The following is a 1,153,433-nucleotide window of genomic DNA, read 5'->3' as shown; positions in this document are numbered from 1 at the left end:
CACAATAATAAAGAACTGTAAAGCTTTCTTTGTGCTTCATTTAACACTATTTCATCAGCCCCAAGCACTGAATCTATCTCTATCTCCTTTGCTCCACTTTTTCTGCTTCAAATATAGCTTTCAAAATAGTTTTGCTCACAGAATTTTTGCCAAACTTGCTAAATGTTTCCTGGGATTTACCATCTGGTATACGCTTTGGAATGGGGAGGAAAAAAAAACAGTGTGGAAATATGCAATAGGATTATGATTTAGGAGGATAAAGCAAAAGTTCCATTTGCCATTGTGCACAAGGTCCAGTGAGTGACAAAGACCCCCAAGGTCGTGGAAGTGACAGGATTTGGAAGCCAGCATGAATAGCAGTAATCTAGAAAGCCTGGAATATCTCCTTGCTACCTGAGCTGATCTAGCATTCCAAGTGAGCAAGTAGGAATTATGGGAGGGGATTGGAAGGGAAGGTTACTTTGAAGGGAAGCATCTCTTCCAACCACCCATTCTGCTCAGACTACAACTTCTTTTCATTTTAGAAAAGCATTTCTCTTATTCTGTAGCACATGTATGGTTATAAAAAATTAATAACATAGTTTACATTAATTTTGTGCATTTGGTGGTTGCAAACTGAAGTATATGCTTTTTGCAAGATGGTGTATTATTTGCTATTGCTGCATGACAAATGACCACCAACTTAGCGGCTTACAGCAACACCAATTGCTGTCTCACAGTTTCCACGAGTCAGGCATCTGGGAATGGGTTACCTGGGCTCTCTGTTCACTTCTCACCAGGTTGAAACCAAGATGTCAGCTGGACTGTGTCCTTTTCTCATAATCATGCTCACAGTTTCATTCTCAGCTCACAGGGTTGTTGGCAGAACACATTTCCCTCTAGCTGTGTGTTTGAGGTTTCTCCTTTCCTGCTGGTCATCTCCCAAGGCCTTGTTCAGCTAGTAGCTGCCTGAAGCTTCTTGCCACATGGTCCCCCTAGGCAGTTTACAACATGGCTGTTTGCTTTCTTTGTTAAGTAGAACAGCTTCTGCTGCTACTTCTTGTCACTTTTAGGGGCTCAGCTGGCTTGATCAGTCCCACCCAGATGATCTTCCTTTTGATTAATTCAGTGCAAGCTGATTAGAGATGGAATCACTGGAGTGGCATCCATCATATTTACTGGTACTGCCTATCCTCAAGGAGAGGGGATTACATAGGGTATATATACCAGGGGCTGGGAATCTTAGGGTGCATCTTAGAATTCTGCCTGCCTCAGGTAACAAGAAGGGGGGAAATGGGATACAGGTCTGATGGGGAAAGCTGATAGGTTTCATCTTGAAAGCCTGGACATGGCTGCCTGGAGAAGGATCGTGAGACTATACCAAGGGCTAGAAGGGAAAGTGCAGCAGGGACTGATGGGAGGTGTTACCTGGCCCACACTTGTCTGTTTTGGTCAATGGTATCAACCTATGGACTGTGCCTCTAGAGGTGTAGCAGAGTTATTGCAAGAAGGATTTGCATGCATATAGGCATCAAAGCAGTTTTTGTAGATTGAATAAATAGTAGATTTTACATACTTGCATAATTTTCAGAGGTATCTTATGGTATATGAGTTTTCTATTGCTGCAGTAACAAATTACCACACACTTAGTGGCTCAAAACAACTCAAATTTATCACTCTACAATTCTGGGGGTAAGAAGTCTGAAATGGGTCTCAATGAGTTGAAACCTAACTTTGGCAGGGCTGGTTCTTCCTGGAGGCTCCAGGTAAGAATCTGCTTTTCCATGTCTTTCCAACCACTAGGGACTACCTGTGTTCCTTGTCCGGCAGCTCCTTCCTCCACCATCAAAGGTGTTAACCTGAAATAATCAAAGGGATCAGAATCCAAATTTAAAGAGTTTATTCAAGAGCAAAGTTCGAATTTGTCCTCTTGGGAAATACAAACTCCAAAGGAATGGAGTCAGTGCTCAGAGGTGGAGAGGTCAGGGTTTCACACTCATTTAGATAAATACAAAGAAGTTTACCTTGATTACAACACTTTCACATAAGACTGGGTTATGAGTTGCAGTAATTTTGATTTGTTACAGCTTATTCCTTTTAAGGAAAGGCATATTTAACCGTCCACATTAAGCCAGACATGGTGGCTTGTGCCTGTAGTCCCAGCTACCCGAGAGGCTGAAGTAGGATTACTTGAGCCTAGGAGTTCAAGGTTGCAGTGAGCTGTGATCACACCCCTGCACTGAGCTACAGAATGAGACCCTGTCTCTAAAAAAAATAATTTTTTAATTTAAAAAAATTCTGTCTTAAGCAATTTGATAGCCATGGGATCTTTTGCACCATCTGGTCTGAGTTGTGTGCAAGAAAAGAAAGAAGGCAGTTAATCTATAATAAAAGGTTAGTAATTAAGAGTGAAAGGGTCTTCTCTCTGGTGCCATTTACTCTTTCACAACATTTTACAAAACAAGGAAAACTTAGGAAGAGGGTTAATTTATCATCGGTGAAGCAAAGGTTACAGCTGCTGGCTGCATGACTCAGATCTCACAATCACATTCCTTCAAGCCTCAAAATAATTTAACATTCCAACAGCTTCAATTTGATGAATTTATTTTCACAAAGGGCATCACTTCAATCTCCGCCCCCATCATTATGTCTTCTTTTTCTGACTCTGACCCACTTGCCTCCCTCTAATGAGGACCTCTGTGATTATACTGGTCCATGCAAATAGTCCAGGATCACCTCCCTTACTTAAAGTCAGCTGATTACAAACTTTAACCACAACTACAAAATACCTTTTGCTATACCAAAATAGCAACACCTAGATTGGCGTTTGATTGGATAACGGGGAACTGTAGCCTAACTGCATTGACTTGTAAAACTGAACATCACAGATGGGATGAACAAAATACAAACTTATTTTTAAAGGTATTGCAGGATTTTTAAGATTATGTACCTTATCAACTGTGACTCTTATAACTGTGGCCACAGGGGAGTGGCCCTGAATTCTTCCGATGCTATTCAATTGTATTTATGCTGTAACAGAATGAACAGGGACACTGATCAATGAGAGAAGGAGAGCATTTCCGGGAAAGGCGGAAGCTCCTGAGACCCTAGAATTCGCCATCAAGGCACCAAGGACTCATTCACACACCTCAGAATGGGTAGAAGAGAGGAAGGGAAACAGAGAGATGAGAGGCAGCTGAAGACAAACGTCACCCAACTTGCCATTTTGTAAAGCTGTGTTCCTCCTTCTGTTACCTTATCCTACTTTATCCTGAATTTTATTTACTTTGGTCTTAGCTCAAAATGCAACATGAGGCTGTCATCAGAAATTTAATGCATTAGCATTCAACGTCTTCTGAAATGTACTGCCTGAAAATCACAAGGAAAATGAGGAGAACAATGATTCTGCCTCCCCTCTACTGAGCAATTAAATGTGATGAATATGTCATAAGCAATGGTGAATGTTGGAATTAATAAGCTGAAATGTCGATGCATGACTATTTGTATGCTTGACATCTCATAATTACATCATTTATCATAAAAAATCTGGCAATCTTAAATAGAGAGCATTTATAATTAATTTTCTTGCCCTGGAAAGTCCAATTCATTCCACAGTCAAAAAGAGTCAGTGTTAATTTCTTTTCTATCAGCTGCAGGCCACAAGTTAATGTATTAAAATCAGAACATTTACAATAACAGACTAATTAAATTATTTCCTCTACTGTAGCAGAAAAATGCATGGTTCTTATGCTGATAATCAGTCACCACAATAAATGCCATTTAATTCTCCTTGAAAGTCAAATACTTCCTAATGGCAATTTTAAACTGTCAAGTAGGTTGAGAAATTCAGTTTGTTCGAGTAATAAAGAATATTGACTTTTGCATATCATTATTGTTAATATTCTTTAAGAGAGACTAATAGGAAACTCATTCAAATAATGTTTGCCAATAAATGAGTTTGAGTCATCAACAAATGAATGAAGCAGACAAAAGTTATCTCAGTTCTACAGAATAATGAGTGCAGATTTTGAAATGTTTGTGCTGATACACTTTCTCTGACAAATATGATCCAGTAAACAAGGTACATATTTCAAAATAGAAACACAGGGCATGACAGCTTTCCAGCTGAGGGCAAGATCTGGGTCACCAGAAGCAAGAGAAGAAATGTGAGTATACTCGTTCTGAATGTTCAAAAATATGGCAAAAGAAAATAAGTTGTCTAGAATAGTTGTTCTGAAAACATAAGCAGGAAAAAAGTATGACAAAGATGGTGTCTATGGATCAAAGACGTCTAGATGTGTTCTAAAACCATAAGAAAAGAGTGAGTGCGTCAAGAAGCTGATTTTGTGCATAACATGACAAGAATGAGAATGACATAATGACACAAATCTATTTCAGGTCCCCCAAAAGGAAAGAGAATATATATTTTGGTGGCTGTGGTTTAAGATCTAAAAACTTTCAAGTTATCTCATCAATCTCTGGTAGAAAACAAATCTACCAGATAATTCTGAGGCTACACTGAAAACATTTTCTTCATAAAAGATGTAAAAGGCTCATCAGAGAAGATGGCTTTTTTTTTTTTTTTTTGAAACTGAGTTTCACTCTTGTTGCCCAGGCTGGAGTGCAATGGCGCGATCTCGGCTCACCACAACCTCTTCCTCCTGGGTTCAAGCAATTCTCCTTCCTCAGCCTCCCAAGTAGCTGGGATTACAGGCATGCACCACCACACCTGGCTAATTTTTGTGTTTTTAATAGAGATGGGGTTTCTCCATGTTGGTCAGGCTGGTCTCGAACTCCCGACCTCAGGTGATCCGCCCATCTTGGCCTCCCAAAGTGCTGGGATTACAGGCGAAGATGGCTTTCTTGATACATCTAGTATTTGGCAAATTGCCTGGCATATAACAGGTGTTCCCTATACACTGGTGGCACAAGTGTAATTCCTTCCATGATTCATTATTTATTAATCAATGTCACATGGTAAGCCAGCCAGTTTTCCATATATCTCCCTTACGTTGCAACAGCTCTGCAATGTTGGTTGGCATCATTGTTAAAATGTTACAGATGGAGAGGTTGACATTCAGAAATGTTCATGAGAGTCAAACAGGCTGGCACTTGGCAAAGAGGGATCTCAATCCAACCACTTTCCTCCACCTCCAGACTCAACACTTCCCAGTTGCCTGCTATGTGTGACGATTGCAATCATGTGGGAGATCCGTCTGGCTACACTTAAGGAATTTCCAGACAGGCTGCAACGCAGCTAAGTTTCTCTTAAAGGCTGTGGAAAATGTTTGCATGTATCTACAGAAAAAAAGGGGAGAAGGAGCAGGAATAGGAGGAGGCAGAGAAATTGAAGAAGAAAAATTGGAATTAGAAAAAAATTAGAATTACAAGAAGACAAAGATGATGAAGAAGAATTAGAAAAAAAGAAAGAAAAGGAGTAGAAGGAGAAAAATTGGAATGAGTAGAGAAAGAGGAAAGGGAGAAAGAAGGAGAAGGAAGAGGAAGAAGGAAGAGGAAGAGGAGGAGGAGGAGGAAGAGGAGAAGTGACATTAACTTATGGCAAGAGAGATCCAACTAAAACCAAGAAACAGTATCGTATTTCGAGCGATAATAAAAAAGAACTCCTTAAGGCAGGTATGCAATTTTTAGTTCCCTTAAAATCTTTGATAAGACAGAAGGTATTTAATACACCTTGAAGATTTATTATGTGCAGATGACTTTACTGAAGCATCTAATTTAATCCTCTTATAATCTTGTAAGGCAACTATTCTTATTTACATCTTATGGATGAAAACAATTTGCATTCATAGGAGGTAAAGTCATCCTTTTACCAATGGACAGAGCCAAGCTTTGAGGCAGGGAAGACACAGACAGCAGAATTCCAAAGGAATGGCTATGGAACCAATCAGGAGTGACTGGAGTTGGGGCATTAGCTGTGCTGCTGTGTCTCTATCCAGTGGCTGGAGTCATGGAGTAGGAGCGTGCCCTAACGCGTTGCAAGGAATGACCATCAGGAACAGACTTTTTGTTTTTAAAGAGGGAGTTTCGCTCTTGTTACCCAGGCTGGAGTGCAACGTCGCGACCTCAGCTCACTGCAACCTTCGTCTCCTGGGTTCAAGCAATTCTCCTGCCTCAGACTCCCGGGAGCAGTCTTTAGAGGACAATGCTAGGTCCTCTCACAGGAGCCCCGAAGATTCTCCTCTTGCCAATGTGGCTGCTAAAAATCCGATGCTTGTGGCTCAGAAACACTGCCGTGCCTTGGAATTCAGTTCCTCTCCACCCCCAGGGAGGACCCTTGCCCAGTGATTCACAGCTGCACAGAGCTGAGAGAGATGGATGGAATCCAGCTCTTGCTTTGGGCGGGGCCAACTCTGAAGCCCAACTCACACTCCAGAGTCAGCCTCTGCAGGACTGTATCTGAAATTACACCCTTGCTTGGTTTCCCTCACCTGCTTCACCCACTGCCTTACGGAGTTATCCGCATACTTCTTTGGTGTCTTTTTGTTTTTGTTTTTTGTTTTTGAGACGGGGTCTCGCTCTGTCGCCCGGGCTGGAGTGCCGGGGCGCAATCTCGGCTCGCTGCAACCTCTGCCTCCTGGGTTCAAGCGATTCTCCTGTCTCAGCCTCCCGTAGCTGGGATTACATGCGTGTGCCAACACGCCCGGCTAATTTTTGTATTTTTAGTAGAGATGAGGTTTCACCATGTTGGCCAGGCTGGTCTTGGACTTCTGACCTGAAGTCATCCGCCCCCCTCGGCCTCTCAAAGTGCTAGGATTACAGGAGTGAGCCACCACACCCAGCCAGCATACTTCTTTATTAAGTAACTTGCATACCAGTTCTCATGTCAAGGCTAGCTTCTGGAAATCTGAACTTTGGACATACCCACATAGCTCATTCTTATTATCTTTTTTTTTTTTTTCGAGATAGAGTTTTGCTCCGTCACCCAGGCCGGAGTGCAGTGGCGCAATCTTGGCTCACCGCAGCCTCCACCTCCCTTGTTCAAGCGATTCTCCTGCCTCAGCCTCCTGAGTAGCTGGGATTAGCACATTAATTTTTTAAAAATAAAATCCACTTGCACAAAGATTATGTACGTCTTGATTTTAAGATTATTATTCATTTACATTTTATAGTTCCCTTTTTGTATTTTGGAGGCAATACTTTGTTCCAGGATGTAAACATTTTTATAGGAGCTTGAAATGCTTGTGCAAACACTGGGCATCTTGCTCATCAGCCATAACAGAAAAAACAAGCTTTCTACAAATAGTTGAAATTCTGGATGTCCAATGTGTGAACTACCACAGTCCCCCTGAAGAGTCTAATCTACTCTTTGTAACTCTCCCATTAACTCAGAGCTGGCATTATGGGTGGGCCACACAGATGGTTCTATGTTAAACAAAATCTGAAGCCGTGGCAGCACTGAGCTAAGACTTTTAGAGATTTATTTCTTCAGGTATCTTAATCTTAAAGACACAGAAGACAGGTTAGAGAGCACATATTGTAATGAGGCTGGTCTCTTAGAGCTAGGACAGCACAGAGTGAAAAAAAAGAGAGATTCTTAAAAGGCAGTAAGTCAAAAATAAACCACCTGATGTTTCTCTAGGAAGTCTAACTAGACCCATCAGCAGTGGGAGCAAAAACTTTCTGGAATTCTACCATCTGCACTGTTCCACACTCTATTAAACAACCCAGATTCCACTATTGAATGTAAATGAGGTGGCTTCAGATCAAGCTGACTTCTGAAACCAACAGAAAAGAATATCTATTCCTCTTTTTCTCATTTATTGAAGAAAAAAAGGTCATATTGAAGCAGCATCTGAACTTACATTATTTAGCAGGGGCCCTTGAGAATGTCTTCTTGAAACCATATTGCAAAATCTTAAACCTAACTCAGTTACAATTTTGCTGGCAAGAGAAGATAAAGCCCTTCCTCCATTTTCTTCACATTTTCCACCATGCAACTTTTGCAGATTCTTGCCAGGCATACAAGGCATACACAGTAAACACACAGATGCAAGTGTGCATATGTGCGCATGCACACACACACACACACACACACACACACCAGATAAAAATCATTCATTACCAGCTTATGGTAAGAGTTGACACTTCAAATTCCAATTGTAGAAGGTTTGACTTTGAAGAAGAAGTTGTTCTGGCAACTCGTGCTGAAATGACCAGATGAATTGTCTATTTCATTTCTATGCTAGAACCACAACCAATGCATTTGTACAATAACAGCTCTTGTGCTAGTCTGACATGGTTACAAGCTATAATTTTGAGAATTACTGCTAATCACAAGAGGGCCATTCCTTTTAATAATCTTGAAATTCTTTAGAATGTGTTAACTCTGTTTTAAGTCACCAGTGTTCTTCCTGTGTGTAAGGAATGTATTATGGAATGAAATGCACAGTAGTAAACCTTGTTGGGCTCTGAACATTTAACGCTAGTGCACACAGAGGGAAGGGAGCCAATATTAACTGTCTTCTAATTATGTCTGCATTTCAGAAAAGGGGAAATTTCGGGGAACAGAATATGAATAGATGTGAGACATATTTTTAAAAGAACTAGGAAAACAGATGTTTGATATAAACTTGGATACTCCCTATATTTGGCCACCATTGGAAACTCCCTATGTTTAGCCACCAAAAAATACCATATGTATTATTTAAATCAAAGATAAAGACTTTATTTTATCTTATTTTCTGTCTACATTTTATTATTTTAAAAACCAGAATGCATGTTACCTTCAATTTAAGGGAGTGGTATTTCTTCTTCCTAAAAATCTTCATTACTAGGTTTTTGCTATGATTTATGAAGAATGATGTCTCAGAATTAACGGGGTGCAGGGGATGTTGAGAGCTATGCTGAGAATTATGTATCAGTGGCCTATTGCTATTATAAATAATTACCACAAATGTAGCACTTGTACATAACACATGTATTATCTCACATATATTGTCTCACAGTTTTGTAAGAGAGGAGTTTGATATAGATCTCAGTAAAATCAAGGTATTGGCTGAGCTAAGCTCTTTTCTAAAAACTCTAGAGAAGAATTCACTTTCAGGCTTGTGCAAGTGGGTAGCAGAATTCAGTTCTTTGATGAGGTCTGAGGCCTCCGTCTCCTTATTGACTATCAGACCCGGTCATTCTCAGCTTCTAGAGGCCACCCTCATTCCCTGGCTCATGGTCCTTTCCATCTTCAAAGCCAGCAACGGTAAGATGTGTCCTTTTCATCTTTCATCTCTCTGACTCTCTTCTGCTGCATCTTTGTGACCCCAGCTAGGAAAGGTTCTCTGCTTTTTAAGGGCTCACGTGATTAATTTGGGCCCATCCAATAACCCAGGATAATCACCCCATCTCAAGATCCTTAATTTAATCACGTCTGCAAAGTCCCTTTGGTCATGTAACTTAATGTATTCCTAGGTTCCAGGAATTAGGACCTGGACATATTTGGAGCTATTATTCTGCTGACCACAAACCATAATGCATCTTGTATGAACTAAAGGCCTCCAAAGCCCCAGGGTGGAGCCAGAAGAGCAGGCGGTGAAAGCCACTATACACAACAGTGAAACAGCCAGTGTTTGTGTGGGTTGGCTTTGGAAAGAGGTTTTTGACCTTGGGATAGGGAGAAATACTGTCACTCTTTTAAACACACGGCAGACACACCTGTGCATATGGCCATAAAGAGGATTTCTGCATATTGAAAGAACGCATGCTAATGCTACAAATAAACAAATTCGGACTGCTCTACATCTGACATTTTATGGGCGCCTGTTCACAGTTGATGTAATTGGCTCTAGTATGTAGTGAAAATGCCTTACTGGCTTTCTAGTGAAGCCCCTCAGAAAGTTATTCCCTAACTTTCACTTCATTTAACAACAACAAAATACTAATTTTCTGGAGGGAGATTGGGACATGTTTCCAGACAATTGAACATTCTTTTATGATCCTTTCATTAAATAATTGGCATAAAAATGTAGCTCCTTGTTGGGTCAGTGGAGTGTAATAAAGTTCTAAAATCTAATAATCTTTTGGAAATACTACCGTTATTTCCATTTCACAGAAAATACCACTGTTTTAATGAGCTATATCATTTTTTCTTTAATATTGGTGTGGTGGATGGGGCTCCATGGGGTAGCATGTTTAGTTTAAAGGCTATTCTATGACTCCATAAGAACCAAAGAAAATGGAAGAAGAACTATCTGTTTGATAGCGGCAGGAGCTGATTCCTATGAGGAAAACTGGATTGTAAATTTCCACATACCTGGCTTTATGAGCTATGCACTAGAAACACGAAAGCATTTTTTATAACTCAAATTCGCAAATAGCATACATTATTTTACACGAGATATATTAGTTATATGAATGAGTCAGCTATTACCTCCTTAAGTGAAAGACTGAATAAATGACTACAACACTTATTGAAAGCCTCCATCTACTTAAACCTGCTTAAATTAACTTTTTCAATCATTTAAGCTCATTACAATCGAACACCATTTCAACTGAGTATTTCAAATGGCACTGGCTATTTCAGAAGACAAGCTGTGATTTTCAGCTGAATTGAGCAAGAGGCCAAAAGTAAGAAAATCCTGCCTTTCAACAATTTCCCCACTCTTCAGAGAGTCATTTTCATTTTCATTGAAAATCCTTCAAAAAATTTTACAGGACCAAAAATAATATTATTTACATTATGCAGCTTAAAAAATGTAACAATAGACTCTCCATCCCACCTCATTACAAGAAAATTTAAGCGGAGATTATTGTATTTCTATAGGTACCATGACTCGGTCAAGTGACTAAATTGTTCACCTAACAGAGAGCAGGCATAAAAGTTCTCAGCACCTGCTATTGGGAAATGTGACTCCTGAATTCTTCAGATGAAAGATAATCAATACTGACACCTATTTTTATTGCATTTGCATATGTGATGCAAATCTCTCTGATCACGTGCTGGCCAGGCTGCCATGAAATTTAAACCTCTCAGTTCTGTGTGGGTTTCCTCTCTGCTTATGGTTAGAAATGCATTTTCCTTTCAACCCCTGACTTCTCAGGCTGATTGTTTTCTCTCATTTTCCCTACAGGCAGGACTGTCACTTATAATCATGTACATGTGCATATGTATACATATCTACATATATGAATGTATAACTTCAATATATATTTTTAAAATAGCTGGGCATGGTGGCGCATGCCTGGTCCCAGCTACTTGGGAGGCTACAGTGGGAGAATCACTTGAGCCCAGGAGTTGGAGGCTGCAGTGAGCTGTGATCATGTCACTGAACTACAGCCTGGGTGACAGAGCCAGACCCCCATCTCAGAAAAAAGTAATGATACAACAAATATATATAATGTCTTATCAGAAAGAACCCATCTGAGAAATATTCATATTTAAGCAGTCTTCTTTAGGTGCTTGGGATTAAATTATTCATACTTGAGTAATGTATGGATCTCATTTGAAATTTAAAAAAGAATTTCGTATACACCATGGAATACTATGCAGCCATAAAAAAATGATGAGTTCATCTCCTTTGTAGGGACATGGATGAAATTGGAAATCATCATTCTCAGTAAACTATCACAAGAAGAAAAAACCAAACGCCGCATATTCTCACTCATAGGTGGGAATTGAACAATGAGAACACATGGACACAGGAAGGGGAACATCACACTCTGGGGACTGTTGTGGGGTTGGGGGAGGGGGGAGGGATAGCTTTAGGAGATACACCTAATGCTAAATGACGAGTTAATGGGTGCAGCACACCAGCATGGCACATGTGTACATATGTAACTAACCTGCACATTGTGCACATGTACCCTAAAACTTAAAGTATAATAATAATAAAATAAAAATAAAAATAAAAAGAATTTCCTTATTGAACTTCAGTCCAGCATTCAATTATTTTTATTGTAGAGAAAATTTTGTTTAGGTAAACACCTAAGCATTGCCACTAAGCATCCCTTTCCAAGCAGTGGGATGCAGCCCTGAATCTTTCCATCTCTTATAAATTGCAAGTACAAGTAGGTGTGCAAACTCTGCCTTGGCCAGACAGGTTCCATTGACTTCCCTGTCCACCTTTGGAAAAGCCAGCTTTGATGCCATTTTGTGATTCAATTCTTTCGTTCCAGGTATGTTTGTGCTGTTTTGACTTTTCTGCTTAATGGGTTCTAACATCTGTCTGGTTCCCTCATTGATTAATGACTCAAATAAAGTCATGAATACATGTTAACTTTTATATATGTACGGAGTCATGATGTTACCCTTTCTGAAAATTATCTTTTAACAGCACTATATTTAAATGTGTATAAATATATAAGTAGGTAGGTATATTTTATGTGTGTGCCATATGTTTCTAACCTATATAAGCCATAAAAGTAAACATCCAAATTAAGCATAAACCAAATTCTAAAGTGCGTAAATTTTTAAAAATTTTATTAACAAGTTTATAATAGTGCGTTAGGCTTAAATTTAAAACAATTTTGTGTATTTAGAGGGTGGATAACTCATAAAATTAAGTAAAGCTGACAACATTAATTTCAAGTGATGAAGTTGCCACAACTGGGTTGGGGAGTAAGAAGATGGTTTTTCGTGATTAAAGTTTTACTGCCATTGACTTGGCTTTGACTTTGAGCATCATGAACCATCATTTGAACTGTGGTCTCTGCCATGATTACATTTCCTTTCTGAATGGTGAATGCACTCAATCATCAATGTAGTATTTGAAGGCATAATCAATGTAAGAGGTCACCATGAGATAAATTAACAAATTAAAAATCTTAATTTAAGGAAGCATTTTTCCATGTGCTTTTGAAATGACTACACTTTCTGCCAATGAAGGCTTGCATGAGTAAGGATCAGATCCAGCAGGACTTCTGCTTACTGGAGGGAGACAGGTGCAGGGTGCTGCCAGGTCGGCATGCCCATATCACTCCATCTGCTGAGATGACTGAAGCCTAGTCTGGCTTGTCCTATTAAAGTTGCTGCAGTCTTCATTTGTACATTACATAATGACATCATTAGCCTTCTGTTGGTGCATAGCCATTACTTATGTATTAAATTGGCCTCTGTTCTTTTACATTACAGTGCAAGACAACTGAAGAACTATATTATTACTCTATGGCACTGAACAAACATTTAGAATTTAGAGAATGCTTTTATTATTTTATATATATATATATTGTTTTTACATGGCATACCCAGTAAGTATTATATGTAACATAAAATATTACATAGTTTAGTTACTAGTTATACATATTCTTCTATGATTTCAATTTCACATTATCATAAAAACTGAAGTTGTCAAATTTCTGCATTTTGCAATTTTTAATAAAATTTTTTAAATAGAAAATTAGTGTGTTTTTAAAATTTCCTTCTACAATTTGGTCTACAATCAGGTGATTTTTTTGAAGCATATGTAAGCAATTATTTAAGTAAAGTATAACTGTTTAATACCATATGTTGTCTTAAATATATCTTAAAATAATTTTCCATTGAGTGGGCTGATACAGCCTTTACACTGATTCACCCCTCCTTTCTATTTTCCATAAAATCAGGCTTTGAGCTCTGCTCTGGGCACTGTCACAGCTGCCTAATTGATTTCATGTTTCCTCCAAGCTCTCTTTCTAAGGAAAATAAATTTTAAAATATCAAAAGTTCTGCATTACGTATTCATGAAATAATCTATATTTTTAAGGCATATTTATCGTATCCTTTCCATATGTCCAGCCAGTTCTATGATCAGCAAAGAACCTTGAATTCAGATTTTTAAGGAACCTTCCTTTTAAGAATAGACATAGGCAACACCCAACAATGCATGATGGATGCCTTGGAGTATGCATGATGTTAAGAGACCCCCATGACGGCATGGAACCCCATCTAGCTGTGATATCTGGCCTGAGGGTGAGAAGCAAGGAGAGTTACATTGTGGAAGGGGGCAGGCTGGAAAGGTGCTCCAGGCAGAAGGAACAGCACTTGCAAAAACCCAGAGGCAAGCATACACACAGTTTTTAGTGAATGGAAGCCACACTTTTAATTCTGGGGCTTAATGATTGTGGAGTGGATGTGGAGCAGAACATCACAAGGAGAAAGCTGGAGGGTGGATCCTGAAGGACACTGTAGGTCACGTCTAAGAACTAGGGCTTTATCCTTAAGGCAAACGGAAGCCACCGAAAGGTTTCTGTTTCAGGCAGAAGAGAAAACATGGTTAAGATCACCATTTAAAGAGAAGGCTCCTGCTGCTCTGAGGAGAGTGGTTAAAAATGGGGACGACAAGTGAGGAGCATTTCCAGGAATGCCAGAGGAATGGCCTGGATCAGAGCTCTGCAGAGCAGGTGGTTCAGAATGATCAGCCTTCTGTGCTTTTAGGACGGGGGACTGAGAGAAAGGGTGTTTGGGAATCAACCCTGGAGTGGGTGGGGATAGTTTCTCCTGGGTTATAACACCCAGAGGAGGGGCAAATTGGGAAGAAGATGGAAAATTCAACTGAGCATGTTTGGATTGAAGGGTCTGTGTCATGTTCACATGAGGTTCCAATGAGCTGTTGGTTCTCTGGGTCTGAAGCACAAGAGACACACATGAAGAAGGCTATTGATGTCCAGAAGCAGCTGGGAGATTCTAAACCAGAGCCAGGAAACTTTTCCTCCAAAAGGTCTGATAGAAAATCTTTTAGGGTTTGTGGGCTGTATGGTCTGTGTTGCAGCTACTACTCAGCTCTGCCATGGTGGCCTGAAAGCAGCCACAGAAATACTTCAGTGTGTGGGCAGAGGGTGGTGGTGTTCCAATACAAGTTGACTTACAGAAGCAGGCGGTGATCTAGATCTGGCCAATGGGTTGTGGATTGCCAATGTCTTTCATAAACCATACATTGAAGACATGGGCAGATCTCTGAGGAATATGAGTCCTTGCAAACATGCTTCTGAGAGGTCAGAGTATAAGAATCTCCTGGGAACTTGTTTCATATGCAGAGATTTCCAACCCCTACATCTGCTTCAGTGCAGAACACACAGACCAGCTTGAATTTAGGTGACGGACAGAGAACATGAGCAGAAAGGAAAATTGGAGAGGAGCCTTCCTGGAAGCCAGGTTGAAGGGGTTCAGCTGTATCCAGCACCCTTAAGCTGCCAAGTACAATATGGATGACACCATGCCCACTGGCTATAGCAAGAAGAAAGCTTCGATTAAGCGGTGGGTGCAGAAATAGGCCTACAGTGGGTTATGGAGCACAGGGGAAATGGAGATGGAAAATAGTGACTATAAACAGCTTTTAAATAAGGGGAGAGGAAACATGGTTTTTAATTGGAATAGGAGAGCCAGGAATTTTTGTTTAACATAGGAGAGACACTGCCATATTTAAGTGCTCATGACCAGAAGCGAGTAGAGGCTGGGCGTGGTGGTGCACACCTGTAATCCCAGTGTTTTGGGAAGCTGAGGCAGGAGGATTGCATGAGGCCAAGAATTTGAGACCAGCCTAGGAAACATACCAAGACCTTGCCTCTACAATTTTTTTTATTAATTAGCCAGGTGTCATGGCTCACTCCTATACTCCCAGGTACAGGAGAGGCTGAAGTGGGAGGATTGCTTGAGCCCAGGAGTTTGAGGCTGTGGTGAGTCATGATTGCTCCACTGCCATGCAGCCTGGGTGACAGAGTGAGACTGTCTCAAAAAAAATTTTTTTTAAAAAGTCAGTAGATAGGAGACTTGAGCAATGCAGGAGAGACAGAAGGGATGCTGATAAGGTCACAGTTTGGCTTTCATGGGAAAAAGCATACTTATAAAAAGAGAATAAAAGTAAAGTGTGCAGATGCTGGTAAATTTAGAGGTAAGAAGATAAAGTCATTTCAATTGATGACTTCTATTGTTCCCATAGGCAGGGCTTCTTTTATCTGCTGAGGGTAAGTGGGGTGGGTCATGGGCTGGTGGCCCCAAAGAGAATGAGGAGGTTCTGCTGTAGACAGTGGGAGAATAAAGCAAGATGGAAAGAGGAGGGTTTGCAGGCAGGGATCCGCCCCCAGACTCAAGTCTAACGCCTCGGATGAGCCTTTTATTATCCTCTCCTGGGTGGTTTTCGCTTTCATTCATTCAGTATAAAAATATGCGCGGCGTGCTTATTGTGTGCCTGGCTACCACAAGCTGAGGATGCAAAGACCAGCTGAACGCCACCCTTGCTCTCAGGGAGACGTGTCATGAAAGAAGAGTGTTGTCACACCTGTAGTAAAAGATAAGCCAGAGCTTTGCCCAGAGAGGCAGGCGAACATGGGGGAGGATGGAAGTCTTTGACACTTTACACGCACACCCTGCACACCCAGCCAGAAGTGGGCAGACATTCCCAGATACACCCTGTTCCTCACACCCCTCGATGAGTTAAAAGTTGTATCCATCTCAAGAAGCCTAATCCAAACCTTTATTTGTCTTTCTTCTCCCATGAAGCACCTGGTGTGTTGAATCCCAATAAAGCATCCTCTGTACTTCCCGGTCCAACCTTTTATCATGGGGCAAATGAGATTAGAGATGGCAAGAGGATGCTGATTCTAAGGAAAACAGAAACCAATAAAGAAAGTCATCTAAGAAAACTGCTATAAGTCATCATTCCTGCATGACATTTTCTTATTGGAAATGAATGATCCTGAGTCCATTATGATGACAAAAACAGGAACAAGCAACAGAGAAACTAGAAGCTAAATCTATCCCGCATAGAAGCACTTAATTCTCATATCCTCCTGTCAAATAACGTTCAACACTTCTACTCACAACAAGGATATCAAATCAATTACATGAATTGATCGTCCCTTTCCAGGACCATACGTTTCATGAGTAATAGAGATGTATCTTAAATCAAAAGATCGTTTTTTATTCCCCAGACTCACAAGGTAAAACCATTATACATAATGGATCAAATTAATTGAATTATTACCTGTAACGTTACCAGAAATGGTTTGCACAGAGTGAGCTATAATCATTGTCAGTGGGATTAATTGCATTGATTCTATGTTCATTTTTGAAAGAAAGCTACACAACATTAGTTTTTGGGATAATCAGTAAATGCATAGGGAATCAGAACTATCCACTTGGCTGGTTGTTCCAAACTCTGTCCTAAGCAATTATTCAAATATTCACATACAACAGCTGAAGTTTATGTCCTTCACAGGCTGAAATGTCCTAAAGTCCCATTTCACTGCACGAGCTAGCCATTCCTGGAGCCCATCACACCGGCCACAGCCAGTAGTTCAGGAATGGTGTATAAATCCAACCAAGTCCTTCACAAGCCTCTGCCTCCCATTCAAGAGAATAAGAAAAATGCCTGCATTTTCAGGTTCATGGGGCTGGAAGTATTTGATACTATTTCTCCCAGTCAGTAGGGCAGCTTCAATATTACCTCCTACAAGAGCATTCATCACACACACTAAGTAGCCTTTATTCTGCAATCTCAGCAATGATTTTTGTCCTTGTAATGTGCTTTATTTTTATAACACTTAGTAGAAATTACATTGTTATTAATTTTCTTCTTTATTGACCTGATTCTCCCTCTGCAATGTAACCCCTGCAATATCTGGAAACTTGTTCTGTTTTCTTTCTTTCTTCACTTAACCTTGGCACCTAAAACTGCGTGTGGTTCCTTGTGGTTCCTAAGAACTTGAGATATTTTTAAGGAAAGAAGGAATTCCTGAGACAATTCTGTGATGTTTTATTTTCCATACTTTATTATTGTAATATTAAAAGTAAAATTACTTTAAGATATGGTATTATAGGTAATAGGTGATATAGATTGAGTCTACCCTCATTAATTGCTGCTTGGAATGTGCAGTGGTACAATCACTTTGGAGAAGTGTTAGTTTCTAATAAAATTTCCATGTGATCCAGAAATCCTACTTATAGGTACACATTCAAAAGAAAAGAATGTTCACATCTACAAAGAAACATATGCAGAAAGTTCATAATAACTGAAACTGGAAAAGACCCAAATGTTCATTAATAAGATAATTTATAAACACATTTTGGTCTCTTCATGCAATGAAATACTAGTCAGTCATACGAAAAACAAACTGAAGAGAGATTCAACATGGCTGAATCTCAAAATCATTATGTGGAGGACAAGAAGACGGATGCAAGAGTTACGTACTGCATGATTCCATTGACGCAGAATTCAAGAATAGCCAAACGCAGCCATGGTGAGGGATGTCACATTAGAGATCAGATCAGGGAAGGGGAGAGGAGCAGGAACTGGGGCAGCAAAATGTTTCTATTTGTGTATCTTGGTGTTATGTGGCTATTTACAAATGTAAAAAGACATGATGCACTAAACAGTGAAGGTTGTACTTGAGTGCTTGTAAATTCTTCTTCGATATATAAAACACAAGGGGAAAAAAATGGAAGGGCTGGCACATAGGTTCCATCTCCCCATGTGCAAAAATCAGCTTAGACCAGCTTCTTTTGCCAGCTGAGCTCATCAGAGAGAAATCCCAGCCATGGATGCTTCTTTCTGAAGCCTCCCTCACAGGGAAACCTCAGGGTAGTGATGTTAGAATTATTTCTTTGGGGTCTTCCTAGCACAGTGGAGCCACTATGCCTTCTGAAGCCTCAGAAGGTCATCTGGAAAGTAGAACATATTTTGATATCATGTGCCAAGTGGTTTAAATACAGAAACTCTGGTGCTCAGAACATCCCTGAACATTGTGTGATCAGCTTTATTTTCTCAATGGTCACACCCCAAGCAAACAGTTGTCCTGGATCACCTAGCAGAAGGAAAAGAATACCTATACCAGATAAAGTCAGAGTTCACCAATAAGGACATACCGTGCTATGCAACAGTTTGCAGGAAAGATGCTGCCCTGATGATGCAGCCTGAGAGTGGAGTGCCTGTGATAAAGGTGAGTTACTTTACCCTATGGTCTAGAGCACACATAGTCACAAAGCTATTTCTGTGAGGTTTTCTTTGTCCCATTTTGTTAGTAAAATATTTACATCCAAATGGGTCCAATGAAAGGAAACATCTAATAGTGGATGCATCCACAGCTCAGCCATCATTATTCTCATGTGGATGGGAGTCTACTTCCATTATAACTGGTTGTAGCAACATTTTAAAAAATATTATCATAAAATCATTGCAACAGAAAACATGTCATTTATTTAACCTTTTAAGTGTACAATTCAGTGACATTAATGACATTCACACTGTTGTGCAAACATCACCACTATTTCTAAAGTTCTTTCATCATCCCCAAAGGAAAACTCTGTACCCATTAAGCAATAACTCCCGTCCCCCACTTGCCCCAGCCCCTGATAGCCTCTCATCTCCTTTCTGTCTCTGCAAATAGCAACAGTCATTTTTGATGTGGTTTATAGGAGATATCAATTTCTTAGAAGTCAAGGTTCACTTCAATGCCCTTGGTTGAAGATGCCCAAATTAAGGTCTTTTTGTTCCCCACTCTGTCACCATAGACATTTTGACGAATAACTGAATTACTTTGTCATGAAACACTAACATTTCCAGGAGAGAAAATAGTGTATTTTCTCATCTTAAGTGGTTGTATTTATTTTCCCAGTACATTGCTCTGTCAATTAATATATGTGTGCATGTGAGTTTGTGTGAGTGTGTGTATGTGAGTGTGAGTGTGTGTGTGTGTGTGTGTGAGGTATACATGGTAGAATGAACTATCTTCTATCAGAGTCTTTGGTATATAAAAATACATTAATAGAAAAATCACTTCTTTGCCAATGTCTAACTTTAAAGATAATTATGGACAATAAGACACCCACCAAGCCATCAGTACTAAGCTATATATAAGCAATGTTCTCCATTCCAGAGCAAGCCTGCAGCTGGGAGACCTAATTATCCCCATTTGGCACAGCAAGAGAGGCAGGCATCACCCTGTTACCTTCAGCTTCTCCTGTCTTAACAAACTGTATGACATCTCTCAGAGAAGCGGAGATAAGATTCTTGTTTAATATTCACTTCTTGGAAGCCCATAATCCATTTCCAGCATATAAAGGTGCAGCAGTTTAACTGTTTGTACCTGAGATGGAGTCCTGCTGTCAGATGCAAAAGCTAAAGGTAATAATCTCGTGACAAGGGAGAATGGCTTCATCAAAGCAAATCTTGCTCTGCTTTCAAGATTTCATCCTTCGGACAGTTTGTGTTGCATATTAATAATGTCATTTTGTATTTCCTGTTTTCCTCTAGTATCTGACTATACATTTTATTTTATTTTATTTTTTTTGAGACAGAGTCTCACTCTGTCGCCCAGGCTGGAGTGCAGTGGCACAATCTCGGCTCACTGCAAACTCCGCCTCCTCGGTCCAAGCGATTCTCCTGCCTCAGCCTCCTTAGTAGGTGGGACTACAGGCACGTGCCACCACACCCAGCTAATTTTTTATTTTTAATAGAGACGGGGTTTCACCATGTTGTCCAGGCTGGTCTCGAACTCCTGACCTCAGGTGATCTGCCCACCTCGGCTTCCCAAAGTGCTGGGATTACAGGCTTGAGCCACCACACACAGCCCTGACTCCATATTTTTATTGCATATTTTGCAATGGTAAAACTGGGCTATGCTGACTTGCACCAGGGAGCAAGGATATTAATCTATAAAAAGACAAGGAGGAGGAATTGACTCCCCCAAATTCTCAGAATTTTTCTCCCTGTGATTTCTTCCTCTCATTGCTATCACCATCATTTTTATTTTTTTATCAACATACCCTTATCACAAGCATTCTTTTGGCTAAAGTAGGCAAGCTGTCGACATCTTCTAATCTGCTCATTTGAATAGAAAAATGTCTTTCTAATATTCAAAGGCTCTTTTCACACTCTTGTACCCTTGGCTAATTTAAAACTTTATATTATTGCAATTGAATGTGACTAGTTATTGAATCAAATCCTAATGATTAACTGAATTTAAGAGTCATTCTTTTTCCTCTCCCACCCTTTTTCCTAATAATGCTTCCGGAGGTCACCTGGAATGGGGAACTTAATTTGCTAGGTTTAGTATCTAATCAAAGCAATTGAATGTGAACCGAATTCAGGCCTCTAAAGGGAAGGGTTTATTCATCCTTTGCCAAACAACAGCCTTTCCTTTTAGGGACAAAAGACATATTCAGTACTTCTTGTCCTTTCTGATACAGCGTGCAGGGTTACTATTTGTAGAAATAAGTAGAATGTGAGTGTAGGGATATATAATCCCCAAGTGGAAAACTTTAAATTACAGAAGTAAATATGTGGCTGTTTTATGGGTCTTGAAAATGAGTATCTTACGGGGTCTGTACTCTTTATGCTTTCAGGGTATGTGTTGATTTTTAAAAGTGCCTTAAAATTTTCAGGAATGCAGCTGTACCATAAAGAGAGGTGTTCTTGGGGAGGAGAGAATTAGTTTCCATGGGCACTGGATGTTGCCTGTACAGTACTGTTCTCCACTAATGAAGCATTGTTTTGAGCACTAACTCTCAAGTGAAGATGTCTCTTATTAGCACTAACAGTTGGAATTGACCTGGTTTGGGAAAAATAGTATCCCCTGTAATGAAAATCCTATTTGCCAATTCAGCAAGGATGGCTAAAAGGGATGGTTACAGTCATTCTCAAATAGGGTTTGTGAAACAATGAAAATATGACCCTTTCATGAAGGAAAGAGATTCCCAAAGGGCACCTTCTTTGACAACCTTAGACTTCAGAGCTCAGTGATGTCATAGGCACCCACATGGATGAGACTTTTCTTTATGCTTTTCCAATGGACTGATGATTTTAAGGCCTGATGGGAATTAAGAAGGGGGCACTGGGAGAGACACTTCAGCTTCCTAGAGAACCCTAGAGACGGGGTTCCCTCATCCTAACTGCATATGATGTAGAAGTTTTCAATTACCATTAGAGAACCAATTAGGCTGTAATCAGTAGAACAAAATGAGTAGCCACTTCACAAGATCAGAATCCTTCTGTACTCACAAATGAAGATTGAGTTGAGATACGCTGTCTGTCATCATTTAAGCTACCCCATAGGTCATTGTGCAAACATGACATAAGTAAATGCTAATTAAACTCAATACGCATTTATTGACCACTGAGTCACTGGACTGGAAGTTCCTTAAAAGCAAGGACTGTGCTTGTTCACCTTTACATCCCAAATATCTTGCATCAGGGCACCATAACTGATTCATTATGGGGCTGCTGTTCTTGTTATATATTGGACACTAAAACAAATGAATGGATGCTAGTCTCAAGGAATTCACACTGTGAGGCATAACCAGCCTCATAAACAGCTTAGCATCATACCTGTGCTTTATAAATTATAGTTTACAAATTACAAACAGAAATAGAGAAGAGAAAGCCATGAATTCTACCTTGCGTCTTGAGGTGGTCCATGATGCCAAATTAGAACTGAGTTTGAAAGGTGGATGTAAGTTCATCAGTGAGAGAAGGGAGGAATGGAGGCAGCTTTCCACAGAGCAAATGCATGGAAACCTGAGTGTGAATGGCTTCATCAGGTAACAATGAAGTGTCTGTCATAGCTTAAACCCAAGATTTGAAAATGGGGTGGCTTTACATTAAATGAAATGAAAGGATATGATCTGAGCTTAAATGTTCTTGAGGCTGTGCTTTTAGTTTTATGTAGTGGGAAGCCATTATATACTAAGTGAGAAGAGCCCAGATTTAGCAAGCCAAAGAGAGATTATGGACATAATTCAGGCAAGACACAACTTGTATCTATGTAGAGTCGGGTAATAATTTCGGGGACAAATTGCATGGATAAACACTGTAGAAATAGAATTGAGTGGACCATGTAACCTATGATTGATGGTGTGAAATAGAGGGAGAGGTTGAAGTTGACAGAAGTTTCTCTCTTACTCCAGAATATTGTTGCCCCTGTCTTGCCTCTGTATCTATACTATCCCCGACCTCTGAAACTCAGGTTAAGTAAGGAGAATAGCCCAAGGGATTTTGTCACCAACAGCCAATTGTTCATATTTCTGCTCAAAGTTTGCTGAGAAAGTACTGTTTACAATTATGCCAAAGTCTTAGCCCAATGCAATAATGTTCCATGAATGAATAGAACTTTTTTGAAGGAAGTAGGGAAGGGATCTTGCATAAAATGGGGCAATAAAGAGTTCACTTTTTGGAATTCCAGAAGCCTTAGATAATTCTTCACAGCCAGGGCATCTTTTCACCTAGAAGATAGATATACTCTTGCTGCAGCTTAGAACATACAATTTATTTAACTCTGAAAAGGAATGAGGTGTCCATTTTCCTAAAAAGCACAGGATTAGATGCACTTCTTGCTAAGAAAGCTAGAAGATGCACAATCAGATGCAATTTGTGGTACACGCTTAGCACAAGACAGGAACACAAAGGCCATGCTCATAAGATATGTGAAAACTCTTAAGAAAATGAAAAACAAAACATTTAACTAGACAAAACCTGGAAAATGATTGATTTATGACAAGATTATGAAGGTATTTCTCATCCTGGAATGGAGGATGGTTGATGTCTTCTAAGGGAGCACATCAGATTTCTTGGAAAAAGAGAGATACATACACAGACACACACACACACGTATATATACATACACACACACACACACGTGATATATATAAAATTTGTGAATGCACCTCCTAAACTGCAGTTTCTTTGTTTTTATTTTGCAATTTCGAATGACATTGAGAGCATGCCACCTTTTTGCCTATTCCCATGAGACAGTTCCTTCATATTTCTTTCTCCTTTGCATGGTTGGGGAAATTGGTATAAACTTCTTTGGTTCAATTAGCACTACAAATTAAAATATGGCTTTGTTCTTTTGCAGCATTAATCATCCATTTCTTTAATTAATTAATTAATTTATTTATTTATTTATTTATTTATTTTGAGATGGAGTTTCACTCTTGTCGCCCAGGCTAGAGTGCAATGGCACAATCTTGGCTCACTGCAGCCTCCCCCTCCCGGGTTCAAGCAATTCTCCTGCCTCAGCCTCCCCAGTAGCTGGGATTATAGGCGCCCACCACCATGCCCGGCTAATTTTTGTATTTTTAGTACAGACGGGGTTTCACCATGTTGGCCAGGCTGGTGTTGAACTCCTGACTTCAGAGGATCCGCCCTCCTCAGCGTCCCAAAGTACTGAGATTACAGGCGTGAGCCACCGCTCCCAGCCCAGTTTCATTCTTATCCTCCTTACTGGTTACCAAAATCCAAGTGCCAGGAACTATTTTCCATGTAGCGAAATATTTGGCTGCATAGTATTAAGAATTTAGAAATTGATTTTTAAATTTTGTTAGCCTGAGTAATTTAGCTATGAACAAGCAGCCTTATTATTAGTTATCTTAGTCTAATGAAAAATATACATGTCAAAATATTTTGGAAACAATTAATTACAATGGTATCAGGTTTATCTTGAGCAGATAAAAATCACTGTGTTGATTAAGTACAGTGTAATGTGTGGGTCTTTAAAAATAGCTTCTTAACTAATGCAGTTAAAGAGATTAGGACACGTGATAGGACTTCTTTTCAGAAGAATTCTTGAATTTCGGAAAGTGTGAAGATGTGCTACCAATTTAGGGGAGAATAATCATATAACACCATAGCCAAATAAAGTGATCTTAAAATACCAATTTATAATAATGTGTAAATTTAATTATTTAGAAAAGCAAACATTCATTTATTACCTAATAAAAACGGGAGACAAATGTCGATGAATTCTTATGAAGCATTGTCTATAAAGCCAGGCTCTTGATCTGAACTGGGGAAGAGTCTCCAGGGGGATTTTGAGCCCTTTAAAATATATGCAAATTTTAACATGCATGTCCTAGAAGAAGTTCCACACCTAGATGGATGTTAAAAACTTTATCTAATATGTGTCGTCTTTCTGGGTTGCCAGTGCTGAGACCACCTCTGTCTCCCCATCACCCCACCTTGCACCTAGAACATACTAGAATTCAATGCATGTGGAGTGAGTGGGTGGAATGTCAAAACTTGGAAATGATGAAAATAGAATCCAAGTTTATAATTGAAGAGAGAGAAATATCTCATTAACTGAAGAAGAAATTTAGCAGCAAGGTGGCCACTAGGGGCTAGAGAATTTGCAGGCAGCCAGGTAAAAATGAAAGCAATAAGATGTTTAAATAATGCAAATGTAATGGTGCAATTTGATGCATTCTCACTATGGGTAATGTATGTATACAACCACTATTGAGATAAGCCCACAGAATATGCCCATCCATACGGGACCCCCACCTCATGCTTACTCCTTGTCACTACCTCCCTCCCTGCAGGTAACCATGAAACTGACTTCTGACACTGTAAGTGACTTGAATCTCTTCCGAATTTTATGTGCATGAAATCATAGTGTGTTCTTTTTGTGGCTTCTTTCACTTGGTGGTAAATGTGGAGGTTCTTTCATGCACCTGGATGCGGAAGTAGTTCTTTGATTTTCACTGTTGTTGCAGCAGTCGGTTGTTTTCATTATACCACCATTTATTGGCCCATTCTGCTATTGTAAGATATTTGGATTATTGCCCCTTTTTTCTCTATTACAAATAGTGCTACTCTGAATATGCCTTAAAAACTTTATTTTGGAAGTGCAATTCACTTAACATGAAAGTATTTATTGTAAAGTGTACAATTTAGTGGCATTTAGTACATTCAAAACTGTTCACCTGTCACCTTTATCCAGGTCCAAAATATTTTCGCCACCCCAAAAGGTTCTGAATATCCTTGTGCATGTTTTTGGTGGATGTATGTATGCATTTCTGTTGTGTATGTACTTGGCAATGCAATTTCTGGGTCATAACTATGGGTATATTTTTAAATAGCTATCATAAAACTGCCATGTAGCTTAGCTATTTTGTAGGATAACACCTTTTGGGTTTAAAAATAATATTTATTCATTTTAGCCAATTTGGAAAGTATATAAAAACATAAGGTAGAAAACCATAAAGAATAAAAATTGCCCATAATGCTCACATTCAGAGAGAGCCACTATTAAGGTTTCAGGATATTCTAGCCAATTTTTTACATATACATTTTAGTCACTGCATCTAAACCATTTTGCCTTTACTTAATAGTGAATTTTGTTTTATAGCTTTTCCTTTAGAAAATATTTTAATGGTTCAGTAGTTATTCCATTATACATATCTACCATGGTTTATTTTCCTATTTTTAGACATTCAGGTCATTCCAATTTTCTACTGTTTTAGATATCAGTGATGCGAATTAATGTGCATCTATCTTTGTAGTACATACCTTTGATTGTTTTCTTAGAATTACTTCATAAAGGTAGAATTGCTGGGACTAAGGTTAGCATCAGTCTTGAGGTTTTTGGCATATATTTCCACATTGCTCCTAAAAGGAGATATCAGTTTATGTCTCATATTAAAAGGGTATGAAATGTGATGAATCAATATTTCACTGAACCTCGACTCATGCTGGTGGTCTAGAAAAAGTTCTCTGTCAAGTTGGCTAGCGTAGGTTATACTGCGAATTACATGTATTCTAAAATACACCAGCCACATTATCTATACAGAAATACATGATTTTCTAGTAGTAGAGATGAAAAATAGAAACTTTAAACAACAGTAGAATGATTTGAAGGAAATATCATGCTGAGCTACAGGCATTGTAACTACTTATCAGCCGAGTAGTAAATGGAATATTTTGGAATTGTCCCCGATGACCCCATTCTCATCTAAAGCACTTACCAGTAATTTACTATTGATACAAATATTGATGCTGTTCTTATTGATGCTGTTCTTACCTTTCTAGGTACCATGTTTAAAATACAACACACCATTCCTTCACTCAAAGTGTGCAATTTGGTAGGAAAATCTTACTTTAAGTCCATAAAACGGTTAAAAAACATTATAGGAAATAAGCATTCATGACAAGAGTAAAAGCATTTTTACAAGGGATTTGATAATAGTAATCCCATGAGTTCCAAAGATATATGACTGTTATAACAAAGGAGATAGAATTTGAACAGATTTGAAGGGAGGGAAAGGATTGAATTGCTGAAAGTGGGAGAGGTATTCTAGGAGTTTTGAAAAGCATGAACAAAATCTCAAAGGAGAAAAACTCAAGACATTCTAGAAAAGTGCAATTAAACCAATGTTTCCTTGGATCCAAGGATTAATTTATTTTAAAATGTAAATTCTGGGACTAGCTGAGTGGATTAAGAAGAGATGGAACATATTGGAGCTATGTGGTTAGGAGCACTTAGCTCACTGTACATTAGTTTATGATACTGCTCTTCTCCTGTGGGCCGAGATCTCAGGCAAATGGGAGAAGGAGAATTTAAAGGAAAAGAGTGGTGGGATGCATCAGGAAGGAGGGCTTTTGAAGTATAATGTGTGGTTTGGTGATTGCAAGGCTAGATGATTGCAATGGACATAAATGTCACCCTCCAGGAAGTCAAGGGGCCAGGGTTGGGAAGAATAATAACAATGCTGAGACAAAAGTATGCAGGTATCTCTTACCTGTTTAATAATTTTGCCTCTTGCTTGTCATGGTCATCATGATTGCTCCAGAAATGGGTAAAGGTTTCCTGGTGAGGAGAATAGAAAGATATTGTGCCAAATGCAAATTTGTCTTGCAAATTTCCATGTGCACATCTGTTAAGGAAATTATGGTAGAGCATCAAATACATTTGCTTGTGTACAGCAGCCAAGGGAATGATGGAAATGCGTCAAAGAACAGGCACCAGAGAGTTCAAAATGCTACTTCTCCCGCTATCTACCCGTATGCCTCCCCAAAAAACTTTGTCATCTTTGGAAGTTATTTGGGTACCAGCCATTTACTCTGAAAATGAATACTTTTTTTAAAAAATACACATTTATCCTGACTTTTTTGTTTGGATTTTTCTGCAAGATAACCTGATGGTCAATGGTGGAACTGTATTTGTTTTAGAAGAATCATACTAATAAGTGAAGAATGAATATTTGAAAGAGAAAATTGTACTTGGGTACTTGCCTTGTTATTTTATGGTGTCATTGATATATTGATGATTATATATTATGGTGTCATGATATATTTATTTAGATCAAGGCAATGATCATCAAAATCTGCTAAAATCTTTAGGTGATAGGTTGATAAAGAACTTTGAAATAGTTCCATCAGGGTGACCCCTGCAGAACCACAGGTCTTCTTGGTAATTATTAATCTTCTTCCTGTTGGGTTACAATGAGAAGTACGTAGCACTACCAACAAGTATGAATGCCAAAACAAATTGTCCTTGTACCTAATCAAGTTTCTAGAGGTAATTGGGAATATACAGACAATTTATTCCAAAAAAAGTATGTAAAACATCACCACAAAAATATAACCTGCAAAATTTAAAATGTGGAACATTTTTATAGAAAAAATGACTCAGATTCTTACAGAAATAAATGACACAGAACGAAAAAGGCAGGGGGAACTGCTATCGATGAAAATAAATTTAGGTGATGTTTTCACCAAATGAATTTTTATTAAAACAAATTAACTGTAAAAACTGTATTTTTTTCTGAAAGTCAAGAAAAAATGAACACGATTGGCATTAGATGATGTTAAGAAACAATTGTTAATTTTGTTTGATTTGATATTGGTATTGTGTTTTTTAAATCCCTTATTAATTATAGACAGTGAAAAAAATTAAAGATGAATAATGATATGGGTGGCTGCCATCCCAGAACCAAGGGATTCCTGAGATGTGGGAGTTTCAGTGCTAAGATCAGAATAGTCCTGGACAAATTGGGACAGTGGATCACTTGATTTCTGAGATTTGTTTTAAAATACTTCACTAGGCCTGGGCGCAGTGGCTCACACCTGTAGTCCCAGCACTTTGGGAGGCCGAGGCAGGCAGATCACCTGAGGTCAGGAGTTCGAGACCAGCCTGGTCCACATGGTGAAACCCTGACTCTGCTAAAAATCCAAAAATTAGCAGGGCATGGCGCTGTGTGCCTGTAATCTCAGCTACTTGGGAGGCTGAAATGGGAGAATCGCTTGAACCTGGGAAGCAGAGGTTGCAGGAAACAGAGATTGTGCCACTGCATGCCAGCCTGGGCGACAGAGCAAGACTCTGTCTCAAAAACAAACAAACAAACAAATAAATAAATAAATAAATAAAATGCTCCACTGAAGGAAAACTAGATGGGTAGGACATACGAAAAATGTTGATGCTGAATGCACTGGGCAGAGTACCAGGAGGTTTGTTACCCTGTCCTTTCTATGTGGGGCTAGGTTTGAGAATTTCTATAACAATACAGTTTCTTTAAAAAATATGTTTCCACTTTTAATAATGGCTTGCACTTGTTTCTGAATTCTAAGATCATGTTTTCTCCATTTTATCATCCTCTGGTGATGAAGGGAAGAGTGGGAATCAAATGTGAGACAAAATAAGAAGGAATCTCCAGGAATTTTTGGGAATGACACAGACCGCACAGTTTGTTATGGTGAGAACTTCTTGCAAAGATGCATGAAAGTGAAGAAACGTCCTTCTAGTTGCACTGTATGTATTCAAACCCACTGGAGACATGATGCCAGTAATTTATTTAAAGGCTAGACAATGGCAAACTCAAGAAAGAGCTTATTTACAGAGAACATTATTTGAATCTGAGACTTGGTATAGGCTCATGTTGGAATTACATGGCCGATACGCTTATACAGCATCTTTCCCCAAAGAATACTATCAACAGCAAATGAATTCTGTGCTGCTAAACCTGAAGTAGGCAGCAAACAGACATTTTCTGAGACACTGAACTGGAACTTTCCAGTTCAAATGGCAGTTTAATGGCACAATTCGGAAGGGAAACAGAGACCCCTGTCACGTAATCTAATATTTGGCAATGTTTAGACAAATGTTTGGGCAACTTTCAGGTCAATGTTTGACAAGTGTTTAGGTGATTCATTCTAAAGGAGGCTGTCAAATGCCAGGTTGCTGGTATCATGCTAATGAAGTCAAATAAAATGGTGTCAGGAGATTACAGTCCGCCCCAAATATTTTTACTCTCTTATTGTATATACATTGACACTGTATTGATTTCAATAAATCCTTTAAGATGTACTTAAATAAAGAGAATGGGAAGTGGCCAAGGGAAAATAGCAAAGGTAACTGAAAGCTACAGAAGTCAAATAGGAAGGAGAGAGAAGTCTGGAGGAGACATCCATTGCCTGCAGCCCAGGGCCAGAGCTTCCTTGTGGTCAGTACATGATGCCTTGTCCAGAATTAGGGTCTCAGAGAGGCCATCAGTTCTCCACTCAGTCCTGCAAGCAGTTCCTGAAGTTCTCAATAGCAGAAGCAAAAAGGACTGGCTGGGCCCTCTGGTCTCTGCAGAACAATCTCAGAACTCAGTCATTATAGGCTGTGTGTACTCACGAGCATGTGCTCTATATGTGCTCATCCAAAAATCCACACACTAACTAGGACACCAAAACTATCTCAGGTGCAGGAAACCACAAAACATCACCTAAGAACCGAGTAGCAGCAGAGGGCAGTGATGTGGGCTTTTTATCTGAAGCTCCCAACAGTGCCGTGGGTGAGGAAGTGCTGGGATTCTGGGTCATTGATTGGAAGCAGCCAGCTTGGCTTTATTTGACTGCCTTTAGACTCCTTGAGAGTCTGATAAAAGGGATAAAATATGACCCTTTGTCTAAGATGGCATTTGGGTGAGTGCCGCTGAGATCTGCCTTGTGGGAGCTCAGCAAACAAGTCTGCATTTAAAGGAACATACCATGTGTTCCAAAGGCTGGAGGAGCCGGCTCTGCCTGCTGAAGGTCAGTTTTGGGATTTAAATATCTGCAGCGCCATCACCAGGGCAGTCTGGGACACACATGATCTTTGGAGTTAGTGTCAGGAATTGGGAAGAAACTTACATGGAGGGAACACTTAGTCTGAGATCCTGATGACGATGATAATGGTGATGGTGATGATGATGATGGTGATAATGATGGTAATGATGGGATGATGACAATGGTGATGATGGTGATGATGATGATGATGATGGTGACGACCATGATGATGGTGATGGTGATGATGGTGATGACAAAGACTAGAAGAAATCAGTGCCTGTAAATTCCATGCCAATACTCCATTCTGAACACCCCAAATAAATAGGGAACTCAAAGCCTAACCAACCCATCTCTCCAAATGAATTGAGAATGTGCTCCAGGGACAGTGAAAGGATGCAGGTTTGAAGCCTGTGTAGGATGGAGAAGCCCAGAAGAGGAGAGTGAATGTATTGGATTATGGTCTCATCTTTTTAGGGCCCCTGACTGCTGCAGTGGGGTGTGCTTTCTATAAAACTTCTCTGCTCAGCTGGTGTTTGTGTTTCTTCCAACAAGGAAAGATTTGTCCAGGGTAGCCTGGAACATTACTGAGAGCATGGACCAAGGGAAGAGACAGACCTTTGCTGAAATCCCCAGAATCTACACTTTGCTTGCTCTGGGACTTAAGTCACAAAACTTCGTAGTCCAATCCTCTGTTTTTGGATTGTCAGATAAGCACAATGGAATAAAATGTGTATGTTTGCTTAGTAAACTAAATGGGGTACAACAGGCATCAATATATGTGTGTTAAAAGAATACTTTCTTTTTCTTTTATTTAAGTTAATAGTAATGTATAAAATCTAATCTTGATAAGACTAATAGTCAGTACAAAATTGGCAAAAAAAAATAAGGTGTAATTGGCTTGATATTCCATCTGACGGAGCAGCAAAGCATAGGAAGAGGGGACTTGGGAGCTAGAAAGTTCCTAATTTCCTTAGGGTTGGGCTTCTTCTTGAATGATTCATACACCACATCCTCATTTTAAGATAATCTTAATTAACAAGCAATAATAACTAATCAATGATTTTTTTTAATAAGCACCTACTATGCTTCATATGTGCAAGATTAGGCAATTTCATGCTGGCTTCCTCTTTTACTACTGAGAACCAAGTGGGTGAAATTATACCTTTTCTTAGAAAAGAAGCAATTGAATGAGGCACTGAGGGTTTTTTAAAGAGCCTATAAAGCTTCTACAACTTCAAAGTAACAGACCTCACTGGCTTCACAGATACAAACTTTTTCAGATTAATTCTGAAAAGTTAACTAAGTGTATTTTTGCAACGAATTATGGAGTATATATGAAAAGAAAATGTGTTTTCCTTTCTTAAACGTGTATGTACGTTTTTCATGTAATATGTATATGACTACATGTCCTTATGTATATATTAGTCATTCATGTAAGTATATTAGGCTCAGGTAAAGCTACATAGTTTTTTATTTAAATAAAGAAAGACTTTAAATTGAGCCATAATTTTCTCATATTATATGCTAGTTTGGCAATTTCGCCAAATTTTGCTCATTTTTTCTTTTCATTGTTTGTCAATATTTATATGGGTTACCTACCTATGTGTTGCTGCTTCAGTAAATAAGAAAAATAATAATAATTGTGAACTGTTTTTTAAGTGAACTATATGGGAAAAATGAGTCACATATCTCAAGTGCAAAGAGAAATTTCTGATGTAAATATCTGTGCCATTGTCAATACTGATTTTAAAGTCTCCCTGCCCAACATTGGTCACTATAGAAACACTGTTTTTTGTCTACTTGTATATATGTATATATACATATACACAAGTATATATATGTATATATATATACACGTATATATATGTATATATATATATACACAAGTATATATATGTGTATATATATACACACGTATATATATGTGTATATATATACACACGTATATATATGTGTATATATATATACACAAGTATATATATGTGTGTATATATATATACACAAGTATATATATGTGTATATATATATACACAAGTATATATATGTGTATATATATATACACAAGTATATATATGTGTATATATATATACACAAGTATATATATGTGTATATATATTTGTATATATATACACAAGTATATATATGTGTATATATATATACACAAGTATATATATGTGTATATATATATACACAAGTATATATATGTGTATATATATATACACAAGTATATATATGTGTATATATATATACACAAGTATATATATGTGTATATATATACACAAGTATATATATGTGTATATATATATACACAAGTATATATATATATACACAAGTATATATATGTGTATATATATACACAAGTATATATATGTGTATATATATACACAAGTATATATATGTGTATATATATATACACAAGTATATATGTGTATATATATATACACAAGTATATATATGTGTATATATATACACAAGTACATATATGTGTATATATATATACACAAGTACATATATGTGTATATATATACACAAGTACATATATGTATATATATACACAAGTACATATATGTGTATATATATACACAAGTATATATGTGTATATATATACACAAGTACATATATGTGTATATATATACACAAGTACATATATGTGTATATATATACACAAGTACATATATGTGTATATATATACACAAGTACATATATGTGTATATATATACACAAGTACATATATGTGTATATATAATACACAAGTACATATATGTGTATATATACACACAAGTACATATATGTGTATATATACACACAAGTACATATATGTGTATATATACACACAAGTACATATATGTATATATACACACACAAGTATATATGTATATATACACACACAAGTATATATATGTATATATACACACACAAGTATATATGTATATATACACACACAAGTATATATATGTATATATACACACACAAGTATATATGTATATATACACACACAAGTGTATATGTGTATGTATACACGCACAAGTGTATATGTGTATGTATACACGCACAAGTGTATATGTGTATGTATACACGCACAAGTGTATATGTGTATGTATACACGCACAAGTGTATATGTGTATGTATACACGCACAAGTGTATATGTGTATATATATGCACAAGTGTATATGTGTATATATATGCACATGTATATATATGTGTATATATATGCACATGTATATATATGTGTATATATATGCACATGTATATATGTGTATATATATGCACATGTATATATATGTGTATATATATGCACAAGTATATATATGTGTATATATATACACAAGTATATATATGTGTATATATATACACAAGTATATGTACATATACTTGTATATATGTATATAGATACTTGTATATATATGTACATAAACATATACAAGTATATATGTACATATATACTACATATACTTGTATATATAGACACACACATATATATACATATACACTTGTATATATATACATATACATATACTAGTATATACATAGTATACTATGTATATATACTAGTAGTATATATATATATACACACACTTGTGTGTGTGTGTGTGTGTGTGTGTGTGTGTGTGTGTATGATCTAGAACATGGAAATACTGCCATCTGGTGTCATATATCTTAAACGTTATTCAACTGCCGTTGAGAAAATTTGGAATAAATCTTCAGATTTCTAGCCCCCGGGTTTTGCTAAGTAGAGAAAGCTCTTAGTCTCAGATAAATATGTTCTTTTGTTTCTCAAAGGAAGAGGATTCTAAATACCGTATATGTTACATTCAATTAATGAATATTTGAATTAAGAATCCAACAAAGCAGTTACAGGATCATTTCTTTTCATACAAAAGGATCCTTCTTTAAGTCTGACACTGCAAGAATTTTTTTGCTTTGATCTCATTGCATGAAAATGTTATTCAGTTAGCCCAATAATTTTGAAATTATTATTTAAAAGCTTTTAATATCATGAATGACTATTTGCATTTGTAAAGTTGGTGTTCAAAATGCTTTTCAGCTACAAGAGACAGAAAAGGGCTTATGGCCTTCAAAAGGGAAGGGATTTATCACCCATGTGTCTGAAGGCCCCTATGGCTAAAGCAGGAACCTGAATTGCCTGACAGTCCATTTCAAGGGAATTGGATCAACCCTGTACAACCATCATCAGGGCAGTCTGGCACATGCATGATCTTTGGAGTTAGTGTCAGAAATTGAGAAGAAACTTACAGGGAGGAAACACTTAATCTGAGATCTTGATGATGATGATGATGATGACAATGATGACGCTGATGACAATGATGATGCTGATGACAAGGGCTAGAAGAAATCAGTGCCTGTAAATTCCACACCAATACTCCATTCTGAACACCCCAAATAAATAGGGAACTCAAAGCCTAAGCAACCCATCTGTCCAAATGATTTGAAAATATGCTCCAGGGACAGTGAAAAGATGCATGTTTGAAGCCTGAGTAGGATGGAGAAGCCCAGACGAGGAGCGGGAGTGTATAGGATTATGGTCGCTTTTTTTCAGGGCCCCTGACTGCTGCCATGGTGTGTGCCTTCTACAAAACGTCTCTGCTCTGCTGATGTTTGTGTTTCTTCTAACAAGGAAAGATTTGTCCAGGGTAGCCTGGAGCATTACTGAGTGCATGGACCAAGGGAAGAGACAGACCTTTGCTGAAACCCCCAGAAACTACACTTTATTTGCTCTGGGACCTAAGTCACAAAACTTCCTAGTCGAATCCTCTGTTTTTGGATTGTCAAATGAGCACAATGGAATAAAATGTATATGTTTTCCTTGTAAACTAAATGGGATACAACAGGCATCAATATATATGTGTTAAAAGAAAACTTTCTTTTTCTTTTAAGTTAATAGTAATGTATAAAATCTAATCTTGATGAGAGTAATAGTGGGTACAAAATTGGCAAAAAAACCCCCAAAAAACACACAAAAAAAACCCACGGTGTAATTGGCTTGGTATTCCATCTGACAGAGCAGCAAAGCATAGGAAGAGGGGGCTTGGGAGCTAGAAAATTCCTAATTTCCTTAGAGTTGGGCTTCTTCTTGAGTGATTCATACACCACATCCTCATTTTAAAGATAATCCTAATTAACAAGCAATAATAACTAATCAATGATTATTGTTTTAATAAACACCTATTATGCTTAATATGTGCTAGATTAGGCAATTTCATGCTGGTTTCCTCTTTTAGTACTGAGAACCAGGTGGGTGAATAATTCCTTTTCTTAGAAAGGAAGCAATTGAATAAGACATTGAAGTTTTTTGGGTTTTTTTTTTTTTTTAAGAGCCTATAAAATTTATGCAACTTCAAAGTAACAGAACTCACTGGATTCACAGATACACACTTTTTCAGGTTAATTCTGAAAAGTTAACTAATTGTATTTTTGCAACCAATTATGGAATATACATGAAAAGAAAAATTGTTTTCCTCTCTTTAACGTGTATGTACATTTTTCATGTAATTTGTATATGACTACATCTCCTTATCTATATATTAGTCTTTCATGTAAGTATATTAGGCTCAGGTAAAGCTACATAGTTTGTTGTTTAAAGAAAGAAAACCTTTAAATTAAGCCATAATTTGCTGATATTATATGCTAGTTTGGCAATTTCGGTAATTTTTTCCCTCATTTTTCTTTTCATTGTTTGTCAATATTTATGTGGATTACCTACCTATGTGTTGCTGCCTTAGTAAATAAGAAAAAAATAATAATTGTAAACTGTTTTTAAGTGAACTATATGGGAAAAATGAGTCACATATCTCAAGTGTAAAGAGAAATTTCTGATGTAAATATCTGTGCCTATTGTCAATACTGATTTTAAAGTCTCCCTGCCCGATATTGGTCACTATAGAAACACCGTTTTTTGTCTACTTGTATATAGATATATATATGTCTGTGTGTGTGTGTGTGTGTGTGTGTGTGTGTGTGTATGCCCTAGAACATGGAAATACTGCCATCTGGTGTTGTATATCTTATACATTATTCAACTGCCCTTAAGAAAATTTGAAATAAATCTTCAGATTTCTAGCCCTTGGGTTTCGTTAAGTAGGGAAAGCTCTTAGTCTCAGATAAATGACCTCTTTTCTTTCTCAAAGGAAGAGGATTATGAACTGTATATGTTAAATTCACTTAATGAATATTTAAATTAAGAATCCAACAAAGCAGTTATAGGATCATTTCTCTTCGTACAAAAGGATCCTTCTTTGAGTCTGACAATGCAAAAATCTTTTTGCTTTGATCTCATTGCATGAAAATGTTATTCAGTTAACCCAACAATTTTGTAATTATTATTTAAAAGCTTTTAATATTATAAATGACTATTTGGATTTGTAAAGTTGATGTTCAAAATGCTTTTAGGCTACAAGAGACAGAAAGGGGCTTATGGCTTATGACCTTCAAAAGGGAAGGGATTTATCGCCCACGTGTCTGCAGGCCCCTATGGCTAAAGGGGGAACCTTAACTTCCTGAGAGTTCGATTTTAGGTGATTGGATCAGCTCTGTACAACAGCGGTATTCAAACATTTTTACCTGAATACTCTCTAAAAGAATCTTGCCAACCTGTGCATCTCCGGGCACATTTTCGTTACATCTACAATTTTACATCATAATTTTAACTAGATGGAAAGAATGAAATTTCTAGCATATTGTAAATATAAATATTTAAAGACAGAGCTGCAATGTCATGCTTTTAAACCTTTCCAATGTAAGCTAATTATCATAACAGTTTGATACCTGTTATAGTTAATTAAAATCCCTAAAAATGCTCTTCTTTAACAGGGGAGAATTTTCAATCATTTGTTTTCTTCCTTGAAGTTTAATTTCTATTCCGCTCTCCTCAGACAATTTTATCTTAAAGTCATATTATTTGAATGTTTGAAAATGTTTTATTGATAACTTATTTTACTTACCTAAAACAAAACTGCATCATATTGTAAATATTTACTTTTCAAAAATTCTTGAAACCACAAGACTCTAAGAGTTTAAAAACTTTCCTGTAGCTTGTGTTATTAATACATTTATTATTATCACATAGTTAATCAAAACAACATAAAGATACAGCATTTAAAATATAATTATATATGATTAAAACATAAACATTGATCATTGTTCAATAAAATTCATTGACATGAATCTCTTAATGGGATCAGTGGAGGTGTCCTCCATTTTTCTGTTATTATTTATTTACGTATTCATATATAATGGTCTCTCAACTTTGGCACTATTCACATTGGGGGCTGGATAATTCCTGGGGGGAGGGAGGACTGTCCTGTGTATTCATTGTAGGATGTTTTGCTGCATTCCTGGCTTCTACCACTAGATGTCAGTAGTATATTCCTAGTTGTGGTGACCAAAAGTACCTCCACACTGCCAAATCTTCCCTGAACAATCCCCCTCCTCCTGAGAACCACTACTGACCATTCCTTCAATTTTGAGAACACAAAGATTTGGAAACACTGAATTTCAAAGGGATTTATTACTCATCACTATGACTTAATTTTACATGTTAATCTTTCCCATAGAGGGATTTTTTTATTCCAATAAACACAGGGTTGAGAACAATTGTAATATTGTTGAATTATAATAAGCCTTTCCCAAGACGACATTTTTTAAAATAAAAATCTACTTTATGCATGTTTTTGTCAAAATCTTAGATCTATGTGCAAGGCTTTCCAATATATGGGAAATTTCAAGTTAGTCCTCTTTTCAATTAGCAAATCAGTCCTCTTTTCAAAGTACTCAGGCCAGGCATGGCTCACGCCTTTAATCTTTGTACTTTGGGAGGCCAAGGGGAGAGAAATCCTTGCTGCCAGGAGTTCGAGATCAGCCTGAGCAACACAGTGAGATCCTGTCTCCACACACACACACAAATTTGAATTAAGAAGTGAGCCAGGCTTGGTGGTGCTGTAGTCCCAGCTTCTCAGGAGGCTGAGGTGGGAGAATTGACTGAGCCTGGGAGGTCGAGGCTGCAGTGAGCTATGATAGCACCACTGCACTCCAACCTGGATGATAGAGTGACAAAACAAAAACAAAAACAAAACAAAGTACTTAACCATATCAGACCTCCTTTTGTCAAAACAGTCCGGCTAAATAGTTCAATTCAAATAAATGAGCCACTATGCCTTTCATAAAACATGATAAGACCTACTGAGAAATAGATTACAATAGACATTTTTATAAGACTGATTACCAAAAGCAATCAAGAGCTAATAAAATGAATCTATCCACTTTTTATTATAGGCTATATAAACAAGAATAAATCTGTATGTTTTTCCGCATTTTTAAATTTGCAGTATTGTAGTGTGATGTATAAAACCACAAGTCCTTATTAAGCTGGGAATATGATAAATGGCATAATATTATTTTGGTAAATATGGCTGTTGATGTTAGGCTTTTGAGAATAATTAATTAAGGACCATCTATAATAATTCAGACTTAACTCCACTAATTCTGTTAGGCATTATGATCTTACTTTTCCTCTTTGTTGCATAAAAAAAAAAAGAATACAAAACTAAAAGTTAATCAGCTCAGTAGCCCATATAATTTTATGTGCTACTAATGGGAGAATATTAAACATTTTATAAGATGAAATAACATAGGATTGACTATAATTTAAGTATATATAGTATTATGTGTTTTGGTAAATTAGGTTTCCATTGGTATTGAACAACACATGAAATCTAAAAGAAATCATCTAGAATATTTTTATTCTGCATGTTTTAATCCAAAGTAACATGAAGATCTGGTAGATCCAAACATCATCAGTTGCATTTGATCAAATCAGGATTATTAACCCATACTAGTTCAGGGCTTGAAGGTGCTTGGTTTTTATTATTATATGGCTAAAGGTATTCTTCTTCCCAATAAATGACACCATTGGACTGTATGTTGAGACCTGGAAAGAATTATTTACATTGCAATCCATAAGGAAAATGACTTTTCTAGTTCAACATTTCTTCATATAGCTCTTTTTGCTTCATTACTGGACTCTGGTGAGATGATTGAGGATGACGGAAAAGCTGAGGTTGAGATTGGTGAAGCAAACTCACCATCAGGCTCACTGCTCATATTCTGTAGCGTATCTCAATTCAAAAACTCTCAGTCAGGGCCCAAAATTCTCATTTCCGACTATACCCCTCCCCCAAAACAGGACAGAGCCTGTGTACAGAGCCCACATTTTAATTATACTTAGTTTCCAAACCAGGTAGTGCTTTTATATACACTTTCCAGTTTCCAAAATTTGCGAAATTTCCTCTGCTCCTGTCTTCCCCATTCTGTTTGTTCCTATGCATTAATACATTGATTTAATGTCATTATTGTGAACTTCGAAAAGGACAGGAAATCATATATGTGGTTAGTCCACCACATAAGCAGACCTCTTCATCTTTTTGACCCTCACAATTTAGATGTTATTTAAAAATCTAGTTGATTTCATTCATAACTATCTGCCCTTAACTGCTCTTAGAATAGTTTGAATTTTTATAATCTCACTCACACACCTAAGCCTTTTCAGTTTCCTAGTTATTCTATGACAGGAGATTGATAGCATTTAATAATTCTTACAACTGTTTCTTCCTTTGAGAGAAAAAAAAAGCTTATCAACAGAGTAAGAAGGTACCAACAAACTCCTTTTAGGTAGGGCTTGCAAACTAGAGCCTGTGGGACAATTCTGGCCCACTTCCTGTTTCTGTAAATAAAGTTTTATTGGGACACTGGCACACACATTCCACTGTGGGTGTCTGTGTCTATGCCTGTTCTCGAGCTACAGTGGCTGAGTTGGGTAGATGTGATAGGCTGTATGTCTGCACAGGTGAAAATGTTTGCTATCTTTCTCTTTACAGAAAACGTTTGCTGAACAGTGCCTTAGATTATCACATAATGTATGTTACCCAACTTGCTGTTGTTGGGTTAGTCTGTGCCGACTTGCATTCATTATTTGTGGGAGATTTCAGATACTACAGTTATGGTTTTAGAGGATGTTTCTGAGTCTAATATACCTCCCATGCTATGCACATTAACACATGTCTGGCATATGAGAGTGAGTCTTTTATTTTGCAACTGATCAAAGGTTTGCTTTGATTAAGGGAATTTTCCACCTACATGTTCCTTGAGTGAAAATGAGTTGCTTATTGACTTGTATCCTATTTGTATTTTGTTATATTATTCATGAATGTAAACAAATATTAATGCATTCTCATCAAACGCTTGCTCTTTTATGGACATGTACAATGTTCATATATGGTTAGCACTGCCAAACTTTTAGCAAATAAAAATACAGGATGCCTATCGTTACAGCTGAATTTCAGATAAACAACAGATAAGTTTTTAGTACAAGTATGTCTAATGGAAGAAAATTCAAATTTAATGGGATGTCTTGTGTTTCATCTGCCAAAACTATTTATGATTGACATTTATAATGTGTATATTTTATAGGGTAGCAGAGCTCTAGGGACATATGCCAAAGATGACAGGTAAACTTGATATGAAGAACTGAAAACCCACTTTTATAAATGCATGCCACTGTGTTTACTAATACCAACCCTTCGAAGCAACAGATTTGTGCAGACAGTAGTTGACAGAGCGGGAGCATCTCCATCTTGAACAAACACCGCCATTCTAAGTTCCCCTTGATTAAAAAACCACCTAAATCCAGCCCTAAAACATCAGCCTAATAGCTAATGTCAGCATAACCAGAAACATTCCAACCCTAAGATAAACCCCTCTCCAACCAGAAACATGCCAACCCCGAGACAGCCTCCCCTCCAACCAGAGACATTCTAACCCCGCAATTAAGTTTCCCTCACATAGAAACATTCCAGAACTACGAGAAGCCCCTCCTTCCAAAGCCCTTAAATATCCCCAGTCTGTAAGAGAGAAGGCTCCTGACCAAAATTGGCCAGAAGACCCTCTCAAGTTTATTTCTCTAAAATAAACCTGTCCTTGATTACTAAGTCGCATTTCGTGTTTCTTTCCTCTTTCTTTAAAGTAGTTGGCTCCTTATTGGAAAAGAATTATGCTGTAACCTAGATTGATTAAATATTACACACACTGAGGCAAAACAAGGAAAGGACCCATGGTCTAAAGGCAGGAGATTAACATAGAACCTGGCATCGAGTAAGAGCTGAATAAATATTTGTTGAAGGTGTCTGAACAGCAGATACCCATGGAAGGAAAAACAATAGATATAGGTGTATGCTGAAATTGCCACAAAGTAAAACGAAGAGCTATGTTGCAGCTACACTAGTTCATGCACACTTTTGCTGTATAACTAGCCTTATCTAGTTTTTGTTCTCCCCTTTCTAATCTTTAGTGTTCCTAACCCTGCGTGTCCAACACAGTTTCTTACCAGGCCATTCTCCAAGAAATATTAAGGAGGGAAAAAACAGATTTTATCATCCAAGTATTTAAGAAAATAGATTTTTTACATTAAAAAATGTAAATTATACTGGGCCAACTGAGGAATGCAGTGTGGGCAGGGTGCGGTGGTTCAAGCCTGTAATCCCAGCACTTTGGGAGGCCAACGCAGGTGGATCACTTGAGGTCAGGAGTTCGAGACCAGCCTGAACAACATGCTGAAATCTTGTCTCTACTAAAAATACAAAAATTAGCCGGGTGTGGTAGTGGGCACCTGTAATCCCAGCTACTCTGGAGGCTGAGGCACGAGAATCTCTTGAAACCGGGAGGCGGAGGTTGCAGTGAGCTGACATTGCACCACTGCACTCCAGTCTGGGTGACAAAGGGAGAATCTGTCTCAAAAAAAAAAAAAAATGCAGTGTGTTGGAGAGGTTAAGTACTTGGATTCCAGAGCTGACCACCTGGACACAAATCCCAGCCCCATTCCTTGTTAGCTGTGCGTCCTTTATCAGCCTGTGCCTCCGTTTCCCTTATGTAAATTAGTTTTAATAATAGAGCTTGCAATGTGCAAGATAAATTAATGATTTTGCATACACACATAAACACACAGAAGCAGTCCTTAATTAGTAAGATTCTAACACTCCTGAATTTCAGTTACCCCAGTTTAGTCAAATAACATCAGTCTCCTTACAGCACAGTTCAAGTTTCAGTTACCATGTTATGTTAACTGTGAGGAATTCCATACAATACAAACTTTGCTGCTAGCTCTTCCATCCACACATCACTGCATTAAAAACGATGTGCATCATGATCACATATCCGTTTGTGCAAAGACAGCAAAGCATGTGGTTGTGTTGCCTCCTTATCTCCCATGAAAAACACACACACAACATTTAACAAAGCAGGTTTTCAACAGAGGGATTTGGCTAACAAAGCAAAGAAATGAAGAGTGGTGAAGCTAGAATCAAACATAAAGGAGTCGTTGAAGAAATAGCTGACTGTGGGAGTATTGCCATCATTTGAGAAACTCTAGGTATGCAGCCACAGAAAAGTGGTGAGGCCAAACCTGTCAACAGAAATGAGGTGGCTCTGGGGAAAAGGATCGAGATGTCCCAGAGGAAGCGATGCTGGCAAAAACTCTCACACTAAAGAAACTCTCAAATATATCCTGATATTTCAGCACAAAGGATACAATTTCGAAGGCGAATCAAACAGAAAAGAATGTGACAATCTGCTAAGGCATAGAAAAGATGCTCTCTCTGTAGCAAAAGTTATATAATAAAAAGACATCAAGCAGAACATTTTCATCACTCCCCAAGGAAACCTTGCACCCATCAAAATACTTGATCATACTTATGCATTTATGTCCTTATGTATTTATAACTTACAATATGAGAATTTACAATATTTTGGCAAAAATTTTAAAGGCCACAGATAAATTATAATTTTCCCATTGATTATTAAGCTTGCTTCAGATGGCTTCAACATGCATGCTTATTTTTATGACCCTGCACTACTGCACCACTGTGCAAACTGAGTACCTGCAACTGCATCTGCGCGTGTGTGTGTGTGTGTGTGTGCGTGTGTGTGTAGCCTGGCCCACAAGAAATACTCAGCAGCAAGTATTGGCTGGTATTCTTCGCTATTATGGGTAAAGTTGCTTTGAGGTCAGTTAGCGGAGAAGGTGATTGAGTTTCTGGTCACCTGGCAGGAGTAGGCGGTGTTTCCAGAGTTGTAGCAGCATTTAACACCTGATAATTTCTGTTCACCTGAAACTCCTTCATTTGAAGGCGCTTTAGCACAAAAATCAGGGACCCTCTGCCTAAGCACGTCCAGCCATCTTTAAAAAGGCTTCAGAGGTGGCTCATTGAAGGCTCTCAAAACCTATAAGCAGTGATGAGGTACTGTTCCCATAACCCTAAATGTATCCATAGGGCCCTGGTGTGATTAATTAGATTCCTGGATGCATTTCTTCCCATCTACAGTCCTTGTCAGAGGATAGATAGTTACCTTTACAATACTAAAGAATACATGTGATTAAACAAGTATGATATTTAAAAGCTTATAAGAAGAGTTGACTGAGTGAATATGTGAACATATTATAATATGTAAACTTTCTCAATATAGAGTAGAAGTGGGAGGCCAGACTCTGGAAACAGCCTGGTTCCAAATCTACTCTCTGACCCAAACCAAGATCAACCCTGCTATCTCACTGTGCCTCTATAGCCCTCTCTGTAAAATGGGGATAACGGCAGTACCTACCTAGTAGACTTATGATGAGGATTTAATGAATTCATTCATAAAGCACTTGGAGCAGGTCTTGTCATGTGGCTAGCAATCTATACATTTTTACTCAATAAATAGAATGCAAAACTTTGGGCTCCTGTTGATTTCCTCACTCTGGATACTTCCCCCGGGATATACCAAATTGCTATTCCAGGTGTAAACATTTCCAGAAACATTTCTGATACCTTTTCTACATTAGGAATTTCCACATCAATGGCTTTCAGATCTCATCCACATAACCCTGGGTTTATACAAGGATATTGCAAGGATTTCACAGGGGCCAATTGTTTGAAGAAATCAATTTCCAGAGCACCTCTTTCCTAACAAACGCAAACTGCTCTTTTCAGGGGAACTTCAGGGGAACTCTTACTGTGATTCAGTCAATAATAATCAATAATAATTATTGATTATTAATCACAATCAATAATTATAGATTATCTATTATGATACTATTTATTATTGATAATTATTAATACCAAATTAATATCAAATCAATTATAAATTGATTAATAATAATAATCAATAAAAATAAATTGATAATCAATGCCAGCACAGAGGAAATCCAGCTCATCGCATTCTCTAGCCACTTACAATTCACCAGTCTGGGATTGCTTGAAGCTTAGATGGAGCCTGTTGTCCTCTATAATAACATTAATAGCACCTCTTCACTCTCAAGGAAAGCCTGTTAAATTTTAAGCTTAGGAGATTTTAGCAAGCACTCCCTAAGATCATACCCAGTTTTGAGAATGTTTACAGTTGTTTTTCTGGAGAGACATCTAAAACGTTCACGAGATTCTCAAGAGAGTCGATGGGCCCAACAAGATTGAAGACCACTATTTTAGAGGAACAGTGGACCCTTCTCCACTCCAAGGCCAACTCCTTCATTCTCTCATTTAGACCCTCTCTCCTACATACTCAAACTTTGGTGTTTCCACTCAAGTCCTTCAGCCTACATCTATGCTCAAGTCCAAATCTTCATCTGTAAAATATTTTCCCTTTAGCAACCACCCTACCTTCCTTCTGTTCTTCCTGGCTCTACTTTCTCAAACTCTAATTACTTTTCTACAAATTAATGTTTGTCTTTTGCTCCTTGTACTCCAGCAAGACCCTGATGATGCTCAGTGTCTAATTCAGTGTACACATTCTAATTCTGATATAAACTCTGTGTGTGTGTGCATGACTTGATATCATTTGGATAGCAATTTATGGCAGAAACATCCTGTGGTCTGACTCTGAGTCTTTTTACAATGGATAACTGAAACTATTACTTGAAGTTCTTCCTTCCTTTGGACTTGATGACATCATTCACTTTTTCTTTTCCTATCTCAGGGTCTTCTTTCTCAACCTGTTCTGTGGCTTCTCCTCTCCACGCAGCAATTCACTTTATAAATATTATTGAAAGAATGAATGGATGGGGATTGGTTTTGGTGAGACACGGTTCCAAGCTTGGCTCTGCCTCTGACTGGCTGCCTGACTTTGAGCGCCTTCCTGGGCCTGTCTGCATTCAGTCTCCTTGCCAATATCATGGGGAGACTGAGATGATAACATATTGACTGTCCAGCGCAGAGTAGATGCTCAATAAATTAGTTGATCTTTCTTCCTGCAGGCAAGTATTGTTTCTCTTAATGACACCCAGTGTTTTGATGACCATTGTGATGTTGCAAACTCTTAAACACATCTCTGTTTGAGGTCTCTTTACAACTGGAGACTTATTTTTCCCTTTGCTTACCAGGCATCTACATCTGAACCTCCCATGGGCACCTCAAAGGTCACAACTGTGGGTAGCCCTATACCTGCCCTCCAAGACTTCCTTTTACAGTCTCTCCAGCTACCCACTCTTCCAAACCAGCCACCTCGAAGTCATTCTGTAAACCTTCCATTTGGTGGCTAAATCCTTCTCACATGTAATTGGTTAAAAACTCCTTTTGATTTGACCTTCCTCTTTGCTCTCAGATCTCCACCTCCACAGACACTGCTACAGTCCAGACCTCCACTGTTTGCATGTGAGAGTGAATTTTGATCTATATGGTCTCCCAGCCTCTAGTCTCCCAGCCTCTAGTCTCATCCTGTTTCATCTGATGGTCCCCACTGCTGCAGAAAGTAGCAGTTGCCAATATCATGAGGGGAATGGATATAACACATTGAATATCCAGCACAGAGCAGATGTTCAAGAAGTTAGTTGATCTTTCTCCCTGCAGATGAATATTGTTTGTCTTATTGCCTCTCAGCGTTGTGATGACCATCGTGATGTGGCAAACCTCCTAGAAGATGTCGCATCACCTTCCTAGAAACTACCTCTTTACTTCTCTCCATGTGTAAAATCTTTCAGTTAATCTCCATTATCTAGAGCAAGGTTGCTCACCCTAGCACTGTCGACATTTGGGACAGAGTCTTTGCTGTAGAGACTTTGTACAGTGTAGGATGCTTAGTGGATCCCTGGTCTCCACCTGCCAGATGCCAGTAGCCTGCCCCCCTCCCCAGTTGTAACAGCAAAAACTAGACCTTGCCAAATATCCCAGGGAGGGGCCCAAAGTTGTGCCTGATTGAGAACCACTGACCTGCAAAAATAAAACCTATATTATCTCTTGGCTTATAATATACCCCAAGATATTTTACCCAAATATCTTCAACTTTATCTCCTAAAACTATAACTCATACAGACCCTGAAATCTCTTATAGTTCTACAAAAAATTTACTCTTTCCAAGTATACCCCACCTTTGATGACTCCCAGACTAAAGTGCCCCATTTTTCTACTTTTTGTCCCCATTTTCTACTGGAGTACCTTTTTGTTCTTATCCTTCCAAACTAATCTCAGATAATTTCTCCTGTTGTAAAGTCTTCCCTATCTATACTATAAATAAATAATTTGTCCTTCTTCCTTATGGATCCTACATCACTTGCCATCTATTATAGGCCTTGCCACTGTAATTTCTTCCTTTCACAAATGTATTTTACACTGACCACTACTACCACCTACTTACAAGTTTTTGAGTTTAGAAAAGAGATTCTATATACTTAGCATGTAGTGCAACGCCCAACACATACTAGGAGTCTTGACAGCTATTAGATACATGAATAAGGGAATGACTGAATGAGTGAATGAATGACGTCACATCCTTCTCTCCCCGGCATGGAGATATGTTGCACGTTCTGCATGCAGAGTGAGTTGCTGGCTTCATGTCAAGAGGGAATCCCCTTTTAAGAAGAGGATCTGAGCTGCTGTTCCTGAAACTTCCTGAAATCCCAGCTGTTCCTGAAACTTGCTCTATTGAGACTTGAGTTTCAACTTGATGCTAGAGAAAGTTGTTAAAATTTATTTTTTTTAATTCATTGATGGTTGCATCTCTAATGTCCCAGTCATAAAAATAATCTTATATTTAACAAATCCCACTTATAAATATTTTGTGTGGGGCTCTGCTTAGCATCTTGATGTAAAATTTATACCTAAGTCTATTTTGGCAAACATCAAATTAAACTTGTAAGTATAAAGGAAATCAGAGTGTCCTTGACCTTCCAAGGCTTAGATGATCAGCAGTTTTTAAATGACATTCCTTGAAAGCGAACTTTGATTTTTTAAGCACTGGGCATGAGGCTGTAATCAAAGGCACTGATGATATTTAGATGATTTAGAAGAGCACAAGCTGATCTGCCATCATTCAGCTTGCAGGATACATTTATCTTCTGTAAATAGTATGAAACACCTTTGTTGTATTGATTCTATTCCTTTAGAAAATTATAGGTTTTGTCTTGTTATGTTGCCTACAGTCAAAAGAAACGATTATGAATTTACAATTACAGGAAGCAGGTCATTAAAGCGGGCCGGGTTGGTTTTATTAAGGCTCTGCTTTATTTCTATTGGAACAATTTTATGCACACAACAGCATATCAAATAGAATGCACCAGAGGATGATTTTAGGAACTTAGTTAAAAGCCCTCTCAGGATTTTGCATACATTTTAAATAATACTCAGCTAAACACATAATCACATGTTTCTCATATACTTTCAAAAATCCCATATGGTTAGAAATTGCTGCCAGATTTCCCTGTTTTGATAAACAGAATGACATTTAATTAAACAGTCCTGAAAAATACCTTCTTTCTTGACTTTATACTCAGACAAGTTAATAAAATCCCCATTTCAGATGATGAAATGACACATTGCCTGCTCCTATTCCAGTTTTCTGCCTCAAATGTCTTCCTGGAGAGACTCCATGTATGCCAGCCTTCTCAAGGATTTAAGAGTATTAAACCAAGGTTAGATGGTAGCTAGTGTTCTTTGATCTCACTGTACACATTGTTAGTCATTTTTTTCTTCTTCTTTTCTTTTCTTTCTTTTTTTTAGATATGGCGGTCTCACTATGTTGGCCAGGTTGGTCTTGAACTCCTGGCCTCAAGCAATCCTCCCACCTCAGCCTCCAAAGTGTTAGGATTACAGGTGTGAGTCACCACACCTGGCCTGGTTGGTATTGATTTTTAAAAAGTGATTTGTTACTTGTTGTCCGTGAAACTTGGTGTGTTCTAAATAGGTTGCTTGTTTCACTACATGACATTCCATATATTTACCACCAATTCCAATTAATAGGAATTCCAATAGAATGGCTGAAACAAATTGAGTAGAACAATTACTAACCCCTTTAGACATTATTATGTTAGGTTGAACTATTTTCTACACTGGCTCTATCTATGGGTCATTGCATCTGGCTATTTAGATGGCAAGGAAATGTAATTGAACTAAAAATCTTAGTCATTGAGAAACGGGCTGTTTTTGTTTTGCTTGGCTTTTTACCTGCCAGCCGGTCCTCATCTTTGAGGTTTGCTCTGACAGCTCTGAAGCTTGGGTAATATACAACAATATAGACAAAGTAAGGAAATAATTAGGTTGTATGATATTAATACATTCCCATCCTGAAAACCACAGTTTTAAAATATTCCTATTGTTTCCCCTGTCCTCTGCTCATTTGACAGTTACCAGGAGCTTTGGGCAGAGGGGGAGAGAAGTGCATATGTTGTCACCTGCCGCTCTGTTGCCTCCATAGCCCATGTTAGGAATTAGCATGGTGTAGATTAAGTACAACTACACAATAGTCATCAATTTCCAATGTTATCAATACATTAGAAAGGGGCTTTGATTTCCAATTAAGTACTGAATAATTGAAAGAAAAATGTGTTGTTGCAGGTTGTTGAGAAACACCTCTACCTCCATTTACCCTTTCATTAAGAAACAGGGATAAAAAATATTGCGATATCAGGATATCTAGAATTTGGAAGATGTGGAATCATCCTGCTGAGTCCAAGGGAAATCCAGAAAATAAGCTGTGATTCAGACTCTGGTGTGCCCCATGGATGCCATGGGTCATCCAGGAGCCTTGTATACCTGGATGATGAGGAGCCACCTGGGGGGAATTCATTCTAAGGTAAAAAAAAATGTCATCCTGGCATAGTGACTTCGACCCAGTTCAAAAGCCCGGGTTGTTGAAGAGGAGCTGAATTTTAGGAATGGTGTGTTTACAATGAGTGCTGGTTTTCCCAGATTTTCCATCCATAAGGATCTGAACTTTTTAGGAAGAGAGAGAGAGAACTCAGAGTAAGAGCTGAATGAGCCACTCACTGAGAGTACAGTAGTAGGTTAGCTCAGCAGGTCTGTGTTTTCCAAACCCTGCACTTTCCAAAGAAAGGTCTGTTCTTTGACAGCCTTCCAGGAGATAACCTCTAAACCCTTGGAATATCCTGCCTGATCATAACGTGTTTGTTTACCTGGAGCTTTGAGTCATGCTAGACAGTTAATGCTGATGATTTATAGTGGGGGCTTTGGGCCACCTGTATCAGTCTTGACCTCTGGAGGGGCTGGCGACTAATTTCGGTCATGCAGGCAGTCTGCCATGCCTTCATGCTCCCAAAACCACACTGGATGTCAGGCTGGGGGAGCTCCCTGGGCGGCAATGTTCTGTGCAGTTTTCCTCACATCACTGCTGGGAGAATTAAACATCATTTGGTTCCATTTCCCAGCTGCTGAAAAACTGTAATGTTGGGGAGAATTAATAATTCAGCTTAAATCAAATGGAAGAATCTTGATTGTCTAGATTTTGTAGAATTTTTTTAAAATGTTGAGGGAAGAAGGGAAGACCAATTATGTAGAAAAGGGAGCCTTTATTATGAACACACAACTCTTTAAAACAAGTGAAGTAATACCCGTGTAGAATAAAAGCAAAGAAAAAAGAAACAATTCAGATAATCATCACATAAGAACACTATTTTTTTATTTTATTTTATATTATATTATTTTATTTTATTTTATTTTATTTTATTTTATTTGAGACAGAGTCTCGTTGTGTCACCCAGGCTGGAGGGCCGTGGTGCGATCTTGGCTCACTGCAACCTCCGCCTCCTGGGTTCAAACGATTCTCGCGCCTCAGCCACCCAAGTATCTGGGATTACAGGCATGGGGCCACCCAATTTTTTTTGTAATTTTGGTAGAGACGGGGTTTCACCATGTTGGCCAGGGTGGTCTCGAACTCCTGGCCTCCAGTGATCTGCCCGTCTTAGCCTCCCAAGGTGCTGAGATTACAGGCATGAGCCACTGCACCCAGCCACTTCCATGAAACATCTGACTGCATTGCTGAATTCAAAATATCTGAATATGTTATACAGAAAAATGTTTTGAAAATCTAATGAAAACTAATAACGAAATAGAATGTTCTACTTACAGTCATTGTTGACTTATCTTAATAATTTGTTTGTTTTGTAAGGTGACAAAATAGATCCATATCGTTCATCTTGTCAAAAATATTTATGTGCAGAACTGTATTTTACAACAAGCAAGTACAAAAAAGAAGTAAATTAAAGTACACGAATATTTTATTACCTCTCAAAATAGCCTGACTTGAAAAGACCATCACTCCATGGCCAGTGCATCTACTTGATCCTGAAATAACCAAGAGTGGGGTGTATCTGTTACTATCAGCAGGTCAACCTTACAGCAACAAGAAGAAAGGCCTTTGACAACCTGAGGGTCACTCCTGGGATTTCTATGGCCAACTTAAGTGGCAAGAACTAGCAGGAAACTAGTTGACTTTTTTTGAAGAAAGAAATGACAAAAGTTTCTCAATCAGTACCTTTTAGTCATCATTTCTTGGAAACAACTATACATCATACAGTTGATGCCTTTAAAAACACGACTTTGGGTATGGGCTCAGTGGCTCATGCCTGTAATCCCAGCCCTTTGGGAGGCTGAGGCAGGTGGATCACTTTGATGTCAGGACTTCGAGACCAGCCTGGCCAACATGACGAAACCCCGTCTCTACTAAAAATACAAAAATTGGCCGAGAATGGTGGCACGCACCTGTAATCCCAGCTCCTTGGGAGGCTGAGGTGGGAGAATCGCTTGAACCCGAGAGGTGGAGGTTGCAGTGAGCCAAGATCGTGCCACTGCACTCCAGTCTGGGCGACAGAGAGAGACTCCGTCTCCAAAACAAACAAGCAAGCAAAAAACATAAAAGCACAATCCATTGATAAAAAGGGTGCAGCTGGACATGTTGGAAACACACAGGGCATGGGAGGGAGCCTGGGCTCCACCTGCAAGGCGAAGGCCATTCTAGCCAAAGGGGCAGGGGTGGCTGGAACGAGCTCAGGGGCGAGGTCCTAGGCCCCGTCCGCTTGGCCTCCATCCCGAGTCTTTGCATCCTTCCCCAGGAGGAGGCACTGAAAAGTTCTGGGTACAGAGGCCCCAAAGAACCATCCACACCCCAGTCCACAGCAACCATGGGTGGTCCCTTACAGAGAGGGGAAAGGCGTGCCAGCAGGGGGCGTGGCCCCCAAGGTCCTTCACCCGCATGCGCATGCGCACTGAGCTGACCAATCAGAGAAGAGTGTGGATAGCCAGGCCAGCTGCTCTCGCGAGAACTGAGGACCCATTTTTCGAAGAGAGCCTCGTGCTGCCAGTGTCTGCAGGTTCTGTGAGGAAGCCGCATCAGGGGTCCCTCAGGTGGAGTGCTCGCGGTGGGGAGGCAGGAAGGCGAGCATGCGGCCCACTCGCAACCAGGGTGTGAAGCGCTGAGCGGCCGGCTGACCTGCACACCGGCAGCCCGAGACCCCTGGCCCCTTCGTGGCTTTGGAGTCCACCATGCACGTGCTAAGAGGCCCCGGGTTTTCAAAGCAGGAAATGGGCCTGGCATCGTTACCTGGGGCCTGGGTCAGGGCGAGGCCCCGAGGGTGGGCTGGGATTGGCCAGGGCAGGGAGGGAGCTGGAGACACCTGAGTGATCCCCAGGGCCCGGGAGTGTCCCGGGGGCTTGTGGATGTGTGCAGTGGGGAGGGGTGGGGCAGCGGAGGGGGGCGTGGGGGAATGGAGGGGGTGGAGAGGGGAGCAAGGGAGGAGTGGTGGCAGAGGGAGGAGGGTCGTGGGGAGTGGCAGACAGGCAGGGGCCGGGTGTGGGGCCAGGGATGGGGGCAGGGGAGGGGAGGGGTGTGGGGTTCGTGGAGTTCGTGGAGTGAGGGGATGGGGGAGGGGAGGAGGAGGGGCGGAGTGTGTGGGGAGGCGACGAGCAGGGGTGTTGTGGGGGACAGTTTGAGTGGGTCCCTCCAGCCCGGCCGCCCGTCAGGACAGGACACTTGGGGTCTCGAGGAGTCACCTGGGCATCCAGGCAGGCAAGTGGCAGTGCAGCCCCTGACATTCCGCCAGAGATGGCTGGGGAGGTCCTGTGGCACCTGTGGTCGTCCGGGCCACGCAGGTCTCTGGGGGACACAGGGGCAGGGCTGAGCTCTGTCCCAGGGACACCGCAAGGATCCTGCAGGGGCCATTCAGGTGTGCGAGGCAGCTGTGAGTTCTGCAGCCAGTCCCAGGGACGGGCTGGACGGGCCAGGAAGGATAGGAGGGGACACTGGCATCTTCTCCATCCCCTCCTGCTCCCACAGGATACACGGGATGGGCCAGCCCCACCTTTTCTTGAATCCGAGATCCCATTGGCTCTCCTTTCACATATCCTGTTTCCTTAGCTTACTTAGTTTGACTTTGCACTCAACCAGGTTCAGGGATGGCCTCTAACTTCCCAGGACAGCCAACCATGGAGCCCGTGGACAGGAAACGCAGCAGGTGGGCTGCCAAGGCTCAGTTGGAGGCTCAAGTTAGGGCCGCCCCGGCGAAGAAGCATACAGGTAAACACAGCCCAAGGGGCCACGAAAGAAGGTGCACGCCCAAGCAGATGGTCTGTCTGCTCTCTGCGCAGGGGGCGCATGGGCAGCCCGAGACCCCTGGCCTCTTCGTGGCTTTGGAGTCCACCATGCACGTGCTAAGAGGCCCCGGGTTTTCAAAGCGGGAAATGGCCCTGGCATCGTTGCCTGGGGCCTGGGTCAGGGCGAGGCCCTGAGGGTGGGCTGGGATGGGCCAGGGCAGGGAGGGAGCTGGAGATACCTGAGTGATCCCCAGGGCCCGGGAGTGTCCCGGGGGCTTGTGGATGTGTGCAGTGGGGAGGGGTGGGGCAGCGGAGGGGGGCGTGGGGGAATGGAGGGGGTGGAGAGGGGAGCAAGGGAGGAGTGGTGGCAGAGGGAGGAGGGTCGTGGGGAGTGGCAGACAGGCAGGGGCCGGGTGTGGGGCCAGGGATGGGGGCAGGGGAGGGGAGGGGTGTGGGGTTCGTGGAGTTCGTGGAGTGAGGGGATGGGGGAGGGGGGAGGGGGGCAGAGTGTGTGGGGAGGCGACGAGCAGGGGTGTTGTGGGGGATAGTTCGAGTGGGTCCCTCCAGCCCGGCCGCCCGTCAGGACAGGACACTTGGGGTCACGAGGGGTCACCTGGGCATCCAGGCAGGCAAGTGGCAGTGCAGCCCCTGACATTCCGCCAGAGATGGCTGGGGAGGTCCTGTGGCACCTGTGGTCGTCCGGGCCACGCAGGTCTCTGGGGGACACAGGGGCAGAGCTGAGCTCTGTCCCAGGGACACCGCAAGGATCCTGCAGGGGCCATTCAGGTGTGCGAGGCAGCTGTGAGTTCTGCAGCCAGTCCCAGGGACGGGCTGGACGTGCCAGGAAGGATAGGAGGGGACACTGGCATCTTCTCCATCCCCTCCTGCTCCCACAGGATACACGGGATGGGCCAGCCCCACCTTTTCTTGAATCCGAGATCCCATTGGCTCTCCTTTCACATATCCTGTTTCCTTAGCTTACTTAGTTTGACTTTGCACTCAACCAGGTTCAGGGATGGCCTCTAACTTCCCAGGACAGCCAACCATGGAGCCCGTGGACAGGAAACGCAGCAGGTGGGCTGCCAAGGCTCAGTTGGAGGCTCAAGTTAGGGCCGCCCCGGCGAAGAAGCATACAGGTAAACACAGCCCAAGGGGCCACGAAAGAAGGTGCACGCCCAAGCAGATGGTCTGTCTGCTCTCTGCGCAGGGGGCGCATGGGCAGCCCGAGACCCCTGGCCTCTTCCTGGCTTTGGAGTCCACCATGCACGTGCTAAGAGGCCCCGGGTTTTCAAAGCGGGAAATGGCCCTGGCATCGTTGCCTGGGGCCTGGGTCAGGGCGAGGCCCTGAGGGTGGGCTGGGATGGGCCAGGGCAGGGAGGGAGCTGGAGATACCTGAGTGATCCCCAGGGCCCGGGAGTGTCCCGGGGGCTTGTGGATGTGTGCAGTGGGGAGGGGTGGGGCAGCGGAGGGGGGCGTGGGGGAATGGAGGGGGTGGAGAGGGGAGCAAGGGAGGAGTGGTGGCAGAGGGAGGAGGGTCGGGGGGAGTGGCAGACAGGCAGGGGCCGGGTGTAGGGCCAGGGATGGGGGCAGGGGAGGGGAGGGGTGTGGGGTTCGTGGAGTTCTTGGAGTGAGGGGATGGGGGAGGGGGGAGGGGGGCAGAGTGTGTGGGGAGGCGACGAGCAGGGGTGTTGTGAGGGACAGTTCGAGTGGGTCCCTCCAGCCCGGCCGCCCGTCAGGACAGGACACTTGGGGTCACGAGGGGTCACCTGGGCATCCAGGCAGGCAAGTGGCAGTGCAGCCCCTGACATTCCGCCAGAGATGGCTGGGGAGGTCCTGTGGCACCTGTGGTCGTCCGGGCCACGCAGGTCTCTGGGGGACACAGGGGCAGGGCTGAGCTCTGTCCCAGGGACACCGCAAGGATCCTGCAGGGGCCATTCAGGTGTGCGAGGCAGCTGTGAGTTCTGCAGCCAGTCCCAGGGACGGGCTGGACGGGCCAGGAAGGATAGGAGGGGACACTGGCATCTTCTCCATCCCCTCCTGCTCCCACAGGATACACGGGATGGGCCAGCCCCACCTTTTCTTGAATCCGAGATCCCATTGGCTCTCCTTTCACATATCCTGTTTCCTTAGCTTACTTAGTTTGACTTTGCACTCAACCAGGTTCAGGGATGGCCTCTAACTTCCCAGGACAGCCAACCATGGAGCCCGTGGACAGGAAACGCAGCAGGTGGGCTGCCAAGGCTCAGTTGGAGGCTCAAGTTAGGGCCGCCCCGGCGAAGAAGCATACAGGTAAACACAGCCCAAGGGGCCACGAAAGAAGGTGCACGCCCAAGCAGATGGTCTGTCTGCTCTCTGCGCAGGGGGCGCATGGGCAGCCCGAGACCCCTGGCCTCTTCGTGGCTTTGGAGTCCACCATGCACGTGCTAAGAGGCCCCGGGTTTTCAAAGCGGGAAATGGCCCTGGCATCGTTGCCTGGGGCCTGGGTCAGGGCGAGGCCCTGAGGGTGGGCTGGGATGGGCCAGGGCAGGGAGGTAGCTGGAGACACCTGAGTGATCCCCAGGGCCCGGGAGTGTCCCGGGGGCTTGTGGATGTGTGCAGTGGGGAGGGGTGGGGCAGCGGAGGGGGGCGTGGGGGAATGGAGGGGGTGGAGAGGGGAGCAAGGGAGGAGTGGTGGCAGAGGGAGGAGGGTCGGGGGGAGTGGCAGACAGGCAGGGGCCGGGTGTAGGGCCAGGGATGGGGGCAGGGGAGGGGAGGGGTGTGGGGTTCGTGGAGTTCGTGGAGTGAGGGGATGGGGGAGGGGGGAGGGGGGCAGAGTGTGTGGGGAGGCGACGAGCAGGGGTGTTGTGGGGGACAGTTCGAGTGGGTCCCTCCAGCCCGGCCGCCCGTCAGGACAGGACACTTGGGGTCACGAGGGGTCACCTGGGCATCCAGGCAGGCAAGTGGCAGTGCAGCCCCTGACATTCCGCCAGAGATGGCTGGGGAGGTCCTGTGGCACCTGTGGTCGTCCGGGCCACGCAGGTCTCTGGGGGACACAGGGGCAGAGCTGAGCTCTGTCCCAGGGACACCGCAAGGATCCTGCAGGGGCCATTCAGGTGTGCGAGGCAGCTGTGAGTTCTGCAGCCAGTCCCAGGGACGGGCTGGACGGGCCAGGAAGGATAGGAGGGGACACTGGCATCTTCTCCATCCCCTCCTGCTCCCACAGGATACACGGGATGGGCCAGCCCCACCTTTTCTTGAATCCGAGATCCCATTGGCTCTCCTTTCACATATCCTGTTTCCTTAGCTTACTTAGTTTGACTTTGCACTCAACCAGGTTCAGGGATGGCCTCTAACTTCCCAGGACAGCCAACCATGGAGCCCGTGGACAGGAAACGCAGCAGGTGGGCTGCCAAGGCTCAGTTGGAGGCTCAAGTTAGGGCCGCCCCGGCGAAGAAGCATACAGGTAAACACAGCCCAAGGGGCCACGAAAGAAGGTGCACGCCCAAGCAGATGGTCTGTCTGCTCTCTGCGCAGGGGGCGCATGGGCAGCCTGAGACCCCTGGCCTCTTCGTGGCTTTGGAGTCCACCATGCACGTGCTAAGAGGCCCCGGGTTTTCAAAGCGGGAAATGGCCCTGGCATCGTTGCCTGGGGCCTGGGTCAGGGCGAGGCCCTGAGGGTGGGCTGGGATGGGCCAGGGCAGGGAGGGAGCTGGAGACACCTGAGTGATCCCCAGGGCCCAGGAGTGTCCCGGGGGCTTGTGGATGTGTGCAGTGGGGAGGGGTGGGGCAGCGGAGGGGGGCGTGGGGGAATGGAGGGGGTGGAGAGGGGAGCAAGGGAGGAGTGGTGGCAGAGGGAGGAGGGTCGGGGGGAGTGGCAGACAGGCAGGGGCCGGGTGTGGGGCCAGGGATGGGGGCAGGGGAGGGGAGGGGTGTGGGGTTCGTGGAGTTCGTGGAGTGAGGGGATGGGGGAGGGGGGAGGGGGGCAGAGTGTGTGGGGAGGCGACGAGCAGGGGTGTTGTGGGGGACAGTTCGAGTGGGTCCCTCCAGCCCGGCCGCCCGTCAGGACAGGACACTTGGGGTCACGAGAGGTCACCTGGGCATCCAGGCAGGCAAGTGGCAGTGCAGCCCCTGACATTCCGCCAGAGATGGCTGGGGAGGTCCTGTGGCACCTGTGGTCGTCCGGGCCACGCAGGTCTCTGGGGGACACAGGGGCAGGGCTGAGCTCTGTCCCAGGGACACCGCAAAGATCCTGCAGGGGCCATTCAGGTGTGCGAGGCAGCTGTGAGTTCTGCAGCCAGTCCCAGGGACGGGCTGGACGGGCCAGGAAGGATAGGAGGGGACACTGGCATCTTCTCCATCCCCTCCTGCTCCCACAGGATACACGGGGTGGGCCAGCCCCACCCTTTCTTGAATCCGAGATCCCATTGGCTCTCCTTTCACATATCCTGTTTCCTTAGCTTACTTAGTTTGACTTTGCACTCAACCAGGTTCAGGGGTCGTCTCTAACTTCCCAGGACAGCCAACCATGGAGCCCGTGGACAGGAAGCGCAGCAGGTGGGCTGCCAAGGCTCAGTTGGAGGCTCAAGTTAGGGCCGCCCCGACGAAGAAGCATACAGGTAAACACAGCCCAAGGGGCCACGAAAGAAGGTGCACGCCCAAGGAGACGGTCTGTCTGCTCTCTGCGCAGGGGGCACATGGGCAGCCCGAGACCCCTGGCCCCTTCGTGGCTTTGGAGTCCATTGTGCATGTGCCAAGAGGCCCCAGGTTTTCAAAGCAGGATGGAGGGTCTTAGGCTTCCCGTGGGAGGCTTCCCCTCATAGCTGGGTTACAGATGCTCGCAGAGCAGCTCTTCTCCATGGGTGTGGTCCTAACATCCAAGGGGTCTGATCTGTGAGTGTTGTTTACTGGGACTTGAACCCGAAGGGCTTCCAAAAATGCCTCCGTAAAAGGGTCAGGAGCCCAGTGATTCCATGCATAGCTCTGCTTTAAAGCTTTAATTGGTAGAGAGCCAAAAAAGTCCACAAGTAATACGTTTCTCTACAAGAAATGTCCACAACAGCGTCTTCCTCTAAAAATGGTTTGTCTTTTAAATTTTAATGCAGGAAAGGATCCAGTCAGTGATGAATGTGAGGAAAGAAACCCTTTTACAGAAACAAGGGAGGAAGATGTAACTGATGAGCATGGGGAAAGAGAACCTTTTGCTGAAAAAGATGAACACACAGGGTAAAGTGTTTAAGTCACTTTAGCCTGTCGCATAGGGTCTTTTAGGAAATGTCAGCTTTGGTTCATGTCATCACTGTTCTATTCTACGCAGAACATTTCACATAAGACATATCTTCCCAACAAACATGGCATTTTGTGTAGCATTATGATAAAATTTTGATGTAACTTTTTTTACAGGATTCATACCATGAAGCTAGAATATATTGCAGGTATGTTTTAGGAGCTATTCGTAGTCTTTGAAAATTATTTTCAACCATACAACTGTTATAGTAGGTTATATGAATTAGTGGACGACAAGACTGTCTTAACATGCCTTCTTCTCATATATAGCATTTAACATATGTATTTAATGTAATGCGTTTAATAAATTTTCATACTTACCTTTTTGATTGTTGATGTGGAATGTGAGAATACTTCTAACAATGGTGAAGTGAGTGGGATGGCTTTTCTTTCATACACATGGAAATTTAATTATTTGGGGGATATTAGAGGACACTGGAGGAGAAACAGTTCTATTCGTTCCTTTTAGTGTACACAGATTAAGTATATATATCACGTTTTTTTATCTTTTATTTTAGGTTTGAGGGTACATGTGCAGGTTTATTATATAGATAATTGCGTGTCACAGGGGTTTGGTATACAGATTATTTATCACCCAGGTTATAAGCATAGCACCTGATGGGTGGTTTTCATCCTCACCCTCCTCCTACCCTCTGCCCTCAAGTAGGCCCAGGTGTCTGTTGTTCCTCTCTTCCTGTCCGTATGTACTCAGAGTTTTTAATATGAGTTTTTATGTTCCTAATTTAGCTATTCTATTGTCACAGCTTTCTGATTTTGTTTTCTTTAAAGTAGAAGAGAAAATTGAATTATCTAAAATGATGATATTCTATTATTATTCCAGTAATAAACTGTGTACAAGAAAAGGAAAGACAAGTTTTCTACCCAGTGAGAAACATGTAATTGGATCCAAAAACTCATAAGTTTTGTATTGCCATGTGAACTGTTAGTTGCACTGACTGTTATAGGACCATATTTTCAAAAAAAAATTGAGAAAATTTCTGTAGAGACGGCGGAGACAGTACTCTTATTTTTAAAATGCTCAATTCAGTTTTCAGCTCTTCTCTAGCAATAATTCATACAAGCAGTATATTTGGAAAGCTTTGCTCTGCTTGGTGAGTAAGTGCTGGTTTTGTGAGCTGCCTAACTGAGCATTATAGATGGAGACTGTAAAAAATATTTGTATTATGGTGCAGATCTTTTATGATTGCTGAAAACTATTTTTAGCAATTGATGGTAGATCTGTGATGTGAAACCATGTTTAGGAAAGCATTCCTTGCAGTAGGACAGTTTTCTGAAACACAGCACTGTGGATAAAAATGTCATATAAAAAGCTCCGAGAAAATATTTCAAAAGTGTTTTTGAATGTATTTCTTTACTTAAGCCTACATTTTTATACCCATGGACGATGCTTCTTTTATTAAAATACAGTTAATAGCATCAATCACTAGATTGCTTAAAAAATGCTTTTCTTATTGTGTATTAAGTTATTTCTACCTTTTGATGGTCTTATTAAATAAGATACTTTTTTTGTATGTTTTCCATAATGAATTGTGACAGTATTTCATGGAAACATGTCCTTTGAATTACAGGACGCTTTATAAATGTAGAAATTAGAGTCTGTGTTTGTAACGCTTTCTGCACATTTAAAAAATAGAAAATTACTTGCTTTTTTTCATCATCCATAAATTAAGTGATTTGCAGTTATACCAATTGGAATTAGAGTACTAATGTTAATACGTAAAAGGTTTTACAGAGAACAAGTGAGTAAATCTTGCTTTTTGAAATGATCTTTGCATTTTACAATGTAAATGTCCTTCCGATATTGCTGAACCATCATGTCTCACATTGATTTCAATATATGCGAAGAAACTACTTTTCAACATTAACTTTTAATGCATTTTCATTTACTATCTAGCTGACATTAAAAAGGACCTTGCTGCAAAAAGAAAAATGATAAAAATAGATAAAGCAGCTTACAGGAAAACCAAGAACACAATTGAACGTGCTTTGAGAAAAAAACAACTAAAAAGGTATGATTGTTGGCTTTTTTGCATAATGATATTTATATCATTTCTTTGTATTTGTTGGTGCAAATAATTTCAAAAACTATCCTGTACATATTGGCGTCTCTAGGGAGCAACATATTTTACTCGATTGTTCCCTAAGCAGGTAAGTTTCTTTTGTTTTATAACCTCAGTTTAACAGAATTGAGGTATATTATCTAGAAAGCCAATGAAGATGACCTCTTTTTGCCTTCCAGATAAAAATAGTCTTCCTGTAAAATTAATTTTTATCCATTTCTAGAAATACGGCAGCTGCATATAAGATAAATGTCTTCAACGTTTAGTCTGTAGATCCTTAACAATATTAAGTTATGTGGAAAGGGACAACCTTATGTTGTAAATAGGTTATCTATTTTAGTTAAATTGTTTTCACTATTCCTTTTAGAAAATCATTGTGCCAAAGTGGAGAAATGGTTAAGTGAAATATTTCTTTTGGGAAATCTTACAGGATGAATGGCTATGATATTCTTGAACCTACTTATGAGAACCCATATGTTATTTAGTTTGAGGAAATGAAAAGTAAACTGCTGTTAGAGAAAATTATTGTTTCTGGGAAATTTATAGTGCAGTAAACCCTCCTTTGTTTTGAGCACATAAAGAATGTAAGATAGCTGCTCTAGTAGTCAGTTAGGAAGGAATCCTTTCAGAATGAGAGTAACTCATTTCACCTTTTCCCAAAAAGAAGATTTCAGCTGCTATTACTCCCTTGCTACTTTATAGTATAAATTATGTCAAGTCAGTTTTAGTTTGAATAGGATTAATTTTTCATCTCTCTATGACATATGACCGTTATTACTTATTATGTGTTACAGGCAGAAACGTGATTATAGACATACTCGGAAGTTGCTGAATGTCCTTAAAGAATACATTGCAGAGAAGCAGAAAGATGATGAAGCAGAAGCAGCAGAAGCCGCAGCAGCAGCAGCAGCAGCAGCAGCAGAAGTAATAGTAGTAGAAGACGAAGAGGAGGAAGAGAAGGAGGAGGAGGAGGAGAAAGAAGAAGAAGAAGGAGAAGAAGGAGGAGAAGAAGAAGGAGAAGAAGGAGGAGAAGAAGAAGGAGGAGGAGGAGAAGGAGAAGAAACAGAAGAAGAAGAAGGAGGAGGAGAAGGAGAAGAAACAGAAGAAGAAGGAGGAGGAGAAGGAGAAGAAACAGAAGAAGAAGAAGAAGAGGAAGAGGAAGAAGAAGAACTAATTGTTGGTATCAGGCTTAGCTTTATGATTAACCTATTGTATCAATGTCTCAGGTAGTAATAGTTCATGCAGAAATCCAGCAAAGAAGGAAGAGAGCATGAGCCCAGAGAGGGGGGCCCATAAGTGGACTCACGTACTAGGGGAATGTAATTGCCATGCAGCATTAGTGGTCCAACTGAGGTCAGCATCATAGCGTTTAAGAAGTTAAAGTGAGCCCGGTTGGCATATTTGTGCAAGCGCAGCTGTAGGGTTGGAATTTCCTGGGTCGGGGTGTAGCTGCGCATGTTGATGGAAGGAGAGTTGGGCAGGGCATAGATGCAGGGATGGGGTTATGATGACTGACTGTGGAGTTTCAGCTGGGACTGAGTTACCTGAGCACATGGGGGTGGGCAATGGGCAGTGAAAAGTGTTCCATTCAGTGGGTGTCAGGTCCCAACAGACTCCTGAGCTGTAGTACTGAAGTGAGTGACCTATAGTGGCAGGAAGGTAGTGGCTGTATGTTGAGAAGATGGAAAAACAGCTGAGTACAGTGGTCAAGGGCTGGGACACTGCAGCACCACTGCTTGTGATTCAACTCCAGCTTGACGATTGCTAGCTCGGGAACCATGGGCAAATTATTTATCTCTGTGCCGAAATTTCCTTATCTACAAAAGGAGACATGGTAAGAGAACCTATGTCAGAGTTATTTGGAGGATTGAAAGGTTCCTGTGTAATGGGTTTATTTAAATTTTTCAGGATGTGATCTGACCCATGATTGCTCTTTATCATTGCTATTATTAATATTATGTAGATGTTGCAGTCATTGGGAATGACAAAATCTAGGGGATGACTGTATAAGTGAGTGCCACATAGAGGAGAGGAGAACACTGTTGTTGGAGATTAGGTCAAGGTGCAGAAAGGCAATCATTATTGGAAGGTTCATCTGTGTGCATACTGAAATGACCAAGATTTATTACCTGTTTAAAATCTTAGTAAGAAGAATGTTTCTTAGTTAATTTCTGTATATATCTTACCCATCTGTGGTCAACAAATTATAGGAAGGGTCGTCAAATACTCTACATTCAAAATCAAGAATTAAGACATATGTGTTGAATATGTATGTAGAAGAAAGAAAATTCCTTATTCAATGACTGATGAAAAAGGTTATTATATCATTTTAGCATATGGGTGGTGAACACAGTTGTTTAAAATTGGTCATAAACATTGTTTAAAAGAAAGTGTTAAGAAGTATAGATTTAAAGAGTATTCCTGTAAAGCTAATGCAGAATTATGTTTTGTAAGTATTAAAAATTACCCAATTCTCATCACTATTTTTTTGTGCTTCTAGAAAGCATCTCAAGAAAAACAGAAGAGGTGGCAACAACCTACAAGTGTTAGGAGCTGGAGGCTGAAAGAGATGAAGCCGCTAATTGAGCAATTCATGAAGGTCTGTTCCATTTGGTAACATAATACATTATTAAATACAACACGTGCATAACAGAAGAAAGTCTGTTTGTTTCTGAATGTATGGGAAGACATTTTGGTTATGCATTTTAAATTACTTACCATTTTCACTTTGAATGTATTGTTCCAAATTTAACATAATTGGTAAATGTATTTTTAGGATTCGTGAATAGTTTTGTGGGAGTTATTTAGAACAGGAAAAGGTAAATTGGAAATTTTACCTGGAAATATACATCTTGTGTATATTGTTAACGCATTGACACATTTGTGCCAGAGGCTGCACGTTTTTTGTGTGTGAAGAAACAGACCTTAGCAATGATCTTGAGCGGTAGGATATACATGACTCTCACAAGCTTAGCGTTCCAGTAATGGAACACTAGGCATAAATGGGTTTTAATGAAGATTTTATTTTCAGTTTTCAGGACATCAGTGACAAACCTATGGTGGAAGGCAAGAAGACCATAAATCCTTTCTGGATGTCTTTTTTACTTGTGTTGTTTCAAGAGTTTTAGTTAAATAGGAAGTAGGCAAGTGTAACTACTGAGTGTCTCTTTTATTTCCTGCTATAATACAGGAGTGTTTTATGGCATATTCACTTTCAAAATTATCAGTGACTAGTAATGGTTTTACATGACAATTTGTAGTCATAAGAGATGGTTCAGATGTATAACAGAATGGGAAAGCCAGCAGATTATTAACACGTTGTGAATTGTGAATTATCTGCTGTCGTATAGCACATTAGCAAATTGTCATCGGTGACCTCTTCTTCATGTAGATGTACATTATTTAGGTAACAATGGAATTCCCTTCTGGGAGGTAAGGTATTCTTTTTAATAACCTTGTGAAAATACATGTTCGTATGTCACTCTTCTACACTAACTGAGATGTGTTAAATAAACTGAGAAAAGAGTTTGAAAATAAAATTTTCAAGCAACTTGAGGATTATCTATACACAAAACAGTTATTTAAATAGAAGTCACAAGTAGAGAAAATGTTGCTATAATATTCCCCAGAAACCGTTCATTAATTGGTATGAACATGAGACTAGAAGTTTTCCTGTCAATGTTAATGCTACATGTTACCACTTAGGGTAGGAACTTTGCTATCATCTTGGACTCTTCTAAGTCCCTTATCCTTCCCATGCAGTTATCATGAGGCAAGTTTTACCTCTGTAATGGCCCTTAAATTTCTTTTTTTAAAATTCCCACTGCAGCTGCCCTCATTCTTCCTTGCTTGTACTATTAAACTCTTTTCTGAGTTTTCTCTTCTCTTCTGAGCCATCCTTCATTGATCGGCAATGTTATCTTCCTAAAACCCTCCCCTTCCTAAAATGCTTCCTAGCCCTTCCATCTTCCCAGCCTGTCAGTGATGCCCCATCTCAGTTCTTAGGTGTTCAGAGACTCTCCCCTTTACATGAACCCCTCTTATGCTTGCCACCCTCTGTCTTTGCTCCTGCCTATCCAGGTTGACAGCTTTCCTTGAAGGAATTCACTGTTACTCTTATGCTTTTCTCATGCTCCTCCCTCACAATGCTTTAAAAAAAAATTTTTTTTGACCAATTTAAACCTTTTGCCAACTAAGTCAACATCAGTCTCCATTTTTGGCTACATGTTTGAGTGAGTTGCCCTTCCATAGCAGTTATACAATTTTTGTATTAATTTTTTTATTTGTGCATTTGCTCATGTCACAGGATTATGGAAGAGATTGTGCTTACATTTTTTACATCTTCCTCAGCATTAACATACAACATTTTCAGGAGTAGGAACTGTTGAACTATTTGTTGAGGGAGTAGTATATATTTCAAACATAGTTACATTTTTCTCTAACTTGATGAGGTCATATCACCGACCATTTTATCCCTTCAATGGAAACCACTTTCCGTAGACTATTGCTGATAATACATGGGTCACTACTTGCTGAAAAAATATATTTCATGGTAAGCCTGCCTGACTTTTTCTGTCTTTGCTCCATCTTGACCTTAAGATGCTCATCAACCCACTTTATTCAAGCAAAGTACATGACAATTGGACCTGCTAAAATAATATTTCACTGAAATCTGGCATTAAAAATTTTAAGTGGGTATTTGGAGCTCCATGTATTGGTTACAGTTTTTTTCAAATTGAAATAAATAACCAGCATCCTTTGAATATTAAAAGCTGTTTCCTTTTGACATCTGATTAACCGTGTTTAAAACGTGAGATGCAAAGTGGTGGTTTGTCAGTGAACTAGACTTTTTCTTTTAGGCTACCAGGGATGCTAAAGACAATTATTGCATCATTTCTTCCGATGAAGAAAGTGAACTTGATAACTAGCTGTGTTTTTAAATAAAATCGTGTCAGAACTGTAAGTAGTGCATATTTAAGATTAAAAACTCAGGATTGATGTAAGCACTGGAATATTTTATTTGTAGAAATGTGTATCACAGTTACTGAATTTTTTTTGAAACAGCTTTTGGAAGAGTTGGCACTTCATTGTCTCTTCAACCTCTGTTATTCTGATGACTGAAGAAAGAACTTGAACCTATGTTATATGATACAAGCACAACTTGAGCTACAGTAAACTGCATGACAGTGTTTTGATAATTCTTGTATAAATCGGTATAGCTCCTCTGTCATTTGTCTGTTAAATGCCAGACCTCGTTTCTATGATCTGTTGAATGAATCCTAGACACTTCTGTGAGAAAGCATCAATTGCACAGTTATGTACACGGTCAATTAAATTTTAACATTAAAGATAATTTAGATTTCGATTTGGCCTCTGTGGATTTGTATCAGTTCCAAAAATGTAGAAAGCACAGGCATAGAAAAGTACATTTTTCTCTAATAAAAGAAGACAAAATCTGCTGGGTATGGTGGCTCACGCCTGTAATCCCAGCACTTTGGGAGGCCAAGGGGAGTGGATCACTTGAGGTCAGGAGTTTGAGACCAGCCTGGCCAACATGGTGAAACCCCATCTCTACTAAAAATACAAAAATTAGCCAGGCATAGTGGCATGCACCTGTAGTCCCAGCTACTCAGGAGGCTGAGGCAGGAGGATCGCTTGAACCCGGGAGTCGGAGGTTGCAGTGAGCCAAGATTGTGCCACTGCACTCCAGCCTGGACGACAAGAGCAAGACTGTCTCAGAAAACAAGAAGACGACGACAAAAGCTATCCTATCTCTGCATTCTTTTGTATTTACTCATTAGGATAAAGAGGCAATTCCAATGAAAGTAGGACTTCAAAAAATAGATATACTCTATGGCCGTATCAAAATTATTAAAAATACCTTAACATCTGTGTTCTTGAAAAAATTAAACTACTATAAATAATTAAGGCAACTGAGCAAGATACATTAATATCAGTGCTGAGCCACTGGTTTGTGGGTATGTCATTTCTACAGACATCAAAATGACATTTAGTTTGTTTTGGTCCATCATTCAATGATATCTCCCCTTAGCATTGATTGAAAATATTTTGTTAACATTTATGTATGCTTACAATTATTTCACATCTGTGGCAAGGTAAATTATGTAGAGTGCTTTGTTTTTCCAGTTTAATATTCATGGATTATGTGGAAATTTAAGTATACTTGCATCTAAAAACTTGAATGATGAATTTGCCTACCTTTCCTTTTTTTAATGTTAATGTTTTCACATGTAACAACATATAACAACATGTAACAACATGTTTAAAAATACATTTTTGCATGTAAAAACATGTTAAAAAGATGCACACGTTTTTACATGTAAAAGGAATTTTACATGTAACAGCATGTAAAAAAATGTTCATTTGGAAACACTTTATTTAGTAAATATGAAATTCAGAATATATTTGGAGTAAGTCAGTTAAATGTATTCTTTTGCTGAGTTTCTGAAATTCCATTCATGAATTGTTCAAAACACAATACTCCCACTGGAAGGAGAGGAGCGACTTCCTCTCATTTTTCCTTGTGCTTTTTATTTTAATTAGCCCCTATATAATACCACTCTTATTTTTTCTAGGTTTTCCAAGTTTAAGAAAAAAAGCAAGTTCATTCAGATAGTGTTTTTCTGCCTGTAGTCACTTATACAGGAATAAGTGCGTCCCTGTGGGGAGCATTTAATTCCTAAAGTTTGCATTTTCGTAAAGGATTTTCCTTTTACCCAAAGTGTGTGTTGGTACTAATAAGTACTCCTAAGTACTACTTCAAGTTTCTAAGAAGATCCTTATTTGGGATCTCTTTCAGTAGTTACAGAGCCAAAATAAGCACTGCAGAGGTCCATGTGCAAGTTCTGTTGTACATACTGAGCTACCTGACTATTTCTTCTATAGTGGAAGGATGAGAAAGAGGCCAAAATGTACTTAGTGGTGGAACAGTTGATATTTATGTCACCCCTTACTATCAAGTGAGTAACTGTGTACTTGAAGTCACATTTTTTTTTTCTTTAGAGACATTGTCTCACTCTGGCCCAGCCAGAGTGCAGTGGTGTGATCATAGCTCACTGCAACCTTGACCTTTTGGGCTCAAGCGATCCTCCCACCTCAGCCTTCATAGTGTCTGATAACAGGTGTGCACACCATGCCCAGCTAAAATATATATTCTTTTTAGAGATGAAGTCTCCCTGTGCTGCCCAGGCCGATCTCAAATTCCTGGCTTCCAGTGATACTTCCACCTCAGCCTCCCAAATTGCTGAGATTACAGGCATGAGCCACTGAGCCTGGCTGCATTATCTCACTTCTATATGGAATCTAAAACAGTTGAACTCACAGAAACAGAGAATAGAATGATGGTTACCAGGAGCTGGGGGAGGTGGAAGGCTGGGGAGATGTTGGCCAAAGGGTACAAGATTTCAATTAGGAGAAGTTCAAGAGCTCTATTGTAAAACATGGTGACAACAGATAACGATAGTATTATATTTTTAGGGATTGCTAAGAGGGTAGATTTTAAGAGTTCTCACCACAAAGAAAATTATACTTAGGTGAATTAATGCAAATTTCAACTAGCTTGGTGTAGCTATTTCACAATGTATACATATTTCAAAGCAACCTGTTGTAGATGGTATATACCATTTAAGTTTGTCAATTAAAATAAGTTAGTGAAATGTTTGGAATTAAAAATAAAAACATACATTCATTACCCTGCAGTTCTGTAGTTTCAATGTAAAGTCTGGACTGAGTGCCTTTGGGTTAACATTCAAGATGGCAGTGGGGCAGTGTCCCTTCTGAGGGTTGTAGGGGAGGAGCTGTTTTCTTGTGTTTTTCAGATTCTGAAAGCTCCCTTCATTCCTTGTCTCATGGCCTCTTTCTTCGTCTTAAAAGCCAGCATTTTGGGGGGTTAGATCCTTCTCATGTGGCTGTCTTTCTGGTTCTTTTCTCCTGCCTCTTTTACACTTAGAAAGACCCTTGGGATTCCACTGAACTCCCCCAGAGATAACCCAGGATAATATCCATGTTTCGGGTCAGCTGATTGGTACCTGTCATTAGCACCTTCCAACTCATTTCCTCCCTTGCCTTGTCGTCTCACATGTTCACAGGTTCCAGGGATGAGTTCCTGGACATCTTTGGAGGGTACTTATTTTGCCTACCAAATACACCCTTTCTTTAAATGCACCTCATCTTAAAAATGGCATTGTTTTAGGTGAGCACAGTAGCTCATGCCTATAATCCCAGCGCTTTGGGAGGCAGGGATGGGAGAATCACTTGAGGCCAGGAGTTTGAGACCACCCTGGCCAGCATAGCAAGATCTCATCTCTACAAAATAATTGTTTAAATGGCACCATTATAAAGAGGGAGGTAGGATGGATTCCATCCTCTTCTCAGCCCTTGTTCAAAGGTGTTGACTTGCATAAACTGAGAAGCCACAGTGACAATAAAAAGCTTATCCTTGCTAACCTCACGGAGAAACGCCGGCTCCCATAACCAAGTGCCATGAGTGTAAGTCTTTGTGTATGTGTCCGTGGGCTGGGGAATGGGTTCATTGAGTTAATGGAGGCTATGAGGTCTGTACTGTCTTCCACCTGGCTGCAAATTGTATACAGTAGTTCAAGGGATCCTCTCACTTCAGGCCTCCCGAGTACCTGGGAATACAGGCGTGTGCCACCATGCTGGCTAATTATTTTATGTGCTTTGTAAAGACATGGTCTCACTACGTTGCCCAGGCTGGTCTTGAGCTCCTAGCCTCAAGTGATCCTCCTGCCTCAGCCTCCCAAAGTGCTGGGATTGCAGGCATGAGCCACTGCATCCAGCTGACCTATACACTTTGTATTTTATTATTTTATTTTGTATTGTATTGTGTTGTGTTGTGTTGTATTGTATTATTTTGAGACAGAGTCTTGCTCTATTATCCAGGCTGGAGGGCAGTGGTGTAATCATAGATCACTGCAACCTCTGTCTCCTGGCCTCAAGTCATCCTCCCATCTCAGACTCCCGAGGAGCTAGGACCACAGGCACGCATCACCATGCCCAGGTAATTTTTGTATTTTTAGTAGAGAAGGGGTTTTGCCATGTTGAAATAGACTCTTTTTATATAAAACATATGACTCTCTATTCTTGAGTACAGATTAAAAACATCATTTTTTATTATTTGAATTCGTAGGAGTTTTATGTGTAAATAGAAAAGATGCTTACGATAAAATTAATTTATTGTAATTAAAATGAAAATTATCACATAATTAATATATTAATATATTTGCTTAAATATCATTACTAACACATAATCCACAAAATCCTGCCTTGGATGTTACTACATAGTTTAGAAGCTTTATTGCATGTCATAATCTTCGTAGTTCCGTAAGTGAATTTTAACATCTCTAAGCACAAGAGAAGATCATATGCATCATTGCCCTTACCTTACACCTAATAAATAGTTGATCATTTCAGAAATCAGGCATTTGAAGCTGTGTGAACATGAACCATTCATCATTACAGATGGTCCTGATCACATAGATACATGATATTCAGCAATTGCAACTTACAAAGTGTTATCAGTCCAAGATCTGATTGGTTCTGTAAACATAGATGACTCATTTTCCAGTATTTTCAAGTTGCAGCCCCATGTTTTCGTACATGTCATTTCATACCTGTCATTTCTGATTTACCATTAAGCATGATCTGGTAAATTGTTTCTCTCGACTGCTCATGCAGTGTTTTGAACTGGTGCCATAGTAGATTTATTTTCTTCCCTTCAGTATAGACAGATACATGTGCTTATTTCTAAACCTCATCAGCTACCACTAAGGACCAGGAAGCAAAATCTAAGTGAGTGACAGCAGTTTCAAGTTATTCTTTGATTCGCTTTTGGAGTGAGTTTGATGCAATCTCCTCACTTTTTTTAGCCAGGGCCATTTGGCCAAGTTATCTGTCCTCAACCATTCCCCTTTGGGCTGTAATACTGTTTTGGCAAACACAGAAACACTAATGTAGATAGCTTGCGCTTATAGTTTCCAGAATTTTTTTTCATACAAAGAAGTTTTAAAATGTACAAATCTCTTTTTTCCTAAATTCACAAACAAGGTTGAATAATATACCACATATACATTTTAATACATATTTAAATATTTGCATATGAATATATGCAATATATAATTAATGTAAACCATTTCATATTTCCTTGCATTTCTTAAAATCAAAGCCAAATCGAAACATTTTAAGTACAATGATATAATTTACTGATAAAATTATTTCCCACTCTTCTATAAATTTACAGAGAGTGGGATTTTTATCAAATAAGCTTTGGATACCTTAAAGAACTAGCATAGTCCTTTTTAAAATATATTTTTTAAATTTAGCTATTATTCTTAGTAGAGACAGAGCCTAGGCTGGTTTCTGACTCCTGGCTCAAGTGATTCTCCCACCTCGGCCTCCCAAAGTGCTAGGATTACAAGCAATGAGCCACTGTGCCTGGCCTAGCATAGTCCTTTACTAAAAGGAAAAAAAAAAAAGCCACCATAAATATTTGCTGAGATATTGAGTGAATGGATGGATTAAAAAATGAATTAACCAATGAAGCAGTGTCTGAATTTAGGAGAAATTCTCTCTCTTTTTTTTTTTTTTTAGGAAAATTAGTTAAAATGTACTAAACAGCTCCATGCAACTTCTCCAGAATGATGGACATTCCCCTATGGACATATATGAAAAATGTATATATTTATAGCATATATATAGCTTCCTTGATTAGTGTATTCACTTTATGTTGTACTTTTTTTTCAACAAATGACTATAAAAGCCTGGTTATAATACAATTTCTATAGGCACTAAAACAAACAAATAGCCCCATCCCTATTTGTGTTCAGAATTTGAAAGTTGTTATTTTTGGGTCATTTTAAACCATGTTTATATCTCTTTTTCTGAATTTGACTTCGTAATGCTTTTTTATTTTTTTAAATTTCTTTTTATTTATTTTAATTTTATTTCCATGGGTTATTGAGGAGCAGGTGGTGTTTGGTCACATGAGTAAGATCTTTAGTGGTGATTTGTGAGATTCTGGTGCACCCATCACCTGAGCAGTATACACTGAACCAATTTGCAGTCTTTTATCCCTCACCCCCTTCTCACCCTTCCCCCCTGAGTCCCCAAAGTCCATTGCATCCTTCTTATGCCTTTACATCCTCATAGCTTAGCTCCCACTTAGGAGTGAGAACATAACGATGTTTGGTTTTCAATTCCTGAGTTACTTCACTTGGAATAATAGTCTCCAGTCTCATCCAGGTCACTAGGAATGCCATTAATTCATTCCTTTTTATGACTGCATAGTTTTTTTTATCATATGTATATATATAATATCAGTTTCTTTATCCACTCGTTGATTGATGGGCATTTGGGTTGGTTCACCGTTTTTGCAATTGCGAATTGTGCTGCTGCAAACATGCTTGAGCAAGTATCTTTTTCGTATAATGACTTTTTTTCCTTTCTTTTCCTCTGGGTAGATACCCAGTAGTGGGATTGCTGGATCAAATGGTAGTTCTGACATTCTCCCGCCGCCCGCGCACCTCTCCACCCCGCAGTCCCCGCTCTGCGGCTCACCCGCTGCTGCGCTAGGCTCCCGCGGGTGCTCGGCCCGGCGCCCCTCCGCCTCCTCCCTGACGACCCTAGTCCTAGTCCTCCTGCTGCCCCTGGAGGTGAGCCTGGCAAACGCCCTTGCACCTGGGACCCCTGCTCAGAATCTACCCGAGAATCACATCGACCTCCCAGGCCCAGCGCTGTGGTCGCCTCAGGCCAGCCACCGCCGCCAGCGCGACCCGGGCAAGAAGGAGTGGGGCTCAGGCCTGCCCAGGTAGGCCCAGGATAGGGCTGTGCTCACCGCCACCAGGCAGGCTTCCAGGCTGCCAGGGCCTGAGGGGCCGCTGCCTGAGCAGAGTCCTGCAGGCCTGCTGCGGGTCAAGGACCTGCTCCTGGGGCTCGAGTTGCCCTACCCCAAGAAGGAGAATCGGTGTCCAGGGTGGGAGAGGGCCAGGAAACGCAGCAGGGAGTACAAGAGACGCAGGGACAGGCTGAGGCTGCACCGAGGCCGAGCCTTGGTGGGAGGTCCCAGTTCCCTGATGAAGGCAGAGCTTTCCGAAGCCAAGGCGCTGGATGCGACCATGAAGGATTCTTCCGCCAGTCTGGCCCCCACCATGCTCTTCCTCACGACCTTTGAGGCAGCACCTGCCACAGAAGAGTCCTTAATCTTGCTCATCGCCCCCCTGCGGCCCCAGGCACAGCACAGGCCTGACGGGGAGGCGATACCCACACTGGACGTGGCCTTGTTCGACTGGACCGATTATGAAGACTTAAAACCTGATGGCGGGCCCTCTGCAAAGAAGAAAGAAAAACCAGGGTAAACTCTCCAGTGACAGTAACGAAACATCATCAGCAGAAAGGGAACCGTGCCACCATCACCAAGACTTCCTGGAGGGCTGCGCTGCTATGCCAAATTCTACCAGAACCTCATGTCACACAGAGGAAGGGGCGCTGCCTGGAACCCGAGACGGCCAAAGGTGACCAGGGATCCTTCATCAACGTCTAGCCGCTCCGCGGGACTGGGGATGAGCCCGGGAGGTTTGCACAAGATTTGTTTATAACTAGCAGTGGGAGATCAAGTGAGGGACCAGATGGCCGAGGCTGCAGGCTCAGGCCCAGGACTCTCAACCCCGGAAGGGGAGCTGCTAAGTAAGCGAGCTGGGTGGGTAGCCAGGTGCTGGCCGGCAGCACCGGCGCACTCTCAGTCGGGACCCACACAGCCAGGTGTCCCGCTCTCCGCGATGGCAATACCGAGATTGCCCTCTACTGGCCGACTGCAGCACTACAACAGCTTCAAGTTCAAAACCAAGAGGCCATTTTGAGAGTGGAAAAGAAATTTAAACTTCCCGAAAGAAGGTCCACGGGCTGGAGATAAATATGGAACACCTCCTACGGACCAGGCACTATGCTCAGCGCTGGACTACCTTATCTCATTGAATTATCACAACGACCTTTTCAAGTAGGCATTATCACCATGCGACAGATAAGGATCCTGAGGCACACTGGATGATAAGATACTTTCTGTTAGTATACTTGCTGTTCATATCACTTTTATTCTGTCTACCTTGTTTGTGTTTGTTTTATTTTAGCTTATTACCATTTTATTTTCTCCTTTATTGGGTCAGAAGTTGTATCCTCTAATTTTGTCCTTTTATTGGATATTATAGAAATGTTGAAATATATATTTTTGAAGTGTGTACACAAATAAAGTGAATGAATAACCTGACTCTTCTTCAGAAAAATATAAAGACCACAGAAAGTGGGCACATAGCTGTGGAGGGACAAAGGTGATGCTGGGCACACAGACTGACCACACAGAGCTGGGTCTCTTCAACAATGATGTATGTCTGTGTGAAGAATGCCAAGGCACACTCTAAGATAATGTGTGTGTGTGGGAGGCGTGTGTGTGTGTGTGCACCTGCACTCGCCTGTGTGCATGGACAGGAGTATGTGTTTATCTATGTAAACCATTATTATTAATTCAAAAAGTACATAGCTTTCATTTTCAAAGGAAGTTATGATGCAAAGAACATGACTCATACAGCAAATACCTTTGGTACATTTGGATAGACTTTTTAAGGTAGCATCTCATTTTTGTCATCAATTTAGCTGCTGTCTACATCCTAAAAAGCTCAAGTCAACTTGAAAACTTCCCCAGTCTAGTATAGTATAGTGTAAACAGATCAATCACCATAGAAGAGGGATTAAACAGGCGTATTTTGAGCAGGCGAATGGAACATGAAACCACTTTAAGTAGCAGAATTGGACCTATGTGTTTAAAAGCACAAAAGGAACTGTGAAATATCTAAAATCCAATCACTAAGAGAAATTTCACATGGAGAGACTGAGAAACTTCTGCAATAATTATGAAAGCCTTAAGTTATGAATGCAAAAAGACAGTGTTGCAGAGATTTCTGTAGTAATCTCCAAAGATGAATCTGTTGCCCACTGAAACTCAGGACAATAAGGAAGCAGAAAGTTATAGCAAGACTTGGCTAATTCTAATTCCATTGGCCATGCCTAGCTAAGCATTTCATTAATTCTTTTTTTTTTTTTTTTACTCTTTTGGTTATTTTATTTTATTTACTTATTTATTTTACTTTAAGATCTGGGATACATGTGCTGAACGTGAAGGTTTGTTACATAGGTATACATGTGCCATGGTGGTTTGCTGCGCCTATCAACCCATCATCTAGGTTTTAAGCCCCGCATGTATTAGGTATTTGTCCTAATGCTCTCTCTCCCTTTCCCCCCACCCCCTGACAGGCCCTGGTGTGTGATATTCCCCTCCCTGTGTCCATGTGTTCTCATTGTTCAACTCCCACTTATGAGTGAGAACATGCAGTGTTTGGTTGTCTGTTCCTGTGTTAGTTTGCTGAGGATGATTGTTTCCAGCTTCATCCATGTTCCTGCAAAGGACATAAACTCATTCTTTTTTATGGCTGCATAGTATTCCATGGTGTCTGTGTGCCACATTTTCTTTATCCAATCTATCATTGATGGGCATTTGGGTTAGTTCCAAGTCTTTGCTATTGTAAATAGTGCTGCAATAAACATACGTGTGCATGTGTCTTTATAGTAGAATGATTTGTAATCCTTTGGGTATATACCCAGTAATGGGATTGCTGGATCAAATGGTATTTCTGGTTCCTTGAGGAATCACCACACTATCTTCCACAATAGTTGAACTAATTTACACTCCCACCAACAGTGTAAAAGTGTTCCTATTTCTCTGCATCCTTGCCAGCATCTGTTGTTTCCAGACTTTTTAATGATTGCCATTTTAACTGGCATGAGATGTTATCTCATTGTGGTTTTTATTTATTTGCATTCCTCTAATCACCAGTGATTATGAGCTTTTTTTCATATGTTTATTGGCCGCATAAATGTCTTCATTTGAGAAGTGTCTGTTTATATCCTTTGCCCACTTTTTTCTCCCATTCTGTAGGTTGCCTGTTCACTCTGATGATAGTTTCTTTTGCTGAGCAGAAGCTCTTTAGTTTAGGTAGATCCCATTTGTCAATTTTGGCTTTTGTTGCCATTGCTTTTGGTGTTTTAGTCATGAAGTCTTTGCCCATGTCTATGTCCTGAATGGTATTGCCTAGGTTTTGTTCTGGGTTTTTATAGTTTTAGGTTTTGTGTTTAAGTCTTTAATCCATCATGAGTTAATTTTTGTATAAAGTTAAATTTTGTATAAGGAAAGGGTCCAGTTTCAGTTTTCTGGCTATGGCTAGCCAGTTTTCCCAACACCATTTATTAAACAGGGAATCCTTTCCGCATTTCTTGTTTTTGTCAGGTTTGTCAAAGACGAGATGGTTATAGGTGTGTTGTGTTATTTCTGAGGCCTCTGTTTTGTTCCGTTGATCTATATATCTGTTTTGGTACCAGTTCTACACTGTTTTGGTTACTGTAGCCTTGTAGTATAGTTTGAAGTCAGGCAGCATGATGCCTCCAGCTTTGTTCTTTTTGCTTAGGGTTGTCTTGGCTATGCGGGCTCTTTTTTGGTTCCATATGAAATTTAAAGTAGTTTTTTCCATTTATTTGAAGAAAGTCAATGGTGGCTTGATTGGGAGAGCATTGAATCTATAAATTACTTTGAGCAGTATGGCCATTTTCACAGTATTGATTTTTCCTGTCCATGAGCATGGAATATTTTTCCATTTGTTTGTGTCCTCTCATTTCCTTGAGCAGTTGATTGTAGTTCTCCCTGAAGAGGACCTTCACATCCCTTGTAAATTGTGTTCTTAGGTATTTTATTCTCTTTGTAGCAATTGTGAATGGGAGTTCATTCATGATTTGGCTCTCTGTCTGTTATTGATGTATAGGAATGCTTGTGATTCTTGCACATTGGCTTTGTATCCTGAGACTTTGCTGAAGTTGCTTATCAGCTTAAGTAGATTTTGGGCTGAGATGATGCGGTTTTCTAAATATATAATCATGTCATCTGCAAACAGAGAGAACGACTTCCTCTTTTCCTAATTGAATACTCTTTATTTCTTTCTCCTGCCTGATTGCCCTGGCCAGAACTTCCAACACTATGTTGAATAGGAGTGGTGAGAGAGGGCATCCTTGCCTCGTGCCGGTTTTCAAAGGGAATGCTTCCAGTTTTTGCCCATTCAGTATGATATTGGCTTTGGGATTGTCATAAATAGCTCTTATTATTTTGAGATACATTACATCAATGCCTAGCTTATCGAGAGTTTTTTGCATGAAGGGCTGTTGAATTTTATCGAAGGCCTCTTCTGCATCTATTGAGATATTCATGTGGTTTTTATCATTGGTTCTGTTTATGTGATGGATTACATTTATTGATTTGCATATGTTGAACCAGCCTTGCATCCCAGGGATGAAGCCAACTTGATTGTGGTGGATAAGCTTTTTGATGTGCTGCTGGATTCGGTTTGCCAGTATTTTATTGAGGATTTTCACATCAATGTTCATCAGGGATATTGGCCTGAAATTTTCTTTTTTTGTTGTGTCTCTGCCAGGTTTTTGGTATCAGGATGATGCTGTCCTCATAAAATGAGTTAAGGAGAATTCCCTCTTTTTCTATTGATTGGAATAGTTTCAGAAGGAAGGGTACCAGCTTCTCTTTGTACCTCTGGTAGAATTCGGTTGTGAATCCGTCTGGTCCTGGACATTTTGTGGATGGTAGGCTATTAATTGCTGCCTCAATTTCAGAACTAGTTATTGGTCTATTCATGGATTTGACTTTTTCCTGGTTTAGTCTTGGGAGGGTGTATGTGTCCAGGAATTTATCCATTTCTTCTAGATTTTCTAGTTTATTTGCATAGAGGTGTTTATAGTATTCTCTGATGGTAGTTTGTATTTCTTTGGGATCGGTGGTGATATCCCTTTATCATTTTTTATTGCATCTATTTGATTCTTCTCTCTTTTCTTCTTTATTAGTCTGGCTAGTGGTCTATTTGGTTGATCTTTTCAAAAAACAGCTCCTGGATTTATTGATTTTTTGAAGGGTTTTTTTTGAGTCTCTATATCCTTCGGTTCTGCTCTGATCTTAGTTATTTCTTGTCTTCTGCTAGCTTTTGAATTTGTTTGCTCTTGCTTCTCTAGTTCTTTTAATTGTGATGTTAGGGTGTCAATTTTAGATCTTTCCTGCTTTCTCTTGTGGGCATTTAGTGCTATAAATTTCCCTCTACACACTGCTTTAAATGTGTCCCAGAGATTCTGGGATGTTGTGTCTTTATTCTCATTGGTTTCAAGGACATCTTTATTTCTGCCTTCATTTCGTGATTTACCCAGTAGTCATTCAGGAGCAGGTTGTTCAGTTTCCATGTAGTTGTGCAGTTTTGAGTGAGTTTGTTAAACCTGAGTCCTAACTTGATTGCACTGTGGTCTGAGAGACTGTTTGTTATAATTTCCATTCTTTTGCATTCGCCGAGCAGTGTTTTACTTCCAATTATATGGTCAATTTTAAAATAAGTGCGATGTGGTGCTGAAAAGAGTGTATATTCTGTTAATTTAAGGGATAAGAGTTCTGTAGATGCCTATTAGGTCCACTTGATCCAGAGCTGAGTTCAAGTCCTGGAAATCGTTGTTAATTTTCTATCTCGTTGATCTGCCTAATATTGACAGTGGGGTGTTAAAACCTCCCATTATTATTGTGTGGGAGTCTAAGTCTCTTTGTAGGTCTCTAAGAACTTGCTTTATGAATCTGAGTGCTCCTGTATTGGGTGCATATATATTTAGGATAGTTAGCTCTTCTTGTTGGATTGTTGCCTTTACCATTATGTAATGGCCTTCTTTGTCTCTTTTGATCTTTGTTGGTTTAAAGTCTGTTTTATCAGAGACTAAGATTGCAATCTCTGCTTTTTTTTTGCTTTCCATTTCCTTGGTAATTCTTCCTCCATCCCTTTATTTTGAGCCTATGTGTGTCTTTGCTCGTGAGATGTGCCTCCTGAATACAGCACACTGATGGGTCTTGACTGTCTATCCAATTTGCCAGTCTGTGTCTTTTAATTGGGGCATTTAGCCCATTTACATTTAAGGTTAATATTGTTATGTATAAATTTGATCTTGTCATTATGATGCCAGCTGGTTATTTTGTCCATTAGTTGATGCAGTTTCTTCATAGCGTCAAAGGTCTTTACAGTTTGGTATGTTTTTGCAGTGGCTGGTACTGGTTGTTCCTTGCAATGTTTAGTGCTTCCTTCAGGAGCTCTTGTAGGTCAAGTCTGTCTGATGGTGACAAAATCTCTCAGCGTTTTCTTGTCTGTAAAGGATTTTATTTCTTCTTCACTTATGAAGCTTAGTTTGGCTGGATATGAAATTCTGGGTTGAAAATTCTTTTCTTTAAGAATGTTGAATATTGGCCCCCGCTCTCTTCTGGCTCGTAGGGTTTCTGCTGTGAGATCTGCTGTTAGTCTGATGGGCTTCCCTTTGTGAGTAATCTGACCTTTCTCTGTGGCTGCCCTTAGCATTTCTTTCCTTCATTTCTACCTTGGTGAACCTGACAATTACGTGTCTTAGGGTTGCTCTTCTTGAGGAATATCTTTGTGGTTTTCTGTGTATTTCCTGAATTTGAATGTTGGCCTGTCTTGCTAGGTTAGGAAAGTTCTCCTAGGTAATATCCTGAAGGGTGTTTTCCAACTTGGTTCCATTCTCCCCGTCACTTTCAGGTACACCAATCAAACATAGATTTGGTCTTTTAACATAGTCCTATATTTCTTGGAGGCTTTGTTTCTTTTCACTCTTTTTTTCTCTAATCTTATCTTCTCGCTTTATTTCATTGAGTTGATCTTCAATCTCTGATATATTTTCTTCTGCTTGATCGATTCAGCTATTGATACTTGTGTATGTATCACTAAGTTCTCTTGCTGTGTTTGTCAGCTCCATCAGGTCATTTATGTTATTCTCTAAACTGGTTATTCTAGTAACAGTTCCCGCAACCTTTTATCAAGGTTCTTAGCTACCTTGCATTGGGTTAGAACATGCTCCTTTAGCTCAGAGGAGTTTGTTAGTACCCGCCTTCTGAAGCCTACTGCTGTCAATTCATCAAACACATCCTCCGCCCAGTTTTGTTCCCTTTGGCTAGGAGTTGTGATCCTTTGTAGGAGAAGAGGTGTTTTGGTTTTTGGAGTTTTCAGCCTTTTTGCACTGGTTTCTCCCCATGTTCGTGGATTTGTCTACCTTTGGTCTTTGAAGTCGGTGACCTTCGGATGGGGTCTGTGAGTGGACGTCCTTTTTGTTGATGCTGCTACTATTCCTTTCTGTTTGTTAGTTTTCCTTCTAACAGTCAGGCCCCTCTGCTGCAGATCTGCTAGACTTTGCTGGAGGTTCACTCCAGACCCTCTTTGCCTGGGTGTCACCAGCAGAGGCTGCAAAACAGCAAAGATTGCTGCCTGTTCCTTCCTCTGGAAGCTTCGTCCCAGAGGGGCACCCGCAAGATGCCAGCCAGAGCTCTCCTGTATGAGGTGTCTGTTGATCCCTACTGGGAGATGTCTCCCAGTCAGGATACATGGGGGTCAGGGACCCATTTGAGGAGGCAGCCTGTCCCTTATCAGAGCTCGAATGCAGTGCTGGGAGATCTGCTGCTCTCTTAAGAATGGTCAGGCAGGGACACTTAGGTCTGCTGAAGCTGCGCCCATAGCCATCCCTTCCCCCAGGTGCTCTGTCCCAGGGAGATGGGGGTTTTATCTATAAGTACCTGACTGGGGCTGGTGCCTTTTTTTCAGACATGCTCTGCCTAGAGAGGTGGTCGGGCAGCAGTGGCGTTGCTGAGCTGTGGTGGGCTCCACCCTGTTTGAACTTCCTGGCAGCTTTGTTTACCCTGTGAGGGTAAAACCACCTACTCAAGCCTCAGCAATGCCCCTCCCCTCACCAAGCTCAGGCGTCTCAGGTCGACCTCAGACTGCTGTGCTAGCAGTGAGACTTTCAAGCCAGTGGATCTTAGCTTGCTGGGCTCCCTGAAGGTGGGACCCACCGAGTCAGGCACCAGAGGGAATCTCCTGGTTTGCTGGTGGCAAAGTCCATGGGAAAAGCGCAGTATCTGGGCCAGAGTGCACTGTTCCTCCCGTGCAGTCTCTCATGGCTTCCAGTGGCTAGGAACAGGAAATCCCCAGACTCCTTGCACTTCCCAGGTGAGGCGACACCCACCTTGCTTTGGCTTGCCCTCTGTGGGCTGCACCCACTGTCCAACCAGTCTCAATGAGATTAACTGGGTCCCTCAGTTGGAAATGCAGAAATCGCCTGCCTTCTGCGTCGATCTTGCTGGGAGCTACAGACTGGAGGTGTTCCTATTCGGCCATCTTGCCAGCAATTGGGTGAAAAAGGTTTTATTTTGTTCTCAGTCAACTGAATTATTTTTCTCCATTTTCTTGCCACTCTTAAGACACATATGAGAGGCCCTAGGATAACATCTGTTAGCCTGGGACTCCTTGGGAACAGAGGAGGTGCTACAGACTCCATTTTAGAAGAAAACCTCTATTTTCCTCATGAAATCCCAGGTGTTAAAAGTGGATAGATATCTCTCAAAATCCAGGACTCTGTTTTGTTTTGCATTGTGTTATCTGATGGTTTTGAGTTTTGGGGATATCAGAAACTACTTCACATTATGAGAGATACTTGATGTGTAATAACTAGGCAGGAAATATACTTTATGTGATGGCTAATACTAGTTATGGAGGGCTACTTAACTATTTGCACATTTGGAACAGAGAGGCATTCTTTCAGCCACCCAGAAGATATAAAAACATCCCCAATCTGACCTGAGAAATGAGACTCCCACAGAGGATGGGCTGATTGCAAAATGAACTGTTTATCTTTGGGTTGCCTTGCAATGAAATGCATGGTAGAAACACTGTGCTATCTTTTCCCATAGCATTTCCCTCCTTTGCGGGATCCAGGATCCAGTATAAAATGGCGCTCTTAATTCTGGGGATCTGGCTTTGCCTTCAGCTGTGCCTGATTATCAGACCCTAGGAATGCCTGCTTTCCTGTCCCTGTTCTTCCAAGGCATCCCCTCAAAGCCAGTAATCCAATTAAGAAAACAGCAAATGAAAAATCTTACAAGTGCTGAATCTTCTGTCTGTGTAACTATACATGTGTTGTGTGTAATGTCTATAAAAAGAGCTCTAATTGATTGTCTTAAGAAATAAGTGCTTAAATCAAATATGTTTTAAAGGAAAAATAAAATCTGTAATGCCTTTTATTTCATGTGATGTTAATCTTTAATAAATAAAAATAGTCCTAAGGATTATTGGTAAAATACAAGTGTTGTCAAAATGCAAATAGGTGGTCTAAGTCATACAATTCTAATACTAGGTTTGATAAATGTTTCAAGGTTGTAAACTGCCTGCTTTACAACTTGGTGAGGCCTGCGGACATACAAAATTAACCACACCCCTAATTATACTGAAAAAAGTCAGACTTTCTCTGTGTCTAGTATATAATGAAAACAACTCACCAGGTTTCACATTAAAGTTACAAATTACTAGAAGTTATCATTATGACATGTAATTTAAACTACTAAAAATAGATTTATTTTCAAGATGTGTAAAGACAGTAACACATGCTTTTAGTAAATGATTATAAGAAGGCATGGAAATGTAAATTTAGCCTAGGGATAAAGGATTGTTTTAAATTAGATAAACTAAAGCTGGATATTTAAGCAAGTTAAGAAAGATTGCAAAAATTAATCTTGCAAAAAATCCCATGTGTAAACAGTAATTAAATTCAAAATGGTAATACATGGTTTTTTCATAAATTGAGCATTGAAATAAAGGCACAGCAAGATGGTCTTAAGATGCTAGTCTGCCTTTTAGCAAAACGGTTACAAAAGGTTTGCAAACATTTCACCCGTGGTCAAATTGGTTAAGATTAGATGTAATCGTCTATGAGGTTTCACTAAAAATTGGGATTAACTATAACAAACTAATTCAAGGGTAAAATTTGGCTTTGAACAGGATATTTATGTAATAGTAAAGGCTAATGAAAGATTTTTGCCTTATGAGTCATCATTTTGGCAAAATAAATAATTTATGGTAATCTGGAATTCTATTTCATAACATCAAGTGTTTCAAACCTCTAACATACTTAAGAGGCTTCTCAAAATCACACCTCAGTTTTAAAATTGTCTTTCCTGACACCTGGCTTTTGGAGACTTCAGAAGGGCCCTTAAAGTGTCCAGAAAAAAAAGGTTAACAGGGCTATTTAACATGGTTACATATGTGAGATTGCCAAAATGATGTTTAATCTTCTTCAGGTTATATTTTAGTGAATAATATTAGTGTATGTTTCAAAATTGTGTGAGATTTCTAAAATTCTAATGTTTAAATATATACTATCAATTATAATTAAGGTTGAAGTTATTGTAAACAACAGAAATAACCAAATCTCTGTCAGTCGTGTTTTTGACTGTAACTACCCTGGAAATTTTGTCTTTCACAGACAATTGTTGTCTTGCTTTGTTCCCTTTCAAAAGATGGTTTATAATCAAGCTATAGGACTTTAACAGTTGTTCTCGAATGCAGGTTTCTAATCGCTTTGAAGATTATAACATTGGAATAGAAAAAATATACAGGACTCATGAGGAGCTGAAATGTTTCTGAATATCAAACAGTAGTTAGAACTACACTAATAGAAGTCTGAAGACATCTTTTTTAACTTTTTGCTTGAAACATTGCTAATCTTTGTTTTCTTCTTCAAAGTCAAGGAAACTTTTCCTTTAAGATATCTATTGCTTTTGTCAATTAAGTAAGGTATGCTTCTTGAACAAAATTTGAAGCATATTTGTTTTTCACTGCCTGGTTTCTCTAAAATTCGGAGACTGTGAGTATTCTTAACTTATGGCAATATGGTTTGGATCAGTGCATTAAGAATACATTTTCTTTATAAAAGCCCCTTGGGGAAAAAAAGAAATAGACTTGCCTTATACCCTCATCTATGCAGTCCCTGTACAGGGTTCCTGACCTGTAGTCAATAAAGAATGCCACTTTATAACAGGTCTAGGAGCTCTGAGTTTATCTTGGGACTTTAAGAGGAAGGGATCACCCAACTCACAGGTATTTGAGGATATAAACCCATGGCTGGACTTGGCTTTAAGAGGTCTTATCTAAGATTCCTTGTGAAACAGAGTTCCGCCAAAGTCAATTTAAAAGCCTGTGGGAAAGATAATTATTCTTGCTGCACTTTATGCACAGAATCAGGTGAAGTATAAAACTAAAGTTTATTCTACAAACAACACGGTTCTATCATAATTTGTTTTTACCAAAAATGAGGACTGGAGAGAGAAAAATTATGCTCCAAAACTTATCATACATTTGTTGTAAAATTTTAGTCTCATTGGTTGTTTCTAAGTGTTTTTGCCTACATTTTAGATGAACCCTGCTTACTCTTGTGAACCAAGTAGTGATCTCCTACAGATTGGAAGAAACAAAAGGGGATGGGTAAAGTAAAAATCTGGACCAATATGCTAGTTCTGGGCAATTATCCTGAAAATCCTGCCAGGTAATGAAAATAAATAGGGTGCCCATAACCTGGAGTTTTCTTTGGGAAAATAAAACCAAAGAACTTCATAGACCCCCTAAAAGGGAAATTCTATATCTTGACAACTTAAATTTTAGATGGAAATAATCTACTATGGCACCCTTGTGGGAATTGCTATACTCACTCTACTATTTGCATTAGAGCTATACATAGTAGCACCTTCTAACTGAAATGTTGGATAGAGAGTTTCCATTGCTGTTGCATTTCGCTTAAGTATTATCCATATAGCAGAAATAATAGCTACTGACAAGCAGTAAACATGAAGGTTTTACTATCTCTGAGTCTGCTGGGACTTTTTATTGGGTTTGGTAATATGTCACACCCTAGCTATGCAAAGTGGGTTGTAAAAAAATGGAGGTTTATATAAGAAAGGATCTTGTATGGTAAACTTTTGTCCTAAAGAGAATAACTGGTTTTAAGAAGAGGGATGTTTAGGACAAGTTAGAAAGTTAAACATGCCGTAGATGGTCTGTGGGAGTCATTAAAGGATTAATAATTTCAGCAAAGATTTAACCAAGGTTAACACTAAAGTTACACTAGCCACCCAAATCCAATGCTGTTTATCCTAAAAAGAGTTTTACTTTTATATTAATGTTTCAGCAATATCTGGTGGATGCAAACCAGTATTAAAACCCACTGGAATGACTGACAGCAATCAAATCCCAAATGGTGCTGCAGACAAAACCATGACACACCTTTCTTCTGAGGACTCTTAGATCAACCCCAGGAGCAGCCCTAGCTTCTGTTGACCACAAAGCACCCTCTTTCAGCAGAAAGTAGCCAGAAAGAGTCATTGTCCAACACCCCCAACAGCAGTTAGGGTCCCCACTCCTTAGGGGGAAATAGTATAGGAATTAAAAAGAAATTATTTAGAAAGACAGTCAGGGTAAGGAAGTCCTCAGTAAGGTTTCCCTTTTAATAAAAAGCAGTCCCCAAATCCTTTATTTTCTAATAAAGACCAGCCTCTAAGATCGAGCTGCAGACATAGATAAGAAAGCTGAAAGCTTGCATAATGGCAGCTGTGCTAATAGGAAAAGGCTATCTGGGGGCTAGGCATATCCAACCTGGTGGCCCCATCTTTCCTTTTCCTTGCAAATCATGTGTGCAGAAGGGAGCAGACAACATGGAGCCACCAAGTAGCAAACACATTTGCACAATAAAAAAGATTAGGGTGGGGTGGCAAGGTTCTTTGTGTGCTATGAAAACATCACACCTGGTCCAACCAATCTTTGGGCTCTATGTAAATCAGACATTGCCTCTTCAAAACAGTCTATAGAGCCCTATGCACTCCACCACAAAACTGGAAGACCCACTCAGGTGCCCCTCTCTTTCTGCAGGAGGGAGGGCTATTCTGTTTTCTCTTCCTTTTTCCTATTAAACCTCCACTCTTAAACTCACTCCTTGTGTCAGTTCATGTCCTTGATTTCCTTGGCATGAGGCATCAAACCTTGGATATTGCCTCATATGAGCCATGTCGCTTGAATATCACAGGCCATTTTATCCCTTCAATGGAAACCATGTTACGTGGACTATTCGTGTTTATAAATGGGTGACTGCCAGATGAAAAAATATGGTATTTCATAATATCGGACTGCTAGCTTTTTTCTGCCTTTGCTCCATTTTGACCTTAAGATGTTCATCAACCCATTTTTTTTCCAAGCAAAGTACTTGACCTTTGGACCTGCTATAATATTTCACTGAAATCTGGCAGTAAAAAATTTAAGTGGGTATTTGGAGCTCCATGTATTGATTACAGTTTTTAAACTTGAAATAAATAACTAGCATCCTTTGAATACCAAAAATTGTTTCCTTTTGACATTTAATTTACTCCGTTTAAAATGAGAGATGTAAAGTGGTGGTTTGTCAGCGACCTAGCCGTTTTGTTTTAGAGTATCAAGAACTTGGAAAAGTATGATGGAAGAACTCTTTTTTAGTGAAGGAAGTCAACTTAAAAAAGAAATCACTGTTTTCCAAAGTAAAACTGTGTCAGAGACTGTAAGTAATGCATATTTAATCTTAATAACTCAGGATTGATGTAAGCACTGGAATATTTTATTTGCAAAAATGTTATCACAATTACTTAAATTTCTTTTTTTTTTTGAAACAGCTGCAAGAGTTGGCACTTGTGCAGTTGTCTCTTCAATCTCTGTTATTCTGATGATTGAAGAAAAAACCTGAACCTATGTTATATGATACAAGCATAACTTCAGTTACACAAAACCACATATGTTAGACCTTGTTTCTGCAATCTGTTGAATGAACCCTGGACAGTTCTAAGAGAAAGCAGCAATTGCACAGTTATATACATGGTCAATTAAATTTCAACATTAAAAATAATTTAGTTTTAGGTTTGGCCACTGTGGATCTGTATCAGTTCCAAAACTGTAGAAAACATGGGCATGGAAAAGTACATTTGTCTCTAATAAAAGAAGACAAAACCTATTTTATCTGTGCATTCTTCTTTATTTATCAGTAGGTTTAAGAAGCAATTCCAATGAAAGTATTGTTGGGAGCAGGACCCCCAAAATCTGGTCATAAACTGGCCTCAAAACTGGCCATAAACAAAATCTCTGCAGCACTGTAACATGTTCATAATGGCCCTAACACCCAAGCTGGAAGGTTGTGGGTTTACGGGAATGAGGGCAAGGAATACCTGGCCCGCCCAGGGCAGAAAACCACTTAAAGGCATTCTTAAGCCACAAACAATAGCATGAGCAATCTGTGCCTTAAGGACATGCTCCTGCTACAGTTAACTAGCCCAACCTACTCCTTTAATATGGCCCATCTCTTCGTTTCCCATAAGGGATACTTTTAGTTAATCATATATCTATAGAAATAATGCTAATGACTGGTTTGCTGTTAATAAATACATGGGTAAATCTCTGTTCAGGGCTCTCAAGTCTGAAGGCTGTGAGACCCCTGATTTCCCACTTCACACTTCTATATTTCTGTGTGTGTGTGCCTTTAAGTCCTCTAGCGCCACTGGGTTAGGGTCTCCCCGACTGAGCTGGTCTCGGCAAAGTATGACTTCAAAAAATAGGTATACTCTATGGCTTTATCAAAATTTTTACTAGCACATTAACATTTGTGTTTTTGAAAAAGTTAAACTAATAAATGATTAAGACAACTGTGCAAGATATATTAATATCAGTGTTGAGCCACTGGCTTGTAGGTATGTTATTTCCACAAAGACATCAAATTGCCATGTAGTTTGTTTTGGTCCACCATTCAATGATACCTCCCCTTAGCACTGATTGAAAGTATTTCGTTAACATTTATATATGCTTACAATTATTTCACATCTATGGCAAGGTAAATTATGTAGAGTGCTTTGTTTTTCAAGTTTAATATTTGTGGAGTATGTGGAAGTTTAAGTATACATGCATCTAAAATCTTGAATGATGAATTCTCCTACCTTTCCTTTTGTAATGTGCAGTTTTTACATGTAACAGCATACAAAATATTCATTTCCAAATGCTTTATTTAGTAAATATATAATTCAGAATATATTTGGAGTAAGTCAGTTAAATGTATTTTTTTGCTGAGTTTCTGAAATTCCATTCATGAATCATTCAAAACACAATACTCCCATTGGGGGAGTAGAAGAGGGACTTCCTCTCATTTTTCCTTGTGCTTTTCATTTTAATTGGCCTCTATATACGATTCTTACCTTTTCAAGATTTTCCAAGCCTAAGAAAAAAACCAAGTTCATTCAGATTCTATTTTTCTGCCTACAATCACTTATACAGGAATAAGTAGGTCCTTATAGGGAGCATTTAATTCCTAAAGTTGCATTTTCATAAAGGATTTTCCTTTTACCCAACGCATGTGTTGGTATATAAGTCTAAGTACTATTTCAAGTTTCTAAGAAGATTCATATTTGAGACTTCTTTCAGTAGTCACAGAGGCAAAATAAGCACTGCAGAAGTCCATGTGAGACTTCCATTATACATACTGGCCTATCTAACTATATAGTGGAAGGACGATAATTAGGTTACAATGTACTTAGTGTGGAACAGTTGATATTTATGCCACCCCTTACTACCTCGAATAAGTAACTGTGTACTTGAAGTCCCTTTGGCAGATATTCTGAAGGGAAGAAAGTCTTTGCCCTTAAAAGTTATTAGGGGTGTGTATATATGTATGTGTGTGTATAAATGTGTGTATATATATATGTGTGTGTCTCTGTGTGTATATATGTGTATATATGCATACACATGTATGCATACATATGTGTATATCTACATGTACATATATACATATATGTGTAGATAGATGCACAAACACATATATATGACTTTTGTTTTTAGAATTGTTTTTAGTTCACAACAAATTGATCTGAAAGTCTAGAGAGTTCTCATTTACCACCTGTTCTCCCGCCATACCGTTCTCTGCTATTCATATCCCCCACCAGAATGGTGCCTTTCTTACACTCCATGAACTTACATCAACAAAACATTATCACCCCAATTCCATAGATTATTTCAGGGTGCACTCTTGGTTACTATTTTTTTAGTGACTATTTTTCTCACATCACCTGTGCTATAGCCGCTATTTTACTTTTCATAAAGAGAACATTTAATTTATTCTTTTTTTGTGACCATTAAATTTTAGTTTTGAATACCAGAAATAAATCACACTAAAACAAGTGTAAAGATTCACTTTTCTCCTGAAAATGGTAAGACAAATAACTTTTATTTACATACATATTCTTGAAAAATTGTAGTTAGTGCTTTTAAATTCTAGATTGAATCATATATTTTCTTTTGTTCCATAATAAACACCTGCTTCGAAGAATGGCTGATATCAAGAGCATCATGTCTCCTAATATTGTCTCACTCGACAGCTGAATGTTGAAATGTACAGTCACAAAGCACTAAATATATCCTTAGAGCAATAACGCATTGAACAAAATTTAGAGGTCTCCCAAGGAAGTTTGCCCACTAACCAGTGGCAAGTCCTTTCCTTTAGCAACTGAAACCCAGGAGAAACAGAGTCTCTTGTCTCTGCCTTTTGGAGAGGGGTTCTTCTGACACCGGAGGGAAATGGCTGTGTCATCTCCCTGATGTTAGTTAAAATTTCATTTTGGATTGATAGGTTCATATCTTCGTGAAGATATCTAAATTAAGGTGATCCAGTCAAATCACAAAATACTCTACTCACTCCTTAGGAGGAACTTAGCTCTTCCCTGATTTCTGTGCACACACCTAATTTATTGCACTCACAGTACAAAAGCTCTGAGATGTGAAATTGAACCAGAACCAGACAGTGCATTGCATTCTTATCCAGGCAAATCGAGGCTCGCTCAGCACTGCTCATCCAAAGCACACTGAAATCAATTCTTATTTATTTGTAAAACAGACAGTGATGATGGTATCTGTGTCAGAGGGTTACTGTGAGTGTCAGAGGAAACAATAATGGTGAGAAGGTTAGACACACGGTACATGTTGAATTAATGTTAGCTGTTGGTTACCAATACCTTCATGATTTTCATTGATATGTATTAGTTGCAAATGTGTATGGGATAAATGTGATATTTTGATACGTGAATATGGAAGGATCAAATCAGGATAGTTAAGATATTATCACCTCAAATTTTATCTTTTTTTGTGTGTGTTGAGAACATTGCAAATCTCTTCTAGGTATTTTGAAATACAGGATAACTAGAGTTACTCATCTGTGCTATTGAATACTGGAACTTATTTCTTCTCTCTAACTATATGTTTGTACCCACTGCCCAGCATTTCTTTTTCCGGTTCATCCCTACTACTGTTTCCAGCCCCCGGTAGCTACCACTCTACTCACTACCTCCCTGAGATCAATTGTGTCCAGGAATAAATAGCAATTATGTAATAAAAATTGACTAGTTGATAGTTAATAATCATGACTGGTCTATTCTTTGTCTGCTACACTTTCTTTCATCTATGTGTGGCAAGTGCCTACTTAATCTTTTAAGATTTGTGTCAAAGATCACCTTATTCTTCACCTCTTCTGGAATCTGTTTGTTCTCAAACAAAATTGTGTACCTTTTCCTCTCTTTTAGTGGTTCTGTACCTCTCAAACCCCATATTGTGGCTGTTATTTACTTAACTGTTACCCCTGAGAGTAAAAATCTTATCATAGTCCTAGTTATGTTTTTGGAGCCTGGTGTGTTCCCAGCAATACAGAAGGTGCACAATACACGTGTATTAAATAATTGAAATAATAAATGCTGGCCTGGCACGGTGGCTCACACCTGTAATCCCTGCACTTTGGGAGGCCGAGGTGGGTGGATCACGAGGTCAGGAGTTCGAGACCATCCTGGCCAATATGGTGAAACCCCATCTCTACTAAAAATACAAAAATTAGCCAGGCGTGGTGACAGGTGCCTGTAGTCCCAGTTACTCAGGAGGCTGAGGCAGGAGATTCGCTGGAAATTGGAAGGCGGAGGTTGCAGTGAGCTGAGATCGCGCTATTGCACTCCAGCCTGGGCAATAAGAGCGAAACTCCGTCTCAAAAAAAAGAAAAGGAAAAAGAAAAAGAAATAATAAATGCTGGATAGACAGCAATTCTCCAAACTCTGTGTTTATGCAAACACAAGAGTTAACTTTATTTGCCTAATTCAAACATTATCTTGAAATGTATTCTAACTTCCCATTTTCCATGAATTAACCAGACATCCTTTGTTGCTAGATTTTCACTAATTAAGCAGTTAAATATCTTTTGCCATATATCATTTTAAAAGAGCACACGGAAAAAAATCAGACAGCTTAGGCAGTTCACGTCTCTTGAGCTCACTATTTTAAGGAGTGAAGTTCACCCCGCCACTTGCCTACCTGTCTCAGTACTCACACAACACTTGCATCGATGTCCTGCTAATATACATTAAATCAAATATTCATACCTGCTTTTAAGTGTGCCCTAGTCAACAAACAGGTCACTTGGTTAGTATTATCTTCCATCCAGGATCAAGATAAAATAAGTGCCAGAGAAAGATGTCCTATAGAGATTCTCGCAATGTACTAGTTACACATAAACAAATTAATTACTGGAGCAGACATTCCTACCTTTTAGAAAGTGAAGACTTGTTAATAGGAGTTGAGAGTGAAGGAAATCAATTCTTGTTGAACTGATAAATGTACCTTCTAGATAGTTGACATTGCCATTAAAGCATAAAGTTGACATTTTTCTTTATCTGCCAGTTACTTGTTTCCTGCATGAGCTATTCTGACTTTTTAAATTATATCTTTTGGTCATTTGCCAAGTGCTTGGCCTCTGGGTACACACGGAATAAATTATGCAGTAAAAGACATCTCAGATCCTTGCACCTATTTTTGATCAGGTACACCTGTAAATCTTAAAAAGCCTATAAAGAAATACCTAACTAGTACATTGGACACAAGACACAAAAAATCTCACATACTACAATAGTAACTGAAGTACTAAATGTTTACTCAACTTAGAAAATTGCAGTCGTTAGAGGGAAAAATCCTTTAACAAAAGCTTAAAATTCTACTAGGTGGTAACCACTGTTAACACACACATGCATTTCCCTCTTCATATTTGGGAAACTGATGGTCGTGTTTCCTTTTTAGGGTGGAAGAAGGAATTCTCCATTAAGAGAAGGGAAGGAAAATATAGGAAAAAGAACCGCTCTTTGAAGGCTTCTATTGTCCAAATCATGAGGAAGAGGTTGTAGTTCTGAGTTGCACAAACATGCTTCAGTTGTTTTTCTGTAGGATCCTGGGCGGGGTCACCTGTTTCACGACAGCTGTGTCCTCAGACCCAGTGTAGGAGAAAGGTAAAAGATGTTGATTGGATAAATGTGTTACATTGCTAGTTCATACCTCTCTGAGCCTCTCTTGAAGCCACTGCAGGGAAAATTCCTCCATCTTTTCTTCGTTCTGTCACTTGCATATTGGGAGCCTTTCCTACTGCCCTTGTTATGTTGCTTTGGTTTGTTTCACAGCATGAATTTTTTCCATTACATATGTCTGTATTTCCAGGGTCTAGCACATGACTGTGCTCAATAAATATCAAATGAATTAATGAATGAATGAGTGAACACATGAGTTTCCGATGTCCTTTACAGCCTTTTCTCATTGAAGTAATGCTTGTTCTTTGCCTCTTCAAAAGAAGTGCAACTCATTGAGAATAGGGTTGTCAAATGTTGCAAAACTAAGCATAGTCTTACAAAACTAAATATAGATGTGCCATATGATCTAACAATTGCACTCTTTGGTAATTACCCAAATGATTTGAAAATTTATTTCCACACAAAAACTTGTATGCAAATGTTTAAGCAGCTTTATCTATCATTACCAAAATTTAGAAGCAACTAAGATGTCCTTCAATGGGCAAGTGCCTAAACAAATTGTGGTACATTCATACAACAGAATACCATTCAGCAATTGTAAGAAATGATCTAGCAAGCCATGAAATGATCAGAAGGAACCTGAAATGCATATTGCGAAAAGAAAAAAGCCAATCTGAAGAGGCTGCATGCTGTATGATTCCTGCTATATAGATGACATTATGGAAAAGGCAAAAGTATGGTGACAGTAAGATGATTAATGTTTACAGGGGTTTGGGGCAGGAAAGGATTAATTGGTGGCAGGTAGACGATTTTTCAGGGCAGCCCAAATACTGTGTGTGATACTATAATGGTGGATAATCATCATTATACATTTGTCATTGTGAACCCTAATGTAAACTATGGACTTTAGGTTATAATGGTGTATCAGTATTGGCTCATCAATGGTAACAAATGTACCAGTCTGATATGGAATATTGAAAGTATGCATGTGGGTTTGTTGAGGAAGGGGGTACCTGAGAACCTTATGTACTTACTGCTCAATTTTGCTGTGAATCTAAATCCGTTCTAAAAAATAAAATTGACCCAAAAAGTACGAGGTACTCAAATAAATGTGAATTTCAGATACACAACAAATACTTCTTTAGTATAAGTGTGTCCCATGCAGTCTCTGGGACATGATTATACAAAAAAAGTTTCACTGTTTACCTGAAATTCACATTAAACTGAGAGTTCTATATTTTATCTGGCAGCCCTACTTGAGAGAAGACACCTGATCTTACAGCTTCTTGGTGTTCACCACAGTGTCAGGGGAGATGTTGGGGACTTGGGCTTTGCTTCTTGGAGAGCTGCATCAGATGACTTCAGGAGTACTTCTTCCAGCTCAAGACACCACACTACTGAAAAAACCTGGATGAACTGAACACACTTTGAGGAGAGTGATGAGAAATATGATTCAAAACCAAGTTACAGGGTGTGTGGTTGATGACACTGAGGTTATTTAATCTGGAGCAGAGATGATCCAGGAGTAATGGGAAAGTTGTTCCTAAGGAGCCTTTTTCATAAAGACTCATAAAGTCATTTTTTCAAGCTCTAAGTTTATAACATCAGTGCCAATGAGTGAAAGCCACAGCAAAGCCTATTTCAGCTGGCCAGTGGAATTGTTTTCTAACAACGAGGGTCATTCAAAGATGGAAGGGGCTGCTTTGAAAGGTGGTGCCTTGCTCTATCCTGGGGGTATTTGTACATAAGCTGGGTGATCCCATGGCAAGGGTGCTGATGTGAGCATTACCATATGAATGTGTAGACTGGCTGGTGGCACGTTTGTGTGCACGCATGCACACAAAAGAAATTTGACATAGTACTGACTTTTTAATTCATTTTTATTGAGATATTACACGTGGTCCAAAATTCACCACTTTAAAGTATAACTGATCACTAGTTTTTAGTACATTCACAAGGGTGTACAAGTATCACCATCACCGCTCTCTAATTCCAGAACATCTCCATCACCTCGAAAAGAAAGCCCATTAGTAATCACCCTCCAATCTTCCCTTCTCCCAGCCCCTGGCAACCACTAATCTTTGGATTCTGTCTCTATGGATTTAGGACTGGTTAATATTAAAGTCTCCTTGAACTTGGGGAATCTCTGTTTCTATAAAGTGGCCCTTGGATTCTCCCACCCAAACACAAGCAAGTCGTTCCCAAAGACAAAGGAATCTCAGCATACTGGAATCAATGTTAAACTCAGACCCTTAAGAAGTTAGAATGCACCATCTTTAAATCCCACATTCTTATGGCGGCACTGTCTGTTCAAATAATAGTTTTTTTTTTTTCGTTCCATATAAACATGCACGGGTGAGCCTGAGACTTAAAGGAAATGCCATGAAGTCAAAATAGTGAAAACTACATTTTACTTTGTCAACCTAAATAACAGAGAGTCTCTCCGAAAGAAAAGATGTTTATTTGTGAACAGGGCATTGCAATAGAAACACACATGCCATAGTAAACTATACGCCTATTCAGGGAGGTAAAGGAAGACAAAGGTTTTTAAAGGGAAAAGTGATGAGGATGATGTAATTGTTTTGAAATAATTATCTTTGGCTATAAAAATCAGTAACAGAGGTGACACCAGTCCAAGTTTGGTCAGGGAGTTGTTTGGCAGATGTCCTTATAGAAGTACTTTTTCTGTAAGGTTGTGATGACATTTGTGCAACATTGCGGTTTTTGCAGACTTTTGTGATAGTTTTTGTTATCAGACCTACAAGCATGCAAACCGTCTCCATGGTTTTCGCTGGCTCTGTTTGCCAGGATTTTCTTAACGCTAGTCACCCCCACTTCATTCTCACAACTTTCACAAATTGCAGCCTCGTTTGTGTATACAATAAACCTTCATTTTTTTTCTTTCCGAGTATTCTGCAGTTACAGATGGGGTAAAGTTGCTCCCTAGGGTTTTTAAATTTTCATTTCTTTTTTTCCTTAGTAACTTTTGATTCTGAAGAGAGGAACTAGGAAATTACAACCTTGTTTGCAATAAACTCAACATAGCGTGATTAGAAAAACTGTCCTTTGGCAAAATAGTGATGAAGACATGAATGGGTTCTCTCTTGTTCCTTCAGGACAGCTGGTAAACTCCCACACCTTTGCTTCTAGCCTTTCTTTTGGCGGGGCACAAAAAGCTCAGCTATGATAAATCATCATCTAGCGTCAGACATTTATGAGCAGATATGTTTTATGAGAGGAGCATATTCAGGCTCTGAAGAAAACATCTGCTTTTTATTCTCAATGTATCACATCTGGGTTATACTTTGCAAAAGTATAGAAATGTGATCATTAAAGATGAATTTGAGTTCAATTGTGGCAAGAGCCACAGCTGAAAACATATGACAGAGTGACAGTTGGCTAAGAAAGCTAGGGCTTTTATTTATTTATTTTAAAGCTATAGCTAGGAAAGGGCTTACAGGGCCACGGGAAAATACTCTGCAGTGAGATCTGAATACCTTCCTTAACCATGTTCTTGCTTCTGGGTCTGCTCAGAGGACTTTATGGGTATTTTGAGTCGGGGAGAAGTTCACATGCTGTCAATGTGTAAGGAAGGCTCTCTTTGATGAAATACAGTGTGGTGTTGACTTGATGAGCCCACTCTTTTTTCTTAAGGAAATACCTTTGTATTCAGTGTATTTGAGGACAAGTAGTGACTTATAAACCTGGAGCAATATGAGGATCTGATAAAATCAACTCCTTTACCTCATACATTCCTAGTGGATGCTCCACAAGAGTTCTGGGGCTACTCAGGGAGGAAGCCATCCTCACAGGGTTCCCAAGAATTCCGGACAGAAATAGAGTCATCATTCAGCATTCCTCAGGCTGCACTTGCACCCACTTCCTTGTAACCACAAGTCCCGTAGCACTAGATCCTGACCATTTGCATCGCCACTGTTCCTATCGAAAGGATCTCTGATGTTAGAATCAGAGGCTTCTGTTTAAGAATTGCTTCAGCAGATCCTGAATTCCAGTGAAGCAGCTGAGGCCAACCAGTTTGAAGACCCCCACAGAGGAACCCAATCAGCATGAGAACACATCTTCTTCATCTCCCTGTCCCATGACTTCACCCTGCACTCTTTTACCAATCAGTGATCTCCACGCTTTGGCCCACTCCAAAACCCTTAAAGCCCCTAACCCCAAACTCCTTGGAGAGATGGATTTAAGGTTTCCTCTCATCTCCTCATTTGGCAGCACCATGATTAAATCTCTTTCTCTGCTGCAACCCGGTGTCTCGGGGCAGTGACTTGCCACATGCATGGGGCAATGGACTTACTACAGTTACAGGAGAACCTTGACCTACAGAAATGTGGAAAAAGTTTACAAACCATTTAGGAACAGCAAAAGGGACTTGTGGCTACATCACTGGGAGGAGGTCCTGTACAACCGTGTCCTCCCAAGTTGGCCTGGCAACAGAGCATCCTTGCAGGCACTGGGGTCAGTTAACAGAGCAGGATGCGGAAGCATAGGTGAAACCAAGCCAAGTGGCCATACCACCCCTAAGCAGCAGTGTGGAAGCCCCTGCTAGCTTTGCTTGCCACTATCTCATGGATTTGGTTAATAAGGAGGTGATGAGCCAAGATGGATTCTGAGAGTGTATGACTTACACAGACAGCAAAAGTATAGTCAGTATGGTGCCAGCTCCCCAAGGCTCAAGTCCCACCTGACAACACCAAACTAGGGGGGCCAGGTGACAGATGCTGTGAGCTAGGGGTAGCCCCTCTGCTGAGGTCCTACCTCTAACCTACAGCCAGGCTGCTTTATAGAGACACACAGAAGCCTGAAGCTGTATCCTAAAGGGGCAAGATGTAGAAGGGCCTGTATTCCCCTCAAAGTAGAGAGATAGATGGAAGAGAAGTGGCCAAGAGCCTGTCTTCCCAAGGTGGGGTTGGGGAAGTGTCTTTTAGCTGCTCCTTATGAGGTTATCTCCTCTGGCTCCAGAAGAAATTGCAGGGTATCCCACCATGACATGGGCCAGAATGTGGTCAACCTTTGCCTGTGTGGCCCATTTGGTGCTGGGCATGGTGGCACCTTTTGGCCTACAAACAATTGATCAGTGCCAGAGGAGGGAATCTGTGCCTCAAAAACCCATGCTACACAGCATGGGTCCTCTTTGATCCAGTAGAAGCTCTTGCAATGGTAGCCCAACAAGCAACTTGTGAAGCCAGCCTTTGGAATGGGCAGGTTTAAGATCACATGGGGTTGTTTGCTAATGAAATTATGGAGCACAAGTCATTATTGAATCTTGGCTCTCTTGGCTACTCATTCAAGCCTGTTGATTATATCCTGGGCGATAGGATAGAATCATCCAAGTTTGTCTTCTGTGTCCTTCGTCTTCTGTTCTGTAGTCCTGTGTGCAAGATGGCACAATAATCCAAGTTTGTCTCTGTCCCTGCTCTGTCATCTTGCATCTGTTTCACTGTTTGTCCATTAAACACCAGGGCCTTTAAGAAGTAGGCCCAAAACCTCATGGGAATGACCTTCCCCGCAGAGGTCTGAGTTCTGAGTGCTTCTTTGTCTCTCTTGAACATCAATCACCATTGCCTGTTCCAAGACACTGTTGAGAAGCCAATAATAAGAGATGTGGTTACAGCAGGTTTTCCTACCTAGGTATCCTGAGAACTCCCTGGAAATTCCCCCCTCTTATGATTCACAGCATGTCTGTCTGCACACCTTCATCTTTAGCGTTTTTGTGTTGCAGACCAGGGATATCTTTCTTCATTCATGTGCTCATGGGTTGCCAGAATTCTTGTGCTATCTTATATTGTAATGTGTAACACATAGCCATCCTGTGTATAATGTTTTAATACTTTCAGTCCATTCTTTTCATCATTAAATAAGCATTTATCGGGTAACTGTTACATTCCATGCATCGAACTGAATGATAAGGACACAGAGATAAATGTAATGTGCCTCTTTGTATCATTAAAAGCTTATGATAAATTACTTTGCCATATACAACTGCTATTATGCTGTACATCAGATTATAGCTCTTGTCCACACGTGGTGATTGATGATGCAGCTAGCTCTCTTCTAATAACGAAAAAAACCTATAAAATGAGAGTACTTCTGCTGAACTTATTGAGCTGCAAAATTATTTGGTTTTATTATGTGGTGGGACAAGAACTTAATGCCCATTGCGTTGATTCGCTGTCTCTGACCTGACTTTCCAGACAACTTAAAAACCAGAAGAAATATAAAAATCTTTCAAGATCTGCCAGGAAAACTACTCCGAGTATTTAAAAGAGGAAATGCAATTCAGGAGGTGATGAAAGAGCAAACTCCGGAAGCTACGAAGACCCCTAGAGGGAGGATCCTAGGTGGCAGGAAGTTACTAGCAAGCCCAAGGTGGCACCACCTGGTGGAAGCTGAAACCCAAACAGGCATATCCAGAGATGCTAGAAATACACAAAGGATACGGACACCCGGAGACACCTGCCACTGCGTCTCTTTGGCCCAACCAGCTGGATGCCTGCTTGGAAGAGAGCCTGAGGCCAGAGCTTGAAGGCGTAGCCCAGGGACAGTGAGGGCAGATACAAGGAAAATAGCAGATGGACAGAGATGTGTACTCTCACAGGGACATAATAAACAATAAGCATTAAATATTACTTATAATAAGATCTTACGCTATTTTTATATTTTACATAACGATACTTTCATTCTACATTTGTTGTTGTTGTTGTTGAGTCCCATGGCAGGGAGGAAAAGTAAAGCCAGAGCAAGAAGAGCCAGTGTGTCCAGGATGAGGGTCAGTTTCCAGGTTGAAAGATTTAGGTCAGGGGGAGGCTTTACTAGGGTGTCACTGGAGCAAAGTTTCAACAGCGGTAAGGTGTTAGTTGTGCAAAATTTTCCCCCGGTGTTTTTCAGGTAGAGGAAACAACAAGAACGCAGATCCTAAAGGGAAGCAGGCTAGAAATGTTCCAAAATCTGCAACAAAACAGAAAGAAAAGCATGCAAACTGAGAGCACAATCACTTAAAGTCAGAAAGGAGAGGATGCCCCGGATTCCACACCAAGGAGAGAAGCAGGCAGCTGAAAAGTAGAATCTTCCTTCAGTCGGGCCCTAAGCGCGTAAATCACATCAAAGCAACAACAAGATACATTGATTATAAAATAGTATTTGATCTGTAAACGTAAATAATTCATTCATTATTCAGTAAAGACTTATTGAATGTTTGTTATGTGTCAATTGTGGCAAATTTGGTAGACAAAGCCCTGCCTCCATGGAGCTTACATTCTAGTTGGAGAGATACAGAACACGCAAGTAAATAAAATAAGCAAGTGAATGTAAAAATAAATAACACAACTTGAGGGAGAGGGAAGCGTTAGGAAGAAAAATGAAGGGGAATAAGGGTTTAGTGAGTGATGCGGTAGAGGGTATATGTAGATGGAGAAATCAGTGGGTCTTCACATAAACACCTTTCCTCAGCTTATGATAATCCATTTTATTTTTTAAATTATTTTCATCAATATATAATAGTACATATATGTGATAACACAATGCATCCACTTATATATTTTATTTCTGTACAATGGCTATTATATAACTTTTCTACGTGATCTATTTTTGGTTTTAGTTACATAGGGCTATAAATAAAAATCTACTTAAATACTGTAAGCATTGTTTAATCCCATTTGACATGCACAATGATACTCATAAAGGCTATGTCTATTTCTGTTAGACGTTGTGGAAGTGTTTTCCTCTTGGTGAAGAATGAGACGGTGATGTTTGAGCAGAGACTAGAGGACCTAGGAAGATTGGTGTGAAAATGTCTTTGGCATAGGGAAGAGCATTTGCTAATCTTCTGAAGAAAGCATAAGCTTCAGTGCAGTAAGAAATTCCACTGGGGCTGGAGTGGGCAGAGGAGTGGGTGAGACAAGACCCAAGAAGGGCAGTGCAGACGAGAAGGGGTTGAGCAGGCCAGGCAGAAGAGGTTGGTTCTCATCTCTGAAGGAAGGGAAATCACGAGGGGGTGGAGGACAAGGCAGGCCGTCGTGTGTTTTGCACTTTACAAGCTCACTCTCAGCAGAGCATGGTGGCCTGCACCTGCAGTACCAGTACTTTGGGAGGCTGAGGCGGGAGGATGACTTGAGCCCAGGAGTTCAACTCCATCCTGGATGATGTAGCGAGATCCCATCTCTAAAAATAAAACACAAAAAATGTAAAAAGCTGCCGCTGGCCGACATGGGCAAATAGCGTAGAGGGCAAGTGTGGAAGGAAAGGGTGCCTTCAATGACGATGGAAGGACAAATGGAAAACGAATAAAGCACATAAAACATGAGCATGTATTTACAAGAGATAATGCAATGTTTAGTTATTCTTAAAAAGTACAACATACAGAAAAAAAAAAACCACACACCTGTTTGTTAAAATGTCCTATCAATTTATGGCAGCAAAAATAGTGAATAGCGTTGTAAGAGCAGAGCTTGTTAATGTAGCAACATTGGTTATGGTCAAAAACCTAAACATGTTCTAAGACATCACTTCATAAATACTATAAAGACAGATCTCACATTTTGCAGTTATAAGCTGCACATTATAGTAATCTCATAAAAAGCACCACGCATTTTATCTTATTCATTCCTAGTGGGTCATGTTAATGTGCGTGCTAGTCTTAGAAACCCAGCTAGTAATAATCTACCAACATCTTTATGTCACCGGTTTTATGACTTTATTAGGAACAAAAATCTTTTTACTGACATTTCATGTTTACTAGACTAGCCATTTAGCATGAAAAATAAAAATCAATACAGTTAGTCAATGTAATTTTAAAATCTGAGATGATGGTTCTAGAATTGCTTTTAATGTATCTCCTAGAAATCCTGTAATACTGGAAATAAATATTGGTCACACATATTTAGAATGTAGAAAGAAAACCCAGCCTGGTTGTAACTCGGTATGGTGGGAGTCGTGATCTTGACCGAGTACAGCAGAGTTGAGGAGCATTTTAGCACCTTAGTAGAAATCATAGACTCAGTTTAAGGATCTTGAAGGCATTTGACCATTTAATTCATTTTCTTAGCTTTACTCTACAGAGCGATTTGTTCTATTCTTCATCTAAAATGCGGTTTTAACATTACATGAGAAAAATGTGGGTTCTTTTCTCTAATGTTCTCTTTTGTCTTCATGGAAAGAACGAGTATAGGCAAATTAGCTGGCCCGCAGCAAACCACGTACCAGTTTAAAAGAGACCTACGCTGAGTGCATGGTACCATGTCCCACACTTATGCACACAGAATAAGGATTGGGGTGTTTCAGCCTCATAACCAAGCTATGAGATGTGAGCTAGAGCTGCCTATTTCACAAGACCTATTTTTATTTATTTATTTATTTATTATTTATTTATTTTGAGACAGGGTCTCTGTTGCTCAGGCTGAAGTGCAGGGGTGTGATCACAGCTCACTGTAGCCTCAACTTCCTGTGCTGACATGATCTTCTCACATCAGTTTTGTGAGTATGTGAGACCACAGGCACCTGCCACCATGCCCGGCCAATCTTTCTATTTTTTTTCTGTAGAGACTTCGTTGCCCAGGCTGGTCTCAAACTCCTGGGTTCAAGTGATCCTCCCTCCTCAGCTTCTGAAAACACTGGCATTACAGGCCTGAGCCACCGTGACTGGCTGAAACACCTACCGTTTACATATATTAACATCATTGAAATTGAAGTGTGTCTCACAGCATAATCAACAGTGTCTTATAGTCACTCTTGGCCAGAGAGCAAGCAGGATGGTCATCTCTACCTGCACATGCATGTGCTGGGCCTGGCCATAGTCTCTTCAAATGAGTTTTGTGAGCTGTTGTTGCTACAAGTGGCAATTCTATATGCCCAGCAGATGCCGTTGACAGCAGGAGGAATTGTCACCTCTCTGAAAATCAAATAAATCTATTTCAAACTATGGGAGGCTATTGTAGCTGACCCAAGCATCTCCCAGAGCTGTCGTGAAGGCCTCAGACTTCAGTTTGTAAGAAACGTCAGGCTGATTTCTAATACACATTTCTTAACTTCCACGGGTAGCTGATTGAATTGATGAGGAAAACAAAAACAAAACAAAACAAAAAATACTACGTGTTTAATCACACAAGCAAGCCTCTGCAGATCACTTGAAAGCAGAAATAAAAGTGCTGAGCAGATGCACTCTCTCCCCCCACATTTCCTTCCCTCCCTCAACCTCCAGCCAACCTCAGCTGCTTTAGACAGGAAGGCTAGGACTAAGGTCTCTCTGCCGCCAGGCTGAATTGAGTACCATGTGGATATCTGCAATTGTGCTGGGGAACTTTGTGCAGAGAAGTGATTCAAATTATTACGGCTTTGTTGAATACAGGCTTCCAAGTCACCATCCTACCGGGTTCCATGTGGTGAGTGAACATCCAAGTTCAGCTAATTTGGGGGAATAAGGTTCCCTATGGCATGTTGAATGCCCTTGTGTGGGTGGGGCCTTTCGGAGGCAATTCAGCATACTGTTTACGTTGCTTTTACTTGTGAATAACTATTAGAAATTGACGCATTGTAGTCTGTTTCTTGTCCTGTGATTGTTGGGGACAGGGGCAGGGACTTCCAATCATGGAGAACCATAGGTGCAAAATTGCTAGTGTTTTGAGGAACCCACAACACTAACGTCCCTTTTGAGCTATAATCTCTATGACTGACGATTTGCCAAGTGGAGCCTCTGGCAGAAGAAGGCAGCCTCCACCCAGGGGCCTCCTGGGGTCGTGGATTCATGCCTCCCCTAATGTACCTGTCAGGTACAGCCCTTTGCAAGGCAGCACTTGGCTTGCTACGGGGCTCTCGTCAAAGCTGAACACCTGAGCTATGGAGGTCTCCTTGTTCTCCAGCCTGCTATTACTGTTTTGGGGTGCATCAATGGTGACTCAATGACTAACGAGACAGGAAAGGGCCCAACAAGCCTCAGTTGTCCAGTGGAAATAGAATTTTCAAGAAGGCAGCTCACCTGGCTCCAGGGCATCTCAGCTTTGCATTTTGGCAGTAATTTCTTTTTGGGAAACTTTATTTGCCCCACTCCCACTGGTTGAATGGGGCCTTTGGTTCCCCAAGGTTCCCCTAAGTGCCAGGGCCTAGTTCACCAATGGTTTGCCTAAGATGAAACCCAATGGTATCCACTGTATTGCCATGGATGTTCAACTTCAGCAACGTCCAGGCAAAACCTGGAGTGGGGAGAACTCAAGGCCGTTTTCCCAGCTCTGCACAAGACTCTGTTGATGAACTTTGTTTTATTTTATGGACTCGCATACATTACAGCAGCTGACTGAGCCATGTGACATGCCACTGCAGATAGCCCCATTCAAGGGCTCTATTCTGATGAGGCTACCTGGAATAAAGCTGCATCCCTCAAATTACCCACTGCTGATGGGGCCAATGATGACCTCAGACCTGAGGTCCCATTTGGGGGCTACTGGAGGTGCCCTCTCCTTGTTCAACACTCATTACTTTAGAACTTATTCAACACAGTGCCAGGAATGTTTGTCAAATCACTCAAAATGGCATGCTGGTTACAATATGATCCCAGCAGAGCAAGAAGAGGACTGCAAGTTCAATATTGAAAAGAAATCTTCTTAACATTTTTAGTCACAAACATTCGTAAGTTTGTTAAAAACAGGAGCTCATGCAATAGAAAATGCAAACTACATAGTCAGAAATAAAGTGTGGAGTGATGGAGATAACTCTGGCTGTTAATAAGTAACCTTCAAGAGGGTGGAGACTTTATGTAGCCTGCTATTATATCGCCCTGTCTAGACCAGGACTTGAAACATAGAAAGAGGCTCAGAGAGTTACTGAGTGAATAAATAATGTTGAACTTGCTGCCAGAGAGGTGAAACACAAAATTACTGGGAGAGGGGAGATCAAATTAGAAACAAAGCTATTTAAGCTTACTTTTCTTCCACCATGAAGAGAAAAGGAGAATAAGAGCAAACAAATGGAACAAAATAAATGCTTCTCATTGTTCTTCCTGTGGACACCTTTGATAGCTGATAGACGATAAACTGTCAGTAAATTGCAGTTTATTCGGAGGGAGCTCTCGCAGGTGCTATTTCCAGCCTTTCTCTAGTTAGAGAGAGGAAGATTGAAAGGTTTTCATCTCTATAAGAAGTTCCATTGAGACTATTTGAATAGGAACTGCAAGAAGGCAGGGTTTGGGTGGGGCATGGAGTAGTGGAACAGTAGAAGAAATGGAAAACATCCAGATTGGTTAATTTTTCCTTCGAAACATCACCCAAAATGTTTTGAATGAAACATTCTGTGCTGTGGGTTGTTTAACATCTTTTTAAAAATATTGTGTCCTGTGTTGTGTGTGTGTATCTGTGTGCATACGTGTGTGTGTGTGTTACGTGTTCGTGTCTGTGTGTCTCTGTGTGTGTGTTGTTATATAATGCTGTTTTAGTTGAAGGATGTGTTTGTTTATTTGGTTGGTTTTCCTAGAACTAATGAATGATTTGAAAAACGTGGGATTGGTTATGTCAGTGCTTCTCAATTGGGGAGCGGGGCGATTTTGCCCCACCAGGGTCCCTTTGGCAATGTCGGAGACACAGTTGGTGTTGTTAAGTGGTAAGAGGTTCTACTACCATCTAGTGGTGAAAGGCCAGGGATGTTGCTAAAAATCCCACACAGAAGACAGTCTCCAAGACAAAGAGGGATCCTGTCGAAAACGTCAATGGGGTTGATGTTGAGAAACCATGAGTTTCCCATTATTTTAATCCAATTATCAGGACTTTTCTGAAATCTACTACTTGAATTTAGGGAAAAGTATTCTTCTTGTTGATTCTCTAACCTGGAGGCATTCAAATCACCAAGGTGCTTTAAACAATACTGACACCAAAGCCACCCCAGACCAATTAAACGTGGACGTCTCGCAGTAGGGCCTAGGTCTCTGCATTTTAAAATTCCTAATAGTTTTTAGCATTGAGCAGCACCCATTTAAATTATATAACCTAGGCCGGGCGCGGTGGCTCACGCCTGAAATCTCAGCACCTTGGGAGGCCGAGGCGGGCGGATAACGAGGTCAGGAGATCGAGACCATCCTGGCCAACACGGTGAAACCCCATCTCTACTAAAAATACAAAAAATTAGCAGGGCATGGTGGCGGGCGCCTGTAGTCCCAGCTACTTTGGAGGCTGAGGCAGGAGAATGGCGTGAACCCGGGAGACAGAGCTTGCAGTGAGCCGAGATCGCACCACTGCACTCCAACCTGGGCGACAGAGCAAGACGTCGTTTCAAAATAAATAAATAAATAAAATAATGCAGGAACTCAAAACCACCCACAGTTGATTTATCTTATCCACACTAAAAGTATCCACAAATAAAATGACACAATTCTCCAACTTAAACCAGAATTTAATAGCTGTCATTACTCCATAACTTCCTATGTACTTGTTTATATTTTGTAAAAGAAGATTTTCTTTCACTTAAAGAAAAATCCATATTAAAAAACAGAAAGAAAGTTTTGGAATATAATAAAAGTATTTTCTTCTTTGTTTTGACAACTTTGTGGCAACCTTCAATTTCTAAGTCCATTTCTTTATAGTGAATATTTCAGTGACTCATCAGAGAGGCAAGCTAATAATAATAATAATAATAATAATAATAATAGTTCATCTTATGTAGTATTTCATGCTGTTAGTGTGTGAGATTGCAAGTGTAAATCAAAGCCATTATAATTTCTCTGTAATTAGAAACCAACAGTTGCCGGGCAAGGTGCTTGTAATCTCAGCACTTTAGGAGGCTGAGGCAGGCAAATCACTTGAGGCTGGGAGTTCAAGACCAGCCTAACCAACATGGCAAAATCCCATCTCTACCAAAAAATACAAAAATTAGCCGGGTGTGGTAGCACCTGCCTGTAATCTCAGCTGCACAGGAGGCTGAGGCAGGAGAATTGCTTGAACCCAGGAGGCTGAGGCTGCAGTGAGCTGAGATCACGCCACTGCGCTCCAGCCTGGATGACAGAGTGAGACTGCATCTCAAAAAACAAACAAACAAAGAACAACAAAAATAAAACTCAGCACATAAAAATGCCTATGGATTGAGAATTTTAAAATAGCTTTTAGAATAATTAGCTGTGGTTCGAACATAAACAGTCTGCTTTTTTACTTGGATTCTTATTCACTTCTCTTCACTTTAATTACAGTGGTGCAAGTATTATCTCTCTCTCTCCACCCCCGTCTCTTTCTCTCTTTCTCTCTCTCTCTCCGTCTCTCTCCGTCTCTCCCCACCATGTGCTCAGAACTTTCCCGGAATTACTTACGAGGTTAGAGATAGAAACAGAAGTTGACTTATCATATTACTGAAGAGTCTCCCAATAGCATTTAAAAAGCACATTTAACAGGAGTCTCTCCTGAAACTCACCCAAGTAATTGGAAAGTAAATGAGTCTTAACAGAGATAAGAGAATACAATTCAATAAAAGTAGCAGAAAACCTCAAATGACTGACACAGATAGAGATTTCCCACATATTACTTCCCAATATTGCATTACTTAAAATTTGCCCAAATTACCCGTCTGCATATTCCAGAGCTCACCAACCTGTAGATATAAGGAAAGACATATTATTGTAGTAACTATTTTTCTAGCTTGTGGTGCCTTTTAAAATCCTCTGAAATCTCCTTGTAGCTCTTTTATACCCACACTTACTCCTATCTGATCTCATTTGGCCCATTTTATTTTGAACATTATGCACATAATGCTGATCCTGAAATCTGTGTCTCCCAGGAGAGTGAAAAGCTATAAAGAAAGGCATTCCCTCCCTGCAGACAGGCACAGTGAGCTCCACAGAAGGCCAGCCTCATTCTTATGCCTTTGCATCCTCATAGCTTAGCTCCCACATATCAGTGAGAACATACAATGTTTGGTTTTCCATTCCTGAATTACTTCACTTAGAATAATAGTCTCCAATCTCATCCAGGGCACTGCAAATGCTGTTAATTCATTGCTTTTTATGGCTGCATAGTATTCCATCATATATATATCACAGTTTCTTTATCCACTTGTTGATTGATTTGGGTTGGTTCCACAATTTTCCAATTGTGAATGGTGCTGCTATAAACATGTGTGTGCAAACGTCTTTTTTGAATAATGACTTCTTTTCCTCTGGGTAGATATCCAGTAGCAGGATTGCTGGATCAAATGGTAGTTCTACTTTTAGTTTTTTAAGGAATCTCCACACTGTTTTCCACAGCGACCGTGTTAGTTTACATTCCCACCAGCAGTGTAGAAGTGTTCCCTGTTCACCGCATCCACGCCAAAGACTGGAGACTTGGGGAGAAGAGCGGGAGGGGGACGAGAGACCAAAAAACTACAAATATGGTGCAGTGTTCACTGCTCAGGTGATGGGTGCACCAAAATCCCACTAATCACCACTGAAGAACTTACTCATGTAACCAAATACAACCTGTACCCCAATAACTTATGGAAAAATAAAAATAATAATAAAAAAAGAAGATCAGTGTCATTGCAAGCATGGGTTGTTTAAACCACGGAATTCTCATCTTCTCCTCATGTGTCAGTTCCCTGTCTTGGACTCTTTACCTTTTCATTTTTTCTGACAGTGACTTATTGTTTCACTAGGTGCTTGAGACAGCTCTACAAAAGTCTAGGGCTATTTTATCCCCAAGGCTAACACTTTTCAGTCATCTGAACGCTACCTTTTGGTTCTTTATTATTCCTAAGAAAAACACTCAATTACTAAGCCTTATTCTTCTCTGACTTTCCATCCAGAAAGAAAACAAAACAAACAAACAAACAAACAAACCATTGCTTTCTGACCCATTCTTTTAACAAATGATGCATTTAATATTGCAACAGAAGCTTAGGACCCTGTGTTGCTGCTTAAGTGACCATGTAGTGTCTGGCACTGTTATTTTGACTTCATTATATTTTTAAATTTCAGGAACACTGAGTTAGATAAATTATAACTCCTGGTCCATGACATTTGCAGCATTGTTCCAGGTATAGCCCATTTTACCTATTTAGCTAGCTATTTAATTAGGTATTGTTAATAGCGTAATGGACACCAGAAAATCCCACTGCCACTAATAAAAGCTAGGCCTTATATAATCAACAAATCCTCCTGTTTTACCCACTATTGTCTTATAATCTATGCCTACAATGATCGCTTCTTCCCCTTTTATATAAATTTATTGCATATATTTGTGTGGTTTTTTTTTTTTTTTTTTTTTTTTTTTTTTTTTTTTTTGAGACAGAGTCTCCCTCTGTCACCCAGGCTGGGATGCAGTGGCACGATCTCAGCTCACTGCAGCCTTTGCTTCCCGGGTTTAAGCTATTCTCCTGTCTCAGCTTCCTGAGTAGTTGGTACTACAGCGCATGCAACCATGCCTGGCTAATTTTTCTATTTTTGTAGACAGGGTTTTGCCATGTTGGCCAGGCTGGTTTCGAACTCCTGACCTCAAGTGATCCACCCACCTTGGCCTCCCAAAGTGCTGGGATTACAGGCATGAACCATGGTGCCTGCCCTATTGCATATATTTGCTACTAATAAGTATCTTTTTTATTCTAGTTACCTTTAACTTTATAAAGAGATAGTATATCTTACCATGTGTAGTCTGTTGGCATTTTTTTTCACATACTATTAAGGTTTTTGTTTAACATATACATCTCTGTAGTTAATTTTAACAGCTGTACAATATTTCAGTATGTGAATGTGCAAGAGTTTATGCAGCTGTTGTTCTATCGATGGACACTTTATTGGTTTCAGGATTTTGATAACGTGAGCTGTGCTGCTGTAAAGTTGCTTGGTCAAGACTTTGATAATATATATGCGGTAGCTTCAGTTGGGTTGCACCAGGAGTGAAAATGAGGGATCGTCATCTATGTGGGTGGTCGGTTTTTTGGTGGTGATGTCCGACTCTTTTCCAGAGTCATTGCATTAATCGATACTCGCACCAGCAAAGTATCAAAGATGCTTTGAAGCCAGGTGCAGCGGTTCATGCCTGTAGTCCCAGCTACTCGGAAGGCTGAGACAGGAAGAACGCTTGAATCCAGGAGTTTGAGACCAGCATGGGCAATAGTAATACCCCATCTCTAATTTCTTAAAAATAAAAGATGCTGTAGAGCCATACACTTTCAAAGAAGTTAGCATGGTCAGACTTCTAAATCGCAGCTGAATTAGCGTGGTCAGACTTTTATTAAATTGTTGCCAAAGTTAAAAAATAACATAGAGTGTGGGCTTATTTTATATTTTTTTCCAATCACCAATGATTCTAAACATGTCTTGTAGAAACACGTTTCTTCCTCTGTCCATGCCTGTTTATAAGATTTTCTCTCTTTTTTTTTTGTTCTGTTTGTGCTCTTTTCTTTTCATGTGTAGGAATTAATTCCATATTCTTTATTCCAACACTTTGTCCGGTGTGTATTGTGAGGGCATTTTCTACCACATTGTAATTAGTCTCTTTTCTTTCTTTAAGATGTCTTTGGTAAACAACATGCCTTAATTTTAACATGACCAAGTGGATCGAAATTTTCTCTCTCTCTGTTTTTGTTTTTTTTTTTTTTTGACCGAGTCTTGCTCTGTCACCAGGCTGGAGTGCAGCGGCACGATCTTGGCTCACTGCAACCTCCACCTCCCTGGTTCAAGCAATTCCCCTGCCTCAGCTTCCCGGATAGCTGGGATTACAGGCACATGCCACCATGCCCGGCTAATTTTTTTTTTTTTTTGTATTTTTAGTAGAGACGGGGTTTCACCATGTTGGCCAGACTGGTCTCGAACTCCTGACCTCAGGCAATCCGCCCGCCTCTGCCTCCCAAAGTGCTGAGATTACAGGTGTGAGCCACTGCGCCCAGCCTCTCTATCTTTTTTTAGTTAATGCATTTTGTGCTTTACTTAAGAAGTGTCTCTCTAATACTAAATTCATCTTTGATCTGACTGACACCTGATTTGTCTCTCAGGTAATGGTTTGAGGATTTCCTTCCTTGCTTCGCTGGTCCTCTTCAGGCTTTGCTGGAGGATAATTCATTATTGCCATCTTAAGCTTTGTCTTTGAAGATGTCTTGTCTATGAGAGAACTTCAGGCTCCAGTGTCAACTCTGACTTTGGAAGCGCTAGGGCTTTCTCCCAGGGCAGCCCTTTGGTGCCCCCTGCTGGCAAGTGTAACCAGGACATCCAGCATTAAATCAGCCAAACTACTAATACATTCTGGGAAGCAGAGAGAATGTGGTCTGATGAATTTTGGGTTTAGGCCTCCATAATTTCAGATAACGTTTATGCTATTCGTAAATTCTTATATCATACTTTTGAACACCTAGAGTAAAAATTACATGTTGAATACAACAATTAAGAAGTTGTAAGAAAAAAAGAGGCCGCATACTGAGGAGTGTGGAGTATTTCCAGTTCCAGGCAAATAATTTGTTGAGCGCCTATCAGAAATAGCCATTGGCCATAAGAAGTGGAGATGGACATGGACATGTAAACAAAGACTTGATAAGGCGTGACGAACATAATAAAAATGAACAGCATGAACAAAATACTCAGGAGGTGTCATCTGAGAATGTTAGAAAAGGCTGCCCATAGGACAATACAGTTATCTAAGGTGGGGAGAATAATACATTTCTCAGTGCACCAGGGTTGGCAGGCCAAGAGGAGAGACGGCCATTTCAGGGGAGAGAGCAACATCCACCACTGGCATGAGCATGGAGTGACAGCGTGAAGGCGCCAGCTGTTTAGTTCTTCCATAGCATGGCTGACACTGATGGGTCTGGGGAAAGATGAACTTTGAGGAGGGAAGACATTATAAAGCAACTCTTACTGCATGATAAACAACTGTCACATCAGCAGGGGGGATCCAGCCATGATTTTTAAAGAGGGCAACAATAATAGCATATCCTAATTTTAGAAAGACGTGATAAGAGCTAGCACTTCCGGTGGTGTTCATCGATATTAACTCAGTGAATACTTATGACAACACCACAAAGTTGGCATGTTTTTCCCATTTTCCATTTGAGAACACTGAGCTACAGAGAACATAAATAATATCCCCAAGTCCGCACTTCTAAAAGCTTCCACAGGGTCGACTGGGGTTCATACCCAGGCAGTCTTTTGCAGGCTCTATGCTTTCAGCAGCTTTTATCTAATTGACCGTCTTGGGTACTTTTGCAATAGGCCAGGCACGCTTCCTGCACTGGGCAATGGGGGCTGGGTTCCTCAGGCAGGATTGTGCGTGTGTCTCACCCTTTGGAAACGCCCAACAGGGAGTTGGTCTTACGTAGCGTAGTGAAAGCTCAGGGCAGAGGTGGTTGAGAGAGACACATGCAAATCTTACAGCACTGCAGAGCAACTAGGGAAAGGCCTCCAAGGAGCCACTCGTAGACACCGCCTCTTTGCATAGCTGCTTGACCCAAAGCAGAGTCTTCATCTCTGGGAAGGAAACTCAGGGTCTGTGGTGGGCCCCGGTCAAAAATAAATGACCCACACCTGGGCCAGAGCCCCTCACCCAAGTGGACACCAAGTCAGGACTGGGCAAACGATATTCTGGTTTTCACAGCATAGAGAGAAGACAGAGCCCCAGTACTGACTGGGCTCTGTAAGGTAGAGCAACAGTGTCCCCAATTCCTGCTGCATGGGCTTCTTTCCCATGCATAGCCTCCTTGTCCAACCTGCCCTTCGATTCTATCACATGGAACAGATTATTTCAAGAACAGTGACGAATCCAGAAGGATGCAAAAAGAGGCTCCAGGGAAAAAAACTGGGGAAGAGACATGGGAAATCTAGGGATATGTGCTGTTTAGGAACAGGAGTTTCAAAGGAAGGGGTCTTGGGAATAAGTCAGTCCCATAAGCTCAACAAGGTAAGAGCAAAGCAGATGGGGAGATTTTTGTATCCTCAGCAAGAAGTAATTCCCTGGTCTGCTGAGTGGCTTGAAGACCACTGAGTGGGAAATCTTCTGGTCCAAGATGACAGAAAAGACCCGTGTTCTACTTTGAAAAAATGAACAACGATAATGAGGAAAGGATATAACTGCCAATCTAGAATTCTACTGTAGAAGAAGTATTCTCCAAAAATAAAAATGAAACAAAGACATGGCAGTACATCCCCTCAAAAAGAAATCTGAGGCCGGGCGCGGTGGCTCACGCCTGTAATCCCAGCACTTTGAGAGGCCCAGGCGGGCAAATCACCTGAAGTTGGGAGTTCAAGACCAGCCTGGCCGACATGGAGAAACCCTGTCTCTACTAAAAAACACAAAATTAGCCGGGCATGGTGGCACATGCCTGTAATCCCAGCTACTTGGGAGGCTGAGGCAGAAGAATCGCTTGAACCCAGGAGGCGGAGGTTGCGGTGAGCCCTGATCGCGCCATTGCACTCCAGACTGGGCAAAAAGAGCGAAACTCCGTCTCAAAAAAAAAAAAAAAAAAAAAAAAAAAAGGAAATCTGGGAAAATCTGTTTCCAATAGAACCATACTAATATATATATACAGTTGCATATATTTAACTTCTTCCAGCAGAAGGAATGATCCCAGATGGAAACATGGAAATATAAGAAAGAAGAAGCAATGTAAAGGATAAATAAATATTAAATCATAATGAATATTGAGTGTATAAAACAAAAATAATAAGGCTTGTAAAATTTAAATTATATAATTAGAATTAAAATGTACAAACTGACAAAGAAAAATAGAGTCTATAAATAGTCCTTGTACTTATGGAAATTTTGTGTATATATACATACAAAATTGTATCTATCTATCTATCTATCTATCTATCTATCTATCTATGATGTCTTATAATCCCTTAATGTCTGAGTAGGCAGTTATGATAGTCATAACTTTAAAGTTTTTGCAGACAATGATAAAAAGTCTTTTGATATTAAATAAACAACAAATATGTGCACCTAATCCTCTGAAAACAGAAAAGGGTTTAGATCTCTTTTCATTTCTTTCTTTGTGCATAATGCCAGGAAGCAGTAATTCACTGGGCGACATCCTACTAATATGAATGAGTTGACCATTTCTCCAATCACGCCACTGGTCTTCACTGGCTTCCTCTGTATCAATAATTCAGTAGCACTTCTGCCTGTATGAATGCTCTCAACTGAATGCTTTTCCTAGCACCGTCCTCCTCCATATATGAAAAGCATTATGAACATTGAGATGTTGGAAATAAACTCCTCAAGGATAAATACCACCTGAACTCTCATCAATTCAGAATGGTAGCTACTAATTATTTGCAGGAGAGGAAAAAGAAATTTGTTGAATACATATGGACACCTCCCCTTCAGTTTCCTTTTGAGCACAGAAGTTGTTACCATGTTGCTAACTACCTTAGCTATCTCAGGCAATGTCCAGAAAAACCAGGGAGAAACACTCCCATTAGGAATCGCCACTTAAACATCAAGTGAATCCCATTCACCATCTTTTTTTCTTTTCTGTTTTCTTATTATTTTAGGAAACAGGGTCTCGCTTTGTCACCCAGCATGGAGTGTAGTGGTGCAATCACAGTTCACTGCAGCCTCAACCTCCCAGGCTCAGGGGATCTTACTTCAGCCTCTCTGGGACTAGGGGTGTGTGCCACTTGCCCTGATTATTTTATTTATTTATTTATTTATTTATTTTTGGCAGAGACAAGGTCTTGTTATGTCACCCAGGCTCCATTTACCATGTTTAATATTCAACTGTTGTCCATCTGTGTCCCAGCGAAAACACAGATTGCTAAGAAAACAAAAGGCGAAGTGAACTCCTGGCCTTGGCACTCCATGGAACTCAAAGTCGACCTTTGATGTGCTACATAGTGCCCGAGGAGGGCTGGGCATTCAGAGGCCCAGAAACAATGAGGAGAAGAGACCGGAAGGGAGTCAGCTTTGCTCTCTGATTCTGAAACACCCAAAATTCAATCTTAGAGCAGAATATTCTCCAGCTGGTTCATGCTAGCCACTATAGAAAATCCTGGAAATAAAATATGTTTCTTTGTTTTGTTTTATTTGTGGTCCTAGGGGATGCTTTTTATTAGCTCCAGTGGATACAGAAGAGGAAACAGTTAGTTCATGCCTTACTTACATTCAGAGGCCCTGCCCACTTGGTCTTGGAGCAATGCAGGGCTTCCCCCAGGTTCCCAAACATGTTTATGTTCATCTCTCGGCTGTTGTCTCATCTTGTGCAGAGTGGCTGGTGAGTGTTGAAAGGTAGTTTCTGGGTCTTCTTCATGTTCTTTAAGGCAGCAGATAAAGCCTGTCAACTTTTTTTGCTCTTGTTTTCCCTGGCGTCAAATTTTATTCATATGTTCTCACATTTTACAAAATCTTAAAAAGCAATCCATGCAGGAGCTGCAGAAAAAGTGGTTCCAAACAGATGCTTCCATAGATGTAATTCGCAGTCCACCTTTGTCAGTTAATTTTGTAGGGAATATTTGGAAAGTGTTTAAAAGTTAGGAAAAAAATTGTTTTATACTGCTATACTAATCCCTCTAATTTAGGTCAGTGTGACTGTAGAGATGCAGGAACGCCTTGCAATATTTAAATCCACACTGGAAGTAATTGAGTTAGTGCTAAGTGAGAATGTGGCATGATTACCCCAGTCAGATATATGCTGTAGAGTGGACAGCTTTGTCCTAAAATTAGGTTATCTCACAGAGATGGTTCTGGGCTTTCCTTCCCGTTTTATTTAAATGGCCAGCGTGTGGCGCTGTCTCCTGTTAAAAAGCTGCTTTTGTAATTTCCAGCAGCTTCTCTCCAAATCCCTTGGTATTTATGTGGCTCAATGTCAATTTCAATAGGCTTGAAAACATCAGAGAACAAAAACCCACTTAAGACTTTTAACAGAATAGAGTTTCAGTAATTCTGAAGAGCACCTGTAGATTTATTTTCATATTTAAACATGAAATTCAGAATAAACATGATTATTTATTTGAGCTTTGTTTTAAAAAAACTGCTTCAAAAAAGTCTCATTTTACAAAATTTTAAGCACAAATTTTACTGAAAAGAACAATATGCTCTTCACATGAAAAATAGGCCACTCAAAAGTGAGAAATGTCATTTTTAATTAAAGTTATATCATTTAAGACTTCATTAAATTCATGCTTCTATTAATTTGTTTATGCTTCTCCAAATATTTTAGGAGCAAGCCAGTAACATTTTTGTCATACATTTTTGAAATACAATAGTAATTGTTTATATTTTTAAGAGCCTCCCACATTTGACTTTAAATATTTCTAACTATTTGTATGTTTTTCAATATCTACGGCTTGTGCGGAGAATTTGACATGAGAGCCCTAAGTATTTATGGTTGCTTATAATAGTGTTGGTAATGTTAGAAGTAGGGTAAAATTAGCTAACTGCCTTGTCACTGGGACAAGCGTTCAGTTTTACGGGCGTCAAGCAGCCTGTGAAACCACTGGTTTTCAAAAACCCACCCTCCTTGCTGGGTGCAGCATCTGTTCTGCTGTGTAAGACACCAGAATCAACAGAGGCCATCACAGGTGCTAGAGAGACAGATTCACGGTGGGGCTCCGGGAGGGAAAGTGCACCCACAGCCGAACATCACCATTGCACATCACCATTCCCATCGCCAGACAATTGCTCTTGACACATGAAAATGCGTCCTCTGACATACTTTATTTATTTATTTTTATTTTATTTTGAGACGGAGTCTCGCTCTGTCACCAGGCTGGAGTGCAGTGGCGCCATCTCGGCTCACTGCAACCTTCGCCTCCCAGGTTCAAGTGATTCCCCTGCCTCAGCCTCCCGAGGCTGGCTAATTTTTTTTTTTTTTTTTTTTTTTTTTTTTTTTAGTAGAGACGGGGTTTCACCACGTTGCCCAGGATCGTCTCGGTCTCCTGACCTCGTGATCCGCCTGCCTCGGCCTCCCGAAGTGCTGGGATTACAGGCGTGAGCCACCGCACCCGGCCTATTTTTTACTAATTATTTTAACTTTAGTAACGATTGCCGCCAGGAAAAATACCTCAGCAATTTCTTAGTCCAAACTCTCAGCACAAGTGTAGAACAGGCAGCGAACAAATTTAACACTGATTGATGGTGACATGACAATATGAAAGGGCAAAGAGACAAATTATTGAGAAGTGGTGGTAGTTAGAAAAATATACAATTTTTCGTATATTTTGCAAAGGAAATTTAAATGTCATTAAAATAGTCTTTAGTGCACAAAAGTAATAGGAAACACAATTCTGAAACTTTGTAAAATCTTAGGAAACATCAAGATGACTAATAAAAGTGATCTCTTTAAACTGTATGGACTGCAACTAAATTTTTATAATCTCGTTGAAGGTGAAAAATGTGTTATATGCTAAAGTTATCCCCAAATAGGGTATCTAGCCTTGCGAGGTGATAAAAGAAAGCAGAAGACTGTAAATGGATGCGGTGGTCTTTTGTGTAAACTAGAGTGTATATTCAAAGACCCTATGCCAAAAGCAATCTTTGTTATTTGTAAAATCATTAAACTGGCCATCGGGAACAGATGGGTACAGTACCATAAAGGTACACCTCATTCCTGCCTGAAACCACATTGCGAAAGATGAAAATCTGACATTTATCCATTCAGTTCTTAATTGTATCCTGTGCTGTGCAGAAGAGAAGTTAAGTCTGGAGGAGAAGGAAAGCGGTTAAAGAAGAGCTTTAGTGGAACTGAGCTAGCAAAGCCTGAGAACATTGCCTGAGAGGGTGGAAGCATGGGTCATGGCCGGTGAGCTTGCAGGGCACACTCCTTCATCTTGCCACTGTTGCTTTTCCTGAAGTGAACTGCAGTTTCTAAGGGAAGATGCACACTCTTGCATCATCAAATGGAGGCAATTAGAAAGGAAACTAGACCTCATCTGTGACTTTCTTCCCCTCACTTTACTTTCCCCTGAGAACCAAAACCAGGGACGATGTCATTTTGTTCATGGCTCCTAAATGCTGTCATATTTAAGTATTTGTCCTCCAAGTTTTGAGTGAGTTCTCATTTTGCTTTTCCAAGAGAGGCATGTCAGATAAAGATTATATTTGCTACCTTCAGACTTTATCCTTATCCAATGTAGCTGGAAGCCCTTTAAAAAGGCAAGTTGCTGTCTGAAAAAAACAATGAGTCTAAGAGAGTCTTGGCTAAATGTATTGGAAAAATATGTCCATTTGATTGTTAAGAAATAGACTAGTATGTCCAATCCATATAAACACACATCTAAAAAAAGATACTTTAAACAACATTAAATCATAGATGCTATTTAAATAAAATTTTTTGTACCATTTTTAATGGTTATGTACTTTTGTTTGTTTGTTTTGTTCTTTGTTTTGAGACAGGGTCTGGCCCTGTCACTGAGGCTGGAACTCAATGGCATGATCTGGGTGCACTGTAGCCTCGACCTCCTGGGCTCAAGCAGTCCTCCCACCTAGGTTTCCTGAGTAGCTGGGACCACACATGTTTACCACCTACCACCATGCCTGGCTAATTTTTGTACTTTTTGTAGAGATGGGGTTTCACTGTGTTGCCCAGGCTAGTCTCAAACTCCTGAGCTCAAGTGATCCTCCTGCCTTGGCCTCCCAAAGTGCTGGGATTATAGGCCTGAGCCACCGAGCCGGGCTTCAGATGTACTTTTAAAATCAATTATCCCTCAAAGTGTAGTCCCTGGTTGAATTTGTATGGAATCACTTGGGGTATTATTTAAAAGCTGACATTTCAACCCTCCACCCCAGATATACTGACTCAGAATCTCTCAATTTAGGGCCCTGGAGTCTATGTTTAGTAAAGACTTCAGGTGTTTTTCATTCTCTGCAGAAAAACAGGAAAAAAAAAGAAAGAAAAGAAAAACCAATAACTAAAGAAAATACAAGGAAAATAATAACTTTTGGAAACTGTGAAAGAGGGCTTTATTTTGTGTGATTTCTCCACAACCTGACCAAGACAACCACACATTTTGGTCTATCTTTGTTCATGTAGATATAAATAAGAGATAATTAAGGTGCTTTTCTGCTCTCTTTGTTAAATGTGTGTTTGTCTATTTAAGTCAAACCAAAGTCAATGTGAGGTTAAATTCTTCTCTAGACAAATTCGGATCATGAGGGTCAAGGAGATTTGGAGAAAGACATACTAAGTATCGTCTTACTAGCTGCACCTGAGGATCCTATCCCTTTATCCATCATTTCCTCAGCATACTCTTAGGGTTCTCCTCCCCTGTGGTTGGCTTTCATGAACTTAGGTTGTGGCTTACCCGGTTATGTCAAAAGTCAGAGAACTTCCATGTTTCAATTTGCGAGGTGAGCTGCATAATAAGTTGGGCATACGTGGGCAGAATGAAAACAAAACAAAACAAAAAAATACCGAAATTTGACTGTTATTCTGACTTTACTAGAATGCTTTCCTTTTAAAAGTTACTTTAAGCTGCAATTAAAGTAAATAATATGAGAAAGGCCTGCATAATCACAGAGGATGTCTGTGATTATTCTAAAGGAAGAAAGCAATATAACTGCAAATATTATTTTAACATATTTATAATAAGGTGGCTCTATATGTTTAAACCCAAGTTTTCTGTTAAACTGACTGTTTGTTCTCCTTCGTGGTTTATTATAAAATGCATTTATTCATAGAAATGAATATGCTATGGAACCCATATAAGTAGCACACACACTGCTTTTTTTTTAAAAAAAAACGGCAACCCCTGTGAACATCCAAAGGCTGTTTTTAAAAGCTCAGCATGCTTGTCCTCGTGATTTCACTTTCTAGAATATGCAACTCATGATATGACATGCAAAATTATAAATCAAAGTTACCTAAGAAAATGTCGATGTACATGATATCTTTGTCTTCACCAAGACCATGTATTTGCTTAACTTTAAAACTCCAAACAGGCCGGGCACGGTGGCTCACGCCTGTAATCCCAGCACTTTGGGAGGCCGAGGCAGGCGGATCACGAGGTCAGGAGATTGAGACCATCCTGACTAATATGGTGAAACCCCGTCTCCACTAAAAATACAAAAAATTAGCCGGGCATGGTGGTGGGCGCCTGTAGTCCCAGCAACTCGGGAGGCTGAGGCAGGAGAATGGCGTGAACCCGGGAGGCGGAGGTTGCAGTGAGCCGAGATTGCGCCACTGCACTCCAGCCTGGGTGACAGGGCGAGACTCCGTCTCAAAACAAAACAAAACAACTCCAAACAAACACTAGGAAAGGATCCCCTACAGCTTTTGGAAATGTTTTTAGTAATTCACAAATGAAAGTGACAACATTTAGAAGACAATCTCGGTATTCAGACATCATTATTTATTGACACTTGGCTTTATACACATGCCTGCTTGGGGTCATTATAGTTAGCTTCTTTACTCTTCGTTAATATTATGTTTAACATACTTAAAAAATATTTCCATTTGCAATCCTAAGCAATTTTAAAACAAATCATTGAAGTCGTGTAAGCTTATGCCAAAACTACTAGGTTTCCAGCCCAAGTAAAGAGTGGCCCCAACCTTTTTGGCACCAGGGGCTGGTTTCATGGAAGACAATTTTTCCATGGACCTAGGGGTAGCAAGTGATGGCTTGGGGATGAAATTGCTCCGTCTCAGATCGACATTAGGTTCTCATAAGGAGCGCGCTACCTAGATATCTCGCATGCGTAGTTCACTATAGGATTGAAGCTCCTATCAGAATCTAATGCTGCCACTGATCTGACCTGAGGCGCAGCTCAGGCAGTAATGTTCCCTGGCCTGCCGCGGCCCAGTTCCTAACAGGCCACTGACAGGTACTGGTCCAAGGCCTTGGGGTTGAGGACCCCTGAAGTAAAGGATTGTCATGGCTAAAACCTACAGATAGGGTCGGCTACATAATTTGTGAGGCTTCATGCAAAATGAAAATTCAGGGAAACTTGTTCAAAAATTGTGAAGAGTTTCAGGATGGTGATGGCAGAACAGGCCTTCTAAGAGTGCGACTGTACCATTGTACAGCTTGCATGTCCATGAAACTGGCTTTGCCTATAGAACCTTTTGAACAAGATGACCCTGATTTTCTAATTCGCTGAGAAACACACCAAGGCCAGTTAATTTGACTGGCCTTCCTGATTTAAGCTATGTGAAGAAATACACATGTAAGATGATGTATTTGAAAAGCACTCATAATAGGATAGCTGCAGATGGCTGTCATTGCAATTTGTTAACAGGCAGATCTCAAAATTGCAGAGTGGAACCTGTGTATAAGAATAGGGGAAAGGGTGGGAAATTGCAAAACAACTATACAGGCTTTGTGTAAAGAGGATTCCAGCCTTCTGATGTAGCTTTGAGTAGAGCGAGTGCATCTAGATACCCTGACTGTGCTTAGCTGGGTGCTTATGGAGATCCTGTTTTCGAAGGTGAAAGTGCAATTGGGTAGGAGAGGGTGGAGATGTCAGAGCAAAGGAACAGCAGTCAGTTGTTGTCCATTCAAATAGGAGTGTTTCTGGGTCTTTTTTCTCTGGGCTCTCCTACCTGCAAGGGGACTGTCACTTCTTGATGGGGCTTAGGGGAGTGTAGAGCTTTGTTACAAGTTGTGTCTTATCAATGCCTCCTGTCTTTCTGTGGCAGGATCCTGGCTGGGGAGGGAGAATTCGTGTGCTGAGAGAACACTGGACAAAAACGACAGGAAAGGACGGAGCAGCCATTCCAAAGCTAAAAAGCCTGAGTCAAGAGGCTCGGGCAAATCGTGGGGAAAGAAAGAGATTAAGACGCAAGTCTATTTAGAATAAATCACTCACTTTGGGCGTGCAAGGCTTACTAGAAAAACAGACACCTGAGGAAACAAGGCGTGTGGACCTAAAGGTGGTTAGCTATGCCCTCAGGTTGTCTCCAGGGAAAATAGTGCGGGAGGGAGGGAAGGAGGGAGGGATGCGGCAAGGACGGAAGAAATGCAAGAGGGAGAGAAGGAGGAAGATGTCTCCGGGACACTGTAGGGCAAATGTCCACGCTCCCCTCCCCGTCTGTGTTACTGCCATTTGTTTTCTTCCCTTCTTTCCACTACCTGGGCAAAGGGAATTCGAATATGTGAAAGCGTGGGAAAAGCCTGGACCCAGGGGAGGTCGGGGAGAAAGCAAGCCACTTAGGGGCGCGGGGTCAATCCCCAGGCAGGTGGGACGCCCCTGGGGGTCCTGAGGCCTCTTCCCTCCTGCTGAAGGGAGCACCCCTCCTGGCAGGCCTGGACCTGCTCACACCGACGTTTACCTGGACGGAGGGGGGAGGGGAGGGGCAGGAAGCGGTTGGTGCGGACGGGAGAGGCGCCTGCGTGGGAGCCGGGCCCCTCGAGACCTGGGCGGCGTGGAAAGCCGGTCGGCATCGCCCTCCCCCGGAGCGCCCGGGCTGGCAGCTCCCGAGACCGGCCCACGGGCCCGGCGCCCGGCCCCCCTGTCACTCACACGCCTTCCAGCCAATGGTGCGGCCTCCTGTCCCTCTCACCCCACCCCTCGAGGGCGAGCTGGGAGGGAGGTCGGCGGGGAGGGTCCGGCCGGAGTTGAAGGATTGAACTTTCCGGCTCAGTCGCGGCGGCTGCCTGGTCCCCAGCAGTGCAGCCCCGGCGCGGAGCAGGGAGCCTCGGCCCGCGCCCGGCGCCCTCTCCCTCGACCCGCAGCCATGGTGCCCGGGGTGCCCGGCACGGTCCTGACCCTCTGCCTCTGGCTGGCGGCCTCCAGCGGCTGCCTGGCGGCCGGCCCCGGCGCGGCTGCTGCGCGGCGGCTGGACGAGTCGCTGTCTGCCGGGAGCGTCCAGCGCGCCCGCTGCGCCTCCAGGTGCCTGAGCCTGCAGATCACTCGCATCTCCGCCTTCTTCCAGCACTTCCAGGTACGGGGAGGCCCCCGCCAGGGGTTCTTTCTGGGGCTGCAGCTGCGGCGTGGGCGCACCGGGGCGCGCGCCTCCCAGCCTGGGCGCGCAAAGTTCTCGGCCAGCGCCGCGGGCTGATCCTGGCTTCCCCTGGGCGTGGATCTTACAGTCGGGGTGCTGGAACTCTCCTTTCCAGCCTCTTCCCGGCTCCTGGAACGAAAAAGAAGCCCGAGACATCTTGCCCCAACTCCCTCCTTCCCAGCAAGAAACCAAAGGCGATTTCCCTGGGGAGGGAGAGTCGTGGATGCTGGGAGCGGGTGTGTGGATGTGGCGGTTTCCCGGGAATTGGAGTGCGCGAGACTCCGGGCGGGCGGCGACTCCCGCAAAGTCCCAGGCGCTCCGGGGCACTGGGAGGGAGTCCGGAAGGCGCGTCCGGCTGCGCCCGGGGACCTCACCTCGAGCCCCAGCCCCGCAGGTGCCCGCGGGCCGACACTTTGTCTCTTTTGAAAGATGGTTTTCACTCTCTGAGGGCTCAGAGCTCGCTGCCCACCCTTGGAGCCCCAGCCAGGGTACTTGTGCCAAGTCGTGTTCCAGGGTGGGTGTATGCGCGTGTTGGGGGTGCGGGTGGCTGTGCGCGCCTCAATTCGGAACCCCAAAGATTCAAGGTCTTGCCCTGGACTAGCGTAGAGCGTCAGGGAAGAAGTGCCGGGGACAGGGCATTTGGCGGGGCCGTATTCGGATACTCCTCAACGAGTCCCTAGGGCACCGTCCCCCAAACCCCGTACGTAGGTTCTTTCAGCCTGAGGGTGGGGAGTGTGTGTGTGTGTGGGCGCGCGCTTGTGTGGGAGGCTCCGGGAGCCGCGCGCTTGGCTCCAGCGGGTTGCCGGGACTCTGCCCTGTGGCGCGGACCCCGCGGGACTTGCGCGGAGGCTCCGGGTGCGGGTGGGCGCACGAGAGCAGGTTCCGGACTCAGCGGGAGCGAGTGCAGCTGCTGCCTGTACCAGCCCTGTCGAGCGTGCGAGCTCTGAAATCCTCCGCTTATTTTTCTCTTCTCTTATCCTTCTCTCCTTCTTCTCCTTCTCGCCTCTATCCCTGGGTGCCCACCTGTTCCAAGTTCCCAATTTCTCGCCTCAGGGAAACTCTGGAGGGACCAAAAGGAGAAATGGGGGCTGGGGGGAGGGGGTCCCCCTGGCTGGGCGGGAACTGGAAGCCAAACCCTTGGCTCTTAAACTGGGCGCCCCTCCTGCCGGAGCTGGGTCAAGGGGTGGGGGGGTCCCCCAGAGGCCCTGGGAATTAAGCTGCCAGAGGAGGCCATATTAATAAGGGTGGAGTGTGGAAGTGATTCCCCTTAGCCCTCGGGGATGATCTTGAACCGGCTGGTGAAGCTGGCGCGTTCGCGAGTGTGCAGTTGAGTTTGTTCTAAGTCGTAGAAGCAGCATCTCGTGGGTGTCAGAGAAATGGGCACGCTCTGTAGTCCTCCTGCGTCTTCAGGGAATGGAAGACCCAGTGCTCACCTCCTGTGGTGAAATTACCCAGACATCCTGGACAGAGCCAGGAGAGGGCCGATCCCCAGGCACCTGGTTTCCAGCCCTCCGAGTCCTACCCTGAAAGTCACTCTCCTAAGATGCCACACTATTGTTTGAAACAACAGAAAACAAACAAAACGGAGCAGCCTATTCCCAGGGAGAAAGAGTACCTTTTTTTTTTTTCTTTTTATTGAATTGTCAGTGCTGTAATTTATTTGTTTTACAGTTTCAGTGGCTAAAGCAGCAGCTTAGATGAAGCCAGTTCCCGTGAAAGGCTTTTCTTGTGGTCTCCTTGGCATGATTTCTCTTTGGAAGAAAAACTGCTGACAGAATGCACATTGCTAGACAATCCTGATTACATTTTAATTAGCTGGGGGTGAAATAAGCTGCAAATTACTCAGTTAAGACTTAATAAGTGCTGTGTTTGTAATCAACTGCAAAGCCATTCTGGGAGCCTTAACCCTAACCTGGTAATGCCTATCTGATTTATCTAAATTGCAGGGATTAAGCGTTTTTAAGATCTGAAAAGCCAGCAACACATTCTCCTTATAAAACCCCAAGCTTCCCTGTTCCCCACCACTTGCCTTTTTTTTTTTTTTTTTTTAAATAATTAGAAGGAAGATGGGCCGGGCGCAGTGGCTCATGCCTATAATCCCTGCACTTTGGGAGGCCAAGGCGGACGGATCATTTGAGGTCAGGAGTTCGAGATCAGCCTGGCCAACATGAAATCCCGTCTCTACAAAAAATACAAAAATTAGCCTGGTGCAGTGGTGCATGCTGTAGTCCCAGCTACTCAGGAGGCTGAGGGAGGAGAATCCTTGAACCCGGGAGGCAGCGGTTGCAGTGAGCCGAGATCACACCACTGCACTCCAGCCTGGGTGACAGAGCAAGACTGTCTCAAAAAAAAAAAAAAAAAAAAAGGAAGGAAGGTGGAGCAATCAGTCTGCAGACAGCTCATGACTGGGCTACAGCAGGTCTTAGGAAGATTGCTTTCTACAGGGTCACCCCCGCCCCCAACTCCTGCAAATGAGCCCACCCATAAAGCTGTCTCTGGAGCAGGTGCCTGTTTCCATCTTCTCTTGCATGGTTTCAGGCCATGTTTAAGGATGGGAGAAGCTTGCCTGGCCTCCAGCCTGGATGCCCGCCAGGTATGTGGACTCTCAAGCATGAAAGCTGTCAGGCCTTGCCTCAGGAGAGCGCAACCTATGCACTCATGGTGTAGGCAGTGACACAGATTCCCTGGGGCAGTGACCTGCTGTCATCGGCCTGCAGAGGAAGCTGTCGTCTCATAGTCTGTGCCCCAGTTGTCCCCACTGTCCTCCACTGCCCAGCCCTTCAGCAACAAGACAGAAAAGCGGTGGGTAGATGTGCACACCTGACACCTCCAGGTCTGCAGGCTGTTTCTGCCCCACCTGCACAAAGTGGCTGTCAACCACGCCCAAAAACACAAGGGACTCAGTACTGAGGCATGAGGGTGGGAATGCAGACCAGGGATACCTAAGTAATCCAACACTGCTCTGACCTGGAAAGGAAGAAAGGAAGATGGGATGGAAACCCCATCATTTCACTACTGAATGCTGCCCTTCATTCACGAAAAGAAACAGTGCATGTTAGCACCTCCTGAAATGTTAGTATCTGGCTCCAGGATGCTTTGTCCAGGGCATTTGGCATGGAGCTATTTTAGGCTCACAAGTAGAATACATATGTGCGGTTAGCAGAGTGAAGAGGAGCTATGGGTCTGTGAGGTATGGAACAGGGAAGTGGGCTTTGGGGCTGGGCAGACCTGCTCTACACCCAGGCTCTGTTGCTTCGCAAATGGGTAGCTTGGGTGCATCACATCACTTTCCTGAATGTTAACCCTTCATATGCCCATTGGGGGAGAGAAGCACCTGCCCTGCAAGATGCAATCAGGATGCAAAACATGTTGGGGTAATGCAGGTGATGGTAATACAGCAGCTAGCACTACCTGGAAGATTACTAAGGAGCAGCCACTCTTCTGGGTATTTTACAAGTACTACTCTTTTAATCCCCACAACACTCCTAGGAGGCAGCTACTAAATTAGAGAAGAACTCAGAGGTCTTGAAAAGTTGGCTCATCACACAGTTCATTGACGATTTAGCTGGGTTATCAGCGAGGATGGCTTCTAGCTTTTGGTTTTGTTTCTATTTTTAAGATTTTGTTGGTTAACTGGATAATTTACTTCAGGACTGACTACCTAATTTTCAGGGCCTGGTGCAAAATAAAAACGTGGGGCCTCTTACTCAGCAAGAAAAAAAGTGTTTGTTAAAGGAAATAAGATATAAAACGTTTTCCTTTCTTCTGCCACTTGCTTCTCTTAACTTGTCATGGTGTTTTAAATTTCCTATCCATGTTGTTCTCAGTAAAGAAAATTTAAAAGTTTAATTATTAGCATGATGCTAACTCTTCTTCTGTATATTGTGCAATGCCAGCTTTACACGCAAATATCAGAGCACTTAATTCCTGGAGGGAGCCCTGAAATGGCCAGAGGGTCCAACAGGCCAGACTCGGGAATGGTGGAAGGAGGAAGAGAAGGCTCCCCCAAGGCTTTGGGGTGTGCCCAGGGAACACTCATGTTTCGCAGGCACCTAGGGCCTTGGGCTCAGACATATGTGCTCAGGCATGATGCTGGCCAGGTCCCCTCTTTTGCCTGCTGCTGCACCCAGGGATTGTACTCTTGCCTGGCACAGGTCCTCTGGAAATTGAGCCAGGTGCCTCCCCTTCGTAGGCCAGCTGCTCCTGCCCCCATCAGATGGGCAGCTCCCAGGTGTATTGCATCCTCCTCAGTGGATGTGCCATTCCAGTGTCTCAGAATCGGGCTGGCCACCCACCAAACACACCATCATGCTACTAGCATGGAATGGGGACAGACACAACCATACCATGGGACACTGTACGACCTGCATATGGCCAACCCTGATCTTCTCTACACCCATGCCCAGGTCCCTGCAGGGATCATAGTGGGCAGGGATCATGTGATGGGAGGTGGGGAGCAGAAGGCCAGTGGGGCCTGGGGTGCCAGGTGATGGGGGAATGGGCGGTGAGAACCTGTCCTGGAGGGGTGAGGGTGCGGTGGGAGTCAGGATCGGTTGTGAGCTGACATGTCCACTCTCCGGTGAGTACTGCAGTATGCTATTGACTCTTACATACGAAACTCAACCTCAAAGAATTTCAGCATGGCCACTGCAGAGCATACCCCAAGCCTAGGTCCTCTTGTGAGCATGTAGTGGACTGCACTGTTCATACGTCTGTGAAACTGACCTAGTTCGCTTTGTTTGTATGTCAAAGATTCAGCCATCTGGGAAAGTTTAAACCTGCTTTAGCGTGGCGGTTCCTCATAGGGTTACCTGTAGTGTTAAAGGGTATGATGCTGACATATGCTCACTTAGGGAGAAACATCTCTCCTCTTATGTTCTCAACTTCTCTAGAAGATTAAAGAAGAAGGAAAGGAGGGAAGTGGTGCCTGAGATAAGCCCTGTCTCTTTATAGGTGACTCTTGATGCATTTGAGAGTGACTTCATGCCCTATGCTTCATCTTGGACACTCCTGCTCCTCTGACCTCCTCTGGGTCTGCCCATGATGGCACAGGTGTAGCTGAGTCTTAACCTCTAAACGTAATCAGTTCCCTAAGCATGGGCAGGCTTGGGACCTGCCATTGGCAATCTCAGCATTGGCAGACCTGGGACCTGCTCTTTGTCTGCCTGTGTTTTCTCAATGGAGGCTCAATAGAGTAGGGTTTGAGGAAAAGTAGTAGTCCGTGGGCAACTGAGGTGGGTGTGTGTGTATGTGTGTCTGTGTCTTTGCCAGATTTCAGAATGCCCAGGGAGAAAGTGGATGGGATACTGCTGGAAGACTAATAGCAGGTTGCTGGCAGCTTGGCCCTAGGGTTCCAGAATTGTACTGATGTTAAGAGATTCTTCCTTAATGGGACGTTATTCGCCCTATAAAGTACCACTGATAGGCTCCCTTCGGTAGCTGATTAGAGATCAGAGGCTCTTCCTAGCAGTAATTGGAAGCTGTTTGTTTTGGCAGAAAGGAGAATGAAGCTGGTGATGAGATCATTTCACTTAGAGGGCCAGCCTCTCCTCCAAGGCAAAGTAAACAAACAATTAGCGCATCAAAACCCCAGCAGCTACAAATCAGCCCCAGGCTCACAGATTTCAGAGGAACGGATTTTGTGGTGCTCATACCCAGCCTACGATGTGTCCCTTTGCTCTGTGCTGAGTTTTCAGTTATATTGCAGGATGGCCAGGCATTTAGAGAGCCGCTGGGAGAGACACGACTTGATGCAGTTTGGTCTTGGTGTTTCCTGGTCTGAGTTATTGGCTCTCTGGCTGCGTTTCTAACATGTTCTGAATTTGACCCAAAAGAAACCTTATGCTATTCATTGCAATTTTTTGTGTTTTTAATATGGTATTTCTCTTTGAACATGATTTAAAACTCTACCTTATTGTGACTGTAATAGAGCATTTAAAAAACAATAGGAAATACACTTATTAACTTGTTTATTTCTTTATGCAGATATCAAATATATATATCTGTATATATATATGTATATAATATTATTTATCCATATGTGTGTATTTGGACACCTAAATTAAAAAGGTAATATTGTTGGTGCAAGTGTTCCCACTTTTAAAAATGTAATCATAAATTTGGAGGTTATCATATTTATTCAAAATAAATTCACCACCTTTCATGTTCTGACCTACCAGGTATGTTTCAGTGAGTGAGTATAAAATGTTGGGGTTAAGGTAGAGAGACTTATGAAAGTGTTAGGGGGTACTGCTTGTATTAAGTCAGAAATGGAGAAGTTCCAGTGGATTACTTGGTATTGCTGTCCAGAAACCTGACTCTCATACCATTTTGGGGGGAAGGGAGGTTTGGGACAGCAATTAATGATGCATATCCATATTATCAAAAGGCATTTTTATTTATGAAATAGGAATAGAAATAACTGAAAATGCCTCTTTGCAATGGCTTGTGTAAAGTATAGAATAACATAATTTCTGGGCATCATCTAAGCTCACAGAGCCTTAGGGTTCTGAAGTCAGCTACCTTTCAACCTTTCCATTTAACTTACCCTGGGCTCCATATTTTGAAAGCAGGTTGTCTATCAACATGTGGTGTTTATTAAGTATGACCTAGTTTTTCCTCTTTACATTAATCAAAGATATCCATAACTCTTTCAAGCTTTTGATTAGCATTAGGTTGCCCCCATGACCAGAGCTGATTGATAAAATGAATAGTTATGACATTTTAGTTCTCTTTGCACCATCATCTTAGGAAAATGTGTCATTTTGGGGAGTTTTCTGAAATATTTTAAAAGAGGTAATATACACCAATTCCTTCTCCAGTGGATGTAGTTGTTGACCTCTTGCCTCTTACCCCACCATCCCCCGGCTCCTGTATCAGCTGCTAATGGCTTACAGCTGCTTCCTTTTAAGTGAATAACCTTTGGCCGATGGGCACCATCTTGCTTGCAAGGTCATGCATCCTCCTCCCTTGATGTGGGCAGACCGTGGCAATTGGCTCTCTGCTCAGGGGATATAGGAGGTCAGCCCCCTGCTGGAATCAGCTCTGTAATGCAATTCATGCCCAAAAGCATCTCATGGGATCAGGCTTATGCAGGGCTCTGGCTGAGATCCCATCTCCACACAGGTCTTATCTCTGCCTTCTCCTGCTTCCTCTCTTCCCTCTTCTACTGAGAGCTTCTCTCCCCGCCCCAATATTACCTCATGTCCAAGAAACCCCATTTCAACCTCTGCTTCTAGGAAACCCAGTCTAAGACACCTCCCTTCAGAAACACTTGGTTCCATTCAACGCTTTTGTTTTTTCTGATCAGACAACTCGATTCTTATAGAAATGACCTGTTCAAGCTAGTAGGTAGAAGAAGTAAAAATATAACTTAGCTTTTATACTCTCAGCTAAGACTTCATTTACTATCCTTCAAAAAATTGAGAGGGTATACAAAGTTTAAACATCATTTTAAATAAGAAACAGATTCAGAAGATTTTCTGTTACTCGAATTTAGTTTCTAGCTCCTGATGACTTCAGTAAAAAGATTTCAATTCTTGGACCTAGTAGGTAAGCACATCATGCTCCCTCATTGTTGAGAATTCAATGAAATGTGAAAATATGCACTGTTCAGGCAAGCTTGAAATAGCTGTAGGGTAGGTGGGCAGTAGTTGGAGTGAGAGGACATCATTAATGACAGTACTACATGGCAGGTCTAGGAAGAAGGCAAGGGAGCCCCAATAGTTCAGGTATCAGCCAACATTGGATTTACTCAGCATGCAACCAGAGGAGCTACACCCCAAAAAAGCTACATCCTCCAGGACCTGCAATCCTTTGTATATTTTAAAAATGTAATTTATGTATGGTTTCAAAGAGGTGAGGGGAGACATTTTCCCTGATGGTAAAGAGGGTTGGATAAAAATAGTTATCCTTATTAGCCAATATGTAAAAAATGCCCAGAAAGGAACAAATGTAGCATTTGTAGATTGTTTTCATGTAAATCACTGTCTGCATAGGTGCTGGATCTGTTTCTTTCTTTAAAAAGTACTGATTTATTTGCATTTCCCTGATCACTAGTGATGTTGAGCATTTTTTTCATATGTTTGTTGGCCAGTTGTATATCTTCTTTTGAGAATTGTTTATTTATGTCCTTAGCCCACTTTTTGATGGGATTGCTTGTTTTTTCTTCTTGCTGATTTGTTTGAGTTCCTTGTAGATCCTGGATATTAGTTATTTGTCAGATGTATAGGTTGTGAAGATTTTCTCCCACTCTGTGGGTTATCTGTTTACTCTGCTGATTGTTCTTTTTGCCGCGCAAAAGCTCTTCAGTTTAATTAAGTCCCACCTATTTATCTTTGTTTTTGTTGTGTTTGGTTTTGGGTATTTGGTCATGAAATCTTTGCTTAAGCCAGTGTCTCAAAGGGTTATTCCAATGTTATCTTCTAGAATTTTTATAGTTTCAGGTCTTAGATTTAAGTCCTTGATCCATCTTGAGTTGATTTTTGTATAAATGAGAGACAAGGATCCAGTTTCATTCTCCTACATGTGGCTTGCCAATTATCCCAGCACCGTTTGTTGAGTAGGGTGTCCTTTCCCCACTTTATGTTTTTGCTTGCTTTGTCCAACCACGATATGGTACCACCTTACTCCCGCAAGAATGGCCATTATCAAAAAATCAAAAAATAATAGATGTTGACGTGGATGCAGTGAAAGGGAACACTTCTACACCACTGGTGGGAATGTAAACTAGTAAAACGGTGTGGAGATTCCTTAAAGAACTAAAAGTAGAACTATCGTTTGATCCAGCAATCCGACTACTGGATATCTACCCAGAGAAAAAGAAGTCATTATATGAAAAAGATACTTGCACACGCAATTGCAAAAATGTGGAACCAGCCCAAATTCCCGTCAATCAATGAGTGGATAAAGAAACTGTGGTGTGTATGTGTGTGTGTGTGTGTATACACACATAATGGAATACCACTCAGACATAAAAAGGAATGAACTAATGGTATTTGGAGCAACCTGGATGGGATTGGAGACCATTATTGTAAGTGAAGTAACTCAGGAATGGAAAACCAAACATTGTATGTTCTCACTCGTTAGTGGGAACTAAGCTATGAGGATGCAAAGGCATAAGAGTGAAACAATGGACTTTGGGGACTCCGGGGAAAAGGGTGGGAAGGGGGAGAGTGATAAAAGACTACACACTGGGTTCAGTGTATACTGCTCAGGTGATGGGTGCACCAAAATCTCACAAATCACCACTAAAGAACTTACTTGTGTAACCAAATACCACCTGCTCCCCAAAAACCTATAGAAATGTATTTTTTAAAAAAAGTACTGATTTAATAAGTTCCATTTATTTCAGCTAATATCAGTGGATTGTTACAATTCCAAAGATGAGCTAAAAACTCTGTACATGAGGAACTTGGGGTCTATTTGAGGCTAAGACTTGTTTGTAAACAGACAAGTTCCGCCCAATAGATGGAGTTTTTTGTATGAGATCTCAGAGGAGGGAGGGTGTTTATCTTTTTAGGGAAAGTTTCATAACTGCTAGCTGAGTTATTCCAGCTTGGAACAGCATGTGTATAAATACAGAGTCTTGCAACGGTGTGGTCTCTCTGTTGGGGACCATAACCTAAATGGCCATGATATAGCATCAGCCTCCCAGCTAGCAGCCAGACTTTGGGAACTTGTTAGAGAAGGAATAAATAGCCACAAAGCTCAAGTGCTTTGTTCTGCAAGGCAGGTTAAGAGCATGCCCATTGTAACCTGATGCCACATTCAAGCCACAACACTTAGGGATGTGTGTCTTGCTGGTTCTTGCTAATCTGGTTGAATTTCAACTCTTAATGCTTTTCAGTTGATCTCTATGGAGATCCTTGGCCGCACCCCTAAGAAAGAGTCTAAGAAAGAAGGGAGGAAAAGGAGGCTGTCTCTTGGCTTGCGGTTGGACACAGCTTCTGAATTAGTGGAAATTAGAAGCTCTCCGGAATTCCTGAGCCACAGGACAGAAGGCATTTAGCATTGCATTTTACAGTGTTTTGGAGTTGACACAGTTGTTTCACATAAAATATCTATTTGACCATCACAACTACTCTGTGAGGTCAGGAATGTTATTTTTCTTTACAGATAAGAAAACTGAAGGCCTGAAAATGAGATAACCAAGGATCCATAGCAGAAACTCAAGCCCTCATTGTCACATTCCTAGATATTTGTACTGAATGACTCCACTTCTTAGTATGTTAACAGCGAGAGAAGACAGAGGGGAACCAGCACCTATGTTATGATCCAGAGACCGTCAGTTGTAAGGGAACTAGGATGGGATTTCTCACTTACTGGCTTCTGGAGGCAATTTTGCACCACAGTTGCACAGATGAGGACAATTGAAAGGTTGCTGGTGTGATAGAAAATGGCTTGAAAAATATCAGTCCATCAACACCATCCCGAGTGGTGGTGCACGTACCCACCCAATTCATTCTTCTAACCAATAAGAATCTGCAAAACACAACCGTCTTTCAGGTATCTTAGATTGGGAGTCCCCAGCATATGTGAGATGTGCTTCTTGCCTCCAAAACAATTACTTTCTTTACAAATTTTTTGTTTTTTGTTTACACAAGGTCTCCCTCTGTCACCTAGGCTAGAGCGTAGTGCCATGATCATATCTCACTGTAGCTTTGCACTCCTAGGCTCAAGAAATCCTCCCTCAACTTCCTGAGTAACTGGGACTACAGGTGTGTTACACCCTCGTACCTGGCTACTTTTTTTTTTTTTTCTCCCCCCAGAGATGGGGTCTTGCTATGTTGATCAGGCTAGTTTCAAACTCCTGGCCTCCAGTGATTCTGTTGCATCAGCCTCCCAAAGTACTGAGATTACAGGTGTGAGCCACCATACCTGGCCAAGAGAATTATTTTCTACTGGAGAGAAGGACAAACATTTAATAAAATTGGTGCAAGTTGTTGACGTGAAGAAAGAAACTATTAAAACCATGAATCATCTTTTAAATCCTTACATATAGTAATTTAACTCATGATCATGGGTATTGATATTTTTCAGATGAAGAATGTCTTTTTTTGTTTTTGTCAATTGCTTTTTTTTAGGCCCATCCAATTTTCCATGCATGTAATGAAATAGCAGAGTTTTATCAAGGTTCTTGGGGAAGCGTTCCAAGCAGCTGGAGTCCTGGACATCACAGGGGATGTTTGCTGCCTGCAACAAAAGTTGCGGTGTCCTCATTCTTGGCTGTGTTGGTTGCTGTTGTGTGTGTTGGTGGGACATGTGTGGAGTCATTGTGCATGGTAATTGTAGCTTGCATGTATGTGACAGCCATTTCCACGAGCTCAGTGTGCCTGACATGCTTGCTTCACTGCCTTTTGTTTGGGTTTTGGCTATGTGTGTGTATGTTTACACTTTATAATTCTTTCCGGCATCTCTGCAAAATATAAAAGCTAGGCAATGAGGAAATCTTTCAAAAAAAGAATTTTGAAAATTCTCAAGGCTGCACATGAGAACAGGATTGTAAAGATGTGAAGTTTTGGGGTTCTTTAATCCCCGAAGCTTTAAAACCTCTCCTCAGGGGAGTCTGAGAAACAATACCCCATCAAAAGGCTTGAAAAGAATCCAGCAACTAATCAAGGCTCTTAATTCACATTCTGTTTACCCTTTTGTTTTGAATTATAACTTTTTTATTTCATAAAGTTTTTTTTTTGCTTTTCAAGTTGTTAATACTTCAGAAAATATTTTCTTAGTGAGCTCAAAAATATATAATTTTGTGTTTCACATTACCCTGATTCTTATAAAGATAAGGCAGATATGTTGTTACCATTTAAAAAGTCACATAATGGGCCAGGCGCGGTGGCTCTCGCCTGTAATCCCAGCATTTTGGGAGGCCAAGGTGGGCAGATCGCCTGAGGTCAGGAGTTTGAGACCAGCCTGGCCAACATGGCAAAACCCCGTCTCTACTAAAAATACAAAAATTAGCCAGGCGTGGTGGTGCGCACCTGTAGTCCCAGCTACTAGGGAGGCTGAGGCAGAAGAATCCCTGGAACTTGGGAGGCGGAGGTTGCAGTGAGCCGAGATTGTGCCACTGTACTCCAGCCTGGGTGACAAAGAACCTGTTGAGTTCTTTGAAGGGTTCATTCAAGGAAAGTTGATTAACTCTTGTTTAAATCTCTAATAGGGCATTATTGCAAGAGACAGTCCATCTAGACTTACACAAATATCCCAGTCCTTGTCTTTAAATGCCTACACTGCTGGAAGTAATGACAGTCTTCTGAAATGTAGACTCCTTGTTATACTGTGTATACCAGAAAGAAAGTTGACCAAAACCTGTAAACCTAAAATATGGGAGAGAGATTTTTAACAGAATACACAGCTGATATTGACATGTGTCACCCCATCAACTGGACAGGTCCTGAGTGGTGTTATAACAAATCCAGTATGCCAAGGAGGTTTGCATTTCAGGGTCATTAGTTTGCTTTCCAACTGATAGGACTCCCGCAGAATGCAAATTGCAAGATCCTTTACAATCATAAGGAATAGTGATAATAGAATCATCCCCACAATTGGAAGTATACAAATGTTTTCTGAGAACTCTGTACCAACAATTTCTGATGCAGCGCTGAGATTCCCACTTTTTCTTCTTCATGGCCAGATACTTACTTTTGTCTTTGCCAGCTGCTGTTTTATCCCTTGCTTGATGGTCATTTCTCCCCAGTGGACAGAGTTCTGCTCACCTAGAGGTGTAATTGTGCCTAAAACAAGGAGCAGAGAACCACGTAGCTGTAAGGAGATGCTATGGCAACCAGACATCAGAGGTTACCTATTCCTGCCCAACAGTCCTGCCATATGAATGACCCACATAAAAGCAGAATTACAAACCACACCACAGCATTGGCGCCTGGCCCCTAGAGTTGAAACCAATCCTGTTGATGCCATGAATGCCAAGTTCATGCAGAAGTTACTGACTCCTTTCAGATAGAATGAGAAGAAAATGGGAGGCCAGTTGTTGTGAACATGTTTTGACAACTGTGGTTCTTTTAAATTTCATCGGTGGCAAGAAGGGACAAAGACGTCACCTAGGGTGGTATCCACCATTAATTGTTTGAAGGTGGGCACTTTGTTCCCCATTTTCTTTTCCATGTTTTGGGCTACTAAAGCTATTTGGGGCCAGGCATGGTAGCTCACGCCTGTATTCCCAGTGCTTTGGGAGGCTGAGGTGGGAGAATCGCTTGAGTCCAGGAGTTCAAGGCTGCAGTGAGCTCCAGTGGCACCACTGCACTCCAGTTGGGTGACAAGAGTGAGACTGTGTCCTTAAAACAGAAAAGTCATTTGGAACTAGAACTTTGCCTTTCAAATCTAAAATATGTGTCCCATATATCCTTGATGGATAGTGCCATCATATCTTTTGCTTAATCATTTATTTTTTAAATTTTGAATTTTTATTTATTTTATTTATTTACGTTTTGAGACAGGGTCTCACTCTGTCACCCAGGCTGGAGTGCAGTGGTGCAATCATGGCTCACTGCAGCCTCAAACTCTCTGGCTCAAGGATCCCTACACCTCAGCCTTTCAAGTAGCTGGTATACAGGCATGTACCACCACACTTGGCTAATTTTTTAACAGTTTGTAGAGACAAGTTCTCACTGTATTGCCTAGGCTTGAGTTTTTATTTTTTGAAAATAGAGACAGGGTCTCACTATGTTGCCCAGGCTGGTCTTGAACTTCTGGCCACAAGAGATCCTCCCATCTGGGCTTCCCAAAGTGCTGGGATTACAGGTGTGAGCCACTGTGCCAGGCCAGCCCATCATATCTTTGAGTAGAAATGCATTGTCTCTTTCTTCTTGCTCTCTCCTGTTTTCTCTTTTCTTTCCCCCTCTTCCCTCTCCCTTTCTATTTTGACGTTTGGCTGTACCATTTTGAAAGCAGTACAGCCAAACCTAGTGGTCATCATTCCAGAAATGGCCTACATCTGGGAAGTATTTTTTTTTTTTCCCATTGGGCCAGAATTTAAAAGAAAGTAGAGAACATCTTTTGGTTGTTTTTGTTGTTTCCACATTTTTGTATCCGGAGTTATGAGCTAATGCCTTCACAGCTGCAAAGAAATTTAAAAAAAAAATCTGGATAGAATATATTCTCTGGTTAAGTATCACAATCACCAGAAAAACAAATATAGACTAGTCGACCATCTGTATTTTCATTTTTCTATTATCCAGGAGCCATAGATTTTTGCAATGTTTTAAACATGTTTTTAATAGGGCAAGATTTGCATACTCTAGTTCAGTGTATTACTCCACAATTTTGAAAAAAAGATGGAGGTTGCTTTTTTACATAACCTCATGAAATTAGGGCTAGAATTTAATTTCCATATATTTGTCTGTGTGTATATTATGCATGCGTGTCTAGTTCCAGGTTTGTCAACCATGGCACTGTGGACGTTTTGGAGCAGATTCTTCTTTGTTGAGTGGAAGGGCTGTCTGGCGCATTTTAATGGTTCCACAGCATCCCTGGCCTCTCCCTACTCAATGCCAGTACCATCCCTCCCACCTTCAGTCATGACAAAACTGATGTCTCCAAACATAGCAGTATGTGAATATTTGTATCAGGATATCCATATCTATTCCATCTGTCTCTGTCTCTGGGTCTCTATCTCTGTGTCTGTCTCTATCTCTGTATATGTTTTGCTTCCACTCTATGGCAAACATCCTGGCAGTCATGACATGGCTTAGCTTCTTGTTCTCAGGAAACACTAAGGGTCTGTGCTGTGTCAGGCTCTTTGCTAAGTGCTGGTGTTGCCAAGATGACCAAGGCACGCGCCTTCATTCCCAAAGGACTGTGTCAGGGAACTGGGGTGCACAGACACAAATGAGGCATCAGGTGGCACTAGCTCAGAGATGGGAGGCCACAAGAGGAGGGGTTACAGGGTGATCCAGAGTGCACTGTGGATCCAGATTGCTGGTGCCCTACCCTGGTTCTGTCCCTTCCTATGCTTACATCTCTGCTGTAAGTAATTCTGGAATCAAAACTGATGCTGTGAACTCTCTCGCTTATGGGGAGACATGGACATCCCCATTCACAGTCAGAGGAGAAGGTTTGGGCCCTGAGATCACCACAAAAGGACAGGGTTAGCCTGACAAGTTTTCATCTTCTGAATAAATGAGACCTTGTAGCGTTCTGTTAAGTTTCTCTCTCCTAAACGAAAACCTCACTTTTCTTGCATCTTTGGCAACCCTGATTGTGAAGATGTGTCGTGGCATGTGAGCATGATCGTATAAGTAGATGGATGGTTTTATCTATCAGCAGACTCACGCAAACTTAGTTATGCTGCATCTTCTTCTTTAAATTCACATTATCATTATTTCTGTTGGTGAGCTGGTCCTAAGGTCTTCTGTTTTTGGGACTTCTTTGCAAGTAAACTTCTTTTCCTTTCTGAAGACTATTGTCTCTGCCCTCTCTCTCAGACCATCGACTGCCCTTTGCCTCCATTTTGACGGTGGTGCTGCTTCATTGAGTTTTCTGGGATGCCATGCATTTTACTCAGAACAGAGCCTCTTACTTGGCTCTACAGACTCGCTGGCTGTCATCAAGATGAGTTAGGCACAGAGGGAGTGCCTGGTGCTGATGATCCTGGGATTCAAAAATAGTGTGGTGCATACCTGTAGCCCCAGCTGCCTGAGAGGCTAAGGAGGGACGATCACAGCCTAGGAGTTCTAGTCTAGCCTGGGCAACACGGTGAGACCCTAACGCTAAAATAAAATGAATAGTATGTAACCCTGGATCCCCAGTGCTCTACAGTCTGGTCTGAGAGACCCCTCCACTTCCAAAAAGAGATTTAAAAACTTAATTTTTTAATTTAAGAGACTCTTTCCAGTTTGTTTTGAAGTATCTAGTTCAATCAGTAGAGCATGACATGCAGATCTCTTGTGTGTGCTTTTGTTACTTAAAGATTTCCCATTCTGGGTGGCCATGGTGGGCCTGTCATCCCAGTGCTTTGGGAGGCTGAGATGGGAGGATCACTTGAGGTCGGGAATTTGAGACCAGCCTGGGCATCAGAGTGAGACCCCATCTCTACCAAAAAAAAAATAATAATTAGCCAGGCGTGGTGGTGCATACCTCTTGTCCTTGCTACTTGGGAGTCTGAGGCAGAAGGATTGCTTGAGCCCAGGATGTTGAGGCTACAGTGAGCTATGATTGAGCCACTGCACTCCAGCCTAGGTGACAGAGAGACCCTGTCTCTGAAAAAAGAGAAATATTTCGCTTTTCCATATGATGCATAGGGTAAGATTAAGTAGATTTTTAAATTGAAATTTGAAATCCTGGATAAATATTGTGTAAGGAAAAAAAGTCATTTAATTCCAAGTCATCTATTCTACTGGGAAAACATACCTGACTTTTCAGACATCCTTCTAATTCTGCAGTGAACACGTTTTTCTTGGAATGAGTTTTATTTTTTTGCAAAGTAGTTTTTTCTTGGGGTTATTGCTTTTTGCACTTGCATCACATTTAATTAATCATGTTTTCTCAAGTGATCCCTCATTAAAACACACTGTCTTTTGAAGTTTATGTTAAAATAACCCAGAATCATGATGAATGGGTTAGAATATAAGTCAGGGCATAATAGACTATGAGGTGCTCTATTTTAGTTAGATGAATTATTCTGCACTCTTTAATGAATAACATAAATTAGCATAATGAAAAAGCATATATCACAAGAAAACAATGTGACAAAAATCTGACACTTAGTAAAGTCAATTAGAAGGGGAAAACATGTATTTTTAGTCATTTTTTTCCCCTTCTTGGGTGTTCCCTACTACAAATGAAGCTCAACTAAGTCCTGCATCTCCCAGTTTACATGTGTATAGCAAGATGGAGGTTTTGCTTTACCATTAAAACAACAACTTCTAGGATTTACCAGGCATATTCCAAAATGTGTTGCTAAAATATTCAGTAGGGAAGCACATGGAAATAATAGTTTTTATCTCTGGGGCACGGTACGTTTTTTCAATTAGATTTTTTTTAATGGTTATAGTGATAATAGCAATAGTTCCCAGCTTGTGTTATCCGGAAGCGTATCCTCTCCACCCACTCTTAATACATGTGAGTAATTAGCTTGATAACTTAACATTAATCCTTAACCTCTGCTGGTCAACATGCCAGATTCCAGGCAGTAATGCGCCTTGTGGGAATGACTTATTATGCATAACATATTGCACCTGTCAAGCTTTGCAGCTGCCAAACATCTATTTTGAAAAATAATAGAGTGATTTGAGAGTGCCTTTAAAGTCTGCTTTGTGCTTTTGCCACACAGTCATCCCCAGCAAGAAATTACATGTTTCTACAGTTGTTCTGTATGAAAATGGCCAGAGACTGAGATGAGGCCAAGACAGCAGGGGCCAGAGAGGTCTCGACCGCCCTGAATGTTGTTACCTTGAGTCTTGGTCTTGGAGAAAAAGAAACCAGCACATGCAAAGATCAACTTACTGCTTTACAAAGAGGGTTGTTCTTTCTCAGTGACAAGAATCCGATAAGAGACCTGTAAGAGCTGAGTAAGGGTATCAGTCATTTATTTGGGACACTTGGAAGGGAGAGAAGAAAGAGAGACATTTGGGCCGGACGCAGTGGCTCATGGCCTGTAATCCCAGCACTTTGGGAGGCCGAGGCAGGTGGATCACCTGAGGTCAGGAGTTCAAGACCAGCCTGGCCAATCTGGTGAAACCCCGTCTCTACTAAAAATACAAAAATTAGCCAGGCGTGGTGGTGGGTGCCTGTAATCCCAGCTCCTTGGGAGGCTGAGGCAGGAGAATCACTTGAACCCGGGAGGCGGAGGGTGCAGTGAGCTGAGATCGCGTCGTTGCACTCCAGCCTGGGTGACAGAGTAAGACTCCATCTCAAAAAAAAAAAAAAAAAAAAAAAGAAAGAGAGACATTTGGAGTGTATTTCGTGAAGTCACATAAAGCAAAGGAAGAGTAAGCATCTCAGGCTTTCGTGGGGATCAGCCATATTTGGACGACGTGTAAAACAGCTCACTGCTCTCCAGCCCCAGGAGTTTTGATTCTACGAGTGTAAGGTGTATCACCAGAATTTGCAAAAGCTTCCAGGTGAGGCTAATATCACTGGTTCCAGTACCACGCTTTGAAAGCCACTGCTTCAGTCAGTCATGCTGCCGGGCTTCTCTCTGGTACCTTTCTTTGCTTGATAAGAGGTGCCAAGTTCTAGCTTTGGAACTGTCCATTCTCCATCCCCCAGCTTGGACATTCTTCTGGGCAGCCGTTTTTGATTCAGGTTATGTACAACTGATTAAATGTGAGCTTACTAAGTAGAAGTCAGTGGTGGTGTCCTCAGCAGAAACATCATTATAGGCTCACTTAGAATCAGTAGACTCATTTGTCAAATGAGAGGGCTGGAGTCACTGTCTGGCTGCCATGTCTTTTGAAACAAGAGTTTTGATTCCACCTTGTTGACGGATAAAGAGGCCATTGTCAATTCCTCTGAACATATGTGTTCAGGGACAGAGAGTGGGTCTCCTGGGAGAGAATGGGTCATTAGTAATCAAGGTCCAGGTATGGAACAAAGATCAGGAACATAAAGCTGAAGGTCTCACCAGAGGGTGCAACATTTTAAAAGTAGATTGGTTACACCTGGGGAGAATTGTGTGCTTGGCCAAATCACCTCATTATGACTGTGTGGTTCTTCCATGTTTATTCGAGCAATCAATTTTCACCAAAACTGGACTACTTGATTCTAAACAGTTTACATTATGGATTACAAATGCCTTCTTATGATGCACCCACTTGCTGTCAGATTGAAGTACTTTATGAAAGGAAAAACCATTGTCAGCGAGATGGACAGATGGGTTGTTACAAAACACCATGTTCTGACATTTGCTGGGAGGTGGCAAGGAGGCCAAAGTGAAGAAATGAACATTGATAGTGAGTTGAAGCAAATTGAAAAAATAATATGTGAACATATTAACACATAGATTATTAACTGAGGTGCAGGTTGAAGTGTGGCTGAAACAATGTAGTATTTGTCCCTTGGCTTTAATTTATTTTAGTCACTTCTGGATTGAATAATGCACCTCTAACTCCATATGTTGATGTCCTAACCCCCAGTTCCTCAGAAAGTGGCAAAGTGGCCTTATTTGGAAATAACGTCGTTGGAGATGTGATTAATTAAGATGAGTCATTCTGGAGGAGGGTAGGACCCTAATCCAATATGACTGGTGTCCTTACTGAAAGGAGAAATTTTAACACAGACATGCAGAGATGTGAGGACACGGATGTGAAGGTTGGAATGCTGCCACAAGCGAAGGAACTACCAGAAGCTCAAAGAAAGTCATGGAGCCAATCTTCCCCGATGGCCTTTCTGAGAGAGCATGGTCTTGCGATAACTTGGTCTCACACTTCCAGCCTCCAGAACCGAGAGACAATAAATAAATTTCTGCTGTTTCAGCCCCCCTGGGTTGTGGTGCTTTGTCATGGCAGCCGTAGGAAACAAAGTCATATGTTTCAATGTGAATTTGAAATTATACTAAGAATAGCACTTGACAGTATTGCATTTTCATGTTCTCCCAAGTGGGGTTTTGATATGTGAATCTAATTTAGTGTAACCTTGCATTAAACAACTGTGTAGATTCTCTTCTTTACATGGATATTATGCCTTTGCAAAGACTTGAAACAACCATACAATGTAGAAATTAATTAGGCTGCTCTTATTTATAAGCAACTGGAAACCATTTTCTTTATTGTTGTATCAAAACTTACTGAGGGATTTTAGAATTCTGACTTCTCCATGGCTAATCGCATGATTAACTGGGATTAATCAACCTCCAGGTGGGGCCCCAGAGCTCTCTGAGACCTTCTATGTTATTGAAAGTCACTCCTTGTATGCAAAGTGGTCATATCACTGAACTTGGCATTTTGCCAGCTAGACTACAGCCTTGACCTTGGATGGTCACAGGTGGTTTTCATAGACATCTCTGTGATTATCTTGTAAAGACATTATTCATCTCATTTGAGAAAAGAAGACATTACTTTTTCTGAGAGCTTACCACCCATGATGGATGAGTAGTAGCCTGGCATTTGAAATAAAGCCTTTGACTTTAAGTAAGGTGTGCTTACTATTAAAATATTCTTTGTGTTTGAATCAGTAATGGTTCATACATTTTTTAGCCTTCTTGAGCCCCAATTGACTCATCTACAAAGGGAGACTGTTGAACTTGAATTGCTATTAACTTGCAATTCTCAGGATGTAGAATTTTCCCCTGACTCTTGTGTTGCCACTGTTGCCAATGGCTTTCACATGTTATTCAAATGTGTGACAATGACTAACCTGATGATTCGGGACAGTCTTAGGCGTGGTAATTTTGAGGTTTAGAGCTATCATTGAACACTTAGATTCCTCTGCAGCATGGTAATTTTGAGGTTTATTGGACACTTAGATTTCTCCTCCAACCCCATTCTTTACTTTTCCTTTCTCCTCAGACATTAGTGGAAATTCTAAGTTCCCCACTATATGCTCATTTCCATGATGTGGTTTGTGTCATCGTCTTGGTCCTGCCCTTGAGTATTATGGAATTCAGTAATATGTGTGTGATCTTCCTTCTTCACACTCAGCAGGATGGTCCCTGCATTGTGTTTTTCTCTTCTGGTTTTGATGTTTTCCTTTGGCATGGTAAATGTTTTGGAGAGAGTTACTAGACGAATTAGTTAATCAGAGGATAAAATATTAGCGGGCAGAAAATCTGAAAGTTGATCACTTGCAACTCCTCACCCCTTTTCCCTTGAACGGCTTTGAGAAATTTCGCTAGGAATTCAGGATGGAAAAGTCAGCGTAGCGGGGTAACATGTTACAGGGACACTGTAACCTCTTTCCCTTGGAAAGTTCACTGTATTATGAGACAATGACATGCCATTAACGAGTTACACTTGTCTTGTTTTCACCAAGAAGATGGATTGAATGGCCCTCAAAGATCTTCTCTGAGTTGTAATGATATGGTATCATCTGAGTCAGAATGCTACCGTTTACAAACATTTTGAGTGGGTATTTGGAATCACTTGTTGGGTCCTTTTTCTTATCCTGGTTGTGTTTAGAGAACAGGCTTGGTCAGATTCAAATAGATCTTACACTTTGACACAGACCAGAATGCCCATTGATGAAAATACTTTGCACAGAAGGACTGCTGGTGAGGTAGAAGTTCTCAGAGAGCTCTGGAGTCCTATGTGGCTCATGTGATTAACTATAAAATTGGAATTTCAAAAGCCCTCATAAATTTATAAGATAACACGACTGGGCGTGGTGGCTCACGCTTGTAATCCCAGTACTTTGGGAGGCTGAGGCGGGTGGGTCACGAGGTCAGGAGATCGAGACCATCCTGGCTAACACAGTGAAACCCTGTCTCTACTAAAAATACAAAAAATTAGCCGGGCGTGGTGGCGGGTGCCTGCAGTCCCAGCTACTTGGGAGGCTGAGGAAGGAGAATGGCGCGAACCCAAGAGGCGGAGCTTGCAGTGAGCGGAGATCACACTGTTGCACTCCAGCCTGGGTGACAGAGCGAGACTCCATCTCAAAAAAAGAAAAAAAAAATTATAAGACAACACAAATAATGGTTTTCAATCATTTGTGCATAAGAGCAGCTATTGCACACTACCTTTCCCAAGGTGGACAAGGTTGGATCCTGATGTAGCCAAGAAATGTCGCAAGTCATAGTTTTAGTCTATGCAACTTTAGTTTCTGCTAAAATTTTTCTTGATGAATTTTTAGTTATATTTATTTATAAAACATCCTATATTAAGAACACAACACCTACAACAGTTAAGGAAATAAAAGACCTAAGAAGGCTTCAAAACACTTCTAGTTATTACATATCACCTAAAGTACACTATAGCCAGTTAAAAATTCGCATCATGTCATACTCTTTGCAGATAACCATGGTGAAGAATGTCCCTGGAGGTGAAGGTTGCAGTGAGCTGTGATCTCACCACTGCACTCCAGCCTGGGTGACAGAGTGAGACCCTGTCTCAAGAAAGAAAAGAAAAGAAAACAATGTAATTCGAAGTCATGTAAAGTTATTTAATATTGTTTTCTCTCTGTGTTGGTCTTGCATAATTTTCTTCTTTGATGATTTTCATTATTCACCAGAACTTTGAAATGAAATTGACATTTGTTTTCTTAAAGACATTTCTTTTTTTATGGTTGAATAATACTCCACTGTGTATATGTACTGCTTTTTCTTTCTTTCTTTTTTTTTTTTTAATTATACTTTAAGTTCTGGGATACATGTGCAGAACGTTCAGGTTTGTTACATAGGTATACACATGCCATGGCGGTTTGCTGCACCCATCAACCCATCATCTATATTAGGTATTTCTCCTAATGCTATCCCTCCCCTCGCCCTCCACCCCCTGACAGGCTCCGGTGTGTAATGTTCCCGTCCCTATGTCCATGTGTTCTCATTGTTCAACTCCCACTTATGAGTGAGAACTTGTTTGGTTTTTGGTTTTCTGTTCCTGTGTTAGTTTGCTGAGAATGATTGTTTCCAGCTTCATCCATGTCCTTGCAGAGGACATGAACTCATCCTTTTTTATGGCTGCATAGTATTCCATGGTGTGTATGTGCCACGTACACCATTTGGGTTGGTTCCAAGTCTTTGCTATTGTGAATAGTGCCACAATAAACATATGTGTGAATGTGTCTTTATAGTAGAATGATTTATAATCCTTTGGTTGTATACCCAGTAATGGGATTGCTGGGTCAAATGGTATTTCTGGTTCTAGATCCTTGAGGAATTGCCACACTGTCTTCCACAATGGTTGAACTAATTTACACTCCCACCAACAGTGTAAAAGGATTCCTATTTCTCCACATCCTCTCCAGCATCTGTTGTTTCCTGACTTTTTAATGATCACCATTCTAACTGGTGTGAGATGGTATCTCATTGTGGTTTTGATTTGCGTTTCTCTAATGACCAGTGATGATGAGCTTTTTTCATATGTTTGTTGGCCGCATACATGTCTTCTTTTGAGAAGTGCTGTTCATATCCTTCACCCACTTTTTGATGGGGTTGTTTGATTTTTTTTCTAGTAAATTTGTTTAAGTTCCTTGTAGATTCTGGATACTAACCCTTTGTCAGATGGATAGATTGCAAAATTTTTCTCCCATTCTGTAGGTTGCCTGTTCACTCTGATGATAGTTTCTTAGACATTTCTATTGTTCCTTTAAACTGTCTGGCACTCAGCTTCCCACTAAAGTTTTTTGTTTTTGTTTTGAGGCGTAGTCTCACTCTGCCACCCAGGCTGCAATGCAGTGGTGTGATCTCAGCTCACTGCAACCTCCGCCTCCTGGATTCAAGCAATTCTCCTGCCACAGCCTCCCGAGTAGCTGGGATTACAGGCATGTGCTGGCACGCCCAGATTATTTTTGTATTTTTAGTAGAGATGGGGTCTCACCATGTTGGCCAGGCTGGTCTTGAAATCCTGACCTCGTGGTCCACCCGCCTCAGCCTCCCAAAGTGCTGGGATTACAGGCGTGTGCCACCATGCCTGGCCAGTTGTTTTTAAAAGTACAGGTGGAAAATAACTGCTGGTTACATTGAAACAACAATATGTTCTTCTTGGATGAATATACTTGAAGAACACAATTCTATTAGTTTCAGGAAAAGTATATCAAAGTTATAATGCACCCTAAGGGTTTCAGGATCTGCCTCCCCTCCCCACCCCGGCAGACATCTACATCTGAAGATACTCAAGTTATTGAAATAAAATGGTGTGGTATTTGTATATAACCTGCAAATATCCTCCTATATATTTAAAATCATCTGTACATTACTTATAATACCTAATACTGTGTAAGTGCTATGTAAATAGCTGTTACACTGTATTGTTTAGGGAATGATGAGAAGAAGAAAAGTCTGGCATTTGCTGTTCTATATATGTTCTTTAGATACTTTATCTACACCCTATAAAAAGATAATTAATATTTTTATTTATTAAATAACGTATATTTGATCCCAAATGCAAGTCTTTGTTCAGTTTTTGGTGTTATCATGCCAAATCTCTTGGACATTTACATCATAGGAAACAAAATAATGAGCCTACTTCCTAAAAGCTCCATCCAGAGAAGATGAAACATTTCATCAGCTCAGTCTATTCATATCATTCTTTCTAGCTCCTCAGGACCTAATAACTAAAGCTTAAATTCCTTTGTATGACCTCCTACTCCATTCATTTATTTCTTCAATCAGTACCATTTGTGAAGACCATTTACTCTGTGTCAGGCACGCTGCTATGTGCCAGAGTGCCAATGGCAAACGTGCTAGGGATAGACACTACCGCCAAAGTTTTTCCAGGCTGGGGGGCAGATGATCGTTAAATTAAAACAACACACATAATTTACACTTGTCCACTTTGTGATAGAGTGCCTGGGAGGAGAAGTGCAGAATGTTATAAGAGCAAGCAACAGAGAGAGAGAGCTGTAGCAGTCAGGGCGTGGGGGTTAGGGAAGGCTTCCTGGTTGAAGTCTCATTTTCTATGAAGAAAGGACAGTATGGGAAGGCTGGGTGTCTGGAGGCAGGTGTATTTCTTTCTATATGGTCAAATATTTGTTTCCTGTAGAATTCCATTAAATGTGAAATATTTGTAGAATACAAAGAGACTTTTTTCTTGGTTAATGAAAAGACTGCTGAGGATATTCCATAACATTTGAAAGAAATCTTACTTATGAACAACAAATATATAAAGAAAGGCCTCCTCCTGAACCTTTTAAATAGACTTTTTATTTTGTAGAGCAGTTTTAGGTTCACAGCAATTGAGCAGAAGGTACAGAGAATATCCACATGCTCTCTGCCCCCACCATGCACAGCCTCTCCCATTACCAACATCCCCCACCAGAGTGGGACATTTGTGACAAGGGATGAACCTACGTTGGCACATCATCATCATCAGGGTCCATAGTTTACATATGCTTCACTCTTGGTGTTGTATGGTCTATGGGTTTGGACAAATATATAATGACTTGTATCCATAGTTTCATGTATTGCTTTAAAATAACTTACACCAAGCATGGACACAAAATTATCCATTCAGGGTCACAACTAATTATTTGTAGTGTCAAAGCATTGATTGGTAAAGTTAAGGTCTATGGTGGGTTTCCTGACTGATTTCTATTTCAAATGTTCAGTTCCATTGTTAGACACTAGTTTGGTATGTATTTTGGAAATTGTAGACTGACTAGTTCTTTAGCTGTTCCATGCCAACACCTGGCTATGTTGAAGGAAATGAGTGAGATCTGTTCCTGTTTTCTCTTTTCATATGGTGGTATCTAGAGAACTAGTTTTCATTTATCTTTATTCTTCCCATGTGTGTTGTCTTTGCATGAATGATGTGTTTTCTTTACTTGAAGCTTTTGAAGAATTATCTTTCCTTAAGGAAAAATCAAAAGGCTAGAAATGAAAAGACTTGGAAAATGTCATTGAAATAATGGCCGGGTGCAGTTGATTGAACTTATATAAACTCTTTGAAAGTCGGATTGACTAGCATTCATGTTTGATCTAGTTAAACCAATAAAATACAGGATGTAATCTTTATATAATTACAAAAGTCCCACTGTCTAATCCTACCTGGAGGTTACGATGATGGTTCTAGAGGCAAATGTGTTTCTAGCCTAATGTACTTTGACTCTTTATCTTTGTTGGCTTTAAGCCAGAACAAGACTTTATTGCAAATACTGTTATTTTATCTTTGTTGTCAAATGGCTTAACTGGTGAAGGCTATTGTAATCTGACAAAGGGCTTCTGCTGGGGCAGGGTATTGAAATATACTGGATTCTTGTATTTTTTTATTGCTCTTCTGCTCAAAGAGTACTATATGTAAGCAACATAGGTGGATCGTGATGGGGTAGCACCTGGCCTAAACAAAGTGGCCAACATTAATTGGGGGTTTATTGGCATCCCTGCTGCTAGTGGGCATGGTTCTTAGAAGTTCTTAGTAGAGATAAATAGCATAGCACATGATGACTGATACAGGTAAAAGCACAGAACAGCTGCAAAACCTTGGCATGGGGGCAATTATTTTAAGAAAAACAGGAAACCCAAAATCCAAAAAGGAACTAGGGATGCATTTTGAGGGCAAATATATATGTGGATGCATGGATGTGTGCATCTGTGTGTGTGCATGCATATAAAATTTCCTTGTGGAAAAACCTCACAAATAAATGCAAAAGATGAATGAGGGGCTTGAGAATTTTTGCAATAGACAAATGATCATTGAACCTAAGTGATACTAATAGTTGCTAAAATTGATTTTTAAAATGGTGAACAATCCACAATTAGATAAGGTAAAAGAGACAGACTATCCACGGTAAAGGAAAACAAATGGCCAGTCAGGAAATTAAAGTAAAAATACCAATACCATTGCCCACTCATCCTGTTGGCAAATGTTGAAAAATTGCTTCCACCCAAGGAAAAAACAGAATGGAAAGGCATCCTTTTACTGCAAGTTTTATTTGTATTTTAGTATTGCTAAAATACTGTATCTTAGTATTTTCAATACTAAATACTTTTGAGTCTCACTATAATAAGACTGAATCAGTTAGTCTAGGGTGAGTATTATCCGTTATAAGCTGGGAGATATTAAGTCTAGGATTACTCCCAAACTGCTAAAGACAGTATAATGACAAATGACAACAAAATCACATCAATAATAACAAAGGATTTTTTAAAAATCCTGAGCCAAACATTTTGATAAATACAAGGATTATCTTTTTAATCATCCCAAGCAGCCTATGACATGCTGTCCTCACTAATTTTAAAAAATCATTCTAATCGTAATAATTGTTTATGCATGCTTGCCATTGCCCCAAATATTTCTTTGTAATGACAGAGTTTTTCATTTTGTGATTAGTAGAAAATTTTGCTTGAAATGAAAATGCCTTGCTCAACGCAATGTATTGATATTAATTCTCAATTCAAAATAGGCTCTGTGGCTATTGGCTTCCTTCTCATTTTGATGGGTGTGTATAAGCTAATGGTATGGGGAGCATTGAATTGAAGGAAAGAAGGAGAGTTGGTGTGGGGCAGGGCAGGAGGGTTTACACTTAGGAAGGGGAGGTTGGGCAGCTGAAGACAATCTCTGCTGCATCCTTTGTGCTTTTGTTGTTGAAGTTTGGCCATTCAACATACACAGTAGAAGGGAACAAAAGAAAGCTAATCAAGGTGTGTATTGGTCTGTTCTCATGCTGCTAATAAGGACATACCTGAGACTGGGTAATTTACAAAGAAAAATTGATTTAATGGACTCACAGTTCCACATGGCTGGGGAGGCCTCACGATCATGGTGGAAGACAAAGGAGGAGCAAAGGCATGTCTTAAACGGTGGCAGGCAAGAGAGCATGTGCGGGGGAACTGCCCTTTATAAACCCATCAGATCTTGTGAGACTTACTATCACGAGAATAACATGGGAAAAACCCGCCCCCATGATTCCATTACCTCTCCTAGGGTCCCTCTCACATCACATGGGAATTGTGGGAGCTACAGTTCAAGATGAGATTTGGGTGGGAACACAACCAAACCATATCAAAGTGTGTCCTGCACAGGGCTTCTCAGGACTCTAATCCTTTATTTTTGTTTTAATGAACTCTCTGATATTTGCTAAATTAAAAATATTATTTCCAGAGATAAACTCTTCTGTAATGAAAATCCTGCAATGTACTTTCTATTTACGTGATCTCCCCTCCTATTCTCTGCTCCACCGCATCCATCTGAACTGCTGCTACCTCAGCGTATGGCATTTAGGACTGTTGGACCAATCTTCATCTTTCCTTTCAAGGTTATAAATCTGGAAATCCTTCAAAATCGTGTCTGCATCTTGTTCCTTTCTTCACCTGTGGCTTTTCCTGTTGTGTTGTTTACCATTGAGGTTAATCACTGGCTTTGTCACTCTGCATATTTTACTTGGTTTCCCTGACTACAGGTTTCTTAACTGTAAAATGAATAAATGAAGCTTATGTCATTTTGTGATATGATTACATGGGATGAGTATTAAAACATCAAGGCACATTTCTGCCACATAGATTTGGCCACTGTAATAATAATAATGATAGTCAAAGGTGTATTGCCACGTTAGTGATATTTTTGTCAACCTGTTGACAACAGTTGCTGTGCCTACTTTTGGAACCCCAGACAACAGTTGCCGTGCCCACTTTTGGAACCCCAGTCACTCTTGCATGGCCTCAGAAATGTGCCTTCTCTGTGAGGACCAAGAGCTGCCCTCCCTTGCTAACGTGATACAGACAGTTAAAGAGGAAACATGGAGTCCTGTCCCCAGGGAAAAATCTAGTTGAGCAACCAAGACACAGACAAAATAAAGCATATCATTCAGCAGGAGAGGGTGTGATAAAACTCCAAAGAGGAACCCAGCAAGTGCAGAAATAGCTGAGGGTCCCCTGATCTTATCCAGAGATAAGGTCCTGCCCATCTGCCTAGGAAAAGAAACATCCAGAAGGGAAGGAGGTTTCACCTGTGCCCATGTCAAGGATTCTAGTCCAAGGAGCAGAACCCCGCTGACCTGACTCAAGAAGACTCAAAGCCTTCAAACCAAGATGGTGCTGAAAAAGACCTTCAGGAACTGGCTTTGACCTAGTCTCCAAGGTCTGAGGCTGTCCACTTCAGCCCTGAGTCTCTTTAGAAGGTGCCTCATTGCTTCCCATCGCTGGTTGCGGAGGAGCTTGGAACACTCAAGTTGAGTCCAGGATGTGCTTAGACAGGTGTAGTCCTTGGAAGTCCTGGCAGGAGCCAACTCTGCACAGGGGAAGCAGGGGAAGCTTTAACTATGAAACCCCTCCAGCATATAGCCCTAATATTTACTTCTTCTCAGCCTTAACTCCCAATAATTCCTTCACATACCCAAGATTTTAGCCAATCCTGTATGAATCTACACACCACGCAACATGCTGAGGCTGACTGTCATGTAGGAAGTTCTTCAAAGCTGCCCTGCCCCAGCCCCCAGCTTCTGCATGCTCAATGCCCGGCCCCTGCTTTTTGCAGTTGTCGTGCTGTTTATGACCATCCCCTAGTCAGCCTGGCCCCTCTGAACTTTTAGCTTATAACCAAGCCAATGGCTCCGTTTATCAAACCTCAGTTTTATAAAAGGGTATGTTATGCCCTCTTACACGCTTTCTCCTAACATCTCATTTTCCAGTAATTCCACCACGCCCATCATTTGTCCAGCATTGGCCTCTGCCCAATCTAATTATTTATCTGATGTAATCCCTGCCAAAAATCATACCGAACTTCACCCTAGGCTGTTTGTATGTGTCTCCAGCTTCAGACCTTGCTGTCTCTATGGGAGGCATAGATGTGGGGGGAGAGATGAGGTCCCAGATGTGGAGGTATGGAACTCAGTAGGTGGTAGGTAGGTTCATATGAGATTGGCTAAAATCCTAAGAATGTGTAGGAATTATTAGGAGTTAAGGCTGAGAAGAAGTAAAAAGTAGGGCTATATGCTAGAGTGGTTTCATAGTTAAAGCATTGATATGGGACCGAGATCTTTTAAGCCAATAATCTTCACATTGAAGAAGATTGCCAATCCTATACAGCTGAGATTTATTTAGTGGTTTGGGGGGGATCCTATAATTAAGCTATTATTGGGAAGGGACATATTCAGATATATTATTGGCAGTGGATGGGCAAAATGTGGTATATCCATGTAGCTGAAACTGACAGTCAAAAAGATGAAGTACCAATATATACTACAATGTACATGAAGCAAGATTGCTGTGGCATTTAGCATCAAGAAGCCAGACACATATTGTATGATTCCATTTATATAAAATGTCCAGAATAGGCAAATAGATGAAGACAGAAGCAGATTTATTGTTTGCCAGGGTAAGGCAAGTAGTGGGGAAGGCAGAATGGGAGTGATTACAAATAGGTACAGGTTTCTTTTTGGGCTGGTGAAAATGTTCTACAATTAAATAGTGGTGTTGGTTGCATAGCTTTCTGAATATACTCAAATTGTACAATTTAAATGAGTGAATTTTGTGAATTATATCTCAATAAACTTGTTATAAAAGTATTTTCTAAAAGATATTTTTTGGTTCAATTTTCTTTTCTCATAACTGCAAACATATATCATCTTGCTCTATCGATACTGGTATCCTTCATATTAAAAGTTTAGACATTCAAACATAGGAAATGGGAGATTTTGTCTCATCTCCACCTTGAACTTTAGAGAACTAGAGGTCGTGACATTTTAGCTATTGGGTGATGGTTTCTGCTAGCTTTGCTACCTATTCCAGCCTAGCATAACCTGACTTAAAAGATCCCAACCAGAGGAAAAAAAATCACCAAAATCTTAGTTATGTGGAATACAGAAATTCTAATGTTCAGGATAATAAATCATAGTACAATTTTATTTATTTATTTATTTTTTTGAGATGGAGTTTTCCTCTTGTTGCCCAGGCTGGAGTGCAATGGTGCTATTTCAGCTCACTGCAACCTCCTCCTCCTAGGTTCAAGCGATTCTCCTGCCTTAGCCTCCCCAGTAGCTGGGATTACAGGCATGTGCCACCACACCCAGCTAATTTTATATTTTTTAGTAGAGACAGGGTTTCACTATGTTGGCCAGGCTGGTCTCGAACTCCTGACCTCAGGCGATCCACCCGTCTTGGCGTCCCAAAGTGCTGGGATTACAGGCGTGAGCCACCACGCCCGGCCCCAAATATTTGTTATATATTGAGTGTATCTATTGTTTCATTTAGTTACCCCAGTGGCCTGATGGCATGAGATATTGCTGTTAGGCTTGCTTTACTGATGGATAAACTGAGGCATGGGGATATTAAGTCTCTTGTCTGTGATCATATGTTTTGTGAAAGAGTAAGAGAAGGCTTTTCACGTGGGATCTGATGTAGTTTGGATTTGTGTGCCTGCCCAAATCTTATGTCGAATTGGAAGGATGGGCCTGGTGAGAGGTAATTGTATCATAGAGGTGGATTTCCTCCTGGCTGTTCTCATGACAGTGAGTGAGTTCTCACAAGATCTGATGGCTTAAAAGTGTGTGGCACTTCCCTTTTTGCTCTCTGTCTCTCTCCTGCTCTGCCATGGTAAGATGTGCTTGCTTCCCCTTTGCCTTCCGCCATGATTGTAAGTTTCCTGAGCCTCCCCAGCCATACTTCCTGTTAAGCCTGCAGAACTGTGAGTCGATGAAACCTCTTTTCTTCATGAATTACCCAGTTTCAGGTAGTTCTTTATAGAAGTGTAAGAGCAGACTAATACAAGATCTTTCTCCCAATCCCAAACTCTTATTTCTGTAAATTGGTTGAGATCAAAAGCATCCACAACGCTTAAGTTGTAAATTTCTCAAAACTGCTGACTGTTGGCGGAACGTCTAGTGTTCATTTACCTGCTTCACTGCTCAACACACCATCAAAGTTGCCTCAGACCCTTTTTCATTTCAGACAGCTTGGAATCTTTAGTATTTTATATGTCTTTATTTACATCATGAAATCAACAACAAAATGAAACTTAGATTACAAACACATTTTCTATCATTGGAAGGGAAGGACAACAGGTTTTGCAAGATTGGGCATTTGTGAAAATGCAAATATTCAAAAATTATATGCATAAATTATAATTTTAAATTAGAAATCTGTGTATGTGTAGCTTTCTAATGGATCAGTATTTTTCCTTTTTCTTTTTGCAGAACAATGGTTCCCTGGTTTGGTGCCAGAATCACAAGCAATGTTCTAAGGTACGTTTCCTATACCTGTATGAATGGTGCAAAAAACTTTTAATTTTGGAATAATTATAGATTCACAGTAAGTTGCAAAGACAGCACAGAGAAATCATATATGCCCAGTTTCCACCAATGGTTACACTTTAAGTAATTGTAAACAATATCAAAAGCACAAAATTGATATGCATGCAATGTATGTGTATGATTTTGTGACATTTATCATGTGTAAGATTGGATTTACGTAGCTACCACTGCCATCAAGATACAGGTATCAATGGTTCTATATACTACTGTATTTTATTGTTGTTTGTAATTTTCTGTTAAAAAACATTAAGAAGAAAATGCCCTCTGGTTAGACCAGAGAAGATTTAATGTATTCTATGTATACTTATGTTATTTTGCATGTATTTTGGTTTCTTTGTAGGAATTGCTGTTTAAATAATTTGATTTTTTCATTAAACAGTCTCTTTTCCATTTTTGAGTATTCTTTGCTGCACACTAAAGTACTATAAACTTTATTATGTTACTCATTTATATGTTTGATATAATACAATTCTTACCTCAATCCCAATACACCAAAATCTTTGTTTTTTAAATATATATATGATGGTACTCCAGCTCCAGTCTGAAGTAGGTTTTGTAATCAGATTATGTAAATGAGTAAAGTTTACAAAGTTTGCTAAAAACATTGGAGCAAAACTTTGGGATCATAATAGTGTTTCATAAAATTTATTTCATGGATATTACTTTTAGTCCTGAAATAGAAATACACCTTTATTTTATAAACAACAAGTAATCTAAGGAATATATAATAATCTTGAAATAGCATATTTATGAAAAGGATTATTTTGTGAAAGATCTTTCAAATACATACAATAAATTATTATAGAATAATATTCCTAAACCAAAAACTTTGTTCTAATGATGCATTTCCACAGTCATGCTCACTGAATACACGAGTGTTACTTTAAAATAGAGCAGAGTTCCTACGTGAATGTTAAATAATTTGATGAAGATAAGCTTTGCTTATCTCTGACTGTCTAGATACTAGGCAGGAATGAAATGCCTGGTTACAGTCCACTTACTCTTTTAATGCAATGTCCTAAGCATTTGTTCTGTCCAGACATTTTCTGGTATTGATTATATTAATTGGTCTTCAACTGGAATTTTAGATAACTTTTTCATGCCATCATTCCAGATAAAGCACATAATGCCGTGAGGTTGATTAAATTTCATAAGTATTCTTTTTGTCCAATGTCGTATTAATCGTGTATTATAGGAATGATAATTTGTTACATTGGTAATACTTCTTATTTAAGCACTCATTTTTTCCATATCCCATCAGAAAATTATGTTTTGCAGACTTACAAGGAATTTGATTAGAACAGGCTTATTTGAATTACTTTAAAATTATTGCAGTGAAAGAAATTCGTACACTAGGGATCATAGATGGTTAAACCATATTTTGCAAATAATTAATCAAGGCTGCCATGAGAGACTTTGAATTTCACAAGGAAAGAAAGCAATCCTTTTTGTCAGAAAGCAAAAATCAATCAATAAGTCACAATTAAGCCCAACTGAAACTCTGGAATATATTACAAAGCTGACAGAAATTGAAGGGTTGTCTTTAACTTGGGATCCTTGGGAATCTTTGGGAATGAATCTTGCTTATTAATCAAAGTTTGACTCCTTTGGATGTTATCACGACTGGATACCTGTGCAGATAATGACAATTTGCATTTCTTTTGGGATTCATGAAGTACTAGGTGGGCTTTTTCTCTTAATGCATAGGTTAATAAGGTTACTGGTAATCCGTAGTCACGTAGTCATCAGTTTTACAGATGGGAAAATTCAGGCATGTACATATTGATGATGGTTCTGTAATCACTCAACAAACCAGTAGAGACATATACATCCCTGTCTTCTACATTGTGTTTCTTATAGGCCAACAGCTCTAGAAACCAGTTTGTACAAATATAGGGAGAGAAAAGTCAGAAAACTCAGAAAAGTCAGAAGCAGTGTTAATGATATAATTTTCTGATGATATATTTTAAAAGATTAGGTTCGCATAATGTTTTCTAGAAACCACACACTTTTTAATCACTTCTGGTGACCATCTGCAAAGCCTGTCAGCTCCTCCTTCAGAGCCCCTGTGGAACAGATCTCATCTAACCACTCTTCCCACCTCCACCCTGCCATTCTCTCTGTCTGGGATGAATCCAAGAGCATCCCGATGGGTCTCCTGGCTTCCACTCTGACCCCAAACAATCACATTTCCTCATGGCTGCTGGAAAGACCCTTCAAAAATATAAGTGGCATTACACTGCTGTCTACCTTAAACCTAATGATTCATTTCCATCTCAGTCAGACTAAAATCCAAAGCCCTATTCTGATTCTCACTGGCTGTCTCTTGACTGCCTGTGCTCTGTCCCCAACTTTGTTGTTGTTTTTGTTGTTTGTTGGTTTTTCGAGATGGAGTCTTGTTCTGTCACCCAGGCTGGAGTGCAGTGGTGCAATCTTGGGTCACTGCAACCTCTGCCTCCCGGATTCAAGCAATTCTCCTGTCTCAGCCTCCCAAGTAGCTGGGATTACAGGCGCCTGCCACCATGCCCGGCTAATTTTTGTATTTTTTAGTAGAGATGGGATTTCTCCATGTTGGCCAGGCTGGAAGAAAACATTTTAACTGTAGAGATTCGTCTCTGTGCTTCATCTGACTTCAAGAGTATGCTGGGTTCGACATAACGGAATCAGCACCATGAGCTCAAGGGTCTTTAGCCCCCGCACCACTCAACCCTAGAGAATATAGAAGAGTGCCTATTGTCCAGCACAGGTCTAGGCCAGTGGTTCTCAACCAAGGGCAATTTCCTCCCCCAGGAACAATTGCCAATGGCTGGAAATATTTTTGATTGTCACAGTTGGGAGTGAGGAGTTACTGGCATCTAGTGGGTCAAGGCCAGGGATGCTAATAAAGAACCTATACGGCACAGAAAAGCCCTCCCACAGCAAAGATTATCTGGCTCCAAATATTAGTAATGCTGAGATTGACAAACTCTGATCTACACATTTGTGAAGTTATAAAAGAAATTAAGAGCATAGTCCTCAGCAGTTTTACTTTATTGTATCAAAGAAAATAAATGTGTAGTTTACTGAGCACAAGGTATGTGCCAAGCACCTTTTTAGGGGCTCATTATGTCTAGGAATTCTGATTGTCATCACGTACTCTCTAACACTGGTGAGAGAGATTGCTCTTTGCCTACTAATCTGGTTTCTCCTCTTCTCTGCTAGTCGAAAGCTCATTCCTCACCTGAGCACATTGTCACCTTGCATTAAACATCTATATTTCCCCAAGCTCCATTGCTTCTAAATGTGGCCAGTAACTAATTTGTTGCCCAAGTGGAATTTCAAAATGCCTCTTTTAAAGGGAAATGATTTAGCTAGAAAATGCACTCATTTGTTCTCTTCCCCTTGTCTTTCCCTGCTTCTTAGAGGGCATACCAATGGCAGGGGCCCCAGCAGCTCTCTTGGGCCATGAGGTACTTTTGAGGATGGAGTCCAGGCCGAGAATAACTGACAAGAAAGATAGAAGGAACCTGGCTCTTTGATACTGTGGGGCCCCATACCAGCCTTGAACATGAAGAGGAAACACCTTTCTATCTTGCTTAAGTTACTGTTATTTTACATTTCTTTTGTTCTATGAAGATGGAATTGTGTGTGAGTGAAATTAATCTCGGCTTCATCTTGGAATGACCACCTTCATGTCATAGATGCTCAGAAAAGGTGGGTGACTTTCTTACAAAGTCACTTTACTAATAAGTACCAGTAAATCCCCTACACAGGATTTGAACTGAGTTCTGGTGGAATTAAAAGCCAGTGATTTTCTCATTGTATACCTCACACATATGAAGATTATAGAATAACTTTTTGAAAGTTATGAAAGATCTCTTGCTCAATTTAGTGGTTGATTCTCTTGATGCACTAGGTTTTTTTTTTTGTTTTGTTTTTGTTTTTTGTTTGTTTGTTTGTTTTTTCCACCCTTATAGCTACTGTGAATAGTGTAACTTCCTGGCAAAACTGTGACCCAATTCTAGCAAATGAGCCATATTTTCTCTTTCTTGCTGTTATGTTCCTGTTGTCTGGTGGGAAGTCAGAAAGATACAGCCTAAAGATGGCCCACTCTTCTGATTCAGCTTCATTTAGGGATACGTAGTAGATTCCCGGAGAAATAGATTCCTTAGAAATTCCTCCATTAAGGTGATTTTTCTTTTCTTTTCTTTTATGTTGAGAGAACATTTAACCCATAAGAATGCGGTATGCCCTTGGCCACTCCAGAATAAACTGTTCGCAAAACTGACATCTAAACACAGTTTCAGTCTCGGATGATTCAGGGCAAACCATTTATTTCTTAATTTAGAGACGGGGTCTCGCTCTGTGTGCCAGGCTGGAGTGCAGTGGCATGATCTCCGCTCACTGCAACCTCCGCCTCCTGGGGTCAAGCAATTCTTGTGCCTCAGCCTCCCCAGTAGCTGGGATTACAGGCACCTGCCACCATGCCCAGCTAATTTTTGTATTTTTAGTAGAGATGGGGTTTTGACATGTTGGCCAGGCTGGTCTCAAACTCCTGGCCTCAAGTGATCTGCCCCCCTCAGCCTCCCAAAATGCTGGGATTACAGGCGTGAGTCACCATGCCTGACCAAGCCTTTTAAAATATATCAAATCTATCCTAAAATGATGCCTTTACAATCACTTATTTTTAGTAGTTCAATTTTAGTAGTAAGTAAATAATAAGATCACCTATTTCTAATCAAGAAAGTAAATATACACCTTTGGCGTAAAAAATAATGTATTTTAAAAATTCTATCTAAATATGTTTTGCAAACAATTTTTATCTTAATTTCTTTTTTTTCAGTCCAAGCCACACTAAATACTTTTTGGAATGAAATATTACTATAGTAATGTAAAACATACTGATGAAACATGATATATTTCCATTCTAATAATATTTTTAAGTTGGTCCAATCTTAACAATGTACCTTACTTTTATTTTATTTTATTTTATTTTATTTTATTTTATTTGAGACGGAATTTCGCTCTTGTTGCCCAGGCTGTAGTGCAGTGGCACGGCCTTGGCTCACTGCAACTCTGCCTTCCAGGCTCAAGTGATTCTCCAGCCTCAGCCTCCTGAGTAACTGGGATTACGGGTGCCCCCCACCATGCCTGGCTAATTTTTGTATTTTTAGTAGAGACAGGGTTTCTCCATGTTGGCCAGGCTGGCATCAAACTCCTGGCCTCAAGTGATTCACCTACCTTGGCCTCCCAAAGTGCTGGGATTACAGGCGTGAGCCACCACGCCCAACCTATTACTTTAAGAACCTATTTTCATTAATCTTTCTCTTAAATAACAAATTACCCCATGCCAAATATAATGTAAATCAGATCCTATTTTTTCCCATATATTATAATGTTGTGGCTGTTCAGCCCTTTTATTTATGTTTCTAGTTTAACATTTTCTTTAAATACATTTCATTTGCTCGTTCCAATAGAGTCTGATTAATCCCGTTTCAATAGATACTCACTGAGCATCTACTATGCCCTAGGCCCTAGTGATAAAGTGATACAAAGGGTGAACTTGGTCTTTGCATTAATTTTTTACTTTTTTGCTCACTGAGAAAATTCCCAGATATTGTTACTTCATCCATTCTTAAAAACTCATGCAATATTCCAGCCTGGGGCGGTGGCCCACGCCTGTAATCCCAGCACTTTGGGAGGCTGAGGTGGGCAGATGACAAGGGCAGGAGATGGAGACCATCCTGGCCAACATGGTAAAACCCCGTCTCTACTAAAAATACAAAAATTATCTGGGCATGGTGGTGCACGCCTGTAGTCCCAGCTACTTGGGAGGCTGCGGCAGGAGAGTCGCTTGAACCCTGAAGGTGGAGTTTGCAGTGAGCCGAGATCCAGCCTGGCGACAGAGTGAGACTCTGTCTAAAAAAAAAAAAAAAAAAAATTCATGCAATATTCCTTATGAGTCCCCATTACTGTACCAATGGGGACATAACCACCTTCTCCCCCCTTACTTTGCCCATTAGAGCATTTGTGTGCCTTTAGAATCCATTTCTGCTTTTTCTCTTTGCTAATCTCACAATTCTAACTCTTTTCCATCATTCTGAAGTTCCTCTGTACTCACCCATTAATGGTTAATGTGTGAATAACCGAGTCTCTATTAGGCTCTGCTCATGGTCTTAAGGCTCAATTCTCATGTTCGTAACTTATTTGTTACTCTGGGATGGAAATATTTGATGAAGAAAGAGAAAACTATTTGAGTGAGCCACAGACACATGGATCCTAGGACTGACTATGTTAAGAGTTAGATGGCTCTTCTCAGTAAGGGAACATAGGTGATACAGACCACTGAGATCATTGTTTGCATGAAGGATGGAGAGAAGAATTCTAAAGCTAGAGAGAATATTTAGGAATATCTAGTGCAATTCTTTCATTGTAAACTTCAGGAACCTGAGGCCTGAAGCAATGATATATCCAGCCAAAGACAGCCTCCAGCTCAGAGGAAATGCTTATTCTTACATTCTATTTTTCATTGTATGTAATTTCCCTAAAAGCCCACTTAGGAATGATTTAGAGCATTTGACAGGAAATTCAAATTCATGGGCAAGATGCCCTGGTGTTTAGTCATAGCACAGAGTCAAAATATTGTAATGAGCCATATTAACATCTATGTTTCCCAGTGGCTTTTTCTGGTAGAGGAGGACAAATATCCTTCTCTCTACCCATCCTATGTTCATGACCTAAGTCCTTTTAACACAAGAGATTAAGAAGAGAAAAACTTGCAAATTTATTTAGTAAGATTTACATGCTGTGGGAGTCTTCCTAAATAAATGAAGACTCCAGTAAATGGTTAATTCTATGTATTTTTCTAGTAGCTTTGACGAAGAGTGAGTACTGATGGAGAAATATGATAGGACAAAAAGGGTGTGATCTAGTGGAGATAAACTGGGGAATTTAGCAAGGCCTGTTTGTTCAGGTTCCTCTTTGTGACCCTTCATCTTCAGAGATGAGCATGTTCCTTTCTTCCAGGGATCGGGAGGCCCTCACATGAGTGTCTTCTGACCTGCTTCTTGGGAATATTGGAAAAGCTTTCCTAAGCTGTATGCCCTGCATCGGGGAGAAGCATATGTGTGGGTGAGGAGGGGAGGTCAGAGAGACTTTCCTGCTTCTGTTTTTTAATATGCCAAGGTGCCATATTTTGAGTAGTGTGTCCTGAATCCCATCATCCTTTTCAATGTAACTTTTCATTAAATGCAGTGTTCTAGGATAAGGTTAGCAAATGACTTCTAAAAAAACACCAGATAGTAACCATCTTTGTCTTTGCAGCCCATAAGGTATCTGTTGCAACTACTCAACTCTGCTGTTGCAGCACAAAAGCAACAGTAGGAAATACATAGACCAAGAAGAGTGGCTATGTTCCAATAAAACATTTTTTGTAGATACTAAAATTCCAATTTCCTGTAATTTTCACATTATAGTATTTTACTTATTTTTTTTCTAACCATTGAAAATGAAAGAACCATTCTTAGCTTACTGGTTCTACAAAAACAGGTGGCAACCTGGATTTGGCCTGCTGCTGTAGTTTGTCAACCCCTCTTCTATGACATTACATTCACACAGACAAAACTAAACCCAAACAAAACAATAAAAATGCATTCTTCTGACAATACAAAGACATATCTTAAAATAAAGTCAAACAAAAATGGACAGTTTCTGACATTGCTTATAGAACATTGTTTGTCAAACTGCAGGGATTTGAAATAATGAATAGTAAACAATAGTGGAAAAAAAAACTTCAAATAAATCACAACTAATTTTTGAAAATCCAGTGTTAAAATGTGATGATCAGAGTCAAGAAAAATTGTGAAAGACTTGAAAATTGGCAAAAGTAAAGATTATTTTTCTCTCTATTGCACTTCTCCAAGTTCTGTCCAGTGTTCAGTGCTTTGAACTATTTTCCCACTCTGCAAATGGTAGAAAATTGATAATGAAAATAACTCTTGTCCATGAAAATGCAAATAAATTTTGTCTAGTGGAATGCACTTGATGCTTCATCCAGGAATACAACATTTTGCATGTATTTGTAAATCCATTTCAGCACCAGCATTCCTTATTGACCCTATTCATCCATCCATCCATCCATCCATCCATCCATCCATCTTAATCTATCATTTATCTGTCCATTGTCTATTTATCTATGGGATTTTTCCTTTGAATCAAATGTAACATATGACTATTTCTTGAGTTAAATAAAATCTTTGGTACATTTTCATCTGATATTTGCATGAGTCTTGTCTTCACTTTATAAAATATTTCTCCACTTTAGGAGGCCGAGGCAGGCGGATCACGAGGTCAAGGGTTCAGGACCAGCCTGGCCAACATGGTGAAACCCTGTCTCTACTAAAAATACAAAAATTAGCCGGGTGTGGTGGTGCACGCCTGTAATCCCAGCTACTCAGGAGGCTGAGGCAGGCGAATCGCTTGAACTCAGGAGGTGGAGGTTGCAGTGAGCTGAGATCGCTCCACTGCACTCCAGCCTGGGCAACAGACTGAGACTCTGTCTCAAAAAAAAAAAAAGATTTCTCCTTTAACCTTCAGCTCAGAGTTATGTTTCAAAACCTTGCATCTAACAAACAATGGCATGCCACTTAGTAACAACCACCTATCTGTGGGGAGCCTGCATGCTTTTCTTTCTGCCTTTGGGTGCCAGAACTCACTGGCTTGACTTTTGTTCCCCATTTGGTTTGGAGCGTATGTGTTGAAAAGTGGTAATTTAGGGCCCAATCTTGGTGCCTTGGCTTACAGCTTTGATCTCAGTGGGAGTTCAGTTCTTATAAGGGCTACAACTCCTAACTGTTAGTGATTTTCCAGCTTTATTCAGAACCAAGTTTAGAGGTGAGGAAGATTGGTTTTGCTTATATAAAAATCTGGACAGCTTCATTTGCCATCTGTGAAATTTATTGAGAGAGGGCCAAACCTCTGAAACACATCTGAATATGACTGTGGAAATTTTTGTTTTGCGTGAGATGCTTTCTGTGATTTATGTGGTAATGACTGTAAATCCATAGAGCCCAAGGAAGACATTTCTTAGGAGCAAAATGAAAACTCGGACATACATGAAAATGCACTGTGCCCAAGTACCCAAGAACCAAAGGTGAACGTTTTTTACCTGATTGCAGTTCTAATATGTAGTAGATCAAAATTTTAAATGTTTAGATACTTTAGACCTGTTGCAATACTTACTGTTGCTTATACAATATCTCTTGACTTTATATATGATACATTTCAAGAATAATGTTGCTGTTCACCAAGCATCTGTTGTCCAACTTATTGATCTCCTTTGGAGCAAACAATGACTTCACAGCCAAATCACCTTTGACAATGATTTCAGGAGAAGTGCAGGCTTGTGTAATTCAAAGAGAGAGATTTATGCAGAAAATGTCTCAAGTCGGGTATAATTAATTCCCCTTCATTTTGGATATTAATGTTATTATTTCCACAAGTACATGTCTTTACTTACATGAGATCATGTCTTTATTTTTCAGGAGAAAATAAATATGATGTGAGAATAAACATTAGAAGAGATAAGAGAAATATTCTATTATTTCCTTAAACCAACATTTTGGACTTAACATTTGTGTAGAATGCATGCGAAAAGAAATTGTTAGTGTGTGTGAGGTTTCAACTAGTGTTCTTTTGAAAAAGCCATCTTATGTACAATATTATATTAGCATGATTAATATAAACCACTGGATGTAAATTTCTCCAGCTGTCCTATAGCGTGATGCCACAAGATAATTATAAGTAGCCTTGGCCTTTTGTGCTTAGTAAGACATGAAGTCTCTCTCTCTTTCTCTCTCTCTCTCTCTCTTTTTTTTTTTTAAAGCTTTATTGCTCACACAGAGCCTGTTGGTAGTCTCTTCACACGGAGGTGCGTGACAACAGGGTCTTGCTCTGTTGCCCAGGCTGAAGTGCAATGGCACCATCTCGGCTCACTGGATCCTTGACTTCACAGGCTCAAGTAATCCTCTTGCCTTAGCCTCCTGAGTGGCTGGGACTACAGGCATGTGCCACCATGCCTGGATAATTTATTCTTATTCTTCTTCTTATTATTATTTGTAGAGACAAGATCTCACTATGTTGTCCAGGCTGGTTTGAACTCCTGAGCTCAAGCCACTTGCACACCTCGGCCTTCCCAAAGTGCTGGGATTACAGGCGTGAGCCACGGAGCCCGGCCTGAAGTCTGTCTTAAGGGAGTTGATGCCATTGAAAATTAAGTTAGGGCTGGACGTGTGGCATGATTTATAAGTAATTCATCCATTGTCGCTCTAGAAGGACATTAAAGTGGATGTCATCTCTGATGCAAAGGCAGAAATGGAAAGAAAAAAGAAGAGAAAAAAATGAGAGCATGTGAAAAAGATAAAAAAAGAACTCACAAATAGCTACATAAACAACTAGTTTCAAAACACCATTTCTTAAATGGCCAGGAAATAGTCCTGAGATTTTTGAGAAACCACTGAAGGCTTCCAGCAGGGTCCCTTCTAGTGATAATGCAGGTGGATGGATGAGTTAATGATTTAAACAATTAGAGATTTGCTGCAAACTTCCATCTGTCATTGCCCCCTGGAATGCAGACTCACAGTTCTAATTGGAGCCTCCAGCATTGAAGGCGGCATGAGTTGGTGTCACTGATTTGCTTCCCCTGACCACCGTCATTCTCATGGTAAGCGTTTTCTGCCCTCACGCTGAGAACTTTTATCAAACATATTAGTGTGCATTTGGGTGATCATTAGCCTGCGGTAGCTGAAACATTCCAGGTTATTTTAGCCTAGAAACTAGCCTGTCTGCTGAAAGAACATGCAAAGCTTCCTGCTAAGCTGGTACACAATCAATATATAAGGGAAAGAACGGGTTCCTATTTAGATTTAAATCCAGTATGTGACAAGTTAATAGCTCAGTGTGTTTCTGCTTTTCCATGTCAATTTTACGGGTGTGAAAGACTCTTCCACCTGCTATAAACTTCAAAGGAAAAACATGCAGAAGGGGAAATGCACCTCCGTGTAAGTCTTTTCCTAATCTCTTACGATTAATTTCTTCTTCCATCTGATGAAAGAAAATGCAAACGAAATCTCTTATTTGGTTCACAGTTGAAGACGAATTCCATAAAGCTGCCTTTAGAAAGGGAATCTGTTTTGAACATATGAAAACCATCTGAGTCAAGATGCATTACATGGTGATTACAGTCTGACAGATGTTTTGAAGTTGTAATGTGTTCATCAGAAAGCACGCAGAGCAGGGATGAGTGCTGCTTGTTTGAAGATGTTGAGGTTTCTTCTGGCAACTGGAAAACTGCACCAATGCTGATAGAAGTTTGGGGACCCTTGTATTTGAGAAAGGAGACAGAATTGGATTTCAATCTCTGGTAGATCAGCACTTGTGGGCATTGAACATGAGATTGTATCATTTTGCTTTATCTCTGCCTTGACAGTCACTGTCAAAATATTCTCTACTGGGGTAGAAAACTCTCAGTTGAATTTAAGGGGGGGTCCACATTTGCTTTTCTATGTTCATAATTTTGACTCCACCTTATAAGTAATCATTGGAATGAGGTTCAAGTCTGCTTGTCTCCCGAATCACACATAGGAGTTCCTCTTAGAAAACCTAATTTGTGTTTGTGCATAGTCTACTTTGGAAACTTTTCATTTCTCTGTGTTTCTGAAAGAGCAGTCATTGTAGGAAAATAAATGGAGGTTTTAATTTAAACTCTATTTTTACCAACTGGGTGAACATAGAAACTCTTGCTGTCTCACTTGCCTGAAAAAGAGAATATAGACTAATTGTTTCAAAGTAAAACAATTTGCCTTTCTCAAGAGATCCTTAATCTATTCAATGGGGAAGAACCTGCCTTGCCCCATAAATAATGACATTCAACCACCTTGACATATTTATTTTGCAACTAATTTAGTTCTAAGAATATCCTTGTAAGATTCACTACTCAAAACATGATGTTCTTTGGGTAATCAGTGTGTGTGTGTGTGTGTGTGTGTGTTTACTGGATTACACCTTCTGTTTTCTTCTGGGTTGGAAAATGAAATCACATTTTCTGAGGAGGATTTTTGTCAAATACTCCCTTCTCCCTATTTGATGCATATCTATGCAGGAAGTGGGTTGCTTTTTTTTTAATATTTATGTATTTATTTATTTATTTTAGACAAATGTCTGTTAGGACCTTTAATTTCACAGTGAATGTCAGAGCTAATGAAAGTTTTGCTAGCTATGAAGTGACAATGAAGTATAAGCAAAGCCACCAGGCATCTGGAACTTTCCAAGGAGTAGAATATGAAACTCATTGTATCCTGGTGGTACCAAAAGCCACTGGACAGACAGTATTTATACCTGCCTGATGGATGTATCACTTCCAGGTGCTCTAGAATCTATGCCTTGATTACAGGACTAAACTATGTCTTTGCCATTTCAAATCTTCCTTCAACAAATGGCTTTTGCTGAATGGTATGTTGCTGCAATGCAATATGGATGATAACCTCAGAAATTGTCCTACAAACCTAGTCGTTGGGGCTGCTCTAAGAAAGTTGTTGAGGACATTGGTCTCTTATGTCATGCCATTTTGGGGAGGAAACTTGGAGAGATATTAATTAATTAATTATTTAATTTTTTTTTTGAGACGAAGTCTGGCTCTGTTTCCCAGGGTGGAATGCAGTGGCGCAATCTTGGCTCACTGCAACCTCCGCTTCCTAGGTTCAAGCGATTCCCCTGCCTCAGCCTTCTGAGTAGTTGGGATTACAGATGCTTGCCACCACGCCCGGCTAATTTTTGTATTTTTTTAGTAGGGAGGGGGTTTCGCTATGTTGGCCAGGCTGGTCTGGAACTCCTGACCTGAGGTGATCTGCCCACCTGGGCCCCCAAAGCGTTGGGATTACAGGCCTGAGCCACCACGCCCAGCCTAGAGACATTCATTTTGATTGCATTATCAGTACTAATTGTGCCTCCTTGAGAAATGGGTGGATACTTTTGGCCTATGGATACTGTGGATTTTGCAGTCAATAGTGTTTTCCTCTTACAATTGGTCTTTAGAAAGCTAAAACTTAAATCAAACAGCCTGTCTTTAACAAGTGTGCTGAAATTGATCATATGTATTTAGGAAACTTGCTTTATCCCTGACAGTATTTATTTTCTCCCTATTTAAATTTCCCTTTATCTCATTTTTTTTTCACTCACTTAAGATGTGCTTTCCAGCTGTAATCATATGTAGCTTTGTAAATTGTCTTGAATTATTTTAAGAGTGAGAAAGGCCATAGATAAATGCACACATCCATAAAATAATAAATCAGTAGAATGATATCATATTGTGGCTGCGCATGTTGCCCGATGAGTTGTTTAGTCTCTTGAACCCTTTTATCCAAAATTTCATGGTTAAACAAAATGAAGTGACAAGACATCTATATTCATACCAAAGTTCTTTCAGCTGAGAAGTGATGATTATGGGAAAAGATTTACTGGAAAAGAGCAATGAGAGCCTCTTGTAAATTAGGTAATGGCTGTAACTGAGCAAGAAAAATTTAGGAGAACACAACTTAAATTATGAAAACAGGGAGTGCGGTAGAAACTTGTCCTGATGGGAAATGTGGTAGTGGAACAAAGGTGGGGTGCTTTTGTTTGTGTGGGCCATGGGAGCCAGAGGGGTTTGGCCCTGTCTTCACAGATCTCAAGTCATAAATAGCAGAGGTCAAAGAATCGTCTTTAAAACTACACAATAAAGAAAGGACTTCTCTCAACCGGGTCTTTTCAGAGCATAGCTACCGATGTGGGTAAGTTCATTTTCCATTTGTGTGGGGGAAAATGACTTAAAGTGTGCACTTTGTAAATCTTGCTCGTACACTCTCTCTTTCTTTCTCTTCTTCCCTCCTGCCTTTCTTTTTCCTTCCTTCCCTGCCTTCCTCCTTTCTTTTTCTCTTTCTTTCTTTTTCTCTTTCTTTCCTTCCCTCCCTTCCTTCCTTCCTTCCTTCCTTCCTTCCTTCCTTCCTTCCTTCCTTCCTTCCTTCCTTCTTCCCCTTCTCCTCTCTTTCTCTGTTTCTCTTTCTTTTCTCTTCTCTTCTCTTCTTTTCTTTCTTCTGTTCATTCGTTCCCTCCCTCCCTCTCTGTCCCTTTTTCTCTCTATTCTTATGGGTGGCAAATGTTTATGTTGATTTCCATGAAAGACTTTCTCTCTGCCTTAAGTTATGGGAGCCCCAGCTGAAAATTTTAAGCACAGAGAGGTATAATGAATGGCTTCTGGCTTATTTAACGATAATGGAATGGCCACTCTGTCGATGCTGTGTTCATTATATTAATAGCAATAGCTATAATAGCAATAGCAATAGCTCAGTTGGTGTCAATGTGTATATTCGTGTGTGATGACAGGTTGAAGAAAATGCAGGGTTTAAATAGGAAAAAGTTGCTGTTGGTTAGAAAATTGGGCTTATGCGAAACTGTCTAATTAAATCATACTCATTTTAACTCATTGCAAGTGACTAATTCTGCATCAAATTCCACATAAGGAGCACTGTTTGCAGGGAGAACTGTGAGAGCCGCAGGGGCCAGGACAAGCCCTGAACTGTGCAAGCAGAGATCATTTAAGAGTTCAGCTGCCTGCAGATGCACCTAGATTCAGCCTTCTGCAGACTTCTCTCGTGGGGCTGGAACGGGTCCTTGTGGAGAGGAGAAGCGAGTTCCCGAGATCTTCCTTGGGGACACAGCTCCTCTGGCTTCCGCTTGCTGAGGAAGGTGGGTCTTTTGATGGCTGCAAGTCTCCGAGTTCTCACAGCTGAATGGTTGAACTTGGCCAGTCGCAGATGAATGAACAGTGTTTCCCAAGAGAAACTTCACAATGGCTTCAGGACTATTAAGCTGTGAAGATTCATGCTTTCGTGTTTGGGAGTGTGTGTTCAGCAACTTTTCCTCAGGGAAGGCCGGGGGTGGGGGGGCAGGCATTCGAGGTTGGCTTTTTACATCCAACTGTATGCACATTTTCCCTTTTTGTATGAGGAAATAATGCCTGCACTAAGGATAACCCTCCCCTCCTCCTAAATCCTTCCACAAAAAGATACTTATTAAGGCCGGCATTCTGAAGAACTAAATGCTTCTTTAACTTTACTTCATCTGCTTCAGTGAGCACAGTGTACCGACTCTGGGGAATTCACATTACGGCCGGCAAAGCAGCCTTCTCTATTCTCTAGGGGCTCTTTGGGCACAGAAATAATCCCTTCCTAGAATCTTTTGAAAAAGCAACTGAACTATGCAGGCTAATCAACTGTAAATCTTAGCCCTCTTGGATGAAGCAGCACCGAAAAGTCCCCTGATGACCGGGAAGCCCTGTTGCGGAGGCCCTTCAAAGACAGCAGTTCCAAGACCCAAGGCAAATTTGCCGCAAGTGCAATTGTCTGCTGTGTTTTCACATTTCTGAATGTTGCCCTATTCCCCACATGCATCCTGTGCATCCTCTGCCTGTCTCCCTATTTTGTTTTGCGGCAGAAAGGCAATAACCTTCCTTAGAACTTTTGTTTTCTGGTTGGTAATGGCCATGTTATAAGCAGACATGAGCTCAGATAGAATAAGTACATGGGGAGGATTTTCTATATTTCTTCTGAGTCATTTTCTGCGCAGTCCTAGCATAGTATTTGTCAGGAAAAAGTAGCATAGATCAGAAGGGTGACATCTCCCAGCCTTTGTGTGCACCGTGTTGAAACCTCCAGTGTTATAACATTAGCTGTCACTCTGCTGAGAGGTTACCTCCTGATCCGGACAAAGGCAACACTAGTTTGCCTGCATTCTGCTTGGACTTGCAGGATAATGTCAGTCATGCATTCGCAGCAGCAGCATAAATCAAGCCCTAAGATGATTTAAAGAGTAGAATTGAAGCCTCTCTTTCACAATCACCATAATCTAAAGGAAATGGGGGCAATGGCGTTGCTCTCTGATATTTGGGAGGCAGAGCAAGAATTCTATTTTTGGCCAAGGAAATACCTCTTCTTTACTTGCCTTGTTTCTGTAACACATGTAGACCGTTGCAGTATTCCTTTCCTTCTAGATTCAATTTTTTACTGGCTATTTCTGATTTAAGATCCTATCTAAATCCTTGACATTGATGTGTCCTGATTTAAATGGACATCTTCTGCAGTTTGAGTGAGAGGCACAATAGAGTTTGGTCTTTGGGCACCAGTGTTAAAGGCTGAAGGGATTCACTAGCTCCGTCACCTGGGCCGAGTTACTTATTAGTGCTCCCCAAACCTGTATTTCTCTCTGGAATTATTAATATTAATTAAAAGATTAATATATCGTAAGCACCCAAGCCAAAAAACTCAAAATCCTCCTTCATCGCTCCTCGTCCTTTACCTTTCTATCTGGCTGCCTGCAAAGTCCTTCTGATAAATCTCTCAAACTGTTTTGCTATCCCCTTTGATATCACTAAAGCACTTACTGTCCCTAAAATGTGGTAATCCCATAGCCCCAATTTTTCTCCCCATTTTTGCTCTTCACAGATCCCAAGGTCTTAAAGGTTGTGCTTCTCAAACTTTAGCATGCTCAAGAATCCCGTGGCGGGCTTGCTCAAATGCAGATTCCCGGGCCCCACCTCCATAGATTCTGATGTGGTGTGTCTGGGCTGGGGCCTGAGAGTCTGCATTTCTCAAAGGATTCCAGTAGATGTTGGTCCGTGGTAGCCCTAACCTACAGGATCACATCAAATTTTTGGCACATTTTTCAGCATCCTTTATATTGAGTCTCCATCTAACTTTCCAGATGACTCTGCTTTTTTTTCTGTTTGTGTATTTTCTCAGGGTTCATTTTCTTCTTTCTCATTAGACAATTTTCCCAGACTCCTCAGCATGCCACATTCTTTCATGCCTCTTTGCTTTTGCTTGTAGCATTTTGGAGAGGTAATACAGCGTGGGGATGAAAAGCAAGTGGCAAGCCTGTGACTACTAAAATTTAGTTCAGGAATTAATCAGCACATTATGGCCTCTCTACTTAGGGGCTGTGTGATCTTGAGCAAGTGATTTTGTTTTGTGTACCTCAATTTTGTCATCTGAAGAAAAATGGGGCAGATAATAATAGGGGCCACTGTATAGATTCTTGTGATGATTAAACGGCTTAATGCATCCCACAGGTCTTGAACAGCCATATAGCATGTGTTAACTCTTTGTTGTTCTCTTTACACTTATTACATTACCTGTTGCTCCAGTCCCGTGTGTGTGTGTGTGTGTGTGTGTGTGGTGAAATTCTCGTTTTCCGAAAAAAGCCAGATCTTACTTTTTTTTTTTTTTTCTCTGTAGCTTTCTCTGACATTTATCTTCCTTTAGTCCCAGGACCAATTGATTAATCCTTTCTGCCTGTTAGCCATGTTGATGCTTGCATTCATTGTCTTGTAGTTTTTTGCTTACATATTTTTTGCAGGTAGAGCCTGAAATTCTTGAGTCTTGGAAACTCATTACCCCCATTCCTCCTTCTTAGCTCACTTTTCATTTGTTAAGTTTTAAATATATGCCATCCATGTGCCTGACCCCGTGCTTGTGAAGGGTTTGTTTGGGTGATGGAGTGCTGTGTGGGGAGTGGATTGGATATAAATTCAGTCATCTGAATCAGAAATCTTAAGTTCTGTGCTCTCAGAAGTGTACCCCCGATCAATGTGATTCTTTCACTTCCTTATCTTACGTTAGGAGTAATTTGACATTTTTATTACTTCTGGATTTCTCCCTAAATATGTTGATAGTAACTTTGGCTTGATCTTTGGTCATTATCTTAATATCTTACATTTGGTTAGGATTTACAGTTTGCAAAGAATTGTCACATAAATGAATACCATTTGCTTTTAAAGCATCTTTCTGAGATGGGAATGGAAAGTATTAACTTTCCTTGATTACTATGCAAAATGCTGGATAGAGTGACCCTCTCAAAGTCCTGCAGCTGATAAGATGTGGGGACCATAGAATGGGCCTTGATGTCCTTGGAGACTTTGAAAGAGGAGTCTTAGGAAAGCCTGGAAGACAGGGGGCAGACTGCATGTTACTTGAGGAAAGTGTGGAAAGGGAGAAATTTCATTCCAGGTATGGTTCTCCTTTCTTTTGGTAGTGTGGCCATGAGGAAGAGAAAAAAGAGGGAAGTCAGGTTTTGAGAGGCTGGGCAATCTCTCAAACAAGAGATGTAGCTATATTCTCTTGAAAGCGCATAAATATTCATCTTCACATTTTACTGGTTTGTATTGATACTAGTTTTCTTTGTCCTATATAAAATTGCTAGGTAAATACACTAGTACAGCGATGGAAAAACTTTCCGTTTACCCTTGTAGGGTTCTGTTATTAGGGCCTATAAATTTAATGCACAAAAGACATTAACAGGAAAACAAGGCAAACAAAGCTTATTTGATGATAATAATTTCACATGCACAGGGACTTCACAGAAAAGAAATAAAAACTCAAAGAAGTGGTTAGACCTAGAAGTTTATATACTATTTTAATGAAGGGCAATACATTGTGGAGAGGAGAATAGACAAAGAAAAGGGGGTTTTGGGCTCCAGGCAGTAAATTGTGGGAAAGTGACCTAGAAATGTATGGTAGATAAGGCTTGTTTACTAAGGCTTGTTATGCAGATAATCTGAGTTATTTTTCTCTTCCTGGTATGGAAGAAGGGAACTTTTTACAAATGGAAACTTACATTGCCTTTACAAAGGGGAAATTTATGTCTGCTTTTAAGCAGAAATGGGGAAGGCAGAGAGTTCTTCCTGCATCTACTGCTTCTCAATTGCTCTCAGCTCAAAATAATACTTATGCCAAAGTAGCATATTTTGGGATGGCATATTCTGATACTCTTCACTAGGGAATCTGTACCATACATAACCTGATCACATATTATGAGAGTTGGTTAGTGCTCAGTGCTAGAGTGAGAGAATGACGGGAAGGAGGAGATTACTGGACATGAGCTGAGAGCAGTGTTCTCAGTGTGGAAGGTGAAATGAGCAGGTGCCTCCATGTCACTTAAGTTGTGTAAAATAGGAGAAATAAGCACAGTTGATTAGATTGCCTTATGTCTTCCTGGGATATCATCTAATTGACAACTCTAAAACTTTTCCTCACCAACAAAAACACCCTGGTTCAAAATTTTTATTACAGTTGTCTGTTTGGAAATTTAATTTGAAGAAATGTCATTGAAGTATGTTGAAGAAAGTTAGTGTTTTATGACTATTACTTCTTTCTAATAAACAGCTTTTCTTTTATTATAAAAGTAACATTTTTATTTTTTATTGTGGTAAAAAAATCACACCACACACACACAAAAAAAACATAAAATTTACCACTGAGAGCTATGATCACATAATTGCACCCCAGCCTGGGTGACAGAGTGAGACCCTGTCTCTAAGAATAAATAAATAAATAATTTAAAAATTAAAAATTTACCACGAAAGCCTTTTTTTTTTTTTTTTTTTTTTTTTTTTTGATGTAGTCTCACTCTGTCACCCAGGCTGGAGTGCAGTGGCGTGATCTTGGCTCACTGCAACCTCTGCCTCCTGGGTTCAAGCAATTCTTTCTCCTGCCTCAGCCTCCCAGGTAGTTGGGATCACAGGCACACACCACCACGCCAGGCTAATTTTTGTATTTTTAGTAGAGATGGGGTTTCACCACATTGGCCAGGCTGGTCTTGAACTCCTGACCTCAAGTGATCCACCCACCTTGGCCTCCCAAAGTGCTGGGATTATTGAGCTTCAGTATTCGCAATTTAGTTGGTTAGACTCTTGCTATTCAAAGTGTGGTTTATGGACCCTGCAGCCTCAGATCACCTGAGACGTTGTTGGAAATGCAACTGGTGAGCCACTGCGCCCAGCCTGAGAGCCATTTTTGAGTGTATAGTTAAGTAGTGTTAAGTATATTCACATTGTTGTACAACAGAGCCATTTTTGAGTGTATAGTTAAGTAGTGTTAAGTATATTCACATTGTTGTACAACAGATCTCCAGAACTTTTTCATCTTACCAAACTAAAACTCCATACTCATGAAATAACAACTTCTCATTTCCCCCTCCTTCAGCCCCCGGCAACCACCAGTCTACTTTCGGTTTTTATGAATTTGACTGTAGAAATAACCTTTTTGAAGGATAAGACTTTTTTTTTTTTTTTTTTGCAAAAAATCCCTAAAGGTGGATATTATAAGCATAAATAATTTAAAAGCGTGAAACATTTGACTCTGTGTCTCCAGAGGCCTAAGGATCTCAATATGCCTACTTATAGGGACTCTTGTAAAGAAAATCAATATAATTATTAATTGATTCCCCCCATTCCACAACCATCATTCTAATTTCCGTCTCTATGAATTCGAGTACTCTGAGAACCTCATACAAATGGAATCATAGGATATTTATCCTTTTGTGTCTGCCTTATTACTCTTAGCATGCTTTACCTCTTAAAGCCGATTTTTAATTTTATTATTATTATTTTCACTCTGAGTTGTTGAACTGAAGGTTGGCGGGGCAGTATCATCCTCAGTCTCTTGGTCTCTTGAGTTGAATAACTACGTATATGAACCCATGATTTTAGAACTGTTTATCCATTGGAAAGACCCCTTGAACCTAACAGATGCCTGACAGTTTCTGTTTTGTAATTAGAGTTGTTTACCTTGCTCTCTTTGGGTGGTTGTTCACTTAGGGGAACATTTTCTCTGTAGATTATATGAGCCGTGGAGTTCGGGTGCTCTCACAGTAAGTGGTGTGTGTTTCCATGATGGACTTCTTTCATCTGCTCCAGTGTTTGGGTAACTTGTTTATGTGTCTGTCTCCCCAGATCGTTTGGCATCTCCTTGGGAAAAGAGGCTGTGGATTACAACTGTTGGGGCTCACGTGAACTCCTTAAAAGGCAGAGCAAGCTTTTATTCTTTTCCGTGCCTTTGAGCACTAAGATTGGCCATGCTCAGTAAAGGGAATTGAAGTTTAGAGAATGTGAAAAGGGCGACATATACAGGTTGGTCTAGGGGCCCTTTCAAGTTCTCCCAATAACCCAAGGAAGTAGCTGTCATTTTCCTCATTGTACAATGTAGACAACTGAGGGTCAGATGGAATAGTGGACAAGGTTCCCAAAATTTGTCATTTGGGGGCTACATTGCAGGACTTTTTGTTTTTAAAGCCCATGTTCTTTCTTCATACTTTAAATTTCTGTTGTTGGCATCAGAAACTGAGTAGATTCTCTCTCCAAGTATTTGGAAAGGAAATATAAAATTTAATTTTTTTATCATACTGAATATTGCTTCTTTCAGATAATCTCCCTACATGTAGAACCAGAAATGAAGACATTGGAGTCTGTAGGCACTTGGGGTTCAATCTCCTTTGAAATTCTCAGGGATATCGTTTGTTTTACACAATATTCCCTTTGAACTTGGATTCACTTTGGGACTTTAAGTAACTTATAGGATTCCCTAACCTAACACAGTTGTCCCATTATGATAGGAAATTGTTTTCACTCCTCAAATGAAAGTGATAGTTACTAAACTGTTCAATGTGTAGGATGAACCCTTGCAAACACTTTTTTAAAAGTTTCTTTGCGTTGGCTCAGTGTCTAATGAAGGAAGTGAGAAACCATCAGCGCAGGTCTGTAGAGAGCTTGCGGGTCAGGTCATTCCTGCTGCTTGTGAACAATCCAGACCTTGCTTGGGTGGGGCGAGCGTGGCGAGCCCAGCAGGAACAGCTTGGGGTGGTTATGGCTGTTAATTTTTTAATTTAGTTCTGGACCCTACAACCCATCGATATCTGTTCATCTCATTATTCCCTCCCTGGGTGGCAGGAATGGATATAAAACCACTGCGGTAGTTTCCCCCTCCTCCATTTTATTATTACTTTTTTACCTTTTTATGCCTTGCTAGGTTATGAGCTCTCTTACTGCTCTGAGTTAAAGACAGCACATAAATAATTATGTGTAAATAAAATGAAAGCTTACATTGTTTAACTTATCCTTAGCCCTTTCAGAGGAAAAAAAAATGTATATATATGTAATCTAAACTTTCCAACAGATTTCTTAACTGTTGTATCTGTTTTGGAAAAATAATCTCAGTAAATTTTCTTTTTAAATTTTAATTTCCTTAACTTTGTGTGGGTACATAGTAGGTGTATATATTTATGGGGTACATGAGATGTTCTGATACAGTCATGCAATGTGAAATAAATACATCATGAAGAAGGGGGTATCCATCCCTTGAGCATTTATCTTTTGAATCTCAGTAAATTTTAAAGCAATTCCGTTCAGTATGGTAGACATCAGCCACATTTACTATTTAAGTTTACATTTACTTAAATTGAATACAATGAAAATTCTCCATCTCCGTAGCCTAGTGGTTTTCAACCAGAGGTGATTTTGTCCCCAAGGGGATATCTGGCAATGTCGAGAGACATTTTTAGTTGTCACTACCAGGGAAGAGGTGCTACTGGTATCTAGTGGGGGCGGTCAGGGATGCAGCTCAACACGCTCCATGGTAGTGTTACCATGCACAGAACAGCCACCATCGCAAGGAACCATCAGCCCAATATGTCAGCAGTGGCGAGAGTGAGAAACTGCACTAGTCACATTTCAGGTGCTGAGTGTCTAGGTAGCTAGAAACTGCAATATTGGACAGCACCAACTTAGAGCATTCCCCACTGTCACTGCTGACATTTGGTTCTGTCAGGCAGCGTGGTCTCAGGCGAGAGGGAAAAGTTAAGGAGGACTGGGAGCAGGGAAGTGGTATTCTCATGAAAATACATTTCTTTGAATGAGACACCACAGATTCTAGATTTCTTTGCCATAGACAGGCTCTGTCTTATGTTTCTGAGGTTATGATTGTCACTGAAGTCATACTATTAGCAACAGTACTCAGCTGTTTGTGGAGTACTCCATGATCGACAAATGGTTTGTCATAAATTGTCTCATTTAATTTTGCAAAACTGTAAAACAGAGAAGCTCTCTGTTTATTACAGGTGAGAAAAGTGAAGTAATTTATTTGTCTGTTATAACAATGTGTAGGATGAACCCTTGCAATAAAAAATGAATATATTTAAAAAAGAAAACTGGCTAGTCCATGACCGTGTTGCATGGGTGGAGTCCAGGTCTTTATGTGACAGTTAGGGATCCTTACAAATTCGCAAATCATATTTTTATGGGGACATCTCATTAAAGAAAAGCAGAACTTCACTCCCTTCCCCTCACACTTCAACAGGACTTATTGACAGATGATGCGCCCTTTTTTGACATGTATCAAGTCATTTTACTTTTCATATTTGGGAAGACCATTTTACTCAGATTAGCTTATACAAATAAAGATAACATAATGCATGTGTCTTAGTTTTCCTTTAGCTTCCACTTTAAAAAGAAAACTCAGGGATGTGCTTAAGTAGTTGCACATTAGTTATGTTATCTTGGCCAAATGAGGTAATTTGGAGAGAAAATCAAAGTATATAATATTAAATGAGACATATAGGAACCCAATACTAAAATTTAGTTTTTTGCTGGCCCTACAAATAAAGGTGGCTAGTTGGCCATTTGGGTTAGATAAAAGAGAAACAGTCAAAATGACATTTTGCTTACAGAAGTAAAAAATATATGATACACTGGATAAAGAAAATGTACATGTATATCATAGAATACTATGTAGCCATAAAAATGAAAAAATCGTGTCCTTTGCAGGGACATGAATGGAGTGGAAGCCATTATCCTCAGCAAACTAATGCAAGAACAGAAAACCAAACACCTCATATTCTCAGTCATAAGTGGGAGCTGAACGATGAGAACACATGGACACAGGGAAGGGAATAACACACACTGGGGCCTGTCGGGGGGTGGGGTGGGGGGAGGGAGAGCATCCAAACAAATAGCTAGTGCATGCTGGGCTTAATACCTAGGTGATGGGTCGATACGTACAGCAAATCACCATGGTACACATTTACCTATGTAACAAACCTGCACATCCTGCACATGTACCCTGGAACTTAGAATAAAAATAAAAATTAAAAAAAAAAAGAAATATAAATTAAGGCACCCAAAGAGAGACCCCTCTTAACAATTTCTACACTGGATTGTTGAGATAGAAGCATTAAGCTTTAGAGACGCATGAAATGGTCTTCTTATATTTAAATATCTTAATGATTGCATTGCATCAGTGGTTAAGACCCACCGCTTTTTTCAGCTCCACTTGCAATAGAGGCTGCTGTTGTTATTATTTCCTGAGGCTTTATTATGCATCTGGGTGGACTATCTTTGCACACTGCCACGGAGGGAATGATTTCTGATGAAATGGTTTCCATGCCTTTCTTAGAGTAAAGGATTTGAGGAAATCCTTTGAGATGCTGCCTTTCTCTGCTGAGCATGGCAGGCAGCATATGATCAGTTTATGCATTACCATATGTTTTGGCCTAAAAATGATGCCTATGGAAATGTGGGATACATTATGTTGCAAAATACTTTGGAGTCTCTTTTTCTCTTTCTCTTCCTTACGTTTGAAAGGAAATTTGTGCTAGTTGAGAGGTGCCAAATTCACAGCTTTGGGATTTTGCAAAGTTCATTTCTTGTATAGGATGTACAGGAGCCCAGATGAACTAGACCCTATTTCTGGACTTTCTTCACTGGCTCACATAATGCATTTTCGATCATATTTGGGAAAAATGACTCTCCTACCAAAAGTGGGCTGTGGAAATGAGGATTTGCTGTTATACTACATGAGGTTGATTGTGTGGAAATAAGACAGGGCAGAAGGCAGGGCAGAGAAGACCTGGTTAGGAGGTAAAATATATATTTATATATTACAGTTGCTTGAGAAGATCCATTTGGAGCTCTCTGTGGTTCCTGGGGTCCCCCACATTTTAGGGGTGAGTCAGGAAGTTATATGTGTGAATTATGAATTTCACATGAATGGGACATGTGCATTTTCTTATGAAGTTTTCAGTTCCATGCTTATCATTTTAACCTTCTGTTTCCCTAAGATCTTAAAGCAAGCGTGTCCGACTCATGGCCCTCGGGCCGCATGAGGCCCAGGACGGCTTTGAATGCGGCCCAACACAAATTTGTAAACTTTCTTAAAACATTGTGAGTTTTTTTGCAATTTTTTTAAAGCTCATCAGCTATGATTAGTGTTAGTCTGTTTTATGTGTGGCCAAAGACAATTCTTCTTCCAGTGTGGCCCGGGAAAGCCAAAAGATTGGACACCCCTGCCTTAAAGAGATGATAAAGCAATCACATCACTCAACGGGTAACATTTGTTATTTTAAGGAGTGATTCTTATTCTGTTTGTGAAACTTGTTGATTTTATAAGTCTGACTTCACTGGATCACAGAATCGCTAACATAAATAGCAAAACAGACTAAGTAGGCGTTTTTTTACCCATTTCTAAAAAACATGAATTTATCAAGCATAGTTTTCTGGGGAAAAGTTAGTTGAGACTTTGAGGAAGTGCTTTCTGCACTCTTTATAGCAGATTTGTATGTTGATTCTGCGTCTTATCTTTCTAACACATAAAAGTGAAAGGAGTCCCAGATTATTTCTATGTCAAAAAGAAAAAAATAATCCAGCTAATGAGTTTCTCATTATAAAGAAAGAAGCCAAAAGGTTGTTACACTTGGTTTATAAGGCCCTTCTTGGGAGCTGGGGAAGTTTCCTTTACTAGTGCCATTTGGAACATGATGACAGAGTGAGTGTTTGACACCTTGGGTAGAGAGAGACGGTAAAGCAAATCTGGGATAAAGAGCTTAGTGTGGGTGGTAAATTACTTCTTGCTGAAGTCGCCCTGCCTGTAAAGGTGTGAAGACAATACAGCCTCCTTCACTGTCTCTGTCCCTTCTCTGTTGTTCCTGTTCTCTAAGCATCTGTACTTATGGTGGTTCAATCCCACTCACATGTTAACCACAACTCAACCTGGAAAATGAATCAAGCATTGTCTCTGTTCTAATGAGGGGATACTTACCTAACGTGACCACTTAAAAATATGAGTTGAGTTAACGTTTCGAGGCATAACAGGATGCACAATTCATTTCTCAAAACTCTCAAAATCCAGACCAGTGAGCACAGATAGAAATCAGGAGCTGTGTGTGCTGCAGGGGAGTTCTTCAGAACTGCACTGCTGCCCATGTCATGCTGAATCTAGAAGGCTGACGTCCCACCAGGCTGTTCTGGCTCTCTTGTTCAAGCCAGGGTACATTTTTTTGAGGGCATTTGGAAAAACTCTCCAGTTCTGTCTGACAGAGGCTTTCCTTTTCTATAAAGGTTGTAGTTGGGGTGAGCAGAAACTGGTAAACCTGCCAAGTTCCATAGTTCTGGATGCTTTGGAAGCAGCGTCATGTTGCATAAAATTGCTTGTAAGTCTGTGGAAAAGAACAACAAAAGCGTCATTCTAGATGACATCAGTAAGCAAAGAAAATAGCTAAATTTTAGTTTGGCCTGCCAATTTAAAAACTACATTAAATTAGTTGTTGTTTGCCGTGCATGAAGCATTCAGTGCTGTTTACCAAAATAATGCCAAAAGGTAAATTTATGGTGACACAGTAACAATGTTAAAATACAGGTTTCATCTTAATATCCTGTTATATCACCTTCATATGTTTATATTTAAAAACATCTGATATAGCAAATGATTTCAATGTAAAACTTAGTTGTCTTTTTTTACAGTTCTCTTTTATACTATGACGTGCGGACATAAAGTTGAAAGTACATTGATGATGCCCAATATTAGATGGCATTTATTTAGTTATATGCTACTTGGATAAAGTTTTAATTTCCTTATTGCTTTTATTATTTTCCTGGGTTTTATTTTCTCTGGAGAAATTAAGAAAATGCTTTCTTAATTGTTAATGCTTTCTTTCACTCATGTTTTTTGCTCCCTGAAAGAACACAAGTAACAGTTATGGTCTCCTGCCCCGTTAGATCAGACATCCTCTAATTGATGAGATTTCCTGTTACAATCAGGATATCACTAGTGTTCAGGTCGAACACCCCAGTTGATAAATTAACAGATTCGTGAGTCCCTTCATTGGTCAGTGAGGTGCAGAGTGCGGAGGGTGTCTCTTTCTCAATACCTCATCCAGGAGACAGGAGATAAGCCTCCCTGCTCTCCTATCCCGGGGGCTCTCTCAAATGCAGTGGAGCTTGTTAGCAATGAAAGACTCATATGCTGGGAACCAGTGCACCCCTGGCCGCTGACAGAGATAATAACACTGACCTCCGGTCACTTGACAAGGAAACTCTCTTGTGTGGTTCGACTTCCCACTGCTTCAAGCCAATTCAGGGTGGACTGGACAGGCAGATTAGGGATTTATATGCACAGCTCTCTGCATTACCAGCAGGGTGTCCTCAGCATCAGGCCATGGAGGCAGTTCACATGCAGGGGCCACTGAAGGCCTGATGCTCCCTGCCGTAAAGGTGGGTTTGCAAGCTCCCATTCCATGCACAGTGGACTCCAGTTTTAACTCAATCTGACCTCAGAGGAGTGGGGTGGTGTAAACATGACTGGGGTGTGTTTGTGTCTGTGTGTGTGTGTGTGTGTGCATGTGTGTGTATGTAAAGCCAGACATTAGTCTACTACTGTGATTTCTTCCAGGAAGAGATTTTTGAATGAAATTTAAGAAAATTGGGAAGGAGGTAGTTTGGGGACATTTTGGTCAAATGATACAAAATTTCAGTTAGGAGGAGTAAGGTCAAGAAATCTATTGTACAACATGGTGGCTATAGTTAATAATGTATTGTATTCCGGAAAATCGCTGGAAGAGTAGATCTTGAGTGTTCTCACCACAAAAAAATTAATATGTGAAGTAATGCATACGTTAACTACCTTGACTTAACTATTCCACAATGTGTGCATATTTTAAAGCATGTTCTGCACAATAATTATATACAGTTTTTATTTGCCAATTAAATAATAATTTTTTTAAGTTAAAAAAGAAAGCAAATTAATTCCTGTCATTGGAATTTTTTCACTTATGGTCTTGTATACTTGTATACTGGTCTTGTATATCTACTATACTATAGTATACTATGTATATGGTACGTATATATACTATGCAGCATATACTATATATAGTATATATATAATGTAGTATACAAGACCACACATATATATATATATATATATACTCACACACATAATATGCAGCATTATCATGTAAGTTATGTATAAATGTTGATTTATTTGACAAAAGATTACAAGGTATTACTCATACAGATATAGACCCTGCCTTCATGGAGCAGAATTAGTACACTAAACAAAGAAGGTCTTAAGAAAGTAAGGAAGTCAGCGTTTGCTGAGTTAATACACATGGTATTATATGATTTTGAGAAAATAGGGTACTATGCTAAGAAAGATAGGAGATATGAATTATTGCAAAAGTTCTCTGAGGATATGAACTTCTGAAGAGTCGGGTTTTCTAGGTAAAGAGAAGAGCACGTACAATGGCACTGAGGTGGAAAATTATTTGGTACCTTTAGAGAAGTTTGAGAAGCTGCTGTATCATGACAAGACACCTGGCGACAGGGCCTTAGAGGATCAAGTCTTTTATATTCTGTATAAAGTGCAATGATGGAAGCCAGAGAGGCTGTAAGTAGGGGAATGATTTGACACAAGATATATTGGGGAACGATGAAGAAGGCTGAGAATGGAAAGCGGGAGTCTGGTTCCAAAACAAACACACTAATTTAGGCAGAAGAGGTGGGTAGCTCACTTAGGTGAGGCTGCAGTGAAGGCAGGGTGAGGCGGATGGATTTTGGGAGATGGGAGGCAAAATTGGCCGGGGTTGGATACAAGAAGTGAGGGAGATGGAAACATCCGTTCTGATGCCAGTTTCTTAGGAAAGTGGGGAGAAAGGCCAGTTACTTAGGTGAAGGCGACTGGAAGAGGAGCAGCCGGGCTTTTCCTCGTGTGAAAAAGGGAAGCCCTGTTAAAATTCATTTTGGGCATAATAAGTTTAAGCCTGTGAGATTATATCAAGGGGAGCTACTAAACAGGCAGGTGTACATCTGAAGTCTCTGACCCAGAAACAGTCAGGACTAGAGATGTAAATTTGATTTGTCCAGAATTGCATGGTATTTGTGGCCATCTAGGAAAATTCTTGGGTAAGTTCAATATTTCTGTGTGTTGCTGGGATTCTTCCAGGGTTTGGCCCTAGGAGTATTTGTAGTTGCTTCCCTCAATGGTAATTTAACAACCGTGGTTGGAGAGATGAGGACTGGCATTTTCTGAAATGTTGGCCTCGGTGAGAAGGCGACATGATGGATGTTAGGTGGTACAGCCAATTGGAATCAGAGGCTGAGGAATGAGCCAACGCCAATTTCAATCCCAACTCTCAGCTGCATCCATTGCCATTATCTCCCTGCCCTTTTCTTCTCCAACATAATGATTAGTAAAATAAAACTTTACCTTGCAGGTCCACGAGGCTTCAAAAACATAAGGAAATCATGATTTCTGTAAATGTTCTAGTACATCTTAGGCGCTATGCTGATAGATACTTTATAAACTCAGGGGAAGAAGGAAATGATGAGCCCAGATTCTGATGATGGGGAACCACTCCTGAATTTTTTTTTTTTTTTACTCCACAGATTTACAGACAGAACGAGCATACTTTGAATGGAAGTAATCACATAGTTCCAACACATTTTGTTGGGGAGGGTTAGAATTTATGAATAAAAAAGATAGTAAATGTTTTCTCTACTTTTCTCTCATTGTTTATCTGTTGGGCAAGCTACCTTCATGTCAGCTGTACTTGGATGAAAGTTACTTAATAGTATATGCAAACTGGTGTGTTTACCCTGTGCAAATGATGGTAAGATAATTAAAGCAATCGGTTCTATGTGTCTGTTTTTCAGAAAACTTCTATATAGGGTTCTAAATTGTGCTTTCTTTCTGATCTACCACATCATCTCAACCCATCCACCTTCTTTGAAGGACTGTTAATTTCAACACAGCTTTTGTAATTAAGTGATAAATTCTTACAGGTATCATCCTTAGTTAAATATTATGCATGAGATTACCTATATTATGATGTACGTACATAATAGTACACATATTATTAATCATGTATATAAGAATATTAAGCAATCTGGGATTTAGAAAATAATAGGCTATTTTTTTTAGCAGTTTTGGGCCTGATAAGGCATTCCATTTCAGACCCTGTGAGGTCTATTGGATGCTGAATATCATCAGCCATATGATGATTTGCAGTGGAAAATGAAGAGTTCCCATATCCTCCCTTCCTCCTCCCTAGTATTTCCCCTACTGTTATCTTGCATTAGTGTGATACATTTGTTACAACTGATGGATTAATATCAATACATTACTATTAACTATAATTCATAGTTTACATTGGGGTTTACTCTTGCTGTTGTATATGCTGTGGTGTTTGACAAATGCATAAAGTCATGCATCCACCTTTACAGTAACTTATACCATGATTTCCTAGTCCTAGAAATACCCTGTGCTGTGCCTGGTCATCCTTCTCCCATTCCACACCCCTGGTCTTCTTGTTGTCTTCATAAGAGACGATTTTTTCCCTTTCTCTTTTGGCTATTTCCGCTTAGCCACAATGAAAAGACTTGCTGTGATGCTTTGAGGGAGGAAGGCACCACCAAGTGTCCCTTCAACTTCCCACACACAGAGCCAGACATCTCCAATTACTGAGAGACAGCTTTGCCTTCTCTGACCTCCTGGGCAAAAGGCTGTCAGGCGGCAGAGAGCAGCTGCAGATAAGCAAGGAGGAAGTTGAAAAGGAGAGTGACTCAGAACTCCTACCAGGCTCTGGAGACTTGATCGTTTTGATACTGTGACTCCCCTTTCTCATCCCAAACCTTTTGACTCAAAGTTGATCAATCAAACGATGGGTTTGTGGCTAGAACAGTGGAAGGTTAATGGCTCCCACAGGTTGATTTACCTCTCTTGGGTTGGTGGTATTCTGGAAGCTGGCACCCTGCACCTTTGTTGATAATCCCAATTCTGGTACTATAGACGTGGAGGTTTACATTGCTATTGTTTTAACTTAGTAGACCTTATGTGTGCCTCAATTCACAATTGTAAAAATGTGGAATCAACCCAAATGATCATCAATCAATGAGTGGATAAAGAAATTGTGATAATATATATATGGTATATATAATATGATATTCCATCATATATATATATGATGGAATACTATATATATATATGATGGAATACTATTCAGCCATAAAAAGGAATGAATTAATGGCATTTGCAGCAACCTGGATGAGATTAGAAACTATTATTCTAAGTGAAGTAACTCAGGAATGGAAAACTAAACATCATATATTCTCACTCCTAAGTGGGAGCTAAGCTATGAGGATGCAAAAGCATAATAATGACATAATGGACTTTGTGGACTCGGGGAAAGGGTGGGAAGGGGGTGAGGGATAAAAGGCTACAAATTGGGTTCAGTGTATACTGCTCAGGTGATGGGTACACCAAAATCTCACAAATCACCACTAAAGAACTTACTCATGTAACCAAATACCACCTGTTCCCCAATAACCTATGGAAATAAAAAAATTTTTTTAAAAAGACCTTAAATGCGCCTGACACTTGACACTCGTCAGCATTTTGCAGTCACTCAGACCTCATTGCACTTCTACAAAATAGTTATTCTTCTTTTCTCATTATACGTATGGGGAAGGCAGGAGTGACAAGATTCTAATCCAGTCCATCTGGCTCTACAATTCATGCTCTCAGCTCCCCCACTCTCCTAATCCTCCACAGCTATACTCTTACCCTTCTCGGCCAGGCAGGATTTGGGAGAATGCCTTCTAAAAACACACTGCTCCTTTCTGGTATTGGGCCACTAAATCCCTTACCTTACTCTCTTACTAAATCCCTTACCTTACTCTACCTTACCTTAACTCCTTCTAAGAAGCAACCCCCATACAGCTGATGATATTTTATCTCCAGTAGACCTCACAGGGTCTGAAATGAACAAAGGTTGTGTGACCCACATTACAGTCAACACTTCGTCTCTTGCCCACTGTGCAAGCCCCAGCCCAGTCGTTTTCATTCTCTGGAGCTCTGCTTTTCTATTTAAAATGTGGAGTGATTTGATGAGATGGTTTCCTCTGTTTTTGTCTAAAATTAAGGATGAAGTTCTAAAACTTGAATGAAGCTCGCACAGTGGTGCACACCTTTAATCCCCAGTACTCTGGAGGCTGAAGCAGGAGGGTTGCTTAAGCCCAGGCGTTTGAGTCCATGCTGGCCAACATAGCAAGGCTCTGTCTCAAGAAAACAACCAACTCCTCACCCCCATCCCCCCGCAAAAAACAAACAAACAAACAAAAAAAAACTTTATGGAAATTAGAGAAGAGTTTCATTTGTCCAGTACAGGAAGGCTTGACTATCCAGTCAAACCAATGTAAACTCAATTCCTCCACTTTTTAGACTTGAATGTTGTGGTGCTAGAATTTTAAGGAGAAATTTCAGCAGCTCTGAGCACCTGATGGGACAGCCTTGGGTGAAAGCATCAGGAGGACACAGTTTATAATTTCTAACACCTATGGAGTTCTATACTATTCAGCCCAAGCCATAGGTAATGGCTGGCCTAAAAATGAAACTTTTTCGTAGTCAAATTAGCCTAGAGCAGGGTATATTTTCTCCCTGGCTATTCCTACTGCTAATACTTGGTGTATTTGTTTGGGGCAGTTTCCCATCATGGGGTGATGTTGTCTGGGCCCTCCTCAACCTCATCCTGGGGCACACAAGGTGAAGTGAGTTGTGTGAGAGTCAAAATTTCCAGTTAAGAAGAAGCCTGGAGACGAGGAGGAAATGCAAAGTTGAAGGGGACTTATCAGCGCCGATGTCAATCTCCACATTTTGGATGGACGCCACAGTTTCATTTAGTACAAAAACAGTCTGTCCATTTTTGCTTCTTGGGCATGTGGGGAATGTGGAGCATTTTTCCTCTGAAGGTCATCCCTGTGTCTGAGATACCATTTCGTGACTTTGGGGATATATCAATTTAGCTTTTTCAGTGTTCATTGTAACCAACTAAGAAGATGCTTCAACACATTGAAAGTTACAACAGGAAAACTTATAATTTTGCAGATTTTATGACTCCATTGTGTGTGTATATGTATACATTTTCTCTCAGGCTCCAGGAATGTTATTTCATTTTTTATTATGACATTTATGATATAGGGAAAATAATCTAATACTGGTTGGGGAATTGTTGAATTGCTAATAGTGAAAATGTAAACATTCTTAACCTCTTTCTATTTCCTTTATTTTCCCTATAACCATGTTATTCTTTCAAATTTGTTAAATACAACCAAGGGGACTCTTCATACTGGTAAATATACATCAAAGATTATATAATAAGGTTAAAATTTGGGATTTTTTTTCTTTTCTTTTATTAGTATCATATTTGTTTTTAGAGACAGGTTGTTGCTCTGTCACCTGGGCTAGAGTCCAGTGGCATGATCATAGCTCACTGCAGCCTTGAACTCCTGGCCTAAAGCGATCCTCCTGCCTCAGCCTTGGGATTACAGGTGCATACCACCATGTCCAGCTAATTAATTTTTTTTTTTTTTGAAGAGACAAGATCTTGCTATATCACCCAGGCTGGTCTTGAACCCCTGGGGTCAAGCAATCTTCCTGCCTCAGCCTCCCAAAGTTCAAGCATCATAGGTGTTAGCCACCAAGTCTGGTCTTTCTCTTCTCTTTCTTTTTAAAAAATGGGGCATGGAGGACTTGGAGTAAAGAAATGCCAACGTTTTAAATGTTAAAGAATATCATCCAAAGTAATTTGCTTTGCTAAAATAATCATGATGGATATTGCCACCATTATCTCTTAAGTTATTGAAGGTCAACTTAACTGATTGTTTTATTTTCCAATACTAGTAACTTACATAAAAGGAGAATTTAAAAAATGTTTAAGAGAATTGGGTCCCCAACATCTCAGCACCTGCAATATTTACATCCATACTGAGTAGTCTTAATAATGAAATATTTTGATGTTTTAGAGTTCAACAATTGTCTTTATGAGCATGAGAAAAGCAGTACACATCCATTCAAAATACGTAAAGAATGGAAATAGTTGGAGGGAAAAAATGCTACCCATATATCTACCACCCAGCTATTAGCATTGGACAGTATTACCTTCCACTATTTTTTTCCAAGATTAGAAAAGTCTTCTGTATTAACAAGACCTTTTGACTAGTGATTGAGTTAGGGAGTACAATATCTCACCTCTGAAGTACAACTCTGTGACAGATCAGCCTGGGCACTGCCAAGCACTTCTTTCTTTATGCATTTAGTAATTTACTTTCTGTTTTAAGGCAGAGCTTTATCTTCTTATTTGTGTGTTGTCACTATGGACTCATGGGTTCTGAAGTATTGCAATGGGTTGGAATCCATTCCCGCCATTATTTGTTTTGATATCCAGTTTGTCAAGGTTTGACTTGTGGGGAATTTTGAAGCACACTGCTGCGTCCGTTGGATGCGTGCCTGTCATTCTGGGAGCACGTCCCGCCTTTGCAGCATGACGGGATGCTTCAGGCTTGTCTTGTCGTTCTCTTGCTCATGCCTGAGATCAACTCTATCTCAGAGGGGTCCTGGGGACACTTTGTTCATCACTTTGTGATGCTTATACAGTGTTCACAAGAGAGCCCTGGGGGAGACGATATACATAAATATCTGCTTATGCGGACCTGTGAAAATGTGCCCCCAAAGCCGTAATCACTGAGTTCTTCAAAAAGAGAAATGGTGCTAGAGAAAGAATGCAGAAGAGCCTGTGATGGAGGCAGAGACACCGCCGTGGCTGCCCTTCTTTCTTGCCCTCTGTGCCCGTTGAGATTTTACCAGGGGGAGAAACCTATCTGCAGAGACCATGGGGTACCCTTGTGTCAGCAGGCTCTCCTCTTAACTTACACCTTATTTGGTTTTAGCTAAAACCTATTTGCAAATCAAGTTCATCAAGGGAGGGTGAATTTGTTTATGGAAAAAGCTCAACTGAAAGGGTAAAGGGGTGTGTGTGTATCTGTCTGTGTGTATGCACACATACGTTTATTTTGTGGTGGCTGGAATTTCTGTATTGCTGTTCCAGAGGCTACAAAGTACCACGTTAAAAAAAAAAATCCCTGGCCAGGGGCGGTGGCTCACACCTGTAATCCCAGCACTTTGGGTGGCCAAGGTGGGCGGATCGCGAGGTCAGGAGATCGAGACCATCCTGGCTAACATGGTGAAACCCCGTCTCTACTAAAAAAATACAAAAAAATTAGCCGGGCATGGTGGCGCACTCTTGTAGTCCCAGCTACTCGGGAGGCTGAGGCAGGAGAATGGCGTGAACCCGGGAGGCAGAGCTTGCAGTGAGCCGAGATTGCGCCACTGCACTCCAGCCTGGGCGATAGAGTGAGACTCCATCTCAAAAAACAAACAAACAAACAAACAACAAACAAAGTTTATGTTGTGGGATACATGTGCAGGACGTGCAGGTTTGTTACATAGGTAAACGTGTGCCATGATGGTTTGTCGCACCTATCAACCCATCACCTATGCATTAGCTATTTATCCTGATGTTCTCCCTTCCCCCGCCCCCTTGACAGGCCCCAGTGTGTGTTCCCCTGCCGTGTCTATGTGTTCTCATTGTTCAGCTCTCACTTATAAGTGAGAACATGCAGGGTTTGGTTTTCTGCTCCTGTGTTAGTTTGCTGAGGCTCCCAGCTCCATCCATGTCCCTGCAAAGGACGTGATCTCTTTTTATGGCTACATAGTATTCTATGGTGCATATGTACTACATTTTCTTTATCCAGTTTATCATTGATGGGCATTGGATTGATTCCATGTAATGTAATAATTTTATTAGAAAAGGTGGATCCTGGGATTAGTGGGTGACTGGTGGAAGGAAAGGGAAGGTATGGAAAGTCCTTGGGCAGGCATAGTTACCTCTTCACAGTACTTCATGGATCACATTCAGAAGGAGTTAGTAGGAAACACAAGATAGAAATTCGGGCCATGATGTCAGCAAGCTTTGTTCTGGGCAGGCTCCAGTTGGCTTTATTGGTTCCAACTGATTTCAGCCAGTTTTGTTATCTTACAAGCATGGGGAGTTTCAGCATTTCAGCAGGTTGTTTCTTTTCTTATCTACCATCCTGCAAACTCAAGAATTTCTGTTAGTCATTGGTTTCTTTAACTCCTTGGGGCACAGTTTCAACAGGAGTCAGCAAACTACTGCCTGCAGCCCAAATCTGTCCTGCTACCTATTTTTGTATGGCTCATGAGCTAAGAATGGGTTTTGCATTTTTAAATGATGAAAAAAAAATCCAAAGAAACAGAATGTTTTTTGACACATGGAAATTATATGCAATTTAAATTTCCATATCTCGTATCAGTTTGCTCAGGCTGCTGTGATAAAGTATCACAAACAGCTTTGCTTAAACAACAGAAATTTATTGTCTCACAATTTTGGAGACTGGAAGTGTGAAGCAAGGTGTCAGCGGGGTTGGTTCCTTCTGAGAGGGCTATGAGGGAGGGATGAGTTCCAGGCTTCTCTCCTTGGCTTGTAGATGTTCTTCCTATGTCTCCACATCTTTATTTTATTTTATTTTATTTTATTTTATTTATTTATTTATTTATTTATTTATTTATTTTGAGACGGAGTTTCACTCTTGTTGCCCAGGCTGGAGTGCAGTAGCACGATCTTGGCTCACCGCAACCTCCGCCTCCTGGGTTCAAGCGATTTTCCTGCCTCACCCTCCTGAGGAGCTGAAATTACAGGTGCCTGCCACCACGCCTGGCTAATTTTTGTATTTTTTTTTAGTAGAGATGGGGTTTCACCATGTTGGCCAGACTGGTCTCGAACTCCTGACCTCAGATGATCCGCCTGCCTCGGCCTCCCAAAGTGCTGGGATTACAGGCGTGAGCCACGGCGCCTGGCCTTCTCCACATCTTTTTCCCTCTATGTGTATCTCTGTCTATGTACAAATTTTTCCTTGTTATAAGCAGACCAGTCATTGGGTGAGGGCCCACCCTAAACACCTCATCTTAAGCAATTACATTTGCAAAGACTCTATTTCTAAATAAGGTCACATTCCAGGGTACTGGGGGCCGAACATATCAATTTTGGGGGGAACACAGTCCAATGTATGACAGCATCCCACATGAAATGTTATTGGAGCGCAGCCACACTTATTCATTTTCTTATGGTCTATGGCTGATTTTGCACTACACCGGCAGAGTCAAATAATTTCAGTGGAAACTGCATGGCCTGCAAAGATGAAAACCAGGACCTGTGGTGTTATATGCAGAACCCAGTGAAAAATGAGAATGCAAGGCCCCTTTGAAAAATTAAGAATCTGAGGACAGTGATGGCAAAGCATTAAACCAAGGTTGGGCCCCTTCTAAATGTGGGGCCCTGCGTGACTGTAGTTTGCTCACCCATGAAGCCATCCCTGCCTAAAATATCCACTATCTGGTCATTTACAGAAGAAAACAAAAATTGTGGATCCTGCATTAAGAGCAGAGCTGGGAGTGAGATCTTGGGCTTCAGGGGCATCAGCCTGATGCAGGACTACAGATGCCTCAGGCCTGAGTGTAATCAAAAGATACTAAGAAACGAGGTTCATGTAATTTACCAAGGACTAGTGTTGGTTTAGTTCCTCTTTCTTCTTTCATCTTTGTTGAGTTTTCTGTGCTCAGCGTGTCCTTAATGGTCATTGCAGCTTGCTCCATTTCATTTGAGTGTTTTAAACCCTCTTTCTTGCAGCTTCCCCAAGAGGATGTGCTCCTGTTTGATGTCTGTCCCTTACAGTATGTGATTGTAGCACATGCACTCTAGCAGAAGGGCTAGTTGAAATGTGATGCTGTTGTTTTTAAGCTCTTAGAAGTAACAGTGCTAATTGGGATTGTGATCAACTCTGCTTGCCCAGGACCAACAGGGGGCAAGGAACACATGGGGGTCATGGGGAAGGTGGTTCTTTGTTATCTTTGTTATGGCTGCAACCCTTCTAGGCTAGCTATAGTGTTTGGACTTGTAGTCAAATGTAATCCTTCATTAAAATCAAACAGGCAGTAGCATTCCAAAAAGTCTACTGTTACGGGCTATATTCTGTCTTCCCTGCAAATTCAGATGTTGAAGTCCTAACCCCCAGTTGCTCAGAATGTGACTGTATTTGGAGTTAGGGTCTTTAAAGGGGTAATTAAGGTAAAATGAGGTCATTAGGGAGGGCCCTGATCCTATAGGACCAGTATCCTTGTAAGAAGATGAGGACACAGACATGTACAGAGAGATGACCTGGTGAGGACACAGGGAGAAGACAACATCTACAAGCCCAGGAGAGGGGCCTCAGGAGGAACCAACCCTGCCCACACCTTGATCTTGGACTTTCAGCCTTCAGGACTGTGGGAGAGTAAATGTCTGTTGTTTATAAGCTGCCCGGTCTATGGTATTCTGTGATAGCAGCCTGAAATGAACTAAGACATCTCATAAGAAGAGGAGATGAGGACATAGACACACACGGAGGGACGACCACATGAGGACACAGGGAGAAGACAGCATCTATAAGCCAAGGAGAGAGGCTTCTGCAGGAACCAGCCCTGCCCATACCTTGATTTTGAACTTCCAGCCTCCAGGGGTGTGGGAAAATAAATAGTCTGTTGTTTAGGCTGCCCAGTCTATGGGACTTTATTGTGGCATTTCTAGAAAACTGACCCATCCACCTAGATCCTCATCATTTCTCACCTGGCTGCTCTGTGTACTGCTGTAATGTGTAGTGTATTGCTTAAAAATGTCTTCTACTTTGTACTGCTGTGGTTCTCTTGTCCTCCTGTTTGCTGTTCAGCTTCTAGGCCTGCCCCGGCTTGTAGCACTCTCTGGGCCATTAAAGTTTTATTTATTATGATAATTATATATCAAAGACATGCTACTTACAGGATACTCTATACATTCTTTAGGGCATGTATGCATAGGAAGCATGAAGCAGAGTTTGTATTCTCAACAAGATTATATCATAGTTTTGGGTTAAAGTCTATATGCATCTCTCTTTTTTAAAAAAATTTCTTTTTAAAATTATAGACAGGGTCTCACTATGTTGCCCAGGCTGGTCTCGAACTCCTGGGCTCAAGCAATCCTCCCACCTTGGCCTCCTAGAGGGCTGGGATGACAGATATGGGCCACCGTCCCTGGCCATATCTCTTGGTCATAAAATGAGGTGGGTTTTAGTGCCAGTCTGGCAAGCTCACTGACCTTGAACATGTCATTAAAGTTCATGGTGCAAGCAAAGGTTAGTATTAATAACTCATCAGGGAGAAGTGTGTGCAAGGGCCAAACTTGAGTCTGTTGCCTAGTCAGGAGAAGGCAGAGGAATGGGGAGAACACAAACAAACCTAAGCCAGTCTCCCAAAGACAATGTCCACATGTCCACCTGAGACCTTTTTGTGTGTGTGGAACAAGAAACAAGTTTTTGTGTGTATGGAACAAGACAGCGTTGCCCAGAGAGCTGCCTCGGAAGTCATTTTCAGGGATGGGTTTCATGTTATATGCAGGAAGGTAGCCCCTTCCCCTCTATGCTGGCTCCCCTGTGTTCAGTGGGTGTCAAGCTGATGTCTGCTCTTGTTCATGTTTTCCGTGACATTCTAGTGCATTTCTGCCTACATCTGCCTGAGAACTTGGCCAAAGTGTGAAAGTGTCCCTCTTCCAACCTGCTATCTACTCTCTTTTTTGCTTTTTGTTTTTGTTTTTCTCTAAAAACAAGCTGGGTGCGGTGGCTCATGCCTATAATCCCAGCACTTTGGGAGACTGAGGCGGGTGGATCACTTGAGGCCAGGAGTTTGAAACCAGCTTGGCCAACATGGCAAAATCCCACCTCTACTAAAAGTACAAAAATCAGCCGGGTGTGGTGACACACACTTGTAGTCCCAGCTACTCAGGAGGCTGAGGCAGGAAAATCACTTGAGCCTGGGAGGTGGAGGTTGCAGTGAGCCAAGATTGCACCACTGTACTCCAGCCTGGATGACAGAGTGAGACCCTGAGAAAAGAAAACAAAGAAGGAAGGAAGGAAGGAAGGCAGGCAAGCAAGCAAGCAGGGAGGGAGGAAGGAAGGAAGGAAGGAAAGAGAGAGAGAAAGAAAGAAAAGCAAGGAAGCAAGCAAGCAGGGAGGGAGGGAGAGAAGGAAGGAAGAAAGCAAGCAAGGAGGGAGGGAGGGAGGAAAGGAAGGAAGGAAGAAAGAAAGAAAGAAAGAAATAGAGAAAGAAAGAGTCTCACTTTGTCACTCAGGCTGGAGTGCAGTGGCACAATTATAGCTCACTGTAGCTTCTATCTCCTGTTCACATTCAATCCCCCGACTTAGCCTCCGGAGTAGCTGAGACTACAGGCACACACCACCACACCCTGCTAATTTTTTTTAATTATTATTTTTTATCGAGACGGAGTCTCATTCTGTTGCCCAGGCTGGAGTGCAATGGCACGATCTTGGCTCACTGCAACCTCTGCCTCCCGGGTTCACGTGATTCTCCTGCCTCATCCTCCTGAGTAGCTGGGATTACAGGAACACACCATCACACCCGGATAATTTTTTGTGTATTTTTAGTAGAGACAATGTTTCACTATGTTCGCCAGACTGGTCTCGAACTCCTGACCTTGTGATCCACCCGCCTCGGCCTCCCAAAGTGCTGGGATTACAGATGTAAGCCACCATGCCTGGCCTCCCTGCTAATTTTTTATTTTTGTAGAGACAAAGTCTTTCTATGTTGCCCAAGCTGGTCACAAACTCCTGGCCTCAAGCAATCCTCCCACTTCAGCCTCCCAAAGTGCTGGGATTACAGGTGTGAGCCACTGTGCCCAGCCTGCCATCCACTCTTGATCATGTTTCCACAACATTCTGGTGCATGCCTCTTTACCTGCAAAGTGAGAGCAGAAGAGGTAGTCCTCTAATCTAGGTGGTGTAATCTGAGGGCTTGTGAAGATATTTTCCAGCATATCTTCATCAAGGAGGTTGTTCCATGGCTACAATTATTCCATTCGAATTTTTGTGACCCTCTCTAAGATGAGACTGCCCCTGAGAGCAAATATTAAATTCATTCATACATTCAGTTCCAGAATGAATTCATCCATCCAACAGATAGATATTCATTGAACAATTCATAAGTATCTTTGGCATGGAGGAAAAAAAAACAGATGAGTCCAACCTTTAAGCAGTACATAGTCTTAGGGGGAAAACAAGCAATAAAGAGGAAACTTTAACAGCTTGAAAATGCTGTAAGTGAACTGACAGGGAAAATAGGAGAAGGACCCATAACCCTGGGACAAATTAAAGCTGACCTCTGAGGAAGAGCTAGCTAATTAGAAGTGTGGGAGGTGGAGGGGTTTGGCAGTGTCCAACAGGGAGGTTGGACAGCATGTTATAAGAAAGCAAGAGGCACCAGGGCCTATCTGAGGCATTAGAAATAGCTGAGCTCATGCAGTAGGGCATTAACCATGTCCCTTCCATGGGCTTGCCAATACATTGAGCACCCACAGCTCTTTCTGCTGCATCTGCCACTCTCTACCTGAGAACTTGCCCATAGTGTGGAAACTTCCCTATTCTGACTGAGAAGCAGGCTAGAGGTACTGGGAGTTAATGCCCTTGGGAACTGTCCCCAAGTGCCAATAGACAGGAGGTAGTAGATGAGAAATACCATGGCTTCCCTGTCACTTGAGAAGGAGAACAGACTCCCAGTGGTTCCCAGTGCAGGTGACCCCCAGGTACTCAGAGCATAAAGCATTACCTTAGTGTACCCTGGACTCCCTTCTATCCCCTGCCTCACTCCCCTTCTTCCTTATTCTCCATCTTCGGATCCTGTAAACCCAGGCTGTGCCAACCTCTGAGGTTAAGAGCACAGTCCTGGCTGGGCGCGATGGCTCATGCCTGTAATCCCAGCACTTTGGGAGGCCGAGACAGGCGGATCACAAGGTCAGGAGATCAAGACCAGCCTGACCAACGTGGTAAAACCCCATCTCTACTAAAAATACAAAAATCAGCTTGGCGTGGTGGCACGCGCCTGTAATCCCAGCTACTCAGGAGGCTGAGGCAGGAGAGTCGCTTGAACCTGGGAGGCAGAGGTTGCAGTGAGCCAGTATTGTGCCACTGCACTCCAGCCTGGGTGACAGAGCAAGACTCCGTCAAAAAAAAAAAAAAAAAAAAAAAAGCAAGCACAGTCCTCCAAATTGCCAAGTATGTTCAAGATGTCCGCCCAACCACAAGTTCAGCATTTCTCAAAACCACCCTCAGGTTTCGCAATTTGCTAAAAATACCCCCAGGATTCACTGCAGGCTGTTATGCTAAGGCTCACGTCTATTACAGGGATATGATCTGAATCTGAACCAGCCAAAAGAGGAGTTCACAGGGTAGAGTCTAGGGGAGTTCCCAATGTGAAGCTTCCATTGTTTTCAGGATGCATTTCCACACATGGTAGGATGCACGAAATATCACCCACATGGGAAGTCACCTGAGCTCAAGTGTCCAGAGTTTTTACTGAGGCTTCATGCCGTAGGCATGATTGATCGAGCCATGACCCATGTGGTTAAAATCAATCTCTGCCTGCCCCCTTCCCACTTCTCTGGAGATTGGGCTCATACCAATTGGCCTGGAGGGGCTCTACCAGGTGTCTCCTAACTAGCAAAAACTAACAAGCATGGTCCTAGGGGCACCATGAATAACAAAGACACCTACCACTCAGGACATCACAAGTTTAGAGATTGCCTCCCAGGGGTAGGGACAACAGACCTCTCTTTGAGTGAGATCAGATTTCTTACTGCACAGACTCCCTCAGCATGTGTCTGGGGAACCTGAGGTACTGGCTCATTGGGGGAACATACGGTTATCTGAGGGTGAACGCCAAGAGCCTCACATCGGGAGGTGAGCTTTTCAAGTCATGTATGGCTTTGAGAACTGTGTTCCAAAGAGCCTGGACTTTGCAGAACAGGGATCCATGCCATGCAGAAAGGTACTGGCTTCCATGGGAAGAACCAATTTGTAGAGACTCAGGAGGCAGGGAGATGGGTAAGAAGATATTTGCAATAATTGCAATAACTTCAGTAGAAAAGCTTAGCAACTTAGACGAGGATGAATGAGTGGCTCAGGGCATAAAGGAAAATGGAAAGTCTGCCCCAAAGGATGAGGGCAGTAAAGGTTCCAAGCAGCTGGATGGACAGGGTATGGCTGACTCGTATCATGAAAGGTAGGTGCCTTAAATATTGTTGGGCAAGACTCACAGGTATATTTTTGTGCCCATGGTATTGACAAGAAAACTGAGGCAGAGAAAGGCTACACAATTTGCCAAGCTCCTAGGACATTTCACAACAGGGCATTCTAATGCATCAGCCTGTGCTTTTAACTATCACTGCTGGATCAAAGGTAGAGAGGCAACAGGTTTAGCCCTGCTTTGATATGAGGAAGGATTTTCTCCCAATTTGACACATTTGCGGGAATGCAAAAAGATGTCTTATGAAGTGGAGATGTGCAGGTGGTGGCTGGGTCAGATATTGTAGGCATAAAAATTCGAGCCTCTTTCAGTTTTCTGATTCCTTAGCTCCATTCCTGATATTTACCGGCTGCTACCCTTGGCAAGGCCTAATGCTCGTGTGTGTGATAATGGTGTTGGGTATTGATTCTAGCATTCCTGGAATCAAAGAAACGATTTCACAGTTCTGCTTACTTCACTGATGTTTTGGGGGACTTGGACTGAATGACATACTATCAGATAAAATTACCTTCTCCAGTTTTTCCTAGCCGGGGAACTTTCTATGAGAGATGAGCTTGCTTTGTAATTGCTAGAGCCTTTGCTAATTGTATTAGAAGTGCTTTATAAGATAAAAAAATAATAATTTGGGGGATCTCAGACTATTTCCAGAGGTCAGAGTTTTGCTGACAATTTCAGTTCATTTTAATAAACATTGATGAACATAAGCTATGTTCTAGGTCCTTGCTGCACTGTGGGGAGGAGGAGATAAATTAGACCGGGGCTGGCAAATTCTTTCTCTAAAGGGCCAGATGACAAGTGTTTTGGGCTTCCTGGGACAGAGTTGTCTCTGTTGCAACCACTCAATGTGATGATGTAGCATGATTGTGGTGATGTGTCTTAAGTGTCCCCAATCCTAGGGCCTCGGACCCCTAATGGTCCATGGCCTGTTAGGAACCAGGCTGCACAGCAGGAGGTGAGTGCTGGGTGAGCAAGCAAAGCTTATTCTGTATTTACAGCTACTCACCATGGCTCACATCACCACCTGAGCTCCACCTCCTGTCAGATCAGTGGCAACATTAGGTTCTCATAGGAGTGCAAACAAACCCTGTTGTGAACTGCACATGTGAGGGATCTAGGTTGCAGGCTCCTTATGAGAATCTAATACCTGATGATCTGTCACTGTCTCCCATCACCCCCGGATAGGACCGTCTAGTTTCAGGAAAACAAGCTGAGGGCTCACACTGATTCTACATCATGGTGAGTTTTATAATTATTTCATTATCTATTACAATATAATAATAATAAAAATAAAGTGCACAGTAAATGTAATGCTCTTGAATCATCCAGAAACCATTCTCCTCCTCCTCACCCAGTCCATGGAAAAAAAAAATATTCCACAAAACCAGATCCTGGTGCTAAAAAGGTTGGGGACTACTAATGTAGCTGACATAGTGTGAAAGCAGCCATAGATAATCTGGCAATGAATGGGCGTGGCTACATCCCAATGAAACTTCGTGTTTGGACACTGATGTTTGATTTTCATATAATTATCAGGTGTTACAAAATATTATTTTTTTCAACCGTTTGAAAATTAAATATCACCGTGGGGCTGTACAAAAGCAAATGTCAGAGTGGATTCATTTCCCAATGGGCTTAGCTTGCCAAACTTTGAATGAGACACACGGCCCCTGATTTTAAGGAGCTGATAGACTATTCTAGAGCAGTGAACAGATGGGAAATCATGTCAACACACCGTACTGAGAGCAGTAGTCATGGGATGGAATCACAGGGTGGGCTCTTCATGAACTTTGCTTCTTGGAGACGTTAAAGGCTCTTTATGTTTAATTCTTTAGAAAGTGTACTGCTTCTACACTTGGTGAATAAAACGGAGATGAAAGCAAGAATCGAGGTTTGTAAAATCTGTGCTTGTAAAAAGACTTTTGTTTTATTTTAGTTCCCATGGTGGTGAATTTTTAGCAGTAGGTCAAAAACATATTTGGTTACTGAGATAAATATCTGTACAGGTGAATGGAATAGAGATAGACCTTCAAGAAAACCACAGCTTTCTTTTTTTCTTTTATGGAATTCTATTCCTTAGGAGCAGAGCACAGATTGTCTTTGCCGGGGAACATTCGTACTTAATTTTATTGGTTGCTTTTTGGTTACACATGTGGTTTGTTTATACTGAAATATTGTGCCAGAATCATCTGCCCTCCTGATACAGACCTATGGGAGACATAAGACCAAATTTGGCTTCAAGAACCAGGGGAACGGGTTTAACAAAGGCAGTGTCAGCCCTAGCCCTGGGGCTGGATGGCTTGGAGTTGAGAGTAAGGACAGAGAAGGATCTGAGGCTCAAGCTGATATTCACAGCCATGAATTTTGTGCCTTTTAGGATCAGTGCCAAGGGATTTAGCTGGCTGGAGGGCTACAGCCATTTCAGTTCTGGTCACTACTGAATCCCTCACATGTGGCATCATGCTTGCTACTCAATACAATTTAACAGGAAAACAAAGTCATTGGCTTCTTGTCTGCAACCCCATGTCACGCTGTCTCCTTCTTCAGTCATGCACTGGACATTTATTGAATACCTACTGTGTGCTGAAAGCTTTTATGGACTCTGGACCACAGAGTGAAAAGACAGACACATCCCATGCCCACATGAAACTCCCTTCTAGCGTGAGACAGACAAAAAACGCAATGAGCCAATTCAAGTACAGTGGTTAGTAAGGAGAACAAGGGAGAAAAATTGAGCCAGATAAGAGGAACTAGGGTTTGAGGAGGGTGTTTATTTTCCAACAAGTAAGGTAAAAAGGTCATGTGTATTTGTACACTTGAGCAGAAATCTGGAGGAAGTAAGGCAGAGATTGTAGGTATGTGGGGAAGTATTTTCAAGGTGGAGCCTACAGGATCTGCTGAAGGATTGAAATTGGGAGGAGAGAGGTCCAGGATGACTCCAAGGATGGAGGCACCACTTCACTTACTAGAGTAGATAATAAGAATCCACTATCTGGTTATTAGGCTGTCAGTCCAGGAACATTCAATCTAGGAGAGCATCCAAGCAAAATGACAGTGGGTTCATGTAGACCTGTTCCAATAGCTACAGGTTGAGCCCTATTTCTTCTTTCGCCCCAAGATGACCAAATCTAAAGCAACTGCAATGAAGAGGTGAGCAGATGATAAAAGTAAGAACAAAAGAAACAGATCTTAGTGTGAGTGAGTGTGAGTATAATAATACTGAATTATACTCAGTATTCTAAGTAAGCATGACGGCTGGGCACAGTGGCTCATGCCTATAATCCCAGCATTTTGGGAGGCTGAGGCGGGTGGATCACTTGAGACTAGGAGTTTGAGACCAGCCTGTCCAACATGGTGAAACTCTGTCTCTACTAAAAATACAAAAATTAGCCGAGTGTGGTGCTGCATGCCTGTAGTCTCAGCTACTCGGGAGGCTGAGGCAGGAGGATTGCTTGAACCCGGGAGACAGAGGTTGCAGTGAGCAGAGATTGTGCCTCTGCTCTACAACCTGGGTGACAGAGCAAGACTCTGTCTCAAAAATAAAAATAAATAAATAAATTTAATTAAATAAGTAAGCACAAAGACTGGTTTGGTCCAGGTGGACAGAGGACTGGTTATGCTCATGCAATTTGTTGGACCCTGTAGAATTGATGATACTGACTTTGCTTTGGTGAGATGCTATCCTTGTGTGAGGCATGCCATGAAAAAGAACTCTATGAAACTCCTCAACCTTGCCATGATGAGGATACTTGAGTACCTTCTATTGTTAGAATGTGATATTTCTTAACTTCGGAAGAAAACTCTTTTTAGATTTTGTATTGGGAATAATTGTTCTTCCAGGTTCCTTTCATGCTTTTAACTTATGTGAATACTTGCATTGTAGGAATTGATCAAGTTCTTCTTTTCCTGTTGGGAATTTGGAAGCTGAAATCCAAATTTGTGGCCTACATTCAGTGGGTGTTGAGGACTCAGTAGAGTGTAGTTTGGTATCAAACTCTTTATAGATTCCACTTGATGTCCTCATTCCCTCTTATTTCTTCTTGCTAACCTCCATTTTAGGTTGTTTTGCTATTTCTTATGAATGTGTATCATGTTGAATCATTCCTAAAAACACAAATCAGAAACTAAATGTACATGGGAGGCCAGGTGCAGTGGCTCACACCTGTAATCTCAGCGCTTTGGGAGCCAGAGGTGGGAGGATCGCCTGAAGCCAGGTGTTGGTGACCAACCTGGGCAACATAGCAAGACCCTACCTCTACAAAAATCTTTCAAAAATTAGTGAGGAAAAAAAATTAGCCAGGCATGGTGGTGCATGCTTGTAGTCCCAGCTACTCGGGAGGCTGAGGTGGAGGATTGCTTGAGCCCAGGAGATGTAGGTGTCACTGAGCTGTGATTGTACCACTACACTGTAGCCTGGGTGACACCGTGAGACTCTGTCAAAAAACAGAAACAAAACCAAACAAAAAACCAAGTAAATAAAAAATAAATGCACATCAGGCCAGTGCCAACGACTTCCTTGTTTTCTTTACCTGCTGTCTGAAATGAATGTTCCCTGGGAGTACACCCTAGGGAGACAGGACCCCAGATGTCTTTGATCACTAATTGCGGCTGAAACTTTAGGAAAGTAAACGAAATGTCAGCTAAACTACTAGGCAGACAGGAGTTTATTCCACGTGGGTAGGAAGGTGGCAATGTGCCTAGTTTTGTACGAGCAATTTCCTACTTCAAAATATTTTATTATTGAGTGACCTTGTGGAAGCCAGTGGAGAGATCTCAACTTGGGAAATCGTTTCTTGATTTCACATAATTTTAAATTTTAAATGAGGTCTATCTCTCAGACAAACCCCTGTTATAAATCAGGTAAAACTATGAAATTGAAGACACTTGGCTACCCATTGGTGAGAACATAGCTTTGAAAAAGGATTTCTCTTTAATTTTCCCCAAGTAGTCTTTTTTTCCCCCCATTGATGAGGTAACAGTTTTGTTACTTTGCCAATATCTAGTTAATTTTATTTAACATTTTTCTCCCCAATTCTTCAAGACCTTAACGTATTCAGTTCTCCTTTCAGTGCGTATGGGAGTATTGAACAGTTCTGGGAGGCGATTTGCATTGGTGTTAAGGACGAGGGCATGGGAAGGCCATCTGCTTTTGATCAGGGTGTGTGTTTTGTGGTTTGGGAGGTAAAGGGCCACAGTGGAGCCATCTCCAAGGTCCTAGCATGGGCTAGGCTGGAGCCCTGCTTTCTGTGGCTTGGCCGCCCTCAGCGGCTCCAGAGTTCCCAGGGTATTAGGGGATCATACAGGGGGCTGTGTACCCACACATGCCATTGCCTCCCAGGCATCGCTCCCGTCCGGAGACACTGTGTGCTTTCTTTCAGGTGTCAGTGCAGATCAAAGCCATCCAAAGAACATTTGCATGAGAATCTGTAGAATGATTAATTAGCAATGGGCATTAGTAATTTTTCTTTCAAGGCTTTGAAATGTCTTTCATTGATAAACTAGTTCTGTTGAGCCCCGACTCCTTTTCAAAATGTTTTTCACCCAGTACTCCCTCTGTGACTACAAATTGGATTTTTTTTCCCCCTGTCTACACCTCTCCTTTGACTTTGATTCAGCAGTGTGGTCAAAAGGACAGCCTCCTGTGGGCGATAATTCATTCTCATCAGCCCCTGTATCTTTTTTTTTTTTTTTTTTTTTTTGAGATGGAATCTCACTCACTCTGTTGCCTGGGCTGGAGTGCAGTGGGGCTATCTCAGCTCACTGCCACCACCGCCTCCCGGGCTCAAAAGATTCTCCTGCCTCAGCTTCCTGAGTAGCTGGGATTACAGACGTCCGCCACCATTCCCAGCTCATTTTTGTATTTCTAGTAGAGACGAGGTTTCACCATGTTGGCCAGGCTATTCTCGAACTCCTGACTTCAAGTGATCCGCCCACCTTGGCCTAGCCTGTTTATCTTTTTCAGATGATATTTTATAGTAGGATATCTTCAACCCTCTCTTTTTTTGCTATCCTCTTGAAATGCCTACTGTTGTTCTATTTAACCTATCTTCTAGCTCTGATTTCTGACCATGCTGTTCTCATTTACAAATACATGTGATTTGACATGTTCAGATTCTCCTCCTGATTATCCAAGAAGGCTTCAGGATCTCAGAAACAGAAAATGGGAAATGCACTAGCAGATGTGTTTATCAGCACATTCCAAAGCAATGGTTTAGCAAAGCTCAGGGACACTGCAGTGTTCTGCAGTTGCCTGAAATGCCAGGAGGGACCCAGGAGAACCAGAACCTCCAGAAAAAGTTGCAAGTCTCAAGAGGATTACACTGCTTATGGGTCCCCCAGGAAACTATCATAAGCAGTAGACACAAGTAACACTGGGCAAGTCATTGTCAAATATAAAGCCTGTCACTTCTACAGGATTTAGGCGTGTGAGATGCAAGCTTATGTAGTTTAACAAAAAGAAAATAGGTTAATTTTGCAAATTTTATAATTTGCATGTGAACACATTTCCTGGGTCTCTTCCAGTGCCATGGAAGGGGCTCCTACAAGTGAGGGGCCACCTTGAACTTAATTGGCTTCTTGGGAAATCCACTGCAACCCCCAGGTTGGGGCTCAGCAGGCTGTTGCACCCAGAAGGTGTAGCTCAGAAGTGGATGGGACTTGTTGGAGCACCATTTTGTGCAGGCAGAATTTGAGATGACTGTTACCATTGTTGAGAAATTTTAAATTGGGGAACTTGGACATGTTAAGACTCAGGTTGATGCAATTTTATTGTTGTATTCATTCACTGAATACCTATTGCTTATGCAAAGTATTCTTGGGGATACTGATATGGACAAAGACAAAAGTCTTGTCCTCATTGATATAAGAGGATAATAAGGCGTATGGCAACAAATAAAGCGGAGGAGGAGATGGGAATGGTAATGGTAGGTCCCACCCCTGTGGACCATGTTGATAAGATGGCTCATTGGTGAATCCCTGGGGATGATGGTGGGCTGGCCATGATGAGACATATCTTCAAGTTCTAGCTTTGTCACTATCAAGATATATTGCCCTAGAGATAGTCACATATGTCAACTCCCTGGGTCGTAAAATCCTCAGCAGTAAAAATGGGACTCTTCTCGCTCTTACTTGGGGCTAATAAACCCTGACATTTTGTTTTCTCTCAATGCTTCCATCCATACCTGCCTCTCACTATCAGAGATGTAGACAATAGATTTGACTTTATATTTTATGAAACATCTTGGAGGTCAGGACCGGCCCTTTTGTGAATACTCTGGGCACTAAAGGAATTTGGGTATTGTTCCTGGGGGAGCTGTAGACGAGGGTAGTGAAGCATATGTCTAGCGGATTTTCACTTCTTAATACCTTTCTGTTTTGGAACCATTTTAATGGAGGCGATAAAGGAGATGCTGACTGAGGAGACTGTCCGTTTATTGGTCCTTTATATCAAAGAAAAGGTGTCTAAGTGGCTATTCTCTCTTGGATTCAATTTTTCTTTACTAAACACCTAGAGTGCACCTGATGCTGGTAGTGTTCTTTAACATCCCACAGGACTAATCTTTGCGTTTACTGAACAAAGACATCAACGAAATTATAGAAAGATAGAAAGTATATATGTCAAAACTGGCTATTTAATAGCATATCTGGACCTTTTGGAGATTCGTGAAAGCATTGTTAAAATAATATTGCTACTTGATAATAAGTGTAATTTCTATGATATTACTTTTATGGACAATAGTCCAAATATAAAGAGTTAAAAGTTAGCACAAACAATTTTTAACTCCTCAACTTAGATACAGCAATTTTTAAATTATTGTCATTATTTTAGACTAGATTTATGGCAAATAGTTATTAGTTTGAGTGCTTATTGCATTTTTGTGGTATTTACTTGATCTAGTTAAATTTGTTTCCTCAGTTACACAATAATTTCCATGTAATTGTTCTTTTTTTTGACGGAGTTTTGCCTTGTCCCCCTGGCTGGAGTACAGTGGCGCGATTTCAGCTGACTGCAACCTCGGCCTCCCAGGTTTAAGCAATTTTCCTGCCTCAGCCTCCGAGTAGCTGGGATTACAAGCACCCACCACCACGCCCAGCTAATTTTTGTATTTTTAGTAAAGACGGGGTTTCACCATGTTGGCCAGGCTTGTCTGGAACTCCTGACTTCAGGTGATCCACCTGCCTTGGCCTCCCAAAGTGCTGGGATTACAGGCGTGAGCAACTACACCTGAGCAATTGTTCTATTTTAATATATCATATTGGTCCACTTTGGAGGCATATAAATTGTTTTCTACTACGAAGATTAGTTCATCCTGGAAGCATTGTTTTGTCTATCAATTTATAATATTTGTACAGTTTATCAATTTATAACATTTATACAGTTTATCAATTTATAACATTTATACAGTTTATCAATTTATAACATTATCAATTTATAACACATATGCCATTTAATAAACTCACTGGATTTCAAATGCTTTGTGGAGATGGGAAGTTCTGATGATATTATTTGCCCCTAATGAGATGCCCAAGCTGAGCATGTCAGGGTGTTGAAATGAGACATTATTAAAAGGTATAGGTTTAAGATGCTTTTTTGGCTCAAACGATTCATTTTCTCCTCTGTCACTCACCCTAATGAAGTCCCAGGTCTTTTCTTAAGGAGATTGAACATAGGAACTGCACTTGCTTACTGCTTGTAGCTAAGAGGAAAAATGTCTCTAAAATAGTTTCTAAGCCGGCAATATACTCAACTCACTCAGAAGCTAAGAGTTCACTTTTTTTTTTTACATAAAGATTCCAGAATTACCACAGAAATATGCTTCAAAGCAGTGTGGATTTGTGGGAATTGTTTGAAAGCTCTCAAGTTATTTTCAAGTGTTAGTGCAACTTGCTATATATTTTGCTTGCTCTTTTCTATCATCCTTTGAATTGCGGTAACAGTGAATTTCTTCTCTCCTAGCCCACGTGAGTTAGCCCTTTCTTAGAATTTCCATCTGGACTGTGTTATTGGGAAATAAATATTGTGGAGATGAGGGTTCTGAGTCATAACCAGAAAGACTTGTTCTGAATGCTTTTCCCCATGGTGGTGATGATTTCGTGCTTATTTATTTATAAGCTTGTACCCTATATCACTGGTTCTCAACCCGGGGACAGTTCTTGTCCCTGGGGGGCGTTTGGCAATGTTTTGAGACATTTCGGGCTTTCACACCTGAGGATGGAAGTGCTACTAGCATCGAGTGGGTAGAGGTCAAGGAAGTTGCTAATGTCCTCCAATGCACAGAACTGTCCCCCACAACAAAGGCTTATGGATAAGCCCTGCATGTCAGTAGCATGCAGGCTGAGACACCCTGCCTATACAAGATGAATAGTACATTTCTGCCTTCGATGGTAGAACAAAGTGTTCTATGCTCACGACAAATTGTACCCTAGACAAGGATCGAACCCTCCACCTTGATCTCGTTGGTAGCATGCAAGTGCCCTATGAAATCTTTTTTTTTTTTTTTTTTTTTGAGACAGGGTCGCACTCTGTAGCCCAGGGTGGAGTGCAGTGGTGCGATGTCGACTCACTATAACCTCCACCTCCTGGGTTCAAGTAATCCTCCTGCCTTAGCCTCCCAAGTAGCTGGGATTACAGGCGTGCACCACCACGCCCAGCTAATTTTTGTATTTTTAGTAGAGGTAGGGTTTCATGATGTTGGCCAAGCTCATCTTGAACTCCTGACCTCAAAGCGATCCGCCCGCCTCAGCCTCCCAAAGTGCTGGAGTTACAGACGTGAGCCACCACGCCCGTCCAGAAATCTTCTTTTGAAACAGGATTTTATTCTCAAGCCTTCCCCCTTTTGGCAGGGAAAGGGATTAGCCTTTACTTGTAATTGTAATCTACAAAATATATGAAGCTTTCTATTGTAGCCATGAAAAGATGGAAAATGAGTGTTAGCGTTCACATTTATTTTCATGCTGAGAAATACAGTGTCACTTCAATGTAGCAATTCTCAAAGGACTTTAAAGGCCTAGCCATGGTTTCCAAAATCACTAGGCCCACAAAATCCTACTTTATCTGCCTACTACAGGTGGCGGCTACTACAGGTGATGGCATGCCTATTATCAGCTACTCAGGAGGCTGAGATGGGAGAATTGCTTGAGCCTGGCAGGTCAAGGCTGCAGTGAGCTGAGATCGCGCCACTGAACTCCAGCCTGGGTGACAGGAGTAAAACCATGTCTCAAAAAAAGATGTCTTCCTTGACTGTCCTATGTTTATTGCCCTGTTGCTAGACTCACCATCTTTCCTTTCGCTCTTTATTATTAACCTAAAAGAATAAAATTGGCCCAGTGCGGTGGCTCACGCCTGTAATCCCAGCACTTTGGGAGGCTGAGGGGGCGGGGTGGATCACCTGAGGTCAGGAGTTCAAGACCAGCCTGGCCAACATGGTGAAACCCCATCTCTACAAAAATACAAAAATTACCCGGACACAGCCACACGTGGTGGCTCATGCCTGTAATCCCAGCACTTTGGGAGGCCGAGGCGGGTGGATCACGAGGTCAGGAGATCCAGACCACGTTGAAACCCCGTCTCTACTAAAAACGCAAAAAAATTAGCTGGGCACGGTGGCAGGCGCCTGTAGTCCCAGCTACTCGGGAGGCTCAGGCGGGAGAATGGTGTGAACCCGGAAGGCGGAGCTTGCAGTGAGCCGAGATCGCGCCACTGCACTCCAGCCTGGGCGACAGAGCCAGACTCTGTCTCAAAAAAAAAAAAAAATTAAAAAAAAAATTACCCGGACATGATGACGGGTGCCTGTAATCCCAGCTACTCAGGAGGCTGAGGTGGGAGAACTGCTTGAGCCCAGGAGGCATAGGTTTCAGTGAGCTGAGATCGCACCACTGCACTACAGCCTGGGCGACAGAGTGAGACTCCGTCTCAACAACAACAAAAGGGAACAAAACTATGGCAGACACCTTGTGTCATATTGCTCAACTTTTCTCTCCTAGGCAAAAATTCTCATAAGGGTAAATGCTTAGATATACTTAGATATACATTCTTACCTCTTTTGAAAAAATAAATTATGGGGAGTTTGAAAACAAGCTATCATCCTTCCAGAATCAGATGGAAGGATCTTTCTGGGAATCCACTGTGTAGAGAAACTCACATTGTTCATTTGCTGTGCAAGGGGTAGACTGGTTTGGTAGATTGGCTATATCGGATGGTATGTTTGAGCACATGGCTTTGGGAGCAAGGCTGTCGACAAAGCTGAAATTCTCTTACAGACGTTTCTCATAAAGTGTTGTAGCCACCAGTCTTCTTATCTACCAAGATTATTTTGCCCTGAAGGATTCAGTGGAATTTTTGTCATGGGGTTTCCAATCTTCTTAGACAAGTTTATTACTGAGGAATTCATCTGTATATAACACTCCCCACCCCACCCCACCCCCTGAAAATCTTCTTGTATTAGAGGAAAGACATGAAAAACTGTATTGGGTGGACCCAATTGTGTGGACTCAGACAGGGTTTGAGCTCACATTTCTTCACTTAGAAGTGAAAGTTGGGCTTCAAAATAAATTGAAACAGGCCAGGTGTGGTGGCTTGCACCTGTAATAACAGTACTTTGGGAGTTGGAGGCGGGCAGATTGCTTGAGCCCAGGAGTTTGAGACCAGCTGGGCAATGTGGTGAAACCTCATCTCTAACCACAACTACAAAAAAAATTAGCTGGGCATGGTGGCCTGCACCTGTAGTCCCAGTTCCTCAGGAGGCTGAGGTGGGAGAATCGCTTGAGCCTGGGAAGTTGAGGCTGCAGTGAGCCAAGATTGCACCACTGAACTCCAGCATGGGCAACAGGAGTGAAACCCTGTCTCAAAACAAAACTAAACTAAACTGAAACTAAAAATAAAAATAAATGGAAACAACAGCAACAACAACAAAGCTTAAAGAGAACACATTCAGAAGAAGAATGGAGAAATATGAAGAGGAGAAGTAATAGTAAAAACACAAAGTCCAGACAGGTAAATTTACTGTTATGTTAGGGTAGAATATTTACTGAAATCAGGTTGACTGAAAGGTACATGTGTTTTGAGCATGGGGTCTGAGGGGCCACACGAGAAGTATTTCTTCAGAAAGGTGAAGTTGAGAATCTTCGTCAATTCGCATTCTGCCGACACCTGCAGAAAGCTCTTTGGTTCCTCTTTCTGCTGAGATGTGGCCATTTCCCCTCCTGCTGGACAACAGGATGCCTGGACTCCCTTCGTCGATGTTGCACTCAGCTCCCAGCTTCACCTCTGCCTCAGTGCTTCTCCCTGGAGGAACTTTGAGCTGCCTATTGAGGGGCATGTGCAGCTGAGTTCTTTTACAGTGAAAGCATTGCATTTTGAAATTACATATGGGAAACCCATCTAATATAATGTTAAGGTTTGTAAACCAATAAGTATTGGAGAGGTTTATTGTGCCAAAGTTAAGGACCGTGGCCTATGATATGGCCTCAGAAGGTCCTGAGAACATGTGCCCAAGGTGGCTGGGTTGCAGCTTCTCAATACATTTTAGGGAAAAAGAAGTTACAAGCAAAGATGTAAATGAATACATGGAAGATATACATTGGTTCAGCCTGAAAGGGCAGGACATTTCAAAGCAGAGGGCTTCCAGGTTATAGGTGGGTTCAAAGATTTCCTGATTGGCGATTGGTTGAAAGAGTTAAGCTCTGCCTGAAATGTTGAAGTCAGCAGAAAGAAATGCTTGAGTTAAGATAAGGACAGTGGGGTTGAAGAAGCCGAGGTTCTTGACATGTAGGTGAAGCCTCCAGGTAGCAGGCTTCAGAGAGAATAGATGGTAAATACCTCTTATTGGACCTTAAAAGGTGCCAGATTCTCTGGAAAAGAACTAATAAGGGAAGGCGATTCTCTACACAATGCAAATTTTCCCCACAAGAGATGGCTTTGCAAGGCTATCTCAGAATATGTCAAAGAAATATATTTTGAGGTAAAATACTTTTATTTTTTTCAGGGCCTGCTATCTGTCATGTGATACTATACTAGGGTCAGGTTGGAGTTGGGTATCTTATTGCTACAGAGTGTTTTGTCAGTCTTAAGATCCCTATGCTAATGTGAATGCTGGTCAGCTGTGCCTAAACTCCAAAAGAAGGAGGCATGTCTGTCCCTTCTTTCCTGTCATGGCTTGAACTAATTTTTCAGGTTTATTTGGGACCCCTTGGCTAAGATGGGGTCCACTGAGCGGAGGCTTAGAACTTTATTACTTTATTTTTACTTTACAGGCTGAATGGTCCTCTGCATAACAATATTTTCGTCAAGCTAAATCTTAAACACAAGTATGTTGACGAAAAGAGTCAAACTCTGTAGAATATTTGAAGAGATTTATTCTGAGTCAAATATGAGTGACCATGGCCCATGACGCAGCCCTCAGAAGGTCCTGAGAATATGTGTCCAAGGTGGTCGGGGCACAGCTTGGTTTTATACATTTTAGGGAGGCATGAGATATCAATCAAATACATTTAAGAAAGACATTGGTTTGGTTCAGAAAGGCGGAACAACTCAAAGTGGAGGCGGGGTGGGGGGGGTGGCACTTCTAGGTTATAGGTAAATTTAAACATTTTCTGATTGACAATTGGTTGAGTTTTTGTCTAAAGACCTGGGATCAATGGAAAGGAAATGTTCAGGTTAAGATAAAAGATTGAGGAGACCAAAGTTCTTTTGAAGTCTCACAGTGGCTGCTATTAGAAACAATAGATGACAAATGTTTCCTATTCAGACCCTTTAAAAGGTGGTAGACTGGAAGGAAAAGGTCTAGCTATGTTAATAGGGATTCTTTACAGATGTGCATTTTTCCTCACAAAGGATGGCTTGCAGGACCATTTCAAAATGTAACAAAAAACATATTTTGGGGGTAAAATATTTTGATTTTCTTCCTTGTCTCGTAATGTTATGCCAGAGTCAGGTTGGAAAATAAGTCATGATATATAGAGTTAAATAAAGCCCATCTAATGAGAACTTATGGTTTGTAGGGCACGACTCCCTAGACCCCTTAGATAGGAATTCAGACAACATGAAAGAATCAGAGCTTAGTCCTCAAGTAGAATGGAACAACAGCATAACACAAAATGAAAGGGCCCAACTTATTAATGCAACACATGATTTATACTGAAAATTTTAGTCACCAGATCTTTAAATGATAGATTATTTTGTTAAATTGACATTTAAAAAGGGTGGATGATTCTGAGTTGCAAACACTTCTATTTTATTCAATAAAGACCTTCTATATGCATTATTGGGAGTTCATTGAGTGCCAATTCTTGCATTAGTATGTCTCTAAGTTTTTAATTTTTCAGGTGGTCATTTTTCTCTAGGTCATCAACACCTAGAAAAAAAGGTGTTTCAATTGACTCATAAACCTTAAGATAATGTAATTGCTGTCTAACATTTTCTAGAATTATTGCTTTTGAATGGTTATGTTGCATGAAAAATTATTATTCCAAAATTAACACAAAAGAGGAGGCATTGAAAGTTCTTTATAAAGTTTCCCATTTTTATGTGTTCATGATCTATTCTCAGATTTCATGTAATTTGAAGTAATTGCTGCTGTATGGCTCATGACTCTCAAATTCAGCCTGCATCAGGATCAACCTGGAGTGCCCATGGATGCATTTTTCTGGCTGCAACTTCAAACCTACTCAGTCCTAATCTTGGTGGAGTGTGGGAGAGGTGAGGACCAAACCCACACTTTAAGAGATACTGATCCATTGAATGGAATAGACATGTTTGACAATATGAATCTATTCAAAATGGGATAGTTGAAGATCACTGAATTTTTAACTTACAATCTATTTGACAGGGAAAGTCAGTACATTTTTAATTACTGTTCAATATAAATTACATATATATACTGGTGAATTTAGAAACTTTTTTTTTTGCCTAATAGCATTCTTGAAATATAATTCACATGCTGTACAATTTACTCGTTTAAACAGTTCATTGGTTTTTCATGTATTTATAGTCCTGCAATTATCAGCAGAATTATAGAATATTTTTATCACTACCCCCCAAAAATCCCATAGCCATTGGCAGTCGCTTCCCTTTCACTCCAATTCCTTCAGTCCTACATATCCACTAATCTATTTCTTTCCCTACATAGATTGACTCATTCTAGACATTTCATATAAATTATGGAATCATACAGCATGTGATCTTTTTATCTGGCTTTTTATTTTACTTAGCATAATATTATAAAGGCCCATTGATGCTGTAGCATGCTTTAGTATTCCATTTCTTTTCATTGCCAAACAATATTTCCATGTATTCTTTTTTCATTTTATTTATTCATTCATTCATCAGTAATTATATATGAAATTTGTTTCCACTTTTTGGCTATTATGAGTAATGCTGTAAGGAGCATTTGTGTACAAGTCTTAATGGTATGGATAGAATTATAAATATGTTCTATTTATTTTATTCTGAGATTTTATACATAAAACTTTACTAATTTACTCTAGAATTACATTACAATATTAAAATAAACTCTGTGTCTCTTCCTTTGCCCCTATTGCAAACCCCTGACCTAATAAAATAAAATCCCAGACAAAAAGGGGAAAGAAAACCCGGCAGAATGGATGCCTATCTAGAACTCTAAGCATTAATCTTAAATCAGTTTTTGGGGAATTTTGATGAATACTTTTTAGAAAAGATGAGCAGACTACCTAAAAACCACACAATTTTAAATCATTACCTTGGAATGACTTTACTTTCATGCGCCGAACTGACTATGGTGTGTATTTAGTACTTGACATAATATTCCCATGCGCTTTAAGAAATCCATGAAGACTTCCAATAAGATAGCCTTTGTATTTGTGTGTGTATGCACACCAGTGTAATTTGCATTTCCATCTCCTGATGTGCAGGTCTTGAATTTTTGTGTGTGTGATAGTATAATGGAGCAATGGTGACAATTGCTAAAGAAGCTGATTCTCCAATGGATACTATTTTTCTTTTTAAAATATTGATGGAATAATATCATCCACTTTGCTGAAGAAAAAAGGGATCACAGAAATAAATAATGGTTTAATGAGAAGACGAATGTGAGGAATGCTATTTTATATCATGTGATAACTCCTTTTCCCTCTTTCTGCACATCTGATTATTCCCTCCTTTACCAAGGGTTAGCTAGATAGTTGGCAATTTATGCTTTAGTTTCTTTGTGCTGTGTGTATGTGCATGCATGTGTGTGTCTGTCTGCATCTGATGATTTTTACAATGATTCTTCAGATTCATGAAGTATGTTATTTTTTATTGCTTTCGAATCCCCTGTGATATTCCTTACTCTTCTGGATACTCCATACATCTGACTGACCTACTTATTTCTCATTTATCATTTCCTACTAATTTTCTCATCATTTTAAAAGGCTTATTCTTCTTGCATATAGGCTGACGTGAGGAAGTAAGTATCTGTTGTTAGAGAATGACACAGGGAACGAAGTATAATTCTGTTTTCTGAGAAAACATTGATATGTGGGTTTTAATTATATTAGAAAACCAACTCTACTTTTGAACTACTGACTTTGGTCATATTCAGTGGTTTGAGTTTTTAGGGAACAATCCCTACCCACTGGTTTCTTTCCAGAGTAGAAATTGTATCTATGACTTGTAGAAATAATTAATATTAATCATGTCTTGTAAAGCTTTTCTACCTAAAGGCTTTCTTTAAATAGAATGAGCTCTTTATTTGCCTTGACTAGCAAATCTCTCCCAATTATAGCAACAGGGTTTCTGTATTGAGAAGAATTAATTTTAAAATTCTATGATTATATTACAAGAGAAAAAAAAAACAAGAAATGCGACCTTTCCAACAGTTTTTTTTTTTGTACACGTTCATTTTCTTTATAAAAAGTCTGAGCAAGAAAGGGTCTTGCTTTGTTTTTTCTCTTTAGAGCAACAAGTGAGGCCTCAGCCTATAAGAAAGGAAAAGCTCCCTGTCTCACGGCTCAATCGAATTGATTCGGTGGGGCCATCAGTGTGGTAGGCATTGGATTTACATTGGCCTCATAGTCTGTCAAGCGGCAGAAGGGAATTTGCTTGCCACTGTGAAGGTGGTTTTCTGAAACTGTCTCCTCTTCCCGCTTCCCTTCCTCTCCCACCCCCTTGTTAGGAAGATCATGGCGTGAAGACAAACAGATGCCTGCTGCCAAAATGCGCTACTTAACCTGACCCTCAACCAGGCCCACAAAGGAGGGCTTTGAGATCCCCAGCGAGGCAGCCCCTGCATTTTATCACGCCGTGAAATTTGGAGTGAAAGCCCCATGCCTCTGGCTGTTTAGCCATGAGGGATATGGTGATGATGGTGCCCGGAGGGGACTGGGAAGCCAGCGAGAAAAAACACAAAGTAACAGCAGGGACAAAGGCGGCCTCCCCCTACTGCCCTGCTTTGATTGTTAGGTGGTCTATAAACTCCGAGAAATAGAGGGCCTAGGGCACAAGAGCATTTTGTTGTCACTGGTTCATTTAGTCCTCTGGGTGGGGATGCGGTGGAGGCAGTGATCAGGAGTCTTTTCTGAGCTAGAGGGGTCACTGATTTTGCTCATTAACAAAGAGCAACAGCAAGTACATTTCCCAAAGAAAGACAGAGAAGCTTATCACTTCATGGGAAGGACTTGCCTTATCCGACAGATGTGTAACCTCCAAAAATATTTAGTACCCTCTATTTCCAACAGAAGATGCCATTCTGATATTTTTGCCTTGTATTCTCTTTGTAATATATTCTTTGCATGTTAGTCCACCACATTTCCTCTTTAAAATTAGTAAGTTGGATATGAGTTTCTTGTTTTTCTATAAACATGAATACATTTCTATTATAGTAAAGAAGCAGAAGAGAAGCATTCTGTAAATTATAAACGTGCATTCAGTGACATTAGAAATAAAGCAAATCTGTTTCCTCTTGGTGAAGTGAGGGTACATTATCAGCAGCATCTTGGTGAAACAGTTTTCTGAGGATACAGGTATTTAAGTTACTCTTATGAATTGATGCATATATAACAATCTGAATGAGTTGGGAAGAAACTAATAAAACATGGAAAACAGTTACTCTTCCTTCTGTGTGTTCTTGTCCAGTTAAACTGTTACATGTAGCGGCATTAAATTACATTAAGCTGCCTATTTAAATTTGTGGGATTTGTACACTTTATTGTAAATCTCCAAAATGATTTCATGTGTGAGTGAGATTCTTTTTAAGCTCCCCCCAAGTGGAAGAAAGCAGGCATGAATGGCATCATCTATGTTGTAAATATCACATGTCTGTTATAAAAATAGTGTTCTTATATAAGTTATTTTCAGGAGCATTAGAATTTCACTTAGGGAATCTTATCATTTGATAAAGCAGACCTTCGAGTGCTGTCTTTTTGAAGTAATTAAATTGCTCGTTTTACCAATGGTATGCATGCTTTGGGGAAAGGAAAGCTAGGTCCTTTCTCTCAGATAAAGGAAACGTACATGTCTTCAATAAGAATCATTTTCTTTTCTTTGTTCTACTGGTCTACATAAAGCCTGCTATACTTTTAAAAACATATCCAGCAGTCACTCTAAGCATTGCTAAGATCCAAGCTCCCACTTGCCCCAAAGCTAAAGTTGACTCTAAATAGCCTGTGAATTATAGATCATTTGTCTTCATCTCAGAACACAGCAGAAACCTCTGGAGTGCCTCTATGTTGCTAAAATTTACAGTTTTATTTTCATGCTTAAAAAGATCAGATCTATCTGGAACATACTCTTCTCTCATCCCATCTGCTTTTGCCTGGTTAATCCTACTCATTATTTTGTTTTCTGCCTAGACATATCCCTTTGCCCAGGGAATTTTGCATAGTTGTCACTTGGGTTAGGTTCTCCCCATCTGTACCTCTGTAAACCTTTGTCTCGTGGCTTTGATCCCACTATATTGTAATGGCTTAATTTTGTTCTCCATCATACTCTAAGGTCAAAGCATGCAGACTGTGTGTTTGATGCATCCACGTGCTCCCAGTATCTCTTGGATTGCCCAACACGTAGATGTGAATCAATAAATACATATGCAGAGAAGGTAGAGAGGGAGGTTACAAAGTAAAGGGAGATTCTTGTAAGATTAGAAATGAATATTGGTGACATAATAGATAATCAGAAAAGTTGTGGCTACATTCTTTGCATTTTTGATGTCACAAGGGTTAAAAAATTTCAGTTCACATGTATCATCTTAATTGCTTTCATCAGGTAGTGTCAGTGAAGAAAACTATTCTAGGTACATAAACTGGAAGGAACTTAATACAAGGGATTAGATGCTTCTAAAATGATTAGAGGTGTTGAAGGAATGGACTCTAGGCTCAGCCTCCAGAAGTGACTCTAAAACAGAGAACTGACTCTCCTGCTTGCTCTGAGTCCTCTCTGGAGTCACAATGTGAGAGTCAAGGGCCATCCCCTGATGAAGCCTCTACAGATACCCAGGAAGCTGGAGAATGAAGACTTGAAGACTGCAGCAGAAAACCTTCACATTTTCACAAGGGTTCTAAACCACAGAAATAGTGAACATGGCACAAGCCAGAAAATACCTTCTGTTTTCTTTTTGCCTTCAAATGCTGCGTAAATATATTGATGAGCATAACCTAATTGAATTCAGAATTTTAGTTGCATGATCATCTGGGAAATGCAGCTTCTACTTCCTCTTCCACTAGAAGGTGGGTGTGATGGATGTTGAATGCATAGTTTTGTACTTTCCTTTTAACTTTTTCAGTTTCTTCTCTCCAATATGGTAGCTACCAGCCATATAGCTTTATAGATTTAAATTTATTAAAATTAAATATTTCATCTTTCAGCCTCATTGGCCACATTTCAAGTACTCAGTAGCCCCATGTGGCTGCTGGCTGCCATATTGGATGGTGTATATATAGAACAATTCCATTCTTGCATTATGTTGGACACCACTGGTCTAGATAATGTGAGCTACTCCTTTTTTCTTTTTTCTGCATTTTTTTTGGTTCAGCAGAGCAACTGATGAATGAATGGGTAAAGGGGTAATGAAGGTAAGCTTAGAGTTAATCAAAACAGTGTTCAGTTAGCTAAGTTGTAAAATGCAAAACAACAAGAGGAAGAGACATCTTTGGTTGAGTCCTTAAATGTGTATTTCAGTCAAGGGGATAACAAGGGAAAACAAGCACGAGAAATTGACATTTGCATTGCCCACAGTATGAAGGAGGCTCTTCTAAACCCTGTGCAAAATCTCTTGAAAGACTGCAGTAGTTAAACAAACCTTCATGATCCAAACTTACTGAGTTAGTGCTTGCTGCTCGTTTTGGTTGAGTTCACAAATAGCTTTCATTGTTACTGTATTATGATGGAATTCCATTGGCCCCAAGAACTTCAACATCACTCTTTTTGGGGTGAAGAGAGAATAAAATTAAATATTCAAGTGAGGTTGTACAAATTTCAAGTTTGGGTTAAAGGCCAAACAGGTTCTATTATAAATGGAGTTTTCCATCCATAACTAACATACATTCTCCACCATGGTGTTTCCTTTTAAGCATCTGAAAAGTTATGAATATGATGTCTAACTCATTAATCTGGAGCAGACCTACCACATAATGCCAAATTGAATGAGTTTGCTCAGGGATGCACTAATGTCTTAGAGGAGCTTTCATGTTGACAAAGCTGGGGTGATTTGATCTGGCAAGGGAGACAGGAAACATGAAAGTCCCCATGAGATTTGGCTCCCTGGTCTTTTCAAGAGCACACCATGCCTTCCTTGAGTTTGACATATCAGACAACCAAGCCACACAGATAGATATTAAGCTGTCAGTGTTACAAGCTCCTTCTATCAGAAGAGGATTAGTGTTGACACTGTTGCTGATTGGTCTCACTGCACAGACATGCTTCATTTTAGGTTCTCTCTTAGAACCTACTATAATCACTCACCTCTCAGACAAAGAGATGCATTTATTGGAAACAATAAGCCAACAGCATATAGTTACCCATGGCATTCTTATATATTACTGATATAAACAATCGTGTTAAGCAAGAAGCAGATATTATAAATAAGACAGGCTTATAAGTAGCTCTGTGAGATTTAACACAGGGACAAAGAGCAAAATCCCATTCCTCCTGTGATGTATGCCGCATTTTATGAGGTCATTAGCACAGGAAAAAAGGACACCAGGCCACCCAACTTGGGAATACGATTGACATGGTTCTCCAGAACTACCAATCAAATATTTTCTTAGGAGATGTGTGTTGTCAAGAAAATGTGTAGAAAAAAAATATATATGGAGATAAGGATCAGAGCTAGATGAGCATAAGCTTTTAAACATAGCATCAAGTGAGGGAAATCCTAATCTCCATTCAACTTGTCACAGAGGAGTTTTTTTTTAAACTTGCAGCACGGTGATGTCAGAATCATGCTGTGCAGATTCAATTCTGACTTTCACTGGGGAGACGGGCCTGGCTGTTTAAGTCCTTGGAATGCTGTGACTGGTGATTCCAGTTGAGTTACCCAAAATCTGATCTAATGAACACTTGAGATTCTGGATGCACAACATAGGTCCCCTTAATTCAGCCTGTAAAACCTGGCTAATGGCTCTGCCAGGATTCTTGAGTTATTTTGATTACCTGGGGGTCAGTATTGGAGAAAGCTGAGCGATGGATTTGATAATCTGCCAAAGGATATACAGATGTCCTATAATCAGATTATAATTTTAAAAAATTGTGTGTGTATATGTGTTACACTTTCTGGGTTGGAAATTACATGTACAGATAATATTTTCTAGCCCTTACTGATTTTTTTAGCACTTTGATTAAATATGCATTTTTATTTTCCCAGAGAAAAGGCTGTCTTGTTATGTATATCATTTTATTAAGCTGTCTGTGCGCCAGTAAACTTCCCACTGAGGGTGAGTTTTTTCGTGTCTTTAGGAAAATGTTCATGTGAGGATGTAAGCTTCCTCCTGTGAGGAAAGGACACCTACCCCTCCTTTACTGCTCTGTCTTGGCAAAACACCAACATCAGTTTTCCTTCATTGGACTTTTAATAAACACAGACTGATTCTGCTGATTTTAGAATTCATGTATGAATGTAGCCGGGGAGTGAACATACTACTGAAAACTAATACTTATCTAGGACATGCCATGCAGTAGTTTGCAACTGCAAAAGAAGTAGGTTCTATCCATCTCCTATCTTCCTTGTGAGGAACATTGTGCTTGGATGTTGTAAGAAGGACTTATCCAGTATAAAGGAGGGAGGGACAAAGAGGGTCCAAGAGGCAAATTGGACCACAGTGCTGAGTGACCTCGTTTCCTGTGTTTTGTAATTAGAAGTGATGGCAGAGAGGAAGGACAATTGGGATCCTTACAGAGTCACCCTGGAGCTTACCTGGGACTTCCAAGATGACTGAGGCTATGCTGGGTCCTCTACTTTAGGGTTTCTGAGGCTGTGGTTAAACCACCAGTTTATACAGCCTATTGGAACTGACTTTACAGAGCCTAAAAGATTCTAGGTTTTGTCTCTTTCTTCTTGAACAGTTGCTTGGGAAGACATATCATCTATTTGGTATGAGGTTTCAGATCTGAAGCATTTGTCTTTAAATCTGTTTATTCCTATAAGCCCATTGATAGGAACTTAAATTTTTTAATACTCTTTGCCCATAGATTTATATCCATAATAGCTTTTTAATAATGCCAGCTAGAGAAAACTTGTGATTTGAGATTTTAAATAATTTTAAGATTATTTTATGAATTTATTTTTTATTTTAACTTTAAAAAACACGCTTAAGAAAGTTATGAGAACACTGCAAAGAACTTCCATATACTTTTCATCTAAATCAGGGTATTGTAAGCTCTCTGTCAAAGATTTGTAAATATTCTTTGCTGGCTTGGTCATCTGTTGGAACTACTCAGCTCTGCTGCTGTAGTGCAAAAGCAGCCACAGGCAACATGCAAACGAACAGACATGGCTCTGTTCCAATAAAACTTTATTTACGAAAACAAGAGGTGGACCACATTTGGTCCCTGGTTTCTAGTTGCTTGACCCAATCTAGACTTACCAGTCATTACCTTTCCTTTTTTTCCTTTTCTTTTTCTTTTCTATTTGGCTATATTTGCTTCATCATATTCTCTCTCTCTGCATATACATATATGTATATATACACAAATGTATAATGTATACATATATACTATGTGTATATATACACACACATACACTTATAATGATTTTTTTCCAGTCACTTGAAAAGAAGATGCAGGCATCATGATTCTTTACCTCCAAGTAATTAAGCATGTACTTCTTAAGAACAAGTGCATTCTCTTAGTAACTACTAAGAGAATGGAATTATCAAATATAAGTGATAACACTGATATAATACCAACATCATTTGATAATAAAATTATCAAGTGTAGGTGATTTAACATTGATGTAACACTAACATCTAATCTACGGTTTATATTTAAACTTCACTGATTGTCCCGATAATGTTCTTTATAGCCTTATTTTGTCTGATTCAGGATCCAATTCTTCATTATTGTGGCACTTGTTGTCATGTATCTTTAGTCTCATTTGGTCTGGAACCATTCCTCAGTCTTTCTTTGTCTTTCAGGACATTGATATTTTTGAAGACTAGAAGCTAATTGCTTTGTAGATTGTTTCGTATTTCCTCTTGGTTAGATTCAGGTTCTCTATAATGGGCAGGAATCCTGCCGCTGTGAGATGCTGAGTCCTTGCTAGTGCATCCTTTCAGGAGACACCTGAGTTTCGTTTTGCTTTTTTCCCCCATTCTTGGAGGCAATATCTTTGATCCTTTAGTTAAGGTGCGCTCTGCTAGGTTTCTACACTGGAAAGTTAGCACTTTCTCTTCATAATATCTTTTAAATTTGAGCAGTGACCATGGGAATACTATTTGAAGCTTCAATACTGTACTAAAAATGCCATATTAGAAGATTGTGGTTGAAAAATAGGAATGCAAAGAAGGTGTGCTTTGTCTTCCAGGTAAGAGAATTCCATGACTTTGTCTACTTCAAGAAACTTAATTAAGTGGAAAAGAATTACACCGAGAGTATGGTTTTCTGATAATAACTACCTTGAGTAATTGCTTTCCTCTCATTTACTTATGTAGTTTCTAAACATTTCCCCTGAAACTCAAAGAACTCCCTTTGTTGTGAAAAAGTAGTTGTGATAAAATGAGGCCCGTGTTTCCTGATAAGTTTCGCGGTGAGAGAGTCATTACCCTTTGGATGTTTCAGAGCAAGTTGATTTGTGATGTGAACGTCTCAGGCCTGATGCTGTTGTGGTTGTGCTGGGCTGGCATGCTAATCCTCTGTGGTTGAGGCTGCAATGATTGTTCAACTGCACTTCAGAGGGCTGCCTGCCAAAAGATTTCATTATTTTGGCAAGACACAGTGCACCTTTCGCCACACAGGACTGTAACAATTTCTATACAATTTAGAGCTGGAGGGAGGCCATGAATACTTCTAAAGGTAGTAGGGTGCACGTATTTTAGGAAATATATTTGGGAGAAAAAAACAGCTTTCATCTAAAAAGCAGGTCCACAGCTTTTTAGAGAAACTTGCTGCCATTAATGCAGAAAACAGAAATAGTCTTTGCAAACTTTTGTAGATAGCATTGTTATATGATATGAATATATACCCATATAAAATAAAAAGTTGGAGGTTCTTTTTTTTTTTAAGAACCCCAAGGCTTATTTTTTATATCCAGGCAATACTCCAGACAAAATTAAGTATAGAGCATTGTTTGATTTTTTAATTATTCAACAGAAAATACTTTTGTGAAAGAAAAGGTACTGTGCTCTGGTCTCAGGATATCCCTTCTCATTCCATGTTCTGGCCACACACAGAATATTACCACACCATTCAATCTTAGCTTTTGGAAATGTGGGCAAGAAATTTGGCACTTTAAAAACAATTATTAGAACATGCTTGAGAGATTGGAATTAAGAGAAATTTGAATTTCTTTTCCAATTAAAAGGGAAAATGTAGGTAGGCATTAGGGAAATATGAAAGAACTATAAAATAAAGTCTCCTTATTGGTCCCCTAGAAATGGAAGAGAAGTAGATTCACTAAGTACCTACTATGTGTAGACACCTTAACAAGTGGTCTTTATAAACTTCATTTGAAAAAAGTCCACATGAGCAAATATTTTTTCACTTTTTTATGTATCAGAAACCTATAGTTTAGAGAGGTTAAAATAAAACTTGAATGGGAAAAAATCATTTAGCTTGAGGTAGATGAGGGATTCTCCTCTGGGTCAGTCCAAATCTAAAACTCAGTGCTCTTTCGGTTGCCTTCAGACTTGGCTAGAATCATGAGTTTCAGAGTCCCTCACCTGGGAAGTGGCCTGACTCATCTATCCATTCAAGACTACTAAAGCCCAGCCACCAGAATTGCATCCACGAAGGCACACACATCTAAACATCAGTGCCTTCCCACCATATTGGAAACCTGTGGCTTATTCATACAGGTTATCAACATGCCACATGATCATTGTCACATTTCCCTACATCCAAACTCTTACATCCTCTAAGCCGGAGTGAAACTGTACGTTCATCTCCAGTCCTAGGCAGAGCCATGGATCTAAACCCTACCACTTGGCCATTGCCTCTGTGAAAATGTTTCAGTTTTCAAATCTGGAAGCTGTATAGGGTTGAGTTCAATGATATGAGTGATACGTTGCCTCTCTAAAATTCATTGTTTTCACATTGTAACCCCTACAACAGTCTCTGGGACCTTGATCAATTGATAATTTCCTACTTCTTCAATCATCCTGATCTTCTGTCAGACCTCCTTCATTTGATCCTTTTTTTTCTGCCTATTAACATGTTCCAATCACCTCATTTTGAAGCACAAACACGTAAAGAGAGAACAAAACAGATTAAAGAAAAAAAAAACTTTACTAAACCATGAAATCTCATACAGGTTGCCATTCTAGTTTTCGCATAGCCCAACTCCTAAAATTTTTGACACTCCAATTTAATTTTTTCTGTACCTCTTCTCTATCTGTAACTTTGACGTTTGCTTGTAAATGTACATGCTATGATCTTTCTAGAGACTGTAAGGTCCTTGAAGGCAGTCCCTTGTGTACTTCATAGATTTAGCAGTAGACCCATCACTTAGCATGATACTGTGGTTATAGTTAGAACTCAGGAAATGGTTGTAAAAGGAATAAATTAATGATGAGCGAGAAAGACAAAAGAAACTTATAAATGCCATCATTAACTTTAACCTTTATCCTAAACTGCATATCCACAATTTCAATAGCTTGTTGGACAACACTCCTTGTACGTTCCCTGGACACCTCTAACTTGCTGTGTTAAGCACTCAGTTCCGTATCTTTCCCCATGCTTGTTTCTCCTTCTTCCTTCGTCTTGGTGACACCATCAGTTCCCTTGAGATCTAGATTGGAAACTTTGGTGCCTTTCCCCATTTGATTTCTCTCATCCCCACTTCTCAAAACAAATTGGTGACCATACTGATGAGATTGCACTTCCATATTCCCTTTCATAGGTTAACATCCTTTTCCTCCTTTCACCCAATGTCCTCTGACACCCTGGTGGCATACTGACACTAGGAATGGCAGAGAGAAGATCGGAAGACGTTGTAAAGACTTTTGCTCTGGTTTGCTTCACTGCAATGTCTCACCTCTCTAATCCATCTTCTGTTCCAACACCCAAGTCTTCATAAACACAAGTTGGAACAAACAATTAGTTCTGAGTGTGTCAGTGGCTCCTCATTGAATCCAAGGGCTATCCTTCCAGCCTTGTTTTCTGCCATGTGTTTTCTCCTATAAGCAATCACACACCATACTCCCCACTCCATACATTCAATATTATCCTTATCCCAAATTTACTTACAGCTGGTCAAGTTCTAGTCACAGTCACCCTTCTAAGCTGATTTATGGGTCCCTAGTTCCGTGAAGTTCTTTTCAATGATCCTCTATGAAAATACATAACCTTTTTTTCATTTTTTATGACTTTTTTTTTGGTTTTGTTTGTTTGTTTATTTACTTATTTATTTATGAGATGGAGGCTCACTCTGTCACCCAGGCTGTAGTGCAGTGGCACAATTTCAGCTCACTGCAACTTCCAGCTCCCAGGTTCAAGCAATTCTCCCACCTCAGCCTCCCAAGTAGCTGAGATTACAGGCGCTTGCCACCACACCTGGCTAATTTTTGTATTTTTTGGTAGAGACAGGGTTTCATCATGTTGGTCAGGCTGGTCTCGAGCTCTCGACCTCAAGTGATCTGCCCGCCTCACCCTCCCAAAGTGTTGGGATTACAGGCATGAGCCACCACGCCTGGCCGGCATGTTGTTCTTAACTCATTTATTTTATGATTCACTGATGCGGACTTATTTATCTACATACTTTTCTCCCATAAGAGATTCCATGCTCCCTCAGGGCAGAATGAATCATGCCACATTTCCCCCTGTCTTGGTGACTAGATAAGTACTTTGCACATTAGAAATATTAATCCATATTTGTTGATTTAGCTAATTTGTTGCTAATTCGAACAGATTGAAATCTATGGACCTGCTGCTTGCTTTGTTTTATCATGGGTTCTATTCATTTAGCATAACCTGATAATGAGTTCCACTTGTTGATTATTGGATAATGTAAAATTTTGAATTTTGTGTGAACCTTTTTTGCTTTAGAATTTATTGTGATGGCTGTTTTGGTAAGAACATTTCTTCTGCTGTCCTTTTATGAAAGTGTTTGGTTAAATGTAAATTATGGAATTTGGTGCTAAACTGGCCAGATGGTGATTCACCAAAGTAGTATCCACAATTTCCTTGTTGATCAGTACTTCCACTCATGAGTTGGAGGTCTTTCTCTGTGACATGAAATAGTCTTATTGGTTGTGCTTATATGAAGATCTTGGAATGCGTAACACCTAGGGCATTCTGGAACTGAATCCCAGAGAGGTCTGGGAGCATCATAGTTTACTAATCCCATGGATTTGCAAAGTACTTTTCAGTGTACAGATATCTTTTATATACATTGTCTCATGAATCCCCTGTAGCAAGTGGCATAAAGTGCTTTATCATGGAAAAATACCCTTTCTTTGAGTGTGCTAAAGCATGGGTTCAATCCCAGTTGCCCCAATGTCTGCCAGAGTCACTAGCTTTGTTTCCTTAACCTCTCTTAACTTCAGTGTTTCCTTTCCAAAATGTAAGAATAATTGTGCCTTTTTTTTTTTTTTTTTTTTTTTGTGAGACTGTCTTACTCTGTTACCCAGGCTGCAGAGTGCAGTGGTGCATTCTGCAGTCTCAAACTTCCAGGCTTAAGTGATCCTCCCACCTCAGCCTCCTGAATAGTTGGGACTACAGGTGCACACTACCATGCCCAGCTAATTTTTTTATTTTTAGTGGAGACAAAGTCTCACTATGTTACCCAGTCTGTTCTTGAACTTCTGGGCTCAAGAGATCATCTCGTCTCAGCCTCCCAAAGTGCTGGGGTTACAGACATGAGTCACCATTCCCAGCCAATAGTGCATAATTTTACATACTTCTATAGCTGGGTTGTGATGAGGCTCCATTAGACAAATAGTTTTAAAAGTGGTCTAATCTGTAAAGTTTCTATGTTAAGTAGAAACATACTTAGTATCTACCTGCCAAACGATGACATATGCGATTAGCTCTCTCAATCTACATATTTTTCTTTGAAATTTAAAGTGTTTCTTCATTGGAATTGAAGTAGTAGCCTCGGAAGAAATGATTTTAGTCTATCATCCTAAAACTTGAAAGCCTAAAACCTTTGCTAAAAATATAAACTTTGGTTACTGTTTTGGATAGTTTTAGGTAGTACATGATCATGGCGGCTATAGGAGTTTATGTAATACATTCTAAAGCAATTGTCTCCTGGTGGTAGTATTTCTCTCATAATCACTCCTCTTGTGGAAGAGAGATGTGGGGTTGTCACAAGGTAAACCCCCAAATTGGAGTTCAGTCTGGGAGGCCACATGGGTTCTTGGCTTCATGCAGGAAGGAATTCAAGAGCAAGGCTACAGAGTAAAGTGAAAGCAAGTTTATTAAGAAAGTAAAGGAATAAAAGGGTGGCTGTGCCATAGGCAGAGCAATGGCATGGGCTGCTTGATTGAGTAAACTTATCATTATTTCTAGATTATATGCTAAATAAGGGGTGGATTATTTATGAGTTTTCTGGGAAAAGGGTGGGGAGTTCCTGGAACTGAGGTTTCCTCCCTCTTTTAGACCATATAGGGTAGCTTCTGGACATTGCCATGGCACTTGTAAACTGTCATGGCACTGGTGGGAGTGTCTTTTAGCATGCTAATGCCTTATAATTAGTGCATAATGAGCACATGGACAACCAGAGGTTGCTTTCATTTGCCATCTTGGTTTTGGTGGGTTTTGACTGAGTTCTTTACTGCATCCTGTTTCATCAGTGGGGTCTTTGTGACCTGTATCTTGTGAAACTAGTCCTGCCAACCTCTTATCTCATCCTGTGACTAAGAATGCCTAACCTCCTGATAATGCAGCCTAGCAGTTCTTGGCCTCATTTTACCCAGCCCCTGTTCAAGATAGAGTCCTTCGGGTTCTAAAACCTCTGGCAGGGCTGCAGTCTTTTGACATACCTTTTTTTTTTTTTTTTTTTTTTTTAAATTGCTTGCAGAAATAGGAAGTTTTTTGTTCTACATGAAGTATGAGAGAAAGTGTGTCATTGTCGTTTTCTCCCGCAACACTTCAGCTTTTGTTGAAATCTTTTTTTTTTTTTTTAACTGGCCAGAGTATTATAAAGAAATAGACTTTTGTCAAACTTATCCTGCAAACATTTACTCAGATGATTGTATATAGGTTGTGCTTGTCAGAGAGATTTCATGGAGGATTATTAAAAGAAAATGTTGGCTGTCATTAATAACATTTTGAAAAATGTCTTTAGATACTGCTGATTACTAGCTATTGGATCTGAAGCAGGAATGCAATTAAAATAGAGCTTTAAATGAATTACATATACTGATGCTAGACTTGGCAGAGCTTCTGGATTAATAGCAAAACAAGTGTGTTGTGTATTGCTTTGATTAGCATTCCAGAAATATGCCTGTTTTTGTAAATGGTATTTGTTTTGTATAAGGTATTTGACAATTCCACAAGCTCTCAGGACCATGGTTATGTGGGATTATGGAGATTTCAAAGGCTTGAGACTTTTTGTGCACCGATGTCTATAGTTGTGAAAATGCAACTGTGTACACATGTAGCAGCATATTTTTATAATTTATATTTTTAGCAGTAAGAGAAAACAAAAATCACATGCTTATTTTCAGACGTTGTTAGCCACATAGCATTTAACAGTGTCTTTATGGAATAAATGTTTGTTGGGTGTTTCTTGAGTGAAATGATAAAGACTTACCTTGCAGCGGCAAGAGTGTCATGTATTCATTTCAAATGGTCTTGAAGAAGAATTAGGTCTTAGCATACTTTTAAATAACTACTAAACATTTTTGCCTTGAAGCAAATGTCTAAAAAAAATAAGTAACAAGAGCTTTGAGGACAAAGCATTGATGTAGCCGTAGGAAGCAAAAAACTAGTTCTTTAAGAAAATCATAAGTAAGTTAGATAAGTTTTTTTTTTCTTTTTTTTCTTTTTTTTTTTGAGACGGAGTATCGCTCTGTCACCCAGGCTGGAGTGCAGTGGCGCCATCTTGGCTCACTGCAAGCTCCGCCTCTCAGGTTCATGCCATTCTCCTGCCTCAGCCTCCCGAGAAGCTGGGACTACAGGTGCCCGCCACCACGCCTGGGTAATTTTTTTTTGTATTTTTAGTAGAGACGGGGTTTCACCGTGTTAGCCAGGATGGTGTCGATCTCCTGACCTTGTGATCCGCCCGCCTCAGCTTTCCAAAGTGCTGGGATTACAGGCGTGAGCCACCGCGCCTGGCCTTTAGATAAGTTTTTAAACAATGTTTCATTACTATTAAAATTGTTTTTCTTTTAGAATTGCTATATTGATGAAAAATTTGTTTTTGAACATTCTTGAGAGAAGTAAGCACTGTAACTTGGGGCAGGCTCATATATGTCTTAGAAAAGAATTATTAAAGAGCTCAAGTTTTTTTAAAAAAATTAAAATAATTAAAAATATTCATATGAAACATTACTATGAAATCTAAAAATTTTTTTATGAGAAATATATGTTCTTAATGGCACTTATATGAAGCAAGAAAGAGACATTACTCCAAAGAGTAATGGTCTGGGGATTGTTCATGGGCAGAGATTCAGCTACTTGCAAGGTAAGTCTTTGTCATTTCACTCAAGAAACATCCAACAAGCATTTATTCCATAAAGACACTGTTAAATGTAAACATCAAATTTGATGGCAGTTCTTTTTTTTTTTTTTTTTTTTTGAGACAGAGTCTTGCTCTGTCATCCAGGCTGGAGTGCAGTGGTGCGATCTCAGCTCACTGCAACCTCTGCCTCCTGAGATCAAGCAATTTTCCTGCCTTGGCCTCCCGAGTAGCTGGGACTACAGGCGCCTGCTACCACGCCCAGCTAATTTTTTGTATTTTTAGTAGAGACGGGTTTTCACCATGTTAGCCAGGATAGTCTCGATCTCCTGACCTCGTGATCCGCCCGCCTCGGCCTCCCAAAGTGCTGGGATTACAGGTGTGAGCCACCATGCTCGGCCGATGGCAGTTCTTTTTAAAGTTTAGTAAGCATCAGAATTTTCAGTAGAACTTGTTAAAATAGATTCCTGGGCCCTGGTTCCAGAGATTCGGACTGTAGGCCGATGAGTTTTCATTTCACACAAACTCCAAAGGATGCCCATAATATCAGTAGTTGATCATACTCTGAGCATTATTGTTATAAAGAATTGACAGTTGGCACAGGGGCAGTTGATTTCATACATATATTTGATTAAAAAATGGCAACAAATATTGAAAATTAAGTTTCTTCATAGAGTCTTCCAGTGTATCTTCTAACTGTATCTGTATTTTAAAACATGGAAGAGATTACTAGAAAATAGAGTGAAAAAGTAGTATTGCTTCACCATATATCCGGAATTCTACATTATACATATCTGAAATTTAACTGAGAATTTCTACTGTCATTTGAAAACTCATCAATAATGAAATAGAAATAACATAGATAAAATAACCATGAATGTATGAGAGCTAGGGCTATGCCTATATTTAGATGACTGACATCTGACTATATGACTATTAATGTTTAAAATTACAACTTGCAGTAAATATAATTTTGAGGATCAAGTTTCCATGCATATGAATGTAACATTTTTTTTTTCAACCACGAGGCCTGGCTACTATCAATCAGGCACATACAGACATCCCGTATGTACACACTATATATACTTTATTTTTATTTTTATTTTTGAGACAGAGTTTTGCTCTGTCACCCAGGCTGGAGTGCAGTGGCCCGATCTCGGCTCACTGCAACCTCTACCTCCTGGGTTCAAGTGATTCTCCTGCCTCGGTCTTCCGAGTAGCTGGAACTACAGGTGGGCGCCACAATGCCAGGCTAATTTTTGTATTTTTTGGTAGAGACGGGGTTTCACTTTGTCGGCCAGGCTGGTCTCAAACTCCTGGCCTCAAGTGATCTGCCCACCTCAGCCTCCCAAAGTGCTGGGATTACAGGCTTGAGCCACCACACCTGGCCTCAGACTATATATATTTTATATATCATGTGTGTATATATAATATATATAGTATATATTAGTAATAAACTATATTATATGTGCATATAATTTGTTTATCCAACAATCTTACTATTTATTATTACAAACGTTCTTGAACAATGGAGTCTGGCTATGTCTTTGATTTATTAGAATGTATATAGTAATAAGTTATATGCATGTATGTTTAAGCAAACCTTATTTTCTGTTATGAGACTCTCATGTCATAATCTAACAGATTTATTCAATGTATTTTAATGGAGTGATTAAACTTGATGTATCCGAATGCTGTTGGATTCATTGAGATAAGGACACAAGTTAACAACAATACATATGTGTACATACATACAGACATAAATTTAATACAATGCATTTTCACTTGTGGAAGAGTGTACCAAAAATAGCCCTATGCTGCCAATTTAAAAGAAATGTAATATTAACTTTTATGACGAAAAAAATCCTATGAAACAACCACCTTTAGAAAGTATTTCTTGGCTGGGCGCAGTGGCTCACGCCTGTAATCCCAACAGTTTGGGAGGCTGAGGCGGGTGGATCACCTGAGGTCAGGAGTTCGAGACCAGCCTGGCCAACATGGTGAAACCCCGTCTCTACTAAAAATACAAAAATTAGCCCAGTGTGGTGGCAGGCGCCTGTAATCCCAGCTACTCGGGAGGCTGAGGTAGAAGAATCACTTGAACCTGGGAGGTTGAGGTTGCAGTGAGCCGAGATCGCCCCATCGCACTCCAGCCTGGGGACAAGAATGAGACTTTGTCTCAAAAAAAAAAAAAAAAAAAAGAAAAAAAGAAAAGAAAAGAAAATATTTCTTACTGAATAGAAAATATGTCTTACCCCAATTCCTCCAGCTGATGGTGACAATCATTACTTTTCCTGTAAGTCACTGCCAGGTGCTGTAACTTTTCCTTTCCAATTGTGTTGAAATACATTTTTTGGTCCGTGTTCTGTAATGATGCTTTTGCTCAGATTCGTGTTATACCCAGTTAAAAAGAGCAGCTGATTCTTTGGTTTTCTAAGCTAACTAGAAAAAACAAGCATTGAAAAGCAAAAATCACAGGTGAATTCTTTTTTCCTCTCAGCTTTGTTTGTTTCCATGTTTTATTTATTTTTATTGTTCCTCTCTTCCAGTGCCTGGAGCCTTGCAAGGAATCAGGGGACCTGAGGAAACACCAGTGCCAAAGCTTTTGTGAGGTAGGAGAACGTCAGTGGTACTTAAAACACTTGACCCACATCTGACTATGCTTACGTAGGGTCATGGGAATGAATGGGCCCTCTTATTCTTCTGCAGCTTGGGGAGATCATTAACTGCAGGTGTGTGTGGATATATGTAAATTCATGTAAAAAATATAGAGCCTTCTTAAAACCTGGCTACCCACTGCTTGCATTATTGGCTAACCAGACCAAAAAAAAAGTATGATGTGTAGTGGAAGACTACAAGCTTTCTAAAGGTATAGATTGTCACCATCCTCCCACCTTACATCATAGCTATTCTGAGTAGTTTTTACATGCTTTTGAAGTATTCATGCCATTTGGGAGAAGAGACTCATATTATTGCTAATGGTGTTTCTCAAATATTTTCATCTCTTTATTCCCCTCGGGGTTCCTCCTCATATCCTGGGCAGAATGCTTGTCTGCTTTTAACTGTGTAGGAGGCATCTTACTTCACCTAACTATTAGTTAGATTAGTATCTATCTGTTCATCTATCCAGCCAGCCAGCCGGCCAGCCGGCCAGCCAGCCAGCTGGCCATCATCCATCCATCCATCCATCCATCCATCCATCCATCCATCCATCCATCCATCCATCATCTATCCATCCATCCAGCTATCCATCTATCTATTACCTATCTATATCTATTTATCTATCTATCTATCCATCCATTCATCCATCCAGCCATCCACCCTTGTATCTACCCATTCATCTCTCTATCATCCTTATTGGGAGAATGTGTAATATTGTCCTAGAGGACCACTGTCTAAAATCACCAATAGTGCAAAAAAGGAGATCTGCTTTACCAGACTGTCTTCCCTACAGAATACAGGGGGCACAGGCCCTGTACCAGCCTGGATTCTGCTGAGAAGTAATCAGACACAAGGCCAAGCAGACTGCCTGGTTCCAAGGATTCCAAGGACAGTGGACTTGAGACGTAGGAGAGTCTGAAGGTTTGGGGAGAACAGTAGAGAATGAGTCAAAAGAGTCCATTTTGGCACTCAGGAAAGCTCAGTTGAAGGTCTTGGCCAGAAGAGGTGCCCCCGACATCAGAATGAAATGATGTTATGGATTATCTTTGAACAGAACGGGGGGGTGAAAGGGAACTCTTCCAAGGATCCAGAGACATTGGTCTGGTCTTCATCCACTACAGCAAATAAATGCTAGTGTAATCCCATTGCCTGTGTTTCACTCTGGATCTTATTCTGAGAAAATGACTGCAGAATTAGGACAATAATGGCTTCATCAATATATATTGTGTGTAAAATATCTTCATGATCTTACTTGACCTTTCCCATACTCCTGTAGTTAAGCAAGGCAGATAGTAAGTCCCCAAGAGTTACGTGTGGAAGCCAGGAAGGACTGGGAAGTTGAGGCTCCTCAAACGAATGGCTTGTACACTGTCAACCCTCCAGGTAGAAAGGCTGGGTCTAAAACTCCTTGATTTTGATCCCTCTTTTGATCCCTCTCACTGATTTTCTAAGTGTTGTTCCTGGTCAACTCCACTTGGCCAATCACCAGGGGTCAGAGTGGGTTTGGGCCCCTTGAGATATAGAAAAGACATAGCAGAAATAAACAAAGCTGATGATTTGCTGCAAGGATAAGGAGAGTGAGGCCATCCCATGTCTTTGTTTGTGTTCTGCTTTTACCTTTTCTGTGTTCCTACTTTAACTATTTTAAAAATATCTATTCATTCATTTATTCAACATGAACTTTTTGAATACCTATAATGTGCCCTGCAGTTTGGTAGAGATGTGGCAGTAAACAAATCACGCAAAAATTCCAGCCTTTGTGGGGCTTATTTTCTCCTGGATGAAAGATCTCAGCTGTGAATGATGGTAACTTGATTCTAATCCTAACTGCAAAACCAACTTACTCTATGAATTCAGTTAAATCAATTAACCTGTGTCTTCACCCTCATTTTTCAAATGAGGGATTTATCCTATTGATCTTACACGGTGTTTATTAAAATAGATAATGAATGTAAGTGCATGGTACAGAGCTTATCAAGCTGTACAAAAGTAACACAATGATATTTACTTTGTATTATGTGTTATAGGCTTGCGGGTCACAGCTCTGCGAGGTATCTGAATCAACTATTTATTCTAAATTTTTACCCGCATTGGTAAGCCTTGTCAACACCATTAGAGCACACTGTCTAGTGGAGTGACTGTTGTGCTCTTAACTTTAATTTTCTATCCTATTCCATACACAAACTATACATCTATAGGTACAAAAATAGATATTTATAGAATCTTTTTTTTTTTTCGGTTGCCCATACTGGAGTGCAGTGGTGTGATCTCGGCTCACTGCACCCTCCGCCTCCTGGGTTCAAGTGATTCTTGTGCCTCAGCCTCCCAAATAGCTGGAATTACAGGCGTGCACCACCATGCTCAGCTGATTTTTACATTTTTAGTAGAGACGGGGGTTTTGCGTGTTAGCCAGGCAGCTCTCAAACTCTTGGCCTCAAGTGATCCGCCTGCCTCGGCCTCCCAGATTGCTGGTATTATAGGCATGAGCCACTGCTCCTGACCTGTTTATAGAATCTTGAGGAATAAGGTGTTTGTTTTATAAATTTATTATCCCTAAATATCAGTGACTCTGATATTTTTATATCTGATCGCTGAGAAGGAAGATATAATTGAAGGTCATTTGAAACCTTTCTTCCTGTAAATTTCAAATTCAAGAGCAGGTTTATGTAACTGCCATTCTCTGAGGTAACTGTGAGGTGTTCTGAACCAAATCCAGTTTATTAAAATGGGACTCAGGTGTTTGAATGTGATCCCTTCTGGCAGGAAAGGTTAATTGAAACTTGAAAGGTGGGGAAAACAGATGCCATTTAATGTGAGGAGCTTTGATGAGTTGCTTCAGCGGAACGGTTAAATAACTCAAGACTTGATGTTCCATTTTAGTGGCTTTGATTGTTTTTACGTCCCTGTGTGTTTTTTGCATCTGTTTTATTTTGCAGTAAGTATCTGACTATTGTGTTGAAGTAGGCTGAACGTTGAAAACACTGATGGCTGTTTCAGCATTTTTAAGCCTACTCACTTATGGAGACAGGCCTAAAACAATCCCGTTCATCCTCCCCATTCTCACATTATTTGTTAAGAATGCACACAAAGTCCATATTGTCATGACTCCAAGCTTTCCCTTTGCAAAAGTTCAGACCCAAAAGGGACTCTAGATTACATTATTCTTCAACTGAAACAATTACACTGTTAGACATGTTCGGCCCAGTATGTTTACCTGCAGGGCAGTCTGAGCTTATTTGTCTTCTAAGGCGTAGGTTTGCAAACCATGACTCGCAAGGCAAACTGGTCTGCCTCTTGTTTTATAAATAAAACTTTATTGGAACACAGCCACACTGGCTTGTTTACATATTGTCCATGGCTGCTTTTGTGCTACAACAACAGAATTGAGTAGTTGTAACATTATGTGGCCCTTATAGCTGAAAATATCTATTATCTGGCCCTTTATAGAAAAAGTTTTTAAATTCCTGCTCCAAGAAAAAGAACAGGCTGGGCGCAGTGGCTAATGCCTGTAATATCAACACTTTGGGAAGCTGAGGCAGGAGGATTGCTTGAGGCCAGGAGTTCAAGGTTGCAATGAGCTATGATCATGCCATTGCAGTCCAGACTGGGCAACAGAGTAAGAGCCTGTGTCCAAACAAAAAACAATAAAACAAAGAGCGGTCATAATTATATTACAAAACTCATCTTACCATTTAGAGTATTGTTACTTCTTAATCTGTATTACCGGCACCCATTTCTAAACATAAAACATTGTTCTTGGTAATTTTAATCACAAAATAAATTTCCCTACATGGAGGAGACTTTTGGAGGCATATTAATAACAACATACCTAGAATTGGTTCATTTCATTCTCATATCCTGATCTCTCTCATTTCTCATTTGATTACCGATTTTGTTATAATTTGCACGGTAACTTTCGCTACTTTTAGGCTAATGTCAAAGGTAATAATGTCTTCTTCTTCTTCTTTTTTTTTGAGACAGAGTCTTGCTCTGTTGCCAGGCTGGAGTGCAGTGGTGCAATCTCAGCTTACTGCAACCTCTGCCTCCCAGGTTCCAGCAATTCTCCTGCCTCAGACTCCTGAGTAGCTGGGACTACAGGCATGCATCACCACACCTGGCTAATTTTTGTATTTTTAGTAGAGACGGGGTTTCACCATGTTGGCCAGGATGGTCTCCATCTCCTGACCTTGTGATCCGCCCGCCTTGGCCTCCCAAAGTGCTGGGATTACAGGCGTGAGCCACCGTGCCCGGCCAATAAATGTCGTTTTTTAAATGAAGAAGTTAAATGTTTGTATCAAAACAGGAAAAAAATTGAGATATTTCAGCAGTCCTCTGGATTATATGAGATTTTATTTTCATGTATCAAGTTTTTGGAACATGGCATGTAATCATAGATACATGGATAGGCAAATAGATTCTGTTTTGTTGGTTCAGTTTATTAACTAACCATTATCACTGTTCTCTTCTTTTCTTTTCTTTCTTTCTGTCTTTTTTTTTTTTGAGAGAGAGGTTTGCTCTGTCGCCCAGGCTGGAGTGCAGTAGCGTGATCTCAGCTCACTGCAACCTCTGCCTCCCGGGTTCGAGCGATTCTCCTGCCTCAGCCTCTTGAGTAGCTGGGATTACAGGCATGCGTCACCACTCCCAGCTTATTTTTTGTATTTTTAGTAGAGATGGGGTTCCCCCTCTTGTCCAGGCTGGTCTCAAACTCCTGACCTCAGGTGATCCGCCCACCTCAGCCTTCCAAAATGCTGGGATTACAGGCGTGAGCCACCATACCTGGCCTGTTCTCTTATCTTCAAAAATCTTAAAAACCATGACAAACTATTTTTTTTAACCAAATACAAAATGTACACTTTCCTAGATTGAAACATTCCTTTCTCACAATCAATGGAATCTTAAATTTTAAATGGCATTATTTCTTTCTCATTCTTAATGATCTTAGTTTTGGTGAAACTTGATATATCATTGTTTATGACTTGCCTCCTTGCTGAATGAAACAGCTCCCATCTTTGATTTTGACGTGTCTGATTCATGGCATCTCAACCCTAAGCAAGAACTCAGCGGATGTCAGCATTGGATAAAACAGCTGGTAAAACAGCTGCCATCTTTGACTTTGATGTTTCTGATTCATGAAATCTCAACACTAAGTAAGAACTCAGTGGATGTCAACATTGGAAGTATGCAGTACATGTTAACGTCATAGAAAGCTGAAACCTTATTGGCTTCAGGGATCAATCAAGGCTAAAAATACAAGTTGTTTGGGATCAATATGCATCCTGAGATATGTAGTCTATCTCAGCCTGGAAATGGGAAGGAAAAGAAGGTTTTCACTTTACTACATATATAATTATCAAGTGATTTCTTTGCGATTTTGCATTTTGAAATGTCTTTCAGGCTTATAGATTTGATTCCCATAACAGTCCTTAGAAGAAGTTAGATGTGAATTTCATTAGGTAAGCTTGATGGACAAGGAAACTGATACACAAGAAGAGATTTATTTGTCCAAGATCACATGATTGGTTAGTGGAGTATAAGATCTAAAATCCAGGTGGTGTAGCTTCTAGTTACATTTCTTTCCTGCTGTATTGTAGGGTTTCCCTCCTAAACCTATTCTGTGTCACAGCACACAGAGCAGAGGATGAAGTTTTACTTCCCTCATCAGGGAATAAAAGATGAGCCTGTGTCGAATGTAAAGTTCTTGGCCCAGTCATCCCTGCTTGGACAGACTTATCCTTAAATGAGAAGGAAGTTTTAGTGGTTTAAAATCATAGTTAATTTTTTTTTCTTTTTAAGACAGAGTCTCACTCTGTCACCTAGGCTGGAGTGCAGTGGCTCGGTCTCAGCTCACTGCAACGTCTGCCTCCCAGGTTCAAGCGATTCTCCTGACTCAGACTCCCAAGTAGCTGGGATTACAGGCACCTGCCACCACGCCCAGCTAATTTTTGTATTTTTAGTAGAGACGGGGTTTCACCATGTTGGCCAGGCTGCTCTTGAACTGCTAACTTCAGGTGATCCACTCATCTCGACCTCCCAAAGTGCTGGGATTACAGGTGTGAGCCACTGTGCCTGGCCAAATCATAATTAATGGCACCTCAAGGAGAGAAGGAAGACAGGGCTCCTTGCCGCTTCACGTGGCTCTGAAAGAAATATTCCAACACTACTGAAAAGAGACCTCAGAAAGTAAAAGGGTTAACATGTCTCTCCTGTGGGGATTTCTTGCACTCAAAACTTTTTATCTCTTCACTGCTCTACAACCGGTTTTATGTCTTAAAATTTAGAGTGATAATTAAATGCATCCCTGTAGGGATTGGAACAGAACCTGTACCTGTCTGGATATGTCTGTAAAATAGTTAAAGGTCTTGAAAGAAGCTGATGAGAGCTAAACGTGAAAGTGATATAATATGCCCCAGATGTGCGTTGGCTGGAAAAGGAGAAGCACATATAATTTAATACCATTTAGCAATGTTTTGCTTTAACATATCAGAACAATGGCTTCCCCAATTAGAATATACTTGTGAAAGGGAAATAAAGATTAACTTTGTTGCTATTCTTTTTAAACAGATATATGTCCAAACTGAAAGATAGACTCAATTTTTAGTACAAAGATTTTCTACTTGGAAATATTTTCCTGAGAGCATTATAGTATGGCTCCTGAGTACTTCCTTTTAAGGAAGTTGTCAATTCTTTAGAGACACTAGAATGGGACCTGCAGTAGTGTGTCTAGTGGGTGAGACACTTAGGCTTTTTCTTTTACTTGGTACAATCTGATCCACTGAGCAAATGAGAGATAGTGGTGGCTCAATCTAGAGTGGGCATGGTGAGAGATTCAATATGAGGAACGGGAGAAAGAGTTGAGTCAGTGGTGTCGCCAGGGCTTTTGTCCTTAAAAACTAGGGTAAGAAAGCTGGAAAGTACGAGATGTGAGATATGTGTCAGGCACAGATAGTTTTGGGGGTGGGGTGGGGAGAAAGAATAGAGCAGAAGTTTGGTGTTGAGCATGGTATGTTTCAGATGCAAATGGAAATCCGTATGAGATGTGCTGTAGGGAAATAGGCATAGGAGTTTGGAATTTAGGTGAGAGTTCTAGGCTGAAAGAACAAATGCCATGCATGAAGGTACTGTTTAAAGTCATGAAGCTCAATGAGGTGACAGAAAGAAAACAGGTCTATGAGTTAAACTGAATCACAGCAACATAAGAGGAATGGGGAGATGAAGAAGGAGATTTAAGAGAGGCCAATAAGTTGGGAGAAAACACAGGTGAGTGTGGTGTTCCGGTAGCCAAACGATGAAAGCTTTTCAACAAGGAAGAGGTAATCAGTTGCGTCAAGTGCTGCAAGAGCATGGAGACTTGAAATTTATTCATCGGATTCTGCGACAGGGAGCTCACTGTGGACTTTGACAACAGCAGTGTTATTGGGTGGCAGAAGAAAATGCCTAATTGGCATGAATTTCAGATAAATGGTTGGAGGAAACAGAGAGGGAGTATAGAAACATTTCAGTGAGCATTACTGTAAAAAAAAAAAATGATGAGGGGCGCAAATGAGATTGTGGGAAGAGGTGTGAACAAGGTAATCAAACATTTAATTGTTTTTAGAGTAGAGAAATAATTATATTTTACAAGCAGATGGAAATTATTCAGAAGAGAGGGATTATTTGATGTTAGAGGAGAAAGGGGGGAATTACTGAAGCACATGACCTTAAATGGCAATGTCTACCATTGTGTGTATATGGAGGCAAGTTTGAAATGGGAGCAAGCTTCTACGTCCTGGGACAGGAGATGCATGAGAATCCATGGATGCATGAGATTTTAGTGCACCAGATGCAGGTGCATTGGTGGGTATGAAAATGGTGTCTATGGAACTTCTCTTTTGAATGCTTTACTTTTCTCAGTGCAGTAGGAATCAGGGTGACCAGCTGAGAATAAGGACCAGACAAGGGGATGGAGGCTGGAGTGACTGACACGTAGGCAATTTAATTTTCTTTTCTTTCTTTTTTTTTTTTTTTTTTTTGAGACGGGGTCTTGCTCTGTCGCCCAGGCTGGAGTGCAATGGCACGATCTTGGGTCACTGCAACCTCTGCCCCCCAGGTTCAAGCGATTCTCCTGCCTCAGCCTCCTGAGTAGCTGGGATTACAGGCACCTGCCACCACACCCGGCTAATTTTTGTATTTTTAGTAGACACAGGGTTTCACCATCTTGGCCAGGCTGGTCTTGAACTCCTGACCTCGTAATCCACCCGCCTCAGCCTCCCAAAGTGTGGGATTACAGGCGTGAGCCACTGCGCTCAGCCACATAGACAATTTTCAAAAAGTTTTTGGTATTATAAATAATAGGCTTTTATTTTTAGAAATGATTAACATTGGTATTTTACATTTTTGTAACACATAAAAGTGTTACTTGTATTTCTGGATGGTGTTACTTGGGCACCAATGAAGAGATGCAGAATTCATCTAAGTCTTCTTTTCAACTTAGGGGACATAGTAGTAGTAGAGTGGAAATGTTTTGAAGTATGCTTATGAATTTTTATAATTATTATGAGATATTCTTTGCCAACCACCATATGATGGGTACAATCTGCATTGTATCAAATTTTATAGTTCTGGAACATAAACTTTTTTTCCTTTTTTAAGCACTGAGACTCAATTTTCATTGGATTTTTATATTACTCGGGGGAGTATCAAATTATTCTAGACTCAGTTGTAGGAGAATTGATGAGTTTTGAAAATTTATGGGACCAAGACTGGAGATTATTCAGAATGATTTAAAGACCTAAGTCTGAAAAGAAGGGCTAGGCAAATAGGCACATAAGGAGTTAGGGGAGTATCATGAAAATTGCAAAAGCACTAAATTTAAGTAAAAAAATTTTTTTTGAATGCATGTAAAGCACTTAACCAGTATCTGAAGATAACACACATTACATATACATTAGCTACTTTTACTATAAAAGAGGAAGACAAGGAGACAAGGTCAACACTTTTTAATTCTACTGGAGGTCAGTGAGATGCGGACTAAAAGGGCTCACTGAATTTTGTAGTTAGGAAGTCACTGGAAATCTGTGTGGGAGACTTTCTGTGGATCAATAGTAGGTAACAGACACAACTCTGCGTTATAGAATAAAATGTAAGGAGGAAATTCAGACCAAATACATGCAACTTTTTCTATAAGTTTAAAGTCTTTCCCTAACACTGTCTCTAGAGCATAGAGGAGAGAGAAGAGGCTGTGGTTAGGGGGAATTCACAGTTGAGAAAGCGATTTTTGTGTTTTACCTTGGAAAGACTGGAATACATTTATATGTCAGGGGAAATGAATGCTGTCAGGAGTGTGAAGTCAGAGATACATGGAGCACAAATTGGATAACTTGATTTCTGGAGTAAGGAACTAGGGGTGAAGGAAATGTAAATATGGAGAGGGAGAAACTCATGCATCTGAAGATGCCAACTCCAGTGTCCAGCATGATCCAGAACTGGCCTTCTCAGACTTGGTCCCGCACACGAATCATCTAGGAATCTGCTTTAACGCAGATTCTGATTAAGTAGTATATGGTGTTCAGTAGGCATATGGTAGTCAGTAGGTATATGGTGTGGCCAGGAGAGTCTGCGTTTCCAGCAAGCTCCCAAGTGATGATGCTAATGCTGCTGAACCAAGGCCTAGCCTTTGAGTAGCAAGTATGTGGATGTACTTCTTGGATACTGGGGCTCCCTATTTTGGGGATAGCCATGTTTGTGCCTGTGGTGGCACATGCCTGTGGTCCCAGCTACACAGGAGGCTGAGGCAGGAGGATTGCTTGAGCCCAGGAGGTCGAGACTGCAGTGAGCCATGTTTGTGCCACTGCACTCTAGCCAGGGTGACAGAGTGAGACCCTGTTTTAAAAAACAAACAACAAAAAAGCACTCACTTGAAGTTTTCTACCAATTCTGTGAAACCTTCTGTGATTTGTGTGGTGGTAGTCTATGGGGAGAAAATGTGTAATTGCTTAAAATGATTGAAAACCAGCAGATGAGGCTAGGCTCAGTGGCTCACACCTGTAATACCAGCATTTTGGGAGGCCAAGACGGGAGGATCACTTGAGCCCAGGAGTTTAAGACCAGCCTGGACAACAAAGTCAGACCCCATCTCCTCAAAAAATAAAAAATAAAAAAAATCAGCCAAGCATGGTGTCACATGCTTGTGGTCGCCTGTGGTCCCAGCTAGACAGGAAGCTGAGGCAGGAGGATTTCTTGAGCCTGGGAGGTCAAGACTGTAGTGAACCATGTTCGTGCCACTGCACTCCAGCCTGGGTGACAGAATGAGACCCTGTTTCAAAAAAAAGAAAGGAACAAGAAAAAGAAAAAATCAGCAGATGAAAATGGTTCTTTATAAATAAAAACAAAAAACACTATTTTATTATTCAAGATACAGAATTATAATCGTTGATTTATCTTTATTCCCCAATGCAGTGTAAACATGATAGCAGGAATAAAGGTTAGCCTTCCCATCTCATGTAACTAGCAGAATGATGTACTCAGGTTAAATCATCAATGAATGAAGAGAGTCTCCTTTTATGTGAGTTGGTAGAGCTTTCATGGAGGAATTTAGAAAGAATTCTGATATTTATCTTCTCTAAGAAGTAGAAGCTCCTGTATGAGCTTAAAGTTTATTTATTTACTTATTGAGACTTTTATGTTATTTCCATTTTTTAGTAGACATAGGACGATTCACGTTGTCTATTTCTTCTTTAGTAGCATTTATAACCTGTGTCTTTGTAGGAAGTGAACTATTTCATCCAAGTCATCACATTGATAAAAATAGCATAGGTCATATTATTGCCTAATTCACCTTTATTGTTAGCATTTTGATGTCTGTTAGGTTTGTAGTGATGAACGCTTTTTGCAATACTGACATTGGTAAGTTATGTATTCTCTACTTTTTCTTGATTCATCCCAATAGAATTTTGTCAATTTTAGTGCTCCTTTAAAAAAAAACAAAACCTTCTTGTTTTATTGTTTTTCTTTATTTTTTTGTCATTTCCTATGCTATTGATTTCTGTCCTTTATTATTTCCTTACTTTTGCTTAATTTTGATTAGTTTGACTCTCTTCATGTAATTTCTTATTGTAGGAGCTTAGATAATTAATTTGAGACCTTATTTTCCTTTCATATATAAGAGCTTTATGCTATAAATTTTGCCCTATGCACTATTTTAGCTACAACCCACATTTTGTGTTATAGCATGTTTTTATTTTTACACAGGTATTTTCTAATTACTTCTGTGATTCCATTTTTGAATTTCATATGAGTGGTTTATTTTGTAAATTTTTGAGAATTTTACATATATCTTCCTACTGATTTCTAGTTAAGACAAAACTTAGGATTTGTATCCTTTTAAACTTTTTGAGAATTGCTTTTTGGAACACAGTTTGTTTCATCTTGAATGACTTCATGTATAATATGAAAATGTCATAACAATATACTTGCATTGTTTATTCCCTTCATTTGTATTCTTAGTGTCCTAAATCATACTTCTACATTTGTTGCAAGTTCCACATCACATTTTTACAGTTTTTGCTTTAAACTTATCTTCTTCCAGAGATATAAAAATAAGAAAAATCATCTTTTAAATATAATCATGTATTTATTATTTCTAGAACTCTTCATTCTTTGTGTAGACCTCAGTGTTCATCTGTTATCATTTTCCTTTTGCTTTTAACATTTCTTATAATGCTGGGTTGCTGGTTATGAGTTCACCTTTTGTATACCTGTGGTAGTCTTTAAGGCATCTTCACTTTTCAAAGATATTTCGTGGGTATAAAATTCTAAGTTGATTTTTTTTTAAAATAGCATTTTAAAGATATTGCTTTATTTTCTTCTGGCATGCATATTTTCTGAAAAACCTTTGAGATTCTTATCCTTGTTTTACTATATATAAAGTGTCTTTTAATTTTTCTATCTGCTTTGAAGATTTTCCTTCAGCATTTGGCATATGAAGTAATACAGTTAAGTATACTTTGATTTAATTACCTTTGTTTCTTCTGCTTAGGGGTAATTGAGATTCCTCTAACTTTGGACATACAATTTTAATCAAATTTTTAATTTGTTGTTCAATATTATTTATTGATTTCTTCCATCTTCCCTCTTCTCTTGTTCTGAGACTCTAATTACACACATTAGACCAGCTTATTTTGTCTCATGGGTCAATGAGTCTATGATCTTTTTTTTTTTTCCTTTTGGTAATTTCCCACCCTCTGCTTCATTTTAATAGTTTATTTATTTATATATTTATTTTAAATCATTGTGTCTTTGCTTTCCTTTTAAGTAATCTTATCTTCTATGGTGTCTAACATTTTAAAAATCCTATTTGACATATTTTTCATTTCTTCCTTTTTACTTCTGGAATTTCTATGCAGCTCTGTTCTGTAGCTTTCATTCCTGTCCTCCCTATGTCCACGTTTTCCTCTACATTCCTGGGCATATGGAGCATATTTATATTAGTTCTTAAATGTCCTTTGCTGTTAATGCTATCATTTCTATAATTTCTGGTCCTGCTTCTGTAGACCCCTTTTTTCCCATTTTATCTGCCACAATTTCCTGCTTCTTTGCACACTGGATTATTTTTGATTGGATGTCAAATTTTTGTGTTTTGAATTTTGCTGTATCTTTCCAGAAAGTGTTAGACTTTGTTCTGGCATGTAGTTAAGTTCCTTTTGAGATTCATTTTCTTATTTTTAAAACTTTCTTTTAAGCTTTCTTGGGGGAGGGTTCAGAGTAGCCTTTACACTAGGCCCAATTTATCCCATTACTAGGTGATATACTTCTGAGGACTCTAGCCAATGCTTCATGAATTGTGCATTCTCTGCACTCTGACTGGTTGAAATGTGAGTTTTTGCTAGAATGGTTTCCTTTATTGCTGTCTGATTATTCTTTCCCCAGACTTATGCAGTTTGAAGCCATGCACATTCAAGTCAGTATTCAGCCAGAAATCAAAGGGTCCCTCTGAATCCCTGTAGGTTTCTCTCTTCATGCAGTTTCATCCTGCTTGACAGTCTGCCCACAAGATCTGGCCATCTCAGCCTCAAGCTTTAATCTCTTTATCCACAACTTGGAAAAATTGCAGAGCTATCTTGGGATTAGCCTTCCTTGCACTGTGGATTTGAAACTATGTCAAATCATTTTTTTGGCAAAATTGGAGCTCATCTCATTTGTGTCCTTATAGATTTTCTTGTCTTGTGCTACCTAGTGTCCAATGTCTGAATAACGTGGTTGCATACACAAGAGGACTTCAGAAAGTTCATGGAAAAATGGAATCAAAAGCTAAAAATAAAACATATAAGCTTTGTTTCCCAACATAAGCTCCATCAAGCTTAAGACACTTTTGTAAGTGATGTTATCAGCCACTTAGTCCATCCCTAAAGAATTGAGGGTCCTGGGAATTTAACCATGTCAATGTAGGTTTTGAAAAATATTATTCACTGAAGAAAAATGGGTGCTTTTTAAAGTTTTTTTTTTTTTTTTTTTTTTTTTTTTTTTGAGATGGAGTTTTGCTCTGTCGCCCAGGCTGGAGTGCAGTGGTGCGATCTGGGCTCACTGCAAGCTCCGCCTCCCGGGTTCACACCATTCTTCTGCCTCAGCCTCCTGAGTAGCTGGGACTACAGGCGCCCACCACCACACCCAGCTAATTTTTTGTATTTTTAGTAGAGATGGGGTTTCACCATGTTAGCCAGGACGGTCTCGATCTCCTGACCTCGTGATCCACCCGCCTTGGCCTCCCAAAGTGCTGGGATTACAGGCATGAGCCACCGTGCCCGGCCTAAAGATTCTTATAAGAACAGGAAACAAGAACAAGTCAGGAGACAAATCAGGACTGTAAGGTGGATGCCTAATGATTTCCCATTGAAACTCTGGCAAAATTACTGTTATTTGATGAGAGGAATGAGCAGGGCCATTGTTGTGGTGGAGAAAGTCTCTCTGATGAAGCTTTCTCAGGCATTTTTCTGCTGAATCTTTGGTTAACTTTCTTAAAATACCCTCGTAATAACATAACATTCAATGTTCACTTTGGGGCGGGGTTTTAGCATTAAGATGAGGTGGAATTTGGCTCTTTACATCGAAAAGTGAACTACAGGACACAGAATTTGTGCACAGCCTCTATAATCTAGCTGAAACTGGCTTGTGGTCTGCAGTTGCTTATCAGAAAATAATCTTTGTAAGGCCAGTCTTCTGTCCAATCAGAGTTGTAGACATCTGCGTTGTAAATCAGAGTTGATAGCTCCTATTGTTAACAAGTTTAGCTATAGGAATTTAGAAATGTGCCGTGCCAACCAAGAACCTTAGCATACCTCTTAGTTGATAAAGGGGCATCCATTTTGGTCTCTCAGATCATACCCACTAGATGCCAATAGCACCTTCCAGTTGTGAGGAACAAATATCTCCAGATATTACCTAATGTCCCCTGGGAACCAGTCCCTTAACTTATGGAATTTGCACTTTCTCTTACTTGTTCATAATGAGGAAACTATGTTCTATGTACATTAGTGTATTGGTCTGTTTTCATACTGCTATAAAGAAATGCCAGAGACTGGGTAATTTATAAAGGAAAGAGGTTTAATTGGCTCACTTTTCAGCATGGCTGGAGAGACCTCAGGAAACTTACAATCATGGTAGAAGGTGAAGGGGAAGCAAGGCATCTTCACAAGGCAGCAGGAAGGAGAAGTGCCTAGTGAAGGGGGAAGAGTCCCTTATAAAACCAACAGATCTCGTGAGAACTCACTCACTATCACAAGAACAGCATGGGGGAAACTGCTCCCATGATTCAGTTACTTCCACCTGGTCTCTTCTTTGACACATGGAGATTATGGGGACTACAATTCAAGATGAGATTTGGGTGGGGACACAAAGCCTAATCATATCAGTTAGTTTCTATTTCATTTTGTGATGATCTAACCAGTCCAGAAGTGGTATAATATAGTAGTGTATAAACAAAGAAATAAGAAATTTCAAGGAAGATCTCTAAGAGGTAAAATATGAGATTTTTTTTCTTGTATCTTGGATGGATGTGATGAGTTTGTAGAATTTAACAGTGTTTGCAAAATGAGATGAGCAAAGAAACTGAACAATATAAATCAAAGAGTAAACAACTGTATTTGACAACTTTCCAATTTGTTCCTCTTTAAAAGAAATTATTTACATGAGGATTTTAGGCCATCTATAATTAATGTATATGGATTCCTATTGTTTCTTGTAAAATTTCTAGAACTGCATTAAAAAATTCTGATGCTAATAAAGGTGGCTAGCACTGATTTCACCTTTATTATGTGCTAGGATCCGTGCTAAGTGTTTTGGAAGCTTTATTTAAGGCTTAGGATAATATTTTATCCTCCTTTAATATTTTGAAGAAACTGACACTTGCCAAATTAATTTTTCCCCCCAAATTGTACAGCAGTTATCTTACTTGTGTATTTGTCATGCTCTGAAGGGGACAGGCTGTATTTGTTGCTGTTCCCTCTCTCTTTTTCTTCTGTTTTCCACATCACTTTTACTTGCTTAAATCATCAGTATTGATGACTTGTCTTTAAAGTTTTGTCCTTGTCTAATTATTTGTTGATCTCGTGCTTATATCTGTAACTTCCTGTGTCTACCTTTATTATAATGCAAACTAAGCTGTTTAATGATTTTTACCTGTTTGTTAGTAAACATGTAAACTATAAGCACAGTGGGTCATCATTTTCACAGTTTCACCTGTTCACCGTTAAATTCCTAGTACCTAGAATGCCAGTTTGGTCTATAAATCAGTATATAAATGGTTTAGTGGGCTGAACATTGCATTGGCATTCTTGGTATTCACTACTAACAAATGCAGAAGTAGGAGAGGGAAAGAAATCATAGTTTAAATGTAGTACCTGAACCATCCCTAATTCTCTAGGGATTTGTGAACTTCTTGAGCTATTTATGTGCCTCATGATCTTCCAGAAATATTGCAGCAAGATTCTGAAGTGTTGGGGACTCATACGAGGTGACACATTTGTTTTCAGAATAAATAGAAGAGCCAGGCCAGGAAGAAGGAAGCCAAGATAAACATAAGTAAAGATTACTATAATTGAAAGAAGAGGGTATGTACTTGTAGAAAAGTGACTTCCCTAATATGCATGTTTCTGCTTTTCTCCTGATTTTATATTTTCCATGGCCAATGTCTATAATTTGCCTGGGAATCCAATTAATTGCAGTCACGTCTAAGAAATTAGTATTTATAATTGGGCTTCCAAGCAAATTATAATAATACTTCCAAGCATAAATTAGTAACATTTGAATGGAGAGTTATTTTTCTTATTTCATGCCTAGTGTTTAGATGTCTTCTTTGAAAGACACGCTTGGCAGTTTTGCCTAATTTTTTAAAAGTACAACCTATTTTCTTTTTTGAGATGGAATCTCACTCACTCTGTTGCCCAGGCTGGAGTGCAATTGTGCAATCTTGGCTCACTGCAACCTCTGTCTCCTAGTTTGAAGGTTCTCCTGCCTCAGTTGTCCAAGTAGCTGGGATTACCGTTGTGTGCCACCACACCTGGCTAATTTTTTTGATTTTTAGTAGAGGTGAGGTTTTGCCATGTTGGCCAGGCTGGTCTCAAACTCATGACCTCAAGTGATCTGTCTGCCTTGGCCTCCCAAAGTGCTGGGATTACAGGCGTAAGCCACCACACCCAGCCAAGTATACTATTTATTTTTAATAGAAACTATACATGCCCATTAAAAATTAATAAACCGCACAGAAAAGTAAAACCAAACTATCATTCCAGATTTACCATGTAGAAACAGCCATGGTTTACCATGCAGGAAAGTGTTAACACAGCAAGGCCAAGACTGCTCTCCCAATGCCTACTTAAATGACTGGCCACAGGCCAGCACTTTGAAGCTCTGTGCACACTAGTTTCAAATAAATGCTTAAAGTTTAATATTACTTGAAGGCAAGAGAAGACAAAGAGACCCCAAAATATTATAAAGAAAAGATTATAAAAGATATTATGTGGTTGGAATTGTTACTCTTTCAATTCCATATTTGTTTTATTATTTACTGATGTTCTAATATTAAGTTCAAGATAAGTCACGCTCATAGGTTTTCTCCACCACTCCTCCCACCTACCAGTTTTTCTAACATATTATTATTTGAAAATTCTTAGTTTTATTACAGCAAATTCTCCCTCCTATCATTCTTATTTTATTTAATTTTAGTTTCATACTTATATACATAGAAAAATGATTAATTTTACTGATTTTTTTCCACTGTATGCTTAATTTTGTAAATTTAATTCATATCTTTGTTTTTAAACAGGGGTCTATGGATGGTGTTTTCTTTAAGTTTATGCATGATACATTTTACCTACAGTTATATCTAAAGTACACTTGGATTGGACAACTTTTTTTTCTTCTATAGGTATTACTTTATTTTATCTGGGTACCGAATATTGTATTAGCCCATTTGTTCTTGTTTTCTGTTTATGATAGGATGGCTAGGTTTTGCCATTGCATGGCACATCATGCCCCCTGCCCCCAACACAACCCCCCCACAAGACACATACACTCACACAGAGTTTATTTTCCTTAGAATTACATAGACATTGCTTTGTTAGCTTCACATACTAAATTTAGTAGAGAGACATTTGGTAGCAATTATATTTTCTTCCTCATAGTCAGCTTGCCTTTTTTACCTGAATGCCTGAAAAATTAAAAATTTCCCTTTGGTGTTCAGAAGCAGAAGCTATATTCCAGTGTTGCTTGTTCTTTTCAGTTATTCCTGGAACATAACCTGCCCTTTGATTTATATTTTTTTTCTATTCATTCCTTGATCTATCTTTCTTTCTTTTCTTTTCTTTCTTTCCTTTTTTTTGAGATGGAGTCTCCTTCTGTCACCCAGTCTAGAGTGCAGTGGTTCAATCTTGGCTCGCTGCAACTTCCGCCTCCTGGGTTCAAGGGATTCTCCCATCTCACCCTCCCGAGTAGCTGCCACCACACCCGGCTAATTTCTGTATTTTTAGGAGAGACGGGGTTTCTCCATGTTGGCCAGGCTGGTCTCAAACTCCTGACCTCAGATGATCTTGATATTTCTAGTTTATTTCTTAACTTTATGTTTTTGTCTTATTTCACATTTTTTATTTTTGTTTAACTCTTTTCTAACCCTTTTCATCTCATTTCATTGTCTCACTACCTTGTCTTCATGCTCTTGTATTGAATTCATGTTCTGTTCATCTCACTGTGTATTTTGGGAGTGAAGTTTTCAGAAATTTGGAATCAGAACCTTTGGCCAGGTTAGGGAGGGGGCAATGCTGAGATGGGGGCAGCAGCGGCGGAAGTCAAACTTCAATGATTTTAACATTTTTGAAGTGCCCAGGACATGTGTACAAAGACACATTTAATGGAAATTGTGTAGGTTGCTTTTGTTTGAACCTTTGAAAGAATTTAAACTTAACATTTTCGGATTTAAAAATTGTAAAATCTTGTTTAACAAAAACTTTTATGTATTAAGATACTATTTTCCTTTCATTACAGAATTTGTTTATAAAAGTTCATTCGTTAAAAAATAAGGATCCTTTTTAACACCACAGCATTTGTACTGTTGCTTTTTAATATAGTGAAAATACAAAAGGAAGAGCATGTGCTATTTTTTTGATGTCACTGACTTCAGAGACATTGTGTTCAAAGAATTACCAACATACTTTAATTCAGTGATTGCTTGGTGTTTAGAATGTCAGTGCTTTAATTTTGAGCATCCTGAAATATATCTTTTGTACATACAGAGACGGATGTATCAGAATCAGATTTTCAGTAACCCCTGGATTATAGTTTGGAGTACTTTAATTTAGTTACCCTCAGTGGTCTCTAGAAGTTTATGTACACTTAGATTTTCTGTTTATAAATGCATTTAGCTTTTCTGTATCTAGGTAAACGGAGCTATTCAACTACTCAGCATAGAATTAAGATTAAAAATTTGTTTGCTAAAGAAAAGGAATAAAAAAAGAAAGAAATTTGAAATCACCCTACTATCTCTTCCTAGGAAGCGTAAGATTGCATTTTTGAATATTCAGGTTATTTCTAAACATGTAGAATCAGGAAGTCTAATAACTGAACACAAATTAGAGAGCTATTCATCCAGCAGATTTCTAGTCTTGGCCAGACATTGGGACCATCTGCGGTTCTTTCCAAAGTGCAGTTTCCAGGGTCCATGCCTGGAATGCTGAAGAAATGGGTCAGAAGTTCACCCAGGACATCAGTTTTAGAAGCTCCCTGGGAAATTCTAATAGGGAAGCAAGCTGAGAGCCACTGGGTGAGCCCAGTCTTCTTATTTTACCCTGAGATATAGTGGGGCCCTCAGAAAACACTAGCTCTCATCGTTGCCCAGACTCTTACATGTTTTGTGATTTGGGCTATGTTATGATCTCCCTGAGCTGCTGTTTCCCCATTTGTAAAATGGAAATAATAACAGTTGTGGGAACTGGGGAAGAATAGGTGAAATGAGAAAGTAAAGCAATTGGGGTAGAGTGAGGGATGTGGTAGACATCAGCATCTCTTGGTGACCAACTGCCACTGCTAATGATGATGGTAATGATGGTGATGGTGGTGGTTATGACAGTGGTGATAATGATGGAGCACTCACTTTAGGAAATTGTATATTCGAGGTTTCATTGTATTCAGCAATCCTGGTTGTTGGCTAGGAGCAGGAAGCGAAGCCCCCCATTCCCTGACTCTTTGCAAAGGCAATTATAATCCTAGAGAATTGACATATGGTACAAGTCTGTTGAATTGAACCAAATAGCCAAATGCAATGTTCTCCTCATAGCTGAAGCCTTGTATTCATGTGATTTTAAACACATTAAGGTAATTTGCTGAATTGGATGTCTTTATCATTCCATGATTGCTGAACAGATTATTTTACTTGTACAATACCTTGCATTTTATACCAAACTAAACAAAGATAGTACTATCTCTCTTTTTGAAAGCATTCAAGAAATGTTGCCTACTTTTGTTAGTATTTAATTTTATTTTTAGCCACTTGCCACAGGTGGATAAATTCATGTTTTATTCATTTTCTTCTTAGTGGAGCTTAGCATATCACCCAGGTAAGGCACTAAAAACCACATTTTAGTTTTTAGCTCTTAGGAGATGATGTGTGTTTTGTTCTTTCTTAGTTTTGGGGACCGTAAGGGCAAAATAAACAAAATTAATGGGCATAGTGACCATATTCTTTTCAAATTTTAAATTGGAGCCAATGACCTGGCAAAATAATGACATTTGGCTGGGTGCGGTGGCTCACGCCTGTAATCCCAGCACTCTGGGAGGCCGAGGCAGGCAGATCACTTGAGGTCAGGAGATCGAGACCATCCTGGCCAACATGGTGAAACCCCGTCTCTACTAAAAATATAAAAATTAGCTGGACATGGTGGCGCATGCCTATAATCCCAGCTACTTGGGGGCTGAGGCAGGGGAATCGCTTGAGCCAGGGAGTTGGAGGTTGCAGTGAGCCGAGATCGTACAACTGTACTCTAGCCTGGCAACAGAGTGAGACTCCTCAAAATAATAATAATACTACTACTAATAATAATAATTTGAGAGTGACATTTGTGTGATTCGTGAAATTAATCATATGAATAGTTTTATAAAAATGAATTGTAGTTATAAAAACTAAATATACAGTTAACAATTTGCCTTCATTGCCTGCATATAATTGTAGAAACAGGAAATAGAACATAGAATCTATTTTGTCACATGTGTTTATTCACCATAAAATTGATGGGTATTATATGCATACTGATTTGAATAAGTCTTTTTCTATTATTTTCTCATTCCTTTTAACAAATCTCTGAGCAATTTGTATTATCACATGAAATTTTACATGCTTAGTGGTCAGAAGTTATTATACTTTTGTGACGCTCAAATTACCTTTGTTCACAGGATTTCCTACTGGAGACCAATTTGCATATTTTGTTTATATCTAGAGTATTAGTATTCACACAGCATTTTCTCTGACCTGTATACATTTTTCTCCTTATTCCATTCAATTAGTAAATTCTCATTAAACTATGATTAATGACCTGGAGAGAGACCTTATGTACACATACCATATGTTCTCTAATTTATATTCAAACAAATAATATTTTTTCAACCTAATCCAAGAGAATTATGAAAGAAAATTAATAGACAGCATCAAAACCTTCCTTTGATAAATCTGCCTTTAATAGAACAGTTAAATAAAGCTCCTCTGTAAGACTGTTGCACCAAATCCACCCTGCTCTAAGATGAACTTCATTTAAGTACAGGGTACAATTCCTTAGATGCAGATTTCAGTGCTTAATCTGGAAGTAGTGGGTTGGAATCTAGTGGCTGGACACACTGTAGAAAAATACGGACTTCCTTCTGTCTTTGGATCTTACAAAATTTTCATCAGCCCACCTGAAGAATTTTGAAATGTTAAAGAGTAAACTTGTAGCAGTGGTAAAAGAAAAAAAGACACAAATTACTTAATTTTTATTAAGTATGTATTGTAGGCCGACTATGCACAATAGTGCTTAGTTCTTTGTGTGTGTTACCTCATGTAATATTCATAATGTTACCTGTATTATTTCAAGATTATAAACTAGTCTAGAAACCATGAGTGCAAAGATGAACATATGTGTTTCTATGTCCTTACCAAAAAGGAAAACATTGAATATCCATACAGAATAACTCTCATATCAACTGAGAGATCTAAATTGTTGGGCTAATTATGATCATTCCCCTTTCATAGTCGTTGGGAACACATGCTTCGTAACTGTTCTAGGTCACTGTCTTTGTTTATTTGTTTTTATGTCTGCCCCAATAGTTCAGTAAATAATGAAGATAAGGAGACATAGCCTCTGTTTTCCTGTCCCTCACAGTTCAAATGTGTGGCAGTTGGCATATAGATAATTAGAATAATATACGAATAGAGGATCCAAACTTTATCTGATTCTTGACTCATACTCTGTTTTCATAGATGAAGAGTATGAACTGAGTTGATTTCATTATATCATGGTGCAAACTAAGTCACTGTGATTTCCAAGTTACCAAGCAGGAAACACTTGCCAGATTTAATACAAGTATTTCTTTTTTTTTTTTTTTTTTTGAGACAAAGTCTCGCTTTGGTTGCCCAGGCTGGAGTGCAGTGGTGCAATCTCGGCTCACTGCAACCTCCACCTCCCGGGCTTAAGCGATTCTCCTGCTTCAGCCTCTCAAGTAGCTGGGACCACAGGTGTGCACCACCATGCCCAGCTACTTTTTTTTTTGTATGTTTAGTAGAGATGGGGTTTCACCCTGTTGGCCAGACTGGTCTTGAACTCCTGGCCTTGGGCGATCCACCCACCTCAGCCTCCCAGAGTGCTGGGATTACAGACGTGTGCCACCGTGCCTGGCCGGTTTTTTTGTTTGTTTTATAACATACCTCTACTATAGGTGAAATACTCTCTGGTTAATAACCCAAACCATTCAGTCTCCTGCCTAGATAACCTCCTGTCTCCAGGGTATCTGGGTGCCACCAGACACCTATCTGACTAAAGGGTCATGGTTGTTTAACAGTGAGGAGTAGCCAGCAGCATGCTGGCAGGTTTGGCAGGTGTTACCTCGTGGTAGGGAGCCATATTCAATCACTATTGAGAAGCAACAGCAACACATGGGCTGGTCTTACCAGATGTTATCCAGGTGTTGCCCAGGCATTACCAGGCAATGGTAGGGATGACCTGGTGTTACCCAGGTGTCACGATGGTGCAGAGCCACATTTAGTCATCAGGGAGGAGCAGCAGGCAGCACACAGGCGAGTGTCCCCAGGTATCATTCAGGTATAACCCAGGTGTTTCCAGATGTTACCAGTAATGAGCCCTGGTTAGGGATCACTGTGGAGCATCAAGCAGCATGCTGGCGCTGAGCTGCATGATGTTCCTATTCTCCCCCTAGACTTCTGTTCACCAAAGCTACCACATTTATTTCTTATATTCCTAACCCTGTTGTGACATCAAATAAACAGAAAGTGTCCTCCTTGTTCATCTTCCACTTCCAATGTTGAGGAACTATGGCAACCCTTCACTGGATGGCCTTTGCATTGGTTCAGGTAGCCTGAATGGTTGTAGCAAACAGAGCTTGACATGTACAAGAGTTCAAACACATGTGTACTTGCTTTATACCCATGGAGCAGTTCAAGGCAGCTGTTCCCGGCAGGGTGCTGTCCTTCTCCATATGGGCAGACAGCATTCTGGCATCTCTCCTCCTGTGGCCCCACCATTCCCTCATTCCCTACAGCTGTGGTGCCACCCACATCCAGCTAATAAAGAAGAACACGGGGGCACCATCCCCCACCATCTGCAAGCCTCGGTCCACAGTGGCACAGAACTTTGCTGATTATGTTCCATTCACAACAACATAGCCACCCCCAGGTAAAAGAGACAATGAAATTTAACCTGGCTATGCACAGGCATTCCAGGTGAAAATGCATTTTGATAAAAGAAAATGTCACTTTGATAGGAGAAAAGAAAACAAATACGTCTATTTTGTTAAACATTCAAGCAGACTTCATGTGTCTTTAATGGAATAGTAGTTATCATGGAAACCATCTCCCATAAGGATAAAAGGAGGCTTAGTGTAAAAGTTAGGGTTATGGTGATCATCTTTTCAGGCATCTTCTAGAAAGCAAAAAGAGGGTTAGGGATAGGGCTGGGTGGAGGGCTGGTGCTGGTGGGGCTGTCTTGGCCATTCTCTTCCATAGGAAAAAGGAGGGCAAGAGCACAGAGAGCATCCTTCCCTTTCTTTCCCTGGGTGGGACAGCTTTTAGAAGTCTCAGCAACTCCTCTGTTCAGTGGCAGAAAAAAGCCATTATCTTCCAATTGCAGCTCCTGTCTTAGGGATGACCGAGTGCTGTCCTGAACCATTTTTTCCTAAGGAAAAATAGGCATTTGATAAATGGCTCTTTCACATTACTCAGGCTTTTTCAATAATGCATTCCTCTAATAAGTCCAGGGCTTCCTATTCTCACTAATGGTTGATTGATTCTGGGCTCAACCAAAATGTCCTCAGCAAGATGCTGTTCAGACCCCAACTATGTCACAGATAACATAGGTGTGGGCTGATTTTTAAAGAAGATTCACATTCTTCTACTGCACAACTCATTGACAATTCCATATTAATAATAAAGGCTGGAAATTATTGAAATATGTTCAATTAGCAGGCTTAGACAACTGTGCTATACAATACCAATAAATATGTTACCATTGTAAGAATTGTAAAGTTTTATAGAGCTCCTGCTATTTTGATGAGTATTTATGATATATGAGAAGATAGCCAGGTGCAATGGCTCATGCCTGCAATCCCAGTGCTTTGGGAGGCTAAGGGTGGGAGGATTGCTGGAGGCCAGGACTTAATACCACCCTGGGCAACATAGCAAGACCTCATCTCTACAAAAAATAAAAATTAGCCAGGGATGGTGGTGTGTGTCTGTAGTTCTAGTAACTTCGGAGGCTAAGGCAGGAGGATTGCCTGAGGTTGGGAGTTCAAGGCTTCAGTGAACTATGATTGCACCACTGCACTCCAGCCTGGGGTGACAAAGTGAGACCTTAACTGTAAAAAGAAAAGGAGAAAGAAAAAATTAAAGAGAGTGATGTGTTAAAAGTGTTATGTATATAATCCAAAAAGGACCCTCAAATTGTACTGAACAGGTTTTGTGACTATTTATAATCAGTTTTTTTGACAAACATCTTTGACCAAGATAGAATATATGATCTGTGAATGTGGGCACATATACATGGTGTTTGTCTGTTGCATGCAATATAAAATCATCACTTATGGATTATGTTCCTTTGAGAAATCAGCACAAAATGTCACTTGGATAGGAGAAAAGAAAACAAATACATGCATTTTGTCAAATATTCAAGCAAAGGTTTGGTGGGGAAAAATGTTGAACTTCCTTTCAGATGTCTTGGAAATCAGACTTCATGTGTCTTTAATGGAATATTTTTAAAAATTCTTCTTTGACTTAGCCTCTCTTCCCCAAGAAGAGCTATGAATGCTTGACCAGCTGTGAGTTCCTCAAATACATCCTGTTGGTGAAGCAGGGGGACTGTCCGGCTCCTGAGAAAGCCAGTGGATTTGCAGCTGCCTGTGTTGAAAGCTGCGAAGTTGACAATGAGTGCTCTGGGGTGAAGAAATGTTGTTCGAATGGGTGTGGACACACCTGTCAAGTACCCAAGACTCTGTACAAAGGTAAGGGGCAGCACTGGGGGTGTGAAGAGACATGCAGTGTAACATGTATCTGTGTGTGCCTAGGGAAGGGTGTCCATCATAGGTGTGAAAAGTCTAAAAAACATAAAATCTTAAGAAAATTTATTTTATACAGACATCTTAACATATTCACAGACCCATAAAGATTAGCCATATTAACTCGACGTGGGGCAGAGCAAGTCATTCGTATTAATTCTTTTTAATTTGACATATGTGATGGACAGCAACAATTCAGGAACATTTTTCTCTTTTTCTCCAGTCAGACTGATTCAAGTAAGCTCTACTAGGTACACTGGAATAAATCGATTTAAATCCTTAGAAAATAGGCTGGGAGATGAAGCACACTTGAAAAATGCATAAGAAATGTGCTGATATTGTGCTTTTTCTGCCAATATGACCCAAGAACATTAGTGTCGTTGTACAGATCTTAAATATTTTCATTAGTACCTTGAGATTCTAGACAAAGGATTTCCCTTTCTCAAAACATGGAGGTTCAATTTATCAAACAGTTTAGCAAATGCAATAGTTTATATTCAAAAGCCGTTTCTAGAGCACTTAGCTCCTTAATATCAAGTGCTACTGATCATTTTCTGTAAATGGGACTAAGCTCTTTTAAAGCCAAAATGAATCCATTGTATTAGGTATAGTTTGTGATACCATCAAAATACACCGTGACATACAATATTTTGTTAATTTTGGGGATCTCATTGAAGAGTTATATAGAGCAGCAGTCCCCAACCTTTTTGGCAACAGGGACTGGTTTCATGGAAGATAATTTTTCCATGTTGGGGGAGGGGGCAGGGGATGGTTTTGGGATGATTCAAGCACATTACATTTATTGTGCACTTTATTTCTATTATTATTACATTGTAATATGTAATGAAATAATTATACAACTCACCATCATGTAGAATCGGTGGGAACCCTGGGCTTGTTTTCCTGCAACTGGATGGTCCCATCTGGGGGTGATGGGAGACAGTGACAGATCATCAGGCATTGGATTCTCATAAAGAGCATGCAACGTAGATCCCTCACATGTGCAATTCACAATAGGGTTCACGCTCCTATGAGAATCTAAAGCTGCTGATGATCTGATAGGAGGTTTAGGTGGTAATGTGAGTGATGAGGAGTGGCTGTAAATACAGATGAAGCTTTGTCCACTCACCCACCACTTACCTCCTGCTGTGTGACCCAGTTCCTAACAGGCCACAGACTGCTACCAGTCAGTGGCCTGGGAGCTGGGGACCCCTAATATAGAGTCAGTCAGTAGGCAGTATTCATTAAAGTACAGAGAGAGTAACAGATGTCTTTCTCTCTCTATGTCTTTCACACACACATGCCAAATCCATATTGTTTCTAAATACTGGTACTTTAAAAAAATGTGTATAAAGAAGTATTCACCATCAATGCCAGTTTTGATTTATGTGCTGGCTGCCTATTTTTGGAAGTCCATGTTACTCTAACACTTACAACAATTCACATCTCCCAGAAGTTAAGTATCTGTCCCATCTTCCTTTAGCTCCCACTTGGGAATACTTTCCTCTGAAATCTATGTAATTCAACTGGTTTTTTTTTTCTTTATCGTTGGAAACACACCATAAGTACTATGTCTTACATTCAAAATAATCGCTGCTTTTCTCTTCTTACCAAGTGATGTTTCTTTAATAGTTTTAAAGTTTTGTTGTGTTCATGCCTCTTATTTTAAATTACAGCAAGTCACTTTTGCGAAATTTAAAACCATCTAACTTTTAAAGCATCTGTTATTATGAAATCTTATCTGTCATTAAAGATAATATGCTATGTATGAGTAGCATTCACCATAAAAATAGGATGCGTTGGGAATGGTCTTTTTAAACCCTTTTGTAAAACCTATAGTGTTTTAAAGAGATAATATAAATTAAAATATGCACTTTTATGAAAGGACTGAAGAGTTAGTATGAATTTCAAATATGCCTGTTTCACTTGAGAATAAGGGGAATATTGTAGAAAGGGCCAGAATAAATGATTAAGTATGCAAAGACACTTTCAATGTAAAACTACGTTTAATGAAACCAGATGAACTTTTGTTAAAGTACTGAAGTCACTCTTCTACTACAAATTAGCTCTTAACTTAGATTTTTGTGGAGAGAGAATCAATGGGAATCAACTACAAATAGAATAAACAGACTCTGTTAACCTGACAATGACTTTTGCATAATGAAGACAGTCAAGTTAATAGATTGTTATTTTGCAAAAAAAGAGAGATATATATATATATGCAGGTAGATATTTTTTTCTTGCTTTCTTCAGTAGTCCCTCAAGGAAGGCTGGTTTTCATGTCCTGGGAGCTTTGACAGTGCCTCTGAATATGTTAGTGTGTGTAAAAGGAGGGCAAATAGAGCCTGTAGCAACTCCTTCATCATCTTAGCTAATGAGGCATTTGAAGTCCCTTTTGGCATTCCCAACCTGGAGTCCAGCTGCTTCTTCACTCAAAAGAGGAGAGGGGGACTGATGTACACAAGCTCCAGGGAAAGTGTCTGTTCCAACCCATCCCTTGGCTTTGCAAGGAGAAAACCATATGCCCAGTCAGCGCACAAACCAACCTGCAATCTTAGGATACTCGTGATCACTGTCTTTCCTACCTCCAAGATGCCTTCTTATTGCCCCAAACAAACTAATGTGAAATAAGATTGCCTCCCTCTGTCTGTCTCTGCTAGGTCTGTGTAGTTGTTTTCTTTAATAAGAGTGGGAGTCATGGTGGGTTGAGATTATCTAGTCCTGCTCTCTGTTCACAGCTGCTGAAACAGAGGTTGCAGGCTGTGCCTAAGTGATTTGGTAGTAGGTAGCAGAAATAGATCTAACATCTGCTCCCATCTGGGCTAGCTCTCCTGTCATTTTTATTTTGAATGTATGGATCTCTAATGGAAACACTCACTGGGCATGGTTGTGTTATGATATAATAGGCTAACTAAGGTCTGGCACAGTGGCTCACCCCTTTAATCCCAGCACTTTGGGAGGCTGAGGCAGGAGTTCAAGAGTAGCCTGGGCAAGATGGCAAGATATCCCTATCTCTACAAACATAATAAAATTAGCTCATCATGGTGGCATGTGCCTGTAGTCATAGCTACTTGGGAGGCTGAGGTGGGAGGATCATTTGAGCACAGGAATTCGAGGTTACAATGAGCCATGATCATGCCACTGCACTCCAGTCTGGGCAACAGAGTGAGATCCTGTCCCAAAATGTATCTAAATCTGTTATCTACCTGTCTATCTAATAGGCCAACTAAAAGATTTGTCAATATAGAATATTTTTAATCTAACAAAATCACTACTTTATGAATCATTTTAGGCTAATGAATAACATGGGATTGTTTTTACATTGTAGAGTTGAAGCGTATAAAACTAGATACAGAGTGTGCTATATGGAGAACCAAATTCTATGGGATAAATATTGAAAACCTGAAGTTCCTCATTCATTCATTTTTTTATGTATTAAAGTGTTGCATAGTGCTCTTTGGAAATCCGAAATAACATTTTCTTAACATTTTGCCCTGTTTACCTTTACAAGGGGCTGCTGTCACTTGGATGGAGAAGTATTGACACATTTCAGTTGAATACACATTTATGGAGTCCCTACTATTTGCTGTCATCTATAATGGGCATTGGGGTGCAAGGATCCATGTGACACTAACCCCCCACATTGTCCAGTAGTTTATTACTGAGATTGTCATGCTCACAATACTCTTTAAGTGGGCAAATTGTTTTTCTAACCTTTAAATAAATGGACATTTACCAACCTCTGTATATATTTCATTTTATTACTTAACGAATTAATTTTTAAAAATATTTTTAAATTATAAAAACTCATACATATTTTCTGTTTGGTCTGCTGTGTTTGTGGAAGGGAAGATAGAAAGTACTGGTTTTATAGCTTCAAGAAGCTTCAAGAGCTTCAAGAGCTCACTTGAGTTTTTGAAAGCGATGGGTGTCTTGAAAATATGATTTTGGGCTATGCTGTAAGAACTGCACTTAACTGATGCCTGGAAATAAGTTAACCTTCATAGACTATAGTTTAAAACAAACAGCAGAGATCCTTTCTTTTACTTTTTAAATAAAATTATTAGCATCAAAATGAAGGTCTGGAAATATTAAAATGATTGGAGATGCCTGCTGGTACTAGTTCTATGAAATGCAAAACTTCATATAGTTGTAGGAAGTCTGCAGGTAGAATACAAATGAGTGCATTTGGGGGCACTTCGTTTTTCCTATTTCTATTTCTATTTCCTTTCTAAGTCTATTTTATGGCTTGGTGAGACAATCTTTCCTCCAGAGGGTGATATATTTTACTATTTTGTTGCCAAATCCCACTGCCTCTCTTGGCTTCCAACTGTAGCAAAAATGGTTTGGGCAGGGAGAAAGAAAAGTTAAAAAATTTTACAAACGTAAAGATTCAGACTAATTTGTGACCTATAGTTTCCTTTTGCCATGGATAAACCAAGACTTAACTGTACCTCAGTCTGTTTCTTTTCAAAAAGACCCAATCATAGAGTTGATTTAATATTTCGACAAATAATTAATATATAAAATATTTAAACTTCAGACCTCTGGAAATAGATTTATACAACTTCTCACAAATAAATTTTCAACATTTTGCATCCAGTAGCCCAATGCCTTAATGTGATGTAAATACAAATTCTAGAGTTCTAATTACCTTTACGAGAGATATCAAGTAGTGATTAAATCACTAGAACAATACATCTTGCTACATTTTTATATCATTTAGATTCATGATAAAAATTAATAGTAATAATAAAATCTCACAATGAGTATGCAACTGTAGATTGCTTATCCTGATTGATTTTTCTATCCATATATTTTCAACATTTTTAAAAAGCATTGGGTTTCTGTTCCTTTGATTTCAGCAGAATATTTCTTGCATTTCAAAGAAAAAAACTGGACGTCACATATTGCAGTTTGCCATATGATAACGTTTGCAAATTTTTCAACAGAATCATTTAGATTTCAGATGACAAATTTGTTCAAAAATAATTTTAAAGAGAAAAATGCTAATCATTTACATAATAAAAAACACATTGAGAAGAGATCCAGTCTATACATCTGGCTATGCAGTTGGGATGCTGGTTCAGCCAGTGAGGACTGTGCACACCAGCAGTGAGGGCTGGAGGTCTTGAGGGGGGCTGAGCCCCATCTGCACACAATTACAGTAGAGCGCTGGAGTTACTTCCAATCAAAGGAGCCAACTGACTTTAATGGAAAGCAGATGGACCATTTCTTAACATGCAAATTGCAGGGTCATGCTTCATCATAATTAAAGAGATTTTTAAATGAAGAAATTTGAACTGACATCGCCCTGATGCTCATTACATTTGATTAAGGCTGTTGGTCCTTGAATGCTATTCAAGATTAAAACCTTACAGCGAGGGCACTGGGCTGCTTGGATTGGCTTCTGGTGAGTTCAGGTTACTTCAGAGGCTATTTACTGTAGCTGTATTTACTCTAGAAGATTACACATTGGAAAGCCAAAGAGAAAGGTAGATTCAGAAGTCTTGGAGAATGTGCTCTATGAGTTTGAAGAATTGGTCATCATTTTTTTTACTATGCACCAAGGAATCAAGTAAATCATGAAATGTTCTCTGCGGCTACTCTCTCTCGCCTTATCCCCTTCGGTAGAACTATTTGTCTGGCATATGCAGGCCAACCTTCAATGCAAGAATGATACTAAATGATCACCTTGTTGAGATTGGTTTTTCATCACTCTGAACAAATTTTGGTGGCTTTTTTCTTGACACAAAACATACAGAGCTGCTTCTATTAAAATCAGTTAACTTTGGGATTTCTCTCCGATCAGGAATTGGTCTTCTTTTTTTTTCTTTTTAATGGGAAAGTCCTATGGTCAATGTAATAAAAACGTTCTATCTTGTAAACATTTTGGCATTGCTTTATTTTCTGGTATTTATCTTTTTAAAAAACAGAGTGAATGTACATGTGAGAAATAAGACCATGCTGGAAAAGAGATCTGAGTTGCTTGAAACAATATATGATAAAGATGGTAGTACAGAATACTTATGATAAATCTTCACCCTTCCCTAGGTGACTTTCAAACACAGTAGGGATTACCATTGTTGCAGTGGTTTGCATAAATGTTGCACTAGTCTCTTATTTCCACAGACATATTCTTGAGTGAAGAATAAGAAAGTGGGTTTGGCTATTCGTTCAGCAAACATTGACTGTTCATTGAACATTTGCTATTGCAGAATGTTCTCTTCTGGGACATTGTGAGGTGCGGGAATGAAGGAGACATGGTTTTTGACGTCTGGGGGCTGTGGCTTAATGGGAAGACAGGCATCATTAAATGAATTTGCTGCAGCAAGAGGCAGTTAAATGCATGTCTTGACAGTTACAGGCTCAACATTGAAGGGGGGCAAAAGAATAAAGCCTTTATTTCCAATTGAGAAGTTTAGGGGAAGTGTCACAGAGGGGTGGCATTTGGTCCGAGCCTGGAAATATTCAAGGGCCTACAGTTAGAAAGCAGAAGGCAAGACATTTCAGAATGAAACCAAACAAACAAACAAAAACATAAACAGGCCATGGTATTATTAAATACCTGGCAGTGTGTTTGTAGGAAAGCTGGGTTTAAAGATAATATCTGTGACAAAAAATTAAAGATGTACCAGGAGATAGATTGACAAATAAATGGTAGCCAATTATGAAGAAGGATGCCTTGAAGGGGATGCCAAGAAGTTTCCCTTCATTCTATAGAGAATGGGATGCAATTAAAGAGTTTGGGAAGCTGAAGGAGAGAACCTCGCTTCTACTTTAGAAAAATAACCCCAAAGTACCAATAAGGGGACAGTAGAAAAAGAGATTGAGATGCAGGGAAATAGGTTGAAAGGTCGGAACAAGGAAGGGAGTAAAGTCAGGTGGCCGTCATGGCGACAGAATGATTCGATAATTCTTGAAAATGTACTATGCAGTAAGACAACTAAATGTTGTTAGCTGCAAGAACATATCAAAAAGGTTCTAAGATCCCTTAGACATCCTAAAGAATAAAGTTGTCATAAAGATAGATATCCCAGGAGAAGGGACATATCTGGGACAGAGAAATTCAGCAGGCAGGTGGAAAAGATGGTCTGCAGCTTAGCCAGGGATTAGAGAGAGACTGGAAAAACATTTGCTTAGCAGCAATATGCTAATCATCCAAGTCAAGATACCCCCATTGCTATGGTTATGCACTGAGATGAAAAGTTTACAATACAAGCTTGAAATAAATGCATGTCATGGCAGAACAGGAGTCAAAGACTGACTTGGTGAAGTTCCAGATCCACCAGGAAAGCTGAGGATCTTAGAATAAGAATGTCCAAGGGATTTGCATATCTATCAAAACCACCTCTTTTCTCTGTCTCTCTATGTGGCCTTTTCTAATATGAAATGTAGAAAGCAGCAGATAATTCAGAGAGAAACCTGAGATCAGATTGTAGTCCCAGGCAACTAATTTAATATTCCTTAGATTCAATTATCTCCTGTTCAACATGTAGATAATTAACCCTTTACCCACTTCACAAACTCACAGTGAGGATCAGATGAGACAAATTTATTGTAAACTAAAGGTCACTACTCAGCCATGACCCATCAGTAATAAAGGAGACTGCAATAGGTACGGTAAACATTTTCTCCAGAAACTGGTTTTTTTTAGATTAATGACTTTTGACCATATATAAATATGCTTTAAAAAAAGTATTCAATTCCATCCATCCAAATCTTTGATGACTTTAAAATTTTCTTAAACAAGACTTACCATGAATTAAGATCAAAATGAAACAGGAGTTGAAATTCAACCATGTTAACATGCATCAAACCTTATTTGCATTTGGTGTTTGCACATTTTCCAGTTTCTTCTGTGTTTAAACTTACAAAATGGAAGAAGAAATAGAGCATTCTTAACTAGCTTTTGAAATGAGTTTTCAAGGCTTTCAGCAAATGACCATTGTGGACAGAAAATGCTATTAATGGTAATTGGTGTTCTTGGTGTTGATGGCATTCACCATCATGGAGCCATAGATTCTATTTCATTCAGTTAATTTTGCATATTCTATTAGTATTACAAATTTCTTTACAAATTCCCTTTCTGAAATGCCTGCTATTTTGAACTGTGGCTCTTCAATGTATCAGTTGCCAGACAACTTGCATATACAGAAGGTGATAAAGAAATCAGAATGATTAACTGCTTTAAAATGAAACACCTGTGAGAAACTTTTGAAGCAGCACACTCACTCATGCCAAAACCAAACATTATAAATTCATTATTTTCTAATGTTAAGCCATTAAGACTATAGGGGAATGCTTGAGCAATTGATTGGGGAATCCAAAAGACTTGAACTTTGGAAATCACTCTTAGGAGATTTCACATGAAGAGATTTTGCTTTGCAGTGTTTTCCTTAAATGAAAAACTCCCTGAGAAAGAAGGAAGATCAAATCTGGAAACCATGTTATAATGACCTTAAGATATATCAATAGACACAGAGCGTGATAAAAAATGGGAAAATGACTTGAAACTCTTTATAATGATCTCCTAGTGTGAATTCCATGTTAACCTCAAGTGAAACAACCTTGTAACATGATTTATTCAAAAGAATGCACATGAAATGATTGCTCTAGAGATTACTAGGGAATAAGCCACTTGTTACAGAATCAGGAATCACTTTAGACTGTCTTATTAAAAAAAAAAAAAGTTAAAAGAAAAAGGAGCAAATAGCTGAACGGAGTGTCAGAAGACTTCAGATGTGAAACCCTGTATGGAGAGGCCACTTTTATGAAAGGAAATCTCAGTTGTCATCAGATCAGATTCATCTCTTCCATATTTGTTCTTCCTCAACTTTTACTTCAATTTGAGTCACACGCAGATTGTTTTAATTGATACGGTCCTGTTTCAGGTGTCCCCCTGAAGCCCAGAAAAGAGTTACGATTTACAGAACTGCAGTCTGGACAGCTGGAGGTTAAGTGGTCCTCGAAATTCAATATTTCTATTGAGCCTGTGATCTATGTGGTACAAAGAAGATGGAATTATGGAATCCATCCTAGCGAAGATGATGCCACTCACTGGCAGACAGTGGCCCAGGTAAGAACCTCATATAGACTTTGATTTTCATCCTGGAGGTAGTGTCTGCTACATACCTACGCACATAAAATTAACTTGCTATGCCCCAAAATAGCTTGACTACAGAAATAAATTACTCAGATATGAAATGAACATCATAGGGGTCTTCTAAAGAGAGGATGAGGTTCATAGATACAAATGAACGTGCTCAGAAACTTGACCATTGGCTTAATTTGTTCAAATACACATGGAAGGGAGATAATTTTATAACCTGATTATTCACATGTATTTTCTCCAAGAACCACATTTTCCTCAGCTAAACTCAAAGCCAACTAGAGTAAGGGAAATGCAACATTATAAGGACTAATTTGACATTTAATAATCTAAATGCCTTCTCTTCTGTTTCTCCTGCATTTACACCTTTATTCCACCCACAAACTTTAGGAGCATGGGATAAGATTTGTATCACAAAATTACTTAGTGGGACATAGCCAGCAGCCCATAAATCTTCACTAAGTGCTTTCTTCTTTGTCTTAGTCAACTTAAAAACTGATATACCACCTGCATGACAACACTCCCAGAGAGTGCTTCCTCCTCTTCTGTCTTGTTGATGAGAAAAGCAAAATATTTTCTTTCTTTTTAAGAGCTGTTAAATCCAGTACCAGCTGCTACCCCCCTCCCCCCCCCCACAAAAACCCTACATGGATATAAAAAGTAACAGATTCTGAATGTGAAACTGTTTCATGCCTTTAGACAACTAAAATGCCTTCTCCACATCTATGTCTATACGAAAAAAATCTCACCTTCTGTTGATTAGATCATTTTTTTCCAAGGACTAGATTCCTATTTTTTTTTCAGTAAATGTAAAATAAATGTCAATATTTAGGTGTTTGGGAAAAGAATATCTTCTAAATAGCAGTATCTCAAAGGGGTTAAGCACTAAAGTAAAACAATGTAAAGACCCCAAAATAAATAAGAAGTTTGATGTAAAAACACAACATTAAATTAGAAAAAAAAAACTGGTTAAATAAATTTAGTAATTCTATTCTATACCTATATTTTATATAAAAAAATTTGCTTCAGTAAAACATAAAGCTAATCAGAATACAGCCTGAAATTCCATTTGATTTACACGGCATGCTTTCATAAATCATGGTACAGATTCATTTCTAATTTTTCCAAATTACTTAAAGATTTATGAAAGTAACCAGCAATAAGATCATCTCTTTTATCTCCAAAAGATTTTTGGAAAGTGAAAAGCTCTTTTATTATTGTTGCTGGTATTATTTTTTACTGTTAATGCTACATGTAATACTTCCTTCTCTGCTAAACGCTGTGGATACCATGCTGACTTTAAGCTTTTTAAATTCACAGCTGAAACTCTAAATGATGAAGTTGAAAGTGTTTTCTCAAAGTCTGCCAAATCAGGTAGAAAGCCACATGTAAGAGTTCATATTCTTCCTTTGATCTCAGAAATGTTCAGCTTCTTTTAGATATTGATGTAAACATGACAGTCATTTTCACATTAAGTTATTTTAAGCTGAGGTTATTATAATCTGAAGTTTGGGAGTGTTCAAATCCAGTCCTGTTTCCTTAGTTTCATCCACAGATCCAAGTTGAGTTCGGCACCTGGTGTAGATGAGGGCATAGACTGTAGATGGTTATTTCTTGGAATTCAAGGCAAAGGTTTTCAGATCTACCAATGGAAACAAAACACAGAACATTGTTGAAAGCAGGTATATAGTATGAAGACTGTTAAAGTTATTTGATATCTTAAAATTGTAGCACTAGATACAGCAAAACCTTCTGATCTTCCCCAGTGTCTATTTTTTTCCTTTTGGGCATTTTATTGAACAAATATATGCTAACACATCTCACCCTTTTAGATCAGGACTGGTTCTTCATAGATGTTATGTGACTTACTCAAGAGATTTTTAAACAGTGGCTTGGGTTATAATTTACTTCCAGAAATTGCTAGTGGGTTGCATGTGGGTTGTTATACCTATTTTACAGTTATATTTGGCATGTGAGTTAAAAAGACATTTTCTTTCTATAATCTGAAGATGATTTCATCTTCTTGCTGTAATGTAACAATTACTATACATAAATATTCTGTATTGATTGAATATCTCAAATGCTGTAATTAGTCACCAGATTTAAAAATAGCCCAAGCTCTTGTCATAAGGTTTTGACTTCAAGAGATGTTTAATTCTTTGGGGTGAAATATCAGTGGTTCTTTGTTCCCTGACAGCTCTCTTCATAACTGGGCATGATAAGACCCTCTTATCAGGAGGAAGACAGACTGAGTTGCATTGGCTGATGGGTTAGTTATTTTTCTAAACAGATCCAACTAACATGTCGGAATAAAAATTGACATGTTCCCTGTGCTCTGTGACATGTCCCCTCAGACCACAGACGAGCGAGTTCAACTGACTGACATAAGACCCAGCCGATGGTACCAGTTTCGAGTGGCTGCTGTGAATGTGCATGGAACTCGAGGCTTCACTGCCCCCAGCAAACACTTCCGTTCTTCCAAAGGTCAGTCTTCCTTTTCTTCCCAGACACAGAATACTATCCTTGCTCCCAGGCACACATGGAATGCAGATTCACTGTCTCTATGTTCATATTTATAATTAGTCAACAGGTGGCTTTGCTGTTTTAGAGAATAGGACCAGATATGTTTGAAGGTACCATGTACATTTATGGCTAAGTACAAAATTGGAATTTTACCTGCAGTATATCATAGAAGATAACATAAGGGAGTTTTTTTAAACTTTGAAGTGGTGCGGGGTTTTCATTATCAACATCTGTTGAGATTTTGCTTTAAGATATTCTGTATCAAACACCATTCAATTGATTTTCAAAGAGAAAGACTGAATTTTAGCTATTCTAGACAAAATAGCCTTTCTTGAAATAATTGTTAAATTGAAAGTGAATTTGACTCCTACGTTTGCTTTATAACATCTAGAATTTAAACCCCTCCTGAGTCATTTAATCATTGCTATAATTTTGTTCAGTTCTGACTGCCTTGATATTTTAAAACCTCTGTGTAATCAGATGAACAGTGTGTTACATTTGTGGTTAATCTGTGATGGTTGAGGGACATAATTTGACCAGCTATTAATAATATCTTCAGGTTTATTTTTCTAGTTGCATCCATATGGCTGTGTACCTTCCAAATTAATTAGACATCTGCTTGACTAATTATACGGATCTGGTTTCATAAATACAGATTAGTTACATTGTTCTCTTACTAATAACAAGTCATCTTCTTACACAGAAGCTAATTTAAATTTATTTTATTTGAAGTAAATTTATTTATTGTGACATTAACGAATACTGTAACCTTACATTTAAAAGCCTCATTTTTTAAAAAAACAAACAAACAAACAAAAAAACACTTTTTTTTTCTCCCCAGGGAGGCAAATTCATGAATTAAGCAAACTTTAAAGTGAAATTGTAAATAAAGACATCAAACCTTGTCTTAAGACTCTGTCTCCAAGTGATTTGAAAATTTAGAGAGGCAAGTGAAATAAATAATTAATTGTGAGTTAGGAGGTAGTTATCAATAAAAAGCCTCAGAATGCTTCACCTTGGGTTTCATGGTTCAAATGTGATCCAGAGATGTTCTGGTCAAAATGTATTACCATCTGTTCAGTTGCCTACAGGATGTGGGCTGGTGCTCTGTGAATAAGACTGCAAAATCAGACCTCAGACAGAAGTGGTTCTCCGCCTCTAGAGACAGATGCTGAATTAATTTCCTGTAAGAGTTGCAGTGGCACCTCCTGCCTGGTGGAGGTGACCAGGGTGGTTTTGCTCTCATGATTTGTTACAGAGCCTTACTATCACAAGATCCTCAGGATCTGGGCAGAGATCCTTTGACAGCCCCAGGGTCATGAGAGTGCTAACTGAAAGTAGGGAGGCCAAGCTGTCCTGACACTTTCTAGTATATCGGAGCAACTTGTAATCTAGAATGGAAGCTGCATCTCCCAAATTTAAGTGGATTTTTATTGAATGAAAATGCAACTATTGCAGTTTTCATTAAAATGTTGTTCTGTCACTGTTACAAATATACCCAAAATTCACATTCCATATGTCTCATTGTGAGGAGCATCCCAAACTTCAGTTCTTGCAATTTTACAAACCAAAAATGTCTGTACAGAATTCATGGAAGATTCCATTGTATTTTCAGTGAAGATGAGTCCTAGAATGATGGGAGTTTAACATATCAGCCAAAAGGTGGTAGACATTCCCTCTATGATATCTTTAAAGTAGACTTAATCACTAACAAGATGGGACAACATCTTTCCACACTTTTCTCTTTCTCACCAAACGTTGAAAAGAGCCTCACTGGGAAAAATGTTTTAAAGAACTTTATTGAAATATAATTTCTATACCATAAAAATCACTTATTTTAAGTGTACAGTTGAGTGATTTTTAGTATTTACTGACTTGTGCAACCATCACCATCATCTAGTTTTGGAATGAGTGCATCACCCCAATAAGATCCTTCATAGCTTACCAGGAAAATTTAAAGGTAGAAATAAAGTTAATTCTGTGTCTTTTGCCTCTTTTATTACCCATGTATCTGACCTGCAGTCCTATAGAGTGGGAGTATCCTGCAGCTTGGTACTTAATCTATTCCTTAGAAAAGCCTATTTGGAAAAAAAAAAAAAAAAAAAAAAGGGCCAAAAGCATAGCAGTCACAGTGATCGATAAATGATTACTCTCTTTCTGGAAATATGAGCATCCCCAGGGAAATTAAGGACTTTCCCCTTAAGCACTCTTTCTCTCAATAACCTCCACTTGAGTAATCAGCAATGCTGCTCTTGCAGCAATTTGTGGCAAAAGAGGCCTGCAGTCATTCTCAACTCTAAACATTTTCTGCAAGCCACCGCAAATCCTCAGATCTGCCTTGATTCACCTTTCCCTGTGTTTCCCCTAATCAGCTCAGTTCTGTCTTTAACTGGGAATTGTATTAGCTTCCTAATCACATCCCCACTTCTGCCTCCTGGCTTCTGCCTTAAGGCTTCTGGATTCTGTTTCCTGATCCTGGCCCCTCATTCCTGCTTTCGGATACCCACTTCCGGATCCTGGGTTTCAGACCCTGGCCTCTCATCCCTGCTTCCGGATTTCCACTTCTGGATCCCCTCCTTTTTAGTCTTCTCTCAACACAGCCACCTGAGTGATTCTACTAAAATCTGAGCCACTTCCCGACAGTTTTTTGCTCAACGTGTCCCAGCAGCTTCCCCCGTCTGATTCAGAGTAGAAGCCATGTTCTTTACAATGGATTTTAAGACCCAGTTGACCCCCCTTTCTCCTTCCTCTTAGACTTCATCGCTACCCTCCCTGTTTTCCTGCTCAACATGCTAGGCTCCTCTGTGTTCTCTGAATACTATAATCTTTACCTTGCTTCAGGATATTGGCATTTACCTGGTCCTGGACCAGGGATATGCTCTTCCTTCAGATTGTTGAAAGGCTGGCTGGCTCACCTTCTTTATACAAATATCTCTATTCCAGCAAAACCATCTTTAGCCATGCTACTTATATGTATAAACAAACAAGCAAACAAATCCACATTGCCCGTGTTGTATTTTTGTTCTTATTTTCTGTTATGACTGTCTACCTTGCCTTAGTATTTTGCTTGTTAATCTTGTCCACTGTTTCTCCTTGCATCCAATTAGGATGAATGTGTGTGTCTGTTTCTGTGTTTCGTAAGACCAGATATGTTTTCTTTTTTACTTCTTATTCCCACTGCCTAGAACAGTACCTGACACATAGTAGCTGCTCAACAAATCCTTGTTCAATATATGAGGAAATGAAACAAGAGTAATAAAAAGAGAAGGTAAAGACAGAAAATGTTGTGTTGTTGTTTCTACCTTTAAATTTTCTCAGTAAGGGATGAAGGATCAATCTTTTTGGGTTGATGGACTCATTCTAGAACCCAGTGATGGTGATGGTTACACAACACAGTAAATATAAGAATGTCAGTGAGCACTTAAGATGAGAGAATTTTATGGTATGGAAATTATATATTTCAAAAAAGTTGTTAAAGACACTTTTTCCCAGTGAGGCTCTTTTCTACATTTGATGAGCTTGAGGAAGGTAGGGAAAGATGTGGCAGCATCTTGTTAGTGTACTGGTTAAGTCTCCTTTAGACATATCCTGGAGGGAGTGTCTTCCACCATTTTACTGATTTGTTAAACTCCCGTAATTCTGTGATGCATCTTTACGGAAAACATAATGGAATCTACTATGAATTCAGTGCTTACATTTTTGGTTTGTAAGACTGCAAGAACTAACATTTGGGATGCACCTCAAATTGAGACATATGGAAATGTAAATTTTTGGTGTTGTATTAGTCTGTTTTCATGCTGCTGATAAAGACATACCCAAAACTGGGAACAAAAAAGGCTTAATTGGACTTAGAGTTCCACATGGCCGGGGAGGCCTCAGAATCATGGTGGGAGGCGAAAGACTCTTCTTACATGGTGGCAGCAAGAGAACATGAGGAAGAAGCAAAAGCAGAAACCCCTGATAAACCCATCAGATCTCGTGAGACTTACTCACTATCACTAGAATAGCACGAGAAAGACCTGTCCCTATGATTCAATTACCTCCCTCTGGATCCCTCCCACAACATGTGGGAATTCTGGGAGATACAATTCAAGTTGAGATTTCGGTGGGGACACAGCCAAACCATATCAGGTGTATTTGTCAAAGTGAGAGATAGAACAACATTTTCATAATAACTGCAATGACCGTGGTGTTTCAGAAAATGGTGCATTTTCATTCAATAAATGCCCATTTATCCCTGTTTGCTCCAGAACTGAAACTGTGCCAGTCTTCCAGTGGTTTAAAATTACTTTTAAAAAACAGTCACCACTTCCAAGGTAGTAGTCTGTGCAAGGAGTAAGCAATTATCTATTGTATTTGGTTTGGGTAGAGAGACAGTGTTGATAACTTAAGGCTGGGTCAAGGAAAGCAGGAAGGGTTTTTATTTTTATTTTTTTCATCTACCATGAATATCTCAGCAAATAAAAGTAAAATTAAACAGCAAAAATAGATAAAATGAGTTCCAGTTAGTTTAGGCTCACTGCATAGGATTCATGGACTATAAAGCTGATTTTCATGGAAAAGCCAAACTTCTTGTCCTTATCTTCTTTATAGTTATTTTAAAACACAAAATTAGTCCGTGTTTGGCAAAATGGATTGACTACTATTTAATTTCTTCTTAACTCATTTATTTTCCCATAACTTATACCTAATTTAACATAACTATTTTTATAGAAAATTCTAAGTTATTCATAGATTAGTAAATTAGTTTCATGCTTTTCCTTTTCGTGGGGAATACCATTTCTGAGTATTTTTATTGCTACCTCTTACCCCTCCCAGAAAAAATGCATAAATATAGGATGGGCAAAATCATTAATTTTTTAAGAGTTTTGGATAATTTTTATATTTGCCTACTTAAATTGTTTATACTGTATTTCTTCCTGGTACTTGAGACGGGAAATTGGCTTTGAAATTAAAGATGCATAATAGTTTAATAGATTAATGACTAGTGCTCATTTCTACTTTTTCTCTTTATTTAGAATGTGGGACTGCATCTTTGCACATAGTAAGTTACCTTCACAGGTCATTCCTGGGGGTCTACCTAAAGTTTTCTATCCCATTCCATTTGGAACAAACAACATGAAACCTCTGAGCACAAGATGTTGATATGTCTGCATATTCCTACATAAGTTGATATTTGCTGCTTTGAAACACAGATTTCAACAAATAGAGATTGCCCATCAAAGATCAGACACCTTCAGAACCTGATCCAAGTGAAGGCTTTGAGTGTGAGCAGTTTACTTAGGAAGTGATCCAGGAATGTGGTAGGTAAGCAGGGAAGTAGGACAGGGTGTAGAAGGAATACAGTAAAGGGTGAATTATTTACCATAGGCAACCTAAGCTTCCTCTCCATGGGGCACTCAGGGAGCTACCGTGAAGCACACATACCTCAGAACTCCTCTCTGGAGGGGGGTTAAGGGTGTTCAAGTCAGTCTTTGTCTGCAGCTGTTCCTAGCGTATCTGGTCTGCGTGCTGGCAGAGCTTGCTCTGAGCCCAGACACAGCCTTAGGTGAGGAGGTGTGGGAGGGCATTCAGAAGTTGAGCTGATGTGTCCTGAAAACAGCATAGCACAAGAAAGTCAGGGTGGGACCCTGAAAACATCTGTTGTTTACCTCTTGTTTAACTTGACATCAGCGTGATTCCTGTTACAAAGTGGATCTAATACATTTTGAATTATGGTTTAAAATAAATACATTAATAGTTTCATGAATAAAATGTGGTGAAATCATGAAAGGAATTCCCACATTACTAAATATTCCTAATCTTCTTCCTCTATGGTACAAAGTTAATAATCAGACACAGGCATCCCTTTCTAGCTTCTTTTATTTTTATCTCTCTCATTTCCCAAAATCTGACAAGCTTTACATTATTGTTCACTTCTTGGAATGAGAAGACCACTAATGTCTAACCGACAGAGAGCCCAGATTTTGGGAATGACCAATTTGGAGTCAGGGTTACAAATATAAAAACACCTTTGGGTTCCACGTTGCAGTTGCTTGTCTTTTTCAGTAAATTGGTGTTTAACCTTTCCTTGATATTGCTGATATTTATCAAATGAGTAAAAATAGTTATTTTACAAATAAACATTTGTATTTTTACAAATAAAGTAAATGCAAAATACAAAAATACAGAATATTGCATGCTTAGGACTGGAAATATATATTGCTAAGTAGCTACTACCTATTACAAAATAGTATTTACCAGTTTGCTGAATTTGGGAAATAATGTGTTTGTTTCTGGCTACTGTGACTACATCTATGTGTCAATATGGGTAGTAAAAGAAGGAAGAGTTCTGATTTTGTGGATTGTATAAGGCAAAATCCAAATTCATTTTTTTGATATGTTGCTAAAAGCGGGCAAGCATGTTTGTTCATTTGAAATTAGTCAATATCAATTTGACATCACAAAATAACACACTTTTAAGGGATCTTATGAAGAAACATAAAAATCCAACTTAAATTATCCTTAACCTAGCATATTATCTTTTAGTTATTATATTCATTTCCCTCTAAATTCCAAGTTCTTCATTCATCTTTTTCTCCTTATTTCCCCATGTGCATAGGATACATTACAAAGGAAAAGGAAGCAGACAGCATTGTTTTCACAGCATATAAGTATCACACTGGATGTTATTCCATGCATGCATTACAGAGTGTCAGTAAAACTAGAGCAGACATCACTGATGGTAATAAAGTTCCCTGTTGCCCCGTGGGGACCCATGACTTTTTACTCTGTTCCACAGCTGCTCGGGATGTGCCATTTCCAATGGGCAAAAGGCTTGGCTGTACATATGTCTTGAAACTATTTAATAGTTGGAAATTTGCCTGCAGTGTAGCTTCAGCAGCTTTGCTAAGATTTTTTTTTTTTTTTTTAAGGGAGAGGGAACACTACCCCAACTGCCAAGTCTGGAAAGAAAAAAAAAGGTTTAAATATTATTAGAACCAAACTTCTATTTAGTTGAAAACTTTGTGACACAGTTATATTATTGTTTTTAAAATATAACTGCACTTGACCAAAGTTACATCAAGTATATACCATAAGTATACCTTATGAGGTATTCTTACGATGCGTTTCAGTGCGAAGTTTAATCTATAGACATTATTGGTAGAAATGAAATAAGTAAAATCAACATTCATTTTCTTGAAATAGGTATTGTTCTCCATGTGCACATGTGCATGTTTCTTTATGATGATCTATAATCGTTGCTCTCTTTATAGCCTCATAGGTTTCTGTATTTAACAAATAGTGTTGTCTTAAACCTAGAGGAGCCTGCCTCAGAAAAAGTGATGGCATTTCTGCTGGGACAAGCAGAAGTGGTCTTTTCCCATGAGATTCATGTCAGTGCAATAATAGGCCTGCATTTCTCCAAGGGTGATAAGTGATTTTATTGTCACTTTACCCAACATAGGCTCAAAGTCTTTCCATTGTGTCAAACCTTCGTGCTTGTTACTTTGCCTGTTTGTGGCATGAAACACAAGAGGTTAAGTGACGAAACCTGAAATTTATCTTTCTGAAATCCAAATGTTCTATCTTTCTCTCCTGAAAGCACCCCATGTGATCATCAATAAAAGGAACTATTTTTCCCCAAGGCTGAAATTGGGTATACATGCTAAATATTTAGCATATTTTACATTGGTAATCACACTAATTGTATAGCGTAGAAGGAGCTAATACAGCCTTCCTATTTCAGTTATCTCTGAAAATGTGCTTGCTCTCTGCAGTGTGTTTCTGCAGATAATTGTGAAGATCATAAGGAGGGAGTTGGCATCAAACAGAAAGAGAAGTGAGCTGGGGGAAAATGCCCGGATTTGAGACTTAGAGGAAGGGTTAGGAGAGCACTGGTCTTGTGGTGTGACTCCCATCCTCTCACTTGAAGAAGCAGTAAATCAAACTCTGCTCTTGAAGTAGTGAATCAAACTGTGATCCTCAATTTCCCCATCTCTAAAATAAGAACAATAATGTTAACATTTAATAGACAAAATACAACTGTATATTTGTAAAATTAGGGATAAACAGTGCTCATGTCGAGTTTCCTAAACCTAATGGTTTCACACTTTTTGAAATTCTCCCAACTAGGGGAGAGCAGTCTGTGGCCCAGGGTCCAAATTTGGCCTGCAACCTAGTTTTGCAAATAAAGTTTTATTGGAACATAGCCACACTCATTTGTTTACATATTGTCTGTGGCTGCTTTTGAGCTATGAGGGCAGAGTTGAGTGATTGTAACGGAGACCATATGGTCCACAAAGCCTAAAATCTTTACTATCTGGCCCTTTCCAGAAAAGGCCTATCAATGCCTGCACTAGACTGTTGTAACAGACACTTTTCCCATTAAAAGGCTTTGAATTTTTACATTCTGTAGGGATATTGTCCCTCATTATGATGGTGGAATATATATGTAGAGTGTAGCATGTAGAGGTGTGTATTGTTAGACCGTCAACCCCATTTTTCTCCTTTCCTTTTTGTTCTCACACTCCTTGTTCTGCCATCAATGATGTGAATGACCTTGGACATATATCTTTATCTCTCTGACCCCTAAAACCCTCACCAGTTAAAAAAATGTGAAATAAGTTGTAAAATTCCTTAGGGCTTTATAATAACATATAGAGTTTCCCTCTCTGACTCTCTGGCTCTCATCAGCCACTGTCTATTTATGCATATGTATATCTATATATGTGTATGTGTGTGTGTGTGTGTGTATAAATTTCACATGGAAATCTCCAACTACATTTCAAAATTCTAAAACAATTAAAACATCATGCATAATGAAAGAAAACATTCTGTATAATTCAGCCGAATGAATACACCTTGTTTCATAATGTAGGGAACCAATTCTCAAGGCAGAGAATGGCTTAAATATGGAAACTTGTTAGGACTGAGTAAAATGCTTCAGATTAGAGAAACTAGATTGACCCTGTCTCACCTGAACCCCATAGTGAATAAATGGATAAATGAATGGCTGGTTTACAGAGGAGAATCACGGCAATAAACAGGTGATCGCTGCCATTCTCTTTTGGTTTTGTTTTCTTTTTGTTCTTGTTTTTTTAAGAGCCAGAATCTCACTCTGTCATCCAGGCTGGAATGCAGTGGTGCAGTCATACCTCACTGTAGCCTTGAACTCCCAGACTAAAGCAGTTCTCCTGCCTCAGCCTCCTGAGTAGCTAGGACAACAGGCACACAACACCATGCCCTAGCTAATTTTATATTTTTTTTTCTGTAGAGACAGGGTCTTTCTCTATTACCTAGGCTGGTCTTGAGCTCCTGGCCTCAAACAATCCTCCTGCCTCAGCTTCCCAAGGCACTAAGATTATAGGCGTGGGTCACCATGCCTGACCTGGTTTTACAGTTTTATGGTGATTATTTTGGGGGAGAAAGAGATGGGAGTACCTCATCTTGGTAATGGAAGTTTGCCATTTTGGTATTGTAAACTCAAAATGGGCCTTCCTTTTGAGAAAATGTAAAGAAAATATTATTAATTCATATCTTTTAATGCATTATTTTCTCAAATGTTGTTTTCATAAATTGCGTTGTTTCATGTTTCATAATGTTTCATAAAATAGATGATGTTATTCTAGATTATTATGATAACATCTAAGAAAAATTTTCCAGGGCAGGAAATGGTGTAATGAATAACATAAATTAAAGAAGATGATCAAATTCAGTGACCTTCTTAAATGTTAGAGTTTCTTTAGAAGAGGAGATTATTTTGAGCTTTTCCTTATGAGCCTAGAATATCTGCAATATTCATGTGACTACTTATTTTCAGCATATAGACATTCAGGTGCATTGCCGAGAACACGAACGGCTGTTATTATCTTCACACATTTTAATTCTTCTCTTGCCTTGAAGTGATGATTCAGTTGTAAACTAGGTTCCCTCCCAGAAAGGTTGGTAACTCCCTTTTGTAGGTTAAGGATTGATTCCTACACCAGAGGAAGAGGTGTTGCTTTAATTATTTTATTTCAAACTGGGAAGAACACTCCTTTGATTTTGCAATTAACTTTAGGATCTTGTGATTTAGCAATTCTGATTGACAGGGTTTGAACCTGAAACTGAAATATCACATTACAAATCAAAGCTAACGTTTAGAAGCCTGTCCTTCATTTATTCATTCAGCAATTGCTTACTGAGCACATACTGTGTGCTAGGTGCTCTTCTGGACTCTGGAGATACAGATGTGAAAAAACAGGCAAACATTCCTCCTCTCAGGAAGCTTTCATTATCGTGAATAGAAACAGACAGCAAACAAGGTACCTAATAAGTCAGTTTGTGTATTAGTCACGGTTCTCTAGAGGGACAGAACTAATAGGATAGATGTATATATAATGGGGAGTTTACTAAGGAGTACTGACTCACACAATCACAAGATGAGTTCCCACAATAGGCCATCTGCAAGCTAAGGAGCAGGGAAGCCAGTCCAAGTCCCCAAAACTCCAAAGTAGGGAAGCCGACAGTGCAGCCTTCGGTCTGTGTTCAAAGGTCTGAGTCCCAAAGCTGAAGAACTTGGAGTCTGATGTTCGAGGGCAGGAAGCATCCAGCACGGGAGGAAGATGTAGGCCAGAAGACTAAGCCAGTCTAAATTTTCCACGTTCTTCTCCCTGCTTTTATTCTGGCTGCACTGGCAGCTGATTGGAATGGTGCCCACCCAGATTGAGGGAGGGTCTGCCTTTTCCAGTCCAGTGACTCAAATGTTAATCTCCATGGCAGCACCTTCACAGACATACCCAAGATCAACACTTTGCATCCTTCAATCCAATCAAGTTGACACTCAATATTTACCACAACAGTTAGTAATAAGGGCTTGGAGAATAATAAAGCAAGGCATAATCATGGTGACTTTTTTTTTTTTTTTTTTTTGGGTAAATGGAGCAAAGCATATGTAGCTATTTTAAATAGGGTCACCACCGGCAGCAGGAAAGGAGCCAGCCGTGGAGACATCAGGGAAAGCGTTTAGGCAAAGGGAGAGGAAAAGCCTCAGTAGCATCGCGGTTTTCCTTTCCAAGAAATAGCGTGGGAACCAGTGTGGCTGGGCTGAGGGACGGAGGTGATAAAACGAAAGGTGCTCTGGGAGGTAACTGAGGCACGGGTTGCAAGGCATTCAGGAGACTCCTAGTTTTTTACCCTAAGTAAGGAGATTCTGCACACAGGAGTGACATGGTCTGGCAGTATAGAATCATCAGACTGCTGTATTCAGAAAAACCTCTAGGGAGGCAGTGGAGAGCCCTTGGCACTTGGCCCAGGGCACTGGAAGTGGTAAAAGGCAGTTAAACTCCTGTTACACTTTGAAGGTAGTGCTAAAACACAATTTGCTCAAGAGATATGAGTGGAAAATAAATGTTATGACTTCAAGGGTTGGGGCCAGAGCAACTGGAAAGAGCAATTCCCATATACTGAGATGGTGATGTCAGTGGTGGGCTGTGCGTGGTGGGATATGTGTTGGTGGTGGGCTGTGCATAGGGATCATGATTTTGCTTTGGGACACATTAGTTTTGAAATGCCTCTGAGACCTCCAAGTGGAGCTACTGGAAGGTATTTTTTGAGTATTGATATTTGAATGATTGGATCTGCATTCAGGAGCATAGTCTATGTTAAAGACATCAATTTGAAAGTTATCAGCACAAAGATTTTTTTAAAACTGTGACATCTGATGAGATCCCTAGAGAGTGAGTGTAGATGAGAAGAGAGAGGCCCCTGAATTCAGATGCAGAACACTCTCCTGTCTAGAGATTATGAGATGTTAAGGATCATGGAGCATGGGGCTAAAAAATAGCTTCTGTTGAAACTGAATGAAAATCCAGTAGAGACCAGGCATGGTGGCTCACACCTGTAATCCCAGCACTTTGGGAGGCCAAGGCGAGTGGATCACCTGACGTCAGGAATTCAAGACCAGCCTGGCAAACATGGTGAAACCCCGTCTCTACAAAAATACAAAAATTAGCCAGGCATGATGGCAGATGCCTGCAATGCCAGCTACTTGGGAGGCCGAGGTGGGAGAATCTCTTAAACCAGGCAGGCGGGCAGAGGTTGCAGTGAGCCAAGATCACACCATTGCACTCCAGCCCGGGTGACAGGGCGAGACTCTGTCTCAAAAAAAAAAAAAAAAAAAAAAATCCAGTAGAGTAGTGTCCTGAACACCAAATGAAGCCTGCATTTCTAAGAGAAGGAAGTGATCAGCAGTGTTGTGAATATTGATGACTGGGGGAGTCCTCAGATGGCTCTGCCAAACCTCCATATTGGGGTGCTTCCCATTCCAATAACGACAGGAAAAATACATTTCCTCCTTACATATGTGATGTTCAGACCTCATAGGAGCCACCTGATGCAGTACTTTTGACCTGCAGGTCATCTACCTCATATTACCTGTGTGTTTCATGTAAGATATACATAATCCTTGGTCCCACCTGCACTCAGGGAATCAGCATATCCCAGTATAAGTCTTGGACATTCCAGAGATTCCTGATGTTGATTGAGAATGGCTTGACTCAGAAATACCATTTGATCCAGCAATCTCATTACTGGGTATATACCCAAAGGAATATAAATCATTCTATTATAAAGATGCATGCACACTTGTGTACATTGCAGCACTATTCACAATAGCAAAGACATGGAATCAACCCAAATGCCCATCAACAGTAGACTGGATAAAGAAAATGTGGAACATATCCACCATGGAATACTAAGCAGCCATGAAAAGGAACAAGATCATGTCCTTTGCAGGGACATGGATGGAGCTGGAAGCCATTATCCTCAGCAAACTAATTCAGGAACAGAAAACAAAAGACTGCATGCTCTCAGTTCTAAGTGGGAGCTGAAGGATGAGAACACATGGACACATGCAGGGGAGCAACACACACCAGGGCCTGCTTGGGGGAGGTGGGGAGGTAGAGCATCAGGAAGAACAGCTAAATGGTTGCTGGGCTTAATACCTAGGTGATGGGTTGATTTGTGCAGCAAACCACCATGGCACATATTTACCTCTGTAACAAGCCTGCACATGTACCCTGGAACTGAAAATAAAAGTTAATTTAAAAAAAAAAATGACTTGACTAGCAGTATCACATAATATGCTTTTGATTAGCCTCTTACCTAAAAAATACTATGAAGCTTTCTTATTTTAGAAAATAAAGGAACTAACCTAACTAAATGTCCAGACATGATGTATCATAGAGGAAAGCAAGAAATTTCAAAAAATAACTTATGTTTCCATCATTCCAAAACCACAAATGACTGAGAGTAAAAACATGGATTTTTTTTTTCTCCAGTCTTCTTCATTTATATCAAGTTAGATATGACTTTTTTGAGCCTCCAACACAGATGGTGCTATAATTAGAATTATTGACAGCATCTTCCTGTGATGGCATCTTGAAATGAAACTCTCTGTAAATCACTGGTGGTGAGCAGCATCTCCACTTGCTCAATTTGTAACAGAAAATGAAGTAAAGACCCTCCAGCTTTGCTATATTTAATCTTCTTCATATATGTATTTTCAGTGGAGATTTGTGAGGTGGTAATTCCAGCACCTCATCTTTCTCTTGACAGCTGAGAAGGTTTTCGTTAATAAGACAAACCAGAAATGGTACAATCACAAAAATGAATGCTATCCATAAGTCATCCAGTGTGCAATGTGGATAAAAAATGGTGCAGGTTTTTATTTTTTTTTCTTTTCTGATTTCCCTTTATTGCTCTTAACTGATGCAAGAATCGCTAGCTACAGGGCACGAAGATGAAAACAATTGCTTTTATGAGCTGAATTTCTTTTTCTTTTCAGAGTGTTAAAAGGTGATTCTTTGTTGCTTACCTATTTAATGTCAATTCACACACATTGAATTGTACTATATTTTACTAAAATGTGTCAATTTCAGCACAGTAAAAATTTGGCTGGGTTGCCGTGGTATGGAAATGCCTAAAACGATCCTTCTGTATTACAAATTTGGACCAAACAAATTTATCTTACTGTTTAATACACTATCTTTTAATCTGAGGCTTAACAAGGAGATCTTACTTAACTGCTTGTTTTCAGCTTTGCTTTTCTTTTACTTTTTTTTTTTTTTTTGGAGACAGTGTCTCATTCTCTTGCGCAGGCTGGTATGCAGTGGTGCTAATCACAGCTCACTGCAGCCTAGACCTCCCGGGTTCAAGCGATCCTTCCGCCTCAGCTTCCTGAGTAGCTGGGACCACAGGCATGCACCACCCTGCCCAGCTAATTTTTTATATTTTGTAGAGACAGGGTTTCACTATGTTGCCCAGGCTGTGCTCAAACTCCTGAGCTCAAGAGATCTGCCAGCCTCAGCCTTGCAAAGTGCTGGGATTGCAGACATGAGCCACCATGCCCCTCCACCCGTTTTCAGCTTTTCTATCTATAAAAAGCAATGCTTCACGTGTTGACCATGTAGTCATTACATGCCCAAAGATGTTAGTTTTGTGGAGTCATATGATGTGTCTTTGTACTGGGATTTCAGATCCATCTGCCCCACCAGCGCCGGCTAACCTCCAGCTGGCCAACTCCACCGTCAACAGTGATGGGAGTGTGACCGTCACTATAGTTTGGGATCTCCCCGAGGAGCCGGACATCCCTGTGCATCACTACAAGGTCTTTTGGAGCTGGACGGTCAGCAGTAAGTCTCTTGTCCCAACAAAGAAGAAGCGGAGAAAGACTACGGATGGGGTGAGTGGGAACTGGAGGAAGGATTGTTATTCCCACAGAGGGTATTTCAACTCAAGGCAACTGGCCTGAAAAGAGGCCTCTGCTAAACTGAGAGATGCCATGGATGGAGGAAAGCTTCCCTCCCATTCATTTCTACCGAGGAAGTTCACAGAATGCAGGGGCATGCCAGCTGTTTTGCCTTTTATATTTTAGGCAGAAGCATTTGCATTTAGATCATTGACCTACTCCTATCTAAATGTCAGTCAGAACTCTGGAAATCAAAGGAACAGTTTAAATGATCCACATCTTACCGGTCTGGCCATAGAAAATGATATTATGCAAAATGTGCTTTAATTTTAAGTATTTTTTTTTTTTTTTGAGACAGAGAGAGAGAGAGATCCTTGTAAATGGAAGAGTGGATGTTCATGGCTTTTCTGTTGCGAAGTGTTTCCGTCTGTAATCTAATCACTGAGCAGTAACAGCTTAGGAAGGGCACGTCTCACAATATGTTCTTCTCATTGATTAAAAGGATCTGGAGTGGTTTATTCGTCAGATGCCAAGAAATAAAATCTTCATTGAACCATTTTCTGCAATGAGATTCTTATGATAGCAAGCATCTTGTATTATTTGAAATGCTTACTGCATAAAAATAGTTATTTGGATTCCTTTTAGTATACATTCCTTTATCTTGTCATAAAATTTACATAAATACCTTTTCCTATCACTTATAAAGTTGAATTCCATAAATAAATGTTTAGAAATGAAAAGATAGCAAGGCTAAAGATTTCAATATCTGTGCTCTTCAGAATTATAAAACATGCCTCAAAAAGTCTGTATCATTGATATTTAGCCATTATACTATTTTAACTTTATTTATTTATTTATTTATTTATTTATTTATTTATTTATTTTTGAGACAGAGTCTCGCTCTGTCTCCCAGGCTGGAGTGCAGTGGAGCGATCTCGGCTCACTGCAAGCTCCGCCTCCTGGGTTCACGCCGTTCTCCTGCCTCAGCCTCCCGAGTAGCTGGGACTACAGGCGCCCGCCACCACGCCCGGCTAATTTTTTGTAGTAGAGACGGGGTTTCACCATGTTAGCCAGGATGATCTCGATCTCCTGACCTCGTGATCCGCCCACCTCGGCCTCCCAAAGTGCTGGGATTACAGGCGAGAGCCACCGTGCCTGGCCCCACTTTATTTTTATGAAATTTTATGACAGTTCCATTTTTTATATTGAAGGATTTTGCTACAGATGATAATGGTAGTGCACACTTATCACATGAGCTGGAAGAGCTGAAATTGGGGAATCACTTAGGAATCTAGAGCAAAAAGTGACATGATGAAATGCTGACAGGTCCCGCCCTCCAGCCCCCTGCCCAATACATTATGACAGAAAATAATGAAGCACCTTGAAGCATTTTGTCAGGTTAATTTTTCTTTTGTATAGCATTTGGTGGAAATTTGCTCCTAGAAAATTTAGAACAGATATCAAAGAATTACAATTAGTGCCAATTCATAATTTTTCCAGGTATGCGGCAACATAAATCTCTGTTACTTTATTATAAACAGCTCCCTTTCCTTCGAGAGGTGGTGTCTTAGAGTGGCGAGGGCTCAGAATGATTTATTTCCATGGTATCTGAGACCAATAATTGGTTTAGACACAGTATTTCAAAATACATTTGGCCTTTCTATGAAGTTTATTTTTATTTTTTATTTCATTATATTTTTTGAGACAGGGTCTCACTCTGTTGCCCAGGCTGGAGTGCAGTGGTGCGATCACAGCTCACTGCAGCCACAACCTCCTGGGTTCAATCTTCTCACCTCAGCCTCCTGAGTAGCTGGAACTACAGATGCATACCACCATGCCCAATTAACTTTTTTTTTTTTTTTTTGTAGAGACAGTCTTGCTATGTTGCCCAGGTAGTCTCAAACTCCTGGGCTCAAGCGATCCTCCCACCTCGGGCTCCCAAAGTGCTGGGATTGCAGTCAGGAGTCACCGCACCTGGCCTGAAGTTTATTTTGATCAGTAGTAAAGCTGAATTTTCAGATCCCAAAGATATAGAAAAGTTGGTAAAAGAAATCAGAAGTTGGTATGCTTCATAATGACACACGAGATTTTGCAGTGAAGATGAGAGACGTGGAAGGTTTGTAACGTATTTTGGGTATATTCTCTTAATTTCTAGTTTCAAAATTCTGTGATCCTGGAGAAACTCCAGCCAGACTGTGACTATGTTGTGGAATTGCAAGCCATAACGTATTGGGGACAGACACGGCTGAAGAGTGCAAAGGTGTCCCTTCACTTCACATCCACACATGCAACCAACAACAGTAAGTGACTGTGTCATGTTTTTCAAGATGATTGTGACATGACGGGCGCCATATCACAACAAGGCACAATGGAGGGAGAGTGAATTTTTGATTTGGAATAATTATATGGCAAATCTTCTTACCCACATGCATGTGACTATAGTATTTAAACTACGACGTAGAAAACAGTTTGACTTTTGAATTCTTTCTTACGGTTTTTATCTATTGTAGGTACAATTTTGGTGTTGTAATGGAAATTTAAGAGAACTCATTGTGTCTCATTTTAACAGATTGACTATTTTTATGTTTATATGACGTGCACATATGCATACTGCATACTTGTTTTTCAGGAGAATACGTACAGTTAAACTGTTATAACTTGATGTTATTTCTGCTTCCACTGTTTCTGTAATTTTTGTTGTTGTTGTTGTTGTTTTGTTTTGTTTGGTATTTTTGAGACAGAGTCTAGCTCTGTCACCCAGGCTGGAGTGCAATGGCATGATCTCAGCTCACTGCAACCTTTGCCTCCCGGGTTCAAGCGGTTCTCCTGCCTCAGTCTCCTGAGTAGCTGGGATTACAGGCGCGCACCACCATGCCTGGCTAATTTCTGTATTTTTAGTAGAGACAGGGTTTCACCATGTTGGCCAGGCTGGCCTCGAACTCCTGACCTCAGGTGGTCCACCCACCTCGGCCTCCCAAAGTGCTGGGATTACAGTGTTCTGTATACAATACACTTATTTTTGTGCAATTATTTTACATATTTATCTCCCAAATCGAAGTTGGGCACTTTGAAGGCAGAGACCAAAATAAATCATAGTACTGAGAATAATGTGTGTGTATGTACGCGAGTGGATAGGGGGCACAAAAAGTGGTGTGGCATGCCTGTTTTTCTTAGTACTACACAGTGGTCATAATTACTGCTTGAAAGGTTACCTAATACTCCATTGAGTGAAGTTACTAAATCATTCTCATATTGCTTTTCCTTGTTTCTTTTTTTCTTACCTAATATGTTAGTATGTTTGCTGGGAACTGAGCAAAATAATAGAAGAGTCTTTCTTATATGACACTCATATCTTAGAGAATAAGTTACTTGATGTTTCTGGCTTTGTTCAAACGTCGATACCGGTTAGAACTGCCATGTAGGGGCTCCTAGCAAGGTTTCAGGAAACTGGGACAAATTAAATGAGAGTAGGAGGGAGGAGGCGTTTGTCTCAGGGGCTCCTTCGATGTTGATTTTTTAGGCTAGCAGGACCCCGTCATCATAGCTGCCTTTGATCAGGACAGTGGGCCTCATTCAGAAGGAGAAGAAGAATGTGTTAAACATTTGTCTGAATTTAGGAAAGGCAATGCTGGTCCTGCAGAGTGAGACACAGGGGTTGCTCATAATTACCTTCCACCCCTGGGAAAACGTAGGATCCAAATGGGCAGGTTTGTTTGAAATAATGCTTCAAAAAATGGTCCAGAAACAGAGATTTCTATCTGTTTGAGAAATAGTCTCTTTGGAGATTAAATGGACTTGAAATGGTCAATTTTTATGTGAGTCTCGGTACAATATAAATTTTACCTAAAAGTTCTCATGGAAATACGTTTAGTAACCTCATTCATTTTTAATCCATTCATCCATCTACTCATCACATTGAAATTGTGTGCCTATGAATTATGACATCACTGTGTCTAATGCCAGGAATACTATATTATACTTATATACACACAATATACTGTAATACACTATATACACTATATATACACACTGTATAGCAATATGTTCCATAATTTTCTATAAATAGTATGCACATAGGTATATATGTACACATATGCATACATATACACATGTGTCTACAAATACACACAAACACGCACATAACTATACACACATACATACTCGTACACACACACACATATATATACACAGACATACATTATTCCTGGCACGATGATGTATTTTGGCTTCTGCCTTAAAAGTGCCTAATTTTGAATTTGGGAGATAAATATGTAAAATAATAACAAAGATCTGTGTGTTGCATACAGACAGAACTACAGGAAACAGTGGAAGCAGAAATGACCAACATGGAGGTGGGGAATGAGAGTCACATCATCCCTCATGCAGTCCTGAAGAGTGAGCGATCTGCACACCCACAAGGAATGGACATCATTCCACACAAATGCAGCAGCGTGGATGAGTGTAGAGAGTTAGAGAAGCACATTGCATGGGCAGAGAACTCAGCGTGAGGAAAGAATGAAGGTGGATGGGCCACTGGTCTCTCCCCTGGAGGTCTCATTGAGTTGCAAGGATTTAACCACCATCTGTGTGCTAATGACTCCCTGCTCTCCCACCCTGGCCACTCTTTGAACTCCAGAGTCCTGCATTCAGCCACCCACTTAGCACCTCCACTTGGATGGCTTGCAGATATTTCAAATAAAATGTTCAAACACGAGCTCTGGATTTTCGCCCGTACCTGTTCCTCTCCTGGGCTCGCCTATCTCAATAAATGGCACCAACATTCACCCTTTTGCTCAAGCCAAACATGCAGAAGTCATTCCTCATTTTTGTGTTTTTTCTCTCCAGAAATTCAATTCTTCAGAAAGTCCTTTTGTCTCTAATTTTAAATTCCATATGGAATCTGTCCAGTTCTTTCACTTGTTCACGCTGTTGTCTTTTCTTTCCTATAAATTGAAATAGTCTCCTAATTAGTATTATGTTTCTGCTCTTTCTTAAATATCTGTTCTTTGTAAAGAGCAGTCAAAGTTTTCTTTAGAAAATATCAGTGTAGTTACAGATCTCTCTCTTTTTGGAGTTCCACGCTCAAGACAGCTACCTAGTTATCTTCAATTCTCTCTTTCCCCAAAACTTCATCCTTCACTATATTCTTCTATATTCCTTACCAACCCCCTTCTCAGGCCAAAATCCTTTAAACTTCAGCTTCATGCAAGAGCTGTCTTTCTCTACTGGTGGTGGAGATTTCATCTATTGTATAAAATAAGCATGTCTTTTAGTCTCCTGGTTCTTCCGATAAACAACATTCTTTCCCCATTAGAAACTGGTATGGGATTGCAAATTCCCATAATTTAATATCTGTAAATTTCCAGAACCAAAAGCAAGAAGAAAAAAAGTCCAATTTCAACTTGTTCTTGTTGAGGTTACATTATCTAGAGCCTTGTCATGGTCCAGCCCACAGACAAAACTTTTATGGAACCCTGGATCTCTGTAGCATATCCACAGCTTCTTCACCCTTCCTGAGGCATCCCCACACAACCCTGTAACTCAGGGAGATATTCTTTAATTAGCTCCTTCTGCTACCCTCTCAAGTATGATTATAAACCTTTTTCTGTCCTTTGAGCCACATTGCACATGGAGTGCACAGTCCCTAAATCCCTTCCTCTCAGTAAGCCATGCGGTTCCCCATAAATATAAACATATCTATTACATGGAGTACACAGTCTAGTCTAAATCCCTTCCTCTCAGTAAGCCATGCAGTTCCCCATAAATATAAACATATCTATTCTCATGTCCATGTTTATCTTCTCCTGTCTTCTATATTCTAAGGTGGAGGCATCCTTCCTTCTGCATGTGGTGGACTTCACCATGTAGTTTCTAGACCCATTCCTTCCCGGCTTAGATACCTGCATCCACTGAAGTCAAATCTCATCTACATCAGAGACCATGGATTATCTACATATGTGGTCACAGTATCTGTCATAATCCCTGGCATATAAACACGGCAACGAAAATATTTTTGAAACCAAGTCAATTAGTTATTCCCTCATTTGCCTACAACCTCAACCTATTCCTCTCCACTGGCTTGTTCTGCTCAGCTTCCAGTTCTAAAGCAAACTTTTCATTGATGCTGGTTTCATTCTAGCTACCATCTTATCTTTCTCCTTTCCACATTTTTTCTCAAGTTTCTGCAATCTATTTTTCAATCTTAACGTTTCCACCAAATCTGCCCCTGCTAATTTCTAAGTCTGGTGGATGTTTTCCGTTGTAATTTTATTGACCATTTCTGATGAGTTTGTCCTTGTTTAACTATACTTTCCCCATTGTTACATCTTGACCTTTGTATATTTGACTCCCAGATGTCTTAATTTTTCTCATACCTCAGTTTCCTTGTAGGATCTCCTGCCTCCATCCGGCTCTTGGACATTGGAGCTCTCCAGGGTTCTACCTTATCTGCTCTGACAACTTAGTCACTACCTACTCATGGTCTGTTCTCAATGACTCAGCTCCAGCCTTGATTTCTCCACTAATACCAGATGTCTGTAGCCTGTCATTCCCTATATCTGAATGTCACACAGGCATCTCAACCTCAACATACTCCACATTGAACTCACTCCCTCCACTTACAAAGCTTGATGTTCCCATGTCTCCCTGGTCTCCATTGAGGTTAATACTGACCAGAAACTTGGGAGACTTCCTTTTACCACTTCCTGTTCACTTCAGTTTGTTTCTAGGTCCTGCAATTATTTCAGGACCCACAGGTTTCTTGAATTTTCCAGGAACATAATAAGAGCTCGGTAAATTGACTGCAACTCAGCTGAATGCAACTGTCTTTCCATTCAACCAGCTCTGTGCCAGACTCTAACACTACAGCTTTCTTAAGCTTTCATCTGCTACGGTCATAAATACTAAAGGGGAAGAGAGAAAGAAATGGCTTTTGATGTCATCTTGGAACAACCAAGGTTGGACATCTTTTACAAGCCATTTTCGTATTTTAACTGTGTCCTCCAAGAGTTTGTGTTTTCACTTGGTTGACTATTCCAAAGGAATTATCTTTACCAGTGAGAGTTTTTAGCCAGGTGGGGAGACACTAGAATTATGACAGTTAAATGAACAAAACAGGCAGTTAAATGAAAGAAATCTATTTGACCGGTTGATTCCCTGTGTTAAGGTCCTTTGCTAATTATCTTTTAAAACTAGGTAATACTTTAGCTGACCAATTAAGAGATATGGTAGTTAATTAAGAGATATGGTAGTTAACCTATCAAAGACCACTTTATTCTCAGGACTGATTCCTCTTACATAGATTACAAAAGGAATAAAAGAAAAGTAAGAAAAAAGAAGTCATAGTGCAAAGTACCTATAGTAACACATATTGTTTGGGTCTCAGGTGATTCCACAGAAGAGATTGACTTTTCAATGGATTATGTAGGATACAGTTGAATGTTTGTCAGGATTTTATATCCCAATGTTGATATATAATCTCATAAACACTAGTCTGTGACTTTTATAAGAACATTATATATTTCATCATGAACCAACTAGAAGTAAAGAATAATTACAACGTTATAGTATAAGCAAGGGAAATTACATTTTATAGGAAGGAGAGTAGTAAATGTCAGTATATAAATTACTTTTTGAATTATGTTTTTCCAGGTCTGCAGGCTGCTAGGTGTTTTAATGATAAATATTTCTATTCAAGTGAAGGCCGAATGTTCATGCAGTTTTATGAAAGAGTCCCTTGAAGGAAGTATGATATAACATTGTCTTTAACGGAAAGTTAGCTTGTTTCTTTGAAGGCAGGAGGAATATTTTCAAGTTTGACAGGTTCCAAATGTTTTATAGTTGCCTCGTGGAACTGGAATTATTTTCTGGCTCTCCAGAACAAGAATAGATGGGAGAGAAAATACTCTGAATCTCTTGATTATCTATAAAATTAATCAAAACTTGGATGTTTGAAAAACAGTGTACATATTTTATTTTCTTAATTTCTATGACTATTGAAGAGTGTAAATCAGACATCATAACTTTTTCAGAATATTGTAGATATGATATTATTCCATTTTTGCTTATTACTGAAAGTGGAGGAGACATTCTTATAAAGTCAGGGTCATACTGCTAGCATTGTAGTATGCACCTTATCTGTTTTTTACCCATGGCATGTGTCAGCAACACTAATTGTTGGTGGATTTCTCTTCTTGAATCATTTTAATAAAGCAACAATGGTTCCATCTTAAGATATATAAAAATATGTTTTTACATCTATAATTAAATACTAAAGTTTGCTTAGGGCTGGGCGCGGTAGCACACGCCTGTAATCCCAGCACTTTGGGAGGCCAAGATGGGCAGATCACTTGAGGTCAGGAGTTCAAGACCAGCCTGGCCAACATGGTAAAACCCTGTCTCTACTAAAAATACAAAAATTAGTCGGCCATGGTGATGCACGCCTGTAGTCCCAGCTACTCAGGAGGCTGAGGCACGAGAATGACTTGAACCCGGGAGGCGGAGGTTGCAGTGAGCTGAGATTGTGCCAGTGCACTCCACTACAGCCTGGGCGACAGAGTGAGACTCTGTTTAAAAAAAAAAAAAAGAAAGAAAGAAAGAAAGAAAGAAAAAGTTTGCCTAGGATATAAAGCAAGTAGGAAGACAAGATTGACATTGAGCTTAAACCTAGTATCTAAACATAGTATCTATCTAAACCTATTATCTGTCCTAGTTATCTGCTGGTGAGTTCTCAATATTATCACAGATTATTAGAAACATAAATGGGATTGTGAAAATGTCAGATCCTGGCTGGGCACAGTAGCTTATGCCTATAATCTCAGCAATTTGGGAGGTCGAGGTGGGAGGATTGCTTGAGGCCAGGAGTTGGAAACCAGCCTGGGCAACATAGTGAGACTGTGTCTCTTAAAAAAAAATTAGCCGGCCGGGCGCGGTGGCTCACGCCTGTAATCCTAGCACTTTGGGAGGCCAAGGTGGGCGGATCACGAGGTCAGGAGATCGGGACCATCCTGGCTAACATGGTGAAACCCCGTCTCTACTAAAAATACAAAAAAAAAAAAATTAGCCGGGCGTGGTGGTGAGCGCCTGTAGTCCCAGCTACTCTGGAGGCTGAGGCAGGAGAATGGTGTGAACCCGGGAGGCAGAGCTTGCAGTGAGCCGAGATCGCGCCACTGCACTCCAGCCTGGGTGACAAAGTGAGACTCCGTCTCAAAAAAAATTAAAATAAAATAAAATAAAAATAAAATAAAATACAATAAATGATTCTCAGTTATCCACACATTGATTTGAACTCTTTAAGCTAAAATAGCCTAAATACGAATCTAACAAATGTGCGTTTTTATTTTCCTTTCATCTGGTCCGTTGGATAGACAATTCATTGGGCATGCCAGTGTCAGGAAAAATTGAGTTGATGTAGATTATCTTCTGGGGTCCACAGCTTTACTTGACTGATCTTGTCTTACCCCAGGTTGGGCGTGTTCTCTCCATCTCATCGTTCTGTCTTCCTCTCACCTGCCCAAGAATGCAAACCTCACTGCTTTTATTAGAAGAGTTTCGATAACACATTGTTTATAGGCATAAAATCAATACAGCTTACCCTTTTATCTCTCAGAGGGCTATTTGAAATTCAGAAAGCAGAAAAGTCTTGCATCAAAGGGCAGAAGTTCTATGTATGCAACCTCTAAATTCAGTGAGTGGGTGAGGGAGAAATTTGGGGCCTAGGGACATTTTTGGTGTCTGAATTATTAAACCATACAAATGGGTACTCTGTAAGACTCAGTACATGGTGATGGAAACAGAAGTTTGGCATGGGATGGCCCTGGGATTAAATTTCACCTTCACTGTTTGAATTGTGTGAAACTAGATACAATTCTTGGTATTTTTGAGTACTGCTTTTTTCATCTTCAGTGTATGCTAATTCCTCTTTCTCAGGGGTCTGCAAACTATGGCCCACAGGCCAAATCCAGCCCCCTCCTGGTTTTGTAAATAAGATTTTATTGGCACAGGGTCACATTTGCTTACATATCATTTACATATCATGTCTGGCTGTTTGGGAGATACAACAGTAATTGAATAGTTGGGAGAGAGACCGGTCTGCAAAACCAAAATCATTTACCATATGATGCACAGAACCAAAAATATTCACTATCTGGCCATTTAGGAAAAGTTTAGTTTACTGACCCCTGCTTAATTTCATACGATGGCTCTATGAATATAAATTAGTGTCAAAATTCACCACCCCAACCAAGCCCCCCAGGAACACACCTGGAGTCAAAAGTGAGGTTCAGTGGCATGTACCTATACTCCTAACTACTTAGGGGGCTCAGGTGGGAGGATCACTTGAGCCAGAAGTTTGAGACCAACCTGGGCAATGGTGTGAAACCCTGTTTCCAAAGAAAAAAAAATATTAGGTTTATTGCCCTTTCTGCAACATGTTTGAATCTCATGTTAAAGGATTACTGTATTGACATAAATAAAACACCCCAAATAGCCCCAGGCAAATGAGTATTTGGTAATACATTTGGTATAAACAGCCATCAATTCATAATTTTATTTATTTCATTTCATCCAATTCATATTAGGCAGCTACCATGTGCATGTTTCTGAGCTAGGCAGTTGCTATCCAAGGAAGATTAGGATGAGCTCTGTTTTGTAGAGGACTTCTGGGTTGAGTTTGAGGAACAAATTAAAGAAGAAAAAAATTACTTAAAACTGAAAAAATACAGGAACACAAAAGAGTGGTGTGTTTTGATTTACTCTGGAAAATCTTCACCAGGGAGAGCCTCTGAGAAGTTTTCATGGGCAAAGAAGGTTGACAGAAACAAGTAGTGCTGGTCCATTCTGAGCTAAAGCAATCAGAAGTATAGATACAAAGAAAACCAGCAGATTTGGGGAATTAGGAATGGCACAAGAGAGAAAGATACAGCTAAATTAAAACAGAATAATAAAAAGCAAACTAAAACTAGAGTCAGATCATGACTCTACACAACAACACAGTAAGAAATAACCTAGGCTAAGAATGAAATCTTGAACTACCTGATTCAAAGATATATTTAATGGTGTTTTGATTTATAGTAGCATGTCTCTATCTTCCACTGGATATGGGATACATAGGGCTTGGAATCCTTCTTGTTCAGTTTTACGGTGTCCTAGTGTTGCAACGAATATGTGTTAAATACACTTTTAAATGGACAATAGGGAAAAAAAAGTTCATGCTTTTGAAAAGCAACCAATAATGAACATGTGAACATACTCTCGCCTCGTCTTTCCTAAAGTGTCCTTGTTTCTTCACAAAATACTATGTCACATGGCAGCAGTTATATTCCCATGGCTCGATTCCTCAGAAAACCTGTGGCCACTTTTTCGAAGAATAGAAACAGTGGCTGGTCAGACTGATGCTCTTCCACTGGGCAGATGCCTTTGGTCAAGCTCACTGCCGGCGCACCATCATTAGAGCAGATTTGTCTGGTGGTATTTCAGGAGCCCCTCAGGTACAAAAACTTTATCTCTGCAACTCCTAGCTCAATTCCTGGCTCTTGGGAAGTGCTCAGAATTGCTAACAGAAAGAGCTAATTACTGAATGGGCTCTTGTATTCCATTGCCCAACCTGATGTACTGTTGCCTTTGCATTTCATTTCATTTACTGGATATTTTAAAGTTTCATTTTAATGTCTGTCAGAATTTGGACGTCTGTCACTAATCTGAATGGCACACAGATTGGTTGCTGAGTGTTGAAGCTGAAGTTGGCATTGTCAACTGAGTAGGTGCAATTTGCTCCTTACTATTTATTTGACAAAGCTGAACCGTATTTCCGTTTAGAGCCCTGCACCAAGTATTGATGTATAATGCTCGTACTTCCGCATTATGTATAGGTTTTCCACGAAAACCTATCTACTGTTTTCACGAAATGGTATTGTAATATTATTTTATTTTCCTCATAACTATAAAACAAATCTATAATGAGAAATATTATTTATACTTATTATTTACATTGGAGCATCTTTCAAGCCTGGTGAATATATGTTACTTACCAAATTAAATACTGGGGATTATATGTAATATACTTTTAGTATTCCAGTGGATTTTGAAGGGGGGGTTCATTAACTTGAACATGAAAGAAGATGCAGTTACACCATCTTTTACTTAAAAAAACCAGACAGTTAATATGACTAAATAACAGGATGAAATGAAGTACACTTTGACTAATATCAGGTTATATAATAATGATTATTATTATTTTTTATTATACTTTAAGTTCTGGGATACATGTGCAGAACATGCAGGTTTGTTATATAGGTATACATGTGCCATGGTGGTGTGCTGCACCCATCAACTCGTCATCTACATTAGGTATTTCTCCTAACACTATCCCTCCCCTTGCCCCCCACCCCCAACAGGCCCTGGTGTGTGATGTTCCCCTCCCTGTGCCCATGTGTTCTCATTGTTCACCTCCCACTTATAAGTGAGAACATGCGGTATTTAGTTTTCTGTTCCTGCGTTAGTTTGCTGAGAATTGTGGTTTCCAGCTTCATCCATGTCCCTGCAAAAGACATGAACTCATTCTTTTATATGACTGCATAGTATTCCATGGTGTATATGCCACATTTTCTTTATCCAGTCTATCATTGATGGGAATTTGGGTTGGCACCAAGTCTTTGCTGTTGTGAATAGTGCTGCAGTAAACATATGTGTGCATGTGTTTTATAGTAGAATGATTTAAAATCCTTTGGGTATACATCCAATAATGGGATTGCTGGGTCAAATGGTATTTCTAGTTCTAGATCCTTGAGGAATTGCCACACTGTCTTCCACAATGGTTGAACTAATTTACACTCCCACCAACAGTGCGAAAGCCTTCCTATTTCTCCATATCCTCTCCAGCATCTGTTGTTTCCTGACTTTTGAATGATCGCCATTATAACTGGCATGAGATGGTATCTCATTGTGGTTTTGATTTGCATTTCTCTAATGACCAGTGATGGTGAGCTTTTTTTCATACGTTTATTGGCCGCATAAATGTCTTCTTTTGAGAAGTGTCTGTTCATATCCTTTGCCCACTTTTTGATGGAGTTGTTTGTTTTTTTCTTGTAAATGTATTTGTTTCCTGTAGATTCTGGATATTATTAGCCCTTTGACAGATGGATAGATTGCAAAAATTTTCTCCCATTCTGTAGTTGCCTGTTCACTCTGATGCTAGTTTTTTTTGCTATGCAGAAGCTCTTTAGTTTAATTAGATCCCATTTGTCAATTTTGGCTTTTGTTGCAATTGCTTTTGGTGTTTTAGTCATGAAGTCTTTGCCCATGCCTATGTCCTGAATGGTATTGCCTAGGGTTTCTTCTAGGGTTTTTATGGTTTTAGGTCTAACATTTAAATCTTTAATCCATCTTTAGTTAATTTTTGTATAAGGTGAAAGGAAGGGACCCAGTTTCAGTTTTCTGCATATGGCTAGTCAGTTTTCCCAGCACCATTTATTAAATAGGGAATCCTTTCCTTATTGCTTTTGTCAGGTTTGTCAAAGATCAGATGGTTGTAGATGTGTGGTGTTATTTCTGAGGCCTCTGTTCTGTTCCATTGGTCTATATATCTGTTTTGGTACCAGTACCATGCTGTGTTGGTTACTGTAGCCTTGTAGTGTAGTTTGAAATCAGGTAGCATGATGCCTCCAGCTTTGTTCTTTTTGCTTAGGATTGTCTTGGCTATACGGACTCTTTTTTGGTTCCATATGAAATTTAAAGTAGTTTTTTCTAATTTTGTAAAGAAAGTCAATGGTAGCTTGATGGGAATAGCATTGAATCTATGAATTACTTTGGGCAGTATGTCCATTTTCACGATATTGATTCTTCCTATCCATGAGCATAGAATGTTTTTCCATTTGTTTGTGTCCTCTCTTATTTCCTTGAGCAGTGGTTTGTAGTTCTCCTTGAAGAGGTCCTTCACATACCTTGCAAGTTGGATTCCTAGGTATTTTTATTGTCTTTGTAGCAACTGTGAATGGGAGTTCACTCATGATTTGGCTCTCTGTCTGCTATTGGTGTATAGGAATGCTTGTGATTTTTGCACATTGATTTTGTATCCTGAGACTTTGCTGAATTTGCTTATCAGCTTAAGGAGATTTTGGGCTGAGATGATAGGGTTTTCTAAATATACAATCATGTCATCTGCAAACAGAGACAATTTGACTTCCTCTCTTCCTATTTGAATACATTTATTTCTTTCTCTTGCCTGATTGCCCTGGCCAGAACTTCCAATACTATGTTGAATAGGAGTGGTGAGAGAGGGCATCCTTGTCTTGTGCCAGTTTTCAAAGGGAATGCTTCTGGCTTTTGCCCATTCAGTATGATATTCGCTGTGGGTTTGTCATAAATAGCTCTTATTATTTTGAGATACGTTCCATCAATACCTAGTTTATTGAGAGTTTTTAGGCATGAAGGGGTGCTGAATTTTATTGAAGGCCTTTTCTGCATCTATTGAGATAATCATGTGTTTTTGTCATTGGTTCTGTTTATGTGATGGATTGTGTATGTTGAACCAGCCTTGCATCCCAGGGATGAAGCCAACTTGATTATGATGGATAAACTTTCAGATGTGCTGCTGGATTTGGTTTGCCAGTATTTTATTGAGGATTTTCACATCAATGTTCATCAGGGATATCGGCCTGAAATTTTCTTTTTTTGTTGTATCTCTGCCAGGTTTTGGTATCAGCATGATGCTGGCCTCATAAAATGAGTTAGGGAAGAGTCCCTCTTTTTCTATTGTTTGGAATAGTTTTAGAAGGAATGATACCAGCTCCTGTTTGTATCTCTGGTACAATTCGACTGTGAATCTGTCTGGTCCTGGGCTTTTTTTGGTTGGTAGGCTATTATTCAGAGATTCAACTTCTTCCTGGTTTAGTCTTGGGAGGGTGTATGTGTCCAGGAATTTATCCATTTCTTCTAGATTTTCTACTTTATTTGCATAGAGGTGTTTGTAGTATTCTCTGATGGTAGTTTGTACTTCTGTGGGATCAGTGGTGATATCCCCTTTATCATTTAATATTGTGTCTATTTGATTCTTCTCTCTTTTCTTCTTTATTAGTCTGGCTAGTAGTCTATCTATTTTGTTAATGTTTTCAAAAAACCAGCTTCTGGATTCATTGATTTTTTGAAGGGTTTTTTGTGTCTCTATCTCCTTCAGTTCTCCTCTGATCTTAGTTATTTCTTGTCTTCTGCTGGCTTTTGAATTTGTTTGCTCTTGCTTCTCCAGTTCTTTTCATTGTGATGTTAGGGTGTCGATTTTAGATCTTCCCCGCTTTCTCCTGTGGGCATTTAGTGCTATAAATTTTCCTCTAAACACTGCTTTAGCTGTGTCCCGGTGATTCTGGTACATTGTGTCTTTGTTCTCATTGGTTTCAAAAAACTTATTTATTTCTGCCTGAATTTCATTATTTAGCCAGTAGTCGACTATTCAGGAGCATATTGTTCAGTTTCCATGTAGTAGTATGATTTTGAGTGGCTTTCTTAATCCTGAGTTCTAATTTGATTGCACTGTGGTCTGAGAGACTGTTTGTTATGATTTCCATTCTTTTGCATTTGCTGAGGAATATTTTACTTCCAATTATGTGGTCAATTTTAGAATAAGTGCTATATGGTGCTGAGAAGAATGTATATTCTGTTGATTTGTGGTGGAGAGTTCTGTAGATGTCTATTAGGTGCACTTGGTCCAGAGCTGAGTTCAAGTCCTGAATGTTCTTGTTAATTTTCTGTCTCATTGATCTGTCTAATATTGACAATGGGGTGTTAAAACCTCCCACTATTATTGTGTGGGAGTCTAAGTGTCTTTATAGGTCTCTAAGAACTTGCTTTATGAATCTGGGTGCTCCTGTATTGGTTGCATATATATTTACTTTAGCTCTTCTTGTTGCATTGAACCCTTTACCATTATATATTCCCCTTCTTTGTCTCTTTTGATCTTTGTTGGGCGACAGAGCGAGACTCCATCTAAAACAACAACAACAACAACAACAAAAACTGCAGCCAGCTCTGTGTCTGCCCAAATGGCCTCCCAGTTTTGCACTTGAAACTCAGGGCCCTGGCGGTGTAGGCACCCAAGGGAATCTCCTGGTCTGCGGATTGCGAAGACAGTGGGAAAAGCATAGTTATCTGTGCCGGATAACACTGTCCCTCACTCACGGCTTCCCTTGGCTAGGGGAGGGAGTTCTCCAACCACTTGTGCTGCCTGGGTGAGGCGACGCCCCACCCTGCTTCTGCTTGCCCTCCATGGGCTGCACCCACTGTCTAACCAGTCCTAATGAGATGAGCTGGTACCTCAGTTGGAAATAGAGAAATCACCTGCCTTCTGTGTTGGTCTCGCTGGAAGCTGCATAATGCAGCTGTTCCTATTTGGCCATCTTGCCCAGGAATCTATAATTACTTTTAACAAGTAACTTAGAATGTTGTACTTTGTTGTAGAAGAACAGCTTATGAAAACTAGAAAAGGTGGAATTCAAACACAACTCCCTTTTCAAAGACGACGACCCACTCGCCCGCTGGAAGTCGGAGCTCCCTTCTATCAGGATGGCCAACTGCAAGTTAAAGTCTACTGGAAGAAGACAGAAGGTACATAAACATTACTTACTTATTTCTTACTTGCTTTAAACAGCACAGTAATATAGAGATAGTTTTGAAGAAGTAAATGTCAAGCCACAGTATCGATACTAAGGCAAACGGTTGTTGAACAAAAGTCTGAATGAGTTGACGGTTATCTCACATCTTGAAATCTACAACAGTCAATTGCTTAAATATTTTCATTTCAGGGATATTAGCTTGTCTTCATTTCTTTCCCAGAGGGCTGATTGGCTGATGTTATATCCAAAACACTCAAAATATTCATTATTTTGAGCTGTAATTTTTGTTATAAATTATTTATTATTATTTTTTAAAGATCCATAATACAAATAATTTAGAAAGTAGGGGGGGAAGTCACCTATTATCTCAATATCATTTCCTGAAACAGCACTTTGATGGGTTTCCTTTCAGAAATTTTCTATGCATCTGTCTTTCACTCAGGGTGTGTATGTGTGAGTGTGTTTATAAAACATACACACATATTTCTGTGTAACATTATTTGAGCTGCTATATTGTCATGAATTTTTCATAACATTCTATAAATGCTACTTTGTATGGGTATATCTTAATATCATAATACCTGTCATTATTCCAGTACAATGAAACATTTCAGTTCCTTTAGAATTTCTGTTTTCTAATTAAGGCTGCAATACATTTATCCTTAGGATAGATTCATTTCATTTGTTTGAACATTTATCTTTAGCATAAATTCTTTTTGTTTGTTTATTTTTTTTAGTCTTAGAATATTTGTTTTTCTATTATCAAGGTAGTACTTTTAGAATTTATTCAACATACAGTCTTTTATCTTTATCACTCTTATGCCTCTTAAAAACATAAGCAGAATAGATTGTTTCAAGAGTTAGGTTTTTAAAATTCTCCTCATTCTTCTGAAATTCACTTTTACTCAAGGTATTGATGGGCCATGTGCCATAAGCAATATTGGTGTTGGAGTGGTTCCTATTCCAGGATTTTCTTTCAAGCTGCTGAAATCCATTCTGCAAGTAAAATAATAATATTATTAATATTAACATATTTTATTTCTATAATGTTAATTAAAATTAGTTTCTTTATTCAACATTTATTGCATTAAGATTATATTATATGTCTATATTACAATTAATAATTTTAAAATAAATATTAAATAAGAAAAGTATTTGATCTATTATATTGATTAATTAAAATATCAACATATTCATATTTTGAAAAATAACATTTTATTAATATTAAAATTTTAAACATAACATAATAAAATGAAAATGTAAACATCTACTATTGAAAAAGTAAATATCTCAAGCATACAAGAGTAACCACCACCATCCTGACTTTTAAAACTCAATATTTGTTTTGCCTGTATTTGAAATTTATCAGAATGGAATCACTCAATTTCTATTTGTATTTGGCTTCTTGCCATGAGCATTTTATGAGAAACCAATGCATTCTGTTGCATGAAACAATTCATTCATTTATATTGCTGCCTGGATGTCCTTAGTGTACATCAATCTGTGTATCCTTTCAGCTGTGGATGGAGATTTACTTATTCAGATATGGAGCTATTAAGAATAGTACCAGTGTGAATGCCCTATGAACACACGTTGTTTGATGCATACTCTTCCATAGAGGCGGGATTCTTAGGCCGTAGAGTATGTCAAGCTTTAGAAAACATTAATAGTTTTCCAAAATGGTTGTACCAGTTTACATTCTCACCAGTAGGGCATGATGATGGTTCCAGGTGCTCCACATTCTCTCTTTCATGTGATATTTTCTGTCTTTGTAAGTTTACCCTTTCCGGTATGTTCATAGTGATACCTCATTGTTATTTGAATTTGCATTTTTCTGATGTCCAAGAAGTTGAGCACCTTTTTCTAAGTTTACTGACAATTGGATTTCTCTTTTTTGAAGGACTCTTTCAACTCTTTAGCTACTCTGTCCTGCAAGAGTGCTTTTAATATAGTATATACAAGTCATTTGGTGTTTGTTTGTTTGAGACACAGTCTTGATCTGTCGCCCAGTCTGGGGTGCAGTGGCGCGATCTCAGCTCGCTGCAACCTCCGCCTCCCAGGTTCAAGCGATTCTCCTGCCTCAGCCTCCTGAGTAGCTGGGATTATAGGCATGTGCCACCATGCCCAGCTAATTTTTGTATTTTTAGTAGAGACGGGGTTTCACCATGTTGGCTAGGCTGGTCTCGAACTCCTGATCTCAAGTGATCTGCCCGCCTTGGCCTCCCAAAGTGCTAGGATTATAGGCGTGGGCCACCATGTTCAGCCATCATTTGTTTTCATGTAAGTATTTTCTTCCGCTCTGATCCACTCTTGCATTTTTGACTTTCTTCTTAGTGGGTTTTTTTTGTTTTGTTTTGTTTTTTATGGAGTTTCACTCTTGTTGCCCAGGCTGGTCCGCATCCTGGGTTCAAGCGATTCTCCTGTCTTAGCCTCCAGAGTAGCTGCAATTAAAGGTGGCTGCTGCCATGCCCAGCTAATTTTTTGTATTTTCAGTAGAGACAGGGTTTCACCATGTTGACCAGGCTGGTCTTGAACTCCTGACCTCAGGTGATCTCCCTGCCTCAGCCTCCCAAAGTGCTGGGATTATAGGCGCACTGCTCCCATACCTTAGTGGTTCTTAATTTTAGAGATAAGCAATTCATCATTTTGTTTCCTTTAGGTTTAGTATTCTCTATGTCCTGGTTAGGAAATCCTTTTTCATACAAAGGTCACAAAGATATTCTCCTTTCTTGTCTTCTTGTCCACTGTTTCACCTTTTGTATTAGTCCACTTTCATACTGCTATGAAGAAATACCTGAGACTGGGTAATTTATAAGGAAAAAGAGGTTTAATGGACACATAGTTCCACATGGCTGGGGTGACCTCACAATCATGGCGGAAGGTGAAGGAGGAGCAAAGGCATACCTTACGTGGCCGTAGGCAAAAGAGCATGTGCAGGAGAACTGCAATTTGTAAAACCATCAGATCTCATGAGACTTACTCACTATCACGAGAACAACATGGGAAAACCTCGTCCCCATGATTCAGTTACCTCCCACCAGGTTCCTCCCATGACATGTGGGGATTATGGGAGCTACAATTCAAGATGAGATTTGGGTGGGGACATAGCCAAATCATATCACCTTTTATTCTTAAGCTCTTTCACCCAGAATTGATTTTTGTTGTAGAGGGTCAGTGTTCTTTTTTTTTTTTTCTTCTGATCTCCTTCTCTGATACATCATGATATATTTTTTAAATGACTATTTTCCCCAAAGCTCTACAGTGCCTCATTTGCCCTAAATAATGCATATATGTGCAAGTTAATTTTTGGACTTTCTATAGAGTCTTTGGCATATTTTTGCAATGTTGTGACAATACCTTACTGTCTTAACTACCATAGATTTATAAATATTTCTAATGATAGTCCTCTAGTTTTTACTTCCTTATCAAATTATCTCAACTGTTCTTGGCCTTTTGCATTTTTATATACATATTTGAATTAATTTTTCAATTTCCACAAAAACCTCCTGAGATATTTGTAGAGATTGAATTCATCCATGTGTCAATGATTTTGAAGAATTCGCATCTTAAAAATACTGAGCGTTCCAATCTACGAACATGGTATGTCACTGTATTCAGGTTTAAAATTTTTGTCTCAACAATGTTTTATAATATATTGGATAGAAAGTATGATACTTTTTAATATGATTTTTCCAAGGTATTTGTGTTTATTTTTATCCTATTATAGATGGCATACTTTTTCCTCAATTTTACTTTCTGATTTTTGTTGTTGGTATATTATAAATATATTTTATATTCATATATTGACTGTGAATTCAGCAATATTGTTTTAGCACTTCGTTAATTATAACATTTTCTCTGATGATTCGTTTGCATTTTTTCTACAAAAACCATCATCTAGTTTGTAAATAATTAGAATTTTATATTTTCCTTTCCATATCTTTGACGTTTTAGTTTTCCCTTGCCTTAGAACTGGCTGAGAGTTTCAGTACAATGGTGACTAAAAGTGATACTGTTAGGCATGATGTTTAAGTGTAAGGTTTTTGAAGACATCCCTGGTCAGATTAATACAATCCCCTACTCTTCTTACTTGCAAAGTTTTTGTTGTTAATGGATACTGGTTTTTATCAAATATTCTTACTTCATCTAGTGAAATGATCATACATTTTTCTTCTTTATTCTGTTAACATGATGAACTAGAGGAAACATTATAGATCACCTCCTAGGTCTGTTGTGAGGAGTAAATGAGATTATACATCCAGATTGGTTGGACCAGTGCCTGACACAAAGGAGATACCTTAGGTGTTTCAGTGTGAGGATTCTTTACGGCACTGCTTATAGTGCAGAGAGAGGACAGGATGTCAGGACAGAGGTACAGAGCCTCTGAGCCCAGCCTTGTAAGGCTTGGTGTTGCTTTAGGACTGACTTTCAATGTTTTCACCTTTGTGAACAACAAAGAGCAGTGCTTTAAGACATGATTTAATTGTCCAATTTGCAATACAAGTGCTACAAAACTTAAGCATCTTATTAAATTTGGCAGAAGAAAAGAGATTCACCTTCACTGCACTGTATCAGCAAGCAGTAATATGACCAATATTCCCATACAATAATGATTTCAGTGCATAACAAATAGGAAACATGGTTGTTGGCATAGATACGTACACATATACACACATATACGCATATATACACATGCATTACTTTGAATAACTCAAAGTTAGAAATAAATGTAAAGAATATCAGTGGTTTTCTCAAATACTGAAATCTTTAAAGAAACCATAAGCAGAGAATTGTGTCAATATTTATTAATCAATAATATTATCCATAGTATTATCCAATTTACGATGCATGAAATTGTGGACTTGATGATAAAGAGACAAGATCCAACGGCAAGGAGTGACCTTGATTTGGGTTCCAAAAGTGATGTTGACTTGATTGATGTTTAGTGACTTGGGCCCTGGGCCACAAAGGAGAAGCTGGGAGTGATGAGCTCCTGTGATGGAGGTAAACTAGCCTCTATTTGTCAGTAATGACTTGTTTCACTAATGGAAATGCCTCGCAGTCAGTTAGTGTTCAAACTGTTTTCTTCATACCCATTTCCAGCCTCTGAGTTCTGTTAACCTCCAGGCTACCTACTGCAGACCAACATTAAGCCATCATCTAATAAGTACATATCCATGCTGGCCAGAGAACATTCTTTGTGGCTGGCCAAAACCTTGATTCCAAAGATATAACTGATGTCAAATACATTTCTAAAAGAGAATGTTCTGTGCAGTGGCCTTCAACAGTTGACACTGTAGCCTCCAGTCAAAACTATTGTGGTTACAGTGTTACTGCTTTACTCAAGAGACAGAGATTCATTCTACATCTTTAGTGACATGTCAGGATTTGTTCTGTGGATTTTTTTGTAGACCATGCATCTGCTCCTTGCCGTTTCAACTCATGCCCTCTCTACATATTCACACTAAAACTTTCTTTGAAGTGACAGAAGTTCTTGAAAACACTTGGTATGGATTCCCTTCAAAAGAATGGCAAAAATATGGAATTTGGCATTTTGCTTTTACCTTGTTTAGGAAGATCCTCCCAAAGAGTTTGGAATCTAAAAAGAATATTGTGCAAAAATATCTAGACAGAATACTTATGACTCTACTGAGTACGCTAAGCCCTTTACCAAAATAATAGGGTGTAAAAACAAATAGAGCTTAATTTTCCTACATAAATCCTGTGTCTGACAGCTGGTGGCAGAATCTTTTCATTTTCAATTAAAGTGACAAAGGAAATACAGAAAAAAAAGAGAGGGAAGAAAGGTCTGGTTGTTCTTTTAAGTTAATCCTTTAGATATATAGTAAACATTGCCAACAGTAATAAGAGTCTTTAGATGAGTATTTTAATACATCCAAAAATGGTATGTTCAACTTTCATTTGAAAATGTGAAGTTTTAAAACTTTGAATTGGCTAGGCATGGTGGCTCACGCCTGTAATCCCAGCACTTTGGGAGGCCGAGGTGGGCGGATCATGAGGTTAGGAGTTCGAGACCAGTCTGGCCAATATGGTGAAACCCCGTCTCTACTAAAAATACAAAAATTAGCCGGGCGTGGGGGTGTGTGCCTGTAGTCCCAGCTACTTGGGAGGCCGAGGCAGGAGAATTGCTTGAACCTGGGAGGCGGAGGTTGCAGTGAGCTGAGACCGCGCCACTGACTCCAGCCTGGGTGACAGAGTAAGACTCCGTCAAAAAAAAAAACAAAAAAAACCTTTGAATTAACTTAGATATCAATGAATGCATTTCCATTCACTTTTTGTCTTCTTTTGCAAATGGACACAAATTACCGACTTTATGCCAGGCTGTGTGCCACGTGATGGGAATACAATAATGGATACGAGAGATTTCCTGCCTTTAAGGAACCTGCAGTTCTGAGGCTTAGGCAGTTAGGCAGTTGCCACATAATAAGACATTATTCTTCATAGCAGTCTGGATAAACAGCTGAAGTAGTTGAGAGCAGAGAGATTTTGATGTTGTGTGCAGAGGAATTTTCACAGTGGAGGTAAAGTTTAAGGTACATTTTAAAGGCTGGATTACTTTTTTTGGCCAGGGAAGATGAACACTTCTGGCCCAGGACATGAAGAGGTGCAGCTGGGAGAAAGATCGGGAATGTCAAGTATTGGTGAGGTTGAGGAAGTGACTGTGTGAGGCTGGAGAGACAGATCAACGTCGAGTGATGGAGAAGCTTATATGTTATGCCAGGAAGCTTGGATTTTGTTCTACATGGAGGAGAGGGATGTGAAGTAGCAGGGGAAGTTCTGAGCAGGACTTGGAGATGTTAGCAAAAGCAAGTGTGCAAGGAATATGGATTGGAAAAGTTCAGAGAGAGCATGTTGATTAATTTCAGTAGCCAAGACAAGAAATAATCAGATCATGAATTAAAGACAGCAGTAGGAGGAGGAAGGTTGGCGAGTTATGTAAGAGTATTACACAAGTGACCACATAATTTATTGTCTGAACTGGGATTTATTTGAGAATAAAAGGAGGCATTTGTAAACATTATTCCCCACCAACAGACATAGGTTGTAACTCTCCCAGGAAAGCCAGGATGTATGGCCACTTGGATGTTAAGACCTGGCTGAAGAGAAAAAGAGAAATGGATCTAAATGGAGTGTTTACCTTCTAGCTTGAATGACTAACAGTACTTCGACTAACAAAGATTGCGAGCAGTAGAATTATGATATGTTTCGTGGGCTATGTCTCCATGATATGGAGAATTTGGTTTTGGTGTGTCAAATTTGAGATAACTGCATGATTGCCAGAAAATGCCATAGGCAGTCAGAAATACATACTTGTAGCTCAGGAGGCAGCTCTGTGATAGTATTGTGGATTTGACTGGAGCTATGGTCAATCCACTGACTATACTGTCAGGGGATCTGCAAATGTTAGTTGATTTCCATTGGATCACACACCCACTTACTATTAGGAGCTGAGAACAGCTCATACTCTAATTAGAGTTTCGTATTTTTCCAAAAAGTCCTTTTTCTTAAATTTTATCCATTCCCACTTCCCTTGTTATTTTAAATCTGAAAGCCAAATGAACATATAAATTGTAGCAGAGCTCATGATGTTGAACACATGATAGAAGGGAGTGGTAGAAAACTTTCGGAAGTCCAAAGAACAATGAAGAGGAAAGTATGTGTTTCAAACTTATTCCACATTTTTCCTCCTTACAGAAACCTTTTATGTACTCACCACATGATCTACAGAATCCCAAACCAAAGTTTCCCCAGGCATTCATAAAACATGTTCTTATTCATAATTATCGCACATGTAGGAAAGGAGACCTTTGAAATGGACTCAGTATTACTAGCATAGGAGCCCTGTACGGAATGTGAATATCAGCAGTTTCTGTCATGGGAAAGGACACTTTGGCTGGATTTTCTGGATTTTTTTGACTTTGTAAAACGAGAAATTATCTCCTCTGTATGAAACTCAATAGACCCATCTAAAGTGGTTTCAAACTCCTTGACAAGTAGCTGAATATTTTTGAATTATAATTTATTTCCAATTGTGGACACACTGAGTTGAAAACCTAAAAAGACTTAATGCTTTTGGCAAATAAGGGAAGAAAAGAATCTTGTTCATTAATCAAAACTCAATCATAAACAGAAATGGGTTCTTATGTCACATTTCCTAAAAGTGATGGTGGGCAAAATATTGCTTTTGGACTTGGAGTTAGGGACCTAAAAGCCCAAATCTATTCATTTCACTCAAAATTTTTCAGAGACAGTTTCAGTTATTAGGATGTAGCATGTAGGTTCATAGATAAATTAATTAAATGTCAAATATTAGCTTTCTTTACTTAATACACATAGTAGTTGGGTTATAATAGTGAATGCTCTGGGAGAAAATAAATATTTTCAACATTGCATTTGTAGAACAAACATTATTTTAAAACAATTTCACTTAGCTAATTTTGTTAGTAATTTTATTACTCCATTGATATTAGTTCATTTTTACTGTGTAATAATAGAATAAACAATTGTTTTAAGCTTTCTGGCCTTCCTTCCTTCCTTCCTTCTTCCTTTCCTTTCCCTTTCCCTTTCCCTTTCCTTTTCCTTTTTCCTTTTTCCTTTTTCCTTTCCTTTCCTTTCCTTTCCTTTCCTTCCTGCCTCCCTCCCTCCCTCCCTCCCTTTCTCTTTCTTCTCCTCTCCTTTCCTTTCCTTTCCCTTCTTTCCTTTCTCTCTCTCTCTTTCTTTCTTTCCTTTCTTTCTTTTTATTTTTTTTGTCATAGAGACAGGGTCTTGCTCTGTCACCCAGGCTGGAGTGCAGTGGCATGATCATAGCTCACTGCATCCTCAAACTCCTGGCCTCAAGCAATCCTCCTGCCTCAGCCTCACAAGAAGCTGGAACTACAGACACGCACCACCATGCCCAGCTAATTTCCTTTTCTCTTCTTTTCTTTTTTTTTTTTTTTTTTGGAGTTTCTCTCTTGTTGCCCAGGCTGGAGTGCAATGTCGCAATCTCGGCTCACTGCAACCTCTGCCTCCCGGGTTCAAGCGATTCTCCTGTCTCAGCCTCTCAAGTAGCTGGGATTACAGGCATGCGCCACCACGCTTGGCTAATTTTGTATTTTTAGTAGAGACGGGGATTTCTCCATGTTGGTCAGGCTGGTCTCGAACTCCCAACCTCAGGAGATCCACCCACCTCGGCCTCCCAAAGTGCTGGGATTACAGGCGTGACCCACAGTGCCTGGCTACGCAGCTAATTTTTTAAAAAATATATTTTTTGTAGATATGCGGTCTTGCTATGTTGCCCAGGATGGTCTCAAACTCTTGGCGTCAGGTGATCCTTCAGCCTCAGCCTCCCAAAACGCTGGGGTTGAAGGCATGAGCCACTGCATCTTGCTGGTTTTCTGGCTCTAGACTTTGTGTTTCTACAACATAAATGTGAAAAGTTAGCTCAGACATAGAGGAAACATTCATGCTTCTATTTTAAGTAGAAATGCCTATGTGATACTCAAAAATTCTTATTTTAGTTGTACATCAGAAAGTTCTGTTTCACCAAATCATTTTTACAGATAGAGTATGAGGCATTGATCCATGAGAGGACTTCATTCAACTAACCTTTATTGAGCACCTACTGTATGCAGTGCACCATTTCTGATGCTAAAACACTGCAAAGAGGCAGACAGAAATCCCTACCCTGATGGAATTGGCATTCTGTGACACCTCGCTAAGTGTGTGCCCCCTTCCCTAGTGCTGTGACTTACAATTCTGTTTACAGCAGTTATTATTCTGGAGAACCCAAGGATTGCCTCTTTCTCAGAGCTCTAATGTCAATAACCCTATCATTCTTGGTCATTAGACTTTTGCAAACTGAGGAATTCACATTTAGTGAAAAATTTTAGAGCCCTTTATTTATGCCAGACACTGTGAGTTACATCTATTTGAAAAGAAAATTAGACCCATCTAATTTTTGAACCATAGTTGAAGCATATTACAAGTAAATTTTTTATCACTTAAAAATACTTTTCAAGTACTTTCTTTGTAATGTCATTTATTTGTGGAAGGAATTAAGCTAAGGAACCAGATCAATTGGGTATTTAGCACAGAATTTTCATATACAGCCCTTGAGGAAGTGTTTGGCTATTTATTTTATTTTATTATTATTTTTTTAAGACAGAGTTTTACTCTTGTTGCCCAGGCTGGAGTGCAATGGCATGATCTCAGCTCACCGCAACATCCACTTCCCGAGTTCAAGCGATTCTCCTGCCTCAGCCTCCTGAGTAGCTGGGATTACAAGCATGTGCCACCATACCTGGCTAATTTTTGTATTTTTAGTAGAGACAGGGTTTCACTATGCTGGCCAGGCTGCTCTTGAGCTCCTGACCTCAGACAATCCACCCACCTCAGCCTCCCAAAGTGCTGGGATTACAGGCATGAGCCACCATGCCCAGCCTGAACTATGCTATTTTTAATATTATAGTTACAGATTGAGACCTGCAGTCATAACCTAAAATACAAGCTCTTAGGATTTTAGTAATTGGCAAGATAAAGCTAAGGACATGATGTTTGTATAAATGACTTCCATCAAAGCAAATATCTATGAATTGATCTGTTAAAATTGAGCTCAAGTCACATAAATGAGTGTGGGCATTGTTAGGGCTTGCTTTTAAAAAATAAATGTCCCCATATTGGTCATTTGGGGGTGCCATTTACAATACTTACAGGGCACTTTTAATCTAAGTTTAATTTATATTTTACTTTCTCAGATTGCTTTTAATTACCTTATGTAATATCATGTCTTTTCACACTTTCTTCCATATCTTAGATTATAAGGAATTATTTTCACTGTTGCCAGAAAGAGTAGAGAAATAAAAGAAGTGAATTTGAACTGGTATACCTTCGTTCACTTATTTATTCATTAAATGTTTACTGTCTGTTTATCACCTGCCAGGCACCATACTCATCTTTGTTTATGCAACAGTGACAGCAAATAGGCATTATCTTTATAGTTATGGAGCTCTAACCAAATGGGGTTGACAGGGATTCATGAAGTAACCACAGAATCAAACAAAACATTGGGAACGAGAGGAGTCTCTGCATGAGATGAATATGCAGAGGCAGTGGAGACTTGGAAGCCAGGCTGAGTATTAGTGTCTTTATTCAGAGGGCAGAGAAAAGCCATTCAATGACTCAAAGCCAACCTTGAGATGGGGACATTACCCTTAATTATTTGGGTGGAAACGAATACAATCACAAAAGTCCTTAAAAGTAGAATAGGGAAGCAGAGTGCAAGAATCAGAGAGATGGCATGGTGCGAAGGACTCAGCCCAGTATTGTTGACTTTGAAGCTGGTGGAAGGGCACCACCAGCCAAAGAATGCCAGAAGCCTCTAGAAACCTGAAAAGTCATGAAAATACATTCTTTCCTGGAGCCTCCAGAAAAGAGTACAGGCCTGCCTTGATTTTAGACCAGTGACACCCATTTCAGACCTCCAGAAGAGAAGACATTTATATTGTTTTAAGCAACTACACTCAAGGTAATTTGTCACAGCAGCTGTAGAAAACCAGTACATGAACTGATTTAAAACTCACACCAAACCTATTGCATTGGCTGAATTAGTATCCTTATTCTCAGATAAACGGAATGAGGCTCACTGAGGCTGTTGGAGTTGCTTGCTGAAGCCCACCTTCCTCAAAGGTCATGTGTGGGGTCAAAATTCTGCATCCTACAGCCAGAAAGAAAAGCGTGAATGCAAGGAGCAGTTGAGGTGCAGAAATCAACATGGTAGCTACAGCAAAGTTGAGTTTGGAAAGCCTCCACGTGGGAGAGGAAGGAGGGAGCATCAGCTCTTCAAGGGACTAGCTCAGGTGGAAGTAGACGTTTGGGAGCTGTCAGCAGAAAAATTTTTCAGACCATGGGAATCAATGAAGTGATTCATGGAGGTGACACAGAGAGAAGATGAAAGTGCGGTGAACTCAGACATGGCGAGATTTAGGGCTAACAAAAGGGAGGGAACCCAAAAGGAGTGCCCCATGTGTCACTCTTGATGCTGCCTCCTATGAAAATATAATTGCATTGTAAAATATGTAAAGGATTTTTAGGATATGGAGGATCCCCAGGGCAGCCAAGCCTCCTTGTATTGCTGTAATGTAGCCACCCCAAGTCCCCTGACTGCTCTTCACCAAAGACCCTCAGTCATCCGTCATGCTCCGTTCTCATGTCAGCACTTTGACACGTGCTGTGTATTCCCTGCTGGTAGAGCTTTTAAGCTGCCCAATATTGTAACCATGGCCATCTGCAGCTGTTTAAATTTAAATTAATTAAAATGAAACAGAATAAAGAATTTAATTCCTCTGTTAAACAGAGGACATGTGAAATGAATTATAGGCACAGGTGACTAGTGTTTACCACAGACAGAACATTTCCATCACAACTGCCAGTTCTGTTGGACAGGGCTGTCTGAGAACGCCCTCCCACAGGTCTCTGCAGTGCCACTACCCACTGCTACACCTTCTTCAAGTCCTGACTCAGAAGTGAACACACGCCAGCCGCCTTATATAAAATCAGCACTTTTTGTCAATCCACCCTACTGCCCTTACCTTCTTTTGTTGTTGTTATTGTTGTTGTTGTTGTTTTTTGAGGGGGGGGGTGGGGGACGGAGTTTTGCTCTTGTTGCCCAGGCTGGAGTGCAGTGGCGTGATCTCGGCTCACTGAAACATCCGCCTTCTGGTTTCAAGAGATTCTCTGGCCTCAGCCTCCCGAGTAGCTGGGATTACAGGCGCCTGCCACCATGCCTGGCTAATTTTTGTATTTTTAGTAGAGAGGGGGTTTCACCATGTTGGCCAGGCTGGTCTCAAACTCCTGACCTCGTGATCTGCCTGCCTCGGCCTCCCAAAGTGCTGGGATTACAGGCGTGAGCCACCGTGCCCAGCCACCTTCTGTATTTATATGTAGACTTACTACCTTCTAACATAATATCTATCTTATCTATGTATTGTATTTATTCTCTGTTATTATTGGCCCCATTACTATGTAAAATTCGGGAGGGCAGCAGCCACTCCTGTGTGATTATTTCATTGCTGTTGAATGGAAGAACATGAACACTTAGTGATTGACTTCAGCCTTGTGCATAGCCTATAATTCTTTTTAAAAAAAATTAAAACCTCTAGTATGTGATTTCTCTTTTAACTAAATGCCCGGAGTGCCCACTTTTATATCTGTTTGCTTTCTCGGATTTAAAGTTCTTCTCTTCTGGTTCCAAAGTGCTCAAAGCGAAGTTCCCACTAGATCAACCCAATTTCATCAAAGAGTTTTCTCCTCTGAAAACCCCCATCAAACACTTGGCATGATGTTGGGGGACAAGATGTTAAATCACCTGCAAAATGGTGCCGTTTGGTGCCATTTCACACTCCTCGGACACACTGGGGTGATTAATAAACCCGAGACTGTCAACGTCTGCTTTCCCACACTCATTGAGTTGCTTGCTGTTATTTTCTCTTTTTTTCCCCCACTTTATTGTCCAAAGTAAAGAAATGTACAGAAAATATTCCTCTTGCCCTGGGAATAAACGTGTTCAAAGGGTCAGTCTTCTGGCCTGTGTTTGAGAACACCAAGTCATATTTCAGTAGGGATCAGCCATACAGAAATGCCACGATGCACTTGGTTAAGGGAGAGTGGGAAGCATACGTCCCTATCCTTTTGACAAAAGAACTTCTTTATGGCAATACATAACAGGAAATAAACATGGATAGCCAATTCTGCAAGTGTGAAGGCAATGTTTTTGTTCTTGTGTGGATTCAATAGAATGTCATCTTTATCAAAAAAAAAATGGTAGGATTGAGAAACTTCTGATGATTCTCTTTTACAACAGGAATTACGAGAGCTGTTGCTAGGTGTTGCCTTTCGTTGTAGGGCTTTGCTTACTGTAAAAACCATGGCTAGGTTATTCTCAAGACGTCTTTGGAATCATTTTGTTATGACTTTACTAATTTTTTTTTCTACTTAGTACTTGCACTTCAGCACAGGTTTTCCCTTGGCAGTATATTACTTTTTTCCCTTACTTTGTTCTTAATGATTAAGTATGCAGAATTATTAATTATTATAATTATTAAGTAATCAGAATCTCACCTCCTTTGGCTCACCTGTGCATTTATTGGTCACCTGTAGAGTTTCATTTCCTCTCCTTTTCTCCTCTCAAGTTCAAGAACCCCAGGCTACATGGAATGTAACATCCAGCCTATTATTTTTGTCTGTGTGTTTTGGCATTATAGATCCTACTGTCAACCGATATCATGTGCGGTGGTTTCCTGAAGCGTGTGCCCACAACAGAACAACCGGATCAGAGGCATCATCTGGCATGACCCATGTAAGGACATGATGTCTAGGCCAACTTGATCTGTGAACATAATTAGACAGGAGGATGTACAAACTAGACATGTCAAACAGATAACTCATTCTCACAAATCAGCTATTGAGTAATGACTTGATGGAAGTGGAAAGCAGAATTGTCATTATATTCACTCATTCTTTTATCCATTCACACCATTGCACTGGGAGCTTACTCTGTTATCAACATGGAGCAAAACCTAAAGTGCAGAGACTAAAGACAGTTCTTAAAGAACTCCCATATTTCAGGGGGAAATATGTCTGAGTATCTGTGTGCTTCATCTTAACTGGACAAAACCTTTGAATTATTTTCTGAATTTTGATATGTCACCGTGATCTAAAGGTGTAATTGTACAAGTGAATTTCTATGTGACTGTATCATTTAGCACCACGTCCCTAACGGCCATCAGCTCAGTTAGTGAAATAATCTCCCTGTCCTGTATAGCATGCACCAATATTTTGACTTTTAACTTTAAGAGAACATTAAACTCTCTGAGGATAGCAACTCTGTCAGTATTGCCCAAAATGTTATTCCAAATATTTTGGGGTTCATTCATGAATTATAGATTAGAATCAACAAACCAACACAAAATATTTAAGAGGTCATTTTATTATACAGTGTATAATACACTTTGATGGCAATTTATATGTGATACCTCAGGACAGTTTAAAAAATCCAAAAACACGGCCCCAAACATAGAATGTTTTGGTTTGTGATATGTAACTAGAATATGTTTGTTTTGAACATTTTCTAAAGCAAGCACAATATTTTAAGAACCATACCTGCTGGCATAATTTTAAGAGAGTGAGATAAAACAAGTCACTGGATTTTCAGAAATACACAGCTTCTTTCTCTTTTTTACTGGATTTGATTTGTCTCATGTTCACCAAAGTTTCTCCTTTTATTTATCCTTAAATTAGCTCCAATGTTTGTGACCTTCAGTAAAATAATTAAACAGGCATTCTAAATAGGGAAGTCAATTTGAAAAGCGGAGAAAGAAATAAACAGAAGTGGGAATTATTAATATTTTTGTGGGCAGAGGGGTGAGGTTTTTGTTTTACTTGTATGTGTGTGCCTCAGAACCACACAGAACTGGGCTTATGTCAATGCAGTTCCCCAATCCTAGGCTTGTCATCTTTAGGAACTCTGAAAGTAGTAACAACTATTTGCTGAGCAGATGTAATGTATCCGGTAGAAATAAAAATCAAACTCCTGAAAAATTATCCTTCTAGGGGCTTAGAACTTATCTGTATTTATTTTTAAACCTTTAGATCCAATTATTATAATTTGTTTTTATGCTACAATGGAGCATCCACTAATTCACTTACTGCTGCAGATGTCTGCCTCCTATGCAACATGAAAGCAATCTTGAAATATCTGTGAAACAGGATCCTTAATAGCTAACCTTGGATTCCAATACAGTCCCATATAAAGAGCAGATTTATTTCCAAAGAAAAGCAATTCAGACTCCCAAAGAGACATGGCGGCCTTGGCTTGGGCTTGGGTCGGGCTTGCGTTGTCCAGATTGATTTGTTTCCTATTCACTGTTTGTGCTAACTGGCTGCAGAGTTGGGTGCACCCCATCTCCTGTCACCATCTGGATGAAGGGCCAGCACACCTGGAGGTCACTCCCGGTCTCTTTTGAACATTCAGTGCTCTGTCACCTGCAGCCACTCCCACTCCTCACTTAAGTAAATCACTCAAGCCTCAGTTTTTATTTTAATTCTTGTCTCATGTTTTTCCCGTCAACCCTGCTGCTTTCTAGCAAGATCCCCTACCCATCATCCAGTGAGTACCAGAGATATTCCATCTGTACTTTTTTTCTCTCTTAAAATAATTAAACACAAACACACACACACATACATACAAAAACCATGGAGTCTCACTATGTTGTCCAAGCTGGTCACAAACTCCTGAGTTCAAGCGATCCTCCCACCTCAGCCTCTCGAGTAGCTAGGACTATGACACGAGTCACCATGCCCAGCTATCCATCTGCACTTTTATACATATACATTAAGAATTGGTAAATACAAAACAGAATGGATAAGTGCCACTTAGCCAAATATGAAAGAAACAGAGATACACACCTGTTATCACAGGAAATGTCATCTTTTGACATTATCATAAAGTTATATTCTTAGCCCCTGACTCCTTACCATTTAGCCTCTTTCTTTTATTTATATTTAATCACAACATTATGGCAGAAAACAGTAACAGCACTCCAAAAAAGGGAAAAATTATATTGCTAAAGAATATCATCATTTTTTAACAGAAAAACTTACATATAAACTAATTCTATGTCTCAGAGAAGCCTGCGTTAGTTTTTTTTTTAACTGAAAAAAGTTCGATTTGTATTTACAGCTTTACACCACTACCTGCACTGCTACCAACTCAAAAATGCTGATTGTGACCTTAGAAGTAGCCTGCTTTGATGAGGAATTATTACGATACTGTTTAATTCTAGAAGGCATATCCCGCAGCCATGGGAGTGTTTAACAATTGCCATTAATCAAAATGTGGACAATATGTGCTTTGTACTTTTTATAAAAGCCATATTGCACACACTATATAGGCAAACATCCTTGTTGGATGGAATATGATTTCAATTCTTGCCAGTGTTTTTTAATCCCTAATGAGATTTATTGCTAGCATAATTCTCTTTCTCTAGGAAAATTATATAATTCTTCAAGATCTGTCATTTTCCTGCAAGTATAAGGTGACTGTCCAACCAATACGGCCAAAAAGTCACTCCAAGGCAGAAGCTGTTTTCTTCACTACTCCACCATGCTCTGCTCTTAAGGGGAAGAGCCACAAGCCTGTTGGCTGCCCTGGTGAAGCAGGTACGTTTTCACCTGAAGGACTTCTACATCTGGGTCTAAGGTGTCAGCAGCGCTTTGCAAACCTTGCCAAACTGCGTTTCACAAGACCGTAAAAATCAAAAGTGCCTCTCTTTCTAAGTTGTGTTATGATGGCCCAATGTGGAGTTATGATGGCCCAATGTAGGAATGAATGTGTTATTTTAAAGCCTAACAGCCTTGGAAAGATGTCCTTTGATAGTAATGTTATCCCTTTGGAAATGAAGGCAAACATTTAGATACCGCTTGTGTTTTGGGAAAGTCTGACATAATTATTTCATTGTTTTCCCACCCCTTTGCTGTGCGGGTTATACTCACACACTTTCCATGCCAACCTGGCAAACCTCACATCTGTAGCTTCCATCCCATCTCCTTGCCAATGTCCCTGTCTTGCAGTGGGAAAAACTCTTTTAAATGCCCTGGATTTGGCCAGGCATGGCGGCTCATGCCTGAAATCCCAGTACTTTGAGAGGCTGAGATGGGAGAATCACTTGAGCCCTGGAGTTCCAGACCAGCATGGGCAACATAGCAAGATCCCGCCTCTAAAAAAAAAAAAAAAAAAAAGCTTTGGATTTAATAACTCTTCTAACAGCTTTAATATTTACCCTCTCAGTGCAGTCAACGCTATTCTTGAAGAAATAGTTAAGTCTTGCCAGGGTCTAAACTGCTCTCCTGCTTCCATCTTCAAAAGAGCATTCTAAAAATGATCCCCAAAAGACTGGAAGAAGCGTTTAGTACAAAGTTGGAGTGAGGAGATTCCTACTCAACCTATCCCCATATGTCAAAGGGGTGATTGTCTGAACCCATATTTAAAGAACGAGGTCACATTGCTTCTATGAATATCATCCCATAGACTGGCCGCTGAAAATTCCTACAATGGATCCCTTGGGCACACCTTCTCCAATCGCCTAATCCTGGTTTTCTTCTTGCATTGCTGCAGGTCGTGTTCTTTCTAAGGTGCTAGCTAAGCCTGAGAACCTTTCTGCTTCATTCATCATCCAGGATGTGAACATCACCGGTCACTTTTCTTGGAAGATGGCCAAGGCCAATCTCTATCAGCCCATGACTGGGTTTCAAGTGACTTGGGCTGAGGTCACTACGGAAAGCAGACAGAACAGCCTACCCAACAGCATTATTTCACAATCCCAGATCCTGCCTTCCGTAGGTCCCACCTCTTGTACTATGTCCGTGTCATTGGTATCTACTGCTCCTTTTTACTGACCTTCGGAGGTGGCTACCTCTGTCATTCTGTGTGCTGTACTATTGAGTCTTATTTTTGCATTTTCTTCTTCTGAGTGTATCTTTTGCAAGCATTAACACATCACAAATGTGACTGCATAGCTAAGAAGTAGCATAAGCTGCCATCTAGATAAAGTTTGATGGCTAGAGCCAACTCATGAAAAGACCTTACCCTATCTTGTATATAAGTGATTGAGCCATTTTCTTCTATCTTTGTTAACCTCATGTCTCTCTGGTCCAAGTGGACATGCCCTGTTTGAAGTGTTGAATTGGGGAGAGCAGGAATAGCTGAAAGAAGCTTGTTGTTTGTCCGTTTTCCCTGCAACTTCAAATTTGGCTCGAGGCTGTAATGAGTTGGCCTGTCTTCCAGGCCACTTAATTCCTTGGCTTCAAAAAAAAAAAAAAAAAAAAAAAACAACAACAACATATGTGGGATTTTACCCTCTCTGAAAATGCCCTTAGAATAGCCAACTACCATTACAAAATCCAAAAAGGGTGGGCAGAGAGGGAAAGAAACACAACTTAAATCTCAGAAGGAAAAATTGCATGGAATTAGAGAGTAGTTATTCTATAAATGTACTAGGTTTTATTGAGTTTTGAGAAGAATATGTTGGCATAAAAATAAACATGTTCAGTTATGGGCATTGACAGATACTGTGTTTTAAGAAAAACAGTTGGCTCATTCACTGAAATTTGGATTATCAAGAGTTCACATCACAAGATGTGCAGCTGAAGACTTTAAACCATGGGAAAGTCTTATGTTAAGGAATTAAAAAAATAAATAAAATCCCAGGAGTGAACCCTGAGAACTGGCACCTCAGCATATTTTAATTCTGCAAGTGTCTTAGGCTGCCAAGAATTGAGTGAGGTGCTAAGAAACCATATGGCAGAGAACCCCCACAAATGAGGAATAGCCTATAAATTAAACCGTGCCTTTACAAAGCAACCAAACTTGCCTGTGTATGATATTCTGTAGTGGGGGAAAAACTGTTCTAGGCTCTCTGTGCATTGCACATTGTCTCTGAAAGATTGTCGGTGAGCATCCTCTTTTATGTTGTCCCCTTAGGATCACTATGTCCTAACAGTGCCCAATCTGAGACCATCTACTCTTTACCGACTGGAAGTGCAAGTGCTGACCCCAGGAGGGGAGGGGCCGGCCACCATCAAGACATTCCGCACGCCGGAGCTCCCACCCTCTTCAGCGCACAGTGAGTGGGGTGCCAGGGCATTAAGCCATCCTGTCAGGTCTTGTAGACATAGAGAAAAATCTTGCTGGAAAATGAAAACAAATAAATACACTATTACAGGTTTCTATGAGATAGGGAAATTGTCATCATCTGAAATTCTTTCTCCCTGTTTGTACCGACTTACTAGATTCTATTCCAGGCACCTGTAGTATACATTGCATAGTTGATGCTTAATTGTTCTTTTTCTCCCTCCCTTCCTCTTCCCCACTTTTCTCCCTTTCTTTGCTCCTTCCTTGTTTCCTTTCTCCATCCTCTCTCCCTCCCTCCTTCCTTCCCTCTCTTCTTTTCTCCTTTCCTCTATCCTTCGTTTTTTTTTCCTTCCTTGCATTTTCCCCTATGTAATGCATGCTTTTTTCCTTGTCTTTTAAACCATAAATACATATGGGAAAAAATCTGTAGTCTCATATCAATCTGAAATATTTTTAAATCAAGATTTTCATATATCACAATATAGGAAATAATATTTTGCTTAAGGAACTTATGTTCTTGTTACATAGATATTACTGTAATAAATGTTATGAATTTTCTTCATGATATGACCCAAGTCCACCTACTTCATTTATTGCTAAATCAAGTAAAATTTAAAAAGAAAATTGTCATCTAGATTTTCAAAACAGCCTCTTGCTGATTTTTACATTATGTACTTCGTTTACTTTATTTTCTAGCTTAAATTTTTTTAAAAAGTGTCTGATGATTAGTGTGTGGATAAAACATTGAGAATTAGTCATAGTTTTAACTCTGATTTTTTTAAATGATAGATTGGTATGCTTATAATTGATAACTTGGTATGCTTATAATTTGAAGAAAAACAAAAACTATCACAATGGGAGAGCTTGATAGCCTCTAAAATTTTTGTCAGATAAATGCTTTGCTGATATTCCTTCATAGAAATTCCATTTAACAGAAGTATTTGATAATTTTTAAACTTCTTTGAGCAAATAAAAAAGGATTATGGCTTGATTGGATAAGTGTGAGCTTAAGGAAAGGAGCTTGTTTTCTTTTTCTTGTTATTTTATGGTTTGGGAAGACATCAAAAAGGAAGAGAAAAACAGGAAAAGGACAGAAAGAGTGTGATTGTACATTCAGATTCAGAATAGGAAAGACATGGTCATAGGAAGGAACATTTGCCAGGGTCTCGTGCCTTTTCTACAAATAAAGGTAATTCTGTCATTTATTTGATACATATAAATGGATGTGACTGATATATTTTGTCACTTTTTAGGATCTCATCTTAAGCATCATCATCCACATCATTACAAGCCTTCTCCAGAAAGATACTAAACTGTTCAAAAAGATTTTTTGAAATTGCACAGATGTGTAAGCTTGTTGAACTTCGGCCACGAGACATGCACACTTCCAGAGGCAGTGGGAACTGCTCAGAGGCCCAGACTCTCCTATGTGACTTTAGTGCAGGAAGAACTTCTGTCAATCATGGACGCATCTGGAGACAAGTGAGCAACAGTAGATTGGTGAAGACAGACACCAGTTCCCTACAAGCATGGAGAAAATGAAGAATAGGCCTGTTTAATGCTAAATTTTGTTTTCATGTATGGTGTCGCTCATTTCTATTGAATTACAACAGAACTCAGTTTTCCCTGAATTTGAAGCACCAAACTCCGCCCCAAAAAGGAGAGTAACAAATACACAATTCACACATAACACTAAGCATAAATCTAATCAATAAAATATATTTTTGACTAAATTATTGATTCAATATGAAAAATCAACTAAGATTACACAGCTTTGTTTATTTGAATCTTTCCTAAGATCATTTTTATCCTAGGTGATTTTTAAATGAAAATGTGTAATCTAAAATATACCAGCGAATTTAAATCTAAAAATCCTCCTACTTTAAGTACCTTATACTGCTCTTTATGCAAAGATAAATCAAAGTTCCCTCTATAAATTATGATTTACAAAAGACACCGGAACTCAATGAAATAAGCTGCTAATCAGATTTTACCTTGGAGAAATGAAAATTATTTCTTGGGGATGCCTTTTAATATTTGACCCTATTATGTGAGAGATTTTCCTGATATGTTATCTTATTTATATTTTCCCTTATTTTCCTCAATGCAGATAATAGCTTTTGGTGCACTTTTGTTTCACCATCTGAAAATTCACAAAACTTCTTGCTTCAAATGAAAAAATCCTAACTATTGAGCATGTTTAAATCTTTGCAGAGATTTGCCTTTTCTTAATCAAAGAAAGGTCCTTGTATGCTAGAATATTATTGGTAATGTTTTAAAAAGGCCTTTGATTGATAGAGAAGGACAGTTATTTGCATTTAATTCACCCATATGCTCTCAAATCTAGTATATCTTTTTGGAAATTTTTTATGCTACAAATTAGTGCCTTGTAGCATGAACTTAAGTCAAAACGTGTTATCAACATAGAGTGTTGCAGTGTATATTGTAGCAACCTAAAACGCAGAGAAGTTTAATTTAATACTGTTTTTTTCTTGAAGGAATACTCACATACATGGTTTGAAATGTGCATAGATATGCATGTGTATATATATGCAAATATATGTACATATACATATATATACACACAGACACATGCATATACATGAATATACCTTGAGCATGAATCCTTGGAGAAATCGTTTTCATAGCTCACCAATGGTGAGTAAAGATACAGCTCTTTTAAAGGTCATAAGGATAATATATTTTCCCCATCAATGCTGATCCTGAGAAAAGAGCAATTTATCAAAATTAAACACTGTAAAAGAAAGGTGTCCACATGTCTTTACCTACCTAAGTAAAACAGGAAGAGAATCAGTAACATTATCCTTAAGTTTTGACAGTGGTACTTGCTTCTTGTCGTTTTACTGTTTCCTGAATTCATGCAGATGCCTGGCCATTCCTGGGAAGAGTGGATAACTCAGAAGTCACTGTACTCCACGGGGCCTCACTGCAGTGTCTAAAGGCAGATGCAAATTAAAATGCAGAGAAAATAACTTTTCTGATGTTGATGCATGTCTTTAGGAAACACATTTATAAACATGGATACCTGATAATAGATATTAAAACCCATTTCCTGTATGTTAAAATATTTAAAAAGTGGATATTCCAGGAATGTTTTGCAGCTTTGTACAAGTAACATAAATTGGACACCTCAGAATGAAAGTTCATGTTGGTTCTGAATGGTTCGCTGCAGCTCCTGTCACAGGCTGGGATGGATTTATCACATTGAGTTGTGAAATTACCTGGTTCTAAGAATTTTTGAGTGGCAAAAATAGAAAACAGTCTTCATTTGAAAACATCCCTAAGCTTGAGTAAATGGATACCATAGATAGCTTCTCTTTTTTATTCTGGTGTCATTACCAGCATCTGAATTTCAAGTTCTTAAAATTTCAAAAATTAAAATTTTTCATTATTAGCTATCCATTTATCTTTTACACGAACTTGTCATGAACAAATCCAAATGTTTATGCCAGCAAATTTTTGTACTGTTGCATAGTTAAAAATGCTGGGAGTCTATACATAGATACAAAATATTATTAAATTATTACATAAATTTAATTTTATAAAATTTAATCATGCTTCTTTTGTCTGGGTAATAGACATTGGACAGATATTTTTAGTTCAGATGGTGATTCTGAAGCTTACATCTCCCTTAAAAAAATCTAAAGTAGCTCTTATGGGCTTCTAATTTTGATATAAATAAATAATTTAAATTTTATTGGTGTTATTGGAAGAAAAATGCTATTAATGGGCTAATAAACATGTGTTTCTCTTATGGATTTTAATAAGCTCCAGTATTATTCAAATGATCAAAAATATAGTTATAATTTTTTGAATTTTAAAAATGTGATTGCTCTAATAAAGGATAAAATCTATGCTTTTTAACAAACAGTTTTGGTGCCTAATTCTGTAATATGTTTTACTGAAATTAGATTCATTTCTCTAATGTGAGAAAAATATATCCAGTAATAGTATTGACTGTTTAAAAAATTGAGCTCATCAAAAATATTGTCATCAAATACAGGTGGCTAATTTCACTTACATTGCAGTTACATGCATTATTTTTATTTACAACATTTGCTCCTTAATGGTGAATTTATCTGTGTTACCCTGTTTTTCTACCTGGAACTCCATAGAATGATGTTTGCAAACCAACATGTGCTCTTTTCAGTCATTCACGGTTTTAATATGACATGGTAGAGAGGATAAGGTTTATGGCAGGTAATTTTTTGTAATGTGTATTAAACGAAGTTCAAAGATTAGAAATACATCTGTGTCCTGAAAACCTTAGATACATAGCCGACTGTATACAGAGGTTCATCTCAACCTCAACACTATTGACTTTTGGGGCTGGATAGTTCTCTGTTGTGGGGGTTTGTCTTGTGCACTGTAGGTTTTTAGTAGCATCCACACTTTCTCCTCACCAGATGCCAGTTGCACCCTCCCCCAAGTTGAGACAACCAAAAATGTCTCCAGATATTGCCAGCTACCCCTTGAGGGACGGTACCTCTGGTTGAGAACCATTGCTAGAGAATGATCTTTATTGAATTTACCCTTTATAAGAAACCCAGTAAATTTCTAGAGCAAGTCCCAAAAACTAAGGGACAGCTAAGAAGTTATTATGGTTGACTTCAAAGGCCTAAACTGTGTCTTTTATGTCCACAAAACAACTCGATTAAAAGACAGAATTTTGACTCGTGTCTGTATCATACAAGTACAATACTAATTTTGCCCTATGTATCCGTAAATGTCATTTGTGATATTGACTTATTTATTTAATGCCCTTTCTTATGCCGTGGGTTTTCAAGTTTACTCATTTCTATGGTTGCAAATAACTCTAAAACTTATTATATAAACTTTCATATTATAGGCAGAACACAATGGCTAAATAACTGTTGCATGTACTTTAAAGTTTATTATAAGATATAAACAGATATATAAAGATGTTGACTCTTACCTGTGATTTTGCATGGCCAGACTCGGTGTCAGGTACAGAGAGCATTCTCATGACTGTCTTACCTCTACTGAATATTTTAGCGAGTTATATGATTTACGGAGTGATTAACAGAGGTCTATATAAAGTTACTTTTCCCCTTTACTTAATTATATTGTAGTGTGCAGATAACAAAACTGCTACCTTGTCATTCAAGTGGTCTGTAGAATTCATGTCCCTTACAGTGGTCATTTAAAGTCAATATTTATTTATGTATGTAATAAAAAAAAGTTGGATTTTCGTGTATGTCTGTCACGTTATTTAGAAAGAAGTAATCTTGTAAAAATGTTTTGTAAAAAACAAAAAAGTATTGTAAATAGTCTTGATATTCTGTGACTCATTATTTTCATGTTAGAGTTTGTACATACTGGTTCAATAATAAAGTATCCTTAAACCAGACCAAGGAGTCAACTCATTTATTTCTTAAAGAAACATTTTTGCTGGGCACAGTGGCATGCACCTGTAGTCTCAGCTACTCGGGAGGCTGAATTTGAAGGATCACTTGAGTCCAGAATGTTTGAGACCAGCCTGGGCAACATAGCAAGGCCCTATCTCCAAAATTAAAAAAAAGAAAAGAAAAGAAACGTTATTGAATTTAAGAAGAAAAATGGACAGTTCCTGCTGCCAAGGAGATTCAAAAAGTCTCTTTCCATGTCAGTGTTAATGGAATTTGAGGTCTGGTAAATGTTAACAAGACAGCACTTCATCCTAATGAAAGTATCCTGGAGTTTGACAACCAACACTTCAGATTTCTATCATCATGTTTACAGTTGTAACTCCTGATGGTTTTAGTGGTATATTAAGTCAAGGATATACAATTTTAAGCTGTTTTTCTTTTGCCACCAATATTTACTCCTAAAATTGTAGATATATGCAATGCCAATAAGCATTCATCTGTATTTCAATACTACTCAATTGTTTTTCAATACTACGTACTATACTATAAGCCTTTACATCTCCATTGTCTAAGTAGAGTTTTGAGAGGCTTGTACATCCCCACTTTGATATGCAATTGACCCATAACTGCTGATGAATTGGAAAAAATGCCTAAGGAAAAAAAAGCGTAAGAAATAAAGGCTTTTAGGGTATTCACCAAAATAATATATATTGTACCCATTAAGTAATTTCTCTTTCCTCCCACTCTCCCACCCTCTGACCCTCCCACCCTTCCAAGTGTTTATTGTCAACTATTCTACATTCTATGTACACATGTACACATTATTTAGTTCCCAATTATAAATGAGAACATGTGGCATTTGTCTTTTTGTGTCTGCTTCATTTCAATTAAGATAATGGCCTCCATTCCATCCATGTTGCTGCAAAAGACATGATTGCATTCTTGTTTATGGCTGAATAATATTCCATTGTGTACATAGGGACCACTTATATGCTGTTGGTCATAATGTAAATTAACATGACTTCTATGGAAAACAGTATGGAGATTTCTCAAAGAACTAAAAATAGAACTACCATTTGACCTAGCAGTCCCACTACTGGGTATCTACCCAGAGAAAAAGTAATCATTATATGAAAAAGATACATGTTTATCGCAGCACTATTCACAATAGTAGAGATATGGAAGCAGCCTATCAAGGCTATCAGTGGAGGATTGCTTGATGCTTTTATGCCATCTTGAGGTTACAGAAAGAATGGGGGCTCAGATCTTGGCAACTCAATTTATGGGAGGGAGAGAAGAGAAGTCCTGACTAGCAAAGGTGGTCTTGTTATGCAGATGAAACCTCCCAGGTCGCAGCCTTTAGAGAGAATAGATGGTGACTGTTTCTTTCAGACCTTAAAGGTGTCAGGCTTTTAGTTAATTTTTCCTAGATCCAGACATGGGGGCAGGGAGTGCGTGTCAGAGAAAGCCTGGCTGCAGCAATGCATCAATGCAGATTTTCTCTACACCTACAGATGCAAATTTCCCCAACAAAAGACAGCTTTGTAGAGCTGTTATTTGCAGGTCCTCTAAACAGCCATCTCTAAATATGTCAAAGAAGGGTTATTTGGGGGTGAAATATTTTGATTTCTTTCAATGGCTGCTGCTGCCACCCTACAGCATGAGCACCCATGCCAGTGGCCCCAGGCTTGACTCTCCCTAGTCCCTGAGGCCTGAATTTCCTGGGAGTTTTCCTGGGAGTTCTTATCCACTCATTGTCTGAGGCTTCACCCAGCCAATCAGCTGCACAGCTTGGGCACCTCACGCTGGTCTCCAACCTCCATTCTTCATCAAAGATCAGAGAGGCTGGGGCTACTGACCCAGAGATCGGGCTTGAAGGCTGCAGTAAGAATCCAACTTCCGTCACCTTCTTTTACTTCTTGAGCTACACCACAGGGTAAACAGGTTCTTAGGGCCAGTGGAGTGTCCTGGCAGGGACTGAAAACCCAAGAAATATTTTTAGTATTGTTTCCATTGGGGAGGTATTTTTTTACACAAATGAGTCCTGAGAATACAGCTTTGTTGTAAATTGGAGATAACTTTTACATATACCACCCATTGATGGAGCCTGGTATCAAAGGAGAAAAAGCTGTAGGGGATACAAGAAAAAAAATTTTTTTTTTTTTTTTTTTTTTTTTTTTTTGAGACGGAGTCTTGCTCTGTCGCCCAGGCTGGAGTGCAGTGGCGCAAACTCGGCTCACTGCAAGCTCCGCCTACCAGGTTCACGCCATTCTCATGCCTCAGCCTTCTGAGTAGCTGGGGCTACAGGCGCCCACCACAACGTCCGGTTAATTTTTTGTATTTTTAGTAGAGACGGGGTTTCACCGTGTTAGCCAGGATGGTCTCGATCTCCTGACCTCGTGATCCGCCTGCCTCGGCCTCCCAAAGTGCTGGGATTACAGGCGTGAGCCACCACACCCGGCCAAGAAAAATTTTTAAAAAGAGTAAGAGGCCAGGCATGATGGCTCACACCTGCAATCCCAGCACTTTGGGAGGCTGAGGCGGGAGGATCACTTGGTGCCCACCTGGGCAACATAAAGAGACCCCATCTCTGCAAAAAAAATGGAAAATTAGCTGGACATGGTAGTGCACACCTGTAGTCCCAGCTACTTGGGTGGCTGAGGCAGGAGAATCGCTTGAGCTCACCAGGTATTGGCTGCAGTGAGCTATGATCACATGATTGAGCTCCAGCCTGGATGACAGAATGAGACCCTGTCTAAAAAAAAAAATAAAAATAAAAATTGTGCCCTCTCTTGTGCAGAAACACAGAGAGTGTGCCTGCCTATCCTTTATCTGCCTTGGTATTCCCACCCAAAGTAAGGATTTTGCCACTCACTTCATGGTTACTGTGAAGACGGTCATGTAACGGTGCTTGTAAAAATCCGTGTGTATGTGTGTGTGTGTGTGTGTCTAAAAATGTCAGATCGAAGACACCAAAAGCAATCACAACAAAAACAAAAATTGGCAAATAGGATCTAATTAAACTTCAGAGCTTCTTCATAGCAAAAGAAACTGTCAACAGAGTAAATAGACAAACTAGAGAATGGGAGAAAATATTTGCAAATTATGCATCTAACAAAGGTCTTATATCCAGCATCCAGCACTGATAAGGAACTTAAACACATATACAAGAAAAAAATCTCATTAAAAAGCGGGCAAAGGACATGAACAGACACTTTTCCAAAGAAGACATACATATGGCCAACAAGCATATAAAACAAAGCCCAATATCACTGATCATTAGAGAAATGCAAATCAAAACCACAATGAAATATCATCTCACACCAGGCAGAATGGGTATTTTATTAAAAAGAAAAAAATAGCAGGTACTGGCAAGGTTGCAGAGAAAAGGGAATACTTATACACTGTTGGTGGGGGTGTAAATTAGTTCAACCATTGTGAACAGCAGTGTGGCAATTCCTCAAAGAGCTGAAAGCAGAAATACCATTTGACCCAGCAATCCCATTACTGGATATATTCCCAAAGAAATATACATCATTCTACCATAAAGACACATGCATGCAAATGTTCATTACAGCACTATTCACAATCACAAAAACATAGAATCAACCTACATGCTCATCACTGGTAGACTGTATAAAGAAAATATGGTACATACACACCATGGAATACTATACAGCCACAAAAAAAGAAAAAGATAATCTCCTTTGCAGGAACATAGATGGAGCTGGAGGCCATTATCCTTAGGAAACCAACACAGGAACAGAAAAGCCAATACCACAAGTTCTCACTTATAAGTGGGAGCTAAATGATGAGAACACATGAACACAAAGAGGGAAACAACAGATACTGGGACCTACTTGAGGGTGGAAGGTGGGAGGAGGGAGAGGATCAGGAAAAAATAACTAATGAGTACTAGGCTTAGTACCTGGGTGATGGAATAATCTGTACAACAAACCTCTGTGACAAGAGTTTACCCATATAACAAACTTGCACATGTACCCCTGAGCCTAAAATAAAAGTTAAAAGAAGAAAAAGAAAATTGAATTAATCATATAAAAAAATTAAAATGCCAAATCACTAAGGTGGGGGGGGTGGAAGGTTTGTAATTCCTAAAACAATTTAGAGCAACTAATAGAAAATTGAGTTGGTTGTATTTGTACCAACACTTCTTGATATTCAATCCCTGGCAGTGATGGAATGAAATTTAGAATAAGATGAGGAAAGTGAGCCATTTATGTAAGATCTGTGTAATAGAAGGTTCTAATCTACAGAGAACACAGTAAGAAGAATTTGGAAAAGCAAAATCTAAGAATGGAAACAAAATAGAATTAAGAGGGCATTTAGAAAGTAAGGCAAATAAATAATAAGATAAGGGTGGGGAGAGAAGGAGAGACCGTGAAACCAAAGACATAAGTACTGAAGACTACAGTTCTTTTGCATCATAACTAAGGGCCAGAGGTCTGGTTTAGATGCCACAGAAAATTTTGAAATGGGAACACTGTAGAGTAAATGTTACTGAGTAAATATTACATATATTCTATGTATGACATTGAAGTAGTTGGGAGAACTAGAACTGATAAGGAACAATGTGGAGTCCAGGGCTCCCTGTGTTTTGTGAAATTTAAATTCAAATCCAAGCCTTATGTCATTTGCCAATCTTCTTTAAAGGAGTCTCTCCCTCTCTCTTTTTCTTTCTTTTTTTTTTTTTTTTTACTTTGTATTTTGAGAAAATTTCAGATTCACATGCAATTGTAAGAAATAATAGAGATTATGAACTATCCTGAGCCCTTCATTTAGTTTCCCACAATGGTGACATCTTTCAAAACTACAGTATAGTATCACAACCAGGAAATTGACATTGATACAAACCATATCCTTTATTCAGATCTCATAGGTTTTATATACACACAGTTCTGTGCGTGTGTGGGTGTTTGTATGTACTTGGTTCTATTCAATTTTACACGCCAATTATTTGCAATCTGTTTACACAATGAGTCATTGTGTTTTAAGTAGATAAACATCTAAGGGACACACAATGACTTAAAGAAATTAGTTTTAAGGAGGTATGGCATATTTTTGCACATTTCCCTAGGGCTGAGTGCAATGTACTTTGTGCTGCTTTTAACTTTAACATTCTAGGAATGATCGACTCAATATGCATGTGATGCCATCTTCAATTTCTGTCAGTGAATTGTTTTCATAAAGTGGCTGAGCACATAACAAGTCTGTTTAGAAAAATCCATCTTGTCCAAGGAAACAAAATATTTGAGTACGTAAAAATCTATAGATTTGAAAAATCATTTCACTGAGAGAAATCCTGGTGCACATTTATAGTCTAGACGTGGATTTCAGAAAAGAAAAAGAGCAGTGAAATCCTTTATTGGCTAGAAAACTAAAGATGGCCCAAAGTAGAAAGAATAATCGAGTTTCAGGTTAAGGTAATACTTAAAGATTGAGTTTTGCACAATTGACTCTGATTATTAGCATGACTCTGACCTGGGTCAGAGGCTTTCAAAACTGGCTGCCTATTAGAACTCCCAGGGGAGCTTTTAAGAAGTCCAGTGTCCTCTGGCACCTAAAGATCAGGAGAGAAGTATGGACATTGCACATTAGTGCTAGTTTAAATGGTCCCCAGGTGATTCTAATATGTGCCCAGTGCCGCAAACCACTCTTCCAGACCCTGAGAAGCTATTGAATGATAAATGTTAGAAACATTCCTGCTTGCAGAGCTGAAGAAGCAAAAAGTCATATTGAAGCATCGCATTTTTATCTCAGTGCACCAGAATATACTGAAGTTTTTCTCCTCAAATTCCCTGGATTAAGTTATATATAAAGACGTAGATGCAGATATGAAAATGCATGCAAACACATACACATGTAGATAAATATAGGTAGAGCTATCACAGGCGTCTTCCTTTCAATCTTCTTTTGAGTATAATTGGGAATTTATCCTGAGAAATACTGATAAAATATAGGGCTAGGCAAATATAATTTGGGATGCTGTCGAGTGTTATTAGTAGAAACGACTTCTCTTTTCCGAGCCTTGTGAAATAGCTTTCAAGGGGCAGCTGGTAGTGATTTAAGGGCAGTCACAGAGACAGCCAATTAGCATTGATCAGTCATTATACTTATAGCACCAGACTATCGTGCAATACAAAACTGATGCCGACTTGACCTTTTCATCCCCTATATTCCCTTCCCCATCTCAAACAGCAGCCAATCATATGCAATTGGCTTCATTATGAATAATGGGAAGCATCTTACATTCCTTTGTAGGGTGGTCCACCTCGGTATGGCACAGGATGGTTCACAAGGCCCTGCCTGTAGCTTTTTGTAGTTTACTTGAGAGACCACTAATAGAATTAGCCTCTACAGCTAACATTTACTGAGGAACCACTAATTGTAAGGTACACTAAGTGTATTACTGACATTCCTTCATTCATTTCTACAGCCACCCTATGGCTGGCCATATTTTAAAGCTGAGGACAGTGAGGCAAAGATGATTTAAACCAGTAGCCCAGGCTGGGCGCAGTGGCTCACGCCTGTAATCCCAGCCCTTTGGGAGGCCGAGGCAGGTGGATCACCTGAGGTCAGGAGTTCGAGACCAGCCTGGCCAACATGGTGAAACCCCCTCTCTACTAAAAATACAAAAATTAGCCGGGCATAGTGGCGTGGCCTGTAATCCCAGCTACTAGGGAAGCGGAGGCAGGAGAATCCCTTGAACCCAGGAGGCGGAGGTTGCAGTGAGCCAAGATCGCACCACTGCAGACTGGGTGACAGAGCGAGACTCCATCCAAAAAAAAAAAAAAAAAAAATAGCCCAAAGTCATATAGCTACCGAGTGGCAGAGCCTGAAAATAATCCCAGGCCATTGAGTTCCAGTGTCCTTGTAGTTAACCACTAATCTTTTCTGCCTGTCAGACTGTCCTCCCATAAGGGCAAGCTGCAAAAGATACTACATAGCTTGTAGCAAGTAAGCACATGGTTTTATATATGTGTATATAAATGTATGGGTAAATATGCACATGTGTATGAAATACTCTGTATATATGCATAGACTATATATGTGTGAAATACGCTGTACTACTGCATGAAATACCATTTATATGCAGAGTACTATGTATTATATATATGCACGAGATACTATATATATTGGAATATTATATATCATAAAATATGTTTTATGTGTGTATAAATACTGTGTATATATGTATGGAATACTATGCATATAAGTATGAAATTTGATATACATATGAAATGTATATGATAGTAAATGTATGGGATACTAAATATATTATCTATGTAGAGGTGGAAAGCAAGTTAAATGTCAATGTGACTTGATATGTTCGAGGTTTTTTTTTTGTTCCGTTTTGTTTTTGTTTTTTGAGCTACACTTTACTGATTCCATCAGAATCTGAACAGCGGGATGTTCTGAAAGATTTTGAATTGATTCTAATATGCGCCTGGAGAGACAATCACTACCATGTGTAGTTGTCCAGACTCTCCGTGCAGAACTGAAGACTTGCAATTTGGCTGCGCCTAACTTTCTTGCAAGACTCCTTAGGTTTGACCACTGATGTATATTAATGGATATAGCTAACCCTGAAGTTCTTTTACAAAAGCTATTCCTTTTTTCTCTCCTCTCTTCCTTCTCTAGGTAATGGGATAATTTATAATCATTTTCATTTTACAAAGGATATTAACCCTACTTTTTAATTTCAGAGTAAATTTTGAAAACATCAGGAGACACACTTTTCAGGACTTTGTCAAAGACTTGACAACAATTATTCTATATAGTCATCAGTTTTGTTTGCAGTGATTCACCACCCTGGGGTTTGCAAATATTGGCATTTTTCCCATGTGTGATAACTTCCAGGCAAATAGCCAATCGAATGATGAATTTGTAATGCTAAATGTTTTAAGAAGATAATTAAAAAGAAACCCCTTTTGTAGGTTTGCTATGATGAAATATTCCAGGTTTTGATAAAATAAAAGTGGTGAGGTTAGATTTGGCTCAATCCCATGCTTTCGAGTGCAAAATGTCTGCCAAGTCAAATTAGGCTATAAATTGAAGAGGCATGTTGTGGGTATTTTTCATGGGCAAATGTTTCCCAATATTCTTACCACATTTTGTATAGAAATAAGTGATTATCGAATGAACTATCTCAAATGTGAAATATATATATATAAAATTATTCTCAACATAAGAAATGTTTATTGACTGAGTAGTTTGAAGACATGCTATTATTGTTTTTCCACATGAAGATAATTTTCTGTTTCCCCAAATTAATCGCATGCCATGGTTTAACACAATAATTATTTACTACTAAAGTATTCCCAAAGGTAGTCGGGTTAGAGGTAAGAGTTGATAAAAGGCACCCCAGTATTCCCATACCAGCCATGCAAAGCATTTTGATGCCTTCCTTATTATCAAATCCATTTACCACACTTCCTTCAACCAAAACATCTGGGTTTGTGACTCAGGTTTCAAGCTTGAGAGAAGATGCCAATGAGTTGTCATGCCCCACCCCACATTATCAAAGAGACTTTCCCCTAGCATTCTAACAGAAGTGTTACCAAACCCAAGCCAAAGCCCAATTCTGTGCACACGCCAGGATTTGCAAATCCCAGCCCTACAGCTGTCTCCAAAGCGCAGGTGTGGGTGCTTCACCACTGTGCAGATAGCGACGTCTTTGTACCTTCATCTCTGTTCCTTTACAGGTGCTGTATTGTCATTTGGACAAATGTCAGCTTTCTCCAGCAAGGCCCAAAGCCAAAACATCAGCTTCATTCAGTTGCTGACAACCACAGCACCTATGCCAAGTGAAGAAGACGCTGAGGAGTCACATAGGGAGTGGATTCTGAGTCCTGCCAAGGTGCTTGGCATCTCACAGAGGCCGAAAGCAACCCCACTGTGTAACATGAGAACAGCTTAAATCAACATACATTTCACAGTACCAAAAACACAATGGAGAACTTAAAATGCATATTTTTAGGGAGATGGATGACATGCCCTGGAAGTCTCTGTGGAGTCTATACAGTCTTTTGCATGACTTTTTACTGGCTTAAGAAATCACTTGCTAGGCTTGCTTTTTGTTGTAGGGTTATTGTCTTTTCTCCCCCACCCCAACCCCCAACAGGACATTTAGGACTCGGCTCCAAGGGAGCTCTCTTTATGTGTGTCCAGGATCCTTAGGCTGGGAGGCTTTAGTCACAGGAAACAAAGCCTGAGCTTTGGGGCTCAGAGGGGGCCTTCTTCTCACTTCTGCCGTAAGGGAGGAGACTTATCTGAGCCCATAAGCAAAGCTTTGCCAACCTAGGGATGCACTTAGGGCCTACCACTGTTGATGAAAAGAGTCCAGCTCTGTAAAATATTTGAAGAAATTTAATCTGAACCAAATATGAGTGACCAAGGTCTATGACACAGCCCTCAGGAGACCCTGAGAACACGTGCCCAGGGTGGTCAGGCCACAACTATGCAACTAGGTTTTATGCATTTTAGGGGGACATAAGACATAAATCAATCCATGTAAGATGTACATTGTTTCCATTTGGAAAGGTGGGACAACTGGAAGTGGAGGGCTGGGGGTGGGTCCAGGTTATAGGCAGATGCAAAGATTTTCTGACTGGCAGTTGGTTAAAAGAGTTTGTCTAAAGACCTGGAATCAATAGAAAGGAAATGTCCGGGTTAAGATAAGAAGCTGCAGTGAGCTATGATTGCACCACTGCACTCTAGCCTGGGCAACAGAGTGAGACCCTTTGTCAAAAAAAAGAGAGAGAGAGAGAGAAGGGGTTGTGGAGACCAAGGTTCCTATTATGCAGATGAAGCCTCCAGGTAGCAGGCATCAGAGAGAGTAGATTGTAAATGTTAGTAAATGTTTCTTATCAGACTTAGAAAGGTGTCAACTTCTTAGTTGATTCTCTGCTGGATCAGGAGAAAGACCTTGAAAAGGGAAAGGGATTCTCTATAGAATGTAGATCTTCCCCAGGAGACAACTTTGCATGGCTATTTCAAGATATGGCAAATAAACACATTTGGGGTTAAAATACTTGGATTTCCTTTCTTATCTGTCATGTGATGCTATGCGAGTCAGGTTGGAAAGCAGGCCATGTTATATAGGGTTAAACAAAACCCCTCTGATGAGACGTTAAGGTTTGTAGGGTGGAATCTTTAGGCCCCTTAGATAGGAATTTGGGCAAAAGACGAAAAAAGGTCAAAGTTCAGTCCTCACCACCATGCTTATTGATGAGTGGTTGACTGGCTGGGGATTGTAGGTGGAATGACTGATGCATATTTAATCTGAAGGCCCAGCTTACTAAAAATTCAGCTGGCAGTCAGGGCCATGGGGGTAAATCTGGAAATAGAGCTTGGCATCCAATCCTATAACAATTCCCCAAGTGACACTTTTAGGAAGTCAGAGTCCATGCGTCTCCATTAGTGTCTAGTGTATCACTCCATTTATAATCTGTATGGACTCCCTCTTAACTTTCTTAAGAATGAATGTTTTCAACAATTTTGCTACAGGTAGTTAGCCAGGCATGAGTGTGGCGGGAGAGTGCTTCCCATCAGGAATGTCAGGCAACCATCAGGTGATGGTTGGGCAGTGATCACAATGCCTCTCTTAAAATGATAATTGGAAGCCAGCACCCCGCCATGGAGAGACCACTTCCTGATAATTCACAGTTGTCACACTAAAGTGATAATTGATCGCAGGCCCCAGGGATAGGCAATTTGCCAAAGAGTTGAGGTTGGTAATCAGCAGCTTCCAATAAAATCTCAGGAGCTGGGAGTGAGTTTGGGCATTCTCCTTAGGAGACAAAATGGCAGAATATGACCTTCTGGGGGCATTCCACTGGAAAAGGGAAGAAAGCCTCAGGTGGGCATGCCCACAACTTCCTAAACACACTGCACATGCTCACCTCCCAAGGCAAGTATGTGCGTGGCTCACCCTTAAGGAAGAATGAGGGAAACGGGGTGCAAGATGCCAGAAGGCCAGCAAATAAAGTCCTAGAGTCAAGGTTAAACCGGGCACTTGTTCTGCAAGTCACCCGCTTGGATCTCTTCTAAGTGTACTTTTCTTTCTTTCCTGCTCTAAAGCTTTTTAATAAACTTCCATTCCTTCTCTGAAACTTGCCTCAGTCTCTTTTTCTGCCTTATGCCCCTCAGTTGAATTTCTTCTTTCTTCTGAGGAGGCAAGAATTGAGGTTGCCGCTGTTAAAGCAAACTAAATATGACGTGAGAAGGACTTGGTACTTCTATATTTCCGTCCTTGTGGATGAACTGCAACCTAACTTAGTAGGTCAACAAGATTGAAAACCTAACTTAGGAGTATGCACCTGTAACAATAGCTGAGTCTTGGCCAATCCCCCAGCGGCCATACTTCAACCACTTACAGACTGTTAAGTGCTCTAAGTGTGTTCAAATAAGGCAAACACCGAGCTGTAACCAATCCAGTTATTTTTGTATCTCACTTCTGATTTCTGTACGTTGCTTCCCTTTTTTGTCTATAAGTTGGTTCTGATCACAGGGCATCCCTGAAGACTCATTCATTGCTCAATTAAACTCCTTTAAATTTAATTTGGCTGAAGTTTTTATTTTAACACATCAGACCCATCAGTAGTTTGGATATTTGCCACCCCCTAACATCTTCATGCTCTTCTAGATTTTTCTATGCCAAGAATGGCATTGTAGAGGATTTTTGCAGCTACTTCTCGCTTTCTCTTTTCATTTTTTTTAATTGCAGCAAAACATTTGGTAGTTGACATGCTATACACTTTATTCAAGGACAGCCAATGTCCTTGATTCAATAAGCCCAGAAAGCCTGAGGGATTTGAGGCCAGTGCTGGGGAATCCAGGTCTGTGAGATTTTCCTGGGATTCGATGAGGATCTGAGCAGATTCTCTGAACCTGTTTCAGCCACATTAATGTTGGTCATTGAAAACTTTCCTTCACTTCATTTTGCTCGTTAATAGTGTTATCCAGAATTGAGTAGTAAGTCAATTCCAGAAAAGGCTGTGGATAGCAGAGAAATATGATTTAGAATAGTAGAATTGCAGGGTCATGGGTAGAATATAAATGCAGGAAGAAAAAGCTAGCTCAGGCCTGGCGAGGTGGCTCAAGCCTGTAATCCCAGCACTTTGGGAGGCCGAGGCAGGTGGATCACGAGGTCAGGAGATCGAGACCATCCTGGCTAACACGGTGAAACCCCGTCTCTACTAAAAATACAAAAATTTAGCCGGGCATAGTGGCGAGTGCCTGCAGTCCCAGGTACTCGGGAGGCTGAGGCAGGAGAATGGCGTGAACCCGGGAGGCGGAGCTTGCAGTGAGCCAAGATTGTGCCACTGCACTCCAGCCTGGGCGACAGAGCCAGACTCCGTCTCAAAAAAAAAAAAAGAAAAAGAAAAAAAAAGAAAAAGCTAGCTCAAAAAAGGAGAGATCACACAAAAGTTTTTAAAAAGGGAGACATAAAATTGTGTTCATATTTGATACTTAAATTATTTTATTTTTTAAAATTTTTAATTGTTATGGGTACATCATAGGTGAATATGTTTATGGGGTACATGTGATGTTTTGATATGGGCATGCAATGTGTAACAATCAAACCAGGGTAATCCGGGTACCCATCGCCTCAAGCATTAATCCTTTCTTTGTGATAGGAATATTCCAATTCCTATCTCTTAGTTATTTAAAAATATACAAGGAATTATTGTTGACATAGTCACCCTGTTGTGCTATCAAATACTAGCTCTTATTCCTTCTATCTTATTCCTTTTATCTTTTGCCCCCTTTAATCATTCCAAATTATCCCCACCCCCCACGCCCACTCCCCTTCCCAGCCTTTGCTAACCATCCTTCTTCTCCCTATCTTTAGGAGTTCCATTGTTTTAATTTTTAGCTTCCACATGTGAGAACATGCAAAATTTGTCTTTCTGTGCCTGGCTTATTTCATTTAATGTAAATGTCCTCAAGTTCCATCCATGTTGTTGTAAATGATAGGATCTCATTCTTTTTTGTTAATTCTTAATTTTTGCGGGTACATCATAGGTGTATATATTTATGGGGTACATAAGAGGTTTTGATACAGGCATGCAACGTGTAATAATCATATTATGTAAAATGGGGCATTCATCCTCTCAAGCATTTATCCCTTGTGTTACAAACAATCCAATTATACTCTTTTAGTTATTTTAAAATGTACAATTAAATTATTATTGACTATAGTCACCCTGTTGTGCTATTAAATACTAGATCTTATTCATTCTTTTAAACTATTTTTTGTACATATTGAAAATCCTCACTCCCCTCACACCCCCCAACTACCCTTCCTAGCTTCTGGTAACGATCCTTCTACTCTCTATCTCCATGAGTTCAATTGTCTTAATTTTTAGCTCCAACAAATAAGTCAGAACATGAGAAGCTTGTCTTTCCGTGCCTGGCTTATTTCACTTAATATAGTGACCTTCAGTTTCATCCACATTGTTGCAAATGACAGGATCTCACTCTTTTTAAAGGCTGAATAGTACTCCATTGTGTATAGGTATCACTTTTTTTTTTTAGATGGAGTCTCGCTGTGTCACCCAGTCTGGAGTGCAGTGGCGTGATCTCGGCTCACTGCAAGCTCCACCTCCCAGGTTCACGCCATTCTCCTGCCTCAGCTTCCTGAGTAGCTGGGACTACAGGCGCCCGCCACCACGCCCGGCTAATTTTTTTTGTGTTTTTAGTAGAGACAGGGTTTCACCATGTTAGCCAGGATGGTTTCAATCTCCTGACCTCGTGATCCACCTGCCTCAGCCTCCCAAAGTGCTGGGATTACAGGCATGAGCCACCACGCCTGGCCTATAGGTATCACATTTTCTTTATCCATTCATCTATTGATGCACACTTAGGCTGCTTCCTTATCTTGGCTATCATGAGTAGTGTTGCAATAAACTTCAGAGTGCAAACATCTCCTCAACATACTGATTTCCTTTCTTTTGCATATATTCACAACAGTGGGATTGCTGGATCATATGGTAGTTGTATTTTTAGTTTTTTGAAGAACCTCCATACTGTTCTCCATAGTGGGTGTTCAATACTTTTAATAAAACGGTGGGATGAGATACTGTCTGAAAAGAAATAGTCCTTGACTTACCAAGACTGGATATGGGGCTCGTAGGTGATAGATACAACTATGATAAAACCCAGGAGTAGTGTGTACTGTCTGATGGGTGAGAACTTAAAAGTAGGGAGCCCAAGGTGATCTACATCATTTGCAGCTTCATTACCACATGCAGCAAAGACAATGATTTTAATTACATTATGAGTGCTAATATCTGTTTCCTAACACTGCAGTAACAAATCACCACTAACAGTGAGTTAACACAACACAAGTTTATGATCTCACATTTCTGAACACAGTCTGACAAGCTCACCTGGCAGGGCTGCCCTCCCTTTGGAGGCTTAAGGGGAAATTCCATTTCTTTGATTTTTCCAGCTTGTAGAGGCGACCTGCTCTCCTTGGCTCAAGGAGCCTCCTCCATCTTCCAAGCCAACTTGACAGGTTGAGTCCTTCTTATACTGAATCATTCTGATCTTTCCTTCTGCCTCCCTCTTCCACTTTTAAGGCTTTTTGTGATTACAATGGGCCCACCCAAATACTCTGGAATAATTTCCCTACTGTAAAGTCAGCTCATTAGCTACTTGAATTCCATTTGCAACCTTAACTCACTATTATCATAAGTCTGCACTTGTACATTGGTTTCATCCTAAATAATGGATACTTTTGTTTAACTCATACTGACTCCTCCTGCACAGAACAAAAAAGTATCTAGGTGCCAGAAGATCCATACTTATGTCTAATTCCCCAAAGTTGCTCTGGGAAATGCCTTCTTTCAAACAACAAATTCTAATTAATAGTGTCTCTGTGTGTATCCAATATTCTTGTTGATACCTTACAGGATCATAATATTAATGACAGAAATCCTAACACAAACAAGAGCTAATATTCCTTATCGGGGGACCTGCCCCGCTAGTCACGTAGGTTCTTTTCTATTTTCCCTAAGCGTTGGCCAGTTTGAGAAATAAAGGGACAGAGTACAAAAGAGAGAAATTTTAAAGCTGGGCGTCCGGGGGAGACATCACATGTTGGTAGGTTCCGTGATGCCCCACAAGCTGTAAAACCAGCAAGTTTTTATTAGGGACTTTCAAAAGGGGAGGGAGTGTGCAAATAGGTGTGGGTCACAGAGATCACGTGCTTCACAAGGTAATAGAATATCACAAGGCAAATGGAGGCAGGGCGAGATCACAGGACCACAGGACCGGGGCGAAATTAAAATTGCTAATGAAGTTTCGGGCACCATTGTCATTGATAACATCTTATCAGGAGACAGGATTTTGAGAGCAACCGGTCTGACTAAAATTTGTTAGGCTGGAATTTTTTCTTCCTAATAAGCCTGGGAGTGCTATGGGAGACTGGGGTCTATTTCACCCCTGCAGTCTACAGACCATAAAAGACGACCACATCCGGGGGGGCCGTCTATAGACCTACCCCCAGGCACGTATTCTCTTTCCCAGGGATGTTCCTTGCTGAGAAAAAGAATTCAGCGATATTTCTCCCATTTGCTTTTGAAAGAAGAGAAATATGGCTCTGTTCCGCCCGGCTCACCGGCGGTCAGAGTTTAAGGTTATCACTCTTATTCCCTGAACAATTGCTGTTATCCTGTTCTTTTTTCAAGGTGCCCAGATTTCATATTGTTTAAACACACATGCTCTACAATTTGTACAGTTAACGTAATTATCACATGATCCTGAGGTGACATACATCCTCCTCGGCTTACGAGATGACAGGATTAAGAGATTAAAGTAAAGCCAGGCCTAGGCAATCACAAGGGTATTGACTGGGGAAGTGATAGGTGTCCGTGAAATCTTTACAATTTATGTTTAGAGATTGCAGTAAAGACAGGCATAAGAAATTATAAAAGTATTAATTTGGGGAACTAATAAATGTCCATGAAATCTTCACAATCCATGTTCTTCTGCCATGGCTTCATCCGGTCCCTCCGTTTGGGGTCCCTGACTTCCCACAACAATTCCTTGTGGTTTTTAATGTGGCAGACATTGGGCTAAAGTGATTCTTTTAAATGCATCATTATTTAATCCTCGTAACACTGCGTGTAGTAAGTCTTAGCATCATTCTTGTTTTACAGACAAGCAAGAGGCATAGAGAGGCTGAGTGCTTCTCTGAGCTCCTCCAGCCGACAAGTGGCAAAGCTGCATGGTGACTTCAGAGTGTGGTCTTTAACATAAAGCCAAGTTGCCTCTGGGTATGAGTATCAAAGTTGGCAATTGTCAATCTGGAGCGCAGGTGTTTCTCCAGGATGAAAAACATTCTTTATTGAAACATGCAACATGTTGTAGACATCATTCTTCATCTACTTTTCTACTTCACTTATCAAAATTACCCTTCTTGTATTTCACAAAAGACAGACACATCCCTCAGACATACCAAATATGGCTGTGCTGCATTATCACCCCCAGTGGAAAACATTCCAATGTGCAAAAATCAAAAGAAAACAACAACAATTTGACAGTGGAAGCAAGAGTAAAGGTTTTATTTGTTTTTGTTTTAAAATCAAACCTTGAAAACAACTTGCAGAATTTTATGTCTTTCCTTGTCTCATGCATATTTTTGTAACAGACGAATCATGCTGTTAGATACAAGACATTTTGTCCATGTGATCTTTTAATTAGATGTTGTTTAGAAAATATTACATGAGGTGTGGGTGGTGAGATGCCCATGTCTATTAACCAACAAAACAATCCAAGTTTGTTTAATCAACAGAATCACCTATTATTAGCCAGTAATGATTTTGTTTTGATTTGCAACTGAAAAATAGTGCATTGAAGTATTATGATTGAGCTGTTGAATTACTAATGTAGGTGATTATTGTACACTTTCAGTCTATAGGTCTGCCATTTACAATTCTCTGTACCGCATCCTTATAAATAGTGGTTAGGAGACTGGCTGGCCCATAAGAGGGGAGCACTGGAGAGCCTGGGAAATGGAATTCCCAGCAGTATAACCCTTGGTGTCATCTTTGTTTTGGGCGCTTCCATAGTTGTTAGAAAACCACAGGTTTTCCATGGGGAGCTTCAGGCCCATCTCTCCTCACTGGTCCAAGACTGAACACAACTGAAGCCTCACAGTTGTTCATTGCTTTCCAATTTCCAACCCCAATGCAATGTCCTCTTGAAGTTTCCCAAAGATTCTTATTTTTAAAAAGGGATAGTGAGACTATGGGGAGAGCCTTTCCGCTTTTATTACATAGGTCCTGTAGCAAAGACCAAGGTGCATAAAAAGAGATGCTGGTCGTTGGTCATTGCTTTTTTTTTTTTTTTTTTTTTAACGGAGTCTCACTCTGTCACCCAGGCTGGAGTGCAGTGGCATGATCTCAGCTTACTGCAACTTCCACCTCCCAGGTTAAAGTGATTCTTCTGCCTCAGCCTCCTGAGTAGCTGAGATTACAGGCGTGCACCACCATGCCTGACTACTTTTTTTTTTTTGTATTTTTAGTAGAGATGGGGTTTCACCATGTTGGCCAGGCTGGTCTCAAACTCCTCACCTCGTGATCCGCCCGCCTTGGCCTCCCGAAGTGCTGGGATTATAGGCGTGAGCCACCACGCCCGGCTGTTCATTGCTTTTTGCTTCAAGAATGGATGCATTCTAATTCCCAGGCATTGGAATGAGTGTGAAAATCAAATTTAGGTGGCTCTGTATGGGGCAGATGTGTGTATTATGTAATGGAATTGGGATTGCTGTAGTGGGAACAGAGGGAGAGATCTAAGATTGGACAAAGGGAGTTCCTGTTTCTATTTCTATTTTTGGTTGAATAATTTAATTAAATACCTGAAAAATAGAGATTGTCTTTTTAACCATTTTTTCAGCACCTTCCCATTTTCAAATGAGGCCGGATAGATGTGGGTGAAGGTTCTTAAGGTATCTAAAGCCTAATTTTATTACAAGAGGATGCAACATTATGCTCAAATTAGTTTTCCTGTCTAATAGGATGCATTCCTAGCATTGGTAACACTTATGACACCATTAGAGAGAATTATTTTGGGGATTTTGGAAAATCTTGGTACAGGATGTTAATAATTATTTTGGTTCATCTGCGAGAATTTCTTGGCTTCTACATTCCTTTACAAAAAACCCAAAAAGAGCTCTCTTGAAGCAAACTACAGTAGCTTCACAGAGCAGGACTGGCAGAGCACAATGTTGCCTGCAACACCAAGGGAGGTGGCCTTCTCTGCCCAGGCTGTTTCCCAGCAAGCAGATCCTTGGACTCCAAAGTTTTTGTTCATTTACTCCCATCAGTAGAAATGTTTAAGGCATTCATTCTGAATTGGTTGGCATTTCTTACTTTACAAAGTATAGGTATGCATTACTGTACTCACATATAATTTACACTGTAAAACCAACACAGAAGTAGAAAAAAGATGAGGTTAAGAGATGAAATTATAATGTGGAAATATTATTTCATATATTTTTATTTACAAATGGTACATATTCCCTTTTGTTTTCATTAAAAATATATATTAGCATTGATATTATCCAGGAGGGCTGACTTCTAATTGTCTTACTAATTATGATGGCTTAATAATAGAGTTTGAGATGATCTTCAGGTATAAGGTTCATGGCTAACAATCATTGATGCAAATTTCCGTTTCGAATAATGCTCTTGATAACTTCAGATTCCGCAGGCAATTGCTCGGCCCATTTTATTACATGGGTGCTGTGTTTACCTCATACTGTGGATAGTGAAAATCTCCTATTAGAATTAAATCCAAGAATCAACTGAGCTATTATCTTTCTCTCTTGGACTTGAAATATGGACAAATATTTTGAATCCATAGTTCTTTCCCAGGAAAATTGTAAGCTACATATTCATTTTGTGTGGGCAAGATCAGTTAAACCTAGATGAAATAATGCAGAAATCTGCCTAACTATCCATATGTCTGTCACAGGACACTGAAAGTTGAGGGCTAAGTAAATTAAAAGCCCAGTCAAGGCTGCTCTGTGGTTCACAGACTACAAGTGTGCCCTTAGGATGCTTCAAATTTCAAGAAAATTATGCATCCTGACTGTCATAGTACCAAGTGGGCAGTCAACGTCAAGCCAACTGTTACAAATCAGCATAGCATGTCTTAATCACTCCCTTAACTATTTAGGTAGAAATAAATATGAGTGGAAGTTCCAGAACTATCTTCTTACATGTAATTTGTTTTCTTATAAACTTCACTCTACATTGAAGACCATCAAATGAGACAACAATCACTAGAGTACAACCAGGTTAGGACTGCCTATGGAATTACCTCCAGAGGGTGATCAAAACAACTCTTGAGCATTTTCCAGCTCACTTTGTGGATAGGTGAGGCCTGTGTGAGGAGATACTTCTTTAGGAAGGGAAATATCTCTCAATAGCATTTCTATTTCCACGGAGTATCCAAACTCCAGTATACAGAGCTGAGAATTATCTAGGGCAGTGTATCTGTTTGTTATGCAGTTCTCCAGCCTCTTCTCCAAGGAAATACGCATTTCAGAAATGTCAGATTCATGAACTAATGAATAAATAAATGTTGAATGACTCAGTGATTTATAAGGAGATAAAATAATTTTGCCTGAAATCTTACTTAATCCAGATGGGGTGTTCCGACCTTCAAGATGGCAGGCACCAGACCTGCCCTAAGGAATGCAACCAGGTTTGGGCTGAGGTTGGTCCTGCTGTAACATTTAACTGTCTCCTGGACATTGCATGGCAGCAAAAACTAATGTCCTGTTCAGAAAGCTTTGGATCCTCACTCATCTTTTCCTCCTTTTCTTTTCTTTTTTTATTAAAACTCTTCTATTCTGCACTATTATGGAGTGCCTGCTAAAGAGATAGATTTCTTAGTGACTATTGCAGGGGACCTAAAAAATAATTCCGAATGAGAGAGACCACTGGCCTTTCCTGCAGTTCTCACTATGCTTACTGATGGAATCAGGGCAATATGCATTAATCCATATTGAAGATGCTGATTCTCACTGTGGCCCAGGAAAGCCAGAAGAGGAGGAAAGACAGAGAGCAAGAATTACGCCAGTGTGAAGACGGTCATGCAGGAAGGTTTATGAAATGCAGTGAAGGAACAAGAGATACGCTACTGGAGAATATAATGAGAGCTTGTTTTGAATGAGAAGTATTGATTTCTCTCTCCCTATTTTTTTTAACTGTCCATATAGTAACAGGAATATATGCACAGGCAGTCTCTAAAAACAACCACCACCAACAAAACAACTGTATTTGTTAGTGGACTGTTTTGAACAACATCAGATGGAAATGAAGACGGCAAGACGCTGGTCCTGGGAAAAAGTCACCTTTTCTCCATTAATGGCACATTTATTTAAGTGTTATCTGTATATTACAGCAAACTATTTTTTGCATTCATTGTTTAACACACCCAACAACAGCAAACAATCTTGATTCCCTGTTTGATTGAAAAAGTCAACATTTTTCATTTGTCATTGTAAAATTAAAGACAGATTTATAACTTCTTTAGGCATGGTTGTTACTGGGAACAATTTTTATTTAGTAGAAATAAATCAGTTTTTCCTTGAAAGTGCCTTATTGTTTAAACATGTTACTTTTTATTTTGGAAATAACCATAGATGTAGACAAGAGATATCCAACAAACACAGAGGTTGGAATTGAACGCAAAGTGAATTTGTAGCATGAAAAAGAAAACAAACAAACAAAAAAAGGACTTTTCACCAGGTTTGTGGAATAAGGTCGCTGAACATTGGCTCTGTTCTCCTCTGAAGTTTAGTGGAGTTTCTCACAACAGCATTACTGCCCGGGCCATTATGCAGAACCCACTTTCATCTCATCCCTCAATTCCTGGGAATCTCTGCGTTACAACAACCTTTATGGAGCTTTGCAGCTAGCAGTGTTAGCTCGCACTGTGACCACATGGGAAGGGTAAACAATGCTCACCAGGACGGATGCCTGAAGGGTTATCATCTGAGATGGACTGGACATCCTGCCTTGCAAAAGGTTATCATCTGAGATGGATTGGATGTACTGCCTTGGAAGACACTCAGCTTGTTTCAGTGGCTCTACATGAAGCAATCTTTCTCAGTCCAACTGATCTTATTTAAGCTCCACCAAAAGGGAATTTGCAACACCAAGCGATCAACACAATGTTCAGGGGCTGTGTGGTTGGAAGTCCCTTGAAGTTTGATGGCTTGCCTTTTCATGACTTTAATAAATTTCATCTCATCTTGAAATCATTGGCCAACCATAAATCACTGACTAACCAAGTAAATGAATGAAATAGAACTAATAAAATGCAAACTCTGCACATATTAGCAAAGTGAGATGTCTTTCTTCAGGATCTTTTTAATCCTGATTTTGGCAGGCATAACTTTTAGGACCGATTTTTTTTTTTTATTTTCAGAACATAAAACTTATTAACATATAAGCTCTGAGACAATACAGCTTTCTTTTTCTTTTCTTTTCCTTTCTTTCTTTTTCTTTCTTTCTTTTTCTTTCTTCTTTCTTTTCTTTCTTCTTCTTTCTTCCTTTTTTTTTTTTTTTGACAGGGTCTCTCTGTGTTGCCCAGATTGGAGTGAAGTGATATAATCATAGATCACTGCAGCCTCAAACTTCTGGGCTCAAGCAATCCTCCCACCTTAGCTTCCCAAGTAGCTAGGGCTACAGGTACGTGCCACTGTGCTTGCCTAATTTTCGAATATTTTTGTAGAGACAGGAGTCTCACCATGTTGCCCAGGCTGGTCTTGACCCCTGACCTCAAGTAATCCTCCTGCCTCAGCATCCCAAAGTGCTGGGATTAAAGGAATGAGCCGGCATACCTGGCTCCAATATAGTGTAAACCAAAAATAAAAATTTAAGCCCCCCAACCTTCTAAGTGGACCCCAGTTCATGGCCCAGGAAATTCCAAAATTTACCTGGAAAACTAGTTCAAGCAACGATAAGAAGGTGGAGTTGGACATGCTTCATTATTCCCTCTTCCCTTCTACAATTCAGACACAGCTGACCTTAAGACTGATAGAACAGATTCTTTTAAGTCTGTTGTGAAACATTTACAATCTATTCTCTCTGAAGCCTGCTACCTGGAGGCTTCAACTGCATGATAAAACCTCAGTCTCCGTAGCCCGTTATCTTAATCCAGACATTCCTTTCTATTGATTCCAGGTCTTTAGTCAATAACTCTTTCAACCAATTGCCAATCAGTGCATTTTTGAATCTGCCTATGACCTGGAAGCCCCTCCAGCCTTCTAGTTGTCTTGCCTTTCCAGACTGAGCCAATGTACCAATATACATATAAGATGTATATATCTTATGTTATGTTATGATTAATGTCTTATGTCTCCCTAAAATGTACAAAACCAAGTTGTAGCCTTGTTGTACAAAACCAAGTTGACCGCCTTGGGCACGTGTTCTTAGGACCTCCTGAGGGCTGTGTCATGGGACATTGATTGCTCATATTTGGCTCAGAATAAATCTCTTCAAATATTTTACAGAGTTTGACTTTTTTTTCAACAATTGCTTTATGAAGTATCCTGATGTTGTTATAGCAAGTTCACATGAATACTAGAATTGCTAGATGTCAGCTGAAACTGGCTGGTATCAAGGAAGCATTCTTAGACTCTAAGAACATGTCTGTTATACAGATCTTGTGGTTTCCATTCAAACATGAAAAAACATTTAATCAAATGAAGATCTTTTAGTACATTTGCTGTGTGAAAAGTGTAGATGCATTTTCTAAGCATGGTTATTTTCCCTTTTTTTAAGGAATCAAAGTATAACTGTGATCCTTTGTGCAAATATATAGTTTATTCGAAATCATTTGGACAACTAGGTTTTAATACAAAACAAAGGCATTTTCAAATTTTGCATTATGGCTGGGCATGGAGACTCACACCTCTAATCCCAGCACTTGGGGAGGCCGAGGTGGGCAGTTCACTTCAGGTCAGGAGTTCAAGACAAGCCTGGCCAACATGGCAAAACCTCATCTCTGATAATACAAAAATTAGCCATGCGTAGTGTCACGTGCCTGTAGTCCCAGCTACTTGGGAGGCTTAGGCAAGAGAATCGCTTCAGCCTGGGAGGTGGAGTTTGCAGTGAGCCTCGATTGCACCACTGTGCTCCAGCATGGGCGACAGAGTGAAGCTGTGTCTCAAAAATAAAATAAAAAATAAAAATAAAATAAAATTTCGCAGTATTAGGAAGTTTTTTATTTACACTTGTATTCTTTTTCATCTCAAACTGTGTTGATCATTTATGTCAAAGCAGAATTATGTAAGTCAGAAAAGGCATATGGAATTGTATGGAGTAGATTTGAGGGAGAACAAATATTACAATGAGTTATAAAAAGGTGTCTAAAATTTCTGAGATATTTTAATTTAGCAGCTAGAGAAACAATGATGGGGAAGAGTGAAGTCAGAATCTTCCACTCCCATTGCTAATCAGCCGTTGCTATTGTACACAATACAGTTGAACATTAATAAAACTTCCATTCGTGTTTCAGCAGATGCCACGTGACATCTGTTGGAGTTGGTATTTGCTTTGCAGTGTTTCTTGCAGTCTTTTTGGCTTTTGTTTCTTGCAGTCTTTTTAGCTTCATGGGTATACCTTTAAAACATTGTATTAAAAAAGTATATTTTCAGTGAGTACTTCATGCAGGTATTTAAATGTCTGGCAAAGATAACTGTGATCTTTTTATTAAAAATCTAATTTCCCTTATGTGAAACAATCAAGTATTGAGAAGTTCTCCACAGCCATGCAAAGGGCAACTGGGTTTCATAGGGTTACATTATGTCTATGGAATATTTCAGGAAGAAGAAATTATTGTGTGGCTATTAAAAACTAGTAACTTAAAAATATGCATATTGGTTAAAGTTTCATATGGGTTAGAGTTTTCAAAATAATTGATCAGAAATTTATATGTCTGTGTGCATTTTTGATATATGCACACTAACAGGCTGGAAACAACAGGCTTTGCTGATGTACAAAATCCAGAATAATATCTTAAGAAAGCCTTTTTGTCATAGAAAATAATGTAACAGATCAGGGATTTAATTAAAGTTATCTCCAGTAAGAGAGGAGTATTTTTCACCTCCTTGGGATGCATGAAATTGCGAAGAATTGAGAGAAACTGCAGTTCAGAGTGAGAAGGGTAGAGTTTGCAATTCCAGAGGGAAAATTCATTATCAAGGTTTCCCGAATCACATCATGTCATGGTCAATGCCAAATAATAAGTAGATGCAATAAATATTTCCTTAAAAAACAATAATCATGTTGACAAAAATGAATATTAACAAAACATAAATTACAATTTCTAAATCAGCACTAACGACAAAAGAAAAATGCAACTTTTCATGAGGATTAAGGAAAGACAATGAAAAAGGATTGCAGTCTGACTAACCTCCACATAACCCCGGGGAATGATGTCTGGAGTTTCATGGACTGACTCAACCATCAGTTATGTGTGCAACTTTCTGCTTTCCTCTAGCAACTGGACAAGAGAAATAGAAATTCGCCTGCCCATTGACGTTGCAGCTATAAACACAGAAGAGTAGTGTATAAAAGCAGCAACGAGAATGAGAGCATCTTAATAATGCCTCGCAGAAGTTTATGGGGCTGCCTTCTTTGAGATACATGGTCAGTTGTCTTAGTTTTCTCAACATTCCATGCTTATCTATCAACTTCCCAGAAGTATAATATCTTAAGTAGAAATAGTTCAGTCCTGGTGAGCTATTCTGGGAGAAAGAGGACAACCTGCTTGTTCTCAGTACAATGCACCCTCTTGCTTCTCTGTCATGGCCCCATGGTCCTGTAGGTGTGGGAACAAGGGAAATAAGAAAGGGTTACATTTTGCTTACTGAACACCAGCATGTTAAGCACTTTTCCATTTTCTAGCTCTGTTAACATTGACCTGGGAAGTGGGACAGAGTATTCATGTTGCTCTCTTTCATTACATTCTTTGTATCAAAAGATGTTGCTTGGAATTGTATTAAATTAATAGGTTGTACCACTGTTTCTCATCCCCCCAACAAGGAATATTTTATATTTCTTCATTCATTGAGGATGTGGCTTTGTCCTTCACTATGAGCACAAAGTTCCTGGAAATATATGTTTATACCCACACAAACACGATTGACTAAGAAAAGAAAAAACATATATAGATGTGTATATAATCTATGTATATTAAAATCTGTTTTATTATTCTGTAGTTTTAGCTGCTATTATGAATAAAAATATAATCGAATTTTAAAATTTATTCTATTGGCATAAAATGCAAGACAATTTTGACATATACAGCTTATATCATTCATCTTACTACTCTGCCTCACTAATTCTTAAGTACCTTTAATTGTTTTTTCAATTTTCTAGATATTTAGTGTCAACATCTGCAAACTAAACATTGTTGTAGCTTTAAAATATATGTTAATAATTTAACAATTGCTTTAGCTTTCTGCTTTATCAAGAATCTTCAAAGCCATGTTAAGTAAGAGTGGTACTGGTGTTCATTCTATATTTTTTCCCCTGATTTTTAAAAGAAGTATATAATTGCTTTTTTCTTTCCAGTGATATTTGCTGTTAAGTAATGGTCATGTTCTTCTAGTCTTATCTTACCTAGAGATTTTTTAGGAATAGCCTCACATTTTTAGGCAATTTACCAAATGCTTTTCCATCATCACCTCCCATGAATATAAACAGATGGTTTTCTCCTTTAATTTAATAAAATAAGTGATCTTAAGCCATTCATTCATGCTTTCATCCAATATTAAAAATATTGGTCATTCTCTTGAATATAGTACAATCTATCGAGTTGTAATTTAGAATGTTTGCATCTAATCATGCACAATAAGCATATAGAATTATCCTACAATTTTTTCCACTATTTTCCACTCACCTTAGCAAGTTATAGCTTAAAAGTTACATTAACATCATGAAATTGGGCAATTTTCCAGCTTTTTCTTTAGCCTAGAAAAGTTTATGTTACATAGAAATGATTTGTTCTTTAAAGCTCAAATAGAACACAACTGTGAAACCATCTGGGTCTGATGTATATTATTTTTTAACCTGGCGTCTCTTTAATTACCTTTTCAACACCTTCCTTTATTTGTAGATTTAGTTTTCTGCCTCTTTGGGAAGCCAGTTTGAATATTTTTGCAAGAAACTAGCCATTCGCTTCAGAATTCTCATATTTATTGCCATAGAAGTACATAGACTATGCACTTATAATATTTCTTTTAATCTCTTAAATCTGTGATTTTATTGCCTTTTTATTCATAATCTCATTCATTTCTTTGTGCCATCTTATTTTTTCTTAATCTAATATGCTAGTACTTTTTCTGTTTTATAGTTATTTTCAGAGAAATGATGTTTGGATATATTTCTGTTGGCTACTATTTATACTATTTTAGTAATTTCCGTTTTTATCTTTATTCTCTTTTATGTTAGTATTTTAATTGTTTTTTCTAGTTTCTTATATTGAATAATTATTTCATTTATGTTCAGCCTTTTTTCATTTTAATAATGAAAGCTTGTGAATATAAACAGCTTTATCATAGATTTTGGCATACAGAATTAGCCTTTTCATTACTTCCTAGATAACTGACATATCCGTTATGACGTTCCCTTTGATCTGAATATTGTTTAATACCATGTTTTTATTAAATTTACAAGTAGATCACTCAATTTACAAATGATTGGGTTTTTGAGGTCACTTTGTATTGTTGATACCAAGCTTTCGTTGTTTATGAAAGTGTTTTGTAAAATCTGGACATTTTACTTTATAGGATTTTGTTTTGGTTAAGTCACAGCCAGCATGTGTATAAATACATGCACACACACAAGCATCCATAAATACAAATGCAGGTCGGGCACAGTGGCTCATGCCTGTAATCCTAGCAGTTTGGGAGGCTGAGGCAGGAGGATCATTTGAGGTCAGGAGTTTGAGACCAGCCTGGCCAACATGGTGAAACCCCCAGTCTACTAAAAAGATACATAAATTATCTGGGCATGGTGGCATGCACCTGTAGTCCCAGCTACTAGGGAGGTTGAGGCAGGAGAATTGCTTGAACCCGAGAAGTAGAGGCAGCAGTGAATTGAGATTGCGCCACTCCACTCCAGCCTGGGCAACAGAGCAAGACTCCGTCTAAAAAATAAATAAATAAATACAAATGCATAGATAGAAATATAATTATAGACATAGATATAGATACAATTATAGTTGTAGAGGTAGATGATGTAGATGTATAGATATCCTGCCCATATCTCCTTGATTTGTATAATTTTCATGGACACTGCTCTGGTCTTCCGGTCTTCCACCTCCCAGCACCTGTGTCTTCTTGCCCAAGGGCCTTTTCTGGCCACCAGGTTCAGCTCCGGCAAAGCACAAAGCATACAGGACATGCCAGGAGACAATGCCTCCTACAGTGGCCTCCAGCAATGGCTGAAGGGTGTTGGTGACCAGCAGCTCCAGTTCCCTCTTGTTTTGGGAATAAGAATGCTGAGGTGTGTGCTCTGCTCTACCTCTCAGAGACACTCCTCAGAATGAAGCTACAACTGCCCGCAGCAGTCACTTGTATTATAGGACAGCACACCCTTTCCAAGCTCCTTCTTTTGTCTTCTCTTCTCCCTCTGATGTTTCCTAGGTTCACATCCCCTCCTAAAAGTGATCACATTAAAATCTTGGTCTCAATATCTGCTCCTAAGAAACATAAACTAACTTTCTCTCTCCCTCTCTCATATTGAAAAACAAAACACAATTTTCTCTCCTACTATTCTAATGGCTAGAGCCAGGTAATGCTATTACATAATTTGGCCAAAATAGAAAAATCTGTACTGTTCTTGTAACAGTCTTTGGTGAGTATTGCCTATATTACAGAACTTAAAATATGTATTCGGATTCAGGTTGCAACCCATTATCTTGAACAAAGTGACACGACATCCAGCTCGGCTTGCTGTGGGCAAAGAGGCTTTGCCCCGCCTGTGAAGTACGCGGCTGCAAATGGCATTACTCAGCTCTTGTTTTTGTCCAATAATATTTCTCAAGGCTATAGCTGACGGGTGTTAGGGATCCTCACCTCCAAGTTGAGTCTTATTCAGACCCAGCTAGAGACTGATGTTATCTCAGGTCAGTATCTTCTTCAACAACAATAACAGAAATCCAACTTGGGACAATCTAAATCAGAACCTAAGACATTTCTATTTTGAGAGAAAGAAAATAAGCTGAGAAGTTTGACCTACCTCATGATAGGTGGTATGACTTGGTCTGAATCTACACGTATTTTCTGATTTGAAAAAAATCCAACCAAAACAAAGCAAGGAAAGATACTATGTGCTGCTGAATTACAGTGTGTAGTAGTTTCAGACTGGATGCAGCTGAGGTTGGAAAGCCTAAATGGTTCATATCTCTGTAGCATTCAAGCCGATGGAAATTGGGGGATTCCTGGAATGTAATCCTTTTTAAAGTTCTTAAATAAGGGTTTAGGGCCCCTGCTGTAATATGCCAAGGCAGTTTAATAAAAGATGGGTAAACTATCCCTCTGCCTCCTCCACATGATCTTCTTACACAGATCCTAAGTCCTGTAATGCATGAATTGCCATCAGAGATTAAATGCTTAGAAAGGAAATAGATATGAATTTAGATGAAACCCACATTATACTATCTGGTTTTTTCTCAAATGGTATTTAGAAGAATAACGAGAGCATTTCTATTTAAAATCACCAAAGCCTCTTTCCGGCTTATCTAGTCATCTGGTAGAGATGAGTTTTTTTCAGGAGTTCTTAATCAAGAATGATTTCAGAGGTTGAGTTCACTTGAGTGTCAAAGTGTGTACCGAGACAAATTCATTCAGTGAATTCTTTTGATTTCATAAAAACTACTCAAAATAATTAATGTCACATTTTGGGATCATGTGGATGTAATATTTAAATATTTAAAGTATTTTGCATTTTCAACTGAACACCTCTCTATTCAGTTGGTGGTGTAGATAATCTGAAAGACAACCAATTATCTTGGTTTTAAATGCTGGGTAGTCATGATAACGCTACGTTTTTTGTTACCAAAATGTTGGTGAAGAAACACACTGGATACACATATATGTAAGCGATTATAATTACTTATCTCTATAAAGTGCGATAACAATGTTTTGATTTTTCCCTAATGAAATTTAGTTTAAGACTTGCTCTTTCTTTCTTGTTTCTTTCTTTCTCTTTCTTTCTTTCTTTTCTCTTTCTCTCTCTCTCTTTCTTTCCTTCTTTTCTCTCTTTCTTCATTTTTCTTTCCTTCCCTCTCTCCCTCCCCCTCTCTTTCTTTCCTTCCTTTCTTTCTTCCTCTTTCTTTCTTCTTCCTTTTTTTCTTTCTTCATTTCTTCCTCTACTCTCTTTCCTTTCTTTTCTCTTTCTTTCTTTCCTTCCCCCCTGTCTTCCTTTGTCCCTCCCCTCCCCAAATCTCCCCTCCCCACTCTCCCTTCCCCCTCTTTCCTTTACTTTTCTTTTTTTGTTATCCTCTTAATATACCTGGGGAGAATAAAACAATGAATAAACATATCCCTGAAGTTCTAGAGCAGGGGTGTCCAATCTTTTGGCTTCCCTGGGCCACATTAGAAGAAAAATAATTGTTTTGGGCCACACATAAAATACACAAACACTAGCAATAGCAGATGAGCAAAAAAAAAAAAAAAAAAAAAAAAAAAGCAAAAAAAATTTGGTAATAATTTAAGAAAGTTTACAAATTCATGTTGCGCAGCATGGAAGGCTGTGCTGGGCTGCATGCGGGCAGTAGGTTGGACAAGTTTGCTCTAGAGGCTTATGGAGAACAGAGCTAAGTCATCATTATGGGAAGGTTGAATTACTGTTCTCAATTCTTCCAGCCTTCCTGCTCCAAGAATGATGCACGCATGCAGGATAGTGGCTCTGCAATGCTGTCCACTGCAGCAGGGAGCCGCCTTTGTTTCCTGCCATGGTGGTACTGGGCTTGGTGAGAGGATTTGGATTGGCCAGTGGGAATTGAGTGATGGCGTAAGGATCCAGCCTGGGGCCAAAGTCTCAGGAAGCCTCATGTTTCCCCTCCCACTGCGGTATTCCTGTGATCTGCTCTCAGGACAGCATGTCCACAGAGCCACCAATAAAAAAAGAATGGAATGGCACATGAACCTTAAATGAATACCAACTGCCGCTTGAAGCAGAGTGGCCCCAGCTCCCCTGCAGAGCCATGAATGTTCAAGTGTTTTCTGTTATGAATGGCTGGGTTTTTGAATGATCCCTTTTGCTCAGCATTATCGTAGCAATTGCGGCACAGTAGATGACCTAACTATGGTCCGTCCATATAATGAAAACTGCCCTGAAAGTCATTTGACTAAAAGGAAAACAGTTCAAACAAAATAAGGATTTTGCAAAATTCCAGGAGTCTGCACACCACCACATCCCATTTTGGGGAAAGCTCCATCACCCACAGTTCCCCACTGAGAGAAAAGATCTAGGTGGCTTCTTACACACAAATTTCTTATCAATATTTTGAAAACCTTCAACAAAAGGAGAGATGCAGCTGGGCGAGGTGGCTCAGGCCTGTAATCCCAGCACTTTGGGAGGCCGAAGCAGGTGGATCACCTGAGGTCGGGAGTTCGAGACCAGGCTGACCAACATGGAGAAACCCCGTCTCTACTAAAAATACAAAATTAACCAGGCGTGGTGGTACATGCCTGTAATCCCAGCTACTCGGAAGGCTGAGGCAGAATTGCTTGAACCTGGGAGGTGGAGGTTGTGGTGAGCTGAGATCGTGCCATTGCACTCCAGCCTGGGCAACAAGAGCAAAACTCCCTCAAAAATAAATAAATAAATAAATAAATAAATAAATTTTTTTTTTTTTAAAAGGAGAGAAACACTTCCCTGGTGGTAGAAACAGAAGAGAAAATGTAACAGAGAGGGGGAAGTAGTAGTGAAAAATACTAAAGTTCTGAGAATAGGAGAGCAACAAAGTGATGATAGGTGATCAAAGTTGTCTTTCAAACTTTCTTCTCTCCATTATTCTGCCTATACTTGGGTTCGTGTTCTTGCAGGGAGGGCATCTTAGTGATTCCAGCTGCCTATCTCTTCCACAAGGTGGCATCTTGATGGTGATTTCCCTGGTTTCTTATTTTCACATGTATCCTCATTGTTTGAGGTAAATGGAATGATTTTCTGGCTTTGAAACTGGGAAAATCCAATACACATGTTTGTCAAGAGGAGGCTGAATTATTTCCTTTGTCAAGGTGCTGCTGGCTTTCCCTGTATTAATGCTTATATTAGAAAATATCTACACTGCCAGTCCAAAACACCACTCCAGACGCTTTAGAGATCTGGGCGTCGTGTGTGCTCTTATTTTTATGGTTGGTGATGGTTTTATGGTGTTCGAACATCTGGTTGATGCCAGACATTATATTATGTACTAGGGAAGAAAAATGCTGAATCTCTTAGCCTAGGAATCCAGTTGGGCATATAGATATATACAAAGACAGTTTCAATGTGGCCTATTAGATATTTATAGTGGGTGCTATGGAACCACAGAGGATAGGCACAGCAACTGCTTCCTGAAATTCACATGAGCTTTAAATAACCGCCTTGAAACGCCCGTTTATGAATTAAAGGAAAAAAGAAGAGTGCCCAGGTTTCCTCACTTACTCACTTGTTTACTATAGTGCATTTATGTGTGCATTCTTAGAGTGAATGTCCACAAGTTCAAAATCCCTAAAAGGAGCTCACAGCAACTCTTCCTATGAAAGACCCTTCTGTCCATTTCAGAGATGAGGATATCTTGATAAGAAAGAGAAATAGGAAGAGCATTGCAGAAAGGGATAGACCAGGAAGATGGAAAATGTCTGCTTGTCTTGAGTCCAGTCTTTACAGCTCTGTTTCAGAACTATTTCAATTGTCGTGAACTTCTCCCATATTAGGGATGCATACTCAAATCCCCAAACACGTTCAGGTTAGATATAAATTCGTTTTCATTATCTTGCTTTCAGGATAATCCATGCCACTAGAGTATGCTTTCCGAACAGTGAAAAAATAAAAGTTAAGAGGATTCAAATTGAAGTTGAAAAGTTTTCCCTCTAGAAATTAGAAAGACAACATTAGTATTAATAGTGTTTAAATTATTGAGTTAAATATTAACATTTTCCATTTAAAATGAAATTTAATAATGTATAGAAGAGCAACGCATACACTAGTATTTCAGAAGTACAAATGATGAAAGATAATGAGGCTCTTGTCTTCGTAATGGGACTAAAAATCAGAATATTCTAAAGTTTTATAAGCCTTGATCCTGTCATCATTAGTGTGTAGTGTCTAGGCTGATCTTACAGAAAACCTCAAGGGAATATATTTTAAAACTTTCCAGTCTAATAGTGTCATTCAAGGAAAAGGACTTCTTCATGTGGTTGAAAACAAGGTTTAAATTGCGTAATCCTGTTAAGAAAGAAAACTAGGCTCTTTTTCATATTCTATTCTGTATAAACACATGCACACTTTTTTCCCCTTACTTAACGTTTAGAGCTTTCAGAGCTGAAGGCCAAGATTTAGTGCCAGCTCTTTCACACTTTTGATATCTCAAGAGTGCCAGCCAAGAAAACATACACAATGCTCACTTAATTTGCATAATATCCAGGGCTCGAAAGAGGTTATAATAAATGTTACAAAAAAGAATCTTGCAAAGAATATGCTTGCCTGATATTTAAAGCTACTGATATGATTCTGCTTAGAAAGTGACTTTTGATGTTCCCAATTTGGGTGTCAGCTGGAGTTATTATGCCTGAAAAAAATTCACTTAACTCTTTCATATATGGTGAACTGTGATTGTCCTGTTGCAGATAAACACTTCCAAGGCCTCACTTCTATTATTTGTTGCTGTCAGCAGCCTTCTGAGATGGCACACCATGATACCTGCTCCCTCATCTTCACGCCTTACATAATTGCATCCTGTTGAGAGTGGGCTGGAAAGAGCAAGTGGCTTCTGAGGAATGGAGCACTGCCAAGTGTTGGGATGACGTTACTGAGACTAAGCCACAAAGACTCTAACTTTATGGTATTCTTTCTCTTTCTGGGCCTTCTCACCTGTTTTCATGAAGGAAGTTGTGAGCTGCCCCATGGAGAGGCCTATATGACAGAGAACTGGTCAACAGCCAACAAAGAATGGAGGGCTTCCGTGCAGCAGCCTATGAGGATCAGAATCCCACCAATCACCTTGCAAGGGAGCTTGGAAAAGGATCCACCTAGGCTTGACACGACTGATGTCCTGGCTGACTACAGGCTCATAAGAGGGTTCAGCTAAGCAATGCCAAAATTCCTCACCCACAGAAACTGTGAGGTAATACATGTTAATGTTTCTCACCATTATATTTTGAGATGTTTTGTTACATGGCAATAGGCAGCTACAGTAGTCCCCCTCTTGTCCGTGAGAGAGATGTTCCAAGATCCGGAGTGGATGCCTGAAACCAAGGATAGTACTGAACCCTATATACGCTGCTTTTTCTTATACCTACATACATTACATACATATGATAAAGTTTAATTTATAAATAAGGCACAGTAAGAGATGAACAATAATAACTAATAATAAAATTAAACAATTATAATAGTATCTTGTGGAGTTAAGTGATATCGCCTTCTTTCTCTCAAAATATCTTATTGTACTGTACTCACCTGATATGGTTAGGCTTTGTGTCCCCACCCAAATCTCATCTTGAATTGTAATTCCCATAATTCCCACATGTCAAGGGAGAGACGAGGTGGAGGTAATTGAATCATGGGGGTGGTTTCCCTCATGCTGTTCTCGTGATAGTAAGTTCCCGTGAGATCAGATGGTTTTATAAGGGACTATTCCCACTTCACTCAGCACTTCTCCTTCCTGCAGCCTTGTGAAGAAGGTGCCTTGCTTCCCTTTCACCTTCCACCATGATTGTAAGTTTCCTGAGGCCTCCCCAGCCATGTGAAACTGTGAGTCAATTAAACCTCTTTCCTTTATAAATTACCCAGTCTTGGGCAGTTCTTTACAGCACATTGCGCACATGTACCCTAAAACCTAAAGTATAATTATAATAATAATAATAATAAATAAAGTGCTATTAAAAAAAAAGAAAATGGACTAATACATCACCCTTCTTCTTGTGATGGTGTGAGATGATAATATACCTGCCTCATGAGATGAAACGAGGTGAATGACATAGGCATTGTGGCATAGGCATTGTGATGTAGTGTTAGTCTACTATTGACCTTCTGACAAAGCATCAGAAGCAGGGTCATCTGCTTTGGGTAATCCCAGATCTTTGAGCTATGATGATGTCTATGGGTGAATGTCAGGAGAAGATGATGCCCATGACTCTTGGGTGGGTAGCGAGTTATGTGCCCAGCTTTGGTGGGTAGCGAGTTATGTGCCCAGCGTGGAGATGCTGGACAAAGGGATGATTTACATCCCGGGCAGGATGGAGCAGGACAGTGTGAGATTTCATCATGTTATGAAGAATGGCACAGAATTGAAAACTTACAAATTGTTTATTTTTGGAACTTTCCATGCAGTATTTTCCAGCTGCAGTTGTCTGCAGGTAACTGAAACTGCAGACAGAGAAACTGTGGATAAGGAGACTGCTGTAATGCATTCACTATACTTCATCTCTGAATGTGAGCAACTCCGGAAAACTACTTGGCCAGGTAATTTCTCAGTAAATAGAAAGTACTGTGTTCTACCTTTTGGTACCTGGAAATAGCTAACTAGGTATTTGCTAAATATTGGCTGAAATTACCTAATTATAGATTAAGCACAATCAGTTCCTGAGAATACTACGATTAATACACATGATCTATGGTGATGGTTGAAATGTCTCCGATAGTAATTTTTGGCAGAGTTGGTTTAAAGCCCAAAATTGACCACTTGAACAATTTGACCAACAAATTGATTTGTTATGTGATCTTGAGGGGGCTAATTGGCCTCTTTGAGCCTATTATCTGATTAACTAAATTGGAAATAATAAAACCTATCTTGGCCGGGCGCAGTGGCTCACGCCTGTAATCCCAGCACTTTGGGAGGCCGAGGAGGGCGGATCACGAGGTCAGGAGATCGAGATCATCCTGGCTAATACGGCGAAACGCCGTCTCTACTAAAAATACAAAAAAATTAGCCGGTCTTGGTGGTGGGCGCCTGTAGTCCCAGCTACTTGGGAGGCTGAAGCAGGAGAATAGCGTCAACCCGGGAGGCGGAGCTTGCAGTGAGCCGAGATTGCGCCACTGCACTCCAGCCTGGGCGACAGAGCGAGAGTCTGTTTCAAAAACAAACAAACAAACAAACAAACACCTATCTTGCAGCACTTTTGTGAGAATAAAATAATGTCTGTGGAAGAGCTGACATTTAGAGGGATCTTAATCCACCACAAATATTATTTTTGTGTCACCAGTCACCAAGGAGCTCTTAATTTAAGAAGGAAGGCAGAAATGATTGTGGCAAATATGGAAAGAGAGATGAATTCAGTGTGCAGCAGGGAGACACACTAAAGAGCATCACTTATTTCTCTAAATGTTAACATTTTCAGTTAGTTGCCTCTTAACAGAGGAAAATAAAAATGAACAGGACGATAGTGATTTTTCCCCTTAGCAAGTCTTCACTAGCTAGTTTTGAAAGCATGACCAGCCTTATCAATTACTTAGGGGTCTTCTTAAGTCATGTTGGAAGGAAGAGAACATGCAGACTTGATCTGTAATTCAACTACATGCCATGCAAAGAGTTTATTTAAAAAAACATGTGTATATACACACACCTTACCTAATGAATGGCTGGCTTTACTTCATTGTACAGTGTGCAGTCTCTGATAATAAATGCCAGGTCTGCATAATACAGAAAGGTTCATTAAACATTTCTTTGGTCTTACTTTCAAGAAATGAGAATTTATATAAGGCATAAATAGCTCATGAAAATGTCTTATTGCAAACAGCTTTGTTTTAATGTTCAATTACCTTTTTTTTTTTTTTTTTTTTTTTGAGCTGCATTTCTACAACCACACTGAGTAGTTTGAGCTTCTCATCTTCTGGTGTTTTCTCTCTCTCTTTCTCTCTCTCTCTCTCTCTCCACACAAACACACACACACACACACATATTCGCACATGTATATTCCAGCGAAATCCCTTGCACATATACAGTGGAAACATTTACCTTTGTGTTTTTGTTTTCTTGTCTACTGCTGTACCGCAATCTTAAATAAATGCTAAGCCACTTTAGTGCATGGAGTAGAAGTAGAATCAAATGCAGCCTTTAAACCACTCATTTACAGCCAGTAGCTTTTTGCAAGAGAATAAATGGGCCTCACACTGAGTTTTCCAAAAGAAGGGCTGTAGCAACCACCTCCTTCTATAAAGCAGCATTATAAGGCCTTCTGGATACTTAGTAAGGCAAGTTTTGTCATGCCTTTGACCTGATGTGTTGAAAAAAAGTGTTTTGATATGTGGAAACCAAAGCAATTTTTTTCCCTTTGGCAATGTCTACCTCTATTTTACAGTTTGTCAAAACTTTTCTCTTTTCAAAAGTTATCATTTTAGACTGCAGAACTGCTATGGATATCACTTATTGTACTTTCTGAAAAATTTTAAAAGACTTCATGACGTCTGTCATACCTGTCTTCAGTCAAAATAAACCCCTGAAAGATCTTTTCCATTAGGTTTTGTATAGCCTTATGGTTTACTGTTTCCTCTCTAAAAATTGCTATTATTCACACAATAGGATGGACAAGCACATAGTAAATGAAAAGTAAATATAAATATAGTTTAGGATAGCAAAACATTGTGAAAAAATGTTAGTGCAGTATAACTGCTTCATGTTTTTAGTTAGGTGAACATAGGTGAAGATTAAATACAGATATACAACTTTTTTCTTGAAAACTTTGATGTAACTCTTTCATGTTTTGAAACATTAAAAATAATTTTTATATAAACAAAAGTGAAATAAGTTCTCACACATTCTGCAGTTCTGTATGAAAATTTTGCTAAAGGTAAATGGCAAGATGACATTTATTTATTTAGTGTCATCTCATTATATATTTTTTCTTAATTTGTCCAACCAAGAGACTTTCCAAGCCTTCTAGCAATAATAAGATTATATAATAAACCATGATCCCAAAAGCATGTTACAGGAGAAACAAAAATCTTGACATTTTAGTCGACTACAAATTTGTTCCGAGCTAATAATATGATAAATTCTAACTGATTTTAGAAATCAGCATATTAGAATAATTTCTTATAAAGTGTCACATATGTGCTACCCAGGCTAGACCACATCTAACTATTATATCTAAGCCATTGTCTTAATTTACAATATAGGATATCAAATAAACACCACTGTCTACTACAATGTCTTTTTTTTTTTTTTTTTTTTTGAGATACGGTCTTGCTCTGTCATCCAGGCTGGAATGCAGGGACATAGTCATGTCTCACGGCAGCCTCCACTTCATGGATGCAAGAGATCCTCCTGCCTTAGCCTCCTGAGTACCTGGGACTCAAGGCATGCATCACCACCTCTGGCTAATTTTTGTAAATTTTTTTGTAGAAATGGGGTCCCACTATGTTGCCCAGGCTTTGAACTCCCGGACTGAAGAGATCCTCCTACCTTCGCCTCCCAAAATGCTGGGATTAAGGGCACAAGCCACTGTGCCCTGCCTCCTACAATATTTTGACAGACATCAAATAGCTGCACTCTTTCTGAACAAGCCTGAATGTAACCTTTTATTTTCTTCTCAACTATGGTAGTTCAGGTCACTATAGTAATTAATCAGCATTGTTACCATTTGTGACAGACTCAACAGTATCCAGAGTAGAGCAAATTATCATTGAAAGCACTTTTGAAAAATGGAATTGGGAACTGGTAATATTTAGCAAAGAATGACAGTATCCAACAGAACACGGGAGGTCTCTTCAAATATTTAAAGGAGTGGTGTATGGAAAAGGAAGTAGATTCACTATTTGTTACAGCTCTTGAAGTCAAAACAAAGAACAAGGCAGAGAATTGCAGGATCTCTGCTTATAATAGAAAATGTCAATTAGTGAAATAAGTGCTCTTAAAATGCTATAGTTACTCTCAAACCCCTAGAACTGTTCGAAAGTGGCTGAGGTATTAATCATTGAGAAGACTTTGGTAACAGTGAAATAGGTGACCAATAAATTAGTACCCAGAGGCTAAATTATGACATTAAAACACCCTCGGATTTTCATTAAAATAATAATTTTGCCACCACTTAGATTATGTCTGATTATATTCAAATATTTTATGCAAATATTTCAGCACAGCATAATTACTGAGTTTGATTTGCAGACATGATTTACATATTCAAAGAAGACTATGGACATCTCTCTTGTTGAAAGCTCTTTGGGCAAAAACTAAAGTGGCCTTAGACTCAACATGCTCTGCAATATTATCTGCGTTAATTTTGAATGTCACAAACAATTAGAAGCATTATTAGAGATAAAAGTATTTATCATCATGTATGTAAGTGTATTCTCTTAATAAGTTAACAGGTGGAGATCATCATTCTAGATTTACTTTTATCTTCATTTTGACATCTGAGGAATTATGGTAATGTTATGTCAGAAAGTGCTGAATAAATGCTTGGAAAGTGTCAAAATTACACAGGTGCCATCTTGAAAGGTAACTTCACAAAAGTGCACTTGTGATATCCAGGAATTCATACTGATAGTGAATAGAATGATAGAAGACAATGCAAAGCACTTCCTCACAGATAGCCAAGTGAGAAACACAGAAAGAATGATGGAGTTGGGAAATCTTTGTATTGTAACCACCATATTGGCATCAAGGCCAACTAGAGGACAAAACTAATTTGATGAACAAGATATGATATATACATAGTCTGAAATAGCCCATTAATTTCTTATCAATACCACATGTCTTATAAATTGCAAAGGTAAAATTAATCACTTTGTACGGGGATATCCAAGAGACACCATTTTAACCAAGTGATGAAGTTTATCATCACCAATAATGAGACAGCGGCATCATGTGCATCTGGACATAAGGTACTAGAGAAAACACATCTTATTTTGATGGTATTCCTGCCAAAAATAAATAAATTGAATCCAGTTATCAGGAATCATTAAACCAGCTCATATAGAAGGATGTTCAACAAAATAACTGGCCTGTGTCTTCAGATATATCAGCTTCATGAACAAACAAGAAACTGAGAGAATGTTCCAGACTGAAGGAAAGTAAAGTTATGAGACAATGTGATGTCATTCATGATTGTGAATTGGATACTGGACCAGAAAAAATATAGCTAAAAAAGACAGTATAGCAATAATGAGAAATTTTCAGTGTCACTGTGAATTAGATAGTACCGTGCCAATGTTATCAATGATACCAATCCTATCAATGAATTAGATAGTATTCTACCAATGTTAAATTTCTTGATTTTGTTAATTGTATCAGGTTCATGCAGTTTTTATCCTTGGGAAATTCATACCAAAATATTTGGTGTTAGGTGAATATGATATCTACAACTTAATTTCAAGTAGTTCAGAAAGTATATGCATATATAGATATACATATACAGATATATAGAAGTGTGTGTGTTATGTGTGTATTTGTGTGCATGAAAACACTTAGTGGAGAGAAGACAGATAGATGATAGGTAGATAGAGAAGAGAGAGACAGATAGATAGACAGAAAGACAGACAGGTCCCTTAGATAGATGGACGGACAGACAGATAGATGGGCAGACGGATGGACAGACAGACAGATAGACAGACAGAAAGATAGACGGACAGAAAGACAGATAGACAGATAGATGGACGGATGGACGAAAAGACATACAGACAGACAGATGAATGGACAGATAGAAAGAAAGACAGAAAGACAGACAGACAGACAGACTGAAAGGTAGACAGACAGAAAGACAGGCAGATAGGTAGATAGGTAGGTAGGTAGGTAGATAGATAGATAGATAGATAGATAGATAGATAGATAGATAGATAGATAGACAGACAGATAGATAGACAGATAGATAGACAGATAGCCAGCCAGCCAGCCAGATAGACAGTCAGACAGATAGACAGATAGACAGATAGACAGGCAGACACATAGACAGATAAATAGACAGAGAGAAAGATAGTTAGACAGATAGATCCACAGATAGAGAGACAAATGATAGCTAGCCAGCAAGCCAGCCAGACAGACAAATAGACAGAGAGACAGACAGACAGATAGATAGAGAGACAGATAGACAGATATAGATAGATAGATAGATACAAATAGATGGATAGATAGACAGTCAGATAGAGCAAAGATAGAGCCTATAATCCCAGCACTTTGGGAGGCTGAGGCGGGCGGACCTGAGGTCAGGAGTTCAAGACCAGTCTGGCCAATATGGCGAAACCCCGTCTCTACTAGAAATATAAAAATTAGCCAGGCGTGGTGGCGGGTGCCTGTAATACCAGCTACTTGGGAGGCTGAGGCAGGGAGAACTGCTTGAACCCGGGAGGCAGAGGTTGCAGTGAGCCAAGATTGTGCCACTGCACTCCAGCCTGAGTGAGACTTTGTCAAAAAACAAAACAAAACAAAACAAAAAACCACAATAACATAGACAGAGCAAAGCCACTGTGGCAAATTTTTAACATGTCCTAAATCTGGTTGAATGTTTATAGCAAATTTTATACTGTACTTTGATATTTTCTGTGTGCTTGAAAATATATAAAATAAAAATTTATAAAAAAAAAGAGAACCAGAAATGAAAGTTGGAATAATCAAAAATAAATCTAAACAATGATGCATCTCTGGGTAATCAGTTGTTTTTTTAGCTCATTCTGATGAAATTTTTGGCTGAATTGACTTCAGCAGTGGATCTCACTTTCTGAAAGATTTGTGCTGTCCTGTTAGGCTATCTGATACACAGAACTCAGGTTGTGGGAAACAGAAATGAAGTACAGTAACTTATGGTAAATATTTAACAAGAATACAGCCCAATACCCTGCAGCATGAACTGCAGGGAAACTTACCTTAAGCAGAACCATACCTAACAATATTTAGGTTTCTTAAGCTGTTTGGGATTACACCACTTGTGCCTGCATAATGTCTAGGATGCCTTCTTAACAGCAATTGCAAATTTTTTTGCAAAGCCTAGTACCAAAATGTAAAAGCTGGAAACTATTATGCTTTTCTCGATTCAAACTTTAATAATATACATTTGACAATGAGCTTATTTGTATATGGTGAACTGTAATATAATGTGATGCAAACCTCATTCTGTGGTTATTCCAAATTTTCCACCAAATGTTCACAGAAGTAACATTATCAAATAAATGAAATGTGAAAAAAATAATACATTCAATCTTGGCTTTCAGTAACAGAATTCAAGTTTAATTGCATGGACATGAGTTGCTCATGTTATTCATCAAGTTCAATGTCATTATTGATTTTTCAGGAATAGTATCAGCATGACTTACATTTTGAGGAATTTAGGCCAGAAATCCTAGGTGCCAATAATCTTTCTCTATGTGGGAAAAACGCATCCTTTAGTCCCCCTGTCTGAAGGGAAACCACAGAGGCAGTGGAACTGTTAGAAGCAGGAAATAGGTTTGAATAATACAAATGGCCAATGAGTTTCTTTCTTTCTTTCTTTTCTTTTTCTTTCTTTCTTTCTCTTTCTTTCTTTCTTTCTTTCTTTCTCTTTCTTTCTTTCTTCTTTTTATTTTTTTTTTTGAGATGAAGTCTCACTTTGTCACCCAGGCTGGAGTGCAGTGGCATGATTTCGGCTCACTGCAACCTCTGTCTCCCCGGTTCCAGCTGTTCTCCTGCCTCAGCCTCCCGAGTAGCTGGGACTACAGGCGCCCGCCACCATGCCCAGCTAATTTTTTTTGTATTTTTAGTAGAGATGGGGTTTCACCATCTTAGCCAGGCTGGTCTTGAACTCCTGACCTTGTGATCCGCCTGCCTTGGTCTCCCAAAGTGGGATTACAGGCGTGAGCCACGGCACCCAGCCAATTTTCTTATTTGTATTTTCAGATGAGGTTTGAGAACATTATGTGCAGTTTTATCTACTCAATGAAAAGATGTCAAAATATTTAGCAGTCAATGAATATAATACCTGTAACGTAGTCTCAAATGATTTCTTCTCCTTCTGTCCTAAAAGAAGTGTAGGGTCTTGTCTACACTAACCCCTGAATCATACACTCAGGGACTTAGTAAATGGGCAGAAAGTGGTTAGCCAAGATAATTAAAACTGAAGCATTATATTAGTGCTTTACTCTTCTTAGAGTTTTGAAATCCCACTACGGTAGAGCCTCTTCAAGGCTGAAAAGAACATCATGAAAGAGCTTTGCTGGTGGCAGCTCTCACATGAATCACCACCGCCAGGAATGGATAGGCAGATAACTTTTTCCTATGTTTCAACATTTTACTTTCGGTAGCTAAAGCAGAGGAGATGCTTCTTCTTTCAACTAGCAAGCTCCTGATGCCTCTCGAACCCAAATGATATCACGTTAGAATGAAAACCTTGTTCTTAGAAAATGAACTCAGTACAGTGTGTGGCCCTCACAGAGATGACACAAATGGCTTCTTCAATGGGAAGCTAATCGCCATCATCCCCTGCTCCATCCATTATTTGTTACTGACAGCTGCCCATGTGTCAATCTTATGTCAAGTACAGTGGAAGCCAGCTTCAACACAAATCTGCTTTTCATGTGACACCTGATCCCAGGTCACTGCCTCACACTCCTGCTCCGTTCTGTGAATGAGGGCCAAATTTTAAAAGTAATACATCATGGAACAGTTTTTTTTTTTAAGTTATGAACCTTAATTGCCCATGAAGGCCTTACCTCATGTATGCTGTCCACTCTCCAACTAAATTCATCATACCCCAAATCGAAGCCATTTAAAATGGACGTGAGAAGTATCTTGAACATAGATGATACATCCCCACTTGATCTTGATTCTATACTACTTACGTTTCCCATGAGATCAATTCGTGACACAGATAGCTTACTTTGTATGATGTTCACTGGAAACCTCATATACTATCCATGACGTTATTTGCATCTTGCCTGTTTCTAAATTACTATGAATTTTTTTCACCTAAAATAAGAATAATGCTAAGATGCAGAAATGGAGTTGTGTATATTTAAGTCATCATGTAACTGTATGTATTTTGGTAAAATAGAAGAGCTGAGAATGTTTTATTCTTCAGAAAAAAATCCCCGAGGAGATGAGGAGACATACATCATTGAATAACACCACAGTGTGGCTCCATTAGAAAAGCAGTATACATTTCGTGACATAGAAACGACCATATTAAAACATTCCAAGTGGAATTATTATTTTCCTAAGCCTGCAAGTTTATTTGTTGTCCCTGTTTCCTTGTGTGCGTTAGTTAGAAGCATCCCTAGGAGACAGTGGAGAATGGAGATTGCTAAGCGATTTTCCATACTTCCTCAAATGCAAGGGTGAGCACTTTAAAATTCAAGACCCAGCACCCTTCAGTGCCTGTATACACTGCAGAGATGGATTGCTTGGTATTGTCTTACATAAGTAACTAGAGTCATAAGATTTGTATTTCTGTCTCTGGATTCATGAGCCATAAATCTTGAGCATGTTAAAAATGCTAGTGCGGGGACTTCATGAGAAGCCAGTGTCCTGCTGGTCAGCTTTCTCCATCAGGCGTGCATATGCAATAGCTCACAGAGGTATTCTAGGAGTGCCACAAGTCACATGATACCATTTTCCTACCATGATAACTCAGTGCAACACCAGCAGGCTCCTGTCCCCAGCTTCGTGTTAAACACTCTGCAAACACTTCAGTGTGAATCCAAGCGTGTGTATGATTTACCTATCCATTTTAGCAAAATATCTGCTTTCAATCACTCATAACTTTGGTGAAAAACAAAACCAAACCATATGCTCTTGTAGAAAAAAAATACATTATGGTTGTCAATGTTTATGCTGTTAATATAAATTGTATCAGTTTGCCTGGCTTGGAATTATAAGAATATCTCGAAAATGCTTTAGGTTTTTTAAAATGGAAATTTTCCTTCAGCAGCAATTCAAAATGACACAAAAAAAAAGATTCATTCTAGACTTGGGAGGCAATATCTAGATAATAAATGCTTCTTCATAAAAGAGAATAGGAAACAAAAACAAAACAAACGGAAAACAAATTTTGATTTATTATATTAACACTTCCAAATTGTTTGAAGAGTCTCATTCATGACTTCTGTAAAACCTTGGTGATATTTTACCTCAAATAAATCACTTCTCTTTTGGACTTCAAATAAAGTTATAGAAGCATATATATATTAATATATATATATCCTAATATATATTAATATATATATATCCTAATATATATATATCCATATATGTATATATATATCTCCTACAAATTTGGATTCTGGCCAGGCATGGTGTAATTCCAGCACTCATGCCTGTAATTTCAGCACTTTGGGAGGCAGAGGCGGGTAGGTCAGGAGTTCAGGAGTTCGTGACCAGCCTGGGCAATATGGTGAAACCCCATCTCTACTAAAAATGCAAAGATTAGCCTGTGTGATGGTGCGCACCTGTAGTCTGTAGTTCCAGCTACTCAGGGGGCTGAGGTGGGAGGATGGCGTGAGCCCAGGAGGTCGAGGTTGCAGTGAGCCTTGACTGTGCCACTGCACTCCAGTCTGGGCGACAGAGTAAGACCCTGTCAAAAAATAAATTAATTAAATAAACAAATCAGATTGTTGATTCAACCTCTAAAGCTGCAACTGTACATGTAAAGAAAAAACCAAAACCTGTCAGTTGCTTAATTATTTTTGGAATGACCACTGTCCGAAACCATCTTGTTCAGATGTGCGCTCTTATTTCTAATCCCATGAATGTGCCCTATCATACAATTTTTTTTTGAAATAATATCTGACGCATTTTTTTCTTCTTTATTTTCTGCAAATCCTCACCATTAAAATCAGCATTTGGGAAGAAGAGTATTGCCCCAGAAATGGACAGGCTCAACAGAACCTAGCAAGATCAGAGTCAAATCTGTGGCTTTGAGTAGCAAAGTAGGACTTCTCTTTCAGCTCATAGCAGAAATATTCTTTTTATTCCAAATTCTGCATTTAAATATCAAGAGGCAAAGCCCGGAGAGCTCAAAACATTAAGGTTATGTCTTTAACTCTCAAGTGAGAGAAATGCACAATGAAACGAACACCTCCCAAGCAAAGGAGATGGGAGTTGCAACAGAAAGGAGCAGTGGGGAAGGGATGTCACTGCACTGTCTGTGTTGGTGGGGTTGGAAAGTGCGTTCTTTCCCAGGAGGCAGATGGAGCAATAAAATACCATTTAGGCTTTTGTTTTCTCATCTGAAATTCTTAGAATAGGCAGTCTCGTCCTTCAGAAGGAAACATAGATGTGTATGAAATGGCTATGGGAGAGTAAAAAATGGCAATCAGAGAAAGGGATTGGAGTTGGGCAGAGTGGCTCATGTCTGTAATCCCAACACTTTGGGAGGCTGAGGCAGGAGGATTACTTGGGGCCAGGAGTTGGACACCATCCTGGGCAATATAGCCAGATATCATGTCTAAAAACATAAAAAAACAATTAATTGGATATGGTGTCATGCTCCTGTAGTCCCAGATACTCCAGAGGCTGAGACAGGAGATTGCTTGAGCCCAGGAGGTCCAGGCTGCAGTGACCTATGATTGCACCACTGCACTCCAGTCTGGGCTACAAAGCAAGACTCCAACTCCAAAAAAATACAATTAAAAAAAGGAAAAGAAAAAGGGATGCAGACAGTGTCCTGATTCCTCTGGGACCCCAGAAAAGTATTGGGGAGCTTTAGGAGGGTCTCAACCCTGGGCTTCCATGCCCAAGACGCCCCTGGCAACTCAGCTGCAATGAACAACAGATAACCTCATGAAAAATTGGACTTCCCCTAGGGAAAGGAAATGAGAAGGTGAAAATGCGTAGACATATCTGCCTCCAAGATGCGATAGCAATAGCTTTCCTTCTATTGGCAAAATAAAGGGTACAGTCAAATGACAGCTTGAGAGCTAAGCTATAGTCAGAGACATTTCATTTTTAACTTGCTGTAAGTGGTAGAAAAAAATAAATGCATTAACCTCTCAAAAGTGGGTTTCCACACAGCAAAATAGTGAAATAATGCCTAAATTTTATACAGAAAATAGCACATAGCAAGCCTTCAATAAGTCGTAGATAATATTATTATTGCTGAAATTATAATTGTTAGGAAAAATAAAACTATGATGCAGCTTATTCACTTTAATTGTTAAGTGTTACAATTTAATTAGATAAGATGAGAATCACATGTGTCCAGCATCTTTCCTGATTAGCCTACAACCATTATTACACTAAAACAAAACAAAACAAAACAAACAGCAAATGGTCCTAATTTATCCTCAGGAGTAGTGTTAATTTTAGACTCATCATTTTGTAATGGCAGTCATAGAGACCACAACAGTGCATGGTAAACCACTCCAATTTGCCCAAGATTTCTCAAATTAGGAAATCTCTTTAAAGAAACCTGTGCAAGGGAATAAGTGAAAGCCAGTTAGATTTTGTGGATCTCTTGACAGGCATGACAACTAATTGCCTTGTAAATTGAAAGGGTGTAGGGAAGTCCCCAGGATTGAATACTGTAGTTAAGTGATCAGGACCACTTTCAGTAATGATTTAAATAAAATGGGTCAGATGTAGTGGACTGATTTATCTGCTCCAGGTGTGGTTCATGGACCAGCATCACCTGGGAGCTTGGGAGAAACACAGCATCTCAGGCCCACCCCATCCCTGCTGAATCAGCATCTGCATTTTAGCAGGATCCTCAGGTGTTTATGGGCACTGGAAAGTTTCAGAAGTGCAGGCCTAGGCTGATTTCCAAGCTAAAATTCTAGCATTTGCATAACACAAAGCAGGAGACAAGGTTATTTTTATGTAATAGATAATGAATAGATAATTTTGAATGGTTAATTAAGCTTATTTTTATGTAATATATCATGAATAGATAATTTTCATAATAACATACAGTTACATAGAGGAAAAATTTTATAAATAGAGAAATAAGCCAATAAGATCTTGTGAAGAATCGTGTGACTATCACATCAAAGTGAAATTTCTATTCCATAAATATTTGGTTTTGTTTGAAATTATGACATTGCTTTCAGAAATTGGTAAAATTAAGGCCACTGTTCTGAGAGCAGAGTATCTATGCTCTTTTCTGATGCATTGTCTTTTTGCCTATTTATATATTCGCCACATCCCTTTTTCACTAAGCCTAGACACTTTTGAGTTACGACCTTTTCTGGAAGACCACAGGTACAACTTTCAGTTTAAGATAATGAAGATGGTTTGCAAATAAATGATTCCAGCATGCAAGATATAAATTATTTTTAATTTATCTATTGATAACTACTTATTGTGTTATAATCAAGGTAATCTACCCATAGGTAATGATTATTCTAATACATCATCTGCTAAGATGTTTAGAAAATGATTCTCAGAGAGCATATCAGTGATTGTGTTGAACTAGAATTATTGTATGTTTCCATCTGATTCCTTCGCCAGAAAGGGAACTTGCCTTCCTTATCTTTATTTGTTTATAGCATTACTCATTGCCTGGCTTATACTGGAAGTTCAATTAGTGTTCTTAAATCAATAATGAATGATTGCTGTAAATTGTATATACTTTTGTTTCTTTGTGACATTTTTGGTAATAGCCTGTAATGGTTAGTAGGTCACTTCATATCAGGTGTTTAAAAAGATGAAGTCTCCCAAGTAAATTCGCCTGTGATGCTATGCTTTCGTTTTTATTATTTTTATGTGTGGTTTGATGAATTTAGTTAAATAAGATAATGGGCATTGCAAGAATTAGAATTTCAGGAATTCTAATATCTAAGATACCTACTGGCAAAAAGGTTTGCGATAGCTATAAGCTGAAACCAGGCCATTTACAACTAATTACAAACCAGTAATATCCTTCTGACCTACTCTCCAAATTCATTGCACTCGATTTGGAACAAACCATGTTCTATTCTGTATTCACGGTAACATGTTGTTGGGCAATTAGACATTGTAAGTAGTATTTTGGGTAGTAATAGGTATTTTTCAAGCTCACTTTCTTTTTCTGAAAAGAATACACAATTTCTGTATATCTAAGGACCTTGTCATTACTTCATAATCAACCAGACTTTACTTTTTAATAGTTTTTCATTTATTTTTCCATCCCATATTTTTTGTTTTAGTTTTTTATATTTTTATCTTTCACCCTTGATCATTTGGGAGCTCTTGACAATGACAACAGAAGAAAAACCAAAGCAAGTAATTTCAGTTTAATCTATAATTCATTTGTAAGCGTTTCAATACATTTCACATATTACCTGAAATATCAGTGTTCTCTGTAAAAGAAAAGCTAAGAGGCAGAACCATTTTACTTAAAAAAAAAAAAAATGATCCAAGCTGGTAGAATAAATGCACATTTTCCTCTCTAGGCACAACTCAAAGTCAACACTCCCCAACTCTTTCTTGCCCAATGGGGACAGAAGGAAGGCTTAGAGGTGTGCCTCTATTGTCCCTACTGAACAATGTTCCCAGATGTTAAAATTGTCATGAAAATGTGAAACTCTTTGCTACAAATTTTGGCAACAATAACAACAATAAAACATCTATTCGATGTAACACAATTTTTAGGAGTGTGTATACAGAATGCTAAAAAATAAATTGGCTGATTGTAGTCAAATTAATTGTTTACCCAGTTAAATAAAGAAAAATAATAATAAAATCAATCATTCCTGATAAGTGTTAAGAAAAAAAAAAACTGTTTCCAATTTAGAGTTCTTAGTAATGTCGCATTGGTGCCTCTTCCCTATAGAAAAAGGTGTAGTGTTTTTATTCTTCTTCCATTCCTGGACACTGTCAAGTCCCTGCCAGACTTTTGGCCTCAGACGAAAAGCATTCTTTTGTCTGGTCTTTCCTAGCCATGGGCATGGACTGAACAGCATCTCCGGAAGCACAATTGATCTTCAGATGATAATAGTAAAAGAAAGAGGAGGTATTGTGAAGAAAACTGGTTTGGTGTTATCTGTCAACATTTCTTTTAGTTCCTACTGTATACTCCTGTACAGAGGCGCATAAAAAAGGGATTCGTGGCCCGGCGCGGTGGCTCCCGCCTGTAATCCCAGCAATTCTCCTGCCTCAGCCTCCTGAGTAGCTGGGATTACAGGCATGTGCCACCACGCCCAGCTCATTTTGTATTTTTGGTAGAGACGGGGTTTCTCCATGTTGGTTAGGCTGGTCTCAAACTCCTGATTTCAGGTGATCTGCCCACCTCGGCCTCCCAAAGTGCTGGGATTACAGGTGTGAGCCACCGCACCTGGCCATAAACACTATACTTTTTTAATGAAAAGAAGGTATATCAAATATTTCTATGGTGGAGATAAATGGGATTCCACAAAATTAATTTTTATTTTGTACATATACACACAAACTTTTACCTTTATTTCTCTGAAATTACTATTTTAGTTCTAATATTATCTTGGTGCAAAAGTCATTGCGGTTTTGACCATCATTTTCAATGGCAAAGACTGCAATTACTTTTGCTCAACTCTAATACAAATTATGATGATGAATTTAATAGGTGACCTTGACCGGGCTAAGGGATGCCCAGATAGTTGGAAAAATATTTATGTCTCTGTAATAATATTTCCAGAGGGATTAGCATTTGGATCAGAGGGGTTTTTTTGGGAGTGGGGGTGAGGGGTCCTGATTTGCATAAGTCCACAGCAACCACCAAAAATGTGAATGCTGCTTGCTTTCCATAGTGACTGCTTGAGTTACCTCCCACATAGGAAACCAAGGGTGTGTTGCTTCCAGGCCGTGGGATGGATTCAGAGATAATGCCATCAACACCAATGCCTCAACACAATGCCTGAACATTCCTAGACAGAGATTTAAGTGGTGTGGTAGACAAGGAATCAAGAAGGATGCCAGAATGAAGGGAAGAAATCTGGAAAAACCAAGAGAATTGCAGAAAACCAGATCCAGGGCTCTAATAATCTATATGAGAGCCTATGTAGACTTTTCTCTAGGATGAGTCAATGACTCACCATTTAAGAGCACAGAGATGGCAGGGCACGGTGGCTCACGGCTGTAATCCCAGCACTTTGGGCGGCTGAGGCGGGCAGATCACGAGGTCAGGAGTTTGAGACCAGCCTTACCAACATGGTGAAACTTTTAGCTGGGCGTGGTGGTCCACGCCTGTAATCCCAGCTACTAAGGAGGCTGAGGCAGGAGAATTGCTCGAACCCAGGAGGCGGAGATTGCAGTGAGCTGAGGTTGTACCACAGCACTCCAGCCTGGGCAACAGAGCGAGACTCTGTCTCAAAAAAAAAAAAAGAAAAAAAAAAGCACAGAGAGTGGGCCTTCTGTTACTTTTGATGTCCAGCCTGCAATATTGATGCTCCAGAATAATACAAGTTTTGAAAGGGATATCCTGATAAAAACCAGGAACCAAGTTATTTCAAAAGTAAGTTAATGAATCAAAAATCAACAATGAAACATTGATCCTGAAAATGTGACCAAATTTTGGTGCCTGGTGAAATGGAAATTCCGAGGGAAGAAAGAAGTGTAGTCCTTCCTCTTATTTAAAAAACAAACTAGTAGAAGATATACAAATTATTATTATATACGAGGAGCACAGTAACTAGTGATATATATAAGCTTCATTTGTTATTATCCATTCCATTTTTTTTTTTTTTTTTGAGACTGTGTCTCACTCTGTTGCCCAGGCTGCAGTGAAGTGGTGCAATCTCGGCTCATGGCAAGCTCCGCCTCCCAGGTTCAAGCGATTCTCCTGCTACAGGCACGAGCCACCACACCCAGCTAATTTTTGTATTTCTAGTGGAGACAGGGTTTCACCGTGTTGGCCAGGCTGGTCTCGAACTCCTGATCTCAAGTGATCCACCTGCATCGACCTCCCAAAATGCTGGGATTACAGGTGTGAGCCACCGTGCCTGGCCTGTCCATTCCAATTTAAATGATAAAAAATGAGACCTCTATTGTATGGAGTGTGAGTCCAGAAATTTTCTTGCAGAAAGTGGGTCTTCAGTTGGGCTTAAGATGATGGAGTTTAGCAGAAAATGAGGAGAGGGAAGAACATCCTGCTGGCAATTATGTGGGAAGGATATAGAGCTAGGTATGCACAGGACATATTTCTAAGAGAGAGAGAGAGAGAAGGCTGGCATTTTGGGGCAGAGAAACCTATTTGAATCATTTTACTACTTTAACCACATATTTTAAAAAATGGATCTCTTCCCGTCATGCCTTCATTTGTTTTTACATTTGCATTGAAATATCATGCACCTCACCTCATTTTCACCTTGTATTTCAAATGAACATAGTCATAAATGAAATATTTTAGTAGGTGAGGAAATCTTCACACAAAAAATCCAATTCACTGCTAATTGTAAATTTTAGCAATAAAAATTAGTTTATACACACCTACCCTAAATAAGCCATAGATACTGAGACATAAGGTACGGTCCTCACCCTTGAATAGGCTATTATCCCTCTAAGAAATGTAAAAATCCACATGTGTGTGTGATTATATCAGGAGCCAGTGTCTGGTGATAGTGGTAACATAGTTCAAAGAAGGAGAGACCACTTCATGCTGTGGAGATTATCACAGGTAACAATGGGATGGATGAATTTTGAAAGTTGGGTAGAGTTGCTGTAGATGGCTGTGTTGGGGTGGGGGAGAATATCACTGAAAAGAATCAGAAAGAAATAAAGATGAGAAGGTGAGAACACACACTTACCTTTCTTTTCATAATCTGTTTGCTATTAAGCCTTTTTCAGGGTCTTGGTAAGGCCAATAGTTACAAAGATCATGACACAAACTAGTGAAGGTGACTCAAGGTGAAAGGCTTTACTTTCCTGATATGTATTAGGGAGCACCTGAAGATAGGGTAGCCTCTAAACAAAGCAAGATTGGAGTTAAACGGGGCCAGGAGAAGAGAAAACTCCATGATCCTGTGGCCTGGCCCAGGTAGCAGTGTGGTAAAACGTGCCATTGGAATGATTGGTGATTGTTACTGCTTTTCATGCCCTTTAATTGGAATCGCTGAGGGGATCTTGTTCTGAAAAGTGTCGGAAGCATTCTTCTGAGAATAGTTTTTGTGAACCTTGCAAGTTCAGAAGGGGGCAAGATAGTAGAAACAAAGAAAAAGGGAAAAAGAGAAATGAAAAATAAGGGAAAATATTCAAGGGTTAAAACGAAAGAAACTGGATTCACTTTTAATCCATTTACATGATCTTGTGATGTTTCCACGGACTTGCTTCATGCTTTTAGCTATTTTCTACCAATTACATTAGGAGACATGACTGTGCTCAAGTACAGGGAAGACTATTTTCTGATCATTTCTCATTAAAGTAGAAAAGTGCTTTTATTTTGCAAAGAAACTTAAGGTTTGTCAGGTTTTTCTGATCCTGTGATTGAAGCTGACCCTTCTTTTTTAAAAACGTCTTTTGGTCTCATCTGCAATTACTCTAAAGGTCTTTAGAGACACATAGAAGTGCAGGTTACAGATTTTATTCCCACATCTTTGCTCTTTGATGTGGCTCTAAATGGATAATTGGAATGAGAGAGAACTCCTCTAAGAAGAAAAAGAAAATAGAGGTCTTGGTAGACACAGAGATTCTTTTTGTTCCATTTACCAAATTGGAAGCGGGGGCAGCGGGGGTTGCTGCTAGAGGTCTTGTTCTGGCTCAGATGTAAAAATTCTTCTCCTACTAATAAGCACTGCTTGATATCAACTTCACTGCATCCTATTACTCACTGTCGGCATGTAGCATGATAATTACGCCTGACACCGCTCTCTCTGCTTCTGGCCCCAAACGTCATGACTTACATGGGATACAAGACATAAATTAATTCTTATTCTTAATACAGTCTCCTGCACTTCATTCACATAGCCAGAATATTGTCTCAATCCTGCCCCGTGTCATACTATAGGACTTGATGTAAATCATAGCATTAGATTTGGAAAGAAAACATTTCCCCTGAAGCGTTTAAGGTCTTAAGCTGAGCCCTTGAGTCAGCAAATAAGTAGTGCTACAAAAATGCCTACAAACAGAGGGAAAAAACACCACAAATAGAGCTGTGTCAAGGACAATGCTAGTTTAGGGAAAGCAGGTGATGACAAAAAACCCAGGAGAGTTTGGCATCTCAATGGGTAGATATCACCTCCACATTGCAGATTAACTAATATTTTGAGTATGTGCTTTGAGCTAGGGCCTTTCCAAGCCTCATTTACTTTTCTCAGTTAACTAGTAAGGCAGAAACAATTACTCCCGTGTGATGTATGTGAGGCAGCATAGCATAATGTCATGAGTTGGCATTTTGTAAGTCTCAGGAATAGCTGTCATCTATGTATGATGTTGGGCATTTAGTAAAAGAGAATTAGCAACTGCACCTGCCCTCTCAGGAGCCTATGAAGATCAAATGTAACCCCACATGTAAAGCATTAAACCTCTAGCTGCTTTCAAATGCTCAAAATATGCTAATTATTATCGTACAAAAATCAGTCATGAGGCTCAAAGAAGTATATTTGGTCCAATTTCGCATAACTAACAAGTTCCATGACCCTTGACTATAAGTAACTAATCATAGACTAAATAATTCTGAGCAAAAAATCCCTTTCTTATGCATCTCTGCACACCAGTACAGAGGAACTAAAAGAAGAATTGTTGGCAGATTACACCAAACCAGTTTTCTCCACAACGCCTCCTTTTTTTTTTTTTTTTTTTTTTAGTATTTTCATCTGAAGATCAGTTGTGCTTCCTGAGAGATGCTGTTCAGTCCATGCCCACGGCTAGGAAAGACCAGACCAAAGAATGCTTTTCATCTGAGGCCGAAAGTTGGGCAGGCAACTAGAATCTGCTCTTGCTAAAGACCCAAATAAGCACCTCTGTGATCTTAGGTCCAGCAACCACAGAGAAAATATAGTTCATCAACAGCATCATAGATCTTTACAGCTGGTTCATCCATGCCTTTTGCTGTAAATGTAGCAGGATTATAAAATTCAATTTGTAATTCCTGCTGCTCTAGAGGAAGCCTTTGTGTCTATCCTCAAGGCATGGTGACTTGATAGTGCCCAGGAATGGAAAAAGAATAAAAACACTACACCTTTTTCTATCGGGAAGAGACACCAACCCGAGATGCTACTAAGAGTTCTAAATACGAAACAGTTTATTTTTTTACATTTCTATTTTATTTTAGATTCAGGGAGCACATGTACAGAGTTGTTATAAGGATATTTTGCCTGTTGCTGAAGTCTGGGCTTCTACTGATCCCATCACCCAGATAGTCAATACAGTACCCGAAAGGAAGGTTTTTCAGCCTGTATCCCACTCCTTTTCTCCCCTGTTTTGAAGTCCTCAGGGTCTATTGTTACCATCTTTATGTCCATGTGGATCCAGGGTTTAGCTCCCACTTGTAAATGAGAAAATGTGATATTTGATTTTCTGTTCTGTGCTAATTTCTTTAGGACAATGGCCAGCTGCATCTATGTTGCTGCAAAGGACAGGATTTCATTTTTTTTTATGGCTGCACAGTATTCCATGGTGTATATGGATTTCTTTCTTTTTTTGTTGCTGCACAGTACCTCATGGTGTATATGCACCACATTTAAAAAAAATCCAATCCACCACTGATGGACACCTGGATTGATTCTGAGTCATGATGTTTGGGACCAGAAGTAGGAAGAGGCGTAGGGGGTAATCGTCATGCTACATGCCTACGATGAGTAATAAGATGCAGTGAAGTTGACATCAAGCAGTGCTTATTAGTAGGAGAAGAATTTATACATCTGTGCAGAGCAAGACCTCTAGCAGCACTGCTCCTCGCCGCCCACCAATTTTGTAAATGGAACGAAAAGAACCTCTGTGTCTACCAATACCTCTATTTTCTTTTCCTTCCTAGAGGAGTTCTCTCTCATTCCAATTATCCATTTAGAGCCACATCAAAGAGCAAAACTAGAACTAAGAACGAAAACTAGAACTCCCATTTGACCCAGAAATCCCATTAATGGGTAGACACCCAAAGGAAACAATTTCTAAGGGCAAGAGTTTCTATGTGACAATTCCTTTATGATGAGCCTTTTTATTGGAGTAAAAAAAAAATACTCCCTGCCCTACCCGCTCCATAAAAAAATAATGATTTCCAATCAAGTTAGCCCAGCATGTTGAACCCCTTCCATTTTAAACAGGCAGCAATGCAGGTAAATGCTATGGAGAAAATTTAGATACAGATAGGACAAGCCAGGGGTCTGCTAACAGGTCTCAACATTCACCAAGAGTTTTCTTCTGAAATAACCAAGACTTCATCTTCCTTACCTAGGTGGGAGAATTGGAATTAGATTTACCCAAATAAATCCAGAGGAAAGCAAGCTGAGAGAAGCAGGTTTCTTATGCTGCTTAGTGTTTAGCTTATTTTAAGCGTGTAGGCTTAGAGTTGAGACACATAACCAGGAACTAAAATATCTGCCTCCCTGGCTTAGTGAGAAGAGGATCAGCCATCTTCCTACTCTCATCATGGGCAGGGAATACTGAGCCTTGATACCTGATGTCCCTTTGGACTGAGGACTCTGGAACGTGGCGAAGGGAGTTAAGGAACCTAAAGACTGGAAGATTTAATGTGTGAAAGTATATTTCCTTCTTTAAGTGAAGCTGAAAATACAAATTCACAAGCATGTAGAGAAATACAAGAATATGAAGGACAACCAATAAAACCAGTGATTGCAGGATAAATACAGTCCACAGGAAACTAAAAAAAAATTAGAAATGCAACTAAGATTTAAAAATAACTGTTGTTGGCTGGGTGCGGTGGCTCACACCTGTAATCCCAGTGCTTTGGGAGGCTGACGCAGATGGATCACTTGAGCTCCCGAGTTGGAGACCAGCCTGGGCAAGATGGTGAAACCCCATCTCTACAAAAAATACAAAAATTAGCCAGGCATGGTGGTATGTGCCTGCAGTCTGAGCTGCTCAGGAGTCTGAGGTGGGAGGATGGCTTGAGCCTGGAAGGTGGAGGTTTTAGTGAGCTGAGATCATGCCACTGCACTTAAGCCTGAACGACAGAGCCAGAACCTGTCTCAAATAAATAACCATTGTTTATGTCCAAATGGATATATGAAAGTAGTACACTATTAAAACAAAAGGATAAGAGGCCTGGCACAGTGGCTCATGCCTGTAATCCCAGCACTTTGAGAAGCTGAGGCATGAGGATTGCTTGAGGCCAGGAATTTGAGACCAGCCTAGATAACATAGGAGACCCTGTCCCCAAATAAGGAAAAGTAAATCAGCCAGATACAGTGGTGCATGCCTATAGTCCCAGCTACTTGGAAGGTTGAGGTGGGAGGATCACCTGAGCTCAGGGGTTCAAGGCTGCAGTAAGACATGAGACATGATCGTGTCACTGCACTCCAGCCTGGGTGACAGAGGAGCGAGACTCTGTGTGTAAAAAGCAAAAAAAACAACAAAAAAAAAGTAATTGGGGGCCAGGCATGGAATAAAGATGGATTTTAAGAAGACACCACTGGAAATATTGAATATAAACAATATATTCTTTATAGCAATAACAATTTTTAAAACAACTATACAAATACTAAACTGGGCAAATCCAAATACAGAATTTGTGACCAGGATAGAAGTGTGCAAAAATTACTCAGAGCCTAGCACAGAGGTAGAATAAAATAAAAAGTATGAAACAGGAGTTAAGCAATCTGGAGAATAGACTGAAAAACTACCACATACATTTAGTTAAAGTTCCAGAAGAAAATAAGCATTTTAGAAAATGATAACTGGTTACTATATTGAAATTAAGAAAGGCAAAATCAGTCCAGTCAAAACTGCAATCAACTATCAATCAGGATAAATAAAAAACAACTAAATCCTAGACAATCATGGTGAAACTGCACAATGTCAAGGATAAAGATCAAATGGCACAATGTACCAGGTAAAAAGCAGTTTACCTGAAATGAATTGCAATTACAGTGCAGCAGATTTCTCATTTGTAAAAATAATGCCAGAAGGTAATGGAAATGGAAAATATATCACTGTCTCCTCTCAGAAATTGTTAGAACAAATAGGTTTTTAAAAAATCACTAAGGGCATAGAAGATTTGAACAACGTACTCAAACAACTTAATTGATGACTTAATTGAATACTCTAGCCCAGGAGTCCTCAACCCCCAGGCTGTGGACTGGTCCTGGTCTGTGACCTGTTAGGCACTGGGCAAAGCAGGAGGTGAGCAGCCTGCAAGCAAGACTTACTACCTGAGTTCCACCTCCTGTCAGATTAGCGGTGGCATTAGATTCTCATAGGAGCACACACCCTATTGTGAACCATGCACACGAGAGATCTAGGTTGCACACTCCTTATGATAATTTAACTAATGCCTGATGATCTGAGGTGGAACAGTTTCATCCTGAAACAATTTCCCACCCCACCCAACCTCAACCCTGTCTGTGGAAAAATTGTCTTCCATGAAACTGGTTCTTGATGCCAAAAATTTGGGGACCACTGCTCTACCCAATAGTAAAATAGATATTTTTTTCCAAAGAACAAATAAAACATTTATCAAGAGATGATATGTTCTCAGTTAAAAAGTCTCAATTATTTTAAAATGATTGAAAATCTACACAATATATTCACTGATTTTAAAAAATTAGAAATAAATAACAAAAAGTATCTTGGAAATCCTAATATAAGCAACATGGTGCTAAAAACTTATAAGACAAAAAAGAAATGACAAGGGCAATTAGAAAATGTTTAAAACTGGATAAAAGGCTCAATCCATCAAAATGTGTGAGGTGCAGCTAAAGCATGCTTAGAGGAAAACTTACAGCATTAGTGGCTCAGATTAGAAAATAAGAAAGGTCCAAAATCAACAACTGGTGATTGCACCCAAGAAGCTAGAAAAATAATGACAAATTAAACACAAATAAAGTCAAAGACAGTAAATAATAAAGATAATATTAAAAACCATAGAAATAGAAAAAGAACAAATAATGGCAAAATCAACCAAACCAAATGTGGTACATTGAAAAAGATTAATAAAATTGATAAATCCTTTAGCTAGACTGATCCAATATGGGGCAGGGGAGGAAGAAAGAGGAAGGGAAGGAGAGGGAGAGAGAGATTGAGTGATTTATGGTACTAAGAAAAGAATGGAAGACATATCTAAAGTTATTACATGATATTAAGGGCATGATATAAGAAATTCATGCCAATAAAATTAAACACTTAGATACAGTGGACATTAGCAAATTACCAAAACAGATGTTACCAAACCAGAAAAGCCCTGAAATTGAATTTGTAATTAGAACCTTCTTCCAAAGAAAATTTAAGACCAAATAACCTCGTTGATACATTCTAAGAAATATCAAGAGAAGAAATAATATGAAACTTATACAAACTCTTTCAGAAAATAAAAGAGAAAACACTATATAATATATTTTAATAAAAGTGGCATGACTCTAATACCCCAAACAGACAAGAATAGTTTATGAAATGAAACATAAACACAAAAATCCTTAACAAAATTATATTCAGCATTAATGAAGAATAAAGAAGTAATATATTTGGCCAAGTGAGACTTATTCTTTATTCCACAAATGCAAGGTTAGATCAATACTAACAAGATCAATCTGTTTAATTTGTTGTATTATTAATATAAAAGAGAAAAAGATAGTAATTTCGGTGGAGGTAGAAAGGGCTTTTGATAAAATTCAAGACCCAGTTATGATTTTGGAATTCTTATTGTGAAAGACCAAATAGTTTCCACTAAAACAAGGGATAAAAAGACTATTCACTCTCATTTTCATCCAATGTTGTATTGGAGGTCACAGTGCAGTAATGCAACAAATTCTATTATGTAAGGTAAGGTGAGAATATTAAATTGATAGAGGTAAGATTCCATACTTGCAAATCATGTAGAAAATGCTTAGGTATATAAACAGCTATTAGTCTTTGTATTAGTCTGTTGTTGCATTGCTATAAAGAAACACCTGAGACTGGGTAATTTATAAAGAAAAGAGGTTTAATTGGCTCATGGTTTGGCAGGTTGTACAGGAAGCATGATGCTGACATCTGCTTGGCTTCTGGGGAGGCCTCAGGAAACTTACAATCAGAGCAGAAGGTGAAGGGGAAGCAGGCTCATCTGACATGGCCAGAGCAGGAGGAAGAGAGAGAGGGAGGGGAGATGCTACATTCTTCAAAATAACCAGATCTCACAAGAACTCACTATCATGAGAACAGCACCTAGGGGGAATGGTGTTAAACCATTAATGAGAACTCTACTCTCATGATTTAATCACCTCCCACCAGGCCCCACCTCCAACACTGGGGATTACAATTTGACACGAGATTTCATGGGGACACAGATCCAAACCATATCAGTCTTAATTAGTGAACTTAGCTTAGATACAGAATACAAGATCAATTACCAGTGTTAGTGCTATCTCAATATACTAGTTATAAACAAACAGAATTCTAAAGACCAACATACTATCTACTGGTTACTATAGTCAATAATAATTTAACTGTACATTTTAAAATAACTTATAAAGTATAATTGGATTGTTTGCAACTCAAAGGATAAATGCTTGAGGGATGGATACCCCATTCTTCATGATGTGCTTATTTCACATTACATGCCTGTATCAAAACATCTCATATATGCCATGAATATATACACCTACTGTGTACCCACAAAAATAAAAAAAACCATCTACCATATCTACCATAATATCATAACACAAAATATTCAGGCTAAATTTAATAAAAGTTGAGCAAAACCTCTACTCTGAAACTTTAAAACATTTCTAAAGGAAAATAAAGTATACTTAGGTAAATAAAATGATCTATTATGCTCATGGATTAGAAGACTATTATTAAATCTCATCTTCACCGATTATGCAGAGAGAGACTGCAATTCTAATCATATTTCCAGGAAACGTTGACAAAGCATTCCTGAAATTTACATGGAGTTGCAAAGGACCTAGGACAGCCAAAACAACCCTTGAAAAACAAGAACAAAGAGAAGTCACATTAGTTGTTTTCAAGAGTTTTTATAAAGCTACAGCCATCAAGACTGAACCAGGACCGTGTAGAGTCAGCGGCAGGACCTGATAATAGACTCAGGGAACAAAACTGAGTGTTTGGAAACAGACTCACACCCACATATGTACATATGGGGAAATGGAACAGTGCCAAAGTAATTTTATGGGGAGAAGGAAAGACCTTCCAAAAAATAATAATGGGGCCGAGATGGAGTAAGCCAACTGCAACTGCCATCTCTCAATTGCAGTAAAATTTCTGGACAAAATACAAAAAACCAAAACGCGAGTCCTTTAAAGAGCACGCAATAGCAAGCACACTGGGGACTGAAATCAAAACGTCATTAAGGCCCCATAAGAGGACCGAGTTTCCCATTTTTCCATGCTTGGTCTCCCAGCATTGAGCAGAAGGCAGACCCTGGCTTGGAACTGAGCAGTGAGTGCTGACAACATCACCTTGGGAGAAACCCACTGCTTACAGCCGAAGGAAGGGCCTCCCACGAGCCAGAGTGTGGAGGGAATCCATGTTTCTTTCCCCTTTGCTTTTTCTTGCTCTCCTCTCTCCTGGCTAGTCCAAGTTCAGCAGCTGCACAGCGATGGAGGCAGTGTGGCAACTATAGGGCAGTCAGCTCAACTCCAAGGCACGTCTCTCCAGCCCTCCGTCTGGTCAGAGGAATGAGGAAAAGGGACCCATTTCCTATAGAGTCTGAAGGAATACCTGTTGTCATTTTCTCTTTTTTTCCTTTCATTTTCTTTATTTTTAAAATCAAGTTAAATTTTTTAAGTTGACAAATAATAATTGCACAGGCATATGGGGTAGGTAGCAGTGTTGGCACATACACAATGTGTAGTGATCAGATCAGGGTGATTAGCACATCCATCATCTCAAACAGGTATCATTTCTGTGTATTGGGAACATTCAATATCCTTTCTTCTAACCATTTGAAACTGTATAATTTATTATTGTTAACTACAGTCATCCTACAGTGGTACAGAACAGGAGAATATATTCCTCCCATCTAGCCATAATTTTGTATTCTTTAACAAATCTCTCCCTATCCCCCTCCCTCCCCTACCCTTCCCAGCCCCCTCTCTTTTATCTCTTGCTGCTTTACCCCAAAGGTAGCCCTGGTCACACAGAACCACATGTACTAATGGCCAGTGAACCTCTAGGCAAAACTTGTCTTTCTGACCAGAAGGGTCAGGTAAAGGGGCACTTGGGAGCCAGAATGTAGGGTAGGCTTGGCAGATTTTGGAAACAAAAATATAGGATTCTAAGTAAAATCAGAATTTCAGATAAACCTTGTTATATTTTTAAACTTGTTAATGTATTTTCCATGCAATATTTAGAATATATATATATATATATATATATATATATATATACTAAAAATTCATTCATTATTTATCTGAACTGGGCATCTTGTATTTTATCTGGTGATTCCATATGGGGTTAATTCCAGAGAGGAGAGTGCCAGAGAAGGGTGTCCCCCATTTCTGTGGACAAACTCACTTGAGCCTCGTCTCACTCTGGAGCTGTGCATGCATGGAGAGTCCCAAGGAAGCAGAGCAAAGGCTTTGAGAACTTCACTGCCATTTCAGCCGTCTCCCAACTTCCAGCCTAACCTCCAAAGAATACGTGTGCCAGGCCATCTCAAACAGCCCAGCAAAGGCTTTAGAAACTGATTTGTCACTGGAGCTGCCACACACAGAATGCAGGAATAAATGTAAGTCTGAACCTAACCGATTGTATGGCAATTCAAACACGGATTTAGAATAATTGGTGATGGAATAACAAGTGTATATCTACATGGAAAAATAATACACCTGAAAGCATCAGATATGAAAACAGAATATCTGAAGTCATAAAACTTCTAGAGCAAAACAAAAGAATATGATATGATCCTGAGGTTGTCGAAGATTTCTCAGATTAGGCACAAAATGCATTAGTTACAAAGGACTAGTTAATAAATTCTGTTTTAAAAAATAAAAAAACTAACTTTTACTCATTAAAATATGTCTCTAAAAATAAAAAATAACACATGAATAGCAGGAAATAACTGCACTACATACAACTGACCCATATCTTGCCTTATAATTATATATAAATAATTTCTATAATTTAAGAAAAAAATAATGAGAGAAGGGCTTACTCAGACACCTCGCAGGGAAAGATATCACAATGGTCAAGAGAAAGTACTTACCATCGTTATTCATTAAAGAAGTACAAATTTAAATACCAGAGAGATGCTGCTTAACACTCATCACAATGACAAAAATTAAAGAGACTGAGATGATCAAATTTTGGCAAAGCTGTGGAACATCCACAACTCTCCTATGTTGTTGGTGGGGTTCATACATGGGGTCCATGCTTTCCAAAACATTTTGACAGTTTCCTATAAAGTTAAACATACACACACTATGATCCAACAATTCCATTTGTAAGTAGTGATGTAAGAGAAAGGAAAATCTATGTCCACACAAAGACTTGTTCTTGCAAGTCTTTTTCATAACAGTCACACACTGTATACAACGTAACGTCCATCCACAGGAGGATGGATGAGCAAAGGGAGGTACATCTGTGCACTAACTGCTTCTCAGGAGTAGGAAGCAATGAACCACAGATACACACTGTGGCATGGGTGAGTCTCAAGATCATTGTGCTTGAGGGAAAGAAGGCAAACACAAAAGAGAATCTGCTGTGAGAGTATGTTTCTTGGATATTCAACAACAGGCAAAATTAACCTATGGTGAAAGAATCGATATCAGTTGTTGACTCTGGGGCAAGGGGTAAGGAGAAATTAATTAGGCAGGTGCACAAGGGAACCTTCCGAGGTGATGGAGTGTTCTGTGTTTTGACATGGGTGTATTTAGCACAGGTATATGCATTTGATGGAATTTCCCAAATGATAGCACTATGTCAATAAAAAAAAGTAGAAACATTGAAAATGGGACTGATATGGTTTGGCTGTGTCCCCACCCAAATCTCAACTTGAATTGCATCTCCCAGAGGTCCCACGTGTTGTGGGAGGGGCTCAGGGGGAGGTAATTGAATCATGGGGCGGGTCTTTCCTGTGCTATTCTTGCGATAGTGAATAAGTCTCACGGGATCTGATGGTTTTATCAGGTGTTTCTGCTTTTTCTTCTTCCTCATTTTCTCTTGCTGCCACCATGTAAGAAGTGACTTTCACCTCCCACTGTGACTCTGAGGCCTCCCTGGCCATGTGGAAATGTAAGTCCAACTAAACTTCTTTTTCTTCCCAGTCTCGGGTATGTCTTTATCAGCAGCATGAAAATGGACTAATACGGTAAATTGGTACCAACAGAGTGAGGAGTTGCTGAATGGTTACCTGAAAAATATGGACGCGACATTGGAACTGAGTAACAGGCAGAAGTTGGAACAGCATCTTCAGCTTCAGTTCCATGATGAAATCATTGTCTGGCTATACTGTTAAGTGAACAGTGTTAGAGAGCAACATAAGCTCACACCATTGTGAGGTCAACATTAGCACATGGACAGGGTGGGAAAGAGCTTTTCAGTGGCATATATCACATCACTAATATAGATCCTCACTGAGGTTACCAAAAATGTTACTCTCTGTGTGCTTCTGTAAGGCTTGAATAATTGTTACTCAATCTTGGATCACTGTTGTCACCAGGAAAAAATTGAAGAATCAAAACCATCTGACTTGAGGCAAATTCTTAAATACACCCAAGTCAGTTTACTTAAAAAGTAATCTAGGACTTGCTTTAAAATAAGTGATTGGGGCAGGGGATGGGTCAGGTTTGGAGAGGGTAACAGGTGAAATGGAATTAGCTGACTTTTGTAGTGGTTGGAGCTGCATGATGAAAACATGGTGATCACTATAGTAGTCTCTCCACCTTTGGGCATGTCTGACAAGTTTCAAAACCCTCTCAGTTTGTAGGATGTCAGAAACCACTCCTACAGGGTAGATGGACCTGAGGACATCATGCTTAAGTGAAACGAGCCAGTCACAGAAGGACAAACGCTGCCCAATTCTACTTTTATGAAATATCTAAAATAGTTAAACTCACAGAAAGTAGAATGATCATTGCTAGGGGCTGGGGGAGGGGAAAATGGGGAATTGAGGTGCAATGGGCATGGAGTTTCAGTCATACAAGATGAGAAAGTGTATTAGTGTTCTCTAGAGGGACAGAACTAGTAGGATAGATGCATATATGAAGGGAGTTTACTAAGGAGTATTGACTCACATGATCACAAGGTGAAGTCCCATAATAGCCCATCTACAAGCTGAGGAGCCAGGAAGCCAGTCCAAGTCCTAAAACCTCAAAAGTAGGGAAGCCCACAGCGCAGCCTTCAGTCCGTCTGTGGCCAAAGGCCAGAGAGCCCCTGGCGAAACACTGGTGTAAGTCTAAGTGTCCAAAAGCTGAAGAACTTGGAGTCTGATGTTCGAGGAAACTTCTGGCACAGGAGAAACACAGAGGCCGGAAGACTCAGCAAGTCAGATTCTCCCACCTCCTTCTGCCTGCTTTATTCTAGCCACACTGGCAGCTGACTGGATGGTGCCCACCCAGACTGAGGGTTGGTCTGCCTCTCCCAGGGCACTGACTCAAATGTTAATCTCCTTTGTCAACACCCTCACAGACACACCCAGGAACAATACTTTACATCCTTCAATCCAATCAAGTTGACAATCTTAACCATCCCAGAAAGTTGTAAGGATCCACTGTAGCACAATGGGCATATAGTTAACAATACTGTACCATGCACCTCAACATTTGTTAAGAGTGTATATGTTGTGTCCTGTGTGTTTTACCACAAGTTTAAAAATACTCCTGACTATCTTATTCCATATACTCAACATCTTAGCAAACCTTAATACTTCACTGCCCTTTTCTGGCTGCATGGCGTATCAGAGAATGTGTGGGCTTTGGAGTCAGACAAGCTTCGGTTCAAGTACTAGGTGATCTGGAAGAGGTTACTTAGCCTGGCTGGTCCTCTGGGTCATCTTTTGTAAACTCAGGATGGAATAAGACAGCCCCATCTATCTTCCAGCACCATTCTAAGGATGACTCACAGGCATTGCTCAGTCATGGCAGCGATTATTATTTTTTGATTAGCATGTAGCCCACTGCCTGGACCATAGTAGATGCCCAATAAATGTCTGTTGAATGAATAATTTAATTCATTATTAATGAATTTTTATTTTATTTTACCCTGCTCTTCACCTTTTTTCTTTTTTAGTGCAATTACTCTTATCTAGTTTTGAGTTGTATCCAAATTCTCAATCTAGTTAAGATTCAAAATTACACATCAGCTTGCTGGGCTAGCACTTTTCCTTACATCTCTCCCTGAAGGGTCCTCAATTCTGTTTCTTTTCTATGTGTCTTTTTTCCCACTTCCGTGGACCTGAGTCCAGAGCCCCTTGCCCCCAAAAGCCCTTCAACTAGTTATTCTCCAGCAGAACATTTTTCTGACAGTAAAAATATTTTCTTTCAGGAATTGGCTAAAAGCTGTTTTCATAAAAACTTCCCTATATGAATTGAGCCTATAATTATCTTGCTCTTTCTTAGGATGTCTGCAGAGCTTATGCATACCTAAAGAGTGCCAATTCACACTTGGTTCCAGGATCTATAGTAGAGTCACAGAAACATGACTCCTGTCATGAATGCAAGCTAGGATGTGGTCCCTAAAGTAGGAGATGTGTCTCGAATGCCTCTTCAATCCTCGTACAGTGTCTAATACAGTGCTGCTTCCACAGTGTTGAGCAGCAGTCCTTAGGAGGGTGGAGTTTAGAATTTGATCTTTGCAGACCTGAGTTTTAATCCTGGCTCTATAACCTATAAGCAGTATAAGAAAGGTACTCAAACTGTCTGTCTCATTTGTCCAGTGGGGACACTACACATTTTATAGGGTGTGATGGTTAATTTCAGGTGTAAACGTGACTGCCTTAAGGAATACGTCAGGAATTGGTAAAGCATTGTTTCTAGGTGAGCCTGTGCAGATACTCCCATAAAGACTGGCGTGGGTTGGTGGACAGAGTGGGGAAGATGCCTTCAATAGAGACAGGCCCCATCCAATTCTCTGAGGGCCCAGATAGAAGAAACAGGGCAGAGGAAAGGCACTTTCCTCCCTTTCTCTCCTGGAGCTGAGACTCTTCTTTTCCTGCCCTTGGACATCAGAACTTCAGGCTCTTTTTATACTAAGAGTTATACTAACCACTTCCCTGGTTCTGAAGTTTTTGGGTGTGGACTGAGTCACACTCCTGGCATCCCAGGGGCTCCAGCTTGCAGACAGCTTGTCCTGAGACTTTTCACCCTCTAATTCCCCTAATAAATCCCCTCTCATCTATCTTTGCTGATGCTGTCGGTGGTGTCTCTCGAGAGCCCCGATTAATCCACAGGGGTAATGTGAGGGAGAAATGAGGTCGTGCATGGGGAGCGTTTCACACCCTGCCTGACACATGCCCAGGCCCAATAGGCTGCAGCTGCATTTACTCTAGAGCTTAGCACCAGTGTTCAAAACAGCGGAAGGCCTTCCCTCTGGTACCCAGCCATCGCGTTGAGCTTCTCCTGTCATTTTTCAATTCCAGAGTGTTTTTTGAGAGCAATTCTGTGTCCTGTGTATCACTGACGTGGGGTCAAAAACAATCCATATGCGTGGGGATCTGAAGCTGGAAATGACCAATAGTTCAGAAAGTTCTTAGGAGTCAGGAGCAGAGGAAGCTGCATGGTCAAGGGGAATCGACGTGAGCCTTCCTGCCATGTGTCCTATTTCCTGCGGTCTAATGAGACAGAGACATATGTATGTATACATCATCTCATGCTTAGCTCTTTAATATGTACGAGGTGCTTTCAAATTTTCCCACTAACCGTCTTTGACAGCTGAGAATCTCAAGATCACCTGTTGTTCATGACTTTTGTCAAGGGGATCCTCCCTTTAGGGACACAGGAAGATTTGCCTAAAAACGTCTGGAAACTTTGGTATCTATTATTTTATTATAAAAATCAACTAAAGCTTTGCTGCTATATTACTTCGGGTCTTTACTCATTCCACTGTTTATTTTAAGCCTCAGCTTGTGGATAGTTGAAAAAGGAGGGAAAATATTTAACACTCTTATTAACTAATTTAACTATGTATATAACATGTAGAATAAAGAAAGACTTAAAGGAAGATGTAGTATTTGTGAATGCTCCAACAAATTAAAAGATTATTTAAATTATTGATTTCTGATTAAACCACTTATTGACTATAATGAATTAAAACAGTTTGTGAAAATAAATTCAGTGACATTTTTGCATCTATAATTTCAAAATCATAGTAACTTTTCAAAGCCAAAAATTCCTGAAACACAAGTCTGCCAATCATCACAATAAAACATGAAGCCCCAGTAAAATAGCTAGTCAGGATGGGTTCCCAACAAATAGCAGTTGAAGCTCCAACTGCCTTGAAATGGTGAAATAAACCCATGGATAATTTTTTCCATGCCAAAAGAATCAACACAGACTGTTTTGGGTTGCAGAGCTTGAATGGAAATATGGCATTAAAATAAGGTGCACAAAATGAATTCTTGAGTATAATTTTAAAATACACTGCAACGTTGCTCCATAATATTCATCAAACCCAAAAGTGACCACTGACAAGATTCAGTTTATTTCAGTTTTTATGCTGTCATTATGTAAAAAAAAGTATAGCAGGAAGTTCACCAATTTCCCTTTGGAAAGAGATATACAACCACAGCCAACAGGCTTTCCTAAAAGACAGCAGCTTTTCATTCGGACTTGTTTCCCATCCATAACACACAAGTATTGATTGTCCAGGGTCGACACAGCCTTGCAAATAAACAGGCTTTGAGTTATACCAAGCACGCTCATCCTTATATGGTATTTCCATATAAGAAATACAAAAGAAATATACCACAAAATGATGGTGTTCAGGACATGGGGCAACGCCCTGTTTCTGTGGTATATCGTCCTAGGTTTCGTAGGATTCCATAGGAGGCAGCTACAAGATCAACATGCAAAGCTCTGAAATCCCTTCCTAAGCTAATGAAGTGAAGCCCTGACTGCACCAAGGAAAGGATGAAACAGAAAGGAGAAACATCATTGTTTCTCAAATGATGCTACCATCTCTTCTAAGCCACCATTAATTTTAACATCTTTAAAGCTATAAGAACAATCTATGTAACAAGTGAAAACTGCCTATAAAGTTAGTGCTTTACATCTCAAACCCTTATTATATGGAAATTCATATTTTCAGAATCACATAAAAGTTTAACGTGCTATTCATTGTAAGATTAAAGGACATGAGTTATTCTGTCCATGTAATTACTAACAACTGGAAATTAAATCGTGATAATTTTGTACTTTATTCTTCTTAAAATAAATTCCTTTCTCCTTTTTCCTGAGAAACATGCTTCAACAATACTAACAGCTTACCTTCTAAAATAAATGATCACACATAGGATATTTTATATATAATATATATTTATATTTATACATTATATATTTATGTATTATATAAATATAAAAATGCTTATATATTTTATAGATGTCTAAATATTTATATATAAAATCTATATATGAAATCTATATGAATACATAAAATAGATAAATACATAAATATATAAATATATAGATTATATGTATATAATATATAGACAAATATGAATTATATATACATATACACATTAGAAACACACCGATCTTTTCTGTATAAAGACCTGTGTGTTTATATAAAAGCCTGTGTATTTATCTAAATATTTATAAATACAGATTTATATATATACACATTAGGAATACAGTAGTAAATTCTACCATATATAGAAAAGACCTGTGCATTTATATAATTATTTATAAATGTAGATTACATATATACACTTTAGAAATACACGGGTCTTTTCTATAAATAGAAAGTTCTACTATATTATACTCTCACTGCAATTATTGACAGCTGGGTATTGAATCGTGATAATTTTGTACTTTATTCTTCTGAAAGTGATCATTTCTTTTCTCTTTTTGCCTGTGAACCATGCTTCAACAAGCGTAAAACCTTACCTTCTAAAATAAATGATTATATACAATATATACATATAAATATATTCTATAGGTATTTATATATGAAATATATATTTAAAATATATATTTCTATATAAATATTTCTATGTACAATCTATATAAATCTAAAAATATAAAAATACATATGTTAATATATAAATATATATGGTAGGTTCTAGTATATATAGAAAAGACCTGTGTATTTCTAATGTGTTTGTATACAGTAAATTTAGTTGTATATTATATTTTATTTACATATATTTATGTATATTTCTATATAGTAAATTCTACTATATTCAGAAAAGACCAGTGTATTTCTAATGTATGGAAATATGAAAAATACTTTTTGTCTCCTCAGTTGCAAAAACAAAAAGACTCTTTTCAAGTAGATAGATTTTGCTCTACTTTGAATTTTTCTTCTTAATTATATTAGGTTGTAGGGAGGGGACGCTGAAAGGAAAGAGGATGGAAACGATTCTTCCATCGGTTTCTATAAACGAAAAGGTATTTTAACAATGAAACTTAAGTAGGTAGAATCCAGTTCTTGCTACTTGGTGTATGTGCTGGCAAGATCGCATGAAGAAACGAACGTTACAAGAAGCGGAGTCATCCTGTGAAGGGGAAATTTGTCTTCCGTGCTCAGCCATGACGCAATCCTAATGCTTCTGTCTAGCTACCTGTGACCCGTCCCTCTGACCTCAACCCTGCTGGACCCCACTTCCCTCCCTTCCCACACACCACCTCTTCCTCCCTCCCTCCCCACGTACCACCTCTTCCTCCCTCCCTCCTCACACACCACCTCTTCCTCCCTCCCTCCCCACACACCTCCTCTTCCTCCCTCCCTCCCTCCCCACACACCTCCTCTTCCTCCCTCCATCCCCACATGCCACCTCTTCCTCCCTCCCTCCCTCCCCACACACCACCTCTTCCTCCCTCCCTCCCTCCCCACACACCACCTCTTCCTCCCTCCCTCCCCACACACCACCTCTTCCTCCCTCCCTCCCTCCACACGCCACCTCTTCCTCCCTCCCTCCCCACACACCACCTCTTCCCCCCCCCCTCCCCACACACCACCTTTTCCTTCCTCCCTCCCTCCCCACACACCACCTCTTCCCCCCCTCCCTCCCTCTCTCCCCACACACCACCTCTTCCTCCCTCCCTCCCTCCCCACACACCACCTCTTCCTCCCTCCCTCCCCACACACCACCTCTTCCCCCCTCCCTCCCTCCCTTTCTCCCCACACATAACCTCTTCCTCCCTCCCTCCCCACACACCACCTCTTCCTCCCTCCCTCCCCACACACCTCCTCTTCCTCCCTCCCTCCTCACACATCACCTCCTCCTTCCTCCCTCCCTCCCCACACACCACCTCTTCCTCCCTCCCCACACACCACCTCTTCCTCCCTCCCTCCCTCCCTCCCCACCATCAGAGAACACGGAGTCACTCAGATCAGTTTGCAACACATTCATTTTATTGTCATCAGCAGGGGAAGCACCCTGCTGGTGAGATCTCTGAGGTCTGGCGCCTGGGCCTGAACTTAGTCGCTGCTCGGGGATATAGGGGAGTACTCGGCCGTCCACACACTGGGTAGTTCTTCCAGCTGGGTCTCCTGACTCAGTGGGTCGTGCTGGGACCCCTCGCTCACTGGCTCCTCCGGTGGCAGCTCGTGCTGAGGGAGCTCCTGGCTGGGCTGGTCACGGGGGCCGGGTGCCGCTGCTCCGCTCCCCGCCTCAGGTGCCGTCACAGCCACCATCTTTTTCGCAGCCCTTTTCTTTCCGCGTCTCCCTCTACGAGCGGCTTTTCCCTTCTCGGCCACCTGGGTAGTCTGGAAAGACAACAGGGAGATCACAGAAGGGCTCTGGTTTAGGGACGAGATGGAGGAGGCCGGGAACAGGGACGTGTCCTCAGAAGCGGTGTGGGCCGGGTTGGGGGGTTGTGCCAGGTGAGGACAGGAGAGGATTCTTGTGAGGAAGGAGGCGAGGGGAAGACGAGGAGGAGCTTGGTGGGTCACTCACCTTCTTCTTCGGGCCACTGGGGCTCGGCTGAGAGGACTTCCTCTTTTGTGTCTCCTTGGCCTCGGCGGGAGGTCCCGAGGCTCTCGGCTTTGGACTCATCTTCCGCAGCTCAAGGTCTCGCAACAGTCAACTAACTCCAGGCTCCCTGTATATACCCCTCCCGCGATCCCAGGACAATGTGGCGATCACGTCCCTGAGCTGTGATTGGTCAACATTCCACTACCCAGCCAATGGTAGCCCTGGGTGGGAAGGAAGGCCTTACACGTCACAAAGCACCATCAGGACATGGCGGAGGAAGTCGTAGGGGGGTGACATCTGATGAAGAAGGCAGGGTGCTCTGGTTGGAGAAAGGGAGATTTGGGTTAGCACCCCTAAAGATAGTTCCCAAACTGACATGTCACCTCTCCTAAACTCCCCATGCTCAATTTTGGCAGATCATGGGGCAAGGGAGGATATTTCCGCCACATGTTTCCCCCGGACCTGCCATTCAGTGGTACATTCTGTTCCTCCACACCTGCCATCATTACCCAGTTTCTGTATGACCTACCTAAAATCCCTCCATGCTACCTGGGATGGATGGAGGGCTATACGAAGACGTCAATCATCCCACTCTCCTACAAATTCCTCTGCTACACCTTGAGGATCATTCACTTCTTGGATGCCATGAAACAACTTTTCCATCTCACATACTTCTCCCAGCATCTACATAGTGCCTCACAATTTTTCATTCTCATGGTTTAAAGCACTGGCTTCCAGAGGTCAAGATCAGCAAACACACTTGCTCAGCTGGGTATCTGTATCAGGCTGGGTTCCTCAGAGAAGGAGAAAGTAAACTAACAGGATATTTGTGTGTGTGTGAGACAGAGAGACAGTGTGTCTGTAATATTATATATCATAAACATCTATTTACTATAATATAGTATTTATTTATGAATAATATTATATATATATGATACGGTTTACTCTAAATAATTGGCTCACACCTTCACACAATGTGGGGGTCTAGGAAGCTGAAATATGTAGGGCAAGTGAGCAGGCTGGAAACTAAAAGCTTTTGCACAGCCAACAATCAACAAAATGAAAAGGCAGGCTATGGTTTGGGAGAAACTGTTTGCGAACCATATCTCTAATAATGAGTTAATATCCAAAATATATGAAGAACTCACACAGCTCAATAGCAAATAAATAAATAGTCTGGTTAACAAATAGGCAAAGGACTTGAATAGGCATTTCTAGAAAGAAAACACACAACTGGCCAACAGGTATATGAAAATGTGCTCAACATCGTCAGTAATCAGAGAATGCAAATGAAAACCACAATGAACTATTACCTTACACCTGTTAGGATGGCTCCTATCAGAAAGTCAAGAGATAAAAGATAATGATGGCAAAGGTGTGGAGAAAGTGAAACCCTTTTAGGGTGTGCAGAAAAGGGGACCTTTACAGGACAGAAATGTTATTGGTACATTATGATATTTTATATATTATATATTTATCTTTATGCATTACATATTTATATATTATTTCTATATTATATATAAATATAAATATATTTACATATTTTATATATGTATTTATATATTTACATAGAATATAAATATTTATATAGATAATCTATATGTGAAATAGATCTCTATATAAATGTAAATACATAGAAATAGATATATAAATATATAAATATAAATAGATATATATAGATATATAAATATATATAGATATATAAATATATAAATATATAGAAATTATATATTTATCTATAAATATACATATAAATACAAACTATATATATATACACATTAGAAATACTCAGGTCTTTTCTAAATGTAAATATAAAAATACACAGGTCTTTTCTAAATGTATCATAAATTCTACTATATAAAATTCTACTATATATAGAAAAGACTTGTGTGTTTTTATGTTTATATAAATACCTGTGTATTTATATAAATATGTATAAAACCTGTGTATTTATATAAATATATATAAATACACAGGTTTTATATATATACACATTAGAAATACAGCAGTATATGATACTATATATAGAAAAGATCTGTGCATTTATATAATTATATATATAAATGTACATTACATATATACACATTAGAAATACCCATCTTTTCTATATATAGCAAGTTCTATATTATTCTCTCATTGTAATTATTGACAACTGGGAATTTTGTACTTTATTTATTTTTTATTTTTATTTTATTTTTCTTAAAATGATAATTTCCTATCTTTTTTTATCTGTGAAGGATGCTTCAACAATGACAACACCTTACCTTCTAAAATAAATGATCACATATAGAATATATATTTTATATATATTTATATTTATATATCTATTTTCATGTATTTATATTTATAGATAGGTTTCATATATAGATTTGATGTCTATATTTATATATATTTATAAATATAAATATATGTTTAATATATGTTTTATATAATATACAGAATATAAATATTTATATATGTAATCTATAAATATAAAAACAGAAGAATAGATATATTAATACATAAATATACATAGTAGGTTCTACTATGTATATTAATATATAAATATACATGGTAGGTTCTACTATGTACAGAAAACAGTTGTGTATTTCTAATGTGTATATCTAATCTATATTTACATTTATTTATATTTATATATTTATATAAAAATATCTATTCCATATTTTGTCTGTATGTATATATTTTATATGTAAACATATAATCTATATGTTTGTCTATAGTAAATATAGTTGTATATTCTATTTATATAAAAATTTACATATATTTGTATGTAGTAAATTCTACTAGATATAGAAAAGACCTGTGTATTTCTAACGTATGGAAATATGAAATGTACTTTCTGTCTCCTGAGTTGCAAAAATAAAAAGGCTTTTTTCAAGTAGATAGATTTTGCTCTACTTTGAATTTTACTTTTTAATTATATTAGGTTGTAGGGAGGGGACCCTGAAAGGAAAGAGATGGAAACTAGTCTTCCATCAGTTTCTATAAACGAAAAGGTATTTTAACAATGAAACCTAAGTAGGTAGAAACCAGTTCTTGGTACTTGGTGTATGTGCTGGCAAGATCGCATGAAGAAACGAACGTTACAAGAAGCGGAGTCATCCTGTGAAGGGGAAATTTGTTTCCAGTGCTCAGCTGTGACGTAATCCTTATCCTCCTGTCTGCCTAACTGTGACCTGTCCCTTTCACCTAAACCCCGTGAGACCCCACTTCCCTCCCTCCCCATAGACCACCTATTCCTTCCTTCTTTCCTTTGTCCCTCCCCACACACCATCTCTTCCTCCCTCCCTCCCTGTCCACACACCACCTCTTCCTCCCTCCCTCCACACACACCACCTCTTCCCCCCCTTCTTCCCTCCCTCCCTCCACACACACCACCTCTTCCTCCCTCCCTCCACACACACCACCTCTTCCTCCTTCCCTCCCTCTCCACACACCACCTCTTCCCCCCCTTCTTCCCTCCCTCCCTGTCCACACACCACCTCTTCCTCCCTCCCTCCACACACACCACCTCTTCCCCCCCTTCTTCCCTCCCTCCCTTCACACACACCACCTCTTCCTCCTTCCCTCCCTCTCCACACACCACCTCTTCCTTCCTCCCTCCCCACATACCACCTCTTCCTCCCTCTCTCCCCACACATCACCTCTTCCCCCCTTCTTCTCTCCCTCCCCACACACCACCTCTTCCCCCCCTTCTTCCCTCCTTCACTCCAAACACACCACCTCTTCCTCCTTCCCTCCCTCTCCACACACCACCTCTTCCTCCTTCCCTCCCTCTCCACACACCACCTCTTCCTCCTTCCCTCCCTCTCCACACACCACCTCTTCCTCCCTCCCTCTCCACACACCACCTCTTCCTCCCTCCCTCCCCACACACCACCTCTTCCTCCCTCCCTCCCCACATACCACCTCTTCCTCCCTCCCTCCCCACATACCACCTCTTCCTCCCTCCCCTCCCCACATACCACCTCTTCCTCCCTCCCTCCCCACAAACCACCTCCTCCTCCCTCCCTCTCTCCCCACACACCACTGCTTCCTCCCTCCCTCCCCACACACCACCTCTTCTTTCCTCCCTCCCTCCCCACACACTTCTTCCTCCCTCCCTCCCACCACACATCACCTCTTCCTCTCTCCCTCCCTCCCCACACATCACCTCTTCCTCCCTCCCTCCCCACACACCACCTCTTCCTCCCTCCCTCTCTCCCCACATACCACCTCTCCCTCCCTGCCTCCCCACACACCACCTCTTCCTCCCTCCCTTTCTCCCCACATACCACCTCTCCCTCCCTCCCTCCCCACACACCACCTCTTCCTTCCTCCCTCTCTCCCCACACACCACCTCTCCCTCCCTTCCTCCCTCCCCACATACCACCTCTTCCCCCCTCCCTCCCTCTCTCCCCACACATCACCTCTTCCTTCCTCCCTCCCTCCCCACACACCACCTCTTCCTCCCTCCCTCCCTCCCTCCCCACCATCAGAGAACATGGAGTCACTCAGTTCAGTTTGCAACACATTCATTTTATTGTCATCAGCAGGGGAAGCACCCTGCTGGTGAGATCTCTGAGGTCTGGCGCCTGGGCCTGAACTTAGTCGCTGCTCAGGGATATAGGGGAGTACTCGGCCGTCCACACACTGGGTAGTTCTTCCAGCTGGGTCTCCTGACTCAGTGGGTCGTGCTGGGACCCCTCGCTCACTGGCTCCTCCGGTGGCAGCTCGTGCTGAGGGAGCTCCTGGCTGGGCTGGTCACTGGGGCCGGGTGCCGCTGCTCCGCTCCCCGCCTCAGGTGCCGTCACAGCCGCCATCTTTTTCGCAGCCCTTTTCTTTCCGCGTCTCCCTCTACGAGCGGCTTTTCCCTTCTCGGCCACCTCGGTAGTCTGGAAAGACAACAGGGAGATCACAGAAGGGCTCTGGTTTAGGGACGAGGATGGAGGAGGCCGGGAACAGGGATGTGTCCTCAGAAGCGGTATGGGCCGGGTTAGGGGGTTGTGCCAGGTGAGGACAGGAGAGGATTCTTGTGAGGAAGGAGGCGAGGGGAAGACGAGGAGGAGCTTGGTGGGTCACTCACCTTCTTCTTCGGGCCACTGGGGCTCGGCTGAGAGGACTTCCTCTTTTGTGTCTCCTTGGCCTCGGCGGGAGGTCCCGAGGCTCTCGGCTTTGGACTCATCTTCCGCAGCTCAAGGTCTCGCAACGGTCAACTAACTCCAGGCTCCCTGTATATACCCTTCCCGCGATCCCAGGACAATGAGGCGATCACGTCCCTGAGCTGTGATTGGTCAACATTCCACTACCCAGCCAATGGTAGCCCTGGGTGGGAAGGAAGGCCTTACACGTCACAAAGCACCATCAGGACATGGCGGAGGAAGTCATAGGGGGGTGACATCTGATGAGGAAGGCAGGGTGCTCTGGTTGGAGAAAGGGAGATTTGGGTTAGCACCCCTAAAGATAGTTCCCAAACTGACATGTCACCCCTCCTAAACTCCCCATGCTCAATTTTGGCAGATCATGGGGCAAGGGAGGATATTTCCGCCACATGTTTCCCCCGGACCTCCCATTCAGTGGTACATTCTGTTCCTCCACACCTGCCATCATTACCCAGTTTCTGTATGACCTACCTAAAATCCCTCCATGCTAACTGGGATGGATGGAGGGCTATACAAAGATATCAATCATCCCTCTCTCCTACAAATTTCTCTGCTACACCTTGAGGATCATTCACTTCTTAGATGCCATGAAACAACTTTTCCGTCTCACATACTTCTCCCAGCATCTACATAGTGCCTCACAATTTTTCATTCTCATGGTTTAAAGAACTGGCTTCCAGAGGTCAAGATCAGCAAACACACTTGCTCAGCTGGGTATCTGTATCAGGCTGGGTTCCTCAGAGAAGGAGAAAGTAAACTAACAGGATATTTGTGTGTGTGTGAGACAGAGAGACAGTGTGTCTGTAATATTATATATCATAAACATCTATTTACTATAATATAGTATTTATTTATGAATAATATTATATATACATGATACGGTTTACTCTAAATAATTGGCTCACACCTTCACACAATGTGGGGGTCTAGGAAGCTGAAATATGTAGGGCAAGTGAGCAGGCTGGAAACTAAAAGCTTTTGCACAGCCAACAATCAACAAAATGAAAAGGCAGGCTATGGTTTGGGAGAAACTGTTTGCGAACCATATCTCTAATAATGAGTTAATATCCAAAATATATGAAGAACTCACACAGCTCAATAGCAAATAAATAAATAGTCTGGTTAACAAATAGGCAAAGGACTTGAATAGGCATTTCTAGAAAGAAAACACACAACTGGCCAACAGGTATATGAAAATGTGCTCAACATCGTCAATAATCAGAGAATGCAAATGAAAACCACAATGAACTATTACCTTACACCTGTTAGGATGGCTACTATCAAAAAGTCAAGAGATAAAAGATAATGATGGCAAAGGTGTGGAGAAAGTGAAACCCTTTTAGGGTGTGCAGAAAAGGGGACCTTTAAACGCTGTTGTCAGACATGTAATTGGTACAGCCGTTATGAAAAACAGTGTAATGGTTCCTTGGAAAATCAAAATAGATCTACCATATGACCCAGCAGTTCATCTATTTAGTAGGTACCCCCCTCCCAAAATGAAATCCACATCTTATACAGGTATCTCCAGTACTAATTGTAACTCATTAATCACACAGGAAATTAGAGTTCCTATTTGAAAAGAATGTTTTTTTTCACCATTCTGGTATCAAATATTTATTCTAGCCATCTCTTCTTATTTCTTGCTTTGTAATAATCTAGATACTACTACCCATTGACAGAACTAACTCATTATTCCAACAAGAAATGAGAAATGTTGAGGAGAATGCAATATTATACTTCTTGTTTTCAATCAGTTATTCTAGTTTTATGGAGGATTCTGTATTTAACTCTTACCCAGGTAACTCTAGTTACCATATCCACAGTACGTAGTAAACAATCTTAAAAATGTAAGAACACAGAATTGACTAGAATGGTTACTAAACTTTCTATATTCAACCAGTTTTCCTAGTAATTGCTAGTTGTTTATTCAGCTGTTTGCCTAGGTACCACTAAATGTTTAGTTTTATGTCACAAAGACATAAGAAGTAGTACTGAGAAGAATTTATTTATTACAAGTACTGGCTTCATGTAGTTATCTCTAGTTAACTACTCACTTGGATAAAGTAGATATCTATTGTATGAGGTAATATTTCTAACATGAGGTTGGAATTTTGCATTGAGGAAAATGGTTATTGAACTCCCCGGCATAGGCCAGTTATCTTCAGCTTCCTGGGATCAATTACTTGGTCTGGCGAATTCTAGCTATCTTTAGGTTGCTAATTACATGTTTACCACCAGATGTCTGTGGTAATTTATTATTTCAACAAAAAATAGTAGAATGATAAGGAAGGATTTTCCTTTTTCTTGGCATCACATAGATATTCAAGTTATCTCCAGTTATTCTTTGTAATTTTTTTTCCTGGGTAACATTCAGCACCTACCCTTGTAAGTTCTTATCTCAACTAAAACCGATAATTGAGAGTTGCAAAGAACATGATTTGCAGAATTAGGTTCATTTGGTATTGTAATGATTGTTAGCTGTTTCTATGTAACGAGTTTCATGGGAAAGCCCAGTTAAGTAAAACTTCTATATTAACGCGACACCAACAAAATTTTATCTGACCAGACTAGATTCCCTATGTTCTACATTCCACTGAACTATTCTTGTTGTCTCTATTTTACTACTTACTTAGGTACATGACTTACCTGTAGTACTAACTCATTATTCCAGCAATAATTCAGCAGTAAGTGGTGAGAAGAAAGTGATTTTATTTTTAATATTTATTTTTATTGAAGTAAAATATACTTATATAATGTACCCTCTTTACCACTTGTAAGTGTGCAGTTCAGTGGTAATAAATACATTTATACTCTTTTATTTCCCCTTCATCCTCCCCCTTCCCCTTCTGGCCTCTGGTAACCATCACTATAGTTGCTATTTTCATTAGAATCACTTTTTTAGCTCCCATGTGGAGTGAAAACATGCAATATTTGTTTTTCTGTGCCTGGTTTATTTTATTTAACATAATGGCCTCCAGTTCCATCCATATTGCTGCAAATGACGGTATGTCATTCTTCTTATGGCTGGATAATATTCCATTGTGTATATATACCACATTTTCCTTATCCATTTGTCCATTGATGGGCACTTAGGCTAAATCCATATTTTGGCTATTGTGACTTGTGCTGCAATACACGTGAGCAAGTATTCCAGCAGTGGAATACTCGGATCATATAGTAGTTCTATTTTTAGGATTCTGAGGAACTCTATACTCTTCTCCATAGTGGCTACAGTAATATGTATTCCCACCAACAGTGTACAAAGTGGGTTCCCCTTTCTCCACCTCCTTGCTAGCATCCTTTCATGCCTGTCCTTTTGATCAAAGCCATTTTAACTAGGGTGAGATGATATGGCATTGTGGTTTTGATTTGTATTTCTCTGATGATTCGTGATGAGTATATTTTCATATGCCTGCTGGCCATTTGTGTGTCTTCTTTTGAGGAACGCCTATTCAGATTATTTGTCCATTTTTAAATCAGATTGTTTGTTATTAAGTTTTTCGAGCTCCTTATGTATTCTGGTTATGAATCACTTATCAGATGTATAGATTGCAAGTATTTTCTGCCATTCTGTGGGTTGTGTCTTCACTTGGTTGATAATTTCCTTTGCTATGCAGAAGCTTTTTAACTTGATGTAATCCCAGTGGTTTACTTTTGCTTTGGTTCCTGTGCTTTTGAAGCCTTACTCAAGAAATCTTTGCCCAGACTGATGTCCTGGAGCATTTCCCCAGTGTTTTCTTCTGGTGGTTTCAGTTTCAGGTCATAGTTTTGAGTCTTTGTTTTTGTTTTTTGTCGAGGCAGAGTCTCATTCTGTCGCCCAGGCCCAGGCTGGAGTGCAATGGCACAATCTCGGTTCGCTGTAACCCCTACCTCCTGGGTTCAAGCGATTCTCATGCCTCAGCCTCCTGAGTAGCTGGGATTACAGGTATGCACCACCATGCCTGGCTAATTGTTGTATTTTTAGTAGAGACGGGGCTTTACCAAGTTGACCAGGCTGGTCTCAAACCCCTGACCTCAAGTGGTCCGTCCACCTCAGCCTCCCAAAGTGCTGGGATTACAGGCTTGAGTCACCATGCCCAACCAGATTCAAGTCTTTAATCCGTTTTTTATTTGCTTTTTATGTGTGGTGAGAGATAGAAATCTAATTTCATTCTTCTGCGTATACTTATCCAGCTTTCCTATCACCGCTTATTGAAATATCTATCTTTTCAGCATCATATGTTCTTGGTGTCTTTGTTGAAGCTGAGTTGGTTTTAAGCATGTGGCTTTATATCTGGGTTCTGTATTCTGTTCCATTTGTCTCTGTTTTCTGTTTTCATGCCAGTACCATGCTGCTTGGTTTACTATAGCTTTGTAGTAAATTTTGAGGTCAGGTAGTGTGATGCCTCCAGCTTTCTGCTTTTTGTTCAGGGTTGCTTTGGCTATTTGAGGTCTTTTATGGTTTCATACGACTATTATAAGTATTTTCCTATTTCTGTGAAGTATGTCATTGGTACTTTGATAGGGATTGCATTGAATCTGCAAATTGCTTTGGGGAGTATTGTCAATTTAATGATATTAATCCTGTCAATCTATGAGCATGGACTATCTTTCCATTTTTTTTGTGTCTTGAGAAGACAGTGTTTTAAAAATTTTTGTGTTTAATTAGTTTTTCTAGCTATTATTACTTATTCATAGTAAACTAATTACCTGAGTACTGGCAGGTACAGGTCGACCTTGTTTTATTGTGATGCACTTTATTGCATTTATAGATATTGTGTTTTTTTATATACATAAATTGAAAGTTTCTGGCAACTGTCTGTTGAGCATGTCAGTGTCATTTTTCCAACAGCATGTGCCCACTTCATGTCCCTGTGTCACATTTTGGTAATTCTCACAATATTTCAAACTTTTCCATCATTATTATATCTGTTATGGTGATTTCTGATCAGTGATCTTTGATGTTACTATTATAATTGCTTTAGGACTCTACAAACCGGGCCCATATAAGAACACACCAAGAGGCATCACACTACCTGACTTCAAAATATACTACAAAGGTATATTTCAAAATATACTACAGATCTACAGTAGGAGCAAGATGGCAGAATAGAAGGCTTCACCGATTGTTCCCCTGGCCCTCTTGCAAAGACACTAATTTAACAGATATTTACACAGAAAAAAAACACTTTCATGAGAACCAGAAATCTAGTGAACACCCATAGTACCCGGTTTTAACTTCACATAGCTTGATATGGTTTGGTTGTGTCCCCACTGAAATCTCAACTTGAATTGTATTTCCCAGAATTCCTATGTGTTGTGGGAAGGAACTAGGGGGAGGTAATTGAATCATGGGGGCTGGTTTTTCCTGTGCTATTCTCGTGATAGTGAATAAGTCTCACGAGATCTGAACGGTTTATCAGGGGTCTCTGCTTTTGCTTCTTCCTCATTTTTTCTTGCTGCTACCATGTTAAGAAGTACCTTTTGCCGCCTGCCATGATTCTGAGGCCTCCCCAGCCATGTGGAACTGTAAGTCCAATGAAACCTCTTTTTCTTCCCAGTCTCGGGTATGTCTTTATCAGCAGCATGAAAATGGACTAATACAGTAAATTGGTACCAGTAGAGCAAGGCGTTTCTGAAAAGATACCTGAAAATGTGGAAATGACTTTAGAAATGGGTAACAGGCAGAGGTTGGAACAGTTTGAAGGGCTTAGAAGAAGACAGGAAAATGTGGAAATGTTTGGAACTTCCTAGAGACTTGTTGAATGATTTTGTCCAAAATGCTGATAGTGATATGGACAATAAAATTCAGGCTGAGGTGAGCTTAGATGGAGATGAGGAACTTGTTGAGATCTGGAGCAAAGGTGACTCTTGTTATGTTTTAGCAAAGAGACTGGTGGCTTTTTGCCCCTGCCCTACAGATTTGTTGAACTTTGAATTTGAGAGAGATGATGTAGGGTATCTGGCAGAAGAAATTTCTAAGCAGCAAAGCATTCAAGAGGTGACTTGGGTGCTGTTAAATGCATTTAGTTTCATAAGGGAAGCAGAGCATAAAAGCTAGGAAAATATGCAGCCTGATTATGTGATAGAAAAGAAAAACCCATTTTCTGGGGAGAAATTCAAGCTCACTGCAGACATTTGCAGAAGCAGCAAGGAGCCTAATGTTAATCCCTAAGGCCATGGGGAAAATGTCTCCAGGTCATGTTAGAGACCTTCACAGCAGCCTCTCCCATCACAGGCCTGGAGGCCCCGAAGGAAAATGTGGTTTCATGGGCCAGGGCCAGGGTCCCCGTGCTGTGTGTAGCCTAGGGACCTGGTTCCCTGTGTCCCAGCCACTCTAGTCGTGGCTGAAAGGGGCCAATGTACAGCTTGGGCTGTGGCTTCAGAGGGCGGAAGCCCCAAGCCTTGGCAGCTTCTGCATGGTGTTAAGCCTTCAGGTGCACAAAAGTCAAGAATTGAGGTTTGGCAACCTCTGCCTATATTTCAGAAGATATATGAAATTCCTAGATGCCCAGGCAAAAGTTTGCTGCAGGGGTGGAGCCTTCATGGAGAACCTCTGCTAGGGTAGTGTGCAAGGGAAATGTGGGATCAGAGCCCTACTGGGGCACTGCCAGGTAGAGCTGTGACAAGAGGGCCACAGACCTTCAGACCCCCAGAATGGTAGATCAACTGACAGCTTGCCCTGTGTACCTGGAAAAGCTTCAGACAATGTCAGGCCATGAAAGTAGCCAGGAGGGAGGCTGTACCCTGCAATGCCACAGGGGCAGAGCTGCCTAAGACCATGGGAACCCACCTCTTGCATCAGCATGACCTGGATGTGAGACCTGGAGTCAAAGAAGATCATTTTGGAGCTTTAAAATTTGACGGCACTGCTGCATTTTGGACTTGCATGGGCCCTGCAACCCCTTTGTTTTGGCCAATTTCTCCCATTTGGAACAGCTGTATTTACCCAATACCTGTACCCTCACTGTATCTAGGAAGTTACTAGCTTGCTTTTGATTTTACAGTCTCATAGATGGAAGGGGCTTGCCTTGTCTCAGATGAGACTTTGGACTGTGGACTTTTGGCTTAATGCTGAAATGAGTTTAGACGTTGGGGTACTGTTGGGAAGGCATGATTGGTTTGAAATGTGAAGTTTTGGAGGGGCTAGGGGTGGAATTATATGGTTTGGCTGTGTTCCCACCCAAATCTCAACTTGCATTGTATCTCCCAGAATTCCCACATGTGAGAGGGACCCAGTGGGAGGTAATTGAATCATGGGGGCCTGTCTTTCCCATGCTATTGTCGTGATAGTGAATAAGTCTCACAAGATCTGATGGGTTTATCAGGGGTTTCGGTATTTGCTTCTTTCTCATTTTTTCTTGCCACTACCAGGTAAGAAGTGCCTTTCACCTCCCGCCATGATTCTGAGGCCTCCCTCGCCATGTGGAACTGTAAGTCCAATTAAACCTCTTTTTCTTCCCAGTCTCAGATATGTCTTTATCAGCAGCATGAAAATGGACAAATACAGGGACACTATTTCCTTTTGCACAATGGAAAGCATCACAAATAAGGTAAAAATTAAGATACAGAACAGAAGAGCACACATGTAACTTCAATTTATTGACTTGGATAGTTTCTAGATGATATACACATATTTATACCCAACAAATTAGTAATTTAAAAAATCCTCAAGACATTTAAAGGTGGGCAAATTATGGAATAAAATGTATTGAAGACAAAACCCAAATGGATAGTAATCACAAAAAGTCTGGTGTCACTGAGAGTCAAGGGATTACAAAATATCACAAAGGAATGCACTTCCATTTGCAAACAGTGGTAATGCCGTGTGTTGATGGAAACATGTAATTGATCTTTTCTTTGGTGAGCAATTAGCAATATTGAGGAAAGTTAAAGATGTATGTATCCCTACCACCTGAAACACCTGGAAATGCCGTTACCATGCTTGTATTCTAGAACAGAAGTTCTCTGCCATGATTGTACATGAGAATCACTGCTCTAGAATATGGCACAATACACATTCATGCACATTATTCCTTGTCCAGCAAATGCAAGAGTTTCTCTAGAGGAGGGGCTTATCTCAATCCTAGGCTCCTGTTAGAATCTCTTCAGGGGTTCTTTCACAAAAGTAATATCTAAACATCCCCCTTCAAATCTGATTAAGTTGGTCTGGATGGAGTCTGACTGAGGAAGCCTGGATGCCCATTAAGTTCTTCCAGGGAACTATTGAAAATCTTGACACCCACGTTGCAATCTAAGATCTCTGGATTTGAGCCCCAAGCTTTGTGTAAACAAATTACAACCTTGTGTGTAATAGCAAAAATCTGGAAGCCACTTAGATGTTCATTGAGAGGAGAATGCATAAATACATTGTAGAATATACCTATAATAAAATAAATCCTGCTCTTAAAATTAAACAAATTTTGCCCTCATCCATCAGCATGACTGAAACTTAAACATGACATTTTGTGCAAAAAAAGGCAAGCTAAAAGAGTATATGGACATAAGTTCTTTATGCCACCCTTATGTCCACATATTCTTTATGGTATAGATGTAAATATATAGAATATATATTTATAAAATATGATCTATAGACACAAATATATAGAATATATATTTATAAAATATGATCTATAGACATAAATATACAGAATAGAATATATAGAAATAAATAATTTCTATCTATATAACCTTTATGGTATAGGATGTCATCTAAATAACATAAGCATATTGAATATCCTGTTTATTGTTTACAGATGCATTTGTATACTAAAGGTATGAAAGTTCAAAGGCTGGGTGCAGTGGCTCACGCCTGTAATCCCGGCACTTTGGGAAGCCGAGGTGGGTGGATCACAAGATCAGGAGTTCAAGACCAGCCTGGCCAGTTTGGTGAAACCCCGTCTCTACTAAAAATACCAAAATTAGCCAGGCATGGTGGCAGGCACCTGTAGTCCCAGCTTCTCGGGAGGCTGAGGCAGGAGAATCACTTGAACCTGGGAGGCAGAGGTTGCCATGAGCCGAGATCGGGCCACTGCACTCCAGCCTGAGAGACAGGGTGAGACTCCATCTCAAAAAAAAAAAAAAAAAAAAAAAAAGTATGAAAGTTCATATAGAGGTAATATAAGTCAAGTAAGGGTTAGTAGTTACACCTGGAGAGGGAAGGACGGAAGGAAGACAGGGGCAATAATAAGATCTGATGTCACTGCAAAAACAGAACATTTCAGCTCAGTGTTGGAGTCTCATTGATTTATCATTGCTTCCAGACCCTGCACCCAAGCATGTTGTAGTGTGAACTGAGGACACCTTTAGCAAGATTTAACAGCTGTGGTCATTCAATATTTTCAATGAAAGAGCTCACAGAGCAGTTTCTCAGCTTACCAATAGACTTAGGAAGCATCAGTCTTCACCATAAAATTGAAATTTTCTTTTCCTTGAATTTAATTTATTATTTGAATAATTTATAAAAAGTTTGCCTTGTTTTCTTTTCTCGTTTGGAAACGTTGCTCTTAGCTGTCAAAACTCCTTCTCACTTCACCACTGAGAAATCTAAGGCAGTGGAGAAAGAGTTCTGGCACTGAAAATGTATCCAAAACAGTTGCTCCTTTTCAAAACTGAAGAATAGCAGCTATCTTAGACTGGAACAGCATGTCAGGATGACATGAGGCTCCATGGGAACATGTTTGTATCATCTGTGGCCACCTAGAGTCCATCAGCAGTAACCACAGTGGAATCAGAGTTGGAACGAATTGCACTGGGCATAACTCACCAGTTTCCTTCTGCAATGACAAGGGTGGCAGTCTATCTATCCACAATCTGTGCATGCACATTCCAAATCCTACCAAGAAAGGTTAGGGGATGCATCAGGGGATTCCATGAAAGGGAGAGAAACGTGCATTTTAATGCATGTTATGTGCCAACCATGAGGCTACTAGAGTTACATAGATTGTTTTATTTAATTGCCACATGGTTTGAAATAGACATCCTTACCCCCCGCCCCCCGCCTTTTTTTTTTCCATAGGGGGAATATGAAGTTAGAGTGGTTAATTTTCTACATTTACATAGCGTGTTTGTGACGGACCCTATATTGACACAGCCTGTATCATTCCAGCCCATGCCTCTCCTCTTCAGTGCTTCTATGCCAGTCTGTGCATCCCCATTTTCCTTAGCCAGTTATTTCGGAATTTATGCTTCTCCACGCTCCCAGCTGCTCCTTCTCCTCTTCATTTCATGCCTCTCCTAATTTGAAAACTCGTCAGAAGTTTTCTCAGTCTTACCTAAACTCAATTTCCTCTCCTGTGTCCTACGATTTTGCACCAAACCTGCACTGGGTGGGAGGATGCCATGAGTGGAAATTGTGGGATTTTCAGCTGGACACAGAGGAAATTGAATTCAAACCTGTTATATGCAGCTGTGTGATATTGGACAGTGACTTAAAGATGGAGAGCTTGAGTTTCTTCATATATACTAACAAATACTTCTCATGGAAGATTGCTGTGAGAATAGAACAGGGTTGCATTTGTGCAGTGGCTGCGTTCCAGTGCTCACCTGGTGAACATTTGCTCCCCTTCCCTTCTAACTGTCTCATAAGGTTTCCAGTGGGAATTGCATCTTCTTGGCCTTGCTTTGAACTTGCTAACGAGATTCAGAACTGGATCTGTAACAGATTTTCAGTTAATACATTTTGAATATAAAATGTTTACGTTTCCAGTCTCTTTTAGGGGTTCTGTTTCCTTTGCATCAACTTTTAATTTTTGAATAATTTTAGATATAGAGAAAAGTTGGAAAGACAGTGCAGAGAGATACCACGAACCCCTCACCCATATTCCCCTAATGTTAACATATTATGGAACCATAGAACATCTGTCAAAATGAAGATATTAACATTGGTAAGTTACTATAAGCTAAACTCCAGACTTCATTCGGATTTCCTCTGTGTTTCCATGGGCTCCCTTTCTCTGTTCCAAGATTCCATTCAGAATCCCATGTTGAGATCATGTCATTATGGTTCACTGGCTTCCTCCCATGTGTGGCAATTAATTCGTCTTTCCTTGTCTTCACGAACTTGACAATTTTGAGGAGTACTCCTCAGATATTTTGTAGAATGTCGCTTGATTGGAATGGGTTTACCGGATGCTTTTGTGAACATTATACTGTGGTTCTGGGTTCCCGGGCAGAATATCATAGAGGTGAAGAGCTCTTCTCCTCACACCGTTCCAGGGGTACAGGATGAGGGTGCCCATTTTAGGAGATTCAAAGCAATAATTTGGTAATAGTGAGCGACTTGTTTAGAAGGAGTCAGTGAAGCTTCTAGAAATAGCTACCCTTGTTTTGGAATGCCTTGGCTCCGATGTCTTATCACACATAACATTCTTGGCTGTCTTGGGATCATGGGATGTCATACACTCCCAATGAGATGCTTGAGCAGAAAAGGAGCTTGTAAGAATTGAGCTATTAGGCAAACATGCAAGCAAACAAACAAAAAACCAGGTGGGCAATGTACACTTTGGAAAATGCTGCCTTGCTCTGTTGGCTGCCATCGTGAACCTGTTTTTCTAACATCTGTTATAAACAGCGGTACCCTTCTGCAAACAGTGCCACCTCCTACACAGACAGAATAAATTTTCCTGGGCATTTGTGGCTCCGTGTGTGGCCCGGGAGGCAGCTCAGCCTGGGATTTGGGCCTGCAAAAATAGAATCATTCTTTCCACTAGCAGAGGAAATTAGTCCTTGTGAAACTTTAGCTTTGTTGAAAGGACACACACAATGCACAGATTTCCTGTCTACAAAATTCATCCCACAGATACCATGAGGAGATATTTTTAAATGTACCCATGCTAGTGGCTGGATTTTGAGATTTTTTACAAAGCAGAAATAGATCTCTCCTTCTTCCTTCTCTCTCTCTCTGTTTTTTTTTTCTTTTTTGCACTCTACTTTTCTCTCTCTCACAAACTGAAGTTTAACTCAAAATCAGTGGTCCTTGATTAAGTTGACTGTATCCCCAAGGGGACAGTTGGCAGTGTCTGGAGAAATTTTGCATTGTCCGTATTAGAGGAGGGGTGGATTGGCATCTAGTGGGCAGAGGCCAGGGATGCTGCTAAGTAAGCATCTTACAATGTACAAGACAGGCCCCACCACAGAGAATCATCCAGCCCCAAATGTCAACTGTGTCAAGGCTGAACAATCTTCTCCTTGCACTGCTTCCCCTCTCCACTGCTAGTGGAGCCTGTGACTCTGCGGCGGTCCTGCAATTCCCCCCCTCCCCCCACGTTTTTTAAAGATGAAGTCTTGATTTGTCACCCAGGCTGGAACAACCTCCGCCTCCTGGGTTCAAGTGATTCTCCTGCCTCAGCCTCCCAAAGTAGCTGGGATTAAAGGTACTCACTACCACATTTGGCTAATTTTTGTATTTTTGGTAGAGACAGGGTTTCTCCATATTGGCCATGCTGGTCTCAAACTCCTGACCTCAAGTGATTTGGCAGCCTTGGCCTCCCATAGTGCTGGGATTGCAGGTATAAGCCATTGTGCCTGACCTGTGATCCTCTTGGAACTCCATTCTTTGCCTCCCCAAGACTGCCCTCAGCTCTTTCCTCCAAATCTCCCTTTATTTTCTTGCTGGAGTTCAGTGAGTTCCTTCTCCCTATGACTCCAGCTCAGAGTTCCAACATGTATTTCTCCCCACATTTTTCTTAGGTTACACTGTTTTGTTTTATTGCATCTGACATCCCTTTAAAATTACTTACCAAGTCATTACATCTACCTGCACTTGGATGTCCTCTCCTTTCCTAAGTCAATATGTCCCAAACTGAATCCTTCCTCCTCTTGCCTCGATTTTCCCTGGCATGACTTCATTTCTGCAAATGACACTGCAATTTTCCCAGGCAGCCAGGCTAAAACCTTCATTTTTCAGTGATTCCCTATCAAATTCATCATCCATTCTCAAGCACAAAATTTACCAGTTCTTTCTACGAAACTCCTTCTGTAGTTATTTCTCTCCTGCCTCTTCAGCTTTGCACATGGTTCTCCTTCATAACTTTTTAGTCTTCGGTTCACCAACCTCCTAACTAGCCCCCCTCATCCTTGATCAGCTCACCCTCAACAATGGGTTGTCTTCCTACTGTGACAGCACAAACCGCAATTCCTGCCTTTCGTTCCTCATTTCCCTGCCTCCTCCCCTGGCAATGATTCCCTCTAGTTTAATATATATATATATATAAAATTTAATTTATTAATACACATTTAGTATATATTAATATAAACATATATGTGTATATATACATATTTTATATATGTACACATATATAAAATATAAATATATGATATATGATATATAATATATAATTTATAATATATATAATATATATTATATATATTTATCTATAATATATATTATATATATTTATCTATAATATATAATATATATTTATCTATACTATATAATATATATGATATATAATATGTATTATATATTATATATAAATATGTTATATATATTTATATATCATATATAATATATCATATATAAATATGTAAATATATATTTATATTATATATAAATAATATAAAATATATTTTTCTTATATATAAATATTTACTATATATAATTTTTTATATTATATAAAAATATGTAAAAATATATCTTATATATTATATATTAATATATATTTCTATATTAATATATAATATAGAAATATAAATATTTATACATAAATATAAATATTTACATACATATTTATACATAAATATAAATGTTTACATATATTTATACATAAATGTAAATATTTACATATATACATAAATGTAAATATTTACATATATGTGTTTATACATAAATGTAAATATTTACGTATATTTATATAATAAATAATAAATAAATAAATAAATAATATATAATATATAATAAATAAATATATAAAAATATATAAAAAATATATAAATGTATATAAATATATGAATATGTATATAAATATACATAAATATGTATATATGTATTATATGTAAATATATATAAATATCTATTATTATATGTAAAATATATGTATCATATGTAAATATATATTGATATATATTATTATATGTAAAATATATGTATTATATATAAATATATATAAATATATATGATTATATATAAATATATATGTATTATATATAAATATATATAAATATATAGTATTATATATAAATATATATAAATATATATTATTATATAGAAATATATATTAATATATATGTATTATATAAATATATATTAACATATATGTATTATATATAATATATATTAACATATATGTATTATATATAATATAAATAAATATATGTATTATATAAATATATTTATATATTATATAAATATATGTATATATTATATTAATATATATTTTTATATATATTACATAAATATATATTTAATATATAAATATATATTTATAATATATAAATATATATTATATATAAACACAAATATGTATATATTTATATATAAATGTATATTTTTATTTATATATATAAATTTTATTTATATATATTTATATATATAAATATATTTATATATTTATATATATAAATATATTTATATATATATAAATACATATATTTATGTTTATAAACATAAATATGCATATATTTATGTTTATAAATATAAATATGCATATATTTATATTTATATAAATAAATACAAATATGCATATATTTATATTTATATAAATAAATACAAATATATGTTTATATATAAATACAAATATATATTTATCTATTTATATAGAAATACAAATATATATTTATCTATTTATATAGAAATACAAATATATATTTATCTATTTATATAGAAATACAAATATATATTTATCTATTTATATAGAAATACAAATATATATTTATCTATTTATATAGAAATACAAATATATATTTATCTATTTATATATAAATACAAATATATATTTATCTATTTATATATAAATACAAATATATATATTTATCTATTTATATATAAATACAAATATATATATTTATATATGAATACATATATTTAAATTATATATATAAATATACAGATTTAATATATACATATACGTATGTATATACATACGTATATGTGTATATACATACGTATATATATATACACACATATACGTATGTATATGTATTTAATATATATGTGTGTATATATCCATGTGTGTATATATCATGTGTGTATATATACATGTGTGTATATATACATGTGTGTATATATACGTGTGTGTATATATATACGTGTGTGTGTGTATATATATATATATATAGGGAGAGAGAGAACAGTTTCAGGATTACTAAAAAGATGCAAAGATAGTCCAGAGAATTCCATCTGCTGCTCACTCAGCTACCATTAGTGTTAAAGTTTTCTATCACTGTGGTTCGTTTGTCACAACTAATGAATCCATGTTGGTACATTAGTCTTAACTAAACACAAGGTTTTATTTGGGTTTTGCTAGTTTTCCTTTCAAAGTCCATGTTCTCTTCTAGGACTCAGTCCTGGATTTATCATTGCATATAGCTGTTTCTCCGTAGTCAAGGCCGGGTGTGAAAATTTCTCAGACTGTCTTGTTGTTGTTGTTTTTGATGACCTTGAGAGATTCGAGGAGCCCTGGTCAGGCATTTTGCAGAATGCCCTGAATTTGAATTTACCTGATGTTTTTCTCATGATTAGACTGGGATGACTGAGCTGATGAGACTGTGGTGTTTCTTTTCTCTTGGAGAAGGAGACTTCAGAAGTGAGGTGTCCTTTTCCTGATATTTAATCACAAGTGCATGCTATGATCATGAAGTCACTGGCTAAGGTGATGCTTGCCTGGCTTCTCTACCTTGAAGCTACCATCTCCCCCTACCTATATGCTAATTTTTGGAAGCCAGTCATTAAGTCCAGCCCACACTGAAAGGTGAGGGAAGGAAGACATTTGATATACTTAGGCAAGTTTGCTTCTAATTCTGTTTTTCAATGTCTATTTTTAATTGAAAATTAATAAATTATAGTTGTATATATTTATGGGGTACCAAGTGATGTTATGATTTGTGAGTACAATATGGAATAATTAAACCGAGCTAATTCACATATCCATCACCTCAAATACTTACCATTTTTTTTGGTAGTGAGAACATCTGAAATTTACACTATTAGCAATTTTAAAATGCTTCCAATTCTTTGTTTTAAATTCCACCCAGAGCACATTTGTGCTTTCTGTAACTCAAATTCTATCTGAAGGGCTCAAAAGCTACTTTGTCTGTAGGGCACTCTTTGATTTCTCTTTGATGAAATTCTCTTATTATTTATCAAAAACACTCAGAAACTAAATTCTACCTGTATCCAGAATATTTCAGAGATGTGTGCTTCCCTTCATCTCAGACCACATCTCTAATTTATGTATTCATTTTGCCTTGCATTTCACATCAGTGTTTTGTGTTACTCTGATCGTTCCTTGTTGGCTCCTGGATTGCTTGCTGAATTAGTTCTGTCTAGTCCAAAACCGTGACAAGACACACTCAAATGATACTTGCTAAGGGAATGAAGGAGCCATTCACTGACAGCTGATGTTTATATCCTCACACATAATATCATATTTCTTGCACCAAAGCAAAACTAATGTGGGCTTAATTAAAACAATATTGAAATACTTCTGGTTGCAAAGCTGGGCACATACAAGGACTCCCAAATGTAACACAGTTCTGAACACTTGGCAGATGCACAATATATAGGTGTGTGTTCCTTTTTGAAAAATTCACGCCAAGAAAATGAATGCCTGTTTTAGGAGAGCAGTGAAGAGCAGTTTATATATACAAACAGGAGTTAGCAAACACTGAAGGCGGCATAGCAAAAACTCAGCAATGCTTCTGCAGAGCCGGGTACGGCGTGGGATCTTCCAGAAAGGCTTTCCTCACTATTCCAGTTGGAAATCAATCTCTTCTTCCATAGAAATCTTTTTTTTTTTAGACAGTGTCTCGCTCGTCTCGCTCTGTCAGCCAGGCTGGAGTGCAGTGGCACGATCTCAGCTCACTGCAACCTCCGCCTCCTGGGCTCAAGCAATTCTCCTGCCTCAGCCTCCCGAGTAGCTGGGACTACAGGCATGTGCCACCATGCCTGGCTAATTTTTGTATTTTTAGTAGAGACGGGGTTTCATCATGTTGGCCAGGCTGGTCTCGAACTCCTGACCTCAGGTAATCCACCCGCCTCGGCCTCCCAAAGTGCTGGAATTATAGGCGTGAGCCACCACACCCAGCCCTTCCATAGAAATCCTATAGAATCTGTTCCTGTGTTCCCCCTTTGACTGCTGCTTCATTGACTACTGCTATTTAGCATTGCCCATTTACACAGTGACTATTTTTGCTTGTCACTTATAAATGGGACGCCTCATATAATTCACACTGTTCCTATGCTTCCTGTCTCTGGGTATGAATGACATCAACAGGTGATGACTCTATATCAATATATTTTGTGAGTGTTTACAGCCACATGTCTTCACTTTGCTTACAGCACAAGATGCTAGTCTTGAGTTTTCACATAGAAATACCAACAGCTACTCTTCTTTTAGGTAAGAAGACCTGAAAAACACACATTGGCCCTTTGCTTAAGCACAGTAAGCTACTTTTTCAAAATGAAACCCACACAGAGTCCTTATTATAAAATGTTTCTTCTCCTAAAACATGTTATCCTGGCTACAAAACACAACTTTTATAAAATAAGTTTAGGATACAGTCTTTATTCCAGGTCTGTCTCGCGGTACATATTTGCTGTCTGACTAGTCAATTTCTCCGTGGTCTTTGCACTCACAGTGGTACCCCATGGAAAATATCAATTTGTTTACTGTTCTTTTGCGGCTTTGAGAGTTTTCAAGAGAAATAGCAAGGTTTAATAGAAACCTGCTTTCTGGGAAACCTTCTCTCCCTCCTGTCTTCCCATTGGTGCATTTCTTGCAATAGCTCCATTAACTATTAAAATTACCAGAGACATTCCCAATTTTGTTTCTCATAATCAAACATAGAAAATATACAAACAACATTTTGAGCATTCTTCAACTATTTTCTTCATGCCTGAACTAGACATTGGGCCCTCTGGAAATAGAAGTCGTGATCATGTTTATTCTAAATGTGATCATTCACACTTAATGATTAAATAATGAATTTCATTATTTAAAGGATTATACATGTTAAATATTGATTCTATTTTGAGTGACTCTTCTAGTTTTCTCCCAATGCTTTTCCTGGCTTCATCTCCTATAAATCCTCAATTCATATGTGTCATTTTGTATCATACAGACATGTCTAAAATAAGATAGCAGCTAAATTCATGTTGTTTCCTTTGGGAGAAGAATTCTGTCACTCAAAAGGCAAAATGACGCCTGACCTTAGGAGCCATCACACAACTTCCTGTCAGATGGACATATCCTGCGATTTAATAGTCTTTTAGTTCTGAGCTGAGCCAACGTGATGTCCCATGTGTGAATGCCTTGTCTAAACGCATCCATCACAAGAGACATCTTACAGCAGAAGGCTCCGATTTTAACTGTTGTTGAAATCTGTGCATTGCTCACATTTGGCTATAAACGATAAAGTGGAGAATTGAGACAAATATTCAGTTAATTTTTTAAAATCTTAATTTTATCATGATCTTTGTAGTCCTTAAAGTGAAAATCTTAAAGTAAAAAGAGATTTGAGTCTTTCAAATAGGTAGAAATAAGGGGTAACTTAGACTATTAAAATACAATTGATTTCCATGTAACTCAAATGCTAATGTTAAATTTTAATATTATAAAGACAACAAAACCAAGACATAATATTTGGATAGCAAAAATTCTCTCTCTCTCTCTCTCTCTCTCTCTCTATATATATATATATATATATATATATATATATATCCTGATATGTATCTGAGGGCAGTATTTTACTGTGTAAATAAAATTTACATGCACAAAAAATATTGAGGGAACTTACAGGATCAAAACCAAGTACTGAATTTTCAGAAATGGATTCCTTTCGGGGATATTACATATTTCATTAATTTAAGTACATTACTAACCCTCTAAACCACTGACAAATGATCTTTCTAATAATGTTGCACATATAAATTGAGTAGAAACTAATACTTGAAAAATACACATAGTCAAAATAAATCAGGAAATGAGTAGCTTGTTTCCTTTAGTGGTCAGAAAACATTTTCCCCCACTTTAGGATATGTGCATCATGTATTTCCAATAAATAATTGCTGAGCTTAATACTTAGGTGATAGGTTGATAGGTGCAGTAAACCACCATGGCACATATTTACCTATGTATCATATCTGCACATCCTGCACATGTACCCCAGAACTAAAAATAAAAATAAAAAAAAAGAATTGAGGTGGACAAACACATTTATTGAGGGCTTGCTTGCATGATGCTGGTTACTACGTTTCAAAATAATATGCCTAACCTCCCTAACCTTGTATCTGTTTGACAAATGATTGAATGTTTTCATCATCCATGTCAAAATCAAATAATTTTAAAGCTAAAGGGATATATAGACATTGACCTGTTGATCTTTCCATATTTGACATGTTCTTGGAATTTTTTTAATAGCACCATTTTTCTGCCACATCAAAAGAATATCGACTGATAGTGAAATACTTAACATTTTTCACGTGGAAGAAACTCTCTCCCATATTGGGAAACCCAAAACAGAGTCATGTTCAAGACAGGGAGACATGTTATTTTGATTCCCTAGAGACTTGTTGTATCCATGAATTCCATTCCTTATTAATTCTTTAAGTTTACAGTTCTTATATTGAACTCAGGAAAGGTGTGTGTAGTTGGTCCTGTGCCATGTGTTGGGAGGCTGACCTCCCTTCTAGATTGTACAAACAACACAGTGGGCTCATGGCATTCCCGGACTCGAGTCCTCCTTTTGGTCTATTCATAAGTGACCTTCAAATTCCACAGCAAGGAATGAGTATGAATTTTGCCAAGGCATTGATTCAAATTCTGGGCAAGTATGGTCTGCAGAAACACATTCCATAGCTTCATGGTGATGTGAGCACTAATTCTGGACTTCCGTGGTTTTTTGTTGTTCTCTACTCATCATGGCAAAGGCTGTTTTTCCTATGGGGCATCCTCACTTTATCTTTGCTGTCTAGATACTGACAAAAGATACTGATAGCCACCTCCACCATCTGTATGGGTTAGAGTATGCACTCTGCTGGATCCCATTAATTTTGAAATTTGCAAAGATTTGAAAACATATCCCTTGCAAAAATCAAGGCTCCATTTTAAGCACACACTTACAGAACTCTGTGGGTTTATAAGGTATTTCCACTTAAATGGTCTTTTTGAAACCATCATGGACAACAACATACATTGTTGTGCTGTAGGGCTTTATTTCTCATCAACTAAGACACATTACACTTTCCAGATTAATAATAATTAATTTGTGTGTGTGCATGTATGTGCTCATATGCAAACCTGCAGGTCTGAAAAGAATGACATTTAATTTTAAAATAGAAAAATTTGCATTTTGAAATACAGTTGAGAAATAACAATGACATGGTTACATTAAATCTTTGAGAAACAGTAGAGCCCATGAGTCAATTTAGGGAGACAGCAATTATTGTAAATCAGAAGTGATGCTCAAATGATTTCAGGTTAATTAAAGCATGGCTTGACCTTATTGCCCCATCAACCTCAGTGGGCTGGCATGACCTGGGTCAGAAATTCCCCAAAGAGACCTGCCTTATCAATAAATAAGCCATGAGTGCTGATATCATTATTTTCGAAACTACAGCAGGTGACAGACACTTCTGTACTTTAGAAATCAATGTCAAATTAATGAGTTCAGAGTCAAACGAAAAGTGTACACCTGCATCATCTAAGCCAAATTACATTACTGAAGCCCAATAAAATATTAAATAATATCTCAATTTCAGGAGTGCTGTCTTTCAGGCCATGTTTTTCTACTTCACAAGAGAATTTTAAAAATAGGAAGAAACAAAAGAAAAATGCATATGATCAGTTATTAGATGAAATCAAATTACCTGTCCCTTGAAGAAATATTAAATATTTATTTCTGGATGACTCTTTTGAAAAGGTGTTCATGTTGAAGGGTGCACATCCATTTTCATTTTTAAACTACACATTAGTGAATTACTAATACAGGCATTAAACAGTATAATGCTTCAACTTATAAAGCAAGACAGAACATAATTTACATTTTTTGGTATGTAGAGCATGTAAAACCCATACAGAAAGTGAGGTTATACAAGTGAAATCCAGTAAAAAAAAAAAGTCACTGATTATTAATATTTTAAAATTCATGTACTTATTTCCCCTCCAAAGAGGGGAAAAACAGCTTGAGGATGCACACATGGCTTTCTGCAAGAGTTAAATTGGTAAAATTGCCTCAAACACAAGAAGGAAGGAGGCAGCTGAAAAAAGGGATGGAGTATCGCTTGCTGGAAAGATGAATATGACTGCTGCTTGTGTGAGAACCTGAATTCTAGCTCATATTTTTTGCTGCCCGTGGACAGAAAATCTGTAAATAGGAAAGAGCACAATAAGTAGAAATATATGAATGCATGAGTGAATGCATTTGTCCAAAAAAGAACTCAAATATATGACTTGACTTTATAAATGAAAGGTTCGAAAAGTTGGCTGATATTTTAACAACAGTTACACAATGGCACACCATCATCATAGTGTTTTCAACCACGGGTCGGTTCATTTTTTTTTTTTTGCACTGAAAAAGATCCTTAAAAACAAACTGTGTATCTCCTCAAGCAATATCTAATATTCCTTATCCAAATGAACATGTGTAACAGGTGAAAACTGCATTGAACAGAATCAAACTTGAGTGTTCTGAATGAGCTTTACAAGTGACCTCGGAGTGAAAGAAAGAAAACCTTCTTTTTGGTTGTGCCTGCCAGTATTTCAGTGATCTTATAAGCGACAGGTCATTTATCCAATCAGATGCTTAGATTTCTTCATTTCTGAAATGAACTAATCAACAGATTTCTAAAGCATTTCCACGTAATGCATAGATGTTCATTAGCACTACCTGCCTAGATAAGTTGGGGTGGAACCAGCAATATTTCCATAGATGACTTCATTGCAGAATTTAGCTTCAGCCATGAGAATTCTGTTGGTATAAATGAAGTGCAAGGGAAATTTGTTCAATCAGGGCTCTGCAGATGGTTTAAACAGGTACATTGTTTGGGGGGTGGGTTTCGGTTGTCTTGCTGTGGGTTGCACGGGGGTCAGAGGTTATGCTTCAACAGCAAGGTCTTGGATGCCTGGCAAACCTCGGCAGCGCTTTCTGGGGAAGAGAAAAGTAGAATGTATTCTTTATGAAATTTATGGGCTGCAAAAGACAACTGCACCTGCATCTGGTTTCTCTTACTGAAAACACATGAAAGCTGACACCAGGAATGGAAAGCTCAGCTCCCTAGTTCCTGAAAGTGAACAATGCAGGAACCTCGAGGAGATCTGGGATGTATCAGACATGTACAAAATAATCAGCTGATTGCCGCAAAACTGCCACTGGGACCAGCACTACCTAGACATATACTTCAGGGACACCTGAGCTTTTGACCAGGAAATTCTATGAGAACAAAAAAGTTCAACTTTGAGTGGGACCTACACTTAATCTACATGACATGTACAAAAAGGATTCCAAATGTTTTGGGTCTGCCTATGAGTCTCCAAATTTCTCTCTTCTTGTATTTGACCAAAGGTAATTTTCCTGATTGGAAGTTATATAATGTTGAATAGAAGTGTTTTTTTCAGTACAATTCATGTTGCTATACGAGAATTTGTTGGGATGTAAAATCAGTCCTGGCATTTCAAATACTCCAGCTGTATTTGCAGATTTAAGCCCACGCTGCCCAATATGGCTGGTACCCACCTCCCTCAGTTTCTACTTTTGAAGAAGAAAAATGATTATGGCAACTCATCCTGATAGTTTATTAACAATTCATGAAATTGTTAGGCAGTTTTTCAACTACAGTTTTGAGAACTTTTCATGAGTTGGGTACTTTGCCTGACATTTGAAACTCAAAGATATATAAACTATACATCCCTCAGGATTGATGGTTAGGGTATTTCATTTTAGTTCATTACTGTGCATATCCATTTCTTTACTATGGAAATAGCCTCCACGTTTCCATGAAAGACTGAATTGAGAGACTGCAGATTTTAGTTTCACCTGACAACAATGACTTACTTAGTTTGGGCCTTTGTATTAGGTTGGTGTAAAAGTAATTGCGGTTTTTACTTTAATGGCAAAATCGCAATTACTTTTGCGCCAACCTAGTAAATGCATTCCACTCCTTGAACTTCAGTTCCTTCATCTAAAGTGAGGAACTAGAGCTATAGATTGTTTCTATGGTTCTTTTCAATTCTCACTATCAAGAATTTTGTAATTATAGGTGGCCCCCTAACACTCAGACATTATCCTGGGAGTTTAGCTTTGCTAACTAGGTAATACAATGGTTAATGTATACCAAAGATTTCTCCTGATGACATGTAAAAGCCCTATTTTGTGATACTGAAAACTTATATTTGCTGGGTGATAATTCTCACCATATTTCCCTACTGGAATGGTCTCCAGATAACTTATGGCAGTTTTCAGATTCTGAACCCATCTTTATAAGAATGTTTATTTATAAAATGTTTATTGTAATAAATGTGTCTGATTTTCGAAGAAAATTCTAAGACAAGACCCAAGAGACATTGTGGGTCATCTAAGTATCATAGAAATAATTGCATAACTTAAACTAAACACTCTACCATCCACTGCTCCAATCCAATTAGTTGGCATTTTCTTGTATGTACAATGCACCCTTATGTCTTATTAGCTTAGCATTTATTACACTGGGGGACAATAATGTAGTAATGTTTGATTGTCATATATTTCCATATTCTTAAGCAACAATATTTGGCAAAATGTCTAGCTGAGAGTAGCAAATACATTGTTTATCTTCAGACAACTATGGAGAAAATAACTGGTTCTATTTGTTCAAATAAATCTGTCACAGAAAGTGAGAAGTAGATGTGGTCAAAAATGTATGGGAAAATATTCAACTCACTATCAAAAGAAACACACCTTGTAAAAAAAAATTACCAGGCTTCCAATTTGTTAAATTCATAAAACGTTTGAGAAGATTGCTTATGGTTTGTGAGAGTGTGTGCAGTGGATGTAAATTGTCATTTGGTGAGCTTTTTGACAATATGTATCAAATATCTAAAATATATGTATACTCTTCATTTGGCAATTTCATATCTGAAAATTTATCCTAAAGATATTGAACATAAGCAGCTATCAAAGCATCAAATATTAACGAATGTCAACAAAATTGAAACAATATTTGTCAAATCTTAGTCAAAATAGCCAAAACCAGTGACAGAAAAGTGTGTAAGTAAAAAACAAGATGGCATAGCATGCAATTGTTAAAATGTTTGACATGGATATGAAAACATAAAATGAAAAATGGGCTAACACATTTTAATAAATACAGGACAAATAGAAAGCAATACCATTGGTAAATATGGACTCATGCAAGATAATATACGGGAAGGCCATACACTAGATAATAATTGCCAATAGCTAGAGGACTATACATATATTTTTAAATTGCTTATAAGTAATAGGTATTGATTTTATAACATAATAAAATTAAATTCATTTTGTTTAAAAACAGGCATTACAAAACCACATTTGTCTTTCCAACATTCATTTAGCTTTTTAGCATGGCTGAGAACCTGTTCTCAAATCTGCTCTCAAAACTAATGCTATCCACAATTCTAGCTAATGTATACGCTAGCTTTGAGCCAAACTCTAGATCTTTACTAAATTTGTTTCTATCAGTTCATTTTTAAAGGAGATATATGAATTCGCCTTAAGAAGCCAGCATGAGAACACAAAAGTCACCCAGAATAAGCAGTCAAAAACAATGTAAGTGGACAAAGTTTTGGTAAATTACTTTAAAATCACCTGTTAGCCAGGTGGACTTAGGTCAATTCACCCATGGATTGATCAATCCTGCACACTTTTAAAAAAGTCTAGTTCATGGGATGGAGTGAACCCAGGCAATATTTGTGGATGACTCCCTTTGGTATTGGTGATAGAACTGTGGTTGTTGGGTTGTGCAGTACCACACCAGTAAGAGACTCTCCAATTGTAATCTGTTCCCATGGGTAATATCAGATGAAGACTGCTTAAAGCCCAAATAATGAGACCACTAACAGGGAAACATGCTGTTGACTCCTGTGGCAAAGGAAGGGGAGTAAAAATAGGAAGATGATAGGTTACTGTTGATTGACACGTACCTAATAGGCACAATCTTATGCTAAGATAAATAGGCATTTTTGTGAGCACTTCAGTTCTAGTCTTTAAAATCACGTCCCTAAGATGTTTCTTCAAAATATTTTGAGCAGCAACAACATCAAGTTTTATGTAATAGGCTATTTTTGAAGCTTGTTAGCATTATTTTAAGTAGATAGTAACAAGAATTAATACCTAAAGTCATATGGGGTGAAATTTGTGTTGCATCTTAGAAATCAAAAAATCATTGCCTAATTATGTTATCTAATTTTTTTTCCCAATAATGTAGTGAGGTTGGAATGTATTTATCATATTTTCATAGGTTAGAGGAGGGCTGAAGAGTTAAATAAAAGGTTTGTACAATTTTGTGTTCTTCATAAAATATTGAAAATAACACATATTTTTATTAATCCACAAGTTCAATGAGTATGAAATAGAGAATAAAGGGAAAATAGCTCTTCCTACCCTATCCTTCTATCCCTCTACTCTCCTGATGGTAACCAACGTGTATAGCCTCATACATATTATTTTTGGTACATGTCAAAATACACATGGCACACATGTCAAAATACAAATGACTGCATTAAGTACACACATTTTCTGTACTACTCACTTTTTTCATTTAAAAACATATATTAAAACAATCGATAAAACAATGGAGATACATACCCTTCTTCTTAGTTCTTGTTGACATTTCTTTATGCTGATATATGATTTCCTTAACCAGTGCTATAGTGTTTGTTGTTTAGGAAGATTATAGATTATACTCTCAGTGATTTGAATAATTATCTTGTGCATTTGTCTTGTAGGATTGTGATACAATTTCTGAAAAAATATGATGGAATTTTTTGGTTCCAGTTATGAAAATGTTAAATTCATATTCTCTCAAATTGTACTTTGCACTCTCACTACTGGTTGTACAAAAATACAAGTTTCTTCACACTATTTCCAATATTTTATATTACCTTTGCTAATTTATCTGTAGTCTGATAGAGTCAAATGGTATCTTTTTATATATAAAGTATTTTTTCTACAAGCATTCTAAACGCAATTTATAATTCTCAGAATTGTCTGTTATATTCCTTATTCCTTTTTCCTGCTGGGTTTGTGGCTTTCCTATGGATCTATGAGTTTTTTTACATAATTGTATAAGTAAGAATAATTATAAATTTTATATTTAATTTTATAATCTACATTGCTTGTCCCTTGTGTCCACATCATTGTTAGGAGTGGAGAAAAGTGTTGAATTTTTATGTATTTTTACCTGAAATACAACAAGTCAAATTTATAGAATGATGAAGGAAAATTTCAAAGACTCCAATTAAGATATGGTTTTCAAATCTCACATAGGAGACCTGCAGGTAAACGGAGGATAAGCATTGTTTAGTGTCCTGTCTCACCTATGGGTAACTGTCAACTCATATGAAATATAAATTTCTTAACTAATGAAAACAAACAGGCTATTTTTAGTGCAGACAGAACTACTGTCCTACCTTTTCCCACATTCTAAACTAACACTGGTGATATCATAAGAAGTAGGTGCAGTTGAGGATACATTTTTTAAAAATAAAACTGACCAAACAATATATAGGTGATAGAGTTTGGATTTGTGTCTCTGCCCAAATCTCATGTCCAATTGGAGGAGGGGGCCAGGTGGGAGGTGATTGGATCATGGCGGCAGATTTCCCCCTTGCTGTTCTCGTGATAGTGAGTGAGTTCTCACGAGATCTGATGGTTTAAAAGTGTGTGGCACCTCCCCGCTTGCTCTCGCTCTCTCTGTCTCTCCTGCCATCATATGAAGAAGGTGCTTGCTTCCCCTTCCCCTTCTGCCATGATGGTAAATTTTCTGAGGCCTCCCAGTCAAGCTTCTTGTTAAGCTTGTGGAACTGTGAGTCAATTAAATCTCTTTTCTTCATAAATTACCCAGTCTCACGTAGTTCTTTATAGCAGTGTGAAAACAAACGAATACAGTAGGTAATAAAATTAATACTTCCAATATGCATACTGACATTAGTAACACCTAACCTGAGCATAATATACTTTGCAGAATGCCTTAATACTTCCTCTGCCTGACATCTAAAGAAATCTGACTTGCTGTCATCCTCTTATATTTAGCAAGAAGAGATGTTTTCTATGTCAAGAAGTGTTTTTATGTCATCTGTCATTGCTGTGGGCCCTCCCTTAGTTTATCTATCATTGGAAAGCAACTTGTAAGTATCATTTTCAAGGAACAAGAAAAGAATATATTTTTGCTGTGATAGAAGTCACCTCTTGTAACCCTGCCTGCTACATTCCTTGCATAATGTCAGGTCCATACTCCCAGACATCTGTTTGAACACAATGTAGGGGCATCTAGACATTCCCAAAAGTGAGACACCTACAAGAACACCCAACATTGTTTTGGGGTTTGATCTGATTGATCCACATTGAATTGAGTCGAAGAGGAAAAAAACAAAACAAAACAAAAATGAGAAAGGTTTTCCATTTTTCCGGTTTCCTGTAACTGTACAACAGAAAACTCCAAACACATTTAGAGTGGTGATTCAATGCATAGTAGTAACCCATGCTTTCCAATATCCCATCATGCATAAAATAATAAAACAAATCAAGCTGGGGTTATAGAGGTGGACTTTTAATCACTAGCTTGTTCTGAATTTCCCTGCATAAATACTTTTGGGTAGAATCAGTCATTCTTTGAAAAATATTCTCAACCGTTAAAAATCACAAAACAGATTGAATGTTATTTAGCCACAAACAATAGAACCTACATCCTTCGGCTGCCATGCAGCTACCATTTCCTTATGTAGCATTACCAGTTGCTTGCAATGCTTTATTTGCTCCCACCGTGCCTAGAATATGTATTTGGTACATAATAAAATTGACCCACAGCCAAGAGAATGGTTTGATTTTTGCCTGACTCATTTACTGAGATTTGTTATCCATCTGTCCTAGGATGGAATATTTCTGCCTTGCTGTAGACATGTGAAAATGAATGGTGAGAATTCTTTTGGTTTCAAGGAATGGAAGCCACATCAATCTAGCTCTCAATTTCATGGGAATCCGGGAGAAACTGAGTAACCAGTACTTAGGAAATGTAGGCACCTAACTGTTACAGTAGATAGTTAGGCAAACATGAGCAGGATGGGAGACGGCCCTCTCACCTCCCAAGGAATGTCAGAGGACCATCAGGTGATGTTCAGGAGGTTGTTAAACTGTCTCTCTAAAATAGTAATTGGTCACAGCCAAATCCAGGGAAAGGTCAGTCTCCTAATAGGTAGAATCTGGTGATTAGCAGCTTCCCGATAAGATCTCAGGAGTTGGGTGAGTGGGCTCAAGGATGTGCAGTGCAAGGCAAAATGGTGGACTTTAACTGGTCTATGACCTTCCTCTAGGAATGCTCGACTGGTAAGGGGAAAAGCACCTCAAGTGAGCATGTGCACAACTTCAGTAAACACACTGCGCATGCAGCCCCTCCCAAGTGCTAGCAATGCCACTGCACATGCAGACAGCCCACCCCAAGGGAAGAATCAGAGGAGAAGAGACGGAAGACCCCTGAACCATGCCATTGTAAAACCCCAAGTCAAAGGTCAACTGTACACTTGAATCTCTCAAGTTGCCCGCTTGACCCTCTTCCAAGTGTAATTTACTTCTTTTCATTCCTGCTCTAAAACTTTTTAATAAACTTTCACTACTGGTTTCAAGCTTGCCTCAGTCTCTCATGTGCTTTATGCCCCCTTGGTTGAATTCTTTCTTCCGAAGAAGCAAGAATTGAGGTTGCCACAGACCTGTATGGATTTGCTGCTCCTAACACAATAAAATATGTAGTCACTCATCTGCTGTTATCTTTCAAACCTCAACTCTGAGACTGGTGATATTTCTTCCAGATAGGCAGCTTTCACAAAGTTGATTTACAAGCACAATGTCCTCAAGCAAACGTTACTCAGCCATACCACGGGCCAACTTTTGAGTCAGATGCGAGATCTTAGAGACTTGGTTTCACACCATCGAAAAATTATGACAGTTCTTAAAGACATTCCCCAGACATGCCATTGTTTTTATGGCAAGAATATGAATATAAAACAGCATTTATTCAGAAAAAAGATGTCAACTCCTTATCTCATAATGCAATTAATTAAGCCTTGATGGATGTGAATACCCCTTCTCTTGATTTGAATTGGGGAAAGGGTGTGGCCTAGTGGGGCGTACTGATTGCTGTTCTCCAGATGCACAAGCATGCGCATCTTAACACATTTGGAGAGATGGCGTTGTAAGCACCTAAACCATTGAGCTTGACTCTCCCTCTGTGAAGGAGGCATCTCACATTTGACCTAGAGAAACCATGTAAAATGATTGAAATTTGAACGCAAAATGCTTAGTCTCAGTATTAATTGTCCATTTTGCTCAGATATATCCTACCTCCAAAACCATACTTCTATAATAGATGATTTTTTTTTGTTATTAAGTTGCTTTGGTTTAACTGCACATTTTATAATAAGTGAGCCACAGGACGTGTTGGAGATATCTATCTGGAAACACTGGATTTTATTATACAATCGCCTAGCAATATATTATTACCCTCTTTCCTAACATTTTCATTTTTATAGCAATACTTCAAAGCACTATTCCTTTGTAAAATAATGTAAGCTAAGTTATTTAATCATTTTATATTCGATGAGCAATTATGTTTTTATTTTACACTACATGAAAATGAACACTTGAATTTGTGTATCTATATGTTTATATCTACTCATTCTTTTTTGTTTGTTTGTTTTTTTGTTTTTTGAGACAGGGTCTCACTTTGTCACCCAGGCTGGAGTGCAGTGGCATGATCATGGCTCACTGTAGCCTAGACCTCCTGGGCTCAGGTGATCCTCCCACCTCAGCCTCCCGAGTAGCTGGGACTACAGGTGTGCACCACCACATTGTCTAATTTTTGTATTTTTTTGGTAATTTTGCCAATGTTTTGCCATGGGATTTTGCCATGTTTCCCAGGCTGGTCTTGAACTCTTGTGCTCAAGTGGTCCACCTGCCTCGGCCTCCCAAAGTTCTGGGATTACAGACTTGAACCACCTTGCTTGGCCTCTATTCATATTTTCTAAATAGCCATATCTTTGTACATTACCTCCAACATTTTTCATAGACTAGTTTATTTGAAAATTACATTGCCAAGAGATATATACTCTTTAAAATTACATTTATAAAGTGAATAAGTATATTGTGAAAATTTGTATAAATTGACACATTTATAACACCACTAAGATTATATATAGGTTTCCATTTTAGCCCCTTTAAATAAACATGAATTATCACGTTGTCAAATATATGCCAAAATCATAGGGAAAAAACAAGAACCTCCCTGGATCTTTTTTGTGTATGTGTGTGGAAGGGATAGTAGTGAGGCTGAAACATTTTTATGTTTACTAACTATTTTTCTCTCTTCTGGAAATTTCCTGTTTATAACTTTACCCACTATTGTTTCAACCATAAAGGCTATTTTGAGGGTAAGGAACAGATGTTAACTTCTTGCTTACGGACATAGTATGACCATTTGTTACCAGATAATAGTGTCATTTTGGCTTGTATATAGTGCATTTTCCATAGAAAATGAGTGACAGGTCAGGATTTTTCTTCAGTTTTCTTATTATCATACCTAAAAATGCCTTTCACAACTGGAATATTACATAAAAAGTCACTCATTTTTTTGTACAGTTACAGTCTTGTTTACTACACATGAATTTCTTATGTGTACCTAAATTATAGTTTGCCGTGCTGGGTGAGGTAGGAGTCAGATTTTCATTGGAATAATTCATCTTTTCACAACTGGTTTAGCATACTAGCTTTGTGAGCTACTGCAGTCTATCTATCTGATATAGTTTCCTGACTTTTGAGTTCTCGGTTTATTCCAGATTCTGTGTATTCTGCCTTTTGTTACAATTTTTAAAACCCTACATGTTCCAGTGCCCCCTTCCCCCATGATTTCCCATTTCATTATTTTTCTGGCTATGTTTTTCACTACAGATGAATTTTAAAAGTCAACAAAGGAGTTTGTTTGGAGTCATTTTGAGTTTTTATTAATTAATTTAGGCAGCTTCAACATTTCTACAATATTGTGTCATCTCACTTACTGACAATTTATGTTTCAATTTTCTGAAGCACTTTTTCTTAAGCTTTATGCTTTTCTTCACATTTTTCATTCCTGCTACTTACTAAATTGGCTCCGGAGAATGTAATTATTTTGTTTGCTACTAAGAATGTGATTTTTCTCACATAATATTGTCTGAGTGTCATTTGGATGTAGAAACCTGTTTATATAAGTATCTTTCTGAATTCTTCTGAATTCATGTGTTTTGTCGAATTCTTTTCAAACTCTTCTATAAGGTTTTTTAAAAACAAGCACCTTCATGAGATTATTTAATCATTTTTATGATAGCAGAACATATTTATTTATTCTGATTATGCTTAAAAAGATTTTCATTGCTTCAGTGCTTAGCATGAAGATGGTATTTGTCTTATGTCATCTTTCAGATCAAGAAAGTAGTAAACTCTTCTGAATTTTGTCAGATTTGGCATTTTAAAAATCTTTTGAAAGTTGGAATTTTCAGCCTTTTTGCCAAAACAAAACTGTCCATTAAGATCTTTGGCACCAGAGTATCCAAGAGAACCCCTTTAACCTCTTTTTCACTGTTTATGTAGATCTATATTGGGGTTTTCACAGTGCTCTTCCTTTTCTAGGTGTGGCTGTTTTATGGGCTCTTGTGATGCCTGTGCATACTTCCTGCAGCACAATAATGTACGTACATACATATACATACACACACACCATATGTATATATACACATATACATACACACATACCATATATATATACACACATATACATACACACATACCATATATATATACACATAGACATACATACACACACAGTTGATTCTTGTTATTTATGATAGTAATGCTCTATAAAGCCACTGTGAATGCTGAATTATCATAATACCATTGCTCTTAGGAGAAACACAGGCTTAGGGAGTCTATGAAGTCTCTGGTCACAACATTTTCATCAACTGGTCAATACATGACCTTGGTTTGTGTATCTCTGTTTAAAGACACTGTATTTAATACATATAGTTGATTTATTAACGCTGAATGCACAGCCAACAGCACTATGACTCATGCCTGAGAAAAGCTAATTGAACACACCCCTCTTCTCTGTAGGACACATCAGAGCTTTTTTGTGCTTAGCAACATTAGACAGCACTTCAGCACCAGGCTTGGGTGCCATTTGAGAGTGACATCACCAACAAAAAGCACAAAAATGTGAGCAATGTGGGTGTCAGTTATTGAAAATTGTCATCACTCTGTGCATGTCTCTGGATGACTACGGAAGTGCTAGATTACAAATCAATTTTAGTAAGTAAGCAAACTTGCAAATATGGAAGTCAACAAATGATGAGGATGTGAGTGTGTCATCTGCAATAGACTGTGAGCTTCTCAGTGTAGGACACAGACATTTCTCATCCTTGTTCCAGTGGAAACAGCATCATGCCTAGCACTGGGTAATCTATAGACTAAGCTGTTCTTACACTTTTTAAAATTATAGAGTTTTTTTTTAACTTGAAATGCAAATAAAATAGATAAATTCAAATAAAATAGATAATAGTAGATTTCCTCTGCTTGGTATTTTGTCATTCACCTTGTCCTTTGGGCAGGTAAAGTGAATTGCAAGAGATTATATTACAAGCAGGTAATTACAAGCCTCTAGAAATGATGATTTTCGGATTCTAGGATCCTAGTTGAGTGCATTTTTCTTTACTCCAAGCTGTCTCACTTCCCAGGCACTCTTATAATAAACTCAATGATGTTACCTCTCCTAGAAAACATCACTCATAATTCTTAGTTTCATGTAATTCCTGAGCTCTTTGCAGTGTGAACATGTCTAATATATAACAGCTGGTATTGAAATGACGATTTCACCACAAATTGTAAATTTGTCCAGTCAGGATCTCAAATGCCCTTTTCCCATCAGGAATCATTTGGTAACATAGTCTCCTGGAAGTAATAATCTCTGCTATATATGGAGCCTCATTAGGGAGGAGTGAGCCCCCATAATCAGTTCAGATGCGTGATTTAAGGAGACCTACACCAAACTCTGCCACTAACATAATTATCCATGTAGGAGGTCTTTGGGAGGGCTTTCCACACATTTTTATCTTATAACTCACCCCTGTGTGGAGTTACAAGAGGACTGTGTTTAAATGCTTGAGGTTTGATAATGTAAAATGAAGCAAAATTAGACCTTAATCTGTGTCAACACCAACTAAATGAAGTTTTCAACATATTTAGTCCCTGGTCCTGGCAGAGAATCAGGGTGATGTAGCCAAGAGTTCACATATGTCTGCCAGCTCAGCTTTTCTTTGCTATAAGGGCTGCATGAGAAAGGGTTCCCATAGACCCAGTGGCCCCAGAAGCTGCCTGGAGCACACCATCCCCTTTCACAAATCTAAGGTTCTGGGAGAAATGCCGGCCTAAACAATGTGACTCCATGAGAGAGGATCACGGAATTCTATCATCTGCTCATCTCCTATAAACCCACAATGAAAAGTGCTCTGCATAAACTTCAGGAACCTTTTTCTCATGTTTATGGTAAATATCAGGAAACAAGAACGTGTTTCCTATCTTGTAGTTCTGTTACCTACAACCAGGATTCCAACATTATATAAAGCATTGAGCTTCTCCTTGGCTTCCATTCTCTGGATAAGCATATATTTTAGACAGACTCTATTTTCACAGGAAGAGTTGGCTAAAGTCTCATTAACTTAGACCACATTTCACATATAAATGGTTGTGTTTCTCTGGTGCTACAGCCTCTGTCCACAAAGAGTGGAGATAAGCTAAACTACTTGCTGTAAAGAAATGCATCATGCTATTCAATGGAAGGTATGTGACCTAAAATTTGAGGGTTGAACCTACAGCAAGGAATCCAGGATTACAGAAAAGTTAAACTTTGCACATGTTCTGATGCCAGGAAACAACTTATCTTTCAGCAAGTTATGGGAGATGAAAATATACTTGGCTTTTAATAATCATTGATCTTTTCTTTTGTCTATCTATCTTGCTGGTTACCAGAAATAAAATTCTATCTATCTATCTATCTATCTATCTATCTATCTAATCTCTATGTGTATCTATCTATCTATCTATTCATCCATGTATGGATGTATCTATCTATCATCTATCATCCATTTCTATTTATCTCTCTCACTATCTACATATCTATCATATCTATCTAATCTCTGTGTCTATCATCTATCATCTATTTATATCTATCTAATCTCTATATCTATCAGTCTATCCATCTATCATCTACATCCATCTATGTATCTATCTATCCATCATTAATCTCTATCTATGTATCTATGTATGTATCTATCATCTATATATCTACCTAGCTATCTATCATATGTTTTTATGTATGTATGTATGTATGTATCTATCTTCTATCATTGATCTCTATCCACCCATCATCTATGCATGTATGTATGCATCATGTATGTATGTATCTATCTATCTACCTGTCATCTATTTCTATCTATCCATTCCTCTATGTATCTATCTATCTTTATCTGCCTGCTTATAGCACACATCTATCTTTTGATGGTCTGCATTATTCATGCAAGAAATGTGAACACGGTGCAAGTCTTTTTTCTTGTTTACTTGGGTTTTGCTTGCAATATTTTGAAGAAACAAAACCCATTTGAATGAAACCATGATGTGTGCAGTCCCCAGGAATGCGGTAAAACTCCCCAGCAACTCACTTGCCCCAGTGTGTATGTCCCTGGGAATGTGGTGAAGCTCCACAGCAATTCACTTGCCCTAGTCTAAAAGAGAGATTTTTTTATGGTATAAGTATGTAAGTGTTTAGTGTTCGTTGTATTCATAACTAATACAATTTTAGGCACTCAGTACAAATCTACACAATAACATATTCTGTTTAATAAGAATATTTACTCGAGCCCATAGTTAACTTTATGTGAGTCATCTTGTGAAGTGGCAGAAAATCCAAGATAACATAATGTTTGTGAACCTGTATTTACTTACCTTATAGTACCACTTATATCTAAATGCCTGGAAAAATAATCATTTAAATTGAAACATTAAAATACTATATCTTTAGGTCTCAGTGTTACAGTAGACTCAAATGTCACCTATTTAGGATCTGCTAAGGTCATATGTAGTTTTCAAATATTCTATGAAAGGAGAAAAATTCAGCTTATTTCCTGAAACCATGGGGTTTGTAAGGAGAGTTGTATTATCTGATAAGAATAGATGTTTTGTATTCCAAAGCAGATAACATTTAGGCTTTTTTACTGTTCACAAATAAGTCATGTATCCATAAACTGGAAAAAATAATAAAGGAAATATCATTCCATCCCTTTAATTTTAAGGACCTGAGACTCCTTGAGTTTACTCGTGTTCCAATAAAAGGATGTAAAAGCTATATGCAGAAGCTTTTAAATCATCTTAGATACGTGCTATTGCTAATATGCCTTTGAAGCTATGCCTTTGAAGCGTCCATGGGTTGCAAGTTTACAAAGCTCTCCACACTCACTGTATTCAAACTATTCTTTGACATACTTCTGATTTTCACAGGCATCTCAGGAACTTCAAGCATGTTGCAAACACTAATTACATGTAAGTATGTGAAGCATGTAAGAGAGCAAACTTGAGGAAGATAAATATTAGCCCCACTTGATCGTGATGTCAAGTAAGATGTAGAGGCTGCCCATACTTATGCCAGATCTCTGGAGCTGGGCGGTGGCACCCACATGCCTTTATCAACTAGATTCACAATGTTGCTGGCTTTCCTCATTAGCTTGTGAAAATAATTATGGCAAAGCTCTATTTCAGTACTGTACAAAGTGCTAGGTAACTGTAAAAAGTTACTTAGAATTGAGAAGTCAAATAACTATTAAGATTAAGTTCAACTTACTTAGAATTGAGTTGTCAAATAACTATTAAGATTATAGATCGACTTTCAGTAAATTCTGCCTGAGTCTGTCTTCAGAAATTGATAACAATGAGCCACATACTCATGTGTTCAGATGTTGTTTGTGAAAATTAATACAGATGCAGAGTCTAACTCTCTTAATTTCCTGGAATAGGGGGCCCATCACAAGCAAACTATGAAACCTAAACAAATACAGTAAAACGAATACAATTGATCCTTGAACAACATGAGCTTGAACTGTGAAGCTCCACTTATATGAGGATTTTCTTCCACCTCTGTCACCCTTGAGACAGCAAGACCAACCCCTCCTCTTCCTCCTGCTCCTCAACCTCCTCAACATGAAGACGACAAGGATGAAGACCTTTATGATGATCCACTTCTACTTAATGAATACTAAATATATTTTCTCTTCTTCATAGTTTTCTTAATAACATTTTCTTTTCTCTAGCTTACTTTACTGTAAGAATACAGCATATAATATATATATAGCACACAAAATATGTGTCAGTTGGCTATTTATGTTACCAGTAAGGCTTCCAGTCAACAGTAGGCTATTAGTAGTTAAGTTTTTAGGGAATCAAAAGTTGTACATAGATTTTTTTAAGTGCATGGGGTCTGACACCCCAACCCCTGCGTTGTTCAAAAGTCAACTGTACATCTGAATATGTATGGGAACAAGGCCTATCTTTGTTAGGCATTATAGACGATAAAGAATTAACTATGACTCTTGCCTTTAGAAGTTTGCCTCTAAATAGAAAGAATGGACCTCATTTTTTTTGTTTTTGTTTTTGTTTTTGTTTTGAGACAGAATCGCTCTGTCGCCCAGGCTGGAGTGCAGTGGCAAGATCTCGGCTCACTGCAACCTCCGCCTCCCAGGTTCAAGCGATTCTCCTGCCTCAGCCTCCTGAGTAGCTGGAACTACAGGTGTGCACTACCACTTCCAGCTAATTTTTGTATTTTTAGTAGAGACAGGGTTTTGCCACGTTGGCCAGGCTGGTCTCGAACTCCCGACCTCAAATGGTCCACCTGCCTCGTGGCTGGGATTACAGGTGTGAGCCATCACGCCCTACCAGAATGGACCTCACATTGACCACATAGGCATTAAATAACAAGCTGGGAATTGATACAACAGACAGCCTTGAGTTCAATCTCTTGAGGCTTGGGGCATGGAGCAAGAAATGTAGAGCATCTAAATCTTCCCTTTCTGAAGATTAAGTTAGTCCCAATCCGGGAAGAAACTTGCATAGCTGGTAATGATTTTTTAAGGTAGCAACTCAATGGCAGTTCATTGTCAAGAACATGTTAAAGTCACCAAGAGGAGTGCCCTTCAATCTCAATTCTCTAAAGCTAAAAGTAGAGGGAAATCCTCTGCTCACCTGAGCCAAAGGCTCCTCCTCTGCCTCCCAATCTCTGCTCCTGAATCTACACCTTTCATGGGCAGTTGGAAATGGGAGTTGCTCCTCTCCTTAGGAGAAATGCCTCCTGCTACACACCAGTGGGTCACCTTTGCTTCTGGTTCCTACAGAATAATCTTATCACAACATCATAGTTTCCTCATCTATTGATTCATATCCACTCATTTATTTGAGTATTTAGTAAATATTTGAGTGGAAAAGCTCAATTCCAACACTGGGTTTTACAAGTACAGTGCTGAACTAGACAGGCCTGGTTCCTGACCTCAGGTATTTTGCACATCACTACTCATTCCAAGGTGTAAAGTTGGGCTCATCCAGGCTTAAATAGGTGCATATGTTCTGAGCCAAAACTTTACGGTCCTGTACATCCATCTTAGGTCTTCATCTTTCAAAATACCTGCTCACACACACAAGGATAAACATGACTGAAATAAGACAACTAAGTATTTTTTAATTGCCATATATACATATACATATACATATACATATACGTATACATACATATGTGTGTGTATATATATATTTTATATATAATATATATTTATATATTATATATATTTATATATATTATATATATTTATATATAATATATCTTTATATATTATATATTATATATATTTATATATTATATATATATTTTATGTATATTTATATATATTTACATATATTATATATTTTATATATATTTATATATTATATATTTTATATATATTTATATATTATATATATATTTTATATATATTTACATATTATATATATATTTTTTATTATTTTATTATTTTATTTTTATTTTATTTTATTATTATTATTATTATACTTTAGGTTTTATGGTACATGTGCGCAATGTGCAGGTAAGTTACATATGTATACATGTGCCATGCTGGTGCGCTGCACCCACCAACTCGTCATCTAGCATTAGGTATATCTCCCAATGCTATCCCTCCCCCCTCCCCCCACCCCACAACAGTCCCCAGAGTGTGATGTTCCCCTTCCTGTGTCCATGTAATCTCATTGTTCAATTCCCACCTATGAGTGAGAATATGCGGTGTTTGGTTTTTTGTTCTTGTGATAGTTTACTGAGAATGATGATTTCCAATTTCATCCATGTCCCTACAAAGGACATGAACTCATCCTTTTTTATGGCTGCATAGTATTCCATGGTGTATATGTGCCACATTTTCTTAATCCAGTCTATCATTGTTGGACATTTGGGTTGGTTCCAAGTCTTTGCTATTGTGAATAATGCGGCAATAAACATACGTGTGCATGTGTCTTTATAGCAGCATGATTTATAGTCCTTTGGGTATATACCCAGTAATGGGATGGCTGGGTCGAATGGAATTTCTAGTTCTAGATCCCTGAGGAATCGCCACACTGACTTCCACAAGGGTTGAACTAGTTTACAGTCCCACCAACAGTGTAAAAGTGTTCCTATTTCTCCACATCCTCTCCAGCACCTGTTGTTTCCTGACTTTTTAATGATTGCCATCCTAACTGGTGTGAGATGGTATCTCATTGTGGTTTTGATTTGCATTTCTCTGATGGCCAGTGATGGTGAGCATTTTTTCATGTGTTTTTTGGCTGCATAAATGTCTTCTTTTGAGAAGTGTCTGTTCATGTCCTTCGCCCACTTTTTGATGGGGTTGTTTGTTTTTTTCTTGTAAATTTGTTGGAGTTCATTGTAGATTCTGGATATTAGCCCTTTGTCAGATGAGTAGGTTGCGAAAATTTTCTCCCATTTTGTAGGTTGCCTGTTCACTCTGATGGTAGTTTCCTTTGCTGTGCAGAAGCTCTTTAGTTTAATTAGATCCCATTTGTCAATTTTGGCTTTTGTTGCCATTGCTTTTGGTGTTTTAGACATGAAGTCCTTGCCCATGCCTATGTCCTGAATGGTAATGCCTAGGTTTTCTTCTAGGGTTTTTATGGTTTTAGGTCTAACATTTAAGTCTTTAATCCATCTTGAATTGATTTTTGTATAAGGTGTAAGGAAGGGATCCAGTTTCAGCTTTCTACATATGGCTAGCCAGTTTTCCCAGCACCATTTATTAAATAGGGAATCCTTTCCCCATTTCTTGTTTTTGTCAGGTTTGTCAAAGATCAGATACTTGTAGATATGTGGCATTATTTCTGACGGCTCTGTTCTGTTCCATTGATCTATATCTCTGTTTTGGTACCAGTACCATGCTGTTTATATATATTTTATATATATTTATATATTATATATATTTTATGTATATTTTATATATATTTATATATATTATATATATTTTTATATATATTTTATATATATTTCTATTATATATTTATATATTTTATATATATTATATATATTATATATTTTATATATAATATATACATTTATATATATTATATATATTTTATATATAATATATATAATATACATATAAAATATATATTTTATATATAATATATATAATATATATAAAATATATATTTTATATATATAATATATAATATATATATAAAATATATATATATTTGGAGGCAGGATCCTGCTCTGTCACCAATGTTGGAGTGCAGTGGTGTAATCATAGTTCACTGCAGCCTTGAACCCATGGTCTCAAGAAATTCTCCTGCCTCAGTCTCCCAAGTAGCTCAGACTACAGGTGCACACCATGACACCTGGCTTATTTTTACATTTTTTGTTGTTGTTGTAGAGACAGAGTCTTGCTATGTTGCCCAGGCTAGTCTGGAACTCCTGGCATCAAGCAGTCCTCTAAAAGTGCTGGGATTACAGGTGTGAGCCACTGTTCCTGGACTGTATTTTATATTCATGTTGAGAAAAGCAACATCCTCATGAAAAAAAAAACATTTCGGAGAGACATAGCTGTGACTCAACCAATTCCTGCCATGTATTCTGCAGGATCAAATTCTATCTTCTCAGGCTTCTCCTCCTCAAGGACTGAGGGTTAGCTGAGGAGTATTCTTAGCTTTGTAGAAGAGGCAGGATTGTCAAGCGGGGATGCAGCTGTGAAATGCTCCAATGTGCTGCCTTCGAGTTGCTACTTTGAAAAATCATTATGAGCCATGCAAGTCCCTTCCTCTATTGGAACTAACTGAATCTTCAGAAAGGTGAGACTTAGACACTCCACATTTTTTTTGCCCCTTCCCTTCCCCCACCAAAAAAACCCCATGGTGATTGAAGATATTTGGTTGTCTTAGTTTACTAATATGAGATGGGTGACCCAGGACTCAAAGAAGAAGCCCTTATGATGTATGATGAGAAGTCCATAGGCTTCTGTGTGTCATAGGGCTGGAAAAGGACATGCTTGGGAAGTGGAATAGGTTGACCATGACCTTGGAGTTCAGAAAGGCTGCTCCAGGGAATCAACACCAGAAAAGTGAGTTCCTGGTGAAGGGTAGTGGGAGGAGAGAGTGGATAACTGGTTTAGCCAACCTGTGTAAGTGTTGAGAGTTAGACTCTATCTACTTCTCCCCTCTCTCACGCTGGTTTTGGAAGCGTTGACTTCCAACTTGAGGTTGGCGAGTTTCTTCTGGGGATACTGGGGAGACATAAATGACAACTCAGAAGTGGTCAGAGCATCAGCATAGGCGGAATGCACCTGTGCGGTTTGTCATCTGTGGGGTTTCCAGGAAGGACACTTACAAGCCACATCCTCTTATCTCTCCAAATGCTTGGGTCCCAAGCTCTTCCATATAAGCCACATCCTCTTACCCCTCCACTGCCTGGGTCCCAAGCTCTTACTCTTTCCCTGCCACATTTCCTATTGATGCTCAACAAGTCAGGAGTGTCAATCTGAGGCCATTTCCTAAGCTTTTGAAAGGAATCCTGAGTAATATCTTTCAGACCGAGGACATTCTGACAGCTGATTTACCAGAGGGGTGTTTTTTACCCAGATAATACCTGATGAAAATGAATGTCTGGTTGGTATTGATACCCAGTCGTAAAGTAGAAAAAAATCACAGTGAGAAATTGTGTACACACAATAAGAAATACAGTACTCACATGTTATTTTCTTTTATTATTTATTTGACATTATGTTTTAGAAGAATTTTGTAGCTTTCTGTAGTAAACCCTACTTTCATCTTTCTGCCCAAGGAAACAATAGTTATGACTCAAGGGAAGTGTGAGGAAATCCAAAAGAGAGCATCTCCCCCTAAACCTGATCAAATTCTGTGGAGAGTTTGGCGTTAATTGAACGAAGTGGCAGCCTTTCTGTAGTTGAATACGTATCAAAGTGAGGTACAAGTTGTTTTCCCTAAAAGAGTGTATGTGTGTTTGAGAGTGAATATTTGCACACAGACACATATTTATAAAGATCTATAACAAGACAGTGTGGTTACATTGTGTTTGAATCAACATGTTTTGGATTAAGTCTCACTTCATCAAAAGCTCCCATTAAGACAAAAAGTGTCTCTCTACTACTCTGTTTTCCTACATCATTACATAAAACTCCACCACCCCTGGTGGGGGAGGAAAACTAAGAAATCCATTTTAAATATTCAAGGAAAATATGTGCAGGAAGTGTTATTACATTCTATTAGCTACACCAACTGCTACATAGAAAAAAGTCAGTTCCAAACTAACCAATATCCAGTCCTTGAAGTCTTCCGGGTGAGATTTTGCAGTGAGGGTCTCTAGAAAAGAAAGAATTGCTTACTTACTACCTTGAAGTGCTGGAGCTTAGGTGTGTCAAACTGAGGATGGCTTTCCCATCTGTGTTTTAAAAACCATATCAAGTCTGTGCATGTTCAGGACCTGTTCATGGGTGAGTGTGTGGGGCAGAAGCAGAAACTGGCACTCTCTATCTGTTCTAAAACAAAAACAAGGCTTTTGAATTACAAATTTGGAGGCAGAGTTCTGGCTCATGAGGAGTGTTAAGGGAAATTATTTGCAAGCTTGGACATAAAAATATGCAGCAAAGTCTAGATCTGTTTTATTTACTTTCTTTTTTGCTGCTGCAAAAGTCTTTTTAAAAATCTTTCTTTCTCTCTTCAGGTTAAAAGAAATGGACTGAGCTGGCATATTTATCACAGCAATTTACTGAGAATGCACTTTGACAGACTGCATTATGAATGTTGACTTGTGAAAACAAAGGGTTGCTTTATAATGCACATAAATTATATGCTTTAAAAAAGTGAAGGGTCTGAATTTTTTAATGATCCTCTAGCTAGAGAAGAATGGAGTTTTGCCTATTTTTCATTTTAGCACTTCAAAAGGTCTTGTCAGGATCCCATGGCTGACATAACTCAAGCAGAAAAGATAGCACGACTGCATTATGCTTTTCTACTTGGATCTATTAAAATTAGATTTAAGTCAACATATATTTATTAAGTATCAACCGTGAACCAAAGACTGTGCTGAATGCTTTTAAGGATACAAAGATAAACCAAACAACGTCAGAAGAAGGTTGAAGGGAAATATCTCCTCAAATAGTAGCCTACCAGGGTATACTAAAAAAATGTACCCTCAAAAGAACAATACGGTTTCAAAGAATCAATTGATTGTGTTCGGTTGAGGGCTAGTAAATTATCTTATTTAAAACCCAATTTTGACTTCAATGTTTCTTGAGGGATGGATACTGGAAGAGACAGGAATCAAGGGAGAAGGGGGAGTCCAGAGGCACTAAGCAGCCTAAGCAAAGGTAATGTTTAAGGTCTGTTAAGGTGGCTGGTTTGACTTGGTGTCCAAAGTACACATAGAGGAAGAGGAAGAGGAAGATGCAGGGCTGGAAAGAGTGCAGCTTTGACACATAATTGATAGAAAATATGAGGAAGAGATGAAGATCTGGTAAGAAAATGCTATGCTGAAGGTGATATTTAATAATGGTTAATCCTGAAATGGTGTATGGTCGAATTGGTGAGGGATATGACTGAAGTTCCATCATGGGAGTATGGTAAAAAATTGCTGAGAAACAGTTGTATCTGAAATGCATGGGAAAACATGTGAGAATGGAAAAGAAGATGGATGTAGAATGTTATCTATATACGTTGGTAAGTGTTTGTGGAGTGAGGAAAGAGTTTAAAAATTACTTCTGCTATTATTGGCTTGACCAAGGATTGGGGTCAAATAGTTTTTTCATAATTTAGTAAAAGCTGACAATGATACAAGGAACAATGAGTTAGAAATTTAAATGTAAGGGAACAAATAAATAAATGAATTCACATGTACACATAAATCGATCTAGTTAATTATGTGAACACTTCTACACCGGAAACAACAAAAAAAATGCTCAGAGAAATTAAAGGCCTACATACGGAAATATATCATGTTTATAGTCTGGAGGACTCAATATTTTTATGATACCCATTTTTCCAAGCTTGTGCAATCCCTATCAATATTTTACCAAAGATTTTGTGGAAATTGTGAAACTGACTTGTAAAATTTATATCCAAAGCCAAAGTACCTAAAAAGCAGCTAAGGTAGCCTTGAAGAAAAACAAAGGCCAAATACTTATTTTACCAGATATCAAGAATTACAATGAAGCTGTGGTAATCAAGATAGTAGCACAAGAATACACTAAAAGATACACAGAAAACAGAGTCTAGAATCTAGAGTACATCCCATATATGCAGTCGACATATTTATGAAAAAGTGTTACAGCAATTCATTGGCGGGAAAGAATGGTAGCTTAGATAGGTGATGTTGGTTCCATTGGATTTCAACATTTTAAAAATAAAGTTTTACCTCTACCTCAAATAAATTAATATGAAATAGGTCACAGATGATCTGTAAAATATGAATTATAAAACTTATAGAAAAAACAAGAAGAATATGTTTATGAGCTTGGGATATACAACAATTTTTAAAGAGAACACAAAAATTACTAGGCATGAAAAACTGATGAATTGGTTATCACTAAAATTAAAAAATTTTGCTCATCACTAGACGTCACTAAGAGAGTTAAAGGATATGATAAAGAATGAGACATTATAGTCTCCAGAGGACTGATATTTAGAATATATTAAGAAATCCTATAAATTAGTACAAAAAAGACAACTCAATTAAACATTTTCAGAAGATTTAGACAGACCATTTCCAAATAAAGATTTCTGACTGGCCCATAAGCATATGGAAAGTTACTCAACAGCATTCCTTATCAGGAAAATGTAAGTTAAAGCCATAATGACATGCTACTGCCCAGCTACCACAATGAATGAAACTGTGAAACAATTGACAATCCCAAGTATTTGCACATGTCTGTGGAGTGACTGAAATTCTCATATATGGCTACTGGGAGAGTGAATTTGATGCAGGACAGGCGAGACCCAAAGTGGGGCTTACCCTTTCAGGATTTTAGGCTTTGCCAAGGATTCAAAGGTAAGCCAGTGGTAGGGTAGAAGAAAACAGCTTTATTGAAGCAGCAATAAAACGAATTTTACTTAAAAGATTTGTACAGTATATGCATGCTATGTCTAAAACGTGATGATAATTTTGAAAACTTACTTTATCCTTTATGTAGAATGTTGTAAAATGTTCCATTTTAGCAACAACAAAACAATTGTAAAGGCATTTTTAAGAAAGGAGGCAAAAATCTATTACGTTTATTTTTTTCCCAGAATCTTATTGACCTACACATTTCCACATATTATGCATTTCAGTAAAACAATGGAGAAGAAATACATTTTCTTCACTTTAGAAAGAAAAAAATAACCCCAAGGCTATTAAGAAGCATAGCAACGATTGGAAGCATAAAAATGAAACTATCTTCGTTTATAAAAATGATTGCCCTGATCACATTATATACTCGTGTTTCAAAAGAAATGTTACCCAATAGAATTATACTGTACCTGACCGCTCACAACTCTCATTTTATTTCTGATCTATCTTATAGTTATCTCTGGAAAGAAAATGGCCCTCTGGTAATATATGTGACATCATGTGCTGAATTTGCAAAGAGGGGTAATTTTGATGAGAATAAATTCATAATAACATAATACGTTTCAAGTATATAGGCCAATACTCACTCTAATGTCTATACCTTTTCACCAGTCTAGCATCTGATAGCATTTATGGAAAGATTCACTGGCTGATCAAAATGTTCATATTCTAAAGTGATTCAAGTTTAACTCATTTAAAGCATATAAGTCACGATGTGAGATGCAATTGTGTATTTGGAATATCTCCATTGGTCAGTAGTTTTTAGTATAAAATGAATGAGCCTTCTGGGTCCTGGAAATATTTTGTATTTTGAATAAATATATTACACAAATATCTTGCCATACATAAACACCACCTCCTAATGTCTAAACAAATATAATTTGATATTTAAAGAAGCACATGGTAATGGGGTGCTTCCCATGTGCGAGCACTTCAGATATAGTAAGTTTGGGTCAGAATTTGCATTAGAAGCAGAGCCAAGATTCAAACACATCTCTTTCTGGGTCTAAAACCTATGATCTTCCCCTGTTTCCAAATAATATCAGAGGGCAAAATGGCATGGCCACCAAGATCCCAGACTATGGAATTGAAGGAAAATGGGTTTCCTTCACAGTTCTGCCACTCACTCACTCTGGGGACCTTGAGCAGACTCAAATTAGTTGGTCAACGGTTGGTTGGCCAACATCAATGCCAACCTCACTCAGTTATCACAAAAATCAAACATCATGATACGTGACAAGTCCGGGGTGCAGTGCCCTGCCAATGGTGAGAGTCTCAATCCCTATCTGCGGCTATAGCCAAACATCTTAGATGGTATAATTTATACATAATATAAATTTATTTCTCACAATTCTGGAGGCTGAGAAATCCAAGATCAAGGCACAGACAGATTTGGTATATGGTGAAGTCTGCTCTCTGCTTTGTAGATGGTACCTCTCATTGTGTCCTCACCTGGATAAAGGGTGAAAGGGCCAAAGAGATCCTCTCAATTTCTTTCATAAGGGTACTCATCCCATTCAGGAGGCTGGAGCTCTCATGACCTAATCATCCCTCAAATCCTCCTAATACTATTGCATTGGAGATTAAGTATCAACCATAAATTTTGGAGGGACATCAACATTCAGACCACAGCAGTGAGGGCTCTATAAAAGTAAGTCATATTTATTACCCAACCACGTTTGCAATGAGGGGTTGTGGGGCAGATTTGACTGTCGTAACAATTCCGGGTTTCTCTAAACTTGGGCACATCCTGTAGTTCAGTTGTTATAAGCTCATGCGACCATGCTGAATGGCTGGTGAGACACTGGAGATGTAAGCTGCCTCTTTATCTGTCTGTAGATCATCTTAACAGTTTATCCATCTCACACCAGTTAGAATGGCAATCATTAAAAAGTCAGGAAACAACAGGTGCTGGAGAGGATGTGGAGAAATAGGAACACTTTTACACTGTTGGTGGGACTGTAAACTAGTTCAACCATTGTGGAAGTCAGTGTGGTGATTCCTTAGGGATCTGGAACTAGAAATACCATTTGACCCAGCCATCCCATTACTGGGTATATACCCAAAGGACTATAAATCATGCTGCTATAAAGACACATGCACACGTATGTTTATTGCGGCACTATTCACAATAGCAAAGACTTGGAACCAACCCAAATGTCCAACAATGATAGACTGGATTAAGAAAATGTGGCACATATACACCATGGAATACTATGCAGCCATAAAAAATGATGAGTTCATGTCCTTTATAGGGACATGGATGAAATTGGAAATCATCATTCTCAGTAAACTATCGCAAGGACAAAAAACCAAACACCACATATTCTCACTCATAGATGGGAATTGAACAATAAGAACACATGGACACAGGAAGGGGAACATCACACTCTGGGGACTGTTGTGGGGTGGGGGGAGGGGGGAGGGATAGCTTTAGGAGATATACCTAATGCTAAATGACGAGTTAATGGGTGCAGCACACCAGCATGGCACATGTATACATATGTAACTAACCTGCACATTGTGCACATGTACCCTGAAACTTAAAGTATAATAATAATAAAATAAAATAAAATAAAATAAAACTATTCTATGGCAAAAAAAACCCCAAAAAACAAGCAAACAAAAAAAACAGTTTATCATTAGATTTTTACTTTTGAGATGGAGTCTTATTCTGTCACCTAGGCTGGAGTAAAGTGGTGCAATCATAGCTCACTATAGCCTTGACCTCCGAGCTGAAGCAATCTTTCCGCTTCCATTTCCCGAGTAGCTGGAACTACAGGCACAAACAACCATGCCTGGCTAATTCTTAATTTGTTTTGTATAGATGGGGTCTCACTATGTTGCCCAGGCTGGTCTTGAATTCCTGGAATCAAGCAATCCTCTCACCTCAGCCTCCCAAAGTGCCGGGATTACAGGCATGAGCCACTGTGCCTGACCTAGTCTTAGATGTTGAGAGAAGCACACTGAATGCTTTTGCTAATGCTGAATAATAAAATCTTAACTACCCGTTACATGGCAAATACTTCCTGAGCATTTCACAGATATGATATTACGAAATCAGTAAGAAAATGTGGGGAGGTAAATAATAGTGTCCTCGTATTACCAATAAATTAAATGAGTTTGTGCTGTGCTGTTTTGAAGAGATTCAACTTGTACTTTATTACAATGATATAGTCCAACACTCGGAGATGACAGTTTAAATATTTTGTAAAAGTATCACAAAGAAAGATGCAATAGGGAGGGGACACACACACACCCCACAGAGATAGTGAAGAAAACCAAGGAGAAAAATTGCAACAGGTAAGAGAACAGCAACTTTTGTAGAGAAGAGGACAGTCTCCTTAACAGGGTGCAGCCAGGAAAGCCCTTCTGATCAAGTGACATTTGAGCCTAGACCTGGGAGAAGTTGAGGATATATTGAAGATACATTTTCAAAGTAGAGCTGAATCTCTGAGGAGTTGAGAGAACGTCTATGTCAGATCATGGGATGATACTGCCATCGCTCCTCAGGCAGCAGGTGGCTATGGCTTCCTTGTGACTTCAGACCACAGTGGAGGCACCAACCTAATGGGTGATCACTGGAGCCTGTAAGTGTCAGGAGGAGAAGGGCTGTATGATCTTTCTGATATTGAAGAGCATGTAGAGGAAACCAAGCCTTTACTTGAAGCCACCATCATATTTTCTTTCTGTCATCTCTGTAGATTTCCTTGTTTTGACCAGACAAGCTAAAACTGTTGGATCTGCCAACAACCTTCATACCACGCCATTTTCCAATATGTATTCTGAATGTGACAGCTAATCACTTCATCATGGTAGGCAAATGTAGAAAGCCTGCCATTTTCGCAACCCAATGTATGATTTATCTGTAATTTGCAAAATAAAACCTAAATCAGCAAGCCATAAATTGTTACTGCTGTGTGCTGTTTACAAGAGATTTGAATGATAGGATGGCATTATTGGAAACCTGATAAATGTCAATTTAAGAGTTTTTTCCCAAAGTGCAAGACAGATTGACACCATACCAGATACTTTATAGAGAGCTATAGTTTACTCAGATAAATAGTGTTTTCCACGAAAGTTACTGGATGGTTTTGTTATTGAGTCATTATTCTTTTCATACAGTGGTTTGGTAGCCAATTCATACAGAACCACAATTCTTTAGGCTTGCTTTGACCATACTATTCAACCTAGTGGAGATTAGGTTCAATTGTTTTGAGCAGCAGGAATAAAAAATCTTGAAGAAGAGATACTAAATCAAGATTCAACATAGCCACCACACACACACACACACACACACACACACAGTGCAGCATAATGCAATTCTCTTGTAAGAATTTTCTACAGAATTCATTTGAGAGAAAAAATATCATCTTTTTAATTACAGTTCCCAGATTTGCTCTGCTGTTGCTGACACAGTGTATTAGCCACCCTGATTATGTTTTAGAGACTCGTGGAAATTTCGGGTTTCATTGTGTTTGCAAAATGTTTCTCGGAGTGCACATTGTATGCTGACATGGCAGACGTTGAACTAATATAATGTTACTCTGATTAAGCTGATTAAAAGCTGTGTGTTTTGACACATATTGGAAAAGGCTAAGCTGTTGGAATAGGGGACAATAATGAAATAAAGCTTAAATTTGTTCCATGTCACACAATACCATGGTTCCTCCTAACAAGATTATGATGACATTAAGATTCCTTTCTCATCTAAATCTGGATTTCGTGAGACAATGTACAGACACATTTTAAGAGGCATCACCCGTAGTAAAGTGTTTAAGAAGATAGTTCACAGATCCAACTTTTGATAAAATGTAGGCTGTGACATTAACTCATATTTCATAGGCTTAGGGTTTTAAAGATCACCTTTTAAGGGACTGGTTCTTTCCCTAGAACTTGTCTTTAATAATTCCAGTAGCTGTCATTGGAGGAGCAACAGCACTGGCCATGGGTTTCTTTGACTTCCTCAGGTTGTTCCTGGAAATTTGGCACCAGGGTTAGCTAATCATGTGCTTCCTACAAAAATTATTTTTTATTAAGATGACAGGATAAAATTTACCTAAACCCTGTATTTGCTGGGCATATGCAAAGTGAGGAAAAAACACATTTATGTACCTACATACAGGGAAAATTAGCCCAAATTCAAATTTTTATAACTCATTCTTAACTTTATTCTGGTTTTCTTTTCTTCTTCTGATTAACCATTAACTTATATCATAGGTGGTACCCACCCAAGTTTTCTAGGGCTTTCTCTATAAAGGAGAGCAATTTATTTGTATTTAGTAACTATTTTTTTTTGCTCTTTTTCTGCCTATACTTTATTTATTCACTTATTTGAGACACGATCTCTGTCCCTCAGGCTAAAGTGCAGTGGCACGACCATAGCTTACTGCAGCCTGAAACTCCTGGCCTCAAGCAATCGTCCCACCTCAGCCTCCAAGTAGCTGGGACTATGGGCATGCACCACCATGTCTGGCTACTTTTTAGATTTTTTTGTAGAGACAATGTCTCACTATGTTGTCCAGGCTGGTCTCACACTCTTGGGCTCAAGAGATCCTCCCACCTTGGCCTCCCCAAATGTTGGGGTTACAGGCATGAACCACCATGTCTGGCCCGCCTTTCCTTTAAAAAATTATGGAACAATGAAAACACCAATACCTTTGCAAATCTGTAACATATGGTTCTCATGCCCTCCATGGATTCTTTCCACAGTGGACAAGCATTTCTTAGCACTCACTCTGTTCATTGCTCTTTCAAATGATATGGATAAACAACAGATTTTCATAAAGCACTTCAGAGCCCTTGAAGCACTTTGACAATGGTTGTCCTACTTTATCCTCGAAACGACCCCTTAAAGAAGGAAAAACAGATGCTATTATCTCCATATTTGAAAACAAAATATAATCAGACAGATTATACAGTTAGGCAAAGTTCTTACAGCCATGAGTGGGGTGGTTTGGTCCTTGGCCTTCTAGTTTGAAAACTTTTCTGAAACTACATATTCAAATCTTAGATTCATTTCTTTACTAAGCTTTACAGTTTTCAAATCTGTGGTTTTCAATCTTTGCATGTGCACTCTTGCACCCAACAACCTAAATGGATATAAACACTGCTATGGACTGAATTGTGTCCCTCAAAATTAATAATTTGGAACCCTAACCCCCAATATGAGTGTGTCTGAAGACAGGACCTTTGAGGAAATCCTAAAATGAAGTCATAAGAGTGGGCCCTCACTCAATAGATCTGGTGCTCTTATAAGAAGGGGAAGAGACACCAGCACTCTCTCTTTCTACCATGTTAGAATGTGGCTGCCTGAAGCCAGCAAGAGACGCTTTACCAGAACCTTCACCTTGCTAGACCTTGATCCTAAACTTCCTATCCTCCAGTACTGTGAGAAATGGAATTCTGTTGCTTAAGCCATGTAGTGTGTAGTGTCTTGTTAAGATAGCCTGAACAGATTCGTATAAACACAATAGTACTCTTACAAGAATTATCAACTAAGTTTTCTCACATGTGAAAATTATACATTCACAGGCATATATATGTATTCGTTTATTTTCACGCTGCTGATAGAGACATACCCGAGACTGGGCAATTTACAAAAAAAAGAGGTTTAACGGACTCACAGTTCCACATGGCTGGGAAGGCCTCACAATCATGATATAAGGTGAAAGGCACGTCTCACATGGTGACAGACAAGAGAAGAGAACGTGTGCAGGGAAACTCCCCTTTGTAAAACCATCAGATCTCATGAGACTTATTCACTATCGCAAGAACAGCACAGGAAAGACCTGCCCCCATGATCCAATTACCTCCCACCCTGTCCCTCCCACAAGTGGGAATTGTGGGAGGTACAATTCCAGATGAGATTTGAGTGGGGACACAACCAAATCATATCAATATGCATAAGTGTTTTCAGCTATGCTGAGTGAATAATGAATGGCTTTCCAAATATGTCCATGTCCTTAATCACCAGAGCCCATACCTGTGTCACCTCATATGGCAAAAGGGACTTTTCAGTTGTGATTAAGTTAAGGACTTTGAGAAGGGGAGATGATCTTGGATTATCTGCCTGTGTTCAAAATAATCATTAATGTCCTTTAAGAATCAGAATCAGAGAAGGAGATGGGACAAGGGAAGCAGAGGTTGGAGTGATGGAGGAGGAAGCCACAAGCTAAGGAAGGCAGGTGGCCTCTAGAAGCTGGAAAAGGCAAGAAAATGAATTCTCCCCAGGAGCCTTCAGAGGAGACACAACGTTGTCAAAATATCAGTTTTAGCCTTCCAAGACTGATTTTGGACTCCTAACGTGCAGAAATAATGTTTGCATTGTTTTAAGAAATTAAATTTGTGATTAATGGCAAAGGAACAGTAGGAAAGGAATACCTCATCCTAAAAGGGAATTCTAGGATTAGAATGATTAAACTAGGAAAAATTAAACTCATTTCAGAACCAACTTTTAAGGTTTGGGGATCAGTTGACAAAAAACATCATCCACAAAGAATCAGGCATCTAAAAGTTTTCAGTTATAATTTAAGAAAAAGAATTTTAAAACCCTGCTGAATGCATGTTCATATGTCTATTTATAAGTAACAATTTTAAGACTTTTAATGGCCACTTTAGCTAGCAAGAGAAGGAAATATTGCCATGTGTATTACATACTTTGAAGCAAAAAGCTTAATACTTGGAGAGGAATCAGAAGGACCTACACTATTCACTGGCATAAACAAAATATCTACTTTCTGCCTCTTCAGTCACAAAAAAAGGGCCTATCTCTTGCCGCTTCATGCAATTAAAGAAAGAAAGATGCGCCTGGGTATTTATTTTGGATATTCAGCACAATCTTTTCCTTTATGGCTATTTTAAAGTCAGCAGGAAGTCATCTGAAAGGAAAGGCTGTATTTTTAAAACTTCAGGTAATTTTCCCAAGCTTGGGAGGTTCACGCTAATAAAAAAAAAATGTCTTTTGAAAAAGAATATAGAGCTAGTTATACTTTTTATATGTTATGAAAGAAAAACAGTCCTTGGAGGACAAAGATCTCTAACCAAGCCTATCCTCAGAGCTGTGGGGAAGCACCAGGTCAGAGACTTTCAATTCTAAACGTTAAAGTCTGCATCTCTCCTTGTTTGGGCTACACCAGATCCTGGCTGCACATGTTTGCCATTCCTCCACCATTCCTCTGTTATCAGTCATGAATTCTCCACAGTCTCACAGCACTTTGCATGTATTTCAGTTATGACACTGAGCATGTCTCATGGTGTTCTATTATTTCCATCTTTATGTCCATGTGTACCCATTGTTTAACTCCCACTTATCAGTGAGAACACGAAATATTTGATTTTCTGTTTCTGCTTGAATTTGCTTAGGATTATGGCCTCCAGCTCCATTTATGTTGCTTCAAAGGACATGGTTTCATTCTTTTTTTATGGCTGTGTAGTATTCCATAGATTATATGTATCACATTTTCTTTATCCAATCAACCCTTGATGAGCAGTTAGATTGGTTCCCTGACTTTGCTACTGTGAATTGTGCTGCAATGAACATCCTAGTGCAAATGTATTTTTTATATAATGATTTGTTTTGCTTTGAGTAGATACCCAGTAGTGGGATTGTTGGGTTGGATGGTAGTCCTATTTTTAGTTGTTTGGGAAATCTCCATACTGATTTCTATTGAGGTTGAACTAATTTATATTCCCACCAATAGTGTATAACAGTGTAGTCACTTGTTCTGAGTGCATTTCCCCCTGTTGGTCTCTTAAACAATCAACAATTAAGAAACAAGGTCTGGGTCTGATCATTGACATGTTCCTTCCCCACTTTCTCATTTTTCTCTATTGCAAGCCTATCTACAGTGTTTAGTATGCAATAGGCATTCAATAGTGTTGGTCAATGTCTCCTCGTTCTTGCTCCATGCAGGTCTGTGTGGACCCCTGGCAATATTCATGGCACAGGGAGCTTATTCTCCCAATCATCCTCTGGGGACCTGGACACTCAAGCATGTATGACATGCTGTCTTTCTTCTGCACCAAGACCAAGGCTCTTACCGGGCACTCCATCCTGGTCCTGGGACTGCACTGGCCTCTCAGAACAATTCTATGACATCTACCTTCATTCTGTTGCTTAAAATTCTTCTCACTCTTGTGCCTTCCAATGAAATCACTTCACTAAACATGAAAACAAGACAAGACAAAACATAACAAAAAAAAGTGTTTTGGATAATACACACACATTCAGAGAAGACTGAGGAAGCAGGAAACATCTTTTCTTTTTCAATGCGCTTTTGTTTTGTTTTGTTTTGTTTTTGGAGTTGGAGTCTTACTCTGCCACCCAGGCTGGAGTGCAGTGGTGCGATTTCGGCTCACTGCAACCTCCACCGCCTGGGTTCAAGCGATTCTTCTGCCTCAGCCTCCCTAGTAGCTGGGACAACAGGCACCCACCACCATGCCTGGCTAATTTTTTTGTGTGTTTTTAGTAGAGATGGGGTTTTACCATGTTGGCCAGGCTGATCTTGAACTCCTGACCTCAGGTGATCCGCCTGCCTCAGCCTCCAAAAGTGCTGGGATTAGAGGCGTGAGTCACTTGGCTCAGGCCAAAGTGCATATTTTTAAAGTATACATTGTGGATTTCAATTTAAGTCAGAGTCTAAGGTGGGGTTTTGGGAAGCTGGAGGAGGGACATGTGGGAAGTCTCATCATTCCTCATTGCCTTAGCAGATGTTTTTTTTACCTCAGGCCTGGCCTGTAGAGAGCGATGCAATGGAATGCCAAGATTTAGCTGAGGGTAGGCTTGGGATGTGGCCCAGATGAAATGTGGGTGTGCTTGTGCTACTGAACTTTGCCTAGCAAGAATACTTGGGGCTGAGAAGAAATATGCTAGCAATTTTATGAGTTCAAATTTAGGAATTTAAAATCAAGCTTTACAAACATGTACTCCACTTAGAAGGGCACTTGTCATGAATACTGGCTGGGCCTTTCCAGGTGTTGAGAGAACCCACCACTTGTACAGTTACTTATTTCTTGAGGCACAAAGATTCTTCGGGTTGATTTTTAGTGTTGGTGCCCACACCACCTTTGCGATTTTCCACATTGGCAGTTGTACACGCCCAGTAATAAACATCTCCTTCACATCACCAATGTGCAGGTAGCAGGATGTTTCAAGTTTTAAACTTTTGAAAGAAGAGACCATTTCTAATATTTAATACGTTTTATTTTCTGGAGCAGTCTTACACAGCTTCAGGAGGCATGATGCTTATCAGTTGACTATTTACTCTCTTGCCTTTTAGGGCTTGGCAAATTCATGTTTCATTTATTAAACTTTATGAATGCATTTTAAAATACTTAAAAGTTACTAATTTGAAAGCACATCTTATTCATTTTAAAACTTGATAGAAGAAAGTCATTATTTTATTATTATTTTTGAGACAAGGTTTTGCTCTGTCGCCCAGGCTGGAGTGCAGTGGTGTGATCATGGCTTACTGCAGCCTCTACCTCCCTGGGCTCAGGTGATCCTCCCACCTCAGCTTCCTGAGTAGCTGAGACTACAGACATACACCACTATGCCTGGCAATTTTTGTAGTTTTTGTAGAGACAGGGTTTTGGCTTATTGCCCAAGCAATCTGCCTGCCTTGGCCTCCCAAAGTGTTGGGGTTACAGGCATGAGCCACCATGACTGGCAATCCATTATGTTTTTTTTTTTTTTTTTTTTTTTGGTGACAGAGTCTCGCTCTGTCGCCCAGGCTGGAGCAGTGGCGCCATCTCCACTCACTGCAAGCTCTGCCTCCCGGGTTCACGCCATTCTGCCTCAGCCTCCTGAGTAGCTGGGACTACAGGCACCCGCCACCATGCCCGGCTAATTTTTTTTGTATTTTTAGTAGAGACGGGCTTTCACCATGTTAGCCAGGATGGTCTCAATCTCCTGACCTCGTGATCCGCCCACCTCGGCCTCCTAAAGTGCTGGGATTACAGGTGTGAGCCACCGCGCCCGGCCCTTTATCTTTAGAATGGAAATCTTTATTGCAATCCAAGAGATACCATATTCATTTGTAATTACAATATAGATTAATCAATAGAAAGTCTTCTTTCACTAATTATAGTTCCTCACTAATCTGACTACTGTCTTTCTTTGAAGACCTTTAAAAATATAATAAGCACTTAAGTTCTTTTGACTTTCTCTATGGCTTAATTTCAAAGATTGTAGTCCCTTTCCATCAGCCCAGTATTATTTAAATGTTGGTTAAACATGCACATGTTCACCCCTTCCTAAAAAAGACCTAATACAGCAGAATCACTAAAGAGAGGACCCCCAAATATGCACATAAAACAATATCCCTGTGAAATAAAATTCTTCTGAACAACGTTTTATAAGTAAGGGGAGGGGCAATTTTATTAAGTTATACACATTATCTTATTATGTTTCTGACAATACTCCAAGGGCAACATACTGTCTGCTTTTTACAGATGAGTACACAGGACTAGGGAGAACATGATTTGTGCAATAGCGCCCAGCACACCTTTATGCACACAAGTTGCTGGTCGTTACTTGTTATTTCTGACTCCCTTGACCTTTTCCACCTTTTTCCAATTCTGTGATGATCTTTTTGACATGCCAGCTTTGCTAAGCTATGGTGTCCAGTTATTTAAACTAACGTAGGCATTGTCATATGTAATTAAAGTCCATAATCAGTTGACTTTAAGTAAGGCAGATTATCCCATTAACCTTGTGGTCCTTGTTTATTCTGGGGAAAGGCTTTCAAAGCAGGGCTGATGCTTAAAAACATGTAGAGAAGAAGAAACTCTGCCTCTGGGGAGCAGCCTCAGTCTATGTGGTGAGTTTCAGGCTGTACTTCCTGCTAGCTTGCCCTGTGGGATTTGGACCTGCTTCTCTCTCTCTCTCTTTCTCTCTCTCTCTCTCTCAAATAAATAGACAGCTACCTGAAATAGTTCTAGATAGATGGATAGATGAATAGATGTATGGATGAATAGATGGATAGATAGATGATAGGTAGAATAGATCTAGATAGATAGATGGATAGTTGAACAGATGTATGGAATGTATAGGTGAACAGAAAGATAGCTGGACTAGATATAAATAGATGGATGGATAGATGAATAGATAGATGAATAGATAGATGGATAGATAGATGATAGGTGGAATAGATCTAGATAGATGGATAGATGAATATATGTATGGATGGACAGAAAGATAGATAGCTGGAATAGATATAGATAGATGAATAGACAGACAGATTGAATAGATCTAGGTAGATAGATGAATAGATGAATAGGTAGATGGATGGACGGAAAGATAGCTGGAAGAGATACAGATGGATGGATGAATGAGTGGAGAGATGGATAGATAAATGGATGGAATAGATCAAGATAGATAGATGGTGATATGGTTAGGTTTTGTGTCAACCCCAATTCTCATCTTGAATTGTAATCACCATAATTCCCACATGTCAAGGGAGAGACTAGGTGGAGGTAATTGTATCATTGGGTTGGTTTCCCCCATGCTGTTCTCATGATAGTGAGTTCTCATGAGATCTAATGGTTTTATAAGGGCCTCTTCCCCCTTCCCTGGGCATTTCTCCTTCCTGCCACCTTGTGAAGAAGGTGCCTTGCTTCCCTTTCACCTTCCGCCATGATTATAAGTTTCCTGAAGCCTCCCCAGCCATGTGGAACTGTGAGTCAATTAAACCTCTTTTTTTTTTTTTTTTTAAATAAATTACCCAGTCTCGGGCAGTTCTTTATAGCAGTGTGAAAATGGACTAATGCACATGGATAGATGAATACGTGGATGGATGGATAGATGGATGGATGGATGGATGGATGGAATAAACACATATACAGACAGATGATAGCTCTCTAGCTTTTTCTCTCTTGCTTCCTCTAGAAAGATAAATAGATTTCATATATTTTTATCAATCATACATGTATAAAGAGGATATATATGTGTATATCCATCTGTATCCATATCTGCATTTATATCTATAGCTTTAGCTATCTTTGTAGTTCTGCTTCCCTGCCTGCATCATGTTTTACACAGATATGATATTGTGTGGAAAATCTGGGCAACATTGACACTGTTAATGTTCATAAAATGACTCCAGGGACCAGGTGCGGTGGCTCACGCCTGTAATCCCAGCACTTTGGGAGGCTGAGGCGAGTGGATCACTTGAGGCCAGGAGTTTGAGACCAGACTGGCCAACATGGTAAAACCACGTCTCTACAGAAAATACAAAAATTAGCCGGGAGTGGGGGCACGTGCCTGTAATCCCAGCTACTGGGGAGGCTGAGGCGGAAGATTCACTTTAACCCAGGAGGCAGAGGTTGCAGTGAGCCGAGATCATGCCACTACACTCCAGCCTGGGCGACAGTGACTCTGTCTCTAAAACAAACAAACAAAAAAATATGACAGCAGGAAAGTGATGATTTCACTACGGAATCATTGAGAACTCTAAACAACCAGCACGTCATCTTAAGGAGATGACTCATTAAATTTCCTCTTGGTATGTAACTGCAGCTGGTTGGTACCCATGAAGTCAGGTGTTGGCAGCTACCTTTTGGCTTTGATTTATGGAAAGAAAATGTGGTTGCTTTCTTGGGGTCTTTTATAAACAAATACAGAGAAAAGCTGCTCCCTGTGCAGGGAAACCAGCCTCTTGATTCTGTGTGAAGTGCGTAATCCTGAAAAGGAAAATGAATGAGCCTTGGAGATGCTCTTCAAGAGACACGAGGGAAAATAGAGAACTAAAGGGAGATGTGAAACTACTAATTTAGGAAATAAGAGAACTTCAAATACCTTGTAGGTTAGTGAAGGTGAGACAATCTTACAGTCATGCAGTCAAATGCTATTATTTTATAGTCAAAAGTGCTATGACAAGGGTTTATTTAAGTGGATTCAGCACTCCTGTAGCAGTACTACAGTAAAAATCTAGGCATTATGATATCCATTCCAATGGCATGTCTACTAAACTGCATTGCTTCTAGTAATTTGTTTGCTATTTGGTGTCCATGGTATCAGTGTTTTGGAAGGTGAGGTGAGGAATGTGATCTTTAAGGCCCAATACCGTAGAATGGGCTGTAATTCAACTAGAGAAACTTGGAGTCAGCGTATTTTAATCGTCTTTAACTCAGACACTTGCATTGCTGAAGTTAAGTGCCCTTGATATCAGGAATATTGATGTTTTTATAGAATCAGAGAGCTGTGAACTAAGGGAGGCAGAAATGAAGTTATGTAGAATTTGAACTGAGGCTGCAGAATGCAAAATGCCTCCTAACACTAAAATTGCCATTTGGACCTATGCTTCAAAATTTTTAGCTCATCCTCCTGCAATTCCTACCCCTCACTTCCCAAAGATGCTCTCTTCTTTCCTTAATACCTGAATGTATCCTCATGTTTTTCTATCATACACAGTCATGTGTTGCTTAGCAATAGTGAGAGGTTCTGAGAAATGTGTCCTTAGATGATTTTGTCATCATGCGAACATCACAGAGTGGACTTACACAAACTTAGATGGTATAGCCCACTATATACCTGGACTATACGGTATAACCTATTGCTCCTAGGCTACAAACCTGAACAGCCTGATCCTGTAATACATATTGTAGGCAATTGTAACCCAATGATAAGAAGTTGGGTATCTAAATACGGAAAAGGCACAGTACAGTAAAAATACAGTATTATAATCTCATGGGAGCACTGTCGTATATGCAGTCTGTTGTTGACATGTTGTTAGAGCAAGACTATATATATATATACACACACATATATTATATATATGTATAAAGCTGCTGTGAACATATTTGTACAAGTCTTTTGTGTATATATGCACTCATTTCTCTTAGGTCTATATCTAGGAGTTTAATTTCAATGTAAATATCCATTCAAAGGAAAATGGATGAACACAGTATGGCATGCTCATAGAATGGAGTGTACACATGTTGGTACCAACAAACAAAAAGCACATATGACAGACAGAAGCACAAATATGACTGAATCTCCAAAACGTCATGTTGAGAAAAAGAGCCTGTTCTTGTAGCCCATGAGGGTAAAGAGCCCTGGGTGGAAAGTACGTCTAGAGGGCAGATGGAAGTTCTCTAGCACTCCAGCCTTGCCTGCAGAAGAAAGATCTTTAGGAAAAAGAGATGAAAGATGTCAGATTCCTTATGGAAGGGCAAAATAGTGACGCCAGGCTGTGAAATATGATGGAACATAAATTGGTCAGCTTGTCTGTGGTGACTGTGTCTTTTTTCCCCCTGCTCTTCATGATTTAAAATGAAGCCTAGTTAGCATTTTAACCTAAGGGTTGGTTTTTCCAAAGGAGGAGCAAACCACAATTTTTCAATTTAGTTTTGATAAGTCTAGAAGCCAGATTTCAGCTTTCACGGTTATAAAGGAAAGCAACAAAGGAGAGTTATGATTCCATTTTGATGGTTTATCTGGTAGCTGAGACAACTGCTGGTGGCTTCTACTCAATCCAGGCACAACATTCTATGTCTGGGTGTTTGCAATCAAGAAAGGAAAACCCTGGAGATTATGACTTTTCCTTGGTATGATCAGGTACTTTGTATTCAATTTCTCTCTGCAGGAATGCATAGACTTTTTCAACCTTCCTTTACCCTGCTATGCTTTATTTCCTGGACCCTAAAGATTATACCTGTCCTCTCTGCCTGCCTTCCCTCCTTGGAATATTACAAATGCTTTCTTCCGCTATTTTTCTGCCTTTTTCATATGGTTTCTTTAAGTAATTAAAAAAATTTTTTGAGATAATTTTAGTTTTACACGTAGGTGTAAGAAATAATACAGAGAGATCTCAAGTATCCTTCATCCAGTTTTCCCCAAGATAACCTCTTGAAGAAAGAACTACAGTACAATGTCACAACCAGGAAGCTGACATCCGCCAACCTCATTCACATTTCCCTGGTTTTTCATGCCCTCATCGGTGTGTTAGTGTATATGTTTGTGTGTACTTCAGTGCAATTTTATCATACGCATAACCCTTTCTCTGTAAAATTTTGATTCAAGTTTATATTGACACAACTTTCTAAAAATTCACTACTTTGAACTAGAGGTAAGTTTTTTAACACTCACCTTTTAAGTCCCTAAAAATTCAATGTGTCAAAATTTGCCCAAACTCCTCGGGAGCCTAATTACTGTTGGCACTCAGCTCAGATCATTTTTAGGACAGGTGTGAGTCTTTTAAGATGCTGAAATTCCTTTCAATTAACCAGCAGTCAATATCTCGTTGAGAGGGAATCTCTGGAAAGGTGCACAGTCACCGGAATTTGGAGTCATAGGACTCACTATGACTCCTCACACCTAAATGTCTCAAGCATCTCCCATAGTGATCTATACTTTTCTATTTTTTAATTATTTAATTATGTCACAGTCCAATTTTGGACCTTGAAATAACAAAATATAAAGGCCAATAAATTTTTTAACTGGGGGCAAATGTGAATGAGAAGGTGGTGAAGAGTATTTCACACTATTTGATTTCATTTTGTTTCAAAACTCCAAATCAGAATGGGGACCATTCAAGCAACAAAAAATATTTAAAGAGACAGTATCAGATTGCATTCAGAGTGCAGAATAAATTCTGTTAAGCAAAAGGAATGCATGCACGCACACACACACACATACTAACACACATAAGTACACACACACATACACACACATAAGTATCCACACATGACTATACACACATACACACAAGCACACACATGTAAGATTCTATTTGCCTGCTCAGCAGGAAATTTCCTGAAAATGACATAGGAATAAAAAAGAATGACCTAAGAAACATCCCCCACGTTAAGGCAGTCTTCGGTTGTAATAAATTGCATGAAAAAGATGGACAGACATTTGTAGGGCGTAGGTGATGGCTTCCTCTCTAGTCGAGAGACTAATATTCTCCTGCAGACAAAGGGTGGCTCCATAGTAATTTTCCTTCCTAATGAGAGGTGAGAAGCAAAATCACAGCCACATACTTTGGAGCCTGGAAACAGAACCACATCCTACCAGGGTCTCGTGCCCAGAGGAAGTTATACATAATGTTGAGTATTAGCAACACTTCTCTGGTGGTTTCATGTTTAAGACAAGCCATGTTAACCACTTCCTGGTGAAATAGTGTGAATTGCATTCTGAGGCAGCTCAAGGTCGAGCCAAAAGATGTTGGCAGCCTGTTCCTGCCTACCTCCACCCTACGTAGATTCCTAAATCAACATGGTATGCTCATGTCCAGGTAAACAAAGCGATCCTGTCTTCTGTGTTGTAGATGAGAAAGGTGGGAGGTAGGTTGGCTTGCTGTCCAATAAACAGAAAAAAGGAAGAGCAGATACTCTCTTTATAGAAAAGTTTCATAGTCATAAGATAATTATTAAAGAAAGTACAGAAACTATACAAGCCAGGCTTATGCTTTAATGGTTTAAATGGAACTATAGCGACCAAGGAGTCCATATTTCTAGGAGAAACTCCTCTAGTGAAGAAAAATAAAGTGTTGACAGAACAGAATCAATAATAACCTTTAGGCTTTAATACAACATATATTGGACTTATTCCAACTATGTCCCCTGGGCTCCCCCATCTACCCTGTGAATCAATCCTCCTTGTTTGATCAAGATTCCAGCTCCCTTGCTCAGGCTGTTTAGAGAAATAACAGTTCAGATATTCCGTACCTCAGCTTTAACCAAGGGGAAAGATCATTCTGCACTGCCCTTTCTTCCAGCAGCCAAACTAGCATTTCACAACCTTTTCTTAACACACACAAGAAGCAGAAAACTTCCTGCCAAATAAAAGGCTTGGATTTGCTTGGCTAATTACATTTTGAGCTGGAAGGTAGATGATCTTTATTCTGAAGCTCTCAATAGCAGGCACAAACCTCCTTTTCTCTGAGTCTGGCTTTCCTCCTTTGGAAGCAGGGATATACTTTCTACCTACCTCACAGGTGAATTGTGAGTTTTGAGTGAGATTTTTGGGAGCCAAAATGTCAACCTAGAAAGCTCTATCCAAACAGAACAGGAAAATTCTTATTTTCTTTGGCGTGACCCTTGGAACTTGCAAAAGGTGATTAATAAAAATGTATAAAGCTGTGGCCTGTAATTTAAGAATGTCAACAACCGCCAGCAATTTTTGTTATTGTGATCCAAATGGCAGGCAGCAACAATAAGCAAGTTTTCCTTCTGTGTCAGAGCTTGCAGTCTCAGTTTACGTGCACAGCACTGCCAGCTCCAAGCGTGTGTTATCAGGAGACTCAGGAAACTTGGGCACATTCTTCGGTGTCTTCTTGGCACAGAGCTTGGAATAGTTTCACCTCTTAATCTGGATTCCCTTTCAGTTCAGCAAACACAGCCAGCAACTTCAATAGAGACTTTGCCTGGTTCTAAGACTCTGCAGATCACGTGGGGCTGCACAAATCACTGGGTGGAAATCAAGTTAAATCAAGATACACATTGTTGTACACTGTAGGCTGGCAGACTGAAAATGAGAGTTTTCAAACAAGAACCTGGGTCTTTTCTTTCCTAAATAATATTTGTTTCAGAGGCTACCTTTTAGGTTATGTTTAAGAAAGGGGTTTCTGAATAGGAAAACCCTCATCTTGAAAATTTCCCAGGAGGGACTCGACCATGAGTCTGTGATCTTGAGAGAAATGCCTCGGAGTATGTTTCCTGTCATCTTGGGACTTTTCTGGCCAAATGCCAGCCACCTCCTTTCTTAGAGAATGCCTCTTTTGGGGCCATAGAAAGAGAGTGAGTAGTAGGTGGTTTTGCTATTAAGCCAGGGGGAAAAAAAGGGGGTGTTTTAAGGATAACGTTAGCTAATAGTTTATTTCAAAGGTTTAAGGGAAGAAGTGTTTGCGGTGCTGAAAGTAAATCCTCTTTACACCTTGACAAACGTACACAGTTTCCTATTCCCGGAAGATGGCTTAGAAAATGGAAATATTCACTGATATGAATAAAAGTTTGTCTGTGTAAAATTAAAGGAAAAAAAAAAGAGAAAGAAAACCAAGTCCTGGATAGGTTAGTTTTCTGCAAATAAATTCAATGTTTAGAACAGAAACACATTATGAATGGAGGACACATCTTCCTTCCCTTCCCCTGGGACACAATCTCTTCTTGAATGCCAGCCTCAGGACAGATGAGGGTCTATTTGGGGTCTTCTGACTTCATTCAATCCTTGAACATTCCTGAGAAGATAGGCTAAATCATTACAAGCTGTAGTGGAGGCCAAGAAGGCTATCTAGGCAATAAAGGGTATGACTATCACAAAGCCCCTGAGACTTACACTGTGCACGCAGGCTAAAAAAATTCTAACTATTTTGAAAGTAATGGAATGTTTTTCAGTGTGAACAGTAGTCTCAGTCTGGGATATTTTTAAGTAATTTATTTTTCCTTTATTTTTCTCAGCTACCGTCTTGAAAGGTAGCTTTGCTTGTATTTGTTCAGCTCAGACTTTTAGGTTAAGAGCTTTGTTCATACGCTGATGCAGGGCTTGGAAGAAAAAAAATTTTTTTTTTCTGTAAAGTTGTAGATAGTAAATAGTTTAGGCTTTGCAGGCCTCAGGGTCTCTGATGTCAGTACTCAACTCTGTCTTTGTAGTGTGGAAACAGACATAGACAACATAAAAACTAATGTGGCTGTGTTCCAATAAAACTTTATTTATAAAAACAGGTACTAGGCCAGATCGACCCACAGACCATTTTTTTTTTTTGCTGTCAGTTTGCTGACCCCTCTAGAAGCTGATGTAGTCCAGATGTGCAGAGCCTGGGGTCAGTAACTTTGGGGTAATAGCTTAAAGCAGGAGTTAGCAAACTACAGATGGTGGGCCATATCTGTCCTGCTGACCAAGTCTTAGCAGTTTATCCAGTGAAATGTTATACAACAAGCAGAGTAAATGAACTACAGTGAACTATATCAACACCTAACAATATGTTAGAAACTTGACACTAACTGAAAAAATAAAGCTACTACAATATCACTTTTCGTAAAGCATGGAAGCAAATAAAATTGATGTGCTTTGTTGTTACCGTACATTAGTCTTGCCTGTTGTAATTAAAAAGAAATGAAAACATGTAGTTTTTTCTCTTTTTCATCTGGTTTCTTTTCCTTAAAGTCATAATTTTGAGATATATCCATACTGTTGCATGTAATAATAGTTTCATTTTTATTGCTGAGTATTAGTCTATCAATACACCACAATTTGTTAATCTATTCTCCTGTTGTTCGACATCGTTGTTGCTTCTAGTTTGGGACTTTCATTAATAAAGTTGCTAGGAACTTTTGTGTAAACATTGCTTTATGGACATAAGTTATCATTTCTTTGGGATAAATCCTATAAGCGAAATTGCTGTGTAGTACTCCAGGTGGTACATTTGACTTTTAAAAAGAAAATGCTAAATTGTTTTGCAAAGTGGTTGTGCCATTTTCATCCCCCCACAGCTATGTGAGCATTCCAGTTGCTCCATATCTTCATCAACACTTGGTATGATCAGTCTTTTCCATTTTCATCATCTTGCTCAGTGCGTATTGATGTTTTGCTGTGGTTTTAATTTGCATTTTTCTGATGATTAATAATAATGAGAATTCTCTGTCAATAGTTGCCTTGAGATATAGAGGAATGGCAGCCATTAAGTCTAAAGGGGGATTAAATAACATTTTAGGGTGATGAAAATATTCTCTATCTTATGATGGTGATTGTTATATGAGTACAAAATCAAGAAAAAAAGATGCCCATAACTGTTCATAAAATAACCTCAACAAAACAAATATAAATATGCTAAGTTGATTTGAAAACCCCACCAAACAAAACATATTTAGGGACAAATATGCACGTAATAAAATGATATATATAATAAAAAGTTATATTTATTTACTTAAAATCAAGAGAATGAAGAGCACAAATTTCAGAGTAGTGGTTGTTTCTGGAAAGAGAAAAAGTGATAAGATAAAAGAAGGCAGGAGAGAAAAGATTTCTTATCCATCAAAGGGTTTCTGATGGAAACACCTATCATAAAAGAGAGACTAGCAAGAGAAAAGCACACTAATTTATTTAATATAAGCTTATTTATTTATTTATTTATTTTTATTATACTTTAAGTTTTAGGGTACATGTGCACAATGTGCAGGCTTGTTACACATGCATACATGTGCCATGTTGGTGTGCTGCACCCATTAACTCGTCATTTAGCATTAGGTATATCTCCTAAAGCTATCCCTCCCCCCTCCCCCCTCCCCCCACCCCACAACAGGCCCCAGTGTGTGATGTTCTCCTTCCTGTGTCCATGTGTTCTCATTGTTCAATTCCCACCTATGAGTGAGAGCATGCAGTGTTTTGTTTTTTTGTCCTTGCGATAGTTTGCTGAGAATGATGGTTTCCAGCTTCATCCATGTCCCTACAAAGGACATGAACTCATCATTTTTTATGTCTGCATAGTACTCCATGGTGTATATGTGCCACATTTTCTTAATCCAGTCTATCATTGTTGGATATTTGGGTTGGTTCCAAGTCTTTGCTATTGTGAATAGTGCCGCAATAAACATACGTGTGCATGTGTCTTTATAGCAGCATGATTTCTAATCCTTTGGGTATATACCCAGTAATGGGATGGCTGGGTCAAATGGTATTTCTAGTTCTAGATCCCTGAGGAATCGCCACACTGACTTCCACAATGGTTGAACTAGTTTACAGTTCAATATAAGCTTTATGTCACATGGGGGCCTTCATAAATGAAGGCTCAAAGAAACAGGAACACTGTATTTTTATGGGAAGTCATAGAAGAGTATAATCAGAGGATACAAAGGTTTGGGCTAATGGTGATAAACTGGGGGCAACTCAGCAAGTCCTATTTATTCAGACTCTTGGCCTCTCTGTGTCTTGAAGGATACGGATGTTCCTTTTCTCCAGATATCGGGAGGATATCTCTGAAATGAAGGTCTTATGACCTATGTCAGAGAAGGGTCAGAGACTTCTTTTATGAGCTGCATCAGGGCAGAAGGGTGAAAGGAAGGTGACCTTCCTGCTTCCTGCTTCTGCTGTTTCCACAAATGCCCAGGTGCCTATATTGGGGTAGCATGCCCTAAACCCCGTTACAAAGGAGTATAGAGATATATTTAGCTTCATAGGTATTTGGAGGGTCCATGGGGTTACTTTTATTATGTTTCATAATTTATGCATACATACGTTATTTGGATACATAAAACAGTACATAATAAATTCTACTTATAAAAACATGCTCTTAGTGCTTGGGTTAGAATCTCATACATGGGCAAATTCCAAGTCACTTAAAAAAAATCCCACATCTTTTCAACGTGGGATACATTGTGGTGGTCTGTAATCTCAGGGTCTGGTCTGATAGGACAAGACTGTTCAGAGAAAACGTTATATGATTTTGAGGACATACTAAGGACATACTAAGAAGTTTTCAGGGGAAGTCAATAATTTATTTAAAACAGAAGGTGGTGGTCACATAATCTGATTTATGTTTTAAAAGATCACTAGGGCTGCTAAACAGTGACTGACTGAAGTACAATCAGAAACTTTTAGGGATCTACTGTAGTTTGCACTTGGGGTGAATGGTAGAGACGAAGTTGAATAGAAGGAGGTGGATTTGAGAAGATATTCTAGAATTAAAGTTGATGGAATTTGCTGAGGCTAGGAAATAATTTTAAAATACCTCTCATGCTATATGCCTTATCTTCCCCTATCAAGCTTTACAAAATGCTTAACTTCCTTTAAAACCTACTGGCTAGGCTTCTAGGTCATTCTATGAATTCACAACAGTCATTTCTGTCTTATGTTGTTATGAGATTTAGGGTTCAGATTTGACAGCTAAGCGACAAAAATAATGACCAGGAACCAGACAATATTTTATTTTGGACATTAATTTTATATTTGTCTTAGAACAGTAGCAGGGAACATATGACATTTTGGAAAACCCATTCATTTAGGGCGTCCTTGTGCCGTCTTCTCTGAAGGAATGTGAGTGATGAGAAACTTCTATCAGTCGAAAATAATTCATTCAGAACTTTCTCTATAAAGACCACAATGCTTGGCTCAAAAGGAGGAGAATAATACTAAAATATGAGCTTTGCATATTGTAGAATTCCATCTAGTTATAAAAAATGTATTTTTTCCCAAAAACTTTATTTGCCTAACAAAGTGGTTTTGAATCAAGGGTCAAATTATTACAAGAAAAAGAAGTTTCTCAAAGTCCACACCCTGCCATAACATTTCCATTTTTCCTTCCAAAGTCAATCATATCATCAGGAATTTCCATCCACAGATTTTGGGAGCATGCACATTTTGGTCTCCACCTAAGACTGTCATTTATTGAGTTCTATTACTCCAGTCATCTCTTCCAGATGTTCAAGTGAATCTTTCAAACTTGAACTTTCAGTTCCCCAATCTTTAGTCCATTCTATTCTCTCCGACCTTGGCTTAGTGACCTATGTCTGAGGACTTTTTGGATGAAATCTGGAACTTTCTAAGGAAGTTGGCACTTTTTATTTTGTAAATGAGGACCTTACAATTTTTTTTTTCTTACCAGACCCCTTCAGTTTTAAAGAAGGCACTGTGCCAAGGGAGTGAACACAGCACAAACGTCTATGCTTAAGCTGAGTTTGAAGTTCCGGCCCAGTGACTCTTACGCCATGAGTAAAGAGAAGGTAAGTGTGTAAATTGAAATAAATCCCACTTCCTGTCCTCCTAAGTACATGCATTTATGGTCATGGTTACTAGTTATAAAGCTCACTGGGAATTTGAAAGTAGCCAATTTGATAATAAACTAAGTGAATAGGGATAAAGTTTCACTGATTGTAGTTTTGTGAAATGCAATGGTAGTATATGATTCTGTTTGGATTTTTTGTTCATCAGTTGCTAATGCTGAATGGAAGTGTGTTAAGAAATGTACATTTCAACCCCAGTATATTATAAGAAGCAAACAGAGGACAGGCAAAGTGCAATTTTCTTTATTCATGCTTGCCTTTAACATGCTGGTGGTTAATTGAAAAAGCACACAGTGAAGAAAAACATTTCACAAAATTACAAATATTCTAGGAAGCATCAGGAGGGACTGGGAGAGGTCAGTTGGCTCAATCTCTGCCTTACAACAAATATCAAGAATGCAATGACCTTGAATCTTAAGATTCGTTAAGAATTCTACCTTTCTCTCAGTAACTTCTGCTCTTTGTAGGAAAGATATTCCAAATGCCATGAAATCAAACAATTCTTACAATTTGAAATGATTTATTCAACTTTTTATTATATTTCCTTGGAAGGTTGTTTCAAACTGGGGATTTAGGAGATATATAGGATATTCATCTATCCAACTATCCATCCATCTGTCTTTCTATCTATCCTCCTCTCTCTGTGTATCTACCTACCTATCTACATACCTGTTTATTGATATTGGCTAAAACTGCCTAATGCCAAAGTTGTAACAGACTAAAAATTGACAGACATATTCAATCTTCTTGACAAAATTTAGATCTGAAAAATATTGACAAAGGAAATTGAACCCAGTAGAAACAGTTGACACAAATGAACATCCAAAAAATTAGAATTAATAATTGATCAGAGGATACAAAGTAGCAAAATACGGCGTGAACATGTCTACAATTTAATGTACAACATTAGATTCTATAATTATGGGTAAAAAATTGTGCTGTATTTAGGATTCATGCTAAACGAACAGATTTTAGCTGCTCTTGCCATGGGATAGTTGGGGAATGGGTATCTGTGTGAGATGATGAATCTGTTAATTCGTTTCACTATAGTAACCTTTTTACTATCTCATAACATTGTGCTGTATACCTTAGTATACACAATAATATTTGCTTAAAAAGTAAAAATAATAATTTGGAAAATTTGATATGTCTTAAATAATCATTGAAATAAAAATGAAAAGTAAACAATGGAACCAGTTTAATCATATTGTATAGAAAATTGATCAAGGGATTCCATTGCATGTTGGATATGCACCAGAAAATAGTCTAAGAATTGTAGTACAGTTTCTCTGTACAGCTTTTCTAAAAAATGCTTTGTTGGTAAAAAGCCATAAATATTAGTATAGTTCTGATTAAAATGACATAAATTGAAGTTGTCCTTGAGGGAACAGTGATACCCTCAAAACAAAAGTGTAAAAACACCTTCAACTAGATAGGTCTGATATGCAGTGGTCAAAATAGGTACTATGATACTGTGTTCCTCTCGACTCTGGAGCTGTGGAAGCTGGGTATAGTCAACAGACAAACGAACTCACCCTTCCTTGTATTTGTGAATAAGCTAGATGTCAAGGAGGCAGCAGAGAGAAGTGTTTCAAATGATGTTAAAACAAACAAAGAAGCAAAAAGACTGGCTGGACACAGTAACTCAGACTTGTAATCCCAGTGCTTTGGGAAGCCAAGGTGGCAGGAACTTGAGCCCAGGAGTTCAAGGCTGCAGTGAGCTATGATCTTACCACTGCACTCCAGCCTGGGTGACAAAGTGAGACACTGAATAAAAAGAAAAGACTGATTTATGAAAGTAAATATATACTTAAAATGTGCACTTGCGTGAATAAAACTGAAAGATGAAAACCCAAACCTTAAAAATATATTTCCAACATGTCAGATGGGAAATAGCCAGTGAAAGGACATTCAATATCCACTTTTCCAGAGCTTTACTGTGTTTTCAGGAGTAATTTTTCTGCCTAGAGTTCAACAGATGTTAAGAATAGTGACATTATAAAGTTTGACTTGATGGCCAAAAATTGGCAATTCAGGATAATGTTGTCTAAAGAGCAACATAAATTATTTCCTTATTATTTGGTTGGTGGGTATCATTTTCAGCAGGATAGGTTTTAAAATCCACAATGGGACCTTCATATAACAATGATGCCAATACATATTAGTTAAATTACCTTGTATGCATATTTTATACTGATGGGATATAAGCTGTTTGCTTGATGATGAAAATAAAGCACCTGAATATGTAAAGTTGAGTAGATTTCACCTGCTGGGAAATATATTCTTAGTGTTAAAAATGCAGCATCACACGGAGCTGGAAAGTCTTCTCGTATCCCATAGGGTAATAAAATTGAGTAGGAGAGAGTTTCAATTATTCCCCTAATAAGCAAATAAAGCAGCCACTTAAAAGTTAGTATGTTTTCAGTACTGAGACAGTTCTGTGTTAAATTCTGCCTTCCAGTCTCTGAAAATGTATGTAACCTTTTACTATCGTAAATGAGATTTTCTTTAATGTAAGTTTTATGATGAGCAAGTTGGGTGAATGTAATTTTCCATAGTAAAAGTGAAAAACACAAATTTCATTAATGAATAGCATCAACAAAATGCCCTTCCAAATGAGGAAACAAAAAACAACAGATGCTTGCCAAAGAGCTGTAACAGAAACAAAGGCAAACGGAGAAAACTTTGGATATAAAATTAAAGAGGGGCAAGTGTTCACAGTCCTTCCTTGAAGTGGTGGGGGTATGCATATTTCTGAGGAAACCCTGTCCAGCAAAAACCATAATTTTGAGTATTACAGTTGTGTCTACATGACCACATAAACTTTCCCAGTGGCTACCTTATAAATGGTGCCAAAGATTAATCTGACTTCAAAGGTACAGAACAACTATGTCATGTGTTTGAAGTCAAGAAGACAATGAATATATTCATTTCTACAAAGTAGTCATTTAAGTTAAGCTGTTACTTTTTCTTCTTGCTGCCATCCAGTGATTTCAAAATGTTCAACCGCCTAGCAAGAATGTGATTCCAATTCCAATGCTGTGGATTAGGATTGTATATTATGTTTATGCAAAGTTATGGCCAATGAAAGATTTCCTTGAAAGGTTGTTTCAAACTGGGGATTTAGGAGATTTAGGAGATATAGGAGATATATAGGGAATATTTATAGGCAGAAGCCTAACTTTTTTTTATTTATTTATTTATGTTTTTTGAGACAGAGTCTCAGTCTGTTGCCCAGGGTGGAGTGCAGTGGCATGATCTCGGCTCACTGCAACCTCTGCCTTTCAGGTTCAAGCGATTCTCATGCCTCAGCCTCCTGAGTAGCTGGGATTACAGGCGCCCGCCACCACGCCCAGCTAATTTTTGTATTTTTCGTAGAGATGGGGTTTCACTATGTTGGTCAGGCTGGTCTCGAACTCCTGACTTCAGGTGATCTGCCCATCTCGGCCTCCCAAAATTCTGAGATTACAGGCTTGAGCCACTGTGTCCGGCCAGCTACATCTTTTACATCTTCCCCAGTTTCATAAACGTAAAATACAAAAGGGAGTATCCATTTTGAGAGACAGTATTTTCTAATATTTGTAAAACAGAAGCAAAAGATATAGGTGGATTGAGATCTTTTTGTTTGTTTTCTGTTTTGTTTTGTTTTTTGAGACAGGGTCTCACTCTGTTCCATGGGCTGGAATGCAGTGGTAAGACCATCACTCACTGCAGCCTTGACCTGTGCTCAAGTGATCCTCCTGCCTCAGCCTCCTGAGTAGCTGAGATGACAGACATGTGCCACCACACCTGGCTAATTTTTTAACTTTTTGTAGAGATGGGGTCTCACCATATTGCCTAGGCTGGTCTCAACCTCCTGGGCTCAAGCTATCCTCCCACCTTGGCCTCCCAATGTGTGAATTTTTAAAATATTGAAACTTCACAAAGTCCACACAAGAATAAGACTGCCAAACTGATATATTATTTATTTATTTAAAAAAAAAGCTATGGTTTGTCTTTGTATTGCTTTGTCTATATGTCACACCAGTTTTAAAAATGTAAAAGAACTTGATCCTTTGAGGTGTTTGATCTGGAAACACTTGTCCCTCTTGTCTGGAAACAAGCCACTCTCTAATAGAGAAACATGGAAGCGGACACATACTGTCATTAGTTTTGGCGACACAGACCATTTTGTGGTGCACTGAGAGAGGGAACTACACAACAGTGTGACTAATAGGAGGCCAAGTTCACTGGGGATGTCTTGAAGACAAGCTACCCCAGTTTATAAACATATCTTAACAGATCACCTACATGTAAAAACCTCTTATTTCTTCTCACAGATATCCAAATTTTTATTTTTTTCTTCTAATATAAAGATACAACATTTCTGGATAAAATAAGGCATGGTTTTAAGGCTTGTGGAAACAAGAAACGTTTTAAGCTCAACTGAAAGTTCAAACTGTCTTTGAAATACGTTTGATTCAGCCAACTCTGAGGTACATTGTGCCAAGGTCAAAATACCTTTTACTTTAAAATCTAGAGAACGTTTACAAATTTAAGTCATATGGCATTGTTCATTCTTTTATTCAACTTATTAAATATTTCTTTTATAAGCTACTTAATGTCCAAAAGTTGTTCCTGCCTCATTTCTTAGGGACAGGAAGCCATGTTTACCAGGAGTATATTAAGTTATATGTCTGCCGTTTGGAGTATGGTTTACATTTTCTACCTGCTTGGAAAATATGATGTTGGTTCAACATTTTAAAAATTTAATTTTGCTTCCTTTGAAGACTCTTCCTAAATACCTAGATGTCTGTTCATTAGTTATAACATAAGTAAAACACAATCAAAATAAAACCATAAACAGAATATGCAAATCAATCTAGAAACATAAATTCCTATAAAAATAAATGTAAGGAATAAAAAATGAATCATTATTTTTTAGGACCTCAATGTTGGGCAATGTTTCCATTGTCTATTTTCATCTTTAGAATGAGGAATTTTTACTTAAAATTGAAGGTCTACAATACCACTGAACCCTTTTTGGTTCTCCATAATTTTAACCCACTTTTAAATTATCTGCTTCTTACCCTAAGTATGAGAAGCATAGGAATTATATTAGGAAGAGGTCCCTATTGTCAGAGTGCACAAAGAAGGAAACTGAGACCTGAGAGGAACACATCCTAGTTTATGGGATTGGAGCTCCAGAAAGCTGGGGAAATAGGGCATCGGACTCAAAGTCCCACCAGCAACGATGTCCTTAGGAGAGACAGCCTTGAAGCTAGACCTGCATTTTAAACCACCAATCTGTTGTGGCCTCTGTAACATAAATTAATGCCTTAGAATACTGTTTTCCATATTGATGAATGTAATAATAGTAATAGCTCACACTTCCATTGCACTTATTAAGCGTCATGAATTGTTCCATTAACTTTTATTTTATTGGTGTGTAATTTTCGCATCAATCTCACATGTAGGGTACTGTTGTCAACCCCATCTTACAAATGAGAAACAGATGCACGGAAAGGTTAAGAAACTTGCCTGAGGTCACACAGCAAATGAGATGTGAGTCTTATCCCACAATCTGTGCTCTGACCTGCTGCACTGTTGCCTCTCCTTTAAATCTAGAGCAGAGCTGCTGGAAAGCTAACATAGGGAAGGAAGTTTGAGTGTTAAATACAGTAAACTATGTGGACAGTGGACAATTTCTTGCTTTCTTAAAGGTGAAACAGTCAAATATGAATTTTTTATATATAACAATGTCTATGTGCATGTCTGTTTGCCTATACCTAGACCTAAACCTATACGTGTGTCCAAATTTTGTACCTACATCTCTTCTTGTTAAACAGCATCACACGTGCCAGAATGCCATACAAATGTAAAAGAGAAAATGGAATAGCCTGTTACTTTTTAAAAAAATGTTATTTTATTTTAAGTTCTGGGATACATGTGCAGGACCTGCAGGTTTGTTTCATTGGTAAACATGTGCCATGGTGGTTTGCTGCACCTATCATCCCATCACCTAGGTATTAAGCCCCACATGCATTAGCTATTTTTCCTGATGCTCTCCCTCCACCTTCCCCCGATTGGCCCTGGTGTCCGTTGTTCCCCTCTCTGTGTCCATGTGTTCTCATTGTTCAGTTCCCACTTATGAGTGAGAACATGCAGTGTTTGGCTTTCTGTTCGTGGGTTAGTTTGCTGAGGGTAACAGCTTCCAACTCCATCCATGTCTCTGCAAAGGACATGATCTCATTCCTTTTTATGGCTGCATAGTATTCCCTGGTGTATATGTACCACATTTTCTTTATCCAGTCTATCATTGATGGATATTTGGATTGATTGCATGTCTTTGCTATTGTGAATAGTGCTGCAGTGAACATACGCATGCACGTATTTTATAACGGAATAATTTATATTCCTTTGGGTATATACTTGGTAATGGGATTGCTGGGTCAAATGCTATTTCTGGTTCTAGGTCTTTGAGGAATCGCCACACCATCTTCCACAATGGTTGAACTAATTTACACTCCTGCCAATAGTGTAAAAGTGTTCCCATTTCTCCACAACCTCATTAGCATCTGTTGTTTCTTGACTTTTTAATAATCACCATTCTGACTGGCATGAGATGGTATCTCATTGCAGTTTTGATTTGCATTTCTCTAATGATTAGTGATGTTGAGCTTTTTTTCATGTTTGTTGGCTGCATAAATTTTTGCAATCTATCCACCTGACAAAGGTCAAATATCCAGAATCTACAAGGAACTTAAACAAATTTACAAGAAAGCAACAAACAACCCCATTGAAAAGTGGTCAAAGGGCATGAATAGACACTTCTTTGTTACTTTAGGTAACAGAAATTCAGAATGTTTTGTGAAAGTTGCCTTTTCTTAAAGAGGGAGTCAAACTTCCAAAACAAATGAACAAACAAACAAATAAACAAACGTTTTCAATTAAAGAAAGTCAAAGATTAGACAGACAAATGCAATTAGAGCAGTGCAAGTAAAAACACGTTTTGCCTTTTGTAGATAAGTGCTGTGGAGATTATACAGTGTTTTATAAATGTTGAATGACACTTTTACATAAGAACTAGTTATTCTGATGTAACATTTCACACTAATAATGCTAGAGGTTACATGTGAGTCTAATCAAGTGAAAAACAACATACTGTCTCTCCAGCCTAAATTATCTACACGTTTGTGGTTTACCCATTTGGTAGCTAAAATTTTTTTTTTCTGAGTAATATAAGAAATAATGGCATATATTTCATAAGGAAGAATATTGTATGTTAAGCTCGAAAATATTATCCTTTAATTTTTTCCTTGTGTTTTTCATAACTTTATGATAGTTTTATTAACATTTTTTCCCCTGAGGATTACTTTCTGCAAAGTAAGGACAATTCTGGGCTTTCTGTGAAGTCCTCTTGATGGCCCTTAATCCACATTGCACCAGGAATAACAGAAATGGCATTTAATTGAATGTTACTACTTTAGGGCAAAGCTCTGTTTTAGAGGTAAACAAAGAGATTAACATTAGTGTCCCTGTTAAGTTCTTGATGGTGTTTCTCAATGTCTAGCATTCAGCCTCAGACCAAAAAAAAAAAAAAAAAGTTGAGTTAAGTGCATATGTTTTTTAAAATGTCAGTCTGTGTTGAAACCAGCAGCAATGAAAAATGGCAGCCTTGAGCTGAAACGTTGCTTTTCCTGAAGAGATGGGGAAACAGCTGATGCTTGAGGTCAGGGTCTGCAGAACACAATGGCAAATGTTGCAACTCTCTGCATCCTGTTTAAATGGAGGTCTATGTGTGTCCATCCCACCTTTGATGAATTGTTGTGAATGAGGTTTTATTAAATTGGACCCTGGGGTGATTTAATTGTTCCCTCCCCCTGAAAGCACTGAACGCTGAAAGAATGCTTCCTCTAGAGGAGTGAACCCAACATCTGTTGAGATCAACCAGCAGAAGGAAAAGAGCTTGAATATAATTGAGAGCTAATAAGTAAACTAAATAAATAGCCCTGACCATCTCAGTATGAAGCCTGATTTTTGGTGATTGTTGCCAGCAAAATCTAGAAACTTGGACTATTCTAACAGTCATAAACATAATAATAATAAATAATTTTTAAAAATCTGCTCCTTTCACCCCTGAGTATATACTATTACTTTATATATTGAGTCTGGATTTAACTTCCAGACCATGACATCAGCATCAATATATCACCCTAATTTGCCAACAAAATACCGATACGTGTTGCAAAAGAGAAAATATGTTCATGATGAAAGTCGACTTCATGGTGCAGATTTGCAATTGTTATTATGATTGTAAGAACTATGTAAGCTGTCAGGAAAGCAGTATTCATTGACTGCCCACGAGGTCGCTGCATACAAAAATTCAATAGTTATCTATATGCTTATGTTGGAGGCAAAACAATAGTCAAATTCATGACTTTCATTTATTTCTTTATTTCTTTTAACTTCATATCACTAGTCTTTTTCTATCAGGTGCCAAATGTCTATCTTTTAAATATTTAATGTCAGAAAGTGGTAAATATAAATGGCCATGTCTGTTCAAGTAGTGTAAAATCAGAGAGTGGCAACCTGATTCTCTCAATCACAGTAGTGTCCTGTTTCTTAAATGCCCCTACAAATTCACATCCTATACCACTGTTCTTCCAGGAGAAAGCCCCAAATCCTAGATCCATGCCCTCCTTAATCAGGCTTTACCTAAATTAAAATATGTCTCGGGTAGGTTGGATATTACTGTGATTGGCCAAGTCTTGGAGTTTAGGGAGTGGCAGGGCCAGCATCCTTCAGACTAGTGAATGGCTGAGATGAATGTGTGTTGGGGAGAGGAAATGAGGGCAGTCGGAGTGACCCTGATGCTGCACGGAGGGGAATCCTGAACACTCTCATTCCTATAATGCCTTAGCATTTGCAAAGCTCTCACACAGACATCATGTGATAGGATTCTCCTCAAATCCCTTCAGGGTCAGTAGGGCAGCAACCATTTCCCTGAGCCCAGATGCAAATCACCCATCCTCACAACCTGTAACTTCTTTCCTCCTTATGTTTTCATTGTCTGTTTTCCACTGTCCATTCCTCTGCCATGGCTACTAGATGGTAAGATGCTTGTTATCAGAAAAGTTGTCTGTATTGATGGCTGTTCTTCTCCCTCTGCCTGGTACATTCTAGGTGTATCAAATCTATTTGTTCCAAGAAGGAACGCGCCTGGCAGGAAGCCATTTACGTAAGCTGGCAAAGCCAAGCCTCCAACTTCAAATCGTATCTTCTTTTTAGAAGTGGGTGATTGTGATCTAGAATCTACCTGCTTGACTTCAGAACCAGGAGAAAGTGAACAGAAATACCAGGAAGGAAATTAGAGAGAGAACAAGAAAGAACATTCAAGTAATGGAGCTGATGCTATGGGTTTAGTGTCTGTCTGCCAGTTTCCGGTTGAGTGAAGCCAAAACTAAACCCATAGCCACCCGGTTATTTACTTTCCCCATTTACATATCTCCTCTATTCACCAGAGGCCGTTTTAAAACTGTTCTACTCTCTTTAAACTTTCTATTATTATGTTTAAACTTTCTCAGTCTGAGTTGAGAGAGAGAATGAGCAAACGTTTATTGAGTTCTTACGAAATGTTAAGAGCCAGTCTAAGCACTTTTAATAAATTTACTTATTCAATCATCACAGTAATTGTATGAATTGATTACTCTGGTGGTTTTTTGTTGTTGTTTGTTTGTTTGTTTGTTTTTGAGACAGGAACATTTGATAGGAAGAAACGTTCAAACTATACCTGGGAGTAAAAACACCCCTGACTGAGTTCCACTGTTTACACACTCTTCATCCCTTTAATTAGTGTCTACACTACAATCCATAACTAAGCATTTTCATGTTTATATCATCAACCTAAGCCTGGGTCTCATTCTGTCACCCAAGCTGGAGGGCAGTGGTGTGATCATGGCTCGCTGCAGCCTTAACCTCCCAGGCTCAGGTGATCCTCCCACTTCAGCCTCCCGAGTAGCTGGGACTACAGGCACACACCACCATGCTTGGCTAATTTTTTAATGTTGATAATGATTATTATTTGTAGCGGTAGCATTTCACTACATTGCCCAGGCAGATCTCATACTCCTGGGCTCAAACAATCCTCCCATCCCCGCTTCCCATGCTGGGATCATAGGAGTAAGCCACTGCACCAGGCCCCTCTTATTTTTTCATTTCATAGCTAAAGGAAGGGAGGCTGACAGAAGTTAAATCCCCTGCTCCAGGGTAGGCATCTTGAAATGGGTGGAGCCGGAAATTGAAACCCTGGGTGTTTCCTTAACTTAAAGCTGTCAGTGCATTCTCTTTGTAACTTCCCTCCTTCTCCAACAGAGAAGACACACCACTTCTTTTAGAAGACAGCTCTCCCACCAGGGCTCATGACTCTAACCTGTTTAACCCACTTTAGGACTTTAGGGACCAGGTTGCCTTTCCTGTATCTTCAACCTCTCCCCTCTTCTGGTCTCTTTCCATGAACATCCACATGTCAAGTATTTTCTGCAAAGTCTTCCCTCAACTCTGTCTCTCCTTGGATCAACCAATTAATGCCTCACCCTCCTTTCAGGGTCATATTTCTATTTATTTTCTCTCTCTCTTTTTTTTTTTGATATGAGGTCACACCGTGTTGCCCAGGCTGGTTTCCAACTCCTGGGCTCAGGCAATCCTCCCCCTCTGCCTCCCAAAGTGCTGGGATTACAGGCGTGAGCCACCACGCCCAGCTCAGGGTCACATTTCTTAAAAGATGTGTCTTCATTTTCCATCTCACCTTTCTCACATCCTGTTCAGTAGTAAACTCACTTCAGCATGACACTGTCACCATGACATTGATACAGTTGTTCCTGCTAAAGTCCCCTTGACCTTCCACTTGTGTGACCCAGCAAACGCTTTCTTGGTCTTTTTGTACTTGATATCTCTGTGACATTTTCCCCTGTTGTCTATGTATCTTTCCTTAGCTTCTCTGACACCTCAATGTCTTGATTTTCTATGTCTCTGGTTGTTTCTCCACAGATAGTTTTGTGGGCTCCTTTCCTAATACTTTTCCTTTCAATGCTGGCACATAACAAGATGTCATTCTTGAACCTCAGTCCTCTCCTCTGATTGCTCTGTATCATGGTTTCTCAACCTTAATACTATTGACCTTTTCAAACTGTGTAATTCTTTAATTCTTTGTTGTGGAGTTGTGCTGGGTGCATTGTAGGGTGTTTAGCAGCATCCCCGACCTGCACTCACTACATGCTAGCAACATCCTTCCCTCTGACTGTAAGACTAACAATGTCCCCCGGCATTGCCAAGTGTGTCAGGATTTTTTGCATTGCTATAAAGAAATAACCTGAGACTGGGTACTTTTAAAGAAAAGAGGTTTAATTGGCTTGGGGTTCTGCAGGCTATACAGGAAGCATGGTGCTGGCATCTGCTTCTGGTGAGGCTTCAGGAAGCTTCCAATCATGGTGGAAGGTGACAGGGAGCCAGTATGTCACATGGTGAGACTGGGAGCAAGAGACAGTGAAGGGAGGTGTCGTACTTTTTTAAACAGCCAGATCTCAAGATAACTGACTCACTATCACCAACACCAAGCCATTCATGAGGGATCCACCCCCCCGGTACCCAATCACCTCCCACCAGGCCCCACCTCCGACACTGGAGATCATACTTCAACATGAGATTTGGCAAGAACAAACATCCCAACTATATCACCAAGTGTCCCCTGGGAGGAAAACCACCCCTGATTGAGTTCCACTGTTTACACACTCTCTATCCCTTTCATTAGTATCAACACTATAATCCATAACTAAGCATTTTCATGTTTATATCATCAGCCTAGGCCTTTCTCCTCCATACCAGATTCTTCAATCCTGTTTGATAATTCCATGGAGCTGTCCTAAAAGCACAGGAAAATAAGTTTACCATTCCCCACACTGAAACTTGTCTTTTACTGCTAACTTGTCTGTTTGTTCTCTGAGATTTCTGACCTCAATAAATAGCACTATCTTCCATGATATTTCTCAAGGTAGGACATGGGTGCCTCCCTTATCCCACATCTACTCCGGCATCAAGTCTCTTAGATTCCATTTCCTTAACCCAGAGCTTCTTCTCTCTTTCTCCACACCTCTACCATTTTTCTCTAGCATCCTCTGTGCATTCTATAAGTGCAACAGCTTCCTAAAGTATATCTTGCCTTGCAAACATTTGCTTTAAACATTCATTAGTCCAAATGCAACCAGAGTGATTACATTAAAGTTCAAGCTGTCCAATGCCATGCAAATACCTTCAGATCTCAACATCTTTCAATGTCCTTAGGATAAAGTGCACAATCTAAAGCATGGCTTGCAAAGCACTCTATGACATGGCCGCTGCTTAATTCTCATCTTTAATGGTTTACCTCATCGAGGTTTCTTTCATAAAATCTCATCCTCTATGGGATGGATCTATTTATAGTTGCCAAAAAAGCACCATCTCTCTCCCCCCCCCAACAAGGCTCTGCACTGGTTGTTCCTTCTGCCTAAATGCCTTCCTCTCTCTAACCCTCCACCTCTTTCTTTTGCCAACTTTCTGCATCTTCAAACCTCAGCTTATATAGGAAGCTGTCACCAACCCACATAAACCTAGTGAATGGCTTCTCCTTTTATGCCATCTATGTAATGTTCATCATGTTCCACCCACTCTACAGCCACTGCCTGCGGACCGATGGAGTTCTCTGTTTAGGTTGTGAGGTCCAGAAGATCATGATACTCACTTGAATGCTGTCCTATTTTTAAATCCCATTATAGAGGTGCTCTAGGAGGTAGTCAATAAATAAATTTAATAAACATCTAACATGTTACAAATGGGATTTTGCTGCCAAGTCAGCACTTCTGATATCCTCTAAACCTGGAATCCTCTACAAAAAAAATTAATGCCCCATGTGTTGGCACTTAAGCCAGTCCTTGTGATCTATGCACATTGCAGCACTTTTAAGGCTTGGAAAACAAATTGCATCAACTACTTCCCTAGCCCAGCACTTCCATTGCTCTCCCTCTCCTTTTCCCATTTATGAGGGACACAGAAGTAAAGAGAATTGGGGGCAGCAAGGAATTAGCATTTACTGAGTGTCCAATCTGTCAATCTCTTTAGGCATCATTTCATTGAGTGTTCACAACAACCCTCAGAGTTAAGCATCAGTGTAGAGACCAGGTTACTGAGGCTCACAGAGTGTAATGACACATCCTTCAAGATGTTGGCTGGGATGCAGTCTTTTCTGGAGCTTGAAGTCCTTTTCTAGGCTCACTTGGGCTGTTGGCAGCACCTAAGTCCTTGTGGTTATGGGACTGGGGTCTCCCTTTGCTTGCTGGCTGTTGGCCAGGGATTGCTGTCAGCTCCTGGAGTCTGTCCTTAGGGCCTAGCCACAGGGTCCTCTCTCAGCATGATGACTGACTTACTCAAAGCCAGTAGGAGGACCTTTCTTCTGACAGCTACAATACAGGTATATAGAATATAATGGAATCATGTCCATTATGCCCACCCCATTACCTTTGTCATACAAAGTAACCTAATGGAGGAAGTATCATTCCATCATAGTCATAGGTCCCAACCAACTCAGGAGAAAGGACTCTTATGGGGCATGTGTGGCAGCAGTGGGAATTCTGACTACCACAACAGTAACCTGGAAAGACACAGAATTTCCTGTCCAAGGAGCTAGGTTTCAAACCCAAATCTGTAGGTGAATTATGCAATCAACTGTGAGTCTCAGCAACTTTTAGAAATTTGTGGTAACTCATTATACAGCAATACATTTCCAATAAACTATGCTGCATGCTTGTACAAAAGTACTAGAGAGTAGTGTCTGCAGAAAGCAGAAAGAAATTCCTTATTTTGCCCTAGATCCTCAACATTCATGATACATTGGAAAGGACTGTCAATCATCCTTATTAAAAAAAAAATTAAATCTGGTCTGCTAGGAAAGCCCATTTTTCCAGCAATAATGTCCTTCTGTATAAAAATTATACAGTAATACCAGATCCCATTGCATTTCTACACACCTAAGTATTTTTCCATCTTTTGGAGTGATTTTACAAGTGGCCAATGGCTGAGAACAAAAGAACTGAGTGAAAACACAACTGTACAACACACTGTCTGGCCAGGCACGCCCGTGCAGAAGGCAGCTCTGCTCAGGTGGGCTTCCCGGCACAGATTTCTGGGGCTAAACTGGTGTGACATCAGACAGTAGTTACAGCGGAGCATTCCGGCGGGGCATTTCATGCTGTGGTTCAGCTGAAAAGCAGGTAGGGCTGGGTTCACACAGGTCTCTTTCCTGGGAAGACTGAAGCATTGAGTCCCAGCTGGAAGGACGCCTTGCCAACAAAAATTTCAAAGTTCCATAAGGTCAAAAACCAGCCTACCCCTGGTCCAGGCTTTCGCAGCCTCTACCCACAGATGCCAGTGGGAACTCCCTACCAAAACCAAAAAGGCCTCCCTACATTGCCAAACATGCACTGGGAGAAAAAAAGAAAGAAAAAGTCTAATAAACCCTGATTTCTAAACAAAAGGAAAAACATAATCGCCCACTCTCTTTCATTAAGCTATAGGCTCAACTCCAATATTGTATCAACCTACCCTGGGCTTGATAGCAAGTTCTATTAAAATAAAAACCATATCTCTAGGATTCATATTCTCCTCATTTTAAATACAGATTTAAGAACATAATTATGTATTTTAATACACCTTAACATACATGGGATTTATGTTTATTGATGTGGAAATGAAATTAAAAAGAAATGTGCTCATTTTAAGAATACGCCTATCAAGGAGTAAAAAACATATTCCCACCCCCCAAGAAGATAAATTGGAAATTAGAACAGTTTTACCTGAAACAACTCATTCCAAGAGGGAAAAAAAAAACCTAATTTCTATGTTGCTTTTGTTCCTTGCTTTGAAAAATTTTGATTATAACTCAAGATCAACCAAACTGCCTCACCTTCTTTAAAAATAAGATAAAAGACGTTCACAGGAATAGTTTTAAAATAATGAGAAACATTTCTCAAACTAGCAAAGGAAATGTAAATTTTTTCTGATGACGTAGACTTTGAAAGTGATCAAATATGATCCTGGTGATCCAGGGACCAAAACTAATCTCCTAACAATCTACCTTTTATCAAGTTGTGCGCTTCTTAGGAAAACAGAGCACAGAGAAAACTGAGCTCAAGCTGCCAGGTTAGTAGCTGACTATATGATTCAGAAGAATCATCCTCTTTACAAAGAATATAGTCCACTATTCTTTAAACATTAGATTATTTTAACTTTCTTAAGAATAAAAATGAATTCCCCTGAAGGATGTTCCAGAGAAATGTCTGTTTTGACTAGTCTGCCCATTCTTAATGCTGGTAGGCTCTTCCCTATCTAATCCACAAATGAGTTATTCCTTTAAAATCCGAGCACTTTGGCTGGGCGCAGTGGCTCACGCCTGTAATCCCAGCACTTTGGGAGGCTGAGGCGGGTGGATCACCTGAGGTCAGGAGTTCGAGACCAGCCTGGCCAACATGGTGAAACCCTGTCTCTACTAAAAATCAAAAAAAAAAAAAAAAAAAATTAGCTGGGCATGGTGGTGCATACCTGTAATCCCAGCTACTCAGGAGGTTGAGGCAGGAGAATTGCTTGAACCTGGGAGGCAGAGGTTGCAGTAAGCTGACATCCAGCCACTACCACTGCCCTCCAGCCTGGGCAACAGAGGCAGACTTTGAAAAAAAAAAAAAATCCAAGCTCTCTAAGAAGGCAAATGGTATAGGCACAATCAGCTTGTTTATTTTATTCTCTGGCTTTTTTTTTTTTTTTTGAGGTTATGTAACTAATCTAAAAGCCATCTTGAGAAATGGTCGATGTTGGACACCCTTGTGTTTTGGAATTCCAGCAACATATCTCAGATCTTTACTTTTATTAGCACAGATGACCCCATACATGCTAGGCCATTTGGCTGCAATTGGGCACAGAGAAGAGAATTAATTTCTTTGCTTAAACAGTTGCTTGCAACCCTGCCTCCTCCTCCACCCACAGCAATGCATTCATTCAGGGGCAATTGGACCTATACAGGTTTTCTAAACGAACATAATTGATTTCACAATTAGTTTTTCAATATCACTGAAGCCATTTGGCAAATTAACTGGTATAATATAAAACAACAGTATTTGAAGGGCTAAGTAGCCACTTCTGGACTGTGGATTCCCAGTGGGGGGCTTCCATTGGAAATCACCCCTGAATTGGGAATTCCTGATAAAAATCCTTTCAATGCTAATTCACCACCCCTGAGGTGTAGAGTGGGGTTGACTTGCACACACACGTGCATAGCGTGATTGTATTTTTTTTTAACAGAAAATCTCAGATAATAATAAGATTTCCGGATTCCATAATATACACATAGTTCTAAAATCGTTGGTGTGAGTAGATCTAGAAATTACTGTGTATCCAAGTGGATATTCTCTGTTTCTACAATGGGTGATTTAAAACTTAGCAATCAAAATTTAAATGTGTTAAACACTTGGAACGCACTCTCCCACCTCTTTACATCTATTTTACAGGACTTCCCACCTGAGTGTATTCTGATATTTCCATTACTGGTTGTCATAGCTGAACACTGGTAATAACATAAATGCCATGGTTAAGTACTTTAGGACATATTCATAAAATGGTATGATTTTTAGCTGTAAAACAGAAGGAATAACTAAATATAGAGTGAAAGACAGAGGATGACCAAAATCTATTAAGAGACAAAAATCTCAGAATAGTACATATTTTAAGGGAGTACCTTTTTGAACTTTTTTACAATGTATGTCTTACAATGTTTTTAACTTTCTTTTTTTCTATTAATATATAATACACTATATACTACTGGTTTTCTTCTGTACAGAATTGGGGCAGATTATAAAATAGTAAAATGGAGATTTTCTTTCCTCCAGACATTTACATTTTTGCTGGGTGCAAGTCGTAAAAGTGAAATCACCTTTACAAAAATTATGAGAGTGAGAAAAATCTGACAAGAAAACTGTGGCAGTGAAAGAGATCTGACCTAACTGACTCTGTCTTGCTTTTAACCTCCAACCTGCCATTTTTCATTCCTTGGCACAGGGAAATCTAACTTTAGGAGGAATTTAGTTTATACTTTAACTTTGGAACAAAGATGATAACAACCCCTTCCTGAAACAAACCCCCTCCTTGACTGAGGATCAGACCTCCTTAGTAAAACTAAAGAGTTAGCCACAAGAGTAGAAATTATGGCTCAGGAATCACGCAGCCAGAGGCCACAAGATTCCTAACCTCCTCAATTGCTCCTAGGGATAATAACATCACTATTGTAAAGCCTATAATTGGTGTTCAGGGTATTTTTCAGACCCTGTATCCTGATGAACCAGCTGGCGCCACCAACACCAGTAAACTGGCCCACCTAGTTCTGCAACCCCACCCAGGAACAGAAGGCACGCAGAAGAACCCCCTTCCACCTCCACCCACAATGATTTAATCCCCAACCCAACCAATCAGCACTCCTCACTCCCTAGCTCTTTGCCCACCAAATTTTCCTTAAAAACCCTCCCAGCCTTCAGGGAGACTGATTTGAGTAATGACTCCGTCTCCTGCATGGCCAGCCTCCAGTCAATTAAAGTCTTTCTTTACTGCAATACCATGATCTCAGTGAATTGATTTTGTCTGTGCAGTGGGCAGGACAAACCCATGGGATGATTACAAATTAACTTAAAATGGTGTTTAAGACTAACTGTTGTATAAGGACGTAAAGAGAAGAGAAGAAAGTTGGGGGTTGGAGAAAGAGATTCACATGAGTTCAGAGAAAAATCATTTTTAGAGAAGTTGAGATTCAGAGTTGAGGATTATGTATGGGTGGAAATTAAGTAAACAGAAAGAAATTAGATGGATGTTCCAGTGGAAAAACTTAATTAACATGTGAAAATATCTATGAAAAAAATATTTTTTTCTGTGGATCTTTCAGAAAAGGGACAAATAACTACTTTTCTATCAGGATTAAAATTGGTTGACAGAGTTTTATCAATATCTCCTAATTGTACTAGTTGAACTGACCAACATGCCCTATTATCTCATTTGTAATAAATCACCCACATGTAAATACATATATACATGCCCATTCACCAAATATCATTGTTAGTGCAATCAATCCAAGGACACAAGAAACCAGCTTGTCTTTAATACATACAAAGTGGACATCAAATAGCAGTGAGAGGACTGCAGATCTGCTCTCTCAAAGATTCAGACAGAAAGTTCTGAGGTAGATGAATCCAACCACAGCTGTTCAATCAGGTACAAATAAAATTGCTTAAATAGCAGTAAATAATTAGAAATTAGAAAATAGCAACAGAAAAACAAATACAAAACAAATCAGTTCATGATGCAGTTTAAATTAAAATGATTCTCTAATAATTTGATCTCAAGTGGCTGCCAGGGACATGTGAAATTATGAAAAATAATGAATACAAGATAAATGTGTCCCCAGTGTCAGCCGGATGTGTACCTTCTCTGTTATTTTCCAGTTTCTAAACTGTTAGCAAATTAGGAAACATTTCCATCTTCGTCAGTGGAGGACTCACTCTGCTTCCAAAGTAAACACATTCATGAAGAAGTGTGTCTACAGCGAGAGGCTCTTTAACATAGAACAGAGGCATTTAAATCTCTTTCAATTTGGCTAATATCCTGAGGAATCTTAAAGCTATATATTTACTAAAGAGCATCAAATACCTCCAAAGCAATTGGGATTTTCCCTCTCATTTCTGGGGGCAGATAAATCCCCTTGAACGAAGCAGCACTCGGTTACTTCATTACTTCTCATGTTTGCTGTGAGATATTAGTAAACCACAGCCATGAAAACAGACATTCCTTCCACTTCTGCCCAAGAAGGAAAGTTCATAATTTAGAGATTTCTGCACATCTTGAGCCTTCAGTGTGCTACTGGTGTCAAAATACGTGTTCCCTTCAAGTTCGATGCCCACGGTGGTATTGAGTGGACTGGCTTACTGGAAGTCAGGTGCATTCTTTATCTGGTGTTCCCATCTCCCTTTGACCTTCCTCTTAATTTTTTTTTCCTTGCACATTTTAGGAAATGCAGACAACAAAATAAATGAAAAAATACACTTTTGATGGCAATAATAATTTTCTGTATTTGATTGAATTTAGTTTTTCTTTCAATAACTACCAACGTTGATACACAGTGATGGGAGTAAAACAGATTTCTCTAGATTAATGAATGGTTCTCAAAATGTGGTTTCCAGACGAGTAGCATCAGCATCCCCTGGGGAGCTCTTAAAAATAAATTATTTGGTTCCTGTAAGGTGGGCACACAGTTTTAGATGATTAGCAAGGCAATTCTAATGTGTGACTGTAATGTGTGATGATGTTTATGAGCCACTATTCTAGATGTTAATCAGAAATACCAGCATACCTCAAACAAGAACACTCCTGTGTAATATATTTCCAGTGTAGCACAGTGCTATGCCTATATTTATATTTCATGGTTAAGCCCTTTTGCTGTTAAAAAAAAACACTTGATATTTTTAAAAAATGTTATGGCTCACTGATTAATGCATATTTACAAATAGTAATATGCTTCAGGTTATCTGATAATATCAATGTATGATGACCTACACAACTTTCTCTTCTTTGAAGGCTTAAATAACCCAAAAAAATGAGGAAACAATGAAAAAGAATGGCACTACCTTGGAAAAATAGCATGAGTGATGCAATTTAATGGACGCACACTTGATCTATGGCATGCTAAATGCTGAGTATGGGTTATTTCATTTAAACCTCACAACAAACCTATGTGAGGTATACTCATAACATCTGCACTTGGCCTAGAAGAAAACTGAATTTCAAAGTGATTGACTATCTTACTGAAGGGGCCATGGTTAGGGAAGCAGCATTTAATATCCCAGAACCACAAAGCCCATACTTTTCCCCTCTGTGGCTGCCTCATTCATTAAAATAACTCCACTTGTGTTCTTTTTAATTAGAGTTGAAAATTCTTTTTTGCAAGAAATCAGCTTTATTGTCCATGCTTTGATGTAAGGGCATGTAGATAAACCACCATGAGTGAAATTACAATGAAGCTTCTTATCAGTTGTTTAGAGTAGGACTGTGTGTGGGGAGAAGAGAGCTAGGTGAGGATGGAAAGTGTGGCCTCCCTCCAGTGTGACGGAGACAATATTTTTACACCAATCTCGCTTTAACCATGCTCACCTAAGCCCAGTGGCTAGGAATATGACTCTGGGTGGAATGGTACGTCTTCTAAGATGTCATTTCTCTCTCTCTCTCTTTTTTTTTTTTGAGATGGTGTTTCCACTCAGTCGCCCAGGCTGGAGTGCAGTGGTGTGATCTCGGCTCACTGCAACATCCACCTCCTGGGTTTGAGTGCTTCTTGTGCCTCAGCCTCCTGAGGAGCTGGGACTACAGGCACGTGACACCATGCTCGACTAATTTTTGTATTTTTTGTAGAGACGAGGTTTCGCCATGTTGGCCAGGCTGGTCTCAAACTCCTGGCCTCAAGCAATCTACCTGCCTCTGCCTCTCAAAGTGTTGGAGTTACAGGCATGAGCCACTGTGCCGGGCCTAAGATGTCACTTCTCATAAGCAGTCTGCTAGCACCTTAATCTCAGCATCTACTCAACAAAAGTTTATTCTGGAAGCCAAAAGAGCCACACACAGGATGTATAATAGTTAATAAAGAGTTAAATGAATTCAAATGATGGAACTCCAGACATTTGTAGGCATGTTGGTTTTCATAGCTTAGGTTAAAACTATAGATAGTTTAAATTATATAGAAACATAGGTTATGTTTAACCTATGTGTGTGTATGTGTCTCATATAAGAGGAGATACAGCAGAAATGTAAATCATTAGAATTTTTAACCTTCTGTCTTAATATCTCAAGCCTGCTCAAGGAACGTTGATCTCCTGCTTTCAAGTTAACCTGGATTGTTAATTTTCTGGTTTTTAACAGAAATTCCTACACCACTGGAAGGGTTGCCTGGCAAGATGAGTCCACGCTGGCCAAATCATTCACCTGGTCTAAGGCAACAGGCTCTTAACTCTCCTCCCATTCTCACCCCTTTCAACTTATCCCCACCCCGAAGTCAGAGTAAACTTATTAAAATACAAGTCAAATCTTATTCCTTCCCTGTTCAAAACCTCCCAGTGACTTCTCAACCAATTCAGTGTAAAAGCCAAATCCCCTAATATGGCCCCTGCCCCTACACAATCTGTCCCTCTATACTCTCTGATGGGTTCTCCTTTTCTTTGCCCTGGCACCCCTCTATCCTGGCTTACCTCCTTGCCATTCCTGGAAAACCTTAGATTTCCCCATCCTCATGTCCCTACTTCCATCATTCTCAAGCCAGCCTATTTTGACTTGTGTAGTTTGTGTCACTACAAGATGTATGTATTTCTTCTTTGTCACCCCTTCACTCTCTAGGGCTAAGGACTAACTCTGAGCTTCTACAATAGTTCCATGCACATCATGGGCACCCAGTAAATGTTTGTGTCATGAATGAATATATGGTGAGACCATCTAGGGCAGCTGAATACAAATACAACACAAATCCCACCAAAATATTCAGCACATAATCAAGAATTGTCACTCAGGAATGGTAGGCCATAACTCTGTATTTTACATATCATTTGAGATGGCCCCAATTTAGAGCAGATTCAGTGTCTCCCATTTTTCTAATTGATGGTAAACTGGACACAGCATGTTTTCATTAGTCTTGTTGCATCTGGCCTGTGCTTTATACATAACAAGCTCAACTGAGACTTTAAGTCATTGGCACTGGTTCTGGTTTTCCACAGTTTGCCTCCCCTCGTCCCTCTTGGTCCTCAGAACACTATCATTACCACCTCAATGACTGGAAAGAAAGTAACAAAATGTGTATCTTCCTAGGATCTTCTACTTCATTTTCTGGGGAAATCTTTTCATATCTCCTCCCAACCTGGCCTCTGGTTTTTCTTTCTGTTGTCCTGCACTTGCTGAAAAGAGGTAGGACTCTGAATGTGGGGGAAAAATTAGAAAGAATTATATTATTTTCCATATGTTTTCTTTAGCTTGAATTACAACAGTGATTCAAGCATTGTTTCTTTTTGCAATCATGTGAATTATACGATTTTACAATTTGTCTGGCAAATTGGTTAAAGCAATTTCAATGCAAAGATGATTTAAGAATAAGAATGCAGGAATGTTACTGCCTAGTTGAACTATCTTGGATGCTCTCCCTCTCTTCCGTGTATTTCAGCTGCTTCATCTATAAGAGGAACCATTTGGACTGGATTTCCTTCCAATCTTGCGCAGGTCTACTTTCAGTTTATAGTGTGCCAATAAAATCTTTCTATTTAACTTCAAGTAGCACCACATCTGTGTTAATTTAATACAAGTTTCAAGATGTCTACTGTGTCCATGGGACAGTCTTTTATGCTGCTAAACAGTTATTAGTAATTCCATTATAATGGTCAGGAGAATAAAAAAGAAAAACCTCATTAAGTAAACAAACAAAAATAGCTATAGGTCCATGATGTCAAAAGCTAAATATACATGGAAAAAAGAGGTTAAGAAAACTATACTTTATCCACAGGATATTAAACTTTTTTGGATTTTTGACTCTAGCATTAAAAAATAAATAAAATAGACATGTCTTCATCCTGTGCAATTCCTGCCTAGATTACCAAAAGTCACTGTGGCCACTGAATCATCACTACAGCTGCCCACAGATACTCTGCTGAGCTTTTGGACCCATCATCTTCCTAGCTGGTCATTGAGTCTGTCTAAAGTTGGCATGTATTTATGTTTTTCAAATGAGGAAGAAATGCTTTGTCTTTTCTAAAGCAGGAATTTAGCTTCAGGTCATAGAGCCATGTGTTACTTAATGACAGGAACACTTGTGAGAAATGCTTCATCAGGTGACTTTGTTGTTATACAAACATGATAGAATGGACTTTCACAAACCTACGTGGTACAGCCTACTCCACACCTAGGCAAGATGGTGTAGCCTAGTGCTCCTGGACTACAAACCTGTGCAGCATGTGATTGTACTGAATATTGTAGGAAATTGTAACATAATGATAAGTATTTTTATATCTAAATATAGCTAAACATAGAAAAGGTAATGCATTGCACTGTGACACTATTGACAGCTATAGTGTCACCAAGTGATAAGAATTTTTCAGCTACATTATAATTTTATGGGACTACCATTGTATGTGCAGTCAACCATTACGTGTCATGTGACTGTGTTGAGAATTTCTTTTTGCTAGTATAAGATCATCCATAAATTCCAGTCATTGTTATTCATAGTGGACTGTATCACTCACTGGAATTGCCTTCTTTTTTACTTTCAGAGTTGGGCCCTGTCACCCAGGCTGGAATGCAGTGGTGCAATCACAGCTTACTGCAGCCTTGAACTCCTTGGCTGAAGCTATCCTCCTGCCTCAGCTTCCTGAGTAGCTGGGACTACAGGTGCACCACCAAACTGCATAGCCTGCTTCATTAGAAAACTTATCACCACCCCTTGATTTATGACACTTAATTTTTTTGGTTAACATTACACAAACTAGTTATTAATATGACTTTTCTAACTAATGACTAAAAATAAGAATCCTCTTGGTTGAAACTTATCTTAAGCCTATGCATATGAGGTAAAGTTATGATATCTAAATGTAAGGTATGCTTGAGATAATCTCTTCTAAAACACACACACACACACACATGCACACATGTGCACACAAATGCACATTTCCATTCCTTTTGGTCTCCTAAAATGATGGCTGTCAACCAGGGGGAGATTATGAGTTAGGTCTCCTCCCTCATTTCTATAACATGTCTAGAAGCAATTTCAGTTGCCACCATTGGGGGATAAGGGTGCTGCTGGCATCCAGTGGACAGAGAGTGGGGATGCTACAAAACCCCATACAATGTACAGGGCAGGCCCTCACACAAAAGAGTCATCTGGCCCCCCAAATTCTGTAGTGACAAAGATGAGAAACTCCACCCAAAACAAAGAAAAAACACCACACACACACAAAATAATCCTTACCTTTCAAAAAAAGTTTTTTAACCTATTTTACCAATAGTTTTTGTTTTTTTTAAAGCATCTTGGATATTTTGCATTATTTCTTATTTTGTGTTGTTACAGGACCAATAGGTCCATATGCCTACTGCCTAGTAACAGACCAATCCACCAAGACCACAGGGTTTGCAGCAGAGAAAGAGTTCAATTATTACGGGGCAGCTGAGTAAGGATGACAAATGATGAGAGGGACCCTCAATTCCACCTCACTGGGGACTTCTTGACTGGAGTTTTAAGGGGATCTTGGAGGGTAAGGGGCTGGAAAATTGGGATTGTTGATTGGTCAAGGTAAGAGGAATTAAATCATGGGGGTGTGGAAGCTGCATTCCTTGGTGAGTAGGCTCCGCATGGGGTTCTTTAGACTAGCTGATGTCAGTGGTTTCATTGATACTCAAGACCTGAAAGAGTATCTCAAATGCAAAATGTAACACTTCACAATACTTAAGATGCTACCTATAGAGCAGTCAAGGGGCGCTATAATGTCTTAAATGGTGTATGTGATCTGGGGGCCATAGGCAGCAAACACCTGTGAGGAAGGGTGTTGGAGAGCAGGCTGACCAGTCATTAATGCTGAGTGAGCTGCAAGCTTGGTTTATTTTCATTTCTCCTCTTCCCTCCTTCCCTGCTTAATTTTATAAGATTTATAGGGTTGGTATCAGTATTTTCAGTTTTTTTCCACCTTCAATTTTTTTTGGCCAATTACCCTAGTCCTAGAAATGCTATGCATGCTTTGCTGATGATCTCAGCACAGTTCTCAGTGAAGACAACAGACCAACACATTGACACCAAGGTGAGCACAGCGCAGATGACTAAAGCTCTACTTCTAGAAAAGTTAACATATTTTACTGCAATCCTGTTAGAAACTTTACCCTCCTGTCTGAAAAAATTAGTATTGATTGCACTGTCTTATGAATGAGTGGCTAATCACACATAAATGGGGCAACGTAAGTATACTTTATTTTTAATTGTTTTATTTTCTGATATCTGTAATAATTCATGTGGCTTGAACTCAAGCCCATTTTTTTGAAGTTGCTTGCTACGTTTTTCTGAAGATGGAAAGGTATGACAAGATTATTTTTATTTGTTGAAAGCAGGATGCAGCAATGCTTCATCAGACTGCATTCACAGGTTATTTTCTTCTCCTCTGTTATTTGAATCAGCTCAAAATTCCTGAGAGAGTGTAGGAAGATGAGTCACGATAATGCTCTTTCATTGAACACATGCTGCATTTTCTTTTTTTCTTTTTTTTTTTTTTGAGATGGAGTCTTGCTCTTTCACCCAGGCTGGAGTGCATTGGCATGATCTCCGCTCACTACAACCTCTGCTTCCAGGGTTCAAGCAATTCTTCTACCTCAGCCTCCTGAGTATCTGAGACTACAGGTGTGCACCACCACACCCAGCTAACTCTTGTATTTTTAGTAGAGATGGGGTTTCGCCATATTGGCCAGGCTGATCTCGATCTCCTGACCTCAGGCAATCCGCCCACCTTGGCCTCCCAAAGTGTTGAGATTACAGACATGAGCCACCATGCCCAGCCCATGCTGCACTTTCTAAGAGTTAGGGAACTTTGCCACAAGTTTCTTCATGCTATGGCAACCACTACTGCTCCCTGATCATATAAAACCCTGTTGGGGCAGCCAGATCCAACACCAGGCCGTGGGGGCTACGAAGTCTGGCAGAGTCAAAGGAATGAGAAAAAACAAGTTTAAGAGTGCATAAAGTGGGTCCAGGGGGCCAACGCTAGTATGGAAGCTGCGAAGACCCCGAGCTCTGGGAGCCCACACTATTTATTGGTAATCAAACAAAGAAGCAGGTGGTGAGGATGTGGGGGTTGAAAGGAAGTGGTGCATCAAGCACATGATCTATAGCTGTGATGGTTTAGCATTTCCTTTGAAGCATATGGAACATGTTCTGCTACTTGAGATAATGGGGAACATGTTCTAGTTTAAGATACAATCGTTTTATGAGCCTGGGAGTGCTAGAAGCAAGGAGCCAGCAAGTCTAGACACATTCCAGAGGCCACGAGGGGTTTTATGCCCTGAGCCCTGGATTCCATTCAAGCCAAGAGGGGTTTTATGCCCTGGGCTTAGATTATGGTGCAGCAGGGCAGCCTTCCACCCTTTGGCACAGAGCCTGGTGTTCCAAAGGCCACGAGGGGTTTTAGGCCCTGGACCCCGGACATCTTCCAAGACTCTTTTACATTATGTCAGACATGCAAGCCCTGCATCAGCTTTTCTCCCAACAAATCTAACCTAATAATAAGAGATATAACAGAAAATCACATTTATTTTCATGATGAAAATGTTCTTCAAAGGAAGCAATCTGTTTTCTTGCTTTATACCACTTTAACTTCCATCCAACAAAAATTTTCTCTAATTATTTTAATGCATAGGGTAAAAAGATAGATTTTAGTCAAATGCCTAGACATACAATGGTGACCCTAAATAAACATGTGTTGCTTTGATCCTTATCTTAGAGTGACTCCGGTGGAAATATTTACAGATGAAACAATGTGATGTCTGAGAATCTCTTCCACCTACTGTGATGGGGATAGGATGAGGCTGTGGCAGGACTGACAGTCTGAGGCGAAGTGATGGGAGCAAAGACTCCCATTATACTATTTGGTCTATTTTAGATGTGCCCCAAATTCATCTCATCATGATATTTGTAAAAGTGGCCTTTAAGGATATATATGTGTCACATTTATATAAATGACACTCATCATTTATAAGTGAGGGAGCTAGACACAGCATTTTGTGGGCTATTAAGATAATTGGAGGGTTCTGGATGTTAAGGTGCACCTTTGCAATAAGGTGTCATATTGCAAAGCCAGCTGTTGTCTTGTCCTGATGTGGTGCTGAATGTCCTGCAAACTACTAGTGTCTGTCTTGATTCCTTTCTTAGTTCTTCAATTCCACCTTGGCATAGTTACTGTTTCCTGCCAAGAACAGAGTTCAAAAAATGTTGCTTATTTCCTTTAAAATCTTTAATTTTTCCCATTTAATATGGTTTGACTGTGTCCCCACCCAAATCTCATCTTGAATTGCAGTTCCCATAATCCCCACGTGTCATGGGAGGAACCCAGTGGAAAGTGATTGGATTATGGGGGTGGTTTCTCCCATGCTGTTCTCGTGATAGTGAGTTCTCACAAGATCTGATGGTTTTATAAGTATCTTGCATTTCCCCTGCTAGCACTTCTCTCCTGCCACCATATTAAGAAGGACGTGTTTGCTTCCCCTTCTGCCATGATTATACGTTTTCTGAGGCCTTCCCAGCCACACAGAACTGTGAGTCAATTAAACCTCTTTCCTTTATAAATTACCCAGTTTCGAGCAGTTCTTTATAGCAGCGTGAGAACGAATTAGTACACCATTGTTCACAGTAATAGGTTTTCAACTTGATTAATGAGATATCTATATGTTTATTTTTCTAGTTGCTGTGCAGTCAGTATTTACCAAAAGTATAGGTTCATATTTTTTATCTACCTCATTGCTCAGCAAACTACAGTGCCCACCCCTTCAGGCCAAATTGAGGCCCACTGGTTAGTTTTTGTAAGTAAAGTTTTATTGGAACACAGTCATGCTCATTTGTTTATGTACTGTCTATGGCTGCTTTTGTGTAAAAGGGCAGAGTAGCTGTGACAAAGAACATACAGTATGCAAAGCCTAAAACATTACTTTTGACCATTAAGAAAAAATAAATTGCTTACCCCTAATCTACTCTATAGTTTCAAGAATCTGTGTTGAGTATTTTTTCTTTTCAATTTGATATATATTTATGGTGTGTGATTTTATTATACATTAATATGCATACAACTCAAAAGAGTTCTATTATATTTTGACAAAATATCCTAATTGCCAAGAAAATGAAAATTTGGCCCTTGTACAGAGGAAGAAAAATATCTTAATTTTATTTATTTTTACACTTGAGGCCTTTCGTTTCACTTTATTCTACTTTAAAATATTTCCAATGCCATTGCTCAATTTTATATAATCAAAATATTTTCTTCTAAAAGTATCTTTGTAACTGAACAAATGTCTAAACTCCCTGGAATCCTGCTCTGACTAGAGGTGAACAGTAAAGGCTTATAAGGCTTGCTTAGTTTAAGAATGTAATTTGGCATAAAATAAAGAAGGTGAGTAAATGCAAAGTTTTAGCAAGTTTAATGTCTATTTGAGCAAAAGGTGGGTCAGTAATTTGAAAATGCATGGGAATGGGTTGGTTCCTTAAGCACTGGTAGAGGTAGAGGCTTGGCATGGAAACAAAAGAAGAGCTTAAAAAAAATTGGCAATGCTTTCTTAGGGGGTTATGTTCCACTTAGGAAACAATTTCTCTTTTTGACCATGATTTAGGTTGCATTAGCTTGTTGTTAATCTTTGAAAGCATGCACGTGTTTGTGTGTGTGTATGTGTGTGTGTGTGCGTGTGTGTGTGTGTGCACTTGATATTAAGTTTTCTAATAATTATCTGGTTAAAGACCAAAAAGATTGAGGAGATAAAACTTCCCCTCACAGTGCCAAGGCAACCTGGAAGGGACTTAACCATAGAGTATTTATTTATTTCAACTGGAGTTCTTCTGCTCAATACATACGGTAGCCACTCGCTGCATGCAGCAGCTTAAATTCAGACTAGTTAGAAATCAATAAAATGAGAAATTCAGTTCCTCTGTCTCAGCACATTTCAAGTGCTCATATCCATGTGAGGCTAGGACTACCATATTGGAAAGCACAGGGTCATGGAGCTTTGCCATCATGGCAGAAAGATGATGAATGTCGTGTTTCTGAACTGTTCTCAAGAGTTGGGTTACCAAGCCCCTTCTGCCAATACCTGAATGACCATAACTCAAATTTTAGAAAAGGCAAAGTTTCAAAACCTTGTATTATATGAATTTCACTCCTAGAGAAATAATGGTCAATTTGGAGGTGGAAGCAAGTTTGGCAAGTTGGAGGTAATGTTGTCTTGACTTTGAGTTGATGTTTGGGTTGGTAGAGGGCTGAGAACTGTTATTCTGTCTCTTTATCTTTCTCTCACTGGTTTCCAGCTTTTGTTTTTACATTAACTCTACCTTTGTCTATCTCTGCCCCCGATTCAAAGAGAAAATGAGTAGTCTTTGGGATCACTGCACATAGCTAGAACTGGAATATATTAAGTACTGATGCCATGTGAATTTTTTTTTTCATTTCCCCTGGACAGTAATATTTGACATTCAGTTGTGGGGAAAGTTTATTTTTTGGTCACTAAAATTAGCTCTAGATATTCTTCAACTTCCACTAAAGTTTGCTTCACAATACTGTATTGTAGGGAAATGAAGGAAAGGAAGTGTCATGTTATTCACATCACCATTCGACAGGCCCACATGCCAATGGTGACATTTAGTGATTGCAATAACAGAGTCAACTGAGAATACTGGTATTTCAGTATTTAACTGCAGAAGACATGTTTAAAACATTATATTTTGAGGGGAAATGGAAGTCCAACTTTTTATTGTAACAAAATTATAAATTTTATTTCAAAAACAAAAATCGTGGCTCACCTTTTTCTTTCTTTTTAAAAATGTTTTATTGTTTATTTATTCTTAGACTGTCCCAAGGAACAAACAGCTTTATCTTCTTCAGTTTCATTATGTATAGATGGATATACTGAAGAAGAATTACCTGTGTTAATTTCAAATTTTCGTATACATATTTCACTTATTTGGAAAACTTCTAAGGAGTTACTTTGGGGATAGGATTCTCACTTTGTCTTTTTCATTGCTGTTCTTCCTCTTAAGAATTTTGAAATTCACTTCTTGGCATACATCACTATGTACCCAATGAATATGTACAATTATTATTTGTCTATTTTTTAAAAAAGAGAAGAAAAGAAGAAAATTTTTTAAAATGTGGAGCTAAGTACCAAAAGAAATACTTAAAAAATTGTTTTCAGTATAAAAAAGTTTCTAACATTTCTATTCCAGGATACACTTTTCTTGGTAAAGAAGAGTCTTATTCACCAAATATTTTCATAATAAATTATTAGTTATGAATAAATATTGAATTCATCAATAAATATGAGTGAACATGAGTGACTCACCGGAATTAATAAGTTGTGGATCCCAGTTTCAGGTTACAGTTACTGTTCTTGATTTCAGGGCTATAATATGACCTGCATATACTGGTAATCGTGTATCATACGATTCATATCAACTTTTGGTAGTTTATTTTAATGCCATAAACAGCCCTTCAGGAATGGCCCCAGGCTGGTTCATTCTTTTTTAATTTTTATAATTATTAATATTTTTTGAGATGGAGTCTCGCCCTGTCACCCAGGCTGGAGTGCAGTGGTGCGACCTCAGCTCACTGCAACCTCCGCCTCTGGGGTTCAAGCGATTCTCGTGCCTCAGCCTCCCAAATAGCTGGTATTACAGGCGTCCCCCACCACATCCAGCTAATTTTTGTATTTTTACTAGAGACGGGGTTACACCATGTTGGCTAGGCTGGTCTTGAACTCCTGACCTCAAGTGATCCACCCTCCTAGGCCTTCCAAAGTGCTGGGATTACAGGTATGAGCCACCGTGCCCGGCCTGTCATTTATTCTTAATCTGGTTCAGGAGTTGAACTAGGAGCTTATTTATGTATTTATGTATTTATTTATTTATAGAGATGAGGTTTCACCATATTGCCCAGGCTGGTTTCAAACTCCTGGCCTCAAGTGATCTGCCTGCCTCAGCCTCCCAAAGTTCTGGAATTACAAGCATGAGCCACTGCGCCTGGCCTGGTTCATTCTTAGGCTTTGGATGTTTCCCTCTTTGGCCGGCAGGCAGCCAGTCATTCAGTTTCTGTTCACTTTTTCTAACTGGGAAAATTAGCCTTAGTATTGTACGATTCCTCTAGTCTAGGAGGTATAGTTTGAGGATGCCCTAATTTCTCCTCTTTCCCAGCCAATTTTTGGGGTTGAGGGAAGGACAAGTTAGGTTGAGATGGCTTGAGAGCATAACAAATGAGAACATCACAAGTGTCAGAAGTGCAGATAGAAAGACAACAGAGTTTCTATTTTAATCCAGGAACAGACTGCATTTTATCACCTACTCTTGGTTTTTACTGAATAGTATGGTTAAAATGCTATATATGTAAAGTGAATTTGCAACACATTACTTATGCAGTTGACCCTATCTCACTTTTTAAGGATTCATGTCCTACTGTATTCCTAGACACTCCAGCCTCAAATATTTGAAGATCAGCAATCCCTTTGGTATCACTTCTGTTTTTTTTCGATAGCTAAATTTAAGAAAAATGCATTTACTAGTTCTTACTTTAAACACATGGTCCTTAAAACATTTCTATCTGATCTCTGTCTATCTGCATATCCTGGTATCCATATATCAAAAATCTGCAATCATGTCCTCTAGACTGGTTACATTTGAGGTGAACTTTGGGTATGTCATTTCAATGCCTTTTCCCCCAAGTACTTTAAATTTTGTAGAATTGAATAATTTTTCTATACACAATAAAGTCATTTCTATGATTTAGTTAATGAGTTCTATGATGTTAGATATTTTGCTTGGCTTACTTTTTTTAGATATAAAGTTTTATGTAGGTAATATCTGCATTTAAATCTTGGCTTTTTTTTCTATTGTGTAGGGCCGAATACTTTGAAATAGAATTGCTAAGTCCAAACCAAATATTTGTTTGCACTTGAGGCATACTGTCATGCTGTCTTCCAGAAATGCGCAGCCTCCGAGAATGCCTTCTTCACTGCCATTCTGTTGGTGTCATTTTAGAGCTGTTGCTCTAGACCTCTCTCCTAAAATAATAATGCTGCTGGAATCAAAAGACAAAATATAGAAATTATAGGTCTCTTTCATTTTCTGTTTATACAAAGATTGGTTGATGACATCATTTGGCAATGGAGATCTGGGGGAAAAAAAAACCAGATAAATAGGTGCAAGCATGATGCTTTTAGACACTCTTCAGTGAGTATCTATAAAAGTTCTTCCCTGAATGGAAATTTGTCTCCAAAATAGGGTTCCTGTGTCTCTTCCTCTATCACGTTGCAACCTTTCCAAGGACTATTTTTGCTTAAACAATATATTCAAACATCGGAGACCATACTGTTAGAATCATAATTATTTAAAATGTACATATACTGGACTAACCAGTTATATATGCACTGTCTTTTTTATGTGTCATAAAACCAAAGTTCCATACATTCATAAGGTAGTGTACCCTATGCTGAAGCCCCTGTATTGTTAAATATACATATTGAAGCCCAAAAGGCTCAAAGAATTGACATCATACTTTAATATCACAGACTAACATGGCTCTTCATGGAACCGGAGACATCAGTGGATTGAGTAGTTTCCACCACCGCAAAACCTCATATGTCTTCATATCTGGACTTGGTGTCTGATATTTAAACCAGCTAAAAATTCTGCAAGATTTAACAAACAGCTTCCAAAGTGTTTTTTTTAATCCGTGATGTTTGCTAACTCATTCTAATCACCTTGAAGGTATGTACTTTACTCAGTGGAATCTCAAACGAGGTGCTAGGAGGTGGCTTGTGATCTGAACATTTTAGGAAGAGCTAACTTAATCAGGAAAGTTTCTAAGTTTTTCTTTTTCAGCCTAACTTTTCTTTCATCCTGTCTTGTTTAAAAGATTTCAATTTCTTTAGACTGATGAGGATGGTGATTCAAGCCAAGAAAGTGTGGGTGGGAATTCAAAGCCTTGCTTTGTAACTAGAATGCAAATGCTATTCTAACATAATTTGAACCTGATTGAGCTGCCCAAATTTCAACCATCCTGGAGCAAAACACAGGAAATCTGTACCACAGCCAGAAAGATTCTCTGAATTCCAAACGGAAACAGAGCATTTCTCCATTTCTTGGAGTTGTACTGGGCCCAAATGTGTAGCCTAGAAAATAATGGTTAAATGTTGTTTTTGGACCAACTGTTGAGTTAGTTTTAAAGTTTCTACCAGAAAAAAAAATAAAGAGAAAATTACCTACATATAAAAAGTTACAGAATCAAATTGTCTTTTTGGCTTAACATTTTCTTCACATTATTTTACTGAAGTTTGTATTAACTTTTTCTTGAAATAAAATGTTCTATGGCTTTTGTTCCAAAAACTGTGAGTTTCTTTTCATTTACCCTGCTGTCACAGCATCCAAAAAAGAACACATTACCATAATTGCAGCCCAGAAAGAATTGGTCCCTTCTTAACTTTTGATAAGAACAAGAACAAAATAATAGACATCACTTTCCTATTTCTTCTTGAGTACTGGACACAATTCTGATTTTTTTTTTTTTTTTTTACTCAACCTTCATTTTTGGCTTCAATAACTTGAATTTGTAGTATAAAATACACTAGAATGGCTATAATCATAAAAGATAGAACATAATAAGTGTTGATGTGGATGTAGACAAATTGGAACCTTCACACATTGCTAATGGGAAGGACAAATGGTGCAGCCACTTTGGAAAATAGTTTGGTAGTTTCTTACGAAGTTAAAGACAAATGTACCATGTGCTCCAGCAATTCAACTCCTACGTAGCTACCCTGGAGAAATAAAACATGTGACTTGCACATAAATGTTCACAGCAGCATTATTGCTAAGAGCCAAACAAATGGAAACAACCCAAATGACCATCAGTTGATGCATGGATGAACAATATGTGGTATACCTATACAACGAAATACTGTGGAAGTTTGAGTCCAGGCAAGAGACAAACCATGCATTGGGATTAAATAGGGAGAGTTTAATGTGAAGAATTACGAACAGTTATGAAAGAGTAACTATAAGACATGCATAGACTCAACTCCGTTTGGTATTTTAGATCTCAGGGAGAGACACACTAGGAAAGGGTTTAGACTTTCCTCAAAAAGGTATATGGCACTGCCACCTCAGAGTGGAGATGTTTGGCCAGGCGCAGTGGCTCACGCTTGTAATCCCAGCACTTTGGGAGGCCGAGGCGGGAGAATCACGAGGTCAGGAGATCGAGACCATCCTGGCTAACACAGTGAAACCCCATCTCTACTAAAAAATACAAAAAATTAGCAGGGCATGGTGGCGGACACCTGTAGTCCCAGCTACTCGGGAGGCTGAGGCAGGAGAATGGCATGAACCTGGGAGGTGGAGCGGAGACTGCGCCACTGCACTCCAGCCTCGGCGACAGAGCGAGACTCCGTCTCAAAAAAAAAAAAAAAAGAGTGGAGATGTTTGGAGATTTGGCCAGGCCAGAGTTGGTATTCAGTTGCTGGGCAAACTGTGGGCCACATTCTAGAGTGCAGGTGAGAGGGCAGGTGATCGGCAACCACTGTGTTAGGGAGTCTGTGCATTGGAGTGGACAGGAGGTTCAAAGGGACGCAGCCATGTGGGAAGTTTGAAGAAGGACAACAGCTTTATGTGTCAGACTCGGAAGGGAACTCTGGTTTCTCAGCTGAGAAAGCTGGGGAAATAATATTGCCAGGCTTAGGTGTCAGAGTCGCTGAAAGGCTGCAACCTGGGCCTATGGCTGGAAGAGGTGCTACCAGATGTCGTCATAACTGCACTTCCGATTTCGCCCCCGAGCCGAAAATTGCAACCTTTCTTTTGCACTATCTCTCCAGCACCCTCTGCTGGGGAAGCTTAACGTGGTGCTCACGTTAAAGGAGCAGAGCTTCAAGGGATTCCCTTGCTTATCTGAAAATATATTAAGGGGTGCATGGGGAGCTGATATCAATGTTATCAACACATTGATAACAGAAAAATTCTATCCAGCAATTTATAAAAAAGGAAAAAAGCATTGGCACCTCCTACAACATGGATGAAACCAAAGCATGATCCTGAGCGAAACAAGCCAGTCACATAAAACCACATCCTGTAGGATCCGATTTATGCAAAATGTCCAGAATAAGCAAATGCATGAAGGCAGAGAGTAGATGAGTGTTTGCCAGGGGCTGCAGGGAGAAAGAATAGGGTGTGAGTAATAAAGGGTGCAGGGTTTCTTTTTGGAGTGATGAAAATACTTTAAAAGTAGATTATGGTGACGGTTGCACAACTCTGTAAATATACTGAAAAAACATTGAAATGTACTCTTCAAAGGGGTGAATTTGATGGTATATAAATTACATCTTCATAAAGCTGTTAGACGAATTCACTATGTAAAATTTTTTATTTTTAAATATTTATTTTCATTTTTGCAGATTTGAGGGTACAAGTGCAATTTTGTTACATTGATATATTGTGTAGTGGTAAAGTCTGGGCTTTTACTGTAACCATCATCCAAATAGTGTACATTGTACCAAATAGGTAGAATTTCATCCCTTAACCCCTTTCCTACCCTCCCTTTGGAGTCTCCAATGTCTATCATTTCATTTTCTATGTCCATGTGCACCATTATTTAGCTCCCACTTGTGAGAACGTGCAGCATTTGACTTTTTGAGTCATTTCACTTGGGAAAATGGCCTCCAATTCCATCCCTGTTGCTGCAAAATATATAATTCCATTCATTTTTATGGCTGAGCAGTATTCCATGGTGTCTATGTACTACATTTTCTTTATCCAATCATCTGTTAAAGGGCAGGTAGGTTGATTCTGTGACTTTGCTATTGTGAATAGTGCTGCAGTAAACATATGAGTGCAGATGTCTTTTTATATAATGACTTATTTTGGGTAGATACCCAGTAGTAGGATTGCTGGGTCAAATGGTAGTTTTATTGTTAGCTCTTTGAGAACTCTCCATACTATTTTCCATAGAGGTTGTATTAATTTACATTCCCACCAATGGTGTATAAATGTTCCCTTTTCTCTACACCCACACCAATATCTGCTGTTTCTTTACTTTTTAATAATAGCCATTCTGACTGGTGTAAGATGGCATTTCATTGTAGTTTTAATTTGCACTTCTCTGATGATTAGTGATGCTGAGCCTTTTAAAAAAAAAACAAAAAACAAACTTTTTATGAGACGCCGCTGTGTTTGAATTGACCATGTTGTGTTGCTCTTAACCCAAAGAAGAGAGGAGTTGGTAGCATCGAGAAAAATTATTTAGTTAGTGTTCAGAATTTTGTGTCAGCTAGATTTGGATAATTATAATAGTTTTAGAAGTCATGATGACTCTACATTTATTTGCTTGCAATGTGACTAAATTCTAATTTTATTTCTGGTCTTTTTTTTTTGCTGTTACCTCTTTTTAATAGTTAGATATTTATATGGCACAGATCTCTGGACTCAACATATTAATTTCCATTAAGTCATCTTTCCTCTTCTGGATCTTTTCTCCCTAGCTTAATAGTACACACTGAAAATAGGAGAAATCTAAATCTGTAACTCGTTTTGAGAGTGTTCCTGAAGTAAAAGGGTTGGCACATGGAGTGACAACAGTAAAAGGCCAGTCTCTTGCCTTTTATCCATCCTTTTTCACTTAGGTGTGAGCTTAGTCTTTCCATCATATCCTATTTACAGGCAGAAGAAAGGCTTTACACTGACTGACAACTGCAAAGGGCCACGTTAGACTAGGAGAAGGGAGGTTCACTGTAATTAATAAAAACTGACCCACAGGAGTGACTGTTTGGTCCAATTCCATCCTGCAACAAACCCAAATCCAATCAGATGCACATGTTCTGGTGTGTGCAGTCTAAATTTTGCAGCAGTGTGGCCTGATATGCAGATAAAGAGGACAGGGACAGATAGACCATGCATCACACCTGCTATATATTATTGGATTCTTATATTTATCAATATTAAACCTCTGTTTTGCCACACAGAATTGATTGTGATGTGTTTCTAATTCCCATAATAGATTTCTTCATTTCCATTTTGCAGGAGTAGCTTATTAAGGCTGGCTAGGCTGCCCGTAACCATGTGAATTACTTCTGTTTGGTCTTTATATCACTGCAGACATGGGATGCTGATTTTGTGAATAAAGAGCACAAAATGAATGGGGGTAAGATGCTAATGGGTCAAAAATCCATTTCCCTATTATGAACCAAGGTGAGAGGAGAATTATCAGCATGGCACTTCATTTAGGAGGCCACCTGCTGTGCATTGTGCCTGGGAAAGAAGGATGTTGCTCAAGTCACCAGGTCTGTCCTGGGTCAGAACTCATGTCCAGAGGTCACCTCTTGGAGCACAGTATACTCATTTTATTTCCACTCTCTCCTCTGCCTCTGCAGCCAGCAAAACATCTTATTCTTTGAAATTCACCAAGAGAAGGGAAAAAATAAAGAGACTTGGATCCATAGTCATCCTTCCATTTCTAAGTTGAAGAAGAACAGGGAGGGTTTTGTCTATGTCTTGGGCAATTAGATTAGCAACCTTGGAATGTGAGCATGGAATCTTTGTTCAGAGGGCCAAAATTCAGACATAGAGTAAGAAAAACTGAGATTTGAGAAAGACTTGCAGAAAGATTGTCCTGATGCAAAGAAGATGATATGAGAAGATACCTGGAAACTCAGATACACAGGGTGCAAAGTTTATGACTCAAGTAAAAGACAAATACCCCGCTGGCCTGACTAGACTTTAGAAAAACAGAGGGCTGCTCATTATCGATTAAGAACAAACCCAGAGTAGACTGAGAAGGAAGCAGACATATAACTTACCTGTTATTTTAGCACCAGAAAATCAGGACTCATGAAAAGTGGAGAGGTCTTTCCCTTTTCTTTTCTTTCCAAGTCTACCTAAATAGACTATGCAAATGCTGTTCTCTCAGTACCTCTTGCCCATCCAGTAAACACTTCATGTGAATGTAGTGCTGGGCCCTTTTTGGTTACTGTGACATCTACTCCACAGATATATTTGTTATTTAACACAGGCCTTCTAAAGATACAACTTCTTTACCCAGTTGCTTGACTTGGGGTGGAAACATCATGTACAAGACAGGCCGTGGAAAAAGATATTTTGAAGCAGATCAACCTCTTTAAAAGACTAATTTTAGATAGATTCAGAACAAAGCAAATATGTCATTTCACTTGACCATAGTATTAGCATCATATTTAACATTTCAGTCTGGACCATCTGGGGCTGATTCTCATCTTTAGAAATTTTATGGGAGCTATTTTGGCTCTGCTTGGGAAAGTTTTGGTTGAGTTACCAGCAGTATGAGAATCTAGTCCTGTTGCTGAAATAGAAAGATGATTTTTTTTAAGCTCTTTTAGAGAAAAGTTGCTTTAGGAAGAAGAATTTGGTAACTTAGAATAAAGGAAATAGGAGGTCTTACTCGTATACAAGTGATTTGAGCTTTAAAATGGTAGCTGAAATGTTCTTCATCTCTTAAATAGAATATATTCCTCCTATTTCCTTTGGATTAGAAGACCCTCAATTCTCCCATATGGTTGATGTTTCTGTGCTATTCCTTGCTGCAGACATCTTTGGATGAGTTTACTCTGTTTCCGGAGAAAGTTCTGGGTAAGGACTCACGTGATATGGTAAGACAGTGGAGAGAAAGTCTTTCTCCTCCCTATCTCTGTGTAAACACCTTCCTTTTCAGTCTCAAACGCTCTGTGCAGGCTGCTAAAATATGTTGTGAGTCATTCATTTTAGAAACACAATTTATTTTAGAACGTGCACAAATGCTGTTATACATCCACATAAGCCTTCTGAGGAAAAAATAACACCCTAAATGTTTCAACCTTAGCATCTTCCTTCTTTAATTTTTAAAAAAGTCCCTTCTTTGTTCTTGTCCATATAAGTACATATTTTTTTAAATGGTTCAATTATAGTAAAACATGTAGTACAAACTATTTTGAGGACGGAATTATTTTACTTGATTTGCCCTTGTACAGAATTGAAAATTTTACTCAAATAATTTTGTTAGATCTATCAAATCTAATAATATTCATTTAATACTCCCTAAAAAGATTATTTAACTCAAACATCAGGAAAAAAAACGAATTTGTATTCTGTCTTAAAAACAGAAACCATTTTAAGGTTATAGTAAGCATTTCAAATTTAATACAAAGGTTTGAGTAACGCTTTCGTGGACAAACATACATTATACATTCCATTGAAAATTATTTTCTTGTCACATACTAGTGTGTCCATTTTCAATTATTCTGCTAATTGAAGGTGCTACTGCTGTCTGTAGAAATTCAAGTTGGCCACTGGCACAGCATTAGTGAATTACAAGTGGGTCACAGATGATTGAAACTACAAATAATTGAATGAACCCCAGCCATGAGTTATGTAGGTGGTCCTAGCTGCAGATCCAGAGCTAGTCATGGCCTCTGATTTGCCTCTCCTTTTGTGGTTGGGAAATCAAAGATGGAATTCAAGATATCTGCCTATACACTTCATTATGGACAAGTGGGTTGTGGACATGAGTTTGCTTTTGTCTGTTTTCATCTGCTCCCCACTTCGTCTCTTGCTAAAAGTACTCTGATTTTCCTTTGTGCAATTAATTACTCTCCCTTGCTTAAGAATGTGATATGGGAGTCTTGAGCCCACTACTGTATTCTAGGAGATTTTAATTGCCTTGTATGATCAAGAGATCTTGTGATACTAAGCACAATGACCAGTCTTGGAATGGTCAGGTTACCCAATTCAGGGCACTGGGAGAATATGAACACTACAGTGCATCTACCAGCCATTATCTACAAGAGATGTTCATTTCTTCCGTGACCAGGATGAGAACTTGAGGCTTGTACTAGACATTAACTATTCAGTGATGACAATGTAGAGCCCCATCTACTGTGGAGCTGCCTGTTGGAGCCTGTGGTTTGAGTCAGGCCTGGAGAAGACAGCAGTGAGACAGCAATGGGTCCTTGGTTACTTGATTTGAGCAAGTTTCTTGATCAGGTCTAGCCCAATGGATTTTTTTCCCAATGAACCCAGTAATTTACCTTTGTTATCCAGTACAGTAGCCACTAATCTCATGTGCATATCGGACATTTGAAATATGGCTCCTCCAACTGAGGTGTGCCATAAATATAAAATACGCACTGGATTTGAAACTTAGTACAACAAACATTTTTATATTGACCTCATGTTGAAATTGTAATGTTGAATTTAGACATAGCAGGTGTATTGGTCAATTTGCATTCTTATAATAAAATATTGAGACTGGGTAGTTTACAAAGAACAGAAATGAATTTTTTTACAGTTCTGGTAGCTGGGAAGTTCAAGATCAAGGCATCACAGGTTTGCTTATCTGGTGAGGGCTACTCTCTGCTTCCAAGTTGACATCTTTTGCTGCAACCCCAGGAGGGGAGGAACACTGTATCTTCACAGGGCAGAAGGTGGAAGAGCAAGTTAGCTGAGTGCTGGGTGAAGCTTTTTATATAACTCTACCTTCTAGCACTATCACATTGGTCATTTAGTTTCGACACCTGAATTTCCAAGGAGACGCATTCAAGCCATAGCACTGGGTCAATAACTATGCTATTAAAATGACTTTCACCCATTTCTCCAAGAAAACATGAAATTACATGATTGGCTTGTATCTGTGGCTCTGGATGTAGTTCTATCAGAAAACACTGGCTTAATCCATTTCGAATTTCCTTGATGACACGTAATGTAAAGATTTTAAAACTTACACAATAACTTACTTTTCAAATCCTAGTTGGATAACACCAAGTTTGCCTTTCATACTTTGAAAAGCCAGTTCTAAGTTAGAAATGATACGTATATAAGCATCCGAGCTAGCAACGTCCAAAGTCAAGTTAATGCTGCATGTGGTTTTTTATTGGTGACATTCTCCAAAGTTCTTGGCCGATATGCTTTATGTGTAAAGACTCTGAATGGCATAGGCTTTATTGTCTTTCAAAATATACAATTGCTTTGTGTACTTATTTTCAAAGTCACTGCAATAGCCTAAAAGTGAGCTGAAATCCTTTCCCCCTTGGCTATAATATCAGTATGGTATCCAGCCTCCAAGATGGCCCCTAATGACTGGGCTGACTTGTATAAGCAATAGGATACTGAGGTAATGATGGCATGTGACTTTGAAGCACAGGTCATAAGAGACATTTGGGTTTCCTTCTTGCATTCTTTTGGCTAACTCACTTGGGAGAAAGCCAACACCATGTTGTAAGGATACTCAAGCAGCCCTGTGGAGAGATCCATGTGATGAGTAACTGAGAAGGCAGGCCAGTAGCCATGTGGCTGAGCCATCTTGCCAGCAGATCCTCCAGCCACATAGAACCTTTCGAGACTAAAGCCCTGATGGACAACCTGACTTCAAGCTCATGAGGGACTTTGAGCCTGAACCTCCCAACTAAGCCACTCCAAAATCCCAGACTCATGAAAAAATGGTATATCTTTATTGCTTTAAAATGTGAAGTAGTAGGATCATTTGTTACATAATTAATAGATAACTATTGCAGTCACACTTTATATGATAAGAATCATCCTACAAATTATTTTTATTTTTCAAGAAAAACAACCCTCAAACTTGTTCCCTGTTGCTAAGTCACTTACTTACTTTCTCCTATTGATTTTTCCACTGAAATACTTGCTATCCTATTTATGTGGCTCCATCTAAGATGTCTGAGATATGCTCTCCGTTTTCTCTTTAAGCTCAAGGGGAGTTTGGGCTGTAAAGAGTGACTGGTTGGTTCTGAAGAGGCAGATGTCTGTTTTTAATGCTTCGCATTACTTTAATCATAGACAATTTCAGGCTTAGAAGGTCTTTTGGAGGTAAATGAGCCCAGTGCCTCTTCCAGATGCTTGGAAATTCTCTCCACCATTCCTTCCAGGGGTCACTCAGCCTATACTTAAATATGGTGCTAGGGGACATCTACCTCTGACACTAGCTCTGTGGATAATATGAGACTGCTCTAAATTTTAGAACAGGGTTGTTTATCCTGGGGCCCTTGGATTCTGCTGAAATATATAAATAAACTACAGGTGTCCCTGAGCCCCCTGAGATGAAATTCATGCATGAGATTGCACTCCTGTGATTTTTTTTGACATGGAAAATGATTATGACTTTACTACTCAATGAGGTTAGTAGGTATTTTTAGAGCCAATATATAAGAAAATAGCTTATATTGAGTCAAAATAGAGGTCTGCAACTTGTCCACTTCAGTTTTGGATCTTTACAGAGGCACATACAATAAGAAAAACCCCTGTGCCCTTGTCTGGTTCCTATATTCTACTTCTATGCTCTTGTTGGAAATCTTGACGTCTAGCTGCAGGTCCAGCTGTCCTAGTGTCTAGCACTAATGTAGACCTCAGATCTAAGGGGTTTAAGGAGCACCTCTGTTCAATGCTCTGAGGTCTCCACCAAGTTGCTTAGTTGCTGCATTGGCCCTGACAGCCACCTGACACCATAGTCTGCTTAGTATTGCTGATCAATTTGCTCTGCTCAGTCAGCATACAGGGCCTGGTGTGCCAGCTATGAGTCTATCACAGAAAATTGGACCCTGCATCCTGCTAAAATGTTTCACTGGGGTTAACTTCTGCCTAGCTTACAACTGTCTGTTGCCCATTTCTTGGCTTTAGCTTTGCTTTACTGGTTTCATGATGCCTCACTTTTTTCAGGCAATAACCTCTCAAGGTAATCTTCTACTACCTATTATTTTCCTATGGAAATATGAGACCCTGTTGTCCCTGAAGAACTAGACTAGATTTCCTTCCCTATCATTAAAGCGGTTTAACTTAATTGCAAAATCTGGTCCCTCCCATCATCATGGAAGTTAAACTTTATCTATTATCTATCTATCTATCTATCTATCTATCTTCTATTTGAGGCAGGGTCTCACTCTGTTGCGCAGGCCACGGTGCAGTGGTGCAAACATAGCTCACTGCAACCTTGACCTCAAGGGCTCAAGTGATCCTCCCACCTCAGCCTCCTGAGTAGCTGGGACTACAGGCATGTACCACCACAAACGGATAATTTTTTAATTTTCTTGTGGAGATGGGATGTCACTATGGTGCTCAGGCTGGTCTCAAACTCCTGGCTTAAGTGATTCTCCTGCCTCGTCCTCCGAAAGTGTTGGGATTACAGGTGTGAGCCACTGTGCCCAGCCAAGTTAAACTTTAGAATCCTCACCAGCTATGGTATAATCTTTGTCAACAGTGTCAGGCCTCTAAGCCCAAGCCAAGCCATCATATCCCCTGTGATCTGCATGTATACATCCAGATGGCCTGAAGCAAGTGAAGAATCACAAAAGAAGTGAAAATGGCCGGTTCCTGCCTTAACTGATGACATTCCACCATTGTGATTTGTTCCTGCCCCACCTTAACTGAGCGATTAACCTTGTGAAATTCCTTCTCCTGGCTCAGAAGCTCCCCACTGAGCACCTTGTGACCCCCGCCCCTGCCTGCAAGAGAAAAACCCCCTTTGACTGTAATTTTCCATTACCCACCCAAATCCTATAAAACGGCCCCACCCCATCTCCCTTCGCTGACTCTTTTCCGACTCAGCCCGCCTGCACCCAGGTGAAATAAACAGCCTTGTTGCTCACACAAAGTCTGTTTGGTGGTCTCTTCATACGGACGCACGTGACAAACAGGACAGTTTGTCAACCATTCGAATATAACTGTTATGTATGAATTTAATAAAACCATTTTCATCTAATCCTGTCATCCATAGAAAAAGTGTTCTAAATGATTTTTGAGATTTCTTAAGCTCTAAATGTCTGGATTCTTCCTAAATATTTCAACTATTATCCTACGACACCATCAACTTTGTTTCCACCCTCCCTTTTCAGTGTCCCACTCATTAGCCCAAACTAAATGACTATTTTCAAGTCACTTTTCACAGTTTTGAGTCCAGAGTCAGTGTTTTGTTGATTTTTGTAACCCAAACCTAACACAGTAGTACCTAAAACATCAGCATCTATTACATGTTTATTGAAGAAAAGCATGTTGAGTTAATATTCAAGAGGCATTATGAGTATCTTTGAAAACAATTTAATATTCTTCTTTCTAGAAATCCAACTCTCCCATGATTATTAATTATAAGAAAAAAACTTTCTCCAAAATTTGTTAATGTCAAAAGAAATATAAAGTCTTTATTTCCTAAAGGGTTGTTTACCTGGAGATTTCTTTACATTTTAAGAAAATAGGACTAGGTCAGCCTTGGGAGAATTGTTTGCAATTTCAAAAGTGAATAATGACTTAGGAAGCTTGTTTGCTTGTTTGTTTTCCCTTTTCAAAGCCCTTCTGGTGGTCTATTTGCATAAGTATTTGAGTGCACTTTAATGCTTGTGCAAATAATGATCAGACCCACAGAACTTGGATTTATTATAAATATGAAACATGTATAAAGATAAAATCTTAAGTAGAAACTGATTATCCTGAAATCCCAACTAAAATTATAATAAAAGGCTTTTTTAAAGTGAATTTTGCCTAAAGACTGCCTTTATCCAATTCCAGCACTATATTGACCCACAAAAGTGGGCCCATACAGACAGCAGGTGTGGGGGAAAAAAAAACAGAACAGTCCATTGACTTAGACAGTTACACTGAACTCTACAGGGAGATGGAACCTAAATTTAAATTGAATTAGTCAAGACTCAAATGTATGCAATCATTAAACAAATAAGCAAACACCTGTTGACAAATTTGGGTCATTCAGAGACTTAGAATATGTCAACTATAAAAATTAGAATAAAACCAAATGCATGCACAAAGAAATAGAACTAAAATGTATTGAGTGACCCACATCACCACACACTGAGCTAAAAGCTTTACACAATTGATGGGTTTCCAGCCTGTGGCATATTAATGCACTGGCCACATGGGTAGGGTTATAATTTAAAGCTCCCCATCAGGCTTCAAAACCACTAAAAGGTTATCTCTTCTAATGTTCCAACCACCCTAAAACATAGGCCATTGATTGGAAGTGTGGTCTCTCTACCAGCCATCTCATCATTGCCTGGATACTCAGTAGAAAGGCAAACCTTGAGCCTCAGCTGAGGCTTACAGATCAGTGTGGAGTCCAGGAATTCTGTGTTTCACAAGCCCTTAGTGCACACTTAAGATCTAGAACCACTGGTAGTCTGATTTCACGACCATTCTACAGATAAGAACTTTGAATTCAAGAGATGCTAAAAAATATTCCGAAAGTCAGCCAGGCACAGTGGTTCATGCCTGTAATCCCAGAACTTTGGGAGGCCAAGGTGGGAGGATCACTTGAGCTCAGGAGTTTGAGATCAGCCTGGGCAACATAGTGAGACTCCATCTCTACAAAAAAAATGTAAAATAAATTAGCCAGTTGTGGTGGTGCACACCTGTAGTCCCAGCTACTCAGGAGGCTGAGCTGGGAGGATCACTTGAATTCAGGAGTTTGAGGATGTAGTAAGTCAGGATTGCACCACTAAACTGCAGCCAGGGCAATAGAGCGAGACTCTGTCTCCAAAAAAACAAAACAAAGAAACAAAAAAACAAAAAATCCCAAAGTTAAGCAAATTAGTAAGAGATATGGGTAGGTCATGAAGCTGGATTTGATTTGGCCAGAAAATGTGAGCTCTTCTGATTTCACCACAAGGTCAACCAAAAAGAACTTAGGGTCTGTTTAAGAAACAATTCCTGCTTAGTAAGCATGAAATTATGATTTTCATAATTTGATTAATGATTTTTAGTCATTATACTTATAGGCCAGGAATAAATTCAAACAGTGCAGAGTATGGCATAAGAATAAATTATAGTGCTAAGTAGGTTCTGTGTCATTTCAGAATGCAGTCTCTTCACTCTGGCTAGCTTGCTTGCTAATTACTTAGCGTAATGCTCTATCTTCACAATGCATGTGCTTATCATATATTCTTAGTTATGACTTCAGTGGAAGGGAAATTACCACGCATTTTATGTCAATTTTGTATGACTCTTGCATACTCCAACTACAATAAAAATGAGAGATGAATAATTATATTAAATCTGAGTGATGGGCTGGCTAGACAGTATTTAAATGTATCTCTGAGACAACATTTTGTTAACAGTATACTAAGCAAGATTCACGTCTTGAATCTTAAGAGCACACACCAGAATAATTATAGTCTTTGTTCCCAAAGGACTACCATTATGTAACTACCATTAATGATGTAAGTATACAGTTAACAGACTTATAATGATATAAGTATATATGCTTGTATAGAGTTATAAAATATAAGTGTGTGACTAGTGTAAGTATATAATTATTGCTTGCATGGCCTTCTTTTATGTTATCTATTTCATTATTTATTTTATTAGAGTAAGGAACATCTTGTTATTTTAATCATGCATTATTTAGGTTAAATATGGGAGATATTTAGGAGAAGGAAGCGAATATTGAGCACCATAAACAGAAAGCAAACAAAAGTGAAAACCAGTAGAATGAGTGCTGATAAACAAAAAATACGAACACACATTCCAAAACTTCAGACAGTTGCAAAAAGGGAAAGTGTCAAGCCCTAACAGTTTTGCATTGGTAAAGGTCCTGGGAATTTTACCAGCTTGTAGAGGATTGTACAGAAAAAGTAGGTGAATTAAATAAAAAAAATCATTAAAAAAAAATGAAGAGTGGCGGAGGTTACCTATCTGTCTCTGAAGCATAAGCAATAACAATTATTAGGGCTTGCCACTTTTCAGGACTTGCTAAATCAAGATAACACACTTTTGGAGACCGAGGTGGGTGGATTGCTTGAGTTCAGGAGTTCGAGGCCAGCCTGGGCAACATGGAGAAACCCTGTCTTTACAAAAAATACAAAAATTAGCCAGGTGTGGTGACATGCACCTGTAATCCCAGCTACTTGGGAGGCTGAGGCAGGAGAATCACCTGAGCCCAGGAGGCAGGTGCAGTGAGCTGTGATTGCACTGCTTTGCTCCAGCCTGGGCAACAGAGTGAGACCCTGTCTCAAAAAAAAAAAAAAAAAAAAAAAAAAAATCAAGAGAATGATGCTCTGAAATCGGAAGTTATCTCCTCTATAACAGGAGATGACAGTCTTCATGTTTGGACAGATGGATGAATCTAGTATGGGCTTTTAAGAAAATCTCAGAGGAGAGAGTAAATCCCAGATTCTTAAAAAAAACAACAAAAAAAAGTCACATATTGACCCAAAGGAGTCTCCCTCCTGCCACAACCCCTCCCCGAGCAACACACACACAGGATTGGATAAAGCCAGAAAATACCACATCCAGCTTTCAAATCGCTTCAACAGAGGACAAGTTTAAGCTGCACTGCGTGTGTGCATGTGTCTTTGTTTGTGTGTATTCTCATCCTAAGGACTGAGTCTAAGAATCAATAGTGTTCTTTCGTGATTTTTGGTTTTTGTTTTAGAGACACGTCTCACTATGTTGCCTGAGCTGGTCTCGAACTCCTGGGCTAAAACCATGCTCTTGCCTCAGCTTCTGGAGCAGCTAGGACTACAGGTGCACACCACTACCCCTGGCAAGAATCAACAGTGTTCTTAATGAAAGATGAGAGCAATGGGAATGAAAGAAAATATCAATACTGTAATTTAAAAAAATTCTTGTGCTTAAACATGAAAAGTATATATATAATTAGTAGGTCCATTGAATTCTTGACAAAATTAACAAAAATAAATGCACATTCTCTATGAATCTTTTAAAAATTGAAGTATAAAGAAAGGCAATGCCTCAAATATCAAGTAAAATAAACAGGTTTATGACAGTATGAAATGAAGCTGGCCTCTCCCTGTAATCCATAAACAGCAAAAATGTCAGAAGAAAAAAAATCAATGTACAGGACTTTGATGAAAGAACTTTGCATAGCCAAGGTACATGTGAATGCAATAGAGACATACTAATTCAGAGAATAAAAGGATTAAATCTAGTTCATTCACCAGGAACCATTTATTTTTCCCTTTAAAAACATATTGATCTGAGTGTTAATTACAGATAAAACACTTTACTGAAGAATAAAGCTACAACAGGGAGACATTGGTTGTTACACAGCAGCAATGTGGCAATAGATACTTGATACAAGAAGTGAATCATGCCATGACTGAATGTAAGGGGGAAGCAACTTAAAATGGATATTAGCAATGGCCACACCAAGGAGAGAGGTAGAGCGAGGTTGGGCACACACAGAAGAGGAGAAAGGTAATGTAATGCCAGAGGCAGAGATTGAAGTCATGTGGCACAAGCCAAGGAATTCCATCAGCCACCAGACTCTGGAATAGGCAAGGAACAGATTCTCCCCCTACAGCCTTAGAGGGGAGGGTGGCCCTGCCAACAGCTTGATTTCAGCTCAGTGATGCTGATTTTGTACTTGTAAACTTCAGAACTGGAGGGAATAAATGTGTCTTGTTTTAAGCCACTGAATTTGTGGTAATATGTAACAGCAGCCACCATCATACAAGGTTATTAAATTTATGCTGAATATATTATCTCAATGCATGTAAGAAAGTTGAAGCACACCACCACTTCATTCTCCTTGTTTTTTTTTTTTTTTTTTGAGAAGGGTTCTTGCTCTGTTGTCCAAGCTTGAGTGCAGTAGTACGATCATAGCTCACTGCAGCCTCAAGTTCTTGGGCTCGGGTGATTCTCTAGCCTAAGTAGTCAGGATGATAGGTGCATCCACCACACCCAGCTAATTAAAAATGTATTTTAAAAAGATATGGTCTAGCTGTGTTGTCCAGTGTGGTCTTGAACTCCTGGCTCAAACAAGCCTCTCAAGCAGCTGGAACTACAGGCATGTGCCACCATGCCTAGCCCACTTTATTCTTGATAAAGCTAAACAGAAAAATCTAAGTGGGGAGTTGTTCGTGAGCTTTAGTAAAATCTATGTGGACACTAATGGGCATCACAGGTGATGGGGAGACCTTTGTTCGGCAAAGTGGCCTCTGTGCTCTTGGAAACAGGCAAGGGCAGTGTCATCATGGACATTGCCATCAGTGGTGATGGTATCATCACTGGGAAGTACTGAGGATCTTTGGGGAGGTATTGGTTACAGAGAAGGAACCTCAGTATTTTCAGCATTAGGAAACCTCACCACAGCTAACTCAAGGAGGAGAATCAAAGTGGATGTGCTCTAAAAGCCAGCAGGACTAGCTTACCAATCACACAGGAACACTTTACTGAGGATGACAAGAATTACTGGGTGATAGGCAACAGGAATTAGATTTCCTACAGTGTGGGAGGGGGAGGAGCAGAGAAATAGGATGTTGTAACTCTAACTGTGTTCCTAAGTTTATTTCCAGTTTGTTCTGTTCTACTATCAGTTACCTATTGCCATGCTGCTGCTGCATAACAAACAACCACATGGCTCAGGGGAAGACAAGAGTGTGTATTACTTACCTATCTGGAGCCTGCAGGGAGTCAGCAAGGTGGTTCTGTGGAGGTCAGCTGAGCTTACTCATAACCATAGAGAGGTTTCCTTGTTGACTGGCTTTGCAGTGCTGCAGGTCCCTCTAATCCTTGAGTAGGCCAGCATTGGGACTCAGAAAATGATACCCCAAAACAAAGGCCTCAGAGGCAGCCTCAAAAGCAAAAGTTTCTCTCTGACCTCCTCTTGCCCTCCTATCTCTCAGTTCCATCCTCCTGACAGGCGTCATAAAAACTAGAATTTCTCTTCCACAAGGTAGGTCCTAGAAACCAGAACCCTCTTTCCCAACAGCCAGCCATAAAACCTAAAAATACAACTCTACTTTTGTTTCACCTGTTTGTGTAGAAACAGGTCACAAAGAATGATCTGACCTACAGGGTTTGACTGCAGGTCCTAAGACCCCCATTCCAGAGAGGGTCCCATCCCATACCCAGAAGGAAGAAGTGTTGTTGCTCAGAGAGGCCAAGAAGAATTCAGGCAGACAGGCCTTGCTGGGTTTGCCCACTCATCTGATTAGCATTAGGTTAGACCCTTTTGGTCCAACCCTATTTCTACACGGCTGTCCATACTTTGTTGAACCTAAGCATAAAAATGGTCAACTTCCCCTGTGTCTTTGGGTCTTCATTCTAAAGGCTCCTGTGTACACATTAATAACTTTGTATGTTTTTTTTTTTCTATTAGTCTGCATCTTGTCAGTGATTTTTTTCAGTAAAGCTTCAGAGGGCAAAGGGAAAATATTTTCTTAGCCCTTTGTCATGGTTTGGCTATGTTCCCACCCAAACTTTATCTTGAATTGTAACTTCCACAATCCCCATGTGTCACAGGAGGGACCTGGTGGGAGGTAGCTGAATTATGGGGGCAGGTTTTTCCCATGCTGTTCTCATGATAGTGAATAAGTCTTATGACAGCTGATGGTTTTATAAACGGCAGTTCCCCTGTATATGCTCTCTTGCCTGCCACCATGTAAGATGTGCCTTTGCTCCTCCTTCACCTTCCACCATGATTGTAAGGGACCATACGGAACCGTGAGTCCATTAAACCTCTTTTTCTCTATAAATTACCCAGTCTTGGATATTTCTTCATGGCAGTATGAAAATGCACTAATACCTCTTTCACTAGGTTAGACATAGTCTTATACCATTTGCAGAGATACAAAAGAGAACTCCAGCCTGATCAGGCAAGAAATTCCCAATGTTCCACTTGCATAGAGGCTGGTAACATCTCATTTGCCGAAGTAAGTCACGTGGCAGAGATCAGAGACCAGAGTTAGAAAGAACACCATGACCACAGAGTAGAGCCACATAGCTACATGATAAAGACAAGGACATAGGGAAGGGTGAGAAGTTGGGGATAAGGAAGCAACCTACTACCTGTGGGTTAAATATTAAATATTACACTGGATTGGATGGTTAGTTTCCCTGAATTTAATAGTTGCTTATATTACCTAATGTAATAAATTATGTTATTTGTTATTAAATATATTTATTACATTATTTAATACATTCATTTACAGCCATCTTTCTGTTTTAACATGAAAGTTATTTCTTGATGTTTGTTTTATCTCTATTGCTATGGTCTAAACGTCTATGTCCCTCCCACCAAAATGCATATATTGAAATCCTAACCCCCAAAGTGATGGCATCAGGAGTTGGTCCTTTGGGAGGTGATGAGATCATGAGGGTAGAGCCTCATGAATGGGATTAGTGCCCTTATAGAAGAGACCCCAGAGAGCTCCCTCACCCCTTCCACCATGTGAAGACACAGAGAAAACGCACTATGAAACAGGAAGCAGGTCTTCACCAGACATTAAATCTGCCACACTTCAATCTTGGACTTCCAGCATCCAGAACTGTGAGAAATGTCTGTTGTTTATAAGCCACCCAAGCTATGGTATTTTGTTACAGCAGCCTGAACAGACTAAGACATCTACCTTCACTCTTTGTATGTCTAAATTGACTGAATTTCCTGAAGAAACAGGTATATATTGTTAGTGTCTTCAGTTTTGCCAGTAAACAATGTCATACGTCACCTAAGAAGCCACCAAAACATTTTATGATCTAATTCACTTTGTATGATTTATTTGCAGAAATCCCCCTTAAGTAAGGTTGACTCTTGTAGGAGATCGAAGCCACAGTTTAACTTCCCTAAGGGTGCCTGCCCCCTTTCTTCTCACTGGAGTAACTCATCCATTAATGCTGTCCTTTTATAAGCTTTTCCTAATGGTTTTCCAGGTTGGTTAAAACAAGCTATGTCCTGATTTCTCATTGCTCAGTGTACTTTTCTCCCCCATTATCTGTTTCCTTTATATATTTTACATATTCAGTTCTCTGCCTTGTATGTACAGTGATAACACAAATGTTCAGATTTATAGAACATCTAATCTGGACTGGCTACTATGTTGAATGCTGACATCTGGATAAGGTTGCCAGATTAAATACAAGATGCCATATTAAATTAGAACTTCAGAGAAACAATGAACATATTTAAAATATAAGTATGGTTCAAATACTGTATGGGGTATACCTATACAAAAAAGTAAAATCATTGTTTCACGAAATTCAAATTTAACTCAATCCTGTACTTCTATTTGCCAAATCTGACAATGCTAGATTTGTAACAAGAAGCTGGCATAATCTCTGCCTTCCCAGACTTCATCATATTACAGATTTAACAGGAACACAAAAAGATAATAACAAGACTGTTTTAAGTAGAAAAAAAGGTGAAGTAAAAAATGTGTTTTGAGATACTTAACAGGGACGCATAACCATCTTGCAGTTTCGGGACAGGCTTCCTCTCCTCCATACCTACTTGTTAAAATAGTTAGCATGTTATGCTAGAATTGTTACACTACACTAGAATTGCATTTACTGTAGGCAAGCAAGGTATTTCTGAGACACAGGGGTGTTATGAGGAAGCACGTTTTTCTGCATACAAGTTATAAAAACATGCAGCCTCAGGCAGCATCATTAAAATGCAGTGCTGCGTCAGTATGGGCAACCCTCCCATCTGCCAGGTAAGCCTGTCTTCACTGTGTGAGAAGGATTCATTTGGGGTGCCTGCTGTAAGGTGGACAACGTGGGCACCTTTGCAAATGGCTAAGAAGTCTATTAAGCTACTTGGAAGAAAGCAGTTACTCATCCCAGCCTCCCCTGCTCTGGCATGTGTATACATGGACACACCCATGTGCACACAGAGACACATACACACTCCTCCCCCATACAGTTACTCTCATCCAAGTTAAGTAGGAGGCAGAGCTGGACTGAGAAGTTTATGCAAATTGATCCCAATGTAACTGTAATCATAAAAATTGGTTGCAACAAATTGATCATAATCACAAAAATTGGTGGTAAGCTAGGCAATGACCCTCCCCTAATGAACCAATGGAGTGATCTAAGGTAGTGTTTCTCAGACTCGAACCATTTGGTGTTCTTCAGAGAAACAGAGCTAATACGATCTACATACATATCCATATCTACATATTTTAGATGCCTAATGTGTGTGTGTGTGTGCGCGTATGCCTGTGTACATATATTTAGAATACACACACACATAAAGAGAGTTATTATAAGATATTGGCTCATGCAATTATGGAGGCTGAGAAGGCCCACAATCTGCCTTCTGCAGCCTGGAGACCCAGGAAAGCTGGTGATGTAGTTCGAAGGTCTGAGAACCCAAGAGCCAATGGTGTAGATTCCAGTCTGGGTCTGAAAGCCTGAGAACCAGGAGCACCCAGGGCTCAAAGATTCAAAGACTGATGTCCCAGCTCAAGCAGCCGGGGAAAGAGAAGGAGAATCCAACCATTCTCTGCCTTTCTGTTCTAGAGGCCATCAGGAGATTGGATGGTGCCCACCCCCATATTGGGGAGGGTGTGTGTTCTTTATCAGCCTACCATGTCAAATGCTAATGTACTGTGGAAATACCCTCACAGACACACCAAGAAATAATGTTTAACCATTTACGCAGGCATAAAGTGGCCCAGTCAGGTTGACACATGAAGTTAACCACTGTGGTATTAAAACGGGCATGCTGATTGAGCAGGCCTGAGTGAAGTCTGAGTCACTGTATTTCTAGCATGCTTCCAGGAGATGCTGATGCAGTGGGTCTGGGGACCTCACTTTCAGTAGCAGGGTCTTAACCTGAGGTTTTTGGCCTAGCCATTTCTATACCATCCTTCTGCACCAATAAAGATCTATAAATTCAGATGGTGGAGTGGAATGTTGAGGTGACTCTCCATAGGAAACAACTAGACCTTTATTGGGAGAAACATGTTGTTGAGATGCTGGGAGGTCTGGTCTGGCCCTAGATTTAGCTTACTGAGTTGTCAGATCCTGGTCTACCGACTTCCGCCTCACATCCCAAATGGCAGAGGCTATGTGGGGTGATGGAGAAACCCCTAATCCTGAATCAGGAACCGAGTGTGTTGGTGTATGGACTGGTCAGCTTGTCTTCAGTTAAAATCCATTAATTCAGTACCTTTTAGGTGCCCATGGGTGCTGAGCATGAAGAGGTGGACACTGCTTAATCATTGCAGGCTAAGCTATGCATCAAGTCATGCAGAGGAGATCAAAGAGTCTCACCAGATGACTCATCTCACTGATGGTGCATCTGAGTTCCAGGTGAGTCATGGGGCTTTCTTAGGATCACACAGTTGGCTCCGGCCAGGACTGGGACCCTGGTTTCTCAATGGAGAATCCAGTGCTCCTTCCTTCTCCTCCAGGAGCCAATAAAAACCACAGACACCACAGTGGAGAGCCTTTAGTTGGAGTCTGGCCCCGAATTAAACTTTCCCAGCTGGTATTTTCATACCAGCCCTCAGGATCTAGTTCATTTTCTCGATTGTGTTTACATTCCCATTACACAGTATTAATCACAGAAATATTTCCTGCCATGAAAGACTCTAATTAATTTCCCGTGCTTCTTTGGTCTGTTAAACTTAAGCCATTGCATACCTTGGGGTCCACCGACATCTTTAAAATATCCTCCAAGTTGGAAGCTTAGATGTGGAAGGTACAAATAAACCAACTGCAGCCCAGATTAGCCTGAAGGATGATTTTGGTTCACAGAAAAATAAACCGTGATTTAACAACCTTGTCTGATCTTGTGCGAGCGAGTCACAGTGCTCGAATATGCCTGGGCAGGAGGCCGCCTTATAATGATGAATTATGGATGAAAAACCTACACATTTTCTGCTGAATCTGGGGAGCTCGAATGCCCCCTTCAGAAGGCTGGGAATTTCCCTTATGTGCCTTCATTTTGAGGAATAAAATGAATCACTAAAATGCATGAATAATTCGACCAACATGAAATTAGTACTATTCGCCGTACATCACGAAGTTTGGGTGAAGTACTCGGCAGAGAGGCAAATTGTATGAGGAAGGGTAAAGAATTACAGCTTTCAAAATGCTTAGTTGTCTAAAGGACAAAGATTTTTTTTAAAAAAAACTTTATTTCTGAATGTCATCTGATGCATAGAGAAGAGTGTAACATCAAATTTGATGATAAGCCTCAAGTATCTTGGAAGATGAATTGGATAGCTGGAAAAATTGGAACAAAATTCCATTCCTTGGGGGACATATTTCTAACTTCCTGGGGACCTTAATTTATGGTGAATTTACACATTATACAATTTTACTATTTCAACAAACCAGAGCATGCCAAATCAGATAGACTTATTCATGCATAGGGAAATAAGAGAGAAGAATGAACTATCTGCCTTCCCCAAAATTTTGCATGCAGAGCCCACTGATCTATCCACCTATCTATTATCTATCATCTGTGTATTATCTATTAATCTATCTAATATCTATCTACCTACCTATCTTGAAACGAATTACTTGTGTGTTAAACAAGCACACCTGAGCTTGTACTGATTTGTTTTGTTTTGTTTTCTTTTGTTTGAGACAGAGTCTCACTCTGTCTCCCAGGGTGGAGCACAGTGGTGTGATCTTGGCTCACTGCAACCTCTACTTCCTGGGCTCAAGCGATTCTCCTGCCTCAGCCTCCCAAGTAGTTGGGATTACAGGTGCCTGCCACCACACCCGGCTAATTTTTGTAGTTTTAGTAGAGATGGGGTTTCGCCACGTTAGGCAGACTGATCTCAAACTCCTGACCTCAAGTGATCCGCCCGCCTCGGCCTCCCAGAGTGCTGGGATTATAGGTGTGAGCCACTGTGCCCAGCCTTGTCCTGATTTTGAATGAACAATTTCTTTGGCTAGTTTGATAAATCCCATGTAAATCACTGATTTCTATGCCCGATATACAGAAGGTTTACAATGGTATTAGTTATCTTTCCTTTTCTATTGAGACAGGAGTCTTTGTATTATATAAATTAGTTGTTCAACTATCTCATGAAAAAACAAAACAAAATAGTTTAGGTGCAGTGGCTCACTCCTGTAATTCCAGCACCTTGGAAGGCCAAGGAGGGAGGATAGCTTGAGCCCAGGAGTTTGAGACCAACCCGGGCAACATGGTGATACCCAATCTTTACAAAGAATTAAAGAATTACCTGGGTGTGGTAGCACATGCTTATAGTCCCAGCTACTTGCCAGGCTGAGGCAAGAGGATGGCTTTGAGCCTAGGTGTTTGAGGCTGCAATGAGTTATGATCACATCACTGCATTCCAGCCTGGGGAATAGAGGGAGACCTTGTCTCAAAATAAATAAGTAAATAAATAAATTAAAATAAAACCAAAGTAAGACACAGGAAAAAAAAAAAACCTTTGGAGCCGATATGTTTGTTGTAATCAATTACTTTAAGGGTATGTCAACACAGATAACCTCAAATTAAAATATGAATGGTCACTGAATGAGTCTGAGAAAATAAGTAATTTATGGAATTCAAGCTGGTCCCCTTCCCCAACCTATTGTCTCTCAACCCAATCACCATATTTTCCTTTGCTTCAAATAAAATATATAAAATGACTCTCTTACCACAGGGCCCTTGCATATGCTTTTAACCTCTACCTGAAATGCTCTCTCTCTGTATCTCAGCATGGCTCGTTCCTTGTCCTTCAACTATTAGCTTTATCCCATTTTGTACTTGTGTATTTGTTTAAATAGTTTATTATACAGTTTTCTTTTTCTTTCTTTCTTTTTTTTTTTGAAACAGGGTCTTCCTCTATCTCCCAGGTTGAAGTGCAGTGGCAGTGGCATGATCACTGCTCACTGCAGCCTCGACCTCCTGGGCCCATGATCCTCCCACTCTAGCCCCCCAAGTAGCTGAGACCAAAGAAAGGCAGGTATCATCACAGCTTGCTATTTTTAATTACTTTTTATAGCCCGGGATCTCATTATGTTGCCCCAGCTGGTCTTGAACTCTTGGGCTCAAGTGATCCTCCCACCTTGGCCTCCCACAGTGCTGTGATTACAGGCATAAACCGCTGTGCCCAGCCTGTTTAAATAGTTACATTTTGACTCCCGGTAAGTTATAAGCACAAGGAAAGAAGAAATAGCAAATCTCAGGGTTATTGCAGTATACCTAGCACAGGGCCTGCTGCCTGGCAAATAGTAGGCACTTGCTAGACATTAATCGTATAAATAAATGAATTGCTTTGGATCTTTATTTACCTTCCTAGGTTCCATCAAATACAGTCATGCTATTTATTCAGTCCAAGGCAGGGCATGGGTTAAGATATCCCCAGAAATATATTCTCTGTTTAGAATCTGGTCCCCAGTGCTGCTGGGGCAGCCCAGACAAGCCAGGACATGTACCATACTCTTGCTGCAGTAGCATCAGAGCTTCCACTGGAGCCTACACATCTCAGGTGACTAAATAACAATCATAATATGCTGGAGTCTGTTCCAGCCTTGGGTGGGTGTAACCCCAGGGGGAAACTCTGGAGAGGGTAGGAGGATTAGCTAACTACAGGATAATTTGCTCGGGTAATGTGTACCGAGGACACACTTACGTAGGTGGAAAAGGGAAGTCTGATGAGTCACAAAGACCTGGCACAGATCGTGAAAGCACAGGGAGAAAACCTAAACTCCATCCAGGGTGGCATGGAAGCCATCTTGGGACATTAATTAGAAAGCCTGAAAGCAGACAGGAAATCAGGAAATGGAGGAATTGAAGAAATCACAGAGGTGGAGGTAGTACTGGTGGCAAGAGATTCAAGAAATTAAAAGAAAAAGAGGAGGAAGAGGAAGAGGAGGAGGAGAAGCAGGAGGAAGGAGGCAATGATTCAAGGCAATGTGCTTGCAAGCAGCTATTCAAGTCAGACAACACAATTTGGCATCCTATGGGTGCAGAGCAGTAATACCCCCCTCTCCCGGGTTATTTATGGTTTCCTGAAATGAAGAAGACGAGAAGTCCCATGGCTAAATGTATGCAGCATGCTGAGTTGTTAGAAACATTTCCAGCTTAGATATTTATTTCTATGCAGAGTTACCAACACTCTTGTCCAATTTGGAAATAACAAAAGAACAAGCAAGACTTAGAACTTCTTCTTTACACTCATAATCTTGGCATGTAAGGATGATGCAGAGTCAAAATTGTAGGCTTCATTTATTTAGTCATTTATTAGTTGATTTATTCAACAAATGGTTATATAAATCACATTCTACATCCTTGATACTGTTAGGCACTAGGGGTGAAAGAAAGAAGGAAAGAAAGGATAGAAAGAAAGAAAGAAAGAAAGAAGGAAAGACTTAGTTCCTGCCCTTTAGAAGTCTTCAAAGAACCACACAAAAAATTATACCATGTTGTGCTCTAGTTATAGAGAGACTTACAGACATAGGAACCCATCTGGGGTATCAGGGACAGCTCCTGATAGAGGTCGCTATCACAATGGCTTTGCTAAACTCTCCGAAATCATTTTTGACCACATATGCATTCATTTCGCAAATATCCCTTGAGATCCTAATAGATGGCATTGACTTGCAAAAATGAACAGGAAATGGTTCCTGCCCATAGTTGGATGTAAATCGTGATCTTTGAAAAGAGCATCTTTCTCAGATGTCCAGTGTTAGAGGATCCAGTTTTCAAAAACTTTACACTGTGTATACGTCTCACCCCAAGGTGTGCCCCAGTCGTTTTGATACTGTGTGTTTTGCCTGAAAAGTTCTATATTTTGATTAAGGTCACTTAAAAAAAAAGTAGGTATCATTCAAGGATATAGCATCAACTCAGTGTTACCTCATTGGATTCAGAAGGGTCTGGGCTTCTAGCAGAGCTAATAGAATGGAATCAAGAAGTTAGCAAGACTTCTAAGGCCAGTCCAGTGGCTCACACCTGTAGTCCCAGCACTTTGGGAGGCCGAGGCAGGCAGATCACCTGAGGTCAGGGGTTTGAGACCAGCCTGCCCAACATGGTGAAACCCCCATCTCTACTAAAAATACAAAAATTAGCCAGGTGTGATGGTGCATGCCTGTAATCCCAGCTACTTGGGAGGCTGAGGCAGGAGAATCACTTGAACTCGGGAAGTGGAGGTTGCAGTGAGCCGAGATCACGCCACTGCACTCCAGCCTGGGCGACAGAGCAAGACTTTATCTCAAAAAAAGAAATTATTAAGACTTCTAGAGAAAGTAACTTATTGGTATGGTTTGGATCTGTGTCCCCCCACCCAAATTTGATGTCCCTTTGTAATCCCCAATATTGGAGGTGGGGCCTGGTGGGAGGGGACTGAGTCATAGGGGCGAATTTCCCCCTTGGTGCTGTTCTTGTGATAAAGAGTGAATTCTCATGAGATCTGGTTTTTTAAAAGTGTGTGGCAATGTCCCGCAACTTGCTCCTGCTCCAGCCATGTAAGACGCTCCTTTTCCCCCTTCGCCTTCTGCCACGATCGTAAGTACCCTGAGGCCTCCCCAGAAGCTGAGCAGAAGCTGCTATGCTTCCTGTACAGCTTGCGGAACCATGAGCCAATTAAAGCCCCTTTCTTTATAAATTACCCAGTCTCTGGTATTTCTTTATAGCAATGCAAGAAAATACACTAATCGTCTTGACAGTGCCTGGATGTAGCATTTAATTAAGCAACAGCGCATTACGCTCCATGGATGCCTGGAAGACAGGGCACTGTGAATGATGACAGACTAGTCCAGATCCCTTGCTTCTTATATTTGATGTCTCTGTTAGAGGCACAGGAATGAAAACTTCTTTTGTATTTGTATTTGTTTCCAGTGGCTGCTGTAATACATTATCACAAATGGGGTGACTTAAAGCAAACTAAATGTGTTCTCTCACATTTCTGGAGGCTAGAAGTCTAAAATCAAGGTGTCAGCAGAGCTGTGCTCTCTCTGAAGGCTTTTGGGACAATCCTTCCTTGCCTCTTCTAAATCTTCGTGGTTGCTAGAAGTCCTTGACATTCATTGGTTTGTAGATGTATCACTTCAATCTCTGTGTCTATTATTATAAGGTATGCTCCTCCGTCTGTATCTCTGTGTCCATATTTCCCTCTTCTTTCTTTTTCTTTTTTTTTTTTTTTTGACAGGCTCTTGCTCAAATTTTGCCCAGGCTGGAGTGCAGTGAACACGATTCACTGTAGCTTTCAACTCCTGGGCTCAGGTGATCCTCCTGCCTCAGCCTGTCTAGTAGCTGGGACCAAAGGCACACGCCACCATGCCTGGCTAATTTTTTAAAAAATTATTTATTGTAGAGATTGGGTTTCATCATGCTGCTCTAGCTGGTCTCCAGCTCCTGGGTTTAAGCCATCCTCCTGCCTTGGCCGCCCAATGTGCCGGCATTACAGGCATGAGCCAGTGCACCTGACCATATTTCCCACTTCTTATAAGGATATCAGTCATTGAATTTAGGTCCCACCCTACATTAGCATGACCTCAATCTGCCTTGATTACATTAGTAAACACCTATTTCCAAATAAGGTCCCATTCACAGGTTCTGGGTAGACACAAATTTGGGTGGCATTATTCAATCCAGGACAGTGCAGAGTTTTTTTTAAAAAATGCTAAATACAGGTTTACCTGCTTTATGTTAGCTTTCTAATTAGCCTCATACTTTATACAAGTGTTACAAGAAAATTACACTACTTCCCTTCAAAAATCTACTTTGGGCTTAAGGGTGACTAGCTCAATTTTGTCCTGGGTTTCAGGAAACCCCTCAATCCCAGGCCAGCTGGGGTGGTTGCTCACCAAATAAACTCCTTCCAGCCCTTGGCTGCCACCAATTTCTGTCACAGAACAAGCTATTTGTTCTTCTTCCAGTTTAAGTCAGGATTATTTCTTCATGGATAATCTGCTGAGCATTTTCCCAGAGGCGGACACTGGGGTCTGTGATCTGCCCTATGTCTCAGGATCCACTAGTGACTGGACGTCTGAGCATGGTGGTAGGGGCTGGACCAGTGAGGATGGAGCAGGACCATGGTCTCTGGGACTTCTGGCTCCTCCATGGACCACTGGGCTCATGGTCCTTGTGGGGAGAAATGCAGATGCAGGTCATTTGGTTTTCATTGTTCCTCAATCTCATTGGTAAACTTGAGACTTGTAAACATAGCCTTGTACTTTGGGGTGCTCTTCTCTTCTCCCCAAATTCACTTGCCCTCACACTGTCCACTCCCTGCCTAGCCTTCATTCGGAGACCCATACGTGGGATTCCATGTTCCATATCCACCCATTTTCCTGCTCTAATCCAATTTCGTTTAGTCAGGAGATGGGGAAATCAAATTAACTTGGCAAACAGAATAGAAGGCTATTGATAGTTAACCATGAGTGAACCTGTTAACTCTTCCTGGCATTCAATTGTCACATCTCAATACTTTAAGGTAAATGGTAAAGAAAAGCCAGAATTGTCTAGTAAAATCTTATGAATGACCAAACGGTGACGTTTTCTTCAGCTGTGCATTCCTCCCTTATTCTGCTTTTCGTCCCATCTTAGACAGCCATCTGAGTCCACGTTTGCTCATCTGTGGGGACTATAGACAGAGCTGGGTCTTCTTTTTTCCTTCTTACTGGAGACTGAAACTAATACGAAAGATGCAAATCATCTCTGTCTCAACTGAAATGATGGAAAAGAGAGCACCAAAAGATATCCTTGAAATCTGCATACGTTAATTATTCACTGAATAGCTGTTGTGCACCAAGTTCCCTCAAAACATTGTATATTTATTCCTCACAGTTACTCAGTAGGGTAAGTGTGAGATATTTTACAAATGTTCAGAGAGTGAATGGCTCTATTAAATCATCTCAAAGAAATTCAGCTCAACAGATTCTTGTTGAAGTTTGTGTATGAAACAATATTCTAGATCCTGGTGATTTACAGAACAAGGCAATAATTCCTAACCTTTTATCAATATTGCATTACTGGCTGGGCACAGCTGGTCACACCTATAATCCCAGCACTTTGAGAGGTCAAGGGAGGAAGATCGCTTGAGGTTAGGAGTTCAAGACCAGTCTGGGCAACATAGTGAGACCTTGTCTCTACAAAAATAAAAATTAAAAAGTAGCTGGGTGTGGTGGCACATGCCTGTAGTACCAGCTACTTAGGAGGCTGAAGCAGGAGGATCCCTTGAGCCCAGGAGTTCGAGGCTGCTGTGAGCTATGATGGCACCACTGCACTCCAGCCTGCGTCCCTGCAGACACATTGTGTATGTCAATAAAGAAAAATGATTTCAGAGGGGGATAAATGCTGTGGAGGAAATAAGACAGGGTCATGCAACAGTGAGTGTGAACCTCTTAAGATGGGATGCTCAGGGAACCCCTCCCTGAGGAGAGGACATTGGAATTGAAACTTAGTGATAAAGGAGCCAGGTATTATAGGTGAAGGTCTGGAGGAAGAGCTTCCCTGAAGGAAGGAACAGCAGATGCAACTTTCCTGAGGCTTGAGAGCACTTGGCAGTTCATGTTGGAGGAGCAGAGTGAGGATCATGTGCTTCATACGCAAAGGAGAGCACGGTACACAACGACGTCAGAGACCAGGAAAGCTGTGTGATGATGTACTGACCTTATTCTGCACACAGCAGATGCCTGTAAAGGGGCTTAAACAGGGAATGCCATGATCATATTTATGCTTTAAAAAGCATGCTGAAAGGCATGAGGAAGATGATTTGCAATGCTGCAAGAGAAGAAGAGTCATTTGTGAAGAAGCTATTGGAATAGTCAAGGCAAATAAGGATAATGACTTCTGTGGGGCAGAAGTGGATGAAGAGATGTGGATGGATTCATGCATCTTTTGGCAGATCTCAAAACAGTACTTACGGAGCATTCTATCAAACCAACCAACCAAACACAGCAGCCACCACTGATAAGGTAAAGAACATGAATGTGCTTTCTTGTTATAAGATTTTTTTTTCCTTTTAAATGGAAAGTCAAAGAACCATCCTTCCTTCTGTTTATTGCTTTGCTGGTTACCCCTGTGCCGGATGCATCAACTGTTACCATATGAGTGGGAAAATGAGAAAAACGTTCAAGTTCATCAATCCATTTTTTAAAAAAATAACCAGACTTTATAAAATCCATAAAAGCTTCAGAAGTATTATTAGATGTGCTTAGCATAAAACAAAGCATTCAGATTAAAAGCTTCCTGTATTGAGGCAATCTCTTCAGTACTCAGAATTACAAGGAAGGTTAAAATATTTTACCAGTTTAATAAATGCTCTCTTGATGGAGAAAGCTTTTTTTTTTTCTTCTGCCACCGGGACAGTGGTAACCAGAGAAAAGGAAAACATTTGAGTTAATACTTTTAATTTATTTATGTATATGTGGGTAAGGTAAAAAATAACCAGCTGTTTCTCTTACTATAGTCCCAATACAACACACTTCTGGTCACCAAAATGTGAAGCAATTCTGCAACATCAGCAGGGCATCCTACAATGTAACTCAATTCTGACACTACCTGGAAATAGTATCAGTCTCAGAGGTTAAGGGCTCAGTCCCACAAAACTGCTCCCTCCACCCTCACTTTAGACACCAATTACAGGCCAATGGTTTTTCCCCTGTGCTTCTGAATAACCACCTATAAATCAGAATTCCCATGACCCTCTACTCAGGTTCAATACATTTGCAAGAGTGACTCACAGAACTTAGGGAAACATTCATGTTTACCAGTTTAATATATTAATAAAGGATACGATGAAGGATACACGTGAAGAGGCAGAAAAAGAGAGACATAGGGTGAGAGTCCCCAGCACAGATGCTTCTGTCCCTGTGCAGCTGAGATGAGCCACCCTTCTGGCACATGGATCTGTTCGTCACGGGGGAAGAAATTTAACCCCATACTTTTCATATTTTTATGGATAATTTATCACATAGGCATGGTCAATTATCAGGGAGTCTCTGTGCCTGTACTGAGAAGAATATCTTATCCTCTGCAGCTATAATGCTGAGATGGCCAAAGAGCAAAGGGCTTGACCTCCTAGGTCACAAAATGGCAATCTTAGTTGAATAACCATGTTGATTGAATGGGTAGCTTAACCGGTTTTCTTATGGGAAAGTAAGGCTCCTGATAGAGGAAAATGAGGGGCCCTCAGAATTTAAATCAAGGCCTATGAGGAGGTTTGGGAAGTTGAGAGCACACTAAGCTGCAGCCTCTCCTTGGAGCCAAGGCAGCCACTCATTTCCACTTTGGGGAGAGAGCCTGTAGGGACCATGCCTGTTGGAGTGGATTGATCATAAGCAACTGCCACCTACCCTGTAATTATCTTTCCTGAGATGACCAGTAGGGTAGGTTCGTTTTGTAAATTGTCGAGGAAAGTGGCATCATCCATGAATAGTTCTGTAACAACTTGTTTTATGCAGAATGGAGAGGCTGGTGGTAGAGCTGGAAATAGGGCCCCTGCTTTTAAGGGAATAAGTATCTTAGACATCCACAGCAAGATAACCTGGTTATCAGAGTAGCAGCAGAGCAGGCATGAGAATTAGAAAGAGTCTGCCCCACAGGATATGTGGAGGTGGCAAATGATTGAAAAATCCCTACCAGCAAGGAAGATGCATAGTGCACCAAACTCTTCATTGCTTTGTATAAAGAAATAAACAAAAAATCCCAAATTGGCAAAGAGAGTCCTCGTGTGAACTGACATAAGAGTTCTCATCCTTCACGAATTTCAAGACCTGTGTCAGTCCTTAGATTCAGAGCCCCTGGACTGAATGGGGGGCTGAAAGTCCTCGAAAAGATGTCCTTCAATAATATCTCAAATATGTATGTAGTATGATCTCCCTCCTGGGAAGAGTTATTGTGCACCAAGGAAAGTGATAGACCCGAGTTTTTTAAGGTTTATTAGATGCTACATCTGAGAAGCAGCACCGTCAGAGCGTGACATTATGGGGTTAGTTGATACTAGAGGTCTGACATGAGTCTACTTTACAAGAAGTCAGATGTGACCAGTATTGCCTCCCGTGTCTATTTCTCCATTTCTTAATTGTATATATGGAATAGATCATTTTAACCTGGGGGTGCAAGCCCCACATGGGCTTCCTGATGCTAAAAGTCCAATAAGCCCCTGTCACTCTCTCTTACCACCCAAATGGTAAATTCACACTACCCACTATATCTCTGGTGTCCTTTTAAGAGATGTATGCCATCACCAGGTTTAGCCTTCTCTTCAGGTATAATAGCAATACCCTTTCACCATCTATGATCTTGTGCCACACTTTGGTCTACAAGGTCCTTTGTTACTTCTATCTCTATCTTCCATCCTCGAGCAAGGATCAACCCATGATCCACTATTAATGATATCATACTGATAGGACATGGAAAGCAGGGTGTAGTAAACACTATACATACTTTGGTAAAGCCCATGCTGACACAGCATTCTGCCATCTTGTTAAGATTTCCTCAGACCTACTGAACTGGTTTAAGGTAGGACAGCCATGCCACAGGAAAGGAATGTTGCCCTATCATAAAGTAGGCACATTGCCTTGTAGGTATCCTTGGACTTTGCAGTCAGTACTACATGAGATTGTTCCAGGCTCACCCGTTGACTCAGCAACTTCAATGATGCCAGATTCCAGTGACGCCTTTAGCAAGATAAGGTTGACCAGATGACTCTCCCATTTATTATTTTTTCAGTTTCTAAAGATAGCAAGAATATTATAATCCATCATATCCCTCTCAGTCTTTGTTGTTATTAAGAGTAGCTTGCTACCCATTTCTATCCTGAAGACTTTCTGGGCCACCCAGGAAAGAACTAGCTGTCTGATTTTTGCACTATATGCACTATCTGTACATGACAACTTTCTCAAATCTCACCTAAATCATGAAGTGTTTCCTCTTGGTACACTCTTCCTTAATGGAAGTAGCTTTTCCATGAGTTCGATTGGGCAAATTATAACTGATCTTCTGTACTAAGAAGAATATTTTATTATCTATAACTAAAGAGCTGAGATGGCCAAAGTAGCAAAAGGCTTGACGTCCTAGGTCCCTAACTGGTAATCCCACTTGAACTACAATGTTGACTGAATGGGTAGCCTAACTGGTTCTCTTATGTAAGTGAGTCCTCTTCCATCTTCTAGACAGAAGCCATATCATTGCTCTAATATTTGAAGCTCTCTAAGGAATTCTCCCTGAATTTTAAAAGAAGCAGCTAGTATTTATTGAGTACTTATTACATGCTAGGAACTTAAGTCATATATCCTTATAACACCATGGGGCAAGTGCTAACATTATTTCCCTTTTCCAGATGGACAATCCTAGGCACAGAACACTCCATTAATTTGCTCAAAGTCATGCAGTTCTCAAGGGACAAAGGCAGGATATGAACCAATGCATTCAGGCATCAGAACCACAATCTTAGTACTAAAAATATAGTTATCCTACATTTTAAAGGACATCTTTAGAATTACCTAGGAGAGTCCTGTGAATGAGTAAATGTTTCACTCAAAATTTGGACAATGATTTAAACACAACAATTTTTTTGCTTGTTTTTAAAAACACCTAAAAATACCTAAGCAATTAACAAAGGCAGACAAGAAAACACAAATAAAAGGAAAGAGACAAACAAAACAAAACACCCACTGAGAAGCATTTTTCTTTTTTGAAATGATGTCTCTATATTATAGTGCTTCAATACAAAGGATTCTGTATTCTTACTTGTGTTTTTATGAAAGTAGAAAACTGCCCTGTTTCCAAGGCAAAAGCTTTCTTCTTAAGATGCCTCAGACTGCCGGGTGCGGTGGCTCAAGCCTGTAATCCCAGCACTTTGGGAGGCCGAGGTGGGAGGATCACAAGGTCAGGAGATCGAGACCATCCTGGCCAACATGGTGAAATCCCGTCTCTACTAAAAACACAAAAAAATTAGCCGGGCATGGTGGCAGGCGCCTGTAGTCCCAGCTACTCGGGAGGCTGAGGCAGGAGAATGGCGTGAACCCGGGAGGCGGAGCTTGCAGTGAGCCGAGATCGTGCCACTGCACTCCAGCCTGGGCGACAGAGCGAGACTCCATCTCAAAAAAAAAAAAAAAAAAAAAAAAAAAAAGATGCTTCAGACCAAACACATCCCTGGCTACCCAGAGTGGCAAAAGAAAAGGGCAAGAGGAAATCTGAGAACCAGTCAAAAAAATACATTTCAGAGAGGAAGACGAGTTTGCTTTTCCCTTTGAAAAACCAAAAAGAGTCATGTGGCAGGAAACCGAGGGAAGATTTCACCAAGTTCCCACTTCCATCGAAAATTTATGTAGGAAAAAAAATTAACCAGATTCCAATGAAGGAGACAACTAAATGCCAACTTAAAAAAAAAATCTGTGTTATGGATAAGGACAGTTAGACCATCTCTATGAAAATACGCTACTTGGTTTACAGGGAACATATTATGAGAGAATCAATAATCAAATACTGTAACTAAGCTGCATATGATAAGATGTTCTGAAACCAATTTAGATGGGAAATCCCCAAGCCTTGTAAACAGAAACAGATGTATGGTCAGCAAAGACCCCAAGAGAGCAATGATTAATTATGAACTGTCACGCAAATGTTTGCAATTCTGTTCACTTATTGAATCTAGAAGGCCCTTTAGTATTTGGTATGTAACAGTTTGGGTACTGGAGAAAGATTCCCTGATTTCAAACTTCAACCTTTCTGGCTGGCTATTCTGGAGTAGATTATTTAAACCATGGAAGCCTCAGTTTCCTTCTCTGTAAAGTTGGAAAAATAAAGCTTGATATTTCCCTGATAGTGTTGATAGGATTAGATGAAATCATCCTTGCATATCATCTAGTCTGGTACATAATAAATGCTTAATGAATACTGGGTACTATTAATTTTAGAGCCTTTCCAAAATGCTAATTTGTAAGCTTTGTTCTTGTTTAAAAATAAAACAGACTTCCAGATACCCTTATCATATTTTTGTTATATAAATGATACTATCAATATAAAAATTCTTCAGAATAAATGCACTTACATAGTTCCCCCAAATATTGCCCCATTACAAAATAATACAATAATTTTTCTGATCTTTGGGAAGACATGTAAGTCACATAGATTGCAGAAAACAAAATTCATCCAGTGGCAAACTTGAGAAAAAAAGGCTCCCATCCTATTTTATCTCTAAGTTGATTTCCTGAACACAGTATGCAAAGTGATCTTGATGATTTTCAAGATGAACTCTAGCTCTAAAATGTCTCCTGGGACTGACACATCCCTTGAGTTTTTTCCAGAAAGTCTTACTGTGGGAAATAGCACCATTCCAGAGTTTACCTCCTAGGGAAGCTTCTATGATTTTATACAGCTACTACTTCTTCCTCTTTTTCCTCTCTCTCTCTCTCTCTCACTGTGATTCACTCTGTCATTTTTTATTTGTATTCCTGATCCAATGCTCAGTCCTTATCCATCCCTCTTGTCTCCTAACAATTTTTTCTCTGTCCTTTGCTCTTGTCCGCTCACAGTTCTTCTGCATTCAGTCTTATCTAATGTGTTCTTAATTATTAGTTTAATTGTTGCTATTTTGCATCATTTGTTGCCACTAAGTGCAATAGCATCCCATAAATTATAAAATTAGATTTCATGCATTCAGTCACAAAACTTGTATTAAGGGTCTGCTTTTTGCCAGTCTGAGGTCTAGGAGCCAAGGAGATGTGGTCAATGAATGGCAATCCCGTCTGTCAAGAATCCACTGCTGTAAACTTTTTCTAAACTGGAATCCACAGACCTCAAGACCCTTAAGTCCTCATGCCTCTTTGCCAATCTAAGAAGTCTCTATTTAAGCAAACTGGTTTGTGCTCCCTGACTTCCACAATCCTCCAACGATTCCTCACAATGTGCTCTCTCATGTGCTCCATATTTTTATTCCAGTTGTGCTCCTGCTTTATAAAGAATCCTCCCAACGTTAGACCACTCATCCAGATTCCAACATAACCTCCCTTTCAGGGGCAGTTCTGTCTTGGTGAAGCATTCTCAACCACTCTGGCCTGCAATGACCTTCCTGACCTCCAGTAGAGTTTCCTTCTAACACCCCTTCTCTGCGAGATCAGGTGGTCTATCTAGGCATGCTGTTGGTAATGTGCTCACTCCGCCTCCCTCCTTGTGCTATGTCTTTTTTGTACCTCTGCAAGAACCTGATCCATTGTGGAGAGATTCACTAAAAAGCTCATGGGGTTGAATGCACCAAGTATGCATAATGCACAGCCAGGCATTTCCCTTTGCTGTGATTTGGCTAAATTTCTTGTTCATTGTGTATGTGATCTAGAGGAAAATTAAAGAAAGGTCTCCCCTCCTTCTAAATCCAGTGATCAGGCCAAATTATTCAAGTGTTCTGTTGTTCATTGGAGGAAAATGTTGTTCAGTGACTAATATATTATATATATACACACATATGTATATTTATATTATACATATATTATTACATTATATATGTTATGTGTGAATGTATACATGTAATCAAAATACATGATTCTTGATTGCAGCATTGAAAATTCAAGTATTAAAATCTGTCTTTTCCAAATCAGGTTTTGTTTCAAAATTATAGGTGGAATGCAGTAAAGTCTCAGTCATCATACACATCTTGAGACAGAACCCCACAGGCTTTTATGAGTTAGTAAGTGTTTCCTCTTTGAGTTTACTGAGTGCCCAAGTTTCAAAAAACAGTCATTTAAAACATGAGGGTTTGAGGACAGATGAAAACTATAAAATGTAAGATATCATTGATTAGTTTAATAGTTGAATTCAATAGCTATGGCTCGATGAAGCTCAGCAATCTATACATTCAATTTATGATGAAAAGAAAGATTCACCATGAAGGGACTGTGGGCTGTGCTCAAAGTGAGATGTTGTACGGAATCTAAGGATGAAAACACCACTACGTTATGTGCAGATTTTATAGCAGTTCTTGTCTGTAAAATCATTACATTTTCTCCATCGGTCTTCAAGAAACTCTGATTTAAATCAAGGCCTTTAAGTAATGAATCTCACAACAAATTAATGGTGTAAATTCATGAATTTCATAAAGCAGGCATAGGCAGTTATACTATCAGCCCCACTTAAGCTGCATTCATGTCTCTTTCTACTCACTCCTCTAGAACATTTGACGTAAGCCTTGTTGAGTTAACTGAATTATGCCAGAACACAGTGCATGCTATGAATTCATTATCTGAAATTATTGAAACTGTATTTCTGCAGTACAGTGCATCATACACAGCAACAGTGGAACATACTATACTGGTCACATCTTTTCCCACACAGAAAGGTCTTTGCAAAGCTATAACTTAACAATGTGCCGTGACTTCTAGTGAGATATCTTCGTTTGGATTCCTTCAAAGGAAATCGTGAGTGAAGGATTTAAAGGCAGGTTGTTTATTTGGGAAGGCATCCTAGAAAGAACCGCTGAGGAAATAAGAAGTTTTTAAAAAGAAATGAAGAAAATCTAGAATAGATTCTCACTGTGAGTATATAGAGCTTCTTCCAACTGAAGACTCTGAGAATCCTCAGAATTTTCCAACCAAATAATGCAGAAGTGGAGGCATTGATCTACTGGGGAGTGTTTGCCTCTGAGGGTTGCTTCAGGGGAGCTATCTACTCTGTATTTCCTGGTCATGACTGCCCAGGCTGGACCAAGCTCCAATGAAGTTAGCTTCTGTGAATACAAGAGCTACTCAAGCCTGAGCAAACTATACATCAGCATTCCAGAACCTGAGCTATGCAGTTGAAGTCATGTGGCATTAAAAGATCTGTTATCAGACAATAGAAGTCAATATGATCCTGCTTTTTGGAAAACCATAATTACAATATTGTCTTTATTTTATTTTATTATTTTTTTGAGACACAGCCTTGCCCTGTTGCCCAGGCTAAAGTGCAGTAGTGCAGTCTCGGCTCACTGCAACCTCCGCCTTCCAGTTCAAGAGATTCTCTTGCCTCAGCCTCCCGAGTAGCTGGGATTACAGGCATGCACCACCACACCTGGCTAATTTTTGCATTTTTGGTAGAGACAGGGTTTCACCATGTTGGCCAGGCTGGTCTCAAACTCCTGGGAGACAATATTGTCTTTGTACAGTTTAATATAAAAGTATGTGCCATAAACACCTTGCAGACTCAGGAACACAGCAGTCTCCTCTGAGGACAGAGCAGTCATCATCTCATTAGAAAACAAGTACCTTCAACTCATTGTGTTTCTCTCCTTGCTAGGGCTCCTAGGAACTCAAGTTTTCAGCTGCCCTTCAATAACTTACCTTCCCTTTGCATTTCTTTTGTAATTATTTCATCACCATAGTAATGTCGAGATTTTATCCTGAATTTTCTAGATTTTTCTTCCCTTCAAGTGTCTTAGATATTGTCTCAAATCTATTTCAGAACTAAAAGAAAAGGGCCTGGATTACAAATAACAAATAAAAAGGCCAACCCACGGAAAGGAATAATTCATTATGATATTTAGTAGGAGCCGAGGGAATTGAGTCAGAGATAATACTTGTGTTGAGTCTGTGCTTTTTTCAAGGTGTGATATATTTATTTTGAACCCCACATGTCTTCGTTGTGCAGATGAGGAACTCAAGTTTCCAGGGAACCAAATGTCCTGCCTAAAGTCAATCATCTAGTGAATGGAAGAGCCAAGACCTGCAGGCAAGTCTGGTTCCATCTATTGTGTTCTTTATGCTATGGCCTTTGGGTACTGAAAACACAGTGACTCATATTAGATCATTTGTAACAATGGAGAGATGCAATATATATCTGTAATCATATATTACATATTGTTATTTCTGCTTTCCTTTAACTTTGAAACTTTTCCAAAATCATAGTGATAATGGAGAATGCAAGATTTAGCCTCAAGTCAACATTTCCTCTTCTTTTGAAATATTTCTAGAGCTGGTTGGTAATTTTAAGATAGCATACTACTCAATTTGTCACATTAGTCAAGATTTTTTTTAAATTAGGAGACTGCCTGTCCTTACTAAATGTAAACAATTAGAAAAGAGCTAGATTATGAATCATTTTAATCTGATATTATTTATTTCAAAAAGCAGATTAATGATGGGTACTCATCTCAACTGAAGTTTGCTTGTGTTTTGGGAGCCTTGATGCTTCCACAGGGATGGTGCAAGGAGAAACAGTACTTACAAACTGCTGGTTCCCACTGACCTGGCCCATTTGCTTTGGACAAAGCTCATGCCGAACAGCCTTCTTTCTAAACACTGTGGCTTTCCAAATCCCATTATGTCACAGTGTGTACTTAGTCATGGGTATGAATAAATTTTTATTTCATAAGCCAATTTTATGGCAGCCACCAAGTCAAACTATTTGTATGATAAACTTCCTTGATTTGTTTAAAATAAACATCCTGATGGTAAATAGTGGGCACCTCAGAGGAGTTAGCCAATTCCAAGACTTTTCCATCTCAAGGTACTTGTTCGGCCAAACGATTATTTATTCTGGACTCAGAGGGCACACCTGGCTTAGTTCAGAAAGTTTAGTTAGTTCACAAAAATGGGTGCTAGTAGGCAAGCGTGATTTCAAATATTGAATAGTGGCATAAAGGTATGCAGTGATGAGAACGGAACTGCCTAGTTCAGAATGGCATTTTCTATGAGCAGATATACACCGACTGGTGCATTCAGGTGGGATAGTCCTGGAATTAAATATATCCAGGGATTCTTTATCTGATAGCAAATTTCACAAAATCCAAGGCAGTGGGGTTCAAATTAGTAGTTTATTACTTCAATAGAAAATGTGGACTATAGATGTTTCCTGTTTCCAAATTGGATTGAGATGAATTTAAATGTGTTAATTTGCTTCAGTAGCTTCACATCTAAAAATAACAGTGAGAGAAATGTATATACCATCAACAAAATTCAGTTTGCTTGGGAACCAAAACAGCCTTTCTCATTGCACATCCTCAGTGATTTCTAAACAGCTCGCAAGGGCTTAAAAATCATCAAAGGTATTTATTAATAACAAACTCAGCATCAAACTTTTGAGACATTAGCATAGCTTTATTTGTGTTTTCATTTTGTGACCATTTCTCTGGTGGGAAGAGACTTGACATATGCAGACAATCTGTAGTGAGTTCAGCAATGATACTCATGAATTGAACAAATGCTCACACATACATGCAAAACAGAAAGTTACTCTAGGTAGAGAAATGGATCTCTTATACTCAACTAGAGACAAAGGAAAAGAGATGGCATCATTTTTCTTACCAGCTGTCATCAATGCTTGATATGTCATATAGCTAGATGTAGGTGATTTTTGAAATTTGTAAATGATTGGAAACAATTCAAGTATCTCTTAACAGAGATTGCTAAATAAACTATGGTGAACTACATGATAAAACATTATACATCTGCACCAAAACAAAACAAAACAAAAAAGTGTAAGATTGTTATTAATCAGTTTGGAGAGAAAGTAGTGTTTAATGGTTTATATTAGCATAAAGAAACAAATAAAAGTAGTTATTTATAGTGGGTAGGGTTGGGCTGAATGGAGAAAAGAGTAGAGGATGGGAGTGAGGTCCTCCACACTTTTTTATGTTAAATGAGTTTGTTTTCCTTTCTGCAAAGTTTTCAGGACTTTGCAGCCTTGTCTCTTACATCCAGACATTGCTTCAGGGGTTTATTATTCTCTCAAGAAAACCTCCCTTGAATGTTCAGCTGAATATAATTTCCCAATTAAATGCCCTATTATACATTAGTAGTAGTAGTATTTTGAGATAGGGTCCTGCTTTGTCACCCAAGCTGGAGTGCAGTGGTGTGATCACCACAACCTCCTCTGCCTCTTGGGCTCAATCGATTCTCCCACCTCAGACTCCCAAGTAGCTAGGACTACAGGCATGCACCTCTATGCTGGGCTGATTTTTTTATTTGTTGTAGAGATGGGGTTTTGCCAAGTTGCCTAGGCTGGTCTTGAACTCCTGGGGTCAAGTGATCCACCTGCTTGGGCCTCCCAATGTGCTGGGATTACAGGTGTGAGTCACCACGCTCAGCCTATAAGATGTTCTTAGAGCCCTGTACTTTTTCTTCTTTGTGGTTGTCTTTACTGCAATTGTGTATGTGTGTGTATATATATTTGTTTACTTATATTTGTTTACTTATTTGATGTTTCTCCTCAAATGCTAGCCTGGGGTCCCTCAAGAACAGGGTCTCAGTTTCTGACTAACTAATTGCTGAATCTCCAATACCTGACATTTCTCAGCTCAGGTTGGCTTCCAAGACCCGTTTCTTGATTGAATAAATGACAGTGCATCTACAACACCCAGCTAATATAAACACACTTTCATTTTCTGTCTGCATCTGCTTTTTAAATCCACTTTATCGGGCAATATAGATGGCATTGAGACCCATAGGAGAAATTTTTCAGAAACATATTTATCATTATCCTTTCATACAATAAATTCTATAAAAATACTTTTGCTTATTAACTTTGTATTTGGAAAACATTCTGATGGTAAATAGCGGGCATGAAAAGATGGTGAAACATGAAAGGCGGTGCTCATTTTCTATGTCCGAAATTCTGCAATTACTAAAATTAGTGTGCGAAACTGAGCAAAATACCTGTTTATCAGGCAATTTGGCCATGAGGGAGAAGTGAAATATCTGTAATGCATTTGCTCTTGTCCCCCTTTCCTGTCCTGCATTACTGTGTCGCTTTCATTTCACTTATTATGACACAATCTCTATCTCAAAAAAAAAAAAAAAAGTCCATAGGCTTCTTTTTCATTATTTTCAGCATGAGCTTCTTTTCTTTTATAAAAATTATTTGAGAAATGCTTACTCCACTTTTTTCTTCATCTTTTCTTCTGGCAGTCTTACATATTTCAAAGTTTTGGAAATTAAATATTTGCATAAATATCCCAATAGATAATGCATCTTTTACTTTTATTTCAGAACACAAGTAAACTCTTCATTTGAGTACAGTATTTCATTTTTTCAAGCTTTCCAAGATAAAATACTATTTTTCCTCTCAAACTAATAAGTAATAAACAATTCAAGACCAAGTAGTAACACTTAAAAAAATATTTTAGACAGGTTTATTATTCTTTTACTTTTTGCTTCACATATTTTTACTTTTAATAACTGTTATAAATTTTCTATTTCAATTTGTAACCATGTTTATGGTTATGCTTTAAAATTTAATTTTATGTTTAGCTTTCAAAAAATTATTTTCAAGTGACAAATAATTTTGCATAGCTATGGGGTACAATGCGATGTTTTGATCTATGTATATATTGTAGAAATATTTAATCAAGCTGATTAACATATCCAAAATACTTTTAATCATTACTTGAGATGAATTTGTGGGTTAAATTGGCAGAAATGTAAGAGTGATTAATATTTATTTTGTGCTGTGAACTGATCTAAACATCTGGTGATACTGGACCACTAAATAGTGCTGTCCATGACACCAGACCATTGAACTTTAGTTATTGGTCTGCTCCTCCAGCTGCTGTAACATATGTTAATTTCTCACAACTGTACCTCTCTCTCTGCTAAATTGCCAGTGACCTTCAGACAGGGCTCCAGTGGGTCTTCCAGAGCACCCATGGGATCTAGCTGACCCATTCTCCAGCTGAGACTACATCCTTGTCTTAGGCTGCTCTCCTCATCCTTCTTGTTCCAAAACGCATGCACTGTCAATCACCTGCAGCAACATCCTCATCTCAGGCTCTGCTCCCAGTGAGGCTGACTTATGACTGTGTTTGAAAATATCATAGAATTATGGGAAAGTGATCAGTACTTTATGATATGCTTGTATCCAAACCTTTAGTTTTTGTATAATGTTTTGAGAGATGACTGCCAACAATGTGGCAAGTAAAATTATTGTTTGACATGTATTTTATTTAACTCCCTAGTGTTTTTTTTTCTTATCTGTAAAATAACAATAAGCATATCTAACTAATGAATTTATTGGGTCAGTTAAATAATTTAGCATAAGGAGAAAGGGCTGCTGTGCCTGTACTAGGTACAAGGAAATTAGGATTAGTTTTTCTTTAATTACTGGATAGGTTATGAATAAATGTAGCAGAACATTGACTGGAATAATCAGTTGAGAAATTCTGGTACTTTTTTTCCTAGTAATATCTGGTGAATTTTCTAATTCAAGATTTTATGTAGAAAAGAAGTAGGTTCAAGTGAAAATATATAAACTGTATCATGTTCCCCAAATGGACTTGACTATACAATTAACTTATATTCTTGACCATGGTATTTTAGTATGCATTTCAAATCCTTCTACAGTGATATCTGGAAACACTTAATGTTATTGACTCAGCATCTCTATGACTTTCATCCTTAGCAGGAGGCAAATACCCACTGGAGACCTTTGAACAACATGGGTATGATCTGTGCAGGTCTACTTAAACAGGGATTTTTCTCACGACTCTGCCACTTCTGATGATGCAGGATTTTTCTCTGTCTTTTGGCAGGAATTGCAGAAGGAGCACCCCATCTACTCAGCTCACCATGCTCAACCTCTTGCAGGAGAGAGCACGTGAGTGAGCAAGTGCAGGATCCAGCCAGCCACTCTGGGCACCGGCACCGACACAGGAGCAAGCTCTGTGCAGGGCCCGTGGCTAAACCAGGTATATCACCTTGAGGTGAATGTGGCAGCACCCAGTTGAGGGTGCCCATGAACCCTAAGCCCCAGACAGGGTGTTACAGTACTCTCTTAGTTCTGTCATCCGTGGACAGCAATGTTAGCAGCTCAGTTGGTCCCTGGTCATGGTGCCCTCTGCTGGTGAGGGCAAAGGGTCAGTGTGACAGCCTTTCTGGGTACCTGCAGTCAATAGGCCCCAAGCTCTTGTCTAGTGTCCAAGAAGAATGAAGTTGCACAGACAATTGAAGGATGGTGAAGGCAGATAATTTTATTGAGCTATGAAAATGGGAGGGGAGCTAAAGAGGGGACGGGAAGGGAAGGTCATCTTCCCCAAAGTCAGATGAGTCTGGGTTCTTTACAGGCACAGGATGGGGAGTGCACGCTGACTGGTTTGTGAGTATGCAAAAAAGATTAAAATGAAGACACCACTCAAAAATGGGCATGAGAGCATAGAAAACCAATTAAGGAAGGGTAGGTATATGTAAAATAGGTGAAGGGTGGGGATCAATCAGAGGAAAGAGTGCCAAACAGGAAGATGAGTTCTCAATCCACTCCAGGGATTTAACTTGTAGCTTGGCTTTCAGACTTTAAACTGTCTTGAGCTTGGAGGTGGGGTTTCACTGGGGACCTGCCCCTATCTGCCTAGGCATTTGGCTGCCTCCTGTCACTATCACCAAGACAGCAAGACCAACCCCTCCTCTTCCTCCTCCTCCTCAGCCTCAATGTGAAGACGATGAGGATGAAGACTTTTATGTGGATCCACTTCCACTCAATGAATAGTAAATATATTTTCTCTTCCTTATGACTTTCTTTTTTTTTTTGAGATGGAGTCTCGCTCTGTCACCCAGGCTGGAGTGCAGTGGTGCGATCTCGGCTCACTGCGAGCTCCGCCTCATGGGTTCAGGCCATTCTCCTGCCTCAGCCTCCAGAGTAGCTGGGACTACAGGCACCAGCCACCACGCCCAGCTAATTTTTTTGTATTTTTAGTAGAGACGGGGTTTCACTGTGTTAGCCAGGATGGTCTCGATCTCCTGACCTCGTGATCCGCCTGCCTCGGCCTCCCAAGTGCTGGGATTACAGGCATGAGCCACCGCACCCAGCCCCCTTATGACTTTCTTAATAACATTTTCTTTGTTCTGGCTTACTTTATTTTATGAATACAGTATATAATACATAGAACATATAAAACGTGTTAGTCTGCTGTTTATGTTATTGGTAAGGCTTCCTGTCAACAGCAGGGTATTAGTAGTTAAGTTTTTGGGGAGTCAAAAATTATAAATGGATTTGACTGCAGGAGGTCAGTGCCCCTAACTCCCATATTGGTCAACTTAATTTTTTTCATTTACATGTATTGCTATTTTTATGTTTTAGTTTTTACCCTTTAGAAAAAATTTTACTATATTTTTTGGATAGAGGTTTGACAATCATAATAAAAAGAATGTCCCAGACATATCTTTAGTACAAAAAGCTGATAGTGCACCTTTCTACTACTCAACAAAAGCAAAAAAAAAAAAAAAATCACTCCAAAAAATTGCAAGAAAAGTATCTTCCCTTTCTCCATCCTCCTCTACCTTCCCCAGCTCCTGGTAACCACCATCTACTTTCCACTTCTAGAGGTTCAACTGTTTTATCTGACTTAACAAAATGTCCTCCAGGCTCATCCATCTTGTCACAAATGACAGTATTTCCTGTTTTTTTTTTTTTTAAGTTGAATAGTATTCCATTGTGTATATGTACTACATTTTAAAATCCACTCATCTTTGATGAGCATTTAGGTTGTTTCCACATCTTGGCTGTCATGAATAATGCTGCAATAAACATGGGAGTGCAGACATCCCTTTAGCTTACTGATTTGATTTCCTTTGGTAGATACCGAGAAGTGGGATTGCTGGATCATATGGTATCCGATAAGCGGAATAAGTTCTGGTGTTCTATTGCACAGCAAGCTTACTAAGGTTAATAATAATGTATTATATATTTCAAAATACATAAAACAGGATTTTAAATGTTCTTACCATGAAGAAATGATAAATATTTGAGGTTATGGGTATGCTACTCATTCTAATTTGGTCATTCCACAATGTGTACAAGTATCAAAATACCACTTTGTACTATAAGTATATACAAGTATTATTTGTCAATTAAAAATAAAACACAGCTTAAAAAAGAATTGCAAGAAAACCTTACAAAGTATTTGAAAAGACAAATAATTTGCATATTTGCATTTCTCTCTCTCTCTTTTTTTAATGCAGACGTCTATGATTGTGAATCACTTCTTTTACTTACAGAAGACAGAAGCATTAGCTTGTGCTTTTGGAAATAATCCACAAAGATTTCAGGAAGAAATCAGATTTAGAAAATATCTCCAAGTCTGTAAGAATCAACTTCATGATTCAAACGAGGGCTTCTCTTTTAAGTCTTTTTTTTTTTTAAGTTTCTTATCACTATGCCAAGATGAGCATAATAGATTTTCCAAGAGAAGATTCTGACTTTCTATCCCCAAGACGATTTGAAATGTTCTATGTCAGAAATTCAGGACAAAACTTCATTGTCTTTGACAGAACTTCAAATTGTTTCCTCTATCACCTGCTTTTGTGTTATGAGAGTTGAAGTGTTTTACCATCAGATTGTTCTGCTTAAATTCCTCTTCTAGCCTAAAATTCCCTAAACATAAAATTCACGTAGCATAATATTATGCTTCGTTGAACCCATTGTATGTTTTTTTTTTTTTGAGTCAGGTAAAAGAAAAATAGTGACGAAATAAACTTTAATGATCATACTTTTTTATAGAGAATCAGACTTAAATGCTCACATATTTTTAAAAGAGGTCTTTCATTCTTACAGGTGTCTTCAATATATTTCATCTGAATAGCTAAAGGAACATTAATGTTTCAGAATCTCTTCTGATTTACTGCTTAATAATATTTAATATGATCCTTGATGCTGAATATGTGTTTTAAAATGTCTACGACAGGAATTAAGAAAACAGCAATGCATGAGTTGCTGAGTCATTAATGGCATAGCTAGAGCATGCTACTTGATTTTTCTGGAATCATCTTTACTTGCAAGTAAGAGTTCCAGGCAGTGACGTCTGAGGTTTCTGATGGGTCTAAATTGTAAAATTTAAATGAGTCCCATTTCTGCAAAATGCCAGAGTCTCAACTGGTTATAAAATGTAAGTCATTGTGGATTATGATCAAAGTAAGGGTGACTTCAGGTGTTGGGGCTATCCTCCAAGGAAGTTTAAATAAGATATATGTTCATCTGCATAGCACCCAAATCTGGGGGTAATTCTGATTTGGGGCTGTGGGAATAATCAGAGAAAGAATGTCCAAGTATGTGATGGGGATGGCTGTACTCTGTCGAAGGGTGGCAGGGGCTCCAGCTTTTATTATTGGTGATGTAGTGATGGGAGGAAAAACTCAGAAAAGGAAGACAATGAATGAAGGCAGCCCATGTCATCTTAGGCTGGTGTCAGGGAGTCTGCAGGATGCAGACAATTTGTCTTTCTATCCCAAGTGGTAAATGGATGTCTTACATTTGCAAAAGAACTTTCAGGAAAATTTCAGCATTTTGAGGTTCTGATTGGTCCGATTGGCTCAGATCGGGTTAGATTCTACCCTAATATTTTTGTTTTGCTTTGACTTTTGGAACACATCAAGAAATTGATTAAAATTAGTACAAGGGATTGCTTCAGTATTCACTTTTCAATATTTTAATAACTCTATATTATAAATAGAAAAATAAATCAAGTGAATGACAGAAGATATTTTCTCCCTTGTGACCCCCAGTTGGCCATGCTCAAATTTGCTCATAATTCCAAATAAAAGCATCCTTAATATGTGAAGAAAAATAACTAGCCCCAAATGGAGACAACTGTCTAGACCCGAACATGTTAACTTATATTGACCTGCATTTCAGACGCCAGTATAGACAGTTGTTATTGTTCCTGGTGAAAGATGAGGGCCCCTCTTCCCTGCCCAGCATGGAGAGGAATAAACAGGCTGGCAACACAGGTTTATGGGGATTTTGTGAGCCTCTGATCTCAGCCCTTAGACACTTTCTACAGGAGCATTGATCCCAGGCTGGGGGTGCGCAGTCAGCAGAGCAGCAATAGCCCTTCCCTGACCGGCAGGCACAGAGCAGATAGGTCCCACTGCAGCATCTCCTTCCTGGTCTCTTGGGGCAACAGGCAGTAGCAGCAAGTGGGCTGAGATCGTGCTTCTCAGGCAATCTAAAGTTTAAAAAGCCTTTTCCCAGGAGCACCGCTTCTCGTCTTTATTATGATAATGGTGATTATCATAATAGTGTTGTGGCATCCGTAATTTCAAAGCCTTTTTGGCATTCAATTTGAGGGTACAGTTAAAATTCATCTTGGTAAGTGTTGCCAATGTGTAGTTATGGAAAATGGGAGGGGGGAAATGGACATCATAATTGGAAAAAAAAATAGCCCTTTGTCTTCTCTAAATCATTGATGACAAGAAGGCAAGCAAGAAGTCTGTATTCATAAATCTCCAGGCCAGAGATGGGAGGAAATTCAGGGCCCTCAGAAATTATGAAAATGTATTCTCTGGAATGCTACCCTAACTTATAAAAGATGAGAGAGGTTTTAGAATGTGAGTAGGATGACTTTCTTCTCCAACGCCACGGTCATAAGGTGGAGATCGTGTGTGTGTGCATGTGTATGTGTGTGTGTGTGCGTGCAAGTGTAACATATATGTGTATGTGGAAGATGGTGGTGTTACAGAGCCTGTCTGAGCTTCCGCAGGGCCAAAACAAGAAGCCAGAAAAAGCAAGAGCAATTGTGACATCAGACAAAGAAGGTGCGCAAACGGTAGAGACAAGAATCACAACAGGAAATTTAAAGATTTCCCCAATAAAAGCAGTCTTTCCTTCTTTGTTAAAAACACTATTTTTCCCCTCTAGACTTTTTGATCATCCTTGAGATTTTAGAGAAAGAATAAAAATATTGATTATTTTTAGGTTCGTTTGTATGTATGATCAAAAAGAAAATGTTTTCTTTCATAAAATGTTTAACACATGCATTAATAATTTAAATCCATTTCTAGGCTATGCTTCATTTAGAGATTAATTGAGAAAAAAGAGACCTCAAAAGGGAATTCTCTATGAGCTCTGATAGACTTTACATGTAAAAATGATTTTTTTTTTACCTTGCTGGAAGCATACACAGCTCTAAACTAAGTGTCTCTGGCATTTATTCCACTGTGTACATTGAACTACAAAAAAACAACAACATTACATTGATATCATTGAAGACTGGCTGACTCCTTGAGGGAGTAAAACATGTTGTACTTTCAAGATAACACAAAACAATGGGAATTTCAGCACTGCAATGGCGGCTTACACATTATGTTGGAAAATGTATGATTTTGATACATATTTTAATTCTTTCAAGTGGTTACAGATACAATGATAGGAATTGCACAGACAAAAATTATCAGCATTTCATAGAGCTTCATGCATCTATGGCAGGAAGTATTTAACTTGGTTAAACTTGGAATTAATTGAATTGTTTACGTACTGATTTTGACAGACTGAAGAAGTTAATGGCCTTTAATCTAACAGAATCTGCTGCATCAGGAACCAGGATATCTCTAAAAAAATCACTTTGTAAAGTGGGCTTGCTCATGCTCTCTACTTCCCATTACAGATGCCACTCCAATAAACAAATACTGTTAAAAGTGAGTATTTTTAGTTAAGCTAGGATTCCGTATCCCTAATTCTAAATATGTTTATATTGCCATGTCTTGATCCATGAGCTTAAGATACAGGCTATTAACTTCCAGCTTTCCTAGCTGCCTGACATCATTCCCTCTTTCCTCTAAAAATCCTCACAATTTAGCTACATCAATAATTTTAGTAACTCTTTGGTTATTGGTAGAGCTTTAAATTTTGGCCGGTACCCAAATCCATATAGAGATCTGAAGTGGGGGCTTCTGACTCTCCCTTTTCAGAAGACATGGATATTAATGCCCCTACCCTATGCTCCCTTTCCCTGACCTCCTCCCAATCCCACTTAAAAATTGTATTGTCTCTCTGTTGACTTGAATACTGTCAATGATGATATAGCATTTATGTGTATTTCAGGAACTATTCGCTAGATTTTCTCTGCTTAATATATATAGGTTAATTCTATATATTTTTAAAAATCTGTAATCTTGTTTAACATTAGCATTATAAATACTACTTACTTCTGCATCAGACAATATATTTGATTGTGTGTGTGTGTGTGTGTGTGTGTGTGTGTAGAATGTATTTTATATTCCTGGGTTCATGCATGTTTTCCTTTACTTCTTGGTTTTCTTGTTTTGTTTTGTTTCTGACATGTGCCTCTAGATATGACTGGTTTCCTTGTATGTCAATATCTTTCCATGTCTTCTCATTATATGCTAAGGGATAAGGAGTTATTTTTTAAAATACACAAAAGCTCTTCCTCCTGGAGACCATTGCTTTCTGCTCCAATCAGAACTGCTTGGCAGTGATTTAGCATCCCAGAATTTTCCTCCACTACTCTAATATGTTTAAGTTATCTTAGATTATGGGGCTTCCTTTTTCCCAGTGTACTCATTTTACTGAAGCATGTATTTGTGAAGAATTCATGGGAAGTGTTTTAGCTTCCTATCACTGCATAACAAGCGACCTGCACATTTTAGCTGCTTAAAACAACATGCATTTTATCTCACACAGCTTCAGAAGGTTGGGAATATGGGAGTAGCCTAGCTGGGTAGTTGTGGCACAGATGTCTGATGGGGTTGCCTGGAAGCTGGCGGCCAGGGCTGCAGTTATCTGAAGGACTGACTGGGGATAGACAGTCCATTTCTGAGAGGGCTCACTCATGGGTAAGATAACTGGAGATCTCAGTCCCTGGCTGGCTGGCCGCAGAAGGCTTTAGTTATTCACTGTGAGGGCGCTCCACATGGCTGCCTCATGTCCTGGCATTTGGTGTCCCTCTAAGCGAGGGCTCCAAGACAATCAAAAAGTCCAAGATGGAAGATGCAGTTCCTCTACATGACCTATATTCAGAATTCACACACCATCGCCTCTGCCTTGACTCATTACGAGTAGCTAAGTCCATCACATGCTAAAGGTAAGGGGAACTAGAGTCTACTTTTTGAAGAAAGAAGTATCAGTGAGGTTGGGTATGGTGGCTCGTGCTTGTAATCAGAATGCTTTGGGAGACCGAGATGGGAGGATAGCTTGAGGCCATGAGTTTGAGACCAGCCTTGGGAACACAGTGAGACCCTGTAGTCCCAGCTACTCAAGAGGCTTAGACAGGAGGATCACTAGAGCCCAGGAGTTTCAGGCTGCAGTGAGCTACGATTACACCACTGCACTCTAGCCCGGGCAACAGAGTGAGGCCTTGTTTCCATTTAAAAAAATAAAAAAAGAAGTCTCAGTGAATTTGTGAACATAATTTTAAAGCCACCACAGAATTCATTATTCTTTCCTTGTTCTTAATAAGGAGCTTCAGTGGGTATCACATTATAATTCAAATACCATTTTTCATTTAGAACATTTTAGGTATTAATCCATTTTGTTTTCTGATAAAGTCTTGCCTGTGAAAAGCTCAGCTTTTGTTTTCTGTTGGAAGAAGCAAGGATTTTTGTTTTCTTTTGTTTTGTTCTCTTCTTGTCTAGATTTAAAACATATACATACATACACACAAAAATACACACACATACACACGACACACACACATATAAAATTCTCTCTCTATATATCATTTATGTGTGTGTGTATATATATATACGTGAAATTTCTGAGCACTAAGGATGAAGAAAGCATACATTTATCTTCATTATTCATGACTAAGCACCTAAGTTAAGTGTTTTATTCCTTGTGCTCAAAACTCAATGGGTTTTCAGGTTGAAGATGTATCTCTGCAATGTGTGTGTGTGTATATATATATGTATACACACATATATATGTATATATATACCGACATATATAGGCAACTCTTATTATTCACAGAAGTCATGTTCTATTGTACACTCTCATATATATCACATATTATATATATGTATATGTATGTATATATATATATATAGAGAGAGAGGCAATTCTCTTTATTCACAGTAGTCATGTTCTATTAAAGTCTCTGCAAACACTGAATTTGCAAATACTAAACTGCACCTGCAAGGGAAAATGCAGGGTTAGGTTCCCACCAGCCTCTGGTCACGATACATTCATCAACCAATCAATGCATAATTTTGTTTTATGTGTAGTTCTATATAAAGACATCTTAGTTAATATATACTGCTGATCCATTAACATTGAACTCATGGCCAACAGCACTATAACTCATGCCTCAACAAAGCCCATAGAATGTTTGTATTTCTTACATAGGAACATCACTGCCTTCTGGCGCTTAGGGACCCTAGACAGCACTTCAACAATGCACTTGAGAGTGAAATCACTGAAATTAAGGACAAAAATTTAAAAATGGGACAGAAAATAAACTGCAAAAAAAGAACAGTTGTTTACAGTCTGAAAGCTGAAACGAGGCAGCTGATCACCCTGTTCAACCTCAGCTGGAAATGTGTGTGCTGGTGGCTCAAACTTTTTACCACTGTGCGCACGTCCACAAATGATCTTGAAAGTACTCCAAGGATTGATTTTCATGTTTACTGACAAGTAGGTGAATCTGCAAATAAGAAAGTCATGAATAATGTAGACAAATGTATGCTTTCTTCATTCTTAGTGCTCAGAAACTTCACAACAGTGCACCTCAGTTAAGTGTTTTATTCCTTGTGCTCAACACTCAATGGGTTTTCAGGTTGAAGATGTATCTCTGCAGTTCTCACACGATTCTCTGCATCATTTCTTTGCTATTTCCACCTCTCTGCCTCCTCTGATCATTCTTTTGGGAGCATATATTAGTCACGTTTTAGCCAGTTAAGAGAGAGTAGTGGTAAAGGGAAGAGGAAAATGTTTGTGAAAGATTTAGAATCAGGAGGAAATAGCAAAGATGCTACATGAAGGACACGGTAATAGGAGAATTTTAAATCAAGAAATAGGTAATCACCCTATCATTTATTAAAAATAACTTTTGGGAGACAGGAGAATGGCATGAGCCCAGGAGGCGGAGCTTGCCGTGAGCCGAGATCGCACCACTGCACTTCAGCCTGGGCGACACAGCGAGACTCCGTCTCAAAAAAAAAAAAAAAATTTGGATTTGGAAGCAACCTAAGTGTCTATCAACAGATGAATAGATAAAGAAAATGCAGTACTTACACACAATGGAGTATTATTCAGCCATAAAAGGAATATCACACATATACACACAACACACACACATACAGCAGCCTCTGGTCACAATATGTTCATCAACACACATGTGTGTGTTTTTCACCCATTTTCCCAAATGTCTTCCCGTCTTGAGGTCATGGGTGGAGGATAATGTTCTACCATCATGGGTACAAGGGTTGTGGTGCCTGGGAATTTACTGCAAGTAGAAAATGAAAACTATGAACATCTACTTGAAGAATATATTTACCACCAAAGCAGGATTCCTGACAGAGTTTGCTTTTACTTCCTCTGGCTTCCCCCTATATAGTGGAAGGAGCAGAGAGCCTTAGTCAACATAACAAATGCATAAACATATTTGGTTTCTATGACTTTAATATGTGAGGATACTTAAGCCCAGACAGAGAATTGAATTTCAGAGTATGGAATTCCCGATAGTAAGTTCCTCTCATAATTAGCTGACACATATTCATTTTCCTTTACTTTCAGTTTATAAGGAAATCGTTTCTCTTATTTTTCATTGTTTTATTTTTATGGCTTCATTTTTTATAAATTAAGCTTTATCATAAGGAAATTGTTTTTCTATGCCTTTTTCTGCCCAGACGAACAGCAGAGAAATCATGATTGCATCAACCTGGAGGAAAACAGTACCACTAATATGGAAGAAAGTAAATACTCAGCTGTGAGAAGTGGTAAGCTTGTCTGGCTGTGTAGAAGAGTAAAATAAAGGTAAACTCATTAGTATTTTTTTTAATGAAAATTCCTAGGGTCTGCAAACTTCCATAAAATAATCATTTTGGACATGAAAATCATTCTATTCTAACAGACTCATCTGTTGGGAGAATTATTTTTTGTCTGTTTATTTTTACTTTAATCAATTTTTGGAGAAAAATAAATTGATTAATACTTTAAAAGACGTCCATTTCCCCCATTATGGGTCTCTGGCACAGAAGATTGAGTTAATGATACCCCACACTGCTGCAATTATGGTACAACATCACAGTTGGTCCATGTGATGGGCCCATTTTCCATCCAGACTCTCCTTCCTGCCTCATTGGAAACTATGTAATACACTTATTATGAGATATTTGCTTATCTGACCTTATGAAATGTGTATTGTTTTATGTGTGTGTTTCATGTTTACCTAAATAATATTGGCATATGTCCTATTATGTGTTCATATTTTCACTCCAAACTATGCTTTTGATTTTTAATCCATGTTTAATTTTTAATCCACTAAAGAAAATGTGTATTGGTTATCTATTACCACCAATTTGTGGAGTCACAAATTGCCACCAATTGAGTGGCTTAAAATGATGATCCCAATCTCTGCCCTATAGTTATCCAGCCAAGAATGGTGATTTCTTCCTGAAATTACAATCTTTTTGTTACTTTGGTGTTTTTGTTTTGCTCTTTTTCAGTTCTTTCATGATGTTGATAGCTGCAAGAAACTGGATCCTACTAACAATTCAAGGGAGCTCGGAAGTGAGTCCTTCCCTGGCCAAGCCTTCAGATGAGAAACAGTCCTGCCTGACTCCTTAATGCTAGCCTTGTGAGACTGTGCAGAGGGTCCAGCCAAGCTATGTTCTGATTCCTGACCCATGAAAGCTTTGAGATGATACATGCATTTTACGCAGCTAAATTTGTGGCAATTTGTTACACAGCAATAGGTAGCCAATATCATCCCCAGTAGTGGCTTTGTCACTGCACAAAGCCCACCCTTTATTCCCAAGACAAAGAAGCTCATTGCTTCTCTTGTCCTTGGCTGCTATCTGATCCCTTGACTTCTGAAATACAGGCTCAGCATCTCTTTGTGGTTGGTGTTAAGCTTTACAGCTCTGGGTTCAGGATGTTTAACTGTCTTGATTAATCCTGGATTCAAATCAGTGACCTTGGGCAACTTGCTGCTATTGTTTCTTCTTGCATAGAATGAGGATTATATACTACCCATCCCATATTTATATTAAAAAAGGATTAAATAAGTTAATTCATGGACATGTTCAGAGTATCACCCAGGACTTAAGTGCTCACAGAATATTACTATTAAGTTACTGCTGCTTACCTACATTTTATAAAAGGAATTTCTGTGCTATAGAGAGCATATGGTTCTTAGCAGATGAATATAAAAGCTAACAAGAATAAGTTAAAAGAAACAGCAGCAGTATTTCATACCAATTAGGAGATCAACTGAAGGAAACTAAAGGAACATATAAGCTATTCCATTTTTGGACACAAAGTATGATTGTATTTTGTTTCCATCCGATTTCTTTATTTTTATTTATTTATTCTTCTTAACATTTATTTTAGGTTCTTGGAGTACATGTTTGGGTTTTTTATATAGGTAGATTGCATGATATGGGGTTTGGTGTACAAATTATTTTGTCACCCAGACAATAAGCATAGTATCTGACAGGTGGTTTTCCACTCCTCACCCTCCTCCCACCCTCCATCCTCAAGTAGGCACTGGCATCTCTTGTTCCTTTCTTTGTGTCCATGTGTACTCAGTGTTTAGCTCTGACTTATAAGTGAGAACATGTGATATTTGATTTTCTGTTCTTGATATCAAATCTATTTGAATATTAGGTTTCTTCATGTTTAATATTAGGTCTCTGTAGCATCAAGTTTCATCAAGCAGAATATTCTCCTAGCACTGGGGACAGAACAGAGATATACAGCCATTCACCGGTCAATGATGGACTACATATACGATGGTGGTCCTATAATATTATAATAAAGCTAAAAAACTCGTATCATCTAGTAACATTATAGCTGTCATAATATCATAAGGCAATTATCTTACTTTTTAAGAATCTTAGTGTAGCATAAGTGTACAGTGTTTATAAGTGCTACAGTTGCACAGTAATGTCCTAGGCCTTCACATTCACTCACCACTCATTCACTGACACCACCCAGACAACTTTCAATCCTACAAGCGCCATTCATGGTAAATGCCCTATACAGGCATACCATATTTTTGTATTACTGTACCTTTCTATGTTTGTATTAGTTGGTTTTCATGCTGCTGATAAAGACATACCTGAGACTGGATAATTTGTAAAGAAAAAGAGGTTTAATGGACTCATGGTTCCACGTGGCTGGGGAGGCCTCACAATCCTGGCGGAAGACCAAGGAATATCTTACATGGCTGCAGGCAAGAGAGAATTTGTGCAGGGAAACTCTCCCTTATAAAACCATCAGATCTCATGAGACTTATTCACTATCAGGAGAACAGCACAGGAAAGACCTGCCCCCATGATTCAATTACCTCCCACCAAGTTCCTCCCACAACACATGGGAATTGTGGGAGCTACAATTCAAGATGAGATTTGGGTGGGAACACAATCAAACTATATTAACATTTATATATGTTTAGATACACAAATACTTACCATTGTGTTATAATTGCCTACAGTACTCAGTACAGTAAGATGTTGTGCAGGTTTGTAGCCTAGGAGCCCTAGGCTCTGCCATACAGCCTAATTGTGTTGTAGGCTGCACCATCTAGGTTTCCGTAAGTGTACTCTACAATGTTCACCCAATAACAAAATCATCATCTAATGATGCATTTCCCACAGTAAATCTCTGTCGTTAAGGGACACATGACTGTATAGACAGAAATTTCAAGTTCAACCTTTTTGGTCACTTCAAGTTACTTTAGTAGAGAACGTTTATTTTATTGCAAAAGCTTAAAACTACCTCGCAATGCAAAACTTGTAAGCAGTGGAATATGGCCAATTGGAATTCCTCCCTGAATTATGTGGATTTACAAAACTGTGTTTATTCAAATAAAAAATAGCTGCATATGCAGCACATTTCACTTAGTGACTGGGGACAAGAAAGATCATCTTTCCTCTTTCTCAACTCCTGGTGCCATGAAAACTTCTTCATCTTTATCTTTCAGAAACTTTGCTCAAACGGTAGCCACCTTCCATTACTCTGACTTTTGGGTATGATGAGCTCACCCTGTACTTCCAGTAAACACAGGGTTTTTCATGAGTTTTCATGAGTTTTCCAGTTCTCTAATTTCTCCAGGAATGATGCCTCAAGGCCTTCCTCCCCACATAAACACACAACACATTCTGTTTAACAGGCAATTTTGAACAGGAATAAAACTTTCTGACATAACAAGACTAACTTGTAATGAAGTAGGATGACAGCAGAAACTTATGAAGGTGGTTTTCTATTTTGGAATTTATGAGGAACGGCATGGGAGGGAAGAGTCATAGCATGGCATATGGCAAACATGCAAAATGTGGATCTATCAGAGGTGGGGGGGAATGTTTATTGTTTTAAGGAGAAATAATGGTATAATTCGGGGACAGATAACCGTGGCCCTTGGACCAAATAGGACCCACCACCTAGTTTTGTAAATAAAGTTTATTGGAGCATAAGCACACCTATTCATTTATTTTTATTTTATTTTTTTTTTGAGATGGAGTCTCCCTCTGTGGCCCAGGCTGGAGTGCAGTGGTGTGATCTTGGCTCACTGCAACCTCTGCCTCCTGGATTCAAGCAATTCTCCTGCCTCAGCCTCCCCAAGTAGCTTGGACTACAGGCACGTGCCACCAGGCCCAGCTAATTTTTTTTTGTATTTTTAGTAGTGACGTGGTTTCACCACGTTGTCCCAGCTGGTCCTGAACTCTTGATCTCAGGTGATCCACCCGCCTTGGCCTCCAAAAGTGCTGGGATTACAGGCGTGAGCCACCATGCCTGGCCTATTTATTTACATACTACATATCACATCACCAACTGATTTCCTCTTACAATAGCTGAGTTGAGCAGTTTGAAATGGAGATCCTATGGTTCACAAAGCCAAATATATTTACGATCTGGCCCTTTACCAAAAAAGCACACTGACCCCTGCACAGCAGGTAGAGAACACTGATTTTGGAACCAATGAAAGATCCAAATTCCAGGTAGTAATTGCAACCTGTACTTTTGATATTGTTGATTGGATTCATATTGGTAGAGCAAGATTTAGCCCATGGCATCAATGTTGTGCATCAAATGACAATTATTTTCTCATTCCTTATGTAAATAATTTGTTAAAGAAGCAAAACATTTTGTTTTCACATCTCCCATTTTTAATGAGGGTTATGTCAGAGAAAAGTGCACAGAAAAATCTGTTATCAGTCAGTGCATTTCTGTGTGGCTCAACTACATATTTTTAATGTAATACTCACCAAGTAAAGGCTCTGCTGAACATTTCCCAACTATGATTTTGTTTCATATTTTATGCCATCAGGAGACATATACATTTTCTGATAATTTTTGGAGAAGAAAGTTTATTCCAAATTAGATCACCAAAACAGATAAAGATACAATGGAAAACCAACTTGTATAACCTACTATTAATATCTTCAGGTGAATGGGATGCAGAGAATAATGCCGTGGTTAGTGTATCCTGTGAATTTTATCTTTGAAGTTATATAATAAAGTAAAATTTAAATAGAATAAAGGTGGCACTGTTTCTTGGAACAAAGGGAAATTACAAACAGAAAATTACGAAATCACCACAAAATAAATTGGCAAGGAAAAACAAACATGAAATAAATGTGTTAAGTATTGAATTTGACTTTTATTTTATACTACCCCAGGCAACAGAAACTGAAGAACCACGTTCTTTTTTAAACAAATTTTTTTGGGTACATAATAGGTGTATACATTTATGGGGTACATGAGATTTTTGATACAGGCATTGATGTGGCTTGGCTGTGACCCCACCCAAATCTCATCTTGAATTGTAGCTCCCATAAGTCCCACTTGTTGTGGGAAGGGCCCAGTGGGAGATAAATGAATCATGGTGGCAGTTCCCCCTACTGTTCTTATGGTAATGAGTAAGTGTCATGAAAGCTGATGATTTTATAAGGGGAAACCCCTTTTGCTTGGTTCTCATTCTCTGTCTTGCCTGCTGCCATGTGAGACGTGCCTTTCGCCTTCCACCATGTTTGTGAGGCCTCCCCAACCAGGTAGAACTGTGAGTCCATTAAACCTCTTTTTCCTTATAAGTTACCCAGTCTCGGGTATGTCTTTATCAGCAGCATGAAAATGGATTAATACAGGTGTGCAACGTGAAATAAGCGCATCAGGAAAAATGGGGTATCCATCCCCTCAAGCATTTATCCCTTGAGTTACAAACAATCCAATTACACTCTTTTGGTTATTTTAAAACATAAAATTATTATTGACTGTAGTCAACCTGCTTTGCTATCAAATAGCAGGTCTTATTCATTCTTTCTAACTATTTTTATGTACCCATTAACCATCCCCACCTCCCCCTCCCCCAGGCCTACACTACCCTTTCCAACTTCTGGTAACCATCCTTCTACTCTCTATGTCTATGAATTCAATTGTTTTGATTTATAGTTACCACAAATAAGTGAGAACATGAAATGTTTGTCTTTCTGTGCCTGGCTTATTTCGCTTAGCGTGATGACCTCCAGTTCCATCCATGTTGTTGTAAATCACTGGATCTCATTCTTTTTTATGGCTGACTAGTATTTCATTGTGTATATGTAGCACATATTCTTTATCCATTCATCTGTTGATGGACACTGAGGTTGCTTCCAAATGTTAGCTATTGTAAACAGTGCTGCAACAAACATGGGAGTGCAGATACGTCTTCTATATACTGACTTCTCTTTTGAGGGCTATATTCCCAGCAGAGGGATTGCTGGATTGTATGCTAGTTCAATTTTTAGCTTTTTGATGAACCTCTAAACTGTTCTCCATAGTGGTTGTACTAATTTACATTCCCTCCAACAGTGTAGGAGGGTTCCCTTTTTTCCACATCCTCACCAGTATCTATTATCGCCTGTCTTTTGGCTTATAACTACCTGTTCTTTTAAAAGTGTTCTTGGGGCATCTCAGGTTGCTGATCCATCTCAGGTTGCTGATTCAGGCAAGTGGGTGCTCTAAGTACTTGAAGATCTGCCTGGGCATGGAGCAGAGAGGGCCAAATGAGATATATTATGTCGTTTTGTGCTTTACGAGTATTATTTGTGTACATGTGAACTTTAGTATTTGTGAAATGTGCATGACTGTATAGTACAGTTAATTAATTATCTGCAAAAACAAAAAAAATAAAAGCAGTCTTGCATAAACTCAATCCAAAAACATCTGTGATTGTCACTTACCCTTGCCCTTTGTGATTTCTCTTGGGCTCCTGTGTCTGCACATCCCCACCCAGAAGATGGCCCCATCTTTGGTACATCTCTAGCACACTTCACAAAGTCACCTCTAGCCTTATGGATGGAACCCAACTGTTTCTCCTAGTTCGCTCTTCTTCGGTTCTCATCTGTCACATTTAATGTTGTTTCTGGTTCCACCTGTACACCTTTAATGATATTCATTTGTGTAAGCCTCATCTTTGTGGCCAATGAAAGGGGGCATTTCTCCAGCATTGCTATCCAAAAATCTCAAAGAATGAATGCTGTGAAGAATTGCCAGCACCAAGGACATAGAGTTTATTCTCAGTATCTAGCCAGTAAAAGTGTGGAGTTCTAGAGTTTCCTTTCCAATGGGATGCCAGTCTGAAGTTGCCTCCTGGGCAGTCTGGGAGTCACTGTGAGGGATTTTCTCAAGCTTGGCTGGATCCCTGCCCCGACAGAGAGCCAACATGACCACCCGTGCAGGTGACGCCATCTCTGGCCCATTGAGAAACCTCTAGTTGGGCCAAATAAATGTCATTCTACTAAAAATCCATTTGGATGATTGCATTGCAACAAAGGGATGGCAATGAGAGCCAGAGCAGATGTATTGATCAGGAACATGTTCTCATCTTAATGATCTCAGAGTTTGAACGTAACCAGAATGTATTTGAGTGAGCATGTCTGGATGAAGAGATTAATCTTGGCTTCAGTCTTGCATATGTAAAATTGCTCTCAGGATGAATAGGCTAGGCTGTTTGTGTGCCAGACTCTTCAACTGGGATGAAGATACAAAAGATCATTGTTGGATGAGGAAAGGAGGTTCCCAGAATGTTAACTTTCCAAAGTAAGGGAGAAAAAAAGGATACTTTTATTGATGCCAGAATACCTGAATAATAGGAAAATGAAAAAGACTTAGTAGCAGTTTACATCTATGTATTTTTAAGTCAATAACCAAGACTAGTGAAAAAGCCTTTTCCTGCAAATAGAAATTTACCTCTTTCAATAGTTACTTGGAAGAAGAGCTCTCAAATTAGCAGAGAATCTGCTGATGGAAACTATTTGCAATTTGGAGGCAACACCCTTGGCCATAAACATTTAAGAGATTAAAAAATAAAATAATAGTAAGAACACACACGCGAGCATGCATAGACACACACACACACACCCCCCACCATGCAGGTGACACCATCTCTGGCCCATTGGGAGACCTCTAGTTGGGTCAAATAAATAAACTAGCAGGCTTGTTTTAGGAATATAGAAGAGTGGACCTTTTCTCACGGAGATCCAGATTCATAAACGGAGCCTATATATCTATATGTTCCTGCTTTTTCACAATTTATTATTTCATATTAAGCTCAAGGAAAAAAGTGGCTAAAAAAAGTCTAATTTTAAGGAGCTATAAACGAGTTGTTTGCTCATTAAAAAAAGCAAAACTATAATAAAACTTACATTGATCCCATCAACAGTTAGACTTGGCAGGTTGCTCATTAGGACAATTTAAAGCAGCTTCTGTCTAATTCGACTTTTACGTTTAGATGTATGGTCAAGCTGCAGTGATTCAGTTCTATAAAACACACTTTCAATTAGGTCTGTTTGAGCGTGGCCTCTCCCATGCCACGATCTCAGACAGACCTGGTTTGATTTATGAGGACTCTGAAGACAGCATATTCAGGGTCCGCCAAGTGCTCCCTTCTGTTGTGCCTTGCACAGATCTTGTTGCTGTGTGGTGGCCTCCCTGGCCTCACTCTCAGTCCTGGGAGGCATTCTCCAAGGATGAGGTGGGTGACAGTGGTTTGGCTCTTCTGTCTGCATTTCTTGTTTTTCTCTTTTTCTTCACACACAAAAAAGAAACCACTTTTTACTTGAAAGTAAAATATCTTTTCCTCTAAAGAAAATGTCTATTTTAAATCGTTATAGATTGGCCCATCTATAACAACTCGTTTGTATCTCCTTAAAATTAGACATTTTTGTAGCCTTTTTATTTTCTTACAGAGATAGAATAACACAGAGTTTAATATGAAATAACAAATTGTGTAAAAGCAGGAACACACGCAAATCCTCTTCCTCTGATTCATCGTACTCTATCAGACCTCCTCAAATAAGAGTCATAGACTTGCTTTCAGTATCTGGATCTCCATGAGAAAAGATCCATGCTTCCATATTCCCAAAATAATCCTGTGAATTCAAGAAGTGATTCCCCACAATGAAGCTTTGTGGTAGATTCCAAATGGAATAAGCTTACGAAACACCTCAGATGGCATACAACATGTTGCAACAGAGATCAAGAAACAGAAATAAGGGCAAATGATTTCTCCTCTTGTTATTGGAATCAATGACGCAATAGGTGATAGTCTCCTACTCAGTGTGCAACAACTCTGCAGCAGCTACACGAATTCCCGCACACCATAAATCAGAGCAAAAGAATGTCTGTTTCCTGGATCTTGGATAACCTGCTGTGTTTACAGAGGAGAAAGAGAACACATATCTAAGAGAACCAGTTTCATTTCAGAGAACCGTATCTAGGATGAAAGCCCTGCCTGAAGTCATGATGTCTTCATTTAGCTGCATCCTTAAACTCATCTCTCCTTTATGCTACAGCTGGGAAAGCTGAGCAGTGAACCAAACTCAACCCATTACTTTTTCTGGGGTTTTTCAGGCTACCAAAAGCATAAGCTTACTTCTTTCAAAATAAACAAGTAATCTTATGCACAGAAGAAAATTGCACCCTGCTGCATAATCAATAAACTCAATAATTAGATCAAGAAACAGAACAAAGCAAAACATTTCAGGAACACAGAGAAAGGAAAAGGAGCTTCTTGGAGGAGATGTGCTCAGAGAAAGACTCAGGGTTTCACTCTTTGATGCAATTTGAAGATCCCTGAAGAAAGTGCTCCCCAGATATCCCCCGGTAGGATGCCTGAAATTTCATGCTCAGATATCCTTCCTTCCATTGGGATGGGGGTCTCTCAGATGCAGTTCTGCAGACATTGGAACATACAGGGTTTTGGAAGAAGCAATGCAATAAACAGTAATAACCTCTGTGCAGAAGTTTAAAGGATGTTTTGCAAATGACAGATAAATGGTGGTTCTGAGAGGACAAGTCCTATTTAGGAAAGTTTTGTTTGAAGTATTCGGGGAATGAAGGCTGGGTACTGCCTGCCCGAGGTAGCTGACTTGATTAGAGAACCTGGCTGAAAGGCATTGGGTTCTTGAGCAGATGCTGGCTAGAAGAAAAAAAAAATGCATGGATCCAGAGTTCTAGGATCAGGAAAGCCAGACTTTATGGTCTTATTTATGCCCTGTAGCGGCAGTACTGGCCATTTCAGGATGGAAACCTAAGCTGTTTTGCTTGATGAACAGAACACTTTTATTTTCACTCAAAAAGACTCAGTGATATGTTAGATTCAACAATTTAAAAGAGAAGTTTACTTAGCTGTGGCATACTTGAGCTATTTTATTACACCAATTTATAATTTCTTGGCCCTGTGGGTTTAAATGTTTCCAGGTGGCATAATGAACATTTTTAAAAAACTAAATTTGAAAATTTATACTGAAGTCATTTGGCCTAAATAATTATATGGAAGAGAGTGAAAAAGTTTATACACCAAAGTGGTATTTTTTTTCTCATAGCTAATATTTTATATAATGCAGAGTTAAGTACGTTTTGCTAAACCTCAGAGTGAAACACAGACCTTGGCAACATATAGCACCATGAGGTTAAATAGGGGCTGAAGATAGTAGTCTCTAACTATTCCTATATTCATAAAAAGAATTTCTGGACACATTATTTTATTACTTAGAATAAAGATGGCACATCATGTCCTGTGACAACCTCCCAATCACCTACCTGTGGCCCATAAAGAAGGGTACAAATTCAAGAGAATTTGATCAAAAATAGTGAATGTGTGCTTATAATAGGTTATCATCCAAATAGAAGACTTACACCATTAAGGGTGGAAGTGAGGGCTCCCTGTATTTCATTCTAGGGAAGAGGCAGATCCAAGGGATCAGGCACGACAGATAGGCATGTTACTTAACTGAATGCTTACTGATTTGCAGAACTTGACTTCCTTTCTTGCCTTTTGGGTGTGGCCATATGTTTTGGAACGTTCTTGGAGGGCTTTGCATATGTCCCTGAGAGTTTGAGGGTCTACATGAAGAAGGTGAGTGGTATCTACTGACAAACTGCAAAATCCTCCAGCTGGGGGCAGTGGCTCACGCCTGTAATCCCAGCACGTTGGAAGGCTGAGATAGGCAGATCGCTTGAGCCCAGGAGTTCAAGACCAGCCTGGGCAACGTGGTGAAACCCCATCTCTACAAAAAATAGAAAAATTAGCCAGGCGTGGTGTCCTGCACCTGTAGTCCCAGCTACTCAGGAGGCTGAGGCAGGAGGATCACTTGAGCCTGGGAGGTGGAGGTAGCAGTGAGCCGTGATTGCGCCACTGCACTCCAGCCTGGGCTACGGTGAGACCCCATCTCAAAGAAAAAAAAAAAAAAATCCCGAGGGCCCGAGAAGCTTGGAATAGCCAAAAGCAAGGAGAGAGTGCATGGTGTGCGGTGGGGGAGGGGAGTGTCTATATCCCTTCACCCTCCACTTGATGTGATAAGAGCATGTTTTTCTTTCTTCCTTCCTTTCTTTCTCTCTTTCTTTCTTTCTTTCTTTCTTTCTTTCTTTTTCTTTCTCTCTCTCTCTTTCTTTCTTTCTTTTCATTCTTTCTTTTTTTTTTTGATAGAGGAGTCTGGCTCTGTCACCCAGGCTGGAGTACAGTGGCACAATCTCGGCTCACTGCAACCTCGCCTCCCCGGTTCAAGAAATTTTCCTGCCTCAGCCTTCTGAGTAGCTGGGACTACAGGCGCCCACCACCATGCCTGGCTAATTTTTTTTATTTTTTGTAGAGATGGTGTTTCGCCACATTGGCCAGGTTGGTCTTAAACTCCTGACGTCAAGTGATCTGCCTGCTTCGGCCTTCCAAATTGCTGGCGTGAGCCATCCACCATGCCCTGCCAGAGTATGTTTTTCCTTAGTTACATGGACAATGGAAAAGGGCACCAGGCTGAGGTCTATATTAAAGTTAGTATGTTCAAGTTAGTATGTAAAAGTGGTACAGCCCTGGAGAACTTCAGCCGTAGGAGCCTGGGTCTGTAACCCTTGGGGAAGGAGGTTGGAAGGTCAGAGGGAGGCAATCTAGAGAATACTGCCGTAGCAGGCAGCTGTGCAATGCTCAGCACCCCGTGGGCCTCCCAAAGAGCTCCTGGGCCAACCCATGGAAAGACCAATGCTCCACCCTCATACGCATGCCATAGCGTCCACACTGATCACCAAGCCATAGCGTCCACACTGATCACCAACCAGCCTTAGCCAAGAGAACCCTGAAATATTAATAACAAGACTAGTTCGGAGAACGAACTCCCCTTTCTTTTTCTTGCCCCAAATCTGGAAGAGGCAAAGTGGGAAAAGGAGGCGGAGGAAAGAGTGGAATGATCTCTGTTCTTCTACATGTCCCTAAACCTCAGCTTGGGGTAAAAAGAGAAGCTCAGTATTAGATCCAAATTTGAAATCAAAATTTAAACTGGAAAGCACATTTTAATACAAGAAAATAAGACTTAATTACAACAGGAAGACTTACCTGCATCGTTGGAAATGTCTGGAAAGCCATGGGAATGGTCAAGACGTCTTTGGGAGTTGGAAAAAGGTCCCTAAGATGCAGTATGTTTGAGGGCAGTGTTCAAGAAAAATAAAGCCTTCTCCTCTGTGTTGGTCACTTAGTTCAGAATTGTGAAATTCACTAGATCCATTTTTATTCGAGTAGATCCTCGGGTACATTTCTTCTATCTGGTATCTCCATTAGTCTAACTTCTCCAAGCAGCCAGAGTTCTCATTTCACTTCCCCTTCTGTGCAATTTCAAGCCTTACAACATCCGCTAAGATGTAGAAGAAAGAATCTCTTTGTTTTTTTTTTCATTATCGCCTTCCAAGGAGGCTTCTGAGACCATTTTTTCCTAATCAAGCCAACATAAAGTTTTAATATCACAGAAACACATCTGTTTATGCACTGTACTGTATCTTACTTGATATATAAATATAGTACAATTTTTTTTTGCCACTTCCCACTGAGAGCATTTTTTGAGAATGCATGCCTTTGGTAATTCACTTACTCCGTTTGCCTCAGGTAAAATAACGAAGTGAGTCGAGTCAATGGTTTTCCATACTAAATATGGAGGAACTCTTATGGCACAGAGAGTTGTTCCCATGAACACCCAAGGGGTAAGGGTGAGAAGGGGGTGGGCACCAGTGCGAGTGCCATATTGCTCTCACCCAGAAGGGCCACCATCCACACTGGGTTCTACATGAATACCACGGAGTAGCCCTTCTAATGCAGCCTGAACAGCTGTTTTAATATATCTCTGTATTAGGGTTCTGTGCAATATGACAGTTCATAAAAATGGTTTAGTGAAAAAAGGGGAAAATTTTTCTTGTATCCATACACCTGAATGTCCCCCACATTTTCAGAATCTAGCTTTGTGGTTAATAATGCCATAATGAATATTGGAATTTTAACAGAAAGGTGACTATGTACTCAGGAAAACTCAAATATTTGTGGAATTCCAGCAAAGGGGGAAAATGTATTTTTATGGGATTTTCCTCTGTGTCTTTCAAATCAACCCACTGACAGTTTGCGATAAAATCTACTCCATTAGTTCATGGGACAGTCCTGCCAGTGATATATGTTTATAGCTTTATATTTTTTAGGAAAAAAACGAAACCTATAATATAGTTGGTAGATATTTTGTACCTCATGACATTTTATTCAATGAATTATAAGAGGGCTCATTGAAATTAAAATACTACCACTGTAAAATCTGATTATGATATATTTGGGTCTCATTTCATGGTGAGAAAAATGTTATACAAGAGGTCAATACCGTATTAACTTTTATCACTTTTTCAGTTTGTATGGTTTGCAGCATGATAATCCAATCAATCAAACCATTAGGTTTGATGCAAAACCAACAGAACTGTACATGTAGATACATGCTATAAGCCCAACTTAAATTCTTGCCCTGTTGTGAGGAGGTGTTAAATAGGGAGAGATCTATTCCCTCATTAATGTATAAAATATTATGGGGAAACAGGAAAGAGTGGTTAATTCAGTCTAAGAGGTTCTAGCGACAGGATCAGGTGACTTTTGAGCTGGGTTTTATAGATTCTTGGAAAGAAGGGAATGGAATAATATTCCAGATGCAGGAAATAACTCAAATAAAATGTCCCAGGAGTCTTATAGTGTATGGTATTTCCATCTAGTTCTCGGATTCTTTGAGAAAACTGATATGATGCATGGTAAGAAAGAGGGGGAGATGAAAGCAGGCTCATAGAGACAAGAAACCACTACTAGGTTTCTTATTAGTGGTTTCTTATACGACTTCTTATATGATGCTGTGTTTTAGATTTACCCTGTATATGATGGTGAGGCCCTGGGAGTTTTAAGCAGAAAAGAGAGGTGTTGTTCCCTGCAAAGCACAGTGTATAAACAGTAGAAAAGTCAGTAATCTGATGGGACCAACGCTAGGTTTGGCTAGTCTCATGTCCCATAATCAGTATTATTCAGAAGTTCTTGCTACAGAATTGAATTAGTCGATGTCCATGTAAAACAACATGATTTAGTTCTGCTCATAATAAAGCCACTTGAAATTGTTCAGATATTTAAATATTTTTTGGAGCACTGATACATACATATAGATGTAATTATAAATCAATATATGGATGATATCTATATCTCTACCTATGATTGAAAAGTAATGATATTATGCTATTTTTATTTATGGATAAATGTCTTTGGGTGAGAGATTTCAAGTTCGGAATTAACCTATATAATATTTTAATCCCAAACAAGAATAATGAAATGTAAAAATATCACAGCACAGAATCTTCAGGAGAATAGCTTCAGACACAGTCCTGAAGAGATTTCAAAATGGCAGAGTGGAAAATAAAACAAAATAAAAAAGATCAAGCAAGCTACACATCTCAGGTCAGACAGCTGTCAAGTGTATTCTCTGTTGAACCAAGTTCTGAACTGAATCCACATGAACACAATGAATGAATGAGCTGTAAACTTATTTTGTTATGATGAGACAGAGAGAAAGAGAGGTTTTGCTCTAGAGTTTGTGCCAGAGTTTTGATTTTAATAAACAAAGTGTGGCATATGAGCTCTGCTACACCCATGTCAGGACATTGCCTTTAATACATACTGTCCCAAAAACACATATCTCATCATTTTTGTAAATCTGATTTCAACATGAATACTGTACTCTGTGTTGAAAAGTTCCTAGCATTTGTGCTATCATTGCCGATAACTATGTATTTATTTCATACTTTCATAATAATGCCATATTAAAGTATCCATGTGCACATTTTCAAATTGCAGGCATGATCCGGGCCTGGTGGGGTCAGGTTGGGAGTGAATGCCTCTTGGGTAGGGAATCCTACAAGCTCTATTACTTGGATGATTACCAAAACCCATCAACTTAGTTATCTTTAAAATTATACTCTCTTTGCTGAAATAGAGATTTTTTATTTCTTTGAGATATATAGCAAGCCAAACTTATAGTTCTTCCAATATGAAAAATAGTTCTTTGAGATTATTAAAATCAGACTGATTATTGAAGTGGCACTTCTTCAAGAAAATAATATGCAGGAGAACAAAAGCAAAGTTTACACATAAAGATATTGATACTTCAGAGAATGAATTTTTGTTATATGGAAAGATTCACAGCAGGATTACTTGAAATGCTGAGCCCTCCCAGTTGCCCACACAAAAGGAAAGAGCTAAAATTCAAGATTTGGGAATCATCCATTATCAAGCAAATAACGTCAATACATCAACTCATTTACATTTAAACTCTGATGCCTCCAGTGTTTCTCCTTGTTAGGGTTTGTCCACATTGACTGAGAGGGAGTATTAGAAGACATCACCCATAGCTGCCTGTGGCCCTCTGAAGGCCACTCTAGTGAACCTGTTTCAAAGACACTCAGCACAGGCTGAATGAATGTTTTGATGAAATAGCTTGTAGAGTAGAAGCAGTTACAAATGGAACGTCTCTTCTGTACCTCACCTTTCCCAGAGGTTACTGGCTAGTTTGGACATGGATTTATGCTGGATGATTTCATGCACTGGAGTTGCCTGCCCCATCATTGTTAAGCAGGAGTGACAAATCTCTAGAGATGATTAAGCCAGGAATGTATGCTCATAGTATAAGACTGGATACTATTGCTCGCTGGACTTACAGACATAACATTTAACGTAGGGAAATGCCAAGGGTGATCTAATTTGAGCTGGACTTGGCTGATGTTCCATGCATATAATAGCTATAATAAGCAGTTCATGACTGGAAGAAAAATCAAATAAAAAAAGGATCTCCTGGATACTGCTAAATGAAAAAACAAGCAGCAAGTCATAGTGCTATTGTTATGAAAATAAGACTAGGAAATCTAGAAAAGTATTTACGTAGCTCACTAACGATAGCAGACTATCAGAATGAGGTAGGGTAAAGAATGTATTTTATATTATCGTGCTTTATTTGTGTCTTTTCTTAAAAAAAAACAAAACAGGCACACACTATATTTGTAATCTAATTTATATGTTAAAGAGGCTCTATCATGTACTTTCTGTTCATGACCTTACTCAAATTTTCCTATTACAACCACCATGTCATCTTTCCTCAAATACAGAGAAACTTGGTCTTTCATCACTAAAGGAAAAATTATTGATTAGAAATCATCTGCTTTTACTGATTCAGATAAACTTGCCTTTAATACACAAATGTTTCTTTAGAATGACTTTTTAGAATTCATTTTTTTAAATCATGTTTAATGCAGATGATAGATAAGACAGATGAGACATAGAAAGTATAAGAGAGAGAAGGAAGGAAAAGGAAGGAAAGGAAAGGGGAAGAGAAAAAGAAAAGGAAAAGGAAAGGAAAGGGAAAAGGAAAGGGGGAGAGAGGGAGGAAGGAAAGAAAGGAAGGGAGGGAGGAAGGGAGGAAGGAAGGGGGAGAGGGAGGGAGGGAGGGAGGAAGGAAGGGAGGAAGGAAGGAAAGAAGGAAGGAAAGAAGGAAGGAAGGAAGGAAGGAAGGAAGGAAGGAAGGAAGGAAGTTAGTTAGTTATCTTATTCTAGGCCTCTCCCAAAAGCAAAGCCTCAAACAAGAACTTTGTGTACGTGGTTTATTCCGTTGCTGATCTCAGAAATCAGGGGTAAGGAATGGAAGAGTTTGGGCACACAAGGTCAGTGCTCCCCTATCTGCTTAAGAGTATACAAAAAGACTTTGCAATTTCACCATAGAGAGAAGCCTCTATCCAACAGCACCCATCTCCTGTGGACTGAGAGTTGCCTCAGGAGGATTACTTTAATTCATTCCTGAGCCATGAAGCATGCCCAGAGGTCATCTCAGAGTTCTACAAAGCACATGTTGGAAAAGGTCCAGGATAGAATGCATGAGATGCATAGTGTGCCCTTAAAGAGTGATGTTGTCAAGGAAAAGTGGTTGAAACTTGAAAGAAGCTGTTCACCGCTGCAGCATCTGGGCTCACAGGTAGGGCCGACAGATGCGTGGCTGCCCAAAGGAAAGGCTGGAAAGAAAGGACGTGGAAAATTACATTTCTTGGTTTCCGAAAGATATCTTTCCTGTTGTCAATCGTTTTGGCATGAAGCCTATGTGCTGAAGATCATTTCTTCACAATCGTCATTCACAGGAAGTGATTCCCCACTGGACTTGCAGAGGGCAAAGACCAGGGAGACTTTGGGGATGTTTGCTGTGCCATTAGTGCTAAGCCGTGACCATCAGCACTGAGAAAAATAACATGAAAACTATATTTTTATTGTCACTAAAAACACATAGAAATTCCCACAGTATAATTGGTCGGCATCATAAATGTATTTATCTCATCAGTGACAATCTATGCCCTTTTCTGACTTTTTTATTGCGTCACTTTTAATAGTATAAAAAGAACTGTAAAAATCATTGGCCTATTCTTCAAATTTAGGATTCAAACAGGAATGCAAATATGTAGTGTTTATTCAAGACTCTACCAAAGACCAGGAGCGTTGACATAACTTTGTATATGGCCTAAAAATAGGAAGAATAATGCTATTTTCCAAAGGTCAAGAATCATTATTAGGCATCTTTGTGTTTTTATCAATGTTTTGTCTCTACAGGGTTCCAGTTACCATGCATTAGTCAAGAGATTATGAAAAATATGTAGCAGTGAAAACATTAATAAATAGAGTGCTGGTATGTTTCATCTGTATTTTAAAAGAGTGAGATGACATAAAAATTACCTTGTATACTTATATACATTTATCATAAAATTTGAGCATCTGTTTACTGAAATTCAAAAGCAAAATTACAATGTTGTTGAAAGTTTTTAGCCTGTGAATCTTCAAGAATTGGAGGGATATCCATTTGTCTTGTAAGAGATGAATACAAAGAGATGAATTCTTCTGCCTTGCAGCAAAGAAATACATAGAATAACCTTTTGAGATCCCACTTAGTTTCTGAATTCTATAAATAATATTGAAAATTATTTCAGAAGCCCATGTAACGATTACTTTTTCTATTTGTAATAAGTAGATTATAAAAGTAATATTTTAATTATAGCTTCTGGATCATTAAATCAATCAATGAGGTTTTGGCATTTATTTGGTTTGATAGTTCTGTAAGTGGGTTGGCTGGTACTATGTTTTATTCTTGAAATGCCTGAATTAAGATTGAGTTCCCTGAGTCACTACTTTTAGGGACAGATGTGTTTCCACATTTAGTTAACATGCAAAGCAGTTCTACACAACACAGTCTGTTAGCGTACACTTGCTTCCTAAGCACAACCAAGTGCTTTTCCTTTTTTTTGTAATGCTGCCAAATTATTCTGCAGTCACATATTCCAAAGCATCAGTGTCTAACAGATGACTACTTAAGTCCTGAGATTTTTCTTAAATTATTTTAGTAGTATGATAGAGTGTTGCAGGTACCCAAACATACAAAGGAACAAGTCCCTCTGGTTTCAGAGGCAATGACATGAGACCTAAATAATATATGTAATTTGATGTCATTATTATCCCCATATTTTAACACTGTTTGCCAGTTCCTATGGATTAGAAAAATGTATAGTGATTGTGTTAGTCGGGTGTTTTCCCAAAGCAGATCTTGAAACGAAGATTTGAGTGCAAGTAGTTCATTTAGGAGGTGGTCATGAGAAACATGATGAAGAAATGAGGTAAGACAGGAAAACAGTTGGGTTAGTAGTTGATATGTTGATGCATAGGAAATTGCTGTGGGCTACAGAAACTCAGTCCCACTACAAAACCTCTGCAAGATTGTGGAACACACTTCAGAGTTGTCTTCCACTAGGGACTAACAACTCCCATCTCTCTTTAATTACAACCAGATTGGGATTCAGCCAGGGGCTTCACTTGCCAGCATTTCCAGCATCCAGAGAAAATTTTTGAGTGCAGAGACACAGGAGTGTGAGGCTTGAATCTGTGGTCCTGTGCAGAAATTGTCCACCAAGATGTATGTGATCTCCAAGGTGGTTGGAAAGCCTATTCATGGTAGTCTCAGTATATACTACAGAGTAATTGATTGAGCATTCTCAATCAACTCTAGTAATTGGTTGCCTAGTTAATTAATTACTATCCAGCATTTACCAGAGGGCAGACCCTAGGCTAGGTGCAAGGCATAAGGAAAAAACCAACTTAACTCTTTTCTTCTCCTGGAAACAATGCCTCAAATAAACAGCCCCTCCCTCTGTTTAGTCTTTTCCTATAATTCAAATTAAGGGTACTCTATTTTCTGCACCTCATGGCATTTTTGCCATATTTCCATTTTAATACCGACTGTGCTACATAATTAAATGAGTTGGTATCCTGTCTCATTTCTCTGACACTCAAAACGTTGAGTTTGTAGATTGCTTTTGGTGGTATGGTAATTTTCACAGTATTGATTCTACCCATCCATGAGCATGGGATGTGTTTCCATTTGTTTGTGTTGTCTATGATTTCTTTCAGCAGTGTTTTGTAGTTTTCCTTGTAGAGATCTTACAAGTTTTCCTTGTAGAGATCTTTCACATCCTTGGCTAGGTATATTCCTAAATATTTTCATTTTTATTTTTCCTCTTTACCAATTTGGATACCCTTTATTTCTTTCTCTTCTCTGATTGCTCTGGCTAGGACTTCCAGTACTATGTTGAATAGAAGTAGTGAGAGTGGGCGTCCTTGTCTTGTTCTAGTTCTTAGGGGGAATGCTTTCAACATTTCCCTGTTCAGTATAATGTTGGCTGTGGGTTTGCTGTAGATGACTTTTTTTTTAAGTATGTCCCTTCGATGCTGATTTTTCTGAGGGTTTTAATCATAAAGGGATGCTGGATTTTGTAAAATGCTTTTTCTGTGTCTATTGAGATAATTGTGTGACTTTTGTTTTAATTGTGTTTATGTGGTGTATCACATTTATTGACTTATGTATGTTAAATCATTCCTGCATCCCTGTTATGAAACCCATTTGATCATGGTGGATTTTCTTTCTGATATGCTGCTGGATTCAGTTTGCCAGTACTTTGTTGAGGATTTTTGCATCTATGTTTATCAGGGATATTGATCTGTAATTTTCTTTTTTTGTTATATCCTCTCCTGGTTTTGGTATTAGGGTGACAATGGCTTTAGAGAATGATCGACTTAGGGAGGATTCCCTGTTTCTCTATCTTTTGGAATAGTGTTAATAGGATTGGTACCAATTCTTCTTTTAATGTCTGATAGAATTCAGCTGTGAATCCATCTGGTCCTAAACTTTTTTTTTTGGTAATTTTTTCTCACTGCTTGTTATTGGTCTGTTCAGATATTCTATATCTTTCTGGTTTAATCTGGGAGGGTTATATACTTCCAGGAATTTATCCGTCTCCTCTAGGTTTTCTAGATTATGCCTGTAAAGGTGTTCATAGTAGCCTTGAATAATCTTTTGTATTTCTGTGGTATCAGTTGTAATATCTCCCATTTTGTTTCTAATTGAACTTATTTGGATCCTCTCTCTTTTCTTGGTTAATCTTCTCTCTTTTCTTGGTTAATGGTTAATGGGCTATCAATTTTATTTATCTTTTCAAAGAACCAGTTTTTTGTTTTATTTACCTTTTGTATTTTTTTGTTTCAATTTCATTTAGTTCTGCTCTGATCTTCATTATTTATTTTCTTCTGCTGGATTTGGCTTTGAATTGTTCTTGTTTCTCCAGTCCCATTAGAAGTGACCTTGGATTGCCTATTTGTGCTGTTTCAGATTTTTTGATGTAGGTCTTTCCTCACTAAAGGAAAAATTATTGATTAGAAATGATCTGCTTTTACTGATTCAGATAAACCTGCCTTTAATACATAAATGCTATGAACTTTCCTCTTAGCACTGCCCTTGCTGTATCCCAGAGGTTTTGATAGGTTGTGTCACCATTATTGCTCAGTTCAAAGAATTTCTTAATTTCCATCTTGACTTCAGTGTTGACTCAATGATCATTCAGGAGTAGATTATTTAATTTCCATGTATTTCCATGGATTGGAGGGTTCCTTTTGGAGTTGATTTTCAATTTTATTCCACTGTGGCCTCAAAGAGTACTTGATATAATTTCAATTTTCTTAAATTTACTGAGACTTGTTTTGTGGCTCATCATATGGTCTATCTTGGAGAATTTTTTATGTCCTGATGAATAGAATGTATATTCTGCAGTTATTGGGTAGAATGTTCTGTAAATATCTGTTAAGTCCATTTGTTGTAGGGTATAGTTTAAGTCCATTGTTTCTTTGTTGACTTTCTGTCTTGATGACATGTCTAGTGCTGTCATTGGAGTATTAATGTCCCCCACGACTATTTTGTCGCCATCTATCTCATTTCTTAGGTCTAGTAGTAATTATTTTACAAATTTGGGAGGTCCAGTGTTGGGTGCATATATGTTTCGAATTGTGATATTTTCCTGTTGGACTAGATGTTTTAAGATTATATAACATCTCTCTTTGTCTTTTTTAACTGCTGTGGCTTTAAAATTTGTTTTGTCTGATATAAGAATAGCTACTCCCACTCACTTTTGGTGTCCATTTGCATAGAATATCTTTTTCCATCCTTTTACCTTAAGTTTATATGAGTTCTTATGTGTTAGTTGAGTCTCCTGAAGGCAACAGATAGTTGGTTGGTGAATTCTTATCCATTCTGCAACTCTGTATCTTTTAAGTGGAGCATTTAGGCCATTTACATTCAACATTAGTATTGAGATGTGAGGTACTATTCCATTCATCATGCTATTTGTTGCCTGTATACCTTGGCTTTTTAAATTGTATTTTTGTTTATAGGTCCTGTGAGATTTATGCTTTAAAGAGGTTCTGTTTTGATGTATTTCCAGGATTTGTTTCAAGATTTAGAGCTCTTTTTAGCAGTTCTTATAGTGACGGCTTGGTAGTAGCAAATTCTCTCAGCATTTGTTTGTCTGAAAAAGACTGTATCTTTCCTTTATGGAGGAAATTCACTGGATTCAAAATTCCTGGCTGATAATTGTTTTTTTGTTTTTTGTTTTATTTTTTTTTGAGACAGAGTCTCACTCTGTCACCAGGCTGGAGTACAGTGGTGTGATCTTGTCTCACTGCAACCTCTGCTTCCTGGGTTCAAGTGATTCTCCTGCCTCAGCCTCCTGAGTAGCTGGGAGTACAGGCATGCACCACCACACCCAGCTAATTTTTTGTATTTTTAGTAGAGACAGGGTTTCACCATGTTGGTCAGGATGGTCTCAATCTCCTGACCTCGTGATCTGCCCACCTTGGCCTCCCAAAGTGCTGGGATTACAGGTGTGAGCCACTGCACCTGGCCAATTGTTTTGTTTAAAGAGGCTGAAGATAGGGGCCCAGATCCTTCTTGCTTGTAGGGTTTCTGCCAAGAAATCTGCTGTTAATCTGATAGGTTTTCTTTTACAGGTTATCTGGTGCTTTTGCCTCACAGCTCTTAAGATTGTTTCCTTCACCTTGACTTTAGATAACATAATGACAATGTGCCTAGGTGATGATCTTTTTGCAATGAATTTTCCAGGTGTGCTTTGAGCTTCTTTTATTTGGATAGCTAGGCCTCTAGCAAGGCCGGGGAAGAGTTCCTTGATTATTCCCCCAAATATGTTTTCCAAACTTTTAGATTTCTCTTCTTCCTCAGGAATGCCAATTATTCTTAGGTTTGGTTGTTTAACATAATCCCAAAATTCTTGGAGGCCTTGATTATTCATTTATTTTTTACTCTTTTTTGGATTGAGTTAATTTGAAAACCTTGTTTTCGAGCTCTGAAGTTCTTTCTTCTGCTTGTTCAATTCTATTGCTGAGACTTTCCAAAACATTTTGCATTTTCTAAGTGTGTCTTTTATTTCCTGAAGTTGTGATTGTTTTTAACTTATGCTATGTATTTCACTGAAGATTTATCCTCTCATTTCTTGTATTATTATTACTTTTTTGATTTCCTTAAATCGGACTTTACCTTTCTCTGATGCCTCCTTGATTAGCTTCTTCTCAATTCTTTTTCTAGCAACTCAGAGATTTCATCTTGGTTCAGTTCCATTGCTGGTGAGCTGGTATAATCTTTTGGGGGTGTTAAAGAATCTCATCTTGTCATATTACTAAAATTGTTGTTCTGGTTCTTTCTCATTTGAGTAGACTATGTCAGAGGAGAAATCTGGGATTCAAGGGCTGCTGTTCGAATTTTTTTGTTTCATGGGGTGCTCCCTTGAAGTGGTGTTCTTCCCCTTCCCCTAGGAATGGGGCTTCCTGAGAGCCAAACTGTAGTGACTGTTTTTGCTCTTCTGGGTCTCGCCACCCAGCAGAACTACCAAGCTCCAGGCTGGTACTGGGGAGTGTCTGCAAAAAGTCCCATGATGTGATCCATTTGCAGATCTTGCAGCCACGAATACCAGTACCTGCTCCAGTGGAGTTAACAGGGTAGTGTGGTAGATTCTGTGAGGGTTTTTGGTTGTGTTTTTGTTTAGTGTGTTGGTTGGCCTCCAGCCAGGAGATGGTGCTTTCAAGAATGCATCAGCTGCAGTCCTATAGCGAGGATTCAAACTTGCCCTAGGGACACCTGGTTAAGTATTCAGGTTTCTCAGGTGGTAGCCAGGGCCATAGAGCTCCCAAGAGATGATGACCATTGTCTTCTGCTAGCAGGGTGGGTAGAGAAAGACCACAAGGTGGGGGCAAAGATAAGCATGTCTGAACTCAGCTTCTCCTTGGGTGGGGCTTGCTGTGGCTGCTGTGGGGGATGGGGATGTGGGTCCCAGTCCAATGGAGTTATATTCCCAGGGGGATTATGGTTGCCTCTGCTGAGTAATACAGGTTACCAGGGAAGTGGGGGAAAGCTGGCCCCAGACCACAAGCCTCCTCATTGAGAAAGCAAGCTGACTCACAGTTTTTCAGGATTTCAGGGAGCCTGCAGTAGTGATCTAGTTCCTTCAGAAGGTCTGTGGATTCTCTTAGCTTTCCTGTTATATTCCTGCGGTAGTTCTTGGAGTAAAAGTTCACAACATGAATCTCCACATGCTGCTATCTGTGGGAGCAGGAGCTGCAAGCTAGTCCTACCGCCTATCTGCCATCTTAATCCCCTGGTCAATGAACTTTGAAGTTTAGTGCCTTGTTAGTGGTGAGTAGCCACTTCATGGGTAACAAATTTTATTTGAAGACAAGCTTCCTGGTGCTTGCCCTAAATTCCTAGTTACAGCTCTGGGAAAGAGAATGCAAGTCAGAGAGGACTGCAAGGGCAAAGGTGGTTGTAAAGACATGCTGTCTTCTGTCTTGGTACTGAGTTTATGTTGATGTAGGGTCTTCCCTGATCTGAATTGACATAATAGGATGGGACTAGATTATCAAGAACTGTTTGAATGCCTGTGACATTTGTATGGTGACGAGGTAGCAAATGTGCACCATGGTTTACCCCATAATATGCCTATGGCAGATTCTGCATTTCTGCTAGCCATCAGCTTAGCCTCATTTTCCTTTCCTTCTTTTTCTTCCCAGTGATAATGTCATTTGGGATGTTTTAGGCAACAAAGAACAATCCAACGTGATGACATTTTTATAGTATAGTTATAGATAGCTCTTGTCAACAGCATAAAGGTGAATGGGTAAAAATGAGTTCTGTAATGATGTTGACAAAGCTAATTTAAAAGTGGGCTCTTGCTCTTTGAAAAGTTGTTTTCGAATTCCCGTTAAGGTCTTGGGGGATGAGAAACTTATCTTCAATATCTTTAAGAATCATAATCATTTTTGAGTCTCACTTATTTTTTCTCTCAACTATTTATGGGATGATTACTGTCCACATATACCTGCAATGGTGAGTCACAGAGTTTTGCAGAAGGCTGATCACCTCTGTGGAGGACAGGATGAGAATGACTAGTCTTCTTTATAATGAAATACTTCAAAGATGCATGTCATCATTTAAGTTCCTGGTGGCAGGGGAAGTGATCATATATCAAAGTGACTGAAAGGACCTGATGGGACTATTACCTTGTTTATTATGTCTTTGTCTGTCATTACCAAGGAGCAGACATAGTCTATACTTTCAAAGGAATGAGCAGAGAGATAAGGCTTTCTGAATATTCCCTGGCTCTACCTCACCATATGAAGATTTGATATGCTGGTGTCCTCCATATTCGCAGGATTCATTAAAAGAAGGGCCATCTCTAATGAGTGATGACAAAGCCCACCTTCTCCTCATTACTCACTCAGAAGATGGTGGTTGTTGGAAACCCAACAGCTCACTTAGTTTTGTTCCTTCCCTTTCTTTTACAATTTATGCAACCAAGATGATAGGGGATGTCTTTAGTCTGGAATAATCACTCATGAACAAAGCTTTGCCTTTCATTTTATAGTGCATTTGCTAATATCAAATGAGGAAGACAAAAGTCTGAATACATTTTTTAAAAAAAGAACAAAAAGTTGTGCCAGCCTTCAGTTACTTAATTATTTGTTCAACAACTATATTAGTAAGGGTTCTCCAGAGAAACAGAATGAATAGGATATCTAGCTACCTACCTATCTATCTATCATCCATTTATCTATCAATCAATCAATCACCTATCTACTATCTATCTAGATATTCTATCATAGTCTATCTAGATAGATAGATATTGGGATATTGATAGATAGATGCCTATATACATTATATATACATATATATAATAAGGTATTGAGTCATGTGATTATGTAACTTGGGATTTGCCAGTCTCAACACCCATAGTTGGCAAGCTAGAGACTCAGGAGAGCCATTGGTAGTCTGAGTTCAATGGCCTGAGGACCAGGAGAGCCAACAATATAGTTCAAGTCTAAAGGCCGGCAGAGTTGAGACCCAGGAAGAGCCTATATTTCAGTTAGGGTCTGAGGGCAGGAAAATACTGATGCCCCAGTTCAAAGCCAGTCAGGCAGACTAAATTCTCTCTTACTTGACCTTTTCTTCTATTCAGGCCTTCAAATGCTTTTTTGTTCTATTCTTTGTGCGTTGGATGAGGCCCACCCACATTGGGGAGGACTCTCTTCTTTACTCAGTCTATAGATTCAAATGTTACTCTCATCTAGAAACACCCTCACAGTCACCAGAATAATGTCTAAGCAAAGGGCACCCTGTGGCCCAGTCAAGTTGACACATAGAATTAACCATCGCAGCAACTATTTACAAAATAGTTAACAGTACGCATTGCTAGATTATGCAATGTGAGGAAGACAGAGATGGATGACTTCCATCCCCTACCCTTATAAGTTACAAGCTTTAGGAGACGTAGTGTGTTTGCAGGTGTGTGTGTGTGTGTGTGTGTAAGAGAAGTTAAGTGCCAAATAAATAAAACTCAAATATATGTACACATGCACATATACATACATACATACATACATACATATATACACACACACACATCTAAATATGTATATATACACGGAGAATCTATATCTATCTACCTATGAAAAGATCATTTATAATTGGTGTTAGCAAGCAAGAATTAAAGAAAGTCTAGCACTGGATCCAAGCCATAGGTAACAGTTCAGAGTTCAGCAGAGCCAAGGAGAGGAAAAGCATTCAAAGATGCAGAAAGATATAGCAGAGAACTCTAGCTGTTCCTCATACCCTGAGCCAGTCCTCTTGCAGGGTGGTGTGTCTTCACAATCAAGTATGTGAGTGGAAGTAGTAACTACTCCCAGGCATGGCTCATAAAATTCCCTATTGCCTATTCCTCTAAGCTCTTTTTGTTTTCTGTGTAGCTGGCTGGAGACAACTTCCAGGGCCACCTTAGAAGCCACATGTCAAAGACGGCACCCTCTCTGCCAGCCAGGGTCTTTAAGCACCTACCCAGGGTCTATGAGAATTGCTGTGTTGGTCTGTTCATCTGGTCAACACCATGACATGATCCACAAGTGAACTGCTATTGTGTTTGAGCCGTCATATACTTTGGGATCTCTTTGTCACAACAGTTAACATTACTCAAACAAAGACAAGATGGATGGATGGGGAAGAGTATGACTATACAGGCACGATGCATTTGTCCAGTGTGAAGGAAACGTAGAATACACGTGAAGGATTTAGCAGAGAAGACAGTCCAATGACGTCAATCAGAGAATACAGAATTTGGACTCCATAAATTGGGGACGGGGAGTCACTGAAGCTACTGAAGCAGGTAGGAAACTACTGAAACAGTGCGGAGAAACATGTAATGTTCCAGCAGGGAATGGATTATGAAGAAGACAGCATCTAGATCTTCTAGAGCACAGGAAGGATACCCAAAAAGTACTGTCCAACATAACACAACAGTGACAGAATTTTAGAAGGATGGGTGAGATGGCAAGAAAGAAATAACAAAGTGAACAGAAATGGATTTTGACAGCACAGGGAGAGTGAGAGTCATCAAAGTTAGAGCACTAACACTTTCAGCTTTGTGGATAAAAATGTTTATTAATGGGACAATCTCTGTATATTTTGTGTTTCAACTATTTGTTATATTTAAGAGACTAGGATGACTTTACAGTCTGGCAAATTAGCCTTGTGATTCCAAATTAAAATGTAACTATATTTTGAAACATGTAATAGAATTTTATTGGATAGATCCACAGTATGAGATTTTGCTAGATTGATACATTTGCCACTGCCCTGTGTGTAACTAAATAAGTTTTCAAAGGTGATGCAAAAATTTGGGAAAGGTTTTTTGCTTGTTAGGGTATTATATTTTCTGGCATAGGCAATTGATGTAACTCACACAAATACTGAATATTTAAAATTGATGAATGTCTTTTAAGATGTTTAGGTATTTGTAAATGGAATTGATTACTTAAAGATATTTATTCTGTAAAAATGAATAATTATTGTAAGACTGTTGCAAATGTAGAGTTAACATTGTTAAAGCATTAGTATGTTCAAGGCATTGTAAGGAGAGATGTTTAAATTAATTAATTCTCAGGTTTTCATTCAGTCCTAGAAAGTTCAAGATTCCATTTTTTGTGCAAAGTATCATCATCATCAACAACAAAACCCCCAAAACAGAAATCATTACAATGTTTTATCTTCTCACAGGAAGGGAAAGGAAGCACAGCGTTTGGCTCCCTGGTTTTCATCCTTTTCCTTTTGTCTTTTCTTCCTTTATGCTATTTTGGTGAAAGAAGAATGTGCAAAATAATGCCTTACTGGTAGTTCATACTTCAGTATTTAATAAAAAGCCTCTGAACATTCGTCAGATGATTTCTTACTTCCCCTTCCTTTGTTCTGGTCTAGTTGGTTAAAAAGAAAGAGCAGAGACCCAGCAGATCTGGGATTTGTTTAACTGTGACTCTCTGTAATGATGGGGTCGTGCTCTCAGGAGTTCTTATGAATCCAACTTGGAGAAGAGGGGAGGAAAGAGATGGCAGTAATATTACCAAAGGACCCTGGTTTATTTATATGCAGGCTATTATGCCATATCTTCTTCATCCTGTCCCCACAGAATCATGTGGAAGGTCTTATTAATACATCAACAGGCTCTTATCATGAATATTAAAGAAAAAATAACCAGACACAGAGTTCATGATTGGATACCCCCCGCTCCACACACATAACCTTAAGGCAAAGGTGTGAGACTGAGTGTTATAGTTTTTGTTCTGCACTGTGTGGTAAGATTGCTATTATAAATTTAAAAATATAATGGGGCATATACTGCAGCTTGAATACTAAATATCAAACACTTTTAATAATATAACATTAGAAAATATGAGTATGCATTAGAATCAAATTTTAGACATTAAATATTTTATAAAGGAATTATAAATAATAACGATATGAAAGTTAGCATTTTTAGCATAAATATTTAATCCAAACATAGCAATTAAAATGACTGCTATTTATGCAAAAGTGCCTTCCATGTGTATTCAAAATTATTTGATGTTTATTATTTACTATTCACATGTTACACCTCTGCAAGCCAGGTTCCCATTGTATAGATGAGAAAATAGAGGCTCAGAGAAATTAAGAAACTTACAATCACACAACAACCAACTTTGACAGCTGGTATTCAGAAGAACCCAAAGAGAGTAAGTCAGCTAATTTTATTTTAATGGAAGCTGATGATGATAAACAACCATGAATCATAATAAGAATTATTTTCTTTTCTAGAAAATAGACTATTTTTTTAGTTCAATATGATTTTATTTAAAAATGTGTACAGCTGAAGGAGGGATCTGATCTTTTGTTAAAAGAACCCAGTTTTCACAGTATATATTTGGCCATTTTAGCTTTGTAGTTAATAATAACAGAAAAGGAAGTTTCTATTCAAGATCCTCACTCCAGCACACTCAGTCAGGTGCTTGGCAAGATGACACATTTCCTGGTCTGAAGCTCATAGCCAATCCTCTCACCCAAGTGGAATACCAGTTCTCCTCCAGGCACAGGCACACACACATACACACACACACACACACACACACACACACACACGAGGTCTTATTTTCACTGCTCTACACAGGGCCCTGAGAATCCTTAATTTTAAAGTTGGGAAGAAGGTGAAAGGATTCCTTAACTCATTGTCTGCAACAAATCCAACTACCTTTTATCTCTTAACAATTCCAAGTATAAAATACTTGAAATTTATGAGATGCTCCATACACTATTTTTTAAAGCAGTATTAGGTTATCTAATAATGCAAAATTGAGTAGAAAATATGGAGAGTTGCCGTATACCCCTGCTTCTACACACAACCTCAGCCACTATCAATAACCTGCATCACAGTGGTCCATTTGTTACAATCAATGAACCAACATCGACACATCATCATCACCTAATGATGTCTGTATCTATATTAAGATTCTCTTTTGGTGTTGCACATTCTATGGGTTTGGATAAATGTATAATGACATGTTCCCACCATTAAAATATCAAACAGAATAGTTTTGCTGCCCTAAAAGTCCTCCCTGCCCTGCCTATTCAAAGTTATTCCATTTTGAATATTATCTCCTACATTATTTTTCAAAACCTTGTTAGATCTCAGTTTCCTCAATTGTAAAATGAGAGGTCAAATTAAATTATCCCTTTGCTTCCTGCAAAGATATTATGAATGTATTTGCAAATGGAAAAATCTCTCTGATCTACAGAATTTTGAAAATAATATGGATTAGGTTTCTGAAGTCTCCTGTAAGTTATTCGTTATTAGCTCTAATTCGGTGAAATTCAAAGGGACCCTTGTGACACGTTGTCAGCAATTCAGGGTTATAGGCCTCACTCTTCCATAGCAGTCGCAGGAGGAAGCTGACCCCACCTCTAGAAGGTGTGGCCAGTCAATTCAATCAAATTTAATGATGGCAAATATTAAAGACACCATATTCCCTCAAGGCCTTAAACTATATATCACTCTCAAGATGGATTTGACTTAAAGACAGAATTAGTTACATGAAAATAATTTCACTTCAAGCATGGAGTTAATAACAGGGTTGGATTAAACTGTAGCTAATTGGTTACGCATAGCCAGCTCAACTAAAATTCACTAAGTGAACTGTATGTAAGAAACATGGAAAATAGGAAAACGAGAAAATTGCAACTTGTAGCTGAGTATAGTCCTTGCTCTTAGAGATCAAAGACAACACATAAGTAAATACGTATTTCATTAAAGTATGCCAAACTTTAAATAAAATATGCTAACCGTTGAAATAAGAACTATTTTTTCCTTAGTAGGTGGTACTCAGCAAGACTTGAAACTTGGGTGCCTCCAATTAACAGGACTAATGCCAGCTACTACACTAATTTAATAAAACTATAAGTATAATCACGAAATGGGTCTTGTAACTATCACCCCCATGAAATCATAAATCCTCTCCCATCTTTCTGGCCCATGGTTGTCCAGTGTGTGCATTCCCTTTTACTGGTCATGTCTTTCAGGCAAAGCAATTGTTTTCGGCAGGATTAACTCATTAGACAATTATTAATCATGAAAACCAGTGCAGTGCTAAATTGTTTATTCCATTATCCAGACGAAGAAAATTATTAAAGACAATTTTTTTTTTTTGAGACAGAGTCTTGTCCTGTCACCCAAACTGGAGTGCAGTGGTGTGATCTTGGCTCACTGCAACCTCCGCCTCCCGGGTTCAAGCAATTCTCATACCCCAGCCTCTAGAGTGGCTAGAACTACAGGATGCACCACCATGCCCGGCTAATTTCTGTATTTTTAGTAGAGATGGGATTTCACCATGCTGGCCAGGCTGGTCTCAAACTCCTGACCTCAAATGATCCACCCATCTCGGCCTCCCAAAGTGCTGGGATTAAAGGCGTGAGCCACCATGCCTGGCCTAAAGACAATTTTATCTAGAACAATCATAGTGGCTACCCTTGATTAGCTCATGTATATCATTTTGAATGAACCTTTAGGTTCTAGGTAGAGAGTGCCTAACTTGGTATTTTTCGGCCTTCTTTTTTTTTTCATTATCATTCACCTAAGGAGGATTTTAGGCATTATTTTTCCTAGTTGCCATTTCCAATGAAATTTTAATACCTCAGACATTTTGTATATCTCTGCATTCTATTGTATATCTGTGTTTTATACATGACAAGTGTGAATTTGGTTAAAATCAACAAAAACTGTAAAAGCCAATTTCCATCCCCTTAGAGGCAATATTCCTTCTGTTGAGAATGCATGGCGTAGATAAACTAATTAGTAGCCAAGAAGAAAGCATACAATATCTAGACACTTCTCTACTATAGCACTGTGTGCACTCACTCATAATATGAATCACAAAACCACTGAGGGTCTACTTTTGGCCAGGTATGGTATTATACAATACTTATTTAAATATTATATATCTTATATCAAAACAAGCATTTTTTAAGGCAAGCAGCACTTCATCTTTATTTTTGTAATTTTCATCAAAGATAGAAAAGTGCATTGAATAATTTAGGTTTTGCTGAATGGATGAATGAAAAAGTGAAGGGATGAGTGAATGATTATTATGTAATAGGACACAGAAAATAGTTTTGCTGCCCTAAAAGTCCTCTCTGCCCTGTCTATTCAGAGTTTTTTCTTTTGAATAGGCAGGGCAAAGTTACTGACTATTGAGGAGTGAAGAAGTTATATCGTCCATCTGTATCAAAAACTATCTTATCTTATACAGAATTTTATATTCGAGTACTTAGTAACAACTAATTTCAGGAGCAGAGTGTGCACATCAACTGTACCTGATAGGCAATCAAAGTCATATTGAGGTCAGCTGGGGTTATATGATACAAACTTGCTCTCCTTATAGTGTATATTTACTAATAAGCAAATACCAAATATCCACTCCGCCTTTATTCCCTGACATATTTAACAGAGGCAACTCATTTTTGAAAAAAAGAAGTTAATTATTCTTGTACTTCTTAAAGATTGTAACACTTCCAACGTTTGCCTCCCACTTGTGGGAAAGAAAAAATATAATCTGCACAGGATTATCAATGAGTGAAACACTGGAGTGATTGTTTCTGGCATATTCACATTTGCTGGCTGATTCTGCAGCTAAATGCCAAAGAGGAATTTGTCAAAGAAAGAGACTTGCATATATTGAATCCAAAATATTTTCAAAATCAATACATTTCTTACACGAAATAAGCAAAATATCTATGTACAGAGGCTTTGAATAATTCACAAAATGATGGTGTTTTCCCCTAAATGGCCCTTAAATCTCAATCACAGGCTAAGATTTGTCTACTTAATAAATTATTATTTCATTGCCATGGGACATGAAGCTCTCCTTTTGTCTTTATTTGTAAAATGGAGAGAATTCTCTATTGTGCTATATATATATGTGTTCTCTCTCTCTCTCTCTCTCTCGATATATATATATGCTATATTTTTAAGGTAGTCTACGGACTATGAACTATGAAATCAAGGAATGCTATTACTTGGTTGTTTCAGAAGAGTTTTGAGGGCCCTTACCAAACTTGTAACCTTAGTGTCAAACACATACACATACCCACATACATCACACAACACATACACACATAGACTTGCATACTACACATCAATTTATATTTCCCACTCGAGTCACCAGATTGTTACTAAGTGTACTTTTTTCCCTTTTTTTGGAAAGTAAATGTAAGCATGTTAAATTAATAGGATTCCTTTTTCACAGAGTGTACATTTGAACTGCAATAATGTATAAAAGTAAAGTAGATTAAGATGCAAAAATTAAGCTGATGATTATATTGCAGGACCTAGTATTTCTAGAGTAAAGTTTGGCTATGAACCTTACAGTCAATTATTATGCCAGGCAAAGTTTCCCACAATAAAATTTTGATTGTTGTTGAAATCAGGGCACTTGATATTCACAATGCTGTAATTAATTTTTACTTAAAACATTGGTATGTTGTTTTTCAAATCCAGGAATCACAGGGTCAATTTTACTTTCCTTAGCATAGGAGATTAGAAGAAGCTTATCTTTTTTCATCAGTAGGGTCAAAAATGCATTCCCTTACAAATTTTGGAAACTGCAATCAATCAGTGGGAGAATTTTTAAATGTGAAGACCGGTTCTCACACACATTGATCCAAAAATTAAATTTATTTTGGAATATTCATGGCTTTTCATGACCTTCCTGAAATAGCTGTACAGTACATTTTATGCACATTTTTCTCAAATGTATGAAAATCAATGAGTCTCATCTTCATAAGGAACTCCTATAGAATATCATTAGTAATAAAAAAAAAAGCACATTATGGCTTTGGTTTAATCTTAAAACTCCCTGAAATTAAGTATGTATAACTTAAAATGGAACATAAAATAATTGTGTCTGGAAAGCACAATTTAGCATTTAATGAAGAAAACATATAAAATTAGATTGAAGAAGTCATCCCATATGGTGTTCTTTGATGTAAACAGAAACCTTTGTTTTCTTTTCGTTACTCATTACCTACCCACTCTCCCTGTCAACACAAGTGAGACTTTCAATTTTACTATTTTTGGAATCATGTTAATGATTTCAATGATATTTGCTGGTATTAAAACTTTTTTAAGAAGACAACAAAATTAGGAAAAATAATATGAAAGTAAAAATTTCCAGAGAAGACATTTTAGGAGAAAAAAACATTATAGTACTTTCATATTCAGTTACTATTTATAAATCTTCAATTCAATAAATTATGTAAACTGAAAATTGAGAGTGACCTTTTCCAGTTCCTTCACATTACAAATGTGAACCAATGAAAAATTTTAAAAACTAACTTTAAAATAAAATATAATTTTCCCAGGGAGAAAAAATTAGGAAAATATAATAAATGGTCCTAATTATCTGCAAAAGATTTTATGTTTTTTTCCTCTAATTTCCTATTATTTTTCTTCTCATTATTTTGGGAGGTCACAAGTTGTTTTATCCTATGAAATATGACTTCTGAAATGCAATCAATGATGTTTTTGGGGGGAACTTTTTGTGACACTAAATGGGATAAGACAGTGAGGCACCCATGTTTCCAATGCAGGCAGAGACCAATTTCTGTATCTTGGGTTTGATATTGTGTCCTGCTGAGTAGAACTGACAGGAGTAGGAGCAATCGATTACCCCTTAGTACACTGAATGGAAGATGGGGAAAACAGAAAGTTTATAGAGAGAACCCTAACGAACCAGAGAAAATGGAGCTTACCGATGATAGTGCCTATTGTGTAATACCTACCACACCCATCCTCAACAAACTCCTCTCCTCACCACTATGTTCCTGAACCTCCACTTAATCATTGATTTTCCCCTGGTATGCAGAATTAGCAAAATCCTCTTAAACAATGGATGAAAGAACTCTAACTTTGGTGCTGACAAAATAGGAAGTAAATCCCAACTCTACCACTTGGGATCTGTGTAACCCAGTCCAAACCAGCCCTCAGTGATTTTGTAGATAAAAGAAATAATCATTTTGGAAAGTACCTGAAGTGTCTTTTGTAAAATGTAGATTAAATCCTTTGCAGTACTGGACTAAACCCCTATTCAGAGAGGGCACATTCAGTACTCAGGGCAGATTTTTGTTACAAGAAATTGTAAATTATCACACCTACATGATTTCTTGGGCACTCAGAGGAAGTTTGAGATATCAAACTAAATTTCAGTCTGAAAGGGTTTCTAGTTGAATGAATGTAGGAAAAACTAAAAATGTAAAGAACAAAACCTGATGGGAAAGATTCTAATCCCCAGTTCTAAAAAAAAAAAAAAAAAAAAAAAAAAAGGAAAGAAAAGAATTCTCAGGACCAGCAGGGGCAAAGCTGCTACTTTTTCCTGGATAGGGCATGTATATGGCAAATTGTACCTTCCTCTTCAGAAGCCAGAACATAATGCAACCCTGGCTGAGGAGTCCACAAGTGTTGTTTTAGGAGAGTTTCTCTGACCTCAAAGTAGTTCTGTTCTACACCTGACATTGGGAAATGATCCTGAATGTTATGCCAAAATGTTTTATAAGTGTACTTGATAGTAACATGGTCCTGAAGCACTCCCAGAACACATGAGGAAACTGTGCAGTCAACCACCATCAAGAATGAAAAGTACACGTCTCCTAGGTTTCAAGTTCCAACACCAAAACCCATAGCTAGAAAAGTGCTACACTGTTCATCACCACAGCTTTCTTCCTGCCTAACTTTTGGAAGCAGACTTAAGTTAGGAGAATTTCTAAGGATATATATATAGAGAGAGAGCCCTGAAAATCCAGAAAAAGAATTATTACTGTATTTCATAGATTGCTCTTCTGAAACAAATCTTCCTGTCCATGACATATCTTCACCATGGAGAAATTCTAAGAAAGCACTAGAAACTTAGTAGTTTAATGTAGCTCTTAGTCAGTGACACCCAGTCAGTTGATTAATTTTAGATGCATACAGCTATCATTTTATGTAGCCCTCTTATCAGCCCTCAAATCATCACAAACTTGGCAGCTTAAAACACCCATGCATTAACTCATAGTTTTTCTGTAAATCAAAAATCAGGGCATGGAATGAGTAGGTCTTCTGTCTAGCATTTCATTGCGCTGAAATAAAAATGCTGGCCAGGTCTGTGTCCTCATCAGATGTCTAAAGTGGGGAAGGCTGTAATCCCAAGCTCTCTCAACTTGTTGGCATAATATTTTTTCCTCATAATTGTAGGAACCATGCTTTATTTTATTTTGGTTTAAATTTTTTTATTTGTGCATGTTTATGGGGAACATGAGAAATTTTGTTACATCTACATACTACATAGTGGTCAAATCACGGTATCTATAGTCCCCATCACCTGAGCATAATAAATTTTTGTCTAGTCATCCTACTCTGCTATCAAACATTGAATTGATTCCTTCTATCTTACTGTATGTTTGTACCTGTTATCCCACTTATCTTCATCCTCCCACTTCTCTCTCTTCCCAGTCTCTGTTATCTATTTAGGAACTATGTTTATGTTGTCTTGAAGCTCATCACCTTGGGGCCACTCTCAGCCTCCAGGGCCTACTCTCAGGTTCTTCCCATGTGGCTGTCTCCATTGGGCCTCTCACACTTACAATTTTTCTCACCAGGAAGACTTACATTCTTGTTTAGGGTACATCTGTTTGGGTCAGACCCACCTACACTATTTCCCTGTCATAAAATCAACTAATTTGGGACATCAATTATGTCTGCAAAGTCCCTTCACGACAGCACCTAGATTGAATAACTAGGAGAGGAGAAGATTTGTGTGCAACAGAGGGCAGGAATCTTGGAGGTGATCCTAGAATTCTGCCTGACACATTGTTGCTAATGTTTTTAGAATATATGAATGCATTCAGTTATGCTATATGCCCAATAATTATGAAAATAAATACATTAATGACTGAAGATTAACTACTTCATCTTCCACAGTGGAAAGAAAGAAGTAAATCATAAATGATTTAAGGGCAGCATTTTTTTCCCAAACCCTTCTATCTAGGGATAATAAGAGAACAAAAGAGTTTTGCAGTTTGGTTCTCCCTTTTAAATTTTTTAAAAGTAATTTTTAGTCACTGATAAAAATAAATATTTTTTTCACCCTTCACATTTTTTTTTTCAAATTGCTGATTGGGGAGGAAACAAAAAAATTTTAATCACTTGTATTTTACATGCATGTGAAATTTGGATTTTACATGCATGTGAAATTTGGATTAAAAATTGTAATACAAGTGCTATCACTGGATAAAGTTTGAATCCCATGAAATATTTCCATATATTAAGCTATTTGAGGGAATAATGTTTCTGAAAAGTGAGTGCTAAGCTTTGTTTAAAGTGGTATTCATGATCCAAAATAAATCTGAAACAACATAAGTAATCTTAACGGATTTGAAAGCATCAAAGATAAATGGCTGTTAGTTTCTTGTTTTTGTCAAGGTATTCAGTTGGCTTTCTTTCAATTATTCCATTGGTTTGGATTTAAAGGCTCAAAATATGACACTCTTCCAAACTGATGAACCATACCAGAGCACATAACTTACTTTATCTTAGTTGAAAATGTTGTACATCTGTACAAAATTTATATTTGAATTTTCTTTTTTATATGCTTAGAATAGCTTTAGTTTTATGATTATGCTATGTAAGGCTAGGGAAACTTGATAGTTTAGTCACAGTATGACCCAAATAAAGGAGATTATTTTAACCTTGTTTTTGGTTTTGTTTTGTTTTTCCCGCAGAAAAGAATAGAATTAGGTGGGTTAAAAAAAACACCAGTGATGGATATCTCCATCAGTGTCATTTTTTGGCGATAACCTCGAAATGTTCTGTTAGTAGATTTAGAACTGTTACAGATTGCAAAATGGCCCCACAGCTTTGCAGCTCCTTTATCATAGACGGAGCCTATTTTCCCAGCCCTTGCAACTTCCTCTCACACCAGGAACTCATCTGCCACTATGTGAACAGACACCAGCTTCCTGGGGTTTGAGAGACCACATGGAGCAAGTCTCCAGCCATCCCATATGGCTCCTGTCCCAGCTATCTCAGCAGAGGCCCAAACACGCGTGAGCCTAGCAGCCTAACAGCAGTATGTGGGGCCATCCACAGAACCACTGCACGTGAGCACAGCCCTAATTGTTGATCCAAATAATTATAAGAAAACACATGGTGGTTGTCTAAGTGACTACGTTTTCATTAAAAGTTCAAAGATACAAAACCAATACATTTTGTGTATTTTCTTTTATTACAGTCACTAGAGGTTTTAACATCTAACTTCCATTGTTTCACATGTACCTTTTACAAGCCCACCTTTTTAACCTTCTCTTTCATTTTGTATAAAAGGTAAATGTCATCCTCTACCATTTCTATTCTCTCACACCCATTCCCCAGATAATTCTATTATAGCTTAAATCTACGCTCCTCTCCATTTTCAACCTACTAGGCACAGCCCTAGTTTGCGCTTCCATTGTCTTCTACTTGCATTAATGTAACAGCCTCCTAAACACACTTCTTAAATACAACACTTTCTCTCTCATTTGCATCCTGTTGACATGTTTTGCCTATAGAACCATCTTTCTGAAATATCAAACTGCACATCTTGCTCTCTTGCCTGTATCCTTCAATGGTTCCCATTGCCTGTGAATAAGTCCCAGGCTCAGAATAACATATGGAGCCTAGATATCTTTTAATCGTCATTTCCTGCATCCACATCTGACATTGTATATAGTCCAGACATAAAGAATTACTCCAAACTAAGAATGATCAGTAAATTGTTCATGTAGAATCTGGACTATAATGTTCCCATCATTCTCCTTCTGCATAAATTCTGTTCATCTTCAAAATTCATAATCCCTAGAAAGACTCCCCTGATTGTACCCTCACTCCATTTTCTGCTCTCAGTATAATTATTAAATAAGTTATATCTGGTTATGCAAAATATAATGATTGAAGTATATGAGGCATAGTCTTTTTGACTCTTAAAGCCATGAAAATCTTCCTCCTTTAAGGCAATCTTAAATTTACAAAAGAGTCATAGCTAATTTGGCATCAATCAGGTCAGTAAAAAAAAGAAATTAAAAAATTTATTGACAAATGAAATTGTATAAGTTTGTGGTGTATGACATGATGTTTGGAAATACGTATCCATTGTGAAATGGCTAGATGAAGTCAATTCACATGTGCATTACCTCACATACTTATCATGTGTTTGTGGTGAAAATGCTTAAAATCTACTTCTAGCAATTTTAAGTATATGGTACATTGTATTAATTATAGCCACCATATATTGTACAACAGGTCTCTTGAACTTATTCCTTATGTCAAACTGAATTTTGTATCCTTTGGCCAACATGTCACTGATCTTACCTCCCTCCCTCCAGCCCCTGGCAACCACCTTTCTACTCTTGGCTTCTATGAGTTTGATGTTTTTAGATTCCACATGTAAGTGAGTCTATTTGGTATTGAAGAAAATGATTTTACCTGGTGACTTTGCTAACAGAAAAGGCATAACTGAAATATTTCTATTTGAATTTTTGGACAATTTATTTAAAGTCTCAGGACCCATTTTCTTCATTCATAGAAAGCAAAAATAATATTTACTTTGTCTGGTATATTCTACGTGAAAGTATTTCGGTGGTGTCTGGGACATTATTTTTCCAGTGAATATCAGTCATCTTTTCCTTGATGTGACTCATAAACTAGTTCTGATATCACTTAAAACAAACAAACAAAAAAGGTTTTGACACTCGTTGGGGCTGTGATAACATTTTTGAAATACCTGTGTCGCCACTCACAGGGACCAGTTTGAAGGAAAATACTCATTTGCATGTGTAAGTTCTCACCTTATTTTTTCAATAGTTGTCATGTGAGGTAGACTGTATTCCAGATACCTTGTCTGTAGATATGGGGCTGACTAGGGATTGGTATTTATGACATTCAAAGAGAAGTCTGTGAGAGGTCAGTCCCTTCTGTTGGTTCTAATTGTTACTCACCTGAAATAGTTTAGTAATGAGGAGATTTAAGGACCTACCAAAATTAGGAATGCCTTCCCTTCCTAGACAGGCTGCAATGTTTTGAGACTGAGGTATCTGGATACCCACAGTGAGAAAATAATCCGAAGCTTTTTATATTTGGGAATTAAGAACTGGTACCTGTGCCACTTCCACATCCCTGTTGAAGGTGGGAGGCTGCTATTGATGTATTCCTGGACCCAAGTCAGGAATGTTTTATGCAGCGTTCGTCTACAGGTATTCATATGCTCTCCATGAGCAAGACTGGAAGCCTACTTCTAATTCCTCTAAGCAGCTAGAATCCTTCTAACACTGAAGAACTAACATTTATATCCTCCAACAGAATCAGTGAACATCAACTCCCCATGCTCTTTTGACAAGAAGACACATCCCAGAGAAATTCTGCAACACACATTCTTCCCTTATGCAATTCTCTTTCTTTATTACTCTATTTTGTAGAAGACATATAAATTGTAGGAGTTCCTTGCTCAGGCAATTCCATGTATTACATAAAGGAAAGGAAAACAGATATGCCTAGGGGACTCCTCAAGGCTCTCTCGAGAGACAGGATTTGTGGAAGATTGTTGAGAGCATGGGAGGTTTGGGAGCCTGAGTTCACTAATGGGCTGTTAAAATTTAAATGTTCATATGTGAAATGGCTCGATTGTTTTTATGTGAGATGGTTCTATAATTCATACGTAACATTTTGTCACTTTAATTATTTTCCCAGAACAAGTTATATACATAGAGATTATCTTTTCATTAACACTGGACATGCACTTGCTTGGAAGAGAGTTCGTTATTCACTCTTTGTTTCTTTTATTGTTATAGATTTATTCCGGGATTTAACTTCTTGAATCAACTTTGACACTACTTTTATTTCATCAGTCTCTTTCCTTGTTTTTCATAGTGTTTTGAGCTTGGTTTTGCTTCAGCTGATATTGATTCTTTTGGGTTTTTTTTTGTTTGTTTTTTGTTTTTTTGCCTTTGCCTGATACAATCTGGTCCATGCCCCTCTATTTAGCCTTTCTTTGTCATTTGGTGTTACATGTGATAGTTTTGGTAGAAAAAACATTGCTGGGCTTAGTACATGAAGCTAGTTAATTGCCTCTGCCTTTGAAAATTTCATTCTGTTTACGTTTAGAATGACAGCTGGTATGTTTCCTTGTATTTCTTTCATCTTATTTTATATTTATTAAATGTGTGCATTGTTATTGAGGTATAATTTCTGAAAGATAAAACAGAAATTTTGAGTATGATGTTCAGCAATTTTTTTTTTTACATAGGAGCATATGCAGGCAACTATCACCCAGATTAAGATATACAGGACATTTCCATTATCAAAAAAGGTTTCTCATGCTCCTACCCAGTCGACAATCCCTTCCCTAAGATAATCACTATTTTTTTTTTTTTAATTATACTTTAAGTTCTAGGGTACATGTGCACAACGTGCAGGTTTGTTATATATGTATACATGTGCCATGTTACTGTGCTGCACCCATTAACTCGTCATCTACATTAGGTATCCCTAATGCTATCCCTCCCCCCTACCCCCACCCCACGACAGGCCCTGGTGTGTGATGTTCCCCTTCCTGTGTCCAAGTGTTCTCATTGTTCAATTCCCACCTATGAGTGAGAACATGTGGTGTTTGGTTTTTTGTTCTTGCGATAGTTTGCTCAGAATGATGGTTTCCAGCTTCATCCATGTTCCTACAAAGGACATGAACTCATCATTTTTTATGGCTGCATAGTATTCCATGGTGTACATGTGCCACATTTTCTTAATCCAGTCTATCATTGTTGGACATTTGGGTTGGTTCCAAGTCTTTGCTATTGTGAATAGTGCCACAATAAACATACGTGTGCATGTGTCTTTATAGCAGCATGATTTATAATCCTTTGGGTATATACCCAGTAATGGGATGGCTGGGTCAAATGGTATTTCCAGTTCTAGATCCTTGAGGAATCGCCACACTGTCTTCCACAATGGTTGAACTAGTTTACAGTCCCACCAACAGTGTAAAAGTGTTCCTATTTCTTTGCATCCTCTCCAGCACCTGTTGTTTCCTGACTTTTTAATGATCGCCATTCTAACTGGTGTGAGATGGTATCTCATTGTGGTTTTGATTTGCATTTCTCTGATGGCCAGTGATGGTGAGCATTTTTTCATGTGTCTGTTGGCTGCATAAATGTCTTCTTTTGAGAAGTGTCTGTTCATATCCTTTGCCCACTTTTTGATGGGGTTGTTTGTTTTTTTCTTGTAAATTTGTTTGAGTTCTTTGTAGATTCTGGATGTTAGCCCATTGTGAGATGAGTAGATTGCAAAAATTTTCTCCCATTCTGTAGGTTGCCTGTTGACTCTGATGGTAGTTTCTTTTGCTGTGCAGAAGCTCTTTAGTTTAATTAGATCCGATTTGTCAATGGCTTTTGTTGCCATTGCTTTTGGTGTTTTAGACATGAAGCCCTTGCCCATGCCTATGTCCTGAATGGTGTTGCCTAGGTTTACTTCTAGGGTTTTTATGATAACCACTATTCTTAATTTTGTCACCATAAATTAGTTTTGCCTGTTGCAGTTTCTGATGTAAATGTCTATCATCAGTATGTAGTGTTCTGTGTCTGTCTTCTTTTACTCAATATAAGATTTTTGGTATTTATGAATGTTGTCACATGTTTTGCTTGTTTGTTCCTCTTTATTTCTAGGTGGTATTTAATTGTATGGCTATATGAAAGTTTTTAAATTCATTGCCCAGGTAATGGATATTTCAATAGTTTTTTTTTCTTCCTATTACCCATTAAGTTTCTCTCTATACATTTTTTGTCAACTCTTTCTAAAGAAAGGTACTCATTTATTTCGGGTATACATTTAGGAGCGGAATTGCTGGATCAATTTAGTAGGCATATGTTTCATCATATCAGAGACCATTAAATAATTTTTCAACAAGTATCATTTTATATTCTGACCAGCAAAATATGAGTTTCAGTTATCCAGTCACCTTGCTATCACTTTATATTGTCAGTTTTTAAAAATTTACCTATTCTGCTACATAGGTTCTGATATCTCATTGTGATTTTAATTTATATTTCTGTTGAACATCGTTTCCTATGTTAACGGAAATTTGGTTATCTTCTCATATTAATTGCCTAATGAAAACTTTTATTCATTTTTTAAAAAAAATAGCCCATCTAAAAACAGGGTTGTTTGTCTTTTTCTTGATTTGTAAGTTTATTATAAATGTCGATTAAAGGTCTTTTGTTTGACATATGAATTGTACATATTTTCTCACCATATGAGAATTATCAAACTGTCTTAATTGTGTATTTTTTGAGGGCATGGTTTTCATTTCCATGTAGTCCAATTTACTCTTTTTATTACTTATTAAATAGTGCAATTTTCATCCTGACCAAGAAATTATCACTAATGCTGAGATTAACTACATACATCCCTATATCCTTCCAGAAGCTTTATAGTGTTAACTCTTGCATTTTGCTCTCGGTTACATCTCAAATCAATTATTGTGAATTTTGGTCAGAGTATACTCTTTCCATATAGGTATCTAGTTTTTATAGCATAATTGGTGAAAAGACCTTGCAATCCCCATTGAATTTTGGTAGCGCCTTTGAAAAAAAACTAGTTATCATTTATGACTAGTTGTATTTCTGGACTCTACTCTGTTGCTTTGATTTATTTTTTGGTCCTTAGGTTAACGCCACACTATGTCTATTACTGTAGCTTCATAGTAAGTCCTGAAATTAGATAATGTAAATATTCCAATTTTATTCCTTATCTTCCATCCTTGTCTTGGTTGAAATAATTCCTTTGCATTTCTATATACATTTGAGCAACAACTTGTTAATTTCAGTAAAATTTTTGGAATTTGTATTGGAATTGGATTGAATTTTTATATCAACTGAAAGAGAAATTGCATTATAAAATGATGAGTATTCTAATATGTCTCCATTTATTTCAATCTTCTCTAAGCCCTAAAACATTTTATATTTTTTGGTGTAAAAATCCTGCCATCTTTCATTGAAATTGCATCCTTAATACTTAATGTTTTCTAATGCTATGGTGAATGGTATTCTTTATGAATACCATCTTAGAGCCATTTTCCGACAGTTTGTGGCTGTCCTATAGGCAGGCAATTGATATTTTCTATTGATCATGTATCCTGTGACCTTGAAATTATTTCAAATAGTTTTAAAAATAGATTTCATAGGATTTTATGGGTATAATGGCATGCCTGTGAGTAATGACAGTTAAGACAATTTTACTTATTTCATAAATCTAATCTTTCATTTCTTTTTCCTTGCTTTATCCACTGGTGAGGACTTTCAGTAAAATGCTTTCTAGCAATGGTGAGAGTAGACATCTTGTCTTCTCTGAATTAAGAGTAAAATATTTAATATTTAAACATTATATATGCCTAGCTTTTTGACATATCTTTTGTCAGACTGATGAAATTATCTTCTGTTCCTAGTTTTTTGAGAATGTATACCATAGTTATTTTTGTCAATTGCTTTTCTCATCTATCAATAATTTTCTTCTTAATGACTTTCTCTCTCTTTCCTTTCCTTTCCTTCCTTCCTTCCTTTCTTCCTTCCTTCCTTCCTCTCTCTCTTGTGCTCTCTCTCTCTCTTTCTTCCTTTCTCTCTCTCTCTCTCTTGCTCTCTCGCTTTTTCTTTCTTTTGCTCTTGCCCAGGCTGGAGTGCAGTGGCGTGATCTCGGCTCACTGAACATCTGCTTCCCGGGTTCAAGTGATTCTCCTGCCTCAGCCTCCCGAGTACCTGGGATTACAGGCACCTGCCACCACGCCCGGCTGATTTTTTGTATTTTTAGTAGAGACGGGGTTCCACCATGTTGAGCAGGCTGGTCTCGAACTCCTAACCTCAGGTGATCCACCTGCCTCGGCCTCCCAAAGTGTTGGGATTACAGGCATGAGCCACTGCGCCTGGCCTGATTGATTTTCAAGTGCTATACCAACCTTATATCCCTGAGATAAAGCCCAGTTGGTCTTGATATGTCCTTTTATATTTATCACTGAATTCATCTTTCTGTTGTTTTATTAGGATGTTTACATTTAAATTCACAAAAGGTATTGGTCTATAATTTATTTTTTCCTGCAAAATTGTTGCTAAGTTTTGGTATTAAGTTTTAATTAGTCTCATAAAGCAAGTTAGGAAGTTATTACTCTTTATTTTTTTAAAGAATGTGTGTATTGTTGCTATTATCATTTTCTTAAGCGTTAAGAAAGAATTCTGAAGACTGGACCTGGATTTTTAAACTGAGGGGTTTACTCCCTAATTTTAAAATTCAATTCATTTAACAGATAGAACAATATTCAGAGCTTCTGATTTTCCCTTTCCCTTAGTTTCAGAAAGCTATATATTTTTAGGATTTTCTTTGTATCAGCAAAGATGAAAATTGTATTGGCATGATGTATTTTAAAAATAATATTCTTATTAACTTAGCCCTTGTAGAATATTTAGTGATGCCTTCTAGATACAGTTTTTGGTATTTGTTTAACTTAGGGGTGTGTGTGTGCATGCGTGTGTGTGTGTGTGTGTGTGTGTGTCTATGCATGTGTGTAGATGTATTTAATGTCCAAATATAAGTGTGTTTCTGAATGTATCTTTCTGTTACTAAGTTCTTCATAAATTGCATCTGTAGAGTAAGTTCTGGAAAATTTATAGCTTTATATTTTTAAATATTGTTTCCCCTCTACTTCTTCCTTCTGGGGCCTCTAAGTCTATATATGCTAGACTTTCTCATTTAATTCTCAGAATCTCTAATTGTGTTTTATATTTTCCATTTCCTCTTCCCTTAGAGATATATTCTGAAGGAATTTTCCTAGATATCTTCTCCAGTGTACGTCTTTTCTCTTTAGCTGTAGCAAGTCTGCTTTCAACCTGTGACCGAGCCATTGCTTCTTAAAAAACTTTCAGCAATCATTCCTTTATATTGCTAGGAGCTTTTTTTTTTTTTTTTTTTTAACAATTTCCAGACATCTGTCTTCATTTCTAATAGCCTGTAATTGCATGCCTATTTTTGTGAACTGACTCTTACTTATTTAAGCATTTTATACTCATCCATTCTATATTCTCCATCTGAAGGTTCCAAAAATCCATACACAGTGTGCTCTTTGCTGTATTTCTGGATGCCCACGATAGTGGCTTTCCTTCATAGGTGCCCAATAATCTCTGACTGTGCACTCAGTGTTGACCATAATCATTAGGACTCACAGGCGTAATGTGGAAGTGCTTGTTTCTCCTGTAGTCAGGGAGGAATGCACCCTTGGCCAGCTTGCCTCTTCTCTCTACGTGTTTGCCGAAGCATGGAGCTCACAGGTTACGCTTCTTCACCTCTCCTTCAGCCTCAGCTTTATTACCTGCTATCACATGGACCCTTAGGAAATCAGGTTTATTATCTGCTATCACGTAGACTCTTAGGAAAACCTTATCTCTTCCAGCACCTTCTGGAGTCTTTAACCCTGTACTTCTGGCTGTAGATCAGGCTTGTTTTCTTTTGCATGGAAGTATTACATCACCACTCGTGAGACCAGGTATATTTTTCCAATTTTCTTTCTACCACTGAATATTCCAATTGTAAAGTGTTCTCTCTGTCCATCTATCTATCTACCTATCTAGAAAGACAGATAGATACCTAGTAGACAGATTGTACATATTAGTAGCTATGTTTAATTTGAAACATTTTAAATTTTACTCTGTCTTGCATTACTTCTCATGAACTCATTAGGATTTTCTTAAAGTCCAAGCCACTCAATTTCATTCTGCAATTCACAGAAATAAGCATAATTCTATAATATTTCAATGAAACGTGTTATAAAAATGTTTGAATTTGTCATTATTTTTAATTGAAAAATGTATACCACATGAACGGCTTATAAACATTCAAAAGGTATGGGCATTCAACTCTTTACTCATTCTATTAGGACAATCCTCATTGACAGGTGGATTGGAGGGATTGAAAAATAAAATTATATATTGGCATAAAAATTTTTAAAAAGGTGAAATTTTAATCTTTTCCTTTATGTTTTTTATAGAGTGGTTTGAATTTATACTTAACTGGGATGACTTATAAAGGGACATTTACTGATTTAAGCTGGGAGTTTTAATTATCAAAGTTCAAGTAGATATGACAGTTCCTTTGCCCTGTGTCACATTCAGTTAACTACAATAACCTGAAAAGATAAATACTACGCATGACTTTGAAATGCTTCAAAATTTTAATATTTTCAAAAGTGCATCTGGGTGCAGTGTTTTGTGCCTGTAGTCCTAGGTACTAGGGAGGATGAGGTGTGGAGGATCGATTGAGCCCAGGAGTTCCTAGTTGCAGTGAGCCATGATCGTGCTACTGCACTCCAGCCTGGGTGACGGAGTGACACCCTATCTCAAAATAAATAAATAAATACATAAATAATTTAAATTAAAATGAAACTTACATAAACATTGTTATAAAACCATAGCTACCAGAATATGACTACTAATGAATAATTCTTATTGCATCATGCCCATTTTTTATCATAAATATATTTTAATTATTTTTGTTATCAACAATATTTCATTGACCTTAGGATTTTTGTGAAAATATATTTTCCAGATAACATAAATTTGTACAAGTCATCATTCAAGAATGTTTTTGCATTATTTCTGATAGAAAGTGAAAATGATATAAAATATGAAAGAAAGTCAGATGGGGGCTTTCTAAATTCACATCTTTATAACACTGTTTACCTTTTTTTTATCCAAGTGCTAGACTCAGCTTTCTGATGAAAATAGTGCTTTGACATTATCTAAGGGAGTGGAACAACTGCATGAAATTAAGCAGCTTCATAAATCTTAAAGTTATTTGAATTCAATATTTGGTATTTATTTGTAGGCAAAAGTAAGACTTTAAAGATTTTTCACAAAAATAAAACAGTGATAAGTTGTGACAATATAGTCTTTTATCAATTATGATTTCCTTCTTTAAAATTTCAACTGCATTTGTTCTTGAGGCAAATACTGCAATGTTTTATAATTCAGTTTCAGGTGATGATACAGCGAATATGCAATTTATTATGCAGCTTCTGCTGACATGTCCTTTTCAGCTGGCTTAACTGCTCATCCACTCAATTTCTTCATGATAATGATATTTTGAGACCATCCCTTTCATTTATAGAGAGATTTCATGAGATTTCCAAGGTATATCTGCTTCTCTCCTATTATCTTAAACTTGCTTGTGCATATTGAGCAAACATATTGAGGCCATGTTTTAAACTCTGGTGTCTTTGGAGAGGTATATACACTGATTAATTCACCAAAATGTCAGCTTTATCTTGTGGCCTGGCCATTGTGAGCATAAATAAATAAATAAATAAAATAAAGAACATTTACACATAGCTTTACAAAATGTTTCTTCACATTTGTGAAAACATCATAAGATTATGTAAGATTATGGATTTCCCAGGGTGAACCTCAACATCTTTCCTCTGACATACTTCTGACAACCTATCCTATTATCCCCAGTGTCACAAAGTGGTACATAAGCCAGAACTTCCCTGCTCCCCATCCCCTTACTGCACAGGAACAATTAAACTCACTGTGGTGGTTCCAATTAAAGCCAAAGCATCAGTAAAGCCCCACAAAGAGATTCATCTTTTTTCCAACTAACATGTACTCTCATTCTTCACCCCTACATTACTAAAAACTGTATATACAGTCCTGGGCCCTCCTGCACTCCCTTCCACCTTCCATCCTAACCTGATTTCAAGTTCCATGCCTAGGCCAATACAGGTCTTCTCAAAGTCATCTGTATCTTTCACTTCACTGAATTTAAAGAACATTTCCCAGTTATTTTGTGTATTTCCTCAGCAGGATTCATCTCTGCTGACCACTATTACCTTCTTGAAAAATCCTCTCTCCTGTCTCCATGTTTTGGGGTGAAATCTTCATGAATAATTTGGAAATATTAAGGTTTGTTGTGGGTGTGTTCAGAATGCCTTTAACCTCTTCACTGGTGAGTTGAATGAAGGCTGACAAACATGTTCTTCTTCCCCATAAGGATGACCTTTAATGAATAATTCAATCACCGTCTCTACAAGTAGTGTGACATCACCTTCCACTTCAGAACGTAATGTCAAGTCAAAGCCTTAAGTCATTAATCCTCCATTCATCTAAGTATTTAGATCTAAAATATTTACATTACTAAGTATTTACTGAATGCCTACCTTTCTAATTTTTATGTTTCTTAACCAATCCTACTTGGTAAAAGATAGTGTGTTAAAAGACAGTATGTTACCGGGAATCGAGATAAATCAGACATGAATATTGAACTCATAAAGCATATAGTTTTATAAAGGAAATAAAATATATATGCCAATAAATGGTTCATTATTACACACACACACACACACACACACACACACACACACATAAAGATATATAGCACCTACTACATGGCAGATACAGTTCTAAAAAATCAGACATGGACCACCCACCTTGTAGATCCTACAGTGTAATAGAGAAAGCAGGCATTAATAAAACTATCTTACAAACGTGAAGTTACAGTCATGATGAATTTCCTGTAGTGAGAGGTTCAAGGTACTTTGGTAGAATGTAATGGAAGGGTATGCCCTGGTCAGGGCTGTGTGAGGAGCATCCACTTAGAGAGCGACACTCATTTTAGACCTACTGTGAGACTGGGAATTGAATATGGCAGAAAGGAGAGAAGGACACGGGTAGATGATAGGGCTTGGCTGTGTCCCCATCCAAATCTCACCTTGAATTCTAATAATCCCCATGTGTCAAGGGTGGAGCCAGGTGGAGATAATTGAATCATGGGTTGAATCATGGGGGTGGTTTCTCCCATACTGTTCTTGTGGTAGTAAATAAGTCTCATAAGATCTGATGGTTTTATAAATAGGTGTTCCCCTGCACAAGCTTTCTTGTCTGCCGCCATGTAAGACGTGCCTCTGCTTCTTCTTTGTCTTCCACCATGATTGTGAGACCTCCTTAGCCATGTGGAACTGTGAGTCTATTAAACCTTTTTCCTTTACAAATTACAGTACAGTCTCAGGTACATTTTTATTAACCAGCATTTCCCAGAGAAGCAGAATGAACAGGGTTTGTGTGTGTGTGTGTCTGTGTATGTGTGTGTATAGATGAACAGCAGTATATATAGCATGTTTGAAATCAGCAAGACAGACTGGCAGGCTGGAGACCCAGAGAAGAATTTGTGCTACCGTCTGAAGTCCAGTGGCTGTGAGGAAGCAGAATTCGTTGTTCCTTGGAGAGCCTCAGTGTTTTCTTATAAGGCCTTCAACACATTATGGAGGGTAATCAACTTTCTTCAAATTCTACTGATTTAAATGTTAAAAATATCTAAAAAATAAATTCAAGGCAACATCTAGACTGGTGTCTAACCAAAAACTGTGCCTCGAGCAGCTGACACATAAAATTAAACATCACAAGGTGTTAGTTGCCAGCTTACAAGGCAAGGATGGAAGAAGCAAGCTGATGGAAATGAATTAGTGAGTGTATTGAATCTTAACAGAGGGCTGGCATTTGCACAGTCTGCTTTTGGAATGTGGGCAAAGGTGTAGGTAAAGGTATGCCAGGTAAAGGACACAAGCTAAACATGCAAAGGCAGGTAATTGCTGGGTGTGTGCAAGGCGCATTGATTAATCTGAACTGAAAGTATATTAAGTCAATCTTGGAAAATGAGGATGCAAAAACACGACAGGATCAGAATTTGGGTAAGGAGTTTGATTTCATTTTATAGGCAATGGATTTTTTTTTCCTTTTTAAGTAGGGAAGTGACATTATCACAGCTAGAAAGTGGCAGTGCTTATATAACATAAGATGTACTTAGATAAAATGGAGTGCATGAAAAATGTAATCAATTAATAGAATATGTACTATAACATATAATATAATTAATATACTTCAGAATAGGCAAAGAAAACCACAATGCTAGTCAGTAAGAGTTCTCTGTATTACTACTTATCAATTCAAAGTTACATTTTAAAATGCTTTTATTATGTTGTAATCCATAAAGTGAATATATTTCAAAACCAAGGAATTTTTAAGGCAAAACATGATGACTTTATTTTCCTTAAATCCATAAAGGTTTCATTGCATATAAGCATACGGTTTCACCTCCTTATTAAAAAATTCAATAACGAGTTAAATATGTACTCAATTTTTCTGCCAAGTTAAGTACTAGACATCCAAGTCAAGAAAAGGTACGATTGATTATGCCATAAAAGCATTGTGGATTGAAGGTTGTGTGTGTGTATGTGAAGTCATTTTGTGCAGCAAATCTTATCAACCCAGATTTAAAATATAATTTATTTATTTTGATAAAACAGAAAACAATAGTAGGCAAATACCAGTGAGGCCAGATTGTTCTTTTCACTATGTTATGACAAGCCCCTCCCATAGTGCAACAGGTAATCATCAAGACTAACTGCCACACGAGTACAAGCAGGTTGTCACACGAAACTCTAAACTGCTGTCTTCAGCCCTGAGACATTTCATATAACCAAACCTGCACCTTGAACATGTAATCTTTTTTTCTTTTATCCCTTGAATCAAATCCGCTTGATATTACACCTGGTGCATTAATCAATTGAGCTTTATTACCATTATACCATAGCATGTACCATAGAAAGTATATGAATTCTACACACTAAACATTGCTCACCATTAAATAATTATTCCTGTTTTTTATAATAAAAAGTATTAAATGTATATTTTCAAGAAAGAAACATATTTAGTAAACAAATATACACTGTATTAAAGTTTACTATAATACAGGCCCCACCTATAAAGTTTATAACTGTGGCATGTTTACAATTTTCTGTTACTTGAAATTTTTAAAGTTTTATGCTAAATATTTAAATAACTTTTCATTTCACTATGCTTTTTTATCTACGTTAACAACTGATCTGAGTCTTGAACACATGAGCACACACTCAAACATGCACACGCAGACATGCGTGTGTATGCAAACACAGAAGCAAAAATGGAATTATATAGAAAATAAAATAATCATTTTATTCCTGTTCCTTAGGAGTAGTGATTAAATTGATTTTTCAAAAATTTTTACTCACAGTTCTTATATTTTAAAAAATTATTTTGCAATAAATGTACGCATTACTAACATTTTATTTAGCTCTGTGTGTTTTCAAAATTTGTATAAATGGGATCATATTAAATATATGCTTCTGACTTGGTTTTCAGTCATTTTGATGTTTCTGAGGTTTGTCCATGTTGATCTGTATAGTGTATAATATCCATTTTATGGAAGCACCACAATTCATCCACTCTCTTTGCCAGGGGCTATCTGGGTTGTTTCCTATGTTTATTACAAATAATGCTACCAAATGTGTGCAAATGCCTTTCACGCACATATACAGTAATTATGTAAGTAGTAGAATAAAACTTTGTTGTACATCATGTGCTATTCAAATTTACTGGGTAACTCAGATGTTTTCCAAAATGCTATTAATAATGTACTCCCCCAAAAGTGATGACCCATCATTCCACATCCTCTTTTACACCCATCAAACACTTAGAGTTTGGCCAATCACAGGAGTGTAAAATGGTATCTCATGATAGTTTTAATTTGTATTTCTTCCACTAATAATGAGAATGGGCATCTTTTCATGTATTTATTGGCAATTTGTGTCTCCTCTGTGAAACACTTTCTCATGTATTTTCCCTGTTTTCCTCTTGGTTTGTTTCAATTTTCTGCTTTGATTTGTAGATGTTATTTACCCATTTTTGAAGAATAATCCTTTTGTTGGCAATATAGATAGCAAATATTTCCTCAGCTTGTGGCTTGTGTTTTTGTGTGTATCATTTGTTAATTGAGTCATATATCACATGCAATAAAATTCACACATCTGAATGCAGTGCAAAGCTCAAAGAATTTTGACAAATACATACAACCATGTAGCCATTTATACTTAATGTGATTATTGCTATGTTGAGGTATAAGGCTACCATCTTGCTATTTGGTGTCTACTTGTTCTCTATCCATTCTTTGTTCCCTTTTCCTCATTTTCTACTTCATTTTGGCTTAATTATCATTATTACTATTATCATTATTTTAGATTCAGGGACACATGTGCAGGCTTGTCACACGGTGGATATATTGCTTCATGGTAAGGTTTGGGTTTCTATATACCCTTCACCCAAATAGTGAACATTGTACCCAGCAGCTAATTTTTCAATCTTCATCCCCACCACATCCTCCCCACTTCTAGAGTCCACTGTGTCTATTATTTCCATGTGTGCCCAGCTCCCACTTGCAAGTGAGAACATGTAGTATTTAGTTTTCTGTTTCTGAGTTGTTTCGCTTAAGATTATGGCCTCCAGTTCCATCCATGTTGCTTCAAAGGACATGATTTCACTCTGTGCTATGGTCTTATAGTATTCCATGGTGTATATCACATTTTCTTTACACAATCAATTGTTAGACACTTAGGTTGACTCCATAACTCTGCTATTGTGAATAGTGCTACGATGGACATACAAATGCAGGTGTCTTTTTAATAAAATGATCTGTTCTCCTTTGGATAGACACCCAGTAGTGAGATTGCTAAAGTGAAGGATAGTTCTCTTTTTAGTTCTTGGAGAAATCTCCATATTGTTTTCTATAGAGGTTGTACTAATCTACATTCCCACCAACAAGGTACAAGCATTCCCTTTCCTCTGCATCACTGCCAACATCTGTTGTTTTCTGACGTTTTAACAATAGCATTTTGGTTTAATTATTTTTATGGTTCCATTTTACCTCCTTTTTGGTGTATTAGCTATAACTTTTTTTATTGCAGTGATTGCTTTAGTATTCATATTATGCATCATTAACTTATTATAGTCTAGTTTTGATGATATGAGATCACTTCACATTTAGTGTAAGAACCTTGCAGTGGTTAACTTCCATTTCCTATCCTGGAATTATGCTGTTGCTGTCATACATTTCCCTTTTACAATAATTGAAATCCTCACAATACATTCTTATTATTTTGGTTAAAACAGTCAGCTGTAAGAAGAATGTTACATATTTACTTGCATGGTTACTATTTCCAGAGTTTTTCATTTCTTTGTGTAGATCCATACATTTAGTTTGATAATTAATATCAATTATCAATATATTATTTATCAATGGGCTTAAAACTATATTATTGTTTGTGACTTTTTTCTCCTTTTTTCTTACCTCTGTGATATTTAATTATATTATATTTATATTATTTTAGTGGTTATTTTATGAGAATTATCTTGCATGTTTATTTTAATAAAGCCTGGAACTATTCATTATCTTCACTCTCCTGAAACCTGAATTGTTCTAATCTCATACACTTTTATCTTTTAAGATAGTTAAAATTTAATAGCCTAATTAGTATAGTAGAAAGAAGATTGCTATGAAATCAGACTATCTTGATTTTAATCCCAGTTGCATCTTTTCTTGGCTATAAAGTTTGGTAAATAGCATACCTTCCAGGAGCCTGGATCTTCTGATGTGTAAAATTGGGACACAATATTCAATTGCATAATTGAAAGAATAGGATTGAAAGGCACACAGTAGGGGCTCAATAAATATTAGTGACTTTTCCCTTCCTACAAGATTTAATCAGGCAGATTTTAATAAGGGAATCATATCCACCCAATTTGGAATACTCAAGATAATATGGAAGGACATTCCCACCAACTGTTCATATTATGTCTAATGTGACACCACATTTAAAAAGAGAAGGAGATATAAAAACACTGCCTCAATGAATTAAAAAATGAGTGAATGTACTACATCTTAGCATGGAAATGATATAATATGCACGAGTCAACTGCTATACTTCAAAACTAGACACAGATTCGAATCCCATCTTGATTGTTGAATTATAACATTTGACAAGTCCCTTTAGTTCAATGGGTCTCACTCAACATTTCTAAAATGCAGATATTGGATTATAATGTCTTTAATGTAATGTGGATTTCTACATTTTTTGGATTTTCTGATTTGATAAGTTGAGAAAGTAAATTATATATTTCTTTGTTCATGAATGAAAGTATAGCAGGTATAGCATTTTGTCTTGTAATATAATCACACAGATAATTTTAGAAATGAGGCCGGGCACAGTGGCTCACGCCTGTAAATCCCAACACTTTGAGAGGCCGAGGCGGGTGGATCACGAAGTCAGGAGTTCAAGACCAGCTTGGCCAAGATGGTGAAACCCCGTCTCTACTAAAAATACAAAAATTACCCAGGCATGGTGGTGGGCGCCTGTAATCCCAGCTGCTTGGGAGGCTGGGGCAGAGAATTGCTTGAACCCCGGAGGCAGAGGTTGCAGTGAGCCAGGATCACTCCACTGTACTCTAGCCTGGGCGACAGAGCGAGACTCTGTCAAAAAAAAAAAAAAAAAAAAGCAGTTACCATGGAGGGAATATTTTAGATGAATAAAATTATTCCATGTGCTATAAAGTGGGGTGTTTTGATAGAAATTGGTAGCTTCCTACTTAGAAACAATAAGGACCATACTTATTTTCCTCTGATTTTTAATAGAAATGTGTTTTGCTGATGCAAGTTCCTGTACTGTGAAGTTGTTCTTTCTAAATCATAAAATATTTACTTTGATGCATTTTTATTTTTCCTTCTCAGAATGCTGATACATATAGCACTCTTCTCTCTGAGAGTGCACCAGCCTGTGTTGTTACTAATTGCTTTTTTCCATGTTAGGTTTACATGGTGTAGGAAGTTATTGATTTTCTTTATAATGAGGGATTGAATCTCATTGTCCTAAGTCACAATTATTTCTGCAAACTAATAACAATGAACCAAAATATGCTATTATCATTTGACGGAATGACTTAAGAATGACAGATTTTGTAACAACAAAATAAAATCAATTTCTTTACTGCTTTTTCAAAAAATGAAACACTGAACATCTTTTTCTGATTCAAAGACATTGCCTCAATTTCATTTTTTAAATTAAATGTTTGCATTCCATCTTTTTCTCTTCAAGGAAAAATAACATTATGAAACAACATTCTCATATCAATAATGCCTCTTTTTTCTTCCTCATACTTCTTTCAGCTTCTTGCAATACATATTCAAACTCTATTATTAAATTGAAACTCTTTCTGTCATTTTCTTCACCATGTGATCTTCTTTAATGTTTGTAACCTGCTTAGCTTTGCAGCATTTGAAACCACAGACTACTCTTCTTTCAGATTTCTGTTATTCTTTACCTCCCTGGCTCTCTGTCTCTCTCTGTGATTGCACTTTCTAAATCTTTCCAGCTGGGCGTTCCCTCTTATTCCTCCACCTGCCACTTTATGGTGACATTTATTCAGGTTTCATAATGAGTCATCATCTTTTATTTCTAAACTCTTGGCAGGATCATCTACTTCCATGGCGTCAACTACATCTCCAGGCCAGTGTCTTCCCTTATAAATCTCTTACTTTTTTTTCCAGACTTCTCTTTCTTTGCGAGTGCCTCCTGGGCATTTCCATATTGATGTCCCATAGAGAACTGAAATGCATTTTATTGAAGAGAAAATTCCGTATTTGTCTGCCCAAACATATTATTCCTTCGGTGCATGCCTTGGTTGCAAGCACCACTGAATACTCCTCATAAAAGATAAAAGCTTGGATCAATTTTACTTGTCTCCTTCAACTTCTAACTAGCCTGACTAGCTAGTTAAATTACGCAAGTTATTAGTACTTAGTTAAAATACTCCATTTGGAGTTGTATCTATTCTTTTATTTATTATTATTATTATTTTTTGAAACGGAGTCTCGCTCTGTCACCCAGGCTGGAGTGCAGTGGTGCAATCTCAGCTCACTACTACCTCCGCCTTCTGAGTTCAAGTGATTCTCCTGTCTCAGCCTCTCAACTAGCTGGGACTACAGGCGTGCACCACCACACCTGGCTAATTTTTGTATTTTTAGTAGAGACAGGGTTTCACCAGGCTAGTCTCGAACTCCTGACCTCGGGTGATCCACCCGCCTCGGCCTCCCAAAGTGTTGGGATTACAGGCGTGAGCCACTGTGCCCAGCTAGGTTGTATCTATTCTAACAGCGCCTGTTCAGGATCTATCTCGATGCTGTTGGACTATTCTTTATTTACATATTTATTCACTGTCAACTATTAATTGGGAGCTTAGCATATGCCCAGTATTAGTGAGGGTTCTAGATATAGGAGAGCTTTAGGATACATGAGAAAGGAGGAGAAACAGGCCAGTAAATATGCCTGCATATTATAAAACAAGTCAGTTATAAAGCATTATTGTAAATGCTTGGTGGAGATATGTGCATGATGATACGGGTGCAAGTATGACTATCTAGATACCTGAGAAAGTTAACAACAGGAGGTGAGATTTAAGAGGAAATTTGAGAATTACCATAGACAGACTGAGGGAACTGCAGGTCATTAGAATATGGCCAGAGCACAACAGGGCTACAGAGAATAGTGGGGAGAGGTGGGAGTTTAGAGGTTGGCAGAGACCAGATGATAAAAATCTCTTCTCTACTGGGCTGAAGAAGTTAGATTTTGTCTTAAAGTTAATAAAGAGCCATTGAAAGAACCTAACAGATGGGATTTATGTCATTAATTTCTCTTCGTGTTGTTCACTCCAACAGTTGTCTGGAGTATCACTTGGTGTGGAGGCAGTTTAAGAGTATAGGAAGAAATATTTTGGATTTTGTCTTAATTAAAAAAAGCCAGAAGCTGGTGGAACAAAGGTATGTCTTTAAGAGATAATAAGCAAGTTGAATATTCAGAACTTGACAAAGGATTAAATGGCAATTTATTAAATGCAAGGGGTAGGATGGAAGGTATAGGCAAGATATGAGGCTGAACCCATTACGTGGATGAATGGTGGTGCCTTCCATTGAGGAAGGGAAAGTGGAAGAAGGTGAAGATTAGAAAGAAAAAATAAATTGAATTTTGAGCATCTTTATTTCAAGAGGTTTTTGCTTATGACCACAGAAAAAGTCTAACTGTTTGTGGGCTATCAGGATGAAGAGTTAGAGGGCTCCGTGATGGAGTTAGAAATTCGAGAGCTATCGGGCATTGGTGTGTATATGCTATCCCAATATTCCCAATATTGGGATAGCAATCTATCCCAATATTCCCAACCATTCTCTGCCCCAATTCAGTCTAAACAATTCGGGTTCTCATAAAAAGTATGGGGTCTGTCTTTTATTCCGTCATGCTATTCAGCGAGATTGTTCCCATAAAGTTATGGGGATGGGTGAAATTTGAACCCCGGACCTCAATATTCAAAGCTCCTCATTACTAGGCCCCAACCAACTCTCATGTCTTCCAAAAAGCAATCATGAATCTCCTTAGTTCGAATCCATCTCTTCCTTTCTTCTCTTCTTCGTCACTGCCAGTGGGACCCTGTCATTGCAATTGCAATTTTATAATCCACATTATACTGGGGCGTATTTGTGTTTCTCTGTGTCCCACTGGACTCTGAAAGGTTTGCTTTTGCACTTCATAAATACATTTATTTTGGGTAATTATCGTGACTTTTATTGTCTTAACGGCAATTGTTCTAAGAATTCAATTCCCTCTCTCATTTAGAATTGTAGAAATTTTAAGAGTCAAAGGATCTTGGAGCTTCTTTAGTTCCAAAAGCTCATTTTGCAGACAAAACCAAGGTCAAAAGTTATTTGTGTAAAGTCACAAAGCAATCAGTGGCAAAGCAGACATAAACACTAGTTCTTGATGTGGTACAAAGTAGAAGTGAAAATTGTTTCAATTTATGTGATTAATGTGAATTTAGTGGAATCCACACTGAAAGTTCTCAGATAAATAAAATGTCACAAATGACAGTGTTTACGGAAGTGTCTCAACCAGAAATTTGCTGACATGTTTATTCTACAAAATAAATTTTTATTTATACATATAAAATTTATTATGATTAACATGCACAGCATACCTTACTGCTTAGGAAAATATGTTTTCTATCTTTTTAAGAGTAGGGTTTCATAATTGTATTTACAAGTTTCCTGGTTACACCTTGCATCTTCAAAAGATATTCCTTTAGAATGGAGAACCAAACATTGTATGTTCTCACCCATAAGTGGGAACTAATCTATGAGGAGGCAAGAGCATAAGAACGATACAATGGACTTTGGGGACTCAGGGGAAAGGGTGGGGGGTGAGTGAGAGATAAAAGACTACACAATGTGTACAGTGTACACTGCTCGGGTGGTGGGTACACCAAAATCTCAGAAACCACCACCAAAGAACTTATTCATGTAACTAAACACCACCTGTTCCCCAAAAACCTATCGAAATTTAAAAAACCCTTTAAACTACATGATTTTGGGTGCTCAAGTAATTTTGACAAAGTCAACTAAGTCTGCCCAAGATAGATGAAGAAATTAACCCCAAAACAAGATAATCTGCTTTCAAAAATAGCTATTTCTACTCATGTGGGAAAATATATTTATTGTTGAATTAAACTATGATTTTATTTTTAAATATCACCATCCCTTGGAAAAGATCACCGTAGCTTGAACAAACATATTTACTTACTATTCACACTTTTGATCCTTAAAGAAATGACATTTATAACTCTAGTACGTGGTATGCATCTTTCTGAGTCAGTAGTTTTAACTTGGATGCCCTTTAAAGCAACATTCCTGAATGTTAACATGATGAATGACTTCTCATTAAACTTACCAGCCAATTTGGTGATACGTATATTGAAAGCAATGCTTTCCTTTCTTAAGAAGAAATTGCTAGTTTCAATTTACATGTTTAGAAATGTTATAAGCTTGAAGTTTTAAATCATGTGGTTTTAAAATTTAAGCTAGTGAGTTAGACACCATCTTCTGAGGTACAAAAATGTCATATTTTAATGTAACTTTAACTTCATGGACCCCACTGTCACTTTTTAAATTTTGCAAAAACGGCAAATAAGTTCCTGTTTTTCATTTACCCTTAGGCAGTCTTTTGCTTGCACTAACAATCTCTGCACATAAATCTTCATGGAGGTGGCCCGAGGTCTATTAGTTCTGGAGTCCAGCATCTACACTTGACCGCCGGTTAGAACAGAAAAGGAGGTAGTTATCCAGTTAACGGGAAAAATAAAATTCAACCCAAATTATCGAAGTGATTGCTTTGTTTGAAAGAGAAGTCCTGACTCGTATGTAAATGAGATTGAGAGATAAGTTATATAAAGAGCTCGAATGACAGGGCCACGCTGAATCTCCTGTCTGCTGCCGATTAGGCAGGTCAGTTCTAACACTGTGCTAACAAGGTCAAGGTCAAGGTTAAGTCCCTGAAGTGGGTGGTTAACTTGGCTTTGATCCAAGGCCATAGAATTCACTTTTATTTTCAGCTGTTTCTGAATATCCTTATTAGGGATAACAATTCTTAAAATATAGAAAACAATTATAATAATTATTTACATATATGTATACATGTAATTGGGAAAATAATTTATAATATGAATTTAAGTAATTGAGAAATAAATTATAAAATTATTCAATTGCAAGTGACAATTTCTCCGACGTGAATACCATCTGATGATCCTCAGACATTTATTTAAAGTTGTATGTTTTTATAACTAGGCTCATAAATTTTCTTTAGGATGTGCCAATGTGGCCTTCTGTGTCAAAGTTAGGCATGCCATACAGATTGGGATTCTTTTGACCAACTTAAATGATAAACTGTTGGCATAAAATACTCCAAACTATTTTTTCACGAGTAGCTAACATTACGCTTTCTGCTGTCTAATTCTCACCCAAACTAGATGGTGAACATTAATATTCATGAAGGATTTATGGAAGTCTATGCAAACTATCCGTCTCTGAGGGTTATCCTTGGTTCTTGCTTTTAGAAAGGGAATCCGACAGCATGGCTTTTGTGATAACATGCATTTAGCTCATTCGTGGGCTTATGATCCTAACTTTACTTGCCTTTGCTCTAATTACATCTATTTCCCCTAGACTATTGTAAATGTTTCTGCAAGTTACCACTAATTGTTTTAGAGTGAGGTAAGCTGACTAAACCTAATTAAATAAAAGAGTTAAAACGAGTAAGAAAAGTAACTGCAGACTCAGTGCCTTTTGGGAACTGCATAAGATTTGTTTAACCATCCTTTTCTTTCCTTCTTCTCAACCTGTGAAAGTACATGAAAAATGTGAATACTCACTAAGTAAAATGTATTGCAAAATGCCTTGGAAAGAGCCTTTCAAATACGTTGAAATTGAGGATGGAAACAGTAGGCAAGAAGCAATGTTGCTATTCTCATTTTCAGCTTTGTCAGTCTCAATACTAGGAATCAGATCCATTCGTCCCATGATTACTGGTATACATTTTTGCAACAATTAATATTATTTTGTACAGGTCATAGTGAATGTTTACCTTGGTGATAAAACATTTAGAATAAAGTGCTATTTTGTTTTGTTTTATTTTCCTGCCAGCTAATAATAATTTATAGATCTCTAATAATCATGGAGATAATCAAGGAATAATCATGGGCATATTACTTATGATTTTACCAAACATTAAAAAAAGTATGCCCTGAACAAAATAAATTGCAAGAAATTCACAAATGAATGCATTTGTGCTGGGACATGGGAATTTGAAAATAAAATATGCATTATGTCCAAAATAAGCTTTGCAAGTAATGGAAAACAATTAACTGAAGAATTCTACATACTTTTTGGTTAAACTGTTAGAAAGACTAAAGCCATCATAATACTTACATCTTGGCCTATGAGACAATAACCTTCCCATTGTTGTTATAAATGTTATTAGTGGCAGTGACAGTAACCAACCATACTTTCATAATTTCATTGAAGCCTGTCCTCTCCTGCTGTCTTTAAGCTTATTGCTGTGGATCAATCCTACATCAGACTCTGCCTGGACTTTCTGACACCCACAGCCTCTGCTCTATCCTTTAAAAGACATCGTCCCAGTTCTCCTCCCAAGGTTCACATCAAGCCATCATCCTGTCTGTTAAAAAAAAAAAAAAAAAAAAAAACAGCAGCAGAGACAACAAATAACTTTACTTCAAGAATAAAATATAAACTCTTTAGCTTAATATTCAATATCCTACAACTCACTTATTTGTTTATTCATTCATTAACTCATTCAAATAAAATGTTTGAGTGGCTACAGGCACAATCACTACCATCATAGAATAATGATAATCAGGTCAGATGCTAAGGAAAATAATAAATAAAATACCATAAAAAAGCACCCATAGATTCTGTTAAACAGTAGAAAGGAAACTAAAAAGTACTGACAAAAAGTCTGTAGCCTAGTGGCTAAATCTAGAAGTCGAGGAAGTACTTTTATGGGAACCTGACCTTAAAACTTAGACCAGAAGGATGGATACAGCTAAACTTGGAGAAGAAAGGGGAGATTTCACAAGAAGGAATAGTGTTTACAAAGAGATTTGTCCAGAGGAAGCATGATGTGCTCAGGAAACTGAAAATGTCAGTGTTGTTGCTCAGACAGAAAGATCAGGAAATCAGTTCCAGGTGAGCCTAGGAAAGTAGGCTAGAGCTAGATCTTTGAGATGATGGAGGAGAACGGTGGGGCATAGTCACTTCTGAAAGGATGACTATTTCTGAAGTAATGAGAAGGGATTCATTTTCTGTGACCAGAGTAGGCTCCTCCCAGAAAAGAGTTGATAGCAACTTGGCATTCAGTGTTTGCAATGTGTACAGTCCATGGGTTTGAGACATAGTTAGGAGGGAAAATTGACAGGACTAGGCAAGAGATGTAATGTGACTGGTAGAAGGGGGATGAGCTGGAAGGGACTGATTTAAGGGGAATTATCAGTTCATTCACTTCTGTTTAAGTTCCAAGTAACATTGAGATGTTCACTGAGATATTCAAGTAGAGATGGCAAATATGATTCTGAGGGTCAAGAGACAGGTTAAGAAAGGAGATAAAGCATTTGGGGGACATTGATATTTAGATGGCAGTTGAAGCCCCTGGGGCATGGTGGACATTGCCCTGAAGAGAATGCAGGATGGAAGAGAGCTCTGGCCCTGGGCTTTGCTTTCAGGAGGCCAAAATGGCATCTGGGGGCTACATATGCCTCACAGATGTGTTCTCTTTGTTCAGCAGGGCATTATAAAAATGGAGGACTTGGGTCAGTTTTCGATGGGCCATGCTGTCTCTAGTTTACCAGAATCTCCGTAATTTCCAGTCTTATCCCCAAGTTGACTAGTTCCTCTCTTTTTGTTATCTCCTTGGTCCCTGTAGGCACTTGAATTTCAACCTTTGCTTTCAATCATCATAGCCCAGTTGTTGCAATGTATGGCATCCAACATTGTTGTTTGTTTCAACTCCCGTTGCTGTATGCTAGAATTCATATCTTCCTGAATGCAGGGAGAATCAGATACCTTCCTCTGGTCATAGTTGGATATTTCCATTCTAAATCTTCCTTTATGGACATCTTTTTTCTTCAAGGATCAGCTCAACCCATTTTCTCACAATACTGACCTAATTCCCATGCTTGTCAATACTTCCTTCATCCTCTGTTCCCACAGCAGTTTGTTTTAATTTCACATTTAATTGTGAATAAATTCATATTTATTTAATTGATTGATTTAATTTCATATTTATTTTCTTATACATTTTTGCACACATGCCTGTTCCATTTGCTGTTATGTACAGTTGTTAGGGCCATGCTTTTATTGCTTTTATATCCTTTATAGCAGTTAGCACAATGTTATTCTCAGAATAGGTGATCACATGTTTGCTCAGTGAATTCTGCTGGAAGAACTGGAAACATTAGGATTCCAACACCCTACCTTGTGCTTTGTGAAAAACAATGTCAGTGATCTTGAACAAGGCATGGACTCTGTATGGCTTCGGTTTCCTATTCTGTAAAGGAGGAATTTGGAATCACATTAGTGGCACCTAAATTTATCAGTATGCCAAGGTTCCATGAGGGCAGAGGTGTGATTTTTTCCTTAAAATATAGATTCCTAGGCTCTATCTCAGACTGTCTGAATTGGAATACTCAGGGTTATGGCTTAGGAATCTGTATTTTCAAATAGCCCCCTGTTAGATTCTAAGGTGAGTGACTGGTGATATCTTTGTTCGTTACTTTTAGTTTTATTTTTTGCATTATTTAAAAATTATCCATCTACTCATACTCTATCTTTTTTATATTCTAATATGTGATTTCTTTCTCAATACAGACATGAGTAATGTGAGACAAATAACTTTATCTATTTCTCCTTTGATAAATAAATGCTATATATTTATCTTGGTATGTATAACCAACCAAGTCATGCTAAGGTTTTTAAACTTAATAGCCTTTTTTCTCTTCCCAAGTGAGATTTGAAAAGAGACCATCTTCTCCTAATTAGTGAGGCAGCAACATTTGCATACATGGCCCTGAAAAAAAAAAAAGCCCTACAAAGATAAAGACTTAAAAATAATTCCAATTTCAAGTAATACAATGTGGAAATTGTGGGCTAATTTAACATTAAACAGTGATGTGAATTTTGTTTCTTTAATTTAAAAAGGGTACAAGTCAAAGTTTGGTCTTATTTCTGGCTATTTGTTATATTGAGCCAACTTGAGCTAGTACAAGAGAAATGGGAAAATAATCTTTTAGCCGAAGGTCAATCAGTGTGTACATATACATTATAGCGTGTTTTTCCAATTAAGAATATCTGAGACTTCCCTAAAATTCTGGACAATTTGGAGCAGAATCATTCTGGGCCACCCCTTCTGGTTTGTGCGGTTGGGCTGGGATTTTGATGTTTTTTCTCAGGTTTCCAAGGAGTCTCCAGTGAGTTGGACAGAGTTTTGTTTCTGCATTCCCATGGCTGAGGCCAAATTTGATTGACAAGTATTTGCAGAGAGGCTGCCATATGCCCAGGAATTTGGCACACCAAGAAATAACAGCCTCTATCCACAAAGAGATTTATGTGTTCATGCAACAACTACAGTGCAAGGCCACTCATGACTAAAACTGTCTAAAGCTACTGTGTTCTAGTTGAATTACTGAGTCCAAGACACATGAAAATGATGAGGACAAGGCCCAAAGTAATGCCTCCTTGCAGATGTGGCTCGGAGTCCTCCCCGGTCTCTATCTGACGACGTTGCTTCATGAAGAACCTTACCTCTGAGAAATGGTTTTCTCCTGGACCTCACCACTTCTTTTATTTCCAAAATTAAAATGTTAGGAACAAAAATAATAATAATAATTCAAAGGCAAGGCAGGTAAAACACTAATTTTAAAATTAGAATAATAAAAATCAAGTTGAGAATTATAAAAATAAGCTAAAAGTTGATATAAATCCCCCAAAAGACAAGAGCTCTCTCCAAAAAATGTGAGATTCTAGTTGCTTTCAACGTTTCTTGAGATGTCATCAGGCCTGACTTTTCTTTTGATTACTGAAAAAGGCGGCACATTTGCAGTGGATGCTTGCAGGACAAATGCCATTGAGGCATCTTATCACATCTTTCTCTTTGTCCCTAACTCCTTTTACATATGCATTTATTGGACTAGGATTCCCCTCACTTTAGAGTTACATATTTTTATGACTTGCTTTCTTCTAAATCTGAGGTTATCCAAAACGGGAATCATACCTTATTCCCTTCTTTCCTGGTTGTTTGCTTCATGGGATCTTAGTTTCTAATCCCATGTACAAAAAGTCCAAATTTCTACCAGTGGCCAAAAGGACCAAAAGGACTCTTTGTGGTCTGGCCGCCCCTTCTCTCTCCATTCTCATCTGATATGGATCCCTTTCACCCTAGCCCCTTTCCATTCCAAAAAGTCAGTGAAGGCAATCACTCTTCTTTCTTGCTGGACCCACCTCTCTGCACACCTGTGTCACCAGGGAGGCATCTACTGATCCTTTGTGCCTCATGTCAGTCTTTCCCATCACCAGTGGGCTGTGTCCCATTTTGTGTTCACCTGGTCTGTGTACTTGTATACCTCTCCCTTTCAGCATTTATCACCATGTGCTACTATACACAGAACTGAATAACAATTCATGTCTCTCTCCCCAAACTGACTATTAGCCCTATATAAGTAGATACAGTTCTTCTCCATGTTTTTATTTTGAATCCTCAGTCACTGATGTGTAGTAGGTGTTCATTTTTATCTAATTGGATATCGATGTGTATAATATCAATTTATATAATTAATTGTATAAAATAAATTTACGGCAACTCCATTCCTTCACACTGAGTGAAATTCAGTCTTGAATTTACATGCTCCTTGGAACAAGTTAAAATTGAACTTATAATTCTTATGGAATGGGACCAGTAAAAATACATTCAATTTGTTGGTTTTCTGCACTCCCTAGGTAATATCAACAATAAGAAGTGAAAACATGCCTCCCCAAAGTGATTGGCAGTATCGCTTAGAATTTTACAATCTTTAATAAATTGCTAAATTATCGAGGATTTCAGGAGATCCTTGTTGCATTCATATTTTATTGAGATTAATAATTATATCAGACTGTGATAAGGCACTCTCCACTGTCTTATGTGGCAAAACAGACTATAATTTTAATAATAATCTTATTTGTATAAATAAAAATGAAAAGTCATATAAACAAAATTGTTTCGACATTTTCCTTTCCATCACAGGTTGTTCCTAAACACACTGGGATACATTGGCACTTTTCAATAACGGCTACATATTAGAATCGCAGGGGGGAACTTGCCCAAGACACACCCTCGACTAAAATAGCAAAAACCCTCAGGGGATATAACCCAGGCATCTCTACTTTTAAAGCTTCTCAGGTAAATCCAATGTGCAGCCAAGGCTGAGAACCTTGGCTTCTTGAAAGATCACTGTCTCTCAAACTTTAAGGTGCACGCAAATAATCTGGGCAACTTGTTAAACTGTGGATTGTCATTTTGGAGTAGAACCTGTGATTCTGTATTTTCACAGACTCCTTGGTAAACCACAGAGCACGTGCTGAGTTGTGCAGAGTCAAATGACCTTGAAGGGGGAGAGAGGTCCTGATTCAGGGACATGCAAGGGTATTTAGAATTGACTGCTCTCATTTGTTTTGGGCATTTATTATTTATGCCCAACCTACTTTAAGAAAGTATTCCATTTGCTTATATGACAAAAGATATCTACTGTAAAACCATAACATGAAATGCAAGGGGGCATAATAGAAATGTGGCTGGCCAACAGGTACATGACCCCTGAATATTCTCATCTTCTGATATTCATGCCCTTGAGTGTGGGTTTGGCCTGGTGAGTTGATTCGAATGAACAAGATGTGGCAATGGTGATCGGATATGATTTCTGTGGTCAGGCTGTGAGACATTGTGACTTCCACCTTGCCAGCAGATGCTCTGTATTACATTTTAGGGTTTCAGCCAGTGATAAAGTGGACTGCCATTCTGGAGGGCCCCACATGGCTGCAGGCAGTGATAGAGGGGGCTGCCATGCTGGAGGGCCTCACATGGCAAGGCACTGATGGCAACCTTCAGCCAACATTAGCATGGAAGTGAAGCTGATATCCCAACACCCTGGTAGAAATTGAATCCTACCAACAACCATTTGTGCCTGGACACAGATCCTCCCCAGTCACGCCTTGGGATGACTGTAGCTCTGGCAAACACCTTGATGGCTACCTGTGGGAGACCCTGAAACAAAGGACCCAATTACACCACACCCAGAATCCTGATCTGCAGAAAATGTGAGATAAAAATTAGGTGTTGTTTTAAGATACTAAGTTGTGGGGTGATTTTTTATGTAGTCTTTGATAACTAATATTATGAGTAATATAGACAAGTAAATGAGATATTACAGCACAGGAATAAAGAATAAGAAGAGCTACAGTGGTCTCTTCTGAGCTTGGATAATGTTGATAGGCTAAACACACTCATCAACCCACTCTGCCAAAATAAAACAACAAAAAAGTTGAGCAGTTATTTTTTTTTAAGAAAAAGCACTATATCCGCTTTGAAAAAAACAGAGAGGTATCAAGAGATTAGACATTTTGAAAGATTAATGAAAGGTAAGAAAAATATCGAATCAAATATATGGAGAAATAAAGTGGGAAAAATAGTATAAAACACATGTTGCTTATGTCAGAGCTACCCAGGAGAATTATAAGGCCAGAAGCACACTCAACAACCAAGAAGAGAGCCAACATCTATGCAATTTATCCTCGGCTTAATTTTGAGTCCATAAAAGGTGGTGACATTACATAATCTGAGGTATATGTTACTAAATATTCAGGTTACAAAGTATCTTTCAAAGACTATTTAAAATTCAAGTTATCTCTCTTAAAATGCATGAAACTTCAATACTATTTATGAGACACTGGTCACATCCAATTGTTCATTCTTGAATAGACAACACTTTGAAATTTTTAGCACCAAACTGAGACATCACACACAAAAATATTTCAGTAATCTACAATCATTGAGGGTGAAAATGATTTTAAGCCCACACACGGTGTAGAATTATTCATGTAATTTACTTGTATATTGAGGTTAGGACCATGCCTCCAAATTCTAAGTGGGTGATTTCTATTTACATAGCATACCTGTTGGGTTATGTTGTGCCTATGTTTCCTGTATGTCTGAGTCTCTCTTGTTGACATCTTAGATGCTATCATCATTTCAGGATCTAAGCAAATCCTGGGCTCTGTCCAGCATCTGTGGTGCTGATCCTCCATGAGACAGCCACCCCTTCTCATGCCTCTTAGATTTCCAAGTGCAGTCTGTCCTCTTTGCTAGGAGGTTAGATGTGGGCTCCTCTCTCCACAGTAAAAGCATAATTTCATTCTCATCTCTACCAAGACTGTGATGGTTAATACTGAGTGTCAACTTGATTGGATTGAAGGATGCAAAGTATTGATCCCCGGTGTGTCTGTGAGGGTGTTGCCAAAGGAGATTAACATTTGAGCCAGTGGGCTGGGAAAGGCAGATCCACCCTTAATCTGGGTGGGCACCATCTAATCAGCTGCCAGCTCGGTCAGAATATAAAGCAGGCAGAAAAACATGAAAAGGCTAGACTGGCTTAGCCTCCGAACCTACATCTTTCTCCCATGCTGGATGCTTCCTGCTCTTGAACATTGGACTCCAAGTTCTTCAGCCTTGGGACTTAGACTGCCTTCGTTGCTCCTCAGCTTGCAGACAGCCTACTGTGGGACCTTCTGATCATGTGAGTTAATACTACTTAATAAACTCCCATATGTATATATCTGATATATATCTCAGAGATATATTATATATATGGGAGTTTATTATATATTAGTTCTGATATTAGTATATATATTAGTTCTGATATATATATCCCTATATGGGATATATGGCATATATCTGATATATATGTGATATATATCTGATATATATATATCACATATGATTGATATATATCTGATATATATATATCACATATGATATATATATATCCCCATATAGGGATATACATGTATCAGAACTAATAGGATATATATAATCCCATATGGGATATATATATATTATTAGTTCTGTCCCTCTAGAGAACCTTGAATAATACAAAGACAAATGTCATGTCATTTGAATAAAAAAAAATTGTCTCTGGAATTGGAGAATGGTGCATAGCCCTTTGATGTTCTGTGGAGTGTGGAGACAAAAGAGATTCCATTTTTCTCTGTGGTAAAATCACTTCTCAGACAAAATGTTAACTTTTAATTGGTCATCCCATGCTGGTTGTTCTGTGGGCTGCGATTTTCCCTTCTCCGTTCTCACTTTCATGTTCTGTCAACCGACCACAGGCATCTAAGCATGGATTCCAGGGCATTCCCAAGTTGTTGAGCCAGCCCATCTCTGGGCATGAAGAAATCCTTCTCGATTTCACAATTTATCTGTGCTTTAGTTCTAGAAAACTGACACAGCCACTAGCTGGAGGCTACGTTTGTGGTCTTAAAATTTACTTTGAAAAAATGTAGGCAAATACCCTTGCACACGTCTTCCCCATTCACACAAGTACAAAACTGTATTTCAATGTCATTTTCCCTTGGGCCAAGAAGAAAATGTGGAAGAAAGCATGGAAATTATTCAACTTTGATGCTGGAATTTTATTCTAAAACCAAATTCATGATAACTAAGAAATATTTTGTGGTATAGTAGAATGTTTATAGTATCTAAAAATATCACTTTTATGCCATCATCTATGAATTACTTAGGGATTATAGGGAAAGTATTTATATTTAAATAATTTTCTTCTGGACTCATTCAATAAAATATTTAATGCATAAAAGGTAATTTAAGATGAGAAAAAACAATGTTACTTAATTTTAAAGTGCCACAATTCTGTCAACTGTACCATATTCTCATATTAAAAAGTGTGGAACATAAAGCTATATTTTATTTAAAAAATGTCCTAACTCCATTGTCTATATCTGCAAGGTTTATTTTCCCATAAGGAAAAATTCGCACATCTTAAGAAGTGTCTTGGGTTAACATAACTCTGTCTTAAAAGATTTTTATTTTCTAGTAAATTAAGTTTAAGTGCATAAATAATGATACTGTCATGATGAACAGGCATAGTATTAATATCATATTAATAATTATAATATTAAGTATTATTAATATCATATTAATTATTATCATATTAACTATTATTAATATGATAATAATTATTAATATGATATTATTAATATCATACCCGGAGTTTTATAACGTTTTGGGCTGATTTGAAACCAGGTAGTTGTATTGTTGCATCACAGTTGAAATTATTATAACCAGTAGTCACGTAAGCCATAGCTTGCTATGAAATTCAGGGCCCCAGAAGAAATATATTGAGACTAAAGCTAGCCATGTTGTTCAAAAGAAGAACTATAGTATATTTCATATAACTCTGTAACAAAGAAAAGAACTGAAGCTTCTGTGAGATTTTTTGAAAATTACAAGAAAATATAAACAATTAAATGATAAAGTGTAGTCCTGCAATAGCAGAACATGGAGGGAGAGGAAGTACGAAAGAGGAGCAGAGAGAGAATAAGAGTGAATTATAAACAAGGAATATCTGCTTTCTGATTTCACCCACGTCACTGGGGAGTCCCACTTGACTGTCCTGTAATCTGCTTGCCAGATAGCTGTCTTTACGGTGTTGGCTCTAACATCATGCCTCACCTTTGCAATGTGGTGTTATACATTAAATAAACAACAATAGTGCCATGGAACAAATCCCACTAGAAATTCCACTTCCATTCAATATGAATTCTGGTTTTGACTCTCCAATCCTTTTGCTTTTCTAAATATGGAGTCAAGTTGATTCTCCATCATAGAATTCAGTTCAACAATTTTTCTTAATGTAAGCAGCAAGAAAGTAAAAGTGACAAAATGAGGATTCAATGAAATGCAATGATTCTGCAGCACAATCAGCACAAACCCAGGCAGATGGAAGTAGGTAGTCTATGGATTTTAACTGAGCTCAAGGAGAGGGAGGATTCTATGATAACCAAAAAAGAGTTACAGTTTTACCCTTGCTACTTTTGTAAATTTGAAATGACTGCCTTTTTCATCTTGTAGCCATAAAGCAAACACTGTAACTCTCAAGTTGTAGATCTAGCCAATTTTAAAATCTGCTACCACATTTAAAATTCTCTATTTTTATCATGTTATTGCCACTAAATTCATACACACGCGTTGCTGATGTGGTCTGAAGTTTTTGTTGGCATGACTTGAGTGCTGACAGATTTCTTCATATTTGAATATCTTCCAAGCCCCAAACAATCTCCACTCTGCACCACCTCACAGCATATGTGCTTATCCCACGTTTTTCAAAGACAGATTTTAAGACACTGATTTGCCGTCACCGCATCCCTTTTATTTATCTCCTCACCTGTGCATTTTCTTTGCCTTTGTTTCTTGAATTAAAATGTAAAAGGCAACCAACTACCAACTGAGTAGATGATGTGAAGGAGGAAGTGTCAGAAATGTTAGGTTACTCCTGAATTAGAGTAATTCCTTAAGAGATGCTGTGATAAGCAGAATCTGGAAAGTCCAACTCCACAATTCCTTGCCCTGATGTTCGGAAATATGAATACAAGATTTCACACTGTACTTATGTTCCTCCTGTGATGGTGAATATTGAGTGTCAACTTGATTGGACTGAAGGATGCAAAGTATTGTTCCTGGGTGTGTCTGTGAGGATGTTGTGAAAGGAGATTAACATTGGAGTCAGTGGACTGGGAAAGGCAGATCCACCCTCAATCTGGGTGGGCACCATCTCATCAGCTGCCAGCATGGCCAGAATAAAAGCAGGCAGAAGAACGTGGAAATACTAGACTGGTTTAGTCTTCTGGCCTACATCTTTCTCCTGTGTGGGATGCTTCCTGCCCTTGAACATCAGACTCCAAGTTCTTCAGCTTTGGGACTCAGACTAGCTTCCTTGCTCCTCAGCTTGCCTGTTGAGGGGCCTCACCTTGTGATCCTGTGAGCCAATATTCCTTAATAAATTCCCATTTATATATACATCTATCCTATTAGTTCTGCCCCTCTAGAGAACCCTGACTAATACACTTTCCAGGGCAAAAGGGTTAATCTGAAGATGTAAATAAGGTTACCATTCATTTGATTTTGAGTTAGTAAAAAGGAAGATTATCCTAGTGGGTCTAAACCTGTTACACGAGACCTTTAAAAACACGATGTTTTCTCTGGCTGATAAGAGAAGGGGAAGTCAGAAACATTAGAAGCAGGAGAAGGAGACCATGCATCCTTGATGGCTTTGGAGATAGAGAGGTGGTAAGCAACGACAAATGAGAAATCTGAGACTGGCCCCTGGTCAAACAGCAATAAAACAAAGACCTCCACCCTACAATTGCAAGAAACTAAAATCTTCCAACCACAGATTCTTCTCCAGAGTCCTGAAAAGAGCCTGGCTGTCTGTCATCCTGACTTTGGCCACGTGAGACCTTAAGCAGAGAATTCAACAATGTCTTACTGGATTTCTGTCCTACAGAAGTGTGTTTTAAGTCTTCACGTGTATGCTAATTTGTTACATAGAAATAGACAAGTAATACTGATCCCTTCTATGACAACTTAGGATCTGCTATTTTGAGATTATTTGGGGCTATAAATGTCCATTTAGGGACTGATTCACTATACTTTCTCTCAGGGTAGCAAGTCAAACTGCTTCTGCCGGCTAAATACTTCTGAAATCCACCCCTCTCCTATTTTCAGCCTAGTGACTTTCATTTGAACTTCTTTAGAGTCCTCATCTCCTTCTCCTGATCTCCAACCTCCCCACCCTTCCACATATTCTTTGAGCTCTTTCTTCCACTGTACGGCTAGATTCATCCCCCAGAAACAGCTGAGACCATGTTATTCTGCTAACCAAAAGCTACGAATGACTCACCAGTATCTACTTCATGAAGTAAAAACCTTCCTGTTGGAATTCAAGTTCTCTAAGGCTTTCTCCAGTCTATCCCTCTAGCATTATTTCCCTTCTCTTGACATCACACACTGTTTTTCCCGTCAAACTGATTGCATTTGCCCTTTTTACAGCATGTTCTAACCTGTGCCTCTGCACGGGTATGTTTCTGGTATACATGCCAAGATGTGAGTCAATCTTCACAGCTTAGTTAGATGTTACCGACCATCTGAGGCCCTCTTGCATGGTATGAGTGTCTTTTTCTACTTTAAATTTCAATGGTGCAAGGATATGGCCCTTGGAAGTCTGTGTCTCCCGATTGAGCTAGTAATACACATCTTTTGTAGCCCCTATGAGCTTCTACAAGATTACATCTGTCTTATATTCATCATTGTATTCCTTAAAGCACTTGTTTCAATGTTTTATGCTTTGTGGATTTCCAAAAATGATGAATTTGTTCAAGCAGTAAAGAATAGCTAATGATATATATGTTCCTCAAAATACATAAACCATGTACATTTAAGTAAAAACATGCTAGATAACAAAAAAACGCACAAGATGATCTGAGTTTTTGTTGTTATGGTTGTTGTTTGTTCATTTGTTCATTTTTAGAAGAAAGGAGAAAAGAATAAAGGAAGATTGGACTCATGTGGTATAGAAATATCAAATACTAAATATGGATACTTCCTGTTAGTGGGAAGACACAAAATATAAAATACAGTCCACCCTTGAACAACACGAGTTTGAACTTCACAGGTCCACTCATACATGGATTTTCTCCTGCCTCTGCCACCCCTGAGACAGCAGGACCAAGCCCTGCTCTTCCTCCTCCTCCTCAGCCCCAACAGGAAGATGATGAGGATGAAGACCTTTCTGATGATCCACTTCCACTGAATGAATAGTAAATACATGTTCTCTTCCTTATAATTTTCTTAATGATATTTTTTCCTACCTTATTTTATTGAAAAAATAAGTATATAATACACATAACATACAAAACATTGACTGTTATTCATAAGGCTTCAAGTTAACAATAGGCTATTAGTTAATTCTTTGGGGAGTCAAAAGTTACATGCAGATTTTTGACTATGTGGAGAGTTGGTACCTCTAATTCTCATGTTGTTCAAGGGTTAACTGTATCTTATTTTTATGTTGCACATATTTCATAATTAAGTGTTTCTTCTTATTTTACATATTAAGCCTATTTCTTTTAGCAATCCTAAGACTAATTTAATGACCTCTAAGTCAAAATGACCGGCTGACGTTTTCTCTGCTGTTATTCTCAAACTTCCAAAAATGTGTTGTTCATTGCCACAGGCATCCTTTTCTCTTTAATTTCCAATCCAATTTAGGCAAACAGTAGGGGTCAGATGTGAAACAAAGTTGATGAACATAGAGTGAATACAAACTCCAAACTGTAAGAATCTTTGTTTGGAAAGGGCTTTCTTAGCTTCTGCTTAAAAAGAGATATTATATAATTCCATGGTCTTGAATTTCTTAGGCAGGATCTAACCTTCCATGTAGATAATTACAGAAGACAGTAAAAACAATTGGCATTTAAAATAAAACTGTTGAGGCCAGGCATTGGTGGCTCACACCAGTAATCCCAGCACTTAGGGAGGCCGAGGCAGGCGGATCACCTGAGGTCAGCAGTTCGAGATCAGTCTGGCTGAGGTGGTGAAACCCCATCTCCACTAAAAATACAAAAACTAGTCAGGTGTGGTGGCACGTGCCTGTAATCCCAGCTACTTGAGAGGTCGAGGCAGGAGAATCGCTTGAACCCAGGAGGTGCAGGTTGCAGTGAGCCGAGATTGTGTCACTGTACTCCAGCCTGGGCAACACAGCAAGATCCGTCTCAAAAAGAAAATAAATAAATAAATAAAATAAAATAAAACTTGAAAAAGTAGTTGTTTGAGATGTGGTTTCACATTCATAAAATCAAAATATTATTCTTAATGTCTATAAAAATATTTACTCTGTCCTTTCAGAAGCATTTTATATTTTTTATTTTTAAACTTATTTTCAACAAAATAAAGTCATAATATAAGTAATTAGTAAAAATGGTATGTAAAAATGGAAAAATTTCATAGGAATGGGCTAATTATACTTTATTATTTGTGAATAAAATTATAAAAATGACATGTATTTTATTGAATGTTTAAACTGTTTCCTTGTATTATAACATAGTAGAGTGGGAGAATACCAAATACTATAATAGAAGAAACATTACTAATCATTTATCCAATCTCTTCATTTTACAGAAGAATAAACAAAACTCAGTGAAATCTGGGGTTATTGTGCAAATTGTGTTCTCTGCATCTTAGGTTTGAAGCACCAAACTCTGTTGCATATATGCAAATATGCTGATAGAATCACAACACATTTAAGTTAAATGATTTACAATTATTCAAATTAATTATTTTAATTCTTTAAACAATTATTTATTGTCTGGTTTTATATTGTAGATTAAAAAAAATAAACCTTTCCTCCCTTCCAGATGCCCATTTAAAAAATTAAATAAATAGAAAGGAACCGTCATGGTAAGGAAATGTAGAAGGTCAACTCTCAACAATAGATTTTAACAAGTTTCTGGAAGGGATATTAATGTAAGAAACTGAACAATGCAAACCACCTTCCAGGATGTGTGTCCATTATGCAATCATCACTCAGACTAACACCACGAGAGGAAGAAGGCCAGTGGGTGGTGAAAGGAGCTGAGTGATTATTAGATTTCCAGTTTAGCTTCTCCACCTGCCTTGCTCATGCCTGCAAAGAAAACAAAATAAAACAAAGAGACAAAAACAGAGGGCTTTTCTCCCTAAAAGCCAAACAACAATCTAGAGAAAACTGGTAAGCGGACAAGTTTTGTTGTCCCAAAATAAAGGATACCTTTAATCCAACATACGGGAAATCTATAACATTCAATGCAATCCTTAAAAATGCAATACAGCAAAGCCTGACAGTCAACAAATCTACTCATTTATACTGAATACCTGTAGAACTTTCAATTTCACCTGAGAAAACTAATGGAATACGAAATTATAGTGAAAGAAACTCACACAAACCATCGTGTATAATCAGCTCCACTTTCTGCAAACCAAGTCATCAGTCAAAAGCAAATCAGGGTGAAAGTAAGGGAAATACTATGTTAAAGATAAAACTTATCTCAACAGAAATAGAGATGATGAGGAAAAGAGAATGTAAAACAGACACAGAGAGACTCAGACACACACACACACACACACACACACACACACACACACACACCCTCAGCATCAATCATTTAGCATCTGTTAACATAGATCAGACTCATATAAAAAGGAAATAATGAGGCAGAAAAACTCTTAAAAATTTAAAATATGAGGATCGAAATTCATAATTTATTTGAGGACTAGAAGACAAAAGAAGGAAATCCTAGAATATAAAGCAAAAAGACAAATACATGCAACTAGAGATGAGGGATTTAGTTTCTCAATCCAGAAGCTTCAAACACACCAGTAGGATGTTTACAAAGAGAAAACAAAATGAATTAATTATTTCAAAGAATATAAAATGAGAAACACATGATTTTAGTCAAAGTTAAGATGAATGAAAAAGTTCATGTCCTTGTGAAATCAGAACACCACGAATAAAATTAACCTTATTAAACGTGGAGCTAGATTGTCAATGTGGATGATCTACAAATTGGGAGAGATTAAGATTTGCTTTAGATATTTCTTGGATGATTGTGGTTGCAGAAAATAAAGAATAATGTCTCCAAGTTCGTAAAAAAAGGAAATGATACCAGTAAAACTATTAATCAAGTTTCAGGCAAAACATGAATATATTGTGACTTCATTAAATGTATGCCCTACATACTCTGGTGACATCACTTAAAGACATACTTCAAGGAAACAAGACCAGTAAAAAGGTAAGAAGGTATGGGTTTTAAGGACTGGTTGAACTAACTCAGGAGTCTTAAAAAAAATATTGACTGAGAAGACATCCTAGAAGAAAGCAGTCTGAGTTAGGACTAAATAAATTCACTGATTTTTTTGCCTTTAAGAAGAAAAGGCAAAGAAAAATGGAACGACTTCCACAAAATTCATACAATGAATGAGAAAAATAAATAATTTAGTGCATGTTTTAGGAAGCATATGTTTATTCTTACCACAAGAAGCAAAGACAATTGCATTTTCTGGAAAAGGGCCTGTTTACAACTAAAGACACTGTGAGGGTACACGTGTAAGTTTCAAATACGAAGTGACCTAAACAGTGGCATGATAACTGAAGGAGACTAGAAAGTCACCAGGCGGACTTCAACTCTGATAAGGCTCTCTTCCTGGGCACGCTGCATTAGAACCATGGAGGATGTACTCTGAAGCATGAAGCTTTGTAGGTCTCTGTAGCTATGGTGGTATGAACCGGAGCTGATGGTCGGCACAGTGCTTGAAGCCTGCAGGACGCTCAGGGGCCCATGAAAATGCGTGGATTTATTTAAAATCAGAAGAAAAAATCCACAACTTTAGAGTCAATAAAATGTTCTAATTGTTTTTTTCACATCAGTAAATACGAAATTTTTAGGATGAATGAAATATATGATGGTGGGAGGCACTCAGCAGGGCAAGGGGCCGGGGTCCCAGCTAAGTCAGGCCATGCTCTGAGGAACGGTGCTCTTTTCCTTCTGCTTTTCCACATTTCAGAATCAAGTCATAGAAAAAGATTTAATGGTATTTCCAGAAACAAATTTAAGTTTCATAAGCAAAGCAATGTATTCATGATACATAATTATATAATACATATCTATATAATAGATAATAGATATATTATCTGTTACAATCATATATTATATATTGTATATTATCTATTATACAATTGTATATTATATATTAAAATTGACTATATTATGTTATATAATAAAATACATAACATAAATGATTTCTTATGTTTATATATAATTATTGTAATGCATAGCTATGGTACGATTATATAATAATTGATATCATGAATATATTATATGATTATTATATGTTATATTAATATGGATTATATTATTTATATGTGTGACAGATTATATATAATAATATTTACATATGTCATATATTTCATTATATATAATTATGATATATAATATAATATGATAGATAATATTTATCATATATTCAAGGGAGAAAAGATCAAAGGGAAAAAGTGATGTGAGGAAGGAAGCATATAATATTTATCATACATTATATTACATATGATATATTATGTTATATATCATAATTATATATAATGAAATGCATAATATATACTATAATGTAACATATAATTATATATCATATAATATATATTTATCATCTGTTATATATGATTATATATTGTATATTGTTATATAATATATAATATAATATATAAAATATATAATGTATATTATATAATCATATAATGTATATATGACATATATAACAATATACACAATATATAATATAATTATATACCATATACAATATAAAACATGACAAATATTGTTATATTATATATGAAGCAATATATATTATAATATATAATATCATGTACAATATTATATATTATATTATATCATAATTACATGTAATTAATATATTATATATAATTAACTTTTATATTATATATTAATTATAATATATAATCAATATAAGCATATAATGTATACCATATAATTATACATATATAAAAATATATAATACTATAATTCTATTAAATATGTTAATTTAAGGAATACATTTAATATAAATATATATATGGTGAAGAGGTTGAAGGTGAGATAAGATCTGGCAAAATCATAAGGGTGCTAAAATTCACCTTAGTGGACAATCAAAAATTTTTCAAATGTAAAAATATATTATTTTGAGTTCAAAAGTTAATCAGTAAAGCTTAATAAGTACCTTTAGAATACTGCAGTAGACAAAACAATCCCCCTCTAAATATGTCCTCGTTCGAATCTCCCCAACATTGTGACTATATTAGCTTACATGGCAAAAGGGACTTTGAAGGTGTCTTAAGTCAAGGATTTTGAGGTGGAACTATCATCCCATGGGTCCCTATGAGAGAGACAGGAGGTTTAGAGGGAAAAAGTGACATGAGGAAGGAAGCTTAGTTTGCAGTGGTGCATTTTGAGGTAGAGGAAGGGGCCAGGAACAAAGGAATGCAGTTGTCGTCTAGCAGCTGAAAAAGGGACGGAAAGAGACTTTCCCTTAGAACCTTCAGAAGGAATGCAGCTTTGACAACTGCATTTAGCCCAGTGAGATTCATTCCAAACTTCAGACCAGTAGAACAGTAAGATAATACATTTGTGTTGATTTAAGCCACTAAGTATATGGTTATTTGTTATAGCAGGAATAGAAAACTAATAAAAATATATGCATGAAAGGACTAGTACCACCAAGTTGCCAGGTTTCTGTAATGATGTGTTTTATACATCTATTGTTCTGTTCAATTGATAACTTGCTTCTTGCCTTCTTTTTCTGCATGTTAATGTACTTTAATCATCACTGTGTATAAGTGTATCTCACCTTATTATGCTTTGCTTTACTGTGCTTCACAGACACTTCCTTTTATCTATATTGAAGGTTTGTTGCAACCCTGCGTCCAGCAAGTCTATAGGCACCATTTTTCCAACAGCATGGGCTCACTTTGTGTCTCTGTGTCATATTTAGGTAATTCCTGCAATATTTCAAACTTTTTCATTATTATTCTATCTACTATGGTGATCTGTGATAAATGATCTTTTATGTTACTATTATAATTGTTTTGGGGCACCATGAACCATGTTCATATACGATGGCAAACTTAATCAATAAATGTTGTGTGTGTTCTGGCTGGTCCACCTACCAGCTGTTACCCTATCTCTCTTTCTCCTCAGTCTTCCCTATTCCCTGAGACACAACAATGTTGAAACCAGGCCAATTAATAACCCTGTAATGGCCTCTGAGTGTTCAAGTGAAAAAGAAGAGTCTCATGTTTCTCACTTTAAATCAAAAGCTAGACATGATTAAGCTTCGTGATCAAGGCACATTTAAAGCCAAGATAGGCCAAAAGCTAGGCCTCTTGAAAAACAGTTATCCAAGTTGTTAATGCAAATAAAAAGTTATTGAAGGAATTTAAAAGTGCGACTCCAGTGAACACATGAATGATAAGAAAGTGAAACAGCCTTATTGCTGAACTGAAGATAGTTCAAGAGGTAAGGATAGAAGATCAAACCCATACAACATTCCCTTAAACCAAGCCTAGCCCAGGGCAAAGTTCTAATTTTCTCCAATTCCATGAAGGCTGAGAGAGGTGAGGAAACTGCAGAAGAAAAGTTTGAAGCTAGAATATATGGGTTCATGAGGTTTTAAAAAAGAAGCTGTCTCTACAACATAAACGTACAAGGTGCAGCAGCAAGTGCTGATGAGAAGCTGCAGCACATTATCCAGAAGACCTAGCTAAAATCACTCATGAAGGTGGCTACACTAAACAAAAGATTTTCAGTGTAGGAGAAACAGCCTTCTATTGGAAGAAGATGCACCTAGGACTTTCACAGCTACAGAGAAGTCAATGTGTGGCTTCAAAGTTTCAAAGGACAGGCTGACTCTCTTGATAGGCAGCTGGTGACTTTAAGTTGAAGACAATGCTCATTTACCATTCTGAAAATCTTGAGGTCTTTCAGAATTATGCTAAATCTACTCTACCTGTGCTCTGTAAATGGAAGAACAAAGCCTGGACAACAGTACATCTGTTTACAGCATGGTTTACTGAATATTTTAAGCCCTCTGTTGAAAGACACCAATCAGAAAAAAAAAAAGATTTATTTCAAAATACTTCTGCTCATTGACAATTCACTTGGTAACCCCAGAGCTCTGATGGAGACGTACAAGATTTATGTTGTTTTCATGCCTACTAACACAACATCAATTCTGCAGTCCATAGCTTATGGAGTAATTTTGGCTTTTAATTCATATTATTTAAGAAATACATCTTATAAGGCTATAGCTACCATAGACAGTGATTCATCTGTTGGATCTGGTCAAAGTAAACTGAACACCTTCTGGAAGAGATTTACCATTCTAGATGCTATTAAGAACATTTGTGATTCATGGGAGGAGGTCAACCTACCAACATCAACAGAAGTTTGGAAAAAATTGATTCCAAACCTCATGGGTGATTTTGGGGGGTTCAAAGCTTCAGTGGAGGAAGTAATGGTAGATGTGGCAGAAATAGCAAGAGAACTAGAATTAGAAGTGGAGCCTGAAGATGGGACTGAATTGCTGCAATCTCATATGAAACCTGAATGAAGTAGGAGCTGCTTCTTATGGATGAGCAAAGAAAGTGATCTCTTCAGATGGTGAACATGCTGTGAACATTGTTGAAACAACAATAAAGGATTTAGAATATGACATGAATTTAGTTGATAAAGCAGAGGCAGAATTTGAGAGAACTGACTCCAATTGTGAAAGAAGTTCTACTGTGGGTAGAATAATATTAAGCAACAGAGAAATCTTTCCTGCAAAAAGATTACGTGACTTGCTGAAGGCTCAGATGATCAGCATTTTGGGCAATAAAGTATTTTTAATTAAGGTATGTACATTGTTATTTAGACCTAATGCTATTGTACAATAGACTACAGTACATAAATTTTATATGTACTGAGAAACCAAAAAATTAATGTGACTTGCTTTAATTGCAATAGTCACTTTATTGTTGTGGTCTGGAACTGAACCTGCAATCTCTCCAAGGTATGCCTGAATACCTTGGTTTACATGGTATACATTCATTTAAACTAGCTGAAGGCAACAAAGAGAAGATTCTCCTCTTGGTACTTGTTTTAAAACATTTTATTAGATGATTTTTGGATTTTGAGTATACATTCCTGGCCCGTTACATAGCAGGAGAATGTTTTCTTAATATTACCAGAATTTCCCCTAATCAGAGCTCCAAACCACATATTGGCCACTTTATAAGAAACAAGAGCCAGCCAGTTGACATCTCTAGTTGAAAGCCAATACCAGTTTTTTGGCAGTTTCATAGCCACCTTTTATTAATTTAAAATGGGGGTGACCGAAACATTTTAAGACCATGACTGTGGGTCAATTCCCTGGGAAGATGCTCATTTAGAATGCACCAGATATGCTGTGATGTTAAACTTCAATATTCAAAGAAGTTTTTCAAATATATTGTATAGTAGTTGCAGATTCTACCTTATAAACTGGGTGTTGCTAGTCTCATAAAAACTGAAATAGAAAAAGACACAAGTATCAAATACAATTCTAGTTATGACCCACGATGGTAGTTTTAGCTGTAGATTCATATTGAAATCAACTGGGGAAGCTTTAAGAAATGGAGACATCATCTTCCCCAAACTCTTCCACCCTCTGCCTGCATTGAATTAGGATCTCTGGGGATGGTGCTCCACCAATAGCATTTCTAAAAACAACTCCTTTTAGTTGATTCCAATGGGGAACCCAGCTAAAGAAAAATTGTCCTCAGGCAGCTCAGCTATTGAGATCCTACACATGTGACCTGTTATTCAATGAATACTGGACTATCTGGCCAACTGGTTCATATCTGAAATACTGTTGACATTTGCCTCACTCCTGTCAGCTGAGAACTGTCCCTTATTCTTAATATTTTGCCTTTAACTTGACACATGCTCCATCAGTGTTGTTATAGATATGACTAAATCCTACTCTAAAATTTACCCTTGGAAGTGATTCATAATCACATAATGAATATCTCTGGGCCTATTTAAAATTGTTAAGATTGGACCACCCTAAAACCACAGCAAAGCTAAAATCAGGCATACATGTCAATGTTGTTAAAATTTCTTTGTAGTGCAAGGGTTTTCAAATATTCTGCTCAGTTAAAAACTCATGAAACTATCTGGATTCCTTTTAAATTTCATTTTCCAAATCAATTGGGCCTTCTCTTGAATCAATAGACTTGGACAAGTATTACAGAGAAGTAAAGTTTATTTTCAATTATAGGGACTTGTAAAAATGTGTTTCAACCTAATGTTTCCCCATTTTCATCTATCTTCTCCGAATAGGTAATTACTTTCTGGATTTTGGAATATTTTTCTCCATGATAAAATCATCTTGACAGTGCTGTATTTTGCAGACATTTCAGTGTGGGTTTCTTATTTAATTGGGTGACTTTCTCATGTCTTCCTAATCTCTCTCAGCATTGGTATAATTTCAGATTATTTAAATTCTAAAAAACTATTTATCCTTTAATTAAATATTACTTTATTACAAAAAAGTAATATTTACCATTACTTTTAATGGCAAAAACCACAATTGCTTTTGCACCAACCAAATAAAATTTGTTTATATTGCATACAACATATTTTGAAACATGTATACATTATGGAATGGTTCAATTGGGGTAATTAACATATGTATTATTATGAATATATATTTTATTATATGAAATATAACTTATTCTTTGTTGCCAGAACATTTAAAATCTACTCTCTTAACAACTTTCAAGAATGCAATACCCTGTTATTAACTATAGTCACCCTGTTTTCCAATAGATCTCTTGAACTTATTCCTTCTAACTGAAGTTTCGTATATTCTGACTTAATGGTACTATAACTAAACTGTACCTATAAAAGTTGGGAACAAGAGCTAATCATATGTTTGAAAATTTTCAAGACCTAATTAGATGTTTTCAGAAAATTTCCAAACATTTGAACACGTAGATCTTGATCCTGGTTCTTATAGGTGCAGTTTGAATCATAGTTCCATTAAAGTGAGCATTCCACATTACTGGACAAGATCAAAGGAGTCTTTTTCATGTGTATTTATTTTCTCCCCTCCATCCTTCTTTCTGGAAAGTATTAGCAAAGTATTACTTCTTTTTTTTTTGTGGCATCTAGTTAAACATTTTTAAGTTAGGGACAGATTTAATGGCAATATGTCCCATTCCGGTATTGTTATTTAAGGCTCTCTAGGGTTGATTCTTCTGAACTGTACCACCCAAAGTTACTTCAAATAATCCTAGATGGCTGGGTCCACTGTTATGCTTTTCCCAAGGAGGGACTAAAGAAGGTAGAGATCATAAGGTTTAGCAACATTGTTCATCATAATCCAGTTCCAAATCTTCATCTGAAATTTATATGGCATTTTCTTCCTCTTCACTGGGTTTCCACTTTATATTTAATTCTTTCAGGAGATGACAGTAATGTGCTTCCACTCCAAAGCCATTGCCAAAAAGAAAAAAATGATTGTTTTCATGAGCATCATGAGGCAGAGTCTTTTATTTTTCTTATTTCGAATGAAAAGCATATATCTTCATGTATTTTGCATGCTTACATCCCAGGGAAAGAATATGTAATTATTTCTCCAATTGCTGCCTTAATTTTTCTACTTTTGTTTACTACAATATACTGAAGTCTGTGTATCTTTTTAAAATAAAATAAATCTGTGAAACGGCGCCATTGCATTAAATATATTAAAGTACAAAACACTCTCAGTAGACCATGGGAAGGATTACAAATTACACTCAGATATCTGAAGAGTAGAATCAGCAACTATGTATGTGTCTTACTGCTGTATATACATCTCCAACTAAATACAGAGACACATTTTGCCTTATATTCTTATAAGAAAATATATAAAAAATAACAAAACATAGACCAATTACTATACTTGGTATTGTTTTCTCTCCACATCAGACATTATTTGCCTCAATGGTGGTTCCTGTAAATGCCCATCTTTTGCTGATCCAAGAAGTACAAATAACTATGACCACACAATGTAAAACAGGAGCCCATTTGGTAAAACCTATGCATATTTTAAAATAGAAAAGAAAGACATCTAAATGTTCACAAATCTTAATTATGGCAGGGCATGGATGATTTTCTGATTCCTCTCCTTATCTTTATTTAACTATCGGGGTAACTTTTATTTTTGATTTTTTGAGGCAGAGTCTTGCTCTGTCGCCCAGGCTGCAGTACAGTGATGTGATCTTGGCTCACTGCAACCTCTGCCTCCTGCATTCAAGCTATTCTCTCACCTCAGCTTCCCGAGTAGCTGGGATTACAGGCACCTGCCACCACACATGGCTAATTTTTGTATTTTTAGGAGAGATGGGGTTTCACCATGTTGGCCAGGCTGGTCTCGAACTCCCAAACTCAGGTGATCTGCCTGCCTCACTCAGCCTCCCAAAGTGCAGGAATTACACGTGTGAGCCACTGTGCCTGGCCAACAGTCATTTTTAATGAGATGAAATATTTTTGTAGAAAGCACCAGGAATGATGGCTATGTGTTTAAGTAGCATATGTTCAGCATGTGAGACATCAGCTTCATCTACTGCTCTTATAATTACCAGAATTGTCTAGTTCACAAAATTGAGTCATGACTCTTGAAATTGCCATTATACATAGGTGATCTAAATATCCCCACATGGATACAGTACACTATTGACCCATTATTTGATAGTATCTCTAACTTTTTCCAAATGCAAGAGGAGAAAGTTCTATGATGTCTTCAGATTCTCCAGGTTTTTCAATTCAGGTTTTTGTTTTTCTTTTGTTTTTCTGAATTCCAAATGTCTAGGATCCAATATTATATGTGTATACTTCATATTCTTACAGAAATATCAGCTAGAGATTATAATGGACCATTTAAGTTTCATAAATAAGAATAAAAATATTATTCTGGTGTTTTGATTAATTAATAGAATGGTCAATCTTCTTATGCATTACATTTTTAAAAAATAACATCACAGCTGGTCAATTTACTTTAAAAAGAATTCAAAGAAAATTAGAGACATCAAAAATCAAAGCAAACTGAAAGTATCATTTTAGATCCAATAAACGGTCCAAATACTTTAAAAAGAGATATATTTCAGGGGGATAGTGGGAGAGGAAAATGCCATAACAGTTTTGGAAAGAAATATTTTAAGAACCATAAAGAAAACATTGAACATAATCAACTGGGCACTTACCATATATTGACACTAAACCGAATATTTTATTTATAAACTGTCATAATAACATTCCTATTAGAGAGGTGTGTCTGCACCCACTTTAATAAGAAGAACACTGAAGTTGAAAAAGCTAAATAATTAGTTGAGGTCACACATTGGTGGAGGGATGAGATGAAGCTGAAAGGAGGGCCTTTCCTTATTGATGGGCTCCTCTGTCCTAAACCACGCTGTTCTAGCCATGGTTTTGAAACATTAATCACAGAAATCTCCTTTCTAAGCCTTTCTCAAAAAGAAATCACTTCAGCTAACCAGAAGATATGTGTATGAATATATTTGTGACAGTAAAAATTACAAAGTGCATACAAAAGAGATTCATAAAAAAGGTTCTGGAAGGTTGATCAAAATACAAGGATTAATTTATAATTTAACATTCTGAAGCCTATTTGTCATTATGGAAAATGACGCCAACATAGTGTTAAATGAAGATGCAGGCAAAAATATTTCATAAATAATATAATTTCTAGTATATAAAACATAATTCCAAGTTAATATTTAAAAAACATTAAAAAGTTATCTTAGGGTGTGAGAACAATGATGTTTTTAAATTTAAATATTCTATAACTTTGACATTGAACTTACTACCGTGAATTGTGTGCAGTTTGAACTTAATGAAAATCTTCAAAGACTATAATTTAGATGTGATTTAAAAACAACAGAGATCCATTCAGTCTGCAATCACATAATGGAAAAAATATAACGTCATTCATATACGATTTTTCCATTTGACATGGCCTAGAGAAAATGTGAGCTATCTTCTGCTATAAACAACCTTTACATTCTTGGAGCTGTCAGGGTAATATCTCTGAACGTAAGTTTCCTTACCTGAAAAATGATGAGTTTGGAGGACACAATCTCTTAACTTGTCTTCAGTGGTAATAGTCTATGAATTTGTAAGTGCTAGGAAGAAAATAGAAAATAAGAAGCAAATTCATTGGCATGGCACTATGGATGATAATACGAGGATAGTTTCAGAATGATAACTGACATCATCAAAAAAACATTGAAATTGGAAAATTTCAGCTACAGATAAATTAAGTATCTCTCTATAGATCTATATAGTAAAATGACGTAGCCAAGCTATCAATTTTGTGATATATGCAGCATTTTAAACAGGTGATTATTAGGACTAAATTTTCAGCCCATTAGTGATAGATTAATGGCATAGCTTGCTTCCAAGGGGAACTCTTATGGACCCTATGAACTCTCACCTCCACAAAAAAGAGATGGGGCTTGCAGGTGGCCTGGTATGTGTGGAAAAGGTGATGTGCAGATAACTCGCATGAAGCACTGCTAACCTCTCCTCAATATATGGCCAAATAAATTAAGAATGCTCTCAGTGGTCATCTTTTCAGCTCTCTTTCAATGCCTCCTTCTATTGCCCTTCACTTCCCCATCTCTCCCCTCCCTTCCGTGGGATCCACTCTTATTATAACATCCCATCCAGGACTCTAGGTGCTCAAGTTTTTCCTTTACCCACATAAGTTTTGCCCTACATAAGTTAGTCCTCAGAACGTATTTGGTCAGGAGATGCCTGCTGTCTGATTGAAACATATAAACCATCTTCATGTTTCAAGTGACCTCTTGCTGAGGAGGTTTATCTTGAGTCAGGGTGCTTGACCTAAGTTATTATGAAGAGAGAGAGAGAGAGAGAGGAAGAGGAAGAGGAAGAGGAAGAGAAGGAAGGAAGGAAGGGAAAGGAAGGAAGGAAGGGGAAGGAAGGAAGGAAGGAAAGGTGAGCAGGGGAAGGGAGAGAGGAATGAAGGAGAGGAGGGAGGAAGGGGCAGAAGGAAAGAAGAGAGGAAGTAAAGAAAGTAGCATTGAAAAAAGATGCTTGCACAAGAATGTTTATAGCAGCACAATTCGCAATTGCAAAAACGTGGAACCAGCCCAGAGCCCATCAATCAATGAATGGATAAATAAATTGTGATATATATATATATGTGTGTGTGTGTATATATAATCGAATACTACTCAGCCATAAAAAGGAATGGATTAATGGCATTCACAGCAACCTGGATGGGATTGGATAGTATTATTCTAAGCGACGTAACTCAGAAATGGAAAACCAAACATCATATGTTCTCATAAGTAGGAGCTAAGTTTTGAAGATGCAAACGCAAAAGAATGATACAATGGACTTTGGGGATTCAGGGGGAAATGGTGGGAAGGGGGTGAGGGATAAAGGACTACTAATTGGGTTCAGTGTATACTGCTCGGATGATGGCTGTACCAAAATCTCACAAATCACCACTAAAGAACTTTTTCATGTAACCAAATACCACCTGTTCTCCAAAAACCTATGGAAATTAAAAAAATAAAAGAAAAGAAAATCCTGCTTGGTTTCCAAGGAAAGGAAAAACAAATAAAACAAGCCAACAGAGGTATAAAAATAGCATTTGTAATTCCTAAACATTGTTAATAGTCATTTTATAATTGTTATGAATTAATTGATAAGAGAGCTTTCTATAAAGGTCAAATGTTAAAGACGAGAAAATATTTACCTTGAAGATATCAGAAAGGCATCAGTTAGGTCTTAAAGGAAAGTCATTTCAGGTATTTATCCAGTTCTTTTTTTTTAATTATAAAAGCGAATTATTTACTTTCCAATATGATTGCTCATCTGCTAGATTTTACTTAAAGCTCACGATGGTTAATTTTTAATTTATTCACACATCCCTACCAAGCACCATTCCTTATTTCTACTCTTTTTCAGAAAATAAAAATTAAAAAGTTGTGTGGACTCACTATTTCCATTCTTTTCTTCCCACTCTTTTTTAAAACAATTTTTTTCAGGCTTTCCACCAAATACTCCATCAAAACTGTCTTTTTCCAGGTCACTGACAACTTCCACATCATTAATTTTTTGGTCACTTCTCAGTCTTCACTTACTTACTTAGCAGTATTTGATACTGTTGATTCTGTTCAAATTGTCTTATAATTCCATTATAACTACAGTAATAATTCAGCTGAAATTATAAGCATGTAAAATTACTTAGCTCCCCATTTAAAATGACAATCACAAAACTCTTTATATTCCAGAAGACAAATATCTGTAAGCACTATAAATTCCTATAAATATGAAAATTTCCTAATGGACATGTCAATTGCATGTCCACAATGAACTTCCGCAGCTATTGCAAAATCATCTTAATCTATGTCAATAGAAACTTTTACCAGTAGGTAGGTTCCCTGGCCCTTTGCAACTTAAAATCAGGCACTGAAAGGAAAAGATGATAATGAGTTTTTGGTGCCCCGGGGGGTGAATTTTGTACATAGATTGTACAGAAGTTACTTTGATTTTAAATATTAATATTCAATTTATTATGGTTATAAATTCAAAATACTGGTTTGCCTTAAGCACCCTTATGCTTTTAATTTGTATCACAAATATTATTTAAAATAGAAATCTAGGAAATTTTATAATTACCTTTAAAGGAGATTTTCAATTATGTCTACATTAACAAGTGTAATTATTTAGCATGCATTACATGTTTTAAGCCTCACTTAATACGTTAAGTTTCCTTCAACTTTTGATTACTAAACATACTTTCTCAGACACTTAAACTATTCTTGCAAATTTAATAAATGCAATATATAGATGTATGCACATGCACACACAGTGACCAGAAAAGTGTGGTATGACATTATGGATGGAGATGTATCATCCAGAATGAATTTTTCCAAACCCCTTTGCTGTGTTAAACCCCTTTTTTGTAGTCAGTTGTTATATATGCAAACACTAAAAAGGGAACAGTCCATAGCCTATGCACCTGTGTTCAAGTTGCACATTAACTAAATATGCAAGTCAAGTTCATGATATTCATGCCAAGCAGAAACACCAAGTGACAGATTTAACTTATCTATAAGCAGCATCATTCTCTTCTGAACATTTTTTATGTTCATCCATTACAACTACAGCTTATATAGATACTTAAGACATCTAATATGATTCTGTGCGGCCAAAGGGTGTGCCTGATGCTAACATCACAGCTTCAAAGGGTACCATTTTAGTGGCCACAATCCACATGTATCCTGCAGAACTAATCAACTCTTTTTGGTATTGGATGAGAGTTAAATTTTCCCCTCTTACCTTGATGGCTTACAAACTGTGCAGGCTAAGTTGGTGCCCATACCTCTCAGTGTAATATTGAGAGGTTCTAAATAATAGTAAAAAATAATTCTAATATCTTGCCCTACATGAAGGAATTGTCTTGACACATTTTCAACAGAAGCCAAGAACAAGTGTTTTCAGCATTCTGAAAAGTAATTTCAGAATTTTGAGTTTGTGTAGTGGCCTAGATGTAAATTTATTTTTAAATGATTGAATTTCATCTTGTCTGAAGACTAAAATAACAGGAAATAACTAAGAGGCTGAGAAATACATTTATAACAGGGTAACTTACATAAGTTTCACATTAACAGTTTGCAGAGCATGGTATGATTTTTAATATCCTCAATTATATTTGAAAACTAAATAAGTCTTCTATATTAGTAGCCTCAAGCTCTCCGACAGCAGATACCTTCAATTACAAACTCTTACCTCAATTTGCCTTCTTAGGGACACTGATTATATTGCATGTAGGTCTTCCAACAAAGACCACTTTTAAAATATCAAATCATGACACTCAACCCTTTCATTTCAGTTCAACATTTATTATATTATCTTCATTTTATCTACCTTGAGGTTGCCACCATGTAAATATCCATTTCATTCAATGTTTCAATAAATATTCTCTGAATGTATAGTATGTGTCAGTCTCTGAGCTAAAATAAGTGTATTACGGTGGTGACATAAGCATAAAATTTTTTAAAAATAACTGTAAAGATTTAATTTATTCTCAAGTTTTCAGACAAGAACATGCTTAAAGTATATGAATTCAAGACTTCCAAATCTTCCCTTATGGCCATCCCTAATAGCCTTCTATTACATAGTTTTATGCAAGAATTTATGTCCCATTCTCTTTGTAACTGATGGCCTAATGACTTTATCTTTGATATAACTTTAGTTTTTCTGATTTTCATCTTTAGAGACAGTATTCTCAGTGCAGTTTTCAACTGACTAGTCTACAAAGCATTTATTGTCCAAGTTATCAATCATTATACTGCTGGAGTCTGAGTGGTTTCTTGAACTTTTTCAAATATCATGAAAATGTCACCATTAGTGTTGGATTAATATTGACTATCTTATTGTAGCCATTATGAATTTCAAATAAATGATTATGAAAACATAATTTGCACTAATTTATATAAAGTTTGTATAATTTATTTTCTGACATATTTGTGTCTGAAAACTGTGAGACAAGATGCTGTTTTTCCAATACCAGTTATATGTTGAAAAGTAATTCTATTCTTTAGCCACTTAAAGTTATGACTTTCCAGGAATTTGAAGGTCCTCATTCCTGGAACTGTTCAAAGTTGGATACACATATAACAGGGATATAACAGAAAATTTCCAAACAAAGGCATTGATTTAGTTTAGAAAATTTTTAACTTTTCTTCAAGTGTTCATATGTTCTAAAGTTCTGTGAGTCTAAGAATTTGTGTTTTTGCTTGATTTACATTGTGAGTCTTCCTTGAGAACAAAAATTCTCCCCTTTATCTTTAGGGATCCAATAAATACAAAACTGAGGACTTAGAGATTTTACTGATATTTTACTGATAGAATTACCTTCTGCACAGTTAGTGCACATCTATACAAACAGATTTATTTAAAAGGCTGATAATTTTCCACTTAATTATTTGTTTGTTTTCAACAATGATCCTACTTATGTGGAAAATGTAGGAATTTTGTTTTTACAAAGAGGCCAAAGGCAAGCAGATGATATTTAGTACCTCTCTTTGTAATTTCTCAAGATTTGTTACTGGGGGGAGGAGCCAAGATGGCCGAATAGGAACAGCTCCGGTCTACAGCTCCCAGCGTGAGCGACGCAGAAGAAGGGTGATTTCTGCATTTCCACCTGAGGTACCGGGTTCATCTCACTAGGGAGTGCCAGACAGTGGGCACAGGTCAGTGGGTGCGCGCACTGTGTGTGAGCCGAAGCAGGGCGAGGCATTGCCTCACTCAGGAAGCGCAAGGGGTCAGGGTGTTCCCTTTCCTAGTCAAAGAAAGGGGTGACAGACGGCACCTGGAAAATCGGGTCACTCCCACCCTAATACTGCGCTTTTCCGACGGGCTTAAAAAACGGCGCACCAGGAGATTGTATCCCACACCTGGCTCAGAGGGTCCTACGCCCAAGGAGTCTCGCTGATTCCTAGCACAGCAGTCTGAGATCAAACTGCAAGGCAGCAGAGAGGCTGGGGGAGGGGGACCTGCCATTGCCCAGGCTTGCTGAGGTAAACAAAGCAGCTGGAAACTCGAACTGGGTGGAGCCCACCACAGCTCAAGGAGGCCTGCCTCCCTCTGTAGGCTCCACCTCTGGGGGCAGGGCGCAGACAAACAAAAAGACAGCAGTAACCTCTGCAGACTTAAATGTCCCTGTCTGACAGCTTTGAAGAGAGCAGTGGTTCTCCCAGCACGCAGCTGGAGATCTGAGAACGGGCAGACTGCCTCCTCAAGTGGGTCCCTGACCCCTGACCCCCGAGCAGCCTAACTGGGAGGCACCACCCAGCAGGGGCAGACTGACACCTCACACGGCTGGCCCGTCCGGGTACTCCAACAGACCTGCAGCTGAGGGTCCTGTCTGTTAGAAGGAAAACTAACAAACAGAAAGGACATCCACACCAAAAACCCATCTGTACATCACCATCATCAAAGACCAAAAGTAGATAAAACCACAAAGATGGGGAAAAAACAGAGCAGAAAAACTGGAAACTCTAAAAAGCAGAGCGCCTCTCCTCCTCCAAAGGAATGCAGTTCCTCACCAGCAACGGATCAAAGCTGGACGGAGAATGACTTTGACGAGCTGAGAGAAGAAGGCTTCAGACGATCAAATTACTCCGAGCTACGGGAGGATATTCAAACCAAAGGCAAAGAAGTTGAAAACTTTGAAAAAAATTTAGAAGAATGTATAACTAGAATAACCAATACAGAGAGAAGTGCTTAAAGGAGGTGATGGAGCTGAAAACCAAGTCTCGAGAACTACGTGAAGAATGCAGAAGCCTCAGGAGCCGATGCGATCAAATGGAAGAAAGAGTATCAGCCCTGGAAGACCTAATAGACATCTACAGAACTCTCCACCCCAAATCAACAGAATATACATTTTTTTCAGCACCACACCACACCTATTCAAAAATTGACCACATAGTTGGAAGTAAAGCTCTCCTCAGTAAATGTAAAATAACAGAAATTATAACAAACTATCTCTCAGATCACAGTGCAATCAAGCTAGAACTCAGGATTAAGAATCTCACTCAAAACCGCTCAACTACATGGAAACTGAACAACCTGCTCCTGAATGACTACTGGGTACATAACGAAATGAAGGCAGAAATAAAGATGTTCTTTGAAACCAATGAGAACCAAGACACAACATACCAGAATCTCTGGGATGCATTCAAAGCAGTGTGTAGAGGGAAATTTATAGCACTAAATGCCCACAAGAGAAAGCAGGAAAGATCCAAAATTGACACCCTAACATCACAATTAAAAGAACTAGAAAAGCAAGAGCAAACACATTCAAAAGCTAGCAGAAGGCAAGAAATAACTAAAATCAGAGCAGAACTGAAGGAAATAGGGACACAAAAAACCCTTCAAAAAATTAATGAATCCAGGAGCTGGTTTTTTGAAAGGATCAACAAAATTGATAGACCGCTAGCAAGATTAATACAGAAAAAAAGAGAGAAGAATCAAATAGATGCAATAAAAAATGATAAAAGGGATATCACCACCGATCCCACAGAAATACAAACTACCATTAGAGAATACTACAAACACCTCTATGCAAATAAACTAGAAAATCTAGAAGAAATGGATAAATTCCTCGACACATACACTCTCCCAAGACTAAACCAGGAAGAGGTTGAATCTCTGAATAGACGAATAACAGCAGCTGAAATTGTGGCAATAATCAATAGCTTACCAACCACAAAAAGTCCAGGACCAGATGGATTCACAGCCGAATTCTACCAGAGGTACAAGGAGGAACTGGTACCATTCCTTCTGAAACTATTCCAATCAATAGAAAAAGAGGGAATCCTCCCTAACTCATTTTATGAGGCCAGCATCATCCTGATACCAAAGCCAGGCAGAGACACAACAAAAAAAGAGAATTTTAGACCAATATTCTTAATGAACATTGATGCAAAAATCCTCAAGAAAATACTGGCAAACCGAATCCAGCAGCACATCAAAAAGCTTATCCACCATGATCAAGTGGGCTTCATCCCTGGGATTCAAGGCTGGTTCAATATATGCAAATCAATAAATGTAATCCAGCATATAAACAGAACCAAAGACAAAAGCCACATGATTATCTCAATAGATGCAGAAAAGGCCTTTGACAAAATTCAACACCCCTTCATGCTAAAAACTCTCAGTAAATTAGGTATTGATGGGACGTATCTCAAAATAATAAGAGCTATCTATGACAAACCCACAGCCAATATCATACTGAATGGGCAAAAACTGGAAGCATCCCCTTTGAAAACTGGCACAAGACAGGGATGCCCTCCTTCACCACTCCTATTTAACATAGTGTTGGAAGTTCTGGCCAGGGCAATTAGGCAGGAGAAGGAAATCAAGGGTATTCAATTAGGAAAAGAGGAAGTCAAATTGTCCCTGTTTGCAGACGACATGATTGTATATCTAGAAAACCCCATTGTCTCAGCCCAAAATCTCCTTAAGCTGATAAGCAACTTCAGCAAAGTCTCAGGATACAAAATCAATGTACAAAAATCACAAGCATTCTTATACACCAACAACAGACAAACAGAGAGCCAAATCATGAGTGAACTCCCATTCACAATTGCTTCAAAGAGAATAAAATACCTAGGAATCCAACTTACAAGGGATGTGAAGGACCTCTTCAAGGAGAACTACAAACCACTGCTCAAGGAAATAAAAGAGGATACAAACACATGGAAGAACATTCCATGCTCATGGGTAGGAAGAATCAATATCGTGAAAATGGCCATATTGCCCAAGGTAATTTACAGATTCAATGCCATCCCCATCAAGCTACCAATGACTTTCTTCACAGAATTGGAAAAAACTACTTCAAAGTTCATATGGAACCAAAAAAGAGCCCGCATCGCCAAGTCAATCCTAAGCCAAAAGAACAAAGCTGGAGGCATCACGCTACCTGACTTCAAACTATACTACAAGGCTACAGTAACCCAAACAGCATGGTACTGGTACCAAAACAGAGATATAGATCAATGGAACAGAACAGAGCTCTCAGAAATAACGCCGCATATCTACAACTATCTGATCTTTGACAAACCTGACAAAAACAAGAAATGGGGAAAGGATTCCCTATTTAATAAATGGTGCTGGGAAAACTGGCTAGCCATATGGAGAAAGCTGAAACTGGATCCCTTCCTTACACCTTATACAAAAATCAATTCAAGATGGATTAAAGACTTAAACGTTAGACCTAAAACCATAAAAACCCTAGAAGAAAACCTAGGCATTACCATTCAGGACATAGGCATGGGCAAGGACTTCATGTCTAAAACACCAAAAGCAATGGCAACAAAAGCCAAAATTGACAAATGAGATCTAATTAAACTAAAGAGCTTCTGCACAGCAAAAGAAACTACCATCAGAGTGAACAGGCAACCTACAGAATGGGAGAAAATTTTCGCAACCTACTCATCTGACAAAGGGCTAACATCCAGAATCTACAATGAACTCCAACAAATTTACAAGAAAAAAACAAACAACCCCATCAAAAAGTGGGCGAAGGACATGAACAGACACTTCTCAAAAGAAGACATTTATGCAGCCAAAAAACACATGAAAAAATGCTCACCATCACTGGCCATCAGAGAAATGCAAATCAAAACCACAATGAGATACCATCTCACACCAGTTAGAATGGCAATCATTCAAAAGTCAGGAAACAACAGGTGCTGGAGAGGATGTGGAGAAATAGGAACACTTTTACACTGTTGGTGGGACTGTAAACTAGTTCAACCCTTGTGGAAGTCAGTGTGGCGATTCCTCAGGGATCTAGAACTAGAAATTCCATTTGACCCAGCCATCCCATTACTGGGTATATACCCAAAGGACTATAAATCATGCTGCTATAAAGACACATGCACACGTATGTTTATTGCAGCACTATTCACAATAGCAAAGACTTGGAAGCAACCCAAATGTCCAACAACGATAGACTGGATTAAGAAAATGTGGCACATATACACCATGGAATACTATGCAGCCATAAAAAATGATGAGTTCATGTCCTTTGTAGGGACATGGATGAAATTGGAAATCATCATTCTCAGCAAACTATCGCAAGAACAAAAAGCCAAACACCGCATATTCTCACTTATAGGTGGGAATTGAACAATGAGAACACTTGGACACAGGAAGGGGAACATCACACTCTGGGGACTGTTGTGGGGTGGGGGGAGGGGGGAGGGATAGCATTGGGAGATATACCTAATGCTAGATGACGAGTTAGTGGGTGCAGCGCACCAGCATGGCACATGCATACATATGTAACTAACCTGCACATTGCGCACATGTACCCTAAAATCTAAAGTATAATAATAATAAAACAAACAAACAAACAAAAAACAAAGATTTGTTACTGAAATATCTCAATGTTATGTAGTAGAGTAACTTTGTTAGTTCTTATAAATTTTTCTTATGAATTTCTTAAGAATAACTATCTCTTATGCAATACATTGCAGCTAGCCAGGGTGCAAGCCGAGGATAACAAATTAGTAGTCAGCACTCTGTCTTTAGAGTATGTAAGTTAAGAAAATGTGTGGTTTCTCATATTCCAGAAAATCCAAACATCTTTGGAGAAATAAGTGAGTTTCAATGGTCAAAAATATAATATAGGAAGTCTAAATAAATAAACAAAAAATAGCAAGTTTCAAAGGAATCACAATTTAGACCTAAAATACTGGCCCCTTAGTAATATGGTAAAAACAGTTACCTATCCTATCTCTCTGATTGTCAAGATGAAAGAGGGTGTGGAGGGAGAGAAGTAAGATGGAGAGAGAAGGAGAGAAACAGAGAAAGGGAATGAGAGATGAAAAGGAAAGATGGAGAGAGAGACACACAGAGACAGAGGGGCACACACACATACACAGACTGATTTCATCAGGGATCGAAACATCATAGGGAGAATGTTTTAAAGTTAGCCTGTACGTAGTAACACACATTTGATGGGAAGTGATTCTGTATGTTACTGTAACATTTACTCAGATCATAGAAATGAACCAGCACCTCCTCAATGATGAATCATTAATTACTTAATTTAGTAACTTAAATCATTAATGACTTAATTTAATTTTAAATGTTTTATCCCCAAAAATAACTAAAATGGATGTTAAAAACTTAACTGACTTTAACAACTAAATTAAATGTTAAAGCTGGTTATACATCTGTGTCAAGTTCCTCACCGATTCCCACCTCCATTCATAGGCACCTCAAATGGATGTGAAACATATTTAATGAATGGGTAGCGTACATTTAAACTATTTGTAACATATATTTGATAGCAAGTGATTCTATAATACAGGTTGCATGTTTCTTGTTACAAAATAAGTCCACATGAAGGCTCTGAAAAATTCTAAAAACAAAGTTTGTTTATTTAATCACCAAAGGTTGTTGAGCAGTGGGGATAAAAAAGTTAAAAATGAGCACATCCAGACCTATAAACAGATCACTGCATTCTCAACAGAAAGATCTACTACTGATCCATCTTTCTCTATATCTCTATCATCTATCTGTCTCTATCTATCTATCTATCTACCTACCTATCTATCTAATCTATCATCTACTTACCCTATCAATCTATCTAATCTATCATCTATATATCCTATCTATCCATCTAATCTATCCTATCTATCCATCATCTATCTATAACTCTATGTATTATGTATCCATCCATCTTTATCTATAAATCTATCTATCATCTATCCATCCTTTTTATCTATCAATCCATCCATCCATAGTTATCTACCTACCCACCTACCTATCTGTCTAGCTACCTACGTATATCAAGATTGTAAAGGCACAGAGGGGAGTCAGGTTAGGCTTCAGCATGCTAGTGACAAACAGGCTTTTTCCATGCAGATAAAGATGGAAGTAGGCTGGGCGCGGTGGCTCACGCCTGTAATCCCAGCACTTTGGGAGGCCGAGACAGGCGGATCACGAGGTCAGGAGATCGAGATCATCCTGGCTAACACACGGTGAAACCCCGTCTCTACTAAAAATACAAAAAAATTAGCTGGGCGTGGTGGCGTGTGCCTGTAGTCCCAGCTACTCGGGAGGCTAAGGCAGGAGAATGGCGTGAGCCCGGGAGGCGGAGCTTGCAGTGAGCCGAGATCGCACCACTGCACTCCAGCCTGGGCGACAGAGCGAGACTCCGTGTCAGAACAAAACCAAACCAAACAAACAAACAAACAAACAAAAAGATGGAAGTATATTTCCGGCAGAGGAAACAGCACCTGCAAAGCTACTTAGATACTGTCTTGCTTGAGGTTAGGCATGCATAACTTGGTAGTGAAGACAACCAAGATAAGTTTTGCTTGTTAACTGTGGTGTTGCAATCCAGCCCAACACTTGGTGTTTATTATTTTCTAAGTTTCCTCCTTCTTTTTTTAAAATTATTTTTTTCTAACTGACAAATAAAAATGGTATATATTTGTGGTGTACAACATGTTGCTTTGAAATGTGTGTACATTGTGGGATGGCTAAATTACATATGTGTTATCTCACATACCTATCAAATTCTTGTGGTGAAAACATTTCAGATCTACTCTCTTAGCATTTTTTAATGATATGATACATTTTTATTAACTATAGTGGCATTCTATTAAAACAATAATTTTATTATTTCATGATTTTATGGGTTAACTGAGCTTAACTAGGCAGTTCATGTATGGTATTGGCTAAAGCAGCAGCTAGTGGTAGGGGCTAGATTGGATTAAATTTGCTAGGACAGAAAATTAAAACATAATTGACTCCGGAGGTAAATTTTTAAATATAGGTTTTCTCATTCATTCTTTATTTTGTGAGCTCAAAAACAATATACTCTCTTTTTCATATATAAAATTCATATAAAATACACTTCATATATAAAATGTATAAAATAAAATTTCTGGTTCCATCTACCCAATGTTCAGACTGTTTTGCTTGATTAAGCAGTACAGGAAAGGTAGGCATGGTGACTCATGCCTGTAATCCCAGCACTTTGGGAGGCTGAGGCAGGTGGATCACTTGAGGTCAGGAGTTTGAGACCAGCCTGGCCAACATGGTGAAACCCCATCTCTACTAAAAATATAAAAATTAGCTGGGCATTGTGATGCACACCTGTAGTCCCAGGTACCTGGGAAGCTGAGGCAGGAGAATCACTTGAGCCCAAGAGGGGTAGGTTACAGTGAGCTCAGATGGTGCCACTGCACTCCAGCCTGAGAGACAGACTCTCTCAAAAACAAAACAAAACAACAACAACAACAACAATAACAACAAAACAAAGCATAGAGGGCTACTGTGCTTTAATGTGCTTTTTAAAAAGAAGTGGAATAAAACTAGGAAAAGAAATAATTTTCATTAAGAGAACTATTATACATAATCGTTAAATATAGGTTTACGTAACTGGGATAAAAATTATTTGAAAAAAATATCAGTTGGCTGAAACCACTAAAATATTCAGGCTCAACCCATGTAGAATTATACCTCGAGAATATTAGGAAAATGGGTTGATAGAAGGAACCAGGAGTTCTGAGCACTGCAACTGAACTTTGATGTTGAGTGTCTCAAAGTTCCACGACCTAGGAGTGTGCTTGTTTTCACCTGCCAGATGAAATGAGTTGCTCTTTCTCCTGTCATCTGAGTAGAAGATTGCTTTCATTATAGTCTGAGTTGAGTGAAGATCAGAAGAGCCCAGGGATAGGTCAGAGACACCACAAGTCAATAAGTCTAGAAATGCGAGGCAGCATGTGGAGATGGCCCTGCATGGCTGCTCTGGTCTAAATGTCTGAGTCCCCCACCAAATCCAAAAGTGGAAATCCTAACCTCCAAGGTGATGGTATTAGAAGGTGGGGCCTTTGGGAGGTGATGAGGTCATCAGGGTGGAGTCCCATGAAAGGGATGAGTGCCTTAAAAAGTAACATGAAATGGTTTGCTTTCTGCTTTCTACTCTCTGCCACATGAGAACGCAGTAAGAAGAGCACGATGTGCAAACAAAATGGGTCTTCACCAGGCACTGCATCTGGTGGGGCCTTGATCTTGGACTTTCCAGCTCCAGAACTGCGAGAAATAAATGTCTAGCATTTGAGCCACCCACTCCATGGCAGTTTGTTACAGCAGCGTGTACTGACTACAGCAATGGCACACATAAATTTCTCTGAAGATGATTTTCAATGGAAAAGGAAAAACAGGCTTTGCCTGTTCTCCTTCATTAACTTCTCTTTATGAGGGCCCAGGCTTTCTTTGTATTTAGTGAAGGCAGGTAGGCCTGTCCAAGTCAGCACTGTAGAACCGTCCCATGTCAGGAGCCAGTGAAACTCATTCATGTGTGGAGCACATCAGCAGATTCCCATGGCCAAGAATATCAGTATGAGGAACATCATGGGCAAAGCTAAAAAGGCTTTACCAAGCCAGCGGCTATCCCTCCCAAGAATGGCCAAATAAGCAACATGCCTACCTTTGTGTTATGTGCTATGGTTCTATTATATATTGATGCTTTGGAAACCATGGAATAAGATTCACCAGTAGGAAAACAAAAGCATCACCAAAAGTCCTTTTGTAATGTGGTGACGGGTAGGGTGATGGATACTAAAGCCCCTACAAGAATCCTGTATCTCAGGAAAGGAGGTTTTGATGGCTGACGTGATACCTTGGTTCTTCTTAGTTTGAAAGAATTTAAACAAGAGACACACAACCAAGGAGGTGTAGCATAGAGTAATTTATTGTAAAAGAAAAATTATATGTTGAAAGTTAGGCGTAGAATGGACAGTACACCCTGAGAGAGAGGATTCAGGGTGGGCTGCTCGAAGGATGAGACAGCAAAGACTGGCACTAGGGTGACTCCCTGTAAGGGAGTCTTCCATGATTATTCATCAGGAGTTGGGAGAGGTGTTACAAATAAGCATGTTCTGGGTAGTCCTCTGGGTCCACATGTGCAGTAGCTGTGCATGCTTGTTCATACATTGCATGTCTCATTAGCATCTTATATCTCCACCCAGGGGTATGCTTTTTACTATTAAAATGAGCAAAGGATCAGTTTGAGGACAGGTAAAGTCAAAATGCACATGCTCTCTAGAAGGGAAAGTCCCTATGAAGATGGCTTAGCTTGAATGAACTCAATGACAATGAGAATGCTGAAGTTTATTGTGTTGATTGTATGGTCACCACGGTTGCTGTGTCCCGAGAACATGGACACTTCCTTGACTACCTATCCTGTCTCAGAAGCCTAGTACTTAACAATGGATGATCACATAAGCCTCGCTGCTGTCGGCAGCACCATTCTGAGCTAGCCTGACTGTCAGTTAACATTTGGGGGGGGAAGTCACGTGCAGCGTGCAGGGCGCCTTCTATTTGGCCGTCCTGGTGGTCTGCATCTCTCCACGCAGCTCTTCACAAACACAAGCTTTCATTCTGCCCTTTGGTTCTCCAAGGAACACTTTGACAGTTATTTAATTTAATCTTTCTTGTTGGTCTGCATTTGACTGTGCCAGCTTATCAATAGAGCTCCTTTAAGACAGTCAATACTTCCTGTTTGTTCAAAAAAAAAGTCTTCTTTACACAATTCAGTGTAGAGAAATAAATTGATGCATTTGACACTAAGAAGGCACGTTTATCTGACTTTTATGTATCTGCTACATCAATAGAAACAGTGCTATTTTATTTGATGAATTACAATAGTAGGGTGGCGATTCTTTGAAAACTAAGAAGTGAATTGTTGCTTTTGTTTGAGATAATAAGGATCAATACAGTGGATGGATCTCACCGTCATATCCACGCAGCACAGTTGCTTCTTCCTGCAGCTCTTTGGATGTATTGGTCTATGTGACTCGCTCACAGCCTTATTTGACTTAGAAATCTTTGTGAGTAGCTAAGGAGTGTGGCCATGTGCTAGGAACAGTGGCTCACACCTGTAATCCCAGCACTCTGGGAGGATAAGTCGGGAAGATCGAGTCCAGGAAATTCTAGACAAACCGGGGAAACATAGTGAGACCTCCTCTCTATGAAAAATAAACAAAAATTAGCTAGGTGTGGTGGCACACACTTATAGTCCCAGATACTCAGGGGGCTGGTATGGGAGAATTGCTTGAGCCCCGGAGGTTGAGGCTGCGGTGAGCTATGACTGCACCACTGTACTCCAGCCTGGGAGACAGCAACACCCTGTTTCAAGAAAAAATAAAATATAAAAAAAAAAAAAGTAAAGAAAAGCCAATGTCATCATAAAAATGAATTTCTTTTTTGGAGGAGAATGGGAAATGGTGGGGGTCAAAGGGACAGAATCACGAAACTACACCAGATGTCATTCTGGGTTCTTTCTGTTCTGTTCTCTTGGAATAATCTTGGTGGAAGCCAAACTGCTCATCAATCCTGTGGTGATCGGGGAGCTCAAAGGATCCCATTCATGCAAACACAGCCTTAAGTTGGCCTAAGAATTAAAGGTCGGTTTTGTAAAGGACGTTTCCAGGTTACAGCACACTTGCACAATTACATCTACATAGTAGGCAGCCACTAATTGTGATGATAATCATATGGATGTAAGAAGGAGAAGAAAGTGGATGCTGAGGGGAGGAGGAGGAGGTGATGGTGAAGATGTAGGACTTGCTCAGGAGAAGAGAGAGAGCAGTGTAATTGTGGACATCTACGGACTGTTTCTTACCCATGATTAGGTTAAAGGTGAACAATAATCATTGCAGCGGGCATTGCTCGCCATCCCCTAAGAGTGTCAAGCTATTTTTATACCCTATAAGAGAATCCTGCTTGATCACAGGTTTGCCCAGTTAGTTTCAAGAATGAACTGATGCTCAGAAACACAAATACTTAAAATTCAGACAACTTATCACAGTTCACTAAATTGCAGGTCATTGGATCTCCTCAAGCGAAAATGACTGCTTTACACCAACCTCATTCAGGCTTTGGCCTGCTTTCTGCGCCTATGGATGAGACAATATTTTGTTATCAGGCAAAGCTATGAAACCACATCCCTGCCAGACGGGGAGGTCAGGATGTCAGCATCACTCAGAGTACTGGTTATCAAAGGCCATGTCAATCTGCACTTTTCTTTCTCTCTCTTTCTCCAAGCCCTTAGAAGAAAAAAGGAATCCTTTATCCTGGAGGGAGATGGCACTACACTAAGATGACAGATTTGGTTTTGCTTTACCTTTGAGACTCTAAAGAAGAAACCACTTAATTAAATTTGGTTCCAGGGATCTTTCAATAATTTTAAGATGGAAGCTAATGGATGGAGCTGTTGTTCTCTCCAGCAAGTTATGTCTTCCTGCATGAAGCTATATCTTCATGCATATTTACAGAATCATATTTCATATATGGAGATGTATATGCATATATGTTGATGGATGAATATAAATCTGTATATTTATTTATGGAGGCATATCTCAATGTGCAGCGATATAACTATAATGTATCTCTATTTACGGAGACGTATTTTCATGTATGGAGATATATTTCCTTGTGTCTTGATAAACTTAAATATGCTTTCATGTGTAGCTATATATCCTCACATAGGTAAATGTGTCTCCATATATCTTTACGTATGGAGAGTCTACATTGCAGCAAATACAATCCCAACCAATTAGTCACTGTCTAATGAATAATCACTTCACTTAGATGACAACTTTAATCATTTTAATAAATGCACAGATACAACAAACCCTTTACTTAGTAACTCATTGTGTCTAACACTAAATTTTATATTTTCAAATAAAGCTCTTTTTCATTTTCATCAGTAGAATTAACATGTAAATTCTTTTTTTTTTTTTTTTTTTTTGAGATGGAGTCTCACTGTCACCCAGGCTGGAGTGTAGTGGCACAATCTCAGCTCACTGAAACCTCCACCTCCCGAGTTGAAGCGATTCTCCTGCCTCAGCCTCCCAAGTAGCTGGGATTACAGGCACCCACCACCATGCCTGGCTAATTTTTTGTATCTTTAGTAGAGACAGGGTTTTGCCATGTTGGCCAGGCTGGTCTTGAACTCCTGACCTCGGGTGATCCAGGCTGGTCTTGAACTCCTGACCTCGGGTGATCTGCCCACCTTGGCCTCCCAAAGTGCTGGGATTACAGGCGTCAGCCATTGTGCCTGACCCCTTTTTCTAATTTATTTAATATTAAACATTCATATTGGTTTCTAATTATATGCAGAGTTCAAGATTGAGAGTTAATTTAATTAGATTTGTTTTACTTTTGCTGAATGTGTCTAACATCATAACACATTTTATCTCATCAATTTATTTTTATAAAATGTAATTAACTTAGAAGTAAATGTAGGGGCTTTACAAAAGATTTCTCGTTTGTTTCTACATGTTTTGTAACAAAATTAGAAAACACAGATATGCAAAACCAAAAGTGAAAATGTAAATGGCCACAGTTTCTTCTTTGAGAGTGAACCACTTCTTAAGATTTTACACATTTTTCTGTGAATCCAAACTATTGCCTGGGTAGTTACATATCTATAAACATGTACAATTCAAAAACTGGATCATAGTTACATGTACTAATGGATAAACTTCCTTTTTACTACTTAGTATGATATTAGAAACATATACTCATGACAATAATAATGCATCGAGATCACTGTAATGACTACAGAGTAGTTTGTATATCTAGTCTTTAAATTCAAAAGTTCTGGTCCTCAAATTTGAGGCAATAAAGGATTTTTTTTTTCTAAAATGTTATGTCAGATATTTTTCCTTTAATCTACCTAGTTGTCTGAAATGTTTCAATAGAAGATCCTAGAATTAGAATTTCTTGTACATTAGTTATGCTCTTTAATGATGAAGTGGCATCATTTGTCTGGGGTAATACCCGAGGTTTGTTGCCTCACACCAAGGAAATTGAGGATGTGGGCACACAAGGAGTGAGTTTAAGAGTGGGAGTTTAATAGAAAAGTTCTTTCGTGCAGAGGGAATGGGTTCCGGATGGAACTCCCCTCATGCAGCCAGACGTTGGTTTTATAGATAACCTTGAGGAGGCGGTATCTGATTTACATAGGGCACAGAGGATTGGTTGGACCAGGTGTGCCATTTACATAATGTGAGAAGAAGATGGCCATCCCACCCTAATCTGTTGTTATGCAAATTGGGTCTCTCGAAGCCATGTTGCCTGCTTCTTTTACAGCACATGTGGCACACAAAGAAAAGGGAAGAGGGAATGTCTATGTTGAGTATACCTGGCTTCCAGGTATCCCTTTTCTATTGGCATAGCTGCTGGCATTCATCTATGCAAGCTTCCAGCTTGCTTGTCTATGCTTGCAGCTTGATTTTTCAGGCTGCTTTTTTTTTTTGGAAAAGCAATGACTTGGGGCTGCTTTTTATTAAAAAGAAAATCTTACCAAGGGCTCTGTTACCCTCACTATCTGCCTCATAATTTCTTTTTAGCTCCTATATCAATAATAACTTGAATTTACTTTTTGAGATGCAAAAGCACAATGAAGAAAATAAAAAATGATTTTTAATATCTCCATCCAGATAACATTGATACTTAAAAAAAAAGACATATGTTTACAAAATTCATAAAGCATTAGAAAATACAAAATGACAAATTATAACTGTCTTGTTTTCTGTTTCACAAACTACACAGATTGAAGAGTTGGCCATATTGTAGCAGGACGAGCCACAGACAAGAACTCCTCAGACACCGAATTGTAGAAGGAAAGGGCTTTATTCAGCTGGGAGCATCAGCAGACTCACGTCTCCAAAAACCAAGCTCCCTGAGTGAGCAATTCCTGTCCCTTTTAAGGGCTTACAACTCTAAGGGTGTCCGTGTGACAGGGTCATGATCTATTGAGCAAGCAGGGGGTACGTGACTGAGGGCTGCATGCACCTGCACTGGTAGTTAGAACGGAACAGAACAGGACAGGGATTTTCACAGTGCTTTTCCATACAATGTCTGTAATCTATAGATAACATAACCAATTAGGTCAGGGGTCGATCTTTAACTACTAGGCCCAGGGTGTGGCGCCAGGCTGTCTGCCTGTGGGTTTCATTTCTGCCTTTTAGTTTTTACTTGTTTTTTTCTTTGGAGGCAGAAATTGGGCATAAGACAATATGAAGGGTGGTCTCCTCCCTTAATATGAGCCTATGAAAATTCAACTCATTACTCAGATGACTGTGTATATTGAAAGCACCACTCTAGGGGTGAGAGCTATCCCTAGATTAAGTCAGTTTCCTGGGAGTGACTTCCTGGTCTATTGTTCTTGAAGGGTCTTGGCTCCACTTTCCAAGCTATCATCTCTTTCCACCATTCTTTTTAGCTGCTCAATAAGAAGAAAACATGCCCTTCAAACAGATTTCTCAGTCTGCTTCTTGTCCACACTTAATTGGAAACTGAAGATAATCACATTTCCAGTTTGAACTAACGCTTTTGTTATACAACTGTCTCAAAATTTCCAAGGGTCTTCTATGAGTTTAATTCTATGTTAGTCCTGGAATCAAATTGTTAATAGCACTTCTCTTTGAGACATGCCTTCATCTGTAGACTTGGTCACTGCTTCTTTGGGCATGCAAGGTGTGCTAGAATAATGCTTTAGCATTCAGCAGAGAGGTTCTACCAGGCTCTATCTTAACTATTTCAAAAGTCTTAATATAGGGCATTACTGCAACCCCCTTGCTTTGATCTTTACCCATATACTTCTGGTAATGAACTAGATCTGGTCTTTTCCCCAAGATTTTAACTTATTTTGCAAATCATCTTTAAAGAGCCTGGGGTTAAGACACATGCTCATTTTCCAAACCTCCCATTCTCAGAATTTCTATGTTTTTTCTAAGTTCAGTCTGCAAATTGACTGACCCTTCCTGCATTCATTCCTTTTATTGCAGTGCCTTCTCTCTCTCTCTGTTTTTTTTTTTTTTGTTCTTGTTTTGAGACAGAATCTCACTCTGTAGCCCAGGCTGGAGTGCAGTAGTGCGATGCTGGCTTGCTGCAACCTCTGCCTCCCACGTTCCAGGGATTCTTCTGCCTCAGCCTCCTGAATAGCTAGGACTACAGGCACCTGCCACCACGCCTGGCTAATTTTTGTAGTTTTACTAGACATGAGGTTTCACCATGTTGGCCAGGCTGGTCTCAGACTCCTGACCTCAAGTGATCCTTCCACCTCGGCCTCCCAAAGTGCTGGGATTATAGGCGTGAACCCTATGCCCGGCCTTATTGCAGCGCCTTCTCATGTACATGTGTCATGGGTGGGACAACGCCTGAAGTATTTTACATGAATATCTCTTTGTCCTAGTGCAGCAATTTGTTAGGTACCTTTTCTATTTTCCAAAGTTATCACAGGCCACAGTTATACCAAGTATGTTGTGACTACATAACATGGGTCACAAATTTTCTTTCAGCCTCACAGAAGTTTCCTTAATACGCCTACATTTTCACAGACTCCAGGTTTACTGTTCTATCTATGGTCCAGTAAAAGTAAAACCTCCAGAGAGCCTTGTCTGGAGGTTTCACTTTCACTGATATGGCATATACAAATTTTTCTAGACATCTTTCCCCTTGGATTTGCTATGGATGTGGCTGAAATACTAAATTTTCTCGAGCTTTTGGAATTTAGAAAGGCTGGTTTGTGCTCTCCAGAGCATGTCATTTTGGAGGGTAGCAGAATTCTGCTCTTCCCCCTTTTCCATAGATGTTTTCTACCCCACAGCAATGCTTCTCTCGGGCATCTGGTTGTTCTCAGAATTCAGATGAAAACCTTAGCAGCTTTACTTGCATCACAGAGCCAGCTTGGTTTTTTCTGGGAGACTCAATTGCTTCACCTAAGCCATTTCCACACACTTTAGCAGAAAACGAAAAGGCACGTAATAATTGCTATCTGGTCCCAGCTTTAAGTTTCCAAGGATGGGGAAGTGGGCCCTAGTGAAAGATCTTGAAGGATTTGATTTCTCTTTAGTCTTTCTTTTCTCTAAATTCATGATATTTAGAAAAGGAAGGAAAGTGAAAGAAATGTAGTTACATTCCTCTCCCATTTTCTCCTCTTCCTGTGTACTCTTCTGGCCTTTTTTCATGGCTTCCATATCACCTGGATCTTCAGAAAGGGGCTTGTCTTCTTGGAAAATTTTCCTCACTCCATCCTGGGCCAAATCCATTGTCTATCCTAAGGCCACTCTTAAACGTTGCAGGTAACTGCTGATCATTGAGAATATTTATATTTACTAATATCTCCCATAGAGATTCCAAAAAGAAAGGAATAACAAGCTAGAAGGAACTGCATCAAGCTAAGCTCTGCAGACACTTGGAAATGTCAGGATAAATAACATGCTGATCATAAGTCTCTTTCTTTGAATGCTGCTGGTGTTCAGGAGTCAGATGGTTAGTGTTTGGTTTGTGTGTCTTATAATTTCAGTCTTACATGTTCTATTGCCTTTTCCAATTACAATGTATCTGTTGAAGAACCTGACTTGTTTAAATTGTAGTGTTTCCCACAGTCTGCATATTACTTATTGCACATTTATATTGTGGTTAAATAGGTTGCTCTGTTTTCTGCATTTCCTGATAATCAGCAGCTGAATTCATTGGCCTGATCAAAATCAGATATGATTCATTTGGCACGACCATAGCTGGAGTTGAAATGTCTCATCAAAAGACACATATTTTCTGGCTTTCACTCTCACTCTTGTTTATGTCATCAGTCTCTGGTGCTCAATGACTGTATTTTTTAATTTATTGAGGGCTGCAAAATGGTAATGTTCTAATTTGATCATTTTGTTTATTCATTTATTTAACTTTAATAACTTTATAACTCTCATCTAGTATTCTGTGGCTTATACAGAAAAACGAAGTGTAAGTTCTCAAGGTAATAAATTGATTATCTTTCATCTTCACAACGGAAACAATTCGTGTTACTTCAAAATATCTTTGTAATTCATAGATCTTAACATATTTGATGGTTTAAATCCATTTCAAATCTTATCCATACTGAAGTTCAAGCTGGCACAGCTTTGACCAGTGTAAATTCCTTCAAGCTGGCTCCATGACTCTAGAAGCCTTTGATATTTTTCTTGTTTCAATTTGTCCATTGTATTAGTCTCATCTTGTACATCTCTGCTCCTGACCAAGAATCAGTCATTTTTCTGAGAAACCTTATTTTTTTAAAGTAGAAAATGTGTATCAAGATCAAAATCTGGGAGCTAGGAATGTCATTTCTACTGCATTGGTCATTATTTCAAGAGCTTTTGGTGTAGTTGAAAACAACATATAAAACGTTGAGAGTTCATACTAATGTTTCCAACGCAAATTTAGGAGTGCAAGGTTTTTACTTAACCTCTTGAATCACATCCTTGCTCCACACTGAAAATCTACATTAAAAGTCAAGGATACAGGGGATGAGAGAATTTAAATGTCTCATAATTACTCACATACTTTACCCTATATTACAAACAAAACAATATCAGTAAGACAGTATTAAGACCAATTACCATAGCAAAAAAAAAAAGTTAATTTTTTGGCATAAGCTATTGCCATTCTCTCACACGTTAATCATTACACTACATCTATAGTGTAAGATTATATGACAATTACATCTATTCTCTCCCTTTTAAACCCATATTTTGTCTTAGTTCTACCAGTGACTTGGTACTTAATGTATTAATAGCATTATTCTTAAGCTGACATATTTTGTAATTTGTGTTCTTTAAAGGTTGTTTGTTAGTACATTGGTTAGGAAAGACTTATGGGAACAATGTTGCTTCAGTTCTTGAATGTTGCTAATAGTTTGTGCTATTATAAATGAAATTTTTAATTCTGTTATAAATTCAATGTGGTTTGACTATTGGAGAAATACATGTGTATGCTGATTTTGTAACTGGCTACTTTAGTAAACATTTCTATATTTTCTACTAGTTTATTGTTATTACTAATTCTTTTGGCTTTACCATCTTACAAAATGTTAATTTTGCCTTTCAAAGTTTGAGTCACTTCAAAATTTTAATAATTGTATTAAATAGCACTTCCACATTGATGTTTGTAAGAAAAAATGATAGCAGGCACCCCTTTCTTCTTATTGATGGCATCAGAACTTCTCTTGATGGCATCATTCTCAAGATATATTTGGCCATTTGGCTGAAATTATTTTAATTACTTTTGTTTCTTTGTTACTTAGAAGTTTTATCAGAAATAACGGCTGAATTTTATAAAATTCTTTTTTGGCACTTACTGATATAATAAAGTTGTTTCTTTTTCATTTAACCTAATCATTTCACAAATTACATTAATATATTTCCTAGTATTGAATCATTCTGATATTCCTGAAATAGATACCATTTCATCATGGGGTATTAGTTTTTAATATATTTTTGGTTTAAATGTTCACTTAAATAAAGACCTTGCATCAATATTTATATAGTTGAGATGACACCTATGTATGTATATAACTTTTTTACTTCCTGATCTCTCTCAGATTTTAATATCAAAGTTAATCTACCTTTATAATATGTAATACAAGTATCCCTTCTTTTTATATTACCTTCATCAGTTTAATACCACTGGGATTAATAGTTCCTTTAAAGTTAAACAGCATAGAAATTTCACTTTCCTTATATGATGGAAAAAAATCACCTAAGAAATAACCTTCATCTTTCACTTTGTGGATAGTCAGGGAGTGGGGAGAGTCTTTTGCAAGTTTTTGTTTGTTTGTTTGTTTGTTTTTGAGACAGAGTTTCGCTCTTGTTGCCTAGGCTGGAGTTCAATGGCGCAATCTTGGCTCACTGCAACCTCTGCCTCCTGGGTTTAAGCAATTCTCCTGACTCAGCCTCCAGAGTAGCTGGGATTACAGGCGCCCGCCACCACGCTCAGCTAATTTTTTGTGTTTTTAGTAGAGACGGGGTTTCACCATGTTGGCCAAGCTGGTCTCGAACTCCTGACTTCAGGTGATCCGCCTGCCTCAGCCTCCCAAAGTGCTGGGATTACAGGCGTGAGCCACTGTGCCCAGTTGGCAATTTTTTTTTAAATTGAGATGACTATCAGTCTATTTATAGTTTCTTAAAATTTTACCAAGAAAAAGATGCACCTCATACTCTTATCAACGTTCTGTTGTTTTTCCTATCTACAGCAATTTTATATTTCCACTTATGCTTATCAAATATAAATTTATTGTCTCTGTCTCCCTCCCTCCCTTCTCCCATGTTCTCCCATTCCCCCTGTCATTTCCCCTTGCTTAGACTAGTGTGCACAGAACTTTCTGTAAGTTCTGTGGTAAGCACCCTGGCTAAGGAAATAAGAGCCTCAGAGTAAGCACTAAGTTTGTTTTCAGTTCTAAAACAGCCAAAATAAATCTTGTCCTCATTCGAAACTGCCTGCTATGCTTGGTTTATTGTAAATTTATTGGAACCAACGTGAAGCAATCACTAAATCTAATGCGGCAACTTCATCATGGAATAAGCCATGGAGAAGTAACTTCTCACACCTAATGGCAAGAACCAAGAAAACAAACAAGCAAACACGGAGCTCTTTGCGGAACGAAGCCTCCTGCAATGCTTTTTGGCTTATTTAGATGATGATTTGAGACCTGACTGCTCTCAGAATTTCCATGAATATGGGTCTGAAGTTAGTGCCTAGCTACAGCCCAAGAGAAAACATCACATCTGCACCCATCGTCAGGCACACCCATGCCAAACAGAACCCCAGGATCAGGAGGGTGCCCAGCACTGGGTTTAAGAGTGAGAGGTTAGGATTCAGGTCCATTCACTCCTCCTCTTTTCTCTGCACCTATTTACATTTACAGTCATGAGATAGTGAGATTAAATTGTGCCATCTTGTGTGTTGCGAGTTGTTGTTTCGTTTTGTAGAGTTTGGTGTATGTCTGTGTTTTTCCTTCTGATTTTTGTTTCCTTAGCAATAAGGAGAATATTCAGTAAGTTTTTTTAACAGTGTAAATTCAGGACAGTTCTTTGACTCTCAGGGCATGCTATTTTCTGACTTGTAAATTGGTCTAATCATATCTACCCAATAGAGTTGATGGGAGGCTACATCTTTATAATATCTGATTTTCATACAGTCTTTCACCCAGAGATATAGAGTGTGAATAGGTGAAATCTCATTAACTTGTTCTTCTCCTTGTCAAGTTAGTGATATTTTCTATCTCATCATGGGGATGTCCTTCCCAAATAAGATGAGCCCTGCTTTTGTGATAGAATTAAGGTAAAGAAAAAGTGGACAAGGTCAGTCTTGGTCTTTAGTGATGAGCTTTCCTTGCGCCAGCAGAGCTTCCTCTTCTGCCACTGTCCCCAGAAAAGACAATTGTTGATGATCCTACTGTTGCTAAAAAGTGTCTCATCACAGATGTGATGCAAAAATAAATGCCTTATAAAAGATTACATTATGCCTGTTACATTTCCATGCTTCCCCCATGAATAACTTGTTTTACTCTGCATCTCATTACCACAATTTGATAACCCATATGGGTTGCATTAGACGTCAAGGCCGCAGATGAGTTTCAATGCACATGGCAATATATTTTCAATTTGCTGTTTATTACCTTTGTAAGAATCTATTACAGTTAAAATTGTTTCTGTAAAAACAGGAATGTAATCTAAAATTTAGTTCAATTTAATCTAAACTTTTTCTAAGAGCTAGAAATAAATAATTGAAAACACAGAAGAGGGAAAAGCAAATCAATGAATAAAAAACTTCTATCCATTTTATTACATATATGGATATATGTAATACTACTTCTACCCATTTTATTACATATATAAAAAACATATATATTTTACCTTGGGATATATATATATATTTCCTACTTTGTGAGATATATATATCTCTCTCACACGTTTATTGAAATATCTGTATCTATCTACATTTATATTACATATTTAATCATCACCCTTCTCTTGTTAGCTTTATTCACTAATTGATTGCTGAGACCTTACAATGTGACAAGCAAAAAAGCACTTTACAAGTTCCTGGGACCCAAACACCTAACCTCAAGTTACTCACAGTAGAGGAGCAAAACAAAAACAAAAACAAAAACAATATGTATACCCAAAAAACCCCTTCAAAATATACCAACTATATTATGATTAGTCAGCGTAGAATAGACTGACATGGCTACCAACACGCTTACACATTTCAATGACTTTACCTAAGAAAGATTAATTTCTCACCTATACCATAGTCAGGGTGTCCTCCTGTATCCACCAGCTGTGGGGTGTAGAACAGGTTGACCTCCCACGTCATCCAGCAGGGGATAAGAGACCTAATGCATTCTGTGGGACAAGGTTATGGGGCAGGCCTGGAAGCAGCTATATCCTTCTTTCTATTCCATGGATCAGAATGTAGTCGTGTGCTCTGATGTAAGAGCAAAAGGAGGATGGGGAATCTGTGCCCTGGAGTCAGAACTGGTGTGGTGGACACTGTGCACAGCCTTTTCCAAACTACACTTAGGCGCTCCATGCCAAGGTGGAAGTGAGCACAGGGGTCCTATATTGGAGGATGGGAAGGCAAGACTGCTGAGTGGAATACTGACATTGTTATGTACTTAAAAATCTAACATACAAGGAAAGGTTAATTCTCATGATACACGATATGCATTGCGCACGCACACACACACACACACACACACACACACACACACACTCTCTAACATATACACTCTCCTGAATCACTGAAAAAAATAAAACGCTTCCCACTCTGGGCCAGCATTTTGTGTTCCATCATCCCCACCTCATGGCCACACTGAATAGGTGCAGGGGGCGGTAAGTGACCCGAGTGGAGTAGATCACACTGCTTCTCCAGATAATATCAGACTGACCTGGAGGAACACCAAGCCTGAAAGGTGCCCTGGCTGCATGAATGCCTCTCCTGGCACTCTCTGGCTGCACCACTCCTCCTCTTCTGCAGAATGTATTCCATCCTCCTCTGCAATTCAGTAGATAAGGATGCAGAATGAAGCTTCTGGAGAAGCCCAGTGGTGTTCCAGAGCCAACTCATGCCCTCTTCTGCCTAAAGTTTTCCATTTGAGAACCACTCCCTGGCTCGCTACAGCAAGTGAGTATGAAACGCAAACGGTTCATCATGAACTGTGTGCCATCTGACTCCCCTATGTTAATTGTGCCTTTAATTCTGTATCGTGAGGCCTTGACATCTGGGGCCTTACTGATTTTTGTGGGACTGCCCCTCCCAAGACGAGCCAATTCCTGGATATATCATATGGCTCCCCAGGGAGCATGTCTTTCATAGGCAAACTCACCAGTTGGGCTCCTACACTCTGCGCCATTATTCCCCGACTGTCCCCCACCCCCTGCTCTCCACTAATCACCGCAGAGCCAGGAATCAGAAAACTGTGGGGAGTCTATACTCCCCAGGGCTCGCTGAAATTATTCAAACTAGTCCATTGTAAACCTGCCTAGCCTGCTTTCCCTGTCTTGTCCATTCTTTCCCAGGAAAACCATAGTAAAGGCTCTTATCCACATTTTCCCATCGCTCCCTCTGCCTCCTGACTGGCCCCAGTGCTTCCTTGTGTGGCTCTGCATGGCCGGGCTTGCTCTGTCCTCTGGGACTTGTGAGTAACAAGCTATCTTTTCATGGAAACAATCTCCTGAGACTTGTTAGCCTCACCATACCTGAATAATGATCAAACCTGTATTTTAAAACACCCCATCCCACAAATCTTGACATTGGACATGCATAGCAGGGGTTCCCTATGAAATGGGAATGGTGAAACAGGAAGGTGAAGAGAAACTTCCAAGTGAGCAGGACTTGAAGCAATACATTCAGTTGTCTCTTTTTCTTCGAAGGAAAGATGGCCTGAGGCATGGACCAGAAGTGGCCCATGGGAAGTGCCTGCTGGTTTGACTGGCTGCTCACTGTCTTCAAAAGAACAAGATTGGAAGATTGTGATAAGGATGTCTGGGGAAGAAGACGACTTCACTCCCAATGAGCCAACTGTGAGACTTAGGCACCTGCCTTCAGCCCATACCTATGGCCTCAGGAAAGGCAAGAGTATATAAATATTTACTTTTAAATTTTTTATTTTTAAATTATTTATTTATTTTTCTTCTTTGAGACAGAGCCTCGCTCTTTCACCCAGGCTGGAGTGCAATGCTGTGATCATAGCTCACTGCAGCCTTGACCTCCTGGGCTCAAGTGATCCTCCCACCTCAGCCGGCCGAGTAGCTGGGACTACAGGCATACACAACCATGCTCAGATAATTTTTAAAATTTTCTGCAGAAATGGGGTCTCACTATGTTTCCCAGGCTGGTCTCAAACACCTGGGCTCAGGTGTTTGGTACGCTCCCACCTCAGCGTACCAAAGTGTTGAGATTACAGGTGTCAGCCACCATACCTGGCCAATATTTACTTTTAAAAGTAATGATACATTTTGTGAGTCAATTGTAAGTGCCTGAATATAATTTTTTTAAAAAATTTCAGGTAGATTAGAATTGTGTGTTTTACACTTATATGACAGTTTATACAGATAATTCAAATCATACTTCATCAAAGTGCTTTGGAATATATTTCTTTAAATTTAAATCACAACCCTATAACATATATTTTATTTCTAGAATACTCGTTACATATTTCTTTTCATTTTGTCCAGGGATATTTAATAATTTTTGTTATTAATACAAAAGCAAAGAAGTCCATTAACATTTGATGAAATTGAATTTTTAAAAAAAAACTATGTTAAATATGACAATATTTGAATCTAAAACTACTGCCACAATCTCTTGGAATTGGCCAATTTCAGGAGAAAAATAGAGGTTTGATAAAAGAAGATATTCAGAGGCAAAATGTACAGTAGTCCCTCAGTATAAGTAGGGGGTTGGTTTCAGGTCCCCTGCCTATACCCAAATCCATGTGGATTCATCCCTCCATGTACCAGGTTTCACATCTGCAAATACTGCATTTTCATCCTGAATTTGGTTGAAAAAACATCCGTGTGTAACTGGATATGCATAGATCAAACCCATGCTGTTCAAGGGCCAATTGTATAATATTTAAAAATTTAAAAACCATAGCGACACTAAAAATCAGTGGTCTCCAGAGATTGGGGAAAGATGAGGAGGGATGAATAGACGGATCTCAGAGGATTTCTAGGGCAGTGAAACTATTCTGTAAGACATTGTAATAATTGATTCAAGATATTATGTACTTAAAAATACTCTTAGAAAATGACAACAAAAAAGTGAATCTTCATATAAACTGTAAACTTTAGTTAATAATAATGCATCAAAATTGGTTCATCAATTGTGACAAATGGACAATACTTCCGCAAGATGTTAATATAGTGGAAACTGGTCTTGGGAAGGGGTAGTGGGGATGGAGAGTATATGGGAACTCTGTACTTCCTGTTCAATTTTTCTGTAAACTGAAAACCTCTCTAAGAAATAAAGTCTACTAATTTAAAATATTCAACCTGTAGAATTCAGAAAATGAAATGTTCATGATGTTAGAAAAATGTAATTTATGCCTTATTCAACAGATTGCTGAGCTATTCTACATTAGTGACAGAGTATTTCATGGTGTGTAAAATATAACTTTGAGTTGAACAATCAGAAGGTTCAAAAGCATATAGTTTTTTTAAAATGTGAAGACAAAGTGGGTGTTATACATGGTCTGCATAAACACCTCCCAGAAGTGCTTTTAAGATATTTGGAAGGGCACCTTGTCCTCAATTTTGCTGTCTGGGTTCCCCCTTAAGCTTCAAATCCCTTGTGTAAAGAAGGCATCATCCTCATAATCTACTCTTGATTTGCAAAGAGCACGTGACTTGCGAATAACTTAGACTTAATAAATTTATTGGCATGCGTTTGGTCTGTGGTAAGGGGGAAAACCTGGCCAGTATGACCCCAGTTTGAGGGCAGTACAAAGCCCTAGCCACACAATCCCTGATGTTATTTTCATGTCCAATCTGTGCATTTTACAGGGGAGTGTTGAGAATAGTCTGTATGAAGGTGCATGGAGTTTTCCCCATTTCAGAGCTGGCAGAGCTGTCTGCAAGGCTCCTGAGTCAGCCCCGAGCATCGTAATTACACCGGGAGCTGCTGGTAACTGGGCAGGCTGGGCTCGGCTCCCAGGCCTTCAAATAGGCTCCGAAATGCTCCTTCAAGCCCATTAACTTTGAATGTGGTCTCCACCGACAAGGCTTCCTATTGTTAGCCACAGCTGAATTCCGTGAAATGCTGCTTTTGAATGTTTTGAGTAAAAATTCTTCCCAAGCTGTAAAGATTTAGCAAAAGCCTGATTAATGGGACTGGCGCTGAAACAATGCACTGTGGGGCCAAGTAGTCAGGGAAGGCTGGAAAACGAAGAAGAGCTTGAAATGCAGGCATTAGCCAAGGCCAGTGACTCCAACCAAACCAAAGAAAATAGTGCTATCATCCAGGCAAATAAATGCACAAAGCTGCAAAGCACTCTGGGTTGGTTTAATGATAAAAGTATGCAGCCATGTCTTCAAATAAAAACCAAATAGGAAAAAGAAAAGAAAAACAACTTAGAGTTATCTTTCTCCTGGGCTGAAATCCATTCACAGAATTGGAACAGTTGTCTCATTGGTTTTACCAAAATAGGAACGGGTTTCCTGGCTATCCTTGAGTTAAGCCTGTAGCTACTTGTGGATCTCTCTACAATTCCTCAAACATGCATGTTTCCTGAAGGGATTTAGTGGATATCCCTCAGACTTTTCTTTTCCAGTTGCCCCAATCTGTTTTGTCCCTGTATCCTATCCCTTTCTGAGACTCTTGGAATCCTTTTGAATGATTTGTCTTTAACACTCCTTAAAACCTATTTTCAAATGAAGTCCTTGCCTCTTACTTCAGTTGGAACATATGAAGCCATCAGCCTGGGGCTCCTTCCTCTTCCTACTATAAGCATCATTAACATGATCTGTATCCAGACGCAATCCTGAATACTCTATTTGTAACCCTAAAGGTACCTGCTGGATTTGAGCCTGAGCTCTCCATTTTCGCTTACACATATCATGGTCCTCCTCACTTCTAAAACATTTCCCCAAGATTACAAACAAACTCCTTTATCTCCCGTATTAAGTCACCACACAGACACATACACACACACACACACACACACACACAATCTGAACCTACATCACCCCACATCCCCCTCAAACTTCCCCAGCATCTCCCTAACCAATTCATAGTAATCCTTCTCAAAAGAGTTGTCAACTTACTCCTGAATTATTCTCCCATGCAATTTGGCCCTAAACACTATCACAAAGTACTTCCATTACAGAAAAGTCCAGGAAAATAACAGAATAAACACCTATGCAGGTCACTTCCAAGGAGACAGCGTCTCATGCCAGTCAGAATGGCAATTATTTATAAGTCAAAATATAACAGATGCTGGCGAGGTTGTGGAAAAAAAGGAACGCTTTTACACTGTTGGTGGGAGTGTAAACTAGGTTAACCATTGTGTAAGACAGTGTGGCAATTCCTCAACAATCTAGAGGCAGAAATACCATTTGACCCAGCAATCCTATTACTGGGTATACCCAAAGGAATATAAATCATTCTATTATAAAGATACATGCACACATATGTTCATTGTAGCACTATGCACAATAGCAAAGACATGGAATCAACCCAAATGCCCATCAGTGACAGACTGGATAAAGAAAATGTGGTACATACACACCGTGGAATACTCTGCAGCTATAAAAGGGAATTAGACCATGTCCTTTGCAGAGACATGGAGGGAGCTGGAAGCTGTCATCCTCAGCAAACTAATGCAGGAACAGAAAACCAGATACTTCATGTTCTCACTTAGAAGTGAGAGTTGAATGATGAGAACACATGGACACATAGTGGGGAACAACACACACTGGGGTCTTGGGTGTAATGGCGGGGGGAGAGCATCAGGAAGAATAGCTGATGCATGCTGGGCTTAATACGTAGGTGATGGGTTGATAGGTGATGCAAACCACCATGGCACACGTTTACGTATTTAACAAATCTGCACATCTTGTACACATACCCCAGAACTTAAAAGTTGAAGAAAAAAATAAAAAAGAAATGTAGCTAGTTCAATTTAAAGACTTAGTAATAAAAAAGTAAAATAACCCATTTAATGTTATTATATCCACATTCATTACACACTGAAATAATATATTTTCATGTTTTGAATTAAAGAAAATATATTATTTAAATTTTTTTAAAATGCTGTCCATTTCGATATTCTTTGAATTGTGTCCCTTTGATAAGTTTCCACAGTGTAAGACGCATAGGTGTAAAATCCAATTCAAATAGGAAAAAAAAAAAAAAAAACCAACAAAACTAGAGTATATAAAACTTCACAATCACAACATTCCAATGTCCCCTGTCCCTAGTGTTAACAAAAAATTAAATATATGCTGTAATATGTCTTGCGTATTTTATTAGTTTTTAAAGATGTGTCTCAAGGGAGCCCACTATTTGTTTTATTGGGCAGGTTAAAGAAAAAATTGGCCAGGTGCAGTGGCTTCACACCTGTAATCCCAGCACTTTGGGAAGCCAAGGCAGGAGGATTGCTTGAGCCTAGGAGTTCGAGACCAGCCTGGGTAACATACTGAGTCCCCATCTCTACAAAAAATCAAAACATTAGCTGGGCATGGTGGTGCACACCTGAAGTCTCAGCTACCAGAAGGCTGAGGTGGGAGGATAGCTTGAGCCTGGGAGGTCAAGGAAGCTTCATTGAGCTATACTTGTGCCACTGCACTCCACTCCAGCCTGGGTGACAGAGCCAGACCCTATTTCTAAAAAAAAAAAAAAAAAAAAAAAAAAAAAAAAAAAACCCAACAAAACAAAAACACAAACCTTAACTGACAAATCAGTCTTGAATTTCAATAACACGAGGCCTTCCCTGCCATCTCCATGGACACTTTTATTGGGCTCTGCCAAGCTTTCCTTGCTCAGTTCTCACTCTGTCCCTGTTGTTCTTCCAGCAGGCACTGCCAGTTTAGGACCCACTTCCTAACAGTGGGTGTTTCCTTGCCAGTGACCAGAATGTGTTCCGGTTCTTCCCATCTCCAGGTCCTAGTTCAAAACTTAATCACCAAGAAAGCTTTTCCTGAGCCTCCTGAACTGGGGCAGGCCCTCTCCAATTCCAAATAAAATCTATTTTCTCAACAAGTCTTCAAACACATAACTTCCCATCTTGCTCTCTTATGCTTCATGGGAGAGCTAGAACAATAAGAAATGTACCTGTCCATAGTCAACTGTAGTTTTCTCTGAGAGGCACTGTTTGGGGAAAGAAAGGCACAAAGACATGAGGACTATAACCCTTCCTTCATCCTGACTGCACGAAATGATATGCAAATGGCTAATAATGTAATAGCTTGGGAAGAGTAGTTTCCATGTGGTTATTAGGAATCCCTTTAGCATGACGGTCCAAGCATTTGGAGAATTTTAGACTGGGGAAAATTAAGTAGCGTGTCAGTAGACTTGAGAATTTGGAAATTTATAACAATCTACACTTTCCTGAGTGCTATTTTCTCATTCGTTACAGCGGCCCAATCTCTTTCCTATCGTAAAATGTCTCCATCATTTTACACATAATGATGAAAAATTCTATTTTTAAATTAGGTTATTAAATAAATGCTTTATGGTAGCATAAAAAAGAAACAAAAAACAAGTATTAATATATGTGCAAACTGCTTGCTAATGTTTCCACAATGCCTCATATTTTTTCTGCTTCCTTAGTTGACGCTGAATCACTGCCATTTTATTCATCCAAGAGTGTGACCTATCTTTTCCCAGGACTATTAATAAGGAAAACACCTTCACCTAACTATGCGACAAGATACTCTATAGAGATGTTAAAGTGTGAGCCCTCTCTATTTCCTGCCCACCTCCTGCCATTCTCAGGAGGTTGCTGGGTCTTTTTTGACTCAGAGATTTTGCAGAGGAGAAACCAGGTGTTGCCTGAGGTGGGAGTGCTCTGTATGTCCAGTGTCAAAGTGTGAGCTCCAAGAGAAGACAATCTGAATTGCTCCAAATTGTAGGAAGAGAGGAGTGTTGAGTGTGTCAAGAGGACTCTGAAGGTCACCCCACGATGAGGAATGGACAGGTAAAAGATCAGAGAACCCCAGTGTAGGGGAACAGGGGACCCCTCTGTGGCCACCAGTGTGACTCATGGCATCAAGAGCCACCCCATGTGCTGATGCTGGGTAAAGCCATTGGACCCTGGCACAGTCCTGGAGATGATAGTGTCCCAGTTACGATTAAATAGGATTTTTTATTTCTATGGGGGCGGGGGGGTGAAGGTTGAGTCAATGGTGGTGGGAAGGGAGTGAGTATCTCAGAGACAGAGTTCAATAATCACTTTTTTTTTTTTTGAGACGAGTCTCGCCCTGTTGCCCAGGCTGGAGTGCAACGGTGCAATCTTGGCTCACTGCAACCTCCACTTCCTGGGTTCAAGTGATTCTCCTGCCTCAGCCTCCCGAGTAGCTAAGACTACAGGCGCACGCCACCATGCCCAGTTAATTTTTTGTATCTTTAGTAGAGACAGGGTTTCACCATGTTGGCCAAGCTGGTCTCAAACTCCTGACCTCATGATCTGCCCACCTCGGCCTCCCAAAGTGCTGGGATTACAGGCACGAGCCACCGCGCCCGGCCCAGAGTTCAATAATCTTAAAGAAACTTGCAATGCAGAATTCCTCACGCACAGATATTTCTATGCAGAGATTAATACCCATTGTGTCCATATTAGTGAACAACAGACTATATAATTTATATGTCCTACAGTATCCACTGTCCCTTCAAAAATTCTGGTTATTTTTCTGGTATGCTATGCAACTTCTGGGTGGTAACAGACACATGGAATCAGAGAATATACCACCTTAGTCTGCTGCTACCTGTTTATTCAACCTGTTTCTCAGAGCAAGCCTGGAAAGCCTCTTATGCATACACCTTGACTAATTTGGGTGGGCAGTACAAGTCCCCAAGATGGGAATCCTACACAGCCTACATGCTGTCACCCCAGAATCCCCGAACTCTGCTGGGAGAAACATACTCCATCATCCCTCTGGTAGAGGATTCTACATCCGTATTGACAGAGACCCACAGCCTCCCATGGAATTACCATGCAGGCTCAAGAACTCACATCACAAAGCTACCGCCAGGATCGATATTGTCATGATGAGGCCTGATATGTTATCATTTCAGTTCTATTATATTATTAAACATGAGCCTGGTAAAAGGAAGAGTTTACAGGCTGAGCTCACAAAAGGATCTCTGTTTATCATAAAGCAAGCAGAAAGACATTTCAGCCCACAGATGTCTGGTTGATGGAGTGTCGGGCTGGCCACCCGCCGAGGATGCTGTGATATGATTGACAAACGGCCAGTGCTCTCTGCCACGGGGTCCTAGGATGTTAGCCTGTGAGAGCCAGTGAGTGCTACCCTGCTGGAGCCAACATTTGTAAAATGTGTCAAAGACTTGGGACCAAGGAGTAAATGAATATATTTGGACTTCAACAAGCCGCAAGTCTGACTCCATAGGAGGCCTCGTGTAATAGATACAATGTGCTTTAAACCCATTTATAAAGGAATGGCATAATTTTCTTGGTCTGCATGGAATTTTTGAGTTTTGTTACTACTGAGGAAAACAAAATCAAGAATGGTCAATGGTTTAGTGCTGATGACATTCATAGTTCCTCTTTACTTGGGGACATAACATTTTACATAAGCAAGAATTTAAAAATACAGGCAAGAGATACAAAACAAAATTCTAAATGTTGCAAATTTTGAGACACGTTTAATATTTTTGGCCATCTTTCTGCTTCCAGACTCAGTGCTAGGACATTTTATTTGGTTTATTTTATTTAATTCTGATGACAAAGTTGTAAGGTAGATGTGGTAGGCAGATTCTAAAGCTGGCCCCCAAAAGCTTTCACCCAAATCTCTGGAGCCTGTGAATGTGATGTGATACCACTCCCATGATTGTGTTGTGTTATATGGCACAGCTGATTCTGAAACAGGGAGATTACCTGGGTGGGCTGACCTAATCACACGAGCCCTTGTTAGAAGACAACTTTCTCTGGCAAGTGACATAAGAAGTCATGGAGATTTGTGGGCCGGGCACAGTGGCTCACTCTTGTAATCTCAACACTTTGGGAGGCTGAGGCAGGTGGATCACGAGGTCAGGAGTTTGAGACCAGCCTGACCAACATGGTGAAACCCCGTCTCTACTAAAAATACAAAAATTAGCTGGGCATGGTGGCACGTGCCTGTAATCCCAGCTACTCAGGAGGCTGAGGCCGGAGAATTGCTTTAACCGGGGAGGTGGAGTTTGCAGTGAGCCCTTATCGTGCCACTACATTCCAGCCTGGGTGACAGAGAGAGACTCCATCCCCCCCTCAACCAAAAAAAAAGAAGTCATGGAAATTTGTAGCCTGAGAAGGATTCAACTCTCTGTTGGTAGCTTGAACATGTAAGAAGCCACATGAGAAGTAATGTAGCAACCTTAATGTGTTGAGAAAAGCCCTGGAATGACAGCCAGCAAAGAAACAAGGACCTGGGCCCTGCAACTACAAGGAAATGGAGTCTACCAACAACCTGAATGAGCCTAGAAGTGGATTTTTTTCCCGGAGCCTTCAGCTAAGAGGCCAGCCAGCCAGCACCTTGATTTCACCCTTGAGACCCTACCTAGAACAACCAGGTGAGCCCACATGATTTCTGACCTACTGAACTATGTGACCTATTAGACGGGTATTGTTTCAAACTGCTGCCTTTGTAGTGATCCGTTAAGCAGTAACAAAAAATGAATACCATAGAAATCAGGTGATATGGTTTGGCTGTTGTCCCCTCTAAATCTGGTGTTGAAATGTAATCTCCATTGTTGGAGGTGGGGCCTGGTGGGAGGTGTTTGGGTCATGGGGGCGGATACCTCATGAATGCCTTGGTGCTGTCCTGAAGATAATGAGAGAGTTCTTGCTCTGAGTTCATGCAAGATCTGGTGGTTTAAGAGTGTGGCACCTCCCAACCCTCCCACTCCCGTTCTTGCCATGTGACACTGCCTGCTCTCCTTTGCCTTCTGCCATAACTGTAAGTGTCCTGAGGCCTCCATCAGCAGCAGAAGCTGGAGCCATGCTTGTATAGCCTGCAGCACCCTGACCCAATTAATTCTCTTTTCTTAATAAATTACCCAGCCTCAGGTACTTATTTATAGTGACACAGAATGGACTGACACATCAGGAAAATGAGATGTGGGCAATAATTGTCTTTTTCTCTTTCAATTTATTTTTCAATCTGTCATTTTTTTTCTTTCTTTCCCTATTTGAACCAGAAAGACGTATTCTTTTTTAGCATTCTTGTCTCTATATCGGAGGTTGGCTTATGGATCCACTGCCTGTTTTTGTAAATAAAGTTTTATTAGAACATACCCACACCCACTCATTTGCATATTGCCCAGGCTGCTTTCACACTACATCTGTAGAGTTGAGTGGCTGAAACAGAGGCCATGTGGTTCACAAACCTGAAAATGTTTACTCCATGGCCTTTTACAGAAAAACTTCACTGAGCCTGCTCTATCTTAGAATGGAGTGGCTTCCCCAGAAGACATCACTCTGGGGATGTAGAGTGGACCAAACTGAGTTTTTACCTCTCACCAGGGGAAGCACAGAGCTAAGACACTCCATAACATGTTCCAATGATGCATGATTATAGAAAGGTGAGGTTTCTGAACTTCCTCTCCCCAATACTTTTTTTAATATTTACTTCTGTACTCTTAGATTTCTTTATTATAAATTTTGTTAACCATATATTCTGCCTTACCATCTTTCTTTTCCCCTTTACCCTTTTCATTAACTCAGAGGGTAAGTGCTTGTGGCATTGAGAAGAGGTGCCTCAGGCTATTTAGTGAGTCAGTATCAATGGTGTGTGTACTAACAGTAGATGTCAGCATTATCATTGGTTGGGATGCCAATCACACAGGACACTGAAGGGAAAGTGAAAATGCCATTCTTCCGGTGACAAGTTTGTTTTTTAGAAACAGCTTGGAACAAACTCATGCTTGACACATAATAAACCTCCCTGGACATCAGCTAGGGTGACAGCCATCACTTATGCATGGGAAGAAAATGGTTGAGAAATTCCTGGAAGCATCACCAGGAAGTTTAACTTAACTGCCATGTTTTGAGATAATCTTTCCACTATTATGACTAAAAATATTTGAAGAAAAAGATCACATAGAAGGAAAAACTTTGTTTTTATGTGGTGATATTTATGTCGGTTTTCCATTAGAGAAAATTCATGAGTTGCTGCTAAACAATTAAAAAGAGAGTCACATATTAAAAATGGCACTTCACATCTGGGGTCTTCCTCCCTAAAACTCATAACCCCACCCCAGTCATGAGAAAAACATCAACTCTTTAAAATACCCACGCAGTACTTCTCAAAACTGTTAAGGTCATCCAAAATAAGGAAAATCTCGGAAACAATCACAAGTCTAGAGAATTCTAAGAAGACATGATGCTTACATCTAATGTGTTATCCTGGACCAGATAAAATACATTACAAAAAAAGTAGGAAAATCTAAAACAAGTTTGGACTTCAGTAAATAAGAACGTATGCATATTGGGTTATTATTGGTGGCAAATATACTATATTAATGTAAGATATTAAGAATGGTGAAATTAAAAATAGCAAAGACAGAGATTCAACCTAAATGCCCGATAGAATGGGTAAAGAAAATGTGGTACATACATACCATGGAATACTATGCAGCCATAAAAAAGAACAATATCATGTCCTTTGTAGGGACATGGATGGAGCTGGAGGCCATTATCCTTAGCAAACTAATGCAACTAATGCAGGAACAGGAGACCAAATGCTGCATATTCTCACTTGTTAGTGGGAGCTAAATGATGAGAACAGTTGGACATATAGAGGAGAACAACACACACTGGAACCTACTACAGGGTGCAGGGTGGGAGGAGGGAGAGGATCGGGAAAAATAGCTAATGGCTACTGGGCTTAATACCTAGGAGGCAAAATAATCTGCACAACAACCCCCCATGACACGAGTTTACCTATGTAACAAACCTGCACACGTACCCCTGAACCTAAAATAAAAGTTAAAACAAAAAGAATAGGGGAAATGGGGTAGGAAATAGGTGGGAATTCTCTGTGTTATCTTCACATCTGCCTTGTAAATCTAAAACTCTCCTAATATAAAATACTTATTTAAAATAAGTGTTATGTGTGTATGAATTTAAGAAAAACCTCATAGGTTATACATCAAACTGGGAATGTTTGCCTTTGGAAAGGGAAATACGACTTGGGCCAGGAAGGATGGAGGGTGAGAGGAAATTCATCCATTTCACTCTGTATGTTTCTGCAGTATTTGGATATTTTAGATGGACTAAGTGATCATATATGAATTCTGTACCCGACAAAACAGCATGAGTACATGTAGTTTGGTCCTATCCAAAATTTGTAATCAACCTGTTTATAGGCATGAAGTGAAAAGTCTGAATTAATTTTAGAATGTCTCATACAAATCCAAGGAGATCTGAAAAGATGGGGGAAAGCATGATAGCGGTAAACTTTGAAGTCCTTACTTTATTTATGCATTTTGCCTCATCTTATCACAATGAATATTTCTAATGATGAGAAGACCTTTGTTTTATTTAAAAATGTTGTTTTCAAAGTCCTAGGTGACTTGAGTACATTTCCCAAACCTCAGTTTTTTTCATCTATAAGAAGACGAGGATTTGTTACATAATATATTAGGTCCCTGCCAACTCTATTTCCAAGGAGGTTGGCACCAAACTTTGGATTAAAAGCTTCATTGTGGTTTGTCCTTAGCTGACTTGAAGTCATGCTGAAGAAGACTGACTTCAAGTCAACTCATCTTAAACCACAGCCTTTGTCTTTGAGGTTAAATTCATTCAGTGTACACATTTGTTTATTGAAAACTTTGACTTCCCAAGTAGTTCTGAGAAATGATCAAGGTGACTGGGGATTTGGGGTAAAGATCTTGTGGTCTCTAGTTAAGGTTAGTTTAGGTAAGTACCTGCTATTCCAGACCAGCACTACATCTGTGGTATAAAATCCTAAGATTTTACAGAGAATCAATTCTATTAATGGTGATATTGGGTGGATGCGGAGGCCCAGGAAATCTCATTCTGTCAACGTTGCTTAACCACACCAACTGTAAGTAGAGCTACACTGTCTGTATACAGTAGCCAGTAGCCACATGTGGCTATTCAACATTTGAAGTGTGGCACTTCCAAATGTGCCGCAAATGTAAAATGCACACTGGTCTCAAAGACTAAACATTTAAAAAGTGGAATGTAAAGTATCTCATCAGTATTTTTGTATTGACTGCATGTTGAAATTATAATATTGGGGATATACTGGGTTCAATAAAATATACTATAAAAATAATTTCATTAGTTTCTTTTTCCTATTTCAATGTGGCTACTAGACATTTTAAAATTATATAGATACATCCAATTTTGACTTATGTTGTAATTCTATTACACGAAGATGACTTAGAAGAACCATAGAAAATTTTCAAGCACCATTTCAAGTACCGGTTCTAATTTTCACAGAAAACTTTCAGATACAATTCAGGAAATATTTTTAGGATTCTGGGTATGCCTATATAAACATTTGGGTACTTTAGCTAATCTTTACATATTTCTTCCAAATATCCCAGCATGTTAATGGAGGAGGAGGGGGCAACAAGCAAAACCACTTCTCATTTAAAAGGAAGGTAGCATTTGAAAGAAAGACAAATTTGTTTGAATTCCAGTTTTTCTAGGGGTCTCCAGTTTTACAGCTGGCTGTAAAAAAATACACATGCATTCTCTTTCAAGGGAGTGTCTGGTCTTTATATTCAAATGAGTATCGGTCTGCCTTGCAGAGTACTAGACTTTCCTGACCAATAACCTAAAACCGGTAGTAGCCCCTAAGGCTTCCCAAGGATCATAGCATAGGTCCCAGAAGCTAAGAGCACGCACGGACTTGAGGTCTGGCCCAGACAGGGCATTCTAGCTTTCTTGCAGGCAAGGAGAGTGAGTTTCCGTGCAGTCTCGCAAACATTCCAGGATCCTGTACAAAACTGTCCTGCCATTGGATGAGTATTTCTACTGCACCCTTGCCCCCTCCCTGCAGTCATACCACCTGTTTGCTCTGTGACTCACCTCCCTCAGGCATTCCCTGCTCTTCAGCCTCCCCACGCTCCAGTGCCTGCAATGAACTCAGAAGTCTACGAGAGATAAAAACACCTAACAGCCCTCTGCTCACAAACATGTGGTCTCCATGGGAAAAATGGCAGAGCTATGACAAATATGAGACATGTTATAATATTAGTAGCAGTAGTGGTATTTTTTGCCTAAAGGTTACTCCAGTGTTCTATTTCTTAACTTCAGCGCATGATGTAGAGCTTTCAACCTAGCTCCTAACTGTAAGGCTTATTAGTTATGGCACTTGCCCATTTAACCAATTTTAAATAAGTGAGTTATTCCTGGCTTCAGTATTTATTTATCCCAGCAAATAATGAGGAAAATGCTGCTATGATGAAGCAATTGGCTTTTGCAGAAGTTATGACTTGTCTGTCTTCCGTATGCTTTTACAACATGTTCTCATTTCTATAATGGTTCAAATTATCTGGTAAGTGCCAAGGTCACACTGAGTTCATATTTTGGAAATACCTGTATAAATACAGTCTTGTGAAATGGCCTTCTTTTCCCTTGCGGGGATGAGGAACTGTGGGCAGATTGCGGCTGATTCATGCCTCAGTGCACCATTTTATCAAATGAACTAGAGTGTCCGCTTCAACTGACTGACCTCAAGCCAAATCTTAATTGAGAAGATAGATGAAGACCTGATAAAGATGGGTTAAAAGATTACTTTTATAAATACCAAAAATTCACAATGCAAAAAACCTCATTCTGAATATGGCCCCCACATCCTATTAGCATACTCTGTAGACAAAGGGCATATTTCATTGTTGGTCTTAGGTATCCCTGTAACGCGTCCTATTTTCCTTCGGTTCCTGCCATTTTAGTCAGTAGTACTAAGGCACACCCTGTTGCAGGAAGCAGCTCCATAAACCAAAGTCTTATTATCACTTACTGGGTCAAATGGTCAACTACTGAGTCTCAACATTTCCGAAATCCCAATACTCTTTTTTTTATTGGTAATTTGAGTAAGCATCTTCATCTGAAAATCTATTACAAATATATTTAAAACCAATTCAATTTTGTTCATAATTAGTCTCCTCCCCCTCTAGCCCTTGAGTTGTCTGGAAGCCCAGAGATATTATCAGTTTAGGAAACTATTCTCACAGGGAAAGATTCCACAGAGCTACTTGTTGCAGTGTGCAAAGGTGAACTAATATGCAAAAGACCATTTTTCGAAGGGTAGAGAATACCACTTAAAATACCTGTCAAACCCTTGCTTTATACCTTTATTTATTTAGAAGTCAGGGTAGAAAATCTACTTTGGTAAAACGTTAGTTTAATTATCATGGAAACCACTCATAAAAAGAAAAGGTATTGACTTTCTCTCCTCCAATTTCTATCTCAAAATAAAATATCATTAAATTCTCCTCCCAGGCCATGACTCACTAATTCCTCCACCTGCCTTGGGGTCCTTTGAGTTCTCACTTTCCCTTCAGCTCCCAGGAAGTCTTAATTACCCCCTCCAACTTGTGCCTGCTTGCTCTGAATTACATGATACTTCGGGCACCCCCCATCTGTCAAGTATTACATGCAACCTGATATCGCCACCTCATTTTCATATGAATATTTTGTCTCTGTTCTCACTTGCATTCTCCTTAAGAGCATAGAATGTGTTTTATTCATATTTTATCATCCATGCACAGGGCTATGTACAGGAATGTGCCCAATTCAACTCAAAAGGAAAAATAATTCAAATCATTTATTATAAGATGCATGCTTAGAGGTTACTGAGAAGACTGTGCCATTAAAGTCATTTGAAACACTCATGGAGGAACACTTGAACTCCTCCGGCTAATACCTCATGGGATTTTCAACATCTTGTGTTATAACTACATTCTTTGCTGTAAAGGACACTGGTTATGTTTGTGCAGTTGTTTATGATGTGTGCCAATTTTTCACATTAATGGGGCTGCTTAGTTATGCCTGGGACATGCATTGCAGTATAGACACCTGATGGAGTAACCTTAATATTTTATGGCTTATACTTCATAAAGTGATGTCTGGAGGAGCAACTGTCCACCTCAACTTCAATTATCCCATTGCCTATTTCTGACTTTCTAGCTGTAAGACAAATAGAAATATGCCTTTTCACCCAGAATGGTCATCTCAGAAAAATATATGGGGAATTTTCGGGGAACATGAGGTAAGCATTAAAACTTTATTCTCAAGATAACTAAACATAAGCAGAGTAGTCATACTTTGAGAATGATTAGAAAATACATCTAGTGACATTTTACCTTTAAGTTCAACTTTTTTCCTGTAAGTAGCTGTAAGATTAAATCTAGAACAAATAACTCTCTAAGCACATGAGTAGCCATTTTTACTAGATTTCAAGAGTTTGAAGTAAGGCAATTTTGGTCCCTGGTGATTAAAGTAGGGGCACTGAAGTTCATCTCAAACCTTTTTGTGTTTCTAGAAAATGATCTGTTTATAACATGTGCTGATATAATCCAGTATCCAGGTAGAACAATTATGTTGTTATCTAATGTTGCATAAGAAAACATTCAGTATGTTTTAATACACATGTTCATGATGATATTACTTAAGAACATTGGGGTATTATGTTTCCTTATAAACTAAAAAGAATTCTGTTACATTTCAGGCATAGTTAGGTATCAGGCTCCCTAAAGAAGTAAAACATTCTCAATTCCAAGACATTGTGGTCACCAGGCACTTTCATAGTAGGACAATAATGTATTTGAACAAAGTAGAAATCCTCAAATGTTTTGCAGTCGTAAATGACTCAAATAACTGAAAGTGTCTTACAGGATAGCAACTCACAAGCGCTATCCTTTCCAATATGTCTTTAAATATTAAATGTCCTATGGTTTATAGATAATGTTAGTGAATGTTTGTCAACCAAGTTCCCAAAGATAGCAGCACTTTCACTCACCATCTTCCCACTCCTTCTCCTTCCTCATTCCCTTCTTTATAGATGCCAGCCACATTATGTACAAAATGATGTTGTTTCTAGCTCGATGCATTTTAGTAAGATATAGACAGTAGCTAATATTGCAGAGGAAATTATATTTGCATAATTATATTTTGTGTGAAAAAAGATAATATTTGGACTGTGGGAGAAAAAAGAAATCAGGGAGTCCCTAAAGAAAACCATTTAATGGATACTCCGTCACCTACCCTTGACTTCCCTGCTGTTCTCCCATTGACCCCATTTCTTCTGTGTGTTCAGTGATATCTACCTTTGCTCCACTCAGCCCTGGACTTCAGGGGAAGTGCATGAGATCCCGGGCTTACCCATGAGTCTAATCAGAAAAAGGACTGGTGCGGGCCAGGATTTCAGCTGGGAGGGGCAATGGGTAGCCAGATGCTCCGGGTTTTTTGGCTGGAGGTTGGGAACAATCTCTGGAGATCGCCACAGTGGGCCACACAGATGTCATTCTCCACATGCACCAGACATCTAAAAAGTCTTAAAAGCAACTGAAGAAATCTGGGTCTACTGCCTTTGAAAGCAATTGGTTCCAGAATGTCATGAGACCCATTCAGGCTAACGTGAATAAGACGTTGCATGATGTATTCTAAGGAAAGTGTCTTAGCTGCTTAAGCAGAACCACACAATGAGACAGCCTTTCTTTTTTCTGACACTGTGTGTGCCTTGTCTTGAAATGTTCCTGTTATCTCTCTAGCAGGCATGCAACTGACGACTATATTCTCAGAATTTCATCAACAAAACTCAACATTTTAAAACAGTTTCCAAAGGAAGAAATAATAATCTTTTTTTCTGAGTACCACAAAGCACCAAGACTAAATGAGTGGAAATAGCAAAATTATATTTTCATTTAAAGTACACTGAAACATTCCGAGTGTTCCTTTTTCTTAATATGCTTCTGGGAGAAGGAACTGTTATATAACTAACTGAAGCTCTAAGATTAATGTAGAACTGAATTCACAATTTGTTCCTGTCAAAGCTCTTCCATTAGCTTAAACACATATCCCAAATATAAACCCCGTATATCAGAGTTCAGTTCCCATTTGTGATAGAATTAAATTAGAATTAGAAATGGATGGGTTGTTCTTTGTTTGTAGTGTTCTTTGTTTGGGAGATATTTAAATTTTTGTTGATATAGCAAAGTAGTTTTGACAAAAAATTCTCATTCTTATTTGATCTATAAGAGCTTAATTCCTTTTATTTTTTTCACCTGGAAATCAAATGCCAACCTAACCCATACACGTCTCAAACTGCAATTGGATACTTTTGGGTTTTCATCCACAAACCACATTGCCGGGTTTTTGTTGTTGCATGTTTGTTTGTTTTACCATCTTCAAGTGGCCTTTGTCAGTTCCTTCTCTATTTTGGGTAACTGTGATGAGAATAGGAATTGTTGTATTATTCCACCATAGCATTGAGGCCATTTAATCTAATTTAAGGTACAATTTTTTTTTCAACTCTGTTTTCTCTAGACCTTGGGCTTCATTAAGGTGCCTCAAAGCTAATAAAGAGTGGAATTTGGAGACAAAAGGAGTCAAATCCATCTCTGGGTCCATTAGCCATCACTTTCACTCTCATCTCAAAGACTATTAATAATAGTTCAGTTCACTGCTATGAGCATAATTTTGAAAGACTTCACTGAGCTATTAAGAATTTCTTGATCTGATCCAATTTTCCTCGAAAAGTACTTCTGTTTTTTTCTGTTCTTGTCTACAGTATTTCAAGGAAGATATTTCCTCTCATTTACAGTAATGACTTCTCTTTGTGCATGTGTTTTCTCACCTTGACTGTTTTGCCCAACACCTAAATCAATTATAGCTGCACGAATCTCCGAGCATGAAATGAGTTTTTGGAGTTGCTTTTCTCTCAGCCACCAAAAGAAATCCACCCTCAAAAATGAGCTGCCACTGAGCAAAGCGTTTTAAAAGGTTGAAGGTATTTGATAAACACGACACGAAAACATTCAATTAAAATTGGTCAAGTGACTGTAACAGACAGGAAAACAGAAACTGGGGATTTGTTAAATTAGATTAGACCTTAGACTCTCAGTCCATAATACCCTTTAGGGTATCCTTGACAATGTTCTAAACATCCAGTTTCATAATGAGGCAGAAATTTTCTGATAATTAACCTGATAGTGTATTGGAAATGGAAATAGGAGAAAGTTCTGGACCTCAATGGACCAAAATCTTATATTATTTAACATGTTTTATAAGCTTTTTTCTTTTCATGCTACATCCTTATATAGCTGTATCTTCTGTCTAATACAGTAATCAGTAGCAGCAACCTAAGGTGATTTATATTTATATTTAAATACGTTAAAATTAGATGAAATTAAAATTAATTTCTCAGTCTCACTGGCCCCATGTGAAGTGGTCAATAATCCCATTTGGCCACCATATTGGACAGTACAGATACGCAGATTCTTGATCATCACAGAAGGTTCTGTTGGGCAGTGCTGCTACACAGGATGGAATCATACCTGAGGATAAGTCTCAAAACTTGGGTTTCTGCTGTGTGGGGTGAGCCTTTGATCACCTTCTATCAAGTTAGTAACAATCTCTGTAATGTGTATGCAAACATATTTCTGCAATGCATTGCAACATTCTTCTTCAGTTCTAACCATTCAGCAGCTCCTCTGACCCACTGAATACCTGAACATTCCTCCAACTGGCATTGGAGTCTTCCTCAGATGTTTGCAATCCCCACCTCCAGCATTAGTCTTCCATCCTCATTCTGCATTCACCCTTGCTCTAGCCACATGGGATTGTTCACTCTTTTCCAGACATGGCCCATGTCTGGCTTTTAGTCCTTGCTCCTACTAGGCCAATAGAAATTTTGCTTCCTTTCCTATCTCCTTCAGCTTTCTCTTCTTAACAGAGTATTTACCTGTTTCTTTAGAGTCAAGTGTGATTTTCCCAATTTCAATCCCTGAATCATTGAATGAATTCATTTAAGTGCATGTGGCTTATTCTCCTTTGCATTTCAATGATTAGTAAACCTGCCTTATAGGTCCAATTACCTTAGAAGTTCATAGATCCCCCTGGGTCTTACACTTCAGCATCTCTCTGTGCCTTGCACATTTCAGGCATTCAATCAACATATTTGGAACTACATTTCATTTAAGCACCAAAATAACTCCTTGAAACTCACTTTAATTTTAAATTAATAAAATAATAAAAAACTGTTAACTTTATGCAGTCTTACAATTGCTATAGGATAATACCACAGAAGAAAAATTAAAACTTAAAAATTACTGCTATTATAATTTTATAATCAGATGCCACTCACTGTTTATATGATGGATAGTATCACTGTAGGACTTTCAACTTTTTAATATCTCCCAATGAAGCCTTGAGTGTTGGGATTAAGAATATTTTGGTGGATGGCTGACATAAACCCCTTCTTTTTGTCTCTGTCTCTATTTCTCTCTCTCCTTACACACACATACACAAGCGTATCTTTTTCTTTCTCTGCCTTTGCATGTGTGCATAGCTGCATCTTCTCTCTCTGTCTGCTTCTCCTTCACTTTCTCTTGCACTGTTTCCTTGTTATTTTTTTACTGTTTTACTCTCCTCAGCAAATCCTTGTAATTCTCATCACAGTTCTTCACTGAAGCGGCCTGCTCTGTATGCTTCACTGTCTCCCTTTTTTTTTTTTTTTCTCTAATTCCCTTCTACATGGTTGAATGCCTGGACTCTGAAGGTCTGTCCTGGTCTGCTCTCTCCCAGTAAAGCAGTACACCCTCACAGCATGGCCCCATACAGCCCAGGTTCTCCTGGCCATCCAGGGATAGTTTGGCCCTCCCTGAGGTCTGCTTCCAGGCCTTGCCTGGGCTAGGCAGACTGAGCCCTTCCCTGCTGGGTTCCAGAGGCTAGACTTTAGATGACATGGAAGAAAGACTCAAGGTACACTCAAATATGAATTCAGGATCAGCCAGAGCCTTCCAGGACAAAATTCTGGGAAATTTGGGAAAGACAACAGGTAAACCTCACAGGACTAAAACACGTCAATCTGTATAGCTGCTTAGTACAGCACTTCAAAATCCCAGGCTCACTGCAAACTACAGCTCTCCAGGCTTTAAGCTGTGCCTTGATCATTGTCAAGTGCATTTCAATAAATTTTATTTCACTCTTTAAAATACTTGACGATGATGATATAAAAGGAAAGCTGACAGTTCTAAAACACGCATTTTATAAATGTATATGTATAGTGATAAACGGCCTGTCACACAGGTGATCCTCATTTCTCTACACATACCCTATGCGGAATCGATTTAGGTGTAATCTAAACAACTTTGCACTTCTGGTTTTCAAAGGGATATGCAGCAGAAGTAATAGTCAGTCACTAGTGTGACCCTCCCTGATAAAGATCATCCTTCCTACTGTGCCAATGGGTTTTTATTTCAATTCACGGAAACACTGTTGTAAAGAAATACATGAATTAATTTGTCATTAGAATTTATTTCTGGGCTGTAAAATGCCTTAGCTCTGCTTCAACAGAAACAAACCCTGAGAACAGACACTAGAATGGTCTGCCTTTTGAAATAGTGCAATTGCCCCTGTGGTGTTATGACCTAAGAAAGGAGAGACATTCTTGGGATCTTTACTTTTGATTCATTGTGTAGCAATGAAATATAGAATAGGAGTCTGTAGAAACTGTCTGATGAGGTTACTTCTCAGTTGGAAGCCCCAAACACATTTACAATAACTCAGTGGAGTGAAACTCTTTCACTCCTCAGTGGATGACTTCATTGTGGCTGGACACTTAGAATTCCAAAAGAAGAAAATAATTGGTATATTTGCTTTCAAGACCACGAGTGAGATACACATATCCCATAACATTATTCTGTAAACCTCAAATATACATAATAAATTTTTAAAGGCCACTAGGCAGGAACAATAGTTTTTAGCACATGCATACAAGATTTTACCTAAAGACATTTCTTGAAAACAAACTTTATGTGACAAATTGCATAGTAAGGCTATAATTATTTTGGGGGGAAAATACACAACCAGGAAGTTGGATAAGTAAAAATAATATATTTATAAATTGGTGTTGGCCTTCATACCCACCCACCCTGCTGGTGAGGGTAAATGAGATGTGAACTCTGCCACAGTCATTAAAGTAATGACTTATCTTTCTTTTTTTGTTAGGGGGGAGGCGGTTGCGGAATTTCACTCCTGTCGCCCAGGCTGGAGTGCAATGGCGTGATCTCGGCTCAATGCAACCTCTGTCTCCTGGGTTCAAGTGATTCTCCTGCCTCAACCTCCCAAGTAGCTGGGATTACAGGCATGTGCAACCACACCCGGCTGATTTTATACTTTTAGTAGAGATGGGGTTTCACTATGTTGGTCAGGCTGGTCTCAAACTCCTGACTTCAGGTTATCCACCCACCTTGGCCTCCCAAAGTACTGGGATTACAGGCAGGAGCCACTGCACCCGGCCTTTTCTTTCAATAACTGATGATTCCACATGTATTCTAGGTTTGTACATAGTCTATATTTAGCCTGAGTTTGTTACTATTAGAGAGATAATTATTTCAATTCAAGGTTCAATGAAATGACCTTGCTGAACTCAAATAATTCAGAAGACCTTTCAATGACTTGAGAGGTCCTCAGTATCAGATTGTATATTTTGTTCTTTCCAGGAAGAAAATTATATTGTCTATTTGGATCATACTAGACAGCTGAACCCATCAAACGTGACCAGAATGGTGGAGTCCAGGAAGAAAACAGAAGACGACAAGAAAACTACACGTGTAAGTCCATTTCCAAGCAGATATGTGTGTGCAGGAGTAATTTTCTGCAATGAAGGGAGAGGAGTAGGAGTGCTAAGTAAACCCAATACTAAACCTTTGCTATATGAGCTTTTATGTGCTGGAATTTCTCAAAGGTCCTTCCTTGACCTCCTGTCTTCTCACTGTATACTCTACCTAAGCAACTTAATTATACCCATGACATCAATAACTCAATTGTCATCTGTATTAGTCAGTGTTCTCCAGAGAAACAGAACCAACTTGAGTATTAGAATACATATATGTATATATACATATTATATATATATATACACACACACACACATCGCTCATTTTATCTGTTTTTCTCCATCTTCACCAACACCACCATTATGCAAGCTATCATCATCTCTACTCTGGGTAACTGTGACAGTCTTCTAACTGCTCTTATGCTCTCCAGTGTGAGCTCTTAAGAAGTGGCCAAGGTTCTCAGTGTATCTTTAAAAAATTGTGCAAGATAGCCCTTCCTTCCTTTTCTCTCCTGATACATGATGTGTTATGACTCCATCCTGCAATGCCCAGAACCCCACCCTCATCCTTTAAGTTCTAACTGCAGTAACATTCTCTCAGTCCCTCAACCATCCACATACCTTCCACTCAAGAGTGCTACCTGGACAACTGACATCATCCTTGCCCCAAGCCCCATTCCCATTGGCCTGACTGCCAAACATCAATTCAGCAGAGAAACCTTTTCTGAACCTCAACACCTAGCAGGTCGTCTCACAGAATGTGATGTGTTTTAAAGGCATTTTTTTGTGATAGTTTGATTATTATTGGAGTCCCCCACTAGCTTGCAGGCTCACTAAGGACAGGGTCTTTGTTGTTCAGTTTCATTAAAACAGCAAGTACTTTAAAATATTTAATGAGTTTTAACATATTTTTATTTGTTTTAATCTCATTTTTAAAAAACTCCATTGCAAGTTCTTACCAGGCAGAGTATCTTTTGATTCTGACATTGTTCATTTACTCTTCTTTTGTCACCATCTCTGTGAATAAAATTGAACATGCATTTGATATAACTGGGCACTTGCTCTGTTTTTATAATTTAAATGAAAAATCCTTTCATTCACATAAACACAGGCCTTCAATTAACTAATAGTTTTTGCTAACCCCTACTGCTGCATTTTTCTCAGTAATTCTTAAGTGAGAATCATGGTAACATCACCAATCCCTTTATGTTAAAAGCAAGGATGTTCTTATGACTAGTAAGAGGTTGGTGCAAAAGTAATTGAGGTCTGAAAGTAATGGCAAAAACCACAATTACTTTTGCACCAGTTTAATAAAAAGCAATTTATTAAATGGCCATAACAATATATGCCAAAATTGTCATTTAAAGATGTAGTTATATTGAAATATAACTTGGATATTTTCCAGATTCAGTTTCAAAAACAACAAAAATAAAATATAACTGTCCCATGAACCCATTTTCATCTTTCCAACTCTTGCCCTCTACAGATTCAATCACATGGCTTAAATATTGACCTCTAAACTAGTCAGCCACTTTATCAGATTCACCTTTACAACTTAGGCAATAATTAGTCTTCAAAATAAATATAAATAAAATAAAATAAAATAAAGTTTCCAATGATGTTCTTAGAGCAGCTGACTAAGTCTTCTCATTCTGTCTGCACAGGTCTTTTCTACAAATTCAGCAGCATTTCTGTTGTAGAACAGGCACAACTGTTTTGAATTGCCACAACCACTCACTTCCATCGAACTTGGCAGAGTGGAGCATATTCATAGAGAAAAAACATAGGTATCTGGTTCCGATTAGTGGTGCAGTTTTAGAATACATCTGCAATCATATATGCACACACAAGGCATGGGTAAAAGCAGTTGGACACTAAGACACAATAATTATATCTAGGGCTAACTTCTGTACAATGGAAATTCTGTATAACCAAGAGTTCTTCCAAAAATGTACCCAGGCACACACATCAATACACTGTACAAATTCTTCAGATTTAACCTGGATATAATAAAACTCGAGGATGACCAACAGACTTGTGTATTCCTTTGTTATTTAAATATCTGAACATTTAATATTTCTTGGTCAGTTTCAGGTAAAAAGCTACACTAATAATGTGGTTTAAATATGATATAATAATCTGAGAAAAAACTGTGGCATATTTTAATAAAACTTTCTATTTACAATGCTAATCCATGTAACACTGAAGTGTTCCGCTTCAAAAATTCAGGATCTTTTATTGCTGAAGGGTTAATCATTACAGGGGAAAATCATGACACCCAGTGGCCAAAGACTTTCAATGCTGCATAAATTCTTGTGTCCTCTATTCTTTATCACACTCATAAATTAATTTATTGATAAACTAAATCATTTATGTATTAAAATATGTATTACTGAAATAGGTAATGTGTTCATGAATGCTTTTATATTTTTACATGTGTGCATGAAAATTATTTCTGAAATTTGAAAACTGCAGATGCTAATGTGGTTTGTGTGGATATGTGGCATCTGCCTCAACATAACCATATGAATATATTTCTTAAATACATATACTCATTTACAAAGAATCTCCTATTCTGGCCGGGTGCAATGGCTCATGCCTGTAATCGCAGCACTTTGGGAGGCCGAGGCGGGCGGATCATGAGGTCAGGAGATTGAGACCATCCTGGCTAACACGGTGAAACCCTGTCTCTACTAAAAATACAAAAATATTAGTCGGGCGTGGTGGCGGGCGCCTGTAGTCCCAGCTACTCAGGAAGCTGAGGCAGGAGAATGGTGGGAACCTGGGAGGCAGAGCTTGCAGTGAGCCGAGATCGCGCCACTGCACTCCAGCCTGGGTGACAGAGCGAGATGCCGTCTCAAAAAAACTAAAACAAAGAATCTCCGATTCTATACTCATGATTAGAACACATTCTGTGCTAGCCCACTTTTTTTCCTTTTGAAAAAACCCTCAAAGGAAAATAAAATGAATCATTTTACTTGTTGAGCTAATAATGGACATGGATCTTATTTATGTCTACATATTAAACAGGACATTGCATGATAAGAAGGAGGTCTTTATGAAGGATAAGTTTATTTATACCTGTGCTGCTTCCCTTTCATTGGCCAATTCTACTTATTTCCCTCCTTGATTTAATTACTATTATAAACCTGGGAAGCTATATAGTAGTAGTGGTGAAAGATAAGTTCAGATTCCAACCTTGTCACATAATTAATTTGTAACTTTCAGCAAGTTCTTTAAGCTCCTGAAATTCAAGTATCTTTATGTGAAATGAGATTATTTGAAATAAAAAAAAAATTCCTACCTACTTCCCTTGTTGTGAAGATTATCTACCCTATGCATATACATTTATATATCCATAAAGTGGTTAGCACAGGGCTTGAAGGTTTTTGTTTGTTTGTTTGCTTTGACACAAGGTCTCACTCTGGCATCCAGGCTGGAGTGCAGTGGCATGGTCATAGCTCACTGCACCTTCCACTTCCTGGGCCCAAGCGACATTCCTGCCTTAGCCTGCCAAGAAGCTGGGACCAAAGGTGTGTGCATCCACCCGCAGCTTATAATACTTTTTTTGTAGAGAAAGGGTCTCACTTCAAGCAGTCCTTCAATATGTTGATAACCTCCTTATTTGCAATCCAACCAAAAATGCCTCAGACCTAAATACTATTACAACTCTTTAGACATTGGCCCCTTGTGGTTATTAAGTCTCTCCTTCCAAAGCTCAAATCTTCTCTCAGGAGGTTTGATTCTTGAGACTAACATTAATCCCAGGACCCAAGGGTCTTTCAGACCACCGCAAAAATCTTATCCTAAACATGGACATTCCATCCACTAAACATCAGTTGTAGTCCTTTCTTCGAATGGTAGGTTTCTGTCACATTTGGATAACCTGGTTTGGACTTATAGCAAAACCTCTTTATGAGGCACTACAAGGATCAGGGGAGGAACTCTTAAATTGGAGCCTTGAAATGGACAATGTTCTAAAAACCCTCAAACAAGCCCCTGCCCTGGCCTTGCCAGATCTTACACAGCATCTTTACTTGTTTGTAGTTGAGAGAAGGGATACAGGCTTGGAGTCCTCACTCAGCCACTGGGACCCTCCCAGTGGCCAATTAGTTACTTGTCAAAAACCCTTGACCCAGTGGCATGGGGATGGCTGCCATGCCTCTGAGTGCTAGTGTGTGTGGCTCTCCTGGCTGTGGAGGCCTCCGAGCTAACTCTGGGCCAAGGAATAACTGTCTACACCCCACATCAAGTAATGAATGTCCTAAACTCAAAGGCCTTTCACTGGATCTCACAGAGCCATATAAGCAAATTTCCAACACTCTTTCTACAGGTACCAGAATTGAGTATTAGGCTCTGCCAACCCTTAATCCTGGCATGCTGTTACCAAACCCAAATATGGAGGGACCACTTAAACTTTCTTGCTTGGAAACCATATATCTAACCTGTAATGTTAGACCAGACCTCCAGGATACTCCCCTTATAGATTCAGAGGCCACATGGTACACAGATGGCAGTGTCTTTATGATAGGTGGAACCCAACTGTCAGGGTATGCTACTATTAACCTAACTGAAATCACAGAATCTGGACCTCTGCCAGGAAGTAGCACCTCAGCCCAAAAGGCTGAGCTCATTGCTCTTACCTATGCCTTACAATTAGGGGCAGGCGTGAGGCTTAATATTTACACAGACTCAGCCTATGTCTTTCATGCAGTGCATGCCCATGCAGCCATTTGGCAGGAAAGAGGACTTTTAATGGCCTGAAATACTTCAATTAAACGTGTTCCTGAAATCATGGCCCTGTTGGAGGCAGTTACGCTTCCCCTACAGGTAACTATCATTCACTGCAAAGCTCATCAGAGAAGCAATGATGAAATCTCTATCGGGAACACCTGGGCTGACAAATAAGTAAAAGTGGCTGCCAGGTCACCCTTTCAGGCTGTCTTTGTTCCTAGCCTAACTTCCCTGTCTCCACACTATACACAGGGGGAAGCCCAAAGAGCTCTAGAAAGAGATTTCTCCCATACCTCAGACGGTTGGCTAAAAAGTCCTAATGGCAAACTCTTGCTCCCAGGAGCCTCACAATGGAAGTTTCTAAATAGCATACACCAATCAACTCATCTGGGGGCTAAGGCCATCCAAGATCTAATAAGTCACTGTTCACCAGCACGGGGATAGCCCAAGCTCTATGGGCCATCTCACAGGCATGTCCCACCTGCTGCCAAATAAACCCAGAGGGAGCACACAAACCTCCCCAAATCCTTCAACCCATTCTAAGATGAGGATTCCTACCACAAGAAGACTGGCAAATATATTTTACACACATGCATCATGCAATGTGTGTATTTGTTAGTCAGGTATTTGTTAGTCTTTGTAGACACCTTCACTGGATGGATAAAGGCCCTTCCCACTGAAACTGAACGGGCCTCAGAAGTCACCTCAGCCCTTTTAGACCACATTCTTCCTTGTTTTAGACTCCCTCATGCCCTACAGTCAGACAATGGCCCCACTTTCATTTCTTAAATAACGCAGAGAATCAGTGAAGCTCTCCAGATCAAATATTATCTGCATGCGTTTTGGCATCCACAATCTTCTGGGAAGGTGGAGAGAGCTAACCAAACCAGAAAAAGCACCTCACAAAGTTAATACATGAAACCCAACAGTTATGGTCAACTTTGCTCCCCATTATACTCTTAAGAGCCTGTATCACCCCAAAATCTGCAAACCATCTAGCCCTTTTGAGATTCTCTGCGGAAGATCTTTCTTCCAAACAGACCTTTTGTTAGACCCAAAGAGACATTATCTCATGCAATATGTTATGTCCCTGGGACAAACCATCAAGGCCATCAATCATTATCAAAGTTTTCATAGCCCAACACCTGGCCCCTCTTCTTCAGGAAACACTCACCCTAACCTTATGCCTGAAGACTAGGTATATCTTAAAACTCTCCCACAGGACAAAAAGCCACTGGAGCCAGTTTGGACTGGACCATATCAAATTCTCCTTATGACCCCGACAGCTGTTCAACTGAAAAGCCTCTCCATGTAGATTTACTGCTCCAGGGTCAAGGTGGCACCAGGACTCGACAAAGAACGCACCACCTACACCTGCGAACCAGTTGGAGACTTTTGTCTATTGTTCAGGAGGGATTCAAACTCAGGCAATATCCACCTTAATACTTAGAAGAAGCCAAAGCAGAAACCCCTGATAAACCCATCAGATCTTGTGAGACTTATTCACTATCATGAGATTAGCACAGGAAAGACCGGCCCCCATGATTCAATTACCTCCTCCTAGGTCCCTCCCATAACATGTCAGAATTCTGGGAGATACAAGTCAATTTGAGATTTCGGTGGGGATACAGCCAAACCATATCAAGCTATATGAAGTTAAAACCAGGTACTATGGGTGTTCATTTGACTTTTGGTTCTCATGAAGATGTTTTTTTCTGTGTAGACAGTTGTTAAATTAGTGTCCTTGGTGGGGGGTCAGGGGGACAATCAGTGAAGCATTCTATTCTGCAGTCTTTCTCCTCCTGTAGGTCTGTAGTGTATTTTGAAATATACCTTTGTAGTATATTTTGAAGTCAGGTAGTGCGATGCCTCCTTGTGTGTTCTTATATGGGCCCAGTTTCTGGAGTCCTAAAGCAATTACAATAATAACATCAAAGATCACTGATCAGAAATTATCATAACAGATATAATAATGATGGAAAAGTTGGAAATATTGTGAGAATTACCAAAATGTGACACAGGGACATGAAGTGGGCACATGCTGTTGGAAAAATGACACTGACATGCTTGACAGTTGCCAGAAACCTTCAATTTATAAAAAACACATAATATCTATAAACACAATAACGTGCATCACAATAAAACGAGGTCGACCTGTACCTGCCAGTACCCAGGTAATTAGTTTACTAGGAATAAGTAATAATAGCTAGAAAAACTAGTTAAATACAGAAATTTAAAAAACACTGTCTTCTCAGGACACAAAAACACGGAAAGATAGTCCAGGCTCATAGATTGACAGGATTAATATTGTATAAATCACAATACTCACCAAAGCGATTAACAGATTAAATGCAAGTCCTATCAAAATACCAATGACATTCTTCACAGAAATAGGAAAAAACATAATATTCATAGGAAACCATAAAATACCTCAAATAGCCAAAGCAATCCTGAGCAAAAAGTGAAAAGCTGGAAGCATCACACTACCTGACTTCAAAATTCACTACAAAGCTATAGTAAACCAAGCAGCATGGTACTGGCTTAAAAACAGACACAGAGACAAATGGAGCAGAATAGAGAACCCAGATATAAAGCCACATGCTTATAACCAACTCAACTTCAACAAAGACAAAAAGAACATATGATGCTGAAAAGACTGACATTTCAATAAATAGTACTAGGAAAGCTGGATAAGTATATGCAGAAGAATGAAACTAGATTCCTATGTTTCACCACACACAAAAAGCAAATCAAAAATGGGTTAAAGACTTGAATCTGGCTGGGAGTGGTGGCTCACGCCTGTAATCCTAGCACTTTGGGAGGTCGAGGTGAGTGGGTCACTTGAGGTCAGGGGTTCGAGACCAGCCTGGCCAGTAAGGTGAAACCCTATCTCTATGAAAACTACAAAACTTAGCCAGGTGTGGTGGTGCACACCTGTAATCCCAGCTACTTGGCAGGCTGGGGCATGAGAATCACTTGAACCGAGGAGGTGGATGTTATAGTGAACCGAGATGGTGACACTGCACTCCAGCCTGGGCCTGAACAACAGAGTGAGATGACACTCTGTTGAAAAAAGAAAAAGAAAAAAAGACTTGAATTTATGACCTGTAACTGAAACCACCAAAAAACATTGGGGAAATGCTCCAGGACATTGGTCTGGGCAAAGACTTCTTGAGTAAGACCTCAAAAGCACAAGAACCAAAGCAAAAATAAACTATTGGGATTACATCAAGTTAAAAGCTTCTGCATAGCAAAGGAAATTATCAACCAAGTGAAGACACAACCCACAGAATGGCAGAAAATATTTGCAAAGTATCCATCTGATAAGGGATTCATAACCAGAATACATAAGGTGCTCAAAAAATTTAATAACAATCTGACTTAAAAATGGACAAACAATCTGAATAGATATTTCTCAAAAGAAGACACAAAAATGACCAGCAGGCATATAAAAATATGCTTATTATGAATCATCAGAGAAATACAAATCAAAACCACAATGCAATATCATCTCACCCCAGTTAAAATGGCTTTTATCAAAAGACAGGCATGAACAGATGCTAGCAAGGAGGTGGAGAAAGGGGAACCTGTGTACACTGTTGGTGGGAATGTAAGTTACTACAGTCACTATGGAGAACAGTATGGAGTTCCTCAAAATCCTAAAAATAGAACTAGTATATGATCCAAGTATTCCACTGCTGGGGAAAGAGAGAGAGAGGGAGAGACAGAGAGAGAGAGACAGAGAGAGAGAGAGAGATGGATAGATAAATTTATCTGTACATCAAAGAGATATATCTGCATACTCATGTGTATTGCAGCACAAGTCACAATAGCCAAAATATGGATTTAGCCTAAGTGCCCATCGATGGATGAATGGATTAGGCAAATGTGGCATATGTACACAATGGAATATTATCCAGGCATAAAAAAGAATGACTGGATATTATGTTAAAGGAGATAAGCCAGGCACAGAAAAACAAAGATTGCATGTTTTCACTCATATATGGGAGCTAAAAAAGTGGTTCTCATGAAGATGGTGACTATAGTGATGGTTACCAGAGGCCAGAAGGGGAAACGGGGAATGAAGGGGAAATAAAAGAATATAAATGTATTTATTACCACCGAACTGCACACTTACAAGTGGTAAAGAGGGTGCATTATATATGTATGTTTTACTTTAGTAAAAATAAATTTTAAAAATAAAATCACGTTCTTCTCACCACTTACTGCTGAGTTATTGTTGGAATAATGAAATAGTACTACAGATAAGTCATGTACCTAAGTAAGTAGTAAAATAGAGACAACAAGAATAGTTCAGTGGAATGTAGAATATAGAGGATCTAGTCAGGTCAGATGAAATTTTGTTGGTGTTGAGTTAATATATAAGTTCTACTTAACTGGACTTTCCCATGAAACACGTTACATAATAACAGCTAACAATCATTGCAATACCAAGTGAACCTGATCCTGAAAATCATGTTCTTTGCAAGTCTCAATTATTCATTTAAGTTGGGATAAGAACTTTTAAGGATAGGTGCTGAGTGTTACCCAGAAAAAAAAGGTCCAAAGGATAACAGGAGATAATCTGAATATCTATGTGATGCCTGGAAAAAGCAAAATCCTTCCTAATCATTCTACTATTTTTTGTTGGAATAATAAATTACCACAGACATCTGGTGGTAAACATGTAATTAGCAACCTAAAGATAGCTAGAATTAGCCAGACCAGGTAATTGATCGCAGGAAGCTGAAGATAACTGGCCTATGCCAGGGAGTTCAATAACCATTTTCCTCAATGCAAAATTCCAACCTCATGTTAGAAATATTACCTAATACAGTAGATACCTACTTTATCCAAGTGAGTAATTAACTAGAGATAACTACATGAAGCCAGTACCTGGAATAAACAAATTCTTCTCAGTACTAGTTGAATAAACAACTAGCAATTACTAGGAAAACTGGTTGAACATAGAAAGTTTAGTAACCATTCTAGTCAATTCTGTGTACTTACTTTTTTAGGATTGTTGACTAGGTACTATGGATATGGTAAACAGAGTTACCTGAGTAAGAGTTAAATACAGAATCCTCCATAAAACTGGAATAACTGGTTGAAGACAGAAGTATAACATTGCATTCTCCTCAGTATTTCTCATTTCTTGTTGGAATAATAAGTTGGTTCTGTCAATGGGTAGTGAGTACCCATTACAAAGCAAGAAATTACAAAGCAAGAAATAAGAAGAGATGATTAGAATAAATATTTGATACCAGAATGGTGAAAAAGACATTCTTTTCAAATAGAAACTCTAATTTCCTGTGTAATTAATGAGTTAGTACTGGAGATATCTATATGAGATGTGGACTTCATTTTGGGGGTGGGGTACATACTCAACAGATGAACTGCTGGGTCATATGGTAGATCTATTTTGATTTCCCAAGGAACGATTATACTGTTTTTTTATAACGGCTGTACCAATTACACGTCTGTCAACAGTGTGTAACAGTGAGGTGATAGTTCATTGTGGTTTTCATTTGCATTCTCTGATTATTAACGATGTTGAGCACATTTTCATATACCTGTTGGACAGTTGTGTGTTTTCTTTCTAGAAATGCCTATTCAAGTCCTTTGCCTATTTGTTAAATAGACTATTTATTTATTTGCTATTGAGCTGTGTGAGTTCTTTATATATTTTGGATATTAACTCATTATTAGATATATGCTTCGCAAATAGCTTCTCCCAAACCATAGCCTGCCTTTTCATTTTGTTGACTGTTGGCTGTGCAGAAGCTTTTAGTTTTCAGCCTGCTCACTTGCCCTATATAGCTCAGCTTCCTAGACCCCCACATTGTGTGAATGTGTGAGCCAATTGCATAGAATGAACCGTATCATATATATAATTCATAAATAAATACTATATGATAGTAAATATATATTTATGATATATAATATTACACACACACATACACACACACACACAAACACACAATATCCTGTTGGTTTAGTTTCTCCTTCTCTGAGGAACCCAGCCTGATACAGATACCCAGCTGAGTGAGTGTGTTTGCTGATCTTGACCTCTGGAAGCCAGTGCTTTAAACCATGAGAATGAAAAATTGTGACGCACTATGTGGATGCTGGGAGAAGTATGTGAGATGGAAAAGTTGTTTCATGGCATCCAAGAAGTGAATGATCCTCAAGGTGTAGCAGAGGAATTTCTAGGAGAGTGGGATGATTGACGTCTTCGTATAGCCCTCCATCCAGCCCAGTTAGCATGGAGGGATTTTAGGAAGGTCTTACAGAAACTGGGTAATGATGGCAGGTGTGGAGGAACAGAATGTACCACTGAATGGGAGGTCCGGGGGAAACATGTGGCGGAAATATCCTCCCTTGCCCCATGATCTGCCAAAATTGAGCATAGGGAGTTTAGGAGGGGTGACATGTCAGTTTGGGAACTATCTTTAGGGGTGCTAACCCAAATCTCCCTTTCTCCAACCAGAGCACCCTGCCTTCCTCATCAGATGTCACCCCCTCACGACTTCCTCCGCCATGTCCTGATGGTGCTTTGTGACGTGTAAGGCCTTCCTTCCCACCCAGGGCTACCATTGGCTGGGTAGTGGAATGTTGACCAATCACAGCTCAGGGACGTGATCACCACATTGTCCTGGGATCGCGGGAAGGGTATATACAGGGAGCCTGGAGTTAGTTGACCGTTGCGAGACCTTGAGCTGCGGAAGATGAGTCCAAAGCCGAGAGCCTCAGGACCTCCCGCCGAGGCCAAGGAGACACAAAAGAGGAAGCCCTCTCAGCCGAGCCCCAGTGGCCCGAAGAAGAAGGTGAGTGACCCACCAAGCTCCTCCTCGTCTTCCCCTCGCCTCTTTCCTCACAAGAATCCTCTCCTGTCCTCACCTGGCACAACCCCCCAACCCGGCCCACACCGCTTCTGAGGACACGTCCCTGTTCCCGGCCTCCTCCATCCTCGTCCCTAAACCAGAGCCCTTCTGTGATCTCCCTGTTGTCTTTCCAGACTACCCAGGTGGCCGAGAAGGGAAAAGCCGCTCGTAGAGGGAGACGCGGAAAGAAAAGGGCTGCGAAAAAGATGGCGGCTGTGACGGCACCTGAGGCGGGGAGCGGAGCAGCGGCACCCGGCCCCCGTGACCAGCCCAGCCAGGAGCTCCCTCAGCACGAGCTGCCACCGGAGGAGCCAGTGAGCGAGGGGTCCCAGCACGACCCACTGAGTCAGGAGACCCAGCTGGAAGAACTACCCAGTGTGTGGACGGCCGAGTACTCCCCTATATCCCTGAGCAGCGACTAAGTTCAGGCCCAGCCGCCAGACCTCAGAGATCTCACCAGCAGGGTTCTTCCCCTGCTGATGACAATAAAATGAATGTGTTGCAAACTGATCTGAGTGACTCCGTGTTCTCTGATGGTGGGGAGGGAGGGAGGGAGGGAGGAAGAGGTGGTGTGTGGGGAGGGAGGGAGGGAGGAGGAGGTGATGTGTGGGGAGAGAGGGAGGGAGGGGGGAAGAGGTGGTGTGTGGGGAGGGAGGGAGGAAGAGGTGGTGTGTGGGGAGGGAGGGAGGAAGGAAGAGGTGATGTGTGGAGGGAGGGAGGGAGGAAGAGGAGGTGTGTGGGGAGGGAGGGAGGAAGAGGTGATGTGCAGAGGGAGGGAGGGAGGAAGAGGTGGTGTGTGGGGAGGGAGGGAGGGAGGAAAGAAGAGGTGGTGTGTGGGGAGGGAGGGAGGAAGCAGTGGTGTGTGGGGAGAGAGGGAGAGACGAGGAGGTGGTTTGTGGGGAGGGAGGGAGGGAGAGGTGGTATGTGGGGAGAAAGGGAGGGAGGAAGAGGTGGTGTGTGGGGAGGGAGGGAGAGAGGAAGAGGTGGTGTGTGCGGAGGGAGGGAGGGAGGAAGAGGTGGTGTGTGGTGAGGGAGGGAGGAAGGAAGAGGTGATGTGTGGAGGGAGGGAGGGAGGAAGAGGAGGCGTGTGGGGAGGGAGGGAGGAAGAGGTGATGTGCGGAGGGAGGGAGGGAGGAAGAGGTGGTGTGTTGGGAGGGAGGGAGGGAGGAAAGAAGAGGTGGTGTGTGGGGAGGGAGGGAGGAAGAGGTGGTGTGTGGGGAGAGAGGGAGAGAGGAGGAGGTGGTTTGTGGGGAGGGAGGGAGGGAGAGGTGGTATGTGGGCAGAAAGGGAGGGAGGAAGAGGTGGTGTGCGGGGAGGGAGGGAGAGAGGAAGAGGTGGTATGTGGGGAGGCAGGGAGGGAGAGGTGGTATGTGGGGAGAGAGGGAGGGAGGAAGAGGTGGTGTGTGGGGAGGGAGGGAGGAAGAGGTGATGTGTGGAGGGAGGGAGGGAGGAAGAGGTGGTGTGTGGGGAGGGAGGGAGGAAAGAAGAGGTGGTGTGTGGGGAGGGAGGGAGGAAGCAGTGGTGTGTGGGGAGAGAGGGAGGGAGGAGGAGGTGGTTTGTGGGGAGGGAGGGAGGGAGAGGTGGTATGTGGGGAGAAAGGGAGGGAGGAAAGAGGTGGTATGTGGGGAGGGAGGGAGAGAGGAAGAGGTGGTATGTGGGGAGGCAGGGAGGGAGAGGTGGTATGTGGGGAGAGAGGGAGGGAGGAAGAAGTGGTGTGTGGGGAGGGAGGGAGGGAGGAAGAGGTGGTATGTGGGGAGGGAGGGAGGAAGAGGTGGTGTGTCGGGAGGGAGGGAGGAAGAGGTGGTGTGTGGAGAGGGAGGGAGGAAGAGGTGGTGTGTGGAGAGGGAGGGAAGGAGGAAGAGGTGGTGTGTTTGGAGGGAGGGAGGGAAGAAGGGGGGAAGAGGTGGTGTGTGGGGAGGGAGAGAAGAAGGGGGGAAGAGGTGATGTGTGGGGAGAGAGGGAGGAAGAGGTGGTATGTGGGGAGGGAGGAAGGAAGAGGTGGTGTGTGTGGAGGGAGGGAGGGAAGAAGGGGGGAAGAGGTGGTGTGTGGGGAGGGAGGGAAGAAGGGGGGGAAGAGGTGGTGTGTGTGGAGGGAGGGAGGAAGAGGTGGTGTGTGTGAAGGGAGGGAGGGAAGAAGGGGGGGAAGAGGTGGTGTGTGTGGAGGGAGGGAGGAAGAGGTGGTGTGTGTGGAGAGGGAGGGAAGGAGGAAGAGGTGGTGTGTGTGGAGGGAGGGAGGGAAGAAGTGGGGGAAGAGGTGGTGTGTGTGGAGGGAGGGAGGAAGAGGTGGTGTGTGTGGAGGGAGGGAGAGAAGAAGGGGGGGAAGAGGTGTGTGTGGAGGGAGGGAGGAAGAGGTGGTGTGTGGACAGGGAGGGAGGGAGGAAGAGATGGTGTGTGGGGAGGGACAAAGGAAAGAAGGAAGGAATAGGTGGTCTATGGGGAGGGAGGGAAGTGGGGTCTCACGGGGTTTAGGTGAAAGGGACAGGTCACAGTTAGGCAGACAGGAGGATAAGGATTACGTCACAGCTGAGCACTGGAAACAAATTTCCCCTTCACAGGATGACTCCGCTTCTTGTAACGTTCGTTTCTTCATGCGATCTTGCCAGCACATACACCAAGTACCAAGAACTGGTTTCTACCTACTTAGGTTTCATTGTTAAAATACCTTTTCGTTTATAGAAACTGATGGAAGAATCGTTTCCGTCTCTTTCCTTTCAGCGTCCCCTCCCTACAACCTAATATAATTAAAAAGAAAAATTCAAAGTAGAGCAAAATCTATCTACTTGAAAAAAGCCTTTTTATTTTTGCAACTGAGGAGACAGAAAGTACATTTCATATTTCCATACGTTAGAAATACACAGGTCTTTTCTATATCTAGTAGAATTTACTACATACAAATATATGTAAATTTTTATATAAATAGAATATACAACTATATTTACTATAGACAAACATATATAGATTATATGTTTACATATAAAATATATACATACAGACAAAATATGGAATAGATATTTTTATATAAATATATAAATATAAATAAATGTAAATATAGATTAGACATACACATTAGAAATACACAACTGTTTTCTGTACATGGTAGAACCTACTATGTATATTTATATATTAATATACATAGTAGAACCTACTATGTATATTTATGTATTAATGTATCTATTCTTCTGTTTTTATATTTATAGATTACATATATAAATATTTATATTCTGTATATTATATAAAACATATATTAAACATATATTTATATTTATAAATATATATAAATATAGACATCAAATCTATATATGAAACCTATATATAAATATGAATACATGAAAATAGATATATAAATATAAATATATATAAAATATATATTCTATATGTGATCATTTATTTTAGAAGGTAAGGTGTTGTCCTTGTTGAAGCATCCTTCACAGATAAAAAAAGAAAGGAAATTATCATTTTAAGAAAAATAAAATAAAAATAAAAAATAAATAAAGTACAAAATTCCCAGTTGTCAATAATTACAATGAGAGAATAATATAGAACTTGCTATATATAGAAAAGATGGGTATTTCTAATGTGTATATATGTAATGTACATTTATATATATAATTATATAAATGCACAGATCTTTTCTATATATAGTATAATATACTGCTGTATTTCTAATGTGTATATACATAAAACCTATATTTATATATATTTATAGAAATACACAGGTTTTATACATATTTATATAAATACACAAGTATTTATATAAACATAAAAACACACAAGTCTTTTCTATATATAGTAGAATTTTATATAGTAGAATTTATGATACATTTAGTAGAGACTTGTGTATTTTTATATTTATATTTAGAAAAGACCTGTGTATTTCTAATGTGTATATATATATATAGTTTGTATTTATATGTATATTTATGGATAAATATATAATCTCTATATATTTATGTATCTATTTATATCATATATTTATATATATTTATATATCTATATATTTATATATCTATATATCTATTTATATTTATATATTTATATATCTATTTCTATGTATTTACATTTATATAGAGATCTGTTTCACATATAGATTATCTATATAAATATTTATATTCTATGTAAATATATAAATACATATATAAAATATGTAAATATATTTATATTTATATATAATATATAAATAATATATAAATATGTAATGCATAAAGATAAATATATAATATATAAAATATCATAACGTACCAATAACATTTCTGTCCTGTAAAGGTCCCCTTTTCTGCACACCCTAAAAGGGTTTCACTTTCTCCACACCTTTGCCATCATTATCTTTTATCTCTTGACTTTCTGATAGGAGCCATCCTAAGAGGTGTAACGTAATAGTTCATTGTGGTTTTCATTTGCATTCTCTGATTATTGACGATGTTGAGCACATTTTCATATACCTGTTGGCCAGTTGTGTGTTTTCTTTCTAGAAATGCCTATTCAAGTCCTTTGCCTATTTGTTAACCAGACTATTTATTTATTTGCTATTGAGCTGTGTGAGTTCATATATTTTGGATATTAACTCATTATTAGAGATATGGTTCGCAAACAGTTTCTCCCAAACCATAGCCTGCCTTTTCATTTTGTTGATTGTTGGCTGTGCAAAAGCTTTTAGTTTCCAGCCTGCTCACTTGCCCTACATATTTCAGCTTCCTAGACCCCCACATTGTGTGAAGGTGTGAGCCAATTATTTAGAGTAAACCGTATCATATATATATAATATTATTCATAAATAAATACTATATTATAGTAAATAGATGTTTATGATATATAATATTACAGACACACTGTCTCTCTGTCTCACACACACACAAATATCCTGTTAGTTTACTTTCTCCTTCTCTGAGGAACCCAGCCTGATACAGATACCCAGCTGAGCAAGTGTGTTTGCTCATCTGGACCTCTGGAAGCCAGTGCTTTAAACCATGAGAATGAAAAATTGTGAGGCACTATGTAGATGCTGGGAGAAGTATGTGAGAAGGAAAAGTTGTTTCATGGCATCCAAGAAGTGAATGATCCTCAAGGTGTAGCAGAGGAATTTCTAGGAGAGTGGGATGATTGACGTCTTCGTATAGCCCTCCATCCACCCCAGTTAGCATGGAGGGATTTTAGGTAGGTCATACAGAAACTGGGTAATGATGGCAGGTGTGGAGGAACAGAATGTACCACTGAATGGGAGGTCCGGGGGAAACATGTGGCGGAAATATCCTCCCTTGCCCCATGATCTGCCAAAATTGAGCATGGGGAGTTTAGGAGAGGTGACATGTCAGTTTGGGAACTATCTTTAGGGGTGCTAACCCAAATCTCCCTTTCTCCAACCAGAGCACCCTGCCTTCCTCATCAGCTGTCACCCCCCCACGACTTCCTCCGCCATGTCCTGATGGTGCTTTGTGACGTGTAAGGCCTTCCTTCCCGCCCAGGGCTACCATTGGCTGGGTAGTGGAATGTTGACCAATCACAGCTCAGGGACGTGATCGCCTCATTGTCCTGGGATCGCGGGAAGGGTATATACAGGGAGCCTGGAGTTAGTTGACCGTTGCGAGACCTTGAGCTGCGGAAGATGAGTCCAAAGCCGAGAGCCTCGGGACCTCCCGCCGAGGCCAAGGAGACACAAAAGAGGAAGTCCTCTCAGCCGAGCCCCAGTGGCCCGAAGAAGAAGGTGAGTGACCCACCAAGCTCCTCCTCGTCTTCCCCTCGCCTCCTTCCTCACAAGAATCCTCTCCTGTCCTCACCTGGCACAACCCCCCAATCCGGCCCACACCGCTTCTGAGGACACGTCCCTGTTCCCGGCCTCCTCCATCTCGTCCCTAAACCAGAGCCCTTCTGTGATCTCCCTGTTGTCTTTCCAGACTACCCAGGTGGCCGAGAAGGGAAAAGCCGCTCGTAGAGGGAGACGCGGAAAGAAAAGGGCTGCGAAAAAGATGGCGGCTGTGACGGCACCTGAGGCGGGGAGCGGAGCAGCGGCACCCGGCCCCAGTGACCAGCCCAGCCAGGAGCTCCCTCAGCACGAGCTGCCACCGGAGGAGCCAGTGAGCGAGGGGTCCCAGCACGACCCACTGAGTCAGGAGACCCAGCTGGAAGAACTACCCAGTGTGTGGACGGCCGAGTACTCCCCTATATCCCCGAGCAGCGACTAAGTTCAGGCCCAGGTGCCAGACCTCAGAGATCTCACCAGCAGGGTGCTTCCCCTGCTGATGACAATAAAATGAATGTGTTGCAAACTGATCTGAGTGACTCCGTGTTCTCTGATGGTGGGGAGGGATGGAGGGAGGGAGGGAGGAAGAGGTGGTGTGTGGGATGGGAGGGAGGAAGGAAGAGGTGATGTGTGGGGAGAGAGGGAGGGAGGGGGGAAGAGGTGGTATGTGGGGAGGGAGGAAGGGAGGGAGAGGTGGTGTGTGGGGAGAGAGGGAGGAAGGAAGAGGTGATGTGTGGAGGGAGGGAGGGAGGAAGAGGAGGTGTGTGGGGAGGGAGGGAGGAAGAGGTGATGTGTGGAGGGAGGGAGGGAGGAAGAGGTGGTGTGTGGTGAGGGAGGGAGGGAGGAAAGAAGAGGTGGTGTGTGGGGAGGGAGGGAGGAAGCAGTGGTGTGTGGGGAGAGAGGGAGAGAGGAGGAGGTGGTTTGTGGGGAGGGAGGGAGGGAGAGGTGGTATGTGGGGAGGGGAGGGAGGAAGAGGTGGTATGTGGGGAGGGAGGGAGGAAGAGGTGGTATGTGGGGAGAAAGGGAGGGAGGAAGAGGTGGTGTGTGGGGAGGCAGGGAGGGAGAGGTGGTATGTGGGGAGAGAGGGAGGGAGGAAGAGGTGGTGTGTGGGGAGGGAGGGAGGAAGAGGTGATGTGTGGGGAGGGAGGGAGGGAGGAAGAGGTGACGTGTGGTGGGAGGGAGGGAGGAAGAAGTGTGTGGGGAGGGAGGAAGAAGTGTGTGGGGAGGGAGGGAGGAAAGAAGAGGTGGTGTGTGGGGAGGGAGGGAGGAAGCAGTGGTGTGTGGGGAGAGAGGGAGGGAGGAGGAGGTGGTTTGTGGGGAGGGAGGGAGGAAGAGGTGGTATGTGGGGAGGGGAGGGAGGAAGAGGTGGTATGTGGGGAGGGAGGGAGGAAGAGGTGGTATGTGGGGAGGGAGGGAGGAAGAGGTGGTGTGTGGGGAGGGAGGGAGGAAGAGGTGGTGTGTGGAGAGGGAGGGAGGAAGAGGTGGTGTGTGGAGAGGGAGGGAAGGAGGAAGAGGTGGTGTGTGGAGAGGGAGGGAAGGAGGAAGAGGTGGTGTGTTTGGAGGGAAGGAGGGAAGAAGGGGGGAAGAGGTGGTGTGTGGGGAGGGAGGGAAGGAGGAAGAGGTGGTGTGTGGGGAGGGAGGGAAGGAGGAAGAGGTGGTGTGTGGGGAGGGAGAAAGGACAGAAGGAAGGAATAGGTGGTGTGTGGGAAGGGAGGGAAGTGGGGTCCAGCGGGGTTGAGGTCAGAGGGACAGGTCACAGGTAGCTAGACAGGAGCATAAGGATTGCGTCATGGCTGAGCACTGGAAACAAATTTCCCCTTCACAGGATGACTCCGCTTCTTGGAAGGTTCGTTTCTTCATGCGATCTTGCCAGCACATACACCAAGTACCAAGAACTGGATTCTACCTACTTATATTTCCTTGTTAAAATACCTTTTCGTTTATAGAAACCGATGGAAGAATCGTTTCCATCTCTTTCCTTTCAGCGTCCCCTCCCTACAATCTAATATAATTAAGAAGAAAAATTCAAAGTAGAGCAAAATCTATCTACTTGAAAAAAGCCTTTTTATATTTGCAACTCAGGAGACAAAAAGTACATTTCATATTTCCATGCATTAGAAATACACAGGTCCTTTCTATATATAGAATTTACTGTATACAAATATATAGAAACATATGTAAACAAAATGTAATATACAACTATATTTACTATATACAAACCTATATAGATTATATATATTTATATATAATATATAAATACAAATGTAGAAATATGGATTATATATTTATATATAATATAAATATATATAGATACAGATTATATATATATACCTGTTAGAAAAACACAGGTCTTTTCTATATATACTAGAATCTACTATATATATATTAATATATGTATTTTTATATGATTTGTAGATTATATATAGAAATATTTACATATATATTTTATGTATAAATACATATATAAAACATATATTTATATATTATATATAATCATTTATTTTAGAGGGTAAGATGTTAATATTGTTCAAGCATGGTTCTCAGGCAAAAGGAGAAAGGAAATTATCATTTTAAGAAGAAAAGAGTACAAAATTATCACGATTTAATTTCCAGTTGTTAATAATTACATAGGCAGAATAACTCATGCCCTTTAATCTTATAATGAATAGCACGTTAAACTTTTATGTGATTCTGAAAATATGAATTTCCATATAATAAGGGTTTGAGATGTAAAGCACTAATTTTATAGGCAGTTTTCACTTGTTACATAGATTGTTCTTATAGCTTTAAAGATGTTAAAATTAATGGTGGCTTAGAAGAGATGGTAGCATCATTTGAGAAACAATAAATGGGTTCTGTTTCATCCTTTCCTTGGTGCAGTCATGGCTTCACTGCATTAGCTTAGGAAGGGATTTCAGAGCTTTCCAAGTTGAACTTGTAGCTGCCTCCTATGGAATCCTACGAAACCTAGGCCACTATACCACAGAAACAGGGCGTTGCCCCATGTCCTGAACACCATCATTTTGTGGTATATTTCTTTTGTATTTCTTATATGGAAATACCATATAAGGATAAGCATGCTTGGTATAACTCAAAGCCTGTTTATTTGCAAGGCTGTGTCGACCCTGGACAATCAATACTTGTGTGTTATGGATGGGAAACAAGTCCGAATGAAAAGCTGCTGTCTTTTAGGAAAGCCTGTTGGCTGTGGTTGTATATCTCTTTCCAAAGGGAAATTGGTGAACTCTCTGCTATAGTTTTTTCCATAATGACAGCATAAAAACTGAAATAAACTCATCTTGTCAGTGGCCACTTTTGGGTTTGGTATATATTAGGGAGCAATTTTGCAATGTGTTTCAAAATTACATGCAAGAATTAATTTTGTGCATCTTATTTTAATGCCATATTTCCATTCAAGCTCTGCAAGCCAAAACAGTCTGTGATGATTCTTTTGGCATGGAAAAAATTATCCATGGCACTTAAACCGTGTTTCTTTCATGATTTCATGGCAGTAGGAGCTTCAACTGCTATTTGTTGGGAACCCATCCTGACTAGCTCTTTCATTGGGGCTTCATGTTTTATTGTGATGATTGGCAGTCTGTGTTTCAGGCATTTTCAGATTTGGAAAGTTACTATGATTTTCAAATTACAAATGCAAAAATATCAATGAATTTATTTTCACAAACTATTTTAATTCATTATAGACAATAAGTGGTTTAATCAGAAATCAATAATTTAAATAATATTTTAATTTGTTGGAACATTCACAAATACTACATCTTCAAGTCTTTCTTTGTTCTACATGTTATATACACAGTTAAATTAGTTAATAAGAGTGTTACATATTTTCCCTCCTTCTCCAACTATCCACAAGCTCAGGCTTAAAATAAACAGTGGAATGAGTAAAGACCCAAAGTAATATAGCAGCAAAGCTGTAGTTGATTTTTATAATAAAAAAATAGATATCAAAGCTTCCTGACGTTTTTAGGCAGATCTTCCTGTGTCCCTAAAGGGAGGATCCCCTTGACAGCAGTCATGAACAACAGGTGATCTTGAGATTCTCATCTGTCAAAGACGGTGGGAAAATTTGAAAACACCTTGTACATATTAAAGAGCTAAGCATGAGATGATGTATACATACATATGTCTCTGTCTCATTAGACCGCAGGAAATAGGACACATGGCAGGAAGGCTCACGTCGATTCCCCTTGACCATGCAGCTTCCTCTGCTCCTGAATCCTAAGAACTTTCTGACCTATTGGTCATTCCCAGCTTCAGATCCCCACACGTACGGATTGTTTTTGGCCCCACGTCAGTGATACACAGGACACAAAATTGCTCTCAAAAAACACTCTGGAATTGAAAAATGACAGGAGAAGCTCAACGCGATGGCTGGGTACCAGAGGGAAGGCCTTCCGCTGTTTTGAACACTGATGCTAAGCTCTAGAATAACTGCAGCTGCAGCCTATTGGACCTGGGTATGTGTCAGGCAGGGTGTGAAATGCTCCCCATGCACGACCTCATTTCTCCCTCACATTACCCCTGTGGATTAATCGGGGCTCTCGAGAGACATCACCAACAGCATCAGCAAAGATAGATGAGAGGGGATTTATTAGGGGAATTAGAGGCTGAAAAGTCTCAGAGCAGACTGTTTGCAAGCTGGAGCCCCTGGGATGCCAGGAGTGTGACTCAGTCCACACCCAAAAACTTCAGAACCAGGGAAGTGGATGGTGTAACTCTCAGTATAAAAAGAGCCTGAAGTTCTGATGTCTAAGGGCAGGAAAAGAAGAGTCTCAGCTCCAGGAGAGAAAGGGAGGAAAGTGCCTTTCCTCTGCCCTGTTTCTTCTATCTGGGCCCTCAGAGAATTGGATGGGGCCTGTCTCTATTGAAGGCATCTTCCCCACTCTGTCCACCACCCCACGCCAATCTTTATGGGAGTATCTGCACAGGCTCACTTAGAAACAACGCTTTACCAATTCCTGACGTATTCCTTAAGGCAGTCACGTTTACACCTGAAATTAACCATCACACCCTGTAAAATGGGTAGTGTCCCCACTGAACAAATGAAACAGACAGTTTGGGTAATTTTCTTATACTGCTTATAGGTTATAGAGCCAGGATTAAAACTCAGGTCTGCAAAGATCAAATTCTAAACTCCACCCTCCTAAGGACTGCTGCTCAACACTGTGGAAGCAGCACTGTATTAGACACTGTATGAGGATTGAAGAGGCATTTGAGACACATCCCCTGCTTTAGGGACCACATCCTAGCCTGCATTCATGACAGGAGTCATGTTTCTGTGACTGTTCTACAGACCCTGAAACCAAGTGTGAATTGGCACGCTTTAGGTGTGCATAAGCTCTGCAGAAATCCTAAGAAAGAGCAAGATAATTATAGGCTCAATTCATATAGGGAAGTTTTTATGAAAACAGCTTTTAGCCAATTCCTGAAAGAAAATATTTTTACTGGCAGAAAAATGTTCTGCTGGAGAATAACTAGTTGAAGGGCTTTGGGGGAAGGGACCCTGGACACATGTCTACGAAAGTGGGGGAAAAAGACACACAGAACAGAAACAGAATTGAGGACCCTTCAGGGAGAGAAGTAAGGAAAAGTGCTAGCCCAGCAAGTTGATAAAAATATATCTGCCCTGTATTTAAAGTTAATCCCATCTCTTGATGTTTTTTTCATATTATTCATATTATTATATTTGTTATTATAGTATTATCCATCTTATTGTCCCATATATTATGGCATTTCCCCCTATATGTGAATATATTACCACATAGAAGGAAATGACCTCATTTTCCTAATACATAATTAGACACGAGCTTATTCCTTTACAAGCAAAAATGTGTCTCCTCCATTTAGTATTAAAACGAAGAAAACCATAAAATATTCCAGAGTTGAATCTTGTAGCTCAATACTCAGAAATGTTGCTAATTTGCACATTTTATATGGTACTGAAGACTCCCACATTAAGGAGTGCTTTTGTGTCTGTTTAGTTGGAGACCTCAATGTTTTGATGAAAGTTCATTCTTAGGAGGCCACTGTCATTAATCGACTTTGCATAAGAAAACTTATGAAAACATAAACCATTCTGTCCTCACAACTTTAGTCCACAACACTGGCAAATGGAGTCAAAACTGCATGCTCATAGTTTATCACCACAAACTATGAAGCTACTAGAAGAAAACTATGGGGAAATGCTTGAGGACACTGGTCTGGACAAAGACTTTTTGAGTAAGATGTCCAAAGCACAGGCAGTAAAAGCAAAGCAGACAAATGGAATAACACGAAGCTCAAAAGCTTCTGCATGGTATAATAAACTTTCAATGAAGAGATAACCTAAAGAATGGAAGAAAGTATTTGCAAACTATACATTTAATGAGAGATTAATAACCAGAATATATATATGTTTCTGTATGTGTGTGTGTATATATATACACACACACAGAGAGAGAGAGAGAGAGAGAGAGGGAAAGAGAGAGAGAGAGAGAGCTCAAACAACTCATAATAATAATAATAATAATAATTGTGTGTAGACAAATGAATCAGGCTCTGTGGCTCCTGGGAACTGGAAATCTTCACACAAAGGCAGAGAAAGCCCTTCCAGAATATTTCTACGCTATTTCCTACACTAATCACTCAAGAACCATTTCCAAAAGCAATAAAGTATATCTGGCCAACCCATGATCAGCACCAAAACCTGCAGAATTTTGACTTTGCCTTTTTGGTACTGATCTTTCATTTTTAAAAATAATTGTTTTGTCCTTTTGCTTCAGAAATGTATAAAGCAAACAGAAAACGTTATTTAGGAATGACTGACTCTATATTACTGAATCAATCATTAAATTTTGCTGAATGACTGATCTTGGCAAATAGAGATGTAACTACTTTATGCCAACTGTAATTCAAATCCCTTCTCAGTAAAGAATTAATGAAATGCTTAGCCAGGCATGGCCAATGGAATTAGAATTAGCCCAGTCTTGACATAACTTTCTGCTTCCTTACTGTCCTGAGTTTCAGTGGGCAACAGATTCATTTTTGTAGATTTCTACAGAAACATCTGCAACACTGTCTTTTTGCATTCGTAACTTAAGGCTTTCATAATTATTGCAGAAGTTTCTCAGTCTCTCCATGTGAAATTTCTCTTAGCTATTGGATTTTAGATATTTCACAGTTCCTTTTGTGCCTTTAAACACAACAGGCCCAATTCTGCTACTTAAAGTGGTTTCATGTTCCAGTTGCCTGCTCAGAATATGTGTGTTTAATCCCCCTTCTATGGTGATTGATCTGTTTACACTATACTCTTCTAGACTGGGGAAGTTTCAAAGTTGAATCTAGCTTTTTAGGATGTAGACAGCTGCCAAATTCATGGCAAAAATGAGATGCTACCTTAAAATGTCTATCCAGGCTGGGCACGGTGGCTCACTCCTGCAATCCCACCACTTTGGGAGGCCGAGGCAGGTGGATCACCTGAGGTCAGGAGTTCAAGACCAGGCTGGCCAACATGGCAAAACCCCGTCCCTACTAATACAAAAATTAGCTGGGCATGGTAGCGCATGCCTGTAGTCCCAGCTACTCGGGAGGGTGAGGCAGGAGAATCGCTTGAACGCGGGAGGAAGAGGTTATAGTGAGCCAAGATCGCACCACTGCACTCCAGCCTGGCGACAGAGCGAGACTCTGTCTCAAAAAAAAAAAAAAAAAAAAAAAAAAAAAAAAGTCTATCCAAAGGTACCAAAGGTACTTGCTGTATGAGGCATCATAACTTCCTGTGAAAATGAAAGCTATGCACTTTTCGAATTAAAAACAATGGTGCACACAGATATACACATACTCCTGAGCATACATCCGGTGTGCACACGCACATTCACACACACGCCCCCCCACTCCCCCCCACACACATTATCTTAGAGTGTGCCTTGGCATCATTCTTCACATAGACATACGTCATTGTTGAAGAGACCCAGCTCTGTTTGGTCAGTCTGTGTGCCACAGCATCACCTTTGTCCCTCCACAGCTATGTGCCCACTTTGTGTGGTCTTTATATTTTTCTGAAGAAGAGTCAGGTTACTCATTCACTTTATTTGTGTACACACTTCAAAAATATATATTTTGACATTTCTATAATATCCAATAAAAGGATAAAATTAGAGGATGTAACTTCTGACCAAATAAAGGAGAAAATAAATGGTAATACTCGAGCTAAAATAAAACAAACACAAACAAGATAGAGAGAATAAAAGTGATATGACCAGCAAGTATACTAACAGAAAGTACAATATAAGATGACAGAAATGAATCCATAAACACAATCAATACAAACAGATTAAACTATAATGAAAAGATAAAGACACAAAAGGTTTGAAAAGAAAAAGATGGGAAACAAAAGACCAAATATATTAACCCAAGAAAAAGAGGTTTAACTGTATCAACATCAGATAAATTAAATATTAACACAAAAGTCATCCTTAAGGATAAAACAGTCATGCATATGAGAAAATCTGTTAAGTTCTCAGATAGCTATAACAATTTAAATCTACATGCATCTAATTAAATGGCATTAATATCTATGATATACATAAAAGAAAAATTAATAGAACAAAAATAGAAATGAACAAATCCACCATTATACTGGGATAATTCAGCATACTCTCACCAGCTGTGAGAATGGTCTATGACTGGCATAGAGACCAAACTAACATAAATATAAAAGATTTAAGAATTTAATAAGCTCCTTGAAATAGACATTTATAGAAAACTACACCAAATAATTGGAGAACACACATTCTTTTCAAGCATTCCAGAAAATTTTCTAAAACTCGGTTACAGACTTGACATAAAGTATGTCTTCTCAAATTTCAAAGAATCTGAAATTTTCTAACTATAATACAAAAATTTAAAAATTAATATCAAAAGAAAGCCTTCAATGGCCCTGTATATTTAAAAATGTAAAAAGACACATAAAGATCTCTGTGAGTTAAAAGAAAAGGCATAATAAAAATAAAATTGTGTCTAGGAGATAATAATAACGAACTTAATTTACTCCATTCATAACTTAAGGCTTTCATAATTATTGCAAAAGTTTGACGAAGTACATATTTAAAAGAAAAATTTTACCTTTAATTGTTATCCATGGATCATATTTGGGCCATAAGCCAAGCACATGAATATATATATATGTGTGGTGTGTGTTTGTGTGTGTGTGTGTGTATCAATAAAGATATTCTACTCTGGGGCAGGCAGAAATGTCTAGGAGTTGGGATGAAATGGAATTGGCCATGAGTTGTGACTGTGGAAGCTTGGAGAAGGTCTGTAGCTGTTTCTTGGACCATTCTCTCCCTCTCATCCTTCACCCCAACGAGTCCTGTATCTAGTCCCATATAACAACACCACACGCTGAGACAAATATTTTTGTCAGCTTCTTACATACACGTTGAGATGACTTTATACATTTACAAGAAACAAGTAAAGGCATATATGTATTTTCCCTTATTCACATAATATATAGTATATCGTACACATCCATTTACAACCCACTTTTTTCACCTAACATCATATCTCAGAAAGTCTTCCTTATCATTTGATTCTAGTGGCGTTCCCACCATTTGGACACACAGTATTTTACTGAATCCTTCCTCTCCTGAGGAACATCTAGGGTGTTTGTAACTCTGTGCGAAGGCTAGGGCTTCCATGAACAAAACTGCACATCTGCCAGGTCATCCATGTGCAAGTGTCTCTGCAGGAAACATTCTCAAAAATGGAACAGCTGGGAGAGCTGGGTCCCATATCTGATCATTAACACATTTTGATACTGGTAGATGTTACCAAATATTTCTCCTCAGGGATTGTACCAATTTATACTTGTACCAAAAGTGTGCACTGCAAAGTTGGAGCTCTCGGCAAAATCTAGATGTTATTTGCTTACAATTTTAAGAGTATTCGGTAAGGGTCACATGACCTTGAAAAATAAACTCTCTCTCTAGCACTAAAGTAGGGATTCTGTTTTCTGTTACTATATTCCATCATTTGGAAAAGGATTTTCTTTTTTATCTTTTTTGAGACAGTCTTGCTCTGTCGCCCAGGCTAGAGTGCAGTGGCGCGATCTTGGCTCACTACAAGCTCTGCCTCCCGCGTTCACGTCGTTCTCCTGCCTCAGCCTCCCCAGTAGCTGGGACTACAGGTGCCCACCACCACACCTGGTTAATTTTTGTTGTATTTTTTAGTAGAGACAGGGTTTCACGTTAGCCAGGCTCCATCTCCTGACCTCGTGATCCGCCCGCCTTGGCCTCCCAAAGTGCTGGGATTACAGGCGTGAGCCACTGCGCCCAGCCGGAAAAGGATTTTCAATTCCAGTGTTATAAAGATTATTCTATTACTAGGAAGGGGTTACATTTTCAAACAACTGATCTTGAATCAATTACAGTCATATGCTGCATAGCAAAATTTTGGTTAATGGCAGACTGCATATATGGAGGTGTATTGAGGGATCTGGCCAGCAGCCCGCAATGCAATGGCGCTCTCCTTGTTCCCAGGTGGATCGGCAGGTTGAGAAATAATAGACACATACAAGATAGTGATAGCTGGGTCCAGGGGGGTCATCATCTTCTGGTCCCGCGGTGCCAACAATGCACTGGATATACCAGCATTTATTATTAAGTTTAGTGAGGGCGGGGGTAGGTTAGTGAGGGAATTAGGGTCATTTGATTATGAGGTGAGATGATCACATGGGGATGAAGTAATTCCTTAACATAACATTTGTATGTAGAAGTACAGTACATTTGTATGTAGAAGTACAGTATACAGAGATAAGAATTTACAATATAATGTGTGCATCAGTAATTTCTAACAGAGCCTTAAAACAGAAACACAATCTTTCCGTAACCTATGATTAGTAAGATATTAATCAGCAGTAACAACTGCAACAAAAGCTGGTTACAAACAATCCATGGAAACAGGATGTGAAGCTAGACAACCAGTTAGACCAGAAATTCTCAGAAGGGAGTATGCCTTAACCCTAAAGAGGCCTAGAAGAGCCGTGGCAAGATGAGGGTGTTTATAGCCCTATCTTATCCATATGGACAGGCGCCCCCCCATGCATCCGTTTATAGGCTCTCCACAAGGGTCGTATTCCATTCCCAGAGCTATGAACATCTGCTTTTCTGGGATAGGAATCTTGGTGATGTGAAACCTCCCTGACTGCACGTCCATTCATAGGCTCTCTGCAGGGGGAAACACATTATGTGCTGTTGGCTCGTTCTGGCAGTCCAACCTGGCATTGTCTTTACACAATCCTGCATGCAATTTTGTATTTACAATAATCAGGAGCATTTCATCTTTTATTCCGTAGCAATAGTTTCAGGGGGTCTCCCTACATCTCCCCCTTTTCTCTGATTTACATGAACCATAGCAATCATAGCTTGGCGCTGATCACGATTGGATTGAAGAATATTTTTTCCAATTTTACACATGAACAATAAACCAGTAGCACAAATTATACACAGAACAAAATTAACGATAGTGGATCCTCCCAAAGATTTTACCCATTGAATGGGTTTGAGATTAGATAATCCCTCAAAGATACCGTCTAAAACTTCAGCACCAGGTAAAGCAGTTAAGTTGTGCTTCAGAGGCTCAAAAATCTGTTCTTTTAGTTTGCTTATGTCTAAGCTTAAATTATCTTCACTTCCTTGTAAATGGTGTTTTACTGATTCCCAATTGTGAACAGACTTATTATATTGAAACGGAGTTATACAAAAATCAGAAGTATTCCAATCACATTGCATTTGTAATCTATGTTCTAAATTCATAATTCTCTCTCCCATCCATATAACAATTTGTCTTAGACCATTAATTTGATTAGCCAATTTTTGATCAATACCTGACTGAGAATTCCACATCCAAGTAGAATTTTTTTTGCCATTTATCCACAAAATGAACAGTTTGAATAGATTGATGTAATGCAACTCCAGCAGTAGCAGCAGTCACAGTAACAGCAATCAAGCCCATTATTATTCCAAGTAATGTAAAAATGAATCGTTTACTCCTTTTAAGAATTTTTTGTAGAATATTGTTAATAACATAGATAGAGGGGAAAGATTCCCAAGGCCTATGTAAGGCTACAGGGAGCCAAATACCTTCTCTGACTCTGACTATTAAAATAGTATGATATTGATTAAAGGATGAGTCAATACAAGTATACAAGTAACAATTAACACAGGTAATTATGTTGGTTTCTGAACTAATATGCATCTTTCCTACTAATAACATATATGGAGGTTTAACACAACTTTTAAGTGGTATAGTTTTGTTGGACTCCATATAGATAGTATATATATTTTGAGGTGACAAGGTAGGTTTACTTATAACACTTTCTCCAGCCCAAACTCTCATACCAGTCGTAGCTATTGTTGATCTCCATAATTCTGAATGTTAGGTCCTAAGTGTGGAATAATGAGCCTTGGCTTATGGACGGGCAACCCCTGCCCCTTTCCACTTAAGAGGAAAAAAGGAGTTAAATCTACGATACAATAGGGGAGGCTTGTCACTACTTTTTTGATAAGTAATATCATAGAGAAAATGTTGACAATCTCTGTGACCTTGAGAGCAATCATTAGTAATACGACCTTTGGGAGCCCAATCAACAATGGTGTAGTGAGAAGAATTAAATAACACAGGTCCTTCTGAGCTAACACAATCTTTCCATATTAATTTGTCAGCATTTGAAGACAAGTTGAGAAGACTTTAAGACGCAGGTCCTAAAGGCTTATATTGGGATGTGTGAATATAATCAGTGATTCCTGTTTTGATTTGCCTTAGAGGTTTTAATGAGAGCCCTGATATCAAGTGTCCTAAAGGAGGGACAGAGTGACCAGACGGTAGTGTGACGGCCCGTTTGAATATCTAATGAGAGACATCCATTAGTGGGTCCCAGGCACAAAGGTGGATACCTAAAACCTAAAGTGATATTGAAAGGGGTTCCTTCTTATGAAGGTTGGGCAGGACAACGATCATCTACAGAACCAGGCATCCAAATACTATCATTAACAAAGACCTCGATAGGAGCGTCCATCCATGTCATGGCTTGAATAAGAGGAGGAAATAAGAGGAGGAAAAGGAATACAGGCCCAATATGTATAGTTTTTAACAGTCTGTGGGGTGACAGAGGGTAGAAGGATCAGTGTTATCAGGAGGAGGCAGAGGTTGAACTGGACCTGGATCGCTGGAGACAAGTTGTTCAGGATGTCTGACTGGATTGCCTGTTTTAAAGGAGTTAGCGTGGTCTTTTCTTCTTTTTGATGATTGGATGTGTTAGTTGTTTCCTGCTGTGGCGCTTTTTCAGCAAATTTCTCTGTCTTGTTGTTGCATGCATTTTCAGGACACAATTTTAGGTGTCTAGCAGGAATCCAAACAGGAGATTGATGTTCACCTGGGGAAACACAAGCACAGCCTCTTCCCCACGTTGAAGTAGAACCTTTTGACCATATATTAGAGTGAACACCTTTCCACCATACTTCCCTTCCTTGGTTTACCGTAGGACGGTTACCAGAGAAATGTTTTTCGGCAGCAGTAACAGAACTAGATTTAGGAATATTAAGAAAATTTAACATGAGCAATGCCAAGTTTAGTTGTATGTGAGGGGTAGACAACTCCTTACCCCCCTCTTTTTGTTTAAGTAATTGTAATTTTAAAGTTCTGTTACTTCTTTCTACAATAGCTTGGCCTTGTGGGTGATAAGGAATACCAGTAATATGTTTAATATGCCACTGATCAAGAAAATTTTTAAAAGCTTTACTACAATAGGCTGGACCATTGTCTGTTTTGAGCTCACTAGGAATTCCCATAACCACAAAACATGAAAACATATGCTTTTTTAACATGAGATGTGGCTTCTCCGGTTTGACAGGTAGCCCAGATGAAATTGGAAAAAGTGTCAACTATGACATGTACATAAGCTAATTTTCCAAAAGAACGAACATGAATAACATCCATTTGCCAGATAACATTAGGAGAAAGGCCTCAGAGACTAACTCCAGGAGATTGTGTGGGTAAGACAAGAACCTGATATTGAGAACAGTGTTGTACAATTTGTTTAGCTTGTTTCCAACTGAGAGAATATTTATGTTTAAGACCTGAGGCATTAGTATGAGTGAGTTGATGAAATTGTTTTGCATCTGTAATGGCTAGAGAAACTAGAGTATCAACTTTATGATTCTGTAACAAAGAGAACAAGGAAAACAGATTAGTGTCAGCAATATTTTTGATGGTAGCTGTTTCTATTGCCTTAGTGTCATGGACTACATATGCTGAGTCAGAAACAATATTAAGAGGCTGATCAAAATCCTGTAACGCAGAGATAACAGCAAACAACTCGGCTTTTTGAGCATAACTGTACGGAGTAGAAATGACTTTATCTTTTGGTCCTATATACCCTGCTTTTCCATTACTGGATCCATCAGTAAAAATGGTAACGGCTGTCTCTAGTGGTGATGAACGAGTAAGTTTTGGTAGAATCCAGGAAGTATTTCTTAGAAATTGAAAGAATTTTGACTTAGGCAAATGATTATCAATAGTGCCAATGAAGTCAGCCAGATTAGTCTGCCAGCACAAAGATGTAGAAAAGGCATTTTTAACCTCATTTTTTGACAAAGGGACCACAATAATGTTTGGATCAAAGCCAGAAATTTTAATGATACGTTGACATCCTAACCCAATTAAAGTGGCTATTTGATCAAGATATATTGAAAGAGTTTTAGAGGCTGAATTAGGAAGAAACACCCACTCAACTAGAGAATCATTTTGTACTATAAGTCCCGTAGGAGAGTGGATGGAAGGAAAAACTAAAAATTGTAAAGGCAAATTTGGGTCGAGAGCTTTGTGCCTCTCTCTCACTCTTTGTTCTACAAACGACAACTCTTGTTTTGCTGGCTCAGATAGAGAGCGAGGACTGTTTAAATCTGTATCTCCGGATAAAGTGGCAAATAGATGAGATAAGGCATAAGTAGGGATGCCTAAGGTTGATCTGAGATAATTGATGTCACCTAGTAATTTTTGAAAATCATTTAAGGTGTTTAAATTGTCAGTACAAAGTTGGACTTTTTGGGGCTTAATGGACTGAGCTTCTAGCTGCATTCCTAAGTACAGAGAAGGAGTGGCTTGCTGAATTTTATCAGGAGCAATGTGGAGTCCTGCATTGGCAACAGCTAATTTTAAAGAGGTAAAACATTGAATTAATTCATCTTTAGTGCGGGCAGCAATCAGTATATCATCCATATAATGAAGAACGTAATTATTTGTAAAAGTCTGTCGGATAGGTTGTAACACAGTACCGACAAACAACTGACAAATAGTAGGACTGTTAATCATTCCTTGAGGTAAAACTTTCCATTGATATCTAGCTGTGCGATCTGAATTGTTAATGGAAGGTATAGTGAAAGCAAATTTTTCACAGTCTGACTTGTCTAAAGGAATATGAAAAAAGCAGTCTTTAAGGTCAATGATAATTAAAGCCCATTTCTTAGGAATCATGGAAGGGGAGGGCATACCAGGTTGTAACGCCCCCATAGGTTTAATAACTGCATTAACAGCTCTTAAGTCTATTACCATCCTCCATTTTCCTGACTTTTTTTGTACAACAAACACAGGCGAGTTCCATGGAGACAAGGAGGGCTCAATAGTGTTTGCTTGTAGTAAATCATTAACAATTTCAATTAAAGCCTCCAACTTGTGTTTGGACAGTAGCCACTGCTCTACCAAAACAGGTGACTCACACATCTATTGTGAAGGGGCAGAGGAAAAGAGAAAAAGAGAGTGAGGGCACCAGGATGTGGACTGGGGGGAAGCAGGATTCCAAACCTCTGAAAGAAGGGGTCCCGGAGCGTCAAAAGAAACAGTGGGCTTATAAGAGGAGAGAGGTCCAAAAGGACGAGAGGAATGAGAAACAGACCATTCAGAAGAATGTCGCACGTCCTCCTCTGGCAGAGGGGGCAATGGCTTAGTAGAAGAAGGGTTAACATATACGGGTTCCATCATAGGAGGTGGAGGGAGGGGATCATCACCAGGTTCCTCCTCTTGGGGAGAAAACAAGGAGAGATCGAATTCTTCTTCATCAGAAGGAGGGCTAGTAGGGGGGTCAGGTACCCGAGGTAAAGGGAGCAGTTCACCACCCGTGTTAACTTCTGGCAGTTGAAGAGGATCACCAGACTGAAAAGGAAGTAAAGCAACACAAATACGAGCCCAGTCAGTCCAAACAGAAATAGGAGGTAAAACACCGTCTCTCCTGAGTTGGCGGAGCGTGGCACCAACTCTATTCCAGTCTAACAGGTCCACAGAACCTTTGTCAGGGAACCAAGGACAATGTTTTTCAATAGTCTGAAATAAGAGAATAAGGTTATTGGAGTCAGCCTTGATTCCACCCTGTTTAAGAAGAAGTTTAATAAAAGACAGATAAGCCTGGTGTTTAAACTGCGATTGTCTCATGATAACCCTGGAATATTACCGGTTGACCAACCCAAAAAGAGGGGAGAGTCGGAAAAAGTGTACCCAGAGACCTTACTGTCAAGACTGAAGACTAGTCGTCACATACCGCACTCGGAGTGCACTGAGCCGAGGAACAAAGAAGGCCACATTGGGCGCCAGATATTGCGGGATCTGGCCAGCAGCCTGCAATGCAACGGGGCTCTCTTTGTTCCCAGGTGGATTGGCAGGTTGAGAATTAATAGACACATACAAGACAGTGAAAGCTGGGTCCAGGGGGGTCACCGCCTTCTGGTCCCACAGTGCCAACAATGCACTGGATATACCAGCATTTATTATTAAGTTTAGTGAGGGCGGGGGTAGGTTAGTGAGGGAATTAGGGTCATTTGATTATGAGGTGAGATGGTCACATGGGGATGAAGTAACTCTTTAACATAACATTTGTATGTAGAAGTACAGTACATTTGTATGTAGAAGTACAGTATACAGAGATAAGAATTTACAATATAATGTGTGCATCAGTAATTTCTAACAGAGCCTTAAAATAGAAACACAATCTTTCCGTAACCTATGATTAGTAAGATATTAATCAGCAGTAAAAATTGCAACAAAAGCTGGTTATAAGCAATCCATGGAAACAGGACGTGAAGCTAGACAACCAGTTAGACCAGAAATTCTCAGAAGGGAGTATGCCTTAACCCTAAAGAGGCCTAGAAGAGCCGTGGCAAGATGAGGGCGTTTATAGCCCTATCTTATCCATATGGACAGGCACCCCCCATGCATCCGTTTATAGGCTCTCCACAAGGGTGGTATTCCATTCCCAGAGCTATGAACATCTGCTTTTCTGGGATAGGAATCTTGGTGATGTGAAACCTCCCTGACTGCACGTCCATTCATAGGCTCTCTGCAGGGGGAAGCACATCACGTGCTGTTGGCTCATTCTGGCAGTCCAATCTGGCATTGTCTTTATGCAATCCTGCATGCAATTTTGTATTTACAATAATCAGGAGCATTTCATCTTTTATTCCGTAGCAATAGTTTCAGGGGGTCTCCCTACAGAGGTGGTCCCATAAGACTATAATGGAGTTGAAAAATGACTGTTGCCTAATGATATCATAGCCTTTGTAATGTGACAGCACAAGGCATTACTAATATATTTATGGTGATGGGGGTGTAAAAAAGTCGACTGCAACCGGATGCAGAGGCTCATGCCTGTAATCCCAGCACTTTGGGAGGCTGAGGCGGGCGGATCACTTGAGCGCAGGAGTTCGAGACCAGCCTGACCAACATGGGGAAACCCTGCCTTTACTAAAAACACAAAAATTATCCAGGCATGTTGGCACGTGTCCATAATCCCAGCTACTCGGGAGGCTGAGGCAGGAGAATCACTTGAACCCAGGAGGTGGAGGTTGCAGTGAGCCGAGATTGTGCCAGTGCACTACAGCCTGGCGAAAGAGTGAGACTCCATCTCAAAAAATAAAATAAAATAAAATTGACTGTGCTGCCAGTCTTAGAAAACAATGCATACATTTATGTGTAGCACATAATACCTGATAATAAACAACCACATTACTAGTTTATATATTTATGATACTATATATTTTACTAATATTTTAAAGTGTTTTGCTTCTACATATATAAATATATGTACATATATGTATATGTGTGTGTATATATATACATATATACATATATACACATATATACACATATATACATATATATGTATATACATATATATACGTATATATATATACGTATATATATGTGTATATAACTGTAAAACAGCAGCAGGCAGGTCCTTCAGAAAGTGTTGTAGAAAAAGGCAATGTTATTGGAGGTGACAGCCCCATGCATGTTATTGTCCCTGAAGACCTTCCAGTGGGACCATATGTGAAGGTGGAAGTTAGTGATATTGATGATCCTGACTCTAGTGTAGGCCTAGGCTACTGAGTGTATTTGTGTCTTCATTTTTTCACAAAAATTTTTAAAAAGTAAGAAAATAAATTTAAAAGTAGAAAAAAACTTGTATGATAGAATAAGGATATAAAGAAAAAAACATTTTTGTACAACCATACAATGTATGTTTTAAGCTAAGTGCTATTACAAGAGTCAAAAAGTTTTCAGAAATCTAAAAGCTCATAAAGTAAAAAAAAGTTACAGTAAGCTGAGGTTAATTTATTAAATAAAGACATATAAAAATAAATTTAGTGGGGCCTACATGTACAGTGTTTATAAAGTCTGCAGTAGTGTACAGTAATGGCCTTCACATTCACTCACCACTCACTCACTAACTCACCCAGAGCAACTCCCACGTCTGCAAGCTCCATTCATGGTTTCATGGTCAGTGCCCTATACAAGTATACCATTTTTTATCTTTTATACTGTATTTTTATTGTACCATTTCCCTGTTTAAATTTACTTAGATATATAAATACTTGAGTTAGTATTCAGTACTTCCTATAGTATTCAGTACAATATCATGCTGTAGAAGTTTACAGCTTTGTTACAACAGGCTATACACCATGTAGCCTAGATGTGTGGTAGGTTATACCATCTAGGTTTGTTTACCTACAACCTATGATATTTGAATAACAATGCAATCAACTAAGGAAATATTTCTCAGAACTTATCCCATCATTAAGTGACACATGACGTATATTGTGTAATGGCTTTGGAACTGTAACAAGTTATAAGATCTTTTCCTGAAAGTCACATCCAGCAAAAATACATGCTGGATTTTAATTCCAGTGCCATTCAAATTACTTACTGTAGCATCCTTCAAAACTCTTGACATATATGTCCCTTAAAAGACAAGCACATTTGGTTGCTGTCTTTAAAAAAAAAAAAAAGAAAGGAGTTAAAGGAAAAATAGTAGTTCTAGGGTCAAGTTCAGTTAGCTAAAAGTAAAAACTGAAAATACAATGAAAAATTTAAAATGTCATATGACCTGTGCATGTTAAAGCCATCACTTAACAAAGAATTCAGATTTTATCACATCAACACAAAATGGTACAACTCAAGTTACAGGAGAAAGAATCACAATTCAATTAAAATCACTTTGCTTTAGCAACTACATCATGTCTCTATAACACATGCTCTTATTCCGAGGGTTGGCATTTTCCCCGATGGAAATGCAGTGCAGCTGAGAAAGAACCTTCTGAATTACAATGACATTCCAATGTATGCATCCAAGGGGAAATGAGCACACTGACCTTCAGATGCAGTACACCAGTTTCCAGAAATCACAATTATCGTTCACGTTACTTGTCAGTCAAAATGTATCTGACAAACATACGATCCACACAATGATATGTTATCCCTTAATATCCATAAGTAGATTTATGTTTTACTTCAATAAGAATCTGGAACCAAACCAGTTCAGAAAAAGTATTTCGTTTGATATGGTGCTATATTAAGTAAATTTCATTTATTTTCAACACTATTGAAATACGATAATGCCATATTGATTATACTTCTTATATCTAATTGGTATCACTTCTCCTCTCCAGCCACCAACTGACCTCTTGCCCTTCCTTAATCTCCCCTGTTTGTTCATCAGTTCCTGGCCCTCGGTCATGCTCCTCTTTCCATCTTCCCACTTCTAACATTTTCCTTTACATAATAAATAACCTATGATGACTTTATTGCTTTGACCATTGGCATCTCCAAACATTGACTGCTCCACACATTTCCTACCTTTGTTTTTATCATCACTTGGGATGCCTTCATCTCACACATCATCTTAACATCAAATGTTCCTGTCTCCGGCCATGAGTGCTCTTTCTGCTCTAGTTCATGTCCTCATGCACCATCTTCTTCTTTTTTTGTTTGTTTTTGAAACATTGTCTCACTGTTTTCCCCAGACTGGAGTGCAATGGCACAATCACAGCTCACTGCAGCCTTGACCTCCCCTGGCTCAGGTGATCCTCCCATCTCAGCCTTCCAAATAGCTGGGACTATGGGCATGCACCACTACGGCTAGTCTCCAGCTCCTTAACCCCATATCTTCTGCCTTACATATCATCTATCTCCTATCTCCATTTCTTCAGGTATCCAACTAATGTGTTCAAATAGTGAGGTCCAGTATTTACCATACCAACTTCCCATTGAAAGTCCATTCCTGGGTCATACCTAATAAACTTTTTATTATAAATAGTTCTGGATTTACAAAAAAAGTTGCAAGAACATTACAGAAAGTCCTATACCACATAACCAGACTTCCCTATTGTTAACATCTTACATTAGTCTGGTACATTTGCCACAAATAATGAACTGATAGTGATACATTATCATTAACTAAAGTCTAACATTTACTTGAATTTACATACTTTTTTCCTAATATCCGTTGATTGAGGATTTCATCCAGGATATCACATTACATTCACTTTTTTTTTCATCTTTTGTTTTCAATGTTCTGCTGAACATTATATTTAATAGTCATGTTTTTTAAGTCTCCTTTAGACCATGACGGTTTCTCAGACCTTCTGTTTTTGATGACCTCGAGGGCTTTGAGGAATACTGGTCGGTAGACTGTCCTTCCATTTGGGTTTTTCCAGTGTTTTTCTCATGACTAGACTGGGGTTATGGCTATTTGGGAAGAAGACCACAGAGGTGGTGTTTCCTTCTCATCACATCATGCCATGGGTACATACTGTCAACATGACTTGTCACTTTTGATGTTGACCTGATCATCTGGTTGATCGAGTGTTTGTCAAGTTTCTCTGCTATAAACATTACTCTTTTTCTTTTATTTTTGAAGGACATTTTTTAACAGTAAGTAAGTATTGATTTTAGGTTATCTGAATAACCTGTGAAATTTGCTACATCTACACATATGTTGTATGAGTTCTCATTTGGGCAAATGAGGGAGCACACCTTCAAGTTTATATTGGGATTGTGTAGAACAGTGAGAGGATAAACACAGAGAAATCAAGCATTTCCAAGGAGGAGGAACTTGGAATGACCAAGAAAATAGAAGCATCTATTTTGGGATTGAAGAAGTATCCTGAGCTCAATGTGGAATAGTGCATTAAGTGGACAGAGAGTTACATGCTGTATTAGTTGGGAAACATGTTAAGCTGCTGTAACAAGAAGACCCTAAAATATAATGGCTCAAATAGGAGAGAAGTTTTCTTCTCTTTTGTGCAACAGATGGAAGTAGATGGCCAAGGATGGAAAGGATAGCCTTGTTATCTTTAATACATGGCTTAAGACCACTGGGTTTAAGTCAGTTGTTCCACTTAGCCAACATGAAGGAAGAAATAATGGAATGCATTTGTCTTTATTTCTCAAGGATGAGAGACAGAACTTGTTCATGTCATCACCATTGGGCATGATTACTTTGCAGCTGTATGTGGTCATGTGACTAAGTCCTCTGGCCTGGACTTGGTCACATGACCATGTACAGCTACAAAGTAGTCAGGGCAGTGCAGGGACTAACCGGATGTCCATATGCTTGCTAAAACCTGGCACAGCTTATGTGAATAAAAGTATCTAGAAGAGAGTGGATACTGGGAGAATAAATACTGGTCAAAATCAACCAAACCTTTAACTGAATGTCTGGTGGTAGGCTGTGTGTTATTCATTCCAATAAAAAGATGGCATCTGAACCAAAGCTGCAAATAGATTCAGCATCTTGTTGAGTTTACTAAACTACATCATTCTTCAAGTGTCTTCCATCAACTACACATCTCAAACGGAGGAGTCCAATGGAGTTGTGATGGGAAACAACATACTTGAAATTTTCAAGTTTTAATGGTAACACTGATCTCTGCAATTCTCCCCAGGAATGCAATATTAAATTTGTTCAAGTATCTTAGTAGGGAAGCCAGGTCTTTAGACTTCTACTTAATTATTTCTATTATAAAAATCTTTACTGCATGGGTGATAGGGTCAAATGGGTAGATATTCCCAGTTGCTGACTGTATCAGCTATGTTCCAACTGTGCCCTCAGGTCTTTGGAAAATAATGACAGGGTGCGTTTTCAGATATGCCCAATGGGCTGACCCCTAAACTCCATTTTTTTAACCTGATTCTTAGAATCCATGACTGACTGCATTCTGGGGCCCAATAGTTAGAATCGACCCAGAAGGAATTGAAAATTCAGTATATTCTCCTCTTGTAGTTCTCAGACACCCAGGTCAGTACTGCCAGCCCTTTGGTGTAAAGCTAGGAGGAGGATTTGTAATTCAGGCATGCAATGTCATCTCAGATACCTGGTTTGGGTCACCTGGTTTCCCCTTCATGCAAAGGGTGGAGATGTGAACAGGCTTAGTTAGGTCTTTAGATAAACAGAGAGAGTAAGGTTACATTTGTGCTGACCCAGATCTTTTATTCATGATACCTAATTTGCTTCATGGGCACAGAACAAGTAGGCTAGTCATAAGATTTCCAAACTCTTCAACACAAAAAAAGTAAAAAGAGGGAGAAATGGCAGGTAAGTGATGAGTTGATCTAATATGGTGCCTAACACCAATTAGAAACACAGAAAATCAATAGATCTTTCCTTTATACAATGCTTAATTTTGCACCATTTTTATCTAACCATGTAGATTCTTTGTACTCAGCAAAGGCAACCCTTTGAAATTGTGCTGACATGATTGAATTCAAGAGTCTACTGTTGATGTTAGCCTTAAAAATATGCCATTGATAAATCATAGTTATGCCTGAGTCTGCTGCATTCAATATGAACAGAAGACACTGTTTCATAAAGAAGAATACTCATTAAGAATTCTGAATTCTCTGAAAATTATGAAATGTTTTATTAAAGGGATTAGAGATAAATTACATAAATTCAGTGTGTTTTTATCATTTGCTCATCTAATGATAAATATGGAAGTATATACAGGAAAACATATACGTAATTTTCTGAGATCAGGACAAAATGCAACTAATGATAAGCATTTCCATTTTCCAAATTGACTTCTGAATTTCAAAACTAAACTGACAGTTAAACTGAATTTTATAGAATATTAAAATTGTCTTAACTTTTAAAAAGTCTGAAATAAATATATGGATCTTGACAATTTGCTCACTTTATTAAAATAGTGTTTTGGATATGTTGAATACATTTCACCTTATATTTAGTCTAATTAGAAATAAACAACTTGATTGTGAAAAAAATAGGGAGGGCTTTTTTCTGTTATATAAGAAAAATTAATTCTTATTTAACAAACATCAAAATCATGTTTCCTGTATGTAAGTGTAGCAAAATATCTACATGCAAGCAGTGCTTCTTACAACCTAAGTGCCATGAGGCCAGATTCAATTTAGTTTTAAGATTCTCTGCAGCATTAACAGCATGCTAAGCATTTCATTGCTATAGATTTGCACCATTTTAATGTTTCCATTTTTTCTTGCTAATAATTAAGTTCCAATAAAATTGCTAGCCAAGTAAATGCCATGTGAGTGTTGCAAGGCTGATGAATGACATTAAGTAATTCTGGCTAACGAGGCACTAAAGGATGACCAACCACTAAGGAATTGGGGGTCATTAGCTTGGAAGGGCTCATCCTTTCTCAGAGGGATAAACGAAAGGCAAAGCATTCAGGAACAAACAGTGTAAACAGCACTGTGTAAACAGCAAGGGCTTTAACATATGGAGCCAACATGGCTGACTTAAAAGCTGGAGAGGAAACCTTTCCTTAGGACATCCTGAGGATTCCTGCTGCCACCTGTGCCACTCCCAACCATGGAAATCAAGGGCTTCCTTTCCTTTCTTCCATGACTGGAGTTGGGTTCACTCACCTGAAACAACCTTTCCTATCTTATTACTATGGTGTTTAATTAGCCCTCTACAGACAGCATGTTTTCTTTTATGGTTAAACGTTTGTTATCTATAAAAACTGACCTGGGCGAGAAAAAATCTTTTTCTCCCTATATTGGTATAATCAGGGAATGTTATGCCTGAATTTAATTGTGGTTAAGATCATGCAACTGACAGCTTTGGTACCTGCTGATATAAAACTCCAGAATGGTTTTCATTATTAATCCTAAGGTATTAATTAATTAATTAATCCTAAGAGATAAAAATCTCTTGCAGAAATAAACATGCAAGCAGTAAGTCAGCACATATAATTTTTCTGTTTAAATCTCAATTAGGAAAAATGTTCCAATGTATTATTTTACAAACATGAACCATAAGACTTCTTTTAACTTCTTGGTTTGCCTTATTTTCATATCAAGTATGTAACTGTCCCTGGGTCTATATAAGACTCATATAAAGGCCATTTAATTGAGAAATTAGTAGATATCGCCTTTTTAATTGAACTTAGCATAAAGTTTAAATCTATAGCCTGAGGATAGCACTGAAAATAGTAGGAAAAATCACTGACTTTGTTATTACCGTCTAAATAAGCATTCCTCCAGGCGCAAGTGTCAGTGGTGCTGTATCTCATTCCACCACATAGATAATTCTGTCCACTGGGCGCCTATTTGATACCCTCAACATTAAATTTTCCTGTCTTCTCAAATCTATTGATTAAATAAATTCTGTATAACTTTATTTTTCTTTCACTTAAATTATTCTGTCAGAGTCTGCGTTTTAAATTATTCAATTTTAATAGCATTGGAAACTAAAACTCAAAGATTTTCTTTGTAATGTTTTGCAAAGCTGTAAGTTTGCAAAGTTAGATAAATAATGTTTTGCAAAGTTAAAAATAACGAATCGAATTACACATGCTCACAACTTCTATTTGGAATTTATCAATTACCATTCATCCTCTGGCTTAGAGAAATAATTATCCTCTGCCCACCTTGTTACAACATTACTTGAGCATAACCCTCCAAGGGTTTCAAGGGCATACGGATCAGTAGTTCAACCTTGCCACATCCTATTTGCTTTTGTCAAGAGACTTGATAGATAGTCCCCACTGGAAAAGGCGCTCACTAGCATTGCTGGAAGAATTATGGGAACCATGGCTTTTCTTTACCAGAATATCTGCTGTTCTCTATTGTCTTTGTCTGTTGTACATCCAAACTAAAACAGCCTTTGTCTTTTACTGAGTATGGTAGGCAGAATAAAGACTCCTAAATATGTCCCCATCCTAATCCCTACATCCTGCAAATATGTTTTCTTACATGACAAAAGGGAGTGTGCGGATGTGATTAAGTTAAGGATCCTGAGATAGGAGATGATCTTAGATTAGCTCATTGTGCCAATGGAATCACAAGGTCCTTGTAAGTGAGTGAAGGAGGCAGGAAAGGGTAAAAGTCAGAGACAGATTTGAAGATGCTATTCTGCTTACTTTGATAGAGGAAGGAGCCACAAGCCAGGGGACGCAAATGGCTATAGAAGCTGGAAAAAGCAAGGAAACGAAATCTCCCTTTGAGCCTCCAGAAGAAATTATACCCGGCAGACACCTTGATTTTAGCACAGTGAGAGTTTTCACCTCCAGCAACATAAGATAGTGACTTTGTGTTATTTTAAGCCACTAAGCTTGTGATATTTTGTTACATTGGTAATGATGAGAGGTGGATAGCGTGCTGGCAGTCCTCACAGCCTTCCCTTGCTCTCAGCGCCTCCTCTGCCTGGGCTCCCACTTTGGCGGCACTTGAGGAGCCCTTCAGCCCACGGCTGCACTGTGGGAGCCCCTTTCTGGGCTGGCCAAGACTGAAGATGGCTCCCTCAGCTTGCGGGGAGGTGTGGAGGGAGATGCGCGGGTGGGAACTGGAGCTGCCCGCGGTGCTTGCGGGCCACCGCGAGTTCCAGGTGGGCGTGGGCTCCGCCAGCCCTGCGGCCCGGGGCAGTGAGGGGCTTAGCACCTGGGCCAGCAGCTGCTGTGCTCAATTTCTCACCGGGCCTTAGCTGCCTTTCCGTGGGGCAGGGCTCAGGACCTGCAGCCCACCATGCCTGATGCTCCCCCCACCCTCCGTGGGCTCCTGTGTGGCCCCAGCCTCCCCGATGAGCACCGCCCCCTGCTCCGTGGTGCCCAGTCCCATTGACCACCCAAAGGCTGAGGAGTGCGGGCGCAGGGCGCGGGACTGGCAGGCAGCTCCACCTGCGGCCCCGGTGCGGGATCCACTGGGTGAAGCCAGCTGGGCTCCTGACTCTGGTGGGGGACTTGGAGAACCTTCATGTCTAGCTAAGGGATTGTAAATACACCAATTGGCACCCTGTTAAAACAGACCACTCGGCTCTCTGTAAAATGGACCAATCAGCAGGATGTGGGCGGGGTCAGATAAGATAATAAAAGCAGGCTGCTGGAGCCAGCAGTGGCAAACTGCTCGGGTGCTCTTCCACACTGTGGAAGCTTTGTTCTTTCGCTCTTTGCAATAAATGTTGCTGCTGCTCACTCTTTGGGTCCACACTGCCTTTATGAGCTGTAACACTCACTGCGAAGGTCTGCAGCTTCACTCCTGAAGCCAGCGAGACCACGAACCCACCAGGAGGAATGAACAACTCCAGACGCGCCGCCTTAAGAGCTGTAACACTCACCGGGAAGGTCTGCAGCTTCACTCCTGAGCCAGCGAGACCACGAACCCCACCAGAAGGAAGAAACTCCGAACACATCCGAACATCAGAAGGAACAAACTCCGGACACACCACCTTTAAGAACTGTAACACTCACCGCGAGGGTCCGCGGCTTCATTCTTGAAGTCAGTGAGACCAAGAACCCACCAATTCTGGACACAGTGAGACACTGATACACTGGGCACTGCTAGTTATAGAGTTGAACCTGTTGCTTTTCCTATAAATTTCCTTAGACTTTCAATTGATGAATTGATTGATTTAATTACTTTTTGTCTAAGTTCTCATTAAAAATGAAATTTCTCTGAACAAGAAGGCACATACAATTTGAGAAGAGATATATGAGATCCACTAATATAAACTCTATAATACAGATTTTAGAGTCAGATCCAAAAGTTTTTTTTAACTCAACCAATTGTCAAGTGCAAAACTCACCACCATTTCTGCTTTTATTTCTTTAGTAATTACCTCCATATTACCAAAGGATGCCTTTCTACTGATATTTTTTAAAATTTTATCAACTCCATATAATGATCTGCTGTTATATGAAAGTACTCACAGTACCTCCCTCTCTTCTTATCCCATTTTTAAAAATAATTATATCACTATTTAGACTTTCACTATTGGTTGCTATTATGAGTTAAACTGTGCACATCAAAAATCCATATGTCGGAGTCCTAATTCCTATTAGCTCAGAATGTAACCTTATTTGGAGACAGGGTCATGACAGAGGCAATCAGGTTAAAAAGAGGTCATTAGGGTGAGCCCTAATCCACCGGGACTGATGTCCTTCTAAGAGGGGGAAATCTCGTCACTGAGACAGACATGCATGAGGCAAGAGGATGTGAAGGGATAGGAAGAACGCCATGTGCAGATGAAGACAGACATGAAGTTGATGCATGTACCAGCCAAGGAATGTCAAACGTTGCAAGCAAACCATGAGAAGCTAGGAGAGAGTCGGGAAACATATTCATTCTCATCCCCCTCAGAAGGAACCAGCCCTTGCCAACACTGGAGATTTCAAGCCTCAACAACTGTGAGACAATACATTTCTGTTGTGTTACTTGGTTAAGGCAGCCCTAGTAAATGAATACAGTAACCTTTATAACTCAGAATAACCTACATTACAAGACCAGCTTTCTTGTTTTGTTGTGTCAGAGCAAAAAGGACACAAGAGTCTGCGAAGAGAAGAGGAGTTTGGATTTATCATCCTATCCACTGTCTGCTCATTTAGGCTGGAACATGGAGAGGACACCATTTGGCTGACACAGACACCTATGAGGGCTCCCCTCTGCCCCACAGGCCTTTACTCACCTCATTCAACTGGGAGAAAAGACAAGAAAAAAACAAGCCAAGAGCAGAAAGAGAAGAGAAAAGGCTGAGGGCACCCTTGCCTTCCAGCTCCCCCTACCCCTGCCATAGCCTTGCCTGTGACCCTGTCCTATCCAGGTCCTCCATCCTAGGGAAGGAGTCAGGGAGCTGGCAGAGAGGACAGAAGAGTCCACCTTGGAGCATCTATTAAGAGGTCAATATACAGCTCTCCTTTGACTCCTGCCCTACTATTCTGAATGTCTTAACACCCTTACAATTTAAAATACATTCCCTTATGGAGAACACATTATTTTTATAACCCTAGTTTCTAACACAGACACACAAATGGTGAAGCACAAAGCAGGTCCTTAATCAGCATTTCCTAAATTAATGGAACATGTTTCCATTACTAACTCTAATCACTTGAATAAATACTGGTAGCATTTTAAAACAGTTAAACATATAGTATCTATTGTAGTTGTCTGTTTTTACTATTCTCACTTCTCCATCTGTTGAAAATGGTAGCATCTCTGAATTTCTTAGTCCTTTGATTATAAATTCCTTCTGGAATACTGATAGAGAAATACATTGGGGGTTCCTGTGAATGTCCTTAACCCTTACTCATTATTTCCTTATGGCCCTTCAGAAATCATTTTTATTTTTTATTTATTTTTAGTTTTTATTTGCCTGGATAATTTTTGGATTTTTAGTAGAGACAGGGTTTCACCATGTTGGCCAGGCTGGTCTCAAACTCCTGGCCTCAAGTGATCTGCCGGCCTCAGGCTCCCAAAGTGCTGGGATTACAGGTGTGAGCCACTGCACTCGGCCAGAAATCATTTTTATTTGTCATTCAGATCAAATACATTGCAAATTTAGAGTGGGAGAGTTGCTATGCTAAATATTTCATGCACATGATTTAGTAAGGCTCACAGGGTAACAACAGTCACTGTCCCCATTTACATGTGCCCTCTAGAGCAGAGATGCTAAAGCACAGACAGAGCCTTGGAGGGGAGGCCTGAGGATTCCCACCCAGTCAGTCTCCAGACCCTATAATCCTAACCACCACTCTATGCTGTGTCTCCACCCTTGTGCATGAATAAATGCCATTAGTTTTAGGTGGTTATTACTATCCCTGTTGTATAGTGAGCACACTGAAATCCAGTGAGGTCAAGCAAGTTGGGATAGATCCCTCTAAGCAGAAACTGACACCATTAGGATTCAGATTCTGCTTGCATAGGGAGCCCATGACCTCCACTTTACGACTCTCAATTCCCACCTATGTCTCCCCCGCATGTGTTTGTGCAGGTCTTTTCCTCCTCTTGAAGGTAACCTCTTTGAGGCTAAGCAGTGTGGAAAAGTTGATGGACCTGAGACAGGAATGATACAGGGTGGTGGCAGGAGAAAAGGAAATTTCAGGCAGCAGTCCCACATGATTAGCAAAAGGAAACCGCTGAAATAGCTGCATAAGCTAGGGGCTGATAAGAACCTACAAAATAGGATGTGGACCAAGCTGGCTAAAACCAGCTAGGCCCAACATGATGCTGGATTTGACCTCGTTTCACATAAGACCTCATTATACACTCATTAACATACTACATCATACACCCAGGAGCACCTTGACAGATCTGGGAACACCCATATTTGGTGTAAAACTGGGTGGCACCACAGTTCCGAGAAATCTCACCTTTTTCCAGAAATCTTCATTAATATTCCACTTCTTGGTTTAAGAAAGCCATAAAGGCAGCAGTCCCAACTCTGTTGTACGTGACTCATTTTCTTGAGTACACCTGCACTCACCTTTCTTCAGTGTGTACTTTTGGTATGCAATAAATCTCCACACTTACACTATTTTTTTGACTCTTCCTTGAATTTCTTCTCGTGATGGTATCAAGAGCCTGGACGCCGGCCAGGATTGAGGTCCCACCTGCTTTTGGGGACCTCCCATAGCCTACGGCTATCAGACTCAGCACCCAGGCATTTTCTTCCAGTTCATCAACTTGCAACAAGTGCAGCCACATGATACTATGGTTCTGAAGGAAATCAAAATATTTCACCCAAAAATAGGGCTCCCTGATATAATGAGTATTTTGAACGAAAAGCCCTTAGAGATCAACAAGTGCTGCAAAAAACTTTTTTCCTATCTACATAAGGCTAGGACTCACCCACCAAGGAGAACAATTGTTCTTGTTCCTCTCCTATTATCTCCTTACCCATTGCTGGAAAGATGACCAACATATTACCACACCTGAACAGACCCTTTTTCCAGATGACTGTCTCCAAGAATCAGTTAAATTCCAAAGAAAACTATTTACAAGTTAATCCCTGTTTCCCATGTATTCATTCTCCCTAGTAATCATTTATTGCCCCACAATAGAATTCTTCTTCTCCCCCTCCCATCACCTATTTCACAAGGCTCCAAGCCCCCACTCTTTCTGTAACCTCAGGATAGTGCGTAAGCTTCAAACCTCATTGAGAGGTTGAGTCTTTATTGTGAAGACTCTTGTCTGTACACATTAAATATATTTGTATGCCTTTTCTCCTACTACTAATCAATTTCCTCATGGCAGTGATTTTTCAGCAGACCTTTGGGGTCAAGGATCTTGGCCTTCACAGTTCAAAGGCATGAGATTGCTTTGCCAAATGCCTTCTGGGGAGGTTGTATTGTCACGGATAATACTGTTGTGGAAAGTGTGTTGTGGAAACTGTGTGGAAACCTCATTGCTCTCTGATAACTGGGCAACTTGGCCCAAAAACACCTGGAAAAAAATCTTTTTAAAAAGGCCTATTCTGTCCTAATCTTTTGCCTGACATGATGTTTTCACCCAGAACGGGAGCAGCATTTATTTGTATACTTGACTAAAGCACTTTAGACATTACTTGAATACTGTCTAAAACATACATTTTCACTCTCATCCCCAACTGGGTTTTTAGAAAAGACCAACACCTTTGAAAAGTATCAGTGATAGCTATTTGCAAGTAGGAGATGCATCAGATGAAACATTTTTTGATGAATTTTTTTTCTTCTTAACATCTGAGATGCTAATACCTCAGAGAGCTCTCCTAAGCATTTGGTTTTGAACATATGATTTGCTTTGCCCGGAAGATTTCATTTGATGTTTGGTACTCATCGGTAAAACACTTTAAACTTCAAAAGCACTTCAAAATCGGTTGACTTGAGTCTGAAATCTTTTGCATTTACACAGTATGACTCATGGCACCCGGAGGAGTTGGTTAGAATCTTTCTCAATCCCTTTCACAAGGAAAGTTTGTGCAGCAACTCTCCTTAAGTCCTTGAGAATTTTTGCTGAAGTTTTAAAAATGGCTTTTAAACAAATGTCATTCAGCCTTCCATTAACTTTAACTTTTAAAAATAATTATTTTCTTAGCTTATCTATGGTTGAGCCAAACTTCAAACATAATTACAGTAAGTTATATGTCACTCTAATTTGTCTGAAATAGAAGTCAAGAAAATGGTTTTGTATTTTTAGAGACAACTACAGTTATTGAAATCCAATGGACTTCAGGATTCATGCCTGCTTTTCTAAATACAATTTTAAAATTACGAATATTTGACTGATATTTAAAATCCCATCAAGTACTTTTAAGGAGAAATATCTGGGAATGCCAAATGTCCTATGGGATTATAAGAGTTTATGAATAAAAATGTGGTGGTAACTTGGGAGTGTAGAACAGAGGTAGAATGCATTAAATTTTGCATTCTGGGGCTCCCCTGTTTAATTAACGGCTAATGCCCTTGTCTCTTTGCCAGGTTTAATTGGTTGGAGTGAAATGAAATGCATTAGGAATAAAGAACTGTTTTTCTTGGATAAAGCTAAATCTTTGATCACAATTTCAACTTGTATTAAAATTAATTTAAAACAAATACCAGGCAGTGGCACCACAATCCTCTTTTTGGATCTTTCAATCAACCAGAAAACCAAACAATTACGATCACTTTTTTAAAAATGGAAAATGAGTTTCATTTTTTTACTACCACTAAGAGGAAAGGTCTCCCTGTATCACCAGGCCCAATGCATTCTTCGTTTAATCATATGACTAAAAAGCTAATTGTAGAGTCCTGCCTGTTTTCACTGCCTTAAAGACAGACTTGAAAAATGGGGAAACCAGTCTAGCATAAATTGTTCTGTTACAGCCTATGAAATTAGTCAGTATTTACAAATGATGGTGTCCTCATTGTTAAGTTCACTTTGTTAACAACTTGAAAAAAATCTAAGAAATACAAAAACATTACAGCCGGGTGCGGTGGTTCATGTCTTTAGTCCCAGCTACTCAGGAGGCTGAGGCAGGAGAATCACTTGAACCGGGGAGGCAGAGGTTGCAGTAAGCCTAGATTGTGCCACTGCACTACAGCCTGGGCAACAGAGCAAGACTCTGTCTCAAAAACAACAACAACAACAACAAAATATCTTTCAAACACCAACACTACTCAGTAAATCTTCACTGTAGTGTTTTCTGTCCCTTACAATATAAATCACTTCCTATTTTTTCCCTTTTGACCATAAATAATTTGAGAACATATCCACTTGGTTTTCAGAATATTGTGAAAAGAAAGACCTAAGAGGTTTCAGTTTATAAACATGTGTTTATGGAACTGAAAATATTATCCTGGGTCACAGTGTTATGAAACAGTGACTTTGTATTGCCACGGTAGTAGGCGTAGGTCAGAGGCTTTGAGGTATCTCTCTTAGTCGGCTAGGGCTGCTATTAAAAAAAAACAAACTAACAAAAAAAGAACGACTAAAACAACAACAACAACAACAACAACAAATCTACTATAGACTGGGTGGCATAAACAACAGACATTTGAAAGTCCAAAATCAAGATTTCAGCTAAATCAGTTCCCGGTGAGTGCTCTCTTCCCAGTTTGCAGACAGCCACTTCTCTATGTGTTCTCAAATGGTTAGTGTGGGGTGGGGAAAGAAAGAGACAGAGAGAGACAGAGAGAGAGAGAGAGAGAGAGAGAGAGAGAGAGAGAGAGAGAAATCTTCTTCCTCTTCTTATCAGCCACTAATCCCATTATGAAGCTTGGGCCCTGTGATGGTTAATATTGAGTGTCAACTTGATTGGCTTGAAGGATGTAAAGTATTGATCCTGGGTGTGTCTGTGAGGGTGTTGCCAAAGGAGATTAACATTTGAGTCAGTGGGCTGGGGAAGGCAGACCCACCCTTAATCTAGTGCGCACAATCTAATCAGCTGCCTAGCACGGCTAGAATATAAAGCAGGCCAAAAAAAAAAAAAAAGACTAGACTGGCCTAGCCTCCCAGCCTACAACAACTTTCTCCCATGCCGAATGCTTCCTGCCATCAAACATCAGACTCCAAGTTCTTCAGTTTTGAGACTGGACTGGCTCTCCTTGCTCTTCAGCTTGCAGACGGCCTGTTGTGGAACCTGGTGATCATGTGAGTTAATACTTAATGAACTCCCCTTTATATATATATATATATATATCCTATTAGTTCTGTTCCTCTAGGGAACTGCAAGTAATACAGATTTTGGTACCAGGAGTGGTTCTAGAGGAATAGAAATTAAGGATGGAGTTCTTTAGTTAGTTTTGGGGTTTCTGGAGTTGGTTGCTTAATATGATTAGACCCCAAAATGTTAAGGACTCTATTTCTAATAGTATGGAGAACATTGATAGTCTTTGGTGTGAAATGTTTAGAGAGTTATGCAAAATAAATGCATTTGACACTCCTGATTCACTACTTGTGAAAGGCAAGGAGTTTAGTGACTCTATAGATAATACCTTTGATCATATGTGGAGAACCAAGGAACATAATGAAGGTGGTTGGTTGCTCCTAAGTTCAGTGGACAAAGTGATGAAAGAAAATGATGAACTCAGGGATTCTGTCTCCCAGCTTCAGAAGCAGATACTGAGCCTCAAATTTGCTAAGATTGCCCTGAGTGAGTCTTATCAGATAAATTCTAAATGTAAATTAAGTTTAGTTTTTAAATTGGTTACATTGTAGGCCCAGTTTGCTGTTTAAAGGTCTCTTTGACCCATGGCCTTGCCTAGAGGAATATCACTTATCTTTAAAATCTGATTGAATTTTAAACTCAGTTTAGAAACCTTTTAATCTTATATTTATATTTGGATAATATTTTCATGATAGAAAGTATCTAAATAGAAATATGCCTGTACCCATAGCATATGTTTTTTTTTAAATTTTTTTCCTTCAATTTTCAATTTTTAAAAATGTATTAACATTAGCTCCTTTATGAGGCTACTTATACAACTCTGTGCTGGGAATACTTCCTGAGAAATGCATCTTTAGGTTGTTTGGTCCTTATGCAATCATCTTAGAGTGAACATACTCAAACCCAGAAGGCACAGCCCACACTGCACACCTGGGCTGTATATTGTAGCCCATTGCTCCTGGTCTACACACCTGTGCACCCTGCGACCACACTGAATAATGTAGACAACTGTAACACATGTTACACATGGTATTTGTGTACCTAAACCTATCCACACTTAGGTAAAGTATGCTACAAATACGGTGTAATCTCATGGGACCACCATCAAATATGTGGTCTGTCATTGACTGAAATATTCTTATGTGGCGCAGGTCTATATTTCTCACGACTTTTTAATTGCATTTTTTGCCCAGCAAATTTTTAGAAAATTACATATTCAAATGTTATATATATTTGATTGCATTTGATTTTGAGTGATACTTAGCCCTTTCCCCACACTGAGATTATAGAAGAATTCATTCATTTTTCTTCTAGTACTTACATGGCTGTATTATGTAGGTATGCATACATCTAAGCATGTGTATGTGCATGTATGTTTAGATATTGGATTCATTTGGAGTTTACTCCTGTGTACAAATGAAGTATGGATCTAAATTTATCATTTTCCAGCTTGTCCCAACATTTGCTTAAAAATCCATTATTCCTGACACTGTGGTGCACACCTGTAGTCCTAGCTACTCAGGAGGCTGTGGCAGAAGAATGGCTTGACCCCAGGAGTTCAAGACCCATCTAAGCAACATATTGAGACCCTGTCTCTAAATTAAGAATAAACATAATACAGTAGCCAGGCATGGTGGTGCATACCTATAGTCCCAGATACTCGGGAGGCTGAGCCAGGACGACTGTTTGAGCCTGGAGGCTGAGGCTGCAGTGAGCCTTGATTGAGCCACTGCACTCCAGCCTGGGCAACAGCGTGTGACCCTGTCTCAAGAAAAAAATTTATTATTGCCCAGTGGTCTGAGATACCATCCTTATTAAATACGAAACTGCCTTCTTCTGTACTTCTACCTGTTTCTAGATGTTCTCTTCCATTCCTCTAGTCTGTCTTTTCATGCACTTGTAACATACTATTTTCATTATACATGCTTAATAATGTGTTTAAAATCTGAAAGGGCTTGACTCTACTAAGGGTTTTTCTATCTATTCTTGCCTGCTGGTTATTCTACATGAACTTCCATGTCAACTAATCTTACTCCATAAGACAATTCGTAATTTTCAAAAATTGTGACATTAATTTTATAAATTCACCAATTTAGAATTGACTTCATTATGTTTTTGAGCCATCTTGTTAAAGGATGTTTGGCCTTTTGTTTAATCTACGTTTTTTTTCTTTCAGGAGATTTTAAAGGTTTTTTAAATTATATACTTTGCACATTTCTTTTTATCTTTATTTTTAAGGGGTATGTCATCTTGCTGTAATTGTACATAGAGTTTTCTCTAATACTGAATACTCTATAAATTTTTGTTTTGGGTGTATACTAATGACTTCTGTATGTTATTTTTATTGCCAATTTACTGAATTATTGTACTTTGTGAATTAGTTTGATCATTAATTATCTAAAGCTTTCCAGGTATCATCTAAAAAATAATAGGAATTAATATTTTTCCTAGTCCTTATGCCTCTAACTGGTTTACTTATTTTTCTTGTTTAGAAAAACACCTTTAGCATCATATTGAATAACAGTGGAGATACTCTGCATTCTTTTTTTAACTTTTAAGTTTAGAGGTACATGTACAGGTGTGTTACATAGGTAAACTTTTGTCATGGGGCTTTGTTGTATAGGTTGTTTCATCACCCAGGTACTAAGCCTAGTACCCATTAGTTATTTTTCCTGATCCTCTTCCTCCTCCAACCCTCCACCCTCTGAGAAGCCCCAGTGTCTGTTGTTCCCCTCTTTGTGTCCATATATTCTCATCATTTAGCTCCCACTTATAAGTGAGAACATGTGGAATTTGTTTTCTGTTCCTGCATTAGTTTGCTAAGGGTCATGGCCTCCAGCTCCATCCATGTTACTGCAAAGGACATGATCTTATTCTTTTTTATGGCTGCATAATATTCCATCATGTATATGTACCACATTTTCATTATCCAGTCTATCATTGATGGGCATTTAGATTGATTCTACGTCTTTGTTATTGTGCTGCAATGAACATATGTGTGCATGTGTCTTTATAACAGAACAATTTATATTCCTTTGCACATATACCCAGTAATGGGATTCCTGGGGCAAATGGTATTTCTGTCTTTGTCTTTGACAGTCACCACACTGTCTTCCACAACGACTGAAGTAACTTACACGGCCATTGTGATGGTTAATACTGAGTGTCAACTGGACTGGATTGAAGGATGCAAAGTATTGATCCTGGGTGTGTTTGTGAGGGTGTTGCCAAAGGAGAATAACATTTGAGTCAGTGGGCTGGGAGAGGCAGACCCATCCTTAATCTGAGTGGGCACCATCTAATCAGTTGCCACCATGTCTAGAATATAAAGCAGGCAGAAAAACGTGAAAAGACTAGACTGGCCTAGCCTCCCAGCCTACATCTTTCTCCCATGATGGATGCTTCCTGCCCTCAAGCATTGGACTACAAGTTCTTTAGTTTTGGGACTTGGATTGGCTTTCCTTTCTCCTCGGCTTGCAGATGGGCTCGCAATCATGTAAGAGACCTTGTGATCGTGTAAGTTAATACTTAATGAACTCTCCTTTATGTATATATCTATCCTATTAGTTCTGTTCCTCTAGAGAACCCTAACTAATACAGGTCCTCATGAACTCATCTAACCCTTATCACCTCTCAATGGCCCCATCTCCAATACCATCATATTGGAGGTTAGGTCTTCAACATATGGAGTTTTCCGTGGTGGGGGTGGCACAATTCAGTCCTCAGCTTCCCTGGTGTCTGGTTGGAAATCAGGGAATTGTGCCTGGATAAGGAAGGCAGTCCTTATTCAGGACCCCTGATAATTCCGTAAACAAAACTTCAGATGGTCCTTCACCTTGGAGAGAAGAGTCCCAGTGACAGGGGAGGGAGACAGAGCTGCCATTTTCAGCTGAGCACCCACCAATGGGAAGGAACTGGAATCAAGTATGCCCAATGTGGTCACCTAGATGTGGAAAGTGGAGAAAGTGTAAAGGAATAAAAAACCTTCCTGGGGGGATAACAAACAATTTGATGTAAAGTATAATATGGAGAAAGGGCTTCCATGGAGTTAGCACACACAGAGGACAGAGAGAGGAATCTTCAGCCGGACATGCAAAGCAGAAAGAGACATGTGGAAGAAAAACCACATTCTGGAGAAAAAGCAGGATAAAAAGAAAGGAAATTGTAGGAATGAAAAGGGGCTGGGGTCAAAAGGCAAGCAAATACAAGAAACCAGAAGGATGTGGCTTTGAAAATGCAGGCTGAAAAAATAAAATGGTTATGAAGAGAAAGAAAACATGGAAGTGGTCAGTCAAGAATCAAGTGTGAGCATGGCGGTGGGGAAGGGACACTGAATGGAAAGATGGAATAAAGGGCATTAATTGTTGAGAAAACATTCTAAAATGTGTCAGATTCAAGAAAGTCAACACTAGATTTAAACACCTGAGAAATCATTTATATTATCAATGATGTTATCAGCACTTGGAGATAACTGATGTTCTGAAGTCACAGGAATTGAATACCTGGTGTTCTCTATCACCTCTTGGTCTTATTGATCAGCCAATGGCATCAAAAAAATGATTTTAGTTTACTGAAAACTGCATAAGCAATGCCAAATGTATGGCATCATCAAACTCAACCCACTTTCATGTTCAAGGTCTTTCATTCCTCATTTACTTGTCCTTCTCCTTGACTGCCTCTTTGTTCTCCTGATTTAAGAGGCACTACATGTTCATTATATGAAGCAGCTCTCGAGAGCACCTTGGGTTCTTTAGAGAAAAGGAACCAGTAAAGTTAATGAATATAAACCAATAAGCTTTTTGGAGTTCGAAATGAAGTAAATGCATCAGCCACACCCACCCAGGTGGAGCACTGAAGATGAGGTTAAGTTCTTTCTACATCTATAAAACGTATAACACTCTTAATAGAATGATTCTATTGAGACAGAAAATGAGGTTATTGTTTTAATGATTTGAGTAAGAACAAGCTAACTTAGCATAGCAATGTGCATTATAGTTTCTGCTGCATTCTTGCAAACATCAGCTCTCCTGCCTGCTGGTTCACTGACAGATACTTCATGCTCCCCGGAGTCTTTGGTGGAATGTTTTCTAATTGCCTTACATGTGATCCTTGAGGTTTTCAATGTCTCACACTTCTAATCATTCAAAAAAGAGAAAAATAATGTCAAAAGCTTTTGGATTAGAGTTTTTAAATATTTTTTGTCCCTAGCACAGTCTATTTATGTTAAGCTCATCCTTCACATGTATTATTTTTATTTTTGAGACAGGGTCTTGTTCTGTTACCCAGGCTGGAGTGCAGTGGCATGATCAAGGCTCATTCTCTGCAGCCTTGGCCAACCAGGCTCAAGTAATCCTCCCACCTCAGCCTCCCAAGTAGCTGGGATGACAAGCACGTGCCCCAACATATCCAGCTAAATTTTGTGTTTTTTGTAAAAATGAAGTTTCGCCATGTTGCTCATGCTGGTCTTGAACTTCTGAGATTAAGCGATCAGCCCACTTCGGCCTCCAAAAGTGCTGCAATTACAGGTATGAGCCACCATGCCCAGCCCCTTCACATGTAAGTACTGAGATCTGTACCAGTTTAGAAGTTAAATCATTTCAGAGAAACATATTCATGATACAGAACTTGCAGGAAAGAATGGTCCCACAGTGGCCTGACGCTATGAACTCTATTGCAGCCATACCACCAAACATAAAGACAACCTAATACTAAAAAGGACTCTGACCTATTTTACCTTGGAAATAACTTTACCAAGAAGAAGAGCCTTTTTGTTCCTGTTCTTTAATTTTTGCATCATTCCCTTAATTGCTAGACCTTTAGCTACATTAAATCAGTTGAACATTTATCCATTTTAGGGAAGAATAGGAAACTTGAAGTTTTGACTCACTGTTTAGCATGGCTGGGGAGGCCTCAGGAAACTTACAATCATGGCACTAGGTGAAGGCAAAGCAGACACCTTCTTCACAAGGCAGCAGGAAGGAGAAGTGCCAAGTGAAGGGTAAAGAGCCCCTTATAAAACCATGAGATCTCCTGAGAACTCACTCACCATCACGAGAATAGCATGAGGAAAACTGCCCCCATGATCCGATTACCCCCACATGGTCTCTCCCCTTGACACATGGAGATTATGGGGATTACAATTAAAAATGAGATTTGGGTGGGGACACAAAGCCTAATTGTATCAGGCATGAACCTCTCCAGATTTTAATAATTATTTTAATATATATGAGCTCTTAAAAGCATAACATGGATTCATTTGGTCAAGAAACAATGTGTAACAATGTATAGTGTAGGATAAGACTTATTTTTTTCCCCAATAATGGATAAAGTGTTCATGGATCTGATTTATTCAAGGAGTGCAGTGGAGCCATCACAGCTCACTGTAGCCTCAACCTTCCAGGCTCAACTGATCCTCCTGCCTCCGCCTCCCAAGTAGCTGGGACTACAAGTGCATGCCACCACGCCCCGTTAATTTTTTGATGATCCGTATAGGTGGAGTCTTCCTGTGTTGCCCAGGCTGGTCTTGAACTCATGGACTCAAGAAATCCTCCCTCCTCAACCTCCCAAAGTGCTAGGATTACAGGCATGAACTGCTGCACTTGGCCTAATTTATTCTTAAAAGGCAGAACATCTATAAGAGGCCATCAGAGAGCAGATGGGTGAGACAAAATGCTTAAATTGGCACCTTCTTTACATAAAGATTGCGTTTCCTCTCAAATTGTTAAAATGCACAAGGCACTAAGAGGGACAATTATGATTCTTCTTTATGGAAGTGGGGATGTGGCCTGTCTGTCATAACTTCCTTGACGTTTGACATGTTAAAAGATAAAATATTTGTGCAGTAGACAGGCAAGCAAAAGATAGTCAAAATATTCAGCTAGGAAACTAACAGGTTTATTGAAAACATTTTCTATTTATTTTACATTAAGTTGTAATTTTCAGAAAACATGTGAGATTATTTCTTCCCCTAAATCAACACCAACACCTTAATACAAGGTTTATTTTTGAAAAAAAAATGTAACTAGAAAAAAATAAACAGAAAGTAGCTCACAGCAGTTTGGCTGTGAGGTGAGTCTGGATGTTCTACAATATAAATATTTTACCTCCAACTTGGTCAGAATGGATGTACAAATGAAGACATGTGTAGACTTTTAGGTAGTAAGTCAGGAATTTTTAAAAAATGCACATTTCTAGATATGTATCTCAGTTAAAAGATACACTTAGATATATCCTCTCATGCTGTTCATAGCTCCATCTGCTCAAAACAAATTTCTGAGCATGTCAGTTTCCCACTCCATGCTTTCCCACTTCATAAAGATAAAATGCTGACTCCCTGTCTGTTGCATTCAGCGTTGTTCCAAGTTGGACTTTAGTCTTTGTTGCAGCTTCATAACTCACTCCCTATTCCACATCTACACCCCTTCCTTCCAACAACTCATCCCTGTTCATGGAGCTTGTGGCTTTAATCATACCTGTTCTCTCTCTCTAAAATGCCCTTCCATCTTCTCCTCTGTCAACATCACCCTTCTCCTTCAAGGCTTAGCTCAAATATTATCTCTTCTATTAAGCCTACCTCAAATCCTTCCTCGCAGTCAGAATTAATGAGCTCTGCCTCTGTGGTTGAAAGAAGAGCAATTTTACTTCTATTATGTGTAGTGTCCCACTTTATGGTATGTCCCTGCTTGGAACCTAAGTCTTCAACGCAATTATGACCTCTGAGGACAGAAATAGTTTTTGAGATTATTATTGAGACCATGTCTTAGTCCCTGTTCTGCTGCTAGTAATAGAATACTGGAAACTAGGTAATTTATAAAGAAAATGAATTTATTTCTTACACTTATGGAGGTTGAGAACTCCAAGGTCAACAGGCTGTATCTGGTGAGGGCCTTCTTGCTAGTTGGGGGTTGGAGGAGACCTCTCTGCAGCCTGCAGCATTCTCAGGAGGCACAGAGCATCGCATGGTGAGGAAGCTGAGTGTGTTAGCTCAGGTCTCTCTTGCTCTTCTTATAAAGCCACCAGTCCCACTCTTGTTACAACCCATCAATACATTAATTCATAAACTGATTAATCCATTAATTAATAAGTGGATTAATCCATTCTTGACAGCAGAGCCTTTATGACCCAGGCTCCGCTTAAAGGCCCCACCTCTCAACATCAGGGATTAAGTTTCAACATGAATTTTGGAAGGGACAAACACTCAAATCATAGCAGACCATGATTGCACAACAGTGTAATATCAGTACGGTAGGCTAGAGTTAGGTCAGATTTGACTTACACCAGCACTGACACTCTTTTATAAGTTATGGGACCTTTTATATGAATAGTAATATCTATTCTGAAAGGAAAATAAAAACTTGAGGCCCCAACTCACTATGCCAGAAGAAAACAAACTAAGCTGAAAATTGAGTCGTGCAAGAAACTGCCTTTCCTCTTGTTCCTCTGCAGACAGCTAAGATAAAAGGTTAAATGTCTCCATAGGTAGCTACTCTGTGTTCACCTTATCTTATGTAAAGTGCTGATTTATGGAGCAAGAGATAAATATATTATTGACTATTCCCCAATCTGCTTCCTTTCACTTGCAGCATGTGGATTCAGTAATGTGACCATACCCTTCCTTTTTCCCCTCCAGCCAGCTATTCCTCTTTAAATACTGAAGTCCTCAACATTATCTTTGGAGAAAGGCACAAACCTCCTTCACGGTTATTTCCTTCTCAGTGGCAAAATTAACTTCTAAATTGATTGAGACCTGTCTCAGATACCTTTTGGTTTACACTATCTTGCAGAATTCTCAAGGCAAATGGAAATAGCATATGTAAAATCCTTTGCAGAATTCCTGGCGTATAACAGGAACTTAATAAATACTAAATAATGGTAGATATTGGTGTGCTTTTTCTAATGTTAAAGAAGGTTTATAGCAGCTATAACTAAATAAAGAAGATTGAAGGCAGCCTTACCTTTAAAATAAAGTCCCTCTCCCAAGGGAATTTAGGGTCTCTCAGGAGAGATTAGATACGGACATTCATTAAAACAATCCAGAGCTGTATGGATATGATTGGAATAAACGGCTTGAAGAAAGACCTGTATGTAATCTTAGGATGCAGACTTCACTTCTGGCTGGTGCAATCAATGAATGAATGCTTTATGGAGGATGGAGCATTTCAGCAGGGCCATGAAGAAAGGTTGCGATAGACAGAGGTATCAGGTACTTGCAACTAGAAGGAAGAGAACCAGTACCAGAAAGTGGAAACTATAATGTATGTAAGAAACAATGCAAGACAGTGATTGGTTGGGGATTCCAGTTGATGTGAGGCCATGTCTGGGAAAGAATGCACAGGACAGCATTGTGTCCTCAAAGACCAGCTAAGGGCCGGGCACAGTGGCTAACACCTGTAATCCCAGCACTTTGGGAGGCCGAGGCAGAAAGATCACTTGAGATCAGGAGTTTGAGACCAGCCTGGCCAACATGGTGAAATCCTGTCTCTACTAAAAATACAAAAATTAGCTGGGCATGGTGGCACACACCTGTAGTCCTGTGGTCCCAGCTACTCGAGAGGCTGAGGCAGAAGATCGCTTGAACCCGGGAGGCGGAGGTTGCAGTGAGCCGAGATTGTGCCACTGCACTCCAGAATGGGCAACAGAGCGAGACCCTTTCTAAAAAGAAAAAGGAAAAAAATCAGCTAAGAATTTAGGACTTTCTTAAGGAGATAAGGGGAAGATATTTAAGACTCTCACAGAACACAATTTAGACAGCTAAAGAGCTAAAGACGAATGCAGTGTATCATAGCATCATCTTACATTAGTAAGTAGGTCTTGGGGCTTGGTTTGGTTTGTTTTGCATTTCACAGTCCTTTACCAGAGAGTTGCAGGTTGTTATCAACATTTTCTGCAGACTTTTGGAGATAAACTGTTTTATCTTAGAGTGATTCATCCTGATACTATATAATGAGAGGAATACAAACCCCTTTATAGAAAAGGCACACATTTCAGCATACAGCCTAGGTAAAAAGTAAGGGTTAACTGGCTTAGTTGAGATTAATTATATAGATGTTTATTTCCCAGTTGTTATGTGTCTGTAACATAAAAGTGGTTATTGACTAAAAGTAGATGTGCTTCATTAATATCAGTGTGAGGAGAAGAGCAACAGGGAGATGCTGGCACCCATGCAGTGTGGGCTGGAATCTGGAAGACGTGGCCCCTGGCCAGGTATGCACTGATGAGCAGGTGACATTCACCTTGCAATCTGACCTTTCCTCACCCATAAAATAGGAATCATAATACCTGCTCAGTCCTCCAGATGAAATATTGACTGGAAGTCATATATAAAACTATCAAGCAAAATGCACAATAAAATTAAAATTGCTACTTTTCAAGACATAGGAAGTGTATTAATTGTTTTTTCCTGCTTCTTTTCCGTCAGGATCAACGCTGAATAAAGTTTTGTAAAACACATCTCACTTGATGCATCTCATATCACTTAAAAAATAACATTGGGAATGTCTTTCCTTTCACTTTATTCATCCTGACTCTTCTTTGCCAAACATTCTGTATACAAATTTCCACATATCATTATGTTTAGAGTTGTACCATCCACACAAAATGGTTCATATACGGATCTCTTGAAGGTTGCATGTCAGAAACACATTAAACTGTCATTGCCTTTTAGGATACACTTTCCTTTTGCATTTTTATTTGAACAAAAGTTAAACTTATCCTAAAAAGCAGTGATAGATTTCTGTAGATCTAGGGAATTGTTAATATATTTTGTTATCTATATCATACATTTGTACACAGCTGCTGAGTAATTCAACTGTTTAGAGTTGAACTAATGTTTTTGAACAATAAGTCAAATTCCACGATTTAATCTACATCACAAGAATTTCAGTTCCATGGCATTATGGAAAAATGCCCAATCTGTTGTCAAGGTTGAATTTCATTTCTGCTTTCACAAATAAATTATGCCTGTCATTTCCATTAGACACAGTTCTTACCCAGATGGTTACAAAACATCTTTGAGAAGCTTAGGGCATCTCCTATGTTCCACTTCAGATAGAGATATAATTTACTGAGGGGTTAGAAAGAATGGTCAATAAAGCTGACAAAATATTTTAGTATTTGGAAAAAAATTTAAATGCCTTAGTGCAATAATTCCTGGGGAAACTATGGTCGCTAAAATGACTATAATTCTTACTCATGTTCATTTCCGGTTTAGGGGCCTTCCTTAAAGAAACTAATTTCAGAATTTATTTAAGTCATAATAAAGGGTCTTAAAACCACCTGATTTCCTAAACTTTTCTTTACCACTCTGATTTCCTGGTGCCTTCCTCTCTTCCCTGTGTCTAGGTGGAGAGTGGGAGGTGCACATATGAGGTAATGATGTGTGTGATGATGTAATGACGTGTCTGATTATGTAATGATGTGTTTGGTGATGAAATGATGAATGTAATGATGCATGAGAGGCTCTTGTTGATTGAAGATGATAAGAATAAAAGACTTAGCTCACTGTTTCTGGCAGGGTCTGGTAAGAAGGCATTACCACCCTATGCATTTCAACAGAAGGAATCTATTGAAAATGAATCATTTAGAAAGGGGTAGGAGATCCAGAAGAAGGTAGAAAGGAAAGGTAAGATGGTCAAGAGATTAAGAACTGCAGAAAGCTCCTACTACTTCTGTGCTGAAGGAGTGAAAGAGACAATGGTTTTACCAAGAGCCCGTAATCCCCCACCACTGAGGCTCTTAGAACCAAGACCACCACCTTGCAGGAATGCAGGAGCCCAGGGCCCTGATGCTGTCTCAGGACTCTGGGAGCCTGAAGCTGCCAGCCCGTCACCACCATGGCTTGAGCCAGAGCCTGCACCTGCCGTGCCCCGCAGGCTGCTGCATTTGTGCTTGACGCTGCTGCCTCACTGTGACCACACTGCCTGGGGACCACATGGGAGCCAGTCTTTCCCTTATGGAGGCTCTGGACAAAGGGAGGGAACCCAAAAGCCTTCCAGTTCCTGCCTGTGCTTCCCATTGGAAGAGCCCCATATTCCAATCTCACGCAGTTCACCCCCACCCCGACCCTTTCAAAACTCATGCAAGTTCTTCTCTTTGGTAATCACTAATCCAACAGCCATACTCAGAGGCTCGAGACTGGGAAATGTATTTGTAGGATCTCAGCACCCCGCGACACAGGGGATAGCAGCAGACAGCAGGAAGGAAGCTGGAAGCAAGAAGATAAATGACTGGTGCTCTTGGCAATCAGTAACAATGCTCCTGGGATAGGGCTGCCTGACTTAGTAAAACGACAGGTTACCCAGTTAAATTTGAATGTCAAATAAATAACAAATAACTTTTAGTTTAAGCACATCCCAAATATTGCATGGGACATGCTTATACTTAAAAAAAAACACATTTATTGCTTTTCTGAAATACAAATTCAATGGGTTAACATGTATCCTATCAGGCAACTTGTCTCAGACCTTACTCCTCACAGCACTGTTAGACTAAATGGGGCTAAGTTGGCCAGCCATCTCTGCAACTTTAGTCCAGTAAGGTAGACAAAGGGCATACATGTAAACCAACAAATAAACGTATACCATTGTGCATTTGAGGGTGAGGGTGGTTACTAAAGAATTTGAGAACTAAGAATGCTATTTAGGGAGGGGTTTTGCTCTTCTGTTTGTCTTTCTGAGGGAGAAGGTTCATAAGCTTTGAGGCCACAGTTTGGCTGACTGTGACTGAGTTAACCGTCAGAGCTTTGTGAGCATGTGGATGAATCTGGGTTCAAACCAGAAAGGAAAATCACTGAAAGTGTGGCAGCATTTGGGGTTTCATCACAACCATGACGTGGAAGATGGGGTAGAGCTCTTTGAAAGAGCTGCTTCCAGTAGCCTGGGCCTCTGGAAAATGATGGCTTCCACTTCATTCCACCTCCCACATCCCATGCAAACCTTCTCATTTTTCTCAAAACCCATTCTCAGAAGGGATTATGCACATTGGGAAAGGACACTAATTGCCAGTTTTCCCAACAGTAAAATGGCAGCAGGAATAATAACAGCAGTGGTTAGCACTAATAAGTTATCTTTCAGCCTGAAGGATGTTATAGTTCTAATATTCCTCATCGTGTGTTGTACTTGACAATATGAGGTGGGGCACAACTTCTCATACATCACAGAGAAAGAGGGAAACATTCTGAACAATATGATGAAACAAACACTGGAGATGCTACAGTGAAAATTAAGATGCTGGCCAGGCGCGGTGGCTCATGCCTGTAATCCCAGCACTTTAGGAGGCCAAGGTGGGTGGATTGCTTGAGCCCAGGAGTTCAAGACCAGCCCGGGCAACATGGCAAAACTCCGTCTCCATAAAAAATACAAAAATTAGCCGGGCATGGTGGTGCACACCTGTCATCCCAGCTACTGGGGAGGCTGAGGTGGGAGAATTGCTGGATCCTGGGAGACAGAGGCTGCAGTGAGCCGTGATTGTACCACTGCACTCCAGCCTGGGCAACAGAGTGAGACCTTGTCTCAAAAAAAAAAAAAAAAAAGAGAAGAAAGAAAGAAAAAGAAAGTTAAGATGAGAAAAACACATACATACACACACACACACACATAGACACACACACACACACATACATAGACACACACACACACTTTTTTTGGATAAGAGGCATTTGTTTTTGTGTGTTTTGCAGAAGCCTCAGTATCACCCAGGAGATGGTGGCAATGCGGTTTTTGATGAGTATTGAGAAGAAGGGTGATGGGGATTTGGGTAGGTCACAAGTCTGATTTCTGCTTGTACACAACAGGATGGTATGCCAGCCACACAGACACTGTCCTTAGTAAAAATTTCTGCAAATTCTGGCCAAGGAATTGGGGCAGAAAGAGGCACTAAACCAAAATGAATATAGTATCACTCTTTGGTCTTTAACATACCAGTCAGCACACACAAGAATCTTATAACAATATTCAATATCTTAATTGTACCTTTTCAAATAAACTGTGATTGTTATTTGGATGATTCACAGCCGTTTAAATGTTCTGAATGTTTTGAAGAAAAAGAATCATTGTTTTTTTAAAAATGCTGAAGCCCTTAAAGATGCTGAAGTGAGACCTACACACACATGACAGATAAGACCCAGACGAATGGTTAGGGGACTGGCTGTGAGTGGACAGAGGCTGAGGAATGCCTCAGAAGAGAGATTTTTAAGATATATCTGAACTAGAAATGCATTAATGGAAAACACTTGGGTCTTCGGTTCAAATTTTAGCCACGGATGCCAGGTTAAAACTATTGACCTACACATATGGAACATGGCTCTGTCACACTGATTGAACTGGACAGTGTGAAAGCATTTCTGGTTTTCAACGTGTCTGATATCCTGGCCACTTAGCACACAGGCGGCTTCATAAGCAAAGAGCTCCCAGTCTGGAAAATCTGGTGGAATCTAAAACCAAACCAATCAATTTAGATCTGCCTGCTTGAATCATTGTTGGTTGAGAGTTTGTTTCCAAATGAAGGACGTGTTTGAAAATTGGTGACTTTTATAATGTTTTTTGTTCTCTTTCTTTGTCAAACTTGGATTTTATTTTTCACCCTGAATTTAAAACAGATGAATTCAAATCAAACTAAATAAAGTACATGCTTAAAGCCCTTATTTACACACACACACACACACACGACTTCTCCTCCTACCAACACACACATACACACAAAATACACTGGGATGCTTTAAATGAAAATTATGTTTCTTAAGAACAAGGATAGGATGCATAAGTGGTTTTATGGCAGTCACCAAAAAATAAAGTTAATCAAATTCAAATGTAAAATATACTTAAGATTAGAGTGAGTAATCTTAGTCTTCTCTCCTATGGTAATCTTAGCTAAAAGATTAATATTTTCTTGAAACTACCCAGATGCATAAAAGGGAGGGCAGTCATAAACATGAGGCTGTTTACGGATTCAGCAAAGACTCACTGACCTTCCAATATTGGAGATTAAGGGTGTGTCCGGAATTGGTGGGTTCTTGATCTCACTGACTTCAAGAATGAAGCCGCCCACCCTCGCGGTGAGTCTTACAGTTCTTAAAGGTGGCGTGTCCAGACTTAGTTCCTTCTGATGTTAGGATGTGTTCGGAGTTTCTTCTTTCTGGTGGATTCGTGGTTTCGCTGGCTCAGGAGTGAAGCTGCAGAACTTGGCAGTGAGTGTTACAGCTCATAAAGGCAGTGCAGACCCAAAGAGTGAGCAGCAGCAAGATCTATTGCAAAGAGTGAAAAAACAAAGCTTCCACAGCATGGAAAGGGACCCGAGGGTGCTGCCACTGCTGGCTCGGGCAGCCTGCTTTTATTCTCTTATCTGGCCCCTACCTACATCCTGCTGATTGGTCCATTTTACAGAGAGCCGATTGGTCAGTTTTACAGAGAGCTGATTGGTCCGTTTTGACAGGGTGCTGATTGGTGCGTTTACAATCCCTGAGCTAGACACAAAAGTTCTCCATGTCTCCACAAGATTAGCTAGATACAGAGTGAGGATTGCTGCATTCACAAACCCTGAGCTAGACACAGGGTGCCGATTGGTGTGTTTACAAACCTTGAGGTAGATACAGAGCGCTGATTGGTGCATTTACAATCCCTTAGCTAGACATAAAGGTTCTCCAAGTCCCCACCAGACTCAGGAGCCCAGCTGGCTTCACCCAGCGGATCCGGCACTGGGCCGCAGGTGGAGCTGCCTGCCAGTCCCGCGCCCTGCACCCACACTCCTTAGCCCTTGGGTGGTTGATGGGAATGGGTGCTGTGGAGCAGGGAGTGGTGCTCATCATCGTCTGGGAGGCTTTGGATGTGCAGGAGCCGATGGTGGGTGGGAGGGGAGGGGGAGAGGGGAGGCTCAGGCATGGCGGGCTGCAGGTCCTGAGCCCTGCCCTGCAGGGAGGCAGCTAGGGCCTGGTGAGAAATCGAGCATAGCAGCTGCTGGCCCAGGTGCTAAGCCCCTCACTGGCAGGGGCTTGCAGGCCGGCTGTCTGCTCCGAGTGCGGGGCCTGCCGAGCCCACGCCCACCCGGAACTCACGCTGGCCCGCAAGCCCAGCGCGCAGCCCCGGTTCCCGCCGGCGCCTCTCCCTCCACACCACCCCCGCAAGCTGAAGGAGCCGGCTCCGGCCTTGGCCAGCCCAGAAAGGGGCTCCCACAGTGCAGCGGCGGGCTGAAGAGCTCCTCAAGCACGGCCAGAGTGGGCACCAAGGCCAAGGAGGCCCCGAGAGCGAGCGAGGGCTGCCAGCACGCTGTCACCTCTCAAGGGAACCTATTAACATCAGTTTTCCCTTACCTGAATTTGGAAACAATTGAGAGATAGGGAGAGAAGTCAAGCAGTTGGAAATCAAAATTTACAATTTATGCCTGGCAAATTGGGATTGAAAGATATAGATTCAATGTGCAGAAAAATGGACGTCTTCATAGCCCCCCACCCCCATGAGACCTCTGCTTCCAGCCTCTCTGGGTGGGGAACGCTCGCCAATACGATGGTGAGGAAGAGGAGTCCACAATGCCTGCTCTCTTGGAAAAAGGCTGCATCCAAAAATGGAGGAAGGGAAAACTCTAAACAGACCCAATTCTCTATTTCAAAGCAATCAGCATGCACATTATTCCTCTTCTCAGACTACATGCCACAACAACTGTGTGACCACTCATCAGATACGGATGCTGTATCACAGCAGGGACAAGGAGATGTCAGAGAGAAGTGGCAGGGAAGAAACAATATGTCTGGCCTCCTTGGAGATCCCAAGGAGGCTGAGAGACTACTGTCTCTTTTCCATGATCAGTATGCCTAATAGTGACAGCATCAAGAGTTTAATTTGGGGTGAGGGTGGTGGCTCACACCTGTAATCTCAAAGCTTTGGGAGGCTGAGGCAGGAGGATGCTTTGAGCTTGGGAGGTTGAAGCTGCAGTGAGCTATGATCACACCACTGCACTGCAGCCCCATTTATGTCTAAAAAAACAAACAACAAAAAAAGTTTAACTTGGCCCCTAAGGATGTGCCACATGTGCTATGTATGAGTGTGTGTTTCATAAGATCCAGGAATCCAAACATGGGTGCAGGAACACACACTGATGTACAAATGCAAGAATCTCTAATCATATTCAAAATTTTGATGTGCTTTTTCTCTCAAGGGTACATATCTTAGGAGATCTGTTTTCTAAAACTTGCAAATTGATGGAGATGTCAAGGCAGGTATGAGGCCCTTCCGTGTGAACACGTTCACTACCTTTCCATTTTCACTTTGCCCTCCGAGCCCTGTGTTTCTGGAACGACATGGCTGCCTTTGGGATGGGTTCTGTATTGTGATGGGACCCCACGTTGTGTTGTGAGTCCACCAGCTGAATCTTTTGTTGTTGCCTCTCACTATGCCGAGGCCTCAAAACCTGCCTGTTATGGACAGATTCTGCTTTCTTCCCATATTTCTTCAACTGGTGCACAGGCAGATTTATGGTACAGCTAAATAAACCTGAAGCTCTGGTTTCACTTCTATTGTTGGGGCAAAACTGAACTAAAGGAGGCACTTGTTTTGAGCACAAAATTTAAGAGCATGCCCAAAAGGAAAGTAACCTGAATAAGTATTATTTTAATGCATTATTTTAACAATCTGGCTGGGCACAGTGGCTCACGCCTGTAATCCCAACACTCTGGGAGGCCGAAGTGGGCATATCTGAGGTCAGGAGTTCGAGACCAGCCTGGCCAACATGGTGAAACCCTGTCTGTACTAGAAATACAAAAATTAGCTGGGCATGGTGGTGGGCACCTGTAATCCCAGCTACTCGGGAGGCTGAGGCAAGAAAATCTCTTGAACCCTGGAGACGGAGGTTGCAGTGAGCCGAGATTGTGCCACTGCACTCCAGCCTGGGCAACAGCCAGACTCTGTCTCAGAAAAAAATAAAAATAAAATAAAATAAAAATCTAAATTAATGCAAGAAAGTCCCACAATGAACAAAATATTAAAATGTTAAGTAAGGACAGGAACCTTGCACTTGAGTGAATCACTTCACATGCCTAATTGGAATCCTGGCCAGGAGTGCTAATAATTGGTCCAGTTCACCTGGCCAATATTACTGCAATAATTGCAAAAGTAAGAGACTTTCACTGCAATCAACTAAGACCTCTATGTGTCTTTGCTGTCAAAATCTCTCCCACTGTATTACCCTTCAAATTAGGTTGGGGAGGACTATCTAAGTACATTTTGAGAATCATGTTAAGAGTTGAATGAGTTGGGGTAATATTTAATTTCCATTTAGTAGAAGTACATTTTGAGAATCATGTTAAGAGTTGAATGAGTTGGGGTAATATTTAATTTCCATTTAGTAGAATGTTTTTCTTGGATCTCAACATTTTTTCTATACTTAAGGTAATGCTAGTCAGCTATATAAGTTTCCTATTAAGGCTTGATATGGTTTGGCTCTGTATCTCCACCCAAATCTCATGTTGAATTGTAATCCCCAGTGTCGGAGGTGGGGCCTGGTGGGAGCTAATTGGATTGTGGGGGTGGTTTCTAATGGTTTAGCTCCATCCCCCCAGTGCTGTCTCATGAGTGAGTTCTCACGAGATCTGCTTGTTTAAAAGTATGTAGCACCTCTCCCTTTACTCTCTCTCTTCCTGCTTCCACCATGTAAGACATGTTGGCTTCCCCTTCACCTTCTGCCATGATTGAAAGTTTCCTGAGGACTCCCAGTCACGCTCCCTATACAACCTGTGGAACTGTGAGCCAATTAAACCTCTTTTCCTCATAAATTATCCAGTCTCAGGTAGTTATTTATAGCAACATGCGAACGAACTAATAGACTGCTGTAACAAATTAACACAAATGTAGTGACTCCAAATAACACAAATTTATTATCTTACAGTTCGGGATGTCAGAAGTCCAAATTGGGTTATCAAAGCTGACCTTGCTTCTAGAGGCTCTAGGGGAGAATCTGTTTCCTTGCCTTTTTCACCATCTAGTGACTTCCTGCATTCCTTGGCTTGTGGGCCCATGTAATTGCAATCTCAGCTTTCACCCTTATGTCTCCTTCTCTGACCCTCTTATAAGGACCTTGTGATTATATTGGACCCACCTGGATAATCTAGAATAGCCTCCCCATTTCAAGATTCCTAATCACATCTGCAAAGGCCCTTTTGCTGTGGAAGTTAGCATATTTGCAGGTTCTGAGGCCTAGGACAGGTGAACATATGGGGGGATGAACACTATTCTATCCACAGCAACATTCTAGAATAGGAGAGGCTTCCAGGAATCCTCTTGTCACCCACTGTGCTGACTTTCTTGGGGACATGACATGAAAGTGTGCTGCATCATCTCTACACGAAAATGTTCTATGGTTTCCAGCAAGTAGGTTTGAAATACAAAAGAAACAAGACTTGAAATGGATAAAACTAGAACCTAATCTGTGGAAGTTTCTTCTACTTTTATAGCACAGTTGAAAAAGAAATTTGCAACACGTTTTCCTAAATTTGACACAATCTCTGAAATTTAAATAACTTTACTCATAATGACTTTTGAAGATAAAAGAAACTATTTAAAACTATAAATAATTTTTTTTGGGGGTGGGGGACAGAGTCTCGTTCCAACGCCCAGGCTGGAGTGCAATGGCGTGATCTCGGCTCACTGCAACCTCTGCCTCCTGTGTTCAAGCAATTCTCCTGCCTCAGCCTCCTGAGTAGCTGAGATTACAGGCATGCACCACCATACCCAACTTTTTTTTTTTTTTTTTTTTTTTTTGTATTTTTAGTAGAGCCGAGATTTCGCCATGTTGGCCAGCCTGGTCTCGAACTCCTGACCTCAGGTGATCCACTAGCCTCAGTCTCCCAAAGTGCTGAGATTACAGGCGTGAGCCCCCACACCCAGCCATAAATTATTAAATGCTAGTAGCCATGCTAGAAGAAAGAATAAATTTTTGTTCAAGTCTCTTTATGAACACTGGTACTACAAATGTTATTCTGTCATATGAAGAAGCAATAAAATGAAAAAGTATTACACAAGGAAGTTTAGTGTTAATTAAGAAATTATTGTCTCTTTTTTTCTGGATATTTGATGTTTCTGATATTTGTCAGATTTCTAAAATTTGCATTTTGTTGTGATTTCTTTTCCGAGTCTACATAGCTGTGCAATTTTCTTACTTCATTTTCTATATTTAAATTTGTAATATTTTCTGGCCAGGCACAGTGGCTTATGCCTGTAATTCTAGCACTTTGGGAAGTTGAGGCAGGTGGATCACTTGAGATCAGGACTTAGAAACCAGGCTGGCCAACATGGTGAAACCCCGTATCTAGTAAAAATACAAAAATTAGCTGGGAGTGGTGGCGCATGCCTGTAATCCCAGCTACTAGGGAGGCTGACGCAGAAGAATCACTTGAATCCAGGAGGTGGAGGCTGCAGTGAGCCGAGATCCTGCCACTGCACTCCAGCCTGGGTGACACAGCGAGACTCCGTCTCAAAAAAAAAAAAAAATAATAATAATAAATAATTAAAAATAAATTTGTAATAATTACATATTGTGGGCTCCAAAAGTTTTAGAGTTCAGCCCACCCAAACCTGGACTCAGGTTTCTTGTACTGCATACTGGAGAATCACCCTCAGCAGAAATCTAAATAGGCTCCAGTGATAATCATTTTTCAGCTATTTTGCTAGCAGTCTGTGGACAACTGCATCCTCTGTCTTGTTCTACTCATAACTGAATTTTTTCTGCATTTGAATGTTCTAAACCATGAGTAGCAATTCTTTGGGCTTTACCTTTTTCTCCATTAGTGGGATAAGATTCTAATGTTTTAGTCTCCTCTACTCTTTCTATGTCCTTTCTGAAAAGTTGGCTGAGTTTTTAAAAGCTCAGCTTGCATGGAAATCAATCTTCCTTCAAGAAGGAACTATTATTAAGTGCTGAACTGGAGTTCCTTTATTCTCTTGTGTTTTCTGACCCAGCTTCCACCTGTCTAAGGTGTTCTAGAATGTATTTTTGAGGAGTTTTCTAGAGTTTCCACAGAAGCATGCATTTTGGAACTCTCCAGTTACTCCCTGGTTTCCTGAGCAAATCTGATTCCCAGAGAACTGTTCAGACAAAGACCTGTAATTTGCCTTATTCTGGTTTGCAATGACCAAGTTGAATAATTTCTCTTATTTCCTTCAATCAAGATGATAACATAGTCATTTTATAGAAATGACATGTCATTTCATTTCAATTCATGCATTCACTTATTAAAATCTACCACTCTGCCACAGGTCATGCTACAATTGGGTTTTGACACCTAGAGACATTTTATAAGCTGAAATAATATTCAAACCTAAAACTAACTTAGTCCATATGGTGCTGAGAGGCTCTTAATAACCTGAGGAAATAATTCAAGAGACTTTCCCTCCATACTTTACTTGAGTAACTGCAGTTAACAACTTCAAATGCAGTAGAGTTGATCAGCTATTTTTTATTCTTCTGCTAATGATTGCTTGTTATTAATAATTTCTAAAAATAGCCAGGAGGAGGACATTGAATGTTCCCAACACAACAAAAATGATAAATGTTTGAGATGATGGATATGCTAATTACTCCGATCTGATCACTATACATAATATGTACATAACATATCTATCACTATGTACCCCATAAATATGTACAATTATTATATATCAATTAAAAAAATTAAGAAATCAAGACAAAAAAATAAATTTCAGGAAACCTTAAAGTTTACATATTTATATGTGGTTCCAAACACAGACGGTCCCACAATTGAACTCAATGCAATTTCAAGTCCTGACAGGAGATCCTGACTATAAAACACCTTATTTTTTTAAAGAAAAAAGGCAAAAGAGGCCAGGTACAGGGGCTCACACCTATAATCCCAGTATTTTGGGAGGTCAAGGTGGGAAAATTGCTTGACACCAGCCTTGGCAACATAGAGAAACTCCATCTGTACAAGAAAATAAAAAAAAAAATCGCTGAGCATGGCGGTGTGCATCTGTAGTCCCAGCTACTCAGGAAGCTGAGGCAGGAGGATCACTTGAGCCTGGGTGGTTGAGGCTGCAGTGGGCCTTGATCATGCCACTGCACTCCAGCCTGGGCAACAGAGCAAGATCCTGCCTCAATAAAAACAAACAAACAAACAAAAAAGATTGCCAATTTTCACACCATAAGATCTGAGAATTCAGTATATTAAAAAAATATATAATTTATTGGAATCAAGTCCTTTCTTCATATATGACGTCTTAGAAGTCTTCAAGCCTCCATTTGTATGTTTAAGGCCTGTGTGATCCAATGTGAAGCTGCCTCCACCTGCACCCCAAGACTCACATCTTTGCTGAATCCCACACATGCATGCTCAGGCTAGTCTCCTTCTTCTTTTTCTCTAGAAGGTCTGCCTAAGGTGACCTGTCACTGTGAAAACATTTGTCTACGATCAGTATGACCAAAACTGGAGTGACTCACCAAAGGGAAAAATGTTCAACTCTAGCCAAGCCACTTGGTCATCCCAAGGCCTGAAGCCATGAGCCCAGCCCCTACTCAAAACCTCCCTCAATTCTTCATGGTGTGGTCCCAAATTCCAATCCATGTCTATTCCTCAAGGCTCACAGATAAAGTGCTAGAATTTAGTATTTGAGGCTTCTCAAATCACACTTCTTTGTCTTCTGCAAAGCAGTTGGGGAAATGACTAAGAAACTATATATCTAAACTATATCTTCTAATCTAGCCTTCATCGGCAATAAAGGTTAACTATCACCTTTATTGCCGATGAAGGCTAGATTAGAAGATATGCATGGGATGCTTATCAATGATGGGCTAAAACCAAATCTGAGAAGGAGATTTCATTTCCCCACCCAAATAAGGGTAGTGCTATATGATCCCAGCCACCCCACATTATATGGGGATATGACCCTGTAAAACATAGATCATAGAGGATCAGATGAGAACACATGCTCTTGCTGGGCAGCCTGCCTCCCGGAAGTGAAGGTTAAGAGGGAAGAAAGAGCTATGTACTCCAAACTGCTTGTCCCAAGCTCAGAGTAGGTACGAGGAGTCTGTCCACCTGGGGGCTAGTGAGTGCAAAGCAGAGTGACCAGGAGTTTTGTGCTAATAGGTGTTCTTGTGGAAATGCAAAGAGAGTGCACAGGAGACTCCATATTCCCACCAATGTCTCCTTGGTGCCTGGAATTATTCTTGGTGGTCACAAATGCGTTATATTTTCTACTGTTTACACATGTAAATTATTAAAATCCATCTCCAAATGTCAAGACAGGATGGGAAATTTCTAAAACCAAAATGCACAGTTAAAAATAAGTTTGAATTACCATTGTTAAAAAAAAACTGTCCAAAACCATATAAATAAGCCATAAATTCACATCATGGAATCAAATTCACATCATAGACTCAACTGGGAATATACAAGAAACAAGAGATGCCAAATTGGCTAGACAACCACCATAATGACCTTTGAAATAAATACTACAGTCAACTTCTGAGACTTTTAGACACCAAAGAAGAAAAAATAAATCAGCCTAATATCAAAATTTAAAAACAAGAAAAGCAGTATCTTTGCTTATTGTATAAATAAATTATTCCCATTGGGCAAAATGAATGGATGCATTTTTCATTTAGCAAATGTTTGCTTGTTGTTAGATCACGCCAGTTACCACAAAGTAACAAAATTTCTTTTATGACTCATCTTTAAAATTATTTGAAATTCACATTGGAAATCATATGCCCATGATTACTTTCTATTTCAACAATCAGAAGTAAACAGTGTACACAGCATCTCCACTAAAGAAGGTTTATCAAATCTGAAACTTATGCAGGGAGAAGCCCTCTTCCCACACCCTTTTACAGAAGAAGAAACTCAAAAAAATTACCCATTTTCCCCAAAGGAACCTAAGGATCTCAGTAGATTTCAGTGGGAACTGGTTATTTCTACATAGACATTTTATTGCTACTGTGTCTTATCGATGACAGAATAAATCCAAATCCCAGAAGAATTTATTTTCCCACCCAATCAAGAGCGGTGTTAAACCATCCCAGACCCCGCATATTAAATACGAATGTGACCCTGTAAAACTTAGAGCACAGAGGGTCAGACTAGAACACATGCTCTCGCTAGGCACGCTGCCTCCAATAAGTGAAGGGAAAGAGGAAAAAAAAAACCCAGAGCATTGTACCCCCAATTCCTTGTGCCTGAAGAAATTGTGCCTCTGCCTCATACCTCAATTAAACCATTCCTCAGAGCAAGAACATGACACTCTGGCCATCATTCTACAACTTTGGTAGCGCTGTTGCCGAGCATTTGGAATTAACTCTTAGGCCTTTCATTCTGTTTCTGCTACACTAGTGGTTTCTGATTCTTTGGCCAAATGTATTGGCCTCCTTCAACAAACTTTCAGCTATGCTGGCAGGATATGATTTCAAATCTAAAGTGAACCAGCTATTTGCTAAAGGTCAACAGTATTTGGTGGAATCAGCAGGATTTTCCCAACTTTTCCAAACAATTAGTCTAGTATTTTACAATAACTTTCTTAAAACTGTGTAGATTTCATGGCGTTGATTGAAATCACAGCATGCACCTCTGTAAGAAGTTAGTAAAACCAAGAGAAAGCACCATCATCTTAAAAAAATAAATATGGGTTATCATTATGGCACTTCATGCTGCTGTACACACTAAAATATTCCATTGCAAAGGTGTGATACTGGTCTTCCCAACACCATAGCAGACACCTCTGACTCAGGCACTACCATGTAGCATGTTCAAGTGAGCACTTGCACCACACCCTGAGGCTTTGAAATGGGGTGCCTAGCTTCACTCTGCCCTGAAGTGGAACGAGGATCCTTGTTCTTTCCATGCTAGGCTTTGCTTTACTTTGCTGTTGTTTTGTTTAGACTTGTATTCTTTCTCTTCCATAGAAACAAGTTCATGGGCCAGGCACAATGGCTCATGCCTGTAATCTCAGCACTTTGGGAGGCCAAGGCAAAAGGATCACTTGAGGCCAGAAGCTCGAGACCAGCCTGGCTGGCATAGTGGATCCCTGTTTCTACAAAAAAATTTAAAAATTAGCCAGGCATGGTGGTGCACACAGGTAGTCTCAGCTACTTGGGAGGCTGAGGTGGGAGGATTGCTAGAGCTCTGAAGTTAGAGGCTGCGGTGAGCTATAGGGGCCCCATTGCACTCCAGGCTGGGCAACAAAGTGAGACCCAACCTCTAAAAAAAATAATAAAAGAAATAATTAAAATTAAAAGTAAAAATCAAAGAAATAAGTCCAAGTTCCCTGGATTGGGGATAGATTTGAATCAGGAAATATTAATTTACTGAGGACTACCATCTCTCGAAAGACTATGGCTTTGAATTGGTCCCAGTTTCTTTCTGATTTTTCCATTCTCTGAGGTTCCTATAGATCAGTCCATCATGCAACCTTGTTCCTGAAAAAGACCCCACTGCGTACCAAGCCTGCCTAAAGGGTCTGAAAGCCAATGGGAATCTGGCTTAGAGTCATATAGGAAACCACTAAATGCCACACACACAAAATAAAACATGCCACACAAAATACAAAAAGCGTTTTCAGTTGATGCATGCCGTAATTTGCTTGCACTTCTCCATTTTCCACTAGATATACATGGTAAATTTATGATCTCCAACAAACCTATTGGTTCTCAAAAACGTATGATGCATTCAAGTAAAATAGCTGTTACAAATTTAGAAAGGAATGCTCACCATTCAAGGACTTCTATCAGTGTGTGTCTTGTAATTATGACTGCTGAGCATTTTCCGTAATGGCATGCATTGATATTATACAGGCAACTATAAAAGATAATAAACTGGGCAGAAAGGAGAACTAAGCAGGGAGGTCAGAAAAATGGGCAGTGTTGAAAACTGAGAAGTGATGTTCTGCCAGTTAAAAAACAGAGGGAAAAAAAATAAAACTCAGCTATCTCATTGCCATTTTGTGTGGGAACAAAAAGAAATTCGCCTCCTTATGACTCTGAATGTAAGCCTGTAATGGTGTAGCTATCTGTCTGCCTATACGAAGACACACAGCAGAAGGGAAGAGCTGAAGTTCACAACATTCGCAGTCAAGCAAAGGGCTCCATAATAATCATTATACCCTGAAGGAGGGGATATACATCACTCTTGTTAAAAGATTTCCCGTGACACCAGTCTAACAGCTCATTTATTTGATCAATGAAAAAGTGACACTGGAGTTTAAGCTACCTGGAGAATTCAGTTGTGTGCCATCTCCTTACTCCTTGATGGAATGTAATAAATGCAATGCACTGAAAAACACCAATCTCAATCGATCATCCTGTCTAATTAAATACGAACTCATAATTCAAATTAATAAGAAATGCTGGAGTAGAAAACATGAACCCTGAAAGGTTTCTAAGTAGCATATTGGTAATCACTATTAGTCACTGCATATACCTCCCACTGTGCAGGTTAGTGTGATATAGAAGTCAGAGTATGCACTTGGAGATTACACAGAAATCTGCTGTAATGCAATCTCTGCCATTAACTAGTTGTGTGATTTTCTTGATATGTTAATAAGGCTTTACTGGGGCATAATTTGAATCCAACAAAATACAGGACTCTTACATTAGAACTCAATCAATTCTGGCAAATGCTTCTACCAGGGCGGCCAACACTCTGATATAAATATTGGACATTTCAATTCCTTAAGATATTCCTTTACGCCCCTATCTATCCCATTCCTATACATGAAGACATTTATTATGAGGAATTAGCTCATGGAATTATGGAGGCTGGAAGTTCCAAGATCTGTAGTCAGCAAGCTTGAGGCTCAGGAGAGCCCAGTTCAAGTCCAGGGAATTGAGAGAACCAATGGTGTAATTTCTAGTCCACAAGGTGACAGGTTCAAGACCCCAAACAGCCAATATTTCATTGTGAGTCTAAACTCCAGAAACCAATGTTCCAGATCCACGTTCCAGCTCAGGTAGTGAGTCAGAAGGAGTTCCCTCTTACTCAGCCCTTGTGTTCTACACAGGTCTTCAACTGACCAGATGAGGCCGTACCTATAGCAAGGAGGACAACCTACTTTACTCACTCTGTGGATCCAAGTGAGAATCTCATCCAGAAACACCCTCACAGACATATGCAGAATCGTGTTAGGCCAAATGTCTGGACGCCCTGTGGCTTAGTCAAGTTGACACATAAAATTAACCATCGCAGTTACTTAACTTTGCTAAGTCACCATTTTTCCTTTTGTCTTTCATATCTGGAGTAGATTAAATAACAGGTCATATCTAAAATGGTGCATAATTGATGCTCCTTACACCATATGTAGAAATAAGAAAAATTAAAATTATTTGTTAGGATGTGTACTCTGTTCCTGTTTAGCTTAAACTTTTATACATTATGGCCTCAGTGCCCCAGTGAGTTCAATGTTTAAAGTTACCTTATGTCAGAGAAATAATGCACTTCACATTATTTACACCCCCCTCACCTGACTTCCGGAGAGCTCCTTGGAAATCACCCCTTAAAAAATAGGAAAATAAGAAGCAGAAACACAAATTTCATCTTTGGTAAAACGAAGGGAAAAATGTGTAACATCAAAATGCAATGTGTAATGAAAGGCTATCAGATGGAGTAACTGTCAATAGGTGGTAGGAAGGTGCCTAGAGAAGTTATCTACATCTGCAGGTCTCAGCTAAGTCAGCACAGGTCAGCTCCCCAAAACTGAAAGTCCTCCATGAAGGGCTAAAACAATGAGCTCTTGTTGAAATCAGTGCAGGCAGGATATGTCAAGTTGGATGCAAAAGTCTCCCTGGCTGGGGACAAGCACCAACAAATACTAGGTGAGATGAGGCTGAATGAGAAATAAAATACCCACTCTGCAGCAGGCAGCCTATTGGTGAGGAAGAGAACAAGCCAAAAAAACTCTATCTCTCGATGGCTTCCTAGAACAAAGCCTAACTATATACAGAGTTGGGGCTGAATTGGGGCAGAAAGAAATAAAATTCTTATCTTGTTTGCACTACCATGTTTTTGGATCTCAGTTTTACAGCAATTTAGCTTATGTACTAACGTCTATGGAAAATGATAACAGAAGTATGGTGCTAAATAACAATAACAATTACAACAAAAATGTGGCATTGCTTATATTAGGAGCAGGCAGCAAAGAAACTGATATTTTAGGCTAGATACCTGATGACCTTAGAAACATTTGGTAATTTGTCACATGTAGTAGACAAAAAATGTGGAGTATGTAATTTTTGCTATACATGAGCAGAAAAAGCCTGAAGGTTCTTGTGTTTACAAGTGGGCTGTAGACAGAATTGTTGCATGAAACTTCTGGGAGGCTGCTTTTACCAAGGCATTGCAAGAAATAGAATCCATGAATTCTCTACAGAAAAGACATTTCATCTGCAAATGGAAAGATAAAAAGGCAGTAGCCATGGAGCCATGTGAAGAGGTTTAGAGAAGCGTTTGCCAGAAGAGGGAACACTGTCTACAAAGGATGTTGAGCAGTGAAAGGCTTGGTGTATTCAGATACAAAGGAAGATAGTGTTGTTGGTGCATAGAGAATGAGGGGTAAGATTGAAAAGGAAGGAAAGGAAGAAGGAGGGAGGCAGGGAGGACTGCTTCATACAGAGCTTTGAGGTTCTATGAATCAGCAGACAATATATGTACATAAGATGACAGTTTGGCTATGAGAGGTTTGAAGTAGAAAAATCACGTAAGTGTGTTCTTGTGGCAAGTAACAGAAATTCTCATAATGGCCACATTTTATAGGGCCTTGAATATTACCTGTTACAATATCTGACCAATGGAAGTTTTGAGCAGAGTTGAATCTGGGAAGATAACACCATTAGTTGTATAATGAGGAGGGTGAAGGTGGAACACAAATGAGCTAGGAAGCTACAGCCAAAGTCTAATGAAAAGATTAGCCTATGGGTAAGGAGAAGGAAAAGAGTGATCACTATAAGATGCACTTAGCAGGAAGACTCTTTTGGACTTGGTGAATAACTGGAGAAGAGCGCTCAAGGAGAAAAATGGTCAGAAGTTACTCCAAAATATTATATGTGCATCAGTGGGAAATAAATGATGGGTCTCATAGTGCTCAGAGCAAAATCAGCTTAGAGCAGAAAAAAAAAATTGCAATGAAGAAGAGACTTTTTATTCCCCCTAATATGGTTTGGCTGTGTCCCCACCTACATCTCCACTTGAATTGTAACTCCCACAATTCCCACATGTTGTGGGAGGAACTTGGTGGGAGGTAATTGAATCATGGGGACAGGTCTTTCCCATGCTGTACTCATGATAGTAAGTCTCATGAGATCTGATGGTTTTAAAAATGGGAGTTTCCCTGCACAAGCTCTCTCTTTTTGCCTGCTGCCATCCATGTAAGACATGATTTGCTCCTCCTTGCCTTCTACCATGATTGTGAGGCTTCCCAGCCATGTCGAACAGTAAGTCCATTAAACCTTCTTCCTATATAAATTACCCAGTCTTAGGTATGTCTTTATTAGCAGTGTGAAAACAGACTAATACACCCCCTTCTTAATTAAGGTTTATAGAAGTAATAACGGCTTATGCAAGGTCCATCATGATCAATCAGTACCTGGCCATTACCAGTGTTTACAATGGCCCTGGTACCAAGTAGTTTCTTTCAATTGTCTCAAGGCAACCGGAAAAGAAGAGAGGCAATCCGAGTATATAAGTGCTGTGTTTATACTGGTGAACAATACATGACCCAATCACATGTTGTTTGAGTGAACTCTAGTAGTCTAAAAAGAGGAAAGCATGCTTCTGTGGCTGGAGGAATAAATCCACATGTATTATTTCTTCTAGAAAATATCAACCACTATTGTAGGCACCACCATCATTATTATCATATGTAATAAAAGGTCAGCAGAAATGAGAGTCTAGAACATTATGGGACATTGTGCCCTGGAAGCATTCACCACTGTCTCTCAGCAGGACAGCCCTGGCAGCACATCACACCAAGATTCTGTAAGGAGCCCAGGCTACAACACAAGGGAGCCTGCTCATTTTTGGCAGCTGGAGTAGACAGTCTGCCTGAAACTGAGCTTCCAGAGCCAAACCCAACTAAAGGCTTATAGAACAAAGAGACACATGACACAAATATGAAATCTGACCTGATAGCCCACCCTGAGAGGGGCTCAATTTCAGCAGCCCCACCACTCCTGCTAAATTAAGTAAAAACAGCAAGGCAGGGCTACTTCACTTGATGTGTCCCCACAAATTGCTAGGCTATGGAAATACTCCCACTATTTACCGCCAGCGTGATCTGCAATCCACCTCCTCAGGCAGTCACACATTCCTGTGCATGTCTGACAAAAGGTAACTTAGAAGAGCCAGGTGTAAATGCTTTATAGGAGACCACGGACTTTCTCAAACATGTGCATTGCTTTGATGTCCTGCAAAGGGAAAGGCATGCTAAGAAAAATAAACCTGTCAGAAAAGGACAAATGCTGTACTTGTTTGAGTCCACTCATATTAGGTACTTTGAGACATTAAATTCACAGAGTCAGAAAGCAGAATGATATTTGCCAGGGCTGGAGAGAGGGGAGAATCAGAAGGTAGTATTTAATGGGTATAGAGTTTCAATTTGGGAAGATGAAAAAAGTTCTAGAGATGGATGCTAGTGATAGTTGCACAATAATGTGAATGTACTTAATACCACTGAACTGTACACTTAAAAATACTTATAATGGTATATTTTATGTCATGTATATGTTCTACAATTTTGTAAAATAAATCAAACATCAAAAAATGATAAAAGAAACATTCTCCTTGTCTTCTAGTGTTGACTTAAATTACCTTCTTGATATGTACATATGTATAAAAATACATGTATCCGTATCTATCTATATATAATGTATATATATTTGTATTTCTATATTATGTATATGTAGATACATTTATATACATAATATATATAGATACAAATACAAATTGATTAACTCATAGATCTTTAGCTTTTATAAGACAATGAAATCAAAGCAATTTTGTCAGTTAAAAGCAAACAAAACTACAGAACAATAAAATCTAAATTAGCAGTAATTGAACATGATGGAAGCTGCTGCTTTGCTGAGACTAAATGGTTGCTCAGAACATAATTGTGGAAGCAGCTACCGCATGCAAGTGTTCTGATTCTGGCATAGCCAACAGCAGAGTGATGCAGAAAACCATCGGGGCCACCTCTGCTCATCATACACGCAGTGAAGTTCACCCAAGCAACCTGGGTTGAGGCCATTTGGTGTTCACGAAAATAAACGCATCATTTATGTACCTGGACAGGGTAGGGGAGAAAATAATACCTTCTTTCTCTACTCATCTTAGGAACTCTGGGTGGGGCCCTGTAAAATGAACTGGCAAAAGACAGATTAACAAGAGAAAAACAAAAGTGCATTACCACATGCCTTGTGCATGTGTTAACAGAAAAAGAAAACACTAATATGTTTTAAAGATGTTTATTCTGCGCCAATGAGTGAATTCAGTCCAAGGAAACACAGTCTCAAGGAATCCTGAGAAAAACCCGGGAGGCAGGGTAACAGTTTGGTTTTATATTAGGTTGATGCAAAAGTAATCATGATTTTTGCAGTTTACCTTCAATGGCGAAAAGTACAATTACTTTTGCACCAACCTAACACTTCAGGGAGACATAAATTAAAGGGAAAAATATAAATTACATAGAAGGTATACATTGTTCCAGCCCCAAAAGGTGAGATAGCTTACAGAGGGGGCTTACAGATCATAGGTGGATTCAGAGATTATTTAATTTGTAATTGGTTAAAGAGCAAGGCTCTGTCTCAAACTTGGAGTCAGCAGAAAGGCATCTTTAAGATAAGATGCCTTGCTGTGTAGCAAGGTTGATGCCCTACAGGCATGACTTAACCATTGTCTGGCCTGGCCATAGGTCTTATTTATAATTTGGTATCTTATTGCCACAATAAGTCTGCTTTGTCAGTCTTATAATCTCTATTTTAATATCAGTCCTGGTCAGTTGCTGTGCCTAAACTTCAAAATGGAGGGGTTATGATGAGGTGTGTTGACTTCCCTTCCTGTCATGGCCAGTAATTCAGTTTTTAAGGTTTTGCTGGGGTCCTCTTGGCCAAAAGGGGTCCATTCAATTGGTGGAGCATCTAGGATTGTATTTCTAGTTTACACATGTATACATGGGAGCACAGAGGGATGATTAACTCTAAGGTGTGGTCGGATTTGGGCTGATATACCATCTTAGGCTGAACAAAAGAAACAGGACTTTGGGTTTCCCAGTGCGGGAGGCAAGTTGTGGAAAGATGACCAGGTAAAGTGTGGTAAGCAAGGGTTGATTAGTAAGGCTTCTTATGCAGATTTAAATCATTTAAATAACAGTTGTTTAGAATTATTCTCTTGCTGGCCGGGAGCAGCGGCTCATATCTGTAATCCCAGCACTCTGGGAGACTGAGGCCGGGCAGATCACGAGGTCAAAAGATCGAGACCATCCTGACCAACATGGTGGAACCCTATCTCTACTAAAAATACAAAAATTAGCTGGGCATGGTGGCGCGTGCCTGTAGTCCCAGCTACTCAGGAGACTGAGGCAGGAGAATCGCTTGAACCTGGGAGGCAGAGGTTGCAGTGAGCCAAGATCACGCGACACTGCACTCCAGCCTGGCTACAGAGCGAGACTCCATCTCAAAAAAAAGAAAAAAAAAAAAAAAGAATTATTGTCTTGCTGATAGTGGGAGAAGGAGATATCTTTGACAAATGGATATTTTCTTTATCCATGTAAATTTACATATGAAACAAAATCTTGTGCCCTGTTTCTAAAGGTTTTCCTGTGTCTGCTGATTCTCAATGATCTTTAGCTCAAAATAATCCATACATCAAAGAGGCATATTTTGAGGTGGCATATTCTGGCACCCCTCATCCATGGTTCTTTTTTTTTTTTTTACGACCTTCAACAATTAAAGGGGATTACTTGGCACCAAACAATTGGAAACACAGACAAAGGTAGCAGACCTCATAATGGGTCACATGGAAAGTTAGCCATCTTGATGATGCAGGGCATGCTTCATTATTTATTAGATTACCATCAAAATGAAGAAGAAAAATAACAAGGAAAAATACAGTAGGCAGTCAGTCAAATACCAAAAAAATTGCCTGTAGACCCCCAGGTTGGGTTCAATGACACTGGGTCCAATATTGAACTACTTTCATATTTCTTTCAGGAATATGTTCAGGCGGGTTCAGAGGTAAAGTGATATTCAATCACGGTATGGTCATTAGAAAAAATCTTAATTTCTATAGTATGATTTTCCCTCTTGAAAAAAGAATCCAATTATGTCTAAGATCCATTCTATCTTTAAAACTCTATTTTTAGTAGAGTAGGTTTTTTGGCTGGCACAACCATCCATTAAGTATAATAGAATTATAATTGCAATAAAATGATTTTTATAAAACAACTTTAGCACCACACACTGTTACAGCATAAATTAAACCATTGTGAAATGGACATTGATATGTATTGCATAAAAATGTTTTACTTTGAGTCTTCTTCACAGCCAACCATAAATATGCTTTTTGTACTTTCTTTAGCACAGCTTAAAACAAAGCTATAGTATCCCTGTTAGGGCAGTGCTGAACTTAACAAACCAGCTGTACTTCTCTTACACATTTCCTGTGGGTGCTGAAGGTTTTCTAAAAATTGTAAATGCCAGGGATCTGCAAATATTTTCCATAAAGAGTCAGATAGTAAATGTATTTGGCTTTGCAGGCCACGTGGTCACGGTTGGAGCTACTCAACTTGCCACTAGCACAAAAGCAGCCACAGATGATACACAAATCAATAACCTGGGATATGATCCAATAAAACTTTATTTACAAAAACAGGAATCAAACTGAATTTGGCAACAGGCTGCCAATTGCTGACATCTGGCATATTCAAAAGACTGAACATGATAGCATAAATATGAGAGTGAATAATTACTGTATTGTTACTTCAACATGAGAACAAATTCAAAATGTGTAGACAAAGAGATGAAACTGACAATTTTTTTTTTTCCAATGGAGCAAGTGCCTTTTGCATTTCCATTTCTCTTACCAGTGGACTCTTGTAAGATGCAGTGATTTTGTGTGAATCTATCTTTTTTTTTTTTTGTCACATCATTTGGGATAAGAAACTACTGTAGGGGCAAAAGGAATTTTCTAAAGTGCTAAACAACTGACAATATACAGATTAACAAGAGAAAAGGCATATACATGTATTAATGTATATAAGCATGGGAGCCACATAAAATATAAGACTCAAAGAAGGGCCAGATGGTTGAGGCTTAAATATCCTATTTATGAGGAGACAGAAATGGGAGGTGTAGGCAATTTTGAGGAGTAGTAAATAATAATTTTGGGGAACTGAATGAGCCCAAAGAGCAGAAAATAGTTTGTAAATGATTGTCTTTGGAAGCTAAATGGGACCTATAAGTTATGACAGAAGGTGTGGGGTAGAAATCCACTGTGAACAAAGATTGTTTTATTATGCAGATAAAGTTTCTTAGGTAATCTCTAGGAGCTGCCCTCTGAAAAATAGAGGAAAAGTCTGTCTGGGCATGGTGACTACATTTAGTTTTTTCTCTTCTCCAGTATTAAACTTTGCCAGTTAGTTGATGAGATTCCTAGGGAGGGCATCTTAAGACAACTGCATTTCTTTCAGAAGAAGTTTTCCTCAGTCAGAGGAAGGAATGTCCAGAGAGAACCCCTCCCTGCACTTGAGGATGTGCAGAGAAACAAGGGAGGGTTAGAAAGTCCTTGGTTCCAAGGCAGCTTCTAAGGCCTTCCAATTTCCTTTATTTCAAAAATGTTCAGCATGCCAAAGCACCCCATACTTTGGGGTATTATTCTCTGCACCCCAACACTACCTTTGACTTATGAAGCAATTAGCTCAGTAATTATCAAGGAAATTGTGTTGAATCTCTAGATCAATTTTGGAAGAACTGACAACATTGAGTCATTCTATCCATGAATATGGAATATCATTCCATTTATTTAGACTTTTTATTTTCATTAGAGTTTTGTATTTTTCTTGTGTAGCTCTTATACATATTTTGTTAGATTTTTTCCTAAATATTTCACTTTTCTGGTGCTAATTAGGTTTTTAATTCCAAATTTCAATAATTCCAATAATTATTGTTGGCATATAGGAAACTGACTGGCTTTTGCATTTTAACCTTGTAGTCTGTGGCCTTGCCATAACTTACTAGTTACAAGATTACATTGATTTTGAGATTTTATAAATGATCATATCGTTTGTGAAGAAAGACAGTTTTATTTCTTCCCCCTTAATCTGTACATGTTATATTTTCTTTCCTTGTATTATTGCATTAACTAGAACTTCCAGTATGCTGTTGAATAGGAGACATCTTGCTTGCTTCTTGATCTTAAGAGTAAATGTATTTTCTCACCATTAAGCATGATGTTAGCTAAAGGTTTTTCTTTAAGATACCCTTTATCAACTTGAGAAAGTTCCCTTCTATTCCTAGTTTGCTGAGGATATTTATCCCAAATGGGTTTTGGATTTTGTCAATTTTTGTGCATATATTGATATAATCATATGATATTTTTCTTTTCATTAATGAATTTTTAAATGTTGAGCCATTCTTGTATACCTGGAATAAGTTCCATTTGGTAATCACAATGTATAATTCTGTTAATACATGATTGGATTCAATTTCCTAATATTGGATTCAATTTCCTAATATTTTGTTTAGAAATTTCTGTATCTATGTCTTTGAAAAATATAGATACCTGTTTTTCTTTTCTTGTAATGTCTTTACTTGGTTTTGGTGTCAGGATAATGGTGGCCTCAGAGAATGAGTTAAGAAGATTTCTTCTGCTTGCCTTTTTTTAAAGAGACTGTAGAAAATTGAAATATTTCTTCTTTAAATGTTGAGTAGAATTCAACTGTGAACACTTGGAAACCAGTAATTTTTGGGAAGTTATTAATTATTGATTCAGCTACTTATATATATATATATATAAGCCTATTCAAATTATCTATTTCTCTTTGTACAGGTTTTGGTAGATTTTGCCTTTCAAAGAGTTGGCCCATTTTATCCAAATTACCAAATTTGTGGGCATAGAGTTGTTCATAATATTCCTTCATTATCCTTTTAATGTCTGTGGAGTTAGTAGTAATTCTTCCCTTTCATTTCTGACATTGATAATTTGTGTCTTCTTTGTGTTTTCATTGGTTAGACTAGCTAGAAGCTTATCAATTGTATTGATCCATTCAAAGAACCAGCTTTTGCCTTCATTTGGTTTTCTCTATTTTTTTAAATTTTAATTTCATTGTGTTCTGCTCTCATTTCTTTATGATCTTTTTTCTTCTGCTTTTTTTTTTAAGTTTCGTAAAATAGAGCTTCAGCTACTCGAGTCTTTCTTCTTTTCTAATATATGTTTTTTTTGTTGTTTTTTTTTTTTTTTTGAGACAGAGTCTTGCTCTATCGCCCAGGCTGGAGTGCAGTGGCGCGATCTCGGCTCACTGCAACCTCCACCTCCAGGGTTCAAGCGATTCTCCTGCCTCAGCCTCCCGAGTAGCTGGGATTACAGGAATGCACCACTGTGCCCAGCTAATTTTTGAATTTTTAGTAGAGACGAGGTTTCACCATATTGACCAGGCTGGTCTCAAACTCCTAACCTTGTGATCTGCCTGCTTCAGCCTCCCAAAGTGCTGGGATTACAGGCATGAGCCACTGCGCCTGGTCTAATATATGTATTTCAATGCTATGATTTTTCCCTATAAATAGTGCTTTTGCTACATGTCAAAAATTTTGATGTTTTACTTTCATTTTCATATACTTAAAAGTATTTTTAAATTTCTCTTCAGACTTCTTTTTTGAGCCATGTGTTATTTACCAGTGTGGTGTTTAATCTGCAAATATTTTGATATTTTTCAGCTTTCAGATTTTGTCTCATGTATTGTGAGTCAGGTCCATGTATATTAAGCATGTTATGCCTCCTTGACGAATTGGCCACTTTATCTTAATGTAACGTTCTTCTTCATCACTGATAATTTTTCTTTCTCTGAAATCTGTTCTGTCTGTAATTAATGTATAGCTAGCTACTCCTGCTTTCTTTTGATTAGTATTAGCATATCTTTCTCTGTCCCTTTATTTTCAATCTGTCTCTATATTTAAAATGGGTTTTGTAGACACCATATGGTTGGATCTTCTTTTTTTTAAACCCATTCTGACAGTGTCTGAATTTAATTGCTATATCTAGACCATTTGCATTTAAAACAACTAAGGATATAGTGAGATTAAAATCTACCAAGTTTGTAACTGTTTTGCATCTGTAGTACTTGTTCTTTGTTGTTGTTTCTAATCCTCCCTCATTTTCTCTCTTCTCTGGTTTAAACTGAGCATTTTATATATTTCCATTTTTCTCTGCTCTCTGAATATGTCAATTTTTCTTTTTCTTTTTCTTTTTTTTTTTTTTTTTTTTGAGATGGAGTTTTACTCATTGTCCAGGCTGGAGTGCAATGGCGTGATCTCGGCTCACCACAACCTCTGCCTGCTGGGTTCAAGAGATTCTACTGACTCAGCCTCCTGAGTAGCTGGGATTGCAGGCATGCACCCCCACGCCCAGCTAAATTTGTATTTTCAGTAGAGACAGGGTTTCCCCATGTTGGTTAGGCTGGTCTTGATCTCCCGACCTCAGGTGATCCACCTGCCTTGGCCTTCCAAAGTGCTGGGATTACAGGCGTGAGCCACTGCACCCAGCCCAATTATTCTTCTTTTTAAACAACTGCAGTGGTTGACCATGAATTTATACCAGAGTTGCACTAATCTAAATATACCTGAAAATCATATTATCCCATTTCATGGGTAGTTCAGAAGAGGATTTGCAATTCCTTCCTCCCATCCTTTATAATATTGCTATCATTCATTTCACTTACCCATAAGCTATGATAATTTAATATACTATTGATATTATTATTTTGAGCACTTATCTATTGAATCAATTAAGAGGAATTTCAGTTATTTTTACCTTCAATTATTTCTCCTCTAATGTTCTTTCTTTTTATATTAATAGATCCATAATTTCAGTTGTATATTAAATTATATTATATTAGGTGTATATTGTAACCTTTTAGGTGTATATTACATGCATATATAAGCATACACAGAAAAATAAAACACATATGTGAAACTTTAAAACCCATTCCAACAATCTATATTTTTCTATATAAAGAACATATTTCATTATATATGTATTTATTCCTGGGAATGAGTAAAACTGCACTATAATGCAGTCAGAATTTTAAAAATCAAATATATGAATTGGGTGTGGTAGGAGCATGTTATTCAGAGCTTAAATGAGGTAAGCTCATTTGTCCCAGGCAAGCATGAGTGAACTAAACTTTGGTAAAAGCATCTATGACTTCAACTCCTGTGAGTTGCAATTACCAGATGGTACTTATCTACTGCAGATTAATTAACAGTGGTGGAATTTCTGGATCAAGTGACTGGCTGACACAGTAGCACTGATTCCAGGAGGCACACAATAGATTGGCCCCCAATTGATTAGTAAAACAATAGATGATTGGACCATGAGAATATTGGGTATTTAGAGGCCTATGCAGTTTCCTGTTATTTTCCTGTCCCCAATTTTCCTCCATAAAAACGTATGTCTCAGGACATATTTATTATGTATATAGTTATGTTTTTACTAAGTATAATTTAAAAATATATAATTCTAAATAAGTCATAGGAAAAGGTTAACATATAACAACATGTTGTTTTAGGAATTAGAAAAAATTTAATTTTCAGTTTATATCCATATATGATTTTAGAGGGATATTGATATCATAAAAACATTTTCAAAATATTTATTATATTAAAATGAACATTCTTTGACAAAAGTAAAAGGAAATATTAATTCAAGAAGGAAAGAATAATAATGTCAAATGGCCAAATGCTAAAGGAGACTTCAGTCATCTATATGGATAACAGTTTCAAGTTACTATCATATGAAGGTATAATTGAATACATCTATAGGCATATGAAAGAATTTAGATGCCAACTAAAAAGTATGCCAGTGAATAATAAAAGAATTTTTCAGACCAATATCAACTATAAATATTGGTGATTAAATACTAAATAAAATACTATCAAACGTAATCCAACACCACATTAAGAAAATAATATGCCATGGCCAAGTAGGATTCATTCCATAAATGCAAGCATGGATGCAAAATATCTCCACTGCTATTTAACCTTAAACTAGAAGTGTTTGCTATTGAAAGCAGAACAAATAAACCAACTATAGGCATAAAAGTTAAATAGAGAAATAACATTTCCATTATTTTGTAGATGAAATCCGAAAAACCTTAGAGAAACAATAATCCTTAGCAAACAACACAATTACTTAAAACAATAAAATAATTCAATAAAGGAGCTGGAAGAAATTAACATACAATTGGCCAGGCACAGTGGCTCACGCCTGTAATCCCAGTACTTTGGGAGGCCGAGGCAGGCGGATCACTTGAGGTCAGGAGTTCGAGACCAGCCTGGCCAATATGGCGAAACCCTATCTCTATTAAAAATACAAAAATAAAATAAAATAAAATAATATACAGCACATACAGAAATCAAGAGCATTAATATATCCTTAAAGAAATAATTTAGTGTATATAATGTTAGAAAAAGTGCCACATACAATAACACCAAAGAAGATAACATACTTAGGAATAAATGTAACAAGAAATGTACAAAACCTATAATGGGTCTACTTAACAATCCTCCCGAAAGACACAAACACAGATTTAAGAAATGAAAAAGTATTCCCTTTCTTGAGTAGGATGGCTCAACAAAACCTTTTTTTTTTTTTTTTTTTGAGACAGAGTCTTGCTCTGTCGCCCAGACTGGAGTGCAGTGGCATGATCTCTCGGCTCACTGCAACCTCTGCCTCCTGGGTTCAAGCAATTCTTCGGCCTCAGCCTCCTGAGTAGCTGGAACTATAAGGCACGTGCCACCATGCCTGGCTAATTTTTGTATTTTTAGTAGAGACGAGGTTTTACCATATTGGCCAGGCTGGTCTCGAACTCCTGATTTCGTGATCTGCCCACCTTGGCCTCCCAAAGTGCTGGGATTGCAGGTGTGAGCCGCTGCATCCGGCTAACAAAATATTTTAGGGAGTTAGATTAGCTGACTGAAGTTCATATGGAGTAATCAATGTTCAAGAAGAGCAATAAAAACCCCTGGCAGAAAGTGTGTGGACAGCTAGAAGGGGCTGTGAAGGAAGAAATCAACCTCATCCTCAGACAGTTCTGGCTCCCAGGACATAAACTCTAAACACTTGGAATTTCTCAAATGATAAGAATGTCTTGTTTTTCATAGTGGACCCTTCACATCATGTGTAATCGGCCTGATCTCTAGGGTGAGAAGGGGAAACTGAGTTCAACCAGTTGGCCAATTAATCAATAAGCTCCAGTACAAACTTTGGACATCCAGGAACTTGATACTAGCCTGTACATCATGGCGAAACCCAATCTCAACAAAAAAGCAAAAATTAGCTGAGAGTGGTGGCAAGCACCTGTAATCCCAGTTACTCAGGAGGCTGAGGTGGAAGGACTGATGGAGCCTGGGAGGTCGAGATGGCAGTGAGCTGTGATTGCACCACTGCCCTGAAGTTTGGGTGACAGACAAGACCCTGCCTCAAAAAAAAAAAAAAATACACACACACACACACACACACACACACACACACACACACACACACATACCCCTGGACTGTGAAGTTCCTGTGGGCTTCCCTGGATGGCAGTATTCTATATGTGTTGTCACACATTATGGCCAAGAGGAGATAACAAGGTGGATGATTCCACAGGGAAAGGATTACCAGGATCTCTGTTTGCATACCTCAGACTTTGCCCCACATGTCTCTTCCCTTGGCTGGTTCTAATTTGTATCCTTAACATGCTACATGTAACCATGATTATAAAAGGTCTCAGTGAATTCTGTGACTCTTTCTAGCAAACATCAAACCTGAGGATGATTTCAGGAAACCCTCACACTCACAGCTGGTGTCAGAAATATTGGGAAGACTTGGCCTTCTCAAGGTCTGTGCCCTTAACCTCAGAGTTTGGGTAACTCAGGTAGGTGTCAAGCTGTTTTAGATTTTAAATACACAGTAAAGCATTGATAAAGAACCTAATGCATTTTGGGTGCAAGAAAACACAGTAAAACTAGTGAAATAGAATTGAACATCTAGAAATAGATTCAAGTACATAAGAAAATTTAGTATATGATAAAAGTGACAACTGAAATCATTGCATGTTTTAATGAATGGTGTAAATGGGTAGCTATCTGGAAAAATGATGAATTTAGATCCATACTTCAAACCATACATGAGAATAAACCCCAAATGAATCAGGCATATAAACATATATTCACATATACATAAACACATATCTATATGCATACAATCATACTAAAAAGGAAATTAATTCTTCTCTAAACTTGGTGTGGGGAAATGGTTTCTAAGTATGACTCAATATACAAATGCAATGAAAAGTCAATAAACTTGACAGTACATTTTTTGATAAGAAAGATTTTCCAGGGTAAAAAAATATCCGTAAGCCAAGTCAAGAAAAAACAGACTGAGTGAAATTATTTGCAACATAAAAGATAAAGAGTTAATATTCTTCACATGTTTAAAAAAAAAACTCTATAGGGGAAAGAACACTGAAAACAGAGAAAACAAGTTGCAAATAAATGAATTTTTGAAATGAGCAAAATACATGAACTGCATTCAGATACCATTTCTTACCTATCATATTGGCAAAAATCTTTAGAAGTTTAGCAACACGTACACTTAACTGGTACACTCTCACACTGTCCTGGTTGGACCTCAAACTGGTAGAACTCCTGGGAATGAATTTGGGCTATCTATGAATATAAATGTGAGCACACACACACAAACACACACACACATATTTCTAGCAACCCTGTTTCTAAGAATTGAGATGCTGAGAAAGCACACAGAGACACTCTGTGTGCTATTTATCAGAGTGGCTCCCTCATAAATATTTTAGCACTAAATAATTATAAATGGTCCCGACTTATGATGATTGAACTTACAAATTTTTGACTTTACAACGTGACACACATTCAGTAGAAACCCTTTGCATACCCATACGACCATTCTGTTTTTCACTTTCAGTACAGTATTCAGTAAATTACATGAGATTTTCAATATTCAACACTTTAATAAAATAGGCACTGTGTCAGATGACTTCGCCCAACTGTAACCGTAGGCTACTGTAAGTGTTCTGAGCATGTTTAAGGAAGGCTAGACAAAGCTATGATGTTCTGTAGGTGAAGTGTATTATATATTCTTTCAGCTTAAGACATTTTCAACTTATAATGAGTTTATTGGGACATAACCTCATCATAAGTCAAGGAGCATCTGTAATTTAAAATACAAATACACGAGAAATACTTCTAGACTTTACGTTATAGTGAGTAAAAATACCCCAACTGTGACTTTTTTAATTTGGAAAAAATAATTTGGCTGTCTGGAGAACTGGCCTGCCTCCTCTTAACCACTCCAGCACTTCGGAAACTCTTTTAAGCCTAAACTTGAAGCTAATACCATTTTTCTTAGCAAAACTGAAATCACCAAATAAATTTTTATTTTAATTTTACATTTCTTGATTCATTGGGGTATTTTTTTTTCCTTCATGAATAGGCCTTTGCTTAAATATTTTTCCCCAAAACATTATAAAAATGCTTTCAAGCATTTGTTGTTGCTCCTTTGTAGCACTATAAAACATATATGACAGACTTTGGGCTCAGATTTATGTTAGAAATGACAACCGACCATAGTCTGTCTTATCAAATGTTGACTACCATCCACCAATTATTCGGATATTCTGACAGCAGCATTCAAATATCTCTAAACCAATAAAATACAGTAATATTATATATATCAGCTTTTAAAATTATTTATTTTACTACTAAAAATGTTCAACACTGTGTATCAATGAGATATCTACCTGATAATAATGTCTAGATTAAATGTAAAACAAAAAATGCACCTGACCAACATGGAGAAACCCCATCTCTACTAAAAATACAAAATTAGCCGGGTGTGGTGGCGCATGACTGTAATCCCAGCTACTCCGGAGGCTGAGGCAGGAGAATGGCTTGAACCCGGGAGGCGGAAGTTGCTGTGAGCTGAGATCGCGCCATTGCACTCCAGCCTGGGCAACAAGAGCGAAACTCCGTCTCAAAAAAAAAAAAAAAAAAAAAATGTAATCTTAATGTTTCCAACAATTTCATAAAATTCTGCATTTTAATTTCTGTAGATATTTTCTCCAAAAATACATGTTGTTTATTCCTAATGCTTTTTAGCTAAATGCAGATAAAAGTAAACAACTTCATCAACTCTTCTTTTCCCACATTTTACAAGTTAGTTTAGGGTTTCTAAATATATATTTACAATTTCAGAACAGGAAAAAAATTAAGGATTTACTAATTCACTTCGCTCATTCATGTATTGACCACAACAATCCAGTGACCCTCATTAACTCCTAAGTCTACTATAATCTGATATCAATGTCACAAATATATAGGCTTTCATGTCTCTCCATGCATTGCTGTATCTGACCCAGAGCCCTCTTTGTACAAGTCCTCCCCGGCACTTGCCTGGCTGTGGCGGTCACTGCTTAACTGCATTGTGTCTGTGCAGCTTCAACCTTTCACTGTACTCCCACACTCAACTTTCAATGGCATCTCTCATTGTGAAACCTCCTAAGGTGTCCTGCTGGGGGACTAAGTTCATGCTCCTCAGCAAAGGATTCAAGGAATGTTCTGGTGTGGACCTGTAAGCATACCTGGATCTGTCCACCCTACATCACATCATACTGTAGAATCAACGAACGCCGCACCACAGCAAACTGCAGGCTCCTCTCTGAAGGTGAAATGCTTTTCAGCTATCCCTTCCTGTCCAAGTGGAGTCCTGTTGGCTTAACCAGTTTTCCTCCTAGTATGATCTCTGTACCCTCACCCAACCTTTGTGACATCTCCAAGCAGATTCAGGCATCCTGCCTTGAGTTCTGATTTTTATGATAGGAGGTAAGGTTCCTGAGCAATTAAAAACATGACTTGTAAATCAGACAGGCCTGGATTTGAATTCTGGTATTTCTGTTGTTTTGCTGTGTGACTATAAAAGCAAGTTCCCTCTTTTATGAAATGTGATAAAAACTGAAAGCAATCAGATCTATTGTGTAGGGCTGTTGTAAGGATAAAAACATTCAGCATGTAAAGAATGACACACAGTGCCTGGAACAGAATCAGTGCCCTGTCTTTCTCTTTCTCTCCCTTTTTTTTCCTCCCTTTTTCTCTTTTGTATCTGTCAGCTAATATTATATCTATCCTAATCCTCACCATGCTGTATCACTTTTGTGGTTTTGTTTATATGTGTCTTAATTTCTCATAAACAGTGAGCTTTTTGAGGGCATGGAAGATATTACTATGTCTTTTTGTCTTTATATCAATCATAGTCACTGGCAGGCACTAGATGCATAGTAATTGTTAATTATGTGATATAAAAAAGGAGAGGGAAACAGACAACAAAAGAAAGAAATGCACTGCTTCTTTGCATCGTGAGGTGCCAGGCATTCATGGGAGCATCCTGGTGGCCAATTTATCTGTTATCATAACCTCTTTAGAAATCTGCTTCTGCTGTCCAACATAAATAAAAACATAGCAGTAAAATTCCAGAAATCGGTAGCTCTACCTTTAGCAGTGAGATGTGGCAATGTGATAGCAAGAAACGCTTTAAAATGAATCCTTAATTTGAGCATGCTATGAGAAATAGAATTACAAAACTGCTGCATTGCCAGATGGTCTCTATAAGTAAATTTAGTTTCTCCCAATTTTTATATAACAAAACATTTTGTAAATGAATTATTAGCAAATGTGTAGGGTGTACACATGATCTTCGCTGGATGATGTAGGCCAATGTGGGGTGACTGTGGGTGGTGTGAGAAACCTAAATACTGATGGCAAAACCTAAACTACAGTCTTGATGAGCGTAGGAGAAATTCTCATCTGAGATCTTTTAGAATGTAGGCAAAGAGGAAATATAGTAGATGAACAGCTAAACCTAGGTTAAATCAAAAGCCCTATGCAGGCTGGGTAGAGCCTGGCTACCCCATTTTGGTTACAAAATTACTACCATCAGCACATTTGAGAGTTGCCGAGAAATGTAGCAGACTGCTGGAATTAGAGTCTACATTTGAAGATGTCTACGTGATCTTAATACACATAAAGATGGAGATGCACAACATGAGCACTGACGTGTCCTGTGACTAAGACTGTGGCAGGGAAATCAGTGCTTAAAGCCACAAGGAGAGATGTCCCACGTGTGGGCTTTGCTTAAAAAACCACTTCACACAAATGTATGCTTCTGTATCATGCTTAGGAGGATGGCCCCAGCTGCTGTATATCAATAACATGCAGTGCAACTAGGCATGCTGGTGAGGCCACCAAGCCTTATAGACAGTCAAAGCTTCAAAAATCTTGGTGTGCCCATTGACAATTCAAAGTCCAAATGTACATAGGTTTGAGGAGCTTTGGCTACATGATCTCCAATTTCTATTTATTTAACTGCCCTCTTTTTTCTTGCCTTTATTCATAGTACTTTCAACTCCAAAGGATGCATACAAATTTGGTAATCCAAGGTGCTGCTGATTAGATGAAGTCTTCAATCTGGATTCAGTTCTTAACCCTCAGCAATTGATTTTCTCCCAAAACTCTCTTTGATACTCACAAGCAACTAAAAATGTATGGTGATGTCAAAAAAAAAAAAAAAAAAAAAAAAAAAAAAAAAAAAAGTTAGTATGTACCCGGCTCCTTTCAGATAATCTGGTGCCATGTTTTCTGGTTTGCGTACTTTGGCTCTCACACCATCTGAGAAGTAGTGGGATTTATCTCACTTCTAAAAGGCAGGGATAAACCACACCCTGAGACTTCCAGAGGCTTAATTCTTTCTGACCTTTTCCTAAAGTGGAAAGACAATTTCCTTAGATAAATTCCAAAATAGCTGTAGGAATTAGGCATGAAAAGATCTCATCCACATAGTTTTGTTTAATGAATTCCCAAACGGTGCAGCGTTCATGAGTTGTAATTACCCTACCACCCACAGTCACCGCACATTAACCTACATGATCCAATGAAGATCATCTATCTTTTCTCTAAAACTAATGAACACAGGAGTGATGGTGCTCAGCCGAAACTTTAATTTTTTTTTTAAGTATAATATATCTAGAAGAACAGTGACAGCAAAACCACAACCTGAACAGTAGACTGCCTTACTTTGTTGGTAGGCCAGGTTAACACTGTTGTGTGTGTGTGTGTGTGTGTGTGTGTGTGTATTTATATATATGGGTATATAACAAAGGTAAAACATCAGTCGAGTTTAGGCTAGTTCAAAAAATCAGCAACAGAAAGGAAATGTAAAGCCACCTCCTCTATAATGTATCTGCATACCTATTGTATTAGTCTGTTCTCACGCTGCTAATAAAGACATACCCAATACTGGGTAATTTATAAAAGAAAGACATTTAATTGACTCACAGTTCCACAGGCTGGGGAGGCCTCATAAGCATGCTAGAAGGCAAAGGAGGAACAAAGTCACATCCTACATGGCGGCAGGAAAGAGCTTGTGTAAGGGAACTCCCCTTTATATAACCATTAGATCTCATGAGACTTAGTCACTATCATGAGAACAGCACAGGAAAGACCCACCCCCATGATTCAATTACCTCCACTGCGTGCCTCCCACAACATGTGGGAATTATGGGAGCTACAATTCAAGATGAGATTTGGGTGGGGACACAGCCAAACCTTATCACTTATATATGCCTCTATCTACAGAATTCCACTTTGCTGCATGTAAAGCAATGCACTGAGCTAACCAGTGGTATTCTCATCACTTATGAGTCAATGCCATGGAAATGTTTCAACTTGTTAATTACTCATGTCTTGGGTAACAATATTAGCTATAAGACTGGCTAATGGCTGAAATTATTCTACTGATTTAACAGAGGTTTAGTAATCAAAGAGAAGAAACCATGAAAATTCCAGAAGCATCAATTTATACCAATGGAGGCCTAAATAATTAAATCATGGACTAAGTCCTCTACTCACAAGTAGTACTTTAATACTCCTGACAGTGACTGCTCTAAGCAAGAACTGGGTTCTGCCTAAATCTGTACTTGGAATTTACAAATCACAAAGTAGTTGTGTTTTGTTTAGCTCTCATAGAAAAGAAATCCCAAATCAATCACTCTAGCCCATTTATTTGAATGGGTGACCCTTGTAAGGCATGCCTCTGTTTCCAGGAGAACTACTGGTTAGATGTTCCTGGTTCACATATATATATATATATATATATATATATACACACACACACACACACACACACACACACACACACACATATCTTGGATCAACTGGGATAAGTCACCTACATACTGTTTGAATAATAACTGATTCTCCATCCATCACCTGGTACGTGTGAACCTGTTCATTCTCCAAGCCCATTCATTCTCAATCACTTGCACCAGATAAATAGATTGAAGCTGCTGAACTCCATTTCTGAAAGCAAAACAATTACTTCAAATTAACCTGTTGGTTTAGGGATTTATACTGAACACTACATTCCAAGGTGATAGCGACCATGTTTTTTTGGTTGTTGTTGTTTTTTGCTTATTTTAGTGGTGTTATTGCTGAACTCCCCTCAACCTTTGTAAGCTAACTCACAATCCTCAAATACATATGTTCATCAAAGAGGAAAACTATGAGGATGACAATATTTCTGCACAGGTTTAATTTTAATGTACATCACAAATGAAAAAGAAATGAAATCTATTTTGCTTATAAATCTAGAGAATAAATGGAGAACGCAAGTTGTATTTCAATGTTTAAAGGGGAGCTAATTGGAACACTGATATAAAACTTATCTACATTCACCACTAGACATAAAAATGCATTACACAAAGAAAGTCCTACTAAACAATCATTTTATAAAATATGGAGCAGGCTTGGGCAACTCACAATAAAATATTTTGTTGGGAATAACCATTGAACATAATCTGCTAAATACTAAATATGTTTTTATTTTACAATTTAGTCTGTATCAGGGTTTCCCCCCATTGGTAGTACTGGTATTTTGCACCAAATAATTCTTTGTTGGGAGTGTCCTGTGCATTGCAAAATGTTTACCAGCATCCTTGGCCTCTACACAGAAGATGACAGTAGCGTGCCTCCTCCCAGACATGACAGCCCAAAACGTTTCCAGATATTGCCAAATATCTCTCGGGGGTGCAAAATTGCCTCCAGCTGAAAACTACTGGTCTATTTGAATAAACAAACAACTGGAAGATCAAAGTTGGAAATCTATCAGCTAGGCAAATAATTAGTTAGTAGTTCATTAATTTATTCAACTTTTCCTGAGCCCATTTCATGGGCCAGGCACTGTGCAAAGAACAGATGGCATAAAAGTGAACAAGACATTTTCCCTCCCCTGCCCATAAAAGGCATACAGTTTACTGGAATAGGAAAGACAGCAAATGTTGCACACCCAGGCTTCCACTGCAGAAGGGTCAGGCTGGCATTTGGAGATTTGGATGTCGTTGGGGTTCTCATGGGAAGCTGCTGAGGGCTCTTAAACTGGGGATCCTATGATCTGTCTAACTTGTATTTCAGAAAGCCTTGCCTGTCTCTGCTTCTGAATGAATGGGAAGAGGATAAGTCTGTAGTCACAGCCTGGTTATCAGGCTGTAATTATATCCCAGGGAATGAGTAAAGGAATAAAGAGATGGGACTAGATCCCTGAGAAATTACTGTGGGACAATGAAGGATAATTAATGGGTGTGTGCTGGGAAAGGCTGAAGGGGAAGAAAGAACCAGGCAAGAATGCATCTTCCTGTCCTGGCTTTGGCAAGATGCAGATGGTGACCTCGGATAACCTTGAAAAGAAAAAGGGTCTGGATGGGGATTGTTGATGTGAATCTGAGGACTCAGGGGCCAGCTTTCTCTGAACCAAAAAAAAAAAAAACCTCCAAAATATTTTCGACATTTACAAAATTAATATTTGAATCATTCAAATTACTGATACCCTTATGAATGAAAAACTCTTAAAAGTTAAACGTCTTAATAAATTAAATAGAATTTATAAACCTATGAAGTGTCAGGTTTGCCCTCATTACAATTTTTTTAATGAACTTGGTAAAATACTTTTATATCTTTCATCTTAAATCTATTACCCAGTTGTATTAGGTTGGTGCAAAAGTCATTTTGCCATTAATGACAAAAACCACAATGACTTTTGCACCAACCTAATACAACCTAATACAACATTAGAAGTAATCGCAAAAACTGCAATTACTTTTGCATCAACCTAATACAACTAATACAACCTAATACAACATTAAGTAATGGCAAAAACTGCAATTACTTTTGCAGCAACCTAATATATTTTACATTGGAATGACACAGCCAATGTGCTAAGCTTTTAATCATGCATCATTCTCTTAAATATTGCTTTGATTAGCAAATTAACACAATGAATCTGAGTACCATGGGTTCTTATAATTCATCATCTATATTCTTGATATTCAGCTTTGCTGGGTAAGAGACACCCACTGTAAAAGGAATCATGCTTACTCAAACAATGGACTGATCTTCCTAAGCAAGTCAGTGTAGCTTCTCGGCAAGCAGGTGTTTTATCTGAGACCTGGTGTACAGATATACAGAGCAATTATTCTCTTTTTAATCCTTCCTGGAATTAAAGACCAAGTACATATTTTCCACATCTTGGGATCACACAGTCTGCAAATTACTTTATCCGAGTTACAAATTAGCAAATCTCCCAACTCTGACTTGAATTTACAGCTCCCCTTTCTGGTTGATTCACTAGGGTAATCTGACTCATGGATTTACTGTTTAATTTTATTCTCAAATCTTTGCAGATAGTTTCTGTTAGAGAAACTACCACTCTTAGAACCAAATAAATGACCTTGGATTGGACTCTATGTATCTCTCAAGGCTGTGTTTCAACCTGTTTCACAACCCAAACAACAGGCAAGGCCATACAGAATTAAGTATTTTACAGGTAAATATGAAGTGCCCAAGTAATTTAAAATGGTACTCTTTGAAGGCTATTGCCCATAAATTGCTCTGCATTCATTCTGTTTTACATATCATATGTGGATATAAATAAGATATATATGTAGAAGTAGGTATAGATACAAATATGGATATAGATATGAAAGATAAATAGGTAGATACATGATAGATGATTCATAGACAGGTAGGTAGACAGGTAGATACATAGGTAGGTAGGTAGATAGATAGTTGATAGATACACGGGCAAATAGATGAATTTCTTTTTCCCTAGAAACTTGAAAGTGCACGTTCAGAAATGATAGAATATTCTTGGTTAAATTATTCCACTAATACTCATGTGTAAATTGAGTCCAATGTTCGACAGTCATTATTCATTCATTTGATCTTTTATTCAACAATTATTTCTTGAGTGCCCACTGTGTACAAGTCACTATGATTGTAAAGGGGGCATAGCAAAGGGACAAAACAAAGAACCTCATGAATTGGACTTAGTCTTGTGAGGGAAATCTACAACCACACAGCAACAAATGCTCTGAAGAAGAAATATATAAAACAAGGTAAGGCAAGATGGGTTGCTATACTGAAGTGTATCAGACAGGCAGGTGCTGAGGGGTAGATGCTGTAAATGAAATGTTGGGTGGACTAAACTGAGACTGTTGACATCCCCTTCTGATATGATTAGGCTTTGTGTCCCCACCCAAATCTCATCTTGAATTGTAATCCCCATACTACCCATAATTCCCATGTGTCAAGGGAGAGACTAGGTAGAGGTAATTGAATCACAAGGGTGGTTCCCCCATGCTGTTTTCGTGATGGTGAGTTCTCATGAGATCTGATAGTTTTACAAGAGGCTCTTCCCCCTTCTCTTGGCACTTCTCTCTCTCCTGCTGCCATGTGAGCAGGACCAAGTTTGCTTCTCCTTCACCTTCCGCCATGATTATAAGTTTCCTGAGGCCTCCTCAGCCATGTGGAACTGTGAGTCAATTAAACCTCTTTCCTTTATAAATTACCCAGTCTCAGGTAGTATCTTTATAGCAGTGTGAAAATGGACTAATACACCTTCTCATAAGGGTTTCTGAAAATGAAAGCTTACATGGAGGCAAGATTGTTTCTTGGCACAATCACATAGAAAATGTCTGTCCTCAGGGGTCTTCACATTTCCTTTCCTTATCCTTGGATGATATTATCATCCGTCTTGCCTCTTCTAAACTCCATGCCTTCCACAACCTGTACTTGAGAGAATACAGGACAAAGGCATTCTTTGGAAGAATTCTACCTTTGATGTCAAAGCACAGCATATTCTTTACATCACCTCATTTAATTCTTGGAGCAACCCTTGGAAAAAATGCCTCAGTTCCCAAAGTGCTGTTCCCCCAGAGTGTTTGAATTGCTACAGCTCCAACTGCAGCAGCAACAACACAAGCAAAATAAAGTAGTAATTAGCAACACAATAATAATGATACTGTCTTTTTATTAAGGCTGAATGCTTTACATGTATTTTTTTCACTGAACCCTCACAGAAGCCTCTGAGAAGAGGTATCATTATTATATACAGTTCACAGATGAGCTGAAGGGTTAGAGCAATCTCATATGTTGCTCAAGGTCACATAGCAAACACATGTCAAAACCAAATTGTGAATGTAGGTCAGAATCAGAATTCAAATCCTTAACTACTATAGCATCAAAAATGAAACCAGACAGGATACGCTCAGAATTGTTGAACTTCAAACCCCACTGAAGAAGTAGAGAAAGCTATTTGAGCAAACTTATTTACAGCATCTTGGAATTATACAGCACGTATACAAGTGTAGATGATAACACCAAAAAGTCTAAGGCACTAGTGAAATCGCAAGGTTGAGTTGAGTCTTCAAGTTGGCACTTTCTTGCTATTTTGAATCACCTTCAAGGTTGCCTAATTTATCAATAGTAATATTTCTCACTGTAGATATTGTGCATGATCTTCAGTAAAGGTTCAATATTTACCAGTAAAATATTTTAAAATAATAGTTATTTTGTATGAGTCCTGAGAATAGCTCAAAATGTAGATGAAATAATTCCTTCCTTTTCACCGATAATAAATGCTAAGATATTTCAGAAGACACTTGGTTAAATAGAAATAAAATGCAGTATTTTTCAATGCTATGCTGAATTAACTGTGCAGAAATTATAATCTTCAAATTCATATTTATATTTCCTAATATTTCCTAGAGGTATATTATGTACACACACACAGACACACAGAAGAAGTACTGTTCACCCTCTCCCAAATGAACTTGGTTCTCTAGTTTCTAGCAAAATAGTGTTATACAATTCTGGGCTAAAGACAACTTATTAAAGTTTTCCCAGTGTAGGGATTCTTAGAGATTTTAATATACTAAGTTGAATTTGGAATCATCAAGGACAAAATAAAGTATACACGGTTTCCCAACCTTATATGATGTTTTTTTTTCTCCCAAACACTACATTGTACTGTTTTCTGGCATGTTGAGCAGTTGATAGGCTGTGATATCATTCAACTTCCTTTGTTTTCATTGACGAAAAAGCTTCATATACGTATAAATATGCAACACTTCTAGGGTTACCAGATTTCACAAGTAAAAATAGAGAATGTCACAGTAATTTAAAATTCAGGTAAATGACAGATCTCTCTTTGGTAAATGTGTGTCCAGTTGATCTGGAGTTCAAATTTAACTGGGCATCCTGCATTGTATGTGGTAATCCTAAACATTTTCGAAGATGAAAGAGCCATGTCATTCAGTGCATGATAATATAAACTTTACATATTGAGTTGGTGTAGACAGATCCCCGCACATCAGCAACATTTTGAAAATTTACCTACCTATTCTTAGCCCCTAGTTTAATTCCACTGTGCCCTTTATGTACACATTACTTTAAAATATATAATTTTGCCAGTTTTTAAATTCTTTTTATTGATTTCCCTGAGTTGTATCCCTACATGATAAGGAATCAACCATAAAGGTATTTACTGGCTAACAGTGAACTAGGCACTAGCTACTCAAGAAAGCTTTGTTTTTTTTTTTTTTGTCCACTGTAAAATTGTTCCTTAGAGGAACAAGCAATAACTGATAAAGGCCAAAAAAATTCGTGACTAGATATTCTCAGATGTATATGATGGTTTCCACTGTAGGCATTATTAACATTTTCTCAGAGTTTTCTTTTTCTCACAGTGATTAACACATCATTATTTTTCTTAAGTAACGAAAAGCTGGGAACCCTGCCAAAAGTTATCTTAACAGATGCTATATTATCATTTCAGTGAATTCTATCATTTTTCACATCCTGGTAATTATATTTCAGAGGTGGAATGCATGCTGAGTATGGCGGGCTGCTGTTACAAAAATAGACCCGAGAAACACATTAACCTGATAACTCCTCCCATCCTGGGGATGTGGGATGCTGCTGTGTGCCTTGCCTGTGGTGGGATTTTCTGGGAATCCACTGTTTTCTATTTTGTGCTTCATTTCAACTCACCTTTTCACTCATGCCCCATGCCGAATTACCTGTAAGGAATCATTAAACTTTTGGTTTCCTGTAGGGAAGATTAACTAATTGCAAATATTCGGGAACTGGGGCGGGGGTTGGGGTGCGGAGAACTACAGGGTCTCATTAGTTGCTCCTTCCTGAATTGAAACACTATAGCATTCCCAAAGGACCCCAACAGTCTAAAGGGGCACACTTATTTTTAAACGTTTGCTGAAAAAAACAATACTGTAGTTGATACTTGTCTAATCTTTCTTCAAATAAATTGAGACCTGAATCCAACCCTCCTGGATATATGATGTCTTTAGTTCTATTACTTTGTTTCTTTGACATACCACAAAATTTCCAACAAAAGGAAAATCTTGGCTTTTCATAGTTCAGTGCTCATGAGTCCAAATGAATTATCTTTCTCAATAGCAGGGGATTAATAAAATATGCAAAGCATCCCAAATTGGCCTAGACACTGGGAATAATGTTATTTATCCTACACCCACGTTCCTTCCAGTGAGGAAGGCGGAACGATGAATAATGTACATTTTCCCAGCTGCTCGTCACTGTCCTTAGGAGTAGACTAAGAGGAACATCATTTCTCAGAAAAAGCCTCCAAGTGTGCAGAGTTGGAGGTGACAGCTATTTTTCATTCTGAGTTTGGTTCATAACAAAGGGCAGTTATTCTTCTACTGTAAAAGGAAGCTCACTCTAGGTAAAGTCACCTTTGATAGAAGCTTTTATTTTTCAGTCCTTGCCAGATCAAAGTCCGTACTGTGAAGACCCACCCTACGGGCAGAAAGCAAAGAAACCCTGTGTGTGGTGGGCATTGAATCTCTACAAGAGCGGGGGTGGCGGGGCGGGGGGAACAGAAACAAAAGTCCAACTGAGAAAGTTTGAATGGCCCAGAGATACAGGCGCAGTTGGAACTATTCAATTAGAACACTGACAGGGTATTCATTTGCTTTCTTTATTTGTTCTGAAAATTACTAGGATGTTTTCATTAGCTGTCCTGTAAAATTGGTGACAAGAGCCCATTTGAGAGAATTCTAATCTGAGAAGCCCCTCTTAAGTGTGAGTTACATTGGAGACTTATGGCCTGAAAAATAGAGTCCTCTTTTCTTTCTACATAATTATGTTTGCAAAACGTGAAGCACAGGGGCACAGTGTGTAGATTTTCAAAGCATAGAGATGAACTTCTAGAACATGCAGGTAGAGAGAAACGTCTACCAGAATCTTTGAATTAGAAAATGTTATATATGAGAATGGGGTGCAGGTCATAAGAACAGCTATTAAATACCTTATGAAACTGGAGACGAAGGAAGCAGCATTTCTTTGCTTAAAGAGCTGACAAGACTGGTGAAGCTGAAGCTCATGTTTTTGGCGAAGTGTATGGGTTTTTGATCCTTGAGAAGCAGAAAGAATTTACTCAGGTTAACAAATTACCAATCTTTGATGTGTCTGCAATGTTATTTTTTCCTAGAAACTTGGAATTTAAAAGGTCTTTTTTTTTTCCTGACTCTGAAGTCCAAGAATTTGGAGTCCATATTAAAAGACATAATCATTATTTTGCATTAATATTAAGTTGGCTGCATTCAATAAATATTCACCTGCAAATCTGATCCTTCATATGATCTGAAATAAAATATGTACAAGTTATGGCAATCTTTTTTTTTTTTTGAGACACAGTTTTGCTCTTGTTGCCCAGGCTGGAGTGCAATGGCACGATCTTGGCTCAACACAACCTCCACCTCCTGGGTTCGAGCAATTCTCCTGACTCAGCCTCCTAAGTAGCTGGGATTATAGGCAGGTGCCACCACACCCGGCTAATTTTGTACTTTTAGTAGAGACAGGGTTTCTCCATGTAGGTTAGGCTGGTCTCGAACTCCCAACCTCAGGTGATCTGCCCGCCTCGGCCTCCCAAAGTGCTGGGATTACAGGCATGAGCCACTGTGCCCAGCTGGAAATCTTTAATACTAAAAGAAACAAGTCTGTTTTGGCCTGACCATACCAGTTCCAAACTAAATTTTATATGTAAAAATGAGAGATTGACATCTATACAAAATATATTAAAATATGTTCTATCAGTTACAGCTACACATATATAATGGTTACATATTATGGTTACATATGTATAAATATTGACATATGCTGATACATATACATATAAAAGTATCTATGTCTCTAGCTAGCTACAGTTAAGCTATAAGTACAACAATATCAACAGCAAACTGTCTCATGCATCCTTTCCAAGACTAAATACTTCATTACAAAAATGATTGAGATGGGCCAATATTTGGCTTATGTTTATTTCATTTTGAGCATTTGGTTCTTCTCAGATTTATAAACTTGTGTCCTAAAAATACTGATAATTTGGACAAATAATTTTATGGGGTTTAAGTATATAAATATATGGATACTGTTTTAGAATCCAAAATCCCTCTTTCTGGGGTAAATCTATGCCAGTAGGTTCAATCAGAAGGTTTATTGTAGCAAAAATACTAGAGAAAAGCTGCAAGTAATCCCAAAAGGAAAGCAATTGTAGCATAGGGAACCTTTGCCTTTACCTTATAACTTGCATAGTGGTGTGGAACCCTTAAATTATGCTTACACCATTTGCCCCATGCTCATCTTTGAGATCATCAGAAAACGTGGAGATAGGTTATATGAAAAGAATCTTTAAAAATCATCACTAATTATTCCCTTTTGACTATAAAGTACAAAGTGCTAATGCTACCTCTCCCCAAATATTTACATTTTAACAATGACCCCAAGTACCTCAACACAGGAGGATGTATTTCAGGCAGCTCCCTACAACATAAGAGATCTTCCTGATATTAAAAGGGGCTGCACTTGGAAGCAGAAGGTAGTTTGCTCCCTGTGTCAGTTCTCAAGGTTTTGTCTTTCAATTCCAAAGGCACCCTTCTTTGCTCTGCTTCCCCATGCTCAGAGCTGAAACCTTTAAACATTTCTCCTTTGGCATCAGGCACATGTCAAGTTTTGTCAGCAGACAGTATGAGAGGGCTTTCCCAGGAAGAAAGGGGCTTCCTCTCCTGGTTCTGGTTCTTTCTTTGTTCCTGTGATATGACTTCAAGGGGGGTGTGCATGGGACACCCAGTAGTCCCCCTCCAGCAGCTTTTGTTTTTTGGATCTCTGTGTACCAGCCTCAACCCACTAACTGTGGACCAGCTCTCCTCTCGGACATCCCAGTAAACCTAACCCCTTCCCCTCATTCCATCCATTTCCTGGCAGACTGCAACCTCAGCCTCTCCAATGAGGTCTAAATCCCATCCCTGGGGCAGGGCCACCATTCCAAGTTTATTTCCTCCTTCAGTATTTTTCCCCAGTTCTATGGTATTTTTTAGAGTCCTCTTTGATCTCTTATTAGTAGTAGTCTTTGTCAGTAGTTAGTAATTCTGTTTGTTTAATTTCCCCTCTTCAAATTTCTGGATTACTGGTTTGATGTTTGCCTCCTGCTGGGAGTTTGTTGGATAACATTCCCAAAATCCGTTCCATTGCGCTCATTCAAAAGTCCACATTACAAAAAAAAAAAAAAGAAAAAATCTGTATTTTAAAAAAAGAGAAACTATTCCCAAATGGAATTTTTTAAAATACTAGAGCTCTCTTAAGGAATTCCATTAAGGCAAATTCATCATTTCATAGGATTCTCTCAAATAAAACCAACAATATGGAGTTTACTGAGTTTCATAGGGAGATGAGGAAAGTTACACTACATAGAAATTTCTTCTTTTATCTTAGTATATTAGTCTGTTTTCACGCTGCTATGAATAACTTCCTGGCACTGGGTAATTTATAAAGGAAAGAGGTTTAATTGACTCACAGTTCCACATAGCTAGGTAGGCCTCAAGAAACTTGCAATCATGGCGGAAGGCAAAGCAGGCACGTCTTACATGGTGGGAAGGGAGAGGGAGAGTGAGAAAAAGCAGGAAAAACTGCCTCATAAAACTATCAGATCTCGTGAGAACTCACTCACTATAACGGGAACAGCATGGGGAAACTTCCCCGAGGATCCAATCACCTCCCTCCTGCTCTCTCCCCTGATACATGGGGATTACTATTTGAGAAGAGATTTGGGTAAGAACACAGAGCCAAACCATATCACCTAGATTGACATATATCCAGATCTCCTTCTTGAAGAGCTCCTCCTTATAGACAGCTTCTCAATAAACCTTATCATTTACCCACATGTCAGTTCTAACTTTCAGCCAGTGTATCTTATTTGGCAAAACCAGTTAGGTGGTTGCTCAGAGAGGGACCACCTGCAGCTTCCACCTGAGCCTCGGTTTTTGCTGTGACTGAAGCCTGCCTTGATTTTGACTTGATTAAGAACACTTAAGTATTTTCAGTTATTGTGCTTTTCTTTTTTGAAGAATCTTATCCCTTATGTAAATCCTTAGGCAAAAGACAGATAACCTTCATCTTTACATTTCTAATATATTTCCTAAATTATCAAAATATATTTCTCAGAGTTTCATACCGTGTTATTTTTCCCTCATGGAAATGTTTAGAAAGATTCCATGTTTTTCTAAAGCTCATTAACTACTTGCCAGTGTCATAGTCTAAAAAAATACGTCAGATCTCACATGGTGCATCTAGGAGCCATCTTCTCCTTTTTCACAAAAACAAGTCATGTTGAATGCTATTTCCCAGAAAGAGGTACAACATTAGAAAAGACAAGGTCCTTGTGCTCATAGTATACCTGCCAATGAGAGAAATCTACAATAAATACAAAAATAAGTTACTTGAGTAGTGCAGCTCAAGATGGGTTTGAATGTCTCAGCAGGCACTGGAATTTGCAGTCCTGCAAGCCAGGTTAAACTGCCTTAATTTATTCCAAGGGCCAAAGAAAGTCCTCAAAGCCTTTAAAATAGGTGAGCTTTTTATCCAAAGTCGTTATTTATTTATTTTAGGGACTGCTTTGCCTGCTGGTTGGAAAATGAATTGTAGGGAAGCAGGAGGAAATTGGGGGCAGGTTAGGAAGTTGTCACTGGGTCTAGGCAATAAATGGAGGTGTGAATTAGATATGGTAAAGATTATAAAAACTGTGTTGGCCAGGCGCAGTGGCTCACGCCTGTAATTCCAGCACTTTGGGAGGCTGAGGCGGGCGAATCATGAGGTCAGGAGTTTGAGACCATCCTGGCCAACATGATGAAACCCCGTCTCTACTAAAAATACAAAAATTAGCTGGGCATGGTGGCACGTTCCTGTAATCCTAGGTACTTGGGAGGCTGAGGCAGGAGAATTGCTTGAACCGGGATCAGGGAGGAGGAAGTTGCAGTGAGCTGAGATAGCGCCACTGCACTCCAGCCTAGGCTACAGAGAGAGACTCCATCTCAAACAAACAAACAAACAACAACAACAACAACAACAAAATTGTGTCTACTGGGATACACTTGAGAGATGGGGGCAAACAGCACTTGGGGGTTGAAGGAAGAAGATGACAGGATGACTCTGAAATGTTTGGCTTGAGAACCTGGGTGGAAAGTGGTACCATTTGTTAAGATCTGGGAAACTGTGAAAAGAGTTGTTTTTGTTTTAGGTAAAATTAAGTGATCAGTTTGTGACACAAATTTGGGACACATCTAAGCGAAAATGTCAAAAAAGATAGATATGAGCTCAAAGGAGATACCTATCCTAACAATAAACACAGACATTATTAAGTCATAATTGTCACTTAATGTGAGGAGAATGAATGAGCTAGCTTACAAACAGCAGGAACAAAGAGAACACTGGCTCAGGCAAACTACACACAAAAGCTGGAAGGAAGACGTTATGGCTACAGTATAACCTCCTTCTACATTTTGACTGTTAAATCCAGTTAGATGGAATTCCTTTCATCTCTTACCGCTTAACGAGCATTTCCCTCCTGCAGTGCTTCTCAATTCTGGCTGCATATGAGACTCATCTAGGTACTTTGAAATAATTCTGCTACCTGGGTCTCTCATCTCCAGTTATTTTGCTTTAATTGGTCTACCCAGGTGATTCTAATGTTCCCCAAGGGTTGAGAACCATTGTTGGAAGCTGTGAACTTCAAGAAGAGACCCTTCTTAGATGAAGTCAACTGCTATCTGGCCAAAGGTATATATATTGCTCTGCTATTGTTCCAATACATTAATGCTCTTAAAGTGCCCCCAACCTCTCAAAATGTCAGAAAGTTTTATTAGCAAATGAATTTAGTTTAATGATTCCAAATTCTGATCCACAAAGGCAACACCTTTTTCATTTTCTCAGAATAGTTTTAATTTGAAATGGCAAATGTGATGATAGGACACATAAAGGGTGCCACCAGAATTCAAATAAGGGATACTAGCTCAGAGTGGTAGAGTTAAGAGCGTTTCCCTGAGGGTAATAGTGCCTGGGCTACTTGAAGGATCATGAGGATTATCCAGTTGAGGAAGGATGAGAAGGGAATTTCAAAGAAAATGGAACCATTTGGGAAACTGAATGGAGACTTCAAATAGCCTATTCTATGAGGAGAATTAAAAACTGGTTTTCTTCGAAACATGGAGACAGCCATGGAGAATGTCAAGAAGGAGAAAAGGGAAAACAGATGGAGCTCTGTGCATTACTAAACACCTCAGATGCAAGCTAGGGGCCTGCTCTTTATTCTCTAGTTGATGAGCACCAACACAAGAGTTTCATATTTCTGATTGGGACAGATTACTAATCACTACATATAGCATGGGTTTAAGGCAGTTAAAAGTATATTCAATGAAGCCCGCTAGTCTAATAAGTCCCTCCAGATGAAAGATGATAATGACTTACACTAAAGCAGGGCGAGAGGCGCTATGAGTCAGATCAGATCTGGGAAACAGTTAAGAGGTAAAAAGCACCACTATGGATGGCTGATTGGATGTGGAGGTCCAGGGAAGAAATAACAACTGTGTTTTCTAGATCAGACACAAAGGCAACAGAGTGCCTTTAATTTAGGTAATGGAAGAATTCACTGGATGCCTGAAATGCAACAGATACCTGTGTCCATCAGAGAGCTGATATCTGTACTAGGTTCTGATGGCAGCTGCAGCAAATCATCATAAAGTTAGTGTCTTAGCACAACACAAAGGTCTAGAAATGAAAAGTCCAAATGGGCCTCATGGGGCCAGGATGGTGGTGCCAGCAGGGCTGTGTTCCTTTAGGGAGGGTCTAAGGGAGAATCCATTTCCTTGCCTTTCCAGCGCTGCCTTCTCTGGCTCAGGACCCCCTCTTCTGTCTTTAATAGCGGCAACGACTTGTCAATTTTGTCTCATATTGCATCACTCTGAGCCCCTTTCTGACCCTCTCGTCCACATTTAAAGATCTTTATAATTACATTGTGTCCATTTTAATAATCCAGAATAAGCTCCTTATTTTGCAGTTGGCTGATTTACAGTCTCAATGCCACTGGTAACCTTCCTTCCCCTTTGCTATCTAAAGTAACATCTTCACAGATTCCAGGAATTAGCATGTGGACATCTCTGGGGAGGATGTCATTATTCTGCCTACCAGAGTATCTGAAACATGGGGTAGCTATGAGGGTTCGGATGTCAAATTTGAAACTCCACAGCATATTATGCATAACAAAAATGATGCAGAAACCAAGACTGCCCAGAAGAATGAGGGGAATACAGACAGTGTTTTTGGATGAATGTTTAGGGTGCAGAAGGAAGAGGAGTCTACGAAGAAAGTGAGAAAGAGTGATTGGTGGAGAAAAAGGAGCCAGAAGCAAGTAGCAAAAGTAAGATGTGGTATAACATCAAAGATGTGAGTCCTGGTTTTAAGCTGGGGAAAAATCTGTTCCTGAAAAATTCCCAATATGTAGAAAATAGTGTTCAAAGAGCCCTGGAGGTAATGTCTCTTAATTTTGAGTTATAGCTAAGACACATACAACATTCCTATCTCTTTTTTATGTGCATATTGTGAAAAACATGTTATCCTCCCATGGCAAACATATATACATCACTTCACATTTCTCATCAGGTCCAAATCACATCTAAAACCTTGTGCCCATAAATGGAGTGTCTGACTGAGAAGAACTATTCCACATAAGAACTTTCCATGGGTTTGTTATGGCTAGATGCAGTCAACTTAAAACCAAAAACCTCCTTTGTGTTTTCATTTAGATTAATGCAGCTCATTCCTGTGAAATGTCTGGATTTCAAGATGAATAATCAATTCTGCTCAACTCTCACAAATGTTTTTGTCATATAAGGAAATTATCAGTAGTAGTTTGAATTACTAACTCTTTTTTGGGAGGGGGGTTATCATTTTTATTTTATTCTGTAAGTTTGCTTTTGTCTTGTTAAGTCATTAAACATCTAGGTAATTTGACAATGCTCTTGTAATATGCAGTCCATACACAAAAATGCAGGGTTGATGTGGGGCTCGCTCATGGAATGAAAAGCCAAAGATGAAACTGACTATGAGAATAAACTTGATTTCAACAGATTTGGCCAGGGAAACATCTGCTGTGCTGAAAAACTCAAGGAAGAGGCAAGGTTTTTATTAGATGTATTTTTTTATCATTTTTTTAAGATAGATAGGGTAATACACATTACACATAGGTATAGGTAATACATATAGGAAACGGGTAAAGGAAATATGCTAAAAAACTCAAGGAAGAATCTAGGTTTTTATTAGATTTTAAAATAGGATGATACAGATTATATATAGGTATAAGAAGTTCAGAGTTTATATATATATATAGTAAGTACAGATTATATATATATATATATATAGTAAGTACAGATTACATATATATATATAATCTTATACACACACACATACACACAGTTGACCCTTGAACAACATGGGTGTTTGGGGACACTGACCCCTTGTACAGTTGAAAGTGTGCATATAACTTTTGATTCCCCCAGAAATTTAACTACTAACAGCCTACTGTTGACAGGAAGCCTTACTGATAACACGAACGATAAATTAACACATATTTGTATGTTATATGTATTATACATATTATTATTCCTCCCATAAAGTAAGCTAGAGAAAAAAATGTTATTAAGAAAATCATGTGGAAGAGAAAGTATATTTACTATTCATTAAGTGGAAGTGGATCATCAAAAAGATGATGTATCATAAAGATCTTCATCATAAAGATCCTCATCCTCATTAAGGAGGCTGAGGAGGAGGAGGAAGAGAAAGGTTTGGTCTTGCTTTCTCAGGGGTTCTTGGAGGTGGAAGAAACTCTGTGTATAAGTGGACCCTCATGCAGTTCAAACCCATGTGTTAAATGGTCATTTGTATACATATGGAAAAAGACACACAGAGAAAGAGAGACAGACAGAGAGAGAGAGAGAGAGACACCTTTCTTAATAATATACTTGGCCTAGGCAGAATTCTAAGATGGCCCCCATGGTGTAAGGACTTGTGCATTCCTCTCCCCTTGAGTGTGGGCAGGATCTCTGACTTGCTTCTAATCCAAAGAATAAGTCAAAGATGATGGAATACCACTCTGTTGATTACACTATGTAAGACTTAGCTGAGTGACTGAGACTGCTTAGAGTCTCAGAGGCAGCAAACTCACATGGTGTGAACTGCAGATGGAGAGAGGCATGTCCCAGAGGGCTGCAGGCAGCCACTAGGTTCCGAAGGTGCCCTCCAGCCAAGAGCCAGTGGAAAGCCAGGGCCCTCGTTCACTCAGCCCCAAGAAGATGAGTTCTGCCAACAACCTAAACTTGATTCCTCCAGTCAAGCCTCGAAGGTGAGAATAGAGCCCAGGTGACACCTTGATTACAGCAAGTAAGACTGTGCAGTGGACCCTAAGCCACGCCCATATTCTCAGATCACAAGAGCTATGAGATGATACACATGTGCTGTTTTCAACCAGTAAGTTTGTGACAATCTGTTATGTGGTATAGAAAACTAATACAAGATAATTTTAGAATAAATTTCCCTTACATTTTTGTTACAAAGAAAAAAATATGTTTGGTAAAACAGTTATCTAAAATTAACCACTTTTCTCTCTCTGAATTATATGAATACAAATTTGATAAACTAATACTTTTTTTTCTAATACCTTTTTTGTCTAAGTTAATTGTGCAGAGTTTAAATGCTGTCCCCAAATCTACTCTTGATAATTAAATCTTTGGACCTAGAATCTCAATGTAGTGACCAATCCCTTATCTTGAATTTCTGCAGTTTAGTTTCTTAAACATAAAGCAACCACTAATTATAGGGTAATGGATTACTGAATCATGATAAAGGTATTTATCAAGGCAGATGTAATTTAAATATTTTATTTTATTTCATGTATATGGGGAATATTTTCTACCAACATCAGTATTTTAAACATTTTTATTCAATTATGTATTTACCATCTTAAACAAATATAGTTGCCAGGAAGAGTCAGGAGGCAGGAGATAAGAAGAAAAAGGTACTCCTGCCACTAAGTTACTTTATCAAAGGTACACATGCCACTAAGTTACTTTATCAAAGGTACACATGCCACTAAGTTACTTTACCAAGGTACTCATGCCACTAAGTTACTTTATCAAAGGTACACATGCCACTAAGTTACTTTACCAAGGTACTCATACCACTAAGTTACTTTGTCAACGTACTCATGCCACTAAGTTACTTTGTCAAGGTACTCATGCCACTAAGTAGTTATGCTTTACCTCTCATGAGGTTGTGATTCATTGATGATTGTCTTCTCACTCAGAGGTTGAATTCATTTGTTCTTATTCTTTTTCTCTGATTCTACGTAGCTGACATTTATAAGACAGACCCTATCAAAATCTCTATCTCTCTCCAACTCCCAGATGGGTAAGTAGCTTACTGTCTCTAGAGTATCAGTTGAAGAGGAACACAAGTTCTCTATTAGTAGTATAGAGTGAGCAACAATAACATGTGACCCCCTAAAATTGTATGGCTCAAACACAGTTGTTTATTTCCTCCTCATGGAAAAGCCCCAGGCAGGAAATCAAGTTGGCAGGCGTATTTCTTTCCTATTGATAGTATGACAAATCACAACAAACACAGTGGCTAAAATCAAGACACAAGACCAGAAGGTCTAAATAAGGTTTACCCAAATAAAGTTAAGGTGCTAGAAAATCTAGTTTCTCTGGAGCCTCTGCAGGGAGAATCCGTTTCCTTGGGTTTTTCAGATTCTCATGGCTTCCAACATTCCTCCATTTCTGGCCCCTTCCTCCACCTTCAAAGCACATCCTTTCAATCTCTGCTTCCATTGTCTGATGGCCTTCTCTGCCCTCTTAACCCCCAGCCTCTTTCTTTTCATTATAAACACCCTTGTGATTACATTGGACTCACCTAAATAATCCAAGATAATGTCCCAATCTCAAAATCTTTAGTTTATGACATCTGCCAAATCCCTTTAGGCTGTGTAAGGTAATGTATTCACTGGTTCGGGGGATCAGGACATCTTTGGGGGACCTTATTCAGACACAGTGGAAAACTGTGTTCAGTTAGGGTCTCACACTAATGGCTGTCCTCCTGTGTAGATTACTCATTCTCTGGGATCTCACGGTTCTCTCTTTTATGAACAGAAAATAAATGAACAAGAAAGAGGGAATGGGCCAGGCGCGGTGGCTCATGCCTGTAATCCCAACACTTTGGGAGGCCAACATCAGCAGATCACCTGAGGTCAGGAGTTTGAGACCAGCCTGACCAACATGGTGAAACCCCGTCTCTACTTAAAATACAAAAAATTAGCCGGGCATAGTGGTGCACGCCTGTAATCCCAGCTACTTGGGAGGCTGAGGCAAAAGAATCACTTGAACCCAGGAGGCAGAGGTTGCAGCGAGCCGAGATCGTGCCACTTCCAGCCTGGGTGACAGAGTGAGACTCCGTCTCAAAAAAAAAAAAAAAGAGAGAAAGAGAAAATGTAGGTCTATGAGCTGAGGCTAAAGGTAGTGTGTGTCTATATACACATATACACTCCTTCACACATTCCATTAGAGAGAACAAAGTTCTCGGTGGCTACATATCACTGCAAGGAGGCCATAGACATATAACATAGAATGAGAGAAAGGACTTGGTGGAAAGTGTCCTCAGGGCCGCTATACATCTTCCCTGCAACTTTCCTATCAAAGCAATGGGGCACCCCTTCTCAAAGTCTAATAAAAATACCCCTTGGTGTGAGAGACAGTGAAGAAAGAAGCCCAAGGAGCCACAGTATTCACAGGAGCCACAGCTCTAAGAGGTGTATTTTTCTTTGTTCAATGTTAAAAACATTTTCTCACTATTTTGACATTGAAAAAAACAGGAAAGATGAATCATGAATCATGATGTCTAATTCCAACGTGTCCTTTTAGTGTTAAACGCAATTTCAAAGAACAGTTCCAATTTACGGTGGGCTCTTGTGGGGTCAAGTTCAGGGAAAGAAAGTGAATCGCACATGTCTGCAGGCTTGGGAAGCGCTCAGGATCTCTTCTAAAAGAGGCTTCCTGAAAATCGCACATCCATGTGCTCATGACAAGGAGGAAAAAGTGTTAACCCATCTCTAAGATACTGACTTGTAAATAGTCTTCGGTTTGCTGCCATTTACTAAAATGTTGAACTTTTGGCTTCAGAGGATATGGGCTGATATGGTTTGGGTCTGTGTCCCCGCCCGAATCTCATCTAGAATTGTAATCCTCATAATCCCCACATGTCAAGGGAGGGACCTGGTAGGAGGTGATTGAATCACGAAGGCAGTTTCCTCCAAGCTGTTCTCATGACAGTGAATGAGTTCTCATGAAATCTGATGGTTTTACAAGTGTTTGACATTTCCTCCTACACACACTCCCTCTCTCACCTGCTGCCATGTAAGATGTGCCTGCTTTCCCTTCCAACATGATTATAAGTTTCCCGAGGCCTCTCCAGCCATGTGGAACTGTGAGTCAATTAAACCCCTTTCCTTTATAAATTACCTGGTCTCAGGTAGTATCTTTATAGTAGTGTGAAAATGAACTAATACATGGGCTTTTTACAAAAGGTGCTATAACAAAGCTCAAAGTAGGTGATAGGTTTTAGTGCATTTGGAAGACTTTTTAAAATTTTATTTTTATTAATATTAAGCCAGGCACAGGAAGACAATTACTGCATGATCTCATATGTGGAAGCTATAAAAGTTGAACTCATAGAAAGGGAGAGTAGAATTGTGGGTACCAGATGATGGTGTGGGGGGATAAGGAGAGAGGGAATGGGGAGTTGTTAGTCAAAGGGTACAATGTTTCAGAAAGACATGAGGAATACATCTTGAGATCTAAGACATCACAGGGTGACTATAGTCAGTACTAATGTATTATATATTTCAAATAACTAAGAGAGTAAATTTCAAATGTCTCACCTCAAAAAGCATTAAAAGAGGTGATAGATATGTTAAGTAGCTTGATTTAACCATTTCACATTGCTTACATATGTCAAAACGTCACATTGTACCTTACTGCGAAGACTTTTAAAACCAAGGGAAAATCTGTGGTCCCTGGGTTCATGAAAACAGGGCATTACTGATTGTGAAGATTCGTAAATTAACTTGTCAAAGACCAGCCTTGTCAAAGATTAAGACTGGTCTTTGATCCCAAAGATTAACTGGGATTATGTCAGTCAAAAATTGATTAATCAAGAAGAACCCACTGTGTATTCAAAACTGTGCTTAAGATCTGTGCAAGTTTTAGATATGCCTCTCCTTGGGTATACCTAGGTCAGAGAAGTGACCAATATATACATTTTTTCAGAGCATGAAGCAAAGAGAATGAAAAGTGGAAAACTATCAGTCACTCATGGCTATCCCGACCTATGGAAACCACCTATATGTGATCTGGCTTGGTGGTTTCAAAAAGTACCCCAGACCCCAAATTTCTCATCATCACCCAGTCTCAGTCTCTGATATTTTCACTGGCAACTTATTGAATTAATTTAGTAAAAATACCAACAAGAATGGAACTAACCCATTTGAGAGAGAATATACAAATTCATTATCAGATGTTGAGTTTAGAATGAATGGTTTCTCTGAGTGGCTAGTCCCAAATTAAACTAGTCATTAGTTAAAGCCATGATAACATCGGACAGAACAGAGACATACGGCATTTTGTTTTCCGGGATAAACCTCAGTCACTGGATCAAAAAGAAACAGCATATTTTTATTGAGCAGCTCATTTGTGCAAGGCATTTTGTTAGATACCAGGTAGACTGCAATGATGAATAATACAGCACGCACACTTTACAGAGTAGCCCTCTGCAGATGCGGGTGAACACATAATGGGACAGGGTACAGGGTAGATTTTGATGATGCTGTAATTCAGTTAAAGGCAAAAGGTGGCCAGGTGTGGGGCTCACACCTGTAATGCCAGCACTTTGGGAGGCCGAGGCGGGCAGATCACTTGAGGTCAGGAGTTCGAGACCAGCCTGGCCAACATGGTGAAACCCTATCTCTACTAAAAATACAAAAATTAGCCAGGCGTGGTGGTGGGTGCCTGTAATCCCAGCTACTTGAGAGGCTGAGGCAGGAGGACCACTTGAACCCACGAGGTGGAGATTGCAGTGAACTGGGATGGTGCCACAGCACTCCAGCCTGGGTGACAGAGTGAGACTCCATCTGAAAAAAAAAAAAAAAAAAAAAAAGGCAAAAAGTGAGGAAGAGCTGTGATTGACTGATGACTGTATATAGAAATGGGGCTTGAGCAGGCCCTGAAAAGATGTTGCCCTACTGGAAGGAAGTCTCCTAAATAGGAACTTGTTAGGTATAATTGGAGAGTGGACAGATTTCTGTAGGGCTGGTATGCTGGGGATGGGACAGGAGGATGCAGAATGAGGCTAAAGTACATACTAAGGCTGGTCTGCAGAATCAATGCCAACTTGAACTTTTGAGTCTTGCTCTCCAGGCAATGAGAAACAATGAAAGGGCTGAGCTCTCTGAAGGTCACTCTTTGGGTTCTATTCAAGGTGGATTAGAGTGGGGAAAGACTGCAGTGGAGGCAACAGCCAGAAAATTGATGTGACTACTCTAGAGAGAAGTTATAAAGTGTGCACAGTACACTAGGGTTCTCCAGAGGGACAGGACTAATAGTATCTCTGTATATATAAAAGGGAGTTCATTAGGGATAGTTGGCTCCCATGATCACAAGGCAAAGTCCCACGACAGGCCATCTGCAAGGTGGGGAAGAAAGAAGCCAACAGTGTCTCAGTCCAAGTCCAACAGCCTCAAAAGTAGGGAAGCCAAGAGTGCAGCCTTCAGTCTGTGGCTGAAGGCCCCAGAACCCCCTGGAAACCACTGGTACAAGTCCCAGAGTCGAAAGGCAGAAGAACCTGGAGTCTGGTGTCCAAGGGCAGGAGGAGTGGAAGCAAGGGTCCAGTGCGGGAAGAAGAAAGAGAGCCAGAAGACTCAGCAAGCAGGGTTATCCCACCTTCTCCAGCCTGCTTTCTTCTAGCCATGCAGGCAGCAAATTAGATTGTGCTCACCCACATTGAGGGTGGGTCTTCCTCTCCGAGTCCACCGACTCAAATGTCAATCTCCTCTGGCAACACTCTCACAGACACACCCAGAAACAATACTTTACCAGCCATCTAGGCATCCTTCAATCCACTTAAGTTGACACCTAATATTAACCATCACGGGCAGTGACTTGGAAAAGTGGAAGCAAGGTTATCTCTTTAGATACCTTACATGTATCTAAGAGATATAATTAGCAGGATTTTGCCACTGGAAGGCATTGGGAGTAAGGGAGAGGAAAACTGAGAGAATTCTGAGGTTTTGAGAGGGGCAAGTAGCAAAGGAACTACTTCAAACTCGAAAAAGAAAAAGTAGACAACATGGGGAGACACTGACCAGCCAGTGGCCATTTAAAGCTTGTGGAGCGTGGAGACAGCGATAGAGATAAGGCAGGTTTGGAACAGCGAGTAGCTGTCCAAAATGTCAGTGGCAATGGGAGCTACACATCTTTCTAATGTATAGAAGACTTAGCTTTGATCTGGCCAAGCCCCAAAAGTTAGTTTAGCTTATCCAATCTGACAATTAGATCCAGGGGAATGCATTGAACATGATATATTATTAAAACATTGTTTAAATAGAACATGTAGGGATTTCATTCGCTCAGCACCAAATATGTTTTTAGATGAAGCTCAAGATACCTCAAAATTACAGTGAAAAGTGTTTATATTTTAATCTGAGGCAATATATTGTCAGGAGATGCCAAGTATGACTCACCCCTATAAATCACCTTGCTTTGGACCAGCAAATGTAAATATGTCATCCGATGTGACCATAAGTGCGGCTGGCTTAGCTGAAATGGTGGCTTGACTAATCTCTCTCTATACTGCTTTATGATGTAAGGCTTAAAGTATTTCTGTTTGCTTCAGCTTTACTTAAAACTTTCTTCATGAAGTATTATCTGTGCTGGTGCAGTAATTAGCCATTGCATATCCAGTGTTTTAGCTCTTTTTTTTGTAATAAATAAACCTTTCTCCCTAATGTTATGCTATTAAGTTATTTTTAATATTTATGTTTATTCCTTTAATACTATGCTATGAAAACATTAATGTATTTTTCCTCTTCAAATTTAGCAATTAACAAACCCTGGATTCCTTGTTAAAACCAAAGAAAGATATTTTAACAGTTATGAAAACCATACGAATGGACTGATAATCTGCTCTATTCTCTATATTTGTGTTTACCTTCTCTTGCATAAGCACATTTAAAGACCTAATGCGTAACTGTGTGACTGGCAAATAGCCAATCAATAAAGAGTTCTACTCTTCATTTGCCTCCACGTCTCTTTTCCTTCTAATTTTTAGAGATAATCTTCTGTGTTGGACAATTCAAAGACTGTTCTTGTCATGGCCAGGTGGTAATGTAGTTGTTTGAGCTTGAAAGGGCATAAATGAGACATCCTTCGGTCTCATTGTCATCATCTTCAGACTGAGGAGTTGCATCTTGAAGGTCTACGTCAGCTCCATAGTCGGTGACTTTTTACCCATCCTATCATTTGGTTATTTCATGGTCACTTTGTTTCTTCTCCGTTTTATTGGTCCTGTTCATGAATAAAATCTTCACTCTTTACCGTGTGACTGTATCTTTAAACCAAGTTTCTAACGGCCATTATTTATTGGAAGAAATAAAGCCATTCATTCATTTACTATTTGTTAAATACCTACTAAATAACAGGCGGAGTTTCAGAAGCTGGAAAAATACCAACAAACACAATGGAAAAAGCCTCTGCCCTCATGGAACTTACACACTAAAGTGGAGAGACAAAAAACTACCAAAGAGATAAATATATATAATATGGCAGGTGATAATGAGGGCTAGGAAGAAAAGCATGCCATGTTTAAGAATAAAGAGTGATGAGGTGGTTGGGATTTTGAATAGAGCAATCAGAAGAAAACAAAAATCTCTCTGGTTGTGGGAGTAAAAAAGTGAGCCCTGAAAATATCTGGTGGTAGAATATTCCACGCAGGAGAAACAGGAAGTGGAAACCCCCTCCAGCACAGTCATACTCGGAGGACAGCATGGCTGGCTCTATCTCTTAACAACAGGTAAAGAGATGGGAAAAGACACCTGGAAGAGAGTGGGAGCGAGATCATGTAGTAGATGCTGACATGGACTGGATTTCTTTTGGATTGAGAAGGAAAGCAATGCAGGGCCCTGTCACGACTTACACTTTAATGGAACCACTGTGGCTGCTATATGGGGAGACTAGGGTAGGAACAGGTAGACCAGTTAGACTTCATAGCCCACACAATGCATTATGATGTGTGTTTGCTAACTTGATACGGGGGGTAAACGTAGAGGTGTTAACTAGTGGCTTACTGTGGATATAGTTGAAAGACAGAGAATAGAAAATATGTCCAGGAGTTATACAGTGTAAGGGCCATAGAGAGCTAAAAAAAGATCCAAGCTATCTGGTTTGAACAACTGGAAAAAAATGGCATTTGATCAAATGCAGAAAGATGTGGGAGGGTCGAGATTCTTTTTGGGGGCTAGGGATGGGGAAGGGATGGAAATAAAATATTCTCATAGATGAACAGTTGCCCTCTATGAAGAAAGAAAAAATAAGAATATATACCCAAATGTCTGTTTTATCTAAGCATCAGGATTCAGGGCTTTTGAGGCTTTCTTGGTAATTTGATTTAGTTCATACTCAACATGCCTAGAAGCAGTTTCTAAACTCCTCTCTCTGCAGTCAGTGTTAATATTAGGACATAGAAAAGAAAGTCTTCTTGAAGTTCACTCAACTAATACCTCCTGGGCACCCGTGATGTCCCAGACATTGTTCTGTGATCTGCCTGCATGGAGTTGACACTGGAGTGGGAGGGGGGCGGTGTTGAACTCGTGATTGTCTAAGAGAACTGCACTTTACAGCCCAACTGTTGGAAGCTGCAGGGACTAAGGTGTTCTCAGAATCCCTCTTCTTTCATTGTATCATAAAGGGCCATCAGGACAAGTGCTCTCAGGCCCCAGCAGGAGTGGGCCTGCCAGGTCACGTCTTTACTTACATCATTTATACCTTTATACCACTCGTACATACCATTAACCTGCCTCCATTCCCCTCCCCTGTCCTCCCTTCTAAAACCCTTCAGGGAGTTTTTGCTCTGGCTTCCTTTGTGTCCTCAGCAAACTCCTCTGCTCCTTGAAACCTTCTCTGAACACTCTCTTCACTTTCTCCCCCAGACACAAACCTAGCTTTTCCCTGATGACGTGGCTTCCTCTGTAGGCCTCCTTTGTCTTCCAGAGCTGACTTATAGCAAGGCCTGGGCAGGGGGCAGGGGCCTCTTTGCTCTCTCCTATTTCTTCCCAAAGGTTTCTCTTCCTTTTTATCCCCTGCTCACAAACACGTTTTTCTTTTTGGAGCCCCCATCTCCATTACAGTGCTTTCCAATAGCACAACTTAACAGTGTAGAACATTTTCATTTAATCGCTCTCCCTCTTTCTTTCTCCTCCACATCTTTTTTCTTCTTTTTTAAATTTTAAATGATGGTAAAAATCTTGTCTGCCCCTAGAAAACTATTAATTTTCTTTTGGTGCATAACCAATTACTACAACTTGAGCAAATTTCTCTCCTCAGAATCTCACAAGGCCAAAATGAAGGTTTGGGGAAAAATTTTGCTCAAATTCATTGGGATTGCTGGCAGAATCCAGTTTTTTATGGTTATAGGATTGAAGTCCCTCCAGTTTTTTTGGGGCGGGGGGATGGCGTCTTGCTCTGTCACCCTATCGCACCAGTGGAGTACACTGGTGCGATCTCGGCTCACTGCAACCTCTGCCTCCCAGGTTCAAGCCATTCTCATGCCTCAGCCTCCTGAGTATCTGGGATTACAGGTGTGCATTACATGCCTGGCTACTTTTTGTATTTTTAGTAGAGACGGGGTTTCACCATGTTGGCCAGGCTGTTCTCGAACTCCTGACCTCAAGTGATCCGCCCACTTCGACCCTCCTAAGTGCTGGGATTATAGGTGAGAGCCACCGTGGCCGGCAGAGGCCCTCAAATCCTTTCTGGCTGTTGGCTGGGGTCACTCTCAGCTCCTAGTGGCTGCTCTTGGGTCCGTCCACATCCTTTAGTGTCAGAAGGCCTCCCTCTCATCCAAAGCTTCTCATGCTTCAGATCTTTCTGACTTCTGCTTCTGGCACCAGCTAGAGAAAACACTGCTTTTATATGGCTCATATGGTTGGATTAGTTCCAGCCTGATAATCTCCCTATTTTAAGGTTGACTGAGTAGTAACCTGAACTACCTCTGCAAAAATCCCTTTTGCCTTGTACATAAATGTAACATAGTTCTGAAAGTAATACTGGGGAGAGAAAGTCACAGGAACCATCTATTAATAGAAGTCAACCTGCCATGCCTCCCAACAGAAATTTCCAAGGTGCTCTACTCTCTTTTGAGTGAGAGTGTGAATTAAGGGCCTAACACAGAAATAGAAAAGAAAAAGTAGTGTATACTAAAAAAGAGATTTGTGATTAATGAAACTCACTCCTAGATAGTATTTTCATCTCAACATGAGTGTGAATGATTATTCAAAGTCGTCACTACTTTCAGGCAATACAATTAAATCATGGAATGAACAAGAATTGTTGGATGAAATGGATAAGGGGGAAAATGAGTAGAAAAAACTGTGCATCTGTAAATACTTCATTTATTCCATAATTGTGAGAAAAGAGGGACTGCCAAACATTTGAGATGTATGTTTTTAACTCTGCTCAACACACTTACTCTAAGGAACAGGGCCAGACGTTTAAAGACATCATTAAATTATGTTGAGTTGAATGAATTATACCATTTGCCATGCCAACATGGTGAGGAGATCCACAGTGTGTGCTGGTATACTCAAAGTAATACACTCTTCTTATAAAACATATATTTTACTTACACGTGGATGTTTGAAAAGCAATAAAGTAAATTATACAGAGACTAGGTGACTGTTTCTTTAGTCCTTTTAAAGTAACATTATAAAGTTATTTTTAAAAAAAGAAAAAGAAGAGGCAGTGTGGTACAGAATGTTCAGTAGAATCTGGAAAAAAATTATTTCTAGTCCTTGTTTCATTAACTAACAACATAACCTTGGACACACATTATTTTCTCCCTAAAGCATTGTTCTCCTCTATTTCTAATAAGGATATGTGACTTATCAACATCTTTGATCACTTTCACTTTAAAATCATAGTCTAAGAATGCATCTTTGACTTAGTAAAATATTACAGATACGTTCACTAACTTTTACTGTTTTGAAGAATTTTCTAAAAGCTCTGAGGATTCTTTCACGTCACCCCATCTCCTCTCATGAACCATAAACAATTGGCTTGACTCCAAGACCCCCCAGCATCCCAAACTTCCATTTCTGATTGAAGAAGCTCCACTGGTTGTGTCTGGCCTGAATCCTCTCTCTACTTTTCATTCTACTACACCCATACGTAGACAGCTAATTGAGCTATTTTATCGCCTTAATTTCTATCACGGGAGTGCTGTTTTATAGGACTGCAATATAACTGATTAAGCATCCTGCACGATCCCATGGTGTTTAGTAACTTTTACATCACCAATCCAACACACTCTGTAATTGAGGCCAAATCCAGAAGGAAGAGACTAATTTTATGACTTTCCATTAAAGAGGTGAATACTAACCATTTCCTGGGTTTTACTCATTCTTGCTAAGGATTAAAATGAATTCCAACCATCTGTTGCTTTATTAAACACAAAATTCATCACAGTCTTCCACTGTATTAGCCATTGTCTTACTAGTTCTTACTCAAAAAGAAAAAAAAAATCTAGGCACAGGCCACTGTGATTACAGAGCAAGCTCTTAGAATGTACATAGCACAGAAGAATGAAAATGTTGCCTACTGGGGTATAGAGCAGCGGTCCCCAACCTTCTTGGCACCAGGAACTAGTTTTGTGGAAGACAATTTTTCCGTGGACAAGGGGGTGTGGGGGTGGTTTTGGGATGATTCAAGCACATTACATTTATTGTGTACTTTATTTGTATTATTATTCCATTGTAATATATAATAAAATAATTATACAACTCACCATCATGTAGAATCAGTGGGAGCCCTGAGCTTGTTTTCCTGCAACTGGACAGTCCCATCTGGGGGTGATGGGAGAAAGTGACAGATCAGGCATTAGATTCTCATAAGAAGCACACAACCTAGATCCCTCACATGCACAGTTCACAATAGGGTTTGTGCTCCTATGAGAATCTAATGCGGCTGCTCATCTGACAGGAGGCGGAGCTCAGGCTGTAATTAGAGGGATGGGGAGTGGTTGTAAATACAGACGAAGCTTCATTCGCTTGCCCGCTGCTCACCTCCTGGTGTGTGGGCTGGTTCCTAACAGGCCACAGATGGATTGAGGGTTGGGGACCTCTGGGTTGGGGACCTCTGATGTAGAGGATTTTTACCATATTTTGCATATAAGCTGGACTTTGCTTTCATTGCTTTCTTTTTTGGTGGGTGTTTGTACAGAGATACTGACAGAAAATATTTGACTGTGTTTTAAAAATTCCCATAACAAAATTCCATATTAACATGTTTTCCTTTTTTTAATAGTAATATCTGACAAGGCTGGTATTTTTCCTTTTCCATGAGTGTTCCTGGAATAAATGTCCCTAGACTCTTTGTATCTCTTTGTGTATCTCTCTGTGTGTGTGTTTGTGTGTATACACACAAACACACACACACATATATATATATCTGTATCTATATATGAATGTGTGGTCTATAAATTCCTGAAATACATATATGAAACATATATATATATATATAAAAATGTCTACAGACATATAGAGAGATCTGAATATATAAATATAAAACCTTTTGAGCTAAATCATACATTGATGTGATCAACTCAATGCACCATGATGGGTATTAAAAGAAACTCAAAATACTTCGCAGTTACATGTTCCCATAAAGTTAAGTGAGTGTGTCATCTAGAAGTATTTTTACTAAGCATCTACTAAATATCTGTTTCTTGAAGTGAGGCAGAAATGATGAAATAATAGAAAAATAAAAGTTCTTTCTTTCTTTTTTTTGAGATGGAGTCTTGCCTTGTCGCCCAGGCTGGAATGCAGTGGACGGCCTTGGCTCACTGCAACCTCTACCTCCTGGGTTCAAGCAATTCTCCTGACTCAGCCTCCCAAGTATCTGGGATTACAGGTGTGTGCCACCACGCCCAGCTAATTTTTGTATTTTTAGTAGAGACAGGGTTTCACCATGTTGGCCAGGCCGGTCTCAAACTCCTGACCTCAGGTGATCCACCTGCCTCAGCCTCCCAAAATGCTGGGATTATAGGCATGAACCACCACACCTGCAAGCTAAGTCTGGTGTCATTAAGAAAGTTATCTCCAGAAGGGAAGAAGCCTTTCAAGGGAATACAGAGTAAGCAATGCACTTCGTGTTCTGCTAATTAATGCAAATATACTGCTTTCCTCTGATCAACCTTTCCACTCAAGGTATACTTTTCAAGAGCCATGTCTGCTGTCTGTTGACCATGTTATGCTGTGCCCTTCTCAAATAAAGGCTCAAAAGCCCTAGTGTGCTCTCCAAAGTCACACATTCACATGACTCTTAACAAAGCATTCCTACATTCTAGAGATAAATTCTGAAATATTTACAGAAAACATAATGTGAGCTCCACGGCTGGTATCAAAATAATCCAAAGGGGGAAAAGGAGTCAGTCGGCTTGGTGTGTTGTAACAAAAATACCATCACCTGGGTGGCTTATGAACAACAGACAATTATTGCTCATAATTCCAGAGGCTGGAAGTCCAAAATCAAGGCATGGCAGATTCAGTGGCTGGTGAGGATCTGCTTACTTCTTCATAGACAGAACCTTCTCTCTGTGTCCTCATGTGGTGGAAGAGGCAAGGGAGCTCTCTGGTGTCCCTTTTGTAAGGGCACTAATCCTGTCCAGGAGGGCTCTACCCTCATGAGCTCATCACCTCCCCAAAGCTCCGCCCCCTAATGCCATCCTGTTGAGATTAGGTTACAGCATGAATTTTGGAAGGAACACAATAATTTAAACTGTAGCAGGAGGAAAGGTATAGATGAAATAAAATTGGCCATTAGTAACTTTCTTTTTTGAAGCCTGGCGATAGAAAGTTTATTTATTATTTTTTTTTCTTTTTTTTCTTTTATTATTATTATTATTATTATTATACTTTAGGTTTTATGGTACATGTGCGCAATGTGCAGGTAAGTTACATATGTATACATGTGCCATGCTGGTGCGCTGCACCCACCAACTCGTCATCTCGCATTAGGTATATCTCCCAATGCTATCCCTCCCCCCTCCCCCCACCCCACAACAGTCCCCAGAGTGTGATGTTCCCCTTCCTGTGTCCATGTGTTCTCATTGTTCAATTCCCACCTACGAGTGAGAATATGCGGTGTTTGGTTTTTTGTTCTTGCGATAGTTTACTGAGAATGATGATTTTCACACCAGTTAGAATGGCAATCATTAAAAAGTCAGGAAACAACAGGTGCTGGAGAGGATGTGGAGAAATAGGAACACTTTTACACTGTTGGTGGGACTGTAAACTAGTTCAACCCTTGTGGAAGTCAGTGTGGCGATTCCTCAGGGATCTAGAACTACAAATTCCATTCGACCCAGCCATCCCATTACTGGGTATATACCCAAAGGACTATAAATCATGCTGCTATAAAGACACATGCACACGTATGTTTATTGAGGCATTATTCACAATAGCAAAGACTTGGAACCAACCCAAATGTCCAACAATGATAGACTGGATTAAGAAAATGTGGCACATATACACCATGGAATACTATGCAGCCATAAAAAATGATGAGTTCACGTCTTTTGTAGGGACATGGATGAAATTGGAAATCATCATTCTCAGTAAACTATCGCAAGAATAGAAAGTTTATTACACTATTTTCTTACTTTTGTATGTCTTTAAATATTTTCACCATAATAATAACCTTTTCAAAAATCAAGCACTTCCTTTTTACTAACCTTTTGTATCTCTTGTACCTAAATTCAGTCATGCTTTTATGTCTTGAGTCAACAAGTTGAACTTTTCCTGGTTGATGTTGCCCATTTCCACTGTCAAGTTTTGTATATGACACTAATTGTGTTGTTCCAGCATGTTAGAATTTCACACTGATTATCTGTCATGGGTTTGTCACTGTCCTAAGTGCTGTGGATGGAATAAGCAATACAACATGACTCCTGTCACCAAGCAGATAATGGCTGCACAGGTACACACAGGCCTGCACACAAGCACATATTCCAGTAGACGTGTGTGACTAAGTATGAAGTTTCCTTTCTCATAGTCGATGGTAGGACTCAGTGGTCCATTGTAACTGGGGGTGGAGTGGGGAGCCTGAACTCAGCAGAGAGGAGATGACTCTTGAGTAAATGGACAACATGTGGTTAAATCGCTCTAGGCAGATGGAGGTTCAGGAGCAAGACCCCAAGGAATGAAATAGCCTTATACATTAAATGTCAACTGCAATGAAATAAATGTGTAAATGACTAAAGGAGTGTACTTTATTTCATACATTTTATGTTGCTGGTGATCATTCTTCCTAATAAAAAGAGAACTAAGAAAATCAAGGGATTATCCTGGACACAATATCATCATCATATGACAATTTGCAATATCTCAAAACAAAGCTAATTTAAACTTTTTTTCAGTTTAAAGTTTTCTTTTTCTTTCTTTCTTTTTTTTTTTGAGAGAAGGTCTGGCTCTGTTGCCCAGGCTGGAGTGCAATGGTGCAATCTCAGCTTACTGGAACCTCCTCCTCCTGGGGTCAAGCAATCCTCCCACTTCAGTCTCTCAACTAGCTGCAATTACAGGCATGCACCACCATGGCCGGCTAACTTTTGTATTTGTTGCAGAGACAAGGTTTCATCATGTTGCCCAGGCTGGCCTCAAACTGATGAGCTAAAGTGATCCACCCATCTTGGCCTACCAGAGTCCTGGGATTACAGGCGTGAGCCATAGTGCCTGACCCAGTTTAAGTTTTTCATGATACTAATGTTGTTAAAGTTCTACTCCTTTCTTAATATTTAAGTCCTATTGCTCTGAAGAGATATTTTATATTAGAATAACACTGCCTACTTTTTGGTGAAAATTCTGAGTGATTATTCGTTGCAAAGAGGGATGGAGAATTGTATTCCCAGGTGCCCATTCCTTTCTGACTGCACGCACATCACGGCAGGCCATAGGAACAAAGCGCAGTGAGCAGATGCCTGCGACTCTGCAAATGCTGCTAGAGCCTGCTGGAGTCTGGAACCACGCTCAGGGTCCCATGCTGCTAATCTATATGCTGGGAAATTTCTGATGGTTCAATTCCTTTACAGCAAAAAAAGTCACCTGTACAATTCAATTAGTCGTGCTTTGATTATATTTACATGGTATGGGAATGAGAAGATATATATTCTCTCTAGATTATTAAAAATAAAGTCTAGGCCAGGCACGGTGGCTCACGCCTGTAATCCCAGCACTTTGGGAGGCCAAGGCGGGCGGATCACGAGGTCAGGAGATTGAGGCCATCTTGGCTAACACGGTGAAACCCTGTCTCTACTAAAAATACAAAAAATTAACCGGGCGTGGTGGCGGGCGCCTGTACTCCCAGCTAGTCGGGAGGCTGAGGCAGGAGAATGGCATGAACCTAGGAGGCGGAGCTTGCAGTGAGCTGAGATTGCACCACTGCGCTCCAGCCTGGGCGACAGAGTGAAACTCCATCTCGAAAGAAAGAAGAAAGAAAGAAAGAAAAGAATGAAAGAAAGAAAAGAAAGAAAAGAAGGAAAGAAGGAAGGAAGGAAGGAAGGAAAGAAAGAAAGTCAGTCAGTCAGTCTAGGCTGGGCACAGTAACTTGCGCCTGTAATCCCAGCACTTTGGGAGGCTGCAGCAGACAGCTCACTTGAGTCCACGAGTTCAAGGCCAGCCTGGGCAACATGGTGAAACCCATCTCTACAAAAAATACAAAAATTAGCCAGGCATGATGGTGCATGCCTACAGTCTCAGCTATTTGAGAGGCTGAGGCAGGAGGATTGCTTCAGCTGGGGAGGTGGAGGTTGCAGTGAGCTGTGATTGGCAACACTGCACTTCAGCCTGGGCAACAGAGCAAGGCCCTGTCTCGAAAGAAAGAAAGAGAGAGAGAGAGAGAGAGAGAGAGAAAGAAAGAAAGAGAAAGAAAGCCAAATTGTCTAAACAAATTGAAACGATTTTCTCTCATAGAACAATGGGGCTGTTCCTCTAAATAACATCATCTTCTGGAGGTTATTTTTTTTTTTTTAATTTCTTTTTTTTTAGAGATGGGGGTCCTGCTATATTGCCCAGCCTGGTCTTGAACTCATGGCCTCAAGCAATCCTCCCGCCTCAGCCTCCTGAGTCGCTGGGATTACAGGTATTAGCTACAACACCCAGATCTCACTTTTGTATTTATAGACATTTACAAAATAAGGAAAAAAAATAGAAATGCATTAATTGAAATCTAAGTTAATTCTACCTTTTATTTTATTTAATTTATTTCTGAGACAGGATCTCGTTCTGTCACCCAGGCTGGAGTACAGTGGTGTGATTATAGCTGACTGCAGTCTTGACCTCCTGGGCTCACCAAGTTCTCCCACCTCAGCCTCTCAAGTAGCTAGTACTACAGATGCACTGGTAGCCACTGCACCTAGCTCTAGGATTCTATTCTAAATTTATTGTTCATCTGCTTTATGATTTTTAAATAAAAGAAAACATAAAAGTATAAAACACATTAAGACAAAAGTTCATGTACATGTTACCCCAAAATAACAATAGCACAGTCACGTTTGTTTTGGATACTTTAAAACACCATTAAACATGTAAAGATGAAGTCATTTGTGATAACATCTCATGTCGCATTACTATTTCTCTTTCTCCAGTTGTGACTACTATCAAACGTGTAATATATAACCAACCACTTCTTTGAAGTAATGCTTTCTTAAATAATAATTGCCAGGAACAGTATAATGCTCTCTGCATTTTTGAATATACCTCATAACTGGTAGACAGCAGATACTGTCTTGCAACTTGCATTTTATCCCTCTACTTGATGCTCTCTTCAGGTCTTTCCTCATTTCAACTGTTATACTGGTTTTTCGTTTGTTTTTTAAGTTCAGGAGTACATGTGCAGGTTTGTTACATAGGTAAATGTGTGTCATGAGGATTTGTTGTATAGATTATTTCATCACCCAGGTATTAAGCCTAGTGTCTATTAGTTATTTTTTCATGATACTCTCCCTCCTCCCACCCTCCACCCTCTGAAAGGTCCTAGTGTATATGTTGTTTCCCTTTATGTGTCCATGTGTTCTCATCATTCAGCTCCCACTTATAAGTGAGAACATATGGTACTTGGTTTTCTGCTCCTGTTAGTTTGCTAAGGATAATGGCCTCCAGCTCCATTCATGTCCCTGCAAAGAACATGATCTCATTCTTTTTTATGGCTGCATAGTATCCCATGGTGTATGTATGCCACATTTTTTAAATTCAATCTTCCATTGATGGGCATTTAAGTTGATTCCATGTCTTTGCTGTTGTGCATAGTGCTGCAATGAACATATGTGTGCATGTGTGTTTATAAGAGAACAATTTATATTCCTTTGGGTATATACCCAGTTAATGGGATTGCTGGGTCAAATGGTATTCTGTTTTTGGGTTTTGAGGAATTACCATACTGCTTTTCACAATGGTTGAATTAAATAATTTACACTCCCATCAGAAGTGTATACGTGTTCCTTTTTCTCCACAATCTTGCCAGCATCTGCTATTTTTTTACTTTTTAACGATAGCCATTCTGACTAGTATGAGATGGTATCTCATTGTGGTTTTGATTTGTATTTCTCCAATGATTAGTGATGTTGAGCTTTTTTTCATATGCTTTCGACTGCTATATTGTAACAAACAATGAACATACGTCAAGTTTACCACTTATCCATTAATAGGAATTTGAGTTTTTTTCTGTTTATTTTTTTCCCCTTCACAAAAAAAGTGAAAAAAATAAACATTGAACTTTGATGCATATGTCTCTTTGAGTTCATGTTATATCAAAGACAGTGTAAGACTGTGTGTGTATGTGTGTGTGAGAGAGAGAGAGAGAGAGAGAGAGACAGAGAGAGCACGCGAGAGAGGTGGGGTGATCTGATTGTTTTTACACATGTGTGTTCAAACTATGTCATTTGTTTACTCTTGATTTTTTAATCAGTTTTTGATGCTATATTATTTGGTACACCAAAAGACAAATTTGGGTATTTTCTCATGCATTTTTACATAAGAATTTTAGCATGCTTAATTACTCTGTTAATAAACCTTTTTGTCTTTCCTGTTGCTATGTCATTAACTTTTTAATATCTCTTTGAAACACAAGGTTACATAGCTTGATCAACCTAGTTTACTAAATTATTTAGTTACTGAGGATGAGCAAGTTATGGATTAACACATGTCAAAGTTGGGTGATAACAAAATGTTTCTGCTGGGAGGAAAGAAGATGTTTAATGGGTTCCAATGTCATGAATTAATCCCTTTGCCGTCTACCTCAGTACGTAGTACAAAAGCTTCATCTAATATGCTATTGAATTTTATTTTCTTTTTAATAAATTCTTCCCCATTCTGTCATCTCCACAGACAACTGCCATGTCTTTTAATGATAACAATCATAATCACTGACATAAAAATCATGCCAATATTCACATAAACACTGGGAGACACTATCATGTCTTGTGTACTTATTACAACACCACGAAAGCATTTTTGCAAATTATTCTATTTTGATATCGCCAGATTATGATAACGTAGGAATCATTTCTTTATTTTTACAGAAGAGGGAAATGAGACTCCGCCAAGGGTTACCCCAAGTTACTCTGCCACTAAGTGACAGGAGTGACAATGAGCAGAAGTAACTCCAGCTCTGGCCCCAAGCTGCTTTCCCTGGAGTCTGTGTGCCCACAGTGCCTGAGTCTGGGACACAGCAATCACACAGGATTTTGAACAAATAAACATCATGCTTTTCCAGGAAAACAACTGACAAGCAGGCCCCAAGGAGGAGTGGCCAGAAAACTCTCCGAATGGCCAGAGAAGCATCAAGAAGAAATTGTGTTGAAAGGGGTGTCAACTCTGAAATGTTCCAAGGTATCTGCAGCAAACATAACTGTCCCTGGGGGAAACTGGCCCAATCCAAGCCTCCTAGTAATTCCAGAGAGATAGATCCAAATGGAAAACAAAATACAATGAAAAAGTTACAAAATGTACGACTTCTACCTGCCATGTGTGATAGTCATTAGAAATGAACAAAGCTATCATGCACTAGAATCATCAGATACAGAATATAAAATAAATATTATTAAATGTCTAAACAACAATAGAGGGAATTTGAGACATGAGTAAGAAGCAATATACCATAAAAAATGACCAGGCAAATTTTTGAAAGAGTACCAGCATGAACTTTTAAAATGGAAAAAAAGATAATTGAAATGTAAAAATCAATGGAATGTTTAAAGGCAGATTAAGATAGCCTTAGAGGATATTAGTGGTTTATAATATAGATATGTAGAAATAACACTGAATAACTATAGAGCAACAAAAATGTAGAAAAATTAGAGAAAGGTTTGATATTTAATCTATTGAATGAGAAAGTGCAAAATATATTTGAATGAAATATAAGGAGATTTTTAAAAAGAGAATGCACAACACACAATATTCAAAGATACAATGGTTGAGAATTTTCCAGGTTTATGAAACTCATAAATTGATAGAATCAGAGAGATCAACCTATTTCAAGCTGGATAATTAAAAGAAAGCCACATTACATGCTAGTTAAGCCAATAATATCAAAGAAAAAGTAGCAGAAATTTCAGTCTAAAATGCATATATTAGGGAAAAATCATTAAAGATTTTTGTGCTATGAATTCAAACCAAGCAGTTAAAGAAATAGAATAAACTCAAGGAAATGACTCAAAGAGAGAACAAAGAAATAAAATAGAGCAGAAGAGAACTAAACACTGATTATTTTAAAAGAGAGATAAAATTGATAAGCATCAGAAAAGGGGATTCAGCAAAAAAGAAAAAACAGAGCTCACATAATTGACACTAGAAATAAACTGGGGAATGTGACTACATTATGTCAAAAATTTCAAAATTTAAATTATATACATTTCTTTAAAAACATTAAGACAAATTCAAAAAATAGAAATCTTAAATAATCTGATACACACTGAATAAAAATGGTATAATTGTGTTTCTGTACATTGTGTAGTGTGTATTTTATTTCACAATAAAACATTTAGAAAACAAATAATCACGATGTGATCAGAGACTGCCAGACTTCTTTGTTCCTTGGTTTGTGGTGCAACCAAAGCACAATTTCATTAACTCAATATGGTTGCCACTAACCACATGTACCTATTTACATTTAAATTATTTAAAACTAAATAGAATCTTAAAACTCCATTCTTTAGTAATGTTAGCCACATTTCAAGGACTCCATAGCCACATGAGGCTAATAAAAGGTATTTTGGGAAAGAGATATCAGGCGGGATTCCGCCAAGAAGGAACTCAACAGAAGAGACAACTCAATCAGGATCCTGGCTAGTATGAAGGTCCTTCAGAGGTCAGCAAACTTTTCTATAAAGAACTAGGTAATAAATGTTTCAGGCTCTGTGGACCAGAGTCTCTCTCACAATTACTTAACTCTGCGGTTGTGATCCAAAAGAGGTTCTAGACAGCTTGTCTATGAATGGCCATGGCTGCATTCCAATAAAGCTTTATTCACATAAACAGGCAGCATGCTAGATGTGGCCCACAGGCCATCGTTTCCCGAGCCCAGGTGCAGAAGGAGGGGCATATACAGAGAACAAACTGTTGCACATTTCCTCCGAATGCTTTCTGTTAATAGGAGATAATTACGGTATTGCAGTAAGTTAATATTTGATCCCTTCATGGTACTTTCTGGAACACAACTTATTCAATGAAATAAACATCTCACCAGGCCAATTTTCAAAATTAAATTAAAAAAATTTTTTTTGCACTCTCCTGAAAGTAGTCATGCCAGCTCTGAATTTGAGTAAAGCCAGCTGTGATTTTTATCATCTTTTCTCCCAGGTTATGCTTCACTGAACTCCATTAAAGAACGCACAATGATCTCACGGATCAAACTGTCTTGAATTATAAGCTACCTGGGGAATGTCAAGTCCCTTTAATACAAAAGTTCTTTTTAAAATAAAAAATCTAAAAGGCATTCCTAAAAGGCTGAGCAGCTCTGATTAGACTTTGGCATTGATGGGCCCTGTTGGAAACATGGCAGTCACCTTGTTAGGGAGACCCAGCTGACCCTCACCTCACAGCAGCTTGTAACAAACCTCCTCAGGTCTCTCCCTTTGCTCTCTACTCCAGTGAGGAATCAAAGCTACACTCCCTCTTGACTGTCACAAAGAAGCTGTTTGGAAGTCCTTAACTCAGAGTTCAGGGCATGCAGATTAAAAAGGCATGCTCACTTTCCCAAAGCAGCCTTTAAGGGATTAATTTAGCAGAAACCTTTGCCCCTCTGGAGACAGAAACACTTAGGGTTATGTTGTTCTCTTGGATGTCTTTACACACAGCAGGAGTATCATGCCATGTGGGGAAAAATACAGCATGCTGCTCAACACAGGTGAAATAGAACACTAACGCAAAACAAACAAACATATTTAGTGAGAAAAAAAATCCTGACTCTGTCTTTATTGAAAACCATAGTGATCTGACTCACGTTTGAGACTGATTAGGGCATGGATTTTCCTCCAAAACAATGATACCATCTTTTATGTAACTCTTATACTTGCCTTAATTCAGTCTAGTTTGTTCAATTGTTCATTAAAAAAGAAAATACATTTATGTAAAAAAAAACAAGGAAAAACAATGACAAAATCTGGGTTGCTTTCTGGATACATAACTTTAGGAAATGTGTGCACTGTAATTCTTTGATAATTGGGGGTAATATTTGGTAACCTCTGCTATGAACTTTGTTCAAACAGATACTCCTTAAATAGTTGTGGAATTCAAGGATAACTTCCAGCTGACATTAAAATATGACTGTGCAGGGTCAGGGGGAAGCAGGGATGGATAATGGGTACAAAAGAATAGAAAAATGAATAAGAACTACTATTTGATAGCACAACAGGTTGACTGTAGTCAATAATAACTGAACTGTACATTTAAAATAAGTAAAAGAATATAACTGGATTGTTCATCACACAAAGGACAAATGCTTGAGGGGATGATACTACATTCTCCATGATGTGAGTATTACACATTGCATGCCTATATCAAAACATCTCACGTACCCCATAAATATATATACTGAGCATGCACCCTCAAAAATTAAAAATTAAAAAATTAAAAATTAAATAAAATATGACAGTGCCTCTGTTACTGAGGGTTGGTTTTAACAACATATTGTATCTTCACAAACGCCACAAAGAGTCATGCATCACTTAATGACGGGGATACATTATGAGAAATATGTCCCTAGGCAATTTTGTCCTTGTGTGAAAATTACAGAGTATACTTACACAACCCAGATGGTACAGTGTAATATATACTACTTTTAAACTTTTTAATTAAAAATGAAGACACAAACACACACTTTAGGCTAGCTCTACACGGGGCTGGGATCACCAATATCACTGTCTTCCAACTTCACATCTTATTCCACTGGAAGGTCTTCTGGGGCAATAATCATGCATGGAACTGCCATCCCCTATGATAATAATGCCTTCTTCTGGATCCTCCTGAAGGACCCGCCAGAGGCTGTTTTACAGTTAACTTTCAGAAAAGTGTATGGAATATACTATCAAATAAAGATTAAAAGCAGAGTGTAATAAATACAAAACCAATAACATAGTATTATCAAATATTATGTCCTGTACATAATTATATGTTCTATACTTTTATATGACTGGCAACGCAGTAGGTTTGTTTATACCATTGTTTGTTTACATGCAATAGGTTTGTTTGCATCACTACAAACACATGAAGAATACACTGTGCTACAGCACTAAGACAGCTACAATGTCACCAAGCAATGGACATTGAAAATGGAATTTTTCAGCTTCATTATAACCTTATGGGACCACTATCAAATATGTGGTCCATCATTGACAAAATCTGGTTATGTGGCTCATTACAGTATAAGTAGCTAGACAGGTAGGTAGGTAGGTAGGTAGGTAGGTAGATAGATAGGAATAGAGATAGATAAGGTAAATGAGTGTTTATTGAATATTGTTAAGTCTCAACGCTTTTGTATATATTCTATTTTTCCCAGGTCTGTTAGACTCACATATGCGTATTCCTTCTTGTTTCCTACAACACTGGGTTTACAAGCTATCATGTTCTTTTAGAATATATTTAGTAGAAACAGTTTAGAACTGTGGGTTCTATTTTTTATGATGTCTCTTAATAAATTGATAAGAGACATCAACAAACAATTTTCAATAAATAAAACAAGCCTCTGACATTTATAATTAACAAAAAGTTGCTATCATGATGTATGTTGAATTTTATCTTATGCTTTTTAAATATACACCAAGATAACCATGTGGTTTTTCTCCTTCTCTTCATTCTATATTAACATTGCTACCATTATACACACACATACACACACGCACACACACGTGTGTGTGTAGATATATAGAGATATATTTTGGAAAGACTTCACTGCCACATAAAGTTGGTGTCTGATGTTCTCAAAATTCAAGAATAATCAGGATTTAAAAGAGTCTATTACATGGACTAGCACAGAGAAAGCCTTCTTCCAAAATATTAAGAGTGGGCCTTAGAATGGTGTTTTAGATATTTTTAAAAATAAATATACATTTATCTTGAATTTTTATTTTTTTTCAAGACAGGCTCAAAAGAAGCCCTTATGGGTAAACGCTATACAGGAAAGGAAAATAAAGTGTGTGGTTTGGAGTTCTGCGTTATAGGGCATTTACTCTACTCTGTTCCTGATGGATATAAATTAGGTGAGTCCCAGATTGGGAGGAGCTTCCTGGCACCAGCACAGTATCCATTGGTTAGCACCCATCAGGAGCATGGCCCCCCCTCCAGCTCTCCTGTACATCACAAGGCCCCCAACAGGGTACATGTTGGAGGTGACTTTTTCTGATACTTTCCCAAGCAATCACCTATCTGTGCCAAGACAGGAATAGTCTTTGGCCACATTCCCAGACTTTTTAAGGAGTTGGCAGTACTTCTGAATGTGTGTACGGTGGTCAACAGTTGCAGTCAAAATAAACACAGCGTACCCTGTCTTAGCTGTAGGTTCTTAAGTTTTACCCGTCCCTACCTGTCTGTGTGCATTGCTCTGATCCACCAGCTTCACCTGCTACCTTAAAAAATAATCTAATTTGTCCTTCTGGTCAGGCTTATATTTGCAGAGATCTGCACACCATAGGCATTTGCACTTAGCCCTAAATTTCATGTCAATTTCCAGTACAAGAGAAAGCAATTGCTTCACGAAAGGGTGACTCTCATAAGATATTCTAAGCCTTGTTATGATTATTGGTATTTTCATTTTCTCCCAACCCCAAAGAAATTTATATTCTTCATGGACGCAGCAGAGGTCATCCTGTAGGGTAGACTGCCTTGGTTACATTAAACTGATTAGGCTTTTTTTGACAAGCTACCTGTCCATCATTACTGGAGACTTGGGAAGCTAAGGAGGAAATGAACCACATGGCACCTATTATCTTGTTTAAGAAATACATCTTTTTTTTTCTTCTACCCATGATTAAAAAAAAAAAAACTTGCCATGTTTAAAAGCACATAAGACATAATATTATTCTGATAAGGTCTTTGCCTCCATTCTTTAGTGCATTTGAATGTTAAAAGCTCTAATATCTATTAAGAATGCAAACCATGCATCATCTGAGCGCTGCAAATCCACTTCCTACATTTTTTCTTCAAAAATAACAACAAAGGTGTCCCTGGTTGCTGCTCATAAAACCCACTGGGGTTGAAGAGAGGACAACTTGCAATGGGATGACATCACAAACAACGCTGTAACATATACATTTTTTAAATATGATGAGGAAATGCTTTTTCAGGAGGCATTCAACCTCTAAGTTGCTTCTTCCCATTGAACAGGAAGGGTGCTCTATAAATCCTTTATCTCCCTAATCTCAGCCTCTGCTTCCACCTTCTAACAGAGCACGGAGAGAAGAAACTACTCCCTTGCTGCAGCAGGTAGCTGGAGTTTCTGATTCTGCACACATGGATGGTCACCCCTGTTTACATTCTGCATTGCATATTTTTGTGCAGGTGCTAATCAGAATACAACAGAGCCATGGATATGCAATGAGGGAAGAGTCTGGACTGTAGGGCCTGAACAGCAATGGAGATGGATACTTCTCAGAAATTATTACATCTGCCTGAAATAACAAAGGGAGAAATGGAATGGTCATGGTGGGACGTGGACACGTATAGGTCCTAGAAAAGGGGTTGACTATATAGAGGACTAGACACATGAAAGTGGTATTCCTTCTCTCTTCCCCTTTCCCTTTTATTGATAACTTACCACAGGTCTAATGTGCTAGACACATGGTTAAGAACTGAAATATCACAGTGAAAAAAAATAGTCACCATAGAATTCAGAGTGTGGTGTACAAGCAGAATATTCTGCAAATCAAACCTGGCTGAGCCATTTGTAAATTCCTTAAAAATGTGCAAGAGACTTTTGCTCAACATAAGCTGCATGTGGACTTAAACACATATGCTTCAGCTAGTTACCAGAACATTATAGCTATTTTCCTTTGCTAACCTCATGCCTATTTTAAAGTGTCTCAAGTATAACTTCAGAGATTGCTAAGGAGAAATCCTCTCCCAGGAGGCTCCAGCTGCCCACTGCTGCTGAGATACAAACAGCAAGAACACAACAACCAGGTTAAGAAGAGCACTCACATCAAGTTGCCAAACAGGCCTCATTTCTATTTGAAGGAGCAAACGTGGTATTGGTCTCTCCTGACCCGGGAACAAGATACATCTTCTCCATGTAAAATGCCAGCATGGTCACCCCTTAACTTTCCTTTCTCTGAATTTACACAAACATGCCTTGCTATTAGGTAAGTTTCTTTCATAAGTTTATACTATCAAACAACATGGCCTTTCATTACAGAAGGCAATGTCAACATATTTGAATTGTGAGTGAATTAAACATTTAGACATATCTAGTTTGAGTTTTTAGGACTATGACCAAATCAAAGCAATTTATAGGCTCAATGGGATCAAATGTAACTGCTCATTAAGATAGCTGGAAAATGGGCAGAGATTTTGATTCCCAAATGTTCTGTGTCCAGTCAGCTGTGTGATGGTTCTAAGTTGAAACCAGAAATAATGTTCTAGCTGCTTACATATATGAACTTGTTTCACAGAGATCAAGGCTGCAGATCTACCAGTTAATATTCTCATCCTCAGATTGACATCTTTCTCTTATGTCTACACAACTTGCCAAAGGCAGCATTCAACAAGTGATGGCTTTATTTTCATAGCATCACATAATTCTAGGGCTGCTTCGAAGTGATTTTATAGATCATCTCCTCCAGCTCATTATTTTACAGATAAAAAGCACTAAGGGTCCCCAGAAGATACAAGAAATCCTAAAATCTAAATTCCTTTAGTGATGAAGCAGAAACTCAAATGTATGTTTCAGGTCCCGATTCTTTTTTCTGATGAAGTTTTTAGATCCTCTTCAGCTTTTATTTGTTTTCATCTGAATTACAGTCTTGGAGCTTGGGATTTGTTGTTGTTGCTTGTTTGTTCGTTTGTTCTAGTCTAGACCTCTGTACATCTTATATTCTCATCTAGGTTTGATGCCACTTCACAGTCAAGTTTATGTGTTACAGTTCTGTGAAATAAAAATGCTGTTTGCAAAGTCAACATGAAGGATGCTTCAACAACAAAAATAATCCAGAGATGTGATTTGGCCCCAATTAAACAGAACAATTAAGTGATTCAGTTATTCTTTTCCATTTAACTGGTATTGGTGAACCACAGTATACATGCTTAAGAGCTAAAAATATTTAAAAACATGAATATTTGGGCATATCTAATATGGGAGGGGGCAGGGAAGTACTGGGTAGAGAAGGCAGTGTCCCTGGTGATGGCTCCATCCTCAGGTCTGTGCCCTCAGGCCTAAGTGAGAACAGGTACTCCAGTTTTCACGCCCAAATGCTGCATTTTCCGAGACCACTCTGGCCCGCCATGTCCCCCATCCTATACCCATATAAACCCAAGAGACCTTAGCAGGCACATACATAAGCAGCTGGACATCGAGAGGAGCAGAAGAACACACTAGCAGACACCGGTAGGCCAGGGATGGTGGAAGGACATGGATGCCGAGGGGAAATCAGCTGGGGGCAGTCAGGGGAGAGTCCAGCTAATGGGCAGCTCAACTCCAAGGGAAGACCACCTTCCCACTCCATCCCCTTTCTGGCTCCCCATCCATCTTGCTGAGAGCCACATCCACCACTCAATAAAACCTTGCACTCATCCTCCAAGCCCACCTGTGATCCAATTTTTTTCAGTACACTAGGGCAAAAACCCAGGACAGAGAAAGCCCTCTGCCCTTGCAATAAGGCAGGGGGTCTAACTGAGTTAACACAAGCCGCCTGCAGACGGCAATGTTGAAAGAGCACACTGTAGCACACACCCACTTGGGCTTCAGAAGTTGTAAACACTCACCCCTAGATGCTGCCATGGGGTCGGAGCCCAAAAACGCTCCCCATGACCTCTGGACCTGCCTGTCTGCATGCTCTCCCAAGGGGTTTGAGAGTCGGGGCACTGAAGAAGCAAGCCACACCTCTGTCCCACACCCTGCAAAGGGGATAAGGTAACTTCTCCCATTTCACATGTTCCCTTTCCCTTCATAATGCTTCTGAAAATGAGCCTGAGCAACATGGTAAAGCCCCATCTCTACAAAAAATACAAAAAGTTAGCTGGGCATGGTGGCATACACCTGCAGTCCCAGCTACTCAGGAGGCTGAGGTGGGAGAGTCACCTGAGCCTAGGAAGTTGAGGCTACAATGAACTGTGATCACACCACTACACTCTACCCTGGCCAACAGAGCAAGACCCTGTCTCAATAAAACTAATAAGCAAAAATAAAGCTTCTGAAAATGATAAAGTACTTGCTTCGTTCTCTGTATGTAGAAACACTTCACACAAATACACCCTGCTGGACATGCTTGTGCTGCTAAACACCCACAAATACTGCCCATTCCTGACCTGCCTCCATGGCATTAGACAGTATCTATGAAGAATTGCATTTCTCAGTGGGAAAACTAATTGCACTATGATACTCACGCATGCAACTGGGGGTAAAAAGGAATGGGCAGGCTCACAGTGAGTTTTGCCTCCCTTAAATATGTATTCATGAATTGCTCACTTTTTTAAATGATGCCATATTTCTAGTTTACAAGGTATTACTCCTAATTTATGCACACAGGAAAAACCATGAAAATCTTCAGGAAGAATTTTTTTAATAGCAAAAATATATTTCTGAAAAATATATAGTGTCCTGTCTTTGGGGGAAAAATCATCTTTACTTTTTAAAAAAGTGTGGTAAGAACTGTCTGCTCCATAGGGCTGGCACTATAATTCACACATGCAAAACATCACCCATCTGCCTGGCTGGTAGGAAGTGTGGAGAAATTGTACATTTCTCTATATGTCTATTCAGTTTCTCTGTGCAGGTCTTTTTATCTGTCTTCAGGTGTGTTCAGATCACCTTTGCCTTAAGGGAAAAGCAAAACAAAAAGAATTGCCACCTTACCACTTCTTCCAGCTGGGCTGCACGTTTTCTGTTTTCTTCTCCTGAGCCTGTTACCTCTCCTTCCCTCCCACACCTCCCTCCTCAGAGGCCTGCAGCATGGCTCCATCTCTTACCCACTGGCACCAGTTCCCCAGGGCTGAGGATAAGCTCCATGCTCAGATCTAGCGGCCTGTTCCTGCCATTTCCTCTTCATTCTCTTTCAGCTCTGTTGGCTACCCACCCTGTGCTTTTGCTTTCTTGGCATCTGATACGGTTTGGCTGTGTCCCCATCCAAATCTTATCTTGAATTGTAACTCCCACAATTACCACGTGTAATGGGAGGGACCCGGTGGAATGTAATTGAATCATGGAGACGGGTTTTTCGCATGCTGTTCTCGTGATAGTGAATAAATCTCACAAGAGCTGATGGTTTTATAAAGGGGAGTCCCCCGGCACATGCTCTCTCTTGCCTGCCGCCATGTAAGACATGCCTTTCACCTTCTGCCATGATTGTGAAGCCTCCCCAGCCCCCAGCCACATGGAACTGTGAGTCCATTAAACCTCTTTTTCTTTATAAATTACCCAGTCTCGGGTATGTCTTTATCAGCAATGTGAAAACAGACTAAGACAGCACCTCTGGTAGCACATTCTTGCTGTGTGTTGCTGACGTGGCATCATGGCTCTCTTTCCTCACTATCTTATTCCTTAATGCTGAGTGTCTATGAGGCTCTGTTTCTGGTTTTCTCTATGGTTTCCATCTTCATCCCTTTACAAATAAATCCAGTCCCTTCTGCGATGGCAACCTCCATAGCAGGGTAAGTATAGGTAACAATAATCTACTGTACGTGTCAAAATAGCTAGAAGAGCAGATCTGAAATGTTTGCAGCATAAAAAATGACAAATTTCCAAGGTGATGAATATCCTAAATACCCTGATTTGATTATTACACATTCTATGCATGTATCAAAATAGCACATGCACCCCATAAATATGTACATTATGTATCACAAATAAACAAATAAAAATATCTAGGTAATCAGAAAACAACCTACAATGATAGTAATAGTAATAAATCCCATCCAAATACCTGCAGACCTCAGGCCTCCCCTGTGTGCTGCTCCTAGATCCTCAGTTCCTAGGCTGCTTGACTCTGTCTACTTGAGTGCATCACAAATGGAACCATCCTCTTTCCTAAAAATGTGCTGCTTATTTCCAACGTTCTTGGCCACACTACAATTCTGCTGGGCTGCTAGGAAGTGTAGAATGTGTGACTATCTTTGATAGTTCTATTTCCTTTTTCTTCCGTGAGCACAAACTTGCTGCTTTATCTAGTAAGGTGCAAGATATTAATTTTTCCTGTGTCTAGAGATGCTGTCTAGAGATGTCTAGAGATGCTAGAGAATTTTTCCTATTCATTTTTCCTGTGTCTAGAGATGCTGCCACCTTACCCCACCTACTCATGCCGGAAGCTTGAATGAGAACTTATTTCATTTCCTCTTCTCTCCAGCCCCGAACCTCTGCTTGTCTTTCAAGGGCTCTTGTAATTTCCCTGTGATTCCCTTAATGTACCTTCCATTCCAGTGACAGCTTTCTCCTCATTATAATGCCAATCCTTCCTTTTTATACTGGGAAGAGAGGCTGCCTCATGCCTTTGGTATAAGGCAATTTCCTGTCTCTCACGTTAGTCCCCATAACATCTGCTCTGAAAAATCGTTTTGTTTCCAGAAGCTCTAAACATATTTCAAAGCCCTTTAAGTTCCACCTCCATGAGGGTGTCATTTCTGATTAGGTGAACAGTCTCCTGTCCTCCTATTGAAATCCTATGGCACTACCCTCCATAGTACTTGAATGCACTTGAATTTAGTATGCCACCGAACAGCCACCCTCCCCTTCCTCCTTATTTCACAACCATGACATTGAGGATGACAATGTGTCCAATTAAAATATGCAGCTTCCCAGATTCCCTTGCAGCTGGGGGTAGCCATAGGAAGATGAAGACAGATTTGCAGATGTGTGTCTTTTTTCTTGAGACCCAGTTTCTACCTGCCTACATCTTATACCTAAGCTCGGAGGTACAGGTGCCATCATGCAAGAATTCCCAATGGCAGAGTAGGAAGGCTCTAAGGCCCTAAGTCATGATCAGCAAAGCAGCCTCAGGCTACTTACATCCCGAGTTCTTGTTATGTGAGAAGAAAAATAATCTATCGAAGCCCTACTCCTTGAAGCAGCTCTGGCTTCATACTGCTGTTACAGCTGGTATGCTACAATATTTTGGTGCTGCACAACAACTGTGTGTTGTTACCAACGTCATGTGTTTTTAATTTTCCATCCTCAACTATGAGAACTTATGAATATCAAAAGTAAAAAGAAACTAAATGAATATAGCCTTTCTAGACTATTTTCTTCAGGTTCACCTTCATCCATCAACTCAATATCTTGTTTTGCAAATTGTGTTCTCCAACATCTAAGAGTTCAGAAGCTAATAAATGACATCTCTGAATAGTGACAGTCATTAAGTTAACCATCTCACTTAGATTCACTATAGAAATTGCACATTTTGCCACAATATGTGGACAAAACTGCCAGATTAACCACATATCATTATCAAACGCAGAAGCTTTAGTGGTCCAGATTGTTTTTGGCAATCTAGTTAGGCTTATTCATTTTAACCTGTGTATTACATTCTTTTCTCCTTATGACTTGGCCCTGCGCCCTTTCTGATTCTGCTCTTTCTAGTTTGGGATAAGGAACTGTACTCACTGTGTACTAAATTAGAGCAGGTATCATATTATGTGCAGGGCTCAATCTAGCTGTCTGTGGATGCGTTTATTTTTCCTTTGATGGGCTGTGAACTAACCCTTTTCCTCTTTTCCTCTCCTCAATGCAGCCTCCTAAGGAGAACATGGGTACTGCAAGTGAGTCAGCAATGGAAACTTAGAAGGTCTCATCAGTAAAGGCAGGACAGGACAGAAGGAGGCCTTGGGGCCCTTTGCTCTTTCATGATTTTCAATGGTTGCCTCTCAATAGTCAAGAACTGCTGAATGTGCCAGGAGAGAATGCTTGGGAGGGATGAAAGACATCCCTATAGGCCTTCATTCCCCTGAAATGCAATCCTTTTGTCACCTTCGCAAGAAGAGCTCTTTGTAGAAGAGGGCAGGTGTCATCGGTCCTCTCCCAATGGAGCCTTTAATGCTGCCCAGCTCAGCCACGGGATCTGCCTGTTTACTGATCCCTCTCTGATAAGGGCTGTCGATAAAGGGGCACTGTCCTTGCAGGACCTAATGAGGAAGCCCGCTCAACCACACACCTGTCACCCCGTATTCTGAAGCAGAGTGGTGCCTGCTGAGCAGGCAACCGGCTCAATGGGTGCAGTGGCCCATGACTGGCACTCAGTGAATGGCTTCACAACCACCCTGGAGACTTCTTAGGCCTGACAGGAGAAAGCAGACAAAGGAGAGAATGGGCTCATGCATTTGCAGCATGGATCCATATACTGGACTGTAAACTCAAGAGAAACTCAGAAACATACACACAAACACACACACACATAGACCAAACACACTCAACAACAATGGGATGCGTGCTGACCTCTGCGCTGAAATACCATCAACTTAGTCATAAATGAAATCATTAGAATTATCACAAACCACAGCCTATACAATTTAAGTATCTTCCATTGCATTGTGTGTATATGTGTGTGTGTGTGTGTGTGTATTTCAAATAATACTTGATTTAATCAAGTTAAGCTTGATTAAAACAGGATAATAATGTGAAAACTGAAGAAAGATAGCTGTGTTCAAATCGTCAAGTTTTATTTGCAGAAAGGGGGTAGAAAATTAAAACCCAAGTTATTACTCAGAACTATACACTTTTAACAAAGAATCATTAAAATGTATGGTTCTGAATTAATCCCAGATTAACTGACTGGCATCAGTAATAAATTAGCTATTACTAATTACCCTGCCACATATGTAAGTGGCCCCATAATTCCCCAGCACAACAATGGGCTTTAACAAATCTTATGGCATACTGGTGTGCCGTGCACTACATAGCAGCATTTCACATAGAAGCAGGGGAATTCCTTAATTTCCTCTCATGGGGAGTTCTCACTCGGGAATAGCTTAGCCATAGTTTCACTTGTTTACTCGCACTCTGATTAGCTGACGTCCCTTCCTGTCTTCATAAAGCATCCAACTTGGTCTTTGAAAGTGTCTAAACTTGTCTGAGACTCAGATTTTTACTTTTAACAAGGGACTATTTAGGGTGTTTAAGGGGCTAACATCCAAAAGCTGTCTTCATAGTAGACATTTAAATATTAAATAACAAATTCCCATTATTCACATACTATGTATAGAGTTTAGGTCATTTTATAAAAAATTAAGTCTATTTACAAAATTCACAGAGAAATTTGGTGTCTAAGCAGGAGAGTAAAATTCTGTTTCTTTGAACACATTAGCTATGTTAATCCACCTTATCTAACTCCAATTCGGTTTCCAGTGATTCTAGTGTTATGCAGTAAGTATTTTCTGACAACTGCCACACTTGGGTAATCAATAGCCTTAGTTAAATGGATGTCTTTTGCAAATGTTAGTGAAAGCTATGCCTTGATACTGAGGGAAGACAGGAAAACCTGAGAGTTTGATAGAAGATGTCCTATTCTGGCCTTTGGACTGTTGAGTTTTCTATAGAAAGCAAAATAAAAAGAAATCCCAAACGTCAGAAGACAAACCCATCAGACTTTATAAGTATTTCAGCATGTGGGAAGCCTTTGTCTTTAAGAGGCCCTGCTTGAGGTGCTATAACTTAGAGAAGGAAAAAAGGATGAAAGAGATAAAGAGAGGAAAAGAAATACTATTTATCTCAACTTCCTCATAATTGCCTTAGAGTTAATTCATTTATGAAATACAGAAATTGCAGAACATATTTCCAGAATGTTATCTCTAGGTTTCCTTTTTCTATAGTCAGTTTAATTCAATAAACATCATTTCCAAAGCTTCATGTACATTTTGAAAACTTTTATGTGATTCCCCATAATCATTAAAGTTCCCTCAATTTAGTCTTAATTTTGCAAATGATTCTTTAAGACATTTTACTGTTTTTCAACCCATTATTTTGCCTCAAACACAAATTATTTTTATTTTTTAATTTTTTAAAAAACCTGATAACATATGTACCTTGAATTCACCTTTTCTTCTGTATGAAAATTTTAAAAGATTAGAAATCCCTTTTTTTTCTTTCAAACACACATTTTTATAAAACAACATTTAACCTGGACAATTTAGGGACTTTTAGAAATAGTTATTACAAGGTATTTTTGAGGTCTCAAATTCTAAGACATAGTCCTTAAACTGAGAAGTATTTAAGTATTGATGTGAAGAATTGATCTTACCTTACTATTCTACTGAGCTACTAAGATTTGACACGAGGCTGGGCGTGGTGGCTCAGGCCTGTAATCCTAGCACTTTGAGAGGCCAAGGTGGGCGGATCACCTGAGGTCAGGCATTGGAGACCAGCCTGGCCAACATGGCAAAACTCCATCTCTACTAAAAATACAAAAATTAGTCAGGCATTGTGGCGCATGCCCGTAATCCCAGCTACTCAGGAGGCGGAGGCAGGAGAATCGCTTGAACCCGGGAGGCGGAGGTTGTAGTGAGCTGATACCTCGCCACTGCACTCCAGCCTGGGTGACAGAGTGAGACCCTGTCCCCCCCCGCAAAAAAAAAAAAAAAAAAAAAAAAAAAAAGATCTGACATTGGAGAGAAGATGGAAATATTATTGCAAAGATATATCTTAATTCACAAACACAAGGGTGTAGGTAATTGAATCACCATTATTTTACATAATTTAATTTCATATTTATTTATTCCTATATTTCATGGAGCTGATAGAATGGGTTAGCTTCAATTTTTTGTGTGCAGGAGGGTAGTGGGGGTACATTCATCAAGGTTCTCTTAAGTTTCTAGAGCTTACATTCTGGGACTTACATAGTAACAAAAAAGTGGGTGTCAGATGGCTGTTAGAGGGAGAGTTTATCAGTCAGGGTTCCACCAGAGAAACATACCACTACAATATCAATACTGAATATACAGTATTGATACCTATATCTATATTTAAATCTAGATCTACAGGAGATATAGATAGACGGATAGATATGATTATATATGCTATTTATATCAATAGTATACTGATTGAGTATATATATCATGTAAATATATCTACATATCTACAGATATATAGATATATAGATTCATAGAAATATATGATATATAGATATCAGTATTTTATATATCTCATATATATGACATCTATCTATATGTCTTCTATATAGTCTATATCTACATCACATACACACACACACATATGAACACGCACAGACACAAGCATGTATATTTTCTTATCCAATATAGTACACATAAATATGTGCATATATGCCTAGAGGCAGACAAATTGATTAATCAATATCAGATATACATCTACCTATCTATAGCTATTCACAGTTACCAGATACTTATACATACAGTTAGAGGTCTTTATGACAGAGCTCTGATTTGCACACTTGTGGAGCTGGTTGAGCAGTCTCTGTAAGGCTTTGATATTGTTTTTGTGTTTGATGCTGAAGCTAGACATCCAGAGGGCAGAAATTCAGGAAGGGAAGAGGAACATGACATGGGAGAGATCAGAGGCTGGAGCCTGCAAGGACAGACTGAAACCCATATCAATTCTTGATGCCTCTGCCCTTCACGAAAGCCATTACAGAGACCCACATGGCAAAGGCTTCTAGTAATTTTGCCCTAAATTTTAGTAACAGAATCCCTATATGCACATAATATTTCATAGCCTCCCTTGCAAACAGAGTGGCTGTCTGATTAAGTTCTGGTCAATGGGTGAAAGCAAGTGTTACTTCTGGATAGTAGCGTGAGAGGGTTAGGAGGGATGGCCTCCTCCTGCTTTTTCTCTTTCTATTCTGCTTTGCTGAGTGTGTATGTGAAGGTTAGTGCTACAACAGCCCCTCTTAGCACACGGGATACAGTGGAGTGGAGACCCGGAAGAAGCCCGGCTCCTTGATGAGTTAATGAGGCCACCGTATCCTCCCTATACTGCCTCCTCCAGACTTTATGAGTTCAGATGAACTTTTACTTGTTCAAGCTGCTGCTATCTGTGTCTTCCTGTTGCATAATGCTAACTGACTCAGTAGCCTTGGGATTCAGACTCGGGTCCACTCAGGGGTATTTAGAAAAGCAAGTCATGTCCTCATGACCCTTCAAACTTGGAGGAATCACTCTTCCTGGTGTTCACAGCTTGGAAAACACAGGAACCCTCTGCCTTCTCCGTGCCAGCACAGGAACCTTGGTGAGACCATCTCAGGTCCCATGCTGCCTGTTACTTTGGGATTTATTGAAGAAGCAAGGTTTCTACCTTTTAAACCAAAGATTTCCTAAAAATGGATGTGGTGACGTTCCCAGACACACTGCAAGATTCCCGATTAAACTCAATTTCAGTTACATAGTGAAACAAACAATGTTGGCAAGTCACAAGGGCTTGCAGCTTCCATCAGCTGCAAGAACATAGCAGTCTCAAGACTGAAAGTGAAACAGGAAACAGGAAAACCATAAAATAAAACCAGTAATCAACAAACAAGGCATTTGAGGACCATTAATACAAAGGCAAATAGTCATATGCAGCCCAGTCTACCTTGAAGATGACCTCTGTATTATAGGCTTAAATAGAACTGACCAACATGCAAATAAAGTTTACAGGTTCTATTGCAGGGGCAAAGAGATGGGTTATATATTGTATACGTACTTTTTCTGCCAAAATGGATGAATACACTTTAATAACTACACATTTTAAAATTCACACGTGTGGGAAGCCTCAGTTACTTTTCCTATGATGCTGAATAAACTGGGATGAACAAAGATGCTTGCTTCCCTCTCCCCTTTTTTATTGCAGTGTAAATAGTCTTCTAATGACCAAAAATATTAATGTGCCTCCTCAGGTGCCTAATTTAATACAAGAAAAAGAAAAATACTGTATTTAACATTTATATGTCTCCATTTGTACACTGTAGGAATGTTTTCTGAGCTGACACTTTTAAAACTTGATGAAATTTTATCTGAAAAAGATGTAGCCATTTAGCTCAGTGAAATGAAACAAAACTGGATTTAAACTGTGGCTCACAAACAAGAGGAATGCCCATGCTAGTTCTAAATCACACTGTACTAATCATCAGTCCACAGATGGTTAACTACTCTCCTATCTGTTTGCTTGCCCCAAGAATAGAATCCGCTTAACATTTTTAGAGCCAGCAGTAGGCTTATGTTATCCAAGTATTTAAACAGCAATGGTTTTCATCTGTAGACACTTCATTATTCGACTCCAAAGTCAGAAGCAACAGCATTTTGTTCACACTCCCCTAGCCACTAGCATAGCGATTCTGAGGTGTGCTTCTCATTGTAGGGGATAAAATCCTCATGGTTTCACTGGATTAAAATAGTGTCCTATTTCTTCAATTAAGGAAAATGAGTAAAACCTTATAATGTAGGCTTCTGTTGTTCTGGTTGTTGGAGGTAAAACCAAAACACCTGAAAGTGCAATGATAGGCAATGCTCAATTGTCAGAAACAAAAAGACGGTTGGTTAAGAATATAAATAACATTTCCCCCCTGAAGTGCCACTGGCATCAAATGGATGCTTTTAAAGTGAGTGACCTCTTGACTGTGATTGTTATAACCTAATTCATGTAATTCTTCCTAAATCATTGAAAACCAAACACAAATTTAAAGACAAAGAAAGGAGGAACATCTATAAAAGACACTTGCGATAACCTACAAAAGCTTGTGCCAAACCAACATCGATCATGTGCTAAATTCTCTCCTAGAAACATTTTCTGGCAGAATCTCTCTTGTGAGTATTCATAAAAATGTATAGTAACAGTTCTCAAGATTCTTAAATCTCAGAAACACCTTTTATTGAGTGTGATTATGCTGCATTATTAGATAGAAGCTGGCTTATGTTACAGATGCTTGGGGCCTTTGGTACTGAAGTTCTATTCATGGAATCCAATTATATGTACTTGTCCATGGGAAGAAGTTGCATTCTTTATAACTTTCCACCAAACTGGTTCACTTCAGTACTATGTAGCCAATTACCTGTGTTTTGGTATCTTTGATAAAGTCTTACAGTTTCACAAAGTTATATTCTGAAATTATTGTTTATGCCCAAGGTCCATCTCTAAAGTACGCTGAAAGAATTGTTTTTTCCAAATCTGCTTCGTTCCTGGGGTCAGATATTCAGTTTTTATTTAAGCAAGGGAAAATATATTTGAAAATACTCTCCAAATAATCCTATCTCAAAAATTCTGTTTCATGAGTTTAGATAGCAAGTATTCAGTTAATAAGAGCTTGGGTAGTGAGGGACATTTTATATATGCTGTTTATATATATCTGTTATACTTACTGCAATGTCTCCAAATGTTTTCCATTAAACTTTGCATGTGTGGTGATAATGAATAGATTAAGATAGGTGTGCGAACGCAGTGCTACAGTGTGAAGGAGAAATAACAGCTCATTCTTTTTCAACAAACCATTCAATTCTGGTTGTTTATACTGAGTCCATGCAGTATTCTTTGATTCAGTAGTTTAAATAGATATTTTTATATAAAATATATGTATTTATGTTTGATATTTGTATCTTTGTATCTTACATATACATGCATATTCTATGTATGTATAATTTATGTCAATATACAAATATAGGCCGGGTGTGATGGCTCACACCTGTAATCCCAGTACTTTGGGAGGCCAAGGTGGGAGGATTGCTTAAGGCCTGGGTCCGACACCAGCCTGGGCAACATAGAGAGGCTCCATTCCTACAAAAAATTTTAAAAGCTAGGCAGGTGTGGAGGCACATACCTGTAGTCCTAGCTGCATGAGAGGCTGAGGTGGGAGGATCACTTAAGACCAGGCGGTCGAGGCTTCAGTGACCTACGATCGCACCAATGCACTCCAGCCTGGGCGACAGAGAAAGACCCTGTCTCTAAAAATGAAATAAAATAAAATAAATAAAAATTAACTAACTATAAGTAAACATTTACATGTAAACTTACGTATATGTAAACTTATGTATACTAGAACTTCTGCATAACAAAATTTAAATCTTTCCTTTCTGATATATATAGAGAGATAGGCATATAGATATATATAATCCTATATCTCCAAATAATCCTATCTCAAATATTCTGTTTCATGAGCTGAAATAGCAAGTATTCAGTTAACAAGAGTTTGGGTAGTGAAGGACATTTTGCATATGCTATTAGCTCATATATATCTGTTATACTTACTGCCTCCAAATGTCTCCAAATGTTTCCCATTAAACTTTGCATGGGTAGTGATAATGAATAGATTAAGATAGATGTGGGAATGCAGTGCTACAGTGTGAAGGAGAAAGCATAGCTCATTTCTTTTCAACAAACCATTCAAATCTGGTTGTTTATACTGAGTCCACGCAGTATCCCCCAATGTGACAATGTTCACTTAGATAATATATATACATACACATATATAATTATATATTTATATTAATCATATATTAATTTATATATTAATACACTGTATTAACTTATATTAATATATAATATATAAATATAATTATATATATTAATACATTAATATATAATTATATAAATATAATGATATATTAATACATTAATATAGATATAAATATAATTATATATTATATTAATACATTAATATATAATATGTAAATATAATTATATATTATATTAATACATTAATATATAATATATAATTATAATTATATATTATATTAATACATTAATATATAATATATAAATATAATTATATATTATATTAATACATTAATATATATAAAATCTAAGTCCCCAAAGTGACAATGTTCACTTAGGATATATATATATATATATATATATATATATATATATATATATATAAATCTTTTCTGATATATATCTATATCAGAAAGGAAAGATTTAAATGTTGTTATGGAGAAGTTCTAGTTAACTCTCCACCCAAAACCATTCAAATGGAATCATAAGGATTGAAGCCCGAGTTTGGAGAATGTGGGACACTATGAATGGCAAGCAAAGAGGGTTGGGATGGGAGGTTCTGTAGGATGGGTCTTCACAGGAGGGGTCCATAGGGATTTGTTAAAGCTGAAAAGAACAACCGGTGTCGGAGCTTGTGCTGGGCTGGGTACAGACCTGAGCTTCATGATTATTCGAGCTCTGATGCTGCGGTGGAGTCCAGAGCAAACAGCTGCAATGTCCCCACCACTAGGTTGTTGATGCAGTTCTCGCTGGTTTTCATTCAGAGAAGCTGCGTCCAGCCCACATTGCCTGCTCTTCTGGTCCTGACCCCTTGCTGTCTTACAGTGTCTCAAACTCCCCAGGCTCAATGTTCCCTTCGTTCTCATTTCCACTAACCCCAGGATGTGTCCAAGAACATACTGTGAAGTAGGGAAACTGAAACGGAAAGGAGAGCAGCAGAATCAGAGAGGAGGAGGGAAGGTTTTCCAACACATGAGAAGTGTTGGGTGTGCTGTGCTGTGCTGTGTGTGTATGTGTCTGTGTCTGTGTGTGGGTGATGGGAAAGAGAATGAATTCAAAATTTAAAAGCAAAGAAGAAGCAAAGTGCTCACCATCCAGGGGCAGGGAAACTCTTGTCAAGTTCCCTAGCACATCAAAATTACCAGATTAAGAAACAAAACAAAATGTGTGCATGCAGAAGATTCAGACCCTGGACTCACAGACATTTTCAGAAATTTTCTTGGAATCCAATTCAAATCCCCAAGATGCAGAACTTTCCAGAAATGTCTTTGGAATTTAATTCATGCCCTACCCCCAAGCTTCAGAATTTTCCAGAAATTTCTAGAGGATCCACAGGGGAAAGGAAACTTAGACCTCACATATAAACATATTTCAAAAAGTCATTACATTTGGAAAGAGATATAAATAAACATGGGAAAGGAGGTTAAGCTGTGAGAACCCATTCATTCCTTCTCAGCTTCACTGAACAGCCAGCACTGAATTTCTCTGCTTGTTGCTAGTTCCGTGTCAGAGCCCGTAATACCTGTGTGGACCTGCTGAGGAATGAGTGTACCCAGAAGAGCTCTCAGCTGGTGACTGATGCAAGCTGAGTCTGCAGAAATGCTCCATCCCCTGTGCCCTCAGGTAGGCTAATTCTGGGGTATCTTCCACTCTGCCTTCCAGAATTCCCAGGGAAGATTCCCCTCTAGTTACCCAGAAGGATAACTTGCTGAATAACAAACACCCTCCTGTCCACCCTCTTTAGTGTCTCAGTTCCCACTCCCCCACCACTCTTCCCCAGGAACCCATCCCAAATAAACTACTTGTACTGGAATTCTTGTCTCAGGTTACTAATTCACACGGAGAGAACACACAGAAGTCAGGTGAAGTAGACCATCGTTAAGTTTTATCCCAGAAGAAGCTCTGCTAGACACATGAGCCCCATTGGCCACAGGTGGGAGGTAGCCGAAGTCACTCCTGGCAGTAGATGGGTTATATTTGCAGAGAACACCTGGTGTGAGAATGGGAACCTCAGAGAAGCAAAAACCTGCAGGTGCCGACTGAGGAAAAACAGAAGGGAAAAGACAATGCAGGGAGAGCCTGAAACAGGGGAAATCAGGTGAAGACTAACAAGAATATGAAATCAGGAGCTCCCTGGAATATCAGCAGCTAGAATAGGCATTGCAATAAGCCGAGGACTTCAAGGCTTCAAGGCTTACTGCGAGGGCATAACTATTATATCAACATTAAGAGACCCAAAAATAACAACAAAAGGATAAAGAAGCCTATCCCCATCCTCCTACACCATACTATTTTATTTATTTATTTATTTATTTATTTATTTTTTGAGACAGAGTTTCACTCTGTCACCCAGGCTGGAGTGCAGTGGCATTATCTCTGCTCACTGCATCCTCTGCCTCCCAGGTTTAAGCAATTCTCTGCCTCAGCCTCCTGAGTAGCTGGGATTACAGGCGCCCACCACCACACCCAGCTAATTTTTTTTTGTATTTTTAGTAGAGACGGGGTTTCACCATCTTGGCCAAGCTGCTCTTGAACTCCTGACCTCGTGATCCACCCGCCTCAGCCTCCCAAAGTGCTAGGATTACAGGTGTGAGCCACCGCGCCCGGCCAACACCATACTATTTTTTATGCTTTTTGTTTCTCCTTTTTTTTTTTTTTTTTTAAGAGTCAGGGTCTTGCTCTGTCACCCAGGCTGAAGTGTGGCAGAATCACAGCTCACTACAGCCTCGAACTCCCAGGATCAAGCAATCAATCCTCCTGCCTCAGCCTCCAGCATAGCTGGCACTATAGGCATGCACTACCACACCTGGCTATGTTTTAAAAAATTTATTTTAGAGATGGGATCTATGTTGCCCTGGCTGGTCTAGAACTCCTGGCCTCAAGTGATCCTCCCACTCAGCATCCCAAAGTGCTCGGATTACAGGTGTGAGCCACCAAGCCTGGCTATTTTTTTTTTAACCAGATTTTTATAAACATGATATTTTCCACAGATATTTTTAACATAATAGCAAAATATATAAAGTCTTAAACTTATGGTTTAAAAAAAATCCATAAATCCTAGATATGGGGTAGTGGTATATAAAATTACCTGAAAAGACACATCACTGTAAGTTCAATATAATTCAACAGTGGAATGATTGTCTCAAAAGCTACTGCAATTCTGACTTCCTTATGGAACTATGAACATCAAGGGAAAAAAGTACGCCCAATCCACTCTACATCTTTAGACTTCCCCTAGGGTGCTGGATCCAGTTCTGGGCCTCTTGGCATGAGTATTGGCAAGCAGGGTAGGTGTTCCAAAGGGTAAACCTAATTGTGAGAGAACGGGAAGCACTCTACTCAGAGAGGAATTTGGAAAAATGGAGGAAAAACCTAGAGTGGAGGCACAATGATAAACCCAAAACATCAGAAGCTGTTTCATTCAGAAACCTTTTAAAAATATTCAGTATTGCTGGAAAGGTCAGCACAAGAAACAGAGAAGAAGAATTCCAGAGAGGCATCTTATTTCAGAACAAACAGGAACGTTAAAGCTGTTAAAAAATGGAAGTGGCCATCTCAGAAGGTAGTGAGTTCCTGTATTCTTGAATGAAGGACTCTGTAGGGGTTTTGGTGAGAGTGTCTGTGAATGGGGGCAGATGGCTGAATTGGAAAAATTACATCGTTTCTAAGTACGATAGTCTGTAATCTTTGCTTCTATGAGATCCAAATTTCCAAAGATTAAAAATTAAATTTTTGTGTTGTTCTCTTTCCGTCTTTTCACCACCTCTCTCCCACTTTAGTCTGTGCACAGTGAATATCCTGGCTGAATGGACCAGGAGAATCCATGGCTTTTCTACTTACAGAATTCCATAATCTGTTGTTACAGCTCTTTGAAAGTGTAGAAACCAGAGTATGTAAGTAACTCTACTTTTATAATGAAAACATTTCCCTCTCTTTGAATGCACACGAAAAATGTTGAACACTTAGCCAAGTGATGAAAAGGAGATGTATTAAAGGTCATTAGAATTTTGTTTCAAATGTTGGCAAAATACAAGACTATTTCCCAAATAAATGAAGGAGAAAGCATTTGGCAAATCCAATAGTTTCTGATTTTTATTTAAAACTTACTTTTCTATTCTGCTTGGCTCTGCTGTAACATATGGAAGCCAAAAACAATTAGAACACAAAGAAGGGTTTGAAAATATTTGCACGTAATTCACAAAGGTAAAGGTAAGTGAGTCTTGTAGAGTTGGAAGCCAAGGAATGAGTAAGAAGTAAAATATATACCATAAAATGATTCCCTTGAAAGTTCCTACTGTAATGACGACCATAAAAATTCCAAATACCAAGAAACCAAATGCAATACTAAACACCTGGCTGGAAGGCACCATATTAAACACACCATAATTTTTATTTGTATAATGTTGAGGTAGGGAATGTCAGCATTGGATGGTTAGAACATTCCATAATTAGTTTAGTTCAGTAACATTTAAATGGACATTTCTCCAGTCTGGCAAATGTTTGTATGTTTTTTCTTTAAGCACTGATTGTAAGTCTTCTCCCAGCTGATAATGGCGTAGGATGGGGAAGATGTTCCCCAATTGATAATGGCATGAAAGTGCATGGTGCTGTTCAAGGTAGTTTGGTGAGCACCTTAGGAATGGGAGAGGGTGAGATTAGAATCTTGGCAAATGGGCAGTGAGGGTGTTGCCTCTTAAAAGCTGTTGTTTATGTCCCTAGCATGACATTAAAACAACCCAAGACATTAAATCATTTACAATATGTGTCTCTAAGGAAAGAGGCAGATCATTTTTTTTGGCAAACACACTGACTCTTACACATTGAGTACCGTCACAGCCATCCAAGTAGTCATCTTTAACGCTTTACTTATTTAATAATGCTGCCCCTCCTTCCATCATTTTTGGATTCTCTCCTCCTTCAGTGTCCTTACATCTGAAGGACATTTTAAAAACTATGATCAGTGGTGTCCCTTTAATCTTTTATGGTGGATTTAACTTTCTGATGCAACTAAATATCATTCTGGACAAAGAAAGTCTAGCAGATATGGTGAACTAACCAGTTAATTTAATTTTCTTTTTTCTTTTTTTTCTCTTTTTTTTTTTTTTTTTTTGGAGACAGTTTCACTCTTGTTGCCCAGGCTGGAGTACAATGGTGAGATCTCAGCTCACTGCAACCTCTGCCTCCCGGGTTCAAGTGATTCTCCTGCCTCAGCTTCCAGAGTAGCTGGGATTGCAGGCACCCGCCACCATGCCCGGCTATTTTTTATTTTTTAGTAGAGACAGGGTTTCACCATGTTGGCCAGGCTGGTCTTGAACTCCTGACCTCACGAGATCTGCCCACCTAGGCCTCCCAAAGTGCTGGGATTACAGGCATGAGCCACCGCACCTGGCCTAATTTAATTTTCAATATAAAAAAATCTAAAATTAGAACTGCTATTCTATCCAGAAATCCCACTACTGGATATCTACCCAAAGGGAAACAAATCATTATATCAAAAAGACATCAGTACTCTTAAGTTTATCGCAGCACTATTCACAATAGCAAAGTCATAGAATCAACTTAAGTGTCCATCAATGGATAAAGAAAATATCCATTGATGGATAAAGAAAATGATACACACACACACACACACACACACACACACACACCCCTGGAAAAGTACGTGGCCATAAAAAAGAATGAGGTCATATCTTTTGCAGCAACATGGATGGAACTGGAGGTCATTATCTTAAACGAAAAACTCAGAAACAGAAAGTACAATACTGCATGTTCTCACTTATAAGTGGGAGCTGAACAATGAGTATACATAGACAGAGAACAGAATAATGAACACTGGAGACTCGCTTAGGTAAACAAAGCAGCCTGGAAGCTTGAACTGGGTGGAGCCCACCACAGCTCAAGGAGGCCTGCCTGCCTCTGTAGGCTCCACCTCTGGGGGCAGGGCACAGACAAACAAAAAGACAGCAGTAACCTCTGCAGACTTAAATGTCCCTGTCTGACAGCTTTGAGGAGAGCAGTGGTTCTCCCAGCACGCAGCTGGAGATGTGAGAACGGGCTGACTGCCTCCTCAAGTGGGTCCCTGACCCCTGACCCCCGAGCAGCCTAACTGGGAGGCACCCCCCAGCAGGGGCAGACTGACACCTCACACGGCCGGCCAGGTACTCCAACAGACCTGCAGCTGAGGGTCCTGTCTGTTAGAAGGAAAACTAACAGAAAGGACATCCACACCAAAAACCCATCTGTACATCACCATCATCAAAGACCAAAAGTAGATAAAACCACAAAGATGGGGAAAAAACAGAGCAGAAAAACTGGAAACTCTAAAAAGCAGAGTACCTCTCCTCCTCCAAAGGAACGCAGTTCCTCACCAGCAACGGAACAAAGCTGGACGGAGAATGACTTTGACGAGCTGAGAGAAGAAGGCTTCAGACGATCAAATTACTCCGAGCTACGGGAGGATATTCAAACCAAAGGCAAAGAAGTTGAAAACTTTGAAAAAAATTTAGAAGAATGTATAACTAGAATAACCAATACAGAGAAGTGCTTAAAGGAGCTGATGGAGCTGAAAACCAAGGCTCGAGAACTACGTGAAGAATGCAGAAGCCTCAGGAGCCGATGCGATCAAATGGAAGAAAGGGTATCAGCCCTGGAAGATGAAATGAATGAAATGAAGCGAGAAGGGAAGTTTAGAGAAAAAAGAATAAAAAGAAACGAGCAAAGCCTCCAAGAAATGTGGGACTATGTGAAAAGACCAAATCTACGTCTGATTGGTGTACCTGAAAGTGACGGGGAGAATGGAAACAAGTTGGAAAACACTCTGCAGGATATTATCCAGGAGAACTTCCCCAATCTAGCAAAGCAGGCCAACATTCAGATTCAGGAAATACAGAGAACGCCACAAAGATACTCCTCAAGAAGAGCAACTCCAAGACACATAATTGTCAGATTCACCAAAGTTGAAATGAAGGAAAAAATGTTAAGGGCAGCCAGAGAGAAAGGTCGGGTTACCATCAAAGGGAAGCCCATCAGACTAACAGCGGATCTCTCGGCAGAAACCCTACAAGCCAGAAGAGAGTGGGAGCCAATATTCAACATCCTTAAAGAAAAGAATTTTCAACCCAGAATTTCATATCCTGCCAAACTAAGCTTCATAAGTGAAGGAGAAATAAAATACTTTACAGAAAAGCAAATGCTGAGAGATTTTGTCACCACCAGGCCTGCCCTAAAAGAGCTCCTGAAGGAAGCGCTAAACATGGAAAGGCACAACCGGTACCAGCCACTGCAAAATCATACCGAAATGTAAAGACCATCGAGACTAGGAAGAGACTGCATCAACTAACGAGCAAAATAACCAGCTAACATCATAATGACAGGATCAGATTCACACATAACAATATGAACTTTAAATGTAAATGGACTAAATGCTCCAATTAAAAGACACAGACTGGCAAATTGGATAAAGACTCAAGACCCATCAGTGTGCTGTATTCAGGAAACCCATCTCACGTGCAGAGACACACATAGGCTCAGAATAAAAGGAGGGAGGAAGATCTACCAAGCAAATGGAAAACAAAAAAAGGCAGGGGTTGCAATCCTAGTCTCTGATAAAACAGACTTTAAACCAACAAAGATCAAAAGAGACAAAGAAGGCCATTACATAATGGTAAAGGGATTAATTCAACAAGAAGAGCTAACTATCCTAAATATATATGCACCCAATACAGGAGCACCCAGATTCATAAAGCAAGTCCTGAGTGAGCTACAAAGAGACTTAGACTCCCACACATTAATAATGGGACACTTTAACACCCCACTGTCAACATTAGACAGATCAACGAGACAGAAAGTCAACAAGGATACCCAGGAATTGAACTCAGCTCTGCACCAAGCGGACCTAATAGACATCTACAGAACTCTCCACCCCAAATCAACAGAATATACATTTTTTTCAGCACCACATCACACCTATTCAAAAATTGACCATATACTTGGAAGTAAAGCTCTCCTCAATAAATGTAAAAGAACAGAAATTATAACAAACTATCTCTCAGATCACAGTGCAATCAAGCTAGAACTCAGGATTAAGAATCTCACTCAAAACCGCTCAACTACGTGGAAACTGAACAACCTGCTCCTGAATGACTACTGGGTACATAACGAAATGAAGGCAGAAATAAAGATGTTCTTTGAAACCAACGAGAACCAAGACACAACATACCAGAATCTCTGGGATGCATTCAAAGCAGTGTGTAGAGGGAAATTTATAGCACTAAATGCCCACAAGAGAAAGCAGGAAAGATCCAAAATTGACACCCTAACATCACAATTAAAAGAACTAGAAAAGCAAGAGCAAACACATTCAAAAGCTAGCAGAAGGCAAGAAATAACTAAAATCAGAGCAGAACTGAAGGAAATAGAGACACAAAAAACCCTTCAAAAAATCAATGAATCCAGGAGCTGGTTTTTTGAAAGGATCAACAAAATTGATAGACTGCTAGCAAGATTAATAAAGAAAAAAAGAGAGAAGAATCAAATAGATGCAATAAAAAATGATAAAGGGGATATCACCACTGATCCCACAGAAATACAAACTACCATCAGAGAATATTACAAACACCTCTATGCAAATAAACTAGAAAATCTAGAAGAAATGGATAAATTCCTCAACACATATACCCTCCCAAGACTAAACCAGGAAGAAGTTGAATCTCTGAATAGACCAATAACAGGAGCTGAAATTGTGGCAATAATCAATAGCTTACCAACCAAAAAAAGTCCAGGACCAGATGGGTTCACAGCCGAATTCTACCAGAGGTACAAGGAGGAGCTGGTACCGTTCCTTCTAAAACTATTCCAATCAATAGAAAAAGAGGGAATCCTCCCTAACTCATTTTATGAGGCCAGCATCATCCTGATACCAAAGCCTGGCAGAGACACAACAAAAAAAGAGAATTTTAGACCAATATCCTTGATGAACATTGATGCAAAAATCCTCAAGAAAATACTGGCAAACAGAATCCAGCAGCACATCAAAAAGCTTATCCACCATGATCAAGTGGGCTTCATCCCTGGGATGCAAGGCTGGTTCAATATACGCAAATCAATAAATGTAATCCAGCATATAAACAGAACCAAAGACAAAAACCACATGATTATCTCAATAGATGCAGAAAAGGCCTTTGACAAAATTCAACAACCCTTCATGCTAAAAACTCTCAATAAATTAGGTATTGATGGGACGTATCTCAAAATAATAAGAGCTATTTATGACAAACCCACAGCCAATATCATACTGAATGGGCAAAAACAGGAAGCATTCCCTTTGAAAACTGGCACAAGACAGGGATGCCCTCTCTCACCACTTCTATTCAACATAGTGTTGGAAGTTCTGGCCAGGGCAATTAGGCAAGAGAAGGAAATCAAGGGTATTCAATTAGGAAAAGAGGAAGTCAAATTGTCCCTGTTTGCAGATGACATGATAGTATATCTAGAAAACCCCACTGTCTCAGCCCAAAATCTCCTTAAGCTGATAAGCAACTTCAGCAAAGTCTCAGGATACAAAATCAATGTACAAAAATTACAAGCATTCTTATACATCAATAACAGACAAACAGAGAGCCAAATCATGAGTGAACTCCCATTCACAATTGCTTCAAAGAGAATAAAATACCTAGGAATCCAATTTACAAGGGATGTGAAGGACCTCTTCAAGGAGAACTACAAACCACTGCTCAAGGAAATAAAAGAGGATACAAACAAATGGAAGAACATTCCATGCTCATGGGTAGGAAGAATCAATATCATGAAAATGGCCATCCTTCCCAAGGTAATTTACAGATTCAATGCCATCCCCATCAAGCTACCAATGACTTTCTTCACAGAATTGGAAAAAAACTACTTTAAAGTTCATATGGAACCAAAAAAGAGCCCGCATCGCCAAGTCAATCATAAGCCAAAAGAACAAAGCTGGAGGCATCACACTACCTGACTTCAAACTATACTACAAGGCTACGGTAACCAAAACAGCATGGTACTGGTACCAAAACAGAGATATAGATCAATGGAACAGAACAGAGCCGTCAGAAATAATGCCACATATCTACAACTATCTGATCTTTGACAAACCTGAGAAAAACAAGAAATGGGGAAAGGATTCCCTATTTAATAAATGGTGCTGGGAAAACTGGCTAGCCATATGGAGAAAGCTGAAACTGGATCCCTTCCTTACACCTTATACAAAAATCAATTCAAGATGGATTAAAGACTTAAATGTTAGACCTAAAACCATAAAAACCCTAGAAGAAAACCTAGGCATTACCATTCAGGACATAGGCATGGGCAAGGACTTCATGTCTAAAACACCAAAAGCAATGGCAACAAAAGCCAAAATTGACAAATGGGATCTAATTAAACTAAAGAGCTTCTGCACAGCAAAGGAAACTACCATCAGAGTGAACAGGCAACCTACAGAATGGGAGAAAATTTTCGCAACCTACTCATCTGACAAAGGGCTAATATCCAGAATCTACAATGAACTCCAACAAATTTACAAGAAAAAAACAAACAACCCCATCAAAAAGTGGGCAAAGGACATGAACAGACACTTCTCAAAAGAAGACATTTATGCAGCCAAAAAACACATGAAAAAATGCTCACCATCACTGGCCATCAGAGAAATGCAAATCAAAACCACAATGAGATACCATCTCACACCAGTTAGAATGGCAATCATTAAAAAGTCAGGAAACAACAGGTGCTGGAGAGGATGTGGAGAAATAGGAACACTTTTACACTGTTGGTGGGACTGTAAACTAGTTCAACCCTTGTGGAAGTCAGTGTGGCAATTCCTCAGGGATCTAGAACTAGAAATTCCATTTGACCCAGCCATCCCATTACTGGGTATATACCCAAAGGACTATAAATCATGCTGCTATAAAGACACATGCACACGTATGTTTACTGCAGCACTATTCACAATAGCAAAGACTTGGAACCAACCCAAATGTCCAACAATGATAGACTGGATTAAGAAAATGTGGCACATATACACCATGGAATACTATGCAGCTGTAAAAAATGATGAGTTCACGTCCTTTGTAGGGACATGGATGAAATTGGAAATCATCATTCTCAGTAAACTATCGCAAGAACAAAAAACCAAACACTGCATGTTCTCACTCATAGGTGGGAATTGAACAATGAGAACACATGGACACAGGAGGGGGAACATCACACTTCGGGGACTGTTGTGGGGTGGGGGGAGGGGGGAAGGATAGCACTGGGAGATATACCTAATGCTAGATGACGAGTTGGTGGGTGCAGCGCACCAGCATGGCACATGTATACATATGTAACTTACCTGCACATTGCGCACATGTACCATAGAGCCTAACGTATAATAATAGTAATAATAATAAGAAGAAGAAGAAAAGAAAAAAACAAAAAAAACTACTTTATACTCTTAAAAATTAAAAAAAATATGAATAAATAAAAAAAAAACAAAACACTGGAGACTCAGAAGGGTAGGAGGATGGGAGGGGGGTGAAGGATGAGAAATTACCTTTTGGGTACAATGTACTCTATTCAGGTGATGGTTACACTAACAGCTCAGACTTCACCACTACTCAATATATCCATGGAACAAAGCTATACTTCTACCCCTTAAATCTATTTTTTAAAAATCATGAAATGTTTTCTTAAAACATTTGAGAGTAATCAAAAGAGAGTTTCCAATAAGACGAGTTGAATAAGTTTATAAACTCACCCCAACAGCCCTAAAAATACCTATGGAAATCAGTCAACGGTATTTCCCAACCACCCATGTGAGAACTGACACTGCTGAGCAAGAAGATTTTACAAATCCATAAAAAGTTTACTCTGAAAACTGAATTTTCTAAAAGTTATCATCTTATTTAGTCCTTATATTAGGACACATTTGCTGTCATATTTGGAAGATACAGGGAGTCTTGTATCTTTCTTGAAAGTTGTAAAAGGAACAGAAATATAGGCATAGATGTCTCATCTTAAAAGGATAAATGAGCCTGGGTAACATAGCAGGACCCTATCACTATAAAATATAAAAATTAAAACAAAATAGCTGGGCATGGTGGCGTGTACCTATAGTCCCAGCTACTTGGGAGGCTGAGGTGGGTGAATCACTTGAGCCTAGGAGTTTGAAGCTGCAGCAAGCTGTGATTGCACCACTGCACTCCAATCTGGGCCACAGAGCAAGACTCCATCTCTAAAAATAAATAAATGAAAGGGCAAATGCCAGTACACATTCAAATCTGTTAATTTAATGAACTATCGATTTAATGAATTTTCATCATTTTCCCAAAAGCCACCACTCACTTCAAATATTAAATTATCTTTGTTCTCCATAAAATTTCTGCAGCTCTCATCTTCTTTAATTCATATTTCACTGGCTTTGGATTCCAACTTCTATTTTACAGAAGAACAGCTCCTAAAGAATGGGATCCAGTGCCTCTCCTTCCACTTACCCAGAAGAGGGCTGCCAGTCCCTTTCAAATGCTAAACACCTCATTACTCCTGTCACATGTTTGGCTTAGGGAGCCCCAAACCTCAAGCTTGGCCTTTTATATGGGTCTCCTATTTGGCAGCTATGGACTGTTAACACATCATTCCAACAGTTACTTAGGAGCCTCTGGCTTCACTGGGTCAGATGCCTCCGACCAGGGGTGAAAATTATTAGAGTAGGACATAAAAAGGCTCATTTTATGCCTTTTGCAGTTACCATCTTCAGTTACACTCTTAAACGAGTGAGTGGATTAACCCTTGCAATCCAGATACTTTAGGAAGATTTAGTAAATGCCTCTGTGGAATTACATGGCAAGTCTCAAAAATTCTACTGAGGAACTCTTTATGCTATATACAGAAACTCCTCTGAAAGCCCACCTGTAGAACAATTGATCCAAAAAAGCATCTTTCCTATTTCCAGAAACTAACACAATTCCTGACACGCTGTTATATCTGCTCTTGGCCAAGAATTTTCATTAACTAATGAAAGAATGGATGGATGGATGGACAGATGGATGGATGGATGGATGGATGGATGAGTGGGTGGGTAGATGGATGGAAGGAAGGAAGGATGAGTAGGCTGGTGGATAAATGGATGGATGGATGGATGGATGGATGGATGGATGGATGGATGGATGAGTGGGTGGGTGGATGAATGGATAGATGGAAGAATGGGTGGGTGAATGGATGGATAAATCGAAAGACAAATGGGTGAGTAGATGGATGGATGCATGGATGAGTTGATAGATGAAAGGATGAATGAGTGAATAGATGGATGGATGGATGGATGAGTGGGTGGGTGGATGGATAGAAGGATAAGTGGGTTGGTGGATGGATGGGTGGAAGGATGAGTAGGTGGGTGGGTAGATGGTTGGAAGGATGAGTGAGTGGGTAGATGGAAAGATGAGTGGGTGGGTGGATGGATAGATGGATGGATGGATAGATGGGTGGGTAGATGCATGGATGGTGGAAGGAAGGATGAGTGGGTGGGTGAACAGATGGATGGATGGATGAGTGGATGGGTGGATGGATGGATGGATGGATGGGTGGGTGGGTGAATAGATAGATAAATCGAAAGACAAATGGGTGAGTAGATGGATGGATGGACGAGTTGATAGATGAAAGGATGAATGGGTGAATAGATGGATGAATGGATGAGTGGGTGGGTGGATGGACAGAAGGCTAAGTGGGTTGGTGGATGGATGGGTGGAAGGACGAGTAGGTGGGGTGGGTGGATACAACCATGAGTTGAGTGAGTGGTTAGATGGAAAGATGAGTGGGTGGGTGGATGGACAGATGGATGGATGGATGGGTGGGTAGATGCATTGATGGTGGAAGGAAGGATGAGTGGGTGGGTGAACAGATGGATGGATGGATGAGTGGGTGGATAGATGGATGGATGAATGGATGAATGGATGGATAAATGGAGAGACAAATGGGTGAGTAGATGGATGGATGGATGAGTTGATAGATGAAAAGAGGAATGGGTGAATAGATGGATGAATGGATGAGTAGGTGGATGGAGGGATACAAGGATAAGTGGCTGGGTGGATGGATGGAAGGATGAGTGAGTGGGTAGATGGAAAGATGAGTGGGTGGGTGGATGGATGGATGGATGGACGGAGGAATGAGTGGGTTGGTACATGGACAGAAGGACAACTGGATAGACGGATAAATGAATGAATGTATGGGTAAACCAATCAATGAATGGACACCTGATCGTATGCAACTTTGACTTTACCTCTGGCCATGAAACTCCCTTTTATGTAATTTTTCACATTTGTTTTGGGACTTAACTTTAAAAAAATGAAGAACCTGGGCCAGGCACAGTGGCTCACGCCTGTAATCCCAGCACTTTGGGAGGCCAAGGCGGGTGGATCACCTGAGGTCAGGAGTTCGAGACCAGCCTGGCCAACATGGTGAAACCCCGTCTCTATTAAAAATACAAAAATTAGCGGGGCTTGGTGGTGGGTGCCTGTAATCCCAGCTATTTGGGAGGCTGAGGCAGGAGAATCCTTTGAACCTGGGAGGCGGAGGTTGCAGTGGGCCGAGACCCTGCCATTGCACTCCAGCCTGGGCAACAAGAAGGAAACTCTGTCTCAAAAAAAAAAAAAAAAAAAAAAAGAAAGAAAGAAAGAAAGAAAGAAAGAAGAATAAATAAATAAAATGCATTTTATTTCCAAGTTACTTTTTCAGAGTCACTTATTTTAAAAAAAAAAAGTTTTTTTTTTTTAACCAAAAAAATGTTTACTGTTAGTGTAACTAGATCAGTAAGGTTATCAAAAATTAATTATCTCTCAGGTTAGTGGGCAACTGCACCTCCTACAGCAAATGTGTTTCAAAATCTTAGTAAACAAAAATAGCTTTCTAAAGCAAATATTCTAAAAGATGTCATTGCCAATAACAAGCATATTCTAGAATCAAGGTTATGAGTTAATGATCTTTGGAAATGTTGAAAAATATCTTTCAACGTTACCTTGGCTCTTTTAGTCAGACTTACAACTTTGTGATGATGAAATTCAGAGTAAAGATAGGCTTATCTTTAATGTTATAACATTGTGTAACTACTGACCTCTGCCATGTCAACATGACAAAATGTAAGTCACTGACTGAGTGCTTACCATCTCCAAGCACAAGTGTACACATGTGTTCTTTTATTTTTGGGGTTTTCTTGCAACTGTTTTTTGAAGTCTATAGTTATTGCTTTAATTACGTCTAAACTAAGGATGAACACAAATTTGGTTTTAATTTAAAACTAAATTAAAAAAATAAGAGAATAATGTGGTTTTATCATGTTCTCAGATGACTTCTAGCCCTAATAATCCATGGGTTTGGCCACAGCTTTCTTTAAGGCAGTGTTCCTATGTGATCGAGTTTTGAATCTTCCACAGTGCCCAGCACTCTCCTGTTCACATGTTAGGAGCTCAAAAGCACCTGATGAATTAATACAGAAGTGAATCTTGCTACTACTCCTGTTTCAGATGGGACCACAAATAATTTATCCCCCTAGATCTGCACTTAGATCAGCTCCACCTTCACTAGTACTTGGCAAATACTATATATGCAGGGGACTGGGGAAGAGAGTGATAACAGAATTGCAATACCTCATCTCTGACTTCACAGCTGATATGGTTTGGCTATGTCCCCAACCCAAATCCTCAACTTGAATTGTAGCTCCCATAATTCCCACATGTCGTGGGAGGGACCCTGTGGGAGATACTTGAATCATGGCTGCGGGTCTTTCCTGTGCTATTCTTGTGATAGTGAATAAGTCTCATGAGATCTGATGGTTTTACAAGGGAGGGGGGTCCCTGCACAAGCTCTCTTCTCTTGTCTGCTGCCATGTAAGACATGCCTTTCACTTTCTGCCATGATTGTGAGGACTTTCCAGCCATGTGGAACTGTGAGTCTGTTAAACTTCTTCCTTTTGTAAACTACCCAGTCTCAAGTATGTATTTATCAGCAGTGTGAAAATGGACTAATACAATAGATGTTTGAAATTAAAGGCAAAAGCTTTTTAAAAAAAGAATAGCATAATAAGGTATATGATAAATACTAAGAAGCTATGCAGATTATGAGTGTTATAGGACTAAAGAATGCAGAGCCATGGGTATAAAGTTAGAAATGGACAAACCAACCCAAGGAAGCCCAGACCCAAAAGAGAGGTGTAAGAAATAATCCAGTAAATTCACACTAGCAGAAGTGAACCCATGGGAAGTCACGCAACATCAGGCACGTCAGCCAGTGGTTTAAACCATGACCACTTGCAAGCTGAGAGGAGCCTGGCTTTAGGACAGTGTGGAATAGACTTTATGGAATAACTGGGTACATTTATGGGGCCAGAAGCAGGATTGAGATAAGGCAAGCCCTTACTCCCTCAGGAAGTAAGATATCACTAGGACAGAGACATGAATGCAGAAAGTAGTGATTTTGTGGCTAGCGGGAAGCCACAGCCCACTTCTAGATCAGAAGGAAGAAAACCAAAGCAGTTCTGGAATCAAGGTCGGTCTTTCCACCATATTCTTTTCTATCTTTCAGCTGTTTCCTTTTCTAAACTATATTTGAATTTACTTAGCTGGAAAGCAGGAATTTTAGTTCCAGGTACTATTTTATCCCAAGATTTTCCCTGATAGTGTGAGAGTCTGGGCTCTAAATAGTAAACTCAATTCCCTTTGTGTACTCCCGCAATCCTGTTCGGCCCAACACTCTATCCTTGGTGCCTTCTTAATTCCTCCATAATAAGGTTTTAGAATCTCACTATGGCTCCATCAATATGAAGAGCTGGAAGTTTCCATGTGCTATGCAAATTGTGTGTTCAACTACCCACGAGACCTACCCGAAGAAATGTCCTGCAATACCCCAAACTGAGGTATGACACTAAAACTATTAACTTCCTCCATGTGACATCCTTCTCCTCCTCTTTTCCCAGTGACTCAAATCACAATCTTGGCCATTTCTCTTCCTATATTAGTTAGAGTTCTCCACAGAACCAGAACCAATAGGATGGATGGATAGACAGACAGATAGATAGATAGATAGATAGATAGATAGATAGATAGATAGATAGATAGATAGATAGATAGAAATATGATAGATAAATGGATAGATAGAGATAGGTAGGTAGGTAAGTAGGTAGGTAGGTAGACAGACAGATAGATAGATAGATGAGATTGATTATAGGAATTGGTTCATGTGATTACAGAAGTTGAGAAGTGCCACAATATGCCATCTGCGAGCTGGAGGACCAGGAAAGCCAGAGGTGTGATTCAGTCTTGAGTCCAAAGGCCTGAGAAACAGAACCAAGGGAGTCCATGGTGTAATTCTCAGTCTGAGGCTGAAAGCCTGAGAACTGGGTAGGAGGGGCGGGGCAGTAGGGTGTGGAACACTGGTGTAAGTTCAAAGGCCAGAGGAGCAGGGGCTCCAATGTCCAAGGACAAGAGAGGGATGTCCCAGCTCAAGAAGAGAGAGAGAGAACTTTTCCTTCTTCTCCCTTTTTGCAGGCAGTCAATGGATTGGAGGATGCCCAGTCACACAGGGAGGGCAGTTTTTTACTCAGTCCACTGATTCAAACGTCAGTCTCTTACAGAGAAAGCCTCATAGACACAAGCAGAAACAACGTTTTCCCAGCAATCTGGACATTCCTTAATCTAATCCAGTTGACACATACAATAAACCATCACACTTCCCTTTCCTTAAACCTCACCTCCATTAACAAATGGGTTCCACTGACTTTCCTTAACATGTGCCTCCATCATCTCTTTAATCCAATCCTACTGTTACCATGTTTGTTCAGCTTCAAAATTTCCTTGTCTACCATCCCCTAAATATTATCTCTCAACCACACTACATTGCCAATAGAGGTTTCCCAAAATTTAGCACTGTCCATGTGTCTCCTCAAGTCAGATTCTTCAATGGCTCCCAAGTGTCTACTTGACAAAGAACAAAACATGGTCTTCACAGCCTTCTACTGTTTTTCCCCACCAGCTTCCACCACCTCCTCCCTTTGTGATGCACCATTATTCACTAGTGCATGTGACATACGACAATTTCCATTTGCCAAAATTCACAATTATTTCATGCATCCATGTCAGTGTTCACATTGCAACTTGTACCAAAATTACTTTTTTCCTTGCTGCCTAGAATACCCTTATCTATCTGTTAAGACACAGTTCAAATATCATTTCTGCTGTGAAGGTTTTCCTAAACATCATCTCAAGCACCATGAAGAAGTGACCTCTTCACTCTTTGTAACTCCTTGAGGTCAAGGGCCATGTCTAGCTTGTCTCTAAGGTCCGAGGGCCTCATGTAGTGTCAGGTCTATAGTAGGCACTCAAGGTTGTCTAATAGATAATATAAATAAAATTTTGAGTAACTGTGAATCAAATGATAAGATTCTCATTTGCTCTTCCATAATTAACTCCTTCAGTAAGACCTAAGTGAATATGTTGCACTTTAAATACAAAGCCCATGAGCAGAACTCCCAAAAATAACATAAATGGGAGTTCCCAATAAAGCTGTATTATCTGTATTATCTGACATATTTCATATACCAGGATAGAGCATTGTAATCCTGGGAGCTTTAGATGAACAATAACTATTTTTAATTTCACTAAGAATAACTGCTCCACAGCCAGGTGATATTGTAAGGTAAATACTTTAGTTAAGAACAAGAAAGCCTAATTTATAAACCCAATAAAAAACTGCATTGTGTGGCTCACAACTGTAATCCCAGCACTTTGGGAGGCTGAGGCAGGTGGATCACTTGAGCTCAGGAACTCAAGACCAGCCTGGGCAACGTGGCGAAACCCCATCTCTACAAAAAAATTAGCCAGCTGTGGTGGTGTGCACCTGTAGTCCCAGTAACCCAGGAGGCTGAGGCGGGAGGACGACATGAACCTGTCCAAGAGGTGGAGGTTGCAGTGAGCTGTGATGGTGCCACTGCACTCCAGCCTGGGCAACAGAGAGAGATCCGGTCTAAAAAACAAACAAACAAACAAAAAACAAACTGCATTGTCTTTCTATATCTTTATCAAAACTGCTTGAATTAAAGCTTTGTTCTACTCAGTGAAATGTAAGATCAAGGACATTTAGAAAAGAAAATGATCCTACACAGTATCTACTCAAACTTCCTCCCCGAGATTGTTTTTCCAAAAATAAGTAAAGTGTGTGCCAAAAAGTTAAGAGAAATTCCGGGTCACAATGTTGTTAACAACAGAATTGGCATTATATCTCTTTTGAAACCTAGTTAATATATCTTGCCTACCTGTCTATGTCATAAGCAAAAACAACTATTATTAAAACAACAACAATACAATGTTTCTTACTTCCAAGCACTAATATGTATCCATTCAAAAAATAGTTATTAAGTATGCCCTACATGTTAGGCAACATTCTGGAAAAGGCCACTTCCAACTACTGGATTTAATATGGCTGTACCCTATTTTATCCATATTTAAAATTATAACTGTAATGCACTGTGGTTATTTGAAGAAGCCAATGAGGTGGTATAGCATATTTTATAAAATGTAAAGCAATGTATGCAAATACAAAGAACTATTTACGTATTTGGAAAACTAAGCGTTAACGGGCACCATGTTCTTTCACAGTCTATGACTGGAACCTCAAACATCTTCAAATATCAGCCAGGACCCTGGCATGAGATTTGTTGAACTGCTCAAGATTGACAAGGTCAGATGTAATTGACAAATATTTCACATTGATTTTTGTTCTAAATGTCTGCAAGAAGGAATTCAAGATCAAGTTATGGCAAGTGTTTAAACAAGAACAGGAGAGTAAGTTGTTGGTGGGGTATGGTGGCTCACACCTGTAATCCCAGCATTTTGGGAGGCCAAGGCAGGTGAATCACTTGAGGTCAGGAGTTCGAGACCAGCCTGGCCAACATGGTGAAACCCCATCTCAACTAAAAATTCAAAAAAAAATTAGCCAGGCATGGTGACAGGTGCCTATAATCCCAGCTGCTCAGGAGGCTGAGGCAGCAAAATCACTGGAACCCCAGAGGCAGTGGTTGCAGTGAGCCGAGATCGTGCCATTGCATTCCAGCCTGGGTGACAAGAGTGAGACTCTGTCTCAAAAAAAAAAAAAAAAAAAAGAACAGAAGAGTAGGTTGCTGAAGCTAATAGTTCAGGGGAGGACCTCTGCTGCCTGTGGATAAGACACACATTATTAATTGGTGCACTGTGGGAAGCAGAAAACAGGAAATCACCATTCTGTAATAATATGCTCTATTAATCAGCTCAAACTCATGGATTTTGACAACTGTGCTAAGGTCTCAATGTGCTTCTATTCCTAATCAGCTTCTTTATTTCTTGAATTCAGGTGCCTGTGTTTATTTTTAATAGTTCCTGAGATCCTATAATTAGCAATCACCATATGAATGTTTTTGAAACCAGCCCAGCCCACATGATGAGTGAAACCATACCCGAAAGCATAAATGTTTTCACAATTGAGTAGAAGATAATCAAGTATGAATATCCTCTTGGAATAACAAAATAAGTCATAAAGTGCATTTCCAGCAAGATACATCTCTCCACATAATGCACTGCTATGACTTGTAAAATATAATGAGCAGCATAAAATATTCCACCATAGGCCATTCTTACCTAGTTTTGATGTAGCTATTTTTTTCTTTAAGGTACAGTTGCTCTTCATACTTCATTATGAAGTTCATCTGTCCACAAAGTGTAGAATACTGAATGCTAAAAATATCAACTTCTAGTTGTACTTTAAAAAGTGAAAGAAAATGGCCTCTGAGGCACATCAACTGCATAATATTTACACATTCCAAAACAATTAAATAAAATAAATCCAGCTAGTGTCAATACAAGGGCTGTTTCTACAACTTGAGCTGATAATAATTAGGCTCAGGCCTCTATCATAGTAGTCTGTGACCCAACATAAGTTTTTAACTTTGCCAAAATCGTGAATGTCAGAGAAGAGAAAATAAACAATGAAATAGAGAAGGTTGAATTACCATGGAACAATTCGAATCTTGAAAGCATCATAAGTAATCAATTAAGAAGATCAGTTTTTCAAAAGCATTAGGAAACATGAAAAGTACTATAAAATGTAGAATGTCTCCAGGTACTGCTAAATGCCCCCTGGAAGGGCAAAATCACCTCTGGTTTAGAACCACTAATAGATAAGCAATCCAGTGGCTGTGAAAATATTGCTCATGTGAAACAAAATATTAAAAAGTCAGTTTATCGTTAGCATTTATACTTATAAATGTCTATATTTGTTTTTTCTTCTTTTTTGTTTTTTGTTTAGAGACAGATTCTGCTCTGTCACCCAGGCTGGAGTGCAGTGGTGCAATCATGACCCACTGCAGCCTTGAATTTCTGGGTTCAAGCAATCCTCCCACCTTGGCCTCTTGAGAAGTAGCTGAGACGTGCCACCATACCTGGCCTTTTTTTTAAAGAGATGACGTCTCACTATGTTGCCCACACTGATCTTGAACTCCTGATCTCAAGTGATCCTCCAACCTCAGCCTCTCAAAGCACTGGGATTACAGGCATGAGTGACCTCGCCCAGGCTGCTTTAGTTGTTTGTTGAGTCATTGCTGCAAAAGATAGTTATCAACAGCACTTTGGTGAATAATAACTAAATAATGACAACACAGGTGAACCTACTGGCAGAAACTCCATCCCTTGTTCTTATGCCCCCTGCATCATTAGGCTGCAGAAGGCTAGTGAAATAATAGGCTTCATGGAAGTATCAAGAAGAGAGAAAACAGGCCCAGCTCTTCATTCTTTCTATATTCTGTTGAAAGCTCATACGTCACCTTTAAGCCACTTGGATTTCACCCTCCTGGCCCTACTCCCGCAGACCTTCTTCCTGGCTTCCACGGAAATGGTGCCTTTGGTTAAAACCTTACATAATTGTGCTACCTTGGGCAAGTCCCTTTGTCTTTCTAAAAATAAATTTATTTCCCTGTTGGTTCCATATTTCATAACTTCATAACTCTTGCTTTATGTGGCTCAAATAAATGTACCCTTCACCTAGAAGTGCCTCATTCGCTGTGGGGTGGATAACAGCAGTGATGCAAAGGTTGTATTTTGCAAACTCTACTAATGTGCTTTCCATTTTTGCCTTTCTGTGAACATATCCTTCTCACTAGGCATCCTGAAGCATTCTGAGGGATCCAGGGGCCTAAGGCAGAGAGGGGGGCTTTTGAGCTATTGCTGCAAAATGCAAAATGTTGAGCTACTGAGCAAAGTGCAAAGGGAAATAAAGAGGCCATGTTGAGCTATTGACAAGCACAGGGGATTTTTCTTTCTTTCAAGACAATAGCTATACAGACCATACTTCACTGAGGGGGACAAAAGGATTCTTTAAGTCAAAATTTCCCAAATTGAAACAGTTACCATTTAACATATTACGAGGCTACCCTTGCAGTTTCTATCTCTTTCTCTACATGCACATACACAGACACGCACATACACAAGATATAACACATTTTAATTTTATGCCAAGAGTAGAGAGAACTCAGGATACAAGATAACGTTTTGTAATCTTGGTTGCACATTAGAAACGATTTGCAAAACACTCTTACATGCAGGACATATCCAGATCAGTGACTGAGAATCTGCAGGCCCCAATCATCAGCATTTTTTAAAAGCTTTCTTGGTACAGTAAAGTTTAAGAACCACTGATGTAGGACAAAAAATAAGCTGTTCCTTCCAACCCAAGGACATTCAGGGAGAAGATGTGGATGCGAGTAAAGCTGACAGTAGGAGCATCTACTTTGATCTCCCTCCTCGGGGTACAGCCAAGGTGAGCTTACATGGGCTGAGAGTCATGCTGACGGAAGACAGGGTTTAGTGCTTCTTGCTCTTTTGGACGGCAGGAGGAGACAGGTGTCCCACAGCAACCAGGGTGGTCACCTGTGGAGGCAGCATGTATGTCTGAGTTAGCAGAAGATTCCACTTCCTGGATCCCTGGGGAGGAGTACAGATGGAAGGCAGTACAGGCTGGCGGACTTCCCACGGGGTTGCTGCAGGCTGAGTTGCCTGCTACCAACAGGAGGCAGGGCAGAATGCTGGGGCTAGGAATGAAAGAGGAGTCCCCACCAGACATCTAGTAGCAGCAAGAGCTGAGGTGGGGCAAAGTCCATAGGAAAGACCAGCAGGCCTCCAACAAGCTGGAAGAGACCAGACCAGGAAATATTCCAGGGGCAAAACTGCATATCCAATGGTGGAGATTTTGTGGCTGTATCTAGACAAACCCCACCCAGTGGAAGCGAGCCATGCACATGCAGGGACCAGCAAGAGCCCAGGGCCCCCATCCCATTGTACAAAGTAATGCCCTCATGAACTTATCCACCATCTTGGGGAAGAGGAAGGTGAGCAGGGCTCTCATCAGCTGAGCATCTACCCAAAGGATCTGAGGTGCCCATAAGTGATTGTTTAAAACAGGTGTAATAAGCAATTCCACTTTACTACACCAGATACCTAAACTGAAAGGAACTTGCTTAGCAAGAGACTGAAATATTTTAAATTGGAAATTAGGTTTCCTAGCTATTGTGTGCTGTTTATAGAGAAGATTTGATTCTCAGCAGAAAACTAAAAAGTCATATTTTTAAAACCAGTCTATGAATACAATGCAAGTTAAGTGAATACAACAGTTTAGCAGGGAGGCTGATGAGCTATTATTGGTACACAAGTGTGAATTCCTCTGCTGCAAAGAGAGGTAGGGGGATAGATAAATAAATTAGTTACTCTTCTCTTCTGCACATTTGGAAATAATGTGAATAATTTTGGGTCCACACTGCCCACAGAATTATTCCACAGAATAATTACCATAATCTGTTACCATAACTGTTTTCATGAAACTTAGCAGCACTTTTATTCAAAAGCTTGTCATCAAAAAAAAAGTTTAATCATAGATATAGCAGCTGCATGGGAATGTATTTGCTTTAGATAATCCTCCAACCATTTAAAGAAAAACACATAGAATTTAAGCACACCTCTAGGTTAAAAGAAGAGCAGCTGTCAACCGTTTATCTTTGCGTTAACAGCATGACAATTAACGCAGTCCAAGGTTGGCCTGGCTGGGGTGATTTCTCAGAACACTGGATGCCTCTTGGCAGTGACCACTGTGTTGCTTAAGTGGCAGAAAAAATCAGAATATGGCAAGGTGAGAACTTTTATGTGATGTGATTCCTTCATGTCTTGGAACTTTTGTGACAGGTCATAAAACAGCTCTGAAGGTAGCACCACATTGCTCAGAAGAACCCAGGGGGAACATGGGTCATTTATCCACCCACTGAATAAAGGAAGGCTCACAGAATTAGAAGAGATGCACTGCATTAATTTTGCAAGGTACACAAGTTTAAAATCTAGAAAAGACAAGTGAAAGCCAAAAAGTGACACGAAAAATCTAAAAGAGGCACTGCCTAAAAAAAGAGTGAATGCCTGAAATGATGGATGAATACATTGTTGGATGGACTGAGCAGGAAATAAGCATCAAATAAAAATAATGACAGAAATAGATTATAATATGTTTAATAAAAAATGAATCCGAGTCCAGGTTAAGATAAATGAATAGGGATACGATAAAGCTCTTCTTTACTGTATACTGTCAATTGATAGAATGTAGAAGAAATGGTGGAATTAGAATATTACTATTTCATAATGGTAACTGTAATAATTCATTCAAGAAATATTAATGCCCAGCACTTTTGGAGGCTGAGGTGGGAGAACTGCTTGAGGCCAGTTCAAGACGAGCCTGAGAAACACAGCAAGACCTGGTCTCTGCAAAAACAGTTTAAAATTAGCTGGGCATGATGGCTGTGCCTGTAGCCCCAGCTACTTGGGATGCTGAGGTAGGAGGATCACTTGATCCTAGGAGTTGGAGGCTGCAATAAGCTACGATTGCACCACTGTACTTCAGCCTGGGCAAGAGAGCAAGTTCCTGTCTTTAAAAAAAAAGAAAAGAAAAGAAAGAAAAAGAAATATCAATGAATGCTTAAAACAGTGGGTACAAATTTGATGAGGAATGGAATATTTACATAGTACCAAAGTACCTCTGTACAAAATTCTTATTGATTACAACAGAGAAACTTGGAATACTCTGCCTCAACCAAGTGATCAAGGTTAATAAGCCAAGAGAAAAATCCACCACCGGATGGTATGCAGGGAGAAGAACACAGTAGTGTTCCTACTACAAATGCATAATCCAAATGTAATCATGAGCAAACATAAGACAAAACCAATAGGCAAACTAACTGGCATGAAACCTTCAAAAACATCAAGGTCCCAAAACGATAGTCCAAGAAAGGCTGAGGGATGATTTCAGATTGAAAGAGACCGCCTCCCCCCCCAACAACAACAAAAAAAACACACACACACGAAACTAAACACAATGCATGATTCTGTATTGAATCTTTCCACTGTGAGGGACATTATGAGGACAACTGGCAAACTTTGAAGGGGATATGTGGCAGCTATATGCCAAGCTGAAGTTCCTGATTTTGGTGGCTGTACTCTGATTATATAAGAGAATATACTTCTTTGTAGAAAATACACACACAAGTATTTCAACAACTGTCTTCAAATAGCTTAGGAAAAATAAAAGTTCTTGGATTTTTTTGAAATTATTCTTAAGATTAAGAGTATTTCAAAATTTTAAAAAATGTATTATACAGGGATTAATCAGTTTTGAATAATTAGAAATATTTTGTTAATAAATTGGTGAAAATACATATTCACAGTCACTAGGAATAACTTAGAAAATAAGTAAACCTTTATGTCTGCAGAAAAAAAAATACTCATTATTTAAAGAAATTGAATTTGTTAAGGAGTGTGAACAAAGAAATATTTTCTTACAGGAAAAACTACTCTTGTTTTCTTTACATTATTTTTAAAAAGGCAAGGATAAATAGCTATATTGTAGGGACAATTATCTTTAAAATATTTTTTCAGAGTGAGATTGTTTAATCTGATTAAGGAGATTTTAAAATATTGACATGCATGTGTATGGAACACATATTATTCAAGTCCAAATAGCTTTACATCAATGATCAGTACATGAATTGGTTTGATCATAACATCTTGAGGCACATTAATTTTGAGTGCCTAATCAGGTAGAGTTCAAACAGTCTAGATACGTATCTGTAGCAACCCCTGGAGGAATTTTTAACTGGGCAATAAAAGTTCCGTTAGAGTGATTGTTCCATGCACAGGTTCGATACACTGTTGTGATATAATTTGCCAAGTCTCCCACACTGAAGAGTTAGTGCAAGCTTTGATATGAGGAGGGCATTAATCCAGCTCAGTGGTTCCCACCCAGGGGTGACACTGTCCCCCAGGGTACATTAGGCAATGTCTGGAGGCATTTTTAGTTGTCACCACTGAGGGTGATGTTCCTGGCATCAAGTGGGTGGAGGCCAGGATGCTGCAAAACATCCACAAGGCACAGGGCAACCCCACCACAGAGGATGGATCCACCTCCAAATGTCAGTAGTGCTGCAGCTGAGGGCAACTGACCCTGGTCCTTGTGCAAACCACCCACTTTGGGGTAGGGTTAGCATGGGCAGGTCCCACTGTGCTGGATCCTATGGTCCAAGTGACTGGATTAGAAGTAGATTCCAAGTGACTCAAAGGAGAATAAAGAATTCCGTTAAAAAATCAGAATACTACAGAAGTATTCTAACAGGATATTATTTTTGATATACTTTCAAAAACCACAGAATTATAATGACGGAAAGTTAATTTTCTGGACTGCGCACAGTGACTGACAACATGATCTTTGGGATTTTGGCTGCCAAAGCCACCACAACTGCACAAACTACAATCTATGAACAGAGTGATGCTGATCTCCAGGTCTCTCAGGCTGTGAAAACGCCATACATTTCATGAACCAGAAGTCATTTCAAGGCAGGCAGAGAACATTTGAAAAGAAGGCAGTAAAATAAGGCATAAAACACTGATGGGATTTTCCAAGACACTTTGGTAGTGTAAACCTGTGACAACCAATCCTGAGGACAAAAGACTTCGCTACTTCCATCTGCAAATCAGCTGAGATTTCTGGGTAAATGATAATTTCTTGGATGTTATTATTGCAAGGTGGCTCTGTTTTGACAGGTTTGGGAAAGGTACTTGGGTTGTAAATTCTAATTTAGGGACAATTTATAAATAAAATTAGTTCATTGTTTATTTCTCAATAAATAGTAAGGATTTTATTATAATGTGTTAATTTTCCCATCTTCAGGCAACCCCAACTGTTTTTACTTGATATGAACTAATAAATTATATTGCCATTATATAATTTCTATCTTAAACATGTACAAAATAATAGCTTTTGGATGCATAGCCACTTTAAAAATTCACATATTTGACCGGGCATGGTGGCTCATACCTGTACTCCCAGCACTTGGGAGGCCGACACAGGCAGATCAGCTGAGGTCAGAAGTTTGAGACCAGCCTGGCCAACATGGCAAAATCCCTTCTCTACTAAAAGTACAAAAATTAGCCAGGCCCGGTGGTGTGCACCTGTAATCTCAGCTACTCAGGAGGCTGAGGCAGGAGAATCACTTGAAGCTTGGAGGTGGAGACTGCAGTGAGTCGAGATTGTGCCACTGCACTCTAGCATGGGCAAAAGAGCAAAACTCCATCTCGGAAGAGAAAAAAAATCACATATTGCTTACAATACTATAATTCTGCACTAAATATCATAGCTTATCTGCCAAAATTTACAGTATCTAACTCAGAAATATTGTTCCCTCGAGACAAATTGGATCTCAAATATTTCTGCTGAATGATTTATTGTATTTCAGATCATGGAGAACAACCAGGATTAAGCTAAGGCCAGGATCTTCATGGAAAATAAAGGTTAGAGTACAGACACTAACGTAAAAATTCCAAACCTGAAGACCCAATGCAGGTTCAAGGCAGGGAACTTTGGATCAGAGGTTCAAGGACTGCCTGAGAAGGGGTTAAAGGAAGAGAATTGGTGGAGAGGAGGAATCATCTAGGGTAACTGATGACAACAAGACAGCACATTTGAAATTCACCTGTATAGGCAAGAAGTTGCAAGGCACATAGAAAAGTTGGACTGGCCGGAAGGAAGTAGACAGTTCTGATCCATCCATGCCTTGCCATGTGTTATCTGTGTTTGTTTATGAAGGTGTCCACTCATTTATCCATTTATCATTCATTTAATAGTAACTTTTTGAAGTCATCTGTGAGAGAATTCTTGCAGAAGAGAACATCTGGCTTTTAGTATCCAATATACTTTTGGATACTAACTTTGTATTCAACTTTCCCCTACTTTGTAAATACCAATAGCTGCTACTATTCACTGAATGGTTACAAGTGCTAGAAACTGTGCTAATAACCATGTAATGTAGATATCACTATTTCCTATTTACATATGTGGAAACAAGTTTGAGAAAGCAATATGCCCAAAATTACAGAGCTACTAAAGAATGTAGCCAGGCTTGGAAATGATTCCAGCAATTTCTTATCTCCTACCAAAATGTCTTTGAAAAATAAGAAAGACAAAATCTCACACCACCACTAAAACCTCTTTCATAAAAGCTTTTTGATTTGACCACTCTAATTCTCAGGGCAGGCAAGAAGAATTTCAACTCACAATAAGGATGATGGAGGTTTTAAAAAGAAAAAGCAAAAAACAGTGCAATCAACCTAAAGCCAAGTGAAATCATGTGGCTATCATGGTAATCTAATAATTTGGTGTACCTTCAAAATATGTTATCTAAATATCTGTCCACTATTTATTAAATGGAAGCAGAGAAAATACTTTTAAGGCAAATAGCATAAATCTATTATTCTGTGTTCAATATAAAAAATGTATTTCATGCAGGCAACATAATATTCTAACTTACTTGGTAGGATCATACTAGGTTAATCACTGATTCTCATTAAGAATAAAGTTTAGGCTCTGTGAAACTGGAAGTATACATTAAATATAACTCAGCGTGGGAGGTGGGGATTAATTAAACTACCCTAGTCAAGAGAGAAAGAATTTTGCAATAGATGTTACCAGGACACTTGGTTAAAAATTTGGGTAAAATAAACAGATTTAGAGTTTTATATCATAACAAACACAAATTTTAAGCCCAAAATTGTTTAGAGAATTTAATTAAAACTATGACCCATGGGAGAAAAAAATAGATAAGTATCTGATCTTCTTGAGGTGAATGATTTTTAAGCATTTAAATAGGAGAAAAAGATTCATTTTCTGTCATAATTATATATTTATATATAATTATCCCACATATTTATATGTAATTATAAATATATGTAAAGTTTTCCAGACATTTATAAAGGTTATCTTAATCTTTTGAGAATTAGCAACTTAACCAGCAATCCCACTAGTGGATGTATATTGAAACGAGGTAAAATCAGTATATCAAAGAAATATCTGCCCTCCCATGTTCATTTCCACGTTTTTCACAATAGCCAAGATATAGAATCAACTTATGTGTCCATCAGTAAATGAACATATAAGGAAAATGTGGTATACATACACAATGGATGTGATGTGATTTTCTCAATGGAGTATTGTGTATATATACACAATGGGGTAATTCTGTAATGAAATTCTGATTCAGCCTTAAAAAAAGAGGAAATTCCTGTAATGTGCAACAATATGGATGAATCTGGGGGGCATTTTGCTAAGTGAAATTAGCCAAGCACAAAAGGACAAATACTGAATGGTTTCATTTATGTATGGAATCTTTAAACAGTTGAACTCATAGAAGTAGAGAGCAGAGTGGTCATTATTAGTGGTTAAGGGGAAGATAGGGTTTGGGTTGGGGAGATGTTGGTCAAAGGATTCAAAATTTCAGTTAGGCTGGAGGAATAAGAGACCTACTGTACATCATGCTCACTATATAACAATGTACTGCATACTTGAAAATCACTGAGAGAATAGATTTTAAGTGTTCTTACCACAAAAAAATAAGTATGTGAGATCATACATATCTTAATTAGCTTGATTTGGCCATTCCACATTGTATACATATTTCAAAACAACATGTTGTACATGATAACATATATACAATTTTTATTTGTCAATTTAGACATGGATTTTTAAAAAATATTTTAAAAAAACAGAATGAGAACCTCTAGCAACAATCTCAGGCATGTTTTTCACAAAAGTGAATTGCACTCTTAACCTTGGGAACCAGTTGTCTTTTCCTGTGTCATGTTTGTGTAGTTCACTCACACTAGGATATACACCCTTCTTGGAGGGATCTGTCTTGGTCATCTTTGGATCGGAGGCAAAAAAAACAGCTTGGTACCTCACAGGTGATTTTTATTAGGTTGGTGCAAAAGTAATTGCGGTTTAGGTTTAGAAAAAGTTCTTATCTCTTTTTTGTTTGTTTCAAATTTATCTTAACGTTTTGCTAAGAGTCCCTCTCAGAGAAGCTCCATTCCTATGCTTTCCTGGAGACTGCTTCTTTCTCTTGGGCCTTGGTTAGTAGGCCCTCCTCTCCACACCAGCATATGAATCTTTTAAGAAGCCTAAGCGCCAAAGCTTTTTCTAGAGCTCCGCTAATGATCTGACTTTTCCACTCCCTGCAGTTCCTCCCAAGTCCTGTAGGCCTTTTTATCAGTGGCTCTTTTACTCCTTACCAAAAATATTTCCTCATTCCTTTTTAACTCCTGAAATGGAATCGATAGGGAGCATAGACGACCTACACATATTATTATAAACATTACAGGAAATAAGGCCCATTGCAATATAAAGCAGAAATAAAGACAATATGATTTATAAGTTACATTTTAAAATATGTAAATGTTAGGGCACAATGGCACTCGAATGCAGAATAAGGTTGTTATATGCTTGCTCCTATTAATAAGAACAATCTCTTCAACTGAATAATGATTTTTTTTAAAAAAATGCATATTTTGAAAACAAAAGTGTATTTGTGCATAGTTGTAAATGTGCCATAAATACATAAACTTCACCTGCAGCCTGATGTATGAATATAGACCAACAATTCAAACAACAAGAGGCACTGTCAAAAGTGATATGATTTTCTCAAGCAGAAAAACACTCTTAATGACATACTGAATAAAATAAAGTGAAATATATTTCCTCAAGGCCAGGTGCAGTGGTTCATGCCTGTAATCCTAGCACTTTGGGAGGACAAGATGGGAGAATCACTTGACACCAGGAGTTCAATACTAGACTGGGCAACATAGTGAGACCCCATCTCTACAAAAAATAAAAAATATTAGCCAGGCATGATGGTGTGTGCCTGTAGTCCTAGCTACTTGGGAGGCTGAGATTGGGGGATCACTTGAGCCTAGGAGTCGAAGGATGCAATGAGCTATGATTGTGCACCCAGCCTAGGCAATAGAGCAAGACCCCATCTCAAAAACAAACAAATAGGCTGGGGATGATGGCTCACACCTGCAATCCCAGCACTTTGAGAGGCCAGGGTGGGGGGATCACTTGAGACCAGGAGTTCAAGACCAGCCTGAGCAACATACTGAGAGCCCATCTCTATAAATTTTTTTTTAGAAACATTAGCCAGGCCTGGTGGCACATGCCTGCCTATAGTCCCAGCTACTACTTGGTAGGCTAAGGTGGGAGGATCACTTTAGCTTAAGAGTTTGAGGCTGCAGCAATCTATGATTGTGCCAGTGCACTCCAGCCTGGGTCACAGAGCAGGAGTGCACAAGCAATCAAACAAATTTCTTCAAGCTACTTGCTCATTGCACTGCTAGAATATGCAGTATATGTTAAAACAATATATAGAATGCCTGGGGTTTCTATGTAAACTGAAATTTGTTGTTAGTGTTGGAGAATGACACACAACTATTTCCTGGGGGTCATTCAAAACTTATGTGTGACATGGATACTTCTCTGTAGAATAGAACCCTCCCATCCATTGCCTGTGCAATCCCCCTCTAATTGTGACAACCAAGCATGCCCCCACCCCAATATAAATACCGCTTAGGGAGCCCTGAAGCCCCATTTGAGAACCACTGGTTCTCCTTTGACTCCTTCCCAGGTCCTTGAACACTATTTTAGAATGTTGCTATTTCTTTTGATCTTTCTTTCTCCTTTATTTGTACCATCTGAAACACAACCTGTTCACACTCTCAGCTTTTATTTCCTCCCATATAAATCCTTCATCTACACCTGTGTTTACCTTTGTATGGGTCAATATTTACAAACGAACTCCATTTTCATCTACACACACATAGCTACATTTTCTTAAGAAATATCAGTGACATTTTTATTAGCCAAGTTAACACGCATTTAGTTTGATGGATTTGGTAAGAATTAAAGGAAATTTAGCTGGTGAAAGTGTAAAGAAATGTGAAATGTTAGGCTCAGATATATTGTTTATTGAATGTGAAATGGTAAAGATAACAATGACATTTTAAAATAATCGTGTCATAATACATTATTTAATAATTCCAGATATCAGAAATTGCCAGAATATTCAATCATCATATGAGAAAAGTTAAACTTAAAGCATTAGCTTTTTGTGTTCCATGGACATAAAGCACTGAGCTATTCATATGAATGAACTTGTTCTCATTCATCTAAGAAACAGGTGACTATTGCATTACTTGCTTGAGGTGATAGTATTGCCAGGATGGAAATTCTGTAACAAAATTCTGATTGTATCAGTCCTGTATTGCATAGCTCCTTGCTATTAGATAGCAACAGCCATTTATTATTGCTGGGCCCAAGCATAACATTTCAGGGTAGAAAGGACCCATCTGTGTCCCTCCTCATGTGGTGTTGACAAGACTTCTCAGCTTCTCCCAACCTATGAATAAGTCCCAATAGAAGGCTTGGAATGAAGACAAATCCCTCAAGAATTTAAACTTTATTAGATATACTAATCTCCATGATGACAGATGCCACCCATTCTCTCAGAGCCTGAATTTTAGCTATACCATGAGCTCATGGAGAGCAATTTAATCTCAGCTTAGTTCATTTCAATCATTATCATTTTAGCACTATCCCTGTGCATACTGCACAAAGGCTCTGGAAACACAAAAATGGATGTGAAATGATCATGCACATTGCTATTCATGAGGAGTCATCAAAGTATTTTCACTCATCAGGCAGAAAAAAAGGAGAGATCTTTCAAAGGTAAGCTGAGGGTACTTCTGCTGAGTTGCATAAGAAAGAAGAGAAGAAATCACTTCTTTGTATTCATGATCATGGCCACATTTGATTGGTACCTTCCCCTAGGCTTGTCATAATACCTCTGAAAAACACAAGGCACTGACAATGACTGTAAAATAAAATATTTTTATGAGCCACAGAAGAGGCAGGTTGATCAAGAGAATAAAGGAACAAAAGGAGCAAAGAAGAGCTTTCTCCTGTATTCCTGGAAAATCATGTTTTATGGTCCAATGAAAAGCTGGATTAATTACTCATATCAGCTGAAAGATTCAGAACCTTGTTCCAGCATGTGGCTTTTCACACAGCATCTGTATCCTACCAATGTTGTCTTTAGTGGTTATGTGATTGGAAACAAAAAGGAGCTTGAACCAATGTCAACATCCAATTGATGCTAATGAGGAACATTAGGTTCTCAAACATCGTGTGACCTAACCATCCCAGTCATATTACTTTTCCTACAACGAACAGAACGTGACTTCAGGTCACCTCTTCTCTCTCCTGCAGCTCTCCCTTAAACACAGCCATGCATTTGTGATCCTGGTCAAAGGAAAAAGAACTAACAAAATGGCAATTGACCAGGAAAAGGGTTAAAAAATAATCCTGGACACGGGCAAGAAGCTAATTACATCCAGCCAAGTGAGGGCTGTAAACAAGGTCAAAAGTATAAGAAGGCCCTGAAACCAAGACATCCAGCTGGATCAGAAGAGAACAGAGATGAACTCAGGTTTAGGGACATCCAGAGAAGAGCAGGGAAATTAAAAGGAGGAAAGCAAAATGGGGGTAAACAGATTGTTCTTTCAGAGGATGGAGGGAAGGGCAGCACAACCAATCTTGCTTTGGAAACAAAAGTTTACTAATTATATTTATGTCTGTCCAGGCCATAAGATGGAAGCTTCTCAAAGTGGAAGTTCTGTTAATTTTCTGAGTAAAGCTAATAAAATATATAGGTATTAAAACCCATACTTTTATATAACCTGGGTTTCCTTGTCAGACTCCACAAATTGATGCCGAGATGCTGTGGGTAGAAGGTGATTTTTTTTTTTTTTTGAGTCAACTGCATGAGCAATAAAGATTATTAACAAAATAAAACTTTTTTCCCCACATCTCTAAAATATGTCTCTAGATGGAATATTTCTTTTTCTCCTGGCCTTTGCTGTACTGAGTTGTATCACTCCATATGTGTTGATTTACGTAGCAGCAGAAACAAGAAATCCAACCCCAAATGGAAAACCCTCCCAGTCTTTGTCACTCAGAATTCATCACGCTGTTTTCCTTGTCCTTCAGGGACTACCAACACTTACATCTTGCTCATGGGTTTCAATTCACTACCCCTTACCTCCTGGCTTTTACATTCAGCTTGCCATATATCGATAGATAGCAATTGCTAAATTTTCTTTTCTCTAGACATGCCATAGAATCTATTCAGTTGATTTTTTTCTTTTCTGTAGGACAAATTCTCCTTTATTCATAAATCCGGTTTAGCAGAAACTTATATTCATGCCTAACCATGACCTACATCACACTCTTAGCTTCTGACTTTTCATGATAGCTTCTGACAGTAAGGTGGGCCAGAGGAAAAAAAAATGCAGAAAACAGAAACCTAGAACAAACGGAAATTCCATATTCCCTTGAAGCTCCTTCTGCTGCTAATTTTCTTTAGTCTCTGTCTGTGGTTGTCACTCAATTTTTACCTTCAAGTTTTTTGTGTTTTCTTTTTATTCTTTTTTTAAAAAAATTCTTAACCCTCTGCCAGGACCCGTCCCCTTCCTGTGTCAAACAGATTGGCTTATTCTAACTCCTTCAGATATTTATTTGATTCCTGAACCATTTTAACACTCACATAACACCACAGATTTGTTCTCAGAGGAAATAAAAGAACCATCAGGTACCTCCCAAACATTTTTCCCCTCGATTAAGCAAACAATTGAATAATAGCAACCTTAGAAGCCAAGTAAATGTTTCCAAAATAGATGTTTGCTTTGCCAGAAAATATTTCTAAAAGCATTTCAATAGCAGTAATAAAACAAATACCTGCAAAATGGACAAAAAAACACATCAAATATGTTTTTTGCAATCCTTTCTAAGCACCTGGTGTTGCTTATGCTGAATTTTTGACCTAACCAAGAACCCAGTAGATATTGTGTGAAATTATTTGTTTCCCAATTCTCCCTACCAACTACAGAAAATTTAGTAAAAATATTTTGTTTGCCAAAAGGAGGATATTTGTAGTTAATATAAACCCATATCAAATTATTTGCAGTTACTTACAATTCAATATGCACAGTGGCAATCTAATAGAAAAGGATTGAAAAAAATATATGAACTTGGCACATTAAAATATAGCTGTAGCAGGTCTTGATTTGACTGTAAACTGCCTAGAGTAAAAAATATATATATTCCCACAAAAAAATCCTTATCAGGAATGAGTGCTTTTTTGACCAGTTATAACAACTGCAGTCTTGATGACTGCAGTTCCAGGATTCATTCTTGCATTTGACAAGAAATCCTATCAAAATCTATTCATAGATAAGTCAACTTGCTTAACTGACATGAAAAAGGACTACATTTTGTCCAAACTATGATTGAATTTAACAATAACACTTAGTCCTATATCATCTATTTTAATATATATTATGCTGTAAAAACACACCTTCAGAAATATTTAAAATGTAACCCTATCTGGTCTTTTCTTTGAAATTTATGACAACTCAAACTTCTAATAATGTAAATGTTGACAATTCTACTCCACTAGAAATCTGTTATAATCTATAATTACTTCTATAGTTACTAAATTGGAAGTCTTTAAAATTATATAAATATTCTAAAATTTGCTTCAGTTGTTCTCAACCAGTGGCAATTTTACACACACACACCCCACCCACATACCCCAGAAGGGGACATTTGACAACGTTTGGAGATATTTTTGTTTGTCAGGATTGACGGTGGGGGTGAGACTGGCATTTAGTGGGTAGATGCCAGAGATTCTGCTAAACATCCTGTGATGCAGAGGACAGCCCTCTCGCAACAAAAACAATTCAACACACATTTCAGTAGTGCTGAGGTTGAAAACACACAATTTACTCTGAGCATGTATCTTCTGTTGATAAAACAAGTTTAAAACATCAGAAAATACCTTGTGAAATATATTCTTTAAAATTAAATATTACTTATTCTGATATATTCTATGTAAATATGAATAAAGGAATAAGAATAACTAGAAAACTAGTAAACTTTGAACACAGTAGGATTCATGAATATGAAGGTATACTATTTATATATTGAATTAGAGTTTTTGAGAAAGTAATGTTGTTTATATCTTTTTACAGAATGTGGCTTTCTATTTTCCAAAAGACACAATCAAGAAGTTCTTACAAAGGCATTTCAGTTTGATGAGTTTTCAGGAAAGAAAAGATTCAAGAGTTAAGCAAAATTTAATCAGAAACATTTGAGTTTTATTCAGTTTCCTATAAAATGCCATATGGATTTCAAAATTAATAGTGGAATCTACATGACAGACGAATAAGTGGTCATTCTACATTCTAGACATTAGGAGTACTTGTCATATGTTAAAAGAGGAACTGATGTTTCTCGTGTCTAAAATTTTGATAGAATTATTTTATTATAGAATCTAGTCTTAGTTGCTAATTGAGCTAGCATCAAGTAAAGATTTCACATGGTTTAAAATAAGAGTGTTAAAATTGGGGAACATTTTAATCAAATCCTCATCAATAATAGGACGAATTGAAAACCATTTGCTTAGACTGTGGCAGAATGTGAAGAAAAGAACAGGGCCTCACTCTTGCACTAATTCTGGCAAATATGTGCAGTCCAGATATAATCAGGAGGAAATAGCAGACAAACTCAAATGGAGGGACATTCTGTGAAATAACTGGCTGCTACGTTTTAATTGTGCTACTGAGAGGTGACAGCATGCTGGCAGCCCTCACAGCCCTCGCTCGCTCTCGGTGCCTCCTCGGCCACAGCGCCCATTCTCTGGGCTGGCCAAGGCCGGAGCCACCTCCCTCGGCTTGCGGGGAGGTGTGGAGGGAGAGGCACGGGTGGGAACCAGGGCTGCGAGCGGCGCTTGTGGGCCAGCTAGAGTTCCGGGTGGGCGTGGGCTTGGCGGGCCCCGCACTCAGAGCGGCCGGCCCTGCCAGCCCCGGGCAGTGAGGGGCTTAGCACCCGGGCCAGCAGCTGTGGAGGGTGCGCAGGGTCCCCCAGCAGTGCTGGCCTACCAGCGCTCGATTTCTCACCGGGCCTTAGCTGCCTCCCCACGGGGCAGGGCTTGGGACCTGCAGCCCGCCATGCCTGAGTCTCCCAGACAAGCACCGCCCCCTGCTCCACAGCACCCAGTCCCATCGACCGCCCAAGGGCTAAGGAGTGCGGGTGCAAGGCATGGGACTGGCAGGCAGCTCCACGTGTGGCCCCAGTGCGGGATCCACTGGGTGAAGCCAGCTGGGCTCCTGAGTCTGGTGGGGACTCGGAGAATCTTTATGTCAGCACCCTGTATCTAGCTCAAGGTTTGTAAACACACCAATCAGCACCCTGTGTCTAGCTCAGGGTTTGTAAATACACCAATCGACACTCTGTATCTAGTTAATCTGGTGGGGACTTGGAGAACCTTTATGTCTAGCTAAGGGATTGTAAATACACCAATCAGCACTCTGTATCTATCTCAAGGTTTGTAAATGCACCAATCAGCACCCTGTGTCTAGCTCAGGGTTTGTGAATGCACCAATCGGCACTCTGTATCTAGTTAATCTGGTGGGGACGTGGAGAACTTTTGTGTCTAGCTCAGGGATTGTAAACGCACCAATCAGTACCCTGTCAAAACAGACCAATCAGCTCTCTGTAAAACAGACCAATCAGCTCTCTGTAAAAGGGACCAATCAGCAGGATGTGGGTGGGGCCAGATAAGAGAATAAAAGCAGGCTGCTGCCCCAGCCAGCACTGGCAACCTGCTCGGGTCCCCTTCCACACTGTGGAAGCTTTGTTCTTTCACTCTTTGCAACAAATCTTGCTGCTGCTCACTTTTTGGGTCCACACTGCCTTTATGAGCTATAACACTCACCGCGAAGGTCTGCAGTTTCTCTCTTGAGGCCAGCGAGACCACGATCCCACCGGGAGGAATGAACAACTCCGGACTGGAGGAACGAACAACTCCAGATGCACCGCCTTAAGAGCTGTAACACTCACCGTGAAGGTCTGCAGCTTCACTCCTGAGCTAGCGAGACCACGAACCCACCAGAAGGAAGAAACTCTGAACACATCCGAACATCAGAAGGAACAAACTCCGGCCACGCTGCCCTTAAGAACTGTAAGACTCACTGTGAGGATCCACGGCTTCATTCTTGAAGTTAGTGAGACCAAGAACTCACCAATTCCGGACACACTATGACCAGGAAAGTCAAAGAAAGATGAGAAATCAGACTGAAAGAGACTAAGAGACATGAAAACTCATGGCAATGCATAATTCTAACTGGCTTCTTCTGCCTCAAAGCATTTAAAGGCAGTCTGACCATTAGAAGGTAGAAATACATCAGTGCCCATTTCCTGATTTTTAGGTCTTGACTGTGTCTGTGTATAATAATCCTCTTCTAGGGAAATGCATGCTAAAATATTCAGGATATGAGGCATCAGAGTGGAAACTTACCCTCAGATGTTTTAGGAAAAAAGAAAGCTCTTTGTATTCTATACTCAAATTTTTTGTAAGTTGGTGACTGCTTCAAAATAATATATGAATAGTATGACATTTCAAAATTACATATGTATACTTATAAATTATTGTTTCAAAATTATGCATATATATTTTAAGGGGGTACCAAGTCAACCCCAATAAAACCGCATGACTCAAGAAAAAATGATGTTCAATTTATTCACACTATAGAGTTTAGAAACTAATAGAAAATATTTTCATTTAAAATTATTACCATAAAAATATCTTACCACTGAATAAGGGAGGCACTTCATAACAGCTAATGATTGAAAACAACCCAAATGCCCATTAACAAAATGTCATGTAACTACATAATCATCACTTTTCAGCCACAAAAGAATGAACTACTGATAGATGCTATAACGTGGATGGACCTAAAACCATTATCCTGACTAACAGAAGCAAGACATAAAAATGCCACACATTATATTATTACATTCATATGAAATATCTTGAATAGAGAAACCAATAGAAACAAAGTAAATTAGTGGTTGCCGGGGGCTGGGAGAAGGCTGGGATCACTGAGGATGATGGCTAAAAGAGATGGGATTTCTTTCTGACATGATAAAAATATTCTACAGTTGACCGTGGTAATATTCACAATGTCTGTGAATATACCTGATATGGTTAGGCTTTGTGTCCCCACCCAAATCTCATCTTGAATTGTAAATCCCAGGTGTTGAGGGGAGAACATAGTGGGAGGTGATTGGATCACGGGGATGGTTTCCCCCATGCTGGTCTCGTGATAGTGAGTTATCACAAGATCTGATGGTTTTATAAGTGTTTGGCAAGTTCCTCCTTCACTCACTCTTTTCTCTCCTGCTGCCATGTGAAGAAGGTACTCAGTTCCCCTTCATCTTCCATCATGATTGTAAGTTTCCTAAGGGCTTCCCAGTCATGCAGAACTGTGAGTAAATTAAACCTCTTTCCTTTATAAATTACCCAGTCTTGGATATTTCTTTATCGCAGTGTGAAAACAGACTAACACAATACCAAAAACTACAGAATTGTGCAATTTAAATGAGTGGATTAAGTGGCATATACACTCTATCACAATAAAACCACTTGAAGAAAAGAGAGATGGGTACTCCTTTTCTTCCCCCCTTATTCCTTCAATTTTTGTAAACTACATAATGTACACTGTTAATTATTTGTTCATTTATTGAGCAAATATCTTACCACTGAATGTCACTGAACTTAAATACAAGTAGGAACAGACATGGTAAGTGGCTATTAAATAACTCTTCCTATGTCATTATCCAGGTGTGGTTTGTTTGTGTTTTCTTTTTTGGAGATGGAGTCTTGTTCTGTCACCCAGGCTGGAGTGCAATGGTACAATCTCAGCTCACTGCAACCTCTGCCTCCCAGGTTCAAGAGCTTCTCCTGCCTCAGCCTCCTGAGTAGCTGGGTTTACAGGTGTCTGCCACCATGCCTGGCTAATTTTTGTATCATTATCCATGTTTTTAAAAGTTATGCATCTCAAGGTTCATTAATATGAGTGACTAAATGGAAAAGGAATTATGTACATGGATTACATAACTCTGACATTTACATTTGTATTTAGATCTTTATTGAAGAGGGGAAATGTAGTGTACTCTGTTAAATAACTTGTGCCTTTATATTGCAGTTTTATAGCATTTACACATTCCCAATGTATGAAATATTTGGAAATCTACTAAATACTGCTTTGTTCTTGGTTTATGCCACATGTACAAGACTTTCAGTTGTAGTGATCACGGTAGCATATTGTCACATTCTCCCAAAAAAATGTTGACTGTGCCATTCTATCTTTGTCTCTTTTCCCCCATTTTCCAGATATATCGGTAAGGAAGCCAGAAGTATGTTGCTTCAGAGTATGTATTTTCATTTTTTTCTTCTCTTATTTTAGGAATGTAGACACCAGGAAAAATTCTTAGCTTCCTCAAAGGTTACTGTGACTATATTAGCACTGTTTTTCTCTTAGAGTCTAAGACTTAGGCTAGTGGTTATCTAAATTTAGTCCCCAGGATCAGCAGTAAAAGCATCACCCCAAAGCTTGGATAAGATGCAAATTACAGAACTCCACCCCAGATGAACGGAATCAGAAACTCTGAGTGTGGGCCCCAGCAATCTGTTTCACAAGCCCTTCAGGTCATCTAATGGTTTGAGAAACAATGTCTTGGATCACTAGTTTTCAAAGTCATTTTGTGTGTAGAACTCACCTGAGAACCTGTTTAAAAATTCAGGCTCCATCCTGATTCAATAGGTTGTGCCTGAGCATTAGAAATTTGTGCTTTTAGAAGAGCTCTGGTTGCTTCTAACTTAGGTAACTGGGGCAGGATGACTGACTGCATGATCAGTCTCTCTGCCGCATCAGCATTTACAAGAAATCCGACAATGACACAGCATGGGTGAAGGGATAGCTTTCATTGCAGATTGGGGGACGTTCAAAAGCCAAGGTCAATGAGAGAAGAGAAACCACTGTTTCTGTCTATCCTCATCCTTCAGAGAGGTGTACAGAGGACAGCATGGCTGGACACACCATGAGGGTCTAGACTGGACACCCGGCCACCTGATTGCTCTCCTTTGTGTATACGACAAGCATGTGAGCAACCTTATCAGTGAAATGACACACAAACTTCTTGGCTGTCTGGTCATCTGGAACTGGTCAGCAGCCATTTATAGCTGCTGGGCACCTAGAGACTCTGGAACCCAAGGGGTAGTTACAGGCCCTCCTGTCATGGGCAGCTGAGTTGCATGCAGCTCCCTGCAAGAGGATAGGGGAAGAAGTCCCCTGGTTCCAGGTGGCCCAGGGTCAATGCAATCTAGAGAAGGCAGTCAGAGTCATGTTAAAAACTTAGCTCACTGCACCTCAGCCATATGCAGACCATACTTTCAGAAGTGTCTTCACAGACTATTATATAATCTCTAATCTTTTGGATTTCTTTGATAGGCTTTTTTTTTTTTTTCCATCTGCTGTCCTGGAAAAAACAAATTATGGAAGGTCCTATGTTAGTCAGTAGGTCTGCTATAAGAAAACACTATAGACTGGGTGGCTTGTAAACAAAAGACATTTATTGGTCACAGTTCTGGAGGCTGGAAGTCCAAGATTGAGACTTGGCAGATTCAGTGTCTGGTGAGGACCTACTTCCTGGTTCATTGACAGCAACTTCTTGCTGTGTCCTCACATGGTGGAAGGAGCAAGGGAGCTCTCTAGGATCTCTTATATGAGGGCACTAATTCAATTCATGAGGGTCCCACCCTTATACCTAATCAACCCTCAAAGGCCTCACCTCTTGAAACCATCATACTGGGAATAAGGATTTCAACAAAGAAATTTTAGAAGATATAAACATTCAGACTATAACAGTGCTTTATTTCTGAGACTCTATTTCCTTTCTAATCCTTAACCCATGCCCCACTTCCCACTTCCCACTTCATGCTACATGGTTCTAGAAATTCACATTATTAGAGTCTGAATTGAAGCACCCATATATGGCTATTAGTTTGATTTTTTTTTCCATTTCTGGGTCAATGAAAGCCTTTTTGTGGGTCCATAAAGATATGGTCAAGAAGGTATATGAGGTACACTTCCTTCTTGCATGTTATAAATGAGGGTGGGTTGGTCCCTTCCAAAACCTCTACACTACATGTAAATGATTTAGAAAATGACAGGCGTGGCTGTTGAGTATTTGCCTTTATAAGCCAGAAGGCACTGAATGCAAATTGAAAAAGCATAAATTGATTAAAGTAGAGCTAGTATTTCTAGAGGAATTTTAAAGGTGTTTCCCTATGATGTCTTCATGCAGTGCAAATAGGTGCTCCATTGTTTGCTCCTAACCAGTATTAATTCACAACCAAACAGGAAGCAGTGCAAGCACAAACTTTTGTTGCTTGGCAGGATTTGTCTCCATCTCAACAGTAAGTGGAACCTGGAGTCTTATTTCAAGTTGTTGTATACCTTATAGAATCTGTTGCGTATCTAGAAAATATTGATACAAGTGTCTGAATATTTATTTGGCAAGCTACTGGGTTTTATTATAGAGTGTGGGCTTCATTATCCTCAACATTTTGTTGTATTTGTAAAGCTGGATTTTATAGAATGCTCTTTAAATTATCATAGAGAGAAGTACCTGAAAAGATGAACCTTCTCAACAATGGGGGGCAAGATTCTAATGCTCAGAAGAGTCAAACCAAGTCACAAGTACCCTTAAAAGACTGAGTTTTAAATGAGGTTCAGGAGGCATGCTATACATTAAATTCATCGAGTCTGTATCTTGAAATAAATTGCAGAAGAGGATTGGGAGGGTAAGTTAAACACAAAAGTGGCCTGGACACATGAAGTATTTGTGTGATGTATGTTGAGTGAGGAAAGAACAAGCTACCCAGCACAAAGGCTTAGGTGCTCAGAATGAAGGCAGGAGTCAGGAAAGAACAAGCCAGCCAGCACAAAGGCTTGGGTGCTCAGAATGAAGGCTGGAGGGTGTAGAGGAAGCCTTGTGTTGACACAGTTGTAAAAAGGCAACAGAGCACTAGCACCAGGCCATTAGATGCCTGCTTCTCAGGCTGCTTTTTGTTGAAAGTGCACATTACACACCCTTGCATGGATCCCGTGAATTAAGACATTGAGAAACAATTGAAAAAAGTCAATAAAATGAAGGCTTTCCCTGAGTTTGTGGAATCTCCGAACTCTTAAGAACTCATTCTCCCTACTTTAGTTGAACAGGAAAAGTCATTTTTGAATATGAATGTCAACAGAGGAGACAGAAAGTAACAAGCATTATTTTTCTGTTTGAAGTGAATAGTCAATTTGGCAACAATATTTCCACCTTGGTTCTTCCAAGGGGAAGGGGCCAAGGTATCAGGCATAGAGTTAAGCTCCTAAATCCTGTGAGGTGCTACAAAATGAACCATGTGCCAAGGAATTTCCTCTGATCTAACTCAAGAAAAGCCCCAGTGCCTGTCCAAAGAGAAGGACTGGGGTGCTTCTGACACACCCACAGGGTGACCAAGTATGTGTGGTCAGGTATTACTCAAGGGTCTTTACCTAGAGAGGAAGAATTTAGCTGCATTCAGGATGATTCAGGATTTTTTGGTTTGGTGAAAATTAATAATAATGATAAATATATAAACTCCAGAAATCTAAGATATCATTTCACTAATTGAATACCTTTAAAAAATACTAAAAATAACAATCTAATGTTCAATAGTGAAAGTTAAATATCTATATTTGAATAAAGGACAAGAACAGGTGTTAATAAATATTACCACAAACAAAAAAGTTCATTTTTATACTATAGAAAATATATGTTTAAACATTTGCTCAAGAAGGCTAGTATTGAATTTATAACAGGGCAGGTCATAGATTGGTCTTTTTTATTGTCGGACAGTGCCACCTGCAGGAACAACTCAGGTTCTTCACTTCAGAGTGAAGGTTTTCAGCAATCTAATTTTCTTGTGTTCAGTTTGGTTAATTTTTAAGGTAATAGGCAGGTGAGAAGTCTGTTAGGCTATTTCATGTTGAAATCATATTACATTTGCAACACTTATTCAGGTAACATGTAATGTGCAAAAATAAATCTTTAGTTTCTTCTTAAGAAGAAAATACTAAACCACATTATTAAAAATTCCTCCAAGGAAACTGACGTTAGTGCAAAACTTACAATTATATGTATATACAAAACTTACAATGATATGTATATATAACACTTATATGTATATATAATCCATTTTACCTGGTTTTGGGTCTCATAAGAATAATAAATAACTTATATTTCAGGAACTCTACAATGAATATGTAGACCGATTTATTGATTCGTTTCTATTTTATTGTTAAATTGATTTAATCTGATCACAAATGAACATACCATTTTTTACCCTCTTAACCATCTTTAAGTATACAGTTTAGGCCAGGCGTGGTGGCTCACGCCTGTAATCCCAGCCTTTGGGAGGCCAAGGTGGGCAGATCACAAGGTCAGGAGATCGAGACCATCCTGGCCAACATGGTGAAACCTCGCCTCTACTAAAAATACAAAAAATTAGCGAGACTCTGTCTCAAAAAAAAAAAAAGTATACAGTTCAGTATTTAGCATATTCATATTGTTGTAAATCCAATTTCTACAACTTTTTCATCTTGCAAAAATGAAACTGTGTACCTGTTAAAGAATTCCAAATTTCCCCTGCCCCACACCCTAGTAGCCCCCTAGGGGGCCACTTTCTGTTTCTAGGAGTTTGCCCACTCCAGATACCACATATAAATAAAATTATACAGTGTATGCCTTTTAAAAAACTGACAATATAAACTTTGAAAATCACTGAAGGTATTTATTCTTGCAGATACTGAAATGGATCCTGGAGGAAGGTATTTATTATGGATCAACACATGTGAAAAGGAGGAGATGGAAATAGGATGGGGTACAGGGAAAAGATGAGCTGCAATGCAGCCTTGAACCACAGGAGCTAGGGAGCAAATGTCTGTTAGTGTTGCCCTATGCTGGGTTCAAATGACTGGGCTTTACATCCCTGCATGATGCCTTCTTTGGAAGTGGGTCACCCAGGGAAACACGTGTCTCTCTGCAGCCAAAGGAACCCAAAAGGATCTGCCGCCTAACCACACACCTGTGGCTGGCCGGCAAGACCATCTTTTTTTTTTTTTTTTTTTTTTTTGTGACGGAGTCTTGCTCTGTCACCCAGGCTGGAGTGCAGTGGTGCAATCTTGGCTAACTGCAATCTCTGCCTCCCGGGTTCAAGCAATTCTCCTGCCTCAGCCTCCTATGTAGCTGGGATTACAGGCATGCACCACCACGCCTGGTTAATTTTTGTATTTTTAGTAGAGACGGGGTTTCACTATGTTGGTCAGGCTGATCTCAAACTCCTAACCTCGTGATCCACCTGCCTGGGCCTCCCAAAGTGCTGGGATTACAGGCGTAAGCCACAGCGCCTGGCCTAGACCATCCTTGAAGGATGATCTGGGTGGCACATCATGAGTCCGCCACACTCCATCCGAGGCACCCATCTCTGTTTGGGGAACACTTCTCTTCAGGATCCCAGCAGGCCTCTTCTTCTAGGGGAAAGCTCGGTACAAAAAGGTTAAGAGAAAAACCTGAAGCCCCAGTGCAACATCTCATCTCAGGATCACAACAGACATTCATCTCCTGTCTCCTCTCAAAATGCTTCTAGATCCCATACCCTTGGCTACCATTTCTGCTAGTTGTGACTTGAAGTGACACAAGTCCTCACTCCTGGGGGGCACTGAGCTCAGGCACTATGTTCTTTGAAATCCAGGGTCATTGTCCCTGTTCATTTTGGTCACAGTAAATCCTGAGGTGACACCCTTCTTCCTCCCTGCTCCATTGTGTAACAGCATCACGATCTCTTCTAATAATGAAGGTCAAGATGGCAACACTTCTACTTGCGTATTGGAAACAATGAGCCTCAAGTGCCCAAGCAGCCTCTGTTGCTTATAAAATTAACAGGGTTCTTTCCTATCCCCTGGCAAATATATGCTGCCTTTGGGGGACTAGTAGTACCTCTAATTCTGCAGAACCAAGAGTTGCAAGGACAGGAAGCACAAAGTCCCTCAGTGGGTCACTGGGAACAATGGTGAGTGGGGACCTTTCTACTTTTATCTCTTCGCTTCACGACCCATGTAATCTTCTCACTGGAGACGTGGTACCATACTCAATCTTTGAATGCATAGACCACACACTGAAGGAGAGCATCCTACCTTCACAGGCAGCCTGACAACTGTCTAGTCAGTCATTCATTTATCTTGTCCTTTGACACTTGTGTATTATCCAGTCTCTATCTGATATGTAGCCAGTGTTTAGCTTCTTATTCCTGAGCTCGCCTGCTCTCAGATTCCTGCCCTGATATTGTTTTCCATTTTTGCTCACAGAGTCAGGGTCACTGTGTGAAGTTGTGCAATTGTGCACTGCCCAATACCAGGGGTGCGTTTTGTGCAGGATTCCTCTGTATGAACAGTTCCTCTAGGAGTGATGCCATTCTTACTGGTTGCAGTATGATGACGCCATCCCTAGCGAACAATATCTCTAAGTCAATAACAGTAGCTCAGAGATGCCTTTTCATATTGAGAAGCTGGTGTTTGGAGAGAGACAAATGAATCCTATTGGTGATTTTTATCAGGACAAATCATTATCTAATATTTGGCTACTGGAAATGCAACACAATTTATACATTATATTTGCGTATAACTAAAGAAACTCCATCACCTTTCATTATCACTGCCCCTATTGCCATCAATAAAGAAATCAATATGCCACTAGTGTAAAACAGAGATTTTTTCTGAGGGTACATTCTGTGGCAGTGATAAGCATGTATTCTAACAGAAAAGATGGAAAGCTGCCTCTTTTAAGTTTTATAGTTTTCATTTCCTATGCTTTTTATCTCTGATGGTCTGTAAACGTCATAAAACCTTTTAAGAAATTTGAAATATCAAGGTGTGTTCCCTGAGAAAAATGTAATTATGGATGTGCACATATAGTTTCCGAGTGTTTACAGCCTCCCTAATGTCTATCCATAGGTTCTGGGAGATTCCATGGGTCCTGGAATTTGGTAGCCAGGGTGATATATAACAGACACCGAATTTGGAGTCAGAAGGCTTGGTGATAATCTTGTTCTACGATTTACTAACTGTGTGACCTTCTGCAAGGCAATTCTGTGTACCATTGCCAGTTGTAGTGTGACTATAATTATTTTTATAATTATATCTTACATAGTGCTTTTGAGCATCAGATGGGAAGACAAACTGGAAAACCTCTGGCCAAAGCTGGATACATGTTTGTTTTTTTTTTAAAGTGGGATTAATAAACATGTTGTTCACCTGGTACTTATCAGTATGGGTTTCTACAAATGGTTGCCTTTCTGTAATCCCTTCTATGCTTATTGGTCAGCCCAATCAATCTTCAAAATAGTTACACCTTTCACAGAAAATGAGTGAAGTGTTTTCCATTAGGATATTTCTCCATTACATCTGGATAATAAAATCTCAATAATATCCACATGATATTTAGGCAGCTATGTGCTTAAACACACAACCAGTTTGATTATGTCTTGGCTAGTAGTTTCAGGGGTTGTGCATGTCCAAAGGCATGCAGTGTGAGCTGTAAGCACGCCAAAGTAGCAAGAGAAAACCCAAAAAGATCTCCACAATGCCGATATTTGAAATGATGAGGTTTCCTCTTGTGTTCATTGCTTAGTTGTGCTAATTCAAGGAACCAATTAATACATAATCTTCAAACATCTACTAGATTCAAAGTATCATAACAGATATGCCATGAGGATGCACCAAAGTATGAGACACACACACCTGACTCTCAAATATTTTACAATGAGCTTCCTTCTGGACTTGCCCTATGCAAATGAAATCTCAACTCAAAAGACATTGGATGAGGGTGATTTGTGCTAAGGGAAGAGAGAAGCAGTCAGAGCCCGCACACCCTGGCATGTGCAGGGGAAGCAACAAGTAGTAGTTGGGACAGAGGACAGAGTTGGAACCAGGAAGGCTAGCTGGGAGAGCTCAAATCATTTCCCATACGGAGAATGGAGTAAGGGAGGGAGAAATAATGGCAGGAAGGTGGGCTCTAGGGAGGGCTCTCCAGGCAATTGTCTATTTGCAGCTTAATAATTACTGATGGAGCCCTAAATGTATGGCAAAAAAAAGGGTTATGTTTTTTATGGTAAGGAAGGCTGTATCATTCTGCAGAGGATTGAGGTGAATCAGCCCAGCGTGACTTCAATCATTCTATCACTAATTTACTACTACTTCTACCATTACTACACACACACACACACACACACACACACACAGAGAGAGAGAGAGAGAGAGAGAGAGAGAGAGAGAGAGAGAGAGAATGCATATATCACAATCACAATATACTGACTACAATATAACTCTGAATCTGGACCTTCTTCCTCCAGTCTCTACTGTAATAAGATGCCTTTGCATGCCTACTCCATTGGACTGATGGAAAAAGGATTAATGATAGAGTCTTTGGATGAGTTTAGAAAGCACTGTAAAAACATATGCAGTGAAAGAGAGAGGGAGAGAGAAATACGTTTCATGTTAATGTCTCAGATCTGAGAATACTTTGGACACCACACTCGGGGGTAAGCATTTCAATGGTGATTGAATCTTCAGTGGTGAACCCAATGCCCAAAGCTTGCTCTATTGGCATGAGTTCAATCTGTACTCTAGTCCCCAAGCTGCATTTGGTGTGATTTGAGTTATGATTTTAGAATCATAGGCTCAGCACCATGTCCTAAAGTTATTTTTCTGATGCACATATGAGATTTCTATCACAATTAGAAAAGTGACATGAATTGTGCAGAAGACTTCCCAGTTCCAGATGACTATTCCTATGGGTCACACATCACTGTCAGCCACATGCTTTTCATGAGATTCACAAGGGAAGGTCAGGGAGAGCAGGCCATCCTTGCCCCAAAATTCTCTAAGGCACCAGAACTTTGACAGGGTGTAGTGAAGACAGTGTCCTATTACAGCAAATAAGAAGACAGGCTAGAGGTTTTAGAGGTGTTGATTTTTAAGCCTTAAGCAAAACGGGCTTAACCATAAGAAAAGAAGTTAAGAAGAACATGAAAAAAAAGAGATTTTATCTATTACATCTGTGCCACAATAAATGTCACATATTTAATTAGCTCATTTCACTATATTATATGAGTCTATTTTTTTACATCATCAATTGAGCATCCACATTCACTACATTGCAAAAGACATTTTCCAGAAGTCCCCATATTTATCCACGTCTTAAGATGGTTTCAATGAATGGTCCATACATTGCAATCCCGAAAAATTGAGGCAAATGTGCTTCATTTCTTCTCGCTCATGAACAGATGGTTTTCACTAGCTTATATCTTTGATATCTCTAAAATGGTTTTTGAAAAGTACAAATGTGTCACTTACAGGGAAGACACCAGCAATAGCTTCAATATCCATAAAAAATGTGTTGGTAAAAGGGAGTGAAAAATGGAACACAAGTTTCCTTTTCCCTTGCTATAAACAATGAGCAAGCCCAGAATATTTTCCATAAAAACACACATTTTGTTTAAGAGCCAGTATCATGAACCCTGTGTTCATTCCTATAAAATATTGCTTCCAATAACAGTTTGGGGAGGAAGATATATTTAATAATTTTCAGTCAACTTAGTCCAGTGCACTAAAGCTTAAATAAAATGTAATTTAGAAAACAACATCCTAGACAAAACAAGATGACAATGGTGAGGTTCTTAAAAAAATCTCTATAAATCTTTTCATAAAACTACACAAAGCAACTGAAAAGAAAATGGACACTGTGTTGGTTTCCCACTCCTGCTATACCAAATGACCACAAACTCAGTGGCTGAAAACAAATCAGATTAATTATCTTCTAGTTCTGAAGGTCAAAAGTCCAAAAACAATCTTCACGGGACTGAAATCGAAGTGTTGGTGGGGCTGCATTCCTTTCTGGAGGTTTTAGGGGAGGATTTTTGTTTCAATTTCTTTAAAGTCTTATAATATTACCACAGCATATCTCAGTGTTTATTGTTTGGGGTTAAGGTTGATGTTCACAGCTACTAACTGTGCCTTTTCAATGTGGAGATTCAAATCATCTTTTGATGCTCTCTTTATCTCTTGAAGACATGGCAATAGAATGGAGCAATATAAAAATTATTAAAATAATGTGCTAAAAGAAAATGATTAATAAATAACTAATAACAATAGTAAAGCATCTACAAGTAGCTAAGTAAGGATAAAATCCAAGCAGACCCTTCTGCGATGATTTGGTGAACCCTCGGGGTCAAGCACGAGGAAGCCCTAGGGGTCTGATGTCTTACGGTGGAAGTTCAAGAGAGGACACCCTTGGGTTTGACCTCCATCTCATGTACACAGATGCAATTTGCATCCCAAGCATGTATACATCATTATTGTAGGGCATACTCAACATATTTTATCACTATGACTGACACAGAAGTTAAGGCAGGAACTTCCCAATTATTAAAAAAACCCAACCCACTAAGCTGAGCCAGAGAAAACTAATAAAAACAATTAGAGCAGTTTTGATGCAGGTCTTGCTGGAGAGTCATCCATCTCCAGGTGAGTTCACGAGCTCAACCAGATGTTCAGCTGCAATAAGACCTTCTATCTTATTCTTCAGCTGGCTAAGCCAGATGGTGGGGAGATGTTATCTCTCCATCCGTCTTTCTCACTCACTTCTCAAGTTTAAGTCTTTTTCACCTTGGTCCCCAAGTAACTGAGAGCTGCCAAGTGCCTAGGTGTTGACAACAATGCAATCGCTCCCTCTCAAAAGAGAGAAAGGGATGGTTTGTCTGTGGCAAATAACTGGCAGCGTGGGTAGGGGGGAATGTCTTAATTTGTTTGTGATACTGTCACAGAATAGCTGAGAGTGGTAATTTATAAACAACAGATAATTATTTCTCACAGTTCTGGAGGCTGGAAAGTCCAAGATTAAGGCACTGGCAGAGTCAGTATCTAGTGAGAACTGCTCTCTGCTTCCAAAATGGCAACTTGTGACTGGGTCCTCAACATGGCAGAAGGCAAAAGGGACAAGTTAGTCCCCAGAGTCCTTTTATAAGCGCACAAATTGCCTGCTAATGGCCCCATCTCTTAATACATTCCCTTTGGGGTCTACATTCCAGCATATGAACTTTGGAGGACACATGTATGTGTAAGTCCTACACTGTCAGAATCTATCTTGGCTCATCATCTCCTTACTAGCCAAATCCATGGGACAATGGCAAGCCAAGCTATCAGGGGCCGCCATAGTGCTGCTTAGGGGTGGTGCAGCCACTTGGCTTGGTTTCACCTTTGCTTCCACATCCTCCACTGTTAACCGACCCCAGTGCTTGTATATTGGGGTATGGATGTTCTGTTGTCAGGCCAACTTGGGAGGATATGATTGTATAGGACGTCCTCCCAGTGATGTAGCCACAAGTCCCTTTTGCTGTTCCTAAATGGTTTGTAAACTTTTTCCACATTTCTGTAGGTCAAGGTTCTCCTGTAACTGTAATAAGTCCATTGCCCTGTGCATGTGGCAAGTCACTGCCCCGAGACACCGGGTTGCAGCAGAGAAAGAGATTTAATCATGGGGCTGCCAAATGAGGAGATGAGAGGAAACCTTAAATCCATCTCTCCAAGGAGTTTGGGGTTAGGGGCTTTAAGGGTTTTGAAGTGGGCCGAAGCGTGGAGATCACTGATTGGTAGAAGAGTGCAGGGTGAAGTCATGGGACAGGGAGATGAAGAAGATGTGTTCTCATGCTGATTGGGTTCCTCTGTGGGGGTCTTCAAACTGGTTGGCCTCAGCTGTTTCACTGGAATTCAGGATCTGCTGAAGCAATTCTTAAACAGAAGCCTCTGATTCTAACACCAGAGATCCTTTCGATAGGAACAACGGAGATGCAAATGGTCAGGATCTAGTGCTATGGGACTTGTGGTTACAAGGAAGTGGGTGCAAGTGCAGCCTGAGGAATGCTGAATGATGACTCTATTTCTGTCCAGAATTCTTGGGAACCCTGTGAGGATGGCTTCCTTTCCTGAGTAGCCCCAGAACTCTTGTGGAGCATCCACTAGGAATGTATGAGGTAAAGGGGTTGATTTTATTAGATCCTCATATTGCTCCAGCTTTATGAGTCACTACTTGTCCTCAAATGCAGTCAATACAAAGGTATTTCCTTAAGAAAAAACAGTGGGCTCATCAAGTCAACACCACACTGTATTTCATCAAAGAGAGCCTTCCTGACACATCGACAGCATGTGAACGTCCCCCTGACTCAAAATACCTATAAAGTGCCCTGAGCAGACCCGGGAGCAAGATCACAGTTAAGTCAAGCGTTCAAGTCTCACTGTAGAGTATTTTCCTTTAGCCCCTCAGCCCTCTCCTAGCCATAGCTTTAAAATAAATAAATAAAAGCCCTAGCTTTCTCAGCCAACTGTCAACCCGTCATATGTTTTCAGCTGTGGCTCTTGCCACAGTCGAACTCATTTTTAATGATAACATTTCTATACTTTTGCAAAGTAGTTAACCCAGATGTGATACACTGAGAATAAAAAGCAGATGTCTTCATCAGATCCTGAATGTGCTACTCTCATAAAACATATCTGTTCATAAATGTCTTAGGCTAGACGATGATTTATTGTAGCTGAGCTTTTCATGCCCCGCCAAAAGAAAGGCTAGAAGCACAAGTGTGGGAGTTTACCAGCTGTCCTGATGAAACAAGAGAGAACCCACTCATGTCTTCATCACAATTGTGCCCAAGGACAGTTTTTCTAATCATGCTATGTCAAGTTTTAGCACAAACAATGTTGTAATTTCCTACTTCCTCTTTTCAGAATCACAAGTTACTAATGAAGAAAAGAAATAAAAGAAAAAACCCTAGAGAGCAACTGTACCCCATCCGTAGAATATCCAAAAAAGAATAGAAATGAAGGCTTATTGCACACACAAACGAGGCTTCAATTTGTGAAAGTTGCGAGAATGAAGTGGGGGTGACTAGCGTTAAGAAAATCCTGGCAAACGGAGGCAGGGAAAACCATGGAGACGGTTCGCATGCTTCTTGGTCTCAACAAAAACTATCACAAAAGGCTGCAAAAACCACAACCTTGCACAAATGTCATCGCAACCTTACAGAAAAAGTACTTCTATAAGGACATCTGCCAAACAACTCCCTGTCCAAACTCGGACTGGTGTCACCTTTGTTATTGATTTTTGTAGTCAAAGATAATGATTTCAAAACAGTTACATCATTCCTCATTTTTCCCTTTAAAAACGTTTGTCTTCCTTTACCTCCCTGAATAGGCGTATAGTTTACTATGGCATGTGTGTTTCTATTGCAATGCCCTGTTCACAAATAAACATCTTTTCTTTTGGAGAGACTCTCTGTTATTTAGGTTGACAAAGTAAAATGTAGTTTTCACTATTTTGACTTCATGGCATTTCCTTTAAGTCTCAGGCTCACCAGTGCATGTTTATATGGAACAAAAAAAAAAAACTATTATTTGAACAGACAGTGCCGCCATAAGAATGTGGGATTTAAAGATGGTGCATTCTAATTTCTTGAGGGTCTGAGTTTAACACTGATTCCAGTGTGCTGAGATTCCTTTGTCCTTGGGAATGACCTCCTTGTGTTTGGGTGGTGGATCCCAAGGGCCTCCTTATAGAGACAAGAGAATCTCCAAGTTCAAGGGGACGTTACCTTAAATATTAACCAGTCCTAAATCCATAGAGACAGAAAGATTAGTGGTTGCCAGGGGCTGGGATAAGGGAAGATTGGAGGGTGATTACTAATGGCTTTCTTTTTGAGATGACAGAAATGTTCTGGAATTAGATAGTGGTGATGGTGATACCTGTACACCCTTGTGAATACACTAAAAACTAGTGAATAGTTATACTTTAAAGTGGTAAATTTTGTACTATGTGCAATATCTCAATAAAAATGAATGAAAAGGTCAGTACTATGTTAAAGTTCTTTTGTGTGCATGCGCCCACACACACGTGTCACCAGCCAGTCTACACATTCATATGGTAATGCTCACATCAGCACCCTTGCCATGGGATCACCCAGCTTATGTACAAATACCCCCAGGATAGAGCAAGGCACCACCTTTCAAAGCAGTCCCTTCCATTGTTGAATGACTCTTGCTATTAGAAAAGAATCCCACCAGCCAGCTGAAATACGCTTTGCTGTGGCCTTCACACACTGGCACTGGTGTTACCCCCTTGCAGCTTTAGAAAATGACTTTATTAATCTTTATGAAAAAGATGCCTTAGCAACAACTTTCCCATTACTCCTGGATCATCCCTTCTCCAGATTAAATAACCTCAGTGTCATCAACCACACATCCTGAAACTTGGTTTTGAGTCATCTTTCTCATTACTCTCCTCAAAGTGTGTTCAGTTTATCCAGGCTTTTTCAGTAGTGTGGTTTCTTGAGCTGGAAGAAGCACTGCTGAAGTCATCTCATGCAGCTCTCCAAGAAGCAAAGCCCAAGTCCCCAACATCTCCCCTGACATTGTGGTGAACACCAAGAAGCTATAAGATCAGATGTCTTCTCTCAAGTAGGGCTGCCAGATAAAATACAGGACTGTTTAACATGAATTTCAGGTAAACAATGAAATATTTTTTGTATAATCATGTCCTAAAGACTGCCTGGGACACACTTATACTAAAAAAGTATTCGTTGTGTATCTGAAATTTGCATTTATTTGCGTGCCCTACACTTTTTGGGTTGACTTTATTTTTCAGTATGGGTTTAGATTCACAGCAAAATTGAGCAGTAAGTACATAAGGTTCCCATGTACCTCCTTCCCCAACAAACCTACAGGCACACTTTCAATATCCCACATCAGACTGATAGGTTTGTTACCACTGATGAGCCAATAATGATACATCGTTATAACCTAAAGTTCATAGTTTCCATTAGGGCTCATTCTTTATATTGACAAATGCATAATGACAAGTATCCATCATTTTAGTATGACACGCATTATTTGGGCTGCCCTAAAAAATTCTCTGTGCACCGCCAATTGATCCTTCCCTGTCCCCAGCCCCTGTAAACATTAAACATCTTACTGTCTCCATACTTTTGCCTTTTCCATAATGTCATCTATATAGCAGGAATCATACAGCATGCAGCCTTTTCATATTGGCTTTTTTCTTTTGGCAATATGCATTTCAGGTTCCTTCTAATCACTTCATGGCTTTCTAGATCATTTCTTACAATTGCTGAATGGTATTGCATTGTATGAATGTACCACAATTTGTTTAGGCACTCGCCCATTGAAGGACATCTTAGTTGCTTCCAAATTTTGGTAATGATAGATAAAGCTGCTTAAACATTTGCATACAAGTTTTGTGTGGACATAAGTTTTCATTTGGGTAATTACCAGGGAGTGTAATTTCTACATCGTATGGCATGTCTATGTTTAGTTTTGTAAGACTACGCTTAGTTTTGCAACATTTGGCAACCCTATTTTCATTGAGTTGTACCCCTTTTTAAGAGGCAAAGAGCAAGCATATACTTCAATGAGAAAAGGCCGTAAAGGACATCTGAAACTCATGTGTTCAGTCATTCATGCATTCATTTGATATTTATTGAGCACAGTTATGTGCGAGACCCTGGGAGTACAAACATATGTAATGGAAAAAATTCATGCACAAACCAAAGCAACATGAGGAGGGCAGTAGGAAAGGCTCCCAATATGCAAGTGACAGAACGAAGAAAAGATGGAAGAATTTTACCTGCAGCAGCTTCAAGAGATGCTCAGAGAGGTATAAACTAGCAATGTAACACATTTATACAATCAACATTTTTTTACCCTTCTCCTACACTGGGTCTGAGGACACAGCTATCATGAAACAGGTGACCTCGCCAAGTATCCTACAGAAAAACAACTAAAGCACGTTTGTGCAACGGAGAACTACAAGCTCTTCCTCATGATTTGGACAATAGATGCCTTCAAAGAGTGGTTCTTTTTCCTATATTTTCCTTCCCTTAAGGGAGAATTCCTTCTTCCACCCTAAAAAAAAAACACAACCATCAGTTTCCCAAATATGAAGAGGGAAATGCATGTGGGTGTTAACGGTGGTTACCACCTAGTAGAATTTTAAGCTTTAAGGATTTTTCTCCCTAATGCCTGCAATTTCCTAAGTTGAGTCAACATTCAGAACTTCAGCTACTATTTTCCTACGTGAGATTTTTGTTTCTTGTATCCAATGTGCTAGTTAGGTATTTCTTTATAGGCTTTTAAAGATTTACAGGTGTACCTGATCAAAAATAGCTGGAAAGTTCTGAGATTCTTTTACTGGCTAATTTATTCCATGTGTACCCCACTGCCAAGCACTTGGCAAATGACCAAAAGATATGATTTGAAAAGCCAGAATAGCTTGTGCAGTAAGTAGCTGACAGATAAAGAAAAATGGCAACTTTATGCTTTCATGGCAACGTAAACTATCTAGAAGGAATATTTATCAGTTCAACAAGAATTGATTTTCTTCACTCTCAAATCCTATTAACAAGTCTTCACTTTCTAAAAGGTAGGAATGTCTGCTCCAGTAATTAATTTGTTTATGTGTAACTAGTACATTGTGAGAATCTCTGTAAGGCATCTTTCTCTGGCACATATTTTATCTTGATCCTGGATGGAAGATAATACTAACCAAGTGACCTGTTTGTTGATGGGAGCACACTTAAAAGCAGGTATGAATATTGGATTTGATGTACATTAGCAGGACATCGATGCAAGTGTTGTGTGAGTACTGAGACAGGTAGGCAAGTGGTGGGGTAAACTTCACTCCTTAAAATAGTGAGCTCAAGAGATGTAAACTACCTAAGCTGTTTGATTTTGTTCCACATGCTCTTTTAAAATGATACAAGGCAAAAGAGATTTAACTGATTAGTGAAAATCTAGTAACAACGGATGTCTGCTTAATTCATGGAAAATGGGAAGTTTGAATAAATTTCAATATAATGTTTGAATTAGGCAAATAAAGTTAATTCTTGTGTTTGCATAAACACAGAGATTGGAGAATTGCTGTGTATTCAACACTTATTCTTTCAAATGACCAATCATTCATTTATTTAGTACATGTATATTGTGCACCTCCTGTATGTCTGGAAACATGCAAGGTTCCAAAAACAAAACTATGATAAAAGTTTTACTCTTAAGGGTAACGTTTAAGTAACAGCCACGATACGGGGTTTGAGAGGTACAGAACCACTAAAAGAGAAGAAAACGGGTACAATTTTGTTTGAGAACTAACAGATTCCAGAAAAGGTGAAGAATTAGGTGGTCTTTGACACAAGCCTTAAAAGAGTAAGTAGGCACTTGCCACACATAGATGAAAGAAAGTGTAGCAGACAAAGAATAGACCAGTCATGGTTATTAACTATCAACTAGTCCATCTTTACCACTTATTTGATTTTCATTCCTGGACACAATTGATCTCAGGGAGGTAGTGAGTAGAATGGTGGTTACCAGAGGCTGGAAACGGTAGGAGGGATGTCAGGGAAAAAGAAATGCTGGACAATGGGTACAAACACACAGTTAGAGGGAAGAAATAAGTTCTAGTGTTCAATAGCACACTCAAGTAACTACAGTTATCCTGTATTTCAAAATACCTAGATGAGATTTGCAATGTTCTCGACACAAAAAATGATAAAAGTTTGAGATGATGAATATTCCAATTACCCTGATCTGATATTTACATATTCATGAATCAAAATATCACATTTACCCCATTTATATTTACAACTATTACATACCAATAAAAATCATGAAGATATTGGTAACTAATAGCTAACATTTATTCAACATGTACCATGTGTCTAACCTTCTCACCATCATCGTTTCCTCTGACACTCACAGTAACCCTCTGACACAGATACCATCATCACTGTCTGTTTTACAAATAAATAAGAAGAATTGATTTCAATGTGTTTTGGGTGAATAGCACTGAGAAAGCCCTGATTCACTTGGATAAGAATGCAATGTGCTGCCTGATTCAATTTTACATCTCAGAGCTTTTGTACTCTGAGTGCAATAAATGAGGTGTGTACACAGAAATCAGGGCAGAGTTAAGCTCCTCCTAAGGAGTGAGTCGAGTATTTTGTGATTTGGCTGGATCACCTTAATTTAGATATCTTTACAAAGATATGAACCTATCAATCCAAGATGAAATTTTAACTAACATCAGGGAGATGAGATGGCCATTTCCCTCCGGTGTCAGGAGAACCCATCTCCAAGAAGCAGAGGCAAGAGACTGTTTCTCCTGGGTTTCAGTTGCTGAAGGAAAGGACTTGCCACTGGTCTGTGGGCAAACTTCCTTGGGAGCTGTCTTTGCATATGACCTCTGAATTTTGTTCAGTACCTCATTGTTCTAAGGATATATTTAGTGCTTTGTGGCTGTACATTTCAACATTCAGCTGTTGAGTGAGACCATATTAGGAGACATGACGCTCTTGATATCAGCCATTCTTTAAAGGGAATATTTATTATGGAACAAAAGAAAATATGTGCTTCGGTCTAGAATTTAAAGGGACTAACTGCAATGTTTCAAGCATATGTACGTAAATAAAAGTTATCTGTCTTGCCATTTTCAGGAGAAAAGTGAATCTTTACATTTGTTTTAGTGTGACTTGTTTCTGATATTCCGACCTAACATTTCTTGGTCACAAAAAAGTATAAATAAAATGTTCTCTTTATGAAAAATAAAACAGGGACTACTAGCACAGGTGACATGAGAAAAATAGTCACTAAAAAAAAAAAAAGGAACCAAGAGTGAACCCTGAAATAATCTATGGACTTGGGGTGATAATGATGTGTCAATGTAAGTTCATGGGGTATAAGAAGGGCACCACTCTGGTGGGGGATATGGATAGTGGGAAATGCCATGGTGGAAGAACAGGTGGTAAATCAGAAAGCTCTAGACCTTCAGATCAATTTGTTGTGAACTAAAAACAATTCTAAAAAATAAAGTCATGTATATATGTATGTGTGTGCATATATTCACATTACATATATGCATAGAAGTATACATATATGCATGTTATATGTATACACACATACATGTATATGCACATATACACACATACACACTCACATTTATACATATACACACATTTAAACACACACATACACACACCCCTAATAACTTTTAAGGGCAAAAACTTTCTTCCCTTCAGAATATCTGCCAAAGTGACTTCAAGTACACAGTTACTCACTTGAGATAAGGGGTGGCATAAATATCAACTGTTCCATCACTAAGTACATTATGGCCTCTTTCTCGTCCTTCCACTATAGAACAAATAGTCACATAGCCCAGTATGTATAACAGAACTCTCACATGGACCTCTGCAGTGCTTATTTTGCCCATGTAATTACTGAAAGAGATCTCAATTAAGGATCTTCTTAGAAACTTGAAGTAGTACTTAAGACTTACACATCAACACATGCTTTGGGTAAAAGGAAAATCCTTTAGAAAAATGCAAACTTTAGGAATTAAATGCTCCCCATAAGGACTCACTTATTCCTGTATAAGTGACTGCAGGCAGAAAAACAGAATCTGAATGAATTTGGTTTTTTTTCTTAAATGTGGAAAACCTTGAAAAGATAAGAGTGGTATATAGGAGCCAATTAAAATGAAAAGAACAAGGAAAAATGAGAGGCAGTCACTCCTCTCCTCCCAATGGGAGTACGGTGTTTTGAATGATCCATGAATGGAATTTCAGAAACTCAGCAAAAGAATATATTTAACTGACTTTAAATATATTCTGAATTTCATACTCTAAATATATTCTGAAATTCATACTTACTAAAGTGTTTCCAAATGAACATTTTGTATGTTGTTACGTGCAAAAACTGCACATTACAAAAGGAAAGGTAGGAGAATTCATCATTCAAGTTTTTATATGCATGTATACTTAAACTTCCACATACTTTACAAATATTAAACTTAAAAAACAAAGCACTCTACATAATTTGCCATGTGAAATAATTGTAAGCATACATAAATGTTAATAAAATACTTTCATTCAATGCTAAAGGGAGGTATTATTGAATGGTGGACCAAAACAAACTAAATGGCATTTTGATGTCTTTGTGGAAATGACATACCCACAAACCAGTGGCTCAGCACTGATATTAATATATCCTGCTCAGTTGTTGTATTAGTCAGGGTTCTCTTAACAGTGAAAGAACTAATAGGATATATATATATACACACCCATATATATATGTATATATGTATATATATGTGTGTGTGTATACACACACACACACACACACACACACACACACACACAAAGGGGAGCTTATTAAGCATAACTTACATGATCACAAGGCCATAATAGGCCATCTGCAAGCTGAGTAGCAAGGAGAGCCAGTCCGAGTCCCAAAACTGAAGAACTTGGAGTCCAATGTTCAAGAGCAAGAAGCATCCAGCACAGGAGAAAGATGTAGGCTGGGAGGCTAGGCCTGTCTTGCCTTTTCGTGTTTTTCTGCCTGCTTTATATTCACTGGAAGCTGATTAGCTTGTGCCCACCAGATTAAGGGTGGATCTACTTTCCCTGGCCCACTGACTCTAATGTTAATCTCTTTTGGCAACACCCACACAGACACACCCAAGATCAATACTTTGTATCCTTCACTCCAATCAAGGTGACACTCAGTATTAACCATCACAAGTCCATCCCTTGTCAACTTGAACCCATACACGTCTCCTGAGATCATACATAATCTTCAAATACAGACAATAATGAGGTCATAATTATGCCTAACATAATACAACTATTCTTTGTACAACCGGAAACACACCAATCCCCAAACCAAATACTATTACATAAAGTTAACAATACTTAAATGCTGATATAATGTCAATAAATCTTATGTCACATGATAAAGGAAAGGGAAAAAATGAAGATATTTTCTTAGAACAAGTGTACACATGCACAAACATGTTTTTTAACAAAAAAAGGAGGAAATACTCATGACAATTACAGTCCTTGTTTCTGCAGCTGGTCACGTGGTAGTAGCTGATACTGATGACTATCTTCTTCTACTACCCATTCTGTATTCCCTTTGCCTTCAGCAAGCACCTCAGCAGGTCATGGTTTTTTTCCTGGTGGAGTGACCCAAACCTTCATTCCTGAAGGGCCTGGGTCATTTGTAGTCCTGTCTGGATTGGGCTGTTGTCGTTTCCCATTGACCTTAATCAGAGGGCATGGTAATACTAAGAGATGCCCTAATGGATCTCCTGTAGTCCATGCATACTCTTCCTGACCTCCGTTGTGGAGTAGTACACTGATTTCATCTTAATAGTCCGGGTCAATCACCCCAGCCAACACTGTAACTCTCTTCTTAGCCTGTTGACTTAAAGGTAGGAGGAGCCCAAAGTGTCCTGGCAATCTGAACTTCCAGTTTAATGGGATCGTTGTTTTGTCTCCTGGTGGCAGCATTCCTCTCTCTGGAACCAAGACCTCTAGGCCAGCAGAACATAATGTCGCAGGAAGAGGAAGCAACAATTTTGCTAGTGGATCACTAGGGGTGATGGTGAGTGGTGTCACCTCCACTTCGACTCCTTGATTCCTGGACCCATGAATCCTGGCTATGGGAGAAACAGTACCATATATTGGATGCTGATTCAGAGTATACACGGCCTTCTGGAGAACTTTGCCACAGCCCTGCAAAGTATTGTCACCTAGTTGGCATTGTAATTGAGACTCCAAAAGGCCATTCCACCATTCTATCAATCCAGCTGCTTCAGAATGAAGGGAAACATGGTAAGACCAGTGAATTCCATGAGCATGATCCCAATGCTGCACTTCTTTAGCCATAAAGTGAGTGCCTTGGTCAAAGGCAATGCTGTGTGAAATACCACGATGGTGAATAAGGCATTCCATGAGTCCACAGATGGTAGTCTTGGCAGAAGCATTGCATGTAGGATAGGCAAACCCATATCTGGAATAAGTGTCTATTCCAGTGAGGACAAACTTCTGCCCTTTCCATGATGGAAGAGGTACAATATAATCAATCTAATACCAGGTAGCTAGCTGATCACCCTGAGGAATGGTGCCATATCGAGGGCTCAGTGATGGTCTCTGTTGCTGGCAAATTGGGCACTCAGCAGTGGCTGTAGCCAGGTCAGCCTTGGTGAGTGGAAGCTCATGTTGCTGAGCCCATGTGTAACCCCCATCCCTGCCACCATGGCCATTATGTTCATAGGCCCATTGGGCAATGACAGGGATGGCTGGGGAAAGAGGCTGAGTGGTGTCCACAGAATGGGTCATCCTACCTACTTGACAACTGAACTCCTCCTCTGCTGACTTCACCTGTTGGTGAGCACTCACATGGGATACAAATACCTTCAGTTTTTTACCACTCAGAGAGGACCATCCACATACCTCTTCCACAAATTTCTTAGTCACCAATTTTCCAATCATGCTTCTTCCAAGTCCCTGACCATCCAGCCAAACCACTGGCTACAGCCCATGAATCAGTATATAATCACACAACTGGCCATTTCTCTGTCCATGCAAAGTGCACAACCAGGTGCACTGCTCAAAGTTCTGCCCACTGGGAAGATTTCCCTTCACCACTGTCCTTCAGGGATGTCCTAGAAAGGGGCTGTAGTGCTTGAGCTGTCTACTTTCGGGTGGTGCCTGCATATTGTGCAGAAGCATCTGTGAACCGGGCCCTAGTCTTCTCTTCCTCTGTCAACTGATCATAGGGAACTCCCCATGAGGCCATCGGTGCAGGCTGGGGGAGAGAAGGCAGGGTGGCAGGAGTGGGGACCATGGGCATTTGAGCCACTTCCTCATGTAACTCACTTGTGCCTTTAGGACCTGCTTGAGCCCGATCTTGTATATGCCACTTCCATTTGATGATGGAATGCTGCTGTGCACACCCAGCTTTATAGACAGATGGGCCAGAAAGCACCCAGTTCATGAAAGGCAGTTCAGGCTGTATGGTGACTTGATGACCCATAGGTAAAGGTTAAGTTTCCACCAAAGCCCAGTAACAGGCCAAGAGCTGTCTCTCAAAAGGAGAGTAGTTATCTGCAGAAGATGGCAGGGCCTTGCTCCAAAATCCTAGAGGCCTCCAATGTGATTCACCTATGGGGGCCTGCCAAAGGCTCCAAACAGCATCCCTATCTGCCACTGACACCCCAAGCACCACTGGATCTGCTGGTCATATGGTCCAAGTGGCAGAGCAGCTTGCACAGCAGCCTGGAGCTGTTGCAGAGCCTTCTCCTGTTCTGGACCCCACTCAAAACTGGCAGCCTTTCAGGTCACCCAATAAATGAACCACAACAATACACCCAAATGAAAAACGTGTTTCCTCCAAAATCCAAATAGGCCCACTAGGCATTGTGCCTCTTTCTTGGTTGTAGAATGGGCCAAATGCAGCAACTTATCCTTTACCTTAGAAGAAATATCTCGACAGGCCCTACACAACTGGACCCCTAAAAATTTTACTGAGGTAGAAGGTCCACTAATTTTCACTGGATTTATTTCCCATCCTCTGGCACGCAAATGTCTCACCAATAAGTCCAGTGTGTTTGCTACTTCTTTTCACTGGATCCAATCAGCATATATCATCAATGCAATGGACCAGTGTGATGTCTTGTGGAAGCAAAAAGCAATCAAGGTCTCTCCAAATGAGATTATGACACAAAGCTGGAGAAGTGATATACCCCTGAAGTAGGAGAGTAAAGGTATACTGCTGCTAAAGGCAAATTGCTTCTAGTGGGCCTTATGGACAGGAATGGAAAAAAAGGCATTTGCCAAGTCAATGGCTGCATACCAATTACCAGAAGATGTGTTAATTTGCTCAAGCAATGAAACCACATCTGGTACAGCAGCTGCAACTGAAATCACCACTTGGTTAAGCTTACGATAATCCACTGTCATTCCCCAAGATCCATCTGTCTTCTGCACAGGCCAAATAAGAGAGCTGAATGGGGATGTGGTGGGAATCACCACCCCTGCGTCTTTCAAGTCCTTGATGGTGGCACTAATCTCCACAATCCCTCCAGGGATGCGATATTGTTTTTATTCACTATTTTTCTAGGTAGGAGCAGCTCTAATGGCTTCCATTTGGCCTTTACCACCATCTTTGAATCTATACTTCAGCTAACCAAGCAAATAAACTATTAGAACCTTTTTTTAACTCCCCAGCTGCAAAATTAAAAGCAGAGTCCCTACTTGGTGGGCCCAAATCAATAAATTCAGCCTGATCCAACTCTATGTGCTTTCCACCATTATCCCATACCCTTAATATCCGTTCCCATGCCTTTTCTCCAAGATTTCTGTTTCTATCAATTAGAGAACTCAAATGGTTCTTCTCGAGTGTAGCGCACCTCCTCATGGGTCACATTCTCAACCTCACCTCTAGGGGCCTGCTGGGACTTTAGTGATAGGTCTAGAAGCAAACAGGGGTGTTGGGGGTGGCTCCTGAGAAGAATCAACATATTTTGCCTGGCAGTTGCCTCAGGGGAGGCCATCACTGTTGCCTCAGGCAGCACAGGGTTTATCTCCTCAGACAAAGGTGGAAAGGCTGATGGCAGCACGGGTCAGGGAACGGATGTTGCCATCACAGGGGATGGGGAAGCTGTTCCTTCTGGCAAAAAAGGTTCATCAGAGTTTACAAACTCAGTGTCCCCAGCTTCATCAGGGTCCTCCCTCACCGTCCCCATTCCAAGTTGCAGGGTCCCACTCTTTTCCAATCAATGCCCTCACTTTAACAGTAGACACCTGGCGAGGCTGTGCATGCATCTTTCATTGCAGGTCAGCCCCTCACATGATAAGAGCTTGTGTCTGTTTTTCCACAATTTCTGCTCTTTCTCTACAGGAGGTAAGAATTTCACTTGGGGCAATCTTAGCAGATCTGAGGCTCAGTATCTGCTTTTGAAGCCGGGAGACGGAATCCCCAAGTTCATCATTTTCTTTCGTCACTTTGTCCACTGAACTTAGAAGCAACCAACCAACTTCATTATGCTCCTTGGTTCTCCACATATGGTCAAAGCTATTATGTACAGAGTCACTAAACTCCTTGGCTCTCATGAGCAGTGAATCAGGAGTGTCAAATGCATTTATTTTGCATAACTCTCTAAACAGTTCATGCCAAGGACTATCAGTGTTCTCCATACTATTAGAAGTAGAGTCCTTCGCATTTTGGGGTCTAATCATATTAGGCAGCCAACTCCAGAAACCCCAAAACCAACAAAAGAACTCCATCCTTAATATTCTGTTTTTCTAGAACCACTCCTGGTACCAAAATCTGTATTAGGGTTCTCTTAGAGAGACAGAACTAATAGGAGATACATATATACACACACACACACACACACACACGTGTGTGTGTGTGAATATATACACATACACACACACACACGAAGGGGACTTTATTAAGCATTAACTTATATAATCACAAGGTCCCATAATAGGCTGTCTCCAAGCTGAGGAGCAAGGAGAGCCAGTCCGAGTCTCAAAACTGAGAAACTTGGAGTCCAATGTTTGAGGGCAGGAAGCATCCAGCACAGGAGAAAGATGTAGGCTGGGAGGCTAGGCCTGTCTCGCCTTTTCACATTTTTCTGCCTGCTTTATATTCGATGGAAGCTGATTAGATTGTGCCCACCAGATTAAAAGTGGATGTGCCTTCCCCGGCCCACTGACTCAAATGTTAATCTCTTTTGGCAACACCCACACAGACACACCCAGGATTAATACTTTGTATCCCTCAATCCAATCAAGTTTTGTCTTTTTTTATTAGAGAAAAAGGTACTTTCCCATGCCCATGCTTTCTACATTTTTGGAACTGATACAGATCCACAGAGGCCAAATCTAAAACTAAATTATCTTTAATGTTAAAATTTAATTCACCAGGTGTATAATTCTGCAATTGCTGCTTTCTCACAGAACTATCTTGGTTTCATTCAAAAGATCACAGAAACAAGGTCTGGCATTTAACAAACAGACTAACGAGAGAAGAGATATACTGATTTATACAAGAATTATCAAAGCACTGTCGTGTGGTTTAGTGTAGCTCAAATTATGCTTATATCATATACCATAGGTTCAAGATTTTCCTTCAGTCATCAGAATAACAGAGGTTAAAGAGACAACTGAATAAGTGCCACTCTTGCTGCAGCTGTTTTAAAAAAAGAAATTTAGTAATTGTGATACACATTTCTTCAAATAAAATATTCCAGTACTTATATCAATCTTGAGTTATTAAGATTAAATATGCACTACTTATAGTCTCTGACACAATTTTATTTTGGAACACAGCGATTTATTTTTTAAGTTGACACTCTTCACCAAAAAGAATTCTTTCATGATACTCTTCCAAGTCCTGGATACTCTACAACAAAAATTCTAGTTCACTGACAAACCACCGCTTTACATCTCACGTTTTAAACAGGGTAAATTAAATGTCAAAAGGAAACAGCTTTTCATATTCAAAGGATGGTGGTTATTTATTTCAAATTTAAAAACTGTAATCAATGCATGGAGCTCCAAATACCCACTTAAATTTTGTAATGCCAGATTTCAGTGAAATATTATTATTATGGCAGTTCCATCAGTCATGTACTTTGCTTGAAAAAAATGAGTTGATGAACATCTTAAGGTCAAGATGGAGCAAAGACAGAAAAAAACTGGCAGTCTGATATTATAAAATAACATATTTTTTCACCAGGTAGTGACCCATTTATTATTGCTAATAGTCCACGTAACACAGTTTCCATTGAAGGGATAAACTTCTCTGTGATACTGAAATGGCATCCTTCACTGGGTAATGCCAGAGGTTCGTTGCCTCATGCCAGGGAAATAAAGGACATGGACAACCCGAGGAGTAAGTTTAAGAGTAGAGGTTTAATAGGTGAAAGAAAAACAGAATAACTCTCTTTCCTGCAGAGAGAGAGGGGTGCTGTCCAAGTGGGTCTTCGATTTTGTGGTGAAGTGCATGGGGTTTTATGACTAACTTGAGGAGGCGGTGTCTAACTTACATAGGACTCAAAGATTGGTTGGACCAGGTGTGATGTTTATATAGCACGCAAAGAACCTGGCTGCCCCATGCTAATCTTTTTATTATGCAAATGGGTTTTCTAGTGGGCCAGTGAGTGCCATGTTGTCTGCTCCCTACTGCACATGTGGTTGGCAAGGAAAGGGGAAGATGGAGCCACCATGTTGGACATGCCTAGCTTCCAGTTAGCCTTTTCCTATTAGCACAGCTGCCGGCATTCACCCGTGTAAGCTTCCAGCTTGGTTATCTATGTTTGCAGCTCGATTTTACAGGCTGCTCTCTGTTAGAAAAGAAATGATTTGGGGGCTTCTTTTCATTAAAAGGGAAACCTTACCAAGGCTGGTATCAAACCATGGGCAGAAGTAGCCACAAGGGCAATCTCAGATGAGCACCCAAATTTGTAATCTCCCAATAGGTTCACCTTGCCTGCTACCCAGACAAAGTCGATTTCTCAAGATAGGAATTGCAATAGAGAAAGAGAAATTCACACAGAGCTGGCTATGCAGGAGATCAGAGTTTTATTATTACTCCAGGAGCAGAGTCTTTAAGGACAACTTGGTGGGTAGGGTGAAGCCAGTGAGCCAGGAGCTCTAATTGGTCAGGGATGACATCATAGGGAGTTGAAGCTATCCTCTTGTGCTGAGTCAGTTACTGGGTGGGGGGCACAGGATCAGATGACCCAGTTTACTGATCTGGGTGGTGCCAGCTGATCTATCACAGGCAGGGTCTACAAAATATCTCAGGCACTGATCTTAGGAGCAGTTTAGGGAGGCTCAGAATCTTGTAGCCTCCAGCTGCATGACTCCTAAGAAATAATTTCTAATCTTGTGGCTAATGTTAGTCCTACAAAGGCAATCTAGTCCCCAAGCAAGAAGAAGGCCTCCTTTGGGAAAGGGTTGTTATCATCCTTGTTTTAAACTATAAACTGAGTTTCTCCCAAAGTTGGTTCAGCCTGAGCCCGGGAATGAACAAGGACAGCTTGGAGGTTGGAAGCAAGATGGAGTCGATTAAGTTAGATCTCTTTCACTGTCTCAGTGATAATTTTGCAAAGGTGGTTTCAGGGGCAGAATTGGAATGAGGACAAAACAGAACAAAACAAAAATACCCTGTATTATACAAACAGTGAAAAAGAAAAATAAGGACAATGAATGTAGAGTTCAGGAAAAGATTTAGTGCATTTTTACACCCTTTTCCTATTGCATTTTCCTCATTTGGTTTATATTTTGCTCTTTCCAAGTTAGATGCTTGCTTATTTTAGTAGCTCTACATAATACCTGCTTAGTAAGTAGTCAATAAATATCATTGAAATTGACATTCCAAAAGATCCAAGTCCTAACAAGAAATCTCAAAAGAAAGGAAAATAAGTCCATAAACTGTCATGATAATCATGTGATATAATAAAATATGAAACCATAGCAAATACAGTTTGCCATAATTTATAGAATGGGTATGTTCCCAAGCTGTCGAAAGCTAACACAGTATTTTGAAATCATAGAACAAGACTTCACAAAATTCCCTGATAAAAGTAAGTGTGGATTTAAAACTGCTTTTGCAAAAATTATAACTGAGGAAATTATGACAGTGAAAGAAATCACACCTAACTGGCCCCATCCTGCTTCTAACCTTTAAGCTGTCCTTGTTCATTCCTGGACATAGGCCGAACTAACCTTGGGAAGAAATTTAGTTTCTCCTTGAACTCTGAAACAAAATTGATAATGGCCCTTTCCCGAATAGACCCCTTCTTGCCTGGGGACCAGTCTGCCTTTGTAGGACTAACAAATTAGCTATAAGATTATAAATTCCTGTTTAGGAGTCATGCAACCTCTTGCTTCAAGTGTCTGAACCTCCCCAAATTGCTCCTGGGGGATAACATCACTATTGTAAAACCTAAGATCAATTCTTGAGATATTTTGCAGACCCTGCCCTTGATGGATCAGCTAGGTCCAATAATGCAGGAATAATTAAGGGAAAGGTAAGATGGGGAGTGGATGAGCTCAGATCTCTTTCACTGTCATAATTTTCTCATTGATATAATTTTTGCAAAGTCAATTTCACAATTTGTGGAGTGGTCACTGTGCAACACATTATGCCAAGTATCCTTGGCTGCATTCCAAGATAAAAGGGTAGAAAGAATGGAAAGAACAGTTACAACTTCAGAAAGCTTCAGTGTTCATCAATGGGCAAGAATCCCTGTGATAAGAAAATGCTGTTACATTCTTTAAGTGATGTTCCTAGATCATGATTTATGTGAATTATGCCCTTTCAATGCTTTCTTCAGCTTTTATCTAGAGATTCTGTACTTTCTAGTTTATAGTGGTTTTAGTAATCTGTGTTTAAATGGAGTCACACAAAACCATTGTAGAAAGCTTCACTGAGATGTTTGTTTCCAACATTTTTACTTCCATACATTTTAGGTTTAAACAATCTGATGCATTTTATCAGTATAGCTAGCTCTTTAGTAACCTCCATCACAACCATTCTTTAACATGTGCGATCTCTGTCTTCCAATCTGTCTCCTAACTTCACTTGTATAACAAATCTTTAGAATCACAATACCGAGAGAAGTTGTACAGTGCTATTCTAATTTGGGCTTATTGATTTACAATGCAATTTCATTCTATTTAACACATGCTTTCTTTGATTGGGCTGGTTGTCACCGGGAAAAACTCAGATTTACGTATTCTTAAAGTGAACCTGACAAGTAATTCTAGTCATGGAAGAATTACCAACTTTCTCCTGAAGGTAACTTGTACAAGATTAAGCAATGTTCTCATGCTGGCAGGTCACCTGATGATGCAATGATTAAGTTTACGCTTTTAACCCCTTTAGGACGTTAATTATATTCCTTTGAACTTAGCCCCTTCTCCTTTTAATTTCTGTCATGTGCCCAGAAAAGACAGTTCTATTTTGCTGTGTACTGCAAAATCAAAAAAGGTTTGAGTTCAGAAATTTCATAGTACACAGGAAGTACAGAACTCACGTCTCCAAAATCCAGGTATATTCTCCTTAAAGGCCTCCTAATCTCATATGCCAAACCATCAATTGAAAAGTTCATATAAATACAAATATGGCTAAAATCATATAAATGCATCACATACATGCTCTGTGCATTTATGCCGCACACTGTATTTTGCTTCCATTATTTATTTTCATTTCAATAGCTTTGGGGGTACAAGTGGTTTTTGGTTACATGAATGAATTGTACAGTGGTGAGGTCCAGGCTTTTAGTGCACCCATCACCCAAATAGCATGCATTGTACCTAACAGGTAATTTTTCATCCCCTACCTCCTACCATTCTCTCCTCTTCTGAATCTCCAATGTCTATTGTACTACTCTGTATGTTTTTGTATAGTCACAGCTTAGCCCCCACTTATAAGTGAGAACATGTGGTATTTGCTTTTCCATTCCCAAGTTACTTCACTTAGGATAATAGTTTGCAATTCCATCCAAGTTGCTGCAAAAGATATTATTTCATTCTTTTTTATGGCTGAGTAGTATTCCATGGTGGGTGTGTGTGTGTGTGTGTGTGTGTGTGTGTGTGTGTGTGTGTGTATAAAACACACTTTCTTTAGCCACATATCAGTTGGTGGCCACTTAGGTTGATTACATATCTTTATAATTGTGCATTGTGCTACGATAAACATATGTATGTGGGTTCTTTTTTATATAACGACCTCTTTTCCTTTGTATAGATACCTAGTAGTGGGATCACTGGATCAAATAGTAGATCTACATTTAATTTTTTGAGAAATCTCTATATTGTTTTCCATAGAGGCTATACTGATTTACACTGCTACCAGCAGCATATAAGTGTTTCATTTCCACCACATTCATGCCAACAGCTATTGTTTTCTGATTTTTTAATAATGGCCATTCTGGCTGGGGTAAGGTGGTATGTCATTGTAGTTTTAATTTTCGTTTCCTTGGTGATTAGTGATGTTGAGCATTTTTTCCTATGTTTCTTGGCCATTTGTATATCTTCTTTTGAGAAATGTCTGTTCATGTAGTTTGTCCAATTTAATGGGATTACTTGCTTTTTTGCTTGCTGATTTGAGTTCCCTATAAATTCTAGGTATTAGTTCTAATATGGTTTGGCTGTGTCCCCACCCAAATCTCATCTTGAATTCCAACATGTTGTGGGTAGAACCCAGTGGGAGGTAACTGAATCATGGAGGCAGGTCTTTCCCATGTTGTTCTCCTGATAGTGAATAAGTCTCATGAGATCTGGTGGTTTTAAAAAGGGGAGTTTCCCTGCACAAGCTCTCTTCTCTTGTCTGCAGCCATATGAGATGTGCCTTTCACCTTCCGCCATGATTGTGAGGCCTCCCTAGCCATTTTGTAAACTGCCCAGTCTTGGGTATGTCTTTATCAGCAGTATGAAAATGGACTAATACAAGTTCCTTATCAGAGGTATAGCTTGCAACTATTTTCTCCCATTCTGTTGGTCTTCTGTTTACTCTGTGAATTTTTAGCTTATAATGTTTATTTATCTATTTCTTCCTCAATACTAACAATAGGAGCACAGTTTCTACATTCTGAATAAGATCATGGAAAATCTACAATGGGAAGAAGATTAAAGGATTGGTGCAGTTGTCAGAGCTGAATTCCAAAACCTACCGACTGGCTGTGGAGCTGTTTAGATGTTCATTGCATCTTCTTAGTTTCCTTACTTGTTCTGCATGCACTTCAGATGCTATTTCTAAAATTATATTTGAAACGAGATTGGTTGTTGGATTTTGCTATAGCATTAGTGGGGGCAGTGAGTTATACTTCTATAAAACATGTTACATTCTTATAATTAGAAGGCTCTTGTTATTTTGTATAGCTTAACCTAGCCCACTATGAAAATGTACCAATGTGTTTGCTCTTGCTTCTCTAGTTCTTTTAATTGTGATGTTAGGGTGTCAATTTTAGATCTTTCCTGCTTTCTCTTGTGGGCCTTTAGTGCTATAAATTTCCCTCTACACACTGCTTTAAATGTGTCCCAGAGATTCTGGTATGTTGTGTCTTTGTTCTCATTGGTTTCAAAGAACATCTTTATTTCTGCCTTCATTTCGTTATGTACCCAGTAGTCATTCAGGAGCAGGTTGTTCAGTTTCCGTGTAGTTGAGTGGTTTTGAGTGGGTTTCTTAATCCTGAGTTCTAGTTTGATTGCACTGTGGTCTGAGAGACAGTTTGTTATAATTTCTGTTCTTTTACATTTGCTGAGGAGTGTTTTACTTCCAACTATGTGGTCAATTTTGGAATAAGTGTGATGTGGTGCTGAGAAGAATGTACATTCTGTTGATTTGGGGTGAAGAGTTCTGTAGATGTCTATTAGGTCCACTTGGTGCAGAGCCGAATTCAATTCCTGGATATCCTTTTTAACTTTCTGTCTCGTTGATCTGTCTAATGTTGACAGTGGGGTGTTAAAGTCTCCAATTATTATTGTGTGGGAGTCAATGTCTCTTTGTAGGTCTCTAAGGACTTGCTTCAGCAAAGTCTCAGGATACAAAATCAATGTGCAAAAATCACAAGCATTCTTATACACCAATAAAAGACAAACAGAGAGCCAAATCATGAGTGAATTCCCATTCACAATTGCTTCAAAGAGAATAAAACACCTAGGAATCCAACTTACAAGGGATGTGAAGGACCTCTTCAAGGAGAACTACAAACCACTGCTCAATGAAATAAAAGAGGACACAAACAAATGCAAGAACACTCTATGCTCATGGATAGGAAGAATCAATATCGTGAAAAATTGCCATACTGCCCAAGGTAATTTATAGATTCAATGCCATCCCCATCAAGCTACCAATGACTTTCTTCTCAGAATTGGAAAAAACTACTTCAAAGTTCATATGGAACCAAAAAAGAGCCCGCATTGCCAAGACAATCCTAAGCAAAAAGAAGAAAGCTGGAGGCATCACGCTATCTGACTTCAAACTATACTACAAGGCTACAGTAACCAAAACAGCATGGTACTGGTACCAAAACAAAGATATAGACCAATGGAACAGAACAGAGCCCTCAGAAATAATACCACACATCTACAACCATCTGATCTTTGACAAACCTGACAAAAACAAGAAATGGGGAAAGGATTCCCTATTTAATAAGTGGTGCTGGGAAAACTGGCCAGCCATATGTAGAAAGCTGAAACTGGATCCCTTCCTTACACCTTATACAAAAATTAATTCAAGATGGATTAAAGATTTAAATGTTAGACCTAAAACCATAAAAACTCTAGAAGAAAACCTAGGCAATACCATCCAGGACATAGGCATGGGCAAGGACTTCATGTCTAAAACACCAAAAGCAATGGCAACAAAAGCCAAAATTGACAAATTGGATCTAATTAAACTAAAGAGCTTCTGCACAGCAAAAGAAACTACCATCAGAGTGAACAGGCAACCTACAGAACGGGAGAAAATTTTTGCAATCTACTCATCTCACAAAGGGCTAATATCCAGAATCTACAAAGAACTCAAACACATTTACAAGAAAAAAACAAACAAACCCATCAAAAAGTGGGCGAAGGATATAAACAGACACTTCTCAAAAGAAGACATTTATACAGCCAAAAGACACATGAAAAAATGCTCATCATCACTGGCCATCAGAGAAATGCAAATCAAAACCACAATGAGATACCATCTCACACCAGTTAGAATGGCGATCATTAAAAAGTCAGGAAACAACAGGTGCTGGAGAGGATGCAAAGAAATAGGAACACTTTTACCCTGTTGGTGGGACTGTAAACTAGTTCAACCATTGTGGAAGACAGTGTGGCGATTCTTCAAGGATCTAGAACTAGAAATACCATTTGACCCAACCATCCCATTACTGGGTATATACCCAAAGGATTATAAATCATGCTGCTATAAAGACTCATGCACATGTATGTTCATTGTGGAACTATTCACAATAGCAAAGACTTGGAACCAACCCAAATGTCCATCTATGATAGACTGGATGAAGAAAATGTGGCACATATACACCATGAAATACTATGCAGCCATAAAAAAGGATGAGTTCATGTCCTTTGTAGGGACATGGATGAAGTGAAACCATCATTCTCAGCAAACTATCGCAAGGACAAAAAACCAAACACCACATGTTCTCACTCATAGGTGGGAAGTGAACAATGAGAACACATGGACACAGGAAGGGGAACATCACACACCAGGGCCTGTCATGGGGTGGGGGGAGGAGAGGGGGATAGCATTAGGAGATATACCTAATGTAAATGACGAGTTGATGGGTGCAGCACACCAACATGGCACATGTATACATATGTAACAAACCTGCATGTTGTGCACATGTACCCTAGAACTTAAAGTATAATTAAATAAATAAACAAATAAATAAAAAAGAAAATGTACCAATGGACATTCATCTTGGCTTTTTTGAGGACAGTAGATTACCTTTTTCTAATCGTATCCTATCTATCTTCGTTCACAAATATATGTGCAACATTTTGTGTTGATACATTTCTCTGGAAGTTTATATTAATTAACCACCTCTAACAAGTTATTACTCTACTTGTAAAGTAAGGGAGAGAGAAGTACAAGAGGAACGAACAAGATGGATTTCATTTTGTGTCTCCTCTCTGCCTAACCCTGCTAGGTATTTCACATATATTATCTTTCATTAGCTCACATTTATGGTTTAACATTCAAGAGTTACAAAAAAATAAAACACATAAATTCTGCATAATTAAATGTGACTCCTGAGCAGAACATGCTTTCTCTGCTGAGACTGGCAGCTGAGCTTTGTTTCACCAATGGATCCAGTTGTGACTTGTAGGCTTCCTGATTTCTGGCTGATGGACAGGCTTGCAGGTCAGCCGAGTGACAAATCTGAAAACAAACCAAGAGTGGGCATGTGCCAGTGACTTCCTGGAAGACAAACATCACAGCCCTGAGCTTAATTCTGACTCCCTGGGTGTAAGAAAAAGTTCTGCCAAAGCTAGGTTCAAGCAGAGAATCGCAGCACTGGATGGAAACTGGAGGGAATCATTCCCAGGGCAGGCAAATTCCAAGACAGCCCAGGATGCTTGGCAATGTTTTATCTTGTGTTTGAGACAGTCTTTATTTTTCACGTGATGCATGTGCGTGAGATCCTGGCCTGCAGAATGAGTATTATGTTAGAGTACTCCAGTCCTGTCTTCTCCTAGGATTCTTAAATCTCTTCCATGCCTCTGAGCATGTGCCAGCAATGCGGCATGCTTTCCCTAGCCATCCTTCCAAGAAAATCCTTTGAGAATATTAAATTCATTCAGAAGAACATTCTCATCCCAATAAGATTTCTCTGTTTTTCCTTTGAGCTTTTTGGTAAAAGATGCCACATTTACTCATTGATTTATGGCTTCCCAGGAATCTGGAGTCTCACCTTTCATGCAATGGATTCTCTCTGCATATGTATTATTAATTATCTAAGGTTTGTGATAGGACAAACTATCCTCAGGCAACCAATATTGCTTACCTTTAAAATGGGAACATGAGACAGAATCAAGGAATAGGGGCTGACCAAAGGACAGGCAAAGAGAAGCAATGCCATGATTCCTATCTCCTCTATCCCCCAATCTCCTTCAATACAGAAAGCAGTGGAAATGATTCAAGCAATGTTAAATGATCCTGGTCGTTTTTCCCTGGGTCTTCTAATACCTGACTCTTCCTCCAGAAGAGAGATTTTTATCATCCAGCACGATTTCCACTGTATATCAAGAAATCTTAACTCCAAACCGCTTTCAAAGTCAGGAAAATTACAATTTTGTAGAACAGGAAATGCCTGGGAAAAGCTGTAGCAACTGCAGCAGCCCAGAGACGTCCTCATCTTTCATGGCGTAAGGGAAGCAACCACAATTCTACACACCACAGGCAGACTGGCTATCACCCAGGAGAAGAGGAACAATTGCTTCCTACTGGCTGTTAGCACCAGAAATAGCTGTTTTATCTCTTACTCCCTGAGTTCTTCTAAAAGCCAGGATAGTGGGTAAACCTGTGTTTCCCTTAAAACACTCCTACAGTGTCGCTGAGTTCTTCCTTCTTGTAGGATGAGTGTGTCTTCAGGGGATACACCTTCCACTGTGGGGATTTGGCTCTTGAAGGTATCTTCTCCCTCCTTGACTCCTGCCCTGCAAGCCGCCACATATGTGTCTATGTATTGCAATTGTTGGCCCTAACTGACGCTTCCTATCCTGCCCCCAGTGTCCCTAGGTCCTTAGATAAATCAGCTGATTCAAATTAATTGAAGGTGGGTGGGGAGGTCAAAGCATTATCTAGCGTTGAAAATTCTCTATTATTCTCATCTTCAGCCACATTGGACCTCCTGTCATATAGCATTATCTAGATATTCTGCACACCACATGTACTCATTCAATGCTGCTTACCATTTATCTTTCTAAAATGAAAATTGTTTCCTAAATATCATTTGTGAATTTCAAAAGAGGTGGCAAACGTTCAATGATTCTCTAGGAAATAGCTTAGAAAGTTGGAATAAGACAAGCAAACTGAATAGTGATTTGACTGCAGTGTCTTTCTATTCAAGGACAAATTTTATCATTTTTAAAAAGAGTAATCTCCATTATCCATTAAACCTAGGAAAGTCTTAAACATTATTGTCTTGATATCAAATGGTGTATTACAGGAAAAGAAAATGCATTCAGTTTTACTATTCAAGGAGTTAGAATTACTACTCATGGAGTACTTAATTTCTCATGAATAAAGTTTTAAAAGAAAAATGTATATATATTGCTATTTAAGGCAATGACTATATACTTTTATGACATCTGTAAATTTGCACTGAGCTCTGCAGCTGACTAATTCTTTCACATACATTAGCTATCTGCAAGGCTCAACAAAAGGGTTTATATTAGCAGTTCCTCTTTACAGATGATTTAGCTGAAAGTCCTACATGAAAATGAACTTTCTGTGAATGAGTTAAATGGTAGACCCAGAATACAAACACAAGACTTCTAATTCAAAATTTTATGCCCTTTCACATAGCATTTAAAAATTAACTTACAAAAAATTTCTCTTGTGGAAAATACATGAGACAAATTATCTCCATCACTGTACCCGTTTTTCTATCATTTTTAAAATTCATAAAATGTTTATTGGAATTAACTTCAAAAATGATGGCTAGTTCACTTATATTTGAATACTAAAAGCATAAGGACTTGATGTAATGATTTTGTACTTGATTATATTTGCAATCTACTTTATAACCAGTTACCAATTTTTTCATCTTCACCTACATAGACTAGAAATTTAGGCTATTTACCACGCTTGCCTAACTAAAGATATTATAAACATAATGCAAGATGGAGAAGGCTGAGGTGAATGAGTTGTCAGGGTAGTGCTGTATGTAATCTGAGGATAAAACACCCAACAAACGAGCACTGTTATTTCAGGATCTACCCCTTTTCTACATTGCCCCACAGAAATGGGGGATGACTCCCTCAATGCGCCTTGTATAACAGACCAGGTTGAATTAAGAGGTTCCTTTGAAATCCTGTCATAAAAGGTACGGTTAGGATTTAAAAATAGAAGAGTTGAAATGCAGGACCTTCTTCCAAATTCCCTTCTAGCATCATGCTTGATGTTAGAGATTATAATCTGTCATAGTGTAACAGAATTTATATTTAGTGACTCAAAAATCCCCACATGCCAAAGGTGAAAATGACTTAGGTACTTTTCCTATATCATTCCCTTATAGAAGCCATCTGTTACTTCCAAGAGTTGCTTGGAAACACCATGCAGAATGTATCTTAATGTTGTACTTAAGCACATTGATCTGTTCCTCTTGACATTTTCTGACTCTCTTATAATAGCTTTCAACTCTAGCATCTTTCTTGGACTGGAGTGTGGATGTAATGTCAGCTTTCCCTGATGAACTGGAATTACCAACCTGAGACTTTTGAACACTGCTCTAAGAATGCTGAACTCAAGAAAGATGGCAAAGGAATCTGAAAAGCTGTGGAAATATAGATCTCATTAACCAGGTCATTATTTTGACATTGTGCCTTGATTTTTGATCATAAGGAGTAGGTAGAAATGAAATAAATGACGGTACCTGTATGAACAATAGGAATATATTATGGGCCATCTTCCTTGAAGCCATTTCCAAAATGAAGTCAGTTCCTTAGCCTGCCACAGCCTATTCCCATGTCTTCTCCATTCCCCTGAATGTCCAACACTGAGGCCTATGATTGCCTCCCAGCCAAATCCATGTGAGAACTCACTCACTCGTTTTGGTCAATGGGACACAGAACCTCATCTCTCACAATGTCTGTCCTTCTTCACCCAACAGCTCTCATCAGGTGCCACGTTACCTGCATTCTACTTCCTGAGAGCTCTCAAATCCTTCTCTTCTCTTCATGTCTACCTTCACCTTTCTAGTTCAGGTGCTCTTAACTCTCCCTGACCCAAACTACCAGCTCACTTGTCAGCAACCTGTACTTTTGCTTCACACAATCCTTGACACCTCCACACATAATTAACATTTTACCAGTTCAGCTCTCCTCATCCCCACCTTCCTCATGCATGTGACATGTCTCCTGCTGCTCACAAGCCCAGTCCAAACACTTTAGCTGATGTTGCGCTGGTCCCCTGGGTCTGAGTCCATCCGCATCCTGTAGCTCTCCCTCAATGGTACACAACCCTAATTTTCTGACATGGCACATCTATAAATTACCCCAAAGAGAAAATGTCCACTTGTCTCTAATAAATGAAAAAATAAAACTTGAATGTAAATCTTGGTAATTACTTGAGTGTTACTTATTTTCCATTTCATTATCTGTTTAGAAATGTGTTTTTCTCAGTGAATATGCACTGCCTTGATAGCAAGAAAGTTCAGAAACTGCTGAGCTATGGGCCACTTACAATTGGGCCTTCCTGCTGTGCTCTGCTTTAATTTCTGCTTTCCAACTTAGTTCCTTATTGGAAATAGGAAATAAGCCCAAATTTCAGGCTAGATGGCTCTGGCAAGGAAACCATGGGGACTCATCCTGCTAGCATTCTTCCCACCTCCCAGAGAGACTTGATTTCTATTCTCCTGCCTAAACCTTGATAGAAATCTCTAACCTTCATTGGCAACTTCTATCCACTGAGGCTACCAAAAAGCCCTTATTACACACTGTCCCACACCCTAGGTTCATGCTCGGTCCCGCCCTCAAATTAGCCAAAAACTGGGATAGAGGCTTCTTCACTTTTCTGCTCTTCTGTTCCTCTTCGCTTCTGCATAGATCCTACTGTCAACTAAATTAGTGAAGTTGCAGCCAAGCCATGCATTACCATCCTACATATATGTTTGTATATACACAGACACATTCATCTGTGGATATGTGTGTGCATATGTGCATGTATATGTATATGTGCATGCATGTGCATGTGTGTATATTTCCCATCTCCTAGCTGAAAAGCAAATACTTTTTCAAAGTTGCCCACTTTATTGACTGCCCTTAGGGAAGAATGAGGTGCACGGACGAAGTTTGAAGTCAGAGAAAAACAGCAAAGTGGTAAAATTAGAACCACTACTCTTTGTAGGTGAGTATCTGCAATAGCTAAAATCCTCATATTTTCACAATATCTCTGCTTTATTTCCCAACTAAACATCTTTGAAAGTCTGTAGATTTTGTTTTCAAAACAAATGCTGTAGAAGACCTAAACGTAGGAACTGACTCATGAGGGTACATGTCACATCCAATAGATGAGACAATCTTTTTAAGGAGAAAAATAAAAATATATTATGCTATGCATGATTGTTTTTTATGAGTTTTTGTAAACATTTAGGGAAAAAAATTGAAAAGCAGTGTTGTTGAAGTGTCAACCAACCTTATCAATATCAGACATTCCACAGAATTCCCAAGTGGATACACACATTTGTGATGCAAGAAACAGATTTAGAAAATTCATGTAGTGATTCTGCTCAGTGTGACATGAATCATGGTTTATGAAGTGCCATGAAAAAACAATGAGGTGCCTGTGAAAATATATAGGACACGACTGTCTCAGAGAAATTAAACAGAAGGGAAAAAAGCAATCTGCAGGAAAAACAAAGTCAGAAACATATGGCAAAGCAATGTTCTCAAACAAAGAACAGAACTGTAAATAAATTGCAAAGCAGCAGCAAGGTAAAGTAATAGAAAAAAGGCCCCAAAGAAAACAGCATTTCCTTGTAAAGAATTCATTAGCTTCAAGGAAATTAAATAGAGATATTTTACTTTAGACAGAAGAATATTTCACATGAAAATGTCAATCAAAATAAAACGAAGATATTAGAAAGGAAAGAACACAAATTAGTAGACCCACTATCAGTAATACTTTTCTCAGTAGGAATTTTCTTTTAACTAAACACTAAGCTTATCGGGGTGGCAACATGGAGAGCCAGAACAAATTACTGGGACCCAATATTATACAGCAGAGCCAGAGGTTCATCTAGGACATATATTGGTACAGATCCCAAGTACAGATGTTAGAAGTGCAGACTGAGTTCTGTCTTATTTTGTTTTCTTTAACTAGGACCCCCAAACTACTCTCTGAGTACCTCTCTATGGTTAAGCATATCAAAGGCAGGTATTAAAGTCTTTTGCACAGGCTCTTGGTTTTACAGGCATAGGGGAAACCCTGTCCCATCACTGGCTGGTTATATAACTTCCTATAAAAGGAAACTGGTTGTGTCTACTGTAAGGACTATTGACAGAATCGAATGAATCACTGTGGAAAGCAGCAGGAACAGTGTCTGGGACGTACAGTTGCCCCATCAATACTGTTTGCCTTTTATTTTATCTTTTGTTTTTCCTTTCTAGAGAAAAATGTATTCAAACAAAAATTCCTAAAGTTCTTCACTGCAGGAAGCATCCTACTGAGCTGTCGAACAAAAACCTCCTATCCAACGGAGCACAGATCAATAGAAGGCATCACCTTAAATGACAAGAGGAGGAGGAGGAAGAGAAGAAGGAAAAGGAGAAAAAAAAGAAGATGGAGAGGAGAAGTAGTAGGAAGAACAGGAAAGAAAGAAAAAGAAATGAGAGAAGGACAAGGAGAAGAAGGAGGAAGAGAGAAAGAAGAAGGAGAAGAGGAAGAGAAAAAAGGGAAGAGGAGGAGGTGGTGAAAAGAAATAGGAAGAAGAAACAAAAATAAGATAATAATAATAATGAGGTATATATATATTGGAAAATACAGTGAAATAAATTTAAGTAACTCAATATTATTAAACTCTTATGTTTCTTTGTTTTGTTTTGTTTTGTTTTGAGACAGAGTCTTGCTCTGTTGCCCAGGCTGCAGTGCAGTGGCATGATCTTGGCTCACTGCAACCTCCGCCTCCCGATATTAAACCCTTATGTTTCTATTCTGCTTTACGCTTAAGCATTTTCAAATTATTTCTTGTAAAATTCTGGCATGAGATACTATATTATACAAACAAGGGAACTATACATTCAAGGGACATGACCAGGTTATACATCAGGTTAAAGACAAAACTGAGATTCCAACTTCAGTTGCCCCAAAACTAGCCTAATCTGATTCCACTAAACCATGGCCCTCTGAAACTGCTCAGAACAGGACCCTCCACAGCACTCCACATTCATAATACTTGCTTTTGAAAGAGCAGTATAACTCCATCCTAATGAAATGCTTTCAAAGCACACCTAAAGAAAATTACCAGTGCTCTCATGATAGTCTGGATGAGAGCCACTAGCTTGTTTACAAGATATGACAAGCTTATAAAAATAGGACGTATTTTAAAAATAAGCAATTCAATTATTAAAATAAAAATTATTGATACTAATGTCTGTGCTTATTGTTCATGAAGGAAGGTCAGCTCCTTTGAATCAAAGGAAGTCCAAGGCTGAATACATAGTCAAGTCCCTGAAGTCTGCCTGCAGTGGAAGTGCTTTCAGTCATTATTTTGTGGTTAGGATGTACCAGGTACACTGCATACTATTAAGACACAAGGAGGAACAAGATAAAATCCAAAATCTGGGCAGGTTCATGTATGTAAATCAGCAGTGACTTACATAAATATCATGTATATGAAAATAACCAGTAATGAACCAATTGATAAGCATTATAATAGAGTATCAAGAAGACTTCTATTTCTCCCTTATGTAGGAAGGACATAATTTGAAATGCCAACTCAAATAAAGAGAAATTTCGCTGGGGACCAAAGGACCAGTAGGGAGATTCCAGGCAAACAAACAAGACAGGCAAGAAGGGAGAGTGATATGCTTTGACTGGATCCCCATCCAAATCGCATCTTGAATTGTAGCTCCTATAATTCCCACATGTTGTAGGAGGGACCCAGGGGGAGATAACTGAATCATGGGGGCAGTTTCCTCCATACTGTTCTCATGGTAGTGAATAAGTCTCATGAGATCTGATGGTTTTATAAGGGGTTTCTCTTTCACTTGGGTCTTATTCTCTCTTGCCTGCCACCATGTAAGACATACCTTTCACCTTCCACCATGACTGTGAGGCCTCCCCAGCCACATGGAACTGTGTGTGAGTTAATTAAATGTCTTTTTCTTTATAAATTACCAGTCTCAGGTATGTCTTTATCAGAAATGTGAGAACAGACTAATATGAGGGCATCCTCAGTGAGGTGAAGAGTTTGTGCAAAGGCAGAGAGGCACAAGAAAACTTATGATCCTTGCAAATTGAGAATATAGGTTGATTAGGCACTTGGCATATGGGAGGGTGGCAGTTGAAGAGAGATAGTGCTATGTTGGGAGCAAGCCCCCCAAAATCCGGCCATAAACTGGCCCCAAAACTGGCCATAAACAAAATCTCTGCAGCACCATAACATGTCCATAATGGCCCTAACGCCCAAGCTGGAAAGTTGTGGGTTTACGGGAATGGGGGCAAGGAACACCTGGTCCACCCAGGGTGGGGAAAACCGCTTAAAGGCATTCTTAAGCCACAAACAATAGCATGAGCGATCTGTGCCTTAAGGACATGTTCCTGCTGCAGTTAACTAGCCCAACCTATTCCTTTAATTCGGCCCATCCCTTCGTTTCCCATAAGGGATACTTTTAGTTAATTTAACATCTATTGAAATGATGCTAATGACTGGTTTGCTGTTAATAAGTGGGCAAATCTCTGTTCGGGGCTCTCAGCTCTGAAGGCTGTGAGACCTCTGATTTCCCACTTCACACCTCTATATTTCTGTGTGTGTGTCTTTAATTCCTCTAGCGCCGCTGGGTTAGGGTCTCCCCGACCAAGCTGGTCTCAGCAGTGCTAGAGTCAGGGAGAGACATAAAAAAGGAGCTCTTCTCACAAGTGCTCAGCAATGCCTCCTGCTCCTCCTCCTCCTCATTTCTCTTAATTTGAAGGTGTAAGATCAACATTTAAAATGAAAAATGAAGAAACAGAGAAGAAAGAATGGGGGAAGAGAGATAAAGAGACAGAAGGGGAGACAGAGATATATAGAGATGAAGAGAAAGAGACTCAGAGATGGAGAGAAGGAGAGAGGATGAATTACAGAGATCTGACAATAACTCACCAGGTGCTGAATACATAGTTATTGGGGCTTATTGAGGAGTGGCATGGGGAATATAATTATTCCTAATAAAGACTTCCACCAAGAGGTGAAAAACACACAGGTGTTTCTGTTCTTAAAGCTCCTGTATCCCTCTGGGAAAGCAGAAAGTCAAGCATAATAAGGCCTTACATCCATGCAAGTAAACTAACCATGCAGTCATAAGCATCACTGAAAACCATTCCCAGGGAAGCACAAGGCAAACATGAGGTCAAGGTAGACATGGATGTAAAAGTAGGACATGTGGAATTTGATGGAGGTGGGTGAAGCAGGAGGACAAGAGTTTCTAGACAAGGAAAATCAGATGAACAAGAGTTTGAGGTCAGATTGTTCACAACATGCCCACACTCCATGCCAGAAGGGATGAGATGTTGATGGGTCCATTTTAAGAGAGTGGAGAAGATACAGTGGAAGCATGCTCTTAGCTGGTAAGATCCTGTGGTAATGTGACTAAAAGTCAGAGTCAGAACAGGGCTGTAGGAGCAAAGTGCCAGGAAATGTTAATTCAAATGAAATAAGTAAGTATATATTCCATCATTATTACGGTCTTACCACTGTATGAGATCTTGAGAACACAAAGATGATTAAAACCTGATACCGTTTTTAAGGAATTCATAGTAGAACAGAGAGATACACACCCAAAGCCACCACAATTCAATATATGGAGGGATGCCACCGAGCTTAGAATGATGAAGCCAGGAGGGAAGTCAAGAAAGTCATACACAGTAAGTAATGCTTAAGTGGGTGATGCAGGTGAGGAGGAGTTAGCAAAATGATCAGGGCAGAGGGAAACTGGCAGGAAAACACAGGGAGCTATGTGTGCATATAAAGAATGCATGAAAGAACACAACCCTGACTGAAATGTAGAACACACAGAGAGAGAGGCACTGGGTGCTGCTGCTGAAAATGTGGCCGGGTGCCCCAGCCAATCAGACCTCATTAGACCTGGTAGAAAGTAAGTGATGGAAGCAAAGTTCTTAACCAGGAGACATCGTGGATGTGAAGGGTATTGACTTTGGAATCATACAGATCTTTGATTCTGGTTGGTCGAATCACTAGCTATGTCACCTTAAGAAATTCATTTAACTTCAGTAAACTTTTTTTTTTTTTTTTTTTTATCTTTTTATTATTATTATTATTATTATTATTATACTTTAGGTTTTATGGTACATGTGCGCAATGTGCAGGTAAGTTACATATGTATACATGTGCCATGCTAGTGACTGGATCCCTTCCTTACACCTTATACAAAAATCAATTCAAGATGGATTAAAGACTTAAATGTTAGACCTGAAACCATAAAAACCCTAGAAGAAAACCTAGGCATTACCATTCAGGACATAGGCATGGGCAAGGACTTCATGTCTAAAACACCAAAAGCAATGGCAACAAAAGCCAAAATTGACAAATGGGATCTAATTAAACTCAAGAGCTTCTGCACAGCAAAAGAAACTACCATCAGAGTGAACAGGCAACCTACAAAATGGGAGAAAATTTTCGCAACCTACTCATCTGACAAAGGGCTAATATCCAGAATCTACAATGAACTCAAACAAATTTACAAGAAAAAAACAAACAACCCCATCAAAAAGTGGGCGAAGGACATGAACAGACACTTCTCAAAAGAAGACATTTATGCAGCCAAAAAACACATGAAAAAATGCTCACCATCACTGGCCATCAGAGAAATGCAAATCAAAACCACAATGAGATACCATCTCACACCAGTTAGAATGGCAATCATTAAAAAGTCAGGAAACAACAGGTGCTGGAGAGGATGTGGAGAAATAGGAACACTTTTACACTGTTGGTGGGATTGTAAACTAGTTCAACCCTTGTGGAAGTCAGTGTGGCGATTCCTCAGGGATCTAGAACTAGAAATTCCATTCGACCCAGCCATCCCATTACTGGGTATATACCCAAAGGACTATAAATCATGCTGCTATAAAGACACATGCACACGTATGTTTATTGCCGCATTATTCACAATAGCAAAGACTTGGAACCAACCCAAATGTCCAACAATGATAGACTGGATTAAGAAAATGTGGCACATATACACCATGGAATACTATGCAGCCATAAAAAAGGATGAGTTCATGTCCTTTGTAGGGACATGGATGAAATTGGAAATCATCATTCTCAGTAAACTATCGCAAGAACAAAAAACCAAACACCGCATATTCTCACTCATAGGTGGGAATTGAACAATGAGAACACATGGACACAGGAAGGGGAACATCACACTTCGGGGACTGTTGTGGGGTGGGGGGAGGGGGGAGGGATAGCATTGAGAGATAACTTCAGTAAACTTTAAGTGTCTGATCTTAAAATGGGGATCAAATGACTGCCCATCTTTCACTCAGGCTCTTGGGTAGAATAAATGATAAAATGCTGTCTAGTGTGTATACCTGCCACATAGTGGGTACTTAGAAAATTATTAAAACTCCACACATTTGGATAAAAAGAAATATGGGTTCTAGTGGATTCTGGAGTATCAGTTCAAATAAGTGCCTGCAAGGTAGGGCATCTTGTAGATAACTGCCCTATGCCAGCATACAGAAAGGGGTCTGGACCTAGGATACAGAGTGGCTTCACAAAATAACACATTAAATAAGGGCTTTGAGTCAGAATTTCTGCAAAGGAACTATGCAATAAACCAAGATAGAGAACACAGGATATTTGAACAAGAAGAGAATTAAGTTGCATTTAGATGCAATCAAGTAAGGCCCTAATCTCTTGAAATCATCAGTCATGTTACATTGGAATGTAATTACTAGTTTTAACTGATGGAGATTCCTTGCAGCTTAACATAAATATCTGGATATATTTGAGAGATAAGAAGCTGTGTTTGCAGTTACAGAATTTTGCTCTCCTTAGGATGTTGGGCTTCCTGAGATTTGAGAGCAGATAGATCACCTGCCCAGACAAGGGTGGCAATCCAGTCAGACTCCACCTCAGACAGGAACTGCCATCACCTGCATGGAGTATGGGCAGAAAGGCTCTGATCTGAAGAGGCACTGATGGTTTCCTGACAGTTTGGACAAGGACAAGCCAGTAGCCCCAGTGAGTCACCAAATACTGCAAAAAGTTTTATTAGGCACTGTCTGAAATCTTAAACTAAGCAGAGCAGGCAGGTCTATAAAATACAAAAGGATATTCATGATTATTGCAAGAAAGAGCATAAAGCAGACACAAGTATTCTGGGTCATTTACAGTTAGTTCTCTAGGACTGAGAAGCTGCATCTCTCTACTACAACTGTATTAAAAGGCTGAAAATATAAATGGATTTCTGGGTCTTGCATTCACCCTAGATCCCTTATCGAGTTATTTTAAAAATAGAATCTAACCTCCACTGCAGAAAGAGTTCACACAGTTAGAATTAATACAGTAGCAGGAAGTTCTAATAGTAACACCTTTAGAAATTAATTGAGTATGCTGATTTCCTCATCATTTTGAAAACTGGAATTAATACTATCACGACTATAGAGTGCAGATTTTAAGGAAAAACGGTTTTATTCCTGGGAAAAGTAATTCAATTGCTTATGAAAAAGCCAAAAATATTATTTTTTCATAATCTTCAGAAATGTCTGTCCTGAAAATTAGAACTACAGTCTCCTAGTTCTAAAATACATGATTTCATTAGATTAAAAAAATGAAGAACTGACACATAGAAATGAGACAAACAACATTCATACGAACATATGAGGTAATTATTCTTTCACTGCAGCTTATGTATAATATATTCCTATTAAAAGTAATACTGCTGTCCAAGGTTATTACAATTTAACATCTCTCCTGTGTTTTTAGAAAAACAGAACATAATCACTTTTATCCAAGTCACATGAAATAGTTTCTGTCATCAGTAAATTGTGAAGTTAATTATTTTGCAGGATTTCTTTAAGGCAGATGGTGGTTAGCAGTAAATATCAACTACCCTTCCCAAGCAAACAGGCAAACAAAGGACACTGGAAGAAAGGAGAGATGAATTAGTCAACTGTGCCACCTCTGCTAGGGCTAATTTCAGGGAAATTTCTCTCTAAATCTGTTTTCTGGACAGCAATACAGTTCCAAATCCCTGTTATTTTGTAATGTTGGTGGGTCGGGGATTAGGGACTGTGAGGAGGCTCCCAGTAGTCTGAGGTTGCCCAGTAGTTCCTTACATATGCTGGTTTGGCATCCAGAAGGAAGAGTTCCCATCATCTTGCAAACCGGCAAAAGCACAGAGCAAAATACCTCAGTGATGTATAGGTGGTAACGAGATTAAAGGGACTGATTTATCCTCGGAGAAAAATTCCCAAAGCAGCCTGTAAACATTACAAATTGTGAAGGTGTAGAAGCTGGTTCGGTTATAAAAAACTCCCCTACTCCCAAGAGAATTGCATAACTTTATCAATCTACACATTATGCTGGTATATACATGACATTGCTTTTGATTAGTAAGCAAAACTGGTGTCTCGGGGCCATCTGGCATTTTATGGATAGGCACAATTGAACTCAGCCAGGTGGTTTATACTCTTGAATACACACTTGGAAATCAGTAACTGCTTGACATTACAAAAAGCACCTTTATGTTCAGGAATCCAACTCTCTATACTTTCTAAAATTTTTTCTTTACCATGTAGGGGATGCAGTGGCTCAAAGGTGGCACCTTTATGTAAGAAAAACACATCGGAAGTCTAACAGACTCAGAGCTCTTACATTTTGGAGTTGACAGCTGAACTGTCAGAAAGGGCTGTCACTGATGAGGCAGGTGATGGTAGGATTAGTAACTCACTTTTGTTTCTTTTTTTTGGAGACAGAGACCAGTCTCACTCTGTCAGGATAGAGTGCAGTGGTGTCATCTTCGGTCACTGCAACCTCTGCCTCCCTCCCGGGTTCAAGCAATCCTCCCACCTCACCCTCCTGAGTAGCTGGGACTACAGGCTCGTGCCACCACACCCTGGTCAATGTTTGTATTTTTTTCTTGGTAGAGACAGGCTTTCACCATGTTGCTCAAGCTGGTCTCAAACTCCTGGGCTCAAGCAATCCGCCTGCCTCAGCCTCCAAAAGTGTTGGGATTATAGGTGCGAGTCACTGTGTCCAGCCTTGTTTCTGATATATGCAGTGATTTTCACTCACACAGTGAGTCAGAATTTTCTAGGCCTTCTTAAAATCTTCCCATTAGGTCATCCTCCATTGATCTCATAATAACATTGTTCTAGAAAGTGTATCAATGAAGCTTTGGGCATTTCCATGTTGAAAGACATTCCACACAGATTGGATTAACTCAAAATGAATTTTGATGGGCATGACTGTTTCAGCAACCTCAGAAGAGTTATTAAAATAAATTGATCCATTTGAGCAAAAACAGATTTTGGTAAGCCTTTCTTACTTCCCTTGCCCTTCCAAGCAGGTATAGTAAGTCGGTGATTCTCTCTAGACATTGAATGAGTTTAACTGTCTCATTCATAGGAAATTTCATTTTACCATTTTGGCTTCAGCCTAAATATTATAGCTCCCTGAGTGTGTGTGGAAGGACTCCGAGGTCACACGGCTTGACTGGATACTCAAGGTGCTCTTCATTTTGTGGGCAGTTATTAATTCACTCAAAGTTTTTGAATACCCATTGTGTTCCAATTTTGTTGCTAAGTGTGGGGGATGCAAATACGTCTGACCTGATTTCTGCTCTCCAGTCTAGTAATAAAGACTCACAAACAAATAATTACAGTACAATGTGCTATGAATCATGATAAAGGGATGTGCATACTGCACTAGGAATACAGAGAAAAAGCACTCAACAAGGCTTGAATGAACCAGGAAAAACACTTTCAAGTGCCCCATTTCCTCTATGTCTAGGGAAATCTGTTGATCTTTCTTTTTTAAATTAGGTAATTATAAGAATATAGATTTCCTAGACTCTAAATCTCAATGTTAGAAAATACACTTGGCAAATAAGAATTTGTTGAGGGGCCATATGCACAGCTATAACACAGTTCCCAACATTCACAGTGAGGCCACGGAATTGTTTACATCAAAGGAAGTCCCAGTGTAGTTTGCAAAGGCTTTCTTGAGACTTTGTGATAGAAAGAATCTCTGCTACTCAATCAGTTTCTGACTTTCACCCACAATCGTCGATGAGCAAGATGGGTGAATACTCTAGTCTCCACCAGGGTGATGCACATTGGATCCTTGGAATATCATACAATCCCTGGATTCCCAAAGTAGGTGAAGTCATTAATGCTGGGTGAAAAGAACTTATTCTGTCCTTAGTTTCATTCTGATGGGTTTCAATGGCAACATCTCTGGAGGCAAACCCTCACTTTTCAAGATCTACATTTCTGATTGGGTCAAACTGGAACAATATGCCCAATGATGAAAAGAAACACTTAACTATTACTCTAGAAATGTGCCCATATCAATAGATTTTGATGTGTACAGAATACAAACTTCCTTTATACTAGCTTAAAAGTATCTTCATTATTCTGAGAAATGCACATAATGAATTATGATGACCTAAATGCTAAAATTAAATTTGATATTGGCTGCAAAAGTCTCAACCAAGAAGACTGCATCACCACGTCCAAATTGCGTGTTCAAGTCTTTTGATTGGAGGTTTCATTAAATGTCATCATTAGACATGTCACATACAGCAGGATCCACATTGCTATGCATGATGATGTTCAGAAAACCAGTGTCAAGGCAGTTGATAAAGCTGTTGTTTTCTAAACAGAATTTCCTAAAGAACAATTGATGGCATGCATGAGAAGATTTTTCCAGTAATTGTAAGCAATAATCAAATGTCCTCATAAAGGAATTGGGTCAGATAACAGACCTCAGTATTGCATTACTTAGTTGAGTGACAGGGAAACACAGCATATTTCTATTTTGAACAGTTTTATTGTCACAGAAAAATTAAGAAGTTCTCTCACCTTAAGAATACCAAGAAGCATCCTGTATACCCACATGGTGTTCAACATGACTCCAAGGGAGTCTCTGAAAGCCCAGGTCAGACACTATATTTAGTTCCTTTTTAGAAGGGAAACAGCCTCTCTAAGCCTCAGTTCCTTATCAGCAGAGGGACTACACAATTTATCATCCAAACTGTGACACCTGAGAGTGAAAGAGGGCAGGATCATCAGATGGGACACTGAGCAAAAAGTGTCAACTGTAACTGCCCTAGATAAATATACAGTTATCGTAATTATCAGAAAGAAGTGTGTTGGTCCAATTCAGTCATTTTTGTCCCCCGACTATACATTAGAATCATCTTGGGAGAATACATGCACACACACACACACACACACTGAACTGGATCATCTCTAAAACCTTTTCTGGCTTTCAAATTCAGGGATCATAATTTCTGAGCATAAATTTATGGCACTTGCTATTGGCAAAGTTATGTAACTGCAAACTATTCTCATATCTAGAACACATAACTACTGAATACCAGTAAGATAATAACCAATATTCATTTAGGAAGAGTTTGCAGTTTACTGCAAAAGTGTTTTGCAGTTTGCAAAAACACTTTCTCAGTGTCATCCTTTTTTTTTTTTAAGTTCTAACCTTAACCCTATGAGAAAGTCAGGTTGGTTTATTATTATCAACTTTTTGTAGGAGAGGAAATCATTGCTTACAAAGTGTAAATATACAGATTTAAGTTATACAAAGAGCAAATGGAATAATCAAGCCCATGTCTTGATGCTAAATGGTGGCAGATAAGAGAAGGTGCCTGGCCCTCTTCCTGTATGGGTTTGAATTCTACTTCTGTCTCTTTATTAGCTCAATAAATTGGTTCAAGTCATTTAACCTAAACATTATCTCTAAAGTCACAATAATATTAATCCTTGCTTCACAGTGATGCCAGTATTTCATGAGGTATTACATGAAAGGTCTTTGTACTATGTCCAATAAATATTAACAATCACTGCTATTAGTGTTATTACGACTCTTCCTCCACTCTTTCTCCTTCCTTTTACCACTGTAATTACTATACTACTATCATTACTACTACTATTAGAACTCATAATATAATCCGTTTGCTATGGTCTGAATGTTTGTGTCCCTACTCCTTCTAAATTCCTATGTTGAAATCCTCACTACCAAGGTGATGGGGTCTTTGGGAGGTGATGAGGTAATGAGGATTGGGCCTCACAAATGGCATGAATGTCCTTATAAAAGAGACCTCAGAAAGCTCTCTTGCCCCATCTACCATGTGAGGACACAGCAAGAAAGTGCTGTCTCAGAACCAAGCAACAGGCCCTCACCAGACACCAAATCTGCTGGCTCCTTAATCTTGGACTTCCAGCCTCCAAAGCTCCAAAAAAAAAAAAAAAAAAAATACATTTCTGTTGTTTATAAACTACCTAGTTTATGGTATTTTGTCATAGCAGTTTGAACAGACTAAGACAGTATTATAGGCAGAATAAGTGTATTAGTCCATTTTCACACTGCTATAAGTACCTGACGCCTGAAATCCCAGCACTTCGGGAGGCCAAGGCGGGCAGATCACTTGAGTCCAGGAGTTCGAGACCAGCCTGACCAACATGGCAAAACCCCATCTCTACTAAAAATACAAAAATTAGCCAGGCATGGTGGCATACACCTGTAGTCCCAGCTACTTGAGAGGCTGAGGCATGAGAATTGCTTGAACCCAGGAGGCGGAGGTTAGAGTGAGCTGAGATCACGCCACTGCATTCCAGCCTGGGTGACAGAGCAAGACTCTGTCTCCAAAGAAAGAAAAAAGAAAAGAAAAAGGAAAAAAAAGAAATACTCAAGACTGGGTAATTTATAAAGAAAAGGTTTAATTGACTCACAGCTCTGCATGGCTGGGGAGGCCTCAGGAAACTTATAATCACAGCAAAAGGAGAAGGAAAAGCAAGTAACTTCTTCACAAGGTGGCGGGAAAGAGAAAGAGGGTGAAGGGGGAAGAGCCCCTTATAAAACCATCAGATCTCTTAAGAACTCACTCACTATCATGAGAACAGCATGGGGGGAACCACCCCCATGATCCAATCACCTCCCACCAGGTCCCTCCCTTAATACCTGGGGATTACAATTTGACATGAGATTTGCATGGGGACACAAAGCCAAACAATATCAATAAGTGTCCCTTCAACTAAACAGGCTTAATTACAATGAAGCCCTTTGTGCTCATCTTTACCCTCCTCCCACACACTCTTAAATAAAACAAACCACACATGAACAGTCTTCAAGCAAGACACTATAGAGAAACAAACACCCAGAAATGTAGCAATACCGAACTCTGGCAATCCTTGGCATTTATAGCACAGGAACAGACTCTATACAGATACTCGAATGGATTTAGAAACATAGGTGACTGGCAGCCTTGGAGATGTGCCACCAGAAGCTCTCTTTGGAAAAGAAGTCATTTACTAGCTTCAGGGACTACAGCTGGCTGGTAGCCTCCAGCTGCAATGCCTCAAGATCAGCTGCTGTGTTTATGTGGAAGTCACACTCTTCTTGTGGGAGCTCCTAGCCGAGGTGGAGTATGGTGACCAAACAGTAGGGCATGCCCATTTCTGTCTTCTGTGTTGCTACCCTATGAATGATTTTCGCACTGGAGACCCCTGGGCTGGCTGAACCTTCCTCAGAGACGCAGTGACACTTGAGGATCTTCCTATCCAATCTTCCTCCACTCCCACTTCCCTTCACAGGTTTCAGACTGCACCGTGGTCAAAAGCCCCCCAGGTGCAAAATAACAGCCTCAAACATCTCCACACATCTTAAACAACCCTATCCAAGGTTGTACTCTACTTATTTGAGAAATAATAAAAAAAAAAAATTCTAGGGAAACACTTTGTTCCAAAATTCTGGTATTTTCCTGGTTTTCTAATAGTTTATTTATTTTGACAGTTCTATGGAGTTATAAGGTTGACTAGCTTGTCTTTTTAATGGAGTGCCTACCACATATGGCTTAGGAAAAAAGTGATTATGGATCATGCTCTTTTCATGTCATCTTTGTTTTGCAAATTGAATTTGTTAAGCCACATTAGCTCAAAGATATGAATATTTTAATAATGTTAGATCTATAAATTATGGGAAAGTGAATTAGAATTTCAAAATGTATTTAGTTCCAAGGAATTGGATTACTTGAAGATGCATTTTTCATCTGGGGAGAGAAAAGGTGTTCTAAATTACTGCTCATGTTAACCATTGAATTTCATTCTTGTTTTAGTAATTTTTATTTTTCAACATATTTAAAACATTAAAGATAATCAAAAAGCTTCATGCTAAATAAAAATAGTAAAGTATTTCAAAATATTAGTTTGATCTGGTAATCTAAATGTTTTTAATATAAATATTTTTAAGGTTAACAAAATAGTTGCTGTGTGACAAACAGTAGTCTAAACTCTTTGCATATATTAACTCATTTAGCCTTAGATACATTTTAAAGCTTAAGTATAATCATTATCCTCTTAACACACATTTTATTGATTACTCTGATCTACTAAGTTAAATGTTTTTAATGTTAATCTTGTCATGATTTAGGATAACAATACAATAGTTCAACTGTTCTGAACACTTGACAAATAGTATCCCGTGCTCCTTACATGTATTAGGTCATTTAGCCTCATAAACATTCTATAATTTAGGCATAATCATTATCCACAGTCCATAGATTAAGAAACTGAGGGAGGCATGTCGCGGGTGCGATAGGCTAGGGCCAGTGTTGCATGAGATAAAGGAATTTACCAAGAAAGTTATAGGTAAAGAAAGGCAGATTTATCAGAGAAAGTATGAAAATACATTGCAAGCGTGCAACAGGCAGCACAGCAGAGAAGGGGCTGTCTGCCAAGAGGCAGGGGGTGGAGGGAAGTCTTACAAGGTTGTGCTGGAGTGGGCCATGGGTGGAATGAGGTCATGCTGTTGGGGTTATGTGTGCAGGGAGGTAGTTGTGTCAGTGGGTTGTTTGTGATTGGCTGTCTCTCAATACAAATTCACTGCTCACTCTCACTAGCGGCCCTCCCCCATCTGGAAACCTCCCCGACCTGGAGCCCCTTCCTTGTTGTTGCTTACTTATCAGGACTCCACAAGATAGAACAAGAGGGCAGAACAGAAAACTCTACAGATTGTCCCCCAGCAAGGACACCAAGTTAACAAATATTTACACAGAAAAAAACACCTTCATAAGAACTAAATATCAGATGAACACTCATAAGGCCTGGTTTTAACTTCATATCACTGAAAGAGGCACTAAAGAGAGAGAAAAAAACAGTCCTGAATCACCAACGCCACCCACCCCATGCCCCACAGCAGTAGCACTGAACTCAGTGCTGTTCTATTAGAGCAGAAAAGAAAATCAGACCACTGTCACCACCATTAATTCAACATAATACTGGAAGTCCTAGCTAGAGCAATCAGACAAGAGAAAGATACAATGGGCACCCAAATTGGAAAGGAAGATGTCAAATTATCCTTATTTGCAGATGATATAAACTTATATTTAGAAAAACCTAAAGACTGTACAAAAGAACTATTAGAACTGATAAACAAATTCAGTAAAGTTGCAGGATACAAAATCAATCTACAAAAATCAGTAGCATTTCTATATGCCAACAGTGAACAAGGTGAAAAAGAAATTTAAGAAGTAATCCAATTTAAAATAGCCACACATAAAATATAATACCTAGGAATTAATGAAAGAAGTGAAAGATCTCTATAATAAAAACTATAAAACACTGATGAAAGAAACCGAACAGGACACAAAAAATGGAAAAATATTCCATGTATATGGGTTGGAAGAATCAATATTGTTAAAAAGTCCATACTACCCAAAGCAACCTACAGATTCAGTGCAATTCCTACCAATATGCCAATGACATTCTTCTCAAAAATAGAAAAAACAATCCTACAATTTATATGGAACCACAAAAGACCCAGCATAGCCAAAGCTATAGTAAGCAAAAAGAACAAAGCTGGAGGAATCACATTACTTGACTTCAAATTATACTACACAGCTATGGTAACCCAAACAGCATGGTACTGGCATAAAAGCAGACACACAGACCAGTGAAACAGAATAGAGAACCCAGAAACAAATCCATACACCTAGAGTGAACTCATTTTTGACAAAGGTGCCAAGCATACACACTGGGGAAAAGACAGTCTCTTCAATAAATGTTGCCGGGAAAACTGGATATCCATATTTAGAAGAATAAAACTAGACCCCTATCTCTTACCATATATAAAAATCAAATCAAAATGGATTAAACACTTAAACCTAAGACCTCAAATTGTGAAACTACTACAAGAAAACGTTGAGGAACATCTCCAGGACAATTGTCTGGGCAAAAATTTTTTGAGCAATACCCCACAAGCACAGGCAAAAAAGCAAAAATGAACAAATGAGACCACATCAAGTTTAAAACCTTCTGCATAGCAAAGGATACAATCAACAAAGTGAAGAGACAACCCACAGAATGGGAGAAAATACTTGCAAACTATCCATCTGACAATAGATTAATAACCAGAATAGATAAGGAGCTCAAATAACTCTCTAGAAAAAAAAATCTAATAATCCAATCAAAAGGTGGGCAAAAAATTCAAATAGACATTTCCCAAAAGAAGATATACAAATGGCAAACAGGCATATGAAAAGGTGCTCAACATCACTGATCATCAGAGAAATGCAAATTAAAACTACAATTAGATATCATCTCACACCAATTAAAATAGCTTATATCCAAAAAACAGGCAATAAGAAATGCTGGTGAGGATGTGGAGAAAAGGGAACGCTTGTACACTATTGGCAGGAATGTAAATTAGTACCACCACTATGAGGAACAGTTCGGAGGTTTCTAAAAAAACTAAAATTTGGGCTACTGCATGATCCAGCAATCCCACTACTGGGTATATATCCAAAAGAAAGGAAATCAGTATATCGAAAACATATCTGCACTCCTATGTATGTTGCAGCACTATTTACAATAGCTAACATTTGGAAGTACCTAAGTGTCCACCAACACCAACCGATGAATGGATAAAGAAAATGTGGTACATATACACAATGGAGTACTGTTCAGCCATTAAAAAGAATGAGATCCAGTTATATGCAACAATATGGATGGAAATGGAGATAATTATGTTAAGTGAAATAAGTCAGGCACAGAAACATCACATGTTCTCACTTATTTGTGGATCTAAAAATCAAAGCAATTGAATTCACGGAGATAGAGAGTAGAAGGATGGTTACCAGAGGCTGGGAAGATTAGCGAGGGTGGGGTGGGAGATAGGTGGGGATAGTTAATGGGTACAAAACAATAGAATGAATAAGACCTAATATTTGATGGCACAAGAGGGTGACTACAGTCAATAATAACCATACATTTTAAAATAAAGAGTGTAATTGGATTGTTTGCAACTCAATGGATAAGTGCTTGAGGGGATGGATATCCCATTTTTCCTGGTGTGCTTATTACACATTACATGCCTGTATGAAAACATCTCAGGTACCCCACAAATATATATGCCTACTATGTGCCCACAAAAATTGAAAATAAAAAAAATTTTGGAAAGAAAGAAACTGAGGCACAGAGAGGTTAAATAATCTTCCCAAGGTAACACAGCCATAGACGGTAGAGTCTGGATTTGAACCAGGTAATCTGCATGAATCAAGAAAAGCAAATGCTGACTTATCTTAAGTCACATCAATTAAACCTGCAGTCTGTGAATGTGTGTACATATGTAAAGGTATCAACACACTTGCAAACTGAGTAATTTTAAAGTGAACTTTATATATATATATATATATATTTACATATATATATATTTGTTTGATTTAAAGCATATCAGAAAGTTAAAATCCAAATGCTTATAGCCCTCGTCAAAGTACTCAACTTGAATAGTCAAGGCATATTCAGGCTGCCAATACTCGGATTGGCAACCTGCCCTCACTTGTTCAAATGAGTCTCTTACTGCAGGAGAGTTCCTAGAAGCAATATAATCAACTAGCAAGCTATACAAGCAAATCTGTCTCAGCACTCACACCTATCTGGTTTTAGACTAGAATTTTCCAGTTGTGCTTCAATCATTTTTGTTAGCTGTCTTGTAGTCAGTTATTGATAAGCATCCATTGAGCATCTACTGCATGCTTGTCCCTCTGTTAAAACCCTGGAGCTATTAAAACGTCAGTGTGACTCTAATACTACACTGACCTAGCAGCAGGTATTACATGTTAGACTTTAGCTTAGAGAAAAAGAATACAAATTACATCAAATGTTATCATTTACTTACCTATAGGCTATTCAACAAAATACCCTAAACCTTTGAAGGCAATTCCAAAAGAGCTCTCTCCTTTTTCTGGGACTATGATACAATCCTGATTAAGGTACCTTCTCAACTGTTCAGCCATGCCCTGGAATTCCAATGGCCAAGACTGAGCATAGGAATCATGTTGTTTTCACATGTGACCTGACCCCTGGGACTGGAGTGGTAAGATCCCACATTGTCTTGTACCACCTTCCACTTACAGCTTAGATTCCTGTATTGCAATGGCTATCATCTCCCCCGCTCCTTAGACTGCGGACTACCTGTGTCATTCATTATTATGTCCACTGTGCCTATGAAAATGCCAACACACAGAGCACTCTCAGTTGATATTGATGAATAAATAGACTCATGGAAACACATTCATCAATCATGGAAACAGCTGGTAAGCTCTTAACCTATGTTGACGAAAACACTTGCTTGAAAGTATGAGTACTGATAGATGTGTTAAAAAATATATCCTATTACTTTATAGACATCCTCGCCATGCGTGCATTTAATGTTTCTAGTATTGAGGCCCCTGGCATGTCATAATTTATAAATTTATTAGGACACAAATTCCACCAGCATGGTTGTTAAAAACAGTGGGTGAGAAGTCATTTCAGTGGTGACAAAGCCTAGTAAATAATCAAACACCAACATCTAATACAATCTTTGGTCTCCTATCCATAACTATTATGTGCAAAAATGATATTCATGAGTCTAGGTTGTTGAAAGATGTCTGGAAACAAAATATGTAAAAAGGAGTCGTGTATATTTCATAATATTAGGTAACTTACTATTAAGAACTTAAATTACTGGCAGCTCTTTTATTAGGTTATAACTTATATTGGTAGGTTTTGATATAATGTTTTGTATTAAAATTTGAGATAGAAATTTCTACAAAGTAAATTACAAAATGCTTTTACCTATGTGTGTGAATATATCATACATATAATTTTATATAGGTAGTCTTTTAATTCCTGTTTGTATTCTTTAAATTTTCTATGATGAACATGCATTTCTTTGGAAATCAGAAAAATTTTTTTAAAAACTAAATTCCAACAAGAATAGAAATAACATATATTTGGTTTGTGAAATGAATAGTCCCCATTGAGTGTGTGTATATCAACACACAAGCATAATTCTAAAGCCTAGCTTCACATCCTAAAGGTTACATTAGCAGTAGCTTTAATTTTAAGATCTAATGAATAATTATGCTATTTAATGTAGAAATTGTCTTATGTTCACTTTTAACCTTTAGTTTGCTTCACTAAAAAAAAAAATGAATCCATAAAGTGGGCTTAATAAAGTAATTACTATTCGGTAACCTAGTGAACATTTTTAATAAAAATAAAAATTAAAAACAGTCTGAACAAGTAGCTATACTCTATGACTGTTTGATTTTTTAATTCTGGACAAAATCAAATTCATCTATGTTCAAAATCAGTAAGAGCTCCGCAGAGTCAAGGTAAAGGATGCATGAAACAAGAGACACAAAAATGATGAACATTAATCTAAGTTATTCTCTTTTCAATCTTTATCAATTTAATTTTGCACTGAGATTTCAATCATGACTCAGATTAGTAACATAAAGCAGCCTTTTGCCATGCAGCACAGGTAAATGCAAGCAGAGAATAACATTGATCTGAAAACTTCCTGACGCCTTCCTGGAGTTGGTTTGGGAAAGGGTAAAATACAGGTAGTGGGAGAGTCAGTTGGTTTCTGAATGGACTAAGGCCTTATGAGATTGAGACCTCCTTGGCTCTTTCAACCCAGGGAATTGTGGCTTCTCTCTGGCATTTACTTGCCTGGGTCTGTGATTTGCAATATCCAATTCTCATTAGCCAGCAGGGGGCAGACTGGAAACGGCTATAGAAAAACATCTTGAAGACACAAGAAATCTACTTTCACACGCAGGTCAGGCCCACCTGGCATCAATTTTTGTGAGATTATGCATGTAATCTTGGAGGACACACTAGCACTATTCTGAAAGTCACTCATTAACTAAGGGCAAACATTTCTGACAATCTGCTGTGCTTAATTGCTACTATCTTTTTAATTAAGTTCCTTGAAAAAATCAAGCATCAGAAGTTTTCTGAACTCTGACAGCAGTCAATGAATAACCAGGGAGAAAGTGAGGGCTATAATGATAATGATGATGGTTTCTCAACAGAGTATATAATCAAGCCAGCTCGTGTTTGTTATTTTCTAGTAAAAAGAGTACAGGCTCTGAGCACTGATTTGAATCTGGATTTCTTTCCTGGCTCTGCTTCCTTCCTGTCCAGGCCCCTGGGAAAGTGCAATGAATACAACACGATGAGCAAAGATACTGGCACACAGCGTGGGCTCTGCAACTGCTCCCAGATTATTTTTATTATCTTTTATTTATAAAATGTTGTGCTCATCTTCTGTATGATCCAGTTACCAAAAAAAGAAATGTAAACAATAGTAAGAGAAAAAGCAGATATCTGGATCTAGATGTATGATTTATGTATTAGAAAGTTAACTTATGACCAGGACGTTTAACCAAGTACGAAGAGTGCAGTAGAAAACTTCAGGAATGTTGTCCATCCCATGAGCTTCCAAGTCCTGGCCCCCCAGCCCTCACCATTCATCACTGCTAGGACCAGAGACATTTGTCCAATCACATTCTCTCTGCCAGAAATATGGACTAGGAAAAATGAGACTCTACACTGTCTGTGCCGTTTGCCTGAGCTGAGGTTGTGTAAACTCCAGAGCTGAAGGCTGCCACATTTGGTCATGGTGTGCACACTGAGAATCAGAGAAAGTAGATCTCCTGGAATGGAAGCAAGAGATGCTAAGTGAGAATCCACAAGACCCTGGAAATCCAAAGAGGACACATGGTTTCCGGTGGCTTTCCACTTCCTAGTGCCAATCCCCTAGACATCCCCCCTTCCCTGGGTTCTGTATTTTTTTTTAATTGACAAAGAAAAATTTTACATAACTATCACATATAATATGCTTTGAAATATGTTTACATTGTGGAATGCCACATCAACTTAATTAACATGCCTTATCTCTATATTTATCATTTTTTTGTGACGAGAACACTTGAAATCTACTTTTTTAGCAAGTATATTCTAACAGTAATCTTCTTTATCCACATATAATTTCTGCTTTTTCTCTCAGCAACCAAAGCAGTCTTAACTAAGGCAATGAATCTTAGCAGTAGAAATTTTAAACAAACAGCCAAGAGTAAATTATTTTGTTCTTTCATATTATCACTAGTATCTAATAATCACAACAGTCTCATTTCATGCAGAGCAGAAAGTTTCTTCTCTCCCCATTTTCTGTGAGATGTTAACTGGGAATACTGGAAAGCATCCCTGAGCAGGACCAGATTCATGGGGAGGTAGCTGGCACAGTCAAACAGGGCCCCATGCTCAGAAAGGACCCCATGCTCAGAAGGACCCCATACTTGGATTAACGCTCTGCTGTGGCCGTCTTGAAATCTGTAGTAATTTTATGTTTGAACTTGTGTTTTCTAAGGGACATCTGATGGGACACTGATGTATAAACATGAGCAGAGGAGATACTGGCAATGTGCACGTCTGCTGTTCCCAGCTGCCGGCTTCGTACACATAGGGTCTGTGATGCTTCATGAGCACAGAAGAACAATAGACCCATAATGCGTGGGAGATCACATAGTCTCAAAGCAAATACAAAGGGACAGTGTTATACTCATGGCTGAATTAGGAGAAATGCTGCCAGCCTCAGATGCCACATTTTCCCATTTGAACCAGAATTTTCTTCAAAAGCAGAGAGAAAGCAAATGTATACTAAAGAAACACATGTGACCAAGGAAGCCTGTTATAACTTTTCCTACCTATCCATGTCATCTCCTGGATTGGCCAGCCACTTAAGCTCAAAATGATGACACAGAGGAAAGCAAAAGATAGAGGAGCCCACAGTTCTTTTCCTTTCAGGCCTTCCTCACTCAGCAGGTGGAGAGTGTTGGTGCAATGTGTGCATATCAAGAAGTGGAATCAGAAGAGTTGGGCTAGTCTTGCACGGCATCCTCACTATTCAGGCCAGAATGAAACGCATGTGCACGTGTAGGCTACAAAACATGGGTTGTGTGACTGTGATAATCCCATATCCTACTTAAATGCTCTGATATTTGTCTTTAAAACTGGCATCATGCAATATAAACATGAATGGCAAAATTTCATGCTAATTATTTACCATTTTTTCTTTACTTAGACATCAAATAGCAAATTTAAAACTCTTTAACAAATTGAGGGAGATAGGCCACAGAAATAAGGAAAAAGCTAGTAAGGGCAATTTTTTTTCCTGCTCTTTGTGCACAGGTTCTTCATTTCCCTTTTGCACTGGACCCTGCAAATTGTGTATCCAGCACTGTTCCTAGGACTTTGTGAACGGGGGAGAAATGGGAGGTGTGATCAAGTACCAGAAGGCTCTGTGCTGTCTCTGCTGGTCTGGGTGATTCCTGGACTGGCGTTCCCTGAGGTTGCACCTGGCACGTGTGGCACCAGCTATGTTCCTGATGCTGGACTCCATGGCCCTGGTCTTTGCCTCTGTTCTCTATACCCCCAGGACTGCATCCCCATCTCAGGCCGGCCTGGATTTGCTCAGCTATTCTGTCACTCCTCATTGGGGTGTGCAGAATCTTCCAGATCCCTTGATCACCAGGCTGAGGCTTACGTTAGCTCAGGATCTAGGCATATCCCTCTCCCAAACCTGCATTACAGCCCTGGTGCCATGTTGACCAACCAGAGAACTTCTCTAAGAATAGTGGTTCTCAACCCTAGCTACACATTAGATTCACCTGAGAGGTCCCCTCAACTCCCCCCGCCACCCCCACCCCGCCGACTCCCCACCACAATAATATTGATGCCTGGGCTCCATCCTCAACTCATCAAAAGCAGTAGAATTGAGAACCACTGTACTAGAGTATTATAGCTCCCCAAGGCCATGTGTGGGAAAACAGGCATGCCCTTTACCTTCCTGTGTGTGTCTACAAGAGCACTCCCAACATAGAACCATGAAGGTGGGGGGAGTAGCACATTAATTTTCTGCCTCAGTAGCCCTTTTTCCTTCTCCCACACCTCGACTGTGCTAGTGGGCAGGATGGGCTTTCCCCCTTCACCTAGGCAGCGGCTTTCCCTGAGTTATATCCTGAGTTGGCCCCTACGCACAGGTAGGCAGTCCAAATTAGGAGTCCTCGTGTTACCACACTACCTGATGTGGAGGCCGGAGGCCGAGAGACCACACCAAAGCTTTGGGCAGGAATGGTGTCCCCTAGTTGGCACATGGAAATGGACCCCAAGTCTAAGTCTTGATAACTCGACATTTGACAGCTTGGTAGAGGAGGATGAGCCTCTCAAGATCCTGCTGGGGTACAGCTGGACAGCCTCATTTCTCAATTCACTTATCAATGTCTCTATGAAAATGCCTGCCATAAACAACCTGTGAATATGGGTCTACTTTGCTACTTTTGACTTTGCCATTGGGGAGGCACCATGGCAAAATGGTAAAGAAATGAATCCTGGCTCTGCTACTGATCAAATGTGTGATCTTGAGAAAGTTACTTAGCCTCTTTGTAGATCATTTAGCCACCCTTAAAATGTTAGTGCCAGCGCAGTACGTACCTCACAGCGTTATTAAGATGATTAAAAGAATTGATATCTGTAAGGTGGTTGGAAGACACACACAGTAAACACCATGCAAGTGTGTGTTAAGTAAATTAAAAAAACATAAACAACACTTTCCTCTAACAACATAAAATATAAAGTAAATTAAAAGTATATACACAGAGGTTTTGTGTTGCATACAGTATCATATTAATTTGCCATTCTAGTATACAAAGTAAAAAACAAAATGAGTATAGAAAGTAAAAAAAGAAAAGATATTTGAAAACATCTAAGTGATGGAAAATGACCTGCAATTTCAACAATCACATCAACAGTTAATGAAAATTTAGTTTGGGTGGATGCTAACTGTAAGTAAAATTCGGGTCATTGAACCAATGTGTTTGTCTGCATTAACAGAAGGTACTTCTCTTTTAACAATTAAGCAAAAATGTCATTTCAGTTTCTTTTCCAACAGAAGTGCATGTAACTTTTGCCTAGGTTCACAGAATAGTGAAATGAAGCTCAGTTCTCTTTAAAATATTATCTTGTAAATGTTTCTATACCCTACAGAATCTGAATTATTTTCTCTGATAAAACTAGAAAAATGTCCTCATCTTTGGTGCTCAGTGAATTTTCTAAATTTTGGTGTAGATATACATGAAGATACAGGAAAACTAAATTCCAGAATGATAATGAGCCTTTTGAAGAACCTTAACCTTATGGTATATTTATGGTGTGTTCTGCTTTCTACAGTTGCTTTTTGTTTTTTGTCTTGTTTTGTTTTGTTTTTGAGATGGAGTCTCACTCCGTCGCTTGGGCTGAAGTGCAGTGGAGCGATCTCGGCTTACTGCAACCTCTGCCTCCCAGGTTTAAGCGATTCTCCTGCCTCAGCCTCCCGAGTAGCTGGGATTACAGGCACCTGCCACTACGCCCAACTAATTTTTTTGTATTTTTAGTAGAGATGGGGTTTCGCCATGATGGCCAGGCTGGTCTTGAACTCCTGACCTCAAGTGATCTGCCCGCCTCAGCCTTCCAAAGTGCTGGGATTACAGGCGTGAGTCACCGTGCCCAGCTTCTACAGTTGCTTTTTAAGTGAGATGTGAAGGTGCTATGTGGCTACTCAAATGTTTATATTATGAAAGGTTTACTGTCTTAATATGACATTTCTAGTGCATCTTAAGAGTGGGATCATGCTCCCTCAAGATGAGGACAGAGAATAAAATATAGGAAAGAAAGCTTGGTGCTTAAAAGGACAATATAAATAGGGCTCTCCAGCTTCCGTCTGGGAATTTTAAAAATGCAAAACACATCTTAGCCAGGTATACCTGGGGATAGGCTTTCCCATGTAACTAATGCTGTTGGAATGACTTTGAACTTGCCATCTCTTTCCTTCACAGAGGGTGAATTCTGTGTTTTCATTATTTTACATTTAGCTGCTTACAGGAATCAATGATAGTTCATTAGAGCTTGGCAATTTTTTCACCAGGAATAATAGAATCAATCCATACAATTCAACAAATATTGTCCCACATATTACTGGGTTCTATTAGCCCCCTACTTCTCTGCTGGTTTTCTGAGAATTCAAGTCATAATAAGAGAGCTTGAAACTACAGCCACCTTCTACATGTCAGCCAGGGCCCTTTCGGAATTTCACTGTGACTTCCAGCTCAGACGCCTGGCCCACTTTTACCTATTCTTTTTGTAGTTTTCCAAATGGGGAATGCATCTGTATAGTTTCGGATATTATGTTACTTTTGCTACAAATTTAGTGAAGCTGTTGTAAAGAACATTTTTGAAAGTTTATGTCAATAGTATATTTATTTATGGCTTTAACACAAAATATGATACCTTAAAGGATGTCCACTAAATGATGACTATTCTCTTTTTCAAAATGCCTTATGATGCTATGTTCTAAAGTAAGAGATGATGGAGAGAACCTTGGGATCTCCTCCTACTCCTTAAAAATTTTTGGCAGAAAAGCATTATCATTATTGTCACTGATGTCAAAAACAAACATTTACTTAGCATCTACTTTCATCCTATGTGTAAGATAAGATTCTTGCCACCACTCTAAGTAGCACAGCTCCCTACGGGGAAATTTATCACAGTGAAACATCACTCATTTACACTGACTTGGTGAGCAAGTCTTATGCCCCCTCTCACATCCAAAATAGCCCATGAAATTCAAAGAAGCCAAGTAACCCTATAGTTAATTCAATGCTGGACAACATTGATGCCAAGTAACACACTGTTAATTTGAACATATCTAATATTGCAACTAACTTTTGGTTGTACTAAACATCATACTTGTGTTCCTATTTGCTTGGAGGAACGTGTGCCAATTAGATATGTACTATATAGTTTTATGTATCAAAAGGAGTAAAGCAAATTGTCCCATTTTATACAGAGATTACAGCTGCCTTTTTGCTTTCATTGAATTCAACAAATATTTATCAAATACTGCAGCGGACAGGTGGATTGAGTCTGCCAGGCCTCTTCCTAGGAGGGCTTTCCCACCCAACTGTCTCTGGAACCGCAGTGCATCCATTCATATTTACCCACTGTCTGCACAGCCCATGCTCATCTCATCATGGGCTCAAACCATCATGTATCATAATTTGCTGTTCACACTGATAATTGCAAGGACATGCATGTAATAAAAACAGAATCAAAGGAGTCTTTTTCTAAATTTGGGAGGGAGATAGTGATAAAAGCACTTTTCCACTGATAAGCTAAGATGTGGGGCTGCCTGCAGAATGAGACTAAGAAGAGAAACACAGAGAGGAAGTGGCAAAATGGTGATCTGATATGGTTTGGCTCTGTGTTCCCACTCAAATCTTATCTCAAATTGTCATTCCCACCTGTTGAGGGAGGGACCCATAATCTCCATGTGTCAAGGAAGGGAGGTGATTGGATCATAGGGGCAGTTTCCCCCATGCTGTCCTCACGATAGTAAGTGAGTTCCCACGAGATCTGATGGTTTTATAAGGGGCTCTTCCCCCTTCACTCACTCCTCTCCTGCTGCCTTGTGAAGAAGGTGCCTGCTTCCCCTTCTGCCATGATTATAAGTTTTCTGAGGCCTTCCCAGCCATGTGGAACTGTGAGTCAGTTAAACCTCTTTCCTTTATAAATTACCCAGTCTCAGATATTTCTTTATAGCAGTGTGAGAACAGACTAATACATGGCCCTAACAGCATTCACTGAGTGCCTGACTGAGCCATATCTGCAGTTAGCACTACCTCTAGCTCCTTGATTATTTAAAGTAGCATATTTTCCTCTGCTAAAGCTAGTTAGATATCTGAAACATGCAGTTTAAAGATTTTTTTTTTTTTTTTGAGATGGAGTCTCACTCCATCACCCAGGCTGGAGTGCAATGGCGCAATCTCGGCTCACTGCAACCTCCACCTCCCGGATTCAAGCAATTCTCCTGCCTCAGCCTCCTGAGAAGCTGGGATGATAGGCACCTACCACCACACCTGGCTAATTTATGTATTTTAAGTAGAGACGGGGTTTCACCATGTTGTCCAGGCTGGTCTTGAACTCCTGACCTCAGGTGATCCGCCCACCTTGGCCTCCTGAAGTGCTGGGACTACAGGCGTGAGCCACTGTACCCAGCCCAGTTCAAAGATTCTGATTATAAACATTTACTCATTTCCTATGCTTTAGCTAACTTCTGTGTGCTGAAGAAAGCCAAAAAGTACAAGTCATAGTCCCTGCTCCAAATGAACTCTGAACCTAGAGAGTGGTGGAGAGCATATCTCTAACTGAAATAAAAGGTCAGAGATGCTACAGCAATAATGTACACATAGTAACAAAGATGAGGGTGTGGCTAAGATTAACAGAGGTGGTTGAATGTATTCTACAAGTAGAGTTTGATTTAGGCCTTGAAGAAAAAGTAGGGCTTAATGGGACACAGAAGTATGAAAGGACATTTGAACAAGAAAATACAGTGAACTAAAGGAAGTTTACCTTAAGATTCTTTTAAAATATATTTGTAATGCCTAGCCCAGCTATTTTCATATATTAGACAAAAAGTTTATCTAATGAGAGCAAAGGCGTGAAGACAAATGAATAGATACATAATTTATTTGTAGTTAAGACCTTAGCCAATAACATAATCCCCTTTTATAACATTGCTCCTAATGGAAATTATGTTTGTTTTACAATCACCTACTTTATGACATAGCTTCCAGGAAAAGGAGACATAAAAAAGAGTTACTGCTGCAAATGATCAATAGAGAAGGGTAATTTTAATTAATTGCTAGGCTTGCTTTATTTTTCTTTTCAAGACGTGAACAAGTTCTTTAAATGCTATAAATAAACTCATATATAACATCTATTAAGACTTTTACCATTTTTAAATTGTAAATATCCAAATATGAAACCAATCACAAATTCTGACCCGAGAAAGAATTACAGGAAGAAAGATTCTGAGACTCAGAGTAGCCAAATAACACAAAGCTTGGCACATCATAAAAGCTTAGTATTTTACTAATTTGTGCACACGCTTTAGAGCAGGGCGACCTGGCCTTATAACCTCTGCACAGATATGGAAAGGCTACCTTAAACTTTCATCTATTATATATTTCTCTTTTTATTTGAGTCATCTATTATATATTATTATATATATCTATTTTTTTTTTTTTTTTTTTGAGACAGAGTTTCACTCTTGTTGCCCAGGCTAGAGTGCAATGGCGCCATCTCAGCTCACCGCAAGCTCCACCTCCCAGGTTCAAGTGATTCTCCTGCCTCAGCCTCCTGAGTAGCTGGGATTATAGACACGAGCCACCACGCCCGACTAATTTTGTATTTTTAGTAGAGACGGGGTTTCTCCATGTTGGTCAGGCTGGTCTCAAACTCCCAACCTCAGGTGATCCACCTGCCTCGGCCTCCCAAAGTGCTGGGATTACAGCCATAAGCCACCATGCCCGGCCCATATATTTCTATCTTTTAACATTATACAAGTGATATGAGACAATGTATATAAAGGACTGGCATGGAGTGGGCAGACAATAAGTGTAGTATATTAATAATAAGATTCTAATAATAGGAGTGGATGCTCAGGAAAGCAAGGCATTTTACTAACAAAGAATAGACCAAAATCCTTATTTTGTCGCTTTGAAATGAGGTGATTAGATAATTAAATGTTTTAGTAGTTAGGGTGTTTATTTTGATAACAGCACTAGTAATGACTAGATCTTGTACTCCAAATTAAAATACAGTATTTTGGTGAATTTCATGGAGCATAAGGCACTGAAGCTGTCCACCTGTCACCCAACAATATTACTTATTTGATATTGATATTATTTCCTCAGTAATCGGCTCCATGATAAGAAAAATATTTGAAGGCTAGAAAGGACTATTTATGTCTGAACAATTGGTGGACCCCTAGCAGCCATGTCCACTGTATAGTTGCTTTGCGATGAAGTACACAGAGCAGAGAATACCAGTTTTCTTTGATTGGGATTTTAAAAAGTATTTAGGATTATGTGTACATTTGGTACCACATACTCACCACCTGGCTATCAAGGATCTGAACCCGTTTTCTATAAAATACATCGTTTAAGCATAAAAACTCCGAAAGCTTGCCTACTTTACTATCTCTGTTTTTCAGCTCAATGCATAATATTACATTTGGAACCCTTCACATACTAAATTAAAATGAAGTTTATAAAATAAATGTCACATTTTTAAAATGTTTCTCTTTAATAGAAATAGTTTGATATTTAGTTTCAACACCATGTTAAAAGATCTAAAGATTATCATATATTATCAGATATATTGAGTCATAAATAAATTATATTTCCAAAGGATGGCTATTTTGAATTGTTTTCAGATTGCTATGGTCTGAATGTTTCTGTCCCATCCCAAAAATGTATTTGTTGAATCCTATCCCCCATGGTGATGGTGTTAGGATGTGGGGTCTTTGGGAGGGGAGGAGGTCCTGAGGGTGGAGCCTCATGAATGGGTTTAGTGCCCTTATCAGAGTGGCCCCAGAGAGCTCCCTTGCCCCTTCCACCATGTGAGGACAGGGCAAAAAGGTGCCATCTATGAACCAGGAAATAGGACCCCAACACACACCATCTGCTAGTGACTTATCTTGGAATGTTCATCTTCTAGAACTGTGAGAAACACATTTCTATTGTTCATAAGCCACCCAGTTTTGGGTATTTTGTTATAGCAGTCTGAACAGACTAAAACACAGATGCTATCAAAGAAAAGTCTTATTTTGTTTTATATAAATATGTAAACATATAACAGAAATATGTAATAATGTAATATCTATAATATGGTATATATATAAAATTCATATTTTTTGAAAATATATTACATTTAGAAAGACTTTACCCAGTGTTCCTTTAAGTAGTCAGTTTTTGTAGCATATTTCTAATGGAAAACAGCCATGCGCAATGTAAAAAGCACTTATATTAGTAAGAACGGTTTGGTTTGCAGGCTTTAGAAACTCAATGCTAACTAACTTAACAAATAGAAAAGGGTAGGTGTAGTGGGGAAAGCGAGTCAGGAATATAAAATATATTGTTTATGCATGAAACCTTTGAAAGCTTACCTGCTCTATCTTATCTAGAATACCAGTTACAAGCACTGTAATTAAGGAATTCTAATACAATAATAGAAATACTCAGGAAATCCTTACCATCTCTATTTTTCAGTTCAATGTATAATATTACATTTGCATCCACAGGCTCAAGAGGGGCAACCACACCTAGGTGCCTGTCTGTGTCTGTCTGTCTGTCTGTCTCTCTCTCTCTCTCTCTACCTCATTCTCAGCTCTGGATCCCTCTAAGCTGCCTCTGTTTTCAGGCTAGCTCCCTCCATATAGTGGCATTCACACATGACCCTCTTCATCTATTCCCTCACTGTGTTCCTAGAGATGGTGATCTGTAGGAAGGAAGTAGCCCCTCTTTCTATGGTTTCGGATGGGCAGTTCTACTCCAGGATTGCAAAAGTTCCTTTCTCTGAACTCCATGGTGGTCTCAAGACAAGATATTGCTTAAACTAGGCACAGACGGCATGTTATCATGAGTATTACTTTGAAGCCCCCACGGAAAGGGCAGTGCTCCAGCAGTGTTGCCACGCTCCCCTGAAATTAAAGTGCATGTAACTAAGCTCCACAGTTCATCAGGATCAGTTTGCAAGATTTAGGGAGGAAGTGACAAAAGAAGAGCAGTTATCAAGCAGGAGGCAGAATAAGCAAAGCATATTGAATACACATGACAAGAGATCTGTTGTTTTTTTAAAAAACCAAAGCACTTGTAACGTTGACCGACAAGAGGTGTGAAGATGCCTGCCGGGCACGGTGGCTCACGCCTGTAATTCCAACACTTCGGGAGGCCGAGGCGGGCAGATCACCTGAGGTCAGAAGTTCGAGACCAGCCTGACCAACACGGAGAAACCCCGTCTCTACTAAAAATACAAAATTAGCAGGGCGTGGTGGCACATGCCTGTAATCCCAGCTACTCGGGAGGCTGAGGCAGGAGAATCGCTTAAACCTGGGAGGCAGAAGTTGCGGTGAGCTGAGATGGCACCATTGCACTCTAGCCTGGGCAACAAGAGCAAAACTCTGTCTCAAAAAAAAAAAAAAATGCCAAGACTGGAAAATAAAATAACACCACAAGGAGAATAGGCTGAAAGAACTGATTAGACTCAAAGATTCTGAGATACGGTCCTTTCCCTGGAGCAGAGGTGTGGACAAGCAACCCTTATCCATGTCCATTTCTCCTCCCTTATGGGATACAGGATAAAATCTCCTGAGAGGAAGCACTGGAGAGGAAAAGGAGCCATCAAGCTGGGGCATTTTGTTTCTGTGCTGGGTGCTACTGTAGGCACCTCCCGAAGCTAAAGGTTTCCTACTTTGTAGCTGGTGTGCACAACCAGGGCATCTGTGCATGGCTTTGCAATACCACATCATCACACTTCTGTAATTACACATCAGATGTCTCCCTACCCACTGGACTCTGCATCCCTGATAAGGGCTGAATTCTTTCAACTGTGTATGCCCTGTACCAACGTAACACTTGCTATACAACAGATGATTAATAATTATGTAAATGGCTAAATAAACAAACCCGTTTGAAACTAAATTACTAAGGAAACTAGAGCAAAAATAAGCAAATTACAGAAAAAAGTTTCAAAGGGCAATTAAATTACTATATATTCAGATCACAATGGTAATTTACATAAATCCAACATCCAAAACAAATATTTATTGATCATATGCTATGGGCCAAGTGCTAAGCTTGGCGATGAGATGACAAACACAAATGTGAATGAATATGATATCCTTCCTTACATTATAAAGCTGAATTTTTTGTTTTTTTTCTTTAGAGATGAGGTCTCACTACATTGCTCTGGCTGAAGATTAACTCCTAGGTTCAAGCAATCCTCCCACCTCAGCTTCCTCTCACCCAGCTGGGAGCTGAACTTTTAACTAGTTACATGGAGATATGATACGAGATAGAAGGGAGTAAGGAGGAAATAAGTTTAAAATTTTAAGAGTTAAATTATGGAGCATTTTGCTGCTCCAAAGAGACTTACCTTTGGTGAGCTCTCACTCTGCCAGCCAGGTGTAGAAATAGTGGATGCCCTTATCTTTCCTTTAAGTGAAAGATATCAAAGTTGTGGTGTTCATCCAGGCTGCCCAGTGATAAAGTTTTCACTTGTCTCCTGAATTGACCTGCTGACAGTGTCCAAATGCAGGAAATAACTTGCTCTGTAAACAGCATCCCAGATTCTGGTTCTGTGAATCCAGTCTCTCCTTAAACTTCTGATGCCACCACATCACTTTAAACCAGACCACCTGTCTTAATCCATTCAGGCTGCTATAATAAAGTAGCATTGACTGAGTGTTTATAAAAGAAATTTATTTCTCACAGTTCTGGAAGATGGAAGTCTGAGATCAAGGTGCCAAGATGGTCAGGTTCTGAGGAGTGCCCTTTTCCAGTCTGCAGATTGCCATCTTCTCTGTGTACTTTTATCCTTACATGGTGGAAAGAGACCTCTCTGGGGTCCCTTTTCTAAGAGTACTAATCCCATTCATGAGGGCTCCACCCTCATGACTTAATTACCTCCCAAAGGCCCCACCTCCTAATACTATCACCTTGGGGGTTAGTATTTCAATATGTGAATTTTGGAGGTATACATTCAAACCATAACACCACCAAAGGAGTTAGACCACTGCTTCAGGATTCTGTTAAAACGCAGATGCCGACTCAGGAGATCAGGGATGGGACCTGGGATCCTTCCTTTCTCATGAGCTTCCTGGAAGATGCAGTTCTGGGGAGGATCACACTCGACCTTAGAGTTAGAGGATTGTGGAAGGTTTAAGGACTGGAGTGTGTCCTGTATTTTCCTAATGTACGTTGTGCCTTCCCTTCACTAAATTCCGGTGGAGGTAAAGAATTCCGAGTAATGCAGTCATTCTATGATAAGGCAATAAGGTGTTTTCAGGATCAATTTTCTCTAAAGAATAGTTATGTGAATTAAAAACATCTTCCCTAATCGTCACATCAAGGACTCACAGGTGTTGTTGGCCAGAGACGACGCACCAAGACAGAAAGAAAAAGCCCAAGCCAGAGGCAATTTGGAGAGCTCCACCTCTCCTCCCTGTTTTGTCTAAGGTAGAGACATTCTCGCATCTCCCAGATGCTCCTTTGTAGCCTCAGAGAAAGTCAATCTCTGCCCTTAAACTAGGGGACCTGGAGAGCCTTCAATCACGAAGTCAGGGATTCCTCCAGGCTTGGTTATTAGGATTAGATAAGGAAAACACTGTTTGGGGAGAGAAAGAATTATCAGAGTCCTTTAAATCTTGGTGGGCATGGCAGGCATCTTGGCGGTGGTTGAAACTGCTTAAGTCTAAGCCAGTGGTGCCACAGGACAAAACAGCCACCTGCTCACGGCCCCCTATGTGGAAAAAGCTTTCCAATTTAGTTCTCTCATTTTAGCATCTCAATCTGCACATAAGGCACGCGGGAAACTCAGAGACGTTATGCTACCTACTCAAGGTCACACAGCCTAAGGTCAACTGAGGATATGAAAGTTCCCCAGAGCTACAGTCCAGCTTTTCCTTTAGATAGCACTTCTTAAAAAAACCAAAGGCACGCCTTGAAAAGCTGCAGGATGTCCAGCCCCAAAATAGCCGCTGGAGTCGGCCCCTAGGGGCAGCTGGACCGCCCAGGCGGGCGAAAGGGTGGAGAGGGAGAACCACTTCCGGGAAACAGACGCGAAGAGGGGAAGGCACTTCCGGGGCACAGAAAATGAGGATTATTAAGTCAGTTGCTCGCAGGTGAGGGCCAAGTAGCATTAAAAGACACGTAGGGATTAAAACGCCTCTCTAGGGTGTGGGTTAAAATGTCTCTCTAGGTACTCGAAGATAGCATGACTCTAAACGAGGAAGCCTTGCCTGCGCTGGAAGACGCTCCGGTCTAGCGGCCAGGTTGAGTCCAGAAGTTTAAATAGAGCAGGCGGGGCCTAGCGGACGCCTGCGTCGGCGCGATGACGTCACATACCTGCGCGGGAGGCGGTACCAACCCCTGCCGCAGGACTTTCCTGGGCCGGCTCGCGGAGAGCGTAGCGCGGCCTTGGTGGCGGAATGGCGTTGAGTGACGGTCCGGCCCCGCCATCTGGTTAAAGGGACTCGTTCAACACGGAAGTGTCCCGGGGCTGCATTGGTACGGAGCCCTGGGGCCCAGCAAGGGTGTGCTCCTGCGGGACTGATGCGGGGACCACCCCGGCCCTGCCGGCCTCCAAGCCACCGGGGGGCCCTGAGCCTGTGCTGGCTGGGCCTGGCCGCCTGCATGCTAAACACCCAACCCCCTTCCCGTCCCCATTTGCAGAAGTAGAATCAAAACTGGGGCTTGACCCCGGATCGATGACTGGGACTCAGTCTACGCGGACGCCAGCGCAGCCTGCGGCGGCCGAGCCTCCTGCCCTCACAGGGCCTGGCCGGGTGCATCAGGAACAGGCGGTCTTAGGTCCCTAAATTCGAGGCCCTGTAATGTGCCTCATCTTGGGGTCCCTGAGTGAGGCCCTTGGGCCCCCAAGGAAACCCTGAGACCTTCAGAATGGACAGCCTTGTAGAGGCACAATTTCATTCACGTGGGCAAATTGTGCGCACTGAGGCATAGGAAAACATGTAATTTTGTATTTAGATGTGTTGCAAGTATAAAGTGGTGTGGCTGACATTTCATAGAGCCTTAAATTGCCTTCACCAGTCATGACCTCAGTTTGTCTTGAGATACTTGGCAAAGAAATGTATTGCATTGTTGAGCGATTGCTTATTGCGTTACTGAGTAATTGTATTGGCGTTCATAAAAGCATGGGTGCTCACAATAGAAATTGGGAAGGGGAGTAGGGAACTATATTTGAAATCTTCTGATACACTTACCAAGAACAAATGTATTGTTCATTTGGAATTTCATACGGTCTCTAATAATTTTCTGTTTCATAATGGTAGTGGCACCCCCACCCGCAAAACGTTTCAAAGGGTCAAAAGACCAAATGCCCTTGTCAACTGGAATTTATACATCTGTTTCCCGCCAAGTAATTAAATCGTAGATTGCATAATCTATGCACCGAATAAATGTGGAATTTTTTTTTTTTTTTTTTAATGTATAAGACTTGGGTCAAGGTGAGGAGGGAAAGAAAGGGTTTCCTTGAAAGATTCTTGTGTTTAATTAGAATTAATTGAAACCACTGTGCTTAAAACAGAGAATGATGTTAGAAGAAAGCCTTGGAACGATGATCAACATAAGACTACACAGTACGTGGGATAAACTATTCCAACTTACAGCATTTTTGTTTTTTGTATTGCCAGTGCTGCAGCTAGAATGAAGCACATCAACCTATCATTTGCAGCGTGTGGATTTCTGGGCATTTACCACTTGGGGGCAGCATCTGCACTTTGCAGACATGGGAAGAAACTTCTGCAGGATGTCAAAGCCTTTGCTGGGGCGTCTGCGGGATCCTTGGTTGCTTCTGTTCTGCTAACAGCACCAGAAAAAATAGAGGTAATTAAGTAGTAACTTAGGCTGTGTTCCTCATCAAGAAATTAAGACCCAAAGGCAAACATGAGCATTGACTCTACTAAGTTAAGACTGCAGAGAAATAATCCTTTGCTTGGAAACAGAAAGGATTAGGACTTTTCTCTTAAGATGTAATTATTAGGGATCTGTGTTCTGGTTGTGGAAAAGATTATTTTGGGTGATAGTGAAATAAGGAAATAAAATGACTTATATTACTCTTGAGTGTTTATTTATCCTTAAGATTCCAGCTCTGTTCCTTTCAAGCAAAGGATATTTCTTCTTTCTATGATCATGAGAAGAGCATAGGGCCTGTTTTCAAGGCCTTGAACATGTGGGCAACAAGTCTTACCTCACTGCTACTTAGAAATAGATACATAAATTAAAATGTGGGCATGCAGTTTCTATTAAGTGGAATGGTATAGGAATTTAATTCTTTTTTAATTCTCACAGTAAGAGGAAGCTCTGAGTTCCAAGCAATTTATCCAGAAGTAATACAAATAATTCTTCATTAAGTATTTTATTTAATGCAATCTATGTTTTAAAATCTGTTTTCTGCTATCCAGACAATGATCAATCATTTGCTGACTGTGAGAGCTGAATTCTGTAGTTGGAGAATATTATATTTGTTAAGCATTACGTACTCTAGCAGCTTTGAACAATAATGAAATAACAATTTAACACCCTCATACCCAAGAATGAATTTCAGTCACATTTAAAATTCCAAAACTATGCAATTTTAAACATCAGAATCTCATTTCAGATCTTTTGTGAGCTGCTTATCAAAGGGAAGCTAGATTTGAGGCCAGTCATTCAGAAATCCACTTATCTTCCTGTCTTTATATGGTTGATTTACAGGGAACTAGAAAAGTGATTTAAAAACTGCAGAGATTAAACAGGATGAGAACCTTAAGCCATGCAAGGTATAAATGAGGTGGGAAAATTCCCCCTAAACTAGCAGATTCATAAGCTTTGAATTACAAGCTACCTCCTTCCCATAACTGTGTTTCGTTTTTGAAGCAGAGGACTTTCGGGGTGTCACTTCTTCCTTTTTACTGCAGTCTTTTCTTGAGCTGTGGCAAATCCTAAGCTTTGGAGTTATGTAGACTTGGTTTCCAATTATCAGCAAATTAAAAAATGTATTGTATGATTTAGAATTAACCTGATTTGGAAATACTGCAATAGTACAGCCATTTATACTTAACTAAAATTCTGCCATGTTAAGACATTGAATAATTTATGTGAATTGGAGACTTGATGTCATCATATTCTCAGATTAGTTTACCTGTTGTTATTTATTTTTTGCACTAAATGAGAGACTGGGTTGTGTTGTCTGATGGTGCTGGTATGATGAAAAGGTGTGTGTCTTTATCTGGTGCTCTCATGGGAAGGTAGAAAATAATTTTCTTAGTTTCCTTAGGGCATCCTCATTTGTTCTTCTTCAAAATAATTTTTCAGCCAGAGTAACCCTTTGACTTAAGGTTATTTTAGTTCCTTTATTTTTAGCCTCTGAAATAAAACACTTGTAGGATAGCCTTGAGTTTTCTTTTGCAAATGTTTCTACCTACTCAGATTCGCGTTTGCTCGGTTCTCGCTGATGATGTAAGTTCCTCAAGCTTTTTACTGTTGTGACAAATACGTGTGTAATTAATCTTCTGAGCTTATGCATGAATAATTAAGAGGAGCACCTGATACTGGGCATATTTTAAGTGGTAGGCAAATTTAGACATTGATGTGGAAGAGCTCAATGCTGCAAGTCTTTCCTCAGCCCTCACAATTTGCGAGGAAGCCATGGTGCTAGACTTAGTGGGGAACTCAAAGATGAATAAGTCCATCTTTAATAAGTTTACAGTCTGGTCTGGGCTATGGAGAGTATTGAATATAACTAAAATTAGTACAAAGAAATAGGCTAGATGGGCAGTCTAGCTCAGTAGAATGAACGTACATTTGGTGGGGCTACCCCCATTTCTCACCCAGGAGCTTCCCACAGCCTATAGCAATTCAAGCTCCCTACAATCCACCTACCTCATAGCGCTTAGAGTGATGTCACCCAAAGGCACATCTGATCACCTCATTACCCCCGGGGCAGGGGCTGTCTGTGGACTTAGGATAATGTGACCCAGGTTTCTCAGCATGTATCACAAGGCCCCATGTGACTTAGCCCTACTTGTGGCTCACCATAGGGACACATTTCAGCTCTGTGCCCCTCTCAGAATTGTTCTTGCTGTTGTTTTTACTATCCTCTGCTTTCACCTTCGTCCTCTGCCCAACTCCTGTTTATATTTAAGTCCCAGCCTGGGTGTCAAATTGGAGGGAAACCTTTGGCAACCCATGAGGTTGGAGGTTGACACACACTGTATTCATTTCCTGTTGCTGATTTGACAAAGGACCTTCAACTTAGTGGCTTAAAACAGCATGTGTTTATCATCTTCCAGCTCTGGAGGTCTTAAGTCTAAAAGGTTCTCACTGAGCTAAAATCAAAATGTCCATGCTCACTCTCTCCAGAGGCTCCAGGGGAGAATCCATTTCTTTACCTTTTCCAGTTTCTGGAGGGTGCCCAGACTCCTTGGCCCCTGACCCCTTCCTTGATTTCTAAAGCCGTAAGCACAGCATCTTCAAATCTCTCCAACTCTGCCTCTCCTACCTCCCTCCTTCCCTTACAAGAAACCTTGTGATGACATTGGGCCTACCCAGGTCATCCAGGATTATCTCCTCATCTCAAGGTCCTTAATTGGATCTACAAAGTCCCTTTTAACATAGAAGGTCTCCTAGTCACAGGTTCCAGGGACTAGAATGTGGGCATCTTTGTGGGCAGAGGAGAGACTGCTGCAATAATATAGCCACTTAACTGAAATTCTGCAATGTTAAGACATTGAATGATTTACCTGAATTTGAGACTTGATGTCCTCATATTCTCAAAACAGTTTACCTGTTGTTATTTATTTTTTGCACTAAATGAGAGCCAAACACACCCTTGTGGGGGCTCTTATAGCCCTCTATGACCTGCTCTTGGAGGCACTTATGAATCTCATAAGCACAGGTTTTTTGTATCTTGTCCTCTCCAAGTCCCAGTGCCTAGCCAAGTACCTGGTGCCCAGTTAGTTGCCAAATTAATTCATTATTTAATACAAAACAGACTTAGGTGTAAATCCTGGCTCTGAGACTCATTTTTAATGAGATATTGGGATAGGTACTTGAACTCTCCAATCCTGCATTTTCTTGTCTGTGAAGTGGGATGGTTATACCCACCCTGCAGGGTGATGTGAAGATGAACTGACAGTGTCACCTCTGTGGATCCCAGTCCAGGGTAGACAAGAGCATCCCTGAAAGACTTTATAAAATACCAGTGCCCAAGATGAATCTCCGAAGACTCTGATTCAGTCTGTGCAAACCATAGACGTCACTACTCCTATTTCTGTCACTGGTGCTGTCATTTGTAATCAGCTTTGTTGCAGGGTTGTAATCAAACTGCTGCTGAGACCACAAAATAGGGGTGGGAGAGAAGGTTAATTGCGCTGAGGCAACCTTTTGAAGAATGTGCTCAATTAAAATTCAGATTGAGCCTTCAAGGATTTTTCAGATGGGGCAAAGGCCATTTAAGGTGCTTTACAAAGGAAAAAACAAAAAAAGATTAGGATTCTGAGAGTGTATACCTTGCAAAGGGCCTGAGAGTGGTGGGTGAGGCCCCGGCCAGGTGGGGAATTTGCACACCTTTAATAATGTGACACCCTACATTTGCTGTTGGGTCTACAGAATCCCAAGTTTTAGAAGTGGAATGATTTTTTTCTTTCCAACACCTAGGGTCACTTCTTAATTTTCTTTTTTTAGGAATGTAACCAATTTACCTACAAGTTTGCCGAAGAAATCAGAAGGCAGTCTTTCGGGGCAGTAACGCCCGGTTATGACTTCATGGCCCGACTAAGGTATACAGAGTACATTTTGCCCAAAAGTACATGAAGACAGAATGTTGACAACTCTCTGTACAAACTGTGGCAAGCTCAGCATTCTCTCTTGTGAAATATTTACAGGGAGTTCAATAATTAAAGGTGAATAATTCAGATTGCTTTTTCTTCTTTAGAAGTGGAATGGAGTCGATTCTTCCTCCCAGCGCTCACGAGCTGGCCCAGAACCGACTGCACGTATCCATCACCAACACCAAAACTAGAGAAAATCACTTAGTCTCCACTTTTTCCTCCAGGGAGGACCTCATTAAGGTAACAAAGCCATGTTTCCTATTTGAAGAAATCAGCAAGTGCTGATTTCAATACTTCTTATAAAGTAATGAGCATTACCACGTTCTTTAGATCCTGTGTCTCTTACCAGGCCCGATAGATGGTTGAGTGCTCAGTAAATTACGTGTTAGATGAAAGTATTCACCAGGATCCCTCCTGGGGCCACCTTATGATGCACTGTGATCCAAATGCTCCCTGTACTTGTTCAGTGTTTTCCTGCAATGTTCAGATCTCACATTGATTATGTGAAGCAAGTCGCTGATGCAGTTTGGTAGCAATAATAATTCCTGAAATTTATGTGGCTAATACTTTGGAGTGTATGTAGGGTTTTTAACATGTACTCTCTTATTCAGTCCTTCAAGTCCTTCTGTAAATCAGGTAGGGTAGGTGTTATTGTGACCCTTTTATGTTTTTGTTTTTGTTTTTGTTTTGAGGTGGAGTCTCGCTCTTTTGCCTAGGCTGGAGTGCAGTGGTGCAATCTTGGCTCATTGCAACCTCTGTCTCCTAGATTCAAGCAATTCTCCTGCCTCAGCCTCCTGAGTAGCTAGGATTACAGGCACGTACCACCATGTCCACCTAATTTTTGTATTTTTAGTAGAGACAGGGTTTCACTGTGTTGGCCAGGCCAGTCTTGAACTACTGACCTCAAATGATCTGCCCGCCTCAGCCCCACAAAGTGCTGGAATTACAGGCATGAACCACCACACCTGATCCCTTTTATGTTTTTAACAGAGAAGTGAATGGAAAGATTTTATGTGATGTACGTACCTATGTACCCAAGATTATCCTGCGTGGCAGTGGGAGCTAATTCTGGTACCCAGGTCTCTTAACTTTTCAATCTAATGTTCCATTTTGTTTCTTCCATTTTGTTCTGATGTCTTTCTATCCAAACACATTTGAAAGTTGGTTGGTTGAGAATTCGTTATCTCTGGGAAATACTTCAGCTGGTTGATTTCCAAATACCAGTGTGCCTGCTGTGGTAATGCACTGAATATTTGTAGGGTGGAAAGGGTGTACTTCTCTTGGAATTTTTTCTTGTTTTTCCCTCTAGTGCAAATCATAACAAGCTTCAGGTAATATGGAGAATATATGTTTTCATACAGCAGAAGGTAATGGGTTGAGAGTAAGTGGTAAGATTCCATATATTCGGATGCTGTCATTTGAAATACTTAATGAAATGTTGAATTGACAAGTAAAATTACTTTGCCACTTAATAGATTAGAATATTTTTCCTCGATATCCCTATTATGTCATTCTCTCACTTACAAGAGTCTTTCTATCTTATAAAAAGACATTATTCTATAATCTTATTACAATATTATGTAGACTTGACACTGTCAAGGGAGGAGCTGGGCAACCCATGCTAAGTGGTCCTAAGCCATCATTGTCCAATACAGACAGATAAGGCTTGCGGTGGGCAGACATGCATCCTCTTGTTTACCTAGGAACAGACTGTGTGCTCTTGTGACATAACATGAGGGGGATTCTGCCCCAGCTGTCTCTTTCTCACGGAGTCCATCCCTGGCTTTTCTGTCTACAATGACAGAACTCTCAGCCCCTGATCTCCCCACATCCCTTCTGATTTACGTATCACTCTTTAGCGTGCTACCTCTTTTACTGCTGTCCTGTTTAGCTTTCATTGTCCATCCTCCTTCACCAGAATGTAAGCTCCAAGAGGCAGGGGTTTCTCTGGTTTGCTCACTGCCGCAGCCCAGTACCTGCCACACTGCCAGCCATTGTGTAGGCACTCTGTAATATGTGTGAAACGAATGGATATGAACCAAGGTTGCATCTGTTACACTGGCTCGATTTAAAACAAAAGAAAAGAAAGAAGCTGGGCCCTCCATACTGTATGACCTGGGCAAAATCACATAGCTGGCTGGGGCCCAGCTGTGACTGTGGTCCATGTGTCTAGCACTCTTCCCCTAACTATACCCCACGCTGGATAAAATGCTCATCCTCCCTGTCCATCCCTTTTATGTGGCAGACAGAAGAATGACACCCAAAACTGTCCTTACCCTAATCCCCAGAACCTGTCCAGATGTAACCTTACCTGGCAAAAGGGATTCTGTAGATGTGATTAAGTTAAAGGTCTGATATAGGAGGATGATCCCATATTATCCAAGTGGACCCAAACTAAGTACATGAATCTTGAAAAATGGACACCTTTCCTGGATTCTGTGTACCATGGCTGGTTTAGAGATGTAGCATCCACATGCCAGGGGAGCACAGAGGCTTCTAGGAAAGCAGCTCCCCACTGACAGCCACCAAAGAAAAGGGGGCATCTGCCCTGTAACCTGTGGAACTGAATTCTCCTAACACCTGAATGAGCAAGGAGACACATTCTCCCCCAGAGCCTCCAGAAAGAGACGCAGCCCTGCCAACACCTGGATTTTCCCCAGAGAGACCCATACCAGACTTTGGACCCTCAGACTGTGTGACAATACATGTGTCTTGTTTGAAGGGGTTAAATTTGTAGTAATTTGTTATAAAGGCAATAGCAAACTATTGCTGTTAAGAAAACATGACGTTTTTCTAGTTTCTTTGTTTTGGATAATAACTATTCAGAGAATTCGTGTAATTACTTGAGTTCATTGAACAGAAGAGAAATTGTTGACAGAAATGTGTAATACTTTGTAAGGAGAATATGGAATAATTGATATTTATTCTAGGTTCTACAAGAAACATTCCACGTGTTTAGGAGGATGTTTTAACATTTTTCAGAACTAAAAAGAAGGAAGGATGAATAGTTCCTTGATAGCAGATGGTGATTATCAAACTGTGAAACCTATGTCTGGAATAGTCATGAAGCATTTAGCGGAAAAGAGTGAGAGTGCGGGAAGACTAGGGATGATGTAGCAAAGGAAGAAGTGTGAAGAGGAAGTAAAGTAAACCCCCTGCCAGGTAGGGACGTGATCAAGTATATATGTTCCGGTGAAAGAAGTGGCTGGTGGGAGAATGTTGTCTGAGGTGGTTCCATGGGAGGATGGTGCTTCCGACCTTTTTGGTTGGGACTGGGGAGGCTGCCTGAAGGTCACCCCACTCCCCTTAGGTGGAGACAGGAGGCTCTGAAGCCATGCATTGAAGCAGCTCGATGATGGGTAGCTGTGGGTCTCCCAGGGCTTGGCACACCTGGCTCTGAACACACAGCCTGGGGTCTTGATATGGTTTGCCTGTGTCCCCACCCAAATCTCACCTTGAATTGTAGTTCCCATAATTCCCACGTATTGTGGGAGGGACCCAGTGGGAGATAATTGAATTATGGGGATGGTTTTCCCCATCCCATACTGTTCTCCTGGTAGTGAATAAGTCTCACAACATCTGATGGTTTTATAAGGGGTTTCTGCTTTTGCTTCTCTCTCATTCTCTCTCTTGCCTGCTGCCATGTAAAACGTGCCTTTCGCCTTCCACCACGATTGTGAGGCCTCCCCAGCCACATGGAATTGTGAGGCCATTAAACCTCTTTTTCTTTATAATTTACCCAGTCTCAGGTATGTCTTTATCAGCAGTGTGAAAATGAACTAATACAGGCCTACTTCCCAGTATCTGGATATTCTGTAGATGGGAGGGGATGGGAGACAGAGAGAAAGAGAGAGGTTGATTAAAACTCAAGTTAGAGTAAAAGCATGGGAGAGCATGAAATACTAAACACTGGTGATTTTCACCTTCTTTAAACTTTGCTCCATGTTGTATTTTCTGTTTTTATCATTAACTCATTTATTCTGCTACTTAATGGTTGAATTTTTTTAAAAATGCCAAGTTTTTCATTATCCACTAGCCGACTAATGCTGTTTGTTACAGAGTGCCTATGTACCTGAAAATCCAACTAGAAACCTGTAGCTTAGAATATGTGAGAGTGTGTGCTTGTGTGTGTGTCTGTGTGTGTATTTTGACGTGTTTTTGAATCTCCTCAAGAATGATTACTTGTTTTATGAGTGTCCTGGTGATCATGTCTAGGCCTGTTGTTTCCTGACGTTGTCCTCTTGTACTGATTATTTTTGAGTCTCAGTTTTCTCATCTCTGAAATGGAGTAATTCACACAATAATACTAACGAGTGTTACTGTGCAGAATAAAGATAAAGCATGTGAAAGTGTGTTTTAAATGATAAAGCCCTTTATGCATGCTGAATGGAGCTAATATTTCATAAATAATGAACGAATAACATAATAACCCACACACACCCCTGCTCAGCGCCCTTGTATGAATCTGTCATGAAATTTTAAAGCCATGTTAAATCACAACTTTCTTTTCTTCAGGCTGAATAGGATTACTTTTTCTTATCACTGTTATTCTTTAACCCCTTATTACCTGTCTTCATGAACAATGTGCTAACTGATATCTGTAATACTTCAGGAAATGGTTGCTACTGAGTTCTTGCCACCTTTAGGCATTTGATTTTACAGCTCATCATTATAAGCCTTCTTTTTTAAAATAAATAATTTTGTGTGATGATTCACACTTAATTTATCTTAATGAGCTTCACCTTTAGTAGCATGGAAAAATCACTCGTTTGATAGCTGCAATGCTAGTTGATTGTTTTCTTGGAACCCTTGTGGACTGTGTGGTCCAAGTATTCATTTTTTTGGGGGTTGAATTTCCACAGAATTTTGAATCTTACGTTCATGAGGATTTAACTCAGTCTTTTCTACTTTATAAACTGTTATAAGACAGGTGCAGGCCCTAAGGCATTCCTTTGTTCAGAATTTATTGGTGCCAACCATTCCCCTCCTCCCTTATAGTGACTATACTGACAAAGGGAAACACAGATGATGTCTGCTACTCAACTACTTGAAGGCAGCCTGCAGAGGGGAGACCCCTTTATAGAGTTAACCAGAGCCCCAGGAGGCCCCCCTCCAAAATCATGTCTTTATTTCCCATCTGAGAGATTTATTTCCAGGTGCCACACCCAGAAAAATGTTACCCCCAAAGATGACCCTTTATGTCTGTGGGTCGCCAGCAGATCAACACCAAGCTGAGATCAGTTCCTGCAAATGCAGATAATTTAGGGAATTGAAAAGAGTCATGGAAGGGTGGTACACATCCACCTAACCCTGTTGTTGGTGGGCTCTGGGACCCTTGGCGAGTCTCAACTTCTTGGAGCCTTGGTTTCTTCATTTTTAAGATGGAGACCTTCAGAACAAGGTCAAATGAAGTATGTATGAAAGTATTTCATCAACTCTTAAGTACACACCAGATGTGCATGGTCACCTTCAAGTGCCTCCACTTTCCAGACATCCATCTCTTCATACTGTTCATTATTTAGCATGATTCCTTCCTGATTACTCTCCTGGTGTGCTGCTCTACACAGTATCCCCCGAGTGTCAAGTGTGTGCATTTTGCTTACCAACACATTCATTTCGAGTTCCAGATTTTATTGTGGGCTCTTTTTCTTTAGAAGCATGCATGCAACTAGGAAATCCAAACACATTTTAATGTTAGCCTTCAGCAAAGCATAACTAGGGAGGTGAGCCCCTAGGTTAAAAGAAAGTCATATGCAACCTCCAAGGCTGAGCTGAAATGATGCGTAAATTAACAGTGCAATGGCGTAGTAGAGTTCCACTGCCTCCCTGAATTGGTCCAAATCATTGAATTCTTCATGTTTAAGACTGATGCACAAGTGTTTTCCGAAAGGGTCTTTTGACACGTGTGAATGCTCTAGGGTAGAGGTACCCAGGAAGCCTTTCCGGCACCGTAGTGTCCCTGGCCGTCTTGAGAAAATTCTGCCCTGTCTCTATTGCAGTGATGTCCTGAATTTCTTTGCATGTGTGAGAATGCTCTTAACAAGATCCTCTCACATTTAGCCTTGTGAAGGTGAAATAAAAACTGAATTTAAGATTGGTCATTATCTTGGAAAAACTGAGGAAGATAAATTTGAATCTGTCTTTGAATTTCAACTACAGCAGCAAGTTCTGTATAAACAGTTAATTCTCATTAAAGTCCACAGTAAACTTTAGGCATAAATGAAACTTGCTGAGAATTTAATCCCTAAGGAAGCTAGGCCACATAATTTTCTAAATACCTCTTTTCTCTAAAATGCAAAATGAAGAGAGTCAATCAGAACGTGTCGGGAATGTGCACCTGGCAATGTTTTATACTGTTGCTACAGGAAGACACTAGCTCTCATTTTTATCATTGTGTGTTTAGTAAGAACACAAATCAGTGGTTTCACATATGTCCAACATTTAAAGTGCTGTACCAAGTGATAGGGTGTGAAAAGTACACCCCTGCTTTCCACATCAGCGTTCTCAACCACAAACACTGCACTCCTGGCAGTAAGGGCCCAGATTATTACCCAGATAGTTATTTCTTGTGACAGCTGTCTGTCCTTTGTAGGAATTTGAGCAGCATCCCTGGTCTCTGTTCAGTAGATGCTAGCAGGACACCCCCCCACCCTCCACCCCAGGTTATGACAGACACATTGCTAAATGTCCCTAGGGGGTAAAATCACCTCCAGTTGAGAACGAGTGCTGTAGACGTGTTGAGGTTCATTGGCGAGGTGAATTTCACTGGGAATATTGTGAGGTGAGATACACTAAAAGCACATGTTTAGGCATAATATTTTATTACATGACCTTAGAATGTCAGTCTTTATCTCCTTTCTTAGGAAATCCTATTTGCCTGCAATAAAATGGCAGTAAGCTGACTACAAATAAGAAAAGCTGCTTAGCTCTTAACTATCTAAAGCTAATTTCCCAACTAAACTTGGTTTGATATACAAATCATCAGTCCATATAAAGAGAGAGTCAGTTATGACAAAAACAAATACATTGAGTTGGAGGAGTGACAAGTATTTTCCAGTTCATTGCACTTTTCATATCAATCAGGAGGATTCTTACTGTTATTATCTGTAGGAAAGTAATTGGATAGCATTTTTCATCCAAATATCTCAAAATAGTTGCAAGCATTAACTTGTGAACTCTACATTATACTTTGACACGGGGGAAAAGAAAAAAAAAAAAGTAATTCTAAGGTTAGTGATTTTTTTGCAGTCCACATGTCTCTCTGCAGAATAATGAAATAAATCGTTGTATTTATGTAGTGTCTTTGGTTCTTTAAAGACCTCTAAGTACTGTAATTTCACAATATGTGTGCTATCTACAAATTGCTCTAGTTATTGCTTTGCAGTGTTGCATTTGCTGAATAATTTCATTAAATAGCTAGATTGTGCTTGCGAAACATACCTAGGGTCTGTGATTATTTTTTTTAAAAGCATAGCCAATTGATGATAAGGTCAAGTTTAGTTAGGGTGAATGCAGTTACCTTAACCATAAACAACCTTTCTCTGAAGCCAATGATGTCATTGCTACTGGTGGGCTGAGAGGGTTGGAGTTGAAGATGCCTGCTTTCTGTCCTCTCTCTCCTATTGATTTATTAAGTGATCTTCACCAAATCACCCAAGGTGCTACTCACTCCTGCTTTGCCTCTTTGTGAAAGAGACATGATTGCTCTAATGTCACAGTATTGCATTATGCGGGCCATTTCAAGTTGAGATTTTGAGAAGAATGTCATGGTGCGGGCATGTCCGCATTGACATTTTGTAGAAGGTTGGCAGACCTTGCGTGAGGTTATTATTATGCCTTGTAATAAATAAATAAACAAGCACATAAAAAATAAATAGAAGCGCCTGCTTTCCTTTGGGAAACAGTGCTGCAAATTAGCATGCTTTCAATATTTCAGTAAACAAGCGATTGAGATAGATGTGCATAAAATTGACCAAAAGATGAAAAAAAGACCCATTGTGAGAAATCTGACATGTGTATGTTGGCTTTGGTAAAAATATACATTTTATATTAAATTGGTTCTGGGGACAGTCTCAACCACGTATTAGCAGAGAGACCTTTGAGCAACTTTATCTTTTTGAGACAGGGTCGAGAAGTAATTAAATAAGACACTATATTTGAGGCAAGGTCTACTTCATGAGTGTATGGCCTGTGCATCTGCACGTGGCTGCACTATCCAAAGGGCCTCACCGTTGGTTTAATGCTCTGCTCTCAACATCTTAATATTCTCCATACTTTCTGAACAGGAGGCCCTGCATTTATCTTATTCTGGACAGGACCCAGAAATTATATAACTGATTCTGGCACCTAGCGCCAGCATGGTGCCATAGAACCCTTTCACACTTGGCTATTTCTTACCTTCTTTCCTGCTGGAGTCCCTGTGTTGTGCTGTTACCGTTGAATTTGCCACTGCTGAAACCTGAGGCCCCAGAAGCTTCTTTGGGCACTTGTCAGGAGCCTGTTGCTATAGGAGCTGTTACAACCAGGCCTGTGCCTTTGCAACCAACATGCCACCAACAGCACTGGGCAACCTTCTTTAGTGCCACTATTGGGGTAAGTGGAGGAGTGTTGGGTCCATTCCCATCACAGAGAAGGGAGAGAGATACCCAACAGATGTTTGTTGAGTACTAGCTCTGCCAAGGGCTGGACATACCAGGAGAGACACAAGTCCCCGTCCTTTCAGTGGGTTTTTTGGTAATGAGGAAACAGGAGACATGTCCAAGGAAGAACCACTGCATAAGAAAGCTATGGAAGTTCCCTGTACCTGGTGCAGAAATAAACATGGCAAAAGTGGATTCCAGCTGTGTCAGGTCACAGCTCAAAAGAGGATTTTCCTATGGAAATTGTTATGCTGGTGACTGAGTCTGTAATTTAGTTGCAGTTCAGAATAAATAGGCTTTTGAGAGCTGACCCAAAAACCATACCTATAACATTGATTTTTGGAGGAAATGCCTTCTGAGTTCTAAATAATTGTAAATGGATGATCTGCAAGTCAGCATTTGAGCCATAATCCATTTCTGAATAATGTATGATGAAAAAAAACTCATGAAATCTTTGACAACAAACAGCCAGAGTCTTTCACTTATCAGTTGAAAGATTATAGCTTAAAAATATTCAGTATCTAATGCTGTATGTTTTCAAATAGAACACTAGTGATTTGGAAACTACACGGCAAAATAAAACATTTACATTTTAGAAAAGCTATCAGAGCCCAACTTCTTATGATGTATGGAATGGTAATTTCCTAAATGACAATCTTTTTCAACTGTTTAAATGGGAGATAAAGCATAATTGATGTCACTGCTTGCCAGGGTTCCATTACATATCCTGACCACGTCATTGGAACATAAAATATGTCATTCCCTTTGCAAATCCTGGTGACATAAATGAGAACATCTCTGAGCTGTGGACTAACCTCTCCTGTCATAATCAGAGGGCTTTGTTCCTCCAGAAAGCAGGAGTACAACTGTAACATGATTTTTACAGTATATGATAGAATATTACAAATAATTTATCTGTAACCTTTACATACTCAGGAACTTAGACTTACCTTAAATTTCATTTTGTAGTAACTTCTGTGTCTATTATTAAAATGCTGATTTTTACCTAGGTGAAGTTGATTGATTCAGAGTGTGTCAACTTGTACCTATCTGTTTAGAGTTTTTTCCGATATTAAAAGTGTTATATTTTATGTAATTATGTGCAGTGCTGCACTTGAAGTCTGTGGGGCTTATTGAGATTTTGCTAGTCAATACTACATCAGCTGTATTGTCTGAATGTTCATGCCTGTAGTCATGAGCTGCTTCTTTATTTTATCCATCTAGGTCCTCCTAGCCAGCAGTTTTGTGCCCGTTTATGCAGGACTGAAGCCAGTGGAATACAAAGGGCAGGTAAGCTTATTATAACTGAGGAATTACCCTCCTCCCTATATTAATATGTTTCTTTTGAAACATCCAATTTTATAATTATTCTAGTGGCTTCAAATCAGTTTATATGTTTTTTTCCTCCTAAATAGCTTTGTTTCTCTTTAAGAGGGAAAAAATATACAGGGCCAGTGATAACTTATCATCAAGATCTCGTGAATGGGAATGATTGACTGTGATGCTCTTATTTTCATCATATATATATATATATTCTGTTGTTGTTAGCAGTGAACGATTTTTTTTCCACCTAGTAAAGTCCTACTCACAGCCCCTTCTAAGCAGAGTTGTACTACCGTCAGGGTGAGAAAAGGCTTAAGGGCTCCATACCTTGTCCTCCCGCAGACAATGCAGCATAGGTTCCTTCCAGCCTGTCCTCAGCCACTCTGCTAGGGGATGACCCACTCCCCTCCAAGGCTCTCTACTTACCCAGACACGTTGATCACTGCAAGGCCAAAACCCGTTTTGTTTGAGGAGAGTGCTCCTTACTTGGAGCTGGCACTTCAGACAGGGTGCCAGTTCTTTTAGGGAAATTTAGACATGGGCTTCCACCTAAAGTCTGTGCTGACTGTGACCCAGCTTCCTTCTGTGATCTACACAGAGTTTGTTTTGAGTATTCACCATTCGACCCGAGGCAGCTCCTCCATCGCATGGACGCAGGTTCAACGTGAGCATTTTATTCTCAAATATGATGTCTATTTCACATATGTCACAGATACGTATTTTATAACCAAATATAGTATTTGGTTTAACGTGTTTATTTAACGTATACTGGAAACATGCATTTTATAATTAATACAGTAGCTATTTTACAGACACCAGAGATATGTATTTTATAATCAAATAGAGTATCTGTTTAGCACATACCAGAGATATGCATTTTGTAATCAAATGCAGTATCTATTTAACACATATCAGAAATATGCATCTTATAATCAAATGGAATAGCTATTTAACACATAGCAGAGATATATATTTTGTAATCAAATAGAGTATCTGTTTAGCACATACACCAGAGATATGTATTTTATAATCAGAGTTATCTGACACGTACTAGAGATATGTATCTTTTAATCAAATATTATACCTATTTAACACATTCCAGAGATATATATTTTATAATTAAATAGAGTAGATATCTAACTACTAGATATCTAAATAGAGTAGATATCTAACTACTAGATATCTAAATAGAGTAGATATCTATTTATAATTAAATAGAGTAGATATCTAACACATACCAGAGATATGTATTTTATAATCAAATAGGGTATCTGTTTAGCACATACCAGAGATATGTATTTTATAATCAGGGTATCTGCCTAACACGTACCAGAGATATGTATTTTTTAATCAAATATAGTACCTATTTAACACATGCCAGAGATATATGTTTTATAATCAAATAGAGTAGATATTTCATACATATCAGAGATATATATTTTATAATAAAAGAAAGTATTTAGCATATATCTAATAAAGTATCTATTTAGCATATATCAGAGATCAAGCATATATTCAGGATGAATAAATTACATTTGTTTTATATATACGTAATATATATTTATTTATTAATAAAAGAGTACATACAAAGTGCTTTAACCATCTTTCATTCATTCATTCACCCACTCACCTTGAGGGCTCAGCAACAGGCCTGTGCTCAAGGAATTGATGGTCTCTCAACAAAAGAACTGAGTTTTACAAACCCTTTGGCTAATAGGATCGAAGCAGTGTCTCTGTTCTGATCTCATCGGTCCTCATCGGTGTCTGTCCTTGAGCTTTGCTGAGCTTTGGAATTTTTTCTTTTCTTTCTAGTGCAAATCATAATAGGCTTCAGGTAATATGGAGAATGTATGTTTTGATAGAGCAGAAGGTAATGGGTTGAGAGTGACTAGTAAAATTCCACATATTCAGATGCTGTCATTTGAAATACTTAATGAAATGTTGAATTGACAAGTAAAATTACTTTGCCACTTAGTAGATTAGAATATTTTTCCTCTATGTCCCTATTACGCCAGTCTCTCACTTACAAATTAAGAGTGTTTCTATCTTAGAAGGAGAGGCAGATGGTAGAGGCTCCAGGTTCTCTTCCAATATACACTTTCTTCTTCTTTCTTAGTAACAGAATCCCAATTTTTGTCTGGACCTATGGCTGTGCAGCTAGGTTATATATCCCAGCTTCCCTTGCAGTTAGGTGTGACCATTTATTTCATTGTTGGGCAATGACATGTGAGCCGAATAACTGTGGGACTTACAGTACAAGGAAAGTTGTATATCTTTCCATTTTTCCTGTTGCCCAGAACTTAGATATGATTACTGGAGCTCCAGCAGCTCTTGTTCATCATGAGGTCAAGGATCACACCCTGAAGATGGCCAAATAGTGAGCTGGAAATACCCAGGTCCTAAATGATTTGAGGAGTCTACCTTACCAGCCTGCCCTCGATATTCCTGTTACCAGAAAAGAAGTAAAACTTTTTTTTTTTTTTTTTTTTTTTGAGATGGAGTTCTCACTCTGTCACCCAGGCTGGAGTGCAGTGGCGCGATCTCAGCTCACTGCAAGCTCCACCTCCCAGGTTCACGCCATTTCTCCTGCCTCAGCCTCCTGAGTAGCTGGGACTACAGGCGCATGCCACCATGCTGGCTAATTTTTTGTATTTTTAGTAGAGATGGGGTTTCACCGTGTTAGCCAAGATGGTCTCTATCTCCTGACCTCGTGATCCACCCGCCTTGGCTTCCGAAAGTGCTGGGATTACAGGCGTGAGCCACCGCGCCCAGCCTAAAACTTTTGTTATTATTGTATACACCAGAATACAGTGCTATCTGCTGTAGGGATTCTTACTTCCAATTTTACATGTGAGGAAATTGAGATGTAAAGATGTCAGTCTACTTCACTGAAGTCACTGAGCTTGGAAGGGGCCAACTTCCCCAAGATAGTCCTTAATGTTTCTATCTTTGCTGTGCCTCTTACTCTGCTTTGCCCTTTAGTTCTTTTCAAACAATGCATTCCTTGTTTTCTTCGTGTCCAGCCCCAGCGCCATGTCGTGGGTGTGTGACAGGAAGACTAGCAATGTTTAAAAGGGCGTGAGTGAGGAATCAGTTTCTAGTGAACTTTCCATGATGTGATTGAGTACTTTGGACATGAACATAGAGTGACAGCCACAATTAAACAGCAGGGAACGCACAGGCCCAGAACTGTGAGGAAGATGGAAAGTGACCCACCCAAGCCCCTTGACCCTGGACAATGTACCAGGACAGTGTTCCTGATGATGTGGTGTCTGTGCATAGGAGGCACACCATAATTACTTGTAGAGTTGAACCTTATGTCTCCTGAAAGCATTCAGTTTTCCTCTGTTGTTTAATGGAGTTCGCAATAAGGGGGCCTTATGCACATAATTGACAGAGAGCCACAACGGCCTTGCATTGTTTATAACACCGGAAAGCGACAATTTAGAAGTGCCACATTTTCTTAATCCAGTCTAAATACTATGCAGCCATAAAAAATGATGAGTTCACGTCCTTTGTAGGGACATGGATGAAATTGGAAATCATCATTCTCAGTAAACTATCGCAAGAACAAAAAACCAAACACCGCATATTCTCACTCATAGGTGGGAATTGAACAATGAGAACACATGGACACAGGAAGGGGAACATCACACTCTGGGGACTGTTGTGGGGTGGGGGGAGGGGGGAGGGATAGCACTGGGAGATATACCTAATGCTAGATGACGAGTTGGTGGGTGCAGCGCACCAGCATGGCACATGTATACATATGTAACTTACCTGCACATTGCGCACATGTACCATAAAACCTAAAGTATAATAATAATAATAATAATAATAAAAAAAATAAATACAAAAAAAAAAAAAAAAAAAAACATTTGAAAATCCTACTCAAAATACTGTATTTGCAAATTCTGCGAAGTATTTTAAGATGGCTTCTAAGCTTTTATAAAGGATTAAGTACATCAATTGCCTCATTTCTATTTGTAGTAAGTCATTATGTTGGATTAAGGGAAATACTTGTGGTATACAATGAATACTGTTCACTTACATTGGTGTGGGAAATGGAAAAGTAATTTTTAAAAGTAATAAAGAAATAAAAATGCTGTTCAGGGAAAAAAAAAAAAAAAAAAAAAAAAAAAAAGAAGTGCCATTCTCTGCTTAACACTAACTCTCTTTAAGCCTGATCACCTCCCACATTCTAATAGGGTTTCCATGCCGAGTTGTTTTCTAGAATCTTTCCTTTCCATTTTCAGGGAAGCGTGAATGTTGCTTTAAATGCAGTGTTTTAATGTGGGTATAAGCTTTTTATGTGATTTAAATTACATAAACATTTCAGTTGTGCTGAATACACCTCTTATTTTCTAGATTTTCATGTTTTCATACAGCTCAGGTTTTGATGTATTTGTTGTCTTTAGTTGTTTTTCTGAAGTGACGAAAGTGGAGGTGGCAGAAGGGGAAAAAGGGACTTAGTGTTACTTATATTTGTGGCACTGAGTCAGGAAAGGCAGAGAAAGTGGGACTCAGCCAACAGGGGCAGAGTCTATTCTCTCCACTTGTGACTTTTGTTAAATACACAGACCTCCTCATTTCTACATTGCGGGTGTTACTGGATTTTATTAAGATACGTTTGTGGATCCAATATGTGCATTAAAAAATGTTTTTATTAATCACTTAGAAGAATCATACCTTAATAAGACTTAAGATTAATTTCAACCACAGCAAATACGAGTATGAGTCCTTTCAAAACCCTCTACCAGTGGTTTAAAGTGGAATGATGTCTTTGAAAATTGCTTCTTCTTTTTAACTTGGGAAACATGGCAAAACCCCATCTCTACAAAAAAATACAAAAATTAGCCAGGCATAGTGGCATGTGCCTATAGTCCCAGCTACTTTGGAGGCTGAGGTGGGAGGATCACCTGAGCCTGGGGAGGTTGAGGCTGCAGTGAGCTATGATCACACCACCGTACTCCAGCCTGGGCAACAGAGCAAAACCCTGTTTCAAAAAAAAAAAAAAAAAAGCTGCTTTTTAAAAAATATTATTTTAAAAAGTTCTGTAGCTTTCTCTGGCTTCATCTTATGACTATTTTAGTACCTTACTTATAGTACATACTCATTAATAGATTTGTCAGTGAATGAATGGAAATAAATTGAAGTTTAGTCCTATATTTTTGACTAATGATTTTTCTTTACTACATATGAACTCTTTCCAATGGTAGAATAAATCCACAGGAATGTTCACACATTTAGGCCATGTTTTCACAGATTCTTGTCAATTTGGAATAAGAATGAAAATTTTCAAGAGGAATTCTTAACTCATTTGTTTTAAGAGATAGAATTAGCATTGGCAGGTGACTGAAATATCGGAATAAAATCATCTCCAGAACTGGCACATGCAGATCAGAAGAAAAGCTGTAGGGTTGGCTGGGCGCGGTGGCTCACGCCTGTAATCCTAGCACTTTGGGAGGCTGAGGCGGGCGGATCACCTGAGATCAGGAGTTCGAGACCAGCCTGGCTAACATGGTGAAACCCTGTTTCTACTAAAAATACAAAAAATTAGCCAGGCGTGGTGGCACATGCCTGTAATTCCAGCTATTCGGGAGGCTGAAGGAGGAGAATTGCTTGAACCCAGGAGGCAGAGGTTGCAGTGAGCAGAGATCATGCCATTGCACTCCAGCTTGGGCAACAAGAGTGAAACTCTGTCTGAAAAAAAAAAAAAAAGAAAAGAAAAGCTGTAGGATTTTGCATTGTTTCTTTCATCTGAGTTGGAATTCAAGTAATATTTTGACTGTGTAGTATTACAAGATCGCTTCTTGGCCTTTTGGTTAAGATTAAGTGTATGCTATTACAGGAACGTGAAAATGCACCGTTGTATTACCCTAGTCCATGCGGATTTGGCATTATGGGTCATTTATCCTTTCATTATTGACACTTGTGTGGGAAAGAGAATTGTGGAATACTCCATGTAACTGCTTTTATATGAGGTTGATATTGTGGTCCTTAGGCTTCTATTTGCTCGTGGCTTAGACTTTTTACATGGAAATGCAGCTCTGTCACTGTCATAGCAAACAGTAGTAGCTGGCCTTGCCACCAGCTAGATTTGGCTGGATGGAAACCTGGATATCAATTTCTAGTTATTCTGAAATAGATGCTCTTATTCTTCTGTCACTTTTTAGATTTTTTTTCCACTGTCTGTTTAATTTTTGAAACAACATGTTAGTCCTCTAGGAAAAATTTTCTATATGGTGTTTATAGATGGTCAACTGTTAACCCTTTAGAGCCTTCTCAAAAGTAGATATCTGGAGTCATCATTTTTAATCATCCTTCACACATGCAAAAATCAAGAAAGCAATGCACCAAGAATCAATGCTTAGTAGAGGTTAGTATGGCAGGTTTCTCAACCTCTCTTTTAGAATTGTATTTTTACTTGTCTTTCTTTGATTAAAAAATCTCATCTGTCTCTTCTTTAATTGGAAGATTCTCACCTGTGTCTAAGGAGGTGGGTATCTCTTTGTCTCTTTCCCTCTCCCTTCTATTTTAGGAATTGCTAATCAAGAGCATTGTTGGGCATTGCTGTCTGTAGGGTATCTCATGAAAGCAATGCAGATATGTTTGCAAATAAGAAATTATTGTTCAAAGCACATTTACTTCTCTCTCACCCCTCAGAAATCAGTTCTAATTTGCCCTGCCCCATAGAGCGTCCCTGAATTTTACAGTGTGCGAGAAAAAAAACCTGAAGTGAAAAAGACAACTATCCCTTCTTGCCTGTATATTCTATAGCAATAGATGTTTTATTCTCTGTAAAGTATCAGATAGCAAATACTTTCAACATTGTCTTTGTCAACACACCTACTCAACTGTGCTATAGTAGAGGGAAGCAGCCGCAGGCAATATCTCAACAAAAGGTCCTGGTCATGTGCCAATAAAATTTTATTTACTGAAGCAGATGGTGGGTCATAGTTTACCACCCCGTGAACTATAGCAAGGAAACCTGCAAGCCTCAGTTTCCTCTTCTGTAACATGAGGGAACTGAATATATGAGCATGACCTTTCTGCATTACAGGGTTCACATATTAAATTATACATGTGAAATCACTTTTAAACTATTAGGCTCTCTGCCATGGTATTTATAATAATTATAGATAGCAACATTCGTTCTTCCAGCAAAGTATTTTTTATTCACTTGTTTTTTGAGCAAAATATACCTTAAGAAAATGGAGCCCTTCATCGAAGTTCTATCACAAACATATCCCCAGCATCTACCATACATCCAGACACACACGGGATGCTCAGGAATCACTTGCTGAATGAATAAACTGGCCCTTTCAGTAGAGGTTAACTCATCAGGTCCTTTCTTAAGTTTTCCACTTACATTATGTAATAGCAGTTACTTGAATTCATAAGGCATGTTCTCAATAGGTACCCATAACACATCAATGTATAAAGCAAAGTTTAAGAAGTACTGCCAGATGAATATTCTAGCCTGTTTAGGTGTAATGGGTAGCCTTATCTCTTTAGAAGTGATTCCATTAATTCTAGTTTTCAGTGCCATAACTTTCAGAGAACAATCACAGTAGATGTCTGCCCCACAATTGGGCATGAGTTTTTTTGTTTTGTTTTTGTTTTTCTATTGAGCAGTTGCTTATTTCTATGTCTTAGGACTCAGGCATTGACTTGAATGTGGAACACACTTAGAATATGGCCAAAGATTAGAGAAAAGAGTAGTAGGTCTAGCACTGGGACCGAGAGGTGGTCACTGTACAGCCTGTAACGAGTATGATTTTGAAACTATTTTGCCCTGGAATTTGTATGTACTTGCTCTCCCTTTTCCTTTGAGGATGATGGTGATATGTGATGAAAACTGACAAACACACAGGAAAACTCTAATGGGGTAGACCAGCAGCTATTTTTCTTAAGGACAATTTTGGAGTCACAGAAGCGCATGGAAGTAGCTACCAGCATGTAGAATGCTGCCCATGAAGCAAGAAGGTGGGAATGACTCACAGCCGTATGTTGTGAACAGCCAGAGAATTCATGGACAGAAGTGTTTACTATGCAAGATTTTAAACTATCAGTAAAGCACAAGATATAAAATGTTTCTACTTTTAATTTGGAGGTTGAAGAATATTTGTTGTTGTGACGGTTGTTTCCAGAAACTGCTGGAATCTGCATGCCCGAATGAATGTGTGATTGTCCTAAGTGACACAGCTCGTGAGAGCATAAATCAGGAGTAAGAGGTACCACATTTAGCATATCTGAGCAGTGGGGCTATAGCATCAAGGGTTGTGAAGGAGTTGGTATCATTGCAAGTTTAATCAAGTGATTTGATAAGCTGCTGTATGTTTTCCCTTGTCATTTATCTAATCAGAATAAGCTAACAAGAGTGAACAAAATTTGGAAAAAGGATTTTCGATTCCCTGAAACAGCAGTCATTAACCTCACAGTAAATTAGAACACTTTTCAATTTAATGAGCCAGATTGCCCTTCTTTTCATTAAGTTGAATAAATCAGAAGAGCTGTTACTTAAAGTTGCATATCTTTAATTTTTCTTGATGAAACCTGTATGAATTTTTACATCGTTGATGACAGCTTCTGTTGACAATATGAAATAATTTTGGAAGCTGTCTTTCTTTTCCCTTCTGGGTATTATCCTATTCCAGAATTTGATATTTACACCTAAAGCAATCAGGGAAAAAAAGCAAGTTCTGGGACAGAATCAGATATTTTGGAGCCTTTTTTTTGCAAACCTCCCTTTTAGATCATACAGTTACATAACTAGCTATATTTTATGTATACATATGGGTACATATATAAACACACATACACAAACACATGTATACATGCATATACACATACACATATAAATAACTATGTGTAATACACATAACACATAATATATCATAGTCTTTATATCTTTTAAAAATAATGACAATATGCAAATTTTGCAGGTCAGTTTTATTTTAATCCAATCTACTTATACTCTCTCCTCCACCAAAATGCAATTCTCTCAAAAGGAATTTTCAACCCATTTTTATCTTTTATTTATTTACTTTTATTTCCTTTGGAGGAGTTTGTGGCTGGCCAGAGCCTTTGTAAATAATGTAATACCACTCATTTTGTCATCAGCTTTAGAAATAAACACAATTGGCCGGGTGCGGTGACTCATGCCTGTAATCCCAGCACTTTGGGAGGCCGAGGCGGGCAGATCACGAGGTCAGGAGATTGAGACCATCCTGGCTAACCCGGTGAAACCCCGTCTCTACTAAAAATACAAAAAATTAGCCGGGCGTGGTGGCGGGCGCCTGTAGTCCCAGCTACTCGGGAGGCTGAGGCAGGAGAATGGCGTGAACCCAGGAGGCGGAGCTTGCAGTGAGCTGAGATCGCGCCACTGCACTCCAGCCTGGGCGACAGAGCGAGACTCTGTCTCAAAAAAATAAATAAATAAATAAATAAACAAACACAATTAAGAAGGACATGAAAAAGACACATTGGAAGAAATAAATGCATGGTTTTAAGTGAGTTGAGAGCATTTTATTTTGGCCTCTTTCTCCCTCCTCTTGCCACCTTTATGTTGAATAACAAAGGTTTGTTTTATCTGCATTTCATTTTATACATTGAAGCAAAACTCAGTTTACAAACTTCACTAAAGATTCCTGCATACAGGACTTTCAACTGTTACCAGACTTTTTGTTTTTTGTATATTATCTGAAGGCTATTTTTAATAACAGGTAAACTTAGACAATTTGGGCGTTATTTCTATGTGTGTTGTGTTTATTGATTGCTATAGCTGATCATGTGAATATATCAGATCATGGCTGCATTGAGACTGTTTGGCCTTGGAATAGACAGCAGAAGGAATATTGTCTGTGTGGTTCTTCAGTCACCATTTCTCATTGTGCGCTTCTGTAGAGCTAGGGGCTGAGGCTGCACACACCTTGAGCACCTCGTTGTCCATCCTCATTGCCCCAAGACTGTTTCATTTTCTTCCTTGGGAGGCTTCTGTCCTCCGCTTTCTCCATCACTCACTCCCCTTTGGGGTGGGCTTGAGAGCACTGAGTGCCTATTGAGGAATGCGTGCTTTGATGCAGCACTCCCATTCCTTATGGCTTCAGGACATGCCCCTTGCTTCAAGAGCACAGGAACCACTTTGGAATTAGAAGCATTTCTAGTTGCTGTATTTACTTTTTAAGTTTGCCACAAAAAATGCCAGTTTCCAATTCATATAATAAAAATGGAACCTCCTCTGGTGGTGGATGTTTTGTTCAGCATCCACAGTAAATTTGACTTTTTAGTTTGATTAAATAATGAACCCCAATCTAATTACACATGGCTTCTTAAGCATGCACTCTAGTCAGTAAGAATTCAAGTCTTACAGACAATAATCTAGTTAAATTCTGTCCAGAGTTGTTCTTATATTGGTAAGTCATATGTATACCAAGATTTGTTTTACCCCCAGAACAGATCCCCAATGGGATTAGTCCTCAAAAATAGCAATTTAAAAGCATATCCAAGGCACACATATTATTAGAAGCTGCTTTTCTTTGTGCAGGATGTGTTGTTGACATGTGCTGACGTGAGATGTTTCTTTCCACAGAAGTGGGTGGACGGAGGCCTCACCAACGCTCTTCCCATCCTGCCCGTCGGCCGGACAGTGACCATCTCCCCCTTCAGTGGACGACTGGACATCTCCCCACAGGACAAAGGGCAGCTGGATCTGTATGTTAATATCGCCAAGCAGGATATCATGGTGAGTAATTATGTTCAGTGATATTTGAAGAGTTCTGATCTACTAAAAATTCCCACAGAATTCAACGTGTTTCCTAAGCACTGGAAGTTCATTGATAATTGTAGGTAGGAGTTGCATCTTCTCCTTAGTGTGTTGTTTAATACTTTAAAACATGTATCAGCCATAGGAACTTGGGTTCCTATGGACTGTCAGCATTAAGTCCTTTTTGCTGCTTTCATTTTTTTTTTTTTTATTTTTAGCACCCCTCCTACCTTAGCCTCCCATGTATCTGGGACTATAGGTGTGCACCGTCTCGCGGGGCTAATTTTTTTATCTTTTGTAGAGACAGGGTTTCACTAGGTTGCCCAGGCTGGTCTCAAACTCCCTGGCTCAAGTGATTCTTCCACCTTGGCCTCCCAAAGCACTAGGATTACAGATATGCACCATGCCCACCCATTTTTGCTGCTTATTAACTGTCACTTCTTTTTCTTCACTTCTTTTTTACATCAATAAACTTGGTAGGATATCAGAGCAATTTTTTTCTTCTTTGAGAGAGGATGTTGCTCTGTCCCCTAGGCTGGAGTGCAGTGGCAAGATCATGTCTCACTGCAGCCTCGACCGCCCAGGCTCAGGTAATCCTGCCACCTCAGCCTCCCAAGTACCTGGGACTGCAGGCACGTGCCACCACACCCAACTACTTTTTTAAAAAAAATTATTTGCAGAGACAAAGTCTCACTGTGTTGCCTAGGCTGGTCCCGAGCTCCTGGGCTCAAGTGATCCACCTGCCTTGGCCTCTCAAAGTGCTGGGATTACAGGCCTCAGCCACCACGCCTGGCCCAGAGCAATTTTAAATAAAATCATTTATTTGCTTAGAAAGATGGAGGTAATGAAATATATAAAAATAGTGGAGAAAAACTTAGGGACCCAAATGAATAATTGACATAAAAATACTGATTCCCTTAATCTAGTCTAATAGTGTTCCACATGGGATGATATTGTACCTAGACATTTTTGGTTATCATGTCCCAGTGGTGCTACTGGCGTCTGGTGGGTAGAGGCCAGGAATGGTGTTAAACGTCCTGCAGTGCACATGACTGCCCCACAGTTAAGACATCGTGGCCCCAAATGTCAGCAGTACCAAGGCTGAGAAACCCTCCTTTAGTGTATCAGTGGAGGTAACTTCTGAAGTTTAAATTTTTCCTACTGATTTTTTGTTACTGCTAATTGTATCTGTGATAAGAAAACCTAGATTATAAAAATAGTGTATATTTACCTGTACTGCAATATCCTACAGCTTAAATTTCGGTCTTTTTATTCTAGTTGTCCCTGGCAAACCTGGTGAGACTCAACCAAGCCCTTTTTCCCCCAAGCAAGAGGAAAATGGAATCTTTGTATCAGTGTGGTTTTGATGACACTGTTAAGTTTTTACTTAAAGAAAATTGGTTTGAATAAAATGCATAAAAGTTTATAATGCAAAACACGTTTTAGACAGTTTTTGATGGAAGTTTCTAATCAAATCCTTTTAAGAAAATCTATCAAGACAATTTTATTACTCCTTGTAATATTTGTGTTTATTTTTAATATTTGAATTATTACTTAGCACATGGATATAAGAGGCACTTTATTAGAATTTGACAATGTCATTAAGAAAGATACACTTAGGTGATAAGGAACCATTTTTGGTGAATTGTGTCCTTTAAAAAATGGAGGAGGATAGGTTCTTTGGGTAAATTGAGGAACATGGAAAATGGAGGGCCACCACTTAGGTGCCATGGAGAATATGTGGCATGATCTTGACATGAAGCATGGGTGTTTCCATGACTTAGCTGTGTCCCTGTAGCTCTGGAACTGAAGGAACTAGGTAGGAGAGGAAGGATTTGAGAAATAGGCAACTCATGGTTAAAGACCTTTGATTAGGACTGAAGGAACAAAGGTTTGTGTATTAGTCCATTTTCACACTGCTGAGAAAGACATAACCCGAGACTGGGCAATTTACAAAAGAAAGGTTTAATGGGCTCACAGTTCCACATGACTGAGGAGGCCTCACAGTCATGGTGGAAGGTGAAAGGCATGTCTCACATGGCAGCAGACAAGAGAAGAAAACTTGTGCAGGGAAACTCCCCTTTATAAAACCATCAGATCTCTTGAGACTCATTCACTATCATGAGAATAGCATGGGAAAGACCTGCCTCCGTGATTCAATTACCTCCCACTGGGTCCCTCCCACAACATGTGGCAATTATGGGAGCTACATACACTTCAAGATGAGATTTGGGTGGGGACACAGCGAAACCATAACAGTTTGCTTTCCACAGGTGTGTGCAATTGCTCCCAGTGCAGTTAGGAGCAGATATCCAGAAGCCTAGGAGATTTTGAAGAGGCTTATCCCCTCTCATCTTCCTCCCCTAAACCCCACCCCCCAGTTTAGGAGATTATCAAGCTGGTTGTCATTCATTCTCTCTTTCTCTCTCTCTCTCTCTCTCTCTCTCTCTGGCCATACCTCTCTGAGTATTTAGCTATTGTTCTATATACTGGATACATCTATTATGGGAACTTAAATAGATAAAATACTACTAAACACAAAGAACCAAGTAGCCTAGTAAATAAGAATTAAATCCAGAATAATCATTCACTTCTCATTTTTAAATCACGTTGTACTGATCCCAGGTTTTTTACTTTCTGAGTAGTTGTCCATCACTTTGAGGACTTGTGTATGGGCTTGTACTAATTTACTCACACTGTCTTAAATCCTAAATCTGTTTTTATGAGATTTTGCCAAGCAAGAACTCTTGATTACTAAGAGGCAGTTAGAGACAAACCAATTTAATTCCATGTCTTCAATTGTCACGCATTTCTTCTTTTACTCTTTGAAACTATTCTTTGAGTCAATTTTATGGTTCTCAGAAGCCAAAATACACAATTTTTAGCACATAAACACCAACGATGGCCTCTTTTTGAGGAGTTATGCACAGACCCACTCTAGAGTTATGATGGTCCCTGTAGTATGTACTTTCTCCTACTCTAGCAAACATGTAGTTTAATCTTAATGTGTTGTTTCCATAAGTGACATGAAGTGGATAGATTCTCAATTGTTATGTCCACTTATTCACTAGGTAAATTTTCAGTTTTAATACCTTTCTCCTTACCCCTTCCTTTGATCATTTCATGTGAATATTCTATTTGTACGATACACTGTATTTCAATAAATTCCTTGTTGATGTACCCTTAAATTGAAGAAATTTAAGCTGCAAAACCAAATCTCATTGTATAAGACTTTTTTGAAGTATCTTGTATCGACTACATATGTATTTGATCCTGTGGGTGGATGGTACTTTTCTTTTTAACTTTTATTTTAAGTTCAGGGGTATGTGTACAGGTTTGTTATATGTAAACTTGTGTCATGGGGTTTGTTGTAAAGATTAATTTATCACCCAGGTGTTGGTACTTTTCTTTAAAAATATTGTAAGATTATTGACATATCAGTCTGCAGCAACTTTCCTATATGAGGGGAATACAGCGGTGTAATGAAACACATACTTGGTGCACACTAGGCACTCTCCGGGGCTGGTGCACCAAATTCTCCTCTGAGCACGCTACCAAGCATGCTCTGCTTACCTTTGCTGCAGTGTGTGCTCATGCAGCCATACTAGTTGAAAACAGGCATTCACAACAGGATCTGCCTCACTTGTGGGATCAAAATTTTGAGGCATTGTAGAACTGGCATATAGAAAATCTGAAAGGACTTTCTGACCCAGATACTGATATGTTTGCAGGGTAATTACTATGATTGGCAGCTTGATAAATTCCCAATTCCCTGTGGGGGCAATTTCCTTACATCTTTGAATCTGTCATTAAAAATGTCATTAGTCTTCCTTTTCTTCTTTTCAATAACACACTTTACTTTGTAACTATGGTAACCCAGTGCTTCCATTGACAATTAGAGAAAATAGATTTGGTTTTGAAGTTAAATAGTGCTCTAAAGGAACAAGCCATATATTAAAAAGAAAGAAAGAAAAAAAAACTGTTAATTCTGGTTTCTTAATATCAGGTGCGGGGTGTGTATACCAGAAGCTTGCAAAGATACAGTCCCACCACTCTGGGCATTGAATTTTGATTCTAAACAAGCATGAGCACTCAAAATACACAGATATTAGTGATTATGCTTTTAATTTTTTGGAGGATTAAAAAAGATAAATACAATTACATAAAAGCATGTTTATAAATATTAGTTGTAGAAAGTTTTTGGATCCAGTCTATTACTTTTACAATTGAGGAGCCTAACTATGGAAGATCAGTGTTTTGGGATTTTTCTTGCCTAAATTTTGTCTACATGATAGCAAAATAAAATCAGAAGTTGAAGTAATTATCTAAATAACTCAAAGTAGGAAGGAAGGCAGTTATTGTAGTTCATGTAAAGTGGACAGATTTTTAGACAGCTATCATGATTCTGATTTACAAATTGACAGTTTCCTTGGGCAGAATTCACCATTTATTTGCTTAGTTCTGCACTTCGATTTTTCTCTAACTGCACAACTCAAAGCTCTGCTTACTTAATGCTAACACACATTTATTTTTCCTCACACATATCCCCTGACTCAGTATAATTTCCCCATTTTGACTGACTTAGAAGGGAAAAATGTGATTTAACTTTATTCATACTTTAGAATGCATGTCTGAGTACACAGTCATGTACAAGTTATAATATCACATCCAACTTAATCTTGAAATAAGGTAATTTGTGAAAAACATGAATATGAACAAACATACTTGCACATATATATGTATGTACATATACACATACCTAAAACATGTCACAGCAGCTGCATTTTAACTGTACCGAGATGAAGCAGCATTTATGTAATGCCCGATTTCACTGAGTTTATAAATGCTCTTTAACCTTTCTATAGTCAGATTCACTTTTGTGGACAGACCTAGTAAAGTGCATATGTGTACTCTACTCTTGGAAAGCCCCAAAGCTCCAGCCAATCCAAGAATATCAGCCCTCCCTTGATGGGCTCAATGGCTTTGCAACATGACCTTCCAGCTATGGCCAAGCTCATGGCCCTGCAGGTGGGTCCCTGATTCATAAACTGTCCCTTGCAAGATTGGACTTGGGCCATGCAAAGAGTCTACTGGGCACTTTTGTGGATCCCTCCCTTCATGGAGCTCACCTGAGCAACTAAGAAAACAATCATGTGAGATAATTCAGGCCACACAAGCAATGTGAAAGGGCCAGGAAGCTTGAGGAAGGTTTACGGTGGCTGCTTCTCCTTTTGTCCGACAGTGAGATGTGCTGATGTCTGTTGCTAGCCAAGACAGGAACTTCACTATTACCACCTCACCCACCACTCACCTGGACACCCACCACTCACAAGAGGACCCCCTGGAGGAAAGGCTCAGGATGACACATGTTCAAATCCTGAAGATACTCCAGGAAGAAGGTAAAATGGTCGAAGGGGTGATCACTGGGCTTATTGACACTGTGAACACATCAACCCCAAAACTTGGTTCCTGGCAAGGTCATGGAACTAGGCAATTTAGCTCTACTGATCAACCTCAGTCAGAACTATCTCTTGACAATTTCAAATCCAAGGGGGTTACTAGTGCCAATCACTCCCAGTGAGGGAAATGATCTGTTCTACTTTGCCATTTCTGGTTCCTCCTTCTACTGGCTGAACAGAATCATGGTAATGGATGATCTTATTTTACTTGTCAAGGGAAGATGGATTTGCTGCTTCCATGTGATGGGGATAGGGAGGAATGTGCATGAAATTGGGGTAACCCCTCCGGTTATCCAGTCTACAACCAGCACTAGTGGAATAGTGGGAAACCATTGCAACCTTATATGGCAGAAGCTAGGGTACACATCCCTGAGGACCTAAGGTTTGAGTCATATCACTGGAAAATGGACTCTGATCACCTGACCTGTGCCTGAAAAGGAAGCCACCTGGAATAGAGAATGATTGAGGAAAGTCAATGTCACCTCAGAAACAGTGGCAGCCACAGTGACCTAAGATGGCCAACCTGATGCCAAGTAGCTGAGTTTTAGTAGCCTGTTCTCCTACCAGCTGCCAAGAGTAGGAACTGTTCATATCATATCCTTCCAGTACCTGCTCTGTGTGACTTAACACAGCCAGGGTCTATTACTTGCTGCTAAAGGACCCCACTTAGAGTCAATGTACACTTGACCCTTGAAGAAAATGGGTTTGAACTATGAGGGTCCATGTGGATCTTTTCAGTAAAAATTAAACCAAGTGTGCCTGCCTCCCCTTCCACTTCCTCTATGTCTTCTGCCTCTGCCACCCCTGAGACAGCAAGACCAACCCCTCCTCTTCCTCCACCTCCTCAGCCCAGTCAATGTGAAGACGAGGACAAAAACCCTTATGACGATCCACTTTCACTAAGTAAACAGTGAGTATATTTTATCTTCCTTATGATTTTCTTAATATTTTCTTTTCTCTAGCTTGCTTGATTGTGAGAATACAGTGTATAATTCATATACAAGGTATGTCTTAATTGACTGTTTATGTTATTAGTAAAGCTTCCAGTCAATAGTAAGCTCTTAGTAGTTACATTTTGGGAAAGTCAAAAGTTACATGTGAATTTTTGACCACAAGAGTGGTGGACAGGGAAGTCAGCACCCCTAACCCCCATATTGTTCAAAGATGAACTGTATATAAATACCTGCCCAACAACTGGTGAAAAAGCAGATGAGAACTTAACAATTATTTCTTTATTAATTTCTTATGTTAAAAAATTCCTGTGTAGGGCAGCACAGTTGTGCTTGTTTTAGGGTACCTAGGTCTTTCCTCCCAAAGTAAGCATTAAAAGTTAGGAAACATAAAGGGACTTTGATTAGATTGTCATTTACAAATATGCAGCTTTGACATGTGTCTTTAAAACAGGAGAGGTTGTCATCTGTCTCCCAACTAGGAACCTGGTGCTTAACTAGAACTTTCGTGTGGGGTAAAAGAGTAGGAGTGTCCGCCTTCAAATACAACATCCTTAACACTCAGAAACTGAGAGGAGGAGCTGAAGGAGATCAAATGGCTTATCACATTATAATTCCTTACATTTCACCATGAAGTTGTTTTTAGCTGACAGTCTTTGTAAAATCCTCCTCACACACTAAGAACTGAATACATTTTGGTTGCATGTTATAGCCACCTATGTATTCTAATATTTGGTACAAGATTTTCTTCAATGACTTCCAATCTTTCTTGAATATGACCTGTTTTATAAGGTAATCCAATACATATATGCACATATTGTACACATATATTTCCATATGCATATAGGTATACATATGCAAATATAAATATGTAACTACTCATATAAATAAAAATAATTTTTATGAAACACTTTTATTATGTGTAATGTTTTTTGAGGTTTTTATTCCATTTTGATTTGTAAAAATTGTCATGCTACACTTAAATAATTTCACAATCACTAATGGATCACAATCTGCAGTTTGAAAACTTTCTAATGCAAACTTAGAACAACACAGACACTGAAATTCTCAACTTGTGTTTAAAAGACTTTACAAAAAATATGGCATCCAAAAATAATTAGTACTTTATTTAAAATAATTTTCTTTCTCCTCTTAAGTCTTAGATATGTTTTATTTATGTCTACAGAATATCTCATAGAAATTATTTCTGCTCAAAAGCATGATTATTTTCTATGAGTGCTATGGATAAGAATTCCTTAGTTTATGTATTTCATCTATATAAAGCTACTTAAATGGTGATAGTCATTCCATGACGAAATTCCTTAATCAATTAATTATATAAACCAAAAAGTATTCTTATTTTTTAGCCACATTGTGGACATTAAGATAAGGTAAATATACCTGTAAGTATGCAAATACTTTATATCTAACATAGGTCATTGTCACCTTGCAACAATAAACATAAAATCAGTTGGCTAGATTGTCCTTGAACAATTTAGTACACCAGGCCACTAGCATGAAAAAGTGCAATTGATTTCATTTTCATTTGTTCTTATTTTATATAACAACAATGTACAATATATTATATTTTTAATTGTGTTTTACAATACCTTCACTATCTCTGTCAGTGAAATATAATTAACTTACTGTTAGAAAAAGAATGCATATGGAGTTAGAATATGCAATCAACATTGTAAAATACTTTGCTTAAAGATCTTTCTACAATTCATGTTCTATATTGATCTATCACATTTGCTTAGTGGCTACAATTTACTGGTTAGCCTCCATGTCATCTTAAATGGTGTAATTAAATTATTGACTATAACTGGGAAGATTGAGAGGGTACCAATGTAGTTTTAATGTACATTTCAAAATATCAGTGATTTGCAAAGTATTTCTATGGATTGGAAGGGTCAGAAAGAAGGTATTTAATCATTGCTTTCTGGTCTATTCCATAAATATTTATTGAGAATTTACTATGTGCCAGGATTTGTGCTACGTACTTAATATGTAGATGAGAACAAATAAAGCAGGTTCCTGACTTAAGGGAATATTTGTTTTACTGGGTGAGAAAGCAGTAACAAGTAAATGAGTCAATAAACAAGGTTAAAAATGGCGATTTTATTAAATTACAAAAATAAATAGAATAAAATAGTCTATGGTGCTATAGACTAAGGGGGAAGATGGCCCCACAAAAAGCGTAGCAGGATCAGTGCCATCCTCACTCCCAATAGTATCCTTGCATTAATTCAAAAAATGACTTTATTTCCCAAGAAGTTTATTGCCGTTTGCTGGGAAGTTATTGTATTTTTGCTATTGTGATGCACATCTTCAATGACTTTGATATGAATGATGCCTGCTCAATCATAATCAGCTGCCTTTTTTCTTATTTTTTTTTAAGTTTTAGAAATAGGATCTTGCTCTATCACTGAGGCTGGAGTGCAGTGACACTATGCAGTGAATGCATAACTCACTGTAACCTTGAACTCCTGAGCTCAAGCGATTCTCCTGCCTCAGCCTTCTGAGTAGCTGGGATTATAGGTGCATGCCACTACACCCAGCTAATTAACGTAGAGATGGGGTGTTGCTGTTTCCCAGGTTGGCCTTGAACTCCTGGAGGGATTCAAGGGGTGGTCCCACCTTGGCCTCCCGAAGTACTGGGATTACAGGATTGTGCCATGATGGCCCAGCTGCTGTTTTGAAAACGTTGTTAGAAATATTAGCTCACAGTAGTTTTGTTTTGTCTGATGGTGCTAGTGCTATTGGGACTGATCTTTAGCTTTTCCTTTTGGATTAGTTTAATATGCTTTTGGCACAAATAATGTAAAATCATAGATAATAAAAATAATAATAAATTTTAAAAGTCTTTTTTGATGTTGTTGTGAGGGTTGTGTGTAATGCTCCAGGTGCTGTATCAGAGAGATTGGCATCATCCCCATACAGTTCTTTTGTAGACACAACACTGCCCTTTTCTGGCTTTATTCAGTCAAAGCAGACCATCCTTTTGAAAACGCTCTTCTTTCACTGGGCATGATAGATAAATAAAATAGCTATACTCAAGAATAAAAAGAAGTTTCAATAAAATACCATTTTAAAACTCACAATCAAATGGCAGGCCTCATTCTGGGTCATGAAGCATGGGAGCATTCCCATTAAATCAGGGGTAAGGCTCGTGTGCCTGACATCTCTGCTATTCCACACACCGTTCTGCAAGACTTGGAAAATGCAGCAACAAAGAAAAAGAAAAACCAATAAAATGAAAAAAAAAATACTGGAATCATTACTGTTGGTCCAAACTGCATCATTTTGTAAGCTCCCCGCTATTTTGCACACCTTGTAAGAATGTGAGTCCAAACTGCACCTTTATGTAAGCTCCCCGCTATTGTGCTGACTTTGGTCAAAGTGAAACATTTCACGGGGGTTCAGGCCATGAGAAACATCCTGCCTAACCACCTGATCACAAGGCAGACAAAGCCCCAACTAAAGAAACGTCCCTATCATATCTTGCTGGGCAAAGATCCAAGGAACACCATGATGACATCCCGCCAGAACAAGGACCAGAACCACCTTATCGTGGGAACATCTTATCAATATCCCGCCAGGCAGCAAGCCATACTGCCCAAACCTTTCCCGCCTATACCTGTAAGTACCCCCAGCCTGTAAGCAGCGGTGGGCTCTGGCATTAAGCTGGTCCCCCACTTCTTTAGGTTTTATGCTGGACACAAAGCCTGCATTTGCTGTTGTGCCACCCTCTTTCTGTGGTGTGTCTTTTTTTAACCCTTACCTTCCCTTCAAAACCTAACAATTATATTTGTAAATTGTCTCTAGCATCATGCACATGACCTAACCCACCACTGGTCCTCAATAATTGAGGAATAAATAAGTAACTGAATACTTAAATATTTCAGTATAATCAACTGAAAAAGTAATATGAGAAGTTAAAGAATTCACTCAAATGTCTATAAGAATATATTGAAATTAATAATACTTTATATCAGCAGAAATTTTAAAAGTAGGAAAATGAAATCACAATAGCAAAAAAAAGGCAACACACAGAAAATGTGCAAGGTACGTTCAAAAACTCTGCACATTAAATCTGCTTATGTGATACCAGACATATTATGTTGCTGAATGGGAAAATTACGTTGTATATTGGTGTTGAGTACCCATATATTAAACCACAAATTTTACAAATGCCAATCGCACTCAGAACCTTGGTTTTCAAAACATGATAAGTAGATGTTAAAGTTCATCTGGCAGACCAGGTGCACTAGCTCATGCCTGTAATCCCAGAACTTTGGGAGGCCAAGGTGGGAGGATTGCCTGAGCCCAGGAGTTCAAGACCAGCCTGGGCAACATGGCAGAACCCCGGCTCTTCTAAAAATACAAAAAATGAGCTGGGTGTGGTGGTGTGGGCCTGTAGTCCCAGCTACCTGGGAGGCTGAGGCGGGAGGATCACCTGAGGCCAGGAGGTAGAGGCTGCAGCAAGCCCTGAGCATGCCACTGCACTCCAGCCTGGGAAACAGAGTGAGACCCTATCTCAAAAAAAAAAAAAAAAAAAAAAAAATTCGATTGGCAGAATAAATGCTCAGTAATAGCCAAAAAAGATTAACTATTTTTTAAATCTATTTAAAAATTTTTTTTGAACTTTTATTTTAGATTCTGGGGGTACATGTACAGGTTTTTATCTGGGTATATTGTGTGATACTGAGGTTTGTGGTACAAGTGATCCCAGGACCTAGGTGCTGAGCATAGTACCCAACAGTTTTTCAACCGTTTCCCCTCTCCTCCCTCCCCCTTCTAGTAATCCCCAGTGTCTACTGTCCCCATCTTTATGTCAATGAGTACCCAGTATTTAGCTCCCACTTGTGAGAAAATGCGGTATTTGGTTTTCTATTCCTGTGTTAATTCACTTAGGATAATGGCCTCCAGCAGCATCCATATTGCTGCAATGAACATGATTTCCTTCTTTTTAATGGCTATATAGTATTCCATGCTGTATATGTAATTTCTTAATATTCACTTTCTCAAATTCTTCAGTGAATTTTCTCTCACTGTTTTGTCTATTTTTCTAAAGAGGCATTAGAGGTTTTTTGTTTTTTGTTTTTTCTTTTGAGTCAGGGTTTCACTCTCACCCAGCCTGGAGTTCAGTGGCTCAATTACAGCTCACTGCAGCCTCTACCTCCCAGGCTCAAGTGATCCTCCCACCTGCGCCTCAGAAGTAGCTGGGACCAAAGGTGTGCGCCACCACACCCTGCTAATTTTTATTTTTATTTTTATTTTTTTGTAGAGATGGGGTTTCCGCATGTTGCCCAGGCTGATCTTGAATTCCTGGGCTCAAGTGATCCACCTGCTTCAGCTTCCCAAAGTGCTGGGATTACAGGCATGAGCCACTGCTCCTGGCTGGAGATATTTTTATTTTGGGAAAACAGAGTAAAGAGAAATTTCTTTTTCTTTTTATTTTCATTTTTACTTTCATTTATTTTAGCCATTTGAAAATTTTCCAGGAAGAGCAATACAATGCTGAATTTTTCCAATGTGTTAATTTGTATATATATGTAGGGTACTAAGTAACATTTTAGACATTGAAAACATAGCTGGCCAGGCCTGGTGACTCAGGCTTATAATCCTAGTGACTCCGCCAAAGCAGGAGGATTGCTTGGGGCCAGGAGTTCGAGACCAGCCTGAGCAACATAGTGAGATCGTATTTTTACAAAAAATATGTTTTTTAAAAAATTAGCTGAGTGTGGTGATGTGCACCTGTAGTCCTAGCTACTCAGGAGTCTAAGGTGGGTGGACTGCTTGAGCCAAGGAGTTCTAGGCTGCAGTGAGCTATGATTGCACCCCTGCACTCCAGCCTTTATGATAGAATGAGATCCTGTCTCAAACAAACAGAAGAAAACCCCATAAAAACATAGCTAACTTATTATTTTCCCAATTGTTAAATTGGTAATTTATAAAACTTAAACACAGTTACTAAGATTGTTTATATCCAAATTTTTCTATCGCAGACGTGTCATTTTCTCAGCTATTTTTTTCTCATAAAAATCTATAGATAAGAGATTATTTATGAGGGATTATTGTCAAAACTTTTTGTTGCATGTGAAGGAAGCCCAACACAAATTACCACAAGTCACAGAGAGATCAAAGAAAGAGAAAGGAATTTACAAGTACATATAGCTGTACAGTCTAGATCTCCTGGCCACCTGGGCATAGCAGCTGAAATGAAAGCATTCAAATGTCATCTGTTTTCACAACAGATCTACAGATGGTGGGTGAGATGGCTGTTCTCAGAGCAAAACTCACATTCCATCGTATTAACAGCCACAGAGTATATGCTTTCTTTTGTTTTTGTTTTTGTTTTAATAGGCCTGAAAGAAAGTCTAAGAGAGAATTCTGATTGGACATGATTAAGTCATGTATCATCCCTGACCTGCTGTGGGCATAGGGGCTGGATATCCTGACAGTTTGGTTTTAAATCATGTGTTCAGTTTGTTGGCCTGTGGCTCAAGCAACATGGAAAGAGGTAAATATTTAAACCTTTTTATGACTTGGTTTTTTCGAAAGCACAACATAAGTGTTACCCAGTAATGCTATAAGGGGAATCTCTTCCTCCATAGAAGCCACAGTTGTACCGTTTCATTGTATGAGTAGTCTGTGTTGAGTTCAGCAGAGGCAACCAGTGAGATGATGAAGAAAAATCTACTGGATGTGACACCACGGAGATGACTGAAGAGAACGGATTGTATGGAGAGACACACTTGGAAGACAAATAGCAATGAGTTAAAGAGGGAAAAGATAAAAATAGATAGACACGATTTTAGGTTTAACCTTCAAATGGCAGCCTGTAAAAAAAAAAATTAACAAGACTTTGGGTGATGATCCACTGGCTCTTTGCATTTCAAATTCTGGTCTGTGAACCAATCCTGGGGCATCCCTTGGGAGCTTATCAGACATGAAGACTCTCAGGCTCCATCTCCCAGCTACTAAACAAAAACCACGTTTTTAACTACAATCCCATGTGATTTGTACGCACATTAAGTTTTGAAAAGCAAAGTTAAGATGGTGGTTTCTATGGTGATGGGAATACAAATTTATTTTTAAGTGTGTAATTAGTGACAGATTATACAGACAACATTACTGTATTTTATAAACCAACTTTTCCCAAGATGTGTGACATTAAAAACATGGAGAGAGGGCTGTAAAATTGAAAGTTAGGTGTGTGAATAGAAATTAGTTTGGGTTGGGGACAGTAGGATGATGGGAAAAAAAGAAGAATGGGGCATATTTGTCAGCAAATAAAGAAGGGCCAGAGAACGGAAGACAGGAAGAGAATACACAGGCAGTCCATTTGTTGAGCGAGTTTCTGGTGAAAGTTGGCATAGGGCAGATCAAAAACACTGATGGAGGACTGAGACAGAACTCTTCGAGAGAAGCACTATCTTAGGAAGAGAGAGAAGCTGGCTATGACAAAGGGACTTGGGAACAGAGAAGAGAAACATGAGCAGGTCTGTTGTCTTTCAGAATAAAAGGCAAATCATCTAAGTTTGGAACAGCTATGAAAAAGTGGGGGTCTACCAGAGAAAATGCAAGAAACTAGCTGAGATTATGTATTTTGACAGTTAGTGAAAACAGTACCATGTTTTTATAGCATCCTACCACACTTAAATAGTCTGCAACTGCAAGCAGAGAACAAGGACGATGGTAGTGAGAGCTGGACAGGTGGGAGCCTGGAAGGTTGTGGAGTGAAGAAGCCTAGGATGGCAACAATGCCTGCTGGTGCCATGGCTGCCTGGGTTAGGTTGTGGTTAGGTAGGTTGATGAAAACGGAAGGAATGAGGGGTGGGAGTTTGGGAGAGAATCGGAAAATATCCCAATCATAAGTTTTATTTCTGATATGAAATTCTATGAAACATTCTGTACATAGAACGGTAGTGTTGGTGAGCAAGTTTCTAAACTCATTAGAGAACATTGCTTTACCATTGCCATTAATAGAAAATGAATATACAAATTCCAATACCATTCCAGGAAAAATACTATTAATAACTAATAGAGCATTCGGTAGTAACCTTTTAATCTTTTAAAAGATAAGTAATGATAATATTTGTCTTTTTACCTCAGATGATAGAATCACTTTAGGGGTTTGTTAATAATTTGAGGGTTAAGGCTTTATAAAATAATTTATAGGTTATATTTTTATTATACCCACATTTTGCAAAAATCTTAGTTTTCAAATTCTATTAAATTAATTTTAACACTTAAAAAGAGCCAGTAACCAGTGCTTGCTAGTAAATTCATCTTTCACTTTCCCCACTGGGATAACAGTTTTGTTCTTCCTCTCTTCTCCTTATCTATCACGGTACCTCCATTCTTTTCAGAGTCAGCATATTACCTCATCTTCCACACCATGGAGGAAATGAAACACATCTAATGGGGAGTCCATCACCTTCTCATGGTCAATATATCCAACTTCCCCTTTTTCCCTTTTACAAAATGGAGAAAATGTCTCTCCCTCTCTCAAAGCCCGAAATGTGTGTTGACTTTGTAGCCCAACACATCTTGCCTTTTCGGGGAGCTCTTTCCGCCATGTATAGACCCTCTCCGGCATCATCAACCTCTCCCTTTCTCCTTCATACTCTCCGCCACTAACAGGCTTCAATATCCCCCATGTAAAAAATAAAAGCCTCCCAGGGCCCCACTTTCCTCTTAAGGCACCACCATATCTCTCTACTCACCTTCAGAGCCAAACTTCTCAGGAGTCATACCACTGCCACCTCCATTTACTCATTTCCTAGGAACATTTCTTCCATCCTGGTGTAGGGTATGCCCCCAACATGCCATCAAGATTGCTCTTGCTGAGATACCAAAGAGGTGTGAGTTGACAAATGCAGGGGACATTTTTCATTCTTGACCTTACTTCATGTCCTGGCAGTATTTGGCATGCTGTCTCCAAATACTTGCACCCTCCTGCCATTTTCCTCCTAAGTCCTTGGGCGCTCTTTTAGGTGTCTAATGTCACCTTCTTTGCTTCTGCACAACCTCTCGAGGTCAGAGCTCTTCAGATGATCTTGTGAACCCTCTGCTTTTCCCACTCACTCTTCTAAGCTGAGTAATGCAGGCATCAAGTGCAATCCATCAGTCGATGACTCCCAACTTCTAGCTCTGGTCCAGACTTACCATCATATGGCCCCAGACTGGTTTATCCAACTGCTCACAAAATACCTCAAGTTGGGTGTCTCAGAAACATCTTCAAACTTGACATATCTGTAACCAAACACTGATCTCATCCTCACCATCTCTTAGACCCTCAAAATGTTGTTTTTTTCTCAAGTGGCCCCATACCCCATCTAGATGTATGATAAAGTATATGTAATATATTTGCCAGTTTTACATTTTGTCATTTGATTTTTAATTCTTTCAACTTATTCCTTTAATTGCTGAATTATATTGCAAGTTTTCCTTTCAGTGTCAAAATCTCTCTAAAGAATGAATTCTACTAATAGCTATAAATACTTCCATGGAGTGATCTTCTTTGCTTCCTATCACTCGATTTAAATAGGTTAAAACCACAATATTTTCAACTAGTGATTATATCCTTCAGATTTATATAACGTGTTTACCGTATTCCAGAGATCATTGCATCTTTAGTTTCATCCTTCCTTTACCAATATTTCCAGAGTTTAATTTGTACAAGCTATAAACAATGTGAAATACTGAGGCATCTGCCCTTTTCAGTGTTGAGAAATTACTTAATATCCCAAAAGTTTATGCACATTAAAATCACCACCATTTTTACTTTTTGATCTGGTTTATTTTTATTTATGTAGCATTCTCTTAAATATCCATATTTATTTATGTAGCCAATAAAGCAAAAGCTAATCAATTTAACAAATTAGATTCCCATAGACATTTAAACATTGAGTACACACCTAATCAAATAATTTTAATCATTTCATTAAAATCACAGTCTGATAGATCTGATTTTCTTCATGCTTTAAGCACCATAGAAAGCAGACAAAACAAGCACATGTAATGTTACAATTGTTATAATTAGATTGGTTCACTCAGGCTAAGGAGGTCAAAAGTGCTACTACCTGTAATTTCATGATGTCTCTTCATTATCTATATTCTTATTCTCATTCATTTTTAGAGCTCTCTTTCTTGTACATTTTTATCAGTTTTACTAATTTTACATGTGTGGAGTGTTTCAGTAAACTCACGCAGCCTAGAGACAAAGAAGAAGCATTTTAGATTGCCCAAGGTTGAAAGATCTGGTTTACCAACAAATTTATGGTGTGGGTCATCAGAATTTTTTGCACCTTCCAAGGTGATTTTACCCAAGTTGATTACACAACAGGTGAAGTCTTACTTTTAGAGTTAACTTTGCCCTTTACATAAGGAATTGTCCATATCACTGTCTCCAACAGTTTGTCAATATCTTTTTTTTTTTTTTGATAGCCCTACCTTTGATCCCAAAACATCTATTGGTCTGGACATCTCATCCTGGTACAAATCAATCTAAACTTACTTGTTTCATGCCTACCTTCATTTTCAGACTGGAGGGAGTGTTCTCTGCCATTGCTTGTTCTGAAGGAGACCTGGCCAAAGCTAGTTACATCTAACTGTTTAGTTCATATGGCTCTTGGAAATCATTGCTCATCCACCATTTAGTCCTAAGTATTGACTCTATTGCCATTATTCTTATGAGATTAGGAATCCTAGTGTTTGATCTCTTCCACTGTCACATGCCTATGATTATTCCTCACATGTAGTCCTGTACTGTTCATGTTGAAGTATTCCCAGTTCTAGTTCTGTGAGTTTGTCCAAATTTCTTGATGGTGATAAAAAATAAAATTACAAAGTTTCTTTTGATAGCCATCTGCCCTGCTTGAGAAATAGTATCTGAACACCCTCTCAGACTATCACCAGCTGTGACTTTAGAACTATATTGGTCGCTTGGAAATAAAAGCAGGTGTTTTACATACCATAAATATAGTTAGACAGATGGAATGTTTAGAATAAAGAAAAACACTCGAAAACAGGACTCCATTATCTTGTTCTTCCTGAATAATCTACGACTATCAGTAGAAGGTGATTTATGGGAAAACAGGCATGGAGAAGTGAAAGAAACAAACTTTTATTTATGGTGTATAGCAAAATGTTGAAAATAAATGAATATATAATGATACAAAAGCATAGTTAATGCAAAGACTTGAATTACTCTACATAGGTATTAAATTTTTATATTATACTTACTTTTTGTACTTGCTAATGTTTTTTGATTATGGTGACATTTTTGGAATTGACATATCTCCCCACTCTTGATGAATACTCTTATTAAAAGCTCTGTTTGCATTTGGCAGATTTGTCAGATAAGCAGCCTTATTATTATATCATTCATGACACCAGATAATCTGCAGCAACGTTCATAGAAATATTATATTCCTGAAATTTTATAGAGAAAATGTCACTTAGTTTTACAATTGTTTTCTACATGCAAAGCATTTCCAAACTGTGATTTGAGCTGAAGTATTTTCTTTTCAGGGTTATTTTAGAATGAATAAGCTTTTGAGCCTGACAACATGGGGCAGATTGGTTTTAGGTGGGTTTACTTCTTCTAAGCAAGACAGGAGTCAGGTATATGTATGTCTGTATATGGCTGTCAAGCCACCCATTGAGATTTGGATTTTCAATGGGCGGCAGGCAAATACCCAACTATTTTCTACTACATGGATTCTGAGTGTTTTTAGAAACTTCACATCTGGCAGCACATTTTAAAAATTCTATGTATGTCTTAATGCCAAATGGTGATGCATATTGAAAAACAAAGTGTATATGTGCTTAAAAAACAAAAAAAAAGCACCTTCCAATCAGTCCATCATATTCACATGTTAGGAGTATTAACTGTTCTCGTTTGGTGTGTATTCCTTTGTGTGTAGGTACACAGATGCCAAAGTGTATCTTTTTTTCTTTCTAGTACAAAAATAGATTTGGTTCATACTTTCTATAAGGTATGTATTCATCTGCAACTTTCTCTTGTGTTTTTTCCTACTACTAGGTAGTACACCACAGGAAACATTAGTTTTAATAGATTGCCCATGTCTGAGTACACTAAAACTCATATGATCATTTCCTACATGTGGTCACTTAGATTCTCTTTGATCTTTGCATCTGTCTTGGCACACTACAAATATTTCCATGGGATATCCCTCTACAGGTAGTATCGCTGGCTCAAAGGCATACGCAATTAAAATTCTGAGACATTCTAGGCAATTGCCCTTCAAATAAGGCTGTACCAAGATATACTCTCTCAGCATTTTTTGAGAACATTTTCCTCCACACCTTCAATAATTGTGGATAGTGTTAGTATTTTCAAATTTTGAGGATCAGGTTGGCAGAAATACACAAACAGAAATATACCGTGTTTAATTTAGAAAACATATTAATCTTAAGTTGGGTTGGTTTTTATCATTTTAAGGATCGATTTCATCCATATTCAGAAACTCATGTCTTAAGCTATATCCATTAGTTGGAGTCCTTATTCACATGTTTCTTTGATAGTGGTGGCAGAATTATGTCTTATTATTCCTCTTCTTATTTCCTGTCAAGAGAAGAAAAACTCTTCTCCATGGTTAAGGAGTTATGAGCATTGGGAAAAGATTCCTTCTACATCTTTCTGCTTCCTTCATTCATGTCTACGCAAGAGAGAAGGCAGGCATTTTCTCAGTGGTGTTCTCTAGGTAGATGGCAATGCGCGAGATGGCCCTGGACCTGGACTTGGTTCTTTCTTTCTCTTGGGATCTCATTTTGCGTTCAAACAGAGGCTTCAAAATTCTTGCACAGAAGGCTTACCTCCTTTCAGTTTTCTTTTCTATTCATGAAAGATGAAAGGAAGGCTGTAGTTTTTCAAGCATCCAGCTTGGTAACTGGGGTTGAAACTTGCTTTGCTGGTGCCATTTCCCCCAAGATGGACTCTGGGGCCTAAATGGAGGAGAAGGGAAGTTGCAAGGGTAGAAGACCTTTTAAGCCCAATTTATTCTCAAACACATAGCACATCCTACGGTTTGTAGGTAGAGAGTTGACGCAAATCTTTATGTGAGTTCTTACATCTGAGCGTAAGTAACTAAGAGAGGAAGAGAAATATGCTGAAGTAGCACTCCAAGTCTTCAAACTATTTGTGTTGAGAAAAAGAGTTGGTGTGTTTGTGTAAAATTAATTTGACTTGGTAAATTTTACTTTACGGAATTTCTTTGCTCCTCCAGAGGATATCAGACTGGGGGGAAGTGTGCAGCACTGCTTCACAGATCATGTATATAATATAAAATTATAAGCACAATGTGATAATTTGAATTATCATTTCCAATTTGAACTGTACTTCTAAGATGAAGAGGATAAGGAATAAGTTTTGTATGACAAGGAACAGAAAAGTTGTCAAAGTTTCCAAAGCTTTTGTAAAATCTGAAGACAAACGTTTGATAAGAATGCTAAACTTCCATGTAGACAGATGTTTCTCACAGAATGGGCTAATCTTACAGTAAATTTGCAACACTCTCTGCATAATACTAAAACACACAACTCAGAATGAAGGCAAAGTCCATATGCCAGATGTACACACACAAATAAACTTTATCAGTATGGATTTAAATATTAGTCAACATTATAAATAATCAGCCTAATAATTTGATATTTGTTTAGGGTTTTTCTAAAATGAACAACTCATGGAGAAAATTGTGAACAAAATTGAAAAGCAATGCTGTATCTGAGAAGATAAGAATCCCAGTTTCACTTCTAATTTAAGCATTATTCTAAGTGAAGGTAGTATCTGAAGAGGCAGAAAGGCAAACAAGAAATTCATATAATATTCCACTGATCATTCATTCATTCATTCACTCACTTGCTATACATGAATGAAAGGCCAACACAAGAGTGCATTCCAACTGCAATTAATAACCATGTAGAGGACGTTTTGGGTGCAAATTTTTAAGATCTGATGGGAAAACAAAGTGATCAAGGCCACACACAAATTTAGAAAATTTTAGATAATTATACTCTTTTCATTAAAATACAACAAATAAGCTTTCTTCCTTCAGAGCATGTTAATGATACTAAATTAGAAATTAAGAAAATTCTATAATCAATGATCATTGCCTTCTCTTGCTCACTAGATTTATTTACAAATTTTCTTTCCCTATAGCTTTAAGTCAATGGTTAGAAGTTAGTGTCTTTTATGGGTGTATTAGTCTATTTTCACGCTGCTATGAAGAAATATCTGAGACTGGGACATTTATAAAGAAAAAGAGATTTAATAGACTCACAGTCCCACATGGCTGGGGAGGCCTCACCATCATGGTGGAAGGCAAATGAGGAGCAAAGGCACATCTTTCATGGTGGCAGGCACGAGAGCATGTGTAGGGGAACTACCCTTTATAAAGCCATCGGATCTCGTGAAACTTATTCACTATCATGAGAACAGCATGGGAAAAACCCACGCCCATGATTCATTTACCTCCCACCAGGTACCTCCCACAACATGTAGGGATTATGGGAGCTACAATTCAAGATGAGATTTGGGTAGGGACACAACCAAACCTTATCAATGGGGAATGATGCTCTTCTGTGGAACATGTTTTTGTTTGTTTGTTTTTCTGTTTTCCCCCGAGCCAAATGTTCCTTGTCTTTCTGATTTTATGACTTGCAGTTGTTAATTATGGTCTGCTGATTCCTACTATTGTCCTAGAAGAGTTCTGTGGATGCTTAAAATGGATGAAAAGCAGAAACTTTATTTAACCTACTCAGTCTGCAATCCTAAACTGTGTTCTAGGCTTAGCACTGCCAATTTAGCACTGAACACATATACTCTCAGTCTCTCTTATTTGGGTCTGAGCTCTTTCCCTTCTCCCAGGCATAGAAAGATAGTTCTAAAACCTGGATTTACTTTACCTTATCATGTGATACCTATTCCAAGTTTTATTCTAAAAGTCCACTTCTGTTCAGGCTTTTCTTTTATTCTTACCTACCCCTCTTATGATTCAACACCTGACTTGGTTACTTCTTTTTCCAGTTGACTTGGGTAAGAGTGACACCAACTGTATTGAAATTTTCTTCATTGCTAAAAAGCCATGTGTACATTTAAAAAAGATAAATCTTCAGGGTAAGGATGGATTACCCTACATGTAATATACACTACATCAGGCGTAATTGGGTGAGATGAAGGTACCCTAATAGTGATATACCAGTACTCAAAATGATGAGCTATATTAAACACAGTCCTGGAATACAAACTGGTAATACAAGTATCATTGAAGGCAAAAAGAGTCTTGAGACAAGGGAATAGGAGAGCTTCTCTGCATGGGAGGCCGGGTAAGCACTATGTGCAATAAGATGCCTTGTAAAGAAGCTGAGAAGATCACTCTGTGCTGAAGAAAGGGGGTGTATGCACAAACATATTTAGAAACAGAAGGTTTGCTAATGTGGAATTCATTTATTTGAAGCATCTTTTAAATGCACAGTGGTGAAAAGTGGAAGATTAGATGAGGGTATGTCCTGGAAACAAACTTGCATTCCTGTGACAAAGGAATTTGTAATGACACCTTTGGCGATGGAACAACATTGACCATTTCTGAGTGTGGAAGGAAGAAGGTGTTAGAACTGTATTGGAGGAAGGTGTCATAACTGTATTTCAGGAAGATGAATATGAATTCACTGAGTGGGAACAAGAAATGACTTAAGAAATCATATTTAGAGATGATTTTATCATTCTCTGATGGGATTAGAAGGTTCTGAATTGAAGTAATGGTGGAGAAAAGAGAAATCACTGAATTTCCAGGAATGCTAGCTGGGTCATTCAAAACAATTTCCTTTCTGACTGAAAGTAATTTTTAAAAATCTGAATAAAATATCATTTTAAAGTATCTTTAAAAGATTCAAGAGTTTGCAAAGACCCTAAAGAATTGCCAGACCAGTAGTTTTGGAGAAAAGCCTAAAGCAAAAGGAATTAGATAAATATTGGGACTTTCAAGCTGCTTTGGCTCAGAGAGGATTGGCTAACACCACAAATATGGGTTTGGATTTGGGTGGAGCTCTTGCCCTGTGAAGGGGACAGATGTCTGGGTGCAAGAGCTCCCCAATATCGCGGTCTCATGGGAGACACTATAACTTTAAGTATAGGCATCACATGAATGCAAACCAGAATTAAATGTCTCCATTCTACCCCCAGCTCCAACCTCAGCACTGTGGAGTGGGCTGCTTTGACCCTATTTGCAAAAGATAAGAGGAAGAAAATGATTAACAACAACAAGTCCTTGAGACAGTGTGGCCTAGAGAAGACGGATTTGCTTTTGTGTATATTAAATGTGGGAATTGTAGACATTTCATTGAAAATAATCCAATTGGGAGCTTTGGAGAAAGGTTAGCATTGAGGATGGCGATTTGGTATGTGTTGTCCTGGAGGTGATAGAGCTATGAGAGTGCAAGAGATTTCCAGTGGAGTGGAGTGGTGGTGGTCAGGGAAGAAGGGAGTGGTTCAGGAGGAAATAAATAGACCTAAAGATGTGATGGTGAATGCAAAGCTAGAGTCTAATGATGTGATAATGGGTGGAATGATGGGGTCTAAGAAGACAGAGTGTCTGTCTCAGGTTCTTGCAGAACTCACCCCAGCCCAGGGATTCAAGTTCAAGGGATGTAACAAGGAAGCTTTCTCAGGCAAAATCATGAAGAGGCAAGCAGGGAAGGAAATGAGACAAGCAACTGCCAGATGAGGGGATCGATCAGGAGAAGCCTGCAGCAATGGAATCACAGAAATACAGTCAGGGCTCATGGGACACAGAGAGACCAATGGTATCAGGTAAATAATAAGGGAAGTAGCAGGAAAATCGAGTGGGCTCATTTGATGCCAAAGGGGAGGGAACAGAATGGTCAATTCCTTGGAGATACCAAAGATATGAGAATGATGTAACCAGCATAAATTCCTAAGATGCCTCAGAGAAAGCAGCTTCAGGAAAGCACTGGGAGAAGAAAGTGACTTTAAAAGGGGGGCAAATGAAATGGTAAGAATTCTTAAATAGATACAGCAAGGCAGAGCTCTCAATTGGACTGTTTAGCATGAAATGGAGTGGCACAAAGGTTCTGTCTTGACGGGAGATTTTGGGAAGAATTGTTCTCCACAAAGGACACCTGAGTATGTTTGTATATTAGTCCATTCTCACACTGCTAATAAAAACATACCCGAGACTGGGTAATTTATAAAGAAAAAGAGATTTAATGGACTCATAGTTCCACATGGCTGGGGAAGCCTCACAATCATGGTGGAAGGCAAAAGAGGAGCAAAGGCATATCTTACATGGTGGCAGTCAAGAGAGCATGTGAAGGGGAACTGCCCTTTATAAAACCATCAGATCTCATGAGACTCATTCACTATTATGAAAAAAGCATGGGAAAGTCTCGCCCCCATGATTCTATTACCTCCCACCAGGTCCCTCCCATGACATGTGGTTGTGGGAGCTACAATTCAAGATAAGTTTTGTGTGGGGACACAGCTAAACCATATCAGTTTGTCATCAAAGAAGACTGGCAATAGCTTACATGCATAGAAACGTTCCCAAAATTTCACACTTTTAGACTGGAAATCATTCTTATTAAACAGCATTCTGTAAGAGCTACAGCTTCTCACATTTTGTCTGTTCCAGGAACTAGAGTATTGATTGCAACAGGCGGAGGGGGCATGGTTTGTTCTAGGGAAGTCTGTCTGAAAAATTGTGGGAAGATCTCAAAACATGATGACATCCACAGAACAATTACAGGAAAGGACTCTACGCACACTCTGGATTTGCAGCTTTGTAAAGTATACTTTTAACTTAAGCATATTGTATAAAATCCATGAATGATGTAATATCTTTATATAACTACCCATCATATTCTCCCACCCACCCTCCTTTCGTCTCTCCCTCTCTGCTTACCTCCTTCTCTCCCTACCTTGCTTCCTGTACAACAGGACCAAGTTTCCTGTTAGTCAGTCAATAGCAACAGATGGCACATGCCTCCTCTAACCCCACAATGAGATGGACAGGGTGTGGTCCAGCCTGAGGTGCTAGAGCATGCCTGCTAGCAACTGTAGCCCAAAACATTTCTCATGTGATGGCTCTACTAGAAGCCCAGTTGAGGAAGTCTTCCAAGGAAATAAGTCCCTCAAACAGGGACCAAAAAGACTAGGAACACATTACCACCAGCCCCTTCTAGTTCTCTAAGTCTGCTGGACTCTTAGCTCCCATATCTGGACGCTGGTTTAAGCTCTGGCATCCAAGTAGGCTGAATTCCTGCTACCCGTATGTCTGTTCTCCAGTGATAGAGTTTCTCTGTACCGGACTCCTGCTTTCTCTGACCTTTGTTACTAGTTGCCTGGTGTTTTTATCTCTGCCAGTCCCTGGATCCACACTTTCTTGAATAACACATTAGATTTCAGGTGTTGCTGAGATTTTTGCTTCTGTGCTGAGTCTGGCCCATGTCTAGCTTCAGATCAAGCTTAGAACTCACATCCTCACACGCTCTAGCACCTCCCTTAATAAAAGCAGATACCTCATTTTGCTTCATTCTTCAGTTTTCCAGTATAGCCTGCCCTGAAACTGCCTAAATTAATTTGCATTCTTTTGAAGTCTATGAGCTTGTCCACCATTAATTTTTCCCCACAAGTACGAACACATCATTTCCATTATTGGAACATCCCATTGAAAAGTAATCAAAGCCAAACAACCAGTTTATGTGAATTGCGTTTTTCCTTTTCAATTGACAAGGGATCTTGACATTCTGTAGTTTTTCCCAGTTTATAAACCACAAAGCAGTCACAGTATATAATAATATGTTTCTTACTTATTTCTCCACAACCTTGCCTACAATGGCTATTAGTTGAATTTGTAACCCAATAAGCAGAGGGGAGATAGGGTAAGTGTGAACAATTGATATTATTTGTAAAGTTCACTTATCCAAGGTAAATAAAATTCCATTTAATACACAGCTGAGGAAGAACTCACAAAGATTTACATATATTATTAATCTAATCACATCCTTTATCCAGTCAAATAGAGAGTGAGCAGATTTATTTTGATTATATTTGCATTCACTTATTCAAGAAGTATTAAAGTTGCTAGGGTCTGCATGTGTTAAACAAGATGAACAAGGTTCTCATGGAGCTTGCATTTTCTGAGAGGTGAGGGTAGGAAGATTTCAGAGGATAAAAAATATGAGAAAAGGGGAAAAAATATTCCTAATGGCAGAATTACAAGAAAAAATTCTAACATAGTGGTTCTTAACTGGGGCAGTGTCACTCCCTGCGGGATATTTGACAATATCTGGGGTCATTTTTGGTTGTTATACCTGGAAGCGGACTACCACTGGCTTCCAGTGAGTAGTAGATACAAGGGATCCCTCTCAACATCCTCCAATGCACAGGTTAGCCCCCACCACAGAGAATTATCTAGAGACGAGTGTCAGTAGTGCTGAGTGGGAGAAACTCTGCTTTCACACTTGACTTACGTAAATGATCTTTCTCTCTTTTTTTAATTTTAATTTTTATTTTAAGTTCTGGAGTACACATACATGATGTGCAGGTTTGTTACACAGGTAATCATGTGCAGTGGTGGTTTGCTGCACCTATCAGCCCATCATGTAGGTATTAAGCCCCTCTCACACATGTAATATAGATAGTATCACTGCTTTGTTATTTACACTATTCAATTTGAATTTAACAAATATTGTTCAAATGATCCCTTGAAAAGAATCATTCTTATTTTATAGATTTTTCTAGATTTATAAATAAAAACAATATTTATAAGTTTAATTTAAAGGGGCTAAAAGAAGCCACATTTTGGCTGGGCGCGGTGGCTCATGCCTGTAATCCCAGCACTTTGGGAGGCCGAGGCGGACAGATTGCCTGAGATCAGGAATTTGAGACCATCCTGGATAACACGGTGAAACCCCGTGTCTACTAGCATACAAAAAATTAGCCGTGTGTGGCAGCGTGTGCCTTTAGTCCCAGCTACTTGGGAGGCTGAGGCAGGAGAATCGCTTGAACCTGGGAGGAGGAGATTGCAGAGAGCCGAGATCGCGCCATTGCACTCCAGCCCGGGCGACAGCGCGAGACTCCCTCTCAAAATAAATAACATAAATTAATTAATTTTTAAAAAGCCACATTTTAAAATTTGTAATTTAATACAGTCAACATTAAGTTCAAATCAGTAGTGTTTGTAAGATTTAAAATTGCATGTTTTTTTTTTCTCAAAAGAAAAGGAGTCTATCTTTAAGATTTTTTTTTTCTTTTACCATATACAATGATCCTGGTTTCCTTTCACAAAATGCCTTCTTGAAGAAGAGATGTGACTTTCAAAACTTCATAGGGATGATCACCACCATCATTTAATTGAAGATGGACCAATTCCAAGGTGCTACTTTTTTCAGAAACACTCTTAAGAATCTGTCTTTGTGACATTTGAAAGTGGGAGAAAGGCTTAGAAGCTTGCAGGGTCTCTGCTGTGTTGGAATCTTGTATAACTGGCTTTCCAGGTCAGTTGCAGTGTCATTTGTATAGTTAAATGAGCAAATTATCAGAGCAGATGCATCAAGGGAAATGTTACTTTCTGGAGTGTACTGCCAAACATAAATTTCAGATTCATTACTCTGCAAAACAGAACTGAATATACTAAGTCTTGATGATGTAGACTGCGATTGAATTATATTAAATTGCCAATAAAATTGTGAAAGTTCCCTAGCACTCTAGACAATATTTTTTCACTTGGAGGATCTTCTCGAAGGCTATCCTAACTGTGTTTTTCCTTCCTCAATGGCAGCCACCTGCCAAGCTCTGCATTTAGATTGTCTTTGTCTTCATAAGCAGCCTTCTCTCTTTTTTACTTTTTAATGGACAAATCTGAAACTAGTGCTGTGTCTCAAAAAGAAGCAACTAATTATAGTGCTGTATATTCATAACTTTTTTGTGTTCTGTTCTATCCTTTTTATATCTTTAATTACATTTAAGTGTTTTAGGAATCTGTTCTGTATCATAATCAAACATCATCTCGCCTTGTGTGTCTATTCCTCTTTTACATCTAGATTTCTAAAATGTCTGTGCTACTTTTATGTCTTTATCTCCATCCTCTCTAGTTTTCCTATATGAAGAGATATGTTTCAATTGTTTGTCTGCCAGTTGCTACAAACAGGCCGGTCATATGGGTTGCCCAATTAATCATATTTATTCTCCCATAGAAAATAAGAGAGGGAGCAGTCACAAGAGCCCAGACAAACCAAATCCTAATCTCAGCCACTTACAAGTCACTTAACCTCCTGAACTCAAATGTATTTATCAGCCAAATGAGTACAAAATTTACTTGAAGTTGCTAAGAGGATTGCCTACACAGGGAATGATGGCGGCATAGCAAATGTCTGTTTCCTTTCCCACAAAAATACTGGATTCAGGCTCTTCTCCCAAGCGGATACACCAACCACAACAGACGTGGTTTCCTTTATCCACGACCCATAATCCTATCAGTGCCTTTGTAGATTTGTCAAGGAAAATGCCATGTGGACATGTGGGGACCAAAACACCAATCAGTCTCTATTTCAGAACTTGATTAGCCATATAGATATTACTCTTGAAGTCACCTTGGCACAAGAACCACAGGAGAAGAATTGAACTGAAAAATAGGTTTAAAATTCTTTCAAATATAACATGATTCATAACAGCAGAGGTTTTTGCGAGCCTGCAGAACTCTAAAGCTTTTATTTGTTTGAAAAAACATATGTAGGCCGGGCACGGTGGCTCACTCCTGTAGTCCCAGCACTTTGGGAGGCCGAGGCGAGCGGATCACGAGGTCAGGAGATTGAGACCATCCTGGCTAACACGGTGAAACCCCGTCAAAAAATTAGCTGGGCGTGATGGCGGGCGCCTGTAGTCCCAGCTGCTCGGGAAGCTGAGGCAGGAGAATGGCGTGAACCCAGGAGGCGGAGCTTGCAGTGAGGGGAGATTGAGCCACTGTACTCCAGCGTGGGAGACACAGCGAGACTCCGTCTCAAAAAAAAAAAAATATATATATATATATTTATATATATGTATGCATTTACAAGTGGTATCAAGTGGTATGAGGGATGAGGGATTATCACAAAGGGAAAGCATACCTTTGTATATAAGCATATATTCTTATAAAAGCAAGAAACATCTTCAAATGTTGCTTCAGGAGGTAGATGGAGCTGCTGGCAAACTAGTCAAACTCACTCAGCATAAATACAAGAAACATTTCAAGAAGTAAAAGAGCAACTTTACTTAGGTGAAAAGTTTCTGACAAAAGTCAGAGAAACTAAAAGCACATTTTCCCTTAAATTTTTAAAAAATTTTACAAGTGGAGATTTCACATAATCCGTTAATGTCTTGTATTACTTTTAGGTGGGTATTAGCAATACACATGGGGGAAATGTCCCTGCTTAATCTTGATTTTTGCTTTTGTCCTCCAGCCCTGTAGAATTGTACCAATTTGCATACTATCCTACACCATGTGTCAAAAGAGGCGAAGAAAATGCCACGGCTTGTATTACCCCACAAGGCCACTGTCTTGAAGCTCAGCGGCATTGCTACCAACAGGGACTTTTCCTATAACGTAACGGAATGAATCAATAGATTTGTTGGCGTCATTTGTCAAAACTTCAGGTCTAAATAATAATATTCCATAATATAATAAAGACAGCATGCCAATAGGAAGTAAACATGGGGATTTATATTTAAAAATTACATAAATAGTTTTGACAGGAACTAATGTTTTAAAACAACAGACTGGTTGTGTATCCATGTATATGTAAACCCACAGAAGGGAGTGCTTTGCAAAGCACTGCGTAAAATAATAAAATTATTGATTAAATGAAAAAACTCAATGATGCCTAAAGAAAGTCATTACCAAGGAGTCTTTCTGTGAACTTCAGACATGTGTTTCATTTCATTACCACTAACAAAAGAAAATAATGAAATACGATGCAAAATAATTAAGCTTTTTACCTTTTATTTCTATCTAGATGGGAAATAAATTTAAGCCAGCAATGACAATAAGCAATGAGTAGAACTCAAAGCTTTTCAAATTATTCTAAAATCTTGAGCTTGCAAAATTGGTATACTAAGTTTCTTTTTAAAAATTGGACTCTCTCAGCTGTGTGCTGTGGGTTTCAAAGAAGTTCCAATACAGCTGCATTGTACAAATGGTGATTCCACCCTGAAAGAATTATTCTTTTTACTTGACCACACCCATTACTAGGTTACTGTGTGGATTCTAAAAATATGAATATTAACACGTACCAATGTGCCAAGTGAAATACATAAATGGATACAACCAAACAAGACATGTCATGATACAATGATCTCTGAGGTTGAAGCGCATCAGATAGTAAAATGGAAACCATGATTTGATCAGACACTGAAAGCATTTTGAATATAAAGTAAATATCAGTATTTCAACCAAGGAATGTGCATGCCAGTATGTTTTCTCTTTGTCTAGTTTTCTCTCTTTGTAAAAGTTGAACTGGATTATCTCATCAATTTCCTGTCAAAATTAATATACATCGAATGATAACAACTACATTTAGTGTTTTTGGTTGATATTTGAATTGTTTAAATCATCCTAGGAAAGGTTACTAAGAAGTCTTTATATTTTGTTTTAACAATCTGAAATTGGTTTTAAGTAATTTGACTTAGTTTCATCTTTATAGAAATCATATAAAAATGAATGTTTCAAGTCTTTGCCTAATTCATATGACTAAGGAAAGTTAAAAATAAGACAAAACAAAACAAAAACCTCTAAAATGGAACAAAGTTTGATTTGCTCAAACATTTGATACTAAAATATGTCAAGGACAAAATCTGAAAGCACTCTTCAATTAAGATAAAATGTCAATGGAGCTATTCCCATCATGAATATTTATGAGGCGAATGATAAAGCAGCCACATGTATCTGAAATGCACTCACAACATGTTTTTTGAAGTACAAAGATACTAAATTGTTTGACATACTTTTTCTGTCATTCACAGAACAAGTCAGCAGAAATTGACAGAACGAGTCAGCAGAAATAAAATATGGAGAATTTGAGCAATATGACCAATAATGTTGGTTAATAGATGCAAATTAATTAAAGTGCTCTTTCCATTTTAGCAAGTATATACATGTTGCTTCCCCAAAAGGATCGTGTTAGGCAATAAATAATTTATACTAAGCTTTAAAATAATAATAATTATTTTGAAAATATTCTTTCACCTAAACACACGGAAATAGACACATAGGCAACATTTGATAACATTTGGTAGCAATGATATTACTGTCCCCAAAAGAGCAGCAGCAAACTCTGACAACTGGGAAATTAGCCCCACTTACCCAAATAAGAGGATGTTAAGTACCCTCAGAGAGGAAGCCCAGAGCCTATTAAAATTTGCCCCCTCTCCTTCTTTCCTATCATACTATACTACCCTCAGCCATTTCCTTCAAAAACTCTTATCTGAAGTATCTTTTTAAATTGTTTAGAATAGTTTTAGGTTCACAGCAAAGTTGTATGGAAAATAGAGTTCCCTATACCTCCTGCCCTGACACATGCACAGCCACCCCAACATTGACACATTATTATCATCCAAAGCCCACACTTTAGATTAGGGTTCACTCTTGGTGTTGTACATTCTATGAGTCTTGACGAATGCATTATGTTGAAAGACTATCTTTTCTCCATTGCATTGCCTTTGCTACTTTGTCAAAGAACATTTGGCTGTGTCTATGGGGGTCAATTCCTAAGCTCTCTGTGCTGTTTCCTTCATCAATTTGTCTGTTCTTTTGCTAATATCACACTGTCTTAATTGTAAAGCATCTTTTTATTCATGTATTTATTTAGATTTTGACTATTTCCCCAATCTTATCTACTGTATCTTGTTCAGTGCATCAACAAATAAATATTTTTAAATAAATAAATAGGGTTAAAGAGGAAAAGGAAATAGCAACTATGTCCATTTAGAAGCATGCTGAAACTGGTGCGTGTTGGGCAAACAGGACAGTGGCACTCGGTGGCATTGATGATCAGAAATTACTAAATATTGAAGTGCACAGAATATGGTTAATGTGTATGCAGAGGCAACTTCATACTCATAAAAGTTTTCTACATTAAACAAAGAAACAAAAATACATTCACTATTCTTTCAACTTACTTGGTTACAAATAGGAAAAGAAAACTGGACAAAACTGAAAAGCACAATGAGCTAAGTTTAAATAAATGTGTGAATTAATGAGTTAGGAGAAAACCTGAATCTTTGAAAGGAAACCATAAATGGCAAATTAAAATAAATGTGACAGCTGAAGATATAACCTATTTCTCTGCTCCTGACACAAGAAAGCAAAAAATAAACAAGGAAAATGTAAGAAAATCATAAAGATCACTATATATTATACTGTGTGGCATAAACTCTACTTATTGGATAACTGACTTTTCACAATTTAGTTCATCTAATGCCAAATTCTCCTAAGGCAATTTATTGCTTTTGCATATGCCTAGTTTGCCAAATTTGCCAAAAACATGTTTAAGGAAAATTCATCTTAAATATAGTGAATGAAGTTGAATTAATTTTTCTCATTAAATCTTTCTTAATGAAGGGTCTTAACCTCAACCACACAATATAAATATAATTTTAATAATTTTTTTTAGAACTAGTAGTGGCAGATGCAGAGAAGAAAAGTCATTGCCGTAGGGATTAATTCTCTCCAAGAATCTGCTTTGAAAGGAGCTACATGGACTTATCCATTTTTCATGGGTATATTCTTCTTCCATATCATTGAAGAATAAATATTTAACCCTAAAGGGTTCAAGTAAATTCACATTAAAACAATAGAATTTTTCATCTATGGAAAAATGACATTAGAATATCGAGTATTGTTTATCATATTGACTATTATATTTTAGGAGAGTTATTTATTTAAATCCTTTTCAATCCTTTAATCCACCGAAAGTACTTCTAAAACATGTTAAAAATATGATATAAATACACAAAATGCATACTGAGGGATTGAAAAACAATTTGCTTACAATAATAAAGATCAAAACATGGCCTTTGACACTGGTGTAAATTTCTTGAGGTGGTAAGTACTTGCAATCACAATACTCTCATCATCCTTGTGAGGTAGGTGTGATCATCTCTGCTTTCTACAGAAAATGTGTGAGAAGAAAGATCATCAGAGTGGATAAAAAATACTCTACATTTAATCTCACAAAGCAGTAGCAGAGTGAGCATTTGAATCCCAGTCTCCGTAACTCCATCCCCACCTTGATTACTCTCTATACTGTGAAACTAAGAATAAGTCAAGGATATAATCAAGACTGTCATATGAGACCATTTTAAATACAAATAGGCAGGCAGAGTCTGTACATAAATGCATAGAAGCATCTTTACAGAGAGCTATTGAATATGCATAGACTAACTGTCCACCAATAGATGTAAGGATGAAGAAAATGTGGGATTTATTCACAATGGAGTACTATTTGGCCATAAAAAAGAATTAGATCTTTTCATTTGCAACAACATGGATGGAACTGGAGGTCATTATGTTAAGTGAAATAAGCCAGGCACAGAAAGATAACTATCCCATGTTCTTATTTATTTGTGGGATCTGAAAATTAAAACAATTGAACTCATGGAGATAGAGAGTAGAAGGAGGGTTACCACAGGCTGGGGAGGGTAGTTGGGGGGTAAGGGAAAATGAGGATGGTTAGTGAGTACCAAAAAATAGTTAGAAAAAATGAATAATCCCAGCACTTTGGGAGGCCGAGGCGGGCAGATCACGAGGTCAGGAGATCGAGACATCCTGGCTATCATGGTGGAACCCCGTCTCTACTAAAAATACAAAAAATTAGCCAGGCCTGGTGGTGGGCGCCTGTAGTCCCAGCTACTCGGGAGGCTGAGACTGGAGAATGGCGTGGACCCGGGAGGCGGAGCTTGCAGTGAGCCGAGATTGCGCCACTGCACTCCAGCCTGGGCGACAGAGCAAGACTCCGTCTCAAAAAAAAAAAAAAGAAAAAATGAATAAGACCTAGCATTTGACAGCACAACAGAGTGACTATAGTCAATAATTTAATTGTGCATTTTAAAATAACTAAAATAATATTGTTTGTAACACAAAAGATAAATGCTTGAGGGGATGGATACCTAATTTTCCGTATTGTGATTATGATGCATTGCATGCCTATACCAAAATATCTCAGGTACCTATGAATATATACACCTACTATGTATCTGCAAAAATTTAAAACAAATTTTGAAATAGAAAATAATAAATATAATTAACATTTTAATATATGCCTAGATTGTCTCTGATGACTAGTTTTGCCTTTTCCTACAGATCAGTCTAATTTGTCTATAATAAATGTTAGTTTTATGTATGTTTATATTTCATAAAAAGAGAAAACTGAAATACATAAGGCCAGAAAATTAGTCTTTAAATCAGTGAGCAAGATAGACAAAACTCTATAAAATACAACAAAAAGGCAAAAAAAAAAGAAAATTTAAAAATTAGACATGACAAATTGAATAGGACAGAGAAAAGATATTAAAGGATTTTAAGACAACACTATGTACAAATCCCTAAGACAAATTGGAAAATTTTAGAGAACTATCATTAGAAAATATAAATTATCAAAATTAAATGAAGAATTAAAGAAAAGTTGGAAATGTGTATAAATCAACAAAGGAAAAAATGGAAAGGCAAAACAAAGAAAAGGAAATGATATTCAAGACTCTGGGGTCACACAGATTTACTAATGAGTATATTCTAGCTTAAATTAAAAAAAATCAGTCTTATGCCTTGCATGTGCACACACTCATACACAGTGGGAACCCATTGTATTGTCAGACACTTGATCTGATGAATACAGAGGGGAAAGGCATCGTACATTTCAGTGCATTTAACTCTTGCACACTTGCTTTTAACTCTTTTTCAGAAAGCTAAAATGTAGAACAGATACAAAGGGAGCTGTTCTAGTTGGAAAGGAGAATTGTGGGTGGGAGAGAAGGCAGGACAGGAAGTGGAACATCATCTGCTGTTCTCAGTTGCTTGGCAGAATCTCAACCTTCATTAAATCCACTTCATTGCCTCTTCCACACCTGCACCTGAACAGCCATATATAGCTTGAGAAAAACTTACAGCCTAGCAGACTGGTATCTTTAAAGAAGGATCATTATCCTCAAGGGGGCTATCCCGAGTTTATTTACTTGCTTAAATACCCAGAGCATTCGGTCATCAAAATTGATTTCATGTTAAAATCACCTAGGTAGTTTTAAAAACTACTGATGCTGGGGTCTCAATCCCCAAAATATTGTTATGAAATTGGTTTTGGGTGTGACCTGGGCATGCAGATTTTTAGAATAGTCCTGATTCATTCCAGTGTGCAAATTTGAGAAAAGCTGGCTTTGAAATCACTTGGAGATCTTAATAAAGTGCAGATTCTGGTTTGTTTGTTTTGGGGCGACTGTTCATTTCTAACAAGCTCCCAAGTCAGGCTGATGCTGATGGTCTATAGACCACATACTGAATAGCACAGACCTAAAGTCTTATTTCTCACCTGTTCCTGTCTCCTCAGAAATGTCCAATAGTGCAATACCTTCTCTCTCCTATCCTCACTTTCCATGCATGACCTTGCTTCCCATTTTACTAGGAAAATCCAAACCATCAGTAGGGAGATTACACAAGTTCTGACCTCCACCCTACCCACCTACATGCCATCATGCCCACACATTCTTCGCTTCACTCTTGTGATTTCAAACCATCTTTGCTCCCATCTAATGAAAGCACCCCACGTTCACACCAGAGTGGACCTCTCTATCCCTTTGACAAGTCTCCGTCTCTCTGTCATTGTCAGCTCGTCACCAAGGACTAGATCACTACATTCGGAAGCAGGCCAGAACTCTACAATACTAACAGGAAGAAAGGCAGACAGGCAGGCAGGCAGGAAGGAAGGAAGAGAGGAATGTAGGAAGGGAGAGAGGAAGGGGGCAGGAGGGGAGAAGGGAGGGGAGGAGGGAGGGAGAGAGAGAGGGAGAGAGAGAGGGAGGGATGGAAGGAAGGAAGGAAAGGAAAGGAAAGGAAGAAGGAAGGAAGGAAGGAAATAAATCTCTTTCTTATCCCAATTTCTTCTTCTAAACCAGGTTTTCTTCACAACCGACCAGTGAATATGCTGTTTTTTTTCTCAGTCACCAATGATCTTCACATTGCTGCATGCAATGCCAACCTCAAACCTCAGCTGACTGGACCTACAACATCATTTATTTGACAGAGTCATCATCTCTCTTCTTACCTTAGGAAGCTTTCTTGGTGTGGATGCCTCACACTCCTGTTCTTTTCCTTTTACCTCCCCTGCTGTTTCTTCCCGGCCTCCTTTATTGATTTATCCTTATCTACCCCACCTTTAAACATTATTGTGGTCCAGCCTTACCCTTTGAATGTTTCAATTTTCATATCTATACACACTCCCATCCTGGTCTTATCTAGACTAATGACTTGAAATCCTATTTGTCTGCTGATAACAAAATTTTTATCTCCAATTTGTACCTCTCATCTGAACTCTAATTTTGTGCATCCAACTCTTCCTTAACAGTTTTACACAGATGCTAATATTCACCTCAGTCTAACATGTCAAAACCGGAAGTCATCACCACAATCAAAAATTAAAACAAAACAAAACAAAACAAAAATGGAAAAAGAAGAAAGTAAAAATCCCTTCTTCCCTTGCAGTGTTTTCCATGTTAATTAATGTCAATTACTCAATTGAAGACTCAGGAATTATTTTTGAGCTCTTTCTGTCCTTCCCAACCTACATCTGATCTTTCAGGAAATCTTATAGAGTCTGTCTTCCAAGTACAAGCAGAATCTGACCACTTCTTCCCACTTTCTCTCCTACCTTCTCTAAGCCATCTCCATTGCACCCTGGAGGCATAGCATTCACATTTTAACTGGATTCCTGATTCCAATGTTTCCCCTTGTAGACTACTATTAACACATAGGCAGAGAGACACTGTTCTATGATAGAATGTATCATGCCAGCCTCTGTCTGCTCCAGCTTTCCAGGAATTCCCCATTTCCCTGGCAGTAAACATCAATGTCCTTACAAAGATCTGCAAGGCCCCACATGACTTCCCTCCCACCACTTTATTACTCTTTCTCCCTTTGTCATTCTAATCTGGCCAAAATAAGCTTCTTGCTGATCCTTGAACACTCCAATTGCCCTTCTAAGGCATGGGCAATACCTGCTTCCACTTCCTCTCTCCAGAATACCCTTCCCCCAGGCAACCAAATGGCTGGCTGTTTCGCCATCATCAAGGTTGTATGAAAAATGAACTTATCAATGGCTCAGTCAAGTAGGCAGTAATACCCTTCCCCAACTATTTCTCAATACTTGGAATTTACATTAAGAAAACAAAAAGTTAATGGCAATATCAGGTACTTTTTTTAAAAATGGAGAGATTCATTTTATGAGTTATTACAACAAATTCTTTTAAAATAGTACTTCTCAAACTGAATTTTGCATCTAAAACACTAGGGGATCTTGTTAAAATGCAGATTCATATTCAGTAGACCTGGAGAGCCGGCTGAGGATTTGTGTTCCTAACGGGTGCCCAGGTGATATCCATGATGCAGCTGGTCTTTTTGCCACAATTTGAGTAGAGGGTCCTCAGAGGATTTTTAAGAACTTTTAGTAATATACAGAAATACAAAAAGTAAAAAGAAGAAAAAGAAATCATCTGTGTTTTACCTACTCATAATTTGTTAGTATGTCTTGGTCAGTACAGGCTGCTATAAGAAGTCACAGACAGAGTGGCTTAAATAACAAATAATTTTTCGTCACAGTTCTGGAGATTGGGAAGTCCAAGACTGAGATGCCAGCACACTCAAGATCTGATGAGAAGAACCCACTTCCTGGTTTGTAGACAGCTGTCTTCTCTATTTATCCTCACATGTTGGAAAGAAGGAAAAGAAGAAGGAAGCTACTTTGTGTCTCTTCTTATAAGGGCACTAACCCCATCCTGAGGGCACCACTCTTATGATCTCATCACCTCCCAAAGGCCCCACCTCCAAATATCAGCCACTGGGGGTTAGAGATTTAACATATGATTTTATGGGGATATAAAATACAGTTTATAACAACTAATAGCATGTTTAATATCACTGGGTTTTCTTCATCTGTAGAGATTGCACATTCCTTTAGTGCATTTATTCATTAAAATAAGTATCAAGGATATACCATGCAACACACAAGTAGGGTATTGGATGCTGAGTATCTAAAAATAAGGGGAGGATTGGTGCAGTAGCTCATGTCTGTAATCCCAGAGCTTTGGGAGGCTGAGGCAGGAGGATCACTTAAGGCCCAGAGTGTGAGATCAGCATGGGAAACAAGGTGAGACCCTCATCTCTACAAAAATTTTAAAATATTAGCTGGGTGTGGTGGCATACACCTGTAGTTCCAGCTACTTGGGAGGGTGAGGTGGGAGGATTGCTTGAATCCAAGAGTTCAAGGCTGCACTGAACTATAATCACACTACCGCACTCCAGCCTGGGTGACAGAGCAACACCTTGTCTCTAAAAAAATAAAAAATAAAATAAGTGAAGAATCGGCCCTTCTGGTCAGAGATTTCACAGAAATATTGGACTCTCTGTCCTTTCTTTCCATTCATCTTTTCTGAAGACAGAAGGGTAACAATTCAGCACTGGAGGACAGACAGAAGGTAACGATTCAGCATTGAGTGAGTGATAAGGTGAAGAGAAGCCAAAATTCCATGTAAACATGTGGACACTGTTTAGAAAATACTGCAACTTAGCATTCCCTTCTGGACATTAACAATCAAAAGTTTAAAAATAGCTCATGATTAACTCAAAGAACTTTGCACATAATTTCTCTGTAAAATAGAAGTTGTAAAACAACTTCTATTATTGATATTTCATCTGAATAAGATGTAACGATACGACACAGACAAATTAAGTGTGAGATGTAAATGATATTTCAAGAGAAGTATTTCAGAAAGTTCATTCCGAGTGAACAAACACACATCTTGTAATATTTTGTTTGATTTCCTTTCTAGCAACAATTTTATTCTGCTGAGAGACAGTTACTGTGAAACTATCTCATTACAATGATATTATATTTGTACATAAAATTGAATGTTTTGCAAATTGATAAAGGAGCTAATTCACTTCTGTGGTTCATAAAAATGTAGTATTCGAACAATGGTTTGGATTGTTGTAGGTTAGTTTTTGATATTTGTTTTGGGACGCTGCATTCAGTCGCTCCTGGCAGATTTTACATGCAGAAGAGGAAGAATGCCTTACACTTACACTGCACCTTTGCTGGTCATTCCCCCACTAACTTACTCACAATGTGTTCATTGCCTGCACTTCTGGGAGCCAGCTAGTGTGCTAGTCCAGCCCAAAGGATGTAAAGAGGAATAAGACACGGTCTCTACCTTTGAACATCTTGGTTCAGAAAGAGTGTCATGTGAATAAATAAGTATTCTTTCTCAGGAGAAAGGAGAAAGAATGGAAATAAAGTATTGTGGGCAGAGGAAGGTAATAGGGGAATTGACTGCCTCATCTGAAAGGAGCCTTAGTTTTAATTGGTCTTGAAGAATTAAAAACTTAAAAAAAAACTTATTCTAAGTTTTTTATTCTACTGGGGGCAGGTGAAGGAATTTGATATTAAAAGGTGCAGAGCATAAAAAATATTGGGGGCAGTTTCATCATGGCCAAGGTGAAGGAAATGGGAGAAGATGGTTGAATGAAATCTGAGAAAGAATAGGTCAGATTTTGACAGACTTTTCTCCACAAAGGAGAAGTTTAGCTAGAATGAAAGGACATAGCCTTGCCCAATAATACCAAAACTTAGAGGATGAAAAATGTTTAAAGATTATGCAAATTAAACTGACATTTGCATGTAACAATGCGTGTATTCCTTTAGCAATACAGGGGAAAAAAATCTCAGGGCAGTCTCAACCTTTAATTTTGTAAAAATGCTTAATTTCAACATAAATGACATTATATATATATGTAATATTATTTATGTATGCATATTTTAATGAAATTGTCCTAATTGGACTACAGTAAAAACCAGTAGTTCTTTCCATCACTCTTCTCCATTTCTGGCATTGCAAATGCATGCATTTTTAACTATTTTAGTTGTTTTCTCAAGATATTTACTTCCTTTTTTTGAATAGCAAGCTTATGGGTTTTTTTTTGGATTTAGATATTATCCACCTATTACTTATTGATTTATCTCTCTTATTACTTCCGCTACCATTTTGCTTCTTTCACTCCCTCTCCACCTATAATGAACACAGGAATTGACTAAATCAAGTATACTTCGTTTATGTTATTAAGGCTATATTTCAATTATTCACAGTCAAACCATATGATGAACAATGATTGCATTCCCTTCTAGTACATCTCTTTGGTTTTCCTTGGAGTTAGTAATTGCCTTTTGCTTACTTGTCTAATTTTTATATAGCTTTTCTTGAATTGTCTCTGCCTCTCCCACAGAAATATACACCTGTTTTCAAAATAACCAGAAACATCTGTATGTTCTTGAACCACTGAACTCACTTCCTCTGGACATGCTGCATAGCTTTGATATTGGAATTTCTTATCACCATTGCTCCTGTAGTTTCTTTAGTTTCTCTCTTGTGTTGGCACTATGACTTCTTTACTCTCAGTCCTTTTCTGTTTTGGTAAAGCATACCCTTTAATAATTTCCTCAGAAAAGATGATACATTTTTCAGACTTTAAATATGTGGAGATATTTGTATTGTATACTCAGATTTGATTGGTAACTTTACCTGGCATTGTATAATGTTCTAGGTGGAGAATAACTTTCTCATAGTTTTTTGAAGGAATTGCTTTATTGGCTCCCACCCTCAAGCATTTTTATTGCAAAATTCCATATCAACATGATTATTGATTTTTTTTCAAAGTAAACGTTCTTAACCTTGCAAGTCTGAATTAGGTTAAATTCTTTATACACAATCATTAATTGATTTTTTTCCTCTTGTTCACCAACTGCTGACAGCCAGAATTCCTCCCTCAAGAAATTGACCAACCCAAAGGAAAAACATTTAGATGCTGAGAGTGATGGTCACCTTGTGAAACAGCAGGGTTTCTAGTGAGTTATTGTACAGTAAAGGTCACCATTAGAAAACAGGAGCTACCAATTGACATTTTAGTGTGTCTCTCTCAACATGGAATGAGCAGTCCAGGAAGACCAAATAGTTGACATAGGTTTTAACATGATGTATAAACTAAGGCAAACAAAATAGAGATTAAAAAAAAGAGACTCGGAAGAAAGAGGAAAACTATACTTAAAGGAGCATATCTCTACTATTTCTTCTTTTTTTTCTTCTGATGTTAGATACTTAGTACATTAATTTTGAGCCTTCCATCTTTGCAAACAAATATGTCAAAGATAGTGAATGCCATGGCATAAAATATTAAAATATAAAATATATATGTTTAGGGACAAAAGTAAGGAACATCTTCTAAAATAAAATCAGCATAGAGCTTAGACATATTGGACTATTAAATGAGCCTCACTCTGAAATCTTGCCCAGTGTCAAATGCTACTAATAATTTCACACAGCCAAAACAAAGTTTGGGACCATCCACACTCCTCCTTGAATCCTTTCTTCTTTCATTAGGACACGTTCTGACTCTGGGTTCCAACTATGAGTTCTCTAAGTAGTGCTTGTGGGAGCACCTTTTATGCAGAAGGGAGATGCTTCTTTCATGAGACATTTCCAATTAGACTCAGTTACATAGCTTATGTAACATTTTTCAGAAATCCATGTCCCTAAGTCTATAAACAATACTAACCAGGCCAGTTACAACAGTCTGCTAAAAGTGGATCATAAAAACTTGGTAATGGTATCTCCCACTAAGAGATAAAATTATAGTGTTTTCCAAGAGGTCTGACATTTGCAAGCTTACAGGTAAATTGCCCAAGTCATCTTTCTTTCTTTTCCTTGGCGTCCCCAGTAAAACAAGAAAAAGAATTCCTAAACTGCTCTTAGCCCTTTCTTTACCAAAGGTTTTAAGATTTTGGCCCTAAGGTATTTTTTTTCTCTAAACTATATTTATTTTATTTTTTTAATTAAACTTTAAAAAACACAAAATATGAGTAGAGATTTTGAGTGTTCATATGATTTTAGGAAGTTAGGTGAGCTAATATCAATATTTAAGATATGCACACAAGAAAATAATAATAAAAGTGTGCTGTGAACTGCTTAGCAAGAAGTAGGCACTTGTCTAATAGAAAAATTATTTAGAGACTGGGTGGTAGTTCTGAATTAATCGTGTGTCTTTGTTTATCATTATTGTTGAAAAGTCTGGAGATATGGTCCATATTGCCTTTAAATTTCTTCACATTGGTAATAGCATAATTTCTGACTTAGGGTAAATGTTTTCACTAATAATTGTTGCAATTTATTTTGAACTATTACCCTATTCTTAGACAATATTCCCAAAATAGTCCTCCTATGTTTCAGATTGTTACACCTGCAGAGAGTCCTTTTGTGGTTAAATCAGATGAACCCCCCTGTAACAGTTGCATGCGTTGGGAAATGGTATTCTCAACAAATAGAAACTTTCCCTGCAGTTAAATTGAGTATTGGGCCAATGAATCACTACCCTTCTGACCAAGGAAAAGTTGTATAAATCAATGGTACTCTCTAAATAATATATGAGAGTGGATACTCAATCTATTTCACATTGAGTTTGCGGGGGAGTAGGTTTGGGTTAGGCAGAGTAGAGATTAATGAGACCATGTGTATTTCCTGCTCTGTGGGTAAATAGCTCAATATTCACCAGGGAAGTCAGTGAAGGAAAGCAGTGGACCCTGCATGTAAGTGTTAGATATTTTGAAACCATGCTCAATAGAAATTAATTAAGTACTCCAATGTCCATGATTAAATAAGCCTTTTGGGGGAAACTAGAAAACTCACTGAAGAGGAAATGGAAGAAAAATGAAATGAATTCTAAGCAGCAATGACAGAAACAACTATAGACTATGTTGTGACCAGGGCTTGTGCCAAGTGTGGCCAAAACGCCTCTGTGTCCTTTATATATAATACTTCTCACTTTCTTGTGTCATCCAATCAGTATCTGTCAGGGCTTGTACCTATAAAGAATGATACTTGAGCCCTCAAATAGGAGATTAAATTAGTCAAGAGAAAGTCCAAGGCTGGTGGGACTGGGGTCTTGGAAGTGAGAATAGTGAGAATAGTGAAAACTAACTGGTAGAATTATGGGAATATGATGGTGAGCAATGGCAAAGCCATCCCTGTCTTTATTGGGATGGCAGGCATATGGGGAGAAACAGACACATTTTCAAAAGCTACTACAACGTCGTATGATGAATGTCTGAAGACGTAAGTACATGTGAGATCACCTGAAAAGTCCCTGATATGGTTTGGCTCTGTATTCCTGCCCAAATCTCATGTCGAATTGTAATTCCCAGTGTGGGGACAAGGACCCTGTGGAAGGTGATTAGATCATGACAGTGGATTTCCCCTTGCTGTTCTCATGACAGTGATGAGTTCTCACAAGATCTGGTTGTTTAAAACTGTGTAGCACTTCCACCTTCACTCTATCTCTCTCTCTCTCCTCCTCCGCCATGGTAGGACATGCTTGCTTCCCCTTCACACTCCGCCATGATTGTAAGTTTTCTGAGGGCTCCCAGCCATGCTTCCTTTACAGCCTGTGGAAATGTGCATCAATTAAACCTTTTTTCTTCATAAATTACCAAGTCTAGGTAGTTCTTCATAGCAGTGTGAGAATGGACTAATACAGTCCCTAAATCAGTTACACGGGGCAAGTCAAACTTCATGAAGAAAGTGGCATCTATCAGGAACCAGCAATTTGAAAGGGAGCAGATGGAATGTAGCAGAAATTTTTTTTAAAAAAAGCTTCCATCTTGGAAAAGATGTGTTGTTTCCTTGAAATAGGAGTTGGCATTACGTATGTGATAATCCAGAGAGGAGAATAGGGAGGAAATGGATGAATGCAGAATAGCAGAACATCCAGACAAAGGAAGAGCACATTCAAAGGCCTTTGCCCTTTAGAGTAAAGACTAGCTTTAATTAAATACGACACTTGGGGTCTCCATAAAATAGACCCTGCAAGACTGTCAGCATCATCTTTTATCACCCACTGCAACAGACTGAATGTTTATGTCACCAAAATTCCTTTCTTGAAATCCTAACCTCTGGCTAGGTGCAGTGGCTCATGTCTGCAATCCTAACACTTTGGGAGGCCAAGGCGGGTGGATCGCTCGAACTCTGGAGTTCAAGACCAGCCTGGGCAACATGGTGAAACTCTGTCTCTACTAAAAATACAAAAATTACCCAGGCGAGGAGGCGCGTGCCTGCAGTCCAAGCTACCTGGGGGGCTGAGGCAAGAAGATCACTTGAGCATGGGAGGTTGAGGCTGCAGTGAGCCATGATCTTGGCACTGCACTCCAACTTGGGCAACCAAGAGACTCCGTCTTAAAGAAACAACAACAACAAAAAAAAACAAAAACAAAAGAAAAAGAAATCCTAACTCCCACCAGATGGTATTAGGAGGTGGGGGCTTTGAGAGGTGATTAGGTCATGAAGGTAAAGTCTTCATGAATGAGATTAGTGCCCTTATAAAAGGGACCCCAGAGAACTCCCTTGCCCCTTCCATCCTGTGAGGGTATAACAAGAAGGCACCATCTCTGTGAACCAGGAATTTCGTCCAGCAGACACAGAATCTGCCATGCCTTGATCTTGGGGTTCCAGCCTCCAAAACTGTGAACAATAAATGTCTGCTGTTTATAAGCCACCAAGTTTATGATATTTCATTATAGCAGCCTTAACTGACTAATATACCACCTTGCCACCTGGGCATTCAAAGCCATACAGACACTCTTGACTTTATTCCAGATCAAATAGCAACAGCTTAACAACTGGTTGGATATGGGAAGTGGGGTAGAGAATTCAGTGGAATTATCAAATGGTAATGGAAGGTTGTAAACTGCTACAAGCATTTCGAGGGGCAACTCACCTTATGGTCTGCTAAGTGCCTTACAAATATTTTTTCAAGGTATTGTTGTCTCCGTCGTGCATAAGATGGAACCACAGCTCAGAAAGGTATGGTGATCAATTTGAAGTCACATGTCGGAGCTTGGTTTAGAACTCACATTTGGCTGGTTTCGATGCCCTTGTTCCTTCCATTGTATCTAACTCTCAGCAAAGCCAAGATACAAACATAAATTATGCAAAGTTATGGTGCTCGTTTTGCTTATGTAAAAATGAGATCTTTTTATTATGCAAAGACAAGACACCAGAAACTCATATCCATGATAGAAATGGCTATTTAATATGAACATTGTTTGTATTCATCTAAGAAATGACATTGTGATGGGAAAATGGATTTAGTCATGGTATTTTGATTCCAGGCATTATTCACAATAGCAAAGACTTGGAACCAACCCAAATGTCCAACAATGATAGACTGGATTAAGAAAATGTGGCACATATACACCATGGAATACTATGCAGCCATAAAAAATGATGAGTTCACGTCCTTTGTAGGGACATGGATGAAATTGGAAATCATCATTCTCAGTAAACTATCGCAAGAACAAAAAACCAAACACCGCATATTCTCACTCATAGGTGGGAATTGAACAATGAGAACACATGGACACAGGAATGGGAACATCACACTCTGGGGACTGTTGTGGGGTGGGGGGAGAGGGGAGGGATAGCATTGGGAGATATACCTAATGCTAGATGACGATTTGGTGGGTGCAGCGCACCAGCATGGCACATGTATACACATGTAACTTACCTGCACATTGCGCACATGTACCATAAAACCTAAAGTATAATAATAATAATAATAATAATAATAAAAGAAAAAAAGTAAAAAAAAACAAAAAAAACAACAACAACAACAAAAAAGTAATGCTTTATGTTTTTAAATGTGTTTGTATTTGTGATGGATCAGGACTCAAGTAACCTGTGAGGAAGTTTAGACCAACACTGGGCTTCGTATATGTTCCAAATGGGTTTATTTTCTATCCACTTCTAAACCCATATTGGATAAGAAAAACACAAATTCTAAAAAATGAAGCCCAATTGGTTAGTTCTCCCAATATAAAGACCATGATAAATGTATTTGTACTTTTGTAGGATTTACTTCTTCATCTAGGTAAATTAGTAAGACCAAATCAAAAGACATACAAAAAATGTCACAAAGGAGAAGCCCAATGAAAACACAATTGGAAACACAAGAAGAGAATGAATTTAGCCACAAGTTGTCAATTTCTATAGTTAGAATCTGATTAGACAGTGAAAGTGAAATGCCAAATTAAATATAATTAACACACTTTACAGAAACCGGGGCAATAAATTAACCACACCACACATCACATACAACTCAGATTAAATATGTTGTGTCCGTAGACTGGGGAAAGAGTCGTAAAAAAATACAACAAAGTAACAAAGTTTATAATAGTGCTATCTCCAAACCATAGAAGGTTAACTCTAAGAATTTTTATTTTGATGGTAAAGTCCACTAGAAAGGCACATTATTAGATTCCATTTTTATGCCACAATATTTGAAGTTGTGTCTTAAGATACAATATATTATTATTCAAAATTGTTTTCAATATATTCATTTCTCTTATTGAATAAGTATTTTTGTCCACTGTAAGAAATTGGAAAATAGTTTGTCTATATAGGGAGTCAATAGTGAGGCAATATTAGATTCACACACAATTAAAAAACCAATAAAACAATTATAGAACATCATCTTCATGTTAATTATTTTTAAACCTTATAGATGGCACAACAATATGAGTATTGTAGCAGTATCATAACTGCACTGAATAAATTAAAAGTAGAAATGTACATTAGCTATCATTTTAACATTCATACTTGCTGGTAAATCCACCTGAAAGATATTCACTTTCAGCTTAATTATATATTTATGTGGATTCAAAATTCTTATGAGCATTAATGGGAACTTTGACGCTTTAATAAATGAAAAAGTAGGATGTTAGGATGAGATATTGGATGATATATTCAATTTATTCCTAAAATATATAATACTGCTTGCTGTGACTCTTCCAACTGGAGTAATTGGTTGCAATTAAAATAATGAGATATTCCAAACAGTGATATATGCATTACAAATGTAGGGTGATATATAATTTGTAATTCCTATATCATTTTTATACTGATACATTTCTTTCTAATTATAATAATCTTTTGAGCTAATAGGAATATGTTTTGTCACATGGACTATATTCTCGGATAATTTTTTTTATGATAGCTAATTTGAAAATCTTTTGACTATACCTAAAATATAGTATAAATGTGTATTTTGGAAAAAGAACTTTGGGAAACTGTTCAGAAGTATCTACAAGCTGAATACATGCATGCTCTACAACCCAGTATTTTCATTCCTAGGTAAATATCCAACCTAAGTGGGTACATGTGTTTACCAAAGACACATGCAAGAACGGTTATAGTGTCATTGTGTAGTAATTTTAGCTATACACTTTTAAGGCTTTTGCCATCTGACCTGCTTGAGTGTGAAGGCAGCAATGATGATTTGAAAATTGGATATGGGCACTTCATGGCAGAATTAATACTTATCGTCTGCGATTTAAAACAAGTTAGTTCATATCCTGAATAATATGATAGTTAATACTAGTCCACCAACATTTACTGACTGCTGTGTGGAAGAATAAATTGATTGCTTCTGCGAATATTTACTCTCAGCACTTGATGTGTATTAACTCCTTTAATACTGAAATCAACTTTATGAAATATGCTCTTTTTAAAGTCAGAGAATATGAAATGTAAAAAGATGACTTATTCAAAGTCAAGTAAATAGTAAGTAATAAGTGACACGAAAAAAATAAATCAGGTATAGGAAGACTGACTGGTAGATGGCTTAATTTTGTAGTGTCAGGGCTGGCTTCTTTCTTTCTTTTTTTTTTTTTTTTTGGAGTAGATATATAAATTGCAATCTAAAAGACGAGAAGAACTCAGACATGTGAAGATACTGGGGAAGATTATTCCAGGCAGAGGGAGCAGCTTCTAAAACAGGCTGTGGGCCTGAGTGTTTAGCCTGAGTGTTCAGGCCTGAGCGTTAGCTTTGAGTGTTTAAGGAACTAAAACATTGAGCTAACAGAACTGAAGCAATCATGATTGAGAGGAGAGTGATAGGGAATGAGGTTGCAGAAGGGCATAAGCTCGAGTCACATAAGAACTTCTCGGCTAGGTAAGAGTTTTGCTTCCATTTTAAAGCATGTTTGGAAGTGCTGGAGAGTTTTGATCCAAGAAATAATATTTTATAACCAAAAGTATGGGTATTTTCAGCTAATGGTGTCTGGAAGACCATTTAGGAAACTCTTGCAAGAACGAAGATGAAAGATGATGGCTGCATGGAATAAGGTGACACTAGTGGAAATGAAGAAAATTGAACAGATGTGGAATATAATGTAAAACCAGAGCTGACAAGAGTTATTAATACAGCCTGTTAATGGATGTGAGATGAGGGAAAGACAGGAATCACGTGTATATACCTGGGTGCACATGCTGTTCACTGAGACACAGAAACTGAAGAAGAGAGTTGGAGTTTGTGTAGGATCTAGAACCAATAGCTTTATTTTGGACGTGCTGATTTTGAGTTGCCTTGTAGGCATCCAAAGTACGAATTAGGCAGTTAGATTTAGGATTTAGGACTTTAGAGGAGAAGTCAGAGCAGGAGATAAGAATTTGGGGTCATCGTGATATAAACGCTATACACAACCATGCAAATGGATAACATTGTCTGTCTGCAGAGGCAGAAGAGCTGGAGGAAAAACAGGTGTCAGGAATGGGGTCTTGGGACAGTTCAACATTTGGAAGAGGAGAAGATGACCAAGAAGATAAGAAACATTGACTAAGTGTATGCTATCTTTGGAGATAAGAAAATGTGTTTACAACAGAAATTGTTTAATAACAGTATTAAAACAAAAATAACAGCTAAATAATTTAAAATGCTTTTTGAAAAATTTCCAAGACTTACCATAATAGGAATCAAAAGTATAAAATTAAAATATATACAAGTATATGCTTTGTATACTTGTTTGTGTGTGTGTGTCAAAGAAAGAAATCTCAGCTATCTGAAATATGTCTGAAAAAAATCTTTGTCATGCTGCATGAAGAGTTTAACTATCCTCCTGATAGCTAGTGTAAAGAGAGATCTAACAAGAAATATGTTTATTTTCTTGTGCCAACAAAACTAGATAAAGGACAAGGTCTTTTTCAAGTAACACTATTACAGGCTCCACACCTTTCAAGCTCATCTTTCTTTGGTTCAAACCCAAAGTGGCTACCTGATAAAGGATGGTGCATGATTACCTGATTCAGGGATGTTATGTTAATTTAGGTTTCCCAGGTGACCATCTCAAATGAATGCCAGTGGCACCTCAACCAGCTGTCAGACCACACAGAGCAGTCAGAACGGCATCTGCCTGGCACTCATGCCTTTGCTGAAGTACAATCAAGATCATCTAAGTTTCCTACTAACACACTACCTTGGAGTAAGAATGCTCTGTTTTCAAAAGTTGTATTCATTCGTGTTCATTTGTGTAAAAGCACAGTTCTTTGGGTGGGTGCCAAAACTACGGATTTAACAATTTAAAAATTATTTTCTTCATACTTGTCCTAAGTGAATAGTGCCATTCTCCCCAACTGATATACAGGACCACAGTAATTTGTGGGGAAAAGGTAGCAAAACAACATGTCTTCTGTCGATAGGACAATCACTTTTAGAGTAATGCTTACTTGCTTTGAGTGCACTACGCTTCCTGGTCTAAATTTAGTCTGAGTGGTATTACACTATAGGTAACTTACAGTTTGACACTTCCATGCCTTGAGACTAAATAAAGGGATCTTGCTGGGGATGCAGTGAGCCCACAGAATTGCTTAAAAGGAAACCTCTTTATCCTTAACTTCGATTCTTCGATGCAGACATTTTCTTGTCCCCTATTACTGAAAGTAAGGGTAGAGCCTCAAGCCTGATCCTCACATTCTCCTGTGTTGTGTTCATCAGAAAACAACAAACATTAACCTCATGTAATGCTTGGGTCCCTGTTCCTAATTTTTTTTTTCCTAATAGCAGCTTTTGACTCCTATGCATCATGCTTTTCACAAAATTTGGGGTTTCAGCTTTGTTACACACTTAATTTTATAAAGTACCAGTTAAGATAATAGTTAATGATATTTTGGAAATCTTGAAAATAAAAAACAGTAAAAGTTACTATAATGTTGTCACTTAGAGATAGTCATTTGTTAATGTCTCCTAAGATTCTATTTTTCCTCCTCCTTGTCATCTTCATCTTATCCTCCTTCCTCTCCCACTCTTCCTTTTCTTCTTCCTTCTCCTCCTCCTTCTCTTTCTTCTTCTCCCTTCTCATCCCTCTTTTCTTCTTATTTTTCTCCTTCTCCTCCTTCGTCTTCTTCCTCCACCAGCAAGGTATTTTGTTATACCAGCCTGAATGGACTAAGACAAGTGATCAACTCAACCTTCAGTTGCTCTCCCCTTCCTGGAGGGAGCTCTAACCCTCTAATGACATGGTTGGTTTCCCTGGCAATCTGCTTCCATCATGAAGCTGTTCAGGAGCCCACCAGGAGAACAAAAGATGCTCCTATCACCCAAAACATTCCTAGGGATTTAAAGGCTCTGTGTCAGGAACTGAGGGTCAAATAGAAAATATTAGAACAAAAGATTCTCCTAGCACCTCTACCTAGAAGTTGTTAGGCATTCCTGGCAAGTTCCTGTGCAAGGAACTGAGGGCCAGAGACTAAACATGTATTTCTTATTATGTTATAATACCTGATATGGTTTGGCTGTGTCCCCACCCAAATCTCAACTTGAATTGTATCTCCCAGAATTCCCACGTGTTGTTGGAGGGACCCAGAGGGAGGTAATTGAATCATGGGGAGCCAGTCTTTCCAGTGCTATTCTCATGATAGTGAATAAGTCTCATGAGATTTGATGGTTTTATTAGGGGTCTCCGCTTTTTCATCTTCCTCATTTTCTCTTGCTGCTGCCATGTAAGAAGTGCCTTTCACCTCCTGCCATGATTCTGAGGCCTCCCTGGCCATGTCGAACTGTAAATCCAATTAAATCTCTTTTTCTTCCCAGTCTCGGGTATGTCTTTATCAGCAGCATGAAAATGGACTAATATGGTAAATTGGTACCAACAGAGTGGGGAGTTGCTGAATAGTTACCTGAAAAATGTGGAAGCGACATTGGAACTGAGTAGCAGGCAGAAGTTGGAACAGCATCTTCAGCTTCAGTTCCATGATGAAATCATTGTCTGGCTATACTGTTAAGTGAACAGCGTTAGAGAGCAACGTAAGCTCACACCATTGTGAGGTCAACATTAGCACATGGACAGGGTGGGAAAGAGCTTTTCAGTGGCATATATCACATCGCTAATATAGATCCTCACTGAGGTTACCAAAAATGTTACTCTCTGTGTGCTTCTGTAAGGCTTGAATAATTGTTACTCAATCTTGGATTACTGTTGTCACCAGGAAAAAATTGAAAAATCAAAACCATCTGACTTGAGGCAAATTCTTAAACACACTCAAGTCAGTTTACTTAAAAAGTAATCTAGGACTTGCTTTAAAATAACTGAGTGGGGCAGAGGACGGGTCAGGTTTGGAGAGGGTAACAGGTGAAATGGAATTAGCTGACTTTTGTAGTGGTTGGAGCTGCATGATGACAACATGGTGATCACTATAGTAGTCTCTCCACCTTTGTGCATGTCTGACAAGTTTCAAAACCCTCTCAGTTTGTAGGATGTCAGAAACCACTCCTACAGGGTAGATGGGCCTGAGGACATCATGCTTAAGTGAAACGAGCCAGTCACAGAAGGACAAATGCTGCCCAATTCTACTTTTATGAACTATCTAAAATAGTTAAACTCACAGAAAGTAGAATGATCATTGCTAGGGGCTGGGGGAGGGGAAAATGGGGAATTGAGGTGCAATGGGCATGGAGTTTCAGTCATACAAGATGAGAAAGTGTATTAGTGTTCTCTAGAGGGACAGAACTAATAGGATAGATGCATATATGAAGGAAGTTTACTAAGGAGTATTGACTCACATGATCACAAGGTGAGGTCCCATAATAGCCCATCTACAAGCTGAGGAGCCAGGAAGCCAGTCCAAGTCCTAAAACCTCAAAAGTAGGGAAGCCCACAGCGCAGCCTTCAGTCCGTCTGTGGCCAAAGGCCAGAGAGCCCCTGGCGAAACACTGGTGTAAGTCCAAGAGTCCAAAAGCTGAAGAACTTGGAGTCTGATGTTCGAGGAAGCTTCTGGCACAGGAGAAACACGGAGGCCGGAAGACTCAGCAAGTCAGCTTCTCCCACCTCCTTCTGCCTGCTTTATTCTAGCCACACTGGCAGCTGACTGGCTGGTGCTCACCCAGACTGAGGGTTGGTCTGCCTCTCCCAGTGCACTGACTCAAATGTTAATCTCCTTTGTCAACACCCTCACAGACACACCCGGGAACAATACTTTACATCCTTCAATCCAACCAAGCTGGCAATCTTAACCATCCCAGAAAGTTGTAAGGATCCACTGTAGCACAATGGGCATATAGTTAACAATACTGTACCATGCACCTCAACATTTGTTAAGAGTGTATATGTCGTGTAGTGTGTGTTTTACCACAAGTTAAAAAATACTCCTGAGTATCTTATTCCATATACTCAACACCTTAGCAAACCTTAGTACTTCACTGCCCTTTTCTGGCTGCATGGCGTATCAGAGAATGTGTGGGCTTTGGAGTCAGACAAGCTTCGGTTCAAGTACTAGTTGATCTGGAAGAGGTTACTTAGCCTGGCTGGTCCTCTGGGTCATCTTTTGTAAACTCAGGATGGAGTAAGACAGCCCCATCTATCTTCCAGCACCATTCTAAGGATGACTCATAGGCATTGCTCAGTCATGGCAGCGATTATTATTTTTTGATTAGCAACTAGCCCTCTACCTGGACGATGGTAGGTGCCCAATAAATGTTTGTTGAATGAATAATTTAATTCATTATTAATAAATTTTTATTTTATTTTACCCTGCTCTGCGCCTTTTTTTTATTGCAATTACTCTTATCCAGTTTTGAGTTGTATCCAAATTCTCAATCTAGTTAAGATCCAAATTACACATCAGCTTGCTGGGCTAGCACTTTTCCTTACTCCTCTTCCTGAAGGGTCCCCAGTTCTGTTTTTATTCTGTGTGTCTTTTTTCCCCACTTCCGTGGGCATGTGTCCAGGGCCCCTTGCCCCCAAAGCCCTTCAACTAGTTATTCTCCAGCAGAACATTTTTCTGACAGTAAAAATATTTTCTTTCAGGAATTGGCTAAAAGCTGTTTTCATAAAAACTTCCCTATATGAATTGAGCCTGTAATTATCTTGCTCTTAGGATTTCTGCAGAGCTTATGCACACCTAAAGCGTGCCAATTCACACTTGGTTCCGGAGTCTATAGTACAGTCACAGAAACATGACTCCTGTCATGAATGCAAGCTAGGATGTGGTCCTTAAAGTAGGAGATGTGTCTCGAATGCCTCTTCAATCCTCGTACAGTGTCTAATATGGTGCTGCTTCCACAGCGTTGAGCAGCAGTCCTTAGGAGGGTGGAGTTTAGAATTTGATCTTTGCAGACCTGAGTTTTAATCCTGGCTCTATAACCTATAAGCAGCATAAGAAAGTTACCCAAACTGTCTGTCTCATTTGTCCAGTGGGGACACTACCCATTTTACACGGTGTGATCGTTAATTTCAGGTGTCAACGTGACTGCCTTAAGGAATATGTCAGGAATTGGTAAAGCATTGTTTCTAGGTGAGCCTGCACAGGTATTCTTGGGAAGATTGGCGTGGGGTGGTGGACAGAGTGGGGAAGATGCCTTCAATAGAGACAGGCCCCATCCAATTCTCTGAGGGCCCAGATAGAAGAAACAGGGCAGACGAAAGGCACTTTCCTCCCTTTCTCTCCTGGAGCTGAGACTCTTCTTTTCCTGCCCTTAGACATCAGAACTTCAGGCTTTTTTTATATTGAGAGTTACACTATCCACTTGTCTGGTTCTGAAATTTTTGGGTGTGGACTGAGTCACACTCCTGGCATCCCAGGGGCTCCAGCTTGCAGAAAGCCTGCCCTGAGACTTTTCACCCTCTAATTCCCCTAATAAATCCCCTCTCATCTATCTTTGCTGATAACCTGTTGGTGATGTCTCTCCAGAGCCCCAGTTAATCCACAGGGGTAATGTGAGGGAGAAATGAGGTCGTGCATGGGGAGCGTTTCACACCCTGCCTGACACATGCCCAGGTCCAATAGGCTGCAGCTGCAGTTATTCTAGAGCTTAGCATCAGTGTTCAAAACAGCAGAAGGCCTTCCCTCTGGTACCCAGCCATCGCGTTGAGCTTCTCCTGTCATTTTTCAATTCCAGAGTGTTTTTTTTTTTGAGAGCAATTCTATGTCCTGTGTATCATTGACGTGGGGCCAAAAACAATCTGTATGCGTGGGTATCTGAAGCTGGGAATGACCAATAGGTCAGAAAGTTCTTAGGAGTCAGGAGCAGAGGAAGCTGCATGGTCAAGGGGAATCGACGTGAGCCTTCCTGCCATGTGTCCTATTTCCTGCGGTCTAATGAGACAGAGATATATGTATGTATGCATCATCTCATGCTTAGCTCTTTAATATGTACAAGGTGCTTTCAAATTCTCCCACCAACCGTCTTTGACAGCTGAGAATCTCAAGATTATCTGTTGTTCATGACTGCTGTCAAGGGGATCTGCCTTTTAGGGACACAGGAAGATTTGCCCAAAATGTCAGGAAGCTTTGATATTTATCACTTTATTATAAAAGTCAACTGCACCTTTGCTGTTATATTATTTTGGGTCTTTACTCATTCCACTGTTTATTTTAAGCCTGAGATTGTGGGTACTTGGGGAAGGAGGGAAAATATTTAACAATCTTATTAACTAATTTAACTGAGTGTATAACATGTAGAATAAAGAGAGACTTAAATGAAGATGTAGTATTTATGAATGCTCCAACGAATTAAAAGATTACTTAAATTATTGATTTTTTTTTTTGAGATGGAGTCTTGCTCTGTCACCTAGGCTGGAGTGCAGCGGGTGCAATCTTGCAATCTCTGCTCACTGCAACCTCCACCTCCAGGGCTCAAGCAATTATCCTGCCTCAGCCTCCCAAGTAACTGGGATTACAGGCGCACACCACCACGCCTGGCTAATTTTTGTATTTTTAGTAGAGACAGTGTTTCACTATGTTAGGCAGGCTGGTTTCGCGCTCCTGACCTCAAGTGATCTGCCCGCGTCAGCCTCCCAAAGTGCTGGGATTACAGGCGTGACCCACCACACCTGGCCTGATTTCTGATTAAACCACTTATTGTCTATAATGAATTAAAAGTTTGTGAAAGTAAATTCAATGACATTTTTGCATCTATAATTTCAAAATCATAGTAACTTTCCAAATCTGAAAATGTCTGAAACACAAGTCTGCCAATCATCACAATAAAACATGAAGCCCCAGTGAAAGAGCTAGTCAGGATGGGTTCCCAACAAATAGCAGTTGAAGCTCCTACTGCCATGAAATGATGAAAGAAACATGATGTAAGAGCCACGGATAATTTTTTCAATGCCAAAAGAATCATCACAGACTGTTTTGGCTTGCAGAGCTTGAATGGAAATATGGCATTAAAATAAGGTGCATGAAATTAATCCTTGAATGTAATTTTGAAACACATTGCACAATTGCTCCCTAATATACACCAAACCCAAAAGTGACCACTGACAAGATTCAGTTTATTTCAGTTTTATGCTGTCATTATGGAAAAACTATAGCAGAGAGTTCACCAATTTCCCTTTGGAAAGAGATATACAACCACAGCCAATAGGCTTTCCTAAAAGACAGCAGGAGCTTTTCATGCGGACTTGTTTCCCATCCGTAACATAAAATATTGATTGTTCAGGGTCGACACAGCCTTGCAAATAAACAGGCTTTGAGTTATACCAAGCATGCTTATCCTTATATGGTATTTCCATATAAGAAATACAAAAGAAATATACCACAAAATGATGGTGTTCCGGACATGGGGCAACGCCCTGTTTCTGTGGTGTAGTGTCCTAGGTTTTGTAGGATTCCATAGGAGGCAGCTACAAGTTGAACATGCAAAGCTCTGAAATCCCTTCCTAAGCTAATGAAGTGAACCCCTGACTAAATCAAGGAAAGGACAAAACAGAACTCATTTGTTGTTTCTCAAATGATGCTACCATCTCTTCAAAGCCACCATTAATTTTAACATCTTTAAAGCTATAAGAACAATCTGTGTAACAAGTGAAAACTGCCTATAAAGTTAGTGCTTTACATCTCAAACCCTTATTATATGGAAATTCATATTTTCATAATCACATAAAAGTTTAAAGTGTTATTCATTGTAAGATTAAATGGCATGAGTTATTCTGTTGGAGTAATTAATAACAACTGGAAATTCAATCATGATAATTTTTTACTTTATTCTTCTTATAATAGTTTCCTTTCTCCTTTTGCCAGTGAAGCATGCTTCAACAATCATAACACCTTACTTTCTAAAATAAATGATCACATATAGAATAGATATTTTATATATTATATATTTATCTTTATGCATTACATATTTATATATTATTTATATATTATATATAATATATTTATATATTATTTATATATTATATATAATATATTTATATATTATATATACATATAAATATATTTATATATTATATATACATATAAATATCTTTATATATTATATATACATATAAATATATTTATATATTATATATACATATAAATATATTTATATATTATATATACATATAAATATATTTATATATTATATATAAATATAAATATATTTACATATTTTATATAAGTATTTATATATTTACATAGAATATAAATATTTATATAGATAATCTATATGTGAAATAGATCTCTATATAAATGTAAATACATAGAAATAGATATATAAATATATAGAGATTATATATTTATCTATAAATCTACATATAAATACAAACTATATATATAATACACATTAGAAATACACAGGTCTTTTCTAAATATAAATATAGAAATACACAGGTCTTTTCTAAATGCATCATAAATTCTACTATATAAAATTCTACTATATATAGAAAAGACTTGTGTGTTTTTATGTTTATATAAATACCTGTGTATTTATATAAATATGTATAAAACCTGTGTATTTATATAAATATATATAAATATAGGTTTTATATACATACACATTAGAAATACAGCAGTATATTATACTATATATAGAAAAGATCTGTGCATTTATATAATTATATATATAAATGTACATTACATATATACACATTAGAAATACCCATCTTTTCTATATACAGCAAGTTCTATATTATTCTCTCATTGTAATTATTGACAACTGGGAATTTTGTACTTTATTTATTTTTTATTTTTATTTTATTTTTCTTAAAATGATAATTTCCTTTCTTTTTTTATCTGTGAAGGATGCTTCAACAATCACAACACCTTACCTTCTAAAATAAATGATCACATACAGAATATATATTTTATATATATTTATATTTATATATCTATTTTCATGTATTTATATTTATAGATAGATAGGTTTCATATATAGATTTGATGTCTATATTTATATATTTATAAATATAAATATACGTTTAATATATGTTTTATATAATATACAGAATATAAATATTTATATATGTAATCTATAAATATAAAAACAGAAGAATAGATATATTAATATATAAATGTACATAGTAGGTTCTACTATGTATATTAATATATTAATGTACATAGTAGGTTCTACTATGTGCAGAAAACAGTTGTGTATTTCTAATGTGTATATCTAATCTATATTTACATTTATTTATATTTATATATTTATATAAAAATATATATTCCATATTTTGTCTGTATGTATATATTTTATATGTAAACATATAATCTATATATGTTTGTCTATAGTAAATATAGTTGTATATTCTATTTATATAAAAATTTACATATATTTGTATATAGTAAATTCTACTAGATATAGAAAAGACCTGTGTATTTCTAACGTATGGAAATATGAAATGTACTTTCTGTCTCCTCAGTTGCAAAAATAAAAAGGCTTTTTTCAAGTAGATAGATTTTGCTCTACTTTGAATTTTTCTTTTTAATTATATTAGGTTGTAGGGAGGGGACGCTGAAAGGAAAGAGATGGAAACTAGTCTTCCATCAGTTTCTATAAACGAAAAGGTATTTTAACAATGAAACCTAAGTAGGTAGAAACCAGTTCTTGGTACTTGGTGTATGTGCTGGCAAGACCGCAGGAAGAAACGAACGTTACAAGAAGCGGAGTCATCCTGTGAAGGGGAAATTTGTTTCCAGTGCTCAGCTGTGACGTAATCCTTATCCTCCTGTCTGCCTAACTGTGACCTGTCCCTTTCACCTAAACCCCGTGAGACCCCACTTCCCTCCCTCCCCATATACCACCTATTCCTTCCTTCTTTCCTTTGTCCCTCCCCACACACCATCTCTTCCTCCCTCCCTCCCTGTCCATACACCACCTCTTCCTCCCTCCCTCCACACACACCACCTCTTCCCCCCCTTCTTCCCTCCCTCCCTCCCCACATACCACCTCTTCCTCTCTCCCTCCCTCCCCACACACCACCTCTTCCCCCCCTTCTTCCCTCCCTCCCTTCACACACACCACCTCTTCCTCCCTCCCTCCACACACACCACCTCTTCCCCCCCTTCTTCCCTCCCTCCCTTCACACACACCACCTCTTCCTTCCTCCCTCCGCACATACCACCTCTTCCTCCCTCTCTCCCCACACATCACCTCTTCCCCCCTTCTTCTCTCCCTCCCCACACACCACCTCTTCCCCCCTTCTTCCCTCCCTCCCTCCAAACACACCACCTCTTCCTCCTTCCCTCCCTCTTCACACACCACCTCTTCCTCCCTCCCTCCCCACACACCACCTCTTCCTCCCTCCCTCTCTCCCCACATACCACCTCTTCCTCTCTCCCTCCCTCCCCACACACCACCTCTTTCCTCCCTCCCTTTCTCCCCACATACCACCTCTCCCTCCCTCCCTCCCCACAAACCACCTCCTCCTCTCTCCCTCTCTCCCCACACACCACTGCTTCCTCCCTCCCTCCCCACACACCACCTCTTCTTTCCTCCCTCCCTCCCTCCCCACACACCACCTCTTCCTCCCTCCCTCCCTCCACACATCACCTCTTCCTCCCTCCCTCCCTCCCCACACATCACCTCTTCCTCCCTCCCTCCCCACACACCTCCTCTTCCTCCCTCCCTCCTCACACATCACCTCTTCCTCCCTCCCTCCCTCCCTCCCCACACGCCACCTCTTCCCCCCTCCCTCCCTCCCTCCCTCCCCACCATCAGAGAACACGGAGTCACTCAGATCAGTTTGCAACACATTCATTTTATTGTCATCAGCAGGGGAAGCACCCTGCTGGTGAGATCTCTGAGGTCTGGCGCCTGGGCCTGAACTTAGTCACTGCTCGGGGATATAGGGGAGTACTCGGCCGTCCACACACTGGGTAGTTCTTCCAGCTCGGTCTCCTGACTCAGTGGGTCGTGCTGGGACCCCTCGCTCACTGGCTCCTCCGGTGGCAGCTCGTGCTGAGGGAGCTCCTGGCTGGGCTGGTCACTGGGGCCGGGTGCCGCTGCTCCGCTCCCCGCCTCAGGTGCCGTCACAGCCGCCATCTTTTTCGCAGCCCTTTTCTTCCCGCGTCTCCCTCTACGAGCGGCTTTTCCCTTCTCGGCCACCTCGGTAGTCTGGAAGGACAACAGGGAGATCACAGAAGGGCTCTGGTTTAGGGACGAGATGGAGGAGGCCGGGAACAGGGACGTGTCCTCAGAAGCGGTGTAGGCCGGGTTGGGGGGTTGTGCCAGGTGAGGACAGGAGAGGATTCTTGTGAGGAAGGAGGCGAGGGGAAGACGAGGAGGAGCTTGGTGGGTCACTCACCTTCTTCGGGCCACTGGGGCTCGGCTGAGAGGACTTCCTCTTTCGTGTCTCTTTGGCCTCGGCGGGAGGTCCCGAGGCTCTCGGCTTTGGACTCATCTTCCGCAGCTCAAAGTCTCCCAACAGTCAACGGGAGGCTGCCTGGTCTTCCTATATATACTCCTCCCGCGATCCCAGGACAATGAGGCGACCACGTCCCTGAGCTGTGATTGGTCAACTCTCCACTACCCAGCCAATGGTAGCCCTGGGTGGGAAGGAAGGCCTTACACGTCACAAAGCACCATCAGGACATGGCGGAGGAAGTCGTGGGGGGGTGACAGCTGATGAGGAAGGCAGGGTGCTCTGGTTGGAGAAAGGGAGATTTGGGTTAGCACCCCTGAAGATAGTTCCCAAACTGACATGTCACCCCTCCTAAACTCCCCATGCTAAATTTTGGCAGATCACGTGGCAAGGGAGGATATTTCTGCCACATGTTTCCCCCGGACCTCCCATTCAGTGGTACATTCTGTTCCTCCACACCTGCCATCATTACCCAGTTTCTGTATGACCTTCCTAAAAATCCCTCCATGCTAACTGGGGTGGATGGAAGGCTATACGAAGACGTCAATCATCCCTCTCTCCTACAAATTCCTCTGCTACACCTTGAGGATCATTCACTTCTTGGTTGCCATGAAACAACTTTTCCATCTCACATACTTCTCCCAGCATCTACATAGTGCCTCACAATTTTTCATTCTCATGGTTTAAAGCACTGGCTTCCAGAGGTCAAGATCAGCAAACACACTTGCTCAGCTGGGTATCTGTATCAGGCTGGGTTCCTCAGAGAAGGAGAAAGTAAACTAACAGGATATTTGTGTGTGTGTGAGACAGAGAGACAGTGTGTCTGTAATATTATATACCATAAACATCTATTTACTATAATATAGTATTTATTTATGAATAATATTACATATATATGATATGGTTTACTCTAAATAATTGGCTCACACCTTCACACAATGTGGGGGTCTAGGAAGCTGAAATATGTAGGGCAAGTGAGCAGGCTGCAAACTAAAAGATTTTGCACAGCCAACAATCAACAAAATGAAAAGGCAGGCTATGGTTTGGGAGAAACTGTTTGTGAACCATATCTCTAATAATGAGTTAATATCCAAAATATATGAAGAACTCACACAGCTCAATAGCAAATAAATAAATAGTCTGGATAGCAAATAGGCAAAGGACTTGAATAGGCATTTCTAGAAAGAAAACACACAACTGGCCAACAGGTATATGAAAATGTGCTCAACATCGTCAATAATGAGAGAATGCAAATGAAAACCACAATGAACTATTACCTTACACCTGTTAGGATGGCTACTATCAAAAAGTCAAGAGATAAAAGATAATGATGGCAAAGGTGTGGAGAAAGTGAAACCGTTTTAGGGTGTGCAGAAAAGGGGACTTTTACAGGACAGAAATGTTATTGGTACATTATGATATTTTATATATTATATATTTATCTTTATGCATTACATATTTATATATTATTTATATATTATATATAATATGAATATATTTATATATTATATATAATATAAATATATTTATATATTATATATAAATATATTCATATTATATATAATATATAAATATATATATAATATATAAATATATATATATTGTATATAAATATAAATATATTTATGTATTATATATAAATATAAATATATTTACATATTTTATATATGTATTTATATATTTACATAGAATATAAATATTTATATAGATAATCCATATGTGAAATAGATCTCTATATAAATGTAAATACATAGAAATAGATATAAAAATATATAGAGATTATATATGTATGTATAAATATACATATAAATACAAGCTATATATATATATACACATTAGAAATACACAGGTCTTTTCTAAATATAAATATAAAAATACACAGGTCTTTTCTAAATGTATCACAAATTCTACTATATAAAATTCCACTATATATAGAAAAGACTTGTGTGTTTTTATGTTTATATAAATACCTGTGTATTTATATAAATATGTATAAAACTTGTGTATTTATATAAATATATATAAATATAGGTTTCATATATATACATTAGAAATACAGCAGTATATTATACTATATATAGAAAAGATCTGTGCATTTACATAATTATATATATAAATGTACATTACATATATACACATTAGAAATACCCATCTTTTCTATATATAGCAAGTTCTATATTATTCTCTCATTGTAATTATTGACAACTGGGAATTTTGTACTTTATTTATTTTTTATTTTTATTTTATGTTTCTTAAAATGATAATTTCCTTTCTTTTTTTAATCTGTGAAGGATGCTTCAACAATCACAACACCTTACTTTCTAAAACAAATGATCACATACAGAATATATATTTTATATATATTTATATTTATATATCTATTTTCATGTATTTATATTTATAGATAGATAGGTTTCATATATAGATTTGATGTCTATATTTATATATATTTATAAATATAAATATATGTTTAATATGTTTTATATAATATACAGAATATAAATATTTATATATGTAATCTATAAATATAAAAACAGAAGAATAGATATATTAATATATAAATATACATAGTAGGTTCTACTATGTATATTAATATATTAATATACATAGTAGGTTCTACTATGTTTATTAATATATTAATATACATAGTAGGTTCTACTATGTGCAGAAAACAGTTGTGTATTTCTAATGTGTATATCTAATCTATATTTACATTTATTTATATTTATATATTTATATAAAAATATATATTCCATATTTTGTCTGTATGTATATATTTTATATGTAAACATATAATCTATATATGTTTGTCTACAGTAAATATAGTTGTATATTCTATTTATATAAAAATTTACATATATTTGTATATAGTAAATTCTACTAGATATAGAAAAGACCTGTGTATTTCTAACGTATGGGAATATGAAATGTACTTTCTGTCTCCTCAGTTGCAAAAATAAAAAGGCTTTTTTCAAGTAGATAGATTTTGCTCTACTTTGAATTTTTCTTTTTAATTATATTAGGTTGTAGGGAGGGGACGCTGAAAGGAAAGAGATGGAAACTATTCTTCCATCAGTTTCTATAAACGAAAAGGTATTTTAACAATGAAACCTAAGTAGGTAGAAACCAGTTCTTGGTACTTGGTGTATGTGCTGGCAAGATCGCATGAAGAAACGAACGTTACAAGAAGCGGAGTCATCCTGTGAAGGGGAAATTTGTCTCCAGTGCTCAGCTGTGACGTAATCCTTATCCTCCTGTCTGCCTAACTGTGACCTGTCCCTTTCACCTAAACCCCGTGAGACCCCACTTCCCTCCCTCCCCATAGACCACCTATTCCTTCCTTCTTTCCTTTGTCCCTCCCCACACACCATCTCTTCCTCCCTCCCTCCCTGTCCACACACCACCTCTTCCTCCCTCCCTCCACACACACCACCTCTTCCCCCCCTTCTTCTCTCCCTCCCTCCACACACACCACTTCTTCCTCCTTCCCTCCCTCTCCACACACCACCTCTTCCTTCCTCCCTCCCCACATACCACCTCTTCCTCCCTCTCTCCCCACACATCACCTCTTCCCCCCTTCTCTCCCTCCCCACACACCACCTCTTCCCCCCTTCTTCCCTCCCTCCCTCCAAACACACCACCTCTTCCTCCTTCCCTCCCTCTCCACACACCACCTCTTCCTCCCTCCCTCCCCACACACCACCTCTTCCTCCCTCCCTCCCCACATACCACCTCTTCCTCCCTCCCTCCCTCCCCACACACCACCTCTTCCTCCCTCCCTTTCTCCCCACATACCACCTCTCCCTCCCTCCCTCCCCACAAACCACCTCCTCCTCTCTCCCTCTCTCCCCACACACCACTGCTTCCTCCCTCCCTCCCCACACACCACCTCTTCTTTCCTCCCTCCCTCCCTCCCCACACACCACCTCTTCCTCCCTCCCTCCCTCCCCACACATCACCTCTTCCTCCCTCCCTCCCTCCCCACACATCACCTCTTCCTCCCTCCCTCCTCACACATCACCTCTTCCTCCCTCCCTCCCTCCCTCCCCACACACCACCTCTTCCTCCCTCCCTCCCTCCCTCCCCACCATCAGAGAACACGGAGTCACTCAGATCAGTTTGCAACACATTCATTTTATTGTCATCAGCAGGGGAAGCACCCTGCTGGTGAGATCTCTGAGGTCTGGCGGCTGGGCCTGAACTTAGTCGCTGCTCAGGGATATAGGGGAGTACTCGGCCGTCCACACACTGGGTAGTTCTTCCAGCTGGGTCTCCTGACTCAGTGGGTCGTGCTGGGACCCCTCGCTCACTGGCTCCTCCGGTGGCAGCTCGTGCTGAGGGAGCTCCTGGCTGGGCTGGTCACTGGGGCCGGGTGCCGCTGCTCCGCTCCCCGCCTCAGGTGCCGTCACAGCCGCCATCTTTTTCGCAGCCCTTTTCTTTCCGCGTCTCCCTCTACGAGCGGCTTTTCCCTTCTCGGCCACCTCGGTAGTCTGGAAAGACAACAGGGAGATCACAGAAGGGCTCTGGTTTAGGGACGAGGATGGAGGAGGCCGGGAACAGGGACGTGTCCTCAGAAGCAGTGTGGGCCGGGTTGGGGGGTTGTGCCAGGTGAGGACAGGAGAGGATTCTTGTGAGGAAGGAGGCGAGGGGAAGACGAGGAGGAGCTTGGTGGGTCACTCACCTTCTTCTTCGGGCCACTGGGGCTCGGCTGAGAGGGCTTCCTCTTTTGTGTCTCCTTGGCCTCGGCGGGAGGTCCCGAGGCTCTCGGCTTTGGACTCATCTTCCGCAGCTCAAGGTCTCACAACGGTCAACTAACTCCAGGCTCCCTGTATATACCCCTCCCGCGATCCCAGGACAATGTGGCGATCACGTCCCTGAGCTGTGATTGGTCAACATTCCACTACCCAGCCAATGGTAGCCCTGGGCGGGAAGGAAGGCCTTACACGTCACAAAGCACCATCAGGACATGGCGGAGGAAGTCGTGGGGGGGTGACATCTGATGAGGAAGGCAGGGTGCTCTGGTTGGAGAAAGGGAGATTTGGGTTAGCACCCCTAAAGATAGTTCCCAAACTGACATGTCACCCCTCTTAAACTCCCCGTGTTCAATTTTGGCAGATCACGTTGTACGGGAGGATATTTCTGCCACATGTTTCCCCCGGACCTCCCATTCAGTGGTACATTCTGTTCCCGCACACCTGCCATCATTACCCAGTTTCTGTATGACCTACCTAAAATCCCTCCATGCTAACTGGGATGGACGGAGGGCTATATGAAGACGTCAATTGACCAGGCACAGTGGCTCACGCCTGTAATCCCAGCACTTTGGGAGACCAAGGTGGGTGGATCACCTGAGGTCGGCAGTTGGAGACCAGCCTGACCTACGTGGAGAAACCCCATCTCCATTAAAAATACAAAATTAGTCAGGCGTGGTGGCGCATGCCCATAATCCCAGCTACTCGGGAGGCTGAGGCAGGAGAATCGCTTGAACCCGGGATGCAGAGGTTGCAGTGAGCCAAGATAGCGCCATTGCACTCCAGCCTGGGCAACAAGAGCAAAACTCTGCCTCAAAAACAAAAACAAAAACAAAAAAAAGGCCGTCAATCAATCATCCCTCTCTCCTACAAATTCCTCTGCTGCACCTTGAGGACCATTCACTTCTTGGATGCAGTCAAAGAACTTTTCCATCTCACTTCCTTCTCCCAGTGTCCACATAGTGCCCCTCAGTGTTTCATTCTCATGGTTTAAAGCACTGGCTTCTAGCGGTGAAGATCAGCAAAGACACTCTCTCAGCTGGGTATTTGTATCAGGCTGAGTTCCTCAGAGAAGGAGAAACTAAGCCAACAGGATATTTGTGTGTGTGTGTGTGTGTGTGTGTGTGTGTGTGTAATATATGTCATAAACATCTATTTACTATTGTATGGTATTTATTTATGAATAATATTATATATGATATGCTTTACTCTAAGCAATTGGCTCACACATTCACACATTGTGGGGGTCTAGGAAGCTGAAATATGTAGGGCAAGTGTGAGCAGCCTGGAAACTAAAAGCTTCTGCACAGTCAACAATCAACAAAATGAAAAGGCAGGCTATGGTTTGGGAGAAACTATTTGTGAACCATATATCTAATAATGAGTTAATATCCAAAATATATAAAGAACTCATACAGCTCAATAGCAAAAACAATAGTCTGGTTTACAAATAGGTAAAGGACTTGAATAGACATTTCTCGAAAGAAAACCCACAACTGGCTGACAGATTTATGAAAATGTGCTCAACATCATTAATAATCAGAGAATGCAAATGAACCACAATGAACTATCACCTCACACCTGTTATGACGGGTATTATCAAAAAGTAAAGAGATAAAAAGTAATGATGGCAAAGGTGTGGAGAAAATGAAACCCTTTTAGGGTGTGCAGAAAAGGGGACCTTTACAGGACAGAAATGTTATTGGTACATTATGAAAAACAGTATAATGGTTCCTTGGAAAATCAAAATAGATCTACCATATGACCCAACAGTTCATCTGCTGAGTATGTACCACCCCCCAAAATGAAATCCACATCTCATAGAGATATCTCCAGTACTAATTCTAACTAATTAATCACACAGGAAATAAGAGTTTCTATTTGAAAACACTGGTTTTTTTTTTCACCATCCTGGTGTCAAATACTTATCTAGTATTTATCTAGTCATCTCTTCCTAGTTCTTGATTTGTAGTAACCTAGGTACTACTACACATTAACAGAACTAACTCATTATTCCAACAAGAAATGAGAAATGTTGAGAAGAATGAAATTTTATACTTCTTGTCTTCAACCAGTTATTCTAGTTTTATGGAGGATTCTGTATTTAACTCTTACCCAGGTAACTCTAGTTAACATATCCATGGTACCTAGTCAACAATCCTAAAAAAATAAGAACACAGAGTTGACTAGAATGGTTACTAAACTTTCTATGTTCAACCAGTTTTCCTACTAATTGCTAGTTGTTTATTCAACTGTTTGCCTAGGTACCACTAAATGTCTAGTTTTATGTCACTAAGACCTAAGAAAAAATATGACAAAGAATATGTTTATTCCAGGTACTGGCTTCATCTAGTTATCTCTAGCCCAGGAGGAAAAAGTGATTTTATGGGCCAGGCCCAGGGTCCCTGTGTTGTGTGCAGCCTAGGGACTTGGTGCCCTGTGTCCCAGCCACTCCAACTGTGGCTGAAAGGAGCCAACGTACAGCTTGGGCTGTGGCTTCAGAGGGCAGAAGCTCCAAGCCTTGGCAGCTTCCACGTGGTGTTGTGCCTGCAGGTGCACAGAAGTCAAGAATTGAGGTTTTGAAAGCTTCACCTAGATTTCGGAAGATGTATGGGAACGCCTGGATGCCCAGGTAAATGTTTGCTGCAGGGGTGGGACCCTCATGGAGAACCTCTGCTAGGGTAGTGTGGAAGGGAAATGTCAGGTTGGAGCCCCCACACAGAGTTCCTACTAGGGCACTCCCTAGTGGAGCTGTAAGAAGAGGGCCATCATCCTCCAGACCCCATCACAGTAGATCCACTGACAGTTTGCACCGTGGGCCTGGAAAAGCTGCAGACACTCAACGCCAGCCCGTGAAAGCCAGGAGGGAGGCTGTACCCTGCAAAGTCACAGGGACGGAGCCACCCAAGACCACGGGAACCCACCTCTTGCATCAGCGTGACCTGGATGTGAGACCTGGAGTCAAAGGAGATCATTTTGGAGCTTTAAAATTTGACTGCCCCGCTGGATTTTGGACTTGCATGGGCACTGTAACCCCTTTGTTTTGGACAATTGCTCCCATTTGGAATGGCTGTATTTACCCAATACCTGTACCCCCATTGTATCTAGGAAGTAACTAGCTCACTTTTGATTTCACAGGCTTATAGGCAGAAGGGACTTGCCTTGTCTCAGATGAGACTTTGGACTGTGGACTTTTTGGTTAATGCTGAAATGAGTTAAGACTTTGTGGGGCTGTTGGGAAGGCATGATTTGTTTTGAAATGTGAGGTTTTGGAGGGGCTGGGGGTGGAATGATATGGTTTGGCTGTGTCCCCACCCAAACCTCAACTTGAATTGTATCTCCCAGAATTCTCACATGTTGTGGGAGGAACCCAGGGGGTGGTAACTGAATCATGGGGGCCGGTCTTTCCCTTGCTATTCTTATGATAGTGAATAAGTCTCATGAGATCTGATGTGAGATCCAGGGTTTCTGCTTTTGCTTCTCCTCATTTTTCTCTTGCCATTGCCATGTAAGAAGTGCCTTTCGCTTCTCACCATGATTCTGAGGCTTCCCCAGCCTTGTGGAACTGTAAGTCCAATTAAACCTCTTTTCTTCCTAGTCTCAGGTATATCTTTATCAGCAGCGTGAAAACAAACTAATATAATACCACAGGCACTTTATGGGAGTATTGAATGGAACTGGACAAATATGTCCAGGGTCCTCCAAGCTAACTGCTAGGTCATTACTAGAGTGAAGGTCTTTCCTCATTCAAACACAAACACAGGCCAGCAGCATCACACTGACTGACATGAGAGAGAGAATAGACAGAGACATCCCTGCTCTTTTACTCAGGTCCCAGAACAATCAATTCCACCACTGGGAAAAATTAAAGTGGGTGTTTGTTTTCTGTAGGTGCTGGTGCTGTCTTTTTGTTTGTTTGTTTTTTTGCATTGCACTGAAGCTTTTTAAAAATTATCACCTCTTTCCCCCTTCTTCTTCTCTTCCTCTCCCGTACCTCCTCTTCCCTGACCTTCTTCTTCACCTTCTCTCTGTGTCTCTCTTTCTATGTGTGGTGGCAGATAAACATGAGAGAGTATAATGAGGGGCATATATAGATCTATCTATCTATCTATCTATCTATCTATCTGTCTATCTATGAATTTATCCTTAAAGATATATATATATCTCTAAAAACTTAATTAATATATAGATGGTACAATAGCCTTTATGTGTCAATATTGTATTTTTGATCATTTACTCATGAACTGAAATGGGTTAAAAACATGACTCTTAAAATCTGTAGAATACTGCCTTTCATGCAGGATCCATGATGTACCTACCTATTTGATATGGTTTGGCTCTGTGTCCCCACCCAAACTTCATCTTGAATTGTACTCCCATAATTCCCACATGTTGTGGGAGGGACCCGGTGGGAGATAATTTGAATCACGGGGGCGGTTTCCCCCATATTGTTCTTGTGGTAGTGAATAAGTCTCATGAGATCTGATGGTTTTATCAGGGGTTTCTGCTTTTACAGCTTCCTCATTTTCTCTTGCTACCACCATGTAAGAAGTGCCTTTTGCCTCCCACTATGATTCTGAGGCCTCCCCAGCCATTTGGAACTGTAAGTCCAATTAAACCTCTTTTACTTCCCAGTCTCGAGTATGTCTTTATCAGCAGCGTGAAAACAGACTAATACACTATTCTTCTACATGGAGTATATTGATCTTTTCCATTTTCTAAAATTAAGACACGATTGGGTTTAGGATGCTTCTTTGGCCTGACTGTGACCCTGCATGCTGGTTAGCTGGAGCCCGTGGTATGTGATTGTGAAAGAAAAGCTCTTGGTTTCATGTAGCAAGAACAAGAATTGACTTAATATCAGCTACTCAGAAAAATAAATGCATCAAATAACCATCCAACTGTGCATATGGAAGATGTCCAGAAAATCCATAAAATAATAATATCATTGTCACTGTGACCAAGATGGAAGAAATAAGACTGTTTTGTACCCAAATCAGACAGGTTATGTAGTCTCACTTCAGTCCAAGTATGTTTTTTCAACATGATCGTTTTTCAATGCTGCATGACCATTTTTAAAGCAGCATTTACTCTGAATAAATTTGAAGACCTCTCATCATTTTAACCAGTTTTATATATGTTGACAATCTGGGTGAGAGTTGTCTATGATCAGGAGAAAGATTTGGTGGGTAAGAAAATCGCGAGGCATGTTTAGAAGTTGGAGAGGAGAAATTCAGATTCTGTGACCTGTTAGGTCTGTTTTTAATCTATTTCTGAGTCATCTACAATTTTGATGACATTTTGGTTGTTCCCCCAAATTCATCAAGTGAGCTCACCTTTTAATTATTGTTATCCACTGAACCAAATTGTTCAGAATATAGTTTTTGCATTTATTTATATTTTTCCTTTTGTGTCCTTTTTCTTCATAGGTCTAATGAGTCATTGAGCCCTGTGATACTGCAATGTACGGATGGCTCTCTTTTCGCTGTATTATCTAGAAATGAAATACAATCCATGGCAGGAAGCCCAAAGAGGAGTTTGTCAGTTAGGCCTCCTTATGTCTCAGAATTGTGTCCTGAGAAACATAACTGAGAAAATGGCTTCTGGACACCCCAGGACACTTGAGATTCTCAAAGAGACAAGGCATAAACAGCCCCAACAAAAGACTTTCCTTCTCACTAATTTGATGTTTGTATCAGCTGAAAACCAAAAGACTGTGAGGCAATGCTCAAATGAAGACAAGGCACAACGTAAAACATAAAGAATAAATGAAGACAAAGTCCATCAGAAAACCCTGAAGAATTTGGTACTCCTGAGTGCTCATATTGAGTAGTTTGGGAAGCTTGGGTTGTAAATTTAGGTCAACATTTGTTGATGGCTATATATATATATATATCCTTTACCTATGAACTCTTATGGGTTGAAAACATGACTCGGCCAGGAGTGGTGGCTCACGCCTGTAATCCTAGCAGTTTGGGAAGCAGAGGCGGACGGATTGTCTGAGCTCAGGAGTTTGAGACCAGCCTGGGCAACATGGTGAAACCTTGTCTCTACTAAAATACAAAATATTAGCCAGGTGTATTGGCACATGCCTGTAATCCCAGGTACTCGGAAGACTGAGGCAGGAGAATAGCTTGAGTCCAGGAGGCAGAGGTTGCAGTGAGCCGAGATTGTGCCACTGTACTTCAGCCTGGGTAATGGAGTGAGACTCTGTTCAAAACCAACAACAACAACAACAACAACAAAAACATAACTCTTAAAAGGTGTATAATTCTCTCTTCATTATTTACCTACATAGATGTACTTTTTGCTGATAACAGAAAACATACACATTTATTCCTAGGGGTGAATCTCTTCCTTCTGCTGATCTCCTGCTACTTCTCGAATTAAAATTCAAGGAATATTGTGTGGGCTTTTATGAGTGACAGTAGATGCAATGTGCAATAATTCATTTGCAAAATTATAAAAACACTACCCAAATCGACATCTGTGTAATACGTTCTCTAGAGAAGACAAGGATATAACATCAAATTGCCTCTCAATGAGTGTATTCGCGAAGGCCCAAGAAGTGTGTATCTGTAACTCCATGATAAACTGTTGACTTCAAAAGGACTGCATACAGTTTGCTCTCAAGCATCAACAATCTGAAGTAAAGCACTTGGCCTTTTTCAGAGTCTCCAGATATGTATATCGATCCGAGAACCACATTTACTTTGCAACAATAGTCCTGAATCTTGCTGCTGTTTTGGGACCTTTCCCTATTTGGTATTTGGGAAAGCAGTTTGCCAGGAAGGAGAATGACAGAGTAGACATTGAGTACCTCTTTCTGTTTTCATATCCCCTATCAAGAGGCTCAATATAAAGAGTTAGAGGGCTGACTTATTCCTAACAACTGCATATGATTGCAGGAGGGCCTTCCTTCCTTCCTCTGAGGCTACCCTTCCTTATTCCATTTGATAGTCTCTGTCAGTGCTAGAAGATTAATGATATTCACCCAGAAGCTTCCCCTGTCTCTGAACACAGAACATAATTAATACATCATCATCATCATCATCATCATCATCATCATCATCATCATCAGATAAGAGTTTCTGGTACCATCAGCAGCATAGCAATACATCCTTGTCCTTTTCTGATACACTGAAAAAATCAAAATGAAACGATTCATACCTCACACTCCATTTCAGCATGGCCACTGGAGTCCACATAGCATTAACCTCAAGAACAATGACAGAAATGTCCTTATGCAAAGCACATCTCACTCTCTGTAACAGTTCAAACTCCATAAATGTCAGCAAACTGCCTTCTGGGAAGAATGGATAAAAAAGGCTAAATTGCTACAAATCTATGCCCCCAAAAGAGGCAATAGGAAATCATTTTACAATAGCCAAGTGCACAGAATATAATATTGTAAAATACGGAGCTGGAAATCACAAATTGGAAATAAAAATGGGGACCTCAACCCCCACAGAAAGTGAGATAATCAACTACTATATAATGACTAAGAAAAAAGGGGAGAAGAACTACAATTTACAATAATAATAAACCATTATTCTGAAGTGAAGTTGGAAAGATAATCTTTACAATATGGAGAGAAAGATGGAATTAAACCAATGTTACAAAATGATTTGTTCATATCTGAAGAGGCAGTGTGAGTGAATCATGTTCACACAAACACTTTATTTTCCCATGTCAATAGGAAAATATTATTTTATTTTGTTATTGCATATGAATTTTCAATTTCATTCATTTGTTCAAAACGTGATTTTATAGTTTTAAACAAAGAGGCAATTTTAGAAAAGCAGGATATGAAACATGTCTAGGATAAGTACCCTTTTTGAGAAAGACCTCAGGCTTTGTCCTATTCAAGAATGATGTTTTAGACTCATGGTCTCTCATGAATGACTCCTTGTAGGGGGTAGGGAGATGGATGATCATTCAAGTCAGAATTGTTGGCTCTGATACTGGCAATAATTTCGGGTTGGGTTTTGTATCATTTATATCGTTTACTTCTTTTGGACGAGTGTTTCCCCCGATAATCTACTCACACCCTGCATCTCATCCAGCAGCAAGTTTTCTTCTGTGTCTTACAAATGTGCTATGAATCTGATGGCTTTGGCCCATGTCTGCTTTCACCTCTTGTCTGAGCTCCCAGCTCGTTCTGCTTTTCTCACGTTACCCCTTCACACCACCTTCCACTTGGTAACCGGAATGGTCCTATAAAATTGTAAATCAGGCCTTCTTATTGAGAGGCTACTAACCTGTCCATCTCTCTCCATCCAAATGTAATTAAACCCATCTTTTCCCCATGGCACATCACTTTTATCTCTCTGAGTTTTCCTCTTACAACTCTCTCTCCTCCTGTTCATTATGCCGTGAACACACCACACCTTTCTAGAACCTTTATCTCAGAACCTTGCCAGTTCTTAGTTGCACTGCCAGAAATACATACTCCTTACATTTATTTTTCATGGTAGGTTCCTTCTTGTCACTCAATTTTCAGCTCACTTGTTGCATCCACCAACTTATGCAGCTGTACCTGCCCCCAAATTACCCATTGACCTCTTGCTCGCTCCTTTTCTTCATAGAGGCTCATCTCATCCAATGTCATCTTCTGTTCCATTACCTTCTTTCATTTTCTTCATTGTTCCTAATTTTAACCAATAACAGCTGCTTTTTGTGTTACGTACCATCTGTCTCACACCAATTTGAGTATCAGCTCCAGAAGACAAAAAGCCTTGTGGTTTTGTTTATTATTCTCTTTTTAGCACCTAGAACCGCTCAGAACCCAGAATGCAATCTTTAAGTGTTTGTTGAGTTAATGAATGACTCCATTCCTTGGTGTTTTGAGGAAACAGGACAATAGACAGGCAGCCAAGCTAGGATCTGGGAGTTGATGCCCTGAAGTTGCTCCAGTGTTATCTGTCCCTTCCTGGCATTGCTGTTGGAGGCGTCTCTGAAGTGGCTACTGCGGCCAGCAGCACACTCCCCAGGCCCTTCAGGCTGGCCCCAGCTAAATTGCTACCAGTTCCCATTAGCCATCCTGAGCCAGCACCAACATTTACTCACTCACCACTCAGAACCTGTGAGTGGTCATTTATTTGCTTTTTTTTTTTTTTTTTTTTTAACCCAGTCCTCTGTGAAGCAATGACTATGGCCATGTGGATGCGATAACAACAGCAAAGGTGATGCCTCCCTGAAGACACATCAAATACTGCATTGGCCAAGTGTGGCTATCAAGAAATAGTTCTGGCGAGCTGCAAGGCCTCTCTTCTTTCTTTTCGATGTTGCCAGGAGAATGGCGTCCTTGGTGGTGGTAGGTATGACTCTTGGTACATGGTGGTATGTGTGAGTGAAGGTGTGTGCGAGTGTGTGTATGACCCTGTGTGTGTATGCATGTGAGTGAATTTGTGTGAGTACGTGCATGACTCTGTGTGTGTGGGTGGGAGGAGGGCTTTGCTGCTGATGGAAGAGAGCCTGAGAGCACGCGGGACAGGTAGGTTAACTGCACTTTCATTCCTGCTTGCCACTCAAGCATTTCTCTCCTTCATATGGGAGCTAACAGGACACTTTGCTACTGATCAGAGATGGCTCACAAGTGAAAAATTGGTTCCCCCCGAAAAACGTTTATAGTCATGCACTGATTAATGACGAGGATACATTCTGAGAAATGTGATATTGGGCAATTTTGTCATTGTACAAACATTACAGAGTGTGCTTGCACAAACCTAGATGGTACAGTCGATTACTCACCTAGGCTATATGGTATAGGCTATTGCTCCTAGGCTACAAACCCGAACAGCATGGTACTGTACTGAATACTGAAGGCAATTGTCACACAATGGTATTTTCATATCTAAACATAGAAAAAGTAATGTGTTGTGCTACAATATTAGTAGATGATAGAATATTTTCAGCTCCCTTATAATCTTATATGTGATCCATCATTGATCAAAATGCCGTTATGCTGTGCGTGACTATACTTTTGTTTTTCGTTTCATTCATAACAATACAACACCAACAATTATAATGATAAATATCTATTTTCTGCTTACTTTTGCCAAGCACTTTTCTAGGAAGGTTACACATGTTAATTTACTTAATTCTTGTAGCACCTATGGATTAGGTATTTTTCTCATCATTGGTGTTTTGTCGATGGAAAAATGGAAGAACAAAAGTAATTTTGCAATGTGTACATTGGCAAAATTGATATGCATGGAAATACGACTTGCAGGACTGATTTTATAGCACACACTTTGGGATAAACCTTTGTCTTCCCACAGTTATAGAGAAAGAAGAAGGGCACTTGATATGAGTTAAATGGCAAAAATGGCCGTTGACCTAGCTGACAAAAAGAACAACTCTTGCCCCTTATTAGGGTATCACTTTCAGCCTCTCTAATGCTCAATTTTCTCACTATAAAATGAGATTAGCACCTGCCTCACATTGAGGAAATTAAATGGGCAAATGTATGTGGGAAGGCATTTTAAACTGCAAGCACTATATTAACATGATATATTTAAGGCACACCATCAACCGACAATTGCCTGGGTCCTTTAGCTATTTCAGTGTAATTCACCAGTGTAGGTTTGTAGAGGAATATGACAATTGAAGAGCACCTCAACTCCAGACCACTGTAATGACATTCATCAAGAAGCTACCTAATGTGCTATTTTAGGTCATAAAAACTACACTATATTGTATCACAGGGTGTTCCAGAATTCTCTGATCATCATCTCTAAAGATACACTCATGCAACTACACGTAATGGAAATGTTTACTTCCACTCCTGTCTCTTCAATTATGATAATGTCTTCTGGAAACTTCTCCTGCATATATTAGCTAAAATATTTTCTAATACCCATTTCAGCCCCTTGGAGAAACTCCTCTTAGGATCCTTTCAAGCATCCAAAGCCTCTGAGACTTCTTGGCTTCTTGTATTTCATTTGATGCATTGTTCCTCCTTTATAGTTTTTAATTTTCATCGCCTAGACACTGCCTTCACATAATCGTCTTTCATGTTTCTACTCCTTCCATTCTGATGGTTCTTCTTTCCCTTACCTCAGTAACTATGGACCTCCTTAACACTTTGACCTAAGGAGCTCACTTATCCACTCATGTGTGTCTCTTTTCAGAGATCTAATTAGTTTTTACAATGTGCTGTGGGTGGTTCTAGGCAAAATTACATCAGTGACATTTTACGTCTCCCTCACCTCTCTGCCTTTCCTCAGTGTTGCCCAATTGCCTGTTTCTCTGATGCTCTTGTAAAGTTCCAAGTGTCTCAGGGCCCCCTTCCTGTACAACATGCAGGATTTTCTGATAATTTTTGGTCGAATTCCATCATCAAATCTTAGCAGTTCTGAGCTTACTGCATTGTCGGGGGTAACAACCAAACTAACGAAATCAAGGTTTTACAACATTTTTATTTTGACCAAGCCTGCTCCTGCCTACATTTAAAGAAGTAGATAAATTCTGAACAAGAGAAGAAAGAGAGTGAGAAGAATAAGTGGAAGGAGAATAAAGAGAAGGAGAAGGAGAAGGAAGAGGCGGAACTAAGTAGAAATCTGGGAGGGTTTTTTTTAGCTTCAGGTTGCATCACAGGGATAGATGCTAAATCACTTAGAGCACTTAAGAGATTGTCTTGAATGTTTATAACAGGGTAGAAAGTTCTTGTCCAGGAGGAGATCCAAAGTCTCACCAGGCATAAGACCTGCTACCAGAGGTTTTGTCTAATCTAATCTTTCTTTGAAGGGACTACTCTGATTTATTTGTATGTTTTAATAACTTCAAAAAAAGTAATGAGCATTTCTTTTTCCTCTTATGCCTCACCCCTACTTTTTTCTTTCTTTCTTTATTTTTTTTTTTTTTTTGAGACAGAGTATTGCTCTGTTGCCAAGGCTAGAGTTCAGTGGCATGATCATAGCTCACTGTAGCCTTGGACTCCTGGGCTCGAGTGTTCCTTCCACCTCAGCCTCCTGAGTATGTGGGACCACAGGTGTGCATCACCATGCCTGATTAACTTTTTAAGATTTTTTGGAGAGATGGGTTCTCCCTATGTGGCCCAAGCTCATCTCAAACTCCTGGGCTCAAGCAATTTGCCCACCTCAGCCTCCCAAAGTGCTGGGATTACAGGCATGAGCCACCATGCCCAGCCTTCTTCCCTCTTTTGCACACTATGAACCATTTATTAATCCATCCATTCATCCATCCATCCATCCATCAATCCATCCATCCATCCCATCATTCTATATATTCACTTAACCTCATTCATTTGTTTAATAAATATTAATCGAGTACTTTTTCAAGCCAGATACTGTGCCATGTTGCAGAAGCAGTCCCAGTCCTTACTTACTGTTTAGCAGGAGAGAAAGGCATCGCATTCAGAGGTTCCAATAAACCCAGAGGTATTCACATAGAACCCGAATAACACTTTATAACCTCTACTCCCCTGTTCACTTCACCTCTGCACACAAAACAAAGTTCTCAGTAACAATCCATTGCCCTTTCATCCAGCGTTGCTCTCTCTCACTAAGAAAGTTGTCACAATAGTAAAGTGAAGTCATGGGCACAGGAAAGGAAACCGATAATTCATTTATTGTCAATCATAAGTAGAGCCTGGCAAAGTGGTCTCCTTGCTGAACAGGCTTTAAAGGCAACATCGACCCCCATTTTCACCTAAAACCATGTAAAAAGCTGCAGTCCTACCCCGACCCCTGAACCAACTCTGGCAGGGTCCAAACTAATATCCCAATGTCTAGGACACCCTTGGGGGCTCAAGCCTCATGTCCACAGCAGACTTCAATCTGCAACTTTGCATTTAGCAATTGCCTGGGTTTGTCCACAGACATCCTGATGTCCATACCAAAAATACTAGGCTGATGGTTTGTATGCTTTATTTACAAACCACCCCGTGTTCCTTCAGCCAAGGCACACTGACCTCCTGGCAGTCCCATCCACCAGAAAACACCCTCAGTTTTGTGTTTTCCCTGTTCCTTCTTCAGTACACATATATAGTCCATAAACTGACATTGGAATTCCTAGTCTACTTTGCATGTAAATTCTTGAACATCCAAAGTGGCTTTTTCATTTTATATGCAATGAATCAGTAATAAAAGCCAACTTCATTAATTCATTCACTGTATTCCTCCGGAGGGAAATGCAAGTAATAAAAATCATGTTAGGACAAGCATATTATGTGTACTTCTCTGCTCTGAGGTACTATGCTTTTATTTGATTTATGATGAGCCTCAGACTATACAAATAGATAAATAGTTCATAGGAATTAATTCTCTTGTTGGTAAAATATTATTTTATTAAGTTTTATTGGATTTTAAACATTGTGCAGTTAACCAAAGATGTATTAGACTTTCCCAAGTGGATGTTTTCTGTTTAATAAGTGAATTAAAGTTCAAAATATTAGATAACTTTAAAATACTTTTGAGTGCAAAAGTATTGAGTGCAAAATTTTATTGATTTAAACGGCAAGTTTTTAAATGACTTATTATGTAGAAGGTCTTGCTCATTGAAATACCACCATCTAGCCATAAACATTCTAGTTTTAAATGTTAAAAGAGAAGGTGGACTGTAGTATAAATTAATTAAATCCTTTAGAGACCATACAAATATTGGAAATAGCCTCCTGGTGGAACACAAATCTTTTTAAAAAATCACACACACACACAGATATATATTTGTACTATATGTACGATTGTATGTACCGCATATATGTGTGTACACATACTACTGAAAAAATCATATGTATGTATATATATTTGTACTATAGATATGACTTTTAGTTATATATGTACACACACATGTTTGCATGCACACATAAATACATGTACATATGTAAACACAGATACGCCCACACCTACATATGGAAGCATTTGAACCATTGAACCTTGTACTATATACAGAATGCTATGTCACATTATTTATTTATTTTTGAGACAGAGGCTGGCTCTGTCACCCAGTCTGGAGTGCATTGGTGTGATCTTGGCTCAGTGCAACCTCTACCTCCCAGGCTCAAGCAATTCTCCTGCCTCAGCCTCCCGACTAGCTGGGATTACAGGCACATGCTACCACGCCAGGCTAAATTTTGTATATTTGCTAGAGACGAGGATTTCGCCATGTTGCCCAGGCTGGTCTCGAACTCCTCGACTCAAGTGATCTGCCCACCTTGGCCTCCTAGAATGCTGGGATTACAGGTGTGAGCCACCACACCTGGCCCTATGTCACATATATTTAAATATAATTTTATACAAATTGACAAATATTCAATATAAGCATATTAAATATGTTAATCCTCAAAATAGGTATTAGAATGAATTAATGAAAATATGGCCAGATTCCTTACTCTGGGGCAAAGAACAAATGTTCCAATGAGAAGAAGACAGGAGATAGGTCAACAGGGGGAGTTGTAACAACGCCTGGTCATGCGCATCTGACAACTCCTGGTCATGCACATCTAACGGTATACGATTAAGAACCATGGATTATCTTTGGCTTGGTATTTTCAGCACAAGTCTTGAGTAGGAAAACAAATTGGGAAATGGTATGCTATATTTTCTTCCCTAGATTTCCAAAATAAAGCTCTTTATTCACACGCACTTTTTTTGCATTGCTTATGTTTCCATGGGTTAAAAAAAATGTTTTCATCGAACACTACTTGAGATATGATTAGGTAAAAAATTGTCTAGCAGTTTTTAGATAACCAGGAACAAAAAATAAACTCTTGAAACAAGTATTTGGATTCTTGTCCATTTTAAGCCTGCCGCCATTGATAAGCCACCATCTCAATTATGAAATGCATTTTTAGAACTCAGCAATTCTATCATAATATTAGAACATGTTATTAGACAGCACGTGGAAGGGTGGTGGATCATTTAAAAAAAGCCAAATTAAAGTCTTTCTTGATTGACGCATACAAGGAGCACATGAAATACTCTTAATTTAAAAAGAAAGGAATTTAGAATAAAATAATCTAATAATGCTTCTAGAGTTAACCTGAACTTGTGGCGAAAGCAAGGTTTGGATTTGCATTTCTATTCTCCTGCTTCAACCAATTATTTCTTCCTATAGGATGTAGAAAGCAATACTGTCCCTAAACTGTCATGGAGAAGATTTCAGCAATTTTAATTGAGATAATATTTTTAAAGGTGTTAATACACAGTAGAAACTCAATAACTTTCTATTCTTTTCTTGCATGAAAACTGTGAATATCAACATTAGGTTTAGTATGCATATGATCTTCAAAACCTCATTGGAGAGGGTCAATAGGGTTGTGCATGTATATACTATCACTTTGATCTTCTTCTCCAAGGTTCAAACTGAGTCTGTGAGATTTTAAGAGATTTTTCTTGCATTCTCAGTGCTCCAACTTGGCCAGAACTCCTGGCCCCAAGATCTAATACTCACATCTCAGTGTTCTCCAGGAAAGACTAGAGCTTGGTAGTCCAGGCAGCCTAAGAAGTTCCTGCATAAAGTTAAGAAGTCCCCCATGGCTCATTATCACAAAGATAAGATCCTGCCTGTTGTACTCAGAATCAAATATATCCTCCTCAATCTTATGTCAGCACTTTTAAAGTTGCAACCGACAGCCAATGGTATTCAAACTTTAAGATACCAAATAATCAACCCAAGTGCTTGTTAATAATAAGACTGCCAGAAGTAGTCACTGGAAGCTTCCCTTTAAATAAGGTTGCCAGGTGATGCTGATGCCTATATCCTAAGGGCACCATCTTGAAAACCACAGAGAGGTAGCTGTCTATGGAGGATATCTGCCAACACCCAGAAGTACTTTTGGTTTAAAATTGATGTCTCTCACCATTGGGATTCAACTAAGTCTTCTTTCTCTATTAAACAATTCTTTTGGTTAAAAAAGAGACCTATATATTGGTTAAAGAAAAATGATTTATGCCTACATATTTAGAGGCAGAGATTATATAGAAATATGCCATCAGTATAGAATATGTCCATTAATTGCATTAATTTCTGTAAATAACATTATTCCAGGTTTGCTTCCCTAATCACCTTATACAAAGTTGCCCACATTCTCCTTTTACTCTCTTTCAATCTGAAATACATAACTTTTTCTTCATAGCGTTTAACCCCATTTAAAGAAATAATCTTTTGAAATATAATTTTGCTTGATAATTCTCTGCCCCTCACTGCAATCGAATGTAAGTTATATAGTATTTATTGACTTTAGAGCAGTCTTTTAAAAATCAGAAAGGTTCGATGAATATTGAATAAATTTGAGGAAGGAAAGAAGGAAAGAAAGAGAGAGAGAGAGAGAAGAATGAATGAAAGAAAGAAAAGAAAGAAAGGAGAAATAGCTGAGTTATATGGTCACTATGCTTAACTTTATGACAACTTTCCAGGACTTTTCCCAAGTTAGACTCCCACAAGTTGTGAGTAAGCATTCATATTTTTCACAACACTTGAAATTGTCAGAATTTTCCACTTAAACCAGACTAGTGGGTACAGAGTGGAGTTGCATTGTGATATAATTGACATATAATTGATCAGATTAGCATCAACATCTGATAACTAATGATGTTGAGCAACATTCCGTGCCATTATTGGCCATTTACATTTCTTCTTATGTAATGTGTCTTTTGCTATCTTTAATTGGCTTTTTTGATCTGTATTATTGAGTTATCAGAATTCTTTATATATATTGAATTCCATTACATTATTAGATTAGTATTGCTAATGTTTTCTTCCATTCTATGTCTGACTTTTTTTGTGTATTGGTGTATTCCAGAGAAAAGTTTTTAACATGGATGAAGTCTAGTTTATCAATTCTTTACTTCTGTAGTTTATAGTTTTATGCCTTATCCCTATGGTTCCTGATTTTTCTCTTATGATTTATTCCAGAAATGTTACTGTGTTAGCTTTTGTATATAGGCCAATGAATTTATTTTGTGTTAACGTATTTGTAGTGAGATAAGGGTTGAGTTCCCAATACACACACACAAAACAAACATGTCCTTTAAAAATACTACAAGAAATAACTCTACTTTGCTCATAAATTTTCTAAGCTTTATGTTCCTGTGCTGTGTGAGTATATAACTTCCACTTAAATACATGTGTATATGTGATAGATAAATTTGAAATGCATGAGTTCATCCTTTCAAGGAACAGTTCAAATGCTGCCCTCTTCATGTGGGTCCCTTTTTTATTGATGCAACCCTTCCCTGCCTGTCCACGTAGCATCCACACATGGCAGTACCTCTCCATTTCTCCTGTCCAACATTCAGATCACTCCCAAACCCTGCCAGTTGACCAAGCTCAACCACTTCTCACCAATTCTACAACCTTTGTCTTCCACCTGGACTACTGGGATGCGGTTAATTCTGCTTATTGGAGGTAGTTGTGCTCTAAGAGGTCATCACAAACACTGAATATGGAACCATTTCTTCTTGGAAAATTCAGGGTTAGGTTCCCGTGAGCTCCAGTTTCATTTTCATCAACCAACCAATATATAACTTTGTTTTGGGTGTGTTTTCGTACAAACATACTTTACTGGATATATATTGTTGATTCACTAACATTGAACTGACACCCAACTGCACTGTCATGCATGCATAAATGAGGCATATCTAAGACATGTATTTTCTCTGTAAGGCAGGCACATCACAACCGCCTTGTGTTTGGGAACACTAGGCAGCACTTCAGCACTGCATTTTTGGGCTATTGTAAACAGCAAAAGCGCCAACAAAAAGCACAAAAATACAAACAATATAGCCCTAGATAGACCATGAAAAGAATAGTTATTTACAGTATGAGAACTGAAACAAGAAGGCAGAGTGTCTCCTTACTCAGCCTCAGCTGGGAATGTACTAGAATATTTCACCACTCTGCACATGTCCACAAAAGCACAGGGAGTATTCATTTGGGGGTTACAAATAAACTGTAGCAACTAGATGGATTTACAAATACAGAATCTGCAGATAATGAAGATCAACTGCAGTGTTCTAACTGGGTCTCCCTGTTCCGATTCTCACCCAGGCACCACTCAGCAGTCAAAGTGATTTATATTCAATCCACGTGAATGATTACTAGACTTTTCTGCTTGACACCTTCCAGTAGCTTCCCGTAGCAATCAGGGTAATAAAATTGAAGGCCCTTTTACTACATCTGAATAAATGGTTTCAGACTCTGGCACACATGTGTCCCGCAAAGACTCACTTGGAATATTTCTCCAAAAGATCTCCCTCTCATTACTTCTCCTTTGTTGGTTACGTTCTGACTTTCTGTTTCTCCAAGTCCCTCAAATGTCTTTGCATTTGCTCTTTCCCCATTCTCTCCTCATGTATTGCCATGGCCAACCACCTTTCTCCATAAGACCTCAGCTTAAATGCCATCTTATTGAAGAAAAATTCGACCATAGTCTATTATCAGGGAAGAAATATACTTTTTCTCATCCTCCATAAGCTTAGTTGGGATGAACTCCTATAACAAAAGGCAAGTCAACAGAAGGAAAATGGAAGCTGACTCACCTGTGCTGTTCACATCATACAGGAGAAATCTCAGTGAAAGGTAGCTCAAGGCAGTGGATTAGAACTCTGGCTTACAGGATATATTCCACCAAGAACAATGCATGTGTAGAGAAATGGTAAGACAAAGGAAAGTGGTTTTAGCTTCCAAGGGACAGAAATGGTGGGAAGGTAAATATATTGTAAGAAACTTAACAGAGTAAGTTTTGTTTGCAGATCTCTCTGATGCCATCTCTGGGCTGATAAGAGTTTAGAGTCATCTCCAGTAAAGGAGAATCTGTATTTTGCCTTTAGGCAGAAAAGCAGGAGGACAGGGCCAACATTTCCTTCATTTTCTGCTTTCTAATTACTTTTGGCTCATAAATAATTTCTATGTTAAAGAGTCATCTTTTGTGGGACAGATCCTCGTTTCCCTCACTGTCTATGGTCACAATTCCTCTCAACTCTGTGCCCTGGCTGTGTTCTGCACTTTTCTTGATCTGAAAGGGTCTTGTGTGTTTGCTTGTCTACTGGTTATTGATGTGCACAGGGATATAGAATTCCTGACAGCAGGATCCTTGTCTACTTTCATCCCTGCTGCATTTATAGCATGAAGAGCAATGTTCCTGGGACTCAGTAGCATGCCTTACACATGCATTGAATGGAGAACTTGCAGAGTACTCCTGTGTACTATTTTTATGGTACTAATTTATGTATTTGTCCCCATTTTCTCCCATTATAATGTAAGCTCCTGAATAGCAGCAGTGACTTAGGCTCTGGCTTCACAAGAAGATATTTTTTAATAAATCTCCCCTCCTTACTGTGTAATGTGGGGACAGCAGGATATGGGTAGCAATGAAGCCACACATTTGAATAGCTTTGGTATGTTATAAGCTAAAAATATGTTTATCAAATAAATGGTTTCAGATTCTGGCACACATGTGTTTTAGTTGTGTTTTGCTTCATAACAAATGATACTTAGTGACTGAAATCAACAGCAGTCTTTTTTTTCCCTACAAATCTGCAATTTGGGCAGGTCTCCGTGGGCACAGCTTGCCTCTGTTCCATGCGACAGCTGGCTTGTTGGAAGGATAGCTGGGGGCTCCATCATCACGAGTCTGACGACTCACATGTCTGGGGATTTTGTTGCCTATCCCTGAAACTTCAGCTGGGGCTGCTGGCAGGGGACCTGATGTGGGACCTATCTACATGGCTGCTTGGCTTCTCCGAAGCATGGTGCCTGCATCCCTAGGGGAGAATGCCACAAACACTGGGAAGAAGCCGTATGATCTTTGAGTACCTCGTGTTGGGAGACTTTCAGCATCACTTCCTTCTTAGACACATTGTAGGTACACCCAGAATCCAGGGAAGGAAGCACTAACCCTACCTACTCATGGGAGGGCCATCAAAGACAGTACACCTCCATGTGTAGCAAGACAGTTTGTGTCCATCTATCACATTCGAATGGATCGAATCTGGAGCAAAATGGTGTTACAGGAATGCCTTTATTCTTTCATTTACTCCTCCATAGTACGCACGTGAGCATGTGTATGCATGTATGTGTGCGCATATGTGCGTGTGTTTCACTCATGGAAGCAGCAGGGAGCAGAGAAAATAATTTTTTTTAAAAATTGAATTCCCTTGTACCAATGAGTTTTTTAGAGCAAAGCGGAGGAGTAAAATGTAATTAATTGCAGAATCGAATCTCAAAATAGAATAGAGCCCCAATAAGTAATAAATTTTCCCCAAGTCAGTTTTCTAGAAAAGTATACCAAAACATTGGTCATTGTAAGCAGTTCCCAGTGACTATTTTTGATATTCAAATCTGTAATTACAAGCCAAATACTGCCAGTTCCAGGAACTCCCTTGCCCTTTTACTATTAGGTCCGCAGTGGAACAGAATGCCAATGGGATTGCATCCTTTTGCTCACATCTCAATAGGAGACATTGATCTATTTTAGTAAACTTTGTGTGTGTGTGTAGCTCATAATACTCACCCTTTGATGTCTATCTCTTCCCCATCCGTATTGCAAATTGCCTTAGGCATTCTTTCAATGAATACTTCTGAGCTACTCTGTGTCAGGAACTATATCAGGGTCTGGAGATACTGAGATATTAGCCATGGTATCTACCCTCAGGTGCTTCCCAGTGCAGTAGATAAGAGAGACAACTGACTCCAAATCTTATAGTCCATTTTGAAAGGAAGATAACATTTTGTAAAACTCCCAAAGAGTTTAACTAACTTAATAGTGTCAGTTCCTTCACGGGGTCTGCATACATGCTATGAAATCCTAGAATAGGATTCAAACTTAAAATAGCCCAGTCAATGTGAAACTTTTAAGGCAGATTATTCCCTCTCAAAGTGGAATCATTACAATTCATATGTGGATATACAAATAGGTATTTATAGTGCATATATAAATGCCAATGTAGAATAATCAAAACTCAACAAATTTACATTGATATACATTTATGTATATATAATAAAACACGTGAAGGAATTTGTGGAATTGGCCAATGTCTATTCTCCTAACACTCTCTTCTTGTCAGAGAAGAATGTATTACATCTGCAGGTGAATGTTTCCATGAAAATTTAGGTGGATGGATATTTGGCTAAAGTTTAGCAGCTCTTATGCTGTTATGCTTTGATAAACCACCACCAAACTTCTAAATGAGCAGCCACCTTACTCACTAATTGAATATTTTAACTTTTTTTCCTGTAGAGCTAGTGTTTCATTATATTTTCTATTTTCTGCCTTGCTTTTCATGCATTTAAAGTGCTGGAGCAGCTGTTTATTTGGAAAGGTTCCATTATGGCCATAATAATCTCCAACTAATTGCACATCAAATATTTATTTCTTGCACATTAAATTAATGAAGCAGTTTCAACAAGAGAAAAATTGGATCAGGATGGCAAACAGTGCCTATAAATTCATGAAAGATTCCCAGTTCTTTTTTGGCAGGATTCCTTTAATACAGATTAACAGTTTTTAAATGGAATATTTTTCTATTATCTAGTTGTGACTTTGAACATATCCAAGCTTTACTGTGTAAAGTGCTTTTCTCGATTTGCTCTGGATATATCATATTATAATTTTCAGAAATAAAAGCTAAATCAAACTATCAATTTTTAAATAAATTATTTGCATCTTTTTTTGCCTTAGATTTTATATAAATTTTTCCTAATTCCACTTTTTTTTTTTTTTTGAGACAGAGTCTCGCTCTGTTGCCCAGGCACGAGTGCAATGGCACGATCTCGGCTCACTGCAACCTCCGCCTCCTGGGTTCAAGGGATTCTCATGCCTTAGCCTCCTGAGTAGCTAGAACTACAGGCACATGGCACCACACCTGGCTAATTTTTGTATTTTTAGTAGAGATGTGGTTTTGCCACATTGGTCAGGCTGCCCCCGTACTCCTGGCCTCAAGTGATCCTCCCACCTTGGCCTCCCTAAGTGCTGGGATTACAGGCATGAGCCACCATGCCTGGCATAATTCTATGTTTTATACTATAATTTTTTCAGTGGGTGGACTTTAACTTATTTTCTATTTTATTTTAGTTTTTATTTTTTAATAGCTTTATTGAAGTATAATTGATATACACATAATTTCACATATTTAATCTGTATAATCTGATGAGTTTGGACATTTGCAAATAACTGTGATACAATCACCACAATCAAGGTAATAAACTGATATGGTTTGGCTGTGTCCCCACCCAAATCTCATCTTGAATTGTAGCTCCCATAATTCCCACGTGTTGTGGGAGGGACCTGGTGAGAGATAATCGAATCATGGGGGAGGTTTCCCCATACTGTTCTCGTGGTAGTGAATAAGTCTCATGAGTCTGATGGTTTTATAAGGGGAAACCCCTTTCCCTTGGTTCTCTTTCTCACTTGCCTGCCACCATGTAAGACATGCCTTTCACCTTCCACCGTGATTATGAGGCCTCTCCAGCCATGTGGAACTGAGTCCATTAAACCTCTTTTTCTTTATAAATTACCCAGTCTCAGGTATGTCTTTTTCAGCAGCATGAAAACGGACTAATACATAGACAAATTGAACATGTTCCAAAGTTTCCTTGTGTTGATTGATTGATTAATTTTGTGGTAAGAGCACTTAACATGAGATCTCCCCTCTAAACGAATTTTGAAGGGTAGAATACCACATTGTTAACTATAGGCATCAACGATGTGCAGATCTCTAGACCTTATTATCTAGCATAACTGAAACTTTATGCCCATTGAACATGTTTCCCACTCCAGGTCCTAGCAACCCCTGAGTAGCTTCCATGAGTGTGACTATTTTAGATGCCTCATCTAAGTGGAATCATGAATTATTCGTCCTTCTGTGACAGGCTTATTTCACTTCCAAAGCAGATATACAAATGGCCAACAGGTATATTAAAATATGCTCCACATCACTAATCCTTAGGCAAATGCAAATCAAACTATAAAGAGATATCACCTCACACTTGTTAGGTTGGCTATTATAAAAAAAAGATAGCAAGTGTTGGTGAGGATATGAAAAAACTGAAACCCTTGTGCACTGTTGGTGGGAATGTAAGATGGTACGGCCGTTATGGAAAACCATATGGAGGTTCCTCAAAAAATCAAAAATAGAACTAACATATGATCTAGGAATCCCACTTCTGAGTATATATCTAAAATAATTGAAACCAGGATCTTGAAGAGCTATCTGCAGTCCCATCTTCATAGCAGCATTATTCGTAATAGCCACAATGTAAAAACAGCCCAAGTGTCCAACAATGGATAAAGGGATTTTAAAAATGTGATCTATATACCCAATGGAATATTATTCAGCTATGAAAATCCTGCCACTTGTGACAATATGGATGAACCTGGAGGACATTATGCTAAGTCAATGAGTGAGCTTTTAAAGCTTTGCTAATTAAAAGTAGCGGTTGACTAATGATTTATTCTGACCATTTATTCTGAAAACTAATTTGTACTTTCAACTTACATTTTTTCTGTTGATACGGTCTCTGAAAGATCTCTGATACTATTTTCTCTTAGTCCTGTTGCTGGTGTGTGTAAAATAACTGTTTTAGGAAACAGTTTCAGAAAAGAATTTCTCTAGGCAGTTGGTCTGTCAATGTTAAGGATAATGTCTATGGATTTCTTTCACTGGAATAAATTATGTTACAATTTTACAACAGGGAAAACTTGCCCAGTTGTCACCAACGATTATTGAATACTTACAATTCTTGGTAAAGAATACAGTTCCTACACAAGGCTAATGGTCGACCACTGAGTTGGTATGAGCCAGTAATTATCCTTTTTTGCATAACCCTTTTGAGTAGGGTTTTGGCTTTAGTTACTTATGAATGCAACATAACTTACATTTGTTTGCAGAAAAGTCCTTTTCAGGTAGTTGTGATCTCCCTGTGTTGTTTCCTCAAAACAGCAAGTTACCAGTAACTTGTCCTCTAGGTGGGGCAGGATGGGTTTGTCTTTCTTCACTTCCACCCATTACCCTTTATTGCACATGGTCTTTAATAGAGGAAAATAAGATGCGTCACATATATGCTCTGAAAAGCACTCAATACAGCAATATTTGTTTTCTATATATTTTACTCAAAATAATCTGATGTGTCTAAATTTCTTTTAGAGACTCACAGATTCTGATTCTACCCCTTTCTCTTCAATGCATGGCTAGGACCAAGGGCAGGAGAGGTACAAGGGGCTATGCTAACCTGCAGAAGGGCTTTGTTTGGTCAGCCTAGGCCTCATGTTTACTGTCTCCTCCACCTTCTCTTCTTCCTCCTCCTCTTTGGTTTTCTTCTCCTCCTCCTCATCCTCTTCCTCTTCCTTCTCCTCCTTCTCCTTCCCCTTCTCCTTTCCTTCTCTTTCCCCTTCTCCTTTTCCTTCTTTTTCTCCTTCTCCTTTTCCTTCTCTTTTCCCTTCTCTTTCCCCTTCTCCTTTTCCTTCTTTTTCTCCTTCTCCTTTTTCTTCTCTTTTCCCTTCTCCCTCTCCTCCTCACTCTTCCTCTTTCCTCCCTCCTCCTCCTCCTCTTCCCTCCCTCCTCCTCCTCCTCTTCCCTCCCTCCTCCTCCTCCTCTTCCCTCCCTCCTTCTCCTCTTCCCTCCCTCCTACTCCTTCTCTCCTCTTCCCTCCCCTCCTCCTCTTCCCTCCCTCCCCCTCCTCTTCCCTCCCTCCCTTCCTTTTCTCCTCCTTCTTCTTCTTCTTCTCCTCCTTTTCCTCCTCCTTCTTCCCCCTCCCCGCCCTCCTTCTCCTTCTTCTTGCAGTGGGCAAGCACTCTCCAATTGCAGACATCCCTAGTTCCCTGCTGTTCACACTCAGCCTGAATCATGCCTACGTGATAGCTGCCTGTCTCCTGCAGTCGTTTGAATTTTCATCTCTGACTTAAATGATCATATGTGGCTCTTGTAAGATACAACTAAGAGGAGAAAGCAAAAATAATGTTGGTGATATGACAGCAACTGAGACATGACACTGGGTACAACACTTATATGTATTTACTGAAGATATCATAGTGCAATACTACTGTTTTGTTATGTACTTACCATTTTGTTATATGCCACTGTCTCTATTTTACACCATATTTTGAAATTTGCATAAGTTATCTTTTTTAAGTCTCACAATGGTGACATGAGTTATGTATTATAACCCAAACATGTAGAGAAAAAAACAGAATTAAACAGAATTAGTTATGTATTATAACCCAAACACACAGAGAAAAAAACATCATGTATCCAAGTTGACACAGAAATTTTGTAAGGAGTAGATTCAGGATTGCGGCATGCTTGAAAATGGGAACAGCACGTTTTTCCTCTCCAAAGCACAATACTGAATATAATTTTGATGCCACCCAAAATGTATCAGTTGAAGAAAACAATATAGGTATGTGGTCAAAGTTGAAAGATTACAAAGAAAATGGGGACAAATATAAATTTTCTTTCAAAATACCAACAGACTCGTTGTAAGGTCTTTTGGTCAAACTTGAAAGGAATAAAATTAAATGAAGAATAGAAATATAGTGAAAATGAATATGTATGCATGCATACATGTACACATATATGCATGCACATATGGATAGACAGTCATTTTGATTTAGGGAAAAATAAATGTTTAGGGAATATGTCATTAATCTTATCATATACTCTCTACCTGGAGGAATCCATGCCTTTTTCCCAAATTTTTATCAGTATCTCAGGAGATACCAATAGTCAATCTCCATGCTTCCCAGTGATGACAACCAAAAATGTCTCCAAATATTACCAAATGTCTACTGGGGACACAATCGCCCCAGGTGTGCACCACTGCCCTAGCTCAATCCCATTTCATTGCAATGTCCTTTTGAAACTCTTCCATATTTCCTACCAGTGTATTAAGAGCTCTGCAACCAATCTTGATCTAATTGTCAAAATGAAAAACCCAGCAATTACTGTTGATTATTACCTATGAGTAGTGACAGATTTAAACTTCTTTCTGCTCCTCTCACACCATTTCCAAGTGTTTGTAGAAGAAATCAGATATTATTGTTTAAATTCATGGTTCTTAACTTTATATGCACCTTAGAATCATCCAAGGATTTGTTTAAAACTCCAAACACCAGGTGGCACCCCAGAAAATCAATTCGGAATCTCAGAGGTGGGGGGCCACACAGGCATGACTGTCTTTGAAGTTCCTCAGATGATTCTAAAGCATAGAATCTTTATGTGTTGCATCCCTTAGAAAATTTCCACATTATCTTGGGTATATGACTTCATCCAACTCTGTTTTTCTCTATGAGATCGGGCTATAAGGCTTAACTCATGAGACTTAAATAGACGATGTGAATTTCAAAATATAGTGAATGGCATCTATAACAAAATGGTGGTTTCTAAAATAGCTATAATTTTTAGTGTTATTCCTTTTCAATAATTATGTTGAGCTCATTCTTTCCATTACAATCAAGTTTTCAATAATTGTCTAGTAAGTTGATTAAATAAATAATTCAATCAGGGGATTTTAAGCAGGGTCATTATTTTAATCTATATGTTGGTAAACTGGAATGTATATTCAAGTAATTTTTTTCAGAAAAGCTATTTGTGTGGTATATATCGTAAACCACAGCATACCTTAGTGTCTCTTTCTCTTGCCATTACGCCTGAGGAAAATCTTTTTTGGGGTTGAATTCTTGGGCCCTGAATCCTAGCCTGTCAACACTCTGTAGATGTTACTTGATCTTTCATTGTTTGGTATTACAGAGAAGTTGGAGCCAGCCCAGGAATACTTCCATCCCATGCCACATACTTTGTTTGCCAGGGTGATTAGAGTTGATATTTCACTTTTATTTAAACTATGATGATACAACACATTTTGGTTTCGTTTTACTTTTATTAAATTTTCCTCAAACCAAAGTGAACCCAATTAATCTGCAACTCTGCTTTTTTTTCTGTAGAAAAGTTTTCTTTTGTTACAACCTTGAATATTATTTCTGCTCCATTTGCTTGTAAATCATCTTCAAGAACACTAATTATAAGTTGAATTTTTTCTTTGTCATTTGTATTTTTTTAATTTCTTTTTAAATTTATTCTATTTGTCCTATTTTTCTGCATTCTGGGAATGTGCCCCATGTTTTACATGCCAGAAAATTTTTAGTGTCAGTTACATTCTTTACAAATTCCAATGCAAATTTAAATTTGGTCATTGAACTTTGAATTTTTTTTAAAGTCATGTCCATGTTCATTTTATCCTGTTCTCTTCTTATACTGCATGGTTGCCTTTGTATTTGCAATACTGGGAGAATAAAATAAATCTGAATATTCTGAAATCCAAATGTTTAAAATATTTAAAATCCAATTTTTAAAATAACCCCAAATGCTTAGAAGCCTTATTATGTACAGAAAGATCTAGAACATTTTCTAAAATGACTCTTTAGGAAAAACAGCTCTTACCTTTTAAAAGTTTCTCTTTTTCAAAGTTAAGGTACAGACACATCTAGAGATTTCTGTATCTTACATGTACTTCTCTGAAAAGCAATCTCTTGCTGTGAACCATTTACACTTCTATAGATAACCCATACCAAATTAGAAAAAAAAAATTGAAGGCCTATATTTGTCCCTGCCTTGAAATAGGTTTGTATCTCATACCAGATTAACCCATGCTGTGAGGAACAGAGACAGTGAAGCACTAAGTTAGAGACTGAATCTCACCTAACAAATTCTGAGAAAGGCAACATTTTTCTTCAAGTGCAAGTCTCCACTCCCATTTGTGAAGATTTTGTCTCTTTTCCTTCCTGTGATCTGTCTCTATGGCATTCTTTCCTGTTATAAAATAAACTATTTTCCAACGAAAGTTAGGACCTCGTGACAGGGGCCACATGACTTTTAGACAGGAAGTAGCTATAAGGAAGTGGGCTGTTGGACAAGCTGGTTAATGCTTAGCTTTGCTTCTGTTCAAAGCTTAGGCTTTTGCTTAAAAACTAACCAATTCAGTTGCATTAATTTCATGATGATGGTTTCACAGGCACTGTGTTAAGTGCTCACGCTGCATGAATTCTTTCCATCTGTATGACAACCACGTGATGTAGGTGCTCATAATATCTCCATCTACAGATGAAGGAATATAGGAACAGGGAAGTTAAGTAATTTTTCAGATATACAGATGGGATGGTCAAAGCCAAGTCTGTTCATCAACTGTTCATAGTTGATTTTATAACAGGAAAGAATGGAAAATACTCAATGGAAAAGACTCTGTAAACTTATCCACATGAAGGGTTACTTTTGGCATATTGATCAAACAGCAATTATTGATTGAATGCTTGCCATATGTAAGGAAAATACAGGCTCTGGGAGGTATTGAGCAACCTCTGCAAGCAGCTTACAGGTTTTGAGGTAGAAAATGATTAAGAATAAGGCTTGCCTGAGGAAAGATGGAGCCTCCTGGCTGAAGAACACGGCTTTGCACTTCACTCCAGGTAATAGTAATGTGATTATCTAAGTGAGTATAAAGAGCACAAAACTTATATAGTGAAAGGAATGAATCACAGGGGACACAGACTAGAGGCAAGAACCCTGAGTCCCAGGAATAAGACTATTTCAGGGAAAAAGATAATTTCCATTTTGTGGCTGCCTTCTTGCACCTGTCATTGCGTTGGATACTTTATAAGCATTGTTTTGTTTCATTGTCTGAACATGTTTATGCAGATATAGGGATGGAGAAAGCATGTAGAGTCCAGTCCAGACTTGGCTTTGACCATCCCAACTGTATATCTGAAAAATTACTTCCTTCCCTGTATCTCCACTTCTCCATCTGTAGATGGAGACATTATGAGCACCTACATCACGTGGTTGTCACACAGATGGAAAGAATTCATGCAGCTTGAGCACTTAACACAGTGCCTGTGAAACTATCACCATTAAATTAATGCAACTGAATTGGTAGTTTTTAAGTAAAAGCCTAAGCTTTGAGCAGAAGCAAAGCTAAGCATTAACCAGCTTGCCCAACAGCCCACTTCCTTATAGCTGCTTACTGTCAAAAGTCACGTGGCTCCTGTCACAAGGTCCTAACTTTCCTTAATTGTTTCTATAGACAACATCTTAACATTAAGAAACTTCAAGTCCTCCATTGGAGATATTGTCCAGATTCTGCATTCCAATGGGTCCAGTGATGCCAGTCTGTCTTAAGATCCCCTCCAAGGAATTGACTCAATGAAAAAATGCAGTTTCTACATCTTTATGATCTCATCCCTAATCACATCCTATAAACAACCCCCAGCTCCTCAGTCCCCTACCCACCAAAATTCCCTTAAAAACTGCAGTCCAAAACTCCTCAGAAAGGTGGGTTTGAGGTTCCCTCCCCTTTCCTCATTTAGTTGCCCTATGATGATTAAACTCTTTCTCTACTGCAACTCCTGCTGTTTTGATGCATTGGTGCATTTGGTGCCTGTTATCATGCAACAGGCAATCAAACCTTGTTGTTCTATAACACCTGGAAGTCAGAAAGGACCATAGATGTTTGTTGAATAAAGCTATTCCTCCTGCATAAATTAGGAAATTTCATCCTGATGGAGTCAAAGTTTGAAAATCAAACACATAGAAGAACCACAAAACGTTCTGGATCCTGACTTGGGGGATGGAAATGGGAAAAAAAAAAGTTTACAAGAAAAGAAATAGCTAGACTTAGGAAAGAGTCATCTGCAGTCACTCAAAGAGTCATCTGGTTAATATTCCTTTCAATAAGTACAATTTCTTTTCCACTGTCTCTTTCTTTTATGCTCCATTGGAAAACTCCTGGAAGAGCCTGACTTTCACTTTAATCACTGAAGAGGAAATAGGATAGTGAATTACATGGTGACTAAACAGAGTCCACATTACACCACCTTTAACAGACCTCACAAGGTTGTTTAAATCTGGAAACCACAAGGTTTAGCGAGAATGATAAGGCTGACCACCTGTTTCCCACCTCTAACAAGAAACACAGTTTAATTTTGCTTCCTTTAAGAAAATTAGCATGCTTATACTGGTCACACTTAAGACACCATATGGGGCCACAGGTGCTAATGAAACCACCATGATGTCTCCTGGTCATTAGATGCACAAGAATAAAATCACCTTGTGACAAAGGGCTAGAAAACCAGAAAATGAAAAGTGACACATTCTTTTCAAGTTCCTCTGCCACAGGTGTTTCAAATGCTCAAAGTAATATCTGATTCCTCTCACATTTTTATAAGATTTTGAACCAAAATAAGCAGCTAATGCACCAGCCTTTAAAAGATCTTACATAATCAGAACTGTTTGTTCTCCTTGTATCTCCCATGAAGGCATGGACATTATCAAGCCTTCCCTGACACACATGAACAAGATAAGTCAATGCCCCACTCCCAGACTCAAGATAATCTGGAATCAGTACCGTGTTGCAAAGCATATAGCTATGGCACTGATTCTACATTTTATGCGTAGAGGAGCTTGGAGACATAACATTGTTTTAAACCAGATGTACTTTCTTTTCATGGTACTTCAAAGTCTCCCACTGACACTAGCACCAAAGTCTGAATGTCATCAATTGCCCATATAGATAGACAATTATCGGTCTAGTGCAGGAAAACACTGAAGACCCTCATGCACAGAGACCTAGTTCATCCAAGCAGGGAGCCACCCATGCTTCTCATATCTATACAGATTCATGCTTTCTGCTTTTTCTTTCCCATTCTACAGGTACAATTCCCTTGCAGGAAGATTTTCCACTGAAGAAAAGCTTTTGGGATGAAGGGGGCGAGAGGCTGATCACTGTCTATCTATATGGGCAATTCATGAAATTGAGACTTTGGTGCTAGTAGCAGTGGGAGACTTTGAAGTACCATGAAAAGAAAGTACATGCTATGGTTTGAAACCATGTTATGTCTCTGATCTCTGTGCATAAAATGCAGAGTCAGTGCCATAGCTATATGCTTTGCAACAAAGTACTGATTCCAGATTATGTTGAGTTTGGGGTGGGATTGACCTACCCTGTTCATGTGTGTCAGGGAAGGCTTGATAATGTCCAGGCCTTCATGGGAGATACAAGGAGAAAAAGAAGTTCTGGTTACATAAAGACCTTTTAAAGGCTAGACATTCAGCTTTACTGTTTATGTGTATCCTCAGGTGAATCTCCACACCTTCCCTGTGAGCCAGATACCAATACATCCATTTTAGAAAGGCGAAAGTTGTCAATGTTGACCAAGAATAAAACCAGGTCTGTCCAATGTGGAAAATTACACACTGGTCTTCCAAATGTCACTGGCCTCAGTAAGCGGGAAAGGAAAGGGATGAAAGGGCCTGAGGTATGGCCTAGCTCTCATTTTCTTTGCTCTTTTAGGATCATAACATGCTGTGCTACAGGTGTGCATTGCTGTATAGAGAGGTGTATACCACTGGGCTAGTAGGAGTAAGAATAAACTTCTAATCTCATGTTAGGACCATGAGCTGCTAGAATAGGCACCCTTTGTTTCTTCTAGAAATGGGCATTGCTATGAATTTCAAATCAAAATAGAAACATTTTTAGGCAGTGCCATTCTTTATATAACTGTGAATAAGTAAAACACTGGTTAGTATGTTTTCTGTTTTATGATGAATTCTTTTAACTACTAGGTTGGTGCAAAGGTAATTATGGGTTTTGCCATTACTTTCAATGGCAAAAACTGCAATTACTGTTGCACCACCTAATATGTATGGTGCTTCAAAGAAAGTAGCATGTGACAATAACATTTATTTGAAGGACTAAGGGAGTTCACTGGATTAATAATTGTACGTATCATTGTATAAGAGTACCCAAGATTCAGTAGCACCTCTTCAACTCCAAGTTTAAGGGAATCCAGACTGAAAGGTAATATCAGAGGACTGTCAGTGAATGGACGTCCCAGATTTTGGGCATGAGCTAATGGCTTTTAATGCTAACTCCCATCTCTATGCATTTGGAACATATTCTGGCAACCTCGCACAGCTTTGCTGGTGCCAAAGCATTTGGGCATTCTCCACTCTAAGTTATTTTGACTAAGTGACTCCTTCCAAGTCATAAAAAGAGCATGGGTGGATTTGCATCTTTGGAAGGCAAGGTTCATATCCTATGATATTATTTTGCTCATTTTCCCTCTTGCTTATCATGAATTATAAATTTGTGCATTATTCAGCCAGGCTAACAGCTAGAAGAAGCTCTCGAAATGCAGGGTACGCATGAATTTTGCTAAGAAAGACCCTTGTAATATACATATTTTAAAATGCATATCATCCTTTTCTCTCGTGACTACACACATTCAATGAACATATTTGTATGTCTGAAAAGAGGGTATGCTGGCAAAATAATAAAAAAGCAATCACTGTTTTTGAGCTTCAGGATCGGAGACTCAAACCTACTTCATCCCTTTCTACTCTTCCTCAATAGCCTCTCTATGGACCAGTTGTTTTATTTATTAACTGAATGTGTGAGGTGGCATTTTCTGTGAAAAATTAGAATCAGATATCTCTAAGCATTTTAACTTCAACAATAGAGTACTTAGTTATAAGGCAGTAATATTCAGTTCAAGAGCAAGTGTACAGGGAAAAATAAAAGAATAAGATGCATCTGGGTGAGGGGCATGGTGCAAAAGATAAAGTGGCCTGAACTGCCGCTCCTTATCACCACACAGATGCTCTGCGGACAGACACTCCATGCACTGCCACTGGGAAACAGATAACCATGCCTGCCACTGGAAGGGGAGGTCACAGAAAGAAACTGCTCTCAGACATCACAGAATGAATTATAAAACAAAAATATCTATATCTGTGAAGGCCTTTTAAATCCAATACAAAAAGAAGGGCTTTCTTTGTCCTTCCCTTTGTCATGCCTGCATTATCAAGGATAGCTGCTAGCTGTATACTGCTTGTCTGAAAACAGCAGTAAAAGCTGGAGAAAAGGCCCCATAGATTCCCTTCCTAGTAAAGGAAGACTATTATTACAGGAAATCACACTCTAATTCTGTTTATGTAGACAACTTCTCTTTGAGGGAAAAAGAGTATTGAATATTTAATGCCGTTTACATTTTTCCTGCAACTTCTTATGTTGAGCAAAAGCCATTGTAGAAAAAGGTAAAAATACATTGGTACACAGACGAGTACCACAAAACATTAAGGGAGAGGGTGAACTTCCAAAAGGGCTGGAAGTAGACATATTCAACAGGAAACAGAGACTACTGTTTGCATGGTAAGAAAATAATTGGACAAGGAAATCAGAAAGCTGGAATCCAGACTCAACCCTGTTGTAAACAAGATTTATGTCCTTGGGAAACAGGCTTAACCTTCCTGGGATTGAATTTGGTTGTGTCTTACATGAAAGGTCAGGTGACTTAGGCTGCTCAGAGACAGATATCAATCAATCAAGGAGGGATGTGGAAAAACCAAGATCCCCTGTTTAAAGTCTTCCAGTTACCCAGCTGCAACAGATCACCATGAGTGTGTTCATACACAAGATCTGAGGACTTCAGTGGTAGGTTCTTTTAAGAATAATGTTAGGCCAGGCACAGTGGCTCATGCCTGGAATCCCAGCACTTTGGGAGTCCGAGGCGGGTGGATCACCTGAAGTCAGGAGTTCGAGACCAGCCTGGGCAACATGGTGAAGCTCCATCTCTACTAAAAATACAAAAATTAGCAGGCATGGTGGTGCGTTCCTGTAGTTCCAGCTACTCAGGAGGCTGAGGCAGGAGAATCGACTGAACCCAGGAGGTGGAGGTTGCAGTGAGCCGAGATCACACCACCGAACTCCAGCCTGGGTGACAGAGCGAGACTCCATCACAAAACAAAACAAAACAACAGAATAATGTTAAATAGCACTTGATTAATTACTGAGATGCATAGAAAATGTCAAGTATCAAAGAATATTTGAGGATTTTTCTGCTCAAAATTACTTAGAAGGACTAGTGGGACTAGTGACTTGGGTTAACCTATCGTCCAGGGGTCTGCAAGCTAGGGCCCATGAAATACTTCTCTGCCACCTGTTTTTGCAGATAAAGTTTTATTGGAACAAAGCCACACACATCCCTCTATTTACATAATGTCTATAGCTGCTTTCCTGCTACGATGTAATGAAGGCAGAGTGGAATAGTAGTGATAGAGACCATCTGGCCTCAAAGCTGAAAATATTTACTATCTTGTCCTTTGCAGAAAAAAAGATTGCCATCTCCTGCTTTTGACCTAGAGGAGGTTATAAGGCCGCCTTATGAGAGATGAAAATGGAAAAGTGTGATACAGGTCGTAGGTGACATCTGATTCCTTATGATAGTTTTTGTTGTACTTAATGCATTGTCTAAACGCTTAAGGTAAATGCTGAAGGAAAGTTCCCTTATTTTAGAAATAGCTGGAGAGAAGTGGTGTTATTCATGCATCTCCCCAGTCAATATGCACTCTTTAGACCTGTACCACCTGGGGGCTTGTTAGAAATGCATACTCTCAGGCCCTGCTACAGCCCTACTGAACCAGAATCTGCATTTAACTGGCTTCCTGGGGGATTTATACCCACATTTAGTTTAACTAGCACAGCCCTAGACATTAGAGGAAGTCAGTTTTTACAGACACAACAGAATCTGGGTGCTTTTGCTTTTAACTGGATTCCTGGGGGATTTATATCCACATTTAGTTTAAGTAGCACAGCCCTAGACGTTAGAGGAAGTCAGTTTTTACAGACACAACAGAATCTGGGTGCTTTTGCCAAATTTTCACAGCTATGGACTACAGAGTTGACATACAAATCTGCCGTTAAAAGCATTTTAGGCAGAGGGAACTGTAAATTCAGAATATTGTATGTTTACAATTTCAAAACACTTAACGTTTTCAATAAAGTATAAGTTTTAGTTATTTAAAATTTAGCATGTTTATGATATTTGAAAACCACATCCCATAACCATCTTCCCTCTAGAATTGGGTTTACCTGAAATAATAATTGCAATCTTTATCATTTGGTCTTAGTGGATGGCTCATGAAATTTACCAATGTTTAACAGATCTGAAATCCCCATTATTTTCTGCCCAATTGTTTCCCCTTTATTCCTCTGAAGAACTGTCCTGTTTCCCCTTTATTCTTGCTGAAGAACTGTCCTTGTTAATTTGTTCATTAAGGATATATGGGTGGTAAATTCCTAGTCTTTGTATATCTGAAAGTGGTTTCCATAGCTTCATCTTGATCTGAGGCTACCTGGGTATTGGATTTTCAATTGATGATTATTTTTCAACACTTAGGCTACTTCTCCAAGATGCTTTCACTTCTCCTGATGTTTATGTGAATCTACTAACAGACTAACAGTTTTTCTATTGCAATCTGCTTTTTATTAATATCTTGGGAAGGTACTTAACTTTATCTTCATTCTCAATATTCTTTAGTTTTACATCAATCTGTGGATTTACTGATCATTTTATTTGGTACTCAAGTGATGTACTTCAATGTGAGAGCTCATATGTTTCTTTAATTTAGGAATATTTCCATCCATTATCTACCCAATCATTGTTGCCGTGGTTTGCTCTCATCTCCTTTTACTAACCCATGTCCATAAACATATCTCCTAACAGCTCTTTATGTATTCATATTATTTTTTATTTCTTTGTGCATCCTCTGTAATATGTTTCAGTGTTCTCTTTCATTGTAGAGTCTACACTTTACAGTATTATATTTTATTTCCATTACTGTATTAGTCTGTTCTCATGCTGCTAATAAAGACACAGCCGAGACTGAGTAATTTATAAAAGAAAGAGATTTAATGGACTCACAGTTCCACATGGCTGAGAAGGCCTCACAATCATGGCAGAAGATGAAGAGCGAAGGGATGTCTTACATGGTGGCAGGCAAGAGAGTGTGTGCAGGGGAACTGCCATTTACAAAGCCATCAGATCTCATGAGACTTATTCACTACCTTGAGAACAGCATGGGAAAAACCCATCCCCCATGATTCAATTACCTCCCACCAGGTTCCTCCCACAACACGTTGGGATTATTACAATTCAAGGTGAGATTTGGGTGGGGACACAGAGCCAAACCATAATATTTATTGTATCTTTTTTGTTTCTGTAGTTGTGATTTTGCAATTTCTATACCCACTTGCTTTTATTTGGTGACTGCCTGTCTCTGTTTCACGATTTTTTTGCTCTTTTCATGATTGCTGTTTTTTCTTGCATGTGTCTTCCTTTGCTTCTCCCTTGTAGTCTCCAGAGGCATTAGAGGTACTGTTCCCTGGAGGCATTATAGGTCCTGTGCTGAAGGCAACTGCTCCTCTAGGGAATGCTTACCCCATTCTAAGGAATTTCACTTAATGTCTATTTTAAAATCTAAACTTGTGGTTAATTTGGAAGACTGCATTTTCCACTTCTTGATTCTTTTTGCATGTGTTTTGGGATTTGGATCTTCAGGTGAGTAAGATGTGTCTCTCTCACTCTGTCTCTGTCTCTCTTTCTTCTTTGCGCACACATCTGTCTTCATGTGTCTATTTCCTTGTCCCCTTACCCTTCTCTATGGTCTTATCCTCAGTGGTTGGAGCTCCCACCCAGAGACGTGAGTGGCGTAGTCATGAGTTCATTCACTGGATCTGCAGCCTGCTCAGCTTGGTTCTTGGTGGTGATGTTGTGTCAGCTCCCTTTCTCCTCCCTAGGATCTCAATTTCATAGAAATGCCAGCTCTGAGTAATGGTCAGTAGCTGCCTTCAAACTCTCTTATTTCTGGAAACAAAGGGCTCTGTCTCCCAGACTCTTGGGACACCTTTCGTAATTTCCCAGGAATTACACTCCGGGTGTCTCCTGGCTCTTGGGCCTAGAGTCCAGCAGTTCCTGGCCACTACTGTGTTGAGTTCCCATCTGGTTTCTATTCCTAAGAAGACAATTTCCTCATTTGGAAATTTGACTATCACTGTTCCATTTTTACATATTATGTTTCGTCTCTCGGTCTTATGTGTTAGAAACAAAGAAGAGACCTCAAGTATGAGCTTATAATTTTGTCTACAGTAAGGCACAACAAGAGACGTGACCCCCTCTATTAAACAGGCCAGGAGAGTGTACCTGAGTGAGTCAATTTAAGCTGGAGACCAGTGTAAATGTATGTTGTGTATGGGCATGTTGGTATATACAATAATAATATGTAAATGTAGTTGAAATATTTTGGATACTGGATATTTTATTAAATACATTACCAGAATCAGATTTCTAACCTGAACCATTTCTTGACTATTTATTTATTTATTTATTTATTTATTTATTTATTTTGAGTCAGAGTCTCACTCTGTCACTTAGGCTGGAGTGCAGTGGTGCTATCTCGGCTCACCGCAACCTCTGCCTCCCGGGTTCAAGTGATTCTCGAGCCTCAGCCTCCCAAGTAGCTGGATTACAGGCATGTGCCACCATACCAGGCTAATTTTTGTATTTTTAATAGAGATGGGGTTTCACCATGTTGGCCAGGCTGGTCTCAAACTCCTGACCTCAAGTGATCCACCAGCCTCGGGCTCCCAAAGTGCTAGGATAATATGCATGAGCCACTGTACCCAGCCTTTTCTTGACGGAGTTCTGATATCTTCAAATTGAGATGAATACACAATAAGGATAACATTTCCTAATGTGCTACCATATTAGAAGCTTAGGGACAGGACAAGATGTAAATAAATAAATGAATTAGATGGAAAATAGATGGATATGTAGCTAAAAATACAGCATGTTTATTATTAGTGAGTGACTCAAGCCTGCTAGAAAAATGGAAACCTTTTCAAGGACAAAGCTAAAACTTTCCATTAATTACATTCCAAATACAGGAACTATATGAAAAAATAAAGCCACTGAAAATTGCTAAAAGTATTAAACAGCTACTTTTATATCACAGACAAGACTCATCTTTTATATGTGAGACAGTATCACCTATTTAAATCTGAAGCTATTTTTGCATTTGCCGTGAATGTGCAGGTACTATATTTAAGGCAGACGGGTGATGAAGGAAATAACGCCTACTCCAGTGGATTAATTTAGTGGATTCACTTGAAAAATAGCCTTACCTTCCTCTAAATTAAGAAATATTTACTCTTACTCTGCAGATGTCAAATGAAAAAGAAATGATAGGGCCCTTGGTTTCAAGAGAGACGTCTCTTTATAGTGTTATAAATTGTGCTTTGCAAATTAAACTTGTACAAGCAAAAGTTTCCCTTCATTCTGGGAAAATAGGCCTTGTTAATACAGTGCTTTTCCTCTGCAACTTTAGAGTTTCTGCATAAACTTAAAAGAAATTAAAAATAGACAAATATGATTTATTTAGCCAAAAAAAGAAAACAGGGTAAATCATTCAACTTATTAAGAGAAATGTAACTATTCAAGTTGCTGAAAAGACCACAAATCCTTGTTTTTGCAGAGACGCTCTTATTTTTCAGTCTATTTATTTTACATAGTGGCCTCAAATACAAATTTTAGATAAACATAAGTTATGAGCAGACTTTTTTTTCTGCTTTAAGTATTATATTCCACCAGATGGATAAAACTTAACAGTTTTATTAAACTGCAAATTTAAAAACTGCATTTTAAAAAGTCAATGTCCACACAAACAATTCAAAACACCAATGTATTTTAAATTCAGATCTATGTATCTGGGGATGAAAATCTTAAACCAGCCTTCCAGCCTTTCACCTTGGGGTAGGGGGAGCAAACGTTAGCACTGTGGTTGGGGAGAAAGGAAACTGTATTGATTGATTGATTGAGACAGGGCCTTGCTCTGTCACCCAGGCTGGAGTGCAGTGGCACGATCACAGCCCACTGTAGCCTCTATCTCCTGGTCTCAAGCAATCCTCTCACATCAGCATCTCAAGTAGCTGGGACCACAGGCATGTGCCACCAAGCCTGGCTAATTTTTATTTTTATTTTTTTATAGCAATTGGGTCACCCTGTGTTGCCCAGGGTGGCGTCAAACTCCTGGACTCAAGCGATCCTCCCGCCTCGGCCTCCAAAAATGTTGGGATTACAGGCGTGAGCCACTACATCCAGCTGGTTTTAAAACAGAATGTTTCAGTAAAAACAATGACTTCTATGGCAAGAGGTTTTAAAACCTGGCCATGGAAGAATCATTGTTTCTACTGAAAATGATAAGGTAATGTGACACTTCACTGCTGCCATCATGTAGCTTATATCAATGAGGGCATGCCAGCAACTCACTCTCCCAGGCAGAATAAAATGCATAATAGAAGCTAAGAAAAAAAGTTGTGATACCTCTAAATAAGAAAGAATCCTTTCAGAAAGAGTGGGGCATGAGGACGGGGTGCATGGCAGCAGGTGGTATGAGGGAGATGGCCTTGAAACCAAACCTCGGAAGAGGAAGACATATTCAAGTTGTAAAGAAAACGGCCTGAAATTTCACTAAAAATTAAATCAATGTTTATGCTACATGCTTTTATTTCCATTTGAAAAATAAACAATCTTTTTTTACATTAACTGTTTCATGCATCTTAATTTGTTATGGGTTTGCCTGATAGAAGCATTACGATGGAAAAAATAAAAGAGGAAAAGGAGGGAGATGTAATTCTGGAAAAAAAATGTACACTGGAGGTAGGGAGCTCAGGGATGGCAGCTCAGATCCGGAACAATTACAATGCAATACTTGGGCATGAGCATTCTAAATCCTGAGGAGCTAGCCAGGAGTGAAGTGAGGAAAGAGCAAATAAATTTAAACAATGCTAAATACCAAAGACAAGCTAGCTATTTCTTACTTTGCATGAGGCTTGCCCACGTCCTTTCCTGTAAATTGTGTGGACCATCTCTGGTCATTTGGTGGCATCAGCAGGACAGAGATATAGTGAGATGCAGAGAGCCATCGAAGTTGTCTGACTTGGTGGAAACAAATGTGACTTGGCTTGGAGTGTCAAAGCAAGAATGAATGCGTGCATCAGGTGAAAGTTGTCCATGGGGTCTTGCAGACATGCATCGCTACAAATGCAGTCTAGTGAAAAAGCAGAATTCAGATGCAAAACACCGTTTTCAAAACTTCTCTTTCAAAACCCAAATGCAAAGTGTATTTCCCCATATAGAATATACTAAATAATGCATGGCCAACAGACCCATGCTCACAGTACATCACGGAAACATTCCCAATGCCTTTCTTCAACCAGTTATTTTAAACTCAATATTATTTATCAAAAACAGAAAACCTTTTTACCTTTATTGCTTAAAATTCCTTGAGAGGCTTGGGCATTGTATAGATAGAAAAAAAATGCTTTCAGGATGAAAATAAATAATTAATGACCTTTAGATCTGAAGCATGGAAGCAAAAACAAAATCGGTTTTGCATTTTCCCCCCCACTCAAATATATTTATAGTCCAAAGCTGCTTCTCTGAAAGTAGACATGGTTTTAAAAGAAAGCTTACCATGTACTTTTTGCAAGGTGCATGAACAATGATTTTTATTTCATGAGGAAATAGGGGATGGAAGTGAAATAATAGAATACAAAATAGACCCTCCCAATTAGAGGGTGCTAAGGCAACTAAAAGAGGGGAAAATCACACTTGCTTAATTATTAAAGATTGGAAAAGAAATATCCATTTCTTGTAGAGGAATGACATTGCACAGCAACTGCAAAGGCAGGTGAATAAATAGGTTGCAGAGAATCTTACTGCATGCTTGCTTCAGTTTACAAATTAAAGAGAAATCGAATGCATTTTAATGAATATAACAGTGCCCTGGCAGAGAGAAAGCATATTATTTGTGGCTTGCACACACTGCTAGAGATATGCAATTTCATAGGAGCAAAATCTATAATTTGGAATTGGCTTAACAGTTATCATGACTAGCATGCTGCTGATTCTTAATGAATGTGTGTTAACGTCAAGTGTTAATTTAGAATTTAAAAATCAGGGCTCCCTGTTTACTTCCATGAATGTTTATTGATACTGACATGTGATAGGCACAGTATAAGTCACACAAAGATAGAACCATTGTAATGCTTGCTAACTGTGTATACTTCGAGTTAAATATCCACCTCACTACCTGTCCCCAAGTAGCTGGGACTGGCAGGCAGACAGCAAAAGTATAACATGTAGGAAGAAAGTGTATTCCCTTCATTTTTTTAAAGATTCTCTTTTTCAATACTTCCTATGCCAATCTCAAAACCCTTTTTGTTCTCCTAAAGTCCATGCAAGGTTTTAACTTTTCCCTCATAGATGCTTCCTCAGACTCTGGATCTCCTTCACCCATTACCTCATCTCTATTAATTTCTTCCTCCCAATTCTTGCCTCCGGAGAGTCCACCCACAAGTCCCAAGCACACCTGCACAGCACTCTGATAACCCAGTTTTGTGCTCAGCCTAAGCCAGTGCTTCTCAACCTTGGCTGCACATTGGAATAACCTGGGCAGCTTCCAAAAATTTCAACAGATTCTGGCAACAATGTTTTCTAAAGCTCCTATGAGGCCTCCTGTGATTCTAGTGTGCAGCCAATGAATCCTGGGCTGAGGGGAGGCCATTGGCTTATTCTATGAGTCATTTTGGGGTATTTGTACATTAATCAGGGCATTCTAAAAAAAAAATCTTAATATAGCAGTCCCTTAGAGAAACACTTTTGAGATTTATTAATAGGTATTGGGTGCATCAAAAAAAATTTGGAGTTCTACAGTCTGATAAATTTGTCAGTGCATGTATATCATGTCACCCTCTCAGAGACAGGAGTGAATACATCAGATACTCTATGAACACATGGCTTAAAAAAACAAACAAACAAACAAAAAACCCCAAATAACAAAAAATAAAACTAATTTCAGTTTTATTTAGTCTAGGACTCTCAAATTTATTTGACCACCAAATAGGGTTTTGTTTTGTTTTTTTCAGAGCATCAAAATTAGCATCCCATGAAAATGAGACTCAATTTTCCCTTGGGAAAAGGCTGTTTCAACACCATAAGATTTGTCTTTAGAGGTGGAACTTGGTCCTCAGTGCAAACTTATTGGGAAGAAATCAAGGAGAGATTGTGGGGAATTTTCTCAGACTTTCTTCACTTCTTCTATAGAAGGTCAGTGGATTCTACAATCTGTGAAGTCAGCTTAGAATGCAAACTTTTCTTCAACCAAACTAAGCTATTCGCCACTTCTGTAGTGGAGATTCATGTTACTTTATTTCCATGACAAAATTTAAATTTTGAACATCAGAGCTGGAAAAATTCTAAGACATTATCTAGAATGAAGAACTAATTTTTCCACTGTGGGTCCGGTACCTAACTCAAAGAAACCTCAGCTCAATCATCTATAAAATGGGGATGATGAAAAAAACATTGTCCTTGTCATGTATCTGTGACAATTAGATAAAACGCACTTTCCAAGAACCCAGTGAAATGACTGATCCAGAGAACACACTCAACACATGAATGCAGTCATTATTGCCATTTTCAAGAAGTCAGATTTTATGGGAACACCAGGTACAGCGTTTACAGGAAAGGACATGTCAGTAAGACACACACATAGACCTTTGACCTTCCCACACAGGAACTGGAAGAAATGTGTGGTTTGTCTTTAGTAGGTCTCAAATTCTAAATGACAAATATAGAAACAGGAAGGAAAGGAGCAAGAGGAGACATCTGCAAAAAGGTTTGAGGAGATTCCCTGGTAATTTGTTTGAGAAGACCTAGGGATAAACGAAGTGGGATGTAATATACAAAACTATGAGGAAGCATAGAGAGTTGAATGTTGATACTTAAAAGTAATGGATGATCAAAAGGAAAGAGTGGTACAAATAATTTAGGCTGGATTGAATTGGTGGAAGATTTCCAAAATTAAATGTCATTTAGGGCTGGGTGTTGTGGCTCATGCCTGTAATCCTAGCATGGAGGCTGAGGTGAGTGGATCACTTGAGGCAATGAGTTTGAGATCAACTTGAGCAATGTAGTGAGAACCTGTTTGTACAAAAGAAAAAAAAAAAGAAAAAATTAGCCAGGCAGGGTGCCACTCACCAGTAGTTTCAGTCACTCGGGAGGCTGAGGTAGGGGGATCACTTGAGCCCAGTAGTTTGAGCCTTCAGTGAGCTATGATCGCTCCACTACACTCCAGCCTGGGTGATAGAGGAAGACCCTGTCGCTAAAAAACAAAACAGAACAAAAAGTCACGCAGTAATGGAGATAAGTTGTGAATTTTGAGGAGGAAAATGAGGTGGTCACAAGAATAGAGTTTATTGCTGTTAAAAATTTTTGTTTTAAGTACTGCCTTAGAAAATGGGCATAAGTTATGGCCTCAGGAGTTGTACATCAGATCCTTATAATTTTTATCTATCATACTGGAAAGTTTTCTGAGAATCAAATATGATGTAGGCAAAACCAGCTGTTAATCCAGGTTCTACACCTGATGAAAAGCCACTTCTGAAAATACCAGATTAAGCTACATTCATTAAGATATTCCTCTTTTACAATAAAATGTCATTATTGCTGCTCTAGCTAACTGAGAATTCATGATGATTTAGACATCACTTAACAAAATGTTACTCATGTAAAGCAAAGCTCTTCTTTACATATTGTGCAAGTTCTTAAAGTAATAAATATGTATATACCTGCAAATTGTAACATAATTCAGACTACTTTTTCCACTAATGTAAAGCAGTCAGGTTTATAGATTTTCTCTTTCAATGTGCACTTCTGAGTTTTCAAACTAGAATATATGTTTCATCCACTGCATACTGTTTATTCTCACATTTACTTCCAACTACTCATTTTGTACATATGAGCATAGCATGTAAAATATTCTATATACCTAATTCTTATAGGTAGAGATGTTTCTTTCTTTTTTCTTAAAGTGGAAAAGGTCTAATTTCGAGGGCTCATGAATCCATATAAAATCAGAACCATTACCTGTGTTGTTCATTGCTATGGCTACATACTCATGGGATCTGCAGATACAACATAATTCAGGTATCTGCAGAGCAATATCACTGCAAAGAAATCAAGAAAATTTAAACAGCACAAGAAACCAAGAAAAATAATTTATAAAAAGGATACTCTTGGAGATAATAAAATTTCTTACTTTATTTTGTAATATATTTTCAACTTTTATTATTAAATATTAACATCTTTTTTTATGTATTCTGTCTCTCCTAAGAATCTAATTCTTCCATTTAATACTTAAAATGTATTCACTAACTGGATAGGAAAAAAGTAGAGAAGATTTTCTTAGCTATGGCATATTGCATAAAATAATGTAAGACAGTGGTAGAGATTAAAAGTTTATTGTTTGCTATTTTAAATAAGTAAATATTGCTTTTAACTTGTAACTTGTAGAGGGTATGTTTGTGCAAAGATATTTCTTTTTCTGGCATCAAATATATTAAATTTACTGAATGACCTTTGATAAAATAAAAGAGCTATGTTGCTTTTCTAAACAATAATCTAAATTAGCAGTTGGGTTGATAATCCGGAAATACAAATAAAAATTTAGAATAACACAATGATTAGGTGTTCCTATTATAAATAAGACAAGCCTGTTAGTATTCATGCATGGCTAGATGGTTGAGAGACAGGTGGTAAGCCAAAAAACATACAAATGCATTCAGATATTAATTGCTTAATAATTCGTTTCACTGGATTGTACATGTTTTCACATGAATTCATTGTAGCCAAAACAAGTGTTCACCTCCTGAATCACAGGAAATAATGCTTCTTGATTGATATATTAAAGTGACTGGTAAGTAGTGATTCTTATAAGAATGTTATATTTCTGACCATGTATTTCCTTAATCAAAAGTTAAAATTTTAGGAACTATAAATTTGGATAAGCCTGATAAAATACTTAAAAGAACATGAAAGTGCCAATGAAACATTAGGAAACTGTATTATTCTGTCCTCATGCTGTTAATAAAGACATACTAGGGACTACATAATTTATAAAGTTCCACAGTTCCACATGGCTGGGGAGGCCTCACAATCATGGCAGAAGGTGAATGAGGAGCAAAGTCACATCTTACATGGCAGCAGGCAAGACAGCATGTGGAGGGGAACTCCCCTTTATAAAACCATCAGATCTCGTGAGACTTATTCACTATCACCAGAACAGCATGGGAAAAACCTGCCCCCACGATTCAATTACCCCCCACTGGGTCTCTCCAACAACATGTGGGAATTATGGGAGTTACAATTCAAGATAAGAATTGGGTGGGGACACAGCCAAACCACATCAGGGAGAAAGAAAACCTACCAGGAGACAAAAAGAAATCTACGTTGATGAAGATGAAAAACACTGAAAAAAGACAAGAGCAACTGAAGATAAAGGAAACACTGTGAACAAATCCAGATAGAAGCCCTGGGTGTGAGTAATCAAGTAACAGTCAATGTGAAAGAAAGCTGGTTTCATAAATACAAGTTTTACCTGTGAGTTATCAGTCATATTGATCTGTCCCTTCACACTGACTGCATTGGTCAGAGTTTTCCAGAGAAACAAAACCAATAGGATAGATAGATAATGAGGTAGACAGATAGATATATAGATGATTGAAAGATAGATGACAGATAGATAGATAGATAGATAGATAGGGCTAAATAGATGATAAATAGCTAAAGAGAGATGACAAATGATTGACAGATAGGCAGATGATAGGTAGATTATGGAGAGATCAGTAGATAGATAGACATGGATAGGTAGATGATAAATAGCAAGAAATAGATAAATGATTGACAGGTAGATGATAAGTAGATGATAGATAAATAGATAGACATGGATAGGTAGATGATAAATAGCAAGTGATAGATGACAAATGATTGACAGGTAAATGATAGGTAGATTATAGATAGATCAATAGATAGATAAATATATAGATAGACATGGATAAGTAGATGCTAAATAGCAAGAGATAGATGAGAAATGATTGACAGATAGGTAGATGATAGATAGATAGATAGATAGATAGATAGATAGATAGACAAATACAAATGCAGATGTACGTTTTTGTCTTTCTATATGTATCCATCGATGACATTTACTTGTAAGGAATTGGTTCACCTGATGATGAGGACTGGCAAGTCTAAAATAAGTAGAGGAAGCAGTATGCCGGAAACTCAGGATTTCTATGTTACTGTCTTGAATTTCTTGAGGCTGAGTTTCTTTACTCTAGGAAATCTGTTTCAGCTCTTAAGGTCTTCAAGGGATTGGATGTAGGCCATCATGTATTGAGGGTCAACTCCCTGATGTCAAGTGATAGGGAATCTTAATCCCATCTACAACATACTTTTGCAGCAATATCTAAATTGGTGTTTGGCCATGATTGACTTGTAAAATTTAATCATCACACCAACCTGACTTCTCTCTGCTCCAGACATCCCTCTCACATTGAAGAGAACAGAGTTCTCTTGTTTAGTCTTTTCAGTCATCATGGAGTGGATAAGTTTGTGTTGTGTTCAGAGTAAGTTGCACCACTGAGTAATCTCTGGAATCTTTAAGAGCTTTGTCTGATAAGAAGAAGATTAATTGTATCTACAATGAAATATGTAAGTGAGAGGGAACCGGAGAGACAAAGGAGAACACTTGGGCCCAACCTCTACATTCATGGACTTTATAGTTACAACAAGATTGGTTGATATGGTCAAGTATCCCTGCACGTTTTGTCGTTCTTTTGTGTGGGGCTCAGTCAGGGGTGGTGTATAGCATGATGATTTTTGTCATCAGGCTACTCAGGGTCTGATATTAGCCTTGTCACGGATTAGTTGAGTAGCTTTCAGGAAATTTTTTAACCTCTGTAGACCTCAGTTTCTTCACTTGTAGGACAGGTACAACAATGGTACCCAGCTGGATTGCTGTGAAGTTGTAATGGCATAATTTGTGTAAATTAAACAAGACAGGGTCTAGCGTGTAGCAAACATTCAGCAAATGCGAGCTACAATTCTTAGGGGCTCCACTGTCATCTCTGACTCAGATCATGGGAGCCTGCGGTGTCTACTAAAGATGGGGTGGCATATATATGTGACACTCCAGAAAGCTTGCTCTACTCCAAGAGTAAGTTGGCCTGTAGCAATAGGTAAGGCTGATGTTCAAGTCTTTCCCACGAAAACATCACTTATATGATTGAATGACTTGCTGTAGCTATTATTCTTTCCTTCACAGATAAACTTATTAACAGGGTTGTCTATTACTTGTCCTTGAACTATTACTGTTCAATTCTCCACAACCTGGCTTCTGCACCAAGTATGCTACTGAAATGAATTGAAAATACTATCATCTTCTCAGTAATTTCTCCTGCCTGCCACCAAGCTCATACCTACTTCCTAAATCTTAACAGTAGTCATGTTTGCCTTATAAGTCACACTGTAGCATCGCAGACAAAAACTAATGGTGATACAATGTATTGGTGTCACACATTAGCTAAATAAACTTGTGGACCTTATTAATATTTTATAGGTCCTTTAAAAAGGGCTCTTTCTGATGGCTGGGGATACCAGAGTGATAATTAATCATCCTCCACACTGTCACCCTGCCGGGCATTTTGCAAGTCAGGAGGATGGATTGTGGTGGGGCTTCCTAGATTCTTATCTGTATACATCTCCACAATTTTTTCTTTCTCCTTCTGTTATTTATGCTTTTAATCTGTGAGGCAGCAGAAAGTGGTACAGTCAGTTGATGACTTCATAGTTTGTTGTAATCAAATAAATATACCCCTTTCCCCATCTCTATGGGTCTCCTTCTTATTTAATCTTGAGTATTTGATTTGAATAGAATAAAATGATATAAATCCAAATTTTCTACAAATAGAGCAATATGGTTTCTTATGGTGAGACTGAGTGGTAGAGAGAAATGATACAGAAAAAAGGCTTACTTTTCAATCCATGTATGCCCTTTCGTACCTTTGAATTCTCTGCCATGTGCATGTATTACTTATTGAAATATGTTAAATAAGTAAATTAAATGAACAACCATATGAACAAATTTAACTGCAGAATATCAAAACCTGTAGTTTTTGTGATATATACATACATATATATTCAAGAATAAATGTTTTTATATGATTAAACGATTTCCTTCTTCCAGATTTAGCTTTTCAATAAATAGAAATTGTGTCACAAAAGGAACCACGTGAGGATTTAAGACATGGATTTCAGAAATCCAGATGCCAGTCATGCTCTCTTTGAGGCAATTCAGAAAGAAATGTTGCAGATTGCCTTCCTAATAATGCCTGATGAATGACACCTCCCTGTGTCCACCATAAAGACACAGAGTCTATTTCCATGCCCTTGATCTGAGAATAGCCTTGTTATGTACTTTGACAAACAGAATGTGGCAGAGTAAATGCTATGCGAAGTCTGAGAATTCAATCTTAAGAGACCTTGCAGCTTTCATTCTTGTCCCCTGGTAAAGGAACTCTGAGGCCACCAAACACTGAGGAAGCCAAGTGTAGACTCTTGGAGAGAGGTCATATACAATGCAAACCAAGGCACCCCAGCCAGCAGGAAGCAGCAACTCTGGGCAGGTGAGTGAGGTTATGTTTTTCTACTTCTCAGTTCCTTCATCTTACACCCTGTGATCTCCGATCAGTGTAAAATGGGATTTCTCTTTTTGATGTTTTCTCCTGACATTTCTACTTTTGAACCGTGAAATGCACCTATAACTTTCTAGAACGATGTGAAATGAACCTATGCAATAATAAGAATTCCATATTATATATCAGAACTGCCTTTCAAGTTTCTTCTCACCTTAGAAAGCTATACATGATCCAAGCGACTCAAAAGGGCATGGTTTCTCAAATAAAGAAGAGCAGATGCTTCTAAAAAGCTCTCCTCTGGGCTCATTCTCAGTGTACAGCTGTCGTGATGCATCCCTTGCCATAGCCTTAACTTCTGGTGTTGAGCAAAGAATAGAAAACCAGGGTTGCAGCTCAGTGGCATCGCAGAGGCAAACAGCATTTAGCTGTCTCCATGCATCACTCTGATTTGACTTTGAGACTAAAGTCTCTCCTTTTCCTCTTTGCATCAAGAAGAGAGGGGAGCACCAGATTAAATGGGCAGATCTTAGGCCATGCCCTGCCTGTCTTCACATCAGCCTGAGACTTCTATCACCACCTTCCACAGGTAGCAATCACTGAACTTTGCAATAGCTCAGCTTCTGCCCACACATGTCTTTGACCAGTGGAGACAATGGAGGCATCATTGCACCAAGAGTGCTGGCTAAATGTTTGATGAATGCAGTCCAGAGCACATCTGCCTTTAAAACTGCTTCACATTCAAACTAAGGTAGAGTCACTGGGAGAGATCTGGAAGATGAGCACTTCTCTCACATCACATCATCCCACTGTTCCTTTAGAACACATGGATCGCTTTCGAAAACATCGTCATGTTTTCAGTAATCTACTCCTCTTTTGTTTTACTCCAAATGATTTTCCCAACCTTCCACAACCTTTATAGGGACACACATTTTCTCCTAAAGATTTTTTTGCATCATACCAAACATAGTTGATTCTCTACAAAAATCTGCCATTAATAAGAATATTTAAAGAAAATGCCTTAGGCATTTAAAAATGTTTTAAGTAGTGCCAACATCATTGGATTAAGCACGTGGCCTTAGAAGTTGACTACTTTGATAGACAATGTTCATTTGGATAGAGGACAACTGGTATCTTTTTTTAGATAATTAAAACATAACCACTGTAATCCAACCATAAACATAAACCACAATAAAAAGCAAAACAACATACAGGTATTTATTTATACTCACACTGTGCATCATTTGCCCATTTGGAGGTATATCTAGCGTTATTTTAATCTCACAATCTAACATTTTGGTCTCCTGGCTTTACTTCACTTTTCCTCTGATATGTGATGCTTTACAACTAATATCAATTCCAGAAGGCATCTTATTTTCCCTATATCCTAAATTATTAAAAAATACATCAAGGGAAGAAAACTAGTATCAACCCTTTTAGCAGCTTGACTATTCCTTAAGTCAATACAAATACGTATTATTGACCTTCAAGTCATTTCCCCACAGGGTGTACTCTTTTGGTGGAAGCTAATTTGCTCCTATTTGTAGGGAAGCAGAATGGTGCAGTGCATAAAACAATTGTGTGAGAGCAAAGGGGATAAGTTTGTATTCCTAATACTGCCAGACGTCATCATCAAACCTTTCCTGATCTCAGTCTCTTTCTCTGTACAAGCAAAGGAAGATCTGGGGTTGGAATTTCCAAGGCCCTTTCCATCTCAGGATTCCGTGCCAATTCTCCCTTTAATGTTGGAGGGGCAGGTAACCTTGTAACGAGAAATCTAGACAGAGCTTTTCCACCCTAGGTGTGCACAGCTCCAGAGCAGCCTCCTCACCACTTTTGATGGCTGCACTATACAAGCTGCTGGGAGAACGAATGACATGACCATGAAACCAGAGCTCTGATTACTTCCACCTATTAATCCTCCTGGCATCATTCTTGAAGGAGAGATAGAGAACAGACAGAGTAATATGTCAAACACACTTACATTAGTTTCAATGTGAAGTCCCTACTCCAATCAGGTATAAGAGAACCAATAAAAAGAAAAAGTAGAATTTCCTGGGTGTCTCCTCTGAGCTCTTTGATTATAAAATTCCATTCCATTTTTGCTGGACACTATGGCTCCAGTCTTTAATCCCAGCACAATTGGAGGCTGAGGCAGAAGGACTGTGTTAGCCCAGGAATTTGAGACTAGACTGAGCAACATAGCAAGACCCCTATCTCTACAAAAACAAAAAAATTTAAAAACAGCCAGGTGTGGTGGTACATGTCTGTAGTCCCAGCTCCTTGGGAGGCTGAGATGGGAGGATCACTTCAGCCCAGGAGTTTAATGCTGTAGTGAGCTGTGATTGCACTACTGAACCCCACCCTGGGTGACAGAGCAAGACCCTGTCTCTAAAAAATAAATAAAAAAAAATAAAATGAAATAAAATCCAATTCCACGTAAGCATTATTACTCTCTTACAACTGATAAAACGAACTAGGCTTAAAAGAGTAAAATAGCTTGTCTAGGGTCCCTTGGTCCCTTGCTCCTCCCTGGAGTGAGGAGAAGTGTGGTTCCCAGATGGCCTGCCTCCAGTGGCTGCACCGAGGGGTGGCTTGAAAAGGATTTAGACCACACAAAAATCTCCATCACATCCCTCTGAATCACCCAAACAAATACACAATCTCAGTGATACGGTTTGGCTGTGTCCCCACCCAAATCTCACCTTGAATTATAATAATCCCCAGGTGTCAAGGGTGGGGCCAGGTGGAGATAATTGAATCATGGGGATGGTTCCCCTCATACTGATCTCATGGTAGTGAATAAGTCTCACAAGTTCTGATGGGTTTATAAATGGGAGGTCCCCTGCGCATGCTCTCTTGCCTGCCACCATGTAAGATGTGCCTTTCTTCTCCTTTGCCTTCTGCCAGGCCTGTGAGGCCTCCCCAGTCATGTGGAACTGTGAGTCCATTTAACCTATTTTTCTTTATAAATTACCCAGTCTCAGGTATGTCTTTATTAGCAGTGTGAGAACAGACTAATACACTGAGCCATCAGAAACCAGGTGCTTGCTATGTAATGTAAACACAGCTTCTAAGTAGCATCCTTGCCCTCCCTTCCATCACATTGATGATCCCACCCTCCTTTATATAGAGATCCTGGGGTCTCCACTACCTAAATCAGATCAAGAGGGTTCCACTTTAGAAACACAACAAAAAAAGTATGTTCCCAAGCTTCATCTCAGAATTGGACCACAGTGCAGTGGGGACCCAGAATCTGCACTTTTAACTGGAAAGCCAGGTAATTCTTGATAGTTTCAAACAGCAATGCTTGAAAACTACTGCCCTGGAACACTCTAAGTTGTACTAGGTTGAGGTGAGGGGAATGGAACAAGAGAAGATGTCAGGGGGTAGAAATATACAGAGTCTGTACTAAACCTGCTCCCTGGTTTCCCCCATGACATAGTGCTGCCCCCCCGGGCATCATGTGGTCCATGAACCAATAGCACCAACATCACTCAGGAGCTTGTTAAAATCACAGAGTTTGGGGCCCATCTCCAAATCTACCAAATCATAATCTGTATTTTAATGAGATCCCCAGATTTTTCATGTACACATTGGAGTTTTAGAACGGGTGAGGGAATAAATATGATGATTCACCAGGAATCTCACCTTCCCCAACTCAGGGGAAAAGAAAACAAATATTCACATAACATCTACCAGGCACACTTTATAAACAATGTTAATTATTTCTTTCATGATTCACCAAAGTGTAGGGCACTTGGTTTCTCGAGTCACCTGCTTGGCCGTCTTCCAAGTGTACTTTCCTTCCTTTCTTTTCTTTCCTTCCTTTCCTTACTGTTCTAAAGCTTTTTAATAAACTTTCACTCCTGCTCTGAAACATTCCTCCATCTTTTTCCTGCCTTATGCCCCCCTGTTGAATTCTTTCTTCTGAGAAGGCAAGAATTGAGGTTGCTGCAGATCCATATGGATTTGCCGCCAGTAACTTGGATACCTTCCACCAGTGACATATTTGGTGCCACATGATTCAGATACCTTCCTTAGTGGTAAGAGATCTCTATGCCTCACCTTCTTTGGCTGGAGGCATCTGGCCCCCGTGCGTGTTTTTTTTTCTCCTCTCTCTGTCTAATTAAAAATAAAGATTCACCAAATTATCTTATTTCAAATTCATAGAGCAAGGACAGAACAAGGATTTTTAAATCAAAATGACTCTCTCCAGTTCCCCTGGCTTTTGCACAAAAAACCAGACAAAAGAAGGCTGCAGGCAGTCCAGGCGCAGTGGCTCAAGCTGGTAATCCCAGCACTTTGGGAGGCTGAGGTGGGCAGATTGCCTGAGGTCAGGAGTTGGAGACCAGCCTCACCAATATGGCGAAAACCATCTCTACTAAAAATACAAAAATTAGCTGGGTGTGGTGGTGCACACCTGTAATCCCAGCTACTTGGGAGGCTGAGGTAGGAGAAACGCTTGAACCCAGGAGGCTGAGGTTGCAGTGAGTCGGGACTGTGCCACTGAACTCCAGCCTGGGAGACAGAGCGAGACTCCATCTCAAACAGAAACAAAAAACAAAACAAACAAAAAAAAAGTGGCTGCAGGCAAGAGGAGCCAGTTTTCACAACACCCCCACCGTGGACTCACCACCCTTGTCCCCTATACAGGAAAGACTTAACACAGCAGGCCTGGGTTGCTCAAACCATGCACATTCCCAAGAAAGTCCCACTTTAGTGATGGGCCTTGGTTAGTTTCCTGCGATTTAAGTGCTTAGAATGTTCCCATTGATTAGACGGCTTTTCATGCTTTGAGTGGGGGGAGTGTCTTGAACCATGCATACAAGATTGTGTATATAGTGCATGCAAGCGGTGTGCATTGTGGTAAACACTTTTTGTTTCCTTCTAAGAGTCTAGAGATTCAAAAATCATGTTTGATTATATGCCTTTGTGTCTGCCCTCCAATAAAAACTCTGTACTCCAAGGTTTGAGTGAACTTTCCCAATTGACAATTCTTTGGATATATTATTACAACTCATTGCCAGAGGTATTAAGTGCACCCACTGGGAGGACACACTTGGAAGTGTGCCTGGTTTCCCCTGCACATTGGAAGCTTGTGTCTACTTTCCCTTGCACCCTTGCACTTTGCCCATCCATCTTTTTCCCTGTGCTGATTTTGTTTGTGTCCTTTCACTATCACAAACTCTAACTATGAGTAGTATAACAACTTCTGAGTCCTGTGAGTATTACCAAATCATTGAATGTGGGCATGGTCTTGGGGACCACTGACACATCTCTCTTCCTTCTAAGAGGCTGCTCTGTTATCTCAAAGCCTAGTGGGGAAGATCTTTTCCACCTCATCAAGCCATCTGTCTTAGTCCATTTTGTGTTGCTATGGAGAAGTATCTGAGGCTGGGTAATATATAAAGAAAAATGTTTATTTGGCTCACAATTCTGATGTCTGGAAAAGTTCAAGTTTTGGCATCTGCATCTGGCAAGGGCCATGGACTGTTTATACTCATGGTAGAAGGTAAAATGGAGCTGGTGTGTGCAGGCATCACGTGGTGGGAGAGGAAGCAAGAGAGCGAGAGAGGCAAGAGGTGCCAGGCTTTTTTAACAACCAGCTCTTCTGGAAACAAAGAGAGTGAGACCTCACTTATCTCTTCCCTCAACTAGGGTATTAATCTATTCATGAAGGATCTGTTCCCATGATCTAAATACCTCCCATGAGGCCCCACCTCCAACACTGGGGATCAAATTTTAACATGAGGATTGGAGGAGTCAAATATCCAAATCATAGCACCATCTAACTTTTTTGCTACATGGTTGATCTTCAGATACAAAATCACATCTCCTACAGGCTTCTCTATATTTTCCCCAATCTTTTTTCTCCAAGATCAAAATTCTCAGATGCTTTGATATCATCATATTCAGCTACTTCAACATACCATGGTCGTCTTCTCTTAAATGTGTTCAAGTATGCCTGGGCTCTTGTCCAAGTGATTAATTCCAATACTCCCAGATGCATTCCAACCTGCACAGAATGGAACTTGGTCGACACCAACCTCTAGGAATGAAGCCTGAAATCTTATCTCAGCTATTTTTGTAGACACTTTTAATTTTCCATTTATTAAATAATAACATACTTGAGCTGTTTTTTATTTTTCCTTATTCTGTGCTAAAGATTCACAATCTGTTTTCTTCAAAGTTATTTTCAAGCCACCTGAGCAAAGCCTGCAACTTTCATACAATCATCATTCTTCTTGGGAGAGTGGATTCATAATTCCCATCTGTCAATATCTTTTGGATCCTGATGAGTTGATATGAGACAAGATTGTAAATGTTCAAACAGGGTTTTTATCAGACAACTAAGGGTAAACATGAAATTCTCCCCAAAGAGCGAGAAAGAAAAAAAATTTACAGAGTAGCAGTGGTTGTTTCTGATCCTAACTTCAACTGACATTTAGCTAAAATATACTTTGGTCGGTGATATTTGTGAGCATCTAGGCCCCGGGTGCTTTTGCTTTGCCTCTAAACAAAGACATAACCCTTCTTTTCTGAGATGAACTCAGATTGGCACTGCTTATGTTTGTTCAAGCTTTACCCCTTCCAGCCTGGCTTGCTGTCCTCCCGGCAACTGGAGGACAATCCCCGCACAGCATTTCCTGCTTGGCTTCTGGTATTCAGTCCCTAAGGTCCCAGAGGTCAAAAGGTACTTCTCATTGCACTGCAAAGTTTTCTTTCCTGGTTTCAGGCTATCTTGTATTTGGTTTTGGATATGTCTTCAATCCTTTCCTAGTGGACCTTATGACTTTGTCGTTATTCTAGCTGGCAGGAAGCTATTTAAAACCTAACTCATTCTGCTGAGATGCTTGTGATCTAAGTCTCAGATGACATGAAAGCTCCTGATATCTCATGTCCTTGCACGGAACTCATTGATAATAATGTCAGGGCAAAAGAGCTTGAAATCTAAAACTTCCAGCACTAGTGTGTTGGTCCATTCTGGACATCCTTTAGACCAATCATTTAGAGAGCTGTTAGTTTGCTTAATTTAGCCCATCTTTTCTCACCTTACCTTGTATAATTCATAATTTCAAAGCAGGAGAAGATCAGTAAAGCCAGGGAAACCTATTTTAAGCTTTAGACGGGAAAACAGCGACCCAATAAGAGTAAAACTAAGCCAAAAATATTCCAGTATGACTTCAATAAAAATGTGTGTTCTGCTTCAGTAGATGTGTGAGCTGGGAAGAGAGAATAGCATTTAAATGCTATGGGAGGCAGAAGGGATGATTGGGAGGCATGGTGAAAGAAAGGTCCCAGAATATGGGATGAGACAAAGAAATAAAAGTGTTCCAAAACACCACAAATTGAATTCTTTTAAATATTCTTAGAGAGACACAGATAAAGAATAGAAGTCTTTTTTAGTAAGTTTTTGTGCTTGGATTGTACTTCTTTAAATAAGGCACTACTATGGCACAAACCAAGTAAGTCACGTACTCAATAAACTTGTTATATTATAGGACATGCATGCATGAAATCCACAATGGAAACCACTATAACAATGTGCACAGAATTTAATGTGGGGATTCACAGAATCTTGACTAACTTGGCCAGTTGATTCAGCTCTATGGCCTCGTCTTCCCCAGTGAGAAAACAAAGGGTGTGCAGAAGAAATCTAAAATCATTTCTGCCACCATTCTATGTTCTTATCAGATGGTGTTTTTTATCTGCTACAGATAACGTTGTAGGTATAGGTAAAAGGAACAGACTTTTGGAGAAATGTATTTATATTTTCTTTGAATCCTTTTGTTTAGTCACACTGAAGGATAAGAGTGTGCATATGGAGTGGGGATAGTGTGATGATGATAGTGACAGGAGACAGACAAATTCCTAGGCAGACAAGGAGAGGTGAGACCTGACCTTCAAGCCAAAGATGGTTTAAACCTGAAAACTGAGCTTATCTGGTTCCGGATAGAGTCCACGACTGGAGCGAGAACTTCTATCCCCATGTTACCCTCTCTCTCTCAATTGTTTCCTTTTGGACAATGCCTTTTTACCATTGAATAGTGCTTTTGCCAAGCCCACTGATGGATCAGTCAGCACACTCTCCCCCATTCTAGGTCCATAAAAACCCCAGACTCAGCCTCACAGATGGCAACCTGCTTTCAGGTTCTCCTCTCACAGGTGAAAGCTTTCCTTCTGTCACTTGATAAAATTCTTCTCTGCTTTATTCACTTGCTAGTGTCCGTGCACCTTATTCCTCTCAGTCACGGGACAAGAACCTGAAACTCACTGAGATGCAGGTGGTGGGAATGAAAGAGCTGTGATGCTCCTGGCCAGCTCACGGAGCTGTGGGCAATGGGAATAAAAGAGCTGTAACACGCTCCTGCTTGCCAGACTACAGGAGAAAGAGAGTTGTAACATGATCTTGCTTGCCAGGCTATAGGAGTGAAGAGCTGCCACATTTCTTCAGGACTTGAACCTCGGGGCTCCCTGAGCAAGACCTATAACACCTCTAGGGGCTCCGTGATTGCTGGCATCTCTGAGTTTTCAGGTGCCACTGTGTTTGCCTCATCTAGATGCTGGTACTAACATGGAAGCCATTCGTGGCATGCCTGGGAGTCATGTAAAGACAGCAATGGGAAAACTCATGTTGCCCAGTTCTCTACCAAGTATGGATTTCAGGGTAATTGAAGATTCAAAGTATTGGAAGGGACAGTTCATCAGTGAAATACAGCATTTACAGTGTTGGAAATACCTTTCTCTTCTCAGAGAGTAAAATATCTCAAAGAGTATAATGATCCAAGGAGACATTTAAAAAGACAATCATACACAGATTGATTTCAAAAAGTTTGCAAATTACCTCATCATCCTGATTTTAACCTATTTTGCTTAATATGTATAAAATAATGCATGATTCCTCAGATCAAGTGTCTCTTGCACCCCCATACCTTTTTATTTGAATCTGTTGGCTCAATAGAAATGATAATTGAGTGTAGTTAAAACTTTATGGGTCTCCTTCAGCAGTGTTATTATGGGATCACTGCCTTATGTTTTGAATGAATTTGTAATTGATTATTTAAATAAGATTATGTTTAAAAGTGATATGGTTTGGCTGTGTCCCCACTCAAATCTCACCTTGAATTGTAATAATCCCCATGTGTCAAGGGTGGGGCAAAGTGGAGATAATTGAATTATGAGAGTAGTTTCTCCCATACTGTTCTTGGGGTAGTCTCACAATATCTGATGGTTTTATAAATGGGAGTTCTCCCACAGAAGCTCTTGCCTGCCACCATGTAAGACGTGCCTTTCTCCTCCTTTGCCTTCTGCCATAATTTTGAGGCCTCCCCAGCCATATGGAACTGAGTCCACTAAGCCTCTTTTTCTTTATAAATTACCCAGTCTCTGTTATGTCTTTATTAGTAGCATGAGAACAGACTAATACAAAAAGCCATATGTTAACTTCATCAGCAAATAACCTTGCCTTCTTTGGAGTAGCTTGGTTGAGAACTCCAATCATATCCAAAACTGCTTTGGTAGAAAACTCTTTCATGCTTTTTGACTTCATATCCTCTACCTTATTTTTTTATTGTAGTAAAATGCACATAACATAAAATTGACCATCTTAAGCATTTTTAAGTGAGTTCAGTGGCACTAAGGGTATTCGCATTATTGTGCATCACCACCATCCTTTTCCAGAACTTTTCTCATCTTGCAAAACTGAAACTCTGTATCTGTTAAACAATAACTCTTCATTCCTCTCTCCCCCCAGTCCCTGGCAATGGCCATCCACTTTCTGTCTCTATGGATTTGACTACTCTAGGTGCCTCATATAAGTGAAATCATACAAAGATACAGTTACTTTGTAACTGCTGGTTACAAAGTACCTCAGCATTTGCTTGTCTGTAAAGGATTTTATTTCTCCTTCACGTATGAAGCTTAGTTTGGCTGGATATGAAATTCTGGGTTGAAAATTTGTTTCTTTAAGAAAAGAAAATAATTTTCTTAGTTATTTCTTGTCTTCTGCTAGCTTTTGGATTAATTTGCTCTTGCCTCTCAAGCCCTTTTAATTGTGGTGTTAGGGTGTCGATTTCAGATCTTTCCCACTTTCTAATGTGGGCATTTAGTGCTGTAAGTTTTCTGTTTAATACTACTTTAGCTACGTTCCAGAGATTCTGGTATGTTTTCTCCTTGTTCTCATTGGTTTCAAATAACTTCTTGATTTTTTGCCTTAATTTCATTATTTTCATTATTATGTAGGAGTCATTCAGGAGCAGGTTGTTCAATTTCCATGAAATTGTGTGGTTTTGAGTGAGTTTCTTAATCCTGAGTTCTAATTTGATTGCACTGTGGTCTGAGAGACTATTTGTTATGATTTCAGATCTTTTGCATTTGCTAAGGAGTGTTTTACTTCCAATTATGTGGTCGATTTTAGAATAAGTGCCATGTGGCACTGAGAAGATGTATATTCTGTTGATTTGGGGTGGATAGTTCTGTAAACATCTACTAGGTCCACTTGATGCAGAGCTGAGTTCAGGTCCTGAACATCCTTGTTAATTTTCTGTCTCGTTGACCTGTCTAATACTGAAAGTGTGGTGTTAAAATCACCCACTATTATTGTGTGGGAGTCTAAGTCTCTTTGTAGGTCTCCAAGAACTCATTTTATGAATCTGGGTGCTCCTGTATTGGGTGCATATATATTTAGAATACTTAGCTTTTCTTGTTGCATTGTTCCCTTTACCATTATGTAATTCCCTAATGAAGGCATAATTCTTAAGAAAATTAAACTTGCAAATTTGATATCCCATGCTTTCCTAGAATCATTCATTTCCAGGATGTTTTTGCAGATTTGACAGTGCCTGGGAGGGATGGGGGAAATGGCTCCAGCTCCTTAAATTATTAATTCAACTTATTCCGAGGAAGCTAATGTTCTTGACCAAAATTTAAGATCAAATTATTGGGAACTGGATACAGCCCTTATTTCAATATGGTGGAGTGGAAGCACAGGGGCTTGGAGGGTTGGCAGGAATTGATTTGAAGACAATATCCATCCTCACCACATGAATAATCACATGTGACCTTCAGCAAATTACATTTCTTAGGGTCTACATGAAGGACTGACTTGGGTCCTTCATCTAGAACACATATATATCTGTATTATAGCACCTGGGCTTTTATGGAAATTAAATGAAATGATGAAGATTAATTGCTCTGTCCACCATCGAGATATTCAAATACGATACTGGATGGAAAGCTTTTGCCCAAGGGTGTGCAGACTATGACTTGTGAGCCAAATCACTCATAATACCTGTTTTAACAAAATGTGGGCATATTTACAAATAACAATTTTGTGGGGGACACACTACACCCATTTGGCTTTTGTATCATTTATAGTGTCTTCATGCCATAATAGTACAGAAAATGTATGGCCCAAAGAGGCATCAGAAGGTATTTTAAATTGGGGGGAAAACACTGAAATACTTGATGTCTGTCAGATATCAGCAAATACCATGCTAGAGATTGTTCTGAATTGCAACATTAAATCATGCTCCATCCTTTTCAGTAGTGCCACATCTTTGCAAAACTGCGTTTTGGGCTCTTGGTGGGATAAAAAAATCACATACTGTTTGAACAAATCAGTGGGTAATAGGGAATGAGGATGGGTGATATGATTTGGCTGTGTCCCCACTCAAATCTCATCTTGAATTGTAGTTCCCACAATCCCCATGTGTCATGGGAGGGACCTGTGGTGGAGGGGAGGTAATTGAATCATGGGGACAATTACCTCCATTCTGTTCTCATGATAGTGAGTAAGTTCTCATGAGATCTGATAGTTTTAAAAGGGTCTTTTCCCTTGCTTTGCTCTGCACTTCTTGCTGCTGCCATGTGAGGAAGGGCATGTTTCCTTCCCCTTCTGCGAGGATTGTAAGTTTCCTGAGGCCTCCCCAGCTCTGCGAAACTGTGAGTCAATTAAACCTCTTTCCTTTATAAATTACCCAGTCTCAGGTACGACTTTATTAGCAGCATGAGAACAAACTAATACAGCGGGTGAGTCTAATCTAATTTCAAGTTTTGTGAAATTGTATGGTACCAACAGGCATGCACATCCCATTCATTTGTCAATAGTTACGGTTATTCAAGAATGAAATATAAATATACTTCTTTGCTTTCAAATTAATAGACATGATTTTAAAATTGTTTTACTAAAATATTAGCACATAAATTTCTTGTAACTTATTTGGGCTAATAAACAGACATTTTAGGTCTTTCTTTTGGCCTAGGGGAAGTAGGAAAAAAGTTACTCAGACACTAAAGAAACTACGAGCTCACAAAGTCTGGGAAGCTCTGCCATAGTTGGTACACAGTTGCACAGAAGCAGGCAAGCTAACCTTGGCTGCCCTCTCTTACTGAGCCGTCTGCATTCAATGTACTTTTCTGAGTGTCAATATAAAACCTGGTTGGTTTTCAATTGACCAAGAAGACTGTTGACTTGATGGTGCTATGTACATAGGTTTACAAAAAAAAATTGCCTTTCTGGAAATGCTACACTGACCTTAAGAAAATACTCCAGTGGTTGGAGAAGGTGGCTTGTGCCTGTAATGCCAGTGCTTTAGGAGGCTGAGGTCGGTGGATCACTTGAGCCCAGGAGTTCAAGACCAGACTGGGCAACATAGTGAGACCCCATCTCTACAAAAAAATTTAAAAATTGGCAGGGCATGGTGGGGCACATCTGTAGTCCCAGCCATGTGAGGGTAGGCTGAGGCAGGAGGATGTCTTGATCCCAGGAGTTCCAGGCTGCAGTGAGCTATTATCACACCACTGCACCCCAGCCTGGGCAACAGAGCAAGACCCTGTCCCTAAAAAAATAAAAAGAAACAAAAAATAAAGAAAATACTCTAATGAATACAATTCCTGGCACCATGGCAGTGAGAAAGGATGATTTTGGAGGAATTATATCTTCCACAAGTCTCTAGCTTCATCATCCAGGAATTTACCCACCAAGACTTTGTCAAGGGTCTGTCGGATATGGAATCTGATCTCATTTTACTTCTCTTGCAAATGTTGCATCTGTATATTTTCTTTCAACCCTTCCCATTAGCTGCACAGTCTTCACTTTTATTTAGCCACTAGGAAAAGCTGATGATTTAGAGCCATTGTTCTTTCTTCTTCAAAGGCCACAGCTGCTGGTGTGAAGCTTGGAGATGCTGAGTCACAAAATAATCTTCAGTGGATAAAATGCAGGGTTAGCCTCCCAAGTAAATACATTTGGGACAACATATAGTTATCTTCCTTTGTTCAAAGCTAATGGATTTTCACTTTTCTCCTCCTCTGTTGATTATCATTTTAACCTCTTCATTTCTAATTTTCTATATTATTATTATTAGGCTGGTCTGGAGACCCTTATAGATGATACCTGACACATACCCATATACTAATAATCATTACTTTCCTTTGGCAAGATAATCAAGGTTATTTTCATTCAGAGTGCATTTTGTGGTTCAGTGACTCTGGCCTACTTACAGTCTCTGAATTTCCTATTCAAGAGATGAGAATAATACTAATAATTTCACTGACAAAAAGTCCTGCATTGATATAGCTTTCTCTATTTTTATATTTATATGGAGAGGGATGTTTTGTCTTGGGTCTACATGGTACTGCAAGTAAAATATTACCCGAGTCTATTCATGCTTTGGAAAACAAATATACATTAAAATTAAGTAGAAAAGTAATGATTTCTTCTCCTGAAATATGTTTGTCAAATATAGAACTATTAAATAATAGTGGCCAGACATCTCCCAAGAGGAACATTGAGTTTGTCAATCGTGATCCAAAGAATCAGGAATGACAGAGAATTCCTGCTAGCTATGGAAGTAATGATCACAATGTCAGTTTCCAGGAGACCGTGGACCATGTGTCCATGCTGCTTGGATGGAAGTACAGTGACCTCATCTAGCCTCCTGTGCTGAACACAGTGGTTATGATTTTTTTCATGGTCATGCTTGCTAGACCTGTCTCCCAAGTATTCTCATTGGATGGGACCATTAGCAGGCTAGTGTTAAGCATGGGACCAATGGCAGATTAGTATTTTTAGCAAACTCACTTTTAAGTCTCCAGGTTGTGATCAAAACACACAACCAGTCCATATTGTCCATAGTGGGATTCTGACCCTAGAGCAGCTCCCAAGTTCACATTCTGCAAGTCTGACAGGCCATCTTGAAGATCACCTGAGCATTTTCCTGAATACTGGACACTGGTCCATCTCTGATCTTGTGATTCAAATCTAAAAACTAGATTTCACCTTCTTCCTGATACTAGCTTCCCTCTTTGTGGTTCTTACTCTTCCTTTTGACTTGTGTCCCTCTTTGGTAACCTTTCCAAGGTTTAGTCCTTTTATATTGAAGACATGGTCTTTGTGACGGTTAATTTCACATGTCAACTTGACGGGCTGAAGAGATGCTCAGAGAACTGGTAAAATATTATCTCTGGGTTTATCTTTGAGGGTATTTCCAGAAGGAATTAGCATTTGAATTCATAGACTGAGTAAAGAAGATCACCTTCATCAGTGCAGGCAGGCATCATCTAATCTGTTGAGGGTCTGAATGGAACAAAAGGTGGAGGGAGGGAGAATTCACTCTCTGTTTGAGCTGGGACATCCAGGTTCTCTTGCAGTTGGACAACAGTGACTCTTGTTCTCAGACCTTTGGACTTCAGCTGACTTGCTTCAGCTGGAGCAAGTCTCCAGCTTGCAGACAGCAGATAGTCGGACTTTTTGGCCTCCAAAACTTCATGAGCCAATTCCCACAGTAGATAGCTAGATATAGATATGGATACAGTTATACAGATATATAGGTTTAGATATGAATATAGATATAGGTATAGATATGGATATAGATACATAGACATGGGTATAGATATATAGATATAGGCATAGATATGGATATAGATATATAGATATAGGTATAGATATGGATATAGACATACAAATATAGGTATAGATGTGAATATAGATATATAGATATAGGTATAGATACAGATAAGTATATATACATGTATCGATATAGGTATCGATATAGGGATAGACGTCAATACAGATTTCGATATAGCTACAGATTTTCTATTGGTTTTGTTTCTCTGGAGAACCCTGATGAATACAGCCTTCCTCTCCGAGGCTTCTGATCACATTTTCCAGGACTGATGTAATTTTCTTGGATGACGACATGGTTGTTAAGACTCTTTACCAATTGTGAAGGCTCTAAATTTGCTCTATCAATTATCACCTATCCCTCAGTTACTGGGCACACCATTTACCGACCCGGTGGATCTAACCTCTTAGACTCCAGGTTAGATGTCCTTGAAGCTCCCTGCTCAGCTTGGTCCATTTTGTGTTGCTCTCTGACCACGGTCTAGCCATCACACAAACTTCTGGAGAAACTCTGGAGAGTATGGAATTAGCTGGGAGCTTCGCGTCCTACAGTTAATTGGCCTAGTTAATTTTGCTTGGATAGGATGCCAATACTTGGACACCACATAGACAGCTAACCATTTCTTTAATTTTGATGGTTGTGCCACAGGGCTTAGTGCCATTCTTACCTCTACAATTTAATCCCTTGGACTCTGGTTTATGTGGAAAGAATTTCTTGGTCCAAGTGATCACTGCAATGGCTACCTCACTGCTGAAAATATTTCCCCATGTGTTAAGCCCACTGGTGGGTAAATTTTCTGGAGTGTTTCATGCTGCAAATCTAATCAACAATCCATACAATCTTGTGAAATTTAATTGAGAAACTTCCCATGCTGACCCTTTTTCGCCTACTAGAATATATAATTCGCATCTTCTTTCAGGTCAAAAGTGAAAACTAGGGTCATTATCATCCCACTCCCCAAGCCTAACTCTAATTAAAATATCGAGCTTGCTTTAGTTTTCCTGTGCATTTTGCATTTAGATAGACACAGCATGAAGCATCTTTATAATAGCAGAAGTAATAGGTTTTAGAGAAAAAGATAAGCTTTCTCCATTCACTTGTTATTTTGGATTTGTGTTCTAACAAAATGGGAATGCACACACATTTGATTACGTTAAACTGATAAGTATGTTGTGGTAATTGCCTCAAAATGAATGTAGATAAGTTAAAAAAGAAAGAATATCCCAAAGTAAATGGGATGTTAAACATGGGCTCTTTGGTCTTGAACAAATCAGATATTTATCTGCTGCCAACAACAAAGTTAGAGAAGTCACACTTACTCTTTTTCCCTACCGTAGGGAGAAAAAAGAAATTGCTACCTATTACAAATATATGACAGCATGTAAGTATATAAATGCTTATATTTTATATATTAGCTAAATATATAACTTCCAATTAAATGTTATAAAGAACAGAGTACTGAAATAAGTATTTGCCTAGGTAAGTGATTCTCAACAGAGGGAGTGATTTGGTCCTCAACAGGAGACATTTGACAACATCTAGAGATATTTTGGTTTCCACAACTGGGTGGGGAGGGGAAGAGGGAAGCAGCTAATGTCTAGTGGGAAGAGACCAGGGATGCTGCTAAACATTCTTCTGTGCATAGTATAGCTCCCCCACAACCCAAAAATGCACAGCCTCAAATATCAGTAGTGCAAAGGTTGAGAATTTCTGGTGTAAATAAACTGAAAATAGGTATTTTCAGGTTTGATGTTAGGTATTCACTGAATTTATCTGGCATGATGCTTTGAATCTTTATTTAAATGGTCTCATTTGATTTTCACAACTTTCTTATGAAGTTGTGCCCTTTTTTGAGATGAGAAATTGAATAACAGTAAGTTCAGTGACCTATTCACATTGGTTAAAAAAAACAAGACACCCACCATTCACAGCAAGATATAGCTGGTTCCAATGGCATCATGTATAATATCCATGGAAGCTTTTCATTCCTTTTATAGAAACTACCTAGCTTCATATTAGCAAACAGATTGGATTAGGTACTGCAATTCTTATTTTATAATTAAAGAAATTAATGGAAAAGATTAATCATTGTCCAGGGTTATCACTAGTAGATATTGGAGTCAGTATGCAAGATTATTCTTCTGACTCCAAATCTAGAGCTCTTAAACAAAATATAATTTTATGTCCACACTGTCTAGATAAATCACTGTTGTAGGCAGAATCATGGTCCACAAAGATGTTGATATCCTAATCAACAGAACCTGCAAATGTATTCTATGAAATGGCAAAGGGAAATTAAAATTGCCCTTGGAATTAAGGTTTGTATTAAGTCTGGAATTAAGAATGACTTTGAGATAAGATTACCTCGAATTGTATGCATGGGCCCACTGTTATCACTTGGCATTGAAAACCCTGTCCCATATTTAGGACACACCAGCCATTCTTGTTTTCATGGTAACAGAAAACAAGTAACCTCTTATTACAGAAAACAAATCACCATGTTTGACATGCCAAATGGCATGGGACTCTGTGGCCAGACACCTCCCAAGAGGACATTGAGATTGTCAATGGTGATCCAAAGAATCAGGGAAGACAGAGAATTCCTGCTAGCTAAGGAAGTGATGATTGCAACGTTCAGTTTCCAGGGGCCAGTGGGCCATGTATCCATGCTGCTTGGATGGAAGTACAGCAGCTTCATCCAGCCTCCTGTGCTGAACACCATGGTTACAATTTTCTTCATGGTCATGCCTGCTGGACCTGTCTTCCAAGTGTTCCCATTATTTCCACCCACACTCCAAGCTTGTTTCTCCAGTTTTCCTGGTGATGATGTGAGACGCTCACTATCTTTTCAATATACTCCTTTACCATGCCATCAGCCCACGTTAGTTCCTTCTCCTTTTATGTATGCATGTATGCATGTATGTATGAATGAATGCCAAGTACTCAAAAAGGACAGCACCAGGTACATTAGCTCAGCAGAGATACTTGGTTGGTCAGAAGTCCCAGGACATACATAGGATCTTGACAGCCATGTATAGACTGGGAGAATGCAGAAGCAGACAACATCCACAGAGAGAAAAAAGGGAAGCAAAAGTGAAGAGAGAAAAAAAGGTAAAACTTCATGGGCCTCTTAAAGAGAGTCAAGAGGGGGTCATGGAACATAACTACCTGCTCCACTATCCTTGACACCTTACGGGTTCAAGACTTCATCCTCCCATGAGATTCTGTTGTTCTTCCTGTCCTCAAATCCCTAAATATCATAGAGGAAAAGTTTGGCCAAAGAATGCTTAGAGGAATATCTTTTACTTGCTGGCAAGCATGTCTTAACTAAGACTTCTGTTGTGAGCCTGTGGGTGTGCTAGTTCCTACTGGAGATGCAAATGATTACCATTTGTGATGCCTCTTCTCCACGCTCCATGATTCATGGGTGGCAGCAACTCCATTACAGATGAAAGGTGGTGACGATATATAACACTTAAGGAGGTATGTAAGAGGTCACAAGTTGAACATTCCAACGTGCAAAACAAGACATGTTAATGATCACACAAAGTGAAAAACACTTGGAAGTTCAAGAAATAAAAAGATTTGAATTTTTATGCAATTCTTAAGAAGAGATGAAGAAGGAATCAACATTTCCACTGAGAAGCAGATGTTGGGAGCTATGCTATGTTTGATGACACCAAATGGAAACCATAAACATTTACCTTACTACTAGAAATTAATGGGATTTATTTTAGCTCAAGATGTCCAGTTAAAAAAAATATGATTCCCTTAGAATAAAAGGCTTTTCAAGAAGTTGTGGTTCACAGAACATACTGATAATGAAATTAACTAATTAATTATAAGAGGTGAGAGGTAAGTGTAGAGAGAATCAAGACTAAATATGAAGAACACTTGAATATACTCAGCTTTTCTATCTTAGTTACACTTTAATTGGCAACTAGAATTAAAAACCATGATATTTTAGAAAGGGACATTGGTAAATTCTACACTTTTGCAAATGTACAAAGTGGGAAGAACTGGCCTACTGAAATGGAACTGAAGGTCATTTTCTAGTTTTGTTTTCCTCCCACCAAATTATCTAATGAACTGAATTATCTAATTGGCAGGCATCTAATGCACAGGGAGTCCTGTGCACCTGGGATGTTTAGCCACATCCCTGGCTTTTACCCATTAGATGCCAGTAGCATCCTTCTCCCAGCTGTGACAACCAAAAATGTCTCTCTATGTTGCCAAATGTCCCCTGGAGGAAGACTTGCCTCCAGTTGAGAAGAGTTGTTCTGATTAATGTCTGTCTTGGTAGTCTAAAACAAATGCTTGCCAACCCTTAAAAAATATGTTCAGAGACTACGCCTTTTTGGCTCTTTCTTTCTGATTCTGGTGTCTAACCATGAACTGTATTTACAAGCCACCAGCAATTCATCAAATGACTAAGTTAATTATGTTAAAATGCAGTAAATTATGTTGTCTGTACATTCTGCTTAGTCAGTCCAATTAGTTACAGCTATGGAGTTGTGAAATTATTTTATTCAAATTATTCTCTCAATCTTCCATGCTGGTAGAGAATTACTGACAAGACTCATTGGGTATGGAAACTTACTGTTCTGTGCCAGCAGTGATGAAAAGACCTACCAGGAGGAGATATTGCCTATGGTGATGGTGCTTAAGTTGCTGAAGAGCCAGTCTCAGCAATGCAGGAAGTTGCTGGATCTTAGTTTGTGAAAGGGAAAGGAGTTCATACAAAGTGAGTGTTGTCAATACCTTAAGCACTAGTCATGGGAGCTAAGGTAAGTTTTAGGTATCATATCCTCAAGAATCCTCCATCAATAGTGTCTGAGCCTTTGTTCCCCTTCTCTATTGTCCACCCCTATTCCCAACACTTCTAGTATGTTGGTCCCAGTGTCTTCCCACCATGAATTCTGAAAGAGCAGCCTGTTGTCCGCTCCTTGCTAAAGCTTACTGTGACCCAGATAAGGAGCAGGAAAAGAGCCTCCCCTTCCTCTCAGTCTAATTTTCCAAAAAGAAATGTGGCTGGCACCATCCTGTGCCCAAATGGTAAAACCTCAAGTTTTAGATAGATCTTTCTTTCTGATATGCTGTACCTATTTCAGAAAGACTTCATGCATTTCAAAAAAAGAATATATCTAAAACAGCAGCATGCCCATGAAAAAGAAATGACAATTACATCCATAATATTTTCTTAGCACAGTATTTCAAAAGCAATTCTGGGTATGAGACTTATTTTTGTAACCTATTTCCCAGCTTTTTCTTGAATCCAAAATTTATGGGATAATCTAAAGTTTTAGGATTTGAAAAATAACTACAGTAATCTTTTCATTTTCTGTAGGCTTTCTTGTTTTGAACTACATTGAATATAAATATGTTTTATGGCCCCAAACTTCAGGTAGGTTTTAAAAGTCATTTAAGGATATACTTCGGTTATATTTGGGATCAAATCTTGATAAACAGCCCACTCTGTCTATCCCCTCTTGATAATCCACTACTTTATGAGGTTGGGCTGTGGCTACTGAGTAAGAATAAGAACAGACATCAAGGATCATGGTCAGAAGTAAAAATGTGCAATCATTGTTATAAGATATGTTGTCTCAGGACAAGATAAACATGGCTATGTGCCAATGAACAAGTAAGCAAGGAGATGGAACTTAATGATCACACCCTGATTATAAAGCCTGAAAAGGTGGTAGTTTAGGGAGTCTGCAATTTCAGACATATAAATTTTAATTCACTTTTATAAGTATTATGCCATGAATGTCTGTTTTTTAGCTCTTCCATGCTACTGAGGATTGGCTTACTATGTTATGAAAGGGGAGGAACTTATAAAAGTGATCTGTGTGGCCTCTACAGATCACTCTCAGATCTAGTATTCTAGCCCTAACCAAACTCCCATGCGAATCAGAAAGGTATCCCCACCTATCTGCTGGATAGTTACACCTGAATGTCTTACTGCTGTTGACATCTCAGTGTGCCCATTGCTAAACTCTCTTTTCCCCTAAACGCTCCCTGGGTGTGACTTTCCTATTTCCTCTAATGACATCATTGATTTCCAAGCTCTTGGATCAGGGATCTTAAAGATCTTTTCTCTAGGCTCTTATATCTGATAGGATTCCAAGTGCATTTATTTTTCTTTTTCATTTTATTTTTCAGCTTTGCCTCTATTAATTACCATTCTACCAACACCAACCAAAACCAAGCCATTGTTACTTGTCATGCATGCTACCATTATAGCCTCCTAACTTATTTCCTCTTACCAGTTTTTTTCTTAATTCAGTTCCAAAAGAAATTTGTCTTATCTAACTCTTTTCCTACTTAATAATACCAAGAAATTCTTTGTAATTAAAATAACTAAAATTTCTTAGTAAGACAATAAAAGACACTATGATCAGCCTATCTTTACAATATCTTTCTCCATCTAGCCGAATCAACCACCGTTCCCATTTTTTGACCAAAAAAAAGCAATCTCCATGGATTCTTTACCTATAATATTCCATGCCTCTGAATCGTTTTCTCATTGTGAGGAAATAGGTCTAATATGTTCAAATCCACTTCCACTAAACAGCTATATAGCACTGTGCACACAGGAAAAGACATGTAATATTTGTTGATTAAAGTCAGTTGGCTACCTGTGGGATTAATACAATGACTGTAATATAATCTTCTACATATTTCCTGAGGCATAAATGTCATCCAGTGAACTTTATTTTTGTACTTTGTAATTTTTAGCTAAAGCATATGGAATTATCCTCTTGTCAAAATCAGAGATAAGAAAAAGCCTTAAAGAGGTGATCTTATACTAAAGAATATATAAGATTAGGTTTACAAATTTAACTGGCAGAATGACCATTCCACAAATCGAGCATTAAGTACTTATTATAATTCCCACATTTTTAGAGCACCTACTATGTGCAAAGCACAGTGCCTTAAGGGGAAGGAATGTAATAAAGAGTTCAACCAATAAGTAAGAAATATGTTTTTTATATTTTGTGAAACTTTATAAGAAAATTTGAATGAGACGAAGAGTTAGAGAGTAATTTGCATGGTGGCTACTTTAAATAAGATAGGAAAAAATGAGAAGGTTCTCAGAGACATCAATGCTGATACTGAGGATATGTTTATATAAGAAACATGTGAGGATTAGTGGGATTTATGCTTTAGACAAAAAAAGGGATAAGGAATAAACAGACCACTAGACAAAATATATGAAACAGTTGCTTTCAGATGTTGTACAATGATAAAGACAGGAATGGGATCTTTTATGTGTATGAGTCTGACAATTGCCCTTTGCACCTGGACAAACTTTTGAGGCTTTAAAAACAGAGGAAGTCAATCACTGAGTTGATAAAACAGAGATCAAAGTTCAAAGAAGCTGAGGTGGCAAAAGTTGCAGGACAGAGTTCCAGAAAACATAAAACTTCATAAAGAAAGACCTCTAAAAATCTGCATAGGGGTTCTTTTAAGTGTTTTCTACAAATAAGGACATACATATAGTTGATGAAATTCTATCAGTCTGGGCAGAAATCTCCAGGGATCTGTAAGCGGAACAATTTCCAGAGCGTACACAGGGTAATAAGGTGTGAAAGTTTAAATTGTTCAAAGTATAGAATTAAGAACTAGGGCCTTATTATCGACTGCAGTAGGACCACGTCTTAGTATTAAGGTTAAACTAAACCTAGGCTAATGGTTACTCTAGCAATGCCCTGACAAAACTTAAAAACAACCCTTTAAAGCATCCATCCTATCTAGAAGTAACTTAAATTTACCTCAGGTGAGAATTTATACTCCTAAAGGAAGATAACATTTAGACTCTAAAATAAATAACATGCATTATGTTCCACATCCAATTATAAATTGTATAGAAAGGCCAAACATCAAGACAATGTAAAATATTTTCCATGATAAAAATAATAGAATCAGATTCAGAAATTAAAGTGATGGGATTAGTAGAAAAGGATTTTAAAACAGTTGTTATACTCAAAATGGTCAAGGATTTAAAAGAAAGCATGATTATAATAAGAAGAAAATTGGAAGACTAAGAACTGAATATAAATACTTGAGATGAAAAATAAAATATCTGAAATAAAAATTCATTGCACATGATTAATTGCAAGATGCAGAAGAAAAGACATGTGAATTAGAAGACACAGTAATTGAAATTATTAAGCTGAGTCATAGAGGCAAAAGCATGAAAGAAAGGAGTAATTAACTGTGGAACAATATCACATGGCCTGATAAAAGTTCAATTGTAATCCTAGAAGTAGAAAATGGTGAAATGGGACAGAAAAATATTTGGAAAATAATGATTGACAGTTTCCTACGTTTGATAAAAATTACAAATTTAAGATTGGATAAGGTCAACAAACTCCAAATTGAACAAAATATAATGAAATTACATCAAGACAAATCCGTAGCAAATTGACTAAACCTAGCAATACAGTGAAAAATCTTAAAGTGAGTTAGAGGAAAAAGGCACATTTTATGCAGAGGAATAAAGATAATCATCACTTAAGATATCTTGTCAGAAATCACCCAAGTCAGAAGACAATAGATTAGCATGTTTGAAACATTAAAAGAAAAAAAATTAACTTGGAATTTTTTATCTAGCACAAAAATTATTCTAAAATGAATGTAAATATAAGAATTTTTTAGACAAACAAAACCAGAGAAAATTTATGACCAATAGAAATCTTTTACAAAGAATATAAAAAGAATTTTTCCAAGCATTAAAAACATGGCATCAGATGGAAGATGGGTATGTGGAATCAAATAAGGGAATGAGGACTGCTAGCAATAGTATAACAATGTATATGGGTAAATTTTGAAACATATTCATTGGTATAAACAAGGTAATAAATCTAAGTTTCAACTTAACAACTTATGCAAAAATTGACTCTAAATGTTTCATAGACAGTCCTAAACCCCAAAGCTAAAATTGTAAGGAGAAAGCTGTGACCTCAAGTTAGATAATGAGTTTTTAAGTGTGATTTGAAAAGCACAAATCATAAAAAAGATGATAGAGTGAATTTCAAATTTTAAATCTTCTGCTCTTCTAAAGACATCATTAAGAAAATGGAAAAAAAGACTGTAAGAGACAGAAATTCAACAAAATCTTAATTCAAAATGCATCAAGAACTCATACAACTTATAATAATGCAAAAATCCAATTAAAATCATCAACGTATGTGAGCAGACATTTTGCCACACAATATACACAAATGGCAAATAAGCATACTAAGAAATATTCAACATGATTAGCATTAAGGGCTAAAACCTGGAAGTACATAACACTATACATCCATCAGAATAACTAAAATAGAAAGACTGATAATATCAAGTGATGGTGAGAGTGTGAAGGAACTGGAACTCAGATACATTTGTGGTGGGATAGTGAAACTGTATAATTACTTTGGAAATTACTTGGAATCTAGCTTCAGTAATGTTGATTGTCTAACACAGATTTGGATACTTCTCTTGGAGAAATTATTCCTTGGATTAAGGACCATTTGGCAGAAAAATAGCTTCTTATTTGTAAGTTTTTACCTCCTCTGCCCTACTCACCATGGTATGCTTTCATGTAATTATCTCAGGCTGATTTGCGCTTGCACTAATTTGGAGAGGGAGCTAGGAGTTTCTATGGTAGCCTGACCAAAATCTGCATAAAATCATCCCTAGAACTCCTACCAGAGTTGTACCTTACGGAAAATACTTTTATCAGATAATATCCTTGGATGCAAAATATAGGTGTCAATACTGGCTAACATAAGAAGCAACAAGATTTACTCAAGGTCATTATGCAGTTGACCAAAATTCCAAACTGCTGCTGACATGCTCTGTGTCATCTGCCCCCGCTATAAAGTCCTGGATCAGAATATCCAAATGACCAATACTAGGTCATGGGCCTATGATTGTCTAGGTCAGGGACAACCAGAATCTAAGCTTGTTGCTTTGGTAACAAAAAGCAGAGCTTTACCTTCCCTTAAGACTCATCACTAACAATCTCCCCAAACCCAAAAAGGACCTCAGATATCCAGCCAGAAAATAATGACAGACGTCCATTACAAATAACCCATCACTCCAGCGATGAGTTGGGTACTTTCTTGTTTAAACCAAATATATGAATTAATTCATCATCAAAATATTATTTATAACTTTCTTTTCTAATTAAATTTAAAATATCAAAACATTGTATTCCTGTTGATATGGATTGGCTCTGTCTGTCCACCCAAATCTCACCTCAAATTGGAATCCCCATAATCCCCACATGTCAAGGGCGGGACCAGGTGGAGGTAATTGAATCATGGGGGCAGTTTCCTCCATGCTGTTCTCCTGACAGTGAGTGAGTCTCACAAGATCTGATTGTTTTGTAAGCGTCTGGCATTTCCCCTGCTTGCACTCACTCTGTCCTGCTGCCCTGTGAGGAAGGTGCCTGCTTCTCTTTTGCCCTCTGCCATGATTGTAAGTTTCCTGAGGCCTTCTCAGCCATGCGGAACTGTGAGTCAATTAAACCTCTTTCCTTTATAAATTACCCAGTCTTGAGTATTTCTTCATAGCAGTGTGAGAACAGACTAATACACATGTCATCATATAAAATGAATCTAATATTTTTGCATAGGATCCTTTTGTTTAGAAATCATTAAGCTAGTTAGAGGAGCTTCCAGTAACTTAAAATTTCAATTGCAAAATTCCACAAGCTTCTTTAGTTGTTGCTAAATGAAAATGTGTATCTTCAGTTACATTGTTTGAAAGCTATAAGTAAAAGGGAAAATAAGAATAGAGGTTTCATTATGGCATTAAAGGATCTTAAAGCTGCAATGATGCATTTGCAAATCTAGCACTTCAAGTTCCAAATTATATCTCAAAAGAGCAAAATAAATCCATAACCAGTGTTTCTTCATAAGCCCCAGTTAAGGTGGGTTTTAGTCTTCTGTTTTCTAAACTCATTCGTATTACAGATAAGTTTAACACCACAGACATGTTGTTTACAAATTTTACACTATGTAAGTAAAACATATATTATGTATATTTGTGCTTTATAAATAGAGGGAGGTTTGCCCTTCTCAAGAAAGAACCCTTTCTTTGTCCCTTGGGGATGATTTGTCTCCCTCTAAGAATGCTTTCTTTAGATCAGTACTGTCCAATAAAATTTGCTGGGATGTGGAAATATTCTCTAATACGCAATACCCAGTAGCCACATACGTCTAGAGAATGGGTTTTTAAATTGTATTTAATTTTGATTGATTTAAACATTCATATATGGCTAGATGCTACCAGATCGGACAGCATAGTTCTAGAGGGTTAAGGAAGAAAGTGATTAAATACAAGTATATGAAGAAGAGTCCTCTGTAAAATCCCTATGGGTAGCTAGTGTGATTCCTGGAAAGGCAGAGACTACAGTCGTGGTTTTCAACCAAGGCCATCTTTGTTCCCCACTCCCTCCACCCTGGGGATATCTGGCAACTCCTGAAGACATTTTGGCTTGTCGCGGTGGGAGGAGGTGCTTCAGGTGCTAACGGTATCCAGTGAGTAGAAAAGCCAGGGATCTCAATAATAATTCCTGCACAGAATTATTCAGCTGCAGTCCCAACAGTTCAAGACTGAGAAACTCTGCAGTGAAGATAGTCTAGCTGAACCCGAAGCTTGGAATTTAAGTCTCTCCAGACATTCCCTTCCATTTTGGCAAGCAACAGGGCTGAGAACCTGGCTTCTTGTCATTATCTTTAAAAATATATTGGAGCTGCAATGCTCAACCAAGGTATATATTAAATCTGCCTCTTGAGACTTTTTGGAGTTCTGTCAAGCAAGAATACAAATAATACTTTGGATAGAATGTTTACTTTCCATTTCCCTCAGAGTATGAAAAAAACAGCTGATACAATGACTGTGTGTTTCTGAAAATCTACAATGCATGCCTCTCAAATTAAGGTGCAACAATAGCTCTCCTGAAGCTGGAAGGAGTGTCAGAAGAGTCTATTCAGCTTGGTTTCAGATTAAAAATATCATGAATATTATTTTTATGCCAGTTTGGAGAATTGGCTCAGAAGACAAGAACTGGTAAGAAACTTTCTGAGGCTATGCATGAAAAATCTACTTTCTTCAGCTAAGTGTCTGATGAGGCTAACTGTGGAAATGTGATAGGGCAAGTTCACAAATATTTGCACTCCCGACCGAGAGAAATCTTAAAGGCATAGAAAAAAGGGGTCTAAGATCTCCTGGAGCAGTAAAGCAAAACAGTGGAGTGGATTAAATTACAAAGACCATTTTGCAACAATTCTGTTAGTGTCTGGATCTCTATTTTGTTTTTGTGGTATAAGCTTTGTCACTGTGAGCCATGCATGGCATAAAATATTTCATGAAAAGTAATAGAAGAAATATCACAGAAAGGAAAGTGATTACACAGAAGCTTGGGTTTCTGCTGGAGGCATCTTACAGTCTTACAACGGATCTCCATTTTATATGGGGAGCGGTGTTTATTCATACCACTAGGGAATCTCAGAAACAAAATTTACATGGAGCCCAAATTAGTGTCAAATTCTTTCTTATTAATGAAATTTAGTTTCCTGGAAATGAAAATAAGCTACAAATAGAATTTAAGTCACAAAGGTGGTTAAATATTTTCAAAGAGAACGCATTTTCACTTATTAGTCACCTGGGTAGGTTTTCCTTTTCAACAGCACGGTGATCCTAAATATGATTAGAGCCCTCAAATGTAGGGACGAAGATTCTTCGATTTCTTCAGGTTGAATTTAATCACTTTTTTATTTTTTACATTTTTAAAATTTTTAGAGACAGGGTTTCACTGTGTCATCCCAGGTGGTATGCAGTGGTGCGATCGTAGCTCACTGTAGCCTCAAACTCCTGGGATCTAGAAACCCTCCCACCTCAGCTTCCTGAGTAGCTGGGACTACAGGCATGCACCACAATGCCTGGGCAAATATCTTTTAGCTGTAAACTCAGCTGTGAATGAAAAGTGCCTAGAACAAAACATCGCTGTTTAGTTTATTATGAAACTCTGCTAAAAGTTAAAATGCAGCCTCAAGACCCCAAGCAATTTCACATTTCTGAAATGTACTAGAGAATCAGCCAGTTCCCTGTACAAATCAGTTGCCTATGGGTTGTACCACTGGAAAAACAACTCTCCCCTAAGGTATCTAGAAATCTCCAGGGAAGAGCAAAACCTGGAGAAGCCCATGGGAGGCAAACTGTTGAAAGATCTTGAGGCAAAAGAAAGAAGACAAAAGGGAAGGCTTTGGTTTAAGAGAATTGTTCATATATTTCCCACCTCCCGCTTTAAGCTTTTTCTTTGTTGTTGTTATTAAAAAGATCCTTTGAACTTTATGAGGAAAAATTGGGATTTTACAAAATGAAAGAGGAAGGCCCCAGCTGTAATTCTTTTCTTAATTGAGGCTTACAAGGAATCTCATGCTGTCATGGGTGAGATTAATGGCTATAGGAACTGAACATTGCAGGCAATTCTATAAATAAGTACAACTCTCTGGGAAACCAGTTTTGAATTGTGTATCCAAATGAAAGAAACTCGTATGCCTTTTGACTCAGAATCCAAATTTATATGAATCCATGCTAAAAACTATTTAGAGCAGAATAAAAACGTTTGGGTAAGGATGTTCATATGGTGAAAATTACCAGCTTATCATACATCTAGCAAGAGTAGAAACACTAAACAAACTAGGATACATTTTTTTGCTGGAATATTTTTAAGACAGTGTAGCCACTGATAATATTTTGTGTAGCCTTATGGAAGGAAGGTAGCTTGCACACTGCCTTTCCTATCTATTCCTCTTTGGTAATATCACATCCACGGTATGTTGGAAAAGTATAAAAGTATGTCCTAGATCTTGACTTGGCCTGAGATTTTCAGGGGACAGTGTGGGAAAACCTAGCATTTATTGTCTGTGCTGCCAGGCAAACAAACAAACAAACAAACAAAAACAGTAACCTAGGATTTAGAAGAATGATAATACCTCCTTAAAACTTGGGGCAAAAGCATCCAAGTCTCTTCTGTGGTAGGATTTTCTGCACCCTCTCCGTTATAGACTGGAGACCTGAGAAGCCACTCAAGCCGGTGGATGTGAGTCTGAATAGATCCTGCACCCTTTTATGTCCAAGGAACCATGGAAGAGGTCTCCCAAGACATGAAAAGGGGAGTTTGGCCACAGCTTTCACTTTGCTGAGAGCCAGACCATAGGAAGAGTAGGCTTCTGGCCATCAGCTGCTACCTGGGTTACCAACAGGCTGCCCCCAATAGGGGTCCAGACATGACCTCTTACAAGCTGGCAAAAGGAAAGTGCATTTCATTGAAGGAGACTGTGTAGTCCACAGGACTAAGGCTGAAGCTCATGTCTACAGCCAGCAGTTCCTGTTTAAGTCGAAATAACGGGAAGGACAGAAGAAAAATTTCACAAGAGTTATAAGAATTTTAAAGAAGTTATAATTGGAGAACAACATAGGCTGCCTGGGTGTAAAACAATGAGTAAACAAGTAAACTCAGAAAGAGCATGGTAATTCTTGAGAATTGAAGAACCTTGCAAAAATCCATTCTTACAACAGGACAAAAGGAAATGAACATCAAAAGTGAAAAGTGGAGACTCGGAATACAGTGCTTTCAGTGAAGAGTTTACTGGGTATCCTTCTAGGCACAGAACCTGCAGATAAGTATATTAGGTATTACTACCTTATTTAAGTAAGTTGAATTGCATCATACATATCATTCTTCATTTTGCAACTTTCACAACTATTAGAGGAGTCAGGTAACATACCAGTATAAAAAGCTCTAGGAAATTAGTTTATGATAGCATTTAGAAGCATTGACCCCAAATCTTGACTGCTTGAATTCAGATTCTGCCTCCCCCACTTCCAACCTGTGAGATTTTGGGTAAATTACTGATAACTTTCCTAGGTCTGAGTTTCCTCTTTTGTAAAATGGGCATGAAATATCACTGGCCTTTTAGGCTAAGTACAAGGATTATTTACATCAAAGCACCTAAGGAAGTAGAAGAATGTTACCCAGTAACAAATGCTATATAACTAGTAACTATTATTCACTTACTCTTTTTAACAACAGCATTGTACTGTCTAGAAGTCACTTAACAAAGGCCCTCTTGACTAACATTTAGAACCTTTCCTTTATTCCCTCATTGCAACAAACTTCCTTGTTTCCTTGGACACAGTATCTTTGTTCCTTTGTTCACATGCCTGCCACCTTTAAATTAGCATATTTGGTGTCAAGCTCGTTAACCTTGATGAAATGTAACATATTTAAAGAAAGTTTTAAGTCCTGAGGTACACAAATATGCTGGCTGTCTGGTTGTATGTAAAATAATGATGCCGATAATGACATTGACAAATAACTAGCATATATCAAGCTTTCTAGAGGCACTACTTAATTTAATGTAAAATCTATTTAAAATGGGACCACCACAAAGGGGCTGCTTTTTTGAAAACACAATCATGGTTGTTTGAAACGAAAAAGAAATCTCCCTCTGTCATAGAAATTTATAAAGTATGTGTACCTTGTGGATCATTTAATTGTATATATTTGTGCATATTAACTTATTTTCTAGGTTAAAGCTTCTCTGATGGTTTATATTATATTTCCTTTTTTATAGTCTTGGTAGCTCCAAAGCACCAAGATAGTGACTTGCCCCCAAAAGAAAAGTAAAATAATCACAGTTGTAATAGTAATCACAGTGGTCTGCATTATAGCAGTGACTATAAGAGAAAAATAATTTTTAATACAGAGGTCACCAGCTGTGCTCAGGTAGATAGATATTCACAGCCCCCGATGTGTTCATTTTTCCTGCAAAGTGTTTGTAAAAATCAAATAAATTGTAAACATTTAAAAATCAACATAACAGTCAGATTGTGATGCAGCATCTCTTAAAAACGTGACAATCTGCCAACACCTAGAGGTCTCCTGCATGGTGTGTCAGTGTTTGGAGGTGAAAGAATCTCCCCTTTGAAAAGCATGTTCCCTTTATACTTCAGCAAAACTTCATCTAGTTTTGCTCTCTGCAGTCTGACTTGTAAGCACTTGAAATACTGTCTGCTGAGTTAGGCTGTGTCAGCCATTAGATGAAGGGCTTCACATTCATTATTTCACTTAATTCACAACATCCTATGAGTAGATGCTTTTTAAACATACATTTTATAGGTGAGAAGACTGAGATTTGAGGCAGTCCTATGAAACTTGCTCAGTGTCACTCAATGCCCAGCCAGGATGTCACCCAGGACTTGAACTAAGGTCTATTTGACCTCACAGCTGAAATGCTTAACCACCAGGCTACAAAAATATTCCCTAACCCTATGTGAATTAAGCTACATTTGTGCCTGCATATTCTTAAAGTTTCCTTCTCGGAGGTTGCTGTGTCTATGACCATCTTCTCTTAGTGGACATGAGCATCGTCTGTCTGCCTGTTTGCAATTGTTGTATCTGAATGGTCTCCATTCTGCGTCTGTCTTCTTTTCCCTCATCTTCATTCCTGTACTCATTCCATCATTATTTTCTTCTCTCACACAATTTCTCTATTTTTCACATCTTTTCTTTCTATTCCATCCTTAGCTCTCCAAAGATGCAGAAAATAAAATATTTTTCATTCCTGTACCCTATTTTGTACAAGAAACACATTTTGCCTGAATGGAAAGGATTATGTTGAACAATGTCATTTTTTAAATATCAGTACCCCTTGATAGTATACACCCAATTCCCCCTCATTCTCTGCTCACACTCTCATCTGAATTATATCTTCATCAGTGAAAACTTATTGTGACCCACGTGTGATAAAGTCCTAAACATCATCCCCTTTGAGTAAAAAGAGCATTCAATTAATCATCCTTTGAGAATAAAGGTATGAATGATTCAGTTGTCTGAAAAAAAATCTTTGTCAATTATATGGGACAGAGATACCTATATGCACCTTAACCTAACAGCAGTGCCTCATTGTAATTCTCCATTCATTGCACAATTCCATTCATCACCATGTAGTTGACATCTGTAAGACGCACTCCATGGCTCCCAAAGCTTCTATTGCATTCTTCTCCTCCAGGAACAGAAGCTGGTTTGCTTTCTATTTCTACTTCCTTCTAACCTTCAAAGCAGTGAATGTTCCGATATCTTTTTATTATTTATTACTGGTCTGATCACAACTTAATTACAACTTATGTGTGCAAATGCTATCTCATGAAGGCTTTTATTATTTTAAGTTATTACTTTTTAAAAAGTTCTATCTCAACCTCCCCAAACAAACCTCCTTACTGTAGTGATAATGCGTAAAATGCATCTATCATAGTTCATTTCTCATGATAGGTTTGCAATATAGTATCATACCTCCACCCTAAATATTTTTCATGGTATACGCACTAAGTTATTTCTTCTTTTGGTTATAACATTTCAGTCAAAATGCCTGAAATGCTCTTTTCTTTGTAAAGGACCAGATCACCTACATGGATTGATATGGTTTGGCTGTGTCCGTACCCAAATCTCATCTTGAGTTGTAGTTGCCATACTCCCCACATGTTCTGGGAGGGACCTGATAGGAGGTAATTGAATCATGGGGATGGTTTCCCTCATGCTATTCTAGTGACTTAACTCTAGTGAGTTAAGTTCTCATGTGATCTGACGGTTTCATAATGGGCTTCCCCTTTCACTTAGCTCTTATACTTCTATTCCTACTGCCATGTGAGAAGGACATGTTTGCCTCCCCTTCTACCATGATTGCAAGTTTCCTGAGGCCTCCTCAGCCATGCTGAACTGTGAGTCAATTAAAGGTCTTTCCTTTATAAATTACCCAGTCTCAGGTATGTCCTTATAGCAGCGTGAGAATGGACTAATACATGGATCTAGCAAGGGGCTAATTTGACTTGTTAAAAGTTTCATTTAATAAATGTGTTGGAAATCTACCATAGCCTTGCCCCAGTGAAGGATACCACAAATCAAAAGCTCATAAACCCCTCTCCATTCTCTCAGAAACCTCAGAGGAAATGGGAGACCAATGTACAAACAAGTTACTTCACTAAACTGTTATCTGTACCACCTCTGATGTCTGTATAACATGAAGGGATGTGGATAGTCCCACCTTTTAACTCAGAATAACAGGGTCACGTAATGTGAGGTGTTTGTGTGGTCATGTAATCACTCCATGGGAACCCCAGGAAGCACTTTTATTTTTCTTTTTTGACAAGTGGGTCATCAAAACATGAGTTAGAATACTTTCGGCTTCAAGAAGTAGACATCAGTTTTTGCTATCTGAAGCCCCAAGTAGGAACTTATTGGGAGGATTATTAGATTTCTCACTAGAAAATGAAAAATTTGAAGGAAAAGAAAACCAAAAATCAGCAACCAGGAGTCTCAGGAACAAGGACAACTCCAGAGACCTCACCTGAAGAGATTGGGCACCTCCTAAAAAGTAGCCACAAACACAACTCAGCTTCCAAAAATCCCAGCCTTGGAGTCTCAATCCCAAATGTCAATTTCCTGAACACATGTGACAGTGGTCCAACCTGAATGACCTGCGCAGCTTTGGGTCTATCAGCTATAGCCAAGAGACCAAGTGCTCAAGCAATTCAAGTGTAGCCACTGGGGCCAACCTTTCTAAGAAGCCATGTCCAGAGAAGAGAAAAGGAGGAGACTAAACCCAGTGACCCTGAATATTGTTTCTGTCAGTTTCAGATACCAACAGCAAAATGGTCATCAGAGTGCTCATTAACATTTACAAGAAAGGCATTTGTATTTCTTCCAATCAACTGTAGAAATTAAAGCATTCATGTAAGCTTAGAGAATTGGAAATGTGAGAACTTCTTAATGTAAACTAAACAGGGTGATGAGAGAGATATTTGCACTCAATCCACCCCCTGTTTTATACTATTACTGCATCTAAAATAACATATATGAGCAATAGTAAGAGAGGAAATGAGGGAACACAAAGAAGGTTGGAGACATTTACCATGAAGGGTGATTCAGTAATTGTTATCAAGTAAGTGAAGGGTTATTATGAAGAGAAATCTGGCCAACTTTTCTTAATCTTCCTAGAGCAAGAATAAATGGATTTAAATGTCAACAAGGGAAGGTTAGGTTAGAAATTAAAAAGGATGTCTTGACAATAAAAGTTATTAAGCATTAACTGAGGATTCTTGGTCGCAAACGGTGGGAAAAGAGATCCAATACTTCATTTTAAAAATCACTTAAGTCACCATTTCTTTTTATATAAAATTGATTGTTATAAGAAGGCATTTGGATGGAAAACAAACAATTTTTACAATCATATTTGAGAGCTTGGGAATTAGGCAATTTCACAGTGTCCAAAGAACGATAAATAATTGATAAGATTAGCTTTAAGTCAGCTATTTTTTAATAGAGTTGAAAGATAATGAACTTCACTAAAGTTTATCACTTTATGTCTTGGAATCTGTGTCATGGGACTGACCCTAGATAAGAAAGCCCTCTTAATGGAATATCCTGGGTTGTTGAAATCACTTGGAGGAATTTCAAGTCAGATACACTTGCCTCTTTACCAGAGGGCCCTGAATTTTGATTCTGCCAGTTTCAAATACCAACAGCAACATTGTCATCAGAGTGCTCATTAACATTTACTAGAAAGGCATTTGTATTTCTACCAATCAGCTGTAGAAATTAAAGCATCCATGCAAGCTTTAGAGAATGGGAAATATGAGAAGTTCTTAATGGAAACTAAAGAAAAAGTAAAAATGAATGAAGTATTATCATGTACTGGCCATGTGTTAGTAATGACAGAACATAAAATGCTTGTGCTTAAGTATTCAAATTTTTCAGTTTATCATCATCAAACTGTTTTCATGAAAGCCATAGGTATCCATTTTTAAATCCCTATCACTCATAAACCTTTATGGTCGTCAGTTGTTAATTTTAGTTTATTTAGTAAAAATTCATTTTCAAAGTGGACACTCTATGGAATACCATCTTTTATTGGTTATTGGACTAGTATAGGTTAAAACAGAGTGAAACATGGTGATAAGGCAGCATTGGTACTGTCAGAATAAATTCATCAGTTTCCAAATTGTGTTCTTTACATAGAGATCTCTACATGGCAGTGTTTTAAAATAATGCTCTCCAATTAAGCACAGTACAATGGTACATGTTCATTATTTTTTGTGTCCTGTTGTTGCTGCTATTATTGTTGCTAGGAAAATGGGATAAGTTCTTTTGTGTTATATCATTAGAACCAAGTAAAACAAAGTGTATGTACAATGGAGTAATTGGGGATTAGTAAAAAGTTACCATATGGAATAAAACACACACACACACACACTCCATTCTCTCACTCAGGGGAACCATCTATTATCCATTGACTGCCACCTGCGTACAGGGGGCTTTGCAAGTCACAACTACAAACAAACACACAATTAAAATAACTGGTGTTGGTGAGGATGTGAAGAAAAGGAAACACTTGCATGCCGCTGGTGGGAATGTAAATTAGCACAGCCATTATGGAAAACAGTATGGAGGTTTCTCAAAAATATTAAAAATAGAAATACTAATCTGAAATTAAACCAGCAATCCCACTTCTGGGTATATATCCAAAGGAAGGGAAATCAGATTCGTGATTTTCTAGATGGCAATGCCTTTTAAATAATGTTCCCCAATTAAATAGAGTACAAAAGCAAATGTTCATTATGTTTTAAGTTTTGTTGTTGCTACTATAATTGTTGCTAGAAAAATGGGGAAAAAGATAGCTGCACTCCCATGTTCATTGCAACATTATTCACCATAGCCTAGACGTGAAAACACAAGTGTCTATCAGTGGATGAATAGATTTTTTAAAATGTGGCATATACTCACAATGCAATACTATTTAACCTTAAAAAAGAGGGAAATTCTGTCACTTGCAGCAATATGTATAATCCTAGAGGATATTCTGTTGAGTGGAATAAACCAGACACAGAGGACAAATACTGCATGTTCTCATCTATATGTGGAATCTAAAAGTTGAACTTCTTAAAGCAAAGAGTAGAATGGTAATTACCAGGGCCTGGGGATGAGGAAGTGTTGAAGAGATGCTGGTCAAATAATAAAAAATTTCAGTTAGACAACAGGAATAAGTTCAAGATATCTATTGTAGTCAGGTTGACTGTAGTTAATAACAATGTATTGTCTGCTGGAAAACTGTTAAAAGAGTAGATTTTAAGTGTTCTCATTATTTTAAAAAGTGATGTGTATGTGAGGTAATGGATGTGTTAATTACCTTGATTTAGCCATTCCACAATGTCTATATATATACTGAAACATCATAATGGATACCACAAATATATTCAATTTTTATTTGTTAATTTAAAACAATAAGTAATAGATAAATAGCGGAAATTCAGTTTGATGTTAAAAATCCAGACGTGTAGCCTGGCTTTGTGGTACACTGGCCCAATTTGAGTGTGTCATGTTTCCTGACAAGTCTTCACTGTGGCATGGACTATGTTCTCTAAATGTCTATACTCACAAAATGGCTTTTCCCAAGCTACGTTCAGGGTCATGCTATATATTGAATATCTCCTGCTGGACTCTGCAGGAAATTGAGTCTGGGAGGCAGATTTTTTTCTTATTCTTTCAATTTCCAAGCCATTGTTTTTGGTGCCGTAATTGCTGATGTTCACTTGTTTCCTATTTGTAAATCTCATCTTACCAAGAACTTCAGCTGAAGACCCAGGGGAGATCCTGAACTTTGGCTGTGTAGCACTCACAGTACAGGGTTAGAAGAATGAGTGGTATCCTTGCACTGGTCCAGCTAGCTGACTCATGGAAGCTAAGAGATGCTGTGAACATCTTCCCCAAGTTTGGAAACAGCTAGATGCACATAGGAAAGCAGAATCCCAGTGGGTTTTGTGAGTTTTCTTGGTGAAGTACCTAAGCACAGTCAACTTTTAGGAGCTGTGGTCCAAAGAAGTTTCTTTGAAACTCAGAACATGGATCACCTTTGCTTGGTTCATAGAATCAGAACAATTAATATTGCAGCCCAGATTAAGTTTTCAGCCCACTATTTTCTCAACAAATATGTGACACCTGAAGTTAGATAACACAGGTGCTGCTCCATGGAGCAAAGTAGATATATATATCTATATATAGATAATATGTATTTGTATGTGTGTTTTAAGCAACAATGCAGAGGCTTGAATCAATACTTCCTCATACAAAATGCAGGATCAAAGTGATATCATCATTCTACTTCATTTAATAGAATTGTGTAGTTAAGTGGACAGTACACGGGGTCTTAATTAATCAAATGCACTTCTTAGCCAGGTGTTAATTTGAAAGTTGCTAGGTGGCAGTTTTAGCACTTGGTGGATGTCTTCACGTGGTTCACTGAATCCAGAAGGTCTTAATTTTCCATCGAGGGCACAATGTGTTTGTTTTAACTTCCCTGAATGAAGCCCTTACCCCTGACTCTGAGGCAAGGCTTAGAATGCACATCATTTATGTGACAGGTGATTCTTCCCAAGGAGAACTTGGAGAGATGACACAGGGAAGGGAGAAAAGCCAGTAAATCAGTAAATGGTATGTTCAAAAGCGGGCACCCTTGCAGAGGACAAGGGTCCAGTGTCCCAAGAGACCGGAACATGCCTCAAAGTTGACAAAAGCTGAGGGACTACAGAGCTGGGATACGTTATGCCAACTCCAGCAGTCATTGGTTGAGGTTCACTGGCAAACTCACTGCCTGGTGTTTCCAATCTGTGCCTCCTGGAGTCAGAAAATGCCCACAAAGAATTATGACATTAAGAAATAGGCAATACTAATAACTGCTACACTCTTTTTTTTTTTTTGGACAAGGCCTCAGTCTGTCACCCAGGCTGGAGTGCAGTGGTGCAATCATAGCTCACTGCAGCCTCCACCTCCTGGGCTCAGGTGATCCTCCCACCTCCAACATTATTAGGGGAGTTTACACAATCAGGTCATATCCTTCCAAATCTGGGCATATTTGGACCCAGAGTGTCAAGTACTACATTATTTCTCCTAGTATGAAATGTTTGCTGCAAACCAGCTTGAGTTTCTTGTGTTACATCTTTTGATGGATAAAATTCCTTGCAGTCACTCATTGTTCTTTCTGGTGCAAGTCTGGGTAAAATGATTGGGTGGGAGCAAGTCCTCAAATTGGCAGCAACTGATGCGTGTACATCCACACAGCTGGATTATTCCAACTTAGATGGGAATGCTTAGTCTTTGCTCAAGTTTGTACAAAATCTATCACAGCTTTAAAGCTCAAATGGAAGTGATCTAAGGCTGATGTTCTTTTCTTTTAGGGCTATATAAATTCATGACATATCTACATACATAAATGGATGCATATGAGAGTTCTACCAAAGAACAGCAGTAAGGATCCCTAAGTCTTTTCATTAAATTTGCAAAATAAAATGTATTCAGTTCACTACCCCTCTCCCTTGAGAGACTCTCCCTAGAAAAATGTCAATACATGGTAATTTGTCTAATATCTACAGAACTAAAGACATTATCCAATGACACTTTCTTAACTCTAGAGCCAAAAAGCTTTAGGCAACGCTTGACTGATAGTTCTTCAGCTTTGCAATAAAGCCATAAAAGATTGCAGTCTCCATCAGATGTCGCATCCCATGTGCAACGAATAAAAACGTAAACTTCTTACAACACAAACCAACCAAATGAAACCCTTTACAGCACAAAAATCATATGCTTTTAAAGTTAAGTGAGAGGAAAGTTACCTTCTTCACATAGCTTTACGGCCTATGAAAACAGCATCATATTAGCTTTGAGTTAGGTGCCAGGTTGATTAAAGTCCATCCTCTTTATGCTCCCAGAATTTGTGGCCCCATTATGTCTCTGTACAAACTTTTTTGAGGGAGCAGTTCTGATGTTTGTGATAAGAGGATTGCTATTTTAATATAACCAAAAGTTTGTTTGGATTGCTGACTGTGTGCTTGCAGGAAATAATTGCCTCAGGCTATGTCTGCAGGCTGTCAAGAGACAGATTTTTCAGGCAAACTTGAGAGACAAATCAAGTTGAATGCAGTAAGAATATTCTGTGCATAAGCCTGTTTTTTCTTATCACCTAGATTATTGCATGTGACCTATTTTGGGGCACTTTAATAATGGAACTTTCCCAAATTCCAGAGAAGAATTTTAATTTTGGAAATGCAAATGAAATGTAGTAAAATTCAACACCAGTAATGATTTCAAACTTTGAAACGTCATCAATATTTATGAAATTGGATTACAGTCATTTACAGATGATGCAATCATCGTTTGAAGCTATCTTCTGTGAGTTAATTTTCAAGATTAAATGTATGTGGTAGTCATGATGTTTTGGTATTTAATTATCTATTACCTGGGTCTAAATGCCAGAGTTATAATCACATTGCAAAATGAATCCTAAAATAATCAACTTTCATTTGTTTTATATCATATCCACACTTTAAGTGGTGAGTTAATTGAAAGTGTGTGCAGTTAACGTATTTGACAATTTGATATGTATGTTAATTTATAACTCTAAAATGCATTTTGCTAAAGCAATGTTGAACATATAATTTGGAGATTTTCAAAACTCTGACATTTAAATCAAAGTGTTCACCGTGGCTTCTGAACATGGCAGACATGAATGGTTAATGATTTTAAAACTCTTGGTATAATAATAAAACTGGATATAGTAGCTTACCAAATGTATTTTAATGCAGCTCAAATAAATGTAAAGAGTATTTTCAATGTTAATTACTTATGTGTGAGAGAACAGAAGACATATTTGTTTCTGTAGGGCCCAGCCGCAACGTGTAGCATACACAGTGAATAATCGATACATGATTGTGAAGTAGAGAAAAAAGGCTTATGTGTAATCTTTAAACAATGAATTTGATGATCAGAGGCAATTATTTGAAAAACATTATACCAACCCTTCCAATCAAGATGTAAAATGATAATAATTATAGTCTCCTTTCTCCATTCCAAACATGGACATGTCCCTGTTATTCCATTATACATGTTGAGAATCGAGGAGAGATCATTGCCTTTAGTCATCAGGCAGTTGTTGGTGACACTTGGGAAGAGTTTCATGGGCTAGGAGAAGAAAGCAGATGTCTGAGGGTGGCAGAGTAAATATGAATTGGAGAGCTTTAGCATTTTGGGTTTGGTGGAATTCAACAACTTCTGGCCAAAGACTGTTAAAAAACATTTCTCAAAAAATACATAAAAACAATGTATTTTAGATAAAACATATGTTAAAAAATAAATAAGGTAGAATGAGTATCTCATTAAGTAAACCTAAACAATCTTTTGGTTTTATGAGAAAAATCATCACCTTAATGAATCATCGAGCTGTCCCTTCAGCATTCTTGAATACAAGTTTAGGGATTCCCAACTTGATATAATGAGCTTATCTGTGTTATTCCATATGAGATTTATTTCCCAAACCTGAGTCTCAGTACATATAACCCCTATGCTCCCAACCCCGAGCACAGACAAAGGTATTCTTACAGTCTAAATACACAGAACAACACAGGAGGTAAATACACAGGACATACACAGGATACACAGTTCTTTTAATTGTCCAGAGCCCTACAACACTAGAGTGGCTGGATGCAGGTTTCTGAGGGCACCTGTTCACCTTAGACACTGGTTGTGTTCTACAACGAGGATCAGAAGTTGCATCTCCCTGACCACTGCTCTTTTTTATATATAAAATTCTAAATTTTAATGTCTATGCATCAAGCTTTATTGGATCACATCCATATCCATTGGTTTCAGTGTTGTTTACAGCTGTTCGCATGCTTCAGTAGCAGGGCTGAGTAGGCAAAGCAGAGACGACATGGCCTGCAAAGCCAAAATATGTTTACTCTCTGGCCCTTTACAGAAAAGGATTGCTGATGTTTAGTCCAGAATTCTTGAGTGTTCGAAGGTTAGATTCAGTCGCTTTTTTTTTTTTTTAAGTAAGATATATCAGGTAAAGTAATATCATTGTATTCTTTAATATTTTATAATACAAATATTTGAAAATGCTCGCTATCAAATGATTTGAATAAAGGAAATCCCACACCACTAGGAATTAAGTAAAAAGTAAAAATAAGGGGGAAGAATATTTATATTTTAAAATTTTAAGCTAAGGACACTTGGCTCTGAGTTCCTGGCCAAAAAAAAGAAAAAGAAAAAGAAGAAAAGGAAAAACAGAATCTCTCTCTCTCTCTCTCTTTCTGTCTGTTTGTCTCACATCTGATAATAATTTCTCATGTTAGTTTCTACCACCACTTCTTATTAACCTATAAGGATGAGGAAAAACTCTGTGCCTAGTGAGAAATTAAATTAGACCTTTGTTTAATAGAAAATTCTATACATTCAAATAGCCCTGAAACTTGGGATCACAGTCAAAAAAAAGTGTGTGGGGGGGTGCTAATTAATAGGAATAAGACTTTCTCTGGTTTAAAGCTCTTAGGACAGAAACCTATAATGTTTTCTGTCTTTTACTGTTTTTCCTTAGGAAAATGCTTGGCAGAAATGATCAATTCAGTATTATGAACTATAATGTGGAAACAGCCTACTTCCTAATTTAATCATCAATATTAAATAATCAGTAATAGGTCCTGAAAAAGTATTAGCCTCAAACCCCTAATTTACTCTAAAAAAATTGTATCATGATCAGTAGGATTAGTTTTCCATCCATGGTGTCTTAGCCCATTCAGGCTGCTATAACAGAACACTACAGATGGGGTGGCTTATAAACAGACATTTATGGCTCACGGTTCTGGAAGCTGGAAAATCAAGGCACCGTAGATTCAGTGTCTGGTGAGAACCTGCTTTCTGGTTCAAAGTCAATTCCTTCTTATTGTGCCCTCACATGTTGGAAGGGGTGAGGGAGCTCTCTGCGGCCTCTTTTATAAGGGCACTAATCCCATTCATGAGGCTCCACCCTCATGACCTCATCACCTCCCAAAGACCCCACCTCCAAATACCATCCTTTTGTGGGTGAGGATTTCAGCATACGAATTTTGAGGAGACACAAACATTAAGTCTATAGCACATGACTTCTGTTATTTCCAGATTATGGGATTTCCAAATTATGCATGTATTAAACCCAAATAATTTCATTTTTAAAAGGCATTAAAAATGAAGAGTGATGAGAGATCAGATCCTATGTTCACTGGCAGTTGATTTTTTTTCCCTTTTAAGCCATGTGATCTAAAGGCAAAGCCTGAAGACCTGACAGTACCACTGTTCCTTCGAAGACTTTAAGTTCAGAACCTCATGAAATCCACATGAGAGTGACATTTCAATACAATTCTTTTCTTGAATATGTGATTTTATTATGAAACAAGAGCCTTGCATTGACAAAGAGAAGAAAGTTCATGGACTCTACATTTCAGCCTCTCTTTGTACAAAATAAATGGACATTTCTCTTTGCCAAGGGAATGGTCGTGGTGGTCACCTTCACCCTGAAATGCACACTATGGTGATATCTTTCAGGACGCAAAAAGGCATGAGAATACTGGGTGCCTTACCCCCATCTAAATATTAGACTTCCATTCCTCATAGCAAGATGATGTGAACTAGAAATCACATGAACTCGATTCTTGGAAATAAATAATTTACTGTTATAAATAAACAGAGAGTTCTTATTGCTAATTATATATTACATGAAGAGATGTATTACACAAAGGGGGGCATCATTCAAAGTTCTTATGCCTTTCTGGAGAAGCATTGGCCATTTTCGAGTTGAACAAAACTCTGACATATTAAAATAATCCAGTAAATAGATTACTTGAGTGGATACCCTGGTGAGGCACATGCTGACCATTTAATTAGAGTATTGCAGGGTGTGACAACTGAAAACCTGTTCGGTGATCATATTCTCCTCCTGAAGATCAAAAGGCACTTGTGCCCTTCATGGTGAGTGTGAATACATCAGGGTGCAGCAGAGGGCATACTGGGGAGGGATGCTCCGCATCTGATCTCAATCTGTGTGCGCTGTTTTCAGAAAGTCACTTTGGGGGCTTCACACATGGAGATTATTGTGTAAGTGTCACAGAAGCTAACAAAGCTTATTGTAGCAGAGCTGGGAAAGCCAGAGAATAAACACACACAACGTAGCCCCAAGGTAAAGTAGACAACATCCAGCAGGCTCAACCCCAGGCTGTGTCTGGTTGCTGTCTTGAACTTCAAGCCTATTTTACCCCACAGCTCTCCACCGACAGCTACCTGGAGCAACACCTTGGGCTCTCACTCACCTTATGGAGCAAGTTAGTCCCGGGAAAGCTGTGTCGCTTGTATGAACTTCAAGCTAACATTACATTTTAGCAAATTTATATTAAAAAACATTTTTTGAAATTTTGTGATTCTAGCAACTGATATTTACCAATGGCATCCAAGGTATTAGATAAATAAATTGTTGTGTGTGCTGTATCTCAATCCTACTGCTAACAGCCAGTTGATTTCAATATTAGGAACTATAATGTGGAAACAGTCTGCTTCATAATTCAGCATTAAATCATTAATAATATGCCCTAATAAAGTATAAAATGCACCATATTTTATAAAGATTTATTGCCAAATTGCTTTTCTATATTTTCAAAAGTATATTCTGTCTATCAAACTAATCTTTTCCTTCCTTCTTTCCTTCCTTCTTTCCTTCCTTCCTTCCTTCCTTCCTTCTTTTTCCTTCCTTCTTTCTTTTTCTTTCTTCCTTGCTTGCTTGCTTTTTTTCTGATATGGGGTCTTGCTATGTTGCCCAGTAAACATCTTTCCTTAATAAACTGCTACAAATCTACAGTGCATAGCAAGTGTAAGACAATTCTATTTCTACTCTGCACTGAAGGCCATAATCTATGCCATAAAGAAATAAATTTATGCATAAATGAAAAGGAGGATAAGTATTGAAAAAAAACCCCAAATGTCATGAATTACAGATAAAATGATTGCTACATAGAAAACCCCAAATAATCCACAGCTCAATTACTGAACAAACATGAGAATTTAACAAGTTGGCCTATCACAAGATCGATATAAAAATTACATTGCACTTCAACTTATTAGAAACAAACAAAATATATTTTTTAATTACTGTTATGAAATACCTGGTATCCAGTAGTAAATAAAATTTTTTAAAAACATGCAAGAACTATACAGTGAAACACATTAATGAAACATTAAATGCATTTTATGGCCAATAAAAAGTGTTGATTCACAGAAGGGCGAATTTACTGTTGGAACAGACAAGTATATTGATCCAGACACACACCATTTCATGTATAGAAACTTGATATATTACAAAGGCAGCATTGCAGATTCTCAACTAAAGAATGGTCTCATCAATTAATGTGTTGTAACAATTGGTAATCAATAGAAAAAATAAAGGGCCCAAGACTTCCCTTCTTATGTCTTTTCAAATATTCATTATTGATAGATGAAAGACATGAAAGTGAGAGACAAGACTGTAAGAAAGTTTTATTAAAAAACATACTATGATCTTTCCCTGGGTAGGGAAAATACTTTTTGAAGACACAATAAGCACAGACCATGAATAAGAGGATTCATAAATATAATCACATTGATTTTAAGAACTCCTTTTCATCAGAGATATCATAAAGTGTGTGTGGGGAGGAGGAACGACAGATATTTGCAAATCTAATAATTTATAACAGGTAAGTATCCGAGACATATAAAGAGTTCCTTTAAATCAAAAATAAAAAGACAAACAATTCAGAATAAAAATGGACAAAATACATAACAGACTTTTCACAGATCAGGAAATAAAATGCTCATTAATATGTGAAAAGGCATTCAGGGTAATTTTTAAAAAGATCTCATGCATGCCCACTGGATGGGTAAAACCTAAGACTGAAAATGCTGAATGGTAGGGAAGATGTGTTTCCACTGGAACTCTTACATACCAATGGGGCAATCGGCGTGTATACTGACACAGCTATTTGAACAACAATGTGTCTCTAACTTGTAAAGTTGAATAGTCACAAACCAATGACTCCACGATTTCACTCCTAAGAGGAATATACCTCACATTAATGCTTGCACAGGTGCAGCGGGGGATATGAAAAAGAATGTCAAATCAGCATTGCTTATAGTAGGTAAAATTTGGAAAAATCCAAATGGTTATCAACAGGAGTAGGATAAATAAAATATATATGCATGGGGTGGAATATTTTATAGCAATGAAAATAAGTGAACTATCCTTACATTAACAAAACAGATTATCTTAAGACTGCCAAATGCAAAAAGAAAATTATAGAAGAGTACATGTTATATGATATTTTCACAAAACTCAAGAGCAAAATACTCAATAGATTGCTTAGTTGTGGTAATGTCCTCATTGATGAACTGAGTAGTAGGTTCACACACATTCATTTTATTATTGTGTTTCAACCACACACACACATACACCCACACAAATATATATACACATTGAATATTATACAAAATAAACAAATATTATTGAAATGCTAAAAAGATGGCATGACTAAGACTACATCTTAATAAAAGTGCTACAGACTACAACAACAAAGCTAATTCTATTTCATGATATCATTGTGATAGATTATTTTCCATCAGTCCAGTTACTCAAGATTAACCTCTCTCAAGGTGTCCCACAGCTATTTCTAAGAGGCTCCAAGGTGCTGGCTCAGGTGTGCTCAAGAACAGATCAATCGGTTTCTTATTTACCATTTTGTTTCTGTTGCCTCTATCGGGACAAGAATCAAAAGCCTCAAAACTGTGTATATCCTTTGACAAGAAAAGTCATGTGCATCTTCAGGAAATAGTCAAGGACGTGAAGAAAGACTTGATTCTAAGGATGTTTTTTGCAATATTGTCGATAATAAAATATTTGAAACAATAGGGTATTGCTAACTAAAATATGGTTTGTTCCTTATACCCTCCTGCTCCTGTCACCATGTCCCAGGTAGGGGGAAAGATTGTCTTGTGTGCCACTCTGGCAGGGGATGGACCCTTTCTAAGTTCAACATGGAACCACTGAGATCAGGCTGAAATCATTAGCAGGAAGTGAATGAAGTTTTCAGGAATAATGGAAGGAATTTACATAATAGAAAACATCTTATAACTACTGACTGTGTTAACCTTTACCTATCCAAAGCCAAAGGCCCCTTTCTGGCTCAACACCCTGCCAATAACCTTGCCTGCACCCCAGTAGCAAGAAGTTCCTCATCTTCCAACAACTGAAAATATTTTATGCATTGTGCATTTCTCAGAGTCTGAATCAGACTGAACTCTTGCCCCAAAGAAAAATGTTTTCCTTTGCCTCATCTCAGACTGTTTCCTTGAGTCTTTTTTGTTTGTTTGTTTTTGGCAGAGTCTCACTCTGCTGCCCAGGCTGGAGTGCAGTGGCACAATCTCAGCTCACTTCAACTTTCGCTGTCCAAGGTCAAGCAATTCTCCTGCCACAGCCTCCTGAGTAGCTGGGATTACAGGCATGTGCCACCACACCTGGGTAATTTTTGTATTTTTAGTAGAGATGGGAAATCGCCATGTTGGTCAGGCAGGTCTCGAACTCCTGACCTTGAGTGATCCACCTGCTTCTGCCTCCTGAAGTGCTTGGATTACAGGCATGAGTCATTGCACCTGGCCTACCTTGAGTCTTAATTCATGGTTCAGGAGGAACCTCTTCTCAGAATGATTGAGGGTGGATATATCTATTGCCTTCAGGGTAGCTCTACATCTTTGTAAAAATATGTGGTCATGCTCAAAAGCCAATTGCAACATTCTCTCTCTTGATAGCCGTTTCTCAATATCTGGACCATGAAGCTTTAGAAATGCTCTGCCTAAAATATCAACCAAGTGTAAGTTGGGCAGTGTTAAGCCCAATGTCTTCCTCACCAGAAGATCAAAATACATTGAAGTTCAATTTTATAATGACCACCTTGCTTCAGAGACAAAAACACTCATAAGGGAGTTGGATTTTAGGTTAACTTTTTAAAAATGGATTAAGTTTTAGAAAATCTGGTTTTAGGAGAACTGACTTTGGGCAGAGTTGTTGGTTACCTTTGCCGCTAGTGTTGCCTCAAAGCTGATGATGAGAATCTTTAGGTATTTTTCTCACTTCCACCCCTTGATGTGCTGCTATCTCTCCTAGAGCTGCCATAGCTCAGAGGACATACAGCTTCATCCCTATTCTCTACTTATTCAACGTTTCCATGAAATATTAAGATTGACTCCCCTGTATGAAGAAATCTACTCAAAGCCACATGCAGTATTCCATCCTTGCCCACAATACCTTTCTCCTGGAGGGCAGAGACTTTTAGTGGTGTCATTCAAACTTGACAAATATTGGCACAAGGTCACTTGAGTGGTGCAAGGTCACTTGAGTGATGAGTGAAACAAGGCTTTGGAAGATTAGGTGGCATGGCTAAGATCAAGAAGATCACTGCAGATCATAATTTTTTTAAGTGACTTAGTAAATTTTCAGTTACAAATAACAAATGTTTAAAGTAAGTAATGTCTTTTTTACCATACAGCTTTGGTAGTTCATTCTCCTCCTCATCTCCCTTCCTCTCTTCTCTCTCCTCCTCCTCCTCCTCCTTCCCTTCTTTCTCCTTGTCCTCCTTCTTGTCGTTCTCCATCCCCTTATCTTCCTCCTCCTCCTTCTTCTTCCTAATATTATTTTAATTTTTTTAATCAAGTAGTAGTATTCTCAGATTTTTACCTTAGACATCAAAGACAATGGAGATGTTGATAAATTTTTAAAATTCAAACAATTAATGACCAAAAAAAAGACCATACCAAACAGCATACAACTTCTTAATCACCAAAAACAAATTATCACCAAAAAATCCCACCTGCATAGAAAATGGATTGAGATGATCATGGTCTGGCAAAAAGAAAGCTGTGAAGAAACTTAATGACTTTCAAATCCACATGGGACTGTGCTCAGCTATATTTTTATCTCAGCTGAAAACAATGTGCTTGGGCTGAGGGAAGGGAAGTGGCCTAAGACACCAACTAGGTGAAAGAGGAAGAAAAGTTTCTTTTAATACAGTTAGTTTTAATATTCTGAAACAGACTCCTGCTGAAGCTGGTAGAACTGCCTTCCCTGAATATCTTTAAGAATAAGCTGACAATTTTCTATCTGCCTGAAAGAGTTCTAAAAGTAAAATGCTGGAATAATGAAGGTGAAATAGGAAATCTCCAAGGATTCAGAACTGCCATTCCTTTCTGGAAATGTTTTAAGATCCTCAAATTAATTGTGCAGACTCATAAGTATTTTTGAAGTACGTGCCATGCCCACTGTGCTGCTAGTTATGAATTGCACTAGTCATTGTGGAAGGAGGAAGGATGGGTAACTATCTCTCCTGGACGTTATAAAACAGGTGGGAGAGAGATTTATGTACATAAGAAGGGGTCATTTAAGGCAGAAGGCATAGAGTACCAAAACACAAGTGCCAACAAAAGTCAAGTGAAGAAGGAGTGTTTATACGAGATGTACTAGTGTAGTATCCCATATAGTAGCAAACGCAGGAATTACGCATGCCAACCCAGCGAACAATACAACAGTTAAATAAGCAAAAGCTCTCGGCAATCCTACAAGAGATGGTGCGGGATGTATGAGATCCACTCTGGAACAAGAGGACATTCTGAGATGAAGGACATCAGATGGGAGCTGCTTTTTGCAGGAAACACTTATTTTAAAAATCACATTGGCAGTGTATTAGTCCATTTTCATGCTGCTAATTAGGACATACCCGAGACAGGGTAATTTATAAAGAAAAAGAGACTCACAGTTCCACATGGCTGGGGAGGCCTCACAGTCATGGCAGAAGGTGAAAGTCATGTCTTACATGTGGGCAGACAAGAGAGAAAATGAGAGTCAAGGAAAAGGGGAAACCCGTTATAAAACCATCAGGTATCATGAGACGTATTCACTACCACAAGAACTGTATGGGGGAAACTGCCCCCATGATTCAAGTATCTCCCACCGGGTCCCTCCTACAACACGTGGGAATTATGGGAGCTACAATTCAAGATCAGATTTGGGTGGGGACACAGCCAAACCATATTAGACAGCATACAACTTCTTAAATCTTTTTTATAAACTTCCAAGTAGTTTTAATACATTTTAAATAATTTTCCAATAGTTTTAGATTTACAGAAAAATTACAAAGATAGTACAGAGAGTTTCCATGTTTCCCACACTCAATTCCCCCATTATTAACATCTTATATTAGTGTAGTACATTTGTCAAAATTAGTAAACCAAGGTAGATACATTATTATTAACAAAAGTCCATAGTTTATCCAGATTTCCTTATTTTTCTCTAATGCCGCATTCAGAATACCATATTAGATTTAGTTTTTATGTCTCCTCGGCTGTGACAGTTTCTCCCTGTCTTTATTTTTCAGATCTTGACAGTTTTAAGAAGTACTGGGTGAGTATTTTGTCGAATGTCTGTTAATTTGAGTTTGTCTGATGTTTCAATTATGATTCAACAAAGGCTAGAGGTTTTGGGCATGAAGACCATAGAAGTAAAAGGCCATTTTCATCATATCTCATTAAAGGTACATGCTGTCAACATGACTTATCACTGTGGAGGTTGACCTTAATCAACCTCGGGGAGTGTTTGTCAGGTTTCTCCACTCTGAAGTTACTTTTCCCACCTTCCCCTACTTTACTCACTGGAAGTTACTAAGCACAGCCCACGCTTAGTAAGTAAGGTGTGGGAAATGATGTTGCACTTTTCTGAGGATGGAGTATCTACATCAATTATTGGAATTCTTCTGCAAAGAAGATTTGCCCTTCTCTCTCCCTCCATTTGTTTATTTATTCAATTATTTATTTATATCACTATGGACTGACAACATATAACTTTGATGCTCAAAACTTTATGTGAGTGAGCCTCTCTTTATTCTCCCGCAATCCAAAATACCTCTCACGTGCCTTTTGGACACAATACTTCAAAAAACTCCCCAAATATTATACAGGTAGATTGTTTTGTCTGTGGTATTTATTTGGTTGATGGGTGACCTTAAGATTCAATAAGTTCACGTGTGCATATGATTGAAACAATCCCATCCTACCCATGGAAGCAAGTTCTATTAAGAGTGAATGCCTTACTTATTCTTCTGAAATTTCCAAGTTTCAGGTTTATAAGTTTCTAACTCAGTGAAAATGCCTTCTGGGTGTTGCTAAGCAATTTAGTAAATTGAGTTTCCAAACTTGACCCTGAGTTCCTTCAAAGAATTGAGTTCTGATGAATGAACAGTAATAAGGCATTTGCATCAGTCCTGTGTTCATCTAAAATTATTAAAGCTTAAAATTGCACATGGCCCTACAGATGTGATGTGGTTAAAATGGATCATTTCCCAAGCACATATCTGGTGAAACAAAGGGCTTTTGTTTCTAACTGTTAATGTGGAGGATGGGAAAGATTCTCTTAGCAATTAAACCATTAGGGACATGAACGACCTTCCCAAATCATCACATGTTTAAGCCGAATACTAGGAGAAGTCTATATGTGTGACAGCTTTTTTTTTTACCCAAGATATGCATTTTTAAATGGGATCCTAGGAAAGAAATCTGTATGCAAGCATGATATGCATAGATAAATGGCTGTATTCTGTAACCCTATGTTTTTACACGAGTCAGATCTCTCCTAAGACCAATAGAAGCAAGACATTTCATTTTGGTAAAACTCTCCAGCAAAAATATGTTTTTAATAACGCAACTCTAAGTTTGTTCTCTGATACTTAGCATGGTGGTGTTTCTATCAGACCATGTGGGAGCCTCATTGCCCAGAGTTAGCTGAAAGACCTAAGGGTAAACTAGTACAAATAGCTCAGAAAGCCTCACCACTCTCTTCTCAGCCTAGAAAAAATGATTCCTGTGGTTATCTTGAGGGTCACCCTTCTTCCCCTGGGACTGCAGTGTATGAATAAACCTTAAATTCTCTTCAACCTCTCACTGAAAATGACCCAAATGTCAATGTTATTTTGAAAGCTTTATTGAAAAAGCAATTAGTGGGTTTATATTTTGCATAAAATGTCAGAAAGTGAGATGAGGAACCTGTCTTCTATTTTAGTAGTCTTCAGTTGAAAATGTTCTCATTCTACACTCAGATGCACAAAGAAAACATGTGCTTTTTATGCGTTTAAAAGTAGATCTAATCCTTTTTTTTTTTTTTTTTTTTTTTTAGTACTGGGGTCTTGCTCTGTTGCCTAGGCTGGAGTGCAGTGGCATGATCATGGCTCGCTGAAGCCTTGACCTCCTGGGCTCAAGTGATTCTCCTGCCTCAGCCTCCTGAGTAGCCACCACACCTGGCTAATCTTTCTCACCTCATTGAGAATGTGGGATAATCACAAACTTTCAACCCACCAATTCAGAGTGCGACAATTTCTTCTGTTTAGTCTCTTGAATGACTTGACTCCTGGGTCAATACCCAGTTGCTAATTTTGTTACTGCTCTATACTTCTCCCCATGACACTATCTATGTATACAGGCAATCTACCAGGACCTTAGGGTGCTGGGAAGAAGGGAGTCTTAAAACCTTGTGAGTGCCATGAATTCTCACTCTTCTGTGCCATAGAGGAACTTGTAGAGTTTGGTTCCTGGACTGGGTTAGATCTTTCCAATCTATCTTGCTGGGGGAATGTGCCAGCATCCTATCCTGAAGCTTACAGCCCCAGCCATATGTCACTTGTTTCCAAGTTTGCATATAGCAAATTTCCCTCCCATATTGACCTAGTCATCACTCCTGTGTCTCCACATTCACATATACATAAAGTTCCCAATCCACTACATGTCACAGAATGGCTCAGGTGAGCTACAATTCCCAACCCCCAACCCATCAAGCCCTCAGATAACATCTCCTCACTCCTCTCAAACCATGAGAGATCATGAGCCTTTGCAAGACTTGGCTTTCTCTGAGAGCCTCATCATCTCCCCAGCAGAGATGAGAGACACAGGTGCTAATTTTCCACAGCATCTTTATGCCGTTCCAATGTTTATGTAGTGCCATCCCAAAATAAGTGGGGGAAATGAGGATCCTGCTCTGTGATCACCACACTCTGTCTCCATTTTTGTTTCAAGGTGCACCAGGACAGAAGGTACAGGTTTTCCACTTCATTTACTCTCTGGCATAGATTTCAGCTACATTCCATCCTCCTTCGAGATGGCACCAGAAAGCCAGCTCAGCCTTCAGAGAACTGGAGATTACTGAAAACAAAAATATTGTACTTGTAATCATATTTTACTTAGCAAGAGTCCAAAGAGAGTCACTGCATGAAATAACAACTTTCAACCTTCTAACCAATTTTATCTTCTCTCCCCTCTTTCTTTTGTATTTAATAACTGAGTCATGTGATAGCAATTTGCACCAATTGGCACGGTAGAATGGTATTCCATGCTGTTCCTCACACCTGCCAAGGAAACCCTTCTGATGACAACAGTCAAATAGGCTTGCATCACAGGTTAGTTCAAGTCAAAGGATTTGATTCAGGACCAAGCTTGGGAGCAGTTTATTTGCTCCATGTTCAGGGCCCTAGGGCATCTTCTATTCTGATCAGCCACAATATCTCAATTCAGGGGCTTCTGGACATGAATGTTTTGTATAGAAACACAGAAGGATCGCTAACAGAATTATAGACCACTTTCAGAGTCAGCCCGATATTACAGTCTGATAAAAAGAAAAATGAAGCAGAAAACTGCCTGATAGAAAGGCAGGGACCCTCTATGAGTCCATCAAGCAGAGGATGGTGCGTTGAATTCTGTGACTCCTAGCCAGATGAGCAGTCCACTTGATGACATCTAAAGGATTTAAAGACTCCAGTCTGCCACAGGCATCACATCTACCTTCTTGTTGATAACACTTATGAGCGGCACCATGATGTTGGACA

At 39.1% G+C, this 1,153,433-nt stretch overlaps 9 protein-coding genes and 1 pseudogene across 12 annotated transcripts; 6 read left to right on the top strand and 4 right to left on the bottom strand.

The window, feature by feature from the left end:
• Positions 1-53,432: 53,432 nt before the first annotated feature.
• Positions 53,433-68,610, top strand: FAM9A (family with sequence similarity 9 member A). The gene is made up of 11 exons (XM_054471606.2): positions 53,433-53,541; positions 54,566-54,694; positions 55,719-55,847; positions 56,872-57,000; positions 58,640-58,760; positions 58,938-58,969; positions 60,736-60,850; positions 61,696-62,077; positions 63,402-63,500; positions 65,761-65,860; positions 65,966-68,610. The coding sequence occupies exons 1-10, from the start codon at positions 53,451-53,453 to the stop codon at positions 65,827-65,829; spliced, it is 1,296 nt and encodes a 431-aa protein (XP_054327581.2). The 5' UTR covers positions 53,433-53,450; the 3' UTR covers positions 65,830-65,860; positions 65,966-68,610.
• Positions 68,611-68,999: 389 nt separating this feature from the next.
• On the top strand, positions 69,000-73,478 carry LOC129025424 (draxin-like; annotated as a pseudogene).
• Positions 73,479-121,693: 48,215 nt separating this feature from the next.
• On the top strand, positions 121,694-324,246 carry ANOS1 (anosmin 1). Its single transcript, XM_054472957.2, has 14 exons — positions 121,694-122,036; positions 153,774-153,821; positions 230,844-230,906; positions 255,948-256,170; positions 265,119-265,303; positions 267,691-267,820; positions 282,358-282,563; positions 284,725-284,869; positions 299,013-299,159; positions 313,429-313,523; positions 316,213-316,384; positions 317,340-317,560; positions 318,705-318,846; positions 320,108-324,246. Exons 1-14 carry the CDS (start codon positions 121,830-121,832, stop codon positions 320,164-320,166), a joined length of 2,043 nt encoding a protein of 680 aa, XP_054328932.1. The 5' UTR covers positions 121,694-121,829; the 3' UTR covers positions 320,167-324,246.
• Positions 324,247-394,893: 70,647 nt separating this feature from the next.
• LOC134102852 (variable charge X-linked-like) lies at positions 394,894-395,710 on the bottom strand. The gene is made up of 2 exons (NM_001427461.1): positions 395,460-395,710; positions 394,894-395,269 (listed from the first exon to the last, which is right to left on the bottom strand). The coding sequence occupies exons 1-2, from the start codon at positions 395,556-395,558 to the stop codon at positions 394,982-394,984; spliced, it is 387 nt and encodes a 128-aa protein (NP_001414390.1). The 5' UTR covers positions 395,559-395,710; the 3' UTR covers positions 394,894-394,981.
• A 4,264-nt stretch (positions 395,711-399,974) lies between these two features.
• Positions 399,975-961,634, bottom strand: LOC129024424 (variable charge X-linked-like). 2 transcript variants are annotated; one of them, XM_054471482.2, is made up of 4 exons: positions 959,724-961,634; positions 642,532-642,606; positions 400,543-400,879; positions 399,980-400,351 (listed from the first exon to the last, which is right to left on the bottom strand). In XM_054471482.2, exons 3-4 carry the CDS (start codon positions 400,639-400,641, stop codon positions 400,064-400,066), a joined length of 387 nt encoding a protein of 128 aa, XP_054327457.1. In that variant the 5' UTR covers positions 400,642-400,879; positions 642,532-642,606; positions 959,724-961,634; the 3' UTR covers positions 399,980-400,063. The 2 variants fall into 2 exon arrangements, with proteins under 2 accessions (NP_001414389.1, XP_054327457.1); NM_001427460.1 differs by lacking the exons at positions 642,532-642,606; positions 959,724-961,634 and having other exon boundaries at positions 399,975-400,351; positions 400,543-400,797.
• LOC129024426 (variable charge X-linked-like) lies at positions 704,203-704,990 on the top strand. The gene is made up of 2 exons (NM_001427463.1): positions 704,203-704,423; positions 704,615-704,990. Exons 1-2 carry the CDS (start codon positions 704,325-704,327, stop codon positions 704,900-704,902), a joined length of 387 nt encoding a protein of 128 aa, NP_001414392.1. The 5' UTR covers positions 704,203-704,324; the 3' UTR covers positions 704,903-704,990.
• Positions 709,958-710,744, top strand: LOC129024423 (variable charge X-linked-like). The gene is made up of 2 exons (NM_001427459.1): positions 709,958-710,178; positions 710,369-710,744. The coding sequence occupies exons 1-2, from the start codon at positions 710,080-710,082 to the stop codon at positions 710,654-710,656; spliced, it is 387 nt and encodes a 128-aa protein (NP_001414388.1). The 5' UTR covers positions 709,958-710,079; the 3' UTR covers positions 710,657-710,744.
• On the top strand, positions 961,411-989,345 carry PNPLA4 (patatin like phospholipase domain containing 4). 2 transcript variants are annotated; one of them, XM_063660701.1, is made up of 7 exons: positions 961,411-961,470; positions 963,001-963,193; positions 967,034-967,128; positions 967,284-967,419; positions 977,043-977,108; positions 987,736-987,888; positions 989,188-989,345. In XM_063660701.1, exons 1-7 carry the CDS (start codon positions 961,442-961,444, stop codon positions 989,317-989,319), a joined length of 804 nt encoding a protein of 267 aa, XP_063516771.1. In that variant the 5' UTR covers positions 961,411-961,441; the 3' UTR covers positions 989,320-989,345. The 2 variants fall into 2 exon arrangements, with proteins under 2 accessions (XP_063516771.1, XP_054327454.1); XM_054471479.2 differs by lacking the exon at positions 961,411-961,470 and adding an exon at positions 961,694-961,855.
• Positions 989,346-1,046,915: 57,570 nt separating this feature from the next.
• LOC129024528 (variable charge X-linked-like) lies at positions 1,046,916-1,047,718 on the bottom strand. The gene is made up of 2 exons (NM_001427464.1): positions 1,047,482-1,047,718; positions 1,046,916-1,047,291 (listed from the first exon to the last, which is right to left on the bottom strand). The coding sequence occupies exons 1-2, from the start codon at positions 1,047,575-1,047,577 to the stop codon at positions 1,047,004-1,047,006; spliced, it is 384 nt and encodes a 127-aa protein (NP_001414393.1). The 5' UTR covers positions 1,047,578-1,047,718; the 3' UTR covers positions 1,046,916-1,047,003.
• A 3,934-nt stretch (positions 1,047,719-1,051,652) lies between these two features.
• On the bottom strand, positions 1,051,653-1,076,276 carry LOC129025355 (variable charge X-linked-like). Of its 2 annotated transcripts, XM_063659933.1 has the most exons (4): positions 1,076,132-1,076,276; positions 1,070,796-1,070,861; positions 1,052,220-1,052,556; positions 1,051,653-1,052,028 (listed from the first exon to the last, which is right to left on the bottom strand). In XM_063659933.1, the coding sequence occupies exons 3-4, from the start codon at positions 1,052,316-1,052,318 to the stop codon at positions 1,051,741-1,051,743; spliced, it is 387 nt and encodes a 128-aa protein (XP_063516003.1). In that variant the 5' UTR covers positions 1,052,319-1,052,556; positions 1,070,796-1,070,861; positions 1,076,132-1,076,276; the 3' UTR covers positions 1,051,653-1,051,740. The 2 variants fall into 2 exon arrangements, with proteins under 2 accessions (XP_063516003.1, NP_001414401.1); NM_001427472.1 differs by lacking the exons at positions 1,070,796-1,070,861; positions 1,076,132-1,076,276 and having other exon boundaries at positions 1,052,220-1,052,460.
• Positions 1,076,277-1,153,433: the final 77,157 nt, after the last annotated feature.

Source organism: Pongo pygmaeus, chromosome X (assembly GCF_028885625.2).
Source record: "Pongo pygmaeus isolate AG05252 chromosome X, NHGRI_mPonPyg2-v2.0_pri, whole genome shotgun sequence".
Classification (NCBI taxonomy): Eukaryota; Metazoa; Chordata; class Mammalia; order Primates; family Hominidae; genus Pongo; species Pongo pygmaeus.
This window is presented reverse-complemented; position numbering and strand designations above follow the sequence as displayed.

Excerpts from the sequence above, each read along its gene's own strand:
- LOC129024528 (NM_001427464.1), bottom strand. The coding sequence starts at position 1,047,577 with ATGAGTCCAAAGCCGAGAGCCTCGGGACCTCCCGCCGAGGCCAAAGAG. Across the intron at positions 1,047,292-1,047,481 it reads GCCCCAGTGGCCCGAAGAAG|ACTACCGAGGTGGCCGAGAA; the intron begins GTGAGTGACCCA and ends TTGTCCTTCCAG.
- FAM9A (XM_054471606.2), top strand. The coding sequence starts at position 53,451 with ATGGAGCCCGTGGACAGGAAACGCAGCAGGTGGGCTGCCAAGGCTCAG. Across the intron at positions 54,695-55,718 it reads CCCGGCGAAGAAGCATACAG|GTTCAGGGATGGCCTCTAAC; the intron begins GTAAACACAGCC and ends GCACTCAACCAG. Across the intron at positions 55,848-56,871 it reads CCCGGCGAAGAAGCATACAG|GTTCAGGGATGGCCTCTAAC; the intron begins GTAAACACAGCC and ends GCACTCAACCAG.
- ANOS1 (XM_054472957.2), top strand. The coding sequence starts at position 121,830 with ATGGTGCCCGGGGTGCCCGGCACGGTCCTGACCCTCTGCCTCTGGCTG. Across the intron at positions 256,171-265,118 it reads ACCCAAGACTCTGTACAAAG|GTGTCCCCCTGAAGCCCAGA; the intron begins GTAAGGGGCAGC and ends GTCCTGTTTCAG. Across the intron at positions 317,561-318,704 it reads AATCCCAGATCCTGCCTTCC|GATCACTATGTCCTAACAGT; the intron begins GTAGGTCCCACC and ends TTGTCCCCTTAG.
- LOC129024424 (XM_054471482.2), bottom strand. The coding sequence starts at position 400,641 with ATGAGTCCAAAGCCGAGAGCCTCGGGACCTCCCGCCGAGGCCAAGGAG. Across the intron at positions 400,352-400,542 it reads CCAGTGGCCCGAAGAAGAAG|ACTACCGAGGTGGCCGAGAA; the intron begins GTGAGTGACCCA and ends TTGTCTTTCCAG.
- LOC129024426 (NM_001427463.1), top strand. The coding sequence starts at position 704,325 with ATGAGTCCAAAGCCGAGAGCCTCAGGACCTCCCGCCGAGGCCAAGGAG. Across the intron at positions 704,424-704,614 it reads CCAGTGGCCCGAAGAAGAAG|ACTACCCAGGTGGCCGAGAA; the intron begins GTGAGTGACCCA and ends TTGTCTTTCCAG.
- LOC129024423 (NM_001427459.1), top strand. The coding sequence starts at position 710,080 with ATGAGTCCAAAGCCGAGAGCCTCGGGACCTCCCGCCGAGGCCAAGGAG. Across the intron at positions 710,179-710,368 it reads CCAGTGGCCCGAAGAAGAAG|ACTACCCAGGTGGCCGAGAA; the intron begins GTGAGTGACCCA and ends TTGTCTTTCCAG.
- LOC134102852 (NM_001427461.1), bottom strand. The coding sequence starts at position 395,558 with ATGAGTCCAAAGCCGAGAGCCTCGGGACCTCCCGCCGAGGCCAAGGAG. Across the intron at positions 395,270-395,459 it reads CCAGTGGCCCGAAGAAGAAG|ACTACCCAGGTGGCCGAGAA; the intron begins GTGAGTGACCCA and ends TTGTCTTTCCAG.
- PNPLA4 (XM_063660701.1), top strand. The coding sequence starts at position 961,442 with ATGAGGATTATTAAGTCAGTTGCTCGCAG. Across the intron at positions 961,471-963,000 it reads ATTAAGTCAGTTGCTCGCAG|TGCTGCAGCTAGAATGAAGC; the intron begins GTGAGGGCCAAG and ends TTGTATTGCCAG. Across the intron at positions 967,420-977,042 it reads CCAGGGAGGACCTCATTAAG|GTCCTCCTAGCCAGCAGTTT; the intron begins GTAACAAAGCCA and ends TTATCCATCTAG.
- LOC129025355 (XM_063659933.1), bottom strand. The coding sequence starts at position 1,052,318 with ATGAGTCCAAAGCCGAGAGCCTCGGGACCTCCCGCCGAGGCCAAGGAG. Across the intron at positions 1,052,029-1,052,219 it reads CCAGTGGCCCGAAGAAGAAG|ACTACCGAGGTGGCCGAGAA; the intron begins GTGAGTGACCCA and ends TTGTCTTTCCAG.